Here is a 1,153,433-nt window from a genome sequence, read left to right on the forward strand (position 1 = left end):
CTCACATTTCAATTTTCAAGATTTTATATAAGCAAATACTAGATAATTTCAACCCACATAGAAATATCTATTACAGGGAATTACAATATAGAGAAATTCTAGGAAGAAAAGTAACCTATGAGCTAAGTTAATATGTACCTTAGAAATTGATGATTTAAGTACAAAAGAAGGTCACATGTGGTGACTGCATTAGCATTCTGGGTACCTTAGAATCAGCCAGAGTAAGAATAAGCAAAAGTCTTTATTCTTGGTCTTTAGCAGTAGAAGTGAAGAGAGTGGACGCATAGGATCTCTGCGACCTCACCTTGTTGTCTCTCTCATGGAAGTGACCCTGGCTAGTCTCCCTGCACCTTCTAGTACCTCCCACAATTCTCTGTAAACACCAAAAGATTGGGCCAGCACAGGATAGTGGGAAGGGCTATTTTCCAAGCATAATCTTATATTGTCCAATCTTTAATTAGCCTCAAGTGCTCGATTGTCCAACCTCAGTGCATTGACTCAAGAGCTCCAGCCCTTTACAGTCACATAGGAAGGAAACATATTGGAAAATATAATTAAGAAATAAAAGAGCTGAAAGGTTGTAGAAATGACTAAAGAGCCTCAAAACCATTTTTCATGAAAATAGTGCTTAAGGAAAATGATAGTAAAAAGCAAATAAATAACTAAACAGTATATTTTTTAAAAAATAAAATTAACTACAATACCAATTAGGAAGTGCCTATTTACTAGGGTAGGAACAAGGTTTTGACTCAGCCATGTGCACTTCATATCAATAATGAGACAAAATAAAAATATATAAATAACAAAAATATAGCATTCATTTGCAATAGCTCCAATCTTATCTATTCAACCTATTGATATTCAAAATTGGGGAATTTTTAAAAAGACATCAACTAAGTTCATTACTAAAAAAAAAAATTAATTTGCATAAAGCAAAATATGATAAAGTAGTCCAAAGAACCTAGAAACCACCTCAAACAGAAAAATAAAATTATCATTTATCAATTAGAAAAACGTGCCAAGACAGCAATTTAGAATATCAATGCATTTGTAAAACTTTTCTTTCTTATTTTTAAAAGTTTTTTATTATTTTAGTATGAGATGTGAGATGTAGGCCTATACTGAGTTTCTTTTTTTTCCAGTATTATCCAGAAATGTTTGTCAAATAGCAAGTTCTTATCCCAGGTGCTGGAGCTTGGGGATTTATGAAATACTATATTACTATAAACATTGATTATTGCATCATATGTATCTAATTTGTTTCATTGATACATCCATCACTCTTTTTTTAGGCAGCACCAAATGGTTTTGATGACTACTGTTTTAAAATATAATTTTAGTTTAAGTACTTCTAAACTACCATAATTTGTATTTTTCCATTAATTCCCTTGATATTCTTGATCTTTTTTTTTCTTCCAGATGAATTTTATTACCATTTTTTTTAGTTCTATAAAATTGCTTTTTGGCAGTTTGATTGGTATGGCAATGATCAAGTAGACCAATTTAGGCCATAGTCCATCTCTTGATGGGCTATATCTATACCTTTTCAACTTTGTAGAAATGTTACTTCATGGAAAGTTTATTAACTTTCAAGAATATCTGCATACTCCCATGTTAAAACATTAGTTGCATTTTTTTGATTCACAAAATTTCCTTGAGTATCCTGCCTCTGCTTACTGATTTGACTAGAAATGAATGATATGAAAGATAATAGTAATTTAATTTATATGTCTTGTGTCTTCAAATTGTTTATTATAACTATTTGAAATACTCTTCATTCATAGGATTATAAATTATAAAAAAGAGGAAAAAAAATCAGTGAACATAGACCAAGCCTTTCACTGCACAAATGAGAAGTTTCAGTCTTGTAGATAAAAAGTAACTTGTCTGTGGTTACATAGCTAATAAATAGCAGAAGTGGTATTTGAGTCCAGATCTTAAGAATTAAATTCAATAATATTTTCAATGGAAGATGCAGCCTCAATGAAATCTTGTTTAAAATTTTTCATACAAATACCAATGGGAAAACCCCCCAAAACACAGTGAAATACAATTAAGAATAATCATTACTCTCTATACTTTGATAATTGGATGGATAAACTGAATTATTTAAATGCTTCCTTCAGTATAATATTTGCTTCTAACTCATAGTATTTAATAGACTATTTTAGTTTATTCTAAAGGAAAAAGCATGGAAATGACAATTTTCTTGAGAATGCATGACTTACATATGTGTTTATCTAATTGTTCCACGAGTCATATCTTCTCAAGAAAAGTATTGCTTCCATTCTCTTTACTTTATTTAGTGATATCTTTTTTTGCAGTATGTAGTAGAGCACTTAGCACATATCAGTTATTAACATATATGCTAGGTTTTGAAGGTACCTGAAAGATAATGAAGGTTTAGAGAGCTTAAGTTACTTGTTTAAAATCATATGTATAACTAGTGGCAAAATCAAGATTGTAACTCAGATTTTCTGAATCTAAAATCAAATGTTCCTTTCACTATACTTTATGGATTTAAATAGTGGAATTGATTTTCAAAACAATGCAGAAAAACCTTCATTTCCCACTAAAATAAAATTTTTAATGATAGCAAAAATTGTATATTCCTTTTAAATTATATTTTAACCTAAAGAAAAAAAAACATGCAAACACACATATATACATATACATATATAATGCATATCTATATATACATACATATATGTATATATAGTAGTCTTTAAAGTCTCTGTTTTAGATATATGTGAATAGGTGTGTATCTATAGCTATATACATACATGCCCAGATTTTAAAAAGTATAAAAATTTCTCCAGACCTGCTCACTAGAGTATTTCAGTACTAATTCAAATCCTGATCATGGGTACAGAGTGAAGGGGCAGAACTTACAAAGATGGTCATACAGGAGTTTGTTTATTCAAAATTCCCTCAGCCTTATATACTCTAATACTCTTACATAACTATTGCACTTTGTATATTCACTAAGTATATATTGTGCATGTGGGACCACATAAACAACTTGCTATTGTGAATAGATGTTTCCTTGCCACTTCTTTAACTCTGCTTCAATTACAACACAGGTTGTCACACCCCCTGACTTCTCAGGAAGGGGAGCCAAACCAGACACACCTGTAGGTTGCCTTGCTGGGCTGAAAGATCTTATAACCAACAAGAGTTCCTCTACTAGCTTTGATCCTCTACAAAATTAAACTTATTTTTTAAAATTTTAATCAAAGAACATCTAAATATGATGGATATCATTTATTTATTTATAGCAAAATTTCTTTCCAGACATTTCCAACCTTTTAAATGTTGGAGAAATTGTTATGGTATGAGGGGAAACTGCAATAGTTTATATAGAATTATATAGAAGTAATCACTTTTATGTATTTCACAACAGGAAAAAAGCAACATGTCCTTTGAATGTTATTCTTTGGAAAGTGTAGCGTTGCTTTACTTGCAGTCATACAATGTCCCTAAAATAATACTGTGGTTTAAAATGACCTTTGTTATTATTCAAGGACTTATTTAATTTCTCCATCTTTCTTATATCCTAATTCTCTTCATTTACTCTGTGATCTTGTGATAGTGACCTTATTATTCCTCAAACAAGTAATTCATTTCCCAAATCTGAACTTTATCAATGGCTTCCCCAGGTTTGAAATTCTCTCTCTCATTATCTCTGTTGTTTTTACTCTCTGGCTTCTTTTTAAGCTTAATTAAAGTACATCCTTCTATAGGAAGCCTTTTTCAGTTCCCCTTAATAGTAATACTTTGCCTGTGTCACTTATCCCTCCTTTATCCTGTGGGTTTTTATTTGTGTTTAGTTGTTTGCATGCTGCCCTCCCCATTAGATTGAACTTCATGCAAAGTTTCTTTCCCCAGTTTTTAGCACAGTGCTAGCAGATAGTAAATACTTAATAACTAGTTTTTGACTCGCTTGATCTATCTCTCTTTTGTTTCATTCTGGGTTCCTATTTAGCTTCTGTCCTGGATATATTACAAAAGGATCAGTGGATCAAGTGTTTGGTTTGCTCATGCAACTTTCTGATTAGTTGGCCTTTTATTTTTTTTTTTTTAACCATCATCTGAAAATAAGCAATCAAAGTACTTTGGTGCTCTTTAGCATGACTCAATTCCATTATTTTCAGTTCTGACAACTGGTTAGTAGAACTGATAACTCACTCCTAAATGCATTTGTTTAAATTAATTCATAATATCCTTTCCCTAAAAATTTCAGCAACACAAATTAGTAAATTTATTTTTTGTAACTGATATTGCAAACTGATATGTCTTTTGACATAAATATACACAAAAATGGAAATGATTGGATGGTGTCTAAATGCCTTGAAAAAGAGATAACTAAGCTTATGTTGTAAATGTTATTTCGTAGTTCAGTCCATTACCGTACTGTGTAATTAAAAAAAAAAAAAAAACAAAAAAAAAACAACAACTCAGAAATTAAATTGACCCCTTTTTGTAAAATATAACTACTGTAGGATTCATTCACTATGAAGCTGCCTTGATTTGATCTTACTTTTCCTGAAATATAAAATGATATCCCACTAATGCATTTGAAGTAGGTTTTAAAACCATCTAAGGCACTCTTGTGAAATTAATGACTTTTGCTTTTGGCCTCAATTTCATCTTATGATTCCCCAGCATGAGACTCAGGTTTCCTCTGTTTCTCCTCTAACTTTATAATGAATCCTATTGGTCAATGTCTGTGAAAAACCTGTATGTCAAGAGTCCGTGAATATTTACAGCTGCCTTGGAATTAAAGATAAAATATCCTTGACATCATCAGTTTTGCAAACATGAACCATATGATTAATCTTCCACACTATAGTGGTAGTTAAAGGACATTTTAGCTTTTAAAATATTAAAGCAGCTAACAGCTTGATCAAGAAAATCAGCTTACAGCAGAACAGCATAATGACTACAAAATGTTAATTAAATTTTTCCTTGTAAAAATTTCATTTTCAATCTGACTGAGCCTAGACAACAAAGTGTTATTAGCTGAAAGCTAGATAGCTGCTCAGCAGTTTTGACTGCTCATTATTGGTCCTTGACATTTAGTTTACATGCATATTTATTCTGTTGTAAACCAGTATATCACTTGAAGAATGTTTATAAACAAATTTTTTTATATTTTAAATGCAAAAATCCCACATGGTTATCTATTATGACATGACATGAGTCATAAACTCTTAAAAGATTCAGTATAATTTTTAAAAAGAGGTTTCTAAATGGAGAAAACTTTGCTAACTATTTCTGTACAGTACTTGAAAAAATAATATTTGCATACAAAGACCTTCTGGGTTAGACTATTGTCCTTTAAGACATGATTGTTGGAATAGAAGGATTCAGACAAGAAATTATATAAGCTGAAAATTGTATTCCACATATATTGTATTATAGCATGCTCCTGGAAGAATTTAATGTACTATGGAAAGGTCCCATGAATCTATTTATTCTTAATGTAATAAGCATGGTATTAAGCATGTACTACATGCATGAATTAGGGGAATAAAAGCAAAACAAAACAAATATATTTTTAAAAAACAGTGGATATTATTCCTTACTCTTGAAAAAATCTACTAGCCAAATCACTTATATGAAATAACCAAAGGACAAGTCTAAGCCAACATATAAAAATATATGTATTATACTGTAGACTTTGGACTTGAGTGCATATGGAGTGTAGAGCTGAAGAGTGAAGAGATACAGATATAAATAGTAAGACATTTGGAGGATATAATGATTTCAGGGAGACAAAGCAGCATTTATTAAGTACCTTGAATCAAATGGGCAGAAGGCATATGGAAGTATATTGCAGCCACATAAAGAAAAAAATTCTTTATAATTAGAGATATCCAAAACTACAGTGGACTGCTTTGGGAAGGAGTGTATTCCCTCAAATGAGATATTTTAGTATGAAATTTGTTGGCTACTTTTGTAGAAATTAACAGCAAATTATTATTTTTGTCTTTGCCTATGTGTCCCATTTAAATCCTTAAGCCTATGCAATTCATGTCTTTTTCATTGTATTAATTAATAATGATTCCCAAACTGTTTAATACATGTTTTCATGTAACCAGTGACTTTCATCAGGTTACTTATACCTACAGGCATAAATGCTCAGAGAATTCTGAGGGTAAAAAAGTCCATTTGTGGTTGTGTGTGTGTTTCACCCCGAATTTAAGCATACACACATACACAAAGAGGAGTATGTCTATAAAATAATAAAACACAAAGTATGCATGAAGATGTGCATCCCTACTTTATACTTTTTAAAAAAACTATATAAAATAATTCCACATATTAAAAAAAAAACTATCCTGCTTGTTTATGTTTCAGAACTTCACTCTTTTGCCTCCTATGTATGCACTCAAGAATGACAATATTTTTTGCTTCCATTGCTATTACTATTGTAAATGAAGAAACAAGGGCAAAAAACCTTCTTGAAAGAAATAAGTATTATTATGAAAAACTTCCATGCAGTGGGTAGAAAAAAAAAGTCTTTTTCTGCTCTACACATCCATAACCTCTCTGTTCTGGGGTGAGTAATAGGCTTCATCTACAGACTTCATTATTTTTTGCATTGAACAGAAATATTGTGTTAATTTTTTTTCTTTTTCTTTACAACATTGTTTTTTTTTATAAATTTCCCTGTACCTTTGCTAAATTTTATCTGCATCATTTCACATCTCCAGAATTCTCCAAAATCATCTCTTTTGTTATTTCATTGTGCAACAGCATTTCATTACATGCACATACTACACTTTGTTGACCCTAGTTATTGTGTAACCTCTTAGTTTCCCCCTTTAATCAATTCTTCTTAGAAGCAGTATATGCAGGGGCAGCAAGGTGGCACAGTGGATAGAGCACCAGGCCTGAATTCAGGAGGACCTGAGTTCAAATTTGATCTCAGACACTTAACACTTCCTAGCTGTGTGACCCTGGGCAAGTTACTTAACCCCAGCCTCAGAAAAAAAAAAAACAAACAAAAAAACCAAAACAAACAAACAAACAAAAAAACCTCACCTAAGCCCTGCTTCTACATATCTAAGCTTGGAGTTTTTTTTCAATTAAATAAGGTTCACATGTACCTTCTTTTCATAAATGTTTTGAGAAATAGAAAATTGCACTTTCTTTTTACTTTTTACACTGTTTTCATTAGTTCTGTTTTTCCTCATATGCAAACATGCTCAAAAAAAAACATCCCCATTATCAATATTTTTCTTGACTACTTAAGTATTCCTTGAAGACATTAAATATCTGAAGCATTTGTGTCTTTCCTCTAATAAGAAAACATGAGCATTGCATCATCATATAACCCTTTCCTGTTAGGATTACTAAGTGAGAACTCAGGTTGTCTGGACAGTGACAAGGTGAGAACTCAGCTTACAAAAGAAGCACAAAAGGCTTTGAGAGAAGTTGAACTGGCTTTATCCAATGTGGTTGAAAGAGTCACTCAAAAACCCTTGGAAATATCAGTTTTTGCTACAAAAGAGGCACCCACAGCAGTCCTTCATCAAGGAGACAGAGTGATTGAGTGGGTGAACCTCCCAGCACAACCAGAACAAAGCCTTACACCTTACCCAGTGCTTGTGGCTAGGATTTTATTAAAGGCTATTAAGAGTAACACAATTATCTGGGATAAGTCCTGAAAAAATATACACATTCTATACTAACGCACAGATTAATGTATGCTGTGAGACCATCCCAGAATGGCAAATTTTATTGGCCACCGCTCCAAATTTTGCACATGGATCTCCATTAAAGATTACCCGGCTACTACATAATTGGCGATGGATTTTTGAAGAAAAGGTTTCTAAGGTTCCTCTTAAAGGACCAACAATCTTTACAGATGCCTCCAAAGAAAATATTTGTGCCATATACTCTCATGATTTAACCATAAAGAGAGTAATCAGGACTCCTTTTCAATCCACTCAACAGAATGAATTATTTGCTATCATGCTAGCTCTTACTTATTATCCAGGAGACGTAAATATAATTACTGATTCAGCCTATTCAGTAGGTGTAGTACAAAGAATTGCCACAGCCCAAATAAAATTTGCAGCCTCTAATATTTATCAGCTCTTTAAGGAACTTCAAGAGCAAGTGAGAAAACATCCAGGCAAGATTTATATCTTGCATGTCCACTCACATAGTGGACTTCCAGGTCCCATTTTTTATGGAAATTCAAAGGCAGATAGCCTTCTAACCATGTTAGCCAGTAGTCCTTTATTTCAGGAAGCACAAGAATCTCATTCTAAATATCATCAGGCTGCTCGAGCTTTACGTTTACAATTTGTAATCACAAGAGAGGAAGCTAGGAGCATAGTAAAAAGCTGTACAGCTTGTCTTCCTTTCCATGCTCCTACACTCCCTCCAGGGAAGAATCCTCGTGGTTTGAGACCCAATGAAATCTGGCAAATGGATGTGACCCATTATAAATCTTTTGGTCGTCTATCTTTTATCCATGTAGTGGTAGACACCTTTTCAGGATTCACATTTGCAATGCCAGCAGCAAAAGAGACAGCCCGAGTGGTCACTGAATTCCTTATACAAGCTTTTGCAATTATGGGTGTGCCACAAGCAATAAAAACAGACAATGGACCTGCATATACGTCCAAACATTTTACACACTTTTGTGCCCAGTATAAGATTTTACATACCACGGGCATACCCTTTAATCCTCAAGGGCAGGCAATAGTAGAGAGAAGAAACAGAGATATTAAGACACTCCTCCAAAAACAAAAGAAAGGGGGAGCCACAGGTAGCCCTAGGGAACTTCTAAATTTAGTTCTCTATACCATTAATTTTCTAATTTTTGACAAAGATGCACTGGCTCCGGCAGACAGGTTTTATAACCCACCAGAAGGGCAGTGTCCAGTGCGAGCATCTCCACTGTCCTTAGATAATCGCCAGGTGATGTGGAGAGATCCAGAAAGTGGTGAATGGAAGGGACCAGATAGGTTAACTGCCTGGGGGAGAGGGTTTGCTTGTATTTCTTCAGCAGGAGAAGGAATCAGATGGGTGCCAACGAGTCATATTCGCCTTATCCATCAGAGAGAGACAGAAAAAGAGAAAGACCTCAAAATAAAGGAGAAGATCTAAGAAACATCTGACACTGAAAGAGCATGGATAATAAGAAGACTGTTAAAGAACTTTAAAACCAGCAGGAATCATTGGACTTCCTCACACAAGATGAGACTAATGGACAATGGACTTATGGACATTTATAAATTTTCAATTTATGATTATGTTATATACTTCTAGCATGTGTTATGTTACTATGTTACTATGTGCTTATGTAATTTATGTAATTATCTGTAATACTTCCCATATTGATGGATTTATGTTTCAAGGTCATTTATGTAATTATCTGTAATACTTCCCATATTGATGGATTTATGTTTCAAGGTCATGACTGTCCTATGTTCTAAATCAAAAGAAAGGGGGAGATGTTAGGATTACTAAGTGAGAACTCAGGTTGTCTGGACAGTGACAAGGTGAGAATTAAGGTTTTCTGGACAATTACAAGGTGAGAACTCAGGTTGACTTGATAGAGGGGGCAAGCTCATTGGCTGGGGTGGTTCTTCCCAGAAGCCCTTGCATTATCCCACGCCCATTCTCTGGGAGGATAAAAAGAGACAGCACTGGGCGCAGAGAGCAGATCGGCCTGGAGAAGGATAAGAGCTGGAGGAGATTCAGAGCCAGGATTCAAGAAGAAAGACTCTGCATTGCATCAGGCTTGACGGGGCTCTCTGCAGGAAGGGAAGTCACTTCTAAGGACAAGAGTTAACAGCAACTGCCTGGAGACAACGGTTCACTACAGGAAGAAGAATCTGTCTGAAAGATTTGAGTAGACACAGCAGATCTCTTCCCAGAGAGCGATCCGGCAGCTTCTGGAGACGACAGCACGCTACATTTGGTGCCCAACGTGGGGCAAGGACTTTTGCTTATCCTGACAAGAGGAGCTAGACCAGACCTTCGCACTTTCCAGTTATTCAAATAAATTTACCTTTTGAGTTCTCTTAGGATTTTTATGTTTGCATTTCACAATTCCTATTCAGCTCTGCTCTTTTCACCAGAAATACTTGAAATTTTCACTTTTCTATCGAAGTTTTACATTTTCCCATCTAATGTGTTGCCCTGTCCTTTCCATTTGAACCTTCTAGGTTTTGTATATTGATGACTGTGGTTTCTTGAAGCTTAAACTACTTTTACATATAAGTATTTGTATATATAAATGTATATACGCACATATATGGGTATTTATGAACACACACACACATTCACACACACACACACACACACACACACACACACACACATACACACACACACACACACACACACACACACACACACACACACACACACACATATATTCCCCTGACAGAAGCCAGCAATTTAACCATGTCATTCCTGGAACTTTTCCTTTAGGGTAATTTTTTCATTCACTGATCAGTTCTTAATAGCCTGGACATTTTTCATTTGTGATTATTTAAACCATAACATGTAATCTTTTTAAAAAAATCATAGGTTTTTGTGATTTGAATAATTGTCACATTATCTCTTTTCTAGGTGAGTTGTTATTTGATATCAGATATCTTACAGTTTATTTTTTATTTCATTAAATTTTGTTAAGGTATTTCTTGCTATCTCAGACAGTCAGTGATTTTTGCTTGCTTTTTTTTTTTATAGTTTTCACAAAGCCTGTGCCTTGTATAAGATTTGCTACATTGTATTCTATATAAAACAATATTTTATATAGACTTAGTCTCCTTCCTATTATTTTCTTTATAATTTTATTGCATTTTATCTATTATAGTATTACTTCTAAGTGTTATTTCTAATTTAGCATTACTTCTAGTTGTATTGTTTAGAGGAAGTTGCTTTTTATTTTAATTTATGTTTTCTTTGAGTCACATCTTGTGATTTTTCTGCTTTAACTATGTGGATCACAGGTACTTTTCAACCTAAATCCCCAATCGCATCAGTCGAGCTGCTATGTATCTTATTTCTAGGGCCCCACATCTAGGGCCCCACATTTAGGCACCAAATATTGTGTCTGGGTTAGCTTTTTGGAGGATCTCAGTACCAGACCAAGTCCTTATTCTTAATGAAGGAGTGATGAAATAGGACTCACGTGGATAGTCAAACATGGAGTCCATTTATTCCAAATTCTTTTAGCCATATATACCCTAAAATCCTTATATAAACAAAGCAACACTGGTCATGTGCTATCTGTATACTTGCACATGTGGGACCTCAGAAACAACTTGCTATTGTATGTAGATGTCCCTTTGCCACTCGGTGTCACTCTGCTTCAATTACAACACAGGTTGTCACTGCCCCTGACTTCTCAGGAAACCTGAGAGCCCTTAGGGAAGATGGGGAGTTGAGCTAGACATTGTCAGTAGATTCCTTCTGGGCTGAAGGGTCTTATACCTTACCCAGAATTCCCCCACTATCTGTGACCCTCTACACTGAAGTGATGGAATATGAGGAGACAGTAGAAATAGAAAAAAATTAATCAATCATCACCTCAGAGAGATCCTTTGTGGAAAACACAGAGGAATATTATTGCCAATTTTCAAACTTCCCAGGTAAAAAAGAAAATTTTGCCAGAAACAAGGAACGAAAAAAACAATATAAATATGACAGAGCTACAATTAGAATTGGATAGGATTTATCAGCAGCCACAATATAAGATTGCAGGTAGTGTGATTATATATCCTGGCAATCAAAAGAATTAGGCCCACAACTAAAAGTATCATATCCAGCAAAATTATCCATAATATTTAATTAAAAATGTACATTTAATGAACTTGTAGATTTTTAGGACTTTCAATCAAACCTAACTCAATAGAAAAAATTTAACATATAAGATGAATTTCAAGGAACTTAATGTATACCATAGGTTAAAGATTTATATATATATATATATACATATATATATATATATATATTATGAAGGGTATATAGCACCTTTCAAAATCTATAAACAAAAATGGAAGGAGGGAAAAGAAAAGGGTGAGAGAAGATGAGGTAAAGGAGGGATCTTTGGATGGGGAGAGGTTAAGTAATATCAAGGCATTTTAAAGAGTATATGTATGTATGTATCTATGACTATAGATACACACACACACACATATATATATATATATATATATATATATATATATATTTATATATAATTCAATTTACATAAATATATACTTACTTAACTATAACCTGCTTGGAAAAGGTGGTAAAATATAAAATAAAAAATAAAAATAAGTAATTTACTTATGGCATCATCCTTTATGTATAAATTATGCACCCATTTTGACCTTATCTTCGTATTCAATATGGGATGCTGATCTATACCTGTATCCTATATTTTTTTAGTTTTCTCATCAGTTTTTGTTAAATACTGAGTTCCTATCTGAAATGCTGGAGTCTTTGGGTTTATGAAACACTAGGGTTATTTTAGTCATTGACTATTGTGTCTTGTATACCTACTCTATTTCATTGATTGCTCCTCCGTTACTTAGCCAGTAACAAATAATTTTGATGATTACTGCTTCATAATATAATTTGAGAACTGGTATTGCTAAGCTAAATTCCTTTGTACTCCCCTTCTCTATTGTTATTTTTTTTATAATCATGCCAAATCATTTTTAGTAGGTTGATTAGTACAGCACTGTTTAAATAAGTTAGGTCAGACAGAATTGTCATTTTCATTATATTGGCTTGGCCTACCAATGAACAATTCAAATTTTCTATTATTTAGATCTGGCTTTAAGAGAAAAATACTGGCCTCTTAGTATGTATAGTCCCCAATATTTTATATTGTCTACCATCATTTTAAAAAAACATTTATCTTTTATCTCCTGATGATGTTTATTGTTCATGTACAGAAAGGCTAATAATTTATGTGATTTATATCTTAAATTTTTTAAGTTGTTAATAATTTCAAGGATGTTTTTAGATGATTCCCCAAGAATATCTAGCTATACCATCAAATCTGTGAAGAGTGATACCTGTTATGCCCAAAGGACTATGAAACTTTGCATATCTTTTGACCCAGCAGTATCTCTAATGGATCTGTACCCCAAAGAGATCATAAAAAAGAGAAAAGGCCTACATGTGCAAAACCATTATTAACAGCCCTTTTGCTAGTGGCAAGGAACTGGAAACTGAGTAGATGCCCATCAGTTGGAGAACGGCTGAATAAGTTATGCTGCATTATAGAATATTATTTTTTATAGAAAATGATAAACAAGATTAATTTTAGAAAGGCTTGAAGAGATTTACATGAACTGATGCTACATGAAGTGAGTAGAACCAAGAGAACATTGTACACAGCAACAAGTAGCTTATATGATGATCAATTTTGGTGGATGTAGCTCTTTTCAACAGCAAGGTGATTCAGACAAGTTCCAATGATCTTGTGATGAATAGAGCCTTCTGAACCCAGAGAGAAGACTGTGGAGATGCAGTGTGGATCACAACATAGCATTTTCACTTTTTTTATTGTTTTTTGCTTGCATTTTATTTTCTTTCTCATTTTTTTCTTTTTAATCTGAATTTTATTATACAGCATGACAATTGTGGAAATATGAATAGAAGAATTGCACTGTTTAACATATATCATATTACAACATCAAAGGGTGAATAGGGAAAGAAAAATGAATTGGAACACAAGGTTTTATAAGGATGAATTTTGAAATATATGCATGTATTTTGAAAGTTAAAAAAAAGTTTTATAAAAAAGTGATAGTTTTGTTTCTCCACCACCTATTCTAATTCCATCATTTTTTTTTCTTCTCTTAAAGCTACAGCTAATGATTTTAGTACTATGTTGGTGGAAATGGCTATATAATAGGTATTCTTGTTTCACCCATGCTTTTATTGGGAAGGTTTCTAATATAACCCCATTATAAATATAGCTTGCTGATGGATTTAGGGAGATGTTTTTTAGATAGATGAATGGTACTTATTATTTTAAAGATTATTTCTTTTCTTTCTGTGCTGCCTAGTTTTTTAAATAGGAATGGGTGTGGTATTTTGTTTATTAAAAAAAAAAAAAAAAAAAAAAAAACTTTTTCAACTTCTATTGAGACAGCCATATATTTCTTTTGCTTTTATTGATTTGTTCACTTATTTTTGATGATTTTCCTAATAATGATCCAACTCTGCGTTGATAGTATAAATCCCATTTGGTCATAGTATGTAATATTTGTGTTAGATTGTTGGAATCACATTAATAATGTTTTGTACAATTTTTTACTCAATATTCATTAATGATATATTGATCTATGATTTTCTTTCTCTGTTTTACCTCTTTCTGGTTTAGGTATCAGACCAAATTTATGTCATAAAAGGAGTTTGGTAGGATTCCTTCTTTATGTATTTTCCCCAGTAGTTTATATAGTATTAGGTTCACTCATGAACTCATATGGCTCTGGACATTTTTTCTTAAGGAGTTCATTAATGCTTTGTTCACTTTTTCCCCTTAACATGGCGATATGTAGGCTTTCTATTTCTTGATCTGATAATCATTGTGTTTTATATGTATATATGCATGTGTGTGTGTGTGTGTGTGTGTGTGTGTGTGTGTGTAATTTGTTAATAGCCATGGATTTTGTTTAGATTGTCAAATTTATTGGCACATAATTGTACAAAAAGTTTCTTGTTTTTTTTTTTTTTTTTTTTTTTTTTTTTTTTTTTTTTACAAAAAGTTGATTAATGACTGCTTTAATATCTTCTTTATTTTGGATGATTTTACCTTTCCATTTTTGATATTAGATATTTGGCTTCCTTCTTTCTTTTCTTAAATCAAATTAACCAGTAGCTTAGCTGTCTTTTTTCCTCCATAAAAATCAGTTCCTTGATTTATGTATTAGCACATTTATTTTCATTCAGTTATCTACTCTCAATTGTGACATTTGGGACTTCCAATTTTAGTAATTAATTGGGAATTTTTAATTTGTTTTTTTTCTAGCTTTTTTTAGTTGAATGTCCATTCCATTGATCTGTTCTCTTTCTTTTTGTTGATGTAAGAATTTAGAGAAATGAAATAAATTTTCCATAAAGTGGTGCATATTATATTCCATAAATATTATGTGTCTCATTGTTCTCAATCTGTTTGATGAAATTATTGATTGTTTCTATGATTTGTTCTTTTACTCAACTTGCATGTTAGGATTAGATTATTTAGTTTCCAGTTAATTTTAAATCTATTTTTCTACTTTTTTTAATGGAATGCAATTTTATAGCATTGTGATCTGAAAGGGATGCAGTTAGCATTTGTGTCTTTCTATATTTGATTTTTAGATTTTTATGCTCAATTATCAGATTTCTTGTACGTAGGTGATGTGCTGCTGAGAAAAAAAAAAGTATATTCTTTTCTGTTTCCATTCAGTTTTCTCCAAATATATGTCATATCTATTTTTTTCTAATATTTTCTTTACTTCCTTAGTTTCTTCTTTGTTGTTTTCGGTTGGATTTGTTGAGTTCTGAAAGGGGATGTTGAGGTGCTTTAATAGCATTATTTTGTTTTCTATTTTTTCCTGTAACTAACTTAATTTCTCCTTTAAGAATTTGTATGCTATTCAACTTAGCATATAGATAGGTAGTATTGATATTGCTCCATTATCTATTGTGCCTTTTAGCAAGATGTAAGTTCCTTGTCTCTTGTAATTAGATTTATTTTTGCTTGATCAGGATTACTATCCTTCCTTTTTTTTTACTTCAATAATCTTCTGAGTTTTGGGGGGTAAAAATTGTTTCCCTCATTTTTTTGTTCCAGAACATATTTTGGGGATGCAAATTGTTTCTTGGTGGTAAATAAATATGGAAGAATTACTGCAATCTACTGCTTACTCTACCATCTTGGCTACCAAAATTCTTCCCATTATCTTCTATATCTTCTAATACCCCAAAACTAAAGTTTTCTGAACCTCTTGCAGTTCTCAGACTTTCCTGAGTATTTTTCTAAGAATTTTCCACTCTTGTTATCCTCATTCATAGATTCTTTCAAGTTACATTTGACTTTGGTTTAGTTTTTAGTTACATGAGAATGCAGTCAACTTGTCTTCTCTGGTTCTGTCTTTGATGATGATATTCATCTTTTCATAGGTTTCTGGTTCATGAATTGTAATGTTCTGGATCTTGAAAAAGTCACTAACTACAGCTTTTACTGAATGTTTTTTTTATCATTTCTTATCCTTATCTGGATTTCATGTTTTCGCTGGAGTATAGATATGGAAGTAGGACAGTCTTCCTCTATTTCATATAATTAGCTTGACAGAACCAATGGTCTAAAGTTATGTTCAAGATTTTAGGCAGGGGGGTAGAGCCAAGATGGCAGAGAGGACACACACATCTTCCTAAACTCTCTTTTTCCTTCAATCTATTTTAATGAAATTCAGCCTTGGAATTAGTACTTGACTGTCAAAACCCATGAATATTGGGAGTACAACTCATTACCAACCAAAGATAATCTCGAAATTAGCCACAAAAGGTATGTTTTGCTCATGTGCAGGGACAGAACAGGATAAGGCCAGGCACAGAACTCAGACAGGCAGTGAGAGCATGGGAAATAGCTCATGATGAGCAGACAGAAGAGAGGTGAGGTATGGTCTTTGCTGGGGGAACATATGCTGGGAGAACTTTACCACAGGGTGAGCTACTTTGCCCTGGCAGCAAGCCAGTAGATTAGCAGAGAAGCTATAAACACAGGGGATAAAGACTATAACACCAAAACACTAGAGTCTCTCAGGACCTGGCCACACTTACCCAATACTTGGAGTTATTCAACATGATGCAAGCAATGCAAGCACAGCCACAGTTGATGGCCCCAGAGGAGCCTTAGCAGCTGCCTTTCTGCTGCTGCTGACTTCTGCACAACTGCTAATCCCAGCACATCCAGTGGGTGCTGTCCCACTGGCTTTCACTGCCACTTCCTGTTGTCTGTAGAAGCAGCTTGGAAATACCCCATGCCCCCCATAAATAGACCATAGTTTTGTTTGTTTGTTTGAAAAATAGAATTTGCAAATTGGAAAAGATAAATAACTCCCAGGAAAACAAAAGTTGTGAATTGGAAAAGGTAAACAATTCCAAGGAAAGCAGAATTTGTGAATTGGAAAAATAAAATAATTCCTTAAAAAAAATTGGCAAAATGGAAAAAAAAATTCCATAAACAAAACAACTCATTTAAAAACTCAGTTGGACAAATATAAAAAGAAATTTAAAAAGTAAATGAAAATAATTCATTAAAAATCAGACTTGAACAAACAGAAATGAATGATTTTAGGAGACAGCAAGAATCAGTCAAGTAAAACCAAAAAAATGAAAAAAAAATAGAAAAAATGTTAAATATGTACTTGGGAAAACAACAGACCTGAAAAATAGATCTAGGAAAGATAATCTAAGGATTATTGGACTCCCTGAAAATCATGATGAGAAAAAGAGCCTAGACACTTTTTTTCAGGAAATCATCAAAGAAAACTACTCAGATGTTGTGGAAACAGAAGGCAAAATAGACATTGAAAGAATTCATCGATCATCTATTGAAAGAGATCCCAAAATCAAAACTCAAAGAAATATTGTGGCTAAATTCCATAACTCTAAGACCAAGGTAAAAATACTACAAGCAATCAGAAAAAAAAAATCAAAAACCGAGGAGCCACAATAAGCATCACTCTGGATGCAGCAAGATCCACAATAAAGTATCAAAGAGCCTGGAATCTGATATTCCAAAAGGCAAAAGAACTTGATATGCAACCAATAACTTACCCAGCCACATTGAGCATTTTCTTCCAGGAAAGAAGATAGACATGCAATGAAACAGGTGAAATCCATTAATTTCTGAAGAAAAAACAAGAGCCAAAAAGTTCGACTTTCAAATATAGGACTCAAAAGAAGCATAAAAAGGTGAAAAGAACTATTGAGAATTTTATTTTTGTTATAGGTATACTTAAAGAGTACATGTATAATTTGGTTTTCCTCTTATAATATAAAATGGAACTAGAGCTAGAAAAGGGAAAATAGAGGTAAAAAGAGGGAAACTACATCTCACGAAGAAGCAAAGGAAACCTATTATATCTGAGGGAATGAGGGATAAGTATAATGTGAATCTTACTCTCATCAAATTTGGCTCAAAGAGAAAATATTAGACATATTTGGTTTACATAGAAATTTCTCCCACCTCATTGAAAAGTGGGAGGGGAAAAGCGAACAGGGAAAGGGTAGGCTAACTAGAAGGGAATATAAAAATAGTAAGGAAGAGTTTTAAGAAAAGGAGAGAAGCTTCAAGGGGGAGGAAGGGATTCTAAAGAGGGAGGTTCTATGTGAGGCAAGTGGTGCTCGAAAGTCTAATACTGGGGAGGGGGGTAAGGGAGAAAGGAAAGAGAAAAGCTTAATTTGAGGGATAATAAAATGGCACGAAATACAGAATTAATACTTTTAACCGTAAATGTGAAAAGGGTAAACTCCCCCATAAAGTGGAGTTGGATAATAGACTGGATTAAAAGCCAGAATCTTACAATATGTTGTTTACAGGAAACACACGTGAAGCAGGGTGATAAATAGAGAATAAAGGTAAAAGGCTGGAGCAAAATCTACTATGCTTCAGGTAAAGTTAAAAAAGCAGGGGTAGCCATCCTGATCTCAGATGAACCAAAAGTAGAAATTGATCTAATTAAAAGACATAAGGAAGGGCATTATATCTTGCTAAAGGGTAGCATAGATAATGAAGCAATCTCAATACTAAACATATATGCACCAAGTGGTAGAGCATCTAAATTCCTAAAGGGGAAGTTAAGAGAGCTTCAAGAAGAAATAGACAGTAAAATGATAATAGTGGGAGATCTCAACCTTGCACTCTCAGAACTAGATAAATCAAACCACATAATGAATAAGAAAAAGTTAAAGAGGTAAATAGAACACTAGAAAAGTTTGATATAACCTTAAATTCATATGCAGAAAAACAGAAATAGTAAATGCATCTTTCTCAGATCATAATGTAATAAAAATCACATTCAATAAAAAGCCAGGGAAAATAGACCAAAAAGCAATTGGAAACTAAATAATCTCATCCTAAAGAATGATTGGGTGAAACAGAAAATAATAGACACAATTAATAATTTCACCCAAGAGAATGACAATATTGAGATGTCATACTAAAATGCGTGGGATGCAGCCAAGGTGGTTAATGAGGGTATATTTTATATCTCTAGATGCTTACTTGAATAAAATAGAGAAAAAGAAAATCAATGTATTAGGCTTACAACTAAAAAAACTAAAAAAAGAGGAAATTAAAAACCCCCAAACACTAAACTTGAAACTCTAAAAATAAAAGGAGAGATCAATAAAATTGAAAGCAAAAAAAAAAAAAAAAAAAAACAACTATTGAATTAATAAGTAAAACTAAGAATTAATTTTATGAAAAAAAAACAACAAAATAGATAAGCCCTTAATAAGTCTGATTTAAAAAAGGAAAGAGGAAAATCAAACTGTTAGTCTTAATAATGAAAAGGGAGAACTTGCCACTAATGAAGAGGAAATTAGAGCAACAATTAGGAGTTACTTTGCCTAACTTTATGCCAATAAATTCAATAATTTAAATGGATGAATAACTTCAAAATATAGGTTGCCCAAATTAACAGAGGAAGAAGTAAATTGGTAAAATAGTCCCATTTTAGAAAAAGAAATAGAACAAGTTATTAATCAACTTGCTAAAAAAAAATCCCCAGGACCAGATAGATTTACATGCAAATTCTACCAAACATTTAAAGAATCATTAACTCCAATGCTATGCAAACTATTTGAAAAATTATGGAATGAAGGAGTCCTACCATATTCCCCTTTATAACACAGACTTGGCACTGATCCCTAAACCAGGTAGGAAGAAAAAAGAGAAAGAAAATTATAGAGCAATCTCCTTAATGAACATCGATTCAAAAGTCTTAAATAAAATTTTAGAAAAAAGATTACAGAAAATCATCTCCAGGATAATACAGCATGACCAAGTAGGATTTATACCAGGAATTCAGAGCTAGTTCAATTAGGAAAACTATTAGCATACTTGATTATATCAATAACCAAATTAACAAAAAAACCTATAATCATTTCAATAGATGCAGAAAAGCATTTGATAAAATCCAACAACCATTCTTTTTTTTTTACATAAATACTTGAGTCTTTTATTTTGTTAAAAGATTTTTTATTATAGCTTTTGTTTTTTACAAGATATATGCATGGGTAATTTTTCAGCATTGACAGTTGCAAAACCTTTTGTTCCAATTTTCCCTTCCTTCCCCCCCACCTCATCCTCCAGATGGCAGGTTGTTCAATACACCAACATCCATTCCTATTAAAAACACTTGAGAGAATAGGAATAAATTGACTTTTCCTTAAAATAGTCAGGAGCACCTATTTGAAACCATCAGAAAGCATCATATGTAACAGGGATAACCTAGAACCATTCCCAATAAGATCAGAAGTGAAATGTTGCCCACTATTACCATTATTATTCAATATTGTATTAGAAATGTTAGCTTTGGCAATAAGAGATGAAAAGCAATTAAAGGAATTAGAGTAGGTAATGAGGAAACCAAAATTGTCACTCTATGCAGATGATATGATGGTATACTTAGAAAACCCCAGAGATTCTACCAAAAAGCTATTAGAAATAATCCACAACTCAGCTTTTTTTGTAGTGGCTAAAAACTGGAAAATGAATGGATGTCCATCAATTGGAGAATGGTTGGATAAATTATGGTATATGAATTATGGAATATTATTGCTCTGTAAGAAATGAACAGCAGGATGAATACAGAGAGGTTTAGAGAGACTTGCACGAACTGATGCTGAATGAAATGAGCAGAACCAGAAGATCACTATACACTTCAACAACAATACTTAAGAAGACATATTCTGAATGAAGTGGATATCTTCAACATAAAATAAGATCCAATTCACTTCCACTTGATCAATGATGGACAGAAACAACTACACCCAGAGAAGGAACACTGGGAATTGAATATAAACTGTTTGCATTACTGTCTTTCTACGCAGGTTACTTATACCTTCAGAATCCAATACTTAACATGCAACAAGAAAATTGGATTTACACACATATATTGTATCTAGGTTATACTGTAATACATGTAATATGTATGGGATTGCCTGTCATCTAGGGGAGGGAGTAGAGGGAGGGAGGGAAAATTTTGGAAAATGAATACAAGGGATAATATTGTAAAAAAATACTCATGCATATGTACTGTCAAAAAATTATAATTATAAAATTAATAAAAAAAGAAATAATCCACAACTTTAGCAAAGTTGCAGGATACAAAATAAATCCACATAAATCATCAGCATTTTTATATATCATTAACAAAATCCAACAAAAATAGATATAATGAGAAACTCCACTTAAAATAGCTGTCAATAGTATAAAATATTTGGGAATCTATATGCCAAGGGAAAGTCAGGAACTGCATGAGCAAACTTACAAAACACTTTCCACACAAATAATGTCAATATAAATAATTGGAAAAAATATTAAGTGCTCTTAGATAGGTCGAGTGAATATAATAAAGATGGCAACAGTACCTAAACGATTTATTTAGAGCTATAACAATCAGACTCCCAAGCAAATATTTTACTGATCTAGAAAACATAACAACAAAGTACATATAGGTCCTTTCCCCCTTTTAATCTATTATACAGACTTAATGGTTGTATTGCTGAGCAAAAGGGTCAGGACAGTTTTAAAGCTCTTTGGACATTGTTATAAAGAATTTTGGGGAGAGACTTCAGGGAGTGGAGCCAAGATGGCAGAGTAAATAAAGGAAGCTGCTCTAGGTCCCCCAGTGTCCTTCAAAAACCACATGAAACAAACAAATGGACAGAGGCTGACAGAATCAAACCATCCTCCAACTCAAAACAGACTAGAAAAACTTCAAGAAAGGTCATCTCACCTTTCTTGATGTGATGGTGTGAAAAGATTGTTTGGCCCTGCTCAAATTGACTATGGGAAAGATGGTGAGAGATTCTTAACCACAGCCAACCAGCAACTACAAGCCTGAGTCCTGGTTCAGTAAAGCAAATATGAAAGTCAGTGGGATGAACTGTCCATAAAATGGAAAGCAAATCACAGAGTGGATTAACAACAACAACAACAACAACAACAACAACAACAACAACAACAACAACTAAAAACAGAATCCTATAATATGTTGTTTACAAAAAACACATTTGTTGCAGAAAGACATATAGAGAGTAAAGGAAAAAGGCTAAAACAGAATGTATTATTCTTTAGCTGAATTAAAAAGCAGGGGTAGCAAGTCTGATTTCAGATAAGGCAAAATTAAAAATAGATATTAAAAGAGATAAGGAAGGAAATTAATTTTGATAAAGGTTACCATTAGTAATGATACTAAATGTTTATGCAACAAGTGGTAGAGCAGGCAAATTTCTAGAAAAGGTTTTAGGCCAGTTACAGGAAGAAATAGATAGCAAAACTATTCTAGTGCAGGACTTCAACATTCCCCTCTCAGAATCAGACAAAGCTAACAAAGAATAAACAAGAAAGACACTAGGGAAATTAACAGTAGCCAGAACCAAGATATGATAAAACCTCTGGAGAAAATTGAATAGGGACAGAAAGGAATACCCCTTTTTCTTTTTTGTTTCTTTTTCTTTCTTTCTTTCTTTTTTTTTGCAGCTGAAATGTGATCTTATCTATTTTTATCTCTTTTTATTTTTTTAATTAATTTTATAATTATAAATTTTTTGACAGTACATATGCATGAGTAATTTTTTTATAACATTATCCCTTGTATTCATTTTTCCAAATTTTCCCTCCGTGTACCCTCTCCCTAGATGACAGGCAATCCCATACATATTAAATCTGTTACAGTATAAACCTAGATACAATATATGTGTGTAAATCCAATTTTCTTGTTGCACATTAAATATTGGATTCCGAAGGTATAAGTAACCTGGGTAGAAAGATAGTAGTGCTAACAGTTTACATTCAATTCCCAGTGTTCCTTCTCTGGATGTAGTTGTTTATGTCCATCATTGATAAACTGGAAGTGAGTTGGATCTTCTTTATGTTGAAGATATCCACTTCCATCAGAATATATATTCATACTGTATTGTTGTTGAAGTGTACAGTGATCTTCTGGTTCTGCTCATTTCACACAGCATCAGATCATGTACGTCTCTTTCTGAATTCATCCTGCTGGTCATTTCTTATAGAGCAATAATATTCCATAACCTTCATATACCATAATTTACCCAACCATTCTCCAATTGATGAACATCCATTCATCTTCCAGTTTCTAGCCACCACGAAAAGAGCTGCCACAAACATTTTGGCACATACAGGTCCCTTTCCCCTCTTTAGTATTTCTTTGGAATATAAGCCCAGTAGTAGCACTGCTGGATCAAAGTGTATGCACAGTTTGATTACTTTTGGGGCATAGTTCCAAATTGCTCTTTAGAATGGCTGGATTCTTTCACAACTCCACCAACAATGCATTAGTGTCCCAGTTTTCCCACATCCCCTCCAACATTCATCATTATTTGTTCCTGTCATCTTAGCCAATCTGACAGGTGTGTAGTGGTATCTCAGAGTTGTCTTAATTTGCATTTCTGTGATCAGTAGTGATTTGGAACACTCTTTCATATGAGTGGATATAGTTTCAATTTCATCATCTGAAAATTGTCTGTTCATATCTTTGACCATTTATCAATTGGAGAATGGTTTGGTTTCTTATAAATTAGGGTCACTTCTCTATATATTTTGGAAATGAGACCTTTATCAGAACCTTTAATTGTAAAAATATTTTCCCAATTTACTTCCCTTCTAATCTTGTTTGCATTAGTTTTGTTTGTACAAAAGTTTTTTAATTTGATATAATCAAAATCTTCTATTTTGTGATCAATAATGATCTCTAGTTCTCCTTTGGTCATAAATTCCTTCCTCCTTCACAGGTCTGAGAGGTAGACTATCCTCTGTTCCTCTAATCTATTTATGATCTCATTCTTTATGCCTAAATCATGAACCCATTTTGATCTTATCTTGGGTTTATGGTGTTAAGTGTGGGTCCATATCTAATTACTGCCATACTAATTTCCAGTTTTTCCCAACCGTTTTTTTTTTTTTTTCAAATAATGAATTCTTATCCCAAATGTTGGTATCTTTGGGTTTGTCAAACACTAGATTGCTATAGTTGTACCCTATTTTGTCCTGTGTACCTAATCTGTTCCACTGATCGACTAGTCTATTTCTTAGCCAGTACCAAATGGTTTTGGTGACTGCTGCTTTATAATATAGCTTTAGATCAGGTACAGCTAGACCACCTTCATCTGACTTTTTTTTAATTAGTTCCCTTGCAATTCTCGACCTGTTATTCTTCCATATGAATTTTGTTGTTATTTTTTCTAGGTCATTAAAAGTTCCCCTTTCCCCTTACGGGAAATGCCTCAGAGGTGTTTAGTATGGCTGCGCTGGGAGGAGTGCCCAATGAAGGACCCCCACTGTGTGGCCTAGAGACTTCCCTGAGGTTTAAGGCTGAACAGTGAAAGCATCACAAACCTCAGCCAAAGCCTACCATGGGACCATGGATATTAGTAGCTGTTGCAAAAAGCCCCTGTGCTCAAACCAGAAGTGTCTGCCTGGAAACCATGGTCACTGCTTTGGAGGTTCTGTTTCTCTGGGAGTTCTGCTGCTGCTAGAATTCCACTGCCTCAGGCTGAGCCCCACACTATATGGATTAGAGGCTGCCCCGGGATGTGTCCCCTGCTATTCAGGTTCTTAAGTGCCCCAAGGAAAAGTCCAGGATAGCAGAAGGTGGCTGCACTGCTGTGCCAACATAGGTGTTAGGTGACTTCCGGATTGGGGTAGTTCTAGGATCTGACTTTATATTTTAAAGTAGCTTGATTTCTCTTCTGATTGACTGTTTTATAAGCAGAGTAGAGCTATCAGCCTGTGCCAGATTCCTCTATCTCAGTGGCTTCTCTGATCCCAGAGTACTCCCCAGCCTGTTTGGCACAGTGTGCTAGCTCTTAGTCCAACCCTGTCCGTTCTGATCTTTTTTTTTTTTTTTTTTTTTTTTTCCTCCCCTTGGAGCCGACCTTTTCTGTTGAAATTCCAGATTCTCTTCGGCTTGTAAGTTGTGCTTCTAATCCTTGTGGTTTTTATCAGTTCAGCGTTATTTTTGAGGCTGATTTAACTAGTTGTTATTGAGGGCAGAAGGGAGCTTAGAAATGTGAGTGTATCGTCTCTGCCATCTTCTCAGCTCATTTGACAATTCTCTTTCAATAAACCATGTATTACTGGCTGGAGTCCCCTCCTCCCTTCTAGAGATATAGGGTATTGTCTCACTCTTACCACCACAATGGATCTTTCAGATTAAACTTTATTGTTCTCACATTAACTCTATTCCTATTTGGGGGACTAGCCCATACACTAGGGTGATTTCTTCTATTTTCTTCCCCCTTTAACAGCAACATTTAGGTGGGAATTATATGAATTCCTCTAAGTACCAAATTAATTGCCAATTTAGTAATTAAGTCCCTTCCTAATAAATGTATGCCTGCCTCTGGGATCACAGATAGTGGAAGTAGTATGTTTATATTTGAATTTCAAAACTTCTATAAGGGAGGCAGTAAAATTCTCACCTCTGACCACGGAAATAATAAGAGTTTCTCTCTCTCTCTGTTTCTCTGACCCTGTCACCCTTTCTGTCTCTTTGTTTCTGTCTCTCTGTTTCTCTCTGTGTCTCTCCAGTCTCTCCTCTGTCTCCTCTACCTAAGTTATCAGCCTAAAGACAAACTTAGATAGTATGCAACTTAAAACAAAAAAACACCCCCAAACTTTTTTCTCTTGTCCTGTACTTTCCTTCCTAATATTCAAACTCCTAAAAAGAGGTCAGCCATACTTGCTGCATTAACTGACTCACATCCTGCTTTTCTTTTTAAATAGTATTTTATTTTTCCCAATTGCTTGTCAAGACAATTTTTAGCATTCATTTTTGCAAGATTTTGAGTTCCAAAACTTCTCCCTCATTCTCTTTCCCATTTCCAGAAATGATAGACAATTTGACATAAGTTATACATGTGCTATCATGTAAAACATGTTTCCAAAATAGTCACAGTTGTGAAAGAATAAACAGATCAAAAATACAAAAAAAAAAAAAAAAAAAAACACAAAAAATAAAATAAAGAAAAAAAGCTCCAATCTGTTTTCAGAATCCATATGTTCTTTATCTGGATTTATATAGAATTTTTCTTCACAAGTCCTTTGTACTTGTCTGAAGAGTTGAGTCATTTATCGTTGTTCATTATACAATATTGCTGAGACCATGAATAATGTTTTCCTTGTTCTTTTCATTTCACTTTTCATCTGTTTGTACAAGAATTTCCAGGTTTTCCTGAAACCTGCCTATTCATCATTTCTTATCTCATAATAATATTCCATTACACTCATATATTACAAGATTTATTGCTGTTTTGCTTAGGTAGGGCTTGCTGGGATGCTTTCTTTCCTGGACTGAGTATCTCTTTTATCTGAATGAGAGAGAACTTTATCTTCCAAATTTCTTGGGCTCAAAGATTGTTTTGCTCTGTCTTGGTTGGTTCTACTGTTCCCAAATTTGTTCTGGAGCTCTATTTTATGGTTGTTTGGAGGTAAATATGGGGAGATTTACTGCCTTTTCTGTCATGTTGGCTGTGATTCCTACTCTTCTTAATTCTTTCAAGTTTAGTTTCTGATTCTAATACAATACTGAAATTGTACAATCATCAGGGCTATCAATAATCTTTTGATTCACTTAGCTCATGGTCTGACGTATTTCATATTTTTTTACCTCAGTTTTTGACACTTCTGAGTTCCTCCTTTTTACTAAATCCTCTATCTTCTTTTGGTTTCATGATACTTTTTCCTGGTACTTTTTCCTATTTGTTTGGCTCCCCATTATCATTCTTTGCTATTATATAACCATCTATCTTTTATTCCATCTAGGTATTGACATTCCCTACAACTCATTTGCTCTATACTCTTTTACACCATTGTGGCTTCCATTAAAATCTTTCTCCAAATGATACCATAAATTTTATATCCAGAGAAAATTTCCTTCTTGAATTTTAGTCATATATTACCTGTTTGCTTGGTGATATATCTATAAGTTCCTTCAGTAACTTATACTCAAAATGACCATTTGAGAACTTATTGTCTGGTTTCCCTTTAGGTTTGCTTAATTCTGTTGAAAATATTTTCCCAATATCTTTCCAGTCATGACAGATTGCAACACATAAGACTGACTTTCCTCTCCATCATCTTCTCATATCTAATCAAATTTTATGAATTCTGATTCTACCTTATTTCTCACACCTATGTCCTAGTTCAGTGCTTTATCACCTATCAAAAGGATATTTTAACATTCTCCTAATTGTTTTCTGTTCTTCTAATCTCTCTCTTCTCTAATACATATAAAAAATAGCTGGCAAAAAATCATCCTCAAACACTAGTATGCTATATCATTCCCCTCTTCAAAGATTTTCAGTAGCATTAATAAATGAAACTAAAATAATTAATGTAAAATATGAAACAGATATTTTGTTTCTCTAGAAACCTAGTCTCAGCATTGATGGCAGTAGAATCACATTTGCACGCTAAGATCTCAGGACTCAATGTGCTGTAGGTTGAAATGAAAATAGCATTTGAGAAGATGAAAATTTGAAAAGTAGCTGAACAAAACCAAGTATACACAAAGGAATCACTGCTGGAGGCAACACATTTCCATTATTTATTTGTTTATTTTATTTTTAATACACATTGCTTTATAAATTATTTAGGAAGAGAAAAATCAGAACAAAAGGAAATAATCACAAGAGAGAGAGAAAAAAAAACACAGAAAAAAGAAGTGAACATAGCATGTGTTAATTGACATTCAATCTCCATAATTCCTTTTTATGGATACAGATGGCATTTTCTATACAAAGTTAATTGGGATTGCCTTGGATTGTAAAACTGCTGAAAAGAACCAAGTATTTCACAGTTAATAATCACACATTTAATTAATTAATTAATTGATTGATTTTATTTGAAAAAATAGAGCAAGAAAAAAAAAAAAGAAATACAGAAAAGAAATACAAAACAAAATAAAGGAAAACAAAAGAGAATAATGTCATGTGTCCAGCAGAACAATAGAGAAGATTCAAAATATATAACAAAAATTGCCAGATCCAGCAAGTGTGTATATAAAGACATATATAAAGATTTCTAAAATAAATAATATATTCCTGAATGTCTACTTTTTCTTTGTTCCTTGTAAATTATAATTTGGTTCTCTGCTGTACACTTTATTTACTTTATTATATTTCCCCTTTCATCTTCCCCCCAAGCAAGCTATAGTTAAGAAAAGATATATACATACACACACACACATATTTCCTATCCCTGCTGAATCTTAAATTAAATTCTGCTCCCTAATTTGCCTTTATATTTACTTAGTTTCTCCCCATTCAAGGATCCTCCTCCCTTGTCTTCTCTCACTGTTTACTTCCCTATCTGCCCATCCCTCCCCCCATTATTTCTTTATAGATTTTTTGGAGGGTGCTATTCCCTTCATTTTGTATATGTAGTATTTCCTATTGAACCTATTCCCTATGCGAGTAGGTTTTCAGAACTACAAGCCCTCCTCTCTCCTCTAATGCTTCTGTGTTATTTGTATAACAGAATTATTATTTTTACCTTAACTCTGCCAATCTTTTTTTTGAGCTATCTTATTGTTGATGGGAATCTTAAATATATAATATACATATATAAAAATAGAAATAATTTGTACCTGGTTAAATAGTTTTTTCCATGTTAAATTCTTTAAAACTAATATTCATATTGGCTCTTATGTGTTAAATTTTCTGTAAAGTTCAGGTTTGGTTGATAGAAAGTCCTGAAAATCTGAAAGTTCATCGAACGTCCATCTTTTTCTCATTTAAAAATTGTAGTCAATTTTGCTGGATGTGACACTTTTGGCTGCAGGTCAAACTCTTGATTGGTGGTAGATAGGATTCCAGGAACTGCGGTCTTTTAATGTAATTGCTGATAAGTCTTATATAATTCTAATTGTAGCTCTTGCATATTTGAATTTTTTTCTGGTTTCTTGCAAAAATTTCCTTTTGATCTTGGGGTTTAGAAATTTGGCAATGAATTTCCATAAAGTTTTCCATCACTCTTTGAGATGGTGATGGATAGATTTTTTTTTTCTATTTCTATTTTCTCTTCATCACTGCAGGACAATTTTTTGGATCATTTCTTGCATTATTATGTTAAGGTTCTCTGTTCCTTCAGAACTCTTTGGCAGTCCAATTATTCTTATATTTTCTCTTCTTTATCTGTACTAAAGATCAGTCATTTTTCTTATACGATGTTTCATATTCTGTTCTATTTTCTCATTCTTTATAATCTGTTTTGTTACTTCTTGATCTCTCATAGCTTCATTGGTTTCCCCTTACTTGATTCTAATTATCAAAGAGTTATTTTCATTTTTGAGACTCTATGCCTCCTTTGCTAGTTGCTTAGCGTTTTTCATAATCTTCTTGTTTTTCTTGGATGATTTTTATTTTTATTTTTAGTTTTTTCTCATTTGATTTTTAAATCCTTTTTTGAATTCTTTTATAAATTCTTTCTGAAAAGGAAGACATTTCATGTTGCTGTTTAAGTTACAATTTTTTTTTTCCACTAAAGTGTCCTCCTCTGATGATGAACCCTGGTCTTCCTTGTTTCCATAATATGTTTCAATGGTGGGGTTCTTTCTTCTTTGCCCGTTCATTTTTTTTAATAAGATATATTATTATATAATTATAATATAATTATATAATTATAATATAATATAAGATATATTATTAATAAGATATATATATATATATATATATATATATATATATATATATATATATATAAGATAAAGATATATTAGTGTAAGCATCTGTGATTTTGGGGTGGGTTGATGGTGTCTCAAGTTTCCCCTCAGTTCTCTCCTCTAATGTGGAACCGCAAACCAAGAGGTCTACCCTTCTTCCCCCTGTTGAAGCCAACAGTGCCTCTGCCCAGTTGCTTTTGTAGTCACTAAGAGTTCGTTACTTCTCATCCAGGACTGTGTCTCAGCAACTGGTGTTCCCAATAAGCTGAATGTTCCCTCAGCCTTGCCAGACTCAAATTTGACTTCACAAATAGTCCAGGAGATGAAAGTCTTTAGTTCCTACTGAGGCTCCAGACACACCCAGCTAGTGCAAGGGTTCCCTATTTGGTGTTGCTGCAGACTTAGCCAGGAAGTGTTTGCACTTCAGACAGGTTAATTTCCAACCCAAGGTCTTTCTTCAGATTTGTTGTATTGAATTCTGCCCCAAGTCTCCTTGATTTTTTCATGAGTCCGTATTTGCCCTGAAGAACAAATGTGTTCTATTTGTGGCAGAAATCAGGAGAGCTTGAAATTTACCAACTTACTGCCAGATTCCTCCCCATCATTTCACATTTGTACTGTTATTGTATACATTGTATTCCTGGTTCTGCTTGTTTCACTCTGCATCAGTTTGTGAAAGTCTTTCCAGGCCCTTTCTAAAATCATCATGTTTCATAAGTAATATGCCATTACCTACATAGCCATAATTTATTCAGCTATTCCCCCAATGGATTGACATCAACTCATTCTTTATTATCACAAAAAGAATTACTACAAACATTTTTGCACATGTAGTTCTTTTCCTTCCTTTATGATTTTCCTTAGGAAACAGACCCCAGTATTGGCACTACTAGGTCAAAGAACATGCACAGTTTTTTTTTTACACCCTTGGCCATAGTGCTAAGTTGCTCTCCAGAATGGTTGTATCATTTCACAACTCCATCAAAAAAAAAAAATGCATTGATGTCCCAGTATTCCCACATTACCTCCAACATTTATCATTATCTTTTCTTGTCATCTTAGCCAATCTGAGAAGTTTTTGGTAGTATCTCAGAGTTGTTTTAATTTGCATTTCTCTCATCAATAGTAATTTAGAGTATTTTTCATATGACTATAGATGGCTTTAATTTCATCAACTGAAAATTGTCTATTCATATCTTTGAGCATTTATCAATAGGGAATGATTTGTGTTCTTATAAATTTGACATAGTTCTTTATATATTTTGGAAATGAGACCTTTATCACAAACATTGAATATAGAATATTTCCCCAGCTTTTTACTTTTTCTTTAAATCTTTTTTCTGTTGGTTTTGTTTGTGCAAAATATTTTTAATTTAATGTAATCAAAGTTGTCCATTTTGCATTTCATAGTGTTCTCTAATTCTTCTATGGTCATAAATTCCTCCCTTCTCCAAAGATGCAATTGGTAGCTTTATCATTTGGTACACATATATTTAATAGCTTTACTACTTCATTATTTATTTAAGGTACCCTTTATCATGATATAGTTCCTTTCCTTATCTCTTTTAATTAGATCTATTTTTACCTTTAGTTTATCTGAAGTCAGAATTCCTACCTCTGTTTTTTTTTTTTTTTTTTTTAACTTCAGGGGAAGCATAATAAAGTCTTTTCTAGGCTGCTCTGTATGTGTCCATTTGTGTCAAATGTGTTTCTGGTAATCAACATATTGTAGGGTGCTGATCTTTCATCCAATCTGTTTTTCATTTCCATTTTATGGAAGAATTCATCCCATTCACATTCACAATTATGATGTTTGGGTTAAGCAAGGAAATAGGGAGTCTAATAGAAGGGAGAACAGAAACTGAAGAAGAAAGATATAAGAAGGGAGAAACTGTAAAAGGAGAGGACTGTTTTAGTACTCTAGAGGTGTTGGTCAAAAGTAAAAATACTGGAGAGGAGGGAAAGTGGGAAAGGAAAGATAAACTTATAACTTGGGGAAAGCAAGATGGAAAGAAACACAGAGTTAGTAATTTTGACTGTGAATGTAAATAAGATGAAGTATCCCATAGAATGGAAGCAGATAGCAGACCAGATTAAAAGTCAGAATCCTACAATATATTAGTTCAATAGTATTTTTATTTTCAATTTGATTAATCTCCCTTTTTACTTTCAGCATTTCAAATTTTGTATTTAATTTGAGATTTTTAATTTGATTGTTTTCTAGCTTTTTTTTCTCTGTTTTATGCAAGTAAGCATCTAGTGATATAAAACTTCCTCTAAGAAGTCTTTTGGCTGCATCCCATAAATTTTGATATATTGTCTCATTATTGCCATTCTCTTGAATGAAATTATCTATTGTATCTATGGTTTGTTGCTTTATCCACTCATTCTTTAGAATTTCATTATTTAATTTCCAATTGGATTTTAGTCTATCTTTCCCTAACCCTTTATTGAATATAATTTTTATTTCATTGTGGTCTAAAAAAGATGTATTTACTAATTCTGCCTTTCTGCATTTGATTTTGTGGCTTTTATGATCTAATACATGGCAAATTTTTGTATAGGTTCCATGTATTGCCAAGAAAAAATTATTTTTGTCTCCATTCTGTCTTCTTTCTGTACCCATTTAGACTTCTCCTAAGGTTTATCATATCTAACTTTTCTAAAATTCTATTTACCTTCTTAATTTCTTTCTTACTCATAAATATTTATATGAAGTGCACTATAGAAGCCCATAATTTTCTAAGGATTATGATAATTATCATGGGAAAGAAATTGTTGTTTTCCCAAATTCAATATCAAATTAATATTATTTAGTTACTTTTCATGCAATTGCTTTAGGTATAAGACTGACAAAAGTTTATTTCCCTAGAAGATTGTCTTTTTTTTCAGGCTGCATAATATTGTTCTTCTCTTACATTTTGAAGAATGGGTAAAGGCAAAATTTTGACAATTTTTCTCCCTCAGAGTCTATTACCATTTAAAGTCTAATAGGTGCTTAATAAGTTTTATGGATTGCTTACATATTGATAATAATGTTATCATAACTTACTATTTGATTATAGATCCTCCATATGACTTGATTGACCCCATATACCTTGGCATTACTTATTGATAATGATCATGCTATCCAAATCAGAAACCAAGCCTTATATGAATGCTTTTCACTCTATAATTCAATTGAACACATATATATTAAGTGTCTACAATATGCCAGGCTCTATGCCAAGCACTAGAGATACAAAAAGAAGCAAAAGATAGCCTCTGCCTACAAGCAGATAATAATCTAATGGAGGAGGAATACATAACAAACAAGCTATTTGCAGGATAAATAGAAAATAAGTAACAAGAAAGATATTAGAATAAAAAGAAGTTGGTGAAGCCTTCTTGTAGGAGTTGGAATTTTAGTTGCTGCTTAAAGGAAAATAAAGGGGGTTAATAATTGAACTGGAAGAGGAAGAGCATTCCAGGCTTGGAGAAAGCCAGAGGGAATACCTGGAGTCTTGTTTGTGGAATAATTTAGAAGCCAATATCACTGGATTGAAGAAAGGATAGTTTATGAAGATCTGGGAAGGATAATCAGAGCATTTTGTATTTTCTTCTGGAGATGATAGAAAACCACTGGAATTTATTGAGTAGGAAAGAGACATGATTTTACCTATGTTTTAGAAAAATTACTTTTGAGGATCAATGGAGAATCCCTTAAGCTGTCTGCCTGTCTGTCTCTTTCTCTCTGTCCCTGTTCGTCTTTGCCTTTATCTTCTGTTTGTTTCTCCTTTTTTTCTTCTCTCTCTCTCACAGTCCAGATTGATCCAATTGGTGGTATTAGCTGCCCTGAACATCAAGACCTGACTTACTTTACTTAACTTTCCAGTGAACTTCTTAAGTGACCCTCTGCTAATAATGTTTAATATATATTTTTATTTTTTTATTAATTTTATAATTATTACATTTTTGACAGTACATATGCATAGGTAATTTTTTACAACATTATCTCTTGTATTCCCTTCTGTTCCAAATTTTTCCCCTCCTTTCCTCCACCCACTCCCCTAGATGGTAGGCATTCCCATACATGTTGAATATGTTACAGTACATCCTAGGTACAATATATATGTGCAGAACTGAATTTTGTTGATGTTGTTGTTGCAAAGGAAAAATTGGATTGTGAAGGTAAAAATAAACTGGGGAGAAAAACAAAAAATGCTAACAGTTTACACTCATTTCCCAGTGTTCCTTTTATGGATGTAGCTGATTCTGTCCATCATTGATCAATTGGAATTGGATTAGCTCTTCTCTATGTTGAAGATATCCACTTCCATCAGAATAAATTCTCATAGAATATCATTGTTGTAGTGTATAATGATCTCCTAGTTCTGGTTGTTTCATGCAGCATCAGTTGATGTAAGTCTCTCCAAGCCTCTATGTATTCATCCTGCTGGTCATTTCTTACAGAACAATAATATTCCATAATATTCGTATATCATAATTTACCCAACCATTCTCCAGTTGAGGGCATCTGTTCATTTTCCAGTTTCTAGCCATTACAAAAAGGGCTTCCACAAACATTTTGGCACATATAGGTCTCTTTCCCTTCTTTAGTATTTCCTTGGGATATAAGCCCAGTAGTAGCTGCTGGATCAAAGGGTATGCACAGTTTGATAACTTTTTGGGCATAATTCCAGATTGCTCTCCAGAATGGTTGGATTCTTTCACAATTCTACCAACAATGCATTAGTGTCCCAGTTTTCCCACATCCCCTCCAACATTCATCATTATTTGTTCCTGTCATCTTAGCCAATCTGACAGGTGTGTAGTGGTATCTCAGAGTTGTCTTAATTTGCATTTCTCTGATCAATAGTGATTTGGAACACTCTTTCATATGAGTGGAAATAGTTTCAATTTCATCATCTGAAAATTGTTCATATCTTTTGACAATTTATCAATTGGAAAATGGCTTGATTTCTTATAAATTAGACTCAATTCTCTGTATATTTGGAGGTGAGGCCTTTATCAGAACCTTTAACTGTAAAAATGTTTTCCCAATTTGTTACTTCCCTTCTAATCTTGTTTGCATTCGTTTTGTTTGAACAAAAGCTTTTTAATTTGGCGTAATCAAAATTTTCTATTTTGTGATCAATAATGATCTCTAGTTCTCTTTTGGTCACAAATTCCTTCCTCCTCCACAAGTCTGAGAGGTAAACTATCCTATTGTCCTCTAATTTATTTATGATCTCATTCTTTATGGCTAAATCATGGACCCATTTAGATCTTATCTTAGTATGTGGTGTTAAATGTGGGTCCATGCCTAGTTTCTGCCATACTAATTTCCAGTTTTCCCAGCAGTTTTTGTCAAATAATGAATTCTTATCCCAAACGTTGGGATCTTTAGGTTTGTCAAACACTAGATTCCTATTTTATTCACCATCTTGCCCTGTAAACCTAACCTATTCCACTGATCAACTAGTCTATTTCCTAGCTAATACCAAATGTTTTTGGTGACTGCTGCTTTATAATATAGTTCTAGATCAGGTATAGCTAGGCCACATTCATTAGATTTTTTTTTCATTAGTTCCCTTGAAATTCTCGACCTTTTGTTGTTCCATATGAATTTTGTTGTTATTTTTTCTAGGTCATTAAAATAGGTTCTTGGGAGTCTTGCTGTTGGATTGTGTTGGTAAAATATAAAAATGCTGATGATTTATGTGGATTTATTTTGTATCCTGCAACATTGCTAAAATTCTGAATTATTTCTAATATATTCTGAATTATTTCTAATAGCTTTTTAGCAGAGTCTTTGGGGTACTCTAAGTATACCATCATGTCATCTGCAAAGAGTGATAGCTTGATTTCCTCATTACCTACTCCAATTCCTTGAATCTCTTTCTTGGCTCTTATTGCCAAGGCTAGCATTTCTAATACAATATTGAATAGTAATGGTGATAGTGGGCAACCTTGTTTCCCTCCTGATCGCCATTACATATGATGTTTACTGACAGTTTTAAATATATATGCTCCTTATTATTTTAAGGAATAGTCCATTTATTCCTATACTCTCAAGTGTTTTTAGTAGGAATGGTTATTGAATTTTATCAAATATTTTTCTGCATCTATTGAGATGATCATATGATTTTTGTTAATTTGGTTTTTGATATAGTCAATTATGCAATTATGTTTTTCTAATATTAAACCAGCCTTGCATTCCTGGTATAAATCCCACTTGGTCATAGTGTATTATCTTGGTGATGATTTTCTGTAGTCTTTGGTTAATATTTTATTTAAGATTTTAGCACCAATATTCATTAGGGAGATTGGTCTATAATTTTCTTTCTCTATTTTCAGCCTACCTGGTTTATGTATCAGTACCATGTCTGTGTCATAAAAGGAGTTTGGTAGGACACCTTCATCCCCTATTTTTTCAAATATGTTATATAGCAATGGAGTTAGTTGTTCTTTAAATATTTGGTAGAATTCACATGTAAATCCATCTGGTCCTGGGGATTTTTTGTTAGGGAGTTGGTTAATAGATTGTTCTATTTCTTTTTTCTGATATGGGATATTTAGACTATTTACTTCTTCCTCTGTTAATCTGTCAAGGTATATTTTTGAAAGTATTCTTCCATTTCATTTATTGGCATAAAGTTGAACAAAGTAGCTCCTAACTATTGTTCTAATTTCCTCTTCATTAGTGGTGAGTTCTCCCTTTTCATTTTTAAGACTAACAAATTGCTTTTCCTCTTTCTTTTTTTTTTCATCAGATTTACTAAGGGTTTGTCTATTTTGTTGTTTTTTTCATAGAACCAACTCTTAGTTTTATTAATTAATTCAATAATTTTTTACTTTCAATTTTATTAATCTCACCTTTTATTTTTAGAATTTCAAGTTTCCTGTTTGTCTGGGGGTTTTTAATTTGTTCCTTTTCTAGCATTTTTAGTTGTAAACCCAATTCATTGGCCCTCTCTTTCTCTATTTTATGCAAGTAGGCCTGTAGAGATATAAAACATCCCCTTATTACTACTTTGGCTGTATCCCACACATTTTGGTATGCTGTCACATTATTGTCATTTTGTTGGGTGAAGTTATTAATTATGTCTATGATTTGCTGTTTTACCCAATCATTCTTTAGTATAAGATTATTTAGTTTCCAATTATTTTTTTGCTCTATTTTCCCCTGGCTTTTTATTGAATGTAATTTTAATTGCATTGTGGTCTGAAAAGGATGCATTTACTATTTCTGTCTTATTGCATTTGATTTTGAAATTTTTATGTCCTAGTATATGATCAATTTTTGTAAAGGTTCCATGAACTGCTAAGAAGAAAATGTACTCCTTTCTGTCTCCATTTAGCTTTCACCAAAGATCTATCATATCAAACCTTTCTAGTATTCTATTTACCTCCTTGACATCTTTCTTATTTATTTTGTGGTTTGATTTATCTAATTCTGAGAGTGCAAGGTTGAGATCTCACACTATTATAGTTTTGCTGTCTATTTCTTTTTGCACCTCTCTTAATTTCTCTTTTAAGAATTTAGATGCTGCACCACTTGTTGTGTATATGTTTAATATTGATACTGCTTCATTATCTATACTACCTTTTAGCAGGATATAATGCCCTTCCTTATTTCTTTTAATTAGATCAATTTTTGGTTTTGCTTGATCTGAGATGAGGGTGGCTACCCCTGCTTCTTTGGCTTCACCTGAAGCATAGTAGATTGTGCTCCACCCTTTTACTTTTACTTTTAATGTATCACCCTGTTTCAGGTGTGTTTCCTGTAAGCAACATATAGTAGGATTCTGGCTTTTAATCCAGTCTGCTAACTGCTTCCTCTTTATGAGGGAGTTTACCCCATCCACATTTATGGTTAGAATGACTAATTCTATATTGCTTGCCGTCCTGTTAAACCCTGCTTATGCTTTTCTCCTTTCCTTTCCTCTTATCCCCATACCCAGTATTAAATTTGTGAACACTACTTGCCCTCCCTTTTTAGTATCCTTCCCCTACCTTAAAGTTCCTCTTCCTATTTTACCCATTTTTCTCACAATTTCTATATTCCCTTCCCCTTAGCTTACTGCTTCCCTCTCACTTTTTAATGAAGTGGAAGAAGTTTCACCATAAATCAAATAAGTCTATTGATACACGCTATGTTCATCCCCCTCCTTTCTTTCTCTGAGATATAATAGGTTACCTTTGTCTCTTCATGAGATGTAGTACCACCACTTTACCCTTTTTTATGGTATAATTTCCTTTCCACTTCTAGTTTCTAGGACAAATTATGCATGTGTTCTTTACATATCTTTATGGCAGAAATATAATTCTCAAGATTTATTTTTACCTTTTTTAGAAATCTCTTGAGTTCTGTATTTGAAAATCAAACATTTTGTATAGATCTGGTTTTTTCACCAAGAATAGATGGAATTCCCCCCAACCAAAAATTAAACTTGAAATACAAAAATTAAAAGGAGAAATCAATAATATTGAAAGTAAAAAAAACTATTGAATTAATAAATAAAACCAAGAGTTGGTTTTATGAAAAAGCCAATAAAATAGATAAACCTTTGATAAATCTGATCAGAAAAAAGAAAGAGGAAAATCAAATTGTTAGTCTTACAAATGAAAAGGGGGATCTTTCCACCAATGAAGAGGAAAGTAGAGAAATAATGAGTTACTTTGCCCAACTTTATGCCAATAAATTTGATAACTTAAGTGAAATGGATGACTTCCTCCAAAAATATAGGCTCCCTAGATTAACAGAGGAGGAGATAAATTGCTTAAATAGTCCCATTTCAGAAAAAGAAATAGAACAAGCTATTAATCAACTCCCCAGGAAAAAATCCCCAGGTCCAGATTGATTTACATGTGAATTATACCAAACATTTGAAGAACAATTAGCCCCAATGCTATATAAACTATTTGAAAAAATAGGGGAAGAAGGAGACCCACCAAACTCCTTTTATGACACAGAAATGGTACTGATACCTAAACCAGGTCGATCAAAAACTGAGAAAGAAAATTATAGACGAATTGCCTTAATGAATATTGATGCTAAAATCTTAAATAAGATATTAGCAAAAGGATTTCAGAAAATCATCTCCAGGATGAGACACTATGATCACGTAGGATTTATACCAGGCATGCAGGGCTGGTTTAATATTAGGAAAACTATTAGTATAATTGACCATATTAATAATCAAATTAATAAGAACCATATGAACATCTCAATAGATGCAGAAAAAGTATTTGACAAAATCCAACACCCATTCCTACTAAAAACTCTTGAGAGTATAGGAATAAATGGACTATTCCTTAGAATAATCAAGAGCATATATTTAAGACCGTCGGTAAGCATAATATGCAATAGAAATAAATTGGAACCTTTCCAAGTAAGATCAGGAGTGAAACAAGGTTGCCCACTATCACCATTACTATTCAATATAGTACTAGAAACGCTAGCCTCAGCAATAAGAGCCGAGAAAGGAATTAGAGTAGGAAATGAGGAACTCAAACTATCACTCTTTGCAGATAACATGATGGTACACTTAGAGAACCCCAAAGACTCTGCTAAAAAGCTATTAGAAATAATTCAGAATTTTAGCAAAGTGGCAGGATACAAAATAAATCCACATAAATCCTCAGCATTTTTATATATCACTAACAAAATGCAACAGCAAGAGATACAAAGAGAAATTCCATTCCAAACAAATGTTGAGAGTATAAAGTATTTGGGAATATATCTACCAAAGGAGAGTCAGGAATTATATGAGCAAAATTACAAAATACTTGCCACAAAACTAAAGTCAGATTTAAATAATTGGAAAAACATTCAGTGCTCTTAGATAGGCCGAACAAATATAATTAAGATGACAATACTCCCTAAACTAATCTATTTATTTAGTGCTATTGCAATCAGACTCCCAAGAAACTATTTTAATGACCTAGAAAAAATAACAACAGAATTCATATGGAATAACAAAAGGTAGAGAATTTCAAGGGAAGTAATGAAAAAAAAAATTAAATGAAGGTGGTCTAGCTGTACCTGATCTAAAACTGTATTATAAAGCAAAAGTCACCGAAACCATTTGGTATTGGCTAAGAAATAGACTAGTTGATCAGTGGCATAGGTTAGGTTCACAGGGCAAGACAGTGAATAAAAATAGCAATCTAGTGTTTGATATACCCAAAGATCCCAAATCTTGGGATAAGAATTCATTATTTGACAAAAACTGCTGGGAAAACTAGAAATTAGTATGGCAGAAACTAGGCATGGACCCACATTTAATACCACATACTAAGATAAGATCAAAATGGGTCCAAGATTTAGGCATAAAGAACAAAATCATAAATAAATTGGAGGAACATGGGATGGTTAACTCTCGGACTTGTGGAGGACGAAGCAGTTTGTGTCCAAAGGAGAACTAGAGACCATTATTAATCACAAAATAGAAAATTTTGATTACGCCAAATTAAAAAGTTTCTGCACAAACAAAACTAATGCAAACAAGATTAGAAGGGAAGTAACAAATTGGGAAAACATTTTTACAGTTAAAGGTTCTGATAAAGGCCTCATCTCCAAAATATACAGAGAATTGACTTTAATTTATAAGAAATCAAGCCAGTCTCCAATTGATAAATTGTCAAAAGATATGAACAGACAATTCTCAGATGAAGAAATTGAAACTATTTCTACTCATATGAAAGAGTGTTCCAAATCACTATTGATCAGAGAAATGCAAATTAAGACAACTCTGAGATATCATTACACACCTGTCAGATTGACTAAGATGACAGGAACTAATAACGATGAATGTTGGAGGGGCTGTGGCAAAACTGGGACACTGATGCATTGTTGGTGGAGTTGTGAAAGAATCCAACCATTCTGGAGAGCAATCTGGAATTATGCCCAAAAAGTTATCAAACTGTGCATACCCTTTGATCCAGCATTGCTGCTATTGGGCTTATATCCCAAGGAAATACTAAAGAACGGAAAGGGACCTGTATGTGCCAAAATGTTTGTGGCAGCCCTTTTTGTAGTGGCTAGAAACTGGAAAATGAATGGATGTCCATCAATTGGAGAATGGTTGGGTAAATTATGGTATATGAATGTTATGGAATATTATTGTTCTGTAAGAAATGACCAATAGGAGGAATACAGAGAGGCTTGGAGAGACTTACATCAACTGATGCTGAGTGAAACAAGTAGAACCAGTGGATCATTATACACTTCAACAATGATACTATATGAGGATGTATTCTGATTGAAGTGGATATCTTCAACACAGAGAACAGCTAATCCAATTCCAATTGATCAATGATGGACAGAATCAGCTACACTCAGAAAAGGAACACTAGGAAATGAGTATAAATTGAGAGCATTTTTTTTATTTGTTTTTTGTTTTATTTCTCTTCCCAGATTATTTTTACCTTGCTAATACAATCCTTCCTTTGCAACAACAATAACAACAAAATTCGGTTCTGCACATATATATTGTATCTAGGATATACTATAAGATATTTAATATGTATGGGAATGCCTGCCATCTAGGGGAGGGGGTGGAGGGAAGGAGGGGAAAAACTCGGAACAGAAGGGAGTACAAGGGATAATGTTGTCAAAAAAAAAAATTACCTATACATATGTACTGTCAAAGAAAATGTTATAATTATAAAAATTAATTAAAAATAGTTAAAAATTAAAAAAAAAACAAAATAAAAAACAAAATAAATTTTTTGTTAATTTTGTCAAAGTGGGATTTGAAGAAAATACATTAACAAGAGAAACAATTGGTCTGTTTATAGGTGGGGGGATGGGACTGGATGGTGGGACCGAATTTCTTCTACAGACTGTGGGAGACAACAGCAAGGCACTAACAAAGCAGCTATGGCTGTGCTGTGTCTTCGCTCTCAGGTTCTAAGAATGCGCTGAGTCACTCCAAGTGGGGGTGGGGGTGGCCAGATCCTGAGAGATGCTAGCTTTCCGGGGTTTTATTCTTTACTGCCAGTGTTTACACCCTCTCTGCTGCTCCTGGCTTGCTGCCAAGACGAAACATCCACTCAGGGGTAAAAGTCATTTCTCAGAAACGGAAGAGCTCACAACCCCTCCCCATTCCTATCTGAGCTGTGTGAGCTGCCTGCCTCGCTTGCACTGCCTCCTTTCAGTCTGTGCCCAGTCTGTTCATCCCCTCCCCCGAGCAAACACAGATCTTCTCTGGCGAATTTCAAGGATGTCTTCTGTTGGTGATTATTTGTGGGTTTCTTTTCCAGTCAAGCATTAACTCTGAGGCTTGTCATGAAGTAAGTCCTAAGAGAAAATGTGGAGCTCAAGCAGCTGTCTCCCTCCACGCCGCCATCTTGTCTGGAAATCCCCTCTGCTAGTATTTTGAAAGACTATATGAAACTACTCATATATCTATATACATCTCTCTCTCTCTCTCTCTCTCTCTCTCTCTCTCTCTCTCTCTATATATATATATATATATATATATATATATGTGTGTGTGTGTGTGTGTGTGTGTGTGTATGTCTCTATCCAATAGAATGTGATTTTCTTAAGAATAGAGACTACCTTTGCTTTTGTATTTTTATTGCAAGGATATAGAATAAACAGTTATTGGCATAAGGAACATTATAAAACCTTCTTTGTTCATTCTTTGATTCATTTAGATATTCTTTTAAAAAATCATTCTGTACAATAGACTTGCCTGTTAACTTGATTTGTCAGTTTCTCTCGAAGTTTTGCCTGCACACACACACACACACACACACACAATCAAATGTAGAGTGCCAACCACACAGTTAATTTGATTGAGAAAGATAAAAATTACCATAATTTTGCTTAGGATTTACTTTCTGCTTTTTTAAAACTGGCTAATAGCTATCTAGTTTTAAACCCTTTGCCATTTGACCTATTTCTAACATGCATTTGAGCATTTTTTTTTTTTTTTTTTTTTCAGTTAAGCAACAGGCATTTATTAGTAATGTACTACATTCCAGAAACAGTGTTAAATACAAGTAAGGGTGAAAGTCACCCTGACACTCAAAGGATTTACACTTTATGGCAGGACAAAACACAAATAAATAGGTACATTTTCAATCCATACAGAGTAGATTGAATGCAACTTTATAGAGTTAACCACTAGCTATTGGGGTTAGCAAGAAAGAGCTCTAGCAGAAGGGGATATTTATTTATTTATTATTTTTTTATTTTTTATAATATTATCCCTTGTATTCTTTTTGCCAAATTATCCCCCTCCTCCCTCCACTCCCTCCCCCCGATGACAGGCAATCCCATACATTTTACTTGTGTTACAATATAACCTAGATACAATACATGTGTGTAAATACCATTTTCTTGTTGCACAATAAGCATTAGATTCTGAAGGTACATGTAACCTGGGCAGACAGATATTAGTGCTAACAATTTACATTCATTTCCCAGTGTTTCTTCTCTGGGTGTAGCTACCTCTGTCCATCATTGATCAACTGGAAGTGAGTTGGCTCTTCTTTATGTTGAAGATTTCCACTTCCATCAGAATACATCCTCATACAGTATTGTTGTTGAAGTGTACAGTGATCTTCTGGTTCTGCTCATTTCACTCAGCAACAGTTGATGTAAGTCTCTCCAAGCCTCTCTGTATTCCTCCTGCTGGTCATTTCTTACAGAGCAATAATATTCCATAACCTTCATATACCATAATTTACCCAACCATTCTCCAACTGATGGACATCCATTCATCTTCCAGTTTCTAGCTACAACAAAAAGAGCTGCCACAAACATTTTGGCACATACAGGTCCCTTTCCCCTCTTTAGTATTTCTTTGGGATATAAGCCCAGTAGTAGCACTGCTGGGTCAAAGGGTATGCACAGTTTGATAACTTTTTGGGCATAGTTCCAAATTGCTCTCCAGAATGGCTGGATTCTTTCACAACTCCACCAGCAATGTATTAGTGTTCCAGTTTTCCCACATCCTCTCCAACATTCATCATTATTTGTTCCTGTCATCTTAGCCAATCTGACAGGTGTGTAGTGGTATCTCAGAGTGGTCTTAATTTGCATTTCTCTAATCAGTAGTGATTTGGAACACTCATGTGAGTGGATATAGTTTCAATTTCTTCATCTGAGAATTGTCTGTTCATATCCTTTGACCATTTATCAATTGGAGAATGGTTTGGTTTCTTATAAATTATGGTCAGTTCTCTATATATTTTGGAAATGAGACCTTTGTCAGAACCTTTGCTTTTAAACATATTTTCCCAATTTGTTACTTCCCTTCTAATCTTGTTTGCATTAGTATTATTTGTACAGAAACTTTTTAGTTTGATGTAATCAAAATCTTCTATTTTGTGATCAATAATGATCTCTAGTTCTCCTCTGGTCATAAATTCCTTCCTCCTCCACAGGTCTGAGAGGTAGACTATCCTCTGTTCCTCTAATCTATTTATTATCTCCCTCTTTATGCCTAAATCGTGGACCCATTTTGATCTTATCTTGGTATATGGTGTTAAGTGTGGATCCGTATCTAATTTCTGCCATACTAATTTCCAGTTTTCCCAACAGTTTTTTCCGAATAATGAATTTTTATCCCTAATGTTGGTATCTTTGGGTTTGTCAAAGATTAGATTGCTAAAGATGTACCCTTTTTTGTCCTTTGTATCTAATCTGTTCGACTGATCTACTGGTCTATTTCTTAGCCAATACCAAATGGTTTTGGTGACTGCTGCTATATAATATAGCTTTAGATCAGGTACACTTAGACCACCTTTTTTTTCATTAGATCCCTTGCAATTCTCGACCTTTTATTCTTCCATATGAATTTTGTTGTTATTTTTTCTAGGTCATTGAAATAGTTTCTTGGGAGTCTGATTGGTATAGCACTAAATAAATAGATTAGTTTGGTGAGTATTGTCATCTTTATTATCTTCACTCAGCCTATGCAAGAGCACTGAATGTCTTTCCAATTATTTAAATCTGACTTTATTTTTATGGCAAGTGTTTTGTAATTTTTCTCATACAATTCCTGACTTTTCTTTGGTAGATGGATTCCCAAATACTTTATACTCTCAACATTTGTTTGGAATGGAATTTCTCTTTGTATCTCTTGCTGTTGCATTTTGTTAGTGATATATAAAAATGCTGAGGATTTATGTGGATTTATTTTGTATCCTGCCACTTTGCTGAAATTTTGAATTATTTCTAGTAGCTTTTTAGCGGAGTCTTTGGGGTTCTCTAAGTGTACCATCATGTCATCTGCAAAAAGTGATAGTTTGATTTCCTCGTTTCCTACTCTAATTCCTTGAATCTCTTTCTCGGCTCTTATTGCTGAGGCTAGCGTTTCTAGTACTATATTGAATAGTAATGGTGATAGTGGGCAAACTTGTTTCACTCCTGATCTTACTGGGAAAGGTTCCAGTTTATTTCTATTGCATATTATGCTTACCAACGGTCTTAAATATATGCTCTTGATTATTCTAAGGAATAGCCCATTTATTCCTATACTCTCAAGAGTTTTTAGGAGAAATGGGTGTTGGATTTTGTCAAATGCTTTTTCTGCATCTATTGAGATGATCATATGGTTCTTATTAATTTGATTATTAATATGGTCAATTATATTAATAGTTTTCCTAATATTAAACCAGCCCTGCATTCCTGGAATAAATCCTATTTGATCATAGTGTATTATCCTGGAAATGATTTTCTGAAATCTTTTTGGTAATATCTTATTTAAGATTTTAGCATCAATATTCATTAAGGAAATTGGTCTATAATTTTCTTTCTCAGTTTTCGATCGACTTGGCTTAGGTATCAGTACCTGTCTGTGTCATAAAAGGAGTTTGGTAGGACTCCTTCATCCCCTATTTTTTCAAATAATTTATATAACATTGGGGCTAATTGTTCTTTAAATGTTTGGTAGAATTCACATGTGAATCCATCTGGTCCTGGGGATTTTTTCCTGGGGAGTTGATTAATAGCTTGTTCTATTTCTTTTTCTGAAATGGAACTATTTAAGCAATTTATTTCCTCTTCTGTTAATCTAGGGAGCCTATATTTTTGGAGGAAGTCATCCATTTCACTTAAGTTATCAGATTTATTGGCATAAAGTTGGGCAAAGTAACTCCTTATTATTTCTCTACTTTCCTCTTCATTGGTGGAAAGATCCCCCTTTTTATTTGTAAGACTAACAATTTGATTTTCCTCTTTCTTTTTTCTGATCAGATTTACCAAAGGTTTATCTATTTTATTGGCTTTTTCATAAAACCAACTCTTGGTTTTATTTATTAATTCAATAGTTTTTTTACTTTCAATATTATTGATTTCTCCTTTTGATTTTTGTATTTGAAGTTTAATATTTGGTTGGGGGTTTTTTATTTGGTCTTTTTCTAGCCTTTTAAGTTGCAAGCCCAATTCGTTAATCTTCTCTTTCTCTATTTTCTTCAAATAAGCCTCTAAAGATATAAAATTTCCCATTATTACTGCTTTAGCTGCATCCCACAGATTTTGGTATGATGTCTCATCATTGTCATTATCTTGGGTGAAATTATTAATTGTTTCTATAATTTGCTCTTTCACCTAGTCATTCTTTAAGATGAGATTATTCAGTTTCCACTTACTTTTTGGTCTATTTATCCCTAACTTTTTAATGAATGTAGCTTTTATTGCATTGTGGTCTGAGAAGAAGGCATTTATTATTTCTGCCTTCCTACATTTAATTTTGAGATCTTTATGTCCTAATATATGGTCAATTTTTGTATAGGATCCATGAACTGCTGAGAAGAAAGTATATTCCTTTCTATTGCCATTCAGATTTCTCCAAAGGTCTATCATACCTAGATTTTCTAATGTTCTATTTACTTTTTTAATTTCTTTCTTGTTTGTTTTGTGGTTTGATTTGTCTAAATCTGAGAGTGCAAGGTTGAGATCTCCCACTATTATAGTTTTACTGTCTATTTCTTCTTGCAGTTCTCTTAACTTTTCCTTTAGAAAGTTATATGCTATACCACTTGGTGCATATATGTTTAGTATCGATATGGCTTCATTATTTATGCTACCTTTCAGCAGTATATAGTTTCCTTCCTTATCTCTTTTAATTAGATCAACTTCTGCTTTTGCTTGATCTGAGATAAGGATAGCTACCCCTGCTTTTTTGGCTTTACCTGAAGCATAATAGATTCTGCTCCAACCTTTTACCTTTACTCTGTCTGTATCTCCCTGCTTTAAGTGTGTTTCCTGCAGACAACATATTGTAGGGTTCTGATTTTTGATCCAATCTGCTATCGTCTCCGTTTGATGGGATCGTTCATCCCATTCACATTTACAGTTAAAATGACTAATTCTGTATATCCTGCCATCATATTATCCCCAGATTATGCTTTTTCCCTTGACCCCCCTGATCTCCCTCCTTGATATTTAATTTACAGACCCCCCTTGTGAAGCGCAACCCTCCCTTTTTTTAGTATCCCTCCCCCCTCCCTCCAAGTCCCTTCACTTATTCTCCTTTTCCTTTTCCCTTTTTCTCTCCCCCCTTTTAATGAGGTGAGAGAGAATTCTCTGAAAAACAAATATGTTAATTATTTACTCTTTGAGCCTCTCCTGATGAGAGTAAGATTCACACAATGATTCTCCCCCTTACTAATTTCCCTCAGATATGGTGTATTTTCTATGCCTCTTCCTGGGATGTAGTTTCCCTCTTTTTATCATTCCTTCCCCTTTTTCTGAAACGACCTCCTTCCCTTTACTACACCCCCCTTTTTTTCCTTTATATCAGTAAAATCAAATTATCCTTTAGTACTTTTTATATACCCACAACAGAGTTACAGTTCTCAAAGGTTCTGTGTACCTTTTTCTGTTTCTCTTCAGTCTTGTGGATGTAGATCAAATTTTTTGTTTAAGTCTGGTTTTTTTCTTAGAAACATATAGAATTCCTCTATTTCATTGAATGACCATCTTCTTCCATGGAAAAAGATGCTAAACTTAGCTGGATAGTTCATTCTTGGTTGCAGTCCTTGATCTTTTGCCTTACAGAATATCAGGTTCCAGGCCCTTCTATCTTTTAATGTGGAGGCAGCCAGATCTTGAGTGACCCTTATTGTGGCACCTTGGTATTTAAATTGTTTTTTTCTATCTGCTTGCAGGATTTTCTCCTTTGTGTGGTAATTCTGCAGCTTATCCACTATATTCCATGGTGTTCTTTTTTTAGGGTCTATTTCAGTAGGAGTTCGATGAATTCTTTCCACATCTACTTTCCCTTCTGTTTCTATTATCTCTGGACAATTCTCTTTGATAATTTCCTGTAAAATAGAATCTAGGCTCTTTTTTTGGTCATAGTTTTCTGGAAGTCCAATGATCCGCAGATTATCTCTCCTAGATCTATTTCCAGGTCTATAGATTTTCCCAGTAAGTATTTGACGTTGTTCTCCAGCTTCTCATTTTTTTTTTTTTTTTTTTTTGTTTTGTTTGACTGATTCTTGGGTTCTCTGTGAATCATTCATTTCTATTTGTTCCATCCTGACTTTTAAGGAGTTATTTTCTTCTTTCACAGTTTTTAGTTCTTTTTGTAAATGCCCAATTTCGTTTTTAAATGAATTATTTTGCTCTATTGAATTTTTTTTCCATTTTCCTAATTTTTTTTGAGAATTATTTTCTTTTTCCAATTCAGAAATCCCATTTTCTTGAGACTTTTTTTATCTTTTCCACTTCAGAAATCCTACTTTCCTTTGATTTTTTAACCTTTTCTAATTCACTAATTTTGTTTCCCTGCATCTCCTGTGAATTCTTTATTTTTTCCAATTCTAATTTCAGGACGTTGTTATTCTCTATCATTGCTTCCCTTTCCTTTCCCCATTTTTTTTCAAACTCTCTTAACTTTTTAATAGTCTCTTCTAGGAGAGAGTTATGTGATGGGGGGCAGGAATCGTTCCCCTTTAGGTTGTTATGTGATGAATCTTTGCTGTTAACTTCCTCAGGGTTGGATACCCGCTCTTTCTCTGTGTAGAAGGAATCTAGAGTTTTTCTGGCTTTTTTGTTCATATTTAAAAAATCTTTTGGGGTCTGTCCCTGGGGTAGGAAATTATTTATTTACTTCTTTACCAGATTCCTCCCAGACCGGATGGATGCAGCGGTTCTTGGGCCTGAGCTAAGATAGAGCTCTGGGAGAGAGTTCCCCACCCCCTCCCTGGAAGTGCCTCAGAGGTGACTAGCACTGCTGTGCCTTGAGGGCATTGTGTTCTAGCGGCTTCCCTAATGTTTGAGATTGAAGTAAAAAAGGCATAAAGCCCAGCCTATGCTTCATGGTGAGGCGTGGATGTCTGCAGCAGGTGACGTGAGAAGCCCCTGTGCTCAAACTGGAAGTGTCTGCCAGAAACCGTGGCCCCTATTTCAAAGGTTCCACTTCTCTGGAACTTCTGCAGCTGAGTTCCACACCCTTCAGCTGAGCTAGGCAGTGTGTGTTGCCTTGGGCCGTATCTGCCCTTGTCAATCTCTTAACTAGTCTCAGGTGAGAGCTGAGGCCACACCCCCTGGTGCTGAGATCTGCTGAGTCACCTCCAGGATCCGGGGAAAATCTAATCTATCTGAATTTTTAAACTGTTTAGATTTCACTTCTGAACTGTTATATTATAAGCAGAGAAGAGCTAACAGCCTGTGCCAGATTCCTTTATCTCAGTGGCTTCTCTGATCCCAGAGCCCTTCCCAGTGCAATCGCGCAGTATGCTAGCACCCAGCCGTCTGTGCTGGCCTCTCTTCTTCCTCCCCTGGGAACTGACCTTTTCTGTTGAAACTCCAGATTCTCTTCAGCTGGTAAGTCGTGCTTCCAGTCCTTGTGGTATCTATCAGTCCAGCGCTATTTCTGAGGCTGATTTATCTAATTGGTTGTGAGGGAGTAAGGACGTTCACAGAGTCGTGTGTTTCTTCTCCGCCATCTTGGCTCTGCCCCCGAGCATTTTCAAAACATCAATTTTAATAAACAAAGTTGACATCTTCCTTTTGGCAACTTCATATGCCACCACCCTACAATCTTATGACATTTGCTGTTTTCAGCATAGTTTAAGACTGATCTGTAGCATTTTCTTTTGGTACAAAGTTAAAAGGGTAACCATATCTCCAGATTTTATCTCCCCTGACACTTGTAGAGAGTGTAATAAAGTTTCCAAAGATAATATCTATGGGCACAAATAAAGGAAGTGAATTTGGTAGATAAAAATAGACAAATAAAGGAAAGTAAAATAGTGAAATTCTTTGTAAGATGAAAGAGAAAAAAGTTCTGTATCCATCTATTCCTTGCAAAAATATTTTGTTGTGAGGGAAAGATGGGTGGAAGAGAGAAAAAAATAGATTTCTATTAATTTGGGGGAAAATGAAAATTTAACTAAAGATAATAAGTGTGTTAATTTTTTTTTTTTTGGTCAAAAAATGGTGCTATCTAGAAAATCACCTCAATTACCTATTTCATTTCAAGCCTATAAAAGTATTATAGAATCAGCATTTCCCTAACATACTTTTCCTCCTGATGACTTGATTGGCCCCAGATATCTTCACACAACTTCCTAGTCATCTTTTAGTATTAGACCCAGTTACATGTAATGGATTTCTCAAGATCACATTAGTTGCCAGGTCCTTTATTATATTCTTCTCTAATGATCAAATACTCTTCCATAGGGAGCCATGTCTAGAAAAACTAAATGCCACTGAATCTTTGTCATATATCATTACTGTATTAGACCAAGTAAGCCTCCTTGTTAACTCAATGACTCACAAGTACCTTGTTCATCCATGAACTGCTATCATGAAAAACATTTCTGATAATAATCTTTAAAAAAATATGATCTTTGAATTTGAAAAGAAAAGTTCATCTAGAACCACATTTCATGATTTGGTGGCTGTCAAATATGATGACTGCTCTGGTTTCATTAGCCTAGCTAGTGTTATCGAGAAAGAACAATTCTGAACTATCATATTCTAGAATTTTGTCACCTTTTAAGTCTAGCAGTAAGTGTCACATATTTAATCAATTTATAGATACATGGTCTGTGAAACATGATAAGGAGGCCTGCCAGAAAGGGCTCTCAAGCTCTCACTAATTTTTGAAGCAGCTACATAACTTTAACCCATCAGATTTTTTTTTTAAGAGGCAAGAATTTCAAGCTCATGCCTGTATCATCTATTGAATATTTGTTGCTATCAAAGTACCTTTGGGTGGTTTCTTTTTTTTTTTTTTTTTTTTTGGTCCTATGTGAAATGTGACAAGGAATGCATTGAACACATAATAATGTATTTTCTTAGAGCACTGCTTATTTTTTGCTTATGAATATGTTCTACTTTTAAGAAATTTAGTAATTAATGCATTAGATTAGTGATCCTTTGAGCACATTAGTAAGAATGATAATGATGATAACAATAAAATCTGCAATTTATCACTTCCAGGTTCATAAAACACTTTGCATTTGTTACTTTATTTCATCTTCACAATAACCCTGAGTCAAGTGCTATTTTTTAATATTTTCTCCCAATTATCTGTCAAGACAATTTTTAATATTCATTTTATAAGATTTTGAGTTCCTTATTTTTTTACCTGTTTCCTTCCCTCTTTTCCTGTCTTATTAAATTTGATGGCAATTTGATATATGTTATTCAATATAAATATATAAATATATTTCCATATTAATCACAATTGTGAAAGAAGAAATAGATCAAAAGTTAAAAAAAAACAAAAACAAAAAAGAATAATGTAAGTGAAAAATATACTCCTATATATATTCTGAGTTCACCAATTCTTCATCTGCATGTGGATACTATTTTCCTTTGTGAGATTTTTGTACTTAATTGGATTAATGTGCTGTGGGAATGGCCCCAGAGCTATGAGCTGTTGATTTTAAGTTCAACTCTGTGGAGAAAGTAACTCAACTTACATGGAAAGTTCTCATATTTATATTTGTACTTCTGGACCATTCTCTCTTCTTCAACCTATTACAAAAATTACTGAGATAGAGCTCTGAGCTAGTATTACTTTATTAAAAGGTTCATGGTCTCCTCTAATGATAAAGACTTCAGATCTTCCTCATAATCTTGGTGAATGATGGGGCATCTTCACTGACTAAGTGGTCATAAAATGGGTACTTGCTCATGTTGAACACTGGGCTTGGTCACCATAACAAAGAAAAATAAGTGGAGGGCCTCTAGGTAGCTTCCTTTAGCAAGTGAGCTTAGAATCTGCAATTTATAACTCTTGAGCTTAATATACAAAACTTAAAATCACCATCCCCTATGGAATCATATCAACTGGATTAGGATTCTTGTCTTTCCTTAGCAATAGGATTTTCTACATAAAGAGAAATTCAGGGATATAATAGCATCAGTTCTGTCTGATTTCATATATGAGTTATAGGCAGCCAATTCTATGACAGAATCATATGGCCAGTCTTAGAACTAATGAGTTAGGAAAATGTCTTATTTACCAATGTGGAGATAGGTCAAGAAAATCCTATCTTCACCTTCTCAAAATCATTCTCTTGACTTCTCAGGAATAGACATCCTCCTGTGGCAGTCCTCAGACTGCAGACACACATGACATTTCCCTGGAATGATGAATCAGCAGCTATATAGGATCAAGACGCATACCTGAATTCAAGACTTAGAATAGCAGCAGCTTGAAGTCCCAAGAGATTCTTTCTCAAATATTAAAATTTCACCAATTATAGCTTAGGACTAGATACTGTTATTTTTCCTCATATATTAGGACACAATTTCCTTGGTGAAAGCTAAAATAATGTTAGAACTAGGGAATAGTTAACCTTGTTCAAGGAATAATTTGTGCATAAAGATTTTTTTTTCTGTAAGTGCTAAAAGAGACATGTAAGGTAGCAGATGGTTAATGTAAATTGAAAAGTAAGCTGAGTAAAAGCAGCAGAAATTGGACAAATGACTGTCATGCAAGTTGCCACTGGTTATCTAAAGTAACATACTCTTGCTTAATTAAATCTGTTATCCCCTGTGTGCTACAATGATCCCATTGATGAACTTAAAAAACATATTGGTGGAGGATTGACTTATATTCCTAAGATTTCAAGAGACTTATTTAGCATTGTATTGCTGTTTTTATTTCTTCACAAGTTCATATACAGTTGATGGTTGGTTCAAAATAATAGCATTAAAAGATACAATGACACAAATTTCCAAATGATTCCCAATTACATCCACTTTACTTTCAAAAGTTTCATATCTCAATTTTGGGTGAGAGAGCACTAACTCAACTGGTAGTACTATAGAGTTTCACAGTGGGGCATATCCCAAGGATTTTCACAGACAAAGCTCCCCTAAGAAGACTTTATCATGCTTTTCTTCCATTAGTAACCTATGTATTGTTTTTGTTATTTTCTAGGTTTTTTTACACAAAATATATTCTAATAAACAGATATTTTTATGGCAGTATTCAGATTGAAATGAGGAAGAAATTTGCTTAAAAACTTCTCCTAGATTTCTTTTACTTAAAAGCATCACCAATCAGGTAATAATAAAAAAAAAAAAATTAAATACTTTTCAAACTTTACTCCTGACACTTTCATGCTAATTACAGTAGTTTTTATGTAGCTCCTTACCATGTGCCAGGCTTTTTTCTTGAAAGTTGCATAAACCTGTTTTTCACAGTACTTTAAAGTTATTAGTACACATTTTTCAATTTTGTTAATATTGCATGCCAACTCAAAAAAAGTAAATAGGATAACATTTTGTTTAATTGTATTCCTGTAAGGTCTGAAGACTATGCTGTTAATCCTTTGCATAAGCCCCCCACTGTGTTAAGTACTTTACAGCTATGTATTTCTCTCAACAAGGTGTTGGGAAAGATAGATGTAATTGTTTATTGTTCTCTCTAAGCTTACAAGTTTTGATTAGACCAGTATATGAAGAAAATAGCAACTGCCCAAATTCCCAGTATTGCTTAGTTGTTGTTTTTTCCCTTTGAGTTACACAAAGAACCAAACCAATTTCCTTAAATTTTCTAAATTACTAATCTTTTAACATGACTATTTAAATGAGAGCAAAGAAATATTCCTTTCTCTATCAATCAATTAATTAGCATGAATTTTATGAAACTAATTTTGTATTTTGTATTGATTGTGGAAGGAAGACATGTAGCAACTATCAAAGTGCATTACTTTAAAAATGCTCTATGAAATCTACTTTTAAAAACTCTCCAAACTCAAACCTTGAATTTATGGTGTGTCTGTACAAACAGACTCCAACTTTCTGTATTTTTCTATTTATCTTTATCTTTTTAAAAAATTTCTTTATGCAGCATTACTCTTTCTTTCTTCTACCTAATTCTACTAGTTAAACCCTCTTTTGTTCTTCAGTGGTTACAAATGCACAGTTCATATCTTCCTTAAAGGACTTTTGCATAATTAAGAATAAGTTACAATCATAGAGGGTGTTTTTTATAAGTGATAGGCAAATTGACTCCAAAAAACAACTCAATCAGAATAAGTTCCTCATTTTTCAGTGCCACAAAGTTTAGTAAGCAGAAACACTTTGGAGAAGAAATCATCTGTCTCAAAGTTAGACTCTTTTGTTCTGGAAAGGTATTTATCCAGCTATTTTGGAAGTGCCTGAGAAGATTAACTAAAGATCAATGAGGGCACAGAAATGTAACAGAATTGCACTATTGGAAAACTATTTCATGAGGATTATAGCTTTCTAAAGGCCAGCGTATAACTTTTTTCCTTTCATATCACTCATAATCAAAATCATTTATTTTGCTTTTTAAGTAATTTGCAAATTTTGCTTTTACTTCTCAAAATCTTGGTATTTCATGCCTCTATAAACCATATGTTAATTTTATACTTGATCTTTTCTAATTTGAGCACACCTTTTTTAGGTGTGCATGAAGTTAATTTGTTTCCATATCTATCTCTTTAATACAATTTATGTTTAATTTTATCCTTATTAATTCTTTCCCTAATTTATTATAGCACTATTTATACAATTTGATCTTATTTTCATGAACAAATTGATTTCAACACATTTTATTATGTTTCTAATTTGCCTATATGATTCACTTAAATTGCAGTAGTATCATTAAATTTCACTTACTTTTGGTTGCTTTCTGATTTCAAAATGAGTTTTTCTGGAAGCATTGTGAAAATCGTCTGTATTCTGGGAGCCTGAATCAGGACTTGTTTGGTGCTTCAGATTGATTGTTTAAAAGCAATAAGCAACAAAATGTAAACGAACTCCAATTCTACCTATTTTTATTCTTTTCTGAAGATGGTATAAAATTTCTTGTCCTGCCTTCAAATAATAATCACTTTTCCAGTAATATATTTATCCCAACTTTAAGTACATTTAAAGTATATTTTTATTCTTCATTAAAATTAAAACCAAGTGACTGATTGATTGATACCCCAAAAACTTCAAATTTTCTATCTAAAATTTCTTTAGGTTTAACCAATGTGTCTCCTTTTTAAATTCTGAATTGTGAAATTATTTAAGCTAATAAAAGTTTTAATTTAATTTCTCCTATGCTATTTCCTAAATTTCTCTTATTTTAATACTTCCTTGAATTCCTAACCCCCCTAACCTTTTGTATTCTCAAATCAGACTTCACACAACTTAATAGTTCTTTCTTCAGTAATCCTTAAATAAGAAGTTTATCCTTGTCCCAGATGGGGTTTTATAGTTTACATTTTTCCTGTTATGTTTGACCCCAACGTTCCTGTGGACATTCCCAACCAAAAGTGTCACTCTTCAGAGGAACTTCCTCTGAAATAATTGAACTAAATTCTTGAGAGGCCTGCTTTTTGGTTTATTTTGATTAAAAAATTCTCCAAATGAAGGCCCGAGAGACGACCTTCCTTGGATAATAAATCTAGGAAGGTAATTTTCTATTGGCCTGAGTTCTATCTATATAAGCATCTTTCCTGCAGTTAATACTGTAATAATTAGGGATTTGTTTTTTGCAAGCTCTCCTATATTTCTAATTTCTGAACTTATCCTCTAGAGTCCTTAGAACTTTCAACTAGGGCCTTTGTCCTTTATAAGAGAATATTCAATAAAATTTATAACTACTTGACTCTAAATTTTCCTTATAATTTAACTCTTAATATTAGTAAGTTAATCCTAAGTAAATGTAAGTGATAAACATATTTTTCCTTTCCTCATATCTATAAAGCCAAAATTCTTAGGTCAGAAGAACATGGAATTGTTTCTAGGGTACTCACATACCTAGATAGTTTATTATCAAGATAAAAATCTTGCCTCTAAGGTTGTTGCTTCTAGCCTAAATTATTGCTTTCTCAAGATGTTATTACAGCACTTAAATGGGGAATAACTCTCCTAAACCCTACTCTACCCAACCAGGGACTAGTCATAGGGCCCTCTCGACGATGGGTTCCTCATCCTGGTGAGTCACTGAAATTTCCCTTTCAATTTTTTAAAAAAATTCTCTACTAATAATAAAATGTTTTAATCATTCCTTATTACAAATGTAAAGGCAAAGCAAAAATACAAAAACAAAACAACTTCCCTCCACTATTCTAGCCTTGTTAACAGGAAGTTTAAAATTATCTATGTGATTTTGTAATGCCAAAGAAACTCAGGCAAGATAAAGATTAGAGAACATTTAATAATTTTTTAAATGGGAGAGATATACTGGGATCAAATGGATCCATGGTTTGGTTCTAGGGCTGAATGAGGCTATCATCTCCAAGAATACAGCCTTCAGCCAACAGTCAGCAGCCAATTCAAGTTCTCCATGACATATTTATACACAGTAGTTAAACAAAGCAGGGGGGTGGAGTCTGAACTCTAGTGAGTGGGAATGTCCAGTCAGGAACCATCCATTGGGCTCTGACAGGTTGGGGGATAGGACCATAAATTCTAACAAACTGGGAGTTTAAGATAGTGTCTGACTACAGACACAAAGTCTAGAGTCCCCCTTTCTGAGTTTATACATTGACAATTTATAACCTTAGATCAAATAGCCCTGAGTTATATTGATCTTCATGTACCTGGGGGGTGGGGATGGGGGTTTGTCACTAAAGGAAGTGAGTCAGAACAGTTAAGGAAATCAAGGCAGAACCAATTAGGGAAACCAAGGCAGAACTATTTAGGGAAACTGAGGACAATTAGAAGAGAACTGTGGCAAACAACTTGTCTAAAAATGAGAAACTAGCAATTCTATTGCTGAATCTCCTTAATCTTAAAAATATTAAAGTGAGAAAAATTGAGGAAAAAAGTAGCTTATGTATAAAAAGTTAAAATATGGCAATAAAATTTTTATAAAAAGAAAATTTAAGTATTCCACATTTTATAAAATTAGATAGATTAGTCACAAATTTAAATAATCTTCTTAACCCAATTAGCCCTTCTTAAAGAAAATTTATTTAGGATAAATCAAGATAAATTCACCAATCTTGAAGAGACAACTCAGGTTCAGATAATTTGGATGCAGACAACAAACATAATCCAACATCCCAGGGCTAATTTTAGGGGTGCAATGAGGGTAGGGGGAGACAAATTGGTGAAAATTCAACTTTCTGAGATCATTCGAGGGGCTAGCCTAAAAAGGTTGAAGTATATGAATTACTATCCCATCTGAAGTGCCATTAATTTGGAGATTAAAAATATCAAATTTATAAGAAGAAACTGAGGCAGAACTCTGAGTCCATGATACTCTATTAAAGAGTCCATAGTCCTTTTTTATATGTGTAATTTAAAAATATTTATTTAACTAAATACAAAATAATAAAAAATAGAAAAAGAAAGAAAAAAATGTTGTGTGTAGTAGGATATCATGAAGGATTCAAAATATATAACAATACTTTTCCATTTCAAGAAAGCATATTTAATGATAGAAGAGATTGTAATCATGACAATCCATCTTTGCTTCCTTATAGATTATTCTTTTCTCTACTGTATGCAGTTTTTGCATTATTCCTTTTTTCTATTTTTATTCCCCCACTTCCCCCAAGCAGGTTGCAGATGTGTGTTTTATGTATATATTCCCACATATACACTATAATATATATACACACAGAGAGACATAAATACATACATATACTTACATACACACATGACATACATGCATTTATACCTATATAGACATGGCTGAAATATAATTTACATTTCTCTCTTGATTGAATCTTTAAATTTTGACTTCATCTGAGATCAATTATTACTAGCCCTATTTTTTTGTAATAAATTCTACTACTTAACCTTGTTATTGTGTTTGTGTATATCTTTTATTTCTCATCACTATCAACTCTTCTATATTAGTTCTACTCATTAACTTGCTTTGCTATTATTCACCCCATCCATGGATCCTTCCCTTATCTTTGTCCTCCATCTTTTCCATCCCTCTTTATCTCAGTACCCTAAATCTAAACACTCTTCTGAATCTCACCTTAAACTATGCCACCCTTCTCTTCATTTTTTATCCCCTTCTCTCCCTCTTTATCTCTTTCCTAATAATCTCTACACCCCATTGTATTTTACTCTTTCCTTCCCTCCTAGGAGGGTATTAAACTTCAGTTTTGCTATTTTAGTATCAGATCATATTCATCTCATTAGAATCAGATCATATCAATCTTTATTTGGATTACTTAATTACTGATATCATTCTTAGACATATGATATATATTTTACATATAAAGCACAAAACATTTGGCCAACTTGAATCTCTTGTATAATGTTTGGGCTAGCTTTCTGGAGAATCTCAGGATCAGCCTTGATCTTAGTGGAAAAGTGCAGGAGGCAGAAGAGCCACCAGGAAGAGCCACCAGGAAGATGGTCAAAAATGAAATGTCCCATTTCCAGTCCTTCTCAACTCTTAAATACTCTATTATAATTACATCATTACAGCATACTATGTATGTGTAAATGAGAGAATCATTACATTACCATGCTAAGTACTAAGTATATGTATACTAAAGACCATCATCTTATCAATTCCACTGAGTTAATATCTTGTTGTAAGTATCCTTGTTTCAAGTATACTTCTCCAAATTTCCAGCCTTCTAATCTCTCTCTTTCTTTTGTTTTAGAACATAGGTGGTCACACACAAAGTCCTCCCTGACTTCTCAGGAAGGGAAGTGAAAACACCAAAAAAGAGGTGATCACACCCTCCCTGACTTCTTAGGAAGGTAAGAACACCAAACTAGATATTGTTAACAGGTTTCCTCTGGGTTGAAGGGTCTTACCAAACAGGTAAACAAATCCACTAGCATGGGAGGTATTACACAAGTACTTAGTAATATAACACAGGCTAGTGGTGATGTAACAAACAAAATGAATCAACTTGAGGAATTATACATGTCCATAAGTCCTGGAAGGAGAGTATATAAATAACAATCACACATATACTGTTAGGTTCTTACTAAGTGCTAATGAGATAATGAGATATCAGGTTCTTACTAAGTGCTAAGCTAGTACTTAACAATTCTATAGTTCCGGGCTTTAAGGGGAGTTTTACCCCTTTGAACTTCTGGGGAGGAGCTCACTTGTTTAAGAGGAGCAAGTTCATTGGTTGAAGTATTTCTCCCACAAGCCCCTGAGTTATTCCATGCCCATTCTCTGGGAGGATAAAAGAAGTTAGAGTCTGGAAAGTCAGTTCTGGATTGGATAAAGTTGACGACTGCAGTGGATTCACAAGTGAAGAGGACAGAGAAAAAGATTCACAGAGAAAAGAAACCTCCTCCCAGAGAAGGATTACAACTGAGAGACAATCAGAACTTTTTTTTTTTTTTTTTTTTTTATTATATATATATATATATATTTTATAATATTATCCCTTGTATTCATTTTTCCAATTTACACCCCCTCCCTCTATTCCCTCCCCCCGACGACAGGCAATACCATACATTTTACATGTGTTACAATATAGTCTAGGTACAATACATGTGTGCGAATATCACTTTCTTGTTGCACAATAAACATTAGAATCCGAAGGTACATGCAACCTGGGCAGACAGATATTAGTGCTAACAATTTTCATTCCCCTCCCAGTGTTTCTTCTCTGGGTGCAGCTACCTCTGTCCATCATTGATCAACTGGAAGTGAGTTGGATCTTCTTTATGTTGAAGATTTCCACTTCCATCAGAATACATCCTCATACAGCATTGTTGTTGAAGTGTACAGTGATCTTCTGGTTCTGCTCATTTCACTCAGCATCAGTTGATTTAAGTCTCTCCAGGCCTCTCTATATTCCTCCTGCTGGTCATTTCTTACCGAGCAATAATATTCCATAACCTTCATATACCACAATTTACCCAACCATTCTCCAACTGATGGACATCCATTCATCCTCCAGTTTCTAGCTACAACAAAAAGAGCTGCCACAAACATTTTGGCACATATATGTCTCTTTCCGCTCTTTAGTATTTCTTTGGGATATAATCCCAGTAGTAGCGCTGCTGGGTCAAAGGGTATGCACAGTTTGATAACTTTTTGGGCATAATTCCAGATTGCTCTCCAGAATGGCTGGATTCTTTCACAACTCCACCAGCAATGTATTAGTGTCCCAGTTTCCCCACATCCCCTCCAACATTTGTCATTATTTGTTCCTGTCATCTTAGCCAATCTGACAGGTGTGTAGTGGTATCTCAGAGTGGTCTTAATTTGCATTTCTCTGATCAGTAGTGATTTGGAACACTCTTTCATGTGAGTGGATATAGTTTCAATTTCTTCCTCTGAGAATTGTCTGTTCATATCCTTTGACCATTTATCAATTGGAGAATGGTTCGGTTTCTTATAAATTTGGGTCAGTTCTCTATATATTTTGGAAATGAGACCTTTGTCAGAACCTTTGTTTTTAAAAATATTTTCCCAATTTGTTACTTCCCTTCTAATCTTGTTTGCATTAGTATTATTTGTACAGAAACTTTTTAGTTTGATGTAATCAAAATCTTCTATTTTGTGATCAATAATGATCTCTAGTTCTCCTCTGGTCATAAATTCCTTCCTCCTCCACAAGTCTGAGAGGTAGATTATCCTCTGTTCCTCTAATCTATTTATTATCTCCCTCTTTATGCCTAAATCATGGACCCATTTTGATCTTATCTTGGTATATGGTGTTAAGTGTGGATCCATATCTAATTTCTGCCATACTAATTTCCAGTTTTCCCAACAGTTTTTTCCGAATAATGAATTTTTATCCCTAATGTTGGAATCTTTGGGTTTGTCAAAGATTAGATTGCTATAGATGTACCCTTTTTTGTGCTTTGTATCTAATCTGTTCCACTGATCTACCGGTCTATTTCGTAGCCAATACCAAATGGTTTTGGTGACTGCTGCTATATAATATAGCTTTAGATCAGGTACACTTAGACCACCTTCCTCTGAGTTTTTTTTCATTAGTTCCCTTGCAATTCTTGACCTTTTATTCTTCCATATGAATTTTGTTGTTATTTTTTCTAGGTCATTAAAATAGTTTCTTGGGAGTCTGATTGGTATAGCACTAAATAAATAGATTAGTTTGGGGAGTATTGTCATCTTTATTATATTCGCTCGGCCTATCCAAGAGCACTGAATGTCTTTCCAATTATTTAAATCTGATTTTATTTTTGTGGCAAGTGTTTTGTAATTTTTCTCATATAATTCCTGACTTTTCTTTGGTAGATGGATTCCCAAATATTTTATACTCTCAATATTTGTTTGGAATGGAATTTCTCTTTGTATCTCTTGCTGTTGCATTTTGTTAGTGATATATAAAAATGCCGAGGATTTATGTGGATTTATTTTGTATCCTGCCACTTTGCTGAAATTTTGAATTATTTCTAGTAGTTTTTTAGCAGAGTCTTTGGGGTTCTCTAAGTATACCATCATGTCATCTGCAAAAAGTGATAGTTTGATTTCCTCATTTCCTACTCTAATTCCTTGAATCTCTTTCTCGGCTCTTATTGCCGAGGCTAGCGTTTCTAGTACTATATTGAATAGTAATGGTGATAGTGGGCAACCTTGTTTCACTCCTGATCTTACTGGGAAAGGTTGCAGTTTATTTCTATTGCATATTATGCTTACTGACGGTCTTAAATATATACTCCTGATTATTCTAAGGAATAATCCATTTATTCCTATACTCTCAAGAGTTTTTAGTAGGAATGGATGTTGGATTTTGTCAAATGCTTTTTCTGCATCTATTGAGATGATCATATGGTTCTTATTAATTTGATTATTAATATGGTCAATTATATTAATAGTTTTCCTAATATTAAACCAGCCCTGCATTCCTGGAATAAATCCTACTTGATCATAGTGTATTATCTTGGAGATGATTTTCTGAAGTCTTTTTGCTAATATCTTATTTAAGATTTTAGCATCAATATTCATTAAGGAGATTGGTCTATAATTTTCTTTCTCAGTTTTCGATCTACCAGGTTTAGGTATCAGTACCATGTCTGTGTCATAAAAGGAGTTTGGTAGGACTCCTTCATCCCCTATTTTTTCAAATAATTTATATAACATTGGGGCTAATTGTTCTTTAAATGTTTGGTAGAATTCACATGTGAATCCATCTGGCCCTGGGGATTTTTTCCTGGGGAGTTGATTAATAGCTTGTTCTATTTCTTTTTCTGAAATGGGACTATTTAAGCAATTTATCTCCTCCTCTGTTAATCTAGGGAGCCTATATTTTTGGAGAAAGTCATCCATTTCACTTAAGTTATCAAATTTATTGGCATAAAGTTGGGCAAAGTAACTCCTTATTATTTCTCTAATTTCCTCTTCATTGGTGGAAAGATCCCCCTTTTCATTTGTAAGACTATCAATTTGATTTTCCTCTTTCTTTTTTTTGATCAAATTTACCAAAGGTTTATCTATTTTATTGGCTTTTTCATAAAACCAACTTTTGGTTTTATTTATTAATTCAATAGTTTTTTTACTTTCAATTTTATTGATTTCTCCTTTTAATTTTTGTATTTCGAGTTTAATTTTTGGTTGGGGGTTTATAATTTGGTCTTTTTCTAGACTTTTAAGTTGTAAGCCCAATTCGTTAATCTTCTCTTTCTCAATTTTCTTCAAATAAGCCTCTAAAGATATAAAATTTCCCCTTATTACTGCTTTAGCTGCATCCCAAAGATTTTGATATGATGTCTCATCATTATCATTATCTTGGGTGAAATTGTTAATTGTTTCTATAATTTGCTCTTTCACCCAGTCATTCTTTAAGATGAGATTATTCAGTTTCCAATTACTTTTTGGTCTATTTACCCCTAACTTTTTACTGAATGTAGCTTTTATTGCATTGTGATCTGAGAAGAAGGCATTTATTATTTCTGCCTTCCTACATTTAATTTTGAGATCTTTATGTCCTAATATATGGTCAATTTTTGTATAGGATCCATGAACTGCTGAGAAGAAAGTATATTCCTTCCTATTGCCATTCAGTTTTCTCCAAAGGTCTATCATACCTAGTTTTTCTAATGTTCTATTTACTTTTTTAATTTCTTTCTTGTTTGTTTTGTGGTTTGATTTGTCTAAATCTGAGAGTGCTAGGTTGAGATCTCCCACTATTATAGTTTTACTGTCTATTTCTTCTTGCAGTTCTCTTAACTTTTCCTTTAGAAAGTTAGATGCTATACCACTTGGTGCATATATGTTTAGTATTGATATGGCTTCATTATTTATGCTACCTTTCAGCAGGATATAGTTTCCTTCCTTATCTTTTTTAACGAGATCTACTTCTGCTTTTGCTTGATCTGAGATAAGGATAGCTACCCCTGCTTTTTTGGCTTTACCTGAAGCATAATAAGCTCTGTTCCAACCTTTTACCTTTACTCTGTATGTATCTCCCTGCTTTAAGTGTGTTTCCTGTAGACAACATATTGTAGGGTTCTACTTTTTGATCCAATCTGCTATCCGTCTCCGTTTGATGGGATCGTTCATCCCATTTACATTTACAGTTAAAATTACTAATTCTGTATTTCCTGCCATCGTATTATCCCCAGATTATACTTTTTTCCCTTGACCCCCCTGATCCCCCTCCCCGATATTTAATTTACAAACCCCCCTTGTGACGCGCAACCCTCCCTCTTTTTTTTTTTTTTTTTTTTTTAGGATCCCTCCCCCCTCCCTCCAAGTCCCTTCACTTATTCTCCTTTTCCTTTCCCCTTTTCCTCTCCCCCCTTTTAATGAGGTGAGAGAAAATTCTCTGAAAAACAAATATGTTAATTATTTACTCTTTGAGCCTCTTCTGATGAGAGTAAGATTCACACAATGATTCTCCCCCTCACTAAGTTCCCTCAGATATGGTGTATTTTCTATGTCTCTTCCTGGGATGTAGTTTCCCTCTTTTTATCACTCCTTCCCCTTTTTCTAAACCGACCTCCTTCCCTTTACCACACCCCCCTTTTTTTCTTTTATATCAGTAAAATCAAATTATCCTTGAGTATTTTTTATATACCCACAACAAAGTTACAGTTCTCAAGGGTTCTGTGTACCTTTTTCTGTTTCTCTTCAGTCTTGTGGATGTAGATCAAATTTTTTGTTTAAGTCTGGTTTTTTTCTTAGAAACATATAGAATTCCTCTGTTTCATTGAATGACCATCTTCTTCCATGGAAAAAGATGCTAAACTTAGCTGGGTAGTTCATTCTTGGTTGCAGTCCTTGATCTTTTGCCTTTCGGAATATCAGGTTCCAGGCCCTTCTATCTTTTAATGTGGAGGCAGCCAGATCTTGGGTGACCCTTATTGTGGCACCTTGGTATTTAAATTGTTTTTTTCTAGCTGCTTGCAGGATTTTCTCCTTTGTGTGGTAATTCTGCAGCTTAGCCACAATATTCCGTGGTGTTCTTTTTTTAGGGTCTATTTCAGAAGGAGTTCGATGAATTCTTTCCACATCTACTTTCCCTTCTGTTTCTATTATCTCTGGACAGTTCTCTTTGATAATTTCCTGTAAAATAGAATCTAGGCTCTTTTTTTGGTCATAGTTTTCGGGAAGTCCAATAATCCGCAGATTATCTCTCCTAGATCTATTTTCCAGGTCTATAGATTTTCCCAGTAAGTATTTGACGTTGTTCTCCAGCTTCTCATTTTTTTTGTTTTGTTTGACTGATTCTTGGGTTCTCTGTGAATCATTCATTTCTATTTGTTCCATCCTGACTTTTAAGGAGTTATTTTCTTCTTTCACAGTTTTTAGTTCTTTTTGTAAATGCCCAATTTCATTTTTAAATGAATTATTTTGCTCTATTGAATTTTTTTCCATTTCCCTAATTTTTTTTTTTTTGAGAATTATTTTCTTTTTCCAATTCAGAAATTCTATTTTCTTGAGACTTTTTTATCTTTTCCAATTCAGAAATCCTACTTTCCTGTGTTTTTTTAACCTTTTCTAATTCACTAATTTTGTTTCCCTGCATCTCCTGTGAATTCTTTATTTTTTCCAACTCCAATTTCGAGACAATCAGAACTTGATAATACACCTCCTACAGCAGCCAAGAGATAGTCCAAAACCAATCTATTCTCCATTACTTCACGTGTCAGGGAATCTAATGATTCCTGCGATTTTGAAGTCCTACAACAGTCTCGTCAGGGAATCCAATGATTCCTGCAAGTTTTGAAGTCCTGAAGTAGCCTCATCAACAATTTTTGATGTTCATGAGTCATGCTTTTGTGGTGGCACACATAGTCAAAGATGGAACCATATGATGTTTCTTGGGTCTTTTCTTTTGTTTCAAGAGTCTTCTCTTTTTCCAAATCTCTCTCTCTCTCTCTCTGATGGACAAGGTGAATACAGCTTGTTGGCATCCATCTGATTTCTTCTCCATCTGTAGAGATACAAGAAAACCTTGTCCCCCAAGCAGTTAACATATCTGTTCCCTTCCACTCACCACTTCCTGGATCTCTCCACATCACCTGGTGATTATCTAAAGATATGGAGCTGCTTGAACTAGACAATGCCCTTCAAGTGAATTATAAAAACTGTCACTGGAGCCAGTGCATCTTTGTTAAAAATAAAAAAAAAAATAATAGTGTAAAGAGCTAAATTTAAGTTCTCTAGAGTTACCTGTGGCTCCACATTTCTACATTTCTTTTGTTTTTAGAGGAGCATCTTGATGTCTCTGTTTCTTCTTTGTATTATTGCCTTTCCTTGAGGATTAAAAGATATACCAATCGTGTGTAAAATCTTATACTGTACATAAAAAGCATGCAAAATATTTATAAGTATATGCAGGTTCATTAGGTTTTTTATTGCTTGAGGCATACCCACATGTGACATAGGGAGTGAACAAAGCTGCTGCATAGGTACTGCTGACTGAGAAGCATTACACTCCTTAATTTCATCAGCACTGTACTTAACTCCTTTCTTGTCCAATTCTTTATGCTTTTTATCTGCTTTGTCAGTACCATCTCCCTTCTGCTCTTTCTTGTTTTTCCTTATTTTAGAATTTATATAATTCCTTATAGCCTATTGTATTATGTTGTATATATAGAATGTTTCTTCAAGAATTGAATCAGGACCATTATATTCATAATATTAAAATAGTTGCTTTCCCACTAGTTTCCACTTATCTGGCTCTAATTTTTCTTCCTTAGAGAAACAAGGAGATGTGTATTGTAATGTGTCTAAGAGTCCAATGATCTGCTCTCAAGTTATCAACAAACATTGCTCCTTTATTAATCTAACTATGCTTGCTACACACTTTCCTTGGGGTTGGGAAGGCTCTTTTCTTAGTATTTGCCCCATTTTAGCTGAAAAATGAAACTGACTAGTTTATTCACCCTATTTCTTGGTCATAGAGACTTCTCCAGTGAACTTATGATCTTGTAAGTTTTGCTGCTGTGTGTAAGTCTAAGGCTTACATCCCATGTTGGGCGCCAAAGTGTAATGCCCAGGCTAGCTTTCTCTGGAGTCTATAGTCTGAGCTCCAGCTCAAGCACACACACACTAGAATCTGTCTGGAGTCTGATACAACCTTCTCCAGTAATGTTTCTGTCAAAGTCTGACTCAGTCTCTCAGACCTTAAATATCCTATTACAATTACATCATTACAGCATACTATGTATGTGTGAACTAGAGAACCATTGCATCACCATGCTAAGTACAAAGTATATGTATACTAAAGAACCATTATTTCACCAATTTCATTGAGTTAACACTTTGTTATAAGTATCCTTGTTTCAAGTCTATTTTTCCAAAGTTCTGGCCCTCTATAATCTTGAAATTGGTCTTTGATGTTGGCTTTCATATATTAAATGTTCTATTGACTTCAAGTTTGAGAAAAATCCTGAAAATCTGCAAGGTCATTGAATGCCCATTTTTTTCTGCCCGTTATTATGTTTAGTTTTGCAAGATATAATATTTGACTACAGGCCTAGTTCTTTTGATTGCTGATATATAATATTCTAGTACCTGTGGTCTTTTATTGTCACTTTTGACAAATCCTATGCAATTCTCGTTGTAGCTCCAACATATTTGAAAATGTTTTTTGTTTGTCTTTTGTAAATTTTTCTTTTTGATCTGCAGGGTTTCAAAATTTAGCAATAATGTTCTTATGATAATTTTTTGGGGGTAGGTTCTCCTTGATATGGCTATTAGTGAATTTTTTTTCTATTTCTGCTTTTCTCTTTATCACTGCAGGGCAATTTTCTTTATTATATTAAGGTTCTTTTTTTGGTCACAGCTTTCAGGTAGTCCAATTATTCTAATGTTTTCTCTTCTTGATCTATTCTCTAGATTTGTTGTTTTTTATATTTCAGATTCTCTTCTATTTTTTCATTCTTTATACATTGTTTTATTTCTTGGTCTCTTATGGTTTCACTGGTTTCCACTTGCCCAATTCTAATTTTCAATGAATTATTATTTTTTCCCCACAACTCTGGATATCCTGTTCTAGTTGATTGACTTTCTTTTCATTATCTTTTTAAAATTTTTCTTGGCTTAAACAAAAAGTTTTTCCTCAGTCTTTCTCATTTGATTGTTAAAGTCTTTTTTTTTTAAGTTCTCCTTTGATTCTTTCTGGGCAGGTAGCATTTTAACATTACTCTTTGGGGATGGGAGAGGCTTTTTTTAGTTCAGTTTCCTCTTCTAAAAATGAACCTAGATTTTTCCCTCTCCTATAGTGAGTTCCTATAGTGGAGTTACTTCTCCTTTGTTTGCTCATTTTTTAAAATGAGAATCTATTATTATAACCACATCTAGATTAAGGTTAGGGAAAATGGGTACCTTTGGCTTCACTTATTACTCTTACTCTTTGGAAATGCAAACCCAAAACCCTACTATCCAGCAAGTGCCAGCAGCCAATAACATCCTTTACTCATCATTTCTATATTCACAAGGGTGTGCAGGTTCATTCTCATCCTGGACTAAGTCTCAGTAGCATGCTAGCCCTAGCATTCCTGATCAGAAAAGGTTTTTCTGGACTCCTCAAGCTGTTCATGAGGTGAAAGTTCCTGTGATTCTTGCTGAGTCTATCTCTGAGCCCCACTAGCCCCAAGGCTTCCTCCTTGTTGTTTCTGCATAGCTAGGTTGGGAATTTCTTGGCTTATCCTAGGAGGACTCCTGTTTCTTCCTCAAGTCTTATTTGTTTTTCACTGGTCTATGTTCACCCTGAGGTAAAAGTTTGTTTTGTTATGGGGAAAATCTGGAGAGCCTGAAAATTTTGACCTACTCTACCAACTTCCTGGAAATCTCCCTCCCTATGATCTCTATTAATGAAATGGACTTCAAATCTTTCTCACAATCCAAGATGTTCCCTTCTTCCAAGGTCTCATATTTATAATATTTGCAACAGGCACAAAGTGAAATATAGAATCTCACTGGTTGGTATACTTTGTTCTTGAGAGCCAAAAGTGACAAATCAGTGAAGGTAGGGCCACAGATTGAGGAAAAAATGGATCATTTCCACGGACTAATAAGGTCATAAATGGTCATAGTATTGGACAAGAGAAAAAAGTCTGGAGGTACAAAAATAAATTTGAGGACTTTCATTTAATTGAATCACCTTCATCATGTTGGGCTTGGTCACTAATGTAAAGACAAACGGGACTGGAGAGCCTCTAGTTACCTTCCTATAGTTAATCAAATTATAATTTGCAGCTCATAGCTCTGGGGCTTAATATGCAGAACATAGAATCACTGTCTCTTAGGAATCATATCAAATTGATGAATATACTGATTAGATTTTAATAGGGGCCCAAATAAATTATTTCTCACTGTATTACTGAGGAGAGCAGAATAATTTATAGTTGATTATTATGCAATATTACTGATATAGTGTACAATGTTCTCTTTCTGCTCATTTCACTTTGTATCATTTTGTTTTTGGTTAAAAACAACAAAAAAACAAGTTTATGCAAAGAAAGTCAACCAACAAGAAAAGGAGATCTAGAACTTTTTTTTCAGAGGTGAGAATACTATGTTGTAATATATTTTCAGTCATCATTGTTCTCTCTCTTCAATCAGATGGCTCTGTCCATCACAAGTATATTGAAATTAGACTAAATTACTTCATTGCTGAAAAGAGCCAAGTCCATCACACAACAAAATCTTGTTGCTGTGTACAATGTTCTCTTGATTTTACTCACTTCACTTAGCCTCAGTTCATGTAGCTCTCTAGGCCTTTCTGAAATCAACCTACGGATTGTTTCCTATATAACCATAATATTCCATTTCACTGATACACCATAACATATTCATTTGTATCACAATGGCTTGTTCATCCATTCCCCATTTTATGAGCATTTCCTCAACTTCCAGGATTTTACCCCTAAGAAGAGGGCTGATATACATATTTTTTCCCACATATAGGTCTCTCTCCCCTTTTTATCATGTCTTTGATATATAGACCTAGTAGTGATATTGCTTAAGTGAAAAGATATGCACAGTTTCATTGGTCTTTGGGTATGATTACAAATTACTCTTCAGAATGGGTGGATCAACTGACAATTTCACCAACTGTATATTTATTACCAATTTTCCCACATATTTTTCTTTCTTTTTTTTTTTAAATTCATTTTTCCAAATTATCGCTTCCCACCCTCCACTCCTTCCCCCAATGACAGGTAATCCCATACATTTTACATGTGTTACAATATAACCTAGATACAATATATGTGTGTAAATACCATTTTCTTGTTGCACATTAATTATTAGCTTCCGAAGGTATAAGTGACCTGGTTAGATAGACAGTAGTGCTAGCAATTTACATTCACTTCACAGTGTTCCTTCTCTGGGTGTAGTTATTTCTGTCCATCACTGATCAACAGGAAGTGAGTTGGATCTTCTTTATGTTGAAGATTTCCACTTCCATCAGAATACATCCTCATACAGTATTGTTGTTGAAGTGTACAGTGATCTTCTGGTTCTGCCCATTTCACTCAGCAACAGTTGATGTAAGTCTCTCCAAGCCTCTCTGTATTCCTCCTGCTGGTCATTTCTTACAGAGCAATAATATTCCATAACCTTCATATACCATAATTTACCCACCATTCTCCAATTGATGGACATCCGTACAACTTCTAGTTTCTAGCTACAACAAAAAGAGCTGCCACAAACATTTTGGCACATATAGGTCCCTTTATCCTCTTTAGTATTTCTTTGGGATAAAAGCCCAGTAGCAGCAATGCTGGGTCAAAGGGTATGAACAGTTTTATAACTTTTTGGGCATAGTTCCAAATTGCTCTCCATAATGGCTGGATTCTTTCACAACTCCACCAACAATGTCTCAGTGTCCCAGTTTTCCCACATCCCCTCCAACATTCATCATTATTTATTCCTGTCATCTTAGCCAATCTGACAGGTGTGTAGTGGTATCTCAGAGTTGTCTTAATTTGCATTTCTCTGATCAGTAGTGATTTGGAACACTCTTTCATATGAGTGGAAATAGTTTCAATTTCATCATCTGAGAATTGTCTGTTCATATCCCTTGACCATTTATCAATTGGAGAATGGTTTGGTTTCCTATAAATTAGGGTCAGTTCTCTATATATTTTGGAAATAAGACCTTTGTCAGAACCTGTAACTTTAAAAATATTTTTCCCAATTTGTTACTTCCTTTCTAATCTTGTTTGCATTAGTATTGTTTGTACAGAAACTTTTTAGTTTGATGTAATCAAAATCTTCTATTTTGTGATCAATAATGATCTCTAGTTCTCCTCTGGTCATAAATTCCTTCCTCCTCCACAGGTCTGAGAGGTAGACTATTCTCTGTTCCTCTAATCTATTTATTATCTCATTCTTTATGCCTAAATCATGGACCCATTTTGATTTTATCTTGGTATATGGTGTTAAGTGTGGATTCATATCTAATTTCTGCCATACTAATTTCCAGTTTTCCCAAAAGTTTTTTTCCGAATAATGAATTTTTCTCTCTAATGTTGGTATCTTTGGGTTTGTCAAAGATTAGATTGCTAAAGATGTACCCTTTTTTTTCCTTTGTACCTAATCTGGTCCACTTATCAACTGGTCTATTTCTTAGCCAATACCAAATGGTTTTGGTGACTGCTGCTATATAATATAGCTTTAGATCAGGTACACTTAGACCACCTTCCTCTGACTTTTTTTTCATTAGTTCCCTTGCAATTCTCGACCTTTTATTCTTCCATATGAATTTTGTTGTTATTTTTTCTAGGTCATTAAAATAGTTTCTTGGGAGTCTGATTGGTATAGCACTAAATAAATAGATTAGTTTGGGGAGTATTGTCATCTTTATTATATTTGCCCGGCCTATCCAAGAGCACTGAATGTCTTTCCAATTATTTAAATCTGACTATATTTTTGTGGCAAGGGTTTTGTAATTTTTCTCATATAATTCCTGACTGTTCTTTGGTAGATGGATTCCAAAATACTTTATACTCTCAATATTTGTATGGAATGGAATTTCTCTTTGTATCTCTTGCTGTTGCATTTTGTTGGTGATATATAAGAATGCTGAAGATTTATGTGGATTTATTTTGTATCCTGCCACTTTGCTAAAATTCTGAATTATTTCTAATAGCTTTTTAGCAGAGTCTTTGGGGTTCTCTAAGTATACCATCATGTCATCTGCAAAGAGTGATAGTTTGATTTCCTCATTTCCTACTCTAATTCCTTGAATCTCTTTCTCGGCTCTTATTGCCGAGGCTAGCGTTTCTAGTACTACATTGAATAATAATGGTGATAGTGGGCAACCTTGTTTCACTCCTGATCTTACTGGGAAAGGTTGCAGTTTATTTCTATTGCATATTATGCTTACTGACGGTCTTAAATATATGCTCCTGATTATTCTAAGGAATAGTCCATTTATTCCTTTACTCTCAAGAGTTTTTAGTAGGAATGGATGTTGGATTTTGTCAAATGCTTTTTCTGCATCTATTGAGATGATCATATGGTTTTTATTAATTTTATTATTAATATGGTCAATTATATTAATAGTTTTCCTAATATTAAACCAGCCCTGCATTCCTGGTATGAATCCTACTTGATCATAGTGTATTATCCTGGGGATGATTTTCTGAAGTCTTTTTGCTAATATCTTATTTAAGATTTTAGCATCAATATTCATTAAGGCAATTGGTCTATAATTTTCTTCCTCAGTTTTCGATCGACCTGGTTTAGGTATCAGTACCATGTCTGTGTCATAAAAGGAGTTTGGTAGGACTCCTTCTTCCCCTATTTTTTCAAATAGTTTATATAGCATTGGGGCTAATTGTTCTTTAAATGTTTGGTAGAATTCACATGTAAATCCATCTGGTTCTGGGGATTTTTTCCTGGGGAGTGGCTTAATAGCTTGTTCTATTTCTTTTTCTGAAATGGGACTATTTAAGCAATTTATTTCCTCCTCTGTTAATCTAGGAAGCCTATATTTTTGGAGGAAGTCATCCATTTCACTTAAGTTATCAAATTTATTGGCATAAAGTTGGGCAAAGAAACTCCTTATTATTTCTCTAACTTCCTCTTCATTTGGTGGAAAGATCCCCCTTTTCATTTGTAAGACTAACAATTTGATTTTCCTCTTTCTTTTTTCTGATCAGATTTACCAAAGGTTTATCTATTTTATTGGCTTTTTCATAAAACCAACTCTTGGTTTTATTTATTAATTCAATAGTTTTTTTTACTTTCAATATTATTGATTTCTCCTTTTAATTTTTGTATTTCAAGTTTAATTTTTGGTTGGGGGTTTTTAATTTGGTCTTTTCCTAGCCTTTTAAGTTGCAAGCCCAATTCGTTAATCTTCTCTTTCTCTATTTTCTTCAAATAAGCTTCTAAAGATATAAATTTTCCCCTTATTACTGCTTTAGCTGCATCCCACAGATTTTGGTGTGATGTCTCATCATTGTCATTATCTTGGATGAAATGATTAATTGTTTCTATAATTTGCTGTTTCACCCAGTCATTCTTTAAGATGAGATTATTTAGTTTGCAATTACTTTTTGGTCTATTTATCCCTAACTTTTTACTGAATGTAGCTTTTATTGCATTGTGGTCTGAGAAGAAGGCATTTATTATTTCTGCCTTCCTACATTTAATTTTGAGATCTTTATGTTCTAATATATGGTCAATTTTTGTATAGGATCCATGAACTGCTGAGAAGAAAGTATATTCCTTTCTATTGCCATTCAGTTTTCTCCAAAGGTCTATCATACCTAGTTTTTCTAATGTTCTATTTACTTTTTAAATTTCTTTCTTGTTTGTTTTGTGGTTTGATTTGTCTAAATCTGAGAGTGCAAGGTTGAGATCTCCCACTATTATAGTTTTACTGTCTATTTCTTCTTGCAATTCTCTTAACTTTTCCTTTAGAAAGTTAGATGCTATACCAATTGGTGCATATATGTTTAGTATCACTATGGCTTCATTATTTATGCTACCTTTCAGCAGGATATAGTTTCGTTCCTTATCTCTTTTAACTAGATCAACTTCTGCTTTTGCTTGATCTGAGATAAGGATAGCTACCCCTGCTTTCTTGACTTTACCTGAAGCATAATAGATTCTGCTCCAACCTTTTACCTTTACTCTATATGTATCTCCCTGCTTTAAGTGTGTTTCCTGTAAACAACATATTGTAGGGTTCTGATTTTTGATCCAGTCTGCTATCTATTTCCCTTTGATGGGAGCATTCATCCCATTCACATTTACAGTTAAAATGACTAATTCTATATTTCCTGACATCATATTATCTTCAGATTATGCTTTTTCTCTTGACCCCCCTGAACCCCTTCCCCAATATTTAATTTATAGACCCCCCCTTGTGATGCACAGCCCTCCCTTTTTTTTTAGTATCTCTCCCCCCTCCCTACACGTCCCTTCCCTTATTCTCCTTTTCCTTTTCCCTTTTCCTCTCCCCCCTTTTAATGAGGTGATAGAGAATTATCTGAAAAACAAATATGACAGTTATTTACTCTTTGAGCCTCTTCTGATGAGAGTAAGATTTACACAATGATTCTCCCCCTCTCTAAATTCCCTCAGATATGGTGTATTTTCTATGCCTCTTCCTGGGATGTAGTTTCCCTTTTTTTATCACTTCCTCCCCTTTTTCTGATACTACCCCCTTCCCTTTACTATACCCCCTCCTTTTTTTTCTTTTATATCAGTAAAATCAAATTATCCATGCGTACTTTCTATATACCCACAACAGAGATATAGTTCTCAAGGGTTCTGTGTACCTTTTTCTGTTTCTCTTCAGTCTTGTGGATGTAGATCAAATTTTTTGTTTAAGTCTGGTTTTTTTTCTTAGAAACATATTGAATTCCTCTATTTTGTTGAATGACCATCTTCTTCCATGGAAAAAGATGCTAAACTTAGCTGGGTAGTTCATTCTTGGTTACAATCCTTGATCTTTTGCCTTTCAGAATATCAGGTTCCAGGCCCTTCTATCTTTTAATGTGGAGGCAGCTATATCTTGAGTGACCCTTATTGTGGCACCTTGGTATTTAAATTGTTTTTTTCTAGCTGCTTGCAGGATTTTCTCCTTTGTGTGGTAATTGGGCAGCTTAGCCACAATATTCCATGGTGTTCTTTTTTTTAGGGTTTATTTCAGAAGAAATTCGATGAATTCTTTCCACATCTACTTTCCCTTCTGTTTCTATTATCTCTGGACAGTTCTCTTTGATAATTTCCTGTAAAATAGAATCTAAGCTCTTTTTTATGTCATAGTTTTCAGGAAGTCCAATGATCCACAGATTATCTCTCCTAGATCTATTTTCCAGGTCTATAGATTTTCCCAGTAAGTATTTGACGTTATTCTCCAGCTTTTCTTTTTTTTTCTTTTTTTCTTTTTTTTTGTTTGACTGATTCTTGGGTTCTCAATGAATCATTCATTTCTATTTGTTCCATCCTGAATTTTAAGGAGTTATTTTCTTCATTCACAGTTTTTAGTTCTTTTTGTAAATGCCCAATTTCGTTTTTAAATGAGTTATTTTGGTCTATTGAATTTTTTTCCATTTCCCTAATTTTTTTTGAGAATTATTTTCTTTTTCCAATTCAGAAATCCTATTTTATTGAGACGTTTTTATCTTCTCCAATTCAGAAATCCTATTTTCTTGAGACTTTTTTATCTTCTCCAATTCAGAAATCCTTCTTTCCTGTGATATTTTAACCTTTTCTAATTCACTAATTTTGTTTCCCTGCATCTCCTATGAATTCTTTATTTTTTCCAACTCCAATTTCAGAACGTTGTTATTCTCTATCATAGCTTCTTTTTCCTTTCCTCATTTTTCTTCAAACTCTCTTAACTTTTTAATAGTCTCTTCAAGGAGAGAGTTATGTGATGGGGGGCAGGAATCGTTCCCCTTTAGGTTGTTTTCTGCTGACTCTCTGCTGTTAACTTCCTCGGGGTTAGATACCCTCTCTTTCTCTGTGTAGAAGGAATCTATAGTTTTTCTTGGCTTTTTACTCATACTTAACAAATTGTTTGGGGTCTGTCCCTGGGGTAGGAAATTATTTATTTATTTCTTTGCTAGCTTCCTCCCAGACCAGATGAATGCAGCGGCCCCTGCGCCTGAGCTAAGAGAGAGCTCTGGGAGAGAGTTCCCCTCTCCCTCCCTGGTAGTGCCTCACAGGTGATCAGCACTTCTGTGCTTTGAGGGTGCTGTGTTCTAGCGGCTTCCCTGAGGTTTGAGACTGAACAGTAAGGGCAACACAAAGCCTAGCCTAAGCGTCCCGATGGGGCGTGGATGTCTGCAGCAGGTGACGTGAAAAGCCCCTGTGCTCAAACTGGAAGTGTGCCAGAAACCCCAGTCCCTAGTTCAAAGGTTCCGCTTCTCTGGGACTTCTGGGGCCTGAGTTCCACAGCCTCCAGAGCCGGCACTATGAGTTACCGCCCCTCCCACTTTTCAATCTCTTAAGTACTCCCAGGTGAAAGCCTGGATTGCCTATGTCGGCCATACCCACAGTGACGAGATCTGCTGAGTCACCCCCAGGCTCAGGGAGGTTTTAGTATCTAGCTTATATTCCAAAGTGGCTTTGATTTCTCTTCTGAACTGCTGTATTATAAGCAGAGAAGAGTTAACAGCCTGTGCCAGATTCCTCTATCTCAGTGGCTTCTCTGAGCCCAGAGCCCTCCGCAGTGCGATAGGCGCAGTGTGCCACTACCCCACCGTCTGTGCTGGCCTTGCTTCTTCCTCCCCTGGGAGCTGACCTTTCCTGTTGAAACTCCATATTCTTTTCAGCTGGTAAGTCGTGCTTCCAGTCCTTGTGGATTCTATCAGTCCAGCGCTATTTCTGAGGCTGATTATATCTAATTGGTTGTGAGGGAGTAAGGACGTTCACAGTCGTGTGTTTCTTCTCCGCCATCTTGGCTCCGCCCTCCCACATATTTTTCAATGTTTATCATTTTCCTTTTCTGTCATATTAGCCAATATGATAGGAGTGAGGTAGTACCTCAAGAGTTGTTTTAATTTGCATTTCTCTAAACAAAAGTAATTTAGAACATTTCTTCATATGTTTATCTTTGATTTTTTCATCTGACAATTGATCATTTATATCCTTTAAATATCCATCAATCAAGAAATGGTTTATATTCTTATGAACTTGTCTCAGTTTTCCATACATTTTAGAAATAAGTTTTAAGAGAATACATGCTGTAAGCTTGTTTCCCAGCGTCTGCTCTCCTTGTAATATTGATTGTATTGTTTTTGTTTGTACAAGAATTTTTAAATTCAATATAATAAAAATTATCTATTTTTATTTTGTAAAGCTGCTTCACTTTTTAAGGAGTTGTTTTCTTCAGTAGATTTTTGTATCACCTTTTTATTTGTCCAATTCTGAATTTAGTAAAGTTGTTTTCTTTTTCCAAGTTGTTGCTTCTTTTATTTTCATAATTCTCTTGCATCACTCTAATTTCTTATCGCAGTTTTCCTTCTATTTCTCTTAGATGACATTCTTGTCCTCTTTTGAATTTCTTTCTTGATATTCCCTGTCATTATAAAAACTTTGTATTGCCAGATTATTTTTTGTTCATCCTTTTTGTCCTTTTTCCTTCCTTTTACATTTGGGGTGAAATGGCACTTTCTAGGCTTTCTTTGCCAGGGCGACTGTAGGAGCTATCTGTTTATCTGGTGCTACACTGATGCAGCGAGATGGGGGAGATCACTGGTGCTAATAGAAGTTTGGTAGCTTACCTGGTGTTGAGTCAGGATCCCATTGCTGGTGTTGGCATCTACAGAAGTATAAGATGGTCTGGTTGCTGATGACTACCTATTTGTCCCAGACTACACTAAAGTAAATGGTGAAGGTGGAGTGGGGTGGTGCTGGTAGCTACCTGTTTCCCAGAGCTATAACCTGCTCATTCCCCTAACTCTGCTGAGGCGTGTGGGGTAAAGGGGTTCTGGTGTTGAGGTTTGCCTGATCTACAACAATGGGATTTGAACTGGCTTGCTGGGATGTTTTCTGACCTGAACTGCATTCCCTTTTATTCATTTAGACAGGACTTTCCTGTAGATCTTTCAAGTTTCTTGGCTTCAAAGATCAATTCCTCATCTTTTTCTTTGGTTCTGCCGGCACAGGATTTGTTTTGGGGGCATTATTTTATGTTGTTTGGAGGTTAATGTGTGAAACATTACAGTGATTTATTACTTCCTTAGATAGCTTGGCTATTAGAAGTCATTTTTAGTCAAATGAAAGAAATTCAGGCTAATAGATTATCTGATTTATTTGCCTTCTTCACTGCTTTGACAATAAAAAAAAATATATATATATATATATATATTCTCTTCTAAAATATTAAATGCTTTCATGTCCTTATATGTTCCTACAAATATATCCTTTTAATATTTGGGTAGAGAGCAACAGTTTTTTAAATATTGAGGTATAATTACTACTTTTTATTCCAAAGACAAAATCAGGTATTGCTTTTAACTTGGAAAAGGATGTAGTATGGCATAGTGAAAAGATTAGCTGTATGACATTCTGTTGACTTTGATTCTAGTTCTTGTTCAATTCTACACCAACTATTTTAAATTTGGGAAAATAACTTGATCCCATTTTTTCTTTTGTTGCTGTTTTGTTTTTTAATCTTTAGAATGTAGGTGATAATTATTTTTTTCTCTATTTAGTTTGCCAAGAAAATTCTGAGAATTAAATAAAATTTTTGAATAGTATGGAATGAAATACAAATTTATTTTCTTTGCCTCTCAGGGAAAAGCATGCTGAAACTATCTGTTCATATTTCCTTCCTTAGTCATTTCCCAACTTGAACAAAAATGTAGATATCCAACTTTGAGCTTTGTTAATCAATTAATAGTGGTAGATATTATACTTTTGAAAATCTATTGAGTACGAGCCCTTTAGAAATGACTTATTAATTTCTATTTACTACTAATATTTAGCAACATTCTTGTATATATTTGTAATTAGTTATTTTCATGTTATCTCCTGTATTAGACTGTGAACTTCTTGGGAGCAAAGACTGTCTTTCTCTTTTCTTTGTATACTTGATGGAGTGCCTGGCACAATACAAACAATAAATGCTTGTTTTCTTTTCTTTCTGTTCTTTTGTTAATTGAGAAGGGTCTTATCTTATTGATTAAGCATACCACTCTCTTAAATCTTACTTCTATATCTTATACGTTTGTATCTTTTGTATCTAAGATATAATTTACCTGAGTTTTAGTTACACACCAAATTTTAAAGCACTCATGTCTTGAATAGTAAAGAATTATAGTGATATATAGTGACTATTTGTATTTATTGTGTATTGTGTATATTGTTGTGTCTTCAGTCCATTGTGCCTACCTCAAGTTTTCTTTGAAGAAAATATGTATGCAGCCTCTGAAATGGCTTGTGCAAAAAAAGGCAAACAACAACAAAAACCCCATATAAAAAACACAGTACCGTATTTTGACAATAATACTGACAAGACTTTTTCTTTGCAAAGCCTGTCCATGTTTGTTTTCATACATATATCTTTTTTCCCTTTTCATTTCATAGGCTTTTCTATAGCAACATAATGTGATATGAGGAGAAAATGAAAATCAGGGAGAAGGAAGAGAAATCTTGTGGATGTGAAAGAAAAATAAATATGTTAGTGGTAACAGTACATTTTATAAAATCAACTTCCCTGAAATAAAGAAAATAATACTAGAATTCAGCAGAGGATTTTTTTTCTTCCTTTTAAAAAAGTTTCCCCTGAGAACTTATTTTGAAAATCCACTTTAGGAGTGGAGAACTTTTTTTTTTTTTATGCTTTCAAAGGCCTTGTGTATGTTTATTATATCATTTGCAGGCCATCCTACCACTGATCTCCTTAATCAATAATCTCTCAGAAGATTGTACCATCATCATTACATATAAATTACACAATTTCCAACATATAAAAATTTTCTCATAAGTTTTGCTGTTTTTGTTTAGTAGGAAGATGGTTATTAAGTATGTTATGGCAGGCTTAGGAAATTCTTAATGCTTGTTACAAAATTTAATTTGTATAATTTGCAGAAAAAAAGCAAACAGTGACAGGTTAAAAGGCAGTTGTCAGAGGGTTTATTTGAACTCACATTACTGACATAAATGTTTATTAAGAATAATGAATAGATATTAATGAATCAAAAAGTGACTAGAAAGCTACCAAATCATGACCAATGCACAACTCAGTATAAAAATCTTGCCTACTAAATTTTGGCAAATGTTACATAAGCCACATTTGCAATGATGATTTTGAGGATTAATGTAAAAAGAAATTAATTTGTATTTAATTTAATTAATTTAATTTAATTAGTTAAATTAATAATTAAAAAGAAATGGCAAACATGGAAATTAGTCTGAGTTTATCAAGATTTCTATAACAAATAAGCCCCCATCATTGGTAGTGGAGGAAACATATTTTACTCTCAAATTGCAAACTCCAATGTATGAGAACAAAGATAAGAATGAAAATAAGAAAGATGGGACCAACTCAAATTAAGTCAAATCAACAAGTACTTAGTATTTTCCAGCCTTGTGCTAGGCATCTAGAATACAAAGAAAAAAAAAAAAAAAGAGAGAGTTACTGCCTTTTGTTAATTCCTGCTCTCAAAGAACTCACAGTCTAATGGGATAAATATATGATCAATAAGACAAAATTCTGCTCAAATAAATCTGTATACAGTCTAGACTGGAAATAATAGAGGAAAAACATTATAATTAAATATCAGGAGAGGTTTCCTTTAGAAGTAGGATTTTACCTGTGACTTGAAGAAAGGCAGAAATGCTAAGAGGTAGAGATGAAGAGGAAGAGTATTCCAGGAATGATGTATAATCAAGAACATGGTCTGAATCAAAAAATGGAGCCCACTATATGAAGAACAGTAGAAAAGTAATGTAATTGAATTACTATGTAGTAATATGATTATGTGGGGGCATAGGATAGGAGATGTAAAAAGAGTGGAAAGGTAGTAGGTGGAAGATGACATGGTCATATCTGTAGTTTAGAAAGATAAATTTATTATCTGAATAGAGGATGGAATGGAGTGGGAATAGACTTTTGGAGAGCCACCAAAAGGTTTCTGCAATAACCAGGTGTGATGTGATGAAGGTCTGCACTACACTACAGTTGGTCCTTCATTCTTGAAGAGGACGATGGCATAGGGTGATGATGGTATGACATGAAAGTGAATTGATTCAAGTGGGAAAGTGTGCAAAGTCACCAATATCACTTTGTCCTCTGAAGGGTTCAGTGGCAAGACAGATTCAGATTCACCCTGAATGCAGTGGTAAGGCTTTGACATTTTAAAACTAAATTCTCTAATAGGTGTCATTTTGATTGAGGCAATACTCAATTAGTGACTAAGCCTTTTCTTCTTCCAGATGAATTTTATTATTTTTTAACTCTATAAAATGAGTTGGGATAATTTTCTTGGTATGGAACTGAATAAGTAAATTAATTTAGACAGAATTTTCATTTTTATTATTTGACTCAGTCTAAGCATGAGCAGCAAATATTTTTCCAATTGTTTAGTTATGATTTTATTTTTGTGAAATGTGTTTTGTTATTATGTTCATATAATTCCTGGGTTTGTCTTGGCAGGAAGACTCCAAAGTATTTTATATTATGTGCAGTTATTTTAATCCCTTTTCTAAATGTTAAGTATTTTAATTTTGTAAATTCATCTCCATCCAACATAATTCTTGCCAGAACAGAAAACAAGTTTAACATGTCTATGTACTTCTAGATTCCAAAAACATATTGGAACTTTAAGTTTTTACAAATAAAAGAAACACATAAGCTCTCAGATCATTGTCAAGAAGCCTATGGATATTTTAAGTAGAATTCATTTTGTATCTTTTCATGCTGGATTTTGTTGGTAATATATAAAATTTTTGAGGTTTTATGTGAATTTGTTTTATATCCTACAACTTTGCTGAAAATGATAATTGTTCCAACTAGCTTTTTAGTTGATTCTCTTGAATCCTCTCAAAATAGCATCATATCATCTGCACAAAAAATGATGGTTTTGTTTCCTTATTGCCTTTTCTGATTCCTTTAATTTCTTTTCCTGTCTGATGGCAATAGGTAGCATTCTACTACAATGTTAAATATAGGCATGCTTGCTTCATCCCAATCTTATTGGGAAGGCTTCCAGCTCATCAATATTACATATAAACTTTGCTGATGTTTTTAGATAGATTCTATATATCATTTTAAGAGAAATTTCATAATTGTTATTTTTCTAATGTATTTAATAAGAATGGCTATTATATTTTCTTAAAAGTTCTTTTTGCATCTATTGAGGTAATAATATGGTTTTTGTTGGCTTTGTTATTGATATGGTCAATTATGTTGATAGTTTTCACATAGTTGAACTAGCCTTGCATCACTGATATGAATCCCATGTAGTCATAATGCATGATCTTAGTGACATTTTTCTGTAATTTTCTACTTGTATTTTATTTTAAAATTTCCATCAATGTTCATTAGAGAAATGAATTTGTAGTATTCTTTCTTTGTTTTTATTCTTTTTGATTTAAGCCTCAATACAATATATATGTTGTCAAAGGAATTTTAATAGAATTTCTTCTTGTCCTATATTCCCAAAAAGTTTACATAGCATTGAAATTAATTGTTCCTTGGATGTTTAATAGAATTCATTTATGAATGCATGTGGTCTTAAGAATTATTTTTTTTTCTCTTAGAGAGCTCACTGATGACTTCATCAATTTTTTTTTTTTGTAGGATGGAGTTAAGTATTCTTTTTCCTCTGTTAAGGTGAGGAATGTATATTTTGAAAATATTTAGCTAAATCATTTAGATTCTCAGATTTCTTTATATATAATTGAGCAAAATAAGTTTTCATATGTGCCTTAATTTTATCTTAATTGATGATACATTCAACCTTTCATTTTATATACTGGCAATTTGGTTTTCTTTTCATTTTTATCCTCCTTTTCTTCAGCCTCCTTCTTGTCCTTCATGTTTACCGCCTCCTTTTTGAAAAACAAATTAACTGTTGATTTATATATATTTTTTACAATAAGACTAGATCCCTATTTTATTAATTCAGTGTTTTGGGGGCAGCTAGGTGGCACAGTGGATAGAATACCAGCCTTGAATTCAGGAGGACCCGAGTTCAAATCTGGTCTCAGACACTTAACACTTCCTAGCTGTGTGACCCTGGGCAAGTCACTTAACCCCAGCCTCAGGGGGGAAAAAAAAATTCAGTGTTTTGACTGCATCCCATAAGTTTTGGCATGTTATTTCATTTGTGTTATTCTCTTTAAAGACATTATTTATTGTTTCTATGATTTTTTTTTCTTTGATTCACTCATTCTTTGGAATTGGATTACTTAGTTTCTAATCAATTTTTAAATGTTTCTCTTCTTGAATGTAATCTGTGTTGTTTTACAGTCTAAAATGTTACAATTAATATTTCTGCTCCTATGCATTTGTTTGTGAGGTTTCAATGTCTTTCTTTTCTGTCATATTAGCTAATCTGATATCATATGATCTCACAATTTTTTTATTTAACATTTCTCTAAACAGTTGTTATTTAGAACCTTTTTTGAAAGTATGATTCTAGATAGTTTTGATTTCTTTATCTGAAAACTGTACCTGTTCATATCTTTTAATCAATTTAGAAATTTTCATCAATTTGGGGAACAGCTTGTATTCTTATAAATTTGACTTAATTCCTTCTATATTTGAAAAATGAGGCCTTTATCAGAAACACTGGCTTTGCTTTTTTTTCATTAATTCTCTTGATATTCTTCACTTTTTGCTCTTCCAGATGAAATGTTATTTTTTTCTAATTATATAATAATTTTTGGCAGTTTGATTGATATGGCACTGAATAAGTAGAAGAACTGTCATTTTTATTTATTCTATTAGCTCAGCCTACCCATGAGCAATTGATATTTTCAAATTATTTATATAATGGCTATTTGAGAACAGTGTTTTGTAACTAATTTCCTGGAGATTTTTTCTTAGGGAGCTCATTGCTAGTTTGTCCAAATATTTTTTAAAAATAGTTTTGCTTAAGTATTTTATTTCCTTTTTTTGTTAATAACGATATATTTTTATAAATATACATTAATTTTACTTAGATTGTCAGATTTATTGTCAGAATTTGGGCAGAGTAGTTTCTAATTATTGCTTTAATTTCCTCTTCATTAGTAGTGAATTGATCCTTTTCATTTTTGATATGTAACTTGGTTTTCTTAAAAAAAACAAATTAATCAAAAGTTTTTATTTTATTGTTTTGCTAAATAAAACCAACTTTAATTGTTAATTTTTAGTTCCTTTCAATTTTATTAATCTTCCCTTTGTTTTTCAGACTTTTTAATTTGGTACTTAGAGATTTTAAATTTATTCTTTTTTTAGTTTTTTAGGATTGGATTATTTAGTTTCCATTTAATTTTCATCCATTTTCCATGATTTTTTGTTAGTTGTAATTTTTATTGGATGCAGCTAATATTTCTGCTTTTCTGCCTTTAATTGTGATGTTTTGTTTTTTTGCAAAATACATAGTTAATTTTTGTGTTGATACTATGTACTATGTACTAAGAAAAAAGTTTTTTAATCTCCATTCAGTTTTCTCTAGAAGTCTATTGTATCTAACATTTAAAAAAAATTCTATTCATCCTTTTAACTACTTTCTTGTTTATTTAGTGGTTAAATCGGTCTTGTTAGTACAGTTTTCTTGTTTATTTCTTCCTTTAATTCACTTCATATCTCCTCTAAGAATTTTGAATGCTAAGAATTTGGGTGCAATAAGAGTTTTGATGCATGCATGTTTAGTATTGATATCTATTAATTTATTGTCTATGATACCTTTTAGCAAAATCTTTTATTTTTTTCTTCATAATAGATTTTTATTTTCAAAATACATATAAATATAATTTTCAACATTCACTCCTGTAAAACCTTGTGTTTCAATTTTTTCCCTTCCCTTCTCCCTATCCCTCTCCACTAGAAAGCAAGTAATACAATATGCTAAACACTAGCAAAATCTTTTAAATAGATCTATTTTTGCTTTTGCTTTGTCTGAAATCAGGATCGCTACCCTTGCTTTTCTCTTCAGCTGAATCATAATCTATTCTGCTGTAGTCTTTTATCTTTACATTTTGTGTCTCTCTTTAACTATCTTTCTTTTTTTAATCCACTCCGCTATCTACTTCCATTTAATAGGATTGCTCATCCCATTCAGTTATGATTACTGTGCACTAACTTCCCTCCATCTTATTTCCCTTTCCCTATTTATACTTTTCTCTCTTTTTTCACCCCATTCCTCCAAACCAGTGTTTTGCTTCTGACCTGCCCTTCACTTAAATATATTCTTTCTTCTATTAGTCCCTTTCATTTTTCTTTGCCTAATCCCCTTTCCCTTCATACTTCAGCCCTCTCTTCTGTCCTCCCTTTAATCAACCATCTTTTCTTTTCCTTTTCCCCTCTTTCTTCCATATAGGGCAAAATAAATTTCTATACTATACTCAACTGAGTGTGTGTATTATTTCTCCTTGAAACAAATACAGTGAGAATAATAGTCAAGCAGTGCTCATTATCCTCCCTTCTTTTCCTCTAATATAAAAGTTCTTTTGCACCTATTTATGTGATGTCATTTATTTTATTCTGCCTCCCTCCCCTTTTCATCTTCTCCTAATACAATATTTTTTATCATTCCTTTTTGTTGTTGTTGTTGTTGAAGCAATTGGGATTAAGTGACTTGCCTGTGTATTAAGAAAAGTTGTATGTGTTCGGATTCACTCCTATAAATGACGCTCTCAGACTCAATTGAAAATGAAAGTAAGGTTTTAATCAAATAGGACAAGGTATAGACAGTTTAGATTTGCATAAAAAAACCAAATAGAAATAAGAACAATTAACAATATGACAATTATAGCAGATAGAGGAAGAGAATACATCACCAATTCAAGGGAACCTCAAAAACTCAAATGGCTGGGAGCCCCGTTTCAGCCTCAATCAACTTGAATTGTGTAAAGATTTTCCCAGGTGAAGCATCCTTCCCATGGGTGAAGCTCAACTATGGTATAGGACGCTGGTTTTTTATATGTTTTCAGACAAAGAAGGCTCCCGGCCAAAACTTATCTATATATTCATGTTGACTCATTCCAAACCCTTGAAACTTGACTTGTTTCCTTATCAATTGCATATGCACAGGGAGGAAGCCATCCATTCCTAAGCATAAACATCTCCAAGAATGGCTAGTTCCTGGTATCTATTGCCAAGGACATGCAGAGTTCATGGAATGGTCAAGTTCCTATAATTTAGAAGCTCAGGCCTGTTAGATTTGAGTGGGCTTATAAACTAATATGAAATCTTAATTTCTTATTCAGCCTGGTATCACATTGCTAGGAAGTGTTGTGTTAAATGTCTGAGGTCAAATTTGAACTCAGGTCCTCCTGACTTCAGGGCTGGTGCTCTATCCAACTAGCTGCCCCATTCATTCCTTTTTTTTTTTTTTTTTTTTTTTTTTTAAATATTATCACATCAAAGTCAACTTATACCCACATGATCTATCTATATAGCCTTTCTAATTGTTCCAATGAATATATATTCTTAAGAATCACAAATATCTACCTGTTTAGGCATACAAAAAATTTAACCTTAATAGAATGACATGTTTTTGTTTTTTTTCCTATTCTGTTTTTTTTTTTTTTTTTATGCTTCTTTAAGTCTTATAATTGATGATGGAATTTTTTGTTCAGCTCTGATTTTTTTTTATCAGATATGATTGGGAGTCCTCTATTGTATTGACTATCCATCTTTTCCCCTGAAATAATATGACAGATAATGATCAATTTAGATGAGTAGTTTATTCTTGATTGTAGTCCAAGATTTATTGCCTTTGAGAATACCCTATTCTAAACCCTCTGACCATTTATGTAGATGATATTAATCTTATATAATCCCTATTCCTACCCTTGAATTGATTCTTTGGCCGCTTGCAAAATTTGTTCCTTAATCTGATAATTCTGAAATTTGACTATAGTATTCTTTGAAGTTTTTATTTTGGATTCTCTTTGAGGATTCTTTTAATGGTGATTTTCCCTCCTGTTTTCTAGGTTATTGGAGCAGTTTTCCTTAATAATTTCTTAAAATTCCAATAATTCTTATATTACCTCTCCTAGATATATTTTCTTAGTCAATTGTTTTTTCCATTGAGACATTTTACTTTCCTCCTCTTCCCTCCCCCTTTTTCCTTATTTGTTTTGTTTGATTGATTCTTCATATCTTCACTTATCCAATTCTAAGTTTTAAGGAATTATTTTCTTCAGTTTGCTTCTGTACCACTTTTTCTATTAGACCAATTATATTTTAAAGGGTTCTTTTCTTCAGTGGATATTTCCTCATTTGACCAGTTGTATTTTTTTGATGAATTTTTTTCTTCTGTCAAATTTTGTTCTTCCTTTTCCAAGTTATTGACTCTCTTATAATTTTCATTTCTTTGCTCATTTTTCTCTCCCTCTGTCTGTCTGTTTCTCTCAAATATGATCTTTCAGACTATTTCATATTTCACTTTGAGGTTTCATATGTAGGTATTTTAATATTGATATCCTCTTCTGTCTCCATAGTAGCCTTCTATTGTCAGGGGTCTTTTTAGTTCTTACTCAATTTTTAGCCTATTTCATGCTTTTAAATATGAACTCTGCCCCTAGAACATAGGAGGTATTGTTCCATCCTTCTTGTGCTTAGGATCACTGATTTTACATGCTGGAACCTTAGATCCTTTCACCTTTTTCACTGAATTGGGGTGGCACTGCCTCGCTGGGCTCATTGCTGACTGGATTCTGGGCACAGCTAAAATGTTTACCTTCTGTGCTGAGGCTGGAGGCCTCCCAGGTTACCTGCTGTGCCACTGGCCTGCTGAGCCAGGACTGAGGACCTCAACTGTTGATCTGTGCTATGCTCAGAGCTTCAACCTATATATGCAGACACTGTTGTGTTGGACTTCACAGGGCTGCACTCCTCCTTTACCCAAGTGAGATAGACTTTTCCTAATTCCCTCTAAGTTATTTTAAGCTGGAAAATTATTTTACTTCATCTTTTAATGGGTATTATTCCTCCAGAATCTTTCTAGAGGCTTAGGGAGAAAGTGGGGAAAATTGGGCAACTTCCTAGCTTTTTTTCACCATCTTGGCTCTGTCTTAATTGCTTGCTCTTGATGTATCTTCCAGTTTTAAACATAGATCCAGAGCTAGATATAGATCAAGGATATCACCTTGATGATATGTTAGTAATTCCAAATCAATGTTTGTAACATATACAACCCTGAAAACTGTCTGTTCTTCCAATCACACATTGAAAACATTAAAATATTTGTTTAATCTTCATGCTCTTTTTCCACATTTAATCTAATGTCAAATAGAAAAGTTCTTGGTTCTTAGAATTCCTTTTTTTTCCTTATTAAAAGAAAGATGAGCTGCTACATGAAGATTTTTCTGATTAATTGAGATGCTAATACCTCCCCATCAAAAAAATTAGAATTATTTTTATAATAGCTTTTTATTTTTTAAATACATGCAAAGATGAATAGTTTTCAACATTCATCCTTGCATAGTTTTATGTTCTACATTTTTATCCCTCCTTCCCCCCTTCCTCTTCTACTAGACAGCAAATAATCCAATATAGGTTAGATATATACATGAATTGATTATTTTAAAATACTTTATTTTAAAACATTATTTTTCATTACTGAATCATTCATTTCATTTAAATTCCACTTATTCTCTCCCCCTTACACTTATCTCTGAACCACTGAGAAGACAAGATAAATGATATCAATTAATTATTCATGTGAAATAATGCAAAACATTTTCATAGCCATATAACCTAACAAGGAAAAAATAAGCAAGAAAAGTATATTTTTATTTGCATTCAGATTTGATCAATTTTTTATCTGGGGGTGGAAAACATTTTTTCATATGGCCACATTTTCATCATAAGCCCTTTTAGAATTGTCTTATATTATTGTATCAGAGTGACCAAGTGTTTTGCAATTGATCATCATTATAATATGATGTTTTTGTGGACAATGATCTCACAGTTCTCACTTTACTTTACATCAGTTTATATGTATCTTGCTCTTTCTTTTTTTTTTCCACCTTAAACCTCCCCTTCGTCATTTCTTGTGTAGTTGTACTATATTACAGTCAGATGACACAACTTATTTAGCCATTTTCAATTGAGAAGCATCCCTTCAATTTCTAATTTTTTTTTGCCACCATAGGTAGAGGTATTACAAATATTTTTGTATATATAAGTCCTTGTCCTTTTATCTTTGAGCAATTTGATATAGATCTAGTAATGATGTTACTGGATATAGTTTTATAGTCCTTTGGGGATTATTCCAAATTGTTTTCCAAAATTTTCCATACAGTTCACAACTCACTAATCATTTATTAGTGTACCTATTTTTCCCTCATCTGTTTTAGCATTTGTCATATCTAATAGCTGTGAGGTGATTCCTCACAGCTGTTTTAATTTCTATATTTTTAAATCAATAGTGATTTAGAACATTCTTTCACATGAGTATCAGGTGGAGAATGGGTATAATTTCATCAATTTAAAATAGTTTTCTACATATTTGAGAAATGAAATTTTTATCAGATAAACTTTATCAGGTACAATTTTTGATATTACTTTATTCTATTGTACTTTTTAAAGCAAAATGTAGTTTCCCTAATTATTTTTTAATTAGGTCTGTTTTTGCTATGATTCAAAAATCGTGATTTCTAACATTTCATTTCCTTTTTTTACTTAAATTTACTTTTACTTTAAATTTACTTAAAAATCATAATAGAATCTCCTCCAGCTTTTCACTTTAATTCTGTATGTCTTTCTGTGTCATGGATCTCTTATAAATAATACATTATTGTATTCTGGTTTCTAATTTATTTTGCTATCTGATACTATTTGTTAAATAAGTTCATCTTATTCACATTTACATTATTACATTACTTTGGCTTCTTTAGTAGTCCACTAAAAAGACAATGAAGAAACTATCTTTCAAGTTTTTTTTAATCAAAATAAGTATATCATTATGTAATGTTCTCTTCTCTAAAATATAATGTTTCTCTAGAAGCAGGTTTCATGGGGAGCTTCTGAAGGCAGCCTTAGTTTCAGTTCAGTTCAGTAATCTCAAATGCAGCCAGGAGGTAACGTCCAGATCATTTATTTTCTCCTTCAAAATCTTGTCTCTTTGTTTGGGCCCAGTTAGCTTTCTTAGAGGCCTATTTCTCTCCTTGGTTCCAAGAGCTCTATCCAAATGTCTCCAACCAGCACAAAGGTGAAGTTGGAATGAATGTTCTCTGCCTCTGAGAGTGGAATTGTGAGCTTCTGTGGGCTTGTGGGTCTGTCACTGAGAATAGTTCTGCCTGACTTGTGAATCTCCTTGAATTGTGAATCCCATCCTTATATATGTTCTCTAAAGGTGTGAAGTCTAATGTGTGAACTAATGTGTCCTTTAAAGGTGTGAACTAAGTACATAATCATTGTCTCTATCAGTGACTTAGCACTTTGTTTCAAGTTTTGGCCCATCACATTATTACCGAAGACAAATTTGGTAATTTTTACTATATCAAATTAAAGCTTTTTAAATAAAACCTACAATTTTCAAAGTTCTGTATAGTTAGCCTCACAGAAGAAAATTGTTATATTTGTTTTAAAGTATACTATGCTTATTCAGTTGAATTGAATTTCTGACCAAAGAAACTATGTGTTTTCTGATATCATATTCGACTTTTTAATTTTGCATCATTCATACCATCCTCATGCTTGTAATGCCCTCTCTTCTTTGATCATTCTTTTACTACCTTCAAAACCCAGTGTAGATATCAAAATTCTTTTTCCTGAAATCTTGAATTTCCTACCATTCTTGTTTCTATTTGAAAAATTTGTCTGATGTCAAAATTACTATTCATATTGTCTCATGACGCTGCATTTTGTAGAATGAGAAAGAAAAGTATCATATCTCAAGTATGAAAATGTGGATTCAAATACCAGGTTCACTATGAACTACTGGTTTTATCTTGACCAAATTATTTAGCCACCTGGGATTTCAGTTCTCCCAAGTATAAGATGCATGTGTTGAATGAAATGGCTTCTCAGTTCTCTTCTAGCTTTACATATTTCATAATTTACCATTATAATATCCTGTTCTGAATAGAAAGGGAAGTGAATTTCATGCAGCTATATTGATTTCCATCTTAATATCTACAATGAAGATTCAAAGATGTAGAATCTAGGGTTACACACTCATAGTATGGAGTTTTAAACTCAACTAATGTGAATATATATATATATATATATATATAATATATTCAAAAATAGAGATATCTTATAGACACAATTATATGGGAATATTTCTATGTACTACATAAGTGATGATTATGAGTTGGGAGTTGAAAATGACACCAATGAACCTCCAAGTTAGGAGGACATATTGACACTGGGACCCTGGGCAAATAATTTAAACTTTCATTGTCCCAGACAGCCCTCTAAGTCAAAAATAAATAACTTTCCGAGCCAGTGACAATTACATTGATGAAGATATTTTCCTCACCAGAAGTTTTCTTTACTAATAAAACCACAAGTCCATCCCTCCCCTTTTTGTTGAGGCTGGCATTCATTTATATATCTGACCATGATATCTCTTTTTTGTTGTTCTTTCTACACAATACAAGTTATATACACATACATGTGTGTACATATTTACATATAATTGTGAGAGAGATAGAGACAGAGTCAATCTTTACAGGTAAATAGTAACCTTGACTGGCTGCAGCAATACATCAATTTAAAAAAAAAAATGAAAATATTGCTTTGTTTAATTAAAAAAAAGTTTGGGGAGGGCAGAGCCAAGATAGCAGAGAGCAGACACAACTTTCTATGACCTCCTCTGACCTCTTAAACCAACAATAGATTAAGCCCCTAAACTAGTGTTGGGGTCAAAGAACCCACAAATATTTGGAGTACAACATATTCCCAGAAGTAGATACCTTAGAAGAACTTCAGAACAGGCCTAATTCAAACAGGCAGGGTGACAGTCAGCTGAGCCCAGACCTCAGCACAGGGAGACCAAGGTAAGAAGCAGGGGTAGGGAGTCAGAGAGGTGCAGCTTCCACACATCTGGAAATCTTCTGTGAGCCTCTTAGCCAGCTCTATTCTGGTTGCAAGCATGTGGTATGACTGAGCCCAGGAAGAACATGGGACTTACCTGTGATGAGCCTATGAACCCATTCATGATTGTCCAGCACTGGAAGTCAATCAGCATAACTGCCTCAGGGCAAACTAAAATAGCTATCACTCCTTTCTATTAAGAGGTGAACTCAATACTTTAAAACAAACAAACAAACAAAAAACCAAAAAAGAACTCTCACTGTACACAGCAACCTCGTTTATGGAGAGGGAGAATAACAGACCTCAAATCCTGAGGTTTCTAAAGGGGCAAAGCAACTCCAAATGAAGTCCCAAAGGGAAATATGAGCTGGTCCCCATTTCACAAGGCTTTCTTGAAAAATTACATAAAGGATCTTAAAAGAGTGTTAGAAGAAAAATGGGGAATAGAAATTAGATCATTGCAAGAAGGAATGGCAAAAACGTATGCAAAATAGATATGAAAAAAAAAAAAGATTGCAATTCATTGAAAAATAAAATTTGTGAAATGGAAAAAAATACCAAGAACAAAAGAATTCAACTAGCCAAATACAAAAGGAGCTAAATAAGGTAACTGAAGAAAATAATATACTAAAAATTAGAAATGAACAAATGAAAGTTAATAACTCAATAAGACTTCAAAAATCAGTCAAACAAAAAAAAAATAGAAGAAAATATGAAATACTTTTTAGGAAAAACAAAGGACTTGAAAAATAGATTTAGGAGAGACAATCTAAAGATTATTGGACTTCCTGAAAGCCATGATGAAAAAAAGAGCCTATGCATTACCTTGCAGGGAATCATAAGGGAAAATTGCTATGATGTCTTAGAATCAGAAGGTAAAATAGCCATTGAAAGAATTCACTGATCACTTCCTGAAAGAAACCTTGAAATTAAATCCCAAGGAATATCATGGCTAAATTTCAGAACTATCTCATCAAGGAAAAGATATTGCAAGCAGCCAGAAAGAAACAATTTAAATACCAAAGAGCCACAATGAGGATTATCCAGGACCTAGCAGCTTCCACCTTAAAGGATCAAAGGACCTGGAATCTGATATTCTGAAAGGTAAAGGAACTTGGACTATAGCGGAGAATATGCTATCCAGCTAAAATGAGCAATATCTTTTAGAGAAAAAGATGAACATTAAATAATATAGTTGAATTCTACTTATTTCTAATTAAAAACCAGAACTGAACAAAAATTTGATCTCAAAACACAGAAGTCAAGAGAAATATAAAAAGGAAAAAAGGAAGAAGTTTTGACAATTTTATTTCTGTTATGAGTTTATTTAGAAAATTTGGGTATAATTTGATTTTATTATGATGATATGAAAAAAGGTGGAAATGGTAATGTACTGGAAAAAGAGGAAAAAGGAGGTAAAATAAGGGAAATTACATCACATGAAGAGGCAAAAAAAGATCTATTATAATTGAGGGAAAGAAGGGAGGGGGCATGAGCACTGTGTGAATCTTACTCTCATCAGATTTAACTCAAAGAGAGAATATAAGACATTTGGTTTCACAGAGAAACCATAGAAGGAAGTGGGAGGGAAAAGGGGAAAAGAAAGGGAAAGACTAATCAAGGGAAAACTATTAGGGGAAAGGTGTAAAAAAGGGGGAAGGGGAGAGCTGGTTAAATGAGGTGGTCATAAAAGCAAAATTCTGAGGAGGATGGAAGGGGGAAAAGAAAGAGAAAAGCATAACTTAGTCTAAATAAGGTGGCAGGAAATACAGAGTTAGTGTTTTTAGCTATAAATGTGAATGGGACGAATTCTCCCACAATATGGAAGTGAATAGCAGACTGGATTAAAAGCCAGAACACTACAATATGTTGTTTAGAAAAAAACAAAAACAAAAAACACGTTTAAAGCATAGATGCATGCAGAATCAAGGTAAAGGGCTGGAGCAGAATCTATTATGCTTTAGGGAAAGAAAAAGATCAGAGGTAGCAATCCTGATCTCAGATCAAGTAAAAGCAAAGATAGATCTAATTAAAAGAGATAAGAAAGGAAACTATATTTTACTAAAGGGTACCATGAATAGTGAAGCAATATCAATACTAAACATATATGCACAAAGGCAGAAATAGTAAATGCATTTTTTTCAGCTCATGAAGTAAATAAAATCACATGCACTATAAGGCCAGGAGAAAATAGACCAAAATTTAATTGGAAACTAAATAATCTAATCTTAAAGAATGAATGAGTGAAACAACAGATCATAGACACAATCAATAACTTGATTCAAGAGAATGACAATAATGAGACAATATGCCAAAATTTGTGGGATGCAGCCAAAGCAGTTATAAGGGGAAATATCTCCAGATGCTTACTTGCAAAAAATAGAGAAAGAAAAGATCAATGAATTGTGTTTGCAACTAAAAAAGCTAGAAAAAGAACAAATTAAACATCCTCAATTAAATACCAAATTTGAAATTCTGAAAATAAAAGGGGAGATCAATAAAATTGAAAATAAGAAAACTATTGAATTAATAAATAAAACTGAGTTGATTTATGAAAAAAACAAACAAAATAGATAAACATTTAATTAATTTGATTAGAAAAAAGAAAGAAGAAAATTAAATTGTTAGTCTCAGAAATGAAAAGGGAGAACTTTCCATCAATGAAGAGGAAATTAGAGCAATAATTAGGAATTATTTTGCCCAACTATATGCCAATAAATTTTATAATCTAAAGGAAATGGAGGAATAAATATCTATAAAAATATAGATTGCCCAGTTTAGCAGAAGACTAAATAAATTATTTAAATATTCCCATTTTAGAAAAAGAAATATGACAAGCTATTAATCAACTCCCTAAGAAAAAATCTCCAGGACCAAATAGATTTACATGTAAAATCTAACCAAACATTCAAAGAATAATTAATTTCCATACTATAAAACTATTTGAAAAAATAGGGAAATAGGATTCCTACCAAATTTTATGATACAGATGTGCTATTTATAGCTAAACCAGGTAGGGTGAAAATAGAGAAAGAAAATTATAGACCAATTTCCCTAATGGATATTGTTGCACAATCTTAAGTAAAATATTAGCAATGAGTTTACAGAATGTCATCCCCAACATAATACACTATGACCAAGGAGGATTTACACCAGGATTGCAGATTGGTTCAATTTTAGGAAAACTATTACCATAAACTACTACATCAATAAACAAACTAACAAAAATAATATGATCATCTTAATCAATGCAGAAGAAGCATTTGATAAAAGCAAACACCCATTCCTATTAAAAACACTAGAGTATATAGGAATAAATGGACTCTTCCTTAAAATGATCAAAAGTATCTATTTAAAACTATCAGCAATCATCATATGTAATGGGGACAAAATAGAACCATTCACAATAAGATCAGGGATGAAATAAAGCTGCCCACTATCACCAATACTATTCAATATTGTATTAGAAATGTTAGTTTTCTAGAAAAAGGGATTAAAGGAATTAGAGTAGGTCATGAGAAAACTGAATTATCAATGTTTTCAGATTATATAATAGTATACTTAGAGAACCCTAGAGAATCAACTAAAAAGCTACTAGAAACAATTCTTAACTTTAGCAAAGTTTCAGGATACAAAATAAATTCACGTAAATCATCAGCATATTTATATATTACCAACAAAATCCAGCAGCAGGAGATACAAAAAAAATTCCATTTGAAATAACTTTCAATGGTATAAAATATTTGGGAATCTATCTGCCAAGGGAAAATTAGGAACTATATGAACACAACTACAAAACACTTTCCACACAAAAAGTCAGATCTAAGCAGTTGAAAAAAATCAAGTGTTCATGAGTAGGACAAATGAATATAATAAAAATGACAATACTACCTAAATTAATCTACTTATTTAGTGTTATATCAATCAAATTCTCAAGAAATTATTTTAGAGATCTAGAAAAAATAATAACAAAGTTTATCTGGAAGAACAAAAGGTCAAGAATTTTAAGGGAATTAATGAAAAAAAATGCTAATGACCAGCTGTACCAGACCTAAAACTATATTATAAAGCAGTAGTCATCAAAACCATTTAGTACTGGCTAAGAAATAGAATAGTTGATCAGTTAAATAGGTTAGGATCACAAGACAAAATAGGTAATAAATATAGCAACCTAGTGTTTGATAAACCCAAAGACCCTAGCTTTTGGGATAAGAACTCACTATTTGACAAAAACTGCTGAGAAAATTAGAAATAATATGAAAGAAATTAGCACTTGATTCACATCTAACATCATATACTAAGATAAGATCTATATAAGTTCATAATTTAGACATAAAGCCTGACATTATAAGCAAAGTAGAAAAACATAAGATAGTTTTCCTCTCAGATCTATGGAGAAGGAAGAAATTTGTGTCCAAAGAAAAACTGACCACCAGATAGGTAATTGAACACCAGATAGATAATTTTGATTGTATTAAATTAAAAAATTTTTGTACAAACAAAACTAATGCATACAAGATCAAAAAGGAAATAATAAATTGGGAAATTGTTTTTACATTTAAGGGTTCTGATAAAGTCCTCATTTCTAAAATATATAGAGAAATAACTCAAATTTAGAAGCATTCAAGCCATTCTCCAACTGATAAATAACAAATGGATATGAACAGACAATTTTCAGATGAAGACATTAAAACCATTTCTATTTATATGAGAATGTGCTCTAAATCACTATTGACTAGAAAAATGAAAATTAAGACAACTCTGAGATATCACTACACACACCTGTCAGATTGGCTAAGATGACAGAAAAAGATATTGATGAATATTGGAGGGCATGTGGGAAAACTGGGACAGCAATCTATTGGTGGAACTGTGAATGATCCAGCAATTCTGGAGAACAGTTTGTAACTATGTTCAAACAGTTATCAAACTGTGCATACCCTTTGATCCAGCAGTGTTTCTATTGGGCCTATATCCCAAAGAGATCTTGAAGGAAGGATAGGGACCCACATGTGCAAACATGTTTGTGGCAGCCCTATTCATAGTGGCAAGAAACTGGAAACTGAGTGGATGCCCATCAGTTGGAGAATAAGTTAAGGTATATGAATGCTATGGAATATTATTGTTCTATAAGAAATACTCAGGAAGATGATTTTATAGAGGCCTAGAGAGATTTATATTAACTGATGCTAAGTGAAATTTGTAAAACCAGAAGATCATTGTACATGGCAACATCAATATCATATGACACTCAATTCTAATGAATGTGACTTTTTCCAACAATGAAATGATTGATGCCAGTTCCACTGGTCTTACCATCTACACCCAGAGAGAGGACTGTGGGAATTGAGTGTGCATCACTATATAACATTCTCACTCTTTTTGTTGTTGTTCACTTGCATCTTGTTTTTTTACTCATTTATTTTCTTTTTTTGATCTGATTTCTCTTGTGCAGCAAGAGAATTGCATAAATATGTTTATACATACTGGATTTAACATGTTTAACGTATATTAAATTGCTTGCCATCTAGGGAAGGGGGTGGGGAGAAGGAGGAGAAAATCTGAAACACAAATTTATGCAAGGGTCAATGTTGTCAAATTATCAGTGTACTTAATGCACTTAATCCATTTCCCCCTGTACTACTGATTCAGTGTTTTCAAGTATACTCTGTGTTAGAATTTGGTACCTATTTATATGTAAATGGCCATGTCTTCTGTAATTGGCACAGGAATAACCTGCTAGCAGCCCAGTAATCTAATCTAAGTTGCATATTCTTTTCTCTGTTATCCATTTATAATGGCATTTGAGGGCAAATAGTTTGATCCTTCTGTCAACATTATTTCACTGTGCAATAAAGTGAAAAAAAAAAAAGGAAACTTTGCTTTTAGGATTAAATCTTGCATTTCCCCCTCTCCCTTCCCCCCTCCCCTTGTACCACACAACCTCCAAGTTCTAGAAGGATCAAGGAGATACAATTAGCTCCTTATAAATTGGAGTAGGAAATTAATTTTTTTGCTATATATGTAATAAGAAGAAGATAAAGGGAGAAGACTGAACTAAGAGCATAGTCAACAAATGGAGATTTGATATCTGTGAATCTGCTTTTGAATCCCAGCTCTGCCACTTTCTTTAATAATCTTGAACAAGTCACTTATTTGCTCTTTTTGATTCCTCACTTGTAAAAGGAGAGAGTTATAATACATAACCTCTAAAATTTTATCTCTCTTGTCCTATCATGTCCTCTCCTCTCTGCAACAGAGCCATGTTTTTCCTTGCAATTTCAACTCTTAAAGGTTATTATTTAAAGGGAAGAATTATACCAATAATTTTACAGATTTTTGTATATTTTATATTTCTGATAACAGCAAGAGAGGAACTAATAATTATGGTGTTCATATACATTTTACCTAAGTTTTATCCATAGAAACCATTATACAGAACTGTTTTAACATCATTAACATTAGTAAAGGCAGAGGTACCCTCTTAATAAGTTTGTCATTGTGGCCTATGGTCTGAAGAGGTCTTAATCAGGGCCACTTTCCTGTCTTGAAAGCAACTACCTTATCTGTAATTGCAGTAGTTAGTTCTACTTCTAACCTCTACTATCAATAATGAAGATCTTTTTTATACATCTCAGAACTGTGTAATTAAATGGGGCTTTATAGGAATCTAATCACCTAACTATATAGGGAATTCCTATATAATAACATTTCCATGAGGTGCTCATTTGATACTCTTTTAAAGATCTCTAATGAGGGAAAATCCACTACTGCCCATCCTGCTTTTTTTTTTATTAAATTATAAAAAATAAAAACAAAAACAAAACAAAACAAACAAACAAAAAAGCATTTTTCAAAAGACTCATCCTCCTCTCACCCAAGATAGAAATACAGGGACTTCTCCCTGGTCCTGGTCTCAGCCCATTCTGAATGGTTTGTGAACCATTTTGTATCTGGGTCATTTCTCACATCCTAAGGCAATTTGCTAGCACTTACATTGCATATTAATCTTGACTTTAATGCAGACACCCAAAATATTAGTCCACTGCAACTTAGCACAAGAGAATTTAAGAAATCAGATATTATAGGCTTGCACCAATAAATTAAGCTAGTTGTTGGGATGTTATTCCTTTCTCTAAAAAAAAAAAAATCTATTAATATAATTTGTTTTTTAGATCACCTGAAAATCTAAATATGTGTAGTCATTCTCCACTTTCTTTATTTAACTGGGAAAGATCCCCAGTATTGATTAAGGAGTATCTAAGTGAAATTATGGTTAATTGAGGTCTAGTGGCAGGTTTGGGTACAGGGAATCAAATAGAGCTCCCCTACACCCCCTTTGGATTCAGCACAAGGATAAGAATTAAATGAGGTCTAGTAGGGGCACAAGAGTTCTCTGTAAAGGAATTTATAGATCCCAAAACATAGACTGATAAAAAAGGTTCATTGTGGGGTTTGGAAGTAAGGTTAGAAGGTAGACACCAGGGCCAGGGCTGGCATTGGTGGGCAGAAACCCTTGAGATGGCCAATGTAAGGATGCCATGTTTGGGACTCCTGCAAAGAGTGGACTCCAGGGTTCCTCTTTTAATCTAAAGGGGCTTGTGGGTATAGTCCCAGGTTGGATCCTGCTGGGTTTCAGCCAGGGTTAGAATTTGAATAGAATTCAATGGGTTTTTAGATAAGGAGGAAGCTGTTTGTGCTTGGGGTGGGGATTGGGAAACCTGAGCAGATCATTAGGACGGGGTCTGGGATAGCCCAAGTTTGCTCAGATCCTATGGGGGCTGGGAGAGTCTGGATATCTCCCATTGGAATTCAAGGGGGTTAGGAATTAGAAAGGAATCAACCCACATCAGTATGAAATAATTTTTACCCTCATGTAAACATCTGATATACTGAGAACTGATCTATTCAAAACATAGTTTTGAAATCCATGACCATTTTGGTAATCTTCCTGTGGACATTGTCCAGTTTATCAATATTAATCTGAAAAGCAAATATATACCTTGAATTAAATCCTCCTACCATAATAAATATCACTAAAGATAAAAATGTTAAAAGGAATTTTATTTAATATTTAATATAATCTTTTCATAAATTACACATAAAGAAAGGCTAAATGATTTGTTCAGGGTCACACAGCTAGTAAATGTTTGAGGCATGATTTTAATTCATGTCTTCTAGACTCCAAGCCCACTGCTCTATCTACTGTGCCACTTAGTTGCAATGAACAATGTCCAATTGTATCCATGTAAATTCATAGTTTTGTGGGGCCAGGAGCTACATAAGGAAAGGAATATTTATATGGTTACTGGGAAATCTGACTAAATACAACTTCTAACATTATGGAATAGTGGAAAGAGTATTGGTTTCAGAATAGAAAGAGGTGTAGCCAGGGACAGAAGTTCTGACATATATTACTTTTGTGATCTTGGACACTAATATTCTTTCATTCTATTTCCTTATACCTTATATCAAAGAGTTAGGCTACCTTTATTTACTTAATAACTGTAACTATAGGGAAAGTGATTTAATCTCTGCAATCCTCAATTGATTCCTATGTTTAAAAAATAATAATAATTTGTACTCTCTACTTTAAAGGAAGCTATATGCTCTACCAAGGTAAGTAGGTAGTAAAATTAATAGAGAACTGGACTAGAGTCAGGAAAATTTCCAAATAATCCAGACTAGTCACTAGCTATTTAAGTCCTGTACATTGCTTAGTCTCTATTTGCCTCAGTTTCCTTATTTGTAAAAATGGAGATATGATGGCAACTATATCCCAGAATTATTTTGAGAATAAATGAGATAATGTTTGTAAAAACATTTTTATGAAACTTAAAGAATTATATAATGTTATTTATCATCATCATTATCACTATTGCTTTTATTAGTTATAGGGCTTTTGTAAAAGAAATGCTTTGTAAATACTAATTTTCATTATGTAGCAATCATTCCTAACATGATTTTCTCTGTGTATATCTTTGATATTATAAACATCATTTAAAAACAAGTAAGAATTGTAAAATCACCCCATCCATAATATACCTATATACATCCTTTCACCAATAAATTGGATGACATGATTCCAAAAGTGTGGTTAAAATTTACCTTTTATTTGTCTAGTTGTTTTAATACACTCTTCTTTGAAATCAAAGTTTAGTAATGCTACTTTCAATAATTTTCATTATATAATATTAAATGTATTGGAAGTGAAGATGGCATTTTTCTTGTCTACTCACTTCATGTATATATTTTTCCAGTCTTTTTTGCCTGAAATGCATGTGCTGGAATCCAGAGCTTAATATCAATCACACAGTACAAAGGCCCTGATTCTCTTAAGAATATATCAAGGAAATTGTGTTCCATTTTTATAATGAAATATAGATTTCTCATTAAAAGCCAAATCCTTTCTTTCAAAAGTTGAAGAGGATTATACTTTAAAAAGTAATTCCATCTGGTTAAACTGAGAATGGTGAACAAAGTTCCACCCATGAATATTTTCAGGACTCATAGTATTTTCATTTGATTAGGGTTTGATAAATTTTCTTTCATTTGAAGTTCTTGCTTTTCATAATTTTCTTTTGTGGCAGTCTAATATCAATAGGAATATTGGGTTCCATAATACGCTCCTTTACATAAGTCATATATTTTACCTGTTTTACTGCTAGTTTAAAATGGCTTTTGAATATTTTTAGGACTCTCCGGGAATCAACCTGGCCTTTTATGTTCCCTTTCAACTCTGCCCTTTTTCTTCTTTAAAGTTATTTTCCAGAGAAAGCTTTTGGTTGTGAAGTTCTAGTACAAGGAGTTTCACAGATTATCTAGGCCAATCCACTTTTTTTAATAGATGAAAAAAATGATAGGCCAGAGAAATTAATGTTTTGCCAAGGTCACATGATAGTACATCTGGAATTAGAACTCGAGTCCCTGACTTTTAGCCCAATGTTCTTTTCCTTACATTATCATCTTAAATGAGATGGCATTGACCTCCTTTTTTTTTTTATCATTATTCTTTAACATGTAGATCCAGACCACTTTGCTTTCTACTTACCATTTTACCTTGCCATTTGTTACTACACTAGCAAATAATTTTAAAAATCCATCTATTATCATGTATGAGTGGTTTTGCTTATGTTTCAGCAGGTTCTGCTGCCTCCTTCTGAATAAATGATCTACCAGTTCTCTTGCTTCTTCTGTTAATGGACTAGAATTTGCCAGAGTGAAAATGAATTCATTAAACACTATGCCAGTAATTGTGTTAAGTATAAAGGAAGGAATTTAAAAGAGAGAGAATTCCTATTTGGTTACTGTGTTCATGGAAAGAAGTGAAAAATAAAGGCATAAGTTTAAATGGGAGAAAAGGGAAGATCAAAATCAAGATAGGGAAAGGTGACTTGATGATATGGAAATAGTACTAGGTGGTTGAGCTGGATGCCTTCAAACCTTAAGGCTGTGTGACCCTTGTTTTAGCACTCTAATATTGGGAAAGACACAGCTAGCTAGAATCAGAAAGAGTCATAATTACTAATTATTATTATTATTATTATTGCCTTTTAATAACTATTCTATTAGGCTTTTCAAAAATAGCATTTCATATTTTACCCAATTGTGTATGAAAACAATTTTAACATTCTTTTTCCCCTGAGTTTTGAGTTTCAAATTCCATCTCTCACTCCTTCCCCTCTTCTGTCCCTGGGAAAGTAAGTGACTAAATGTAAGCTTATGCCTTATCAATAATTTAAAATATTGGGCAGAGCCAAGATGGCGGAGAAGATACATGTGGATTTGTAAGCTCCCTTCTTCCCTTATTAACAATTAGTTAAATCAGCCTCAAAAATAATGCTGGACTGATAAAAAACACAAGGATTAAAAACACAACTTACAAGCTGAAGAGAATCTGGAATTTTGACAGAAAATGTCGGTTCCAAGGGGAGGAAAAAAAAAAGATCAGCACGGACAGCGTTGGACTAAGAGCTAGCACACTGTGCCAAATGGGCTGGGGAGATCAGAGAAGCCACTGAGATAGAGGAATCTGGCACAGGCTGATAGCTCTACTCTGCTTATAAAACAGCAGATCAGAAGAGAAATCAAGCTACTTAACAATATAAAGCTAGATCCTAGAACTACCCCCAATGCGGAAGTGACCTAACACCTATCTTGGAACAGCAGTACAGCCACTTTCTGCTGTCTGGGACTTTTCCTTGGGGCAGTTAAGAACTAGAATAGCGGGGGACACAGTCCGGGGCAGCCTCTAATCCACAGAGTGTGGGGCTCAGCCTGAGACAGTGGAATTCTAGCAGCAGAGGAACTCCCAGAGAAGTGGAACTCCCAGAGGAACGGAACATTTGACACCTTTTATAAAAAGAAAGAGCAAGTATCCAACCCCAGGGAAACTAACACCAGACAGTCTCCAGATAACACCCTAAAGGGGAATGATACCTGACCCCCATCACATAACTCTCTCCTAGAAGAGACTATTAAAAAGTTAAGAGAATTTGAAGAAAAATAGGAAAAGGAAAGAGAATCTATGACAGAGAATAACAACATCCTGAAATTTGAGCTGGAAAAAATAAAGAATTCACAGGAGGTGCAGGGAAACAAAATTTGTGAATTAGAAAATGTTAAAAAATCACAGGAAAGTAGGATTTCCGAATTGGAAAAGATAAAAAAAAATCTCAAGAAAGTAGGATTTCTGAATTGGAAAAAGAAAATAATTCACTAAAAAATTAGTGAAATGAAAAAATTCAACAGAGCAAAATAATTCATTTAAAAACTCAATTGGACATATACAAAAAGAACTAAAAAATGTGAATGAAGAAAATAACTCATTAAACAGCAGGACGAAAAAATAGAAAGGAATGATTTTTTGAGAAACCAGAATCAGTCAAACAAACAAACAAACAAACAAACAAAAAAAAAAAAGCTGGAGAATGTCAAATACTTACTGGGAAAATCTATAGACCTGGAAAATAGATCTAGGAGAGATAATCTGAGGATCATTGGACTTCCCAAAAATTATGATCCAAAAAAGCCTAGATTCTATTTTACAGGAAATCACCAGAGATAATAGAAACAGAAGGGAAAATAGGTGAGGAAAGAATTCATTGAACACCTTCTGAAAAAGACCCTAAAAAAAGAACTCCATGGAACATTGTGGCCAAGCTGCAGAACTACCAAACTAAGGAAAAAATATTGCAAGCAGCTAGGAAAAAAATAATTCAAGTATTAAGGTGCCACAATAAGGGTCACTCAAGATCTGGCTGCCTCCAAATTAAAGGATCGAAGGGCCTGGAACCTGATATTCTGAAAGGCAAAAGAACAAGGATTGCAACCAAGAATAAACTACCTAGGTACTAGGTAGTTAAGTTTAGAATTTTCTTCCATGGAAGAAAATGGTCATTTAATGAACCGCAGGAATTCCATTTGTTTCTAAGAAAAAAACCAGACTTAAACAAAAAATTTGATCTACATGCACAAGACTGAAGAGAAGCAGAAAAAGGGAAAAAGAACTCTTGAAAACTGTATCTTTGTTGTGGATATACAGAAAGTCCGCATTGATAATTTGATTTTACTGATATTAAAAAAAAAAAAAAAGGTAATTAGTAAAGGGAAGTGGATAGTATCAGAAAAAGGGGAAGGAGAGCTAAAAAGAGGGAAACTACATCCCAGGAAGAGGCATAGAATATCTACCATATCTAAGGGAATTTAGAGAGGGGGAGAAACATTGTATGAATCTTACTCTCATCAGAATAGGCTCAAAGAGTAAATAATTGACATATTTGTTTTTCAGAGAATCCTCTCTCACGTCATTAAAAGGAGGGAGAGGAAAAGGGAAAAGGAAAAGTGGAATAAGGGAAGGGTACAAGAAAGGGGAAGGAACTTAAAAGGAGGGGGGAGGGATACTAAAAAGGGAGGGCTGTGCATCAAAAGTGAGGTCTATAAATTAAATATTGGGGAAGGGGTTCATGAAAGGGGTCAAGGGATTAAAAAAAGCATAATCTGAGGATCATATGATGGCAGGAAATACAGAATTAGTAATTTTAGCTGTAAATGTGAATGAGATGAATTCTCCCATTAAAAGGAGGCAGATAGAAAACTGGATCAAAAGTCAGAACCCTACACTATGTTATTTATGGGAAACACACTTAATACATACAGAGTAAAGATAAAAGGTTGGAGCAGAATCTATTATGCTTCAGGTAAAGCCAAAAAAGCAGGGGTTGCCATCCTTATCTCAGATCAAGCAAAAGCAGAAATTGATTTAATTAAAAGAGATAAGGACGGAAACTATATCCTGCTAAAAGGTAGCATAGACAATGAAGCCATATCAATACTAAACATATATGCACCAAGTGGTATAGCATCTAACTTCCTAAAGGAAAAGTTAAGAGAGTTGCAAGAAGAAATAGACAGTAAAACGATAATAGTGGGAGATGTCAACCTTGTACTCTCAGAATTAGACAAATCAAACCACAAAACAAATAAGAAAGAAATTAAAAGGTAAATAGACCATTAAAAAAACTAGGTATGATAGAACTTTGGAGAAAACTTAACAGTGATAGAAAGGAGTATACTTTCTTCTCAGCAGTTCATGGAACCTATACAAAAAGTGACCATACATTAGGACATAAAGATCTCAAAATTAAATGCAGGAAGGCAGAAATAGTAAATGCCTTCTTCTCAGATCACAATGCAATAAAAACTACATTCAATAAGAAGTTAGGGATAAATAGACCAAAAAGTAATTGGAAATTGAATAATCTCATCTTAAAGAATGACTGGGTGAAACAGCAAATTATAGAAACAATTAATAATTTCACCCAAGATAATGACAATGATGAGACATCATACCAAAATTTGTGGGATGCAGCTAAAGCGGTAATAAGAGGAAATTTTTTATCTTTAGAGGCTTATTTGAACAAAATATAGAAAGAGAAGATGAATGAATTGGGCCTGCAACTTAAAAAGCTAGAAAAAGACCAAATTAAAAACCCCCAACCAAAAACAAAACTTGAAATACTAAAATTAAAAAAAAATCAATAATATTGAATGTAAAAAAAACTATTGAATTAATAAATAAAACCAAGAGTTGGTTTTATGAAAAATCCAATAAAATAGATAAACCTTTGATAAATCTGATCAGAAAAAGGAAAGAGGAAAATCAAATTGTTAGTCTTACAAATGAAAAGGGGGATTTTTCCACCAATGAAGAGGAAATTAGAGAAATAATGAGTTTCTTTGCCCAATTTTGTGCTAATAAATTTGATAACTTATGTGAAATGAATGACTACCTCCAAAAATATAGGCTTCCTAGATTAATAGAGGAGATAAATTGCTTATATAGTCCCATTTCAGAAAAAAGAAATAGAACAAGCTATTAATCAACTCTCCAGGAAAAAATCCCCAGGACCAGATGGATTTACATGTGAATTCTACCAAACATTTAAAGAACAATTAGCCTCAATGCTATATAAACGTATTTGAAAAAATAGGGGATGAAGGTGTCCTACCAAATTCCTTTTATGACACAGACATGGTACTGATACATAAACCAGGTAGATTGAAAACTGAGAAAGAAAACTATAGACCAATCTCCTTAATGAATATTGATGCTAAAATCTTAAATAAGATATTAGCAAAAAGACTTTAGAAAATCATCCCCAAGATAATACACTATGATCAAATAGGATTTATACCAGGAATGCAGGGCTGGTTTAATATTAGGAAAACTATTAGTATAATTGACCATATTAATAATCATATTAATAAAAACCATATGATCATCTCAATAGATGCAGAAAAAGCATTTGATAAAATACAACATCCATTCCTACTAAAAATGCTTGAGAGTATAGGAATAAATGGACTATTCCTTAGAAGAGTCAGGAACATCTATTTAAGACTTTCAATAAGCATAATATGTAATGGAGATAAACTGAAACATTCCCAGTAAGATCAGGAGTGAAACAAGGTTGTCCACTATCACCATTACTATTCAATATTGTATTAGAAATGCTAGCCTCGGCAATAAGAGTCGAGAAAGGGATTAAAGGAATAAGAGTAGGTAATGAGGAAATCAAACTGTTACTCTTTGCAGATGATATCATGGTATACTTAGAAAACCTCAGAGATTCTAATAAAAAGTTATTAGAAATAATTCACAACTTTAGCAAAGTTGCTGGGTACAAAATAAATCCACATACATCCTCAGCATTTTTATATATCAACAACAAAATGCAACAGCAAGAGATACAAAGAGTAATTCCATTCCAAACAAATTTCGAGAGCATAAAATATTTGGGAATCCATCTACCAAAGAAAAGTCAGGAATTATATGAGCAAAATTAAAAAAAAACACTTGCCACAAAAATAAAGTCAGATTTAAATAATTGGAAAGACACCCAGTGCTCGTGGATGGGCCAAGTGAATATAATAAAGATGACAGTACTCCCCAAACTAATCTATTTATTTTGTGCTATACCAATTAGACTCCCAAGAAACTATTTCAATGACCTAGAAAAAATAACAACAAAATTTATATGAAAGAATAAATGGTTGAGAATTTCAAGGGAATTAATGAAAAAAGAGTCAGATGAATGTAGTCTAGGTGTACCTGATCTAAAACTATATTACATAGCAGCAGTCACCAAAAACCATCTGGTATTGGCTAAGAAATAGACCAGTCGATCAGTGGACCAGATTAGGTACAAAGTTCAAAAAAGGGTACAAGTATAGCAATCTAGTGGTTGACAAACCCAAAGATACAAACATTTGGGATAAAAATTCATTATTTGAAAAAAAACTGTTGGGAAAACTGGAAATTAGTATGGCAGAAATTAAATATGGATCCACATTTAACACCATGTACCAAGATAAGATCAAAATGGGTCCATGATTTAGGCATAAAGAATGCGATCATAAGTAGATTAGCAGAACAGAGGATAGTCTACCTCTCAGACCTGTGGAGGAGGAAGGAATTTATGACTGGAGGAGAACTAGAGATCATTATTGATCACAAAATAGAATATTTTAATTACTTCAAACTAAAAAGTTTCTGCATAAACAATCCTAATGCAAACAAGATTAGAAGGGAAGTAACAAATTAGGAAAATATTTTTATAGTTAAAGGTTTTGATAATGGTCTCAATTCCAAAATATATAGAGAACTGTCCCTAATTTACAAGAAACCAAACCATTCTCCAATTGATAAATGGTCAAAGGATATGAACAGACAATTTTTAGATGATGAAATTGAAACTATATCCACTCATATGAAAGAGTGTTCCAAATCACTACTGATCAGAGAGATGCAAATTAAGACAACTCTGAGATACCACTACACACCTGTCAGATTGGCTAAGATGACAGGAACAAATAATGATGAATGTTGGAGGGAATGTGGGAAAACTGGGACACTAATGCATTGTTGGTGGAGTTGTGAAAGAATCCAGCCATTCTGGAGAGCAATCTGGAATTATGTCCAAAAAGTTATCAAACTGTGCATACCCTTTGATCCAGCAGTGCTACTACTGGGCTTATACCCCAAAGAAATACTAAAGAGGGGAAAGGGATCTGTATGTGCCAAAATGTTTGTGGCAGTTCTTTTCGTAGTGGCTAGAAACTGGAAGATGAATGGATGTCCATCAATTGGAGAATGGTTGGGTAAATTATGGTATATGAAGGTTATGGAATACTATTGTTCTGTAAGAAATGACCATCAGGATGAATTCAGAAAGGTTTGGAGAGACTTACATGAACTGATGCTGAGTGAAATGAGCAGAACCATAAGATCACTATACACTTCAACAACAATACTGTATGAGGACAAATTCTGATGGGAGTGGATATCTTCAACATAAAGAAGATCCAACTCACTTCCGGTTGATCAATGATGGACAGAAACAACTACACCCAGAGAAGGAACCCTGGGAATTGAATGTAAACTGTTAGCATTACTGTCTATCTACCCAAGTTACTTATACCTTCGGAATCCAATACTTAATGTGCAACAAGAAAATTGGATTTACAGACATATATTGTATCTAGGTTATACTGTAACACATGTAAAATGTATGGGATTGCCTGTCATCAAGGGAAGGGAGTAGAGAGAGGGAGGGGAAAATCTGGAAAAATGAATACAAGGGATAATGTTATTTAAAAAAGTACTCATGCATATATACTGTCAAAAATTTATAAATATAAAAATTAATTAGAAAAAAGAAAAAAAGAAAAAAATAATATTTTAAAATATTTCTATATTGGTCATTTTGGGCAAGAACTATTGGATAGAAAGAGAGAGACACCAGAGAAGGCACATATAGAGAGACACAGAGTGAGAACAGATTCACACAGAAGAAAGAAAAAGAAGAAGAAGAAGAAGAAAATGAAGAAGAAGAGATGGAAGAGGAAGAAAGAAGAAAAGAAGGAAAGAAGGGAAGGAGAGAAGGAGGAAGGGAGTAAGGACACATTCCATTTGTCATTTTTATAAGGTGTGAGGGAATACCTCAGTTTTTTGAATTTGTATTTCTTTAATTAGTAGTGATTTAAAGCACTGTTCATGGGACTATTGCTAGCTCTGATTTCTGAAAACCTTCAGTTCTTATTATCCCATGGGGGACCCTACCCTGCTGTCACAGATTTCTCCTACTGATCTCTTAAATTATATTATATTATGCTGGGAAAAAAATGTGTTATCCCTACTTTTTGTTGGCTCTGCTATTCCAGAATTTGATTTTAGGCATTATTTTTAAAAATTGTTTGGAGGGGAATTTTGAGAGAATTCTGATAGCTTGCTGCCTCTATTCACCATGTTGACTTTTTTTCAAAGCAAAAATTTTCAAAAAGTTATAAGAGAAAGTTTGGTGACACTTGCTACGTTAAATAAATATATCTAATTTTATTGGTTACAAGTCTTTTAGGCAAACGTAATTAATTCAGTCAAATAGTCAATCCTATTTTGACTATGTGTACCATTTACACAGGAATTTACACATTTATTCTTTCAGAATAATTGAACCATATGAGTATAAATAATTTTTTTAGATGTCAGTCAATACCCATCTTTTTGCAACTTCTATATGCCAGTTACTATACTAATGGCCAGAAATATAAAGAAAGGCAATAGATATTCATACCTTACTCTCAAGCAGCTCACTGTCAAATGAAAGAGAACATGAAAATAACTATTTATAAACAAGGCACAGATAGGACAAATAAAAAATATTCCACCATATAGAAAGCATTAGTCTTAAAGGAAATCTTAAAGAAAAGCACAACATAAAAGGCAGATTTTAATAGGGAACTGAAGAAAGCAAGGAGGCAGAGGTGAGGTGGAATAGGATCTTAAAATCCATGTCTTGTGCACTAGCTGTTATTAATCATTCTCTGTGTAGCCTAGTGGGGGAGGGTAGGAGGGAACCTGGAGTAAATGTCTAGTTTTAACTAGTGTTTCTTTTCTTCAAATTTCTATTGCATGGTTTGACTCTATCTTTTGAAGGATTTTTTTTCCTCACAGAATAGTCATATAGTGAAAGTCATTGTGATTCCTGTGTAGATTGCATGCATTTTAAAGTCACTATCTGCTTTACTCTACAGAACAGATATCATTGTGTCCATTTAGTACGGGCTCTCACAATGTTGCATGATGCTTTTAATGAACACCCAGGGTGACCATACAGCAAAATACAAATTGCCCTTTTTTCAGTATAATACATATTTAGGGAATTATTGGATTTTCTTGCTTCAGAGAAATAACATCAGTACAAATAATAAAAGATTGTTACAGTTGCCTTGAAATTGAAAATTAAAAAAAAAAAAAAAAGAAAACCAATGTTCCTAAGGAATAACTGTAACCTGTACATGATTAATACTGTGTTGTTATAGACTAAGTGTATGCTCAATGAATATAAACTTTGTTTTCTAAGATAACTGACAGTTTCTATCCTAAAAAAAGAGTTGGGTTATTTCTTTGAACTGAACAGAAAAATGATTAAGGAGAAAACAAAGGTCTTTCTACATTTTTAGATGTCCTTTTCATAGAATTATTGAGGGGGAAGGCATTTTGGGGGGGGCAAGAGGATTACTAGCTCATGTATGAGATATTTATATTTCTTTTTTTAACCTATTGTGAACTTGTACAGTAGTGCATAGATTCTTAAAATAAGATGTTCCCTCAAGAGTAAATTCATGATTTCTACAGCATTATCTAATGTTCATGGATTCATTCTTGAGAGTCAAATAGAGGAGTGCCAGAGATAAGGGACAAGAGTAAGAAGCAAGTTATAGAAAGAACTGATAATTCCATTAACCTTGCTAAACTGAATTACTTCATCTAGGAACAAGGTCTGAAACTCTTGCCAGATTAACTTAGGGTCAGGTTGACCTTAGTGAAGAGAAAAAAATGTCAGTGAAAAAGCAAGAAACTCTATCCCAAGAAGGCCTATTGCAATTAACATTTTCAACGGACATCAGAGTTCTTGTTTTGTCATAAATTTAGACTTGCAACTTTGTGATTTTTCTTCTTTGCTATTTCAAATCCCTTCTTCATTTCCCTATAATTCTTGATAGTAAGGATCCTTAGAAAATTGAGAAGTTGTTTGCTTTTTTCAGAGATTCAAGGGGATGGCAAAGTAGAAAAAATGAAAGCATGAATTTCTTCTCATAATAAGAGTTGAGTCAATGAAACAGAGGAAAGAGGGTGAGGGCAATGTGCCTGAAAGGAACGTTAGAAACACTGGGAGACAGAGATGTTATGCAAACAACTGGATCAAGAAATGTTTGCAAATGTTATCACTCAGCAGTTATCACTTGCTTCCAGCATTGCATGTGCATTACTGATTGTGTTTGATTTGAACTCAGGTCCTCCTGACTTCAGGTTTGGTGTTCTAACCACTGTGCCACCTAGTTGCCCCCCCAAAGAATATATTCATATATTATATATTTCATATATTATTTCATTTAGTTTTCACAACTCATCTTTGATGTAGATACTTTATTATTATTATTATTATTTACATTTTACAAATAAGAGAATAGAACCTCAAAATTAAGTGACTTGCTGAAGGTTACACAGCTCATGTCAGAAATATAACTTGAGATTGTTTTCCTGGTTTCTATATAAATCTTTTCTCTCCTTCTCTGATCTTTAGGAAATATGACTAGTGGTGATATAGCTGAAGCAAAGGTTATGGACAATTTGAGGAACTTTGAACATAAAAGCAAATTTCTTTTCCAGATAACTGATAATAATCATAGGTCTATCAATAATATTTTAGCATTGCCCATCTAATACTTTAATTGTCCTTTTTAAATTATTGTAATCAATGTAATGATTATGAGCTAGAATCTCAGAATTTATTGAATATTCTTTAGTAATTTAGAACATTTTAATCTGGTTGTTGGTGTTGTCTTCCCTTTATTCTTTAATAATCATCTATAATCATCTATCTCCTTTGATTATTTATCTTTGGGAGTAGAGATCTTTTATATATATATGTATGTGTGTATGTATATATATATATATGTATATATATAAATATATATGCATATATATATATGCATATATATTTGAAATAGACCCCTCAGTATAGTGGATGTTAGATTTTTGTTTTCATATACACACACAATACATGTACATGCAACACATCTACATTTTAAGCAAATAACCATTATTTTGAGATTAAAATTAATTGGTTATACTTGTGAAAACATTTTAAATTTTCATACAATAGTAATTGTCTATTTTATCTCCTGTGATCATGTATTATTTAATTACCACCTTTCCTAATTGTACAGTTGCCAAATTATATTCCACAAACCTATAAATTGTTTATATCATATGACTTTCTATGTCAAGGCCATCTACCCATTTGGAGCCTATTATGATTTATTGTGTAAATAATATAAATCTAGATATGTGAATGTATGAATTAATTACTTATCAGATTTTTTTCTAGTTTTCTACTAGTTATTGAAAAATAGGGTCCCTTATCCCACTTGATGGGGATTTTAATGTTATAATAAAATATTTTGCTGCTATTTTCTTTGTTTCTGAGTAACACATTCTTCATGTTTCATCAACAAACTTTTCTTTTTTTTTCAAGCAGTATCAAATAATTTTTTAATGATTTCTACTTTATAGTTTTATAGCTGATATTACTAGATCTCTTTCCTCTCCCCTTTAGTTTTTTTGATTTTATGAATTGCTTTTTAATTAATATGATTCTATTAATTATTTTTCTAGCTTCCAAAGTAAATCTGCGATAAGGTTCTCTATTTTTCAATAACTGCTAGAAAATAGGAAAACAATCTATAATACTGGTCTATGACTTTCTTTTGTTAATTTGGTTCTTCTTTATATAAGTTTTTTGCAAAAAGCTTTTGGGTAGGGTTTTTTCTTTCTTTCTTTCTTTTGTTGCTTTTGCAAACAGTTTATGTAATATTGGAATTTATTGTTCTTTGAATGTGTGATAGAAATTAATTGTCATTCCATTTGGTCCTGATATGTTTCCTTTGGAAGTTCCTTTATGAAAGGCTCAGTTTCCTTTTCTAAATTTGTCATTTAAATTCTTTACTAATTATTCTGTTCAATTGTATACTTTATTTATTTTTGTAAATATTCATCTAGTTCATTTATATTTATTAGTATTGAAGCATATGCTTATACTTTTTTTAATAATTTAATTATATCTGATTTTGGTATGAATTTTTTATTTTGATTTGGGACATTGTCAACATACTTTTGAAGAACTCTGTCCTTCCTAGAGTCCGTAATAACATGTTTTAGTAGAGACTTTATTTTCCATGGTGTCCTCTACTACAGGCTTCCAGTTTCTTTTGATGATTCTTTATAAGGAATCTTTTGTTATCTTTTAGCTCACCTGCAGGATTTCAATGCTAGGATGCTTGGGTTTTTTCTGGTTGTCCTAGTGGATTCCTTCTTAGTGCTTGTATCTTCTAACTTTTTGAGATATCCCTGGGTTGGATGAATGAGCATACTGATGTTTCTATTTGGTAACTTTGTAACTTGATAAATATTTGATCTGGTAACCATTTTTAGCCCATTATTGGAGTATTTTTGGAAAAGCTGAGTTTCTCAATCATTTCTATATTGTTTTTTAAACTAACCCTAAATTAGAGTAGTTTAAAAGGAAAAAAAATCCAATCTGTAGCTTGTAAGTCCTTACAATTCTGCCTGCTCCAATTGCTTTTCACTATTTCTTAATAAAATAAGGGTCTGGAGAAATCTGAGAATTCAATTTCTCCATGTCTGTGTTCTTTTAAAGACATACATGCACATCTCCATTGCACAATGATGTCATAATTATTTTTATAACTTCCTTGGCACCTAGCAAAGTGCTTTACCCAGAAAAATGGCTAATTATATACACATTTTTTCAATTTAAATGAACTTACTTCAATTTCTCTCTAAGAAGAAAAAACAAATGCTTCTCTAAATGGCATGGTAAATAAAATACTGGAGTTGGTGTCTGGAAGACCTGAGTTCAAATCATAGTATAGCCACTCCTAAATATGGTATTTAATTTCTCTGACACCTACTTGCTTCTTCTATAAAATCAGATTACTAATAGCTCCTATCTTGCAGGATTGTGGTGATATTATGGTGATTAAATCAGATAATAGGATTATCACAAAATTTACTATAATCTTATCATAAACCTTAAAGGGCTATATAAATATCAGGTAATAGTCTTAACATTTCCTGAATAATAAGAAGAAAGGGGTTAAAAGAAAAAAAAAAAAAAAAAAACATTGATTGGTTGGTTAGTTGGCTTTTTTTTTTTAAGGTATCTGCAAAAATATAATTTGAAGTCCATTGATTATGATACTCAAAAAAATACCCTTTGGAATAAAGTAATTGAACTATTTCCAATAAAATTTCAGGATTTTTTTCAGGGTTGGAACTCTGAAAAGGTGTACTTGAATCTAAAGACAGCTTTAGAGTGCTTAAGGCTAAGTACCTACTCAATGTAAGATAATGGTTCTATATCAAATGATATGGTTATGTGATGGCTTTTCTCACATTGACTCTTACTGAATGTGTTGTGGCGAGGTAATCTTAGGCAAGGATTGGAGGGCTAAGGGAGAGGGTCAGAGTCCCTCTACCAGCAACATGCTCAAAAGAGAATCTCTAGACTCCAGAGTCCAGGTTCCATCTTTGAGGAGCCACATGGCAGCTTGCCTCTCCTTTCCTTCTCCTAAAGACCAGGGACTTTGACTGATCATGACTCTGATTGATCCTGCGGCCCTCCATAGAGCTAGATTGGACATTATACTTCATTAAGTTAGTAAGCACAATAGATCTTCAGAAAACTATCATATGATTATAAAGATAGTTAAAATGAAATTTTCAAATTTGTGAGAAGGTAGACAAAGGCCAATATTAAAATTCCTGGATTGTGGAATAATATTTGAGTGAAATTTTATGCCTTGGTTTGAAGCTTTGGAAAGGATTTCCTTTAAGAGAAAATTGGAGACAGACTCTTAATTTTAGGGGCACTAGTATATGCCGGTTTAACTTCTTATCTGGGCTGAATGATCTATGTAGTTATTTATGCAATGCAAACTAAATCTGAGGCAAGGGAGTTTTATATTTTTATCCTTGAAATTCTCTGGCCTACTGCCAGTCTACTTAGCATAATGTTATTAATGCTGCATTTTAGTAGGTTGCTGTAAGATTCCTTGGGAATTGAATACAGTAGTTCAAAGAAAATAATTATTAAGGTATTTAAAAGAATTACTACATCATATTTCTCTAAGTGCCTTTTTTCAGTATTCTTTTATTGTTTTTGAGGTGAATTTGTAATAATGCTGATAGTTTAAAATCTTGATTTACATGCAGAAGAATACATATAAACAAATAAATGCATAGAGATTTACAAATTTACATAGATACAATTGTCCCCTGCCTCCAAATACACTTATATTTTATATTCTGCTATTGGTTATTGTTAGCTCGCTACAAGTTATCAGAGATAATGGCAAATAATCCAAAACAGGTGGATATATATCCTTTTATAACTTACTTTGAAATATTCTTACCTTTGAATGGGAGAATGTTAATGTTTTGATAATTCATTTTCAGAAAAATAATAAAGAAAAGGTTTTAGCAAAATAGTAAAGAACAAATAAGGAGAAGCTAGTATTCTGCCTAGTTTTCCTACCTTTATGCCTATTTCATGTCTTCCTCTAACCCTATTCATGTTTGAAATTTAAAATTCATCTTTAGGCAGATACAAAGTGCCATACCAACATTTTTTTAAAATTTTGTTCATATTGGAATCATCATTTTACCTATATGTAGAAATTCAGTCTAGAAACTCCCCCCCACACACACACACTTATGTAATAGACAACTGTTATGCAACATAGATTTAGAATGTCACCTGTAGAATTGAGAGATAAGTGCTTTCTCCTGAGTCAAAAATATTTTCCAGGCAAGATCCTAGTAATGCTATCCCTCTATTCACTACATTCTAGTTTCCCTCTCTCAAACTTTTTCTGCATCAGGAGAAGTTTACATAATTTACATATTTTCATTTCAAAGGGCTTTCTCTCCTTCATAAAAAAGAAGTAGAATAAAGTAGATTCAGCAAATAAGACACAGTAATGGTGGTAATTAGTTTTCAGATTTTTCCATAGATCAACTCAGAAATGATTTCTCTCCATTACCTATGTCAGAGGTAAAAAAAATATAATGACCTTTGAGTGTAGCATTTTCCTCTTTTAGTAAGTATAAGAAAAAAGCATCTATCTCCTAGAGTTGTGAGAATAAATTGAGCTGAAAATTTTGAAAGCTTCTATTTTCTAGTTACAAAGTTATGCTTTTACAATTGTATTGGAAAGTTTCTGGAAAATGTTCTAGAAGGTGATATATATACATACATACATACATACATATATATACATATATATATAATATATACACATATATATATATAATATAATATATATACATATATATAACATATAATATATACATATATATTATATGTCTTTATCCAGCCATCTTGGGTTTGTCTTCCATTTATGCTAATAATATATGTAGACATTATTACATTTGAGTTTCTTTTGTGAAAGCTGAGTAGGTCATAATAGTGGGAAGAAAATAATGCAGTCATATTTTTGTATAACTTCCACCAGGTTTGTTTTATTTCACGTGATTCCATGATTATAAAGCATCATACCTGCTATTGTATGGTGTTGTAAGGATAATAGTCAGATTTTGTAAAATGTCTCAAGCTCCTTAGAGGAAAATTACTGTACAAATGCCAAGTAATTATAATATTCATATTGTTTACTATAAAAACCACATTTCTACACTTTTAAAATAAATGTTATACATGAAAATTAGTCAGAATAATTTTCCATTGATGTGTAAAGTAATTTTCCCCACTTCTCTATTGTCTATATAAGAAGTTTGATGTTCTAAATATAGAATCTCTTCTCCTTCTACCCCTACCCTCCATTTCAAGGGATAAAAGACCATTATACAAAATTCCTTTTTAGAAAGTCAGTATAAGCAGCTAGATGAGAAAAAATAGCTGACACATCTCCTTCAGTGTTGCTAACACATGGCAAACAAGTATTCTCTGTTCTTATTGGCCTTTCTTTCTTTCTTTCTTTTTTGTTTTGTTTTGTTTTGTTGATGCCTCGGTCCCAGAAGAGAACTTACTAGGTCTTTTCCCTCCATTGACTCTTGGTTTCTTTAAAAAGTTCATGTTTCTACATCCTGAAAATTTTTACAATAGAAAATTGACAGAAATGGATAAACTAAAATTGACTATGGCAGAGATTTTCAACTTACATCTTCCAATCTTTCTGAAGTCTTTAAATCCATCTAACACCTCACAACAAGATTAATCTTCCTAATTCATAAATATGGTGATGTCCCTTTGTAATTTTTTTAAAGGTTCTCTGGATCTATTTGAAAAATCTGAAAGATTTTATCCTGGTATAAAAGATATTCTAATCTGTGTATCGAAATTTACTTACCACAATACTATTCTTTCTCACAAACTGGAGTAATAACCATCTACTGTTTTCTTGCCTCTAGTTTTTAATCTTTGCCTGTGGTAATATTACCCATCTTCCAAGACTACCTCTTCTATGAAGTTTTATATGCACTTATAAACTTTTAAGATACCTTCTTCATATCTTTATGTCTTAATTATATTTCAATTTGAATGTGAGATCAGGCACCATTTTGTTTTTATTTTTAGTTTCTTTTTTACTTATTAAAGTATATTGTACATAATAGATACTTGGAAAATAATTGATAATCATTTACTAAATATTCAAAAAAGTTTTTAAATATAAAAATGTTTATCAAAGGAACAAGAGTAATAGTTTCTCTGACCACCAACTTGGATAAATTTAGTTAATCAGAATTTTCTGACCTGAGTATTAATGAGCTTTGTTCTTAACAAATGATAGCTCATTTGAAATTTTTCATTAATACCAGACACATTGTTTGAATGATTGTACTTTTCTTTGTTGTTCTGTTTAATGTTGTCATTTGCACCTTCGCTTTGGGTTTAATGTAGAACAAAATATAAGACATAACATCTTATCTCAAACAGGCCATGAAATACTTGTGCCTATTAGTAAGGGATTGAGTTAAAAATATATCTTGAAATTCATTTTTAAACATATAAGATCAGAATGCTATGTATGCTCTATGAGAGGAAAGATTATATCATTGACATGTTCTGTCCAGCATCTGGCAAATTGCTTAATTAATACTGACAACTATTAATAAAAATCTCATTTGTGGTAGTAAGTTAAGTTGGAAAAATAACATCATCAACAGAAGAGTCACTGAATATGAACATCAACAATAGGTATTAGCTAAAATGTGTAAACAAGATCTAACTGGGAAAAGATGAAAGTCATCATTGATTGTTCTTTAATGAAAATGCCAAAACAAAGAACAACATGACTCTACTTTTGTCAGTCCCCTTTTGGATCCTATGAACTTGAAAATCTATCCATCTTGATATTGAGTCAGCAAAAAGTCAGGTCACTTATTTATGGTTTAATATATTTTTTCTGGAATCAAGATTAATAGTTTAACAACTCTAGAGGTTCAGATATTTTTTAGGATGAGTACATCTTTCTAATTTGAACTTACCCCAAATAGCCCAAGTAATTAAAAAGAAAAAGCTTTTTTTTTTCAGAACAGAGATAATGAATTTAAGGAACACATTCATCCAAGAGATAATACAGATTGGAAATATAAATGATACAAGATTATACACATTTTTGATGATTAATTAATTATAAGTTATTAAAGAAACATAAGGAAATTGGTGATAACCCATTTTCTAATCCTTGGTTTATTTCCACTTCATGCTTTATAGGCCTAATTTATTGAATTATAAAAAGAAGGAGGAATGCTAATTATTCTACAAAATTATGAAATGATTAAGGCAAAACCAGTTCTTTGGGCACTCATTAAAAGTGACTGATTGCAAAGGGAAGTGAAGCTGTGATCATATTTTTTAAAGCATATATTATTACATCTTTACTCTTTATAAGGCACAGGGATATTAACAAAAAATTAAACCATTTATGCACTTTTAGAGTTTATATTTTATGAAGAATCATGAATCACAATGATTTATGAATCACAAATACAAATGACACAAATGTCACTGGAAAAACATGGAAGCAGGGTGGTACAGATGATGAAGTGCCAAATCTGGAGTTTAGAAGATTCACATTCAAATCTTACTTTAGACATTTAATAGCTGTGTGGTCCTGAGCAAATCACTTTACCCTATTTGTCTCAATATCTCATATGCAGAATGAGGACACAATGGAGAAAGAAACAGGAGATCACTCCAATATCTTTGCCAAGAAATAGAATTCACATTGAATCAGAATGACAAGTAGACTGCATTTTATTATAAACAATGTGATTATATTTTAATAAAGCACACAAAATATAGGGACAAATGGCAGTAGGATTACAGAAACAGATTAAGATTGGGAATAGGATGGTAGAGGAAGGCAGGCAACATGGAGAAGAGAATGGGGAAGGTAGAGTCACAGATAGTAAATCAAATAGCCATGAGTTAGTGTTGTGAAAATTTAGAATATCATGGATCCTTCCTTAGGAGATGGAAGAGTGTTGGGGTGTCAGGATTTTGAGGTCTTATTTTTTTAGGTGTGTTTTTTTTTTTTAGGGATAGAGTAGAATAGCTTTTATCTTACTACTTTGGAATTATCATGATAACATATATAAATATCCTCAAAACTTTAATAAAATTTTAAAGTTAACAGATCCATGCCATTTCAAAGTTATCACCATTTAGAAATTATTCCAAATTGTTCTCCAGAATGGTTGGTTTAATTCATTGCTTCACAAGCAGTGTATAAGTTTTCCAATGTCTCCATATCTCCTTGAAGATTTGTCATTTTCTTTTTCTATCAAAGCAATCCCAGAGGTGGGGCTGATATCTTGGAGTTATTTTAATTTGCATATCTCTAAACAATAGTGATTTAGCACTTTCTTTAATGTGATTATTGATCGCTTTAATTTCTTTTTCTAAAAATTGACTGTTCATATAGTTTGATCACTTATGAACTGGAAATGGTTCTTATTTTATACATTTGGCTTAGGTCCCTATAGATTTGAGAAATTAGGCCTTTATCTGAGAAATATAAATTCCCCCTTTCCCAGTTCCCTGTTTTCCTTCTAATTTTTTTTTTTTTTTGCATTAGATTTGTTCATGAAAAAGCTTCTAAAAAGCATGTAATTGAACTTATTTTTTTAAACTTCCTATACTCCCTTCTATCTCTTGTTTGTTCATAAAGTCTTCCCTTATCCCTACATCTAAAGATACATTTTCCATACTCCCCTAATTTATTCAGGATATCACTCTTGTGTCTAAATCATTAATTCATTTTGACTTTATCTTTGTATACAGTGTGAGATGGTATGTCTCATTTCTGCCAAACTGCTTTTTACTTATCCCTAAAACTTTTGACAAATGTTGAATTTTTACCCCTAAAGTTGGATCTTTGGCTTTTCCAAAAACTAAATAGTAGTATGCTGTTTACCTAATCTATTCCACTTATCCATTATATTTCTATTTTATTATTGTATGCTATTTTTACTCTATGCTGTTTACTAATCTATTCTACTGATCCATTATATTTCTTAGCAGGTACTAGATTGTTTTGATGGTTAACACTTTGTAATATAATTTGAAATATTGAACTGCTAGACTGCTTTTCTTAGCATTTTAAAAACCGATTCCTTTGATATTCTTTATCTTTTTTTTCCTCCAGATGAATTATGTTACATATTTTAGTAGTTCTATTAAATAATTCTTTACTAGTTTGGATAAAATGACAGATAGAATTATATTATATTATATCATATCTTATGTTATGTTGTTATGTTATGCTATGTTATATACTATTTCACCATAATGTCATGTCATGTCATATCACATCATATATCATATCATATCATATTATATCATATTATATTATATTATATTATATTATATTATATTATATTATAGTATAGTATAGTATAGTATAGTATAGTATAGTATATTATAGTATATTATAGTATATTATAGTATATTATGGTATGTTATATTATATATTATCATATTGGCTCGTATTACCCATGAGCACTTTCAAAATTGTTTAATTCTGTCTTTTTTATATGAAAAATGTTTTATAATTGTATTCATATGCTTACTGGGTTTGCCTTTATGTCCCAAATGGAATTTCTTTTTCTACTTCTTGATGTTGGGTTTAACTTATTAGTAGTATATAGAAAAATGTTGATTTATGTCAATTTATTTTATGTACTGCACTGTTGCTCAAATTGTTAATTGTTTCAGTTAGTTTTCAGTTGATTCTCTAGGGTTGTCTGAGTATAGCATCATCTACAAAGATGATAGTTACGTTTTTTCATTACCTTTTTTTTCCCTCTTCAATTTATTTTCTTGTATTATTGATGTAGTGTGCCTAATAATTGTGATTATAGACATCTTTGCTTCACTTTTGATCTTAGTGGGAAAGCTTCAAGTTTACCTCCATAATAGATAATGTTTGTCTTGATTTTAGATAGTTACAACTTATAATTTTTAGAAAGCCACCATATTATGAACTCTGATTTCCAGTGTTCATAATAGAATGGAGTGGAACATTTTCTAAAAGGTTTTTTCTGCATCTCCTGATAAAATCATTTGACTTTCTTTTGTTATTGAGATATGTTACAAGAGGAACCTGCTAATGACTGCTTGGTGTTGGAGTGGTTGCAAGGGATCTAATTCTGACCAGCACAAGATCCCTTCATGTGAGAAGATGATAAGGATACAAGGAAACAAAGACAATTGCATTCTCTGACCTCTCTCCTCTTCCCTCTTGCCTCCAATTTATTTCATTCACAATTCACAAGTAACTTCTGCATCAGTAGAGGCTAATTTGCAATTCTTTCAGGTGTGTTATGATTCACAGCTGTGGGGGCTTCAGATAAGCACCCTGTCCCTTAATGGTACAGCTCCTTTTATCTCTTTAAAGGCTTTCTGGGTTTTGCACATAGGCATGATCCTTAACAGGGATAGTCAGTGATGTAGATAGTTTTTATAATATTGAACCAGTCTTGCATTCCTGTAAATTTCACCTGGTCATATTGTATGATCTTTGAGATATATTGCTGAAATAAAATAAATTTTATTTAAAGTTTTTCATTGAAATTCATTAGGGAAGTTTTCTATAATTTTCTTTTTAAAAATATCTATCTATCTATCTATCTATCTATCTATATACATACATACATACATACATATATATGTGTGTGTGTGTGTATTTGTAATTTTTCCACTTATATGTAATGTAACTTTTTACATTTGTTTTTAAAACTCTGAATTTCAGATTCTCTCACTATGTCCTTCACCATCCCCCAATTCACTGAAAAGGCACATATAAAGTTCTCTAAAACATTTACATGAAAATCATATTGTGAAAGAAAACTGACACTCCTGCTAAAAATAAACATTAAAAAAAACTTAAGAAAAATAAAGTTTAAAAATATGCTTCAAGTATTCAGATATAATCATTTTTTTTTCTGGGTGGGAATAGCATTTTTCATAAGACCCTCAAAGTAGTCTTGGATTATTGTGTTACTGATAATAGCAAAGCTATTCACAGCTGATCCTGTCATAATATTGCTATTACTTTTGTACATATTACAGTTTATTTTTAATGACCTTACAGAGTACTTTCCTGGTTTTTCAGAGCACATCCTTTATATCATTTCTTATAGAATAATATTCCTTCATAATCATTTAGCATAATTTATTCAGCCATTATGAAGGTCATTCTCTCACTTTCCAAGCCTTTCCCTGAAAAAAAAAAAAGAGAGATGTTATAATCTGTTTGTACATATAGGTTTTTTTTTCTTTTTATTAATATCTTTTCAGATTTTTTCCTATGATGGTATTGTTAGGTCAAAGGATATGCATGATTTCATAGCCCTTTTGGCATAGTTCATATCTTTTGATCGTTTATCAATTGGGAATTGACAACTTATAAATTTGACAATTTGACTTAGTTCCTTGTACATTTAAAAAAAGAGACTTTCATCAGACGAACTTGTTTCAAGTGTTTTTTTTTTTTACAATTATTATTGATAACTGCCTCTTCTCCCCCAGTTCTCTCCTTTTACCCTATTCCTCTTCAAAAGTGTTTTGCTTGTCATCACCTCTCCCCAATATGGCCTTCCTTCTACTTTTGAATCCCCTTCCCCTCCTACTTTTGCACAGCATAATAAAAATCTCTTGAACCCATATTGAGTGTGTATGTTATTTCCTCTTTGATCCAATTCTGATAATAAAGTTCAGTCACTTATAATCTCCTCCTCTTCTTTCCCACCATAAAAGCTTTTTCTTTCTTCTTTTATGGCAGACAATTTCTGTTATTCCACTTTTCCCTTTCACTTTTTCATTCCTTTCTCACCCTTTAATTTTAGTTATATTATGGTATCCTTTTTTGATTTACATAATTTTTTAGATAGTATCCTGTCATAATAACACTGGTACCTTCTATCTATATATACTCCTTCTAACTGCCATAATAATGAGAAAGTTCTTATGAATTACAAGTATCATCCTTCCATATAGAAATGTAAATTGATAAGCTTTATTTATTAAGTCCTGTGTGATTTCCTGATTACCACCTTATGCTTTTCCTGAGTCCTATATTTGAAAATAATTTTTTTTTCTATTTAGTTCTGGTCTTTTTTTTAAAAATCATGACTGCTTGAAATACCTCTATTTTGCTGAATATTCACTTTTCCCCCTGAAGGATTATACTTGATTTTGCTGGGCATGTGATTTTTGATAATAATTCTATCTCCATTGCTTCTGGAATATCATATTCCAAACCCTGTATCCTTTAAGAAAGAAATCACCATATCCATCTTATCCTGACTGTGGTTCCACTATTCTTGAATTTATTCTTTTTGAATGCTTGCAATATTTTTTCCTTAAACTGGAAGGAATTCTGTAATTTGGCTATAATATTACTGGGAGTTTTATCTTGGGGTCCTTTTCAGGAGGTGATACTGGATTATTTCAATGTCTATTTTGCCTCTGGCTCTAGAATATGAGGGCTAAAGTTTTCTTATCTATTTTTGTTCTCCTCAATTTAGGTATAAAAACTATATTTCTATCATAAAAGGAATTTGGTTAGACACACACAGAGACACAGAATTACAAGTGACTTCAATAAAATAATTAATGAACAATCAATCCCAATACTACACAAATTACTTGTTTCAAATAATTTATGTAGTACTGGGATTAATTTCTCCTTAAATGTTTTATAGAAGTTACATGGTCCTGGGGATATCTTTTTTTTTTTTTTTTTTTTTTTTGTAATCAGGAAGTTAGTCAATGACTTGTTTTATTTCTTTTCTTTTTAAAAGGTTATCTAGATATTCTATTTCCTCTTATGTTTGTATGCATAGTTTATATTTTTGTAAATATCCATCCATCTCATTTATATGGTCAGTTTTTACTGGTATAGAACTGGGGGAAAATAATTTCTAATAATTGATATAATTTCATATTCATTAATAAAATATTCACTATTTATTTATTTTGTTTACTTAAATTAATTTTGTTTTCTTATTTCTTTTAAAATCAAATTAACCAATGTTTTTATCTATTTTATTGTTTTTCTCTCATAAAACAAGGTTTAGTTATTTTTTAAAATTTCAATGATGTTTTTAAACTTTCAATTTTATTAATCTCTCCTATGTATTTCAGGATTGCTAGTTTGATATATAATTGAGAATTTCAATTTTTTTATAATTTGTTTAGTTATATTCTCAATTCATCACTGATGTCTACTTTCTATTTTTTATTGATATATATGTAATTAGAGATTTAAATTTTCCCTTAAGGATTGCTTTGGCTGCAGGTCACAAATTTTGACATTTTGCCTCATTATTTTTATTCTCTTTAAAGATATTTATCGTTTTTCTATGGTTTGTCCTTTGCTTCATTTTTTCTTTTAATTGAACTTTTTTAGGATTAGTTCATTTAGTTTTCAATTAATATTGATTCTTTACTTTCACAGCCATTTCTTAAATACAGTTTTTATTGTTTTATGGTCTGAATAATATTTGTTTTCTGTATGTGATTATAAGATTTTTATGCCCCAATACATGACTAGTTTTTGTGAAGGTGGAATGTACAGCTGAATACTCCTTTTATTCTTTTTCAATTTTCTCCTGGGGTCCATCGTATCCATTTTTTAAAGATCTTGTTTATCATCTTGACTTTGTATTACTTTTAGATTAGATTTAACTAGCTCTAAGAAGGAAATGTTAGGGTTCTCCATTAGTATAGTTGTACTCTTGTAACTTATTTAACTTTTCCTCTAATACATTGGATGCTATGCCATTTGGCTCATATGTTTAGTATTAATATTACCTTGTGGTTCCTTTTGGCAAGTTATAATTTCCTAATTTGTCTGTTAATTAGGTGTTTTGTTTTGTTTTGTTTTTTTGCATTTCTTTGTGATTATGATTGCTAGCCTTTAAAAACTTCAACTAAAGCATAATTGATTCTACTTTAGCACCTTATTTTAACTCTCTATGTGTCCCAGTTTTCAATGTGTTTCTTGTAATCAGCATATTGTTGGGTTATAATTTTGAATTCATTTTTTGTTATTTGCTTCTGTTTTTTAGGGGCAAGTTCATCCCAGTCACATTCAAATGTATAATCCATAAATATTTATTTCCCTCTATCCTCTTTTGTTCTGTTTATTCTTTTCTCTCTCATTATTCTGTTCATCCTCTCAAGTCAGTTTTGCTTCTGACTATTGGCCTTCTTTGATTTGACCCTCCTTTTCTCTTTTATTTTCCCTTCCTACTCCATTGGTTAAATAGATTTTATTATTATTATTCCAATACATGCATAATTGTGCATGTAAATTTTTGAAACAATTTAGATGTGTGTGGTTCAAGAATTGCCTTCTACCAATTTTCCCTCCATATTAAAACTTATTCCTTGAAGGCTTCTTTTTTTGTGGGATACATTTTCTCCATTATTCCTCTTCTCCCCTTTAAGTACATGTCTTTTTCTTAATTGCCCATATTAAAAACAAAAACAAAACCCCCCAAAACAATCTAACATAATTCTCATTCCTGAACACTTTTTTAATAAATCCTCCTAATTGACCTAATAATTATGAATTTCTTAGAAGATACATGTCATTTTCCCATATACAAAGGTAAACAATTTGTCCTTTATGAGTCTTTTATAATTTATTTTTCATTTGTATTATATATTTCTCTTAAATCTTATATTTGAAATTTAAATTTTCTATTCATTTCTAGTCTTTTCATCAGTAATGTTTGAATGACTTCTATGCCATGATATATATATTCTTTCCTTTAATGAATTTTCCTCAGTTTTTTGTGTGCATTACTCTTGATCATAATGGCCAGTTCTTTTGCCTTCCTGAATATCATATTATAAATTCTCTTCCTTAAATTGGTAGCTGCTCAATATTTTGCAATATTGACTGCAGCTCCCTAGTATTTGAGTATTTTCTTTCTTACTGTTTGAATTATTATCTCTTTGACCTGGAACCTCTGAGATTTGGCTATTCCAAAACATTTTAATTTTGAGATCTTCTTCAGGGTGTCCTTGGAAGATTCTTTTAATTTCTCTTTTACCTCTGGTTTTAAAATATTGAAATTATCTTTAATAATTTCCTGAAATATGATATCTAGGCTCTTTATGTGATCATGGTTCTCACATAATTCAATTATTTTAAAATTAATTTTGACCCATTTTCCAGTAAAATATTTAATAGTTTCTTTAATTTGTAATATTCCTTTGACTTTGTTTCTTTCTTGATATCTCATGGAGTCATTAGCTTCTACTTGCCCAATTCCAATGTTTTAGATTCAGTTTTCTTAAGTGAACATTAGTAATTCTCCCCATTTAACCAATTCTTCATAAAAAAATTAATTTCATCACTGAATTTTTACACCTCTTTCCATTTGATGTATCCTATTTTTAGATATTATTTTCTGTAACATTTTTGTGCCTCTTTTACTGAGCTGTTTTTGTAATTTTTAAACTTTCTTCTTTTGTTTTCATTCATTTATGTAATTTTTCTTCTGCAACACTTATTTGATTTATAGAATTGTTCTTCTATTTCTTTGAGGTTGTATTGATAAACTTAGTTGAAAATTCATATTTCCTGAGGGTTTGTAACTGTTTTGACTTATTTTCTTCTAAACTAATGTCTTGATCTCCCCTCTCATTCTAGTAAATTTTTATGGTCAGTTTTTTTTTTTTCTCATTTGCTCATTTCCTCCACCCTTTTTCTTATTTTGGAACTTCATGTTAATGTTGGGCTCCATTCTTGATTCGTACTCAAGAGGGATTTTATTTTAAGCTTCAGACTTTTTTTCCACTGCTTTTTTCAGAGCCAGTTTGGAGGGCGTGGAAGTTTTTGGTGCTTCCAAAGTGATGTGATCTAATTTGATAGATCCTAAAGGGGGTTCTGTCACTGGTACCTAGTCCCACTGATGAGGAGTAAACTGAGGTTCTAAACTGAGATGGGTCAGTTCCTTTTCTCTCTCTCCTTCCTTCCCCAAAGTAACCAAGTGCGGGATCGGCAGCAAAGGAATTTGCTACTTAATGCTGTATGGAAACATAGTCTTTATTGATTAGAATGGAAACACCGAAAAGCCGATGGGCAAAATGGCTGCATGGTACAAGGCCAATTTTGCAAAGAATAGATTTTTGAGGACTCTGTTTTATACAATAGCATAATCATTCAGATGCAGTGATGTAAGGAGGTTCTGGAGAGTGATGTAAATAAGATAAGGATTCTCTTGTTATCTTTTGGGGACAGAAGAAGTCTCTTCCCAAAAAGGAATTTCCTAATGGCATTTGGTCTATCTGAGCAGATTAGAATGGGGGCTGTAAAACCCCAGCCAGCTCAGATAGCCCAAACTAGTTTGACCATATCTTGTATCAAAGGTCCAAGTCCCAAAGGAAGTTGGAGATCAAACGAGGAATACCAAGGGGCTACCGCCCTCAACATCACCATTGGTGTTTCATTTATGTGGGCTATGAGTTTTCTCTCTAACTCCCTGACAAAGGTCTTTCTTTAGACATTTGAAAATTTTTTTCACTGGAAGAATAGCTTGCTCTAACTTTTTTTTTTTTGGCTCTGTTAATTCCAGAATTCAATTTGAGGTATTATTTAATCAATTAATTTTTATGTATTTTAAACTTAAGTACAAAATAGAAAATACAAACAAGCAAAAAAAACACATTGCTATTTCCACAGCAGCACATGAGAGGATTCCAAATATAAAGCAATAAATTTCCATTTCAAGAAAGTCTGTCTAATAAATACTATACATTATGTTCAGAGCTGTCCATGTTTTCTTTGTTTACTTGTAATTTTTCTTTTTTTTTCTGCTGTGAACTTTTTACTTTATTCTTTCCCTCCCCTTTCTCCTTAAAGGTTATAATTAATCATAGTTATACAAATATACATACAAATGCATATATATATATATATACATACACATACACATACATATATACAGAGATACACTCTAACATGTATATATGTATATATGCACACATATACATTCATATACAGACATCTATATTCATATAGATCTATGTAGGATCATACTATGCTTGTTTATCTTTTGTTTTTTGTGAAGGTAGAAAACATCTTCCTTCACAAATGCAGTTCTTTCCATATTTTTCTAAATTTACCAGATCCTCATTTCCTATACTGCAAAAATATTCCAACCTTATACTGTCTAGTTATTTTATATAATCTTAAACAATATTGAGTAATATGCTGAACTATAATATAATTCCCTACTTTTCTCTTTTGATTGAATCTATTTCAGCTTTAACTTTGTCTGAGATCATGATTATTAATCTTGCTTTTTTTTACTTAATAATTTCTACTCCTAATCTTTGTTTTCTTTTTGTGTGTGTTTCTTATTTCCTATCCATACTGATTCAATTGCTTTACTTCTACTTGTTAACTTGTATTCCTATCACTTCACTTTACTCCTCTCCAGGAGCCCCTAACTTTAACTCTTTCACCAATCTTTATCCCCTGCTCTCTTGTTTCTATCCAAATTTAGAAGACTTTTATAGCTATTATCTTATTATATTATAATTATATTATTCTAGCTTTATCCCATTTACATTAATTTACATATCCATCTATAACCCCACTTCACCCTATTCCCTTATTCTTTTGTTTCTTTAGAAATTTAGAAGACTTTTATTTCTTTCTAAATGTATATATTGTTCTCTCTTTAACACTGAGCTGATATGAATATAGTTCCTTCTAAAAATCTCTCCTTTATCCTTTCCCTCCTTCTCTATCCCCTTGTCCTTTTACTTATTTCTTTATTTTATACATATCTAGCCAGTGCTAGGTTTCGTGTGATTTTAATTGGTTATCCACTCTATTTAAATTGATTTTTGTTGTTGTTGCTCTTAATATTTTCTCCTTGGCCTGGGAGTTTTTGAATTTGGCTGTGATATTCTTAGAAGTTTTCCTCATATAGTCTCTTTCAGGTGGTGATCAGTGGATTTTAAAAAATTTCTCCCTTGCCTTCTTGTTTTAATATTCATGACAAATATGTATCTAATTATTTCTTACATTATTGTATCAAGATTTTTTTACCCTTGCTTTCAGGTAGTACAATTATTCTTATGTTTTATCTTGATCTGTTGTCCAAATCACTTGTTTTTCTTATGAGCTATCTCATATTTTCTTCTTTTTCCTTCTTTCTATTTTGTTTTAGTATTTCTTGGTCTCATAACTTCATTGGGTTTTCCTTGCCCAAATCTAGTTTTCAAGAAGTCATTTTCTTTCTTAAGATTTTGTATATCCTTTTCTGTTTGGTTGACTCTTCTCATAATCTTGTTTTTTCTTGGACATTTTTTAGTGTTTTTCAGTCTCTCATTTGATTTTTAAAGTCTTTTTTGAGTTCTTCAATGAATTATTTTTGGTTAGGTGACTATTTGATGTTACTCTTTGAAGTAGTGGAGGATTTTTTTTTTTTGTTATTGTTGTTGTTTCAGTATCTTCTGAAGACAAACTCTAGTCTTCTGTATTCCTTTAGTGACTTTCTTTGCCTGCTCATTTTTAAAAAAAATTATAACAGCTTGTTACTGAAATTGCCTCCAGTTTGGGGGCATGGGGTGATGTAGCCTCTAGCATCAGATCCTAATCTCATTCTCCCCTTTAGCCTGGAACCCCAATCAAGAACTCCACTATCTTGTAAGTATTCATAATCAGCCTCATTCCCTCCTCCTACTGCTTCTGATAAAATTCTGATTATTGACTGCCCCCCAAACCTGCCCTCTCCCCAATCCAAACCTCACAGAAATCCATCATCATTAGCTGATAGTCACAGGTACAGGTCTACAGAGTCTATGATTACATCATCATTCAAGTTTAAACATATCCTTAGAAAGACACTGATGCATTGTGGGTGGAGTTGTGAAAGAATCCAACCATTCTGGAGAGCAATCTGGAATTATGTCCAAAAAGTTACAATTCTTCCTTTGCAACAATAACAACAACAAAATTCAGTTCTGCATATATATATTGTACCTAGGATATACTATAAGATGTTTAGTATGTATGGGAATGCCTGCCATCTAGGGGATGGGGTGGAGGGAAGGAGGGGAAAAATTTGGAACAGAAGAGAGTACAAGGAATAATGTTGTAAAAAAAATTACCTATGCATATGTACTGTCAAAAAATGTTATAATTATAAAAATTAATAAAAAAATATCATCACATAAAAAAAAAAAAAGAATCAAAGCCCTAACATGGCATCTGCACACTATCTTTCTTTGCCATACTTTGAGTGAATTTATGAGGAAGTCAGACTAATTATAATATCATTACCATACATCTTTATTCTCCACCTACATGGGCTTTTCTATGTGCATTCTGGATAATCACACAAACAGATCCATGAAGGCTTTAGTATTTTCCCATGTTAGCAAACTTTCCTGTAACCTCAAAATCTACATAACATGTGATGTAATTAGACTCCATAAATATCTTTGTCTTACTTTATTAGTCTGTTAACTCCTGAAAAATTCCTAAAAGGAACATAGCTCACTCTGAGTGCATGATTCTCAATTATTTATTTATTTTTTGAGGCTGGGGTTAAGTGACTTGCCCAGGGTCACACAGCTAGGAAGTGTTAAGTGTTTGAGACCAGATTTGAACTCAGGTCCTCCTGAATTCAAGGCTGGTACTCTATCCACTGCACCATCTAGTTGCCCCCTCTCAATTAATTTTAATAAATGTTTTTATTTGATTTGGAGGTGACCCAAATCTTGAATTCTTTCAAAAATGATATCACAGAATATTTGCTTGAACCTAAGCCTTCTGAATTTATGAGAAGTATACTGGTTTCTTCTCATCCAGGGTCAAGTCTTAGCACCATAGCTATATTTGACATCAATTGAGTTCCAGGCTAAAATGATATTCTAGAATGAGCCATTCCTGGGACATGATATAATATTTCAGATGAGTGCAACCTGGTGGGAAATATATCTTTCTTATACCGATTTATTGAAATTCATTTTAATTTTTTGTAGACCAGAGTTCTATGAATGTCATCCATGCAACACTAACAACAACCACAAAAAATTATCAATAATAAAAAAGTAGAGCTTTTTGTCTGAGAACATTTCACTCCTAAAAGAGAATGAAAATCTTTTAAAATTTTGATAAAATCATTCACATAGAAAACATGAAGTAGATGAAATATGTAATTTTTAGATAGCCAGTTATTTGTATAACCTATTAAACTTCTCCATCTTGTGTTTATGTGTATATATGTGTGTATACATATATAAGTTTCTGCAGATGCATGCATAACACATATACCCATTCTACGGTTTGCTAAGTATATCTCTCACAAGATTTCATTTCTAATGGGTGAACAGAAATTCAGAAAGGCTAAACAACCAGTAGATGGCAGATCAGGAAACTATACAGGTTAATGTAAGTAGTAATAGTCTATATAAATTAGATTACAGGATAGAAAATTGAAATTCTTGCAAGTCTGAATTTGGACAAATTAATTCTATAGGACATTTTTCAAGAAGAGTAAAAAAATCAAAGCATTCTTTGTAGATTATTTGTTAACTAATGAATGATTTGATCAGTACTAAAACACATAGGATTAAAAATTAGCCAGCATCTGAAACTCCATAGAAGGTTAGATTTAATTTCTTGAGATAGTAATGTCTTAACTATACTTTCATCCTCAAGTAATTCAGTTTTAGTAGAAACTCAGAAGAAACCAGGCAGATCAGAATTAGGAATGGAGAAGTAAGAGAATCCTAGGAATAAGCAACTGAGAGAATGGTTGTAGTCAAAACATGGAGGGTTTTACTTGTGCTAGGAAACTAGTATCACTGAGTCAAAGAATTTGTCAGAGGGAACAAGATGTAATATGAATGAAAACTGGAAATTAATGTTAGAAAGTAGTTTTAAGCCAAATACTTATGTTATAGCCCATAAATTCAAAATTAATGCGTGACTTGAATATTAGTGAATATACTGTATACCTTTAAAGGACATGGGTAACAAACAAGGAAGGGGTACAATTACAAAAATACATTATATTGACTGCATGAAATTAAAAAAATAACTTTTGTTCAAGAAATATTAATATATCTATTGTTAAATGGGAAATAATTGATTAGGAAAATTTTTTATCAAATTTATCAAACTTTTTTGAGTCAAATTTCTCATATCTAACCTACACATACATCTAATCAAAATAAATGAGCCTAAACTCCACTTTTCAAAAAATAAGTGTTCAAATAACTCTTTTTTTTTTTTTTTTTTTTTTTTTTGAGGCTGGGGTTAAGTGACTTGCCTAGGGTCACATAGCTAGAAAGTGTTAAGTGTCTGAGACCAGATTTGAACTCAGGTCCTCCTGAATTCAAGGCTGGTGCTCTATCCACTGTGCCACCTAGCTGCCCCATAGCATAAACTCTTAACAATCATATGAAAAAATGCACTAAAACACTAATAATAATAATACAAATACAAATAAAAACAACTCTGAGGTTTCACTCTACACCAAGATAATTGACAAGGATGACAAACTGGTAGTAGAAATTACTCTGGTACAAAAATAAATAAATATAACAGAATACAAATGTTGATTTATTAAAAAGTGGTTAATCAACATGTACATTAATAGATATTATTATGCTGTAAGAAATGATGAATAAAATAATTACAGAGAAACACATAAAGAGCTATTTACATGAACTGAAGCAAAGTGAAGTAATCAGAGCTAGCAAAATAACACAAGAATTGATCATATCAATTTAAGTGTAATGAACAATTTAAAATAAATGTTGAAACATCAACATCAAACAGCATCAAAGAAGAGATAAGAAGCCCATTATCTACGATTATATAGAAATTGAGGGTCCATAACTTCTTCATACTGGATATTTTGTTAGATTTTGGTTTTTGATTCTTTGATCAGTTGAATTCATTTTTGCATCCTTTTTTTTTTTTTCTTATATTAATCCCTTGTTATAGGGATTGGTTCTTTGGGAGAGGAGAAGGAATGGTAGAGAAAGAGAAGCAATGTAAAAATAAAAATAATAATAATAATTGTAATTTTAAAAAGAGCTTTAATTTCTTAGTTCTGCTCATTTTCTCTAATCTATATAAATAAAAATTTCATTTTCTCTACAATCTCCATTATAATGTGGTTTCAATTTTATTAACAGTAGAACATACGTGATTTACTTTGAGTATCTTATCTTTACTAGTTAAATCATACACATATTGATGGATCACAAAGATATTCAAAGTCTATCCTTGTATATATCTCATCTTCTCCTAACCATTTCTATTGCTTATCAAAAAGTTTATAGACAATCAAAATCTCCCATGATTTATAGTATAAAGAATATTTTTCTGTTGTGATGTTGAACTCCTGAGAAGATAAGTCCCTATCTGATGACAACCCTTACTCCCCTACCTTTCCCCTTTTTTACTTCAGTGACTATTCATTTTCACTATAAAAAAAAAAGTTGTTTTTTTAAAATCACTTTCAAAAAAAGTCAAAGATTTTGAGAGATATGAAATATTTACCTAACATCATCCAAGTTATTCTCATTTCCTTCTTAAATTGATAAATGCCTATCAATTTTCCTTTCAACCCTAATCTCTAAAGTTCTGTATTCATACTTATTGACTTTAACAAAGATAGATAGAACCAGAAAAAGAGATAAAGATATCATCATGAGCACTGTAGCATTCTAATATTCTAATTCATGAATTTCCTATGCTCTCTGTTTCTGGTTGCATACAACATTTTCTCCTTGACCTGGGAGCTCTAAAATTTGTCAGTAATATTCCTGGGGTTTTCATTTTAGGATCTCTTTCAGGAAATGATTCACAGATTCTTATAATTTTTATTTTATTCTCTGGACCTAATGATATTGTGGCAGTTTTTCTTGATATTTTCTTGAAGTATGATGATTTAGCTCTTTTTAAATCATATATTACAAATAGTTCAATAATTCTTAAATTATCTGTCTTTAATCTGTTTTCCAGGTCATTGTTTCTATTAATATAATTTATTTTTTTCTATTTTTTTCACTCTTTTGAATTTGTTTCATTGTTTCTTTGAATCTCATGGAGTCCTTAGCTTCCAATTTCCCATTTCTAATTTTCAAAAAAAATTACTTTTTTCAGTAACTTTTTTTTGTATTTCTTTTCCCATTAGGGCAATCCTGTTTTTGTTTGTTTGGTTGGTTGGTTTTTTGTTTTTTTTTTCTGTTTTTTTTCTGTATTGTTGTGCCTCTCTTACCAAGATGTTAATTCAATTTTTCTAATTTTCTCATTTCAGTATTATTTTTCTTCTACCACACTTATGCATTTTTTGACTCTTCTGAGTATTTTTTTAATGGCCTTTAGGTTCAATTAGAAGTTTTCTTGAGGTTTTGCCTATAGTTGCTTTCATATTGTTTTCTTTAAGTTTCTTTCTTGTTCTTCCCTGATACATCATAACTTTTTATGATCAAGTTCCTTTGATAACTACTCATTTTAAAAGACTTCATTCTTTTAATCATTGGTTTATTTGCTTTGAACTTTATCTCAAAATTAGATTCTGCTCCCAGAAAGGAGCCCTGCTCCCCTGAAGCTGTAAATGCCATAAGTGCTCTTGGCATTGGAATTTTCACCAGGTCCTTGCTCTCTTGACTGATCACAATGGCTCCTCTCCATCCAAGAACTATAAGCCAGAAATATTCTTGGCAAAAGTTGCCAATCAGTATTAGCTGCACCCAATGCCAGCAAAAGGTCTTCTGTAATCTCTTTCTGACTAATTTTATGATCTCTGAGTCTCTCTGGGTTTAGAGCTCTTAAAGCTGCTGCTGCTTTTGCAGATACCTTCAATGCCCAATGCTGTCACTTCTGCTGTGCTCCAGAGATGTGCCCACCCTGGTGTTACAGATCTCTCATCTTGTGTTGTTTTAGCCTTAAAAAATGTCTTCATCCAAGTTTTTGTTGACTCAGCTGCTCTAAAATTGTATGTGAGACATTATTTTGAAATTGTTTGGAGGAGAATCTGTGGGGAATTCAGCAGGGTCCCAGCCTATATGCCACCATCTTGGTTCCACTATTCACCACTGCCCCCCCAAAAAACAACAAAACAACAACAAAAAAAAAACATACTTTCTTTCTTTGGTTATTTACTCACCTAAATCTTTGTCCTGTATGTTTTTCTCCCTTTCACAATGATAATTCAAGAAAGGGTTGTTACATTCATTTGCTTCTTTTTCTTCTCAATTACTTCTCAATGTCTTGCAAACTGACTTCTGACCATTTTAATCTACCCTTTGGCCGAAACAGCATTTTCTAAGATTACCAGTGATCTTTTAATTGCTAAATCTAATTGCCCTATCTCAGTCTTCAGACACATTCACTTCCTTTTGCCTTATGACCTTGCTTTGGATTCTTTTGCCTGTTGAATGATTCTTTGCTGGATCACAATCTTTCTTTTAAACTGAATATGTAGCTCATTTTGGGCTTTTCTCCCTTTACTCCACAATTCAATTGTAATGTTTGCAGATAACTTGAGCTCTTGAGCTCCAATTCATATTAATAACTACCTACTTAGCTAGCACCTTTCCCTGGATATCCTGAAAAAAATAATAACTCAGAAGTGAAATTCATTTTATTTTCTTCTCAAATCATCTGACTTCCAAATTTTCCTTTATTGATAGTGTCACTGTCCTTATGGATAAATTTTGATTCTTCATTATTCCAGGACTTCCATATTCAATCAATTGTCATGTTTTAGCTATCAAACTCCAAAACATTTCATATATCTATATCCTTTTATTACATATACAACCTTGAATTTGGCTTCATTTCCCCCTCTCTAACACAACATCCAAAGATTCCAATTTTATATTCTTAAAACTATGACTGTCACTCACCTACTTAAAAGTCTTTTATGATTCTTTATTGCTTTTAGGATAAAATCCAAAACCTTCAACGTGACATGAAAAATCTTCAATAATCTGGCTCTAATTTTTATTCCCCTAGTTCTACTATCATTGTAATCCATTAATTGTATATAATTCCTATTTACTAACTTGTGTACATGTATATTCATCTATAGAAGGTAAGTTCTTTGAGTACAGAGACAATTAATTTTTTTTGGTATCTCACAATGTTTGACACAATGCTTCCCTATTTTAAGCACTTGATATTTCCTGAATTTAATATATTATTTTCTAACTTCATTCCATTAGCATCTGTTAATAAATTTGGAGATACATTTAAATGATTTATATTGATTTATTACCTTTTCTATAAAAAGAAGTTAAGCACTAGAATCAGGGTACAACCTTAAAGTTATCATTCACCATGATTTATGAATGAAACTTGTCAGATAACTCAAGAATAGATCATAGATTTTCTAATCTTTATTTTTCCAAATGAATTATTCTAAAGTAATTTAGTATTGGAAAGCACATTTGGAAAAAAGTAGAGGAAAAAGGACTTAAGATATATATTTTCTCATTTGAATTGTCACTAACCAATTTGGTTAATTTGAGCATATTGATTAATCTCTTTAGAATATTTTCACTGTAAAATAGGGATTACACTACTCACGTTAATTTAATCATAATATTATGATCCCAAATGCCAAATTAATATGGCAACATCATGATAATTGTTATCATCATCAGCAATATTGTCATTTTCATCACACCTGTAAAATTGATTTCACTAGAGAATTGCTGTTTTTATCATTATGATATTATTTTGATATCTTTTTATGGTATTAATTTAAAAAAAACAGTAAAAACTAAAGTATTGCAAGATTGGTGAAATTTTATCTCATAAAATCTAAACATTTCATGAAAAAAAAAGAAATATGTATAGATTTTTCTTTAATGTGAAGCATGAATCATCTTAATCTTCAAACTTTCTTGTTCCTTCCTAGAGCTGTTAGCATCATCATCTTTTTAATCCCCCAAAATTAAAAAATTTAGTGCCTTTGACCCTTTTTTCCCTAAAGCTTAACATCTAAATATTTCATATGGATCACAGATATAGAGCAAGAAGGAAACTAAAAAGATAATTTATTCTATTTCCCTCATATTACATATGAACCGATTAACACTTGAGTTAAGTGACTGGACCAAAGTCACAAAAGCAGTAAGTGCCTTATCTAGGTTTTGAACTCAGGATCTTTAACTTCAAATCTAATGCTATTTTCTTTGCATAGTCTTAGTTTCCCATATTTTACAATGTGATACATGAGATAAAGTGAATTCTACTCCAAAAATACCTCTGTTCTTCATGTTGACTTTTCTGTTTTCTATTGAATAAGGCCAAATTCCTTATTATTATATTCCAGGCTCTCCATGACCTTATACATTTTATATTTCCTTACCTTATTTGCCATTATTTATTTATATGTGTTTTAAGTTACAGCCTAATACCTTGCCCTAGATTTAAGGGCTAATCTGTTCTCTGGAAAAGAGTCAGTCTGCCTTAGCTTCTATTCTTTACATTCATTTATCATATATTTATTGAATGACTGTTATATGCATTATACTGGTTACTGGTAGAAATACAAAGATGGGGAAAAAAAAAAAATCCTTTTCTTCAATTTATTCATTATCTGGGAAAGACAGATGACAAAAATACATATCCAAAGATCTGTAATTCAAATTAGAATATGATATTTACATATAGTTTAGTTGATATTTGATATTTTTTACTATGAAATATACTTCATGATACCTTAATTATCCTTTTCCTGTACTGCCATAGGTATTTATATCTATTGTCCAATGCCTTAACTTTGATAGCCAAAATTTCCATAGCTCTTTAAAATAGGATGTGATGAGATAGTATTTGTAAAAGCTTTTAAAATTTTTAAAAGCTTTTACAAATACTATCTCATCACATCCTATTTTCCAAATGAAGACATTAAGATAGACAAAAATTAATTTATTTGCCTAAGATCACATAGTTACTAATTACTGTAGACTATATTCAAACTCAGGTCTCTCTGTTTCTGGACTCAGTGTTATTTATATTCTTCTTCTACATGAAATTTGACTTTAGGTATATTACTTTGGGCAATTTTGTTTTAATTTAGGCACTGACCTACTACTTTATGTAGGGGAGATAAAGACTATTTAGATTTGTATTGTAATTTATACATGTTTACTTGTGCTGCTAGTATATAAATATTTTTATCATCAGTATACTTTGCTTTCTCTCTTTTTGTAAAAATTTATGCAATTTTATAATATACTTAACTCTTCTCCTCTTTTATCCTAAATCAAATGATGCTATTGTAATGATTTTCTGACCAAACAAGATAATTTCCATTATTCCTTATTAATAATTTTAATTATTGAAATAATCTTGAAACTGTTTCAATGGATGAAATAAAATTGTCCCCTCTCCATTCCATTCCATTAATTGTAATATTTTGGTGTTAGGTTCTTATTAAGTGCTAATGAGATAATGAGATATTAGGTTCTTACTAAGTGCTAAGTTGGTACTTAACAATTCTCTAGTTCCGGCCTTTCCTGGTAGTTTTACTTGTGAATTCCTAAGGAAGAACTTGTGTGCTTGGGAGGAGCAAGCGCATTGGTTGAAGTGGTTCTTCCCAGAAGCTCTTGCATTATCCCATGCCCATTCTCTGGGAGGATAAAAGAGGACAGCACTCCAAAGATAGGAGAAGTCTCTGCACTACATCAGGCTTGACGGGGCTCTCTGCAGGAAGGGAAGTCACTTCTCTGGACAAGAGTTAACAGCAACTGCCTGGAGACAACGGTTCTCTACAGGAAGAAGAATCTATCCAAGAGATTTGAGTTGACACAGAAGATCTCCTTCCAGAGAGCGATCTGCAGCTTCTGGAGACGACAGCACATTACAATTGGCGTCCACACGTGGGACCAGGACTTTTCCTTATCCTGACAAGGACTTATTCTGAGCCCTTCAGAGGAGCTAGACTGGACCTTTGCAATTTGGCGCCCGAACAGGGACCAGATATGTTAACTGCCTGGGGGAGAGGGTTTGCTTGTATTTCTTCAGATGGAGAAGGAATCAGATGGGTGCCAATGAGTCGTATTTGCCTTGTCCATCAGAGAGAGACAGAAAAAGAGAAAGACCTCAAAACAAAGGAGAAAATCTAAGAAACATCTGACACTGAAAGAGCATGGCTAATAAGAAGACTGTTAATGAACTTTAAAAACCATCAGGAATCATTGGACTTCCTAACACAAGATGAGACTAATGGACAATGGACTTATGGACATTTATAAATTTTCAATTTATGATTATTTGATCATGTTATTTGTTATATACTTCTAGCATGTATTATGTTACTATGTTACTGTGTGCTTATGTAATCTATGTAATTATGTGTAATGCCTCCCATATTGATGGATTTATGTTTCAAGGTCATGACCACCCTATGTTCTAAATCAAAAGAAACGGGGAGATGTTAGGTTCTTACTAAGTGCTAATGAGATAATGAGATATTAGGTTCTTACTAAGTGCTAAGTCGGTACTTAACAATTCTCTAGTTCTGGCCTTTCCTGGTAGTTTGACTTGTGAATTCCTAAGGAAGAGCTTGTGTGCTTGGGAGTAGCAAGCTCATTGGTTGAAGTGGTTCTTCCCAGAAGCCCTTGTATTATCCCATGCCCATTCTCTGGGAGGATAAAAGAGGACAGCACTCCAGAGATAGGAGAAGTCTCTGCTCTACATCAGGCTTGACGCAGCTCTCTGCAGGAAGGGAAATCACTTCTCTGGACAAGAGTTAACAGCAACTGTCTGGAGACAACAGTTTTCTACAGGAAGAAGAATCTGTCCGAGATATTTGAGTTGACACAGCAGATCTCCTCCCAGAGAGTGATCAGCAGCTTTTGGAGACGACAGCACGCTACATTTTCGCATTTTGTAGCTCATTATGAATTTCAGTTTATCTCTTTCCCCTCTTACAAAACTTCTAATTTGCTCATTGATTTGATTTTAGATCATTAACTTTGTTCTGTTGGCATTCTAATCTACCTTTTTTTTTTTAAATCTCTGAGTAAACCCAGATCTTAATTGTTTATCATTGTGTTCTTAGCAGTGGGAGTTTTGTTGCATAATTTCCTCTCCTCTTCCTTTTGATATAGTTTCCATCTTCAAAAAAAATAGTTTTTTAGAGTAGGTTATATACTCTGATTAAAGCTTAATTTCTCTTATTATAGAGGCATTCTCTTAAGGCCTCCCATCCTCCAATATCAGAAATGCATGTCTAAAGACATTCTTAACTTCAAATTAAAACTATTCTCTGGCCTTTCTTCTTAGCATTTTATAAAGTCCTATATTTGTCACTGTAATTTACAAACTGGACAGGTAGATGGAGGTTGGTGCGAAGAAATATATTTTCTTTTAAGAGTGCCCTGAAAGACTTTTGCATGCTTTTTTTTTTTTTTCAATATCTTTGCTGAGATTATGACAAATAATTGGGGAGAGATTGTTAATGTACTCAATGACAGTCAATATTCAAAAAGATCTCAACAAGCTATCATATTGAGGTGAATCTAATAATATGGATTTTAATAGAGACAAATGTAATGTCTTATAGTTATTTTCAAAAAATCAACTTCAGAACTTCAAGATGATAGAGGTATTTTTATACAGCGATTTTTCCCCAGTAATTTTTGGAAGTTTTAGTGAACATCATTGTGACAATAATAAAAAAAAAAAAAAATAAAGTTAAAGCAATCTTAGATTGCATTGAGAGAATCATAAATTCCAGGAGTAAGGGATAGCAATCACACTGTTCTCTGCCTCAGTCAGACTCTATAAAGATAATTTTGTTCAAGCAAATGCCATAATTTAGTAAATAAAAGAATAAGAGCATATTATTAAGAAGGCAACCAGAATAATGAAATCCAGAAGTCTTATGAAGGAGCAGTGTAGAAGCATTATTATCTTCACATTTTTGAAAGAAAGAACGTCATTTAGAAGAGAGATAAAACTTTTTTTGTTTCTTTTTGTGGTACAGTTAGTAGAATTAGGAAAAATGGTTAGAAGTTGCAAAGAGTCAAATTTAGGTTTGATGTAAGGAAACATTAAACCTAAAAACAAAACAAAACAAAACAAAAAAACCTCAATAAATTAGGTGTCCAAAAATTGAATGTGCTGCCTTGAAAAGTGGAAACTTTTTCTTTCTTGGAAGTCTTTAATCAAACTCTGCATGATTGCTTGTTATACATTTTGCAGAAGAGAGGATTTTTTTTTTTTGTTTTTTTCCCCCCTCATATAAAGATATAACAAAGATTCTTTCCAACTTATCCTCTAAATCTGTGTTTTTGTTCTTTCTTTTTAAAAACAGAACAAAACAAAATTTTCTTTACTAATACCATGATTATATTTCCACACAAGTGATATTTTTATTTCCTCTGTTATTCATAAAGTGTACCTCTTTGATTATTTTTCTAAATCAATGATCACTAGCATAATGATCTTTAATTTGTATACTTTATCTCTGGAATGGTTTTGCTGCTCCAATTAGTTTATATTATATATAGCTCATTCTATTTTCTACTTCCTAATAGTGTTTACAACTTTAGGGTTATATATAAATACATTTAGGTAACATAAAGAATAGAGTATCAGGATTGGAGTCAGGAAGACTGATCTTTGTGAATTAAAATCTTGCCTCAGATACTTCCTAGCTGTGTGACCCTGGACAAGTCACCTGACCCTGTTTGACTTAGTTTCCTTACCTGTGGAATGTTATGGAGAAGGAAATTAAATAATTGAGCAACAACAGAATCAGAAGACCTAGCCTAAGGAAGTGTCTGAGGCCATATTTGAGTTTAGAAAAAGTCTTCCTCATGTAAGGGTTACAAAGCCTCTAGAAGCAAGGAATGCAGTTCAAGGCATGTGGGAGGACATGAAGGATGAGAGGTTCTGAGGCGCAGGTGAGTCCTACCTGGAGGTGGGACATAGCCCCAAGAGGCGGTGTCTGACTCCAGGTACCACGCCTCCCTCCTTAGTGCTCTCAAAGCCTAGCACACTTCCCTCCTTCTTCACGGGCCAATTCCATTATGCCAGGTTCCTAGAGGACCTCCTCCTTCCCCCCCATATCATCAGTGGGGTATAAATATATGCTATCTCAAAATAAAACTCTCTTTCACTTCACCCCTACCTTCTGGTGGTCTGTCTCTATGGGATCCGGGTTGGTGCCCGAAGACGGGTAAGTGTGGCTTAGCCCTGCCATCGATGTACGGGCATTAAGAGTAGCTCTAAGGGGAGATACCAGGTTAGAGTAATCCATAGGGGTGTAACACCTTACTCTTTGGCTCTAGTTATCTCTAGAAGATCAAAGAGTGTGTTCAATTACAAAGTCCAACAAATGACTGTCCACAAGAGACTTAGAAGACTAGAGCTGTTTGCTGAGGGACTCACAAAATTAGATGGAAATCCTCCATCTCGGATTTTACCTCTGCATGTTCAGAAGTAGTCGTGATATGTATCAATTTAACTAGCCCAGACTATATCCTTTATGCTCTCTGGCATGTGATACTCATAGTTACAATGTCAGATGAAAGTATTTTATTGTTACTTTTTTATTTTATTAAGCTCAATAGCTCAATCAGACTTCACGACCTTAGCTGTATATTGACAGTTGTCTAACAAGGTTATATAGCTTCCCCAACTTTAACCTTTGATGCTGTCTTTAAGAAAGAATGACAAGAGAGAAACCAGGGAGTGAAAAAGAGCTTATATTGCATTGGAAAAAATAACATGGAGAGGAACTTTGGGATAGTGAATTGAAATGTATTCAAGAAGATTGATTCCAAAGTTGACTTTATTATAATTCATGATTCTAGCCTAGAGAGAAAGGGTGCTTTTTGATGTGGGAAAGAATTTTAGGAGCTAGAGAAGTTTCCTGGGAACTAGAAATCAAAGCAAAACAAAATTAGGTAAAGTGATACATGCCAAACACAAAGAAGATAAATGGAGTCATTTCAAGGTTCATAAAGTATAGCTTCTCAATAACATTTTACAAAACTTGAAGAACTACTGGTGAAGCATTATTATTTATTGACATACCACTGGGAATGAAGATTTACATGTAAATATCTAATTGGGATTACTAGTAATCATTCATTAAAAAAAATACTTTCCTTAACAATAACACATTTAAAATTTTTTTCTAGGCATATACCAGGTTCATTTTCCAGCAGAAGTTATTTTAAGTAGCATTTTATAACATAAAGGCAATTCTATTTTTTTAATTTAGGGGGGAGTGGGGTTACTTTATAGGATTTTGTTAATTATAATGACATGTCATTCTCTTGCTTGAGGATTTATGAAATCAGGGCCACATTAATTTTTTTTTTTCTTAACATCACTAGCCCTCTACAACTTATTGGCAATACTTCACTGTTTTAAAAATTGCTTAATATTTCTCATATCTTCCTCTTGGAATTAATATATTCTGTTTAAGTTTAACTCAAATGCCTTCTATATAAAACCATTCCTGATCATTCTGGATACTAGTGCTTTCTTACTACTCCCACCCCCTTTTAACTTTGCATTTATTTTGTATATATCTTAAAATATTTATATTTTTACATATTGTATCCCAGAATATAAAGCAAAATGATGGGAAAAGAGATGTTTTTCTTCTTTCTTCTCCTCTTTTTTTGTGGTATATGAAGGCTTAGCAAAATCTCAGTCACATTGTAGGTACTTAACTGTTTCTTGATAGATTTGACTATTAATTATATAATTTTATCAAATATATCACTGTTCTTTTATCTGATATGGTTACTTCTCCTTAGCAACTTGAAATCAGAACATTTAGATATGGGGTATGCTACTACTACCTTAACTGAGAACTATAGCAACATGTCATGCTAATGAACCAGAGATCTGAGAAATTGGTTTTGTTTTGATTCAACAACAGAAACAACAATGAGTCTTAAAACAATACTCACTTAAGTTTGTGTTAGATATGGTGTAGATGTGACCATTAAGAGCCTTCAATCTAATGGCACAAAATTATTAACAATTTAGTTTTATTTTAATAATACAGGAAATATTCTTTTTTTTAGCTCCATTCTAACTACAAACATTCTGGGGACGTGAGTTGGTCCATTGGGACAGGCATGTTAGCCAATGGTAATTTAAAATTTCGCTAGCTTTCAGAGGATACCACCTTGGTGCTCTTGTGCACTTTGAGGCTTTACTGTGATTACTTTTTGCTTTTCCTTTTTGACACTAATGGAATATGGAAGAATACACTGCTATGTTATCTCTGTGTGTATGGCTGTATGTGTATGTGTGTGTGTGTGTTTATTTGTGTACCCATGTGTGCACAAACTAACTAAAATGGTTGAATGTAATTTCTTATAAAACAAAATATCAGGTAACATAAAGACTTAGGGAAAAGCCTTCTAAATAAGTAATTTAATATCTGAATATTTTCTTGAGAACATAATAGTATATTATTACTTTAATTATTTTGGTACAGATATCTTTAGATTAATAGAAACCTGCATATTATAAATAGTCCATAGGTCCTTTTGAATATAAAGTAAAATAAGTGAAGACTAGCTGAGAAAAACAATCACTCTGATCTGCTGAAAATTCTGCAGCATTTAGCCTACTTGAAGAATATCATTACTGTTTTACTTGCCAGTGATAGCTATGGGAAATGTTTTGAATATTTATCTAAGGAAATTGCAGACATGCTGATATAGTTAAAACTATAAATGTTCAATTAGGGCACAATAGTAAATCAGCCAATGGTAAGGTTGCTTTAGTACCAAGGATACTGATAAAGGAATTTCATTTCTTAATTCCCTTTGTAAATGAGGGCATACATTTTAAAATAAAAATGTTGCCTTGAGGCAGTGCTAGTGAATACAAACAAGGTTCATAGCTTTTGTTAATATCTCTCCAGTGCCACTTCCATAGCTCTTAAAACTACAGATTTTCTTTCTTTCTTTCTTTTTTCTTCTTCTTCTTCTTCTTCTTCTTCTTCTTCTTCTTCTTCTTCTTCTTCTTCTTCTTCTTCTTCTTCTTCTTCTTCTTCTTCTTCTTCTTCTTCTTCTTCTTCTTCTTCTTCTTCTTCTTCTTCTTCTTCTTCTTCTTCTTCTTCTTCTTCTTCTTCTTCTTCTTTTTTTAATACACAGCTACTCAAGGTGTTTCATTTATTCCTATTCCATTTCCCACTGTACAAGTGTGTCTTAATTCAAATGGCTTGTGAGCTTTTGTCCTGTGTAGAAAATGTTACCAAATATTGACTTTCTCTTTTTTTTGCCATTTCACAGATTTGTAAAAGACAGATTGAGAATAAACACAAACTTTAGAATAAAATATGTGAGGGGATTAAAAAGGCTAATTTATTTATCAGGAACTAAATGTGAAAACATTATGTTCTAGAGTCAGGTCAGATTTGTTTCTTTTGCAAAATGCAAAATACATACATTCCATTCATATATTATATACTAATGATTTTTCTTCAAAAAGGAGACATTGACTTTCTTTTCTCATTAAATCTATAAATAATTATACTTGCTAATATACTAATCAGAATCATGGAATATTCAGGCTGGGAAGGGACTCTAGGGATTTTTCTAGCCTACTCTGTTCATTTTACAGGTGAGTAAACATAGACTTAGAGAAGTTAAGTGATTTGATAAAGTCATATAGCTGGTTAGTAATGGCATTTGGCATTAGGTTATCTTATTTCTCTTCTAGTTTTTCTTCTCCTAAATTCTGGAGTGGTTTTTTTTTTTTAAGTAAGGTAATCTAACAGCTTTTTTGTTATATTGTGTATGCATACTTTTGCTACCCAAAGAGATCCACAATTTTTTTTTAAATTAACTAAAGTGAAAACTTTTTATCTTCAGAATGACCCATTTCTAGACAATGCTATATTACCTGAGCTTTATTTCCTTTCTCCATCTATATTCCATTTCATTACTAGTGCGATGCTAGGCACACAGAAAGTAACTCCTACTATGCTATTAATTGACTTTTAAAATCAATAGTGTAATACAAAACAGTATTTAATCAAAACTTAGCATATGCCATGCAAACTCTTAAGTGTCACAGGGACTATTTTATTTTTTAAATAATCTGTACCATCTATCAAACATAATCCTCTAATTGATATTATTTTCAAAACTGAATGAATCAAATTGAATTCAGGTATATCTGAATCATTGTGAAATGATAGGAGGCAAAGGCATGATTGATATCTTTAGATATCTGAAGGACATTCATTCAGTAAATCTAACCTTTTTCTTTTTGATCTTAGAGGCCTGAATTAGTGCTTGTAAATGAATAGATGTAAGAGAGTCATTTTTTAGTGAAGAATAAAGAAAAACTTCTTAAGTAGAGCTCTTTTAAAATGTAATTGGTTGAGGAAGGTAGATAGAAGTGGAAATAGGAAAGTGAGGTTACTTTTATTGTCTTAATTATGTTAAATAGATTGTAAGGGGACTTTATGCTGCAGATAAGGATTGGCCATAACCTCTAACTTTCCTTTGGACTGTTAAGTTTGTATAATATTATTTTTCCTTTTGGTTATGTTTATGCTGAATGTAATTAGTTGCCACAAAACCGTATAGTTTTCCTCATGTGTATAGGTCCTTGTGTAAGTATAAAGCTATCCTTAACTCAATAAAATCAATTATACACAGTAAAATAAATTGTTTGTGGTTCTATTGACTGTCTTTTTTAATTACGGGAAATACAACATGGAAAAATGAAAAATTTGTACTCCTTCTTTCTTCCCTCTTGCTTATAAGAGAGATAGCAAATGCATTAAGAAATTAATGAGCATCCTTGTCACCAATTGCAGAAGTGGTACATTTGGGTTAGAATTAGGATAGTGAAATCCAAATATGCAACCACCTTAAAATAGCTTGAGTGGTTCACCTTTCATTGTTTTAAGAAAATTTAATTTTAGTAAAAAAGGAGAATTTATCCATAAATTTAAAAATAGAACCATCAAGGACTGTGGAAACTGAGTATGGTTCACAATATAGCATTTTCACTCTTTATGTTGTTGTTTGCTTGTATTTTAATTTGTCTTACATTTTTTCTGGTTTGATTTGATTTTTTCTTGTGCAACAAGATAATTGTATAAATATGTATGCATATATTGGTTTTAACATATTTTTTTTTTACCATGTTTAACATATATTGGACTACTTGTCATCTAGGGGAGGGAATGGGAATAAGGAAGGAAAGTGGAACACAAGGTTTTGCAAGGGTTAATGTTGAAGAATTATCCACGCATAAGTTTTGAAAAATAAAAGGCTTTAATAAAGAAAACAAGTTTTAAAAATAGCACAAATTTTTAAAAAAGAAGAATTATAAAGTCCAACCCCTCATATTGTAAAGGAAAAAAGAAAGCACAACTCTCATCTTGTACCACACAACTGCAATGGATCTAATTTTCAACATGTACTTCTATCTGACCTCTATGATATAGTGTATGATGAATGAGAATGCTTTTGTTTTACTTTGAATTTAATGTTTTTATTTCTGTCTTTCTGGTTATCTGTTTTTTCTTGTCAAATGTAGGTGGAAAACAAAATAGCATCAAAATATTGATGAATAATACTATATTATTTCTTTTTTATTTTTAGTAATACTATGTTTTCAGTATGCCATGAGAGAATTATCCATCTGCCTTTTAATATAAAAAATGATAAATGTGTTGTAAACAATTGCATTGTGAAAGATATTTTGCAAAAATGAATCCCCTAGTGCTGTTTTCTACTTAATCAGCAGCAGATCTAAATACTGCTATTAATATTCACTAATGAGACTTCTGTTATACTGTATGAGAAGACTGAGTACCTAATGAAGCAAACTTCTACAAACTTCATGCAAACATCTGATAAATTTTAAAGATTAGCTTTACTGTCATAATTTTAAGTTTTTGAGAAATACATCATTTATATAAGATCTCATAGGATTTAAAGTTCATTTGATGATGTACATAAAAAATCTGTAATAAAAAAGGTAATATGTGAAAATAAAAGGGATAATATGTAATTAATTATTGTATTTGCTATATTCTACAATTCAATAGAATATTTTTATTTAATAACATCTACTTATAAGTGAAACATGCCAAGCATGTATATGTATGTTGATATATATACACATATATGTACAAATACATATGTGTATATGTGAGTACATTGTGCAAATAGTTTAAATAGATTTTTTTATTTTTTTGTTTGTAAATGGATTAAAATGTGAAATTGATAATTTTCCAACCAAATATTTCTTTTTTATTTCAAAGAAAGGATTATAAAATAAGATATAAAAAAGACTCCCACATTATCCTTGTGGTCAAATAATCTTCTTGAATAAATATGCTCACTATATATTAAATTATGTGATTAAGTCAATATAACATATGGGTTTTTCCATGTATACTTTTTGAGTCATCTAATTCTTTGCAAAATTATGAGACGGTCATTAAATTACTACTTACTTGCAACCTGAGATAATCAAATATGGCCATTTATTATGAAAAGAGCATGACTTAATCTTAGCTTTTTTCATTGTTTTCATTGATTGATCACTTTTTCAATAATTGGTGAATTTAAGATATAAATATTTTCTGATATTAAATTTAAAAGGCATTTTGCATGTTAAAAAAATTCATATGTACACCTTGGAATACAAAATTATTCTCAAGTCTTTATTTTTTATTGTTTTGTATAGTAGAATTTACTATATTGGTATAAATGTGAAAGAATAAATTCTATATCCCATATTTATTTTTAGTCTCAAATAAAGAAAAAATATAACATAGTTGAATTTCATGTTAAATACCTCTCTGTTTCTAACCAGAGATACTATAAAATAAAGTTAATACTCTTCATTACTTACATTATCAAAAGTAGTAAATTTGAGGAGTGAAAACCTAATGAATGGGTCAGATTTTTTTTTAAGACAGATTATAATATTTAAGAAAATTACTTGTCTTTGCTAATACAGACATATCAGTTACTAAATTGTGGCCTTAAATTTAGCCAGTTTTTCTAGAAGATGATGTTTCAAACTAAAGAGAACAAGTGAAAAATAATATCACATAATCAATATTAATATTGCATTCTTTTTGTTTGATTTTTGTAAAATGTCTTTGAGAAGAAACATTTCTTTTTCTCCAAAAATACAGCACAGGAGAAAATCTTGAATTTGGAGTAGGATGACTCAGTTTTCTGACTTATTTACTACTTTTACAACCTTGAAAAAGCCACTAAATCTCAGGGAACCTCTCTCTTTATTTGTGAAAGGAAAATTCTGGATAAATTGGTCATCAACATTCCTTCTAGTGCTGAATCTTATATACTTTTAGCATTATTATAGACACATTCTTTTTCACTTAATCAATAAATAATCATTTATTAACTATCTACCACATTGTAAATCAGTCTGGGAAAGGAAGATCTCAGTTTTTTTTTTTCCCCTCAAAATAGAAACATTTGCTACTTATATTTACTCTGAATCAATCAGGGCCCAAACAATGCCCAAGTGGATTTGGCTTGGGACCTATTTATTGTTGACTAATCAAGAGAGCCAGTATGATTTCTGTTTAAAATATAGTCCTTAAACTCTAACCCTTAAAGCTCAAAATATCTTGGGAAGTTTTAAGTATCAAAATGTGCATTTCTTTAGTATACCATGTGGACAAAGGGAAAAGAAGGGGAAAAAAAAGAAAAGAAAGAAAAAAGAAAAATCTCCCCCAGTCAAGAGTTTTGTGTGGAATAAGATATGGTGAAGAACTTAAAGATTAAGCACATATTGATCAGAGACTGCTAGCTAATGTAAACCAGACCTATAGGCCCCAGTCACGTGAAGGCCTAGGCTGCATTCCTTTGCCCAAAGAAGAAGAGGTTATAAATCACTTTGTTGGCTGCATTCCACTGACCAAATATGACCCATCACTACCTATGGAGGGTGGGATTTTGGAGGTTCTTTGTCTGAAATGTATAAAAGTTGTGAACATCTTCAAGAGAGTGGCTCTCTACTGCTATGAATTTGGCTCACAGACCAGGACCGAGTCAGCTTCTCAAGATTCTAATAAATAATTCTGCTTTTCTATGAGTGATCTCTGAGTTGTCATTTTTGGATAGGATTTTCTATCCCTCACAGTTTTTAATGACATTTTGACAAAAAGTCAAAAACTCAGTTTTAAGAAAAGGAAACCTTCTGTTATCCACAAAACAAAAATAAAAACAAAAACAAAACAAAACAAAACAAAACAAACAAACAAACAAACAAAAAAAACAGGTCTAAGGGACCCAGCAAGTGTAACTCACCAAGAGAATATGAAGCTCACATAGTTTGATACAAAGAAGAGGCAGCTAAACTCTAAAGAAAAAAGTTCCAGGCAAATCTAAAATTTGTATGTGGAAATTTATAAGATGTTCAGAAGTTAATGCTTAAAGAAAAAATACCTAAGGTGTGGGCTGTTGTATGGACAGAATGAATAGACATGTTAAGGTATTTAAAGAAAAAAACTTTTAAGAAAGAAGTGAATTTCTGAGTGACAAAGAAGAGAATATCTATAGTCTCATGGAGCTAGATGAGAAGAAGAATTAAATCTTTGGGTAGTGTGCTGTCTAGAAAGAAATTCATTATCGGAAAAGAGAATGAGAGATCTCTGTTCCAAAATTGGAATGACTTAAGGGAAATGTCCACAGCATTGGAAGAAAAGTCTCAGATGCTAGATATGAGCATTCTGCAGGATATAGACACACTGAGCAAGAGTGAGTCACTGTTGCTTCCAAAAGCTTTCACACCAAAATTAAACAATTCTTATCACATGAATTTAAGAGAATTTCTGAGGAAGTTTCCAGTGCTTCATTTTCACTATCCATATGAATTTCCTGATGATGACAGTAAGAATGAAGCAAGTTGTGCTCCCTTTAAGAAACTATTTTCTATTGATCTGTGATTCCTTTCTCCTGGTGGCTACAGCCTGATCATTAAAGACCCCAATGTATCTAACAGTAGAGAAGGACCCAAGCATGGCTTCTCTTAAGTTTCTCTGGTTATCTCCCCAAGACAGATCAAAGAGAGTGCTGGCCTTAGACCCCTGAGAGGGGTCTCCAAAATGTCCATGTGTCTCCTTGGTCTGGGGGGGGGGAGGTTGTTAAAGACTTCCTCTCATGTCTCAGAATTCCTGCCTAGTTTTCCCAAATTCTTGCAGCATCTCTTGTCTGTCTAGACATCTCTAGAGACAGAGAGTGAAGCAAAAGGAGGCCTTTTGTCAATCCACAGCAATTCTTATAGGGCATCTCCTGAGAAAGAATTATGCATGAGTGTAAAGCACTAACAATGACCCAAGCCTGACCTGGGTGGCTTGAGTGTCCACTACAGAATAGGGAGAGGAAAAAAAAGGTCTTTTACCTTGTCCGGAGTTCTGTATTTCCTGGTCCCACTATCTCTAAAAATAGAGTGTGATGAAAGAAGGCCTTTAGCCAGAAAATGCAGATACTCTCCCCAGGAGAATATTGCCCAGACCCGGTCTGGGTGCCCACTACCTTTAGAGATAGAGTGAGATAAAAGAAGGCTTCAGAAAATGCAGATATTCTCCTCACGAGAATACTGCTCCAACAGCTCAAAACCCAAATTGGTTCTGAATGTCCAGAGTTTTGAGGTTCCATTCAGTCACCAAATTATGTCTAGTTTTTTGGGGTTCTTGGTTAGACAACCAAAATATGATAAGGTCTAGAGTTAGGGAACCAAAATGAGATTAGGGTTTCTGGTGGTCTAGATAAGGTCTAGAGGCAGGTTCAGCATTCAGGGAACCAAATGGAGAAGTTTGGCTCCCCTGCAATCCCTTGGGATTCAGCACAAGGATAGGGAGTTTGGGGGACTCTTTTCTGGCTGTGCAGAGATTCTCTGTAAAGGAATTTACAGACCTGAAAACCTTGATTGATAAAAGGTTTATTATGGAGATTGGAAGTAAGGTTAGAAATCCCGACAGAGAGGCATAAAGTCTGGTTAGGGAAATAGATGAGGGTAAAGAGAGGATAACACTGGAAAAGAATATTATTCCAGCAGGCAGATCTATGGCTATGGAAAATGGAGTTTTGCACTGAAAATGCAGTTCTCAGCAGAAAAGGGAGCTGCCAAGGTCCATCTGCAAAGACTTTAGTTGATGGAGGCTTATTATATTGGGTGTCTTGGTGGGGGCTGGGACAACTGGAGCAGATCAGAACCGGTGCGGGGCTGAGACAAGCCTGGATCTCCTATTGGAATTCAAAAGAATGCTTTTTGACCAGCATTTGTAATTGAATCAAAGGCTCTGGCCTCCTGTAAAGACAACTTGTCTGGGGAGGATATGCCTCAGCCAGGAGGGGCTGGGAATCTAAAAGGAATCACAGATCAATAGGAAATACAGTTTCTTAAAAGGACCACAACCTGCTTCAAGAGGACTTTCATATTCACAGATATTTTCTCAGGTCAGATGTTTGTTCTTTATACTTTCAGAAGTCTCTACTACATGAATAGTAGAGACTTATCTATTATATAACTGAACATAGATGGCATTTCTGAAGATGGACAAGATTATTTCATCTTTATCTAATATTGTTTGCAAATTAGAAGGAAGAACTCACCTAATGGCTTCCCTCTTCATCCTTTAAAGACAAAAGAATTGAACATGGGAGAGAGAGAAAATAGAATTCAATGTGAGAAGTATGTATCAGAATTGTCTTTCCCCCTTCTCAAGAATCAAGTTAGTTTTTTTTACTGAAAAACAGCAAAACTATTTTCAGGACTTCATTGAATTGGGGGGAGGGAGGAAGACTAAAGCAAAGCCTTTCTTGAAGATTTATAGTGCTCTCTCACTATATTGATGTAGCTTCTTTGCTACCTAAAAAGGGACACACATAAAATCAAGGCCCTTCAGACCTGATGGTATTCCTAAATAATGTCATCATACCCACTCTGCCCTTGTAAAAAGATGCATTTCCATGAGGGGTTTTGTCTCCCCAAATTAATTTGTGATATATACTTATTGAATATAGTAGAAAGCCATACTAATTTTGGAGAGAGAAAATATAGGAATTTAGAAAAAAAGGTCCTTTTTTTTTTTTTGTTTTTTTTTGTTTACTTCTACCAGTTTAACTCTGAATGAGAGGAGAGAGAGCTATAGGAAAATCCCTTGAGTAGATAGTGAGGTCAAGAGAGATTTGGAGTCTTTTTTTTGCATATTGGAAATATACTTATTATTATGGTTTCCAGTGAATGAATCAATAGGGTAAGATAGAAGATTGTAAAATAGGAAATTATAATAGGGCCAGTCTGCTGGAGGAAATAGGAGGGGAAAGGATTATAAAGACAAGCAAAAGGGTTGACCCTGGTGAAAAGAATATGTATTTCTTCACAAGAGTCTAAAATATGGGAGAAAAGAATGAGTCATGACATATAGTATTGAGTTTCTTAGGTTATTGAGAAATTAAATGACTTATTCATGGTCATACAGATTGTATGCTTCAGAAGAAAGCCTAGAATATATATCTTCCTGACTCCAAAACAACTTATCTATCTAACATCCTATGCTACCTCTCATCATTTTATTAGTTTATTTCCCAAAACTATCCACCCCATTTAATTCTCTAACTCTTAATCATAAACAATGATACAAATATGAGTTCTTTTCCTGATGTCTTCTGTTTCTTTCCTTAAATTAGAACATTTATTAACATATTTTCTAACTTCTTTGGTGGGAAACTTCATTACTATGTGAATCACTTGAAAACCTTCCTGTTATGTGTCAGATTCACGTACTAGGAAAACAACAGAACTCTTGTTTACATTAAGACAAAAAACAGTTGTCTTTGTATTATTAAGTAGGAGAAACCATTTACCACCACTATTCTGATCTTTTGACCTTTATTTGAAAATAGACATTTATGAGATCTATGATTTCATAATGCCATTGCTTCTTGTTGTCCTTTTTCTTGAAGTAGTTCTTCCAAATATTTTTTTTTCACTTTGAGATTTCCTAACCTTTTCCCCTGAAAAGATAACTTGGCTTTGTACTTTATTTACATATTTGAATAATTTTCATTTTGCCTCATTTATTCTCTTCCTCCATAACTTAAAACTTTTTTATTTAAAAAATGGACCTCCTTTCTTTTCCCTTAAAGCTAACCTTTAAATCTTCTCCCTTGTCAGTGTTCTTTCCTATAGTCTCATCTCTCCATCAATGACTCCCTCTCTCCATTTCAAATTTAAGTTCTCTAGTGATTGAATACTTTTTTTTTAAAAGAATGAATTAATGGATGAAAGTGAGGATGAATGAATCCATGTATTATATTTGACTTTAGTGTTATTCTGTGACAATTTTCCTTTAGAATAATTTCTGATTAATCAATCATTTAATCTTTATTAAGTGCCAAGTATATTCCAGCCACAGTGCTAATTTCTGGGAATACAGAAAGAGGCAAAAGACAGTTCCTACCCTCTATAAATAGCTAAAATTTAAGTTAAGTGATTAAATCTCTTTCAGTTAGTTGAGAATATTCTGTCCACATTTCTTTTAATCTTACTTTTATCAAAATAGGGTATTATGAGTCAAGTCAACATGGGGTTGATGATGTAGAATTTTGGAAAAACCTATCTTTTTTCATAATGTATCTTTATAAAGATAAAATAAAGGATAGATACACACACATTTAAATCTTGTGATTACATTGTTAAGTTAAAATTAGTTGTAAGTAGGTTGTCATAATCTTTTATATTACTTTTCTCTTTTAATATAGTGATTAATCACAAAAGAAAGCAATTCTTTAAAAAGCGATTTTTATTAGATTCTTTCAATGTATTTTCATCTCTTAAGGATCAAATATTAGTGACATTCAAGGGCAATATTAATTTTTTCACAGGAAAGTAGGCAACTAGAAAAAATATTAAACATGGTGCTTTATTACATATAGTTTTAATCATAACTATATTGATATTGGTTTAGGATGTTGATATATTTGAATGAACTTTCCATATGAAAAATGCTTGAGTAATTTTATTAAGCTGCGTAATTAATCTGATATATTCTTAAATACTTGCCAAGACATTTAGGAACTCACTTAACTTAAAAGAAAAGTAATATATCTTTATTGGAATTTCTGATATAGTATACCTTCTCATCATATAAAAGAAATCAATAATTAAATCATCTGACTTTTCAGTGCTGAAAGCTTCATTGGTCTATGATCAACATATTTCTGTCCTTAGTTTATTTTTTTTCCTACTACACATGTTTTTTCGTGAATGTATAAAACTGATTCCACAGGAATATTTATTAATCTTGTTGCTTGATGCATCTAGTTGTTTTGTATGCTTCAGATATTACCAGAAGATGTTTGTATTTCACTAGTTATGTTTTAAAATAAGCTGTAATTATTTATTAGAAAATTATGTATTAAATTTATCTTTATATTATTGATAAAGGCTAGTAGTATTATGAATTTCAATAGTTAGATGAATCAAAAGTTGGTTAAATGCCAGTGCTAGTACCATAAAATTTTCATATATACAGAGAATTAAAATTTATTAATATTTTGTAGACATTTCATTGATCATTTTAAATGGTGTAGTTTGAAATGCCAGTAGTAAGTAAATAGTTCATAGGATTTATGCTTAATCTAGTGTAACTCATGAAATTTACTTTTAGTTATGAAACACATTTTCATCTTATTGAATAGAAATCAGAATTTGCTCTGAGTGAAAGAAATAGAACCATTGAAAAGCTTTATTTATTTAATAAAAGGTACCATATATTCAAATGAGAGTGCAAAACTTGGTCAATGACTATTCAGGAAATCTTCACTTGTTGATAGTAAGTAGCTTAAGCAAATCAACTTACATTAAGAAATACTTATTAAGTGGCCATTGAATAGTAAGCTTATATGAAGTGTTCTGCACCATAGAAAATGAGTCTATTTGGACTCTGCCAAAAAGTACATATAAGAAAACAGTACATAAAACAACTAGAGAGCATAATATTCAAGTACCATAAGAATCAAATAAATAACCAACAATTGTGTCGGGAGTTGTTAGTTGTCATCTATACATTATTGCAATATTACTTCTTCATCATGTGTGCACAAACAGGTCAACACACACACAAACATGCATGCAAACACATTGCCCACATCTATGCAGATACTAGTATCCCACTTCTCAACACTGAAGTTAACCTCAGCTCTTCTCTCTTTCACCCCTCATCACTTGTTACATCTTCTTTGTTCTACCCTTCAATAAGCAAACCTTTTATCTGCCTCCTCATTACTTCCATGATCTAACCATTTACTTCCACTGCAATAATTCTCCTAATTCTCTTTTCCTTAAGCTTTCAACTTAATTCATCATGACAATGGAAAAATTGGTATTCCTAAAGTATAGGACTAAATTATAGTACCATGCCATTTACCTCTCCAGAAGCTTTAAAGACTTTCTCTTACTTTGGAAACTCCTTTGCCAAGTATTTACATCCTTTTATATTTTAGGACCCATCTTTCTTTCTAGTTTGTCCTTCAGCTACAATGTTTGATCTTTTATCATTTCTATGCCACTCACCCCACCTCTTACCTACAATTCACTTATTCTTAGCTTCTAGACTCAACTCGTTTTATATCTTTGTGTCAGCCTTGCCTAAGTCCCAGATTGTTAAGGTCCTCTTGCTCCCAAATTTCTTTTTATGTTCTTAGTATATAGTTGTGTATTTTGTATGGAATAGATAGTACCTAGTATGAGTATATGAGTATCAATTTGTATTGATTTATTTTATTAAAAAATAAATTTATTAGTAAAGCTGGCAGCATTTTTTTCCTTGAGTAGAATGTAAGTTCCATGAGCACAAATATTCTTTTGTTTTTCTGATTGTATCTTTAGCATCCAAAACAATAAATATTTTTGGAATAACTGCCAGTGAAAGTGGGCAAGGGCCAGCCCGATGGGAGATATGCCATTTTTGGTACAAAGTCAAAACAAACTGAGGCAGAAAGAGCATAGATGTACAGCCACACTTGGAAGTGTGTCATTGGAAGCTATGTCATTGGCCCTCTTTGAAAATAAAGAACAAACAACACTGACAAAGGAAATATTACCTCCTATGCCTCTCTTAAAGTACATCAATAGGTCCTTAGTTTTTTGTTTTTTGTTTTTTTAACTACTACTGATTCATTTGGAGTTTATTACTCACTAAAATCCCAACTCTTTTTTAGTCTGACTGCTGTGATTCTGTCTTCATAATAACATATTTGTGAAGTTTATTTTTATCACAAGTTATTACTATATTTATTTTTATTGCAATCCTTTTAATAGATTTGGCATAATAATCTAGTTCAGTGGTCCTCAAATTTTTTAAATAGGGGGCCAGTTCACTGTCCCTCAGACTGTTGGAGGGCCAGACTATAGTAAAAACAAAAGCTCACACTCTGTCTCTGCCCCTCAGCCCATTTGCCATAACCTGGCTGGCCACATAAATGTCCTAGCAGGCCACATCTGGCCCACGAGCTGTAGTTTGAGAACCCTGATCTAGTTTATCAAAATGCCTTTAGACCCTGAATGTCATTTAGTGTATTGACTATCTTTCCCTGTTCTATGTCAATTACAAATGTGATAACCATGACATCTATTCCCTTAGCTGAATCATGAATAAAACTTAAACACCACAGAGCAAAGTACTGATCCCAATAGGACTCCATGGGACATTTTCAGCCAAGCTAACTTTAAAATACAAGAAAAAAGCTACACTTTGGGGGTCAACAATTCAACTAATACTGAAGTCATGACATCATTATGGCCTAGCCCATATCTCTATATTTTCTACATCTAGATAATATGAAATATTTAATTAAAAGCTTTGGCAAAAACCTAAGTGAATTATATTGATAGCATTGCAATAATCTATCAGTTTAATAATATTTTTTAAAGAAGTAAGTCAGATTGGAACTTAGTAATCACTGCTTCCTTCTCTAGTTGTTCATTCATCTTTTTAATCACCAATTATATAATTTTCTTAGGCATGAAAGCCATATTCATAGATCTATAGTGTGCAAAATCTATCCATTTATCCGTTCTTTTTTTTCTTTTCTTTTCTTTTTTCTTTTTACAAATGGGGGGGAAATAGTTGAATAGTAATAAATTCTTTTATTCTTCATAATCTTTCAGAAAATCCAGATAGAGCCACAAAATCATGTTTCTCAGTTCTTTCAGGATTCTAGGATTCATTCAAAAAAAGTCAAAGGATATATTTACATCAAGGACAGTCAAATAGTCTCTTCTAATCTCCTTAGTTACCTAGGTAAAAATATCCTTATTGAAATAAAAATGTTCTGTCATTTCCAATTTGAAAGTCAGTTTCATTGGTAAGAGTTTCTCTTGTCATTTCTCATTACCCCATCCACACTAAACAAGATTTCTCTATTTTCTCTGATCTTATTCTTTTTCCTCAATAACTTAAATACTCCTTTATATCATCTTCACCTTTCATTGCAGGTTTCACTTCATTTTGAACTTAGGGTTCATTGAATTCTACCCTTTCATTATACAGAATGAGGAAACAGGCTCAGAAATATTAAATGATTTGGGAAGAGACATGCACTTAATATGTATGTGGCAAAATCTGAAGCAAGGTCTTCCTGATATGACACTGTCTCTCAGAGAGGAAGGTTTATTTGTCTTCTTTAGCAGGTTTTGATTTTGTTTTCTCAGGATGTAATTCATGAATGTTTTAAACCTTCCTGGTCTGATTTTCTGTAATATTTTAATACACAAAATCTTAACTATCCTTCCAGGGAAATTTTTGAAATTTGTTTTCAATAGATATGACTTTATCTGAGGTCTTTCTGGCATCCCTCAGATCAACACCAGAACAAGCCTCTGAATTGGTTTTGGAGTGACAGAACCCACAAATATTTGGAATGTAACAAATTTACAGCAAAAGATATTTTGGAAGAATTTCAGAAAAGGTCTTTTTCAATTAGGACGAGGGGGAGGGAGGAAATGGCTGAGTGCAGGGACGCAGGCATGCTGGGGAATTTACCAGGAGGGTGTTGGGCAAAATATAGCAGCATTGCCTACTCTTTCCTGGTTACATGCCAGTGCATCATGAGATTAGCTGTGAGATATCCAACACAAATACAAAAGGCAAAGAAAAAGTGAGCCTTTGAATCCTGGAATAATGAAGGATTTGTCCATGCTCACTTAGCACTAGAAGAAAGTCAGCAGCACTGGCCTAGGACAGTGTAAAGCAATTGTCACCTGTAGACAAAGCTTGGAAAATCTCCCCTTTTTCCTAAGAAAACCTTTAAATAAATGCACAAAAAAGCAAAAAGCACTCTAACCATATACTTGGAGGCAGAGAAAGTGTTCAAACCCCAAGGATCCCAAAGAAAAATTATCTCCAGATGAAGTCCCAAAGGGTGAAATGAGTTGGTCCTCATCTCACCAGGCTTTCTTGGAAGAAGTCAAAAAAGATCTTAAAATAAAGTTAGAAGAAAAATGGGGAAAGAAAATGAGGATTTTGCAAGAGAGTTTGGAAAAGGAAATAGAAATTATCTGAAGAAAATTCCTTAAAAAAAAGAAATGGAAATGGAAAATAGAAATGGAAATGGAAAAATCATATAACTAATTAAAAAATATATTTGAAAAAGGGATCAACTCACTGAAAGGCAGAATTTGTGAAATGGGAAGAAAAAGAATCCAATGAACAAAAAACCTCATTTAAAACTTTAATTGGTCAAATGCAAAAGGAAATTAAAAAACTAACTGGAAAAATTACTAAAAATTAGAACTGAACAAATGGAAGTGAATAATTCAATGATACTTCAAGAATCAATAGAACAAAACCAAAAAAAAGAAGAAAGAAAAAAATAGAAGAAAATGTTAAAAAAAAAAAAAAAGAAAAGAAAAGAAAAAAAAGAACTAGATCTAAGAGAGAATAATGAAAAAAAAAAAAAGAGCCTAGATATAATCTTTCAGTAAATCATAAAGGAAAACTGCAATGTCTTAGAACCAGAGGCTAAAATGGTCATTAAAATAATTCACTGAACACTTCCTAAAAGAGAAAACAAAATGAAAAATCCAAGGACCATTGTAGCTAAATTTCAGAATTATTGGATAATGATTATTGCAAGAAGCCAGAAGGAAACAATTAAATGTCAAGGGATCACAATCATGGTTTACCAGGACCTAGCAGCTTTCATTTTAAAGGATCAAAGGACATGGAAGATGATATTCCAAAAGGCAAAGGGATGTGTATTGCAGACAAGAATCAACTATGCAGCAAAACTGAGCAATATTTTTCAGAGAAAAAGATGGATATTCAATGAAAAAGAGGAATTTCATTAATTTCTAATGAAAAGACTAAGCTGATTTGATATGCAAATACAGAATTCAAGAGAAGCATAAAAAGGTAAAAAGGAAAGAGGACAAATAGAAACCTCTTTTATTAAAGTTAAAAAACATATTCCTATATAAGAAATTGATATGTTTAATTCAAGATCTGTATTTCTGTTATGGCTTTATTTATAGGATTATAATTTGATGATTATGATGATATAAAAAAATAAACTAGGGGGAATGCACTGGAAGAAGAGGAAAACAGAGTTAAAGTAAGGTAAATTGCATCTAATGAAGAGCCAAAAAAAGACCTATTACAATTAAGGGAAGGGGGGAGGGGTGAACATTGTGTGAATCTTATTCTCATCAGATTTGGCTCAAAAAGAGAATATCAGACATATTTAGTTTCTCAGAGAAACTTGTCTCACTCTATAGGGAAGCAGGAGGGGAAAAGGGAAAGGAAAAGAGAAGCAAATAGAAGGGACAACACAAATAGAAGGGGAAATGTAAAAGAAAGGGGAAGGGACTATAAAAAGGGAAAGCTATTGGGAGGAGATGGTGGTCAGAAACAAAATACTAGTTAACAGGGAAAAAAGTGAAAGGAAAGATCAAAGTATAACTTGGGGAAAATAAGATGGCAGGAAATGCAGAGTTAGTAACTTTTAACTGTGAATGTAAATGACATGAACTTTCCCATAAAATGGAAGCAAATACTAGCATGTATTAAAAGTCAGAATCCTACAATATGTTATTTACAAGAAACACATTTAAAGCAGAGTGATACATTCAGAGTAGAGGTAAAAGGCTGGAGCAGAATGTATTATTCTTCAGCTGAAGTTAAAAAAAAAAAAAAAAAAAAAGTAGAAATCCTGATCACAGATCAAGCAAAAGCAAACATAGGCCTAATTAAAAGAGATAAGTTAATTAGATAAGGAAGAAAACTACATTTTTCTAAAGGGTATCATAGATAATGAAGTAATATTAATATTAAACATATATGCATCAAATGGCATTACATCCAAATTCCTAGAGGAGAAGTTAAAAGAGAGCTGAAAGAAGAATTAGACAGCAAAACTATTCTAGTGGGAGGTCTCAATATTGCTCTCTCAGAACTAGAAAAATTGAACCACAAAATAAATAAGAAAGAAGGTATGGAGGTAAATAGAATTCTAGAAAAGTTAAGTATGATAGAACTTTGGAGAAAACTAAATGGAGATAGAAAGGAATATATGGTTTTTTTTTTCCCTTGGCACTATTATGGAACCTATACAAAAACTGACAATTTATTAATGCAAATAAAATGCAAAATAAAATGCAAAAATAGTAAATGTGTTGTTTTTTTCAGATCATGATTTAATAAAAATTACATGGAATAAAAGTTTAGGGGAAAAGAGACAAAAAATTAATTGGAAACTAAATAATCTAATCCTAATGAATGAGTGGTTGAAAAAACAAATAATACACATAAGCGGTAATTTCATCCAAGCAAATGATAATAATGTGACAACATATTAGAATTTATGGGATACAGCCAAAGTAGTTCTTAGAGGAAGATTTATATCTCTAGATATTTACTTGCATAAAATAAAGAGAAGATCAATGAATTAGGCACGCAATTAAAAAAGCTAGAAAAAGAACAAATAAAAAAAAACTCAATATGAAATTCTAAAAATAAAAAAGGGAGATTAGTGAAGTTGAAAGTAATAAAACTATTGAATTAATAAATAAAACTAAGAGCTGGTTTTATGAAAAAAACCAACAAAATAGATAATCTTTTAGTTACTGTGATTAGAAAAATGAAAGAAATGAAATTGTATCAAAAATGAAAAGGGAGAGCTTTGTATTAATGAAGAAAAAAATAGAGCAAAAATTAGAAGTTAAAATAACTGTATATCAATAAATCTGACAATATAAATGAAATGGAGGGATACTCACAAAAAATAAATTGTCAAGATTAACAGAAGAGGAAATAATTATTTAAATAGCCCCTTTTTGGAAAAAGAAATTGAACAAGCTATTAATTAACTCTCTAAGAAAAAAATCTCCAGAGTCAGATGGATCTACATATGAATTCTACCAAACATTTAAATAACAATTCTAATACCATGGAAACTATGTACCAAAAAATAGGGAAAGATGGAATCCTACCAAATTCCTTATGTGACACAAATATGGTGATAGTACCTAAACCAGGTTGGAAGAACACAGAGAAAGAAATTATGGATGAATTTCCCTAATGAATATTGATGCAAAAATCTTAAATAAAATATTAGCAATATTTGCAGAACATCATCTTCAAGATAATACACTATGACCAAGTAGGATTTATACCAGGAATATAGGATTGGTTCATTATTAGGAAAACTATTAGCATAATTGTCTATATCAGTAACCAAGCTAATAATAATCATATGATTATCTCAATAGATGTAGAAAAAGCATTTGATAACATTCTTATTAAAAACACTGGAGAGTATTGGAATAAATTGATTTTTCCTTAAAATGATCAGTAGCATCTATTTAAAATCATAAGCAAGCATCATATGTAATGGGGATAAACCAGAACCATTATAAATATGATCGGGGGTAAAGCAAGGTTGCCCACTATCACCATTACAATTCAATATTGTATTAAAAATGTTAGCTTTTGCAATAAAATAAGAAAAAAATAAAAGAATTAGAGTAGGTAATGAGGAAATCAAATGGTGTACTTAGAATCTTAGAATCTTCAATAATGAGAGAATCCAAATCAGTTCTAATTGTTCAGTAATGAACAGAACTAGCTACACCCAGTGAAAGAATATTGGGAAATGAGTGTGGACCACAACATAGTATTTGTATTCTTTCTGTTTTTGTTTGCTTGCATTTTTGTTTTTCTTCCCAGGTTATTTTTACCTTCTTTCTAAATCTGATTTTTCTTGTGTAGCAAGACAAGTGTATAAATATGTATACATATATTGTATTTAACATATACTTTAACTTATTTAACATGTATGGGACTACCTACTAGGGGAGAGGATGGAGGGAAGGAGGGGAAAAGTTGGAACAGAAATTTTTTGCAAGGGTCAATGTTGAAAAATTACCCATGTATATGTTTATATAAATATAAATATAAATATAAATATAAATATATATATATATATATATATATATATATATATATATATATATATATATATATATATATATATATATATATATATATATATATATATATATATATATATATATATATATATATATATATATACTGAATCATCCTGAATTGTTGTTGCTTTTACTTTCATGTCTTTCTGCCTGGCTGGAAAGTAAAATTTTTTCTAACTGAAATGGGTTTCTGAACATGAGTGAAACATTTGTAGGAAATAATAATAGTCTTCTTTATTTTCTGTTCCTTTATCCACTTCCCAGTTTTGGAGAAGGAGGGCATCGAGACTTTACTTTGGTAAATTCAGTTGAAGATAATTTAAATGTGTGAGACATATTATTTTCATTTTTATCTCATCTGCTAATTTGGTATTGATTTAACCTTTGCTCTAATGAGTCAATGGGATGATTACACAGACAACTGATTCAGAAATGACTCTTACATCTGAAAAGAATAGTTTCCCATCTTTTTATTACATAATCAATTTTATGAGCATTTTTGTGCCTGCATTTTATTTTAACAATGCTCCCCCTAGTACTTTACAAATCTCTTCTTAAGGAAAGAGTTTATAATATATAAGAACAGAACCTTTTGTGTATACTTTTTGGTCTTCTTTCATTATTTAATTTTAACAATACTTTCTAAAACATGGAAAAACAATGCACATAATTTATGTGTGTACCTTAGTACCTAGGATGTTATCTGTCACAGAGTAAGCACTTAAGCAATTCTTGTTGAATCTTCATTCTTTCCTAGATCTACTTTTACATTATGTTCCCAAGGAATTAAGATGCTGATTAATTTGATTTGGAGAATCTCACTGAATTTGTTCTTAAAGTTTGTTGTTGTTGTTGAACTTTCTCATTCTCTACAACAGATGTTTGTGAATAAACTATGATTTTTATAGTGATCATTTTGCTTATTGTTTTTGTAAGCCCTCCAAGTTAAGATGGTCAACTCTCCCCTGAAATGATGGTTTGGGGTTTCATGATAAAGCCGACATTTTCATCTCTTTTATTTGTTTCTCTGAGGAGAACTGATATTGATGCAAATAGCAGTATCTTATTTAATATTTTTGATTTCATTTACAGTGAAGAATTTCAGTATAAATATGATTCTGTTCTTATAATAGCATATCACACTAAGAAATGGTATTAAGAAATACCAATAATTCAGCTATTTGTACAAAATGTCCTAATTGTGTGGATTTTAACAATGATTGCATCAAAGATGCCTATTTTATGATCATTAGTGAGAAAGTAGAGGGAGGGGTTTTCTGGACTAGAGACCATCTTGTAGCTTATCTCATTTACGAGTAATCATGAACAAATCATTATTCTTCTAGTATCTTGCTCTCCTTATTTCATTAGGCTGGTTCTTACACATAAGGTTCATTCAGTCCTTGGCTCTGAACTAATGGTAAATATTAGAGTAGGAATTTGGTAGAAATAACTTGTTTGTTCAAAAACAATTCCTAGGAATGGAACAAAATGAATAATCATTTATATAGTGACTAGGCACTATATTTTACAATGTATTCGGAATTTACAAATATTATTTCATTTGAACCTCACAACAATTTGGCAATATAGGTGTCATTATTATCCTCTTTTTACAGTTGAGGGAAATGAAGAAAATAGAGGTTTACTAAGTAATTTACTCTGAGTCACATAGTCTGAGGATAGAATTGAAATTGTTTTCCTGATTCTAGGCTGCGTGCTGTATACAATGTGCCACCTTGCTGCTGACTGTAGTCAAAACCAAAGGCCTCACATTTCTTTAATAGATGAATATTTCAGAATGCTTAATTGTGAATATGTGTGTGTGTATTATACACACACACACACACACACACACACACACACACACACACACACTTTCTCCTTAATTACTTTATAATTTCTTTCCAGACCAAAGATCATGGTCTTTTTGGGTGTCCCTTGGTACTATCTGTCACCTTTCTAACATGTATTACCTCCTAACATGTGTCTCTAGGAGATGCTTAATATAGGACATGGTTATGGCTTATTGACTGATTGACTAAAGCCACTGTGCAAGTATATATCTCTTTCCTATACAATTAAGTTACATGGAAGTTAATTAGAACATGACTATAATAATGTTTCAAGAATGAATTTTATGTTATTGAGGAAAGAAAGTTTCTACTTTAATTTGTAGAAGTGCTATTATACATATAAATTAGAATGTGGTTTATGATCTAATGACTTAGAACATTTTCCACTTAAATAGATTTAGCAATAGATATCTATCCTCTTTAACAAAGAAAATCTTGAGAATAAAATCAAGGCAATATTCTTCAGTTAAACAAATAGTTGAAGGGCTTAAATGTAGGTATAAATGCTTGTGTGAATATGAATTTGGGAGAGTTGAAGTGGGGGGATAAGGGATTGAAAAGAAAAGAAAAAGATCTCAATTTCATCTAAGAATTATTAGAAAGATTTGGAACGAGTAATATTCAGCTTTACAAGCATTATAGATGAGAAGCATTGTATTCAATGTCATCTTTTTTTTTTTTTTCAATAGAATTTGAATAACAAGAACACCCAATTTTTTCTCAGAATGTGTGTGTTTGAAATCATCCTGTTTCAACTGGTAGGAAAATCTCAACTTTTGAAAAGGCAGAAACAACTTTGTTCATGAGGAATGTTGGCCTACATCTATTCAGATGAATGCTAGTCTTCCCAAAGAGTCCTGGTACAGACATACTGGAGTCTTTATCGGTAGTACATTGGCACCCGTTGTGTAAGCTCCTTCATGGTGCCTGCTCAATTTGCTTCATTTCTGACCTAGTGGGACCTCCTCTGGGGATCAGAGAGTCACATGGTCTTCATGCCTATTCAGGCCCAGAATTCTCTATTGAAGGTACCAACAGAGGTGCAAATTTTGATGTACTTTTTTTTCCCCTAATGTGAACACTTATGCAGTAAGAACTCAACTTAAACTACTTGACTGAGTAACTACAGATCTATCCAAGGTTCAAAATGTTGCTCTAAATAGGTAGTTCTATTTCAATAGCTTCCTTCATTGAAGAGAATACTTTAGTTATTTGACCTGATTCCATTCTGTTCCTTTGCCTGAAGTTAGAGAGGTATAGCAACAGGGCATACACTATGGAAGACAACAGCTGAAAAAAATATACCTGTATTACTTTAAAAAAAAGGGGGGGGGAGGAGGAATGGGAAAGCATATGAATTACACAGAAAAAAATACTTACCCTGTTTTTTTCAGCTTTCCTAATAGAAACTTAATTCAAATTCAGATGTTTCTAAATTTAAACTGTTAATGCCTAACCGAAACCTCATTGGAATTTTTTAAAAAAGGCTTTGAAAATGATCTTGTGATATATTTTTCACCTTAATTGAAAACTATTTTTGAGAGGTTATAATAAGGTTTTATAAATATCCCCTTTCTATTTAATTCCCCATCCCCTTTTCCATGAAAGAATAGTGCAGAGGTTAAAAGGAGAAATTTGTTATTCTAGATGTGAATATATTTGTTTCAACTCACCAAACTGAGAAAGAGGCAGGTGGCGTCTTTTTGTAGTGTCTGTCTCCAAGGAAAATAGAGAAGGAGAGTGGAGGGAACAGTGGAACAGGACCAGATGTGAAAAAAGAAATTCCACTCCCACAGCAATAATATGAATGACTTAGAACATTTTCTACTTAAGTAGATTTAGCAATAGATATCTGTCTTCTTTAACAAAGAAAAGTCTTGAGAATAAAATCAAGGCTATATTCTTTATTAAAACAAATAGTTGAAGGGCTTAAATGTAAATATAAATGCATATGTAAATATGATTATGGTAGAGGTTGAAGGGGAGGGATAGGGATTGAAAAGAAAAAATCTCAAAAAGATCCCCTTCATATTACCTCATCTTTCAGATTTTCATAGTATTGATCAGGATACTCAAGAAATAATGAAACAAACATTAGTTTTTAATGCCCATAAAGTTGACATTAAAGTCTGGTAGAGATTAAGTAGACTAAAAAATTGAAAATTTCTCATTTTCCATACTGGCATGTATAATCTGTGATTATATCAGTATGAATAAGTTGTTCAGAAACAAAGAAATTAACCAAAAAATGTGCTCTCTCTAGGTTGCCAAAGATGAACTTAATGCCATGTGATCAGAAATTAGTGATTTACAGGCATTTTTATGGGTTACCACCAGCTTTAGACTTTACTGTAGGTGAATTTTGACAACTCTGCACTTAATTTATACGAGATAATTCAACCTTCACAAATTCCCATTTTGAGACTTTGTATTATTCAATGTAATCATTAATGCTGACCAAACTAAACAGATAATCATAAAATCTTCACTTTCATTTTCTTTCTCCTAAGTCCCCTATCATTTTTGCAGCTCAGAATTAAGAATGAAGCAAAAATTATGGTCTTTTATGTAGCCTAATTTAATACAGTAGCCATAAACTATGGTGATGCTATATGTGAGAATGAAATGATAGAATAAAATTTACATAATGGTCAAATTTCAGGGAAAAAAAAGGGATCATGAAGATCTAAGATGTACTATATTGAGTCATATATAATTAATTAAGGAGAGAATCCTGCTGTAGAATGTCTCACAAAAGAGGGGTGTGTGTGTGTGTGTGTGTGTGTGTGTGTGTGTGTGTGAGATTTGGTTTTTATATGTAAAAGGGATATATATTCACTCTAATATGAAATTTTACAGTTAAAGATGTGTCCTAGAAAAAGTTAAGAATATTTAAATAGTTAATTTTGAATCTCTTATCCATGAATTTATCAAAAACAATTTCTTTTCATCTTGCACATTTTTTGAGGTGATATTGTACAATGCAAACAGTTTGAATTTATATTCTATTATTTTTTACTTTGTGATCTTGGACAAGTCATTTAATGTTGCTAGAATTAGTTTCTCCAATCTATAAAATGAAAGAGTTGGGATAGATAGTGTCAAAACTTGTTTTAAGTTTTGAATTTCATGACAAGTTATGTAACATATTGCCAAATTTCTTGACCTGGATTTGATAATCTTCTTTCCTTAATATCATAGCATATTGTACCTTTCTTATAGCCCTTATTATGTGCTTCTTTATATAATAATTGAATTTTTGCCTTTTTACAAATCAATTTGTGAGCTCCTTGAGGGCAGAGCTGTATAAACTACAACATAGTATTTTGTACAAAGGAAGCATTTAATAAATGTTAGTTGAATTTATTTTCCCATTTTCGGGGATATCTTGTTATGTGTAGATGTAGAGTTGTATGTTTATAATGTATAAACATTTATATATTGTGTATATATATGCATATATAAACATGCCCATATTTACATACATATATGCATACATATAATTTATTCAGGAATCTAAGAATTTTCACAGCATGGCTATAATTGACCTTTCCATTGTTGTATCATATGCACTCTCCTTTCCAATCAAACTAGTATGATCATCTTTTTATATATAGTCCGTTTCATCTTGTACATTCTGCCTATAGGTTGTTCTTGCATGGCAGAAACAAATGCCCTTCCTATCTTGGTACTCCTAGTTCTTCTTAATTTAATTTAGCTATTTTATAAAGAGTGACATCCTTAACTGTGTACATACTATATTCTGCTAGTATAATTTGAGTGTCTGTAGCAAGAACTTATTAAGTTTTAGACCCAAATGATTTAAAGAATTTGTTTCTGTCCATGTGAAAATTCTACTTAAACATGTAGCAACCTGTATACTCTATATGTCTTTTGATATACATCATTGCAAAGATATATTGCATTATTGTTTTAAGTATGGTCTAGGGATAACTGGATATACTAAGATCCTTTCAGGGATGACATGAGGTAAAAATAAATATATTTTATAGTATTAAAATGCTCTAATTATAATACAGCATATATCAATCACCAAAATTCACAGAAACATAAACTCTTTGAGGGAGTCCGCAATAATTTTAAAAGTGGAAAGTTGTCTGGAGACCAAAAAGTTTGAGAGCCTTTTTAACAGTACAATAGAAAGATAGTCATAGGCCCTGTATGGATATGCAATTTAATACCTGTGTGACTTTATAAAATTCACTTAACCTCCCTAAATTTCAGTTAATTCTAACATCCTTTTCAGGTTTAATTCCAGTTCTATGATCCTATTAATACCAAAGGGAGTAATGATGAAGAATATTAATTGTATATTCTTTTGCAAAACCTAATTTTGGCAAAACACAGTCTATGAGTTTAGCAAATTTGAATTTTTTAAAAAATCATGTTATATTTAACATGTATGGGTCTACCTGCCATCTAGGGGAGGGGGTGGAGGGAAGGAGGAGAAAAGTTGGAACAGAAGTTTTTGCAAGTGTCAATGTTGAAAAATTACCCATGCATATGTTTTGTCAATAAAAAGCTATTTTAAAATCATGTTAATAACTTAAGGCATGCTTGTATCTTAAAAAGAAAAAAAATAATAATAATGAAAACGTTTTAATAGTGTCCTAGGAATTTTAACCAAATGTTTTGTGGACAATTTTGTTTTTCCTAAAAATGGCTGCATGTAATGCTTTTGTCCCTGCATGTAAACCCATGGAGACAGTGTGGTATAATAGGTTTCTGAGTCAGAAAAACATTTATTCAGATTCCACCTCTGCATTCACAAGCTGAATGATTGATCCTGGACAAATCATTTGACTGCTCTTGATTTAGGTGATGCCATTGGATTCATACACTAAGTAATAGACAGTCTGTGATCTTCATCATTAAAGGGAATTCCTGTACCACGAGACCATAACACTAGCAAAATTCATAGATCTTTTACATATTTGTTGATAAACTCTTCCTCGGGAGTGAGATGAACTTAAAAGAGTTGGGTATGGTATACTTAAATTAATATTGTAGATAATGTTAATTTTTTAAACTAGCATTTAAAATTAGTTTCATGTAGTTAATGATCTATGGAATATTAATTTTGTGATGATTCCTGCATGTACCTTACCTGATTAAGCAACTAACATTTTATCTGTTATGTGCCTTATATCTTCTGTCCCCAAATTTATTATGCACATATGTACTTTCTAAAAAGCATGAAATAATTCATTTATCTTTTCTTCATCAATAATGCCTTTAATAACTATTTGGAGTTACTTAGAGTTTCCTTTATATTGATATTTAAGGGGAGGAACTACAAATTCCATAGTTTAACATAATATCAACATGAAGGACTATAATTTAGTGATCTAAGTATAAGATAGAGATAAGTATCTAGCTGAGAGCTAAGCTCTAATGCAACAAGTTTCTTTGTGTTCTTTGAAAATCAGTTCAGCTATAGTAGGTTTTATCTTCCTATAAAATATGGGTGGTCTCTGTATGGTCTATTCACTAACTATTAAGCATAACAGAGTTGAATTAAAGTAGGGAATCGTATTTAAGATACTCAAAATGCAAATTCAGAAGAAAATTATTTCAAGTACTCTTGCAAATGTTTTCAAAAAGCTGTTCCTTCATCAAAATTCTATTTGATTAATAGAAGTTTCACTGTATCCGTCATGTTTATATGCCACTCTCTTCCCCTACTTCTTTACTGCCTGTTTAAAAGAGGAAAAAAGGATGAGTATAGAGACCCCAGCTGCCATGAAAGAAAAAGAAGGGCCTTAAGATCTGTTGTATGATTTCCTTTCAGGTCTATTCAGATCTCCTTTATTTCCTTGGTTTGATTGTCCAAGGCTTATTTGCATGGTACATTAGGAATTATGATTCTCCAGAAGGTTAAATTTTATGATATTGTCAATCAGAATTTATTGATTGCCTACTCCATAATAGGTGTTGCCAGATGTCAGGGGTACAAATATAAGAGTGAAGCAACTGTCCTCGCCCAGAGCTTACATTTTAATAGGAAATAACAAATACACATATATGGATGAACAGAATAAAAAGAATACAAATATATATATATATATATATATATATATATATATATATATATATATATATATATATATATATATATATGCTTTGAAAATACAGGATAAATTAGGGAAGAAGTGCCCTATCCTTTGGGGGTAAAAGAGGGAACCAGGATAGATTTCATGTAAAAAACACTGTTTAATCTTTGTTTTGATGAAGAGAGGAATATTATCTAAAGTGTAGCTGTGGAGTGAATACACTTCAGGCATAAAGAATACACTTTGATTGGGACTATGTATCCTATCCTTTCAAATAATGATGCAATGTCTTTAAACTTATTAAAATGAAATGGAAATGTTAAATTGTCCAAAAGGATAAGATTTTAATTGCAACTTTGACAAAATAATAAACAAAAATAAAAACAAGATGATTACTCAATTTGTGAAGAACTTGTCCCATATCTCTGGATTCCATAATGGTGTTAGGGGAGCAAGTTGCTCAGGAATCAAGAAGACCTGAATTCACATCCTTTAATTAATTAGCTATGTAGCCCTTGGCAAATGATTAGTTACTTAATTCATTTATCAAATGAAGGTGTTGGATTTAATGATTCCAACTTTTCTTTTGGCTCAAATTTTATGATCCTATAATCTAAAAACAATGAATAAAGCCTTCCTACTAACCTCCTTCTCTTGTTCCACTTAAGAGAGCCATGTTTTCAAAGGCCAATTCATCATAGCACAATTCTGCTAAGTTGGAAAGGCTTCAAGCAGTAGATTGTTTTCTGAGAACTAGTTAAGTCCTTATCATTATATCAATAGAGACTTGACTGCCAAATTAGTTCTTGTTTTTGTTTTTATTTGTATTTTTATTTAGAACTTTGCAAAGATCTGCTAATGTATGAAGGCCAGTATCAATTACCCTCATGAAGAGAGTCTTATATTAATAAAATCTCAGGTGCTTGAAGCTACAATAATGAAGTCCCATTTGACACTCATTTGGGGATAAAGTCAACCTTTTTTACTAGAAAGTTTCAGTTTGTTTTTGCCAACTTTTTTTGTTGTTGTATGAGTGGATATATTTTCTTTTGGATTTAATGTACCAGGTAAAAATCTGTAGAAGTACTGGTGTATAGTGATCTTCACAGGGGAAAATTGAATTTGAAATCTCTTGTACTCATGAGACTTATAACTCTTTTCACTTATTTTTGCCATAACACAACTAATTTGTAGATTGAGGAACTGTCTTTATTTTATCACTATCTACTTTAAGGTTTGATTGAGCTAATTCTATTTTGTTTACAAACTTTATTCTAGTGTCTAGTACTTTGATTTTAAAAATATTTCCTAGAAAGTAATTATATGTGTATATACATGTGGATATATCATTACACATATGTACGTATATACAAATATATTTGTATAGATACACATCAATTTAATCAACCAATTTTTATCACCTATATATATATATATATATATATATATAATAATATAAATATATATTATCACCTATAGGGTAATTATATTTAAATATATTTATACAAACATAACTTATGTATGTATATGTGCATATAGATTTAATTATTCAAAAATATTTTCATTACCTAAATAATCAACTTAACATACTAATGTGTATATATGCAAAAACATGCAAATGAGTCCATGCCTATAATAATGCTCCATTCAGAACAATATCTGAAACTTAGTAATACTCAATATATGCTTATTGATTAATTGATTGCTATGTTTTATGTATGAATTGGCAATATATATGTACATGGAAGAACAGACATACATATATACAACACAGTGCATGTAGACATGCATGAATGTATACATACATGTATACAAATATGTGTGTACATGCATGTACACGCATATACCTACATAAAGGATTTGGAGATGTCTTTTCTTAGGGTAGTTAACTCCATCATGGAAATTGCCTCTACCAAATTATATCAGTAATTTTTCTGTAACTTATAATCTTAGAGAGTTTCTTGGGGAAACAGAGTCTTTAGTCGTTTGCCTAACATCACATGGTTAATAAAAATCAAAGCCCAGTTTGGCACCACATCTCCCTGAACCCAAGATTAATATTTTATCTACAACTCTGCCATCCCTCTATGCATGTATGTGTATGTGTTCATTAACTGGTTTATTTTCTATAGGAACAATTGTTTTCTTTTGTGTAACTATTCTTACATTTTTGTACAGTATAGAGTTTTCCAAGCTTGTATGCACTTGTGAATTTCCTTTTATTTTTGTGCAATGTTTCTCTATTATTTTCTCAAAATAAATATGGATACACATGGATCAAAGTTTGAAAAATGTGTCTCAGAAGGGGGAAAAGTATAAAGTTTTTTGTAGTTTCACATGCCCTTTAAATATCTCAGAAGTGTCTACCTAATTACTCTGAAACATGCTAAGATGTAAAAATGCATATTAAATCTAGATTAGAAAGAGTAATGTGATGTCTTGCTCTTCTTACTTGAGTGATGTTTCGCCAGCTGCAGTTTCTATTCTAGGCCCCAAATTTGGGCAAGATGATTGAAGCCAGATATAGGATCATGAAAATATGATTTTTTCCTTCTGGAAGAAAAGTCACAGTTTCCTAGATAATTAGAGACAGTAAAAAACACATTTCCTGTCCTAGACACAATGGCATTTTTATTTCAAATAATGAATCAAAAAACCATCTCAATTTCATAGATGGTCTAAGAAGAAAGCTTTTTAACTTCTATTACAGTTGCATAGGTATCATTTCTAGCATTTTAGCAAGTAAAGTATTCTTTCCTTTGTGGATTTTTTTACAACTAATTATATGAAATGATAACAACAAAATATTTCACTAAAGGCTCCAGAATATGGGAAAATAGTTTTTTGTCCAATGAAATCTATTGCACAGTGATATATGTAGCTGCAATCTTTATGCTATACTCACATTAGTGGTAAAAAGGGTGATGCGCTGTACAGTGAGTCACAAGAATTTGTTGTTAAAAACAGAAATGTACATTTTATCTATCATTTATCACCAATAATAGCATGAAATATTTTATGTCACATTTCTTGTCTCATAATTTGTAAACATTTCTTGAATGTTGGCTATATTTTAAGCACTGTATTTAGTGCTGGTGTTACAGATAATTTCCTATTTGGGGCTATGTTACTTCTTGACCACATGAATTTAGAGACTAGGTGTAGAGTTAGACTATGAAGATATGAAGAAAAATAATTATATATAAGGTAGTCTATGGATTGTCTTAAAATCATCATGCCTAAATTTGGATCATCAACAGAGAGTTGGTCACAAGATGAACTTTCCCCCTCTTTGGGTGTCCTTGTGCAAGTATCAATTGAATAACTGCTTATTGGGCATGTTGAAGTTCAGAGGTGTTACATATATAACCCCACAACATTCTTGAGGATAACGTAAAACAGATTAAAAAGTAATTGGGAATATTTAACAAAGTAAGTAAAAATGCAATACAACATAGATGAATTTTGTTGTTATTCATTCTTTCCATTCTATCCAACTCTTTGTGTCCCTATGGATCATAACATGCCAAGCCTTCTATCTGCCAATATGAAAGTCTTTCCAAGTTTATGTTCATTGTTTCCATGATACCATTTATCCATAGATGAGAGTATTTTTTAAAACTGTCAAAGTGCAACTTGCAGAGATCTTTATGTATAGATTAACAGTCTTCATTTCCATTTGAATTTGTCACTAATGTTTTAATAGGTATCAATTTTTGGGTATGGGTTTAATTACTTGATCACTAAGGAAATTACAAATCTTAAATTCTGAGATTCTATGTTAAAGAATTAGTGGTATGGATAACAAATATATTGGAAGGGAGTTTAAGGGAAAGAAGATCAATTCTAGACAATTTCAGGATTCTCTTAATTTCATAGGTCATAGAATTTTAGAACTGTAAGCAAAATCCTTTAGTTGTTCTCATTTAAGCTTTCACTGATATCACTTTACTAGATTTGTCACTTTTCTCTTAGAGCAAGAGAAATATGGGGCAACTAGGTGGCACAGTAGATAGAGCACCAGCCCTGAATTCAGGAGGACCCAAGTTCAAATCTGATCTCAGACATTTAACACTCCCTAGCTGTGTGACCCTGGGCAAGTCACTTAACCCCAGCCTCAGAAAAATAAATAAATAAATAATAAAAATAGAGCAAGAGAAATATTAATCATTTTTTTTATTTTTGAAGATCTTAAATTTAAGACATTTACTTGATTTTAAGTGATTAATTTTGCCTAGAATAATAATTTTAGAATTTTTATATTATTAATTAACATATATCTCTTGTTGCATAATGAACAGTATTTTTGCTTTATTGATAACTTTTTCTAACATACCCTATTTTACTCAGTGTGCACAAGAGGGCAGAACCCAGTTTAGTGTCACCCAATTTGGTGTCTTGGATTAAGGGATCAATTAAGAAACAAAGCTGCAGTCCACACTGTAGCTCCTCAACTGAAAGATGAAGTGACAGACAGTCAATATGTTACTTTAGCTGACTCCAGCATAAGAACTTCAGCAACCTTGGGTCCTGAAAGTTAAGTCATGATAGTTTATTAGTTGACAGATAAGAAATTCAAAGTGCAGTCTGTAAAGCAGAGGTTAAAGTGATAAAGCAATCAAGCCTTTTAACCCTTTAGGAAAAAATAGAAGTAGAGAGAAATGGCCATTCATAATGGCAAGTAATTAATTGAGTTTCTCTGTTAACAGCCGGAAGGTCAAGTACACATAACCACAGCAATTATATAGTTTGCATTCTAAACAGCTGAGTCTTTGATTTGAAAGTGATTAGAAAAGATAGTTGGGGACTAATTAAAGGGAGATTTTAATTCAGAAGGGTAGTGAAGCGGTTTGAAAGATACTGTCGTATTCACTTTTCAGTCTTAACCTTCAGCTCTATTGCCTTAGAACACTATCATTCCATTCCATTGCATTTTCTTTGTTAATTTATTTGATATATTTAGTTTAAAACTGTAAATGATAACTCTCTGATAGGATATTGATTTTCTATTTAATGATATCATATAGTTAATTGAATCTAAGTATTGGTAGACTTTTGTACATTAAAAGTTAATGAAAGTAAAAAATTATGGTTCTCCCTGACACTTTTTAAGCAGTTATCTCCATTTTACAATGTAGACACTGATGTAACATTTATGCTTTTATTAGCTGAAATAAATAAGATTTGGGGGATGGTAACTTAATGAGAATAGAGGTTAAAGATTGTTTTCTACAGGTATATAGTACAAAATCTAGCTATAAAAGTCACACATATGCAAAACTGAGATCCAAAAACAAATTTTGATACTTCCAAGTGACCAAAGCATCTTGGAAGAATTAAAATAGATAAAATATATAGAATGATGGCTCTTGCAAGAAAACTTATAAATGACATGGAACATGGCTGAAACAGTGTCAAAAGGAACTAGGGAGAAATGTTTGCATGCCAGGGAATAATCTGAAGGGCAGGGCATTGTTCTGTAAAAAGCATTGGAAATAGATGGAGAAGTAGAGGAAGAAATGATAAAGTTTGAGAGAAACAGAAGATGCAGTCACAAGGACAGGTATACCCTAAGTTAAAATAATAATACAGCATAAAAGCATGGGTTGAAAAATATATTCATATACATAACATCTACTGGACTTTGTTGGTTCTCAAAAATATCCTTTGTTGGAGAATGAGGAGTTAGATTGACAGTGAAAACTGGTGGATGAGAAGTGTAGATAAGTTGCCATTTTAAAATAAAATTTCTCAGTGTTTTATAGATCAGAACAGCTATCCATAATATTAATATAAAAAGAATTATGAAATTATTTATAAATTCAATTTAATGTTAATTATATCCTTGCAAACATATTTTACACTGGAGTTATTGCTCTAATCACTGATGCTTATGCTCAACTCTTTTGGCAAAGTTCCAGTTCTCTAGTGTGATTAAACTGATAAGTTTCCATCATCAGATGAAGAATGGTGGGTGGTGAACATATGTTTCCATGAATCAGTTTTCATTAGAATTGAAATCTCCCTCTTTACCAGCGAAACCTGCAGACACTCTAAGACCAATTGAAGAATAACTTTTTTTTTGCATGTGTTCTACCTCACATTTGTTCTACTTTATTTATTTTTTGGGTATTGAGACTTGTCATTTGACCTGCAGTTGTGAGAGAAGCAGCACCCTAAGTAGGCCTCAGCAAATCAGTAGACTTCATAGGTTACTTTCTTTCTCATTGATTTTCAATTAATTAATTTAATTACATTCAATTAAAAAAAAAAACTTCTGAAAAGTTTTAATATGTACAAAGCACTAGGACAGGTGCAGGAAAGACAGATACAATATGACACAACCCACATGACAATTACAGAATGATAGGAAGAGAAATCAGATAAATAAAGAAAATAATAAATGATAAGTACATGAGGTCCAAGGTACAGAAGGGGGGTAAATATTGTAATTAAATAAAGGAATTGGGATATACTTCATGCAAGACTTAGTATTTGGGTTTTGCTTGAAAAGAGGAATTTAAGGGGCAATTAGATGGAGCAGTGTATAGTGCACCAGCCCTGAAGTCAGGAGGACCTGAGTTCAAATGTGATCTCAGACATCTAACACTTCCTAGCTGTGTGACTCTGGGCAAGTCACTTAACCCCAATTGCCTCAGCAAAAAAAAAAAAAAATTAAGATGTGAATAGAGTAATAGAAAACAATGTAGATATAGTGAAAAAGTAAAAGCATAAAAGCAAAGCCATGGAAGTTAAGAAGCAAAGGATATACCTGAATGGCAGAGATTATCAAATTTGGAGATGGAAGAGAAGAGTAATACTTATATATCTCAATTTATAAGGAATTATCAAATATAGGAAGGCATTACTTATCAGGAAATGGAGGTTCAACTTATTTAATAGACAATATGGAGTTCCTAAAAATTTTCATCTAGAGAAATATTATAACCAGAGGTTAAAGAATATGATCTTTCTGGCTTAAGCATTTTTCACATGAAAGTTGCGTTTATTTTGAGGAAAGTGTAACTTTTTTTTATTCATATCACATATGAGATGTTTTATGTCTGATTATACAAATTACCCATGATTGCTATAGATATGGAAGTGTTCTAATTTAGAAGATCCATGGAATTCAGTGAAAAATATGGATTTTGAAGTCAAATACCTTGGAATTGAAATTCTTGCTTTACCATTAGTTGCATTATGACTTTGGTTTAGTCATATTATTTCACTTGACTTGTTTTCAAATCTCTACAATGAGAGCAGAAAACTGAATGATCTGAAGGATCACTTCTGACTCTTTATGATCTATGAACAATGCTCATTATATCAGAAGTCTTTCTTTAATAATTTACTGTATTACTCAGATTTGGACTCACCAATTAAGGACGACATGATAATTGCTTTAAAAAATTTAAAATTTGCCAAATTACACTTGCTCTAGCTGGCCCAAAGGGCAGAAGTAGGACTAATTGGTCAGAGTTGGAAAGAGGTGCACTTTGTCCTGATATTAGGAAATGCTTCCTAGAGCTGTATATAAGTAAAAAAAGGACTGCTTTGAATGAATGAATTGAACTGAAGGGCTCTGCCTGCACCTAAAATGACCATAGTCTAAGGACCTTTTATAAAAGATTCTGCCTGAGTCAGAGTGATTCTAGTAAGCTTTGGTGTTCTTTACATTCACATAATACCAGTATCCTCAACTTTGAAGGTAATATCTATGCTTTAGAAATAGTGAGTGTGTATATATATATATATATATATATATATATATATATATATATATATATATATATGTATGTATACATATATACATATATATGCATACAATATATATGTATGTATATATAATCTACACACACACACACACACACACACACACACACACACACACACACTAGGATAGTGGCAATATAAGTATATAGCTAGTATAAATGATGTCCCAAATGTGCAGTGTAGTTTTAAATATTCATCATATTTAAGCCCTTTTTGACTTGTTCTTGAAGTACCCTTTTATTTAATTTTTCTGCATCTCTTCTTTCCCTTTTCCCATCAATCTTGGTATAGCATCTGAAAAACTCCAAAGGTCAGCTCAGATCTCTGCTATTTGAAAACTTATAGATCTCTATTTCTATAGGATGAAATACACATCTCTTAATGTGGCATGGCAAGGTCTCCACATTGAGGTCTAACCAATTTCAAATTTCATACTACTTTGCTCCTCACTTTCTTATGTTCTACACAAACTGAACATACATGGAGATTATTACCTTAGTATGTATTTCCCTTAGAAGCTCAATTAGAGTTTTGAATGGTGTTACAAGCCCAGCTGCATAATGTACATGATAAACATTCAGTATCACAAAACAATTTAGTTTGTTGATGCAATACATCATATTATTAAGAACTTTTCTTTCTCCCAATGACAAAAGAGATACAATGTGGTTTTGGCTAAATCTAGAATTTTGATTTTTTTTTTAGATGAGGAACACCATCATTCAAATATATTTCATTATCTTCACTTATTTCTAAGCACAATATTTTTTTAATGAAGATTTCACTTTTCCCCAGAAATTGCATATGCTTTAAAAAGAAAAAAAAATTATAAGCATTTATAAGCCTGGCACATGTAGACAATGTAGAAGTTAGTTCCATATTATGTAGAGGTAAATAGCACTAGGCATAATTTTATAGATCTCCAAAGCCTATGTACCAATTCTATATAACCCCCAAAGCTAATGAACATAAAACACTTGCACTATAATTATTATTTCCTAATCTTGACAAATTTTCTTTTTTTAAGGAAAATTTACAGTCAGTGAAATATATATAAAACAGCAATTTACTTCCTGACTTTAAAATACAGACCACAAACAATACAAAAGAGATGATGAATAACCAAGGGAAGATTGTGTAGAATTGTGACTGAAGGAATGAACAGTCTTGGCTACAAAATATATATGAGCCATGTATAGAAGGGAAATGCTGAAGCAAGAATGTCTTATTTCCTTATCTTTTATGTGACACTTCTAGGAATTTGAGAGTGCCATGTCTTTCTGGTTCTGCCTGCTGGTTCAATCAAGAGCATGATTCAGCATAAAGAGGGAATACAAATTGAGGTCATCATTACAGGTCTCATCCCACCAGAGCAACTCAGTTTCATGCATAAAGTATAAGATTAAGTTTTATTTTATTCAATTCATGAAAAGAAAGAAAAATGAAATTGGGATCTGGCCAGATTGAGTTCTTGAAACAACCCAAAAATTATATCAAAGTGGGTCTTTTATCAGCTAGCAATCTGCCCTCTACAATATGCTTATCTTAAATTCTAATTTCAACTCAAAGATTATTTTTTTCTCCTCCATGCCAGAGAATTTTCACTTTTATTTACTGGGATTTACAAAGTGCAATCATGGGGACCAAAAACACCAGTAACTTTTTAAATTTAACACCAGTATCTTACTGTTTATGAGGAACTGTAATCCTCAAATGACTTCAGGGAGAAAATATCCTCAAAGGGTCAAGACTCTTACAAGGCAGCCTTCAGTCGGCTTTCAGTAAATATGTGTTTAACTGAAGTCCTTTTTATGATTTTAATTGATTTAAAAATGAAAGAAAGAAAGCAATCTAGCTTTAGAACTCATTAATTACCACATAGTAGAATAGATAGATTGGTGGAATTGGAGCCAGGAATCCTTAATAGTATAACATAATATAATAATTAATCACAGTGATTGATGAAATCATAGCAATGAGACTAAATTATATGTGATTAACTCTAAAAATATTGAAACAGATCAAGTAACACTTAAAGAGTTAGTTCTTAGTAATTCAAAATATGTTTTGGACCACTGAGATATTATTAAAATTTTGGCAGTTGATTTTCTTTTACTCTTTCACAAGATTTACCTGTACAGAATACCAGAACATTTTGAGATTGGGCATTTTCATGATGGGGAAGTAAGTAGTTCAGGGAATAGAGTTTTGGTCCTGAGGTCATACAATTTTTGATACTAGCTGTGTGACCCTGGGCAAGTCACTCAATCTTATTTACCTCAGTTTCCTAATCTGTAAAATGAGTGAGAAGAGAAAATGACAAATAACTCCAGTATCTTTGTCAAGAATGGCCCCAAGAATGGCTCACAAAGAGTTGAATATGACTACACATTGAAGAAGCAACAACACAATTTTCATAATAGTGGTATTGGGATTTGCTTTGGCCTCTCTTGCTGAGCCACTATGATTCAACTAATCAAATTTAAGATATATTCAGAGTTCAATTAATTGAGCCAATAGAGCACTAATGAAGGTACATCAAATAGTCAGATTTGACTGGCACACAATTTAAACCAGGTCTATTTACTAAGACAAGGTATTAGAAAAGAAAAGCAGGTTGGAAAAGAGATTTATTGAAGGTGGTCTATCTATGAGCAATGACAAGTACTCAGTTCTATCCTTGGATACTATCTTTTTCTGGTTCATGTTACCTATTGGTAGTGCTAGTGTTACATAATGAAGAAAAAGGAGATTTGGACCTGTTAGATTGTCAACAGTAATGTTCTTGCTGTTATTTCTTTTCTATTTACTTCTAACACTGAAGTTTTTTGAAATCTCTTCCTTGCCTCTCACACTATTTTTCCCCCGGACAATCTTATTGCCATCTATACCCTCCATCAAGATAGTTTCCCTCTAGTAGCTCCAGAGTGTGAAATATTGCCTTGTTCCTGTTCTCATCCAGCTTCTGTATTCTTGCTTGAATTCTACCTACTCACTACTTATAAGACTTAACATCAAAATCTTCCCAAAATCTTCATTTGCTTGTTGTATATTAGTAAATGTGTTATAAATGTTTATTGCTGATCAATTGATTTGGCTACCTACCCTGCCCAGAAAGAAAAAAAGTTTTCTCTAAATCTTTTCAATGCCAACCTTACCCTCTCAGAACCTTTTGACTTTTTTCTTTTTTTTTTTTTTTTTGAAATCTGTATAACTTCAAAATAGAAAAAAAATGACCATTATAATAGGGAAAGCATAAGTTAATACAGATAGTAAGAGTGAGGGAGATCCTCTCTTCCAACCCCAGCCTACAAAATTCCCCTTTCCAGTCATAATAACAACAATCTGATTATTATAAATTTAATTTTGATACTAAGTAGTTTTTTTAAACTTAGAGTAGCATTAAAACAGTTACATATTGCCAACTCTTAAAGTGTAAATCACACACAAATTCCAATAAATATGTTTCATCATAGTTTATCAATTGATATTAAATAAATGACCCTCAAGATTAACAAGTAAAAGCCAATGTTGCCTTGGAAAGTGACAAGCTGCAACTGGTTTTATAAGATCCCAAATGTCATATTTTTCTTTCTTGAAGGTAAATTGTTAATGTAATCCAGACTGCCATTAGAAGTAGGAAGTTAATGTTTTCAAATAAACAAATTATGTGTACTTATTGTTACCCCGTCTCAAAAATCGCACATTATTCAAAAAATTAATAAGTTCAATAATGTTGGCAGGTAAGAACTAGAATGGTTCACATTCTGCATGTTTTCCCATGGTTACTTTTGTAAAGTCTTTATCAGCTCCACAAAAATTTAAGACGGGAGAAAATGAATTTAGGACAACATATTATCACTAAGACATTTCCCATGTACTGAAGAATACTCATAAATGTGTTACTTGGATAATATAGTGGTTAGGGTAATTTTTGACTTAAATAACTTAACTCTACCCATAGCTTCTGGTCATAAACATTAAGATAGAATTCATTAAATAGATAGATGAATAGAGAAATAAATAAGTAAAATAAATTCTTCATATTCACAAGGTTTTAAATTTTCTTGTTTTTCAAAAGATTTGCTATTGGTTTTTAATAGATGATAGAATGGGCAGTGGAAAAGACTGCAAAATTGTAATCTGGTTTTTTTTTTATCACCCCACTGAAATATCTTTCCTGACAACCCACTAATGACTTCTAGCAGCTCTTAGCTTTTCATTTCCATGCTTTTCTAATCTTCTCATCCTAATTCCCTTTTGCTAAAAGAAACTATTCTGTATACCAACAGCAATAATATATCATATTTATATAATCCTTTAAGAGTACTTCTTTTAATTCCAAGGTCCTTATATACATCTTAGAAGATGTATATAAGCTAATCTAATTATCTTATTTGAGTGTGGAGTGTGTTCATGAGTGATGTGAAGTACCACTTTTCACTTTTGTGTCCATCTGACTCACCCAACTCTTACCAATTTATACCAAGAAGCTATAACAGTGGACATACCCCTGAAAATCATTTTAACAAATGAACTAAATCAGGTTAAGGGCAACTGAGGTGTCTCAAACCTGTTGGTAAGCTGGGGGGGGGTGGTAATCTATCTCCAAGCATGTGAAAACTTCTGCTGAATCAGGTCTGGTCAGTCAGACATATCCTAAGACATCAACAATAATTTTGACTTTGCTTTCCCATTGGTCTTTGATGATTCCAGAAGAGAGAGTGAAGTCAATGATTTCCTGCAACTATACTACATGTAAATCTGATTTATACATCACCCATGGCATTTTACCATTTTTACCTATCTCAAATTCCTGCAGTGACAGGTAAGTGATAAAACAACAGGTACAGATACACTGGGTGTTATAGCCATAACCCCATACACAGGCAGACCAGGAAATAGTGCTTTTCTCATTAGAAACAGCAGTGAAATTTGGTAGCCCTTAGGTGTCTGAGAATATTTTTTAAGGATCATAATATTCACCTCCTGGCATGAGAAAGAAGGTAGAAAAATGACCTAAAAAATGTTTACTTAATTAAATCCTGGCCTGCTTACTGTGATAAGCAGCAATCCTACTGTGTCTGAAACACACACATACAAATTGCAAAAATACATATATATATATATATATATATAAAGATTCCATTCACTATCAATACACAGAATGTGTGAATTTTAGTAGAAAATGCAAAATCCAATAAACTTGAAAGATGAAAAGCTCTTATTGCAAAAGAATTTCATCAGTTACTACATTCAAATAGCAGCTCTGATTGAAACAAGGCTGACAACTGAAGGTCAACTTACAAAAGTCTGAACTCATTACATGTTTCTCTAGGGTGGCCACAGTGAAACTGGTATAGGTTTTGCAATCAAAACTAATATAGTCAACAAAGTTGTATGTCTACCACAAAGAGTGAATGTTGCTACTTGCAAGTGCCATGTCACCATCATCAGTGTATATGCTCCTCCTATGACTAACTGGTGAATCCAAAGACAAACTTCATAAAAACCTGCAGATCATCATCATCAATGAACCATAAGAGGACAAGTTTAAAATTCTGGGTGATTTTAATGAAAGAGGGTGCACAGACTGCCAGATATGGTAGAGTCCTTAGGAGAAATGGAATCAGGAACAGCAATGGTCACTTACTACTGAAGACTTATGCATCTTGTGACCTTCTTGTCACCAGCACTATCTTTCATTTGCTCAAAACAACAAAATTTAACTGATGCATCCTTATAGCAAATATTGGCATTTAATAGATTATATCATTGGAAGAAGATGCAGACAGGATGTAAGAATGATGAAGATGATGTGTGGCCCAGACTGCAGCACTGATCACAGACTTATCCTCTCTAAGGTAAATATTTGCATTCAACAAAGCAGAGGGCATAAGGATAGAGGACTACCAGAAGCCTTAATGTCTACATATTAGAGTACTTCTCAGAGAGGAAAGAGTTTTTTGCTAACTTGGAAGAAAAATCAAGTCAATACATAGTTGGTCAAAGTGAAACAGAAAAGGAGTGGGTAGTTTTCAGAGCTTTGTATAGCACTGCATTTACTCATCTGGGCCAGAACATTTGTAAACATCATGATTGGTTTAACAAAATGATGAAGAAATTCAAGAATTGATAAATGAAAAGTGAGAACTCACTAGGGTTTATTAGCCCAATAGTTCAATTTTTCTCTAAGAAGCTAGAGATTAACTCCATTAAAAAAAAAAGTAAAGTACAAGTAAAGCTTAGCCAGATTCAAGATTCTTGGATAAGTAAGCATGTGGCTGAAATTCAGCTATAACACTGATAGTAACAACCTAAAGAACTGTTATGATACCTCTGATGGCTAAGTATATACCAAAGACATGTGATGCATTTCAACTTCTCACCATTGATGGAATCACATTGATTAGTAATTAGGATATGATCCTGGAGAGAAAGGTTGAGCACTTTCATAGTGCTCTCAACAGAACATCATTGATCAGTGCTGATGCCATATATCTCAGGTTGAAGTTAATCTCCAACCAAACTTCCAACTAAAGAATAGATTTTAATGTGATTAGACTTTTTCCATGTGGCAAAACATATAAGCAAAGCTGATTCTATTTAGAGCTGAGATTTACAAGGCAGGAGGTCTACTACCCATATGAAAGTTGATAGAAATTTTGTAGATTATATGGCAAGAGGAGGGCAGCCCCTAGCCATTCAATTACTCCTTTATTGCCCATTTCTACTAAGATAAAGGAAATTATCCTGTGACAATCACAGCAGAGTCTTTTTAAATTCATTGCTATTGAGATTCTTGCCAGAGTCCTCCTTAATGGGCTGATACTTCACCTAGTAGAGAACCAGTGTGACTTCAGAGAGAGCTGGAGAATTGTTAATATAGTGTTTGCTGCTCACCAACAGAAGGAGAAATGCCAGCAGTAGAAGAAACATTTGTACACAATGAGGACTTTGATACTCTTAGTTGTGAGGGCATGTTGAAAATTATGTCAAAATTTGGTTGGATAGAAAAGTTACTCAAAATTGTACATGCTTGGGTAGAACCACGGTGGCTGAGAGTAGAGAGGGTTTTTGCCTGAGCCTTTTCTATCTTCCTTAAGACTCAACACTGGAACAAGTCTCTGAAAAGATTTTGGAGTGACAGAACACACAAATATTTGAAGTGTAACAAATATCCAGCAGAAGATATCTTACAAGACTTCAGGAAAGGTCTGTCTTGACTGGGCAGAGGGAGACTTGGTCCAGCACAGGACAAGAACAGCAAGGCTCAGGGCAGAGAAAATGGCTTTTCTGGGAATCTAGTGAGAGGTTTTTAACCAAAATATGGCAGCATTGGCTACTCTGTCCTTGTTAGGAAGCTAGTAGATCAGCAGACTAGCTGTGAGGAATTTATAACAATTATAGAAAGCAAATAGTGAATTCCTGAACCCCAGGATAACTAATGGGACTTAGACACATCCACAAAGCACCTGGGAGCACCAGCCCCAAAGCAGCATAAAAACCTTCTTACCCTGTATAGGAAGCTTGGGATAAAGCCCTTTGCTGTAGGAGCAGATTTCTGCCTTTAAAAAAGAGGGAAAAAAGCAAAAAAGAGCCCTGACAATAGACATAGAGATGGGAAGAGCAGATCTCAAGCCCTAAAGGCACTAAAAGCAAAGATGACGGCTCAAAAGAGGGATATGAGATGGTCTCCAAATCAAAAGGATCTCTTAGAAGAATTCAAAAAAGGATCTTAAAAGAGAGTTAGAAGAAAAATGGGGAAAGAAAAAGAGAGCTTTAGAAAAGGAAACCCAGAAATTGTCTGAAGAAAACAACTCCTCAAAAATTAATAGATAAAATAGGAAAAAAATATTGTGAAGAAAACCACGTCTTAAAAATAGGTTTGAAGAAATGGAAAAAATAAAATAACTCGTTGAAAAACAAAATTACATATGCTTGCCTAGCTTCTGGACAATGGATGATGCTCTTGTACTTTCCCAGTTACCAATGGAATGAAGCAAAGCTGTATGCTTGCCAAACAAATCATTAGCATCTCTTTCTATTAAGAACAATGTCCAGCAGCAAGAGATAGAAAGAGAAAATGCATTTAAAATAATTGTAAACAAAATAAAATATTTGGATGTCTACCTGAGAAGACAAAGGAACTATATGAACATATATAGTTCATATATAGAACATATAGGAACATATGAACAGATGTTACAAAATATCTCTCAGGAAAATAAAGTCAGATCTAAACAACTGGAAAAATATTGATTGCTCATGGGTAGGTGGAGTTAATAAAATAAAAAAAAAAAAAACAATGCTGCTTAAATTGGTCTACTTGTTCAGTGCCATACCAAACCACCAAAAATTATTTTATAGAATTAGAAAAAATAATAACAAAATTCATCTGGAAGAACAAAAGGCCAAGAACATCAAATGAATTAATGAAAAAAATGAAAAAATGTTGACTTAGCAGTACCAGACCTAAAATTATATTATAAAACAGCAGTCACCAAAAACCATTTGGTGCTGCGAAAGAAATAAAGTGATAGATCAGTGGAATATATTAGAGACACACAACACAATAATCTCTTCCTATAGTAATCTAGCACTTGATAAATCCCCAAACTCAAGTTTCTGGAATAAGAAATTACAATTTCACAAAAATTTGTGGGAAAATTGGAAAATAATATGTCAGAAACTCAGTGCAGACCTACATCTCATACCCCATATTAAAATAAGATCAAAGCACCTACATGATTTGGGCTTAAAGAGTGATACCAAATTAGGAGAGAAAGGAATAATTTACCTATCAGATATTTGGAAAAGGGAGGAATGTATAACCAAAGAAGAGCTAAAGAACATTATGGAAGGCAAAATAGACAATTGAGATTATACTAAAAAGGTTTTGCACAAAGCAAGCCAATAAAAGATTAAAAGGGAAATACAAAGCTGGAGAAAAAAAAGTTTTTACAGCCAATGTTTTTGATAAAGGACTCATTTCTAGAATACATAAAGAACTGTGTCAAATTTATAAAAATAAAAGATATCCCCCAATTGATAACTAGTTAAAGAATATGAACAGACAATTTTCAAATGATAAAATTAAAGCCATATATTAGTCATGTGAAAAAATGTTCTGAAACACTATTGATTGGAGAAAGATAAAATAAATTTGAGTTACCACCTCACATTTCTCAGATTGGCTAAGATGATAGGGAAATATAATGACAAATGGTGGAACAGATGTGGGAAAACTGAGACACCAATGCATTATTAGTAGAGTTGTGAATTGATCCAACCATTCTGGAGAACAATCTGGAACTATGACCAAAGGGCTCTAAAACTGTGCATACCGTTTAACCATGCAGTACCACTACTGGATCTATATCACAAGGAAATCATAAAAGAGAGAAAACTACCAACATGTACAAAAAAGTTTATAGTAGTTCTTTTTATAGTAGCAAAGAATCTGAACAGTATACCAGTGCCATGCCAGGAAACTTAATTGCTTCCATCTGAATTGTCTTGGGAAGATTCTGAAGATCACAAGATAAGGTACTGGACAATAAAATCCATTCACCAGCTGAACTGCCAAGCATTCATACTCTCTTACAAAGCGCAACTCTAAAGAACTGGCCAAATTGTTTGAATGCCAAAAACATGACTGCCTAAAACATCATTTTATGGAGAAGTCACACAAATCAGGGGCTCACATGATACTCAGAAGAAGCAGTACAAGGACTTAATATCTCTCTGATTACCTTTGGAATTGATTATGAGCAATAGGAGACACTGGCAAAGGATTGCCCAGCATGGATGCCTGTATCAAAGAAGGCACTGTCTTCCATGGGGGAAGCAGATTTTCAGTAGCTCAAATAACAAAACTAAAAAAATAAGATAGATCAATTTAAAGACATTTCCACCCCAAATGAAATTTTTATGTCCAAACCGTGGTAGAATTTTCTGAGCTCATAATGGCCTGATTAGCCAAAGTCAAACACACTCCCATTTGGCTCCAACCTAGTAATGCCATTTATTCCCCTTAGAAAAAGACAACTAGCCTATTTGCTAATGAATAGGAATATAGTGATACATTTAATTATCTATTTTAGTTGACATGCTTATTTTAACAATTACGTTTTGAATGCTTTTAAATGGTAAATATGACATGCAAAGCTTATATTGTTAGTCCAATACACACACACATACATGCACACACACATACACACATGTAATTATATGAATATACATATGGACATATTTTTAAAAATTTTAATAATAGAATTTATTTTCAAAATACATGCAAAGTCATACTTAATATTCACCCTTGCAAAATATTATATTTAAATTTTCTCCCTCCCTTTCATCTGCCCTCACCCTCAGACAGTGAGTAATTTAATATAAGTTAAACATATATAATTCCTCTAAACATATTTCTACTTTAATCATGCTGCATAAGAAAAATCAGAGCAAAAAAGGAAAAACAAATAAGAAAAACAGCAACCGAACAACAATGAAAAAAGTGAAAATACAATTTCATAATCCATATTCAGTCCCATAATCCTCTTTCTGGGTACAGACTATGTTTTCTATCACATCTACTGGAATTGATCTGAATCACCTCATAGTTGAAAAGAGCTAAGTTCATCAGAGTTAATCATCACATAAACTTGTAATTGTGTACAATGTTCTCTTGGTTCTACTCACTTAACTTAGTTTCAGTTCCTATAAGTCTATACAGACCTTTCTGAAATAATTCTACTGATTGTTTCTTATAGAACAATAATATTACATTACATTCATATGCCATAAATTATTTAGCAAAACCCCAAATTTTGGGCATTCAGTTTCCAGTTCCTTGCTACTACACAAAGGGATGCTATATTTATACATATTGGTTCTTTTCCCTTTTTTATGATCTCTTTGGGATACAAACCCAGTAGAGATAGTGCTGGATCAAAGAGTAAGTATGCACAGTTTGATAGCCCTTTGAGAATAGTTCCAAAGTGCTCTCCAGAATGGTTGGATCAATTCACAACTCCATTAGCAATGCATAAGTCCAAGTACCACTACACTTCGAAGTTGTCTTGCATTTCTTTAAACAATAGTTGTTTAGAGCATTTTTTCATAAGACAGGACATAGGTTAAATGTTTTCATCTGAAATTTGTCTCTTTGTATCCTTTGACCTTTTATCAGTTGGAGAATAGCTTGTATTCTTATGAATTTGATATAATTCTCTGTATATAATTTTAGAAATGAAGCCTTTATCAGAGACCTTAGATGTAAAAAAAATTTCTAAGTTTTTTGCTTCCCTTGTAACCTTGTCTTCATTGGTTTTGTTTGTTAACAATTTTTTTAATTTAATATAATAAAAATTATATATTTTGCATTTCATAATGTTCTCTAGTTATTCCTTGGCCATAAATTTATTTCTTCTCCACAGATCTGATAGATAGACTATCTCTTGTTCTCCTAATTTATTTATAGTATCATCCTTTATGTATGAATCATGAACCTATTTCAACATTATCTTGGTAAAGAATGTTAGGTATTGGTTTCTGTCATATCTAGTTTCTGTCATGCTATTTTCCAATTTTTCCTGAATTTTTTTTCAAACAGTGAATTATCCCAAAATCTGGAATTTTTGGGTTTATCAAACAGTAGATTACTATACTCATTGACTATTGTGTCTTTTCAGCATAAGCTATTCCACTGATCCACTACACTATTTCTTAGCCAGTACCAAACAGTTTTGATGATCACTTTAAAATATAGTTGTAGGTCTTGTACAACTAGGCCTCCTTTGCTTGCATTTTTCCATTAATTCCCTTGAAATTATTGACCTTTTGTTCTTCCAGATTAATTTTGACATAATTTATTCTAGTTCTATAAAGTAAATTTCTGGCAGTTTGATTGGTATGGCACTGAGTAAGAAGATTAATTTAGGTAAGAGTGTTATTTTTATTATTAGCTCAGCCTACCCATAAGCACTTGATATTCTTCTAATTGTTTAGATATAACTTTATTTGTGTCAAAAATGTTTTGTAATTATGTTCATATAGTTTCTGGCTCCCAAATATTTTATATTATCTACAGTTATTTTAAATGTAATTTCTCTTTGTAGCTCTTGCTGCTGGGCTTCATTGGTAACATATAGAAATGCTAATGATTTATGTGAATTTACTTTGTATCCTACCACTTTGCTAAAATTATTGTTTCTAGTAGTTTTTTGTTTAATTCTCTAGGATTTTCTAAGTATACCATTATATCATCTGCAAAGAGTTTTAATTTTCTTTCCTCATTACTTATTTTAATTCCTTTGATTTATTTTTCTTCTCTTATTGCTAAAACTAACATTTCTAATACAATGTTGAATAGTAATAGTAATAGTGGGCAACTTTGCTTTATCCCTGATCTTCTTTGCAATACTGCTAGTTTATCCTCATTAGATATGAATTTTTTTTTAAATTTTAGGTAAATGCTACTTATCATTTAAGGAACAGTCCATTTATTCCTATGTTCCCTAGTATTTTATATAGGAATTGGTTGAATTTTGCCAAATACTGTTTTCTGCACTTAATGAAATAATCATATAATTTCTGTTACTTTGATTACTGATGTAGTAAATTATGCTAATAGTTTTCCTAATAATAAACTGGCCCTGCATTCTTGTTATAAATCCTTCTTGGTCATAATGTATTATCCAGGTGATAATTTGTTATAATCTCTTTGCTAATATTTTAAGATTTTGTATCAATATTCATTAGGGAAATTTTCTTTTTTATATTTTGACCTTACCTGACTCAGGTAGCAACACCACATCTGTGTCATAAAAATAATTTGTTAGGAGTTCTTCTTTTCCTATTTTTCTAAATAGTTTGTATAGCATTGCAATAAATTGTTCTTTAAATGTTTGGTAGAATTCACTTGCAAATCCATCTAGCCATGGAAATATTTTTCTTAGAGAGTGGATTAATAGCTTGTTCAATTTCTTTTTCTAAAATTAGACTGTTTAGGTAATTTATTTCCACTTCTGTTAATCTGGGCAATATATATTTTTGTAGGTATTCATCCATTTCACTTAGATTATCAGATTTCTTGGCACACTGCTGGACCAAATAGCTTCTAATTATCATTTTAATTTCCTCTTCACCCATTTCATTTTTAATACTGGTAATTTGTTTTTCTTCTTTCCTTTTTCCAATTAAATTAATCTAAAAGTTTACCTATTTTGTTGATTTTTTTCATCAAACCAATTCTTAGTTTTCTTTATTAGTTTAATAAATTTCTTTATATTTTATTAATCTTTCCTTTTATTTTCAAAATTTCAAATTTGATAACTAATTGGGATGCTTATTTGTATTTTTTCTAGCTTTTTTTAGTTATATGCCCAGTTCATTGATCCTCTCTTTCTCTATTTTTATTCAAGTAAGCATCTAGAGATATAAAATTTCTTCCAGCATATGCTTTGACTGCTTTCCATAAATTTTGGTAAGTTGCCTCATTATTGTTATTCTCTTGGATGAAATCATCAGTTATTTCTATGGCTTGTTGTTTCATTCACTCATTCTTTAGCATTAGGTTAGTTTCTAATTAATTTTGGGTCTGTTTTCCCCTACCCTTTATCACATGTAATTTTTATTGCATCATGATCTGAAAATGATGCATTTATTATTTCTGCCTTTCTGCATTTGATTTTGAGATTTTTATGCCCTAATACATGGTCAATTTTTGTGTAGTTTCCATGTACCATCAGGAGAAAAGTGTTTTCCTTTCTGAACTCACTCAATTTTCTCCAAAAGTCTATCATACTTTTTTTCTAAAATTCTACTTAGCTAATTAACTTCTTTCTTGTTTATTTTGTGGTTTGATTTATCTAGTTCTGATAGAGTAAGGTTAAGATCCTCCACTGATATACTGTTTTGCATATTTCTTCTTGTAACTCTCTTACTTTAAAAAAAAAAAAAAAAAAAAAAAACATAGTTTTTTTCCCCTTTTCTTTTTATCTTCTTATGATTCTCTAGAGTCCTTTACTTATCATATTTTCTTTTCGGTGCTACTCTTTTGTCAAAAATAATTGAAAATTCCCTATTTCATTGAATATCCCCCTTTTTCCATGAAAGATAGTGGTGCTGGCTGCAGTCTAACTTTCTTTGTACTACAGAATATCATATTCCAGCCTCTTCAGTCCTTTTTAGTGGAAACTGCTCGGTCCTGGGTTAATCTTTATTGTGGCTCCTCAATATTTGAATTGTTTCTTTCTGGCTGCTTACAGTATTTTCTCCTTGATGTGATAATTCTGAAATTTAGCTATGGTATTCCTTGGAGTTTTCATTTTGGGGTCTCTTTCAGGAGATAATCAGTGAATTATTTTAATAGCTATTTTACCCTCTGGTTTTAGTATATCTTTGATGATTTCTTGAAAGATGTTATCCAGGCTCTTTTTTTCATCATGATTTTCAGGTAGAATAATAATTCCTAGCTTGTCTCTTCTGAATCTATTTTCCAGATCAATTGTTTTCCAGTCATTTATTTTACATTTTCTTCTGTTTTTTTTTCTTTTTCCTTTTCTTTTTCTATTTTTTTGGGGGGAGGAGGCTTGCTTGACTGATTCTTGATATGTCATTGAGTCATTCCCTTCCATTTGTCCAATTTTAATTTTCAGCAAATTATTTTCTTCAGTTAGCTTTTTTACCTCCTTTTGCATTTGGTCAATTAAACTTTTATAAGAGTTGTTTCATTCATTAATTTTTTTTCCCCATTTCACCAATTCTGTTTTTCAAGCAGTTATTTCCTTTTTCCATTTCATCAAATCAATTTTTTAAGAAGTGGTTTTCTTCAGCATATACTTTTTTTTTTTCTATTTCACAAAGTGTATTTTGTAGGTAATTCTTTTCTTTAATCAGTTTCTGTATTTTTTCCATACTCTCCTGCAAAGCTTTCAATTCCTTTGCCCATTTTTTCTCTCTTTTAAGATTTTTTAAAAAATTCTTTCAAGAGAACCTTTTGAACTGAATACCAATTCATAAGCCCCTTTTGAGGCTTCATCTGGAGACATTTTTTCTTTAGCATCTTAAGAGTTTGAGGTCTGTTCTTCTCTGTCTCCATAATAGCTATCTGTGGTCAAAGATCTTTTTGCTTTATTGTTCATTTTTTAAAAGGTTGAAGTCTGTTCCTAAGGCTCAGAGGAAATTGATTCCAGCTTCCTCTTACACTTATTTTATTAATTAAGGTTAGTGGTGCTGCAGGCTTCCTCTCCACGCTGGGTGACCCTGGCCAAGTCCTGCCTATTGTGCTGGAGTTCAGTTGATGTTTATTTTCCTTCTGTAGTTGCCCTGCCGGTCTTACAACTAGCCTGCTGATTCACAGACTTCTGAACCAGGAAAGAATAGCCAACTTTTGGCAAAGAGCCTCCCACTAGATTCCCTACAGAGGGCTTCTCCATCCTGAGTCTCTCTGCTCTGGACTTTTAGTGAGCAATGTTCTCCCTTGCCCAATTGAGACAGACCTTTCCAGAAGTTCTTCCAGTGTATCTTCTGCTATAAAGTTGTTACACTCCAAATATTTGTGGGTTCTGTCATCCTAAAAGCAGTTCACAGGCTTTATCTGGCATTGATTTTGAGGGAAAGAGAAAGAAATTAGGCAAAGTCCTGTCTATTCTCTGCCTTCTTGACTCTGCTCCCCATATGTGTCATTTTCTACCCTAAAATTACCACCTTTCTGGAAAGGATAGCATGTTTCATCATCAGTCCTTTGGAACTCTAAATGATTACTGTGTTCATCAAAGTTCTCAGAGCTTTCAATTTGTTTTTGCTTGTTTGTTTTTTACAGTATCTTGTTATTGTATAAATTGTTAATTTCTTTTTTTTCATCAATTTATAATTTATAAAACCTTTAAAATTATCCTTTATTATTATTATGGTACACTATGTATTTCACTGGATTATTGTAAAGATCAAATGATATAATATTCACATTTACAAAAAACATTTTAACCATGAGGCACTAATGTATAGTAATGAAATTTCATATGTACATATATATATAGAATTAGTAAGGAAGAAAAAAGAAAAGAAAAAGGAATGGAGGGAGGATGGCAAAAAGGAAGGGAGAAAAAGAGAGAGACATACATATACAAAGAGGCACAGAGAGATAGAGCAGACAGAGACAGATAACAGAAAGAAAGAGAGACAGGAACAGAAGGAGACAGAGACACAGAAAGGCAAACACACATAGAGAGACAGAGTAACAGAGAGACAGAGAGAGGGAGACATACAAAGAGAAACAGACAGAGAATAAGAGAGACAGAGACAAGAGAGACAATGGAGGAGTATAAATTATAAAGATTGGGGAACCTTTCTTCCCTCTACTTGTGGCCCTATGTCATTTACAGTATGCCCAAGGCTTGTAATTCCAGTGTAGTCACTTGGGAAATTGATTATATGCACATTTGATGACCTAGGGAAGCAGTCACAATGATGATGTTTTTTTCCTTATTAATAGAGAAATCATGGGAGCAAATTACACATGGGGCAAGAAGGCTAAGTGGAGTGGAGGCAAGTAATATTGTAAGACATTTGAGTGCTAGTTAAGCTGGCTGGTTTCTAGTTCCAAGTACGATATAAGTTGACAGTGTTGCCTTAAGCAAATAATTTCAGTGAGATAGGCTTTGTAAAATGAAGGGTTAGATTAAATTACTTTTAAAGACTAATGCTGTAATAAACTTTAAGTCAATTAGGACATAGCATATATTCATATCTTCGTTATGATAATAGATTTGAATACACTGACTTCTAGTGCTTAAGTCTTTTGAGATTTAGAGTAAGACCCAGGGAAGCACTGTTTTAGGGGGAAAAAAATTGAATTCTATATAAGTCCAAGAAATTGACCTGGGAGACAGGATTTGCAAAGATTGCAAATTCCAGAAGAAGATTAAAGGTATATTTCAAAAACACAACTTAATATTATAGTTCAGGAAAAGATATAATTAATTTGTCCAGCTTTTTTTATAATAGAGACCCAAAAAAAAAGCATTGATTGATGGATTCCACTAATTGCTATTAGTGAACAGGAATAGAAGGTTCTGCACTACAAGTAAAATGGTTAATGATTTAAATTTTAGCAAATTTGGTAAGCAGAAAGAATATAATCCCTTATAAATAATGGAAAGTAATTTATCATAGTTCAAGATTATTCTATAGTAATGGTAAATCAGAAAAGATAATATAATGTGTTCCTAAAGGCAAAAACTGCATACCCAAGGAATATAAGAGTGAGTTTAATCATCTATGAATATAGGTTTTCAAGAAAAGAGAGACATAGGAAACATTACTAAAAAATAAGAGAGATAGACTGAAACTTAATTGGGAGAAATTTTAAATTCCAAACAAAAGAGTTTGTATTTGTGCCTAAAGATAATAGTCACAGGAATTTATTGATCAGGAGAGGTATATACTCAGGTATGTACTTTAGTATGTACTTTAGAATAATCTTATTCACATATGAATGGATAATAGACTGGAGAGTATAGAGAGTTTATTAAGAGAAACAAATATCCTCTGTTGGTGAATACAGATATAGTGAATAGATATGCTATAATAATATAATTCACAAAGCATGGCAACTGATTGGATAGTCACAAACATAGTAAAGGATGTTTTATTTAGTTGAAAACAGATTCAAATTAGAATTATAAAAATCTAAATAGTCTACCAGCCCTAACAGTATATAGGCAAATGCAACTTAAGTGGAATAGAAATGAATTATTTAAAAAATGGAGACTCACAGCCTATACTTTCACTGACACAAGAAAAATTTCTAAAATACAGTTGATTTTGAAATTCCTTTGTGCATTCCAGAAACATTAATAAATAAAAACAGTTTAAACAAGTATTCTGGAAAAAGATCAAAATAAAGGTTTTCCATATTATACAATATTTGTATCATATTAAAGTGTTGCCAATAGTTATAACTATATTTACTATTCACATATTTCAGGAAGAAGTTGAGGAAATGAGAAAATTGATGTAAAAACAAATTCAATCATTTTCTCAAAGAAGTTTCATATGTCATTCCTAATCCTGCTGTAGGATATTTGAGAGCTCAATGATTAAAATGGAGTTATACATTTTGAGAAAAATTTTCTTGCACGTTTCTTGTACTTGTATTTGTTTTCCTACTTTTCTCTCTACCAATAATTCTTTCTTTTTCTTTTTCTAGGAAGTCTTTTTGAACATATGTCACGCATAATTTTTTTTTCTTTTAAGCATTGTTCCTAGTTTTCAAGTCGTTTTCTTCTTAGTAGGTCTTGGTCTTTCCTGTAACGATTGTAACCTTTTGTAATGTTCTTTTTTGTTGTTTTCTTATTTAAACTTTATATTAAACTTGGACTCTTCTCACCTGATGATAGGGGGCACTGTTTTAAGTTGCAGGCTTTTTTGACCTACTGTTTTCAGAACTAGTTCTTGAGGTCTACAAGTTTTCAGGACATCCAAGTGGATGTGAAATGGGGAGAGGTGTATTACATTACTGTCCTAGTCTGTGCTCTGGTTTTTAACCAGGAAGTGTTCCCTTTACAAATACTAGAATTCTTTGGGGCTGTTAGCCTAAAGCAGTATTTATTAGAGAAGTGCAAATTAAAACAACTCTGAGATACCACCTCATATTTATCAGCAATGACAAATGCTAAAGGGGTTATGAGAAAAAGGGTATATCAATGCATCATTCCTGGAGTTAGGGGTTGTTCTAGCAATTTAGGAGAAGAATTTGGAGTTATATCCAAGGGGTTATATTCTTTGACCCAATAATACTAGCATTGGAACTGCATCTCAAGGACATCAAGGAAAAAAGAAAATGATCTATATGTATAAAAAATATTTATAGCCTCTCTTTTTGTGGCGGCAAAGAATTAGAAATTTAAGGAGATATTCATCAGTTGGAGAACTACTAAACAAGTAGTGGTATATAATGATGGAATATTTTTATGGTATAAGAAATAAAAATGATAGTTTCAGAAAATCCTTCATTCATGGAGACTAAAGGGAGTAGAACCTACAGTCATTATACATAATAACAGAATATTCTTACAATGATTAAATAAGAAAGACTTAGCTACTCTGATCAATAGTGATCTAAGATAATTCCAAAGAAGACAAAAATATATATAGTTATCCACTTCCAAAGAGAGATCTGATATGCCCGGAATAAAAATTGAAGTATGATTTTCCTATCTTTAAACTTTTTTTGTAATATCTAATAGTGAATGCTTTGCATTATTTTACATGCATAATTGACACCATATTACTTGACTTGAATGGGTAAAGAAGGAGCTGGAATTAGGGAGAGAATTTAGAACTCCAAATTTTTTTTTGAAGGAATGTTAGAATAAGTATATAAAAATTTGGAAAAATAATCTGTTTTGCATGATGTTGATTGTATAATTAGTATCATATTGCTTGCCTTCTCAATGAGTCGAGGATGAGTTGGTGGAAGGAAGAGAATTTAGACTTCAGGAAAAAAATAATATTAAAAATCAAATTACAATAAAAAATCTCCTAGAATTCAGATTTGAAACATAATCATTGTTGAAGAGCTAAAATATTAGAGTGGTTAGAAACATGGTATGATCTTTCTTCCACAAAAACTTTTCTCAACAGATATCAAAAATGAATCAGACTAAGTCTTTAAATCCCAGTGACACATTTGTCTATCCCCACTTAGTTTAGGTAAAGAGAACAGGAGGTTGTGAATGTTAGGTATGAGTTGAGGCCAAAGCAAAGCCTTGGGAGAACACTATAGCATTCACAAAAAAGTTGTGAATCATGGCAAGAGGAGATCCCAAGGAACTGTGAGAGAGACAGATTCACTGAGAAGTTGTGAATCATAGCAAGAGAAGATCAAGGAACTGTGAGAGAGACAGATTCTACTGGCAGCTCTGTTACCAACTACCCAGTTTCAGATTACAGATCCAAGAGAAAGTAATAGAAGGTCTCACATATAGGAATAATATTCTTTTCATTATTATAGATTTTTATTTATAATATATATGCATGGGTAATTTTTCAATACTGACCCTTGCAAACACTTCTGTTCCAACTTTTCCCTTCTCTCCTTCCATCCCCTCTCCTAGATGGCAGGCAGTCTCATACATATTAAACATGTTAAAGTATATCTTAAATACAATACATGTGTACATATTTATAAAGGAAGAAAAACAAAAATTCAAGTGGTCCACACTCATTTTCCAGTGTTCTTTCACTTAGTGTAGCTGGTTCTGTTCATCGCTGATCAATTGAATTTGATCTTCTCATTGCTGAAGATAGCCATTTCCATCAGAATTGATGCTCATATAGTATTGTTGTTGAAGTGTATAATGATCTCTTGGTTGTGCTCATTTCACTGAGCATCAGTTCATGTATGTCTCTCCAAGCCTCTCTGTTCATCCTACTGGTCATTTCTTACAGAACAATAATAAGGAATAACATTCTTAAGGCTTTGGGCTGAAATGAAAAATGAGGAATTATAGAAGGCAAAAGAAGTATGTGTCTCAGATGAGAATCTCAAAGGTGGCTCTCACTTCCAGCAGTTAGCCTAATCTGAAGAGGATAAACCAGCAGAATCTCAAATCCAAAGGAAGCCTTTATGGCTGTCAATAAAAGAAAAGAGATTTCTATCTGGTTGATAGAAGCTGAATTCAGCATCAATATATTCTTTTAAGCAAAATCATTAATATTTTAAAATTATATGCAAGAAAAAAATTGACATTCATTTAAATTTTTTGAATTCTAAATTTTCTTTATCCCTCCTGCTTTTTCCTCCTCCTCTATGAGAAAGTAAGAATATGATTATCTATTAAGCATGTAAAATCATGTAAAACATATTTCCACATTAACCATGTTGCAAAAGAAAATACAAACACAAAACAAGAAAAATAAAGAAGTTTTTTAAAAGTATTCTTTATCTACATTTAGAGTTCATAAATTCTTTCTCTGAAAAGGCTTAGCATTTTCCATCGTGGTTCTTTGGAATTGTCTTGGAACATTATGGACCAGAGTAGAGAAGGCTTTCAAATTTGAGGATTATTGCAATAGTACTGTTACTATCTACACCGTTTTCCCAATTCTGTGCCCTCTTCACTTTGCAGTTCATATAAGTTTTCCTATTTTTTTGTGATACTACTCTCTTCATTATTTCTTAATGCTAATAGTATTCCATCACAATCATATGTCACATTTTGTTCAGCCATTCACCAATTGATGAGCATCCTCTCTATTTCTAGTTTTTTGACATTGGAAAAAAAAAGAGCTGCTATAAATATTTTTTGTATAAATAGGTTCTTTTTTTTTTCTTGGTTCTCTTTGGGATACAGACCTAGGAGTGATATTGGCCAGCAATATATTCTTGCTCAGACTCTTAACTCAGATCAGGAACTTACTTAACTCAGACAAGACATTAAGGGATCTGATGTTGCCCTGGATCTTATCACTTCAGGCACACTCAATGCTTTCAGACCCCCAACCTGTCCCTGAGATTGCATAATAACACAACTCTCCATATCCTATGAAGGTAGCAATAGGGCCAGTCCAAAGTGAGAAATGAAAGGTGGGGGGGGGAATAAGCAAAAAAACCTTCTTTGTAGTTGTCTATTATGGTAGCAGGGACATAAAAGCAGGAGAGAAGAATGACTTCAAAACAACTATTAGCAGTTCCTCAGAGAAAAATACAGCTTATTCTCAAATTTAGCTAGACTTTCTTGAGCTTTTCCTTACAATCATGATTTCAAGTCTTCTCATCCTGGCAGTTCCTTTCTTAATGTCCTTCATATTGTCAATGAACTAATGAAACTGAACCAAATGTAAAGTTACACGTTCCATTGGACCAGATAATGGTAGATAATGAAGTGAGGTTATCATCTCTTTTGTAAACACTTTTGTAAACTTCTAGTAAGGGTTCCTAAGATCATTTTGGACAACAGCATTACATTGTTGGCTTACACTGTATTTCAAGACAACATTCCTATCAATTTTTTTTTGCATGAATTGTTATGAATCTAATTTTTCAACTCTATAATTGTGCTGTTAATAATGCTAGCCCTTAAGTGATAAACACTTATAAATTTTGCCACACTAGATTCTCTGTATCTTTCCAGGTTCTTGAAAGCTTTTGGAGTCCTAATCTCATCATAATATATACTATAATAACTATGCTTGATAGTTTCTTATCACCTACAATTTAGATATGTATTCCTTTATGGCTCCATTCAAAATTTTTGAACAGGACAGAGGCAAGATGCTAGAAGTCTGTGGTAAGAAAATAGAAACATCTCTTTTGTCTTTCTTTCATGTATTTCTTAATCAGCTTCAGATATTCAAAGATTATTCAATAGTAACCTATTTGATCAAAATATATGACAATGTAGATGAGTTGATATAGATGAGTTGATACAGTTTTGGGTTTAGAGTAAAAAAGGCCTAGGTTCAAATCCTGGAAGTGTCACTTAATTTCAATATGCGATCAGGTAGCTCTATACAATTTATCCCTATTATCAATAGTTATAACCATAAATATCAATTTAACATATAGGTCTTATAGTATAGAGTAGAAAGGTGATTTATGTAGGATTTGTTGCTAGGAAAGAATAGCTATCCCAGAAATATCAAAAGTTTTCTAATCTGCTAATGGAGGAGCTAGGTTATCAGAGATAAGCCTTTTTTTATTAGAGCAGGGAAGGAGGAAAACAATAATGCTCTGGGATGATGTCATCATTCTCCAAATTATCTACTGTGGTGAAAAGCCCCTATAACTTTGCACTAGTAATAAATTTTCCTGAAGTTCTCCATGATAAAGAAAACAGACCTTTCCTACATAAATGTAATTTTAAAATAATGATTTTTAGACTACTTTAATTTACATTTTGGGGTAAAAAACAAGTTATTTATATAAGATTTAATGATCAATACTAATTTTACATGAGTACTGGTAATTTTCTTATTCTGAATGAAGGCAAACTAGCAAAGCTGCCACAAAGGGAGGAAAAACTGTGTATATTAAAATAAATAAAATATTTACATTTTTTCATTTTTCAATTCTTCAATTGTTAATTGTGCAGAGTCCCATCACTGAGTGATTGAATGAATGAATGCATAAGCATGTATTAAATGATTGCTAACAACTTCAAATTAAACTATTAAATTTAGAACATATATAAAATCAAAACAACTTTAACATATTTTACATTTTCATCCAAATCTTTCCTCTTTAAAGTTTCCTTAAGAATGTTGCCTAACATGTTGAACCTGTATTGGATTACTAAGTCTTGGGGTGGGGAGGGGGGCAGGGAGGGAGAAAAATCTGGAATACAAGGTTTTGCAAAGGTTAATTAAAATTATCTGTATGTATTTTGAAAAGTAAAAAGTTATTATTGTAAGAAAATTAATGTTGCCTATTTTTTTCATTTTCAATGAAAGTATGAAAGCTGTAAATGTACCACTTTAAAGGACTTTCTTTTTTAGTATTAACATGTGTGAATATTTCTTCCTTCCACACACACAAAAAACTAAACTCTTTATCCTCAATAATATTACATTTTAAGTATGAATAACAACCAATTTTTAAAAATATTTTTTCTATGTAGTATATTTTTGTAATCTTTCTCAGTTTAGCTACATTTACTTGCACCTTCCACATGAAATGTTTGAAATGAGAATGACACCAATAATGGCTTTGTATCACTTGGAACATCACAGACCTAACTAGGATTGATGCCATGTCATGGGGAGCATAGGCTTCTCTAATAACTTCAATATACTCTATTCCTTTGTTGAATTTCTTTTCATTTTCTTAAAGTAACAGAGACAGTACTGATCATATAACCTTGTCCCTCTATTCCAGGTCTCCTAAAAACCCACAGCAGAAGATCATTAAACGAGTGATTGCTCTTGAAGGAGATGTTATCAAGTAAGTGTTTTAAACTATGGTTTTTAAGTTTGAGTCCTAAAGCTGATTTTTTTTTTCATTTGGTTTTATATCCTGTTATTTGTTAAAGTACATCTCTGTCCAGAAATCACAGAAAACACTTCTCCAAAATTGTCCCTTGGGAGTTGATGAGGGCTTTTGGGAAGCTATATTAACCATGTTAGTGATGGGTATTCAAAGTATGCAACTAAGAAAAGATTTCAGACAGTGAGATGGATGACAGAGCAGCTACATCATTGGGATTATGCACCAAAAAAAAAAAAAAAAAAACATTTGAGTGTTTTTCCTCAGCTTTTTTGGTTTCTTTACTGATGAAAGTCATTTATGTAGATTATATTTAGAGAATGCTAGTGATTTTATTAGAGTTTTGTTCTGTCTTTTTCTGCTTTACCTATCATCTTAGAAATAATATAGACTTTCTTATTTTACTAAAAGAGGAAACATGACCTCTATTTAGTAATGAGATTAGGAACTGGGAAAGTCTAGGTTCAAATCTCACTGGGGATATGTTAGTTTTGTTAACCTGGAAAATTTTCTTAAACTCTTAGTAATTCAGATAACTTTCTAAAAATATAAAATGAAAAGAAATTAATGATTTGTTTTAGAAGGCAAAATAGACCTTTTTTTTGGTCTCTATTCTCACCTAGCTTTAATTACTCAAAGGGTGTCCCTCCAACAAACTATGTAAAAATATGAATATCCAGTGATTGTTAAAGTTCTGTTAGTTTTAATATCCCTTCTGTATAAAGAGAAAATCACTTACATATCAGGATAATTAGAAAAAAAAATTTGATAGGAAAATTTTATTGACCGCATTTATTTCCCCTTAATTATGAGTTACAGTAGAAATATATATTAATTAAGAGTAAATGAGCCATATCTTCTGAAATGATTTCAGAGTAAATAGTTTTCTAAGAGAAAAATGTGCACTATTGTTTTAAATGAGGATGATTTTCACTGGCTCTAGAAAAATTCCAGAGCTAGTTAGCATTTCAGAAAAGAATAAAGAAAAAGAAGTGGTCCAATTTGTAATCTCATACTCAGGATGATCTATAAAGGTCAGGTAGAGCTTAGGGAAAGGTAGATCTAAAAAACAATGCTATAAGTTAGTTGGTACTTAGATCAGTCATATAGTTCTTTAAAAGTTAATAAATTGAAAACAAATAAATTTTAAGGGACTATGCAATGTAGACATCAATATGGTTTATTATAATCCCTTCATGATTAATCAATAGTACATTATGGCTAGAGACATACATGTGGTAGTCTAAACTCTTGTTTATCTAAAATTTAATCATCCTTTGTTTTGTTTTGTTAACTGATCTGTGAATCAACAGTGATTAAATAAATCAGCAATCAAAAGTAATTAAAGCAAAAATAATCCTTGGATCATTTTTTAAATTTCACATACCCCCCCTCAGCTTTTACAAAAAATATATGGGGTTAATATATATAAGTAGTATATATTGGTTGTGAAATAATAAGCAGATCATTTAACCTCTTAGTGCTCTAGGTAACTATTTTTTAAGTTGTTCATGAATTCAATGAAAATGAGTATGTATATGATGTCATATTATATTATACATGTATATTATATGATGTCATAGATTAAACTAAAATTTCATATGAACAAAGGACTGGTTACTTAAACTCAGTGCACTAAGCAACTCTCTATGAGTATAAATAACAAAGAAGGTGCCAATTTTCATTGTTAGAGAGAATTTCCTCAACTAATAAATAATACATTATAAGTGAAAACATAGGTTCAATCTATACGTCTTTCCCTAAGCTATTAATTAATAGAAGAAATTAAACTTAAAAATTCATATGAGCTGAGACATGGAAGGAGAGGGTTAGTGTGACATGGCACCCAAAAACTCTAATGTTGTCCTAGACTTTATTCTAAAATGTATTATGTCCAGAATCAAAGTTGTAATAAATTTGTGATACTCTGCCCTCAGTAAACAACATCTGGAGTTTTGTGTTAATTTTAAGAAAAATGCTAGAGTTTATTGAGGTATAGAACCAAGAGAGTCCATGGACTGAAGACAATACTAGAGAATAGTTAATTTAAGGAAATAGGGATATTTAGTCTGAAGGCTTATGAGTCATTTGATAGCTGTTTCAATAACTTAAAAGTTTCTTATGTGAAAAGGAGATTAGACTTAAATGATAAGAGTTGAACTAATCTTTGTACCCCTTTCCAGCTACATAGATTTGTGATTCTGTGACTGATTTTGCTTAACCCAGATGGGAATAATAGAGAGACAGATTTCAGTTAGATATAAGTAAATGACTGTAAAAAGGAGAGCTGAAATGGATTGTCCCAAGTAACATTGAATTTTCACCCTATTCTTTCTATTGACATGTTCCCTGATCATGTAACTGCAAAACTACTTGTGCCCTGACTTTCCCAAATTGACTAATTTTGTTTTTTGTATCAGAGAAGCAACACAGTTTAGTGGGTAGAAAAAAGACCTGGATTCAAATATTACCATTGAAATATAAGGCAAGATATGTGATCTTGCCAAATAAATTAACCAACCAATGATCTAAGAATGGAATTCTTCTCCAAAATCTCCCTACTTTAATGTAATTACACGTCCAATTCACATACACATGTTGCAATTCTCCAATACAGCAAGATTCTCTTTCCTATTTGCTTCTGTGTCCAGTTAATTTTTTCCACACTGTACCAGTGATCTAATTAATTAATAGACTGGCAATTCAATTGCATGTAATAATCTGTTAAATAGGTAATTTTTTTCAACCATTTCTCTTTTTTCCCCATATTGTTGTTATACTGTCATCTTATAGAAAACAATGGATTTATCCATGTTTTATATATATATATAGCCCATAAACAGAAAATTTGCTTAATTTGTTTATATATCTATATGTTGTTTCCATGACATGCCAGAATTTATATTTCCTGAGAACAGGGAGACTGTTTTGTTATAAATTTTGTATACAGAAATTAATACAGATATTTAAACATGTTTTATTCTCATTTCTAGTTTAATGGTGCCTATAATAATAATAAAAAAATTTAAATGGTAAAATAACATTAACTTTGCCATTGACTACTGTGCTACCTCCTTTCTTGATCTATGGCCTGCTTTGCAAAATGCTAGGATTTATGAAAAAAGAGGGAGAGATTCATTCTTTCCTCTATCCAATAGAACACATACTGGAAGATAGCAAAGTTTGTATTTTGTACTCTTAGACATTTAACTCAGAAAAGAGGAAATATGCACACGGAGAGGGCTTTTCTACTTTATTTGTTTTCCTGTTTAGTTTCTCACCAGTGATTACTTTTACACTATTAGAATATGAGCTCCCTAAGGGAAAAGATTGTGTTTTTTGCCTTTTTTTTTAATATCCTCACAGTTTAACATAGAATCTGGAATATAGTTTCCATTTAATACATACTTGTTGATTAATTTGGGGAGGGAAGGGCAGAATCTAATAATCACACATGGAATGTAAGTACTATAGTAGATTACAGTAGATCACTAATTCTAAATTCTAAATTATTCAAATAATTCTAAATAAATTGTAACATTATATTATGATAAATCAAAATATCATATATAAAATATAGTTGTCCTCAAGAAAGTTACCAGTGCTAGTTCTAGGGAGAAATGGAAGGGAAAAAGACAGGTATCACTTTGTTTCATAAAAAGAATTTTAGTAAAAAAAAAAAAAAAAAAAAAAAATTCCTGTTTTTATTTATCAGATATATTTTGGCACTTTCAAGGTGTTTTGTTAAGAATAGGTGATAAATTAAGACAATCTAGAGAGGCAAAGAGAAATCAGGCCTCAGAATGGTTCTCCAATTAACTAAAACAATGTTTATTACTACAGGAAAATAGGTAGCATTTCAACCTAAACTGAGCATCTTAATTTCAACCTTGGCTAAATTCACTAGGCAATTGCAGTATCCTCATTTTTTGGGGGAAAGTGAGGATGGGGAGGGTTGGATGCTAATGAAACAAGGTAATTTTTATAGTATTAATAAATATATATATTTTTTAGTATTTTACTAACTGGCAAATGCCATAAGTAACTAAAGTGGCATTTACCCAGATCTATTAGTTCTACTAAAAATATTTCATATGAAAAAATTTCATGTGGTATTTTTTTTTAATTTGTTATGACTTGCACTTCATGAAAAAGCTATGTGAAACTTATTTATGGAGACATATAAAAGGAAAGTAAAACATGATATCATGCAGTTTTAAATTTTTCAACCACATTTGCAGTTTACAGTGATCACAATGGATCAATAATTTGCTTTTCGACTATTATATTACTGTTTCACAGATTTTTTCTCTAACAAGTTAGAAATGAAGCACATCATTTCTCCTCTCTCTCTTAAAGCTGGCTGTTATAGACTGAAATATATTATACTTTTGGTAGAGAGATTCCCGGCATTTTTCTTCTGGGACATTGGTTCCAGTCTAGTTGGCAGCCCCAGGGAAGTGAGTGGAATCTTTTCAATTCCTAGTTGAATGTATGGTACATCACAAACCCATCACAGGTAATTTGGCTCTATGTAATTAGCAGACATTCGTGTTCAGGTGAATTCCAAGAAGGAAAGCAATGAAACCCAATGAAACCCAATGAAACCCAATGAAAGCCTGGCACTGAAGAAGCCTTAGAAGTAATGTTTATTTACAATTGTGGCAATTATGTATTGCTCTTATTGAGGTCATAGTCACAATAATAAATTTAGTTCAAGACCGTGTTCACTATTTATCAATATGACATAGCAATCTAAAAAATACTAAAATTAAATGATAAATTCTTCTAAAAGAAGAGAGGCTTCATTTTAAAATATCACTATCCCTTATTTTGTTTAAAACACACACACACATACACACACACACACACACACACACACACACACAACTTTGAAGCATGAGAGGAAAAGAGTGAATCACTAGAAATTAAACATTTTAGATACTCTCTATTTTAAATGTATTATTGAAGATACAAAAGTCAATAGTGGATTATAACATAAAGTTGAGTCATATTATGTACCACTAAATGATGAAGCTTTATAGGAAAAAAAAAAAAAACAGAAGTAAAATTAATTTTTTCCCAGAAAACACTGAATAATGCTTGCTTAATAACTTCCTACCCCACTCTGCTTTTATTACTGGCTCAGTAACTCTGCATAACAGAAGCCTAATACAAATTTTCTTTGTTGATGTTGATGTTTTGATTTACAGTACTATTGGTATTTTAGGAATTTTTTTTGTTTGCTTGTTTGTGTGTGTGCCAACTCAAAATTTTATATTAAAGCAATTGTCCTAAACAGGACCATTCTAAGAGGATGGTACATAGAATCCTATGTATTTTAACATGTAGCCTTTAGTACTTTCATTTCTTCCTCATGGCTCCTGGCAAATAATAGCCTTGGGGAGTTACTTAGGAGAATGAAAAGTAAAAATGCCTTTAAGCATGATAGCTTCGGGGACATATTTCCCACAGGTCAGAAATTTCTCAGGAGTCACTGTTGCCCCTTTTGTTTCAGCCTTGAGTTTTGTTTTAAATCCACTTGGCAGTGCATTTGGTTGTTAATAGCAGTAAAATTGTTAGCTCTACATTCTGGTTTTCTCCAAGGGTGTTTGAACATGTAGGGAAACTAGGTAAAATAGTAGATAGAGTGCTAGATCTGGAATCAGAAAAACTACCTCAAATCCTACTTCAAGATCTTATAACCTTTGTGACAGTAAACAAATCATTTAACCTTTCAGTTTCTTCGTCTTTCAAATGCAGATAAAATAGCACCTACCTCTCTGGGTTGTTGTGAGGACCAGTTGAAAAATTAATTGTAAAATAATTGGTATATAATACACAACACAGAGTAACTGTTATATAAATGTTACTTATTCTTATTAATTATCTTTTAATTGAATCACAAATCATTAAAAAAAGAGAAATGCAATATCAATTGCATTCAGTAGGCTGCCTAATCCAGTACTCTGCTCTGATAATGGCAAGGGGCATCTTATTAAAAATTATCTCAGTGAATCCATCTCAATATACCCTGAGAATTCATTACTTTGCCTTCCTACTCTATAATAGTCCTATCAGATGTCAATGTTACTAAATCATATTTATTCTATTTATAAAGCTTAAAGTCAGGTCATAAAAACCCAGAAAAACAATATGTTAAATTGTAGAAAGTTGCAATATATATTATAAGAGAGCAGAGGAGAGGGAATTAATACTTATTATGAGCCTATATATGATTATAGTATTGAAACCCTCTACAAATATTATTTCGGTGAAGCCTATAAAACCTTCCTCATGATATTGTCTGGAAGTATATAAAATAAAAATTTAGACACTAAGGAAATAAGTTGAAATGTAATTGTCAGTACATATTTTACATGTGTTTATATCTATACACATATATTACATATATACATACATATATATATACATACATACATACATATACACACAGATACATAGTCCATATTATTTGCCTAGCCACCAATAAATTCTTAGTTGATGTTTGTTCCCATGCTTTTTCCTTTCCCAAAGTTAAGAATCACTGATCTACATTTTCTTAGTCTAATTCAGCTCTTTTGTCCTTAGTTGTGCCATTTCTGTTTCCTCATATAGCATACACATTAAAGAATGCATATAAATTAATATTTAGGTAGTTAGCAGAAGGAAACAAAACAAACAAACAAAAAAATTATCAGATCTTTGAAATCTACTCTTATGAAAAATGAGTTTAATAAAACTTGCAGTATAATACTGGATAAGTTTTTAAAGTTTTCAGTGTCACATGCAACTACATTTTGCCAGAAAGTGCTGATTTTTATTAATGTTAGAAGTTTTTGAGCTGGAAGTTGCTTACTGATGAAATTACAGGTCAAGTAAAAACAAAAAGTTGTTAAACAACTAATAGGACTTCTTGTTCATGGACTTGACAACTTGTTGAAGTTTGAATGTCACACTATTCTGTCAAATGGGTCAAAATACTTGTACTTGTAGCTATGCTGGCCTACTTGCTATTCCTTGAATATGACATTCTATCCTTCTCTTTATGATTCTACACCATTTGTTGTTCAATGCCTATCTTTCAATAGGAAGCTCAAAATAATGTGTTTATAAAAGTCTGTTAAAACTAGGCTAAACAGTATGTCACTAAGGTACAGAGAATTTTCAAATGTGAATAATCACTTAATAATGAAGAAACATATTGATCTTCATTTTCTGTGAATTTTCATCAACAATTTCCATAAGCTTGATACTGACAATTCTTTTAAAACTTTAATTTAGAAGAGTCTTATGCAAAAATAAATCTTTCTCAAAATAGTTTCTTTAGGGATTTTTTTAAATCTTTTTTTTTTTTTTTTACCCCACACATATTAAAAAAATATTTTATGTGTGTGAAGTTGAATGTTTCTTATCTTCTCTGATTAGTTTCAGTGTGCTGCAAAATAGGTCTACATATTCTGTTGCTGAATTTGGAGAAAACAGATCCAATAGAAGCATTTTTTCAGAAACATTCATTGGTATTACATTATTATTCAGATGTCCTGAGCTTATTCAGGGTTCTAAATTTTACTTGTTAGTGTTCAATTTCACTTAGAAGTTGCTTCTCTTGTTTGTTCCTTATTATCTTCTATTTTACTTTCTTAATTTAGAAGTCAACAGGAAATATTTGCTTATTGACAATATGATAAAGAGTGTATGCATATTGATAATTGTTAGAATGAATTGAGGGGTTTGGGTATCTTGATGGAATATTAAGTTGAAGAGGAATAGTGAGCATATTGGGCAGCTCCTTTAAAATTGGATTTTTATTGCCTTTAATTATAATCACATGACTGACTTGAATACTTTTCTTGAGCTGAATGGCTGGTGCCACACTCAAAGTAAATGGTTAAAATGACTTTTATAGTTAAAGAACTTTAAAAGATTCAGAATATCCTGTAAATGACTGAACTGAACAGTAAATGGTCATGAAGCATTGCCATTCTTCTTTTATTCAGTTTTCCCTTAAACAACAGATAAAAGACAACAACAACAACAAAAACATGCACATAGAAGGAAAGAGAGAAATTATGACTCTGATTCAAGGGGAAAGATTTTGTTTTTTGGTTTGGCTAACTCCTATTTTGTTATAATCTAATCCCCAAATAAACTACAACTATAGTGCTTCAGTGACTTTAGGTGTAGCTATTTCTAGGTGCTACCAAAGTATTAGTAGGAAAGACTAGGTAATCTAGTAAGTGATGGAATGTGAAAATTGTGTGAGAGGGAACCTTTTACATAGTTAGAGTAATGCCTTCCTTACTAATTAAGGGAAAATTCCATATGTCAACATTTTTCTTATAATGAGGTACACCTCTAATGAAGAAGCATTTTAGGCAGAAGCAGTAATTATTTCCATATTTTAATTGCTGAAACTTTAAAGACTGTGTTTGCTGTTTTACAAAATTGGAAAATGTATGTTGGCAGAAATATTAATTGTAAATTGTTCATTAAGAAGATTGTCTCTCTAGTTTTGCACTGCAAAGTGATCTTCAAATGAGTCTGAATAGTTCACACTAGCAGAACTAATAAGGTTTTGAAATTGATCACCCTTGTGGTTATGAGATTCAAATGAGGATAGGAGTAAAAATGACTAATATCTGTTTTCATTATTATGGAGCTGACTATTGTTGATATTCATTTTCTATGGAGTAAATTGTATGATGAAACTGTGGTATATTTTGGGTTTGATGGGTAGCAAGTCATTAACTTAGGATTTCTGCATCCCTGCACTGGGGAACCAATGAGATTTTGTGCTTTGGTATACACGATTGATGCTTATTATACAAATAAGTTCTACTCACTGGATATTATGCAAGAAGCAATTTGAATACCCAATCCGAATCAGGCAATGATAAATTTTGTATTCAACATTGCTAAATCTCTAGGTATATTCATGATTCCTAGGAAACATTTCTAGTAAATGTATTTCAATTTTAAATATACCAAAAAAAAAAAAAAGTGACTATTCTGAAATGGATTTTAGTAGGCTAGAAGCCAAAGCAGGAAGGTCTTCTATTTGAGATGAAAGCATAATAAGTATTGCATTCAAAAAGAGTATAAGATACAATAACAGAGCAGAAATTACTGAGCAGATTAGAAGTCTGTACATATATATGTCTGTTTATATATGTATAGATACATATGCATGAAAAGATAAAGAAACTTTTAATGGATCTTGGGAGCCATAGATGAGGGATTTCTAAATTATTCCAGAATTTTAAATCTAATAAAACTGTCTTTAACATCAGGATGATACCATATTATAAATATGGAAATGACTCATAACTATGGTATTTCTGAGCTCTAGTTGTCTTTATTCATATAAAACTTTCAAAAATATCTTTTTTCTCCTAAAACTTTTACTTTACTATTTTTGCCTCCAGATGGAAAGGAATTTCTGGAAGGAAAAATTTAGCTCATTTTATTTATATACAGAAAGAAACTATAATTTCCTTATAAAGATTATGTTAAAAATTCACTTAAATATTTTCAAATACTTAAAACTGTCAAGTAGATTTATAAAATTTGAAAGCTATATTCTTCAGAATGTTCTGGGAAAGAGTGTGTTAAAGTGAAGAAGTGTGTAAAAACAAGAGTCAGGGGAACTATATTCTGCCTTACTTGTGGAAAGAAATGGTCTACCTGACATTCTAGGAAAAAATCATGTCTTGAAAAAAAATCAAAGGTGTTAAGATTCTTACAAGGTGCTAAGTCATTGAAATTGATAGAGACAATAATTATCTAATTTAGCATGGTTCAATATGATTGATCTGTAGAAGGGAAATAACAAATTGGGAACACATTTTTACAGTTAAAGGTTCTGATAAAGGCCTCATCTCCAAAATATACAGAGAATTGACTTTAATTTATAAGAAATCAAGCCATTCTCCAATTGATAAATGGTCAAAAGATATGAACAGACAATTTTCAGATGATGAAATTTAAACTATTTCCACTCATATGAAAGAGTGTTCCAAATCACTATTGATCAGAGAAATTCAAATTAGAGATATCATTACACACCTGTCAGATTGGCTTAGATGACAGGAACAAATAACGATGAATGTTGGAGGGGCTGTGGGAAAACTGGGACACTGATGCATTGTTGGTGGAGTTGTGAAAGAATCCAACCATTCTGGAGAGCAATCTGGAATTATGCCCAAAAAGTTATCAAAATGTGCATACCTTTTGACCCAGCAGTGCTACAACTGGGCTTATATCCTAAGGAAATACTAAAGAAGGGAAAGGGACCTGTATGTGCCAAAATGTTTGTGGCAGCCCTTTTTGTAGTGGCTAGAAACTGGAAAATGAATGGATGTCCATCAATTGGAGAATGGTTGGGTAAATTATGGTATATGAATGTTATGGAATATTATTGTTCTGTAAGAAATGACCAACAGGATGAATACAGAGAGGCTTGGAGAGACTTACATCAAGTGATGCTGAGTGAAACGAGCAGAACTAGGAGATCATTACACACTTCAACAATGATACTGTATGAGGATGTATTCTGATGGAAGTGGATTATCTTCAACATAGAGAAGAGCTAATCCAATTCCAAATGATCAATGATGGACAGAATCAGCTATACCCAGAAAAGGAACACTGGGAAATAAGTGTAAACTGTGAGCATTTTTTTTTTCTTCCCAGATTATTTTTACCTTCCGAATACAATTCTTCCTTTGCAACAACAACAAAAACAAATTTAGTTCTGCACATATATATATATATATATATTGTACCTAGGAATACTATAAGATATTTAATATGAATGGGAATGCCTGCCATCTAGGGGAGGGAGTGGAGGGACGAAGGGGAAAAATTTGGAACAGAAGGGAGTACAAGGGATAATGTTAAAAAAAAATTACCATGCATATGTACTGTCAAAAAAAGTTATAATTATAAAATTAATTTTAAAAAATATGATTGATCTGATCTTACAAGGAGATGTTATGGGCCAGAACTTGAAACAAGGTACTCAGTGGAATTGATGAGATAGTGATTTTCTAATTTACATGTACTTAGGACTTACTATAATTCCACAAGAGTCACACCTTTAAGAGAGCATATATTAGGAGGAGCTGACAAGCTTACTAAAGAAAAAGCCTGCTGTTGGACTTCCAAGAGATTCACAAGTCAGAAGCCCACAAGCTCACTCTCTGAGACAGAGTTCATTCCAGCTTCCACCTTTGTGCTGGTGGGAGGCTGAAGGACAAACATTTGGATTCGGAAACATTTGGAAGAAGCTCTTGAAACCAAGGAGAGAAATAGGCCTCTACTAAAGCTAAGCGGGCCCCAGGAAAAGAGACAAGACTGTGAAGGACACAATAAAGGATCTGGACTTTAATTCCTGGCTGCATTTGGGGTTATTGAATTAACTGAAACTAAGGCTGCCTCCAGAAGCCCCCCAAGAAATCTGCTCCCAGAGAAAGGTTATATTTTAGAGAAGAGAACATTACACAAAGTGATTCTAAACACAAGGAGAGAGAGAAAAAAATGGAACGAAAAAGAGATGAAAGGGAGGGGGGAGAGAGAGAGAGAGAGAGAGAGAGAGAGAGAGAGAGAGAGAGAGAGAGAGAGAAAGAGAGAGAGAGAGAGAGAGAGAGAGAGAGAAAGAGGGAGAGAGAGAAAGAGAGAGAGAAAGAGGGAGAGAGAGAGAAGGAGAGATACAGGAAAGGAGAGAAAGAGAAAGGAGGAAATATTTTCTTGGTGAAGATGGTAGAAAGAATAGTTTGCCATTTACTTCTCTATTTTTTTTTTTTTTCTCAATCAGGTATTTCCAATTAGAGCAGATCATAAAACGTATAGCCACAATCCTTCCTCTATTACAATCCATAACTCAATCAACTATCATTTATTAATGATAGTTTTATATATATATATATATATATATATATATATATATATATATATATATATGCATTTGGCATTTGAACAATATAGCTAGCCCAATGAAGTTGTACTTTTTTCAGTTCAGTTGGAAAATTTGACATTTCAACTCCAGAAGGGGCCTCAGTGCCTGGTTCCTTATCTTGCAGGTGAATTTCAGAATCTTCAATTCAATTCAGACAATTCAAATCAAGTAGTTCTGTTTCCTAAAATTCAAGGATGTGGCAGTCATTCATCTCTATAAAAGAAAAGGAAATAGGTTGTCCTGTGACAATCTCTTAGTTATTGAAAGAAAAATTCCTGGCAAAGTCCTTTTCTTTTTAAAATTTATTTATTTTTAATACACATTGTTTTATGAATCATGTTGGGAGAGAAAAATCAGAACAAAACAACAAAAAGGAAAAATCATGAGGGAGAAAAAAATAAGTCAACATAGCATGTTTTAATTTACAATCAATATCCATAGTTCTTTTTTGTGGTTGCAGATGAAATTTTCTATCCAATGTCTATTGGGATTGCCTTGGACCACTGAACCAAGACGAAGCATTTTTTTCACTGTTGATCATCAAACATTCTTACTGTTATGGTGTATAATGTATTCCTGTTCCTGTTTATTTCACTCAGTATCAGTTCATGTAAATCTTTCCAGGCCTTTCTAAAATCAACTTGTTCATCATTTTTTATAGAACAATAATATTCCATTGCCTTCATATACCACTACTTATTTAGTCATGTCTCAATTGATGGGCATCTACTCATTTCCCAATTCTTTGCTATCACAAAAAGAGCTGCTACACATATTTTTTGCACATGTGCGTCCTTTTCCCTCCTTTATGTTTTCCTTGGGATACAGATCCAGTAGTGGCACTGCTGGGTCAAAGGGTATGCACAGTTTTATATCCTTTTAAGCATAGTTTCAAACTGCTTTCCAGAATTGTTGGATCATATCACAACTCCACCAGAATGCATTAGAGTCCTATCTTAGCCAATCTGAAAGGTTTGAAGTGATAATTCAGAGTTGTTTTAGTTTGCATTTCTCTAATTAATAGTGATTTGGACCATTTTTTCATATGATTATGGATGGCTTTAATTTCATCATCTGAAAATTGTCTGTTCATATCCTTGGGCCACTTGTTAATTGGGGAACAAAATCCTTCTTAATAGACTCATCTTACACTTGGAAAATGGTCATCAATCCAAGAACCAGTGTAACTTCAGAAAGGGCTGTAGAATAGCTGATATAGTGGTTGCTGCCTGACAACTTAGGAGAAATGTTAGGAGCAAAACAGAGTTGTACAAAAGGTTTTTTGATCTGACCAAGGCCTTTGACACTGTCAGTTGTGAGGGCTTGTAAATGATCATGATGAAAATTGGTTACCAAGAGGAGTTCATCATTAGTGTACTCCAATTCCATGTTTTCATGATTCCATGGATAATGTATTGTGCTCTCACACTTTCTCAAACTCCAGTGGAGTGAAGGACTCTGTACTTGCTCCCATGATTTTTAGCATGATGTTTTCATGCCGTTGTCAGATGCCTTCCAGAAAGATGAAAATGATATTAAGATCAACCACTATACTGATGATAAATTATTTAACCTGAAAAGAATACATGCCAGGAGTAAAGTGGAAGGAGAACATTTTTTTCTTTTTATTCACAGATGATTATGCACTCAAAGCAATTAATATAATTACTTATGGCTAGTCAGGAAAGTACTAGAACCCAAGTCCATTTTTTTATGTTTGTATTCCAGTAAACCATACTATGAATTACCAGTAACTACTAATCTCAGTTGCCTGGATTCAAATGAAATTTTTATTTCATATAGAGGTATTAATATAGATTATGCCTTTTTTGATCATTATTTCACTTGATGTTTTTGCTCTCAAATTTTTTTAGAAAGAACATTGTCATTTAAAATGGAAGAGAGCTACAGTACAGGGGCTTGTAATTGGAAATAATTGATTCAAATCCTACTTCTTAGATGTACTAGCAAAGTGATCATTGGCATTATTAATCCTATTTAAGTCTCAGTTTCCTCTTTGGTAAAATGGGATTATCATAATACCTGGATTGTTGTAAGGATCAAATGAAATAGTGTTAGTATTTTGCAGACATAAAAATCTATAAATGTATGAATTATTAGGTGAGGCTCTGAGATATTATTTGTAATAATTACCTGTACATAGTAAGTGCTAGATAATTGTTATCTATTTTTATTATTATTAACTAGAAATGAGTATAAAATAATTTGATTAATTATCAGCCATCCATAAATATTGTTCTTATTCTTTTAAATCACATATCACATATCATCTATAACCATGATGCCTTGAATTTATATATTTCTTTCCATAGATTTATATCAGAGAAACATAAACTATATATGCCACAAAATAGCCTCTCTTAAGCTGCATTTTAAAATACTGAGACCTTAGATATACTGCATACATCATGAGTCTATTATTGACTTAAAGGTAAAGTACCTATAACTAGAGATCCAGAGAATTAACCATTGGATAAGTATCAAAAGTATTTATAAGTATTTTTCCCCCAAATTCTATGGATTATGCCTTGTTGCACCCTTCTGATATATATTTAGAAGAATCATATTTTAAAGAAGGATTTAGGAATTTGATAAAGAAAAAATCATTCTGGTGTTTCTAAAGCATACACAGCTGTTAAACTTTAATTAAACAGGTTTGTACAAAAGGGGAATGAGACCAACTTCAAAAAACTAGACAGATATACTTTGTAAATGAAGAAGAAAGCTAATTAAGCCAAGCATTGCAGCTTGGCATTAATTTTTAAAGCACTTCTAGCATATTTGTAGTAAAATTTGAAACTGCTATTGCATATTTCCTAATGAGTTATTCAACAATTTAAGCTCAGCATTTGGTTGCCAGGGATTCTTAGGCAGTTAAACAAAAACTACAAGATCTTCATGCAGTTAATATTTATTTTGAGAAATATGACTTCCTAATTAAATGTAATTAATTAATGAAAATAATGTAATGAAATCACTCTTTGGACCCCAAATGAGTACAGTATTTTACAAAAAATAATTCAAAATCAAATTTAATCTATAGCATAAGAAGCTAAGCATTTTAAAAATTATTGGATACTAGAAAGTTCCATAATCTGAAGCAAAGTTTTCTTTATTATTTGTCATGAATGTAATATCACTATAATCATTTAATTGGTCAATCTAAAGGAAAAGAAATCTCTGCCTTCAAAGAGCTTTCAATATAGTGAGAGACAACAATAAACAATTATGTACAAATCTTATTATGAATATATATATATATATAGTTATATAGTTGTGTAGATGGGTATTGTGTATATATGGAAATAATTAACAGAGGAAAGATATTAGAATTGAGATGCATTGGAAAGCTTTTGTTTTTTGCTTTTTTTTTAATACAAAAGATAGATTTTAATTGGAATGTGTAAGAATTAGAGATGTAAAAGGCAGAGACAAAGAACATTCCAGGCATAGAGAGTCTGTAATTCCCAGAATCAAGAGAGGAATCATCTTATTCAGATAACTTCAAGGAGACCAGTTTCATAATAGAGGAATGAGTGTGTGTGTGTGTGTGTGTGTGTGTGTGTGTGTGTGTGTATGTGTAGGTGTTTTGAAGACAGTGGTTAAAAAGTGAGGAGTGGGTAGGATAAAGTGCAAGAAGATTTAAGTTATTTTTCCTCTATTTCAGTGAAGAAAATACTAGGAGTGATTTTTGTTCACTCTATTAACATGAAAATTATTTCTTTGTATCATCTTTTGTTTTTTAAAATTTATTTTATCTTATTATTTCATTTAATAAGCATTTATTTTCTTTACTTCCTACCCACCACCATGGTAGGGACAGGAGAAGAGAAAAACAACACCAATTTAGTTATAATGAATGTATAGAGTCAAACAAGATCAGTTTCCACAGTACTGAATGGCCATGGTTATAAAGACACACACACACACACACACACACACACACACACACACACACACACACACACACACACTCACACAGCCGTGTGTGTACACTATGCATTTATAAGCACTAGGCATAAATATATGCAAGCAAGCAAATGGGTATGTTTCATTCTACACCCTTAATCTATAATTTCTTTGAGTATGTTCATCAAAACTCAATTGGTTGGTCATTGAATTCATCAAAGTTTTTAAATCTAAATTGTTTGTCTTTAACATGATGTTGCTATTACTTGTTGTCTTCCCAGTTCTTTTCACTTCACTCTGAATAAAAACATTCCAAAAGTTCTCTAAAATTTTTTAAATTGGTGAGTTCTGTGTCATTGTATAGAACAGTAGACTACTCTATTCATTTACTTTTTTGTTATAGCCAAACTGTTTCACTGATTTACTTCTCTATTCTTAGCCAATACTAAATCTTAAAGTATTTGCTGATGCTTAATTTAGTTTGAGATCCATCTCTAGACCTGCTTCCTTTCCATTAAAAAAAAAAAATAATAATGTCCCTGAAATTTTTAACTTTTATTTTGTGATTGTTGTAGTAGTAGTTATGGGTGAGTTAAGGTGCACTCCTTTTTCCAAATTCATTCTCTCCTATCTTGTTTTTATAGTTATGACAATTTTAATATTTCAAAGAAAAGATATTTGAAGAGCAACTGGACTTCCCTTTTATTAGAGATGGAGTATTAGGAATGTACAATATAATACAGACTTTCAGAAGATTACTGTGTTTGTTTTTGCTTTTAACTATTTTTCTCTCTCTATTAGAAGGGTAGAGTGGAAGCAAAATCAGAGAGGAGAAGGATTTATATTCAAAATTTGTAGAGTGGGATAGTTAATATTTTTTCATTGGAGTACATACCACCTAGTAAGGAATCCAGGTTAGCCCCTGCTCTGTAACTTAAAGTTTTAAAGTTGTTAAGCACAATGATTTTTACTGAATCACAAAACCAGTCAATATGTGAGTCCATTTTTATTGTTCAGTCATTTCTGATTCTTTATGTCCTAATACAGCAAAGTCTTGACAAAATTGCTGAAGTAATTTGCCATTTCCTTCTCCAGTGAATTAAGGCAAGAAAAGGTTAAATGACTTACACAGGATCACACAATTAATATGAGTCTAAGGCTGCATTTGAAGTTCAGGTCTTCTTGACTCTAGGCTGACAACTCTATCCCATGAGCCATCTAGCTATTCCTATCAGAGCTCTTTCCTAACAAAGAATACTTGTTTCCAGATCTTTTTGGCTCTGAAGATAACTTCTCTATCCACTACTTCATACTGCTCTTTATAAAATCTCTTTATAAATATCTTTATAAATATTGAAGACTCTAATAAAACTTACTAAACATTTTTCCTAAAAGAAAAAAAAACAAAAACAAACAAACAAAAAAAACCAACACACACACTTGACATTCTCACTATTGAATTTTACCTGCTGCCTAAAAAATGTTAATATCAAAGTCAATTCAAATTCATGGACATAAATTTTTTTTCTAGGGTAGACAATATTTAGATGAGTATTTAGAGACCTGGGTTTTCTGCAAGATGAGTAAAAGGAATTTTAATAAGAAATTCACTTTTTTAGTGGTGCCATTTTTGTCATATTCTCTGTGCAAAAATTGGACTGAATAAATACACACAACTCCATGAATGAAGAAACTTTTGAAAAATTCAGTATGATGGATTACAGCAATTCCCCTCTGGATTAATGACTTAGAGTGCCTTGTACCAGTGTCAGAATCAAAGACTTACTATAACATTTGGTTAATGAATTGAGACCATCATTTTCCTTGAATCCATTTATTGCCCCACATATACACAGAGAAAAATCTACTTTATCTGTGAAAAGCATAAAACCATAGATTATATCTTCCCCAAATAATAAAGATTTAGTTATATCAAGGGTAAATAAAATAAAACAAAATAAAATCTTTGAATAAAAGTGCATAAATTAAGAAAGTTAGCTCCCCGTTAATATGATAAATAAAATCAAATTGTGATTCATTGTGGTTATTTATAAGTACAAACTCCTCTCTTCTTCACCAAAGAACTGACTACTTTATTCTTTAAGTAAAATAAATCACAAATTATGCATAAAATATATGGTAGAGCAACTAATTCACTAAGCTTTTTAAACCCTCATTTTCTTCATCAATATACTGGAAATAATATTTGCTTTAATTTTGTGAAGAAAAGGATTTTCAAACCATAGTTCAATACAATTCAGAAAAGACATTTAGATGAACATATTGTAAAAGGTAATGATATAGATGCTATGCCTTAGAGTGCTATAGAAATCTGAACTATTATAATAAATTCATGACTAAATTTTGAAAATTTCAGTGGTAATTTTTTCATTGCTAAGAAAAAGAGATGAAAATAATGCCAAGATATCTCTCTCTCCTCTCTCTCTCTCTCTCTCTCTCTCTCTCTCTCTCTCTCTCTCTCTCTCTCTCTCTCTCTCTCTCTCTCTCTTCTCTCTTTCTCTTTTAAAGCTTTTAATTTATAAAACATATATACATATATATATAGATATAGATAATTTTTCAACCTTGACCCTTGCAAAACCTTCTGTTCCAAACTTTCCCCTCCTTCCTCCCATCTCCTTCCCCCCAACCCTGTCCCCTAGATAGCAAGTATTCCAATATATGTTAAATCCAATATATGCATACATAGTTATAGAAAAATAGTAGAAGAAAAATCAGATCAAGGGAAAAAAAACTGAGAAATAAAACAAAATGCAAGCAAACAACTACAGAAACTTGGGAATGCTATGTTGTGGTCTATATTAAGTTCCCACAGTCTTCTCTCTGGGTGTAGATGGCTCTCTTCATCACTGAACAATTGGAACTGGTTTGAATCATCTCCTTGTTGAGGAGAACCACATTCATCAGAACTGATCATCATATAGTCTTGTTGGTTCTGCTAACTTTACCTAGCATCAATTCATCTATGTCTCTCCAAGCCTCTCGAAAATCATCTTCCTGATCATTTCTTATAGAACAATAATATTCTATAATATTCATATACCATAATTTATTCAGCCATTCTCCAATTGATGGGCATCCACTCAGTTTCCAGTTTTTTAACACTACAAAGAGGGCTGCCACAAACATTTTTGCACATGTGGGTCCCTTTCCCTCTTTTAAGATCTCTTTGGGATATAAGCCCAGTAGTAACACTGCTGGATCAAAGGGTATGAACAGTTTGATAACTTTTTGAGCATAGTTCCAAATTGTACTCTAGAATGGTTGGATTTGTTCACATTTCCACCAACCATGTATCAGTGTCCCAGTTTTCTCACATTCCCTCCAACATTCATCATTATCTTTTCCTTTCATCTTAGCCAATCTGAGAGGTGTGTAGTGGTATCTCAGAGTTGTCTTAATTTGTATTTCTCTTATCAATAGTGATTTGGAGCACCTTTTCATATGACTACAAATAGTTTCAATTTCTTCATTTGAAAATTATCTGTTCATATCCTTTGACCATTTATCATTGGAGAATGGCTTGAATTCTTATAAATTTGAGTCAATTCTCTATTTTAGAAATGAGGATTTTATCAGAACCTTTGAACATGACAATGTTTTCCCAGTTTATTGCTTCCCTTCTAATCTTGTCTACATTAATTTTGTTTGTATAAAACCTTTTTAACTTAATATAATCAAAATTATGATTTATTATTATATTATTTTTATATTATATTATTATTACATTTTATATATATATATATATACATATATATATATATATATATATATATAATCAATAATGATCTATAGCTCTTCTTTGGTCACAAATCAGGATCTTTTTCAAATTATAAGACACCCACAATCATACACACATACACACACACACACACACACACACACACACACACATACACACACACACATGCACGCTTGAGAGAGAGAGACAAGAAGAAATACAGAGTTGGCAAAAATTCTTTTATCTTTGTTGATCTCTCCTATCTTTGTTTTTGTATTGAAGAAAACTTCAATATTACTGAGAAAATATAGTAGAACAAATGTAAAAGGAATCATTTAATTGGAGAGAGAGAGAGAGAGAGAGAGAGAGAGAGAGAGAGAGAGAGAGAGAGAGAGAGAGAGAGAGAGAGAGAGAGAGAAGCCAGAGAGAGAGGAGAGACACAGAGAGAGAGGCAGAGAGAGAGAGACAGATATATAGACAGAGACAGACTGAGGGACAGAGAGAGAAATAGAAAGATTTAGAACAAGTAATAGTTCTTCAAAATTGTCACAGTAGCTAGTGATTAAATGCAGATTTAAAAACAAATTAAGTTGAGCAGTGTAAATTGTATTGTTAGTTGTCTTGTTGAGTTTCAATTTATATATTATTGAACCATAATACTACCATCAATAGGATATCTCTCAAAAGGGAATTTATATCCCGGGAGCTTTCTGGATAAAATCAAATGTTTTACTTATGCTGGTCATAACATATAAATTCATCATAGAATAATGCCTTTATTTCAGTTCTGTCTTCAATTTCAAAGACAGTGTCATCACTGATTATATTGATTCTAACACTGAGCCATTTCTTCTGTTATCCTGAATATGTGTCAATATTTAGCCCCTAAAGTAACTAATCGACATAGTTCCCTTTACAAAGTAAAGTATTTGGATGGGACATAATCATTAAAAGAAACAAGCGACTATTTTGGAATTCTTAGAAAGTATACTTTATGTCACTTTAGCATTAAAAAAAAAACATTCTAAGTCCATACATTTTTTAAAATGAATCCAATTTTACAAAAATACAATATTTTACTTCAATGTATATTTTTTCCTAAGAAACTGTATTATTTATTGGCTAGAGAGCTGACATATGAAATCTCTATGACTTGGCTTCATTTCTTCTGAAACACTGAATAAGTGATGCTGGTAAAATTAATTAACCTCTCGGTGCTAGGAGAATTAAGTTGCAAATCAAATGTGGAGAGTTTTCTATATTAATAAATTGACAGGGAAAATTATTTCTGAAAATGGACATAATATTTGTATTAGCTATTTCAAATGGTTTTAAGAAAAGCATTTTGCAAACCTAAAGATAGTTATAAATCAGGATAAATTTTTTTTTTTTTTTTTTTCTGTTAATTTGTTAAGTGCTTAGGCAACAACTAATTGCTCTCCTACTGGTTTGAAATTTTGTCTCCCCTATAACTAACAGTCCAAATAAGCTCTTAGTAGTTTTCAGAAGAGTATTTACTAAAATGGTGAGTACAGGTTTTTTACAAACCTTCTGTAAGGTGTTTTCCTAATCAGCCTTGTTGATAGTCTCTTAAATGTATACATGAAGTCCTTAGGAAATTGCCTCAACACATATGACAAAGAGGCAACTCACGGCTCAAGGTTTCTGGGAGCCCTTTCCTCCTATTCCTATGCTGCTCAAAGATTTTCTTTTAGTCATAGCTTCTTTGCTAGGTTCCTTAAGTAATCAATAATCAATGTTCTAGCTGATCCAGGCTTGTGAATAAGATACTGTCACTATCTGGACTAATGGAAACACTAATGGACAGACAGAAGCCCCAAACTATCCGGATACTTCAAAGTTTGCAAGGTATTCCACTGGTCAGACTGAGCCACTCAGGTGAAGTTGGTAGAGGGGAGAAAAGGAGATAAGCCAAGCAAAAGTTGAGCTCTTTGTATTTCCCTAGGCAGTTCCTTCTCAGGGGATTCACCAGAATTCTGAATTTCCAATTATGGATAAGATTAACCTGATATAAAGCTGAAGGTTTTCTTTATATGAAGTTAATATTTGCTTCCCTCCAACTTCTGATCATTAGTTCCACTCTTTCTTGTATAGGACAAGCACAAGAAATCCAGTTCAGATCTATTTAGTAATATTTTAAGCGATTGAAGACAACTATCTTTTGGTCTTCTCAGGAAGCTGGGTAGCATAAGGGACAAAACACTTGGTCTGGAGTCAAAAAGATTTGAATATAAATCTGGTCCCAGACAGTTATTAGTTTTGTGACCTAGATAAGTCATTTAATTTCTGTTTATCTCAGTTTCCTTATCTGTAGAATGAGGATGATAATAACACCTGACTTGCAGGATTGGTGGGGAAATCTATAGTGTTAACAATTGTTCATAATTTAACATACTTTCTGACACTTATTGTTTATTGTTGTTCTAAGTTCATTCCACTAATCCTTGTGTGGAATGTTTTTTGTTTGTTTTAATGTGAGAATATCTGGTTTACATTCTGGAGAGGAATTTGGAACTATGCTCAAAAAATTATCAAACTGTGCATACCCTTTGATCCAGCAGTGTTTTTACTGGGATTATTAAAGGAGGGAAAAGGACCCACGTGTGCGAAAATGTTTGGGCAGCCCTTTTTATAGTGGCAAGAAACTAGAAACTGAGTGGATGCCCATCAGTTAGAGAATGGCTGAATAAGTTATGGTATGTGAATATATATTTTATTATTGTTCTGTAAGAAATGGCTAGCAGGATGATTTCAGAAAGGCTTGAAGAGACCTACATGAACTGATGCTGAGCAGAACCCAGGAGATCATTGTACACAGCAATAACAAGAGTATAACATGGTCAGTTCTGATAGATGTGGCCCTCTTCAACAATGAGATGATTCAAATGGAAATGCCAATGAAACTGAGGCAAGATAGAGATTAAAGAATTTTTAATATTTTATTTGGATTTCTGAGAGGGAGCAATTGTGCTGTGGGCATGTTGCCCCTAGGGCTGATGTCCAAAGCATCCAGCAGCAAATATGAGGTTCCCATGAAATATATATACACATAGCTCCAAGCTTCGGTAGCTAAACAAAGGCATGGGGAGGAGTCCAAACTCTGGTAAGTAGGAATCTCTAGGCAGGGACCATCAATCCAGTTCTGACAGTTTGGGGATAGGACCATAAATTCTATCAGATTGGGAATTAAGGAGGTGTCCAACTACAGCCAGGAAGTCTGGACTTAGAGGATACAGACAATGCTAATTAGATATCTGAGATAGAACATCTGGAGTTTTATCTTTTGAAATGCCAGATCTCCACAGCCCTAATTATCTCAGTTCTAATGAGCCGAAAAAAGGGGAGTTGCAACCAGGGAAACTGAGGCAAAACAATTCAGGGAAACTGAGGCAGTACAATTAGGGAAACTGTTGCAGGACAATCAGAGAAACTGTGGCGCAACAAAACCAGTTCCAATTACTCAGTGATGAAGAGAGCCATCTACACCCAGAGAGAGGACTACGGGAATTGAGTATGGACCACAACATAGCATTTTCACTCTTTCTATTGATATTTGCTTATATTTTATTTTTCTCAATTTTTTTTTCTTTCTTGATCCAATTATTTTTATGCAGCAAGATAACTATAAATAGGTATACATATATTTGATTTAACATGTATTGGAATACCTGCCATCTAGGGGAGGGGATGGGGGGAAGGAGGGGATAATTTTGAACAGAATGTTTTGCAAGGGTTGAAGTTGAAAAATTACCCATGCATATATTTATATATGTATATATATATATATATATAATTAAAAACAAACAAACAAACAAACAAAAAAGAGAATATTTGATTTGACTTCTAATTCTACCACTTACTAGATATTTGAGACTTAAGATATGATATGATATAATTATGAGAATATGATAGGACAAAGATGTTTTTACCATTTCAGAGGATTATTGTGAGAAAAGTCACTTTCAAACTGTGAAGTACTATATAAATACAAGCATTTATGATTCTAAAGATCTTTTTTCATCCTAGTAGGGCAGTTAAGTGACACAAGGGATAGAATGACTGTAATCAGGAAAATCTGAGTTCAAATCCAGCCTCAGAAATATATTAGCTTTATGACCATGGTCACATTTAATGCTGTTTGTTTCAGTTTCCTCATCTGTAAAGTGAGTTGGAGAAGGAAATAGCAAACCACTCCAGTATCTCTGTCATGAAAACCCTCAGAAAGGGGTCATGAAGGGTCAGACAAGACTAAATTACAATAACACTATCCTATTAGACCTGCTGTGGATATACTCAGTTGATATACTCAATTTTGATCATCTTAAAGGTAAAATATGGTTCTTATGAGGCAGATGATGATTAAATACAAAAGGACTATTCATTTCTATAACAAATGAATGCTTATCATCAGAAAGGGACTCACAAATAATCTACTCAAATGTGCTAATTTGATAAAGAAACTAAGAGCCAGGGACTGGCCCATAATTATCTAGCTAATTAGGGCAAGTAGGTGGTACAGAGAAGAGAGCACCAGACCTGGAATCAGAGTCACCAAATCTGGTCTAAGATACTTACTAGCTATATGTCTCCAGACAAATCATTAAGCCTGTTTGCCTCAGTTTCCTCATCTGTAAAATGAACTGAAGAAGGAAATGGCAAACCACTGCAGTATTTTTGTCAAGAATGCCCCAAATAGGGTCACAAAGTGTTTGACATGACTGACAAATGACTTAACAATAAGTAACACCTAGCTCAGTTAGTTGCAGATAAGATCTTGAATCTAATTTTTCCCCTAATTTTTAATCTATTAATTTTGCTAAGACTAAATGTGATACCATAAGTGGTATTTCAGATTTCCAATAAGAAAAACAAACAAAATAAATACCTGAGTCATCGTTTTATACAAAATAGTAATAATAATAATAATAAATAAATAACTTATTTATATACTGCCTGTTTCAGGTATTATGCTAAGTCCTTTACAAATATTATCTCATTATGTTGAAGTTATGGGGTGCAGACTCTTCCTATATCAGGTCAGCAAAATGATGGGAAATGGGCTGAGACCCAAAAAGTTTACTGAGGTTACAGGCCAGTGATGTAAGTTGTTCAAAAGAATGTGTAGGTATAGGAGGAGGATTGCCTCCAAATCAAGGGGCAAAAATTACACTGCTAAAAGTAGGGTAAATTCTAAGAGGAGTTAGCAAGGAAAAGGGTTTTCAAATTTAACAGGGAAAAAGACAAATTTCCTAGTGAAATTCACAATTAAGTAAGAAGACATCATTAAAAAGAAGATGCCATGAGATGGGAACATTTCATTGACTGGTGAACTGAACTCATAGAAGAGTTATCAGATTAACCTTAAAAAGAGGGTTAAGAGGGAATGAGAATTATACCTGGAAGACTAATTCTAAAAAAAGATTTACCAACCTAAAGAATTAGCAAAGATATATAGTGTTGATGGGTCCCAGAGACTCCCACCCAACAGGCCCTTAATTTTGAGCCCCCTGGAAGCTAACTAGGGGTCTTGTGACATACTCTTGGAATACCTTAAAGTGCAAGGAAAAGTCATTGTAAGCAAACTATTTTTGTATACTCTAGTCGCATATTTTTTTTTTTTTTGTTCTTCAGTTCTTGTGCTGCCCAACTTTTTTTTTTATTAATTTTATAATTATACATTTTTTTGACAGTACATATGCATAAGTAATTTTTTTATAACATTATCCCTTGTATTCATTTTTCCAGATTTTCCCCTCCCTCCCTCTACTCCCTCCCCCCCCGATGACAGGCAATCTCATACATTTTACATGTGTTACAGTATAACCTAGATACAATATATGTGTGTAAATACCATTTTCTTGTTGCACATTAATTATTAGCTTCCGAAGGTATAAGTAACCTGGTTAGATAGACAGTAGTGCTAACAATTTACATTCACTTCCCAGTGTTCCTTCTCTGGGTGTAGTTGTTTCTGTCCATCATTGATCAGTTGGAAGTGAGTTGGATCTTCTTTATGTTGAAGATATCCACTTCCATCAGAATACATCTTCATACAGTATTGTTGTTAAAGTGTATAGTGATCTTCTGGTTCTGCTCATTTCACTCAGCATCAGTTGATGTAAGTCTCTCTAAGCCTTTCTGAATTCATCCTGCTGGTCATTTCTTACAGAGCAATTATATTCCATAACCTTCATATACCATAATTTACCCAACCATTCTCCAATTGATGGACATCCATTCATCTTCCAATTTCTAGCCACTATGAAAAGAGCTGCTACAAACATTTTGGCACATATAGGTCTCTTTCCGCTCTTTAGTATTTCTTTGGGATATAAGCCCAGTAGTAGCACTGCTGGATCAAAGGGTATGCACAGTTTGATAACTTTTTGGGCATAGTTCCAAATTGCTCTCCAGAATGGTTGGATTCTTTCACAACTCCACCAACAATGCCTCAGTGTCCCAGTTTTCCCACATCCCCTCCAACATTCATCATTATTTGTTCCTGTCATCTTAGCCAATCTGACAGGTGTGTAGTGGTATCTCAGAGTTGTCTTAATTTGCATTTCTCTGATCAGTAGTGATTTGGAACACTCTTTCATATGAGTGGATATAGTTTCAATTTCATTATCTGAGAATTGTCTGTTCATATCTTTTGATCATTTATCAATTGGAGAATGGTTTGATTTCTTATAAATTAGGATCAATTCTCTATATATTTTGGAAATGAGACCTTTATCAGAACCTTTAATTGTAAAAATATTTTCCCAATTTGTTACTTCCCTTCTAATCTTGTTTGCATTAGTATTGTTTGTACAGAAATTTTTTAGTTTGATGTAATCAAAATCTTCTATTTCGTGGTCAATAATGATCTCTAGTTCTCTGTGACTATTCCTTTAAAAGTAAACATGGACCTATATTCTCATTCAGTATCCTGACCTTCTGTCATCCAGTTTCGCTGCCCTCCTAAAATCCCCCTTAAAAACTATTCCACTTCTCAGCTATTTTGTTAGTCCACAGTTGGACTTTCTCCCCTGAATCTAGCTCACTTTATTTTGAAATTAAGATAGATTTGTGATTATAAGAGAATTCCCTTGAATTCTTTCAAGCTACCTCTGAACCCTTTGGAAGACACATCAGTGCAACTGAATTTTTTTTAGGGGAAGTTCCACCTTAAGGATTTGACATCTTAACTTGGCTTTCTGATTGTATTCAATGAGATGGAGTTTCAAGAGACCTCCACCCAAGGTGGGACTGTAATTAAAACTCCACCTGAACTAAAGTCCTACTTAAGAACAAAAGGCCCACTTAAGGCACTTTGAATTGATCCTGTCAGTGTTCTTCCCTGCTTGCCTCAGGAGTATTATAATACTGTCTGTGCTTCCAGCTTTCTATGCTAAAGCCTTAGTAGCTACCTTTGTTGTAGTTTGTTCTTTTCTCAATGAGTACCATGATATTAGGGAGGTGATGCCAGGAGATGCAAGTGAATTGGATTTAGGTGAGGAAGCCTGTTCAAGGTTGTCTGCCTTCCAGTGAATTCTATGTCCAGTGCAAGATATAGATCAAGACGACTGGAGATGGCCCTGAATTAAATGGGAGATCTTGGCTTTTTTAAGGAACGATCCTCAACAGGTCTCAGTTTGATTGAGACCTCAACCATTCAATAATTAAGACCCTTAGGGTTTCTGGCTATTCAGGAACTCATCAATTTTGATCTTCATAACAATGCTGTGTATATAGTAGGTACTATTTTGCAGTTGAGGTAATTGAGATAAAAGCGATTATGACTTGTCCACAGTCACACAGTTGGTACAAGAATAATAATCAGATTTCCATATGCAGTATGCTAAGAAACCTTTATAGAATGATCCTGTCATTCATGACACTATTATAGAAAATCAGTTTTTAAAGTTTCTTGTTGCTTTATTTTTAAGTTATGATCATATTTTCTGAGTAGTACATGACATTGTTTTCTGGAAGCAAGTTTTGACAAAGTATGACCTATAAGTCAGGTAAATCCATGAGACATTCAAAAAAGATCAGAGATTTAGAGCTGGAAGGTAACTTATAGAGTATCTCATTATACAAATAAAAATACTGAGGCTTAGAGAGTAGAGTATCTTGCCCAAGGTCAAGGAGGTAGTAAATGGCAGAGTCAGACTCTAAATCTTCCTTTTTCCACAGCTGGAGAATTCTGGAGCACTTACAAAGTGATATGTATATTTGTCTTGCTGAAAATCTGCTTTCAGTAAGCACCTTTCTAAATGAGATGGCCTCTTTTTGTGAATCTTAGGCAAATTTTCTGAGAACTACAAGAATTCCAAACATTCCCTTTAAAATCCATTTATATGCATATATATCATTTGCACTTATAAATTTGGACTGAGAAAGCCTTGTGGGAACTTTGATTAGAAAGAAAATGGAATATTTCTAATAGTCATCTAAGAGGAGGAATATCCTTAAAATGTAAATCTAGATCCTAGCAGAAGATAGGATAACAGGAAGATAAATGGACCCAGTATATGTTTGATCATTTCACATGCAAATTAATTTTCTCTACCTAAACCAGCAATCTGAAAGTCCCATTGAATTTCAGCTTTCAACAGTACAAATTAGACTCAGCAATTGACCCAGAGGTTACCAAACCTCTTCCCAGATGAATATATAAGTGCTAGGTAGGAATCCTTTCATAGTCTACCTAAAAGTAATTCTCGGAGAACTAAGTCCCATAAAAGATACAAAGTAGATAAAGCTCCAACTTTAGCTGTTGCCTCCAGAATCTAGGGGCAAGAGGGATGGCCGACATTCAACTGTATTTAATAGGAAGACAGATATCCTGAAAATATATTTTTAAGTATCTCAGAAGTCAGGGGTGAGACTGGGGTTAAAAACTCTATCAGTAACTTTAGAAGAAACAACTTTCTTTGTATGTTCAGGGGGAAAAAAAGATAATCAGCAGTTTCTGAGCTATATTCCTAAATTGTGGCTATTTCTGTACCTTATTTTTGGAAGAATGGCTGAGTAGGAGAAAATACCTCATTCAAAAAACAAACCTCTAAATTAGAGCTAGAGTAAATAAAAGATGCCATTGTATTGGGATTAGAAATATACTAGAAAGAATGCTTAACTGAAAATACCTTCCACAGGCTGTCATATCTGAAATTTCATCTTTCTATTGAATGTGTTGATATAGTTGTGTTGATATAGGTGTGTTGATCTCATCTTCTGTTATCTCACTATTTTTTTTTCCCATAAGCAAATCAAGGCCATAGTTTCATGACACATACTTTAGATTCCTAGGCTCATAGGGCCTTTTAAAGGGAAGTTGCTTTTTCTAACTTTTTCCTGTTCTCCAATAACATGACAATTCCTTAGGTTTTTTTTAAAGGAGACTTACTATGAATTCTTCTCAGTAAATGGCATACATTATATTAGGATATCTGTGTGTGGTAACAATTATAGTAAGAGATGTAAAGGATAATTGTTTAATAAATTACAATGATGTCTCTGAGCCTCAGTTTTCTTATTTGTAAAATTCTTTAAAAATTGATCTCTAAGATTCAATTCAATTCTAAATTCTATAATTATATGTCTTACCCCTAAAAATCTCCCTCCTCCCATAATGATGATAGCAGAATAGCAATTTCTACTTTGGAAAATAAGATGCAAGGCACATGTGACAAATTCACAAGGGTATTTTCTTTGCCAAAATATACCTTTATTTAAGAGAAGAGGTTAAAATAAGCACCAGGAGTGATAAATAGAAATAGATTTGGGGGAACAATAGAGTTATCAAGGAAGAGGGTTTGGAAGATGCCATTAAAGAAATATGTCAGAGCTGTTAGTAAGTCACTGATTGACAGGCTACATCCATAGAGAAATTTAGTACATTAATCAGAATTAGCTAGAAAAACACCATTAAAGAGAAGATACTGTAAGTAAGGATAGAATATCTCCTAGTGAGCTTAGTCCAAAGACTTAACGAAAAATCTTCCACCAAAAGTACATCTTTTATAGGGGAAAGATAACCTTGTAAGTTTCTCAGGAGAAAAGGGGAAGTACTAGAGAAGAGTGAGTTGGGGAAAAAAATAATGTATATTGATATTGACACTGCAATAAAGATATTCTGGGAAAATTTTGTTCCCATCAGGACTTAACAAAATGGTCTGGATTTTCCCCTCATAAGAATCATAAAAATTTCTTAAAGATGCTAATCTAGGTATAATAGTTGCCTTAACTATGGTAAATAGAGCAGTCTGGGAAATTAAGTACCCAGGATAAGAGGTTTAGAATTTTCTGATAAGAGAAGAGTTTCATAATTCACATCAATATCCAATTTGTTGTGTAGGCCTGTTGATTTTGCTTTTGTACAGTTTCTCAAATACATCCTCTTCTCTTCTCCAATATTGCCACCAACATTTTGTGGGTCCTCATCACTTCAATCGTGGATTGCTGCAATAAATTGCTATTGGATCTGCTTACCTCAATTGTCATCCTGTTCCACCCTTCATTCCAAGTGCAAATCTCATCTTTTACTAAAAGCTTTCACCAATTATCTCATGACTCTAGTGCATTACCTGTCAACTATTTCCTATTTATCCGTAATATAACTTATTATATAAAGGATAAATACTTTCTAATCAGGGAGACAATATGCAAACAAATATATATGATCTCCCTGATTAGAAAGTATGCTTCTTTTACATATATTTGTTTGCATATTATCTTTTTGATTAGAAAGTATGCTTCTTGAGGTAGAACTGTCTTCTATTTTGTTTACTTAGCTTTTAGAACAGAATCTATCAGAGAATAGAAGCTTAATACATGTTTAATCCAATTTCCAGGTAAAGTTTTTTTCCAACATTTTACAACTGTCTCTCCATATTCTAACTCTGGGTCTTATTTAACAAACATTCCCTCAGCATTTTTAGGTCTGAAAATAAAACATGGCAATATATAAGTAGAATACTTTTAGTTTTTTTACACATAATACCTAAAGAGATATAGCATGATTTAATGATTTCTGGATATTCTTGCTACTAATTATGGATATGGCTTTGAGAAAATCCTTTTCCCTCCCAGTTCTTTAGTTTTTTCAAATGTAAAATGAGAAAATTTAACTATGTGATTTATAAGAACACTTCCAAATCTAGTAGTCTATGATTCTGTAGTACAGTGGTTTCATTAACAACTACCCAAGGTAATGATTTACTGAAATTGGTAAAGAGAAGAATATGGGGGGAAGAAGGTAAGAAGAAAGTCAGTCATATCATTCAATGTCAAAAACTCAGAAAGTAAAGTTGACATAAAAGGAGGGACTCATTTAGATTATTGCACTAGCCTGCTAGTTGATCTCCCTGCCATAATCTCCCCATTTCAGTATTTCCTTCTCTTAGCTTCCAATGTGATCTTTCTAAAGTGCTGATCTGACCATGTCCGCTTGTCTTCAAATCAAATATAAAATAATCTGTTTGCCATTCAAAGGCCTTTTAATCTGTCCTTAGCCATTTTTTTTCAATATTATTACACCCTACCCACCCACTATATGAAATGAGATACTCCTTTTCACAAGATGACAGCATTACTTGGTCTCACTTAAAATTCAATTCATGTGTAAGTCAAGGCGTCACCCAACACATTGTGATGTCCTTAGTCCTATTCAAAAATGAGGGATGAACAATAGCAATTCTCTTTCAACTATAGGAATTTACACTGGCTGTCCCTTTTGCTAATGCTCTTCCTCCTCATTTCTCATTACTAACTTCCCTGGCTTCTTTCAATTCTTAGCTAACATCCTACCTTCTGTTTGGATCTCTATTAATGCTAATGCTTTCTCTGTTTAATTATCTCCAATGTATCGCACATATAGCTTTTTTTTGTGTTATACCCTTTGGTGTGTGAATTCCTTGTTAGCAAGACGCTTACTTTTCTTTGTATCCCCAGAGTTGAGCATAGTGACTAAAATTTAGTAGGCACTTAATAAATGTTTACTGACTGACTGATAACATGATCTCTAAGGTTCCTTACCCAGTCTATCTCTATAATGATAATTCTCATTCAACAAACATTTGTTAAATGTAACACATTCTAGGTGCTGTGCTAAGCACTGGGGATTCAAAGAAAAAGCAAAGTAAGGAATTACAACTTCTGACGGTGCTGTGCTCAAAATATGTAAGGAAAGAGCTTCCAGTCTCAGGATAAGGGGAATCAGAACTCCATATTTGAGTTGCCATCAAGAAGATTGGAAGAATAAGAGACAAGATTCCATGGCATATGGAGGAAAATGAACACAGAAGGGATGGGGTAATAATAAAATAGGAACATAGGAATAATCAGAGACACAGGGATAGAAACATAGAACAATTTCTACTATGGGAAAATACTGCTATCCTTTATTATATCTTGCAAAAATAGATATTTCTAAGATTAAAACACAAAGAAAAAATGAAGAAAGAGGTCACCAAGACAATAATAAAGACATTGTGGGAAACAGGAAACAAAAGTTACCTTATAAACTTTAATTCCAAGAGTAAAACTAATAAAGGGAATAAATGAATGTGAGAGCCATGAATCAAAGAATAAAAATCTAGGAAGAGAAAAAGGGAAAAGAATTAATGAGAATGAGGTGATGAAATGCTTTTGTTTTTTGTTTTTTAAGAAAATGCTGCAATAAAAATCAATTATAAAAACAAAAAGTCAAAGGAGAAGAGATAAAAGGGGGAGAGTTATATAATACTTAGTTAAGAGGGAAGAAAACAATGAAAAAGAAGAAAGAAAAAGGAACTCATAAGTAAAAATCCTAAACTAGGGAATTGAGGGAAGAGAAAGGAAGAGAGCCTGTGGGAAGAGGGTTGTGTTAAAGTAGATCAAGAAAATATGAATAAAAAATAAAGTGCTTTCTTTATAGAGGAAGAACAAAATACAATCCTAATTCAGAAAAAAAAAATATTTAAGAAAACTAGAAGAAATTACATACCCAGTGAATGGCTTAAACATTATAATTTTTTTTTAAAGAGAGTGAGAAATTGGATGAGAATTTACTGTGTACAATAAATAAATCTAAAAATCAAAGGCATACATAGACAAAAACAAAATTTACCATGCATCAGGTGAATTAAAAAAAAAAAATTAGGGATTGTGATCATGATATAAAATAATGCAAAAGCCAAAGTTTATAGCAAAAGGGCAAATAACAAAACTTCATTGTATAGAAATAAAATATAAAAACAAACAAACAATATTAATATCAATCAGTATCCAAATGGCTTAGCATCTCAATTCATAAAAGAAATGTTACTTCAATTCCAAGAAACTAAAGATAAATCCAACATAAAGATAAAAAGAAGAGAAAATATAGAATTGAACAACTTGTTGGAGAAAATAGAGCTAAACAACTTATGGCATTTTCTATGAGACTATTAAAGAAAATATATGTATATTTCTCAACAGAACATAGAACTTTAACAAACATTGACTGTGTATTATGAGAGAATAGAGATTAGACATAAATATAACAAAGCAGAAATAGTGAGCACATATTTTACAGACCATAATACAATGAAAATAATAATCAGATCAGGGAGCACAAACAAAAGACAGATCCACACAGATTCAGCAATGGAGTCAAATAAAGACTTGGTCAAAGAAGCAATCAAAAATACAATGATAATAATAAAACAACATAAATAAAACAAAAATGACCATAATGAAACAACATTTCAGGGATGCAGCTAAAGCAATCTTTATAAAAAAATTATTTATATATATATATATATATATATAAAATTGGTTAGCAAAATAGAAAAAGAGAAGACTAATGAACTAAATATCTATCTTAAAAATTAAAAAGCCAGCACATAAGCAAAAATTATCATAAAAGAAGACATTGGAAATTAGATGAAAAATGAATAAATTAGAAACTAAAATTATAGAAATGATTCTTCAAAAAGTCTAACAAAATTCAAAATCTCAAAAAGACACTTTCTAATGCAGGAATAGAAATAGGGAGGGAAAGTAAGGCTTTATATATAGATCTGGAAATTATTGACATAAAGATGATAAGTGGAACCAAGTGAGCTGATAAAATCACCAGATGAAATAGTATAGAGAGAAAACAGAAGAGGGTATAGGGCAGAATTGGGGGGGGGGGATAATAGATAATATGAATGGAAATATAGGAAAGAGGAGTGGAAAAATAAAAGCCTATCAAAGAGAGGGAAAATCCCAAAGACAGTATGATCATGAAAAGCTAAAGAATAAAGAAGAGATAATAACAATAAATGACAAATGCTACAGAAAGGTCAACAAGGATAAAGATTAAGAAAAGCCAATGACAAATTTTACTTACTTTATCATGTGGCTCTATGGCTGTTGGAAAGAGTAAAAAGACAGAAGGAAGATAGCTTTCTGATCAGTCTTTGGTTCTTTTAAAGAGTCAGAACCAGAGGCTCTCAATCAGGTGTTCAGCCTCATCTGACATGCACATTACCTCAAAATAGAGTGTATTCTAAGGTAACTGACAAACCCTATGTGACTTTATCTGACAATTTGACATTCAGTCCTGTGTAGGTTGTGTCACTATATTCATCTATTTCTAGCACTGAGGTAGATTATCAACCAATTGCTTTTAGCTCCCCTCCTAGTTAGAGAAACTCCTCTTCTTCATCTCATGTTCTTTTATGGAGTTCATGCATATGGCTTTTCAAAACAGAATGGTAAAGTTTAATCAGTTCAAAGTAACATTAAAGCACCTAGAATTTAAGGGGTTTTCAATCCAAATCATCCTTCTTTAGTACTTGATTCAACCCCTGAGAGGTGGATAAGGTAAAAAATCCCAGGGATTTCATTCCCTGGAATTGCTCTTAATGGGGAGCCTGCAAGAATGTTTGGACATGATTGTTTTTACTCACAGAATAGTAGATCAATGTTCAAGCTCTTGTATATGAAGTATTCTAGTTTCTCTTAAAGAATAACCAGGTGATAGGGCCGCTAGCTGGCACAGTGAATAAAAACACTAGTCTTGGATTCTAGAGGATTTGAGTTCAACTCCAGCCTCAGATACTTAATACTCACTTTGTACAATTCACTTACCCCAAGTTGTCTCACCAAAAATAAATAAATAAAAATTGCATATTTGTATAAAAGAATAGCCAGGTGACTATACTAACAGGTTAAAATGCAATTTCAATTTCACTCCTAAACAACCACAACTTCATTTCAGAACCTCTGATAATCTCAGATTCATGCATTTAATTTTTGTCTCTGCCTCTGTAGTGATAGGCAGAATTTGAAATAATTTCCTTCCTGGTTCCTAAAGTTTAGATACAACATGTATTCATGCTAGAATGGTGGTAATAAATAAGGTTCATTTATGAATTCTTTTTTTTTTTTCTTATTTTTGGAGAGAAGTTTTGGAACATTAAGCCCTTTTAGATACTAGAAATCTGATCTAATGATATTTTGAGCTAATGTTTTGTAGAATTTAACTGTATAGTCAAGGAGTATAAAATAGAGAATTATTTTACAGTGGAATATAAACTCTTTAAAACACTTTAGGCCCACCAAGACTATTTAAAGTTGGTTGTCATTTGTTTTTTTCTACCTTCTTCAAAAGTCATCACATTATCTTTATATCTCATAGTTTTTGTCTGTTTCCACCTCTGGACACATACCAGGCAAGTAAAATGGACAACCATACGTTCCTAGAAAGACAGTGAATAATTAGTTTGCAGAATTTAATGTACTAAAAGAAGTGAGAAAAGTAATGGCTAGAGAAGCCTGAGAAGACTTTTATGATCTGATGGAATGATGGGAGAAGAACCAAGTAAGAACAATTTATATATTAAAAACAAACTGTGATCAATGAATTAAAATCAACCATGATTCTTGAAGACTTATGAAGAATGTTATCCATTCCTGGCAGAGAAATGATTTGTACAAGTTGCAAAATAAAATAAAACTTTAAGGGTATTTTTTGTTTGTTTGACTACTTATATATTCTATAAAGCCCTTATTCTTTTTCTATTTCCTTATGGTGTAGTGGTAATACTTATAAATTGACAAGTACACCAAAATAATCTAATTAAAAAAAAAAAAAAACTGTTTTGCTGAAGATTTGCCTTAAATGTGACATTCCTAAATCTCTTAGTACCTGACTCTGTCAGTTCCTAAATTACTGAAAGTATATCTGAAATATCTAGAGTATTTATTTTGACATCCATAGACCCCTTGCTAATGATCCCCTAATTGAATTGATTTTCTTGTTTATTTCTGATTCTTTTCTTATATATAACACATTATGAAAATGAAAGAAGGTTGTTATGTGCACTGAATATATAAGTGCAAAATAAAATTAATTTAATTATAGTTTTCTCACACTTTTAAAATTTGTGATTATAAATAAGTACAGCAACAGTAATCTCAAAAACCCTATGGCAAAAATGCAGACATTAGCAACTCTACTTTTATGTAATATTCTAAAATAACATTTTCATAGATTTGCCTTTTTACAGAAAAAAACATAAAATAATATATCATGCTAGAAAATTCTGTTAGCTGTACAGATTTCTTATGACTATTCTTTCAATTATATCTTTTTTTCTTATTTGTGACAATGGTTCTCAGTTCAGAATCCCATGAGAAAGGAGAGGATGTTTTAAATCACATGTACTTGAAGAAGATCATAGGATTAAAAGCCAGAAAGAAGCTTGGAGATATAATCAAATCTAATCCTTGCTTTTGACAGATAAGAAAACCTGGGCAGTGGGAAATCAAATAACTGACAGAAAGTTATAACAAAGAAATAAAGGAATTAGAATTCTAACTCTGACTCCAAATCTATAAGTGACATTCACATATTCCTTTGCAGTCTTTAACACATCCTAGTACATATCAATCTGTCAATAAACATTCATTTAGCATCTTTTATATTCCAGGTATTGTACAAAGTGTCAAGTTTAAAAAGGAAGACATAAAAAACAGTTCCTGCCTTCAAGGGACTCACAGTTGAATGGAGAAGGCAACATGGAAACAATAATGTATAAATAAGCTGAATTGAAAATAACTCAGAAATTATAGAATAAGTCAGAAATAATCAACAGAGAGAAAACACTAAAATTAAGGGACATCCAGAGAGGCTTCTTATAAAAGGCTGGCTTTTATAGGACTTGAAGGAAACTAGGAAAGCTAGGAGCCAGAGATGAGGAAGGGTAGCCTTCCAAGCATTTCAGAGAGGCAGTGAAAATGCTCAATAGGAAGATGAAGTGTATTGTGTGAATAACAGCAAGAGGGACAGTGTTACTGGATAAAGGAGTATGTGGAAGAATATGAGATGTTAGTGTGAGGGATAGAAAATTCTATCCAAAAATGACTACTCAGAGCTCACTCAAAGAAAAGCAGAATTATGTATTAGAATCTCGAGAAGCGGACCCCATCCTGATCTGTGAGCCAGATTCACAGCAGGAGAGAGCCACTCCCTTGAAGATGTTTACAACTTTTATACATTTCAGACAAAGAACCTCCAAAATCCCACTCTCCATAGGTTGTGATTGGTCATATTTGGTCAGTGGAATGCAGCCAACAATGGGATTTATAGCCACATATAGGTTAATCCCTATTTGGGCAAAGGAATGCAGCCTAGGTTTTCATGTGACTGGGGCCTATAGGTCTGGTTTACGTTAGCTAGCAGTCTCTGATCAATATGTGCTTAATCTGTAAGTTCTTCACTATATCTTACTCCACACATTAGGAAGACTGGAAAATGTGTATTTATTGGGAGGAAAAGCTTTAAAAACCAAATATAATTTTATATTTAATCTTAGAAATGATAGGGAGCCACTGGAATTTATTGAGGGGGGAATAGGGACATTGTTAGAGTGAGGGGTTGATGTCGTTTGGCCTGACATTTAGGAAGATCACTTTGAGGGTTCAGTGAAGGATAATCTGAAGTGAAGAGAGACTCATGAAGTGAAGGGAGACCAACCAACCTATTGCAATGGTGGGGAATGGGAGTGGGGATAAGAGAATGGGGACTTGCATCAGGGTGGTAGTGATTAGAAAAGATAAGGATATATAAGAGAGATGTCACAAATGTAAATCCACAGAATTTGCCACAGATTGGTTATGGGTGGGGTGATGTGGGGTGAAAGAGATTGAGAAGTGGAGGATCATATCTACTCTACTTGATCATAAACTGATTAAGAATGAATCTGATTAGGAGGAAATAAGCATTAAGTGCCAATTTCACAAAACATTGGAAAATAAACTTAATTCTCTAATATCATAGCTCTTCAGCTGTTACTCCTGGCAAGAAAGTCCCTGATATAGCACCTTGGATGTGAAGGGGGTTGAGAAAGGGCCTCTTCTCATTCTAGGGTTAAGTTTTCTGACCTACCAGGCTTTAAACAAAAACCAATCTGATTTGAATTGACCACTCATAGGTCCTAGGCCATTCCTAGGTCATTCTAATTGACTTTAGGTCTTAGACCAAACCATATTTCGCCATTGTTTGGGTCTTGACCATGTAAATAGCAGTCATATTTGCTCTATCTAGAAACCCTGAGGGTTTTTCCCTCCCAGATTCATTTATCTATTTAGGTTTTTTTTTGTTTTTGTTTTTTTCTTTTTTAAGACTAGGTGAAATAGATTTTTTTTTGCCTCAGTCACTGAGTGGGTGCAACCTCAATCAAACTGAGACCAGCTGAAGACTTTAGCTTTAAAAGGTCAAGGTGTCCCATTGCTTCAGGGCCAGTGGCAGTTTTCTTGATTTATATTTTTCCAGTAGACCCAGACAGCTCTGGAGGGGAACTTGAGGCAAGTGACCTTGCCTAGACCTCCCTCACTTAAATCCAATTCATTTGAATGTCCTGGCATCACCTCCCTGTTGTCATGGTTGTTTTCAAGAAAGAAGGACAAACAACAACATTAGCTTAACACCTACTTACTAGAATCAGTGACTTGTAAAGTTCTGAGAAGTAGAAGGGGGATAGCATTTATTTAGGCTTTTGTATTTAAAAAATAAATTACATATATTTTCTCATTTAATGTTTACTCTCAACCTAAGACATAGGTTGTACAGGTATTATCATTTATTTACATTTTACAGAGGAAGACATTGGGACTCAGAGTTTGATTGACTTGTTCATGGTCACGCATTTTGTGTCCAATATTCAAGGCATCATTTTTTTGTCTCTTCCTCCCTGTTTCTTCCTTGGAAAGTTTGAGAGATGGACTTTTAAGAGTCATTTCTTAATCTCTCTCCATTTAGAGCACTAATGTAGGTGCTGAGGAACAAGGTATAAAACATCAATTTTATCACAGGTTTAGTAAGGTTCACAATCCCCAAATCAGTATAATAAAGAAAGGTGATTCTCTCCCTTATCTACCACTATGTTGTCAGGAGAAAAGCAAGAGGTAAATAGATCTAATAAAAGGTGTTATGTCCAGGGAGAAGGGGAGAATGAAGTATGCCATTTCATTCCTTATATTGTATATTCCTTAAACTTTGACTTAGAAGTTATGTGAGATTTAGCTGATATTTAAAGTGGAGGAGGCAGAGAGAGGAAAGGAGCCTTTTATTGTGGAGAGATAACATGAAGGAGTAAAGAGAATGGATATGGGACTGCCCTATAGGTTACCCCAAATAGGTGAAACAGGGTAAATTTTTATGGAATTCTTATCAAGTTCAAACAGGATCAAGACTAGTGGCAGTGAATGAAAAATTAAGATATGATATAAGTGAAGTTTGAGTACTGACATTGATTCATACAGGAGGAAATCTCTGAGGCACTGCTCAGTTGATATCTTAAATTTCCAGGAGAAGGGAAGGGATTTATTTTGACATAGTTATCTATTCTAATTTTTTTCATTTAGAGGGGTAGGGAAACTATTGAATTCATTCTTTTTTATTGCTTCTAATGTAGTTGAAAAAACAGATCTTTATGAAATAATTAAATTAAAATATGAATTAATTAATAATTAAGTGAGTAGTGAATGGTATAAACAAAATAGCTTCTAATGCTTAAGAGTTACTCCTGAGAACAAGAGTTACTCATATTGGGCACCATGGTATTGGTAGGAGTTACAGTTTTAACTGGATATAATAAAGTATGTTAGAGGCTGAGTTGAGAGATGAGACACCCTAACAAAGTTTTGGGGTCCCCAGGTAAGATATCACAGATATTGAGAAAGAATTCACAGACAGTCTCCAAAGATAAATGGCAAAGGTTTATTGATGCTGAAAATACAGCAGGCAAGATTCCAGATTGGAAAAGCAAAGATTTGAGGGACAGAAAATATCTTTATCCAGCTTTCTATACCCAAGGCTAAGAAGTCTATCATTGGCATGTTAATTCTATGACCTGAGGGTAGGGTTAGAGAGTAATCTCTAGATGAATTAAGGGTGGTGTCTAAAATTTGATTATCACTGACTAGATAGATCATCAGTCAGCAAGGAACTGAGTAGCAGTCTATTCAAAATCAGACAAATTGGGCTAGGAGTTTCCTGTAGCAGAGTCCAAAATCAAAAGATTTAGGATTTCTTGACTCCTGTCCAGAACCGAAGCCCCCCCTACCACAAAATCACATTACATCAGCAGTGTGCCATAGTAGACAGATAGCAAAAGATTGAATCCTCCCTTTGACACACTAGTAGGGTGATTATGATCAAATACATTAATTTCTCAGTGCCTTAGGCAATTCTCTAAGACTATGTGGTACCAAAAATTTCTCCTGAAATCAGAGAGGGATTTTTTTCAACTTGGAGATCCCTTGAAATAACAAGTCCAATCCACATCCCCTATAATGAAATTATTGTTGTATCATATTAAAGAGTACTGGTGTAGTGTATTGATTCAACAGTTTCCAATTTATAGTTCTGGGTCTATGGTATAATGGAATGATTAGGAATAGTATTTTCATTAGTTCTTGAAGAGATTACTTCTCTTGAACCAAGACAAAATCTGCCACTAATTAATTCTTTGGTGATTCTATATCTTAACAGACTATTATTTAGCAATAATTATTCTTTTTTTCATTTTCTTTGTGAGTCATTTTCTTATTATTTGGAACTAGTATAATATTATAATTAATTTCAAGATGTTTCTTTTTGTAAAGGGAACCCTCTCACTACTTCTTTAATATGTGAAGAATCGGACCATAAAATGACTCATTTCTACTTTGTTACTTTCAAAACCTTTTTATTATTTACTCTATTTTTTTTTAAAAGAAAGTCAAGGGTAGTTACTTGACTCCCTGGAATCTAATCTATTAAATCATGAGCCACTTTATACAGAAGAAGCTGAGAAGTTTGTTGAATTATGCACAGTCAGGTTTATAAAGTCATTCTTGTTGCATGAACATTTCAGCACGATCCCAATAAAGTATACTATCTCTGAAAAATCTGTTCTTATCTAAAAGTATTTTTAGAGAAAGAAAATTCTTTCAGATATTAAATTAAGATAAAGGTATTTGGATATATCAATATTATTTTTCCAGATAAAATCCAAATGCAGATTAACTGGTGTCTACATACAAGACTTTGTTGGAATGGAACAAGGGATAAGAAGCCTAGGAGAATAGAGATGAGAGGTAGAAAAAACCACTACATTATGAAAAGAAAGATATTGCTTTTTAGGAAGTGTTACAAATGACTTGAACATTTCTATATACTGACTTTTTTTTAAGCCAAATGAAAAGTCTATAAAGATGATAAATTTATAATAATTTAGGGAAAACTATTAAAATCTAATTTCACTAAAACTTTGGAGGCACCCTGTAAAGAATTAATATACATTTTAACAAAGCTTTTAAATAGGTTCTCATAAGATCTTTTGGGGGAAGTTTTTAAGAATGAAAATAATGATTACTTACATAAAGTTTTACAAAAGTTCTTTATATATATATCTTGTTTGATTCTTACAATACTTGGAAGAAACTGAGGCACAAAGCATTTAATGGCTTGCCTAAGAACAACTAATGTCAATAACTGAATTTGACCTGGAAAGACTTTGACTATCATATGATATGCCCATGATTGTCTTTCTTTGTGTCTCCATTGTAAGGTACCATGCCTGAAACAAAGTGCATATTTTAATAAATGCTCATTAACTCACTATCTTTTGGAAATGGAAATAACACAGATAAATATGTGCAGATATCAAGGTTTCCTGATGTTCTACCATAGTTATCTAAAAAGGTCTTATGAGTCAGTGTGATAGCATTTTTCTTTTGGTTTGATCAGCTCAGGACACTGATTCCTCAAGTCACACAATAAATGAAAAAAGAAATATTGAACACTTATTACTTAAAAAATGTTAACTTAGGGGGCAGGTAGGTGGCGCAGTAGATAGAGCACCAGCCTTGAATTCAGGAGGAACGGAGTTCAAATCTGGTCTCAGACACTTAACACTTCCTAGCTGTGTGACCCTGGGCAAGTCACTTAACCCCAGCCTCAGGGGGGGAAAAAAAAAAAAGAGAGAGAAACTGAAAAAATATTAACTTAATCAGAGCTGACAGAAGTTAGTATCTGCTTTGATTGGCCTAAGTCATAAAAAAAAAAAAAAAAAAAAAAAATCATTGGTTTTATAGTTGTCCAGGGACTATTCCATAGTTTAAGGGCCTTAGGTGGTGCAATTTTTCTAATGGTACTCTAACTTTGCAAAACACTGAAATAATTCCCCAGTATTTTATTCACATTTGTCCTGGTAGATTTAATTCAAACTTATTCCATTCTGAATTATTCTCCTTTGAAGGTTGTTTTTGATAGTCTGTATGGGTGGTTAAGATCTCCCTTGGATGACAATGAAGGTATGTCTCAGTGCAGATACCACTGTATAAACTATTAGAGAATATAATTTCTTTTCTGGAAAGTTATCCCACAAAAAAAAAACAAAAACAAAAAACAAAACAAAACAAAAAAAAAAAACCTCAGCAATTTCCCTGAAAAATCTAGCTTTTTCCAAAAATTCATTAACAATAATAATCCTATGCCTTGCCATAGCTCATAGGTTTTTCTGTTCCAGTATAAGCTGATTTCTTTGGTGTTGTTTTATAATTCAATCAGTTGTGTTTTCACTCAGCTCATTGACAGAACCTAAATATATGTATGTATATATGTATGTATATACATATATAGGTATAAGCATATCTACACATACATCTGGAGTGATAGAGATCACTATTTATCTATATATCTAGATAGATCTCTATATCTATCTTTCTATTTGCCCTAAATTGATAGAAAATTCTAAGGCTATACGTAGAGATATAGTAACATCCAATGCAGAAGACAATCAAGCTCATAAGAATCTCCAATAGATTATGGAATGAGAGGGGATGGGGAATGGACAGCATTATATGGGTGAAGGAAGCTACTTCTACCTTAGCATTGTTTGAACCAATGAATCAATTAGCGCTTTTCTTCCAGAAATTAACAATCTGTAAGAAAACATGTAAAAGAAAGCTAAGAGCTATCAAGGCTGATGGTTTGGCTTGAAATAGAAACTCATCATCCTTTGCCAAGCTGTCAACAACAACAGCAGCAACAACAATACTAACAACAAAGGTGGAGTGGGGTAGATGGAAGAATCTGAAACAAATAAAACGTCATGACCCACAGTGGAGCTTTATCAGATTTAATTCTCAGATTGATGACCAAATGATTTCTATTTTAAACTAATAAACAGGAAAAATGGCTAAATGGCAGACAATATCCCAAAACAAAATTCAAGTCTGTTCCAAAAATCATGAAAGATTTATACAGTTTTCATGGCAATTAGAATTCTAAAGTCAATCCGGAAGTTATATTCTACAATATAAGGATTAGGAATTTTGGAAACTAAGGATTTAAAGTATGGCAAGCTATATTTATAAGGTTTACTTATTCATTTTGTTATGGGAGTAATCTGTTAGTAGCTACTGGGGAATATAATTCTGACCAGCAGAATAGATCCCTTCATGTGAGAGGATGATAAATGATACAAGGAGACTGAGAGGCAGTTGCATTCTCTGACCTCCCTCTTTTCTCTTGCCTCAGATTTATTTCATTTCCAATTCACAAGCAACATTTGTGTCAGTAAAGGCTGATTTACAATTCCTTCAAATGTGTTATGATTCACAGCTCTTCAGGCTTTCAGAGAACCAACCCACACCTTAATGGTACAGCTGCCTTTAATCCTTTAAAGGCTTTCTGGGTTTCACACATAGGCATGGTCCTCAACACATTTGGCTCCAGTCTTACCGCATATTTATTGCTTTATTCATACTTCTGATACCACACTTTTTTTTTAATTGAAGTTTTTATCAATATCTTCTGCTTTATTGCTTGTATTTCCCTTGTTATCTCTCTCCATCTTTCCTGTTAGACATCCAGCTATCAAAACTAATTTTTTTTTTAATTTTTAAATTTGTTATTTATACTTTATAAGGAAAAAAAAAAGAATAGAAAGGTAAAAAAGGAAGATCTACCCAATTAGTGATGTCAGTCTTAAACATATGGAAGACATTTCCATGTAAAAAACAGATGATTTTTCCATGTTGAGTTCCTTATAACTGATCTTTTATATTGGCTCTTATTTATTAATTTTTCTGTTAAATTCAGGTTTGGTTGATAGGAAGTGCTGAAAATCTGCAAGTTTGTTGAAAGTCCATTTTTTTTTTCTAATTCAAAATTATAGATAATTTTATTAGATATATTTTGGCCTCAGGCTTAGTTCTTTTGATTGTTAGTAGATATGATTCCAGAACCTGCAGTCTTCTATTGTAGCTACTGCTAAGTTTTGTACATTTTTAAATGTAGCTCCAATGTATTTTACTTGTTTTTATCTTGTCTCTTGCAAAATTTTCTTTGACCTGAGAGTTTCAAAATTTGACAATAATATTCTTATGTATTTTCCACAAAATATTTCTTTGAGATTGTAATCAGTAAATTTTTTCTATGTTTACTCTCCCCTCAAGTTCTGTTACTCCAGGACAATTTTCTTGGATTACTTCTTGTATAATAGTGTCAAAATGTTTTGTTTTGTTTTGGCTTTTTTTTTGGTCAGCTTTCAGACCCCCAATTCTTCATGCTTTTTAGAAAATGAAAGTTTCTATGGCTCCAGCTGAAATTCCAGTCAAACCCAGCTAACTCCAGGGCTTCCCAGAGAAGCCGGCCTGAAGGTGTTTGTATTTCACTCTGGCTAGTCCCAGCCTGGCTCTTCTCAGGTTGCCCCAGGAGGATTCCCATTCTGCTGTACATCTTCTTTGTTTTTCAGTAGTCTATGTTCACTCCTAGGCACAAGTTTGTCACTGGAGGAAATCTGGAGAGCTTGAAATTTTCTGATCCAGTCTGCCGATTTCCCAGAATCCTATAACTAAAAATTTTAAGGAACAAAAAAAAAAAATTAACTAAACTTATTAACATATCATAAAATAAAGCTGAAATATGCAGCACTATATGTTTATGGACTCTAACATCTGAAACTGAATCTGGGTAGGTCCTCTATCTCTCCTTGGATCCAAGCTTGTGCCTATAATTTGGCAATGTTCCATTTCTACATTTCTGTAGTAGTTCTTTTGATGATCATTTCTGTAGTCATGCATAGTTTTCCTTCTACTCACTTTGCATCAATTAATACAAATATTTGCACACTTCTCTGTATTTGTCATATTTTCTATATCTTACAACATATTATTCTGTTATCTTCATGTATGATAATTTGTTTAGTGATTTCCAAATTGTTGGGCTGAAGTTAAGCAATAGCTCCTATGCCTTTATATTGGAAGGATGTTAACAGTATAATCAGACTACACAGGGGTGTGTGTGTGTGTGTGTGTGTGTGTGTGTATGTGTGTGTGTGTATGTCTATGTGCATATACCTTCCACATATAAATGCATTTATCTGTATAAATATATTAATGTTTAAATTTATAATGTATAAATATGTTATAAATGTATAAATAAATAAATTTTAAAATGTGTATGTTTTAAACACATTTTAAGAGAGATGTTGATAATTGTTTGCATGGCAACAAAGGTGTGACTATGATGGAGAGAGGACTTCAAAATATGACATATCAAGCAAAGTTGAAAAACAATAGAAACTTTATCCTGGAAAAGAGATAATATATAAAGTACTATCATGAATAAGAGATAGTAAGTTTACTCCCTGTGGCACCAGAAAACAGACCAATTTTTGGAAGTTATATGGAGATAGATTTTATATCAGTGTAATGGAAATGTTTTACTTTTAGCTTTTCAAAAATGGAATAGACTGCCTTATCAAGTAATATATTTTCCATCAATGTAAGTTTTTGTTCAGAGACTAGATGAGCACTTAATTTTTCATCCTTCTTTTTCGACATTTATTTACCATTTACTGTCTTTCATCACAAGATTTTATAGTGGATAGTAAACAGTGTTTTAGTGAATAGAAAGTTAGCTATAGAGGTAGGAAGATCTTGATGTAGGTTATAGCCCCTTTAAGATTCCTTTCTGATTCCCAATCCCATGGCTGACCTTTGATTCACAAATCCTGGTCAAAAGCACCTTCTGAATTCCAATGGGAGATATCCTTGCTCTCCCAGCCCCCATTGGATCTGAGCTAACTTGGGCTGTCCCAGCACCCATTCTAATGATCTGCTCAGATTTCCCAACCCCCACCTAGCAAATTCTAGCCCTCCCTGAAACCCAGCAAGAAACCAACATGGGACTCCACCTATAGGCCCTTTTAGTCAAATCTCTCCTTATAAAAGAGCCAAGCTGGACTCATCTCTTTGCAGAGGTGGAAACATGCCAGCACCATGTTTGCTACCACAGATTCTCTGTCCACCAGAGCTTCTGGTGTACTTCTTCTCTCTTTACCTAACACCTTTTACTAACCAGACTTTAACCTTACTTCTAAACCCCATAATAAACCTCTTTTATAAATCTAGTTTTTTGGGCCTGTAAATTCCTTTACAGGGGACTCTGCACCTCCACTAGAACTCATTTAACTCTGTATCCTTGCACCAAATCCAAAGGGATTGCAGAGGAGCTCCCTTTGACTTCCTGTACCCCGAATCTGCCATTAGACCTCAATTAACCCTAATTTCATTTAGGTACCCCTTATCTAGATCTCATCAACCTGAGTTAAAGTTTTTCCTCTAATGCATAATTTTTGTGTAAAGCAAATCATCTAATCTCTAACTGTACCAAGTTATCCTATTAAACTGAGATTAAAAGTTTCAGAAAAGATGCTGGCCTCCTTTGCTCAATGGAGTTTATTTATTGGGAGTTTCCTATACTCACAAAATCTCAAATTCAGTCTTTCCCATTCCAAAAAACAAATAAACAATATACCACTCATTTATCAGCTATGCACCTGATTTTAAAAAATCCATTGTTTGATTGTGGACACATTTTTGTACTTCCTGTTCTTAATTTAATAAATGGTAGAATGAGACTTTTATCTGAGAAACTATAAAATTCCCCCTCCCTCAATAGATTAAAAGTAAAATAAATAAAACAAAAATTTTTTAAAGTGATAAGATGAGTTGACTGTTTTCAATGGTAATGGCAACTCTTTTACTGGTTTCCCTAATTCTACATCCAGTGAGTAAGAGTTTTTCCTTTTGATCATACCCTTTTGCTCCCTACTTTTCAAAAGACTACTTACTCACTGACTCCTTCCCTATTACATGCAAACATATCTAAATCTTCCCCAAATGTACAAAATGTTCACTTGACCTTGTAGTTTCAAGTTAAATTTACATATCTAACTTCCCTTTCACAGCCAAACTACTAATTAAAAAAAAAAAAAAGCTGTCTACAACTGTTGCCATAATTTTTTTTTTGCTTCCCACTCACTTCTCAAACCTTTGCAATCTGGCTTCTGTCTGTCACTCAACTAATACTAATCATTTCAAGGGCACTAGTGACAGTATTTCTTTACTGCCAAATTCAATGTCTTTTTTTTTTTTTTTTCTCCTCCTCTTTAGCATTTCACAGATTTGACCACCATCTGCTTCTGGATATAATCTCCTTCCTAGGTCTTTGTGACATTTTCATATTGAGGTTTTCTTCCTACTTGTATGGCCAGTCCTCAGTCTAGTTTTGTGCAAAATTATGTTCCCCCCTTCAGCAGGGGTGCATCCTCAGGATTTCTCTTACCCTCTTCTCTTCTTTCATTATAATCCCTTTTTGTCATCTCATCAGTTCCTACAAACTCAACTATTACAAAAGATTTTCAAAACTTCCTAACTAGGCCTCATATTACTATTTATCTCTTCTGGTCAAAAATCACTAATTGTTGTATTTCCCCTTCCTTCTTCATAATCATGTAAACATCAGAAATTTATCATGTCCCAAACTTATCTCTCCATTTTTCCTATTTGTTATTCATTTCTCTCTTTCTCAGTCATTGTCAGCTCTTTTACTTATATTCATTATAATATGCAATTAGTTGCCATATTGTGTTGAGTTTATATTTTTTAACATCTCTCACAACTGTTCCCATCTTTCCAGTTATATCATAAACTCTTAAACTTTCACATCACCTGTAAACTGAACTATTGCAAGAGCATTCTGAATGATATCCTTGTATTCAGTCTTTACTCTTTGATTTTTGACATAGCTTCCAAAAGCTATCCAAAGCATTCCAAAATGATATTCCTGAAGTACAAGTTAGTCTTTGAGTATCTCCACATTGCCTAAGGATAAGATAAAGATATCGACTTTGTTGTTTCACATTTAAAATTCTTCATAATCTGACACTAGTCTATCTTTCCTTCTTATGTATCCAATTTTAAACTCCAGTCAAGCTGATGGATTTTCTATATGCTAAACTTACTATTTGATGTCACAATATAACTACATAAAATGATCTCCCTTCATGGCCTCTTGGAAATCCAACTCCTTCAGGATACTACTCAGGTGCTACTTCATTTAAAAGGTCTTACTTGTTAATCATTACTCCCTTACTTGTTAATCATTTCTTCTTCACTCCCTCATTATGTATTTCAAATAAAGAGAAACTATTACTCACATAAGTTTAATGACTTATTTACACATCAATACATAATTTCTCCAGACCAATATTCTCTTGGTCACAAATCCTCCATATGTGTTATTTCCCCTATTTGTCTTTTTTTTTTTTTTTTTTTTCAAATGATATCCCCGGCTTTACGTAGTTCTTGGAACATAAGATGCAATAAATATATTATTATTCATTCATTCATATTGAATCTCTCTAATAGAATATAAAATCTTTGAGGAAGAATGGTGCTGTAGCATTATGGACTGAGGACTGAAGAGGACCTAATGTGTGTATTTACAGATGAAAAAACTGAGGAGGGACAGAGTTTAAGTAACTTGTTCCTGTTCACACACATAGGGGCAAGGCTAGAATTTGAACCCAAGTCCACTCATTTGAAATTCTGCATTCTTTTACCTGACAGATTAGGATCCATTTTATATTCCTCTCTTAAACACACACACACACACACACACACACACACACACACACACACACACACACACACAAACACAAATGAATTCATTTTTTCTTTAGTAACTGGGACTAATGTATTGCAAATAATGTGAAGTAATTTTATACATGTGATCTGGTTAATAAAGGGATTACAATTAAATACATAAAATTATTTTGCATGCTTAACAGAAAATTATATCTTTAATAAAAGTAAAGGATAGTTAGTTGCATAATTTTTCCTTGTTTAAAAAAAATTGGAAAACTTGTGAGCTTAAGTAAGTCATGAAATCTCCTTTTATTAGTAAACTAATATTAATAGATTTAAATTTGAAATTGGAAAAAAATGTACATGTTCCAGACAGTTTTCCTGCATAGTACTATACAAATTTAGATTGTCAGGGTTTGTTAGTTTTTTAATTTTTTTAAAGTTCTGCAGGCTTATTAAAACTAAAAAGAACAGTAAAACTACCATGAATATCTGTAACATTAAAATTAGAATTAGTCTAAGAGAACCTGTGTTGTTATTTCTTTCTTTTTATTCTTTCAGTTCCACAACCAATTATATTTCTCCCCTGATTCTTCATTTATATAATTTGAAAATCTGATGATTAATTTAAAAATAAAAACACCAACCTAGACTTTTTGGCCCTTCCATTTATTTCAATCTCAGTGTGTTTCATCATATCTTTTTTTGGACTACGAAGAATTATGATTTGATATAAAAATGTTGTAATTAAATAGACAACTCCTATATTCTTACAATTCTGCTTATCCTTCTTTGATTATCACATGTATCAATGAAGCCATTTGAAAATTGTCTGTTCATATCATTTGACCATGTATCAATTGATGAATGGCTTGTATTATTATAAATTTGAGTGAATTCTCTACATATTTTAGAAATTAGACCTTTATCAGAAACTTGGATATAAATTTCCACCCCACACCCCAGTTTTCTGTTTCTCTTCTATCTTGGCTACATTTATACAAAATCTTTTTAATTTAATATAATCAAAATTATCCATTTTGCATTTCATAATATTCTCTAGTTCTTCATTGGCCATAAATTCTTTCCTTACCCATAGATTTGAGATGTAGACTATCCCTTGTTCTCTTAATTTACTTATAGTATACTCTTTATCTCTAAATCACAAACCCATTTTGATTTTATCTTGGTATAGAGTGTGAGAAGTTGGTCAATTCCTTTTTACTGCCATACTCCAATTGACCTTTTATTGGAGGACATTTGCATTCAGGACCTCAATGATAGTTATGATGTATAGAATTCATTAAACAAAATAAGGACAGAACATTTATTTTTCTATATTTTCTCTTCACTTGAGATTGGTTACTAATGAAACCAAGATAATTACATTAATAGCTTAAATTGTCATAATGTTTTACTTTTATGAATCTGAGCTCTTAAAGGTTAGGATCTAAGTTTTCCTTTTTTTTTTTTTTTTTTTCTTTGTACATTCAGTGCATGGTGACTGGCACAATTTTCATTGACTAATTCTATTCAGGCAACCAAAACCAGTTTATTTAGGTTATACCATGGACTAAGATGGACATGAGGAAGAGTAGGGACTTAACAGTGACAGGCCTTTTGGAGCTTGGGTGACCTGCCCTGTGGAAAGAAAATAGGCACTCAGGATTTCTTGAAGCTCATTTCTAGGTTTTTTTGGTGAGTCCAGAAAAAAAAAAAAAAAAAAAAAAAAAAGTAGTCCTTTCCCTAGTTACCAAGATTTAGCTCAAAACTTTTGTGAAAAGATATAAAAGAATTAGGAATCAATGGGTAGGCTATGCTATTGTGTAGTGAGTGACAATAAACCAGATTTGAATTCTTATTCTTTCACTAATAAGCTATGTGATCTTGGGCAAATCAGTTTATTTTTTGGTTCTTTGGTTTCTTCATCTCCCAAATAAGGTGACTGGATGAAATAATTTCCACAATCCCTTCCAGATCTATTGCACCATAACATCTCTCTATTTTTCTCCACTTTGGTGATGGTTTATTTCTGTCATGGACCTGCTATTTATACGACTTTATAATGTAAAGAAAAATTTGAAATCTAATATACAACATTGTCATTGAGAAATCACCTCATTCAGCAAAATATCTTTTCCCTTGTAGTCATGACCACATAAGTTACATCCCAAAATGTAGAAAGTTTGAGACAACCATCCAGAAATGAAAATGATAATTTTTTTTTCTGTCACACATTAAGCCCATTTAGACAATCCCTGTAAATTGACAAGATGAACTAAATATGACCCTGAAGAATAACCAATAATATAAGCCTCTAAATCTCATGTGATTCTAAGGGGAATAACTGCCCACAATTATGTGCTGCACTTCTAATGCCAATCTAACCAAATGAAACTAAATTTGAGACAATCCTGAAGTAAATTGGGGAATAACATGTTCATTAACCTAAGTCGCAGTAAATTAGTTTCAGTCTGTCTCAAAAGGATACTCAAATAGAGAACATAGCTGTAGAGTAATAAGAAATAATGTTCAAATTATGGAAGAAGCTCTTTTGATTGATATCTTAAGTCATACTAACATTACTAATTTTTTTTTTTTTTATAAACAGAAAAAGTCATTACTTTGATAGTCTACTATTTGTCATATACTGAATAATGAAAGGATGGTATTGATACAATTAAGTAAAAGTTAATTTGACATCATTTGTGGTCTAAATGATGCTTTGTACAACAAATTAACATATAAAGATAATGTGTTTAATTTTTTAAAATGTAAAAAGAACAAAGTCTTCTTTCTTTGAATGTTAAACCTAGCCAATTTTTAAAAAATGTTCTTTTTGCAAAAGCACATTCTTCAGACAATTTGTTTTCCTCATGTTATTTTTTATTCTCTTTCCTTTATAGAGGCAGAATTTAAATTTGTAATATAATATTTAAAGACATCAATGTATATACAATTTGTTGTGTGTTGTACTTAACTAATTTTTAAGTATTTAGGGAAAGAAGTAATACTATAAAAATGAATGAAAAAACACATAAAGATTTTATTATTTTTCATATGTTGTGTGAAGGGTTGAGAACAGATACAAAGGAAATAGACTCACTACTACAAAGTAAATAGACTCACTGAAGGAGCTTAAGATTTTTATTTTTTGCATTTTTTGGGAGGGGTGGGGAAGGCAGTTAAAGTTAAATGACTTGATCTCACAACTTTTAAATGTTGGAATCTGGGTTTGAACTGACATCCTCTTGATTCCTGAGCCAGTATTATCCATAGGGCCATACACCTATCCTAGGAGATTAAATTCTAAGGAGGGAGAATACAAAAAAAAAAAGAGCAATCTTGTCCAGACAGGAGAACTTTGATCTGAAAAATTAATTTTGAACAGAGCCTTAGTATATTGATACATTCTATCCAGGAACAGTGATTAACTGTTTCTGTTTCTTTTTCCCAAAATGGGATGGTTCACCCTTTCTTAAGCAGCATAGTGATGCTTAATATGAATATCCAATCAACTTTAGCTATACTATTACAGCTCAGAACTTCAGAATTCGAGTTATCTACCAGCATCAGCCTTTTCTGCTAGCAGGAATTATAGATATTCACTACCATATTTAAACCAGTTGTTAAAAGAGTATTTTGAGAAATTGATGTCATCATTAGAATTTTATTCTATTGAATTTCCATAAGAAATTCAAACTTTCTTAAAATATCTACGCCTAGTAATCTGTGAAAATTTTAAGGGTTTTATGTTTTCTTTATATTTTTTTTATTACAATCAAGGAATTAGAATTTAGAAATGATGAATGTTCCTGGATGTAGTCTCTGTATACAAAAGGCAAGACAAAGCAAGGCAAGGCAATGGCAATGGCCACTTCAAAGGACAAGGTTTTGTAATGACATGTCAGTTTGGTAGTATACAATTTCTTGTTGAATGAACCACGCAGAGTGACATCTAAAAATCAATAAAAGATACATGATTGATTTACAAATTCTATTAACACCTGAAAAATGAAAATTTTCCACAATCTGATAAAACTATATTATGTTGAGAATGCAGTGAGAAGACAAAGTTCCAAGTACTTGATTATTTGTGGAATGTGGTACAAGATGGGGAACTCAAGAATTTTAAATTGTATGTTTTAATATTTAATATTTTTGAGGAATCCAACTTGGTTGTTACCATGATCCTGCTGGACTACTCTTAATTAATCAGGCTATAAGGGTGACTGGGACTGAAAACAAATCTATGTCCATAAAAAACCCAAAACAATTCTTTTTCTATTTCAATATCCCATTATTTATTAGCTACTAAACTTCTGCAGTTTGGACCTTGAACTGTTTGAACAACCTCCTTTCTAACTTTCACAAAATGTCAAATTTGAAAATACCTCCAATTTTTACCACATGCTTTAATTAGAAGCCCATTTTAACATACCCAAGAAATGATTGTCTAGCAAATCCTTGAAGAGCTCCAGAGGTGTAATGGTTTCTGAGATCATTTCATATCAAAATTGTTTTAATAAATTAAAAATATTTATTCTAAAAAATAAACCCATCTTGGATCACTGCCTTATTGTGGTGGAAAATCTTTTTTAATCAATTAAACTATGAGCTATTTCATGCAGGATTACCAAAGATATAGGGATAATATATCCTTTTGTGTAAGAGTTCTTACACAAAGCAATCCATTGAAGAAGGAAATGGCAAACCACTCCAGGATGTTTGCCAAGAAAATTCCCTGGACATTACTAAAATGATAAAAGAAATTATATCAGAAGATGAGTCCTTCAGGTTGGGGAAAGGATAGAGGACAATTACAAGTAACTCTAGCACTAAGGAAGCAGCAGTATCAAAGAAGAATGGAAACTCAACTGTATATGATAAGCAAAGGAAATTTCAATGCTGTAAAGTTCTATGCTGAATAGGATTCTAGAATGTAAGATTTATGAACCAATGTGGTCAAACAAGAGATGTAAATATTAAATAGTAATATCTTGGGTGTCAGTGAATTTAAATGGATGGGGATAGGTAAATTTAATTCAGATTATCATTACATAAAATATAGTGGGCAAAAATCACTTAGAAAAATATGAAGTAGCCCTCATACAGAATAAAAGGGGAGAAAAATAGTACTGGAGTATAATCTCAAAAGTTCTGGAATGATATCTTTTTGAGCTCATTAAAATACAGAGTAATCCAAGTCATTTGTCCAACCACTGATGTTGAAGAGTCAAAAGTTGATCAGTTCTATGAAGATCTAAAATATCTTCTAAAAATAACACTTTGAAAGATTGGGATGTTAAAGTAGGAAATCAAAAGATAATTAATGGCAAGTTTGATTTTAGTATTATTCAAAATAAAGTAGGACAGAAATTAATAGTTTTAATGAGCTTACTTTGTGGTTAGAATAAATACTCTCTTTAAACATAGACATCACTAGATGGGCACTACAGAAATCATATTGATTATATATTTTTCAGCCAAAGGTGGAAAAGCTTGATATAGTCAATTAAATTAAGACCTAAAGCTTATTGTTGGTTAGATCATGAATTTCTTCTTGTGAAATTCACACTTAAATTGATGAAAATAGGGAAAACCATCAGACTAAGTATGACCTAAATATAAATAACATCCTTAAATAATATGAAGGTGATGAATAGATTTATGCCTGAAGAACTATGGACAGAAGTTCTTAATGTTGTGCAGGAACCAATACCAAAAACAATTCCAAAAAAAGGAACAAGAAAGCAAAATCAGTATCTGATGAAGCTGAGGAAAGAAGGAAAATGAAATGGAAAGGAGAAATGGAAAAAAATTACCCAAATGAATGCAGAATTCCAGAAAAAATTCCAAGGAAAGCTAAGTTTTCTTAAGAGAACAATGCCAAGAAATAGAAAACAGGAGAATGGGAAAAACAAGAGAGATCTTCAAGAAAATTAAAAAAAAAAAAAACTATATCAGGGGAAATTTTCATGCTAAAGTAAGCATGAGAGGGGCAGCTAGGTGGTACAGTGGATAGAATCAGCCTTGGAATCCGGAAGATCTGAGTTTTAATTTGTTCTCAAAAACTTGATACTTACTTAATAGTTGTGTGATTGATCCTGAACAAGTCACTTAATCCCATTACTTCACTTTCTCCTCTCTCCCCTCAAAATAAACATGATAAAAGAAACAAATGGTATTCAACAAAAGCAGCAGAGATTAAGAAGAGGTGGCAAGAATATACAAAATAACTATTTAAGAAAGATTTTAACATCACCAATAATCAGGGTGATGTGATCATTTATAGTCAAACATCTAGTGGGCCTTAAGAAGCATTGCTAACAATGAGGCGGTGACAGAATTTCAGATGAACTTTAGTGTAGTCAATGAAACAGAAATAGATGTGTTTTTTATTTTGTTTTTGTTTTTTTTCCTGAAAGTTTCTTGCTTTCTCCATAATCCAGCAAATGTCAATTTATTCTCTAATTCCTCTGTCCCTTCAAAAACCAGTCTGCTCATCTGACAACTCTCAGGTCACATATTACTACAGCCTCACTTATAAAATCTTAAGCAAAATCTTGTTGACCTGTCAAATGAGCCCAGTGGTTGGTAATTTGAAATTTCCTTGGCATTGCCTTTCTTTAGTATTAATTATCTCAGATATACAGTTGATACACTATTTTGACAGAAGGCAAAGAAGAATTTAGAAGCCTTTTAATGATGATGAAAGAAGAGAATATAAAAACTGTGTAAAAACTTAATAATAATAATAAAAAAGATCCTGGCAAGTAGAGGGAGAAGAAATGGAAGCAATGTCAGATTTTATATTCAGGCTCAAACATTATTGCAGATGATGATTACTACCATAAAATTAAAAATCACTTGCTTCTTGTAAGGAAAGCTATGACAAATCTAGATAGGATACTAAAAAGCAGAGAAATCACCTTGTCACCAAAGACCTATTTAGTCAAAGCTATAGTTTTTCATTAAAGCAATGCATTTGTTAAGTCTCAGACTATAAAGAAAGTTGAATGCCTCAGAAGAAAAAAAATTGAATTGTAGTGCTGGGGAAGACTTTTGAGAATCCTTTGGACACTAAGGAGATCAGATAAGTAAATACTTAAAGAAATTAATCTAAACTATTCACTGGAAGGTCACATACTGAAAGTGATGCTTAAATACTTTAGCCACATAAAAACTTGGGGCTCACTGGAAAAGACTGTGATGTTGAGAAAGATTGAAGACAAAAGGGAAAAGCTAATGAGAGAAGATGAGATGGATAGATGGTGTCATGGAAACAATGAGCATGAATTCTGACAGACTTTGAGAGATAGTGGAGGATAAAAGGACCCTGAGTATAATCCATCAGGTCATAAAAAAATCACACATGACTGAATGGCTGGACAACAACAAAGAAATTCTGGAGAAGAAAAGAGCCTTTAGAGACTTTGAGAAGTGTCTAAGTATTTTGGGATCTGTAATGTGGAATAGATTTAAGTTATTAAAGTTGAAAACTGCAGTAAGATTTTTGGAGCTCTTTACGTTTATCTTTTGTGCTTAGCATATTTCCTAGCATCTGGTAAATTCTTTATAAATTATCTTCCTTCTTTCTGTCCTTCCTTCTTTTCTTTGAAGAAGAAGAATCTAGCTATTTTCAATCAAGACAGACATGAAAGAAATTGGGAGAAAATAAATAAAATAATGCCATTCTTCTAACTATATTTTTGGAAAATAATTTTTCATAAAAATATGTTAATATGTAATGGATTTATTAATGTTACTTTTAAATTAATAAGTATTTTAATTTTTATATCTAACAAAAATATTAACAGTATACTTCTCCTAAAGTAATTTAAAAATGAAACATCCTAAATTGTAATTATTAGTATTTTTTAGTTGTCATATATATTAAGCCTTAATATTTTAAAACTGCACTCCATTAGCAGAGGGAACAGTGATATGAATTATATTGAAATTTCATCAAAGTATTGTGTTTGAAAAAAAAAAAAACACTTTGTACATGGCAGAGCACTAGATAAACGTAATATTTTTATTTATTATTTTTTAATTAGTTATAGAGAAGTTGTTATACTCTAAAATATATATATTTTTTTTCTTCACTAGATTGTAAATTTTGCCTCTTTTTGTATCCCCACTACTTAGCACAGAGCCTGGATATAGTGTACCCTTAATGATATTTATTGAATTGAGTTGAATTACAGTTTTATAATACCATTTGCTACATCTTGGCAGTGTTACTCTGGGTTAGTAATTTAACCTCCCATTTATTGTCCTAGGCAAGTTTAAAGTCCCCAAAATTTGCCTTGCTAGAGATAGTTGCCTCAGGGCAATTTCATACACTAATGAAATTACTTCTTCAATCCCTTTCCCTCCCAGATATAGACATAATAAATGTATTAAAAAGAAAAAAAGGATTAACAATCTATATTTCTATGTAACAAGACAATATATAAGATTGTCAATTTTTAGAACACAAAATAACATTGGAAGGTATCTAGTTAAAATCCTTTTTTTTTTTTTTCAAATTTGGAAACTGAGGCATGAGAGTAATTGATTGCTATGTATTGATGAGGTAACATGATAAGGTAGATACCTAATAATGAGGTATATACCTCAATAGGATTAAGTGAGGTCTAATGGCAGGATTTGGGGTACAGGGAGTCACATGGAGCTCCTCTGCAACTCCTTAGGATTCAGCGCAAGGATACAAAGTTAAATCAGGTCGAGTGGCAGCGAGAGTCCCCTGTAAATGAATACCTAGATGGGTAAAAAGATGTTTATTGCCAGGTTTGGAAGCAAGGTTAAGGTCTGGTTAGTAAAAGCATTAGATAGAGGAAGATACACACCGACAGCAGCAGCGGGCACAGAGGGTCTCTGATGCAAAGCAACTTGGCTGGTATCTTTCAACTCTCTTACCAAAGATAATTCTAGCTTTGCTGTTTTTATCTGCTTGAAGAAGTAATGGGAGGAGCTCAAATTGATTCCTGGAAGGCCAGATGTTTAGGGCGGGCTTTTCAGATAAGGAAGAAATTGTTTTTGGGAAACCTGAGCAGATAGTTGGGGGTTGGGTTATCCAAGCCAGCTCAGATCTGGTGGGGGGGGGGGCTGGGTACAAGCCCAAACGGATATTTTCCCCTAAGAATACAAAAGGGTGGTTTTGACCAGATCTTGTCCCAAAGGTAGATGAGACAAGGAATCTTAAAGGAGGCTACGCCAGCAACAGGTATCATACAATAACTAATTAATGTAAGAATCTCAGTTGGACCAAATATCTCCTGATTTCCAAAACCCTTTCTTAATGTTTAGGAATATGCTGCAAATATTGTTATTCCTGTTTTACAGATAGGGCAAGAAAATTTAGAAAGCCTTAATTATTGCTCTATTGTCACAGGGATTGTAAATGTCAGAACCAGGACTTATACCCTAGTCTCTTCTGACTCCACTCCACTCCATCATACAGTCCCATTTGAAAAAAAAAAAAAAATCAAATTATAGTTTAAAGCATATGTGTAACTTAAAGGAATTATCAGAAGTGGGGTTGGAGGAAACTACCTTATTTGTTTTTTTTTTTTGTTGTTGTTGTTGTTGTTGTTGTTTTGTTTTGTTTTGTTTTGTTTTGTTTTTTATTAATTTTTATAATTATAACATTTTCTTTGACAGTACATATGCATAGGTAAATTTTTTTTTTTTTTTTTTTTTTTACAATATTATCCCTTGTACTCCCTTCTGTTCCGAGTTTTTCCCCTCCTTCCCTCCACCCCCTTCCCTAGATGGCAGGCATTCCCATACATATTAAATATCTTATAGTATATCCTAGGTACAATATATATGTGCAGAACCGAATTTTGTTGTTGTTGTTGCAAAGGAAGGATTGTATTCACAAGGTAAAAATAATCTGGGAAGAGAAACAAAACAAAACAAAACAAAACAAAACAAAACAATGCTCACAGTTTATACTCATTTCCCAGTGTTCCTTTTCTGGATGTAGCTGATTCTGTCCATCATTGATCAATTGGAATTGGATTAGCTCTTCTCTATATTGAAGATATCCACTTCTATCAGAATACATCCTCATACAGTATCATTGTTGAAGTGTATAATGATCCCTTAGTTCTGCTCGTTTCACTCAGCATCAGTTGATGTAAGTCTCTCCAAGCCTCTCTGTATTCCTCCTGTTGGTCATTTCTTACAGAACAATAATAAATATTCCATAACATTCATATACCATAATTTACCCAACCATTCTCCAATTGATGGACATCCATTCATTTTCCAGGGAAACTACCTTATTTGTGTGATTATAGTCATCCACTGTAAGTGTCTGCCTTGTGCCAAAGTAATTCTCAGTTTTGAGAAGGATTTCAAAGAGCTTTCCTTGCAGAATGCATATATTGTTAAATGCATTTGTTACTCCAAAATAAAGGCTTTTGCATTGTTGAATAAATGAAAATATAACATGATATCTATAAATATTGACAGCCAAAAGAGATGATAAAAGGAAGAAACACATAGAGGAATTACATTCTTCTGCCTAGCCTGGTTTCTTGGGGATTCAGCACAGTTAAGGACAGTGATTTTAAGTTGAAGGAATACAAATTTTAATCTTTTTTCTTTACAAACAAATTAATAACAGATAAAAAGACACGTTATCATGAGCCAATAGGACAGCTTCTATCACAGTCATCTGAAGCTAAGTCATATTTCTAGATAAGGTACCCTTCCTGCTCTTAAGCCCTTTCTCTAGAAAGAAGTATGAGGCTGTTTTCTTCTCTATTTTTAGCAGAACTTGGAGCTGGGGCTTGATCTGGAAGGAGAGTAGGATGAGGAGGGAGAGAAAGGTTGAGATTTCCTCCATGTACTGCACTAATCAGAATAGATCATGCTAACCCTGAGAAAACCACAGCTTTTAGATACAGGGACAGACTGAAATTGAGAAGATATTAAATTGTCATCTAATATTTATTAATTGAATACTATGCAGCATGATTTATGTTGGGTATTAGGGAAGTTTATTCCCAAGCATGCAAACATATGCAAATACTTGGAAGTGGGAGATGGAACATTAAGTTCTTGATGATTTCTGATTTAAATCCTATGTCTAAAATTTGTTGGCTTTATGCTTTTGTGATCTAGGTTTTTAATGCTATGTATAATGTTAAATTCCAAAGTTATCCTCTAAAAAATAATCTATTTAAGCCAATTACATTTTCTCATAATAATATTTTGTCTTTTCATTGAAAGGTAGTAGGAGATGGAATATCCTATGATCATTCCCCATGGAAAGACATTCAAGGCTTAATATTTCACAATTCCTGTAAATGTGAGAGTCCTTTGATTTGGACTACCACACTCAAATCTTATTCTGTATAAACACTTAGTTTTCAAACTTAAAAAAAAAAAATCAACACATAAATTATCTCTCTTCTAGAGATCAACTAATTAAGGTAAAACTTATACAACTCACCTGAGTTCTAATTACCTCAGTGAACTCACAGGGCCTTCACCTGGAGAGTTTCTACATTTCTAGTGAAAACAAAACAAAACAAAAAGTTTCATCCCTACACATCAATTATCTTTCTAACTTGATCCTGAAAAAAAAAATGGAGAGATAATTTTTTTATTGGAAAATTCAAAAAATTTTTATCAGAACCAGTCCTTGTGTCCCCTATATTTTATGACTCCAGGTTCATCACTTGGACCTGGATAGCTTCTAAATGAGATCATTTAAAAATCTTTTTTCCATTAGAAACAAAAGAGATAAATGATGCATCAGTAAGTCAATCAAAAAAATTTAGCCTCCATTCGTATCCTTATCTGCACCCCAATTCTAGAAAATTGTATCTCAGATAAATTTAGACAAACGATATAGATCAGGGGAACAAATGTAACCTTTCAGCCAGATATAGATTTAATTTTTAAAACTAATTCTCCATTCCCTGTATCTCAGATAATATACTGGCTGGTTAATTGAAGGTTCTGGTTAATTGGCTGTCAGCAGAGTTTTGAGCCTTCTCCCATTTCTGTACCATATTATTTCAGTAAGTCAAAATAAAAAGTCAATGAAAATGTCAAAAAATGAATTACTTATAATCAGTTTACTATTTGAAACATTCTACTGAAAGTATTGAAGCTAACTTCTACTAAGAAATAAGATACTAAAAGGAAAGTCAAGCAAAAGTCAGCATATGGTAATGGAATATCCTTAAAAGGCCTTAAATCAGCTTTGCTTCATCAAGGTACCTTGCTCATAGTTGATACATTTAGTATTCATTGTGATTATAGTGTTTGAAGGTTATTAAGTTTGTCTTAGATTTTATTGGTGTTCAATCTAATCTGCTCAATTATCTTTTAGAGTTTGTATGGATGTCTGGGAAAGATGACCCTTCATTTTCTATTGGCACAGTGAGCGATTTTGAAGTTTGATTAAAAAATGTAATTGATAAAGATAGCTGAATGAATGATGATAAAATTGATTTATATTCTTTTGTATTATTATTAGAGAAATTTTCTACCAGTAATGTAAGAATATTAACATAACAAAGGAAGATTAGTGAGAAGAGATGAGCCAGTGATTAATCCAGCTTTAGTATTTCTATAGCATGCCTTCTTTTTTAATCTTTTGATATATAGAAGGATTATGGATAAAATCCACCAGATCACTGTTTTGGAAGATATCATTACCTTTTAGTACATGATGAAACCAAATCTACCATCTACTCTCCCTACCATGCTTCTGCCCACTAGGAATATCAACCCTCTGAACTCAAATCTCAGGAGAACCAATATGCTATATCTCTCCTTCTCTCCTCCCCCTCCCCCCAATCCTTGAAGAAAAAATCCATTCAGGTCAGAGACAGAATTGGGGCAGAGCTGTTTGAATTAGGGGATGCCTGAGTCGATTTTGCCCCAGAGGGTTTTATCTGCCAATCCCTTAATCCACAGAGGAAGTTTTATCATATGCAGGTATTCACTGAATTAGACTCTATCCAAAATGGTTTTCTTGCTATTCTGCTTCCACACTTATGTCTCTCCTCTACCTTCTTATTTTTTATTTTTATTTTTTACTTTTGGCTCAAGAAACAGTCCTTAAATCAGTATTTCCATTAATTCTGAAAAGGACATTGCAATCTAATACATGATTATTAACACTAACAATTTTTATCACTATCTAGAGCAAAGCTCCCTTCCCTTGACATGAGCCCCTGAATTTTTTGTGTCCCATAGTAGAATATAATCTTTTGGGGGGCAGAAACTCTCTCATTTTTATATCTCTCTACTGAACACAATGCCTAGTATATAGTAACATTAATAAATGCTTGTTAATTGATTGATTTACCTCTCCAGTTCTCCCTTTCTATTTAACTGTAGTTTATGACTTCTGGTTTAATTTATAGAAAGGAGGTCAATGATGATTTTTAGTTCTTTCAGCTATATATTGATTCAATTTCCTTACTTCTCATGGAATAAAGACTGAACATTTTGAATACAATCTGTTTAAGTATTATTATTTGTGCTACTCTTAGAAAAATCTACCTTCTTTGCTGACACTTGACCACCATCAATGTAAAAGCCTAGGGCTATTTTTTGCTACTATTTAATATCTAGTGGCTAGCACAATGGTGTAAAGACTCTGTATTTAGCTAAATTGATCTTCATATAGTAAATTCAGTCTGTTACTCACACAACAATAAAAGTCTTTCCTAGTTTGTTAGATAATACAGAGTTTGCACTTTTCTGGTGGCTTTTAAGAATCAGAGTACCTTGTATGATACCTCAAGGAAGTTAATATAAAAGTGAATAGATATAGATATCTGTACAAACAGATTTTTTAGGAACATATGGTTAATAGGTGAGGGATGAAGATAGAACTTCATGGGAAGAGAATGTATTGATATTTTTGGCATTCAGTAGAGGTACATAACAGTAGAGGTAACAAGACATTTTTTGATTTATTATCTGATTAATTTCCTTATATGAAAACTGCTAATTTGAATTGAACTAAATCCAAATCACTATTTATGACAACATGTAAAAAAGACATTCTGTGGATAAGAAATTGAAAAGAAAAGGCCAAAGTTCTGCCATTTTTTTTTTTTTTTTTGCTGCTATAAGCTAAATATTCACATAAGAAAATGAAAATAAGAATAAAAGTTTTCCATCTATCCATCATACATCTATGTATGTTTCCTTACTTTAAGACTTAGGTTAAATTTCACTTTCTTCAGGACATTTCCTGGTCCAAACTCCCAGTAACTCACTACTTCCTTTCCTTCTTATTGTTATTCACTTTCTCCCTTCCCCCACTTCCTCCTATTGTTAGGACTATCTCCTGACTCAACCTCCTATTTAGATTGTATATATTTTGTTTCTACCATTAGAATGTCAATTCCTTGATGTCAGAAAATTTTTGTTTTCCTTTTCTTAGCATATTATTAATAACATATTATATATTAACACATATATTAAGTGTTTTGTAAATGTTATTTATCATTATTATGTTATTATGTTTGTTTAATATAAAAGTGAATTATTTCCCATATTAAAATTGAAATAGTAAAGATTATTTTTAGTATTAAAAGCATAACAATAAATATATAAATAATGTTATACCTAGTAGAATGATAGTATAGAATCAATGACTGTTGAATTATATAGGAAGCCTTTTAATGAACATGAATTTCTTGGCTGATTTAATGTTAATGATACATTACACTCTGAGGTAGAATGAGCTCAGAGACAGTTCAGAGTTTTATTTTATTGTTGTTTGTTTTCTAGCTCCTTTTCACCCTCTGTCATTTCTAGAAAGCATTAACATTTCTTGTCTTATCTTTTGTCTCATATATTGTTTCCTAGCAAAACTGTGGGAATCCCGTGTCATGAAAATGGATCTCACATTGTTATATATTTTGATTTGGTTTTATTAATTCCTTTTGTTTTTTATTCCAATTATATTCTAATATCTCTTTTCCTTCAACTATAATACCATTCATGGTTCCAAAGAAAATCAGATTAACAAAACTGACTTTTTAATTGACTATGTGATATCCACATATGTAGTCCCCACTATCACGTTACCAAGAATAGGAAAATGTGTTTCATCTTCTCTCTTTCTGAATGAAAATGGGACATTACATTTAATCTGAGGTTTAATGTTATTTTATTCATATTTGTATAATCATTACATATCTTATTTGAAGCTTTAGCCTTCTGTCTATATTAGTTCTCTTAGACATATATTTTAGAGTTATACAAATACTCCAAAAAATACAAAGGTAAAATGAAAATTATCATATGTGTGTGTGTGTGTGTGTGTGTGTGTGTGTGTGTGTGTGTGGCACTGATATCTCACATTAGATTCTCTAAGAATTTTAACCTTGGGTTATATGAAAGAACATATTCAAAGGGACTGATATAAAGTGGATAATCTGTATCAGATGGCTAGTTGAAATGTTGACATTTGTATTCTTTCTTAAGCAATTTGAAGGAAAAAGGATATTTCATCTACTTTGTGAGAAATACATTCTCAATAATCATTGAAAGAATGAATACTTACATTGCTTCAAACATGGATTTTAAGGAAATATTTTGTAATTGCTAAGCAAAAGGATCAGTGGGACATCTCTAAAATTAAATTTAATATATTGACAACCTGTAAAAAACATAACTATATTTTTATCATAAATAGGTAAGTAATCTAGAATTTGATTGTTCATTTTTTTTTTGTCAGTTTTTAAGTACGTTAATAGCCTTTCTTTGCTAAAGATTCTTTTGTTAACAGGATAATGCTAAGGACAGCTCACTTTACTAGTGCTTCTAAAAATGTTGGTTAGCACTTCCAGTCTCAATTAAGATAGAGATCCACATGAAGGGATGATCTTGTGTGCCCTCTTTATATATCCTGGATTGGCTTGCTGCACACCCAATGTGGCCATTTTGGCCAGCTTACTGATTACTTCTGATGACTGCAGCCAAATTGATTATACAGTGATCATGATTGATCATAAAGACAGCCACAATGACAGAACAAATTGGAATCAAATATTTTACCAGTTTATCATTACCCTATCTCTCCTTGCCAGCTGGAAGCTTTCATATAGTTGATAGTAAAAGGAAGTTATTTCTGATCACTCAAGCTTTTCTTTTCTGCCTTTTAAATCCAGTTTTACTGATGAATTAAATATGCCACTTAATAATATTATAGCATTTTCTGTTCATATTTTCCTACATCATACAGCTGATGCCTGGTTATATATTCAAAATTCCTTTTGTTATCAGGTTAAATTACTATGTGCTTCATCTGTATTCTTTTTTTCTCTTTAATACTTTTTCTTCTATCTTTTATTCTCTAATGTATTAAAAGAAAAAAACAAAATCTATTTGCATTTGAACAAAGAAGGTCACAGGTTCATAAATAAAGAGACAGAAAGGACCTATGCCCTTTTAACCAACTATTTTAAAAATGAGAAAACTGTGGCAAATGGAAATTGCTATATGCCTAAGATCATCTAGGTAATATGTTAAAAGCAGGAAGGTAGAAGATGGATAACTAATAACTAGGTTATTACAAAGGGGATTTCATGCTTCCATTAGAGTCTGGACTATATGACCTCTAGTATCCCTTCTTCTAGTATTCTGAAATCCAGATCACAATTTATTGATATTGCTTTCTACTATCAAAGGTAACTTGCTATGGCAGTATTCAAAATACATCAGAAGATAATTTGAAGATATTTCAACATGTATTTTAAAATTATTTCACTCACATAAGGGAAATTTTTCTTATTAGAGTTGTCTACAACTGAAATAGTTACATATTTTCTGATAGAGAATAGAAGGTAACTTATTGGGAGTATTATAGACTGACTTTATGTTTTGGGCAGGAATTAGACCAGCTCATAATGCTTCAAATTCTTGTTAACTTCAAGATTCTATGATACTTTTAGAAAACTATTAATAACATAAGAGTTTATTGGCCAATGCTGCAGTAATCTGTTTTTCCCTCTGTAGTTTTATAACCTAACCTGGCCACCAAAACATTGAGACTGTAAAAATATTAGTTATTTTTATCAATATTAAAAAATAATTCAAAGCTTGCTGCTTATCAGAAAAGATATCAAATCATGGAATCCTATGCAATGGATAATGAATGAATATTACACAACAATACAATATGTTTGCTACAGTAACAAATGCTGTTCCTTTTAATTTTTTTTTTATTTTTGTATAGGAGAGGTAAAGAGAAGAAAATATGGAATGTCTTAAGACATTTTAATCCCTAACCTCATGATACATACATGGTTCATCATATCTTTAAGGTTTTGCTTTTTCTCTGTGTACACTCTTTCGCCAATTATTTTTTACCACTAAATATCCCCCATCAAAAGTCTCAATTGATAGTAAAAAAAACAAAACAAAATAGTCCTACCTTTTAACTTACTCAAAAATCTAAAGGGCATCACAACATTTAAACAATGTTGTACAAATAAAATATAGACATGATAAATCAAGGTAATGAGAACATTAAAGCCATTAGAATTAAAAGATGACAAATTTAGCTGAGTTCTTTAAATATACCTTTCCAAACAATTTTAAAATAAAACCTCAAAAAGAACTGTAAATGTCAGAACCAAGAAAAGATTGATATTAGAAACTTTTTGAACCCAGGACTACTTGGGACTTTACAAGAAAGGTTTATGACAAGTGGGTGGGAATGCTAGTGTGGAGAGCAGTATACATGGTGGTGACATCAGCATCAAGCCTTGGAAGCAGCTGTGACAGATGCAGTAGCAGTTTCAGAAATTCATAGCCTAAATGCTGTTAGGAAGGGTTGAAAACTGGTCAGATAGAAATTACAGTGGACTCTACAGGCACCGAGTTCAGTATCCTATTGTGTTGCTCCTACTCGATTTCAGGTCACAGTTCAAGAGTGAAGAAGAGCACTAATGCTTTTTGCTTCATAAGGCTATAAGCCCTGGTCACAGTCCCAAAGTGGAAAGGAATACTTGTATTTCCTCACAAAAGAATTCCTGGAAATCCTCAAGAAGTAAATGATAGAGATAAATTATAAAAAGAAATTATAATAATGCAAGAAATTTTTGAAAAGGGAGTCAACAGTTTGGTAAAAGAAGCACAAAAACGATAAGAAAATAGTAACCTAAAAAGAAAGTTGGCCAAATGGAAAAATAAATTCATAATAATTAAATAAAAAATAATTCCCTAAAAAATTAGAATTGAATGAATGGAAGCTAATGATACCATGAGACACCAAGAAACAGCAAAAGAAAAAAATTTTTTTTTTTAAATTGAGGAATGTGAAATATTGTATTGGAACAACAATTTACTTGAAAGCTTGATCAAGGATGAATAATTTAAGAATTATTGGACCTCAGTGCTACCTTCCTAGTATTATATAAGTTAAGCCATAAAAATAGAATAACTTTAAGAAGATGAATAGAATAGTTTTTTTTGTTTGTTTGTTTTGTTTTGTTTTGTTTTTTTTTTTTTTTTTTTTCAATTTATTGCTACCTTCTAATGTATGCATTGGTTTTGTTTGTACAAAAACTTTGTAACTTAATATAATCAAAATTATCCATTTTATATTCCATAATGTACTCTAATCCTTCTGTGACCACAAATTCTTTCCTTCTCCACAGATCTCTTATTCGGTGTTCTAATTTCTTTATAGTATCCCTCTTTATATCTAAATAATGAACTGATTTTGACCTTATCTTGGTATAGAGTAGGAGGTGTGGGCCAATGCTTAGTTTCTGCCATTCTAATTTCCATTTTTTTCCACCTTTTTTTTTTTTTTTTTTTTTTTGTCAAATAGAGAGTTCTTATCGCAGAAGCTGGGGTCTTTGAGTTTATCAAACACTAGATTACTATAGTCCCAGTAGGTTAGGTTCACAAAAAAACAATAGTCAATATTGTATCTTGTGAACCTAACCTATCCAACTGATCTACTATTCTATTTCCTTGCCAGTACCAAATAGTTTTGATAACTGCTGCTTTATAATATAATTTTAGGTCTGATATAATTAGACCACCTTTGTTTGCATTTTTTTTCATTAAATCCCTTGAATAGTATTTGAATTAATTGTTCTTTAAATATTTGGTAGAATTCACAGGTAAATCCATTTTGTCCAGGAATTTTTTTCCCTAGGGAGTTAGTTGATTAATACCTTGTTCAATTTTTTTTTTTCTAAATAGGTTTTTTTTTAATTTAAAATTAAAATTTTTCTAAAATGGGACTATTTAAGTAATTTATTTCCTCTGTTAATCCAGGCAATCTATATTTTTTGTAAATATTCATCCATTTCACTTAAATTATTAGATTTATTTGGTATATAGTTGGGGAAAATAGCTCTTAATTATTGCTCTAATTTCCTCTTCATTGCTGGAAAGTTCCCCCTTTTCATTTTTGGTACTTACAATTTAATATTCTTTAAAAAAAATTTTTCCAATCAAATTAACTAAAGGTTTATCTATTTTATTGTTGTTTTTTGTTTTTTTGTTTTTATACAACCAACTCTTAGTTTTGTTTATTGATTTGACTTTTCTTACTTTCAATTTTAGTAATGTACTCTTGTTTTTCAGAATTTAAAATTTGGTATTTTAATTTATATTTGTTCTTTTTCTAGCTTTTTAAACTACATACCAGTTCATTTACCTTCTCTTTTTCTATTTTAATCAAGTATGGATGGAGGGATATAAAATTTTTTCTAAGAGCTGCTTTGGCTGCATCCCATAAATTTTGGTATGTTTTCCCATTACTGTCATTCTCTTCGATGAAATTAGCAATTTTGTGTATGATTTATTGTTTCACCCTCTAATTCTTTAATATTAGTTTATTTCATTTCTAATTAATTTTTGCTCTATTTTTTCCAGGACCTTTATTACATGTAATTTTTATTGCAATTTGATCTGAAAAAAAGATGAATTTACTATTTCTGCCTTGTATTCTGAGGTTTTTATGATCTAATACATAGTTTTTGTGTAAGTTCCATGTACTCCCAATAAAATAATATATAGCTTTCTGTCTCCATTTAATTTTCTCCAAAGGTCTATCATACCTAACTTTATAGAATTCCATTTATTTGCTTAACTTTGCTCTTATTTATTTTGTGGTTTGATTTATGTAGTTTGGATAGAGCAAAGATGAGATCCCCCACCAATGTAATTTTGCTGTCTAATTCTTCTTGCAGCTCATTTAACTTCTGAAGAGAAGCGCAAAAAGATAAAAAGAAAATAAATAACTTTCTTTTAAAAGTTAAAAAGTTCACATCCCCATAGGGGAAAATAATATGTTTACTCTTGAGAACTGTATCTCTCATATGAGTATACTTAGAAGGTATAATTTGATGTTATTGTAAGGATATAAAAAAGAAACTATAGATGGAAAGGGGGGTGTACTGGAGAAGAGAAAGGGGAGATAAAATGAAGTAAATTACATTTCATAAAGAGGCAAATAAAGAACTCTTAAAATTGATGAGGGAAAGGTAGGGGGAATCAGCATTGTGTGAACCTTACTCTCATCAGATTTGGCTCAAAGAAAGAAAATTGTACATATGTACTATAATAGAGAAACTTGTCTTATTTTTTATGGAAGTAGGAGATGAAAGTGAAAAGGAAAGAGAAGACTAGTAGAAGAGAGAATAGAAATAGAAGGGGAAAGGGACAAGAAAAGAAAAAAAAGGAGTAGAAATACTATGTTGTGGTCCACACTCCTTTCCCATAGTGCTTTTGCTGGGTGAAGCTGGTTCTCTTCATTATTGAACAATTGAAACTGATTTGGTTCATCTCATTGTTGAAGAGGGCCACGTCCATCAGAATTGATCATCATATAGTATTGTTGTTGAAGTCTTCTGCACCTTTCACTCAACATCAATTCATGTAAACCTCTCTAGGCTTTCCTGAAATCATGCTGCTGATTATTTCTTACAGAACAATAATATTCCATAGCATTCATATACCACAATTTATTCAGACATTCTCCAATTGATGGGCATCCATTCAATTTCCAATTTCTAGGAACTACAAGGGCTACCACAAACATTTTTGGACATAGAGGTCCCTTTCCCTTCTTTAAGATCTCTTTGGGATATAAACCCAGAAGTAACACTGCTGGATCAAAGAGTGTGCACAGTTTTATAACTTTTGAGCATAGTTCCAAATTACTCTCCCAAACTGTTCGATCCATTCATAATGCCACCAACAATGTATCAGTGTCCAAGTTTTCCCACATCTCCTCCAACATTCATCATTATCTTTTTCTATCATCCTAGCCAATCTGATAAGTATGTAGTGGTATCTCAAAGTTGTCTCAATTTGCATTTCTCTGATCAGTATTGATTTGGAGCATCTTTTCATATGGCTAGAAATAGTTTCCTTTTCTTCATCTGAAAATTGTTAATATCCTTCAACCATTTATAAATTGGAAAACAGCTTGATTTGTCATAAATTGGAGTCAATTCTCTATATATTTTGGAAATGAGGACTTTATCAGAAGCTTTGCCTATAAAAATGTTTTCCTAGTTTATTGCTTCTCTTCTAATCTTGTCTGCATTAGTTTTGTTTGTACAAAAATTTTTAACTTGACATAATCAAAATGTCTATTTTCTGACCAATAATGATCTTTAATTCTTCTTTGGTCACAAATTCCTTCCTCTTCCACAGGTCTGAGAGATAAACTATCCTATGTTCTTCTAATTTATTTATAAACTCATTTGTTATGCCTAGATCCCGAACTCGTTTTGACCTTATCTTGGTGTACAATATTAAATGTGGGTCAAAGCCTAATTTATGCCATAATAATTTCTAATTTTCCAAGCTGTTTTTGCAAAAAGTGAATTCTTATCCCAAAAGTTGGGATCTTAGGGTTTGTAAAACTCTAGATTATTATAGTTAATGATTATTTTGTCCTGTGAACATAATCTATTCCACTGATCAACTAATCTATTTCTTAGCCAATGGTAAATGATTTTGGTGACTACTGCTTTATAATATAGTTTTACATGTGGTACAGCAAGGCCACCTTCATTTGATTTTTTTTTTTTTTTCATTAGTACCCTTGAAAGTCTTGATCTTATGTTTTTCCAGATGAGTTTTGTGGTTATTTTTTTCTAGGTCATTAAAATAATTTTTTTGGGAGTCTGATTGGTATAGCATTAAATAAATAGATTTATTTAGGTAATGTTGTCATCTTTATTATATTCACTTCACCTATCCAAGAGCACTTAATATTTTTCCAATTGCTTAGATCTGACTTTATTTGTGTGGAAAGTCTTTTGTAGTTTTGCTCATATAGTTCCTGACTTTCACTTGGTAGATAGATTCCCAAATCTGTTATGCTATCGGCAGTTATTTTAAATGGAATTTCTCTTTGTATCTCTAGCTATTGGATTTTGTTAGTGATATATAAAAATGCTGGTGATTTATGTGGATTTATTTTGTATCCTGCAACTTTGCTAAAGGTGTGGGTTATTTCTAATAGCTTTTTAGTAGAATCTCGGGGGTTCTCAAAGTATACTATCATGTCATCTACAAAGAGTGATAATTTGGTTTCCTCTTTACCTACTCTAATTCCTTTGATCTCTTTCTCATCTCTTATTGCCAAAGCTAGCATTTCTAATAGAATATTGAATAGTAATGGTGATAGTGGGCAGTGTTGTTTCACTCCTGATCTTATTGGGAAAGGTTCCAGTTTATCCCTATTACACATGATGCTTACTAACAATTTTAAATAGATGCTACTGACTATTTTAAGGAAAAGTCCATTTATTCCTCTACTCTTAAGTATTTTTAATATGAATGGGTGTTGGACTTCATCAAATGCTTTTTCTGCATATATTGAGATGATTTGATTATTGATATAGTTAATTACGCTAATAGTTTTCCAAATGTTAAACCGCCCTGCATTCCTGTTATAAATCCCACTTGGTCATGGTGTATTATCCTGGGGATGATTTTCTGTAATCTTTTTGCTAATATTTTATTTAAATTTTTTTGTGTCAATATTCATTAGGGAGATTAGTCTATAATTTTATTTCTCTGTTTTCATCAGAACTCATTTAGGTATCAGTACCATGTTTGTGTCATAAAATAAATTTGGTATTTTTTTTCAAATAGTTTATGTAATATTGGAGTTAATTGTTCTTTAAATGTTTGGTAGAATTCACATCTAAATCCATCTGGCCCTGGGGATTTTTTCTTAGGGAGTTGGTTAATAGCTTGTTCTATTTGTTTTTTCTAAAATGGGACTGTTTGGCCTATTTATTTCTTGACTATATATTAGGACATAAAGACTTCAAAATCAAATGCAGAAAGGCAGAAATAGTAAATGCATTTTTTTCAGATCACAATGCAATGAAAATGACATTCGATAAAGGGTCAGGGAAAAAATAGACCAAAAAGAAAATGGAAACTAAATAATCTCATCCTAAAGCATGAATGGGAGAACCAGCAAATCATAGCCACAATTAATAATTTCATCCAAGAGAATGACAATAATGAGACAACATACCATAATGTGTGGAATGTAGCCAAACCAGTAATAAGGGGAAATATTATATTTCTAGAGGCTTACTTGCATAAAGTAGAGAAAGAAAAGATGCATAAATTGGGTTTACCACAAAAAATCTAAAAAAAGAACAAATTAAAAATCCCCAATCCAATACCAAACTTGAAATTCTAAAAATAAAAGGAGAGAGCAATAAAAAAAAAAAAAAAAAAAAAAAAAAAAAAAAAAAAAAAAAAAAAAAAAAAAAAAAACTATTGAATTAATAAATAAAACTAAGAGTTGGTTTTTGAAAAAAAAAAAAAAAAAACAACCAAATAGATAAATCTTTAGTTAATTTGATTAGAAAAAAGGAAACAGAAAATAATATTTTTAGTCTCAAAAATGAAAAGAGAGAACTATCCACCAATGAAGAGGAAACTAGAACAATTATCAGGAGTAAATTGCCTAACTTTATGGCAATAAATTTGACAAACTAAGTGAAATGGAGGCATTCCCAGAAATATATAGATTCTCCAGATTAACAGAAGAGCAAATAATTTACTTAAAAAGTCCCATTTTAGAAAATGAAATAGAACAAGCTATTAATCAACTCCCTAAGAAAAAATTCCCAGCACCACATGGATTTACATATGAATTCTACAAAATATTTAAAGAACAGTTAACTCCAATATTATGTAAACTATTTGAAAAAATCGGTATGAAGGACTCCTACCAAAGTTCCTTTTATGACATAGACATGATAGTGATACCTAAACCAGGTAGGATGAAAACAGAGAAAGAAAATTATACACCAATCTTTCTAATGAATATTGATGCAAAAATCTTAAACAAAATATTCGCAAAGAGATTATAGATAATCATCCCTAGGATAACATGTCACAACCACGTATAATTTATAGCAGGAATGCAGGGCTAGTTCAACATTAGGAAAACTATTAGCATAATTGTCTATATAAATAGCTGCATTAACAAAAACATATGATTATCTCAATAGATGCAGAAAAAGCATTTGATAATATCTAATACCCATTCCTATTAAAAACACTAGAGAGTATAGGAATAAATGGATCTTTCCTTAATATATTCAGTAGCATCTATTTAAAATTATCAGCAAGCATCATATGTAATGGGAATAAACTGGAACCATTCCCATAAAGATCAGGAGTGAAACAAGTTTGCCCAATATCACCAGTGCTATTCAATATTGTATTAGAAATGCTAGCCTTGGAAATAAGAGAAGAAAAAGAGATTGAAGCAATTAAAATAGGTAATGAAGAAACTAAATTATCACTTTTTGCAGATGATATGATGGTACACTTAGAGAAACCCAGAGAATCAAGTAAAAAGCTATTAGAAATAATCTACAACTTTACAAAATAAATCCATATGAATCATAAGCATATTTATATATCACTCACAAAATCCAACAGCAATAGATACAAAGAGAAATTACATTTAAAACAACAACTGTTGATAGTATAAAATTTTGGGGAATCTATATGCCAAGGGAAAGTCAGGAACTATATGAACAAAATTACAAAGCACTTTCCACACAAATAACATCAGATCTGAGCAACTGGAAAAATATCAAGTGTTCTTGGATAGGTTAAGCAAATATAATAAAGATGACAATACTGACTAAACTAATATATTTATTTAGTGCTATACCAATTAAACTACCAAGAGACTATTTAACTGAACTAGGAAAAAAAAATTAACAAAAGTCATCTGGAAGAACAAAATCTCATGATTTTCAAGGGAATTAATGAAAAAAAAAAAAATCAAATGAATGTGGCCTAGCTGTACCAGATCTAAAACTATAATATAAAGCAGTGATCATCAAAACCATTTGGTACTGGATAAGAAATAGAGCAGTTGATCAGTAGAATAGGTTAGGTTCATAGAGCAAAATAGCCAATGACTATACCAATCTCGTATTTGAGAAACTGAAAGGCCCTACCTTTGGGATAAGAATTCACTATTTGACAGAAACTACTGGGAAAATTGGAAATTAGTATGGCAGAAACTAGGCATTAACCCACACCTAATACCATATACCAAGATAAGTTCAAAATGGTTCATTATTTAGATATAAAGAATGATAGTATAAACAAATTAGAAGAATGTAGGATAGTTTACCTCTCAGATTTGTGAAGGAGGGAGGAATTTGTTACCAAAGAAGAACTAGAGATCATTATTGATCATAAATTAGATAATTTTGATTATATTAAGTTAAAAAGTTTTTGTACAAACAAAACTAATTACAGACAGGATTAGAAGGAAAGCAATAAACTGGAAAACATTTAATATCCAAAGGATCTGATAAAGGGCTCATTTCTGAAACAGATAGAGAATGTACTCAAATTTATAATAATTCAAGATATTCTCCAATTGATTAATGGCCAAAGGATATGAGAAGACAATTTTCAGATGAAGAAACTGAAATTATTTGGAGCCACATGAAAAGGTGTTCCAAATCAATATTGATCAGAGAAATTCAAGTTAAGACAATTGTGCGATACCACTATACACCTCTCAGATTGGCTAAGATGACAGGAAAAGATAATGAAGAATGTTGGAGGGGAAACTGGAACCTGATACATTGTTAGTGGAACTGTGATTGGATCCAACATTCTGGAAAGCAGTTTGGAACCATGCTCAAAAAGCTATCAAACTGTGCATACCCTTTTATCCACCAGTGTTTTTACTAGGCTTATATCCCAAAGAGATATTAAAGGAGGGAAAGGGACCCATATGTGTAAAAAATGTTTGTGGCAGCCCTCTTTGTAGTGGCCAGAAATTGGAAAATGAGTCGATGCCCACCAATTGAAGAATGGCTAAATAAATTATGGTATATCAATGCTATGGAATATTATTGCTCTGTAAGAAACGACCAGCAGGGTGATTTCAGAGAAACTTACATGAACTGATGCAAAATGAAATGAGCAAAATCAGGAGATCATTATACCCAGCAACACAAGACTATATGATGATCACTTCTGATGGATGTGGCTGTCTTCAACACTGAGATGATTCAAACCAGTTCTACTTGTGGAATGATGAAGAGAATCATCTATACCCAGAGAGAGTACCATGGGAACAGAATATGTGGAACATAACCTAGCATTCTTACTCTCTCTGTTGTTATTTGCTTACATTTTGTTTCTTTTTTTCTCAGTTTTTCTTTTTCTTCCTTCTTGATCTGATTTTTCTTGTGCAACATGGTAACTATATAAATTTGTATTTAACATGTATTTCAACATATTTAACATATATTGGACTATCTTCCAGATAGGGGAGGGAATTTCCAGAAAACGTTATGCAAGGGTTAGTGTTGGAAAAATTACCCATGCATATGTTTTATAAAAAAAAAAAGCTTGAATTAAAAACAAACAAACAAACAAACAAAACAAAAACAAAAAACAAAAACAAACCTTCTGGTAGATTCCACTGGTACCTGGACATCACACTGTCTTGAATCCCTATGCTATGTCTGTGCTTGGCTTCCTCCCCCCATACCTGATTGAAACAGATCTTTTCTGAAGTTTTTCCCAAATATTTCTAATGGAATTTTGTTACAATTCAAATATTTGTGGGTTCTTTTACTCCAAAACTAGTTCAGAGCCAGATCAGTTATTGATCTGAGGGAAGCTAGGAAGAGCTCAGAGAAAGACCTGCCTACTCTCCACCATCTTGGCTTTGCCCATGTATTCTTTTAAATTTGAATCAAATCTCAAATGAGGCCTTTATCAGTACACTTGAAGCCACTGAGATAAAGGAATCTGGCACAGGCTGTTAGCTCTTCTCTGCTTATAATACAGCAGTTCAGAAGAGAAATCTAAACTACTTTAAAAATTCAAAGATAGATTAGATCTTCCCGGATGCTGGGGGTGACTCAGCAGATCTCAGCACTGGGGGGTGTGGCCCTTAGCTCCCACCTGAGACTAGTTAAGAGATTGAGAAGTGGGCGGATACGGCCCAAGGCTAAGTTTAGCATCTTTTTCCATGGAAGAAGATGGTCATTCAATGAAATTGAGGAATTCTATATGTTTCTAAGGAAAAAAACAGACTTAAACAAAAAATGTGATCTACATCCATAAGACTGAAGAGAAACAGAAAAAGGTACACAGAACCCTTGAGAACTGTAACTCTGTTGTGAGTATATAAAAAGTACTCATGGATAATTTGATTTTACTGATATAAAAGAAAAAAAAAAGGGGGTGTAGTAAAGGGAAGGAGGTCGTTTCAGAAAAAGGGGAAGGAATGATAAAAAGAGGGAAACTACATCCCAGGAAGAGTCATAGAAAATACACCATATCTGAGGGAATTTAGTGAGGGGGAGAATCATTGTGTGAATCTTACTCTCATCAGAAGAGGCTCAAAGAGTAAATAATTGACATATTTGTTTTTCAGAGAATTTTCTCTCACCTCATTAAAAGGGGGGAGAGGTAAAGGGGAAAGGAAAAAGGAAAATAAGTGAAGGGACTTGGAGGGAGGGGGGAGGGATACTAAAAAAAAGGGAGAGCTGCGCGTCACAAGGGGGGTCTGTAAATTAAATATCGGGGAGGGGGATCAGGGGGGTCAAGGGAAAAAGCATAATCTGGGGATAATATCATGGCAGGAAATACAGAATTAGTAATTTTAACTATAAATGTGAATGGGATGAACGCTCCCATCAAATGGAGACGGATAGCAGATTGGATCAAAAATCAGAACCCTACAATATGTTGTCTGCAGGAAACACACTTAAAGCAGGGAGATACATACAGGGTAAAGGTAAAAGGTTGGAACAGAGCCTATTATGATTCAGATAAAGCCAAAAAAGCGAGGGTAGCTATCCTTATCTCAGGTCAAGCAAAAGCAGAAGTTGATCTAGTTAAGGAAGGAAAGGAAGGAAACTATATCCTGCTGAAAGGTAGCATAAATAATGAAGCCATATCAATACTAAACATATATGCACCAAGTGGTATAGCATCTAACTTTCTAAAGGAAAAGTTAAGAGAACTGCAAGAAGAAATAGACAGTAAAACTATAATAGTGGGAGATCTCAACCTTGCACTCTCAGATTTAGACAAATCAAACCAAAAAACAAATAAGAAAGAAATTAAAAAAGTAAACAGAACATTAGAAAAACTAGGTATGATAGACCTTTGGAGAAAACTGAATGGCAATAGAAAGGAATATACTTTCTTCTCAGCAGTTCATGGATCCTATACAAAAATAGACCATATATTAGGACATAAAGATCTCAAAATTAAATGTAGGAAGGCAGAAATAATAAATGCCTTCTTCTCTGATCACAATGCAATAAAAGCTACATTCAGTAAAAAGTTAAGGGTAAATAGACCAAAAAGTAAGTGGAAAATGAACAATCTCATCTTAAAGAACGACTGGGTGAAACAGCAAATTATAGAAACAATTAATAATTTCACCCAAGATAATGACAATGATGAGACATCATACCAAAATCTGTGAGATGCAGCTAAAGCAGTAATAAGGGGAAATTTTATACTTTAGAGGCTTATTTGAAGAAAATAGAGAAAGAGAAGATTAACGAATTGGGCCTGCAACTTAAATAGCTAGAAAAAGACCAAATTAAAAACCCCCAACCAAAAATTAAATTTGAAATATAAAAATTAAAAGGAGAAATCAATAATATTGATAGTAAAAAAAACTATTGAATTAATAAATAAAACCAAGAGTTGGTTTTATGAAAAAGCCAATAAAATAGATAAACCTTTGGTAAATTTGATCAGAAAAAAGAAAGAGGAAAATCAAATTGTTAGTCTTACAAATGAAAAGGGGGATCTTTCCACCAAATGAAGAGGAAATTAGAGAAATAATAAGGAGTTACTTTGCCCAACTTTATGCCAATAAATTTGATAACTTAAGTGAAATGGATGACTTCCTCCAAAAATATAGGCTCCCTAGATTAACAGAGGAGGAGATAAATTGCTTAAATAGTCCCATTTCAGAAAAAGAAATAGAACAAGCTATTAATCAACTCCCCAGGAAAAAAATCCCCAAGACCAGATGGATTCACATGTGAATTCTACCAAACATTTAAAGAACAATTAGCCCCAATGTTATATAAATTATTTGAAAAAATAGGGATGAAGGAGTCCTAACAAACTCTTTTTATGACACAGACATGGTACTGATACCTAAACCAGGTCGATCGAAAACTGAGGAAGAAAATTATAGACCAATTTCCTTAATGAATATTGATGCTAAAATCTTAAATAAGATAATAGCAAAAAGACTTCAGAAAATCATCTCCAGGATAATACACTATGATCAAGTAGGATTTATTCCAGGAATGCAGGGCTGGTTTAATATTAGGAAAACTATTAATATAATTGACCATATTAATAATCAAATTAATAAGAACCATATGATCATTTCAATAGATGCAGAAAAAGCATTTGACAAAATCCAACATCCATTCCTACTAAAAACTCTTGAGAGTATAGGAATAAATGGACTATTCCTTAGAATAATCAGGAGCATATATTTAAGACCGTCAGTAAGCATAATATGCAATAGAAATAAACTGCAACCTTTCCCAGTAAGATCAGGAGTGAAACAAGGTTGCCCACTATCACCATTACTATTCAATATAGTACTAGAAACGCTAGCCTCGGCAATAAGAGCCGAGAAAGAGATTCAAGGAATTAGAGTAGGAAATGAGGAAATCAAACTATCACTTTTTGCAGAGGACATGATGGTATACTTAGAGAACCCCAAAGACTCTGCTAAAAAGCTATTAGAAATAATTCAAAATTTCAGCAAAGTGGCAGGATACAAAATAAATCCGCATAAATCCTCAGCATTTTTATATATCACTAACAAAATGCAACAGCAAGAGATACAAAGAGAAATTCCATTCCAAACAAATGTTGAGAGTATAAAGTATTTGGGAATCCATCTACCAAAGAAAAGTCAGGAATTATATGAGCAAAATTACAAAATACTTGCCACAAAACTAAAGTCAGATTTAAATAATTGGAAAGACATTCAGTGCTCTTGGATAGGCCGAGCGAATATAATAAAGATGACAATACTCCCCAAACTAATCTATTTATTTAGTGCTATACCAATCTGACTCCCAAGAAACTATTTCAATGACCTAGAAAAAATAACAACAAAATTCATATGGAAGAATAAAAGGTCGAGAATTGCAAGGGAACTAATGAAAAAAAACTCAGAGGAAGGTGGTCTAAGTGTACCTGATCTAAAGCTATATTATATAGCAGCAGTCACCAAAACCATTTGGTATTGGCTAAGAAATAGACTGGTACATCAGTGGAACAGATTAGATACAAAGGACAAAAAAGGGTACATCTATAGCAATCTAATCTTTGACAAACCCAAAGATACCAACATTAGGGATAAAAATTCATTATTTGGAAAAAAACTGTTGGGAAAACTGGAAATTAATATGGCAGAAATTAGATATGGATCCACACTTAACACCATATACCAAGATAAGATCAAAATGGGTCCATGATTTAGGCATAAAGAGGGAGATAATAAATAGATTAGAGGAACAGAGGATAGTCTACCTCTCAGACTTGTGGAGGAGGAAGGAATTTATGACCAGAGGAGAACTAGAGATCATTATTGATCACAAAATAGAAGATCTTGATTACATCAAACTAAAAAGTTTCTGTACAAATAATACTAATGCAAACAAGATTAGAAGGGAAGTAACAAATTGGGAAAATATTTTTAAAAGCAAAGGTTATGACAAAGGTCTCATTTCCAAAATATATAGAGAACTGACCCTGATTTATAAGAAACGAAACCATTCTCCAATTGATAAATGGTCAAAGGATATGAACAGACAATTCTCAGATGAAGAAATTGAAACTATATCCACTCATATGAAAGAGTGTTCCAAATCACTATTGATCAGAGAAATGCAAATTAAGATAACTCTGAGATACCACTACACACCTGTCAGATTGGCTAAGATGACAGGACCAAATAGTGAGGAATGTTGGAGGGGATGTGGGAAAACTGGGACACTGATACATTGCTGGTGGAGTTGTGAAAGAATCCAGCCATTCTGGAGAGCAATTTGGAACTATGTCCAAAAAGTTATCAAACTGTGCATACCCTTTGACCCAGCAGTGCTACTACTGGGCTTATATGCCAAAGAAATACTAAAGAGCGGAAAGAGACCTATATGTGCCAAAATGTTTGTGGCAGCTCTTTTTGTTGTAGCTAGAAACTGGAAGATGAAGAGATGTCCATCAGTTGGAGAATGGTTGGGTAAATTATGGTATATGAAGGCTATGGAATATTATTGCTCTTTAGGAAATGACCAGCAGGAGGAATACAGAGAGGCTTGGAGAGACTTACATCAACTGATGCTGAGTGAAATGAGCAGAACCAGAAGATCACTGTACACTTCAACAACTATACTGTATGAGGATATATTCTGATGGTAGTGGAAATCTTCAACATAAAGAAGAACCAACTCACTTCCAGTTGATCAATGATGGACAGAGGTAGTAGCTACACCCAGAGAAGAAACACTGAGAAGTGAATGTAAATTGTTAGCACTAATATCTGTCTGTCCAGGTTACATGTAACTTTGAAATCTAATGCTTATTGTGCAACAAGAAAATTGTATTTACACACATGTATTGTATCTAGGTTATATTGTAACCCATGTAAAATATATGGGACTGCCTGTCATCGGGGGGAGGGAGTAGAGGGAGGGGGTGATAATTTGGAAAAATGAATACAATGGATAATATTATAAAAATTTATAATAATAATAATAATTCATATAATTTATTACAGTTAAAAAAAAAAAAAAGAAAATACTATGCTTCAATCCCCATTTATCTCCATAATCCTCTCTCGTATGTTGATGACATTTTCTATCCCATGTATATTGGAGTTGTCCTGAATTGCTACATTGGTGAGAAGAGCAATTCTATCATGGTTGATCCTCACATAATCTTTCTTACTGTATACAATTTTTTCTTGGTTTACTTTACTTTACTCATCATCTTTGTTCATTCATCTTTGATGTCTAATTCGTGATACCATTTCTACCTTATCTTTATTTTGGCATAGTATTTTATATTGATTAATGCCCAATTCTTGCAACATTATTTTCTAATTTTCCCCAAAATTTTTTGTTCTTGTCTCAGAAGTAAGAGTTTTGGGGTTTATGAAACACTAAATTACTATAGTCATTGACTATTGTGTCTTGTGTAGCAATCCTATTCATTGATCCACCACTTTATTTCTTAGCCAGTATGAAATGATTTTGATATTCATTAGTTTATACTATATTTTTAAGTCTGATGCAGCTAAGGCATCTTCCTTTGCATTTTTTTTTCATTAGTTCCTTTGATATTTTTGACCTTTTATTCTTCCAGATGAATTCTGTTATTATTTTTTCTAACTCTATAAAGTAAATTTTTTTTGGCAATTTGATTGGTATTGCAATACCAATAGATTAATTTAGATTAATTTATAAATAGAGTAATTTAGGAAAAAATGTCACTTTTATTTTATTATCTCAGCCTATCCAGAAATACTTAGTATTTCTCCAATTGTTTAGAACTATCTTTATTTGTGCAAAAAATGTTTTGTAATTTTGTTCATTTATCTTGGCAGGTAGACTCACAAATATTTTATGTTGTCTACAAGTTTTTTTTGTTTTGTTTTGTTTTTCCATGAGGCAATTGGGATTAAGTGACTTGCCAAGGATCACACAGCTAGGAAGTGTTAAGTGTTTGAGTTCAGATTTGAACTGAGTTCCTTCTGACTTCAGGACTGGGGCTGTATGTACTATGTCTCCTAGCTGCCCCTGTCTACAGTTATTTTAAATGGGATTTCTCTTTTTCTCTTTTGTTGCTTGGCTTTGTTGATAACATATAGAAATGCTGATGATTTTATCTGGGTTTGTTTTATGTTCTGCAACTTTGCCTAAGTTGTTGAGTGATTTTTAGAAGTTTTTAGTTGATTCTCTAGGATTCATTAAATATACCATCATATCATCTGTGAAAAGTAATAGTTTTGTTTCCTGGATTACCTATTCTTATTTCTTCAATGTCTTTTTCTTCTCTTATTGCTAAAGTTAACATTTGGGCAATCTTGTTTCATCCTTGATCTTATTGATAATGCTTTTAAGTTATCCTCATTACATATAATGGCATGTATGTTGAGATAGCCTTGTGAAATAGCAGTTGCTAATTTTTTTCCTTGGTGAATCTTCCAGAGAGTAACATTGTTTTGATTTGTTGAGAAATCTTGCAGATTATAATGCCAGTTTTACGTGAAAAAGAATATTGATTTATTTATTTGCAGAAAAAAATCACCTCTATGCATCCATATCCTATTTTCATGTAAATTAGGGTAGTAAATATAGAGAAGACTAGGTTCAAGAGGAAGGAGGGATGCAGTATCAAAATAAACTCTTAAGGGTATTAGACAAAGTAGGGAAATGATGGAGTGGGCAAATGGAGAAAGATTCAGATTGTGCAATCTCAAAGTGAAGTAAGAAGGAGAGAATGACTTTGAAAAATTGGTATAAGTATTATGTGAGAGGATGAGGGAAGAAATGAAGATGTGTTGATTTTGTATTTTTTTCTAATCATAACATGGTATATGCAATTTATATAGCAAAAGTAAATTATAATCTTAGTTCAGTGTTCTTTCTTTGTGTACCAAACAATGCATTTTTCTTTGAGTAAAATTTCCAAAGTATAGGCCTATAGATACCCCATTTAGGAATTCCAAGGATTCAAACTCATCCCCTTCCCAGGAACTCACATTTTTTTGCTTGCCCTATAATTATTAACAAGATCTCATTAGTGCAAAATCCCTACATGCAAATCATACTAAAGTATGATATTATATATTGTAATATCACCATGATAGAGAACCCATACTGTGAAAGGCTTATTAAAAACAAAACAAAAAACAAATAGGCAATCTAAAATTAAATGTTAGAGCTAGAGGGAACCTGAGGTATCTTCTTCTCTGCTCTGAACTCTGGCTTTTACAAATAAGAAAAGTTAGGTCCAAACAACTGAAGTATTTTAACAAATGTCAGTCACTAAGTTAGTGACTGAGCCCAAACTAAAATCTAAATCTCTTATGTTTTACTTGAGTGATCTTTTTATAAACCACTGATTGAAGTAAATCATCTTCTATACAAAATGGGCTTAACAATTTATGTTGTGATATATAATATATACATATACATATATTCTCTATATATGTATATGTACATATACATGTATGTTTGTTTTATTATAATTCTAGTGTTCTCCATTCTCATAGCCACTGCCCAGATCAGACTCTCATTGCTTCTCACCTAGACAGCTATAAATTCTTTCCTATTTGTCTCATTACCTCAACTCTTCCCCCATCCCTTCCCTCATTCCACTATATCCTTCAATAAACTGCCAAAATTATATTCCTGAATAAAAGCCTGACTCTGTTACTTTGCCACTCAGAAAAGTCTGTGACTTCCCTCCCAATTATCCTAGTTCACTTATGATCATATTCAATAATTTAGTCCATGCAGACATAAATGAAAATGTAAATATTAGGCAATTGCTTATTTATGTAGTTAAAAGTTTCCTTAGAAGAAATATGAAAAATGGAATTATAATATTTTTGGAGGTGGCATTGTTTTGTCTCTGTGCTCTGCCTAAATGCTTTTCCTTAACTTTGAATGAGTTTTAAGAATCAATATATATGATTCCCTCAGAATTATTATGCAAAGGAAAATATAAAACATCCTCAAAGAACTTTTAGCTTTAAAAGAAGGAATAAAAGGATTGTACTGATTTTTTTCTATAGAGTTTTCTTAGTCGAGTAAGGACTAAATCATATATTCAGCAAGTTCATATTAAGGGGAAGATTTTCAAAGAATCATTCTGTAAATTTTTTTATGACTGAATATTTAAAGAATATTTTCTTGGCTTAGTAACATCAAATACAAAATCAAAGTGAGGAGACAGAGACAGAGAGACACATACAGAGAGAGAGAGAGAGACAGACAGAAAGAGAGAGAAAAATAGAGAAAATGGGAATTTGGATGGCTTAATAAAAAATAATGGGTTCCATTCATTCTAGCCAGTGAAGACAGTAGGTTTGTGCAGAGATCATGTTTACAAGGGTAAAAGGTGTTGCCCTCAGAAACTGTCTTGAACATCTATAGACTGAAATTTTGGCTCCTATTCAAGGATTACCTGTGATTCCAAAGTGATACAGAATTTCATTGCAGAGTTCCAGGGGTGGGGAAAGACATTCTTATTATTGTCTTTCTCTGAAATTCCTAAGTATAAGCAGAGTTCTTTATTCTTGTTCAAAGGTAAACTACCTGTTGGCTCCTGGAGTAGGTGGAAATAAAATATGAGGCTGGATGTACCAGGTTTAAATTAAAAATGCTTTGTTATGTTAAAAACTTCTCATTATAAAGCAACTCTTATTTGAACAGAAGTAAAAAAAAATATTTTTAAACCAAGCTCCTTCAATAAGTATATTGTTTTAACAGAATACATGTCAGATGAAAGAATAGTAACACTCACAAGTGTCTTTAGGATTACTTATATTGTAGAGCAAATCATAACCCTGCAGGCATAATAAATAGTTCACTTTATCAGCATATTTAACCTTAAAATTGGTGAATGCACAGTCTCATAACAGGTATTTTTTTTTTTCTGTCCTTTCCAGACACTCCATTCAAATTTAGGTCTTCAGAATCCAAATATATGTTTCTTTTCTTTGAATCATATAGCAGATATTGAATACTTTGAATGGAAAGAATGTTAAGACCCAGATGAAACAAAATGAGTCTGAACTTAATATGGAGGCAAAGCAAATTATTTTGTAGAAGTAAAGTTATGGGGCAGCTAGGTGGCGCAGTGGATAGAGCACCAGCCTTGAATTCAGGAGGACCAGAGTTCAAATCTGGTCTCAGACACTTAACAGTTCCTAGCTGTGTGACCCTGGGCAAGTCACTTAACCCCAGCCTCAGAAGAAAAAAAAATAGTAAAGTTATATGAATATTAAAATATTAGGATAAACAGATTAACGATGGTTATACTAGATTAAGATTTTATCATAGTGAGAATATTATCTAGTCATGAATGTAATTATAAAGATAATGTAATTTTTAGCAATAAGTATGCAGGTGGAAAGATTTTAACCTATTACATTGTCATCAAGAGATATCCAGTCATCAGATATGGAAACTCTATTAACAGTGTAGTATGAGGACCCAAGTGGCTAAGTCTTCATGGGAAAAGAATGATGACATATAAATTAAGCTGAACTATTTGTAATTTGGGGAAGAATGTTAGCTATTACACATACACATTTTAGCTATATACACATGCATATTACACATGAAATTCAAGCTCATATGTGTATATATATTCAATTATATTCATATGTTTGTATATTGATATTTACAATTGATTCTTAATACCCACCAATTTACTCATAAATCTTTATTAGATACTGATCATGTAAAGAAAACTTTACTAATAATATATAGTGTCATATGATCTATACATTAGAGAATTGATTAAATGATGTTATTTAAGTTCTGACGATGTCATACAGTAAAGAAGAAGAAAAAGATAGATCAGGGAAAATTTCATGAGATATGCTATGCCAAATATCACCACAGTACATATTCCTTGCATATATTTTATGAACATTATCTCAGCTATATATTCTTAATACAGATTTTTTTTTAGATTATACCTAAAGAAAAAAATAACTATAACTACTATGAATTCCCCTCTTTGATTTTGGTCAAGTCAACTAGTCTAACCTATTTTCTGAGAATAGATCATATCTTGATCCTTTTCCTCTCATGATCACAAAAATATCTTACTTTTTACTGCACATTGTTCCTTGGGAGTACAAAGACTTTTACAATTTCCAATTAACTTTCAAACGCTCTTTTATTTAATATCAATAGGGCTTCTCCATTTAGTGAAGACCAAAAAGCCTTTGATCATTCAGTGATCCATTACTATGTGAAAAATTACTGATTTCATCAATAAAGGGAAATTCAATCCAATAACCATTTAATCATGTACTATATGTCAGGCTTCTCTCTAAGTGACTCTTCCATGCCTAGCTCTTCTGTGTAACTCTTGCCTATGTCTTTCCCATAAGCTTGCTAAATGTTTTACACTATTTGCTGAGTGCTTTTCTTATTTCTCTTCACCTCACAAGGATACAAATGAAGGAGGCAAGCTATCCATAAATTATCTTTTGCTATGACCACTTGACCAACCCATTTTCTTTTTCACACATACATTTACTGGATAAAATGCCTTACTGAGGTCCTCCTTCATATTTCTTTGTCATATGCTGCAGGTAATTCCTGCCACCTTCTTCCTTCCCTACATTGACCTTTGGGTGTACTCATTTTCATTTCCTGAAAGAATCTCACTCAATTCTGTCATTGTATTTTTTCTGCTATAGGATATTAGGAACAGAAGTCTGACTTTCTTTATTATCTCTTTTTCAATGATGCCCTTGATGCTTGTACAGTTTATTCACATGCAATTTTGTAGAGATGTGAAAGTAGACATTTACTAATGTTTTTTAAAAAATATATATTTTCTTGATGACCTACTATTTGGTGACAAAAAGACCTAAAATTCCCCCAAACTTTTGGTGTTATCCCCTATTTTGAGTATTTTGAGATCATTCATCAGTGGCCTAAAAGTGGGTAGTCCCAAATAAAATTAATATAATTAAAAGCATAATGGAAAAAAACAGAGAGAAAAGTCTTTGCGGTAAATTTACCTTATAAAAATTGAAACTCTGAGATATCTAACAAACTAATATACCTACAAAAGAACAGATTTCTCTCTGTCTGTCTCTGTCTCTGTCTCTGTCTCCGTCTCCATCTCTGTCTCTGTCTCTCTCTCTCTCTCTTTCTCTCTCTCTCTTTCTCTCTCTCTCTCTGTATATGTGTGTGTAGAATAAATAAATGGTCAAAGACTATGAACAAACATTTCTCAAAAGGAGAAATAAAGTATATTAGCAAGCATATAAAAAGTATTTGAAAATTACCAGTTATTAAGCAATTATAATTAATAAATTGCTAAAGAAATATATTAATTCAGCCATTCTGGAAAGCAAGTTGGAAACATATTTTAGAAATCACTAAAATGTAAAAATCCTTTAAAGATCAAAGAAAGAGGAAAATGATCATATTTATGAGCCAAAAAAAATTATAGTGGTTTTCTTTTGTAATGGCAAAGAATTGTAAAATAAGGCACCTATTTGTTGCGGAATGGAGAAACAAAATATGATTTATGAATGAATTAGAATATTATTGTGTTGTTAAAAAAATGGTAATAAAGAACATTGCAGACAAACCTGGAAAGATTTTATGAACTAATTGAGTATAAACTGAGGTGAAGCAGGAGAACAATTTGTACAATATCAACCAGCATATTAAAAAATACATGTCTTTGTTTGTGGCAGCCCTCTTTGTGGTGGCCAGAAACTGGAAACTATGTGGATGCCCCACCAAATGGAGATTGGCTAAATAAACTATGGTATATGAATATTATGGAATATTATTGTTCTGTAAGAAATGACCAACAGGATGATTTCAGAAAGGTCTGGAGAGACTTACATGAACTGATACTGAGTGAGATGAGCAGGATCAGGAGATTGTTGTATACTTCACCAACAATACTATATGATGATCAATTCTGATGGATGAGGCCATTTTTTCAACAACAAGATGAACCAAATCAGTTCCAATAGAGCAGTAATGAACTGAACCAGCTACACCCAGCAAAAGAACTTTAGGAGATGATTATGAACCACTAAATAGAATTTCCAGTCCCTCTAATTTTGTCTGCCTGTATTTTGTATTTCCTTCACAGGCTAATTGTACACTATTTCAAAGTCCAATTCTTTTTGTACAGCAAAACAAATGTTTGCCCATGTATACATATATTGTATTTAATTTATACTCTAGATTATTTGACATCTGGTGGGAGGGAGAGAGGGGAAAAATTGGAACAAATTGTCTCCTCTAAATTTTTTTTTTTTGCTGACACAAAACAGATTGCTATGCATATTATTTTATTTTATTTTTTTTACATGTTTGTACTTCTCCCTATTCCTCCTGTCCTTTTGGACAGCTTTGGGATACACACCTAGAACTGATATTGCTGGGTCAAAAGATATTCACATTTTTATAGCCTTTAAGCATAGTTCCAGAGAGTTCTCCAGAATGGTTAGACCAGTTTATTATTCTATTAGCAATTGAATAGTGTATTTATTTTCTCCTCTCCCATATAGCCATTTGTCATTTCTGCTAAGTTTGAGATATTACATCCCTGTCGCTTTAATTTGCCTTCTATAATCAATAATGATTTAGAATATTTTTACATGACTTTAAAGAGTTTTGAATTCTTCTTTTGAAAATTGCCTTTTCATATTCTTTGACCACTTATCAGTTAGCCTTTGACTGTTTTGTTTTGGGTTTTTTTTCGTTACAAATTTGACTTAGTTCCCTACATATTTAAAAATTGAGACTTTTATCAGAAAAAAAAAAAAACTTACTGTAATTTTAAAAACAATTTTCATTATTTATGACACTTTTTAGCAAAAAGTAGTTTCCCTAATTATCTCTTTTAATCAAATCTATTTTTTCACTTTGTTTGATATCATGTTTGCTATTCCTTTTTTTGTTTATTAACTTCAGTTGAATTATAATAAATTTCAATTCTATGTCAATGTTTCTATTTCAAGTGTATCTCTTATAAACAATGCATTGTTTGGGTTCTGGTTTCTAATCTATTCTGCTCTCTGCTTCTGTTTTATGGGTGAGTTCATCCACATCATATTCACAATTGTGATTATTAATGTTGTGTTTCCCCCTACTTATTCTTTTTTCCCTCATCTCTTCCTTTTCATCTTGATCCTCATCAGAAGTCTGTTCTGCTTCTGGTCTCTGCCTCCCTTAATATTATCATCCTCCAAATGTCTCTTATCTCTTTACTTCCAATATTTTCTTATCTGGGTAGCAGTGTGTGTGTGTGTGTGTGTGTGTGTGTGTGTGTGTGTGTGTGTGTGTGTGTTGTATTTGAAATCATTATTATCTGACTATAAGTTGCAGAATTGCCAGCCTGCATAGTATGGGGAATTTCTTCCTCCTATACTTCATTATACCAATGGAATCAGAGGTCCACTTCATTACCCTATCTTTTGAAAGTACTAGTAGAACAAAAGTAAGTTATTTTCATATTTTTGTTTATTTTTTTTTTTTGCAAGCATTCTTCATAAGCACTATAATGTTAGATGACTAAGTGTCCCAGGATGGGATATTTCTATTGCCTTTGGATGAATCATAAAAACAAAACAAAAACAAAACAAACAAACAAACAAAAAAAACCCCATAACTGTAATTCTCTACCCGGAGCTTGTGTGTTCTACTTTTTGTCTGCAGCTAACTTTTGTCCCTTGCTTTCATTCTGCAATCTATTAATGTGTATGTATACAGGTGTGTATATATGAGTATTTACATACAAATATACATGTCTGTATATTTATACACTGATTGAGACTATCAACGGCTAAGTTAGCAGATTCCAGGACTTGTTTCTATCATTTTCTAATTCAGTGTCAAGAAGAACATTGAGCATCTTAAAATAGCTCTAGTTCAGGACTGACATAGAATTTGATTCTCTTTGTCATTTTAAAATGGGCTGACAGCATAGGATTAAAACTTTTGACTCAAATTGTAAACCTCATGTAGACAGCTTAGAGATAATAGTTACATGAAGAAATGAAGAAAAAATTCATTTGTCAATTTGTAAAAATTGATTTCGAATCTGCATGTCAAACCATAGGATAAGTATCTTTCCATAAGAAGCAATCTCTTTTAGATTAAAAAAATTTAGTGGTATCCATCTTGTATCTTTAGGCTTAGTTCTTTCTCATTTTCTTTTAACATATTGAGTTTAGTCTTGTTCTATTTTGGTTTTAAAAATGAATAATGACTTTTTTTTTTTAATTAGTAGAATGGAAAGAGGACTATTGATTAGATGGGAAAGCAGGGTTCTTGAGTTCTATTTCTAGTTCTACCATGAGCCAAGCAAGTCAGTAAACTACTTTTTGCTACTGTAAAAGGAAGGAACTAACCTAAATTCATTTTTAACTCAAAAATTTTACAATCTTTAAGTCCTCCAATTTTAATAATTAAGTATTGCTCTAGGAATTTAACCCATTATGATTATTTCATGAGCAACATATAATTAACTTTTTTTTTTTCCTTTTGAAATATACTATGTCCTTCTAGGAGTACACTTTTTAAAAGCAATTACAAAAAATAGTTTTCCTGTAAACTTGTTTAATTTTTACTCTTTTGGCCACTTCTAGAGATATTTTGATTTTTTTTTGGAGAGGAATATATATGTATATATACATATTTATACACACATACACATACATAGTGTGTGTATGTATGCATGTATGTGTATACATGTACATTTTACTTCAGGATCTTGATTCCATATAAGTTATAGGAACTGGAGATGTTTCTTAGCTAGACAAATTAGCTTTTAAAAGTCTGACATATTGTAAGGGGATTAAATTTTCTGTTTGACCCCACAAGGGGGGAACCAGAAATAATAATAAGTGGCATAAGTTGCAATGAAGCACATTTGGGGCTGATGTCAGAAAACAAAAACAGACTTTCTGAGACTTTCAGCCAAGGATATACTGGAGCTACCTGGCTTTGAAAGAACTAATTATAAAATTTTAATTGTGAGCATTTACTCTTCAGAAATCAGCAAAACCTATAAATCTGGGCTTGATTTACTCTTTTGTAAATTGTTTAGGCTTCATGCATTATTGTCAATGAAGATTATGCTTAATGATATTTTACCTTTTTCTCAGAAAGTCAGTTGTTGAAATGTTTACCAGCATTCTAATGATTATAAATATTCCAAAGTAGAAAGAACTGTCTCCTTACAATGTAGTTTTTCTCTCACTGAAAGCTTTCAAGAAGAAACAGGATAACCAATTGTTAAGGATATTATAGAGAGTATTCTTTTTAGTTCAACTACTTTTGGATTAGACAGTAGTCAAGTTCCTTTTTAACTCTAATATTCTGTTATATTGTGATGTTTTGACCATATACACATACACACAAAATATACATATATGCATATATATGTTTATGTATGGGCATACCTAAAGTCATAACAGTTCTCTTGTGCTTTTAATTAACTGAAAAATGTTTGAAACTTCAAGATTCCTCAGGCTATTTTAACATTAAGTACTTTGTACAAATACCTCTCATTTCCATACCTATTAATTCCTTTTGCAAACAATTATATGCTGGTGTGTTTGATGTATCTAAAAGGTTCATATACCAGTCAACTGTTTAGCAAGCCTATGAATACTAGTATCAAATGAAAAAACTATCAAAGTAATTTAGTTCTCTTACAAGATTTCAATCTCCTGTTTTGTTTTGTTTTCTTTGTTTTATTTCTTCTTGATGGAGATCTCTATTCCTTAATCACTTTCCATTAGGACTTCAGTTTTCCATTTTGTATCAGCAAAATTGCTAATGTTACATATCACCACCAGGTTAAAAAACAAAACAAAACAAAACATCAGTAGTAAAGGAAGCACCAAATACTTCCTAAATATTCTCTCTCCACAAGAGAAAAATAAAACTGACCTTAAAGAGTTGATGAATTGGAAGAACAATGAAAAGCTCTTTATGACTATTATCTTAAAAGGCTGCTCTCAAGTAGAAATAACCAGCCTAACTAAGTTGCATTTGGGTGATTGTAAAGTTCTGTTGCTTCAGAAACTGCCGATCACTCTCTGGGAGGAGACCTGCTGTTTTAGCTCAATCTCTCGGCCAGATTCTTCTTCCTCTAGAGAGCCACCAACTCTGGTCCAGAGTAGACTTTTTTCCATCTCCCAAGTGCCACCCTCTTTTATCCTCCCAGAGAATGGGCGTGAGATAACGCAAGGGCTTGTGGGAAGATTACTTTTACTAATGAACTTGCTCCTTTTAAACATTAAGCTCCTCCCCAGAAGTTCAAAGAGGTAAAACTCCCTTTAAAGGCTGAACTAGAGAATTGTTAAGTACCAACTTAGCACTTAGTAAGAACCTAATATCTCATTATCTCATTAGCACTTAGTAAGAATCTAACATCTCCCCCTTTCTTTTGATTTAGAACATAGGGTGGTCATGACCTTGAAACATAAATCCATCTATATGGGAGGCATTACACATAATTACATAGTTTACATAAACACATAGCAACATAGTAACATAGTAACATACTAGAAGTATGTAACAAATAGCATGATTAAAAAATTGGGAATTTATAAATGTCCATTAAGTCCATTGTCCATTAGTCTCATCTTGTGTTAGGAAATCCAATGATTCCTGCTGGTTTTAAAGTTCTTTAATAGTCTTCTTATTAGCCATGCTCTTTCAGTGTCAGATGTTTCTTAGATTTTCTCCTTTGTCTTGAGGTCTTTCTCTTTTTCTGTCTCCATCTGAAAAAAATACATGCAAACCCTCTCTCCCAGGCAGTTAACCTATCTAATTTCCTTCTATTTACCACTTCCTAAATCTCTTCTCATCATCTGGCAATTACATTGGAGTTGTTTGCACTGGACACAGCCCTGTTGGTTTAAAAGGCCTGTATTCTCCCCAAGTGTAATCCATTTTTGCAATCTGATTGCCTTTTAGCTGACTGATCAGGTAATCCCTTTCTTCCATGTGATTGCTTTTTGGCTGATAGATCACATCAGAGTCCTGGCCTTCTAAAGGCTCTTTGGGTGTAACCTCAGTTGCAATTATGCCCCACCTATCCTTTGATTGATATCTTGGAGCTGGGCCCCACTTCTCATTTTCCTGGGTCAATCTGCAATCTGAGGCCCAGTGAAAGCCTTTGTGACATTTTGGACATGGAGTTTTAGGTCTTCTTTTACCCTGTCTTCTCACTCTGTCTCCATATTTTCATTGAGCTCTTAAATGTCCATTTTTTCCACATTGGAAACATCACCGAATTTCTCTAGAAGTCCCTTGCCAAGAGGGACCCTGTCTTTCCATGTTCATCATAGTCCGGGTGTAAAAGGCATTTGTTCCCACTGTAGCACATCATCTTATGATCTCCTCTAAAGGAGCATCTTTGTCTAATCCCCATATAATTCTTTTGCAAATCTCATTGGCATTTTCCTTAGCCAGATGTCTGGTCATTATTTCTGTAGCTGCGTTTTCTCCAATAGTTCTTTTTGCCAGCAGTTTGCAAACGTCCCACAAAATCCGCAAAAGGTTCATTGGGACCTTGCTCTACTTTAGTGAAAGCCTCCCCCTGATCTTTCTGTCCGGGGAGGACACCCCAAGCTTTTATTGCAGCCTTAGCAATTTGCTCATACACTGTCATGGGATATTTAATCTGTTCTGAATTCTCTCCATAGTGACCTTTACCAGCTAATTGCTCAAAAGTGAATTGTGTGTTAACTCCTATTTCCAAATTGCATCTGATTTGGATTTTACATAACTCATGAAACTTCGCAAGCCACAATAAGTTTTGTCCAGGTTCTAGACATGTCCTTGCTATGGATTTCCAATCATTCGGGGTTAGGACTTCATAAGACAAACCATCTAGTAACATTTTACCATAAGCTGATGTAGCCCCATAAAGGGTACAACCTTTTTTCAAATCTTTAATTTTATTCAAATCTTCTCCTTTTTTGACCTACAGAGTCAATCTCTTCAATCACAGGATATGCATGTATAAAATCACTTATATTCTGTCCTTTTCTCTTAGCTTTTTCTAATCTTGTCATAGGCTGCTTCACAGGCGATTCTGTTTGTGTTTCTGCCTCTTCCCCTCCTCCTTCTTCCTCCACCCCTGAAGGTAGAGTTGATGTGGCCTGTCAATAATCTGCTCTCTAGGTGGGGTTGAAGCTTCTTCAAGAGAATCAGAGTCATCACACCCTAATTCCTCATTTAAATCCCCTTGCTCTTGGGCAAGATCTTGATCTTTTCTTTTTTCCTCACACTTCCTCCTCTGTTCATTTTTAAAACTTTTCCTTCTCCTACAACTTGCTCGATAGTTTAAGGCTAATTGAACTACATTGTAGATATAAAATACCTCTGCAGAAATTGAACGAGGCCCATTTTTTGTGTGAAATTCTTTCATTTCAAGTCCCACTAACTTCCAGTTATCTACATTTATTTTTTCTTCCTCTAAGAACCAAGGGGATGCGCGTCTTAATGCAGCCAAGAGTTTAGCAATCTGTACCCAGGTTACAAGCAAACTCTGCTCCTCAGTTATCATAATTATACTCTCTATAGTACCACTCCTGATTGGGGCTGGAGCTGAGGCTGCCATTGGGGCTGGGGCTGAGTCAGCTGAGGTTGAGGGAATGTCTTTAGCTAACATCTGCCCCATTTCAGCTATAAGAGATGGCTGGTTTAGCCCTTAACAAGATAAGCTCCTTATTTGCCTATTAGAACACTCACTTTATCTTTAACAAAGTCTCCTTGTTACTCATGGTTATTTCTGAATCAGAAAGTCTTTTCCACTGGAATCTGAATCAGAGGTTTTTCTACTGGAATCAGGATTGTGTCTGTCCCTGTTCAGGCGCCAAATTGCAAAGGTCTGGGCTAGCTCCTCTGAAAGGGCCAGAATAAGTCCTTGTCAGGATAAACAAAAGTCCTTGCCCCACGTTGGGCGCCAATATGCAATGTTCTATTGTTTCCAGAAACTGCCGATCACTCTCTGGGAGGAGATCTGCTGTCTCAACTCAATCTCTCTGCAGATTCTTCTTCCTCCAGAGAGCCACCAGCTCTGGTCCAGAGTAGACTTTTTTCAATCTCTCAAGTGCCGCCTTCTTTTATCCTCCCAGAGAATGGGCGTGAGATAACGCAAGGGCTTGTGGGAAGATTACTTTTACTAATGAACTTGCTCCTTTTAAACATTAAGCTCCTCCCCAGAAGCTCAAAGGGGTAAAACTCCCTTTAAAGGCTGAACTAGAGAATTATTAAGTACCGACTTAGCACTTAGTAAGAACCTAATATCTCATTATCTCATTAGCACTTAGTAAGAACAGGTGATATAGAAATTCCACCTTCACTCACTCCCATCATTGCTAATAAATGCATAATACTGCAAACAATCTGTGCTACCTGAATTCTTCTTTGCTTCCTACATACACTAGGTCTTAATTATCACTCAGAATTTCATGTCTAGGGCAATTGTTTCCAAAATGAAGCATGCTTTTCTTATCAGTTATGTTAAAAGTTCTTAAACTTGTTCCACTTGAGACCCTTTTCAACTAAGAAATTTTTGTTTGACACCAGATATATAGGTATACCAATCAAACATTTACTGATAATAAATCATAATTTCATCACTCCCACATTTAGTTACAAAACTGGTGTTGAAAACCACAGTTTAAAAAGATGGTTGTTAGGTGATCTTTCTAGTTGCCCAGAAATCAGTCTTTCAACTATGTTCCCATCCAGGGAGGTAGTCATTATTTAATCCATTCTTCCCCTGTTCACCACTACCACTCCCTGTCCCATCAGTAGCAGCATACACTACTAATTTACTTTTGACTGGGTTCTGCAAGTAACTAGTACATGAAGTCTTAGATGCCACGTAGGCTGTTTTCTTCTTTTTTCTCTAGGAGAACAATAGAATCTTATGACAAGCCTAGAAAAAAACTACAATGGGGAGAGTGTGAATAGAAACGATGGTATATGACAAAATAAAGCATTAGTGGGTTAGAAATGAGATACTATAGCAAGAATTGCTAGTGGTTTTGGCATTGAAAATTTCAAGCACAGAACTGTCAGATCTGTGATTTTACTTCCAGATCTACATTTCCCTCACTATACTTGAAACATCTTGGAAGCAAATTAAAAAAAGGTCATCTATCAGTGGAAAAGCAGGGTCTACCTAAAGTATTTTGCCAGTTGTCTGCTCCTTCCCACCTAAAGCTGCAGTCCTTCAGATGCAGGACTTATGTTCCCTATAACATCAAAGAAGGTAGAAATTTACTCTTTAAATTTCAGTTGTAGATTTTGTATAGTGAATGAGAATGAAAAATGACTATAGCAATTAATTATTAGATGACTATTTTGTGTGGATCTGTACATTTATACTTATGTGCCTTTTTTTTAGCTAGGAAGGCAATTTATACCAATAAGTAAAATAAACAGATCATTAAACCAGACCTTTTTTTTTTATTATATCAGAGATTGATGAATAAAAATTTCCAAAAAACTCATTCAAATAAAGTCTATTTAATCACCTAATTTTTAATTTAATCTTTCATACATTTAATGTTATATATTTATAAATATATGTATATGTAAATATACATATATGTACCAAAAAAAAAAAAAAAAAAAAAAAACATATGTGTCTATGAGAGAAAGAGGAGAGATAACAGAAGAGATTTTTTTAACCAGATGATGAAATAGCATTTATAAAATGCCAACTATAAGCCAGGTACTCTGGTAAGCACTGAATAATTGCACTCATATAGTACTTCAAAGTTTACAAAGTAGTTTATGTATGGTAACACATTTAATCCTCACAAGAACTTTGTTATATAGATATTCTTATTATCCTCATTTTATAGATGAGTAAACTGGAAGTCAGAGAGGTTAAATAAATTGTTCTGTATACATAGATTTATATGTAGAAATATATATTTATAAGGATATATGAGGTATATATATGTTATATATATATATATATATATATATATATATATATATACACATATATATATATATATATATATATATATATATATATATATTATGTGTGCATGTGTGTGTATGTGTATATACCAGCACCATAATATACCAGTGTAATGTCAATCAATATATGTAAGAGAGGAATATGTCCCTATCCAGCCTTTTCCCATCCCTGTAAACTTTATAGCTTTATTCAGACTTCTGTGTTCCATATGTAGGAAGAAGCTGATGGGAACATATTTGAAAAATTGATTTCTTAATCTATCAAGATAAATTATTCAAAATTAAGTGAAACCACCTTAGATTTCCTAAATTATATATTGAGCATAAAAAACCTCCCACTTTTAAAACCTGTGATGCTCGGAACCAATTAAAACTTAATATTACTGAAGCTATATGATACCAAAGTAATCCATCAATTTAATGTACTCATTCAATAAGCAGATCATTTTAAACTAAAAAAACCTCCCTAAAACAAAACAAACCAAACAAAAAACATGGTAGTAGAGCTGGGGAAATGGCTATAATCTTTGCTTCAACTGTCTGGCCACTTCAGCTGAAAGGTTTTACTATCTCATATTGACAGAACATTTGTTTACTATTCTAAAAAAGCATATCCATTCACGTCTGAAGAATGATTAACAGTAAAATAATTCCTTTCAATTTAAGTGGTATGATGTTTTAAGCAAAATGGCCATTTGAGTCCCATATCAGGGATCACAGTTCAAATTTAATCATTATGTATGAAATGTTATTTAAATCAATCTAATTCAATTAAGTATAACCAGCATTTACGGAGGATATACTTTGTTCAAAGCAGTGTACAAGATAGTGAAAAAAGTCCTTGATATCAAAGAGGTTATATTCTACTGGAAGAAAGCTATTTGTATATATATATAAACACACATACTAATAAGTATATACAAAATACCTGTATATACACAGTAAATAAAAAGTAATAGGGAGTGGGGGTTCTAACAGTTGGATATATCAAGAAAGACCTTATGTGGAAGGGATATTCAAGTTGTGGTTCAAAAAAAAAGAAAAGTAGGTATTCTATGAGGGTAAAAAAAAAAAACTCAGAAAAGTTAAAGGAGAGGGAGATGAAATTTATGTAAGGTGAGTAGCCACTAGAAGTGACAAGATTTAGAAAAAATATTAGACATAAGAAGTAAAGAGGGGTAAAGAGGATTATTCCTAGATTACAAAACCAATTTGCTGGGAAAATGTTGGTTCTTTTAACAAAAATAAATGAGGGAAAAAATCTTGGTTTTATTGAAAGGTTAATTTATTCTCTTTTTGACATGTACCTTACATATCCTTAGGACATCTAATGGAGATGTCTATCAGATAATTAATAATAAAGAATCTCAACCAAAAAGATAGATGAGGGCTAAATTTTTAAATTGAAAGTCTTTTTCAAAGAATAGGGGTTCTTAATAATTTTTGTACCATGGACCTCTTTGACAGTCTAGTGAAACCTGTGGATATCTTTTCAGGACATTTAAAAAAAATTGTTATGTAAGAGAATGTTTAATTTCAGATTGAAGTTATATGTATAATGGGGAGACAAAATACGGACAAATATATACAAAGCAATACTATATCGAGAGAGAGAGAGAGAGAGAGAGAGAGAGAGAGAGAGAGAGAGAGAGAGAGAATAAATCATACATCATTAATAGAGGAAAGGATTTAGGAAGGCTTCCAAGAAAATATAGGATTTAAGTCAAAACTTAAAGGACTTTGAAGATGAAAGGATAAATCAAATTCATTAATTTTCTAACTGTTAAATAGATGTAGAGTATTTTAAACAAAGACTTCATAAAGGGAGAAGAAAGAAGCAGAAGACAACAAAGAAGATGAAGAAGAAGACAAGCAGGAAGAAGATGAAGAAGAAGAAGGAGAAAGAGGAGGAGGAGCAGAAGGAAGAGGAGGAGAAATAAAAGAAGGAGATGAAGACTAAGATGAAGAAGAACAACAGCAACAAGAATAAGAAGAACAAGAAGAACCAGAGCAAGAACAAGAACAAGCACAAGAACATAGTCTTAGCAGGCTTTTGAAGGGACAGAAAGGTTATAAATACTTGTAGAAATAAGTAAATAAAATAAAACAAAAACACTTTTCCATAGTAAGTCAATTAGTCAAATAAATAAAAATAACAATCTTAGGCATATATACCTGCAATGAGAGCAGAATGTGAAATAAGAGTTAATCAAAAAGACTGAGAAATGTTCAGAAAGGCAGAAAAAAAGAAGAAAATTTAGTTGCACAGAAACCCAAGGAGTAGAGAGTATCTAGGAAAAGAGACTAATTTTTGTTATTGTAATTTCTTTTTTTTTAATTATAACTTTTTATTGACAGAACATATGCCTGGGTAAATTTTTTACAACATTATCCCTTGCACTCACTTCTGTTGCAATTTTTCCCTTCCCTACCTCTGCCCTCTCCTCTAAATGGTAAGCAATCTTATACATGTTAAATATGCTATAGTATATCCTAGATATAATATATGTGTGCAGAATCGAACAGTTCTTTTGTTGCACATGAAGAATTGGATTCAGAAAGTAAAAATAACCTGGGAAGAAAAACAAAGATGCAAACAGTTTATACTCATTTGCAAGTGTTGCTTCTCTGGGTGTAGCTGCTTCTGTCCATCATTGATTAGTTGGAAGTGAATTAGATCTTCTCTTTGTTGAATATATCTATTTCCATCAGAATACATTCTCATACAATATTGTTGTTAAAATGTATATTGATCTCCTGGTTCTGCTCATTTCACTCAGCATCAATTCATGTAAGTCTATCCAAGCCTCTCTGTACACATCCTGCTGGTCATTTCTTACAGAAAAATAATATTCCATAATATTCATATACCACAATTTACCCAACCATTCTCCAATTGATAGGCATTGATTCAATTTCCAGTTTCTAGACAGTACAAAAAGGGCTGCCACAAACATTTTGGCACATGCAGCTCCCTTTCCTTTCTTTAATATTTCTTTGGGATATAAGCCTAATAGTAACACTGCTGGATCAAAGGGTATGCACAGTTTGATAATTTTGGGAGCAAAATTCCAGATTGCTCTCCAGAATGGTTGGATTTGTTTATAATTCCACCAACAATGCATCAGTGTCCCAGTTTTCCCACATCCCCTCCAACATTCATAATGATTTTTTCCTGTCATCTTAGCCAATCTGCCAGGTATGTAGTGGTATCTCAGAGTTGTCTTAATTTGTATTTCTCTGATCAATAGTGATTTGGAACACTCTTTCATATGAGTGGAAATAGTTTCAATTTCATCATCTGAAAATTGTCTGTTCATATCCTTTGACCATTTATCCAATTTAATTGGAGAATGGCTTGATTTCTTATAAATGAGAGTCAATTCTCTACATATTTTGGAAATGAGGCATTTATCAGAACCTTTAACTGTAAAAATGTTTTCTCAGTTTGTTGCATCCCTTCTAATTTTGTTTGCATTAGTTTTGTTTGTACAAAACCTTTTTAATTTGATGTAATCAAAATTTTCTAATTTGTGATCAATAATGATCTCTAGTTCTGCTTTGGTCAAAAATTTCCTCCTCCTCCACAAATCTGAGAGGCAAACTATCCTATGTTACTCTAATTTATTTATGATCTCATTGTTTATGTCTAAATCATAGACTCATTTTGATTTTATCTTGGTATATGGTGTGGGTCCATGCCTAATTTCTGCCATACTAATTTGCAGTTTTCCCAGCAGTTTTTGTCAAATGAATTCTTGTCCCAAAAGTTGGGATCTTTGGGTTTGTCAAACACTAGGTTGTTATAGTTATTGACTATTTTGTGTTGTGAACCTAACTTATTCCACTGATCAACTAATCTATTTCTTGGCCAATATCAAATGGTTTGGGTGACAGCTGCTTTATAATATAGTTTTGGATCAAATACAGCTAAGCCACCTTCATTTGATTTTTTTTTTTTCATTAATTCCCTTGAAATTCTCCATTTTTTGTTCTTCTATATGAATTTTGTTGTTATTTTTTCTAGGTCATTAAAATATTTTCTTGGGAGTTTGATTGATATAGCACTAAATAAACAGATTTGTTTAGGGATTATTGTCATCTTTATTTTATTTGCTGGGACTATCTAAGAGCACTTAATATTTTTCAAATTATTTAAATCTGACTTTATTCATGTGGAAAGTGTTTTGTAATTTTGCTCATTTAATTCCTGACTTTCTTTTGGTAGATAGATTCCCAAATATTTTATGCTATCAACAGTTATTCTGAATGGAATTTCTCTTTGTATCTCTTGCTGTTGGATTTTGTTGATGATCTATAAAAATGCTGAAGATTGATGTGGATTTATTTTGTATTCTGCAATTTTGCTAAAGTTGTGAATTATTTCTAATAACTTTTTAGTAGAATATCTGGGATTCTCTAAGTATACCATCATATTATCTGCAAAGAGTGATAATTTGGTTTCCTCATTTCCTGCTCTAATTCCTTTAATATCTTTCTCGACTTTTATTGCTGAAGCTAGTGTTTCTAATACAATATTGAAAAATAATGGTGATAGTGGGCAACCTTGTTTCACTCTTGATCTTACTGGGAAAGGTTCCAGTTTATCCCCATTACATTTGATGCTTATTGATGATTTTAAATATATTCTCATGACTATTTTAAGGAAAGGTCCATTTATTCCTATACTCTCAAATATATTTATTAGGAATGGATGTTGGATTTTTTTCAAATGCTTTTTTTGCATCTATTGAGATGATCATATAGTTTTTGTTAATTTGGTTATTGATATATTAATTATCTTAATAGTTTTCCTAATATTGAACCAGCCCTGCATTCCTGGTGTAAATCTTACTTGGTCATAGTGTATTATCCTGGGGATGCTTTTCTGTAATCTTTTTGCTAATATTTTATTTAAGATTTTAGCATCAACATTCATTAGGGAGATTGCTCTATAATTTTTTTTCTCTGTTTTCAACCTACTTGCTTTAGGTATCAATACCATGTCTGTGTCACAAAAGAAGTTTGGTAGAAGTTAGATTTGATAAATCTTTGGAGAAAACTAAATGGAATCAGAAAGGAGTACACATTCTTCTCAGCATTTCATGGAACCTAAATAAAAATTGACCATATATTAGAACATAAAAACCTCAAACTCAAATGCAGTAAGGCAGAAATAGTAAATGCATCCTTTTGAGACCACGATGCAATGAAAATTACATTCAATAAAAAGCCAAGGGAAAATAAACAAAAAAATAATTGGAAACTAAATAATCTCATACTAAAGAATGATTGGGTGAAACAGCAAATGATAGAAATAATTAATAACTTCACCCAAGAAAATGACAATAATGAGACATCATACCAAAATGTGTGGGATGCAGCCAAAGCTATAATAAGGGGAAATCTCATATCTCTAGAGGCCTACTTGCATAAAATAAAGAAAGAGAAGATTAATGAATTGGGCTTGCAACTAAAAATGCTAGAAAATTAAAAATTAAAAATGCCCAGTCAAACACTAAACTTGAAATTCTAAAAAATAAAAGGAGAGATCAATAAAATTGAAAGTAAAAAATAATAATCCATCTTCTTCCCTAGAAAAAAGATGCTCATTTTGGCTGGGTAAGCTATTTTTGGCTGCATACAAATTTCCTTAGCCTTTCTGAATATCATATTCCAGGCCCTTCAATCCTTTAATGTGTATGCTGCTAGCTCCTGAGTAATCCTTATTATGACTCCTCTATATTTGAATTGATTTTTTTCTAGCAGCTTGCAGTATTTTTTCCTTTGTTTGACGGTTCTGGATTTGGCCACTATATTTATTGGTATTTTGATTTTAGGGTCTCTTTCAGTAGGTGATTGATGAATTCTTTCAATGTCTATTTTACCCTCTGTTTCTATAACTTCTGGGCAGTTCTCTTTGATAATTTCCTGGAAAATAGTGTCCAGGCTCTTTTATTACATCATGTTTTTCAGTGAGTCCGATAATTCTCAAATTGTCTCTCCTAAATTTATTTTTCAGGTCTGTTGTTTTCCCAAGAAGGTACTTGACATTTTTTTCCCCATTATTTCATTTTTTTGGTTTTGCTTGACTGATTCTTGGTGTCTCATTGAATCATTAAATTCCATTTGTTTGATTCTGATTTTCAATGAATTATTTTCTTCATTCACTTTTAAAATATGTATTTCTAATTGTCCAATTGAGTTTTTAAATAAATTGTTTTGTCCTTTGTAATTTTTTTCCATTTTGCCAATTTTATTTTCTAGAGAGCTATTTTATATTTTTCCAATTCACAAATTCTGTTTTTCAAGGATTTAATTTCTTTATCCACTCTATCTTTAAATGAGTGGGATGACTTATCCAGACTCTCTTGCCAAGCTTCCCTTTCCTTTTCCAATTTTTCTTCTAGCTCTCTTGTGAGAGCCTTTTTAATTTCTTCCATGAGCATCTTGTGTGTTGAGGATTAGTTCATATCCATTTTTGGGGATTCATCTGGATACAGTCTGTTTTTAATTTCCTCAAGGTTTAGAGTCTGCCCTCTATCCATATAGAAACTATCAATAATTAGAGTCCCTTTAAATGTTTTGCTCATTTTGTCAGAGAAGAATTTAAAAAGACAAACTAGCAACAAAACCAAATGAAGTCTGTTTTTTTTTTTCTTTTTTTTTTTTTGGGGGGGGGCTGGATGGTATTACCAAGCTTTCTCTACAGACTGTAGGGGGCAGCAGTGAGGCACTAGAAAGACAGTAATGACTGCCCTGCGTCTGCACTCTGAGACTCTGAGAGTTGAGATGCTTTGGGTGTGTGTGGCCAGATCCCAAGAGACCCTAGCTTTTCAGGGTTATGGTCTTTACTTTCTCCCTCTCCAACACTCCTCCCCCCCCCCCTGGTGTTTTTAGCTTCTCTGCTTTTCTACTGACTTGCTGCCACAGCAAAGTAGCCAATACTGTAGTAAAGCTCTATCCATAGAAAAGACTGAGATCACAACCCACCTTCACATACTTCCCTTCTTTGCATTAGTTTTGTTTGTACAAAAGCTTTTTAATTTGATGTAATCATTTTTTTCCATTTTGTGATCCATAATGATCTCTAGTTATCCTATCACAAATTCCTTCTTCCTCCACAAGTCTGAGAGGTAAATTATCCTATGTTCCTCTAATTTATTTATGATCTCGTTCTTTATGCCTAAATCATGGACCCATTTTTATCTTATCTTGGTATATGCTGTTAAGTGTGGGTCCATACCTAATTTCTGCCATACTAATTTCCAGTTTTCCCTTGCTGGTCATTGCTTATAGAACAATAATATATACATATATATATGTATATATATATACATATATATATATGTATATATATATATATATTTTAATTGATTTTTAAAAAATACTTTTTAAACTAATTTTATAATTATAATCTTTTGACATTACATATGCATGGGTAATTTGATAATGATAGCATTCCCAAATATTCCCACATAAGTCATATGCTATCATTCTTATATATCACTAACAAAATCTGACAGTTGAGTTACAAAGAAAGAAAAATTCCATTCAGAATGACTGTTGATAACATAAAATATTTGGGAATCTATCTACCAAAAGAAAGTCAGGAATTATATGAGCAAAACTACAAAACACTTTCCACACAAATAAAGTCAGATCTAACCAATTGGAAAAATATTAAATGCTTGGATAGGGCAAGCAAATATAATAAAGATGACAATAGTATCTAAACTATTTTGTTAGTGCTATATCAGTCAGACTCCCAAAAAGCTATTTTAATGACCTAGAAAAAATAACAACCAAGTTCATATCAAAAAAACAAAAGGTTAAGAATTTCAAGGGAACTAATGAAAAAAAATCAAATGAAGGTGTCCTAGCTGTACCACATCTAAAATTATAGTATAAAGCAGCGGTTACCAAAACCATTTGGTATTGACAAAGAAATAGCCTACTTGATTGGTGGAATAGGTTAGGTTCAAAGGACAAAATAGTCAATAATTTTAATAATCAATCTACTGTTTTTACAGACAGAAAGGCCCCAGCTTTTGGGATAAGAACTCACTGTTTGAAAAAAAATTGCTGGGAAAATTGGAAATTAGTATGGCAGAAACTAGGCATTAACCCACATTTAACACCATACACCAAGATCAGGTCAAAATGGGTTCATGATCTAGGCATAAAGAATGAGATTATAAACAAATTAGAAGAACTTAGGATAGTTTACCTCTCAGAGCTGTGGAAGAGGAAGTAATTTATGACCAAAATAGAACTAGAGACCATTATTGATCACAAAATAGAAAATTTTGATTATATCAAATTGAAAAGTTTTTGTACAAACAAAACTACTGCAGACAAGATTAGAAAGGAAGAAATAAACTGGGAAAACAGTTTTATAGCGAAAGGTTCTGATAAAGGCCTCACTTCCAAAATATATAGAGAATTAACTCTAATTTATAATAAATCAAGCCATTCTCCAATTGATAAATGGTCAAAGGATATGAACAGACAATTCTCAGAAATTTAAACTAAAGATGCTCCAAGTCATTATTAATCAGAGAAATGCAAATTAAGACAACTCTGAGATATCACTACACACCTGTCACATTGGCAAGAATGACAGGAAAATATAATGCGCAATGTTGGAGGGGAAAACTGAGGCACTGATAAATTGTTGGTGCAATTGTGACTACATCCAGCCACTATGGAGAACGATTTGGAACTATACTCAAAAAGTTATCAAACTGTGCATACCCTTTGACCCAGCAGTGTTACTACTGGGCTTATATACCAAAGATATCTTAAAGAAGGGAAAGGGACTTGTATGTACAAGAATGTTTGTGGTAGACCTCTTTGTAGTGGCTAGAAACTGGAAACTGAGTGGATGCCTCTCAATTGGAGAATGGCTGAATAAATTGTGGTATATAAATGTTACAAAGTATTATTGTTCTGTAAGAAATGACTAATAGGATGATTTCAGAAAGTTTGGAGAGACTTCAACTGATAATGATACTGAATAAAATGAGCAGGACCAGGAGATCATTATATACTTCAACAACAATAATATATGATGATCAATTCTGATAAACGTGGCCCTCTTCAACAATAATGAATCAAATCAGTTCCAATAGAGAAGTAATGAATTGAACCAGCTACCCCCAGCAAAAGAACTCTGAGGAAATGAGTATGAATCACCACATAGAATTCCCAATCCCTCTATTTTTGTCCAAATGCAATTTTGATTTCCTTCACAGGTTAATTGTACACAATTTCCTAGTTTGATTCTTTTTGTACAGCAAAAATAATTTTATGGACAAATATACATATATAACATATACTTTAACATATTTAACATGTATTAGTCAACCTGCCATCTAGGGGAGACGATGGGGGAAAGGAGGAGAAAAATTGGAACAAACGATTTTGCAGTTGTCAATGATGAAAAATTACCCATGCATATATCTTGTAAATAAAAAAGGTATAATAAAAAGAAAAAAAAGGGCATATTGTATTTTGTTATGTCTAGGCTAGGTCCTCTGAAGGGCTCACAATAAGTCCTTGCCCCACGTTGGGTGCCACAATGTAAATGTTCTGTTTTCTCTCAAGTATAATTCTTCTCTGGGAGGCGATTTCTTTTCTGTAAATCCTTTTCTCTGGGAGCAGGTTTCTTTGGAGGCTTCTGGATCCTCCAGCCAGAGTGAAGGTAGACGTGGGAAATGAAATCTTGACTCTGACTCCAAGAGTGTGGGATTGTGGGTTTCTCAGAATTCAATCCTAGATGTAAATCTCCCAGAAGTCCATGAACAGGCTTTTCCTTTAGATCTTGTGAATCTGCTCTTGTCCTAGTGACCCCAGTCAGCACCACAGTAGGATCTTGAATCCCCTTTTTCCTGAATTCTGGCTCCTTCAATCCTCCTAGAGAATGGGATTGTAGGTATTCCCAGGGCTTGTGGGAACTCTTTACAGAATTAATGAGCTAGCTTCTTTAAAGGTATTAATTCCTTCAATGGTGTAAACTTCTTTCAGAAATCTAAAAGTGTAAACTCCTTTTAAAGGTGTGAACTCTAAACTAGAGAATTGTTAAGTACCGACTTAGCACCTAGTAAGGGTTCTAACAGTATTTAACAAGAATAACAGCATATTACATGTTGGACCTGTGATGTCACTGACATGAGGAATTTATAGATAAAACAAGTCTCTACTATTAAAATTATCATTTTGTGTGTGTATGCATGTCTGTGTGTGTGTGTGTGTGTGTGTGTGTGTGTGTGTGTGTGTGTGCTTAATGGGGGTAGATAGGTGGGTGGGTAATTTAGAAATTTAGAACCTTACAAGTTGCCTGGAATTCTGAGGACTTAAGTAGATTGGTAACAGAGATTTCTTGAACCCAATCCTTTCTTTGTTTTGGCAATTCTCTATTCTTTTTAGTATATCATTTTAAAAAAAAAATGCATTCTATATTGTTTGTGTGTGCTTTTAAGTATTTTTGTATTTTTTATTGATTTTTTCCATCTCCATCATTATGTCCTACGTGATCTCCTTTATAAGTAGAAGCAATTACTTATATACCAGAACAAAATAAATCAACCAACTGATTGTGTCTAAAATATGTCTGGTCCCTCCCCTATCTCCAATAAGATAGGAGTCATCATCTGGTTTTTTTTAAAGTCATATTTAATCACTGTTTTATACTACTTCAAAATTGTTCTCTAGTTTTGCTTATTTTACTATGTCAGCTATTATGAATTTTCCTAAGTTTCTGTGAATGTATCATAAGCAAAATTTCTCACAGAAAGATATACTCCATTACATTAATATTTCATATTTTGTTCAATCTTTTCCAAATTGATGGAACCCACTTTTGCATTTCTGTGCTAGTGGATATTTTTTGCATATAATTATCCTTTTATTTTGTGCCTAATCTCCTTGTGGTATATATTTAATCACATAATAAACATTTACTAACTCCTTTCTATGTTCTAGACTCTGCTAAGTGGTAGGAAATACAAAGACAGGCAAAAATAGTCCATATACTAGGAACTTACATTATAAAGGAGGAGACAAATATAAAAATAGCTAATTATGTATGATATATACAGAGCAGATGGAAAGAAATTTTGGAAGGAAGTCATTAGTAATTAGAAAGAATGGGAAAGTTTTCCTTCAGAAAGTGGGAAGTGATTAAAAAATAAATCTAGTGAGTCAAAGGCTAGGAATAGTTTGACTTTGAGCATATTTCTAAACTTCCTTCTGTGGAGGCTATTTTTCTTTTTTATCATATTTTATCATTTTATGATGAGTAGAAGACAAAGCTTCAGAGTTGTTTTGCAGATTCCCTTTTTGTAAATGCTAAAGAAATCTTTGTTTCTCATGTGGACTATTCTCATAAAAACTGCATAAAGATGAGAAAGTAGGTTCTAAGTATGTTCTTGTTCTTCCAATTTCTTTTTTGAATTTTATTATCAGCTATAGTTTTTCCATCCTTTTCACATACAAAATGCATATGTATTTTCTCTAGCATGAGATATCTTTTAAAAATGATTCCTTGGTGCTTTCAAGATTGTGGTATTTCCTGCAGAATTATTTAGTTTATCTTGACTTGATTTGGTCTGGTCCAGCTACTCCTGCCAATGTTTTATTCTTAATTATATTTTTTACATATTTCTATAGTTTAGAGGAGCCTGGGGTCCCCAATATAATATGGTTATAATTTAGCAGATTGTTGTAGAAACATATGCATATTTGTTTCATTGTCTTTCTATTTATTGTTTTATCTATGAAAGCTCTTCGGATGATGTGGTTAGTTGGATCTCATGCTAAACTTTATATAGATTGGGTTTTATTTTCTTAGCTTTTTTTTTTTAATCAAGAGATTATACTTATAATCTTAAACAACCTTTCTATGTGGTATTTGCAAATAAATCACTTTTATTCTAAAATTCTGTGGCCCTTTGCTGCTATTCATTTTTTCTTGGCAATAAAATGAGGTATTTCATGGCTAGGGGGTGATGGTGGTTCTGGGATCTTCAATCTAGGCTAAACCTTATAAATGAAATCATATATGTTTAGGTATACATTGAATATTCATTTTTAGGATACTTATTTAAGAATTCTAGGGACCACTATAAGACTATGTTTGACACTATAAGCAGAGAAGATGCCTACATATTGGAAGCATTTCTACACCAAAAAGCTCACTATGTATTATACTATATACTATCTCAGATCAATTTCCAGCCCTATCCATTTTCTTTTTTTTTTTTTTTAATTTTTATTTTATTTTATAATTATAACATTTTTGACAGTACATATGCATGGGTAATTTTTTTACAAAATTATCCCTTGCACTTACTTCTATTCAGATTTTTTCCCTTCCTCCCCCAACCCCCTCCCCCAGATGGCAAGCAGTCTTATATATGTTAAATATATTACAGTGTATTCTAGATACAATATATGTGTGTAGAACCAAATTTTTTGTTGCACAGGAAGAATTGGATTCAGAAGGTAAAAATAACAGTTTACATTCATTTCCCAGTGTTCCTTTTCTGGATATAGCTGGTTCTGTCCATCATTAATCAATTGGAATTGGATTAGCTCTTCTCTATGTTGAAGAAATCCACTTCCATCAGCATACATCCTCATACAGTATCATTGTTGAAGTGTATAATGATCTTCTGGTTCTGCTCGTTTCACTCAGCATCAGTTCATGTAAGTCTCTCCAAGCCTCTCTGTATTTCTCCTGTTGGTCATTTCTTATAGAACAATAATATTCCATAACATTCATATACCATAGTTTACCCAACCATTCTCCAATTGATGGACATCCATTCATCTTCCAGCTTCTAGCCACTATGAAAAGGGCTGCCACAAACATTTTGGCACATACAGGTCCCTTTCCCTTCTTTAGTAGTTCCTTGGGGTATAAGCCCAGTAGTAGTATGGCTGGGTCAAAGGGTATGCACATTTTGATAACTTTTTGGGCATAATTCCAGATTGCTCTCCAGAATGGTTGGATTCTTTCACAACTCCACCAACAATGCATCAGTGTCCCAGTTTTCCCACAGCCCCTCCAACATTCATCGTTATTTGTTCCTGTCATCTTAGCCAATCTGACAGGTGTGTAATGATACCTCAGAGTTGTCTTAATTTGCATTTCTCTGATCAATAGTGATTTGGAACACTCTTTCATATGAGTGTAAATAGTTTTAATTTCATCATCTGAAAATTGTCTGTTCATATCTTTGACCATTTATCAATTGGAGAATGGCTTGATTTCTTATAAATTAAAGTCAATTCTCTGTATATTTTGGAGATGAGGCCTTTATTAGAACCTTTAACTGTAAAAATGTTTTCCCAATTTGTTACTTCCCTTCTATTCTTGTTTGCATTAGTTTTTGTTTGTGCAGAAACTTTTTAATTTAGTGTAATCAAAATGTTCTATTTTGTGATCAATAATGGTCTCTAGTTCTCCCTTGGACACAAACTCCTTCCTCCTCCACAAGTCTTAGAGGTAAACCATCCCCTGTTCCTCCAATTTATTTATGATTCGTTCTTTATGCCTAAATCTTGGACCCATTTTGATCTAATCTTAGTATGTGGTGTTAAATGTGGGTCCATGCCTAGTTTCTGCCATACTAATTTCCAGTTTTCCCAGCAGTTTTTGTCAAATAATGAATTCTTATCCCAAATTTGGGATTTTTGGGTTTGTCAAAGATTACATTGCTATTTTTATTCACTATCTTGCCCTGTGAACCTAACCTATGCCACTGATCAACTAGTCTATTTCTTAGCCAATACCAAATGGTTTTGGTGACTGTTGCTTTATAATATAGCTTTAAATCAGGTACACTTAGACCACCTTCCTCTGAGTTTTTTTTCATTAGTTCCCTTGCAATTCTCGACCTTTTATTCTTCCATATGAATTTTGTTGTTATTTTTTCTAGGTCATTAAAATAGTTTCTTGGGAGTCTGATTGGTATAGCACTAAATAAATAGATTAGTTTGGGGAGTATTGTCATCTTTATTATATTTGCTCGGCCTATCCAAGAACACTGAATGTCTTTCCAATTATTTAAATCTGACTTTAGTTTTGTGGCAAGTGTTTTGTAATTTTGCTCATATAATTCCTGACTCTCCTTTGGTAGATATATTCCCAAATATTTTATACTATCGACTGTTATTTTGAATGGAATTTCTCTTTGTATCTCTTGCTGTTGGATTGAGTTGGTAATGTATAAAAATCCTGAGGATTTATGTGGATTTATTTTGTATCCTGCGACTTTGCTAAAATTCTGAATTATTTCTAATAGCTTTTTAGCAGAGTCTTTGGGGTTCTCTAAGTATACCATCATGTCATCTGCGAAAAGTGACAATTTGATTTCTTCATTTCCTACTCTAATTCCTTGAATCTCTTTCTCGGCTCTTATTGCCGAGGCTAGAGTTTCTAGTACTATATTGAATAATAATGGTGATAGTGGGCACCCTTGTTTCACTCTTGATCTTACAGGGAAAGGTTCTAGTTTATCACCATTACATATGATGTTTACTGAAGGTTTTAAATATATGCTCCTTATTATTTTAAGGAATAGTCCATTTATTCCTATACTCTCAAGCGTTTTTAGTAGGAATGGATGTTGGATTTTATCAAATGCCTTTTCTGCATCTATTGAGATGATCATATGGTTTTTATTAATTTGATTATTAATATGGTCAATTATACTAATAGTTTTCCTAATATTAAACCAGCCCTGCATTCCTGGTATAAATCCCACTTGGTCATAGTGTATTATCCTGGGGATGATTTTCTGAAGTCTATTTGCTAATATCTTATTTAAGATTTTAGCATCAATATTCATTAAGGAAATTGGTCTATAGTTTTCTTTCTCAGTTTTCGATCTACCTGGTTTAGGTATCAGTACCATGTCTGTGTCTTAGAAGGAATTTGGTAGGACTCCTTCAATTCCTATTTTTTCAAATAGTTTACATAGCATTGGAGTTAGTTGTTCTTTAAATGTTTGGTAGAATTCACCTGTAAATCCATCTGGTCCTGGGGACTTTTTCTTAGGAAGTTGGTTAATAGCTTGGTCTATTTCTTTTTCTGAGATAGGACTATTTAGACTACTTACTTCTTCCTCTGTTAATCTGGGCAAGCTATATTTTTGAAGGTATTCTTCCATTTCATCTAAGTTATCGAATTTATCGGCATAAAGTTGAGCAAAGTAGCTCCTACCTATTGTTCTAATTTCCTCTTCATTAGTGGTGAGTTCACCCTTTTCATTTTCAAGACTATCAATTTGCTTTTTCTCTTTCCTTTTTTTAATCAGGTTTACTAAGGGTTTGTCTATTTTGTTGGTTTTTTCATAAAACCAACTCTTAATTTTATTAATTAATTCAATAGTTTTTTTACTTTCAATTTTATTAATCTCACCTTTTATTTTTTGAATTTCAAGTTTTGTGTTGGTCTGGGGTTTTTTAATTTGTTCCTTTTCTAGCAATTTTAGTTGTAAGCCCAATTCGTTGGCCCTCTCTTTCTCTATTTTATGCAGGTAGGCCTGTAGAGATATAAAACTTCCCCTTATTACTGCTTTGGCTGTATCCCACACATTTTGGTATGATGTCTCATTATTGTCATTTTCTTGGGTGAAGTTATTAATTATGTCTATGATTTGCTGTTTTACCCAATCATTCTTTAGTATAAGATTATTTAGTTTCCAATTATTTTTTGGTCTATTTTCCCCTGGCTTTTTATTAAATGTTATTTTGATTGCATTATGATCTGAAAAGGATGCATTTACTATTTCTGCCTTACTGTATTTGATTTTGAGGTTTTTATGCCCTAGTATATGATCAATTTTTGTATAGGTTCCATGAACTGCTGAGAAGAAAGTATATTCCTTTCTGTCTCCATTTAGCTTTCACCAAAGATCTATCATATCAAACTTTTCTAGTATTCTATTTACCTTTTTGACTTCTTTCTTATTTATTTTGTGGTTTGATTTATCTAATTCTGAGAGTGCAAGGTTGAGATCTACCACTATTATAGTTTTGCTATCTAGTTCCTCTTGCAGCTCTCTTAATTTCTCTTTTAAGAATTTAGATGCTGCACCACTTGGTGCATATATGTTTAATATTGATACTGCTTCATTATTGATGCTGCCCTTTAGCAGGATATAGTGCCCTTCCTTATCTCTTTTAATTAGATCAATTTTTGTTTTTGCTTGATCTGAGATGAGGATGGCTACTCCTGCTTTTTTGGTTTTGGCTGAAGCATAATAGATTCTGCTCCACCCTTTTACTTTTAGTTTGAATGTCTCACCCTGTTTCAGGTGTGTTTCCTGTAAACAACCTATAGTAGGATTCTGACTTTTAATCCAGTCTGCTAACTGCTTCCTTTTTATGAGGCAGTTTGCCCCATTCACATTTATGGTTAGAAGGACTAATTCTATATTGCTTGCCATCCTATTAACCCCTGCTTATGCTTTTCCCCTTTCCTTCCCCTTTACCCTCCTATCCAGTATTAAACTGGTGAACACCACTTGCTTTTCACAGCCCTCCCTTTTTAGGATCCCTCCCCCCCCTTAAAGATCCTCCCCTTATTTTACCCCTTTTCCTCGAAATTCCCTTCCCCTTAGCTTACTCCTTCCCTTTCACTTTTCAATGAAGTGGAAGAAGTTTTACCATAAATCGAATGTCTATTGATACACGCTATGTTCATCTCCCTCCTTTCTTTCTCTCAGATATAATAGGTTACCTTTGCCTCTTCATGAGATGTAGTACCACCACTTTACACTTATTTATGATATAATCTCCTTTCCACCTCTAGTTTCTAAGACAAATTGTACATATGTTCTTTACATATTTTTTTGACAGAAGTATAGTTCTCAAGATTTCTTTTTACCTTTTTAGAAATCTCTTGAGTTCTGTATTTGAAGATCAAACCTTTTATGTAGGTCTGGTTTTTTCATCAAAAATAGATGGAATTCATTTATTTCGTTAAATGTCCATCTTCTTCCCTGGAAAACGATGCTCATTCTTGCTGGGTAAGTTATTCTTGGCTGCATACCAAGTTCCTTAGCCTTTCGGAATATCATGTTCCAGGCCCTGCGTTCTTTTAATGTGGACGCTGCTAAATCCTGGGTTATCCTTATTGTGGATCCTCCATATCTGAATTGCTTTTTTCTAGCAGCTTCCAATATCTTTTCCTTTGTCTGATGGTTCTTGAACTTGGCCACTATATTTCTTGGCGTTTTGATTTTAGGGTCCCTTTCAGTAGGTGATCGATGAATTTTTTCAATGTCTATTTTACCCTCTGTTTCCAGAATGTCTGGGCAGTTCTCTTTGATAATTTCCTCGAAAATGGTGTCCAAGCTCTTTTTTTCCTCCCATTTTTCAGGGAGTCTGATTATTCTCAAATTGTCTCTCCTGGATCTGTTTTCCAGGTCTGTTGTCTTTCTGGTAAGGTACTTGACATTCTTTTCAATTGTTCCATTTCTCTGGTTTTGCTTGACTACCTCTTGGTTTCTCCTTGAGTCATTCATTTCTACTTGTTCCAGTCTAATTTTCAATGACGTATTTTCTTCACTCACTTTTTTTATATCTCTTTGTAATTGTCCAATTGAGTTTTTATCTTCTATGGAATTTTTTTTCCATTTTATCCATTTTATTTTTTAGAGAGCTGATTTCTTTTTCCAGCTCACTAATCCTGTTTTCCTTGGAGTTGTTTACCTTTTCCAGCTCACTAATCCTGTTTTCCTTGGAGTTGTTTACCTTTTCCAGATCACTAATCTTGTTTCTCAATGATTTGATTTCTTTATCTACTCTGTCTTTGAATGCATGGGATGACTTCTCCAGGCTCTCTTGCCAAGCTTCCCTTTCCTTTTCCCATTTCTCTTCCAGCTCTCTTGTGAGAGCCTTTTTGATTTCCTCTATGAGGTTCTTTTGTATTGAGGAGCAGCTTATATCCCTCCCAGGGGATACATCTGGGGACAGTCTGTTCCTAGTTTCCTCAGCATTTGAAGTCTGCTCCCTCTCCACACAGAAGCTGTCAATGGTTAGAGCCCTTTTGAATTTTTTGTTCATTTTGTCAGAGTAGGAATCAAAGAAAACAAAATGACAAGAGAAACAATAGGTCTGTTTTGTGGGGGATCTGGCTGGATGGTATCAATGGGCTTCCTCTACAGACTGGGGGTAGGGCAGCAGAGAGCCACTAACAGAACAGCAATGACTGTACTGAGTCTGTGCTCTGAGGCTCCGAGAACACACCGAGTCAGTCCAGGTGGGGGTTGGAGGTGGCCGGGCTCCGAGAGATGCTGGCTTTCTGGGGTTTTAATCTTCACCTCCGGTGTTTACACCCTCTCCGCTGGTCCTGGCTTGCTGCCAAGACGGAGTATCCACACTGGGGCAAAAGCCCTTTCGCAGAAAGGGCAGAGATCACACCCCTCCCCCTCCTGGTCTGAGCTGTGTGAGCTGCCTGTCTTGCTCTGGCTGCCTGCCCTCAGTCTGCGCCCAGTCTGATTGACCCTCCCCCGAGCAAACACAGACCTTTTCTGGCGACTCTCAAGGATGTCTTCTCTTGGTGATTATTTGTGGATTTCTTTCTGGGTCAAGCATTAAGTCAGAGGCTTGTCATGAAGTAAGTTCTGAGAGAAAATGAGGAGCTCAAGCAGCTGTCTGCCTCCACGCTGCCATCTTGGCCGGAAGTCCCCTATCCATTTTCTATAATCAATTATTATTAAGAAACAAGTTATCAACTTCTTTAAAACCTTAAAATTTAAATAACCCTACTATGTAATAAATACATTTTTAAAACCTTACATTTTATTAAGAGGAAGCCAAAGGCTGGCTAATATTTTGTATAAACTAGGGCTTCTTGAGTTTTTTTTTTTCTTTTTGACCAGTAAGTTTTTACATGATCCTGGATATATAGTAACATAAAATAACTATAAATAAAATATTTACTGATAATAAATAATAAGTTAATGACCTTTACCTTCAGTTATGTGATTCCATATGTAGTTGTAACCCACATTTTATGAAGTTATGTTATAGGTAATAAAATAATAACAGTAATATACACTATTCCCCAGTGATTTTTACCTGTTGAATTACTACTGTTTTTTTTTTTTTTTTTCCTTTTTAAAATGGAATTTGGTTGGTTTACTTCAATGTTAAGGGAAGAAAAAGAGTAATTGATTTAAAAAAAATGTGATTACAATATAAAGCACCAAATCAATTTTCATTGCTTCTGAGGGCTAGATAGCTATCTGAAGGGTTTTAGATAGCGCATTGGATAGAACATTGGGCCTAGAATTAGGAAACCCAGACTTCAAATTTGATGCTGGGAGCTTATTGACTGTGTGACCTTATGTAAATAACTTAATCATTATCTGCAGCAGTTTTTTCAATGGTAAAGTAGCACCTATCTTTCTGTGTTGTTATAAAGATCAAATGAGTTATTATTTGGAAGATACTTAGGCAAGTATTTGAAACATTGCTTCTTAATATATTTTTCCCCTTCCTTCCTTGATGAAAGACCCATAAAAACTGTTAAATAAAGGAGGCTGAAGCCCCTTGAAATGTTTTAAAGAAAGATAAGTTTGCAAACAAAATCAATAGCACAATTTATAATAATATTGATTTTGGGGAAATAAAATAAATCATTGCTAGTATAATACATTATGTGAAAGGTTATTAAAACAATTTTGCTAAAGTCATCCATGAAATATTAATCTAAACCATGCATGATAATAATCCCATTTTGACAATAGGTAAACTGAGCACATAGTATTATCTGTTATGGGCCAGAACTCTGAACTTGAAACAAGGATTCTTACACGGTGCTAAATCAGTGGAATTGATAAAGACACAATGGCTATCTAGTTTGGCATACTGATTAATAGTTCTTTAAATTCAGTATGATTGATTTAATCTTACAACAAATAATGGTTTCCTAGTGATATATGATTGGTTTATATTCAGTGTAGAGCATATAAGCTGAGACAAACTCAGCCAAGGGAGGCAGACAGATTCATTCCATTGTCCACCTTTGTGGTGGCTGGAGGCTGAAGCACAAACCCTTGGACTCAGACTCATTTCATCTCATACCACCTTGGTGGCCTATCGTCCTTCATTTTCTCCACTGCAACCAGGTCCCCTCTGAAGGCCAGGAGAAAGTTAGCTGAGCACCAGGCTAAGGAGACAATGAAGACCTGGCTATTTTAGTGGTGATTACACTACTGAAACGAAGGCTAATCCCAAAACCTCCAGAAAACAACCAAGACCATTACAATTATCAGATTTATACTTTGAAATCCCATCATTATTCATGAACAGATATAGGCACAAGTCATATAAAGGATCTTGTATTTATTATCTCAAGAAGTTTTTTCTACCTCAATAAATTTGTCCATACTAAAATTACTACAGTATATTTTCCTATGCCCTAGGATATTTGATTTAGTAAGATTTAAGGAAAAATAATGCTGGAAGTAGTATCATTTCTTCATAGCAATATTCTCAAAAATGCCTTTTAAACTAAAGAACTGAAGTTTATTCAATGTAAATTCATTAAATTATATAAAAATTCTAGAATATTTTGGTAGAGTGGTGAAGATACAGAAATAATATCCCTATAGGGAATAGCTCACAGAAGTTTTATACCAAGGAAATTATATTACTTTTTTGTATTCAAGTGAATGTTGAGGGGGCTGAATTTATTGCAAGATTTTAAGAAGAAATATAATTTAATATAGGCCTCTAATAAAACACTACATTTCTAATATGGTACTTCTTTGTGTTTATTTAAAAAATACTAACAAGTCTCAGAACCGGCTACATTTATTAGATCATATATTTTTTAAATTTTGTGTGACTATTTTTAGTAGTGAAAATAGTTACTGGGTCCCAATTTCATTCATTTTCCTTAAGAAAATTTATCTGAGCCTTATTGTTACCCATGTAATTCACTGAAAAAAATTATATATATATATATATACACATGCATATTTATCTTTAATTATTGCTGTGAACTATAGTTGAAATTGAAATGTGAATCATGGATTTTAAAACTGGGAATAGTTTTAGAGATTATTTATAATAGTTTACTTTAAGATTCAAGAGGTTCTGAAGGAGGAGGTGACTTACTCAAATTTTCACAGATCCTACTGAACAAAACCAAGATTCACATACAAATACTGTAATTCCAAATATAGGACTTTTCTCTTGGACAAATCAGTCTCTTTTTTAACTTCTTTCAATTTCTGTTTCTTATTGCCTCATCTAACTTAAATGAATTATTTTAGGACAGGAATGATTTATCTTAATACTCCACCAAAAGTGTAATCTTGTCAATTTGAGTTTTCCATATAAATGATACAGATTCCAACTCATGCATACCTTTTCATGTTTTCTCAAAAGGGTTTATCAGGATACTAGTGCATTGTGACATCTGTTCATTTATTTATATATAAATATTTCTCTGATTACATGATTACCACGATTTTTCCTGCACAATTCTTTCTTTACAATGCACTAAAACATGCACATGTCCCTTTGTGTAATTCTAAACTTTACTTGTAAAGAGCTAGAACTGAGCAGATGCACTTAATGTAAGATAATCTAGCACTTAAGGCTAATTACCAATTGGACAATTCTCTATTAGCATATTCTTGGAAGATGACCCTATTCAACTCTGTGCTAGCTGGATCTGTGCCTATGGTCAAAGATGGGGAAGAGAGATCAGAGGATGAAGTAGGACAAGCAGGATCATTCTTTGGTGGTGGAGAAAGAGAAAGGGGGTGTGGAGATTCCTATATTTAATCCCCTGACAGCAACTCCAGAAGACCAAGAAGAAAGACTTTTGCTTATCTTGACTCCGGCTTATTCTAAGATATCCAGGGTACTAAGGTGGTCACAACATTTACTTCCTCAGAAATTGTAATGTCTATGGTTCACATTCATAACCGCAATATCAGTATTGTTATTTAAAAAGAATTCTGGTGGAGATATAGAAGGATGTGTAATATAACAGGAATGGCACAAAGATGCAACATACATATTTGGAAGGGTATAAAAGTCTTCTAAATTCAGAAACATAGGAATGGGGAGAGTATAAAGGTGGGATTCTAGAAGAGGAGTAGTTTAAATAACAGGAGGGCAAGGCAGTGGATAGTAGCAAAGTAAAGAAGTCATGTGGGGTAGGATAGGATGAGAAGGATAGTGAAGAAAATAGGAAGGAGAAAAATAAACAATAAATAATTATAGCTTAGAAAGTGAATTGAATTAATTCACTCATAATATGGAAACAGATAATAGGTTAAAAACTGAACAATATGCTGCTTTCAGGAAATTTTTAAAATATGGTATAAAAATGAGATACACACAAACATAAAATAAAGATCAGGAGTAGCATGTATTATGTAAAAAAAGCAGAAAGATCAGTCATGATCTTAGAAAAAGTAGACAGAATAAATTTAATCTGAGGAGAAAAATAAGGAAAATATGATATATGTTAGCCATATTAATTAATATTTTTAGATTGTTTGAAATACTTAGTAAAAGTTCAAAACATTTCTGTAGTGTAGGAAATTATGAGCTGATGGATTTAGAAAAATATAGAAAAATTTGGACATATGAAGGAAGATACTAGTTAAGTAGTAGAAGATAAGTTAAAATAAGCATAGTATGGCTTGACATATATATGTATGATTATAAATATGTATATGTATAGATATATGTGTGAATGTATATCTGTGTGTGTGTGTGTGTGTGTTTGTGTATGTGTGTGTGTATTCATCTCACCTTGAAGAGAGGAAAGGAAGGAGAAAAATAAAGAAAAAAAGTGTAGCACAGAGAATAAAAAAGAAAACCTAAAAGAAAGCAAGGAAAAGATGGACTGCTCTGAACAAAATGTTTAGTATTTATTATATAGCTTTCTTGAAATGGAAATTTATTGCTTTGTATTTTGAATCATCTTTTATGTTCTGCTGTGCACATGGCAATGTTTGTTTTTTCTTTTCTTACTTTGTATTGTAATTTAAATTTTATATATATATATATATATATATATATATGTATATATCTTTGCTTCAGGGAAAACAAAAAACAAACAAAAAAAAAAACTTGGTTTCATTAAAGAAGCTTTTGTCTTCACTTTCACTTTAATTTTCAGCCCCACTCATTATTTCTTATGTTTATGATAAATATGGACACTGATTAGATGAGCTCTATAATTTGAAATACAACTGCATATCATATGTTGAATTGGAGGTATTCTTTATTCATTTGATTTTTCTGATATAGAAAAGTTTAGGCAGTCTTTTTTGAATGATTATGAATTTCAGAAAACACTGCAGTATTCCATGATTTAGTGAAATCTGTACAATATTATTCAATTAGTAAATGTTTGAAGACTTACTGTGTAACATACATAGTGCAGTGCCTTTTTAGAGATACAAGGAAGTCTGCCATTTGGCTCTAAATAGATAATGCACATTCATAAAACATGTGAAAGATGTCAAACATATAGGTAAAATACAGGGAACAGACTCAATGTGCTAAACATTTTGATAGCAGGTAGAAGTGACATTAGAAAAAATATTAGAAACGTCTATTCCCCTCTCTACTTTCATCTGCTTTTTATGTATTCTTTTTCAAATTTGAATGTAAGTTACTTGGGGGCAAAAAGTCTTTTCGCTTCTCCTTGTATATTCTATGCTTAACTTAGTGTCTGAAAGGTAGTAAATGCTCTGTGAGGACTTATTGACTCACTAAAGTATGGTTTGATCTACTTGGGTTAAAATTCAAAATGATTCTTTATTTTACCACCTCACTACAATCAGTCTCTTCCTTATCTAATGTAAATTGACAAGCCTTGAAATATATTTGTATGTGTATGAGTGTTTCTATGTGTATAAAATGGAATATGTATTTATGTGTATATATATGCATGTAGATTTTATTTTATAAATTAGAAGGAAACAATTTCCCTCAGTGTACTCATCACTAAATGTGTTTTGGTTTAATGATAGGTAATGTATATGTTAATTATTAAAATTAAACTCAGAGCTTTATTCTTAAGACAAGTAAATCCAACTTTTAGCTTAATGCACTAAATAGGTTTTCTCTGATCACCTAGCAACCATTTGTAGTTATTTAGAAAATGACAGTTCTTTTTGTTTTTTAGCATGATAGATTTGAAAATTGCTCTTCTAATTATTGAATAGTTTAAGAAATTTAGTCAATTCTCAGTTAACCACAGGTGGGCCATACCAACATCTTTACTGCTGGCATTATTGTTTAGTCTAACCAAATAACCCTTCTTTTAAAGAACTCACCTTAGTTTCTTATCTGGCATGAGCTGTAAAGAATGAAAGTATGAGATTCTTTTTTTTTTTTTAAACTAAAACTCTTAATTATCTCTCCCAATGCCAGGAATATGTGAAATATCCCAGTCTCAAATAAACAGGATTTAGGCTGATGCCCTGGCAACATGGAAGTAGATAAGCAAGAGGATCTGAGATCATAAACAGAATGGGGAAATTGAAGTGAGTTAGCAGAGTTAGTCAGGGTTTTGAGTTTTTTTTGCTCTGACCACACTTTTTAAAGTTTACACTTGATACATTTGACATGGAATAGCCATGTTATTTGTAGGTAGGAAAAGACAGAATTCAAAAAAGGGATATGTAGTAAGAATAAATTGAAATTTGGACAAGTATAAGTAGTTTCTTTGAAGAAAGGAACTTCTCACACAGCATCCAATTCCAAGTAGATGTTCAATAAATATTTACTTATTGATTTTGAAATAAAAATATTCAAGGATTCAACAAATAATATAATCAGGATAGACCAAAAATAATAGATAATATTTTATATAACACTTGCTATATGCCAAGCACTGTGTTTTATACTTATTATCACAGTTGATCCTCATGACAACCCCAGCAGAAAAATGCCATTATTATTCCCATTTTCTTTTTTTCTTTTGTTTTTTTTTGGCTTTTTGTTTTGCTTTTTGCTGAAGCAGTTGGGGGGTTAAGTGTGTGGCCCAACACACAGCCAGGAAGTATCAAGTGTCTAAGGCCAGATTTGAACTCAGGTCTTCCTGACTTCAGGGCTGGTGCTCTACCCACTGCGCCACTTAGCTGCTTCTATTCCCATTTTCTCAATAAAGAAATCAAAGCAAACATAGGTTAAGTGACTTTCTTAGGGTCATCCAGCTATGATGTGTCTGAAAACACATTTGAATTCATATTTTCCCAAGCCCAGATCCAGTGCTCCATCCTTTGTGCCATATAGCTGCCTTGTAGGGTATTATAGAGAAGTAACAATGTAAACAATTATATAGAATATTAACTGTTCTCTGTAATTGTCTAGAACGAGCAGCAATTTTACCAGTTAATTGAGTTTTTCTGCCCCAAAATTCACCTTGGTAAATTTTACCTTGTGCATGCTGAAGTGGTTCAGGGCTGGAAGAATAGATCTTTCCAATCTATTTCTGTCCCTTTTATATGTTCCACCATTTTATTTTAAAACATACAAGTATTTATTGATAAAAACTGGTAGCAATCAAACTTATCAACAGACAAAGCCTTATCAATAAATGGGTTATCATATGCTAAGAACACATTTCTAAATTACACAGAAATTAATGTACCTAAGTAGCATTTTCAAAAATCCTATGTAGGACAAGGCAGGATGGATACAAGTAGAATTTTTATAGAAGGCAAAAGGAAATAACTGATCAAATAACTGATAGCAGAAAAAGAAGATCTATATCAAATAAAATAATAATTTGATCAGCAAATACTAGGAAATTTAATTGGAATTGCAGACAGACAATGCAAGAACTAATTAGATAGCTCCAGGTCTAACAATAGATGTCTCACTTAAATTAAATAGATTTAATAAAGCTGAGCTAGACATTATTCTATCACTAACCTGAACTAAAAGTTGATAACTCAACTAAATTCTTCACATTTCAGCCTGTGATGTGACTGTTTTACTACAATGGTGGCAAAATTATATTTCTCTTAAAACAATTTGATCAGGTTATTTGCATAGAGGTGCAGAGTTATTTTATTTCTCCCTTAATAGAGTTGCTAGGAAGGATTTAGTTCACTAGATCCTACTGGGAATAAACTGAAGGAATGATCTGGAAAGTAAACAAGGCATAATACCTTGAAACAATTATTCATCATACTGATCAATTAATACTATTGAAGTTGAGAAAGAAAACATTTCTATTTTCTATGGCCAGAGAGAACTTGATGACCTAGTAGGTTTTTAAAAAAGAAATATTCAAAAATACTTTTCTGTTCAATTGATGTTATGAAAAGATGTTAAAACTTCTGAAACATTTTGATTTTCAAGGTCAAATTAAATTGGAGGCAATCATTCCTCATTCAATTTGTAAGAACCAACTATATCATCTTAGCATAACTGGTCCTAAAATGCCTGTTTTGCTAATGTTTTAGATGAGTAGTTAAAGTACAATTGTAAAATCTTTTTGGAAAACCATCAAAAAATATTTGCCAATGATGGATAAATATCTTGTAGTCTGATATCTCTTAACTGTTAAATCCCCTGAAAGATTATCTTGTCATTGTTTTAGATGAACTTTTGTATCACATAATTATTTAAAATTTTCATTTTAAAGACCCTCTTGGGATGACACCATCACATTTTTTATTTTTACAGTTCAGAAAATATTTTGTTAAATTTTCTTTTAATGCCATATTTCTTAAAAGCTACAATTTTATTCATCTTTAAAATATTATCTTACAATCTGAGAATCAGAATACACACTAGGCTGGCAGTATGAATAATTATTTCACCAATTTTTTAGAAGTAAAAAAATTAAAAAAAAGAATTCTGTCGCATCTATCCTGGAGTTCTAGGGAAATCACTCTAAGGTCAAGTGAGTAGCATTTAAATGATGTCTATGATGGTGATTGATGATGATGATGATGATGATGATGATGATGATGTTGACAATAAGCATCTATGTAGTGCTTTAATATTTACAAAGTATTTTATGTACATTATCTCATTTGATCCTCACAATAACTCTGTGAGGTAGGTGTTAGTATTAATAGATTAATTGACTTCCTAAACTTCCTATCAATTAGGACATTTAAGGGCTAATTTTTAATGCCTTCATATTTTCACATGGCAAGTTATAAAGAATCCTAAAATACCATTAGAATAAAGATGCCAAACTATCATCAACCATGATCTTTACTGTAGATATAGTTCAATGTCACATGGTAACGAGGAATATCATAACAAAATTTGGTGGAGCATAGCTTATTACATAAAAAAGGTAGAATTTTAAGATCACATATTCAGAGCTGAAAGAGACCTTGACAGTCATCTGTCTAACATTCTAATTTTACAGAAGAGAGAATTAAGACTCAGAGAGTCTGTGTGATTTATGCAAGGTCACATGTGCAGCATTTGGGAAGTTTGGAATTTAAGCCAAGATAATTCAATGAGAAATCTAGCCCTTTTCCAAGTATCATGATTCTTGCTAAAACATTGTACTACTAGGTAACAAAGACATGGATTTTTAATTGCAAAATAGAATTAAATATTGCTTCAAATAAAGAAAAGGCATAAGTAGCCAGATTTGTCACAAAGCAGGGGATGTTCAGTCCAACATCCAATAATCAATCAGTTCAATTTTCAAGCACATTTCTGTCAGTTTTATCCATAATGAACCACTCTGTTACACAACTTAGAATCCCAATATGGATTATACCTTTTTGCAGACAACTGCTGAAGAAAATTGGCTTGACTTTGAAGCTTTCATTTCAGTATAGGAATGATATTGCCCAGTTTTAGTGGATGATTTTGTCTCGCATGATTGTTTGAAAAGATAAATGGGTAATTGTTTTCCTTCACTGAATCTGCCAGAAATGCCTAGTTTAGTGAAATGTACAAATGGCGTTTTGATGTATTTGGAGAACATCTTGTCAACAATTAAATACAAGTGGTCTTCTTGCTGTCACTTAACACCAGATACAGAGTATTTACTCTCAGGGAGATGATAGAAGAAAGGAGTAACAATGTCAAGAGCCAATTGACCAATTTTAATTGCAGAACATATTATTCTGTAGTGTGTACTAAGATAAAATATGTGCAACTTGCTTTTTTCTTTTTTTGAAAAAGCAGAAATCTTCCCAGTAGTAATTAAAAGCAAAAAGCTTTCATTAACTTACTGTATATTTCTGATGACCATTGAGTTTGGCATCTCTGCATGAATGATTTATTGATCTGGAACAAAGCAATTCAATACTGAAACCTAAAAATTAAAAAAAAAACTGATATTAAATAGATGTTCAAATTTTCTTTAAACACAACTTGTAGTTTCAGGTTTTTATGAACCCCTTCACTGACTTCAATTTGGCCACTAAAAGAAGCCTGAGAGGCATATTATTCCAAAATAATAGATTTGGTCATTTTACTCCCTTTCTCAATATGTTCCTGTGGCTCACTGTTAGCCTCAACATCAAATAAAAATTTTGTTTTTCAGTATTCTTCACAAACTGACATCAACTTCCATGTCTAGCCTATTATAGCTGACTCCCCTGTATACATTCTTTGACATAGTCAAACTCTTCTTGCTCTGTTATCTTCCTCTCATATGACATTTCATCTCCCATCTCCATGTTTTTTGTGAGCTATCTATTTCTGGAATATACTTCCTCCTCATATTCACTTATGAAAATGCCTAGTTTTTTTTTTCAAAGCCCTACTGAAGAACTCTCTATTTGAATTATGGTATGAATTATGTATGAATGAAAAAACACTTTTATTTAAAGGAATGACACTAGACTGAATGTTAGGATAGAAATAGAAAGTTGCTCACCTCAAGGAACTTATATTCTAATAGAGGAAGGAAGCACATATAGGGGGCTGGTGGTCAGGGAAACATTTATAGATGGCGAAGTCACAGAGATGCTGAGATGAAATAAAATGTAATCAATTGATGAATGCTTTTCCAGAAGTAATAGTACCACTTTATTTGAATACTTCACTCAAATTAAAAAGTAGAAAGTTTACATGCATATAAGGATACAACATTAAGATGAAGTTTGTGTAGCTGAACTATGAGGATTAAGCTTGGTCAGATGTTGAAGGCCAGCAGTATCTGGTGGGCTAAGATAGTTTAGACTTAGTCAATCATTGATGAGTTGGACAGGTGCCTAAGACAGAAGCTCAAAAGATAAGTAGATCAACATCCTCATGGCCATGTGTTTTGGAAAGGGCTAATCCAATGTACAAATAAGATAATAATCAGCTGATAATATAGCCTAGGAACATAGACAGAGGTAAGAAGAAATTAAAACAATAATTATCATGGTAGATATTTTGTCTATTCTGATAAAATATAAGCAGCTTCCCTTCTATAGGTCATTTAGGTTATTTTAATTTTTCCACTCAGTGTTTATTCTGTGAGTTATAGTATTAACTTTTTTGTTGTTTGCTTTTTTTTTCTTTCTCATCTTTTCCCTTTTAGATCTTATTTTTTTGTGCAGCATCATATATGTGGAAATATGTTTAGAAGAATCGCATATGTCTAACCTATATTGGATTACTTGCTGTCTAAGGAAGAGGGGTAGGGGAAAGGGAATAAGAAAAATTTGAAACACAAGGTTTTGCAGGAATGAATGATTAAAACTATTTTTTTATGTATTTTGAAAATAAAAAGCTATTATTAAAAAAGAAAAATACACACAGAAATATACATAGGTGTATGAATGTATATATGTCTATAGGAAGAAAGGAAATAGGCAATTATTGAGTGCCTACTATGTTCTATGCAGTATAATAAATGCTTAAAATATAATCTCATTTGATCTTCACAAAAACCTTGTGAGGTAGGTTTTATTAATATGCCTACTTTACATTTGAAGAAACTGAGGTAGATAGAGATTAAGTACCTTGCCTAGGAACACACAGCTTGGAAGAGTCTCATTTAAGAATTCCTATTATAAGTACAATAGATAAATTTTATCTATCGATAAATTTGAATGCAGATCTAGCTAGGCTCTATCCACAACACAATCTATCTGTCTAAGATAGCTGCCTATCTTTCTGTATTACCATTCTTTTAGTAAGATACAAAATTCATAAGATAAACTTCATTCCATTACATTTTGCTAAAGCTTAAAATATTGACCATCAAAACAGAAATCTATTTACCCTTACAACTAAAATTAGATAGTAATTTAGCATCATGAAAAGCTTTAATACTCACATTTTATTTTTATATCATTAAATATTTCTAGAGTATTTTCACTTTTATGCAGAGTTGAATTTGGTTGCCATTATCTCCCAGTCACTTTTATAATGTTTGCTTTTAGAACAATGAATTATAAAAATCAGTATGTGAAAGTCCCACCTGGCCACATCTGGGTAGAAGGGGATCACCATGGACACAGCTTTGACAGTAATGCTTTTGGGCCGGTAAGTTATCTTCTTCAGATTCACTTGGAATTCAAAATTAAAAACAAGAACATATCAGATTGATTACTCAGGAAATTTAACCAACAAACATTCATAGATTTCAAAATGGAACAGTTCACTTCTTAAAAGCTCCTTTTAATCCACATGTATAAGTTGTTCAGTCCACATGTATAAGTTGTTCAGTCAGTTTTTGGAAGTAAAGAACTAAAATGATGAATCATATGCTACTTTCATATGGAAGCTTGATCCCACCTAGCAGCTGGTTGTAATATTTGTGAGAATGCCTACTTTGTTATTAATTCCATAATTGGAAAAATAGTATTTAACAGAGCCTATGTGTCAGATATTTCTAGGCAATCTTTTGTTTTCAGTTTAAATATATAATCCCAATTGAGATAATAAAATTGGATGTTAATATATATACATATATATGTGTATATATATATATATGCATACATACACATAAAAATATGTCTTTGTATATTCATGTGTATATGTGTATGCATGTACATATATGTATTGTATGACACAGTGTATACATGGGAAGGTGTGAATACCCATATATACACATATATGCACACATGTCTATGCATGTGTGTATGTATATGTATATACACACGTTTGTGCATCTATCTATCTATCTATCTATCTATCTATATATATATTTGTTCATTCTGAAAGAGGATTGATGACATCAGGAGGGCATTGTCTTAAATCCCAAGTAAATTTGATTTAAGTAATGTAGAGCTATGTATGATCATCAGCTTCATTCTCTTGTGGAAGATTTTATCACTTTACCCAGGGTAGTATTATAAGTTTAGAGAACTGCATAGTTTACTATAACATGGATTTATACAAGATCAATGCTTAACTTTTTAGATACTTTTTCTATGTTGCCTTTGGTCAGGTTGGGGAGTGCTTAGGGGTAGGGACAATACTCTTAATTAATGAAGACTGTGAAAGTTCATAGGAAGTGGATCTCACCAAAGAGATAAAAATTAATATATTAAATCATTATGGGTCCAACAATGACTCATTTGTGTGTGTTTTGTCCTTATAAGTAAATAAAATCTCATAATTTAAATGGTTTAGTTTAGCTTGAGTGCTTGTACTGAGGAAAAAGTCCTTTTCCAAATGATCCCAAGGGAAGAGATCTTTTTTAGATACGCCCTCCATCCCCAAATGGAATTAGTATGTATAGAACAAGAGATTTGTTTTTAGATAACAATAATATAGAATAATATAGAATCATGCATATTACCAGTGTTAAATGTTAAGATTATCTTGGAAAACATCACAGAGAAAGGTGATTGAAGTTTATACACAATCTCAAATTGCAAAGTAACAGAAATTTTAAAAGGGGGAGGAAGCCTGAAGAAAGTTAGAAGATATAAGCTTACATGATCTTGGGAGCATTTCTAGATGAAATTCAGAGGGAGGGCAGAAAATAGATGAAGCATGGAAACATAATTATGAGTACATCTATAGGGCCTCCCGTTTTTATATTAAGTTTTTATAGGAATCTTTGAAACATGGAAGCAAAATGAATTACATATATTAATAATGACATGTAGAATAATTTTTACTTCATAATGCTACAAAATTTTTCGAAGGTGCTGCTGTTAAAGGAATAGTTACATGCTTAATGGACTCAATAAAGTCCATTCCCCTTTTTTATAAAATGGAAGGTCTTTCCACTTTCTCCTTGGTAATTTGATTTAATGTGTTAGCTATTTTTCTTTGTTACAGAAAAATAAGGAAAAAAAATTGAAGAAAAATGAGTTAGCAAAGTTTAAAATTCTAAATTTCTCCAGGGATCTTTTTAAGGCTAATTTCTTATTTCTACTGGTTTTTAAAGACTAATTTTAAAGACTAATTTCTGATGTAGTTGTTCAAGAGAACATATAATATGTGGGATTTCTTTTCTTTAGAATATGCTTTTTCTGTGATATAATTAATAGTTATTAGATAAGGATAATTCTTGGTAATATTTTCTTATTTGAAGCAAAATGTTTGAATCTAACATTGCTTCACAGATGGAACTGTTTAGGTCAGAAATAGAAAATAATGTATTATTTTCATACTAACAGAAAAATTAATTATGGAATAGATTAAACCAGTTTGAATGTGTTGGTCATTGTTTTATGACCCCTGCTCAGGTAAAATTGAGATTATATTAAAATTAATGTTACTGTGGGAAGAAGTAATGAATTTGAAGTCAGTAGAGATGTGGGTTCCAATCCCATGTCAGACATTTACTAGATATAAATCCATGGACAAGATAATCTCTTTTTGTGATGCTCAAATGACATAATCTGTAAAACTATCTTCAGACATTAATATTTTATATTAATATCTATTGTTTGTTTTTATTGTTTATGAAAATCCACTTCCACTAAACCAAAGAAGAGAGGCACATTTTCACATATCTTCTTCATGTGACAAGATTAGACAATAACATTTTCATGATCAATTTATTTTTTTTTCTACTGTATTTGTTGTATATATATATTGTATTCATGGTTCTACTTACTTTAGTCTGAATCAGTTCAAATAGGTTTGCTCATGTTTCTCTGAATTTCAAAGAGAAATTCAGAAGCCTGGTGGCAAAGTGCATTATATTTCTGGGCATGTAGTCATGAAGACTTGAATTCAAATCTGATCACAAGCAATTATTAGCTATGTGATCTTGGGCAAGTCACTTAACTTATGTTTGCCTTAGTTTCCTCCACTGTAAAATGGCAAACATAACAGCATCTACTCCTCAGAGTTGTTGTATCAACTAAGATAATATTTGCAAATTCTTAGTATAGTGTCTGGTACATAGTAGGCACTATATAAATACTATCATTACTATTATTATCAATATCAAGATCATCATCATCATCTCAAGGACAAGATTCTTTTAATAATTTAAAAAATTAATAAATCATTCTTTTTAATTTTGTGTGACTAATATTGTCCATGTTTTATTCAGTGATTCTCTTTATCTCATTTGTGTCATTATTTATTTATTTTCCCATAGATCTGCAAGGTAATTTCTTTCTTGCTTCTTCAATTTGTTGATGATGTTAAACTTTATGTCTAGGTTTATTTTTTCCCAGATGACTCTCAAATTTTGGGTGAGATCTTGGTTTGTAGTTATTTTATTCAAGATGGTTTTCTTGTATTCCCAATTGTTTTTATCAAATATGTTCCTATTCTATTAGCAAGGCTCTGGCTTTCTCACTAGGCTACTAGATATCTTTGCCTCTATGTTGTTTGCCAATTTTGTTTTATTGAAGAAGCTCCATTTATTACTCAGTGCTAAATAATTTGTTTTTGAAGAATTTCACCTTTGTATAATTGATTTGATCTATCTGGTACTGCTATAATGCTTTACTTCCCATATTTTCCATAATTTCCTTTGAGGTGCTTAACCATTTATTTACTACTTCAGGTAAATTTTGTTGTTGTTTTTATTAGCCCTATAAAATAACACTGTTACTTTTATTGGTATGACACTGAATAAGTAAATTAATTTAAATAACATAGTTATTTGGTTGATTTACTCAGAATTATTTGGTAGAATGTTCAAAACAACAAAATTCCAAGAAGCAAAAGCAGAAGCAAAAGCAGTTCTTTCAATTTCCCTTGGGACTATATAGTAAAATCACAAAAATACAGGGAATTGTTGAGAAGAGTTTAGGGAACTGCCAAATGGGAATAGATAAATGTGAAACAATTCCAACTTCTTTGGGAAGAGAGATAAACTATGCTTCCATCACTATCAACTCAAATTCTGTCTTCAATTTTAATGACTGTGCTACTATAAAAATCATTTTCCACATGATTTCTTTTTCAGATGGGAGAAATGTCAGCACAGTTGTCATTATTCTTCATTGCTATAGCAGATACTGTTCCTTTGGGGCATTTAGTCACAGAATTAAGCATGCTTATTGTATTAGGAAACACATATTTACAGACAGTGGGTCAGAAGCTAAAATATAGTGAAATATACACTGGATTATTAATTTAGCAGTGTTACCAGATCTCTTAAAGTCCAAAAAAATTATCAAAGATCTATCACCTTTCAAGCACAGAAAATACATATTTGAGTTCAGAGAAGACAAAAATGACATGGAAAAATAAATCATTTACCTGGACAATTCAAGGAGAAAATTTACTATTGAGGCTAAATATTGATGCTAAATTTTCTAGATTGTATGACCTCAGAGGTGAAAAATCACTTAACTCCCTTCCCATAACTATATAGTATCATAAATATTATATTGAAAGATCCATAGGGCTAGAAAGATTTTTGAAGTGATGTAGTCCAATGGTCACATTTAATAGATAAAGAAAAGAAGTCCAGTGAGATTAAATGAGCCACCTATTTAGGTATTAACAGAGCTGGTAAGTTATTCCTATTTCCACAGTGAAGAAACAATATTTTTGGCCTATTTTGTGTACAATTTAGTTATCTACCTTGTAAAAATGACTAGATAATTTTCCATATATACTTCATATTGTGAAGACAGAATTTATGTACTAAATTCTCTATTGGAGAAGGGGGATTAGGATAACTGAAATTGTCTTTTTACTGTATGCGAATGAGATTGGGATTTATGAAATCAATTTTATACTGCTCCAAATATCACTATTTGAGTCATTTCAACTGACCAGATATGCTAAACAATTCATGCCAAAAGGTAAGTTATACCTATAGATATTTTTGTTAGGTCAATGAAATTAAGGTTGATTCAGTTGCGTGGATATTTATAAAGTGTAAATAAAGAGCAGTCAGTTGAAGCATCACCATTTAGGAGCCATAATTTTGTTATTACAATAGCCCCAATTCATTTCCAAAGGGCTGTCAAACTATGCATAACCTTTGATCCAGTAGTGTCTCTACTGGGCCTGTATCTGAAAGAGATCATAAAAAAGGAAAAATGACCCACATGTGCAAAAATGTTTGTTGCAGTGACAACTTTTTGTAGTGACAAGAAACTGGAAACTGAATGAATGTTCATCTGTTGAAGAATGGCTGGATATATTATGATATATGAATGTCATGGAATAGTACTATTCCATAGGAAATGATTAGAAGGATGATTTCAGAAAGACTTGAAAAGACTTATATGAACTGATGCTAAGTGAAGTGAATAGAACCAAGAGAATATTGTATATGACAATAAGATCATACAATGATCAATCCTGATGGATGTGGCTCTTTTCAACGATGAGGTATATTCAGGTCAATTCCAATGGTCTTCTGATGGAGAGAGCCATCTGCACCCAAAATGAGGACTGTGATGACTGAGTGTGGATCATAACATAGTATTTCACTTTTTTGTTGTTGTTTGCTTGCATATTATTTTCTATCTCATTTTTTTTCCCTTTTTGATCTGATTTTTCTTGTGCAGCATGATAACCTTGGAAATATATATAGAAGAATTATGCATATTTAAGATATGTTGGATTATTTGCCATCTAAGGGAGAGGGTTGAGGAAAGGAAGGAAGAAATAAATTTGGAACACAAGATTTTCCAAGGAAGAATGTTGAAAGCTAGCTATGAATATATTTGGAAAATAAGAAGCTTTAAATAAATAACTCCAGTTCACCTCTTTTGAGCTTCACTTATGCTCTTCATATTCTTTTATTGTTTAAAATATATGTTTTTCTGCAAACCTCCTCCCCTGCTCCCAGTGTAGATAACAATGTCTCTACATTTCATGAATTGCTGTGGCAGAAAAATTAATTGCCTAGTAGCAAACCTTGAAGTGATGAGCCTCCATGCATTTAGCCAAGCTTTTCCTCAGGATTCTGACAGTCTGTCACTGGGCTTTTATAGAAATCTTTACAACTTGATCATATCCATCAAATCTTAGCTTGTTGATATTGTAACTTTCAAGAACCAAGACTTACCTTAAAACAAATTTCCAATTCTGTGCCACCACAAAAACAAACAAACAAACAAAAAAACAAAACAAAACAAAACAAAACAAAACAAAACGTCTATCAATTTTTTTTTTTTTTGGACATATGGGTGCATTTCTCTTTTTTTAATGATCTCTTTAGGAGACAGACCTAGTAGTGTTACAACTGCTTAAAATGGTATAACAATATTTTAATCATTTGGGCATAGGTCCAAATTGTTCTCCACAAGGATCGCATCAATTCACAACTCTACCAATAATCCATTAATGTTCCAATTTCTCCCACATCTTCTCCAACATTTATCATTTACTTTTACTACCATATAAGTAGATTTGATAGATGTGAGGTGGTACCTCAGAGTTATTTTATTTTGCATTTCTATAATCAGTACTAATTTAGAGTATCTTTTCTTATAATTATAGATAAAGCTGCTTATTAATTTTCCTTTGACCATTTACCAATTGGGGAATGACTTATATTCTTATAAATTTGATTTATTTCTCTATATTTTAGAAATGAGTCCTTTTATCAGAAACATTTGTTGTGAAAATTTTATGTTTTCTGCCTAATTTTTAATCTTGGTTGCATTGGTTTTGTTTGTGCAAAATTTTTATAATTTAGTAAATCAAAACTATCCATTTTGCATTTAGTAATGTTTTTTCTCTTGTTTGGTTCCAAATTATTTCCTTCTTCATAAATATGGCAAGTAAACTATTCCTTGCTCACCTAATTTGTTTATGGTATCATTCTTTATGTCTGAATAATGTACCTGTTTTGAACTAATCTTGGTATAGGGTGTGAAATGTTGGTCTTTACCATACTATTCTGCCATACTATTTTCTAATTTCCCAGTAGTTTTTGTTAACAGTTAATTCTTATCCCAGAATCTGGAGTCTATGAATTTATCAAATAGTAGATTACTATAGTCATAGATTATTGTTATTGTGTATCTATTCCACTGACCCACTACTTTATTCTTAGCCAGTACCAACTGTTTTTTTATTATTCCCACTTAATAGTGCCATTTTATACCTGATAGAACTAAGCCCCCTTGCTTTGTATTTTTTTCATTCTTTCATTAATACCATTGACATTTTATTTTTTCCAGATGAATTTTGTTATTATTTTTTCTAGCTCTATAATATTTTTGGCAATTTGATCGGTGGCACTGAATGAGTAAATTAATTAAGGAAGAACTGCCATTTTAATTATATTTAGCCCACTATAAGATGGCAGAGTGAAACCAGGAAACTGCTTGAGCTTTCCCATTTTTCCTCAAAAAATACATAAAATGAGGGAAGAGTAAGGGGGTAGAATTAAAATGGCAAAGTATAGGCTGAACCTTGCCCAACCTCTCCCCCATTCTGTTTTAAATAATGACTCTAAATATAAATTTTAAAACCATCAGAACACCCAAAAGACAGAGCAAAACATTATCTAGTTGAAGGCAATTTAGAAAAATTACTAGAACTTAGTAAAAAAGGTCTGTTATATTAGGGTGGAAGTCCTAGGGCAGTGCATGCCAATGCAGCCTCAGCCCAGCCTTGTCCAACCTCCAGCCATGCTGGAGGCTTCTGGTCCTCTCAGCCTGGGGACATCAGGGAGGATTCTGGAAGGTCAGTGGAGGGGGTCTGTGGTAATGAGGTAGAAGCATAGCCCCAATCAGTTGAGTCTTGGTCAATACCTAGATCTTACAGCTGCAGTGGGGTGGGGACATACCCAATAGCTCCAGGGTAAAAAAAGAGTGCTTGTGGTTAGATTCTTAGAAGGATTTTTGAAAACAGATGCACAGAAGCTTCAGACAGAACTCTTTTCACACTGGAAACAGAGCCTTTAACAAAGAGTTTAAAGCTGAATAATAGACTAGGAAAATAAGCAGAAAGCAAAAAAAAAAAAAAAAAATTAGTTTCTAATCATTGAAAATTATTATAGGGACAAGGATCATACACTTACTCAGAAGATAAAAACAAAGTCAAAGCTCCTACATCCCAAGCCTCCTTTAAAAAATAAGAATTGGGCTTAGGCCATGGAAGAGCTCAAAAGGGACTTTAAAAATCAAGTAAGAGATATACAGGGGAAATTAGGGAAAGAATTGAGAGAGGGGGAAACATACTACTAATAAATGCCTTTAAAAGCAAAATTGGCCCACTGGGAAAGGAGGTACAAAAGCTCACTTATTAAAACTAATTCCTTAAAATAATAGAATTGAGCAAATGGAAGCTAATGACTATGAGAAATTAAGAAAAAATAAAGCAAAACAAAAAAAAATGAAACAAAAATGTGAAACATTTCACTGGGAGGAAAAGGACCTGGAAAATAGATGGAGGAGAGATAAATTTAAAAAAAATATTGGTCTACCTGAAAGACATGATCAAAAAAGAGCTTGGGCATCATCTTTCAAGAAATTATCAAGGAAAACTGCTCTGATATGAGAGAAACAGAAGGTAAACTATGAATTGAAAGAATCCATCGATCTCTTCCTGAAAGAGATCCCAAAAAAAAAAAAAAAAAAACTCCCAGGAATATTATAGCTAAACTCCAGATTTCCCAGGTCAAGAAGAAAATATTGTAAATATCCAGAAAGAAACAATTCAAGTATAGTGGAGCATGAATGATAACAACATAAGTTTTAGCAGATTTTACATTAAAGGATCAGAGAGCTTGGATATGATTTTATGGAGAGCAATGGAATTTTTTTATTATAGCTTTTTATTTACAAAATATATGCATGGATAATTTTTCAGCATTGACAGTTGCAAAACCTTTTGTTCCATTTTTTCCCCTCCTTCCCCTCACCTGCTCCCCCAGATGGCACGTAGACTAATACATGTTAAATATGTTAAAATATATGTTAAATACAATATATGTATACATGTCCATACAATTATTTTGCTGCACAAAAAGAATTGGACTTTGAAATAGTGTACAATTAACCTGGTAAGGAAAACAAAAATGAATTTGGACAAAAATAGAGGGATTGGGAATTCTATGTAGTGGTTCGCAGTCATTTTCCTGAGTTCGTTGGCTGGGTGTAGCTGGTTCAATTCATTACTGTTCTAATAGAGCTAATTTGTTTCATCTCATTGTTGAAGAGGTCACGTCCATCAGAATTGATCATCATATAGGGCTGTTGTTGAAGTATGTAATGATCTCCTGATCCTGCTCATTTCACTCAACATCAGTTTATGTTAGTCTCTCCAGGACTTTGTGAAATCATCCTGCTGATCATTTCTTACAGAATAGTAATATTCCATAACATTTATATACCACAATTTATTCAGCCATTCTCCAATTGAGAGGCATCCACTCAGTTTCCAGTTTCTGGCCACTACAAAGAGGGCTGCCACAAACATTTTTGCACATACAGATCCCTTTCACTTCTTTAAGATCTTTTTGGGATATAAGCCCAGTAGTAACATTGATTGATCAAAAGGTATGCACAGTTTGATAACTTTTTTCAGCATACTTCCATAACACTCTCCAGAATGACTAGATGGTTTCATAATTCCACCAACAATGTATCAGTGTCCCAGTTTTCCCACATTCCCTCCAACATTGTGCATTATTTTTCCCTCTAATTCTAGCCAATCTGAAGGTGTATAGTGGTATCTCAGAGTTATCTTTATTTGCATTTCTCTGATCAATAATGATTTAGGGCACCTTTTCATATGACTGGAGATAGTTTCAACTTCTTCATCTGAAAATTGTCTGTTCATATTCTTTGACCATTTATCAATTGGAAAATGGCTTGAATTCTTATAAATTTTGGTCAATTCTCTATTTATTTTAGAAATGAGGCCTTTAACAGATCCTTTGGATGTAAAAAATGTTTTTTTTTCTAGTTTATCATTTCCCTTCTAATCTTGTCTGTATTAGTTTTGTTTATATAAAATCTTTTTAATTTAATATAATCAAAATTATCTATTTTTGTGATCCATAATGGTCTCCAGTTCTTTTTTGTTCGCAAATTTCTTTCTCCTCCACAGTTCTGAACCAATGAGATATTTTTCATTTTCTTCTATGTCTTTTCATTTTTTTAAACAATTTTGTTTGATTTATCCTTCATGTCTCATAGAGACATTAGTTTCCATTTATCCAATTCTAAATTTTAAGGGATTATTTTCTTCAGTTAGACTTTTTAGCTGCTTTTCCATTTTTCCAGTTTCTCTTTCAAAGGAGTTGTTCTCTTTGATAGATGCCATATCCCATACCCTCACCCTGAATTTGACTAATTCTGTTTATTAAGGAGTTGTTTTTTTCACTCATATTTTTTGTTTTTCCTTTTCCAGGCTTGACTCCAAGAGAATTTTGGGCTTAAGATCAATTCATATTTCCTTTTGAGGCTTCACATGCACATATTTTGACATTTCTGTACTCTTCTAAATTTGTGTTTTGATATTCCCTGTCATCATAGTAGCTTTCTATGATCAAGGCTCTTTTCCCTCTTCAATTTTTAAACGAGTTCTGGTACTGGGTTACATGAAGCAGTGTTTCCAGATTCCTGTGCTGGGGGTCAAGGCCTTTGTCACTTTCTATCCTGGGTATTCTGATGATAGTAGTTTGTTTACTGAGCTAGGGTTGCCTGGCCTAGTGTACCTATTCTGCAACATGGAGTTTGTGGGTAAACAGTTTGTTTGCTATACTGGGACTGGAAGCTTCATAGTTGGCTTGCTGTGCTACTGATCTGTTGAGCTAGAAGAGCAGTCTTATTTGCTAGTCTGTGTTGTGGCTCTTTGTCTTTCATTGGCTTGCCTGAGTTTCCTTTTTCCTCCTAGTGAGACTTATATTTCTTAGAGACCTTCTAATTTATGTTGGGCTAAAAAAAAATTATCTTTTTGTAGATTCTGTAGATTCTATTCCTCCAGAATTCCTTTAAACACTTTATTTAATATTAGTTGCAAAAGAAACTGAGGTGAACCCTCAATAACTTCCTGGTTTTTCTCTGCCATTTTGGATCAAATACTACCAATAATCTAATTGAGATTTTTTTTTCTCAGTCCTCATCCTTCTTGACTTCTTAGAAATATTTGACATTGCTGAACTGTCTTCCTGGCTACTATACCTTCTATAGGTTTTTGAGACACTGTTTTCTCCAGAATCTCCTTAGCTTCTTGATGGTTCAAGCCCTAAAAATATTCTCTCTCTCTCTGGATGTGATTCAGTGTTCTGTTCACTCAGTCCTCTTCTTCTCCTTGTTCTCCCTCTTGGTGATCTCACCAATATTCACGAATTAATTATCACCTCTATAATTATGTCCATCCCTGATATTTTCTTGAGCTCCAAGCTGACATCACTAGCTCCCTACTAGGCAATTTGGATTAGATGCTTTGGAAATATTTTAAATTTAGCATAAACCACAACTCTTCTGAACTTATTCTTATTGAGAGCACCATCATCCTACCTATTACCTAATTTAATGATCTCTATATAATCCTTGACTCCTTTCTCCCATTCCCCATATATCCAGGCATTTTCCAAATTTTTTTTTTCCATTTCTAGTTGTACAACATGTCTTACACTGGTCTCCTTGTTACTTATATAGGAACCCTCTCTAGTTCTGGTCTTTTCCCATTTTCATCTGACCTCTTTTATTGGTCTTATAATTAGTCTCTTACACTTAAATACTTCTCCTCTCAAGACCATCCTTCCCATAAATGCTAAGATTATTTCCCCAAAATATAAATTTTCACTGTTTTATTCAGTAAACTCTACTAACATTGATTTTATGTCCTTCAGAATCTTCTTCCATTCTATTTTTACAGCCTTTTAATATATTATTCTACTTTATGCACTCTGTGATACAATGAAACTGATCTTCTTTTTGTTTTTCACACATGACTTTCCAAGTCTGGTTCTGTGTCTTTGTAATGGTTGTTATAACATGAGACAGAAATAAAGAATTTCAAAAATGAAGAGAAGAATTATCTATTTCATCAACACATACACACAAACATAAAATATATATATTACACTCACACACACACACACACACAAATATATATATGCACACACACACACACACACACACACACACACATATATATATATATATATATATATATATATATATATATATATATATGTATATATGTATATATATGTATGGTTAATGTAGAAAGATAATTAGAGATAAACTTGGAGAAGTAGACTGCAGTGAGATCACAGACTATCTTTTATGCCAGACAAATAAGTTTGCATTTTATTCTATAGTCAGAGAGAAATCACAAATAATTTCCTGACAGCAGGGCAGTTTGTGTAAATCAAATGTTTAGCACGAAAATTGTTCACATAGATCAGGCAAGCCAGAAAAGAGAGAGATAGACACACAGGGAGAAACTGAGAGATATAGAGATGGAGACAGAGGCACACAGAGGCAGAGAAAGAGAGACAGACAGACAAAGACAGATACATGAGAGACAGACAAAGATAGAGATCAACAATACAGGAATAATAGCAGAAGAAAGGATTAATAATTCTCCTTAGATGATACCTAACAAGAGAACTTATAATAAATTACATGACTTTAGATGTCTGTTTATACAGGAAGAAGTATGGGTTATGAATATGTAATGCTGGAGAAACTGAGCAGGATAGAGATTAGAGAATATTTAATACAGAATTTATTAAATGGAAAAATTTACTGGGACCGAATGGATGCATGGTTGGTCCCAGGGCTGAACGAGACTATTGTCTCAAAGAATCCAGCACCAATGTCAGATAGACAAGATTCTTTATAGGGTAACAAGAACAATGGAATAATGTGGGAGGTACCTGGATGGGGCTGACCTAATGGGGGGGTGTACCTAGGATGACATAATGGGAAGTACTGGAGAGGCTCCTGATGTTCTAATGTTGTCTAAAATGGATAAAGACCTTTATCCCATCAAACATTAAGAGGGAATAAGTATAGCCTAAGGTCTACTTATTCTAAGGAATAAGTAAAGCCTAAGGACCTTTATCATAACATTAAAAGGGAATGGTTATAACCTGAGGCAGAGTAACTGAATTGCACAATTAGGGAAACTGGGTCAGGACATTAAAAGAGAGCTGTGGCACAACAAATATAATTAACTAGAGTTTTTAAAGGAAGGAAAGAATATCAATTTCATAGTAATTGCCAAGATCTCATGGACTGGGATTTATGACTATGCAATTGATCTGGAAGTGTGTAGTTCATTGACAAAAGCAGAATACATACATGTGATGATAGTGGAATACACATATTAAGAAGATATACACATGTGAGGGACAGCTAGGTGGATCAGTGGATAGAGTCCTGGGAATAGAGTCAGGAAGATTCATCTTTTAAAATTCAAATTTGGTCTCAGGTATTTCCTAGCTGTGTGTCCCTGGGTAAATTAGTTAACCCTGTTTGCTTCAGTTTCCTTATCAGTAAAATGAGCTGGCAAAGGAAATGTAGTTTTGCCAAGAAAACCAACCCCAAAAGGAGTCACAAAAAATTAAATATGACTTAAAAATGATTAAATACCAATGATATATGTAAAGAATGTAATGGGAAATGGGGGAGCACATTTGGAAAATCAACTACTCAGACCTCCTGTAGATAATAAGCCAGTATATTTGACTTCAATTCAAGATAAAGTACTAGAATAAAAAGAAATGCTTTGTGAGCATTTAGGGCAGGAAGTAGAGATCTTTAAAACAGAGTATAAGTGTCATCAAAATCAGGTCATGCTAGACCAACTTCATTTTCTATCTTGACAAGTTAATTATATTGATAAATTATGGAAATTCTGAATAAAAAATACTTGCATTGTATCTTATGTCATCCTTGTAAAAAAGATGGAAATATAATTAAAAACTGGGCACAAGTAATTAGTCAGTATAAATTATGGGGAAGGTCTCTAGTAAAGTCTCTTGAACTAATCATTGATTCTGCTGTTTAGAGTTTTTATTATTGATTTGGATGAAGACAAAGATAATATATTTGTCCAGTTTGCAGATGACATGAAACTGAATGAAACACGAAACTATAACAAATAGTTACAGTTTCAAGATATAAGTTGTTTTATAATATTAAATTTAATGCTGAGGCAAATATAAATTTCTACATTTTAGGTTTTTTTTTTTTTTTTTTTTTTTTTTTTTTTTTTTAATAGTCAACATGATAAACATAGAACCCAGGATAGCTACATAGTCATTTGTGTAGTCAGATTTTGTATTGTGTATGTACATGTGTAATGGGTTTAGGTGTGTGTGAGAGAATGGGGTGCAGTAACCAGAGTTCAAATTGTCAAATGGGCCTGGGATCTCATCAATATATGCATTTTTTAAAGTAATAAAGATTATAATCTATAACACTACAACACCTACCAGGTGTTGACAATGTCTTCCTAAAATTCCACTATCAGGAGTACATTTGACAGAATTAGTGTAAAAGGGATTCTAAATGAAACAATGATGACATGTGGTGGCCCTATTAGTACACCTGTCTGTATTGAGATAATTATAATGTCCAGAATGTTAGGCAGATTGCAAGATGTTCATCATGCTTGTCTGTCAATCCAATCATTGATGTTCCCACTGAAATCTGTCTAAATCAGACCACGTTGAGAGTATTAGGTTGAACAACTGAATTTTACCAAACCACATATCCAAAGAACAAATAGCATAGTGAATATGATTGATACATGATGACTGTTTTGATGAACTAGAGATGGTTAACCTGGATAAGAGAGAAGACTCATGGTAAATCATGAAATCTGTTTTTGACAATTTTAAGGACTCTTGGTAGAAGAATGAAATTTATTTGCTTGGATTAAAAGCTCAGAACTAAGGACAATGGATGGGAGATTCTGAAAAATAGAATTAGGATTAGGTTAAGGACACAGACAAAAAAATCCACATCTTGGGAAATAATAGAGTCCCCTTCCTTGAAGGTACTCAAGTAGAGACTGGTTGACTATATGTTGGCAATGTTAAAAGAGATTCTTGGTGAGGTGTATCTGAGACAAGTTAGTATCTGCAATTTTCTGATATTGTAAAATAGCATAAGTGCATAAAGGAAGGAAGAAATTTGAATGTCAGCCACTAATTCTCAGACTGCTGCTACTATCTTGTCAGATAAAAAGTGCCTCAGGTTTGGTTACAATAAAAAAGAAAAGTCAGATACTTATTGTGACTTACTTATCATAGTCATTTAGTATCATATTATTTTAGTTGAAATATTTCAATGATGTCCTCAAAGTGTTTGCATTAAATTTATATCTTTGAGTATTGATTGAGCTTTTATTAGTCACTGACTTGTTTTGAATTTTGAGGAACAGGCTAAATGCATCAGTTAAAATGTTTAGGTAACTAACTGACTTAAAATATGTCTCTTCAAGCAATTAAGAACCTTCACAGTAGAAGTTAAAATTTGCCATGATATGTCTTTAAAAATGCAATTCAAGAACAATACTAGAGAAAGAGTTCTCAGCTGTTTTGCATATGTCATAGAACTCTTAGGCTGAGTGTTGAAACTGATGAATAAAACCTGCAAGATACAATTTTTGTTGCTTATATTCATACTTAAAGGCAATACTAAAGTAGAGATGAGGGAAAACAAATATATATATTTTTCATATTCTAATTCATTAACACTTTAGAGATCCATAAGCCCCAGGATAAAAGCTTCCATTTTAGAGACTCTAGATAATAGAAGATCGGGTAAACAAATTAGAAAAATCTAAAATAAGACAATAGAGGAAATTTGTGCATAGTAGGTAAAATTATAGCAAATTTGATCATTTTATGAATACTCTGTTTTTGTTGTTAATAATGATTAATATAATCTTATTCATTTAACCCATAGTACTTTAGAAAAGATTTATATTTTGTCTATATGTTTGAAAAGTAGTAAGGCTAAGAGTCAATATTTCTAAGTAAATATTACCCAAATATGCATAATATTTTGGGGATAATGACAAGTAAATATAATAGTTGGCTCGCAGAATAATACTAAAATAAGATTAAATAATTTTATGTCTATTAAATCATTATATACTTGTGTAAGAAATATCAAACTAAAGCAATTAAACACTTCAACATTCCTAAAATTTTTTTCCAGAGTATTGTAAACCAGCTTCTTTTGTATTTTGGGTCAGACATGTTTCTTCCATTTTATAGATGAAATAGGAAATTCAGTGAAAAGCATTATTTAGAATCTTAATACCACAATATGACTTCAGACTTTTCACCTAGATAGGTTATAAAACTCCAGAAAAAGATTGCTTTAGTTTGGTTTCTAAATATGTCATTTTATCGAGGTATTCAAATTAGTAATGTGTACAGAACAGAATCAAAATGGTAAAGGAGATCAAGTGAGGACACAAAATTTTCTATTTAAATGGGCATTTTATACATATTAAGCTTCTATATCTTTTTAAATATTATATTGTCAAGTCACCAAAGTAAACTTTGTGAAGAATTCTATATAAATTTCGCATGAATGATTGCATGTTTGATTTAATTATTGTCATATGTTATTTATCTTTCTATTTCTTTTTTATTTTTTGGATTTTTAAAAATTAATTTTATAATTATAACATTTTTTGACAGTACATATGCATAGGTAATTTTTTACAGCATTATCCCTTGTACTTCCTTCTGTTCCAAATTTTTCTCTTCCTTCCCTCCACCCCCTCCCCTAGATGACAGGCATTCCCATACATATTAAATATCTTATAGTATATCCTAGGTACAATATATATGTGCAGAACCGAATTTTATTGTTGTTGTTGTTGCAAAGGAAGAATTGGATTCGGGAGGTAAAAATAATCTGGAGAGAAAAACAAAATATGCTAACAGTTTACACTTATTTCCCAGTGTTCCTTTTCTGGGTGTATCTGATTCTGTCCATAATTGATCAATTGGAATTGGATTAGCTCTTCTTCATGTTGAAGATATCCACTTCCATCAGAATACATCTGCATACAGCATCATTGTTGAAGTGAAATGATCTCCTAATTCTGCTCCTTTCACTCAGCATCACTTGATGTAAGTCTCTCCAAGCCTCTCTGTATTCATCTTGTTGGTCATTTCTTACAGAACAATAATATTCCATAACATTCATATACCCTAAATTTACCCAACCATTCTCCAATTGATGGGCATCTGTTCATTTTCCAGTTTCTAGCCACTACAAAAAGGGCTGCCACAAACATTTTGGCACATACAGGTCCCTTTCCCTTCTTTAGTATTTCCTTGGCATATAAGCCCAGTAGTAGCACTGCTGGGTCAAAGGGTATGCACAGTTCGATAACTTTTTGGGCACAATTCCAGATTGCTCTCCAGAATGGTTGGATTCTTTCAGAACTCCACTAACAATGAATCAGTGTCCTAGTTTTTCACATCCCCTATAACATTCATCATTATTTGTTCCTCTGATCTTAGCCAATCTGACAGGGGTGTAGTGGTATCTCAGAGTTGTCTTAATTTGCATTTCCCTGATCAATAGTTATTTGGAACACTCTTTCATATGAGTGGAAATAGTTTCAATTTCATCATCTGAGAATTGTCTGTTCATATCCTTTGACCATTTATCAATTGGAGAATGGCGTGATTTCTTATAAATTAGAGTCAATTCTTTCTTTTGGTAGATATATTCCCAAATATTTTATACTATCAACTGTTATTTTGAATGGAATTTCTCTTTGTATCTCTTGCTGTTGGATTGTGTTGGTAATGTATAAAAATGCTAAGGATTTATGTGGATTTATTTTGTATCCTGCAACTTTGCTGACATGCTGAATTATTTCTAATAGATTTTTATCAGAGTCTTTGGGGTTCTCTAAGTATACCATTATATCATCTGCAAAGAGTGATAGTTTGATTTCCTCATTTCCTATCTAATTCCTTGAATCTCTTTCTGGGCTCTTATTGCTGAGGATAGCTTCTCTAGTACTATATTGAATAGTAATGGTGATAGTGGGCAACCTTGTTTCACTGCTGATCCTACTGGGTGGGAAAGGTTCCAGTTTATTGCCATTACATATGATGTTTACTGACAGTTTTAAATATATACTTGTTATTATTTTTAGGAATAGTCCATTTATTCCTATACTCACAAGTGTTTTTAGTAGGAATGAATGTTGGATTTTTTCAAATGCTTTTTCTATGTCTATTGAGATGATTATAAATTTTTTGTTAATTTGGTTATTGATATAATCAATTATGCTAATAGTTTTCCTAATATTGAACCAGCCCTGCATTCCTGGTATAAATCCCACTTGGTCATAATATATTATCCTGGGGATGATTTTCTGTAGTCTTTTAGCTAATATTTTATTTGAGATTTTAGCATCAATATTCATTAGGGAGATTGGTCTGTAATTTTCTTTCTCTGTATTCAGCCCACCTGGCTTAGGTATCAGTACCATGTCTATGTTGTAAAAGGAATTTGATAGGACTCCTTCAATTCCTATTTTTTCAAATAGTTTATAGAGCATTGGAGTTAATTGTTCTTTAAATGTTTGATAGAATTCACATGTAAATCCATCTGGACCAGGGGATTTTTTTCTTAGGGAGTTGGTTAATAGCTTGTTCTATTTCTTTTTCTAAAATGGGAATATTTAGACTATTTACTTCTTCCTCTGCTAATCTGGGCAAGCTAAATTTTTGAAGGTATTCTTCCATTTCATTTAAGTTATCGAATTTATTGGCATAAAGTTGAGCAAAATAGCTCCTAACTATTGTTCTAATTTCTTCCTCATTAGTGGTGAGTTCTCCCTTTTCATTTTTATGACTAACAATTTGCTTTTTTTCTTTCCTTTTTTTAATCAGATTTACTAAGGGTTTGTCTATTTTGTTGGTTTTTTCATAGAACCAACTCTTAGTTTTATTAATTAAATAGTTTTTTTGTTTTGGTTTTTTTTTTTTGTTTTTTTTAACTTTCAATTTTATTAATCTCACCTTTTATTTTTAGAATTTCAAGTTTCATGTTTGTCTGGGGGGTTTTAATTTGTTCCTTTTCTAGCATTTTTATTTGTAAGCCCAATTTGTTGAACTTTTCTTTCTCTATTTTATGCAAGTAGGCCTCTAGAGATATAAAACTTCCCCTTATTACTGCTTTGGCTGTATCCCACACATTTTGGTATGATGTCTTATTATTGTCATTTTCTTGGGTGAAGTTATTAATTATGTCTATGATTTGCTGTTTTACCCAATCATTCTTTAGTATAAGATGATTTAGTTTCCAATTATTTTTTGGTCTATTTTCCCCTGGGTTTTTATTGAATGTAATTTTCATTGCATTGTGGTCTGAAAAGGATGCATTTACTATTTCTGCCTTACTGCATTTGATTTTGAGGTTTTTATGTCATAGTATATGATCAATTTTTGTATAGGTTCCTTGAACTGCTGAGAAGAAACTGTATTCTTTTGTGGCTCCATTTAGCTTTTGCCAAAGATCTATCATATCAAAATTTTCTTGTATTCTATTTACCTCTTTCACTTCTTTCTTATTTATTTTGTGAAAACAATTGGTCTGTTTTGGGTTGGGGAATGGGCCTGGATGGTGTTATTGGGCTTTCTCTACAGACTGCGGAAGACAGAAGCAAGGCACTAACAGGACAGCAATGGCTACACTGTGTCTGTGCTCTGAGGCTCTAAGAATGTGCACTTTGGGTGGGAGTGGGAGTGGCAGGGTCCCAAGAGATGCTAGCTTTCCAGGGTTTTATTCTTCACCTCCGGTGTTTATACTCACTCTGCTGCTCATGGCTTGCTGCCAAGGTGGAACATCCACACTGGGGTAAAAGTCTTTTTGCAGAAATGGAAGAGATAGCACCCCTCCCTGCTCTGCTCTAAGCTGTGTGAGCTACCTGTCTCTCTTGCTACCTGCCCTCAGTCTGCACCCAGTCTGTTCATCCCCTCCCCCAAGCAAATACAGACCTTCTCTGGTGAATTTCAAGGATGTGTTCTGTTGGTGATTATTTGTGGATTTCTTTTCCAGTCAAGCATTAATTCCAAGGCTTGTCATGAAGTAAGTCCTGAGAGCTCAAGCAGCTGTCTGCCTCCATGCCGCCATCTTGACCGGAAGTCCCCTACAAATATCTTTCCTAATTTCTGGGTCATAGATGAAGATTCTTGGTCCCACATTCAGGTATCAAAATGTAATATTTTCTTTTTGGTTTCCTTGGGGTCTCTAGAGGCAGCCTTCCTTTCAGTTCAGTAATTACCACATGAGGAGCCAGGGGTTAAAGTCTAAATCATTTATTATCTCTTTCAAAGTCCTATCTCCTTCACTTGGACTCAGCTAGTTTTCTGGAGGTCTTCCAGAGTCTTGGTTTTAGTGGAGAAGTAAAGGAGGAAAGGCTACCACTAAGGCAATGTGAGATGAGACTATCTTTCTATTTCAGGCCAAGCAACTACTTTGAATTATTCTGAAACATCTTTTCCTTTGTAGAAAAAAGGAAAAATATTAAATTTATTTTATATTACATAAAAAATATATTGACAGGCACGAGCAATTTCATTTATAGTTTTCATTTAACACTAAAATCCATGATACTACATTGATACATACATATATATGCATATATACACAAATGTGTATGTATACACACACATACATATATATATATATATATATATACATACACACAAATTTATACTACCCACAAAAATCAGAACTCCAAATTAAAAACAAATAAAAAAAGTGAAAGCAGTACTTTTTCATCTGCATGTGCTTCATAATTTTCCCTCTGAAAGCAAATAGCATCTTCTTGTCTAATTGTATTGCTGAGAAAATTAAGCCTATCAGAGCTGATCATCACACAGTCTTACTGTTAGTGTGTATGATGTTATCCTGAACTTGCTTACTTAACTAAGCATTAATTCATGTAAGTTTTTACAGATATTTTTGAAATCAGCTTGTTCGTCATTTCACAGTAGAATTCCATTACATTATTTAGCTAATCTCCTAGTTGATGAACATCCATTCAATTTCCACTTGTTTCCCACTACAGAAAGAGCTGCTGTTACAATATTTTTGTACATGTGAATGCTTTCCTCTTTTTATGATAGCTTTAGGATACAAACTACATTGTATTATTAAATCAAAAGGCATGCACAGTTTTATAGATCTTTGGGCATAGCTCCAAATTGCTCTCTAACATAATTGTTTCAGTTTACAATGCTACCAACAATGCAATAATGTTTATATTTTATTCACATCTCCAAAATTTATCATTTTCCTTTACTCTCACATTAGTGGATTTGATAGGTTTGAGATAGTAGTATTAGAGTTGTTTCTATATTTCTAATTGGTAGTGATTTACAGAATTGTTTCCTTTGAGTATAGCCAATTTTAATTTAATTTAATAAGTGCTTTATATAATTTGGAAATGAGGCCTTCAAGAGAAACACTGGCTATTCTCTCTCTTTCTATTGTCCTAAAATACCCAGATTGAAATGTTATGTTTTTTGATACCTTTGGGAAGGTTTTATTTTTTAATTGTGTATACATTTATTTTGTTCCCCTATTCTGTTTGATTAAATTTATCACTAACTTTTTATGTTATGAATGATACTTGTCTTTGAAGTTTCTTATAAAGAATAAATTGCTATTGTATTGGAACAAATATTATATGTTAACATTTATGATATGTATAAAGAATATGACAAACTTTAGTAAATGACAGAAATTTCAGTTATTCACCTTGCTGGAAGGAATAAATATTGTTGAGAACTAGAGTTCCAGGGGGGAAAAAAAAGTGCATTTTTTTCAAGATTTCATAAGAAATGAAAGGAAGCAAAGAAAGAAAAGGAAGTCACTTTACCACTTTGTGTTTCAGTGTACTCATTAATACAATGAAGTTGTTGTACTATAAGATAACCTGCTCTACAGCTTATAATTATCTAGCTTTTTTACCTATTATAATTATAATTGCAATTAATATGTATGTGTCTGTGTGTCTGTGTGTTTGTATTTATCCTTGGGAAAATCATCAAAGAACTTTCATAGTAATATCAAAACCTGATTAGCTTTGATCCATCTGTTCACCTGGTAGCAAGAGTTCATTTTGTATTCTGATTTTGCCCCTTGTAGGTATATGCTTATTTGCCATGGGCTCACTATATATGTAAATGATTATTTATAATGTGGTTAGCCATTAATTCTTTTTTTTACTTTTTTAAGTATTTTTTAATTAATTTTTATAATTATAACATTTTCTTTGACAGTACATATGCATAGGTAATTTTTTTTTAAACAACATTATCCCTTATACTCCCTTCTATTCCGAATTTTTCCCCTCCTTCCCTCCACCCCCTCCCCTAGATGGCAGGCATTCCCATACATATTAAATATCTTATAGTGTATCCTAGGTACAATATATGTGTGCAGAACTGAATTGTTGTTGTTGCAAAGGAAGGATTGTATTTGGAAGGTAAAAATAATCTGGAAGAAAAACAAAACAAAACAAAACAAAAACAATGTTCACAGTTTATACTCATTTCCCAGTGTTCCTCTTCTGGATGTAGCTGATTCTGTCCATCATTGATCAATTGGAATTGGATCAGCTCTTCTCTATGTTGAAGATATCCCTTTCCAAAAGAATACATCCTCATACAGTATCATTGTTGAAGTGTATAATGATCCCCTAGTTCTGCTCCTTTCACTCAGCATCACTTGATGTAAGTCTCTCCAAGCCTCTCTGTATTCTTCCTGTTGGTCATTTCTTACATAACAATAATATTCCATAACATTCATATACCATAATTTACCCAACTATTCTCCAATTGATGGACATCCATTCATTTTACAGTTTCTAGATAGTACAAAAAGGGCAGCCACAAACATGTTGGCACATACAGGTCCCTTTCCCTTCTTTAGTATTTCCTTGGCATATGAGCCCATAGTAACACTGCTGGATCGAAGGGTATGCACAGTTTGATAACTTTTGGGGCATAAATCCAGATTGCGCTCCAGAATGGTTGGATTCTTTCAGAACTCCACCAACAATGAATCGGTGTCCCAGTTTTCCCACAGCCCCTCCAACATTCATCGTTATTGGTTCCTGTCATTTTAGCCAATCTGACAGGTGTGTAGTGGTATCTCAGAGTTGTCTTAATTTGCATTTCTCTGATCAATAGTGATTTGGAACACTCTTTCATTGGAGTGGAAATAGTTTTAATTTCATTATCTGAAAATTGTCTGTTCATATCCTTTGACCATTGATCAATTGGAGAATGGCTTGATTTCTTATAAAGTAAAGTCAATTCTCTGTATATTTTGGAGATGAGGCCTTTATCAGAACCTTTACCTGTAAAAATGTTTTCCCAATTAGTTACTTCCCTTCTAATCTTGTTTGCATTAGTTTTGTTTGGGCAGAAACTTTTTAATTTGATGTAATCAAAATTTTCTATTTTGTGATCAATAATGATCTCTAGTTCTCTTTTGGTCACAAATTCCTTCCTCCTCCACAAGTCTGAGAGGTAAACTGTCCTATGTTCCTCTAATTTATTTATGATCTCTTTCTTTATGCCTAAATCTTGGACGCATTTTGATCATATCTTAGTATGTGGTGTTAAATGTGGGTCCATACCTAGTTTCTGCCATACTAATTTCCAGTTTTCCCAGCAGGTTTTTTCAAATAATGAATTCTTATGCAAAAGTTGGGATCTTTGGGTTTGTCAAACACTAGATTGCTATTTTTATTCACTATCTTACCCTGTGAACCTAACCTATTTCACTGATCAACTAGTCTATTTCTTAGCCAATACCAAATGGTTTTGGTGACTGTTGCTTTATAATATAGTTCTAGATCAGATACAGTGAGGCCACCTTCATTTGATTTTTTTTTTTTTTTCATTACTTCCCTTGAAATTCTCGACCTTTTGTTGTTCCATATGAATTCTGTTGTTATTTTTTCTAGGTCATTAAAATAGTTTCTTGGGAGTCTGATTGGTATAGCACTAAATAAATATATTAGTTTAGGGAGTATTGTAATCTTAATTATATTTGCTTGGCCTATCCAAGAGCACTTAATGTCTTTCCAATGATTTAAATCTAACTTTACTTTTGTGGCAAGTGTTTCATGATTTTGCTCATATAATTCCTGACTTTCCTTTGGTAGATATATTCCCAAATATTTTATACTATCAACTGTTATTTTGAATGGAATTTCTCTTTGTATCTTTTGCTGTTGGATTGTGTTGGTAATGTATAAAAATGCTGAGGATTTATGTGGATTTATTTTGTATCCTGCAAATTTTCTAACGTGCTAAATTATTTCTAATAGCTTTTTATCAAGGTCTTTGGGGTTCTCTAAGTATACCATCATGTCATCTGCAAAGAGTGATAGTTTGATTTCCTCATTTCCCACTCTAATTCCTTGAATCTCTTTCTCGGCTCTTGTTGCCGAGGCTAGCGTTTCTAGTACTATATTGAATAGTAATGGTGATAGTGGGCAATCTTGTTTCACTCCTGATCTTACAGGGAAAGTTTCAAGTTTATCGCCATTATATATGATGTTTACTGACAGTTTTAAATATATACTTGTTATTATTTTAAGGAACAGTCCATTTATTCCTATACTCTCAAGTGTTTTTAGTAGGAATGGATGTTGGATTTTATCAAATGCTTTTTCTGCATCTATTGAGATGATCATATGGTTTTTATTAATTTGATTATTAATATGGTCAATTATGCTAATAGTTTTCCTAATATTAAACCAGCCCTGTATTCCTGATATAAATCCTACTTGATCATAGTGTATTATCCTGGGGTGATTTTCTGAAGTCTTTTTGCTAATATCTTATTTAAGATTTTAGCATCAATATTCATTAAGGAAATTGGTCTATAGTTTTCTTTCTCAGTTTTTGATCTACCTGGTTTAGGTATCAGTACCGTGTCTGTGTCATAAAAGAAATTTGGTAGGACTCCTTCAATCCCTATTTTTTCAAATAGTTTATATAGCATTGGAGTTAGTTGTTCTTTAAATGTTTGATAGAATTCACATGTAAATCCATCTGATCCTGGGGATTTTTTCTTAGGCAGTTGGTTACTAGCTGGTTCTATTTCTTTTTCTAAAATGGGAATATTTAGACTATTTACTTCTTCCTCTGCTAATCTGGGCAAGCTATATTTTTGAAGTTATTCTTCCATTTCATTTAAGTTATCAAATTTATTGGCATAAAGTTGAGCAAAGTAGCTCCTAACTGTTGTTCTAATTTCCTCTTCATTAGTGGTGAGTTCTCTCTTTTCATTTTTATGACTAACAATTTGCTTTTCCTCTTTCCTTTTTTTAATCAAGTTTTAAGGGTTTGTCTATTTTGTTGGTTTTTTCATAGAACCAACTCTTAGTTTTATTAATTCAAAAGTTTTTTTTTTTTACTTTCAATTTTATTAATCTCACAACTCCACCAACAATGCATCAGTGTCCCAGTTTTCTCACAGCCCCTCCAACATTCATCATTATTTGTTCCTGTCATCTTAGCCAATTTGACAGATGTGTGGTGGTATCTCAGAGTTGTCTTAATTTGTATTTCTCTGATCACTAGTGATTTGGAACACTCTTTCATTGGAGTGGAAATAGTTTTAATTTCATCATCTGAAAATTGTCTGTTCATATCCTTTGAGCATTTGTCAATTGGAGAATGGCTTGATCTCTTTCTCGGCTCAATTCTCTGTATATTTTGGAGATGAGGCCTTTATCAGAACCTTTACCTGTAAAAATGTTTTCCCAATTTGTTACTTCCTTTCTAATCTTGTTTGCATTAGTTTTTTTTTTTTTTTTTTTTTTTGTGCAGAAACTTTTTAATTTGGTGTAATCAAAATTTTCTATTTTGTGATCAATAATGGTCTCTAGTTCTCCTTTGGACACAAACTGCTTCCTCCTCCACAAGTCAGAGTGCTAAACCATCCCATGTTCCTCCAATTTATTTATGATTTCGTTCTTTATGCCTAAATCTTGGACCCATTTTCATCTTATCTTAATATGTGGTGTTAAAGGCAGGTCCATGCCTAATTTCTGCCATACTAATTTCCAGTTTTCCCAGCAATTTATGTCAAATAATGAATTCTTATCCCAAAAGTTGGGATGTTTGGGTTTGTCAAACACTAGATTGCTATTTTTATTCACTATCTTGCCCTGTGAACCTAACCTATTCCACTGATCAACTAGTCTATTTCTTAGCCAATACCAAATGGTTTTGGTGACTCTTGCTTTATAATATAGTTCTAGATCAGGTACAGCTAGACCACCTTCATTTAATTTTTTTTTCATTACTTTCCTTGAAATTCTCGACCTTTTGTTGTTCCATATGAATTCTGTTGTTATTTTTTATAGGTCATTAAAATAGTTTCTTGGGAGTCTGATTGGTATAGCACTAAATAAATAGATTAGTTTAGGGAGTATTGTAATCTTAATTATATTTGCTCGGCCCATCCAAAAGCACTGAATGTCTTTCCAATTGTTTAAATATGACTTTATTTTTGTGGCAAGTGTTTTGTAATTTTGCTCATATAATTCCTGACTTTCCTTTGGTAGATATATTCCCAAATATTTTATACTATCGTCCATTATTTTGAATGGAATTTCTCTTTGTTTCTCTTGCTGTTGGATTGTGTTGGTAATTTATAAAAATGCTGAGGATTTATGTGGATTTGTTTTGTATCCTGCAGCTTTGCTAAAATTCTGAATTATTTCTAATAGCTTTTTAGCAGAGTCTTTGGGGTTCTCTAATATACCATCATGTCATCTGCAAAGAGTGATAGTTTGATTTCCTCATTTCCTACTCTAATTAATTCCTTGAATCTCTTTCTCAGCTCTTATTGCCGAGATTAGCGTTTCTAGTACTATATTGAATAGTAATGGTGATAGTGGGCAACCTTGTTTCACTCCTGATCTTACAGGGAAAGGTTCTAGTTTATCGCCATTACATATGATGCTTACTGATGGTTTAAAATATATACTTGTTATTATTTTAAGGAATAGTCCATTTATTCCTATACTCTCAAGCGTTTTTAGTAGTAATGGATGTTGGATTTTATCAAATGCTTTTTCTGCGTCTATTGAGATGATCATATGGCTTTTATTAATTTGATTATTAATATGGTCAATTATACTAATAGTTTTCCTAATATTAAACCAGCCCTGCATTCCTGGTATAAATCCCAAGTGGTCATAGTGCATTATCCTGGGGATGATTTTCTGAAGTCTTTTTGCTAATATCTTATTTAAGATTTTAGCTTCAATATTCATTAAGGAAATTGGTCTATAGTTTTCTTTCTCAGTTTTTGATCTACGTGGTTTAGGTATCAGTACCATGTCTGTGTCATAAAAGAAATTTGGTAGGACTCCTTAAATCCCTATTTTTTTCAAATAGTTTACATAGCATTGGAGTTAGTTGTTCTCTAAATGTTTGGTAGAATTCACATGTAAATCCATCTTGTCCTGGGGATTTTTTCTTAGGGAGTTGGTTACTAGCTGGTTCTATTTCTTTTTCTGAGATGGGACTATTTAGACTACTTACTTCTTCCTCTGTTAATCTGGGCAAGCTATATTTTTGAAAGTATTCTTCCATTTCATTTAAGATATCAAATTTATTGGCATAAAGTTGAGCAAAGTAGCTCCTAACTGTTGTTCTAATTTCCTCTTCATTAGTGGTGAGTTCTCACTTTTCATTTTCAAGGCTAAAAATTTACTTTTCTCTTTCCTTTTTTTAATCAGGTTTACTAAGGGTTTGTCTATTTTGTTGATTTTTTCATAGAACCAACTCTTAGTTTTATTAATTAATTCAATATTTTTTTTACTTCAATTTTATTAATCTCACCTTTTATTTTTTGAATTTCAAGTTTTGTGTTTGTCTTGGGGTTTTTAATTTGTTCTTCTTCTAGCATTTTTAGTTGTAAGCCCAATTCATTGGCCCTTGGGCTTTCTCTATTTTATGCAATTAGCCCTGTAGAGATAGAAAACTTCCCCTTATTACTGCTTTGGCTGTATCCTACACATTTTGGTATGATGTCTGATTATTGTCATTTTCTTTGGTGAAATTATTAATTATGTCTATGATTTGCTGTTTTACCCAATCATTCTTTAGTATAAGATTATTTAGTTTCCAATTATTTTTTGGTCTATTTTCCCCTGGCTTTTTATTAAATGTAATTTTGATTGTACTGTTGCCTAAAAAGGATGCATTTACTATTTCTGCCTTACTGCATTTGATTTTGAGGTTCTTATGCCCTAGTATATCATCAATTTTTGTATAGGTTCCATGGGCTGCTGAGAAGAAAATATACCCCTTTCTGTCTCCATTTAGCTTTCACCAAAGATCTATTATATCAAACTTTTCTATTATTCTATTTACCTCTTTGACTTCTTTCTTATTTATTTTGTGGTTTGATTTATCTAATTCTGAGAGTGCAAGGTTGAGATCTCCCACTATTATAGTTTTGCTTTCTATTTCTTCTTCCAGCTCTCTTAATTTCTCTTTTAAGAATTTAGATGCTGCACCACTTGGTGCATATATGTTTAATATTGATACTGCTTCATTATTGATGCTACCCTTTAGCAGGATATAATGCTCTTCCTTATTTCTTTTAATTAGATCAATTTTTGTTTTTGGTTGATGTGAGATCAGGGCAGCTATCCCTGCTTTTTTGGCTTTGCCTGAAGCATAGTAGATTGTGCTCCACCCTTTTACTTTTACTTTTAATGTATCAACCTGTTTCTGGTGTGTTTCCTTTAAACAACATATAGTAGAATTGTGACTTTTAATCCAGTCTCCTAATTGCTTCCTCTTTATGAGGGAATTTACTCCATTCACATTTATGTTTAGAATGACTAATTCTATATTGCTTGCCATCCTGTTAACCCCTGCTTATGCTTTTCTCCTTTCCTTCCCTCTTACCCCCTACCCAGTATTAAACTTGTGAACACCACTTGCTTTTCACAGCTCTCCCTTTTTAGTATCCCTCCCCCACCTTAAAGTTCCTCCCCTTAATTTACCTTTTTTCCTCACAATTTCTGTATTACCTTCCCCTTAGCATACTCCTTCCCTCTCACTTTTCAATGAAGTGGAAGACGCCTCACCATAAATCGAATATGTCTATTGATACACACTATGTTCATCTCCCTCCTTTCTTTCTCTCAGATATAATAGGTTACCTTTGCCTCTTCATGAGATGTAGTACCACCACTTTACACTTTTTTATGATATTCCACCTCTAGTTTCTAGGACAAATTATACATATGTTCTTTACATATTTTTATGGCAGAAGTATAGTTATCAAGATTTCTTTTTACCTTTTTAGAAATCTCTTTAGTTCTGTATTTGAAGATCAAACATTTTATGTAGGTTTTGTTTTTTTTCATCAAGAATAGATGGAATTCATTTATTTCATTAAATGTCCATCTTCTTCCCTGGAAAACGATGCTCATTTTTGCTGGGTAAGTTATTCTTGGCTGCATATCAAGTTCCTTAGCCTTTTGGAATATCATGTTCCAGGCCCTTTGTTCTTTTAATGTGCACGCTGCTAGATCCTGGGTTATCCTTATTGTGTCTTCTCCATATCTGAATTGCTTTTTTCTAGCAGCTTCCAGTATTTTTTTTCCTTTTTCTGATGGTTCTTGAACTTGGCCACTATATTTCTTGGCATTTTGATTTTAGGGTCCCTTTCAGTAGGTGATCGATGAATTTTTTCAATGTCTATTTTATCCTCTGTTTCCAAAATGTCTGGGCAGTTCTCTTTGATAATTTCCTCGAAAATAGTGTCCAGGCTCTTTTTTTCTTCATATTTTTCAGGGAGTCCGATTATTCTCAAATTGTCTCTCCTGGATCTGTTTTCCAGGTCTGTTGTCTTTCTAATAAGTTACTTGACATTCTTTTCAATTGTTTCATTTCTCTGGTTTTGCTTGACTACTTCTTTATTTCTCCTTGATTCATTCATTTCTACTTGTTTGATTATAATTTTCAATGATGTATTTTCTTCACTCACTTTTTTAATATCTTTTTGTAATTGTCCAATTGTGTTTTTAAGTGAGTTTCTTTCTTCTATGGAATTTTTTTCCATTTTATTTTTTAGAGAGCTGTTCTCTTTTTCCAGCTCATTAATCCTGTTTTCCTTGCTGTTGTTTACCTTTTCCAATTCACTAATTCTGTTTTCCTTGGAGTTGCTTACCTTTTCCAATTCACTAATTTTGTTTCTCAATGATTTGTTTTCTTCATCCACTCTGCCTTTAAATGTGTGGGATGACTTCTTCAAACTCTCTTGCCAAGCTTCCCTTTCCTTTTCCCATTTCTCTTCTAGCTCTCTTGTGAGAGCCTTTTTGATTTCCTCTATGAGATTCTTTTGTATTGATGAGCAGATCATATCCCCCTTAGAAGTCTGCTCTCTCTCCATACAGAAGCTGTCAATGGTTAGGGCCCTTTTGAATTTTTTGTTCATTTTGTCAGAGTGGGAATCGAAGAAAACAAATTGACAAGAGAAACAATAGGTCTGTTTTGGGGGCGATGGGGCTGGATGGTGTTAATGGGCTTCCTCTACAGACTGGGGAGGAGGCTAGCAGTGAGCCACTAACAGGACAGCGATGGCTGTGCTGAGTCTGTGCTCTGAGGCTCTAAGAACGTGCTGAGTCACTCCAGGTGGGGGTTGGGGGTGGCGTGGTCCTGAGAGATGCTAGCTTTCTGAGGTTTCATTCTTCACCTCTGGTGTTTACACTCGCTCCACTGCTCCTGGCTTGCTGCCAAGACAGAATATCCACACTGGGGTAAAAGTCTTTTCGAAGAAATTGCAGAGATTGTACCCCTTCCCCCTCTGGTCTGAGCTGTGTGAGCTGCCTGTCTCGCTCTGGCTTGCCTGCCCTCAATCTGTGCCCAGTCTGTTTGACCCTCCCCCAAGCAAATACAGACCTTCTCTGGTAAATTTCAAGGATGTCTTCTGTTGGTGAATATTTGTGGTTTTCTTTTCCGGTCAAGCATTAACTCCGAGGCTTGTCATGAAGTATGTCCTGAGAGAAAACACAGAGCTCAAGCAGCTGTCTGCCTCCATGCAGACACCCTCTAATTCTTTTTTTAAAAGCTTTTTATTTTCAAAATGTATGCATGAATAATTTGACAACATTGACCATTGCATAGCCTTGTGATTCAGATTTTCTCCTCCTTTCCTCCACCTCCTCCCCTAGATGGCAGGCAATCCAGTATATGTTAAATATGTTAAAATATATGTTAAATCCAATATATAAAAATGTATTTATACAATTCTCTTCCTTTACAAAAGAAATTAGATAAAAAAACAAAGTAAATGAGTAATAAAACAAAATGTAAGCAAACAAGAAGAGTTAAAATGCTATGTTGTGGTGTACATTCAGTTACCACAATCCTCTCTCTGGTTGTAAGCCATTAATTCTTAATCTTGATTCCATCACTACAATATTATAGAGGCTTCTTGTTAGTTCAATGGTTAAAGCACTGGATTTGGTATCAGGAAGACCAAAGTTAAAATCTAGCCTAAAACTTGTTTGACTCAATGAGTGACTTTCGTTTCCTTATATGTGAAAAGTGAATGATAATAGTACCTACCTTGTAGAGGGCCACAGGTATTGGGAAACTCTGAGTAAGATATAAGATCCTTCAGCCCAGAGTTCCCCCACTATCTGTGGCCCTCTACTTTGCCTCATCAACTCAGATCCTCCTGATTCCAGGGCCAGTGTTCTATTCACTGTGCCCTCTAGCTACCCCTCTTGGAGAATTGACATACCCCTTCACTTAGGCATGGTCTTTAACACTACCTCCAGAGTTGTGAGGATAAAATAAAATGATATTAGTGAAGTTTTTAGTATTTAGTATAGTACATTGTACATGCTTATGTTTTTTTTTTTAAATCATCTAATTTAAGATTATTTGATTCTACAATAGAATGATTGAAATTTTATTTTAATTTAGTTACAAGACATTTTTCTCTCATTTGTTTTGCCTAAAAAGCTGGAGGGAGCTGGGGGAGAAGAAAAGGAATAGATTTGCTTTTAGTACCATGTAGTAACTTTATCTTAATGACTAGGAAAATACTTTTGGCTTTCATTATCAAGATTATGGCATGCAAAAAAGTATCTTTGTTCAACATTGTCCTTATAGAGCTCAAAATTTGCTGTCCCTATAACTAAATTAAAGCCAAGCCAAAATATTAAGTTTGTATTTATTAGTTTTTCACTGTTTTATGTGGGCTTTGTTCCATGTGGTACCATCCCACTGTTAAAGAATCATTTGCAAGTTTTATAGCATGAATCAAACTCAATACTAGTGAAAGGTCTATAATTTCAGTGGGGAGTAAGCTGGAAAAGATTAATATATTCTGTTCTAAAATGAAATGTGATGCTTTCATGTGGTTTCAAAATTCTTTCGCTCTCTGTAGCCTATGCAAATGCATGTTCTGTATAATTTAAATTACAAAGAGGTGACTGACTACTTAACAAATGAAATATCAATACTAAGACTCAGGTTTTGGCAGTTATACTGTAAAGGAGAAATGCTAAGGACTATATTTTTGTACAATATAATTTTTTAAATAATAGTTTTTATTTTCAAAATATATGCAAAATTTTCAATATTCATCCTTGCAAAATGTTGTGTTCCAAATTTTTCCCTCCCTCCCTTTCACTTTCTCTCCTAAAGAGCAAATAATCCAATATATATTACATGTGTAATTCTTTTACATAAATTTCCATTTTTACATAAATTTGCTGCACAAGAATCAAAAAGGGAAAACAATGAGAAAGAAAAAAAAACAAGCAAACAGCAATAAAAAAGGTGAAAATACTATGTTGTGATCTACATTTATTCCCCCAGACTTCCTTCTGAATGCAAATGGCTCTTTCCATCAGAAATCTATTTGAATTGGCCTGAAACGTTTCATTGTTGAAAAAAACCAAGTCGATCATCACATAATCTTCTTGTTTCTGTGCATAATGTTCTCTTAGCTCTACTCATTTCACTTAGAATCAATTCATGTTAAGTCTTTCCTTTCTTAAATCATCCTATTGATCATTTCTTATAGAACAATAATATTCCATAGCATACCATAATGTATTAAACTATTCTCCAACTGATGGGCATCCACTTAGTTTCCAATTATTTGCCACTATAAAAAGGCCTACTACAAACATTTTTTCCCACATGTGGGTCTTTTTTTCCCCCTTTTTTGTGATCCTGTTGGGATATAGACCCAGAAAAGACACTACAGAATCAAAGGATATAGAATATCTGATAAACCTTTGGGCATAGTTCCAAATTACTTTCTAGAATGATTGGATAAGTTCATAACTCTAAAAAGAATGTATTAATGTCCCAATTTCCCCACATCTCCTCCAGCATTTATCATTTTCCTTTCCTGTCATCTGAGAGGTGTAGGGTTGTAGAGGTATCTCAGAGTTATCTTGATTTGTATTTTTCCAATCTTTAGGGACATAAAGTATTTTTTCACATGAGTAGAAATGGCGTTAATTTCTTCCTCTGAAAATTGTCTATTCATATTTTTGACCATTTATCAATTAGAGAATGGCTTATATTAATATAAATTTGAATCAATTATCCAACATTTTAGAAATGAGGCATTTTTCAGAACCCTTGAATGTAAAAAAAATTCCTCCAAATTTATACTTCCCTTTTAATCTTGTCTGCACTGTACAAACAAAACAAAAGTATTTTTTTTTAATTTAATGTAATCAACATCTTTCATTTTGGATTTAATAATATACTCAAGTTCTTCTTTGGCCATAAATTCCTTCCTTCTCCACAAACCTGAGAGGTAGGATATCCTTTCTTCTTCTAATTTTCTTATACTATCATTGTATCTAAACTATGAATTTGTCTTGACATTATTTTGGTATAGGGTGTTGGTCAATGCCTAGTTTATGCCATACCATTTTCCAATTTTCCAAGCAATTTTTGTTAAATAGTGAGTTCTTGTCACAGAAGCTAAGGACTTTAGGTTCACCAAACATTAGATTACTATAGTCATTGACTATTGTGTCTTGTGGATCTAACCTCTTCGACTGAACCACTATTTTATTTCTTAGCCAGTAAATAATAGTTTTGATGACTGCTATTTTATAACATAGTTTTAGATCTGCTATAGCTTGGGCATCTTCATTTGCATTTTTTAAATTAATTTTTTGAAATTATTGAACTTTTGTTCTTCCAGACGAACTTTGTTATTATTTTTCCACCTCTATAAAGTATTTTTGGCAGTTAGATTGGCATGAATAACTACATTAATTTAGTTGGAATTGTCATTTTTAAGATAGTAGCTAAGCCTTCCCATGAGCACTTGATATTCTTCCAATTATTTAGATCTGATTTTCTTTGTGTGGGAAGTGTTTTGTAATTCTGTTTATATAGTTCCTGACATTTTCTTGGCAAGTAGACTCAAATATTTTGTATTATGTGCAGGTATGTTAAATGGAATTTATTTTTGTATATCTTGATGCTGGACTTTTTTTCTTTTTTTTTTTTTTTTCTTTTTTTTTTTGGTAACATGTAGAAATGATTATGATTTCTGTGGATTTATTTTGTATCCTGCCACTTTGCCAGAGTTGTTAAAGTTAATTTCTGGTTGTTTTTAGTTGATTGTGTAGGATTCTTTAAGTATATTATACTATCATCTTCAAAGAGTGATAATTTGGTTTCCTCATTAGCTAGTCTAATTCCTTTAATGTCTTTTTCTTCTCTTATTACCTAAGCTAAGATTTCTAATACATTATTGAATAGTAATGGTAATAGTGAGCAAGCGTGTTTCACCCCTGATCTTATTGGGAATGGTTCTAGTTTAACCCCATTATAGATGATCTTTGCTGATGGCTTTAAAAGGATACTACTATTCATTTTGAGGAAGATTCTTTTGCTCTCTAGCATTTTTAAAAGGAATGGATGTTGGATTTTGTCAAATGCTTTTTTTGCATCTATTGAGATAATCATATTTTCTGTTAATTTGGTTATTGATATATTCATTATGTTACTAATATTTCCAATATTAAATCAGTCTTTTATTCCTGGTATAAATTCTATTTGGTCATAGTGTATTATCCTGGTATTAAGTTACTGTAATTTCTATGTTAACATTTTTTGTAAGATTTTTGCATAAATTTTCATTAGATAATTTGGTCTATAATTTTCTTTCCCTGTTTTGACCCTACCTTGTTAGATATCAGCACCATATCTGTGTCATGAAAGGAATTTGGTAGGACTCCTTTATTTTTCTATTTTTTTCAAATAGTTTTCATAGTATTAGAATTCATTATTCTTTAAAGATATCACTTGCAAATCTATCAGGTTCTAGAGATTTTTTTTCTTAAGGAGTTGATTAATGGGTTGTTCAATTTCTTTTCTTAAAAATGGGACTATTTAAGTAATTTATTTCCTTTTTTGTTAACCTGGCTCATCTATATTTTTGTAATTTCCATTTCATTTAAATTATAAGATTTATTGCCATACAGTTGGGCAAAACAGATCCTAGTTATTGATTTAATTTACTCTTCATTGTTGGAAAGTTCAGCCTTTTAGTTTTTGAGAGTAACCATTTGAATTCTTCTTTCCTTTTCTAATCAAATTTACTAAAAGTTTATCTATTTTGTTGGATTTTTCATAAAACCAACTCAGTTTTGTTTTTTAGTTCAATAGTTTTTTTACTTGCATTTTATTAATCTCCCCTTTTATTTTCAGAATTTCAAATTGGTATTTAATTGGGTGGTTTTTCTTTTCCTAGCTTTTTTTAATTCCATGTTAAATTCATTGAGCTGTTTTTTTTATTTTATGCAAACAAGCATCTAGAGATATAACATTTCTTCTGAGAACTGCTTTGGCTGAATCCCATAAATTTTTGTAAATTGTCTCATCATTGTCATTCTCTTGGATGAAATTATTGATTGTAACATTATTTGTTGTTTTGCCCACTCATTCTTTAGGATTAGATTATTTAGTTTTCAATTAATTTTTGGTCTATTTTTCCCTGCCCCTTTATTACATGTAATTTTTATTGTATCTTGATTTGAAAAAAATATATATTTACTATTTTTACCTGTCTGCATTTGATTTTAAGGTTTTTATGCCCTAATTTATAGTCATTTAACTATGTAGCTTATGCCTACTGCTGAGAAAAAAAGTGTATTCTTTTCTGTCTCCATTCAGTTTTCTCCAAAAGCATATTGTACCTGTCTCTTCTAAAATTCCATTTACCTCCTTAACTTCTTTTTTGTTCATTTTGTGGTTCAATTTACCTAGTTCTGATAAAGCAAGATTGAGTTCAGTTTGACATGAACTCATTTTTTTTCTGATTACTTTGGCCTAGTTATTTAAACAGTTTCGCATCTATGCATTTTTCCTTCACCCTGGATTCTTATAGGATTTTGAGTCTTACTGATCATTTGGGCAGATCTTCACCCTTAGGGTTCTATCCAAAAATTCTTGATTACCAAATGTTTTTTTAAAAAAAGAAAGATGTTTTCAGGCTTTCAGAATTAACTGAAACCACTTGCTCAGGAGCCTTTGATCTGCATTTAATAGATTTCTGCAATCCTGATAATCAATCAATCAATTAATTTATTATTATTGATTTTTTTATTAAAGGTTTCTAATTTTCAAAACATATGCATGGACAATTCTTCTATATAAGCCTTTGCAAAATCCATGTTCCAATTCCCCTTCTCTTCCCCCATTCTCTCCCATAGATGGCAAAAATCTAATATATGTTAAACATGGTAGAAATATATGTTAAATCCAATATATGCATATATATTTATATAATTATCATGCCACACAAGAAAAAAAAAAACTAAAATGCAAGCAAACAACAACGAAAAGAATGAAAATGCTACATTGTGAACCACACTCAATTCCTATAGTCCTCTCTCTAGTGTAGATTCCTCTCTTCATTACTGAACAGTTGGAACTGGTTTAAATCATCTCATTGATTTTGCTTGTTTGTTTATTTGTTTGATTTTGCTGAGGCAATTGGGATTAAGTGACTTGTTCCAGGTCACACAGTTAGGAAGTATAAAGTGTCTGAGGCCAGATTTGAATTCAACTCTATCTGATTTCAGTGCTGGTGCTTTATCCACTGGGCCACCTAGTTGTCCTGAATCATCTCATTGTTTAAGAGAGCCATATCCATCAGAATTGATCATTATATAATCTTGTTGTTATCATGTGTATTGATCTGCTTTTGCTCATTTCACTTAAGTCTCTCCAGGCCTTTCTGAAATCATCCTGTTGGTCATTTCTTACAGAACAATAATATTCTATAATATACATATATCATAATTTATTCAAACATTTTTCAATTGATGGGTATCTATTCAGTTTCCAGATTCTTGTCACTACAAAAAGGACTGCCACAAACAGCCTTTTCCCTCCTTTAAGATCTCTTTGGGATATGAGCCTAGTAGAAACACTGCTGGGTCAAAGGGTATGGACGGTTTGATAACTCTTTAGGCAGTTCCAAATTGTTCTCCAGAATGATTGGATCCCTTCACAGTTCCATCAACAATGTATTAGTGTCCCAGATTTCCTACATCCCCTCCAACATTCATTATTATCTTTTCCTGTTATCTAGCTAAGACATATGTAGTGTTATCTCAGAGTTGTCTTAATTTGCATTTTTCTTGTCCATAGTGATTTAGAGTATCTTTTCATATGACTAGAAATAGTTTCCATTTCTTCATCTGAAAATTGTCTGTTCATATCCTTTGACCATTTAGCAGCTGGGGAATGGCTTGAATTCTTATAAATTTGGGTCAATTCTCTATATATCTTAGAAATGAGGTCTTTATCAGATCCTTTAGATGTCAAAATATTTTTTCAGTTTATTGCTTCCCTTCTAATCTAGTCTACATTAATTTTGTTTATACAAAAACTTTTTAACTTAAGATAATCAAAATTGCCTATTTTGTGATCAATAATGATCTCCAGTTCTTTTTTGGTCACAAATTTCTCTCTCCTTTAGAGATCTGAGAGGTAAACTATCCTATGTTCTCTTAATATGTTTATAATATCATTTTTATGACTAGATCATGAACCCATTCCGACCTTTTCTTGGTATACAATGTAAGGTATGGGTCAATGCCCAGTTTCTGCCATATTAGTTGCCAATTTTCCCCAGGAGTTTTTGTCAAATAGTGAGTTCTTATCCCAAAAGCTGGGGTCTTTGGGTTTGTCAAACTTCAGATTGCTATTTTTATTGACTATTTTGTCCTGTGAAACTAACCTATTCCACTGATCAACTTGCATATTTCTTAGCCATTACCAAATGTTTTTGATGACAGTGGTTTTATAATATAGTTTTAGATCTGGTACAGCTAAACTATCTTCATTTGCATTTCTTTCATTAACTCCCTTGAAATTCTTGACCTTTTGTTCTTCCAGATGAATGTTGTTGTTATTTTTTCTAGGTCTATAAAATAGTTTCTGGGGAGTTTGATTGGTATAGCACTACATAAATAGATTAGTTTAGGTAGCATTTAGTCACCTTTATTATATTTGCCCAACCTATCCAAGAGCATGTGATATTTTTCCAATTCTTTAGATCTGACATAATGTGTTTGGAAAGTGTTTTGCATTTTTGCTTATATAGTTCCTGACTTTGCCTTTGCAAATAGATTCCCAAATATTTTATACTATATCAACAGTTATTTTAAATGTTTTTTTTTTTAATCTTGCTGTTGGATTTTTTAGTGATATATAAAACTGCTGATGATTTATGTGGATTTATTTTGTATCCTGCAATTTTGTCAAAATTGTGGATTATTTCTAATAGTTTTCTAGTGGATTCTCTAAGTATACTATCATATCATCTGCAAAGAGTGATAGTTTGATTTCCTTATTACTTAGTCTAATTCCTTTAATGTCTTTTTCTTCTCTTACTGCCAAAGCTAGCATTTCTAATACACTATTGAATGGTAATGGTAATAGTGGGCAACCTTATTGCACCCCTGATCTTATTGGGAATTGTTCCAGTTTATCCCAATAACATATGATGCTTACTGATGGTTTTAAATAGATGCTACTGACTATTTTAAGGAAAAGTCCATTTATTTCTATATTCTCTAGTTGTTTTCAATAGGAATGAATATTGGATTTTATCAAATGCTTTTTCTGTATCTGTTGATATAATGATATGATATTTGTCAGTTTGGTTAATGATATAGTCAATTATGCTAATAATTTTCTTATATCGAACCAGCACTGGATTCCTGGTATAAATCCTACTTGGTCATGGTATATTATCCTAAGGTTGATTTCTGTAACCTCTTTGATAACTTTTTATTAAAGATTTTTGTATCAATATCCATTAGGGAGATTGGGCTATAATTTTCTCTATTTTTATCTTACCTGGTTTATGTATCAATACCATGTCAGTGTCATAAAAGAATTTTGGTAGGAGTTCTTTCCCTACTTTTTCAAATAGTTTATATAATATTGAAGTTAATTTTTATTTAAATGTTTGGTAGAATTTACATGTAAATTCATCTGGTCCTGGAGATATTTTTCTTAAGGACTTGATTAATAGCTTGTTATAGTTCTTTTTCTAAAATGGGACTATTTAAGTGTTTTATTTCCTATTTTGTTAATAGGGGGAATCTATATTATTATTGATATTCTTACATTACACTTAGGTTATCAAATTTATTGGCATAAAATTGGACAAAATAACTCCTAATTATTGCTCTAATTTCCTCTTCATTGGTGGAAAGTTCTCTCTTTTTATTTTTGAGACTAACAATTTGATTTTCTTCTTTCCTTTTTCTAATCAAATTAACTAAAGATTTATCTATTTTTTAATGATGAATGTTGGAGGGGATGTGGGAAAACTGGGACACTAATACATTGCTGGTGGAGTTGTGAAAGAATCCAGCCATTCTGGAGAGCAATTTGTAACTATGAACAAAAAGTTATCAAACTGTGCATACCCTTTGACCCAGCATTGCTGCTATTGGGCTTATATACCAAAGAAATACTAAATAGTGGAAAGGGACCTGTATGTGCCAAAATGTTTGTGGCAGCTCTTTTTGTTGTAGCTAGAAACTGAAAGATGAATGGATGTCCATCAGTTGGAGAATGGTTGGGTAAATTATGGTATATGAAGGTTATGGAATATTATTGTTCTGTAAGAAATGACCAGCAGGAGGAATACAGAGAGGCTTGGAGAGACTTACATCAACTGATGCTGAGTGAAATGAGCAGAACCAGAAGATCACTATACACCTCAACAACAATACTGTATGAGGATATATTCTGATAGAAGTGGAAATCTTCAACATAAAGAAGATCCAACTCACTTCCAGTTGATCAATGATGGACAGAGGTAGCTACACCCAGAGAAGGAACACTGGGAAGTGAATGTAAATTGTTAGCACTACTGTCTGTCTGCCCAGGTTACTTGTACCTTCGGAATCTAATGCTTATTGTGCAACAAGAAAATGGTATTTACACACATGTATTGTATCTAGGTTATATTGTAACACATGTAAAATGTATGGGATTGCCTGTCATTGGGGGGAGGGAGTAGAGGGATGGGGGGGATAATTTGGAAAAATGAATACAAGGGATAATATTATAAAAAAAAGATTTATCTATTTTTTTCATAAAATTAACTCAGTTGTAATTATTATTTCAGTAGATTTTTTTTTTAATTTTTAGTTTTATTAATCTCTTCTTTTATTTTTAGAATTTCAAGTTTGGTATTTGATTGGTGGTTTGTAATTTGTTCTTTTTCTAGCTTTTTTTTTAGTGGCAAGCCCAATTCATTGATCATCTCTTTCCCTAATTTATGCAAGTAAGCATCTAAACGTATAAAATTAATTTCTCCTTATTACCACTTTGGCTGCATCCTACAAATTTTGGTATGTTGTCTCCATCTTGTCATTCTCTTGGATAAAATTATTAATTGTATCTTTGATTTGCTGTTTTAACTATTCATTTTTAGGATGAGATTATTTAGTTTCGAATTTTTTTTTAGATATATTTTATCCTGGCCTTTTAGTGAATGTAATTTTTATTATTTCATGATTTGAAAAAAATGCATTTATTATATCTTCCTTTCTGCATTTGATTTTGACATCTCTATGTCCTAATATATGGTCATTTTTATATAGGTTCCATGAACTTCCAAGAAGTAAGGGTATTCCTGTCTCCATTCACTTTTCTCCAAAGATCTATCCTATATAATTCTTCTAGTATTCTATTTACCTCTTTAACTTCTTTCTCACTTATTGTGTGGTTTGATTTACCTAGTTCTAGGACAGCAAGGTTGAGATCTCCCACTATTATAGTTTTGCTGTTTATTTCTTCTTGCACATCTCTTAACTTTTTCTTTAGAAATTTTGCTGCTGGGAGCGGAGCCAAGATGGCGGAGAAGATACACACGATGTTGTGAGCTCCCTTCTTCCCTCATTACCAATTATTTAAATCAGCCTCAAAAAATAACGCTGGACTGATAGAAACCACAAAGTCTGGAAGCACGATTACCAGCTGAAGAGACTCTGGAGTTTCAACAGAAAAGGTCGGTTCCCAGGGGAGGGGAAAAAAAAGGCCAGCACAGACAGGGTGAGGTGCTAGCACGCTGCACTGATTGGGCTAGGGAGAGCTCTGGGATCAGAGAAGCCACTGAGATAGAAGAATCTGGCACAGACTGTTAGCTCTTCTCTGCTTATAAAACAGTAGTCCAGAAGAGAAATCAAGCCACTTTAAGATATAAAACCAGATCCTAGAACCACCCCAATCTGGAAGTGACTCAACAGATCTTGGCAGGGCTGTGCTCCCTACTTCTGCTGCCTGGGGCTTCACCTGGGGGTAGTTAAGAGCTTGAAAAGTGGGGACACGGCCCAAGGCAACATCTAATTCACACAGTGCCTGGCTTGGCAGGAGGCTGTGGAACTCAGTCGCAAATTGCATACTTTAGTCTTCCTTATTCACTTTACCATTATCTTCTGTCTCTTGCCTTATCAAAACTTCTATTTCCTGATAGCACTTTTTTTATTGCTATTAATCTTGAAATTTGGAGATTTATCTGAGATGCAATTTAATCTGAATAAACTGGATATTTATAGCATGGAAATATATAAAATATAACACTGGAAAACATTACAAAATTTATGGGATGAGAACAAAGCTGTACTTATGGGAAATTTTATGTATCTAAATGAACATATCAATAAAAGACAGAGAGTATGTCTGTGACTTGCTCATGAAATTAAAAAAAAAAAAAACAAAAATAAGTATAACTTAAAAATCCCTATATATATGACAAAATGGTAATCCTAAAAATTAAAGGAAATATTAATAAAATTGAAAATAAGAAAACCATTAAATGAATAAAACTAGGAACTTGTGTTTTTTTCTGGGGGGGGGAGCAATAATATGCATAAACCATTAGCTAATTTGATTTAAAAATTTTTATTTTTTATCCAAAATGAGAATTGTAAATTTACCACAAATAAAGATGAAATTAAAGACATTATTATGAGTAATTTTGCCCTATTTCATATCAGAAAAATGGAAATCTATGTAAAATGGATAAACATTTCCAAAAATATAAAATGCTCAGCATCACAAAAGAGTAAATAGAAGACTCAAAATACCTCTATCTTAGAAAAACAAAGCAACTAAGTCATTAATGTACTCCCTGACCCCCCCCCCCCATAAAAGTCCTAGGAACAGAATGGTTTTGCAAGAAAATTCTTAAATTAAAAATTTTAAATGTTAAATTGTTAAATCTATTAAATATTTTTAATTTAAAAAAAAGAAAATTCTCCCATTATTTAAGGAACATGCTCCCAATACTATTTAAAATTTTGAAAAAAAATATTTTGTCACAAATATGATTTTGATACTTAAAGGAAGGACAACAAAAACAGAGAAAGAAAGCTAAAGACCAATTTCCTTTATCAGTGCAAGCATTTTAAGTTGAATAAAATGAGAGAGAATATAGCAATATATTACAAAGATCATACACTATAACTGGGTATAATTTATATCAGGAAAGCAGTACTGTTTCAATATTAGGGAAACTATCACTAACAAAAACAACAAAAATCAAATTACCTCAACAGATGAATGAAAAGCTTTTGACAAAATACAACAACCATTCCTATTAAAATACTAAACAGCAAAGGAATCAATGAAGGATTTCTTAAAATAATAAATGACATCTATCAAAAAACATAAGTGAGCATTATCTGTAATATCGATAATTCTGAAACCTTCCCAGTAAGATCAGAGCTGAAGCAAAAGTATCCTTTATCACCATTATCATTCACTATTTTCATAGAAATGCTTGTTATAGCAGTGAGACAAGAAAAAGAAATAACTAATGGAAAAATAGGTAATGAAGATATAAAACTACAGAGATAATTTGATCATAAAATTAGAAAATAATAGAGAATATACTTAAAAAAACTAGAAACAATCAACAATTTATATAAAACAAATGCATATAAATAATCAATGTTTCCATATAGTACTAACAAAAGCTAACAGCAAGCATAGAGAAATTCTGCTTAAAATAATTACAGATAATCCAAACTACTTGGGATTCTGCCTGCCAAGGCAAATCCAAGGACTGTATAAATACAATTAAAAACATCATAAAAATAAAGACAAATCTAAGCAATTAGAGGAATTTCTTTATAAAGTGGTCAAGTCAATGTAATAAAAATCATTTAATAGTGTTTACTTATTCAACATCACAATAATCAAAATACTAAAGAACTATTTTATAGAGGTAAAAATTAGTAACATAATTCAATTGGATAAAAAAATGGTCAAGAATATCAAGAAAATCGATGGAAAAAATGTTAAGGATGGAAGTCTAGAAGTTACAGATTTCAAGTCACACCAGGAATCAATAATGACTCATACAATGTAGTGCTGCTTAAGAAATAGAGTAATATCAGTGAAATTGATTAGTTACACAATACACAATAATGAATGACCAGAATGATTTAATATTTGATAAATGCAGATACTTAGGTTGCAGTAAGAGTTCACAAAATTTCTGGGAAATCTGGAAAGCACTTTGGCAGAAATTTGTCACAGACCATATGTCAAATTATATACCACAATAAACTTAAAAAGAATAACTGATTTATTCATAAATTACATTATCATAAGTAAATTAGAAGTGCATGGAAAAATGTATATATTAGATTTATGGTTAAGGGAAGACTTCATAACAAACAAGATCTAGAGGGTCTAGGTTTTATGTAAGTTAAACTAATCCAGCCAAAAGAGAAAAGGAAACTAGGGGGGAATTACAACAAATTTTATCTGATAAAGTCCTTATTTCTCAAATATTGAGGGAATAAACCAAATTTATACACAAACAGGTGTTTTTCAGAAGAAGAAGACAAAGCTATCAATAGTCATATGGAAAAATTACTCTAAATTACTACTTATTAGAAAATGCAAATTGGGGATAGGTAGGTAGGTAGGTAGTACAATAGTCAGAGCACCAGCCTTGAAGTCAGGAGAACCTGCATTCAAATCTGATCTGAGACACTTAATACTTCCTAGCTGTGTGACCCTGGGCAAGTCACATAACCCCAATTGCTTCAGTAAAACAAACAAGTAAAGAAAGAAAATGCAAATTAAAAGAATTAACTGATATGACAGAAAGGAAAAATGGCAACAAATGGGATGCTAATGAATTGTGGTGGAGTTGTGAACTAATCCAGCTATTCTGGAAAACAATTTGGAACTTTGCCAAAAAGCTATAAAATTGTGCATGCCATTTAATCTAGCAATATCACTACTACCAAGGGAAGGAGTTCTTAAAAAAAAAAAAAAGAATCTATTTGTACTAAAATATTTATAGAGGCTGGTTGTGTTTTGGTAAATAATTGATAATCAAAGTAAGTCCATCAATTGGGAAATGGCTGGACAAGCTCTGGTATATGATTCTGATAGAATACTATTGTTATATAGAAACAGAATGAACAGGATGGTTTAAGGAAAAAAAAATACTTAGAAGTCATATATGAAATGAAGCAAAGTGAAATGTGCCAAAGCAGAAGAACATTAATTCTAGTAACAGTAATATTGTATGTATGATCAACCTTCCCTACTTTAATCAAGGCTATGATCCAAGATAGTTCCAAAAGGCCCATGATGAAAAAATACTGTTCACCTCTAGAAAGGAAACTGATGCACTGTAAATTAAGATTGAAGCATATCTACTTTTTAAAACTTCATCATCTTTATTTTGTTTGTGATTTCTTTTGTTATATAGAAATATGTTTTGCATCATTTCACTTGTGTAGTTGATATTTAATTACTTCTTTGTAAAAAGGAAGGATTGAGAGGGAGAATTTAGAACTCAATTTTTTTTTAATTAAAAAATGGTTGCTTAATTTTTTTACACATAATTGGGGATGTTTAATGAATTAAACATTTTTTAAATTAAGGAAATATAATTTCTTTTTAAAAGTTTGGCCCAGTAAATTTTTGGGCTTTCCAAGAACAGGTTTTGAAGGAACAGCAGAAGTATAATATCAGCAGGATATTGATAAGCTAGGGGGAAATGGGATAAATAAATATTATGAAATCCATATAATGGATTTGAATTCAGGATAACATGGTTTCAATACTCAATAGTTTATTTTTTTTTGTAATTTCAGGTAAGTTGATTTCCAGGTCTCAGTGTCTTTATGTAGCAATTTAGAGCATTGAATTTTGATTCCTCAAATTCTTTCCACATCTTAGTCTTTGATCTTGTGATTTTTAGTTAGAGTATGGCTATCTGAGCAAATGGACCCATGCCAGCAGTAGCAGTAGTGTCAATTTAGAATCATGAGTGGTTATATATATATATATATATATATATATATATATATATATATATATATATATATATATATGTTAAAGAACCTATGGTGATTTAGTGTGAATTTACCATTTGGAAGATCAAAAATGTGCAATATTTCTCAGTTTTAGAAAGTAAACTCATAATTTAATTGCCTTGACAATAATCATATTGCTTGGAAAATGTAAAAAGAACTATTTGAAAAATATCATTTTAAACCTGTGATTCAATAATCAAGTCTCCAGTTGCTTTTTTTTGGATTTGTGAATTATACATTGGAGATATATTATGATTTGAGCATCAACTGCAGTTATAATTTTGAAGATCACAATCCTTTTCCATTATCATTTCTATTTGACTTGCTTTCACTGTTGTCTCTCTTTGTGTACATAGAAATAAATTGCTTAATGGTGTGTATGTTTTTTTACTCTTGTCATTTGATTCTCTATTTGCTTTACTTACACATGCATATTGTATGAGGTATTTGAAAAGTAAATAATTTATTCAAATATTGTTTTCTGTGCATTTGCATTTCTACTTGATTATTTTTCTTTTGTTTCTTTGGTGAGACTAGCTAACACCAACAGACACACTTTTATTTTTTCCTCTTCTGCCATTTCAATCATAAATTCTTCTGTCACACTTTTTTCTTTCTTTTTCATATTCTTCTATATTTTCACATGTTTATTCAATTTCTTTTGATGTGCAATATCTATTCCTTGATGTTTGAGCTCTTTTATTGTAAGTGGAGGCCATATTCCTTTGCATTAATAATCTATTCCCTATTGGTTCATCTACTTGTGCTCAAAACCTTTTGTTTTTCTTCCTCCTGTTATCTTTGGTACTTGGGCTTTTTTCCCTTTATTTTTTCTTTCTTACTTATTGATTCCTTCCTCTTTGAGAGTGTTTTCTCTGGGGGTTGAATTTCAAACCCTTATTCCAGCCTGGGCAGTAATGTCCAGACTAGCTTTCTGGAGGTTCTCTGGATAGGTCTTGGTCTTTAGGTGGAGAAGTGATGAAGGTAGGAAAGCCACCACAAGGCTGGTCAAAGATGGCATCTGGAGTCTGGAGTTTGGAGTTTTCTCTGTGTCTGTGACTGAGACTCTGAGTTTCCAGTCCTCTCAGCCCTTATATACTTCAATACAATTATATCAAAATAGCACACACTGAGCATGTGCCAAATATAGAACCATTACATCACCATATCCCACTAAATACATGCCAGTTAGAGTGATTATTACATCTAAGTATATGTTTAACTAGAGAACCATTATCCCATTACTCACACTGAGTAAACACCCTACTGGAGGTGTCTTTATTTCAAGTATACTTTTCCAGAGTGCCTGCCCTCTACATGTCCAGCTTTCTTTTGCTTTAGAACACAGGTGATAATGCCCTCCCTGACTTCTCAGGAAGGGAGGTGAGAACACCAAAGGGAAATGGGGAGTCAAACCAGATATTATTAGCAGGTTTCCTCTAGGCTAAATGGTCTTAATTGAAAAAGGTATACATAAATCCATCGGCATGGGAGGTACAAAACATAGTAATATAACATATAACTCAGGCTAGTAGTGATGTAACAAAAACAAGTCAACATAGTGAGATATATATATATATATATATATATATATATATATATATATATATGTCCATAAGTCCTAGAAAGAGGATATATAAATAACAATCACACATACACCTCCTTCAGTAGCCAAGAGATAGACCAAAATCAATTTATTGTCCATACTTCATGTGTCAGGGAATACAATGATTCCTGCAGATTTTGAAGTCTTGCAACAGTCTCATTAACAATTTTTGATGTTCATGAGTCAATTGCCATACACTTTGAGTAAACACCCTGCTGTAAGTAGCTTTGTTTCAATATGCTTTTCCAGAGTTCCAATCCTCTACAGGGCAGTTCATCATTCATCATCCTCAGTCATTGTCCCAAGTTACTTTTGAGAGGACAGAACTGATTCTTATTGATGCTGGGCTTTTTCCTTCAGGAAAATTAAGTGACACATATCCTGGTAGAGTCAAGCTGCTCTAATTCCCTTTTCATCAGTTGTCAGAATGTGATGCTCTGTTGCTGTTCCTGCCTGATCAAGCTTCTGCCTTCTAATTTTCCAAAGCATCAAGAGGAGAGGAATATAGAATTCAGTTTTGTTTCATAATAGTGCAGTGTCTATAAAGCGCTACTGCTGGAATGGTAGAAATAGAGGTGCTGAGTGCTTTAGAGGCTTGAGGGTAACTTTTTGTTTTGTTCATTGAATTATTTGGGTTCTTGGTGTCTTATTCAACTCAGCAGATTATGAAGTACTTAAGGGGAGGGACTGTCTTTTGATTTTCTTTCTTTTTTTTTTTCTTTTTTCTTTTTGTCTCCAGTATTTATCACAGTGCCAAAAACATAGTAGGCACTTATTAAAGGTTTATTGATGGAACTAACTAGATAATGGAGATAATAGAAATTACTTTATCTCTTGTGCCCAGTTCATATTGATGAGGTCCTGGATGACTGTGGGCAGTTGGCAAAGACAGACTGAAGTGTCAACCTAAGGCAAACAGGGAAAGGCAATGATGACAAACAGTTTTGCCTTATAGCCCCACTTTACAGTGTCCAGCCAAGAAAGCCAAGTTATTTCAAACTCCTGCGATCTACCTTCTGTGAACGTTGTGGGCAGCCCATCTATAACCTGTCAGAAATCCATGTCCCTGAGGTTAAATTTCCCTTATAAATCTGCCACACACCATCTTTGTGGAATTCCCTTGGGTCAGTCCAACATGACACTCTCCCTCATGGTATCTTTCCCTTGATTTCTTCCCTCTCATATGTGATGTCTCTCCTCTCAAACTCCAATATGCTTTATAGTTTCGGTTTCCTCCTTACAGCTAATTCTTTTAGGGTGTTAAATTGTTTTTAGGATTTAGCCCTTCATTTCCTTTTTACCATTTCTGTCATCTATTATATCCCTTCATTTTGTCTGTAATCTCCTCTTCTAAATGAACATATCTTTTCCCACAGAGAATGGCCATTGTGAATTCTTCACATAACTGAACCCCAACATTTGATGCTTTTCCTAAATCATATCATTTGGTGCCACATCATTTGCTACATCAGTCACATAATATCTTTAAAAGTTTAAGTAGTTGTGAGGATTCTAGAAAACATATGATTTCCCAACTTGTTAGTTACATGAACCCCAAATTTGTTTTCAATAAAAATAGTTGTTTATTGGACTGAGCATTTTTAAAATAACTAATCTGTGTGTGTGTGAGATTAAAAAAACTAACTCAATGATAGTAATAATTAATCATTTATATATGCTCCTTTATTGCCGATCATCTTCTTCATGATCACTTATTTAATTTGGATGTTCAGTTATTATTTTAAATAATTCTAAAGCTGAGGAAAAGAAGACTGAAAATTAAATGACTTGTGGTCACAAGGCTAGTAAGTATATTGATCCAACACAGATTTTATTATGAAAACATTGAATTATTTACGTTTTGCTCTCCTTTGGTTCTAAAATGAGTAGAGGAGGGTAAGAAAGCAATTGAGAATGCAAATTTATGCTCTCCAGTGGAAGCACATTTTGTTACTTTTGTTTATGCTGTATCTCATTCTTTTCTATAGATATTACTGAATCTAAAACATAGTTACATAACATTTAAAAGAATATACTTTGTAGGAAGAAAAAAAAAGCAAAAAAGTAAAGTTCAAGTCTACATGGGGCTTAGAAAGTCCTATGACTTAAAAGTTAATCACTATTTCTTGTTACTCTTGATCTACATCATTTTTTCCTTGTCATGAAAAGACTAAGGGTGTCCAGGGACTAACATGCTTGGGATGACTAGTACCATCAGCTGCAGCAGCAGGTTTCCAGGGTTGAGAGATGTCATCAACAGAAACCTCAACATGAGGAGAATGGGTTCAGGCAATTCAAAAACCAGGAGATTTCAGAGAATGAAATCTCACTTTATTCAACCTTGCATTTGAAGTTCAGGAGCTTGAGGCATAGTGGTTAAAGTGAAGAGGTTTCAAAGAAGAGTTTGAAGGAGTCTGGATTAGAAAATTGCTTTAACAATCAGAAGAAAATAACTATTGCATCTTGATCCTAAATGAAATGCAGAGACTAAGGGAAAGGAAAAAATCCTAGAAGAAGTGAAGTTTCCTGTAAATTTAGCTTATAGAAACGAGATAATTGGGAGAAGTTAAATTCACTTTGTATTTTGATTTTTAAAAATAATAATTCTTAAAGGATTATTACCTTCAAAACCACACCACCTTTTCTTTTCCTTCCTTCCCTCCTCTCCTTCTTTCCTTCCTTCCTTCCTTCCTTCCTTCCTTCCTTCCTTCCTTCCTTCCTTCCTTCCTTCCTTCCTTCCTTCCTTCCTTCCTTCCTTCCTTCCTTCCTTCCTTCCTTCCTTCCTTCCTTCCTTCCTTCCTCCATTTCCTCCTTCTCTCCTTCTTTCCCTCCCTCTCTTCTTTCTTCCCTCCCTCCTTTCTTCTTCTCTCCCCCTTCCTTCCCTCCCTCCTTTCCTCTTTCCTTCCCTCCTTCCTTCCCTTCGTTCCTCCCTCATTCCTTCTTTCCTTCCTTCCTTTGTTTCTTCCTTTTTTTTTTTTTAACTAATACAATTAAACAGACTTAGTGATAACTTATTTTGGTATAGCAAGAGATAACTAGGGGTAATAAAAATGTATTCTGAAAGTATTTATTGTCAATGATGCTGTGAATGAGAAGATAAAGGAGTAAGAAATGGGAGATCTTTTTGTTAAATTATTTTTAAAAATTTTTTGACAGTATATATGCATGAGTAATTTTTTTATAACATTATCCCTTGTATTCATTTTTCCAAATTATCCCCTCCCTCCCTCTACTCCATCCCCTAGATGACAGGCAATCTCATATATTTTACATGTGTTACAATATAACCTAGATACAATATATGTGTGTAAATCCCATTTTCTTGTTGCATATTAAGTATTAGATTCTGAAGGTGTAAGTAACCTGGGTAGATAGACAGTAGTGCTAACAATTTACATTCACTTCCCAGTGTTCCTTCTCTGGGTGTAGTTCTTTCTGTCCATCATTGATCAGCTGGAAGTGAGTTGGATCTTCTTTATGTTGAAGATATCAACTTCCATAAGAATACATCTTCATACAACATTGAAGTGTACAGCGATCTTCCGGTTTTATTCATTTCACTCAGCATCAGTTCATGTAAGTCTCTCCAAGCCTCTCTGTATTCGTCCTGCTGGTCATTTCTTACAGAGCAATAATATTCCACAACCTTCATATATCATAATTTAACCAACCATTCTCCAGTTGATGGACATCCACTCATCTTCCAGTTTCTAGCCACTAGGAAAAGAGCTGCCACAAACATTTTGGCACATACAGGTCCCTTTCCCCGCCTCAGTATTTCTTTGGGATATAAGCCCAATAGCAGCAATGCTGGATCAAAGGGTATGCACAGTTTGATAACTTTTTGGGCATAGTTCCAAATTGCTCTCCAGAATGGTTGGATTCTTTCACAACTCCACCAACAATGTATTAGTGTCCCAGTCTTCCCACATCCCCTCCAACATTCATCATTATTTGTTCCTATCATCATAGCCAATCTGACAGGTGTGTAGTGGTATCTCAGAGTTGTCTTAATTTGCATCTCTCTGATCAGTAGTGATTTGGAACACTCTTTCATATGAATGGATATATTTCAATTTCATCATCTGAGAATTGTCTGTTCATATCCTTTGACCATTTATCAATTGGAGAATGGTTTGATTTCCTATAAATTAGGGTCAGTTCTCTATATATTTTGGAAATGAGACCTTTATCTGAAACTTTAACTGTAAAAATATTTTCCCAATTTGTTAATTCCATTCTAATCTTGTTTGCATTAGTATTGTTTGTACAGAAACTTTTTAGTTTGATGTAATCAAAATCTTCTATTTTGTGATCAAAAATGATCTCTAGTTCTCCTCTGGTCATAAATTCTTTCCTCCTATACAGGTCTGAGAGGAAGACTATTCTATGTTCCTCTAATCTTATTTATGATCTCATTCTTTATGCCTAAATCATGGACCCATTTTGATCTTATCTTGGTATATGGTGTTAAATGCGGATCCATATCTAATTTCTGCCATACTAATTTCCAGTTTTCCCAACATTTTTTTTTCAAATAATGAATTTGTATCCCTAATGTTGGTATCTTTGGGTTTGTCAAAGACTAGATTGCTATAGATGTACCCTTTTTTGTCCTTTGTACCTAATCTGTTCCACTGATCAACTGGTCTATTTCTTAGCCAATACCAAATGGTTTTGGTGACTGCTGCTATATAATATAGCTTTAGATCAGGTATACCTAGACCACCTTCATCTGACTTTTTTTTTTTTTTTTCATTAGTTCCCTTGCAATTCTTGACCTTTTATTCTTCCATATGAATTTTGTTGTTTTTTTTCTAGGTCACTAAAATAGTTTCTTAGGAGTCTGATTGGTATAGCACTAAATAGATAGATTAGTTTAGGGAGTATTGTCATCTTTATTATATGTGCTCGGCCTATCCAAGAGCACTGAATGTCTTTCCAATTATTTAAATCTGACTTTATTTTTGTGCAAGTGTTTTGTAATTTTGCTCATATAATTCTTGACTATTCTTTGGTAGATGGATTCCCAAATATTTTATACTCTTAACATTTGTTTGGAATGGAATTTCTCTTTGTATCTCTTGCTGTTGCATTTTGTTGGTGATGTATAAAAATACTGAGGATTTATGTGGATTTATTTTGTATCCTGCAACTTTGCTAACGTGCTGAATTATTTCTAATAGCTTTTTAGCAGAGTCTTTGGGGTTCTCTTAAGTATACCATCATGTCATCTGCAAAGAGTGATAGTTTGATTTCCTCATTTCCTACTCTAATTCCTTGAATCTCTTTCTTGGCTCTTATTGCTGAGGCTAGTGGTTCTAGTACTATATTGAATAGTAATGGTGATAGTGGGCAACCTTGTTTCACCCCTGATCTTACTGGGAAAGGTTCCAGTTTATCTCTATTGCATATTATGCTTAATGACGGTCGTAAATATATGTTCCTGATTATTCTATACTCTCAAGCGTTTTTAGTAGGAATGGATGTTGGATTTTATCAAATGCTTTTTCTGCATCTATTGAGATGATCATATGGTTTTTATTAATTTGATTATTAATATGGTCAATTATGCTAATAGTTTTCCTAATATTAAACCGGCCCTGCATTCCTGATATAAATCCTACTTGATCATAGTGTATTATCCTGGGAATAATTTTCTGAATTCTTTTTTGCTAATATCTTATTTAAAATTTTAGCATCAATATTCATTAAGGAAATTGGTCTATAATTTTCTTAGTTTTCGATCTAACTGGTTTGGGTATCAGTACCATATCTATGTCATAAAAGGAGTTTGGTAGGACTCCTTCATCCCCTATTTTTTCAAATAGTTTATATAACATTGGGGCTAATTGTTCTTTAAATGTTTGATAGAATTCACATGTAAATCCATCTGGTCCTGAGGATTGTTTTCCTGGGGGGTTGATTAATAGTTTGTTCTATTTCTTTTTCTGAAATGGGACTATTTAAGCAATTTATCTCCTCCTCTGTTTATTTAGGAAGTCTATATTTTTGGAGGAAGTCCTCCATTTCACTTAAGTTATCAAATTTATTGGCATAAAGTTGGGCAAAGTAACTCATTATTTTCCTAATTTCCTCTTAAGAAATGTCAGATCTTAAGTAAAATTCCACTTTAAATTTTTTTTAAAAAGCAGAATATATTGTCTTGTTTCTTGTAAATAGTTTATATTTTGCACATTTTTGTGTTGCACACTTTTTTCACAGTATAATCTGATTTTACTTTAACGAAGATTGATTCTTTTAGAATAAGAATATTGTATGGGATATCTGAGTCAAGGGGAACAATTTGAAAACTTGTCTATTCAAAGCACTTAAAAAATAAAAGCTGCTTTCAGGATGGTTTAATTCCTAAAGGCAATACTGTTTACAAAGTATCATTTGAGCTACAGTCTCTGGGTAGGCATTATAATTTAAAAGAATTCAACTTAAAATGTATGTTTTAGGTTTCTGCTATAATGACTCTGTATTAGGCACTGGGAATTTGAAGATAACTATCCCTGCCCTCAAGGATCATATATTCTATTATGAGCAATTGGAAAGGAGAGTACTGTAAGAATAAAGGAAAAACACAAAGTTCTCATGGAAAATGAGAATAGGTAGAATCAGGTAAAATTTTATGTACAAGATAGATCTAACCTCATCCTTAAAGGAAAAGTAGTAATTTTTATAGGTGTTGATGAAGCAAGTGCTGGGCTCTGGCTCCCCCTTCCTTGGCATTAGGACTGGAAATAGAGTTTTCCATACCATTGTGACACAGTGAAGGATAGAAAAGAAAAACAATATCTAGGTGCTCGCAACGTTGTCTCCATCCTTGTCCAAAACTACCCTAGGAATAGAATCATGCTATCTTGCCTCCTGCCTAAAAACCTAAGTTAGAGCCCCTATTTGTCCTCCTCCCTTGTGTGACAGCTCCTGAGTCACAATCCATAGCTGTAAATAACAAGTTAAATCCTGTCTCCCTGCTTTCTCTGTCTCTGAGGTAAAGATAACAACAGCTGTAAAATGTTAGACTAATTTCTTTCTCACCTTCTGTATCCTGCTTGCAAACCCTAATTAGCTAAAACCCTATATAAGTTTCCTGCCTCAGTTCCTCAGTGCTGGAATGATTTGGACATGAATATCATCTGTCTTGCCTCAGTTTTTCTTGTATTACACAAGGATGCATTGTCAGCGTGGCTGACTGCATTTGTGAATGCACAGGTATAAAGGACATTAGATGAACATTGGGGATTGCTACTAGTCTGGTTTGACTGGAATGCATAAAGAGCATGAATGTGCAATTAAATTGGACAGGAAGGTTGAAGACAGACAGATGATATTGGATATTTAAATGCTAGCCTAAGGGTCTGTACTTTATCTGTATTTTGCCTTATGCATTAGAAATATTTAAAAAAATTAAAATAATTTAAAAATTTTTTGACAGTATATATGCATGGGTAATTTTTTTTTTACATCATTATCCCTTGCACTCCCTTCTGTTCTGAATTTTACCCTCCTTCCCTCCAATCCCCTCCCCTAGATGGCAGGCATTCCCATACATATTAAATATATTATAGTATATCCAATGTAACGTGCTCTCCTATTTGTAACGTGCTCTCCTGGCAGTTACAATTACTAGTCTGTCCTAGACCCACCAGAGTACCTTTGACCACTGTCCTTTGCAGTGTGAGCTCTACCCGGCTCGCCTCCTCTGAGGCCTTCTAAGGTCTCTGGCCACAATCTCTTGAATCTATAGCTTAATAACCGGTAGCGCGCTCAAGAACAGCCACGTGTAATCTTAAAAGCCTTTATTATACCTACTCACATAATGCCCTAACTGATGCCCTGACTTGTTGGTTCCCAAGTGAACACCTGGTCAGAAGACCCACGTGTTCACTACCAAAATCCTTACCTCTTTTGGCTACCCATCTTGGCTTGGTCACCCAGGCTGGGGAGCCAGGGTGAACAGCACGAGGTTAAAGAGGGCGGTTGCTGCCTGCAGTGGGCTTACATAGGGCCTGTGAGGTCACACACACAGCCAATCAGCGAGAGAGTCACCCATTACGAAACTATCTCAATATGGCCAGGATCCCGCCCAAGGGCAGTCCTAATATCCACAGAAATTACTTCTGGGCCTCAATCTCCCGATGCACTGTGTCCGCCCATTTAAAGGGCCCTTACAATTCCCTTTCTCTTGTTTTGCGGGAACCGCACATCTCATCAAGCTAAACTTTTAGCACCAGCTATAGTTCACTTGATCCATGAGATGACAGAGTGCTATGCCCAAGGAGGTACAAAGCAGCAAATCAGTAAACAGAAGTATGACAATGAGAACCAGGCTCAACAGTGGCCCAAATGTTCAACCCATTCATCAAAGTCATACTCGAGATAATAGGCCAAAGAGATTGGATGCCAATGAGGTAGGATGTCAACACTGAGGTGGGAAGTCAACAAGGTAAAACATCACAATTCTAGTTAACAAATATCAGTAGGTAGGTTGTCACAATTCTAGTTACATTTATCACAGTTCTAGACCAATTCTAGTTTCTTACAATTTTCTGTTGCACTTGTCACAATCCTAGAGCAATTCTAGTTTATCACAATTCTCAATTGCATTTTTCACAATTCTAGAACAATTCTAGCTTATCACAATTCTCTATTGCACTTTTCACAATCCTAGAGCAATTCTAGTTTATCACAATTCTCAATTGCACTTTTCACAATTCTAGAACAATTCTAGCTTATCACAATTCTCTATTGCACTTTTCACAATCCTAGAGCAATTCTAGCTTATCACAATTCTCTATTGCACTTTTCACAATCCTAGAGCAATTCTAGTTTATCACAATTCTCTATTGCACTTTTCACAATTCTAGAACAATTCTAGTTTCACAGGTGCACATAAGCAGTCATGTCCAGTAACATTGTCTTAATAACAATGGCAGGTGGGTGTGTTGGTTTTTCACCCACTAATTTAAAAGCATAGTCCTTCAATAGAAAGCATAGGGCAAAGCCTCTCCCCAGGCCACCATATGTCAAGTGGCCACGGGAGAAGCAAACAGGCCCATTGTCCATTTACAGTCTTTATATTGCGTATCACCCAAAACAGTCCATTTCAGCTGCAACATTGGAACTGTGTCTGGTGTCTCTGGTGTTCCGGTCAGGAGGGACATTGCTGCCATCAGCGTCTGAAGGGCTGCGGACATCTGGCTGGTCCCTCTGGCCGGTTGTCTGGTCCTTCTCTTGGATCCCCAGGTTACAAATGTCTCTGGTGGGGATGAACTCTGCTGCTGGATCTGCACCTAGGAAGGAATGTCCCCGGGGCCCAACTTGGGCCTTTCCAAATGCCATCCAGGCCTTTCCACATCACAGTGGAAACAAAGTTGTTGTCAAAAAGATTAACAAGTCAGACAAAAGTCAGTCTGTCACTTAGCTGCACTTTCTGTGTATGCCCGAAGTGCATTGCTAAGGTAAAAGGCAAAGAATTTAAAAATGTAAAACCAAAATAATTTAAAAGTGTAAAACCGAAATAGATTAAAAATATAAAACCAAAATAACTTTAAAATGTTAAATCAAAATACTTTGAAAATGTAAAATCAAAAATGTTTAAAAATGTAAAATCAAAATTTAAAAATTGTAAGCAATCACATATCCCAAAATTTCCTTCTCTTGTTTAGAAGAGAAGATCTTGGGGATAGTCTGTGCAGTAATGACTTTACTAATAGGATTATAAGAAATGCCAATGGAATGTGCAAAATCAAATTCAATGCAAAAACACCTAAAGGCAAAGTATTTGTAAGCCAATCCATAAACTGTCTTAAATGCATGTGAAATTTCTACAATAGAAAAATGGTTGATCACATGTCTAGCTGCTTCTCCAGATTGGAATGAGGCCATAATGTCCATTGGTCTTAAAACATCCACTCATACAGTTAATGAAAAAAGAACACTCGGCTATATCCCTGAATTCTTTTGCCTAAAAATCAAAGTTTGAGTTTCTGATACCGAATTGTACTCCAGGAGTGTGAATCAATAAATCTGATATTACTTTTCCTCCTGGGTCAAAGATCACACACTGTCTATTTATTCTAGTGATTAAAACAGCAATTTTCCAACCCATTCTAAACATAAACACTGTTTTATAAGTACCCGTAGGGGGTTGGGAAATCAAACTCACCTGTGGAAGTGGAAAATCCACGAGGTAAGAAAGGAGGAGTTTCAACTCTCCAAAGACGATCCTAGCAGTTTTACAAGTATAAAACTCCACTCTCTCTAACTGCAAGGTCTTGTCCCTGTAAGGTTTCTTAGAAATTAACTCAACTGTATTTTTAAAACTTTTCTGATTATACTCAATACCCCACAATTCCTTTTTGCCTTGGGGCATAAAGCCTACTCCTGTCCTTTGAAATGAAGACACAGGAGTTTTGAATGGATTAATGGGCAGTGCTGATGATATTATCACCCTTCCTTTTCCTCCTCCCCCTTCTCCCTTGGCCCAAGAAGGTGAGGCAGAGGGAAGAAGAATTGGAAAATCCCCCAAAGGCTGATTCAAAATCAAACCTGAGCTTTGCACATAAAAAGAACTAAACTTCTTCTCAATGGAAGAGTAATGGATAAATTCCTTAAAACAACAATGCAGGAGGTAAACCAACAAAATGCTAAGAAGAATTTCTACAACTGAAGTCCATGTGGTTCGTTTATTTCCTTCCTTAGTTTCAGCCACTGGTTTGAACTCTTCCTGTTCTATCTGTAGTAACCTAGCTTTTTCTTCTTTCTCTAGCTCAATCTGTAGTTTAACCTGCAATTCCAGCAACTCTTGCTGTGGCATTTTATACTCTATACTGTCATACATACGCATTAGCTCTAGGTTGCTCCCTCTCCGAGCTATATCTAATAGGTGTGGGGATAGCCTTTGTGGAGCTTGATTACAAGCTTCCTGCTGTTCTTCAGTGGTGATCTTTGTTAAAAGATCTTCCATCTGGCTCTTTAACCTCTTGATATAAGCATTATGTTCAGCTGTGTCCTTGAGTCTGATCCCAGATTTACCTGGGTCCATATTGCTTCTCTGTCTTCCCTCCTAAGTGGCGTTTCTACCGGATCTTTCAGAATCTTAATTCTGAATATTAATTATTTTCAAAACCTGATAATTTCTGATGCGTCCACGTTGGGCGCCATTTGTAACGTGCTCTCCTGGCAGTTACAATTACTAGTCTGTCCTAGACCCACCAGAGTACCTTTGACCACTGTCCTTTGCAGTGTGAGCTCTACCCGGCTCGCCTCCTCTGAGGCCTTCTAAGGTCTCTGGCCACAATCTCTTGAATCTATAGCTTAATAACCGGTAGCGCGCTCAAGAACAGCCACGTGTAATCTTAAAAGCCTTTATTATACCTACTCACATAATGCCCTAACTGATGCCCTGACTTGTTGGTTCCCAAGTGAACACCTGGTCAGAAGACCCACGTGTTCACTACCAAAATCCTTACCTCTTTTGGCTACCCATCTTGGCTTGGTCACCCAGGCTGGGGAGCCAGGGTGAACAGCACGAGGTTAAAGAGGGCGGTTGCTGCCTGCAGTGGGCTTACATAGGGCCTGTGAGGTCACACACACAGCCAATCAGCGAGAGAGTCACCCATTACGAAACTATCTCAATATGGCCAGGATCCCGCCCAAGGGCAGTCCTAATATCCACAGAAATTACTTCTGGGCCTCAATCTCCCGATGCACTGTGTCCGCCCATTTAAAGGGCCCTTACAATCCAAGATACAATATATGTGTGTGTGCAGAACCAAATTTTGTTGTTGTTGTTGTTGCAAAGGAAGAATTGGATTCAGAAGGTAAAAATAACCTGGGAAGAAAAACAAAAATGCAAACACTTTACATTCATTACCCAGTGTAGCTGGGTGTAGCTGATTCTGTCCATCATTGATCAATTGGTTCTGAGTTAAATCTCTTTGTTGAAGATAGCCACTTCCATCAGAATACATCCTCATACAGTATTGTTGTTGTGTAATGATCTCCTGGTTCTGCTTATTTCACTCAGCATCAGTTGATGTAAGTCTCTTCAAGCCTCTCTGTATTCATCCTGCTGGTCATTTCTTACAGAACAATAATATTCCACAACATTCATATACCATAATTTACCCAACCATTCTCCAATTGATGGGCATCCATTCATTTTCCAATTTCTAGCCACTACAAAAAGGACTGCCACAAACATTTTGGCACATATAGGTCCCCTTCCCTTCTTTAGTATTTCTTTGGGTAGAAAGATCATTTTGACTGCTGCATGAAAGATGCATTAGAAAGGGAAGAAATTAGAGACATTGATATCAGTTAAGAGGCTATTGAATTAATATATGTAAATGAGATGATGGTAGTCTTTACTGGCCAAGTGGGTGAAGAAATGGGAGATATCTTGGAAAGAGAAAACCAACTCATAAAAGATTCATTCTTTTAAATTAAATTATCTGAAGTAAATGCTTCTGGATGGGTTACATATTAATTTATTATCATTATTTACCCCCTTAACACAGCTTTGTTTACTATATGTTAACAGAAAACTATTTTCCTGATTGAACAGGGGTGTAGAACAGGTATGATTTGATAAGGGACGTGGGAATAGCCCTATAATGGATTAGATGGTTTGGTGCAAAAGACAGCTTTTATGAGGTGCTGGGCAGACATGGAGCATGATAAGGACACTTTGCTCCTGGGATAGAATAAATACTAAATCAAAAAAGGAAAAAATGGTTAAAGGAAAAGATGACTCTTGCACCATGGAACTTTATTAAGTTTCTATCTTAGTTCCTTTACCTGAATGCATTTGTATTGTATTGTTTCTGAGCTTAGAGAATCTCCATTTCCTAAACTTTAAGAGAATTTCTGTCAGATGCCTCCTTTTTAATTTTCCCACTACCTCTGTAAATATTGATTCTCCACTCATGTACACATCTTCACTTTTAATTTTTTATATGAAATTTAACAGTTACCGAGTGCTTATGCATAAAATCATCTGATCCTAAAAAAATTCTGTGAAGTATATAAATCAGGCAGCATTTTTCCATATTAATAATGAAGGATTTTAGGCTGAAAAAGGTCACATATTTCAAGAACTAAAGTCAAGATTTACAACTAGGATGTTAAATCATCATGTGAAAGTCTTTCACTGCATTGTGTTTATCACAGTGCTTTATGACTTATACCTATTTCTTCTGCTCTCTGGATCTCACTCTGACTTTAGTAAAGAAGTATAGTGACAGTGGGTGTCATGAATATTGAATCTTACCAATGTTATTTTCATTACACAAGTTAACTCTGACCTTAATAGAAACTTGTGAATAGGAGTTTTCATTGAGAAATTCATTAAAGTCCCAACAGTAAAATACACTCAAGACCATGCACCAAAACACAATAATATCTCTTCTAGATATAATCCTTCAATGTGAATCATTCATCCATAATGACAGATCACTGTGTATTCATTTATAATGAAAGTTTGTTTCTACTACAAATATGTTCAGGTCTACTCTTTCCTTTAAAACCAAACAAGCCCCTGAAAAACACCAGACAAATTTTACTTGACCCCTATGATTCATTTAAACTACCAGACCATATTTCTTCTCATTTTCATAGCTACTCTTTTAGAAAAAGATATCTACTCTCTTTGCTTTCACGTTTACTGCAATTTTCCAGGTAATACCTAATGGTTCTAAAGTAAGAAATGATGAAAATGGGATAAATAAGACTTCCTGAGAAAGCAAATCGACAAGTGATTGAACACTGAAATCTGAGTGAGAATAAATAAAGTGCTTTGAGGTTTGGGAGCCTATATGACTACAAAGATGATATTACTACTGAACAGAAAGAAATGGGGAAGTTAGAGAAGGTGTATATACACTTTTAAGAATAGCTATTTTCTTCAAAGCTTGGCTCACATGACATTTTATATCAGATCTTGCTGATTTCCTAGTCCACCTCTTTCCCTAGTCTACTTCTACAAGATAGTGTTTCCTTCATAAAATTCCCTTGTGCCTGTTTAGCATATACTTAGATATTGCCTTTAAAAATAAAATGTAAGATTCTTAAGGGCAAGGGCTATTACATTATTTTTTGTACTTGAATCCCTAGGACCTGACTCAGTGCCTAGTACATAATTGATGTTCCACAAGTACTTACTTTTTTGCTTCATTGATTCCTTTTATGCTTGCAGCCTTCATGCTTTTGACTATTTTTAATTCTTGAGTACCCTTTCCTCGATTTCCATGACATTGGTTTCTTAATTCTCCTGCTCAGTCTCTTTTTATGGATCATCATCAATGTTCTGTGTTTTAATTGTGAAAAATTTCCAAGACTCTAAACTGGTAACTTTACTGTCTCTAAATTTCTGTACTAATGATATCTTTTCTCTTATTAATGTAAATTTAGGAGAATAATACCTGATTTCTAATGATGTGTTTAGGATTTAACACCAAATGATGAGATGGTTCACACCAAATACTGGGGTTCAGTCCATATGAAAAATTCAGACAATGGCCATTCTCTGTGGCAAAAGGTAGCTTTATTTAGGAGAAGAGGTTACAGTCAAATGAAGAGGTGCTGTAGGCATCAGTGTGGTAAATATGAAATAGAGTTGGGAGAGCATATAGTTAGCAAAGAAAATGATTTTAACAATTAATGATGTAAAATACAAGTTCCGTAGTGGAGCTCACAATTAACCAGCAGAAAGGAAACACCTCATGAGGTTAGATTATACCTTAACTAATATGCTAGAGGAGTTTACCATTCTAAAAGAGCTAGCTATAAGGAGAAAGGTCCCATAAGACATGGTGGGATGGAGTGGGGTGGGAAAAGAGATATGAGGTATGGTGGAGGGATGAAATGAGAGAAACCTCATTGGCATTGGGAAGAGGGGATAAGAAAGATACCATGAAGCAGATTGTTGTGGTGGGTTATATTCCAAAGGGGCTCAGCAAAGATTATGTGACATGGACTGATTTATAGGGGAAATTCAACCTCAAGGGTCTTCTATAACTCAGATTTCTTACTGGATATAATAAAGCAGGGCTGCCTTTGATCTCCACAGAGGGTTGGACCATGAAGCGATACTTTCCCTATGTGTTCCAGGGGGTAATTTCATCCCTATTCCATAAGTACCAACTGCACTTAGTTACTCAAGACCTTATCACTATGGGTTTAATTAATACCTTTATGCAAAAAAAAATCCAAGTAAATCTATCCCAGTCCTAATCTTCCTCTTGAGTTCCAGTTCTATATTGCCAACAGTTAGTTGGACATTTTCATTTTAACATACTGCAGGCCTCTTATAATCAATATGTCTAAACTATAATCTATCTTCCCTTCCACTCTCTAATGAGCCCCTCCTCTAAACTTCCTAATTTTTGTAAAGGACAGACATCACTGTTCTTTTAGTCACACAAAATCAGAAGCTCAAAGTACATCAGCCTTCTATCTCTAAACAATTATTCATAACTACTTTCTCAGACTCTCTCATATCCATGCCAGTTTCTGCATTTTTTACAAGGAAAATATGAGCTCTTGCCTGGACTACTATGCATACCTCTAATCTCTTCTGTCTATAATTGTCTACTTAGCTATCAAAATCTTCCAAACATCTGAACAACTCATTTTTTGCTTAAGTGTCATTGATGATTCTCTTTTGCCTCTAGATAAAACAAATGATTTGTCTTGGCATTTCAAAGAGTCTGCTATCAGAATAACTTTCTAAATATCTCACATTCATGTTTTAAATACACTCAGGTTGTAGCCCAGGTAGTATAATTGTTATTTCCAAAACTCTTGTGTTTTATTGGCTACTTCATTTATTTATACATGTGACATCCCTGAATAGCAGTGTTTCCCCTTCTCATGTATGGCTCCTGGAATTCTTATTTAAACTTTCATTGCCATAATTATAGTGTTCTCTCCATTGTTAAAATGTTATATTCCCTAGAATATTACTAGCTTCTCCAGAGGAGGGACTTCTTTTACTTCTTTCATTTTGTCACTGTATCCCCAGAGTTTAGCATGAGCAATATAGATGGTATACACACAGAGAAACACACACACAAATATCCACACATATTATATGTTAAATATAGACACATATTTATATACGTAAACACACACATATGTCCTTAGTATTTAATAAATGCTTTTTATAAATTGAAGACAAATGAGTGAAGTTGTTTATTTTTTTCTCCTAAATCTTTAATCTCCAGACCAATTCAATTATAGTTAAATATTTGTTTGGGTTACTTCTTACTATTATATTTTGGATATTAGTGACAGAATATACTAGCTTTTGAAATCCATACCTGGATTTGCTGTTGCCAGACACCCCTCTAAGAAATATTGTACTCTGGAATGAGTTCAGGGTTCTCTTAGCTAATTTCCTATTGCAAAAAGAAAACTGAATATAAGGTTAAATAACTGGAAAACTACCCCCTAAGTGTTAGTCCTTTTAATTAATAAGTGAAGAAAAGATACAAAGAAATACATAAATAAAATGACTTTTTCTCTCAGTTCATTGATGTCTGCCTAGATGATTGTTTTATGATGGACGATATGTCTTTTGTGATTGTCAGTTGTCAGATTTGCATTGATATGCAAAGTCTCATTTTGTATCTTGAGAAGATCAACCATCTGGTGTGAAAATTTATTCTGACAAAAAGTTCAAGAGAATAGCATGTGTAAGGTAAAATTATGTATATCTATGTGGCTGATAATCAAGAAGGGAAATCAAGAACACATGCCTATTAAGTCAATAAAATAGAAAGGGAAAAAATAAAAAGGCAAGGATTTAATGATCTACATTATTTTTCTTGTAAAGGATATAAACTCTCATGGGTTTATATATGCACATAAGTTAATGAGGCATTTATGAAATATTTACCATGTGAAAATTTACTTTGTGAAAAGTACACATATTCACTATAGACAGCTAGGTACCATAGACAATACAGGAAGTGTAATGACAGCATTAGTACACTGGATACCTTAAAGTCAGCTGAAGTCAGGATAAGCAAAAGTATTTGTCTTTATTCTTGGTGTTTTTGGGGTTGCTATCAGGGGAATAGATATAGGAATCTCCACATCTCCTTTCTCTCCACCTCCAAAGAATGATCCCCTTGTCCTACTCCACCCTCTGATCTCTCTCACACTTCTCTGTCTCTACCCACAGATCAAGCCAACATAGAATAGTTGGGCAGTATCATTCTCCAAGCATATGTTATTAGCTGGTAATTAGCTTTAGGTATTCAGTTATCTGAGTGCATCTGCTCAGTTCTAGCCTTTTATATCTCCAGATTTCTTTTCTTTTAGAACACAGGTGGTCACACCATCCCTGACTTTTCAGGCAGGTAAGAACCCTAAAAAGGAGGTGTTTACACCCTCCCTGACTTCTCAGGAAAGGAGGTGAAAACACCAAAAAGGAGATGATCACCCCCCCCCTCCCAACTTATCAGGAAGGGAGATGAAAAGCACCAAAGGGAAGTGGGGATTGCTAGCGGGTTTCTGGGCTGAAGGGTCTTATTAGAAACAGGTATGCACAAACCTATCAGCATGGGAGGTATTACACGAGCACATAGCAATAAAGCACAGGCTATTGTGGTGTAACAAACATGAATTGTACATTCAAGTAATGATATAACAAACAATATAAATCAACATGGTCTTGTAAAAGATTTCCAGAAGTCCTAGAAGAAGGGTATGTAAATATCAGTCACAAATACGCCTTCTTCAGCAACCAAGAGATAGTCCAAAACCAATCTATTGTCCATTGCTTCAGGTGTCAAGGAAACCAATGATCCTTACTAGTTTTTGAAGTCCTGCAACAGTCTTTTTATATGGTAGGGAATCCAATGATTTCTGCAGGTTTTGAATTCCTGAAACAATGTTATCATTTCTCAGAAAATCCAATCATTCCTGAGGGCTTTCAAGTCCTATAACAGTCTTATGATGTCTCAGAGAATCTAATGATTCCTGAGGGTTTTGAAGTCTTAACAGTTTTTGATGTCCAGGAGTCAAATGTCATAATAAAATGCTCTTTCAATGGTGGGCACTGTCAGCAATGGAACCACCCGATATTTCTTGGGTTTTCTTCGTTTCAAGGGTCTGCTCCATCTCTCTTTGATGGACAAGGTGAATATGGCTCATTGGAACCCATCTGACTCCTCCATCTATAGAGAAGTAGTAGTTAACCTATCTGGTCCCTTCCATTCATCACTTTCTGGGTCTCTCCACATCACCTGGAGATTATCTAAAGATGGTGGAGCTGCTTGCACTGGACACTGACCTTCCAGAGGGTTATAAAATCTGTCTGCCATAGCCAGTGCATCTTTGTCAAAGATCAAGAAGTTAATAGTATAAAGGGCTAGATTTAGAAGTTTTCTAGGTTTACCTGTGGCTCCCCCTTTCTTTTGTTTTTTGGAGGAGTGTCTTAATGTCTCTGTTTCTCCTCTCTACTGTTGCCTCTCCTTGAGGATTAAAGGGTATGCCAGTAGTGTGTAAAATCTTATACTGTGCATAAAAGTGTGCAAAATATTTAGAAGTATATGCAGGTCTATTGTCTGTTTTTATTGCTTGTGGCATACTCATAATTGCAAATGCTTGTATAAGGAATTCAGTGACTACTCGGGCTATCTATTTTGCTGCTGGTATTGCAAAAGTTAATCCTGAAAAGGTGTCTACCACAACATGGATAAAAGACAGATGACCAAAAGATTTATAATGGGTCACATCCATTTGCCAAATTTCATTAGGTCTCAAACCATGAGGGTTCTTTGCTGGAGGGAGTGTAAGAACTTGGAAAGGAAGGCAAGTTGGGCAGGCTTTTATTATGCTCCTAGATTCTTCTCTTGTTATTCCAAATTGTAAATGTAAAGCTCCAGCAACCTGATGATATTTAAAATGAGATTCTTGGGCTTCTTGAAATAAAGGAGTATTGGTCAACATAGTTAGAAGGCTCTCTGCCTTTGAATTACCATCAATAATAGGACCTCAAAGTCCACTATGAGAGTGGATATGTAAGATATAAATCTTAACCTGGATGCTATTTCACTCACTCTTGAAGTTCCTTAAAGAGCTGATATATATTTGAGGCTAAAAATTTTATTTGGGCTGTGGCAATTATTTGTACCACACCTACTGAATAGGCTGAATTAGATATTATGTATATTTCCTACATAATAAGTAAGAGCTAGAATGATGACATACAATTCATTCTGCTGAATGGAGAGTTCTGACTATTCTCTTTATAGTTAAATCACAAGAGTATACAGCATGAATATTATGTATGGATGAAAGATAGTTGGTTCTTTAAGAGGAACTTGAGAAAACTTTTCTTCATGAATCCATCACCAATTATGTAATAGTCTAGTTATCTATAATGGAGACTTTAATGTGGAGCTATGACTAATAAAATTTGCCACTCTAGGATGGTTTCACAGCACACATTAACTTGTGCATAAGTATAAAAGATGTATATCTTGTCAGGTCTTATCCCAGATAATTGTATTGCTCAATTAATGGCCTTTAATAAAATTCTAGCCACAAGCACTGGGCAAGGAGTAAGGCTTTGTTCTAGTTGTGCTGGGAGGTTCACCCACTCTATCACACTGTCTCCTTGATGAAGGACTGCTGTGGGTACATCTTGTGTAGCAAAAACTGATATGTCCAAGGCTTTTTGAGTGACTCTTTCAACCACATTGGATAAAGCCAGTTCAACTTCTTTCAAAGCCTCTTGAGCTTCTTTTGTAAGCTGGAGTAATGAGTTTAAAGCACTGTCTCCTCTTAAAATGTCATATAATGGTTGCAAATGATAGGCAGTCAAGCCTAATACTGGAGGCATTCAAGCCTAATACTGGAGGCATTCATTGGATATCTCCTATCAATTTCTGGAAGTCATTTAAGGTGTTTAGCTTCTTTGTTCTTAAGAAGAGTTTTTGTATGTAAGTACCTTAGGGTATATTTCATATCCTAAATATTGAAAAGGAGCATGTCTTTGAATTTTTTCTGGAGCTATGTTCAATTTGTAGTTCCTTAGTGTTTCTATGGTCTTTGGTAGACATGCTTCTAACATTTATTCCTCTGGTGCATGTCCCAATATATCATCTATGTAATGTAATAACATTACTTTTGGAAATGCTTTTCTTACTAGAATAAGAGCAGCAGCAACATACATATGACACATAGTAGGGCTGTTTTTCATTCCCTGTGGCAAAATTGTCCATTCATATCTTTTATAAGGCTCAGCTAAGTTAATGCTGGGCATTGAAAAGGCAAATCTTTTCATATCCTCCTTATCTAAAGGGATAGAATAGAAACAATCCTTAATGTCTACAACCCAAATAGGCCATTCTCTAGGCAATTGAGTAGGAGATGGAAGTCCAGGTTGAAAAGTTCCCATAGTTTCCATCTGTTCATTTACCTTTCTTAAATCCGTCAACATCCTCCATTTTCCAGATTTCTTTCTTATAATAAATACTGGGGAATTCCAAGGATTTAGAGAAGGTTGTAAGTTTCCTTGATCAAGTTGCTCCTGTACTATGTCTAATAAGGCCTAAATTTTATCGCATCCTAAGGGCCACTGTTCTATCCACACTGGTGTATCAGTTTTCCATTGGATAGGAACAATTGAAAGTGTTGGCAGGCCTTCAACAGCAGCCCTGCCTAAAAAAACTGAAGTACTCATTTATAACCCTAATTGTTGTAAAATGTCTCTTCCCCACAGATTGATTTTTCAACTATAAAAGGAGTAAAAACTCCTGTTTCACTTTCAAAAGTCCATCTCAAAGGGGCAGCATTAACTTCAGCTGCTATTGATCCTCCTTCACCAGACATGTAGGTGTTTGCCTTTATCTTTGGCCAGTGACTGGGCCACTTGGCACATCTAATGTCTATGTGATCTGCACCAGTGCCTACCAATCCTTCTAATGATATGCCATTTTGATAGTGAACATAGGTCAGTCAGCTGTCACAGCTGCTGTCAAGTATATTCCTGGATTTTGCTGTTTGGAGTCAGAATCTGGGCGATTATATTCCCTTTTTCCCATCAGATGGTTTCCTGGCTAATTGGTCATGTCTGAGTACTGGATTCCTAGGCATTCTCTGGGTATAGCATCAATTGCCATCATGCCCCAAGTGTTTTTTGCCTGGGGCCCTGGGGCTGGGCCTCTCATCCTGTTTCCCTGAATTAGTCTACATTCTGATGCCCAATGGAACCCTCTGTTGCATTTTGGGCATGGGGTATTGGGTCTTGTTCTCCCACCCTGTTTTCTCACTCTGTCTCTATGCCAACATTGAGCTTTCAGATGCCCTACTTAACCATATTGAAAGCATTGACAAGTCTCTCTGAAACCCTGTGCCAAAAAAGACCCTGTCTTCCCATATTCAGATCTTGGGAAGTTTATATCATAATCTGGCTATAAAAGGCATTTTTGCCAACTGTGGCACAGCATCTTAGGATCTCCTCTAAATGAGCATCCTTGTATAATCCTAGTGTAATCCTTCTGCAAACCTCATTAGCATTCTCTTTAGCAAGTTGCCTTATCAAAATGTCTGTTACTGTATTTTCACCATTAGTCCATATGATAGCTGTCTGCAAATGTCCCGTAAAATCAGCAAAGGGTTCATTTGGCCCTTGTACAATTTTTGTGCAGGTCTCACCCTGTTGTTTTTATTAGGCCCAAAGCCCATGCTTTGATAGCAGCAGCAGCAACTTGCTCATATGCTGCTATGGAGTAATTAATCTGTGCTGAAATTTCTGCATAAGATCCTATACCTGTTAGTTGGGCACAGGTGATTGAAGAATTAACTCCATTTTGACTATTTTGTTGGATATGTATCCTTTAGAGCTCACTATATTCAGAAAGCCGCAACATGTTTTGTCCTGGTTCTAAGCATGTCCTTGCTATAAATTTCTAGTCCTTTGGGTTTAAGACTTTATAAGCCAAGTTCTGTAATAACATCTTAACATAAGTTGATGTAGCCTCATAAAGAGTGTGGGCCTTTTTCAGATCTTTGAGGATATCTATATCAAAAGGAGTATATTTTCTACTTTCTTGACGTGAATAGTTAGACTTCTGAATCACTGGAAATATTTGCAGCTTCCCAACCCGTATATCTTTCCCTTCTTCTGTGCCTTTAAGGAATACCTTTTGCAATCTAGTCATAGGAGAGGGATGATTACTTGAGGGGAGGTGCTGGTGGTGTCACTGTCTCTCCTACTACTCCTCTGTCCATCCCTGAAGGTGGAGTTGATGGGGGCATGTCAATAATCTGCTCCTTAGGCAGAGTTGAAGCTGCCTCATGAGAGCCAGAATCACCATGCCCTTGAACTTCATTTAAGTACCCCATGCCCTCTGACAATATGGTCATTAAACTTTTCTTTGTCTTCCTCTTTTTCCTCACACTTCCTCATCTGGCCATTCCTAAAACTTTTCATTTTTCTATAACTTGCAAGATTTTTTAAGGCCAATTGTATTATGTTGTATATATAGAATGCTTCTATGGAAATTGAATGAGGACCTCTGTCTTTGTAGTTCATGCAGTTGATCTCCTACCAGCTTCCAAATATCTAGTCCTATTTCTTCTTCCTCTAAGAACTAAGGGGGATGTGCGTTTTAATGTACCCAAGAGTCTAGCAATCTGTTCCCAGGTTATAATTAAACCTTGCCCCTCAATCAAGTTAAGCATGCTTTCTATAGCGCCCCTTCAGGGTGAGAGTGGGGGTGGAGGTGGGTCTAGGGACAGGGGAGAATCTTTTCCTAACATCTGCCCCATTTCAACTAGAAAATGTTACTAGTTTAGCCCTTAACAAAGTAAGTTCTCTATTTGTCTATTAAAATAGTGTCCTAATGTCCTGGTCAGGGGGGGAGGGGGGGTTCTTCAGTGAAAGTAGGGTGCTTGGCCCACACCTTGGGTGCCAAATGTAATGACCACATTAGTCATACCTTAAAGTCAGCTGGAATCAGGATAAGCAAAAGTCTTTTTTCTTGGTCTTTTTGGGATTGCCATCAGGGAAATAGATATAAGAATCTCCACAAGGAAGAATTATCTTTCTAAGTTCAGATCTGGCTTCAAACACTTACTATATATTAATAGTGTAGGACAAGTCACATAAACCTGTAGGCCTCAGTTCCTTACTTATAAAATGATTTGAAGACAGGAATAGCAAACCACTCCAATATCTTTTCCAAGAAAACCTATTGTATCAATTTGGGGTTTTCTTGGAAAAGAAACTGGACCCAAAGCAACCCCTACAAACTTTGGTCAGAAAATTCCATCTGCACCCAGAAAAGTGATTGAATGCTAATCAACACGTGCTATGTTCACTTCTTTTTTCCCATTGTTTTTCTTCCTTTCCCATTGTTTTTCCCCTTTGCTCTGGTTTTTCTCTCCCAGAATGATTTTTAAAGCAAGGTACAACAAAAGTAAATAAATAAACTAAATATTTTTAAAAAGGAAAAAAGATACTGGAGTAGATCAAACAGGACTGAACAGTAGCAATAATGTGTTCTAAATCCTAGAGGTTCAAATAGAAAAGAAAGATAGTCATTGCTCTAAAGCAAATCCTATTCTAAGGGGGAAAGCAATAGAAAGTTTCAGTTGCAAATGAGATGGAAAGGTTCTATGGTCTTTGGGCACAGTTTTAAAGTTGATGATAATGCCTTTTCTTTACTGATAAAATCAGGTAAATTTTTGATATTTGCCTATTTGGCAGTTATGAATTTGTAGGAAAAAAAACAACATTAATTTTATAGTCTTAAAAGATGTATCTGTAGCAACTCAGGTGCATCTTCAGAGCATTTGCTTTCTAATACATAATTATAGACACCAATCAGGAAAAATTATTTTTCCAAAGGATTTTGGGATCAGTGTCCTGGACTGTTTCCATCAGGATCTGAGATAAGATAATTGTGATGATTTCTCTTTCTTGGGGTATATACCAACATTGCATTAGCATTCCAGTTTTCCCACATCTGCCTCTACATTTATCATCTTTTCTTGCCATCTTAGCCAGTTTGTGACATGTGAGATGGTAGTCTGAGCTGTTTTAATTTACAATTCTCTAATCATAATTTAGATAATTTTTTTCACATTAAAATAGATTAATTTAATTTATTTATCTGAAAATTGCTTATGTCCTCTAAACATTTATCATTATGATTTGAATTTTTATGAAATTAATTCAGTTGTCCATATATTTTAGAAATAAGGTCTTAATCAGAAATACTGGCTGTAAAAACTTGTTTCCCAGATTTCTGTTTCCATTCATTTGTGAAAAAAATTAATTTAATGTAATCAAAATTATCCATTTGCATTTCATAATATTATCTTGTTTCTTGTTTGGTCATAAATTCCTGTCTTCTCCAAAGATCTAACAGGTAAACTACTCTTTGTTCTCCTAATTTATTTGTAGTATCACACTTTATATTTAAATTGTGAACCCATTTTGAACTTATCTTGGTATAGGGTGTGAGATGTTACTCTATATCTAATTTATGCCAGACTATTTTCCAGTTTTCCCAGAAATTTTTGTGAAATATTGAGGTTTTATTACAGAACACGGAGATTTAGGATATATCAAACATAGATTACTATAGTCATCTTTTTGTCTTGTGGACCTAACTTATTCCAATGATCTACCACTTTATTTATTGCCAGTAACAAAAATGTTTTCATGGCTATCACTTCGTAAGATAGTATTTTCCCAATAATTGCCTTGGTATTCTTGATCTTTGTTCTTCCAGATGAATTTTACTTTTATTTATTCCAGCTCTATTAATTTTTTGGCAGTTTGGCCTGGCACTGAATAAGTAGATTAATTTAAATAGCATTTGATATTTTTTTTTCCAATTCTTTAAACTGACTTTATTTATGTGAAAAGTGTTTTGTCATTGTGTTCATAAAGTTTCTGGGTTTATCTTGGTAGGTAGATTCCCAAATAGTTGATATTGTCTACAGTTATTTTAAGTGGGATTTGTCTTTCTATCTCTTACTACTAGTCTTTATTGGTAATATATAGAAATGCCAATTATTTGTATGGGTTTATTTTGTATACTACAATTTTGTAAAAGTTAATTATTTACTGAATCTATATCCCAAAGATTTAATAAAAAAGGGAAAAAGTCCTATCTGTGTAAAAATGTTTGTAAGCAGCGCTTTTTGTAGGTAAGGAACTGGAAATTTAGTGGATGCTACTTATTTGAGAATGGCTGAATAAGTTATGATATATGAAGTTAACGAAATATTATTGTTCTATAACAAATAGTGAATAGGCTGATTTAAGAAAATCCTGGAAAGACCTAAATGTACTGATGCTGAGTGAAGGAAGCAGAACCAAGAACACATTGTACATAGTAACAAGATTATACATTAATTCAAGTCAATTCTAATAGATTTGGTATAGAAAATACAATTTTCAAAACTTTTATGTGGATCAAAGCATAATGTTTTGACCTTTTATTTGCTTCTTTCTTTTTCAAGGTCCCCCATGCCCTGCTTTTGGTTTGATTTTTCTTTCACACCATTACAAATATGAAATTATGTTTAAAATGATTATACATGTTTAAGCTGTATCATAGTGTTTGCTGTCTTGGGAAAGGGTGGGAATAAGGTAGAGAGACAAAAAAAATCTGGAACTAGAAGTTTTACAAAAATGAATGTTGAAAAAAATGTATATTAGGAAAATAAAATATTATTGGGAAAATGAAGTTTTTAATTTTTTCAACTAGTTTTTTATATGATTCTCTAGGTTTCTCTAAATATACTATCATGCCATTAACAAAGAGTGATAGTTTTGTTTTCTCATTGCCTACTTTGATTCTTTCAATTTCTTTTTCTTCTTTTATTGCTAAAGCCAACATATGAATTGGATTTTTGAACTATAAATTTAGAAAATTTTGTCTTAAATGCTCCTCCCAATGATCTGCAAAATTTCTTTGTTTAATTTCTCCTGTTTATATTTCTGCCAAAATGTTTTTGAAAAATTATAAATAGCAATTAAACATTACTAATTTCAGTTAGGTGGTATAGTGAATAGAGTATTTGGCCTTGATTCAAGAAAACTTATCTTCTTGAGTTCAAGTCTGGCCTCAAACACTTACTAGTTGTGTGACCCTGGGCAAGTTAATCCTGCTTGCCTATTTTCATCATCTGGAAAATCAGCTAGATAAGGGAAAGGCAAACCATTACAGTATCCTTGCCAAGAAAACTACATGAGAACATGAAGAGTCAGACACAACTGAAAAAGTGACTCAATAAAATCTTTTTTTTTTTTTTTTTTTTTTTTAGGTCTGCTGATTATATAATATCGGAGCTAAGAAACACAATAAGAAAGTGGTTAATATATATATATATATATATATATATATATATATATATATATATATATATATATAATCTTTGTCTTAGTGAATTGTTAATGCAGCATTAGTGCCAATAACAAAAATTTTTTTTCCTTACAATTCTACAGAAAGTCATAGCTGCACTAATCCAGTTACATGAATCTCAAAGTGAAGTATCTGATAATACCTTTTATTAAACTAACTGTGTTGTATTGATAGACACATTCAGGGTAAAGAATTTCTTTTACTTTTTCCAGAGAATACATTTTTTTTTTCAGTTACAAAAGTGTTCTTGTCAATATTAAGTAGATCTGTAAAAGATATTACTTGAAACTTGATACTGCCTTTCAGTTAATCCAGCTAAATCCAAGGAAAAAGATATAGCAATTAACTGACAGAGATTTTTTTTTTAATATTGAAAACAAAGAAATATGCATTTCATAATTTGACTGATGTCATCATCTTTTGGGACTAAGTTTCCTCATCTATAAAATGAAGGAGTTTTAATCTTTAGCTATGGTTTTATGATCATGTGGTTTGAAAATATTTTCTCACCTGAAAATGATATTTATTTTTAATATTAATAGTACACAGCAAATATGATCTAATAAGATTTTAAACTAATAACAAATTGAATTCTGGTATGACAGAGCCAACAGGAAGTCCAACTGAGAAATTCTTCTAGGCCAATTGAAGTTAGAAGTCTGGAAAGAGGGAACTATGACGCAGAGCTAAAACCTAATTCACAATCCAAGTGGATGAAACTCCAATGGTAAGGCTATATGGTGGGAACAAGAGCAGAATTAACTTCAGGAGTTCTCATACTAGAGATAATAAGATGAATTGGGAACTAGTCAGAAAGAGATTATAGGATACTTGTGGGCTGGTATTGGACTCAGGAATAGATGCTATTTGACCAATCTAGTTACTCTCACTACTTCTGGATTATACTTAAAGGGTGAAAAATGTTTTCAATTTAGAGGAGATGAAGAAATAAAGAAGAAAAAGATCTATGAATTGCACACAACTAAAAAATGAGAAAAAGTAAATCAATTTTTAAAAAATGAAATAGAAAACACCCAATTGAACAATAAAATATAAATCCCAAAAATAAAAAGAGAGATTAATAAAACTGAAAATTTAAAATATTGAATTATTAAATAAAACTAGGAGCTAGTTAAATAAAATCCAATAAAATAGAAAAGTTATTTGTTGATTTGACAAAGAATGAAGAAAAATGATTTACTGGCATATAAAATGAAAAAATAAATGTATTGCCTCTGAAGATTGAATCAAAATACTTATTAGGAGATGTTATGCAAATAAAAGTGATGATATAAGTTAATATAATGAATAATTGCAAAAATATAAATTGCCGGGGGGCAGAGCCAAGATGGCGGAGAAGAAACACACGACTCAGTGAACGTCCTCACTCCCTCACAACCAATTAGATAAATTAAGTCTCAAAATTAGCTCAGGACTGATAGATACCACAAGGACTGGAAGCACGACTTACCAGCTGAAGAGAATCTGGGGTTTCAACAGGAAAGGTCAGTTCTCAGGGGAGGAATAAGAAAGACCAGCACAGACGGTGGGGTAGGGGCACACTGCGCCCATTGCGCTGGGAAGGGCTCTGGGATCAGAGAAGCCACTGAGGTAAAGGAATCTGGCACAGGCTGTTAGCTCTTCTCTGCTAATTATTTAGCAGTTCAGAAGAGAAAGCCAAAATATTTTAAAACTCAGATTAGATTTTCCCCGATCCGGGGGGTGACTCAGCAGAACTCTTGGCACCAGGGGGTGTGGCCTCAGCTACCTCCTGAGAATAGTTAAGAGACTGACAAGTGGGTGGATACGGCCCAAGGCAACACACACTGCCTAGCTTAGCTGGAGGGAGTGGAACTCAGTCCAGGAAGTCCCAGAGAAGCGGAACCTTTGAACTAGGGACCGCGGTTTCTGGCAGACACTTCCAGTTTGAGCGCAGGGGCTTCTCACGTCACCTGCTGCAGACATCCACTCCCCACCCGGACACATAGGCTGGGCTTCGTGCTGTCTTCACTATTCTACGCCCTCGAAGCACAGTAGTGCTAATCACCTCTGAGGCACTTCCAGGGAGGGGGTGGGGAACTCTCTCCCAGAGCTCTCTCTTAGCTCAGGCTCAGGAGCCACTGCATCCATCCAGTCTGGGAGGAAGCTGGTAAAGAAGTAAATAATTTCCTACCCCAGGGACAGACCCGAAAAGATTTTTTTAAGTATGAGCAAAAAAGCTAGAAAAACCATAGATTCCTTCTATACAGAGAAAGAGCGGGTATCCAACCCCGAGGAAGTTGACAGCAGAGAATCAGCAGGCAACAACCTAAAGGGGAACGATTCCTGCCCCCCATCACATAACTCTCTCCTAGAAGAAGCTCTTAAAAAATTGAGGGAGATCGAAGAAAAATGGGGAAAGGAAAGGGAAGTTATGATAGAGAATAACAACGTCCTGAAATTGGAGTTGGAAAAAATAAAGAATTCACAGGAGATGCAGGGAAACAAAATTAGTGAATTAGAAAAGGTTAAAAAAACACAGAAAAGTAGGATTTCTCAATTGGAAAAGATAAAAAAGTCTCAAGAAAATAGAATTTCTGAATTGGAAAAAGAAAATAATTCTCAAAAAAAAAAATTAGAGAAATGGAAAAAAATTCAATAGAGCAAAATAATTCATTTAAAAACGAAATTGGGCATTTACAAAAAGAACTAAAAATTGTGAAAGAAGAAAATAACTCCTTAAAAGTCAGGATGGAACAAATAGAAATGAATGATTCACAGAGAACCCAAGAATCAGTCAAACAAAACAAAAAAAATGAGAAGCTGGAGAACAACGTCAAATACTTACTGGGAAAATCTATAGACCTGGAAAATAGATCTAGGAGAGATAATCTGCGGATTATTGGACTTCCAGAAAACTATGACCAAAAAAAGAGCCTAGATTCTATTTTACAGGAAATTATCAAAGAGAACTGTCCAGAGATAATAGAAACAGAAGGGAAAGTAGATGTGGAAAGAATTCATCGAACTCCTTCTGAAATAGACCCTAAAAAAAGAACACCACGGAATATTGTGGCTAAGCTGCAGAATTACCACACAAAGGAGAAAATCCTGCAAGCAGCTAGAAAAAAACAATTTAAATACCAAGGTGCCACAATAAGGGTCACCCAAGATCTGGCTGCCTCCACATTAAAAGATAGAAGGGCCTGGAACCTGATATTCCGAAAGGCAAAAGATCAAGGACTGCAACCAAGAATGAACTACCCAGCTAAGTTTAGCATCTTTTTCCACGGAAGAAGATGGTCATTCAATGAAACAGAGGAATTCTATATGTTTCTAAGAAAAAAACCAGACTTAAACAAAAAATTTGATCTACATCCACAAGACTGAAGAGAAACAGAAAAAGGTACACAGAACCCTTGAGAACTGTAACTCTGTTGTGGGTATATAAAAAATACTCAAGGATAATCTGATTTTACTGATATAAAAGAAAAAAAGGGGGGTGTAGTAAAGGGAAGGAGGTCGGTTCAGAAAAAGGGGAAGGAGTGATAAAAAGAGGGAAACTACATCCCAGGAAGAGACATAGAAAATACACCATATCTGAGGGAACTTAGTGAGGGGGAGAATCATTGTGTGAATCTTACTCTCATCAGAAGAGGCTCAAAGAGTAAATAATTAACATATTTGTTTTTCAGAGAATTTTCTCTCACCTCATTAAAAGGGGGGAGAGGTAAAGGGGAAAGGAAAAGGAGAATAAGTGAAGGGACTTGGAGGGAGGGGGGAGGAATCCTAAAAAAAAAAAAAAAAAAAAAAAGAGGGAGGGTTGCGCGTCACAAGGGGGGGTCTGTAAATTAAATATCGGAGAGGGGGATCAGGGGGGTCAAGGGAAAAAAGTATAATCTGGGGATAATACGATGGCAGGAAATACAGAATTAGTAATTTTAACTGTAAATGTAAATGGGATGAACGATCCCATCAAACGGAGACGGATAGCAGATTGGATCAAAAAGCAGAACCCTACAATATGTTGCCTACAGGAAACACACTTAAAGCAGGGAGATACATACAGAGTAAAGGTAAAAGGTTGGAACAGAGCCTATTATGCTTCAGGTAAAGCCAAAAAAGCAGGGGTAGCTATCCTTATCTCAGATCAAGCAAAAGCAGAAGTAGATCTCGTTAAAAAAGATAAGGAAGGAAACTATATCCTGCTGAAAGGTAGCATAAATAATGAAGCCATATCAATACTAAACATATATGCACCAAGTGGTATAGCATCTAACTTTCTAAAGGAAAAGTTAAGAGAACTGCAAGAAGAAATAGACAGTAAAACTATAATAGTGGGAGATCTCAACCTTGCACTCTCAGATTTAGACAAATCAAACCACAAAACAAACAAGAAAGAAATTAAAAAAGTAAATAGAACATTAGAAAAACTAGGTATGATAGACCTTTGGAGAAAACTGAATGGCAATAGAAAGGAATATACTTTCTTCTCAGCAGTTCATGGATCCTATACAAAAATAGACCATATATTAGGACATAAAGATCTCAAAATTAAATGTAGGAAGGCAGAAATAATAAATGCCTTCTTCTCAGATCACAATGCAATAAAAGCTACATTCAGTAAAAAGTTAGGGGTAAATAGACCAAAAAGTAATTGGAAACTGAATAATCTCATCTTAAAGAATGACTGGGTGAAAGAGCAAATTATAGAAACAATTAACAATTTCACCCAAGATAATGATAATGATGAGACATCATATCAAAATCTTTGAGATTCAGCTAAAGCAGTAATAAGGGGAAATTTTATATCTTTAGAGGCTTATTTGAAGAAAATTGAGAAAGAGAAGATTAACGAATTGGGCTTACAACTTAAAAGGCTAGAAAAAGACCAAATTATAAACCCCCAACCAAAAATTAAATTTGAAATAAAAAAATTAAAAGGAGAAATCAATAAAATTGAAAGTAAAAAAACTATTGAATTAATAAATAAAACCAAGAGTTGGTTTTATGAAAAAGCAAATAAAATAGATAAACCTTTGGTAAATTTGATCAAAAAAAAGAAAGAGGAAAATCAAATTGATAGTCTTACAAATGAAAAGGGGGATCTTTCCACCAATGAAGAGGAAATTAGAGAAATAATAAGGAGTTACTTTGCCCAACTTTATGCCAATAAATTTGATAACTTAAGTGAAATGGATGACTTCCTCCAAAAATATAGGCTCCCTAGATTAACAGAGGAGGAGATAAATTGCTTAAATAGTCCCATTTCAGAAAAAAAAATAGAACAAGCTATTAATCAACTCCCCAGGAAAAAATCCCCAGGGCCAGATGGATTCACATGTGAATTCTACCAAACATTTAAAGAACAATTAGCCCCAATGTTATATAAATTATTTGAAAAAATAGGGGATGAAGGAGTCCTACCCAACTCCTTTTATGACACAGACATAGTTCTGATACCTAAACCTGGTAGATCGAAAACTGAGAAAGAAAATTATAGACCAATCTCCTTAATGAATATTGATGCTAAAATCTTAAATAAGATATTAGCAAAAAGACTTCAGAAAATCATCTCCAAGATAATACACTATGATCAAGTAGGATTTATTCCAGGAATGCAGGGCTGGTTTAATATTAGGAAAACTATTAATATAATTGACCATATTAATAATCAAATTAATAAGAACCATATGATCATCTCAATAGATGCAGAAAAAGCATTTGACAAAATCCAACATCCATTCCTACTTAAAACTCTTGAGAGTATAGGAATAAATGGATTATTCCTTAGAATAATCAGGAGTATATATTTAAGACCGTCAGTAAGCATAATATGCAATAGAAATAAACTGCAACCTTTCCCAGTAAGATCAGGAGTGAAACAAGGTTGCCCACTATCACCATTACTATTCAATATAGTACTAGAAACGCTAGCCTCGGCAATAAGAGCCGAGAAAGAGATTCAAGGAATTAGAGTAGGAAATGAGGAAATTAAACTATCACTTTTTGCAGATGACATGATGGTATACTTAGAGAACCCCAAAGACTCTGCTAAAAAGCTACTAGAAATAATTCAAAATTTCAGCAAAGTGGCAGGATACAAAATAAATCCACATAAATCCTCGGCATTTTTATATATCACTAACAAAATGCAACAGCAAGAGATACAAAGAGAAATTCCATTCCAAACAAATGTTGAGAGTATAAAATATTTGGGAATCCATCTACCAAAGAAAAGTCAGGAATTATATGAGAAAAATTACAAAACACTTGCCACAAAAATAAAATCAGATTTAAATAATTGGAAAGACATTCAGTGCTCTTGGATAGGCCGAGCGAATATAAGAAAGATGACAATACTCCCCAAACTAATCTATTTATTTAGTGCTATACCAATCAGACTCCCAAGAAACTATTTTAATGACCTAGAAAAAATAACAACAAAATTCATATGGAAGAATAAAAGGTCAAGAATTGCAAGGGAACTAATGAAAAAAAACTCAGAGTAAGGTGGTCTAAGTGTACCTGATCTAAAGCTATATTATATAGCAGCAGTCACCAAAACCATTTGGTATTGGCTAAGAAATAGACCGGTAGATCAGTGGAACAGATTAGATACAAAGGACAAAAAAGGGTACATCTATAGCAATCTAATCTTTGACAAACCCAAAGATTCCAACATTAGGGATAAAAATTCATTATTCGGAAAAAACTGTTGGGAAAACTGGAAATTAGTATGGCAGAAATTAGATATGGATCCACACCTAACACCATATACCAAGATAAGATCAAAATGGGTCCATGATTTAGGCATAAAGAGGGAGATAATAAATAGATTAGAGGAACAGAGGATAATCTACCTCTCAGACTTGTGGAGGAGAAAGGAATTTATGACCAGAGGAGAACTAGAGATCATTATTGATCACAAAATAGAAGATTTTGATTACATCAAACTAAAAAGTTTCTGTACAAACAATACTAATGCAAACAAGATTAGAAGGGAAGTAACAAATTGGGAAAATATTTTTAAAAACAAAGGTTCTGACAAAGGTCTCATAGAGAACTGACCATAGTTTATAAGAAACCGAACCATTCTCCCATTGATAAATGGTCAAAGGATATGAACAGACAATTCTCAGAGGAAGAAATTGAAACTATATCCACTCACATGAATGAGTGTTCCAAATCACTACTGATCAGAGAAATGCAAATTAAGACCACTCTGAGATACCACTACACACCTGTCAGATTGGCTAAGATGACAGGAACAAATAATGACAAATGTTGGAGGGGATGTGGGGAAATTGGGACACTAATACACTGCTGGTGGAGTTGTGAAAGAATCCAGCCATTCTGGAGAGCAATCTGGAATTATGCCCAAAAAGTTATCAAACTGTGCATACCCTTTGACCCAGCAGCGCTACTACTGGGATTATATCCCAAAGAAATACTAAAGAGCGGAAAGAGACATATATGTGCCAAAATGTTTGTGGCAGCTCTTTTTGTTGTAGCTAGAAACTTGAAGATGAATGGATGTCCATCAGTTGGAGAATGGTTGGGTAAATTGTGGTATATGAAGGTTATGGAATATTATTTCTCGGTAAGAAATGACCAGCAGGAGGAATATAGAGAGGCCTGGAGAGACTTAAATCAACTGATGCTGAGTGAAATGAGCAGAACCAGAAGATCACTGTACACTTCAACAACAATACTGTATGAGGATGCATTCTGATGGAAGTGGAAATCTTCAACATAAAGAAGATCCAACTCACTTCCAGTTGATCAATGATGGACAGAGGTAGCTATACCCAGAGAAGAAACACTGGGAGGGGAATGAAAATTGTTAGCACTAATATCTGTCTACCCAGGTTGCATGTACCTTCGGATTCTAATGTTTATTGTGCAACAAGAAAATGATATTCGCACACATGTATTGTACCTAGACTATATTGTAACACATGTAAAATGTATGGTATTGCCTATCGTCGGGGGGAGGGAATAGAGGGAGGGGGGGTAATTTGGAAAAATGAATACAAGGGATAATATTATAAAATATATATATATATATAATAAAATATATATATATATATATATATATATATATATATATATATATAAATTGCCAAAATTAAGAGAAAAATAAGCTAAAAAGGAAGTAAAAATGCTATCTTAGAAAAAGAAATAGGACAGCATAAGTGAAATTTATAAGAAAAAATCCTCACAACCATTCATATTTACAAGGGAATTCTCCCAAATATTTGTAGAATAATTATTCTGAATTCTATTTATTTGAGAAAAAAAAAGGTAAAGAAGGCAACCCACCAAATTCCTTTTATGATACAAATATAAATTTTGATCCTGGAGATTTTACCAGGGAGAGCAAAACCACAAAAGTAAAACAATAGAAAAATTGCTTTAATGAATATATATGCAAAAAATTAAATAAAATACCATGTAAGAGATTACAGAAATAAATTACAAAGATCATAAATTATGACAGGCAGAATATTTATAACAGGAAAATAGGGTTGGTTTGACATTAGGAACACTATCATGATAATTGATCATATCAATAACAAAAACAACAAAATACATATGATCATATTAATAGATGAGGAAAAATTCTTTGAAAAAATACAATAACCATTTCTACTTAAAACAAAGAAAGAAACATGAGGATGCATAGGAATAATGGAGACATTCTTACAATAATAAATATTATCTACCACAAAACCAAAGCAAACATGATCTGTAACCAGAATAAATTTGAACCCTTCCCAGTGAGATCAGGGGAAATATAAAGATATCCATTATCATTACTATTATTTATTTATTTGTTTGTTTTACTAGAAATTGTACCTATAACAATCAGCCAAGGAAAACAAATTAAAAGAAAAAATGGGCAAAGGGAGAAAAAACACTACACTTTGCAAATCATGTGATATTATCCTTAGAGAACCCTAAAGAAGCAACTAAAAATTAGTTGAAAAAATGAACAACTTCAACAAAGTTGCAGTATATAAAATAAACCCTTATAAATCTATTTTCTACCACAAAGTCTAGCAGCAACAGATAGATAAATTTTATTTGAAATATCTGTAGACAGTGAAAATATGAGAGCAAAGCTACTTATAATCATATAAAATACTCTAAGTACACTGATTAGAAAAAAATACAAATTAAAATAACTCTGAGGTACCACTTCACATCTATCAGTAGGTTAGTTACAGAAAAGGAAGATGTAAAAATTGTAGAGGCTAAAAATTGGGAAAAAATTGGGTAGTAATCCATTGTTGGTTGAGTTTGGTATTGCAAAATTGATTCAAATATTTTGGGCAGCAATTTAGAATTATGCCCTAAAGATAATAAAAAGTGTTTACCCTTTGATCCACTAATATAGCTGTGAGGTCATTATCTCAAAGAGATAAAAAATAAAGAAAAGTCAATTTATATTTGCAAAAATATTTATAGTTGCTTTTTTTCTGGTGGCAAAGAATTGAAAATTGTGTTGATGCCATCCTTTGAGGAAGGGCTGAATAAGTTTTATTATACGATATATTGGAACACTATTGTGATATAAGAAATGGTAAGCAGCATGGTTTCAGAAAAAGAAAAAAAAACCTGGAAAACCTTTCATTTTCTGATACAAAGTAAGTAGATCCCCAAAAATGTGCACAATAAAAATAATATTTTAAGGATTATCAACTGTAAATGACAGCTATTCTGATCAATATACTCATTTAAGACAATGCTAAAGGGATTATGACTTAAAATGATATTTGATTTCAGAGAAAGGACTGTGAGAATCTCCATGTAGATCAAAGCATACTTTTTCAAAAAAAATTCTTTATTTTTTAATCTGTGTTTTCTTTCACAATATGGCTAATATGGAAACATGTTTTTCATGACTACACATGTAAAATCAATATAAAATTCCTTGCCCTCTCAATGAGGGGGGAGTAAAGGAGACAATTTCAAGCTATTATTTAATGGTATGTTAAATTTGTTTTACATGTAACTTGAAAAAAAATTAAGATAATGAATAGGAAATGGAACCAAGACTGTAGAGAGTAGATAAGTCTTTGTCTGAAAAATATCTTCCTAGCTTTCCTCAGAACAACACCAGATCAAGCTTCTGAATGGGGTTTGTTGGAGTGACAGAAACCACAAATATTTGAAGTGTAACAAATTTCCAGTAGAAAATATTCTAAGAACTTCAGAAAATGTCTATATTAATTGGGCAAGGGGGGAAGGTTTGGAAGGGGAAGGCAGCAGAGCACAGGTGCAAGTACTGGCACCCAGAGCAGAGTGGCAATTCTGAAGTTGAGGAATCTAATGGGAGAATCTTAAAAATAAAACATCAATGCCAAATTCTGTCCAAAAGCCATTGGATCAGCAGACTAGCTGTGAGACATCCATCTCAACTTCAAAAGGGAAATAGGGAGCCCCTGAATCACATCATAACCCTGGACTAGGTCACATCTACCAAGCATGGGAAGGAAGCTAACAGCACCAGACCCAGGGCAGCGTAAAGCCACCACTACCTAAAGACAAAGCTTAGGACAATGTCCCCTTTGCCCTAAGAACAGAACTCAACATTTAAAAATGAGCAAAAAAAAAAAAAAAAAAGAGCTTTGACCATAGATAGCTTTTATTGAGACAGGACCTCAAATCCTGAGCACACTAAAGGCAAAACATATTAATATGAAGCCTCAAAGAGTGATATAAATTGGTTTACGTCTCACAAGATTGTCTCGAAAAAAAAAAAAAAAAAAAACTAAAAAAGGATCTTAAAAGATTTAGAAGAAAAATTGGGAAAGGAAATGAGAGCTCTGGAAAAGGTAACACAGACATTATCTGAAGAAAATCATTCCTTAAAGTATAGTTTTGGCAAAATGAAAAATAATCAACTACATGAAAAACATAATTTGTGAAATGAACAAAAAGACTCCAGTGAACAAAACAACTCATTCAAAAGTTCCATTGGCCAAAAATAATTCACTAAAATTTAGATTGAACAAATGGAAGCAAATGACTCAATAAGAGATAAGGAGTCAAACAAAACAAAAAAAAATGAAAAAAATAGAAGAAAATGTTAAATACCTCATTGGAATAATAACTAACCCAGAAAATAGATACAGGAGAGATGATCTAAGAATTATTGGACTATCTGAAAACCATAATGAAAAAAAATAGAGCCCAGACATCTTTCAAGAAATCATCAAGCAAAACCACCTTGATGTCCTAGAGGCAAAGAGCAAAATAGCCTTTGAAAGATTCCACTGATCTTTCCTGAATGAAACAAAAAATTAAATGTGATGACCTTGTTAGCACCCTGGATACCTTAGAATCTGTCAGAGTCAGGATAAGCAAAAGTTCTTGGTCTTTATTCTTGGTCTTTAGTGGTAGAAATCAAGGGGATGGATGCAGAATCTCCACGACCTCACCTCTTCATCTTCTGCCCAGAAGTGACTCTACTCCACCGCCTCATTCCTCCCACAATTCTCTGCATATAGCAAAGGATTGGGCCAGCACAGCATAGTGGGAAGGGCCATTTTCCAATCATATTCTTATAGAGTATTGTCCAATTGGTAAGTAGACTGAAGTGCTCGATTGTCCAATCTCAGTGCATTAACTCAAGAGTTTCAGCCCTTTACAATGAGAGCTCCAAGCAATATTGTAGCTAATTATTAGATCAAGGAGAAAATACTGCCAGCAGCCAGAAAGAAACAATTCAAATATTGAGGTACTACAATCAGTATTATCTAGTATGATATTCCAGAGAGCAATAGAATTTGAACTGCAGTCAAAAATCAACTATCCAGCAAAATTAAGCATTACTTTTTAGAGGAAAAGATGGACAAATAGGAAATTTTCATTTATATTTTAAGAAAAGACCAGAGCTGAATAAAAAAATGTGATCTTCAAATACAGCACTCAAGAGAAGCATAAAATGGTAAAAAGGGAAAAGGAAAAAAATGTTTTTCAGAGGTTAATATTTTTCCATGCCTAAATAGAAAGATGACATATTTAACTCTTCTGAACTGTATATTTGTTATGGGAATACTTAGAGGATATATGTATAATTTGACTTTACTATGATGCTATGAAAATGAAGCTATGGTGGAAAAGGGGTTGTACTGGAAGAAGAGGGAAGGGGAAATAAAATGAGATAAATGACATCACATGAAGAGGTAAAAAAAAGTTCTATTATATTTGAGGGACCAAAGGGAAGGGAGTATTGTGTGAAGTTTAATCTCATTGGATTTGCTCAAAGAGAGAATATCAGACATAGCTAGTTTAATATAGAAACTTGTCTCATCCTATAGGGAAATAGCAGGAGAAATGTGAAAGGAAAGGGGAAAGTAATAGAAGGGAGAACAGAAGTAGAAAGGGAAAGGGATAAGAAAAGGATAATAAAAAGGGGAGAGCAGACTGAGGAAGGTGGTGGGGAAAAGCAAAACATTGGTGAGAGGGAAAGAAGGAAAGAGAAAAAATAACTTGGGGGAAAACAAGATGGTGGGGAATACAGAGTTAGTAATTTCATCTGTGAATGTGAATGTGATGAACAGTCACATAAAATGGAAGCAAATAACAGCCTAGATTAAAAGCCAGAATCCTACAATATGTTATTTTCAAGAAAAAACATTTAAAGCAGAGTGATACAGAGTTAAAATAAAAATCTGGAGCAGAATCAATTATGCTTGAGGTGACGTTAAAAAAAAAAAAACAGCAGTAGAGAATCTGATCTTAGGTAAAGCAAAACCAAAAATACATCTAATTAAAAGAGATATGAAAGGAAACTACACCTTGCTAAACGGTACCACAGATAATGAAGTAATATCAATGCTAAATCTATATGCACCAAGTAGTATAGCATCCAAATTCCTAGAGGAGAAGTTAAAGAGAATTGCAAGAAGAAATAGACAGCAAAATTATACTAAAGTGGAATCTCATCTTTGCTCTACCAGAATTAGATAAAGCAAACCGCAAAATAAATAAGAGAGAAGATATGAAGGTAAATAGAATTTGAGAAAAGTTAGGTATAACAGACTTTTGGAGAAAATTGAATTGAGACAGAAAGACATATACTATTTCCTTGGTGGTACATGGAACCTACACAAATGTTGACCACGTATGTGTCCCAGTTTTCCCATATCTCCTTCATCATTATCTTTACTGTCATCTTAGCAAGTCTGAGAGCTATATAGTGGTACCTCAGAGTTGCTATTTAATATTGCTTTAGAAATGTTAGCTTTAGCAATAAGAGAAGAAAAAGAGATTAAAGTAATTAGAATATGTAATGAGTAAAATTAGGATTATTAGTTTTACCAATAAGAGAAGAAAAAAGAGATTAAAGGAATTAGAAAAAGTAATGTGAAAATATTTCTTAGTAGATAATTTAATAGTCTACTTATAGAATCTTAGAGAATCAACTAAAAACCTCCTATAAACAATTCATGACTTTAGCAAAGTTGCAGGATACAAAATAAATCCACAGAAATCATCAGCATTTCTATGTTATGAACAAAGTCCAGCAGTAAGAAATATAAAAGGAAATTCAATTTAAAATTGCTGTAGATAATATAAAATATTTGGCAGTCCACATGCCAAGGCAAAGTAAAGAACTCTATGAACAGAATTACAAAACACTGTTCACACAGATAGTCAGATCTAATCAATTGGAAGCATATTAAGTGTTCATGGCTTAGCTAATATGATTAGAAAAAAAAAAGACAATTCTACGTAAATTCCTCTATTTATTATACCAATCCAATTCCCAAGAACATATTTTATAGAGATAAAAAAATAAGAAAACTTATCTGAAAAAAACAAAATGTCAAGAATTTTAAGGGAATTAATGAAAAAAATGCAAATGAAGGTGGCCTAATTATACCAGATCTAAAACTATGTTAGAAAGCTGTGGTCATCAACACAATTTGGTACCAGCTAAGACATAGAGCAGTCACTCAGTGGAATAGGTTAGGTTCACAAGCCACAATAATCAATGCTTATACTAACCTAGTGTTTGATAAACCCAAAGACCTCAGTTTCAGATATAAAAACTCATTATCTGATGAAAATTGCTTTGAAAATTATAAAGCAGTGTGGCAGAAACTAGGTATTGACCCACACCTAGAACCTTATTCCAAGATAAGGTTTAAAGGTTTTCATGCTTTAGATATAAAGAATGATATTGTAAGCAAATTAGAAAAACAAAGAATCAATCTCTCAGATCTGTGGAGAAGGAAGGAATTTGTGGCCAAAGAAGAACTAGAATACATTATAGAATGCAAAAAGGACAATTTTGATTATATTAATTTTAAAAGTTTCTGTACAAACTAAAAATGCTGATAAGACTAGAAGGAAAGTAGTAAACTGGGAACATTTTTTTTTTTTACATTCAAAGGTTCTAAGGAAGACTTTATTTCTAAAATATATAGAGAATTGACTCAAACTTATAAAAATACAGTACATTGGACAATTTTCAAGTGAAGAAATTAAAATCATTTGAATTATATGAAAAATGCACTAAATCATTATTGATCAGGAAAATACAAATTAAAACAACTCTGAGGTACCACTACATAGCTCTCAGACTTGCTAAGATGACAGGAAAGATAATGATGAATGTTGGAGGGGATATGGGAAAACTGGAACACATACATTGTTGGTGAAATTGTGAACTGATCCAAACACTGTAAAAGCAATGTGGAACTATGTCCAAAGGGCTATCAAACTGTGCATACCCTTTTATCCAGCAGTATCTGTACTGGACATTTTTCCTCAAGAGATCATAAAAATGGGAAAAGGACCTATATGTTCAAAAATGTTTGTAGTAGCCAGCCCTTTTTGTAGTGACAAGAAACTGACAACTAAGTGGATGCCCATCAGTTGAAAAGTGAATGAATAAGTTATGATGTATGAATGTTATGGAATATTATTATTCTAGAAGAAAAAATTAGCAGGCCTGAAGATACATGAACTGATATTCAGTGAAGTCAGTAGGATCAGAAGAACACATTGTATACAGCAACTGAACAGCATCATATAATCTGATGAGGACAGTTAGGTGGTGCAGTGGATAGAGTACCAGTTATGAAGTCAGGAGGACCTGAGTTAAAATCTGTCCTCAGACACAATACTTCCTGGCTGTGCGACCCTGGGCAAGTCACTTAACCCCAACTGTCTCAGCAAAAAAAAAAAAGGAAAATAAAAATATCATATGATGATCAGTTCTGATGAAAGAATGGCTCTTTTCACCAGTGAGGTGATTCAGGTCAGTTCCAAAGTTCTTGTGATAAAGATGGGATTATGGGGACTGAATGTGGATCACAACATAGTATTTTCACTTTTTTGTTGTAGTTTGTCTGCATTTTGTTTTCTTTCTCATTTTTTCCCTTTTTGATGTTTTTTTCTTGTGCAGCATAATTGTGGAAAACTGCAATCATTCATAAATCTGCACATGGTTAATGTATAATGAATTATTTGCTGTTTAGGAGAAGAAGGAAAAGAGAAAAATATTTGGATAACAAGCTTTTGCAAGGGTGAATGTTGAAAATTATCCATGCATATGGTTTGAAAATAAAAAAAACTACAAAGATGAATGAAACGTGTATTTTTTGCTTTATAAAATGTTTTAGTATGAATTTTCATTAATTATTGATGTAGCTTTCTGTTTTTCTGCTTTTCCCCTTCCTGGTTTGAGAGTTAAGGCCATAATTCTTTCATTGAAAAAGAAAGTTTGAAAAAAAAAAGAAAGAAAATGAAAGTTTGGATATAAACTTTTGAAAACAATATAGAAGATAGAGGGAATATTTGTTTTTTGAATAATTTGGTAGAAACTGCTTATATTTTTTTCTGATTGAGGATGTCCCCTCTTCATTTTTTACAACTTCTTTAAATTTTAAAAATTATATTTGGTTGTTTTATTCATTCTTAATACTTTTATATATTTTGAATATTTTTGCATAAGCATCCATTTTATTGACCTTATGTTAGAAATATCAATTTATGATAAATTTCTTTATTATTTTAAATTAAAATGTGAAATTCTTTCCTCAATTTACTTTCTCTTAAAAGAATGTTTCACTAATCCATTTTAAAAACATTTGTAATCATTTCTAAATATTCTTTTGTAGGAGATATGTCCTTCCTTGTAACAAATTAAAAATGTTAGATATAATAAAGCAGCATGCTGACTTCTTGACAGATTATACATCATTCCAAACCCCTATTCCTCTATAGGAAGATATACTTCCTTTTCTCTTCTTAGGGGCATTATCCAGGGGTCAAAATTGTTTCTTTTTTTACTTGATCTTAGTTACTGTGATATTGTTCTTTTGTTTTTCTTTCCATAAATTTGTTCATTCTGTTCTTTAATTTTAAGAAATAATAAATTCTTCTTCTTACTCCTCTTTACCTTTTCCAGTAGTATGGTAGAGAAGAAAGAGAAATGACTTTCCAATCAGAGAACACATCTGACCTCTCTGCTTACTATTATATTTCTGAACCTCAACAAGAGGTTTTTAGTTTCCTCACATGTAAAAAAAAAAGAGGATATTGGTCTAAATACCATCTATGGAATTTCCCAGGTATATCTCTGTGGTCCTGGGATGGTCTCTTTTCTTTTGGTGAGATCTTTCCCTTAAATTCCTAAGAGCTGTTTTGTTTTCAATGATTTGTACAAGTTAAAACTTCTAACTGAAAAGAGTAGTATTATCTTCTAAAATTGAAATGTTGTGAAAATTTATTTATTACTTGCTTTAAGTAATTTATTTTATGAAGTTTTTGTTGATTGATTCAGTTGCATCTCAAAGGCTTTATCTAGCTCTAATTTCTTTAACAAGAATGAAAGTTTCTTAAATTATTTATAAATTATCTTTCTTCAAGGCAGAATATATTCAGCATTGCAGAACCAGTAATTTTGGGTTTCGAGTGGATTTATATATATTACATTCTAGTTTTTGAGTAAGGGTAGTAGTTTAAATCAATGTTTTTGTATCTGAATTGCTTTATTTAGAACAGTTATAAAGTTACCTCTTTGACCTTGAAAGTCTCTAATTTGGTCACATTTCAAGACAAACTAATTTTAAGCTTCTTCTCCATTGGCATACAGTGTAATCTATTAATTTGTAATATATTCTGTTTCCAATATTTCAGAGAGATTTCCTTTTCTGGTAAACTTTCGACAGAAGTATTGTTGAACATTAGTAAGGACCTAGTTTACTTCATGTATCATGGTATTTTAGGGAGTGAATAAAAATATGATTTTCAAAGTTTTGGATAATATTATTTACTAATTTTTCAGAGATTTTAACTACTTTATTTTGTCTTTTCTGTTATTGATACACCTTTTTTAAGAATGTGAGCACTATTAAGAATTTTCTTCATTTATTTAAGATTGTTTCTCCACTTCTAATGAATTATAACTTTTGATAAAGTTCAACCTAATTTCTTCCTTCATTTATTTCCAATTATCCATGCAAGTTTCTCCAATACATGTAAACATTGACTGTACTATTGAGTCAGAAATTTGAGCATACTACAATTTAAAACAGTAGTACCCTATGCCAAATATGCCATCTGTCTTGTTTATTGCAGGAAGCTAATCACACATTCTCCTTCCTATTGAATGATCAAGGATTACTGATTATTTGCAAAGGCAAAGATTAACACTTAATATAAACAATTTCACCAGATAAAGATAGGCTATTGTATTTATGTACAAGATCATCTTTCTGAGAATGAATGAACAATTACTTTTTGAAATACCTGCAATTGCTCCTCCAATCTTTTCATCATTGTCCCTACTCTATGATATGCTAATAATTGTGCTCTTTCAAGAAGAATTAGATATTTACCTTCTAAGCAGAATATATGAATCTGCCATCATGGTTCAGATATTCTCTTTGAAGTCCTGATCCCAGAGAAACACTGAGCACAGGCACAAATTTTTCAGGGAGGTCTCTCTTCTAGGAAGTCAACATGGGATCAAATGCCACATACACTATAATAATAAATTAGATTTATACAACATGCTTTTCAAGTTTGTAAAATGCTTTACATATAGGATCTCATTAGATGATCCCAATAATTGCTATTAATAGGCTTATCTTAAAAAATGGGAAGATTGAGGCTAAGGGAGGTTAAATGATTTGCCTATGGGCACAGAACTGGTAAGCATCCAAGGAAAGTTATAAACACAATTCTTCCTAAGTCAAAGTCCAGCAATCTACCTAATATTTTAAACTTTGTTCAATATAAGAAAAAAAAAGAGTATTTGTGCTTCTACAACACCTCTTCACTCATACTCCCACCTATCTGATCATTGTTACTAAGACAGATCCATTTTGCTATTTATACATTAATACTAATACATTAACAGTAACTACAAGCTTCAGAACTCAGCTCCAGTCTATGACTCTATTGAAGTGCCTTTGCCTAGCCTCTATCACTAACACACATTGTCCAAGAACCTTCTGAAATTATCTAAAGATTTTGCTTGTTTTGGTTTCCTGCTTGTCAATTTGGAAAAATAAGGCTCCTTTCAATGTCTTCATCCACTTTTCTTCCCCTAACTTCTTTCTGTTTCATTTAAATTCTCGTGTGGGAAAACATTAGGTGGGATGTTGATTGTGACAAAAATTGTATGTTGTCAAAATCATCATATTATATTTGTATAAGACTTTATGCTTCTCAAAGAATTTTTACATTATTTTGAGTTTTGTAACCTTGGGGAATCAGTTGAGTAGATGTTACTATGCCACTTTTATAGTGCATAAAACTGAGGTTCAGAAAGATTAAATGATTTACTAAAGGTTTTCTGACTCTAATGAGGGAACTTCGCTTAAAAGGGTAGAAGTAATATTTATCTTCCTTTCAGTGCAAAACCATAGTTAGGCACTAGGGACTAACATTGTGGTAAGGCAAAGAGATAGTGGCTGAGAATTTGTTGCATATTCTCCTTGACTCCCTAATGGCCCCTGGATGGCATAGTACTAGAGTCCTATAGTCTATGACTATGACATAGTACTAGAGTCCTATAGTCCTATGACCTATAGTCATAAATAAATCTAGTTGCAAGCACTTAACTATATTTGTGACTTTTTTTGTATGTCCAGCATTTATTACACTCTATGGCAAATAGTCGGTACTTGGATGATATCTGTTTTGATTGATGATTGATGCTGAGCAAATCACCTAATCTCTGTTTTCCTCAGTTTCTTTTTTTAAATTATAGCTTTTTATATACAAAACATATGTATGGGTAATTTTTCAACATGACCCTTACAAAAACTTATGCTTCAACTTTTTTCCTCCTTCTCTCGACCCCATCTTTTAGCTGGCAGGTAGTCCCATATGTGCTAAATATGTTAAAATATAGTTTAAAGTTTAAATACTACATATATATATATATGCAGTTATCTTGCTGTACAAGAAAGATCAAATTTAGAAAAAAGGTAAAAATAACCTGAGAAGAAAAAACAAAAATGCAAGCAAACAATAACAGAAAGAGTGGAAATGTTATGTCGTGGTCCATACTCATTTCCCAGTGTACTTTCTTTGTGTGTAGCTGGCTCAGTTCATTACTGAACAATTGGAACTGATTTGGTTCATCTCATTGTTGAAGAGAGCCATGTCCATCAGAATTGATCATCATATAGTATTGTTGTTGAAGTGTATAATGATCTCCTGGTTCTGCTCATTTGACTTAGCATCAGTTCATCTATGTCTCTCCAAGACTCTCTGTATTCAGCCTGCTATTTATTTCTTACATAACAATAATATTCCATAACATTCATATACCACAACTTATTCAGCCATTCTCCATCTGTTGGGCATCTATTCAATTTCCAGTTTCTAGCCACTATGAAAAGGGCTGCCTCAAACATTTTTGCACATATGTGTCCCTTTCCCTTCTTTAATATCTCTTTGGAATATAAATTCAGTAGTAACACTGCTGGATCAAAGGATATGCACAATTTGATAACTTTTTGAGTATAGTTTGAAATTGCTCTCCAGAATGGTTGGATCTGTTCACAACTCCACCAACAATACCTCAGTGTCCCAGTTTCCATACATCCCCTCCAACATTCATCATTATCTTTTCCTGTCATCTTATCCAATTTGACAGGTATGTTGTGGTATCTCAGAGTTGTCTTGCATTTCTCTGATAAATAAAGATTTGGAACACATTTTCAAATGAATAGAAATAGTTTCAATTTCTTCATCTGAAAATTGGCTCTTTATTTGTATAAAAGCTTTTTAACTTAATATAATTGCTCAGTTTCTTTACAGAAAACAACTACTTCTCAGGGTAATAATGAGGATAAAATAAGAATATTTATAAAGCAATTTGAAAATATTATTAGATAATTTTTGGTAGAGAAGATAGTTGAAGGAGAAAGAAGGAAATTTCAAGCTATAATAACAGAGAAGGAACAGGGAACTGTCAGTCATTAGTCATTCTGAGTACCTTTTGTAAAACATAAGGTTGGAAAAATCCTTACTGGTAGGATCTATTGCACTTTTATATTTTGTATTTTTGCTGCCTAACATTGCACTTTTCACATAATACATGGTAAATAAGTATTTGCCAGTTAAGTTAAAGGTAAGTAAAAGTTAAGGTAAACCTTATGAAGGTAGGTACTACATTATTATTTTGATCACTGTTATCTTGTTCTTTTCCTCAATTTGATGGAAAGTCAAATTAAGATTAGTGGGGACAATTTACTGCCCTGCCACTCTTCTTTTGGTTTAATTTATATATCTATATCTATATCTATATCTATATCTATATCTATATCTATATCTATATCTATATCTATATCTATATCTATATCTATATATCTCTCTATATATATGTATATATATATATAATTTTATATTCAGGTAGGTAAACTACTACATGCTTTTTGTATTTGGATAAAAGTATTAGCCTGTAACTCATGTACTGTAAACTCGCTGAAAACACTCTTGGTAGAATTTCAGTTGCAGACAAGATTACTGGAATGATTTGTAGCTCATTCTGTTACCATGTAATTTTGATTTTTTCCTGCTAGATTCTACATTTTTGTATTTTTTTTTCCCGACTGAGCATCATGACACATATGTATTTGTTATATTATCAGTTATACAAAATGTTACTAAGTCAAGTTATTATTGCCCATGACAGTGACAAAGGCTCATTTATATATAATTTTAAGGTTTTGACAGTGTTTTACACATATAGTCTTATTTGATATTGGATATTATATAGCATTAGCCTCCTAGAGTTTTTATTTCCCCTTTTACAGTTGAAAATAATAACATGGTATTTAGTATGTGCTAGGTATTTTGCCAAGTTCTTAGAAATGATTACTTCAATTATTTTCCACAATAATCTTGAGAATTATTAGGTACTAGCATCTTAATTTTATAGATAAGGAAACTGACCACAAGAGAAGTTAAGTGAATTCTTGATCGTCAATTAGAAAAATAGTGTCTAAAGTAAGATCTGAGACTAGGTATTACTGATTCTAGGCATGACATTCTAGCTGTTATAAATTTTACATGGGCAAATAGAAGCTCAGTTTTTGTTTGTTTGTTTGTTTGTTTTTTTGTTGTTGTTTTTTTGTTTGTTTGTTTTGTTTTTTTTTGACCTGTTAGTTAAGGGTCTTTTCCATGTAAGACTACCTAGTAAGTGGAATTTAACTTAGGTTTTCCTCATTCACAAGTCTGGTACTTGTAATTCAACACAATAGCACTTAGTTTAGCTATATTTGGGAATATGAAATATGTCTTACTTTTAAAAATGGTATTTTTCCCAATTACATGTTAAGGCAATTTTTAGCATTCATTCTTATACAATTTTGAGTTCCAGAATTTTATCCATCCCTCCTTTTCCCTTCCAAAAATGGTAGGCAATTTCATCTAGATTATACATGTGCTATCATGCATAACAATTGTTTTTAATATTACTCATAGTTGTGGAAGAAGGAATAGTTCAAAAGGAAAATATAATAAAAAAGAAGAGAATTTTTAAAAATGCTTTGATATCTATGTAGAGGCCATCAGTTCTTTATCTAGATGTCGATAGCATTTTTCTTGTTGTTGTTTTTTTTTTTTTTTAAATTCAGATAGAGATCTATATTAGCTTAATTTTTAAATTGTTTTCTTTAAAGACAGATCTGGCTTTACTATAGATTGGTATTGCTAAGAACTTTATCTTTTATCTTTTCTTTTTCTTTCTTTGTTTATTTTAATACACATTGCATTATGAATCATGTTAGAAGAGAAAAATCACAGCAAAAGGGAAAAAAAATAGAAAAGATTTAAAAAAAAAACAGAAAAAAGAAGTAAACATAGCATGTATTGATTTACATTCACTGTACTTAATTTTTTTGGAAGCAGATGGCATTTTTTGTCCAAAGTCTATTGAGATTGCTTTGAATCACTTTGAATCACTGAGAAGAACCAAAACTTTCATAGTTGATCATTGCACATTTTTGCTGTTATTGTGTACAATATATTCCTCATTCTGCTAGTTTTCTTTAACATCAGTTCATGCAAATCTTCTTTATAAAGTCAGAGTGATTATCATTTTTCATAGAAAAATAATATTCCATTACATTCATATACCACAATTTATTCAGGCATTCCTCAAGTGATGGGCATCTGCTCATTTTCCAATTCTTTGATACCAAAAAAAAAAGAACTGCAACAAACATTTTTGTACATTTTCCTGTCAGCAAATCTGCGAGGTGTGAGGCGGTATGTAAGAGGTGTTTTAATTTGCATTACTCTACTCAATAGTGATATAGAATTTTTTTTTTCATATGAATATAGATGGCTTTATTTTCATCAGCTGAAAATTGTTCTTATCCTTTGACTATCAATCGGGGAAAGACTTGTATTCTTACAAATTTGACAAACATTTTATATATTCTAGAAATGAGATCTTTATCAGAAATACTGGGTATAAAGATTTCCCCCCATTTTCCTTCCTTTTTAATTGTTTTTTTTTAATGTTGGTTTTGTTTGTCCAATTTTTTTTTTAGTTTAATGTAATTAAAATTGTTTATTTTACCTTTCATAATGTTCTCTAGTTCTTCTTTGGCCATAAATTCCTCCCTTCTCCAAAGATCAGCTAGGTAAATTATCCCTTGTTCTCCTAATTTGTTTATGGTATCCTCCTTTATTTCCAAATCACATGTCCACTTTGACCTTATTTTGGTATGGGTTGTGAGATGTAGGTCTGTGTCAATTTTCTGACAAATTATTTTTCAGTTCGCCCCCAAAATTTTGTCAAATAATGAGTCCTTATTACAGAAGCTGAAGTTTGGAGGTTTATCAAATACTAGATTGCTATAGGTCTTGATTAATCTCTTCTAGTGATCCACCATTCTATTCCTTGGCCAGTACCAAATGCCTTTGATGATTGCTGCTTTATAATATAGTTTTAGGTTTGTTACTGCTAACCACCCTCCCTTGTATTTTTTCATTAATTTCCTTGATATTCTTGACCTTTTGTTCTTTCAAATGAGTTTTATTATTTTTCCTAGTTTTACAAAATATTTTTTGACAGTTTGACAGGTATGGCACTGAACAAGTAGACCAAATTAGTCAGAATTGTCATTTTTATTTCATCACTTTGGCCTAGCCATGAACAATTGATATTTTTCCAATTGTTTAGATCTGACTATATTTATGTCATAAGTATTTTGTAATTGTGTTTATACAGTTCTTGGATTTGTTTTGGCAGGTAGACCCCCAAAGATTTTATATTCTCTACAGTAATTTAAGATGACATTTCCCTTTCTAACTCTTGCTTATGGACTTTGTCAGTAATATATAGAAATGCTGATGATTTTTCTGGGTCTACTTCACACCCTGCAATTTTGCTAAAACAGTAAATTATTTCCAATAGGTTTTTGGATGATTTTCTAGGATTCTAGAGAATGATAGTTTTATATCTTCACTGCCAATTCCAATTCCTTGAACTTTTTTTTCTGTTACTAAAGCCAGCATTTATAGTACAATGTTGAATAATAGTGGTGATTATCAACATCTTTTTTTCATCCCTATTCTTATTGGGTATGCTTCTCTCTATTACAAATAATGTTTGCTGTAGGTTTAGATACTACTTATTATTTTAAGGAAAATTCCCTTTATCCTTATGCTTTCTAATGTTTTTAATAGCAATGGGTGCTGTATTTTGTCAAAAGCTTTTTCAGCATCTATTTATATTATCACATGATTTCTATGGGTTTTGCTATTTATTTGGTCAATAATGGTAATTTTTTTTTTTTCTGATATTGAACCATCCCTGCATTCCAGGTATAAAATTTCTATATTCTATTTGGTAATATTTTATTTAAACTTTTTGCATCAATATTCCTTAGGGAGATTGGTCTGTAATTTTCTTCTCTGTCTTATCTGTTCTTGGTTTAGGTATCACTATCATATTTGTGTTATAGAGGAATTTGGCAATACTCATTTTTTACCTATTTTTCTAAATAGTTTACATAGCATTGGAATTAATTGTTCTTTAAATGTTTCATAGAATTCACTTGTGAATCGATCTGGCCCTGAAGATGTTTTCTTAGGGAGTTCGTTAATGACATTCAATTTCTTTATCTAAAATGAGATTATTTCAGTAATTTACTTCCCCATCTGATAACCTGGGCAATTTGCAGTTTTGTATATATTCAACCATTTCAGTTAGACTTTCAGACTTGTTACCATTCTATTGGGCCAAATAGCTTCTGATTATTAATTAATTTCTTTATTATTAGTGGTGAGTTCAACCTTTTCATTTTTGATACTGATGATTTTTTTTCTTTCCTTTTTCTGATCAAATTAAGCAAAGTTTTACCTATTTTATTGCTTTTTTTAAAAAACAACTCAATTTTATTTGATTCAATAATTTTCTGAGTTTCAACTTTATTAATCTCTCCTTTGAGTTTCAGAATTCCTATTTTGATTTTTAATTGGGGTTTTTATATTTATTTTTTGCCTTTGTTAGTTATAGGCCTAATTTGTTGTTCTCTTTATTTAATCATGTAGCTACTTGAGGTATAATATTTCCTCTAAAAACTACTTTGGCTGCATCCCATAGATTTTGGTATGTTGTCTCATTTTTTATTATTTCTCTTGGATGAAATTATGGATATTTTCTGTGATTTGTGGCTTGATCAACTTATTTTTTTAGAATTAGATTATTTAATTTCCAATTTATTTTTAATCTTTCTTTCTCTGGCTCTTTATTGAATAAAGTTTTTATTGCCTTGTGTTCTGTAAAGGAATCATTTACTATTTCTGCCTTTTTCCATTTGCTTATGAGGTTTTTATACCCTAATACATGGTCAATTTTTGTGCAGGTGCCATGTACTGCTGATAATAAGGTGTATTCCTTTCTATCCCTATTCTATTTTCTCCAAAGGTGTATTGTATTGTTTGAGCTAGCTTTCTGGAGGCCTTTTATATAATTAATAATTTATAAATATTTTATAATTTTATAAATATAATAAAAATAACAATATTATCTAAACTAATCTACTTATTCAATGCCATAGGAATCAAACTCCCAATATATTGTTGTAAAGATCAAGAAAAAATAATAACAGAGTTCATTTGGAAGAACAAAATTTCAAGGGAATTAATTTTTAAAAATGCTAATGAAGGTGGCCTACCTGTTCCTAAAACTATATTACAAAGCAGAATGATTAAAACCATTTGGTGCTGGCTAAGAAATAGAGCAGTTGATCCATGGGATAGGTTAGATTCACAGGACAAAATAGTCAATGATTATAGTAATTTAATGTTTGAGAAACCCAAAGACCCCAGCTTTTGTGATAAAAACTCACCATTTGACAAAAACTGCTGGGAAAATTAGAACTAGTCTAGCAGAAACTAGGCATTGACCCAAGCTTAACAATCTTTTACAAGATAAAGTTGAAATAGGTCATGATTTAGATATAAAGAGTGATATTATAAGGATATTGGAAGAACAAAGGATAGTTTATCTTTCAGATCTGTGGAGGAAGAAGGAATTTGTGACCAAAGAAGAACTAGAGGACTTCCAGCCAAGATAGTGGAGAGGAGGCATATAGCTGTTTGAGCTCCTTGTTTTCTCTCAGAATTTACTTCATGACAAACCTCAGAATTAATGCTTCACTGGAAAAGAAACCCACAAATAATCACCAACAGAACACGTCCTTGAAATTTACCAGAAAAGGTCTGCAATTGCTTGGGAGAGGGGACAAACAGACTGGGTGCAGACTGAGGGCAAGCAGCATGAGCTAGGAAGGCAGCTCCCACTGCTCAGACCAGAGTGGGAAGGGGTGTAGTCTTTTCCATTTCTGTGAAATCCATCTTGGCAGCAAGCCTGGAGCAGCAGAGAAGGTGTAAACACTGGTGGTAAAGAATAAAACCCCGGAAAGCTAACGTCTCTCAGGACCTGGACACCCTCATCCCCACCCATAGTGACTCAGCGCATTCTTAGAGCCTCAGAGCACAGACACAGTGCAGCCTTCACTGTCCTGTTAGTGCCTCGCTGCTGTCTCCCAGAGTCTATAGAGGTAGCCCGGTAACCCCATCCAGCCCCATTCCCCTCCTCCCCCCAGAAACAGAAATTGTTTCTCTTGTCAATTTATTTTCTTCGATTCCTGCTCTGACAAAATGAACAAAAAAATTAAAATGGCTCTAGCCACTGACAGCTTCTGTATGTATAGAGAGCAGACTTCAAACCCTGAGGAGACTAAAAGCAGACTGTCTCCAGAGGAATCCCCTAAGGGGGAATATGATCTGTTCCTCAATACACAAAACTCTCATAGAGGAAATCAAAAAGCTGTCACAAGAGAGCTAGAAGAGAAATGGGAAAAGGAAAAGGAAGCTTGACAAGAGAGTGTGGAGAAGTCATCAAGAGTGGATAAAGAGATCAAATCATTGAGAAATAAAATTAGTGAGTTGGAAAAAGAAAACAGCTCTCTAAAAAATAAAATGGATAAAATGGAAAATAAATTCCATAGAAGATAAAAGCTCAATTGGACAATTACAAAAAGATATAAAAAAAGTGAGTGAAGAAAATACATCTTTGAAAATTAGAATCGAACAAGTAGAAATGAATGACTCAAGGAGAAACCAAGAAGTAGTCAAGCAAAACCAGAAAAACAAAACAATTTAAAAGAATGTAAAGTACCTTATTGGAAAGACAACAGACCTGGAAAAGAGATCCAGGTGAGACAATTTGAGAAAAATTGGACTCCCTGAAAAATGTGAGGAAAAAAAGAGCCTGGACACTATTTTCTAGGAAATTATCAAAGAGAACTGCCCAGATGTTTTAGAAACAGAGGGTAAAATAGACATTGAAAAAATTCATCGATCACCTACTGAAAGGGATCCTAAAATCAAAACACCAAGAAATATAATAGCCAAGTTCAAGAACCATCAGATGAAGGAAAAAAAACATTGGAAAGCTGCTAGAAAAAAGCAATTCAGATATGGAGGAGCCACAATAAGGATAATCTAGAATCAAGCAGCGTATACATTAAAGGAAAGAAGGTCCTGGGCTATGATATTCTGAAAGGCTAAGGAACTTGGTATGCAGCCAAGAATAACTTACCCAGCAAAAATGAACATCTTTTTCCAGGAAGAAGATGGATATTTAATGAAATAAATGAATTCCATCTATTCTTGATGAAAAAAACCGGGTCTACACAAAATGTTTGATCTTCAAATACAGAACTCAAGAGATTTCCAAAAAGGTAAAAAGAAATCTTGAGAACTATATTTCTGCCATAAAGATATGTAAAAAACACTTGTATAATTTGTCCTAGAAACTGGAGGTGGAAAAGAAATGATATCATAAAAAAGGGTAAAGTGGCAGTACTACATCTCATGAAGAGGCAAAGGTAACCTATTTTATCTGAGAGAAAGAAAGGAGGGGGATGAACATTGTGTGTATCAATAGACATATTTGATTTATTGTGAAACTTCTTTCACTTCATTGAAAAGTGGGAGGGAAGGAGTAAGCTAAGGGGAAGGGGATACAGAAATTGTGAGGGAAAAGGGTAAAATAGGGGGAGGAACTTCAAGGAGGGGGAGAGATACTAAAAAGGGAGGGCTGTGAAAAGAAAGTGGTGCTCACAAGTGTAATACTGGGTAGGGGGGCAAGAGGGAAGGAAAGGAGAAAAGCATAGGCAGGGGTTAACAGGATGGCAAGCAATAAAGCATTAGTCATTCTAACCATAAATGTGAATGGGGTAAACTCCCCCATAAAGAGGAAGCAGTTAGCAGACTGGATTCAAAGGCAGAATCTTACTATATATTGTTTACCAGAAACACACCTGAAACAGGGTGATACATTCAGAATAAAAGTAACAGGGTGGAGTAGAATCTAGTATGCTTCAGGTAAAGCCAAAAAAGTAGGGGTAGCCATCGTTATCTCAGATCAAGCAAAAACAAAAATTGATCTAATTAAAAGAGATAAGGAAAGGCACTTTACTTGCTAAAGGGCAGCACAGATAATGAAGCAGTATCAATATTAAACATAGATGCACTAAGTGGTGCAGCATCTAAATTCTTAAAAGAGAAACTAAGAGAGCAGCAAGAAGAAATAGACAGCAAAACTATAATAGTGGGAGATCTCAACTTTGCACTCTCAGAATTAGATAAATCAAACCACAAAATAAATAAGAAAGAAGTCAAAGAGGTAAATAGAATACTAGAAAAGTTTGATATGATGGATCTTTGGTGAAAGCTAAATAGAGACAGAAAAGAGTACACATTCTTCTCAGCAGTTCCTGGAACCTATACAAAAACTGATCATATACTAGGACATAAATCCTCAAAATCAAATGCAGTAAGGCAGAAATAGTAAATGCATCCTTTTCAGATCACAATGCAATGAAAATTACATTCAATAAAAAGCCAAGGGAAAACAGACCAAAAAATAATTGGAAAATAAATAATCTCATACTAAAGAATGATTGGGTGAAACCTTAAATCATAGACATAATTAATAACTTCACCCAAGAAAATGATAATAATGAGACATCATACCAAAATGTTTGGGATACAGCCAAAGCAGTAATAAGGGGAAGTTTTATATCTCTACAGGCCTACTTGCATAAAATAGAGAAAGAGAAGGTCAACAGATTGGGCTTACAAGTAAAAAATGCTAGAAAAGAAACAAATTAAAAAACCCCAGACAAACACAAAACTTGAAATTCTAAAAAGAAAATGTGAGATTAATAAAATTGAAAGTAAAAAAAAATTGAATTAATTAATAAAACTAAGAGTTGGTTCTATGAAAAAACCAACAAAATAGACAAACCCTTAGTAAATCTGATTTAAAAAAAGGAAAGAGGAAAAGCAAATTGTTAGTCTTAAAATGAAAAAAGAGAACTCACCACTAATGAAGAGGAAATTACAACAAGAGTTAGGAGCTACTTTGCTCAACTTTATGCCAATAAATTTGATACCTTAAATGAAATGGAAGAATACCTTCAAAAATATAGCTTGCCCAGCTTAACAGAGGAAGAAATAAATAGTCTAAATATTCCCATTTGAGAAAAAGAAATAGAACAAGCTATTAACCAACTCCCTAAGAAAAAAATCCCCTGGTCCAGATGGATTTATATGTGAATTCTATCAAACATTTAAAGAACAATTAACTCCAATGCTCTATAAACTATTTGAAAAAATAGGGTTTGAAGGAGTCCTACCAAATTCTTTTCATGATACAGACATGATACTGATACCTAAACCAGATAGGCTGAAATCAGAGAAAGAAAATTATAGACCAATCCCCTAATGAATATTAAGGCTAAAATCTTAAATAAAATATTAGCAAAAAGACTACAGAAAATCATCCCCAGGATAATACACTATGACCAAATGGGATTTATACCAGGAATGCAGGACTGGTTTAATATTAGGAAAACTATTAGCATAATTGACTATATCAATAATCAAATTAAGAACAACCATATGATCATCTCAATAGATGCAGAAAAATCATTTGACAAAATCCAACATCCATTCCTACTAAAAACACTTGAGAGTATATGAATAAATGGACTATTGCTTAAAATAATAAGGAGCATATATTTAAAACTGTCAGTAAACATCATATGTAATGGCAATGAACTGGAACCTTTCCCAGTAAGATCAGGAGTGAAATAACGTTGCTCACTATCACCATTACTATTCAATATTGTACTAGAAACGCTAGCCTCGGCAATAAGAGCCAAGAAAGAGATTCAATAAATTAGAGTAGGTAATGAGGAAATCAAGCTATCATTCTTCAGATGATATGATGGTATACTTAGAGAATCCCAAAGACTGCTAAAAAGTTATTAGAAATAAATCAGAACTTTAGCAAAGTTGCAGGATACAAAATAAATCCACATAAATCCTCAACACAATTCAACAGCAAGGGATACAAAGAGAAATTCCATTCAAAATAACTGTCAATAGTATAAAATATTTGGGAATACAAGGAAGAACTAGAGTTCATTATGGAACATAAAATAGATAATTTTGATTATATTAAGTTAAAAAGGTTTTGTTCAAATGAAATCAAAGCAGGCAAGATTAGAAAGAAAGCAATAAACTGGGAAAACATTTTTTTTTTTTTTTTTTTTTTTTTTTTTTTTTACATTTAAAGGTTCTGATAAAGGCCTCATTTCTAAAATATATGGAGAATTGACATTTGTATGACTTCAGGCCATTCTCCAATTGATAAATTGTCAAAGGATATAAACAGACAATTTCAAATGAGGAAATCAAAATTTCTAGTCATATGAAAACATGTACTAAATCAGTATTGATCAGAGAAATGCAAATGCAAATTAAAATAATTCTGATGTACCACAGCCCACCTCTCAGATTGACTAAGATGACAGGAAAAGACAATAATGAATGTTTGAGGGGATGTGGGAAAATTGGGACACTAAAACATTGTTGGTCGAGTTGTGAATTGATATAACTATTCTGGAGGCCAATTTGCAATAATGTTGAAAGGCCTATTAAAATGTATATACCGTTTGATTCAGCAGTGTTTCTACTGGACTTATATAAAAAAATCTTAAAGAAGGTAAAGGGATATATAGGTACAAACATGTGGCAGTATTTTTATAGTGGTAAGAAACTGGAAACTGAGTGGATGCTCATCAGTTGGAGAATTATTGAATAAATTATGGTATATGAATGATGTGGAATTTTATTGTCTTATAGGAAACAATCAGGAGGATGATTTCAGAAAGACCTGGAGAGACACATAAGCTGATGCTAAGTGAAATGAACAAAACCAGGAGATCATTGTACTTGGAATCAACAAGATTATACAATGATCAATTTTGATGGATGTGGCTCTTTTCAACAATGAGATGATTAAGGTCAGTTCCAATGATCTTGTGATGAAGAGAGCCATCTCTATCAGTAGTGAGGAATGTGGGAACAGAATGTGGATCACAACATAGCATTTTCACTCTTTATGATATTGTTTGCTTGCATTTTATTTTTTTCTCCTTTTAGTTTCCTTTTTGATTTGTTTTTTCTTGTGTAGCAAAATAATTGTATAGATATGTATGCATGCATTGGATTTAACACATATTTTTACCATGTTTAACATATATTGGATTAATTGCCATCTAGGGGAAGGGTAAGGAGAAAGGGGCAAATTTGGAGCAAAAGTCTTTGCAAGGGTTGATGTTGAAAAATTATCTATGCATATGCTTTGAAAATTAAAAGCTTCAATAAAAAATGAAATAAAATGGAAATGGTGTCATTGTAACTGACATAGATGATAGATCCAAGAAAAATAGTTTAAAAACCATGGTTAGAAATAGGATTTAGATATTATCTTTCAAAATATTATCAAGTGATTTTTTTTTGCTATTCTAGAGGGTAAAAAAGAAATGGAAAGAATCCACTAAACACCTCCTGAAAGAAATACCTAGATGAAAATCCTGAGGAATATTATATAGCTAAATTCCAGATATCCTACATCAAGGAGAAATATTGCAGTTATTCAGAAAGAAACAATTCAAGTATAGTAGATTCACAGTCAAGATAACATAAGATTTAGCATCTTCTATATTAAAGTATGAGAAAGTCTTAAATATGGCATTCTGGAAAGCAATTGAGCTAGTATTGAAATCTTGAATCACCTACCCAATAAAACAAAATATAATCCTTCTGGGGAAAGTTGTAGATATTTGGTGAAATAGAGAACTTTCAAGCATTCTTAATGAAAAATCAGAATTGAATGAATTATTTGATTTTCAAATGTAGGACTCAGATTTAAGTTAAGGAAGTAATCAGGAAAGAGATATTATAAAGGACTAATAAATTTTATTTGTTTACATTCCTACGAGGAGGGTGAAATTTGTAATACTTTAGGACATTCCCATTATTACCACTATTAGAAAGAGCATATATAGATAGAGGGAGCAGGTGTGAATTGAATATAAAGGGATAATATCTAACAACATAAAATTAAGGGCAAGAGAGAAGATGAATGTAATGGGAAAAAGAGAGAGGCAGAAGTGGAATAACATTAATTTTCTGCTGCAAAAGAGGGAAGAAAAATAATTTTCAGTTGAGAATGGGGAAGGGAGGAGGGAAATTAAAAAAAAAAACATTATTCTCATGAGAACTGGCTCAAAGAGAAGATATCATACACACTCAGTATGATTATGGAAATGTATCTTACCTTGCAGGAAAATTTAAGGAGGAGATATGGGGTGATAGAAGGGGAGAAGGGGATAGAAAAGAGGGTATTTTGAATGAAGGGTAGTCAGTAACAATAACGTTTTGAGGAAGATGACTGATAAAGGAAAGAGAAAGTAGAATAAATGAATGGAAATAGTTAATAATAGTAATGGGGATAAGAATTTTGAAACAAGTTTCTCTGATGAAAATCTTAATCCTCAAATATAGAGGGAATTTAAACAAATTTATTTTTTAAAAAGTCATTCTCCAATTGATAAATGATCAAAAGATAAGAACAATTCCCAAAATATAAAATCATGCATATATTTAAAATATAATAATAATACCATTATTAGTAATTAACAATAATACTATCATTAGGCATGAATCCCCAAAGAGAGCTTTTTAAAAAGAAAAAAAAAAAACCTGTATGTATAAAAATATTACAAGTAGCTCTTTCCTCAGGAAAAAGAATAGGAAATTTAGGGGTTGTACATTCATTGGGGAATAGCTGAATAATCTGTGGCATGTAATATGATAGAATATTATTGTTCTATGGGGAATTATGAGCATAATGCTATCAGAAAAATGTGGACAGTCTTCCATGAAGTTAATGAAAGTGAAATGTACTATGTATAATGTTCTTTGTTTGGTTTTATGGAGGTCTTCTGAGCAGCCTTAGTTTCAGTAATCACTACAAGAATAGCCAGGTGTTAAAGTCCAAATTCTTTATTTCCTCTTTGCCTGGGGCTCAGCTAGCTTTTTTAGAGGCCTTTTGTAATCTTGGTTTCATAGGAAAAGTGCAGGAGGACAAGCCAGCCACCAAGAGGCAGATAAAGATGGAATGAATATGTCTCTCCTTGGCTCTGAGAGTTTGAGCTCCTGCATCCAGTTCACTTGTCTTCTGTGGTTCTGAGTCTGAGTCCCTTGGCTGAGTTTGTCTTAGCTTACATGCTTTACACTGAGTATAAACCAATCATTATATCATTAGCAAACCATTATTTGTTGTAAGATTAAATCAATCATACTGAACTTAGAGAACTATTAATCATCATGCTAAACTAGATAACCATTGCCTCATCAATTCCACTGACTTAACATCTTGTAAGAATCCTTGTTTCAGAGTTCTGGCCCTTAACAACTATGTACAAAATAATAGCAATGTTGTGGGATGATTGTTGTGAATGATTACTATTCTCGGCAATACTTTGATCTGAAACTAATTTCTAGGACTTAATGCTAAAAAGTGCTATCCATATTCAGAGAAAGAACTGAATGTTTCTGATTATAAATTGAAGCATACTCTTTTTTAAACTTTATTTTTCTTGAAGGTTTTAATGGTGGAAACTATGTTTTCTTTCACAACATGATTTTATGGAAATATTTTGCATAACTTCACATATATCTTATTAAAGGGGATTAAGGTAGAGAGGAAGAAAGAAAATCTGGAATTCAAAGTTTTTTTAAATGCAAAACAATGTTTTACCTGTAACTAAAGAAAAAAAAATATTAATTACATAAATAAAAAGCTTTTGTAGGAAAAATGCAATCAAAATTAGAAGGAAACTAGAAAGCTGGGAAACAATATAGCAAGCACCTCTGATAAAGGCTTTGTTTCTCAAATATAGAAAAACTGATTCAAATTTATAAAAAATCAATCTAATTCTCAATTTATAAGTGGTCAAAGTTATGAATGGACAATGTTCGGAAGAAAAAAATCAAGGTATTTATAGGCATATATAAATCCTTTTTTTTTTTTTTAAAGAAAAATGAAAAATAAAAACATCTCCAGGAATCACCTTATACTTATCAGATCAGCAAATATGACAACCAAAAGGAAAATGATAAATGTTGGAGAGGATCTGGGAAAAGTGGGATACTGATGCCCTATGTAACAGGGCATCACTAACAGCTGTGAACTGGTCCTATTATTCTGTAGAATAATTTAAACTATGCCCCAAATCCTAGAGACCATAAAAAAGGAAAAACAACTTAAATGTTAAAAAATATTTGTCAGTCCTTTTCATTTATACTAGGAAAAATATTGGAAACTTAGTTGATGACCATCAATTAGGGAATGACTGAACAAATTGTAGTATATGAATATAATGAAGCAATATTATGAAATAAGAATGAACAGATAAGTTTCAGAATAACTTGAAAAGACTTGTATGAAGTGATGCAAAGTGAAATGAGCAGAACCAGGAAAATATTGTACATACTAACAGCAATATTATGTGATGATCAACCTGATAGACTCAGTCCTTTTTTAGTGATAGATGATTCCAAAAGACTCATGATGGAAAATGCTATCCAGATTCAAAGAATTAGGTCTAAATACAGACTGAAGCATTTTAGTTTCACTGTTTGTATTTTTTCTTTCTTCTGCACTGAGTGTACTCCTCTTTTTCATCCTTTAACTTTTTTATTTTGAACCAAATCAAGATATTTATTTATAATTTTTGACAGTATATATGCAAGAGTAATTTCTTTAAACATTATCCCTTGTATTCATTTTTCCAAATTATCCCCTCCCTCTCTCTACTCCCCTTGATGACAGGCAATCCCATACATTTTACATGTGTTACAATATAACCTAGATAAAATGTATGTGTATAAATACCATTTTCTTGTTGCACATTAAGTATTAGATTCCGAAGGTATAAGTAATCTGGGTAGATAGACAGTAGTGTTAACAATTTACATTCACTTCCCAGTGTTCCTTCTCTGGGTGTAGCTGTTTCTGTCCATCATTGATCAACTGGAAGTGAGTTGGATCTTCTTTATGTTGAAGAAATCCACCTCCATCAGAATACATCTTCATACAACATTGAAGTGCACAGCAGCAGTTGAAGTAAGTCTCTCCCAGCCTCTCTGTATTCATCCTGCTGGTAATTTCTTACAGAGCAATAATATTCCATAACCTTCATATACCATAATTTACCCAGTTGTTCTCCAATTGATGTACATCCATTCATCTTCCAGTTTCTAGCCACTACTAAAAGAGCTGACTCAAAAATTTTGGCACATACAGGACCCTTTCACTTCCTCAGTATTTCTTTGAGATATAAGCCCAATAGCAGCAATGCTGGATCAAAGGGTATGCACAGTTTGATCACTTTTGGGGCATAGTTCCAAATTTCTCTCCAGAAGAGAGAATTCTTTCACAGCTCCACCAACAATGTATTAGTGTCCCAGTTTTCCCGCATCCCCTCCAACATTCATCATTATTTGTTCCTGTCATCTTAGCCAATCTGACAGGTGTGTAGTGGTATCTCAGAGTTGTCTTAATTTGCATCTCTCTGATCAGTAGTGATTTGGAACACTCTTTCATATAAGTGGATATATTTCAATTTCATCATCTGAGAATTGTCTGTTCATATCCTTTGACCATTTATCAATTGGAGAATTGTTTGATTTCCTATAAATTAGGTTCAGTTCTCTATATATTTTGGAAATGAGACCTTTATCTGAAACTTTAACTGTAAAAATATTTTCCCAATTTGTTAATTCCATTCTAATCTTGTTTGCATTAGTATTGTTTGTACAGAAACTTTTTAGTTTGATGTAATCAAAATCTTCTATTTTGTGATCAATAATGGTCTCTAGTTCTCCTTTGGACACAAACTGCTTCCTCCTCCACAAGTCAGAGTGCTAAACCATCCCATGTTCCTCCAATTTATTTATGATTTCGTTCTTTATGCCTAAGTCTTGGACCCATTTTCATCTTATCTTAGTATGTGGTGTTAAATCCAGGTCCATGCCTAGTTTCTGCCATACTAATTTCCCAGTTTATGTAATTCCTCAAATTCACTATGTCTTTAATCTCTCTGCTTAAGAGAGCTATTAATATTAATATTAACTAGCTATTAATATAAACTAATAATAACTATTAATGGAATAATTTTTAAAAATTATAGTTATCGTCTTCCCATGTAGGGAAGTAAACAGTTTAATGGTATTGAATTCTTTATGTTTTTTTTTTTTTTAATCCATTTTATCTGTTTGTGTGTCTCTTGTGTCTTATATTGGAGATCAAATTATTGATTTAATTCTAGTCTTCTTATGAAAACTTTAAATCCTATTTCATTGAAGATTTATTTATTTTATTAATTCCACTGGGTAAGTGATAATTGGTTATAGTCCTACTCCTTTGCCTTCTAGAATATCATATACCAAATTCTCCAATCATTTAACATGGCACCTGGTAAATTCTATGTAATCCTGATCGCCACTTCCTGATATTTGAATTTTCTCTGAATGTATATTTTGCTTTCTATTTTCAAGATATTATGGCACTTTTCCTTGATAATTTTTTGAAAGATGATGTCCAGAGATACTCTTTTTGATTATTGTTTTTAGGCAGTCCAATGTTTCTGAAATTGTCTCTCCTGGATCTATTCCAAGTCAATTGTTTTTCCACTGAGACATTTTACACTGTCTTCTATATATTTTTTCATTCTTTTGAATTTGTTTGATTGATTCTTGTTTCATAAAGACTAATTTCCTCTTACCCAATTCTAACTTTTCGGGATATTTTTTTCCTTGATTTTTACCTTTTGTACTTTTTCTATTTGGTCAATTGTCCTTTGTAAGGAATTGTTTTGTTCAGTAGATTTTTGGATCTCTTTTTTCTATTTGCCTGATTCTACTTTTTAAGCAATTGTTTTCTAACCTGCTGACTCTTTTTAAAACAGTTTTCTTGCATCACTTTTGTTTAATTTCCCATTTTTTCCCTTTCATCTCTCTTATATGATTTTCTAGCTCATTTTCAGCACTTCATGAGTTCTTTCTGAGCTTTAGACTTCTTCCAGTTTTTCTTTGCAGTTTTGCCTATAAGTGTTTTGCCATTGTTTTCTTCTGAGTTTGTCTTCATCTCTCTTGTCATAATAATATATATATTTTTTATGATTGGATTCTTTTGTTTGTTTGTTTGTGGTTATTTTGCTTTTGGCTTTTCCCCATTTTTTAAAAATTTGAGCTTTGCTTCCAGGTGGAAGGAGCATTTTCAGGTTCCTTGTATCAGGTGCTACACTCCCTGGCTATTTCCTTCTTATAATATTGATTTTGTCTTAAGATTCATGGAGGACCCTCACGTGTTTTGTTGTGCTGAGTGTGTGTGTTGAAGGTGGCTGGCAGTGCTGGAGGCCTTAGTGATTTGGCTGCTTCACCTAGCAGTAAAGTAAGATACTAGTAATAATGTTGGATGTGTGCTGTGGTCATTGGGGTGCTTCTGTCTTTTCCTGGCAGTACAATGAAGCATTGAAAAGTCTCAGCCCTCAGCCCTCAGTTGCCTTTTTACATGGATCTATACTGAGACACTTGGCAATTCTCAGAGATGAAAGTTCCCTCTTCCAGTGGCAATCCTGTCATGTTAGGGGTTCTGGTATTAGCATTTGCATGCTCCACCACACTCAGGATCTATATTCGTTTTGCTGAAGTATGACTTATTGCTGGATTGCTTGGATGCATCCTCTTCTGGATACCATTTGTCTTTTAATAAAGTGAGATAGGCCTTTCATGCCAGTCTTCCATATTTCTTTGACTTAAAGATCACTTCACCTCATCTTTTTGCTGATTCTGCTGTTCAAGTATTTGTTTGGGGTACATTTTATGATTGTTTGAAGGTGAATATGGAAACATTATGGTGTTTACTGGTTACTCTGCTATCATTGGCCTGAAGGCCCCTCTGTAATATCTTCTTTTAAAGCAAAATTGGTACTTTTATAAAACTCACTGCCTTCTCTCAGCAGCACATCTTTCAGACTACATTATGACTTCCCCATTATCTCCTGTTAGCTTGTATAATTTGTAATCTAAGCATATGATAAAATGTTCTTCACAGTGAATATCTAAACTGTCTTCAGGTACTGAAATTCAGTTGAATGTAAATTTTCAGAGGTAATGACAATCTTGAAATCTTATGTAGATAACATATGAAACATCTTTCATTCTTATTGCATTTGGCTAGATTAACTTTATTTGTCATAGACTGCAAAGTCCAGTAATATGGTGTCTATTCAGTAATAATTTAAGTGTATGATACAAGTGAAGCCATTATTAAATTGGAAAAGCAAGAACACGCTTACATTATTTTGACAAAATGCATCTACGTGCAGTAGTTTAATAAACTCCAGTGTTTTCCAATAATAATAAAAAGACCACCTATCTCTTTTCTGTGAATTTAACACAATTGCTTAGAATAAGTGTGTGCCCACTGTTGCTATTTTTTCAGAACTCAGAAGGATTTAACAAAGCATAATGAATGTTGTATTTAAATGCAATCTTTATGCTAAACAGTTTCCCACTGATTTCTACTCTTGGCATAAGTGGAAAGGGAAGCACACCAAATGGAAAAAACCTAAGTTACACTATTTCTTTTTTATAAAACAGTTACACTGCAACTGTATATTTGCTGCAATATTGAATAATAACATACCTATGTTAAAGTATTCAAAAATTAGAATTAAAGATTTGGAATTGCCTACCAAAAGATTAAGCAGTAATATGGTTTTCATTTTACAATAATTGATTGATTTACTAAATATTCAATGTACATTTTAAAAATATAAAATAATGCTTTTTAATGAACTAAATCACTTGTAATGCATTTTACATTCCATGTTCTTGACTACTGTTTTTTTTTTTTTTTGGAGAGTCATACAATGGAAATGTAACATTATGATAGACTATCCAACCTACCAAATTCTGTCTCCAAATGAGATACATAAATGGGGATTGTAGAAGATAATACCTTGAAAAATCTAAGATTTTGGTGACTTTTTAAACTTAGAGTTATTACATAGAGCTCATAAACCCCACATTTCTTTAAGTTTTTTTTTTTAAATTTAGTCTTAATTTGATTAACTAATCTTTTCTACTTAATGTTTTATTTTGATCAATAGAGGCATATATATATATATATATATATATATATATAAGACTTTATGAATTGCCTTTGTATCACATTTTAACATCTAGCTTCTTATAATAATTTCCTTGATTATCTTACATCCCTATTAGACTATAGACTCCATGGATGAAGGGGTTATGCATTCTTCTTCTTTGTATACATCAAAGTAATTCATCTGTAATAGGAACTCAGCACATTTTTCATTAGTAAATTAATGACTCACTGAAAATAAAGCATGATTCTTTAAAGCTATATCTTATATCTACACACCACTTCTCTTATGGACATGCTGGATCCTTCAGAGGCTCAATGTACTTCTATATCTTTAAAACTTATATTCACTGAGCTCCTCAATTTGGACATTTTAATAGTCAGCAAGAAGACCAAATTAGCTCTTAGCGAAGGCATTTACTGGTATCACATAGTAAAAGAGTAGCAGTAAGTATAATCTTATATGAATATATTTAGCATCAATGGGGAGAGCAGACTCATAACACTCACAAATGGAGAAAGACACTTGTAGATTATATATTTGACTAAGGAAATTGAAATCTCTGAGGACACAGAATAGTTTACATCTTACAGTGATGCATGCCCTTTTACTCTTCCTTGAGGGAAAGAATAAGCAAGGCACTCTACTGAAACCACTGGACCTCTTCCTGGACGGAGATATGGCTGTGATATTTGGCTATGATCTTCACTCTTTAATTTTTTTTTTCCCGATTACAAGTAAAAATGTTTAACCTATTTCAGATTGATTGCATCTTTGGGGCATGATGAGGAGAAGGGAGTAAAATTTAGAACACAAAGTTTTGTAAATATGAATATTGAAAACTGCTCTGCATGAATTTTGAAAAATAAAATGCTTTGAAGAATTCCAATTACATGTAAAGATAGTTTTCAACATTTATTTTTATAAGATTTGGGGTTCCAAATTTTTCCCTTTTTCTCCTTCTCTTCCATTTCTTAAGATACCATACAATTTGATATGTGTGATACAAGTACAGTTATGTTAAATATATTTCCACATTAGTCATGTTACAAAAGAAAAATCAGAACAAAAGGGAAAAAAAAAACATGAGGGAAAATAAAGAAAGAAAATGAAAATGATGTTCTTTGGTTTGTATTCAAACATCATCATTTTTTTCCTCTGGATGTGGACAGCATTTTCCATTATAAGTCTTTTGAAATTGTCTTAGATTGTTGTACCATTGAGAAGAGCTGAATCTATCATAGTTGATCATCATCATCATCATCCAGTATTCCTGTTACTATGTACACTATTCTGCTTCTTTACTTTGCATCAGTTCATGTAAGACTTCCCAGGTTTTTCTGAAATTTAGCTCCTCAGCATTTCTTATAGCATGATAGTACCCCATTACATTCATATACCACAACTTGCTCAGCCATTCTCCAATTGGTGGAAATTCACTCAATTTCCAATTCTGTGCCACCATAAAAAGAGCTGTTAAAATATTTTTGTTCGTGCAGATCATTTTCCTTTCCTATTATCTCTTTGGGATCTACTCCTGAAAAAGGGCACATTTCCTCCAACATTCATATTTTTTCTATCATATTAGTTAATCTGCTACCTCAGAGTTGTTTTAATTTGCATCAATATTACTTTAAAGTATTTTTTCATAGTACTATACATAGCTTTACATTCTTTAGCTAAAAATTGCCTGCTCATGTCCTTTGGCCATTTATCAGTTGGGGATTTTCACCTTCTTTAGCGTCAGACTCAATTTAAATCCTGGATTGGGATACTGTCATGCACTCTGAAGAAAACTAGAATTTTAATTTAAGAACAATTGACCATAGACTTCACCATCTCTACTTTGTGGATCAGCTGACATTCTGAACTATACTGCTACATTATTTGAAGGAGAACTAGAACCTATTTACTAGAACCAGTAAAAACAATCTCCTTTCTGGAGTCTGCTGTTTTCAAAGCATAATCCAAGGTATGGGATCAAATAAATGACTCCCTGTAGGGATACAAATCCTTTATTATCTCCTTCACAATCTAATTCCCTTGTCTGGGGCCCTGGTAAGCTTTCTTGGAGGCCTTTCTGAGTTTTGGTTTCAATGGAGAAACAAAGGAGGAGAGGGCTATCACCATAGAGGTGTGAAATGGGGTGAATCGGTCTAGCAGAGTTTGTCCCAATTTATATGCTCTATTACAGTTAAATCCATTCATTATACTGAGTATAAGCCAATCATTTATATCACTAGGGAACCATTATTTGTGGTAAGATTAAATCAATCATACTGAATTAGAGAATTATTAATCACCATGCTAAACAAGATAACCATTTGTCTTATCACTTCCACTTAGCACCTTTTAAGAATCTTTGTTTCAAGTACAGAGTCATGGCCCATAACAACTCTCCTCAATGATTCAAATTTATTAGACTCTTCCTGGAGCCCTAATCTCAGTCTCTCCCTTTTGTCAATATTTAATTATTAGGTAGAGAAAAGGGGTGGATTTTTATTAAACTTTAATTTACAATCCTGACATTCAATTATACAACTGTACCAATCATATGTTAGATTTATTGTAATTAGTGGTGCTTACTATTTGTCTGGCATTGAGAGAAGTGTTTGAGATACAAAAGAAGGCAAAAAGATTCTGCTCTCAAAGAGCTCATATTCAATAGGTAAAAATAACATTTTTATGTTGCATATAAATTGTAGATAATCTGATAATCTGAGGAGAAAGGCATTGAGAGGAGCTAGGAAAAGAATCTTACAGAAGGAAAGATTTTAGCTAAAACTTGAAGGTAGTCATGAAAGACAGGAAATAGAGTTGAGGATGGAGAGCTTTCCTTGCAGAGACACTAAGTGAAATGGGAGTGTTGGCTTTAAGTGGAGTATTATAAATTTCAATAAATTCCTTTGAAATTAACATATAGTTTATAATAAGAATACATAAGATTATGAGGAGAATAAGGAGCTAATTGCATATTTTTAAAAGGATCTGATTCAAGTTTAATATAATCTTCCTTTAATTGTTTTCATTTCTTTTCTACATTGTATATTCACAATTTTAGACAGTCTAATCTGTTTTCAGTATTTTCTATACTGATGAATTTCATTTCTATCTCTGTGCCTTTTTTCCACATCTGAAATGTTCATACTCTTGACTTACCAAATCCTGAGTAGTTATCAGCTCAGATAACTTCTTTCTTAGGAAAGTTACCTTTCTTCTTTCTTAAAGCCTTTTCTAACCACATAACTCACAATGATCATCTCTTACTCTGAGTTTCAACTGACATTTCTTTTTTTTTTTTTTTTTTTTTTAAGTATTCATTTATTTCACTTTGATTATCAGATATATTGGCATACAACTGGGCAAAATAAATCATAGTTATTCCTCTAATTTACTATTAATTGGTGGAAAGTCTGACATTTCATTTTTTTATTATTTATTATTTATTTTATTTTATTTTATTTTATTTTTTATTCATTTTTCCAAATTATCCCCTCCCTCCCTCCACTCCCTCCCCTCCCCCCCATGGCAGGTAATCCCATACATTTTACATGTGTTACAATATAACCTAGATACAATATATGTGTGTAAATACCATTTTCTTGTTGCACATTAATTATTAGCTTCCGAAGGTATAAGTAACCTGGGTAGATAGACAGTAGTGCTATCAATTTACATTCACTTCCCTCAACTGACATTTCTTATGATAAATATTATAAGATAGAGTAGTTGAAATCTCTGGTTGGTAACCATTAAAACATTCTGATAAAGCATTGTTGGGTGGAGATGGACTTGAGCAAAAATATATTGAGGAAACTTTTAAAGTCTAATCTAATCACAAGTTGACTAAGATTCAGCAATTCAGTGTCACTGGGAAAAACAAAATAAAACAAAACAAAACAGCTTAATTCCCAGATATATTTAGTAGAGAAAGATATATGAGACCTCTACATAAGTTCTACTATGAATAGTACTGAATTTTATGTCAAAGGTTCTTGGCACAAATCCTAGTTCTGGACTTGTCCCCTTGATGAAAACACTTAAGATTTTGGGGCCTCTAAGTGCAATAATTTGAAAAATGAGCTGATAGGAGTGAATTTTCTCAAAGGTTCTTTCTCATTCTTAAATTATGATATAAGAATTTCACTATTATATTCACTTATTTTAACTATAGGGACATTTTCCTAAGGTGACCAACTCCCATGGTCAAGATATTTCCTGTTTTATTTTGAATTTATTGTTGGTAGCTATGAAGAAGAAAGATATATAGTGACTACAAAAGAATTTAGCTAATTAAGAAGTCATTTGTGAACTTAGATCTGAAACAGAGACTCAAATGCAAAAAGTCTACTGAACAGCCAAAATAAATATCTCAGAATTATTGATCAGTTGTTTGGAAAATATTTAATCTTCAGATACAATTATAACACAGTTAATCATATTTAATTCAACAAATAGTTTAGTTCCTATGCTTCCCAACCTAAAACTTAATAGAGAAAGGCACTGTTTAAATTACTTATGCTCATGGTAGTGAGAAATAGCATTTTAGAAGTGGAAGAAACTTCATTGAAAGACAAGGTACGCTATTAATTTGGTGTCATCACATATCCTTTTACAGATCTCCATAACTTAACAAGATCACTATATTGCTTTTCAATGAAATAATAGATGCAGGGAATGACCATCTGGAGACAACAATATAAGGTTTAAACTTATTTGGTGCATTACCTTTTGTTGAGAGTGAAGTTTACAATATATTTTAGAAAGCTATCCATTAATTGTTAGAAGATCGGCCAAATAGAAGATTGTGTGTGTGTGTGTGTGTGTGTGTGTGTGTGTGTGTGTGTGTGTGTTGCATATATAATTTAATTCACCATTTCCTATTGCAGAAGAAAATGGAAATCTGTATCTTTGAAAATAATAAACATTACCCTTATTCTTTTCTGGTATAACAAATTCAATTCCTTTTTTACTTTCCTCAGCCCCTAGATTATTTTTGTCACATTTTCTGCTTTTTTTGTCTAGTACTTCATGAATGATTAAAAACAAAAAACAAAAACCTCAACAATGTTTCACATTGCAAAAGCATTGTGTCTATATTATGGATTTTTTTTTTTCAATTCTTCAAAAGATCTGCTATTTGAATGGTGTAAATCTTCCTTCCTCTGATGCAGTTCATCACCCATCTATACCTTGATTGGAGGAACTTCATGACTTGTCAAAGACCAAAGCAATTTATCATATGGTGAATGAGCTTTTCTTCCCTGAGTTAAATTTCTCCTTAGAAATAAAACAAAGTCTATCACCAGATATGGACACTTCCTGTTATATCCTTTGAAATGCTAGAGTCATATCTGTGGCATGATGAAGCGTCAGAGTAGAACATATGTGGAGGTCTCATTTATGTTTCTTTATTGCATATATCTGGGGATTATGCTGTTTTATTTTGTCTTGCTTTGTTCTCAAATGACACTGAATTGCTGTGTCTTAGTCAACTTATGATTACTTTTGACTTCAAAAGTTTCCCACATATATTTTTGCCTACTTAGTATTTTCCTATCTTTATTATTCATAGTAAATTCTTGACACAGGCTTTTTGAAGAAGATCAGAGGGAAACAGTTTTGATATGGTTAGACTAACCAGGATTATTTACAATCTTCCACAAAGAACAATTGCCATGATAAGAAAAACAATGACACCAAACTGGTTCATTTTATGAAATAATATGATGAAAATTCTATTCATAAGAGAGAGAATACATAATAGAAACATAAGTAGAATAAGCCAAATCCCTACTTTTGTTATGTCTGCAAATAAGTTTTCATCAAGAATTATAAAATAAATACAAAAATGCCTATTGAGCATCTAATACCAACACAGTTTTAGGCACTTAAAAAGCATATGTTAAAGTTGATTGATGAAATGGCATATTTTATGGAGTACAAGTTGATATTTCTATGAAAAATGTAGTAGGTGGGTAAAATTTGAGGCTGCAAACCATTCCAGGAAGTGTACGCCAACTGCAAAACCTTTTGTTCCAATTTTTCCCCTGCTTCCCCCACCCCTTCTCCTAGATGGCAGTTTGACCAATACATGTTAAATATGTTAAAATATAAGTTAAATATAATATATGTATAGAAGTCTACACAGTTATTTTGCTATACAGAAAGAATCGGACTTTCAAATAATGGACAATTAGCCTGGGAAGGAAATCAAAAATGTAGGTTGACAAAAATTGAGGGATTGGGAATTCTATGTAGTGGTTCATAGTCATCTCCCAGAGTTCTTTCACTGGGTGTAGCTGGTTCAATTTATTACTGGTCCATTGGAAATGATTTGGTTCATCTCAGTATTGAAGAGGGCCACGTCCATCAGAATTGAACATCATATAATAGTGTTGTTGAAGTATATAATGATTTCCTGGTCCTCCTCATTTCACTCAGTATCAGTTCATGTAAGTCTCTCTAGGCCTTTCTGAAATCATCCTGTTAGTCATTTCTTACAGAACAATAATATTCCATCATATTCCTATACCACAATTTATTCAGCCATTCTCCAATTGATGAACATCCTTTCTGTTTCCAGTTTCTGGTCACTACAAAGAGGGCTGCCACAAACATTCTTGCACATACAGGTCCCTTTCCCTTCTTTAAAATCTCTTTGGGATATAAGCCCAGTAGTAACACTGCTGGATTAAAGGATATGCACAGTTTGCTGGCTTTTTGAGCATAGTTCCAAATCACTTTCCAGAATGGCTGAATGTGTTCACAATGCCACCAACAATGTATCAGTGTCCCAGTTTTCCCACATCTCCTCCAACATTCTGCATTATCTTTCTCTGTCATTCTAGACAAGATGACAGGTGTGTAGTGGTATCTCAGAGTTGTCTTAATTTGCATTTCTCTGATTAATAATGACTTGGAGCATCTTTTCATATATCTAGAAATAGTTTCAATTTCTTAGTCTGAGAATTGTTTGTTCATGTCCTTTGACCATTTATCAATTGGAGAATGGCTTGATTTCTTATAAATTAGAGTCAATTCTCTATATATTTTGGAAATGAGGCCTTTATCAGAACTGTTAACTGTAAAAATGTTTTCCCAGAGTATTGCTTCCCTTCTAATCTTGTCTGAATTAGTTTTGTTTCTACAAAAGCTTTTCAAGTTGATATAATCAAAATTTTCTATTTTGTGATCAATAATGATCTCTAGTTCTATTTTGGTCATAAATTATTTCCTCTTCCACAGATCTGAGAGGTAAACTATCCTATGTTCTTCTAACTTATTTATAATATCATTCTTTATGCTTAGGTCATGAACCCATTTTGACCTTATCTTGGTGTATGGTGTTATGTGTGAGTTAAGGCCTAGTTTCTGCCATACTAATTTCCTGTTTTCCCAGCAGTTTTTTGTCAAACAGTAAGTTCTTATCCCAAAAGCTGGGGTCTTTGGGTTTGTCAAACACTAGATTATTAAAGTTATTGACTGTTCCTATTTCACTGATCGACTATTTCTTACCCAATACCAAATTGTTTTGGTAATTGCTGCTTTATAATATAATTTTAGATCTGGTGCAGCTAGGCTACCTTTATTTGATTTTTTTTTTCATTAAATCCCTTGAAATTCTTGACACTTTGTTTTTTCCATATGAACTTTGTTGTTATTTTTTTCTAGGTCATTAAAATAGATTTTTTGGGAGTCTGATTGGTATAGCACTAAATAAATAGATTCGTTTAAGTAGAATTGTCATTTTTATTATATTTGCTTGCCCTATCCAAGAGCATTTAATATTTTTCCAATTGATTAAATCTGACTTTTTGTGTATAAAGTGTTTTGTAGTTTTTCTCATATAGTTCCTGATATTCCCTTGACAGATATGATTCCTAAATATTTCATATTATCTATAGTTATTTTAAATGGAATTTCTCTTTGTAACTCTGTTGGATTTTGTTAGTGATATATAAAAATGCTTATGACTCATGTGGGTTTATTTTGTATCCTGCAACTTTGCTAAAGGTGTGCATTATTTCTAATAGCTTTTTAGTAGAATCTCTGGGCTCTCTAAGTATACTATCATATAATCATCAAAGAGTGATAATTTGGTTTCCTCATTACCTGCTTTGTTTCCTTTAATCTCTTTCTCAAGTCTTATTGCCAAAGCTAGCATTTCTAATAATTGAATAATAATAGTGATAGTGGGCAACCTTATTTCATCCTTGATCTTACTGGGAATAGTTCCAGTTTATCCCTATTACATATGATGCTTACTGATGGTTTTAAATAGATGCTACTGATTATTTTAAAGAAAAGTCAATTTATTCCTATACTCTCAAGTGTTTTTAATAGGAATGGATGTTGGATTTTATCAGATGTTTTTTCTGCATCTATTGATATGATCATATAGTTTTTTTTTAATTTGGTTATTAATATGGTCAATTATACTAATTGTTTTCCTAATATTGAACCAGCCCTGCATTCCTGGTATACATCTTACTTAATCATGGTGTCATGTGCCAGTCATCCTGGGGATGACTTTCTGTAGTCTTTTTGCTAATATCTTATTTAAGATGTTAGCATAAATATTCATTAGGGAGATTGGTCTATAATTTTCTTTCTCTGTTTTCAACATACCTGGTTTAGGTATCAGCACCATGTCTGTGTCATAAAAGGAATTTTGTAGGACTCCTTCAATCCCTATTTGTTCAAATAGTCTATATAGCATTGGGGCTAATTGTTCTTTAAATGTTTGGTAGAATTCACATGTAAATCCATCTGGTCCTGGGAATTTTTTTTAGGGACCTGATTAATTAATAGCTTGTTCTATTTATTTTTGTGCAGTGGGGCTATTTAAGCAATTTACTTTCTCCTCTGTTAATCTGGGAAGCCTATATTTTTGGAAGTAGCCATACATTTCACTTAGGTTATCCAATTTATTGACATAAATTTAGGCAAAGTCACTCATTATTACTCTAATTTCCTCTTCATTGGTGGTGGAAACTTCTCCCTTTTCATTTTTAAGATTAACAATTTGATTTTCCTCTTTCCTTTTTCTAATCAGATTTACTAAAGGTTTATTTATTTTATTATTTTTTTCATAAAACCAACTCTTAATTTTATTTATTAATTCAATAGTTTTTTTTTTACTTTCAATATTATTAATTTCTCTTTTTAATTTTAGAATTTCAAATTTAGTATTTGATTGGGGGTTTTTAATTAGGTCTTTTTCTAGCTTTTTAAGTTGAAAGCCCAATTCATTGATCTTCTCTTTCTCTATTTTATTCAAGTAAGCCTCTAAAGATATAAAATAAACCCTTATTACTGCTTTGGCTACATCCCATAAATTTTGGTAAGATGTCTCATCATTGTCATTATCTTGAGTGAAATTTTAATTGTGTCTATAATTTGCTGTTTCATCCAATCATTCTTTAAGATAAGATTATTTAGTTTCCAATTACTTTTTGGTCTATTTACCCCTAACTTTTTATTGACTGTAGTTTTTATGGAATCATGATCTGAAAAGAAAGCATTTATTTTTCTGTCTTCTTGCATTTAATTTTGAGGTCTTTATGTCCTAATATATGGTCAATTTTTATATAGGTTCCATGAACTGCTGAGAAGAAAGTATACTTCTTTCTGTCACTATTCAGTTTTTTATAAAGATCTATCATACCTAAATTTTCTAATCTTCTATTTACCTCTTTTATTTCTTTCTTATTTGTTTTGTGGTTTGATTTATCTAATTCTGAGAGTGCAAGATTGAGATCTCTCACTATTATAGTTTTGTTGTCTATTTCTTCTTGCACTCTCTTAACTTCTCCTTTAAGAAGTTAGATGCTAAACCACTTGGTGCATATGTGTTTAGTATTGATATGACTTCACTGTCTATGCTACCCTTTAGCAAGATAAAGTTTTCTTCCTTATCTCTTTTACTTGGATCGATTTTTGCTTTTTCTTGATCTGAGATAAGGATGGCAACCCCTGCTTTTTTGACTTCACCTGAAGCATAATAGATTGTGCTCTAGCCTTTTCCCTTTACTCTGTATGTGTCTCCCTGCTTTAAATGTGTTTCATGTAAACAACATATTGTAGGGTTTTGAGTTTTGATCCAGTTTGTTATCTGCCTCCACTTGAAAAGAATTATCATGAGAGATATTGTGCAAGAAATATAAACAGAACTTAATGATAAATTAGATACTGTTAAAAGGAGAATAAATTGATGAATTATAGACTTAGAAGTAGAAGCGATCTTAGACAATCTAGCCCAATCTGCTGATTTTACAGATGAGGAAACTGAGGCAAAGTGAGGTTAAGTGATGTTCTCAAGGTCACAAACTTACTAAAAATTTTAAAAATGAATCTTGGTTTAAAAACTGGCATACTGTGAGAATAGTGATAGAACAAAATGTATAGAAGAGGGAAATGGCTTTTAATTAAGTGGATAAATTGAGGGATATTCTGGATTTGTTGATTTTTTTGAAGTATTCTGAATACAACTTTAAGATGTTGATGGATTCATTGAGAAATCAAATAGAGATAGTGTATGTGACATAATTATAAAGACCCAGAGTAGTATTCATATTTCTGTGTCTCCATCATGGTTCTATGTAATGGTAGGCACATTGCCTGATTTGTTTGACTTCTCAGTGCCTTGATTTCCTCTTAGAAATCATTTTGCTTGGTCCTTATGTTGTAAATTCATCAATCAAAAATTTTTTAAATGAGAGATTCTAACTCATCCATATCTATCTATCCTTTGTGACTCTTGGGAATGTTCTGCCTAAAAGATTACTCCAGTATATCCAACCATTGTACCTATCTTCCTTGGGAAAATGAGTGCAAAGAGCCTATGCATGAGAAAATCCCAAGAAGAGGCAATGTCAGGAAACAAAGATGTAGAAGTATGGGGGAAAGCAATATAAAAGAAAGGATTAGGTATTCATTTTGACTTGTGGGAACAGCACATATTTGTTTTTTTCAGTGAGTGATGGGGGAAACAAGATAGAAGTTATTTATGGAGGACCTTGATTCCAAAATTCTCAGATTTTCCTTAAATGAACACATCAAGAATACAGATTTATGAAAAATTTCACTTATTTGCCATTTTCTTTCTATAACTTATTTTACAGATTCTTCAACCATTTTTTTATATGATTCAATTTAAGAACTATGTAAATGTCTATTATGTTCAAGGCATTGTGCTAATGCCATACAGGGAGTGTTGAATACTTGTTCCTTCCTTTGCCCACATTTTATAACCCACATTAAGGGGTCCCATAACCACATTAGAAACATGATAGAATATAATAGACAAAGTAGGTCTATAGACAATGTTCTTTAGCAAACTTTGAAGAGAGAGAAATATTTTTATGTTGGTAGGATTATCAGAGACATAATGGAGAAGATGACATTGCTACTGACTCTTGAAGAAAGATGTACCCAGGCCTAAGGAATGCTAGGAAGCAAGCAGAAGTCTATCCCATGCATCTGTATATGCATGAAACCAAGGAGGCAGGACATACTCAGAGAATTGTGCATGGTTCCATCTGGCTAAATCACACAGCGTAGGAAGGTTAATTCTTTGAGAATGTATTTGAAAAGGAAATGGGAATCAAACTGTGGAGGATCTTTGGTGCTAACGCAAAACATTTGTATTTTGTTCTATAGAAAATAAAGAGCTTCTGAAAGGTTTGCAAGCACGAGAGGGCCATGGTCAGTACTTATTTTGGTAAATATTTTATAGCTATCTTAATATTATAGTAGAAAGGTATAGTGGATACAGAGATGATTTTTAAGTCACAAAAAGCAGGACCCAGAATTGCTACTGACACCTACTGATTTTATGACCTTTGCCAACTTACTTAACCTCTTAATATTGGAAGGAATGCATAGTCTGTAGTTTACAAAGATTTTGCTGAACTTCTTTTGATATATGGAATTTCTTCACCTAAGAGTTCTATATATAAGTATCATAAGCCCAGCCCACATCTTACCTATATTATCAACTTTCTTTAAAAACATTTTTTTTCTTATTTGTAATTCTCTTCATGTATAAATTCAAATATCAATTATCAATGAAACAATGATATTTATATTCCTTGGTCACAGGTAGTTAGAGACACAGAGGAATGAAAAAACATGAAGAACAGCTCCAAACTATTCTTTTACCAAGAATTTTTCAGTCAGTCCTTTAACAAGCATTTATTAAGTATTATTTGCCAGGACATATGTTACATGCTTATCTCAGCCATTTTTTTTTTCTTTTAAAATCATTATATATCTCTCTTCCCCATGTTTCCCTCTTACCCTTCCTATATGATAAAGATATCATAATCTATAATTCTTACATTCCAACAGTTGTTGACTGTCTCCAAATGTTGTTGACTGATTCCTCACTACATTCACTACCAAACACATCAATTCCTAGTGTGGAAAGTTAAATTTAAAAAATGAGCCTGGTCATGTCAGGTGTAAACCATGTGGAAACCATAATAAAACAATAAAATAAATAGGAACTTTATGAACTTTTGAATCTAAACTGAATGAATAGGAACATTTAGTTTGCTATACAGTTTTTCATCCCCTACAACAAATCTTAATTAAACTTTTTATTGGCTATCTTTTTTAAAGTCCCCCAAGATTACTTGTTATTTTGGTGGCATTAAAATTAATTCTGCTAAAGAGATTTCATACATATTTTATGTGTACTTGAAAATAGACACAATGCTTTTAAAGTTTTCTTTATTTTTGTTACTCTTTGCAAAACCTTAGGTTTATAACTACCAGCACTGGGATGAATGTAGAGAATATTTTGAGTAATCTAATAATTACCATATATTTTATCTCATAATTTTTTATCCTGTTCAATCTAGCTAATTTAGTTTTTCTAAGCTCTGGTTTTAAATCTAATTAAGACATTTCAAATTGCTCAATATCCACTTGGGGAGTCTGCTTTGACTATAATTTTCAGGTTTCAAGACTGATTTAATGAATTTCTTCCTTTACTTTTTTTACAATTAAGCTTATCTTCTATTAAACAGTGTCAGCCTGAGTCATATGCCTTCCTACTAAATTCCTACTAATCAGTGTCAATAATTAAAAGCAAAAGAGAGTTGTAAAATAAACCCTTTAGTTACAAGATAAGTAAAAAAAAGACATATCCTTTTTTTGGGAGATGTTTCTTAAATGCTCTTTGGAAACTATACTATTCTTAGTTTGTTCTTTAAAAGTTGACATTGTTCCACTCTACTTCCTATCCTTATTCCTTTTTTGTCCATTCACATTACTGTGGATCCAGACTGAGGGATATCTGCATTTGGTTTGCTCTTTGGCAATTGCCAATTCCAACTCCTCTGAGTTTAATATATCACTTGCATAGAACAATCTCCTTCTGTTGTCCTGTGGCCTATGAACCTGAATTCAAGCCTCCATTTGCTGAGGCATTATGTTGTTGTTTACCATCTGGTCCATTAGTTCCTGTATCCAAAGAGGTTTGGATTAGTACTGTAGAAGAGCTAATTATGTTCAGTGAGTATTTCATGAAAAGCTATACTGGCCAAATAAACAAAAATAAATTGTTATAATATTTTCTCTCTGTTTTCCCAGTTCATATGATTTGAGGATGTAAGGAGTACCACTCATCCAAATGTTTTAGACAGTATTGGAATAGCTATTTGCCCACTTTGCTTAATGAATCCTGCATATGTTCTATATGGTAATCCTTTTAGACCTTTTAGTTGACAAGAATGCTGAAAATGTTTATATTCTACAAAGGAGAGTTTTCAGACCAAACTTTAATCAGGCTTAAGTGAGGTGGTAAATTCAAATAGCAGTGAGCAGCTTTATGAATTTGTAATTTATTGATCCTGTAGTTGTTTATTTTAAGACATTTTATATTCCAATCCTCAAAAATATTAGAAACTAAGAGAAAATATATTTATATTTCTAAAGTATCATTTATTCTTACAATATTAGGTAATAGATTAATTCTTTTCTACCATTGCATCCCCTAGTGATTCACATTTTGAGTAGTCCAGGCATGTTAAGTTTATAGCAAGATAAATGTTTCTATAATTTGATATTTTCTGTACCTTACTCTCCCTTTAAAAAGGTATTATGTTTTCATAATTTCTTTTTCTTATTACATTTCAAATGATGTCAATTAAAACTTTAGTTGATATATAGCAGAGTCTGTGTTGTCCTACACTCATGATAAAGAAAAGGAAAATAAGCTATGAAATACACACCAACACACACACACACACACACACACACACACACACACACACACACACACACAACTTGTGGAATTTTTTGTCCAAACCATGATAAAGCTTAATAGTTTTAACTCAGCTTTGTCAGTCATGTAAAAATCCATAAGTAGATAAGAAAGAAATTATCTTTTTTTCTTGTTATTTCTCTGTCCCTCCTTTTTTTTCCATATACACACATATAAATACATATATAGGGTGGTATGTCCCTAGTTCATTAGACTGATTTCTATTGAAAGATTTTGAACCTTTGACTTATAGATCGCCAGGTCAGTTGCTGTCACCATTAACTTCTTTTTGACATTTGCCATAATACCCTTCTACAAAAGTGCACTGGAACCTTACTTTCAGCCTCATTTCCTTATTTCAGTCACCTTGATGAGACTTCATTCTTTTTCTGTAGCTTCACTTGCTCTTACCTCCATACATACCATGGTCTCAAGTCTTGGTGTACTAAAGAACATATTACACACATACACAAAATGGTGGTTCTTTTGATCCTTTTATTTTGTGATATCAAATTTCTCCAAAGTTCTAAGCCATTAAAACATACTTTTGTTTCTTTCTTTTTACCTTCCTTTCGCTCTCTCCTTTACACAACCAGAGCTTAAAGGGCCTTAAACAAACAGTCTGAAATGATAGAAGCAATTAATGAAATTATTTAGGTTTCAATAGACATAGTTTCTGCCAAAGGTAAATGTTCAGATAAGATGAGTCCAGATGGAGATAAAGATGTAGATATACATATAGATGATAGAGAAGCTGTCTAGCTTTCTAAATTCTTTCTAATTCACATTTTAATTCTGAGAGAAAACTTGAGAAACAGCCATCTAGAATATAGATTGCTTAACTGAGTTAAGTTAGAAGAGTATTGTCAACATAGGCATCTATAGTAACACAATCTTGTGATTTCTAAACTTTCAAATGAAATTACATTTATTGAAGGGCGTGAGAAGTTTTTTTTGTTGTTGTTGTTGTTGTTGTTTTTGTTTTTGGCTTTTTTTTTTTTTTTTTGATTGTGTTCTAATGATTCTAATTTGATTTCATTATTAACTCACCACATGGTTTAACAGTAAATAATATATGTCATTCACAGATACCTCCAGCTGCAAATGAATCAGTATAGAACCAGGTATTTCCCTAAGCCTAAATGCATTATATATAATAAAATGACATATACCAAACTCTTGTACCAGGGTGACTGGAGGAGATGGAACATGTTCCTAGCTTGAAAAAAAAAGAAGAGACAATTACAAATAGAGATGGAGAAAATTGGGTAGTTAATTTTAGATCTGGAAAATGGCTAGAAGAAAAGCACAGAGGTTGAAAAGGGAATAATGAGGATAAATAGACTATTAGAGGGAATTTACACATATATACATATGCACATACACAAATATTATCAGTGTCAAGAATGGGAGATTTATTGAATGAAGCAAAAAAAAAGAATAATTGGAATACTTCTAGTCCACTATTTATCAAATGCCTTTATTAAAGTTTGATATTGTTGTACTTGTTAGGAAAACAGATCTCTTCATCTAGTGAGTTCACAATGTAATTAATGAAGGAAGAAAATAAGGACAGAAGAATGGATTGTGTATTCAGGGCAAATATTAATGTTAAGCATAGAGGGAGTCTTGAGTGATTCAAAGGCAAGAAGAAAGAAAATGCAATTTTGAGAAATGATTTCAAATTGACAGCCCACTAATTTGGTTTTCTTTGGATTTGCTTACCTAGCTCAGTTTTTATAATTCACAGATCTGCTTATTCCAGGTCACTCTGAATGTTTTCTGATACCAACTATATTCAGTCAACATAATAGACCAATAGCTACTTGAGAATCTATCTCTAAAAAAATAAAGGTAAAAAATATAAATTATTTTCCAAATTTGAGGGTGTATTCTAATTTTTTTTATTAGCTATATCAGATACTGAACAATGGTCACTTTACTATAATTCAAAAATATTGTTACAGGTCATCTACAATAATTTCTATTATTCTTATCATTCATGTCTAAAATCAGTATGGAACAGATATAGGGTTTGTTTTTCTACTAATAAGGATAATTTGTGTTGGGCACACAGACTAACCTTCCCTAACTTTTGGATATTTGATTCACAATTTTCACATAGATCTAGTGCTGAACTAAGGGTAAGGAATATATAACTTGTGAGTTATAAAGAATGGGTCCAATTCCTTTTTATCATAATAAAGTAGACAGAACCTGATAAGTAAAAGAAATGACAAAAAAATATGATTAGAAAATATTAACTTAGAAAACATAAAAATGACTATTTTCAAGTACAAGAAAGTAGGAAAAAATATATATAAACAAATGAATATTACAAATTTCAGAAAGAATATATTATGTTTAATACTGTAATATCAAATATATCCCTTTTTAATCTTCCTTTATCTTTATTGTTTCATTAACTTTTTTTTCTTTCTTTTTGTATTACTATCATCCCTCATTCTAATCTTGCTATTCAGAACTCTTCCTCAGATAATTAAATGAAGCACATGTAATATTAAAATATAATGAACTGAAACAGATTTACACATTGGTCATGTCTGAAAATATATATCTAATTCTGGAACTTTAATGTATGATATTTTGTTCATTATAATCTATATTAAATATATAATTCTTCCCAGTTTACTTTCTAAATATTATATGTGTTATTTATTATTGCTATATTATCAAAACAATAAATGGTGCTACAGTTTCATATAGAAAGTTTTTTCTTTTAACCTTTACATTTGATCTCTGGACTTTATGAATATGGCATTTGTACTTGTCATGAGATTAGTCAAATTTGGATTTACTTCTTGGGCTTTTCTTTTTTCATTATCTATTGAATTTTCTTCTATTCATTCAGACATCAATTTTAAATTCCTGAATTGGAAATTTTTGCAGAAGACACATTCCACTTTTACCCACATTCATAGGTTGAGATTGTCCTATTTCTCTCCCCACCCACCCCCACTCTCCACAAGTGACAAGTGGCTGGATGCTTTTAGGGTTCTGGTTCTGGATGGAGTGATTGGTGTAGATTTTTCATCTCTGTGATAGTCCTTGGAATTCACAAAGTGAATCTTTCAAAATCTTTCAAAAGTACATATTGGCTTTGACTTGTATCTAGTCTATTGCCTGCACGTTTGCCAATTAGAAGTTGTATCCACTTTCTGTAGTCCTGACAAAGCTTTATCACACATTGGGGATCATGTTGGTCTTTTTTTCCTAACTTAGTACTCCCCTTTTAATCTCATTTCCATTTGATTTATTTGTGTAAAAGCTTTTTAGTTTAATGTAATCTAAGTTACCCATTTTGCCTTTTATAATGTTCTCTAGTTCTTCTATAGTCATACATTTTTCACTTCTCCAAAAATATGATAAGTAACAATTTGCTTCTTCTATTGGGTTCTATAGACTTCACAGTGTCTTCTTGTGTGATTTATACATGTGTTTTTCACTTTTTTTCTCTCAAGTATGCTTTTGGATCTTTTTTTTTTTTTTAAATTCATTTTTCCAAATTATCCCCTCCCTCCTTCCACTCCCTCCCCCCGATGACAGGTAATCCCATACATTTTACATATGTTACAATATAACCTAGATACAATATATGTGTGTAAATATCATTTTCTTGTTGCACATTAATTATTAGCTTCTGAAGGTATAAGTAACCTGGGTAGATAGACAGTAGTGCTAACAATTTACATTCACTTCCCAGTGTTCCTTCTCTGGGTGTAGTTATTTCTGTCCATCATTGATCAACTGGAAGTGAGTTGGATCTTCTTTATGTTGAAAATTTCCACTTCCATCAGAATACATCCTCATACAGTATTGTTGTTGAAGTGTATAGTGATCTTCTGGTTCTGGTCATTTCACTCAGCAACAGTTGATTTAAGGCTCTCAAAGCCTCTCTGTATTCCTCCTGTTGGTTATTTCTTACAGAGCAATAATATTCCATAATCTTCATATACCAAAATTTACCCAACCATTCGACAATTGATGGACATCCATTCAACTTCCAGTTTCTAGCAACAACAAAAAGAGCTGCCACAAACATTTTGGCACATACAGGTCCCTTTCCACTCTTTAGTATTTCTTTGGGATATAATCCCAATAACAGCAATGCTGGGTCAAAGGGTATGCACAGTTTGATAAGTTTTTGGGTATAGTTCCAAATTGCTCTCCAGAATGGCTGGATTCTTTCACAACTCCACCAACAATGTATCAGTTTCCCAGTTTTCCCACATCCCCTCCAACATTCATCATTATTTGTTCCTGTCATCTTAGCCAATCTGACAGGTGTGTAGTGGTATTTCAGAGTTGTCCTAATTTGCATTTCTCTGATCAGTAGTGATTTGGAACACTCCTTCATATGAGTGGAAATAGTTTCAATTTCATCATCTGAGAATTGTCTGTTCATATCCCTTGACCATTTATCAATTGGAGAATGGTTTGGTTTCTTATAAATCAGGGTCAGTTCTCTATATATTTTGGAAATGAGACCTTTGTCAGAAACTTTGCTTTTAAAAATATTTTCCCAATTTGTTACTTCCCTTCTAATCTTGTTTGCATTAGTATTGTTTGTACAGAAACTTTTTAGTTTGATGTAATCAAAATCTTCTATTTTGTGATCAATAATGATCTCTAGTTCTCCTCTGGTCATAAATTCCTTCCTCCTCCACATGTCTGAGAGGGAGACTACTCTCTGTTCCTCTAATCTATTTATGATCTCATTCTTTATGCCTAAATCATGGACCCATTTTGATCTTATCTTGGTATATGGTGTTAAGTGTGGATCCATATCTAATTTCTGCCATACTAATTTCCAGTTTTCCCAACAGTTTCTTCCGAATAATGAATTTTTGTCCCTAATGTTGGTATCTTTGGGTTTGTCAAAGATTAGATTGCTACAGATGTACCCTTTTTTGTCCTTTGTATCTAATCTGTTAAACTGATCTACCGTTGTATTCCTTAGCCAGTACCAAATGGTTTTGGTGACTGCTGCTATATAATATAGCTTTAGATCAGGTACACTTAGACCCCCTTCCTCTGAGTTTTTTTTTCATTAGTTCCCTTGCAATTCTCGACCTTTTATTCTTCCATATGAATTTTGTTGTTATTTTTTCTAGGTCATTAAAATAGTTTCTTGGGAGTCTGATTGGTATAGCACTAAATAAATAGATTAGTTTGGGGAGTATTGTCATCTTTATTATATTTGCTCGGCCTATCCAAGAGCACTGAATGTCTTTCCAATTATTTAAATCTGACTTTATTTTTGTGGCAAGTGTTTTGTAATTTTTCTCATATAATTCGTTACTATTCTTTGGTAGATTGATTCCCAAATACTTTATACTGTCAACATATCTTTGGAATGGAATTTCTCTTTGTATCTCTTGCTGTTGCATTTTGTTGGTGATATATAAAAATGCTGAGGATTTATGTGGATTTATTTTGTATCCTGCCACTTTGCTAAAATTCTGAATTATTTCTAATAGCTTTTTAGCAGAGTCTTTTGGTCTATTTACCCCTAACTTTTTACTGAATGTAGCTTTTATTGCATTGTGATCTGAGAAGAAGGCATTTATTATTTCTGCCTTCCTACATTTAATTTTGAGATCTTTATGTCCTAATATATGGTCTATTTTTGTATAGGATCCATGAACTGCTGAGAAGAAAGTATATTCATTTCTATTGCCATTCAGTTTTCTCCAAAGGTCTATCATACCTAGTTTTCTAATGTTCTATTTATTTTTTAAATTTCTTTCTTGTTTGTTTTGTCGTTTGATTTGTCTGAATCTGAGAGAGCAAGGTTGAGATCTCCCACTATTATAGTTTTACTGTCTATTTCTTCTTGCAACTCTCTTAACTTTTCCTTTAGAAAGTTAGATGCTATACCACTTGGTGCATATATGTTTAGTATCTATATGGCTTCATTATTTATGCTACCTTTCAGCAGGATATAGTTTCCTTCCTTATCTCTTTTAATTAGATCAACTTCTGCTTTTGCTTGATCTGAGATAAGGAGAGCTACCCCTGCTTTTTTGGCTTTACCTGAAGCATAATAGATTCTGCTCCAACCTTTTACCTTTACTCTATATGTATCTCCCTGTGTGTTTCCTGTAAACAACATATTGTAGGGTTCTGATTTTTGATCCAGTCTGCTATCCGTCTCCGTTTGATGGGAGCGTTCATCCCATTCTTATTTACAGTTAAAATTACTAATTCTGTATTTCCTGCCATTATATTATCCCCAGATTATGCTTTTTCCCTTGACCCCCCTGAACCCCTTCCCCAATATTTAAATTATAGACCCCCCTTGTGACGCGCAGCCCTCCCTTTTTTTTATCCCTCCCCCCTCCCTCCACGTCCCTTCCCTTATTCTCCTTTTCCTTTTTCCTTTTCCTCTCCCCCCTTTTAATGAGGTGAGAGAGAATTCTCTGAAAAACAAATTTGACAATTATTTTCTCTTTGAGTCTCTTCTGATGAGAGTAAGATTTACACAATGATTCTCCCCCTCTCTAAATTCCCTCAGATATCGTGTATTTTCTATTCCTCTTCCTGGGATGTAGTTTCCTTCTTTTTATCACTCCCTCCCCTTTTTCTGATACTACCCCCTTCCCTTTACTACACCCCCTCTTTTTTTTCTTTTATATCAGTAAAATCAAATTATCCATGCATACTTTCTATATACCCACAACAGAGATATAGTTCTCAAGGGTTCTGTGTACCTTTTCCTGTTTCTCTTCAGTCTTGTGGATGTAAATCAAATTTTTTGTTTAAGTCTGGTTTTTTTCTTAGAAACATATGGAATTCCTCTATTTCATTGAATGATCATCTTTTTCCATGAAAAAAGATGCTAAACTTAGCTGGGTAGTTTATTCTTGGTTGCAGTCCTTGATCTTTTGCCTTACGGAATATCAGGGGCTAGGCCCTTCTATCTTTTAATGTGGCTTCAGCCAGATCTTGTGTGACCCTTATTGTGGCACCTTGGTATTTAAATTGTTTTTTTCTAGCTGCTTGCAGGATTTTCTCCTTTGTGTGGTAATTCTGCAGTTTAGCCACAATATTCCGTGGTGTTCTTTTTTTAGGGTCTATTTCAGAAGGAGTTCGATGAATTCTTTCAACATTGACTTTCCCCTCTGTTTCTATTATCTCTGGACAGTTCTCTTTGATAATTTCCTGTAAAATAGAATCTAGGCTCTTTTTTTGGTCATAGTTTTTGGGAAGTCCAATGATCCGCAGATTATCTCTCCTATATCTATTTTCCAGGTCTGTAGATTTTCCCAGTATTCTCCAGCTTTTCTTTTCTTTTTTTTTTGTTTTGTTTTGTTTTGTTTGACTGATTCTAGGGTTCTCAATGAATCATTCATTTCTATTTGTTCCATCCTGAATTTTAAGGAGTTATTTTCTTCATTCACAGTTTTTAGTTCTTTTTGTAAATGCCCAATTTCATTTTTAAATGAGTTATTTTGCTCTATTGAATTTTTTTCCATTTCCCTAATTTTTTTTTTTTTTTTGAGAGTTATTTTCTTTTTCCAATTTAGAAATCCTATTTTCTTGGGACTTTTTTATCTTCTCCAATTCAGAAATCCTATTTTCTTGAGACTTTTTTATCTTCTCCAATTCAGAAATCCTACTTTCCTGGGATTTTTTTTACCTTTTCTAATTCACTAATTTTGTTTCCCTGCATCTCCTCTGAATTCTTTATTTTTTCCAACTCCAATTTCAGAACATTGTTATTCTCTATCATAGCTTCTCTTTCCTTTCCCCATTTTTCTTCAAACTCTCTTAACTTTTTAATAGTCTCTTCAAGGAGAGAGTTATATGATGGGGAGCAGGAATCATTCCCCTTTAGGTTGTTATCTGCTGACTCTCTGCTGTTAACTTCCTCTGGGTTGGATACCCGCTCTTTCTCTGTGTAGAAGGAATCTATAGTTTTTTTGGGCTTTTTGCTCGTACTTAAAAAATCTTTTGGGGTCTGTCCTGGGGCAGGAAATTATTTATTTCTTTACCAGCTTCCTCCCAGACAGGATGGATGCAGTGGCCCCTGCACCTGAGCTAAAAGAGAGTTCTGGGAGAGAGTTCCCCACCCCCTCCCTGGAAGTGCCTCAGAGGTGACTAGCACTGCTGTGCTTTGAGGGCGCTGTGTTTTAGCGGCTTCCCTGAGGTTTGAGACTGAACAGTAAAGGCGACTCAAAGTCTAGCCTATGTGTCCCGGTGGGATGTGGATGTCTGCAGCAGGTGACATGAAAAGCCCCTGCGCTCAAACTGGAAGTGTCTGCCAGAAACCGAGGTCCCTAGTTCAAAAGTTCCGCTTCTCTGGGACTTCCATTCCACCACCTCCAGCTGATCCAGGCACTATGAGTTACTGCCCCGCCCACTCTTCAATCTCTTAACTACCCCAAGGTAAAAGCCTGGATTGCCTATGTCGGCCACACCCACAATGCTGAAATCTGCTGAGTCACCCCCGGGATCCGGGAAAATCCAATCTGGTTTTAAATTTTAAAGTGGCTTATATTTCTCTTCTGAACTGCTGTTTTATAAGCAGAGAAGAGCTAACAGCCTGTGCCAGATTCTTTTATCTCAGTGGCTTCTCTCATCCCAGAGCCCTCCCCAGCGCGACCGGCGCAGTGTGCCACTACCCCACTGTCTGCACTGGCCTCTCTTCTTCCTCCCCTGGGAGCTGACCTTTCCTATTGAAACTCCAGATTCTCTTCAGCTGGTAAGTCATGCTTCCAGTCCTTGTGGATTCTATCAGTCCAGTGCTATTTCTGAGGCTGATTAAATCTAGTTGGTTGTGAGGGAAGAAAGGAGCTTACACAGTAGCGTGTATCTTCTCCGCCATCTTGGCTCCGCCCCAAGACTTGGGATTTTCTAAGACCTTTCACATTATTATATTGTCAAAAGTACTCCTGTAGCAGCTAATTCTAAGATGAAAGATCATTTAAAACTAGGCTCTTCAATTCAGTTATTTAAAAAAAAAAACCTTAATAATTGTCTGCTACTGTATTATATTATACTATACTGAGGGGAAACAAAGTACAATAAATATTACAAAGAACTTATAATTTTGTAAGCAGAAAGATACATGGAAGAATCAAAAAGATACATGGAAGAATCAATCTGATACAAGGGAAAATGAGATAATTTTAAAAGTAGTTGAAAGGCGTGATAGTTTATTTGGAAGGGGGGAAAGGAAATATGAGAGAAGACTTCCTCAAGGAGATGTGAGGTGATTATACCTTAAAAGAAGAGAGAGATAACAACATATAGAGATGGGAGAAATAAAATAGTTCATTCTAGATCTCAAAAATGGTTAAAGGAAAGGCACAAATATAGAAAAGGGTATGAGGATAAATTGACTGTTTGAGAGAATTTAGGGCAAGAGTAAAGTTTAGACCCAGTGATTCCTGGTATTCTTTGAATTGGAATATAGTCTCAGTATATATAGGGGAACCTTCCCATCTAGTTTATTTCTTTAGAAATCTATATCTAGGATAAACTTGTGACTACCATGTTTCCAATAATTATATCTATCATAAGCATTTTTGTCTAAGAGTAATTTCCTTTCAGCTAGGGGGGTAACTTCTGGTTGTTTTTGTTTGTTTTGTTTTGCTTTGCTTTGCTTTCTTTTCTTTTCTTTTTTCTTTTTTTTTCTTTTTTTTTTTTTTACTTGTTTGTGGTCTGATTGGACTTCCAGCTCACTCAGCTGGAATTCTACTTAAACATATTTTTCAAACCATTCTTTGTTAAATCTACATTTTTTTTTAATCATTTTGAAAGTTGCTGCTCTTCCCCCCACCCATTCACTTTTTATTTTTTGACAACAGTGTTGGTGATTTTTACCATGCCAATTAGTAAAATGAGAGATAATATGTCACTGTGGAAAATGAACTGAGTTAGAAGAATGGAGACTTGAATCTAGTTTTTGCTTTCAGTAAAAGAGCACAAACTGATTCTCCATTTCCTCATCTTTTACAGAAAGAATTTTGACTCTCATATTTCTTCCAAATCTAAAATTGTATTATTCCATAATCTATTAATTTTAGAAGTAGAACATGGAGGAAATCTAACAGAAATCATTTGAAAGCTCAAATTCTTATTTTAAAGAGCATTTTATAGCTTGAATAACAATATCCAATATACACATTGCAGCGATAAAAAATAAAGGAAATCATAATAGTTATTTGAATATTTGAATGCCTTTCATCTGAAAGAGGGATTGGGTTTATTCTATATACCCTTGAATGGTTGAATTAAGATCACTGAACAGACTTAGGGAACATTTTGACTGTGCATAAAAGATTTTTGTTGTCATTGTTTAGTACTTTTAGTCATGTCTGACTTTTTGTGTGACTCCATTTGAGGTTTTCTTGCCAGAGACAGTGGAATGGTTTGCAATTTCCTTCTCCAATTCATTTTATAGATGAGAAAACTGGGCAGATGGGGTTAAGTGACTTGCCCAGGATCACATAGCTATCAAGTATCCGAGGCTGGATTTGAGTTTAGATTTTCCTAACTCTAAACTACACACTCCATCAACTGCCCTTCACTACTATTTATAGTTTTCAAAAATTGAAATAATATTAGAAAGGTTTATGCTTTGAATCAGAGAGCTCCCTGTTATTGGAAACATTCAAGTGGAAACTCAGTGAAAATGCTAGGAATATCATAGTGGAGACTCCCATATGAAATATTGCTAACACTATAGTTCCTACTCTAGAAGATAGTTCCACAAAAAGTTCAGGAAAAACAAACTAAAAAGTCTCATATGGCTACAAGAAGATTCCTAAAGAAAGATATTTCCCTGAATAAAGCTTGAAGGACACTTTTTATTCTTGGAGAAAAACAGTCTGGTAACAGAAATTTATCTTTATTTAGATGGCATCAACACTATTTGTTTATCAGATTGAAAGAAAAGTTATTAGTGGATGATTTTGAGTAAAGGACAAAGGAATTTAAGTGACTTTGCATGGAATGGAAACCAGTTTTTAAGAGGGAATGACATGTCAACTGGGACAGAAGAGATACATGGGTCCTCTAATCTTTGCTTCTAAAGTAATTCCTACTTCTAATTTTAAAATTCCATGATGATTTGACACAATTTCTTTCTCACTATAGTCTATCCATAAATGTGTCTTAGTGGTGTATATATTACTTCTACTGATGCATATCAGACTTTCTCCTTGCTGTCTCACTCTATACAATTTTCCAAATCTGTCTCTAAATCCTACATTGAGCAAAATGCTCAAGTCATTCCTCAGATTCTTTTAAAATTTAAGGAATACATTATATATCTGAATTAATAAAACCATTCTTTATAATTTTTATTTGTTAGACTCTCTAAGTATTGGGAAGAGGGAAGGATGCTTCTTTTTTGAGATTCCATTAGCTTCCATTTTCAATGACTCCTGCTACAGTGTCAAGGAGTAAGCAATTGTTTATTCTCTTAAATAGTTAAATATGTCAAGACAAGGGCAAGAGGAAGTTAGGGGGGAAAGGAAAGGAAAAGAACCTACATTAGACAATGATGGTATGTATTATCTTTATTATCTATGGCTAACTTAGGTAATTAGGAAAATACTAATTGACTTTATGACCGACCCCAGGTTAATCAATATGAAAAGCTATACTATAGAATAGTAGACAATTTTCCTGAGGAATATATATTTATAATCCTCCACAATACAACTACCCCCATACTTTTATTTCTTGGGATATACATTAAGAATTCCAAATCTTTTAGTGATAATTTAACCATAAGTGTATACATATAGGCATATATGTTAATTTTTGTATATTAAGAATTTAAAATTTTAGCAGGACTTTTTACTATCACTTTTACATATACATACACAGATATAGGAATCTACACAATTTTTTGTCAGGAAAAATATATTGTCTTATACCAGGATTGATATCAGGATCCCCATCTTCGTAGTAATTATGCTCCCTGGTAAAAATGAAGTAATAGACCACCACCATCTATGCAAAGTTCAGAATAAGTAGTCACAAATGGCTTTCATGATTTCCTGGGTCACAGTGTTGTATATACATCATCATTTAACAGAACATAAAAATATTTTGAGTTGATAACATGCTTCCACAAACTTATGTCTTTCTCTTTTGCTACCCAAAGGCTAATATTAGAATGTTTTCAAAGGAATCAGTTCATCAACAAATTCCTTAAAATCTTACTAAGATGTTATAGATTAAATTAGGGCTTTTTATATAGTAAAATGAGCCTGATTTTATAGTTAATGGTTCTGATTTTATAGTTAAATCAATGGACTTGAGTTCACATCTGGAATTGGATACCTACATCACTGACCTTGGATAAAATATGTCACCTCTAGAGGACTCAATTTCCTCATCTGTAAAATCAGAGACTTTGATTAATGACCTCTTAGCTTCCTTCTAACTTCAAATTTATTATCCTGTGACTACAACTTTGATAAGGCTCTGAGTGTTTATTTTTCTGAATGGTCTAAACATTGATGTCATATACTAAGAAGAAATAGCATCTCAGAATACTTGGCTATAATAGATTCTCTTCTCAAGAATAAAATAGTCTCTATAATCTCTGCCTTGAGTCCTCTGTTTTTTACTATGCTTATTATTACTATTGCTAATAAATTTCTATGTTTATTTTCTGTCATAATACTTTGAGGTAGGTATTCCATTTTGATCTCATTTTTGCATTTTACTTCTTTCTTATCCTTTTAGTTTTTCATATTCCTGGAATTGATTTAATTATATTTTGGTCACTATGTCTGATGGGAAACAAAGGAACTTGAAAATTTTTATTGATACTCTTTCCACATTTTGAGAACACATATTTCTAGATTATGGTTCTAGGAGGATTTTCCATCCTTGGTGCAAGAGACTTGTCAAAACCTGAAAATCCAGAAATAAATAATTACTTATAAAAAACAGATTCAATGACTTAAGGTAAAAGCAGTCTTTACAAATGTCAAAAACTCCATGTTTAACCATGGCAATTCTTACTATGTTCCTCATCTCCATGTGGTGTTTGGGTCAGGCTACTAGATGAGTGCCTCAGGAGCAAAGACTATCTTTTGCTCCTCCTCGCCCCCTTTAAATCCCTATTACTTACACACAGACTAGGAACTGAATAAATGCTTATTAAACTAACTGAGCAGGGATAATTTTAAAATGTTCCAGGCAGGTTCCACAGCATCTGAGTCAGCCAGATCCTAGATTGGTAGTAGAGAAGTAGAGAAAGTTATTAATTTAAGTTGCCTTGGTTGACTAGCATCCTGGCTCATTATAAGTATATTTGATTGAGGTAAGATGAAACTCCATATTTTAAAAAGCTGCTAAAATTGGACCTTGACTCAGAGAAGCCAGTGGGGGGGGGGGGAAACATGACTCTTCCATCCAGTGCTGAAAATGACTCAAGGTTCACATGTATACATCACAGCAAAGTCTTCCCTACCTGTCATTGAAGGTCAGTGGAAGAAGCTTTCCATTTCAATAAAAATTTGGCAGAACCCTTATAGCAATACTATAGCTAATACTATTTTAATGCTCATTATCAAACTACATAAGATTCATTATAGCAAACAACAAAAATCAAAATTCTTGGAGAATTTCAGGGTTCTTTCCAGCCCCATTTGAGAAATGGGTTTAAGAAAAACAGCATAATTATTTTATTCCTTTTTGTCAATCCCCCCTTTATTCCCAGGCTTCCTGTATTTCCTTTCTTTTTCAAGATTGGTCTTGATTTTGATATTATTTTCTACACATAAAATATTTGTAGTGTGAGATGCAAGTGATAAGAACTCAATGATTTTTCATAATCTTTTATTTTTCAGAAATGGCTTAGATGACAAGGAAGAATAATAAGGAAAACTGATTTTCACCCTTTGATTACAAAATTTTCTCTTTTATTCCACTAACCTTCTCCCTCTCCCTGTTGCATTCCCTAATAACTTTCTAAGTTTCCTATGTTAGAAACTGTGGAGACCTCCCACAGATTGACTCAATTTAGTAGAAATACTTTTTTCAATCTTTCTGAGCCTTCAAAAATGAATTGGATTATACAGCTTAAAAGAGGATAACAAATTCAGGATTTTAAGGACTTCAATTCTGTAAGCTAAATTTATTATGTTCAAAGTTGTCTAGATAAAAGACAAGTATAACATTCAGATATTAATCCATCCATGCCATTTAGTGATTTAAATTATTCCCAGCTGCTTGTATTTTTCTTAGATGAATAAAGCTTTCATCTAGACTAAGGCCAATCAAAATGAAAGGAGTTCCCTTCTCTGATTTTATAACAATCCCAGTTGGGAGTTGTTTTAATGTAGAATTCCCCTCTTAAGTTTTATGAGATCTATTCATAAAGTATTTACTATTTGATTGAAGAACTTTGCAGAAAACCAGTAAATTGAAGCAAAATATTAGGCTCCATTTCTTAATTCAAGTCCTTCAATACTATTAAATATTACCCTCACTTCCAGCACAGCTTCTATATTATAGGAAGAAAGATATTTTAAAAACAAAAAATATGATATCATCTCATTTATGTTTTCACAATTGATTTTGATTTTGACTTTTAAATGAATTCTCTTGGTTTATTAGGTAAATTAATGTTTATGGAGTGCTGTAGATGAAGTTTTTGGTTGAGACTAATAACTAGATTTAGAAGACAGCCCTCATCTTTAGCAGGTAATAATCTAGCTAGGTAGATGGATAACCCTTCCATCCTCCTAGAGATTAGTCATAAAACTGCAAGTTCATCTTGTTCCTACTATATCCAAAGGTAAAAAAATCTTATTTCACTGTTTCATTTATATTCATTTTTTTTAAAAGAAGAGAAAAAATGTAGAGGCTTCTAGACACAGGTATCCATAAGCTAACTTAATCTTACAGAAAGATTGAAAAAACTTGGATGGCTAGTTTAGGAACTCAAAATCAGGAGATACTGTAAGGTACAATGGAAAGAATGTTAGCTTTGAAGCCTAAGGATCTGAGTTCAGATATTGCCTCGGACATTTATATTCCTTTATTGACTTGGATGAACTATATTAGTTACACAAGTGCCCACTGCTACATCTATAACGAGAGTTGAGATAGATATAATTTAAAGTTACTTTGAGATAAAATATCTATCATTCTCAATCCACAGAAATCAATTCAAAAAGAGAAATTGGGGAAAGAAAAATTATAAAAAGTGGTTAGTATGCTAAACCAAGTAAACAAACAGAGTGAATAAAATCTAGTAGTCATAAATTTATTGGCAGTGAGGTTAGAATCAGCCAAGCCACAGTGCTGAATGAACTTTAACCAGTCAAGTTGAAGCACTTAATTTTGCTCTGTGGATTTGTGTTAGGATTCTTACAAGTTATTAAGACAGTGAGATTGATAGAGACAATATGATCAGATTCTACAAGGAGATGTTATGGACCAGAATTTGAAACAAGGTACTAAGTGGAATTGATGAGATTCTCTAATTGACATGGATTTAGAATTCCCTCAAGACTCACACCTTTAAGAGAGCATATATAAGGAGGAGTTCTCAGGACCAAAGAGGACAAGCCCACTAAAGGACAATCCCATTAGAGGAGAAGCCTACTAGAAGCTCTCAGAGGAGAAGACATTCCTTCCATCTTCCACCTTTGTGCTGGCTGGAGGCTGAAAGCCTTAAAGACTTAAAGCCTTAGGGCAGGAGCTCTCTGAACCAAAGAGAGAGATAGGCCTCTAAGAAAGCCGACCGTGCCCAAGGAAGGAGACAAGATTTTGAAGGAGACAATAAAGGATTTTTACTCTAATCCCTGGTTGCATTTGGGGTGATTACACTGAATTGAAATGAAGGTTACTCTCAGAAGCCCCCCAAGAAACCTGATCTTAGAGAAGATTATATTTTTTTAAATTAATTTTATAATTATAACATTTTTTGACAGTACATATGCATAGGTATTTTTTTACAACATTATCCCTTTTACTCCCTTCTGTTCCAAATTTCCCCCCTCCTTCCCTTTACCCTCTCCCCTAGATGGCAGGCATTCCCATACATATTAAATATCTTATAGCATATGCTTGGTACAATATATATGTGCAGAACCCAATTTTGTTGTTGTTGTTGTTGCAAAGGAAGAATTGTATTCGGAAGGTAAAAATAATCTGGGAAGAAAAACAAAAAAAAAATGTTCACAGTTTACACTCATTTCTCAGTGTTCCTTTTCTGGATGTAGCTGATGCTGTCCATCATTGCTCAATTGGAATTGGATTAGCTCTTCTCTATGTTGAAGATATCCACTTCCATCAGAATACATCCTCATACAGTATCATTGTTGAAATGTATAATGATCTCCTAGTTCTGCTCGTTTCACTCAGCATCAGTTGATGTAAGTCTCTCCAAGCCTCTCTGTATTCCTCCTGTTGGTTATTTCTTACAGAAAAATTAAATTCCAAAACATTCATATACCATAATTTACCCAACCATTCTCCAACTGATGGACATCAATTCATTTTCTAGATTCTAGCCACTAAAAATGGGCTGCCACAAACATTTTGGCACATACAGGTCCCTTTCCCTTCTTTGTATTTCCTTGGGATGTAAGCCCAATAGTAGCACTGCTGGGTCAAAGGGTATGCACTTTTTGATAACTTTTTGGGCATAATTCCAGATTGCTCTCCAGAATGGTTGGATTTTTTCACAACTCCACCAACAATGCATCAGTGTCCCAGTTTTCCCACATCCCCTCCAACATTCATCGTTATTTGTTCCTGTCATCTTAACCAATCTGACAGGTGTGTAATGATATCTCAGAGTTGTCTTAATTTGCATTTCTCTGATCAATAATGATTTGGAACACTCTTTCATATGAGTGGAAATAGTTTTAATTTCATCATCTGAAAATTGTCTGTTCATATCCTTTGACCATTTATCAATTGGAGAATGGATCGATTTCTTATAAATTAAAGTCAATTCTCTGTATATTTTGGAGATGAGGCCTTTATCAGAACCTTTAATGGTAAAAATGTTTTCCCAATTTGTTACTTCCCTTCTAATCTTATTTGCATCTGTTTTGTTTGTGCAAAATCTTTTTAATTTGATGTGATCACAATTTTCTATTTTGTGATCAATAATGATCTCTAGTTCTCCTTTGGACACAAATTCCTCCCTCTTCCACAAGTCTGAGAGTTAAACTATCCTATGTTCCTCTAATTTATTTATGATCTCTTTCTTTATGCCTAAATCTTGGACCCATTTTGATCGTATCTTAGTATGTGGTGTTAAATGTGGGTCCATGCCTAGTTTCTGCCATTTTAATTCCCAGTTTTCCCAGCAGTTTTTGTCAAATAATGAATTCTTATCCCAAAAGTTGGGATCTTTCGCTTTGTCAAACACTAGATTGCTATTTTTATTCACTATCTTGCCCTGTGAACCTAACCTATTTCACTGATCAACTAGTCTATTTCTTAGCCAATACCAAATGGTTTTGGTGACTGTTGCTTTATAATATAGTTCTAGATCAGGTACAGCTAGACCACAAGAAGACTATATTTTAGAGAAGAATATTACAGATTTGTTAATCTTGTCCAGAAAAAAAAAATCCTACTCGGGAAGGAAAAAAACAGAACTCTGCCACGACCCTTAGCAAAGAGGAGCAATGATGAGGATCTAATTCTGTTCTAATGATAAACTGGAAAAGATAAAGACAATAGCTGTATAAAGGGTAAAGGGAAATTCAGAGGAGGAAGGTAGAGAACAAAGACAAACTTTTAAATGGAAATTATTTATTGAATTATATCAACTCAGAGAATCATAACACTTGAGAATCAGAAAGAGCTTCCAAGAAGGTAGAACATCCTTACTCTACACTGCTGTAGTCTGTGCTTTATTTAAAACAAACAAAAAATAAGGGTAAAGGAATAATTAATGTAGTGCTACTGAAAGTGATAATAGTAGCTAACATTTACATAGTACTTTAAAGTTTACATATTATGTACATTATTTCTTTTGCACTTAAATTTAATAGCTATTTATATAGTTGTTAATGCTTATAAAAACACTTTTTCTATTATCTCATTTATCCTTCCATATATGTTAGTAAGCTGTGTATTATTATGATCTTTTTATATGTGTGAAAACCAACTCAGTGATATTAATTGCTTTGCCCATTGGTCAAGATCCAGCAAATAATATAAGTGGGATTTTGAACAAATTTTTTTTTAGATTCCAAGTCCAATGCAGTTTTTGTTGTTGTTGTTTATTTATTTTTTGTTTTCTAGCAATGCCAAAGTAAAGGTTCTAGTCTCTCACAGATTAAATTAATAATAAAAGCTCTAATAAGTGAACTTTTATTTAGGTATTAACTTGATTTTGGTTTTTGTTGATTCACTTTGCACCTTTATGGAATTCAGCTAATTTGGAACCTCACCTATCCAAGAACTGTAATGAAGGAAGCAACAAATGCAGATGAAACAGTGAAATAGAGCCAGGGATATCTAAATTCAGATAAAGCCTCTAATACTAGCCTGTGATTCTGGGCGAGTGTTCCTGAATTCAAATCCAGCCTCAGATGCTTATTAGCTAAGTAACCCTGGGCAAATTCCCCCCCCCCTTTTTTTTTTTTGTGTGTTTGTTTGTTTGTTTCAGTTTCTTAATGGATAAAATGAGCTAGCAAAGGAAAAGGCAAATCATTCCAGTATCTTTGCTAAGAAAAACCCACATATAATCAGAAGCAGTTAGACATGACTGAAATGACACCAATAACAACAGCAGTAAAACAATAGAGAACTTGTTTTCCATCCAGTAGTAGGAATTCCTTCTCAGAATTTGCAATTACCATTTACAGGCCCTATCCCTGTTCCTATTTCATTCCTAAGCAAGAACTAACAAGATCTCAGCCTCTCTCATCATCCTTAATAGATAAAATCAATGTCTGAAAGCCCATGAGTAAAAGCTCAGATTATTCCTTATATAATGATATCATAATCAGGCTTTCATTCAAAGCCAGACTGGGTCCAGAAAAAGTAAGGATCTTGGAGGTTCTGCTTCCTTCCTAGCCAGACCAGTTTGCTCAAATTTCATCCAGAAGGTCTAATAGGATCAGACTTTCCTCCCATATCTCCCAAATCTTCATGCCAAGACTTACTTCATTTTTTCTCCTCTTGACTAGATACTGATGCTTAATCCCTATCACTGTGGGCAAAACCCCAAAATCTCTACCTTATTCCTTTCCTTATGCCTATTCTTTCTTTTCTCAAAATGATAGGTTGGATACATCATGCCCAGCTTCTCTTGCCAACATATGTCTCCTAACACAAGGAGTAACCCAGTATAATCCTTCTGACAAGAGCAAGGATTATTGGTGCTTAATCTCTACTCTGCCATGACATTCTCCAGACCATTTATATTGATATCTGTTTTTTACCATTACACACTAAGGACTTATATAGACTTTGACAACTATATTGAAACTGAGCCTTTAGGACCACTATACCATTTCGTGTACCTTCAGGCTTTAGTTTCCTATTAATGTAGTCTCCCCTAATTAAAATGTGATCCTCTTAAAAAGAATTATTTCACGTTACTATTTGTATCCAAGTATTTAGCATAGTAATTGAATATAATAGATGTGTAATAATTGTATTTCTATTCATACATGGACGTATGCATTCATTCTGCTTTGCATCCTTGTTTTCTAGCTTCATAACAGTTGAGGAGCATGTTAGAAAGAGGTTTATGGATAGGAGAGTGCTAAAGGAGTATGCTTCTGTAACCTAATAAAGAGAAAATAAAATTTTAAAAAATTGCAAAAAAATATATTTTAACAGTACAATATTCTGACAACAATTCATGTAGATACAAATATCACTATATACTTCAAGGATCATTATATTAAATAGAACAATTGTGGTCATTGTTATTGATGATCCTGCATAATTCAGAAAAAAAGCTTAATTTTTATTTTCATTATCCTCTTTAGAGAAATCAGGAAAATTTGGGATGTGCTTTAGATATTTAAAATTAAATAGTTACATTATTTTTAAAGGTGCCTAGAGAGGTAAATCATAATTTGTCTAGGTAACTTGTCTATCCAGATATGCTTAGTGAGTATTTAAAACAGATGAATTGTTGTCAAAAATGATATCTTCTACAATGTCCACATTTTCTTTAGATGATGAGATGCTTCAGATGCTGTTGTTTACAGATAGTGCTTTCTTTAACTAAATCAAACACCAGAACATAGTATAGCCTCCTCCATAAGATCCATAATTATTCAAAATGGACAGGCATAAATATCCATATGAAAAAAAATAAATAAAAGTCTGTGGTCTAGAATGTGACTTTTAGAACAATAACCAGATCTTTGTGTTTTTATTTTAGTACACTTTTTTCCCTGAGGTGATTGGTATTAAGTGACTTGCCCAGGGTCACACAGTTAGTAAATGTTAAGTGTATAAGACCAGATTTGAATGTAGGTCCTCCTGACTTCAGGGCTGGTGCTTTATCCACTGCACTACCTAGCTGCCCTGGTACACTTGTTTAGAGGAAGGAATGAAGAAAGATAGTTGTAGTTGAGACTGAAATAGATTTCACTAGGGAAATTTGTTAGTGCTTTTAGATAAAACTACTTCTAGATACAGGGATATTAGTCTCTAGCCCTCGTTACCCCAAAACATCAGTTCTATTCAAGTAGCATTTTTCCCAATTAATATTTATTGACCTCCTACTTCAAGAAAGGCACTGTCCTGATAGGTACTGGTTCTTTCAATAATGTGCTGCTTGAAGGGGGGTAAAATTCAATGGAAATCTTTATATTCACTTTGGGAAACAATACCAGAACTTCCAACAGTTATCTTCAGGCTATTGGTAAAGCCTGATTATTAAAAGTAGACATACAAGTCCTCAATCTAATTTATATATGGGTAATTTGAAAAATTGGGAAATTTGGAGAGAGATCCCCAATTTCCAGAGACCCCCCAAAAAGTCTATGAATAAGTTTCTGAGAGTTTTATAGACATGGATGGGGAAAAAATCTTCATTTTTATTTAACCTCTGACCATAATTTAGCATTTCCTTCAATTGTTTAAAAAGATTATTCTTTTCAGATTGCCAGAGGGATCCATAACACAAAGTAAGTTAAAAACTGCCCTGGAAAAGTTACTTATACCAAATTCCATATGTAGTAATCAACAGAGCCAAAGTATGAACTTCTCTCCTGATTTCAAATTTTTCATTTCACCCGATTAATTTTTGATATCAATTAATTATCAGCATAATTTGTTGTCTAATTAATCAGTATATTTCAATCTCCAGTGCTTTAGATTTTTAACTAATCCATGGTGAATGATGATAGAATTTATAGTATTTAAAGTTTACAAAACTATTTATATATATATTTTGTTATTCAATACTATGGGTTATTCAAAAATATGGAGTTCTACTGAAACTTAAGAATTAATGTGACAAAGGAGATACTTTTCAGATGAAGAAATTAAAGCCATTTCTAGTCATTTGAAAAAAAATACTCTAATACACTATTGAATAGAGAAAGGCGAATTAAGACAACTCTGAAGTACAACTTGACACCTCTGAGATTGACTAAAACAACAGGAATAGATAATGATGAATGTTGGAAGGGACATGGGAAAACTGGGAAACTAAGACTTTTTGGTGGAGTTGTGAACTGATCCAGCCATTCTGGAGAACAATTTGGAACTATGCCCCAAAGCTCTATGAAACTGTGCATTCCCCTTAATCCAGCAGTGGTGTCTCATTAAAAAAAAAAAAAAAAAAAAAAAAAAAAAAAGGTAAAAGAACCTTTGTGTGCAGTTTGTAGCGGCAAGGAACTGGAAACTGTGTGGTTGTCCATCAGTTGGAAAATGGCTGAATGTATATTATGGATGTAATGGAATATTATTGTTGTACAAGAAATGATGAGCAGGATGATTTCAGAAAAGCTGAGAAAGATTTACACGAACTGGTGCTAAGTGAAGTGAGTAGAACCAAGAGAACATTACATACCACAACAAGATTAAATAAAGATCAATTGTAATGGACTTGACTCTTTTTTAACAATGAGATGATTCAAGGAAATTGCAGTAGGCATATGATGGAAAGAGCCATCAGTAAACAGAGAAAGAATTATAGAGACTGAATGTGGATCAAAGCAGAGTATTTTTTTGTGGATCAAGTTAGCAACCTGGATACCTTAAAATCAGTCAGAGTCAGGATAAGCAAAAATCCTTGGACTTTATTCTTGGTCTTTAGAAGTGAAGGCAATGGAAACAGGATCTTTGTGACCTCTCCTCTCCTCTTCTATCCCCAAAGTGAGTCTGGCTTGTCTTACTCCACCTCCCTAATCCTTTCCACAATTCTCTGTATACAGCAAATGATTGGACCAGCACAGAATAGTAGAAAGGGCCATTTTCCAAGCATATTCTAATAGAGTATTGTCCAATGGGTAATTTGCTTTAAGTGCTCAGTTGTCCAACTTCAGTGCATCAACTCAGAGTTTCAGCCCTCTACATCTTTCATCTTTGTTGTTTTATTATTATTTTTTTCATTCTCTTGTTTTTTTTTTCCCCTTTGATTTGATTTTTCTTGTGCAGCATGACAAATGTGGATTAGAAAAGTTGCACATGTTTAATTTCTTGCTTAGATTGTTTACTGTCTAGGATGTGGGAAGGAAAGAAAGAGAGAGAAAAAATTGGAACACAAGGACCTATCTGGTCCCTTCCATTCACCACTTTCTGGGTCTCTCCACATCACCTTGCAATTATCTAAAGACAGTGGAGCTGTTCGCACTGGACACTGTCCTTCCGGTAGGTTATAAAACCTGTCTGCTGGAGCCAGTGCTTCTTTGTCAAAAATTAAAATATTAATGGTATAGACAACTAAATTTAGAAGTTCTCTAGGGTTACCCATGGCTCCCCGTTTCTTTTGTTTTTGGAGGAATGTCTTAATATCTCTGTTTCTTCTCTCTACTATTGTCTGCCCTTGAGGATTAAATGGTATGCCAGTGGTATGTAAAATCTTATACTGTGCACAAAAGTGTGCAAAATGTTTAGACATATATGGAGGTCCATTGTCTGTTTTTATTGCTTGTAGCACACCCATAATTGCAAATGCTTGTATAAGGAATTCGGTGACCACTTGGGCTGTCTCTTTTGCTGCTGGCATTGCAAATGTGAAGCCTGAAAAGGTGTCTACCACGATGTGGATAAAAGATAGATGACCAAAAGATTTATAATAGGTCACATCCATTTGCCAAATTTCATTAGGTCTCAAACCATGTGGGTTCTTCGCTGGAGGGAGTGTAGGAACGTGGAAAGGAAGGCAAGCTGGGCAGGCTTTTATTATGCTACTAGATTCTTTTCTTGTTATTCCAAATTGTAAATGTAAAGCTCCAGCAGCCTGATGATATTTAAAATGAGATTCTTGGGCTTCTTGAAATAAAGGAGTATTGGCCAACATAGTTAGAAGGATATCTGCCTTTGAAATACCATCAAAAATAGGATCTCAAAGTCCACTATGAGAGTGGATATGCAAGATATAAATCTTAACCTGGATGCTCTCTCACTCACTCTTGAAGTTCCTTAAAGAGCTGATGTATATTGGAGGCTAAAAATTTTATTTGGGCTGTGGCAATTATTTGTACCACACCTACTGAATATATCGAAGCAGATTATTATGTTTATATCTCCTGGATAATAAGAGCAAGCTAAAATGATTGCATACAATTAATTCTGTTGAATGGACTGAAAAGGAGTTCTGACTACTCTCTTTATAGTTAAGTCACAAGAGTAAACAGCGCAAATATTATGTTTGGACACATCTGTAAAAATAGTTGGTCCTTTAAGAGGAACTTTAGAAACCTTTTCTTCAACAATCCTTCACCAATTATGTAATGGTCTGGTTATCTTTAATGGAGACCCATGTGTAAAATTTGGAGCCATGGCTAATAAAATTTGCCACTCTGAGATGGTTTCACAGCATACATTAATTTGTGCATTAGTATAAAAAGTGTATATCTTGTCAGGTCTTATCCCAGATAATTGTATTGCTCACTTAATGGTCTTTAATAAAATTCTAGCCACAAGCACTGGGTAATGAGTAAGGCTTTGTTCTGGTAGTGCTGGGAGGTTCACCCACTCTATCATACTGTCTTCTTGATGAAGGATTTCTATGGGTGCCTCTTGTGTAGCAAAAACTGATTTTTCCAAGGGTTTTGAGTGACTCTTCAACCACATTGGATAAAGCCAGTTCAAGTTCTCTCAAAGCCTCTTTAGCTTCTTTTGTAAGTTGGCATGGTTAGTTTAAAGCACTGTCTCCCCTTAAAATGTCATATAATGTTGCATTTGATAGGTAGTCAAACCTAATACTGGACACATTCATTGGATATCCCCTGTCAATTTCTGAAAGTCATTTCAATTTGCTTCTCTCTTCTTAAGGAAAGTTTTTGTACTGTAAGCACCTTAGGATTTACTTCATATCCTAAATATTGAAAAGGTACATGTCTTTTAATTTTTTCTGGGGCTATGTGCAATTTGTAGTTCCTTAGTATTTCCATGGTCTTTTGTAAACATATTTCTAACATTTATTCTTCAATGTGCATCCATTTAATATAATAACATGTCTTTTGAAAATGCTTTTCTTACTAGAGTAAGAGCAGCAGCAACATATATTTGACACCTAGTAGGACTGTTTTCCATTCCCTGTGACAAAACTGTCCATTCATATCTTTTATAAGGCTCAGCTAAGTTAACGCTGGGCACTGAAAAGGCAAATCTTTTCATAGCATCCTTATCTAAAGGGATAGAATACAAACAATCTTTAATGTCTATGACCCAAAGAGGCCATTCTTTAGGCAATTGAGTAGGATATGGAAGTCTAGGTTGAAGAGTTCCTATAGTTTCCATGTGTTCATTTGCCTTTCTTAAATCCATCAGCATCCTCCATTTTCCAGATTTCTTTCTTATAACAAATACTGGGGAATTCCAAGGACTTAGAGAAGGTTGTAAATGTCCTTGGACAAGTTGTTCCTGTACTATATCTAATAAGGCCTGAATTTTATCGCTAGCTAAGGGCCACTGTTCTATCCACACTGGTGTATTAGTTTTCCACTGAATAGGAACATGTGTAAGTTTTGGTAGGCCTTCAACAGCAGCCCTGCCTAAAAAACCAAAGTACTCATGTGTAATCCTAATTGTTGTAAAATGTCTCTTCCCCAAAGATTGATGCGGATTTTTTCAAGTATGAAAGGAATAAAAACTCCTGTTTCTCTTTCAAAAGTCCATCTCAAAGCAGTGGCACTAGCTTCAGCTGCTATTGATTCTCTACATCAGGCATGTAGTTGTCTGTAATCTGTGGCCAGTGACTGGGCCAGTTGGCACCTCTAATGACTGTGCAATCTGCACAAGTGTCTACTAATTCTTCTAGTGTTATGCTATTTATATAGATAATGAGCAAAAGTCAACTGACCTATATAGCTGTCACAACTGCTATACAGTATATTCCTGGATTTTGTTGCTTGAAGTAAGAATCTCGGTGACTATTACCAGATTGCTTATTAGGAGTCTGTTTCAGTAAACCTGATGCTACTATTTCCCCTGGTTGATAAGTTGCACATTGTCTGCCTGTATTAATGACTGGGATATTATCTACACATTCTCCAATTTCCCACATCAGTATGTGGATGAACACTGTTTTGTAAGTACTCTCAGGAGATGAAATTGTCAAGCCTACTATGCCTAAAGGAAGGGATCCATAGGCTGGAGAGGAACAGATTTCATCTCTCTATGGAGTATTTCAGTTGTTTCAGCTGCAAACAACTCTATTCTCCCCAATTGTAATCACTTTCTCCCATCAGGTTGCTTCTTGGCTGATTGGTCATGGCTGCATACTGAACTTCTAGGCACTCTCTGGGTGTAGCATCAGCTGCCATCATGCCCCAAGTATTTTTTGCCTAGGACCCTGGGGCTTGGCCCCTCATCGCATTTACCTGAATCAGTCAACATTCTGATGCCCAATGGAAGCCTCTGTTGCAATTTGGACATGGGGTTTTGGGTCTTGTTCTACCATGCTGTTTTCTCACTCTATATGACAACATTGATCTTTCAGATGCCCTACTTTACCACATTGAAAGCATTAATGAGTCTCTCTGGAAGTCCCTTGCCAAAAGGGACCCTGTCTTCCCATGTCTGGATCTTGGGAAGTCTGCATCATAGCCTGGCTATAAAAGGTATTTGTGCCCACTGTGGCACAGCATCTTAGGATCTCTTCTAAAGGAGCATCCTTGCATAGTCCTAGTATAATCCTTCTACAAACCTAATTAACATTTTCCTTAGCAAGTTGCCTTTTCATAATTTCTGTTACTTCATTTTCACCATTAGTTCAGATGATAGCTATCTGCAAAAGTCCCACAAAATCAGCAAAAGGTTCATTTGGCTCTTGTGCAATTTTTGTGAAGGCCTCACCCTTGTCATTTTTAATGGGGAGAAAAGCCTATGCTTTGATAGCAGCAGCAGCAATTTGCTCATATGCTGCTATGGGGTAATTAATCTGTACTAAAATGTCTGCATAAGAACCTACACCTGTTAGTTGGTCATATGAGATTGAAGGATTAACTCCCCATGACTATTTTGTTGGGCTTATATACTACAGAGCTCACTATATTCATTAAGCCACAATTTTTGTCTAGGTTTTAACCATGTCCTTGCTATAGCTTTCCAGTCCCTAGGGGTTAAAACTTCATAAGCCAAATTCTGTAATAACATCTTAACATAAACTGATGTAGGTGCTTAAAGAGTGTAAGCCTTTTTCAGGTCTTTGAGGATTTCTGTATCAAAAGGAGTGTATCTTCTACTTTCTTAATCTGAAGAGCTAAACTGTTGAATCATAGAATACATACCTATTTTTCAAATTATCTAAATCCTGCCCTTCTTCTGTGGCTTTAAGTACTGCCTTTTGTAATCTAGATATAAGAGGGGGTAATTGCTGGGGGGGGGGGTGCTGGTTATATCACTGCCCCTCCCACTACTTCTCCTCCCTCCATACTGGAAGTTGAAGTTGATAGGGGTGGGTCAAAAACCATTTCTGGTCTAGGCTGGGTTGAAGCTGCCTGGTGAGAGTGAGAATCACCATGCCCTTCACCATGTCCTTCTTCCTCACTTAATTCCACATGCCCTCTGGTGATATTGCTATTGATCTATTCTTTGTTTTCCTCTTTTTCCTCAAACTTCCTCATCTGGCTGTTCTGAACATTTTTCTTTTTTCTATAACTTGCAGGATTCTTTAAGGTCAATTGTATTATGTTGTATATATAGAATGTTTCCTTGGAAATTGAACCAGAATCTTTATCATTGTAGTAGTCACATAGTTGATCTACAAGTTTCCAATTATCTGGCCTTTAAAAACCAAGGGGATGTGCATTCTAATGTACCCAAGAGTCTAGCAATCTGCATCCAAGATATCATTAAGCCTTGTCCCTTGATCAACTTAAGTAGGCTTTTTATAGTGCCCCCTTGGGGCAAGGGCGGGGATGGGGGAGTATCTTTTTGTAATATCTGCCCCATTTCAGCTAGAAAATATTACTAGTTTAGCCCTTAACAAAGTAAGTTCCCTGTTTTCTATTAAAATACTCACCCTATTTCCTGGTCACTGGGGGACTTATTCAGTGAAATTAGGGTCCTGGTCCACATGTTGGGCACTAAATGTGTGGACCAAGTTAGCTCCCTGGATACCTTAGAATCAGCCGGAGTCAGGAGAAGCAAAAGTCCTTGGTCTTTATTCTTGGTCTTTAGGAGTAGAAGTGAAGGGAATGGAAACAGGATCTTTGTGACCTCTCTTCTCTTCTTCTATCCCCAAAGTGAGTCTGGCTGGTCTTACTCCACCCCCTAATCCTTTCCAAAATTCTCTGTATACACCAAATGATTGGGCCAGCACAGAATAGTGGGAAGGGCCATTTTCCAAGCATATTCTAATAGAGTATTGTCCAATGGGTAATTTGCTTTAAGTGCTCAGTTGTCCAACCTCAGTGCATCAAATCAGAGTTTCAGCCCTTTACATCTTTCATCTTTGTTGTTTTATTATTATTTTTTTTTCTTTCTCTTGTTTTTTTCCCCTTTGATTTGATTTTTCTTGTGCATCATGACAAATGTGGATTGGAAAAGTTGCACATGTTTAATTTCTTCCTTAGATTGTTTACTGTCTAGGATGTGGGAAGGAAAGAAGGAGAGAGAAAAAATTGGAACACAAGCTTTTGTAAGGGTGTTTTTGCATGTCTTTTGAAAAATAAGAAAGCTTTTATTTAAAATAAGAGTGATTGTGGTAAAAAAAAAAATTCATTCCAATGTAGCCAATCTTCCAGGAATAATCTTCTCCATTTAGCTGAATTAGGAATCTGCCTGTGTGCCATGCATCACATGGCCCTTAATCAAAATCTTTCTCCTTTTTAGAGCCTATCAGAGCAGGTACTTCAAATAACCCTTGACCAACCAGGATCATGTATGTGCCAGAATGAAACCCGAGTATAGGATTATGATTCAGGATTATACAAAATACACACACACACACACACACACACATACACACACACACACACACACACACACACACACACACATGATCCCCAAAGTTTTAAAAAGTCGATTGAAACATGGAGTACATGGGTAATTTGTTGTATCCACATGGACTCATTTCATCCATATAGATGCTAACCCTTTCATGTCTACTTATCCTGTTAGTTTTGTACACATTTTCCCATAAGTCTTGTATCAATTTAAAATTAATTAGATAAACATCTTTTTTAAATAATAGCTTTTTATTTTTAATATATATGCAAGATCATTTTTAACATTCACTTGCTAAACTGTGTAGCAAGTTCCTCCTGACTTTTTCCTTCTCACCTAGATAGCACCAATCCAATGTGTTAAACATTTACAATTCTTCTATGTATAATTCCACATTTATTATGCTGCACAAGAAAAATCAGATATAAAAGGGAAAAATGAGAAAGAAAAAAAAATCAAGCAAGCAACAACAAAAAGGTGCAATTGTGATACAGTCTTCTTTCTGGATGGAGATGGCTCTCTCCATCACATTGGAATTGGCCAGAATCACCTCGTTGTTGAAGAGTTATGCCTATCAGAAAACAATAATCTTTAATGCATTTCCTATATATGAAAAACTTCATAATATAGCAGAGGGAACATGTTGGAGTCAGAAAACCTGGACTCAAATTTCACCGTAGACACTAGTAGTTGTATGATCCAAAGTAAACATATCCTCTCTTCCCAAATATTGCCAATAAACAAAGTAAGGAAAATGTACTTGATGACTTCAGAAGTCTCTTGGACTTCTAAATTGATGATTCTAGATGTCATGTGCTAAGCAAACAAAAATAAAGTATGAAACAGTCTTTTCCGACAAAGCTTAAATTTTTGTATATTTATCCAATTAATCCAGAAGTTCTTTTTGTTTCAGTACTTCTGGGATAAGAATGAACTACACAAGCTCTTTATCTGTGTTTTCTCATTTTGGCTAAATTGACTTAACCTTTTTTTAAACTTACCTGTGTCCTCAATAATATCCTATATACCAATAAGTATTATGAACATCTTGTAACCTACTTATATTTATCACATGTCTTTTCATTGCCCTTTGGGTTATTTCTAATTCCACTTCTTCTGAGATAACAATGATACTCTATGATTTCCAGTCACATAGCATCCAAAGATCTAGGCTTTTTTAAAAATTATTTTTTCTGGGAGAAAAGTAAATTGACAACTTGCTTTAAGAAGTTTATTGAAATAAAAAGAAAATGTATTCTATTTGAACAATTATGGAAGATAAAAATATATTGATGTTCTATAGCCTTTATTAATGAATAAAATTAAACAAAACAATAAATTATTTTAAAGCATTTTAAACACTATTCAGATCTTCTTTTTTATTATCCTCTTTCATAAAATAGTTATTTTCACTAAAATATTAAAGCATAAAAATAAGACTTTATTCTTTGGAAAATATTATATACATTGTGACAGCTGAGTACACAGTATGTGAATACATGAATTTATTTCTGGCTTCCTAAATAATTAGATTTGTCTTTTTGGAGAAGTCACTTAACCTTTGAAAATACTATAGAAAGTGTTAATCCAAATGATTCAAGACTAAGCTTGATTTATAAATGAAGAGGAAAATATTAATACTTTAGTTAATAGGCTCATAAAATATATACTTTAGAGGGAAATTCAAATCATTTCCAAAAGTCTCTGATGCCTCAATAATGCCATTTGGGTGACCCTAGGTTCTAAAGGATTGTACTCAGAGTTGATAAGCCCTGTCACACTCTGCAGAGTTAGAAAATATTTGACGAGGGCTCTAACAAACTGTATGTCTCCTGTCTGAGAACTAGCCAAGTTAAATTTGGAAAGATTCATCATTCATTTGTCCACACTGAATTTATCAACCACATTAATTCTGAAAAACCCATCTACTAAACCATAGTGGAGCTACCATCTATCTTAGTGCAAAAACACACTGACAAGATCACAAATGGCTAAAGAAGCAAGATGAACAGTCTTTTTCTCATACTATTGGGAAATTATCTTATGTCAATATCATTCGACACATATACTTACAGGAATTCATAATGCATACATATAGATGTACATCTGTCTGTCTATCTGTATGTATGTATGTATGTATATATGTAAGTATATCTCCTTTTACAGTCACAGTAATCCCGAGTTCTTTGACTGTACCCAAAAATTTTTCACCATAGACTTAGAATATTCTTGGAAATGAGTATATTGGGAGAGTGATTTAATTTTATTAAAATTTTTCATGAGTTCAGGTGCTTATAATGAAAAAGGTTATTACAAAGTAAAACATTTGCTAATGCTGACATAAAATAACAATGACCTTAAAGAAAAGATTCTATAATTTAAAAAAATAACTAAAAACAAAATTTAATGGAGCCATCCAAAGACATTATAATTTTTTTTAAAAGCCATGGAGATTGAGAAATTAGTGATACAATAAGATAATGTTTAACCATAGTGCACATAAAGATTCCTGAGTTGTTTCCAATGTGCTACATAAATATTTCTGAGTTGTTTCCAATGTGCTTATGTATATATATATATATATATATATATATATATATATATATATATATATATATATACATACACAAAGTTTCTGTTTTCTTCTGGGAAAAAATATGCCTTATAATGGTTTAGTATTTGTTTTAGCAAACATTTTCACAGAGGAAATAAACCATACCTATATATACTATAATGTGAGAAAACTTATATGCTTTCCTATAAGTCTTATACATAGCAAGTGGAAGAGATGAGAGCCTGATGTTTTGATTAAAGGTTTAATATTCTTCTGCCTAACTCACAATGCATCTTTTACTTAAAAGGGAAAAAAAAAAGTACTGATTCAATAATTACTCAGTTTGGGTGAACTTTTCCTTTTATTCATTTTCTGCTTAAGTTTCATTATTTTTTCCATCCTGTCACATGGCTTGATGTAGCTCTAAAAATCTTCAAAAAGTCACAAGTTGGATTTTGAATGCCAAAATAGTGGAGTAAGGAAGGAACACTATGAAGTTCTCCCAAATTCTCCTCCAAAAACTAGAAAAAATAACTCATAATTGACCTAAGAGCAGAGAAATAGCTTACAGTCCAACAGGAAAGATCTGTCCCCCTAGGATAAGAGGTGGGCTAGATTCAAGTACAGCAGCAATAGCCAATTTCACAGCAGTGGATCTGAAGCAAGTCTTAAAAGCTTAAAGAAAACCATCAGGGAAGCCTAACCTTCTTCAAGCTAGCATTGACCAGGTCAATTATCAATCTGTGCAGCACTGCCAAGGTCCCACACTAGTGAGCCATTCCCAGCACAAATCACCAAGTAGGTCTTGACCCCATTGCTGACTAGTAGGGAAGACATATCCAAGGCTGACCAAAAGGGAGACATGCCCCTGGGACCTACCAGCAGAAAGATCCTGTTTTCATAGCAACCCATCTTCAGGACTCCTTCTCTGGAGAAGAAAAGCAAGAAGATCTTTCTCCCAACATCAGCTACCAGAAAGAGTTTGTTACTATACCAACCTAGCAGAAAGAGCCAGTGAGGAGGCCACTCTACAGTATAAGCCACAAGGAAAGTCTATGTTGAAGAGAAAAATCAAACAGCTAAGCCCTGAAGCCTGGTGAAAGCCAGCAGTAAGATTTAGAGCCTCAGCACAAACATCTTGGGACAGTTCAGGACAGAAACCAACTCTCACAAAAAACAAAAACAAAAAAAAACAAACAAAAACATGAAGTCATCAAAAATGCAGAAAAATGAATGTGCATACATGCATACACATACACACACACACAAAGGATCTTGAGAAGAAAATTGCTATGGTGATAGGGAGAATCAATGTGTAAACTTAAAAACAGATAATATTGGCAAAATGATTCCATGTGAAACCTCAAAGAAAAAAGGTAATCTGGTCTTGGGCCCAAAAATAATTCCTGAAAAAGTTTAAAAAGGTTTTTTTTTAAAATAAATTAGAAAAATAAAAGAAAAATTAGGAAAAGGAAATGAGAATAATGCAAGAGAATCATGAAGAGTAAATAACATTGGAAAATGTAGACAAAAATTTGCCAAGAAAAATAACTCCCTAAAAATTAGAATTGACCACATGAAAAGAGAAGCACATTTTTTTTTACTGAAAAAATTAAATTTTATTTATTTTTAATTTTTAAAAAAATTTCTTTATTTTTAACAAACATTTTTTTGTGAATCATGTTGGGAGAGAAATATCAGAGCAAAAGGGTAAAACAATATTAGAGAAAATAAAAACAACCAAAAAACCTAAACATAATGTGTTGATTTACATTCACACTTCATAATTCTTTTTCTGAAGGCAGATGGAATTTTCTGTCCACAGTTTACTGGGATTGCTTTGGATCACTGAAACTACTGAGAAGAACCAAGTCTTTCATAGTTTTGCTATTATTGTGTACAATCTACTCCTGATTCTACTTGTTTCACTCATCATGTGTTCATATAAATCTTTTCAGGTTTTCTAAAATCAGCTTGTTCATCATTTTTTATAGCAAATAATATTCCATTATCTTCATATACTATAACTTATTCAGCCATTCCCCATTTGATGGGCATCTATTCATTTTCCAATTCTTTGCTACCACAAAAAAATAATTCCTACAAACATTTTTGCACATGTGGGGCCTTTTCTCTTCTTTAAGATTTCCTTAGGATAGAGACTCAGTAGTGGCACTGCTGTTTTTGACATTTTGATAGCCCTTTGACTATAGGTTAGCACCAAATTCTTCTCCAGAATGGTCAGATCATTTCATAACAATGCACTAGTGTCCCAGAAGTCCAATGTCCCCTCTGACATTTATCATTATTTTTTCTGTCATTTTAGCAATCTGAGAGGTTTGAGGTAGTATCTTAGAGCTGTTTTAATTTGCATTTCTCTAATTAATAATCATTTAGAGTATTTTTCACATGACTATAGATGGCTTTAATTTCATCATCTAAAAATTGTCTGTTCATTTCCTGTGATCTGTGACCATTTGTCAATTTGGGAATGATTTGTATACTTATGAATCTGATAGAGTTTTTTTTTTAATATTTTAAAAATGAGACCTTTATCAGAAACACTATGTATAAACATTTTTTCCCAGGTTTGTACTTCTCTTTTAATCTTGTTTCTGTTGTTTTTGTTTGTGCAAACTTTTTTTTTAATTTAATATAATCAACGTTGACCATTTTACTTTTCATAATGGGCCGTAGTTCTCCTTTTGCCATACATTCCTGCAAAGATGTGATAGATAAATTATCCCTTTTTGTCCCAATTTGTTTATTATATCCTTTATGCCCAAATCATGTATCCATTTTGATCTTATTTAGGTATGGGATGTGAGATGACAAGTTTCTGACATTATTTTCCAATTTTCCCAGCATATTTGTCAAATAGTGAGTTTATATCCCAGAAGCTGGAGTTTGGGGGTTTATCAAATACTAGATTATCATAAACATTGGTTATTCTGTTGTATGTATCTAACTTATTCCACTGATCAACCACTCTATTTCTTAGTTGGTACCAAATGGATTTAATGACTGCTGCTCTAAAATATAGTTTAAGGTTTGTCTTTTTCTCAATTTTTATACTTGAGTGTGTATCACATAATTTAACAATACTATTTTCTTCTTCTTCTCCTCCTCTTTCTTCTCCTTTCTTCCTCTTCCTCCTCTTTCTTCTTCTCTCTTCTTCCTACTGTTGTTTTCTTTATAATACCTTGAAAACTCCCAAACATAACGAGCCAGAAACTCATACGTAGTATTTTATATGTTATTGAATGCATCATTAGTATAAAGTGCCTCCTTATTTGTTTATATGATTGATTTATGTTTAATGTAATGGAAAGGAACTTAGGTTCTGAAGCTCTAGGTTTCTATATTAGACTTATCATTTACTAATTATGGACTTTCATGAATTCATTTAAACTGTACGAGCCCCAGTTTCATTATCTCTAAGACAAATGTACAAACTGTATTTTCCCTAAGGTTATTTTAAGTCTTAAAACTATCCATTATAATTAAAAGTCACATGTATTTTCATGTGTTTCTAAAGATAATATATATGTACATGCATGTGTATATGTATGTATCTATATATGGAGGTTCAATTTTTCTGGATGCAAATCCTTATCTTTATTTCAGTAGGAATTTGTTATAAAAATAAATATTTTCTAAGAATATAATTTTCATATTTCTTTATTGATTTTTTATTATATCTTCTTATTTACAAGATATATGCAAGGGTAATTTTCAGCATTGAAAATTGCAAAACCTTTTGTGCCAAATTTTCCCCTCCTTTCCCTCCCTCTCTCCCTCCCTTCCCCAGATGGCAGATTGACCAATACATGTTAAACATGTTAAAGAATAAGTTAAATACAATATATGTATACATGTCCATACAGTTATTTTACTGTAGAAAAAGAATCAGACTTTGAAATAGTGTACAAATAGCCTGTGAAAGAAATGAAAAATGCATGTGGAAAAAATTGAGGGATTGGAAATTCTATGTAGTGGCTCATAGTCATCTCCCAGAGTTCTTTCACTGGGCATAGATAGTTGAATTCATTACTGTTCTATTGGAACTTATGAAGGCCATGTCTATCAGAATTGATCATCATATAGTATTGTTGTTGAAGTATATAAAGATTTCCTGGTCTTGCTCATTTTACTCAGCATCAGTTCATGTAAGTCTCTCTAGGCCTTTCTGAAATCATCCTGCTGGTCATTTCTTACAGAACAATAATATTCCCTAAAATTCATATACCACAATTTATTCAACCATTCTCCAATTGATGGACATCCACTCAGTTTCCACTTTCTGGCCACAACAAAGAGTGCTGCCACAAATATTCTTGCACATACAGGTCCCTTTCCCTTCTTTAAAATCTATTTTGGATATAAGCCCAGTAGTGACACTGCTGGATCAAAGGGTAAGCCGGTTTTAATAACTTTTTGAGCATAACTCCAAATCATTCTCCACAATGGCTAGATGTATTCACAACTCCATCAACAATGTATCAGTGTCCCAGTTTTCCCACATCCTCTCCAACATTCTGCATTATCTTTCTCTGTCATTCTAGCCAATCTGACAGGTGTGTAATGGTATCTCAGAGTTGTCTTAATTTGCATTTCTCTGATTAATAATGACTTGGAGCATCTTTTTAATATGGCTAGAAATAGTTTCAATTTCTTCATCTGAGGATTGTATGTTCATATCTTTTGACCATTTATTAATTGGAGAATGGATTAATTTGTTATAAATTAAATTCAATTCTCTATATATTTGCAAATAAGGCCTTTACCATGGACTGTAAAAATGTTTTCCCAGAGTATTGCTTCCCTTCTAATCTTGTCTGAATTAGTTTTGTTTCTACAAAAGCTTTTCAAGTTGATATAATCAAAATTTTCTATTTTGTGATCAATAATGATCTCTAGTTCTTTTTTGGTCATAAATTATTTCCTCTTCCACAGATCTGAGAGGTAAACTATCCTATGTTCTTGTAATTTATTAATAATCTCATTCTTTATGCCTAGTTCATGAACCCATTTTTACCTTATCTTGGTGTATGGTGTTGAGTGTGAGTTAAGGCCTAGTTTCTGCCATTCTAATTTCCAATTTTCCTAGCAATTTTTGTCAAACAGTGAGTTCTTATCTCAAAAGCTGGGCTCTTTGGGTTTATCCAACACTACATTATTAAAGTTATTGACTGTTTTGTCCTTTGGACCTAACCTATTGCACTGATCAACTAGTCTATTTCTTAGCCAATAATAAATGGTCTTGGTAACTGCTGCTTTATAATATAATTTTAGATCTGGTACAGCAAGGGCACCTTCATTTGATTTTTTTTTCATTAATTCCTTTGAAATACTTGAACTTTTGTTTTTCCATATGAAGTTTGTTGTTTTTTTTCCTAGGTCATTAAAATAGTATTTTGGGAGTCTGATTGGTATGGCACTAAATAAATAGATTAGTTTAGGTAGTATTGCCATCTTTATTATATTTGCTTGTCCTATCAAAGAGCATTAATACTTTTTCATTTGGTTACATCTGACTTTATTTTTGTGGAAAGTGTTTTGTAGTTTTGTGATTTTCCCTTGGCAGAGAGATTCCTAAATATTTTATACTATTGATAGTTACTTTAAATGGAATTTTTCTTTGTAACTCTAGCTGTTGGATTTTGTTAGTGACATATAAGAATGCTGATGATTTATGTGGGTTTATGTTTTATCCTGAAACTTTGCTGAAGGTGTGGATTATTTCTAATTGCTTTTTAATAGAATCTCTGGGTTTTCTAAGTATACCATCATATCATCAGCAAAGAGTGGTAATTTGATTCCTCATTATCTACTCTAATTCTTTGAATCTCTTTCTCAACTCTTATTGCCAAAGCTGGCATTTCTAATACAATATTGAAGAGTAATGGTGATAGTGGGCAACCTTGTTTCACCCTTGATCTTATTGAGAATGGTTCCTGTTTATGCCCATTACATATGATGTTTTCTAATGATTTTAAAAAGATGCTACTGTTTATTTGAAGGAAAAGTCCATTTATTCCTATACTCTCAAATGTTTTTTAACAGAAATGGAAGTTGGATTTTATCAAATGCTTTTTCTGGATGATCATATGATTTTTCTTAATTTCATTATTAATATGGTCAATTACACTAATAATTTTCCTAATATTGAACCAGCCCTGCATTCCTGCTAAAAATCCTACTTGATTATGTAGTATTATCCTGGGGATGAGTTTCTGTAATCTTTTAGCTAATATCTTATTTAAGATTTTAGCATCAATACTCATTAGGGAGATTGGTCTATAATTTTCTTTCTCAGTTTTCAATCTACCTTGTTTAGGTATCAGTATCATTTCTGTGTCATAGAAGGAATTAGGTAGGACTCCTTTATTCCATATTTTTTTCAAATAGTTTATATAGCATTAGGGCTAATTATATATATATATATGTATATATATTTATTTTATATTTATAAATTTTTTTTGACAGTACATATGCATGAGTAATTTTTTTCTAACATTATCCCTTGTATTCATCTTTCCAAATTTTCCCCTCCCTCCCTCTAGTCTCTCCCCTAGATGACAGGCAATCCCATACATATTACATGTGTTACAGTATAACCTAGATACAATATATGTGTGTAAATCCAATTTTCTTGTTGCACGTTAAGAATTGGATTCCAAAGGTATAAGTAACCTGGGTAGAATGACAGTAGTGCTAAGATTTTACATTCAATTCTTAGTGTTCCTTCTCTGGGTGTAGTTGTTTCTGTCCATCATTGATCAACTGGGAATGAGTTGGATCTTCTTTATGTTGAAAATATCCACTTCCATCAGAATATACCTTTATACAGTATTGTTGTTGAAGTATATAGTGATCTCCTGGTTCTGCTCATTTCACTCAGCATCAGTTCATGTGAGTCTCTCCAAACCTCTCTGTATTCATCCTGCTGGTCATTTCTTACAGAGCAATAATATTCTATAATATTCATATACAAATAATTTACCCAACCATTCTCCAAGTGGTGGACATCCATTCATTTTCCAGTTTCTAGCCACCATGAAAAGAGCTTCCTCAAACATTTTGGAACATATGGGTCCCTTTCCCTTCTTTAGTATTTCTTTGAGATATAAGCCTAATAGCAGCACTGCTGGATCAAAGGGTATGTACAGTTTGATAAACTTTTGGGCATAGTTCCAAATTGCTCTCCAGAATGGCCGGATTATTTCACAACTCCACCAACAATGCATTAGTGTCCCAGTTTTCCCACATACCCTCCAACATTCATCATTATTTGTTCCTGTCATCTTAGCCAATCTGACAGGTGTGTAGTGGTATCTCAGAGTTGTCTTAATTTGCATTCTCTGATAAGTAGTGATTTGGAACACTCACATGAGTGGATATAATTTCAATTTCATCATCTTTCATATCCTTTGACCATTTATCATTGGTTTGATTTCTTATAAATTAGGGTCAGTTCTCTATATATTTTAAAAATGAGGCCTTTATCAGAACCTTTAACTGTAAAAATGTTTTCCCAATTTGTTACTTCCCTTCTAATCTTGTTTGCATTAGTTTTGTTTGTACAGAAACTTTTTAGTCTGATGTAATGAAAATCTGTTTTGTAATCAATAATGCTCTCTACTCTGCTCTGATCATAAATTCCTTCCTCTTCCACAGGTCTGAGAGGTAAACTATCCTCTATTCCTCTAATCTATTTATGGTCTCATTCTTTATGCCTAAACCATGGACCAATTTTGATCTTATCTTGGTATATGGTGTTAAGTGTGGATCCATATCTAATTTCTGCCATACTAATTTCCAGTGTTCCCAACAGTTTTTTTTCAAATAATGATTTTTTATTCCAAATGTTGGTATCTTTGGGTTTGTCAAACACTAGATTGCTATAGTTGTACCTTATTTTGTCCTGTGTACCTAATCTGTTCCATTGATTGACTTGTCTATTTCTTAGCCAATACCAAATGGTTTTGGTGACTTCTGCTTTATAATATAGCTTTAGATCAGGTACACCTAGACCACCTTCATCTGACTTTTTTTTTTTTTTCATTAATTCACTTGCAATTCTCGACCTTTATTCTTCCATATGAATTTTGTTGTTATTTTTTCTAGGTCATTAAAATAATTTCTTGGAAATCTGATTGGTATAGCATTAAATAAATAGATTAGTTTGGGGAGTATTGTCATCTTTATTATATTCACTTGGCCTATCCAAAAGCACTGGATATGTTCCCCACTGTTCAGGTTCTCAACTACTCCAAGGAGAGGCCATGGGCAGCAGAAGGTGTCTGCACAGCAGTACCAAGATTGGTGTTAGCTCACTTCTGGATTGGGGTGGATTTAGGATCTGGCTTTATATTTTAAAGTAGCTTGATTTCTCTTCTGATCTGCTGTTTTATAAGCAGAGAAGAGCTACCAGCCTGTGCCAGATTCCTCTATCTCAGTGGCTTCTCTGATCCCAGAGTTCTCCCCAGCCCGATTGGCACAGTGTGCTAGCACCTAATCCTGTCTGTAAGGATCTTTTTTCCTCCCCTCTTAACCAACCTTTTCTGTTGAAATTCCCAATTCTCTTCACCTGGTAAGTTGTGCTTCTAATGCTTGTGGTTTTTATCATTCCAGCGTTACTTTTGAGGCTGATTTAACTAGTTCATATTGAGGGAAGAAAGGAGCTTACAAATTCGCATGTATCTTCTCCTCCATCTTGGCTCCGCCCCCCAGGGCTAATTAAAAAAAAATTATAATTATAATTTTTTGACAGTACATATGCATGAGTATTTTTTTACAACATTATCCCTTGTATTCATTTTTCTAAATTTTCCCCTCCCTCCCTCTACTCCCTCCCCTAGATGACAGGCAATGCCATACATATTAAATGTGTTACAGTTTAACCTAGATACAATATATGTGTGTAAATCCAATTTTCTTGTTGCATGGTTCGAATTGGATTCCGAAGGTATAAGTAACCTGGGTAGAAAGACAGTAGTGCAAACAGCTTACATTCAATTCCCAGTGTTCTTTCTCTGGGTGTAGCTGTTTCTGTCCATTATTGATCAACTGGAAGTTAATTGGATCTTCTTTATTTTGAAGATATCCACTTCAATCAGAATATATCTTGATACAGTATTGTTGTTGAAGTGTATAGTGATCTACTGGTTTTGCTCATTTCACTCAGCATCAGTTCATGTAAGTCTCTCCAAACCTCTCTGTATTCATCCTGCTCGTCATTTCTTACAGATCAATAACATTCCATAACATTCATATACCATAATTTACCCAACCATTCTCCAATTGATGGACATCCATTAATTTTCCAGTTTCTAGCCACTACAAAAAGAACTGCCACAAACATTTTAGCACATACAGGTCCATTTCCCATATTAAGTATTTCTTTGGCTTATACGCCCAGTAGTAGCACTGCTGGATCAAAGGGTATGAACAGTTTGATAAGTTTTCGGGCATAGTTCCAATTTTTAAAAAATGTTTTTTAGAATTCACATGTAAACCCATCTTGGAAATTTTTTCTTAGGGACCTGATTAATAAGTTGTTCTAATTCTTTTTCTGCAATGGGACTATTTAAGTAATTTGCTTTCTTCTGGCTTCCTACTATGTTTTTGGAGGTACTCATCCATTTCACTTACCTCATCAAATTTATTGGCATAAAATTGGGCAAAGTCAATTCTTATTATTGCTCTAATTTCCTCTTCATTGGTGGAAAGGTCTCACTTTTCATTTTTAAAACTAACAATTTGATTTTCCTCTTTCCTTTTTCTAATCATATTTACCAAAGGTTTATCTATTTTATTGGTTTTTACATAAAACCAAATCTTGGTTTTATTTATTCATTCAATAGTTTTTTTTCAATACTATCAATTCCTCCTTTTAATTTTAGAATTTCAAGTTTAGTATTTGATTGGGGGTTTTTAATTTGTCCTTTTTCTACCTTTTTAAGTTGCAAGCCCAATTCATTGGTCTTCTTTTTCTTTATTATATTCAAGTAAGCCTCTAAAGATATAAAATTTTCCCTTATTAAAACTTTGGCCTACAAACTTTGGTATGATGTCTCATAATTGTCATTATCTTGAGTGAAATTATGAATTGTGCCTATAGTTTGCTATTGCACCCAATCATTCTTTTAAGATGAGAGTATTCAGTTTCCAATTACATTTTTGGTCTATTTACCTCTAATTTTTTTGTTGAATATAGTTTTTATTGCATCATGATCTGAATACTAAAGATTTACCATGTTTGCATTCCTGCAGACATAGTAATTTTTTTTTAATTTTGAGGTCTTTATGTCATAATATATGGTCAATTTTTGTATAGGTTCCATGAACTGTTGAGAAGAAAGTATACTCCTTTCTATCACCATTCAGTTTTCTCCAAAGATCTATCATATCTAATATTCTATTTAACTCTTTAATTTCTTTCTTATTTGTCTTGTAGTTTGATTTATCTAATTCTGAGAGTGCAAGGTTGAGATCTCCCACTATTATAATATTGCTGGCTATTTCTTCTTGCAACTCTCTTAACTTCTCCTTTAGGACATTAAATTCTATACCACTGGGTGCATATATGTTTAGTATTGATATTGCTTCATTGTCTATGCTATCCTTTAGCAAGATATAGTTTCCTTCCTTATCTCTTTTAATTAGATCAGTTTTTTCTTGATCTGAGATAAGGATGGCTACCCCTGCTTTTTTTTTTTTTTTTTTTTTTTTTTTACTTTACCTGAAGCATAATAGATTCTGTTCTAGCCTTTTACCTTTACTCTGTAAAGTAAGTATGAATCTCCCTGCTTTAAATGTGTTTCTTGTAAGCAACATATCGGAAGGTTCTGACTTTTGATCCAGTCTGCTATCTGCCTCCACTTTATGGCAGAGTTCATCCCATTCACATTTATGGTTAAATTACAAATTCTGTATTGCCATCTCATTATCCCCTTTCCCAGTATTAAACTTATGGGCACTACTTGCATTTCACAATTCTCTTTCTTTAGGATCCCTCCTACCCCCTTTGAATTCCTTCCCCTTCTTGTATTTTTCCCTTATTACTCTTTTCCTTTTCCCTTTTGTCTGCCACTTTTTAATGTGATGAGAGAAGTTTCTCTGTAAAAAAATGTCAATTATTTTCTCTTTGAACTAAATCATATGAGAGTAAAATTCACACAATATTTCTCCCTCTCTCTAAATTCCCTCAGATATAATAGGTTTCCTTTGCCTCTTTGGGGGATGTACTTTCCCTCTTTTTATCTCCCCTTTTGCCTTTTTCTGACACTATCCCCTTTCCATTTCTACTTCCCTTTTTATGTTATATCATTAAAATAAAATTATACATATACTCTTTATGTATATCCACAACAGAAATACAGTTCTCAAGAGTTCTTTTTGCCTTTTTCTGCTTCTCTTGAGTCCTATGCTTGGAGATCAAATTTTTTGTTTAGATCAGGTTTTTTTCCTTAGAAACAAATTTAATTCATCTGTCTCATTAAATGGAAGAAAATGCTCAGCTTAGTTTGGTATTTATTGTTGGCTGCATTCCTAGTTTTTGCCTTTTGGAATATCAGATTCCAGGCCCTTCGATCCTTTTATGTGGAAGCAGCCAGATCTTGGGTGATCCTTATTGTGGCACCTTGGGTTTGAATTGTTTTTATCTGGCTGCTTGTAACATTTTTTCCTTAGTCTAATAGTTCTGAAATTTAGTCACAATATTCTTTGGAGTTTTTATTTTAGGGTCTTTTTCAGAAGGTGTTTGATGAATTCTTTCAATGCCTATTTTACCTTCTGATTGATTCTATTACATCTGGGCAGCTCTCTTTGGTGCTTTCCTGTAAAATAGTATCTAGACTCTTTTGTTTTCATCATAATTTTTGCAAAATCCAATAATCCTCAAATTATCTCTCCTAGATCTATTTCTCAACTCTGTTTTTGTCCAAGTAGATATTTAATATGTTTTCCTAATTTTTCTTTTTTCTTTTTTTTTGGTTTTGCTTGATTGATTCTTGATGTCTTAATGAATCATTCATTTGTATTTTTTCAGTGCTGATTTTTAATAAGTTATTTTCTTCATTAGCCTTTTTAAACTTCTTTTTTATATGTCCAATTGGGTTTTTTATTTTTCATTTTTTATGGTAGATATTTTTTTTTCTTTTTTAATTTTCTATTTTTTATTAATTTTTATAATTATAACTTTTTTGACATTACATATACATGGATAATTTTTTTTACAACATTATCCCTTGCACTCACTTCTATTCCGAATTTTCCCCTCCTTCCCTCCACCCCTCCCCTTGATAGCAAGCAGTCCCATACATGTTAAAGATGTTATAGTATATCCTATATACAATATATGTGCGCATAAGAGAATTTCTTATTGCACAGGAAGAATTGGATTCAGAAGGTAAAGATAACCTGGGAAGAAAAACAAGAATCCAAACTGTTTACACTCATTTCCCAGTGTTCTTTCTCTGGGTATAGCTGATTCTGTCCATCATTAATCAATTGGAACTGAACTAGATCTTCTCTTTGTTTAAGATATCCACTTCCATCAGAATACATACTCATACAATGTTGTTGTTGAAGTGTATAGTGATCTCCTGGTTCTTCTCATTTCATTCAGCATCAGTTCATATAAGTCTCTCCAAGCCTCTCTGTATTCATCCTGCTGGTCATTTCTTACCAAACAATAATATTCCATAACATTCATATACTGTAATTTACCCAACCATTCTCCAATTGATGGACATCCATTCATTTTCCAGTTTCTAGCCATTACAACAAGGGCTGCCACAAACATTTTGGCACATACAAATCCCTTTCCCTTCTTTAGTATTTCTTTGGGATATAAGCCCACTAGTAGCACTGCTGGATCAAAAGGTATGCACAGTTTGATAACTTTTTGGGCATAATTCCAGATTGCTCTCCAGAATGGTTGAATTCTTTCACAACTCCACCAATAATGCATCAGTGTCTCAGTTTTCCCACATCCCCTCCAACATTGATCATAATTTTTTCCTGTCATCTTAGCCAATCTGACAGGTATGTAGTGGTATCCAGAGTTATCTTAATTTGCACTTCTCTGATCAATGGCTACTTGGAACACTTTCCTATGAGTGGAAATAGTTTAAATTTCATCACCTGAAATTGTCTTTGACCATTTATCAATTGGAGTATGGCCCAATTGAGTTTTTAAATGAGTTGTTTTGTTCTATGAAATTTTTTTTTCCATTTCACTAAATTTTTTTGAGATATTTTCTTTTTCCAATTCACAAATCCTACTTTATCTTTTCAAATTCACAAATGCTACTTTCTTGGTTCTTTAACTTTTTCAATTCACAAATTCTGTTTCCCTGTACTTCCTGGTAGTTATTTACCTTTTCCAATTCACATTTCAGGAAATTGTTACTCTCTTGAATAGCTTCTCTTTCCTGACCCATTTTTCTTTTAGCTCTCTTTTAAGATTTTTTTATATTTTTTTTCAAGGAGAACCTTGTGTGATGGGGACCAGGTTACATTCCCCTTTCAAGTTTTGTCTGGAGATGTCTGCTGTTAGTCTCCTCAATGTTGAAAGCCTGCTCTCTTTCTGTATAGAAGTTATTGATCATCCTTTTGATCTTTTTATTCATTTTTTAAACCTTTAGGGTCTGACTTTAGGTCAAGAAAGTTACCAGCTTCCTCTGTAGAACAGGGAGGGGTAGGTATATGGACTATAGGCACACAGGCTGAAAAGGGTGGCCAAGTTGCAGGAGTGCTCTGGGAAAAGTTTTGCATTGGAAGTGACCTAGGTCTTGGTATTGCCCCTCAAGGCACCAGAAGTCTTTCTGCTCAGGGGAGTACAGTCAAGCTTCAGAAGTTGTATTGCCTCAGGCCAAGCCCCCCACTGTGCAGATTAGAGGCTGCCCTGTGCTACAGTCCCCTGTTGTGCAGATTTATGACTGCCCTGTTGCTACAGAATGCAGCTGCACAGCTGTGCTGTGCATTGTGCTGGTTCACTCACTTCAGGTTTTTTGTGGGTATAGCCAGATCCTGTTGGGTTCTGGGATTTTTTTAGCATCCCCTCTACCATTGGCTTTAATTTCTATGCTGGTCTACTGCTTTGCAACCAAAGCAGAGCAGTCAGCCTATAATAGAGTCCTCTCTGTAAATTTTCTAACCAAGGAGGCCACCCCAGCCAGTCTGTTCAATATGCTAGCCTCAGTTTCTATCCCTGCTTGCACTAATCTGTTCCCCCTGCTCAGGACAAACCTTTTGTGGGGATCTTCCATATTATCTTCGGCTGGTAAATTTTTGCACTTCCAATCTTCATGAATTTTACCAGTCAAATGCTATTTTTGAAGCTGATTTTAGTAATTAGTAGTGAGGGTCTGAAAGAGGATCAGAAAGTTGCATATGCCTTCTCTGCCATCTTGGCTCTGCTCTTTATTAATTTTTTAAAAGTATTTTTTAATGCTGCTATTTCCCCATAAATTATGCTATAATTGCCTCACTCCCTGTAGTAAATAAATGAACTTTACCTTATGGAAAAGAAAAATAGTAAAAGAAAGCCAACCAACACAGAGATTGTGTCTGACATTAAATCACACATCCCATACTTTAATCTCTCTATTGAGAGGAAAGAGATATATTTTATCATATATTCCATGGGACCAAGATTGTTCATTATAGTGACTAAGTGTTTGACTTTAAGTTGTATTTTATAGAATTTCATTAAAGGAAGGAACTTTTCACTCTTTTTTTTTTCTATTCCTAGCACTAAGAACAATTCTTGGAACATAGTTAACATGTAATAGATATTATTGGATTGGTATATTTAATGAATATATTTATTTAACTTTTCACCAGTTTAAAAATGCCCTCCTATCTTTATCAAATTTATTATTGCTCAAAATTAATCAATTGCTTTCATATATATATATATATATATATATATATATAAAATCATAAAAATATCTTACTGTTCCTGTCTTCTTGCAGCCTCCGCATTTTAACTTTTCAAAATTTTATATCTTCAAATCTTAGAGAGACATAAAATTAAATTTCAGAGTTGTTTTTATTTGTATTTGTCTGACAATTAGTGATTTGGAGTAAACTTCCAAGTCCTTGATGGCAGTGTGTAATTTGTCTTATGAAAACTGTTCATCTCTGTTAACCACTTATCTGTTGGGAAATCTGCTTTGAGTTTTTCCAAATTGATTTACAGTTTAATCTTGCACATCACTACAGTGAATATAAATAGTATCCTTTTTTGGGGGGGATAGGTTATACTCAAACATTTTTCACTGACAAAATATGCTCTAAACTTCACCTAGATTATAGAATTCAACATGGGTCTCCCCAGTGAATTTACTTTCTAGAATAGGGGGAAAAAGTGGTTCATCATATCACTGCACTTTATGATATATCAGTAGCAAAGAAAAATTACTCCATGGAAGGAAAGTGGCAGTGGAATTTGGAATGTTCTCTGATTGAAGCTGTAAGTTACAAAATTCTATATCAAATCCTGTCTGCAACAACAACAAAAAATTAAGAAGGTTCATGATTTTGTTTCTTTCCTTAATAAATATTTTTAAATTGATCTTCAACTATAAACAAAGTTAATATCTTTTTTTTTCACCCAAATATTTTCTAAATTTCTCATTTCACATGCTTTGGGCATTAAATCTAATGATTCAATTTATTTAAATAAGTAGAATGCAAAATTATTTTTTTTCTTTCTTGTATGTTTAAAGTTATTTCTACTTTAAACAAAACTGAACATCAAAAAATATTTGTTGGTGACAAATTGGCTTATTTTAATAATTTGATAAATATAAGAGACTTAGTCTCGGGCAATAGAAAAGACTTGTTCATGTATCAAAATGGGATCTTAAGTTGAAGAGAAGGAGATGGGAGATTATTCAGCATGATTTTAAACATATTTTTATTTGTTTCATAGACCCAGCTGGCAGTATGGTGAGACTATAAACTCCTTTTCACAATAAATTTTTAAATAATCCACACATACATACACAAAATAGGATTACATGGGAAACTCTGATTCAAGTATATATTGAGTCATTCTCTATTAAAATGGCAACTTTTGCTACCTATTATTAGATCAGCTCATTAATCAATGAATAAGGTAGTATGCTTTAATTAAAAAACCTGAATATTTAAAATTTTCAATGAGTGTCATTTAGTGATCTCTATCCAATTTTAAAAGACTTAGATTCACTATCTGTGAATCTTCATAAAACTGGTTTTACCTAAATAGAAGCCAGTTTAAAAAAAAAAAAAAAAAGAGCACAATTTTGACATCGGTATTTTTTTGACTCAGAATAGGAATTCTTGAACGATAGTTAGTTATTTGGTGAAATACAAATTGAAAGAACAGGTTAAAACAAACTGTCCCCTTGCTATTCAATATGCTTTTTTATCATTGTTCTCACAAAGTAGTTAATGGCAAAAGGACATAGATTACCTTTATTGTAAAATCAAAAGAAAAACAATTATTTTCTCAAAACTATTTTATTTAGCTGATTCTTTGGTCAAGGCTGTTAGTAGATTTATTAAACTAAATAGAAAGAAAAGAAAATGCAATAGTGTTTAATATTGCCATTTTGTGGGGGTGAGGCAGTGGGATGGGATGGGGATGTTTATGTGCCTGTGCATGCACAGGCCAGTTTTCACTTAGAATTTCCTTGACTTGATATAGGGACAGGGATGGGAAATAGTTGCATAATGAAGTAAATATATTCAATCTATTGATTCTAACAAAAGACATTTTAAAACTGGGTCCTTTTAGGTTGTATCTCATTTGGAGGATATTAGAAAAGCCAAGATTCTTAGAATTTTTGCTGGATTTAACATTTGTTATGCTTTCCAGGTAATGACTTTCATTTTTATTTTCTCCCTCTCTTTCTTGCTTTCTCACTTTATTCCCTTCCTTTCTTCTCTCTTTCCCTCCCTCCCTTCCTCTATCTTTCCTTCATTTTCTCCCTTTCTTCCTTGAAGTTCAAGTCAAGAGTACTTAACTTTTTTTGAACAGGGACCTAATAAGACATGTGGACATCTCAGAATGTTTTGAAATGTATAAAATAAAATATTTATAATTACAAAGGAAATAGATTATAGTTTTAAAGTTTTTTAAAAATATATATAAGAGAACAAGTTAATGGACCCAGGATTAAGACACTATAACCTAGACTCTAGATGGTTTAGGCTAGGAAGCTTGAATTTAGCAATGGAGGGATATAGATTTTTTTTTAAGTGCCTAATTTGTGAAAGTCATTGTTTGAAAAAGAATAATCTCACAGTGATATATGGGGTATATGAGAGTAGATAGAGGCTGTAAACAATCAGACTATTTATGTAGATAGGGTAATGAGGTCATGAATAGTGTACTGGAAAGGGAAAAAAAAGAAACAATGGACCAAGGCAAGATAGATTGGAAGAAATGATTGGCAACAGGGCTTGATTGAATTTATGGAGATAGACAGGCAAGCCAAAGAACAATTCATGATTACAAGCATGTTTGACATGGAGGGAGTGGCACAAATGACAGAAACAGAGTAGTCCAGATTAAAAAAATTCATAAATCCTCTTGGCACTTTAATAATTTGTTCCAAGTATTTGTGTGCATGTGTGTTTTTATTTTACAAATAGAATATAAAAGTATTGATAAGAAGTTTTACATGTTATTTCATCCTTGTAGTTTTTATGATATTGCATTGCATGTAAAGGATACTTAATAAGAATGTATTTAATGAACTGAATGATGAATTTTAGACACATTGGATTTGAGGTAACAGTGGTATATTTGAGTGGCACTATGAAATTAGAGGCAAAAAGAGATGAATATGATTTTTAAAATAATTTATCATAACCTTTTATCTTCTTTAAATAATGTACATCATTCCAAACTTCTTCCAAAAAAGTTGGGAAACAATGTCTTAATTATATCAATAAAGATATAATAAAACTATTGGTAGTAGTTAGCATCACAACAAAATAAATAATTCTCAGATAAGAAGTTACTTGTACAAACCCTTCACCTATGCCAAAATAACAGTGCACTCCTGGATAAGCTGTTTATAAAAAAAGCTTTCCTTTACTTTAGTTTATGAATATATTACCCTTTATCATATCTCTCCCTAGAATGGTGTTTAGCATTAAGACCTACTAGATTAATTTTTGGGGATTCTCTGTGGCTTCTTCTTTATTAAAGTCATTCCAGTGCTGACAAAATGAAAGGATAGTGTTAAAGCTTACAGTTAGCACATCTGCCATGCATCAAGAGACAATGAGGGCAGAGATGTAACTAGAACCTCTCCTCTGAGAGCTATTTCCAACAGAGGATGCCGACCTTACAACATGCCATTTGCTATTGTAAAGCTACCCATGGCAGGGATTCATATTTGTTTTTTCCCCCTGAATTGGACCTTCTCTGGTGACCTTCTATTTCATATTTTCTTTGTGCTACAGTTAAACCCTAGCCTACATGGGATCCACATCTGATTTCCTGTGGACAGAACAAAAAAAATATGAAAAGTTATTATAGATGATATCCAAAAGTGGGATTATTTCCTGAAGTATGGTTTAACAAATTGAATTGATAGAGATTTTGTTGTTGTGAGAGATATTCTTGATGTCCTAAGAAATGACTGGAAAGAGTATGACTGGATCTGATCTAAAGTACAACATTATTCTGAAAATTGAAGACAACAAAATATGCTCAAACAAAATAGCAAATCATTGAAAACTTATTTTTACAGTATTCTTTTAACAAATATCTGTCATGAGCTTTATAATACAGTATGCCCAAATGTCTTGTGAAAGGATGCTTTTTGATCTCTTTGGACATATAGTATCACCAACTCTTCCAATTTTTCTTTTTCTCTGAGATTATGTGAACCATTCATCCACTGAGTTACAAATTTATTTGGCTCTTCTCATTTCTTTATAACAAGAATGTTGAGATTCATAAGAATCTGTTCTAGCAGAACATAACTTGGTGGATTGTGGATGAGGATTTTGATTTAAAGTATGATGTTAATGATTATATATAGTCTAAAAACTGTGATTCTAAGCAGTTTCTGCAGTCTTTTCCTCCATACTGGTCTTGTCACTTCAAAAATTAAAGGAGAAATTACTGGGGGCTCTTTTGCATTTTTCCTTATTTTCTCTGTTGCATGGCCAAAGCATTAATCACCAAGTGAGGAACTCATTAGTGGTAAGCCTTTTCCTATTTATCCTTGTCTTTGAGAAACACACTAAATCCTGTAGCCAGGACAATACTCAAAGGCATTTAGACCTGGTAGAATGTGCCAGATCTTAAGTTCCACTGACATATCCTTCCAGAACCTAAGGTCACCTCCATGCCAAAATAAGATGTCAGAGTAAGACTTTTGTCATGACACCATAGAAGTCCAGACACATCTTAACTAATTGGAATTTAGAATTTAATTCCAATGAGAAACTAATTAGGAATTGACATGGATCATTGAACAACGAATAACTTAAAAAATGTTATAATATATGCAATATATTTGCCTAAATTATCAGTATTTATGTAAAACTGAGGAAGAGATAAAATAAATTGCATTTGACATACCTACAGAATGTATAAAATTCTTGAGACAAGTTAAATAGATGAATGATTTAAATATAAATATATAAATTTAAATTTAAATTTAACTCCAAAACATTATTTATTGAAATAAAAACCTAATCACATAATTAGAGAAATATTTGTCCTTGGTTATGCTTAGCTAATATGAAGAAAATAACAGTATTATCTAAATTAGTGTACTTATTCATTATTGTACCAATAAAGTATCAAATGATAACTTTAGAAAACTAAAAAATAAAGAAATTTAGCTGGAAAACCAAAATTCAAGGTAAATAATAAAAGTGGATAAAAATGGAGGTAGTAACACTAACTCTTAAACTATAATGCAAAGTAGTAATCATGAAAATAATATGATTCTGTTAAAATGGATAGATTGGACAATAGAACAAATTAGTTATATACCACTCTACAACATTAATAGCCTACTATTCAATAAGCACAAAACCTCATTTTGATAAAAAGTTCTGGGAAAACTGGACTTAGTCTGATGGAAATTAAATTTACAAAAATATAAAATAAACAAAAAAGAACCCTTTTCACAGAATATTTCACTAATAGATGTCTCATATCATCTTAAAAATATAGAAGGAAGGAGCTAATATTTATAAAAATAGGTCATATGCTATGTGACAAATAATCAAATATTATGAACAAGTAGATTTTTAAAGGAGAAAATTAATCTATCTATAGCCTTATGAAATAATACTCCAAATCACTAATAATTAGAGAAATGCAAGTTAGGTCAACTCTGAGGTTGGATTTTACACTAATTAGAAAGGTAAATTTGACTCCTCCAAAAAAGAAAAAAAAATGAATAGGGACTTCAGTGGAAAGAAGTATATTCATGGTCTGTTTATGGTATTGTTAATTGTACTAATCATTCTTTATATATATATATATATATATATATATATATATATATATATATATACACATATATATATATACATATATATGTATATATATGTATATATATACACACATATATATATATATATACATATATATATAGTTTTTATTTACCAGATATATGCATGGGTAATTTTACAATATTGACAATTGCCAAACCTTTTGTTCTAATTTTTCCCCTCCTTCCCCTCCACCCAGAAGGCAGGTTGACCAATACATGTTAAATATGCTAAAGTATAAATTAAATACAATATATGTATACATGTCCAAATAGTTGTTTTGCTGTACAAAAAGAATCGGACTTTGAAATAGTGTATAATTAGCCTGTGAAGGAAATCCAAAAAACAGGAAAACAAAATTAGAGGGATTGGGAATTCTATGGATTGGTTCATAGTCATCTCCTAAAGTTCTATTGCTGGATATAGCTGGTTCAGTTCATTACTGATTTATTGGAAGTGATTTGTAACTTTCATTATTGAAAATGGCCACATCCATCAGAATTGATCATCATACAGTATTGTTGTTGAGGTATATAACAATCTCCTGGTCCTACTAACTTCACTCAGCATGAATTCATGTAAGTCTCTCCAGGCCATTCTGAAATCATCCTGTTGGTCATTTCTTACGTTACATAACAATAATATTCCATAATAGCCACATGCCACAATTTATTCAGACAGTCTCCAATTGATGGGCATCCATCCACAGTTTCTGGCAACAACTAAGAGGGCTGACACAAACATTCTTGAACATACAGGTCCCTTTCCCTTCTTTAAGATCTCTTTGGGATATAAACCCAGTAGTAACACTGCTGGGTCAAAGGTTATGCATAGTTTGATAAATTTTTGAGCATAGTTCCAAATTGCTCTCCATAGTGGCTGGATGTATTCACAATTCCACCAGCAATGTATTAGTGTCCCCTGTTTTCCCACGTCCCCTCCAACAGTCTGCATTACCTTTCTTTGTCATTCTAGCCAATCTGACAGGTGAGTAATGGTTTCTCAGAGTTGTCTTAATTTGCCTTTCTCCGATTAACAATGACTCCGAGCATCTTTTCATATGATTAGAAATAGTTTTAATTTCTTCATCTGAGAATTGTCTGTTCATATCCTTTGACCATTTATCAATTGTAGATTGGCTTGATTTCTTATAGAGTCAACTCTCTATATATTTTGGAAATGAGGCCTTTATTGGAAACTTTGACTGTAAAAATGTTTTTTTCCCCCAGTTTATTGTTTCCCTTCTAATATTATCTGCATTAGTTTTGTTTGTACAAAAACTTTTCAATTTGATATAATCAGTTTTCTACTTTGTGATCAACAATGATCTCTAGTTCTTCTTTGGACATATATTCATTCCTCTTCCACAGGTCTGAGAGGTAAACTATCCTATGTTCTTCTAATTTATTTATAATCTCATTCGTTATTCCTAGGTCATGAACCCATTTTGACCTGACCTTGGTGTACAGTGTTAAGTGTGGTTCAATGTCTAGTTTCTACCATATTAATTTCCAATTTTCCCAGTCAAACAATGAGTTCTTATCCCAAAGGCTGGGGTCCTTGGGTTTGTGAAACACTACATTATTAGAGTTATTGATTATTTTGTCCTTTGGACCTAACCTATTGCACTGATCAACTAGTCTATATCTTAGCCAATACCAAATGGTTTTGGTAACTGCTGCTCTATAATATAATTTTAGATCTGGTACAGCTATGCTACCTTCATTTGATTTTTTTGTTCATTAATTTCTTTGAATTTCTTGACCTTTTGTTTTTTCCATATGAACTTTGTTGTTATTTTTACTTAAAATAGTTTTTTGGGAGTCTGATTAGTATAGCACTAAATAAATAGATTGGTTTAGGTAGTATTGTCATGTTTATTATATTTGCTCTCTCTATCCATGAGTATTTAATATTTTTCCAATTGATTATATCAGACTTAATTTGTGTGGAAAGTGTTTTGTAGTTTTGCTCATATAGTTTCTGATTATCCCTTGGCAAATAGATTCCTAAATATTTTATACTATAGGAATGGATTTGCTCTTTGTAACTTTAACTGTTGGATTTTGTTAGTGACATATAAGAATGCTGATGATTTCTGTGGGTTTATTTTGTACCCTGCAAATTTGCTAAAGTTGTGGATTATTTCTAATAGCTTTTTAGTAGAATCTTTGGGATTCTCTAAGTATACCATCATATCATCAGCAAAGAGTGATAATTTGGTTTCCTCATTACCTACTCTAATTCCTTTAATCTCTTTCTCCACTCTTATTGCTAAATCTAGCATTTCTAATACAATATTGAATAGTAATGGTGATAGTGGACCACCTTGTTTCACTCCTGATATTAATGGGAATGGTTGCAGTCTTTTCCCAATACATATGATGCTTATTGATGGTTTTAAATAGATGCAACTGATTATTTTAAGGAAAAGTGCATTTATTCCTATACTCTCAAGTGCTTTTAATAGAAATGAATGTTGGATTTTATCAAATACTTTTTCTGGATCTATTGAGATGAACATATGATTTTTGTTTATTTGGTTATTAATATTGTCAATTATACTGATAGTTTTCCTAATATTGAACCAGCCCTGCATTCCTGGTATAAATCCTACTTGATCATAGTGTAATATCCTGGGGATGATTTTCTTAAGTCTTTTTGCTAATATCTTATATAAGATTTTAGCATCAATATTCATTAGGGAGATAGGGAGTTTTGTTTCTCCGTTTTCAACCTACCTGGTTTGGATATCAGTACCATGTCTGGGTTGTAAAATGAATTTGGTAGGACTACCCCATTCCCTATTTTTTCAAATAGTTGATGTAACATTGGAGCTAATTGTTCTTTGAATGTTTGGAAGAATTCACCTGTAAATCCATCTTAGGGAGTTAATTAATAGCTTGTTCTATTTCTTTTTCTGAAATGGCACTATTTATGCAATTCAATTCCTCCTCTGTTAATCTAGAAAGCCTATATTTTTGGAGGAAGCCCTCCATTTCACTTAGGTTATCAAATTTATTGACATAAAGTTGGGCAAAGTAACAATTTATGTTTTCTATAATTTCCACCTCCTTGAGGGAAAGTTCCCCCTTTTCATTTTTAAGATTAACAATTTCATTTTTCTCTCTCCATTTTCTAATCAGATTTAACAAAGGTTTATCTATTTTATTGCTTTTTTTTATAAAACCAACTCTTAGTTTTATTTATTAGTTCAATAGTATTTTTACTTTCAATATTATTAATTTCTCCTTTTCATTTTAGAATTTCAAGTTTAGTATTTGATTGGAGGTTTTTAATTTGGTCTCTTTCTAGTTTTTTAAGTTGTAAGCCCAATTCATTGATCTTCTCTTTCTCTATTTTATTCAAGTAAGCCTCTAAAGATATAAAATTTCCCCTTATTATCACTTTAGCTGCATCCTACACATTTTGGTATGATGTCTCATTATTGTCATTATCTTGAATGAAATTAATTGTGTCTATTTGTTTGTTGTTTCACCCAACCATTCTTTAAGATGAGATTATTTAGTTTCCAATTACTTTTTGATCTATTTACTCCTAACTTTTTCTTGAATGTGGTTTTTATTGCAATCGTGATCTGAAAAGAAAGCCTTTACTATTTTTGCCTTCCCGCATTTAATTTTGAGATCTTTATGTCCTGATATATGGTCAATTTTTGTAATGGTTCCATGAAATGCTGAGAAGAAAGTATACTCCTTTCTGTCACAATTCAGTTTCTCCAAAGATCTATCAAACCTAATTTTCTTTCTTATTTGTTTTGTGGTTTGATTTATCTAATTCTGAGAGTACAAGATTGAGATCTCCCCCTATTATAGTTTTGCTGTCTATTTCTTCTTTCAACTCTCTCAACTTCTACTTTAGAAAGTTAGGTGCTATACCACTTGGTGCATATATATTTAATATTGAAATTGCTTCATTGTCTATGCTACCTTTTAGCAGGATATAGTTTCCTTCCTTATCTCTTTTAATTAGATCAATTTCTGCTTTTGCTTGATCTGAGATAAGGATGGCTATCCCTGCTTTTTTTTACTTCACCTGAAGCATAATAGAATCTGCTCTAGCCTTTTACCTTTACTCTCTATGTATCTCCCTACTTTAAATGTGTTTTCTGTAAACAACATATTGTAGCATTCTGACTTTTGATCCAGTCTGATATTAGTCTTCGCTTAATGGGAGAGTTCATCCCATTCACATTTACAGTTATTTCCTGCCAACATATTATCCCAAGATTATGGTTTTTTTCCCTTGCTCCCTCTGAACCCCTTCCCAAGTATCAAATTTATGAGCCCCACTTGTGTCGTGACTCTTTCTTTAGTATTTCTCCCTCCTCCCTTAAAATCCCTTTCCCTTTCTTATTCCCTCTCCTTATTACTCTTTCTCTCTTCTCTTTTCCTCTCCCCATTTTTAATGAGGTGAGAGAGAATTTTCTCCAATATATCAATTATTTTCTCTTTGAGCCAATTCTGATGAGAGTAAGAGTCACACAACGTTCCTCCCCATCTCTACCTTCCCTCCGATATGAGAGGTTTTCTTTGCCTCTTTCTGGGATGTATTTTCCCTCTTTTTATATCCCCTTTTCCCTTTTTTCTGACACTATCCCCTTTCCATTTATACTTCCCTTTTTTGTTATGTCATTAAAATCAAATTATACATGTAGTCTTAATGTATATCCACAACAGAAATACAGTTCTCAAGAGCTCCTTTTACCTTTTTCTGCTTCTCTTGAGTTCTATGGTTAGAGATCAAATTTTTTGTTTACATCTGTTTTTTTTTTTTTCCTTAGAAACATATGGAAATCATCTGTTTCATTAAATATCCATCTTCTTCCATGGAAGAAAATGCAAAACTTAGCGGGTAGTTTATTCTTGGCTGCATTCCAAGTTCTTTTGCCTTTTGGAATATCAGATTCCAGGCCCTTCAATCCTTTAATGTAGAGGCAGCCATATCTTGAGTGAACCTTATTGTGGCACCTTGATATTTGAATTTTTTTTTTTTTAAGGGACTTTCTCAGAATATATTCAATTAATTCTTTCAATGCCTATTTTACCTTCTGGTTCTATGAACTCTGGGCAGTTTTCTTTGATGATTTCATGTAAAATAGGATCTAGGCTCTTTTTTCATCATAATTTTCAGGAAGTCAAATAATCCTCAGATTATCTCTCCTAGATCTATTTTCCAGGTCTGTCATTTATTTTTTTTTGGTTTTGCTTGACTGATTCTTGGTATCTCAATGTATCATTCATTTCTATTTGTCCAGTTCTGATTTTTTTTTTTTGATTTATTAATTTTATAATTATAATTTTTTGACAGTACATATGCATGGGTATGTTTTTTTTTTACAACATTATCCCTTGTATTCACTTTTCCAAATTTTCTCCTCCCTCCCTCTACTCCCTCCCCTAGATGACAGGCAATCCCGTATATAATTAATATGTTATAGTGTATGCAAGGTACAATATATGTGTGTAAAACCAAATTTCTTTTTTGCATGGTAAGAATTGGATTCCGAAGGTATAAGTAACCTGAGTAGAAAGACAATAGTGCAAACATTTTACACTCCTTTCCCATTATTCCTTCTCTGAGTGCAGCTGTTTCTGTCCATCGTTGATCAAGTGGAACTGAATTGGGTCTTCTCTATGTTGAAGATATGCACTTCAATTAGAATATATCTTCATACAATATCATTGTTGAAGTTTTTAGTGATCTCCTGGTTCTGCTCATTTCACTCAGCATCAGATCATGTAAGTCTCTCCAAGTCTCTCTGGATTTATCCTGCTGTTCATTTCTTACAGAGCAATAATATTCCATAACATTCATATAGCATAATTTACCCAACTATTCTCCAATTGATGGACATACATTCATTTTCTAGTTTCTAGCCACTATGCAAAGAGCTACCACAAACATTTTGGTATATACAGGTCCCTTTCCTTCTTTAGCATTTCTTTGGGATATAAGCCCAGTAGTAGTATGGCTGGATCAAAGTGTATGCACATTTTGATACCTTTTTGGGCATAGTTCCAAATTGCTTTCCAGAATGATTGGATTGTTTCACAACTCTACCAACAATGCATCAGTATCCCAGTTTTCCCACATCCCCTCCAACATTCATCATTACCTTTTTCTGTCATCTTGGCCAATCTGACAGGTGTGTAGTGGTATCTCAGAGTTGTCTTAATTTGCATCTCTCTGATCAGTAGTGATTTGGAACACTCATATGAGTGGATATAATTTCAATTTAATCATCTGAAAATTGTCTGTTCATATCCTTTGACCATTTATCAATTGGAGATTGACTTGATTTCTTATAAATTAGGGTCAGTTCTCTATATGTTTTAAAAATGAGGCCTTTATCAGAACCTTTAACTGTAAAAATATTTTCCAAATTTGTTGCTTCCCTTCTAATCTTGTTTGCATTAGTTTTGCTTGTACAAAAGCTTTTTAATTTAATGTAATCAAAAACTTCTATTTTGTGATCAATAATAATCGCTACTTCTCCTTTGGACATAAATTCCTTCCTCCTCCACAACTCTGAGAGGTAGACTATCATCTGTTCCTCTAATCTATTTATGATCTCATTTTTATGACTAAATCATGGACCCAATTTGATCTTCTCTTGGTATATGGCTTTAAGTGTGCATCCATATCTAACATGTGCCAAACTAATTTCCAGTTTTCCCAACAGTTTTTTCTCAAATAATGTATTCTTATCCCAAAAGTTGGTATCTTTTGGTTTCTCAAACACTAGATTGCTATAGTTGTACCCTATTTTGTCCTTGTACCTAATCTGTTCCACTTATGAAATAATCTATTTCTTAGCAAATACCAAATGGTTTTGGTGACTGCTGCTTTATAATATAGTTTAGATCAAGTACAGCTAGACCACCTTCATTTGACTTTTTTTTTCATTAATTCCTTTGAAATTCTCATCCTTTTGTTCTTCTATATGAATTTTGTTGTTATTTTTTCTAGGTCATTAAAATAGTTTCTTGAGAGTCTGATTGGTATTGAACTAAATAAATAGATTAGTTTGGGGAATATTGTCATTTTTATTATATTTGCTCGGCCTATCCAAGAGCACTTAATGTCTTTCCAATTATTTCAATCTGACATTATTTTTGTGGCAAGTGTTTTCTAATTTTGCTCATCTAATTCCTGATTTTTCTTTGGTAGATGGATTCCCAAATATTTGATACTCTCAACAGTTGTTTTGAATGAAATTTCTCTTTGTAACAAATGCTGTTGCATTTTGTTGGTGATACATAAAAAAGCTGAGAATTTATGTGGATTTATTTTGCCTCCAGCAACTTTGCTAAAGTTGTAAATTATTTCTAATAGCTTTTTAGCAGAGTCTTTGGGGTTCTCTAAGTATACCATCATATCATCTGCAAAGAGTAATAGTTTGATTTCCTCATTTCCTACTCTTATTCCTTTAATCTCTTTCTTGACTCTTATTGCCGAGTCTAGCATTTCTCATGCAATATTGAATAATAATAGTGATAATAGGCAACCTTGTTTCACTCCTGATCTTACTGGGAAAGATTCCAGTTTATTTCCATTAAATATTATGATTACTGATGTTCTTAAATATATTCTCCTGATTATTCTAAGGAATAGTTGATTTATTCCTATACTCTCAAGAGTTTTTAGTAGGAATGGATGTTGTATTTTATCAAATGCTTTTTCTGCATCTATTGAGATGATCATATGGCTTTTATTAGTTTGATTATTAATATGGTCAATTATACTAATAGCTTTCCTAATATTAAACCAGCTCTGCATTTCTGGTATAAATCCTACTTGATCATAGTGTATTTTCCTGGAGATGATTTTTTGAAGTCTTTTTGCTATTATGTTATTTAAGATTTTAGCATCAATGTTCATTAAGGAGATTGGTCTATAGTTTTCTTTTCTCAGTTTTCAACTACCTGGTTTAGGTATCAGTGCTATGTCTGTGTCATTCCCTAGTTTTTCAAATAGTTTATATAACATTGAAGCTAATTGTTCTTTAAATGTTTTGTAGAATTCACATGTAAATCCATCTGGTCCTTGGCATTTTTTCTTGGGGAGTTGCTTAATAGCTTGTTCTATTTATTTTTCTGAAATGGGACTATCTAATCAGTTTACTTCCTCCTCTGTTACTCTAGATATTTTTTAAGGTAGTCATCCATTTCACTTAAGTTATCAAATTTATTGGCATAAAATTTGGCCAAGTAATTCCTTATCATTACTCTAATTTCCTCTTCATTGATGGAAAGACTCCCCTTTTCATTTTTAAGACTAACAAGTTTATTTTCCTCTTTCCTTTTTCTGATCAGATTTACCAAAGGTTTATCTATTTTATTAGCTTTTCCATAAAGCCAATTCTTAATTTTATTTATTAATTCAATATTTTTTTTTTGCTTTCAATATTACTGATTTCTCCATTTAATTTTAGAATTTCAAGTTTAGTTTTTGCTTGGGGGTTTTTAATTTGTCTTTTTCTAGCTTTTTGGGTTGCAGGCACAATTCATTGATCTTCTATTTCTCTATTTTATTCAAGTAAGCCTCTAAAGATATAAAATTTCCCCTTATTACCGCTTTAGCTGCATTCCACAAATTTTGGCATGATGTCTCATCGTTGTCATTATCTTGGGTGAAATTATCAATTGTTTCTATAATTTGCTGTTTCACCCAATCATTCTTTAAGATGAGATTATTTAGTTTCCATTTACTTTTGGATCTTTTTACCCATAATTTTTGTTGAATGTGTTTTTTATTGCGTTGTTATCTGAGAGGAAAGCATTTACTATTTCTGGCTTCCTGCATTTAATTTTGAGATCTTTATGTCCTAATATCTGGTCAGTTTTTGTATAGGTTCCATGAACTGCTGAGAAGAAAGTATATTATTTTCTATCACCATTCAGTTTTTTCCAAATTTCTGTTATACCAAAATTTTTTAATGTTCCATTGACTTCTTTATTTTCTTTCTTGTTTGTTTTGTGGTTTGATTTATCTAATTCTGAGAGTGCAAGTTTGAAATCTCCCACTATTATAGTTTTGCTGTCTATTTCTTCTTGCAACTCTCTTTACTTCTCCTTTAGGAAGTTAGATGCTATACCACTTGGTGTGTGTATATATATATATATATATATATATATATATATATATATATATATATATATTTAGTATTGATATGGCTTCATTGTCTGTGCTATCTTTTAGCAGGATACATAGTTTCTTTCCTTATCTCTTTTAATTAGATCAATTTCTGCTTTTGCTTGATCTGAGATAAGGATGGCTACCCCTCCTTTTTTTTACTTCACCTGAAGCATATTAGATTCTGCTCCAGCCTTTTACCTTTACTCTGTATGTATCTCCCTGCTTTAAATGTGTTTCCTATATACAACATATTGTAGCGTTCTGACTTTTGATCCAGTCTGCTATCCACTTCCACTTAATGGGAGTGTTCATTCCATTCACATTTACAGTTAAATTGACTAATTCTGTATTTCCTGCCATCGTATTATCCCTTAATTATGCTTTTTTTTCCTTTGTCCCCCATAAACTCTTCCCCAGTATTGAATTTATGGACCCCACTTTTGTCATGTACCCTCCCTTTTTAGTGTCCCTCCCTCCTCCTTTTAAGTCCCTTCCCTTTTCTTGTATCCTTCCCTTATTCCTCTTTTCTTTTTTCCTTTTCCTCTACCCCCTTTTAATGAGGTGTGAGAGAATTCTCTGAAAAACAAATATGTCAATTATTTACTCTTTGAGCCTACTCACACAATGTTCCTCCCCCTTTCTAAATTCCCTCAGATGTGTTAAATTTTCTTTGCCTCTTCCTGGGATATAGTTTCCTTCTTTTTATCTCTCCTTTCCTGTTTTCTGATACTATCCCCTTTACCTTACTAATTCCCTTTTTTATGTTATATGAGTATAATCAGATTATACATGGGGAGTTTCTGTATATCCACAACAGTAATACAGTTCTCTAGAGTTCTTTTCACCTTTTTCTGTTTCTCTTGAGTCTTGTGGATAGAAATCAAGTTTTTTGTTGTTTAAGTCTAGTTTTCTTTTTCCTTAGAAAAAAAATAGAATTCCTCTGTTTCATTAAATATCCATCTTCTTCCATCGAGGAAAATGCTAAACTTAGCTGGGTACTTTATTCTTGGTGGCATTCCAAGTTCTTTTGCCTTTTGGAATATCACATTCCAGGCCTTTCGATCCTTTAATGTGGAGGCAGCCAGATCTTGAGTGACCCTTATTGTGCCACCTTGATATTTGAATTGTTTTTCCCATCTGCTTGCAATATTTTTTCCTTAGTCTGGTAGTTCTGCAGCTTAGCCACAATGTTCTGTGGAGTTTTTTTTTTTTTTTTTTAGGGTCTTTTTCTTTGATGAATTCTGTCAACAACTATTTTCCCTTTTGTTTCTATTATTCCTGGACAGTTCTCTTTGATTATGTCATGTAAAATAGAATGTAGGCTCTTTTTTTCATCATAGTTTTCGGCAAGTCCAATGATCCTCAGATTATCTCTCCTAGATCTATTTTCCAGGTCTGTTGATTTTCCCAGCAAATATTTGACGTTATTCTCCAGCTTTTCTTTTCTTTCTTTCTTCTTCTTTTTTTTTTTTTTTTTTGTTTGTTTGATTTGTTTTGTTTGACTGATTCTTGGTGTCTCAAAGAATCATTCATTTCAATTTATTCATTCCTGATTTTTAATGTGTTATTTTCTTCATTCATATTTTTAGTTCTTTTTGTATATGTCCAATTGAGTTTTTAAATGAATTATTTTGCTCCGTGGAATTTTTTCCATTTCACTAATTTTTTTTGGTGAGTTATTTTCTTTTTCCAATTCACAAATCTTACTTTCTTGAGAATTTTTTATCTTTTCCAATATAGAAATCCTACTTTCCTGTAATTTTTAAACCTTTTCTAATTTACCAATTTTGTTTCCCTGCACCTCCTGTGAATTCTTTATTTTTTCCAACTCAAATTTCAGGACATTGTTACTCTCTAGCATAGATTCTCTTTCCTTTCCTCATTTTTCTTATAACTCTTAATTTTTTAATACTCTCTTCTAGGAGAGAGTTATGTGATGGGGAGAAGGTATCATTCCCCTTTAGGGTATTATCTGGAGACTGTCTGCTGTTAACCTCATAGGGGTTGGATACCCATTCTTCCTCTGTATAGAAGGTGTCAACCGTTCTCTTCAATTTCTCACTCATTGTTAAAACTCTGTGGGGTCTGCCCTTTGGGTAGGAAATTTACCATCTTTCTTTCAGATAGAATGAAATGCAGCACTTTTTAAAAAGTGCTAAGAAAGAGCTCTGGGAGAGAGTTCCCCTCCTCCACCCCCAAATGCCTCAGAGGAGGTTAGCACAACTGCATTGCAAGGAGTGCCCAGTGGGGAACCCCCGCTGTGTTGCCTAGATATTTTGCCTAGATAGTGCCAGTGGATATTAGCAGCTGACCCACAAAAAGCCCCTGCGCTCAATTTTGAAGTCTTTGCCGGGGAAGTGCAGTCACTGCAGGAGTTTCGCTGCTGCAAGATTTCCACTGCTTCAGACTGAGGTCTGCACTATGCACATTGGAGGCTGCCTGGGGCTGTGTCCCCCACTGTTCAGGTTCTTAACCGACTCAAGGAAAAGCCCCGGATAGCAGACAGCAGCTGCACAGCCATGCCAACATTGCTATTGTGTCACTACTGGTTTGGGGTAGTCATAGGATCTGGCTTTTTTTTTTTTTTTTTTTTTTTTTTTTTTTTGTTTTGTTTTGTTTTGTTTTGTTTTGTTTTTAAGTGGCTTTGATTTCTCTTCTGATCTGCTGTTTTACAAGCAAAGTAGAGCTATCAGCCTATGCCAGATTCCTTTATCTCAGTAGCTTCTCTGATCCCAGAGTTCTCCCCAACCCATTTGGCACAATGTGCTAGCCCCTAGTTCAACCCTGTCTGTGCTAGTCTTTTTTTTTCTCCCCTTGGAAAAGACCTTTTCTGACAAAATTCCAGATTCTCTTCAGCTGGTAAGTTGTGCTTCTAATTCTTGTGATTTTTACCAGTCTAGCGTTATTTTTGAGGCTGATTTAACTAGTTGATATTGGGGGTAAAAGGGAGCTTAGAAATTTGTGTGTATCTTTTCTGCCATCTTGGCTCCACCCCTTCAGTTCTGATTTTTAATGAGTTATTTTCTTCATTAGCTTTTTTTACTTCTTTTTGTATATATCCAACTGAGTTTTTAAATGAGTTATTTTGCTCTGTTGAATTTTTTTTTCATTTCACTAAATTTGTTTTTTAGTTAGTTATTGTCTTTTTCCAATTCACAAGTCCTACTTTCTTGGAAATTCTTTATCTTTTCCAATTCACAGATCCTACTTTCCTGTGAATTCTTTACCATTTCTAATTCAAAATTCAGGAAGTTATTTACCTTTTCGAATTCTCTTTCTTTCCCCAATTTTCTTCTTACTCTCTTTTGAGATTTTCAATTATCTTTTCTAGGAGAGCATCATTTGGGGTATTGCCTTGAGGCTTTCTGCTGTTAGTCCCCTTGGGATTGGAAACCTGCTCTTTTTCTGTATAGAAGCTATCAATCATTTTCTTCATTTTTAAAAAAATTATTTATTTATAATTTTTTGACAGCATATATGCATGATTAATTTTTTTAAGTGTTTATTTATATTTTTAATTCATTCATTTTCTTCTTCCTTTCCCCCTTTTGGCATCTTTGGGTATTTTACTACTCAAAAGCACTACCTTCTTGCACAGGAGTCATTTCCTATAATCCCAGCTGCTAGTTCCTTTCCTTTTAACATTATTTTTTAATTACTCTTGTTGATTAATAGTTGCCTCTGAGATTCGGGATATACTACTTAGGCACTGCTTCCTCCAAAAAACCTTTTCTGTTTCCCTAAGATGTTAGTGCTGTCATCATCTTCAAATTACCTAATACATTCTTTATATATATATATATATATATATATATATTTAAAATTTTTATTATATATTTTTTTATAATATTATCCCTTGTATTAATTTTTCCAAATTATCCCCCCCTCCTTCTATTCCCTCCCCCCAATGAAAGGCAATCCCATATATTTTACATGTGTTACAATATAACCTAGATACAATACATGTATATAAATACCATTTTCTTGTTGCACAATAAGCATTAGATTCTGAAGGTACATGTAACCTGGGCAGACAGATATTAGTGCTAACAATTTACATTCACTTCCCAGTGTTTCTTCTCTGGGTGTAGGTACCTCTGTCCATCATTGATCAACTGGAAGTGAGTTGGTTCTTCTTTATGTTGAAGATTTCCACTTCCATCAGAATATCTGCTCATACAGTATTGTTGTTGAGGTGTATAGTGATCTTCTGGTTCTGCTCATTTAGCTCAGCATCAGTTGATGTAGGTCTCTCCAAGCCTCTCTGTATTCCTCCTGCTGGTCATTTCTTACAGAGCAATAATATTCCATAACCTTCATATACCATAATTTACCCAACCATTCTCCAACTGATGGACATCCATTCATCCTCCAGTTTCTAGCTACTACAAAAAGAGCTGCCACAAACATTTTGGCACATATATGTCTCTTTCCGCTCTTTAGTATTTCTTTTGGATATAAGCCCAGTAGTAGTACTGCTGGGTCAAAGGGTATGCAGAGTTTGGTAACTTTTTGGGCATAATTCCAGATTGCTCTCCAGAATGGCTGGATTCTTTCACAACTCCACCAGCAAGGTATTAGTGTCCCAGTTTTCCCACATCCCCTCCAACATTCATCATTGTTTGTTCCTGTCATCTTAGCTAATCTGACAGGTGTGTAGTGGTATCTCAGAGTTGTCTTAATTTGCATTTCTTTGATCAATAGTGATTTGGAACACTCTTTCATATGAGTGGATATAGTTTCAATTTCTTCATCTGAGAATTGTCTGTTCATATCCTTTGACCATTTATCAATTGGAGAATGGTTCCGTTTCTTATAAATTAGGGTCAGTTCTCTATATATTTTGGAAATGAGACCTTTGTCAGAACCTTTGCTTTTAAAAATATTTTCCCAATTTGTTACTTCCCTTCTAATCTTGTTTGCATTAGTATTGTTTGTACAAAAACTTTTTAGTTTGATTTAATCAAAATCTTCTATTTTGTGATCAATAATGATCTCTAGTTCTCCTCTGGTCATAAATTCCTTCCTCCTATACAGGTCTGAGAGGTAGACTATCCTCTGTTCCTCCAATCTGTTTATGATTTCATTCTTTATGCCTAAATCATGGACCCATTTTGATCTTATCTTGGTATATGGTGTTAAGTGTGGATCCATATCTAATTTCTGCCATATTAATTTCCAGTTTTCCCAACAGTTTTTTCCAAATAATGAATTTTTATCCCTAATGTTGGTATCTTTGGGTTTGTCAAAGATTAGATTCGTATATATTTACCCTTTTTTGTCCTTTGTATCTAATCTGTTAAACTGATCTACCGTTGTATTCCTTAGCCAGTACCAAATGGTTTTGGTGACTGCTGCTATATAATATAGCTTAGATCAGGTACACTTAGACCACCTTCCTCTGAGTTTTTTTTCATTAGTTCCCTTGCAATTCTCGACCTTTTATTCTTCCATATGAATTTTGTTGTTATTTTTTCTAGGTCATTGTAATAGATTCTTGGGAGTCTGATTGGTAAAGCAATAAATAAATAAATTAGTTTGGGGAATATTGTCATCTTTATTGTATTCACTCGGCCTATCCAAGAGCACTGAATGTCTTTCCAATTATTTAAATCTGACTTTATTTTTGTGGCAAGTGTTTTGTAGTTTTTCTCATATAATTCCTGACTTTTCTTTGGTAGATGGATTCCCAAATACTTTATACTCTCAACATTTGTTTGGAATGGAATTTCTCTTTGTATCTCTTGCTGTTGCATTTTGTTAGTGATATATAAAAATGCCGAGGATTTATGTGGATTTATTTTGTATCCTGCCACTTTGCTGAAATTTTGAATTATTTCTAGTAGCTTTTTAGCAGAGTCTTTGGGGTTCTCTAAGTATACCATCATGTCATCTGCAAAAAGTGATAGTTTAATTTCCTCATTTCCTACTCTAATTCCTTGAATCTCTTTCTTGGCTCTTATTGCCGAGGCTAGCGTTTCTAGTACTATATTGAATAGTAATGGTGATAGTGGGCAACCTTGTTTCCCTCCTGATCTTACTGGGAAAGGTTGCAGTTTATTTCTATTGCATATTATGCTTACTGAAGGTCTTAAATATATGCTCCTGATTATTCTAAGGAATAGTCCATTTATTCCTATACTCTCAAGAGTTTTTAGTAGGAATGGATGTTGGATTTTGTCAAATGCTTTTTCTGCATCTATTGAGATGATCATATGGTTCTTATCAATTTGATTATTAATATGGTCAATTATATTAATAGTTTTCCTAATATTAAACCAGCCCTGCATTCCTGGAATAAATCCTACTTGATCATAGTGTATTTTCCTGGAGATGATTTTCTGAAGTCTTTTTGCTAATATCTTATTTAAGATTTTAGCATCAATATTCATTAAGGAGATTGGTCTATAATTTTCTTTCTCAGTTTTCGCTCTCCCTGGTTTAGGTATCAGTACCATGTCTGTGTCATAAAAGGAGTTTGGTAGGACTCCTTCATCCCCTATTTTTTCAAATAGTTTATATAGCATTGGGGCTAATTGTTCTTTAAATGTTTGGTAGAATTCAGATGTAAATCCATCTGGTCCAGGGGATTTTTTCCTGGGGAGGTGATTAATAGCTTGTTCTATTTCTTTTTCTGAAATGGGACTATTTAAACAATTTATTTTCTCCTCTGTTAATCTAGGAAGCCTATATTTTTGGAGGAAGTCATCCATTTCACTTAAGTTATCAAATTTATTGGCATAAAGTTGGGCAAAGTAATTCCTTATTATTTCTCTAATTTCCTCTTCACTGGTGGAAAGATTCCCCTTTTCATTTGTAAGACTAAGATTTTCCTCTTTCTTTTTTTTGATCAAATTTACCAAAGGTTTATCTATTTTATTGGCTTTTTCATAAAACCAACTCTTGGTTTTATTTATTAATTCAATAGTTTTTTTTACTTTCAATTTTATTGATTTCTCCTTTTAATTTTTGTATTTCAAGTTTAATTTTTGGTTGGGGGTTTATAATTTGGTCTTTTTCTAGCCTTTTAAATTGCAAGCCCAATTCGTTAATCTTCTCTTTCTCTATTTTCTTCAAATAAGCCTCTAAAGATATAAAATGTCCCCTTATTACTGCTTTAGCTGCATCCCAAAGATTTTGGTATGATGTCTCATCATTGTCATTATCTTGGGTGAAATTGTTAATTGTTTCTATAATTTGCTGTTTCACTCAGTCATTCTTTAAGATGAGATTATTCAGTTTCCAATTACTTTTTGGTCTATTTATCCCTAACTTTTTACTGAATGTAGCTTTTATTGCATTGTGGTCTGAGAAGAAGGCATTTATTATTTCTGCCTTCCTACAATTAATTTTGAGATCTATATGTCCTAATATATGGTCAATTTTTGTATAGGATCCATGAACTGCTGAGAAGAAAGTATATTCCTTTCTATTGCCATTCAGTTTTCTCCAAAGGTCTATCATACCTAGTTTTTCTAATGTTCTATTTACTTTTTTAATTCCTTTCTTGTTTGTTTTGTGGTTTGATTTGTCTAAATTTGAGAGTGCAAGGTTGAGATCTCCCACTATTATAGTTTTACTGTCTATTTCTTCTTGCAACTCTCTTTACTTCTCCTTTAGGAAGTTAGATGCTATACCACTTGATGCATATATGTTTAGTATCGATATGGCTTCATTATTTATGCTACCTTTCAGCAGGATATAGTTTCCTTCCTTATCTCTTTTAATTAGATGAACTTCTGCTTTTGCTTGATCTGAGATAAGGAGAGCTACCCCTGCTTTTTTGGCTTTACCTGAAGCATAATAGATTCTGCTGAAACCTTTCCCTTTACTCTATATGTATCTCCCTGCTTTAAGTGTGTTTCCTGCAGACAACATATTGTAGGGTTCTGATTTTTGATCCAGTCTGCTATCCCTCTCCGTTTGATGGGAGCGTTCATCCCATTCACATTTACAGTTAAAATTACTAATTCTGTATTTCCTGCCATCATATTATCCCCAGATTATGCTTTTTCCCTTGACCCCCCTGAACTCCTTCCCCAATATTCAATTTATAGACCCCCCTTGTGATGCGCAGCCCTCCCTTTTTTTTTTTTTAGTATCCCTCCCCCCTCCCTCCACGTCCCTTCCCTTATTCTCCTTTTCCTTTTCCCTTTTCCTCTCCCCCCTTTTAATGAGGTGAGAGAGAATTCTCTGAAAAACACATATGACAATTATTTACTCTTTGAGCCTCTTCTGATGAGAGTAAGATTTACACATTGATTCTCCCCCTCTCTAAATTCCCTCAGGTATGGTGTATTTTCTATGCCTCTTCCTGGGATGTAGTTTCCCTCTTTTTATCACTCCCTCCCCTTTTTCTGATACTCCCCCTTCCCTTTACTACACCGCCTCCTTTTTTTTCTTTTATATCAGTAAAATTAAATTATCCATGTGTACTTTCTATATACCCACAACAGAGATATAGTTCTCAAGGGTTCTGTGTACCTTTTTCTGTTTCTCTTCAGTCTTGTGGATGTAGATCAAATTTTATGTTTAAGTCTGGTTTTTTTCTTAGAAACATATGGAATTCCTCTATTTCATTGAATGACCATCTTCTTCTATGGAAAAAGATGCTAAACTTAGCTGGGTAGTTTATTCTTGGTTGCAATCCTTGATATTTTGCCTTACAGAATATCAGGTTCCAGGCCCTTCTATCTTTTAATTTGCAGGCATCCAGATCTTGGGTGACCCTTATTTTGGCACCTTGGTATTTAAATTGTTTTTTTCTAGCTGCTTGCAGGATTTTCTCCTTTGTGTGGTAATTCTGCAGCTTAGCCACAATATTCCGTGGTGTTCTTTTTTTAGGGTCTATTTCAGAAGGAGTTCGATGAATTCTTTCTACATCTACTTTCCCCTCTGTTTCTATTATCTCTGGACAGTTCTCTTTGATAATTTCCTGTAAAATAGAATCTAGGCTCTTTTTTTGGTCATAGTTTTCGGGAAGTCCAATGATCTGCAGATTATCTCTCCTAGATCTATTTTCCAGGTCTATAGATTTTCCCAGTAAGTATTTGACGTTGTTCTCCAGCTTCTCATTTTCTTTGTTTTGTTTGACTGATTCTTGGGTTCTCAATGAATCATTCATTTCTATTTGTTCCATCCTGAATTTTAAGGAGTTATTTTCTTCATTCACAGTTTTTAGTTCTTTTTGTAAATGCCCAGTTTCATTTTTAAATGAATTATTTTGCTCTATTGAATTTTTTTCCATTTCCCTATTTTTTTTTTTTTTTTTTTGAGAATTATTTTCTTTTTCCAATTCAGAAATTCTATTTTCTTGGGACTTTTTTATCTTTTCCAATTCAGAAATCCTGTTTTCTTGAGACTTTTTTATCTTTTCCAATTCAGAAATCCTACTTTTCTGTGATTTTTTTACCTTTTCTAATTCACTAATTTTGTTTCCCTGCATCTCCTGTGAATTCTTTATTTTTCCAACTCCAATATCAGAACGTTGTTATTCTCTGTCATAGCTTCTCTTTCCTTTCTCCATTTTTCTTCAAACTCTCTTAACTTTTTAATAGTCTCTTCAAGGAGAGAGTTATGTGATGGGGAGCAGGAATTGTTCCCCTTTACGTTGTTATCTGCTGACTCTCTGCTGTTAACTTCCTCAGGGTTGGATACCTGCTCTTTCTCTGTGTAGAAGGAATATATGGTTTTTTTGGGCTTCTTGCTCATACTTAAAAAATCTTTTGGGGTCTGTCCCTGGGGTAGGAAATTATTTATGTATTTCTTTACCAGATTCCTCCCAGACAGGATGGATGTTGCCGCCCCTGCGACTGAGCTAAGAGAGAGCTTTGGGAGAGAGTTCCCCACACCCTCCCTGGAAGTACCTCAGAAGTGACTAGCACTGCTGTGCCCTGAGGGCGCTGTGTTTTAGCAGCTTCCCTGAGGTTTGAGACTGAACAGTAAAGGCGACTCAAAGTCTAGCCTATGTGTCCCGGTGGGACGTGGATGTCTGCAGCAGGTGACTTGCAAAGCCCCTGCGCTCAAACTGGAAGTGTCTGCCAGAAACTGAGGTCCCTAGTTCAAAGGTTCCGCTTCTCTGGGACTTCCATTCCACCACCTCCAGCTGATCCAGGCACTATGCGTTACCGCCCCGCCCACTCTTCAATCTCTTAACTACCCCAAGGTAAAAGGCTGGATTGCCTATGATGGCCACACCCCCAGTGCCCAGATCTGCTGAGTCACCCCTGGGATCTGGGAAGATCCAATCTGGTTTTAAATTGTAAAGTGGCTTATATTTCTCTTCTGAACTGCTGTTTTATAAGCAGAGAAGAGCTAAAAGCCTGTGCCAGATTCTTTTATCTCAGTGGATTCTCTGATCCCAGAGCCCTCCCCAGCGCGACCGGCGCAGTGTGCCACTACCCCATCGTTTGTGCTGGCCTCTCTTCTTCCCTGAGAGGTGACCTTTCCTGCTGAAACTCCAGATTCTCTTCAGCTGGTAAGTCGTGCTTCCAGTCCTTGTGGATTCTATCAGTGCAACACTATTTCTGAGGCTGATTGAATCTAGTTGGTTGTGAGGGAAGAAAGGAGCTTACACAGTTGTGTGTATCTTCTCTGCCATCTTGGCTCCACCCCCCCTCCTTTTCATTTTTAAGACTAACAATTTGATTTTCCTCTTTCGGTTTTCTAATCAGATTTACCAAAGTTTTATCTATTTTATTGGCTTTTTCATAAAACCAACTCTTTGTTTTATTTATTAATTCAATAGTTTTTTTACTTTCAATATTCTTGATTTCTCCTTTTAATTTTTATATTTCAAGTTTGATTTTTGGTTGGGGGTTTTTAATTTGGTCTTTTTCTAGCTTTTTAAGTTGCATTCCTAAGTCATTAAACTTCTTTTTCTCTGTTTTGTTCAAATAAGCCTCTAAAGATATAAAATTTCCCCTTATTACCGCTTTAGCTGCATCCCACAGATTTTGGTATGATTTCTAATCAATGTCATTATCTTGGGTGAAATTATTAATTGTTTCTATAATTTGCTGTTTCACCCAGTCATTCTTTAAGATGAGATTATTCAGTTTCCAATGACTTTTTGGTCTATTTACCCCTAACTTCTTACTGAATGTAGCTTTTATTGCATTGTGATTTGAGAAGAAGGCATTTATTATTTCTGCCTTCCTACATTTAATTTTGAGACCTTTATTTCCTAATATATGGTCAATTTTTGTATAGGATCCTTGAACTGCTGAGTAGAAAGTATATTCCTTTCTATCGCCATTCAGTTTTCTCCAAAGGTCTATCATACCTAGTTTTTCTAATGTTCTATTTACTTTTTTAATTTCTTTCTCATTTGTTTTGTGGTTTGATTTGTCTAAATCTATGAATGCAAGGTTTAGATCTCCCACTATTATAGTTTTACTGTCTATTTATTCTTGCATTTCTCTTAACTTTTCCTTTAGAAAGTTAGATGCTATACCACTTGTATTTAGTATTGATATGGCTTCATTGTTTATGCTACCTTTTAGCAGCATATAGTTTCCTTCCTTATCTCTTTTAATTAGATCAACTTCTGCTTTTGCTTCATCTGAAATAAGGATGGCAACCCCTGCTTTTTTTGGCTTTACCTGAAGCAAAATAGATTCTGCTCAAACCTTTTACCTTTACTCTCTATGTATCTCCCTGCTTTAAGTGTGTTTCCTGCAAACAACATATTATAGGTTTCTGACTCTTGATCCAGTTTGCTATCCGTCTCAGTTTGATGGGAGTGTTCATCCCATTCACATTTACAGTTAAAATTACTAATTCTGTATTTCCTGCCATCATATTATCCCAAGATTATATTTTTCCCTTGACCCTCCTGACCCCCTTCGCCTATATTTAATTTATATACCCCACTTGTGACGTGCAACCCTCCCTTTTTTTAGTATCCCTCCCCCCCTCCTTCCAAGTCCCTTCCCTTATTCCCTTTTCCTCTCTCCCCTTTTAATGAGCTGAGAGAGAATTCTCTGAAAAACAATTAGGTCAATTATTTACTCTTTGAGGCTCTTCTGATGAGAGTAAGATTCACACAATGTTTCTCACCCTCTCTAAATTCCCTCAGATATGGTATAGTTTTTATGCCTCTTCCTGGGATGTAGTTTCCCTCTTTTTATCACTCCTTCCCCTTTTTCTGATACTACCCCCTTCCCTTTACTACTGCTCCCTTTTTTATATCAGTAAAATCAAATTATTAATGCGGACTTTCTATATATCCACAACAGAGTTACAGTTCTCAAGGGTTCCGTGTACCTTTTTCTGTTTCTCTTCAGTCTTGTGGATGTAGATCAAAATTTTTGTTTAAGTCTGTTTTTTTTTTTTTCTTCTTCTTAGAAACATATGGAATTCCTCTTTTTCATTGAATGACCATCTTCTCCCATGGAAAAAAATGCTAAACTTAGCTGGGTAATTTATTCTTGGATGTAATCCTTGATCTTTTGCCTTTTGGAATATCAGGTTCCAGGCCTTTTGATGTTTTAATGTGGAGGCAGCCAGATCTTGAGTGACCCTTATTTTTGCCCCTTGATATTTGAATTGATTTTTTCTAGCTGCTTGCAATATTCTTTCCTTTGTGTGGTAATTCTGCAGCTCAGCCACAATATTCCGTGGATTTTTTTTTTTTTTTTAGGGCCTTTTTCAGAAGTTGTTCGATGAATTCTTTCCTCGGCTATTTTCCCTTCTGTTTCTATTATGTCTGTACAGATCTCTTTGATGATTTCCTGTAAAATAGAATCTAGGCTCTTTTTTTGGTCATAGTTTTCAGGAAGTCCAATGATCCTCAGATTATCTCTCCTAGATCTATTTTCCAAGTCTAAAGATTTTCCCAGTAAGTATTTGACGCTATTCTCCAGCTTTTTTTTTTTGTTTGTTTGTTTGTTTTGTTTTGTTTTGTTTTGTTTTGTTTTGTTTTGTTTGACTGATTCTTGGGTTCTCAATGAATCATTCATTTCTATTTGTTCCATCCTGATTTTTAAGGAGTTATTTTCTTCATTCACAGTTTTTAGTTCTTTTTGTATATGCCCAATTGAGTTTTTAAATGAATTATTTTGCTCTATTGAATTTTTTTCCATTTCCCGAATTTTTTTTTAGAGAATTATTTTCTTTTTCTAATTCAGAAATCCTATTCTCTTGAGACTTTTTTTTATCGTTTCCAATTCAGAAATCCTACTTTCTTGAGAATTTTTTATCTTTTACAATTCAGAAATCCTACTTTCCTGTGATTTTTTAACCTTTTCTAATTCACAAATTTTGTTTCCCTGAATCTCCTGTGAATTCTTTATTTTTTCCAACCCACATTTCAGCATGTTGTTATTCTCTATCATAGCTTCTCTTTCCTTTCCCTATTTTTCTTCAAATTCTCTTAACTTTTTAATAGTCTCTTCTAGGAGAGAGTTATGTGATGGGGCGCAGTTATCGTTCCCCTTTAGGCTGTTATCTGCTGACTATTAACTTCCTCGGGGTTGGATAACGGTTCTTTCTGTGGGTAGAAGGAATCAGTGTTTCTTTTTTTTTCTTTTTACTCATATTTAAAAAATCTTTTGCAGTCTGTCCTTGGGGCAAGAAATTATTTATTTATTTATTTACTTGCTGCCTCCCAGACTGGATGGATCCTGGGGCTCCTCTGCCTGAACTAAGAGAGATCTCTGAGAGAGAGTTCCCCTCCTCCTCCCTGGAAGTGCCTCAGGGGTGATTAGTACAGCTTTAGCTGCACTATGAGTGTTGCCCAGTGAAGGATCCCCACTATGTGCCCTAGAGACTTCCCTGAGGTTTAAGACTGAACAGTAAAGGCGACACAAAGCCCAGCCAATGTGTTCCGTTGGGCGTGGATGTCAGCAGCTGAAGTGAAAAGCCCCTGTGCTCAAACTGGAAGTGTCTGCCCAGAAACTGCGGTCCCCATTTCAAAGGTTCTGCTTCTCTGGGTGTTTTGTGGCTGAGTTCCTCCCTAGCAGGCACTATGCAAATTAGATGGTGCCTTGGGCCGTGTCCCTGCTTTTCAAGCTCTTAACTACCCCCAGGTGAAGCCCAGGACAGCCGAAATCTGGCTTCATATTTTAAAGTGGCTTGATTTCTCTTCTGATTTGCTGTTTTATAAGCAGAGAAGAGCTATCTGCCTGTGCCAGATTCTTCTATCTCAGTGGCTTCTCTGATCCCACAGTTCTCCCCAGTGTGATCAGCACAGTATGCTAGCCCCCAACCATCTGTGCTGGCCTCTTTTTTTTTTTTTTTCCTCACCTGGGAACCGATCTTTTCTGTTGAAACTCCAGATTCTCTTCAGCTGGTAAGTCTTGCTTCCAGTCCTTGTGGTTTCTATCAGTCCAGCATTATTTTTGAGGCTGATTTAACCAATTGGTATTGAGGGAAGAAGGGAGCTCACGAAATCACGTGTATCTTCTCCGCCATCTTGGCTCCAACCCCCCATTTTCTTCATTTTTTAAATCATTTTTTTTAAAGCTTTCAGGGTCTGCCTTTAGGGCAAGGAGGTTACCAGCTTCCTATGCAGAGCAAGGATGGGTATATGAACAGTAACTGTCCTCTCAGTGGGATGGAAGGAACGGCCAAGCTGTGGGAAGGCTCTAGGAAGAGCTCCACCTGGAAGTGTCTAGGCCTCAGTATCAAGGGCTGGGCTTGTATAACTGCCCTGCCAGGAGCACTGCTGTGAGGATTAGTGACTGCCTTGGGGCTAGAGGTTAAGCAGCAAAAGTATCACTGTCCCCCCACAAATGCCTGTTTTGAGTATTAGCAGCTGCTCTATTTGTGCCTGGGGAGTGCAGTTGAACCTGAGGAAATTCCACTACCCCAGGCTGAGCCCCTCACTGTGTAGATGATAGGATTCCCCGGGCTGTGCTTTTGCTGTGTGTGACTGCCCCCTAACAAGAGCCCCTAGCTGCAGAATGCTGCGAAGAGCTATATTATGGTCTGTGATGAGTCACTTCCGGTCTGTGGTGGACACAGCTAGATCCTCTCAGGCTCTGGCATCCCTCAGTGTGCCCACTACCCTAGGCTCTGATTTCTTTGCTGGTCCAGTACTTTTCAACCAAAGCAAAGCAGTCAGACTTTGGCAGAGAGCTCTATGTAAACCCTCCAACAGCAGAGGCCACCCCATTCCCATTTCTATCCCTGGCCAGCGCCAGTCTACTCCCAGCACCTCAGGCCAAACCTTTTCTGGTGACATTCCAGATTCTCTTCAGCTTGTAAGTTGTTGTATTTCCAATATTCGTGGGTTTTACCAGTCAAGCACTGTTTTTGAGGCTGAATTAAATAGTTGGTAGTGAGGGAATGAGAGAGCTTAAAAAATCCTGTGGCTTCTCCACCATCTTGGCTCTGCCCTCCATCCCAATCATTCTAAAAAGCAATTTGGAACTATGCACCTAAGATTTTACTAAACTAGATATAACCTTTGACCTATGGATATTACTACTAAAACTACACTTTACAGAAATCAAAGAAAGCAGAAAAGATCAAAATGAAAACTGTTTAGAATATCTTTTTTTATAGTGTTGAAGAATTAGAAGCTAAGTAGGTGCTCAACAATGGGGTAAGGACTGAAGTACTTACTGTATATGAAAATAATGGAATACTACTAAACTATAGAAAATGAGAGTTAAAGTTTCTGAAAGAGTTTGAGAAAACTTGTTTTATAAACTGTGTAGAGCATAGTAAAAGGAATTATAAAGATTTGTTCTAACAAAATAATTTTATAAAAATTAATAATTTTGAAAATCATAAAAACTATGTTCAACTTGATTATAATTCCCAAGAACTGATGATGAAAATTGTTGTCTGTTCCATGGCTGATCAAAAAGTGGTAGCCTGATACAAATAGTGAAATAAACATTTTTGGACATGACCAATATGTAAATTTGTTTTATTTGATTATGTAATTTTTTTTACTTAATAATTTATATATATATATATATATATATATATATATATATATATATATATTTTATAATACTATCCCTTGTATTCATTTTTCCAAATTATCCCCCCCTCCCTCTATTCCCTCCCCCCGATGACAGGCAATCCCATACATTTTACATGTGTTACAATATAACCTAGATACAATACATGTGTGTAAATACAATTTTCTTGTTGCACAATAAGCATTAGATTCCGAAGGTACAAGTAACCTGGGCAGACAGACAGTAGTGCTAACAATTTACATTCACTTCCCAGTGTTCCTTCTCTGGGTGTAGCTACCTCTGTCCATCATTGATCAACTGGAAGTGAGTTGGATCTTCTTTATGTTGAAGATTTCCACTTCCATCAGAATATATCCTCATACAGTATTGTTGTTGAGGTGTATAGTGATCTTCTGGTTCTGCTCATTTCACTCAGCATCAGTTGATGTAAGTCTCTCCAAGCCTCTCTGCATTCCTCCTGCTGGTCATTTCTTACCGAGCAATAATATTCCATAACTTTCATATACCACAATTTACCCAACCACTCTCCAACTGATGGACATCCATTCATCTTTCAGTTTCTAGCTACAACAAAAAGAGCTGCCACAAACATTTTGGCACATATATGTCTCTTTCCGCTCTTTAGTATTTCTTTGGGATATAATCCCAGTAGTAGCGCTGCTGGGTCAAAGGATATGCACAGTTTGGTAACTTTTTGGGCATAATTCCAGATTGCTCTCCAGAATGGCTGGATTCTTTTGCAACTCCACCAGCAATGTATTAGTGTCCCAGTTTCCCCACATCCCCTCCAACATTCATCATTATTTGTTCCTGTCATCTTAGCCAATCTGATAGGTGTGTAGTGGTATCTCAGAGTTGTCTTAATTTGCATTTCTCTGATCAGTAGTGATTTGGAACACTCTTTCATGTGAGTGGATATAGTTTCAATTTCTTCCTCTGAGAATTGTGTGTTCATATCCTTTGATCATTTATCAATTGGAGAATGGTTCGGTTTCTTATAAATTAGGGTCAGTTCTCTATAAATTTTGGAAATGAGACCTTTGTCAGAACCTTTGTTTTTAAAAATATTTTCCCAATTTGTTACTTCCCTTCTAATCTTGTTTGCATTAGTGTTATTTATACAGAAACTTTTTAGTTTGATGTAATCAAAATCTTCTATTTTGTGATCAATAATGATCTCTAGTTCTCCTCTGGTCATAAATTCCTTCCTCCTCCACAAGTCTGAGAGGTAGATTTTCCTCTGTTCCTCTAATCTATTTATTATCTCCCTCTTTATGCCTAAATCATGGACCCATTTTGATCTTATCTTGGTATATGGTGTTAAGTGTGGATCCATATCTAATTTCTGCCATACTAATTTCCAGTTTTCCCAACAGTTTTTTCCGAATAATGAATTTTTATCCCTAATCTTTGGTATCTTTGGGTTTGTCAAAGATTAGGTTGCTATATATGTACCCTTTTTTGTCCTTTGTATCTAATCTGTTCCACTGATCTACCGGTCTATTTCTTAGCCAATACCAAATGGTTTTGGTGACTGCTGCTATATAATATAGCTTTAGATCAGGTACACTTAGACCACCTTCCTCTGAGTTTTTTTTCATTAGTTCCCTTGCAATTCTCGACCTTTTATTCTTCCATATGAATTTTGTTGTTATTTTTTCTAGGTCATTGAAATAGTTTCTTGGGAGTCTGATTGGTATAGCACTAAATAAATAGATTAGTTTGGGGAGTATTGTCATCTTTATTATATTCGCTCGGCCTATCCAAGAGCACTGAATGTCTTTCCAATTATTTAAATCTGATTTTATTTTTGTGGCAAGTGTTTTGTAGTTTTTCTCATATAATTCCTGACTTTTCTTTGGTAGATGGATTCCCAAATACGTTATACTCTCAACATTTGTTTGGAATGGAATTTCTCTTTGTATCTCTTGCTGTTGCATTTTGTTAGTGATATATAAAAATGCCGAGGATTTATGTGGATTTATTTTGTATCCTGCCACTTTGCTGAAATTTTGAATTATTTCTAGTAGCTTTTCAGCAGAGTCTTTGGGGTTCTCTAAGTATACCATCATGTCATCTGCAAAAAGTGATAGTTTAATTTCCTCATTTCCTACTCTAATTCCTTGAATCTCTTTCTTGGCTCTTATTGCCGAGGCTAGCGTTTCTAGTACTATATTGAATAGTAATGGTGATAGTGGGCAACCTTGTTTCCCTCCTGATCTTACTGGGAAAGGTTGCAGTTTATTTCTATTGCATATTATGCTTACTGAAGGTCTTAAATATATGCTCCTGATTATTCTAAGGAATAGTCCATTTATTCCTATACTCTCAAGAATTTTTAGTAGGAATGGATGTTGGATTTTGTCAAATGCTTTTTCTGCATCTATTGAGATGATCATATGGTTCTTATTAATTTGATTATTAATATGGTCAATTATATTAATAGTTTTCCTAATATTAAACCAGCCCTGCATTCCTGGAATAAATCCTTCTTGATCATAGTGTATTATCCTGGAGATGATTTTCTGAAGTCTTTTTGCTAATATCTTATTTAAGATTTTAGCATCAATATTCATTAAGGAGATTGGTCTATAATTTTCTTTCTCAGTTTTTGATCTACCTGGTTTAGGTATCAGTACCATGTCTGTGTCATAAAAGGAGTTTGGTAGGACTCCTTCATCCCCTATTTTTTCAAATAATTTATATAACATTGGGGCTAATTGTTCTTTAAATGTTTGCTAGAATTCACATGTGAATCCATCTGGCCCTGGGGATTTTTTCCTGGGTAGTTGATTAATAGCTTGTTCTATTTCTTTTTCTGAAATGGGACTATTTAAGCAATTTATCTCCTCCTCTGTTAATCTAGGGAGCCTATATTTTTGGAGGAAGTCATCCATTTCACTTTAGTTATCAAATTTATTGGCATAAAGTTGGGCAAAGTAACTCCTTATTATTTCTCTAATTTCCTCTTCATTGGTGGAAAGATCCCCCTTTTCATTTGTAAGACTAACAATTTGATTTTCCTCTTTCTTTTTTCTGATCAAATTTACCAAAGGTTTATCTATTTTATTGGCTTTTTCATAAAACCAACTCTTGGTTTTATTTATTAATTCAATAGTTTTTTTTTTGCTTTCAATATTATTGATTTCTCCTTTTAATTTTTGTATTTCAAGTTTAATTTTTGGTTGGGGGTTTATAATTTGGTCTTTTTCTAGCCTTTTAAGTTGTAAGCCCAATTCGTTAATCTTCTCTTTCTCTATTTTCTTCAAATAAGCCTCTAAAGATATAAAATTTCCCCTTATTACTGCTTTATCTGCATCCCAAAGATTTTGGTATGATGTCTCATCATTGTCATTATCTTGGGTGAAATTGTTAATTGTTTCTATAATTTGCTGTTTCACTCAGTCATTCTTTAAGATGAGATTATTCAGTTTCCAATTACTTTTTGGTCTATTTACCCCTAACTTTTTACTGAATGTAGCTTTTATTGCATTTTGATCTGAGAAGAAGGCATTTATTATTTCTGCCTTCCTACATTTAATTTTGAGATCTTTATGTCCTAATATATGGTCTATTTTTGTATAGGATCCATGAACTGCTGAGAAGAAAGTATATTCCTTTCTATCGCCATTCAGTTTCCTCCAAAGGTCTATCATACCTAGTTTTTCTAATGTTGTATTTACTTTTTTAATTTCTTTCTTGTTTGTTTTGTGGTTTGATTTGTCTAAATCTGAGAGTGCAAGGTTGAGATCTCCCACTATTATAGTTTTACTGTCTATTTCTTCTTGCAATTCTCTTAACTTTTCCTTTAGAAAGTTAGATGCTATACCACTTGGTGCATATATGTTTAGTATTGATATGGCTTCATTACTTATGCTACCTTTCAGCAGGATATAGTTTCCTTCCTTATCTTTTTTAACGAGATCTACTTCTGCTTTTGCTTGTACTGAGATAAGGAAAGCTACCCCTGCTTTTTTGGCTTTACCTGAAGCATAATAGGCTCTGTTCCAACCTTTTACCTTTACTCTGTATGTATCTCCCTGCTTTAAGTGTGTTTCCTGTAGACAACATATTGTAGGGTTCTGCTTTTTGATCCAATCTGCTATCCGTCTCCGTTTGATGGGATCGCTCATCTCATTCACATTTACAGTTAAAATTACTAATTCTGTATTTCCTGCCATTGTATTATCCCCAGATTATGCTTTTTCCCTTGACCCCCCCTGATCCCCCTCCCCGATATTTAATTTACAGACCCCCCTTGTGACTTGCAACCCCCCTTTTTTTAGGATCCCTCCCCCCTCCCTCCAAGTCCCTTCACTTATTCTCCTTTTCCTTTTCCCTTTTCCTCTCCCCCCTTTTAATGAGGTGAGAGAAAATTCTCTGAAAAACAAATATGCTAATTATTTACTCTTTGAGCCTCTCATGATGAGAGTAAGATTCACACAGTGATTCTCCCCCTCACTAAGTTCCCTCAGATATGGTGTATTTTCTATGCCTCTTCCTTGGATGTAGTTTCCCTCTTTTTATCATTCCTTCCCCTTTTTCTGAACTGACCTCCTTCCCTTTACTACACCCCCCTTTTTTTCTTTTATATCAGTAAAATCAAATTATCCTTGAGTACTTTTTATATACCCACAACAGAGTTGCAGTTCTCAAGGGTTCTGTGTACCTTTTTCTGTTTCTCTTTAGTCTTGTGGATGTAGATCAAATTTTTTGTTTAAATCTGGTTTTTTTCTTAGAAACATATAGAATTCCTCTGTTTCATTGAATGACTATCTTCTTCCATGGAAAAAGATGCTAAACTTAGCTGGGTAGTTCATTCTTGGTTGCAGTCCTTGATCTTTTGCCTTACGGAATATCAGGTTCCAGGCCCTTCTATCTTTTAATGTGGAGGCAGCCAGATCTTGAGTGACCCTTATTGTGGCACCTTGGTATTTAAATTGTTTTTTTTCTAGCTGCTTGCAGGATTTTCTCCTTTGTGTGGTAATTCTGTAGCTTAGCCACTATATTCCATGGTGTTCTTTTTTTAGGGTCTATTTCAGAAGGAGTTCAATGAATTCTTTCCACATCTACTTTCCCTTCTGTTTCTATTATCTCTGGACAGTTCTCTTTGATAATTTCCTGTAAAATAGAATCTAGGCTCTTTTTTTGGTCATAGTTTTCTGGAAGTCCAATGATCCGCAGATTATCTCTCCTAGATCTATTTTCCAGGTCTATAGATTTTCCCAGTAAGTATTTGACGTTGTTCTCCAGCTTCTCATTTTTTTTTTTTGTTTTGTTTGACTGATTCTTGGGTTCTCTGTGAATCATTCATTTCTATTTGTTCCATCCTGACTTTTAAGGAGTTATTTTCTTCTTTCACAGTTTTTAGTTCTTTTTGTAAATGCCCAATTTCGTTTTTAAATGAATTATTTTGCTCTATTGAATTTTTTTCCATTTCCCTAATTTTTTTTTTGAGTATTATTTTCTTTTTCCAATTCAGAAATTCTATTTTCTTGAGTCTTTTTTATCTTTTCCAATTCAGAAATCCTACTTTCCTGTGTTTTTTTAACCTTTTCTAATTCATAAATGTTGTTTCCCTGCATCTCCTGTGAATTCTTTATTTTTTCCAACTCCAATTTCAGGACGTTGTTATTCTCTATCATAGCTTCCCTTTCCTTTCCCCATTTTTCTTCAAACTCCCTTAATTTTTTAAGAGTTTCTTCTAGGAGAGAGTTATGTGATCGGGGGCAGGAATCGTTCCCCTTTAGGTTGTTATCTGCTGTCTCTCTGCTGTTATCTTCCTCAGGGTTGGATACCCGCTCTTTCTCTGTGTAGAAGGAATCTATAGTTTTTCTGGCTTTTTTGCTCATATTTAAAAAATCTTTTGGGGTCTGTCCCTGGGGTAGGAAATTATTTATTTACTTCTTTACCAGCTTCCTCCCAGACCGGATGGATGCAGCGGCTCCTGCGCCTGACCTAAGATAGAGCTCTGGGAGAGAGTTCCCCACCCCCTCTCTGGAAGTGCCTTAGAGGTGATTAGCACTGCTGTGCCCGAGGGCGCTGAACAGTAAAGACAGCACAAAGCCCAGCCTATGTGTCCGGGTGGGGCGTGGATGTCTGCAGCAGGTGATGTGAAAAGCCCCTGTGCTAAAACTGGAAGTGTCTGCCAGAAACAGCAGTCCCTAATTCAAAGGTTCTGCTTCTCTGCGACTTCCCGGAGCTGAGTTCCACTCCCTCCAGCTAAACTAGGCAGTGTGTGTTGCCTTGGGCCGTATCCACCCACTTGTCAATCTCTTAACTATTCTCAGATGGTAGCTGAGGCCACACCCCCTGGTGCCGAGATCTGCTGAGTCACCTCCAGGATCCGGGGAAAATCTAATCTGAGTTTTTAAAGTATTTGGGCTTTCTCTTCTGAACTGCTGAATAATTATCCGAGAAGAGGTAACTGCCTGTGCCAGATTCCTTTATCTCAGTGGCTTCTCTGATCCCAGAGCCCTTCCCAGTGCGATGGGCAGAGTATGCTAGCACCCAGCCGTCTGTGCTGGCCTCTCTTCTTCCTCCCCTGGGGACTGACCTTTTCTATTGAAACTCCAGATTCTCTTCAGCTGGTAAGTTGTGCTTCCAGTCCTTGTGGTATCAATCAGTCCTGGGCTTATTTTGAGACTTAATTTATCTAATGGTTGTGAGGGAGTGAGGACGTTCACAGAGTCGTGTGTTTCTTCTCCGCCATCTTTGATTATGTAATTTTTATAAAGGTTCATGGTTTTGTAATTTTATTTTCCATGGGACTAGAGAAGAATAGGAGAAAAATGTTAAGGACCATGCCTAGGTGAAGGGGCAGGTAAATTTTCTGAGAGCCTCCACAGATGTGAATCACAGCTTCAGAGATGTTCCTTGTATATTGGGAATGAAATAAATTGGTGGCCAGAGGAAAGAGGAGAGAGGTCAGACACCACAACTGCAAAGTGGAGAGGTCAGAGAATGCAACTGCCTCTCAGTCTCCTTGTATCATCATCATCCTCTCATATGAAGACATCTGTTCTACAGATCTGAATTAGACCTCCACACTAACAGTCTAATAACTGACAAAAAAAAAATAAATTTAGCTTTTAAAGGGGCATATCTTTACATTAAAAAATCAACTGAACACCTCTCAAGCTTTATTTTTTTTTTATTTTAAGAAAAAACATAGACGTCAAACTTACAAATTCACTTCTATATCAAGAACCCAATACTTTTTCAGACTTTTTAAAAAAGGGTCATGTAAGAGTTTCAAGACTGTACATGTGACCAAATCTGATCCTAATAAAGTGAGTCAGAAATAATCTTTGAACTTTAACAACAACAACAAAAAACACATTCTAGCAGTTAACAATTATTATTTGTGTGTGTGTGTGTGTGTGTGTGTGTGTGTGTGTGTGTGTGATAAAAGGGATTTTTTGTTTGTTTTCCCTTATCATTATGATACTGTAAATTAAAAACCTGTACTCATTGGTCCAGCACAATATAATTGCTACATTTGAATTTGATATAATCTATTTTATTTGAAAAGCATACTATAATTATGTGAAACATTTCCTTTTGGTTCAGTGTGAATTCAACTTCCATTGTGGTTTAACTACTGAAAGCAAGTGAGTTTACAGAAATTATTTGAACTAGATGGAGGACAATAAAAAATATTTTTAGCTGAGTCTTGAAAATGGCATGGAAAACTTTATGAGGCAAAACATTATAAAAGCCCATTCCAAATGACAAATATTTAGGAAGAAAAGACTCATATCAGTAACTAGTAATTTTATATAAACATTAATATAATTTCCCCTTAGTTCATATTTGTTGCTGCTGCTGTTCTCCTCTTCCTCCTTCTCTTTTTCCTTCTCCTACTATATGTATGATGACAAAGTATTTTACATATATAATTCCATTTAAATCACAAATCTGGTATGAGAATAATATTTTCTAAAAAGTAAGTTATGGAATCATTAGGGACATAATGTATCCTTTATGATAAGGAATATTACTGTCTTCTGGCAAATAATAACCTCTTGATTAATTCTGATGGGAAGCTTCTGAATAATGCTGTTGATGATGCATGGAGCTTCTGGATTTTGGACTTCCAAAGTCTGTTTATGTGATTGCTCAAAGAGCCACATTCAGAATTTAGAGATTAAATCTGTCAGATCTTGCTTTATATAAATTATTATCCTTCCAAGATGATGCCTGTGTTCTGATAGGCAAGTTACTTAATTACTCTAGGTAGCAAGTATCTATCTAAGACTTGTCTATTGATTGTCTATTAATTGCAATAGAGATAGCCATCTTTGTTATTACTAGACATCTATAGAGTGGACATTCCACAAACTTGGAGTTAATTCAAAGAAGCAACAATCCTTTAAGTACTTCATTAAGATGAGCTATGTCTGTAATTATTACACTACATGGAGATATACTTTATATTGTATATGTGCAGGATTTATATCATTGTCTATAGAATGAAACTATAGCTGCCTTTGATCCAGTGCTATACTCTCTGCCAAAGAGCTGTTTTCATTTTCACAGCTCTGTTCCTTATACAGTCTTTCCAAAACACTTTCATTTATAAAACTGTAAAATAAAACCAACCATATATTTGAATAGTTTTTGGACACTGCTATACATTAAAGATTATTGTTAATTATGCATAATGGTTTGGTATAAAATATTTAAATTTTTCTTTTTAAAATTAAATTGAGATGTTATACTTTTTTATTTTTTATGAGTTTTTTTTTGGAGGGGATAGTATTTTATTAAATCCTATATTTTTCATGGTTGAATTTTGATTTGTGAGATCCATAATTAATTTTTATAGTGATTGAATTATATTATTTTCTTTAAAAATTGGGTATAATTTTAAAATCATATGTATATTTTCATATTTCTGTTTTTTTTCCTTTTAACTATTCTCAGATCTGAATGCTTTTATTTGATAAATGCAGTGAGTTTTTAAGCTAACACTCAGCTGTTTGTTTACTATGTTTCTGAATTTTTCCCAGTTTATGTTTAGTATTGAGTGAAATGGTGTAAAGAAAACCATCTGTACTGCAGCTGCAAAGGGATTATCTTCACTTTTGCTTTCCAGAAAAGAAGCAAATGTATTCTATACTGAGGTTTGGACAATTATCTAGCTTTGTATCCATATAATGAAATTAATGAAATATATAGTTTTTCCCCCCTAGGACCCTTATTTCAATGATAATTTAGTACAATCTCCATAAATAGAGATCACAAATGTAATGGGCCTTCTTTATGTTCATGAGTTGCTGTGACTGGAAAAAATCCTAAAATTGTAGCCAATCTTCAGGTGATTAGTTTTTCCAAATTTAGGTAGGCCAATTAGTAATTTTAGATGGCATATAGAGTCTACTCTCAAGATTATACACAAATTCTGTAAAGCTTATTTAGAGATGCCAGTCATTGAATTCTACTTCAATTGCCTTTGAGATCCCAGGATCATCTTTATGCAAGAATGAATCTTTGGAGTGGAACATTAGTGGAAAATTTATGGAGTTAAGTAAGTCAGTTAAGAGAAAAGAAACAAGTAATTTTATGTTGAAAATTCACCATCAAAACTAATGCTTCCTAGTCCAAAAATGAATTTTTATAAATATGCATTATTTTTCCCATTTTGCCTCTGTATATTTTTCATTGTACTCATGGGATTATAATTAGCACCTGAGAGAGAAAAAAAAATGATTGTTATCTCTTTTCAAGTTTGCCATCATTGTACTGGAAAACAAAAGATTTCTAACACTAGATGGAATAACATAGCTCCAATATAACTTCCTGAAAACATTGTTTTCTGTTACCTCCAATTGTCACAATGAATTTATAGGGAATTAAACAGTTATATTAAGACAAAGGAATGAAGGAGTTAATGCTAAATTTATTTTTAGGAATTTTCTTTAGAATATAATGCTTTATTTTTTCAGATCAAAATCAGGGGACCAAAAATCACAGAGATTAATTCAGTGCCAGGTATTCAATATGCCCACTGTACTAGAAAAGTATGAGAAGAAAAAAATATGGTGGTTTTTTTAGAGAGACTAGGTCATTTAAAAAAACTGCACTAAGAAAATATTTTTAGTTATTTTTGTTGAATATAAACAAGATTGTGTTTATGATACTTATGCAAAAGAAAAAAATAATATTTTGTTCTTACATATAATTTGTTTTAATAGAAAATTTAATAGCCTTGTGTCTAGCATCATCATTTGTTTTTTATTCCTATGTTCTCTTCTATCAAGAATTCATTGATTTTGTGGCATGTAGTAAAATATAATTATGAGAATGAAAATTCATTATTTTGCAATTCTCTCTTATTGTCTATGTCCACCTGTGCTTAATACTCAAAAGGAGCAATTCAGTTTCTCACATCTTTATGTGTAACTTTGTCTGAAGCAAAATGAAGTAGGGTTATTTGTAGTTGGATTTGCTACTATATTTTTGTTCAGTAAAGCCCAAATCTTCATAAACCCTATTTGGGGTTCTCTTGGAAAATTTTCTTGAGCAGTTTGCCAATTTTTTTTTTCTGCAGCTCATTTACAAGGGAGGAAATGGAGGCACACAGGATTAAGTGATTTTCCCAGGGTCATATATTCAGTGTCTGAGATTAGATTTGAATTCAGGAAAATGAGTACTTTTAATTTAGGCCTAGCACTTTCTCTACTGTGCAACCTAGATATTTGGCTAATATGATAATCTGGGATATCTCCAACTTGTTAATGTCAATTCCAAAATATGATGCTTAAAACTACTAAATTGATTAAGATCTGTCTAGGCAGAATATAGCAGTGTGTGTGTATATATATATATATATATATATATATATATATATATATATATATATATATATATATATATATATATATATATGTTTTTTGTTGTTGTTGTTGTTGTTGTTCTGGACATAATGTTTATGAACCGATGAATGATAATTCCTTTGAGGAGAAATTTTGTGTACTGTCCCATTACTAAATTAGCATTCAAAGGGAAAATGTTAAACTCTATAGCAGGAATTTTGAATAAATGGTTTCCTCTTCTCTTTTTCAAATTTAAGTTTATAAATAGAGATTTCATGGTTTTATCTTAAGAAGGATATATTTATATGACATAGAGATTAGAGCATCACAACCTGCCACCAGATGTGTAGTATCTATGTGACTATGGATGAAACATATAACCTCTTAATGGTTCCAAGCAATTATCCAAATTTCCAATTTACTATATAATTGTTGCCTGAATTAGAAGAACAAAATAGATGGGAAGGTAAGGAGATTGAAATTAATAAATTAGCAGTTTAATTCAGTTTTTAGGTCACTATGACCAAACACATCAAATATTTATTTGGGGGAATCCATAACAATGATATAACTTATTAAAAATAGAAACTCATAATTCCTGAATTGAAAATTTCATGAGGTATAGAACCATCTTCAAATGATACCTTGTAGAGAAAAGAAAGACAACATCAAGATAGTGAAGAGATAATAGCCAAGGTGGATATATGGCTGAAACCAACAATTCTAAATTATGATGTTTAGGGTGAATTGGGTTATCATGGAGGACTATCATTTTTGTTGTGAGTTGTTTTTAGGGCTAATCATCCATCTTTTGTGTCTACCTGTCACTCAACTTTTACCTTTGGCTCCAAGAAGCTGTAGCATTAACAGAGGTCACACTAATAGAGAAAGTGAAAGACAGAGACAGATAGATACATACATACACACACATACACACACACAGAGAAAGACAAAGACAGAGAGAGAGAGACAGACAGACAGCAAGAGGCTGATAACTTTGAGGCACTCAACCCAATTCATGTGCATACTTTCAAAACATCATCTGTGATGCCACTGGTCCTCTTCAAAAATGAAGGACAAGCAACAGTTTTGATATGCCATAAGAACATGAATATTCTCTCTCTCTCTCTTTCTCTCTCTCTCTCTCTCTCTCTCTCTGTATATATATATATATATATATATATATATATATATATATATATATATATATATACACACACATATATATATATATATATATATATATATATATATATACACACATGTAATAAAGCTTGAAAAAATTAACTGAATCTTATTTGTCATGCACAGTACAACAAACCTAACTAGCATGTTTTTGGATTTAACTAAAACACACACACATACACACATTGAAAATTTACTGTTTACAATTATTTTTTCCTCCTAAGATTTTCTTCTACCTCTTGGCATGCTGAAGATTTTCTCATCTGTGACATCAGAGTTATTAGATAAGGCCAGAGAATTTTGGATGGGAGAGGGGTAAAAAGGAAAAAAAAATGAAGGATTTGAATCTCAACATATTTCTATGTTGGAACATTCATCAGAAATTTGGCAGGCAAGGTGCTGAACCCAGAAATATTTCATTACAATAATTGCTGTGTTAGCTGTGCAATTTCCCTTTAGTAACTAAATACTTTCATTGGAGTCCAAAAGTCTCTTCATCTTCTTTTTTGAAGATTTGTTTTAGAATTTTCATACTTAAAATGAAATGAAGTGGATTATAAAAAAAAAAAAACTCACAATGATAACAGGGAATGAAGAAATATTCAGAACTTGGCTAAATCTCAAGAAATAAAATGGATATGGTGCTATCTCAGGTCCAAATATAGCTTTTCTCACCTGAAGCTCACCCTATTTTACTCATTTTATCATGTTAATCTTTTCTTTCCTTTCTTTATCCTTTCCTTTACTTAAATGACTAAAAAAGAGGCTGAGAAATTATTGCAGAGAGAAGTAGGAAGATATTTTTACAGAATGATAAAATAACCTTGTTTGGGACCAGAATTTGAACTAAATATCTTATTATATATTAATAATCCTTTCTTTTTTGTCCATGGATGAAAATGACATTGCTGAGTCAAAATTACTATGACAAAAGTTTTCTATTCTTTGTAATAGTGGTGATGAATTTGTACTCATCTTTCCATTCTATCACCTACCCTTGAACAATGGGAAGCATTTGTGAAAGTCAATTGTGTTATATAGTCTGGGTTTAGAAACAAAAGTAATAATAATAATAATAAATATAAAAATAATAAAAGAAAAAAAGTAATAATAAAGTAATAACAATAAAAGTAAAAGAAACAAAAAGTAATATTTACAGAGTTTGAGATTGTGCTATAGGTTATTTTAGCTGGGTAATATAATGATGCTAATAAACAATTATTGATATGATGGATAATGTACAATAGTCATCTCTTCATATAATTTAACTTATTCTTTATTTGGGCATAACAGTTAATTCTATTATAGATACAGGGGTAACTGAGTTCAAATACAATTCAGTACACAAACACAATTACCTACATAATGGCTTGATTTAGCACAATTAGACGATAAAGACAAAAAAGATTGTGCCATCTAGAATAGTGCTTTGCACATATTGAACATATAATAAATAGTTATTGAGTGGATAAACCTCAGCATTAAAATAATTTTCACTGTACTTGCATTTGATCTGTTAGATAATTATATTTCTGTACAATCCCAGCAACTCTTTTAGTCTTTTGGAAACTATTGTTCATTTCCTTCTGTAAAACTGCTGTGAGGAGAGAAGGACTCTAGACACCATCGTGGGAATGTTCTTTAGATATGTTGAGATTTTTCAGGGAACAACACATATGCTCTATCTCATCTCTCTGTCCCTAATCTCTTTCCTCTCCCTGTCCTTTCCTTGCTCACTCTTTTTTTTCTCCCTTCATCCTCTCTTCCTGTTTCCTTCTCTCTTTTCCTTCCTCCTTCCCTTCTCTCTATTCCTCCTTTCCTTCTTGTTCATATGTGCATCTCCTTTTTCTCTCATATAAAACAATCTATTATGATATCCACCCAAAATATTCATATGGACTATTTGTGCCTAACCTGTGGTAGAGATTTCAGAGCTCATATTGATCCTATAAGCCACATTCAGTCACACTATAACTTGATGCTAACATTGTGATATCACTCTGGTTATCCTTAGGAATGAAGAACAACAACCAACCAACCAATTGCTATACAATTCATGCTTTATGATTTGTTGTAACTAATATGTACATAATGATCATGGACTTTTATATTTACCTTTGCATAAATTAAAATTTTAATTTTTGAAGACATAGCTACTCATGGCTTCCTATCACATATTATACATAATATCCAAACTTAATGAATAATAGTGAATTTCCTATGGCTTTATGATAAAATAGAAACCCTTCTATTCAGTATTTGAAGTTCTTGAAGAAAAAATCTAGCCTTTTCCTACAATTTTCACTTCTTTTGTTTTTTATTCTGTGTCTTAAACACTATAATTTTGGTATGGTGGCTTACTTGGTGTTCTTTAACATAACTTTCCATTTTCTGATTCCATAATGTCATATTGGCTATCTCTCCTGATCTGGGATGCTCTGCCCCCTCCATAATACATTTCTTGCTTTCTCCTGATTTCCATAAAGAAATCAAGGAAATGAATAAAGGAGGTCAGAAGAACAAAGGAGATTCGAGAGATAGGAAATCACTTTTATTTGGAAATCAAAAATTTTAAAATGTATTTTTCTTTTTTTTATTATACCTTTCTAATTTACAAGATATATGTTTGGGTAATTTTTCAGCATTGATAGTTGCAAAACCTTTTTGTTCCAATTTTTTCCCTCTTTCCCCTTACCCACTCCCCGAGATGGCAGGTAGGCCAATACATGTTAAATATGATAAAGTATATGTTAAATACAATATATGTATGCATATCCATACAGTTATTTTCTTGCACTTGAAGAATTAGACCTTGAAATAGTGTACAATTTACCTGTGAAGGAAATAAAAAATGCAGGCAGACAAAAATAGAGGGATTAGAAAGTCTAAGTAGTGGTTCACACTATTTCCCAGAGTTCTTTTGCTGAGTGTAGCTAGTTCGATTCATTACTACACTATTGGAACTGATTTGGCTCATCTCATTGTTGAAAAGAGCCACGTCTATCAGTATTGATCATAATATACTACTGTTGTTGAAGTATATAATGATCTCCTAGTCCTGCTCATTTCACTCAGCATAAGTTTATGTAAATCTCTCCAGTCCTTTCCAAAATCATCCTGCTGGTCTTTTCTTATGGAAATCAATATATTCCATAAGATTCATTTACCACAATTTATTCAGCTATTCTCAAATTTATGGGCATCCACCCAGTTTCCAGTTTCTGGTAACTATGAAAAGGGCTGCCACAAATATTTTTGCACATACAAGTCCCTTTCCCTTCTTTGGTATCTCTTTGGGATATAAGCCCAGGAGTAACATTTCTGGATCAAAGAGTATGCACAGTTTGATAACTTTTTGAGCATAGTTCAAACTTGCTGTCCAGAATAGCTGAATATATTCACAATTCCACCAACAATGTATCAGTGTCCTAGTTTTCCCACATCCCCTCCAACATTCATCATTATTTATTCCTGTCATCTTAGCCAATCTGACAGGTGTGTAGTGGTATCTCAGAGTTGTCTTAATTTGCATTTCTCTAATCAAACCATTCTCCACTTGATAAATGGTCAAAGGATATGAACACACAATTCTCAGATGATGAAATTCAAATTATATCCACTCATATGAAAGAGTGTTCCAAATCACTATTGATCAGATAAATGCAAATTAAGACAACTCTGAGATATCATTACACACCTGTCAGATTGGCTAAGATGACAGGAACAAATAACGATGAATGTTGGAAGGGCTGTGGGAAAACTGGGACACTGATGCATTGTTGGTGGAGTTGTGAAAGAATCCAACCATTCTGGAGATCGTTCTGGAATTATGCCCCAAAAGTTATCAAAATGTGCATACCCTTTGACCCAGCCATACTACTACTGGGCTTATATCCCAAGGAAATACTAAAGAAGGGAAAGGGACCTGTATGTGCCAAAATGTTTGTGACAGCCCTTTTCATAATGTCTAGAAGCTGGAAAATGAATGGATGTCCATCAATTGGGGAATGGTTGGGTAAATTATGGTATATGAATGTTATGGAATATTATTGTTCTGTAAGAAATGACCAACTGGAGGAATACAGAGAGGCTTGGAGAGACTTACATCAACTGATGCTGAGTGAAATGAGCAGAACTAGGGAATCATTATACACTTCAACAATGATACTGTATGAGGATGTATTCTGATGGAAGTGGATATCTTCAACATAGAGAAGAGCTAATCGAATTCAAATTGATCAATGATGGACAGAATCAGCTACATCCAGAAAAGGAACACTGGGAAATGAGTGTAAACTGTGAGCATTGTTTGTTTGTTTGTTTTTGTTTTTGTTTTGTTTCTCTTCCCAGATTATTTTTGCCTTGTGAATACAATTCTTCCTTTGCAACAACAACAACAACAACAGAACAACAACAAAATTCCGTTCTGCACATATATATTGTACCTAGGATATACTATAAGATATTTAATATGTATGGGAATGCCTGCCATCTAGGGGAGGGGCTGGAAGGAAGGAGGGGAAAAACTTGGAAGAGAAGGGAGTACAAGGGATAATGTTGTAAAAAAAATTACCTATGCATATGTACTGTCAAAGAAAATGTTATAATTATAAAAATTAAAAAAAAAGAATAGCTCATGTCACACTAATCTAATTTTTCCCCTATTTTTTGTCAGAACTACTAACCAGAGTAGAATTTCAGAAGAATGTAATATTCAGCTAAGCTAGATTTTACAACATTTTTTTATTTTTTAAAATAATAGTTCTTTATTTTCTTTTTTTATTTATTTATTTATTTATTTTTTTATTTTATATATATATATATATATATATATTTTATAATATTATCCCTTGTATTCATTTTTCCAAATTACCCCCCCTCCCTCTATTCCCTCCCCCCGACGACAGGAAATACCATACATTTTACATGTGTTACAATATAGTCTAAGTACAATACATGTGTGTGAATATCATTTTCTTGTTGCACAATAAACATTAGAATCCGAAGGTACATGCAACCTGGGCAGACAGATATTAGTGCTAACAATTTTCATTCCCCTCCCAGTGTTTCTTCTCTGGGTGTAGCTACCTCTGTCCATCATTGATCAACTGGAAGTGAGTTGGATCTTCTTTATGTTGGAGATTTCCACTTCCATCAGAATACATCCTCATACAGTACTGCCGTTGAAGTATACAGTGATCTTCTGGTTCTGCTCATTTCACTCAGCATCAGTTGATTTAAGTCTCTCCAACCCTCTCTGCATTCCTCCTGCTGGTCATTTCTTACCGAGCAATAATATTCCATAACTTTCATATACCACAATTTACCCAACCACTCTCCAACTGATGGACATCCATTCATCTTCCAGTTTCTAGCTACAACAAAAAGAGCTGCCACAAACATTTTGGCACATATATGTCTCTTTCCGCTCTTTAGTATTTCTTTGGGATATAATCCCAGTAGTAGCGCTGCTGGGTCAAAGGGTATGCACAGTTTGATAACTTTTTGGGCATAATTTCAGATTGCTCTCCAGAATGGCTGGATTCTTTCACAACTCCACCAGCAATGTATTAGTGTCCCGATTTCCCCACATCCCCTCCAACATTTGTCATTATTTGTTCCTGTCTTCTTAGCCAATCTGACAGGTGTGTAGTGGTATCTCAGAGTGGTCTTAATTTGCATTTCTCTGATCAGTAGTGATTTGGAACACTCTTTCATGTGAGTGGATATAGTTTCAATTTCTTCCTCTGAGAATTGTCTGTTCATATCCTTTGACCATTTATCAATTGGAGAATGGTTCGGTTTCTTATAAATTATGGTCAGTTCTCTATATATTTTGGAAATGAGACCTTTGTCAGAACCTTTGTTTTTAAAAATATTTTCCCAATTTGTTACTTCCCTTCTAATCTTGTTTGCATTAGTATTATTTGTACAGAAACTTTTTAGTTTGATGTAATCAAAATCTTCTATTTTGTGATCAATAATGATCTCTAGTTCTCCTCTGGTCATAAATTCCTTCCTCCTCCACAAGTCTGAGAGGTAGATTATCCTCTGTTCCTCTAATCTATTTATTATCTCCCTCTTTATGCCTAAATCATGGACCCATTTTGATCTTATCTTGGTATATGGTGTTAAGTGTGGATCCATATCTAATTTCTGCCATACTAATTTCCAGTTTTCCCAACAGTTTTTTCCGAATAATGAATTTTTATCCCTAATGTTGGAATTTTTGGGTTTGTCAAAGATTAGATTGCTATAGATGTACCCTTTTTTGTCCTTTGTATCTAATCTGTTCCACTGATCTACCGGTCTATTTCGTAGCCAATACCAAATGGTTTTGGTGACTGCTGCTATATAATATAGCTTTAGATCAGGTACACTTAGACCACCTTCCTCTGAGTTTTTTTTCATTATTTCCCTTGCAATTCTTGACCTTTTATTCTTCCATATGAATTTTGTTGTTATTTTTTCTAGGTCATTAAAATAGTTTCTTGGGAGTCTGATTGGTATAGCACTAAATAAATAGATTAGTTTGGGGAGTATTGTCATCTTTATTATATTCGCTCGGCCTATCCAAGAGCACTGAATGTCTTTCCAATTATTTAAATCTGATTTTATTTTTGTGGCAAGTGTTTTGTAATTTTTCTCATATAATTCCTGACTTTTCTTTGGTAGATGGATTCCCAAATATTTTATACTCTCAACATTTGTTTGGAATGGAATTTCTCTTTGTATCTCTTGCTGTTGCATTTTGTCAGTGATATATAAAAATGCCGAGGATTTATGTGGATTTATTTTGTATCCTGCCACTTTGCTGAAATTTTGAATTATTTCTAGTAGCTTTTTAGCAGAGTCTTTGGGGTTCTCTAAGTATACCATCATGTCATCTGCAAAAAGTGATAGTTTAATTTCCTCATTTCCTACTCTAATTCCTTGAATCTCTTTCTCGGCTCTTATTGCCGAGGCTAGCGTTTCTAGTACTATATTGAATAGTAATGGTGATAGTGGGCAACCTTGTTTCCCTCCTGATCTTACTGGGAAAGGTTGCAGTTTATTTCTATTGCATATTATGCTTACTGACGGTCTTAAATATATACTCCTGATTATTCTAAGGAATAATCCATTTATTCCTATACTCTCAAGAGTTTTTAGTAGGAATGGATGTTGGATTTTGTCAAATGCTTTTTCTGCATCTATTGAGATGATCATATGGTTCTTATTAATTTGATTATTAATATGGTCAATTATATTAATAGTTTTCCTAATATTAAACCAGCCCTGCATTCCTGGAATAAATCCTACTTGATCATAGTGTATTATCTTGGAGATGATTTTCTGAAGTCTTTTTGCTAATATCTTATTTAAGATTTTAGCATCAATATTCATTAAGGAGATTGGTCTATAATTTTCTTTCTCAGTTTTCGATCTACCAGGTTTAGGTATCAGTACCATGTCTGTGTCATAAAAGGAATTTGGTAGGACTCCTTCATCCCCTATTTTTTCAAATAATTTATATAACATTGGGACTAATTGTTCTTTAAATGTTTGGTAGAATTCACATGTGAATCCATCTGGCCCTGGGGATTTTTTCCTGGGGAGTTGATTAATAGCTTGTTCTATTTCTTTTTCTGAAATGGGACTATTTAAGCAATTTATCTCCTCCTCTGTTAATCTAGGGAGCCTATATTTTTGGAGGAAGTCATCCATTTCACTTAAGTTATCAAATTTATTGGCATAAAGTTGGGCAAAGTAACTCCTTATTATTTCTCTAATTTCCTCTTCATTGGTGGAAAGATCCCCCTTTTCATTTGTAAGACTATCAATTTGATTTTCCTCTTTCTTTTTTTTGATCAAATTTACCAAAGGTTTATCTATTTTATTGGCTTTTTCATAAAACCAACTCTTGGTTTTATTTATTAATTCAATAGTTTTTTTACTTTCAATTTTATTGATTTCTCCTTTTAATTTTTGTATTTCGAGTTTAATTTTTGTTTGGGGGTTTATAATTTGGTCTTTTTCTAGCCTTTTAAGCTGTAAGCCCAATTCGTTAATCTTCTCTTTCTCAATTTTCTTCAAATAAGCCTCTAAAGATATAAAATTTCCCCTTATTACCGCTTTAGCTGCATCCCAAAGATTTTGATATGATGTCTCATCATTATCATTATCTTGGGTGAAATTGTTAATTGTTTCTATAATTTGCTCTTTCACCCAGTCATTCTTTAAGATGAGATTATTCAGTTTCCAATTACTTTTTGGTCTATTTACCCCTAACTTTTTACTGAATGTAGCTTTTATTGCATTGTGATCTGAGAAGAAGGCATTTATTATTTCTGCCTTCCTACATTTAATTTTGAGATCTTTATGTCCTAGTATATGGTCAATTTTTGTATAGGATCCATGAACTGCTGAGAAGAAAGTATATTCCTTCCTATTGCCATTCAGTTTTCTCCAAAGGTCTATCATACCTAGTTTTTCTAATGTTCTATTTACTTTTTTAATTTCTTTCTTGTTTGTTTTGTGGTTTGATTTGTCTAAATCTGAGAGTGCAAGGTTGAGATCTCCCACTATTATAGTTTTACTGTCTATTTCTTCTTGCAGTTCTCTTAACTTTTCCTTTAGAAAGTTAGATGCTATACCACTTGGTGCATATATGTTTAGTATTGATATGGCTTCATTATTTATGCTACCTTTCAGCAGGATATAGTTTCCTTCCTTATCTTTTTCAACGAAATCTACTTCTGCTTTTGCTTGATCTGAGATAAGGATAGCTACCCCTGCTTTTTTGGCTTTACCTGAAGCATAATAGGCTCTGTTCCAACCTTTTACCTTTACTCTGTATGTATCTCCCTGCTTTGAGTGTGTTTCCTGTAGGCAACATATTGTAGGGTTCTGCTTTTTGATCCAATCTACTATCCGTCTCCGTTTGATGGGATCGTTCATCCCATTTACATTTACAGTTAAAATTACTAATTCTGTATTTCCTGCCATCGTATTATCCCCAGATTATGCTTTTTTCCCTTTACCCCCCTGATCCCCCTCCCCGATATTTAATTTACAGACCCCCCCTTGTGACGCGCAACCCTCCCTCTTTTTTTTTTTTTTTTTTTTTTGGATCCCTCCCCCCTCCCTCCAAATCCCTTCACTTATTCTCCTTTTCCTTTTCCCTTTTCCTCTCCCCCCTTTTAATGAGGTGAGAGAAAATTCTCTGAAAAAAAAATATGTTAATTATTTACTCTTTGAGCCTCTTCTGATGAGAGTAAGATTCACACAATGATTCTCCCCCTCACTAAGTTCCCTCAGATATGGTGTATTTTCTATGTCTCTTCCTGGGATGTAGTTTCCCTCTTTTTATCACTCCTTCCCCTTTTTCTGAACCGACCTCCTTCCCTTTACTAACCCCCCTTTTTTTCTTTTATATCAGTAAAATCAAATTATCCTTGAGTATTTTTTATATACCCACAACAGAGTTACAGTTCTCAAGGGTTCTGTGTACCTTTTTCTGTTTCTCTTCAGTCTTGTGGATGTAGATCAAATTTTTTGTTTAAGTCTGGTTTTTTTCTTAGAAACATATAGAATTCCTCTGTTTCATTGAATGATCATCTTCTTCCATGGAAAAAGATGCTAAACTTAGCTGGGTAGTTCATTCTTGGTTGCAGTCCTTGATCTTTTGCCTTACGGAATATCAGGTTCCAGGCCCTTCTATCTTTTAATGTGGAGGCAGCCAGATCTTGGGTGACCCTTATTGTGGCACCTTGGTATTTAAATTGTTTTTTTCTAGCTGCTTGCAGGATTTTCTCCTTTGTGTGGTAATTCTGCAGCTTAGCCACAATATTCCGTGGTGTTCTTTTTTTAGGGTCTATTTCAGAAGGACTTCGATGAATTCTTTCCACATCTACTTTCCCTTCTGTTTCTATTATCTCTGGACAGTTCTCTTTGATAATTTCCTGTAAAATAGAATCTAGGCTCTTTTTTTGGTCATAGTTTTCTGGAAGTCCAATAATCCGCAGATTATCTCTCCTAGATCTATTTTCCAGGTCTATAGATTTTCCCAGTAAGTATTTGACGTTGTTCTCCAGCTTCTCATTTTTTTTGTTTTGTTTGACTGATTCTTGGGTTCTCTGTGAATCATTCATTTCTATTTGTTCCATCCTGACTTTTAAGGAGTTATTTTCTTCTTTCACAGTTTTTAGTTCTTTTTGTAAATGCCCAATTTCGTTTTTAAATGAATTATTTTGCTCTATTGAGTTTTTTTCCATTTCCCTAATTTTTTTCTTTTGAGAATTATTTTCTTTTTCCAATTCAGAAATTCTATTTTCTTGAGACTTTTTTATCTTTTCCAATTCAGAAATCCTACTTTCCTGTGTTTTTTTAACCTTTTCTAATTCACTAATTTTGTTTCCCTGCATCTCCTGTGAATTCTTTATTTTTTCCAACTCCAATTTCAGGACGTTGTTATTCTCTATCATAGCTTCCCTTTCTTTTCCCCATTTTTCTTCGATCTCCCTTAATTTTTTAAGAGCTTCTTCTAGGAGAGAGTTATGTGATGGGGGGCAGGAATCGTTCCCCTTTAGGTTGTTATCTTCTGCATCTTTGCTGTTAACTTCCTTGGGGTTGGATACCCGCTCTTTCTCTGTATAGAAGGAATCTATAGTTTTTCTAGCTTTTTTGCTCATACTTAAAAAATGTTTTGGGGTCTGTCCCTGGGGTAGGAAATTATTTACTTCTTTACCAGCTTCCTCCCAGACCGGATGGATGCAGCGGCCCCTGTGCCGGAGCTAAGATAGAGCTCTGGGAGAGAGTTCCCCACCCCCTCCCTGGAAGTGCCTCAGAGGTGATTAGCACTACTGTGCTTCGAGGGCGTAGAATAGTGAAGACTGCAGGAAGCCCAGCCTATGTGTCTGGGTGGTGAGTGGATGTCTGCAGCAGGTGACGTGAGAAGCCCCTGTGCTCAAACTGGAAGTGTCTGCCAGAAACCGCGGTCCCTAGTTCAAAGGTTCCGCTTCTCTGGGACTTCCTGGAGCTGAGTTCCACTCCCTCCAGCTAAGCTAGGCAGTGTGTGTTGCCTTGGGCCGTATCCACCCACTTGTCAGTCTCTTAACTATTCTCAGGAGGTAGCTGAGGCCACACCCCCTGGTGCCGAGTCTGCTGAATCACCCCCCAGGATCAGGGAAAATCTAATCTGAGTTTTAAAATATTTTGGCTTTCTCTTCTGAACTGCTAAATAATTAGCAGAGAAGAGCTAACAGCCTGTGCCAGATTCCTTTACCTCAGTGGCTTCTCTGATCCCAGAGCCCTTCCCAGCGCAATGGGCGCAGTGTGCCCCTACCCCACCGTCTGTGCTGGTCTTTCTTATTCCTCCCCTGAGAACTGACCTTTCCTGTTGAAACTCCAGATTCTCTTCAGCTGGTAAGTCATGCTTCCAGTCCTTGTGGTATCTATCAGTCCTGAGCTAATTTTGAGACTTAATTTATCTAATTGGTTGTGAGGGAGTGAGGACGTTCACTGAGTCGTGTGTTTCTTCTCCGCCATCTTGGCTCCGCCCCCAATAGTTCTTTATTTTCAAAATATATAGAAAGATAGCTTCCAACCTTTACCATTACAAAACCTTGCATTCCAAATTTTTCTCCCTTCCTTTCCCCTAGATAGTAGGTTATCTAATATATGTTAAACATGTGCTATTCTTTTGTACATATGTCTATATTTATCATGTTGCACAAGAAAAAATCATATCTATAAAAATAAATGAGAAAGAAAAAGAAACAACAAAAAAGCTGAAGATATTATGTCACGATCCACATTCAGTCTCAACAGTTCTCTATCTAGATGCAGATAGCTACCTCCATCAAAAACCTATTGGAACTGGCCTGAAACACCAAATTGTTGAGAAGAACCACGTAAATCAGAGTTGATCATCATATAACCTGATAGTTGCTTTGGACAATGTTCTCTTGGTTCTGTGCATTTCACTTAGTGTTAGTTCATGTAAGTCTCCAAGCCTTTCAGAAATCATTTTGCTGATCATTTCTTATAAAGCAATAATATTCCATAAAATTTATGTAAATAACATTTTTAGCCATTCCCTAATTCATGAATATCCACTCAGTTTCTGCCTCCTTGCCACCCCAAAAAGGCCTTTATAAACATTTTACACATATGGGTCCTTTTCCCTTTTTTATTATCTCTTTAGGATACAGACCTAGTAGAGACACCGTTAGATCAAAAGTTATACATAATTTGATATCTCTTTGTGCATAATTCCAAATTGTTCTCCAGAATGTTTGGATCAATTCACAACTCCACCAACAGAGTATTAATGTACCAGTTTTCCCAACTCCCCTCCAACATTTATCATTATCTTTTCCTCTCACCTTAGCCAATCTGATAGTATATAATGGTGTAAATTGTCTTAATTTGTGTTTCTGGGTCCAATAGTGATTTAGAGCAATTTTCAAAAATATGATTAGAAATTGTTCTGATTTGCTGTTCTGAAAATTGTTTGTTCATATACTTTGACTGTTTATCAGTAGAATGCCTTGTATTCTCATAAAATTGATAAAATAAATTTTTATAAATTTATAAACATATATCTATTCACTATATATTTTAGAAATGAGACCTTTATCAGAAGAATGCTTGAAAGTAAATATTTTGTTCCATTTTTTATGCTTCTCTTCTAATCTTGACTGCATTGGTTTTGTTTATACAAAACCTTTTTAATTTAATATAATCAAAATTATCTATTTTGCATTTAATACTGAATTCTAAATTTATTTGGCCATAAATTCCTTCCTTTTCCACATATCTGAGAGTTAGACTATCTTTTGTCCTTTCAACTTATTTATAGTATCATTCTTTATGTCAAAGTCATGAACCTATTTCAACTTTATTTTGGTATTGGGTGTTAAGTGTTGGTCTATGCCTAATCTCTGACACACTATTTTCCAAAAAAATTATTATTCCTAGAAGCTGGGATTGTTAGGTTTACCAAACAATAGATTACCATAGTCATGGACAAGTGTGTCTTGTGAACCTAAACTATTCTACTAATGAACTACTCTATTTCTTAGCCAATACCAAATGGTTTTGAAAACCATTGCTTTGTAATGTTGTTTTAGGTCTGGTATAGCCAAGAAGCCTTCATTTGTTTTGGTTTTCATCAATTTTCTTGAAATTCCAGATCTTTTGTTTTTCCAGGTGAATTTTGTTGTTATTTTTGTAGCTCTGTGCAGTAATTTTTTGGAGGTTTATTGGTATGACAATGAATAAGTAAGTAAATTTAGATAGAATTTTCATTTTATTGAAAATAGGTAGATTCAGTCTACCTATGAGCACTTGATATTCATCCAATTATTTAGAACCAACTTTGTTTGTGTAGAAGGTGTGTTGTGATTGTATTTATATTGTGCTTGACTTTTCCTTGGCAGATTGATAGCCAAATATTTTATTTTATTTACAATTATTTTTGAGTATTCTTCTTTTTTACTGTAGTAAGTTTTTTTTTTTATTAGTATACATTGCTTTATGAATCATGTTGGGAGAGAAAATCAGAGCAAAAGGGAAAAAATCATGGGAGAGACTTAAATAACAGAAAAAAAGAAGTGAACATAACATGTGTTGATTTATATTCACTTTCCTTTTTCTGGAGTCAGATAGCATTTTCTTTCCAACATCTAGTGGAATTGCCTTGAATCACTGAACCACTAAAAAGAACCAAATCTTTCATAACTGATCATCACACATATTCTTGGTTTTATTGTGTACAATGTATTCCTGATTCTGCTTGTTTTGCTCAGCATCATTTCATATAAATATTTCCAGACATTTCTATAATCAATTAGTTCATCATTTTTTAGAGCATAATATTCCATTATCTTCATGTACTACAACTTGTTTAGCCATTCCCTAAATTGATGGGCATCCATTTTTTTTTCCAATTTTTTATTACTACAAAAATAACTACTACAAAGATTTTTGCATATGTGGGTCATTTTCCTCCTTTATGATTTCCTTGGAATACAAACCAAGTAGTGCCACTGCTAAGTCAAATGGTATGCACAATTTGATAGCCCTTTAGGCATAGTTTCAGATTGCTGTCCAGAATGGTTGGATCATTTCACAATTCCATCAACAATGCATTAGTGTCCCAGTTTAACCAGATTGCAACCAACATTTCTCATTATTTTTTCATGTCATATTAGCTAATCTGAGAGGTGTAAGGTGGTATCTTAGATTTGTTTTAATTTGCACTTCTCTAGTTATTAATAATTTAGAGAATTTTTCATATGACTATAGATGACTTTTCTTTCATCACCTGAAAATTGTCTGTACATATTCTTTGACCATTTATGAATGAATCGTTATTTTTAAAGGATTTTCTCCTTGTATCTCTTATTGCTGGACTATGTTGGTAAAATAGAATTTCTGATGATTTATGTAGATTTATTGTGTGTCCTGCAGCTTTGCTAAAATTGATTGTTTCTAGTAGTTTTTTAAGTGATATTCTAGGATTTTCTAAACAGATCATCACTTTATTTGCAAAGTAATAATTTTATTTCCTCATTACCTAATCTAATTCTTTCCATTTATTTATCTTATTTACTGTTGGAAAAGCTAACATTCCCATATAATATTGAATACTAATAGTAATATTGGGCACCTTGCTTCATCCCTGTTTTTATTGGGAAAGATTCTAATTTGCCTCCATTACTTATGATGCTTTCTGATGGTTTTAAATAGATATTACAGACTATTTTTTGGAAAATTGCATTTACTCCTGTTCTCTATAATGTTTTTAATAGGAATCAATGTTGAATTTTGTTAATTTTTTTCTGCATCTATTGAAATAATCATATGATTTCTGTTCATTTGATTATTGATATAATAAATTATTTTAATTTTTTTTTCTAATATTGAACCAGTCCTATATTCCTGGTATAAATCCTATGTGGTTATTTTGTATTATATTGGTGATATTGTTGTAATTTTTTTGTTTGTATTTTATTTACAATTTTTGTATCAATATTGATTAAATAAACTGGTCTATAATTTTCTTTCTCTGATGTGATCCTATCTGGTTTAGGTATCAGCACCATATCTGTGTCATAAAAGGAATTTGGTAGCACTCCTTGATAGCAAATAGTTTTCCTTTTTTTCCAAATAATTTATATAGTATTGGAATTAATTGTTCCTTAAATGATTGATAGAATTCACTTTTAAATCCATCTGGCCCTGGAAATTTCTTCTTAGAGAGTTGATTAATAGCCTTTTCAATTTGTTTTGCTAAAATGGTACTATTTAAGTAACTTATTTTTGTAAGTATTAATCCATCCAACATAGATTGTCAGATTTTTTTTAAACATAGAATTGGGCAAAATATTTCTTAATTATTCATTTAATTTCCTCTTTATTGGTGGAAAGTTCACTGTTTTGAATTTTGATACTAGCAATTTGATTTTGTTCTTTCTTTTCTCTAATCAAAATAACAATTTATGCCTTTTTTAAAGTTTTTTCATAAAATCAATTTTTGCTTTTATTTATTCAATAATTTTCTTACTTGCATTTCATAAATCTCCCTTTTTATTTTCAGCATTTCAAATTTGGGATTTAAATGGTGTTTTTACATTTGTTTTTTTCTTTTTCTAGCTTTTTAAATTTCATGCTAAATTCATTGACGTCTTTCTCTGTTTTATTCAAGCAAACATTTAAAGTTATGAAATTTCCTCTAAGAAATGTTTTGGATCTATCCCATAAATTTTGGTATCTTGTTTTATTCTCTTGTATGAAATTATCAATTGTGTCTATGAATATGTTGTTTCACCACTCATTCTTTAAGATTACTTTCTTATTGATTTTTAGTCTTTTTTATTGCACACAAGTTTTATTGTATCATGATCTGAAAAAGATGCTTTTACTATTTCTGCCTTTCAACATTTGATTTTGATATGTTTATGTTGTAATATATGGTCAATTTTTGTGTAGGTTCCATATACTGCTGAGAAAAAAAAAGTATATACCTTTTTGTTCCCATTCAGTTTTTTCCAAAGGCCTATCATGTCTAACTTAAAAAATATATATATTTATATGCTTTCTTTCTTGTTTATTTTGTGGTTCAATTTATCTAATTCTGATAGAGCAAAGTTGAGATTGCCCATTTTAATAATTTTGCAGTTTATATCCTCTTGGAACACTTAACTTTTCTAGGAATATGGATGCTATATAACTTGTGGCATATTTGTTTAGTACTGATATTACTTCTTTATCTATAGTACCTGTTAGCAAAAAGTAACTTCATGTCTTACCTTTTTAAATTAGACCTCTTTTTGCTTTTGCTCTATTTGAGATCAGGATACTAGTGCTGCCTTTTTTTTTTTTTTTAACTTCAATTGAAGCATGATAGATTCTGCTCCAGTGTTTTATTTTTACTCTGTATGTATCACTCTGCTTTGAATGTATTTCTTATAAATAATACTTTGTAGGATTTTAGCTTTTAACCCAGTCTTCTATCTGTTTTCATTTTATGGGAAAAGTCATCCCATTCATATTCACAGTTAAAATTACGAATTGCATTTCCCATTATCTTATTTTCCTCAAATTAAACTGTTCTCTTTCCTTTCCCTCTTTCCCTCCTTTCTAGTGTTTTGCTTCTAATCACCACCTCCTTCAGTCTGCCCTCCCCTCCCTCAATCTGCCCTCCCCTTTTATAGCCATTCCCCCATCCTTATCCTTTTCTCTTTCTACTACAGTTATCCCTTCTATTAGCCTCTCTCTTTCCTTTCTAATTATTCCTTCTTATCCCGTAAAGAGTGAAACAAGTTTCTACATTAAATTAAATATATTTGATATTCTCTCTTTGAGCCAAATCCAATGAGATTAACATTAACAAAATACTCATCCCTCTCACTACTGACCCTCCACTGTCATAAGTCTATTTTGTCTCTTCAGGTGATATAATTTGCCTTATTTACCTCTACTTTGCTCTTCTTCTAGTACAATCTCTTTTTTTAACCCTAGTTTCTTTTTTTATATCATCCCAATAAAGTCTAGTTATATCTACACACTCTAAGTATATCCCAAATAAAGAAATAGTTTTCATTTAAATATATCACTTTCCCATATATGTATGTAAGGATTTTAACTTTTAAAAAAACATAGTTTTTTGTTCCATTTTTAGATTTTTACACTTCTTTTGAGTTCTGTATTTGAAAATCAAATTTTCTGTCAGATGCTGATTTTTTCATCAAAAGTAATTGAAAGCCCCCGATTTTATTGAATAGCCATCTTTTCCTCTGAAAAATAATGCTCAAGTTTGCTGCATAGTTGATGCTGGGCTGAAGGCTAAGTTCTTTTGCCCTACAGAATATTATATTCCCACCCCTTTGATCCTCTAAAGTAAAAGGTGCTAGGTACTTGGTAATCCTTGATGTTTGAGCTGTTTCTTTCTGGCTGCTTGCAGTATATTCTACTTGATCTAATAATTCGGGAATTTAGATACTATATACCTTGAAGTTTTCACTTTGGGGTCTCTTTCAGGAGGTGATGGGTGGATTCTTTCAGTACCTATTTTATCCTGTGGTTCTAGGACATCAGGGTGGTTTTCCTTAATGATTTCTTGAAACCTGTTGTCTAGGATTGTGTTTTCAAGTAGTCCAATAATTCTTAGATTGTCTCTGCTGTATCTAAGTTCCAGGTCAGTTTTTTTTTTTCAATAATTGTTTTATAATTTTTTTCTATTTTTTTCAGTTTTTGATTTTGTTTGAATGATTGTTGATATCTCATTGAGTCTCATTGCTTCCTTTTGTTCAATACTAATTTTAATGAATTATTTTATTCATTTAGATTTTTTAATCTCCTTTTGCATTTGACCAATTGAACTTAAATGAGTGGTTTTGTTCACTGATTTTTTTTTCCATTTCCATTTCCAATTTCTGTTTTTCAAGGAGTTGTTTTCTTTTTCCATTTTGTCAAATGAATTTTTAAAGGATTTATGTGCTTTTCCCATTTTGCTAAATCCCTTTTTAGGAGCTTTCTTTAGATAATCTCTGAGTTTCCTTTTCCAAACTCTCCTACAAGGTTCTCATTTCCTTTCCCCATTTATCTTTTGACTCTCTTTTAAAATCCTTTTTGAATTCTTTCAATAGAACTTTGTGAGGTGTATATCAACTCATGTTGCCTTTAAGGTTTCATCTGGAAATGTTTTGCCTTTACTGTCCTCAGGTTTGAGGTCTGTTCTTCTCTGTCTTCATAAAAGCTATCTATGGTTAGATTCTTTTTTTTTTTTTATTTTTTGCTTATTTTTCAAGCTTGTGGTGTGCTCTTATGGCAAAAGAGAGATTGTCTTCTACTGATGATAGCAGTTTCATGTGCCCCTAGGGCCAGTGCTGACTTCCTTCCAGTGGTGTGTTTGGGGACATGGACAAGTCTGGAGTTTTGCTGTGATTCAGCACAGTTGTAGTTGTGTTTGAGATCTCACAGCCAGTCTGTTGATCCACTGACTTAGAACAGAATAGGCAACACTGTTGTATTTTGGTTAAGATCTTTCCAGAAAATTCCCCAGTTATCCTGATGCCACTCCATCCTGCATCCTGGGGCTGTTTCCTTTATGCCCTATTGAAACAGACATTTATTCAAGATTTTTTTCCAAAATATATTCTGCTGTAAATTTGTTACACTCCAAATATTTGTGGTTTCAGTCATCCTAAATTCATTTCAGAGTCATTTTTGTAATTCTAGTAACAATGACTTAGTGTCCCAGTTTTCCCACATCCTCCCCAACATTTGTCATTATCTTTTCCTGTCATATTAGCCAATCTGAGAGTTGTGAGATACTACCTCAAAGTTGTTTTATTTTCCATTTCTCTAATAAATATCAATTTAGAGAATTTGTTCATATGACTATAGATCTGAAAATCTGAAAATTGTTCATATTTTTATCATTTATCAATTGGGGAATGGCTTGTAATCTTATAAATTGGAAATCATTCTTTATATATTTTAGAAATGAGACCTTTATTAGAAACACTGGTTGTAATGATTTTTCCCAGCTTTGTACTTCCCTTTTAATTTTTTTTTCTGTTGGTTTTGTTTGTACAATTTTTTCAATGTAATGTAATCAAAGTTGTCTATTTTGGTTTTTGTAATGTTCCTTATCTCTTCTTATATCATAAATTCCTCCATTCTCCAAAGATCAGATAGGTAAATTATCCCTTGCTCTCCTGCTAGGGGCCAGACCTCTGTACTTGAAATAAGGATTCTTATAAGTGCTAACTAAGTGGAATTGATAAAGATAGTGATTATCTAGTTTATCTAATTTATCATGGTGATTAATAGTTCTCTAGTTCAGTATGATTGGTTTAATCTTACAAAAAATAACGGTTCCCTAGTGATATAATAATTGACTTATACTCAGTATGATGAATGGATTTATCTGTAATAGATCATATAATGCAAGCAGGGACAAACTCAGCCCGATTTATTCATTCTATCTCACACCACCGTGATGGCAGGCCTGTCCTCCTTCATTTCTCCACTAAAACCAAAGCCCATCTGAGCCAGAGAAAAACTCAGAAGGCCTCATAGAGACACTCAGAAAGGTTAGACACAGAATTGGAAAAGGCTTGGAAATAGACTTGAAGAAGACAGAAGACTGGAGGCTGGAGCACAAGCTCTCAGACTGAGACAGACTTCAAGAAAGAGACTGTGGTGGTAATCCTCCTACCTCCCCCACAGAAATCAAGACACATTCTGAAAAACCTCAGGAAAGTAGCCAGGGCCCCAAACAAGAAAACTAGATTGCAAAGGAGATAATAAAGGATTTTGACTTTAACACCTGGATATTCTTGTGGTGATTACTCAACTGAAAAGAAGGCTGATCCAGAGACCTCTAGAAAACCAACCAGAACATTACACTCTCCTAATTTGTTTATGTTATAATCCTTTATGCCCAAACCATGTGTCCATTTTAACCTTATTTTGGTGATGGGATGTGAGATATAGGTATATGCCAAGTTTCTGATATATTTTTTTTCTCAGAATTATTTTCAAATAGTAAATTCTTATCCCAGAAGTTGGAATTTGGCGATTTATCACATATTAGATTAGTATAGGTCTTGATTATTATGTTGTGTATATCTAATCTATTCCACTGATCCCCCATTCTACTTCTTAGCCAGTACCAAAGGGATTTGATTACTGCTACTTTATAATAAACTTTTTAGGTTCGGTATTGCTAAGCCACTATCCTTTGTATTTTGTTTTCATTAATACCCTTAGTATTCTTGACCTTTTGTTCTTCCATATGAATTTTGCTATTATTTTTTCTAGTTCTATAAAATGATTTTTTGCATTTTGGTAGGTCACTGAACAAGGAGACACATTTCAGAAGAATTGTCATTTCTATTATATTAGCTTGGCCTAGCCAAGAATAATTGATATTTTTTCAGTTGTTTAGATTTGACTTTATTTGTATGAGAAGTATTTTGTAATTGTGTTCATCAATGGCTTGTTCAATTTCTTTTTCTAAAATGGGCTTCTAAAAATAATTTCTTTCCTCTTCTGATAATCTGGGCTATTTATATTTTTGTAAATATTCAACCCTTTTGGTTAGAGTGTCAAATTTGCTGCTGCGCAGTTGGGCAAAATAGCTCCTAATTATTGTTTTAATTTATTTTTCATTCGTGATAATTTCACCCTTTTCATTTTTGATGCTGGTGATTTGGTATTTTTCTTTCCTTTTTCTAATCAAATTAACTAAAGGTTTATCTATTTTGTCAATTTTTAAAAAATAGAACTAACTTCACTTTTTGATTACTTTGATAGTTTTCTTAATTTCAATTTTATTAATCTTTCCTTTGAGTTTGGTTTAAGTCAAATTAGAAATAAGTCTTTACTCTGTAGAATCTGCCTTGGAATCTGTGATATGCCATTTATAGCAACACTTTTAATAGCGATTTGAATACAAAATAAAAGAATGAGAAATAGGTATTGTTTCACAGAAGAATAAAATGTATAAAAAAAGTTGAGTGATTAGAATTTTGTTATGAATGTAAAATGACATTTTATTTCTTAAAAGTTTTTTTTATTTTAAAAATATATGCATTGATAGTTTTTATCATTCAACTTTACCCAATCTTATGTTCCTTATTTTTTCTCCTTCCATTCCCCTCATCCCTTGTGCTACTCAGTAAATAATAAGTTACATGCAAATTCAAGATCAAAAAGGGAAAAAAAGAAAAAAGAAAACAAAATGGAAGCAAAAACCAACAAAAAAGTGAAAATGATGGTACACTATATGATGATACATACTCCTTTCTCACAGTCTTCCCTCTGGCAGCAGATAGCTGTTTCCACCATGAGACCATTAGAATTGCCCTGAAATATCTCAGCCACATCTGTTAGAATTTATCATGATTAAATTTTATATGAGTAAATATAAAGATTAGATGTAGGTTCAAAATATTAACATTAGAAATAAAAGATAATTAATTTTTATGTACTACAAACTCAATATGAATTAATTTTGTGACATAGCAGTAAAATAAATAAACAAAAGAAACAGACAATAACAACAACAACCCAACTCCAATTCAGTCTTATGCTGCATTAAAGAAAGAAGTCTCTTGGGCTGTGGAAGTGATATAGAACTCTGACTATGGTGTATTATTATATTCATGACTGAGTGCTTCATTTTTTGAAATAATAATAATAATAAACTAAAATTGATATAACACTTTAAGATTTTCTGAGTACTTTGCAAATATATTTTGAAATCTAAACGATAACTCCAGGATGTAAGTGTTATTTTTGTCTTCATTTTACAGAAAAAGAAACAGAGCAAAATGAAATTAAATGACATATTTAAGGTACACAAGAAATAACACAACTAGTAAGTCATGTGAGACCAGATTTGAGCTCGCAAGTTACCAACACCAGGTCCAAAGCACTATGTCACTTAGGTGCTTTTTAAGTCACTGAAAACACAAAAAAGACTCCAAGAGAACATTTAAAATGATGAAAACCTTGAACCCTTACCATAAAAATATTGGTTAACGAACCATTCTCCAATTGATAAATGGTCAAAGGATATGAACAGACAATTCTCAGAGGAAGAAATTGAAACTATATCCACTCACATGAAAGAGTGTTCCAAATCACTACTGATCAGAGAAATGCAAATTAAGACCACTCTGAGATACCACTACACACCTGTCAGATTGGCTAAGATGACAGGAACAAATAATGATGAATGTTGGAGGGGATGTGGGGAAACTGGGACACTAATACATTGCTGGTGGAGTTGCGAAAAAATCCAGCCATTCTGGAGAGCAATCTGGAATTATGCCCAAAAAGTTATCAAACTGTGCATACCCTTTGACCCAGCAGCGCTACTACTGGGATTATATCCCAAAGAAATACTAAAGAGCGGAAAGAGACATATATGTGCCAAAATGTTTGTGGCAGCTCTTTTTGTTGTAGCTAGAAACTGGAAGATGAATGGATGTCCATCAGTTGGAGAGTGGTTGGGTAAATTGTGGTATATGAAGGTTATGGAATATTATTGCTCTGTAAGAAATGACCAGCAGGAGGAATACAGAGAGGCCTGGAGAGACTTAAATCAACTGATGCTGAGTGAAATGAGCAGAACCAGAAGATCACTGTACACTTCAACAACAATACTGTATGAGGATGTATTCTGATGGAGGTGGAAATCTTCAACATAAAGAAGATACAACTCACTTCCAGTTGATCAATGATGGACAGAGGTAGCTACACCCAGAGAAGAAACACTGGGAAGTGAATGTAAATTGTTAGCACTAATATCTGTCTGCCCAGGTTGCATGTACCTTCGGATTCTAATGTTTATTGTGCAACAAGAAAATGATATTCACACACATGTATTGTACCTAGACTATATTGTAACACATGTAAAATGTATGGGATTGCCTATCATCGGGGGGAGGGAATAAAGGGAGGGGGGGATAATTTGGAAAAATGAATACAAGGGATAATATTATAAAAATATATATATAATAAAAAATTAAAAAAAATTTGGATGTTCTAGCATTTGGTGAATATAGGTTTGGCATTTATATACTTCATCATCTATGGTACATTTCATCATTATGTAACTTCCTTTAAATCTATTTTAGCTTTAACTGTGTTTGAGATCATGATTGCCACTTCTGCTTTTTTTTTTTTTTTGCATCAGCTGAAGAATAAATTGTATTCCAACCCTTTAAAAAAATATTGGTTAAAAGAACTAGGTATATTAAGTGAGAAGACTTAGGGCTTGTTCCAACAGTAAAAGTGCAGAATTTGAATTCAGAGAACCTGGCCTTCATTCTCTGCTCTTCAGTTACTTTCTGTGTGACTTCATCCTAGAAGTTAGGAGATGATAGTTATCTATAGTTATTTTAAGTTCTTTCATATTAAAGAGGGATTTGCTTTGTTCTTCTTGCTTCTAAAAGTTAGAACAAAGAGCAGTGGGCAGAAGTTGCAAGAATAATTGCCCCATAATGTAAATGGCTGGCTTCAGCAGAGAGTAATTTCTCTAATATTGCCCATCCTCCCAGAAGAGTGAAGTGTAACTTATCTATCATATGTAGAGATAATTCTTATTCTATTCTGCTTTAGACCCTAATGGCTGCCTAATATCCACTAGTTGTGGGATTTTTCTTTCTTTCCTTCTTTCTTTCTTTCTTTCTTTCTTTCTTTCTTTCTTTCTTTCTTTCTTTCTTTCTTTCTTTCTTTCTTTCTTTCTTTCTTTCTTTCTTTCTTTCTTTCTTTCTTTCTTTCTTTCTTTCTTTCTTTCTTTCTTTCTTTCTTTCTTTCTTTCTTTCTTTCTTTCTTTCTTATTCTGGGAATATATTTACTCTCCCTGTGATTCATTTTACCTGTTAGAAAATTATATACAAAAGAAGTAACAATGTGTTACTTGTTAAATATAATAGCTGGAAAGTACTTTCAAACACTTGGATCACAAAAATACCACTTTAAGCATGAAGTATTATTACTATAATTATAACTGGGACAAATGAAAACTTTCCCTCCACTTTTTGCTGATATATACCAGTTAGTATTGATTTGCCACATTGGATAATGTTGCTTTCTCTTATACATCTTTCTCTTTTTCTGATTTTGAGAGAGAAAGCAATTTCAAGTATAGAAGAATACTACTGATATGTGGAACATCATACTCTCTTGTCTAAATTTCTTTTATTTAACCAGCACTTCAAATTCACTTATTGATTTATAAAGCTATGGTATTTTTCATTTTATTATATTTTTGGCTTTTAGTATTGTGCAGGAACATCTGATTAAAAGAAATCCTACAAATTAATTCCCAACATGCCCCTTGGCAGCTTTTTTCATTTCACTTAGAGGTGGGAACAGGTGGTATCATTTAGAATTAAATACATCATGTCTCTGTTGGCAGGAAAACAACATTCAGTGATGAAATGTCCCTGCAATGAATCTCATTAATTGTTCACCAATTTGTGGTAACTTTATTTATATTTGCATACTGTAATGGAAGTACAATAAGAAAATTTGTATGTGAATTGTATTAAATGTTCATTTATTTGAGCCAAAAGCAGACCCATTTGACACAAGAGCATTGTTCATCTCTAATTTTGACCTCATAAAGGAAAGTGTTATTTTCCATTTCTTTGATTTTTCTGCATATATGATATGATACACATTAGTCTGACATAGCTATACTTTTAGAATTTAAGAAACATATAAAGGTATAAGAAATGTTCCCTGCACTGCCATTAAGTTTCACAATCATTATATTGTCACAAGTTTCATAGTTGCAGATTATATTATATTACTTATATTATAAAACTGTTCAATATCAAAGGGTAGTTTAAGAAAAAGATGAATTTATAGTGAGGCTACAGTTGTAATTAAGTAACCAATCAATGCATTTGACACAGTTCATTGGCAAAATAGTTCTTGGGAGTTAGCCTCAAAATTCTGGCTTTCTTCACTAGTTTCCCTCCACCCACCAGCTTCATATGTTCCTTTTTCCACTCTCAAGAGTCTATAAGCTTTTTTCACACTTGATATAAAGAAGCTTGTCAAAAATTAGCAATTGCATTAAAATAGCATTTTTAGTTGCTATAGCAGAAAAATGAAAAATATTGATTTTGAAGTTATAATAACCCAATTTTGTAGCTATAGCAATAAGAAAAAATATATAGTAATTAGAATAAGCAATGAAGGAAAAATTCACTCTTTGTGTATCATGTGATATTATACTTAGAAAATCCTAGAAAATCAACTAAAACCTAATTGAAATTATTAAATTATTAAACTACCCTTTTAAATTGAATAGCAGTATAATACCAATAATATAATGCAATCTGCTATAATAAAAATTTTAACAATATAATGATTGTGAAACTAAATGGCAGTACAGAGTTTCTCTTATACTTTTATGTTTCTTAACTTATGCTAAATTATTAACAAAATAAATCCATATAAATCATTGTCTATATGTTATCAACAAAATCTAGCAGCAACACATTAAAAAAATAAAAAAATATATACAATATCAAATATCTTGGCGTTTACCTGCTAAAATAAATTCAGAAATTATATGAACACAACATTAAAACACTTCACACAAATAAAGTTAGAGCTACATAATTAGAAAAAAATATTGATTTCTTATGTATGATTATGCCAAGTTATGATAAAATTAACAATATTATCTAAATTAATCTATTTATTTAGTTTCATACAGTTAAATTACCAAATAAGCTTTTTAGAGCTAGAAAAAAAATAATAACACGTATATGGAAGGAAAAAAGTCAAGAATATCAAATGAATCAAAGAAAAACATTCAAAAGAAGATGACCTAGTCATATCAGATCTTAAACTGTATTACCAAGTAGTATCTAGAGAGTTTAGTACTATCTAAGAAATAGAGTGATATCAGTAGAATAAATTAGATGAAAATATATTATAGTAAATCATCATAGTAATCCAGTCTATGAAAAAAACAGAAGATCATAACTTTTGGAACTGAAACTCATATTTTGATAAAATCTTCGAGGAAAATTAGATAATGTTATAGGAGAAATTAGGTACAAACCATCATCTCACATCATGAACCAAGCTAAAGTAAACATCGGTACAAGATTTATATATAAAAAGTGATATTATCAATAAATTAAGAGAGCATGTATTAGTTTACCTGTCAGATTTGTGGATAAAGGAAGCATTTAGAATCAAATAAAATATAAAGAATAATATTATAAAATGTAAAATAATTTTGATTACACAAAATTAAATAAAGAATTTCAGAAACAAAGCCAATGCAACCAAAATTATAAGGAAATCAGAAACCTGGGGGAAACAATTTTATACAAGAATTTCGGAAAAAATGGTCTTTTATGTTTTTTGCTTGGTTTTGTTTTCTTTCTCTTTTTTTCCCTTTCATATCTGATTTTTCTTGTACAACATGATAATTGTAGAAATATGTATAGAAGAATTGCACATGTTTAACACATATTGGGTTACTTGTTGTCTAGGGGAGGGAGTGGGGGAATGGAGGTAAAAAAATGAATACAAAGTTTTTTTTTTAATTTTTTTATTAATTTTATAATTATAACATTTTTTGACAGTACATATACATAGGTAATTTTTTTTACAACATTATTCCTTGTACTCCCTTCTGTTCGGAATTTTTCCCTTCCTTCCCTCCACCCCCTCCCCTAGATGGCAAGCATTCCCATATGTATATGCTTGATACAATATATATGTGCAGAACAAAATTTTGTTGTTGTTGTTGTTGCAAAGGAAGAATTGTATTCAGAAGGTAAAAATTATCTGGGAAGAAAAACAAAACAAAAAAAAATGCTCACAGTTTACACTCATTTCTCAGTGTTCCTTTTCTGGATGTAGCTGATTCTGTCCATCATTGATCAATTGGAATTCGATTAGCTCTTCTCTATGTTGAAGATATCCACTTCCATCAGAATACATCCTCATACAGTATCATTGTTGAAGTGTATAATGATCTCCTGGTTCTGCTAATTTCACTCAGCATCATTTGATGTAAGTCTCTCCAAGCCTCTCTGGATTCCTCCTGTTTGTCATTTCTTACAGAACAATAATATTCCATAATATTCATATACCATAATTTACCTAGCCATTCTCCAATTGATGGACATCCATTCATTTTCCAGTTTCTAGCCACTACAAAAAGGGATGCCACAAACATTTTGGGACATACAGGTCCCTTTCCCTTCTTTAGAATTTCCTTGGGATATAAGCCCAATAGTAGCACTGCTGGGTCAAAGGGTATGCACATTTTGATAACTTTTTGGGCATAATTCCAGATTGCTCTCCAGAATGGTTGGATTCTTTCACAACTCCACCAACAATGCATCAGTGTCCCAGTTTTCCCACAGCCCCTCCAACATTCATCATTATTTGTTCCTGTCATCTTAGCCAATCTGACAGGTGTGTAGTGGTATCTCAGAGTTGTCTTAATTTGAATTTCTCTAATTAATAGTGATTTGGAACACTTTCATATGAGTGGAAATAGTTTTAATTTCATCATCTGATAATTGTCTGCTCATTCATATCCTTTGACCCTTTTTAAATTGGAGAATGGCTTGATTTCTTATAAATTAAATTCAATTCTCTGTATATTTTGGAGATGAGGCCTTTATCAGAACCTTTAACTGTAGAAATGTTTTCCCAATTTGTTACTTCCCTTCTAATCTTGTTTGCATTATTTTTGTTTGTGCAAAAACTTTTTAATTTGATGTAATCAAAATTTTCTATTTTGTTATCAATAATGATCTCTAGTTCTCCTTTGGACACAAATTCCTTCCTCCTCCACAAGTCTGAGAGTTAAACTATCCTATGTTCCTCTAAGTTATTTATGATCACGTTCTTTATGCCTAAATCTTAGTATGTGATGTTAAATGTGGGTCCATGCCTAGTTTCTGCCATCCTAATTTCCAGTTTTCCCAGCAGTTTTTGTCGAATAACGAATTCTTATCCCAAAAGTTGAAATTTTTGGGTTTGCCAAACACTAGATTGCTATTTTTACTCACCATCTTGCCCTGTGAACCTAACCTATTTCGCTGATCAACTAGTCTATTTCTTAGCCAGTACCAAATGGTTTTGGTGACTGTTGCTTTATAATATATTTCTAGATCAGGTACAGCTAGACCACCTTCATTTGTTTATTTATTTTTTCATTATTTCCCTTGAAATTCTCGACCTTTTGTTGTTCCATATGAATTCTGTTGTTATTTTTTTCTCAGTCATTAAAATAGTTTCTTGGGAGTCTGATTGGTATACCACTAAATAAATAGATTAGCTTAGGGAGTATTGTCATCTTAATTATATTCGCTTAGCCTATCCAAGAGCACTCAATGTCTTTCCAATTATTTAAATCTGACTTTTTTTTTTTTTGGCAAGTGTTTTGTAATTTTGCTCATATAATTCCTGACTTTGCTTTGCTAGATATATTCCCAAATATTTTATACTATCAACAATTATTTTGAATGGAATTTCTCTTTGTATCTCTTGCTGTTGCATTTTGTTAGTGATATATAAAAATACTGAGGATTTTTGTGGATTTATTTTGTATCCTGCAGCTTTGCTAAAGTTCTGAATTATTTCTAATAGCTTTTTAGCCGAGTCTTTGGGGTTCTCTAAGTATACCATCATGTCATCTGCAAAGAGTGATAGTTTGATTTCCTCATTTCCTACTCTAATTCCTTGAATCTCTTTCTCGGCTCTTATTGCCGAGGCTAGCGTTTCTAATACTATATTGAATAGTAATGGTGATAGTGGGCAACCTTGTTTCACTCCTGATCTTACTGGGAAAGGCTGCAGTTTATCGCCACGACATGTGATGTTTACTGATGGTTTTAAAGATATGCTCCTTATTATGTTAAGGAATAGTCCATTCATTCCTATACTCTCGAATTTTTAGTAGGAATGGATGGTGGATTTTATCAAATGCTTATTCTGCATGTATTGAGATGATCATATGGTTTTTATTAATTTGATTATTAATATGGTCAATTATACTAATAGTTTTCCTAATATTAAACCAGCCATGCATTCCTGGTATAAATCCTACTTGGTCATAATGTATTATCCTGGGGATGATTTTCTGTAGTCTTTTTGCTAATATCTTATTTAAGATTTTAGCATCAATATTCATTAAGGGGATTGGTCTATAGTTTTCTTTCTCAGTTTTCAATCTACCTGATTTAGGTATCAGTACCATGTCTGTGTCATAAAAGGAATTTGGTAGGACTCCTTCAATCACTGTTTTTTCAAATAGTTTATATAGCATTGGAGTTAGTTGTTCTTTAAATGTTTGGTAGAATTCACATGTAAATCAATCTGGTCCTGGGGATTTTTTCTTAGGGAATTGGTTAATAGCTTGTTCTATTTCTTTTTCTGAAATGGGATTATTTAGACTATTTACTTCTTTCTCTGTTAATCTGGGCAAGCTATATTTTTGAAGTTATTCTTCCATTTCATTTAAGTTATTGAATTTTTTGGCATAAAGTTGAGCAAAGTAGCTCCTAACTATTGTTCTAATTTCCTCTTCATTAGTGGTGAGTTCTCCCTTTTCATTTTCAAGACTAACAATTTGCTTTTTCTATTTCCTTTTTTTAATCAGATTTTCTAAGGGTTTGTGAATTTTGTTGGTTGGTTTTTTCATGGAACAAATTCTTAGTTTTATTAATTAATTCAATAGTTTTTGTTTGTTTGTTTGTTTGTTTGTTTTACTTTCAATTTTGTTAATTTCACCTTTTATTTTTAGAATTTCAAGTTTCACGTTTGTCTGGGGATTTTTAGTTTGTTCCTTTTCTAGCAACTTTAGTTGTATGCCCAATACATTGACCCTCTCTTTCTCTATTTTATGCAAGTAGGCATCTAGAGTTATAAAAATTCCCCTTATCATTGCTTTGGATGTATCCCACACATTTTGGTATGACGTCTCATTATTGTAATTTTGTTGGGTTTATTAATTATGTCTATGATTTGCTGTTTTATCCAATCATTCTTTAGTATAAGATTATTTAGTTTCCAATTTTTTTGGTTTATTTTCCCCTGGCTTGTTATTACATGTAATTTTAATTGCATTGTGGTCTGAAAAGTGTGCATTTACTATTTTTGCCTTACTGCATATGATTTTGAGGTTTTTATGTCCTAGCATATGATCAATTTTTGTATAGGTTCCATGAACTGCTGAGAAGAAAGTGTACTCCTTTCTGTCTCCATTTAGCTTTGGCCAAAAATCTATCATATCAAACTTTTCTAGTATTCTATTTACCTCTTTGACTTCTTTCTTATTTATTTTGTGGTTTGATGTATCTAATTCTGAGAGTGCAAGTTGAGATCTCCCACTATTATAGCTTTGCTATCTATTTCTTTTTGCAGCTCTCTTAATTTCTCTTTTAAGAATTTAGATGCTGCACCACTTGGTGTGTATATGTTTAATATTGATACTGCTTCATTATCTATCCTACCTTTTACCAGGATATAATGCCCTTCCTTATCTCTTTTAATTAGGTCAATTTTTGTTTTTGTTTGATCTGAGATGAGGATGGCTACCCCTTCTTTTTTGGCTTCACCTCAAGCATAGTAGATTCTGCTCTACCCTTTTACTTTTAGTTTGAATGTATCACCCTGTTTCAGGTGTGTTTCCTGTAAACAACATATAGTAGGATTCTAGCTTTTAATCCAGTCTGCTAACTGCTTCCTCTTTATGAGGGAGTTTACCCCATTCACATTTATGGTTAGAATGACTAATTTTATATTGCTTCCCATCTTTTTAACTTCTGCTTATGATTTTCTCCTTTCCTTCCCTCTTACACCCCTACCCAGTATTAAACTTGTGAACACCACTTGCTTTTCACAGCCCTCCCTTTTAGAAGCTGTCAATGGTTAGAGCCCTTTTAAATTTTTTGTTCATTTTGTTAGAGTGGGAGTCAAAAACAAATTAACAAGAGAAACAATTGATATGTTTTTTTTTTTTTTTTTGGGGGGGGGGGCGCTGGATGGTGTTAATGAGCTTCCTCTATAGACTGAGGGAAACAATAGCCAGGCGCTAACAGGACAGCTATGGCTATGGTGCATCTGTGCTCTGAGGCTCTGAGATTAGCTGAGTCTCTCTGGGTGGGGGTGGGGGTGGCTGGGTCCGAGAGAAGCTAGCTTTCTGGGGTTTTATTCTTTACCTCCAGTGTTTACACCCTCTCTACTGCTCCTGGCTTGCTGCTAAGATGGAGTATCCGCACTGGGGTAAAAGTGTTTTTCTCAAAAAATGGCAGAGATTGTACCCCTCCCTGCTCTGGTCTGAGCTGTGTGAACTGCCTGTCTAGCTCTGGCTGCCTGCCCTCAGTCTGCACCCAGTCTGTTTGTCCCCTCCCCTGAGCAAACACAGACCTTCTGTGTCGAATTTTCAAGGATGGCTTCTGTTGGTGATTATTTGTGGGTTTCTTTTCCTGTAAAGCATTATTTCCAAGGCTTGTCATAAAATAAGTCCTGAGAGAAAATGCGGAGCTCAAGCAGCTGTCTGCCTCCACGCAGCCATCTTGGCTGAAAGTCTCTGAACACAAAGTTTTGCAAGGGTGTATGTTGAAAACTATTTTTGCACATATTTTGAAAATAAAAACATTGTTTAAAAAACAAAAAAAGGAAAAAAAAAGATAGTTCCTGCCCTGGAGGAGTATATATTCCTAAGAGAAATGACAAAGGATAATAGAAGTTGAAATGGGTTTTCAGAGTGTGGGGTGTTTCCAGAGGGACATGGTGGAAAGACAAGTCTAGGTAATTACAAACAAGATATAGAGAGTGAAGGAGTGAACATGGATTATCTGGTGCACCTTCTATATAATAAACATTTTAAGAGGAAAAAAAAAACTAAGCAGGGGAAAGGACTGCTGGGACAGAGGAATCTTCTAGAATGGCAAGACTGATGGAGTATGATGGAAATAGCATATTCCAGAGTGAGAAACCTGCTTGGCCATAGAGAAGAAAGGTCAGAGAATATCTTTATTACAAAGTTGGGCATTATGGGTCATAGTACAAAAGTCATCACAATGACAATAATCTTCCCTTTCCTCCACCTCCTCTTCCTTCTCATCATCATCATTTAGGAATGGACTTTTTGAAGTTTTTTTTTTTTTTTTTTTTTTTTTTTTTTCCCCAGCAGGGCACATGTGCTGGAAAGTGTTATCTAGCTAAAAATGTTTCTAGTGTGGATATGGTTGTGAACTATATATAAAATGTTCAAATTAAGACATGTTACAGAACTACCAAGAATGTAATACAGAGCACAATAGCAAAGAAGTTCTCCTAATGGTTATTAGGAGAGCAACCTTCTGGTTAGACATGAGATTTATTAAGATATATGTAAACTTCAAGATTCTATGTCTGAAATCAAAGAAATCAGGAAGAACCCGGGTAGTCAAAATACTATTTTAATTCCTAAAGAGGAAAACATTTTAGCAGAAAAGTATAAATGTTCCATGTATGAGACTAAGGAACAATTTTTATAATTTCTTTCAGAGATGTTTTCTATGATTGAAGTGGATTTTCATTTTTAGTCAAAACCCATGAATTTAGATTGTCCAAAAGGACTTCAGGCATAACAGAAAACTGCTGACATTAATAACTGCCTGTGATTTCACTAGTAAAATGTGATTATTTTAAGTATGAACCATGTTATTAGCATTACTATAATTTTATCATCCAATGATTGAATCCTTTTCATTTGAAATAATATATACCATTAATTAATGAAAAGGTTCAACTAACTTCATTGATTTCTGTTCTTCCTTGCTAGAAGAGCAGATTATTTTTCAAAGACATTGAAAAAAAGAATCACATATGTGTTTCTAAATACATGTTTACAAAAAACATTATCATGTCTATTAATGTGAGTGACCATACAATTATTATACATAATAACTAGAGAAAATTATTACCTTGTAAAAAATGATAAGATTATAGAAGAATCTACACCAAGTTTCCTCTTTTTTCCTTGGTGATTTGTTTTCAGTTGGGGAAATTTCAAGAGAATGACAATTACCATTCTAATGCATATATGACTAAGCTATCATATTTGGAAAACTTATGATTAATAATGTGATACCAGTTTTTTATCCTCATCTAAATCATTATGACTGGGTAGAGTTAGTTTTTATGGATTTTGGTCTTTGTTAGAACTTATTAAATTTTGCGTAACCAATTTAATGAATTTTAAAATGATAATGTTTTTCTTAGATTAAAAAAAATCAACTCTGAGTTAAAGGGAAGAGCAAGTAACAAACCCATTGTAAATAGCATGAACTATATTTCAATACTTTTAGCATATTTGATATTAAGAACTTGCTGCCAAACATCCTTTTTACCATTTCTGTATAGAACTAGAAGGCAAAAACTATATTACAATAACCTTAAAACAGACCCCTGCCAGAGGAAGAAAAGATTCAAAGTAACTGTCCTTTCTTTTTCAATGGTACTCTGATTTCTTCAGAGACCTATACAATATTTGAGACTTAGAATGCTACCATAGAATGGTAGTCTCCCTGTAAAAGGAAATATCTTGGAAATGCTAGAGAGCAAAAGATTCCATTCATCAAGTAAACAATCATCAACACTTATATTATTCCTCTATTTTTAGGTTGTTCTGTAGAGAAAAAACAATAAAAACAAACAAACACAAAAATCCTCTCCCTTTTTCCCTACTCTTTGCAGCCTCATTACACATAATACTAATGAATGGTAAAGTCTGAATTTGTTCCTTCTTATTGTGCCTTGCTCTGTCCCTTGCTGTTTCCTTGGCTCTAGTTCTTGCTTCACTCTGCATCTCTTTCACTTGGTCCATAAATTGGGTATTGTCCAGGAACTCCTTTTATTCTCTATAGAGGTCCAAGAATTCACTTATCAACTTGTTTCTTTTGCAAAAATTGCTCAGTCACCATTGGTTCACTGCTCTTATCACTGGTTCTGTTATGTGTTCAGTCATTGAAACATATTTTGGTAGAGAGCCATGTAAGTTTCTCACGGGGAAATGGTTATTTGGATATATGCATTCAGTTCCTCTGTGGCCATTCCAGCTCTGATTCTCTATGCTCCAAGTTATTTGGCCCAGCTATCTTTTAAAAACCTATGGTTACATATACTTTAACATACTTAACATGTATTGGTCTACTTGCCATCTGGGAGAGAGGGTGAGGGGAAAGAGGGGAAAAGTTGGAACAGAAGGTTTTGCAAGGGTCAATGCTGAAAAATTACCCATGCATATATCTTGTAAATAAAAAGCTATAAAGTAAAACAAACACAAAAACAAAAACCTATGGTTACTCAAACCAACACCAAAATGCCCAGGACTCACATACCTAATATAGGAAAACCTGGAAGTTTATACCTAATCAAATAATAATCAAGAAATCAAATGAGAAATTACAGGTAAACTGAGAGAATTATAAATCAAAGAAAATGGCAATTAGTATATAAATTTTTGTAGATTTAGAGATCCTAACTAAGAAGCAACTAGTAACTCCATAAAACTACAAGAGAGACTAAAAGACCAAAGACAAAGACACAGTGCTGTGAATATGGTTTATAAACCAATCATTCTTACACTAATGTCACTGGGCAAATGAGTATTCAGATAATTTGATCTTGTTAAAGGGAAAAAAAAAAGTGCTGAACTTGGATTGGCAAGGCCTGATTTTACATTCTGGTTCAACTAGTTTTAACTGTGAGTTTTCAAACAGGTAAAAATGTAGACCACATCTATAAAATGGTTGAAATTACATAGTCCCTAAAGTCCCTGGATTTATTATCACCTCATATATGAAACAAATAGCATTAGTGTCAGAAAAATGATCAAATATGATACTGATAAGATTTGTGGTTATATTTTTAAACTCAAAACAAAGGAAGAAATCCTCCTGGAATTTTTTGAGCAAGAAGTTAACTTGACATAGGGTCCTTTGGTCATGTCTTTAGTTGTGTAATACTGTACATTTTACCTTATATGTATATGGTGTTTCATAATTTACAATGTATTTTCCTTTATAACAATCCTAAGCATTCTGTTCTTATTGTCTATATGAAGAAATTAAAGCTTAAAGAATGTGTGTGTGTGTGTGTGTGTGTGTGTGTGTGTGTGTGTGTGTGTGTGTGTGACTTTCCCCAAGAAGAATGTTGAGGTGTGAGAAATGAGGAGTGAGAAATAACCAGGCCAGTGTTAAAGTGTTTTTGCAATAGAATCGCAGTCCTGAACTGCAGGCAATGGCTTTTTATAAAAATGGGTTTTTTACACTGAGAAACAACTTCCCAGTGGGCCAAGTCTTTTTTTTTTTTATATATATTTTTATAATATTATCCCTTGTATTCATTTTTCCAAATTATCCCCCCCTCCCTTTATTCCCTCCCCCCGATGACAGGCAATCCCATACATTTTACATGTGTTACAATATAGTCTAGGTACAATACATGTGTGTGAATATCATTTTCTTGTTGCACAATAAACATTAGAATCCGAAGGTACATGCAACCTGGGCAGACAGATATTAGTGCTAACAATTTACATTCACTTCCCAGTGTTTCTTCTCTGGGTGTAGCTACCTCTGTCCATCATTGATCAACTGGAAGTGAGTTGTATCTTCTTTATGTTGAAGATTTCCACTTCCATCAGAATACATCCTCATATAGTATTGTTGTTGAAGTGTACAGTGATCTTCTGGTTCTGCTCATTTCATTCAGTATCAGTTGATTTAAGTCTCTCCAGGCCTCTCTGTATTCCTCCTGCTGGTCATTTCTTACAGAGCAATAATATTCCATAACCTTCATATACCACAATTTACCCAACCATTCTCCAACTGATGGACATCCATTCATCTTCCAGTTTCTAGCTACAACAAAAAGAGCTGCCACAAACATTTTGGCACATATATGTCTCTTTCCACTCTTTAGTATTTCTTTGGGATATAATCCCAAAGTATTTTAGTATTTTAGTATTTCTTTGGGATATAATCCCAGTAGTAGCGCTGCTGGGTATGCACAGTTTGATAACTTTTTGGGCATAATTCCAGATTGCTCTCCAGAATGGCTGGATTCTTTCGCAACTCCACCAGCAATGTATTAGTGTCCCAATTTCCCCACATCCCCTCCAACATTTATCATTATTTGTTCCTGTCATCTTAGCCAATCTGACAGGTGTGTAGTGGTATCTCAGAGTGGTCTTAATTTGCATTTCTCTGATCAGTAGTGATTTGGAACACTCTTTCATGTGAGTGGATATAGTTTCAATTTCTTCCTCTGAGAATTGTCTGTTCATATCCTTTGACCATTTATCAATTGGAGAATGGTTCGGTTTCTTATAAATTAGGGTCAGTTCTCTATAAATTTTGGAAATGAGACCTTTGTCGGAACCTTTGTTTTTAAAAATATTTTCCCAATTTGTTACTTCCCTTCTAATCTTGTTTGCATTAGTATTATTTGTACAGAAACTTTTTAGTTTGATGTAATCAAAATCTTCTATTTTGTGATCAATAATGATCTCTAATTCTCCTCTGGTCATAAATTCCTTCCTCCTCCACAAGTCTGAGAGGTAGATTATCCTCTGTTCCTCTAATCTATTTATTATCTCCCTCTTTATGCCTAAATCATGGACCCATTTTGATCTTATCTTGGTATATGGTGTTAAGTGTGGATCCATATCTAATTTCTGCCATACTAATTTCCAGTTTTCCCAACAGTTTTTTCCAAATAATGAATTTTTATCCCTAATGTTGGTATCTTTGGGTTTGTCAAAGATTAGGTTGCTGTATTCTTTTTTGTCCTTTGTATCTAATCTGTTCCACTGATCTACCGGTCTATTTCTTAGCCAATACCAAATGGTTTTGGTGACTGCTGCTATATAATATAGCTTTAGATCAGGTACACTTAGACCACCTTCCTCTGAGTTTTTTTTTTCATTAGTTCCCTTGCAATTCTCGACCTTTTATTCTTCCATATGAATTTTGTTGTTATTTTTTCTAGGTCATTGAAATAGTTTCTTGGGAGTCTGATTGGTATAGCACTAAATAAATAGATTAGTTTGGGGAGTATTGTCATCTTTATTATATTCGCTAATTGTAGTGAGCTGTTGTCTCTAGAAGCTGCTGGATCGCTCTCTGGGAAGAGATCTGCTGTGTCTTCTACTCAAATCTCTCCGACAGATTCTTCTTCCTGTAACGAACCGTTGTCTCCAGGCAGTTGCTGTTAACTCTTGTCCTTAGAAGTGACTTCCCTTCCTGCAGAGAGCCCCGTCAAGCCTGATGCAATTCAGAGTCTTCTTCTTTCTCTGAGAGTCCTCTCTTTTATTCTCCCAGAGAATGGGCGTGGGATAATGCAAGGGCTTCTGGGAAGAACCACCCCAGCCAATGAGCTTGCCCCTTCTATCAAGTCAACCTGAGTTCTCACCTTGTAACTATCCAGACAACCTCAGTTCTCACTTAGTAATCCTAACAGCTCAGCCTATCCAAGAGCACTGAATGTCTTTCCAATTATTTAAATCTGACTTTATTTTTGTGGCAAGTGTTTTGTAATTTTTCTCATATACTTCCTGACTTTTCTTTGGTAAATGGATTCCCAAATACTTTATACTCTCAACATTTGTTTGGAATGGAATTTCTCTTTGTATCTCTTGCTGTTGCATTTTGTTAGTGATATATAAAAATGCCGAGGATTTATGTGGATTTATTTTGTATCCTGCCACTTTGCTGAAATTTTGAATTATTTCTAGTAGCTTTTTAGCAGAGTCTTTGGGGTTCTCTAAGTATACCATCATGTCATCTGCAAAAAGTGACAGTTTAATTTCCTCATTTCCTACTCTAATTCCTTGAATCTCTTTCTCGGCTCTTATTGCCGAGGCTAGCGTTTCTAGTACTATATTGAATAGTAATGGTGATAGTGGGCAACCTTGTTTCACCCCTGATCTTACTGGGAAAGGTTGTAGTTTATTTCTATTGCATATTATGCTTACTGAAGGTCTTAAATATATGCTCCTGATTATTCTAAGGAATAGTCCATTTATTCCTATACTCTCAAGAGTTTTTAGTAGGAATGGATGTTGGATTTTGTCAAATGCTTTTTCTGCATCTATTGAGATGATCATATGGTTCTTATTAATTTGACTATTAATATGGTCAATTATATTGATAGTTTTCCTAATATTAAACCAGCCCTGCATTCCTGGAATAAATCCTACTTGATCATAGTGTATTATCCTGGAGATGATTTTCTGAAGTCTTTTTGCTAATATCTCATTTAAGATTTTAGCATCAATATTCATTAAGGAAATTGGTCTATAATTTTCTTTCTCAGTTTTTGATCTACCTGGTTTAGGTATCAGTACCATGTCTGTGTCATAAAAGGAGTTTGGTAGGACTCCTTCATCCCCTATTTTTTCAAATAATTTATATAACATTGGGGCCAATTGTTCTTTAAATGTTTGCTAGAATTCACATGTGAATCCATCTGGTCCTGGGGATTTTTTCCTGGGGAGTTGATTAATAGCTTGTTCTATTTCTTTTTCTGAAATGGGACTATTTAAGCAATTTATCTCCTCCTCTGTTAATCTAGGGAGCCTATATTTTTGGAGGAAGTCATCCATTTCACTTAAATTATCAAATTTATTGGCATAAAGTTGGGCAAAGTAACTCCTTATTATTTCTCTAATTTCCTCTTCATTGGTGGAAAGATCCCCCTTTTCATTTGTAAGACTATCAATTTGATTTTCCTCTTTCTTTTTTTTGATCAAATTTACCAAAGGTTTATCTATTTTATTGGCTTTTTCATAAAACCAACTCTTGGTTTTATTTATTAATTCAATAGTTTTTTTTTGCTTTCAATATTATTGATTTCTCCTTTTAATTTTTGTATTTCAAGTTTAATTTTTGGTTGGGGGTTTATAATTTGGTCTTTTTCTAGCCTTTTAAGTTGTAAGCCCAATTCGTTAATCTTCTCTTTCTCTATTTTCTTCAGATAAGCCTCTAAAGATATAAAATTTCCCCTTATTACTGCTTTAGCTGCATCCCAAAGATTTTGATATGATGTCTCATCATTGTCATTATCTTGGGTGAAATTGTTAATTGTTTCTATAATTTGCTCTTTCACCCAGTCATTCTTTAAGATGAGATTATTCAGTTTCCAATTACTTTTTGGTCTATTTACCCCTAACTTTTTACTGAATGTAGCTTTTATTGCATTGTGATCTGAGAAGAAGGCATTTATTATTTCTGCCTTCCTACATTTAATTTTGAGATCTTTATGTCCTAATATATGGTCTATTTTTGTATAGGATCCATGAACTGCTGAGAAGAAAGTATATTCCTTTCTATTGCCATTCAGTTTTCTCCAAAGGTCTATCATACCTAGTTTTTCTAATGTTCTATTTACTTTTTTAATTTCTTTCTTGTTTGTTTTGTGGTTTGATTTGTCTAAATCTGAGAGTGCAAGGTTGAGATCTCCCACTATTATAGTTTTACTGTCTATTTCTTCTTGCAGTTCTCTTAACTTTTCCTTTAGAAAGTTAGATGCTATACCACTTGGTGCATATATGTTTAGTATTGATATGGCTTCATTATTTATGCTACCTTTCAGCAGGATATAGTTGCCTTCCTTATCTTTTTTAACGAGATCTCCTTCTGCTTTTGCTTGATCTGAGATAAGGATAGCTACCCCTGCTTTTTTGGCTTTACCTGAAGTGTAATAGGCTCTGTTCCATCCTTTTACCTTTACTCTGTATGTATCTCCCTGCTTTAAGTGTGTTTCCTGTAGACAACATATTGTAGGGTTCTGCTTTTTGATCCAATCTGCTATCCGTCTCCGTTTGATGGGATCGTTCATCCCATTTACATTTACAGTTAAAATTACTAATTCTGTATTTCCTGCCATCGTATTATTCCCCAGATTATGCTTTTTCCCTTGACCCCCCTGATCCCCCTCCCCTATATTTAATTTACAGACCCCCCCTTGTGACGCGCAACCCTCCCTCTTTTTTTTTTTTTTTTTAGGATCCCTCCCCCCTCCCTCCAAATCCCTTCACTTATTCTCCTTTTCCTTTTCCCTTTTCCTCTCCCCCCTTTTAATGAGGTGAGAGAAAATTCTCTAAAAAACAAATATGTTAATTATTTACTCTTTGAGCCTCTCCTGATGAGAGTAAGATTCACAAAATGATTCTTCCCCTCAATAAGTTCCCTCAGATATGGTCTATTTTCTATGCCTCTTCCTGGTATGTAGTTTCCCTCTTTTTATCATTCCTTCCCCTTTTTCTGAACCGACCTCCTTCCCTTTACTACACCCCCCTTTTTTTCTTTTATATCAGTAAAATCAAATTATCCCTGAGTACTTTTTATATACCCACAACAGAGTTACAGTTCTCAAGGTTTCTCTGTACCTTTTTCTGTTTCTCTTCAGTCTTGTGGATGTAGATCAAATTTTTTGTTTAAGTCTGGTTTTTTTCTTAGAAACATATAGAATTCCTCTGTTTCATTGAATGACCATCTTCTTCCATGGAAAAAGATGCTAAACTTAGCTGGGTAGTTCATTCTTGGTTGCAGTCCTTGATCTTTTGCCTTACAGAATATCAGGTTCCAGGCCCTTCTATCTTTTAATGTGGAGGCAGCCAGATCTTGGGTGATCCTTATTGTGTCACCTTGGTATTTAAATTGTTTTTTTCTAGCTGCTTGCAGGATTTTCTCCTTTGTGTGGTAATTGGGCAGCTTAGCCACAATATTCCGTGGTGTTCTTTTTTTAGGGTCTATTTCAGAAGGAATTCGATGAATTCTTTCCACATCTACTTTCCCTTCTGTTTCTATTATCTCTGGACAGTTCTCTTTGATAATTTCCTGTAAAATAGAATCTAGGCTCTTTTTTTGGTCATAGTTTTCTGGAAGTCCAATAATCCGCAGATTATCTCTCCTAGATCTATTTTCCAGGTCTATAGATTTTCCCAGTAAGTATTTGACGTTGTTCTCCAGCTTCTCATTTTTTTTTGTTTTGTTTGACTGATTCTTGGGTTCTCTGTGAATCATTCATTTCTATTTGTTCCATCCTGACTTTTAAGGAGTTATTTTCTTCTTTCACAGTTTTTAGTTCTTTTTGTAAATGCTCAATTTCGTTTTTAAATGAATTATTTTGCTCTATTGAATTTTTTTCCATTTCCCTAATTTTTTTTTTTGAGAATTATTTTCTTTTTCCAATTCAGAAATTCTATTTTCTTGAGACTTTTTTATCTTTTCCAATTCAGAAATCCTACTTTCCTGTGTTTTTTTAACCTTTTCTAATTCATAAATGTTGTTTCCCTGCATCTCCTGTGAATTCTTTATTTTTTCCAACTCCAATTTCAGGACGTTGTTATTCTCTATCATAGCTTCCCTTTCCTTTCCCCATTTTTCTTCAATCTCCCTTAATTTTTTAAGAGCTTCTTCTAGGAGAGAGTTATGTGATGGGGGGCAGGAATCGTTCCCCTTTAGGTTGTTGTCTGCTGACTCTCTGCTGTTAACTTCCTCGGGGTTGGATACCCGCTCTTTCTCTGTGTAGAAGGAATCTATAGTTTTTTTGGCTTTTTTGCTCATACTTAAAAAATCTTTTGGGGTCTGTCCCTGGGGTAGGAAATTATTTATTTACTTCTTTACCAGCTTCCTCCCAGACCGGATGGATGCAGCGGCTCCTGCACCTGAGCTAAGATAGAACTCTGGGAGAGAGTTCCCCACCCCCTCCCTGGAAGTGCCTCAGAGGTGATTAGCACTACTGTGCCCGAGGGCGCTGTGTTTTAGCAGCTTCCCTGAGATTTGAGACTGAACAGTAAAGGCAGCACAAAGCGTAGTCTATGTGTCCGGGTGGGGAGTGGATGTCTGCAGCAGGTGACGTGAAAAGCCCCTGTTCTCAAACTGGAAGTGTCTGCCAGAAACCGCGGTCCCTAGTTCAAAGGTTCCGCTTCTCTGGGACTTCCTGGAGCTGAGTTCCACTCCCTCCAGCTAAGCTAGGCAGTGTGTGTTGCCTTGGGCCGTATCCACCCACTTGTCAATCTCTTAACTATTCTCAGGTGGTAGCTGAGGCCACGCCCCCTGGTGCAGGATGGGGGCGGGGGGAATCTAATCTGAGTTTTAAAATATTTTGGCTTTCTCTTCTGAACTGCTAAATAATTAGCAGAGAAGAGCTAACAGCCTGTGCCAGATTCCTTTACTTCAGTGGCTTCTCTGATCCCAGAGCCCTTCCCAGTGCAATGGGCGCAGTGTGCCACTACCCCACCGTCTGTGCTGGTCTCTCTTCTTCCTCCCCTGAGAACTGACCTTCTCTGTTGAAACTCCAGATTCTCTTCAGCTGGTAAGTCGTGCTTCCAGTCCTTGTGGTATCTGTCAGTCCTGGGCTAATTCTGAGACTTAATTTATCTAATTGGTTGCGAGGGAGTGAGGACGTTCACTGAGTCGTGTGTTTCTTCTCCGCCATCTTGGCTCCGCCCCTCTGGGCCAAGTCTTGAAAGGATTTTTAGCAAAGTTAGGTTTTTAGCAAATATGGGTTTACACTGAAAAACAGTTTAGTGGGTTTTCCTGATTAGGAATTAGCAAAGGTTTGGGGTTCAGAGTCATATTTTATTAGCCTTCTAAGGTTTAAGTCTAGGAAGATTAAGGGCTAATTTTCAATTCAATAAAGGGTGGTGATTATTCCCAGGCCAAGATCTTCAACTGAATTGACAGAGATCTCCATGGGAGTTTCCCCTAGGAACAGAAGGATAAGGCTCCTCACAAAGGTCAGGAGGGGTTGAGATTTTAAGGTTTCTCTAACCCAAGTCCACCCCCCCCCCCCGGTTTATATCAAGAATTGCCATTAAATACTGAAATGATTTTATTAGATGGTCAAATTAGAAAGAAAAGAAATTACACTAATTCATTTTCCAATGATAATAATCCAAACACAATAATTAGATTAGTTACCAGTAAAATTTCTCTAGCTTTGATTTTAAAATAAGATTGAGGTAGAGGTTAAGTCCTCCTTATAATCTTTTCATGTTTTCATTGCCTTTATTAATTTATAAGCTCAAATAATTTACAAAAAAAAACAACCCACAATAGCTATTTTTATTTTAAAAATCTATATCTCTCCTCTTGGAGTGAAAAAGCTCAACTTAGTGTACCACATCAATTAAAATTTTAATATAATTTCCATATTTTTACAGCATAATTTCACATGGAAATCAGAATTATTTGGTTGATTTATTTTTCTTCATGTTTTCCTCAGAACTGTAGAAAACATTGACTTAAGTTATGAAAAATAGTCCAGTTGACTGTATATTTGCTAGGAAATTCTAAGAATAAATAATAGTTAATTAATACTGAAGATTATTCTTTGGTGATTCTGCTCCAGCAAAGGGAACTGAATTATCAGGGAAAATAATTTTTAAAAAATAGAGACATCAATAAAGGAAGTTATCTCTCAAAAGATCAGTTGAAATGTTTGCAGAATTGATAGAGAATAAAGCAGCATTTTTATAGATAATACTTTCTATTTATTGAAAACATGATGCTTTCTACCGTTATTTGTCTAAAGCATCTACTTCCTCTGGTTATCTAAAAAAGATTCCTTTTTATTTACAAGTCTTACTAATAAATATTTGAAGACAAAAGTAAAATTAGGAGGAGTTTATAAACTATATCAGCAGGAGACAAATAAGTTGCCATAATTTTATAATTTTTGAATCTTAAGCCACTTAAGTAAAATTCTGTTCTCTGATATAATAATCTCAACATATGAACAAATTGAGGCTCAAGAGGGTATAGTCCATAGATGGATTTCTTATATATTCAATAATTATGATACATCTAAAGTTTTTGTACACACTCAAATTAATAATTTACTTTTTGATCATGTATTCAATGTATATTAAATGCCTGTATATTAAAAGAATCATAGGATTCATTCAGGCAATGTTGCCAAAAATGAAATAATTAAAAAAAATCTAAGTGGTATATTCTTAAAGATAGAAATCAATTTAAACTATATTTACTTAGTATATCAAAAATAGCTGTTGTTACTGGATTTATTTGTTTGTTTGTTTTGATTTTTGAAGTAGAAGTGTTGTGGTCATTATTCATGCATGAAATGTTTTATACTAGGCAATAGGGACTGTTAGAAAAATTATACACACACACACACACACACACACACACACACACACACACACATATATATGATAGGAACTCTGGACCAGTTTGTTGACTAGACTGGTTTATAAAAAATATTTTTGCATAGATGTTTTAAATTAAAGCTTTTTATTTTCAAAGTATTTATATGGATACATTTTGTACCTTATCAATTCACCCTTACAAAATCTTATTTCCCTCATTCCCTCTCCTAAATAGCAAGTAAACTATGTTAAACATGTTAAACATGTTATACATATTTATACAAATATCATGCTGTATAAGAAAAATCAGATCAAAAAGGGGAAAAATGATAAAGAAAACAAAAAGCAAATAAGCAACAACAAAAAGAGTGAAAATACTATGTTGGGATCCACACTCAGTTCCCACAGTTCTTTCTCTAGGTTTTTGCATTGATATTTAAGGCATGGTTTTTATTCAAGTAATTATTCTATGGTGATTACAATATGTTAAATAAGCTTAAAAGTTGTGTCTTTAAAATTAAAATGTTATGAGAAGAAATAATAGGATTCATTCAGGCAATGTTGCCAAAAATGAAATAATTTTTAAAAAATCTAAGTGGTATATTCTTAAAGATAGAAATCAATTTAAACTATATTTACTTAGTATATCAAAATTAGCTCTTGTTACTGGATTTATTTGTTTTTTTTTTGTTTTGATTTTTGAAGTAGAAGTGTTGTGGTCATTATTCATGTGGGATGATATATTTCATCCCTCTTGATTTTTTTAGTTTTTAAATGTTATATATGTTGTCTGCTTAAGAATCAAGTCCCCTTAAGGGCACGGACCATACTTTGGCCACTGGGTTCCTCCAGTATGTGAGTAATAAATAAATGAATGCAAACCTTTCATCAGAATTAACATTTCTTTATGTAAATTTCATTAAATTAACTGATGATGACTAAAAAGTTACATTAAAACTGAATTGAAGGAAGCAGATAACTTCCCTTATACTTCAGTCCCTGAATAGCATCAATTTGTATGAGGAACTTGATGTATAGGAGAGTCAAGGTTTATAATTTGGAAGAATTGAAATTCTTTTATTGTCACAAAATAATTTATTTACAACATAGCTGATGGACTAAACTTTAAGAAAGTCTAGTAATTAAAAATAGTTTGGAAGAGCTTTTATATTGAAAATCTGGGCTTAGTTATTAAGCTAACAGCCTACAAGGTTATAGATTATAAAAGAGGGAAAAAATAGAGATAGGATGTCTTTTCATCCAGGTAAGGAAATAGGATGTCTTTTAGCAAAGTATTGTCAGTCAATCAGACAAGATGAGGTTTTTGCAAAAAGCAAATACGGAGCAAAAGATAAAAGGTTTTCTTGCTCCATATTTCTCAGGCATGCAGTTTTGAGTACCCCCTCAGGTCTGATGCATTATCTCCCCTCTTTCTACCTTTTTAAGGAGAGGAAATTCTTGGGACAAGGGGTGGAAATTTACCAACCTCATTGTGCTGACTTAGCTAATGGCTGAATTAATATCCAGAAATCAACTTTTATAGCCAGTATTGGTTGATCAGTACTTTTATACTTTTCCCTTTCTCAGATTTGAAGTCTTCCAGTAAATTGAATCCATAGATTCTTTTTTTTTTTTATTCAAATAGACAATTTTAGTTTTGCTGCATTTTTGTTTTTTTCTTTTTCTTTTTTTTTTTTTTTAAAGAAATTCAACAAGGCTGTAGAAGACAGACTGTGTACTATATATAGTTTTGGCAAAACTTTATATATGGTTTGTATTAATACAAACACATTTAAGTAAGCTGTCATCTTCTATAATTATGCCTTTAAAATCCTGTTTCAGACATGGACAATTAATACTGCTATTTGTAGACATCTATTTTGGATGAACATTTTTGACAGTACTTAGCATGTTGTCAGCTAGGATCAGTTTATATCTAGATTAAATTATCTTTGAATTCCTGTAAATAGATATTTTCATCCAATCAAAAAAGTATTTTCTATATGCTTTTCTTGCAATAAAATAGAAAATATTACTAAAATTTTAAAAGCAGATAGTAAGATAATGTATTATTCCTGACAACAAAACAGTAATCAGTAGTATACAAAACAGCCTATATTTATCTCAACTTATTTAAATAAAATCAAAGGCACAATTTAAGGGGAAATTTATTTCACTAATGTTATAATAAAAGCAAAAACCATGAATTTAATTGGTTATAATATAATTTGAGAAATCTAATAATGCATATTGTTTATATCTTCATTTTAATAGTATTTACATGTAGAAGAAAATTATTGCTGTACACTACAAAGTTTTGTTTAGTGTAATGCTTCAAATGAATATAGATTGTATGCCATTTTTCAACTGTCATCTTAATAAATGGATGAGTTTAGAACTAAAGATGAAGTATATTTATCTGAAAAATGTACATCTTTCTATGTTACTTATTAAAGTTAAATTTAGTATACACAACTAATTGTATTTTCTGGATTTTTTAGACTTTTTTTTTAATGTTCAAAAAATACCCTTTCTTAAAGCCCTGCTAAGATTTTATTGTATTTGTTGACAATTGATGCAGATAGATATCTTCTTGTATGTAGAGTCTTAAAGAAAGAGGCTTGCATCCTGCCTCAGATGCCATCAATGTGACCTTGGGCAAGTTTATTTATCCAGTCACTGCCTCTATTTTCTCATCTATATAAAGAGGGAGTTGGATTGAGTGGCCTTCTAAGATCCCTTACATATCTAAATCTTGTGACAGGTGAAAACTGAAGAAACAAAAGTCTGAGCTTCTGAGTATATCAGTTTATAAAGCAATACATGAGAATTAGATAACTAATCAGCTCCTCACTTTGGAACCAGACTCGGAATATAGAGAAGGAAGATTTTTAGGTATTAAAAGCAAACAACAGTTTATAAAACAGGAGATAGGATTAAGTGTTCTAATTTCTAATTGGAGTAAAGATGAGGAACTTTCCAAGTTGGGAGAGGACAGATTGAACAGGCCAGATGTGAGATATCACTCAATCCCTGTGATTAGCAAGCAAGTGGAATTTACAGGAAAATGAAATTTAAGTCTTAGAATGGAGACATGTTAAAATAGAGTTAATTTGGTTAATTCAATTCTCTCAATTTTAATTTTATATTAAATTATGCATATATAATGTGTAATATAGCTACACATATAGTTAACATCTTTTAATACATTTTTCTTTTAATATTTTTCATATTTCAAATTGTAGTAATAATGCTACTAGTATATAGAAATATATAGTATTAATAATTTAATGTATATTACATATTAATATATATACATTTAATCTATATACATACATATATATGCATACATATGTGATAATTAAAATCTGACTATATATACCTTTGTTTATATGTATATGTATATCCTAAAGATGTATGCATTTTTAATTATGCAATCTGCATGACCAGATTACAATGCACAACCAAAGAAGAAATCCAAAGAAAAATAGGAATAAAGATGTCTTCAAGGAATTGTTTGAAGAAGAAGAGTTAGCAGATTGAGAGAGAAAGTGATGTCAAGAAGATAGTCAGAATGTTCCAATGATATAATTATAATGGAAGAAAGAAAAGAAGGCCTCCAGCAAGTTGGGTGGATACCGTATAACAAACTATTCAGATGATACCCACAGGGTATATGTTCATTAGAACATCATAGTAGGATTTCTGTTATACCCACTTGGAAATCTCTGCTGCCCTGTACTTACTTCCTTGAAACCCTTCCTTTTGAAGAAGCAATGATGTTGTTAGAGAAAAAAAATGGCAGTGGCATGCAGGAGGGAGAATTTGGCAGAAATAATAAGCAGAGGCTTTGTAAGGTATCAGAAAGCAATCAAAGAAAGCCCCACTCCCCCAAATAAACAAAACAAAACAGAACAAAACAAACTAAAAACCTTGCCTCTTTCTTTGGTATTAGAAGAATGAGGATTTAATCATGGACTAGTGCAGGAGAGGGCATGTATTGTGTGTTGTTCAATCCATTGTCCTTTTCAATGGGTCTTTAAGCACATATAAACTTATTATCATAAAGACTTTGAAAGATATATAGGAAGCTTTATTTTGTAATAGAATAACTTATTCAGTTAATAGTAGAGAGGAATAGGCAAGGAAACATTTTTCATCAGTTTCTATATGACCTATTTAACCATATTTAGTAATTATTCATAATCCTATTTTACCTCAAAATTTAAAGAGATATATAACCCCTCTACCTCCTTCCTCTTTTTGAAGGAAAGTCATTTTTCTGTTGTCTGTAATAAACAATGAATTCCTACTAAAACATGTATTTTGAAAAGAAATAAAAAAAAAATGAGGGTAAAATGTATTTAATTTTTCAAGAACAAGGAAAACTACTCTTTATTCCACAACCTCTGGTTCTTTGTATTATCTTCCTCCATTCTTGATACTGATGACATTGTCATCTCCAATGCTAATATAATACTTGAAATAATTTAAAACAACTCAAATGGCAGCTCTTCTTTCTTCCTTAATCCCTTTCCCCATTCGAAATAGTCTCTCCTTCCTTGAATATCTTCAACCAACTGACCTCAACTAGAGTCTCAAACATTTTCTAACTTGTTTATTTATCTATTATTTATTTGTATTCATTTTATTCCCAAAATGTAGTTTAAAGACCAACTAATATTATGTCTGAAGACCTGGTATAGGATACAGACTTTGGCACTTATTATCTGTGTAATTGGGTTTTAGGCATTTTAACTCCAAGACCCCATTTCTTTGAGTATAAAATAAGTTGATACAAGAGAATAATAATAATAATGGCTAATAGTTATTGAGCATTTACTTATGTTCAGGTATTATGCTAAACACCTGACAATCATTATGTCATTTGACTTTCAAAACTATCTTAGAAAGTAGATGACATTATTATTCCAATTTTGTAAAATAGGAAATGAAGACAGAGATTAAAATGATTTGTTCTAGGTCATAGAACAGATATATCTCTGAGGTCAGATTTGAACTTCTTTTCTGGTGCTCTATCCACTGGGACACTTAGATGCCTCTGGGGTTCTATCAATCTTTTAAAAAATAATAAAAGCTTTTTATTTTTGAAAATACATGCAAAAAAGAATTTTAAAAAATGAGTGGATGTCCATCGATTGAGGAATGGCTGAACAAGTTGTGGTATATGAAGTTAATGGGATATTATTGTTCTATAAAAATGATGAACAAGTTGATTTTAGAAAGACATGGAAAGATTTCCATAAACTTATACTAACTGAAACAAGTAGAACCAGGAATACATTTTATACAATGACAGCAAGAATGTGCAATAATCAACTATTAAAAGCTTGCTTCTCAACTGGTTCAATGATCAGAAGCCATCCCAATAGACTTTGGACAGAAAATGCTGTCTGTATCCAGAAAAAGAATTACGGAAACTGAATTTCAATCAACACATGCTATGTTCAATTCTTTTTTTCTGCTTTTTTTTTTTTAAATCTATTCCATGTTTTTTTTCCCTTTTGTCCTGACTTTTGTTTTCAAATATAATTCAAAAAGCAATGTGTATTAAAATAGATGAATTTACTAGAAAAAAAATGAAAATACATTCAAAGATAAAATTCATCCTTGTAAAACCTTGTGTTCAAATTTTTCTTCCTGAAAAAATCCCCAGGGCCAGATGGATTCACATGTGAATTCTACCAAACATTTAAAGAACAATTAGCCCCAATGTTATATAAATTATTTGAAAAAATAGGGGATGAAGGAGTCCTACCAAATTCCTTTTATGACACAGACATGGTACTGATACCTAAACCTGGTAGATCGAAAACTGAGAAAGAAAATTATAGACCAATCTCCTTAATGAATATTGATGCTAAAATCTTAAATAAGATATTAGCAAAAAGACTTCAGAAAATCATCTCCAAGATAATACACTATGATCAAGTAGGATTTATTCCAGGAATGCAGGGCTGGTTTAATATTAGGAAAACTATTAATATAATTGACCATATTAATAATCAAATTAATAAGAACCATATGATCATCTCAATAGATGCAGAAAAAGCATTTGACAAAATCCAACATCCATTCCTACTAAAAACTCTTGAGAGTATAGGAATAAATGGATTATTCCTTAGAATAATCAGGAGTATATATTTAAGACCATCAGTAAGCATAATATGCAATAGAAATAAACTGCAACCTTTCCCAGTAAGATCAGGAGTGAAACAAGGTTGCCCACTATCACCATTACTATTCAATATAGTACTAGAAACGCTAGCCTCGGCAATAAGAGCCGAGAAAGAGATTCAAGGAATTAGAGTAGGAAATGAGGAAATTAAACTATCACTTTTTGCAGATGACATGATGGTATACTTAGAGAACCCCAAAGACTCTGCTAAAAAGCTACTAGAAATAATTCAAAATTTCAGCAAAGTGGCAGGATACAAAATAAATCCACATAAATCCTCGGCATTTTTATATATCACTAACAAAATGCAACAGCAAGAGATACAAAGAGAAATTCCATTCCAAACAAATGTTGAGAGTATAAAATATTTGGGAATCCATCTACCAAAGAAAAGTCAGGAATTATATGAGAAAATTACAAAACACTTGCCACAAAAATAAAATCAGATTTAAATAATTGGAAAGACATTCAGTGCTCTTGGATAGGCCGAGCGAATATAATAAAGATGACAATACTCCCCAAACTAATCTATTTATTTAGTGCTATACCAATCAGACTCCCAAGAAACTATTTTAATGACCTAGAAAAAATAACAACAAAATTCATATGGAAGAATAAAAGGTCAAGAATTGCAAGGGAATTAATGAAAAAAAAACTCAGAGGAAGGTGGTCTAAGTGTACCTGATCTAAAGCTATATTATATAGCAGCAGTCACCAAAACCATTTGGTATTGTGCTAAGAAATAGACCGGTAGATCAGTGGAACAGATTAGATACAAAGGACAAAAAAGGGTACATCTATAGCAATCTAATCTTTGACAAACCCAAAAATTCCAACATTAGGGATAAAAATTCATTATTCAGAAAAAACTGTTGGGAAAACTGGAAATTAGTATGGCAGAAATTAGATATGGATCCACACTTAACACCATATACCAAGATAAGATCAAAATGGGTCCATGATTTAGGCATAAAGAGGGAGATAATAAATAGATTAGAGGAACAGAGGATAATCTACCTCTCAGACTTGTGGAGGAGGAAGGAATTTATGACCAGAGGAGAACTAGAGATCATTATTGATCACAAAATAGAAGATTTTGATTACATCAAACTAAAAAGTTTCTGTACAAATAATACTAATGCAAACAAGATTAGAAGGGAAGTAACAAATTGGGAAAATATTTTTAAAAACAAAGGTTCTGACAAAGGCCTCATTTCCAAAATATATAGAGAACTGACCCTAATTTATAAGAAACCGAACCATTCTCCAATTGATAAATGGTCAAAGGATATGAACAGACAATTCTCAGAGGAAGAAATTGAAACTATATCCACTCACATGAAAGAGTGTTCCAAATCACTACTGATCAGAGAAATGCAAATTAAGACCACTCTGAGATACCACTACACACCTGTCAGATTGGCTAAGATGACAGGAACAAATAATGACAAATGTTGGAGGGCATGTGGGGAAATTGGGACACTAATACATTGCTGGTGGAGTTGCGAAAGAATCCAGCCATTCTGGAGAGCAATCTGGAATTATGCCCAAAAATTTATCAAACTGTGCATACCCTTTGACCCAGCAGCGCTACTACTGGGATTATATCCCAAAGAAATACTAAAGAGCGGAAAGAGACATATATGTGCCAGAATGTTTGTGGCAGCTCTTTTTGTTGTAGCTAGAGACTGGAAGATGAATGGATGTCCATCAGTTGGAGAATGGTTGGGTAAATTGTGGTATATGAAGGTTATGGAATATTATTGCTCGGTAAGAAATGACCAGCAGGAGGAATATAGAGAGGCCTGGAGAGACTTAAATCAACTGATACTGAGTGAAATGAGCAGAACCAGAAGATCACTGTACACTTCAACAACAATACTGTATGGGGATGTATTCTGATGGAAGTGGAAATCTTCAACATAAAGAAGATCTAACTCACTTCCAGTTGATCAATGATGGACAGGGGTAGCTGCACCCAGAGAAGAAACACTGGGAGGGGAATGAAAATTGTTAGCACTAATATCTGTCTGCCCAGGTTGCATGTACCTTCGGATTCTAATGTTTATTGTGCAACAAGAAAATGATATTCGCACACATGTATTGTACCTAGACTATATTGTAACACATGTAAAATGTATGGTATTGCCTGTCGTCGGGGGGAGGGAATAGAGGGAGGGGGGGTAATTTGGAAAAATGAATACAGGGATAATATTATAAAATATATATATATATATATATATATATATATATATATATATATATATATATATATATATATATATAAAAAACCAGAAGGCCCAAAAAAAAAAATTTTCTTCCTTCTCTCCACAGCCATCCTTCTCTAGATAGCAAGTAATCGAATTAAGGTTAGACATTTGCTATTTTTCTAAACATTTTCCCACATTTATCATGCTGCACAAGAAAATCAGATCAAAAGGGGCAGAAAGAATGACTAGTAAAAAGAAGCAAGCAACAATAAAAAAAAAAAAAAAAAAAAAAAAAAAAAACATCTATGCTGTGGTCTGCATTCAGTCCTGATAGACTTCTGTCTAGATGTAGCTGGCTCTCTCAGGAGTCTCTTGGAAATGGCCTGAATCACCTCATTGTTGAAAAGGTACTCTCATTTTTCCAATTCCTTGACCCTATTGTTACACATCATAATTACTTTAAAAAAATTAATGCTCATTATATGGTTTTTCTTTTTTGGTCTACCCTTTCTTCCTAGCAAATTTTTACTATATGCTTCTTTATATGACAAATATATCATGAACATATTTTCAAACTATATTTGAGTAAAATATAGCTTTCTTTTCTCATTATTCCACTTAACATTTCTGTCCCTATGATGAGGCTCCAAGAATCACTTCTGTATCTTTATTTCTAAAAACCTGACTCCTACTTCTTTACTCTGAAAGCCATTCCTTCTGGAAAAAAAATAATTAAAAAAACAAAAACAAAAACAAAATAAACAGTTCAAGAAAAATAGAAAAGCAAAAAATTTTTAAAAAGTATTTGACCAGATATGTAATATTTAAATCTCTATTGTTTGCTTTCTTTGAATAATGATGATAGGTGGACTTTCTTAATTATTCTCTAAGGCCAATTTGGTAATTACAATTATGCAACATTCAATTTTGTTTGTTAATCTTTTCATGTATTAAATTATTGTCATTGTATATGTTGTTTTTTTGTTCTGCTTAGTTCATTTTACCTCATTTTATCTCAATTTTTCTATCCTTCACTAATTTTTTTTAACATTTGTCATTTCCATTATATTCATTTACCAACATTTATTTAGCTATTCCCCATTATGAGAGTATCTATTTGATCTCCAATTGTTTGCTAACACAAAAATCATAGCAATGAATATTTTGCTCTATCTGGGAGTTTTGGTCTATCCCTGAAGTCCTTAGGGTAATTACCAGTCAATCATGTCTCAGGGTTCTGTGCATGGAAATTTTACTCCCTCTTATAATAATGATTCTTTTTTTTTCCAGAATGTTTGAGCCAATTTGTAGTTTGAATTAGAGTGCTTTAAAGATCCCTCCAACAGTATTTTCATCTACTTTCAACTTTATCAACTTTCTGGGTGGGATATAAAATTGTTTTGATTTACATTATTCATTTTTGTTATTTGGAGGTATTTTTTTATGTGATTATAATAATTTACAATTTCTTTTTCTTTTAAGAACTTTTTGTTCTTTTAACAATTTATTCTTTGAGGAATCTTTCTTTGAAAATTCCTGTGTTTGGTTATTAGAGCTTTTTGATAAAAGCATGTTGTTTTCTTCCCTTTTTCTCAATTGACACAATCTTCTAATTCTATCTGAATTGATTTTGTTTGAAAAATTTTTGTGCTCATTCGTGAATAACATACCCTTACAATCATTTAAGTTTGTTTTTATGTTTTTAAGCACAGTTGTTCAAAACATGAAATATTTTCATAGCTTTTTCAATATGGTTGTTTTCCTTTTATTTCATTTTTTTGTCCTCTTAAAACACTATTCTGTATGTTTAGAATAGTTATATATAAATGTATGCATATGAAAACACACATATATACACATAAATACATATATATTTGTATGTTTGTGTGTATATATATATATTTGTGTCAAATTGTAGCCATCTCTAGAGCAAGAAGGTTTAGAAGAAAAAAGAGAGTTGCATGATAATTTTATTATGTATTTAAAAGAAAGAGCAAGAAAATTCTTAATAGGTTATATTTATATTTAGACATGTAAAACATCTCCATAATAAGAATTCAGTGTAAGAAAACAGATCAATCCCTCAGAAATAAATATTCGAGTAAAATAAAATTTAAATATGTATTTCAATTTATATTCAGCTACCATTCGTTCATTCTCCTGGTATGGATAACATTTTTCATCATAAATCTTAAAGAGTTATCTTGGTTCTTTGTATTGCTAAGAAAAATTAAGTCATACATAAGTTATCATCTTAAATATAGCTGCTACTTTGTACTCTATACATTTCAATTTGCATCAGCTCATGGAATTCTTTCCAAGTTTTTATGAGAGCATTCTGCTCTGTCATTTTTTAATAGCACAATAGTATTCAATCATGATTACATACTACAATGTATTTGGTCATTCCCCAATTGATGGGCATCTTTTTGATTTGCATTTCTTTGTCCTTTGAAATGAGATGCCATAACTTTTTGGTATATATATATATATATATAATTATTTTTTTTCTTTTTTTTCTCTTTTGGGGCACAGATTTAGTAGTGATATTTCTATGTTTTGTGCATAGTTCGAAATTGCCCTACAATTTACAACTCTACCAACAATGCATTATCTCCTTTTTCCCACATCCCCTCCAACATTTGTTATTTTCTTTTTTTTGTCCTATTAATCAATATAATAAATAGACCAAACCTACTTATTTAATAGGAAGTACTTCACAATTGGTTTAATTTGCATTTCTTCAATCAGTAGTGCATTAAAACATTTTTTTCATGTGACTATGATTACTTCATCAGAAAACTGCCCATATCTTTTAATTTTTTGTCAATTGGAGAATATATCTTCTTTTCTAATAAATTTCACTCAATTTTCTGTTTGAGAAAAATGGTATATATCAGGGAAACTTGTTTCAGATGTTTTTCTCTACAATTACTCTTGTTGAATGTATTCTTTCCCCTCCCCATTTATGCTATTCTCTCTCTTTCACCTTATCTTTATTCAAAAATGTTTTATTTCTAACTACTCTCTCCCCCAGTCTTCTTTCTATTACCTCCCTTTTTTTCCCCCAATCTCCTTGTCCTTCTATTCTTCTGTAGAGTAAGAGTTCTATGTGCAATGCAGTATGTTATTCCCTCTTTGAGTCAATTCTGATGAAAGTGAGGTTCACTAATTCCCCCTTACATCTGTGCTAGATTGTGGTTATAATATTTCTGGGAGTTTTCATTTTGGGAACTCTTTCAGGAAGTGATTGGTAGATTCTTTCAATTTCTATTTTAGGGTTTTATAATATTACAGCAATTTTCCCTGACAATTTCTTGAAAGATTAGGTTTAGGCTCTCTTTAAAATCATGTCTGTCTTTCAGTACCCCCAATAATTTTAAACTGTCTAGCCTAGATTATTTTCCAAATGACTTATTTTTCCAATGAAATCATTCATTTTGGTAAGTCTTTGTGTAACAGACGTTTCTTCCTCCCCTCCACCAGACAGCAAGTAATCTGATATAGGTGAAATATGTACAATTCTTTTAAATATATTTCTGCATTGTCATGCTGTGCAAGAAAAAGAAATCCAATAGGGAAAAAAAACCAATGAGAATGAAAACAAATAAAGAAAAAAAGTGAAAATTCTATCTTTCAATCTGTATTCCATCTCCAAAGTTCTCTTTGGATGTGGATGGCATTTTCCATCCCAAATTGATGACCTGTTTTTCATGATTTTCTTATATCACTTGTTTCTCTTAATTTTTTCTCTACCTTTCTTAATTGGATTTCAAAATCTGTTTTGGATTGTTCCATGGTCTGAGATCAATTCATATTTTTCTCACATATTTTGGATATAGAAGATTTGACTCTGTTATGTTCTGGGTATAGTTTTTGATCTTTCTTGTCACCATAGTAACATTCTATAGTCAGAAATTTTTTTCTATAATTTATTCATTTTCTCCAGGCTATCACTTGACCTTTTATTCTTTGTTAAAGTAGAGTTCTACTCCCATGGGGAAGGGTGAATTTTCCTAAGCTTTAGGTGTTTTGTGCAACTCCTTTCAGAAATACTTCTAGGGACTTATAATTATTCAGTTCTTCCAAGGTGCTATGATCTAAGGAGAATTGTTTAATTCTTTCCAGGCCTGTGTTCTAGTCTATGAGTTGACCAAAAGCACTTTTTATAACCAACTTTAATGAAGCTATTGCCCCTATGCTTTCATTGGCTCTATGGTGTTGTATAGAAAATGCATCATGCCATCTGGTAACAGCTAATTTTGTCTCCTTGTTTCTAATTTGTCTCTTAGATTGCAATGATGAAAAAAAGTCTCATGAGTACCTCATAATCAATATATTCACAATCAAACTATTATCTTTCCTGCTCATTGTATCCTTCCTCCAATGATTAACTTATTTCTCTTTTGGACTCTACTTAGTCCCCTAGATTGAATATTTTCTTCCATCTTTAATTATTTTTCTCCTCTTTCCTCACAAATATCAATATCTTCTTTCTATTCTATCTCTAAACATCCATCCATTCCTGATATCAGGTTCTCATCAACTCATGTCCAAAATATTTATAATTTCTTACCAGTCCCTTACACCTTCAATTAATCCTTTCAGACTTTCCTGAATTATCTTCCTAGTAAGCAAGTGTTATTTAATTATTATAGTTTCCTATTGCATGTATGATAAATGTAATTTACTCCCTCAAATATTTAAGCTCTGACTCTTCCCAATACCTTTCATATACAAATGCTCCTTAGTCTTATATTATACCATTTGTTTCAGATGCCCTATACAAAACCAAACTTTACAAATTGCTCTTTCCTAATCATTTTTGTCACTTTCCACCTGAAAGAATTTATGCACAAGGCATTGTCTCTCCATGGTTAGGATATACTCTTATTTATCTATCTATAGAAATTCTCTTTCGTCAAAGCTCATTTCAGATGTCCTGATTTTTATACATCCTCCAAACTATTCTCCATTCCATTAGCAAAATGGGAATTTTTTATCCTTAAATTTTCTTAGATCTCTTCCCTGCTCCATCCATCACCTTCTACTTTGTCTCATACCTATCTTTGACTATAGAGTGTAGTTCCTTCAACTGAATATCACAATTTAAGATCAAAGGTAGCCACTTTTCATTTTATCTCATATCCAATGCATAGTGGATTATCCATGGGGCCCTTAATGAACTTTTTTTTGTATTCTATTTTTTATTGATGCTTTTTTATTTTTCAAAACAAATCCTTAGATAATTCTGCAACAGTAGTCCTTGCAAAACTTTATGTTCTAGTTTCCTCCCCCCTTCTCCCACTTCCCTCCCTTAGAGGTCAAGTAGTCAAATATATGTAAACATGGTAGAAATATATGTTAACTACAACACACACATATTTATACAATTATCTTTTTGTACAAGAAAAATCAAATCAAACCAGAAAAAAAAGATGAAGAAAAAAAATGCAAGCAAACAACAACAAAAAGAGTGACAATGTTATGTTGTGAATCACACTCAATTCTCACAGTCCTTTCTCTGAGAATAGATGGTTCTTTTGATCACAAGACCATTGGAAATGATCTGAATCATCTCTTTATTGAAAAGAGCCATATATATCAGAATTGATCATCATATAATATTGCTGATTCTGCTTATTTCATTTAGCATCAGTTCATGCAAGTCACTCCTGGCATCTCTGAAGTCATCCTGCTTATCATTTCTTGTAGAACAATAATATTTCATAGCATCCACATACCATAACTTATTCAACCATTCTCCAATTGATGGGCATCCATTCATTTTCCAGTTTCTTGCCACTACAAAAAGGGCTGCCACAAACATTTTTGCACATTTGGGTCCCTTTCACTTCTTTAAGGACACTGCTGGGTCAAAGAATATGCATAGTTTAATAACTCTTTGGGCATAGTTACAAATTGCTCTTCAGAATGGTGGGATCACTTCCCATTTCCACCAGTTTTCTCACATACCCTCCAACATTCATCATTGTCTTTTTCTGTTATTTCAGCCAATCTGAGAGGTATATTGTGGGATCTCAGAGTTGTTTGAATTTGCATTTCTCTAGGGGCAGCTAGGTGGTGCAGTGGATAGAGCACCAGCCTTGAATTCAGGAGGACCAGAGTTCAAATCTGGTCTCAGACACTTAACACTTCCTAGCTGTGTGACCCTGGGCAAGTTACTTAACCCCAGCCTCAAAAAAAGAAAAAAAAAAGAAATTTGCATTTCTCTAATCAATAATGATTTAGAGCACATTTTTATATAACTGAAGATGGTTTCAATCTCTTCATTTGAAAAACGTCTGTTTATATCCTTTTTGACCATTTATTAATTAGAGATGGCTTGAATTCCTAAAAATGTGGGTCAATTCTCTATATGTTAGAAATGAGAATTTTATCATAATCTTTCAATAAAAACCATGTTTTCCCAGTTTACTACTTCCCTTCTAATCTTGTCTGCATTAGTTTTGTTTGTACAAAAATGTCAAAATTATCTTTTTTTGTGAAAAATATTTATCTCCGGTTTTTCTTTGGTCACAATTTTCCCCTCCTCCACATATCTGAGAGGTAAACTATTCTATGTTTTTCTAATTTGTTTGCAATATAATTCTTTATGTCTAGGTCATAAACCCATTTCAATGTTACCTTAGTATATAGTGTTAGGTTTGGGTCAATGTCTAGTTTCTGCCATTCTACTTTCCAATTTTCCCAGCAGTTTTTGTCAAATAGTGAATTTTTATTTTAAAAGCTGGGGTTTTTCAGTTGGTCAAACACTAGTTTAGTACAGTCATTGATTATTTTGTCCTAGAACCTAACCTATTCCACTGGTCAACTATTCCCTTTCTTAGCCAGTACTAAATGGTTTTGATGACCACTACTTTATAATATAGTTTTAGATCTGATACAGCTAAGTCACCTTTATTTGCAATTTTTTCATTAATTCCCTTGAAATTCTTGACCTTTTGTTTTCCAGTTGAATATTGTTAATTTTTTCTAGGTCTGTAAAATAATTTCTTGGAAGTCTGATTTGTATAGCACTAAATAAATAGATTTATATTGACTGGATTGTCATTTTTGTTATATTTTAAAAAGACCCTAGAATAAATACTCCAAGAAATATTGTGGCTAAATTTCAGACCTGCCAGACTAAGGAAACATATTACAAACAGAGAGAAAAAAATTAAATACCAAGGAGCTGTGTACACTTAGATAAGGCCAAATGGGTTCATGATCTAGGCATAAAGAATGAGATTATAAATAAATTAAAAGAACATAGGATAGTTTAACTTTCAGATCTATGGAGGAGGAATGAATTTGTGACCAAAGAAGAACTAGAAATCATTATTTATCACAAAATAGAAAATGTTAATTTTATCAAATTGAAAAGCTTTTGTAACAAAAGTAATGCAGAAAAGATTAGAAGGGAAACAGTAAACTGGGAAAACATTTTTATAAGCAAAGGTTCTGATAAAAGTCTCATTTACAAAATATATAGATATTTGACTCTAATTTATAAGAAATCAAGCCATTCTCTAATTGCTAAATGGGCAAAGGATATGAACAGACAATTTTCAGATGAAGAAATTGAAACTATTTCTAGCCATATGAAAAGATGCTCCAAGTCATTATTAATCAGAGAGATGCAAATTAAGACAACTCTGAGATACCACTACACACCTGTCAGTTTGGCCAGAATGACAGGGAAACATAATGCACAATCTTGGAGGGGATGTGAGAAAACAGGGACACTGATACATTGTTGGTGGAATTTTGAATACATTCAGGCATTCTGGAGAGCAATTTGGAACTATGCTCAAAAAGTTATCAAACTGTGCATACCTTTTGATCCAACAATGTTACTACTGTGCTTATATCCCAAAGAGATCGTGAAGAAGAGAAAGGGATCTGTATGTGCAAGAATGTTTGTGGCAGCCCTCTTTGTAGTGGCCAGAAACTGGAAACTAAGTGGATGCCCATCAATTGGAGAATGGGTGAATAAATTGTGGTATATAAATGTTATGGAATATTATTGTTCTGTAAGAAATGACCAGCAGGATAATTTCAGAACAGTCTGGAGAGACTTACATGAACTGATGATGAGTGAAGTGAGCAGGACCAGGAGATTATCATATACTTCAACAATAATACTATATGATTGGATACTATATCCAATTCTGATGGATGTGACTCTGTTCAACAAGAAGATAAACCAAATCAATTGCATTTGTTAAATAATGAATAAAACCAGCTATACCTAGCGAAAATACTCTGGGAAATGAGTGTGAACCACTACATAGCATTTCCAATCCCTCTGTTTTTGTCCGCTTGCATTTTTGATTTCCTTTACAGGTTAATTGTATATTATTTCAAAGTCCAATTCTTCTTGTGCAGCAAACTAACTGTATGGATATGTACATATATATTGTATTTAGCATATACTTTAACATATTTAACATGTATTGGTCTATCTGCCATCTGGGGGAGGGAGTGGAGGGAAGGAGGGGAAAATTGGAACAAAAGTTTTGGTGATTCTTAATGCTGAAAAAAATTACCCATGTATATATCTTGTAAATAAAAAAGCTATATAAATAAAATTTAAAAAAAGAAAAACACAAATTAACATTTAAAACAAAGAACATGGGGCTATTTAAGTAATTTATTTTCTCTTCTGTTAATTTGGGCAATCTATATTTTGGTAAGTATTCTTCCATTTCACTTAGGTTATCTTTTTTTTTTTTTTTTTCAGCCATATTCATTAGGGAGATTGGTCTATAACTTTCTTTCTCTGTTTCTATCCTACCTGGTTTAATTATCAGTACCATGTCTGTATCATAAAAGGAATTAGCTAGGAATCCTCCATTCCCTATGTTTTCAAATAGTATTGGAGCTAATAATTCTTTAAATGTTTGGTAGAATTCACATGTAAATCCATATGGTCATGTGAAATTTTTTTCTTGGGGAGTTAATTAATAGCTTGTTCTATTTCTTTTTCTGACATGGGACTATATAAATAATTTATTTCTTCTTCTGTTAATCTGAGCAATATACATTTTTGAAGGTATTTATCCATTTCGCTTAGGTTATCAAATTTATTAGCATAAAGTTGGGCAAGGTAATTCCTACTTATTGCTCTAATTTTCTCTTCATTGCTGGAAAGTTCTTCCTTTTTATTTTTGATATTAACAATTTGACTTTCCTCTTTCCTTTTACTAATAAAATTAAGTAAAGTTTTCTGTATTTTTTAATAAAATCAACTCAGTTTTACTTGTTAATTCAATAGCTTTTTATTTTCAATTTTATTAAGCTCCCCTTTTATTTTTAGAATTACAAGTTTGGTATTTGATTGAGGGATTTTACTTTGTTATTTTTGTCACTTTTTTAGTTGCAAGCCCAATTCACTGATTTTCTCTTTCTATATTTTGTGGAAGTAAGTTGCTAGAGATATAAAATTGTCCTTTAACATTGTTTTGGCTGCATCCCAAAATTCTAGTATGTTGCCTCATTATTGTAATTCTCTTGGATTAAATTATTGATTGGGTCTATGATTTGCTGTTTCACCAATTCATTCTTTAGAATTAGATTATTTAGTTTCCAATTGATTTTTAGTCTACTTTCCCCTGCCCTTTTATTGAATGTAATTTTTCTTGCATTGTGATCTGAAAAAACAAAACAAAACAAAACAAAAACCTGCATTTACTATTTCTACCTTTCTGCATTTAATTTTGAGTCTTTTATGCCCTATTATATGGTCAGTTTTTGTATAGGTTCCATGAACTGCTTGAATTTTCTCTAAATCTGTATCATACCTAACTTTTCTAGTACTATATTTATCTCCTTAACTTCTTTCTTATTTAAATTTATGTAGTTCTGAGAAAGCATAGTTGAGATCCCCCAGTATTATAGCTTTGCTATTTATTTTGTCTTGCAGCTCTGTTAACTTCTCCTTTAGAAATTTAGATGCTATCTCAATTAGTGCATATATTTTTGGTATTGATATTGCTTTATTATTTATGGCACCCTTTAGTAAAATATAGTTTCCTTCCTTATCTTTTTTAATTAGATTAATTTTTGCTTTTGCTTGACCTGAGATCAGGATGGCTAGCCCTGCCTTTTTTTTTTTTTTTTTTTTTTTTTAATACTTCACCTCAAGTCTAATCGATTCTGCTCCAGTCTTTTACCTTTACTCTATATGTATTGCTCATCTTCACATGTATTTATTGTAAACAACATATTGTACGATTCTGGCTTTTTATCCAGTGTGCTATCCACTTCCATTTTATGGGAGAGTTCACCCCATTCACATTCACAGTTAAAACAAGTAATTCTGTATTTCCTGTCATCTTATTTACCTTAAGTTATGCTTTTCTCTTTCATTTGCCCCTCTCCAGTATTTTGCTTATGAGCTCCATTTGCCTTAAATACTTCTTCTTCTTTATATCCCCTCCCCTTTTTTATACTTTCCCCCTATTGTTTCTCTTTTCCCTTTTATCAACCTCCCCCTTTCCTTTTCCTTTTCCTATGCAATTTGCCTATAAAGTGAGAAAAGTTTCTCTGTGAAACCAAATGTGTCTAATATTCTCTCTTTTAGCCATATATCTGATGAGAGTAAGATTCACACAATGTTTACCTCCCTCCCTTATTTCCCTCAATTATATTAGTTTTTTTTGCCTCTTTTTGAAATGTACTTTTACCTCCATTTTACCTCCATTTACCTCATTTTACCTCCATTTTCCCCATTTTCCAGTATAATCTCCTTTCCACCTTGAGTTTGTTTTTGTTTTTTTTTGTTCCTATTATAACAGTAAAATCAAATCATACTTGCATGTCATGCTTACATGTTTACAGAGATTTCTCAAGATTTCTTTTACTTTTACCTTTTTATGTTTCTCTTGACTTCTGCATTTTAAGGTCAGATTTTTTATTCAGCTCTGGTGTTTCCATTAGAAATAAATTGAATTCAACTGTTTCATTGAATGCATATCTTCTTCCCTTGAAGAAAATGCTCAGTTTAGTGGGACAGTTTATTCTTGGCTGCATTCTAAGTTCCTTTGCCTTTTGGAATATTGTATTACAGGCACTTTAATCTTTTAAGGAGGAAGTTGCTAGGCCCTGGGTAATTCTTACTCTGGATCCTTGGTATTTGAATTGTTTCTTTTTGGCTGCTTGTACTATGTTTGCTTGGTTCAATAGTTCTGAAATTTAACCAAAATATTTCTTGGAGTATTAATTTTGGGGTCTCTTTCAGGGGGTGTTCAGTGAATTCTTTCAATGGCTTTTGTACTTTCTGATTTTAAAACATCAGGGCACTTTTCTTTGATTATTTTTTGTAAAATAACATCTAGGTTATTTTTTATCATAGTTTTCAAGAAGTCCAATGATCTTTAGATTATCTCTTCTAGATCTATTTTCCAGATCAGTTGTTTTCCTAAGTATGTCTTTTATATTTTCTTTGATTTTTTCTTTTTTCTTTTTCTTTTCCTTGATGATTTCCTGATGTTTCATTGAGTCATTGATTTCCATTTGTTGAGTTTTGGTGTTTAGTTAATTATTTTTTTATTTACCTTTTTTAGTTCTTTTTGCATTTGGCAATTGAATTTTTAGATGAGTTGTTTTGTTCTGTGATTTTATTTTTTCCATTTCACAAATTCTGTTTTTAAGGGAGTTTTTTCTTTTTTCCATTTCCCAAATTACATTTTTTATGGAGTTGTTTTCTTTTTCCATTTCCATTTTCCAATAGCGATATCTATTTTGTAAGCTGTTATATGCTTTTTCCATTTCACTAAATCTATTTTGTAAGGATTTTTTTTTCAGAAGATCTTTGTGTTTCCTTTTCAAAAACCTATTGCAAAGTTCTCAGTTCCCCCATTTTTCTTCTAGTTATCTTTTAAGGTCCTTTTAAATTTCTTCTAGTGGAGCCTGGTGTGATAGGGACCAGTTTATATTACTCTTTGGGGTATGTGTGTCTTCTCTACCACAATTGCTGTGTTTCCCAATGAACAATTTTTTTTTGAATTGTGATGCATGCTGAAGAACACCAGGACACATAACAGTAAAAATACCTCTTATTTCTTATTCTCAAAAAGAGAAAAAATGCCTCCAAAATGAATCCAGAGCTTTTTTTTTTTTTTTTGGCAGAAACACTTATTTTATTTATTACTTAAAATAAATCTAGAACTAGAGTCAGAAAAATGCAACTTCCAATTCTAGACCTACCATCAACTTGCTGGGTAAGTTTGTTTTCTAATTGCTCTCTCCTTTCTATCCTCAAATATTGAAAAATCAACATGAGCCACTGTGCCTAAGAATCTCTCTTGCAACTTCTAAAGATTAATAAGCTTATTCTTGTTGAGGCAAAAAGAAAAAAAAAAGAGTATAGAAAAAAATCAAATGAAGGTGGCCTAGCTGTACCATATCTAAAATTATATTATAAAGCAGCAGTTACCAAAACCATTTGGTATTAGCTAGGAAATAGACTAGTTGATTAGTGGAATAGATTAGATCCAAAGGACAAAATAATCAATAATTTTAATAATCTAGTGTTTAACAAACCCAAGGACCCTAGCTTTTGGGATAACAACTCAATGTTTGACAAAAATTGCTGAGAAAATTAGAAATTAATAGGGCAGAAACTAGGCCTTGACCCACACTTAACACTGTACACCAAAATCAGGTCAAAATGGGTTCATGACCTAGGCATAAAGAATGACATTATAAATAAATTAGAGTTGGGGCGGAGCCAAGATGGTGGAGAAGAAACACACGACTCTGTGATCGTCCTCACTCCCTCACAACCAATTAGATAAATCAGCCTCAGAAATAGCACTGGACTGATAGATACCACAAGGACTGGAAGCACGACTTACCAGCTGAAGAGAATCTGGAGTTTCAACAGAAAAGGTCAGTTCCCAGGGGAGGAAGAAGAGAGGCCAGCACAGATGGCTGGGTGCTAGCATACTGCACCGATCGAGCTGGGAAGGGCTGTGGGATCAGAGAAGCCACTGAGATAAAGGAATCTGGCACAGGCTGTTAGCTTTTCTCTGCTTATAATATAGCAGTTCAGAAGAGAAAGCTAAAATACTTTAAAAAATTCAGATAGATTAGATTTTCCAGGACCCTGGGGATGACTCAGCAGATCTTGGCACCAGGGGGTGTGGCCTCAGCTCCCACCTGAGAATAGTTAAGAGATTGACAAGTGGGTGGATACGGCCCAAGGCAACACACACTGCCTAGCTTAGCTGGAGGGAGTGGAACTCAGTTCTGGAAGTCCCAGAGAAGCGGAACCTTTGAACTAGGGACTGCAGTTTCTAGCTGACACTTCCAGTTTGAGCGCAGGTGCTTTTCATGTCACCTGCTGCAGACATCCATGCCCCACCGGGACACATAGGCTAGGCTTTTTGCCTTCTTTACTGGTCAGTCTCAACCTCAGGGAAGCCACTAAAACACAGCGCCCTCGCGGCACAGCAGTGCTAGTCACCTCTGAGGCACTTCCAGGGAGGGGGTGGGGAACTCTCTCCCAGAGCTCTATCTTAGCTCAGGCACTGGAGCCGCTGCATCCATCCAGTCTGGGAGGAAGCTGGTAAAGAAGTAAATAAATAATTTCCTACCCCAGGGACAGACCCCAAAAGATTTTTAAAATATGAACAAAAAAGCCAGAAAAACTATAGATTCCTTCTACACAGAGAAAGAGTGGGTATCCAACCCTGAGGAAGTTAACAGCCGAGAGACAGCAGATAATAACCTAAAGGGTAACGATTCCAGCCCCCCATCACATAACTCTCTCCTAGAAGAGACTATTAAAAAGTTAAGAGAGTTTGAAGAAAAATGGGGAAAGGAAAGGGAAGCTATGATAGAGAATAACAACGTCCTGAAATTGGAGTTGGAAAAAATAAAGAATTCACAAGAGATGCAGGGAAACAAAATTTGTGAATCAGAAAAGGTTAAAAAATCACAGGAAAGTAGGATTTCTGAATTGGAAAAGATAAAAAAGTCTCAAGAAAATAGAATTTCTGAATTGGAAAAAGAAAATAATTCTCAAAAAAAATAGGGGAATGGAAAAAAATTCAATAGAGCAAAATAATTCATTTAAAAATGAAATTGGGCATTTACAAAAAGAATTAAAAACTGTGAAAGAGGAAAATAACTCCTTAAAAGTCAGGATGGAACAAATAGAAATGAATGATTCACAGAGAACCCAAGAATCAGTCAAACAAAACAAAAAAAAAAATGAGAAGCTGGAGAACAACATCAAATACTTACTGGGAAAATCTATAGACCTGGAAAATAGATCTAGGAGAGATAATCTGCGGATCATTGGACTTCCAGAAAACTATGACAAAAAAGAGCCGAGATTCTATTTTACAGGAAATTATCAAAGAGAACTGTCCAGAGATAATAGAAACAGAAGGGAAAGTAGATGTGGAAAGAATTCATCGAACTCCTTCTGAAATAGACCCTAAAAAAAGAACACCACGGAATATAGTGGCTAAGCTGCAGAATTACCACACAAAGGAGAAAATCCTGCAAGCAGCTAGAAAAAAACAATTTAAATACCAAGGTGCCACAATAAGGGTCACCCAAGATCTGGCTGCCTCCACATTAAAAGATAGAAGGGCCTAGAACCTGATATTCCATATGGCAAAAGATCAAGGACTGCAACCAAGAAAGAACTACCCAGCTAAGTTTAGCATCTTTTTCCATGGAAGAAGATGGTCATTCAATGAAATAGAGGAATTCTATATGTTTCTAAGAAAAAAAACCAGACTTAAACAAAAAATTTGATCTACATCCACAAGACTGAAGAGAAACAGAAAAAGTTAATCAGAACCCTTGAGAACTGTAACTCTGTTGTGGGTATATAAAAAGTACTAAAGGATAATTTGATTTTACTGATATAAAAGAAAAAAAGGGGGGTGTAGTAAAGGGAAGGAGGTCGTTTCAGAAAAAGGGGAAGGAATGATAAAAAGAGGGAAACTACATCCCAGGAAGAGGCATAGAAAATACACCATATCTGAGGGAATTTAGTGAGGGGGAGAATCATTGTGTGAATCTTACTCTCATCAGGAGAGGCTCAAAGAGTAAATAATTAACATATTTGTTTTTCAGAGAATTTTCTCTCACCTCATTAAAAGGGGGGAGATGAAAAGGGAAAAGGAAAAGGAGAATAAGTGAAGGGACTTGGAGGGAGGGGGGAGGGATACTAAAAAAAAAAGGGAGGGTTGCGTGTCACAAAGGGGGTCTGTAAATTAAATATTGGGAAGGGGAATCGGGGGGGGTCAAGGAAAAAAGCATAATCTGGGGATAATATGATGGCAGGAAATACAGAATTAGTAATTTTAACTGTAAATGTGAATGGGATGAACGATCCCATCAAACGGAGACGGATAGCAGATTGGATCAAAAATCAGAATCCTACAATATGTTGTCTGCAGGAAACACACTTAAAGCAGGGAGATACATACAGAGTAAAGGTAAAAGGATGGAACAGAGCCTATTATGATTCAGGTAAAGCCAAAAAAGCAGGGGTAGCTATCCTTATCTCAGATCAAGCAAAAGCAGAAGTATATCTAGTTAAAAAAGATGAGGAAACTATATCCTGCTGAAAGGTAGCATAAATAATGAAGCCATATCAATACTAAACATATATGCACCAAGTGGTATAGCATCTAACTTTCTAAAGGAAAAGTTAAGAGAATTGCAAGAAGAAATAGACAGTAAAACTATAATAGTGGGAGATCTCAACCTTGCACTCTCAGATTTAGACAAATCAAACCACAAAACAAACAAGAAAGAAATTAAAAAAGTAAATAGAACATTAGAAATCTAGGTATGATAGACCTTTGGAGAAAACTGAATGGCGATAGAAAGGAATATACTTTCTTCTCAGCAGTTCATGGATCCTATACAAAAATTGACCATATATTAGGACATAAAGATCTCAAAATTAAATGTAGGAAGGCAGAAATAATAAATGCCTTCTTCTCAGATCACAATGCAATAAACGCTACATTCAGTAAAAAGTTAGGGGTAAATAGACCAAAAAGTAATTGGAAACTGAATAATCTCATCTTAAAGAATGAATGGGTGAAAGAGCAAATTATAGAAACAATTAATAATTTCACCCAAGATAATAACAATGATGAGACATCATACCAAAATCTTTGGGATGCAGCTAAAGCAGTAATAAGGGGACATTTTATATCTTTAGAGGCTTATTTGAAGAAAATTGAGAAAGAGAAGATTAACAAATTGGGCTTACAACTTAAAAGGCTAGAAAAAGACCAAATTATAAACTCCCAACCAAAAATTAAACTTGAAATACAAAAATTAAAAGGAGAAATCAATAACATTGAAAGTAAAAAAAACTATTGAATTAATAAATAAAACCAAGAGTTGGTTTTTTAAAAATTTTTTTTATTAAATATATATATTTTTATAATATTATCCCTTGTATTCATTTTTCCAAATTATCCCCTCCTCCCTTTATTCCCTCCCCCCGATGACAGGCAATCCCATACATTTTACATGTGTTACAATATAGTCTAGATACAATACATGTGTGTGAATATCATTTTCTTGTTGCACAATAAACATTAGATTCCGAAGGTACATGCAACCTGGGCAGACAGATATTAGTGCTAACAATTTACATTCACTTCCCAGTGTTTCTTCTCTGGGTGTAGCTACCTCTGTCCATCATTGATAAACTGGAAGTGAGTTGGTTTTTCTTTATGTTAAAGATTTCCACTTCCATCAGAATACATCCTCATACAGTATTGTTGTTGAAGTGTACAGTGATCTTCTGGTTCTGCTCATTTCACTCAGCATCAGTTGATTTAAGTCTCTCCAGGCCTCTCTGTATTCCTCCTGCTGGTCATTTCTTACAGAGTAATAATATTCCATAACCTTCATATACCATAATTTACCCAACCATTCTCCAACTGATGGACATCCATTCATCTTCCAGTTTCTAGCTACAACAAAAAGAGCTGCCACAAACATTTTGGCACATATATGTCTCTTTCCGCTCTTTAGTATTTCTTTGGGATATAATCCCAGTAGTAGCGCTGCTGGGTCAAAGGGTATGCACAGTTTGATAACTTTTTGGGCATAATTCCAGATTGCTCTCCAGAATGGCTGGATTCTTTCGCAACTCCACCACCAATGTATTAGTGTCCTAGTTTCCCCACATCCCCTCAAACATTCATCATTATTTGTTCCTGTCATCTTAGCCAATCTGACAGGTGTGTAGTGGTATTTCAGAGTTGTCTTAATTTGCATTTCTCTGATCAATAGTGATTTGGAACACTCTTTCATGTGAGTGGATATAGTTTCAATTTCTTCATCTGAGAATTGTCTGTTCATATCCTTTGACCATTTATCAATTGCAGAATGGTTCGGTTTCTTATAAATTAGGGTCAGTTCTCTATATATTTTGGAAATGAGACCTTTGTCAGAACCTTTGTTTTTAAAAATATTTTCCCAATTTGTTACTTCCCTTCTAATCTTGTTTGCATTAGTATTATTTGTACAGAAACTTTTTAGTTTGATGTAATCAAAATCTTCTATTTTGTGATCAATAATGATCTCTAGTTCTCCTCTGGTCATAAATTCCTTCCTTCTCCACAAGTCTGAGAGGTAGATTATCCTCTGTTCCTCTAATCTATTTATTATCTCCCTCTTTATGCCTAAATCATGGACCCATTTTGATCTTATCTTGGTATATGGTGTTAAGTGTGGATCCATATCTAATTTCTGCCATACTAATTTCCAGTTTTCCCAACAGTTTTTTCTGAATAATGAATTTTTATCCCTAATGTTGGTATCTTTGGGTTTGTCAAAGATTAGTTTGCTATATATGTACCCTTTTTTGTCCTTTGTATCTAATCTGTTCCCCTGATCTACCGGTCTATTTCTTAGCACAATACCAAATGGTTTTGGTGACTGCTGCTATATAATATAGCTTTAGATAAGGTACACTTAGACCACCTTCCTCTGAGTTTTTTTTTTTTTTTTCATTAGTTCCCTTGCAATTCTCGACCTTTTATTCTTCCATATGAATTTTGTTGTTATTTTTTCTAGGTCATTGAAATAGTTTCTTGGGAGTCTGATTGGTATAGCACTAAATAAATAGATTAGTTTGAGGAGTATTGTCATCTTTATTATATTCGCTCGGCCTATCCAAGAGCACTGAAAGTCTTTCCAATTATTTAAATCTGACTTTATTTTTGTGGCAAGTGTTTTGTAATTTTTTTCATATAATTCCTGACTTTTCTTTGGTAGATGGATTCCCAAATACTTTATACTCTCAACATTTGTTTGGAAAGGAATTTCTCTTTGTATCTCTTGCTGTTGCATTTTGTTAGTGATATATAAAAATGCCGAGGATTTATGTGGATTTATTTTGTATCCTGCCACTTTGTTGAAATTTTGAATTATTTCTAGTAGCTTTTTAGCAGAGTCTTTGGGGTTCTCTAAGTATACCATCATGTCATCTGCAAAAAGTGATAGTTTAATTTCCTCATTTCCTACTCTAATTCCTTGAATCTCTTCCTCGACTTTTATTGCCCAGGCTAGCGTTTCTAGTACTATATTGAATAGTAATGGTGATAGTGGGCAACCTTGTTTCACTCCTGATCTTACTGGGAAAGGTTGCAGTTTATTTCTATTGCATATTATGCTTACGGAAGGTCTTAAATATATGCTCCTGATTATTCTAAGGAATAGTCCATTTATTCCTATACTCTCAAGAGTTTTTAGTAGGAATGGATGTTGGATTTTGTCAAATGATTTTTCTGCATCTATTGAGATGATCATATGGTTCTTATTAATTTGATTATTAATATGGTCAATTATATTAATAGTTTTCCTAATATTAAACCAGCCCTGCATTCCTGGAATAAATCCTACTTGATCATAGTGTATTATCTTGGAGATGATTTTCTGAAGTCTTTTTGCTAATATCTTATTTAAGATTTTAGCATCAATATTCATTAAAGAGATTGGTAAGAGTTGGTTTTATGAAAAAGCCAATAAAATAGATAAACCTTTGGTAAATTTGATCAGAAAAAAGAAAGAGGAAAATCAAATTGTTAGTCTTACAAATGAAAAGGGGGATCTTTTCACCAATGAAGAGGAAATTAGAGAAATAATAAGGAGTTACTTTGCCCAACTTTATGCCAATAAATTTGATAACTAAAGTGAAATGGATGACTTCCTCCAAAAATATAGGCTCCCTAGATTAACAGAGGAGGAGATAAATTGCTTAAATAGTCCCATTTCAGAAAAAGAAATAGAACAAGCTATTAATCAACTCCCCAGGAAAAAATCCCCAGAACCAGATGGATTCACATGTGAATTCTAGCAAACATTTAAAGAACAATTAGCCCCAATGTTATATAAATTATTTGAAAAAGTAGGGGATGAAGGAGTCCTACCAAACTCCTTTTGTGACACAGACATGGTACTGATACCTAAACCAGGTCGATCGAAAACTGAGAAAGAAAATTATAGACCAATCTCCTTAATGAATATTGATGCTAAAATCTTAAATAAGATATTAGCAAAAAGACTTCAGAAAATCATCTCCAAGACAATACACTATGATCAAGTAGGATTTATTCCAGGAATGCAGGGCTGGTTTAATATTAGGAAAACTATTAATATAATTGACCATATTAATAATCAAATTGATAAGAACCATATGATCATCTCAATAGATGCAGAAAAAGCATTTGACAAAATCCAACATCCATCCCTACTAAAAACTCTTGAGAGTATAGGAATAAATGGACTATTCCTTAGAATAATCAGGAGCATATATTTAAGACCTTCAGTAAGCATAATATGCAATAGAAATAAACTGCAACCTTTCCCAGTAAGATCAGGAGTGAAACAAGGTTGCCCACTAACACCATTACTATTCAATATAGTACTAGAAATGCTAGCCTCGGCAATAAGAGCCGAGAAAGAGATTCAAGGAATTAGAGTAGGAAATGAGGAAATTAAACTATCACTTTTTGCAGATGACATGATGGTATACTTAGAGAACCCCAAAGACTCTGCTAAAAAGCTCCTAGAAATAAATCAAAATTTCAGCAATGTGGCAGGTTACAAAATAAATCTACATAAATCCTCAGCATTTTTATATATCACTAACAAAATTCAACAAAGAGAAATTCCATTCCAAAGAAATGTTGAGAGTATAAAGTATTTGGGAATCCATCTACCAAAGAAAAGTCAGGAATTATATGAGAAAAATTACAAAACACTTGCCACAAAAATAAAGTCAGATTGAAATATTTGGAAAGACATTCAGTGCTCTTGGATAGGCCGAGCGAATATAATAAAGATGACAATACTCCCCAAACTAATCTATTTATTTAGTGCTATACCAATCAGACTCCCAAGAAACTATTTCAATGTCCTAGAAAAAATAACAACAAAATTCATATGGAAGAATAAAAGGTCGAGAATTGCATGGGAACTAATGAAAAAAAAAACTCAGAGGAAGGTGGTCTAAGTGTACCTGATCTAAAGCTATGTTATATAGCAGCAGTCACCAAAACCATTTGGTATTGGCTAAGAAATAGACTAGTCGATCGGTGGAACAGATTAGATACAAAGGACAAAAAAAGTTCATCTATAGTAATCTAATCTTTGACAAACCCAAAGATACCAACATTAGGGATAAAAATTCATTATTTGGAAAAAAACTGTTGGGAAAACTGGAAATTAATATGGCATTAATTAGATATGGATCCACACTCAACACAATATACCAAGATAAGATCAAAATGGGTCCATGATTTAGGCATAAAGAGGGAGATAATAAATAGATTAGAGGAACAGAGGATAATCTACCTCTCAGACTTGTGGAGGAGGAAGGAATTTATGACCAGAGGAGAACTAGAGATCATTATTGATCACAAAATAGAAGATTTTGATTACATCAACCTAAAAAGTTTCTGTACAAATTATACTAATGCAAACAAGATTAGAAAGGAAGCAACAAATTGGGAAAATATTTTTAAAAGCAAAGGTTCTGACAAAGGCCTCATTTCCAAAATATATAGAGAACTGACCCTAATTTATAAGAAACCGAACCATTCTGCAATTGATAAATGGTCAAAGGATATGAACAGACAATTCTCAGATGAAGAAATTGAAACTATATCCACTCACATGAAAGAGTGTTCCAAATCACTACTGATCAGAGAAATGCAAATTAAGACAACTCTGAGATACCACTACACACCTGTCAGATTGGCTAAGATGACAGGAACAAATAATGATGAATGTTGGAGGGGATGTGGGGAAACTGGGACACTAATACATTGGTGGTGGAGTTGCGAAAGAATCCAACCATTCTGGAGAGCTATCTGGAATTATGCCCAAAAAGCTATCAAACTGTGCATACCCTTTGACCCAGCAGTGCTACTACTGGGCTTATATCCCATAGAAATACAAAAGAAGGGAAAGGGACCTGTATGTGCCAAAATGTTTGTGGCAGCTCTTTTTGTTGTAGCTAGAAACTGGAAGATGAATGGATTTCCATCGGTTGGAGAATGGTTGGGTAAATTATGGTATATGAGGGTTATGGAATATTATTGCTCTGTAAGAAATGACCAGCAGGAGGAATACAGAAAGACTTACATCAACTGATGCTGAGTGAAATGAGCAGAACCAGAAGATCACTATACACTTCAACAACAATACTGTATCAGGATGTATTCTGATGAAAGTGGAAATCTTCAACATAAAGAAGAGCCAACTCACTTCCAGTTGATCAATGATGGACAGAGGTAGCTACACCCAGAGAAGACACACAGGGAAGTGAATGTAAATTGTTAGCACTAATATCTGTCTGCCCAGGTTACATGTACCTTCGGAATCTAATGCTTATTGTGCAACAAGAAAATGTTATTTACACACATATATTGTATCTAGGTTATATTGTAACACATGTAAAATGTATGGGATTGCCTGTCATCGGGGGGAGGGAATAGAGGGAGGGGGGGATAATTTGGAAAAATGAATACAAGGGATAATATTATAAAATATATATATATATATATATATAATAAAACAAAATTAAAAATAAATAAATAAATAAATTAGAGGTACATAGGATAGTTTACCTCTCAGACCTGTGGAAGAGGAATGAATTTATGTCCAAAGAAGAAGTAGGGATAATTATTCATCACACAATAGAAAATTTTGATTGTATAAAATTGAAAAGTTTTGTACAAACAAAACTAATACGGATAAGATTAGAAAAGAAACAATAAACTGGGAACATATTTTTACAGTCAAAGGTTCTGATAAAGGCCTCATTTCCAAAATATGTAGCAAATGGACTCTAATTTATAAGAAATCAAGCCATTCTTTAATTAATAAATGGTCAAAGGATATGAACATATAATTCTCAGATGAAGAAATTGAAACTATTTCTATTAAAAAGATGTTCCAAGTCATTATTAATCAGAGAAAAGCAAATTAAGACAACTCTGAGATACCACTACACACTCATCAGATTGGCTAGAATGACAGGGAAAGATAATGTGCAATGTTGGAGGAGATGTGGGGAAACAGGGACACTGATATATTTTTGGTGGAATTGTGAATACATCTAGCCATTCTGGAGAGCAATTTGGAACTGTGATGAAATAGTTATCACACTGTGCCTACCTTTGACCCAGCAGTGTCATTACTGGGCTTATATATCAAAGAGATCTTGAAGAAGGGAAAGGGACCTGTATGTGCAAGAATGTTTGTGGCAGCCCTGTTTGGAGTGGCCAGAAACTGGAAACTAAGTGGATGCCCATCAATTGGAGAATGGGTGAATAAATTGTGGTATATGAATGTTATGGAATATTATTTTTCTGTAAGAAATGATCAGCAGGATGATTTCAGAAAGGCCTGGAGAGACTTACATGAACTGATGCTGAGTGAAATGAGCAGGACCAGGAGATCATTATATACTTCTACAACAATATTGTATGATGATCAGTTCTGATGGATGTGGCCATCTTCAACAATGAGATGAACTAAATCAATTCCAATAGAGCAGTAATGAACTGAACCAGTTACACCCAGTGAAAAAACTCTGGGAAATGACTATGAACCACTACATAGAATTCTCAATTGTCCACCTTCATTTTTGATTTCTTTCACAGGCTAATTGCACACCATTTCAAAGTCCAATTCTTTTTGTACAGTAAAACAACTGTTTGGGCATGTATACGTATATTGCATTTAATTTACACTTTAACATATTTAACATGTATTGGTCAACCTGCCATCTAGGGGAGAGGGCAAAAATTAGAATAAAAGTTTTGGCAATTGTCAATGCTGTAAAATTACCCATGCATATATCTGGTAAATAAAAACTGTTTAAAAAAAGAAGAAGAGTGTAATTCTTCTGGCATGTAATGTCACAATTAAATCATCCCTTCTGCCTTAAAGATGCTAATATATTTCTAAATTTTCTTTCTTTCTTTCTTTCTTTTTTTCTTTCTTTCTTTCTTTCTTTCTTTCTTTCTTTCTTTCTTTCTTTCTTTCTTTCTTTCTTTCTTTCTTTCTTTCTGGATAATTAGGCTGTCAGCTAGAAATCACCTGGCATTTCCTTGGTAATTTTTTTTACTGTTATTTTCTTTTTTAAAATTTAGAAGACATCATCATAAACCAAAGATATCACTGATTGTATGCATTAGTCAGTCTAAGACTCCTCCCAGTTTCTAGTTCCTTTAAGAATGGTAAGTCATCAATTTTTAAGGAGAAGAACAATTCATTTTTTTCCTGTTTGCTGACATTCATGATAATTAGTTATAATGAATAACATGGGGCATTAGTAGAATGGGGAAGTTAGTTGAAATGACTAAAACATTAGTAGCTAGAAGACCTGAATTCAAATCCTGGCTCTACTACTGTACTATGCATAGAATCTTTCACAAATCATTTTAACTATTCTGAGCCTTACTTTCCATATCTGCAAAATGTGGATCCTTGAGTGCATTTCTTTTAAGTTCCTTTCTTGCTAAAAAATCAAAGAATGTAAGAGTTCAAATTATCCAGTTTAATTAGAACAATGTAAGTAGTTCAGAGACAGATCACAAAGGATTATAAATACCAGGTTTAGTTTTTCTTTTATTTCTTATGCAATTAAAAAAAAAAACCTTCAAAGGTTTAGTAAACAACATAATGTCATGAATAGATCTTTGCACATTATTCTTCTGATATGTGGCAGAATTTGTAGAGGAAAGAAACCAACTGGAAGAAAACTTTTTTGGAAGGTTACTGCAGTAGTTCAGGTAAAAGAAATTGGAATTAGAATGGGGTGGTGATAGATATGCTTTCTAGTGTAGCCCTATATATTTCCTGTTGGAAGCTGACTTGTGAAAAGAAAACTTTAAATACAGACTAAGTTGGGAAATCTTACTGGTCAGAAAAAAAAATAAAGTTAACATTTTTTATTTATGTGACAAATAGGAAAAAATAGTTTTGAAGAAGAGTACAAAAGAAATACAACAAAAAAAATTTACTGAGTAATAGCCAAAAAATACACACACACACACACACACACACACACACACACACACACACACACACACATTTACCTTAAATTAGAAAAACAATTTCCTAATTTATTTGATTTTGTTCACTATCTAAATCCTTCTTTAAAAGTCTTTTTCTTAAAAAAAAAAAAAAAAAAGTCTTTTTCTTCTATCTATTTGTTATTTTCATGAGCATATGGGAATTCCCTATTTATTCCCAATTATATTTCTTATAGTTGTCCATGGAAAGCTAACTGCCTTTTTTTTTATCACCATGCCCTCTCTTCAGAAAAATCCTGTATGATAAACAGGCTTCTTTGCTCAGATGATCTTGCTTTCTCTTAATGGTTCTGGTAGCCAGATGTTCATCTTAAGAAAGATAACATGATTTTGCTATTCTCATTTCTTCCTTTCCTCCAACAAGACACTGCCTTGAAAACTGCCAAGAAGTTTTGAGTGTGGGTGTTTTTCAGTAAGAGGAATTCACTGCTGTCCATCAACTAGAAAAATGTTAGGTTTCCTTTTTTTAGACTTAAAGAACAATAAATGAAAAACAAGTCAAACTCTTAGAATAGGGACGACTTACTTTCAGTATTCTGGAATTAAAATAATTTATTAGTTAGTTTCAAAATGAAACTATGTGTAACCCTCAGAGCACTAGCTTCTTTGAATAGTATGTTTGGTATTAAATTTTTTTAAAAAATCTTATATTTTTAATATAGTGTATCTGTAGATCACCACTACATCATATTTGGAAAATAACGGTGTAGCAAAAATAATGCAGACTGACACTTTTGTCAGATGTATTTATAGAATGCAGCTTATATAAAATAAAGTACCTTATCCTAAGAAAAGTATTTATACTTTGGCACTGCAGCTTTCTATGCAGTTATGCTCAATATTATTTTCAGTGTAGAAGATTCATATAAAATTAATGAGCCAAGCAAGCTATTCATTTTATGAAATTTTTTTGAAGTAGTGGATTTTTTAAAAAGTATTTTAAAAAATAACTGTTGTGGTGAAAGATGTGTATGAATGGCATTTGGGGTTGTGCAATAATAACTCCAAATGATTGTATCTTGATGCCCATTAGCATTTCAACAAATATTTTCCAAGGGAAACAAGGGCTCAAGGAGATCTGTATCTCAGAAAAATGTTATTTATGTATTTATTTCATTATTATTTGCTTCCTTTTCTATATGTTCCTTTTTAGCATGATTGGCAGACACAGATAGTTTTATACATTTATTTGTCAATCATGCACAGGGTGCGTTTTAGCAAAGTCATTTGATCTTAAACACTATTCTAGTAAATAGGAGACTTAGAGGAATAACTATGAAATTTACATAAAATAGTTAACTTTTTGACCTTCCTTAGTTGTACTTGTTCTTTGTTCTTTTAAAAAAAAAGATGTATTTTATTTGAAAAAGCAGTTATAAAAAAATAAAGAAAAAACAGAAAGGAATAAAAAACAAAATAAAACAAAAAAACAAAATAAAAGAGACAATATCATATGACCAGAAGAATATCAGGGTGGATTTAAAATATGTAATAACCAATTAATAGATCAAGGAAGTACATATATATATATATATATATACATATACATATATGTATATGTATATATATATATACATATACATATATGTATATGTATATATATATATATTAATATATTAGTAAAATATCCATTTTTTTCTTTGCCTCCTACATAAATTATTCTTTGGTTCTCTTCTGCACATCTTATTTACTTCATCCCACCCCCACCTCCAAGCAAGCTACAGTTAAGGAAAAATATATATTTGTATACACACACACACACACACACACACACACACACACACACACACATAAACAAACATGTCTTTTCTATCCCTGCTGACTCTTTACTTAAATTCTGCTCCATTAGTTACCTGGCTATTACTTAACCTTCCTCTACTTAAGGATTCCTCCTCTGTTTTCTTCCCGATTCTTTATTTCCCCATCCACCCAGAACTTCTCCTTTATTTCTTATTTTGGAAGGTGTTATACACTTCACAGTATTTATGTATTGTTGCCTATTAAACTCATTCCCAATGTGAATACATTGTTAGAACTATGATCTCTTCTCCTCCTTTAATGCCTTTGTTTCTATTCTTACTCTGCACCTAATTTGTATCACAGGATTACTATTTTTACCCTAATTTTGCCATTTTGTTTTAAGCTACCCTATTCTTGATGTTAATCTTAAACATATAACATACGTTTCCTATGTAAAAAAAGTAAACAAGTTATCCATGTTTAAAGAATTTTTTCATGTTGAGTTCCTTAAAATTGATCGTTGATACTGGCTCCTATATGTCAAGTTTTCTGTTAAATTCAGGACATAAAATTGTGAAGTCTTGCATAGCTCCCTGGAGGCCTCAGAATCAAGAGTCAGGATAAACAAAAGTCCTTGATCTTTAGGGGTAGAAGTGAAGGGAATCAACAAAACTGCCACACAATCCCCACCAACCTCCCTTCTCCTCTTCCTCCTCCAAAGTGACTCTGGATTGTCTTAATCCACCCCCTAATTCCTCCTACGATTATCTGTATACATCAAGCCAGCACTGAATAGTGAGAAGAGCCATTTTTCCAAGCATATGCTAATAGAGTATTATCCAATAGGTAATTACCCTGAAGTGCTTGGTTGCCTGATTCCAGTGCACCTATTCAGAGTTTCAGCCCTTTACATCTCCCACTTTCTTTTGTTTTAGAATACAGGTGATCATGTCTTCCCTGACTTCTCAGGAAGGGAGATGAAAAGCAAAAAATGGAAGTGTTGAGTCAATTCAGATATTACCAGCAGGTTCTGGCTGAAGGGTCTTACTAGAAACAAATATGCACAAACCCATCAGCATAGGAAGTATTATACAAGCACATAGCAATAAAACACAGTCTATTAGTGATGACTCTCCCCACAGCCAGTGCAGGCTCAATGTCATGTAACAAACATGAATTGTACATGCAAGTAGTGATATAACAAACAATATAAATCAACATGGTATTGTAAAAGACTTCCAGAAGTCCTAGAAGAAGGGTAGGTAAATATTAGTCACACATATGCCTTCTTCAGTAGCCAAGAAATAATCCAAAACCAATCTATTGTCCATTGCTTCATGTATCAAGAAATCCAATGATCCCCACAAGTTTTTGAAGTCCTGCAACATTTTTTTATATGTTGGGGAATCCAATGATTTCTGCAGTTTTGAAGTCCTGCAAAAGTATTACCATTTCTCAGAAAATCCAATGATTCCTGAGGGCTTTCAAGTCCTACAACCAATTTATAATGTCTAAGAGAATCCAATGATTCCTGAGAGTTTTGAAGTCCAACAATTTTGATGTCCATGAATCAAATGCCATAACTGCCATGCTCTTTTATTGGTGGGAACAGTCAGAGATGGAACAACCCAAAGTTTATTGGGTCTTCTCCTTCATTTCAGAGGTCTGCTATGTCGTTCTCCGATGGACAAGGTGAATACAACTCATTGGCACCCATCTGATCCCTTCTCCATCTGTAGAGATACTAGGAAACCATCTCCCCCAAGAAGTTAACCTACCTGGTCCCTTCCATTGACCACTTTCTGGATCTCTCCACATCACCTGGCAATTATGTAAAGATAATGAAGCTGCTTACACTGGACACTGTCCTTCTAGTGGGTTATAAAGCCTGTCTGATGGAGTTAGTATATCTTTGTCAAAAATCAAGAAATTAATAGTATACAGAGCTAAATTTAGAAGTTCTCTAGGGTTGCCTGTGCCCCCACTTTCTTTTGTTTTTGGAGGAAAATTCAAAAAGATTGGAAGTGCAACAACTTACCAGCCAAAGATAATGTGGAAGGTTGCCAAAAGATGTTTGTCCTGAGCATCATGAGCAGACCAGCACAAACAGGGATAGAACCAGAGGCTAGCTTATTGAGTAAAATTGGTGGGGTGGTCTCTGTGGTTGGAAAATTTACAGAGAGGACTCTACCATAGGTTGACTGCTCTGCTTTGGTTGCAAAGCAGTAGACTAGCAGGCAATTAAAGCCAAAGTTAGAGGGTACTTTGTAAAATACCAGAACCTAACAGGATCTGGCTATAACTACTCCAAACTGGAAGTGAGTGAACCAGCACAGGCCACAGCATAGCTGTGCAATCACATTCTGCAGCATAGAGGTTGCTTGGGGCAGTCACAAATCTACACAGTGTGGGTCTTGGTCTGGGGCAATAAAACTTCTACAGTGCAACTATGCTGCCCATGACAGAGACACTTCTGGGAGCCTGCAGGGCTATTCATAGGGCAACTGCTAATACCTAGAGCCCCACAGTAGGCTTTTGCCTGAAGCAATGACACTTTTGCTACTCAGCTCTAGCCCCAGGGCAGTCAACAATCTGCAGAGTGGAGCTCTTAGCCTGGCACTTCGGCAGCTTAGTCAGTGCTAACCGAGACAGAATCACTTCCAGTGTGGAGCATTGCCCAGAGCACTCCCACAGCTGGGCCACTCTTTGCAGCCCATTGCAGGATAGCTACTGTCCATATATCTATCCCTGCTCTGCAGAGGAAGCTGGTAACCTCCTTGCACTGAAGGCAGACTATAAAAGTTTTTTAAAAAATGAGTAAAAAAAAATCAAAAGGACAGTCAATAGCTTTTATACATAAAGAGAGCAGGATTCAAACCCCGAGGAGACTAATAGCAGACAGTTTCCAGACAAAAGCAAAATGAAAAATTTGGGAAAAATGTTAAATATCTACTTGGAAAAACAACAGACCTGGAAAATAGCTCTAGGAGAGATAATTTGAGGATTATTAGACTTTTGGAAAACTATGATGAAAAAAGGAGCCTAGATATTATTGTACAGGAAACAATCAAAGAGCACTGCACAGAAGTAATAGAATCAGAAAAGAAAATAGGCATTGAAAGAATTCATCAAACACCTTATGAAAAAGACCCTAAAATAAAAACTCCAAGGAATATTGTGGCTAAATTTCAGAACTATCAGACTAAAGAAAAATATTACAAGCAGCTAGAAATAAAATAATACAAATTCCAAGGTGCCATAATAAGGATCACTCAAGATCTAGCTGCTTCCACATTAAAAGATCAAATAGTTTGGAATCTCATATTCCAAAAGGCAAAAGAACTTGGAATGCAACCAAGAATAAACTACACAGTTAATTTGAGCATTTTCTTCAAAGGAAGAAGAAAAGAAGCAGAAAAAGGTAAAAAGAACTCTTCAGAACTGTATTTCTGTTGTGAATATAAATAAAGAGTACATGTATAATTTGATTTTACTGATAGAGCATAAAAAAGGAAGTAGAAATGGAAAGAGGATAATGTCAGAAAGAGGAAAAAGGGGAGATAAAAAAAGGGAAACTACAACCCACAAAGAGGCAAAGGAAACCTATCATGTCTGAGGGTATTTAAAGAGAGGGAGTAACATTGTGTGAATCTTACTCTCATCAGAGTTGGCTCAAAGAGAAAATAATTGACATATTTGGTTTAGAGAGAAACTTCTCTCAACTCATTAAAAAGTGGGAGAGGAAAAGGGAAAAGGAGGAGTAAAAAGAAAAGGGTAAAGAAAGGGGAAGGGATTCAAAGGGGGTGGGAGTGATCCTAAAGAGGGAGAGCTTGTGACACAAGTGATGCCCATAAGGTTAATATTGGGAAAGGCCATAGGGGGGGGTAAGAAAAAGAAAAGCATTATCTGGGGATAATAAGTTGTCAGGAAATATGGAATTAGTCATTTTAACCATAAATGTGAATGGGATAAACTCTCTCATAAAGCAGAGGCAGATAGCAGACTGGATCAAAAGTCAGAAACGTACAATATGTTGTTTACATGAAACACATTTAAAGCAGGGAGATATATGCAGAGTAAAGGTAAAAGGCTGGAGCAGAATCTATTATGCTTCAGGCGAAGTAAAAAAACAGGGGTAGCCATTCTTATCTCAGATCAAGCAAAAGCAAAAAAAGTGTTCTAATTAAAAGAGATAAGGAAAGAAACTATATCTTGTTAAAAGTAGCATAGACAATGAAGCAATATCAATATTAAACATATATGCACCAAGAAGTATAAACGTCTAACTTACTAATAGAGAAATTAAGAGAGTTGAAAAAAGAAATAGACAGCAAAACTATAGCAGTGGGAGATCTCAACCTTGCACTCTCAGAATTAGATAAATCAAACAAAAAAAAAACAAATAAGAAATTAAAGAGGGAAAGAGAATATTAGAAAAATAGGTATGAGAGATCTTTGAAGAAAATTGAATGGTGACAGAAAGGAGTATACTGTCTTCTCAGCAGTTCATGGAACCTATACAAATACTGATCATGTATTAGTACATAAAGACCTCAAAATTAAATGCAGGAAGGCAGAAATAATAAATGCTTTCTTTTAAGATCACAATGCAATAAAAACAACATTCAACAAGAAGTTAGGGATAAATAGACCAAAAACTAAATGGAAACTAAATAAGCTCATCTTTTTTATAATTAATTTTATAATTATAATTTTTTTTGACAGTACATATGCATGAGTAATTTTTTTTTACAACATTATTCCTTGTATTCATTGTTCCAAATTTTCCCCTCCTTCCCTCTACTCCCTTCCCTAGATGACAGGCAATCCCATACATGTTAAATGTGTTATAGTATAACCTAGATACAATATATGTGTGTAAATCCAATTTTCTTGCTGCAAGTTAAGAATTGGATTCCAAAGGTATAAGTAACCTGGATGGAAAGACAGTAGTGCAAACAGTTTACATTCAAATCCCAGTGTTCCTTCTCTGGGTGAAATTGTTTCTTTCCATCATTGATCAACTGGAAGTTAGTTGGATCTTCATTATGTTGAAGATATCCACTTCAATCAGAATATATCTTCACACAGTATTGTTGTTGAAGTGTATAGTGATGTCCTGGTTCTGCGGATTTCACTCAGCATCAGTTCATGTAAGTCTCTCTGAACCTCTCTGTATTATCCTGCTGGTCATTTCTTACAGAGCAATAATATTCCATAAAATTCATATACCATAATTTACCCAACCATACTCCAATTGTTGGACATCCATTCATCTTCCAGTTTCTAGCCACTACAAAAAGAGCTGCCACAAACATTTTGGCACATACAGGTTCCTTTCCCATCTTTACTATTTCTTTCGGATATAAGCCCAGTAGTAGCACTGCTGGATCAAAGGGTATGCACAATTTGATAACTTTTTGGGTATAATTCCAAATAGCTCTCCAGAATGGCTGGAATCTTTCACAACTCCACCAACAATATATTAGTGTCCCAGTTTTCCCACATCCCCACCAACATTCATCATTATATTTTCCTGTCATCTTAGCCAATCTGACAGATGTGTAGTGATATCTCAGAGTTGTCTTAATTTGCATTTCTCTGATCAGTAGTGATTTGGAACACTTTCATAAGAGTGGATATAATTTCAATTTCATCATCTGAAAATTATCTGTTCATATCCTTTGACCATTTAACAATTGGAGAATGGTTTGATTTCTTATAAGTTAGGGTCAGTTCTCTATATATTTTGGAAATGAGGCTTTTATCAGAACCTTTAACAGTAAAAATATTTTCCCAATTTGTTACTTCCCTTCTAATCTAGTTTTCATTAGTTTTGTTTGTATAAAAGCTTTTTAATTTAATGTAATCAAAATCTTTTATTTTGTTATCAGTAATGATCTCTAGTTCTCCTTTGATCATAAAATCATTCCTCCTCCATGGGTCTAAGAGGTAGACTATCCTCTGTTCCTCTAATTTATTTATGATCTAATTCTTTATGCCTAAATCATGAAGCCATTTTGATCTTATCTTGGTATATGGTGCTAAGTGTGGGGCCATATCTAATTAATGCCATACTAATTTCCAGTTTTCCCAAAAGTTTTTTTTTTTTCAAATAATGAATTCTTATCCCAAATGTTGGTATCTTTGGGTCTGTCAAACACTAGATTGCTATAGTTGTACTTCATTTTGTCCTGTGTACCTAATCTGTTCCACTGATAGACTAGTCTATTTCTTAGCCAATACCAAATGGTTTTGGTGACTGCTGTTTTACAATGTAGCTTTGGATCAGGTACAGCTAGACCACCTTCATCTGAATTTTTTTTCATTCATCCCCTTGAATTTCTTGAGCTTTTATTCTTCCAAATGAATTTTGTTGTTATTTTTTCTAGGTCATTAAAATAGTTTTTTGGGAGGCTGACAGGTATAGCACTAAATAAATAGATTATTTTGGGCGTATTGTCATCTTAATTATATTTACTTGGCCTATCCACAAGCACTAAATGTTTTTCCAATTATTTAAATATGAATATTTTTGTGGCAAATGTTTTGTAATTTTGCTCATAAAATTCTTGGCTTTTCTTTGGTAGATGGATTCCCAAATATGTAAACTCTCAACAGTTGATTTGAATGGAATTTCTCCTTTTATCTCTTGCTGTTGCATTTTGTATGTGATGTATATGTGGATTTATTTTGTATAAAGCAACTTTGCTAAAGTTTTGAATTATTTCTAATAACATTTTATTAGAATCTCTGGTGTTCTCTAAGTATACCATCATGTCATCTACAAAGAGTGATAGTTTGATTTCCTCATTACCTACTCCAATTCCTTGAATCATTTAATCTCTTTCTCGACTCTTATTGCTGAGGCTAGCATTTCTAATACAATACTGAATAGTAATGTTTATAGTGGGCAACCTTGTTTCATGCCTGATCTTACTGGGAAAGGTTCTAGTTTATCTCCATTACATATTATGCTTACTGACAGTTTTAAATATATTCTCCTGACTATTTTAAGGAATAGTCCATTTATTACTATACTCTCAAGTGTTTTGAGTAGGAATGGATGTTGTATTTTATCAAATGCTTTTTCTGCATATATTGAGATGATCATATTGTTTTTACTAATTTGATTATTAATATGGTCAATTATAGTAATAATAGTTTTCCTAACATTAAACCAGCCCTGCATTCCTGGTATAAATCCTACTTGAACATAGTGTATTATCCTGGGGATGATTTTCAGAAGTCTTTTTGCTAATATCTTATTTAAGATTTTAGCATCAATATTAATTAAGGAAATTGTTCTATAGTTTTTTTGTTTGTTTGTTTGTTTGTTTTTTCTCAGTTTTCAACCTACCTGGTTTAGGTATCAGTACCATGTCTGTGTCACAAAAGGAGTTTGGTAGGATTCCCTCATACCCTATTTTTTCAAATAGTTTATATAACATTGGGGTTAATTGTTCTTTAAATGTTTGGTTGAATTCACATATAAATCCATCTGGTCCAGGGAATTTTTAACTGGGGAGTTGATTAATACCTTGTTCTTTTTTTCTGAAATTGGACTATTAAGCAGTTTACCTCCTCCTCTGTTAATCTGGGAAGCCTATATATTTTTTTAAATAGTCATCCATTTCACTTAAGTTATCAAATTTATTGGCATAAAGTTGGGCAAATTAACTCCTTATTATTTTTCTAATTTCCTCTTCATTGGTAGAAATATCCCCCTTTTCATCTTAAAAGACTAACAATTTGATTTTCCTCTTTCCTTTTTCTGATCTGATTTACCAAAGACTTATCTATTTTATTGGCTTTTTTCATAAAACTAACTCTTAGTTTTATTTATTAATTCAATAGTTTTTTTTTAAACTTTCAATATTATTGATTTCTCCTTTTAATTTTAGAATTTCAAGTTTAGTTTTTGGTTGGGGTTTTAAAATTTGGTCTTTTTCTAGCTTTTTAAGTCGCAGGCCCAATTCATTGACCTTCTCTTTCTCTATTTTATTCAAGTAAGCCTCTAAAGATATAAAATTTCCCCTTATTACCACTTTAACTGCATCCCACAAATTTTGGTATGATGTCTCATTGTTGTCATTATCTTGAGTGAAATTATTAATTTTTTCTATAATTTGCTTTTTCACCCTTTCATTCTTTAATATGAGATTATTTAATTTCCAATTAATTTTTGGCCTATTTACCCCTAACTTCTTGTTGAATGTAGTTTTTATTGCATTGTGATCTGAAGGCATTTACTATTTCTGCCTTGCTGCATTTAATTTTGAGAACTTTATGTCCCAATATATGGTCAATTTTTGTATAGATTTCATGAAATGCTGAGAAGAAAGTATACTCCTTTCTATCACCATTCAGTTTTCTCCAAAGATCTATCATACCTAGTTTTTCTAATATTCTATTTACTTTTTAAATTTCTTTCTTATTTGTCTTGTGGTTTTATTTATCTAATTCTGAGAGTGCAAATTTGAGATTTCCCACTATAATAGTTTTCCTGTCTATTTCTTCTTGCAACTCTCTAAACTTGTCCTTTAGGAAGTTAGATGCTATACCACTTGGTGCATATATGTTTAATATTGATATGACTTCATTGTCTATGCTACCATTTAGCAGGATACAGTTTCCTTCCTTATCTCTTTAATTGGATCAATTTCTGCTTTTGCTTAATCTGCGATAAGGATGGCTACCCCTGATTTTTTGGCTTTACCTGAAGCACGATAGATTCTGCTCCAACCTTTTACCTTTACTCTATATGTATGTCCCTGCATTAAATGTTTTTTCCTGTAAACAACATATTGTAGGGTTCTGACTCTTGATCCAATCTCCTATCTACCTCTGTGTAATGGGAGAGTTCATCCCATTCACATTTACAGTTAAAATTACTAACTGTATTTCCTGCCTTCATATTATCCCCTGATTATGCTATTTTCCTCTTGTTCCTTCTGAACCCCTTCCCCAGTATTGAACTTATGGACCCCACTTTTGACATGCAGCCCTCCCTTTTTAGTATACCTCCCCCCGCCTTTTAAGTCCCTTCCCCTTTCTTGTACCCTTCCCTTATTACGCTTTTCCTTTTCCCTTTTCCTCTCCCTCCTTTTAATGAGGTGAGAGAAAATTCTCTGAAAAACAAATATGTCAATTATTTACTCTTTGAGCCTACTCTGATGAGAGTAATATTCACATAATGTTTCTCCCCCTCTCTAAATTCCCTCAGATGTGGTAAGTTTTCTATGCCTCTTCCTGGGATGTAGTTTCCCTCTTTTTATCTCTCCTTTCCCACTTTCTGATACTATCCCCTTCTCTTTACTACTTCCTTTTTTATGTTATATCAGTAAAATCAAATTATCCATGTGGACTTTCTGTATATCCACAATAGAGATACAGTTCTCAAGAGTTCTTTTTAATTTTTCTGCTTCTCTTGAGTCTTGTGACTATAGATCAAATTTTTTGTTTAAGTCTGTTTTTTTCCTTTGGAACAAATGGAATTCCTCTTTTTCAATAAATGTCCATTTTCTTCCATGCAAGAAAAAGCTAAACTTAGCTAGGTAGTTTATTCTTGATTGTAAGCCTAGTTCTTTTGCCTTGCAGAATATCAGGTTCCAGGCCCTTCTATACTTTAATGTGGAGGCAGCCAGATCTTGAGGGACCCTTATTGTGGCACTTTGATATTTGAATTGTTTTTTTCCTAGTTGCTTGCAATATTTTTTCCCTTTGTTTGGTAGTTCTGTAGCTTAGCCACAATGTTTTGTGGAGTTCTTTTTTTAGGGTCTTTTTCAGAAAGTGTTTGATTAATTCTTTCAACGCCTATTTTCTCATATGTTTCTGTTATCTCTGGACAGTTCTCTTTGATGATTTCCTGTAAAATAGAATCTAGGCTCTTATTTTCATCATAATTTTCAGGAAGTCCAATGATCCTCAGATTATCTCTCCTAAATTTATTTTCCCAGTCTGTAGATTTTCCCAGTAAATATTTGAAGTTATTCTCCAGCTTTTCATTTTGTTTTGTTTTGTTTTGTTTTGTTTTGTTTGACTGATTCTTGGTTTCTCAATGAAACATTCATTTCTATTTTTTCAGTCCTGATTTTTAATGAATTATTTTCTTCATTCACATTTTTTAGTTCTTTCTGTATACCAATTGAGTTTTTAAATGAATTATATTGCTCTGTTGAATTTTTTTCCATTTCACTATTTTATTTATTTTTAAATTTTTATTATTTTATATATTTATTATTTTCTTTTCCTAAATCACAAATCCTACTTTCTTGGGAATTTTTCATCTTTTACAATTCAGAAATCCTACTTTCTTGTGATTTTTTTTAATTAATAATTTATTATATATATATATATATATATATATATATATATATATGATAATATTATCCCTTGTATTCATTTTTCCAAATTATCCCCCCCTCCCTTTATTCCCTCCCCCTGATGACAGGCAATCCCATACATTTTACATGTGTTACAATATAGTCTAGATACAATACATGTGTGTGAATATCATTTTATTGTTGCACAATAAACTTTAGACTCTGAAGGTACATGTAACCTGGGCAGACAGATATTAGTGCTAACAATTTACATTCACTTCCCAGTGTTTCTTCTCTGGGTGTAGCTACCTCTGTCCATCATTGATCAACTGGAAGTGAGTTGGTTTTTCTTTATGTTGAAGATTTCCACTTCCATCAGAATACATCCTCATACAGTATTGTTGTTGAAGTGTACAATGATCTTCTGGTTCTGTTCATTTCACTCAGCATCAGTTGATTTAAGTCTCTCCAGGCCTCTATGTATTCCTCCTGCTGGTCATTTCTTACAGAGCAATAATATTCCATAACCTTCATATACCATATTTTACCCAACCATTCTCCAACTGATGGACATCCATTCATCTTCCAGTTTCTAGCTACAACAAAAAGAGCTGCCACAAACATTTTGGCACATATATGTCTCTTTCCGCTCTTTAGTATTTCTTTGGGATATAAGCCCAGTAGTAGCGCTGCTGGGTCAAAGGGTATGCACAGTTTGATAACTTTTTGGGCATAATTCCAGATTGCTCTCCAGAATGGCTGGATTCTTTCGCAACTCCACCAGCAATGTATTAGTGTCCCCTTATGATTTTTTAATCTTTTCTAATTCATAAATTTTGTTTCCCTGAACCTCCTGTGAATTCTTTATTTGTTCCAACTCAAATTTCAAGACGTTGTTATTCTCTATCATAGCTTCTCCCAATTTTTCTTCAAACTCTCTTAACTTTTTAATAGTCTCTTCTAGGAGAGAGTTATGTGATGAGGGGCAGGTTGATTCCCCTTTAGAGTGTTATGTGGAGACTCTCTCCTGTTAGCCTCCTTGGGCTTGGATTCCTGTTTTTTCTCTGTTTAGAAGGTATCAATCATTCTCTTCAGTTTCTTACTCATTTTTAACACTCTGTGGAGGGTCTGACCTTTGGGTAGGAAATTTACCAGCTTCCTCCCATACTGGGGATAGGATGATTGGGCCAATAGTGGGCTCTGTGATAGAGTTTTCTTCCCTCCCCCCCCCCTCGGAAATGACTCAGAGGTGGTTAGCTTGGCTGTGTGGAGGGGACTGCCCAGTGAAGGACCCCCGCTGTGTGGCTTAGCAACTGCCCTGAGGTTTGAGGCTGAACAGTGAAAGTGTTTCAACCCTGCCACAGTCTCCAGTGGGGCTGTGGATATTAGCAGCTGATGTGAAAAGACCCTGCGCTCAAACTGGATGTCTCTTCCCTGAAAGCACAGTTTCTGTTGCAGGGGTTCAGCTTCTGTGGGAGTTCTGTTGCTGCTGGATTTGCGCTAATCCTAGAATTCCACTGCCTCAGGCTGAGCCCCGCACTATGTGGATTAGAGGCAGCCCTGGACTGTGTCCTCTGCTGTTCAGGTTCGTAACTGCCCCAAGGAAAAGCCCTGGACAGCAGAAGGCATCTGCACAGCCCTGCCAAGATAAGGGTTAGGTGACTTCTGGTTTGGGGTGATTATATTTTCTGGCTTTTTATTTTAAAGTGGCTTTGATTTCTCTCCTGATCTGCTGTTTTACAAGCAGAGCAGAGCTATCACCCTATGCCAGATTCCTCTATATCAGTGGCTTTTCTGATATCAGGGTTATTCCCAGACCATTTGACACTATGTGCTAGCCCCTAGTCCAACCTATCTCTGCCAGTCTTATTTTTCCTCCCCTCGGAAACGAACTTTTCTGTAGAAATTCTAGAGTCTCTTCAGCTGGCAAGTTATGCTTCTAATCCTTGTGGTTTTTATCAGTCCAGCATTATTTTTTGAGGCTAATTTAACTAATTGGTATTGAGGGTAGTATGGAGCTTAGAAATGAATGTGTATCTTCTCTGCCATGTTGGCTCCATCCCCCTAAATAAGCTCATCTTTAAGAATGAGTAAGTGAAACAGAAAATTATAATTGTTCTTTAAATGTTATGTAGAATTCACATGTAAATCCATCTGGTCCTGAGGATTTTTTCTTAGGGAGTTGATTAATAGCTTGTTCAAATTCTTTATCTGAAATGGGATAATTTCACTTAAGATAATGACAATGATGAGACATCATACCAAATTTGTGGGATGCAGACAATGTGGTAATAAGGGCAAATTTTATATCTTTAGATGCTTACTTTAATAAAATACACAAAGAGAAGATCAATGAATTGGGCTTGCAACTTAAAATGCTAAAAAAAAAAAAAAGACCAAATTAAAACCCCTATCAAATTCTAAACTTGAAATTCTAAAATTCAAAGGAGAAATTAAAAATATTGAAATTAAAAAAAAAAACTATTGAATTGCCAAATAAAACTAAGAGTTGGCTTTATTTAAAAAAAGCAATAAAATAGACAAATCTTTGGTACATCTAATTTGAAAAAAGAAAGAGGATAATCAAATTGTTAGTCTTAAGAATGAAAAGGGAGAACTTTTCACCAATGAAGAGGAAATTCAAGCAATAATAAGGTGTTACTTTTGCCTAACTTTATGTCAATAAATTTGATAACATAAGTGAAATTCATGACTACCTCCAAACATATAAGCTTCCCAGATTAACAGAGGAGGAAGTAAGTTGCTTAAATAGTCTCATTTCAGAAAAAGAACTGGAAAAAGCTATTATTATTCAACTCCCTAACAAAAAATCCCCAGGACCAGATGGATTTATATGTGAATTCTACCTAACATTTAAAGAACAATTAGTCCCAATGCTGTATAAACTATATGAAAACATAGGGAATGAAGGAGTCTTACCAAATTCCTTTTCTGACACAAACATGGTACTGATACCTAAATCAGGTTGTTTGAAAACAGAGAAAGAAAATTATAGACAAATCTCTGTAATGAATATTGATGTGAAAATCTTGCAGCAAAAAAAAATATAGTAAATCATCTCCAGGATAATATACCAATATGAAGTAGGATTTATACCAGGAATGCAGGGTTGGTTCACCATTGGGAAAACAATTAGTATAATCTACCATATTAAAAACCAAATTAACAAAAACATATGATCATCTCAATAAATGCAAAAAAAAAAGCATTTGATAAAAATCTAGCATCCATTCCTATTAAAAACACTTGAGAACTCACTTCCAGTTGATCAATGATGGACAGAGGTAGCTACATCCAGAGAAGAAACACTGGGAAGTGAATGTAAATTGTTAGCACTAATATCTGTCTGCCCAGGTTGCATGTACCTTCGGATTCTAATGTTTATTGTGCAACAAGAAAATGATATTCACACACATGTATTGTACCTAGACTATATTGTAACACATGTAAAATGTATGGGATTGCCTGTCATCGGGGGGAGGGAATAGAGGGAGGGGGGGTAATTTGGAAAAATGAATACAAAAAAAAAAAAAAAAAAAAAAACACTTGAGAGTATAGGACCCAATGGACTTTTCCTTAAAATAATCAGTAGCATCTATTTAAAACCATCACTAAGCATCATATGTAATGGGGATAAACTGGAACCATTCCCAATAAGATGAGGAGTTAAATAAGGCCGCCCACTATCACCATTACTATTCAGTATTATATTAGAACTGCTAACTTTGGCAATAAGAATTAAGAAAGAGATTAAAGGAATTAGAGTAGATAATGAGGAAACCAAATTATCACTCTTTGATGATATGATGATATACTTAGAGAACCCCAGAGATTCTACTAAAAAGTTATTAGAAATAATGTACATCTTTAGCAAAGTTGCAGGATACAAAATAAACCCACATAAATCAGAAGCATTCTTATATATCACTAACAAAATCTAATAGTTAGAATTAAAAAGAGAAATTCCATTTAAAGTAACTACCAATACAGTAAAATATTTAGGAATCTATCTGCCAAGGGAAAATAAAAAAGTATATGAGCAAAACTACAAAACACTTTCCACACAAATAAAGTCAGATCTAAGCAATTGGGAAAAATATTAAATGCTCTTGGAAAAGGTGAGCAAATATAATAAAGATGACAATACTACCTAAACTAATCTATTGATTTAGCAGTATACCAATCAGTCTACCAAAGAAAAATATTTTAAGGATTTAGAAAAAGTCACAACTAAGTTCATATGGACAAAGAAAAGGTCAAGAATTTCAAGGGAACTAATGAAAAAAAAAAACTCAAATGAAGGTGGCCTAGCTGTACCAGACCTAAAATTATATTTTAAAGTAGCGGTTACCAAAACCATTTGGTATTGGCTAAGAAATAGACTAGTTGATCAGTGGAATAGGTTAGGTTCAAAGGACAAAAAAGTCAATAACTTTAATAATCTAGTGTTTGACAAACATAAAGATCCCAGCTTTTGGGATAAGAACTCACTGTTTGACAAAAACTGCTAGGAAAACTGGAAATTAGTATAGAAGAAACTAGGCATTTAACCACACTTAACAATGCACACTAAGATAAGGTCAAAATGGGTTCATGAGCTAGGGATAAGACTGAGATTACATATAATTTAGAATAACATATGATAGTTTACCTCTCAAACCTCTAGAAGAGGAAGGAATTTAGGACTAAAAAGTACTAGAAATCAATATTAATCATAAAATAGAACATTGTGATTATATCAAGTTGAAAAGTTTTTGTACAAATTAAACTAATGCAGACAAGATTACAAGAGAAGCAATAAACTGGTAAAACATTTTCACAGTCAAAGGTTCTGATAAAAGTCTCATTTCCAAAATATATATAGAGAATTGACTAATTTATAAGAAATCAAGGCATTCTTCAATTGATAGTCAAATGATATGAATAGACAATTCTCAGATGAAGTAATTGAAATTATTTTTCCATATGAAAAGATGCTCCAAGTCATTATTAATCAGAGAAATGCAAATTAAGGCAACTCTGAGATATCACTACACACCTCTCAGATTGGCTAGAATGACAGGGAAAGTTAATGCGGTATGCTGGAGGGGATGTGGGAAAACTGGGACACTGATAAATTGTTGGTGGAATTGTGAATACATGCAACCATTCTGTAGAGTGATTTGGAACTGTGCTCAAAAAGTTATCAAACTGTGAATATCCTTTGATCCAGCAATGCTACTCCTGGGCTTATATCCCAAAGAGATCTTGAAGAAGAAAAAGGGATCTGTATGTGCAAGAATGTTTGTGGCAGCCCTCTTTGTAGTGGCTAGAAACTGGAAACTGAGTGGTTGCCCATCAATTGGAGAATAGCTGAATAAATTGTGATGTATGAATATTATGGAATATTATTGTTCTTTAGGAAATGACCAGCAGGTTGATTTCAGAAAGGCTTGGAGAGACTTACATGTACTGATGCTGAGTGAAATGAGCAAGACCAGGAGATTATTATATACTTCAACAATAATACTATGTGATGATCTATTCTGATGGTTGTGGCCCTCTTCAAGAATGACATGAACCAAATCAGTTCCAATAGATCTTATGAATTGAACCAACTATACTCAGTGAAAGAACTCTGGAAGATGACTATGAACCAGTACATAGAATTCCCAATCCCTCTATTTTAGTCAACCTACATTTTTAATTTCCTTCACAGCTTAATTGTACACTATTTCAAAGTTCAATTCTTTTTATATAGCAAAATAACTGTTTGGACATATTTAAAATATTTAATATGTATTAGTCAACCTGCCATCTGTGGGAGGGGGTGGGGGAAGAAGGGAAAAATTGGAATGAAAGTATATATCTTGTAAATAAAAATCTATAATAATAAAAACAAATAAAATTTTAAAAAAGAAATAAAGGTGTATTGGCGAGCATGGTTAGAAGGCTATCTGCCTTTGAATTGCCATCAAAAATAGGATCTAGAAGTCTCCTATGAGAGTGGACATGCAAGATATTAATTTTATCTGGCTGCTTTCTCATTTGTTCTTGAAGTTCCAAAGAGGCTTTTCTCTAGGCAATAGAGTAGGAAATGGAAGTACAGGCTGAAGAGTTCCTATACTTTCCATATTTTCATTTTCCTTTCGTAAATCAGTAAACATCCTCCATTTTCCAGATTTTTTTCTTATAACAAATACTGGGGAATTCCAAGGACTTAGAGAAGTTTGTAAGTGACCTTGGTCAAGTTGCTCCTGAACTATATCTAATAAGGCCTGAATTTTAATGCTAGCTAAGGCCCACTCTTCTGTCTACACTGGTGAATCAGTTTTCCATTGGATAGGAACAGGTGAAAGTGTTGGCAGACCTTCAATAGAAGCCCTGCCTAAAAAACTGAAGTAATAATTTGTAATCCTGATTGTTGTAAAATGTCTCTTCCCCACAGATTGATGGGGATTTTTTCAAGTATAAAAGAAGTAAAACCTCCTGTTTCTCCTTCAAAAGTCCATCTCAAAGCAGTAGTACTAACTTCAGCTGCTTTTGATCCTTCTATGCCAGACATGTAGGTGTGTGCCTTAATCTTTGGCCAGTGACTGGGCCACTTGGCACCTCTAATCAATGTACAATCTGCACCAGTGTCTACCAGTCCTTCTAATGGTATGCCATTTATATAGATAATGAGCATAGATCAGTCAGCTGTCACAGCTGCTGTCTAGCATATACCTGGATTTTGTTGCCTGGAGTCAGAATCTTGGCAACTATCACCAGATTGCTTATTAGAAGTCTGTATCGTAAATATGATGCTACTACTTCTCCTGTTAAGTCACACCTTGTCTATCTGTATTAGTGACTGGGATATTATTTACACATTCCCCAGTTTCCCACATCAGTATATGGATGAATACTGTTTTGTAAGTACTCTCAGAATGTGAAATGGTCAAGCCTACTGTGCCTGGAGGCAAGGGATCCATAAGTTGGAGAGGATCAGATTTCAACTCTCCAGGAATTATCTCAGTTGCCCAGCTGCATACAATTGTGTTCTCCCCAATTGTAATCCCTTTCTCCCATCAGATTCCTTCCTGGCTGATTGGTCATGTCTGGGTATTGAACTTCTAAAGGCTCTCTGGTATAGCATCAGCTGCCATCATGCCCCAAGTATTTTTTGCGTTGGGCCCCTGGGGCTGGGCCCCTGATCCCGTTTCCCTGAATCAGTCAACATTCTGATGCCCAATGAAAGCCTCTGTTGCATTTTGTACATGGGGTTTTGGATATTGTTCTATCACCCTGTTTTCTCTATATGCCAACATTGAGCTTTCAGATGCCCTAATTTACCACATTGAAAGCATTGATGAGTCTCTCTCGAAGTCCCTTGCCAAAAGGGACCCTGTTTTCCCATGTTCGGATCTTGGGAAGTCTGTATCATAGCATGGCTATAAAAGATATTTGTCCCCACTGTGGCACAGCATCTTATGATCAGTTCTAAAGGAACATCCTTGCATAGTCCTAGTATAATTCCTCTACAAACCTCATTAGCATTTTCTTTAGCAAGTTGCCTTATCATAATGTCTGTTACTGCAATTTCACCATTAGTCCATATGATAGCTGTCTGAAAAAGTCATTTGGCCCTTGTGCTATTTTTGTGAAGGCCTCTCCCTTGTCCTGTTCACCTGAAATAAAACATCATGCTTTGATAGCAGCAGAAGCAACTGGTTCATATGCTGCTATGGGGTAATTAATCTGTACTAAAATGTCTGCATAAGAACCTACACCTTTTAGTTGGTCATAGGTGATTGGAGTATTAATTCCACTTTGACTATTTCATTGGACTTGTATCCTACAGAGCTCACTATATTCAGAAAGCCACAACATGTTTTGTCCTGGTTCTAAGCATGTCCTTGCTATAGATTTCCAGTCACTAGGAGTTAAAACTTCTTAAGCCATATTCTGTAATAACATCTTAACATAACATGATGTAGCCTCATAAAGAGTGCAAGCCTTTTTTAGGTCTTTGAGGATTTCTAAATCAAAAGGAGGGTATCTTCTACTTTTTTGACTTGAAGAGTTAAACTGTTCAGTCACAGGATACATTTTTATTCTCAAATCAACTATATTCCGCTATTCTTTTGTGGCTTTAAGTATTGCTTTTTGCAATCTAGTCATAGGAGGAAGTATTTTCTGGGGCAGAAGTGCTGGTATTATCACTTCCTCTCCCACTACTCTTCCTACCTCCATCCTGGAAGGTGGAGTTGACAGGGGTGAGTCATAGACGGGAGTTGAATTTGGTCTGTGAGAGAGAGAATCACCATGCCCTTCAAATTCACTTAAGTTCTCAAGCCCTCTGATAATATTGCCATTAATCTGTCCTTTGTTTTCTTCTTGTTACTCATCCTTCCTCATCTGGCTATTCTTAAAACTTTCCTTTTTTTCTATAACTTGTGGGATTCTTTAAGGCCAATTGTATTATGTTGTCTATTTAGAATGTATCTTTAGAAATTTAATCATTATTGTATTCACATAGTTGATCTCCTATTAGTTTCCAATTATCTCCCTTTATATCTTCTTCCTTGAAGAATCAAGGGGACATGCAGTCTAATGAATCCAGGAGTCCACTTTCTATAGCACTCCCTCAGGGTGGGGGTGGAGGTGAAGTTGGGGATGGGGGAGAATCCTTTCCTAATATCTGTCCCATTTCAGTTAGAAAAGTTTACTATTTTAGCCCTTAACAAAGTAAGTTCCTTTTTGTCTATTAAAATACTCACCCTATTTCCTAGTCACTTCAGTGAAGTTAGGGTCCTTGATTCACATGCTGGATATCAAAATATGAAGTTCACATTAGCTTCCTGGAGGCCTCAGAATCAACCAGAGTCAGGATAAGCAAAAGTCCTTCTCTCTAGGGGGAAAGTAAAGGGGATCAACAAAACTGCCACAGGCTCTCCACTGACCTCCCTTCTCATCCTCCTCCAAAGGGACTCTGGTTTGTCTTAGTCCACTTCCTAACCCCTCCTACAATTATCTGTATACACCAAAAGATTGAGCCAACATGAAATAGTGAGAAGGGCCATTTTTCCAAGCATATACTAATAAAGTATTGTCCAATAGGTAATTAGACTTAAGTACTCAGTTGTCTGATTCCAGTGCACCTATTCAGAGTTTCAGCTCTTTACAGAAAATCCTGAAAATCTTCAAGTTTGTTGAATTTCCATTTTGTTAGATGTGATTTTTTCTTGTCTGTAGGCCTAGTTCTTTTGATTGTCAGTTGATGTGATTCCAGGACTTGAAGCCTTTATTGTGGCTGCTAATAAGCCTTGGACAATTCTAAATGTAGATCCAGCATATTTGATTTTTTTTTTTCTTCTTCCTTGCAAAATTTTCTATTTGATCTGAGAGTTTTGGAATTTGGCAATAATATTCCTTTGTGTTTTCCATAAAGGATCTTTTTCAGATGTTGATCAGTGATTTTTCTATTTCTAATTTCCCCTCATATTCCATCCCTCCAGGACAATTTTTTTGTATTATTTCCTACATTACTGTGTCAAGGTTCTCTTTTTGGTCACAACTTTCTGTCAGTCCAATCATTCTTATACTTTCTTTTATTGTTATGTTCTCTAGATCTGTCATTTTTTCCTATATGATGTTTCATATTTTGTTTTTTATTATTTATAATATTTTGTTATTGCTTAGATTCTCATAGTTTCACTGGCCTCCCCTAGCATAATTCTAATTTTTAAAGCATTATTTTTCTATTTTAAAAATTCTATACCTCCTTTTATAGTCGGTTAAATTTTTTCCCTACAATTTTCTTGTTTTTCTTGATGGTTTTTATTTTTATTTTTACTTTTTACTTTTTCCTCAATGTCTCTCATTTGATTTTTAAATTTCTTATTTTTTTTGAGTTCTTCTGAAATTTTTCTCTGGGCAGGGAGCCATTTCACATTACTTGTTGGGATAGAAGTTTTGTTTTGTTTTGTTTTTTACTAAAGTGTTCTTTTATTAAGATGAACTCTGCTTTCCCATAAATTGAATTGTTCCCATATATTTCAATGATTCTTCTTTTCTAGTTCAGTTTTTTTTTTTTTAAATAAGAGGTGTTAAGTACTCATGTCTTATTGTGGGGTAGGTGGATAGTGGCTCAAGCTTCCCTTCATTTCTTCCTTCTAACCAGGAACCCTAAACCAAGAGTTCTACCCTCCTGTAAGTGCTTGCAGCCAGAAGTGTCCCTGTCCCACTATCTGCACATATTGTGTGCTGGTTCAGCAGCACAGCTGACTTAATGCTCCTAATCAACCAAGGTTCACTCACTCCATCTCAGCTTAACAAAGGTGAAAGTCTCTGTATTTCCTGTTGAGGCTCTAGTCACACCTAGCTAACCTGAGATGTTGCCACTTGATGTTTCTATGGAGATAGCCCTGAGATGTTTGCATTTCAGTCAGGGTAATCTCCAGCATAGAGTCTTTCTTCAGATTCTGTTTTGCCCCAAGTCTTCTTGATTTTTCATCACTCTGTGTTCACCCTGAGATACAATTTTTTTTTCTATTTATGGGGGACATTGGGAGAGCTTTAAAGTTAACATGTTCCACCATATTCCCAGAATCCTTGCAGACTTGTTGTTTTTTAGAAGAAGGTAGAAGTTATCTTTGCATGTGAACATTTTATAAATTTTCCAGGCATGGATAGAAATAGATGCTCTTTCTTCATTAGTTTATAAATTTATATCTGTTTTTTTTTATTTTATTTATATTTTTTGACAGTATATATGCATGAGTAATTTTTTTTATAACATTGTCCCTTGTATTCATTTTTCCACATTATCCCCTCCCTCTCTCTACTCCCTCCCCTTGATGACAGGCAATTCCATACATTTTAAATATCTTACATTATAAACTAGATACAATATATGTGTATAAATACCATTTTCTTTGTTGCACATTAAGTATTAGATTCCGAAGGTATAAGTAACCTGGGTAGATAGACAGTAATGCTAACAATTTACATTCACTTCCCAGTGTTCCTTCTCTGGGTGTAGTTGTTTCTGTCCATCATTGATCAACTGGAAGTGAGTTGGATCTTCTTTATGTTGGAGATATCCACTTCCATCAGAATATATTCTTCATACAGTATTGTTGTTGAAGTGTACAGCGATCTTCTGGTTCTGCTCATTTAACTCAACATCAGTTCATGCAAGTCTCTCCAAGCATTTCTGTAGTCCTCCTGCTGGTCATTTCTTACAAAGCAATAATATTCCATAACCTTCATATGCCATAATTTACCAAACCATTCTCCAATTGATGGACATCCATTCATCTTCCAGTTTCTAGCCACTATGAAAAGAACTATACACAAACATTTTAGGACATACAGGTCCCTTTCCCCTCCTCAGTATTTTTGGGATATATGCCCAATAGCAGCAATGCTGGATCAAAGGGTATGCACAGTTTAATAACTTTTTGGACATAGTTCCAAATTGCTCTCCAGAATGGTTGGATTCTTTCACAATTCCACCAACAATGTATTAGTGTCCCACTTTTCCCACATTCCCTCCAACATTCATCATTATTTATTTCTGTCATCTTAGCCAATCTGACAGGGGTGTAGTGGTATTTGAGAGTTCTCTTAATTTGCATTTCTCTGATCAGTAGTGATTTGTAACACTCTTTCATATGAGTGGATATAATTTCAATTTCATCATCTGAGAATTGTCTGTCCATATCCTTTGACCATTTATCAAATGGAGAATGGTTTGATTTCTTATAAATTAGGGTCAGTTCTCTATATATTTTGGAAATGAGACCTTTATCAGAAGCTTTAACTGAAAAATATTTTCCCAATTTGTTACTTACCTTCTAATCTTGTTTGCATTAGTTTTGTTTGTACAGAAACTGTTTAGTTTGATGTAATCAAAATCTTCTATTTTGTGATCAATAATGATCTTTAGTTCTCCTCTGGTCATAAATTCCTTCCTCCTCCACAGGTCTGAGAGGGAGACTATTCTCTGTTCCTCTAATCTATTTATGACCTCATTCATTATGTCTAAATCATGGACCTATTTTGATCTTATCTTGGTGTATGGTGTTAAGTGTGGGTCCATATCTAATTAATGCCATACTAATTTCCAGTTTTCCCAACAGTTTTTTTTCCAAATAATGAATTTTTATCCCTAATGTTGGTATCTTTGGGTTTGTCAAAGACTAGATTGCTATAGATGTAACCTTTTTTGTCCTTTGTATCTAATCTGTTCCACTGATCGACTGGTCTATTTCTTAGCCAATACCAAATGGTTTCAGTGACTGCTGTGCATATAATATAGCTTTAGATCAGGTACACCTAGACGACCTTCATCTGATTTTTTTTTTCATTAGTTCCCTTGCAATTCTCGACCTTTTATTCTTCCATATGAATTTTGTTGTTATTTTTCTAGGTCATTAAAATAGTTTCTTGGGAGTCTGATTGGTATAGCACTAAATAAATAGATTAGTTTGGGGAGTATTGTCATCTTTATTATATTCGCTCAGCCTATCCAAGAGCACTGAATGTCTTTCCAATTATTTAAATCTGACTTTATTTTTGTGGCAAGTGTTTCGTAATTTTTCTCATATAATTCCTGACTATTCTTTGGTAGATGGATTCCCAAATACTCTCTACATTTGTTTGTAATGGAATTTCTCTTTGTATCTCTTGCTGTTGCATTTTGTTGGTGATATATAAACATGCTGAGAATTTATGTGGATTTATTTTGTATCCTGCAACTTTGCTAAAATTCTGAATTATTTCTAATAGCTTTTTAGCAGAGTCTTTGGGGTTCTCTAAGTATAACATCATGTCATCTGCAAAGAGTGATAATTTGATTTCCTCATTTCCTACTCTAATTCCTTGAATCACTTTCTCGGCTCTTATTGCCAAGGCTAGCGTTTCTAGTACTATATTGAATAGTAATGGTGATAGAGGACAACCTTGTTTCACTCCTGATCTTACTGGAAAAGGTTCCATTTTATTTCTGTTGCATATTATGCTTACTGATGGTCGTAAATATATGCTCCTGATTATTCTAAGGAATAGTCCATTTATTCCTATACTTTGAAGTGTTTTTAGTAGGAATGGATGTTAGATTTTATCAAATGCTTTTTCTCCATCTATTGAGATGATCATGTGGTTTTTCTTAATTTGATTATTAATATGGTCAATTATACTAATAGTTTTCCTAAGATTAAACCAACCCTTCATTCCTGATATAAATTCTACTTGATCATAGTGTATTATCCTGGGGATGATTTTCTGAAGTCTATTTGCTAATATCTTATTTAAGATTTTAGCATCAATATTCATTAAGTAAATTGGTGTATAATTTTCTTTCTCAGTTTTCGATCGACCTGGTTTAGGTATCAGTACCATGTCTGTGTCATAAAAGGAGTTTGGTAGGACTCCTTCATCCCCTATTTTTTCAAATAGTTTATATAGCATTGGGGCTAATTGTTCTTTAAATGTTTGGTAGAATTCAGATGTAAATCCATCTGGTCTTGGGGATTTTTTCCTGGAGAGTTGATTAATAGCTTGTTCTATTTCTTTTTCTGAAATGAGACTATTTAAGCAATTTATCTCCTCCTCTGTTAATCTAGGAAGCCTATATTTTTGGAGAAAGTCATCCATTTCACTTAAGTTATCAAATTTATTGGCATAAAGTTGGGCAAAGTAACTCCTTATTATTTCTCTAATTTCCTCTTCATTGGTGGAAAGATCCCCCTTTTCATTTGTAAGACTAACAATTTGATTTTCCTCTTTCCTTTTTCTGATCAGATTTACCAAAGGTTTATCTATTTTATTGGCTTTTTCATAAAACCAACTCTTGGTTTTATTTATTAATTCAATAGTTTTTTACTTTCAATATTATTGATTTCTCCTTTTAATTTTTGTTTTTCAAGTTTGATTTTTGGTTGAGGGTTTTTAATTTGGTCTTTTTATAGCTTTTTAAGTTGTAAGCCCAATTCGTTAATCTTCTCTTTCTCTCTTTTGTTCAAATAAGCCTCTAAAGATAAAAAATTTCCCATTATTACCACTTTACCTGCATCCCACAGATTTTGGTATGATGTCTCATCATTGTCATTATCTTGGGTGTAATTATTAATTGTTTCTATAATTTGCTGTTTCACCCAGTCATTCTTTAAGATGAGATTATTCAGTTTCCAATTACTTTTTGGTCTATTTACCCCTAACTTTTTACTGATTGTAGCTTTTATTGCATTGTGATCTGAGAAGAAGGCATTTATTATTTCTGCCTTCTTATATTTAATTTTGAGATCTTTATGTCTTAATATATGGTCAATTTTTATATAGGATCCATGAACTGCTGAGAAGAAAGTGTATTCCTTTCTATCATCATTCAGTTTTCTCCAAAGGTCTATCATACCTAGTTTTTCTAATGTTCTATTTACGTTTTTTAATTTCTTTGTTATTTGTTTTGTGGTTTGATTTGTCTAAATCTGAGAGTGCAAGGTTGAGATCTCCCACTATTATAGTTTTACTGTCTATTTCTTCTTGAAAGTCTCTTAACTTTTCCTTTAGAAAGTTATATGCTATACCGCTTGGTGCATGTGTGTTTAGTATTGATATGGCTTCATTGTTTTTGCTACTTTTTAGTAGGATGTAGTTTCCTTCCTTATCTCTTTTAACTAAATGAACTTCTGCTTTTGCTTGATCTCAGATAAGAATGGCTACCCTTGCTTTTTTGGCTTTACCTGAAGCATAATAGATTATGTTCCAACCTTTTACCTTTACTCTGTATGTATCTCTTTGCTTTATGTGTGTTTCCTGTAAACAACATCTTGTAGGGTTCTGACTTTTGATCCAGTCTGCTATCCATCTCCGTTTGATGGGAGAGTTCATCCCATTCACATTTACAGTTAAAATTACTAATTCTGTATTTCCTGCCATCATATTATCCCCAGATTATGCTTTTTCCCTTGACTGCCCTGAACACCTTCCCCAATATTTAATTTATAGACTCCACTTGTGATGCGCAGCCCTCCCTTTTTTAATATCCTTCCCCCCTCCTTCCAAGTCCCTTCCCTTAATCCCCCTTTCCTTTTCTCTTTTCCTCTTCCCCCTTTTAATGAGGTGAGAGAGAATTCTCTGAAAAACAAATATGTCAATTATTTACTCTTTGAGCCTCTTCTGATGAGAGTAAGATTCACACAATATTTCTCCCCCTCTCTAAATTCCCTCAGATTTGGTACATTTTTTTTGCCTCTTCCTGGGATGTAGTTTCCCTCTTTTTATCACTCCTTCCCCTTTTTCTGATACTATCCCCTTCCCTTTACTACTCCCCCCCTTTTTTATATCAGTAAAATCAAATTATCAATGCGGACTTTCTATATATCCACAACTGACATACAGTTCTCAAGAGTTCTGTTTACCTTTTTCTGTTTCTTTTCAGTCTTGTGGATGTAGATCAAATTTTTTGTTTAAGTCTGGTTTTTTTCTTAGAAACAAATGGAATTCCTCTGTTTCATTAAATGACCATCTTCTTCCATGGAAGAAAATGCTAAATTTAGCTGGGTAGTTTATTCTTGGTTGCAATCCTTGATTTTTTGCCTTTTGGAATATCAGGTTCCAGGCCCTTTGATCTTTTAATGTGGAGGCAGCCAGATCTTGAGTGATCCTTATTGTGGCCCCATGATATTTGGATTGCTTTTTTCTAGCTGCTTGCAATATTCTTTCCTTTGTATGGTAATTCTGCAGCTTAGCCACAATATTCCGTTGAGTTATTTTTTTAGGGTCTTTTTCAGAAAGTGTTCAATGAAATCTTTCAATGCCTATTTCCCTTCTGTTTCTATTATCTCTGGACAATTGTCTTTGATGATTTCCTGTAAAATAGAATCTAGGCTCTTTTTTTGGTCATAGTTTTCAGGAAGTCCAATGATCCTCAGATTATCTCTCCTAGATCTATTTTCCAGGTCTAAAGATTTTCCCAGTAAATATTTGACGTTATTCTCCAGCTTTTCATTTTTTATTTTATTTTTTTTTTGTTTTATTTGACTGATTTTGGGGTTCTCAATGAATCATTCATTTCTATTTGTTCCATCCTGATTTTTAATGAGTTATTTTCTTCATTCACATTTTTTAGTTCTTTTTGTATATGCCCAATTGAGTTTTTAAATGAATTATTTTGCTCTATTGATTTTTTTTCCATTTCCCTAATTTTTCTTTTTAGAGAATTATTTTCTTTTTCCAATTCAGAAATTCTACTTTCTTGAGAATTTATCTTTTCCAATTCAGAAATCCTACTTTCCTGTGATTTTCTTAACCTTTTCTAATTCACAAATTGTGTTTCCCTGAATCTCCTGTGAATTCTTAATTTTGTCCAACTCAAATTTCAGGATGTGTTATTCTGTATCATAGCTTCTCTTTCCTTTCCCCATTTTTTCTTCAAACTCTCTTAACTTTTTAATAATCTCTTCTAGGAGAGAGTTATGTGATGCGGGGCAGGTAGCGTTCCCCTTTAGGCTCTTATTTGCTGACTCTCTGCTATTAACTTCCTTCTGGTTGGATACCCACTCTTTCTCTGTGTAGAAGGAATCAATGTGTCTATTTAGCTTTTCATTCATATTTTAAAAATCTTTTGGGGTCAGTTCTTAGGTTAAGAAATTATTTATTTATTTCTTTTCCAGCTTCCTCCCAGACCAGATGGATGTAGTGGCTCTTGTGCCTGAGGTAAGAGACAGCTCTGGGAAAGAGTTCCCTTCCCTCTCCCTGGAAGTGCCTCAGGGGAGATTATTAGGGCTGCCTGTTGTGAGGGTTGCCCAGTGAAGGACCCCGCTGTATGTCCTAGAGACTTCCCTGAGGTTTCAGATTGAACAGTAAAGGCAAATCAAAGCCCAGCCAATGCATCCAGTGGGGCGTGGATATCCACAGCTTATGTGAAAACCCCTGTGCTCAAACTGGAAGTATCTGCCCAGAAACCAAGGTCCCTATTTCAAAGGTTCCGCTTCTCTGGGAGTTCTGCGGCTGAGTTCCACAGCCTCCAGCATAGGCAGGCACTATGTGAATTATATGTTGCCTTGGGCTGTGTCCCTGCTTTTCAAGGTCTTAACTACCACAAGGTGAAGCCCCAGACAGCAGAAAGTGGCTTCACAACCTTCCTGAGATCTGTTGGGTCACTTCCAGATTGGGGTGGTTCTAGTATCTGGCATTATATTTTAAAGTTGCTTGATTTCTCTTCTGAGCTGCTGTTTTATAAGCAGAGAAGAGATAACACTTTGCCAGATTCCTCTTTCTCAGTGGCATCTCAGATCCTAGAGCTCTCCCCAGCTCAATCGGCGCAGTGTGCTAGCACTTCACCCTGTCTGTGCTTCCCTTTTTTTTTTTTTTTTCTCCCCTGGGAACCCACCTTTTCTGTTGAAACTCCAGATTCTCTTCAGCTAGTAAGTCATGCTTCCAGTCGTTGTGGTTTCTATCAGTCCAGCATTATTTTTGAGGCTGATTTAACTAATTGGTATGAGCAAAGAAGGGGGCTCACAAAATCGCGTGTATCTTCTCTGCCATCTTGGCTCTGCCCCCAATTAATATCAGTTTAGAGCTAATAACTTCATTGGCACAGTATGTGATATAACTGTTACATAGTGAATCATAATTTTTTTGGTATTTTTGTAAAGAAATGGAGATAAATATATTTGATAATAAAAAACCCAAAATCAAATTGATTCATTATTAGTTGAATGACTTGATTTAAAGAATAAATAGTTCAAGTTCAATGTGACAACAATTAGCCCTGCCTTGTTTAAATAATAAATATTAAATTTATGAAAATTAAATATATAACTTGCATGCTTATCAATTTTTGACATGCTCATCAATTTGGAAAGGATATAAAATGGATTTGATAGCCAGCATGCTGGATGACAGAATAAGAAATCAAAAAGATCTTTAAAAGGCTAGAATACTGGGCTGAATCTAATAAAGAATAATTTAATCTTTAATAAATTAAAGAATCTTTAAAAGGCTAGAATACTGGGCTGAATCTAATAAAGTGAACTCAAATTTCAAATTCATGAATAATTCAATGAAATTCAAAATGTAGAGTTTTGCACATGACAAAACAAAAACAATAAAACAAAACAAAATGCCTTAACAATATTACATGGGAGTTAAGAGGAGAAAAATATTCTTCTCATCATCCAGTTGTTTTAGAAGAGACTATGAACATGGTGATCAATTAGGAGACAATTTTAATAATCCAGGGAAGATAAACTAATTATGTCTGTAAAAGTGGAAAAAATGCAAAAGTTATAACTAAGTATTCGTCCCCTATTCAATAAGTAACAAAGTAACGAATAGAATAATTAAAGATAAAGACTTTGAAGTTTAAAGGCAGAATGATTTGGTGTCATCAACAAAAGTAGAACAGTTAGGAGGACAAGTGTCTTAGTATATGCACACTTTTATGTATGTTTGGAATGTATATATAAAGTGGTTGAAAATGTAACTTATTGAATTATATATGTTTACTTAGCTTATGAATTTGTTTAGGGTGTTAGAGCTACCTCTGTTCTTGTATTTTTTTATGGACTCATTATTTTATTAGCCTTGTAGACAAGATGAAACTTCTAGTAAAAGTTATATGCTGACATTGTTTAGAAATGCTGATTCAGTTAGTAGTTACTGGGAAGGAAACATTCTCACCCTTCTGTGATGCAACTGAATTTTCTATAGATGCCTTTTATCCAATTATAAAGATTTTTTTAAAAAGTCTTGCAAAACGTAAGCCTGAAGCAGCTTAGGGAACATTCCACCAGTGTAGATACTTTTGTCAACTCAAGGTTGTGAGTTTGGTTTATTTATATATAAGAAAATACCCAATTTCTTCATATGGAATCATTAAACTGATAATATTCTTCTTGACAGTTTAAAAAAATCTGCTTTCAGAATAAATTCAGTGAAAATTTAGGGCTTTTCTAATTGTATACTTTTATTATGTTTTTAAAAGTATGATTAAAAGTTGTAGTTTGTACTTTTACAAAAAAAGTTGTTACACACTTATGAGAGGGACTTTGAGTCCCTGTCACATATTTGAAAGAATAAAGATAAATGGAAGCAAGAAGCTACAGAATCAATATAATGACAATATGGTGAAATATGATTTACAATAATCATGTATTATTATGTATACATAAGTCATTTTAAAATATGAAAGTTTTGCTTCTGAGTTTGTGATATATGAAGGGAGACATAAAATTATATATATCGAGAGAGTCACACAGAGGAAGAGAGAGAGAAGCAGAGAAACAGAGAGAAAGAGAGAGAAAGAGACAGAGAGACTTTAGCTAAAATATGCATAATAGATTTTTTTTAAGGGATTTTTTTTCCCTCATGGGGCAATCCACAGTAGAATAGATAACAAGCAAAAGACCAAAGAATATTATTTCTGCCCTTAGTTCCCAATGCTAATCAAATTAGGGGAAGATCATTAAACACTGTTGCCTCTCAAGGCAGAAGTCTTCAGTTGATTGCAAGGATGTATGTGTTCAGCCCATCTGAAAGTGGAGTCAGGTTACATCCTTCAGTGGGATAGACAATCATGGAATTTCTCAACAGTATATCTGCAATTACCTTATATTTTCAGAACTTTGATCGCTCCCTCTGTAGTATAAGCTTTTTATCTATTTTATTCTGCACCTGATGTCTTCCCTCGAAGAGGTTATAGTTAAGTTATGAACTAAGAAAAGCTTTTGTATAGATCTGATCTATAGTTGGCTTCCAGATCTCCTTGTTGATGATAAAGTTACCCATCAAAGTAGGTTGTAGATTTGAGGTTCCTATGTATGAATAAAATAATACATCTTTTTTTTTTAATTTGGTACTTCTGAGTGGATCATTTAGAATGAGTAGGCACGAATTGATTGATATTTAGATCACAGTTATCACTATCTTTCCTCTGAAAATATCCTGTTTAAATTTTCTTTAATATTGAGGCCAACAAATCATTCTGACCATCAAGATTCCAAATTTTGGCATTATTCTAGATTCATCTTTTTTTTTTTTTTACAACCCACATATCCAGTCAATAGTAAATATTGTTGTTGTTTTTAACTCCATAGCATAGAACTTCTAATATATATATACCTTTTTCTCTGTATCACATTACTACCACTCCAGTTCAAGCCTTCATCTTGCTGATTTAACTTTTCTACTAGCCTTTTAATTTGTCTCTCTGAATCAAGTCCCTCTTTTTCACTACATTTTACATAACTTGTTATAATGATTTTCCTAAACTAGATCTGGTTATATCACTTCTATACATACATACTTACATACATACATACAAATAGATCGGTGATAGATAGATAAACAGATTCCCCATTCATTCTAGGATCAAATATTCTTTCAATTTCATCTCATCCTTTAAAAATTTATACTTAATTATCTTACATAGTAAATGATTATCAGTATATCTCTCTGTCTCTGTCTGTTTCTTTCTCTTCATATATAATAATATGCAATTCTTCACCTTCAGGATCCATGAAATTTAATCAATCTGAATTCTATGACAGTTATATATAAAACAAACCAATGATATTTGAAATGTGTGCATTTATGTAATGGCAAGTATTTTAGAATTTTGACCTGGAATTAGTCATAGTAATTATATGACCAAATTTTAAAATGAAATTAGTAAGTTCCAGAGAGAGAAAATTTATTTTCTAAGGTTGCAGGTAGGAAAACGTATCTAAGTCAGTTTTTTTTTTTCTTCTTTCACTATCAATCAGTACATGCACACACATGCACACACACACACACACACACACACACACACACACACACACACACAACAGAAACAAAAAAAGAAATCCTAAAAAATAGAAACATAAGAATCTTAAACATAATATAGAAACCTTTAAGAAGAGGGATTTAGTGTTATTTTCTAGAAAGCATTAGATAAAATGGAAAAATAAATTCCAGGATTTCCCAGTACCTTTACCTAGGTTTAGAAATAATTTAAACTATTCAGAAAAAGTTATCACTTGGTATCTTAGGTTTAGATATTTTACTTATTTGTTAAAATATTCAGAGTCTATTGGGCTTCTAAAAATCACTATTCAAAATTCTGGATATTCCAGCAACATTTTCCAGAAAACACAACTTTTACTAAAATAATTCATGTGGCCATGCCTTTGTTACTGAACAAACACTGAGTCTCCTGATTCCAGAGTTTAATGACTATTCAAAACCAAAAATATTATACAATTTTCAAAATCAAATGATGTATATTCTGATGGATCTAGAAGGAAAGATTCTGTTGGGTTTATATAAAAATAGAAAAGCAACCACTCATTGCCACAACACAAATTTAAAACAAAAAATGATTTTGAGAGGCAAAAAACAAAAACAAAAACAAAAACATTAACTGCAAATATTTATTCTTTTTATATGGAAACCTGACAATTTCAAAAAATAAGTGATTTATTTTATAACATTGGGAAAACAAAATGTATTCACTTAAGTCTCTGAAATAAAATCATCTTCACTAGCATTTTCTAATTATAAAAAAGAATAATTATTCTTAAGCCCTCTAATGTATTCATAGGAATGTTTGTACATTCACTAATGAGTGCTATTACACTGAGGGCCACATTGAACATGGAGAAATATATTCAGGAAGGAATAACCCTGCATAAATGCAAATAGTTTTACATTAACTGTTGAGTAATTAAGAATAAAAACCTCCTCTCCACTATCCCTGTCCCTTGATTTCTTCAGATTAGATAATTACTTCACTATTTTTATAAATTGAGCCAATAAAAGTCTTAATAAATGTCTTTGTGGATTGCTTTGGGTTTATGTACTCTTCACTTGGGACGGCTAGGTAGCACAGGACAGCTGGTGTGGCCTTGGATAGAGAAGTAGACTTGGAGTCAGGAAGAGCTGAATTCAAATGTGACCTCTAACACTAATTAGTTATGTGACCCTAGAAAAGTCACTTAATCCTTTTTGCCTCAGTTTTCATACATAAAATGAACTGGAGAAGAAAATGACAGATACTCCAGTGTCTTTGTAAAACAAAAACAAAATGAACAACAAAAAAAAATGGGGTTATAGAGAGTCAGACATGACTAAATGGTCTGACCAACAGCAAACTATCACTTAGTCAAGGAAGAAAGAAGAGATTGAATCTCCAACCCTTAAGCAGACATTCTAGCCTTGATCCCACATTAATTCTGACTAAATAAAAATAGTAATGACAATTTTTTTTAATCCTCCAACTAAGTGAAATAAAGAAAATAGCAATGACAAATCACATCCATTTAGAAATTTAAGGCTTATACAATTCTTCCCTCACAAAAGACCTATAATAAACATTTCCCAGAATGTAATCTGTACATCCAGAAACCTAACAAAGTTAGGAAATTATAAATCCAATACTCAAACCTTTACTTTTCACACTTTAGATCATATAGCTCTATGACATCATATAGTCTCTACTTAACAGCATTACAAGGACAAAAGATAAAAAAATACAACCAAGTAACTTACATTTGTTTTGATAAAAATTATTCCTGAATAATCACTGTGTTTAAGATAATCTATTTGTTTTATAATAAGATATAGTCTTATTTCTTACATTAAAAATCACTATTCTGAAAATGAGTCTGTGGGCTACTTGTGAGAATTGCCTCAAGTTGAGAGAAATTATTCCATTATTAACCTCTGATTAAGGTGACTATATACCTGGAAGATTATATGATCCCAGCATTGATTGTCAGCTACATTTAGACAAAGAATCCAAGTCTCAACTTCTCATAATTAATTTAGCAATCTTCAATTAATATATGTATGCAAGGTTCAAAATGTTTCTAATCACGTGACCTGTTAATCCACTGTTCTTAAAGTTCTCTTGTTTGCTTTTGTTCTTACAAGGAACAACAATTAGATACAAAGTCATAGATACATAAGTCTGGGTTCTCACAAGATACATCTTGTAGTACTTGTCTGAGAAACCATTAAAAACTTGCTTATGAGACCTTTCAAATGGAGAACCATTCAGTAAAAAATGTCGACTCATGAAACTGAATTATTTACTGCTTGGGTTCCTTCTGGATTCCTCATCCATGGTCTCCTTACAGTTTTCCAGACAATCTTTGAGGTCCAAACAGTTAAATCTGATTTATTTTATTAAACAATTCTGTATTTTTTTGTCTTTTTAAATTAAACTTTTTTTTTTATTTTCAAAACATATGCATGTATAACTTTCAACATTAACCTTTGCAAAACCTGATGTTCCAATTTTTTCCCCTCCCTTCCTCCCACCTCTCCTCTGGATGTCAAGTAATCCAATATATGTTAAATGTGTGCAATTTTTCCATACAAATTTCTACAATTAACATGCTGCACAAGAAAAATCAAATCAAAAAGGAAAACAACGAGAAAGAAAACAAAATGAAAACAACAAAAAGCCTGAAAATACTATGTTGTTATCCACACTCAGTTCTCACATTCCTCTCATTGGGTGCAAATAGCTTTCTCAATCATAAGATGATTGGTAATGACCTGAATCATCTCATTGTTTAAAAGAGCCTCATCCATCACAATTGATCCTCATATAGTCTTGCTATACGGGATTTCCAGATTATGGAGATTTCACTTAGCATCAATTCATGTAAGTCCCTACAGGCTTCTCTGAAATCATCCTGCTGAATGTTTCTTATAAAAACAATAGTATTCCATAACATTATACATACATACATATATATATATATATATATATATATATATATATATATATATATATATATATATATATATATATATATATATATGTTATTCAGATATTCTACCACTGATGGGCATCCACTCAGTTGCCAGTTTCTTGCCACTACAAAAAGGACTACCACATATTTGCACATGTGGGTCTCTTTCTTTCCTTCCTTTATGATCTCATTGGGATACAAGCACAGTAGAAAATACTTCGGGATCAAAGATAATGCAGTTTGATAGTGCTTTGGACATAGTTCCAAATTGCTTCCCTTCTAATCTTGTCTGTATTGGTTTTGTTTGTACAAATTTTTTTTGAAATTAATATAATAAAGATTATCAATTGTGTACACAATAATGTACTCCAATTATTCTTTAGTCACAAATTTCTTCCTTTTCCTCAGATCTCAGAGGTAAATAAAACTTTGTTCTTCTAATTTGCTTATAATATCACTTTTTATGTCTAAATCACAAATGCTTTTTGACCTTATATTGTTATACAGTGCTAGGTGTGGGCCAATGCCTAGTTTCTGCCATACTAATTTCCAATTTTCCAATCAGTTTTTGTCAAATTGTGAGTTTTTATCCCAAAAGCTGGGGTCGTTGTGTTTGTCAAACACTAGATTACTATAATCATTCATGATTTTGTCCTTTTGTCCTGTGAACATAATGTATTCCTCTGATTGACTGTACTGTTTCTTAGCCAGTACTACATGATTTTGATGATCACTATAATATAGTTTTAGATCTCATACAGCTAGGACACCAGCATTTACTTTTTTTTTTTCATTAGTTCCCTTGAAATTTTTGACATTTTGTTCTTCTAGAGGAATTTTGTTATTATTTTTTCCATCTCTATAGAATAATTTCTTGGGAGTGTGATTTATATGGCAATGAATATGTAGACTCATTTAGGTAGTATCATCATTTTTATTATATTAGTTCGGCCTACCCAGGGACTCTTGGTATCCTCATTTTCCAGTTATTTGCCCCCAGAAAAGAGCTTCTATAAATATTTATGTATACATATGCTATTTTCTCTATTTTTAAAAGTCTTGAGATATTGACTTTTTAGTGGCATTGCAAAGCCAAAGAATATGGCTTTCAGAGTTTCAGAGCCAAATGCCCTACAGAACGGTTGAATCAATCATCAACTCCACCAATAATGCATTAGTTTTTCATTTTCCTGACATCTCCATCATTTGTCATTTTCTTTTAGTGTTCTCTCTCCTCTTCCCTATCAATGTAAATGCCTTTACTTGTCCTTTTGTGTATGATAATTCTCCCCATAATACTACTCCTTCTCCCTTTCCTGCAGTACTTAATTTTATTTTTTACATTTTCTCTCTTCACATTCAAGTGAAACATGTGCCCTCTATCTGTATATATTCCTTCTAACTGCTCTAATAATGAATGAGAAAGTTCATAACTTACAAGTATCATCTTCCAATGTGGGAATGTAAACAATTTAACCTTATCAAGTTACTTATAATTTTCCTGTTATGAAAATTATAACTGATGTGACAAATTTCATTTCATTCAATCTGTTTTCAGTTGTGCTACTCTAAAATTTGGTCAGAGTCATGGTTTAAAGATATTTGAAGGGGTTTGGGGGAGATCTTGGAAAAGTCTTTGCAATTACATGACCCTTACATGACATTACAATTCCTGCCAAATCCCATGATACTGTTGAACTTTTAAAGTAAAATAAAAAACAAAGAACAAACAACATCAAAATATATACATTAACAAAATTTTGTTGCTATATATTTTTGATGTTGTTTATTCTTTATTTTTTAACTTTAAGGCTTTGTATTTTCAAAACTTATGCATGGATAATTTTTCAACATTGACCCTTGCATAGCCTTGTGTTTCAGATTTTCCTCTCCTTACCCCACCTCCTCCCCTAGATGGCAAATTATCCTGTATATGTAATACATGTTAAAATATGTTAATATATATATATATATATATATATATATATATATATATAATGTTTTTCCAATATGCATAAACATATTTATACAATTTTCTTGCACAAGATAAATTAGATCAGAAAGGAAAGAAAATCAGTAAGAAGAGAAAATGCAATCAAAAAACAACAAAAAAGGGAGAATGCTGTGTTGTGATCTACAATCAGTTCCCACAGACCTCTATCTGGGTGTGGATTGTTCTCTTCACCACAAGATCATTGGAACTGGCATCAGTCATCACATTGTTGGAAAGAGTCATGTTCATCAGAATTGATCATACCATACTATTGATGTTGCTGTGTATAATCATTATTTTTTCTTATAATATTAGCCAATCTATGAGGTGTGTAGTGGTATCTCAAGAGTTATCCTAATGTGTATTTCTATGATCAATAGTGATTTAGAGCACCTTTTAATATAATTAGAAGTGGTTTTAATTTCATCTGAAAATTGTTCATATTATTTGCCCATTTATCAGGTGGAGAATGGCTTGAATACTTATGTTTGAGTAAATTCTCTGAGTATTTTAGAAATGAGGCCTTTATCAGAACCTTTAAATGTAAAAATGTTTCCCCAATTTATTGCTTCCCTTCTGATCTTTTCTGCATTAGTTTTGTTTGTACAAAAACTTTTTAACTTAATATAATCAAAATTATCTATTTGGTGTTCAATTATGAATTCTGGTTATTCTTTGGACATATTTCTTCCTTTACAGGTCTGAGAGGTAAACTATCCTACGTTCTTCTAATTTGTTATAATATCATTCTTTTTATTATGTTCCTTTATTTATTTACAAGTAATTTTTCAGTATTGACAATTACAAAATCTTTTGTTCCATTTTCTCCCCTCCTTCCCCCACCCCTCCTGCAGATGTCAGGTAGACCAGTATATGTAAATATGTTAAAATATATGTTAAATACAATATATGTATACATATCCATACAATTATTTTGCTGCATAAGAAGAATCTGACTGAAAAAAATGTACAATGAATCTGTGAAGAAAATCAAAAAAGCAAGCAGACAAAAACAGAGGGATTGGAAATTCTATGCATTGGTTCACACTCATTTCCCACAGTTCTCTCACTGGGTTTAGCTGGTTCTATTCTTTATTGAATAAATGGAACTGATTTGGTTCATCTCATTGTGGAAGAGAGCCACATTCATCAGAATTGATCATCATATAGTATTGTTGTTTAAGTATATAATGATATCCTGGTCCTGCTCTTTTCACTCAGCATCAGTTCATATAAGACTCTCCACACCTTTCTGAAATCATCCTGTTGGTAATTTCTAACAGAACAGTAATAATCCATAATATTCATATGCCACAATTTATTCAGCCATTCTCCAGTTGATGGACATCCACTGAGTATCCAATTTCTAGCCACTATAAAGAGGGCTGTCACAAATATTTTGCATATACAGGTCCCTTTCCCTTCTTTAAGATTTCCTAGGGATAAGCCCTGGGAAGCACAGCCACTCTGTGAAAGTTCTATTGCCCACAGCAGACTTCTGCCCCTGCAGATTTATGATTGCTCCAGGCAAAGCCCTCCTGCTGATCAGAAGTGTGACTGCCCCAGGCAAAAGCCCCACAGCAGAATGGCACTGTACAGCTGTGCTGTGATCTGTTCTGAGTCAGTTCCAGTGGGTATAGCCAGATCCTGTTAGATTCTTGCGGTTTTGGAAATATACTCTACTTTTCGCTTTAACTTCTCTGCTGATCTACTGCTTTGCAACTAAAGCAGAGTAGCCAACCTGTGGTACAGTCCTCCCTGCAAATTTCCACCAATGGAGACCGCTCTGCTCTGGTCTGCTCAGTGTGCTAGCCTTTAGTTCTGCCTCCCTGCCTGCACTGGCCTGGTCCTCCCAATTAGGACAAACCTTTTCTGGGGATCTTCCAGATTATCTTCAGCTGGTAATCTGTTGTACTCCCAATATTCTTGGATTTTATCAGTCAACCTCTATTTCTGAGGCTGAATTTGGTAATTATTAGTGAGGGTAAAAAGGGAGCTTAGAATGATGCTTGTGTCTTCTCAGCCATCTTGGCTCCCTTAAATCATAACATCATTCTTTGTGTCTAAATCATGAACTCATTTTGATCTTAGCTTGGCATGTGGTATTGACCAATAGGTATTGGTATTGTAGGTATGGACTCATATCCAATTTTTTTTCTATAGTAGATTCCAATTTTCCCAGCAGTTTTTGTCAGATAGTCAGTTCTTATCCCAAAACTGGGGTTTTGAGTTTGTCAAAAAATACATTTGCTATAGTTATTGACTATTTTTTCCTCTGATTCTAACCTATTGCACTTATTGATTACTTTATTTTTTAGCCAGGACCAAATGGTTTTGATGATGGTTGCTTTATAATATAGTTTTAGGTCTGGCAGAGCTAGACCACCTTCATTTTTTTAAATTAATTACTTTGAAATTATTGACCTTTTATTCTACCAGATGAACTTTGCTATTACTTTTTCTAGATCTATAAAATAACTTCTTGGAAGTTCCATTGGTATGGCATTTGTTATTTATAATTATATTATATTTATATTTTATTATTTATAATGGTTATTTATAAATAGATTAATTCAGGTAGTATTGTCATTTTTTTTTATATTTGTTTGGCCTAACCATGAGCACTTGATATTTTCCCAACTGATTAGATCTGACTTTATTTGTGTGGAAAATTTTTGTAGTTGTGGAAATATACTGCCTGATTTTCTCTTAGCAGATAAACTCCCTAAATATTTTATATTATTGACAATTATTGTGAATGGACTTTCTTTTTGAATCTCTTGCTGCTACACTTTGTTGCTAATATTTTAAAATGATGATTTCTGTGGATTTATTTTATATACTGCAACTTTGCTAAAATTGTTTATTTCTAATAGTTTATTTTAGTTGATTCTCTAGGGTTGTCTAAATATACCATGATATTATCTGAAAAGAATGATAATTTAGTTTCCTCATTACCTACTCCAATATTTACTATCTCTTTTTCATCTCTTATTGCCAAAGCTAATATTTCTAATGCAATATTGTATGGTAATAATGATAGTGGGCAAACTTGTTTCACTCCTGATCTTATTGGGAATGGTTATAGTTTGCCCCCATTACATTACATATGATGCTTGTTGAGTGTTTTAAAAAGATGTTACTTCTATTTAAAACCATCAGTAAGCATTATATGTAATGGGAATATATGCACAAAACTACAAAACACTTTCTACACAAATAAAGTCAGTTCTAACCAATTGGAAAAATATTAAATGCTCTTGGATAGGGCGAGCAAATCTAATAAAGATGACAATACTACCTAAACTAAACTATCTATTTAGTTCTATACCAATCAGACTCCCAAAAAACTATTTTAATGACCTAGAAAAATAACAACAAAGTTCCCAATTAGAAAAATATCATTTGGAGCAGCTAGGTGGTACAGTTAATAGAGCACTAGCCCAGTGTCACAGAGCTAAGTGTTAAATGTTAGGTGTCTGGTCCTCCTGACTTCAGGGCTAATGGTCTATTCACTGCACCATCTAGCTGCCCCAAATGATATTTTTCTAATTGTTTAGATGTAATTTTATTTGTGTGAAGTGTTTTGTAATTGTGTTGATGTAGTTTCTGAGATTATATTTGTACACAGATTCTCAAATATTTTATATTGTCCACAGTTATTTTAAATGGAATTTCTCTATCTCCGCTGGATTTTGTTGATCATATAAAGAAATGATGATTTATGTGGGTTTATCTTATGTCTTGTAACAGCTAAAGTTGTTTATTATTTCAAGTAATTTTAATTGATGTTTTAGGGTTCTTTATATCATATCATCTGAAAATTTTGATAATTTTCTTTAATTATTTCTAATTATTTTGATTTATTTTTCTTCTCTTATTGATAAAATTAACATTTGTAGTAATATGTTTAACAGTTATGGTGATAATGGGCATCCTTGCTTCACTCCTAATATTCCCAGAAAGACTTATGGCTTACTCCCAGTACAAATAACCATTGCTGTTGGTGTCAGATCATTTTAAGGAAGACTTTCTTTATTCTTATATTCTTAAGTGTTTTTCATAGGAATGGAGGCTATATTTTGTCAAAATCTTTTTCAGAATCTATTGAGATAATCTCATGATTTAGTTGATTTTATAAATGATATGGTCAGTCATATTGATAACTTCCTAATATATAAATAAGTCTTGATAATCCTGGTATAAATTACACCTGATCATGTTAGTTTTAGTGACATATTTCTATACTTCTTTCAAAATAAAATGAAAAATAGCATTTTTAATAGCAAGGGTTTTTTGGGAGCAAAGAATTACAAATTGAAATGTGTGATTTTCATTTTTTCTTTAGTAATCATGCATGTGCACAACTATGTATAGTAAAGAAAAAGTGAGAGGGAAGAAGCAGGCAAGCATGTGTAGCATATTGAATACTACTAGGTGCTTCACTGGTTTTGTTTACCTAGCCATTGTAACGTAATTAATTTCCAGTATATTTGTTGCATATTTTTATTGTTTGCTTTTAAAACTACGGTTTTATGTTTCTATTATGCCTCCAAACACAGTGCAAATCCTTGACACTTGAAGGCCAAATATATAAATTCATTGATGGGTTTATTGACAAAATAAAGGTGTTAGATAGATCTTGTGCTAAATGCCTGCAGCCACTATTGGCCAAGAATTTGATGTTAACAAATTAACAATTCCTTATGTGCTCAGCAAGGAGCAACTGAGCAAAAGGAATCAATGAGACCCATGGGCAACTGCACCAGCCCGGACTAGGCCAAGCTGCCCTGGACTGTAGTTCTGAGCTCAAGCCTGGAGGCCCAGGACTTACACAGAGCCATGTACTTTTCATCATGGAAGAGTTCAGTCATGGAGAAGGAAAAGTCATTAGAGATGACAGGTTGCCCCTTTCCCTTTTTTTTTCCTAAGGCTTGGCTTCTTCTGACATTGCTGCCTCTGCCCCTCTCCACCCAGGCCAGCAGTGCTTCTTCTCTTCTCTGAATTCCAGGGGTTGTTTTATGTTTATCAAGTTATAAAAAAGTGCATATTATCAGAATTATTGTTTTTCTATAAATAATTTTTGCATAAAATGTATTTTTATCAAGCTCTAATGAAAGATCTTAGTTGCTAGTGGTCATGGGGACTTAAATCCCTATTTCCCAAATCTTGTATTTATCACCATTTGTGGTTTTCTCTTTCTTGCTGTTTTTTAAGAACATTATTCCTGAAAAAGTTGGGAATTAACTAGATTGTCAATTGGAAAATATTCCTGACTGATTTTTAAAATATCTGTTCCCCAAAAAAATGCTCTCTAACCTAATCTTCCATTTCAAACAATATTTCAAGAATCAACTTTAAGTAGGTGTGAAGATGATCTTCTTCCTGAGTTCAAATTTGATTCAGACATTTACTATCTTTGTGTTCCTGGGCAAGACATTTAACTCTGTTTGCCCCACTTTCCTCATCTATAAATGATGTGGAGAAGGTAATGGCAAACCATTTCAGTATCTTTACCAAGAAAACCCCAAATGGAGTCATAAAGAGTCATATATGATTGAACAACAAAAATATATTAAATAAATTTGAGTCTCATTTTTTCTTTTACTCCATGCTCTTGAAATCAATATAATATCAATGTTTGGCTCAGTTTAAAAGTCTTTAATTCATATACTTTCATAGCTGTTGCTTTTTTCCAACTCTCTGTTCCTTGTCCTAACCCTATCCCTAACCATTTTTACTTCCCCTTCCTCCTTTCCCCCCAAATGGCAATCAAATCAAAATACCATTCACAAGGAAAATGGCCCGAAAGTCACCAGCCATTGCTCATTTACCATGTTGAGAGACTACAGAACATAATTCACTTCCCTGGCCATCTCTCCCTCCTATCATTATACATTCCTTGAGGGCAGAGGCTATATCACTTTTTTTCTTTGTATCCTGAATATTAAGCACAATGTCTGGTACTAATAAACAACTTAATAAGTACATTTTCATACCTACATTTATTCATGGGATACTCCTTTTTTATTCAAACTCATACATTAGTCTGAATTAATGGGAATAATTTACTTGTATTTACCCCAGTTTCAAGTTTCTAATGAAAGGATAGAAAAATAACTATTTACTTGACAACATCATAAAATAGTGATTGGAATTCTTGAAAGAAGATCCTCCATTTTTCTTACGAATACATGGAAATTTTAGTTGTGTATGTTAAGAAAAATCTTTTTTTTTACCTATTGCCTTGCCCTCCTTAATTTTTCTCATTCTACCAAGTCAAGACCCACAAAATATTTGTGTAATGAACCCATTTAATCCATTTTATTTGTAATCCTCCTGTTCCAGTCACACTTCATCAGACCCCATAATCCAGTATCTCATCTGAGTGCCTTAAACTCAGTAGATACTCTTAAATGTTTACTGTATCAATTCATCCCACCAAGTATGAGATGCAAAGGTGAATAGCAGAAGAGGCAGCTCATTTCCTTTTTATTGAATGGAAAATATATTTTATCTTTAGGAATCAAGGCTAAAAAGGGATTCGTTTCAAATTTTAAAATTCTATGACTTGCTTATTAACATTTTTAAGATTGGTCTGTCACTTGATTCAATATCTCCTTCCCCTCCCAATAAACTTGTATGATTGTTGATTTCTCTCTTTCACATCCTTTTACCCTAAGAAAGGAAAGAATCTCAATGTGGGATTTCACCAGTTTTATCCACCTTCCTTTCTGAACTGTGATCACACACTAAAAGCTCCATCCTGCACTAATGTTTGAAAAATCTGTTACCATGGAGCTATTCCCTAGCTTTAAGAGTGGTTTTATTGCATCCAGGGAAGCAGGGGAAGCCTGATGATTAAAATGAAAAGAAAAATCTCCTGATTAGTTATAATATGAGATGAAAAAGGTTTTTAAAATCAAACAGTGTGGATTGGGACAAACTTTAACAGTTGTCCTTGCCCTCTAAACATTTCCTTTCATTTTCTGCTTTCTGCTTTTGGAAATTTGATTGCTTTTAAAAGACTCCATTGCCCAGTGTCTTCTGGGCATGAGTCCAAGATACAAATGAACATTAACTCAATTCAGTAGATAAAATTCCATATATATCCAGAAGATATTCCTTGTTTTTTTCCTATTCCTTTGCCAGTTTCCAGTATTCTCCTGAGCAAATTTACCTAATTTTTCCTTTGTACATTCATCTTATTCTTTCTATAAACCTTTAGGCTAAGGGGTGAAAACTTTTTGAAAGAAAAGTGGCATATTTTGTAATATTCCTATAATAGACCATTTTGAAAAAATATATTTTTATAAGCACATATGTAAAATTAAAGGCAGTGTGAGATGTTCCTTAGAGAGCTGAACTTAAAGTCAAGAAAATTTGGATTTTAGTCTTACCTTTAATAAAGGCAAGGCATATCACTTATGTCACTCTAGGTAAATCCTTTATTCTCTCAGTATTCCGGGCAAATATCTAGGCCTAGAGCAGAATATGCTGACTGCAAAGACAGAGCTCTGAATTACATTTCCAATCCCTATGCCAATATAAAAGTTTTTTTTTTAGTTGAGTAGCCATTTTTAATTGATTTTTTTATTTTTAAAACATATGAAAAAATAATTTTCTTTTAACAGGGACCCTTGAAAAAACCTTGTGTTCACATATCCTCTTCTACCCCCCACTTCCTCTCCTAGAAGACATCTAAGGCAATATATGTTAAACATGGTAAAATTATATGTTAAATCAAATATAGACACATATTTATACAATTATCTTGCTGCACAAGAAAAGTCCAATCACAAAAATAAAAAAAAGAGAGAGAGAGAGAGAGAAAGAAAATTTAAAAAAAAGAGTGAAAATGCTATGTTGTTATCCACATTCCATTCCCACAAAGCTCTCTCTGGGTGTAGATGGCTCTCCTCATCTCAGGTCTATTGGAGCTCACCTCAATCAATTCAGTTTTGAAAAGAGTCATGTCCATCAGAATTGATCCTCATATAATCTTGCTGTTGCTTTGTATAATAATCTCTGGGTTCTGCTCATTTCATTTAGTATCAGTTCATGTAAGTATTTCCAGGCCTCTCTGAAATTATCCTGCTGGTCATTCTCACAGAAAAAATATTATTCCATAATATTCATATATCTTAATTTATTCAGCTATTCATCAACTGAGAGGCATCCACTCAGTTTCTAGTTTCTTGACACTACAAAAAGGGCTGCCATAAATGGACCCACATTTAACACCACATACTAAGATTAGAGCAAAATGGGTCCAAGATTTAGGCATAAAGAACGAAATCATAAATAAATTGGAGGAACATGGGATGGTTTACCTCTCAGACTTGTGGAGGAGGAAGGAGTTTGTGTCCAAGGGAGAACTAGAGACCATTATTGATCACAAAATAGAACATTTTGATTACACCAAATTAAAAAGTTTCCGCACAAACAAAACTAATGCAAACAAGATTAGAAGGGAAGTAACAAATTGGGAAAAAAATTTTTACAGTTAAAGGTTCTGATAAAGGCCTCATCTCCAAAATATACAGAGAATTGACTTTAATTTATAAGAAATCAAGCCATTCTCCAATTGATAAATGGTCAAAGGATATGAACAGACAATTTTCAGATGATGAAATTAAAACAATTTCCACTCATATGAAAGAAAGAGTGTTCCAAATCACTATTGATCAGAGAAATGCAAATTAAGACAACTCTGAGGTATCATTACACACCTGTCAGATTGGCTAAGATGACAGGAACAAATAACGATGAATGCTGGAGGGGCTGTGGGAAAACTGGGACACTGATGCATTGTTGGTGGAGTTGTGAAAGAATCCAACCATTCTGGAGAGCAATCTGGAATTATGCCCAAAAAGTTATCAAAATGTGCATACCCTTTGACCCAGCCATACTACTACTGGGCTTATACCCCAAGGAACTACTAGAGAAGGGAAAGGGTCCTGTATGTGCCAAAATGTTTGTGGCAGCCCTTTTCATAGTGGCTAGAAGCTGGAAGATGAATGGATGTACATCAATTGGAGAATAGTTGGGTAAACTATGGTATATGAATGTTATGGAATATTATTGTTCTATAAGAAATGACCAACAGGAGAAATACAGAGAGGCTTGGAGAGACTTACATCAACTGATGCTGAGTGAAACGAGCAGAACCAGAAGATCATTATACACTTCAACAATGATACTGTACGAGGATGTATGCTGATGGAAGTGGATTTCTTCAACATAGAGAAGAGCTAATCCAATTCCAATTGATTAATGATGGACAGAACCAGCTGCATCCAGAACAGGAACACTGGGGAATGAATGTAAACAGTTATTTTTACCTTCTGAATCCAATTCTTCCTGTGCAACAAAAAATTCGGTTCTACACACATATATTGTATCTAGAATATACTGTAACATATTTAACATATATAAGACTGCTTGCCATCTGGGGGAGGGGGTTGGGGGAGGAAGGGAAAAATCTGAATAGAAGTAAGTGCAAGGAATAATGTTGTAAAAATTTACCCATGCATATGTACTGTCAAAAATGTTATAATTATAAAATAAAATAAACATTAAAAAAAAGGGCTGCCATAAGACATTTTTGCACATGTGGGTCCCTTTCCCTCCTTTAAGATCTCTTTGGACTATAAAACCAGTAAAAACACTGCTGAATCAAAAATTATACATAGTTTGATAACCTTTTGGATCTAGTTCCAAAATGCTCTCCAGAATGGTTGGATTCACTTACAATCTCACCAACAATGTATTAGTTTCTCAGTTTTCCCAAATCTCCAACATTCATCATTATCTTTCTCTGCCATCTTAGCCAATCTGAAAGGTGTGTATTGGTTTCTCAGAGTTATCTTAATTTGCATTTCTAAGATCAATAATGATTTTGAGCATCTTTTAATATGACTAGAAATAATTTCAAGAAATAATTTCAACTTCTTCATATGAAAATTGTCTGTTCACATCCTTTGGCTATTTATTAGTTGGAAAATGGCTTGAATTTTTATAAATTTGAGCCAGTTCTCTATACATCTTAGACATGAGGCCTTTATTAGAATGTTTCAATGTAAAAATGTTTTCCCAGTTTATTTTTACCTTCCAATCTTGTCTGCATTTATTTATAATTTCATGGAAGGGATGGAGGGAGAAAATGAGAATCAGTGAGACCTAGATTTAAGTTACATCTCTGACACATTGTGAATGATGTAATTATGAGTAAGTCAATAAATTTTCCAGACAGCTCTTGAAACTATATCTTTAGAGACATTCAAATATTCAGATATTGTCAATGGAAGAAAGAGATCTCATTTATCTTCCCTATGTCTCAAGTAGCTCTCTAAATTTCTAAATTATAAATAACATGATATATTATTGATAGTTTGTCATTGGAAAGAGTTCCCACACTGGGAGTTTCTACATGGAATGTGTGTGTAAGTTCAATTACATTGAATCAATTCTTCATGGGATTGACATTCTGTGTAACATAAAGTTTATATATTGAAAAACTTCTATTTTTACTTACTTTTCAAGATAGATTAAAAACACTTCAAAATGCATTTTTTACAAGGATTCTGTAGATCTAGTTTCATTTATTTGTGTATGATTTCTGTCTTAGAAATTTCAAGGAATCAATAATCTAATGCAGAAAAATTTGAAATAGCCATTTTTAATTTTCACATCTTGAATATGAATGTATGTCATTTCAAAGATAACATTTAGAAAATTCTAGTCACTAGAGTTAACAGAAGCTATTATAATACTCTATCAGCCTCAATTTTTGTCTACCTCATAGCCTACATCTTTGTCTTTCTTAACTAGTAGGAGAAAATGCTTTTTTTTTCTCCTTCAGTAGATGTTATTTCTCATACCTTGATTTCTTTTAACCATCAACCACATAATTTGAATATGAAATACAGAATAATTTCAAAAGATCATTGAATATAGGAATTGTAATGAGATTCAAAAGGTATGTGGCATAACTCACACCTGTAAAGGATTCCTTATTGTGATACTCCTGATGTCTTTCTCTTGAAGACTTCCATTTTGGGGGAAATTAATACTTTCTAAAGCATCCATTCCATTTTTGGACAACGTTAATTGTCACGATGTTTTTCCTAACATGAAGCTGAAATCTCTGTCTTTGCCACTTCCACCCACTTCTTCTATTTTTGGCCTGTGGGGCCGAGCAAAAAATAATAATAATAATAAAAAGCCTTATTTTCTTTCAAAGACAGCTTTAAAACTCTTCCTAGGTCTTTTTTCCCCAAAAAATAAATATCCCCAATTTCTTCAACTAATAATACTAATAATTCCATAATGTGGGCTCCAGAATTTTCAATATTCTGATCATCTTTCTCTATGTGAATGCAAGTTTGTCAATATATTTCCAGAATATATCATCAATGAAGGACCAGTGGGAGAACTGTGATGTGCTTAGGAGGGCTGTAGCTGTAGTAACTTTCAGAGCTCTCTCACTAGAGATAGTAGAGAGGTAAGAAAAAATCATCAAACATAAATTACAAGGGATACTCAATGCTACAGGGTTCATGACCTGGAGTAGTTTGGCAATTCTTTTGTCCATGCACAGTTCTGGATCACAATCTGTGTGCAGATCCAGGATTGAGAGGAGCACATGTGATCAGTCAATAGGGTGCTGGTATTGTCATAGTTCTGAAACAAAGAAGAGCACTGCCACCACTTACAGCTACAGTAGAGTAGGAGACCTTGTTGCAATTCCATAGCTGAAAGTCCCAGAGCTCTTACACTTGATAGAGGGCAATAGTCCTTCCTGAATAAAGAACAGAGACCAGACAAGTATAGCAGTGATGATCACCAGTTTGCACCACTTTGAAAGCATTAAAAAAACTTAGATACTCCCAGAAGTAACTCAGAAAAGCAGCACAAAATAGCTTTAAACTTTGGGCAGTTTTTAAAATTATCTTCAGGGAAGCAAAGCTCAAAGCTCAACTTTAATATCAAATTTGTGTTCCAGACAGACTGAAAAACTGAGCAAATAGCAAAACAAAACAAAACAAACAAAAAACAAAACAAACAAAAAAAAAAAAAACCAAAAAACAACAAACAAACAAAACCAAAAAAACAAAACAAAACAATCAATCCCCTTTCAACCCTCACCTCCCCAAATAAAAATTGATTATAAAAAGCTGCTGTGATGGCAATGAAGACTAAGACACAATCTCAGAAGAAGATGAGAATGTAAAAAAAAATAAGATAAATATTGGTCCTGGAAAATTCAGAAAAGAAAAGAAATGGATGCAAGAAAATTATAAAGAAAATTAAAATTAACAACTTGGTTAAAAGATACCAAAAATACCAAGGAAAATAATAACCTAAAAATAAAATTGTCCTAAGTAAAATAGGCACAAATTGTATTTGAAGAAAAATAAACTCTTTCAAAAGCAGTTTTGGCTTAATTGGAAAAAGTACAAAAGCTTACAGAAAAATACTGTTCCTTAAAAATCAAATTGGGAATTATCCCTAAATTAATCAACTTATTCTGAGTCGTACCAATCATATTGCCAAATTACTTAAAAATTCAAATGAAGGTGTCCCAGCTGTACCAGATCTAAAACTATATTGTAAAGGAACAGTCATGAAATCCATTTGGTATTAGCAAAGAAATAAGAATATATGTATTCATATTTTTTTCTCATTTTTTTCTTGCTTTTTGTGAAATGAAATGAATTTAGTTTGCATTATTTTCCACATACAGTGGTTATAACTGCTTCTCTTCTCAGTGGGTGAGGGAGGTACTGCAATGAAAAACATTGAAACTAAATTTTTTAAAAGTTAAAAATTACTTAAAAATTAAATTAGTTACATATTTAACAATATTTCAGAGTGGAGTGATCAAGATAAAATACAAGAAAACTATCACCTCCTTTCTTGAAACTTAACATATTTTTATTGTCACTTTTCTCCTTCTGCCAAATATTATAGGTTTATAAATATTTGGTCTGTGTGGTATTTTTGGTTCACTCTTGGTACTTATATGTTTCATGTTGATTAGGCTTCTTAATAAATTTCCAGACTTCCCTGGAATTTGTCTAACTGCATACAACAGAAATTCCTCCAAATTCTAATAAGGATAAAAGCTGACATAAAACAACATCACATAAAAATACATAAAAATAAAGAAAAACAAACAAACAAAAAAGAGACTAATTTTATCTTTCTAATTATTAAACATTATATTTATTCTTCTTGATAGCACTTCAAACCTGCTTCATGATTTGTGCAATCTTATTTATATTTAGCTTATGAATTGTGTTGACAGTGAATATAGGAGAATTCCTTTCATTTCTTTTTCTTCTCTACTCCTTCAAATTTATTGAAAAATTAAACACATTATGGTCAAGTGCCATTGTTTTCTGACCTGACCATATAAGTGGTCCTAGTTTATCTAAACCAATATGATCACATAATTATAGTTTATAGGATTTGTTAGTTGTTGTCCATAAGACAACATAGGTTCAAGTGCCACTTCAGAAATTTAATTGTATCATGAATTGTGCAAATTGCATTACTTCTGTCTGTTTCCGTTTGCTTATCAAGAAGAAAGGAATAATGATTACAACCCAATTCCCACATCCCAATGTTTTTGTGAGGATAAAAAGTGTTATAAAAATAACAAATATAATAAATAAAATATTTAAAAATGTTAAAGTGCTATATAAATGATAGTTGTTACATTTATTAGTTGTACTAATGCCCATAGCAGAAAAATATTTTGTTTAATCAGAGGGGAAAGTTAAATACTGAAAATATCTTTATATTTAAGCATTACTGGATGATGACTGTGACTGTTATTTTATTGATATAGTGAAGTCCTTGATGAGGAAACCCTTTTCATTTGTAAAAATTAATTGGAGAAGGTAATGGCAAATCACTCTAGTATCTTTGCAACAAAACCCAAATGGAGTCATTTTGAAAGCTGGACATGATTGACCAATAAATTGTATAATAGGTACAAGTTGCATTCAAAGACGTTTTTATTCCAGTCAGAACTCAAACCGCTTTGCCATGTTACCTCGCATTGAAGAGATAGGAGGAACTTTGTTTGAACTTATCTAAAGAACAAAAATCAGGCTCACAGAAAAAAACAAATAAAAAAGATGTGGTGTTTTGGAGAAACACCAAAGAAATCCTGTTTTCCTTGAATCATTATGTTTTGATTTTCTTCCATGCTGGTTTGTTGATCTTTTCACAATCAGAGCTGCAAGTAGACAAATCTATATTAGAATTCGTAATCATCATAAAGGCAAATCTCTACAATTTTTATGCTTAGAGGAAAAAAAAGAGTGGGTGGATGGGTGGGGATTTCTCTACAACAAAAACAGAGATGAAAATAGTTGTGAGATACTGGCTTCTTATTGGGCATGAAGATATGCCAGTTAATTACTTTAAAGTCATTTACCCGAAAAAGCACAATAAGAAATCCTTCAGAACACTTCCAGAACTTTCAGAACTTCCACTGAAGGAAGGAATCATTTCTTCATTTTCTACGTAACTTCAGTCCTATGGAAGTCTTCATAATTTTTTTTTTTTTTTTTTTTTTTTTTTTGCACAGATACTAGAGTGATTTGCCATTACTTTCTCCAATGAATTTTACAAATGAAGAACCTCTTCACTCTGCAACATCAATTCAGACCTGGAAGTATATCACAAGTAATAATACTTTTAATGCCTAAGAACTCTCTTTCTCACTAATTGGAGGATAGAAAGCAGAGATTTCTTCCAAGAACATCTATTTAAAGATAATTTTCCACTGTATTGCTCTGTGGATTACTTCCTCATTTCCCTTACCTATCCCTTTCAAAACTTTCTCTAATACCTGGTTTTCAACTTTGTTTTGTTTGTTGTCTTGTCCCATGAGATTTCAAACTTCTTGGGTGCAGAAATAAAATTATTTATTTATTTATTTGTTTATTTGTTTATTTATTTATTTATTTATTTATTTATTTTTGTAATCTAAATGTTTTGCAAAGTGACTGGAACTTAGAAGAAAGGAATAATGATTACACCCCTTTCCCACATCCCAATGTCTTTGTGAGGACAAAAAGTGTTATAAAAATAACAAATATAATAAACAAAAATATTTTTAAAAGTGTAAATATTTATTGACTGACTAACCTCCCAGTTCTGGTACATTATACTGACTGTCAAGTTACTAAAAAGATAAATGAGTTAAATTATTTTATTTAATGAAAAATAGATCTCTAATTTGAGGTTTATGGGAAAAAAAACACTCAATATTTTATATACATAATTGTTTTTAGATCTAGAAAATCTCTAATGCAAGCAAAATGAATATATTACTAAGAAAGAAGTGGGTAACTTAGATTTTATCTTCTATGTGGTAAAAAAGCAAAAGAAAATTAATTTGTTTGATTAATAGATCATACTTGGAAGCATATTTCCTTTTGTTTTTAGATGACAAAACAGATATCCCCAATAGATTTTTAATGGAAGTTTTAACTGACACTGTTGGAAGAAAAGAAAGGATCTCTCTCTCTCTCTCTCTCTCTCTCTCTCTCTCTCTCTCTCTCTCCTTAGTTCTGGTAAAATGCTGAGGCAGGTTGTCTATTAAAGACTTAATAGAGAAATCAGAGGCAGAGGCATCACAGTGAGAGGAAGAAACTGACTAGCCTGGAAAAAGCGAATCTAATAATAATGAATAATTTTACTTGCACATTCAACACTGTGCTGAAAATCTGCATCATTTAAGTTTCCTTCTTGTCTTTTACCTCTCATTTGAGTATATTAAATTCCAGGTTCCAATAGTTCATTCCTGTCATGCTTTCCCCTGGAAATGAAAGTTGAACAATGAAATTTGTATACTTTCTCAAGGTAACAAGTAAATCCTTGAAATTTTGCATTGAACCCATCATAGAGAGGTGGCAATGCAGAATAGCTCCATTCCTTCTAAATGTATTTATAATATTAAGATAAATTGGAGAATTCAGTTAAAACATGTGGGTTTGGGGCCAGCTAGGTGGTACAATACATAGAGCAACCTTGATGTCAGGAGGACCTGAGTTCAAATGTGATCTCAGATACTTAACACTTCCTTGCTATATGACCCTGGGCAAGTCACTTATCCCCAATTGTCTAAGCAAAAACAAAACAAATCAAACAAACAAAACAAAATAAAACAAACAACAACAACAAACATATGGGTTTCCTGCCTCTGTTTACCAAGCCAGCACTTGAGAGGAGGAAGATTCTTCAGAAAATTTTATAATTAAAAGAATTTATATCAGGGGTTAGATGATTAGGTTTCTAGTAAGAAAGTAATTTTAATTTTACTTAAGATATTTAAGGTAAAGAGGGAATGAAATAAGCATTTATAAGTATTTATTATGTGCCAGGAACTATGCAAAGTGATTTTCACATATCATCTCATCCAATTCTCACAATAATGCTGGGTGGTAAGTGCTATTATTATATTCATTTTACAACTGAGGAGACTGAGGCATACTCACCCAGGATCACACAACTAATAAATTTCTATCTGAGGCTGCTTTATACTTAGATTTCCCTGGCTCTAAACCCAGTACTTTATCTATTATGTCATCTGTTTGAAATGGAAATCATTTTACTGATCTCAGCCTTAATTTTCTGATCTGTAAAATGCACATAATAGAAGTATCTATATTAATGTCGTTTGTATGTGGATAAAAGGAGACAATAAGTTTAAAGTACTTTATATACCTTAAAGCATTATAAATAATGTTATTATTCTTATTTATTTTCTCCATTGGATACCTTTCATTTCATTTGGAGAAAATTTGAGAAGCCTCAAAAATATGAAAAATGAAATATTCTAAATTTACAAGGGACCTTTCATTCATTTATTTCTCAATAGTTCTGTGGCACCTATCATCTCTATGATTTTGTACCCAGGATTTATTCTTCTGGAATTGCAAAAACTAAGCAAATGCCAAGTTTCATATTCATGGGAAAACTAAGCCATGGAAAGGCTAAATGGCTTGTCTGGTGTCACGTACTAGACAAACTGAATATTGAGTTCTGAGATGTTGGCTCACAGACTAATGCCTTGTCCACTACTAGACTATTAGAAGATTTTATTGTAGAAAGACTGAAAATCAATGTTGATTGATTATTATTTACTAAAGTAACCACAATTTCCTAGGCAGTAAGAAGTAAGCTGCCCCTTTTTTGAAAAGTTGGCCTCAAATTCACCTTGATTAGCCTACTGGATGATTTTTCAGTTCATGTTTTAAATGATAAACAGATCCGGAGGGAAGAAGAATTAGGAGAGAGATCAACTTTATCTAAAAGCACTGTTAGGACTGAACTAGGGCACTGCTCATCAAGTACCTGATATTGTTAAGCAACAAGGGGGAAGCGCTGTCAATTATAAACTTACTCCCAATGACCACTATAGTGATAGATACTCTGGAAGAGCAAAACCATGATCTCTATAACTCTCATCCTAATGACTCTCTGTTTCTTCTTGTCCTGTACCTGATGTGGTAGCAACACTAATATCCTTATTCTAGAGCTTAATGTATATGAATTGAGTTCAAAGATAATTGAGCTACATAGAACATAATTTTTTTCTTCTTTTCTCCCTTTGACTATTTCAATGGAGTTAACAACATAAGCACGGCATAGCTGTATGTAGTAATTAAATCATGACAACAAGAATAGGAATAGAACAAAATATAATAAACCACCACCATGTGATTTAGATGACAGTAGTTATTTCTTGAAAATCTTATATGAACTAATAAGTAAAATTAATAAACTCAAAGAAATGAAATCTAGAATTCTAAATTCATATTTCTTCTTGAACTTCAGGCAAACTAACTAAAAGCTCAAAGAGACATGATCCATGACTAGACATTTTTATATCATTTTTATTTTTGGTAAGATAAAGTTCAAAGAAGCACAGATGAAGTGTTGAATTTCAATCATTCTTCAGTTCAGGTCAAAACAATTCAGACTGGATTTTGATCCTTCCTCAAGGCATGTACCTCTTGCTTTTAAGCTTGCTCTTGCCCTAGGAACATAGTTGCTCTATGAAAGTCTTTATCAGGCAAGCAAAGCTATAGGACAAGAAACTCCTTCATATCAATGCTGATTTTTATTCTCCTTCTCCATTTGAAAATCCTTGTCAAACTCTATTTATATATAGATTCATTTTTTTTCAACTCTTGTTTACTTTTGGTGGATGAATAAAATTCAACAGGGCTCATCACCTGGGCTTAGTATGCTCTTTATCCCTCTGGTATTCTTCCCCTCTTCTTCCTTCTGATTTAGTGACCAGATTATGTAAAGCAAAGAAATATGTTACTCAAAATTACTCCCAAATTCCTAGGCACTGAGATATAAATTACATTGATCTTTAAAGCTGGTTCAAAATTCACCTTAATTTTCTTCATTTCCATTAATTGCTGTAAAAATAATTTGGTTTAAAAATAATTCACAAATGTAGAAGAGAAAAAGGAGTTAGCTAAAAATGTGGTTAGTTATAGACATTAGATGTCTGTCAATATGAACATAAATCTTCTTTAGCTCACCATCTTCTCAGCTAATGAAGATGTGATATCATTAAGTAGCTGGCTGCCTATTTATTAGTAGGAAATTAGGTAGCATAGGGGATAGAGTGTCAGGCATGGAGTTAGAAAAATTAATCTTCTTGAGTTCACATCTGATCTCAGACACTTTTAGCTGTCTGATCTTGGGCAAGTCATTTAGCCCTGTTTGCACTAGTTTCTCATCTGTTGGAGAAGAAAATGCCAAACCACTCAAGAAATTCAAGAATTTTTGCCTAAAAAAATCCCAAATGGGGCCATGAAGAGTTTGCCATGACTGAAACAACTGAACAACAAGAAGAGGCTACCTCCAGCCAAGATGGCAGAGAGGACATACATATCTATCTAAGCTCCTTCTTGCTCTCAGAATACTTTATTTCATCACAAGGCCTCAGAATTAGTGCTTGACTGAAAAAAAACACACAATAATTACCAAAAAGAGATATCATCTGAACTCACCAGAAAAGGTCTGTTTTTGCTCATGGGTGGGGATGATTAGATCAGGCACAGACTGAAGGCAGACAGTGAGAATACAGGAGATAGGGAGAGTATAGCACCCAGGTCACACTGAGCATACCTGAGGGAGATGGGATGTGATCTCAGCTGTTTCTGCAGGAGAACTTTACCACAGTGTAGCTACTTTGCCCTGGCAACAGAAAAGCTATAAACACAGGGGGTAAAGGCTATAACCCCCAAAAGCTAGGGTCTCTCTGGATCTGGCCACATGCACACAGAGTGACTCAGCACACTCTCACAGTCTCAAAGTGCAGACACAGCACAGACATTGCTGTCCTGCTAGTGCCCCACTGTCTCCAGATGTATCCCCAAAGAGGTATATGATCTGGTCTTCAACAAACAAGACTCTCCTAGAAGAAATTAAAAAGCCTCTCACAAGAGACCTAGGAGAAAAATGAAAAAAAGAAAGAGAACCTTGGCAAGAGAATCTGGATAAGTCATCCCACTCATTTAAAGATAGAGTAGATAAAGAAATAAAATCCTTGAAAAACAAAATTAGTGAATTGGAAAAAGAAAATAGCTCTCTAAAAAATAAAATTGGTGAAATGTAAGAAAATTTCCATAGAACAAAACAACTCACTTAAAAACTCAATTAGACAATCACAAAAAGAAATAGAAAAAGTAAATGAAGAAAATAATTCATTAAATCAGAATTGAAAAAATAGAAATGAATGACTCAAGGAGACCCCAAGAATCAGTCAAGCAAAATCAAAAAAATGAAACATTGGAAAAAAATGTGAAATACCTTTTTGGGGAAACAACAGATATGGAAAATAGATCTATGAGAGATAATCTAAGGATTATTGGACTTCCTGAAAAATATGATGGAAAAAAATACCCTAGACACTATTTTTCAGGAAATTATCAAAGAGAACTGCCAAGATATTATAGAAATAGAGGGTAAAATAGACATTGAAAAAATTCAGTGATCACGTACTGAAAGGGACCTAAAATCAAAACTCTAAGAAATATTGAGGCTAAATTGCAGAACCTATCAAACATACAAACTGCTAGAAAAAAAATAATTCAATTACAGAAGAGTCATAATAAAGATTCCTCAAGATCTAGCAGTGTCCACATTAAAGGATTGAAGGGCCTGGAATCTGATATTCCAATTGGCTAAGGAACTTGATATACAGCCAAGAATAACTTAGCCAGCCAAAAGCAGAATTATTTTCCAGGTGAGAAGATGTACATTCTATGAAATAGGTGAATTTCATCTATTTCTGATGAAAAAAATAGAATTAAACAAAAAGTTTTATCCTCAAATATAGGACTGAAGAGAAACATAAAAAGGTAAAAGGGACCATATTTCTGTTATTTTTTTTATTTATAAATTTTTATAATATATATACATGAGTAATTTTTTTATAACATTATCCCTTGTATTCATTTCCACATTATCTCCTCCCTCCCTATACACCCTGCCCTTGATGACAAGCAATGCCATATATTTTATGTGTGTTACAATATAACCTAGATACAATATATGTATGTAAATTCCATTTTCTTGTTGCGCATTAAGTATTAGATTCTGAAGGTGTAAGTAACCTGGCTAGATACACAGTAGTGCTAACAATTTACATTCACTTCCCAGTGATCCTTCTCTGCATGTAGTTGTTTCTGCCCATCATTGATCAACTGGAAGTGAGTTGGATCTTCTTTATGTTGAAGATATCCACTTCCATCAGAATACATCTTCATACAACATTGAAGTGTACAGCAATCTTCTGGTTCTATTCATTTCAATCAGCATCAGTTGATGTAAGTCTATCCAAGCCTCTCTGTATTCCTCCTGCTGGTCATTTCTTACAGAGCAATAATATTCCATAACTTACATATACCATAATTTACCCAACCATTCTCCAATTGATGGACATCCATTCAACTTCCAGTTTCTAGCCACTATGAAAAGAGCTGCTAAAAACATTTTGGCAAATACAGGTCTATTTCCCCTCCTCAGTATTTCTTTGGGATATAAGCTCAATAGCAGCAATGCGGGATCAAAGGGTATGCACAGTTTAATAACTTTTGGGGCATAGTTCCAAATTGCTCTCCAGAATAGTTGGATTCTTTCACAACTCCACCAACAATGTATTAGTGTCCCAGTTTTCCCACATCCCCACCAACATTCATCATTATTTGTTCCTGTCATCATAGCCAATCTGACAGATATGTAGTGGTATCTCAGAGTTGTCATAATTTGCATTTCTCTGATCAGTAGTGATTTGGAACACTCTTTCATATGAGTGGATATAATTTCAATTTCATCATCTGAGAATTGTCTCTTCATATCCTTGACCATTTATCAATTGTAGAATGGTTTGATGTTTATAAATTAGGGTCAGTTCGCTATATATTTTGGAAATGAGACCTTTATCAGAATCTTTAACTGTAAAAATAGTTTCCAATTTGTTACTTCCCTTCTAATCTTGTTTGCATTAGTATTGTTTGTACAGAAACATTTTAGTTTGATGTAATCAAAATCTTCTATTTTGTGAACAATAATGATCTCTAGTTCTCCTCTGGTCATAAAATCCTTCCTCCTCCAGAGGTCTGAGAGGTAGACTACTGTCTGTTACTCTAATCTATTTATTATCTCATTGTTTATGCCTAAATCATGGACCCATTTTGATCTTATCTAGGTATATGTTGTTAAGTGTGGATCCATATCTAATTTCTGCCATACTAATTTCCAGTTTTCCCAACAGTTTTTTTCAAATAATGAATTTGTATCCCTTATGTTGGTATCTTTGAGTTTGTCAAAGACTAAATTGCTATAGATGTACCCTTTTTTGTCCTTTGTATCTAATCTGTTCCACTGATCGACTGGTCTATTTCTTAGCCAATACCAAATGGTTTTGGTGACTACTGCTATATAATATAGCTTTAGATCAGGTACAACTAGACCACCTTCATCTGACTTTTTTTCATTAGTTCCCTTGCAATTCTCGACCTTTTATTCTTCCATATGAATTTTGTTGTTATTTTTTCTAGGTCATTAAAATAGTTTCTTGGGAGTCTGATTGGTATAGCACTAAATAAATAGATTATTGTCATGTCATCTGCAAAGAGTGATAGTTTGATTTCCTCATTTCCTACTCTAATTCCTTGAATCTCTTTCTCGGCTCTTATTGCTGAGGCTAGTGTTTCTAGTACTATATTGAATAGTAATGGTGATAGTGGACAACCTTGTTTCACTCCTGATCTTACTGGGATAGGTTCCAGTTTATCTCCATTACATTTATGCTTACTGATCTTTGTAAATATATGCTCCTGATTATTCTAAGGAATAGTCCATTTATTCCTATACTCTGAAGCGTTTTTAGTAGGAATGGATGTTGGATTTTACCAAATGCTTTTTCTCCATCTATTGAGATGATCATGTGTTTTTTTCTTAATTTGATTATTAATATGGTCAATTATACTAATAGTTTTCCTAATATTAAACCAGCCCTGCATTCCTGGTATAAATCCTACTTGATCATAGTGTATTATCCTGGAGATGATTTTCTGAAGTCTTTTTGCTAATATCTTATTTAAGATTTAAGCATCAATATTCATTAAGGAAATTGGTGTATAATTTTCTTTCTCAATTTTCGATCTTCCTGGTTTAGGTATCAGTACCATGTCTGTGTCATAAAAGCTGTTTGGTAGGACTCCTTCATCCCCTATTTTTTCAAATAGTTTATATAACATTGGGGTTAATTGTTCTTTAAATGTTTGGTAGAATTCAAATGTAAATCCATCTGGTACTGGGAATTTTTTCCTGGGGAGTTGATTAATAGCTTGTTCTATTTCTTTTTCTGAAATGGGATTATTTTAGCAATTTATCTCCTCCTCTGTTAATCTAGGAAGCCTATGTTTTGGAGGACGTCATCCATTTCACATAAGTTATCAAATTAATTGGCATAAAGTTGGGCAAAGTAACTCATTATTTCTCTAATTTCCTCTTCATAGGTGGAAAGATCCCCTTTTTCATTTTTAAGACTAACAATTTGATTTTCCTCTTTCCTTTCTCTGATCAGATTTATGAAAGGTTTATCTATTTCATTGGCTTTTTCATAAAACTAACTCTTGGTTTTATTTATTAATTCAATATTTTTTTACTTTCAATGTTATTGATTTCTCCTTTTATTTTTGTATTTCAAGTTTGATTTTTGGTTGGGGGGGTTTTAATTTTGTATTTTTCTAGCTTTTTAAGTTGCAGGCCCAATTCATTAATCTTCTCTTTCTCTATTTTGTTCAGATAAGCCTCTAAAGATATAAAATTTCCCCTTATTACTGCTTTAGCTGCATCCCACAGATTTTGGTATGATGTGTCATCATTCTCATTATCTTGGGTGAAATTATTAATTGTTTCTATAATTTTCTGTTTCACCCAGTCATTCTTTAAGATGAGATTATTCAGTTTCCACTGAATGGAGCTTTTATCGAATTGTGATCTGAGAAATTATTTCTGCCTTCCTGCATTTAATTTTGACATCTTTATGTCCTAATATATGGTCAATTTTTATATAGGATCCATGAACTGCTGAGAAGACAGTAGATTCCTTTCTATCGCCATTCAGTTTTCTCCAAAGGTCTATCATTCCTAGTTTTTCTAATGGTCTATTTACTTTTAAAATTTCTTTCGTATTTGTTTTGTGGTTTGATTTTTCTAATCTGAGATTGCAAGGTTGAGATCTCCCACTATTATAATTTTACTGTCTATTTCTTCTTGCAACATTCTTAACTTTTCCTTTAGAAAGTTATATGATATACCACTTGCTGTATATGTGTTTAGTATTGATATGGCTTCATTGTTTATGCTACCTTTTAGCAGGATATAGTTTCCTTCCTTATCTCTTTTAACTAGATCAACTTCTGCTTTTGCTTGATCTGAGAGAAGGATGGCTACCACTGCTTTTTTTTTTTTTTTTTTTTTTTGCTTTGCCTGAAGCATAATCGATTCTGCTCCAAAATTTTACCTTTACTCTGTATGAATCTCCCTGATTTAAGTGTGTTTCTTGTAAACAACATATTGTAGGGTTCTGACTTTTGATCCAGTCTGCTATCTGTCTCCTTTTGATGGGAGAGTTCATCCCATTCCCATTTACAGTTAAAATGACTAATTCTGATTTCCTGCCATCATATTATCCCCAGATTATGCTTTTTCCCTTGACCCCCCTGAACACCTTCCCCAATATTTAATTTATAGACCCCACTTGTGATGCTCAGGCCTCCCTTTTTTAGTATCCCTCCCCCCTTCGTCCAAGTCTCTTCCCTATTCCCCTTTTTCTTTTCCCTTTTCCTCTCCCCCCTTTTAATGAGGTGAGAGAGAATTCTCTGAAAAGCATATATGTCAATTATTTACTCTTTGAGCCTCTCTGATGAGAGTAAGATTCACACAATGTTCCTCCCCCTCTCTAAATTCCCTCAGATATGGTATATTTTCTATGCCTATTGCTGGGATGTAGTTTCCCTCTTTTTATCACTCCTTCCCATTTTTCTGATACTACCCCCTTCTCTTTACTACTCCCCCCTTTTTATATCAGTAAAATCAAATTATCCATGCGGACTTTCTATATATCCACATCAGAGATACAGTTCTCAAGAGTTCTTTTTACCTTTTTCAGTTTCTCTTCAGTCTTGTGAATGTAGATCAAATTTTTTGTTTAAGTGTGGTTTTTTCTTAGAAACAAATGGAATTCCTCTGCTTCATTGAATGACTATTTTCTTCCATGGAATAAATTTTGAAACTTAGCTGGGTAATTTATTCTTGGTTGCAATCCATGATCTTTTGCCTTTCAGAATATCGGGTTTCAGGCCTTCGATCTTTTTATGTGGAGGCAGCCAGATCTTGAGTGATCCTTATTGTTGCCCCTTGATAGACTTGCTTTTTTCTAGCTGCTTGCAATATTTTTTCCTTTGTGTGGTAATTCTGCAGCTTAGCTACAATATTCCGTTGAGTTATGTTTTTAGGGTCTTTTTCAGAAGTGTTTAATGAATTCTTTCAACACCTATTTTCCCTTCTGTTTCTATTATCTCTGGACAGTTGTCTTTGATGATTTCCTGTAAAAGAGGATCTAGGCTCTTTTTTTGGTCATAGTTTTCAGGAAGTCCAATGATCCTCAGATTATCTCTCCTAGATCTATTTTCCAGGTCTATAGATTTTCCCAGTAAGTATTTGACGTTATTCTCCAGCTTTTAATTTTTTTTTTTTGTTTGTTTTGTTTTGTTTGACTGAGTCTTGGGTTCTCAATGAATCATTCATTTCTATTTGTTCCATACTGATTTTTAATGAGTTATTTTCTTCATTCACATTTTTAGTTCTTTTTGTATATGCCCAATGGAGTTTTTAAGTGAATTATTTTGCACTATTGAATTTTTTTCCATTTCCCTAATTATTTTCTTTTTCCAATTCAGAAATCCAACTTTCTTGAGAATATTTTATCTTTTCCAATTCAGAACTCCTACTTTCCTGTGATTTTTTAACCTTTTCTAATTCACAAAATTTGTTTCCCTGAATCTCCTCTGAATTCTTTATTTTTCTAATTCAAATTTCAGAACGTTGTTATTCTCTATCATAGCTTCTCTTTCCTTTCCCCATTTTTCTTCAAACTCTCTTAACTTTTTAATAGCCTCTTCTAGGAGAGAGTTATGTGATGCGGGGCAGGTAGCGTTCCCCTTTAGGGTCTTATCTGCTGACTCTCTGCTATTAACTTCCTTTGGATTGGATACCTGCTTTTTCTCTGTGTAGAAGGAATCAATGGTTCTCTTTAGCTTTTTACTCATGGTTAAAAATATTTTGGCGTGTGACCTTGGGGTAAGAATTATCTTTATTTATTTATTTGTTTGTTTGTTTGTTTGTTTATTTATTTATTTACCAGCTTCCTCCCAGAATGGATGGATACTGAGACCCCTGTGCCTGATCTAAGAGGTGAGAGTTCCCCTCCTCCTACCTTGAAGTGCCTCAGAGGTGATTAGTAGGACTGCACTGTGATGGTTGCCCAGTGAAGAACCCTGCTGTGTGAACTAAAGACTTCCCTTAGGTTTAAGACTGAACAGTAAAGGCGACACAAAGCCCAGCAAATGCATCCCGTGGGGTGTGGATATCAGCAGCTGATGTGAACAGCCCCTGTGCTCAAACTGGAATGCTGCCCAGAAACTATGGTCCCTATTTCAAAGTTTCTGCTTCTTTGGGACTTCTGTGGATGAGTTCCATAGCTTCCAGCCAAGCCAGGCACTATGTGAATTAGCTGTTGCCTTGGGCTGTGTCCCTGCTCTTCAAGCTCTTAACTACCCCCAGGTAAAGTCGTGGGCAGCAGAAAGCAGCTGCACAGCCTTGCAGAGATCTGTTAAGTCACTTCTGGATTGGGCTGGTTCTAGTATCTGGCTTTATATTTTAAAGTGGCTTGATTTCTCTTCTGAAATGCTGTTTTATAAGCAGAGAAGAGCTAACAGCCTGTGCCAGATTCTTCTATCTCAGTGGCTTCTCTGATCCCAGAGTTCTCCCCAGCTCAATCTGTGCAGTGAACTGGCACCTAACCCTGTCTGTGCTGGCCTTTTTTCTTCCTCTCCTAGGAACGGACCTTTTCTGTTGAAACTCCAGATTCTGTTCAGCTGGTAAGTCGTGCTTCCAGTCCTTGTGGTTTCTATCAGTCCAGCATTATTTTTGAGGCTGATTTAGCTAATTGGTACTGAGGGAAAAAGGGAGCTTACAAAATCGCGTGTATCTTCTCCACCATCTTGGCTCCTCCCCCTATATTTCTGTTATAAAGATACATAATGAACACATTTATAATTTCTTCTAGAAACTAGATGTGGAAAGGAAATTATTCCAGAAAAATGGTAAAGTTGGGCTACCACATCTCACTAAAAGGAAAAGTAAACATATCTTAGAAAAAGAAGGGAAGGGGCTGAACATAGTGTGTATCTTACTCTCATTAAAATTGTGTTAAAGAGAAAAAATATTAGACATATTCGATTTACAGAGAAACTTCTCTCACATCATTGAAAAGTGGGTGGGGAAAAGTGAAAAGGGGAGGAGTAAACTAAGCAGAAGGGAATACAGAAATTGTGAGGAAAAGGTAAGAAATGGGGTGGAACTCTAAGGTGGGAAAAAGGATCCTAAAGAGGGAAGGCTGTGAGAGGCAAGTGGTGCTCACAAGTTTAATACTGGGGAGGCGGTTAAGGGGGAAGGAAGAAAGAAAAGCATAAACAGAGGTTAACAAGATGGTAATACAAAATTAGTAATTTTAATCATAAATATGAATGGGGTAAACTCCCCAATAAATAGGAAGTGGTCAGAAGACTGGATTAAAATCCAGAATCCTACAATATGTTCTTTACAGGAAACACACTTGAAACAGGGAGATAAATAGAGTAAAGGAAGAATACTGGAGCAGAATCTGCTATGCTTCAAGTGGAGGCAAAAAAAAAAAACAAAAAAAGAAAAAACAAAAAAACAAAAAAACAGGCATAGCCATCCTGATCTCAGATCAAGCAAAAGCAAAAATTTATCTAATTAAAAGAGATAAGGAAGGGCACTATATTTTGCTAAAGGTTAGCATAGACAATGAAGCAATACCAATATTGCAATATCATTAAATGGGGTAGCATTTAAATTCTTAAAAGAGAAAGTAAGAGAGCTGCAAGAAGAAATAGACAGCAAAACTATAACAGTGGGAGATCTCAACCTTGCACTCTCAGAACCACAAAATAAATAAGAAAGAAGTCAACAATGTAAATAGAATATTAGAAAAGTTAGGTATGATAAATCTTTGGAGAAAGCTAAATGGAGACAGAAAGGAGAACACTTTCTTTTCAGCAGTTCATCGAACCTATACAAAAATTGACCCTATATTAGGACATAAAGATCTCAAAATTAAATGTAGGAAGGCAGAAATAATAAATGCCTTCTTCTCAGATCACAATGCAATAAAAGCTACATTCAGTAAAAAATTAAGGGTAAATAGACCAAAAACTAATTGGAAACTGAATAATCTCATCTTAAAGAATGACTGGTTGAAACAGCAAATTATAGAAACAATTAATAATTTCACCTAAGATAATGACAATGATGAGACATCATACCAAAATCTGTGGGATGCAGCCAAAGCAGTAATAAAGGAAAATTTTATATCCCTAGAGGCCTACTTGCATAAAATAGAGAAAGAGAAGGTCAATGAATTAGGCTTGCAACTAGCAAAGCTAGACAAGGAATAAATAAAAAGCCACTAGTCAAACACTAAACTTGAAAATTTAAAAATAAAAGGAGAGATTAATAAAATTGAAAGTAAAAAAAAACCTATTGAATTATTAATAAAGCTAAGAGTTGGTTTTATGAAAAAAAATAACAACATAGATAAACTCTTAATAAATCCAATTTAAAAAACGGAAAGAGGAAAATCAAAATGTTAGTCATTAATGAACAGGAAATTAGAGCAATAATTAAGAGTTACTTTGCCCAACTTCATGCCAATAAATGTAATAACTTAAATAAAATGGAAGAATATCTTCAAAATATAGCTTGCCCAGGTTAACAGAGGAAAAAGTAAATTGGTTAAACAGTGTCATCTTAGAAAATTAAATAGAACAAGGTATTATTAATCAACTCCCTAAGAAAATATCCCCAGTACTAGATGAATTTACATGTGAATTCTACCAAATATTTAAAGAACAATTAATTCCAATGCTATACAAACTATTTGAAAACATAAGGATTGAAGGAGTCCTACCCAAGTCCTTTTATGACACAGACATGGTACCAAAACCAGGTAGGTTGAAAACAGAGAAATAAAATTATAGACCAATCTCCCTAATGAAAATTGATGGTAAAATCTTAAATAAAATATTAGCAGAAAGATTACAGAAAATAAACCCCAGGATAATACACTATGACCAAATAGGATTTATACCAGGAATGGAGGGCTGGTTTACTATTAGGAAAACTATTAGTATATTTGACTATATCAATAATCAAATTAATAAAAACCATATGATCCTCTCAATGGATGCAGAAAAAAAACATGTGATAAAATCCAACACCCATTTCTAATAAAAACACTTGAGTGTATAGGAATAAATAGACTTTTTCTTAAAATAGTCAGGAGCATGTATTTAAAACCATCTGTAAGCATCATATGTAATGGGGATAAACTGGAACCATTCCCAATATGATCGGGAATGAAACAAGTTTGTCCACTATCACCATTACTATTCAATATTTTATTAGAAATAATAAGAGTTGCAAAAGAGATTAAATGAATTAAAGTAGGTAATGAGGAAACCAAATTATCACTCTTTTCAGAATTAACAAAAAAGTTATTACAAGTAATTCACAATTTTAGAAATGTTGCAGGATACAAAATAAGTCCACATAAATCTTCAACATTTTTATACATCATTAACAAAATCCAATAGCAAGAGATACAAAGATAAATTCCATTCAAAATAACTGTCAATAGCATAAAATATTTGGTAATTTGTTTACCAAAGGCAAGTCAGGAATTATATGAGCAAAATTACAAAATACTTTCCACACAAAGTCAGATTTAAATAATTGGAAAAAAAATATTAAATGCTCTTGAATAGGCCTAGTGAATACCATAAAGATGACAATAATACCTACACTAATCTATTTATTTAAAGCTATACCAATCAGACTCCCAAGAAACTATTTTAATAACCTAGAAAAATCAACAAAATTCATATGGAAGAACAAAAAAAAAATCAAATGAAGGTGGCCTAGATGTACCTGATCTAAAACTATATTATAAAGCAGTGGTCACCAAAACCACTTGGTATTGGCTAAGAAATACATTAGTTGATCAGTGGAATAGGTTAGGTTCACAGGACAAAATCGTGCATAACTATAGCAATCTAGTGTTTGAGAAACCCAAAATTCCCATCTTTTGGGAATAGCATTTACTGTTTGCCAAAAACTGCTGGGAAAACTGGAAATTATTTTGGCAGAAACTAGGCATTGACCCATACTAAACACTGCACACCAAGATAAGATCAAAATAGGTCCATGATTACAATAAAAAAGTAAAAAATTTAAAAATTAAAAAAATTAAAAAAATAAAAATTTTAAAAATAAAAAAATTTAAAAATATGTCCATGATTTATGTATTTAAAATGAGATAATAAATAAATTAGAGGAACATAGGATAGTTTCCCTCTCAGACTTGTAGAGGAGGAAGGAATTTGTGACCAAAGAAGAACTAGAGATCATTATTGATCATAAAATAGAAAATTTTGTTTACTTCAAATTAAAAGTCTTTTGTTCAAACAAAACTGATGCATACAAGATTAGAAGGAAAATCATTTTTAACAGTTAAAACTTCTGATAATGACCTCATTTCCAAAATATATATAAAACTGTCTCTAATTTATAAGAAATCAAGCCACTCTCCAATTGATAAATGGTCAAAGGATATGAACATACAGTTTTCAGATGATGAAATTGAAACTATTTCTACTCATATGAAATGGTGTTCCAAATCATTATTGATTACAGAAGTACAAATTAAGACTACTTTGAGATACCACTACACACCTGTCAGATTGGCTAAAATGACAGGAAGAGATCATGACAAATGTTGGAGGGGATGCTGGAAAATAGGGACACTGATGCATTGATAGTGGAGTTGTGAATGAATCAACCATTCTGGAGAGCAATTTAGAATTATGCCCCAAAAGTTATCAAACTGTGCGTATCCTTTGATCCAGTAGTGTTACCATTGGTTTATATCCCTAGGAAATCTTACAGAAGGGAAAAATGATCTTTATGTGCAAAAATATTTGTGGCAGCCCTCTTTGCAGTGGCTAGAAACTGGATACTCAGTGGATGTCCATAAATTGGAGGATGGCTGAATAAATTGTGGAATGTGAATATTATGGAATATTATTGTTCTGTAAGAAATAACCAGCAGAATGAATACAGAGAGGCTTGGAAATACATGAAATGATGCTGAGTAAAATGAGCAGAACCAGGAGATCATTATACACTTCACATATGAAGATTGTATTCTGATGGAAGTGGATATCTTCGACAAAGAGATCTAATTCAGTTCCAATTGATCAATGATGGACAGAATCAGCTACACCCAGAGGAGAAACACTGGGAAATGAATATGGGCTATTTGCATTTTTTTCATCCCAGGTTATTTTTACCTTCTGAATCAAATTCTTCTCGGGTAACAAGAGAACTGTACGGTTCTGCACACATATATTGTATCTAGCATACACTATAACATATTTAATATTTATAAGACTGCTTGCCATGTAGGGGAGTGGATGTAGGGAGGGAGGGAAAAATCAGAAAAGAAGTGAGTGCAAAGGATAGTTGTAAAAAATTACCCATGCATATATTCTGTCAATAATATAAAACATTAAATATTTTAAATTCTTTTAAACCAATGTCTTGCCTGAAGTATGATCGTTCTTGATCTATGATCCTCAGAGCTCTACTTGAAGATGTACACAATTAAGAAATCCTTTAAGGCACTCAATTCCAACTTTTGATGTTCTAATCTAAAAGAAATCTAACCTTATATTGATCTGTTTGCCTTTTATATTATATATATGCATTGCATATTGTAGGTTATTGTGGGTCTCAACCAATGAATCTTTTCCTCTCTGCCAGTATTTCAGGGAAGATAGTGCCTATTTTTCCCATATATATATATGTATATATATATATATATATATATATATATATATATATATACATATATATATGCATGTATATATGTGTATCTGATGTGTACATATATGCATATATGTATATATTGTTATATATGTATATATACTGATGCATTATATATGCATATATTACATATATATGTAAGTATATATATATATAATATATATATATATACATATATATATATATATATATATATATATATATCCTCTACTTAATTTACTCTCAGATATTCTTGGGAAAATAAATTATATACACTTAGATTAGAAACATACAGGTATTAACAGATCATGGAGAAGTCTAAATAGAGTAAGATACCCAAACAATATAACTTACTACTGTCTCAGATTAGACCTGCCAGAAATTAGAATAAAGCTGCCTTGGTCAATGATGTGTTCCTCAATATTGGAAGTCCTAAAGGGTAATTTAGGAGATCATTGTTCAAGAATGCTCATACTTATGATAAGGGGATGGATTAGATGACTTCAACATTACTGTATGCTCTAAAATATAACACTTGGTATAGTTGCAAATATGTTTATAATTATGATTCTAAACATATTTGAAAATACACCAAGTGTTATATTTCTACAATTCTAAATGTATTTGCAAGTGTACCAAGTATGGTGCTTTCCAAAAAGGAGAAACATACCCAAATAAAGGGCCCAACAGTCAAGGGGCAGACATTTTGAAAGAGGGACAAGAGTTTTGAAAGATAGAATGATGGTTTGATACAGACCCGCCTATTTCTTTTACCCCTGCTTTTTTACTTTGAAGTGATATTAGTATAAGGAGAGTGCTAGCTCCTTTGGGAAAGTACTCACACTATGGATCTTAGATCCATAGTAAAGTATCCAGTAAAGTTATAACAGTTTCTAATGCTGCCTACAAGTAAGAAAGAAAACTAATGCAGAAAAGGGAAACTCAAGGACTGAAGAGCACTAAGAACACTGTGATACATCTTATTTTTCCATTGTCAATGTACTAGACAAGAAGAGGAACCATAAGTTTTTATTGAACTCTGAATGATCTAGGAATTAATTATGTCATGGCCTAGCCATGGGCTGGTAAAAACAAAAAACACACAAACAAACAAACAAAATTGATAAGAAGGGCTTCTCTGCCTCAGAGAACTATATTTGGAGATTAAATGAGAGTTTCATTTCATGATCTTTATGCCTATAGCCTTTTTTTTTTTTTTTTTTTTTTTTTTTTTTTGGAGCATAGTTCCAAATTGCTCTTCAGATTGGCTGGATCTATTCACAATTCCACCAACAATATATCAGTGTCCCAGTTTTCCCACATCCTTTCCAACATTTTGCATTCTCTTACCCTAGTCAATCTGACTTACCATAGTCAATCTGACTGAATGTAGTGGTATCTAAGAGTTGTCTTAATTTTCATTTCTCTGATTAATAATGACTTGGAGCATCTTTTCATATGTCTAGAAAGAGTTTCAATTTCTTTGTCTGAGAATTACATGTTCATATCCTTTAACCATTTATCAATTGAAGAATGGATTGATTTCGTATAAATTAGATTCAGTTCTCTATATGAGGCCTTTATTAGAGCCTTTGACTTTAAAAATGTTTTCCCAATTTATTGCTTCCCTTCTAATCTTGTCTGCATTAGTTTTGTTTGTATAAAAACTTTTCAATTTGATACAATCAAAATGTTTTATTTTGTGATCAATAATGATCTCTAGTTCTTCTTTGGTCATAAATTCCTTCCTCACCCATAGGTCTGAGAGGCAAACTATGCAGTGTTCTTCTAATTTATTTATAATTTCATTTTTTATGCCTAGGTCATAAACCCATTTTGACCTTATCTTGGTGTATGGTGTTAATTGTGGGTCAATGCCTACTTTCTGCCATACTGATTTCCAATTTTCCCAGTAATTTTTGTCAAATAGTGAGTTCTTATCCCAAAATCTGGGGACTCTGAATTTGTCAAACACTAGATTATTAACATTATTAATTGTTTTGTCCTTTGAACCTAAGTTATTCCACTGATCAACTAGTCTATTTCTTAGCCAATACCAAATAATTTTGGTAACCACTGCTTTATAATATAATTTTGGATCGAGTACAGCTAATGCCTAGAGCTTTTAACTTAATTTATTTATATTTATTAGCCACTATATAATCCTTAAGGGTGTGTATGTATACATGCATGAAATCTTAGATAGATAGATATAGATATATTAATATATGTGTGTGTACGTACATAAATGTATGTATAGATTCACACAAAATAGCTTATATTAATCAAATGAATAGTGAATTTAATGAAGCATTTTTCACAACATTTAAACATTAATTAATGATTGGCTATTATTAGAGTTAGCTTCTTAACAAGCTTAATTGCCTAAAAATTCCTGTTGAGGCCATATATAGGTTTGTGCCTATTCATTAAATTCGTACTAACCTCCATCACTGAGAAAAATAAGAAATTCTTTGATTATGTTTCTCTTCTTTATTTTATTCTGGATAATATTTTTAAAGCCTTCTATCTTATCTTAATACTCTCAAGTGAGAATGGCAATAATGAAGGAAAAAATACAATTTTTCATTTAAATTAACACTTATCAGGGACATTGGCAGTATCAACAAAAAACATGTCACCAATTTCCCAATTATAATTTCTTACAAATATTAGCCAATATTTTGTAGCTGTTTGGCACTACCTCAACCTCCCCCTTAAAAAATGTGTTAGATAAATATATGCAACAATTATTTTGCATATGATTTTGACATATAATTGATTCATTCAAAAACAGACACAATGTTTATTTGGACTTTAGTGCAGATTTCTAAATAATACTGTTGATACTGTAATATAGCTACCTGAGAAATAACATGTAACATGGCAAGATGAATTGGAATTTTTACAAAAACTATCCCAGATTATAGAGTCAAGTTTCCTGCTTTTGGGGAAATCACAGGGGTCAACCTATCTGGAATGCAAGGGATAAGCCTTTCCCTGGGGAAACCACTTTTATGATCATGAAATCACCCCTGCCAGGTAAAATTCTAAGTTTCCATTTGACACATTCTAGTTCTGTGTCACAGACAAATCTCTATCACTAGAAGTTATAGATAAGTAGCCATTTCACATTGTTGGAATGGATTTTCATTCTGAGACTTTTCTACATTGATAAAATCATAGATTCATACCACTCTCCATATTTTCCCTCCCAAATACATTTTCTGAGGGTGAAACAAAGGAAGCTAGTTGAACTTTTTTTCCCCCTCTTTATTCCTGGGAAAAAGAAACTTGATAAATCAGCTACAAAGATCATCTAGTAATTGTAGTGCCTTTTTCTTCAGACTTTTACATTGCATAAAACTATAGTAGTTCAAAAACATTTTACTTGATGTAGTTGAATAAAATATTTTAGATTCATTTTTAAATTATGACTTTTATTGTTAAGCAGACATGCACTATTTATCAATTGCTTTAGAACCCATTTCAAACATGAAATTATTCTCTTATTTATGGCCTATGTCTCTGCCAAATCTGTTCCTAGAGGTGAGAGGCATTATTTTGCATCAAATGCTAATTATTCTAATTTCAGATTTCATAGATTGTCCAGTCTACCATTGATCTGGGTCTTATGAAGCTAGGTCACTATTAGATAATGATATTTAGAGAGAGGAGAGAGTACTGCCAAGGTGTTATGTTCATTGGGTTTCCAAGGGGCACATTAAGAGGCTAATGTTCTTGTTAGAGGAATATACATGGTAATAAACAGTTTTGTGGGTGATTAAACTCTGAAGTATGCAGAAGCTTCCAATTACTGTCAAATGCCTTTATTGCCAAGATGTTTCAGTGCCATAATCATTTCTGTTTGTATATTAGTTTTTATGATATATCATTTTCTATTATTATGATTATGATTAGGATTATTGGCTTTATAATGACCAATAAGCAAATGAATATTAGGACTTTTAACAGACATCACCCCAAGTTGAATTTGAAATATGATATAAAAATGACAGTCAATATTATCTGACCCCCAAAATAACTTTTCTCTTTCTTCAAACCAGTTCTCTATCCCTGGAAAACTAGGTAAAAGGGAATAGTGGCATTTAATTCCTAACAAATATGCCTTTGAATAGAAACAAAATTCACTTCATACATAGAAAAGTTGTACTCTACATCTACAAATTATTCAATCCAAGCTTTCAATAGAAAGATTGTCCAGCCAACCCCAGTGACTTCTGAAATAAGGCATTTCACAATCTTTCAGTTATATCAAATTATTCTATCACATTATAAGAAATACCATTACAAAAGAAAAAGAGCTGAGAAAATGAAACATTTTTTCCTTTCTCTGGACATGTACTAGGAATGTTCTTTGTTTCCTCAAAATTTTACCCTATTGTTAAAAATCATCCTTCTCCAAAGAGAGGGGAAAACAACAACAACAAAAAAACAAACAAAAAACAAACAAACAAACAAAAAAAACTTCATTGATGGTTATATTCATAACTAGGTAAAATTAACATTAGACATTTTTGTAACAATAAAATTCTTACCCTAACCATAACCTTCATGTAGAAAATGTAGTGCTTTTTTTCTTAACTACTATGTTTAGTTTTTTTTAGTTAGAAACCTATAAGAAGTGAAAAGGTCATGGGGGAATGACCTAATATAATGGGAATAATTCCTCACCCTTGTCTCTTTTTACAACTTGGTCAATTCTTTTTAATTTATGTAAGAAGAAAAATGCAATTTATCAGGCTCTCTTTTTTTCTATTGTGGAGATAGCATTTACTAGTAAAGAATTAAAGAAGTTTCATGTTCCACGACTCCAACATTTCATGCTTAATCTGTCATAATAAAGTTGTGCCAAATATTTTCTTCTTTGCTTTATGCTTCCTCACAACATTCCAAAAAGTAGTGCTGAAAGAGTGATTTTTAGAGCGCGCCACCTGAAATCAATTTCTCACCACTAAGGGTATATTCAGGATACGTTTTTAGAAATCAAGAATCAATATTCCACTACACCAGCATACGTGTAAGTCCTCATTATTTTGTTTTATTCTATAAGTTGTAAAATGCCTTTAAGCATTATTAGTACTTCATTTGCACCTCAGTGTACCTTGGAGCACTAAAAATGAAATCAACGGACAATGTTCCTTCATCTGAAAATGAATGCACAGGATTTTTTTTTTTTTTTAAGAGGGAGAAGGAATACCTCATTATCTATCCCCTAGGGTCATGATGAACAACTAATGTTTGCATGTCTTTTGCATGTCATATCAGTATCCATGGTTTTTCATGATTTCTTCATATTTGTTATTTCTTATAGTGCAGTAGTATAAATTTTATTTATATAGCACATTTTTCAGCTATTATTAAATTGATGGGCATTCATATTTGCTTTGAGGTTTGACTCCTTTATTTTTGTTATCCCCAAAATCTGAGTTTACATTTATGCCACAATCTGTCATAAACCAGATTAATTACTGTTATTTTTCATTTTTATAAACTATCTTTAGCATTCCCCTCTAATCTGTGTTATCTCATTCTTCTTTTCTTTGCCCATTTCTTCAAACATATTATGAGATTACTTGAGTGATTATCATCATCAATTCATGGATGACAGAAATCAACAAATGTAAACAAATGAATTAGAAATAAAAATGAACATTTGAAACACTATAATGTTCTTATGAAACAAGGTAGAAAGCTTTGTCCTTCATAAATTATCTTTATCTTAGAATTCAATCTTTTTGAAACCAAAGGGGGGGTGTAGTAAAGGGAAGGGGGAAACTACATCCCAGGAAGAGGCATAGAAAATACACCATATCTGAGGGAATTTAGAGAGGGGGGGAAACATTGTGTGAATCTTACTCTCATCAGAGAGGCTCAAAGAGTAAATAATTGACATATTTGTTTTTCAGAGAATTCTCTCTCACCTCATTAAAAGGGGGGAGAGGAAAAGGGAAAAGGAAAAGGAGAATAAGGGAAGGGACTTGGAGAGAGGGGGGAGGGATACTAAAAAAAGGGAAGGCTGCACGTCACAAGTGGGGTCTATAAATTAAATATCGGGGAAGGTCAAGGGAGGTAAAGGGAAAAAGCATAATCTGGGGATAATATGATGGCAGGAAATCATAATTAGTAATTTTAACTGTAAATGTGAATGGGATGAACTCTCCCATCAAAAGGAGACAGATAGCAGACTGGATCAAAAATCAGAACCCTACAATATGTTGTTTACAGGAAACACACTTAAAGCAGGGAGATACATACAGAGTCAAGGTAAAAGGTTGGAGCAGAATCTATTATGCTTCAGATAAAGCCAAAAAAGCAGGGGTAGCTATTCTTATCTCAGATCAAGCAAAAGCAGAAGTTGATCTAGTTAAAAGAGATAAGGAAGGAAATTATATCCTGCTGAAAGGTACCATAAATAATAAATCCATATCAATACTAAACTCATATGCAGCAAGTGGTATATCATATAACTTTCTAAAGGAAAAGTTAAGAATGTTGCAAGAAGAAATAGACAGTAAAACTATAATAGTGGGAGATCTCAACCTTGCACTCTCAGATTTAGAAAAATCAAACCACAAAACAAATAAGAAAGAAATTTAAAAAGTAAATAGAACATTAGAAAAACTAGGTATGATAGACTTTTGGAGAAAACTGAATGGCAATAGAAAGGAACATATTTTCTTCTCAGCAGTTCATGGAACCTATACAAAAATTGACCATATATTAGGACATAAAGATCTCAAAATTAAATGTAGGAAGGCAGAAATAATAAATGCCTTCTTCTCAGATCACAAGGCAATAAAAGCTACATTCAGTAAAAAGTTAGGGGTAAATAGACCAAAAACAAATTGGAAACTGAATAATTTCATCTTAAAGAATGACTGGGTGAAACAGAAAATTATAGAAACAATTAATAATTTCACCCAAGATAATGACAATGATGAGACATCATACCAAAATCTTTGGGATGCAGCTAAAGCAGTAATAAGGGGAAATTTTATATCTTTAGAGGCTTATTTGAAGAAAATAGAGAAAGAGAAGATTAACGAATTGGGCTTGCAACTTAAAAATCTAGAAAAAGACCAAATTAAAAACCCCCAACAAAAAATTAAACTTGAAATATAAAAATTAAAAGGAGAAATCAATAATATTGAAAGTAAAAAAAAAAAAAAAACAACTATTGAATTAATAAATAAAACCAAGACTTGGTTTTGTGAAAAAGCCAATAAAATAGATAAACCTTTGGTAAATCTGATCAGAAAAAAGAAAGAGGAAAATCAAATTGTTAGTCTTACAAATTAAAAGGGGGATCTTTCCACCAATGAAGAGGAAATTAGAGAAATAATAAGGAGTTACTTTTCCCCAACTTTATGCCAATAAATTTGATAACTTAAGTGAAATGGATGACTTCCTCAAAAAATATAGGCTTCCTAGATTAACAGAGGAGGAGATAAATTGCTTAAATAGTCCCATGAAATGGAACAAGCTATTAATCAACTCCCCAGGAAAAAATCCCCAGGACCAGATGGATTTACATGTGAATTCTACCAAACATTTAAAGAACAATTAGACCCAATGCTATATGAAATATTTGAAAAAATAGGGGATGAAGGAGTCCTACCAAACTCCTTTTATGACACAGACATGGTACTGATACCTAAACCAGGTAGAACGAAAACTGAGAAAGAAAATTATAGACCAATTTCCTTAATGAATATTGATGCTTAAATCTTAAATAAGATATTAGCAAAAAGACTTCAGAAAATCATCCCCAGGATAATATACTATGATTAAGTAGGATTTATATCAGGAATGCAGGGCTGGTTTAATATTAGGAAAACTATTAATATAACTGACCATATTAATAATCAAATTAATAAAAAACATATGATCTTCTCAATAGATGTAGAAAAAGCATTTGACAAAATCCAACATCCATTCCTACTAAAAACTCTTGAGAGTATAGGAATAAATGGACTATTTTTTAGAATAATCAGGAGCATATATTTAAGACCTTCAGTAAGCATAATATGCAATAGAAATAAACTGGAACCTTTCCCAGTAAGATCAGGAGTGAAAAAAGGTTGCTCACTATCACCATTACTATTCAATATAGTACTAGAAATGCTAGCCTTGGCAATAAGAGCCCAGAAAGAGATTCAAGGAATTAGAGTAGGAAATGAGGAAATTAAATTATTACTTTTTGCAGATGACATGATGGTATACTTAGAGAACCCCAAAGACACCGCTAAAAAGCTATTAGAAATAATTCAGAATTTTAGCAAAGTTGCAGGATACAAAATAAATCCACATAAATCCTCAGCATTTTTATATATCACCAACAAAGTGCAACAGCAAGAGATACAAAGAGAAATTCCATTCCAAACAAATGTAGAGAGTATAAAGTATTTGGGAATCCATCTACCAAAGTATAGTCAGGAATTATATGAGAAAAATTACAAAACACTTGCCACAAAAATAAAGTCAGATTTAAATAATTGGAAAGACATTCAGTGCTCCTGGATAGGCCGAGCGAATATAATAAAGATGACAACACTCACCAAACTAATCTATTTATTTAGTGCTATACCAATCAGACTCCCAAGAAACTATTTTAATGACCTACAAAAAATAACAACAAAATTCATATGGAAGAATAAAAGTCCGAGAATTGCAAGGGAACTAATGGAAAAAAAAGTCAGATAAAGGTGGTCTAAGTGTACCTGATCTAAAGCTATATTATATAGCAGCAGTCATCAAAATCATTTGTTATTGGCTAAGAAATAGACCAGTTGATCAGTGGAACAGATTAGATACAAAGGACAAAAAAGGGTACATCTATAGCAATCTAATCTTTGACAAACCCAAAGATACCAACATTAGGGATAAAAATTCATTATTTTGAAAAACCTGTTGGGAAAACTGGAAATTTGTATGGCAGAAATTAGATATGGATCCACACTTAACACCATATACCAAGATAAGATCAAAATGGGTCCATGATTTAGGCATAAAGAATGAGACAATAAATAGATTAGAGGAACAGAGGATAGTCTACCTCTCAGACTTGTGGAGGAGGAAAGAATTTATGACCAGAGGAGAACTAGAGATCATTATTGATCACAAAATAGAAGATTTTGATTACATCAAACTAAAATGTTTCTGTACAAACAATACTAATGCAAACAAGATTAGAAGGGAAGTAACAAATTGGGAAAATATTTTTAAAAGTAAAGGTTCTGACAAAGGTCTCATTTCCAAAATATATAGAGAACTGACCCTAATTTATAAGAAATCAAACCATTGTACAATTGATAAATGGTCAAAGGATATGAACAGATAATTCTCAGATGATGAAATTGAAACTATTTCCCCTCATGTGAAAGAGTGTTCCAAATCACTACGGATCAGAGAAATACAAATTAAGACAACTCTGAGATACCACTACACACCTGTCAGATTGGCTAAGATGACAGGAACAAATAATGATGAAGGTTGGAGGGTATGTGGGAAAACTGGGACACTGATACATTGTTGGTGGAGTTGTGAAAGAATCCAACCATTCTGGAGAGCAATTTGGAACTATGCCCAAAAAGTTATCAAACTGTGCATACCCTTTGGCCCAGCATTGCTGCTATTGGGATTATATCCCAAAGAAATACTAAAGAGTTGAAAGGGACCTGTATGTACCAAAATGTTTATGGCAGCTCTTTTTGTTTTAGCTAGAAACTGGAAGTTGAATGGATGTCCATCAATTGGAGAATGCTTGGGTAAATTATGGTATATGAAGGTTATGGAATATTATTGCTCTGTAAGAAATGACCAGCAGGAGGAATACAGAGAGGCTTGGAGAGACTTACATCAACTGACGCTGAGTGAAATGAATAGAACCAGAAGATCGCTGTACACTTCAATGCTGAATGAAGATGTATTCTGATGGAAGTGAATATCTTCAACATAAAGAAGATCCAACTCACTTTCAGTTGAACAATGATGGACAGAAATAACTACACGCAGAGAAGGATCACTGGGAAGTGAATGTAAATTTTTAGCACTACTGTGTATCTAGCCAGGTTACTTATACCTTCGGAATCTAATACTTAATGTGCAACAAGAAAATGGTATTTACACACATATATTGTATCTAGGTTATATTGTAGCACATGTAAAATGTATGGGATTGCCTGTCATTGGGGGAAGGGAGTGGAGGGAGGGGGGATGATTTGGAAAAATGAATACAAGGGATAATATTATAAAAAAAATTACTCATGCATAGATACTGTGGGGAAAAAAATTCTAAAAAAAAAAAAAAAATTCTATCTTTTCACCATGAAAAAGAAATGTCATTAGACCACAACAAGTCAGTTTCATTTCCACCTCATCAAATGGCCTAGCATTTTGACTTTCCTAATAATTAAGATATGTTGAACTAGTCACTATCTGATATTTAACATAATTAAAATTAATTTTGTTTAAATTAATAGGAAGCAATTATAATTTTTATGTCAATGAGTCCTTATATTTACTACTGAAAAATACTGATAAATAGTATTTCAAGGCAAAAGAAACTGGTCCACTATGGGGAGTGGTGAAGAATTATATGATTATACATGTGTATATACACACACATACACACACATATGTATGTATATTGATATATGAAAAAACACTTTCCTTTCTCTTATTGATATTATTTCTAGAAAAAAATGAACCACTCACAAAGTAATAAAGAGAATTGATATAAAAGATTATCTTTTTGAATTATTAAATTTATTTTAACCAATGATTATACTTAATTAAATAAATCATGAGAAAGACTTTTTGGCTTTCTATTTAATTGGTCATTTTGTAAAGAAACATAATCCAAGTACATTCTAATGTCCTCATATTTAGAAAAGCTCATATTCCAGTTTAGCAAATTTATTCAAAAAAATTAAGTGCATAAAATGCAAAAGAAAACATTCATTTCCAAAATAACAATTAATTCCTTGAAGCAACAAAATTAAAAATACAATTTGTCAGAATGCTACTTTTTGTTATTTTATCACAAATAATAGTAACATATTAATCTGCTCTTTCAATTTATTGGATTCTTCATTTAGAAATATAACAAGTATTTCCTTTCCATATTACAATATTTATAAGTATATCCTTACAATGATACATTTAAAAATTAAAAAAATAATTTTAATAAATAATTAATTTTAAAAATTAGAATTTAAAAAAAAATTGAATAAATTTAAAATAAGCCCCAAAAAAGGAAGTATAGAAAATTAGTAAGCAAATTGATAAATTAGAAATAAAAAAGAAGAAATAATAAAACCAAAATCTAATACTTTCAAGAGGCTAATAAATTTGATAATCTTTTAATATGATTAAAAAGAAGAGCACATGCACACATGCACACATACACATACATACACAAAGAAAAGCACAGAAAATCAAATCTATAAAATGTTGAAATCAAGGAAAATCTAGAATATAAAAGACCATTGATGACACATTAGACACACTTACTCACTAATAAATTCAAGAACACAACCAAAAATAAATTAAAGAATATCTTCAAAAATATAAAATACAAATTGTCAAAAAATCAGATAGAGATCTGAACCCATTTCTTGAAAAGAAAATACAATTTTAGCTCTATAGGAACTTTAATAGTGGAAAAAAGTAAATATTTTTCTGATCCTAATCAATTCACAGGGGAAGTCTATCATCAAAATTTAAAGAATAATTAGTATTCATATTTTAAAGGTTATTCTCAAATTTTGAGAAAGAAAATACCTAACTAGAGTCCTTTCATAATACAAATATAATTCTAACATCTAAGGGAAAGCAACTAAAGGGAAATATTATTAGTGCACATTAAATCCTCTTTCTATCCCTGTATGTGTACTTATACACATATATTTATGCATGTACTATGTATGCATATGTGTGTATGTATGTGTTTATATATGTATAGGTATATTTTGTATGTATGTATGTGTGTATATATATATATATATCTTTTGTCAATTTTTCTATTTCTGTAGTCCAAATTGTATTCATATATTTCAGTATTATCACTTGTTTTGGTTTGCATTGATCCTTACCCAAATATTTTTCACCTATCACCATTTTTGTTTCCTTGATTTCTTCATGAGTAATTTTCCTCAATAGTATTTTATTTTTCCAAATATATGTAAAGATATTTTTCAACATTCACTTTTGTAAGATTCTGTATAAGATTGTATTCCAATTTTTTCTCTCTCCCTTCCTTATCTCCCCCTCCTTTAACAGCAAGTTATGACATAACTGACACAAGTTATATGTGTGCAACTTTTAAAAACCTACATATATGTCTCCTGTTGTGCAAGAAAAACCATAACAAAGGTGTGTGTGGAGATTATGAAAAGAAAAAACAAACAATCAGACAAAGAAAAAGGTGAAAATCATATGCTTCAATTTACATTTAGATGTCATAATTCTCTATCTGGATGCAGATGGCATTTTCCATTCCAAGTCCAATGGAATTGTCATGGATCATCATATTGCCTAGAAGTGCTAAGTGTATAATAGTTGATCATCACTTAATCTTGTTGCTACTATATGATGTTCTTCTGGTTCGGCTTCCTTCAATCAGTATTAATTCATTTAAAGCTCAGGCTTTTCTGAAATCAGCCTGCTCAGTATTTCCTATATAATCATAATACAATTCTTATACCATAACTTCTTTTGCCATTCCCAAATTGATGGGCACCCCAGAGAACATTTTCTTAACATACAGTGCTAGTTCACTCACTGAAGTCCGAATGATGTAGAGTAAAATTTTGCCTATTTGCAATTAGGAACCAAATTATTACCAAAGTTTTATTTTTCAGCATTTGCTCTAGAGTCTTCCTTCCAATAATATATAATCTTGAAATAAGCAGTGTGCCAAAGTATGTCTATGATAATGAATTTATATTTTTCATTGTCCCCTCCCCCCAAAAAGAGAAATATGTTACAATTATGTGCTCCAACTATTGATGTCCTTCTGAAGGCAGAGATCAGTAAGGAGGAGCTTTAATTTTTGTTCTCATTTTGAAGATTTGGGTGGATGGAAACTTCAGAGGACAGAGATTTTAAGCAATGTCATTTCAGATTAGATTAGAACTCAGAAACTTGAACCAGATAATCCTTTTGGTCATTTTCTATTGGAAAGTTTTTTGCTAGCAGCATATTTTCAAAGTTATAGTTTAGACCAGAAAGGTTTTCTATAAGCCATTCTTTTGAAGGAACTAAAAATTTGCAGTAAAACATTTGTTTTAAGCTGATAATTTTACCCAGCAAGTTTAAATAAAACTTGGATTTTCTATGAAATGATAGAACACAAAATCAATAGAATGAAGAAAAATGCTTAGATGAATAAAATGATAAATTGAAAGAAAAACAAGGGAATTCAGGTGGTGGCTGATACTGCCTCCTTTTCTAATGGCAAATTTGGGGGTAGCTGCCTTTCTAATAAGATAACTGTTACATATCTACTCATGTGATTTCCCTTAACAATCAGCCACTAAATCCAATTATCTTTTGGGGAAAAATTATACTCAAATGATTTAGTAAAATGAATAAGTATAAAACACTTCCCCCAATGTAAGGAATATATTCTTCTAAAAATACTCAAAGTGTTTGTTGGGGGAAATGTGGGAAGGAACTTAAAATATAATGTATGTAAGACATAAGCATAAGGAAAATTAAGACAACTCTGAGATATCACTACATATCAGATTGGCTAAGATGACAGGAAAAGATAAAGACAAATGTTGGAGGGGATATGGAAAAATTGGGACACTGATACATTTTTGTTGGAACTGGGAACAGATTCAATCATTCTGGAGAGCAGTTTGGAACTATCCTCAAAAAGTTATCAAACTTTGCATATCCTCTGATTCAGCAGTGTTTCTACTGGGATTATATTCCACAGAGATCTTAAAAGAGGAAAAGGGACCCACATGTGCAAAAATTGTTTTTGACAACTCTCTTTGTAGTGGCAGGAAAGTGGAAACTGAGTGGATGCCCATCAAGTGGAGAATGGGTGAATAAAGTATGATATATGAATGCTATGGAATACTATTGTTCTGTAAGAAATGACCAGCAGGATGATTTCAGAGAGGTTCGGAGAGACCTACATGAACTGATGGAAAGTGAAATGAGCAGTATACATGGCAACAGCTAGACTATATGATGATCAACTCTGATGGATGTGACTCTCTTCAACATTGAAATGATTCAAACCAGTTCCACTTGTGCAGTAATGAAGAGAACAATCTACTCTCAGAGAGAGACCATGAGAACCGAGGATGGAACGTAACATATCATTTTCACTCTCTCTGTTGTTATTTGCTTGCATTTTTTTCTCAATGTTTCTTTTTCTTCCTTCTTGAGCTGATTTTTCTTGCAAAACTAGATAACTGTGTAAACGCATATACACATATTGGATCTAACATGTTTTCAACATATTTAACATGTATTGGACTACCTGTCAGATGGGGGAGGGGTGGGGGAAAAGGGGAAATTTGCAACAAAAGGCTATGAAAGGGTCAATGTTGGAAAAATTACCAATGCATATGCTTTGTAAATAAAAAGCTTTAATAAAAAAAAATAAGCATAAGGAACATGAGGTCATGGAAACTCAAAATTCCAGAAGAGCTAATTACCAATGTCCTTTCTGTTTAAGCAGAGTGTTCACAAAGTTTTCTTTTTCCTTTTTTTTCCTTTTTTTAAAATTAATTTTATAATTATACATTTTGACAGTATATATGCATATATATATATATATATATATATATATATATATATATATATATGAATCTGAAAAGAGAGAAAACAGCAACTAGGAGAAGTAGAAAATGTCTCCTACAGTAAGTAGAATTTGAGCTGTCTTGAAAAAAGTCAAAAAAAGTAAGAAACTGAGGTAAAGATCTAGAGTGATACATACACAGACATGGAGTTGGGAGTTAACTAAATTAATTAACTAATAACTAAATTATTAACTAAATTAAGCAAATAAACTAATTAACTAAATAAATTACAAATGGGATATACATAAATTGTGAAATCCCAGATCATGACATTATTATTATATTGGTTAATTTAATTATGATACCATAATTATTATTATTATTAGTAACTTTTGTGACATTTGCCATCTTATATCACCATTTTATTTAAATTTATATCCTCAACCACATTCCCTCACATCCTTCTCAATACCCAGGCACCATATATCTTTTATCTTTCTCATTTCATTTACCACTGTCATTGTGACCCAGTTATTCAAATGCATGGTTTTCAAGGTCTTTACTATTCTTTACATGGGTTGTTTGTTTAATTGATTTATGTAAACTCACTATATATTATTGATATATCACTAAGGGTGACTTTGAGAGGAAATCCCATTTTTGGAGCAAGGTACAAAAAGATAAAATGTCTTTGTCCAGCCAGCACTTTTTATAATAACTCTTACACTTCAACCTTTACTCTTTAAACAGTGGTGATCCCTCTACATAAAATAACAATTGAGGATATATCTTTTAAAATTGGCAGCATTGTGTGTTCTTTCTGCTGATGTAACTACCTGAGTGCTGACTTTCCTATGGGGAAGAAAAACTGGGGAGCTTATTCTTGGAATGTTGATACTTAGACATAACTCATTAAGGCAACTGTATACAGTACTAGAAGCATATTATAGAGTGGACAGGGAATACACAAGTCAGAACACCTGAATTCAAACCCTGCCTTTCCAACATACTAACTCTGTGACCCTTAGAGAATAACTAAACCTCTCATTACCTTTAGGCCATTTTCTGTAACTGTTATTTGCAGAAGAGATTCTTCACCAGAATTATAGATCTATGTACCACATTCACTTCTTACTTCCAGTACACTCAAAATAACATGTGCTTGCTCAAACACACACACACACACACACACACACACACACACACACACACACACATATTCTTATGTATGTGGAAGGAAAATCTTTAGGGAATTGACACTCTTTTATTAATTCAAAACAAAGAGAACCAGTTGTATTATATATGTCAAATGATTTTCATTCAGTTCCTAGATTTATAGACAGGTTGTGTGATACCATTACAATATAGCCTTGAAAAAAAAATCACTAAATTCATCTAGGTCTTGGTTTTCTCATCTATAAAAACAGGGTGATGATTAGATCTTTTAGGTCCCTGTTAGGTCTAATAGTCTATAAATCTTCATGCAGATAGTTATGTATTTGTTTTTAGCACCAGATAGGAAAATGTGGAAGCTAACAAAAGCAATATTTTCCTTATTTCTCCTTACTTTTCAGGTAGTGCACTAAACTCTCAATGTAGAAGTAAAATTATAAGTACATATAAATATGTTTTGAGTCTTTAGATGGCAAAGCAGATAAAGTGTTAAACCAAGAGTAAGAAATATTCATCTCCCTGAGTTCAAATCTGGCTTCATATACTTGCTAGCTGTGTGAATCTGGACAATTCACTTAACCCTCTTTTCCTTAGTTTCCTTATCTGTAAAATAAGCTGGCAAAGGGAATAATAAACCACTATTTTAAATAGTATTTTAAATATGTAACCCCCAATTCGGTCATGAAGAGTCAGACATACTTAAAAATGTCTCAAACAACAACAAAAATATCTATGTTTATGAAATCTATAACATTTGTAGAGCTCTTTAAGATTTAGAAAGTATTTTATAAACCTCACATCATTGGAGTTTTACATTAACCCATTAAGATGGAACTATAGTTTTCCTTACTCTCATTCTAAATATAAATCTAAAGATCTAAAGATTCTAAAGATCTAAAGATGGGGGCAGAGATTGAGATAAAGAGATGTTAAATAATTTTTCTATGATCATATAGGTACCTAGTGTTATATGAGATGTTTAAACCAGTCTTCTCTCAAGTACATGTCTAATAATATTTATGCTGTGTCATACTCTTATTCATTGCTTTACTGTCCAGTACTATGAACTCCATTATAGATAATAAAAAATTAACTTAGCAAGATGAAACAATTTGCCTAATGTTATATAACACATAAGGTTTAGAGGTAAGATTCAAACTCAGGAATTTTGTGATTCCAGAGGTAGTGCATTTTCGCTATAATTAATGAGTTAGATTAAAAAAAAACATTTGGAAATTGTTTGGAAATATGTTTGGAAAATAATAATAAATTAAATTGTGCAAACATACTCTAGAGGGATTGCAGGAAGCCTGATAATTGTGATGTTACAAACAAATTTGGATAAGAATTTCAAAATTATATATTAACCTAACTTTTGAAGACTGAAATGCATATTATATTCTCTCACTTTTGTATTCTGATGAAAAAACAAAAGCTAAAAATTAGCTGTTATGGTATCATTTTTCATCCTTTCAGAGAAAAATGTTCCAAGATATACATCTGTATACATATTAGTGTAAATATTTAAACATTAATAAACTAAGATGACTGATCAGTCAATTCATATATTGAGATCATTATAGTCCTCTTATCAATTAGCAATTGTATCAAACAAATGATTTAGTTTGTCCTTTCTTATAATATGAATTATATAAAAGAAAATTAAGTTTGAATGACTTTACTTGATTGGCTGCTGTAATGAATCTTTTTAGTAGCTCTCTTCAGCCTCTATTTAATTGTTTCTTCATCCTAGATACCTATTAAAGAGTGAACCCATATGAAACTATACTGTGTTAACTTTAATTGTTAGATGGATTTTTCATAAACTTCAACATGGAAAACTTTTCCCTTGCAGTCAAAAAACAACACTTTGCTGTAACTGTATGATGTTCTATATATTTTAAAGCATACATAAAATATACCTTTGAGAATATAGTTGACTGAGTACTTGCTACTTCATACAAGGTACTTTAGTCCTCTTTGATTTGCCAATAAACTTGCTACTGGTTATTGTCTCTAGATGAATGCCTGTGCAATGTAGCATCCTGAATATTTGACTCCAATGTAATATTTAGGTTTCCAGATACAATTTGGTTCAGCTGTTCTGTATATTACATCTATATCTATATCTTTATCTATCCATATACATATCTACACACACACACACATATACATATATATATATATAGGTATAAAATAAAATATGTATATGTATATTTATAGCTAATCATTTCTATAAAAACATGCATTTATATATATGGAGATAGAAATATATTCATATTTGTATCTCTAACACTCAAAAAGTATGACCATAGAAGCTTAAAATCAGGTGAAAACAATGTTTAAATTATAAAATAGGAAATGCTTTAATGAGCTTTAAAATAATAATTCACCTCATTTTTTTGCATTGGAGGATGCTAATTCCCGCATTGCCCCTGACTTCACACACATCAAGGAGACTATAAATCTTTAAGAAACAAAAGCAAGAAATCTAAATTTTTGGTCTACCAGGAAAAAAAATTTTTAAATGCTAGTTGGAAAGCATTTTTCCTTCTTATTCGCTTTCTTGTCTTTCTCCTTATTTTACTAATTTGTGTGGATAAGCAAAGAATAATAAAAAAAAGTTCCTTTTTAGCTCTGTATAAACAGAGCCTAGCAACTCTGATCTTTGTATTCCAATGCCTTTATAGTAGCTCTCATAACGTATACTATGGCACTCATCAGTGTCATTTTCAAAGCAAACACTCAAAATACCACAACTAGATATTAAAAAATGTGTTGTTTAGACAAGTTCTGCCTCATTTTATCTAACTATCTGGATTCCGGATTCTGGGTCTTACTATTGTTCTACTCCCTCAGTCTCAGACCTGTCATTTGGTATAATGGGATAGTTCAATGAATTATACTTGGGAATGATTCTTACATTAGTCAAGGTCACCAAGACTTTAAAGTATCACAAGCTAATCTTGGTAAACTTTTTACCAGCATTATTAACTTTTAACTAGTTGTATCCCCAGGGTTTAATATTGTCCCTGGCACAAAATAAAATTTTGTAAGAGGTACTTAAAAATATGCTTGTTGTTTAGATTGATACTGCCATAGTGGGGAAGGAGCACATACATCAATGAAATAAAATATGTATGTAATATTTTATTTTATGCTATTGACAATAAAGGGAAACTTAAGAGGAAAATATTATTTCTTATTTATATTTATTTATCCAGCATCTAACACTTTGACAATCAAGCAATAGACCTTTAATAAATGGCTACTATATAATAATATAATTACTATAACTATATAAAATAAAAGGGCCAACCAACCACTGGGATATTAAAAAAGAAGCAAAAAGCTCATAGATTGATAGGGAAAGCAACATACAAACACATATATTCCAAACAAACTATATGTAGAACACAGGATATAATTTTAAAAGTCATTAAGGAAGACTTTCGTTTGAGAAAAGAATTTCATTAGAAACCTATAGGAAGCAAGGAAGGTAAACAAGTGCAGGAGAGGAGAGGGAGTATTCCCAGGTATGGGCAATCATCAAAGAAAATGTGGGAAACCAAAAGACACTTACTAGATGTTAAATAAATGTTTGGTGAATAATATTTATTAACTGATATCTCCATTTTCTTTTTTTTAATTTTTTAAAATTAATAATTTTTTATTACATATATATATATATATATATTTATAATATTATCCCTTGTATTCATTTTTCCAAATTATCCCCCCTCCCTCTATTTCCTCCCCCCAATGACAGGCAATCCCATACATTTTACATGTGTTACAATATAGTCTAGGTACAATACATGTGTGTGAATATCATTTTCTTGTTGCACAATAAACTTTAGATTACGAAGGTACATGTAACCTGGGCAGACAGATATTAGTGATAACAATTTACATTCACTTCCCAGTGTTTCTTCTCTGGGTGTAGCTACCTCTGTCTATCATTGATCAACTGGAAGTGAGTTGGTTTTTCTTTATGTTGAAGATTTCCACTTCCATCAGAATACATCCTCATACAGTATTGTTGTTGAAGTGTACAGTGATCTTCTGGTTCTGCTCATTTCACTCAGCATCAGTTGATTTAAGTCTCTCCAGGCCTCTCTGTATTCCTCCTGCTGGTCATTTCTTACAGAGCAATAATATTCCATAACTTTCATATACCATAATTTACCCAACCATTCTCCAATTGATGGACATCCATTCATCTTCCAGTTTCTAGCTACTACAAAAAGAGCTGCCACAAACATTTTGGCACATATATGTCTCTTTCCACTCTTTAGTATTTCTTTGGGATATAAGCCCAGCAGTAGCGCTGCTGGGTCAAAGGGTATGCACAGTTTGATAACTTTTTGGGCATAATTCCAGATTGCTCTCCAGAATGGCTGGATTCTTTCGCAACTCCACCAGCAATGTATTAGTGTCCCAGTTTCCCCACATCCCCTCAAACATTCATCATTATTTGTTCCTGTCATCTTAGCCAATCTGACAGGTGTGTAGTGGTATCTCAGAGTTGTCTTAATTTGCATTTCTCTGATCAGTAGCGATTTGGAACACTCCTTCATGTGAGTGGATATAGTTTCAATTTCTTCATCTGAGAATTGTCTGTTCATATACTTGGACCATTTATCAATTGGAGAATGGTTTGGTTTCTTATAAATTAGGGTCAGTTCTCTATATATTTTGGAAATGAGACCTTTGTCAGAACCTTTGTTCTTTGGAGTATTGTCATCTTTATTATATTCGCTCGGCCTATCCAAGAGCACTGAATGTCTTTCCAATTATTTAAATCTGATTTTATTTTTGTGGCAAGTGTTTTGTAATTTTTCTCATATAATTCCTGACTTTTCTTTGGTAGATGGATTCCCAAATACTTTATACTCTCAACATTTGTTTGGAATGGAATTTCTCTTTGTATCTCTTGCTGTTGCATTTTGTTAGTGATATATAAAAATGCCAAGGATTTATGTGGATTTATTTTATATCCTGCCACTTTGCTGAAATTTTGAATTATTTCTACTAGCTTTTTAGCAGAGTCTTTGGGGTTCTCTAAGTATACCATCATGTCATCTGCAAAAAGTAATAGTTTAATTTCCTCATTTCCTACTCTAATTCCTTGAATCTCTTTCTCGGCTCTTATTGCCGAGGCTAGCGTTTCTAGTACTATATTGAATAGTAATGGTGATAGTGGGCAACCTTGTTTCACTCCTGATCTTACTGGGAAAGGTTGCAGTTTATGTCTATTGCATATTATGCTTACTGAAGGTCTTAAATATATGCTCCTGATTATTCTAAGGAATAGTCCATTTATTCCTATACTCTCAAGAGTTTTTAGTAGGAATGGATGTTGGATTTTGTCAAATGCTTTTTCTGCATCTATTGAGATGATCATATGGTTCTTATTAATTTGATTATTAATATGGTCAATTATATTAATAGATTTCCTAATATTAAACCAGCCCTGCATTCCTGGAATAAATCCTACTTGATCATAGTGTATTATCCTGGAGATAATTTTCTGAAGTCTTTTTGCTAATATCTTATTTAAGATTTTAGCATCAATATTCATTAAGGAGATTGGTCTATAATTTTCTTTCTCAGTTTTCGATCTACCTGGTTTAGGTATCAGTACCATGTCTGTGTCATAAAAGGAGTTTGGTAGGACCCCTTCATCCCCTATTTTTTCAAATAATTTATATTACATTGGGGCTAATTGTTCTTTAAATGTTTGGTAGAATTCACATGTGAATCTATCTGGCCCTGGGGATTTTTTCCTGGGGAGTTGATTAATAGCTTGTTCTATTTCTTTTTCTGAAATGGGACTATTTAAGCAATTTATCTCCTCCTCTGTTAATCTAGGGAGCCTATATTTTTGGAGGAAGTCATCCATTTCAGTTAAGTTATCAAATTTATTGGCATAAAGTTGGGCAAAGTCACTCCTTATTATTTCTCTAATTTCCTCTTCATTGGTGGAAAGATCGCCCTTTTCATTTGTAAGACTATCAATTTGATTTTCTCTTTCTTTTTTTTTTGATCAAATTTACCGAAGGTTTATCTATTTTATTGGCTTTTTCATAAAACCAACTCTTGGTTTTATTTATTAATTCAATAGTTTTTTTTTTACTTTCAATATTATTGATTTCTCCTTTTAATTTTTGTATTTCAAGTTTAATTTTTGGTTGGGGGTTTATAATTTGGTCTTTTTCTAGCCTTTTACGTTGTAAGCCCAATTTGTTAATCTTCTCTTTCTCTATTTTCTTCAAATAAGCCTCTAAAGATATAAAATTTCCCCTTATTACTGCTTTAGCTGCATCCCAAAGATTTTGGTATGATGTCTCATCATTGTCATTATCTTGGGTGAAATTGTTAATTGTTTCTATAATTTGCTCTTTCATCCAGTCATTCTTTAAGATGAGATTATTCAGTTTCCAATTTGTTTTTGGCCTATTTACCCCTAACTTTTTACTGAATGTAGCTTTTATTGCCTTGTGATCTGAGAAGAAGACATTTATTATTTCTGCCTTCCTACATTTAATTTTGAGATCTTTATGTCCTAATATATGGTCAATTTTTGTATAGGATCCATGAACTGCTGAGAAGAAAGTATATTCCTTTCTATTGCCATTCAGTTTTCTCCAAAGGTCTATCATACCTAGTTTTTCTAATGTTCTATTTACTTTTTTCATTTCTTTCTTGTTTGTTTTGTGGTTTGATTTGTCTAAATCTGAGAGTGCAATGTTGAGATCTCCCACTATTATAGTTTTACTGTCTATTTCTTCTTGCAATTCTCTTACCTTTTCCTTTAGAAAGTTAGATGCTATACCACTTGGTGCATATATGTTTAGTATTGATACGGCTTCATTATTTATGCTACCTTTCAGCAGGATATAGTTTCCTTCCTTATCTTTTTTAACTAGATCTACTCCTGCTTTTGCTTGATCTGAGATAAGGATAGCTACCCCTGCTTTTTTGGCTTTACCTGAAGCATAATAGGCTGTGTTCCAACCTTTTACCTTTACTCTGTATGTATCTCCCTGCTTTAAGTGTTTTTCCTGTAGACAAGATATTGTAGGGTTGTGCTTTTTGATCCAATTTGCTATCCGTCTCTGTTTGATGGGATTGTTCATTCCATTTACATTTACAGTTAAAATTACTAATTCTGTATTTCCTGCCATCATATTATCCCCAGATTATGCTTTTTTCCCTTGACCCCCCTGATCCCCCTCCCCGATATTTAATTTACAGACCCCCCTTGTGACGCACAACCCTCCCTCTTTTTTTTTATTATCCCTCCCCCCTCCCTCCAAATCCCTTCACTTATTCTCCTTTTCCTTTTCCCTTTTCCTCTCCCCCCTTTTAATGAGGTGAGAGAAAATTCTCTGAAAAACAAATATGTTAATTATTTACACTTTGAGCCTCTCCTGATGAGAGTAAGATTCACACAATGATTCTCCCCCTCACTAAGTTCCCTCAGACATGATGTATTTTCTATGCCTCTTCCTGGGCTGTAGTTTCCCTCTTTTTATCATTCCTTCCCCTTTTTGTGAACCGACCTCCTTCCCTTTACTACACCCCCCTTTTTGTCTTTTATATCAGTAAAATCAAATTATCCTTGCATACTTTTTATATACCCACAACAGAGTTACAGTTCTCAAGGGTTCTGTGTACCTTTTTCTGTTTCTCTTCAGTCTTGTGGATGTAGATCAAATTTTTTGTTTAAGTCTGGTTTTTTTCTTAGAAACATATAGAATTCCTCTATTTCATTGAATGACCATCTTCTTCCATGGAAAAAGATGCTAAACTTAGCTGGGTAGTTCATTCTCGGTTGCAGTCCTTGATCTTTTGCCTTACGGAATATCAGGTTCCAGGCCCTTCTATCTTTTAATGTGGAGGCAGCCAGATCTTGAGTGACCCTTATTGTGGCACCTTGGTATTTAAATTGTTTTTTTTTCTAGCTGCTTGGAGGATTTTCTCCTTTGTGTGGTAATTCTGCAGCTTAGCCACTATATTCCGTGGTGTTCTTTTTTTAAAGTCTATTTCAGAAGGAGTTCGATGAATTCTTTCCACATCTACTTTCCCTTCTGTTTCTATTATCTCTGGACAGTTCTCTTTGATAATTTCCTGTAAAATAGAATCTAGGCTCTTTTTTGGGTCATAGTTTTCGGGAAGTCCAATGATCCGCAGATTATCTCTCCTAGATCTATTTTCCAGGTCTATAGATTTTCCCAGTAAGTATTTGACATTGTTCTCCAGCTTCTCCTTTTTTTTTTGTTTTGTTTGACTGATTCTTGGGTTCTCTGTGAATCATTCATTTCTATTTGTTCCATCCTGACTTTTAAGGAGTTATTTTCTTCTTTCACAGTTTTTAGTTCTTTTTGTAAATGCCCAATTTCATTTTTAAATGAATTATTTTGCTCTATTGAATTTTTTTTCCATTTCCCTAATTTTTTTTGAGAATTATTTTCTTTTTCCAATTCAGAAATTCTATTTTCTTGAGACTTTTTTATCTTCTCCAATTCAGAAATCCTACTTTCCTGTGATTTTTTTACCTTTTCTAATTCACAAATTTTTTTTCCCTGCATCTCCTGTGAATTCTTTATTTTTTCCAACTCCAATATCAGGACATTGTTATTCTCTATCATAGCTTCCCTTTCCTTTCCCCATTTTTCTTCAAGCTTTCTTAACTTTTTAATAGTCTCATCTAAGAGAGAGTTTTGTGATGGGAGGCAGGAATCATTCCCCTTTAGGTTGTTATCTGCTGTCTCTCTGCTGTTAACTTCCTTGGGGTTGGATACCTGCTCTTTCTCTGTGTAGAAGGAATCTATGGTTTTTCTGGCTTTTTTGTTCATATTTAAAAAATCTTTTGGGGTCTGTCCCTGGGGTAGGAAATTATTTATTTACTTCTTTACCAGCTTCCTCCCAGACCTGATGCATGCAGCGGCTCTTGTGCTTGAGCTAAGATAGAGCTCTGGGAGAGAATTCCCCACCCCCTCCCTGGAAGTGCCTCAGAGGTGACTAGCAATGCTGTGCCTTGAGGGCACTGTGTTTTAGTGGCTTTGCTGAGGTTGAGATTGAACAGTAAATACGGCACAAAGCCTAGCCTATGAGTCCCGGTGGGGCGTGGATGTCTGCAGCAGGTGACGTGAGAAGCCCCTGTGCTCAAACTGGAAGTGTCTGCCAGAAACTGCAGTCCCTAGTTCAAAGGTTCTGCTTCTCTGGTACTTCCGGATCTGAGTTCCACTCCCTCCAGCTAAGCTAGACAATGTGTGTTGCCTTGGGCCGTATCCACCCACTTGTCAATCTCTTAACTATTCTCAGGTGGTAGCTGAGGCCACACCCCCTGGTGCCGAGATCTGCTGAGTCACCTCCAGGATCCGGGGAAAATCTAATCTGAGTTTTTAAAGTATTTTAGCTTTCTCTTCTGAACTGCTAAATAATTAGCAGAGAAGAGCCAATAGCCTGTGCCAGATTCCTTTATCTCAGTGGCTTCTCTGATCCCAGAGCCCTTCCCAGCTCGATCGGCAGAGTATGCTAGCACCCAGCCGTCTGTGCTGGCCTCTCTTCTTCCTCCCCTGGGGACTGACCTTTTCTGTTGAAACTCCAGATTCTCTTCAGCTGGTAAGTCGTGCTTCCAGTCCTTGTGGTATCTATCAGTCCAGGGCTTATTTTGAAGCTTAATTTATCTAATTGGTTGTGAGGGAGTGAGGACGTTCACAGAGTCGTGTGTTTCTTCTCCGCCATCTTGGCTCCACCCCCTTGTAAGCAATTTACAAAAAAATTCTCATTTTGTGGAAAGTCTTATTATCCCTATTTCATAGATGAGGGTAAAAGGTAGAAAGAGGTTAAAATATTTGCTTGGGATTATGCAGCTATCAAGTAGCTGAGGCCCGATTTGAATTTAAATTTACCTGGCTTCAGATGCAGTATTGTGTTCACTGCACCACTATTTATCTCTCTCTTCAACACTCACTCTTTGAGCATTCTCTATCAGTACTGTGAATTTAAGTTCAAATCCTATGTAGTTGAGATTCCAGGAAGAAGAAGAAGAAGAAGAAGAAGAAGAAGAAGAAGAAGAAGAAGAAGAAGAAGAAGAAGAAGAAGAAGAAGGAGGAGGAGGAGGAGGAGGAGGAGGAGGAGGAGGAGGAGGAGGAGGAGGAGGAGGAGGAGGAGGAGGAGGAGGAGGAGGAGGAGGAGGAGGAGGAGGAGGAGGAGGAGGAGGAGGAGGAGGAGGAGGAGAAGGAGAAGAAGAAGAAGAAGAAGAAGAAGAAGAAGAAGAAGAAGAAGAAGAAGAAGAAGAAGAAGAAGAAGAAGAAGAAGAAGAAGAAGAAGAAGAAGAAGAAGAAGAAGAAGAAGAAGAAGAAAGAAGGAAGAGGAGGAGGAGGAGGAGGAGGAGGAGGAGGAGGAGGAGGAGGAGGAGGAGGAGGAAACAGCATATATGTATATATCTTCAACCCTTGAATTTCTTTTAAAATCTGTAATTATTCCTCAAACTGCTTTTAGTTCAACTATCCCTAGATATTCTGTGGCTTCTCAAATTTACAATACCCAAAACTGAATTCATTATTTCTCCTTTTGAACTGCCCCTTCTTGTGATTTTATAATATTTTGGGGGGGGTTATCATTCACTCTGTCTCTTATGGTTACAACTTTTGACTCTCCCTTGTTGCTATTTTCCCACCATATAATAAACCACAAATTTTCAATACTGATAGAGAATGCTAAATACTACAACTCATTCCTTTTCTTGTCACCACCATAATAAAGGTGTTTATTAATAATTTATTCTCATAATTTCTGCCTACCTGGATTGTTACAATGCTCCACTTAAAAAGTTTAACTTCTCTATAATAGAATCCATAAAGTTCTATTAGTATAATCTTTTTTATTCATGTATAAGGTATTGGATGAATTCTGCTCAATGTATGTCCTGGGCCTCCCTATTTCCTCTTGGATAAAACTTAAACTACTACTTAGATAAACGGGTGCATGCATTCTAGTATAACTGCTACTTTCTCTTCTTTACTCTCTTACTCATGGTGTGGTGAAATTAAACTCTGCTCTACTTTCTTCTTCTCTCCCCTCCCCCCAAATGGGTGCTCTCCTACAAAAAAATAATAATATATGTAAAGTTTTTTTATACCTAAAATTGTTAGGATAAATGAAGTTATCATCATTATGCTTGTTGTTCTCACTGTTGTGATAGTTTTTTTTTCCTATTGTTTATGCTCTTTTGTTTTCTATATTTAGAATAACCTCTTTCTACTTTTAATATTTTGACAGATTTATCATTAAAAACAATCTCAAAAGATACATTTTCAAAAATCCTCATTTAATCCCTTTTATAGGTAATAGCTTTGCCCCATAAAAATATATGACACTTTGTAACTCTATTGTGTTTAATAAACAACAATGATCATTATATTTCTATTAATGTATAAGCTATATATTCACTTATCAAGGACAAGTAGTTTATCTCATCTAAACTTTCCTGCAATAATATTTCTTTCTTTTTTCCCTGAGGCAATTGAGTTTAAGTGACTTGCCAGGACAACTAGAAATTATTGTTTGAGGACAGATTTGAAATCAGATCTATTCCTCAGGACTTCAGGGCCGGTGCTCTATCAACTATGCCATCTAGCTGCCCCACTGCAATAATATTTCAATAAACATTAATTATTTTTCATTAATTAGTATTACTATCTAATAACATTAATTACCATTATATATGAAGAGGCACAGGAAAAATAAAAGGAACATTTCCTGCTCTTGAGTTGTTTCTTTACTAAAAGAAAAGAAAAACAGCTAACTAGCTGGGTTGTTGCTTACAAAGATTTTGCCTAGTTAATGTTTGCTGAGCTGTGTTATCTTCATTGTACTATAATTTAGAAAATAAGAAGTTAAGATTAAGGAAATGAAATTTTATTTCTAGCATGTCACAAGATGCTTAAGTCACTAATAATTCCCCCCTGCCCAGTTTCTTAATAAACTCTGTAATAAGTCCATTTTGCTCATACAGTTAATTCTTTGCTTCTTCAATGTTGGATATCTTTAAGAACTCACAAGGGTGAATGTTGAAAATTATCTATGCATATGTTTTGCAAATTAAAAAAAAGACTTTAATAAAAGTAAAATAATTATAAAATGCCTGAAATATGAGGATACAAGACTTAAGTTCTTTTATCTTTTAGGACAAACCCCTTTTCTTTCACACTTTAATATGAATCAATGGACTGATCATGAAATACTTAATAATCATTTATTATTTGTTAGGTATTAAGTTAAATTCTGGGGGTATGAGTAAAATAAAATAAATTAAAATTATATGTACTCAAAGTAAGCTTAGAAATTTTATGCATATTGTCCCTATAAAAATAATTATCTTTAGACTTTCTTCCTGAAAACCCATTCTTTATAAGTAAGTATACTAACCGACTGTTTAGCAAAGTGTTCTCTTAAAAGTCATTAATAAGATTTTCTACTATAGAGCCCTCACATATGAAAAAGTAAAATTTAGAGGAGTAAAAATTTAGTATCATTGAGCAACAAACTGAAAAAGTCCAAAAGCATGTGCAATGTGAAATACTTTTGAGAGTGGGCGTTCTGGGGATGCCTTCTTATCTTTTTTCACTTAAATTCTTATTGATATTTATAATTTTATTAGATTTACTTTTGATTTTATTGTATGCAACTATCCCCAACCTGCTCATTTGCATTGTTGTAGTCACTGTGCATATTAGTTTATAGTTTTTATGGCTCTCTTTACTTCACTTACTATCAGTTCACATAGATGTTTTCATGTTTCTCTTACTAACACTATTATTGCTAATAATGAGAGGAATGCATAATAAAATAACCCTGAGGTTTTATTCCATATTATGCAAATTAGCAAAAATTACAAGAAATGATAACAGAAAATATATTCAGTTCAATAGACATTTAGCAAGTGTCTACTCTGTTCTAGGAACTATTCAAAACACTGGGGATACAAATGAGAAAAAGGAAGATAGTCCCTGACTTTGAGGAATTTATAATCTAAGTGAAGAAAGACACCATACCAAAAAAAAAAAATTAAAGGAGTGGGTTGAAGACAACAGAAAGTAGCCAATACAGGAGAATTTTTTTTAGCGAATTGAAACTAAGCAGAGGTTCAGAATGGCAAAAAAATAGAATGATCTACCAGATTTATTTTTCTATTTCTTTATTTCACTGATTCTTAGTGAATTTTTTTTTTTAATTTTTTTTTATTATATATATATATATATATATTATAATATTATCCCTTGTATTCATTTTTCCAATTTACCCCCCCTCCCTCTATTCTCTCCCCCCGACGACAGGCAATACCATACATTTTACATGTGTTACACTATAGTCTAGGTACAATACATGTGTGCGAATATCATTTTCTTGTTGCACAATAAACATTAGAATCCGAAGGTACATGCAACCTGGGCAGACAGATATTAGTGCTAACAATTTTCATTCCCCTCCCAGTGTTTCTTCTCTGGGTGTAGCTACCTCTGTCCATCATTGATCAACTGGAAGTGAGTTGGATCTTCTTTATGTTGAAGATTTCCACTTCCATCAGAATACATCCTCATAAAGTATTGTTGTTGAAGTGTACAGTGATCTTCTGGTTCTGCTCATTTCACTCAGCATCAGTTGATTTAAGTCTCTCCAGGCCTCTCTATATTCCTCCTGCTGGTCATTTCTTACCGAGCAATAATATTCCATAACCTTCATATACCACAATTTACCCAACCATTCTCCAACTGATGGACATCCATTCATCCTCCAGTTTCTAGCTACAACAAAAAGAGCTGCCACAAACATTTTGGCACATATATGTCTGTTTCCGCTCTTTAGTATTTCTTTGGGATATAATCCCAGTAGTAGCGCTGCTGGGTCAAAGGGTATGCACAGTTTGATAACTTTTTGGGCATAATTCCAGATTGCTCTCCAGAATGGCTGGATTCTTTCACAACTCCACCAGCAATGTATTAGTGTCCCAGTTTCCCCACATCCCCTCCAACATTTGTCATTATTTGTTCCTGTCATCTTAGCCAATCTGACAGGTGTGTAGTGGTATCTCAGAGTGGTCTTAATTTGCATTTCTCTGATCAGTAGTGATTTGGAACACTCTTTCATGTGAGTGGATATAGTTTCAATTTCTTCCTCTGAGAATTGTCTGTTCATATCCTTTGACCATTTATCAATTGGAGAATGGTTTGGTTTCTTATAAATTAGGGTCAGTTCTCTATATATTTTGGAAATGAGACCTTTGTCAGAACCTTTGTTTTTAAAAATATTTTCCCAATTTGTTACTTCCCTTCTAATCTTGTTTGCATTAGTATTATTTGTACAGAAACTTTTTAGTTTGATGTAATCAAAATCTTCTATTTTGTGATCAATAATGATCTCTAGTTCTCCTCTGGTCATAAATTCCTTCCTCCTCCACAAGTCTGAGATGTAGATTATCCTCTGTTCCTCTAATCTATTTATTATCTCCCTCTTTATGCCTAAATCATGGACCCATTTTGATCTTATCTTGGTATATGGTGTTAAGTGTGGATCCATATCTAATTTCTGCCATACTAATTTCCAGTTTTCCCAACAGTTTTTTCCGAATAATGAATTTTTATCCCTAATGTTGGAATCTTTGGGTTTGTCAAAGATTAGATTGCTATAGATGTACCCTTTTTTGTCCTTTGTATCTAATCTGTTCCACTGATCTACCGGTCTATTTCGTAGCCAATACCAAATGGTTTTGGTGACTGCTGCTATATAATATAGCTTTAGATCAGGTACACTTAGACCACCTTCCTCTGAGTTTTTTTTCATTAGTTCCCTTGCAATTCTTGACCTTTTATTCTTCCATATGAATTTTGTTGTTATTTTTTCTAGGTCATTAAAATAGTTTCTTGGGAGTCTGATTGGTATAGCACTAAATAAATAGATTAGTTTGGGGAGTATTGTCATCTTTATTATATTCGCTCGGCCTATCCAAGAGCACTGAATGTCTTTCCAATTATTTAAATCTGATTTTATTTTTGTGGCAAGTGTTTTGTAATTTTTCTCATATAATTCCTGACTTTTCTTTGGTAGATGGATTCCCAAATATTTTATACTCTCAACATTTGTTTGGAATGGAATTTCTCTTTGTATCTCTTGCTGTTGCATTTTGTTAGTGATATATAAAAATGCCGAGGATTTATGTGGATTTATTTTGTATCCTGCCACTTTGCTGAAATTTTGAATTATTTCTAGTAGCTTTTTGGCAGAGTCTTTGGGGTTCTCTAAGTATACCATCATGTCATCTGCAAAAAGTGATAGTTTGATTTCCTCATTTCCTACTCTAATTCCTTGAATCTCTTTCTCGGCTCTTATTGCCGAGGCTAGCGTTTCTAGTACTATATTGAATAGTAATGGTGATAGTGGGCAACCTTGTTTCACTCCTGATCTTACTGGGAAAGGTTGCAGTTTATTTCTATTGCATATTATGCTTACTGACGGTCTTAAATATATACTCCTGATTATTCTAAGGAATAATCCATTTATTCCTATACTCTCAAGAGTTTTTAGTAGGAATGGATGTTGGATTTTGTCAAATGCTTTTTCTGCATCTATTGAGATGATCATATGGTTCTTATTAATTTGATTATTAATATGGTCAATTATATTAATAGTTTTCCTAATATTAAACCAGCCCTGCATTCCTGGAATAAATCCTACTTGATCATAGTGTATTATCTTGGAGATGATTTTCTGAAGTCTTTTTGCTAATATCTTATTTAAGATTTTAGCATCAATATTCATTAAGGAGATTGGTCTATAATTTTCTTTCTCAGTTTTCGATCTACCAGGTTTAGGTATCAGTACCATGTCTGTGTCATAAAAGGAGTTTGGTTGGACTCCTTCATCCCCTATTTTTTCAAATAATTTATATAACATTGGGGCTAATTGTTCTTTAAATGTTTGGTAGAATTCACATGTGAATCCATCTGGCCCTGGGGATTTTTTCCTGGGGAGTTGATTAATAGCTTGTTCTATTTCTTTTTCTGAAATGGGACTATTTAAGCAATTTATCTCCTCCTCTGTTAATCTAGGGAGCCTATATTTTTGGAGAAAGTCATCCATTTCACTTAAGTTATCAAATTTATTGGCATAAAGTTGGGCAAAGTAACTCCTTATTATTTCTCTAATTTCCTCTTCATTGGTGGAAAGATCCCCCTTTTCATTTGTAAGACTATCAATTTGATTTTCCTCTTTCTTTTTTTTGATCAAATTTACCAAAGGTTTATCTATTTTATTGGCTTTTTCATAAAACCAACTCTTGGTTTTATTTATTAATTCAATAGTTTTTTTACTTTCAATTTTATTGATTTCTCCTTTTAATTTTTGTATTTCGAGTTTAATTTTTGGTTGGGGGTTTATAATTTGGTCTTTTTCTAGCCTTTTAAGTTGTAAGCCCAATTCGTTAATCTTCTCTTTCTCAATTTTCTTCAAATAAGCCTCTAAAGATATAAAATTTCCCCTTATTACTGCTTTAGCTGCATCCCAAAGATTTTGATATGATGTCTCATCATTATCATTATCTTGGGTGAAATTGTTAATTGTTTCTATAATTTGCTCTTTCACCCAGTCATTCTTTAAGATGAGATTATTCAGTTTCCAATTACTTTTTGGTCTATTTACCCCTAACTTTTTACTGAATGTAGCTTTTATTGCATTGTGATCTGAGAAGAAGGCATTTATTATTTCTGCCTTCCTACATTTAATTTTGAGATCTTTATGTCCTAATATATGGTCAATTTTTGTATAGGATCCATGAACTGCTGAGAAGAAAGTATATTCCTTCCTATTGCCATTCAGTTTTCTCCAAAGGTCTATCATACCTAGTTTTTCTAATGTTCTATTTACTTTTTTAATTTCTTTCTTGTTTGTTTTGTGGTTTGATTTGTCTAAATCTGAGAGTGCAAGGTTGAGATCTCCCACTATTATAGTTTTACTGTCTATTTCTTCTTGCAGTTCTCTTAACTTTTCCTTTAGAAAGTTAGATGCTATACCACTTGGTGCATATATGTTTAGTATTGATATGGCTTCATTATTTATGCTACCTTTCAGCAGGATATAGTTTCCTTCCTTATCTTTTTTAACGAGATCTACTTCTGCTTTTGCTTGATCTGAGATAAGGATAGCTACCCCTGCTTTTTTGGCTTTACCTGAAGCATAATAAGCTCTGTTCCAACCTTTTACCTTTACTCTGTATGTATCTCCCTGCTTTAAGTGTGTTTCCTGTAGACAACATATTGTAGGGTTCTGCTTTTTGATCCAATCTGCTATCCGTCTCCGTTTGATGGGATCGTTCATCCCATTTACATTTACAGTTAAAATTACTAATTCTGTATTTCCTGCCATCGTATTATCCCCAGATTATACTTTTTTCCCTTGACCCCCCTGATCCCCCTTCCCGATATTTAATTTACAGACCCCCCTTGTGACGCGCAACCCTCCCTCTTTTTTTTTTTTTTTTTTTTTTTTAGGATCCCTCCCCCCTCCCTCCAAGTCCCTTCACTTATTCTCCTTTTCCTTTCCCCTTTTCCTCTCCCCCCTTTTAATGAGGTGAGAGAAAATTCTCTGAAAAACAAATATGTTAATTATTTACTCTTTGAGCCTCTTCTGATGAGAGTAAGATTCACACAATGATTCTCCCCCTCACTAAGTTCCCTCAGATATGGTGTATTTTCTATGTCTCTTCCTGGGATGTAGTTTCCCTCTTTTTATCACTCCTTCCCCTTTTTCTGAACCGACCTCCTTCCCTTTACCACACCCCCCTTTTTTTCTTTTATATCAGTAAAATCAAATTATCCTTGAGTATTTTTTATATACCCACAACAGAGTTACAGTTCTCAAGGGTTCTGTGTACCTTTTTCTGTTTCTCTTCAGTCTTGTGGATGTAGATCAAATTTTTTGTTTAAGTCTGGTTTTTTTCTTAGAAACATATAGAATTCCTCTGTTTCATTGAATGACCATCTTCTTCCATGGAAAAAGATGCTAAACTTAGCTGGGTAGTTCATTCTTGGTTGCAGTCCTTGATCTTTTGCCTTTCGGAATATCAGGTTCCAGGCCCTTCTATCTTTTAATGTGGAGGCAGCCAGATCTTGGGTGACCCTTATTGTGGCACCTTGGTATTTAAATTGTTTTTTTCCAGCTGCTTGCAGGATTTTCTCCTTTGTGTGGTAATTCTGCAGCTTAGCCACAATATTCCGTGGTGTTCTTTTTTTAGGGTCTATTTCAGAAGGAGTTCGATGAATTCTTTCCACATCTACTTTCCCTTCTGTTTCTATTATCTCTGGACAGTTCTCTTTGATAATTTCCTGTAAAATAGAATCTAGGCTCTTTTTTGGGTCATAGTTTTCTGGAAGTCCAATAATCCGCAGATTATCTCTCCTAGATCTATTTTCCAGGTCTATAGATTTTCCCAGTAAGTATTTGACGTTGTTTTCCAGCTTCTCATTTTTTTTGTTTTGTTTGACTGATTCTTGGGTTCTCTGTGAATCATTCATTTCTATTTGTTCCATCCTGACTTTTAAGGAGTTATTTTCTTCTTTCACAGTTTTTAGTTCTTTTTGTAAATGCCCAATTTCGTTTTTAAATGAATTATTTTGCTCTATTGAGTTTTTTTCCATTTCCCTAATTTTTTTTTTTGAGAATTATTTTCTTTTTCCAATTCAGAAATTCTATTTTCTTGAGACTTTTTTATCTTTTCCAATTCAGAAATCCTACTTTCCTGTGTTTTTTTAACCTTTTCTAATTCACTAATTTTGTTTCCCTGCATCTCCTGTGAATTCTTTATTTTTTCCAACTCCAATTTCAGGACATTGTTATTCTCTATCATAACTTCCCTTTCTTTTCCCCATTTTTCTTCGATCTCCCTCAATTTTTTAAGAGCTTCTTCTAGGAGAGAGTTATGTGATGGGGGGCAGGAATCGTTCCCCTTTAGGTTGTTATCTGATTCTCTGCTGTCAACTTCCTCGGGGTTGGACACCCGCTCTTTCTCTGTATAGAAGGAATCTATGGTTTTTCTAGCTTTTTTGCTCATACTTAAAAAAAATCTTTTGGGGTCTGTCTCTGGGGTAGGAAATTATTTACTTCTTTACCAGCTTCCTCCCAGACCGGATGGATGCAGCGGCCCCTGCGCCGGAGCTAAGAGAGAGCTCTGGGAGAGAGTTCCCCACCCTCTCCCTGGGAGTGCCTCAGAGGTGATTAGCACTACTGTGCTTCGAGGGCGTAGAATAGTGAAGACAGCAAGAAGCCCAGCCTATGTGTCCGGGTGGGGAGTGGGTGTCTGCAGCAGGTGACGTAAGAAGCCCCTGTGTTAAAACTGGAAGTGTCTGCCAGAAACCCCGGTCCCTAGTTCAAAGGTTCCGCTTCTCTGGGACTTCCTGGAGCTGAGTTCCACTCCCTCCAGCTAAGCTAGGCAGTGTGTGTTGCCTTGGGCCGTATCCACCCACTTGTCAATCTCTTAACTATTCTCAGGTGGTAGCTGAGGCCACACCCCCTGGTGCCGAGATCTGTGCCTGAGTCACCCCCAGGGTCCGGGGAAAATCTAATCTGAGTTTTAAAATATTTTGGCTTTCTCTTCTGAACTGCTAAATAATTAGCAGAGAAGAGCTAACAGCCTGTGCCAGATTCCTTTACCTCAGTGGCTTCTCTGATCCCAGAGCCCCTCCCAGCGCAATGGGCGCAGTGTGCCCCTACCCCACCGTCTGTGCTGGTCTTTCTTATTCCTCCCCTGAGAACTGACCTTTCCTGTTGAAACTCCAGATTCTCTTCAGCTGGTAAGTCGTGCTTCCAGTCCTTGTGGTATCTATCAGTCCTGAGCTAATTTTGAGACTTAATTTATCTAATTGGTTGTGAGGGAGTGAGGACGTTCACTGAGTCGTGTGTTTCTTCTCCGCCATCTTGGCTCCGCCCCCCGATTCTTAGTGAATTTAAAAGTGTAGGAGATACAAGAAATATAATGGCAAATCTTCCCATAAAACATCAGGAGGAACTTAGACCATTCCAATATTTGTCAGTGAGGAAATCAAGCCATGAATGTGAAAGGTATCTCAAAATAAGACTATCTCCTTTATAGTTCTCATCTGAATACAAGTGTTTTTTCCTGCATTAACTTTAATGATTTCAAAGCAGTTTTCCTGTTTGAGATATAACTTTAATCAGAATGTATACTTAGGTCACTTTAAGGCCACTTCACAATATCCCCTAGATAACCATGGGATTATGTATAATCATACTATCTCTACTACCCCCTATACCCCAAGAAACCTTTACTGAGTAGTTCAATATTTTATGCAAAAAAATAAAGATGAAACAGTTCTCCAGGGGTATCTTCAGGTAATTTTCATGAATTAATTTCCCTGCATTAATGTTTATGTACCAGTCTCTTTACCACATAATCAAATCAGTGAAGTTGAAGTGGTCTCACTCCTTATTTTGTACCTTGATTAAGCAGGTGATGAAATACTTGAATATAATTTATATAGTTAGCAATCCACAACATCCACAGAGTAGATGGATGACATTACTGACTGATACTATACTGTTTACTTGTCTTCTCTTAGGCACCTGCTTTTTTAGATTGTTTTTCAAAGGAAATGAAGTATTAGAGAAAGCATATGGGCCAGGGAAGTTAAAATATATGGATAAGGACCTGGCCTTAATTCACAGGTTTTAAAATTTCATTTTCATAATAATAGGTATTTTTGGTTGTTTTGTTTTGTTTTAGCTTTGATGTATGTACCCATCTTATGTACAACTTACAAGAAGGTACAATGAAGGACATATTTTAAAGAAAATTCATGCTTGTAATTTTGCTCTCCAAGGCAATTGAGCATTCTCTTTTGCTTAGTAAAGTTGTATGTTTTAATATGAAGAATAGTAAAATTACCATTTTATCTGATTACAGCTATATTTTTAATCAGTTGCTTCAGCTGTTTAGAAAATGGTGCTCTGTAAGAAGAGTAAAGCAATAAAGTGTCTCTCTAACTCAGACTCACAATCATGAGATCTTAGATTTAGATCTGGAAAGGATCTTAGAGGTCATTGAGTCCAACCTTTCATTTTATATATTAGGAAACATGATATAGAAAGGTTAATTTGTTTATCCAGGGTCATCTAGTTATTGTGTTTGAGGCAGGGTTAACTCCCAAAACCGGACTTTATATGATTTGACATATAGCTATTACAGAATAATCTCTGGATCCATTCACAATGGGTGTGAATATATACTGTAGAGGGCCATAGATAGTGGGGGAACTCTGGGTAAGATATAAGAACCTTCAACCCAAAGGCAACCTGCTGCCAATGTCTGGTTCAGCTCCCCATCTCCCTTTGGCTCACCCAAACTGAGAAGTCAAAGGGGGCATGACCACTTGTATTCTACTTGATGCAATGATACTTCAGTAAGGAGGCATTTACATATCAATAGCAGGGTGCTTATAGTTAACACTTATGCAGCTTGCTGTGGTGATGTGGTGATATAATGTTTCTATACTTAGCACATGCTCAATGTGCTGTAGTGATGTAATTATACTAAGGTATTTAGGGACTAAGAGGACTGGAAATAAATGGGCTTCATCTTGGACTTTTGGGTTCCTTGCTTCCTTCACCAAGACCAAAGTCTCCAGCAGGTCCCAAGATCTTCTAGAGAGCTAGTCTGGACAGTATAGAGCCCCACTATAGGAGCTCCAGAAAGCACCCTAAAATATACCTTGTGGAGATTATACTATTATTATTTATTGGTTTCTAGTGCCCTTACCTCACAATGTGTCAAGTATCAGATTTAAACTTTGGTAGAGCTGGATCTAAGATTTGTCCTCTAACCCTTCATCCAAAGGACAACTCTATATAAGCAGTATTAGAAAGAGCAAGGGTTCAGTTCATAGTTCAGTGAAGGAAGATAAACAAATGGTTCCTAATATAGCATGTCTTCTCTCACAGGTACATAGACTAATTCCACAGCAATCTAAATTAAGGACATACATTGATCTCAAACTCATAAATAGAAACCATCATCAGTTGTTTCCCTAGAATCAAAGGAAATGCTTCTTTTCACTTAAACTTTTCATACTACCTCAGTGCATAATCTGAATTGCTGCTGCAGCTGACCTGAGTCACACTCAATAGAAAAAATCGGTAATGGTAGCAGTGGGAACAATTATTACTAAATTCAATTTTCCCTTTCTTCACAGTTTGCTCCTATAATTTGTTGTCATTGGAAATTGTAAAAAAGATTCTTTAACTAGCAATACAGTTCTCCCTATCCTTTTAGTGTAAATTAACTAATGCATTTAAATTATTTTGTAAATCATATAGTATTCTGTAATGATGAACACTTCTAATTCTACTACTCTCATCATCACTATTACTAAAGGCTAAAGGTATTGGTGTGATTCTTACTCTAAAAAAAGGCCACAAAAATATAACTTCATAGTAGGATGAATATAAGAATATGCTCTTCTAATTGTGCAAATATTCTAAAATAGCATTGATTCTTTTATATAAAGACAAATTAAAAGAACAGTTTTATTTCTGTTAAACTGCATCTCAGAGATCAAAAAGTTTATATATATATATTGGAACTGGGATTTATTCATAGATTTTAAAGTCTCATTTTCATAAGAATAGTTATTTGGTTGTTTTGTTTTTAGCTTTGATGAGGGTGTTACAAAGTATATAGCCATCTTATGTATAACTTACAAGGACACATTTTAAAAATGGAAACTGAGTATTCTATTTTGCTTAGTAAAGTTGTATGTTTTAATGTGAAGAATAGATTTTGAGCAAAGCTTCTTCAGTGTATTCTCCAATGTATAATGCACAATGTACAAATGTACACAATGTACAAAACAGTATACTTTTAAATAATGATATGATTTTTAAATCTAATCAAGGGGATCACAAAATATATTAGCCCTAGTTTCTTTATTTCCAAATTGAAATAGTTTTTAAAATGATTTCCAAGATTCTTTCCAACTTTTAATACCATGATCCTCTAATTTTATAGTATAGAGACTATTAAGAAGTGATGTGATTAGAATTTAGATGTTTTGTTTTATTAAAATGAACACATTCCCTTTTTTCAAAGCGATACTAGTGGAAGAGAAAATAGTCAAATTGGTCATTTGACATGATGTAGACAAAACATTTGATTTAGTGTTTTAGTTTTAATAGAACCTAATTAATCAGATTACAGGGGAATTCAAGGGCTACAAATAGAATCTTGAAAATGATCATTCCTATTTTCCCCTGTCTACAGACAAGTAGGGATTCATTTTGCACAGACATCATGATTAAGTTCATGCACATTAATCAAAGAGAAGCTGAGAATATGGGGAATGAATGATGATTACAACTTTGGGGGTTATTTATTTTTAGTTAAACTTTTTATTTTCAAAACATATAAAGTAGAAAGATAACTATTAATATGTATACATACATTGGACTTAACATATACTTTAACATATCTAACATATATTGAACTACATGCCATCTAGGGGAGGGAGTAGGGGGAAAAATTGGAACAGAAGGTTTATCAAGGATCAATTTGAAAAATTACCCATGCATATGTTTTGTAAATAAAAAGCTATAATAATAAAAAAAAACATACAGAGAAAATTTTCAACTTTCATCCTTGCAAAACCTTATGTTCCAAATTTCTTTTATTACTCCCTTCTTTATCTGTTCTCTTTTCATTCACAATTTGGTTATTGATATATTCAATTATGCTAATAGTTTTTCTAATATTAAACCAGCCCTGCATTCCTGGTATAAATCTTACTTGATCATGGTATATTATCCAGATGATAACTTCCTGTAATCTCTTTAGGAATATTTTGTTTAAGATTTTTGCTTCAATATTCATTACAGAAATTGGTCTATAATTTTATTTCTCTGTTTTGACCTTATCTGGTTTAGGTGTGAGCCCTCTGTCTGTGCCATAAAAGGAATTTATGAGGACTCCTTCTTTCCCTATTTTTCCAAATAGTTTGCATAGTATTAGAATGAAGTATTCATTAAATGTTTGGTAAAATTCACATGTAAATTGATTTGGCCAAGAGATTTTTTCCTAGGAAGTTGATTAATAGTATGTCCAATTTCTTTTTATATAAAGTAATTTATTTACTTTTTTTAATCTGAGCAATCTATATTTTCTTAAGTATTCATCCATTTCCTTTACATTATCAGATTTATTGGCACATAGTTGGGAAAATAATCTTTTAATTATTGCTCTAATTTCCTCTTCATTGGTGGAAAGTTCATCCTTTTCATTTTTGATACTAACAGTTGGATTTTCTTTTTTGTTTCTTTTTCTAATTAAATTAACTAAAGATCTATCTATTTTGTTATTTTTATATAAAACAACTTGTACTTTTGTTTGCTCAATAATTTTCTTACTTTCAATTTAATTAAGATTCCTTTTATTTTCAGAACTTCAAATTTGGTATTTAATTGGGGGGTTAATGTGTTCTTTTTTCTAGCTTTTTGAGTTATCTACCCAATTCATTGACTAATTTTATGCAAGTAAACATATAGCGCTATAAAACTTCCCCTAAGTTTTGACTACCTCCCATAGATTTTAGAATGTTGTCTTATTTTCATTATCTTGAATGAAATTAATAATTGTGTTTATAATTGAGAATCAGGTTATTCTGTTTCCAATTAATTTTAAGTCTATTTTCCCCTGGCCCTTTATAACATGTAATTTTAATGCATGAAAAAAGATGCATTTACTAGTGCAGTCTTTCTGCATTTGATTTTTAGGTTTTTATGCCATAATACACGACCAATTTTTGTATAGATTCCATGTACCATTATATATTACTCAGGCTCAATTTAATTTTTTTCAAAGGTCTATCATACTTAACTTTTTTTTCTAAAAAATATTATTTATCGGGGGCAGAGCCAAGATGGAAGAGAAGTTACATGTGAATTTCTAAGCTCCCTCTTACCCTCAATACCAACTATTTCACTCAGCCTCAAAAATAATACTGGACTAGTAAAAACCACAAAGATTAGAAGCACAACTTAGCAGCCAAAGACAACCTGGAATTTCATCAGAAAAGGTCAGTCCTAAGGGATGGAAAAAAAGACCAGTAGCAGACAGTGATTGACTAAAGGCTAGCATATTGTGTCAAATGGGTTGGGGAGGCCTCTAGAGTTAGAAAAGCTAGCAAGACAGAGGAATCTGGCATAGGCTGATAGCTCTACTCTGCTTGTAAAACAGCATATCCGAAGAGAAATCAAAGCCACTTGAAAAAACAAAACAAAACAAACAAATTAAAAACAAAAACAAACAAACAAAAAAAACTCCAGAACCTATAACTACCCCAAACTGGAAGTGACCCAACACAGATCATGGCAGGGCTGTGCAACCACCTTCTGCTGTCTGGGGCTTTTCCTTGGGGTAGTTAAGAACCTGGACAACGGGGGACACAGGCCAGGGCAGCCTCTAATCCACATAGTGGGGGGCTCAGCCTGAAGCAGTACAACTTCCACAGCAGCAAAACTCGGGCAGCAGTGAAACTACTGCAGCAGTGACGTGCTTACCTGGCAGAGACACTTCCAGTCTGTGCACTGGGGCTATTCCTTGTTCAGCTGCTAATATCCACAGCCTCAAGGGGGCTTTGGCCCAGGTGGTGGCACTGCCACTGTTCAGCCTCTAACATCAGGGTAATCACTAGGCCACACAATGAAGGGTTCTTCATGATGCATTCCCTGCAGCACAGTTGTGCTAACCACTTCTGAGTCATTTCTGGTGGTGGTGGGGGGGGGACGCTCTCCCTCTTAGCCCATTCACAAGACTGCTGCAATCCATCCTATCCCTATTCTGCAAGGAACTGGTGAATTTCCTACTTTAAAGGCAGACCCCATAGGGTTTTTAAAATGAGTAAAAAATTGAAGAGACCAATCAACAGCTTCTATATAGAAAAAGAACAGGTATCCAACCCTGAGAAGGCTAAAAGCAGAGAGGCTTCATATAATACCCTAAAGGGGAATGATACCTGGCCCCCATCACATAACTCTCTCATAGAGCAGACTATTAAAAAGTTAAGAGAATTAGAAGAAAAATGGGGAAAGGAAAGAGAAGCTATAATAGAAAGCAACAACATTCTGAAATTTTAATTGGAAATGTTAAAGTATTCATAGGAAGTGCAGGGAAACAAAATTTGTGAATTGGAAAAGGTTAAAAAAATCACAGGAAAGTAGGATTTCTGAATTGGAAAAGATAAAAAATTCCCAAGAAACTAGGATTTATGAATTGGAAAAAGAAAATAACTCACTAAAAAGATAGTGAAATGGAAAAAAAATTCCACAGAGCAAAAGAATTCGTTTAAAAACTCAATTAGACCTATACAAGAAGAACTAAAAAATGTGAATGAATAAAATAACTCATTAAAAATCAGGACTGAAAAATTGAAATGAATGATTCATTGAGACACCAATAATCAGTCAAACAAATTGAAAAAAAAATGAAGAGCTGGAGAATAATGTCAAATATTTACTGGGAAAATTGACAGACCTGGAAAATAGATCTAGGAAAGATAATCTGAAGATCATTGGACTTCCCAAAAATTAGAGCCTAGATTCTATTTTACAGGAAATCATCAAAGAGAACTGTCCAGAAATAATAGAAACATAAGGGAAAATAGACATTGAAATAATTCATCAAACATCTTCTGAAAAAGACCCCCCCAAAAAAAAATTCCATGGAATATTGTGGCCAACCTGCAGAACTACCAAACGAAGGCAAAAATATTATTGCTAGCAGCCAGGAAAAAAACAATTCAAATATTGAGGAGCCCCAATAAGGGTCACTCAAGATCTGGCTGCCTCCACATTAAAGGATCAAAGGGCCTGGAATCTGATATTCCAAAAGGCAAAGGAACTTGGAATGCAGCCAAAAATAAACTACCCAGCTAAGGTTGGCATTTTCTTCCATGGGACAAAGATAGGCATTTAAAAAAATAGAGGAATTCCATTTGTTTCTAAGGGAAAAAAAATACAGATTTAAACAAAACATTTGATATCCAGCCACAAGACTCAAGAGAAGGAGAAAAAGGTAAAAGGAACTCTTGAGAACTGTATTTCTGGTGTGGATATACAGAAAGTCCACAAGTATAATTTTATTTTACTGATATAACATAAAAAAGGAAATAAAAAATAAAGGGGATAGTATTGGAAAATGGGAAAAGGGGAGATAAAAAGAGGCAACCTGCATGCCAGGAAGAAGCAAAGAAAATTTACCATATCTGAGGGAATTTAGAGAAGAGGAGGAACATTGTGTGAATCTTATTCTATTTGAGCAGAGTAGGTTCAAAGAGTAAATAATTGACATATTTGTTTTCTCTCACCTCATTAAAAGGGGGAGAGGAAAAGGGAAAAGGAAAAGAGGGATAAGGGAAGGGTACAAGAAAGGGGAAGGGAATTAAAAGGAGGAGGAAGGGATACTAAAAAGGGAGTGCTGTGTGACACAAGTGGGGGCCATAAGTTTAATACTGGGGAAGGGGCTCAAGAGGGACAAGGAAAAAAAAGCATAAGCTAGGGATAATATGATGGCAGGAAATACAGAATTAGTAATTTTAACTGTAAATGTGAATGGGATGAACTCTCCTATTATGCAGAGGCGGATTGCAGACTGGATCAGGAGTCAGAACCCTACAATATGTTGTTAACAGGAAAAACACTTAAAGCAGGGAGATACATACAGAATAAAGGTATAAGGTTGGAGCAGAATCTATTATGCTTCAGGTGAAGTCAGAAAAGCAGGGGTAGCCATCCTTATCTCAGATCAAGCAAAAGAAGAAATTGATCTAATTAAAAGAGATAAGGAAGGAAAGTATAACCTGCTAAAGGGTAGCATACATAATGAAGCCATATCAATACTAAACATATATACACCAAATAGTATAGCATCTAACTTCCTAAAGGAGAAATTAAGACAGTTGCAAGAAGAAATAGACAGCAAAACTATAATAGTGGGAGATCTCAACCTTGCACTCTCAGAATTAAAGAAATCAAACCACAAAACAAGAAAGAAAGTAAAGAAGTAAGTAGAAGATTAAAAAAAAATTAAGTATGGTCGATCTTTGGAGAAAGCTGAATGGTGATAGAAAGGAGTATACTTTATTCTCAGCAGTTCATGGAACCTATACAAAAATGGACCACATATTAGGACATAAAGATCTCAAAATTAAATGCAGGAAGGCAGAAATAGTAAATGCTTTCTTCTCAGATAACAAGGCAATGAGAACTACATTGAACAAGAAGTTAGGGGTAAATAGACCAAAAGTAATTGGAAACTAAATAATCTCATTTTAAAGAATGATTGGGTGAAGGAGCAAATTATAGAAACAATTAATAATTTCACCCAAGAAAATGACAACGATGAGACATCATACCAACATTTGTGAGATGCAGCTAAAGCGGTGATAAGGGGAAATCTTATATCTTTAGAGGCTTACTTGAATAAAACAAAGGAAAAAGAAGATAAATGAATTGGGTCTGCAACTTAAAAAGCTAGAACAAAACAAATTAAAAACCTACTAAATACTAAACTTGAAATTCTAAAATTAAAAGGAGAAATCAATAATATTGAAATTAAAAAGCAATATTGAAGTAATAAATAAAACTAGGAGTTGGTTTTATGAAAAAAAAACCAATAAAATAGATAAAAATTTGGTAAATCTGATCAGAAAAAGGAAAGAGGAAAATCAAATTGTTAGTCTTAAAAATGAAAAGGGGCATCTTTCCAACAATGAAGATGAAATTATAGCAATAATAAGGACTTACTTTGCCCAACTTTATGCCAATAAATCTGATAACTTAAGTGAAATGGATGACTACCTCCAAAATATGTAGGCTTCCCAGATTAACAGAGGAGGAAATAAATTGCTTAATTAGTCCATTTCAAAAAAACAAGTAGAACAAGCTATTAATCAACTCCCTAAGAAAACATCCTCAGGACCAGATGGATTTACAGGTGAATTCTGCCAAACATTTAAAGTACAATTAGTCCCCCATGTTATATAAACTATTTGAAAAAATAAGGAATGAAGGAGTCCTACCAAACTCCTTTTATGACACAGACATGGTACTGATACCTAAACCATATAGGTTGAAAAGTGAGACAGAAAACTATATACCAATCTCCTTAATGAATATTGATGCTAAAATCTTAAATAAGATATTAGCAAAAAGATTATAGAAAATCATCCCAAGGATAATACACTGTGATCAAGTAGGATTTATACCAGGAATGCAGGGCTGGTTTAATATTAGGAAAACTATTAGTACAATTGACCATATTAATAATCAAACCAATAAAAACATAAGATCATCTCAATAGATGCAGAAAAAGCATTTGATAAAATACAACATCCATTCCTACTAAAAACACTTGAGATTATAGGAATAAATGGATTATTCCTTAAAATAGTCAGGAGCATATATTTAAAAACATCAGTAAGCATCATATGTAATGGGGATAAACTGGAACCTTTTCCAGTAATATCAGGAGTGAAACAAGATTGCCCATTATTACCATTATTATTCCATATTGTATTAGAAATGCTAGCCTCTGCAAAAAAGAGTCAAGAAAGAGATTAAAGGAATAAGAATAGGCATTGAGGAAATCAAACTATCACTCTTTGCTAATGATATGATGGTATACTTAGAGAACTGCAGAGATTCTAATAAGAAGTTATTAGAAATAATTCATAACTTTAGCAAAGTTCCTGGATACAAAATAAATCCACACAAATCCTCAGCATTTTTATACATCACCAACAAAATGCAACAGCAAGTGATACAAAAAGAAATTCCATTCAAAATAACTGTTAATAGTATAAAATATTTGGGAATATAGCTACCAAAGGAAAGTCAGGAATTATATGAGCAAAATTACAAAACACTTGCCACACAAATAAAGTCAGATTTAAATAATTGGAAAGACATTGTGTTATTGGATAGGCCAAGCGAATATAATAAAGATGACAATATTCCCAAAACTAATCTTTTTATTTAGTGCTATACCAATCGGACTCCCAAGAAAGTATTTTAATGACCTAGAAAAGAATAAAAACAAAATTCATATGGAAGAACAAAAGGTCAAGAATTTCAAGAGAATTAATGAAAAAAAACAAACAATGAAGGTGGCTTAGCTGTACCTGACCTAAAACTATATTATAAAGCAGCAGTCACCAAAACCATTTGGTATTGGCTAAGAAACAGACTAGTTGATCAGTGGAACAGGTTAGGATCACAGGACAAAATAGTGCACAAGTATAGGAATCTAGTGTTTGACAGACCCAAAGATAATAACTTTTGGGATCAGAATTTATCATTTGAAAAAAAAAACAAAAAAAAAACTAGCACCATATATCAAGATAAGATCAAAATGGGTCGATGATTTAGGCATAAAGAATGAGATCATAAATAGATTAGAGGAACATAGTATAGTTTACCTCTTCGACTTTTAGAGGAAGAAGGAATTTATGACCAAAGGAGAACTAGAGATCATTATTGATCACAAAATAGAAGATTTTGATTATATCAAATTAAAAAGCTTTTGTAGAAACAAAATTAATTCAAACAAGATTAGAAGGGAAGCAACACACTGGAAAAATATTTTTACAGTTAAAGGTTCTGATAAAGGCCTCATTTCCAAAATATATAGAGAACTGACTCTAATTTGTAAAAAATAAAACAATTCTCCAATTGATAAATGATCAAAGGATATGAACAGATAGTTTTCAGATGATGAAATTGAAACTATTTCCAGTCATATGAAAAAGTGTTCCACATCATTATTGATCAGAGAAATGCAAATTAAGACAAGTCTGAGATACCACTACACACCTTTCAGATTGGCTAAAATGACAGGAACAAATAATGATGAATGTTGGAGGGGATGTGGGAAAACTGGGACACTGATGCATTGTTGTTAAAGTTCTGAAAGAATTCAACCATTCTGGAGAGTAATTTGGAACTATGCCCCAAAATTATCAAACTGTGCATACCCTTTGATCCAGCAGAGCTACTATTGGGCTTATATCCCAAAGAAATACTAAAGGGAAAGGCACCTGTATGTGCCAAAATATTTGTGGCAGCTCTTTTTGTAGTGGATAGAAAATGGAAAATGTATGGGTGCCCATCAATTGGAGAATGGTTGGGTAAATTATTGTATATGAATATTATGGGATATTATTGCTATGTAAGAAATGACCAGCAGGATGAATAAAGAGAGGCTTGGAGAGACTTACATGAACTGATGCTGATTGAAATGATCAGAACCAGGAGATCATTATACACTTTAACAACGATACTGTATGAAGATGTATTCTGACTGAAGTGGATATCTTCAACATAGAGAAGATCTAATTCAGTTCCAGTTGATCAATGATGGACAGAATCAGCTACCCAGAGAAGGAATGAAGGGAATTTACTGAAAATTGTTTGCACTATTGTCATTCTACCCAGGCTACTTTTACCTTTGGAATTCTATTGTTAGCATTCAACAAGAAATTTGGTTTTATACACATATATTGTATCTAGGATATATGGTAACACACATAACATCTATTGGAATGCCTGTCATCTAAAGGAGGGAGTAGAAGGAGATAGGGGAAAATTTGGAAAAGAAGTGAATATAAGGGATAATGTTGTAAAAAAAAAAACAACAACAATTACCCATGCATATGTACTGTCAAAAAATTGTAATTATAAAATTAATAAAAAAATTTAAAAAATACTATTTATGTTTTTAACTTCTTTCTTAGTTATTTTGTGTTTTGCTTTGTATACTTCTGATAGAAATGAGATTCCCCTTAAAATATTTTTACTGTCTATTTCTTCTTACAACTCTTTGAACTTCTTCTCTAAGGATTTGGATGCTATACCACTTGATACTTGATACTAAATACTTGATAGAATTTCCTTATCTATTTACCCTTTAGGAAGATGTAGTTTCTTGCCTTTACTAGATCTGAGATGAGGATCATTGCTTTTTTTTTTTTTTTTTTTTTTTTTTTTTTAACTTCAGCTGAAGCCTAATCGATTCAGCTCCAGGCTTTTACCTTTACTTTGTATGTATAACTCTGTTTTAAATCTTTTTCTTGTAAGCAGCATATTGTAGAATTCTGCTTTTGAACCTAATCTTCTATCCACTTCCATTTTATGTGAGAGTTCATCCTATTAGCATTCACTGATAAAATTCCTAAATCTGTGTTTCTTTCCAACTTATTTTCCCAAAGTTAAACTTTTCTTTTTCCCTGTCACCAATGTTGGGCTTCTAACCCCCACCTACCTCAATCACCCCACTTCTTTTACAACCCCCTACCTTTCTTATCTCTTTTCCCTACTTCTGTTTTCACTTCTATTACTCCCCTTTTCCTTCTCCTTTCACATCCTACTTCCCTATGGAATATGACAAATTTCTATATTTAAATATGTCTTATCTTCTTTTTTTTTTTGACCCAAGTCAGCTGAGATTATGGTTCACACAATGCTTACACCTCTCCTTTCTTTCCCTCAAATTTAAAGAGGCCTTATATTCCTCTTAGTGTGGTATAATTTGCCCCATTTTATCTCCACTTCCCTCTTCTTCCAGTACAGTCTCTGTTACACTCATAGCTTCTTTTTTTGTCACAGTAAAGTAAATCTTTAACTAGAAAAGTTATATTTATACCCTGTAAGTATACTCCCAATAAAGATAGTTATCAAAAGTTAAACATGTCATCTTCCCATATAGGAATGAAAACAGTTTAATCTTTAAAATATAGATTTTTTTTCTTTCCTTTTTTTACCTTTTTACTTCTGTTGAGTTCTGTATTTGAAGTTCAAATTTTCTGTTCAGCTCTGGTCATTTCATCAAAAATAAATTAAAATCCTCTATTTCTTTGAATATCCATCTTTTCCTCTGATAGATAATCCTCAATTTTTCTGGCTAGTTGATTCCTGGCTGCAGTCCAAGTTCCTTTGTTCTTCAGAATAGCATATTCCAGGTCTTAAAAGTGGAAGATGGTAGGACTTGAATAATGCTGAGGGGGCCCCTGGATATTTTAATTGTTTCTTTCTTTCTGCTTACAATATTTTCTCCTTTATGTGATGATTCTGAAATTTAGCTATAATATTCTTTGGAATTTTCTTTGTTTATTATTTTTTTTTATTATTATATATTTTTTATTATAATATTATCCCTTGTATTCATTTTTCCAAATTATCCCCCCATCCCTCCACTCCCTCCCCCCGATGACAGGCAATCCCATACATTTTATATGTGTTACAATATAACCTAGATACAATAAATGTGTGTAAATACCATTTTCTTGTTGCACAATAAGCATTAGATTCCGAAGGTACATGTAACCTGGGCAGACAGATATTAGTGCTAACAATTTACATTCACTTCCCAGTGTTTCTTCTCTGGGTGTAGCTACCTCTGTCCATCATTGATCAACTGGAAGTGAGTTGGCTCTTCTTTATGTTGAAGATTTCCACTTCCATCAGAATACATCCTCATACAGTATTGTTGTTGAAGTGTACAGTGATCTTCTGGTTCTGCTCATTTCACTCAGCATCAGTTGATGTAAGTCTCTCCAAGCCTCTCTGTATTCTTCCTGCTGGTCATTTCTTACAGAGCAATAATATTCCATAACCTTCATATACCATAATTTACCCAACCATTCTCCAATTGATGGACATCCATTCATCTTCCAGTTAACAGCTACAACAAAAAGAGCTGCCACAAACATTTTGGCACATATAGGTCTCTTTCCGCTCTTTAGTATTTCTTTGGGATATAATCCCAGTAGTAGTACTGCTGGGTCAAAGGGTATGATAACTTTTTGGGCATAGTTCCAAATTGCTCTCCAGAATGGCTGGATTCTTTTACAACTCCACGAACAATTTATCAGTGTCACACTTTTCGCACATCCCCTCCAACATTCATCATTATTTGTTCCTGTCATCTTAGCCAATCTGACAGGTGTGTAGTGGTATCTCAGAGTTGTCTTAATTTGCATTTCTCTGATCAGTAGTGATTGGGAACACTCTTTCATATGAGTGGATATAGTTTCAATTTCTTCCTCGGAGAATTGTCTGTTCATATCCTTTGACCATTTATCAATTGCAGAATGGTTCAGTTTCTTATAAATTAGGGTCAATTCTCTAGATATTTTGGAAATGAGACCTTTGTCAGAACCTTTGCTTTTAAAAATATTTTCCCAATTTGTTACTTCCCTTCTAATCTTGTTTGCATTAGTATTGTTTGTACAGAAACTTTTTAGTTTGATGTAATCAAAATCTTCTATTTTGTGATCAATAATGATCTTTAGTTCTCCTCTGGTCATAAATTCCTTCCTCCTCCACAAGTCTGAGAGGTAGACTATCCTCTGTTCCTCTAATCTATTTATTATCTCCCTCTTTATGCCTAAATCATGGACCCATTTTGATCTTATCTTGGTATATGGTGTTAAGTGTGGATCCATATCTAATTTCTGCCATATTAATTTCCAGTTTTCCCAACAGTTTTTTCCAAATAATGAATTTTTATCCCTAATGTTGGTATCTTTGGGTTTGTCAAAGATTAGATTGCTATACATGTACCCTTTTTTGTCCTTTGTATCTAATCTGTTCCACTGATCTACCGGTCTATTTCTTAGCCAATACCAAATGGTTTTGGTGACTGCTGCTATATAATATATCTTTAGATCAGGTACACTTAGACCACCTTCCTCTGAGTTTTTTTTTCATTAGTTCCCTTGCAATTCTCGATCTTTTATTCTTCCATATGAATTTTGTTGCTATTTTTTCTAGGTCATTGAAATAGTTTCTTGGGAGTCTGATTGGTATATCATTAAATAAATACATTAGTTTGGGGAGTATTGTCATCTTTATTATATTCGCTCAGCCTATCCAAGAGCACTGAATGTCTTTCCAATTATTTAAATCTGACTTTATTTGTGTGGCAAGTGTTTTGTAATTTTTCTCATATAAATCCTGACTATTCTTTGGTAGATGGATTCCGAAATACTTTATACTCTCTACATTTTTTGGAATGGAATTTCTCTTTGTATCTCTTGCTGTTGCATTTTGTTAGTGATATTTAAAAATGCTGAGGATTTATGTGGATTTATTTTGTATCCTGCCACTTTGCTGAAATTTTGAATTATTTCTAATAGCTTTTTAGCAGAGTCTTTGGGGTTCTCTAAGTATACCATCATGTCATCTGCAAAAAGTGATAGTTTGATTTCCTCATTTCCTACTCTAATTCCTTGAATCTCTTCCTCGACTTTTATTGCCCAGGCTAGCATTTCTAGTACTATATTGAATAGTAATGGTGATAGTGGGCAAACTTGTTTCACTCCTGATCTTACTGGGAAAGGTTGCAGTTTATTTCTATTGCATATTATGCTTACTGAAATTCTTAAATATATGCTCCTGATTATTCTAAGGAATAGTCCATTTATTCCTATACTCTCAAGAGTTTTTAGTAGGAATGGATGTTGGATTTTGTCAAATGCTTTTTCTGCATCTATTGAGATGATCATATGGTTCTTATTAATTTGATTATTAATATGGTCAATTATATTAATAGATTACCTAATATTAAACCAGCCCTGCATTCCTGGAATAAATCCTACTTGATCATAGTGTATTATCCTGGAGATGATTTTCTGAAGTCTTTTTGCTAATATCTTATTTAAGATTTTAGCATCAATATTCATTAAGGAGATTGGTCTATAATTTTCTTTCTCAGTTTTCGATCTACCTGGTTTAGGTATCAGTACCATGTCTGTGTCATAAAAGGAGTTTGGTAGGACTCGTTCATCCCCTATTTTTTCAAATAATTTATATAACATTGGGGTTAATTGTTCTTTAAATGTTTGGTAGAATTCACATGTGAATCCATCTGGTCCTAGGGATTTTTTCCTGGGGAGTTGATTAATAGCTTGTTCTATTTCTTTTTCTGAAATGGGACTATTTAAGCAATTTATCTCCTCCTCTGTTAATCTAGGGAGCCTATATTTTTGGAGGAAGTCATCCATTTCACTTAAGTTGTCAAATTTATTGGCATAAAGTTGGGCAAAGCAACTCATTATTTCTCTAATTTCCTCTTCATTGGTGGAAAGATTCCCCTTTTCATTTGTAAGACTAACAATTTGATTTTCCTCTTTCCTTTTTCTGATCAGATTTACCAAAGATTTATCTATTTTATTGGCTTTTTCATAAAACCAACTCTTGGTTTTATTTATTAATTCAATAGTTTTTTTTCCTTTCAATATTATTGATTTCTCCTTTTAATTTTTGTATTTCAAGTTTTATTTTTGGTTGGGGGTTTTTAATTTGGTGTTTTTCTAGCTTTTTAAGTTGCAGGCCCAATTCGTTAATTTTCTCTTTCTCTATTTTCTTCAAATAAGCCTCTAAAGATATAAAATCTCCCCTTATTACTGCTTTAGCTGCATCCCACAGATTTTGGTATGATGTCTCATCATTGTCATTATCTTGGGTGAAATTATTAATTGTTTCTATAATTTGCTGTTTCACCCAGTCATTCTTTAAGATGAGATTGTTCATTTTCCAATTACTTTTTGGCCTATTTACCCCTAACTTTTTACTGAATGTAGCTTTTATTGCCTTGTGATCTGAGAAGAAGGCATTTATTATTTCTGCCTTCCTACATTTAATTTTGAGATCTTTATGTCCTAATATATGGTCAATTTTTGTATAGGATCCATGAACTGCTGAGAAGAAAGTATATTCCTTTCTATTGCCATTCAGTTTTCTCCAAAGGTCTATCATACCTAGTTTTTCTAATGTTCTATTTACTTTTTTCATTTCTTTCTTGTTTGTTTTGTAGTTTGATTTGTCTAAATCTGAGAGTGCAAGGTTGAGATCTCCCACTATTATAGTTTTACTGTCTATTTCTTCTTGCAATTCTCTTAACTTTTCCTTTAGAAAGTTAGATGCTATACCACTTGGTGCATATATGTTTAGTATTTATATGGCTTCATTATTTATGCTACATTTCAGCAGGATATAGTTTCCTTCCTTATCTTTTTTAACTAGATCAACTTCTGCTTTTGCTTGATCTGAGATAAGAATAGCTACCCCTGCTTTTTTTGGCTTTACCTGAAGCATAATAGGCTCTGTTCCAACCTTTTACCTTTACTCTGTATGTATCTCCCTGTTTTAAGTGTGTTTCCTGCAGACAACATATTGTAGGGTTCTGATTTTTGATCCAATCTGCTATCCGTCTCCGTTTGATGGGAGCGTTCATCCCATTCTTATTTACAGTTAAAATTACTAATTCTGTATTTCCTGCCATTATATTATCCCCAGATTATGCTTTTTCCCTTGACCCCCCTGAACCCCTTCCCCAATATTTAAATTATAGACCCCCCTTGTGACGCGCAGCCCTCCCTTTTTTTTATCCCTCCCCCCTCCCTCCACGTCCCTTCCCTTATTCTCCTTTTCCTTTTTCCTTTTCCTCTCCCCCCTTTTAATGAGGTGAGAGAAAGGTCTCTGAAAAACAAATATGTCAATTATTTACTCTTTGAGCCTCTTCTGATGAGAGTAAGATTCACACAATGATTCTCCCCCTCACTAAATTCCCTCAGATATGGTTTATTTTCTATGCCTCTTCCTGGGATGTAGTTTCCCTCTTTTTATCATTCCTTCCCCTTTTTCTGAAATGACCTCCTTCCCTTTACTACACCCTCCTTTTTTTCTTTTATATCAGTAAAATCAAATTATCCATGAGTACTTTTTATATACCCACAACATAGTTACAGTTCTCAAGGGTTCTGTATAACTTTTTCTGTTTCTCTTCAGTCTTGTGGATGTAGATCAAATTTTTTGTTTAAGTCTGGTTTTTTTCTTAGAAACATATAGAATTCCTCTATTTCATTGAATGACCATCTTCTTCCATGGAAAAAGATGCTAAACTTAGCTGGGTAGTTCATTCTTGGTTGCAGTCCTTGATCTTTTGCCTTTTGGAATATCAGGTTCCAGGCCCTTCTATCTTTTAATGTGGAGGCAGCCAGATCTTGAGTGACCCTTATTGTGGCACCATGTTATTTAAATTGCTTTTTTCTAGCTGCTTGCAAGATTTTCTCCTTTGTGTGGTAATTCTGCAGCTTAGCCACAATATTCCGTGGTGTTCTTTTTTTAGGGTCTATTTCAGAAGGAGTTCGATGAATTCTTTCCATATCTACTTTCCCTTCTGTTTCTATTATCTCTGGACAGTTCTCTTTGATAATTTCCTGTAAAATAGAATCTAGGCTCTTTTTTTGGTCATAGTTTTCTGGAAGTCCAATGATTCGCAGATTATCTCTCCTAGATCTATTTTCCAGGTCTATAGATTTTCCCAGTAAGTATTTGACATTGTTCTCCAGCTTCTCCTTTTTTTTTGTTTTGTTTGACTGATTCTTGGGTTCTCTGTGAATCATTCATTTCTATTTGTTCCATCCTGACTTTTAAGGAGTTATTTTCTTCTTTCACAGTTTTTAGTTCTTTTTGTAAATGCCCAATTTCATTTTTAAATGAATTATTTTGCTCTATTGAATTTTTTTCCATTTCCCTAATTTTCTTTTGAGAATTATTTTCTTTTTCCAATTCAGAAATTCTATTTTCTTGAAACTTTTTTTATCTTTTCCAATTCAGAAATACTACTTTCCTGTGATTTTTTAACCTTTTCTAATTCACTAATTTTGTTTCCCTGCATCTCCTGTGAATTCTTTATTTTTTCCAACTCCAATTTCAGGACGTTGTTATTCTCTATCATAGCTTCCCTTTCCTTTCCCCATTTTTCTTCAAACTCTCTTAGCTTTTTAATAGCCTCTTCTAGGAGAGATTTATGTGATGGGAGGCAGGAATCATTCCCCTTTAGGTTGTTATCTGCTGACTTTCTGCTGTTAACTTCCTCGGGGTTGGATACCCACTCTTTCTCTGTGTAGAAGGATTCTATGGTTTTTCTGGGCTTTTTGCTCATACTTGAAAAATCTTTTAGGGTCTGTCCCTGGGGTAGGAAATTATTTATTTATTTATTTACCAGCTTCCTCCCAGACTGGATGGATGTAGCAGTTCCTGTGCCTGAGCTAAGAGAGAGCTCTGGGAGAGAGTTCCCCACCCCCTCCCTGGAAGTTCCTCAGAGGTGACTAGCACTGCTGTGCCTTGAGGGCACTGTGTTCTAGCGGCTTCCCTGAGGTTTGAGATTGAACAGTAAAGAAGGCACAAAGCCCAGCCTATGTGTCCCAGTGGGGTGTGGATGTCTGCAGCAGGTGATGTGAGAAGCCCCTGTGCTCAAACTGGAAGTGTCTGCCAGAAACTGCAGTCCCTAGTTCAAAGGTTCTGCTTCTCTGGGACTTCTGGAGCTGAGTTCCACACCCGCCAGCTGAGCTAGGCAGTGTGTGTTGCGTTGGGCAGTATCAGTCCACTTCTCAATCTCTTAACTAGTCTCAGGTGGGAGCTAGGGGCCACACCCCCCAGTGCCAAGATCTGCTGAGTTACCCCCAGGATCTGGGAAGATCTAATCTATCTGAATTTTTAAAGTAGTTTAGATTTCTCTTCTGAACTGCTATATTATTAGCAGAGAAGAGCTAATAGCCTGTGCCAGATTCCTTTATCTCAGTGGCTTCTCTGATCCCAGAGCCCCTCCCAGCGTGATCGGCGCAGTATGCTAGCACCCAGCCGTCTGTGCTGGCCTCTCTTCTTCCTCCCTTGGGAACTGACCTTTTCTGTTGAAACTCCAGATTCTCTTCAGCTGGTAAGCCGTGCTTCCCGTCCTTGTGGTATCTTGATAGTCCAATGCTATTTCTGAGGCTGATTTATCTAATTGGTTGTGAGGGAGTAAGGACGTTCACAGAGTCATGTGTTTCTTCTCCGCCATCTTGGCTCTGCCCCCTTCTTTGGAATTTTCATTTTGGAGTCTCTTTTAGGAGGTAATTGGTGGATATATTCAATATCTATTTTACCCTCTGGTTCTATAATGTCAGGGTAGTTTTCTTTGATTAATTCTTGAAAGATGCTGTCTAAACTCCTTTTTATAATGGTTTTCCAGCAGTCCAATAATTCTCAGATTGTCTGTCTTGGATCTATTTTTATTTTCTTCAGTTAGTTTTTTTTTTTTTTTTCCAACTCCTTTTGCATTTGGCCAATTGAACTTTTAAATTAATTGTTTCTTCATTAGATTTTTTCCAGTTCAGAAATTCTATTTTGCAAGAAGCTTTTTTCCCCCCCATTTTGCCAAAACTATTATTTAAAGAATGTTTTTTTTTCACACAATATGTGTGTTTCTTTTTCCAGTCTTCTTATTTCTTTTTTCCATATTTTCTTCTAACTCTTCTTTATTACTTTTGGATTCTTTAAAGATAATCTTGTAAGATCGATACCCACTTATATCACTCTTTGAGGCTTTCTCTAGAGATGTTTGGACTTTAGTATCTTCAGAATTTGAGTGTGTTCTCTGTTTTCATAAAAGGTATCTATAGCTAGAGGTATTTTTGCTCAATTTTAATGATCAAGGCCTGCTCTTAGGACAAAGGGAGAGTGTTCCAAGCTTCCTCTACAGGCAACAAACTTGTTGACCTGGAGCTGGTGCTATTAGCTTCCTTTCTGTGTTGGGTTGGCATGGCCAAAGTCCCATGTTATGCTGCAGTTCAGGAACTCACTATTTACTTTTTGTAATTGAGTTAGAGGTCTCACAGCTAATCTGTTAATCCACTTCTGAATCAGGACAGAGCAGCAAACACTGCTGTATTTTGTTTATGAACCTCCCACTAGATTCCCCCAATTTACAGAAGCCTCTTTTCCCTGGGTCTTCCTCCACTGCTCTCTGCTGTGTTGTAGCTGCATTGGTATGCAAGTCTCTTCCTGCCCCTCCACACACACTGTTCATTTGAGACAGATCTTTCCTGAAGTTCTTCCAAAATAGCATCTGCTGGGAATTTGTTATACTCCAAATATTTGTGCATTCTGTCACTCCAAAATCCATTCAGTCTTGATATAGTGATGATTTGAGGGAAGCGAGGAAGAGCTCAAAGACCTTTCTACTCTTTATTATCTTGGCTCTGCCCCATTTCATAATTATTTTGGGACAGCATATCAATTTTTTTTTTTTTTTAGAAAGAGTGAGATCAGTGTTCCAAGGACCTGAAATTTTGTTAGTTACTCTTGCTACTGACATAAATCACAAGTTCTATGCAATTTAATGCACAATTTAATGTTCAAAAATTTGTGAAGTCCAAACCAATAATGACAATATTATTGTGCTTTGGCCAACATGGTGATTATCCTTTCAGAATTTATCTAACCTATTCCTCAGTAAATAAACACATGATTTTTTATTGAGACCATATTGTAAGTCTTTCTTGCTTGCTTTCAAAGTCTTGCCTTATATTGTCAAGAACTAGAAATCTTTAAAAAACACAGGAATTATTGTAATAATACCATAAAACATCATATTATGGTGTATAGTTGAATTGTAGACAGTTGTTTTCAACAAATTCATTGCACTTAATTACTAATACATCCACTGGCTTCTATAAGCGCTAGAGTTTAGCTTTTTTTTTTTTCCCCTAATAATGTTTATTTCAGAAATTTATTATAATTTTCACTGAATATATTTTTTTCAGAATGTGAGATTTCATTTATTCAACATTAATGTAGGTATTCTTTATTCACTATTTAAAAAATTCAATACATATTATAAAATGTATGAATACAGAAAGGATTTTCAACTTTATTATTATGGGAAGTATCTTTTGTAGGAATTCCCTCTATTAATATAAATTAATCTCAACTTCTTTTGTATGTAGAATGCATGAGCAGAGTAGTCTTGAGGTAGAAAAGAGGGTAAGTGATTTTCCCAGCAAGTAAAAGATCAGAGGTACTAAAATGAATATTTTCATAATACCAAACAGTGTTTTATACACAACTCCACATCACCCAATTTTAATATTAGTATAATAATTACTCACATTTTTATTATTCTTCACAGTTTTCAATTTTTTTCTTTATATCAACACTGTGAATAAAATCGTACAAATGTTATTTTTTAGGGTTAGAATTAATTAGTATTAGAATTAATAGTTTCTCAAAATTTTGGTAGAATTCACTTGTAAATTGTAGATTTTTTCTTAGGGAGTTCATTGATCACTTGTTCTAAGATGAAGTATTTAAGTATTTTACCTCTTCTATTAATCTGGATCATTTATAGTTGGGCAAAGTCCCTCCTAATTATGAATTTAATTTCTTTTTCATTGGTGGTAACTTTGCTCTTTTCATTTTTGGTGCTGGTAATTTATTTTTTTTCTTTTGTTTTTAATCAAATTAGCAAAATATTTATCTATTTTGTTTTTTCATATCAACTTTTATTTTTTATTAGTTCAATAGTTTTCTTAGTTTCAATTTTATTAATCTCTCCTTTGAGTATCAAAATTTCTAATTTGTTATTTAATTTGAGGGGTTTTATTTGTTATTTTTTCTATAGTTAGTTTAAATCTGAGAAATTGGAAAACTAGATAAAGAAGGAATATTGCAATATTCCTTTTTTTGATGTATACGTGGTACTGGTACCTAAATCAGGAAGAGCCAAAACCGAGAAAAAAATTACAGACCAATCTCCCTAATGAATACTGATGCAAAAGTTTTAAATAAAATATTAGCAAAAATATTACAATAATTTATCAGCAGGATAATACACTAAGATCCAAATGGAATTTTTATCACTTATGTAGGCTTGGTTCAATAACAGAAAAACTGTTGCCATTAATGACCATATCAATAACAAAACCAATAGAAATCAAATTATAATCTTGTATTTTCCTCTTATTCTCAGATAGCTGTTTTGTTTTTTGACCAAACCTTATTCTTGAGTTCTTTGTTCAGAAACTTTATCCCTGCCCTCACAGGTTCCACTCAAGGTATATATATATATATATATATGTCAGTCATTTTGAATATGAGCTTTTGGCAAGATACGTGGGTTTTTTTTTTTTGTGGGAGGGAAAGAAAGCTCATAAACAATTTTTTGAAAAACATTAGACTATGTTTTATATTATATAAACATATATCATAATATACAACTATGTTACATTTTACATCTTGGACCTCTTCCCCAAGGAAAAAAAATAACCTTTTCAAAGATGTTCCATATGACTATGTAATTCCCCTTTCCTCTTCTGCCCAAAATAGTTGTCATTGTGTCTTTTTTAAACTAGATGTCACTTCCAGGCTTGAAGTGCTTTCTCAATTCCTTAAAAGATATAAATTTTTTTTTGGGGGGGGAACAAATTTATTTGCTAATATCAATTCTGAGAATTCATAATAGAACCAAATTGAGTTTTAAATTTGCAGTAAAATGATATCTTAATTGTTATCTTCATATTTCTAAATGATGTAGATTTCCCTTGGACTTCTTCATGCTCATGCTACTCATATTCTCTGGCCTCCAGAACGATGGCAAAGGTTGGAATCTATTCTCCCACCAGATCGGGGACCAGTCCCAAGTAAGGAGAAATAACCTGTTTGGATCTACATGACCTGCTTGAATTGCAAGAACAACAATATTTTTAAATGGGAGGAGTGGAAAAGGAGAGGAAAAGAAAAATCAAGGGGAAATATGGGGAACCTGGAAAGCCATGAATTAGATTGGTCACAAAGCAATCAAATCTCAGTATATAATTTCATGCTAGGAAAAAAAAAAAAAAAGGACAAAATAGTGTCAATACTACCTTGTTCATACCAAAAATCAAAACAAAATGAACATTTATATAAGTACAGACCATTGTGTTTATTTTGAAGCATAGCATTATAATAGGTATGAATATATATATATATATATATATATATATATATATATATATATATATATATATATATATAATTTATGCTTCTTAATCTGATTATTTGGGGAGATTCTGAACTAATGCTCAGTTTGATGAAGGCATATTAGGTGCATGGTATTTCATTTACAATTTGGTTAATATAATATAAAGAAATATGGGATACTGGCATTCTCACATTAATACAAGATTGTGATTGCTCTGTAATTGTCAACATTCATTGGCTGGAAAGATCATGGTGAACTGTCATAAAAACAAAATAAAGCATGCTTCTTTCAGTCCTGATGTTTTCATCATTTCACTATTTTAATTGTTATCAAAGCTGTATATTCAGCTATTATATAGAAGCAGACATTTTGTTTCAGAGGAGAATAATTACAGTAATAGAGAATCAATTTTACCAGTACTACACTAAAATGTTATTTGTTATTAATTCTAAACTTTGGTGTGATTTCATTCTTGTAGTCCTTAATGAATTAATTAACTCATTAATTAGCATGAGGTCATGTTGTCAACTAATCTATTACAAGCAAGGAAATACAATTATGATAAGACAATTAACATCTTAGTACAATAGGCACAAAAAACATAATAGTCTTAAAAGACAGAATTGATCTGATATTAAAAACAGGTCTAAAACGTCACCGGGGAAAATAAATTCTCAAAAACATGAAATTATCAAAAGTAAAATAGTACAAAGACTCACTGAAGTAATAAATATATTATGTATTAGAATTGGGCAAGTGAAAGCTACTGACTGTAAGATAAATAATATAAAAAATGTCAAAATAATGAAAAATAGGAAACATGAAATATCCCATTGGAAAAAAAATGACTCATCTGGAAAATTGTTCAAGGAGAGAATATTTGAGAATTACTGGACTAATTGAAAACCCTAAATAAAGAAATAGCACAGATATCAAAATTGCCAGTAATTATCTTGGAAAATTACCCCAATATCGTAGAGCCATAAATTATAATAGAAAGCTGAAGAATTTTCTGATTATCTTTTAAAAGAGATGTCCAAATGAACATGTTCAGAAATATTAGAGTCAAATTCTAGTGCCTCAAGATCAAAGGAAAAAAAAATAACTGAAGCAATGAAAAAGAAATCACTCAAATTGAATAGAACTATATTTAAAATCAGTCATGATTAGGAGCTTCTAAATTAAATTAATGGAGGACTTGGGGTATGGTATTCCAAAAACTAAAGAAATGATATTAAAACCAAATTTAACCTATTCAAAAAGAATAAGAATAATCTTTCAAGAGAAAAATAAATATTTAAAGAAATAATGAACTTTTAAGAATTCCTGATTGAAAGGTGATAATAGAAACTTTGACTTTTAAATACAAGACTCAGGATAAGCATAAAAAAATAACATGAAAGCAGACCTTAAGGAAATAGTTAAGTTACACTGTTTGTATTTCTCTGTGGAAAGATGACACATATAATTCCTAAAACAATTATCATTATTGGAGCAATTAGAAGAATTCTATATAGGGATGAAATGAGAATGAGATAATTATGTTAGATTGATGTAAAATAAAATTAGTGTTTCAGAGGAATACACTGGGAGAAGAGGGAAGAGAGAAGAAGAATGAGGAAAATTATTACATATAAAAGACACATAAAAGGAAGTGTTTTTACAATGGATGGAGAAATGGTGATAGAGGGGTAAGATTGAACTTCATCTTCATCTAAATTGGCTCAAAGTGAGAAAAATATAAATATATATGTATTTGTCTTACTCAGAAACAGAAGGGAAAGGGAAATAAAAAAAAAGGTTGTCATAAAAAGGAAAAGAGATAAAATAAGACTGATGAAAAGTGAAACAGTCTTTAGAGAAAGTTTAGAATAAAATGAGTGAGAAAAACATAAGTATGACAAAATAGGATGGAGGTGAATATAGAATTAGTCATCATAATTATAAATATGAATGGGATAATTCACCAATGAATCCAAAGTGAAAATCAGAATGGATTAGACTCCAGGAAATAACAATATTGTTATAAGAAGCATAGTTGAAATAGAAATATACAGAGAGTTAAATTAAGGGGTTAAAACAGAATCAATTATGCTTTAGCTGAAGTTTAAAAGGGCAGAAGTGACAATCATGATCTCAGACAAAGCAAAAACAAAGACAATAAAATAAATAAACAGGAAATTTACTTTCCACCTTAAAAAGTACCATAGATACTGAAGTGATATTAATACTACACACACACACACACACACACACACACACACATACACACACACACACACACACACACATTTGAGATATCTATCTATCTATCTATCTATCTGACATTGTAACCAAATTTTTAAAGAAAATGTTATATAAATTCTAGGAGAAAATAAACTTTAAAACTACACTAGTAAGGAACTTTAGTTTTCCCTCTTGGAGCCAGATAACTCTTTCCATAAAATAAATAATTATAAGAAAGCTAAGAATATGAATAGAATCTTAGAAAAGTTAAGACAAGATAGAGCTCTAGAGAAAAATAAATGGGAATAGAAAGGGATATACACATTTTTTCAATTTTACATAACATATTCACAAAACCATATGTAAGAGCATTAAAGACCTCTCAAACAAATGTTGAAAACAGAAATTTTAAATCTATCATTTTCAGAAAATACTTCAATAAAATCATATTTAATAAAAGACAATGACAATATAAATTAAAATTAATTGGAAACTAAAAAAAATCCTAGAGTGTTGTGATATGGGAACCATCTACCAATGGCTGCTGGAGGTCTAACTTAAACCTGTAGAATGGATGTCTTCATATAAGAGGAGAAGGATGATGATTATACAAGAAGACTGAGAGGCATTTGCTGTTCTCTGACATTTTCATTGAGAAGCATTTGCATTGTCTGACCTCTCTTCTCTTCCCTCTTTCCTCCAATTTACTCCGTTCCCAATTCACAAGGAACATCCAATTTTGATAGATGTAGTTTTTTCTAGCAATACAATGTCCAAAGATTCATGATGGAAAATACGATCCACATCCAGAGAAAGAACTATGGAGTATGATTGCAGATCATACTATTTTTACTTTGTTTGTCTTTCTGGTGTTTTTTTTTCCTTTTGTTCTGATTTTTTTTACAATGTAGAAATATATTTAACATGATTATACATGTATAACCAATCTGATACTGGTTAAAAATGTATAGTAAAAACTGCTTTACATCTCCTTCAAGTATTACAATTCACAGCTGTGGAGGTTTTTTGGAGAATTGACCTATCCCTTGACCTAGGCATGGTCCTTAACACTAGATAATGAGTGGGTTAGAAAAAAAATAACATCAGAAATGATTTAATTAAAGAGAAAGATCACAATGAAACAACATACCAAAATTTATGGGATACAGCCAAAGCAGTATTCAGAGGAAAATATATCTCTAAACACAAAAATCATTAAAAGATAGAAAGAGCAGATAAATTAATTGGGTATTAGGCTTTTGAAAGATTAAAATTCTCCAATTAAATGCCCAAATTGAGATACTGAAAAAAATCAAAGAAGGGATTAATAAAATTGAAGGTAAAAACCATTTATAAAGTGGTTTTTGAAGAAACAATAAAATAGAAAAATCATTGATTAATACAATTTGAAACAGAACAAAGAAAACTAAATTACTAATCTCAAAAATGAAAAGGGTAAATGTAACACCAAAGATGATGAAATTAAATCAATTATTAGACATTATTTTACCCAAAGGTATGGCAATAAAACAAACCATGTAAGTAAATCTACCAAATATTTAAAGAACAATTTCAATACTACATAAACTATTTGAGAAAAAAATAAAATAAAGAGTCCTACCAAGTACAAAATTAGCAAAACAGAATTGGTACAATATTTTAAAAAGTATTAGCACAATTTATATTAATAATAACATCAATACAAACCAAGTGATTATATCAATAATTTCAGAAAAAAAGCTTTTAACAAAAATAACACCAATTTCTATGACAAACAGTACAAGTAATAAAGTAATCTTTATTAAATTAGCTCATATATGCCTGAAAACAAGAGTTAGTATTACATGTAATGGATATTAAATTGAACCTATTCCAATGAGATCAGAGCATCCTTGTTTATTATCACTACTGTTATTCAACATTGTATTAGATGGTGAAAGATAATAAGCAGGCAATTTTCACATGAAGAAATTAAAACTAACTGTAGTTATATATGAAAAAAATGCTCTATATCACCACTGATTTAGAGAAAAAACAAAAGAATTCTGAGGTACTATCACCTATAAGAATGGCTAATATGGACAAAAAGGAACATGATCAATATTAGAGGTATGGAAAAATAAGATACTGGTGTATTGCTGGGGGAGTTGTGAACTGATCCAACCATTCTAAAGATCAATTTGGAACTATGTCAAAAGGGCTATAAAGTTGTGTGTATTTTTTGATCTAGTAACACTTCTACAATGTAAATATCCAAAAGAAATTATAAGAAAGAGAAACGATACACATTTAGAAAACTATTTATAGCAGCTCTTTTTGTGTTGGCAAAGAATTGGAAATTGAGAAGATGCCTTTCAATTGGGAACAAGTTGTGGTATATTAATGTAATTAATACTATTATTCCATAAGAAATTATGAGCAAGTATGTATCAGAAAAAATAAGAATGATTTGTATAAATTGATGCCAAGTAAAGTGAATAAAATCAAAAGAACATTGATCAGTAACAGCAAAATTGTGCAATGATAAATTTTGATAGATGTAGTTTTTTCTAGCAATACAGTGATTTTAGACAATGTCCAAAGATTCATGATGGAAAATGAGATCCACATTCAGAGAAAGAACTATGGAGTATAATTGCAGATCATACTATTTTTACTTTGTTTGTCTTTCTGGTGTTTTTTTTTTTCCTTTTGTTCTGATTTTTTTTACAATGTAGAAATATATTTAACATGATTATACATGTATAACCAATCTGATACTGGTTAAAATGTATAGTCATGTTAAATCTATTTCTACATTGTAGATTGCTTGCCATCTTGAGGACATAGAAGGGGAGTAAGGAAGGGAGAAAATGGATCTTATAAAAATGAATATTGAAAACTATCTTTACATGTAATGGGGAAAATACTATTAAAGGGGAAGAAAACAGTATTAGAAATGCAATATAATAACTATAGCTATAGCAATAAGATAAGAAAAATCAATTGAGGGCACTAAAAGAAGGCCATGAAGAATCATAGCTATCACTTTTTGGTGACAATATGATGGTATCCTTAGAAAATTCTAGAGAATTATTTTAAAAGTATGTAAAACAACAACTTCAGCAATTACAGGCAACCTACATAAATCATCATCATATTTATACTCAACAGGAAGAGACAGAAAGAGAAATTCCATAATTATAGACAATAAAAATACTTGGGAGTCTAGCTTAAATCCAGGGGTTATGAGAATATAATTCACACACACACACACACACACACATTTATACACAGAATTCTACAAAACTGAAAAATATTAATTGCCATAGGTAAGGTAAACTAATACAATAAAGGTGGAAATTCTACCTAATTTAATTTTCTCATTCAGTTTCTATATTAAACTACAGAATTATTTTATAGAACTAGAAAATATAATAAAATATTTGTTTAATATTAAAAATCTGATCCTGTAGAAGACCAACCCAATATAATAAAATTTAGAATATTACCCAAATTAATTCACTTTCTTAATGAGTCATTAATAAATAATCAAAGGATATGAATAGGCCATTCTCAAGACAAGAAATTCAAGCTATCAAAACACACACATGATAAAATGCTTGAAAAATGAGTGGTAATTAGAGCTATACAAATTAAAATAATTCTGATTCTCCATTATACACTCATCAAAGTAGCAAAGTTGAAAGCAACAGAAAATGAAAAATAGTGTATGATCTGTGAAAAAAAAAAAAGTAAATTGAGAGATGATATCGGGAGCTTTTGAAAGAAATTTGGATGTATGCCTCCAAAGTTCCTAGATTCCTAAAACCCTTTGATCAAGTAAATCAGGATTATATCTCAAAGAGAACACAGAGAAAAAAAATCAATTTTTACACACATATGCAGTACTTTTCTTTACACTAGTGACAAACTAGAAAGTGAATATAAATTTGGAAATAGTTGAATAAATTATGATATATATTTATAATGTCACATAAATGTAATGTAGTGTTATTAGAAATGATTAAAATATTTTGAAAATGATGGGAGGGTTTCTATGAGATGAGTGGTGTTATCTTAACCAGAACAATTTATATAATTACAACATTGTAAAGACAAAAAAATGTAGAGATATTTAACTCATGGATGCAATAATGCACTACTACTATGAAGGCTGATGATGAAGAATGACACCCTCCTCTTGACAGAGGCATGATGACAAATTTTGAAATTTGTTTGAATATGGAATTTCGCTGTGAAAGTTTTCTTTCCATCTTTTCCAAGAGCAGTTTGAGAAGAGGAAAAAAAATAATTAAAAAAAGAACCTCACCTTTCACTTAAGAATCTTGGAATGGCAAAATTGGCTAGTAAGCCTTCATTATAGATGTTTCTAAAATTAGCATCATTTTCTTGATTAAGAGCTTTTGGTATTGACTTGTGAACTTAACTCAAATATCATGCACGTTAAACTTAATCTTGATTGTGTTCTTAATGAAAGATATCACTTCTATGTTATCCTGTTATTTCCCTTCTAAATTCATTGCTAGTTGAATGATTATTGCATATTTTTCATCTGATTGAAATTTGCATCCTTAGATTATAGGATATCCTTGACAATATATTTAACAGTAGTGAGTTAATGATAAACTAATCACAAAAATTTTCTCCTTCCTCTCCACAGCAACAATAACTGACACCTAAACACACACACACACACACACACACACACACACACACACACACACACACACATCAAAATGAAACAAAACAAAACAAAACAAAAAACTCATTTTATTACTAGTCAAAATATCCTCCGATAAAATATGTTGGAAATTATATTTTTTTTTTCTATTTCTTACTTTCTTGCGATTAAAAGATTTGAAATCTTCATGTTCTACAGTCATTTGATTAACATCGTTTAGATGAGTCTGGAATTTAAGAAATGTATTCCTTTTAATTCTGACTTTGTCTCAGTTTAAGTATCTAGTCTTTTTAGGACTAAGGATTAAGATTTTGTTTTAGGATTTTAGGATTTAAGATTTAGGATTAAGATGATTTTGCATCTTTTTCCTTTTGATGCCATATTCACTATAAATCAAATGCTAAAACTGCTAAAACTAATTTTTTTCTTTCCAATTTACCTATATGGTGAGAAATTTTTCTCTGTTAAACTAAATATGGCTCATATTCTCTCTTTGATCGAAATCTAATGAGAGTAAGATTCATATAATATTTATCGCCCTTCCTTCTTTCCCTCAATTATAATAGGCCATCTTGGTCTCTTCATGAGATGTATTTTCTTTTCATTTTGTCTCCATTTTCTTTTTTCTTTTTTAGTAGAATGCCCTTTCTAACTCTAATTCATTTTTCATATTTTTCATAATAAAATCAAATTATACCCATGATCTTCATATACCATAATTTACCCAACCATTCTCCAATTGATGGACATCCATTCATCTTCCAGCTTCTAGCCACTATGAAAAGGGCTGCCACAAACATTTTGGCACATACAGGTCCCTTTCCCTTCTTTAGTATTTCCTTGAGATATAAGCCCAGTAGTAGTATGTCTGGGTCAAAGGGTATGCACATTTTGATAACGTTTTGGGCATAATTCCAGATTACTCTCCAGAATAGTTGGATTCTTTCACAACTCCACCAACAATGCATCAGTGTCCCAGTTTTCCCACAGCCCCTCCAACATTCATTGTTATTTGTTCCTGTCATCTTAGCCAATATGACAGGTGTGTAATGATATCTCAGAGTTGTCTTAATTTGCATTTCTCTGATCAATAGTGATTTGGAACACTTTCATATGAGTGGAAATAGTTTTAATTTCATCATCTGAAAATTGTCTGTTCATATCCTTTGACCATTTATCAATTGGAGAATGGCTTGATTTCTTATAAATTAAAGTCAAATCTCTGTATATTTTGGAGATGAGGCCTTTATCAGAACCTTTAACTGTAAAAATGTTTTCCCAACTTGTTACTTCCCTTCTAATCTTGTTTGCATTAGTTTTGTTTGTGCAGAAACTTTTTACTTTGGTGTAATCAACATTTTCTATTTTGTGATCAGTAATGGTCTCTAGTTCTCCCTTGGACACAAACTCCTTCCTCCTCCACAAGTCTGAGAGGTAAACCATCCCATGTTCCTCCAATTTATTTATGATTTCGTTCTTTATGCCTAAATCTTGGACCCATTTTGATCTGATCTTAGTATGTGGTGTTAAATGTGGGTCCATGCCTAGCTTCTGCCATACTAATTTCCAGTTTTCCCAGCAGTTTTTGTAAAATAATGAATTCTTATCCCAACATTTGGGATCTTTGGGTTTGTGAAACACTAGATTGCTATTTTTATTCACTATCTTGCCCTGTGAACCTAACCTATGCCACTGATCAACTAGCCTATTTCTTAGCCAATACCAAATGGTTTTGGTGACTGTTGCTTTATAATACAGTTCTAGATCAGGTACAGCTAGACCACCTTCACTTAATTTTATTTTTTCATTACTTCCCTTGAAATTCTCGACCTTTTGTTGTTCCATATGAATTATGTTGTTATTTTTTCTAGGTTATTAAAATAGTTTCTTGGAAGTCTGATTGGTATAGCACTAAATAAATAGATTAGTTTAGGGAGTATTGTCATCTTAATTATATTCGCTTGGCCTATCCAAGAGCACTGAATGTCTTTCCAATTATTTAAATCTGACTTTATTTTTGTAGAAAGTGTTTTGTAATTTTGCTCATGTAATTCCTGACTCTCCTTTGGTAGATATATTCCCAAATATTTTATACTATCGACCATTATTTTGAATGGATTGTGTTGATAATGTATAAAAATGCTGAGGATTTATGTGGATTTATTTTATATCCTGCAACTTTGCTAAAATTCTGAATTATTTCTAATAGCTTTTTAACCAGAGTCTTTGGGGTTCTCTAAGTATACCATCATGTCATCTGTGAAAAGTGATCATTTGATTTCCTCATTTCCTACTCTAATTCTTGAATCTCTTTCTCGGCTCTTATAGCCTAGGCTAGAGTTTCTAGTACTATATTGAAAAGTAATGGTGATAGTGGGCAACCTTGTTTCACTCCTGATCTTATAGGGAAAAGTTCTAGTTTATCGCCATTACATATGATGTTTACTGAAGGTTTTAAATATATGCTCCTTATTATTTTAAGGAATAGTCCATTTATTCCTATACTCTCAAGCGTTTTTAGTAGGAATGGATGTTGGATTTTATCAAATGCTTTTTCTGCATCTATTGAGATGATCATATGTTTTTTGTTAATTTTATTATTAATATGGTCAATTATACTAATAGTTTTCCTAATATTAAACCAGCCCTGCATTCCTGGTATAAATCCCACTTGGTCATAGTGTATTATCCTGGGGATGATTTTCTGAAGTCTATTTGCTAATATCTTATTTAAGATTTTAGCATCAATATTTGTAAAGGGCTAGAACTGAGCAATGCACTTGGATGATGAAGCATGTGAGACTAATTGCCAATTGGACGGTTCCCTATTAACTTGTTTAAGGTTGACCCTCCCCAGCTGTTCTGTGCTGACTTGATTGGTGAGACAAAGAGAGGGAAGTGACTTGTGTGGGAGGAGTAAGAGAAACTTGGGTGGTGGAACTCACGCTCACTTGCACTCGTGACCTGACATTGGAGGCGACGGAAAAGATCTAGAATAAAGACGTTTAGTGATCCTGACTCCTGCTGATTTCTGGAAAGACAGAGTTCCAGCATTTGGCGCCCAACGTGGGGCTGGCACCCTACTTCCACGGAAGTCCTCCTGTGACCAGGAGATTAGGTGAGTATTCTAATAGAAATAAGGAACTTACCTTGTTAAGGACTAAATCAGCAATCTCTAGTAACTGAGATGGGGCAGATGTTAGGTAAATCCTGGGCCTCAGCTGACCCTGCTCCAACCCCAGCCCCTGCCTCATCTAGCAATGCTATAGAGGATATAATTAAGATAATTGATGAGAAAAGTTTACTTGTTCCCATCCCACAAATGAATAATCTCTTACACTCATTGATTTGCACGTCCCCTTGGTTCTTAAATGAAGAAAAACTACATATAGATAAATGGAAGCTAGTGGGACTTGAAATGAAAGAATTTTACTCAAAAAATGGGAATTGTCAAATTTTCCCAGAGGTATTTTATCTATACAACTTGATTCTATTAGACTTAAGCTATGGAGAAGAGTTTAGAAGAAGGAAGAGTTCTAAAAAGGAACAGAGAAGGAAGTGTGAGGAACAAAAGATAGAAGATAGGCAAACTCAGGACATTGCCAGAGGGCAAGGGGATTTGAATGAGGAATCTGAGTGTGTAGACTCTGATTGTCCAGAAATTTCAATCCCACCTAGAGAGCAGATTATTGATCAGCCCACATCCACTCCACCTTCAGGGACGGAGGGAGGAGGAGTAGTGGGAGGGGCGGTGACATCATCAGCGCCCCCCCCTCCTCCCACACAGAGCCCCCCCTCCCAACAACTGCCCACTCCTGTAACTAGATTAGAAAGAGGGCTTATTGAAGCGATTGAAAATGGAAAAGAAGTAGATAATGATTTCAAACTTCAAGTTTTTCCTGTGATTCAACAGCATAATTCTGCAGGTCAAGAGAGTAGAAAATATGCTCCTTTTAATATGGATGTCCTTAAAAACCTGAAAAAATCTTGCACTGTCTTTGGGGCTACATCAGATTATGTTAAGCTGTTATACACAATTTGGCTTATGAAACCTTAACCCCTAGTGACTGGAAAGTCATTGCAAAAGTGTGCTTAGAACCTGGACAAAATTTGTTGTGATTTTCTGAATTTACTGAGCTCTGTAGAATTCAAGCCCAACAAAATAGTCAAAGTACAGCTAATACTTCCATCACCTATGACCTACTAATAGGTATAGGTTCTTATGCAGATGCTTCGGTACAGATTAATTACTCCATAACAGCATTTGAGCAAATTTCTGCTGCTGCTATCAAAGCATGGGCTTCTCTCCCCAGTAAAAACTACAAGGGTGAGACCTACACAAAAATTGTACAGTGACCAAATGAACCTTTTGCTGATTTTGTGGCACGTTTGCAGACAGCTGTCATACAGGCTAATGGTGAAAATGAAGTAACAGACACTTTGGTGAGGCAACTTGCTAGAGACAATGCCAATGAGGTTTGTAGAAGGATTATACTAGGACTACGTAAGGATGCACCTTTAGAGGAGATCATAAGATGCTGTGCCACAATGGGCACAAATACCTTTTATAGCCAGGCTATGGTGCAGACTTCCCAAGATCCCAACATGGGGAGACAGGATCCCTTTTGGCAAGGGGTTTCCAGAGAGACTCGTCAATTCTTTCAATGCGGTAAAGTAGGCCATTTGAAAGCTCAATGTTGGCATAGAGACAGAGTGAGAAGACAGGCTGGGAGAACAAGACCCAAAACCCCATGTCCAAAATGCAACAGAGGACTCCATTGGGCCTCAGAGTGTAGACTGATTCAGGGAAACGGGATGAGGGGCCCAGCTCCAGGGCCCCAGGCAAAAAACACTTGGGGCATGATGGCAGCCGATGCCACACCCAGAGAGTGCCTCCAAGTCCAATACCCAGACATGACCAATCAACCAGGAAGCCATCTGAGGGGAGAAAGGGATTACACAATCAGTCAGCCAGGAAGCAACATGATGGGAGAAAGGGACTACAATTAGGGAGGATAGAGTTGTACGCAGCTGGGACAATTGAGATACCCCCTGGAGAGGTGAAATCTGTTCCTCTCCAACCTATGGATCCCTTGCCTCCAGGCACAGTAGGCTTGACCATTTCACCTCCTGAGAGTACTTACAAGACAGTGTTCATTCATACACTGATGTGGGAAACTGGGGAATGTGTAGATAATATCCCAGTCACTAACACAGGGAGACAATGTGTGACTTATCAACCAGGGGAAGTAGTAGCATCAGGTTTATTGATACAGACTCCTAATAAGCAACCTGGTGACAGTCACCCATGTTCTGACTCCAAGCAGAAAAACCCAGGAATATACTGGACAGCGGCTGTGACAGCTGACCGACCTATGCTCACCATCTATATAAATGGCATAGCATTAGAAGGACTGGTGGACACAGGTGCAGATCACACAGTCATTAGAGGTGCCAACTGGCCCAGTCACTGGCCAAAGACTAAGGCAGACACCTACATGTCTGGGGTAGGAGGATCAATAGCAGCTGAAGTTAGTGCTACCCCTTTAAGATGGGTATTTGAAGGTGAAACAGGAGTTTTTACTCCTTTTATAGTTGAAAAATCAATCTGTGGGGAAGAGACATTTTACAACAATTAGGGTTAAAAATGAGTACTTCGGTTTTTTAGGCAGGGCTGCTGTTGAAGGCCTGCCAACACTTTCACCTGTTCCTATCCAGTGGAAAACTGATACACCAGTGTGGATAGAACAGTGGCCCTTAGATAACAATTAAATTCAGGCCTTACTAGATATAGTACAGGAACAACTTTATCAAGGACACTTACAACCTTCTCTAAGTCCTTGGAATTCCCCAGTATTTGTTGTAAAAAAGAAATCTGGAAAATGGAGAATGTTGACTGATTTAAGAAAGGTAAATGAACAGATGGAAACTATGGGAACTCTTCAACCTGGACTTCCATCTCCTACTCAGTTGCCTAGAGAATGGCCTCTGTGGGTTATAGACATTAAGGATTGTTTCTATTCTATCCCTCTAGATAAGGAGGATATGAAAAGATTTGCTTTTTCAGTGCCCAGCGTTAACTTAGCTGAGCCTTATAAAAGATATGAATGGACAGTTTTGCCACAGGGAATGAAAAACAGCCCTACTATGTGTCAAATGTATGTTGCTGCTGCTCTTAGTCCAGTAAGAAAAGCATTTCCAAAAGTAATGTTATTACATTACATGGATGATATATTGGGATGTGCACCTGAGGAACAAATGTTAGAAGCATGTCTACAAAAAACCATAGAAACACTAAGGAATTATAAATTGCACATAGCTTCAGAAAAGATTCAAAGACATGCTCCTTTTCAATATTTAGGATATGAAGTATATCCTAAGGTGCTTACAGTACAAAAACTCTCCTTAAGAACAGAGAAGCTAAACACCTTAAATGACTTCCAGAAATTGATAGGAGATATCCAATGGATGCGTCCCGTGCTAGGCTTGACTACCTGTCAATTGCAACCATTATATGACATTTTAAGGGGAGACAGTGCTTTAAATTCACCACGCCAGCTTACAAAAGAAGCTCAAGAGGCTTTGAGACAAGTTGAACTGGCTTTATCCAATGTGGTTGAAAGAGTCACTCAAAAACCCTTGGAAATATCAGTTTTTGCTACACCAGAGGCCCCCACAGCAGTCCATCATCAAGGAGACAGTGTGATAGAGTGGGTGAACCTCCCAGCACAACCAGAACAAAGCCTTATTCCTTACCCAGTGCTTGTGGCTAGAATTTTATTAAAAGCCATTAAACGAGCAGTACAATTATCTGGGACAAGACCTGACAAGATATATACCTTTTATACTAATGCACAAGTTAATGTGTGCTGCGAAACCATCCCAGAGTGGCAAATTTTATTAACCATGGCTCCAAATTTTGCACACGGGTCTCCATTAAAGATAACCAGACTGCTACATAATTGGCAATGGATTCTTGAAGAAAAGGTTTCTAAAGTTCCTCTTAAAGGACCAACTATCTTTACAGATGCATCCAAACATAATATTTGCGCTGTGTATTCTCGTGACTTAACTATAAAGAAAGTAATCAGAACTCCTTTTCAGTCCACTCAGCAGAATGAATTGTATGCAATCATTCTAGCTCTTGCTTATTATCCGGGAGACATAAATATAATATCTGATTCAGCCTATTCAGTAGGTGTGGTACAAAGAATTGCCACAGCCCAAATAAAATTTGTAGCCTCCAATATATATCAGCTCTTTAAAGAGCTTCAAGAGCAAGTGAGAAAGCATGCAGGTAAGATTTATATTTTGCATGTCCATTCTCATAGTGGACTTCCAGGTCGTATTTTTGATGGTAATTCAAAGGCAGATAGCCTTCTAACCATGCTGGCCAGTAATCCTTTATTTCAAGAAGCACAAGAGTCTCATTCTAAATATCATCAGGCTGCCCGAGCTTTACGTTTGCAGTTTGGAATAACAAGAGAAGAAGCTAGGAGCATAGTAAAAGCCTGTACAGCTTGCCTTCCTTTCCATGCTCCTACACTCCCTCCAGGGAAGAACCCGCGTGGTTTGAGACCTAATTAAATTTGGCAAATGGATGTGACCTATTATAAATCTTTTGGTCGTCTATCTTTTATCCATGTTGTGGTAGACACCTTTTCAGGATTCACATTTGCAATGCCAGCAGCAAAAGAGACAGCCCGAGTGGTAACTGAATTCCTGATACAAGCATTTGCAATTATGGGTGTGCCACAAGCAATAAAAACAGACAATGGACCTGCATATACATCTAAACATTTTACACACTTTTGTGCACAGTATAAGATTTTACACACCACGGGCATACCCTTTAATCCTCAAGGGCAGGCAATAGTAGAGAGAAGAAACAGCGATATTAAGACACTCCTCCAAAAACAAAAGAAAGGGGGAGCCACGGGTAACCCTAGAGAACTTCTAAATTTAGTTCTCTATATCATTAATTTTTTAATTTTTGACAAAGATGCACTGGCTCCAGCAGACAGGTTTTATAACTCACCGGAAGGGCAGTGTCCAGTGTGAGCAGCTCCACTGTCTTTAGATAATCGTCAAGTGATGTGGAGAGACCCAGAAAGTGGTGAATGGAAGGGACCAGATAGGTTAACTGCTTGGGGGAGAGGGTTTGCTTATATCTCTACAGATGGAGAAGGAATCAGATGGGTGCCAACGAGCCGTATTTGCCTTGTCCATCGGAGAGAGACAGAGCAGACCCTTGAAACTAAGGAGAAGGCCCAAGAAACATTGGGTGGTTCCGTTGCTGACTATGCCCACCACTGAAAGAACCTGGCAGTTATGGCGTTTGACCCATGGACATCAAAAACTGTTGGACTTGAAAATCCTCAGGAATCATTGGATTCTCTGAGACATCATAAGACTATTGTAGGACTTGAAAGTCTCAGGAATCATTGGATTCTCTGAGACATCATAAGACTATTGTAGGACTGAAATCCTCAGGAATCATTGGATTCTCTGAGACATCATAAGACTATTGTAGGACTGAAAGTCCTCAGGAATCATTGGATTCTGTGAGGCATCATAAGACTGTTGCTGGACTTCAAAAACTTGTGGGGATCATTGGATTCCCTAACATATAAAAAGACTGATGTGGGATTTCAAAAACTTGTGGGGATCATTGGATTCCCTAACAGTGAAGTAATGGACAATAGATTGGTTTTGGACTATCTCTTGGTTGCTGAAGAAGGGGTATGTGTGTCTGGTGTTTACATACCCTCCTTCTAGGACTTCTGGAAATCTCTTACAATACCATGTTGATTTATATTGTTTGTTATATCACTACTTGAATGTACAATTCCTGTTTGTTACACCACATCGAGTCTGCACTGACTGTGGGGAGAGTCACCACTAATAGCCTCTGCGTTATTGCTATGTGCTTGTGTAATAACTCCCATGCTGATGGGTTTGTGCATACTTGTCTCTAATAAGGCCCTTCAATCCAGAAACCCACTAGCAAATCCCCACTTCTCTTTGGTGCTTCTCATCTCCCTTCCTGAGATGTCAGGGAGGGCGTGATTATTTCCTTTTTAGTGCTTTCATCTCCCCTCCTGAGAAGTCAGGGGGGGCGTGATCACCTCCTTTTTGGGGTTCTCATCTCCCTGAAAAGTCAGGGATGGCGCGACCTCCTGTGGTCTAAAACAAAAGAAAGCGGGAGATGTAAAGGGCTAGAACTGAGCAATGCACTTGGATGATGAAGCACGTGAGACTAATTGCCAATTGGACGGTTCCCTATTAACTTGTTTAAGGTTGACCCTCCCCAGCTGTTCTGTGCTGACTTGATTGGTGGGACAAAGAGAGGGAAGTGACTTGTGTGGGAGGAGTAAGAGAAACTTGGGTGGTGGAACTCACACTCACTTGCACTCGTGACCTGGCGTTGGAGGTGACGGAAAAGATCTAGAATAAAGACGTTTAGTGATCGGGACTCCTGCTGATTTCTGGAAAGATAGAGTTCCAGCAAATATTCACTAAGGAAATTGTTCTATAGTTTTCTTTCTCAGTTTTCGCTCTACCTGGTTTAGGTATCAGTAACATGTCTGTGTCATAGAAGGAATTTGGTAGGACTCCTTCAATCCCTATTTTTTCAAATAGTTTACATAGCATTGGAGTTAGTTGTTCTTTAAATGTTTAGTAGAATTCACATGTAAATCCATCTGGTCCTGGGGACATTTTCTTAGGAAGTTGGTTAATAGCTTGGTCTATTTCTTTTTTCTGAGATGGGACTATTTAGACTACTTACTTCTTCCTCTGTTAATCTGGGCAAGCTATATTTTTGAAGGTATTCTTCCATTTCATTTAAGTTGTCGAATTTATCGGCATAAAATTGAGCAAAGTAGCTCTTAACTATTGTTCTAATTTCCTCTTCATTAGTGGTGAGTTCACCCTTTTCATTTTCAAGACTAACAATTTGCTTTTTCTCTTTCCTTTTTTTAATCAGGTTTACTAAGGGTTTGTCTATTTTGTTGATTTTTTCATAGAACCAACTCTTAGTTTTATTAATTCAATAGTTTTTTTACTTTCAATTTTATTAATCTCACCTTTTATTTTTTGAATTTCAAGTTTTATGTTTGGGGGTTTTTAATTTGTTCCTTTTCTAGCAATTTTAGTTGTAAGCCCAATTCATTGGCCCTCTCTTTCTCTATTTTATGCAAGTAGGCCTCTAGAGTTATGAAAATTCCCCTTATCATTGCTTTGGCTGTATCCCACACATTTTGGTATGATTTCTTATTATTGTCATTTTCTTGGGTGAAGTTATTAATTATGTCTATGATTTGCTGTTTTACCCAATCATTCTTTAGTATAAGATTATTTAGTTTCCAATTATTTTTTGGTATATTTTCCCCTGGCTTTTTATGAAGTGTAATTTTGATTGCATTGTGGTCTGAAAAGGATGCATTTACTATTTCTGCCTTACTGCATTTGATTTTGAGGTTTTTATGCCCTAGTATATGATCAATTTTGTATAGGTTCCATGAACTGCTGAGAAGAAAGTATACTCCTTTCTCTCTCCATTTAGCTTTCGCCAAAGATCCATCATATCAAACTTTTCTAGAATTCTATTTACCTCTTTGATTTCTTTCTTATTTATTTTGTGGTTTGATTTATCTAATTCTGAGAGTGCAAGGTTGAGATCTCTCACTAGTATAGTTTTGCTATCTATTTCCTCTTGCAGCTCTCTTAATTTCTCTTTTAAGAATTTAGATGCTGCACCACTTGGTGCATATATGTTTAATATTGATACTGCTTCATTATTGATGCTGCCCTTTAGCAGGATATAATGCCCTTCCTTATCTTTTTTAATTAGATCAATTTCTGTTTTTGCTTGATCTGAGATGAGGATGGCTACTCCTGATTTTTTGGTTTTGCCTGAAGCATAATAGATTCTGATCCACCCTTTTACTTTTACTTTGAATGTCTCACCCTGTTTCAGGTGTGTTTCCTGTAAACAACATATAGTGGGATTCTGACTTTTAATCCAGTCTGCTAACTGCTTCCTCTTTATGAGGCAGTTTGCCCCATTCACATTTATGGTTAGAAGGACTAATTCTATATTGCTTGCCATCCTGTTAACCCCTGCTTATGCTTTTCCCCTTTCCTTCCCTCTTACCCCCCTCCCCAGTATTAAACTTGTGAACACCACTTGCTTTTCACAGCTCTCCCTTTTTAGGATCCCTCCCCCACCTTAAAGATCCTCCCCTTATTTTACCCCTTTTCCTCAAAATTTCTGTATTCTCTTCCCCTTACCTTACTCCTTCCCTTTCACTTTTCAATGAAGTAGAAGAAATTTCACCATAAATCAAATATGTCTATTGATACAAACTATGTTCAACTCCCTCCTTTCTTTCTCTCAGATATAATAGGTTACCTTTGCCTCTTCATGAGATGTAGTACCACCACTTTACACTTTTTTATGATATAATTTCCTTTCCACCTCTAGTTTCTAAGACAAATTGTACATATTTTCTTTACATATTTTTTTGGCAGAAGTATAGTTCTCAAGATTTCTTTTTACCTTTTTAGAAATCTCTTGAGATCTGTATTTGAAGATCAAACATTTTATGTAGGTCTGGTTTTTTCATCAAAAATAGATGGAATTCATTTATTTCATTAAATGTCCATCTTCTTCCCTGGAAAACGATGCTCATTCTTGCTGGGTAAGTTATTCTTGGCTGCATACCAAGTTCCTTAGCCTTTCGGACTATCATGTTCCAAGCCCTTCATTCTTTTAATGTGGACCCTGCTAGATCCTGGGTTATCCTTATTGTGGATCCTCCATATCCAAATTGCTTTGTTCTAGCAGCTTCCAATATCTTTTCTGATGATTCTTGTACTTGGCCACTATATTTCTTGGCATTTTGATTTTAGGGTCACTTTCAGTATGTGATTGGTGAATTTTTTCAATGTCTATTTTACCCTGTTTCCAAAACGTCTGGGCAGTTCTCTTTGATAATTTCCTTGAAAATGGTGTCCAATCTCTTTTTTTCCTCACATTTTTCAGGGAGTCCGATTATTCTCAAATTGTCTCTCCTAGATTTGTTTTCCAGGTCTGTTGTCTTTCTAATAAGGTACTTGACATTCTTTTCAATTGTTTCATTTCTCTGGTTTTGCTTGACTATCTCTTGGTTTCTCGTTGAGTCATTCATTTCTACTTGTTCCAGTCTAATTTTCAATGATGTATTTTCTTCACTCACTTTTTTTATATCTCTTTGTAATTATCCAATTACGTTTTTATCTTCTATGGAATTTTTTCCCATTTTATCCATTTTATTTTTTAGAGAGCTGTTTTCTTTTTCCAGCTCACTAATCCTGTTTTCCTTGGAGTTGTTTACCTTTTCCAGCTCACTAATCTTGTTTCTCAATGATTTGATTTCTTTATCCACTCTGTCTTTGAATGCATGGGATGACTTCTCCAGGCTCTCTTGCCAAGCTTCCCTTTCCTTTTCTTATTTCTCTTCCAGCTCTCTTGTGAGAGCCTTTTTGAATTCCTCTATGAGATTCTTTTGTATTTGAGAGCAGCTCATATCCCTCTTAGGGGATTCCTCTGGGGACAGTCTGTTTTTAGTCTCCTCAGTGTTTGACGTCTGTTCTTTCTCCATACAAAAGCTGTCAATGGTTAGATCCCTTTTGAATTTTTTGTTCATTTTGTCAGAGTAAGAATTGAAGAAAACCAATTGACAAGAGAAACAATTGGTCTGTTTTGCGGGGGATGGGGCTGGATGGTATTAATGGGCTTCCTCTACAGACTGGGGGTAGGGCAGCAGAGAGCCACTAACAGAAGAGCAATGACTGTACTGAGTCTGCACTCTGAGGCTCTGAGAACACGTTGAGTCAGTCCAGGTGGGCGTTGGGGGTGGCCAGGTTCTGAGAGATGCTGTCTTTCCAGCGTTTTAATCTTCACCTCTGGTGTTTACACCCTCACTGCTGCTCCTGGCTTGCTGCCTAGATGGAGTATCCACACTGGGGTAAAAGTCTTTTCACAGAAACGGCAGAGATTGTACCCCTCACCTTCAGGTCTGAGCTGTGTAAGCTGCCTGTCTTGCTCTGGCTTGCTTGCTCTCAGTCTATGCCCAGTCTGATTTGCTCCCCCGAGCAAATACAGACCTTTTCTGGCGACTCTCAAGGATGTCTTCTCTTGGTGATTATTTGTGGATTTCTTTCTGGGTCAAATATTAAGTCTGAAGCTTGTCATGAAGTAAGTTCTGAGAGAAAAAGAGGAGCTCAAGCAGCTATCTGCCTCCACGACGCCATCTTGGCCGGAAGTCTCTGCTTCTCTTGAGTTCTGTATTTGGAGATCAAATTTTCTTGTTCAGCTTTGGTATTTTCATCAGAAATAAATGAAAATCACCTGTGTCATTGAGTGCCCATCTTCTTCACCAAAAGATAATGCTCAATTTAGTTAGATAGTTTATTCTTGTCTGTAATACAAGTTATTTTACCTATTGGGATATCAGATTCCAGGTCCTTCAATCCTTTGAACTGCAAGTTGCTTGGTGTCCTGGGTAATACTGATGGTGGCTCCTCAGTATTTGAATTGTTCATTTCTGGCTCCTTGCAATGTTTTTTCTTCAGTCCAATAGTTCTGAAATTTAGCCACGATATTCCTTGTTTTTTTGTTTTTGTTTTTGTTTGTTTTTTTTGCTGTCTTTTTCAGGAGGAGTGTTTGGTGACTTAGTTCAATGGTTATTTTACTTTCCAATGCTAGTACATCAGAGCAGTTTTTTTTATGATTTCCTGAAAGATAATGTTTAGTATATTTTAATAAAGCTTTTTTTTTTAATTTTCAAAACATATGCTCAGATAATTTGACAACATTGATCTTTGTAGTCTTGTATTTCAGATTTTCTCCTTCCCCCCAACCCTTTCCCTAGATGTCAGACAATCCAGTATATGTTAAACATATAAAAATCTATGTTAAATTCAATATGTATAAACATATTTATACAATTCTTTTGCTGCACAAAAAAAATTAGCTAAAAAGAAAGTAAATGAGTAAGAAAACAAAATGCAAGCAAACAACAACAAAAAGAGTGAGAATGTTATGTTTTGATCCACATTAAGTTCCCATAATCCTCCCAATCATCAGCACAAAATCATTGGAACTGGCATCAATCATTTCATTGTTGGAAAGAATTATGTTCATCAGAATAGATCATTATATAATATTGATGTTGCTATGTATCAGTGATCTACTGGTTATGTTCATTTTACTTACCATCAGTGCATGTAAGTTTCTTCAGGCCTTTCTAAAATCATCCTCCTGATCATTTTTTATGGAATAATAATATTCTACAACCTTTATATATCATAGCTTATTTAGCCATCCTGCAACTTATTGGTATCCATTCAGTTTCCAGTTTCTTGCCACTACAAAAAAAGGCTGCCACAAACATTTTTTTTTCACATATGGATCCCTTTCCTTTCTTTAAAATCTCTTTGGGATATAAGCCCAAAAGAAACACTGCTGGATCAAAGGATATGCACAATTTGATAACTTTTTGAACATAGTTCCAAATTACTCTCCAGAATGGCTGGATCCTTTCACAGCCACCAATGTATTAGTGTCCAATTTTTCCCACCTCCACTCAAACATTCATCCTTGTCTTTTCCTGTCATTTTATCCAATCTGAAAGGAGTGTAGTGGTATGTCAGAGTTGTCTTATTTTGCATTTCTCTGATCAATAGTGAGTGATTTAGAAAACCTTCTCATATTATTAAAAATAGTTTTAATTTCTTCATCTGAAAATTGTCTGGTCATATCCTTTGACCATTTATCAAGTAGAGAGTGGTTTGAATACTTATAAGTTCAAGTCAATTCTCTATATATTTTAGAAATGAGGCTTAATGTAGTGGCCAGAAACTGGAAACTGAGCGGATGCCCATCCATTGGAGAATGGCTGAATAAATTGTGGTATATGAATGTTATAGAATATTATTGTTCTGTAAGAAATGACTAGCACGATGATTTCAGAAAGGCCTGGAGAGACTTACATGAACTGATGCTAAGTGAAATGAGCAGGACTAGGAGATCATTATATACTTCAACAATAATACTATATGAGTATCAAATTTTTTTACCCTGAGGCTGGGGTTAAATGACTTGCCCAGATCACATAGCTAGGAAGTGTTAAGTGTCTGCGACCAGATTTGACCAGGTCCTCCTGTATTCAAGTCTGGTGCTCTATCCACTTCGCCACCTAGCTGCCCCTATGAGAATCAATTCTGATCGATGTGGCCCTCTTCAACAATAAGATGTACCAAATCAGCTCCATTTGTTCAATAATGAATAGAACCAGCTATACTCAGTGAAAGAGCTGTGGTAAATGAGGGTGAAACATTACATATAATTCCCAATCCCTCTATTTTTATCCTCCTGCATTTTTTATTTCCTTCACAGGTTAATTATGCATTATTTCAAAGTCAGATTCTTCTTGTAAAACAAAATGACTGTATGGACATGTATATATATATATATATATATATATATATATATATATATATATATATATATATATATATGTTGTATGTAACATATACTTTAAGATATTTAATATGTATTGGTCTGCCTGACATCTGGGGGAGGGGAGGGAAGAAGGAGGGCAAAAATTAGAACAAAAGGTTTTTCAATTGTCAGTGCTCAAAAATTACTCATGCATATATCATGTAAATAAAAAGCTATAATAAAAAAAGAAAGAAATGAGGCCTTTATCAGAATACTTAAATGTAAAAATGATTTCCCAATTTATTGCTTCCCTTCTGATTTTGTCATCCTTAGTTTTCTTTGTACAAAAACTTTTTAAATATAATAAAAAATATCTAATATGTAAAAATGTTGATGAATTGTATTTTTCTTTTATATCCTGCAACCTTGCTAAAGTTATGAATTGCTTCTAATTGTTTATTAGTTGATTCTCTAGGGTTCTCTAAGTATATCATCATATTATCTGTAAAGAGTGATAATTTGGTTTCCTCATGACTTACTTTTATTCTATTAATCTCTTTTTCTTCTCTTATTACAAAAATGAACATTTCTATTACAATATTATATAATAATGGTGATAGTGGGCAGTCTTGTTGCATTCCCAATCTTTTTTGGAATGGTTCTAATTTATCTTCATTACATGTGATGCTTGCAGATGGTTTTAATCAATGCTACTCATCATTTTAAGAAAAAGTCCATTTATTCTTATACACTCTAGTGTTTTTAATAGTAATGGGTGTTGGATTTTATCAAATGCTTTTTCTGCATTTACTGAGAAAATCACATGATTTTTGTTAGTTTGATTATTGATATAATTTATTATGATCATAGTTTTCTTAATATTGAACCAGCCCTGCATTCCTGATGTAAATCCTAATTGGTCATAGTGGGTGATCATCCTGGAGATGGTTTTCTGTAACCTCGTTTGTAATATTGTATTTAAGATTTTTGAATCAATATTCATTAGGAAAATTGGCCTATGATTTTCTTTCTCTATTTTCATCCTACTCAGTTTAGCTATCAGCACCATAACTGTGTCATAAAAGGAATTTAGTGGGACTCATTTTTGCCTATTTTTTTTTTCAAATAGCTTATATAGTATTGGATTAATTGTTCTTTTAATGTTTGGTAGAATTTACATATAAATCCATCTGACCCTGGAGATTTTTTCTTAGGGAATTGATTAATAGTTTGTTCTATTTATTTTCCTAAAATTAAACTATTTCAATAATTTATTTTGTCAATTTGCAATCTATATTTTTTGTAGATATTCTTCCATTTCATTTAGATTATCAAATTTATTGGCATATTGTTGTGCAATATAACTCCTAATTATTGCTCTGATTTCCTCTTTATTGATGGACAGTTTTCCCTTTTCATTTTTGAGATTAACAATTTGATTTTCTTCTTTCCTTTTTCTAATCAAATTAACTAAAGGTTTATCTATTTTGTTGTTTTTTTCATAAAACAAACTCTTAGTTTTATTTATTCATTCAATAGTTATCTTATTTTCAATTTTACTAATCTCTCATTTTATTTTCAGAGTTTCAAATTTGTTATTTAATTGAAAGTTTTAAATTTGCTTTTTCTAGCTTTTTAATTTGTAATCCTAATTCATTGATATTCTCTTTCTATATTTTCTACAAGTAAACCTCTACAGATATAAAGTTTCCCCTTATTACCACTTTGGCTGCATCATACAGATTTTGATGTTTCGTCTCATTATTGTAATTCTCTTGGAGGAAATCATTGATCGTGTCTGTGATTTTATTTTTTTTTTTCCTTTTCACAACATTTGTTTTTCAGTGAATTGACATCTTTTTCATATCTATTTTGTAGGGTATTGTGTGTTTCTTCCATTTTTTCTTGCAATGATCTCTTTTCCTTTCCCCATTTATTTTGTAACTCTCTTTTAAGATCCTTTACATGATGTTCCAAAAAAGCTGTGAAATGGTGACCTCCTTTGAGGCTTTGTCTGGAGTTTCTTTGCCTTTAGGATCCTCAGGATTTGAGGTCTTTTCTTCCCTGTTTCCATAAAAGCTGTCTATGGTTAGAGTTCTTTTGTTTTGTTTGTTTGTTTGTTTTGTTTTGTTTTGTTTTTTATTCAATTTACTGCTTGAGGTCTACTCAATACAAAGGAGTGACAGCTGCTTTAATTTTCTCTGGGGTAGTTCTGCTGATCAATTCCCAGTGCTGGGTAATGGCATCTAGGGCTGGCATTCTTTTGGGGTTCAGTGTTGCCTTTTGTAGCAAATCTGCCAAACCATTTGCTTGCAACCACGACAGACTTTCTCAAGTATAATGAAGCTGCAGTGTTCTGACTTCCACCCCAATGCATTGCCCTATCCCCTTGTGGTGCAGTCTGGGCTTGGAAGACTTTCCCCCTGCCCATTTGAAACAGATATTTTCTGAAGTTCTTACAAGGGACCTTCTTCTGGGAATGTGTTGTACTCCAAATATTTGTGAGATCTGTGACTCTAAAACCAGTTTAAAAGCTTAATCTGCTTTTGTTTTGAGGGGAAGTAAGAGGAGGTCACAAAAAGTTTTATCTGGTTTCACCTATCTTAGCTCTACCTCCTCCTAGGCCATGCTTTTGGGAAGTCAGTAATCCTTTGATTGTTCCTCCTAGAGATATTTTACAGGTCAATTGTTTTTCCTAGAAGATATTTAATATTTTCTTCTATATTTTCAATTTTTGGGTTTTTTTTTTTTGTTTTTTTTTTTTTTTTTTTTTTTGGACTGATGGTTGAGCTCTTATTGAGTCATTCACTTCCATTTGTTCAATTCTAATTTTTAGTGTATTTTCTTCAGTTACCTTTTTTTAGCTCCTTTTGTATTTGGCTAATTGGAATTGTTTTGTGCATTGCATGGTTTCCATTTCACAAATTCTGTTTTTCAATGGATTGGTGTCTTCTCATATGTATTTTGTAGAGAATAATTATCCTTTTTGCTTATCATCAAATCTATTTTGTAGGAAATTACATATTTTTCCCATTTCATCAAATAAAATTTTTAAGGAGTTTTCTTCAGATAATTTCTGTTTTTCCTTTTTTCCATATACTCTCAAAAAGTTAATTTCCTTTCCCCATTTTTAACTCTCTTTTAAGATTCTTTTTGAAGCCTTCCAAGAAAACCTTGTGAAATGAGGGACCAGATCATATCTCCTTTCATCTGGAATTGATTTGTCTTTAGAAATTTCAGCATCTGAGGTCTGTTCTCTCTCTCCATAAAAGTTGATTCTGGTCAGTTCTTTTTGCTTGTGTTAATTTTTAGGGGTGAATTCTGCTCTTAAGACAAAGGGGTGACAGCCACTTTAGTTTGCCTTGGGTCCAGTGTTTTTGACTGACTTCCAACTCTGAGTAATTGCTGCCAGGTCCTGAATTCTTCCAGGGCTCTGTGGCTTACAATTTGCCTTTTGAAATTGTTTTTGGGTGGTTTTACAGCAAATCTGCTAAACTACCCACTTTCAACCAGGACAGAGTAGCCTAAGAGCCTCATAGAAGATTCCTCTGTTTGTGATTGCCACAACACTCTAGATCCCTGCTCCTTGCCCCAGGCTCCCTACACTGCAGACTTCCCCCCTTCCCCCTTTCCCACCAGTTTGAAACAGACATGTTCTGATGTTCTTCAAAAGTATCTTTTTCTGAAAATGTGTTGTACTCCAAACATTTGTGGATTCTGTCAATCAAAAACCAGTTCAGAGGCTTAATCTCCCATTTATTTGAGAGAACATCAGAAGAGATCACAGAGAGCTATATCAGCTCTACACCATCTTGGTTCTACCCCCTCACTTAGTTTTTATTTTTTGTTGTTGTTGTTTTTTGTTTTTGTTTTTGTTTTTACTTTTCTATAGGTTTTTTTTTTTTTTAATTTGTATGTAGTTTTAAAATATTGCTGATTTTAGGGTAGATAACTTCAAAATCATATAACATTTGCCAAAGGTGGAAATTTTGGGGGGATGAGGGAGAGCACTGAGAGATTAATTCTCAATATACCTCACAGTGATATATAAAACAACAAGACAAATTATATTTTCCCGCAGAGTGTATCCTTATATTCATTAAAATGACTGAAAAGTATGTGCTCTTCTTATCCCTAATGATATAGGATACAACCCATTCAAACTATGTCAGCCTGAGAAAACTTTGTCTGTTTTAGAATAATAATAATAATAATAATAATATCTAGAATTATCATAATACTTTAAGATTTGTAAAACACTTTACAAACATTACATTGAAAGGTATAATTTCCCCATTTTATAGATGAGAAAACTACATAGAAATTAAGTGACTTGTCTAGATTCATATAGCTAGAAAGTGTCAGAAGTGGGATTTGAACTCAGACTTTTCCTGACTCCAAGTTGGAAACTGTATGCATTGCATCATTTACATGTCTATTTGTCTTTCCATAAATTCTTGGAAGAGATTTCATCCAATGTAATGAGGAATTTCCTTTATCTCTTTTGATATTGAATGGAAGTATAATGGGAAGTTTTTCCTTTAATTCCTCTCCTTTGCCATATTATGGTTCTCAGGTGCTATAACCTCTATTTTTGTAACTTTCAAAAATTCTATAATTTTGACCTAATACTGGAGTACACCTTGTTGGAGGATAACTTTTATAATGGAGTTTTGACATGTAGAATCTCATCCTTTAATTTGAAAAAGCATATCATTAAATACTAATATAGCACCTAGTTGGGGCAACTAAGTGACAGAGTGGATTAAGTCCAGAGGCTGAAGTAAGGAAAATTTTATTTCAAATCTGACAACAGATACTTATTAGTTTTGTGACTCATGGTAAAGCATATAACCTCTGTTTGCCTTAGTTTACTAATCTATAAAATAATGACAATTATAGCACCTACCTCCAAGGCTTTTTGTAAGGATCAAATGAGATAATAAAAAATGTTGTGCCTGGCCTATATTAATTACTATATAACATAGTTGACATTCACTACAAAAAATTACTAAAGTTGGTTAGCAAACATATTCATTTTAATTAATTAATTTGAAAAAATAACATATTCTCCCAGTTTTTCAGTTACCCTCTTTTTCTACAATTCCACCAGGATGCTTTGCCTATTAGTTTTATTCAGTTTTCTTCATGTGATCACAATTAATACATTTATTCTATTCTTTTTTTTCATGATGTGATTCAGAACTTTTTATACTTCTTTCTACCATTCATTTGTTTTGCTTTTAATTGAATTACTCAATCTTGTTGCAAATGGTTCTATTATATATTTACCAGATAGTACAAACAATGTGATCTTATATTCTCTATACCTTAGTCAATATAATGAATATAAGGATACACTCTGCTGGAAAATATAATTTGTGAAAACCTCTCTATTCATTTCTCATATTCTCCTGAAAGTGCCCTCAGAGGTATATTGAGAATTAGTCTCTCAGTACTCTCCCTCATCCCCCCAAAATTGCCACCTTTGGCAAATGTGTTATATGATTTTGAATGGAATCAAAATGAAATTTGGTCAGTTGAAAGAGTTATCAAGCCTGTGCAAATGTGAAAGGAGGCACTGCTCCTGGACATTTGAGAATAGTGATAACAGCAAGTATTTTTACAGTACTTTTAGGATTACAAAGCACTACCCATGTATTACCTTATTACATTCTCAAAAAAATTCTATGAAGTAGATTGCATAAGTATCATTTCTACCTTGTAGATGAGGATACTGAGAAATTAGACAATTTAAGTGACTTTTCCATGTCATCTTGTAAATCTCAGTGGCATGATTCAACCCTGGCTTCCCCCAGTTGCAAAGTCCAGTGCCCTTTTAATGGACAACATGCAGCATTTTTCCACCCTCTCAAAAATTAAGGGAAGAACTGAGTTCTGAATATGGGTCTCCTTATGTTTTTATTTAAATCCTTCCAGTATCTTTACTAATGATAAAAAAAAAAATATTGGGACAGAGAAGGCCCAGTAATCAAGCTATTCACTCACTTTCTCGATGGGAGAAGCAATTTTGGCCTATCAGAGATTTCCAGTTCATTCTAGAAACTCAATTTAGCAGACATTGTGCACAATTCAATTACCATCCCTGGCACTGTTATTCTTCACTAAGCTGGACCCATTACTGTTATGCTCAGTATCAGTGACAGGGTTATTGTCCCATTGAATCACCTTCCAAAGCCATTACATACACAGAGGAAAACAAACAAACAAACCTCCAACAAAATATGCCTTATAAACAGCTTGTGCTTTCTTTTTTCCTACCTGAATCCATTTTAAAACTAGATCTTTGTTGAACCTGTATCCTTTTCATAGATCATGACAGTCATTCAGCAGTGATGTTATTGGGGAGAACAGTTGAATGCCATTTTCATGTTTCTCTAAAATTATTTCCCAAAATGTCTTATTCTAGTTGCCCTTGCCTCTAAGAGAAGTCATAATTGTGATAGCAAATAATAGCAAATATAAAGTGACATCACAAGAACAGCTTCACTTTTTGCTAGCAGCCTGCCTCTGCAAAGGGGAAAAATGAAACTAGGAGGGTTATTACTGACTGAGCTTATCAAAAATGACATACTCTGTACCAGATGTGGCTATTAACTAAAACGAATTTCCCCTCCTTCTTATAAATACATTGTTGAATCAATGCTTAAAAAACCAAACCTTGATAAAGTTCTAAGAATTAAGTCATCTTTACTAATGCAAACAAGATTAGAAGGGAAGTAACAAATTGGGAAAATATTTTTAAAAACAAAGGTTCTGACAAAGGTCTCATTTCCAAAATATATAGAGAACTGACCATAATTTATAAGAAACCGAACCATTCTCCAATTGATAAATGGTCAAAGGATATGAACAGACAATTCTCAGAGGAAGAAATTGAAACTATATCCACTCACATGAAAGAGTGTTCCAAATCACTACTGATTAGAGAAATGCAAATTAAGACCACTCTGAGATACCACTACACACCTGTCAGATTGGCTAAGATGACAGGAACAAATAATGACAAATGTTGGAGGGGATGTGGGGAAATTGGGACACTGATACATTGCTGGTGGAGTTGTGAAAGAATCCAGCCATTCTGGAGAGCAATCTGGAATTATGCCCAAAAAGTTATCAAACTGTGCATACCCTTTGACCCAGCAGCGCTACTACTGGGATTATATCCCAAAGAAATACTAAAGAGCGGAAAGAAACATATATGTGCCAAAATGTTTGTGGCAGCTCTTTTTGTTGTAGCTAGAAACTGGAAGATGAATGGATGTCCATCAGTTGGAGATTGGTTGGGTAAATTGTGGTATATGAAGGTTATGGAATATTATTGCTCGGTAAGAAATGACCAGCAGGAGGAATATAGAGAGGCCTGGAGAGACTTAAATCAACTGATGCTGAGTGAAATGAGCAGAACCAGAAGATCACTGTACACTTCAACAACAATACTGTATGAGGATGTATTCTGATGGAAGTGGAAATCTTCAACATAAAGAAGATCCAACTCACTTCCAGTTGATCAATGATGGACAGAGGTAGCTACACCCAGAGAAGAAACACTGGGAGGGGAATGTAAATTGTTAGCACTAATATCTGTCTGCCCAGGTTGCATGTACCTTCGGATTCTAATGTTTATTGTGCAACAAGAAAATGATATTCACACACATGTATTGTACCTAGACTATATTGTAACACATGTAAAATGTATGGTATTGCCTGTCGTCGGGGGGAGGGAATAGAGGGAGGGGGGGTAATTTGGAAAAATGAATACAAGGGATAATATTATAAAATATATATATATATATATATATATATATATATATATATATATATAATAAAAAAAAAAGAATTAAGTCATCTTTTTTTCAGAATGAAATATAAGGCACAAAACAAATCATAATGAAGAGCTAATAGAAGCAACAGATTATATAGAATGATCCCAAAAGCTTGATTCTAGATGTGGAAGGGATCCCAAAACACATCTCATTCAACCTCCTCATTTTACATTTGAGGGAACTGTAACTTAGAAGTGCCAAGCAACTTGGTCAAGGTCATATAGGCAATAAAAAGAGTAAACAGGATTTGAATTTGTGCTCCAAATCGAGCCAGCACTTTTTCTAATATATTGTGGACACTAACCCTTGACCCAACGTTCTATCCCATATTAAATAACTTTATTTCATATTAATTGACTCTACATTGTTTGAAATACTTTTTTTTGGTTATTTAATTGTGCTATCATAATTTGCTTAGAGAATTAAAAGACAGAAAACACAAACTTTCCCCCCACCAGAATTCAATTCACATTCAATCTTCCAATGCACATTCAGTCTTCATAGTGCTCTTTCTGCATGCAGATGGAATTTTCTATCCTATGTGTATGGGGTAGACATTAACTCATTGTTGAAATAGTTAAATCAATCACAGTTGATCTTCACATAATCTTGTTATTGTGTACAGTGTTCTCTTGATTATGCTCATTTCACTCAGCATCAATTTGTGTATAGTTTCTCAATATTTAGACTTTATAAATATGTATAACAAAATCACAGATCCATTAAAATATTTTATTATCCCATCTTGTCCATTACTGAGTATTCTACATGGTCAAATATATAACAGAACATTTCTTAATTTCATTTCACCTTTTCTATTTTTAATTCCATAATAATTAGAAATGTACATATCATGATTACAGGTTTGAAAACTACTTTACCTCTAGAATCTCATTTTAAACTCACATTAGTTCTATGACATAAATACTTTTGTAACCACTTCACAGAGGAGGAAGTCAAGACATAAAGGCATTCAGTGACATCCTGAAGATCACTTTACTAGTTACTGTCAGAGATATCCCTGGCCTCCAATAGCATGAACATACTTTCCATTATACCATTTAGTGGCTCTGATAGACCTTGAGTTAAATCCCCTGTAAATCATCTGGGGGCATAAGGAAATCTCTCTTATTTCCACTTAAGTATAGTCCCCCAAAGAAATCACTTGGAACCTCCAAAATTCCATTTAGAAAATCAAGTTCAAAGTGAATCATGGTAGTCAGTGCTGCAATAGCAGGAAAGCTTATAATGGTACCTCTACAAAATGTGACACTGTAACCTTGAAATGTGCCACTGGGGTATATTATGCATATGGCACCAATACCTACACAAAGATATGTAATTACCAAACACATGTTACAGGATATAATTTCTTGTTATGGGAGAAATGAAAAATCTTCTATCTCTTAGTTCAAGCAGAGCTCATTGCACTTTAATGTGTAACAGAGGTGCTGCATACTTGATTTTAAACCTTAACTGTGAATGTCAAATTTTGCCCTGGAAATGTCCAAGAGGATCTTGGTACACACTATGAGCAGAAGAAATGTGGTTTAGGACAAAAGATCCTGGATTTCAAAAGTGGGGGAAAGGCTATTACATTTCTTTAGGGAAATGAACAATTTTTTTTTGGAAAAAAGCAAAACCAAAAATAAAAATGCTCACAGAAACTGAATTGGGAGTAGGCAGCACTTAAAGATTTTGGTATATTTAAAGACAGGCACTGTTTCAAAAGGTAATGAGATTTCCTTATCCATGTTTGTCAGAGGGCAAATGGAAAAGATAACTAATGATCTTCATAATATGGGGTCTTTGAACACATTTCTGAGGGGAATAATGTCCTGTTCTGATACCAATTGAGTATGTGTCTATAATTCCATAGTGCATCCTGCATTAAGGATTTTCAAAGGAATGACCAAGTTAAGATTCTTAAATGTTTTCTTGTTGATTGGTCATAAGAGTTGGGGAATGTCCCTATTTTGGATGTAATAAATTCTATATTCACAAAGATCATTATGCACAAAACTTGATGCCTTCATCATTCTGTTTCCTAAATTATTGTAGATTAACAAAATTATAATGTGAAATAGAGAATATCCATCTCTTTATCTATAAATATGTCTAGACTTTATTTTTGGGATTACTAGAGTTAAGTACATAACTAAAAATATGGAGTATAGGACAATTTTCAGTAATGTTTTAAGGAAAATAACATCATCTTTCCTCTAGATTGGGACTCTTTGGGGGCACTGTCGATATAGAACTGGTATTAGCATCAAGAAGATTCATGTTTATGAGTTCAAATTCAAACTCAGACACTTATTAGCTATGTGATTTTAGGCAAGTCACTTAACCCTTTTTGCCTCTGTTACTCATCTCTAAAGTGAACTAAAGGCAATGGTGAATCACTCCAGTATCTTTGCCAAAAAAACCCCAAATGAGGTCATGAAAAGTCAGTCACAACTGAAACAACTGAACAAAGCACTTCTAGACTGAATGGTATGTAAGAAATAACCCTTACATCTATTCTATGGTAGGACATTGATATGATACTGAACACTACAATCGACTAGTTGACTATAGAAATAAACTAAGCAGCATTCTCTTTGGCCTTTAATTTGTACTAATTGTAAGGACTCTAGTTGTAATATTACAATAATTCTTAAAGTTCTGATTTCCAGAGCCCTATAATCTCTGACAATGCATACCTGAGAGAAAGCAAATGATTAAAAGCTTAAAAAATATTGTGAATGACTCACTTCTTGTTTTCATGAAACAGATTTCCCAGATTTAATGTGTTCTCTGAGCATAATATTAAAATGTCCTCTTATTAAGTTACTACATTTAAAAGATGTATATGCAAGTGCAAATATGTTTAGCTACAATATGTATAAAAATTCAACCCATATTTATTAGACTAGTTACTTAATCCTGTTTCAGTTTTCCTCATTTATAAAATAGAGATAAGATAAGAAAATGTGAAGAACTTTGCAAATCTTAAAATACTATATAAACACGATTTACTATTATAATATAATTTCACAACATACACAAAGATACATAAAGCACATTCTTATAATGGGCTAAAGTATATCAGTCCCTCTATTCTAGCACAAAATGAATCATTTTAAACACATAATTAAAGTGTTTTTTGTGCAATTTGGCTAGTAATGTCATATAGGTATACTCTACTACAGAGAGAATCTGCTTTGGTCTAGTTGAACTTGTCAATGAAAATTTTGGCCTGAGGTCATTACTGAGTTTTCTGTACAGATTTGATGTTCTGATGACATATTCTCTAACAAATGGAGTGTTTGAGTTGACAGCTTATATTTTCATTTTCAAGATGAAAGGTGCTAGAGAAACAGTGGGTGTTATTCTTTTATTCATGAAGTTTTCTACATGTGTAATGTTGGTTCATATCTGATTTGCTTCATTTCTTCCTGATGAATACCAAAAATAAAGAGTATAGCATCATAGCTTTAGCACTGGAGGAGAATGTAGAGAACACTTAATCTCAAACTCTTTATTTTACAGATAAGGAAAGGAAACTGAGCCTCCAAAGCCCAGTGACTTACTGCAAGTCATAGGCAATAATTGGCACTGCAAGAATTAAAGTTTTCTCAGTGCAGTTTCCTTTTTGTGGACCTCTTCTATTTTCCAGTGCTCCTATGTGTGTTGTATTTTCCCAATAGAATAAAAGCTCCTTGAGTACAGGGCTTTTGTTGTTTGCTTGTCTTTGTACCCATGTTTTTTTCATATAAGTAGTTCTCTCTCTACATTTCTCTGTCTCTCACTGTCTCTGTTTCTAATCATATTCATCATATCCAACATTCCTCTGACTTTTTTTTTTTTTTTTGAGTGTCTAGCTGGATAGAAAATATATGTCGCATTGCTCTCAGTGGTGCATTATAAAAGTACTAATCACTTTTTGGTGAAAGATTTATTAGCCACTGAAAACCCATAATTGATAGCAATGTGGAACTGTGGATCTCCAAAAGCTAGATAACCTAAATAACAGTAACCTAAAAGATGGTAAAAAGAGAATCTTGCTGTCATCAGTGGAGATGCAATGTCCATAAATCAACCATTCCCTTAATCAATAAATAGAATCCTATTGGCTAGTATATGTCAGACATTTTCTAGGTAATGAACAAAAAATAAACATGAAATATGATATAATTTTAAGGAGGTTACATTCAATAAAAGGAAAAATTAATGTATATAATACATGGGTGTGCATATACACATATCTATACATGTATGTGTGCATACATACATGTTTGTGTAAGTGTGTAGTAACAGGGCAATATTTCTTGATGAAGAGTAAATTAAGCACTAGAAAAAAGATCAAGGAAAAAATAGCAGTCTTTATGTGTGCCTTTTCAAACATTTATTAGAAAGAATGCTGCACATGTAACATGCATGGGATTGCCTGTCATCTAGGAGCGGGAGTACAGGGAGGGAGGGAAAAATTCAGAAAAGAAGTGAGTACAAGGGATAATGCTGTAAAAAAAAATTGCCCATACATATGTAATGTCAAAAAAATTATAATTATAAAATTAACTTAAAAAAAAGAAAGAATGCTACATTGAAGTTAGAGGATTTAATTTTTAATCCTAATCATTTATTTAAATGTGTGACCTCGGACACATCATTTAATCCTGGTGATTTTTCAGTGATGGATAGACTACTAATTCCTGAGTTTATTACATTTGTGGACATTTTATTTTGTATTCTCTTCCTGATTAAGTCAGATGCTTACCCAAAAAAAATATATTTTACAAATGTTTGTGGAAAGATTGAGTGAAATGAGAGATAAAAAGTTTCTGTATTTCAGGTCTCCTCCATATAGTATTTCTTTGGGTATACTTGAAAATTCTGGGAAAGATATTGAGCATATATAAACAAATATAATGAAAACATAGAAAATAGAGTTAAGGAGAAAAATAATGCCTTGCTGACCTTTGAAAGCCACTAAAATACTTTTTTTTTTTTTTTTTGAATATTTGTGTTATAGAGCTTCTTGGTTTCATAAACTAAGCCTCTTATGTATCTAACAAATGATGATTTGGTTGGTCATTAGTTGTCTTGGACTTCTTTGTCCATGTAAATTAGTCCAATTAGTTGGCAGGAAGGAAGACAAAGAATAGAATTATACAAACTAGAGGAATTCCTGTTCCCAAGTTGTTGTGTTTTTTGTTTTAAGCTAATGCTCCCTCAAGTACTGGGTACTTACCTTCCCCTCTTTTATTGACCAGGGACTAGGTTTTCTTTCTCACCTTTTTAACAGAGATCTCTGGTTTGCTTGTAAAGTCAATTCACAAGCCAGTGTTTTCTTTTTGCTTTATACTTCAGGGTGGAAATGTCTCAGCCTGAGGGGGGAAGATAAAGCTACAAAAAAAACAAAAAACAAACAAACAAAAAACAAACAAAAACAAAAACAAAAAAACAAAAAACAAACAACAAAAAAAAAAACCCTGAAGTCATATTCCAGAATTACTCTCCACTTCTGATTGTATGCTGTTCATCCAGAAAAAAAGAACTGAAAATCCTTTTATGAGGAAGAATTTCATTTCCATTAGAACTGCATTGCTAGATATTTGGATAATGAACTATTATTCTATTTCTATACTTGGCGGGCACCAACATTTATGTTTTAAAATTACTTTAACCTTTAGAAGAGAAATAAACTAATGCCCTTCAAAAGGAACCTTACAGCCAAAAATACACATTTCCAGGGTATGTTTTCCTCACTCACATTTTCTGTCACATTAAATGCTTCATCTAAAGAAAGATGCCATCAGTTGCTTCTTACAAATACACATACTTAGATATGAGTGTTAGGCAGACTCCACTGTAATCAGACTAGCAATCCTGCTAACAGGATAGGATAGGATAATAGGATGCTTAATAGGATAGTTTTCACATAGATATTTTACTTAATTCTCCCTTTTTTCTAAGGCAAGGGCTGAATCAGCATCAAGTGATCTACTGAAAACCTTATTTAGAAACACATACAACACTGGCTCATGAATGTACTTCATTTCTTTCCCTTGTCTCATATCTATTTCCTGTGACCATAGAATGAGTTTAATGGGGATTTGAAAGTGGGAGAAAATGGAAATTGTCTTCAAGCTTCAATTTTGTTATCACAAGAGAAGATCCCATTATTTGATCAATCATTAAGCCTCAATGCTTTATGTATTATCTGCTAGATATTGTGCCATTAAATACCAGAAAGAGAAAGAAAATAATGAAAACATTCCCTATCTTGAAACAGCCCGTGTATAAGGTGGTACAACATATACATATGTAAGTAAATTAAGAACACATGAAAAATCAATAGAAGACAGTTTGAGTAGGAAGGATACTAGCAAAAGCGGTTGATCAGAAAAAAAAAATATTGATATAGAACACATTTAGACTTCAACATGACCTTAGAGATAGACTGGCCCAATTTTCTCATTTTTAGAGTGAAGAAACTGAGTTTCAAAAAAGTGACAACAGGAGTACATTGGTGAAGTTTAAAAATTATATATGTGTGTGTGTGTGTGTGTGTGTGTGTGTGTGTGTGTGTGTGTATATGTAGTCCTAAAGAAAAAATATTTAGAGATGTCTTCTATTTTTCTATTTCATTATGGAGTTTAAAAAGTATGGAAATAGACTATTGACTATACAATTTGATTATTTTTGCTGTATTGGTTGTCTTTACTGTTTTTAAAATACTTCTCTTTAAAAAAGGAGTATGCTGGTGAATATTAAACAACCTCCTCTCTGTTAAAAAAAAAAAAAAAGTAACATATAAGTTGCATCAGCTTGCTTGATGTTTTGAGGAGGAGGAAAATAAGAGAGAAAAAAATAGAATTCAAAATATTACAAAAAGAAATGCTGAAAGCCATCTTCATATAAAATTTGAAAAAGAATATGCAATTAAAATTCAGTTTAAAAACACTAAATGAAAACATAATAATTATAATAATTAATAAAAACTTGATTGGTAGCATTTGTTAATTTCAATTAAATAAATATTCTAATAGATAATTTAATAATCACTTTTCATAAGCTATCTTTAGTATATACCAATGTGAAAGAATTGCCAATAAGTTATGATATCATAGATTTAGAGTTTGAAAATGTCTTCAGGGGCAGAGCCAAGATGACAAAGAGAAGACAGGTCTTTCTTTTCTGATATCCCTCAAATCAACACCAAATCAAGCCTCTGAATTCATTTTGGGGTGACAGAACCCACAAATATTTGTAATGTAACAAATTTCCAGCAGAAGATGTTTTAGAAAAACATTTGGAAAAATAACTTCTGATAATTTCTTTAGTTTCCCCTTCATTGGTGGATAATTCTCCCTTTTCATTTTTGAGACTAGCTATTTCATTTTTCTCTTTATTTTTCTAATCAAATTAACTAAAGATTTATCTATTATGTTGGGTTTTTTCATAAAACCAACTCTTAGTTTTATTTATTAATTCAATAGTATTTTTTTTACTTTCAATTTTATTAATTTCTCCTTTTTGTTTTAGAATTTCAAGTGTAATATTTGACTGAAAGCTTTTAATTTGTTCTTTTTCCAGCTTTTTTAGTTGCAAGCCCAATTCATTGATCTTCTCTTTATTTTATACAAGTAAGCATCTAGAGATATAAAAAATTTCTCCTTATTACTGTTTTGGCTGCTTGCCAAAAAATGTGGTATGTTGTCTAATTATTGTCATTCTCTTGGATGAAGTTACTGATTGTGTCTGATTTGCTGTTGCATCCATTCATTCATTAGTCTAATATTATTTAATTTCCAATTATTTTTTAGTCTATTTTCCCCTGATCTTTTATTGAATGTAATTTTTATTGCATCATAATCTGAAAAAAAATGCATTTACTATTTTTGCCTTTCTGCATTTGATTTTGAAGTCTTTATGTCCTAATATGTGGTCAATTTTTGTATAGGTTTCATGAATTGCCTAGATGAAAGTGTTTTCCTTTCTGCCTCCATTCAATTTTCTCCAAAGATTTATTATACCTAACTTTTCTTGTATTCTATTTACCTCTTTAACTTTTTTCTCATTTATTTTGTGGTTTGATTTATTTAGTTCTGAGAAAGAGCAAGGTTGAGATCTCCCACTATTATATTTTTTATTGTCTATTTCTTCTTGAAATCTCCCACTATTATATTTTTTGTTGTCTATTTCTTCTTGAAGCTCTCTTAACGTCTTCTTTAGGAATTTCCATGTTATAAAACTTGGTGTATATATGTTTGGTATTGATTTTGCTTCATTATCTATGGTACTCTTTAGCAAGATATAGTTTCCTTCCTTATCTCTTTTAATTAGATTAAATTTTTCTTTTGCTTGATCTGAGATCAGGATGGCTAACCCTGCTTTTTTTTTTTTTTTTTTTTTTCTTCCCACTTCACCTGAAGCCTAATAGATTCTGCTCCAGTCTTTTACATTTACTCTTTATGTATTGCTCATCTTTAAATGTGTTTCCTTTAAACAACATATTGTAGAATTGTATCTTTTAATCCAGTCTGCTATGTACTTCCACTTTATGGGAAAGTTCACTCCACTCACATTTAAAGTTAAAACCACTAATTCTATATTTCCTGCCATCTTATTAACCCCATATTATAATTTTCTCTTTCTTTTTTCCCTTTCCCTGCTCCTGAGTATTTCAATATGCCACAAGCAACCCTCCCCTTTTAGAGTCCCTTGCCCTTTCTTATACCTTTCCCCTACTATTTCTGTTTTCCCTTCTATTTAGCCCAACTTCTTCCCTTTTTCCCCTTTCCCCCTCCTACTTTTCTATAATGTGAGAGAAGTTTCTTTGTAAAACCAAATATGTCTAATATTCTCTCTTTGAGTCAAATCTGATGAGAGTAAAATTCACACAATGTTCATCTGTCTCCCTTCTTTCCCTCAATTGGAATAGGTTTTCTTTGCCTCTTCATGAGATGTAATTTCTCTCATTTTACCTCCACATTCCCCTTTTTTCTGGTATAATCCTCTTTATACCTCTAGTTCCTTTTTATGATATAACAATAAAATTAAATTATATATTCAATCTCTATAATACCAGAAATACAGTTCTAAAGATATCTTTTATTTTTGCCTTTTCATGCTTCTCTAGAGTTCTATATTTGGAGGTTATTTTTTTTTAATTATGTTTTTTTTGTTTGTTTGTTTAGCTATGGTCTTTTTATCAGAAATAAATGGACTTCACCTTTTCATTAAATGTTCATCTTCTTTCCTGGTAGAAAATGCTCAGTTTAGTGGGGTAGTTTATTCTTGGCTATATTCCAAGTTCCTTTGTCTTTTGGAATATCAGATTCCAGGCCCTTGTATTCTTTAAGGTGGAAGCTTCTAGGACCTGGACAATCCTTATTGTGGCTCCTTGAAATTTGAATTTTTTTCCTGGCTGCTTGTAATATTTTTCCATTGGTCTGATAATTCTGAAATGTAGCCAAAATCTTCCTTGGAGTTTTACTTTGGGGTTCTCTTTCAGGAGGTGTTTGGTTAATTCTTTCAATGGCTGTTTTAACTTGATTCTATGACATCTGGGCAGTTCTCTTTGAAGATTTCCTTAAAAATACTGTATAAGCTGTTTTTTCATCATGGTTTTCAAGAAGTTCAATAATCCTTAGATTATCTCTCCTAGATCTATTTTCCAGATCAATTGTTTTTTTCCAAGTAGATATTTTACATTTTTTCTATTTTTTTTTTTAGTTTTGCTTATCTGATTATTGATGTTTCATTAATTCATTCATTTCTTTTTGTTCTGTTCTGAATTTTGGTGAATTATTTTCTTCATCTTCTTTTTTAGTGCTTTTTTTATTTGTCCAATTGAATTTTTAAATGAATTGTTTTGTTCTATGGATTTTTTTCCATTTCACAAATTCTGTTTTCCATGGAGTTAATTTTTTTCTATTTTGTCAAATTAATCTTTTAAATTTTAAATTTATCTTCATTTCACTATTTTGTAGTGAACTTTCTACAGATAATTTCTGTGTTGCCTTTTCCAAACTCTCTCATAAAGCTTTCATTTCCTTTCCTCATTTTTCTTCTAATTCTTTTTAAAATTTCTTTTTAATTTCTTCTAGGAGAGCCTTGTGAGATGGGGCCACTTTATATCACTCTTTGGGGCTTCATCTGGAGAGGATTTGCTTTTAGTCTCCTCAGGGTTTGAAATCTGTTCTTCTCTTTCACCATAAAACCTGTCTATGTTCTGAGCTCTTTTCGCTTTTTTACTTCATTTAAAAAAAATAAATAAATAAAGTTTAGGTCTGCTTTTAGGACAAGGACAGGTTTTCTCACAAGTGTCAGTGGCTGCACTGAATCCATGATGACTCACTCCAGGTGCAGGGTGAATGTGGCCTAGTCCCATGAAATTATAGCACTTCAGAGTTCACTATTTACCATTTGTGTTGGATTTTTTATAACTTTTCTGCTGATCTACTGGTTTGCAACTAGGGCAGAGTAGCCAAAACTGGTGTAGATTCCTCCTCATAGATTTTCCCTTACTTGGATCCCCCACCACCCCTGGGTCTATGCTGCATACACTTGGCATCTGGGCTCAGCCTGCTTGTGTTTGGCCCACCTCCCTCTGTGCCTGATTGAAACAGATCTTTTTTGTTGATGTTTGAAATTATCTTTTCTGGTAATTTGTTACACTCCCAATATTTGTGGATTTTGCCAGTCCAGAACTAATGGGAGGTTGGATTTGGTAATTACTGTGAGGATTGTGGGAGAAGGTCAGAAACAAATGTTTGTCCTCTTTGCTCAGCCCCTCTGGAATATTATTATTTTATAAGAAATGATCAGCAGTATGATTTCAAAGACATGGAGAAACTTACATGCACTGATGCTATGTGAAATGAGCAGAACCAGGAGATCTATAAATCCTGAAACAGAAAGATAATACAGTGATCAATTCTGATGGACATGGCTCTTGTCAACAATGAGGTGGTTCAAACCACTTGCAATGATATTATGATTAAAAAAAAAAAAGCCATTTACATTCAGAGAGAGAACAAGGGGAACTGAATGTGGACCACAACATATTATGTTCACTCTTTTTATTGTTTGATTGCATTTTGTTTTCTTTCTCATTTTTTCCCATTTGGATTCAATTTTCCTTGTGCAGCATGATATTTGTGGAAATATGTATAGAGGATTTGCACATGTTTAATATATATTGGATGACTTGCTGCCTGGAGGAGGAGAGGAAGGAAGGGAAAAACAATGAGAATATAATGTTTTGTAGGGTTGAATATCAAAAATTACCCATTTATATATTTTGAAAATAAAAGTTATAATTAAAAAAGAAGGTAACTTCATATGCCATCAAGTCCAACTTTGTAATTTCATAAATGAAAAAGTTTCTGGAAAGCATGGATCATTTTTCTTTTGTCTTTTTTTGTATCCATAATATATAGCTTATTTTATCTTTAATATTTTTATATATTACATATATATGTATACATATATAGATAGATATAGTGTGTGTAGGTATTCATTCATATTATGATTTAAATATCTTTTCTCGTCTATGACTAATAGTAGAGAGAACATGCATTGAGGAGTTGAATAATCTGAATCTTAATCTGAATCGTATTTCTATTAACTAGACAGCAGACTATAGACAACTCAATAAAATAAAATAGAGTTGGTTTTAAAGTCAGAGGACCTTGACTTAAAGTCCACCTTTGATACTTATCATGTATGTGACCTCCTATCTGTATGTTTGTGAGCTCCATAAAATAAATCACTATTCATTTTTGGTGCTTAAGAACATCTTTTCCACTAATGGAACCTGGCTTTGAGTTCAGATGAATCAAACAATACTGTCCTCCAAAGTAATGGGTCAGGCTTTTTCTCATAATTTCTGTTGATTTATAATCTCACATCAGAGACTAGGAAAAAAAATCACCTAAAACTTATATATGGCTTGTGTGTGCTAGCATCTGTTCAGAATGGAAGATTGGACTTTAGAAAGGTACCCAAAGTACAGCATAGATCAGGTATAGGACAAGTATTTATTTCTTCACTAAAAAAGAAATCCTTTCAAAAACTTGGAAGTATAGATGGACAAAGACTTAAACCATGAAGAAGTAACTCGTAACTCTTATGATATTCTCCCAGGATACTGATTCTTAATATTTCAAAATAGAAAACCTTTTGCTTAGTGTAGAAACAGGCATGACCCTTTCATCTTAGCTCTGTACTATCCAAACAATCTTTCAAAATCTATCTCCACTGGAAAACTAATACAAGACTGGTTCATTCTCTTGAACCGTTATAGTTGCTAAAAAACAAAAACAAAAACAAACTTACCAGTACAATCTACAATAAGTAAACAAAAATCTCCTGTATAGTATTTAACAACTTTGATTGAGAAGTTGATTTCTTGGAGTTCTGTGCACCCACCTGTTTGAGGAAAGAAATACATTTAGAACAGCAAATCAAGGACCAAGTCAAGCTTCAAAATTGCTAAAAAGGAAGGAGAGGGAGAGGAGAGAGATGGAGAGAGATAGGAAGACATGAGGAGAGAAGGTGAAGGAGAGAGAAAAAAAAAAGAGTATGGGAGGGACAGTTAAAAAAAGGGGGAAAAGGTGAAGAGGAAGAGATAGAAAGCAGAAGGGGAAGAGAATCCTCCTGGGATTTTCTAGGGCAGAGCAAAGAAGACAAAGTAGAAGCATGAATTGAGCATGGCAAAATTGAACTCTTCCACCATTTTCTTAACAATAACTTTCATCTAATAATGCAAATCAAAATTCAGAATATCATGGATAGCAAAAGGTCAGGCTGAGACATTTTTCCAACTTGAGTCAATCTGGAAGATCAGAAAGAGAGATCTGTGATGGGATGGGGGTGAAGTAGAAGCTGGTATAGAAACAATGTGGATAAAACACCTATTTTGGGACTTAATGGTGGCAACAGAAGAAGCTGCAGTTCTAAAAACTCTTTAGGCAGAAATGATAAGTGGATTTAAGGTACTGGTCAGAAAGAGTAATTAGAAAAACATATAACAAAGATCACACACTATTCGATATTAGACTATGGATCAGAATATATATTTGACTATGCTTATTATTGATGTGTCTGCCTTTGGGACTTCTCTTTGCATCATTCCTCTCCATTGTCTTTGATTCAACCACATTTAGGGTCCTGTGATCTCACATCTGGACAAATGTGAGAAATTCCTAATTAGAGTATAGGTTCCTTGGTGCTAAAGACTTCTTCATTTTGTTTTTGCATCACCAATATGCAGCAGAGTGCTTAAAAGTTAGCAGACACTCAGATGGAGAATGCTTGAGACTGGTAGACTGTGAAACCACTGGAAAAGATTGATTCAGACTAGGTCAGACTATGACAGACACAGTCTCTATAAGAGACAATAAAAAAACTTTGGATTCTATTTTTATTCATTCTCTTGGTGTCTATCCTGCTGAGACCAAGGCCCTTCTAGAGGACCTCCAAAAAGTTAGCCCAGATATTACAAAAAATTTTCTTTTTTACTTCTATTTCTCTGAGTTAAATCCATTCTGCACATGAAGTCAATAAAATCTTCCTGTAGCATGATTTTCTCTTGTCACTAACCTTCCATAACATTGGGGGAGAAATGTGGCTGATGTTGGTTTTTCTAATCTCTCTCATCTGTTTCAAGTAATGTACTTTCCCATTCCTGTATTATCTGGGTAAACTGAAGAGAATACTTGACTTGCTCCATTTCCTTTCTAGGCTGCTTTGCCAGTTTTGCATTCCTATTCTTCCCTTCATCTTCAAGAGCTCATTGTATTGGTCCCAGAATTAGTGTACACACAAATAAATCAGTTTTAGCCTTATTATAATTAGAATTGTTGAGCTCAATATCCTTGTCCTCTCTAGTAGGGAGGATTACAAATATTGTACCACTGCTCCTGATTATGTGATAGATTCTTTTTTTTTTTTTTTTTTTTTTTTTTTTTTGTGATAGATTCTTGTAGAAAGGAACCTTACCTTGGAAACCCAACAGTCAGAATTTTTAGATTTACATTAGTTGGTAAAAGTCAAAATGAGGAAAATATCTGAAGGTAAAATTCAGTGCTCCTGAAATAATGGAACATTTCGTTAGGCTGCTCCTGAGCTTAAGAAAACTGGACAAGATATTTTATCAAAAAAGTGAAAAAAAAAACACTCTGAGAACAGTAATGATGCTCTAGCTCAGGAATGGGAGGCAAGGAGAAGAGTTGTCAGGTTTAGTGGATAAGTAATCACTATCAATCAAATGAGAACTTCTAATGACATCTCTTGCCAAAGCTCTGAATGTTGATTTTAATCAGAAGTTCCTTATGACTTTTTCTTAACCATCAAGGATGGCGCCATAGTATGGATGCTAAGTGATGATCTTTAGTTTTCTCTTCTTGGTTCTTCTTACGTATTGACACTCAGAAAAATGACTCTGATTTTCTAGTAACTGGCTGGACCAACTTGATCATAGTTAAGCCTAAGCCCCTTCATGCTAAATTATCCAACAGCTATCCACCAGGTATGAATTAAGATAATCCAGGTCATAAACTTCTTTTTTTCCCCTCCCTCATCTTAGTAAAATATTACATAGATATTCAATAAATCTTTAGTAATCATTAAGTCAAAAACATGTTTTAAGTCCTTATAAAAGGGAAAACAGCCCAAAACACTGGCCTTCTCTCAAGCAGCTCAAATTCAATGTTGGAGACATCATGCAAATAGGTATTACACAAGGTATATATATAATAAAAATGTAATATAATTACCTAATCATTGAATAGAAGAGAAATTAAATGAATTAAGATAAATTAGGAATTGGCACTTTGAGGGGACCAGGGCAAGACTAAAAGGCTGAAACTTGAATATTTTTGTCTAAAAATTCTATTTTATGCATTCATCAATATTGAAACAATAAATTGATTTCAGGACACTGGGTGATATAGTATTAAAAAAGAATGATAATGAGTTCAAGCTCCATATTTGTCATTTATTAGCTGCATGATATTGGGCATATTACTTTTTTTGAGCATTTGTTTCTTCATCTTTAGAATAGGTATTGATAACACTTAAATTATTTGTACTATAATATTGTCCTGAACTTTCAAGTCTTTATCTCTCTCTTTTTCTGTCTCCTCCTGGTCATTCTCTCTGTATCCTTGAATATATGTGTCTGTATGTGTGTGTGTAGTGTGTGCATATATATTTGAAGAAACAAAATTCTGTTGGTATAAAACAATATGCATTTTGCAAAATGTATTAGTAAACATTCATCAACACATTTCTGGGTTATTTCCTACATTTTAAAGATTGTTAAGACTTAAAAACTGAATTTATATGAATCAGATACTTACCATGCCTCTCTAGAGGACATCACAAATAAGTAACCAGATTAAAGCCTTGGTTCTTAGTGTACTTAAATGTACATTATTAATGATAATAGTTTGATTAGTTTAATGATCATTAGTTTTGAAACCCCTCTACCTTTTTTTTTGAACCAATAAGACATTTTGGAGTTCTTTTTCTCTGGATGCTTTCTTCTGATGTGCAGTTGAAATTAACTCCCTGATCGCTTTCATTTAATTTCTTATCTTCTTGATACAGAAACCATCTTTGCCTAAACTCTCATATAATCTCTTTTTTTTCTTTTATTATAGCTTTTTGTTTATAAGATATATATCTGTGGGTAATTTTCAGCATTGACAATTGCAAAACCTTTTGTTCCAACTTTTCCCCTCCTTCCCTCAACCTTTTCCCCAGATGACAGGTTGACCAACACATGTTAAATATCTTAAAGGCTAAGTTAAATACAATGTGTGTATACATGTCCAAACAGTTATTTTGCTGTACAAAAAGAATCGGACTTGGAAATAGTGTACAAGTAATCTATGAATGAAATAAAAATGCAGGTGGACAAAAATAGAGGGATTGGGAATTCTATGAAGTGGTTCATAGTCATCTCCGAGAGTTCTTTTGCTGTATGTCACTGTTTCAGGTCATTATTGCTCTACTGGAACTAATTTGGTTCATCGCATTTTTGAAGAGGGTCACATCCATCAGAATTGATCCTCATATAGTATTGTTGTTGAAGTATATAATGAACTCCTGGTCCTGCACATTTCACTCAGCATTAGTTCATGTAACTCTCTCCAGGCCTTTCTGAAATAATCCTACTGGTCATTTCTTTTCTTTTCTTTTTTTTTTTTTTAATAATATTATCCCTTTTATTCATTTTTCCGAATTATCCCCCCCCTCCTTCTATTCCCTCCCCCCGAAGACAGGCAATCCCATACATTTTACATGTGTTACAATATAGTCTAGATACAATACATGTGTGTGAATATCATTTTCTTGTTGCACAATAAACATTAGATTCCGAAGGTACATGCAACCTGGGCAGACAGATATTAGTGCTAACAATTTACATTCACTTCCCAGTGTTTCTTCTCTGGGTGTAGCTACCTCTGTCCATCATTGATCAACTGGAAGTGAGTTGGTTTTTCTTTATGTTGAAGATTTCCACTTCCATCAGAATACATCCTCATACAGTATTGTTGTTGAAGTGTACAGTGATCTTCTGGTACTGCTCATTTCACTCAGTATCAGTTGATTTAAGTCTCTCCAGGCCTCTCTGTATTCCTCCTGCTGGTCATTTCTTACAGAGCAATAATATTCCATAACCTTCATATACCATAATTTACCCAACCATTCTCCAACTGATGGACATCCATTCATCTTCCAGTTTCTAGCTACTACAAAAAGAGCTGCCACAAACATTTTGGCACATATATGTCTCTTTCCCCTCTTTAGTATTTCTTTGGGATAAAAGCCCAGTAGTAGCGCTGCTGGGTCAAAGGGTATGCGCAGTTTGATAACTTTTTGGGCATAATTCCAGATTGCTCTCCAGAATGGCTGGATGCTTTCGAAACTCCACCAGCAATGTATTAGTGTCACAGTTTCCCCACATCCCCTCCAACATTCATCATTATTTGTTCCTGTCATCTTAGCCAATCTGACAGGTGTGTACTGGTATCTCAGAGTTGTCTTAATTTGCATTTCTCTGATCAATAGTGATTTGGAACACTCTTTTTTTTTATTATATATATATATATTTTATAATATTATCCCTTGTATTCATTTTTCCAAATTACCCCCCCTCCTTCTATTCCCTCCCCCCGATGACAGGCAACACCATACATTTTACATGTGTTACAATATAGTCTAGATACAATACATGTGTGTGAATATCATTTTCTTGTTGCACAATAAAAATTAGAATCCGAAGGTACATGCAACCTGGGCAGACAGATATTGGTGCTAACAATTTTCATTCCCCTCCCAGTGTTTCTTCTCTGGGTGTAGCTACCTCTGTCCATCATTGATCAACTGGAAGTGAGTTGGATCTTCTTTATGTTGAAGATTTCCACTTCCATCAGAATACATCCTCATACAGTATTGTTGTTGAAGTGTACAGTGATCTTCTGGTTCTGCTCATTTCACTCAGCATCAGTTGATTTAAGTCTCTCCAGACCTCTCTATATTCCTCCTGCTGGTCATTTCTTACCGAGCAATAATATTCCATAACCTTCATATACCACAATTTACCCAACCATTCTCCAACTGATGGACATCCATTCATCTTCCAGTTTCTAGCTACAACAAAAAGAGCTGCCACAAACATTTTGGCACATATATGTCTCTTTCCGCTCTTTAGTATTTCTTTGGGATAAAAGCCCAGTAGTAGCGCTGCTGGGTCAAAGGGTATGCACAGTTTGATAACTTTTTGGGCATAATTCCAGATTGCTCTCCAGAATGGCTGGATTCTTTCACAACTCCACCAGCAATGTATTAGTGTCCCAATTTCCCCACATCCCCTCCAACATTTGTCATTATTTGTTCCTGTCATCTTAGCCAATCTGACAGGTGTGTAGTGGTATCTCAGAGTGGTCTTAATTTGCATTTCTCTGATCAGTAGTGATTTGGAACACTCTTTCATGTGAGTGGATATAGTTTCAATTTCTTCCTCTGAGAATTGTCTGTTCATATCCTTTGACCATTTATCAATTGGAGAATGGTTCGGTTTCTTATAAATTAGGGTCAGTTCTCTATATATTTTGGAAATGAGACCTTTGTCAGAACCTTTGTTTTTAAAAATATTTTCCCAATTTGTTACTTCCCTTCTAATCTTGTTTGCATTAGTATTATTTGTACAGAAACTTTTTAGTTTGATGTAATCAAAATCTTCTATTTTGTGATCAATAATGATCTCTAGTTCTACTCTGGTCATAAATTCCTTCCTCCTCCACAAGTCTGAGAGGTAGATTATCCTCTGTTCCTCTAATCTATTTATTATCTCCCTCTTTATGCCTAAATCATGGACCCATTTTGATCTTATCTTGGTATATGGTGTTAAGTGTGGATCCATATCTAATTTCTGCCATACTAATTTCCAGTTTTCCCAACAGTTTTTTCCGAATAATGAATTTTTATCCCTTATGTTGGTATCTTTGGGTTTGTCAAAGAGTAGATTGCTATAGATGTACCCTTTTTTGTCCTTTGTATCTAATCTGTTCCACTGATCTACTGGTCTATTTCTTAGCCAATACCAAATGGTTTTGGTGACTGCTGCTATATAATATAGCTTTAGATCAGGTACACTTAGACCACCTTCCTCTGAGTTTTTTTTTTTCATTAGTTCCCTTGCAATTCTCGACCTTTTATTCTTCCATATGAATTTTGTTGTTATTTTTTCTAGGACATTAAAATAGTTTCTTGGGAGTCTGATGGGTATAGCACTAAATAAATAGATTAGTTTGGGGAGTATTGTCATCTTTATTATATTCGCTCGGCCTATCCAAGAGCACTGAATGTCTTTCCAAATCTGATTTTATTTTTGTGGCAAGTGTTTTGTAATTTTTCTCATATAATTCCTGACTCTCCTTTGGTAGATGGATTCCCAAATACTTTATACTCTCAACATTTGTTTGGAATGGAATTTCTCTTTGTATCTCTTGCTGTTGCATTTTGTTAGTGATATATAAAAATGCCGAGGATTTATGTGGATTTATTTTGTATCCTGCCACTTTGCTGAAATTTTGAATTATTTCTAGTAGCTTTTTAGCAGAGTCTTTGGGGTTCTCTAAGTATACCATCATGTCATCTGCAAAAAGTGATAGTTTAATTTCCTCATTTCCTACTCTAATTCCTTGAATCTCTTTCTCAGCTCTTATTGCCGAGGCTAGCGTTTCTAGTACTATATTGAATAGTAATGGTGATAGTGGGCAACCTTGTTTCACTCCTGATCTTACTAGGAAAGGTTGCAGTTTATTTCTATTGCATATTATGCTTACTGAAGGTCTTAAATATATGCTCCTGATTATTCTAAGGAATAGTCCATTTATTCCTATACTCTCAAGAGTTTTTAGTAGGAATGGATGTTGGATTTTGGCAAATGCTTTTTCTGCATCTATTGAGATGATCATATGGTTCTTATTAATTTGATTATTAATATGGTCAATTATATTAATAGATTTCCTAATATTAAACCAGCCCTGCATTCCTGGAATAAATCCTACTTGATCATAGTGTATTATCCTGGAGATGATTTCCTGAAGTCTTTTTGCTAATATCTTATTTAAGATTTTAGCATCAATATTCATTAAGGAGATTGGTCTATAATTTTCTTTCTCAGTTTTCGATCTACCTGGTTTAGGTATCAGTACCATGTCTGTGTCATAAAAGGAGTTTGGTAGGACTCTTTCATCCCCTATTTTTTCAAATAATTTATATAACATTGGGGCTAATTGTTCTTTAAATGTTTGGTAGAATTCACATGTGAATCCATCTGGCCCTGGGGATTTTTTCTGGGGAATTGGTTAATAGCTTGTTCTATTTCTTTTTTCTGAAATGGGACTATTTAAGCAATTTATCTCCTCCTCTGTTAATCTAGGGAGCCTATATTTTTGGAGGAAGTCATCCCTTTCACTTAAGTTATCAAATTTATTGGCATAAAGTTGGGCAAAGTAACTCCTTATTATTTCTCTAATTTCCTCTTCATTGGTGGAAAGATCTCCCTTTTCATTTGTAAGACTATCAATTTGATTTTCCTCTTTTTTTTTTTTTGATCAAATTTACCAAAGGTTTATCTATTTTATTGGCTTTTTCATAAAACCAACTCTTGGTTTTATTTATTAATTCAATAGTTTTTTTACTTTCAATATTATTGATTTCTCCTTTTAATTTTTGTATTTCAAGTTTAATTTTTGGTTGGGGGTTTATAATTTGGTCTTTTTCTAGCCTTTTAAGTTGTAAGCCCAATTCGTTAATCTTTTCTTTCTCTATTTTCTTCAAATAAGCCTCTAAAGATATAAAATTTCCCCTTATTACTGCTTTAGCTGCATCCCAAAGATTTTGGTATGATGTCTCATCATTGTCATTATCTTGGGCGAAATTGTTAATTCTTTCTATAATTTGCTCTTTCACCCAGTCATTCTTTAAGATGAGATTATTCAGTTTCCAATTACTTTTTAGTCTATTTACCCCTAACTTTTTACTGAATGTAGCTTTTATTGCCTTGTGATCTGAGAAGAAGGCATTTATTATTTCTGCCTTCCTACATTTAATTTTGAGATCTTTATGTCCTAATATATGGTCTATTTTTGTATAGGATCCATGAACTGCTGAGAAGAAAGTATATTCCTTTCTATTGCCATTCAGTTTTCTCCAAAGGTTTATCATACCTAGTTTTTCTAATGTTCTATTTACTTTTTTAATTTCTTTCTTGTTTGTTTTCTGGTTTGATTTGTCTAAATCTGAGAGTGCAAGGTTGAGATCTCCCACTATTATAGTTTTACTGTCTATTTCTTCTTACAATTCTCTTAACTTTTCCTTTAGAAAGTTAGATGCTATACCACTTGGTGCATATATGTTTAGTATTGATATGGCTTCATTATTTATGCTACCTTTCAGCAGGATATAGTTTCCTTCCTTATCTTTTTTAACAAGATCTACTTCTGCTTTTGCATGATCTGAGATAAGGATAGCTACCCCTGCTTTTTTGGCTTTACCTGAAGCATAATAGGCTCTGTTCGAACCTTTTACCTTTACTCTGTATGTATCTCCCTGCTTTAAGTGTGTTTCCTGTAGACAACATATTGTAGGGTTCTGTTTTTTGATCCAATCTGCTATCTGTCTCCTTTTGATGGGATCGTTCATCCTATTTACATTTACAGTTAAAATTACTAATTCTGTATTTCCTGCCATCATATTATCCCCAGATTATGCTTTTTTCCCTTGACCCCACTGATCCCCCTCCCCGATATTTAATTTACAGACCCCCCTTGTGACGCGCAACCCTCCCTCTTTTTTTTTTAGTATCCCTCCCCCCTCCCTCCAAGTCCCTTCACTTATTCTCCTTTTCCTTTTCCCTTTTCCTCTCCCCCCTTTTAATGAGGTGAGAGAAAATTCTCTGAAAAACAAATATGTTAATTATTTACTCTTTGAGCCTCTCCTGATGAGAGTAAGATTCACACAATGATTCTCCCCCTCACTAAGTTCCCTCAGATATGGTGTATTTTCTATGCCTCTTCCTGGGATGTAGTTTCACTCTTTTTATCATTCCTTCCCCTTTTTCTGAACCGACCTCCTTCCCTTTACTACGCCCCCCCTTTTTTTCTTTTATATCAGTAAAATCAAATTATCCTTGAGTACTTTTTATATACCCACAACAGAGTTACAGTTCTCAAGGGTTCTGTGTACCTTTTTCTGTTTCTCTTCAGTCTTGTGGATGTAGATCAAATTTTTTGTTTAAGTCTGGTTTTTTTCTTAGAAACATATAGAATTCCTCTGTTTCATTGAATGACCATCTTCTTCCATGGAAAAAGATGCTAAACTTAGCTGGGTAGTTCATTCTTGGTTGCAGTCCTTGATCTTTTGCCTTACGGAATATCAGGTTCCAGGCCCTTCTATCTTTTAATGTGGAGGCAGCCATATCTTGGGTGACCCTTATTGTGGCACCTTGGTATTTAAATTGTTTTTTTCTAGCTGCTTGCAGGATTTTCTCCTTTGTGTGGTAATTCTGCAGCTTAGCCACTATATTCCGTGGTGTTCTTTTTTTAGGGTCTATTTCAGAAGGAGTTCGATGAATTCTTTCCACATCTACTTTCCCTTCTGTTTCTATTATCTCTGGACAGTTCTCTTTGATAATTTCCTTTAAAATAGAATCTAGGCTTTTTTTGGTCATAGTTTTCTAGAAGTCCAATGATCCTCAGATTATCTCTGCTAGATCTATTTTCCAGGTCTATAGATTTTCCCAGTAAGTATTTGACGTTGTTCTCCAGCTTCTCATTTTTTTTGTTTTGTTTGACTGATTCTTGGGTTCTCTGTGAGTCATTCATTTCTATTTGTTCCATCCTGACTTTTAAGGAGTTATTTTCTTCTTTCACAGTTTTTAGTTCTTTTTGTAAATGCCCAATTTTGTTTTTAAATGAATTATTTTGCTCTATTGAATTTTTTTCCATTTCCCTAATTTTTTTTTGAGAATTATTTTCTTTTTCCAATTCAGAAATTCTATTTTCTTGAGACTTTTTTATCTTTTCCAATTCAGAAATCCTACTTTCCTGTGTTTTTTTAACCTTTCTAATTCATAAATTTTGTTTCCCTGCATCTCCTGTGAATTCTTTATTTTTTCCAACTCCAATTTCAGGACGTTGTTATTCTCTATCATAGCTTCCCTTTCCTTTCCCCATTTTTCTTCAAACTCCCTTAAGTTTTTTAAGAGTCTCTTCTAGGAGAGAGTTATGTGATGGGGGGCAGGAATCGTTCCCCTTTAGGTTGTTATCTGCTGTCTCTCTGCTGTTAACTTCCTCGGGGTTGGATACCCACTCTTTCTCTGTGTAGTAGGAACCTATGGTTTTTTTGGCTTTTTTGCTCATATTTTAAAAATCTTTTGGGGTCTGTCCCTGGGATAGGAAATTATTTATTTACTTCTTTACCAGCTTCCTCCCAGACCGGATGGATGCAGCGGCTCCTGCGCCTGAGCTAAGATAGAGCTTTGGGAGTGAGTTCCCCACCCCCTCCCTGGAAGTGCCTCAGAGGTGATTAACGCTGCTGTGCCCCAAGGGCTCTGTGTTTTAGTGGCTTCCCTGAGGTTGAGACTGACCAGTAAAGGCAGCACAAAGCCCAGCCTATGTGTCCCAGTGGGGCGTGGATGTCTGCAGCAGATGACGTGAAAAGCCCCTGTGTTAAAACTGGAAGTGTCTGCCAGAAACCCCGGTCCCTAGTTCAAAGGTTCTGCTTCTCTGGGACTTCCTGGAGCTGAGTTCCACTCCGTCCAGCTAAACTCGGCAGTGTGTGTTGCCTTGGGCCGTATCCACCCACTTGTCAATCTCTTAACTATTCTCAGGTGGTAGCTGAGGCCACACCCCCTGGTGCCGAGATCTGCTGAGTTACCTCCAGGATCCGGGGAAAATCTAATCTGAGTTTTTAAAGTATTTTAGCTTTCTCTTCTGAACTGCTAAATAATTAGCAGAGAAGAGCTAATAGCCTGTGCCAGATTCCTTTATCTCAGTGGCTTCTCTGATCCCAGAGCCCTTCCCAGCTCGATCGGCAGAGTATGCTAGCACCCAGCCGTCTGTGCTGGCCTCTCTTCTTCCTCCCCTGGGGACTGACCTTTTCTGTTGAAACTCCAGATTCTCTTCAGCTGGTAAGTCGTGCTTCCAGTCCTTGTGGTATCTATCAGTCCTGGGCTTATTTTGAGGCTTAATTTATCTAATTGGTTGTGAGGGAGTGAGGACGTTCACAGAGTCGTGTGTTTCTTCTCCACCATCTTGGCTCCACCCCCGAAAGAAAACATAGACAACAAATATATCTTCAAGAAAAAATAAAATATGCTTCTATGTATCAGATACTATCAGTTCTTTCTGGGGAAATGTAGAGAATTTTTCATATCAAGAGCGTCAGAATTTTCTCAGATCAAGATATTGCTGTTGTTTTATGCACAATATATGTTTGCTCATGGACATCTTTCCAGTTTTTTTTTTTGTTTTGTTTTTGTTTTTTTTTTTTTTAATGAGAGTATGCTACTCATCATTTCTTATAGTGTAACAGTATTCCATCATAATCAGGTTTCACATTCTGTCAAACCATTTTAGAGTTAATGGGCTTTTTCTCAATTTCCAATTTTTTGCCCAAAGGAACAAGTCAAAATAAATATTTTTCCTTTTTCTTTTTCATGGTTACTTTTGATATCTACATTTCCTTACATCCTATCCCTAACTCCTGTTTATGTTATTATTTCTCTTTCATCTGCTCCATTCACAGAGTTTTGATTCTGACTATTCCCTCCCCCAATTCATCTTCCTTTTTATCATCTCTTCTTCATCTCCTATAGGGTAAGAAAGATTTCTATATACCCAACTGAGTGTGTATATTGTACTGTCTGATTCTGATCAGATATGACATTCTAATCAGAAGAGGTTTCTTCACTATCCTTTATCTCACTTCACTGTAAAAGCTTTTACTTGCCTATTTTAGTTAGATAATTTATCCCATTCTCCCTCTCCCTTTCTCTCAGTACATTACTCTCTCACCACTTAATTCTTTTATTTTAGGTATTATCCTTTCATATTCACCTCATACTTTTAACTTCTCCCTACATATACTGCTGATAACTGCCTTAAGAATAAGAAAAAAACATTTTTCATTTACACATATCATCTTTCCATGTAGAAATGCAAATGGTTTAAATTTATTAAGTTCTTTATCATTCCTCTTTCCTGTTTACTTTTTTGTATTGCTCTTGGATTTTATATTTATGAGTGAAATTTTCTATTCAACTTTCAGCATTTCATAAAGAATGCTTTGAAGTCCTCTATTTCATTAATTTTTTTTTCTCTAAAAGGATTATAACTCAGTTTTTCTGGGTAATTCATTTTTAATAGATTTTCTTTACCAGATATATGCATAAGTAATTTTACAACATTGACAAGTGCCAAACCTTTTGTTCCAATTTTTCTCCTCCTTCCCCCCCCAAAAAAATGGCAGGTCGACCAATACATGTTAAATATGTTAGAGTATAAATTAAATAAGATATATGTAAACATGACCTAACAGTTGTTTTGTGTACAAAAAGAATTGAACTTTGAAATAGTGTACATTTAGCCTGTGAAGGAAATCCAAAATGCAGGCGGACAAAATTAGAGGGATTGGAAATTCTATGTAGTGGTTCATAATCATCTCCTAGGGTTCTTTTGCTGGGTGTAGCTGTTTCAGTTCATTATTGCTCTGTTGGAACTGATTTGGTTCATTTCATTTTTTAAAATAGTCACCTCCATCAGAATTGATCATCATATAGTATTGTTGTTGAAGTATACAACGATTTCCTGGTCCTGCTCATTTCACTCAGCATCAGTTCATGTATGTCTCTCCATGTCTTTCTGAAGTCATTCTGCTGATCATTTCTGACAGAACAATAATATTCTATAATATTCATATACCACAATTTATTCAGTCATTCTCCAGTTGAGGAGCATCCACTCAGTTTCCAGTTTCTAGCCCCTACAAAGGGGGCTGCCACAAATATTCTTGCACATACAGGTCCCTTTCCCTTCTTTAAGATGTCTTTGGGATACAAAGCCAATAGCAACACTGCTGGCTCAAAGGGTATGCACAGTTTGATAAGTGTTTGAGTATAGTTCCAAATCATTCCACCAACAATATATCAGTGTCTCTGTTTTCCCACATCCCCTAAAACATTCTGCATTACCTTTACCTGTCAATCCAGTCAATCTGACAGGTGCATAGTGATATCTCAGAGTTGTTTTAATTTGCATTTTTCTGATTTGGAGAATCATTTCATATGACTAGAAATAGTTTCAATTTCTTTATCTGAGAATTGTCTGTTCATATCCTTTGACCATTTATCAATAGAAGGTTGACTAAATTTCTTATATATTAGAGTCAATTCTCTATATATTGTGGAAATGAGGTCTTTATCTGAAATTTGATTGTAAAAATGTTTTCCCAGTTTATTGTTTCCCTTCTAATTTTATCTGCATTGGTTTTGTTTGTAAAAAAAAGTTTTCAATTTGATATAATCAAAGTTTTCTACTTTGTGATCAATAATGATCTCTAGTTCTTCTTTGGATATAAATTCATTCCTCTTCCACAGGTCTGAGAGATAAACTATCCTATGTTCCTCTAATTTATTTATAATCGCATTCTTTATTCCTAGGTCATGAACCCATTTTGACCTGACCTTGGTGTATGGTGTTAAGTGTGGTAGTTTCTGCCATATTAATTTTCAATTTTCCCAGCAATTTTTGTCAAACATTGAGTTCTTGTCCCAAAGGTTGGGTTCCTTGGGTTTGTCAAGCATTAGGTTATTAGAGTTATTGATTATTTTGTCCTTTGGACCTAGCCTATTCCACTGATTAACTGATTTCTAATTCTTAGCCAATACCAAATGGTTTTGGTAATCACTGCTTTATAATATAATTTTAGATCTGGTACAGCTAGGCCTCCTTCATTTGATTTTTTTCATTAATTCCCTTGAAATTCTTGACCTTTTGTTTTTCCACATGATCTTTGTTGTTATTTTTTCTAGGTCATTAAAATAGTTTTTTGAGAGTCTGATTTGTATAGCACTAAAAATAGATTAGTTTAGGTAGTATTGTCATCTTTATTATATTTGCTCACTTTATCCAAGAGCATTTAATATTTTTTTCCAGTTGGATAGATCAGACTTAATTTGTCTGGAAAGTGGTTTGTAGTTTTGCACATATGCTTTCTGATTTTCCCTTGGCAGATAGATTTCTAAATATTTTAAACTATCAGTAGTTACTTTATATGGTATTTCTCTCCATAGCTCTAAATGTTGGATTTTGTTAGTGACATATAAGAATGCTGATGATTTATGCAGATTTATTTTGTATCCTGCTACTTTGATAAAGGTGTGGATTATTTCTAATAGCTTTTTAGTTGAATCTTTGGGGTTCTCTACATATACCATCATATCATCAGCAAAGAGTGATCATTTGATTTCCTCATTACCTACTCTAATTCCTTTAATCTCTCTCTCCACTCTTATTTTATAGTAATGGTGATAGTGGAGAACCTTGTTTCACCCCTGATCTTAATGGGAATGGTTGCAATCTCTCTGCATTACATATGATGCTTGTTGATGGTTTTAAATAGATGCTACTGATTTTCTTAAGGAAAAGCCCATTTATTCCTATACTCTCAAATGTTTTTAATAGGAATGGATGTTGGATTTTATCAAATGCTTTTTCTGCATCTATTGAGATGTTAATATGATTTTTTTGTTAATTTGATTATTAATATGGCCAATTATATTTTCCTAATATTGAGCCAGCTCTGCATTCCTGGTATAAATCCTACTTGATCATGATGTATTATCCTGGGGATGATTTTCTGGAGTCTTTTTGCTAATATCTTATTTAAGATTTTAGCATCAATATTCATTAGAAGATTGGTATATAGTTTTCTTTCTCTGTTTTCAACCTACCTGATTTGGGTATCAGTACAATGTCTGTGTCATAAAAGGAATTTGGTAGGACTCCTATATTCCCTATTTTTTCAAATAGTTTATATAACATTGGAGCTAATTGTTCTTTGAATGTTTGGTAGAATTCAACTGTGAATCCATCTGGTCCTGAAGATTTTTTTTTAGGGAGTTGATTAATAGCTTGTTCTATTTCTTTTTTCTGAAATGGGACTATTTAAGCAATATACTTCCTTCTTTGTTATTCTGGAAAGCCTATATTTTTGGAGTTAGTACTCAATTTCACTTAGGTTATCAAATTTATTGGCATAAATTTGGGCAAAATAACACATTATTTCTCTAATTTCCTTCTCATTGGTGGACAGTTCCCCGTTTTCATTTTTAAGACTAACAATTTGATTTTCCTTTGCCAAAGGTTTAACTATTTTATTTTTTTTTCATAAAACCAACTCTTAGTTTTATTTATTACTTCAATAGCATTTTTACTTTCAATATTATTAATTTTTCCTTTTAATTTTAGAATTTCAAGTTTTGTATTTGATTGTGGTTTTTTAAATTTGGTCTTTTTCTAGCATTTTAAGTTTCAAGCCCAATTCATTGATATTCCCTTTCTCTATTTTCTTCAAGTAAGCCTCCAAAGATACACAATTTCCCCTTATTACCACTTTAGCTGCATCCCACAAATTTTTGTATGATGTCTCATCATTGTCTTATCTCGAGTGAAATAATTAATTGTGTCTATAATTTTCTGTTTCACCCAATCATTCTTTAAGATGATATTATTTAGTTTCCAATTACTTTTTGATCTATTTACCCATAACTTTTTGTTGAATGTAGTTTTTATTGCATCGTGATCTGAAAAGAAAGCCTTTACTATTTCTGCCTTCCTGCATTTAATTTTGAGATCTTTATGTCCTAATATATGGTCAGTTTTTTTATAGGTTCCATGAACTGCTGAGAAGAAAGTATACTCCTTTCTGTCACCATTCAGTTTTTTCCAAAGATCTATCATACCTAATTTTCCTAATATTCGATTTACCTCTTTAATTTCTTTCTTATTTCTTTTGTGGTTTGATTTATCTAATTCTGAATGCAAGGTTGAGATCTCCCAGTATTATAATGTTGTTGTCTATTTCTTCTTGGAACTCTCTTAACTTAACTTCTCCTTTAGGAAGTTAGATGCTATACCACTGCGTGTATATATACATATATAAATAAATATATATATATATATATATATATATATATATATATATATATATATATATATATATATGTATATATATAGTATTGAAATTGCTTCATTTTCTAGGCTACCCTTTATCAAGATATAGTTTCCTTCCTTATCTCTTTAGATTAGATCAATTTTCACTTTTGCTTGATCTGAGATAAGTATGGCTACCCCTTGCTTTTTTGAGTTCACTTGAAGCATAATAGATTCTGCTCCAGCCTTTTACCTTTACTCTAGTCAAAGTATTTATGGTTTTACTATAGTATTTGACCTTGCAGTGAATAGCCTGAATTAACTTATCTAAATATTAACTGATTTCATATCCAAGACATACCAGAATCTCCCAAAAGTTTTCCTTATTACTACAATTCAAAGGCATTGATTCTATAGCATTTGACTTTCCTCAAGATACCTCAAGGTATTAATATTGCTTTTAATATATTAATCTTGCTGCTTATTTTAACTGTCTATTTGAAAAAAGAGCAAGCATAATTAACTGGATTGTGTATTATTGTCTATTGGTTTTTCTTCCTTTCTCTTCCTCTCCTCTTTTTCATCTTTACCTCCCTTGATCATGACATTTATTAATTTCCTTCCTCTACTTCCACTTCTATCTCTATTTCCCTTCCTCCATCTCTATTTCTGTATTTCTCTGTTTCTGCCTCTTCTACCCCAGTTCCTGCTAAAAATAAACTTCACTGATTAAATCATACTATTGTAGGTATTGTATATAAAAGGAAATTAGTTGCCTCTAAGAAGCAATCATTGCAAAAAACCCAATCAATAACATAACTTATCGAAATAAGTAAAGAGGATAAAGAGAAGTTTTGATTAACGTAAGAATAGACAAGTAATAAGAGTAATATAGACTCAATTTAACAGAAATGCAAATGTAATACTTCCTTAACATCATATATACAGAAGTATTTGTTCATTGTTGGATTGTGTTGTATATTTTTAAGATTTGATTTATAACTAAGAGCTCAACTATGAACATATAGGTAATAGAAAATGCAATCTCTCTGAAATTATATAGGAAAAAAAGAATTTCTGTTGAAACTTAGTTGAGATGATGGTGAAGTTGCACAGAAGACTAAGAAGTGGGCTAAAAGTAGCAAGATTCACAATAAAAGTAAAGTTGATCCCTTAAAGCAAGGAAGTCAGCATCCTAATGACAGTATAATACTTATGTAGGTTTGCTCGAGTATATTGTTTTGAAGAGCATGAAAAATCCCAGGAGGAATATAAAATTCAAAAGAAAAAACTATTTTTTTATGTATGTCAACACAAATTATGTCACAAAGCATTTATCAAACTCTCACGATGGAATAGAGAGCAAAGGTTGCTGAAACATGGTGGCAAACTATGGAGATAGAAGCATGGCTAGAATAAAAAAATATATAGAGCATGACCTAAAAAGAAATTTGATACAAAGTAGCTTTCAAGAATATGCAACTGAAAATAACCTTGGGCATCTACTTTATCCCTATAACATGACTACTTTGAACCAGATTATTAATTTCTAGTCTTTAATAAGAAGTCTATGATTCTTTAATTTTCACAAAATGTCTGATGATAAATTTTTTATCTTTTTTATACCTTTTATCTTTTATTATAAAAGTTTTATCTTTTATTATACCTTTTTATATACAAGATATATGCATGGGTAATTTTTCAGCATTGACAATTGCAAAACCTTTTGTTAAAATTTGTCCCCTCCTTTTCCTACTCCCTCCCCCAGATGTCAGTTTGGCAAATACATGTTAAATACATTAAAGTATAAGTTAAATACAATATATGTATACATGTCTATCAGTTATTTTGCTATACAAAAATAATCAGACTTTGAAATATTGTGCAATTAACCTGTGAAGGAAATTGAAAATACATGCAGACAAAAATAAGAGGCACTGGGAATTCTATGTAATGGTTCATAGTCGTCTCCCAGAGTTCTTTCGCTGGGTGTAGCTGGTTCAATTCATTACTGCTCAATTCAAACTGATTTGTTTCATCTCATTGTTGAAGAGGGCCAAGTCCATCAGAATTGATCCTCATATAGTATTGTTGTTGAAGTAATAATGATCTCCTGGCCCTGCTCATTTCACTCAGCATCAGTTCATGTAAGTCTTTTCTGGCCTTTCTGAAATCAACCTGCTAGTCATTTCTTACAGAACAATAATATTCCATAATATTCATATATCAGTATTTTCAGCCATTCTCCAGTTAATGGGCATCCACTCAGTTTCCAGTTTATGGCCACTATAAAGAGGGTTGCCACAAAGATTCTTGTACGTACGGATCCCTTTCCCAAGTTTAAAATCTCTTTGGGATATAAGTCCAGTAGTAACACTGTTGGATCAAAGGGTATGCACAGTTTGATAATTGTTTGAGCATACATCCAAATTGCTTTCTAGAATGGCTGGATGTATTCAAAATTCCACCAAAAATGTATCAGTGTCACAGTTGTCCCACATTCTTTCCAGCATTCCACATTATCATTCCCTGTCATTCTGGCCAATCTGACAGGTGTCTAGTGGTATCTCAGAGTTGTCTTAATTTGCATTTCTCTGATTAATAATGATTGGAGCATCTTTTCATATGGCTAGAAATAGTTTCAATTCCTTCTCTGAGAATTGTCTGTTCACATCCTTTCACAATTTATCAATTGGAGAATGGCTAGATTTCTTATAAGTGAAAGTCAATTCTATATATTTTGGAAAGAAGGCTTTTATCAGAACATTTCACTATAAAAATGTTTTCCCAGTTTATTGCTTTCCTTCTAATCTTGTCTGCATTAGTTTTGTTTGTACAAAAAGTTTTCAATTTCATATAATCAATTTTTTTTTTAATTTTGTGATCAATAATGATCTCTAGTTCTTCTTTGGACATAAAATCATTCCTCTTCCACAGGTCTGAGAGATAAACTATCCTATGTTCTTCTAATTTATTTATAATCTTATTCTTTATGCCTAGGTCATGAACCCATTTTGACCTTTTCTTGGTTTACTGTGTTAAGTGTGGGTCAATTCCTAGTTTCTGCCATACTAGTTTCCAATTTTCCCAGAAGTTTTTGTCAAATAGTGATTTCTTATCCCAAAAGCTGGTGTCTTTATGTTTGTCAAACACTAGATTATTAAAGTTATTCACTGTGTTATCTTTTGAACCCAACCTATTCTACTGACCAACTAGTCTATTTCTTAGTCAATACTAAATGGTTTTGGTAACCACTGCTTTATAATATAATTTTAGATCTGATGGAGCTAGGCCACCTTCATTTGATTATTTTTTTTTTATTAATTCCCTTGAAATTCTTGACCTTTTGTTTTTCCATATGAATTTTGTTGTTATTTTTTTTCTAGCTCATTAAAATAGTTTTATGGTAATCTGATTGATATAATGCTAAATAAATAAATTAGTTTAGGTAGTATCGTCATCTTTATTACATCTGTTCACTCTATGCAAGAGCATTTAATAGTTTTCCAATTGGTTAGATCTGACTTCATTTGTGTGGAAAATGTTTTTTAGTTTTGCTCATATAGTTTCTGATTTTCCCTTAGCAGATAGATTCTTAAACATTTTTATACAATCTGTAGTTACTTTAAATGGAATTTGTCTCTGAAACTCTCACTGTTGGATTTTGTTAGCAATATATAAGAATGCTGATGATTTATGTGGATTTATTTTGTATCCTGCAACTTTGCTAATGCAGTTGATTATTTCTAATGGCTTTTTAATAGAATCTCTAATTATATAATCATATCATCAGCAAAGAGTGATCATTTGGTTTCCTCATTACCTACTTTAATTCCTTTATTCTCCTTCTCAACTCTTATTGCCAAAGCTAGAATTTCTAATACAGTATTGAATAGTAATGGTGATAGTAGCCAACCTTGTTTCACCCCTTATTTTAGTGTGAATGGTTGCAGTCTTTCCCCATTACATATGATGCTTACTGAGGGTTTTAAATAGATGGTATTCATTATTTTAAGGAAAAGTCCATTTATCCTATACTCTCAAGTGTTTTTAATAGGAATTGATGTTAAATTTTATCAAATGCTTTTTCTGCATCTGTTGAAACGATCATATGGTTTTTATTAATTTGGTTATTAATATGGTCAATTATACTAATAATTTTCCTAATATTTAACCAGCCATTCATACCTGGTATAAATCCTACTTGATCATGATTTTAGCATCAATATTCATTAGGGAGATTGGTCTATAATTTTCTTTCTCTGTTTTCAAACTACCTGTTTTAAGTATCACTACCATGTCTGCGTCTTAAAAGGAATTTGGTAGAACTCCTTCATTCCCTATTTTTTTCAAATAGTTTATATAACACTGGGGCAAATTGTTCTTTAAATGCTCTGTATAATGTAAATCCATCTGTTCCTGGGGATTTTTTCTTAGGGAGTTGATTAATAGCTTGTTCTATTTCTTTTTCTGAAATGGGACTATTTAAACAATTTACTTCCTCCTCTGTTAATCTGGGAAGCCTATATTTTTGAGGTAGTAATCCACTTATTGGCATAAAATTGGTCAAAGTAACTCCTTTTTATTGTTCTAATTTCCTCTTCATTGGTGTAAAGTTCTCCCTTTTCATTTTTAAGACTAACAATTTGATTTTCCTTTTTTCTTTTTCTAATCAGATTTACCAAAGGTTTATCTATTTTATTGTTTTTTTTTCATAAAACTTTATTTTTTTTTATTTATTAGTTCAATAGTTATTTTTTATTTTCAATAAAATTAATTTCTCCTTTTAATTTTAGAATTTCAAATTCAGTACTTGATTGGAGGTATTTAATCTGGTCTTTTTCTAGCTTTTTAAGTTGCAAGCCCAATTCATTGAGCTTCTCTTTCTCTATTTTATTCAAGTAAGTCTCTAAAGATATAACATTTTCCCTTATTGCCACTTTGGCTGCATCCTACAAATTTTTGTATGCCTCATTGTTGTAATTGTCTTAAGTGAAATAGTTTTTTGTGTCTATAATTTTCTGTTTCACCCAATCATTCTTTAAGATGAGATTATTTAGTTTCCAATTACTTTTTGATCTATTTACCCCTAACTTTTTGTTGAATGTAGTTTTTATTGCATTGTGATTTTAAAAGAAAGCCTTTACTATTTCTGCCTTCCTGCATTTAATTTTGAGATCTTTATGACCTAACATATGGTCAATTTTTTTATAGGTTCCATGATCTTCTTAGAACATATACTCCTTTCTGTCACCATTGAGTTTTCTCCAAACATCTACCATACCTAATTTTTCTAATATTCTATTTACCTCTTTAATTTCTTTCTTATTTGTTTTGTGGTTTGATTTAGCTAATTCTTAAAGTGCAGGGTTGAGATCTACCACTATTACAATTTTGTTGTCTATTTCTTCTTGCAACTCTCAACTTCTCCTTTAGGAATTTAGATGCTATACCACTTGGTGAATATATGTTTAGTATTGATATTGTTTCATTGTCTATGCTACCCTTTAGCAAGATATATTTTCCTTCCTTATCTGTTTTGATTAGATCAATTTTTGCTTTTGCTTGATCTGAGAGAAGGATGGCTACCCCTGCTTTTTTATTTCACCTGAAGCATAATAGATCCTGCTCCAGCCTTCTACCTTTATTCTGTATGCATCTCCCTGATTTAAATGTGCTTTCTGTAAAATACATATTGTAGAATTCTGACTTTTGATCTCATCTGCTATCTGTCTCCGTTTTATGGGAGAGTTTATCCCAGTTGCATTTATGGTTAAAATTACAAATTCTGTATTTCCTGCCATCATATTATCTCCAGATGATGCTTTTCTTTTTCTTGCTGCCTCTTACCCCCTTTCCCAATATTAAATTTATGACTTGTGTCATGCAGCTCTTCCTCTTTAGGATCCCTTCCACCCCTTTGAATCCCTTCCCCTTTCTTGTGCTGTTACCTTATTACTTTTTTTCCCCTTGTCCTCCCACACTTTTTAATGAAGTGAGAGAAGTTTCTCAGTAAACCAAATATGTCAATTATTTTCACTTTGAGCCAACTCTGATGAGAGTAAGATTCACACAATGTTCCTCCCCCTCTCTAAATACCCTCAGATATGGTAAGTTTCCTTTGTCTCTTCATGGGTTGCCTCTTTTTATCTCTTCTTTTCCCTTTTTGTGACATTATCCATTTCTACTTCCCTTTTTTATATCATATCAGTTAAATCAAATTATACATGTAGTCTTTATGTATATCCACAACAGAAATACAGTTCTCAAGAGTTCTTTTTACCTTTTTCTGCTTCTCTTGAGTCCTATGCTTGGAGTTTAAATGTTTTGTTTAGTTCTGTTATTTTTTTCCTTAGTAATAAATGGAATTAATCTGTTTCATTAAATTTCCATCTTCTTCCTTTAAAGAAAATGCTAAGCCTACCTGGGTAGTTTATTCTTGGCTGAATTCCAAGTTCTTTTGACTTTTGGAATATCCAATTCCAGGCCCCTTGATCTTTTAATGTCGAAGCAGCTAGATCTGGAGTGATCCTTATTGAGGTACCTTGATATTTGAATTGTTTTTTTTTTTTATTTTTTATTTTTTTTCTGATTGCTTGCAATATTTTTTTCTTTAGTTTGATATTTCTGAAATTTAGCCACAATATTTCTTGGAGTTTTTATTTTAGGGTCTTTTTCAAAAAGTGTTTGATGAATTTTTTCAATGCCTATTTTACCTTCTGATTCTATTACATCTGGGCAGTTCTCTTTGATGATTTCCTATAAAATAGTATGTAGGCTCTTTTTTTCATCCTAGTTTTCAGGAAGTCCAACAATCCTCACATTATCTCTCTTAGATCTATTGTCCAATTATGTTGTTTTTTTTTTTTCCAAGTAGATATTTAACATTTTTTTCTATTTTTTTTTCATTTTTTTTGTTTTGCTTGACTGATTCTTTATATCTCAATGAAGCACTCATTTCTATTTGTTCAGTTTTGATTTTTTAATCAGTTATTTTCTTCATTATTATTATTTTTTGCTTTTTTGTATATGTCCAATTGAGTTTTTAAATGAGTTGTTTTGCTCTATGGAAATTTTTTTCCATTTTGCCAATTTTTTTTAAGTGAGTTATTTTCTTTTTCCAATTCACAAGTCCTATTTTCTTGGGAGTTCTTTATCTTTTCCAATTCACAAATCCTACTTTCCTGGGAGTTATTTTCCTTTTCAAATTCACAAATTCTGCTTCCCTGCACTTCCTGGGAGTTCTTTACCTTTTCCAATTCACATTTCAGGAAGTTGTTACTCTCTTGCATAATTTTTCTTTCCTTTCCCCATTTTTCTTCTATCTCTCTTTTAAGATTTTTCAAAGTTTCTTCTAGGAGAGCCTTGTGTGATGGGGACAATGTTGCATCCCCTTTTGCAGTTTTGTTTGGAGACTGTCTGGTATTAGTCTGCTCAGAGTTGCAAACCTGTTCTCTTTCTGTATAGAAGATATCGATAGCCCTTCTGATTTTTTTAACTCATCCTTTTAAAAGCCTTTAGGGTCTGCCTTCAAGGCAAGGTCATTACCATCTTCCTCTGCAGAGCAGGGATAGATATATGGACAGTAGCTGTCTTGCAAATGGGCTGCAAAGAGTGGCCGAGCTGCAGAACTTCTCTGGGAAAAGCTTCACCCTGGAAATGACTTAGGCCTGGGTCAAGTGGCTGAGCTGTGGAAGTGCCCTGCCAGGATCCCCACTGTGAGGACTAGCCTTGGGGGTAGACACTGAGCAGCGAAAGTGTCACTGCCTCCTGCAAAAGCCTGCTTTTGGGATTAGCAGTTGCCCTACCCCTTACAACACAGGAAGTGTCTCTTCCCTGGGGAGCACAATCATGCTGTGGAAGTTCTATTGCCCCAGGCCCAGCCCCCAACTTTGTAGATTAGAGGCTGCCCTGGGTTGTGCCCCCTTGCCTTGTGGATTTGTGACTGCCCCTACAAAAGCCCAGTGCTTCAGAAAGTTGCTGCACAGCTGTGTCACTCACTTCTGGTTTTGGGTGAGTATAGCCAAATTCTGTTAGGTTCTGGTGTTTTTTAGAATACCTTCTACCTTTGTCTTTAATTTCTCTGTTGGTGTATTGCTTTGCAGACAAGGCAGAGCAGTCAACCTAAGGTAGAGTCCTCTCTGTAAATTGTCCAACCATGGAGCCCATCCCCATCCAGTTTGCTCAATATGTTAGCCTCTGGATCTATCCCTGCTTATGCTGGTCTGCTCCAGCCACTCAGGACAAACCTTTTCTGGTGGTCTTCCAGATTATCTTTTAAGTTATTGCACTTCCAATCTTTGTGAATTTTACCAGTAAATTTTTGAGGCTGAATTAAATAAGTAGTAGTGAGAGTATGAGAGAAGTTCAAAAAGTCACATGTGCCTTCTCTGCTATCTTGGCTCCACCCCAAAATAAATGTTTTATGTGAATATTTTGTTATTCATTTATAAATTGAATACTATACATGATATTCATAAAAATATAAGTTTGCTAACTCAAGAGCAAATTGCTTTATTTCTAGTATTATTCTCAGCTTTCTTTTCTGTGTTTGTCAGACATTAATTGGGAACAGTATAATAAAGTTATCATTGTCTACCTAAAGGTATCCTGTGCACAGAAGAGTACCGGCTGCTCAAGTGTAAAGGTGAGCACTACAGAAAAATAGAAAAATCACTAGTTCCAGGATTAGATGTATCTCAAGGCCAGTAGCCCCCTTGTCTATGTGGAATTCTTGGTTATGTGTTTCCCTACTAAAATGAAGTGAATAAATTAGCAAGGATCTTTGCCTACCAATTAAGTCACACATTATACCTAATATCATGCAATGGTGTTGTGTTTACACCAATATTTTCTAAGTTATATAAATCAACTCATCATTCCATTGTTTTTCACAAAAAAAAAAAAAAAGTGATAAAACTGTACATAAAAATTGATTGGTCCTTAAACTTCCTGGTTACTTTGTCTCCTCATCAGGCCAGAAAAATGTATTTATATGGAATTAGAATCCCTCCAACTTGGTGACTGTCTGAAGACAACCCTAAAAATATTCTGGTTATTACCACCTTGACATACTGAATATAGGCATTTCCCTGAGGAAATGAGAAAGGTGTTCTTCATAGAAGATAAATGCCATTGCATAATTGTACCATATCTTTGCTATATTAGGGCTAAGTTTAATGACTTATGAGTATTGATAATATTGTTAAACCATTTAGCACAGTGCTTGACATTCAATAAGGAATATATAAATACTTATTCCGTTCCTTTTTCCCTGCCTCATTTCACCCCAAAACTGAACTTTAAGTAATATAAGTGCCAGCATCAGGCTTATGCCCAGTAATTTATACTGTTTTATCTTTATCTTTAATGAGGAAATAAGTACTGCTGTACCTTATTGAGAGATTTAGCATGGAGAAACCAAGTTATCTAGATCACAATAAGGCCTTTTGAGGAAATGTTTTTCTTTCCCATTTGCTTTGGAAACAAGGATGTTGTAGCAAAATCATATGGCATGTTCCCTTCTTGTTAAATCCCTCAGAATCCAAAATGTGCATTCTATATATCCCTCATACTTTACATAGTGGCATGCAAATGACCATGGATCATTAGAATAAGCTCTGGTAAATTCTGGCATAGTAGAGGAGTTTTAGTAGAGTAGTAGAGTTCCAGATTGAGTTAATCTACTCTGAGAACCAACAAGAACAAAAAATTGAAAGGTTGACTGCTCACAATCCATAGCACAAAAATAATTTTTAAAAATATACTCATTCTATTGAGGAAATTATAGTATAGAAGAGGTTTTGATGGGCATCTCAAAAGTTTATTAGCTACGTGACTCTGGATATGGCATTTAAAATCCATATTTAAATTATTAAATTTAGAGACTTGGACTAGTCCATTAAGATTCCTTCCTGTTCAAGAACAAAAACATAAAAAGACACCTCTCTCATCTCTACAAGGAAATGCCTGTATTCAGCAAATCAAAGTGGGGTGATTAGAACACTTTTCATGTGCTCTTTAAGCAGCCAGCAAGTTGACTGATTATTTTTTAATGCTGTGATGACCAATTAATTCAAGATAAGAAGACACTGCAACAGCTTTAACTTGATATGAAAATCATACATTGATGTTAAAAAAATAAGAAATTCAAAAGGACAAACATATTGACGTTAATTATTATCATCATTTCTGGCAAGCTTTGCTAATGCAAAGTGAGTTACTTATTTAAGAGACAGACAGAAAGAAAGAAAGAGAGAGAGAGAGAAAGACAAATAGAGAGTGGGGAGAGAGGACAGAAAGAGAGAAATAGAAAGAAGAGAGAGATAAGCTTGAAAATGGTGTTATCTCACAAATATTTGGCTTCCTTGTACAATAGTGAGCTATAACAATAAGATATTTTAGATGACAAATTTACTTATATAACATTATGAAGAAGCATTTGATATCTCCCAGTAAAACAGAAACTCTTTAAAAGCTTGATTTTTCTTTTCTTTTTTTTTTTGTCATTGAATTCATAGCACATAACAAAATACCTTGTCCATAGTGAGTGTTTAATAAATAAATGTCTTTTGATTTGTGCAGCCCATTGTTTCTATGGTGATACCTCAAAATCTATCAGCAATAATAGGGAATTTAGTGATTATGTGACTTTTTCAAGGAAGTTCTGAGGAAACAATACTAAAAAGCCTAAAGGGAGAAAGCAGGTGTGGCGATTTCAGTCTTCATTCTTCATGCAATATATTGAGATTCCAGTCGCTCAGATTTTCCATCCCCAGTAACTCTTCCTTTCAAACAAACTATGATGAATTGCCACATTGTTGTTGCTGTTGAAGGTATATCCTCTGATAATAAGAAGAGTGGTTGGTGATTTGAGAGAAGAACATGTTCTTCTCTCCTGCCTTGATGCTGGAGAAAGAAGCTACCCTGACAATTGTGGAATTCTTGATTTCTGACAATTTTGTAGCTCCTATAAGGAGAAAATAAATTATGCAAGAAAGCCATTTCTGATTTGGCAGTTACATTTACCTGGTGTTGGCTATTATCAACCCAATGGACTACATACCTTTACACTTTTCCTCTCCTCCTGCTTCCATTAGTGGGTTTTCTATTCCCCTTTACATTTTTTTTTACATTAAAGAAAACAAACAAGGCAACAAAGAATATATGTGCCATGACTCAAAGCTGCAGTAGTAGCTCAGATAAAGGTTGAGGGATCTGGTCAGTACAGGAAAAATGGGAGACAAATATACCTTCTAGGTACACAGGAAGGCAGAGGATTAATTACTTCTCCTGGGAAATCATAAAAAACCATTAGTAATTATGCAATTATAATAATTATTTATCTGAAATTGATGTATAGGCAAGTGTGAACATATAGGGAACAACCTTTATTGTCTAGAGAAGATAAGAATAGGAAAAATATTGAGATAGATTTTGTCTATAGTTGAAAAGCAGTAGACATAAAAATAAATTATTTTAAAAACAAAATTGTCGCTAAATTGTATAAAGTGTATTAAAGTTTCCAAATAATTTGCATATGCTATCTCATTAAATCTTTTAACAACCCTGTGATGAACTTACAAGTGTTATCAAATGTCCTACTTCAAGATATGGATAGTTCGAGGCCCAGAAACAGTGGAGGACACCTATAGTTGCATACTTCCAAGTAGGAAGCAGAATTTGAAGCTTTCCTGCATTCCTGACTTCAAAACTGTCTACTAAACCAAACTGATGCTACAAACAGCTTGGCAGGAGGCCCAATTAAGCCACATCATCCATGGCATTCACAGAGAAAATTGGCAGGAGAATAACAGATATAAAGGGGAACACATTTGTCTATGTTTCTATAGCAATCTATTTTCATTTTTGGTAACAGAGGAACCACTAAATTTTGAGTACAATGTGCTAAATGAAGGAGAAATGGTACTTCATAAGATGAAATAAGTATTAGTGGTTGATTCAGGCCAAATATAGACTTTAAAAAATCCATATTGGAAAATGTTGAAATTATTGCTGGACTTTATTGATAAAAATACCAAGATATTTAGAAGATAACAAAATATTAACAAGATTAACAGGGAAAGAGCTATCAAAATAATGATATATATATATATGTATATATATATATATATTTATATGTATACATTTATATGTATATTATATGTATATATATATATTTATATGTATATTTTATATGTATACATATATACATATTTGTATGTATACATACATATATATATGTATACATACATACCTATCTTTATATGTATGTGTATATGTATACACACTTTGAGGTAAAAACATAGAGAAAACATAAGGAGATACTGAGCTCTTATCTTTACATTTTAATTCTTTACAAAATCTTTATGAAAATGATTTACATCTGTATTGAAGTTTTCTTTTATGAATATGTAGTAAAGGAAAAGTCAGGCTTTTGTTAATTATTCAATAATCCGGAGAAAAGCTTCAAAATCATAAAAGGAACACAAAGATATGAAGAATGTGCAATGGGACATTGGCAAATGCCCAAATCACCTAAGATGTAGGATCCCATGTTGAAGCCAGCAGGGAACTGCTTCTAGTGTGTCCACTGGTGTATGTGTGTCCATTATGCATTGTTCTACTACATGACTAGGAACAACCTCTTTCCATTGGCTGCATAGTTGAAATTGTTTGCATCTTTAAATCTATATGACTGAATTGCAGTTGTTCTGGCTTTTTAATAGCATCCAGGGTTGATGGATTCATTTATTGAGAACATGGACACCACATAATAAGCTTGTAGAAAGCATTACCATACTCTTCCTCTTATGCCTCACAACCCATTGCAATCACTTAGGGTTTTGATCTTGTTTTGTTTTGTCTTTTTCATTTCTAAGTGTAAGGACTAGAGATTGTGACTCAGGATTTCAAGCCGCATATAGACTGAAACTTTGTATTCCAGGTTGAATGATATATTCAGTCCAGTAAGGAATGCCTGAGAATCCAGAATGCCTGGAGGTAAACTAGGAATGAGAAGAGGAATTTTGGACATGAGTAGATTAATGCAATGTAGAAATTAAATTGATATGTGAACTTAATATTGTCCCCTTTCCTGGAAACAGAGTATTGAAAGTCTATAATTCTAAAATGGAATGGAAAATGAATATTTGTTTTTGCTTATTATACATTTGATATCAATATTGCTTTATAAAAATTAATTTGAATATTAAGTGGTTAAATGTTATTAAATGGCATGGATCACATAGAACTGAGGGAATAAAATCAGTGAGGACTTAAATCCATGGCAAAAAAAAAAAAAAAAAAAAAAAAAAGCAAAAAAACCAACCAAACAAAAAAACTCCCAAGACTACCCCAATATTTTAAAGGCACAATCACTAATGGGAGAGGGTTAAAATGGACACATCTGATCCCCCAGATCTTTATTAAGGTCATACGTCCTTAATGAATTCAGTCAGAGAGTCATTGTTCAATGATGCTAAAAATGTCAAGTAAATCATGACAGAGATATATGTCTTCAAAAGATGGTTGCCATCACAGAGAAACTTCTGAAAAAAGATTAAAAAGGAAGTAGGAATTCCTAGAGATAGGGGAGTTTTTCATATCTTCCTGATGTCAGATGATATTGTCATGATTGCATCAGATCCTTGAGTATTATAGCAGTGCTTGAATGAAATCCATGACTATGAAAGAAGATTGTTATAATGCTCTACATTTGATTAACAAAGTGGAAAATGATTACGCATTTTCTAAGTATTGTATAGAATTCCAGACTAGTCCTTTAAATTAATCTATTAATATCTATACATATTTCAAACTGTTCCCTCTTTTTATTAGTATTAGAGAACAATAATCTATCGAGGTAATAATAAATTGATGAATAAATTAATAGATAATTTAATGAATAAATAAAACATTTTGTGAAATAGATTATTAAATAAATGGTTACATAAACAATAAATAACTAGATAAAGTAAGCAGATAGATTTAAGATGATCCAAAGGCAATGAAATAATGCATTGTTGACTTAAGTAGACAGTAGCATATTTGCCATAAATTATCTACATGCAAAAATAGTTTTAAGGGAAGTCATAGGAGAAGGATATAACTAGAAAGGGATGAAATGTCTTTTTTTTAAAACCTTTTTGTTTTCAAAACATATACATAATTTTCAACCTTCACCTCTGAAAAACCTTGTGTTCCAAATTTTTCCTTTCCTTCCCCCATCCCTTCCCTCGATGATAAGTAATCCAATATGTTAAATGTACAATTCTTCTATACACATTTCCACAATTATCATGCTGCATAAGGAAAATAAGATGAAAAAGGAAAAAAAATGAAAAAAAAACGTGAGCAAACAATAGAAAAGCTTGAAATATTATGTTGTTATCCACATTCAATCCCCATAGTCCTCTCTCTGCGTGAAGGTGGCTCTCTTCATCATAAGATCATTGGAACTGGCCTGAATCACCCCACTGTTAAAGAGTTATATCCATCATAATTGATCATTGTATAATCTTGCTGTTGCTGTGTACAATATTCTCTTAGTTCTACTCACTTCACTTAGCAACAATTCATGTAAATCTCTCCAGACTTCTCTGAAATCATGCTGTAAATTGTTTCTTATAGAACAATAATATTCCATAACATTAATATACTATAACTTATTCAGCCATTCTCCATCTGATGGGCACTCATTCAGTTTCTATTTTCTTGCCACTACAAAAAGAACTGCTATAAATATTTTTGCACACATAAGTCCTTTTCCATTTTTTTATGATCTTTTTAGGATACAGGCCCAAACAGTACGCACAGTTTGATAGCCATTTGGGAATAGTTCCAAATTGTTCTGTATAATGGTTGGATTAGTTCACAATTCCATCAACAATGTATTAGTGTCCCAGTTTTCCCACATCCCCTCCAAAATTCATCATTATCTTTTCCTGTCATATTAGCAAATCTGATAGGTGTATAGTGGTACCTCAGAGTTGTCTTAATCAAAAGATAATGTAGTGTGGTACCTGATATGACACTATTACCCACAAAATGTCATAAGATCTAAAAGGGAAATATTTTAGTGCACTGCAAAATATATGTTCATCATATATGTTATATAGAACCATGTAGGTTAAAAAGCTGTTGATCATTAATTACATTATATACCAATAGAGAGAAGACCCAATGAGATGATAAATTACATAAGTAATAGGAGAAATATCTTCCCTATTTAATTCTAAATTAATTTAGGAGAGTATCTATGTCCTTTAAAAGTTTTGATTCTAGCTCATTGAATGTGAAGAACAGTGTCTCAGCTATGCTGTTGTACATCGAATGTGAAGAACAGTGTCTCAGGTATGCTGTTATACATAAGTACCTCTAGCTATTGGGGGAAGCTGATGTTGATATATTGCTTACATTTGGAAATTTGTATAGTAGGGTTAGAATCAAATTAGCATCTACATTAAATCGGTAGTCACATTCTCACTGTTAGGATGAATGAGCTTCATTCTGGCTAAGGAGGGATGAAATGGAATAATTTAGTATGGTCAAAAAACTCATTCTGATTAATGATAAGACCAAGCCCCTTATCCACTGAGTAAGAAAGAGAGATTAAATTTCAGACAAAAAGCAAAAAGAAAAAAGTAAAAGAAAAAAAAAACAATTATTTTATAAGAAATATTCTAATAAATAAATAAAATTTTGTTTCAGGGAAAATAATAATTTTTAGTTGTTGTTTTAATATCCATTAATAATTCATGTTTACCTCAGTTTGGAAATATTTTTTTCCAGTTGTAAATTCCAACTAATCTATTCTCTAGTTGGTGAAGCTTAGAGAATCTCCTTATGTTCACTTGTTCATAGTTAGAAATTGATAATTATTTATTACTTATCAAGAATTACCTTTGGAGTAGGAGCTTTACTAAGTTATTAAGTGTAGCTGTGCCATGATGCTTTAGGAATTCTTTTTTTTTAAAAGAAAGATTCCCACTTAGTATGGCTTAGCTATTCAATCTTTAACCTTTAATATTTCATTTTGATTCCATAAATGTAAGATTTTTCTTTCTGGAAAAGGATATGACACAAAGCAATTAAACCACTATTTAAAAGTGTTCATGTCTAAATTTTCTTCTTCCCCCATAAATAAATAAAATACGTGTACATTTGAAGCAGTATACTCCAGTGAAATGTATGTTGGTTTTTTTTTTTTTGGGGGGGGAGTCCCCAGATAGAAATCTTATCTCTGTTTTTAAATCCCAGCTCAGCTACTCACCCACAACTTGTGTAATTTTGGGTAGATCATTTAATTTTTCTATGACTCTGTTTCCTGATCTGTAAGTAAAGGAAAATGGAATAGATGATTATAAGTCCTCTAACAACATTAGATGTGTAATTATATAATCCTAATACACAACAATACTCATTACCTTTAAATATTGCAAAATATCATTACTCCATGAGAAGGATGGAATAATTCATTTCTCTTTCTAATATTATTATTATTGGCCACTCTTTTCTGGGCCTCAGTTTCATCATATGTAAAAAGGGGAAGGCAAACTAGGTTATCTCTATGCTCTTTCACTTATAACTTTGTAATCTTATGAATTTTGATGGCTTAAATTGTTAACTTAATAAGACTGCAATACATAGAGAATTTCTACACAAACCACTTGCAGGTACCCATGGTCACTTCAGATAGTTTTAGTGATTTTTCCACTCTTCACCTTTGTATACTGAATCAACAGAAGCAGCAATAATATTTTCAAGGAAAAAAAATAAGAAAAGAAAATTGGGTGAGGTCACAGGAAAAATCAATGACTATCTATATTTTATGATAAACAAAAGGGACATCAAGCATTTGCTGATAACTCACTCCAGAATTTTCTTTCTTATTAGTTATTACTTTTTTATTACAGCAATGACATTTCAAAATAAATGAAAATGGAAATAGGCAAACAAGAATAGGGAAGAATTCAGCTGCTCTAGAGCATATTTGATCTCGAATACTGATTCAAGTGCTTTCATTTTAGAACAAAGTTTGTTATGCATGTAAACACATAGATGCCTTATCTTAAGATTAAATCAAAGTAGAAAACATGATTTCTGTGTGGGGTATATTTCTAACTGATACCCTATTAACTAAGTTGAAAAATTTATTTACAGAAAGTGGTGTTGGTTCCTATTCTTGAATTCAAAAATTTTTTTTTCTAATTTTCTTAGGTGAAAGGTGACCAGTTTTAGAGAGCTAATTAAGCATCAGGGGAAAGCTGCAGCTTCCATTACAATCAAAGTTGATGGGCCTCATCCAAAGGTTTAGCTTATTAAAGGACCTTTCAATGCTTCAACCAGGAATTGTGTAATTCCCATAATTAATGTAGATACTTTAGTTGAGTTTTTGTTTTGAGGTTACCTATTAAAAGTTTGACACAACAGCAATAGTATGGCGAAAAATTAGTATGGCAAAATGATAAAAACATTCAGAAAAGAAATAAATAAAATGTTGTATATGGCTTTTGTCTTGATGGAAATAAATTTCAAGAAAATATTGCTTAAACCCTGCAAACTAACAAATTACAATATATAAAAGCAATATATAATTTAGATAATGGAAAATAACAAAATACAACAGTTTTAATGCTCCTGGTTTTCTTAGTCCAAACATTGTTAAGAAAAGGAATGCCCATTATAATTGCTAGCATGCTTTTGATTTTTAATAAAATAATGACTCTATTCAGGAGGTTAAAAGTTAAAGATGCAGTGTTGAGTTTATGGGGAATTGTAGGTCCAGATGATCTGACAATGGATATGTAGTTGGGTTGTTCTTGAAAATGTATTTTCAGCTATAACAACATCTAACAACATATTGGCTAACTCCAAAAATCCTAGGATTTGTAGGTTTTTTTCTTCATTGAGGAAATAAAAAGCTAACTTGAAATCAGAACTTTTTTTTCATCATCAGTAAATGTTTTGGTGGTAAGTTTCTAGAGAGAAGAGAGAGAGGAAGTAGTCCTACTAGCTGCATCCTAACCATGGTAAGTATTATCTGGGCATCTGAAATTATTATTTTTTTGAAGAGTAGTGATCTAAAAATGGAACTGCAGATGTATGTGTATCTGTGTGTATCTATGACTAAATATATTTTATTTCAGTCACTTATTCCAGTTGCTGGAGAACTGAGGAAAAAAAAAAAAAGACAGGAGACAATGCATTCTTACCCTGACCTTGTTTCATTATTACCTATTTGCATCTTTAAAATTTTTTTAAAGTACATATTTGATGGATCGCCTATGATTGACTTTTTCCTTAAGTTGCCTAGTATTCCTTTGTTTAAGGTAAAATATAACAGGTCATCTCTAAAAGCCACACATGAGATAATAACGTTCCTAGTAGGGCTTGGAGCTTAAACCTCAATCCACTGTTAGAATTTTGCTCCTTAACTTGGAGTGAGGAGTGGAAAATCATAAACACCTATATTATTACTGTTCCAAGAACAATATCAGCATGAATATAGACTATTTTAAAATTTGTCCCATCAGACAGATAACTAATCTAGTTACCAAATATGTTAGACCATCAAGGCATAGCTTGATTTCTACTGCCATAATTTTCAGGAAATCAGAGTCAACTCCACACTAGAATAAGGCACCTATATAGAAATGTGTAAACTTTTAAAAAGAATGGAAAGAAGGAAAGTAAAGAAGGAATGAATGAAGGAGGAAGAAAGGAAGAAAAGAGGAAAGGAAAGAAAAAAAAACTTTTTCACATAATAAATGAATTCATAAGAATTCTGAATCATGATTGATTAGATCAATTAGAGAAATATAGTCTAAAAAAATCTGGCACTTAAGCAAACTGACTTGGAAGGAAAGAGTAATTTCATATATCAAAAACCAACACTCCATTTGTAGGAGGGAACAGAAACCCTGAAACATACTCCTGTGGTTTGTTGGTACTAGGAATATTGCCAAAGAAAAGTCAGAATTGTAATGGGCTGGAAAGTTCAGCTAGAAAAAAGTCAGTGTTGGTAGAAATGATAGTGATATTGAGAGATTTTAAAGACAAAAAATGGAGGCATAAATGTGGAATGCAACAATAAACTTTTAAATGAAAAAAAGAAGAAAACTTACATGAGGGTCAGAGGTAGTAGAGTTGTTTGTCCCAAAATGGGAAGAATACAATCCCACTTATGACACCTTTTTTTGTCCTTACTTATAGTCAGTGCCAACAAGATTTCATGCTTGTTCCTGCTCTTGTTCCAAGATTTGAATATTTATTTAAGTTTGTTTTAACTTTAAATAGTAAACTGTTGGTTCAGAAAGTTGAATTGAACCCTCAGCTTCTGAATCTATGTAGCAGTTGTTGTTTGTTATTCACAGGAAATCTTTAACCAATCATAAATCTTGGTTTAAACTTTAATGTGATACTTCATAAATAAAAAGGGTAAGCTTCATAATTATACAAATCATGCATGTTTAGCTGAGCAATGACTTAATGTGGAGAACTTTCCTGCAATCAACAGAAATATCCATAATTAGAGCTGGCATGCAGCTATTAGGATATATGAGGCTTAGAAAATTTTAAATAAACAGACTTCTGTTTGATCATCTTCATGAGTTCTACCCTTTCACTCCTAATCCATGATCAGGATTTGAGCTGCTACTGAAATCCTCCAGTGAGCTGGTCCAGATAAAAGGTATGGTGAGTGGAGCTAGGAGTCAGGGAAATCTGGGCTCAGAGTCTTTTCATTGACATGTAATAATTAATTTTGGATGAGTCTGTTAGTATATGTGTGTTTCAGGCAAAACTCCCATATATATCCTTTGTTGGACGAATTTGCCAAAACAGTAGTTCTCTATGCTGATAAAATCACAGATCTTATTGGCATTATCATTATTAGAATTAAAATAATTAAAAAAATAATAATTTAAAAAACATTGTTGGCAAACCATCCTCTTGCCATGACAAAAAAAAAAAAAACAACCTTAAAAATGGCAAACTTTTTTTTTTTTTTTTACTCTTCAGATCTAATTTTTGTTGATGTTTGTTTTGCCTAAATAAGTTACCAATAAATTAAGGCAAGATGATATCAAGGATAGAAGTAAAGCTGCTGTTATAGCTTAATTAGTATATTCAGATGTTTCCTTTTCATTTCCCCTTTCTAAATGATAACATATTTAAATTCCTTTCCTAAAACACCATTGGGAGATTCAATAGTACCTTAAAGTAGTTGTATGCTAGCTCTAATTATAGATATTCTCATTGTCTAATATAAGTATTTGATTTATCATATTTTTTAAAAAGAGAACATGTTTAGAAGCTATCAGGATTATCAAAAATGTATGTTGCAATGTTGATTTAAAGAAGAATCTAGATGTCAACTATTATTCTCTAAACTTCCAAAGAGATTTCAAAGGATGCTTATACAATATTTCCCCCTCAAGCAGCAGTTATGTGTCTTAACTTATAGCAGCATCATTTGAAAAATAATAATAATTGACAGTTGCTAGAAACTGAAGGGCAGTTCACATTACTAATTATTTGAATATGCTGGTGGATAGCAAAGTGAATAGAATCCATGGATTTGACATAACACTATTCCTGTACAAAGTGCATTCAAACAACACTATTACCAGAATCTGTCTTCCTTCTCTTTCAAATTTGTTATGAAAGAAATTTAAATGTTCTTGTTTTTAAATCATTAGAAATTTTATAATTAGTATTGTCTTATACAATAATTTATTTTCATTAACATTAAGATTTAAGGAACTTCAGAATCAGCAGGAATCACCAGATTCTCTGAGACATGAATAAGACTGATACAGAACTTTAAAATCTGCAGGAATCATTGGATTTTCTGAAACATGATGAGACTATTGAAGGACTTCCAAACTTGCAAGAATCACTGGATTTCTGGCATATGAAGTCATGAACAATAGATTGGTTTTGGACTATTTCTAGGACTTATGGACATTTAAAATTCCTTATGTTGATTCATGTTATTTGTTACATTACTACTAGCCTGTGTTATGTTATGTGCTTATGTAATTTATGTAATTATATGTAATACCTCCCATGTTGATATTATGTATACCTGTTTCAAGTGAAACCCTTCAGAAACCTGCTTATCTGGTTTGATTTCCCATTTCCTTTTGGTGTTTTCATCTCCCTTCCTGAGACATCAGGAAGAGCATGATCACATCCTTTTATGGTGTTTTCATCCCTTTTTTGAGGAGCTAGGGAAGGCGTGATCATTTCCTTTTTGGGATTCTCACCTTCTTGAGAAGTCAGGGAGAGTTACCATTATATATTCTAAAAGAAAAGAAAGCAGGAGATGTTATGGGCCAGGACTTTGAACTTGAAACAAGTCAGTGGAATTGATGAGACAATGGTTGTCTAGTTTAGCATAGTTCAGTATGGTTGATTTAATTGTACAACAAATAATGGTTTCCTAGTGATATAATGATTGGTTTATACTCAGTGTGGAGCATAAAAGCAGGGACTGAGAACCACAGAGGACAAGCACATTAGAAGTTCTCAGAGGCTGAGACACAAGCCCCTGGACATAGATTCATTCATCCCATCTCACACTCTGTGGTGGCAGCCCTTTCTTCCTGCACTTCCTTTACTGAAAGCAAGATTCCAAAAGGCCTCCAAGAAAGCTAGTCAAAGCCCCAGGAAAAGAGACAAGACTTTGAAAGAGATTATAAAGGATTTGGACTTTAACCCCTGGCTGTTCTTCTGGTGACTACTGGACTGAAAGGAAGGCTGCTCCCAGAGACCACAAGAAAACTGAACAAGAGAACAGTACATGCTTGCTGCTGAAGAAGGCAATTTTCAGGATGTGGGCTGTTATTCTTTGCCATTTACTGTTGAGGATCATATTTTTCTTAGAAGAATTTGTAAATGCTTTTCTTCTCGATTGTTTCCACAGTTCTCATTAAGGTAAAAAGAACAAGGGATTAAGGTACTTCTTAATAGAGACTGGCAAACATTTTAATCAAGATTTGTAACACTGGACTAGGAGTCAGGAAGATCCAAGGTCACCTCACATTTCTGGGAATTTTGGTGTGCCTGAACTTAAGCAAGTTACTATATCATGGGGGGCAATTTTATAATGGAATGGAAGTTTGATGTATTTTCATTTTTTATATATTTATTAAAAGAAACTTCTGGATGTCTCTAATAGCAAGGGTTATGACAAAGATGATGTATAATTCTTTCTTTTCCCCTATTTTGATCCCTCATCCTATATTGTGAGAGCTTTTCATTTCACACAGTTTGCGGGTCTGTTACGTATTTCTTATGGTGAGTTACTTTAAAATGTCATTCCTCAATTGCAACACAATAGTATATGAATATTTTGAAATTTTAGAAAATCAATTACCCAAAGAAAAGATATGAGGATATATCTTTCCATACTCCTTTTAGAAGTGAAATAGGGTAGTATATAGATATGGGACATTTTTATAAATATCAGAGATTTTAAATGTATTGAATATTTACTGATTTTTGTCACTCTTTACATATTTTTGTCTTCAAAAGTCATTGTCATTAGGCATGACTTTCTGGAAGGTACAAAGAAAGAAAGATGAAGGGAAAATGAAATGACATAAAAGCAATTATATATATATATATATATATATATTTTAAATTTATTTTGTGGGTCAATGCTATGTCCAGACAAATGTGTGTAATAGCTTAAATAGAAATAATGTTTATTATTTGATTTCTCAAAAATATAATGTGGTTTCAATTGGTTAGTATGAAAATTTGACATTTGGTAGTTTATGAAAAAAAACAATGTTTTAGTTGACAATTCTGGACACTAATTTTACTTTTTTAGTTACTTATTGGAGGCTAAATTATTTCAACTGTTACATTCTGCATCCAGCTGCATGTGTAATAGATTAGGCATGTCAAACCTGTTTTGATATGTTTGGCTTTGAATGGAATAAAATGAAACACTCATAGATGATTTGAGCAAGCTCTACTATTTATGTCAACCATTAATGATCCACCAATCAAACATCAAGGTCCAGTTAGAATATGTATTGCCTCTTTTAGATAATCAGATGATCAAGAAATAAATTGGGCATTGAGGATTTTATTAGACCATTCTGTTGCTTTGTGAAATGCTATCTAAGATTTAATTATATAATTTAAAATTTCTTTATCATATGATCTGAAATTATTAAATAGACATTTGTTATTATCTACCATGTATTAGGTACTTGTTGGAGACAAATGTTGTGACCCTGGATCTCTTAGAATCAGCAGGAGTCAAGATAAGCAAAAGTCTTTATTCTTGGTCTTTTGTGGTCCCAATCAGGGGATTAGATCTAGCAATCTCCACATCTCCTTCCTCTCTCTCTCCACCACCAGGAGAATGAATCATTCTCCTCCTCCTACTCCACCCACTGATCTCACTTCCCCTTCTTTGTCCATACCCACCTACCTATTGAGCTAGCACAGAATAGTTAAGTAGGGTTATCCTCCAAACATGTGGTAATAGAGAATTGCCCAATTGGTAATTAGCCTCAAGTGTTACCTTGCATCTGCTCAGTTCTAGCCCTCTACAGGTACTAGAGAAACAAAGACAAGAACAAAATATTCCTTGCCCTTAAGGTATTTACATTACAATTTTCATAGAATCTAAATTTTCAAAGTAATATTAAAATTCACCAAATTCCCTTCCCAAAGCATGAATCAGTTTATCGTTATTTTCATGCATTTCTTTATAACTGAGACCCTGGATCCTTTATCTGATCTTTACTACTATATCAATGCAGCCCAGCCAGTTTGCAGCCCAGCCAGTTTATCTGTTGCCGCCTCAATTTTCCTTATCTACCAAATGGTCATGATCATACTAACAAAACTGATTAAAAGGTTGTTTTTGAGTGAAGCATTTTTTTATCTTTAAAAAAACATATTTACTATTTCTCTCTAGTTACAATCAAAACACTTTTTTTTACATTTGTTTTTATAATATTTTGAAGTCTAAGTTCTCTCTTTCATTCCCACTCACAATTAAAAAACTACTGTGAAGCTATGCAAAACATTTCCATAAAAGTCAAATTGTGAAAGACAACATAGATCTCCCAACCTAATGAAAATAAAAACCCTCAAGATAAATTAAGTTAAAAATAATGAGGCAGAGAGAGAAAGAAATAATATTTTAATCTGTATTCAGATATAAGCAGTTCCTTCCCTAGGTATAGATAAGATTTTTCATCATAAATTCTTCAGAATGCTCGTGAATGGTTTTGCTAGTATTAAAAATAGCAATTATTGTTTACAGTTGGTTATTCCAGAATATTGCTATATCCAATACATTATACAATACATTTCACTTTCTTTGAGTTCATGGAGGACTTTCCATGTTTTGGGGGTTTTTTTGTTTTGTTTTGTTTTGTTTTGTTTTTTCCTGAGAGCATCCTGCTCATCATTTCCCATAGAACAATAATATTCCATCATAAATACATTCCATGGTTTATTGAGCCATTCCCTAATTGATGGGGATTTCCAATTTTTGTTTTTGCTGAGAAGAGAACTGCTATGAATATTTTTGTACATATAGGTCATTTTCCTTTTGTTTCTCAAATCTATTTTGGTGAGCAAAGCATTGATAAATCATAAAGTGTTAAATAAATATGACCTATTTTTATAGGGAAAGTTCAGAATTATTTGTTGTCACCTCATGGTTTCTGATGTGTTTAAGTTTAGCTGGATATATTACATATTTTAAAGGGTTTTGACGTGTTAACAATGTTAACAGAACCCTAATGATTCATTTCTATATATTCTAACAGGAAACCTCTTTTCATTACCACTCATTGGAGTGGTCCCACAAGGTGATGGCAGGCCATTTGGCGTTTCTGATAATGTGACAAAACTAAAATTGCTTTAGATAAAAACCGACAGCTTCATTTACTTTGAGAGATGCTATTTTTCTCAAGGAAGTGTTTCCTCTGTGTCTTTCATATGATAATAAAAACTCACTAATTTGGACAATTAAGAGACACAGAGATAGTGGTCAACTAAATTATGGAATATTTCTAAATAGAGATTTATAATAAATTTAAAATAAGTAAATTGGACATTTATATAAATAAGCAAATCAGATTTAGATATTTCTGTTCTACAAACTAAATTTGAATTTAATAATTAATTTAATTTACAATCAAGGTGTTAAAAAAATTCCCTTAAATTAACCTGAAAATATAACAGATAAACGCCTTTTTAAGCATTGCTAAAAGGTGCCTATTTTGTATTATTTATATTTATATATGTTCATTATATATATATATATATATATATGAAATGTATGTGTGAGTATTTGTATGTATAGATATGCCTGTATATATACATGACAGGAGATAACTCATTCTTATTACTTTGAATTCCATTCCCTTATTATATGTCTTTCTGCTACATATGTGCCTCTGCTGCTGACTAACTTTTCTTTCTGGAAATAGGACTTTCTAGACATTTCACCCTTAGATGGAGTTGAGTTGTCTTGAGTATTGAAGCTAAACTAGTCAAACACTAACTTTTCTACCCTTTTTTTCTCTTACCTTTTTCCTCATTTCCTTTGCTTTTTCTTGAAATAACAACAATCGTCATTCATCATAGCTTCCAGAAAGAGTATACCAAATGACTTTTCTACAGATCAACTCTATCATCTCTATTGCTCTTCAAACAAAAACTGTCTTCTCTGGACACTAGTACTTAATACGTGTTGTATTGGCATTAGAATAAAAACTCTCTAAAGTCAGGAACATTTTTTAATTTTTATTCCTAATACTTAACACAGTATCTGATGTGGCTTAATACTTAATAAACACCTTTTAAATATCTCTTAATTAATTCACATAACACTTGTTTGCAAGATCATTGTAATTTCAGACAAATAGCATATTTCTTATCCCCATTCAGATTCTTTTTTTTTTTTTTTTCTACTTCACAACATTTCCCCCAGAGTCAGAAAGCTTGAAGGTAGAAACTGATGAATGAAAGATCTTTACTTTTATCAGTTGTGAGATAAATGCTTTTCAAAATGTAAAGCAATAAATATGTGCATTTATCTATTATTTTCCTCTCTCTTTATATAATCTTTACAATGGAATTCAGGTTCATGTATTTTACTAAGGCCAGAAATTGAGATGCTCATCAATTCTAATAATTGATTCCCTTCATTAGCTGTATTTATTCTTAGCAACTTGAATATCCATATCATGAATTGCTGAAATATCAACAATAGGTAAACATTGTGTTTTATGTAAAAATGAGGTAGCACAGTCAGCAAAATAAACTTTATAAATAAGAAAACCTAGGTTCAAATTCTGCTTGTGACACATCAAGGAGAATTTTTATAATAATGAAATCACAGATCTAGTCCTTGTCCCAAGTCCTTTACCATGAACTTACAAAACACTGTTTGTCACACCAGATTACAAAAAAAGTATTCTAAAAATCCTTTAAACATCTACTTGCTTAGGATTACCAATTTTCTGGGAGATACATTTTTCCTTTTTAAATTATTTATACATTTAGTATTTTAAACTGCAATAACCAGCAACTCTTTTCATGGTCTTTTGTTATAGCATGTTCCTCTTATCTTATAAGCTCTCTATTGACATATTTCATTCTCTGCACTCATTATTTCTAATTTAGACATTTTGAGTACATAATTCACTAAATTCCTGTAGGAGAAGATAAGAGTTTAGGTCCCTTAAGAAGGCAATAAATACCATTTTTAGGTTTGTGGCAAAAGTTAAACATGCAAATTTCTTGATACACTCTTTTCTGCTAAAAATCTTATATTTTATACATTGTATTCAGGCTACCTGAATATATCTACATATCTCTATATATATAATTTTGAAAAGGCAGTTACTATACACACACACACGCGCGCACACACACACACACACACACACACACACACACACACATATATATTAATATATCTCATAAGTTAAAAAACTAAAAAGGGTTTTATATAAATATACATTTTTGTATCTAATGGAAGCAACTCTAGGGTTGTTGAAAAGGAAGAAAAAATATATACATTTATAACATATTTTAAATGGAATAACAAGTAGTAACAAAGAATTTATAGTTTCATGTACAATCATCTCCTTCCCCCCCACCCCGGCTATGTTGAAGGAATTGTATATTCCTTAAATCAGTACAAAATTAAAGAAAAAAGAAAAAAATGTTCAGAAGCTATGAAAATAGAATGTCATAAAAATCCCATGAAAGGCAGTTTTTCCATTTTCTTTTTTCTAATTTTGCTTACTGTTAAGAACAAATTGCCCCATTTTATTTTTACTAAACCATCAAACTTCATCCTTATTCTCTCCTCTAATTAAAAAACAAAACAAAACAAGCAAAGATAAAGGAAACAAAATACCTCCATTCATTCAAATTGATAAGGTCCTCAGTAACTAAGTGAGATTGACAGATAAAGACTTTTGAAATATTGAAAATATTACAATTATCCCTGAGGCAAGCAGGGAAGGGTACTCAATGGAGCATCAGCTCAGCCTTAAAATCTTGGGAAACTTCCTTACTGCATTCAATTAGAAAGCCAGGTTATGATTTCAAACCCCAATGTTAAATTTCTCCTTTAAATTTACCCATAGTGTATTCCATCTTTGTGGAATCCCTAATGAAATTAAGCCACTGTGGTATTTTACATCATGCTGTCTTTCTTTTCTTACCTTTATCCCATACCTCACCATGTCTTTCTCCTTGTTATAGTTAACTAACTCTTTTAGGGTACTAAACTTCCCTATGGAATTAGCCTCAGAGTTAATGGCATACTTCTACTTCATGGTATATTTCCTTTCTCCTGGCTAATTGTGAGTTCCACTGGAGAACTTTTCTTTTCCATAATTGTTAAAATCCTTTTTCCTTGATAATCAAATAAATGCTCTCCCAAGTGTACTTCATATTTACCACTCCTGGTGTCTGTTTTACCTCTTCATTTTGTTCATAGCCTCTACTCATAAATAATGGTACTTTTTGGCAAGGAGAAAGTGATTGTGAAATTTTCACATGTAAATCTCTATTAACCCCTATCATTTAATGCCAAACCTCATCATTTGGTGCCTCATCAAATTTATGACACCAAATGGATAACAAGGTGACACAGCAGAAAGAGGAATAGATTTGTTATCAGAGATTGAATATCAGCTCTGCTATTTATCACTTGTATGGCACATCACATAACCTCTGTGCACATCAAGTTTCCTTATCTTTGACATGAACTCTAAGATTACTTCTCATTTTAAATATATATATATATATATATATATATATATATATATATATATATATATATATATATATATATATATATATATATATATATATATATATATACATATATATATATATTTCAGATACAGAAATTACATAATTTAGATATTGCTTCAGAAATAAATACCCCATGTTACACATTTTTGTCCAATAACAATTACTCCTGGCTCATAAACTTAAAAGAAGACTGTACCATATGATGAGTATGATGAGGAGTGCTATGAATGATTCAGAATCAGAATCATGTAAAACGATCCTCATAAAATACTTTTACAGAAAATGGCTAAAATTTCAATAGATTCTTTGTAGTTGAAAATTACTTGGAGCAGAGAAGGGAAATGAGGGCAGAAGAGGGAATCTGTGATTTCATTGCTATAGAGTAGTCATGATGAGGAAACTCCTTTTGCCAATGAGATCAAAGTGGTTAGGCCAGTCCCAACTTGTAAAGTTTTTTTTGAGTTGTCTGGTGTCATTCCAGGGCTAGGAGATAGCTTTGGGCTGGATTTAAGAAACAGTTGCTGAGATTGATGAGGAGTAAATTGGGGCTCTAAGCCCAGATGGATCAGCTCTTCTCCTCCTGGGTCTGATTAACCTCTCTCTTTCCCTAAAGTAACCAAGGGCAGGTTCAGCAGAGAATGAATTCGCTACTCAATGATGTATCAAAACAAAGTCTTTATTGATAGTAAAGGGATAGACAGGCATTTGGCCTCCAGGAAGGCCAAACTGTCTGGCAAGGGGACACCAGTTGGGGGGCACATGGCTGTTATAAACTGAATGCAAGGAAAACAATTTTAGAGATTCCTTTTATACATAAGTAGGGTCATCAAAGAACATTTGCAAAGAGATGTTATTCAAGAGGTTCCAGAGATATTTGTAAATAAGACAGGAATTTCTCTTAATCATTTGTATCTCAAATTATCTTCTTTTACCCCTCCTCAGACAAGAATTTCCTGTTATTTTTATCTTGAACTATCTCTTTTTCTGACCTTATCAAGATCATGGTAAGGATTGGTTTAACAGTCTGGATTCTTTGTGATTCAAGATCAGGGCTGAGGAAGATCAAGGAATTTATAGAATATTTGAGGTAAATGGAAGCTGCCTTTAGGAAACAGCAGACCAAAACTTCCTTCCCTAGTCACTGATATGGGCTATCTTTCACCATAAGAAAGAACTCTTTGGGATCAGAGACAGTCTCATTTTCCAAGTGCTTATCACAATGATTAATAGCTAATAATCACTAGATAAATTCTTCTTCAGGCATGCATTTTCATTCATCTTTAACCCAGAAGCCAACTCTATCTGTTAAGCTGTACTCCCTCATTATTTGGATACTGCTAATAAGAAGAATGGATAGAGATCTGGCCTTGGAACCAGAAAAACCTCAGCTCAACTCATGTTTCTAATCCAAATTGGTTGTATGACTTTGGGCAAATCATTTGACTTCTCAGCTTCCCACTTTTATGACTATAAGGTACAGAGAAGGGCCTGCTCTGCATCTCCCAGAGAGAGTTTCCTATTCAAGGTATTCTCTATATAAGCAAATTAACAATTTCATTTCTATTCTTTACATAAGTAAAAGCAAAGCAAAAGCCCTAAGTAATACATAAAAATGACTAACACAAAGGAATTAGCATAAAATTGGATTCAGAGCCCACCTCTAATACTGAACTCTATGATTACAAGAAATCTATTTCATTTATATCAGAGCTTCTTCAACTTTTTCCACTTGGGACCGCTTTTTGCCCAAGACATTTATTAAATAGGTATGCAAATCAAATGTTTACCAATAATAAATCATAATTTCATCACCTTCACATTCAGTTATGTGTCTCCATATGGAGACAACCAAAAGTTTAATAAGTTTTGGTTTATATGGACATCATCAGTTTTCTCATCTTTAAAAGGCAGCTGGGTAGACTAGAGAATAGAGTCCTGGACTAAAAATTTGAGGGATTGAGTTAAACTCCAGCCTCAGATACTTAATAGATGTGCAGAAAGACACTTAAATTCTTTTTGACTCAATTTCCTCATTTGTAAAAATAAAGATAGTAATAGTTTCTGACTTTTGGTTTTTATCCTTTGTTCTTGAAGGAAAACATGACATCAGATGGTGATGCCCTGACCTGCAAGTGAGTTGAATTTAAGTGAGAATAGATTGGTGCAAAGTCACTCACCTAACTTTTATTTATTTATTTATTTATTTTGCAGTGGCATTTGGTTTTAGTGACAAGTTATAAATCAGGAGAATGAGAGATGGCCCTGGATGCAGTTGGAGACCTTGGTCTTTTTAAGCTCAGTTCTTTAACACGGCTCAGTTTGACTGAAGCAAAGCCCATTCAGTGATTTAGGCTAGTTAAAATTGTGGCAGCTAATGGCCTGTTTTAGCTAGTCAAAAAAAAAAAAAAAAAAAAAAAAAAAAAGCAAGAAAGAAAAAAAAGAAAACGAAAAAAATCTATCTGAAAAGGGAAGACTCTCAGGGTTACTGGCCAAACAAAAGCAATTTCTACTTACATTCACTCTAAGTCAATCAGGACCTAAACAAAGACTCTTTGCATATTGGTCAGGGGACTATTGTTTGCTAATCAATGAGAGTCAGACTGATTGGAGTTGAAAGACATGGTCTTTTAGAGAAAAATCTAACAAGCAAACCACAAGAAATCTTGGGAGGTTTCATAGGTTTCATACACACATACACATACACACACACACACACGTGTGCATGCTTGTGTATATACATATATATATATATATGTTTGTGTTTGTGTATATGTAACATATATACATATATAGATGTGCACACACATAAACACATATGTATGTATAAATGTATATTTAAAATCTCCAAATGAAAAAGATAGAGTACCTGGAAGACATTTCCATGACTCTTATTTCCCCAATCAAGTTTGGCATAACTCCCCACAGGCTTCATTGTGAAGGCATTTCAAAGTGACTTCAGACAAAAGATATTGCTGAGTTTTGATAAGGGAAGTCAGGCATATGTAACAACCTCTTCTCAACTTGGAAACATCAAGATGACAAAGTGATGAAACAGAGGAAACATCTCATCTTGTTCATGAAGCAGGCATTAAAATATAAAGATCCTGCTGAAAAATGTTACCTGTGAATATAGGTTAGGCTAAAATGAGCCATCAGTGCCATATGAGATTATAATAAATGACAGGAGAATGTGCTAAAAAAAATATCCTTCAAACCCAAAGCATATTTTCATTCAGTTTCCTCAATTTCATTTGATTTTCTTTAAATCAATGACATAATAAATTTTGAAAAGCTATTCTTTTTTTTGTTAAATTTGTTTTTTGTTTGTTTTGAGAAGCAAGAAAAGACATATTCCTTTCTATCAATATTAAACCAAATTGTGTTTGAATCATAACCTGCCCACTGTTATGTTAGTGATATTGATTCAGAGAGCAAATTATGCTAAATTACTCTGCTTGAGACCAAGCATTTTAACACATAAAAGAGAGCTTTAAAATCTGGAAAGTGTTTTTTTTTTTTTTTTAATATATTTTTTTATAATATTATCCCTTGTATTCATTTTTCCAAATTATCCTCCCCTCCCTCTACTCCCTCCCCCCGATGACAGGCAGTCCCATACATTTTACATGTGTTACAATATAACCTAGATACAATACATGTGTGTAAATACCATTTTCTTGTTGCACAATAAGCATTAGATTCCGAAGGTACATGTAACCTGGGCAGACAGATATTAGTGCTAACAATTTACATTCACTTCCCATTGTTTCTTCTGTGGGTGTAGCTACCTCTGTCCAACATTGATCAACTGGAAGTGAGTTGGCTCTTCTTTATGTTGAAGATTTTCTGGAAAGTGTTTTAAATAACTTATCTCCTTTGGAGCTCAGAGCAATCTCTTGAGGGCAATGTTTTAAATATTATTATTTTGATTTGATAAATAGGACTCAGGGAGATTAAATAACCTATCTAAAGTCAAAGCAAGTATTTGCATCTCCAAAAGTACATCCTTTGTACTATGAGCCTAATGTGCTCTCTACTATGCCAAGATACTTCTCAAATTTCTATAATGGTGATAGAGGTTTTATAGATCTTTTATAACCTGCTAATTATTTTATTATTATGAGACTTATTTAATTTAGGGAACAAAATTTTCTGAATATGTTGGGGGACAGTAGAGAGAATTTGGTGCATATACTTTAGAGAAAATGACTGAATATTTCATTGATTTGAGTGCATTTCTATAATGAAAATTGACAGAAAATGCCTAAGCCACCACAAAAGAAACCCTTCCAGCATTTATACTTTTCAGGTTTTCATTTATTAAATATTTTTCAAAACTATCTTTGGACAGAACTGACATGTCCCAATAAAGTACTCTTCAAAGTACTTTAAAACATTTAAATAAAACTAGTATAAAATTTTTGCATGATAAAACATGCTATCTTAATATCTATTTTGTCCATTGTTAACAGGAAAGGAAGGCCTCTCAGCATTTTAACTTCAGAATTATATATCAACTTGTTAGTTATATTTAATTTGTTGCCTTTTAGATTGCATTTATTTGTATTGTGGTAGTATCATACAAGTACTTGTATTGGCTTGATTTTATTTGACAACAATTCACACCGATATCAATATTTCTTTGAACTTTTCATATGTCATATTTCTTAAGGCACTTTTTTCTATCGGTAGCAGTGATTGTATATAATGTGTTCTGCTTCAGAAAAATAAAAAAAAAGGCAGTTATTACTTTGGTTTCTATGTTCTTTATTTCAAAAAGGAAATAGGCAATGATGGAACTATATAACTAGATCAAATGATTCAAATTCTTCATTTTTAAATAAGGCTCTTGGGGATTGGTAAGGTGAAGTATCTAATCAATGTTATATAGTTCTTTAGCTTAAGTAAGACCAGAGTCCAAATTCCCAGGTTTCTAATCCAATATTCCTTCTATTACATACCATATTGCTTTCTTAATTATGATATTGCAATTTTTACAACCTAATTATTCCTAATTTATAAATTTTGAAGTTTTTAATGTCCCATTAGGTGTTCAAAAATCTGTTAAGCTGAAAAATCATTCTTTCTAAAATTTCTAATTCTTTTATTTTAGTTATTTATTATAAAACATAATTATATATTACCTACTATATTAGCTCTTAAAAAGAGTTAGAGTTTCTTAAATCAGTGCTTCTGTGTATTTGTCTAATATATTATGAATATCAAATAATGGTTATTTGTATTATGGGAAGCCTTAAAACCAATATGTTTTTCAGCCATAACTACAAGAATTTTAATAGTGGAATTTTCATCAAACAATCTTTTTCTATCTTCAGGTATTATTTACAGGGTAAAATGAGTCATGGTGTCTTTCTGAACCACATTAAAGAAATAATTAAGGATCGGGTTATGAGATTTATAAGGCATTGATATTATACTAACAATCTCCAAATTAAGTGGTAAAATATTTAAAAATGAAGAGTTCCCAGGGGACTCATTCATTAGTTAAAGCCAACTTTCCTCTCTTTGCTGTAATGGTTCATTAATACAGAAAATATTTGGGACCTTTGGTCTAATATGGCATTGTATAAGCAATAGTAATAATGGCCAGGGACAAAGAATTAAGCCAGTTTCTCCTTCCATTCCTTTTCCTAAGACTTCCGAAATGAATTTTATAGGTTTTAGGACAGTGTTATCTTTTTTTTCTGATTTATATGAAGCATTCCAAATACTAGTAAGCCTTGTGGTATTAAGAAGTAAGGAAGGAATACTTCAGAGGCATCTAGAAAATCCTATTTAGAATGAGACTACAACAAAGTAATCTTATTCTGAACATTATTTTATGTTATTTCAAAATCTTTGGAAGAGTTCTCTAAAGTTTCACATTTGAATTTCAAAGATCATTGCTGTAAATGCTTGGTGAAATTACTGGTAGTGAAAGACAAAATGAAAATGAAAAAATTGCCTTGGTCTCAAGGAACTTCTTTCTGCTTGGAGTACCATTGTTCATTCACTAATTATTGGTGGGTAAAATTACAAATGATTACCAACATTAAATATTTTCTACTAAGCTTCCACTTCTAATTTCAGCTTGAGATTTGATTTTTTATAGAAAAAGTTTAAACTGTCATAGAATGATTATTAAATTGAGTGGTTTTAAATGTTTTAATGATGTTGTTTGTTTTACTCAGAACATTGTTCTCTACTAACCAGTCTGAAAAACTAAGCTAAACTAGCAAGCTAACAGATTATAAACTGGTAGATAGAATAATCCTAATAATTGAAGATTGGTAAAACATTATCTTTAGATTAAAGGAGTTATTATAGTGGTACATTTAAAGAAAAGGCAGAGAAAGCTTTAATGCCCTTTAAGCCATAAAACAAAGATAATTTCATTTGGGAAAAAAAATAATTAAGATAAGAAGCAAATATGTGCTTTGCTACTTCAATTTTGGTTTTCTGTTGCATGCATAAATTGGATACAGTTATGGAACTTTAAAAGAACTACAGGAACCCAAAACAATGTTTATTTAAGAAAAACAATCCCAGAATAGTAGCTGTTAAGGAAACCTTAGATCATCAGCTTTTTATTTTATAAAGAAAACAATGAAATCTTTACAAAGTAAAAGGATTAGCTCAATTTGATCCTGCTAATATATGGAATAGTTAGATTGTGAATTTAGGCTTTTTGACTCCTTGTACTTTCTATTGGTGATTGTTTCCTCAGAAACTCTCTGTATTCCTTCCCCTCTTTCAAAATTCCTTACTTCTGTCAGAGGCACTACCAATGCTTCTAAGTCTCTCAAATTTACAAGCTCAGTATTATTCTGTGCTCCTCAACTAGAGGCAGCAAAGTGGAATAGTAGACTGAACTTCAAGTCAGGAAGACCTGAGTTCAAATCCATCCTCAGATAGTTCCCTGGCAAAATAATGGGCAAAGTTACTCAATCTCTACCTGCCTCTGCTTCCTCATCTATGAAAAAGAGATAGTAGTGAAGAGGAAACCCCAAAATTCTGAAAAATCCTTAAAGGAAAAAACCTCCTTCTACTCTGCCTCAGGGAGGGGACTCCACCCCAAGCACAAAGTTTCATCTTTGTTATCTGGGTGGAGACCAGCTCAGTCCTGAAACCCACTGAATTAAATTCAAATTTTGACCCTGGTTGAAACCCAGCTAGGAGCTAATCTGGAATTCCACCCACAAGCTCCTTTAACTAAATCTCTTATTATAGAAGAGTCAAGCTGGAGTCCTCTCTTTGCAGAGGTCCCAAACATGGTAGCCTTATGCCTGACACCAAGGATCTCTGCCCACTGGTTCCTGTGCCCTCTTATCTCTACCTTCAATTTTACTAACTAGACTTTACTACCAATCCCCATAATAAACCTCTTTTATCAATCTAGATTTTTGAGATTGTAAAGTCCTTTACAGGGGACTCTTGGTCTGCTACTATATTTCATTTAACTCTATATCTTTGTGCCGAATCCAAAGGGGTTGCAGGGGAGCTTGGTGGACTCCCTGTACCCCGAATCTGCCATTAGACCTCAATTAAACCCTAATTTCATTAGGTACCCCAATTCTAAACTTCATAAGTAGTAGTATCTGTTTCCAAGGGTTGCTATAAAATGAAGCCATATTTTCAAAGTGATTAACAAAGACACATTCAAAAATGCTGGAAAAAACAATTATTATCATCTCCACATATTTAGTAACTGAAAATTGCTGTTTTTACCTTCATTTCATTTCTCTTCTGAGATCACTTATTGACACTCATAGATCTTGCCCTTATTACCCCTCATATAGATTAATCCAAAACTCTCCTCACTGGTTTTAGGGCTTTCATCATTGTACTATGTCCTGCACATTTTTCCAAAATAATTTTCTTTAAAAACACATCTGATTTGATGATTTGCCTGTTCACTGAAATCCAATGACTTTATTTCATCTAAAATAAAATAAAATCTTCTCGTTTAGCTTTTAAAAATCTCCACAAGCTGATCACAATGTATTTGTCTAACTTCACTGAATATTAATCCTACACTCAGATTCAATTAAACTGTCCTTCTCTGTTCCTAACATATAGCATTGATCTTCACACCTTTGTATTGACCATACATAATACATATAATGTACTCCTTCCTTATCTCTACTTCACAGTATCACTGACATGTTCACTTGCTACAGAAATGCATGCAAATAAAACATTTGATTGATTTACTTTGTCCTGGTATAGCTTTGGTAATCCCAAATCAATAGGAATCCTGAAATTCTTTCACAACATATATAGTGCTATCAGAAAGAAGAATTGTGAAAAATCTTATAACATTTTACTTGCCATGACTACATGGTCAGAGATCAACTTCATAATCTATATACAAAACTAAATAATACATTGACATCATGGTACCAATATCATTTTTTTTACTGGAATGATTCTATATTACTAATGGGAAATAGCTAGTAATCTCTGTGACCATGTGCCTTTCCATGTTAAGTTATGCTACTTTCTTTCATATTCTCTATAAGCCATATGGACAGGACTACTTATTATTCCCTCAGACTCTTCTCATCCTTTCCCATCTCTATTTTTTTCTTTACCTGGAGCATATTTTCTTTCCTTTATCTCCCAACCCCACATCAGCACTCTATTCTTTTCTAACCAGCCTAGTGAATTGACTCTGCTGGTTAACTAATTTTTTCTAACCTATAAGAAGTAGCTCAGATATTAATTTCATATATGAATAACTCCAGAATCCTTACCCAAAACCATCCAACTAAAAAGAAATTTCCACCTCCCTAGAATTATTTTCTTCTTTTGTTTCTATCTCCTATATTTATCATCTCCTAATTTATATCATAGCAAGTTGAATATCCATCCTTATGTCTCAATTACTATATCCTCCTTTATAACAGGATGATTTCATTTTTCCTCCACCATCCGAGCAGTATTTCTAGACAGTCATGTTTAATAAGTATTTGTTGGAGTGAATTAAATTGAGACATTTTAAACATGCATCTTCAAAAAGCATTAATAATAAAACATTTTCCTTTGAATTCAAATTTCATTTTTTTGGAATTTAAACTCAGTGAGATATAATACAGCTAATTATAAAAACTGAACTTTTAATAATTGTAAACACTAGGCTAGCACTACTAGATGCCACAACACTATCTTCTCAAACAGCAGAGATATTCAAGTATCTGACAAAATAATAATGCTCTGAAGTGTTCACTTTGATTGGGACCAACATTAAAGGGATAAAAACACAGAGAAAGCCTTTGTCTGGCTTTGGATTTTATCTAGATTTATTTAAGTGAAAGTATAATTAAATTTTCAACTATAATAGATATCATTTTGGGGTTAGGTAATAGAAGTTGTTGGGCTTTCATAGGCTAAACCCAAAATTAAAAAAAAAAAAATTCCTAGTTTGGAGAAGACCATGTATGTGTTGTAGGAGATAGAGTGACAGAATTGGAATCAGGATCTTCCTGATTTAAAATCTCAAACACTTGCTAGTTGTGTCATCCTTGGCAAGTCTTTTAACTCTTCTCCCATTTTATCTCCTGTTAAATGAACTGATAAATGAAATGGTAAACCAATTTAGGGTTGTTTACAAGAAAATCCCAAATGAAATCATGAAGAGTTAGACATGACTAAAAAATGAGTGAACAACAACAGCACCAAAGTTTAATGACAATAATCTGGTGTTTTGGAGGAGTCATAAGAGTTTTCACAATGGCTACAACAAATTTTCTGAGAAAAATAACATGGATAAAGTAAACAAATGAAGTACTCACATACAGTTACTATTGATATTGAACATTTGTATACATAAATTCAGGTACTTTAATGATTCATAAGATCGATGTTTATATTTATATGTTATGTTTCTCTCTCTTTTTATACTCTCATTTCTTATTTGAGTACTGAGAGAAAAATCATTTTTTTTTCTCAATCTGCATTTGTTTCTGTCATTTTAACACATCTTGACTACAAGTTAACTCTTCTAACTTGGGCTATATTCAGAAAAATTATGAACCATTAATTATTTTTCAGTTTGTGGTCAGAATGAATTTATCATATCCTATGGTACAATAATAATAATAATAATAATAATAATAATAATAACTGGAATGTGTTCAGTTACTTAAAAATTGTAAAGCTTTTTATATTTATTATTTTATTTGAGCTTTATATTTAAATTCTATAAGTCTAATACATGTTAGGGAAATTACAGATGTGTTTCATACCACATGAGTATGCTTACATTATAATATAGTTATTACATTTATTATTATATCCATTTTGCAAAAAAAAAAATAATAAAGCATAGAGTGATGATTGATATACTGGAATCTAATCAACACTTCTAGTAACTTGACCATGAAATCCAACATGAAAGCAATGTTGACATTACATTATTTGCCTAAGGAATTATGACTCCTAAAACTGTGGGCAAGAAGAAAGAATAGATTATTGTTGTTGTTGTTGTTGTTGTTAATAATATTACTTAGTGCCATATGCATATATTCATTCTTTCTGTTATGTGTTTTATGAGGTTTTCTATTTGAAATAGTATTCTAAATCCATTCAGACTTTCCATGTTACACTTTTTTTTATTATGTCTTGGAGGGAATTATCCTACTACTATATATGGGGATAACAATAGCACCTACATAATGGACTTGTTATGAAGATCAAATGAAATATTACATGTTGATTCATTTTGTAAATGCTCTTTCTTTTTTTCTCTCCATTCCTCCCTCTCTTTCTCCCTTTTTCTTTCCTCCTTCTTTCCCTCTCTCCCTCCCTTATTCCCTATTCTTCTATCCTTTTCTTCCCTTCTTTCCTTTCTCTCTCTCTTTCCCACTCCCTCTCTCTCTTCCTCATCTCCATTTCTCTACTTGGTCTTTATAATTGTATATGTTTCTAAATATTTTCTTATTATTTAATTCATATTTTCAACATTCTACTTTTTAATTGAGAGGCTTGCATGATAGAAAATATTAATTAAAATTTGCTAAACTCCAACAAAATCATTTGTAACTAATTGGTTTGTTTGACATCTTTTTTTGTGTCTCAAATTCTTCATGCAGAGAAAAGAATGAATTTCTCATTTGTGTAAGGATGTTTGTTTTGGATAGTCATTAGTTCAATTAAAGTAAGCAAGCTTGTTAAGATCTTTTGTGGCTTTGTGGAAAATTATATCTTGGACAACTTCAAATGATCTATCCTTTATTAAACAGACAGCTGTTGAAGGTCTATATACCAGGCTTAACATGGATCAAGACACATTAGCAGATTAACATTTTGTGGATGGCAAATTATGGACAATCAGGCCCAAAACATGCAATGTGGCTTGGGGGTTTCATGACACACTCAACATCTATAGTTTTAGTTTTTTTTTTGTTTTTTTTTTTGTTGCTGTTTAAGTTTATTTTCCTCTGACTGTGTGATCTTGGGCAAGTCATATCTCAGTCTTCCTATCATTGAAGTATATTGAAGGACTGAACAGGGCAAATGCAATGAAAACATAGATTATTGCTTGGTATTTTCATCCAATACAACTCTGCTCTACTCACAAATACACACCTCCAATTTATAGGTATTGCTTCCTTTATATAACAGTTGAGACATATTTTCATGATCGGTTTGAGTCAATTTATATATTTATTTTTTGGCAAATTGAAACTTTATTTTAAAATAATGAACAGAATTCTCAATTTAAAGGCCACTTGAGGTGCATATTTTTGTAAGCAAAATAAGACATCTTTTTGTTAGGAATAATCAAATTCCTATCTTTTTGAAAGTCCATGTTTTTTATATATTTCATCTCTTTGAAGGCAAGTACTCAAGAATTAGTACCAGTAGGTTAATGAGTGAATTTATCTATAGTTTCAAGATAAATTACAAATGTTTCCCTCTTGACCTAAGACCAAGCTTTGCTCACTAGGAATTTAACAAATAGCAATAAAGGGTTCAAGAAAGGCAGTATGGATGGAAGGGAACAAGCATTCCTTACGCTCTTATTATGTCTCAGGCACTGTGGAAAGCACTTTAGACTATTATCTCATTTGATCCTCATAATGAGTCTATGAAGAAGATGCTGTTATTATGCCCATTTTATACTTGAGGAAACAGGAAATACATAAATAAAATGACATGCCCAAAGTCACATAACTAGTAAGTGAATCAGTATTTGAACTCAAGTGTTATTGACACCAAGCTCAGTGCTCCATCTTCTGTGCTACCTAATTGCATAGGAAGGAAGGAAGGAAGGAAGGAAGGAAGGAAGGAAGGAAGGAAGGAAGGAAGGAAGGAAGGAAGGAAGAAAGGAAGGAAGGAAGGAAGGAAGGAAGGAAGGAAGGAAGGAAGGAAGGAAGGAAGGAAGGAAGGAAGGAAGGAAGGAAGGAAGGAAGGAGGGAGGGAGGGAGGGAGAGAGGGAAGAAGGAAGTGAGAGAGGGAAGGAGAAAGGAAAGGAGAGAGGAAGGGATGAAAGAAGGGAGGAAGGAAGGAAGGGAGGAATGAAAGAAGGGAGGAAAGGAGGAAGGGAGGGAGGAAGAAAGGAAGGAAGGGAGAAATGAAGAAAGAGTGGAAGGAAGGAAAGAAACAAGGAAGGGAGGAAGGAAGGAAAGAAACAAGGAAGGGAGGAAGGAAAGAAGTGAGGGAGGAAGGAAGTGAGGGATGGAGGAAAGGAGGAGGAATGGGAAAAGGGAAGGAAGGAAGGAGCAAAGGGAGAAGGGAAGGAGGGAAGGACAGATGAAGGGAAGGCAGAATGAAAGGCAAGAAGGAAGGATAGGGAGGGGGAGAGAGGAAGAGAAGGAAAGAGGAAGAGAGGGTGAGAGGAAAGAAGGAAGAAAGTAAAGAAGGAAGGAATTAAGGAAAAAATGAAGGAAGTAAGTGGAAAGACAAACAGGAAAACTTTTAGGAATTCATTAACTAAGTTTAATTAAGCATGCAGCACCAGTATATACTACTGTAGTAGACTTTTATGCTGTATGTACATACCCACATATACCTACCTACCTATTGAGTTATATATATACATACATACATACATGCATGACTACATAAATATATATGCATATATACAAACATGCATGTGTGTCTATTATGCATATTTGAGTATTACTCCCTGTGTATAAAATCATATTAGCAAATTAGTTGATACAATGGATATTCTGACTCCAGGGAGTCAGAAGACCTGAGTTCAAATACAACCTCAGACACTTACTAGCTGTGTTTGTTCTCTTGGGAAAGTCTCAACTCCTTGTGCCTCAGTTATTCATCAAACAACAAAATTATAGCAAGTATTTTAAGTAACATAACTGTCTTGTCATGGAGTTCTATTTTATTGTCATCATATGGATATATTATATAACACTTATTTCCTCCTACATATTGTTATTGGATCTAAGTATATCTGAAATACTACCTTCAATTCAAAATATTATTTTTATATCAAATTTTAGAATTTATGAATGATAATAAATGTCTGCTTGGAAGATAGGATTGAAATGGACATATAGAGTGAAATAAAGCTAGAAAATTAGGTTTTCATTTTATTGTAGGAGATATCAAACACTGGATTAAAGTGTGGTATCTTATATTGAATAGTTGATTTTTTTCTGTTGTTTTTGAATCAAGGAAGTGAACTAATCATATCTGTGTTAGGCAGACTAATTTAGCTGCACAATACTAGATGAGTTGGATGAAAAGGGAGTGGAAAACATATTAATGCAGTTGTCCCGGCCAGAGATCTTTAGCTGAAAATAGAAATGGCAATGAGAATGGAAGAATAAAGGCAGATAGGAGGTACATGCTGGGATAGATTTTGCTAAATTTGGGGGAAATATGGACAAAGGAGTCAGGCTTGGCTTTAAGGTTTCAAGCCTGGGATAATAGCAGAAAGAATAGGTGTTGATAGTGGTGAAAAAGCTGCACCTGGCATCAGGAAAACCTCAACCTTTACCACTGCTGTGAACAAGTCACTTAACTTAGTTTCTTCATATTTAAAATAAGGATAATTAACAATTACTTTACAAAATTGTTGTGAAGGCAAAATGAGATAAAAAATTGTAACGTACTTTCCTGATATTAAATGGAATATAAATGCTTGATATGTGAAGTTTAGATAATGTTAAATTTAAAGTGCTGACAGAGATTGGTTCTTTATAGAGATGTTTAGCATTAAGTTAGAAATTCAGGAGCTTGGGGGAAAGGTCATGATTTGATAATAATTTGCAAGATGTAAGCATTGAACCATAACAACTAAGAAAATAATCAAAGGAGGAGAGATAGATGTAAAAGATTAAGAGGGAAAAGTTCAGAATATTGAGATAATACTATATTTAAAGTCTTGGAAGAATGGAGCATACTTGCCAAAACATTTATATTGTGTTTATATTGGGAATGGGAGGAGCTATAGTATTTTTTAGCTATTAATTCCCATGTGTGGAGAGGAAGAAGCAAGGCAAATTAAAGAGAGGGAACAGAATTTTGAATAATCAAAAATAATATTTAAAATGTAATATAAAAGCAGCTTGATGGCGTAGTAGATATATTGCTGGCTCTGTAGTCAGGATTACTTGAATTGAAATTTGACCCCAGACAGTTGACACATACTAGCTGTGTGAACCTGGGCAAATTAGTTAAATTGAATTGCCTCACTCCCCCCAAAAAGAAGTAATCGACATGTTGACACAATAAAGATTTTTTTTTCTGCCAATAAAATATCACAAAAATTCAGAGACCAGTTAGTGCAATCAAAACCTGAAGAATTTCTGCAAAGACAACTTGACAAGTGATTATTCTATGCCTACTTATTGAATACCAGTAATCAGGAGTCAACTTATGCCTAATGAAATTCATTGCATTTTGAGCAATTCTTCTTAACAATCTTTTTTGCTTGAAATCAAATCTAAAGTTGGCTCTTTTAATATATACCCATTGCTCTCTGAAGCCATCAGAGCATTTTTAATATAAAATTTCCCCAGAGTCTTTTAATAATAGGAAAACATGGGAAATTGTGCACATTCCCAATAATTTATTTGTCCACTTTTATCCATTAATTTTTGGATGAATTACAATAGTCAAGATTCATGAAATTCATGAACCAGAACCAAAAGTTATTTACTGATTTATGAAATAACCTAATATATGTGGGACTCAGTTTAATATTGCTATTGTTCTTAGTCTAAGAAGACTAACCAGAGAGTAGATATAGTTTACTGTAGAAGATTTACTAAATATATTTAAAATAATTCAATTAGGCTAAAATGACAGGGAAAGATAATGTGGAATGTTAGAGAGGATGTGGGAAAAATGGGTCTCTGATACATTGTTGGTGGAATTGTGAATATATCCAGCCACTCTGGAGAACAATTTGGAACTATGCTCAAAAAGTTATCAAACTGTGATCTTTGATCTAGCAGAGTTACTACTGGACTTATATCCCAAAGAGATTTTTTTTTTTTACCTTGTCTATTTTAATAGTTTTTTTTATTAATAATTTTTATTATATATATATATTTTTTTATAATATTATCCCTTGTATTCATTTTTCCAAATTATCCCCCCCCTCCCTCTATTCCCTCCCCCCGATGACAGGCAATCCCATACATTTTACATGTGTTACAATATAGTCTAGATACAATACATGTGTGTGAATATCATTTTCTTGCTGCACAATAAACTTTAGATTCCGAAGGTACATGTAACCTGGGCAGACAGATATTAGTGCTAACAATTTACATTCAATTCCCAGTGTTTCTTCTCTGGGTGTAGCTACCTCTGTCCATCATTGATCAACAGGAAGTGAGTTGGTTTTTCTTTATGTTGAAGATTTCCACTTCCATCAGAATACATCCTCATACAGTATTGTTGTTGAAGTGTACAGTGATCTTCTGGTTCTGCTCATTTCACTCAGCATCAGTTGATTTAAGTCTCTCCAGGCCTCTCTGTATTCCTCCTGCTAGTCATTTCTTACAGAGCAATAATATTCCATAACCTTCATATATCATAATTTACCCAACCATTCTCCAACTGATGGACATCCATTCATCTTCCAATTTCTAGCTACTACAAAAAGAGCTGCCACAAACATTTTGGCACATATATGTCTCTTTCCACTCTTTAGTATTTCTTTGGGATATAAGCCCAGTAGTAGCGCTGCTGGGTCAAAGGGTATGCACAGTTTGATAACTTTTGGGGCATAGTTCCAAATTGCTCTACAGAATGGCTGGATTCTTTCGCAACTTCACCAGCAATGTATTAGTGTCCCAGTTTTCCCACATCCCCTCCAACATTCATCATTATTTGTTCCTGTCATCTTAGCCAATCTGACAGGTGTGTAGTGGTATCTCAGAGTTGTCTTAATTTGCATTTCTCTGATCAGTAGTGATTTGGAACACTCTTTCATGTGAGTGGATATAGTTTCAATTTCTTCCTCTGAGAATTGTCTGTTTATATCCTTTGACCATTTATCAATTGGAGAATGGTTTGGTTTCTTATAAATTAGGGTCAGTTCTCTATATATTTTGGAAATGAGACCTTTGTCAGAACCTTTGTTTTTAAAAATATTTTCCCAATTTGTTACTTCCCTTCTAATCTTGTTTGCATTAGTATTGTTTGTACAGAAACTTTTTAGTTTGATGTAATCAAAATCTTCAATTTTGTGATCAATAATGATCTCTAGTTCTCCTCTGGTCATAAATTCCTTCCTCCTCCACAAGTCTGAGAGGTAAATTATCCTCTGTTCCTCTAATCTATTTATTATCTCCCTCTTTATGCCTAAATCAGGGACCCATTTTGATCTTATCTTGGTATATGGTGTTAAGTGTGGATCCTTATCTAATTTCTGCCATACCAATTTCCAGTTTTCCCAACATTTTTTTCCGAATAATGAATTTTTGTCCCTAATGTTGGTATCTTTGGGTTTGTCAAAGATTGGGTTGCTATATATATACCCTTTTTTGTCCTTTGTATCTAATCTGTTCCACTGATCTACCGGTCTATTTCTTAGCCAATACCAAATGGTTTTGGTGACTGCTGCTATATAATATAGCTTTAGATCAGGTACACTTAGACCACCTTCCTCTGAGGTTTTTCATTAGTTCCCTTGCAATTCTCGACCTTTTATTCTTCCATATGAATTTTGTTGTTATTTTTTCTAGGTCATTGAAATAGTTTCTTGGGAGTCTGATTGGTATAGCACTAAATAAATAGATTAGTTTGGGGAGTATTGTCATCTTTATTATATTCGCTCGGCCTATCCAAGAGCACTGAATGTCTTTCCAATTATTTAAATCTGATTTTATTTTTGTGGCAAGTGTTTTGTAATTTTTCTCATATAATTCCTGACTTTTCTTTGGTAGACGGATTCCCAAATACTTTATACTCTCAACATTTGTTTGGAATGGAATTTCTCTTTGTATCTCTTGCTGTTGCATTTTGTTAGTGATATATAAAAATGCTGAGGATTTATGTGGATTTATTTTGTATCCTGCCACATTGCTGAAATTTTGAATTATTTCTAGTAGCTTTTTAGCAGAGTCTTTGGGGTTCTCTAAGTATACCATCATGTCATCTGCAAAAAGTGATAGTTTAATTTCCTCATTTCCTACTCTAATTCCTTGAATCTCTTTCTCGGCTCTTATTGCCGAGGCTAGCGTTTGTAATAATATATTGAATAGTAATGGTGATAGTGGGCAACCTTGTTTCACTCCTGATCTTACTGGGAAAGGTTGCAGTTTATTTCTATTGGATATTATGCTTACTGAAGTGTTAGGATTACTAAGTGAGAACTGAGGTTGTCTGGATGGTGACAAGGTGAGAATTCAGGTTTTCTGGACAATTACAAGGTGAGAACTCAGGTTGACTTGATAGAGGGGGCAAGCTCATTGGCTGGGGTGGTTCTTCCCAGAAGCCCTTGCATTATCCCACGCCCATTCTCTGGGAGGATAAAAAGAGACAGCACTGGGCGCAGAGAGCAGATCGGCCTGAAGAAGGATAAGAGTTGGAGGAGATTCAGAGCCAGGATTCAAGAGAAAGACTCTCTGCATTACATCAGGCCTGACGGGGCTCTCTGCAGGAAGGGAAGTCACTTCTAAGGACAAGAGTTAACAGCAACTGCCTGGAGACAACGGTTCACTACAGGAAGAAGAATCTGTCTTAAAGATTTGAGTAGACAAAGCAGATCTCTTCCCAGAGAGCGATCCGGCAGCTTCTAGAGACGACAGCTCGCTACAATTGGCGCCCAACGTGGGGCAAGGACTTTTGCTTATCCTGACAAGAGGAGCTAGACCAGACCTTCGCAATTTGGCGCCCGAACAGGGACAGACACGGTCCTGATTCCAGTGGAAAAGCCTCCCATCCAGATCTCAGTCTCTCTAACCCAGAACCGTGAGTAACGAGGAAACTTTGTTAAAGATTAAGTGAGCGTGCTAATAGATAAATAAGGAACTTGTTAAGGGCTAAACCAGCAATCTCTTATAGTGAAATGGGGCAAACACCTTCTGTTCAAGGAAAATGTTTAGAGAGCATGATCAAGGTTATGAAAAGCCAAGAATTGATTATAATTTTAGAGGAGATTAGTGAACTTTTAAGAACTGTGAAGGTTATATGTCCTTCTTTTTCTCTGGAAGAAGAATTGGATCCAGATGAATGGGAATTAGTAGGAAAGCAATTAGGTGAACACTACAATTCCAGGCCAAACTCAATTTCCAAAGATACAATTCATATGTACAATGTAATCCAATTGGCTTTAAAAAATGTTATTCTAAAGGAAGAGATGAAGGAGCAAAATGGGGAAGTGTCAACTAAACTAGGTGAAAAGGATGAATCAGATAACAATGAAGTTAAGTACAATTCTGAGCAACAGCAACAGGAGCACCTCCCATCTTCTCCCTCAATTAACCCTTCATGGGTGGAGCAAGAAGGAGGAGAGGAAGAGGCAGAAACACAAACAGAATTGTCTGTGAAGCAGTCTAAGCCTATGACAAGATTAGAAAAAGCATTGGTTAAAGCTAAAAAAGAAGGACAGGATATAAGTGATTTTATACATGCATATCCTGTGATTGAAGAGATTGACTCTGTAGGCCATAAAAGGAGAAGATATGCACCTTTAGATTTGAATAAAATTAAGGATTTGAAAAAAGGTTGTACCCTTTATGGGGCTACATCAGCTTATGTCAAAATGTTACTAGATGGTTTGTCTTATGAAGTCCTAACCCCGAATGATTGGAAATCCATAGCAAGGACATGTCTGGAACCTGGAGAAAATTTATTATGGCTTGCGGAATTTCATGAATTATGTAAAATTCAAGTCAGATGCAATTTGGAAATAGGAGTTAACACACAATTCACTTTTGAGCACTTAGCTGGTGAAGGTCAGTACGGAGAGAATTCGGAACAGATTAATTATACCATGACAATATATGAACAAATTGCTAAGGCTGCAATAAAAGCTTGGGGTGTGCTCCCTGGACAGAAAGATCGCGGAGAGGCTTTCACTAAAATACAGCAAGGTCCCAATGAACCTTTTGCAGATTTTGTGGGACGTTTGCAAACTGCTGTCAAAAGAACTATTGGAGAAAATGCAGCTACAGAAATAATGACCAGACATCTGGCTAAGGAAAATGCCAATGAGATTTGCAAAAGAATTATATGGGGATTAGACAAAGATGCTCCTTTAGAGGAGATCATAAGACGCTGTGCTACAGTGGAAACAAATGCTTTTTACACCCGGACAATGATGAATGTGGAAAGACAGGGTCCCTCCTGGCAAGGGACTTCTAGAGAAACTCGGCGATGTTTTCAATGTGGAAAAATTGGACATCTAAGAGCTCAGTGTAGGTATGGAGATACAGTAAGAAGACAGAGTGAGAGAAGACCTAAAACCCCATGTCCAAAGTGCAACAGAGGACTCCATTGGGCATCAGAGTGTAGAATAATTCAGGGAAATGGGATGAGGGGCCCAGGACCAGGGCCCCAGGCAAAAAAGACTTGGGGCATGATGGCAGCTGATGTTACACCCAAAGAACCTTTAGAAGGCCAGGACTCTGATTTAATCAATCAGCAGAGAAGCAATCACATGGCAGAAAGGGATTACCTGATAAGTCAGTCAAAAGGCAATCAGATTACAAAAATGGATTACACTTGGGGAGAATACAGGCCTTTTAAACCAACAGGGCTGTGCCCAGTGCAAACAACTCCAATGTAATTGTCAGATGATGAGAAAAGATTAAGAAAGTGGTAAATAGAAGGAAATTAGATAGGTTAACTGCCTGGGAGAGAGGGTTTGCTTGTATTTCTTCAGCAGGAGAAGGAATCAGATGGGTGCCAACGAGTCATATTCGCCTTGTCCATCAGAGAGAGACAGAAAAAGAGAAAAACCTCAAAATAAAGGAGAAGATCTAAGAAACATCTGACACTGAAAGAGCATGGATAATAAGAAGACTGTTAAAGATCTTTAAAAACCAGCAGGAATCATTGGACTTCCTCACACAAGATGAGACTAATGGACAATGGACTTATGGACATTTATAAATTTTCAATTTATGATTATGTTATATACTTCTAACATGCGTTATGTTACTATGTTACTATATGCTTATGTAATTTATGTAATTATCTGTAATACTTCCCATATTGATGGATTTATGTTTCAAGGTCATTTTTGTAATTATCTGTAATACTTCCCATATTGATGGATTTATGTTTCAAGGTCATGACTGTCCTATGTTCTAAATCAAAAGAAAGGGGGAGATGTTAGGATTACTAAGTGAGAACTGAGGTTGTCTGGATGGTGACAAGGTGAGAATTCAGGTTTTCTGGACAATTACAAGGTGAGAACTCAGGTTGACTTGATAGAGGGGGCAAGCTCATTGGCTGGGGTGGTTCTTCCCAGAAGCCCTTGCATTATCCCACGCCCATTCTCTGGGAGGATAAAAAGAGACAGCACTGGGCGCAGAGAGCAGATCGGCCTGAAGAAGGATAAGAGTTGGAGGAGATTCAGAGCCAGGATTCAAGAGAAAGACTCTCTGCATTACATCAGGCCTGACGGGGCTCTCTGCAGGAAGGGAAGTCACTTCTAAGGACAAGAGTTAACAGCAACTGCCTGGAGACAACGGTTCACTACAGGAAGAAGAATCTGTCTTAAAGATTTGAGTAGACAAAGCAGATCTCTTCCCAGAGAGCGATCCGGCAGCTTCTAGAGACGACAGCTCGCTACACTGAAGGTCTTAAATATATGCTCCTGATTATTCTAAGGAATAGTCCATTTATTCCTATACTTTCAAGAGTTTTTAGTAGGAATGGATGTTGGATTTTGTCAAATGCTTTTTCTGCATCTATTGAGATGATCATATGGTTCTTATTAATTTGATTATTAATATGGTCAATTATATTAATAGTTTTCCTAATATTAAACCAACCCTACCTTCCTGGAATAAATCCTACTTGATCATAGTGTATTATCCTGGAGATGATTTTCTGAAGTCTTCTTGCTAATATCTTATTTAAGATTTTAGCATCAATATTCATTAAGGAGATTGGTCTATAATTTTCTTTCTCAGTTTTCACTCTCCCTGGTTTAGGTATCAGTACCATGTCTGTGTCATAAAAGGAGTTTGGAAGGACTCCTTCATCCCTTATTTTGTCAAATAGTTTATATAGCATTGGGGATAATTGTTCTTTAAATGTTTGGTAGAATTCACATGTGAATCCATCTGGCCCTGGGGATTTTTTCCTGGGGAGTTGATTAATAGCTTGTTCTATTTCTTTTTCTAAAATGGGATTATTTAAGCAATTTATCTCCTCCTCTGTTAATCTAGGGAGCCTATATTTTTGGAGGACGTCATCCATTTCACTTAAGTTATCAAATTTATTGGCATAAAGTTGGGCAAAGTAACTCCTTATTATTTCTCTAATTTCCTCTTCATTGGTGGAAAGATCCCCCTTTTCATTTGTAAGACTATCAATTTGATTTTCCTCTTTCTTTTTTTTTGATCAAATTTACCAAAGGTTTATCTATTTTATTGGCTTTTTCATAAAACCAACTCTTGGTTTTATTTATTAATTCAATAGTTTTTTACTTTCAATATTATTGATTTCTCCTTTTAATATTTGTATTTCAAGTTTAATTTTTGGTTGGAGGTTTATAATTTGGTCTTTTTCTAGCCTTTTAAGTTGTAAGCCCAATTCGTTAATCTTCTCTTTCTCTATTTTCTTCAAATAAGCCTCTAAAGATATAAAATTTCCCCTTATTACTGCTTTAGCTGCATCCCAAAGATTTTGGTATGATGTCTCATCATTGTCATTATCTTGGGTGAAACTGTTAATTGTTTCTATAATTTGCTCTTTCACCCAGTCATTCTTTAAGATGAAATTATTCAGTTTCCAATTACTTTTTGGTCTATTTACCCCTAACTTTTTACTGAATGTAGCTTTTATTGCATTGTGATCTGAGAAAAAGGCATTTATTATTCCTGCCTTCCGACATTTAATTTTGAGATCTTTATGTCCTAATATATGGTCTATTTTTGTATAGGATCCATGAACTGCTGAGAAGAAAGTATATTCCTTTCTATTGCCATTCAGTTTTCTCCAAAGGTCTATCATACCTAGTTTTTCTAATGTTCTATTTACTTTTTTAATTTCTTGTTTGTTTTCTGGTTTGATTTGTCTAAATCTGAGAGTGCAAGGTTGAGATCTCCCACTATTATAGTTTTACTGTCTATTTCTTCTTGCAACTCTCTTAACTTTTCCTTTAGAAAGTTAGATGCTATACCACTTGGTGCATATATGTTTAGTATTGATATGGCTTCATTATTTATGCTACCTTTCAGCAGGATTTAGTTTCCTTCCTTATCTTTTTTAAGGAGATCTACTTCTGCTTTTGCTTGATCTGAGATAAGGATAGCTACCCGTGCTTTTTTGGCTTTACCTGAAGCATAATAGGCTCTGTTCGAACCTTTTACCTTTACTCTGTATGTATCTCCCTGCTTTAAGTGTGTTTCCTGTAGACAACATTTTGTAGGGTTCTGCTTTTTGATCCAATCTGCTATCCGTCTCCGTTTGATGGGATCGTTCATCCCATTTACATTTACAGTTAAAATTACTAATTCTGTATTTCCTGCCATCATATTATCCCCAGATTATGCTTTTTCGCTTGACCCCCCTAATCCCCCTCCCCGATATTTAATGTACAGACCCCCCTTGTGATGCACAACCCTCCCTTTTTTTTTTTAGTATCCCTCCCCCCTCACTCCAAGTCCCTTCACTTATTCTCCTTTTCCTTTTCCCTTTTCCTCTCCCCCCTTTTAATGAGGTGAGAGAAAATTCTCTGAAAAACAAATATGTTAATTATTTTCTCTTTGAGCCTCTCCTGATGAGAGTAAGATTCACACAATGATTATCCCCCTCACTAAGTTCCCTCAGATATGGTGTATTTTCTATGCCTCTTCCTGGGATGTAGTTTCCCTCTTTTTATCATTCCTTCCCCTTTTTCTGAACCGACCTCCTTCCCTTTACTACACCCTCCCTATTTTTTCTTTTATATCAGTAAAATCAAATTATCCTTGAGTACTTTTTATATATCCACAAGAGTTACAGTTCTCAAGGGTTCTGTGTACCTTTTTCTGTTTCTCTTCAGTCTTGTGGATGTAGATCAAATTTTTTGTTTAAGTCTGGTTTTTTTCTTAGAAACATATAGAATTCCTCTGTTTCATTGAATGACCATCTTCTTCCATGGAAAAAGATGCTAACCTTAGCTGGGTAGTTCATTCTCGGTTGCAGTCCTTGATCTTTTGCCTTACGGAATATCAGGTTCCAGGCCCTTCTATCTTTTAATGTGGAGGCAGCCAGATCTTGGGTGACCCTTATTGTGGCACCTTGGTATTTAAATTGTTTTTTTCTAGCTGCTTGCAGGATTTTCTCCTTTGTGTGGTAATTCTGCAGCTTAGCCACAATATTCCGTGGTGTTCTTTATTTAGGGTCTATTTCAGAAGGAGTTCGATGAATTCTTTCAACATCTACTTTCCCCTCTGTTTCTATTATCTCTGGACAGTTCTCTTTGATAATTTCCTGTAAAATAGAATCTAGGCTCTTTTTTTGGTCATAGTTTTCTGGAAGTCCAATGATCCGCAGATTATCTCTCCTAGATCTATTTTCCAGGTCTATAGATTTTCCCAGTAAGTATTTGACGTTGTTCTCCAGCTTATAATTTATTTTTTTGTTTTGTTTGACTGATTCTTGGGTTCTCTGTGAGTCATTCATTTCTATTTGTTCCATCCTGACTTTTAAGGAATTATTTTCTTCTTTCACAGTTTTTAGTTCTTTTTGTAAATGCCCAATTTCGTTTTTAAATGAATTATTTTTCTCTATTGAATTTTTTTCCATTTCCCTAATTTTTTTTTGAGAATTATTTTCTTTTTCCAATTCAGAAATTCTATTTTCTTGAGACTTTTTTATCTTTTCTAATTCAGAAATCCTACTTTCCTGTGTTTTTTTTAACCTTTTCTAATTCATAAATTTTGTTTCCCTGCATCTCCTGTGAATTCTTTATTTTTTCCAACTCCAATTTCAGGACGTTGTTATTCTTTATCATAGCTTCCCTTTCCTTTCCCCATTTTTCTTCCATCTCCCTTAATTTTTTAATAGTGTCTTCTAGGAGAGAGTTATGTGATGAGGGGCAGGGATCGTTCCCCTTTGGGTTGTTATCTGCTATCTCTCTGCTGTTAACTTCCTCGGGGTTGGATACCCGCTCTTTCTCTGTGTAGAAGGAATCTATAGTTTTTCTGGTTTTTTTGTTCATATTTTAAAAATCTTTTGGGGTCTGTCCCTGGGGTAGGAAATTATTTATTTACTTCTTTACCAGCTTCCTCCCAGACTGGATGGATGCAGAGGCTCCTGCGCCTGAGCTAAGATAGAGCTCTGGGAGAGAGTTCCCCACCCCCTCCCTGGAAGTGCCTCAGAGGTGATTAGCAGTGCTGTGCCTTGAGGGCGCTGAACAGTAAAGGCAGCACAAAGCCCAGCCTATGCTTCCCGGTGGCACGTGGATGTCTGCAGCAGGTGATGTGAAAAGCCCCTGCGCTCAAACTGGAAGTGTCTGCCAGAAACCGCGGTCTCTAGTTCAAAGGTTCCGCTTCTCTGGGACTTCCTGGAGCTGAGTTCCACTCCCTCCAGCTAAGCTAGGCAGTGTGTGTTGCCTTGGGCTGTATCCACCCACTTGTCAATCTCTTAACTATTCTCAGGTGGTAGCTGAGGCCACACCCCCTGGTGCCGAGATCTGCTGAGTCACCTCCAGGATCCGGGGAAAATCTGAGTTTTTAAAGTATTTTAGCTTTCTCCTCTGAACTGTTAAATAATTAGAAGAGAAGAGCTAATAGTCTGTGCCAGATTCCTTTATCTCAGTGTCTTCTCTGATCCCAGAGCCCTTCCCAGCGCAATCGGCAGAGTATGCTAGCACCCAGCTGTCTGTGCTGGCCTCTCTTCTTCCTCCCCTAGGAACTGACCTTTTCTGTTGAAACTCCAGATTCTCTTCAGCTGGTAAGTCGTGCTTCCAGCCCTCATGGTATCTATCAGTCCTGGGCTTATTCTGAGGCTGATTTATCTAATTGTTTGTGAGGGAGTGAGGACCTTTACAGAGTCGTGTGTTTCTTCTCCGCCATCTTGGCTCCGCCCCCCCCAAAGAGATTTTAAAGAAGGGAAAGGGACCTATATATACAAGAATGTTTGTGGCAGTCCTCTTTGTAATGGCCAGAAACTGGAAACTGAGTGGATGCCCATCAATTGGAGAATGGCTGAATAAATTGTGGTATAAGAATATTATGGAATATTATTGTTCTGTAAGAAATAACCAGCAGGATGATTTCAGAAAGGCCTGGAGAGATTTACATGAACTGATGCTAAGTGAAATGAGCAGGACCAGGAGATCATTATATACTTCAACAATACTATAGGATGATCAATTCTGATGATTGTGGCTCTCTTCAACAATGAGATGAACCAAATCATCTCCGGTACAACAGTAATGAACTGAACCAACTACATCCAGTGAAAAAACTCTGGGAGATGATTATGAACCACTGTGTAGAATTCTCAATCCTTCTATTTTTATCTGCCTGCATTTTTGATTTACTTCATAAGCTAATTGTACACTATATCAAAGTCTGATTCTTTTTGTACAGCAAAAATAACTGTATGGACATGTATGCATATATTGTATTTAACTTATGCTTTAACACATTTAACATGTATTGGTCAACAGGCTATCTGGGGGAGGGTATGGGAGGAAGGAGGAGAAAAGTTGGAACAAAAGGTTTTGCAATTGTCAATACTGTAAACTTACCCATGCATATGTCTTGTAAATAAAAAGCTTCATAATAGGGGAAAGAGGGGAGGAGCCAAGATGGCGGAGAAGATACAAGCAATTTTGTGAGCTCCCTTCTTCCCTCATTACCAATTGGTTAAATCAACCTCAAAAATAATGCTGGACTGATAGAAACCATAAGGTCTGGAAGCACAACTTACCAGCTGAAAAGAATCTGGAGTTTCAACAGAAAAGGTCGGTTCCCAGGGGAGGAAGAAAAAAGACCAGCACAGACAGGGTTAGGTGCTAGCACACTGTGCCTATTGGGCTGGGGAGAGATCTGGGATCAGAGAAGCCACTGAGATAGAGGAATCTGGCACAGGCTGTTAGCTCTTCTCTGCTTATAAAACAGCAGCTCAGAAGAGAAATCAAGCCACTTTAAAATATAAAGCCAGATCCTAGAACCACCCCAATCCAGAAGTGACCTAACAGATCTCGGCAGAGCTGTGCACTCGGCTTCTGTTGCCTGGGGCTTCACCTGGGGGTAGTTAAGAGCTTGAAAAGTGGGGAAATGGCGCAAGGCAACATCTAATTCACACAGTGCCTGGCTTGGTTGGAGGCTGTGGAACTCAGCCGAGGAAGACCCAGAGAAGCAGAACCTTTGAAATAGGGACCATGGTTTCTGGGCAGACACTTCCAGTTTGAGTGCAGGGGCTTTTCACATCAGCTGCTGATATCCATGCCCCACAGGACAAATAGGATGGGCTTTGTGTCTCCTTTACTGTTTAGTCTTAAAACTCAGGGAAGTCGCTAGGACACACAGTGCCCTCAAAGCACAGCCATACTAGTCACCTCTGAGGTACTTCCAGGGAGGGGGAGGGGGACTCTCTCCCAGAGCTCTCTTTTAGCTCAGGCATAGGAGCCTCGGCATCCATCTGGTCTGGGAGGAAGCTAGTAAATAAATAAATAAATGAATAAACTTCTTACCCCAGGGACAGACCCCAAAAGATTTTTAACGATGAGTAAAAAGCCAAAAAGTACTATTGATACTTTCTACACAGAAAAAGAGCAGGTATCGAACCCCGAGGAAGTTAATAGCCAAGAGTCAGCAGATAACAGCCTAAAGAGGTCCCCATCACATAACTCTCTCCTAGAAGAGACTATTAAAAAATTAAGAGAATTTGAAGAAAAATGGGAAAAGGAAAGAGAAGCTATGATAGAGAGTAACAACTTTCTGAAATCTGAGTTGGAAAAAATAATTCACAGGAGATTCAGGGAAACAAAATTTGTGAATTAGAAAAGGTTAAAAAATTACAGGAAAGTAGATTTTCTGAATTGGAAAAGATAAAAAAATATCTCAAGAAAATAGGATTTCTGAATTGGAAAAGAAAATAATTTCCCCCCAAAAAATTAGGGAAATGGAAAAAAATTCAATACAGCAAAATAATTCATTTAAAAACTCAATTGGGCATATATAAAAAGAACTAAAAACTGTGAATGAAGAAAATAACTCATTAAAAATCAGAACAGAACAAATAGAAATGAATGATTCATTAAGAACCCAAGAATCAGTCAAAAAAACAATACAAAAAACAAAAACAAAAACAAAAAAGATGGAGAATAACGTCAAATACTTACTGGGAAAATCTATAGACCTGGAAAATAGATCTAGGAGAGATAATCTGAGGATCATTGGACTTCCCGAAAACTATGACCAAAAAAAGAGCCTAGATTCTATTTTACAGGAAATTATCAAAGAGAACTGTCCAGACATAATAGAAACAGAGGGGAAAGTAGATGTTGAAAGAATTCATCAAACACCTTCTGAAAAAGACCCTAAAACAAGAACACCATGGAATATTGTGGCTAAGCTGCAGAATTACCACACAAAGGAGCAAATCTTGCAAGCAGCTAGAAAAAAAACAATTTAAATACCAAGGTGCCACAATAGGGGTCACCCAAGATCTGGCTGCCTCCACATTAAAAGATAGAAGGGCCTGGAATCTGATATTCCAAAAGGCAAAAGATCAAGGATTGCAACCAAGAATAAACTACCCAGCTAAGTTTAGCATTTTTTTTTTCCATGGAAGAAAATGGTCATTCAATGAAACAGAGGAATTCTATATGTTTCTAAGAAAAAAACCAGACTTAAACAAAAAATTTGATCTACATCCACAAGACTGAAGAGAAACAGAAAAAGGTAAACAGAACTCTTGAGGACTGTCTGTTGTGGATATATAGAAAGTCCATATGGATAATTTGATTTTACTGATATAAAAAAGGGGGGGAGTAGTAAAGGGAAGGGGGTAGTATTAGAAAAAGGGGAAGGAGTGTTAAAAAGAGGGAAACTACATCCCAGGAAGAGGCATAGAAATATACCATATCTGAGGGAATTTAGAGAGGGGAAGAAACATTGTGTGAATCTTACTCTCATCAGAAGAGGCTCAAAGAGTAAATAATTGGCATATTTGTTTTTCAGAGAATTCTCTCTCACCTCATTAAAAGGAGGGAGAGGAAAAGGGAAAAGGAAAAGGAGAATAAGGGAAGGGATTTGGAAGGAGGGGGGAGGGATACTAAAAAAGGGAGGGCTGCACGACACAAGTGGGGCCTATAAATTAAATATTGGGGAAGGGGTTCAGGGGAGTCAAGGGAAAAAGCATAATCTGGGGATAATATGATGGCAGGAAATACAGAATTAGTAATTTTGACTGTAAATGTGAATGGGATGAACGCTCCCTTCAAATGGAGACAGATAGCAGACTAGATCAAAAGTCAGAACCCTACAATATGTTGTTTACAGGAAACACACTTAAAGCAGGGAGACACATACAGAGTAAAGGTAAAAGGTTGGAACAGAGCCTATTATGCTTCATGTAAAGCCAAAAAAGCAGGGGTAGCCATCCTTATCTCAGATCAAGCAAAAGCAGAAGTTGATCTATTTAAAAGAGATAAGGAATGAAACTACAAACTGCTAAAAGGTAGCATAAACAATGAAGCCATATCAATACTAAACATATATGCACCAAGTGGTACAGCATATAACTTTCTAAAGGAAAAGTTAAGAGAATTGCAAGTAGACAGTAAAACTATAATAGTGGGAGATCTCAACCTTGCACTCTCAGATTTAGACAAATCAAACCACAAAACAAATAGGAAAGAAATTTAAAAAGTCAATAGAACATTAGAAAAACTAGGTATGATAGACCTTTGGAGAAAATTGAATGGTAATAGAAAGGAATATATTTTCTTCTCAGCAGTTGATGGATCCTATACAAAAATTGACCATATATTAGGACATAAAGATCTCAAAATTAAATGCAGGAAGGCAGAAATAATAAATGCCTTCTTCTCAGATCACAATGCAATAAAAAACTACATTCAATAAGAAGTTAGGGGTAAATAGACCAAAAAGTAATTGGAAACTGAATAATCTAATCTTAAAGAATGACTGGGAGAAACAGCACATTAAAGAAATAATTAATAATTTCACCCAAAATAATGACAATAATGAGACATCATACCAAAATCTGTGGGATGCAGTTAAAGTGGTAATAAGAGGAAATTTTATATCTTTAGAGGCTTATTTGAACAAAATAGAGAAAGAGAAGATTAAGGAATTGGGCCTGCAACTTAAAAAGCTAGAAAAAGATTAAATTAAAAACTCCCAACCAAAAATCAAACTTGAAATACAAAAATTAAAAGGAAAAATCAATAATATTGAAAGTAAAAAAAAAATTATTGAATTAATAAATAAAACCAAGAGTTGGTTTTGTGAAAAAGCCAATAAAATAGATAAACCTTAGGTAAATTTGATCAGAAAAAGGAAAGAGGAAAATCAAATTGTTAGACTTACAAATGAAAAGGGGGATCTTTCCACCAATAAAGAGGAAATTAGAGAAATAATAAGGAGTTACTTTGCCAAAGTTTATGCCAATAAATTTGATAACTTAAGTGAAATGGATGACTTCCTCCAAAAATATAGGTTTCCTAGATTAACAGAGGAGATAAATTGCTTAAATAATCCCATTTTAGAAAAAGAAATAGAACAAGCTATTAATCAACCCCCCAGGAAAAAATCCCCAGGACCAGATGGATTTACATGTGAATTCTACCAAACATTTAAAGAACAATTAGCCCCAATGCTATATAAACTATTTGAAAAAGTAGGGGATGAAGGAGTTCTACCAAACTCCTTTTGTGACACAGACATGGTACTGATTGATACTTAAACCAGGTCGATTGAAAACTGAGAAAGACAACTATAGGCCAATTTCCTTAATGAATATTGATGCTAAAATCTTAAATAATATATTAGCAAAAAGACTTCAGAAAATCATCTCCAGGATAATACATTATGATTAAGTAGGATTTATTCCAGGAATGCAGGGCTGGTTTAATATTAGGAAAAGTATTAGTATAATTGACCATATTAATAATCAAATTAATAAAAACCATATGATCATCTCAATAGATGCAGAAAAAGCACTTGATAAAATCCAACATCCATTCCTACTAAAAACACTTGAGAGTATAGGAATAAATGGACTATTCCTTAGAATAATCAGGAGCATATATTTACAACCCTCAGTAAGCATAATATGCAATAGAAATAAACTGCAACCTTTCCCAGTAAGATCAGGAGTGGAACAAGTTTGCCTACTATTACCATTACTATTTCAATATTGTATTAGAAATGTTAGCCTCAGCAATAAGGGTTGAGAAAGAGATTAAAGGAATAAGAGTAGGTAATGAGGAAATCAAGATGTCACACTTTGCAGATGATATGATGGTATACTTATTAAACCCCAGAGATTCTAATAAAAGTTATTAGAAATAATTCACTTTAGCAAAGTTGCTGGATACAAAATTAATCCACATAAATTTTTGGCATTTTTATACATCATCAACAAAATGCAACAGCAAAAGATACAAATTGTATTCCAAACAAATGTTGAGAGTATAAAATATTTGGGAATCCATCTACCAAAGAAAAGTCAGGAATTAAATGAGCAAAATTACAAAACATTTGCCACAAAAATAAAGTCAGATTTAAATAATTGGAAAGACATTCAGTGCTCTTGGATAGGCCGAGTGAATATAATAAAGATGACAATACTCCCCAAACTATTCTATTTATTTAGTGCTATAACAATCAGACTCCCAAAAAACTATTTAATAACCTAGAAAAAATAACAACAAAATTCATATAGAAGAATAAAAGGTCGAGAATTGCAAGGGAACTAATGAAACATGTCAATGAAGGTGGTCTAGGTTTACCTGATCTAAAACTATATTATATAGCAGCAGTCACCAAAACCATTTGTTATTGGTTAAGAAAAAGATCAGTGGAACAGATAGGTACAAAAGACAAAAAAAAAGGGTACATCTATAGCAATCTAGTGTTTGACAAACCCAAAGATACCAACATTTGGAATAAAGATTCATTATTTGAAAAAAAAATTGTTGGGAAAACTGGAAATTAGTATGGCAGAAATTAGATATGGATCCACACTTAACACCATATACCTAGATAAGATCAAAATGGGTCCATGCTTTAGGCATAAAGAATGAGATCATAAATAGATTAGAGGAACAGAGAATAGTCTACCTCTCAGACCTGTGGTTGAGGAAAGAATTTATGACCAGAGGAGAACTAGAGATCATTATTAATCACAAAATAGAAGATTTTGATTACATCAAACTAAAATGTTTCTGTACAAACAATATTAATGCAAACAAGATTAGAAGGGAAATAACAAATTGGGAAAGTATTTTTACAGTTAAAGGTTCTGATGTAGGTCTCATTTCCAAAATATATAGAGAACTGACCCTAATTTATAAGAAATCGAACCATTCTCCAATTGATAAATGTTCAAAGGATATGAACAAACAATTCTCAGATAATGAAATTGAAATTATACCCACTCATATGAAAGTGTTCCAAATCACTACCTATCAGAGAAATGCAAATTAAGACAACTCTGAGATACCACTACACACCTGTCAGATTGGCTAAGATGACAGGAACACATAATGATGAATGTTGGAGGGGATGTGGGGAAACTGGGACACTAATATATTGTTGGTGGAGCTGTGAAAGAATTCTCTCTTCTGGAGAGAAATCTGGAACTATGCCCAAAAAGTTATCAAACTCTGCATACCCTTTGATCCAGCATTGCTGTTATTGGGTTTATATCCCAAAGAAATACTAAAGAAGGGAAAGGGACCTATATGTGCCAAAATGTTTATGGCAGCCCTTTTCATAGAGGCTAGAAACTGGAAGATGAATGGATGTCCATCAATTGGAGAATGGTTGGATAAATTATGGTATATGAAGGTTATGTAATATTATTTCTCTGTAAGAAATGACCAGCAGGATGAATTCAGAAAGGTTTGGAGAGACTTATATTAACTGATGCCAAGTGAAATGAACAGAACCAGAACATCGCTGTACACTTCAACAACAATGCTGTATGAAGATGTGTTCTGATGGAAGTGGATATCTTCAACATAAAGAAGATCCAACCCACTTCCAGTTGATCAATGATGGACAGAAACAACTACACCCAGAGAAGGAATACTGGGAAATGAATGTAAATTGTTAGCACTACTGTCTATTTACCCAGGTTACATGTACCTTCGGAATCTAATACTTAAAGTACAATAAGAAAATTCGATTTACACACATATATTGTATCTAGGTTATACTGTAACACATGTAAATTGTATGGGATTGCCTGTCATCTAGGGGAGGGAGTAGAGGGAGGGAGGAGTAAATTTGGAAAAATGAATAGAAGGGATAATGTTATAAAAAATTACTCATACATATATACTGTCAAAATTTTTATAATTATAAAATAAATAAAAAAACAGTGCTGGTATAAATAAATATTTTTAAATATTTAGTCTTTTTTTCCCCTTTCATTTCTTTAGGGTATAGAACTAGTAGTGATATTTCTGGATCAAATGGTATATGCAATTTTACAGAGCTCTAAGCTTAATTCCACACTCTTTTCTAGAGTATTTGACTGTTTACAAACTCATCAATCATTTGTAGTGTACCTATTTTTCCTCATGCACTCCCGCTTTTTTCACATATTTGTGAAAAAAAAATGAGGTTGTACATCAGGGCTTTTTAAAATTTTATTTCTTTAATCAATAGTGCTTTTAAAACCGTTTCATGACTATAAATTGAAGAATTGGTTTAAATTTTATAAATTTGAATCACTTCCCTATGTTTTTGAGCAATGATCCTTTTATCAGAGAAATTTGCTGTCAATTTTTTTATATTATTTCATTTTCTATGGTACCTTTTTTAGCTGGGTATAATTTCTCTTATAATTTCCCTAATTATCTCTTTTAATTAGGTCTTTTTTCGCTTTTTTTTTTTTTTCTAAGATCATGATTGCTAACCTTTTTCTTTTATGCTTCAGCCAAACCATAAAAAATTACTTTCCAGGTTTTTTTTTTTTTGTTTTGTTTTGTTTTTTACTTTTAAATCTATTTGTGTTTTTCTGTTACAAGCATGTCTATTGTAAATAATTTCCTAAGTTTGAAGAAAATTGCAACTCCAGGCTGGTACAGTAGAAGTAGTGGAAGTAGTGCTAGTAGCAATAGTAATAGGATGACATAAATTTTAAAGTTTTTTCCATAACCTTGACATAATTATTTCTACATTTTCATTAGTTTCAATATTCTTTTTTCACTTCTCATGCTCCAAAATGGTATTTTAAAAAAAGTTTTCAATATTGCTAACTCCCCAACTCTTTCTGTTGGTTTGACTCAGAATCAATACAAGTATTCTTTAAATTCTCTTCAGAATCTCCTCTCACACTAATTTTTATTCTAATTACATCTAACTAGATATATGTATATATTCACATATGTATATGTATATGTGCATACCAATTTCTAGAAAAATATTTGGTAGTATATATGTATGAATATTTATATACATTAAAGTTTATATAAACAGCAAATGAAGAAGTTTTTAATATTGTGGATACATTAATTGGCAGCATACTTTCCATGGATGTATATATTGATAATGAGGTTAATACACACATTGCTAGCTCAGTATTTGGGAGCTCCAAAAGAAAGTGTGGAAGAGAAGAATTATTAGACTGTCTACCAGATTGAAGGTCTATAGAGGTCTTGTACTTATCTCATTGTTGTATGCTTGGTGAAAACTGTATTCCAGTATCATGCCAGAAAACTGAATCACTTCTTTTTGAATTGCCTTAAAAAGATTCTGAAGATCATCTGGCAGGATAAGGTAGTGGGCAGTGAGGTATATGAACTAAAACTAAACTGCCAATCACTGCAACTATACTGCAGAAAGTACGATTCTCAAAAGACAATTTTACAGAAAATTTACAGAAGGCAAATGCTCACATAGTGGTCAGAAGTGATAGGAGAATCCTCTCAAGATCTTAAAGAACTTTGGAATTGATTTCACAATGTTGGAAAAAGTGGCACAGGACCATACAGCATGGTATACCCTAATCAAAGAAGGTGCTATTCTCTGTCAGCAAAGTAGAACTGAAGTAGTTAAAAAAAAAAAAAAAAAAAAGTGAGATATGCAAATTTAGAGAAACCATCCCAAATGTTCACAAGGACTATTTTTGTTTGAGCTGTGGTAGAATATTCTGAGCTCATATTGTATCTGATCAACCATAGTCAGACACACTGTAACTTGACTTTAACACAATGTTATCATTTTGGTTCTTTTAAAGAATGAAGGACAACAACCATATAGTTGGGTTCATATATATGTGTACACACACATATGTGTATGTGTGTGTGTATGTGTGTGTGTACTATAAGTGATAGTTGGTTTGCTTGGAATAATTATATTTTCTCATTAGCATACTTCTGTATACATTCCCTTGAGTTTGTGCAATGTCAGACCAAGCAATACTTCAAGGCTCATTCTAGATCCTAAAAAATATGTCACTACAATGTCATGTTCATTGCTTTATAAATTATTTGATCCAACTGCTTCATTTTACTATTAACGCATCCAAGAACCAAAAATATTAAATATGTATTTCCTCCCAAGATCATAAAGGTGGCAACTAACTGTACAAAAATTCAAAAATAGGCCCTCTCATTTTTAGTCTTTTGCTGTTACCATCACAGCACTCTATCATTCCATGCAGTAATCTTTACAGATAGATATCAAAAAAAAAAAATCACAGCATTAGAAAGCTGAAAGAGACCACAGTGGCAATCTTTTACAGATTATCAAAAGCATTCTCCATTAGGATTTACCTGTCAAGCGGCCATCTAGCTTTGGCTAGATATAATCCAGATACAGGGAAATCTATCAATTCTAGAGTTAGAACATGCTTTTTTTTGTTTTCTTTATAGCTTTTTATTTATAAGATATATGCATGGGTAATTTTTCAGCATTGGCACTTGCAAAACCTTTTGTTCCAATTTTTCCCCTCCTTCCCCTTCCCCTCTCCCCCAGATGGTAACAATACATGTTAAATATGTCAAAGTATATAAGTGTATGTTAAACACAATATATGTATGTATGTCCATACAGTTATTTTGCTGCACAAAAAGGATAGGACTTTGAAATAATGCACAATTAACCTGTGAAGGAAATCAAAAGTATAGGCGGACAAAAATAGAGGGATTGGGAATTCTATGTAGTGGTTCACACTCATTTCCCAGAGTTTTTTTCTCTGGGTGTAACTGGTTCTATTCATTACTGCACTATTGGAACTGATTCGGTTCATCTCATTGTTGAACAGAGTCATGACCATCAGAATTGATCATCATATAGTATTGTTGAAGTATGTAATGATCTCCTGGTCCTGCTCATTTAATTCAGCATCAGTTCATGTTAGTCTCTCCAGGACTTTCTGAAATCATCTGCATCCCCATAATGGCAGTGTGAAAGAGGACTCACCAACATGCTATTGAAATAGTCCAAATTTGAAATCATGAGGCACTATGTGGCACTGCAGAAACAAGTGGGGAATCCTGGGATAAGCTGGGTGTGACTGTAGACATACCAGCGATTCAAGGCTGGTTCAATATTAGGAAAACAATTGCTATAACCCATCACATCAATAACAAAACAAACAGAAATCATATTATAATCTTAACAAATGCAGGAAAAGCTTTTGACAAAATACAGCACCCATTCCTATTAAAAGACTAGTGACCATAAGGATAAAGGCAGTTTGTCTTAAAACAATAAACAATATCTATCTAGAATCAACAGCAAGCATTATTTGTAATGGATAGAAGCTAGACCTTTTCCCAGTAAGATGAGGGGTGAAATAGGGATGCACATTATCATCATTATTATTCAATATTGTACTAGAAATTTTGATTTTTAGCAATAAGGAAAGAAAAAGAATTGAAGGAATTAGAATAGGCAAAGAGGAGAAAAAACTATTACTCTTTGCAGACTAAATGATTATATACTTAGAAAATCATCTAAAAATCTACTGGAAACAATTAATACATTTTGCAAAACTGCAAATATAAAACAAATCCACCCATATTATCAGCATTTCTATATGTTACTAAGAAAGCACATCAGCAAGAAATAGATATAGAAATTCCATTTAGAATGACTCTAGACAAAATAAAAAATATTAGAGTGTCTACCTGCAAAGACAAAGCCAGGAACTATATGAAATCAATTACAAAATGCTTCTCAAACAAATAAAATCAGATCTAAACAATTGGAAAATATATCAATTACTCATGGCTTGTGTGTATGTGTGTGTGTGTGTGTGTGTGTGTGTGTGTGGTATGTGTGTGTGTGTGGTGTGTGTATATGTGTGTATACCCTTATATAAAAAAGAAATTTTGCAAGAAACAAGAAAAGAAAGCAATTTACATATGATGGATCTACATTTAGAATTGTAAAAGACTTATCAGTTGCTATAACAAAAGACTACAGGTCCTGGAATCATATTTACCGGCAATCAAAAGGTCTAGGCCTATGGCCAAAAATATCATATCCAACAAAATTAGATATAATTTTAAATGAGAAAACAATGGACCTTCAATACACTTGCAGATTTTTTTCTATCCACCAAACCTGAATTTAGCAAAAAAATTAACATATAAGAGCCAAGATCAAAGATCAGTTTTAAGGAATTCAACATGAATAAATTGCTTAAACATGGAAACATTGTTTATGTTATTTTTACATGGGAAATGTTTACTATAAGATTCACATGAGCAATAGAATAGCTAAAAAGAAAGACTGGCAGAGTTAAGTTAAAAATAGTCAATGTTATGTAAATGAAGTGCAGAGAAAGAATAGACACAGAGGCATTAGAAAGGGGAAGAGGACTTGTAATTATGAAAAACAGTCACATCAGGAATAGGTTCAATAGGTAACACTACATATATATCATGAAGGTTGTAACACCCTCATAAAGAGTGAGCGAAGAAGACAAGAAAGGTATCTTTAGACAGGAGAAGGTAAATTAATAAGCCAAATTTAGGAGTAGAATTTAATTAAAGAATCAGTAGGAATAGGAAAGATGTGTGTGTATTTGTATGTGTGTGTGAATGTGTGTATATATATATGTTTTATATATATATATATATATGTTATATATATATATATATATATATGTGTGTGTGTGTGTGTGTGTGTGTGTGTGTGTATATCTCATATATGTATACATACATAAAAATATTTCTTCTTAACTGTAGCTTCCTTGGGGATGGTGAAGAGGGTGAAAGGGTGAAAAATCATAAAGTAAATAAGGTGCACAACAGAAAATAAAGAACAATTTGTAAGGAAGTAAAGAAAAAGTGGGCATTCACTCAGACTCTAAGACTCAGAACCTGACTCCATAAACTGTGTGGGAGGTGAAATTTTATGCAGTTCCTGCTGAGTCTGCAGTCATACCCAATGCGTCCTAGGATTTCCCAGTTGGTGTTTCTGCAATGCCACATAGTATCTCATGATTTCAAATCTGTACTATTTCAATAGCATGTTGGTGAGTCCTGTTGCCCACTGTAATTATGGGGAACATTTTATTAGAAAGGCCTTCAGTGCTGAACATATATGTTCCTGGAAATGAACAAAGAAGTTCAGCTTAATTACATTTATGACAAGTCTTCTAGTTGGACCAGTATTGGATCTAGAAAGAAATGTACCTTTATTGCCTTCCCATTATACTTATATTTTAGAGTTATAGATTGAAGGATACTTGAGATATAATTTGCTTAAATTTGAAAAGAAACTGATGAAATCTCTCATGCTAGTCTTGTAGAAAACAGAAAAGTGGGCTTGATAACAGTGATTAAGTAGATCTATACCCAAATAAATGATCTGATTCAAAGAATAAACATAAATGCTTTGTTGTTTTGTAAAGTTTCTAGTAGAGTGCCCAAAAAGTTTGGAATGTTTGACTTTCTTGTGGCTTTGGTCCACTCAACATTTTTATCAATGATTTGGATAAAGGCATAGTTAGAATTTTTGTCAAACATGAAAATAAGCTAAAACTGGGAAAGAAAATTGAATGATAGGTTCCAAAAAACTTGCTATTATTATTATTATTAATGATGTTTATACAGTAAAATGTAAAATCTTACATTTGTATTTAATTATATGGATAGATAAAAATGTGCCTGAAAAAGAACTGATGTTTTAATAGTGTAAGTTCAATATGAACCAATAGTGAGATATTGTGGCCAAAACCAACAAAAAAAAAATAATAACAACAAAAAACAAACATGCATGTCTAGGCTGCATTAAAAGCAATAATATCTTGTAATAAGAAGATAATAGCCTTAATAAATGCAGCCTTAATCACCACATATAGAATATTGTGTTATATTGGGGTGGAATTTTAAGAAGAACAATGATCATCTGAATAATTTTCATATTGTCATCCTAAACTATGTGAAAAAACAGAACTTTGGAGGATTCTTGCCCTAGAACTTTCTATCACACCTGAGGCCTTCTCCTTCTTTCTCTCTTCTCTGATTAGTGAATTCCTTATTGGATTTCCATTTTGTAGAAAGGCCCAAACTTGTTAAACTTTATTGCTTTCCTGTCCAAGGATAGACATCGTTTGACTTAAATTTTGATGGAGGAATTGGTGAAAGGTTCAAAGACAATCTATCTATATTCTAAATCAAGAAAAGTAAACACATACACACTCACACACACATACACACACACACACTCATAAACAATTTTAAAACAATTTGAGAAAAATAGTCCTAGTAAATAGTGCTTTCTACTTCACCAAAGATTTGTAAGAATAATCTAGATGAACGCACTTCAGATATGTTGTAGAAAATGCTATAGATTAGAAAATCATAGTTCACCATAGGTACACCTGGGACAAATTTAATTGGATAGAAGAAGTTATACAGAGGATAATCCAATAGGATTATATGACATCACAGAGTAAAATAAAGATAGGAATGGATGTTTTTTCTTTCTTATGTAGTTTACCTTATTAAGTGGATAAACCTTTCTCAAACATCTTTTCTTAAGCAAATTATGTACCAAGTTATGAAGATACAAAGGGGACAAAAGATTGATCCTGCTTGCCTTTTCTAATGGAGAAGACTGCATAAAAATAATTATTTATGAAGAAATTATATACATGATAAATTAGACATTAATCAACACAAGAGATACTTGAATTAATATTAAGGGAGTTCAGGAAAGGCTTTTCTGAGGTGAGCATTGAAAGGAAATGAAGGAATCTAAGAAGCAGAGAGAAGAAAGAGAATTGTAAGCCTAGGGGATAACCTAAAATACCTGTAGTCTATTAATGGAGTATTTTTTTGTGAGTAACAACAAGGAGATTGGTATTACTGGATCACAGAGTATGGGGAAGGGGAAAAGTATAAGAATGTTGGAAATGGAAGAAAGGGTCACTATATGAAAAGAATTGAATGCCATAGGATTTTACATTTGATTCTGGAGGTGATATGGATCCCTTGGTGGTTATTGAATTGGTTTGGGAGAGACTGATCTGGGCAGAACTGTACTCTAGGAAGATTAATTTGATTAATGAGTGCCAAATGGATTGGATTTCATTGAGTCAAGAGATCCATCAAAAGGCTATTGTGATACTGACAAAGTGAGAGGGCCTCCTCTAGGGTTGTGGTATTATCAAAGGATGTATAGGGCACATATCAAAATGTTATACAACTTAAATTGCTATTGCTTTGCAATTAGGGAATGAAAGGACACTCTATGTAAATATGAATCAGCATAGTAGAAATATATTTTTTTCAAATACACGAAGATATGCTGAAGACATATCTTCATGTTGAACATTGTCACAATACTTATAAAATGGAAATAGCAAGCATTTTTAACTACTGTTAAAATATCCTGAGCAGCTTAGATTAAACTTCATTAGAACAAGAAGGAACCTTCAGCATTTATAACTGATTAGGCATTTTACTTTTCACCTTGGCTTTGAACTTGAAATGGACCAAACCTGGGCCCATATGTGTTTTTGTTTGTTTGTTTGTTTGTTCTTTCTTGTTTTGTTTTTTTTTAGTTATTTTCTTCAGGAGTAGCTGCTAAGTTCTCCTCCCTGGTTTAATTGTTATTCCTAAACATATAATTTCATCTGTTAAAATTGCAAACTCACCTAAACTCACCTTTAGGTCTGGGGATATCCATGTGATATGGGAACTTAAAGGAAAAATACATCTATATTAAAAATAAATCCCCCACACACATTTAATCTTACTTTGGCAAGATATGTGATTAATTGACCATGTGGTTACAGTTTCATGATAATAATGATGTAGAGGTTGAATTGCCATTCTCTCAGCTCCTCAGTCCTGAAACATCTCTACATGATTCTTAACCATCAGACATGTATGCACTGAGGGTAGGATCACTAGCTTATAAACATCCCCTGAGTCATCAGTCCTTCTGGCTCAAGAACCAATCATTTTAAAATTCAAGCTCTTCCCCTCTGAATGGATGCCTAGTAGTAGCCACCAATATCCCAGTCTTATTGACAATAAATATGATTTACATATACTTCCAGAAAGGGTCTCATAGGTGCACTACATTTTAACATCCATCACTCATACATTCACATACACACACACACACACACACACACACACACACACACACACACACATAGACATATTCCACATCAATTCAACAAAGATACAAGTGAAGACAGGATAAATAATTTTCCATTAAACTGAGTGGATGCTCATCAATTGGAGAATGGCTAAATAAATTGTGGTAAATGAATATTATGGAATATTATTTTTCTGTAAGCAGGATGATCTCAGAAAGGCCTGGAATTACTTACATGAACTGATGCTGACTGAAATGAGCAGGACCAGGAGATCATTATATACTTCAACAATACTATAGGATGATCAATTCTGATGGATGTAGTTCTCTTCAACAATGAGATGAACCAAATCAGTTGTAATAGAGCAATAATGAATTGAACCAGCTATACCCAGGGAAAGAACTCTGGGAGATGACTATGATCCTCTACATAGAATTCCCAATCCCTCTATTTTTGTCTGCCTGCATTTTTTATTTCCTTCACAGGCTAATTGTACACTATTTCAAAGTCTGATTCTTTTTGTACAGCAAAATAACTGTATGGACATGTATATGCATGTATATATATATATATATATATATATATATATATATATATATATATATATATATATATATATATATATATATATATATATATATATATATATATATATATATATATATATTATTTAACTTACACTTTAACATATTTAACATGTATTGGTCAACCTGCCATCTGGGGGAGAAGATGGGGGGGGAAGGAGGGAAAAAGTCGGAACAAAAGATTTTGCAACTGTCAATATTACCCATGCATATATCTTGTAAATAAAATGCTATAATAAAAAAAAATATTTTCCATTGTTCTTTACCTAATATGGACATTAAAACAAGTTACTTGATATATTTTGCTGTAATACATGTAATACAAATTTGTTTTTGATGCACCCTGTAGCAGACTAAAGATTGCTTTGCTCAGTTTAAAAGTAATGATACATAATTATTTCAAAAGCTTTTCTTCATAAAAATGTTCTTTTTAAAAGACTTTTAGAGCTGATTTTCCCAAATATCCTGTCCATTTTTCTTCACTTTTTTTCTGCTGCCCCGTTTTTAGATCTCTAACAGATCACGCCCAATAATGTTTGCTCCTTTGACTCTCCTTATTTATCTCTTTCTTCCTAAGTAAGACATCTGGATTAATCTTCTCTATTTCTTCCTGGAAGTAAATGTTCAAGCTATCTCATGGCTGATTTTTTTTTCTCCATTTAAAACAATTTCAACTCATATGTTAATGCTGCATGTTTCTCTCAAGAGGTAGTATTCAGTCTATATGGTATTTGATAACCTTATGCCTTTTAGTCCATCTTCATTTTATCATAAATTATTTTATTATGAAGTTCAGCATACTATTAGACCTCAGCCAAATTGAAAACAAGCTTTCAGAAGCTCATCCAGCGATGGCTATTCGTAATGTATTTGTCTGCACTTAAGAGCACTGTAATGCCCCTTGGAGAAAGTACAGCTTAGAAACTGTGGAATTATTAATGACTCCTAACTTAGCAAATAAGAGTTCGAAGCCTAGAAAAGTATGTTTATTTAAATCTTGTCTTATTTGGGCTGGCAAATGTCTATGGAGAAGGAGTGTTTTCCTCATGCAAATGAGAAAGTGTAAAAAAAGCAACAACAAAGAAAGTGGGGTTCATGAAAGTCAGTGGGAGCATTATGTGCCTAGAGACTTGAAAGAATTTGAAAGATCCTTGCTTCAAGTAGGGAACTAAAAGGGTAATGTGCTGTATATTTCTTCTTCTGATTATATTTACATGGGTTCTTTGGGAGATCTTTTTGGTGAAATTAAGTCATTTGTAGATGAAGAAAGGGAATGAACTGATGACTGTACAGCATACAGGTATTTCTCAGTGTCCAAAAAGGTGCCAACCTTGTCTATGAAGGAATAAATTCATAAATAAAGTAATTGATGATTGAAAAGCATTTATTAAGTGCTTATTATCAATCAGGCATTGTACTGAGCTTGTAATACAGAATCAAACAGGCAAGATAATTGCTATCCTCAAGAAGCTTATATTCTAATGGGGGAATTTTGTACTTAAAGGAGATACAGCAAATTGGGTGAACTAATAGCCTTTGGAAATTGCTAGAAAGTGCTATTGAGATCTTACTGTGGGGAAATATAAGGCAAAATTCACCTATCATAGTCAAAAGTCCCAGGGTCAGAGTCCTATGACAGTTCTATTAAATTTTACATTGAACATTGTTGCTTAATACTGTGTATTGCAGTTTGTTATGTAGTACTGACCCCCTAGTCATTTCAATTCAATTAAATATTTGCTGATTGTCATTCACTGTTTCAAGAGCTGAGGAAAAATACAAAGGCATTATTTCCAGCTCTCAAGGAGTTCAAATTTTATTGTAGGAAAAGAACATGTACACATTTAAATACACAGAAAATATAGATGCAGTTATAAGAGAGGGGGATAACACAATTTCTTATGAATGGCAGTTTTCTAATAGTAGAATAGTTTCCAGAAGATATAATGAAAGTTTAAAAAAGAGTATAATGTAAATGACTCAGGGTTGAGGTTGATGCTGATTCACTCAAAGAGGTAATGAATGACGATTATGGGGGTTTTGACTTAGTTTATAATTCAAAAGTACAAGGTTACTGAGTAGAACTATGAAACCATAGATTGAAATGCCCTTTATATGAGTAAATGTTACTGGGATTGAAATACAAATTCCTGAGGAAGAGATATAAAGATGTCAACTCCCTGGTCCAGACTATTATCAGGGGATGGGGTCAGGTTGATTATATAGGACTGAGAAATATTTGAGCTATAGGCAAGATACTTATAGCAAAGTTGTATCTATATTAATAATACTCACACAAGAGTGAATAAGTTATCTCTCTCATGGTGAGAGATACTCAGTTAACTGTGTTGTAGGATGGGGAAGAAAATGACAGTGTGGAGGCAGAACTGCATATAACATTCTCTGGGAAACCTCTGAAATTTGCCTAGCTCATACGTGTACTAAATTTCCCTTATCTTGGAAAGGGAAACCTCATTAATACCTGATTTTATTTCTCCCTACCTTCTAATCAGTTGTACTTGCCCAGAAGTTCCTTTTGATAGCTTCGTCAGCTGGTCTTTAAGTTAGAGACAAGAACATTGATAATTTGGCTGGGCCAAAGTTTACTATTCCAAAATAATATTCACAACTAAAGATGCTGTTGGTCCTCTACAATTCAAGGAATATTTTCTCATGTATTTTTTTTTTTTTTACTTCAGTCTTTATCATTTCCATATCGTAGAAGTTTTAGCTTCTACAATTTTTTAAACTTATTTGTTACCTTCTCAAATAGTTTCTCTAGATTCCCCTACTTGTTAATGATCTTTCCAGTTTCAAAATCTTCTGGGAAATTTATGCATATATTGCTTCTTTCAAATAGAACATAAGCATCTAGATAGTGAGATTGCTCTTGTTTTGTCTTTCAAATTCCAGTGATGAGATCTAGATAAGGGTTAACTAAATGAAATTAGGGTTCAGGTCTAGTGGCAAGTTCGGGGTACAGGAAGTTAAATGGAGCTCCCCTGCAACCCCTTTTGATTCAGCTTAAGGATACAGAGTTAAATGAGGTCTAGTAGTGGCGAATTTATAGGCCCGAAAACCTAGATTGAAAAAAGAGGTTTATTATGGGGTTTTGAAGTAAGATTAAAAGGTGTTAGGTAAAGAAAGGATGGCACCAGAACCAGAGTGGTTCAAGTGGGCAGAAATCCTTTGACATGGCAGGCATATTTGGGACCTCTATGAAGAGAGGACTCTAGCTTAGCTCTTTTATAAAAGAGTGCTTTGGCAACAAGCTAAAGGGACTTGTAGGTGGAGTCCCAGGTTGACTCTGGGCTGGGTTTCAGCCAGGGTTAGAATTTGAATTGAATTCAATGGGTTCTGGACTGAGCCAAATAACAAAGATGAAAACTGTTTGTGCTTAGGGTGGAGTTCTCTCCCTGAGGCAAAGTCCAAGGAGGTTTTCTCTTTTAAGAATTTTGAGGTTTCCTTGTCACCAGGACAAATGTTTGTTGAATCCAATAATCACAGAAGAAATGCACTATCTACTCTCCTGATAGTTTTGTTGACATAAAAAAGATACTTTGAGTAGAATTGGATAAGAATGTCCTCTACAAGCTTCTTAAACTTTTCCACCAGAGTGATATATGATAAGATTCCTGTCTACCAGTGTTTCCCTATCCCATCTCAAATCTAACTAATTTCCAAATTTTGTTGACTCTATCATAACAACTTTCATATATTTCTTTTCATGAAGTTAAAGGAACAGTATAGTTCATGCTCTCAATACCTCTCAATTGGACTACTGAGAGTATTCTAATTAGTCTCATCTTTTCTAGTGTCTAGGCTTGTCAATATTCCATACTGCTAACAATATGTTATTTCTAAGGTAGATCTACCATACTACTACTCTATTCTAAAAGACATTGTGGCTCACTTATGGCATCTAAGATAAATTAACAATTTCCCTATTAGATATTTAGAATTAAATACCAAATTCCCTTTTTATGTCTGACCTTTTTAAAATCATTGCCAATAAATCCCTCCACTCTAAGAAAAAGAGCTTACTTGCTGTTCCTTATGAAATACTTCCCTTCTCCCAACTCTGTTCTGTCCCCCAAATCACACAGCATTCCTTTCTTATATCCACTTCTAAGAATCTCTGTAATTTTTCAAAATTCAGCTTAAGTTCCACCCCTTACAATCTGTCTTTCTTTAATTATTAGCACTCTGCAACACAACTTCCCAAATAGTTTGAATTTCCTGTACCTTCATATAGATTTTTTTCCATATACACCCAATAGAATGCTTCTTATGGGTAGGGACCTTTTTTTATATGTATCACATATATGAGGCACATGGCAAATGTTTGCTGTATAAAGTAATGAAAATTATTTTCTGATATGTATCCTACAATTACAATCCAAATTATTTACCATTTCATCTTTATTTACTCATTTACTTTCCCTATGCCTAGCCAACTCTCTTTGCAAGGCTTTCATAGAACTCTTTTCAACATTATATATTTCAATCATATCCAAACATTTATTATGATTATTTGTCTATATATCCTACACAATTAGATTGCAAGCTCCTCAAGAACCACAACTTTACTATTTTTATGCCCCTATTGCCTAAAATAATACCTTGTATATAAAAGATACTTAGCAAAATGGTTTACAAATATATTTTATTTAATGGGTCTTGTTGTATATATAAACAATATGGAGAAAATGAAAACAATTGAGGCCACAGTATTCACTATTAATAGGAAATATTTAGTTTATAAACAGAATAAGGGAAAAGAAAATCTTGCTTTGTCTTAAAAGGTCATGTAGAAAGTCTTTAGAAATTCAAAATGCATTGCTAGGTAAAAGACAAAAATGTGATACAACTTATAAAAATAGGTAGTATTAATGTAAATCTTAGAGAATAAATCAAGTTGCAAGGAACTGGAAACTGCATGGAAGCCCATCAGTTGGAAAATGGCTGAACACATTATGGTATATGAATGTTATGCAGTATTATTGTTATATATGAAATGGTCAGCAGGATGATTTCAGAGAAACGTGGAGAGGCTTACTTGAACTGATGCTAAGAGAAGTGAGTAGAACCAGAGATCATTGTACATAGCAGTAAGAATATTATACAATGATGAATTCTGATGGTCATAGCTCTTTTCAACAGTGAGGTGATTCAGGCCAATTCCAGTGGTTTTGTGATGTAAAGAGTCATCAGAACCCAGAAAGAGGACTGTGGGGACTGAGTAACTGAGCTTAAGGCAGTATTAAAGTGAATTATTCAGACAATGAGCTCTTGATGCAGCTGGGAAGACATTTGTTTCTATAGTAGCTCCAAAAAGTGTATTTCCTTTTCAGATAACCAAAAACTTCAGAGTTTCTTAGACTTAAAGAAGAATCCACTGAAATGTTCTATATATTATTATTGAACTTTTAGAATTATTTTATATTTTCCACATTTTTCTTGGGTGAAATCAAAGTTGTACTATATCAGTTCCTGTTGCTTCCTTGACTGTAGGGAGTTGGGAATCCTTTTACCAAAATCAAAATATAAGCTCAGTTATACACATACACACATACACACACACACACACACACACACATATATGTATATAAAATTTACTGCAAAGTATAGATATGGGTAATGACCCTCACTCCTCCCTTGCCCCTCACAAAAGGCAAAGTAAATGAAGTAGTATTGTTGGGGATTTCCATACTTAGTGTGCATGAGACAAGGCACGGGTGAAGTAAAATAATTTACTCAATTTTTAAAATAAAAAGTAAAACTTTATTTTAAATCACTGAGAGATCTCAGTGGACAAAAACTCCAAGGATTAGAGTGTTCTGCCCCTTTTGGCATAGTCAGAGTACTTAGTTATATGATCAGAGTTAGGTCTTGAGGGCTTTTGAGACAATAGAGAAGTTTCTGGTTTTAATAGGCTTCAGTAAAGTTATAGAAAGTTTGATTGGTGGTAGTTCAAATCTATAGAAAGCTTAACATAATTCAGTTCTTTTGAAAGTTAAGTAGTGGTACTTAGCTTTAGTTCAGCTCTATAGAAAACTTGGTTAGTGTCAACTGAACTCTATAGAAAGGTTAATTAGTGGTACTTACCAGAGGTGGGATTGACTTCTAGGCCTAAATAGGGTTACAGTCAAGCTAACTGACTTCTGGTCTCCTGCCTCTGTATGAAATATCTTAGATCAGTACCCAAGATTAGATCTATTCCAAGTGAAAGTGGAATCTTGGGAACTGTAGGAGATCTGGATAAAGAGTTACATCTATAAGGGAAAAAAATATTTTCTGATCTGCTAGAATAAGGCAAAATTGGTGCTGTCTTTTCCCTATTCTTCTCCGCTCTTCTAAAGTATTGTGAATTCTCCAAGCACAAGAACTGAGGAAGAGTGAATCTGCTATATGAAACTTTTGCTTATTATTGCCTGAAGCCAAGATTAATCTGCTTTCTTTTGGATAGAGGCCTTTTATGCTATAAATTTCAGATTTTGAAATAGTGTACAATTAGCCTGAGAAAGAAATTAAAAAATGCAGGCAGATAAAAAGAGAGGAAGTGAGACTTCTATGTAGTGGTTCATAGTCATCTCCCAGAGTTCTTTCACTGGATGTAGTTGGTTCAGTTCATTACTGTTGTACCATAGATGATTTGGTCCATTTCATTGTTGAAGAGAGCCAAAACCATCAGAATTGATCATCCTATAGTATTGTTGTTGAAGTATATAATAATCTCCTGGTCCTGCTCATTTCACTCAGCATCAGTTCATGTAACTCTCTCCAGGCCTTTCTGAAATCATCCTGCTGGTCATTTCTTGCAGAACAATAATATTCCATAATATTCATATACCACAATTTATTCAGCCATTCTCCAATTGAAAGACATCCACTCAGTTTCCAGTTTCTGTATATATATATATATATATATATCAATGAATCTATCCCCATGCTTAGAAAGTAATTCCTTATTTACAAAACTAACAAATCAAAGAAATTTATCAACACATGCAGTTTATTATAATTGAGGTAATTTCTTATATCTCTTCTTTGGAACAAATATTAGTCAATTGATATTTATTATGTTATTATTCATTCTATTATATTGTACTTATCATTTTTATTGTTTTTTATTTTTGTTTTCTGTTTTTTATTTCGTATTTTATCAACTAATATAAGAGAACATATTGATCATATCTGCAACTAGAAAGAACATAAGGAGATGAGTAGATAGCCAACCAATGCATTAGTTTACAATCCTAGAGCTGAAAAGATAGGGGACAAAAGGACAATAGAATGAATATCAAAATACAAGAGATTTGAACACCAGGCATGATTCCCAATTAAAGCAATACTTGATGGATATAATACTTTGTAATCAGCTTGAAATTGTTTTCAACTTCAAGCCTTTTCTCTCTCCAATCCATAATCCACAATGAACCCAAAGTAATCTTTGTAATGCACAGTTCAGATCAACTCAAAAAAGACTAGCCTTTAAGATCTTTCCCATCACAAATATCTTTACTTTCTACTATGACTTCATACTACTTTTCTTTATGAAAGTTCCATTCCTGGAAAATTACAATAGTCAGCAATTCCTCTAGATCTACATTCAATTTTTTTTTAAGTATTTAATTAAGCAATATTAAGCAGAGCCAAGATGGCGGAGAAGATACACACGACTCTGTGAACGTACTTACTCCCTCACAACAAATTAGATAAATCAGCCTCAGAAATAGCACTGGACTGATAGATACCACAAGGACTGGAAGCACGACTTACCAGCTGAAGAGAATCTGGAGTTTCAACAGAAAAGGTCAGTTCCCAGGGGAGAAAGAAGAGAGGCCAGCACAGACAGCTGGGTGCTAGCACACTGCGCTGATCGCGCTGGGGAGGGCTCTGGGATCAGAGAAGCCACTGAGATAAAGGAATCTGGCACAGGCTGTTAGCTCTTCTCTGCTTATAATGCAGCAGTTCAGAAGAAAAATCTAAACAACTTTAAAATTCAAAGATAAATTAGCTCTTCCCGGATCCTGGGGGTGACTCAGCAGATCTCAGCACCAGGGGGTGTGGCCCCTAGCTCTCACCTGTGACTAGTTAAGAGATTGAGAAGTGGACTGATACTGCCCAAGGCAACACACACTGCCTAGCTCAGCTGAAGGCTGTGGAACTCAGCCCCGGAAGCCCCAGAGAAGCAGAACCTTTGAACTAGGGACAGCGGTTTCTGGCAGACACTTCCAGTTTGAGCGCAGGGGCATTTCACGTCACCTGTTGTACACATCCACGCCCCACAGGAGGCATAGGCTGGGCTTTGTGTCGCCTTTACTGTTCAGTCTCAAACCTCTGCGAAGCCACTAGAGCACAGCGCCCTCAAAGCACAGCAGTGATGATCACCTCTGAGACACTTCCAGGGAGGGGGTGGGGAACTCTCTGCCAGAGCTCTCTCTTAGCTCAGGCACAGGAGCCACTGCATCCATCTGGTATGGGAGGAAAGTGGTAAAGAAATAAATAATTTCCTACCCCAGGGACAGAACCCAAAAGATTTTTTTAAATATGAGCAAAAAGCCAAGAAAAACTATATATTCCTTCTACACAGAGAAAGAGCAGGTATCCAACCCCGAGAAAGTTAACAGCAGAGAGTCAGCAGATAACAACCTAAAGGGGAATGATTCCTGCCCCCCCATCACATAACTCTCTCCTAGAAGAAACTATTAAAAAGCTAAGAGAGTTTGAAGAAAAATGGGGAAAGGAAAGGGAAGCTCTGATAGAGAATAACAACGTGCTGAAATTGGAGTTGGAAAAAATAAAGAATTCACAGGAGATGCAGGGAAACAAAATTTGTGAATTAGAAAAGGTTAAAAAATCACAGGAAAGTAGGATTTCTGAATTAGAAAAGATAAAAAAGTCTCAAGAAAATAGAATTTCTGAATTGGAAAAAGAAAATAATTCTCAAAAAAAATTAGGGAAATGGAAAAAAATTCAATAGAGCAAAATAATTCATTTAAAAATGAAATTGGACATTTACAAAAGAACTAAAAACTGTGAAAGAAGAAAATAACTCCTTAAAAGTCAGGGTGGAACAAACAGAAATGAATGACTCACAGAGAACCCAAGAATCAGTCAAACAAAACAAAAAAAAAAAAAGAAAAGCTGGAGAATAACGTCAAATACTTACTGGGAAAATCTATAGACCTGGAAAATAAATCTAGGATCATTGGACTTCCCAAAAACTATGACCAAAAAAAGAGCCCAGATTCTATTTTACAGGAAATTATCAAAGAGAACTGTCCAGAGATAATAGAAACAGAAGGGAAAGTAGATGTGGAAAGAATTCATCGAACTTCTTCTGAAATAGACCCTAAAAAAAGAACACCACGGAATATTGTGGCTAAGCTGCAGAATTACCACACAAAGGAGAAAATCTTGCAAGCAGCTAGAAAAAAACAAGTTAAATACCAAGGTGCCACAATAAGGGTCACTCAAGATCTGGCTGCCTCCACATTAAAATATAGAAGGGCCTGGAACCTGATATTCCGTAAGGCAAAAGATCAAGGACTGCAACCAAGAATGAACTACCCAGCTAAGTTTAGCATGTTTTTCCATGGAAGAAGATGGTCATTCAATGAAATAGAGGAATTCTATATGTTTCTAAGAAAAAAACCAGACTTAAACAAAAAATTTGATCTACATCCACAAGACTGAAGAGAAACAGAAAAAGGTACACAGAACCCTTGAGAACTGTAACTCTGTTGTGGGTATATAAAAAGTACTCAAGGATAATTTGATTTTACTGATATAAAAGAAAAAAAGGGGGGTGTAGTAAAGGGAAGGAGGTCAGTTCAGAAAAAGGGGAAGGAATGATAAAAAGAGGGAAACTACATCCCAGGAAGAGGCATAGAAAATAGACCATATCTGAGGGAATTTAGTGAGGGGGAGAATCATTGTGTGAGTCTTACTCTCATCAGAAGAGTCTCAAAGAGTAAATAATTGACATATTTGTTTTTCAGAGAATTTTCTCTCACCTCATTAAAAGGGGGGAGAGGAAAAGGGAAAAGGAAAAGGAGAATAAGTGAAGGAACTTGGAGGGAGTGGGGAGGGATACTAAAAAAAGGGGAGGGTTGCGCGTCACAAGGGGGGGTCTATAAATTAAATATCGGGGAAGGGGTTCAGGGGGGTCAAGGGAAAAAGCATAATCTGGGGATAATATGATGGCAGGAAATACAGAATTAGTAATTTTAACTGTAAATGTGAATGGGATGAACGATCCCATCAAACAGAGATGGATAGCAGATTGGATCAAAAAGCAGACCCCTACAATATGTTGTCTACAGGAAACACACTTAAAGCAGGGAGATACATACAGAGTAAAGGTAAAAGGTTGGAGCAGATCCTATTATGCTTCAGGTAAAGCCAAAAAAGCAGGGGTAGCTATCCTTATCTCAGATCAAGCAAAAGCAGAAGTTGATCTAATTAAAAGAGATAAGGAAAAAAACTATATCCTGCTGAAAGGTAGCATGAATAATGCTAAACATATATGCACCAAGTGGTACAGCATCTAACTTTCTTTTTTTTTTTTTTTAATTTTTTATTATATATATATTTTTTATAATATTTTCCCTTGTATTCATTTTTCCAAATTATCCCCCACTCCCTCCATTCCCTCCCCCCGATGACAGGCAATCCCATATATTTTACATGGGTTACAATATAGTCTAGGTACAATACATGTGTGTAAATACCATTTTCTTATTGCACAATAAATTTTAGATGCCGAAGGTACATGTAACCTGGGCAGACAGATAGTAGTGCTAACAATTTACATTCACTTCCCAGTGTTCCTTCTCTGGGTGTAGCTACCTCTGTCCATCATTGATCAACTGGAAGTGAGTTGGTTTTTCTTTATGTTGAAGATTTCCACTTCCATCAGAATAAATCCTCATACAGTATTGTTGTTGAAGTGTACAGTGATCTTCTGGTTCTGCTCATTTCACTCAGCATCAGTTGATTTAAGTCTCTCCAGGCCTCTCTGTATTCCTCCTGCTGGTCATTTCTTACAGAGCAATAATATTCCATAACCTTCATATACCACAATTTACCCAACCATTCTCCAACTGATGGACATCCATTCATCTTCCAATTTCTAGCTACAACAAAAAGAGCTGCCACAAACATTTTGGCACATATATGTCTCTTTCCACTCTTTAGTATTTCTTTGGGATATAATCCCAGTAGTATCGCTGCTGGGTCAAAGGGTATGCACAGTTTGATAACTTTTTGGGCATAATTCCAGATTGCTCTCCAGAATGGCTGGATTCTTTCAAAACTCCACCAGCAATGTATCAGTGTCCCAGTTTTCCCACAGCCCCTCCAACATTCATCATTATTTGTTCCTGTCATCTTAGCCAATCTGACAGGTGTGTAGTGGTATCTCAGAGTGGTCTTAATTTGCATTTCTCTGATCAGTAGTGATTTGGAACTCTCTTTCATGTGAGTGGATATAGTTTCAATTTCTTCCTCTGAGAATTGTCTGTTCATATCCTTTGACCATTTATCAATTGGAGAATGGTTCGGTTTCTTATAAATTAGGGTCAGGTCTCTATATATTTTGGAAATGAGACCTTTGTCAGAACCTTTGTTTTTAAAAATATTTTCCCAATTTGTTACTTCCCTTCTAATCTTGTTTGCATTAGTATTATTTGTACACAAACTTTTTAGTTTGATGTAATCAAAATCTTCTATTTTGTGATCAATAATGATCTCTAGTTCTCCTCTGGTCATAAATTCCTTCCTCCTCCATAAATCTGAGAGGTAGATTATCCTCTGTTCCTCTAATCTATTTATTATCTCTCTCTTTATGTCTAAATCATGGACCCATTTTGATCTTATCTTGGTATATGGTGTTAAGTGTGGATCCATATCTAATTTCTGCCATACTAATTTCCAGTTTTCCCAACAGTTCTTTCCGAATAATGAATTTTTATCCCTAATGTTGGAATCTTTGGGTTTGTCAAAGATTAGATTGCTATAGATGTACCCTTTTTTGTCCTTTGTATCTAATCTGTTCCACTGATCTACCGGTCTATTTCGTAGCCAATACCAAATGGTTTTGGTGACTGCTGCTATATAATATAGCTTTAGATCAGGTACACATAGACCACCTTCCTCTGAGTTTTTTTTCATTAGTTCCCTTGCAATTCTCGACCTTTTATTCTTCCATATGAATTTTGTTGTTATTTTTTCTAGGTCATTGAAATAGTTTCTTGGGAGTCTGATTGGTATAGCATTAAATAAATAGATTAGTTTGGGGAGTATTGTCATCTTTATTATATTCGCTCGGCCTATCCAAGAGCACTGAATGTCTTTCCAATTATTTCAATCTGATTTTATTTTTGTGGCAAGTGTTTTGTAATTTTTCTCATATAATTCCTGACTTTTCTTTGGTAGATGGATTCCCAAATACTTTATACTCTCAACATTTGTTTGGAATGGAATTTCTCTTTGTATCTCTTGCTGTTGCATTTTGTTAGTTATATATAAAAATGCCGAGGATTTAGGTGGATTTATTTTGTATCCTGCCACTTTGCTGAAATTTTGAATTATTTCTAGTAGCTTTTTAGCAGAGTCTTTGGGGTTCTCTAAGTATACCATCATGTCATCTGCAAAAAGTGATAGTTTAATTTCCTCATTTCCTACTCTAATTCCTTGAATCTCTTTCTCGGCTCTTATTGCCGAGGCTAGCGTTTCTAGTACTATATTGAATAGTAATGGTGATAGTGGGCAATCTTGTTTCACTCCTGATCTTACTGGGAAAGGTTGCAGTTTATTTCTATTGCATATTATGCTTACTGACGGTCTTAAATATATGCTCCTGATTATTCTAAGTAATAATCCATTTATTCCTATACTCTCAAAAGTTTTTAGTAGGAATGGATGTTGGATTTTGTCAAATGCTTTTTCTGCATCTATTGAGATGATCATATGTTTCTTATTAATTTGATTATTAATATGGAGATTATATTAATAGTTTTCCTAATATTAAACCAGCCCTGCATTCCTGGAATAAATCCTACTTGATCACAGTGTATTATCCTGGAGATGATTTTCTGAAGTCTTTTTGCTAATATCTTATTTAAGATTTTAGCATCAATATTCATTAAGGAGATTGGTCTATAATTTTCTTTCTCAGTTTTCAATCTCCCTGGTTTAGGTATCAGTACCATGTCTGTGTCATAAAAGGAGTTTGGTAGGACTCCTTCATCCCCTATTTTTTCAAATAATTTATATAACATTGGGGCTAATTGTTCTTTAAATGTTTGGTAGAATTCACATGTGAATCCATCTGGCCCTGGGGATTTTTTCCTGGGGAGTTGATTAATAGCTTGTTCTATTTCTTTTTCTGAAATGGGACTATTTAAGCAATTTATCTCCTCCTCTGTTAATCTAGGGAGCCTATATTTTTGGAGGAAGTCATCCATTTCACTTAAGTTATCAAATTTATTGGCATGAAGTTGGGCAAAGTAACTCCTTATTATTTCTCTAATTTCCTCTTCATTGGTGGAAAGATCCCCCTTTTCATTTGTAAGACTATCAATTTGATTTTCCTCTTTCTTTTTTTTTTGATCAAATTTACCAAAGATTTATCTATTTTATTGGCTTTTTCATAAAACCAACTCTTGGTTTTATTTATTAATTCAATAGTTTTTTTATTTTCAATATTATTGATTTCTCCTTTTAATTTTTGTATTTCAAGTTTAATTTTTGGTTGGGGGTTTATAATTTGGTCTTTATCTAGCCTTTTAAGTTGTAAGCCCAATTCATTAATCTTCTCTTTCTCTATTTTTCTTCAAATAACCCTCTAAAGATATAAAATTTCCCCTTATAACTGCTTTAGGTGCATCCCAAAGATTTTGATATGATGTCTCATCATTATCATTATCTTGGTTGAAATTGTTAATTGTTTCTATAATTTGCTCTTTCACCCAGTCATTCTTTAAGATGAGATTATTCAGTTTCCAATTACTTTTTGGTCTATTTACCCCTAACTTTTTACTGAATGTAGCTTTTATTGCATTGTGATCTGAGAAGAAGGCATTTATTATTTCTGCCTTCCGACATTTAATTTTGAGATCTTTATGTCCTAATATATGGTCTATTTTTGTATAGGATCCATGAACTGCTGAGAAGAAAGTATATTCCTTTCTATTGCCATTCAGTTTTCTCCAAAGGTCTATCATACCTAGTTTTTCTAATGTTCTATTTACTTTTTTAATTTCTTTCTTGTTTGTTTTGTGGTTTGATTTGTCTAAATCTGAGAGTGCAAGGTTGAGATCTCCCACTATTATAGTTTTACTGTCTATTTCTTCTTGCAACTCTCTTAACTTTTCCTTTAGAAAGTTAGATGCTATACCACTTGGTGCATATATGTTTAGTATCTATATGGCTTCATTACTTATGTTATATTTCAGCAGGATAAAGTTTCCTTCCTTATCTCTTTTAATTAGATCAACTTCTGCTTTTGCTTGATCTGAGATAAGGATAGCTACCCCTGCTTTTTTGGCTTTACCTGAAGCATCATAGGATCTGCTCCAACCTTTTACCTTTACTCTGTATGTATCTCCCTGCTTTAAGTGTGTTTCCTGTAGACAACATATTGTAGGGGTCTGCTTTTTGATCCAATCTGCTATCCATCTCCGTTTGATGGGATCGTTCATCCCATTTACATTTACAGTTAAAATTACTAATTCTGTATTTCCTGCCATCCTATTATCCCCAGATTATGCTTTTTTCCCTTGACCCCCCTGATTCCCCTCCCCGATATTTAATTTACAGACCCCCCTTGTGCCACGCAAGCCTCCCTCTTTTTTTTTTTTTTTTAGGATCCCTCCCCTCTCCCTCCAAGTCCCTTCACTTATTCTCCTTTTCCTTTTCCCTTTTCCTCTCCCCCCTTTTAATGAGGTGAGAGAAAATTCTCTGAAAAACAAATATGTTAATTATTTATTCTTTGAGCCTCTCCTGATGAGAGTAAGATTCACACAATGATTCTCCCCCTCACTAAGTTCCCTCAGATATGGTGTATTTTCTATGCCTCTTCCTGGGATGTAGTTTCCCTCTTTTTATCATTCCTTCCCCTTTTTCTGAACCGACCTCCTTCCCTTTACTACACCCTCCTTTTTTTCTTTTATATCAGTAAAATCAAATTATCCTTGAGTACTTTTTATATACCCACAACAGAGTTACAGTTCTCAAGGGTTCTGTGTACCTTTTTCTGTTTCTCTTCAGTCTTGTGGATGTAGATCAAATTTTTTGTTTAAGTCTTGTTTTTTTTCTCAGAAACATATAAAATTCCTCTGTTTCGAATGACCATCTTCTTCCATGGAAAAAGATGCTAAACTTAGCTGGGTAGTTCATTCTCGGTTGCAGTCCTTGATCTTTTGCCTTACGGAATATCAGGTTCCAGGCCCTTCTATCTTTTAATGTGGAGGCAGCCAGATCTTGGGTGACCCTTATTGTGGCACCTTGGTATTTAAATTGTTTTTTTCTAGCTGCTTGCAGGATTTTCTCCTTTGTGTGGTAATTCTGCAGCTTAGCCACAATATTCCGTGGTGTTCTTTTTTTAGGGTCTATTTCAGAAGGAGTTCGATGAATTCTTTCCACATCTACTTTCCCCTCTGTTTCTATTATCTCTGGACATTTCTCTTTGATAATTTCCTGTAAAATAGAATCAAGGCTCTTTTTTTGGTCATAGTTTTCTGGAAGTCCAATGTTCCGCAGATTATCTCTCCTAGATCTATTTTCCAGGTCTATAGATTTTCCCAGTAAGTATTTGACGTTGTTCTCCAGCTTCTCATTTTTTTTTTTGTTTTGTTTGACTGATTCTTGGGTTCTCTCTGAATCATTCATTTCTATTTGTTCCATCCTGACTTTTAAGGAGTTATTTTCTTCTTTCACAGTTTTTAGTTCTTTTTGTAAATGCCCAATTTCGTTTTTAAATGAATTATTTTGCTCTATTCAATTTTTTTCCATTTCCCTAATTTTTTTTGAGAATTATTTTCTTTTTCCAATTCAGAAATTCTATTTTCTTGAGACTTTTTTATCTTTTCCAATTCAGAAATCCTACTTTCCTGTGTTTTTTTAACCTTTTCTAATTCATAAATTTTGTTTCCCTGCATCTCCTGTGAATTCTTTATATTTTTCCAACTCCAATTCCAGGACGTTGTTATTCTCTATCATAGCTTCCCTTTCCTTTCCCCATTTTTCTCCAATCTCCCTTAATTTTTTAAGAGTTTCTTCTAGGAGAGAGTTATGTGATGGGGGGCAAGAATCGTTCCCCTTTAGGTTGTTATCTGCTATCTCTCTGCTGTTAACTTCCTTGGGGTTGGATACCTGCTCTTTCTCTGTATAGAAGGAATCTATAGTTTTTCTGGCTTTTTTGCTCATACTTAAAAAATCTTTTGGGGTCTGTCCATGGGTTAGGAAATTATTTATTTACTTCTTTACCAGCTTCCTCCCATACCAGATGGATGCAGTGGCTCCTGAGCCTGAGCTAAGATAGAGCTCTGGGAGTGAGTTCCCCACCCCCTCCCTGGAAATACCTCAGAGGTGATTAGCGATGCTGTGCCCAGAGGGCGCTGTGTTTTAGCGGCTTCCCTGAGATTTGAGACTGAACAGTAAAGACAGCACAAAGCCCAGCCTACGCGTCCCGGTGGGGCATGGATTTCTGCAGCAGGTGAAGTGAAAAGCCCCTGTGCTCAAACTGGAAGTGTCTGCCAGAAACCGTGGTCCCTAGTTCAAAGGTTCCGCTTCTCTGGGACTTCCTGGAGCTGAGTTCCACTGCCTCCAGCTAAGCTAGGCAGTGTGTGTTGCCTTGGGCCGTATCCACCCACTTGTCAATCTCTTAACTATTCTCAGGTGGTAGCTGAGGCCACACCCCCTGGTGCCCAGATCTGCTGAGTCACCTCCAGGATCGGGGAAAATCTAATCTGAGTTTTAAAATATTTTGGCTTTCTCTTCTGAACTGCTAAATGATTAGCAGAGAAGAGCTAACAGCCTGTGCCAGATTCCTTTACCTCAGTGGCTTCTCTGATCCCAGAGCCCTCCGCAGCGCAACCAGCGCAGTGTGCCACTACCCCACCGTCTGTACTGGCCTCTCTTCTTCCTCCCCTGGGGACTGACCTTCTCCGTTGAAACTCCAGAATCTCTTCAGCTGGTAAGTCGTGCTTCCAGTCCTTGTGGTTTCTATCAGTCCTGGGCTTATTTTGAAACTTAATTTATCTAATTGGTTGTGAGGGAGTGAGGACGTTAACAGAGTCGTGTGTTTCTTCTCCGCCGTCTTGGCTCCGCCTCGATCCAGCATCTAACTTTCTAAAGGAAAAGTTAAGAGAATTGCAAGAAGAAATAGACAGTAAAACTATAATAGTGGGAGATCTCATCCTTGCACTCTCAGAATTAGACAAATCAAACCACAAAGCAAATAAGAAAGAAATTACAAAAGTAAGTAGAACATTAGAAAAACTAGGTATGATAGACCTTTGGAGAAAACTGAATGGCAATAGAAAGGAATATACTTTCTTCTCAGCAGTTCATGGATCCTATACAAAAATAGACAATATATTAGGACATAAAGATCTCATAATTAATTGTAGGAAGGCAGAAATAATAAATGCCTTCTTCTCAGATCACAATGCAATAAAAGCTACATTCAGTAAAAAGTTAGGGGTAAATAGACCAAAAAGTAATTGGAAAATGAATAATCTCATCTTAAAGAATGACTGGGTGAAACAGCAAATTACAGAAAAAATTAAAAATTTCAACCAAGATAATGATAATGATGAGACATAATACCAACATCTGTGGGATGCAGCTAAAGCAGTAATAAGGGGAAATTTTATATCTTTAGAGGCTTATTTGAAGAAAAAAAGAAAGAGAAAATTAACGAATTGGGACTGCAACTTAAAAAGCTAGAAAAAGACCAAATTAAAAACCCCCAACCAAAAATTAAACTTGAAATACAAAAATTAAAAGAGAAATCAATAATATTGAAAGTAAAAAAAACTATTGAATTAATAAATAAAACCAAGAGTTGGTTTTATGAAAAAGCCAATAAAATAGATAAACATTTGGTAAATCTGATCAGAAAAAAGAAAGAGGAAAATCAAATTGTTAGTTCTACAAAAAGGGGATCTTTCCACCAATGAAGAGGAAATTAGAGAAATAATAAGGAGTTACTTTGCCCAACTTTATGCCAATAAATTTGACAACTTAAATGAAATGGATAACTTCCTCCAAAAATATAGGCCCTCTAGATTAACAGAGGAGGAAATAAATTGCTTAAATAGTCCCATTTCAGAAAAAGAAATAGAACAAGCTATTAATCAACTCCCCAGGAAAAAATCCCCAGGGCCAGATGGATTCACATATGAATTCTACCAAGCATTTAAAGAACAATTAGCCCCAATGTTATATAAATTATTTGAAAAAATAGGGGATGAAGGAGTCCTACCAAACTCCTTTTATGACACAGACATGGTATTGATACCTAAACCAGGTAGAGCGAAAACTGAGAAAGAAAATTATAGACCAATTTCCTTAATGAATATTGATGCTAAAATCTTAAATAAGATATTAGCAAAAAGACTTCAGAAAATCATCTCCAGGATAATACACTATGATCAAGTAGGATTTATTCCAGGAATGCAGGGCTGGTTTAATATTAGGAAACCTATTAATATAATTGACCATATTAATAATCAAATTAATAAGAACCATATGATCATCTCAATAGATGCAGAAAAAGCATTTGACAAAATCCAACATCCATTCCTACTAAAAACTCTTGAGAGTATAGGAATAAATGGACTATTCCTTAGAATAATCAGGAGTATATATTTAAGACCTTCCATAAGCATAATATGCAATACAAATAAACTGCAACCTTTCCCAGTAAGATCAGGAGTGAAACAAGTTTGCCCACTATCACCATTACTATTCAATATAGTACTAGAAACGCTAGCCTCGGCAATAAGAGCTGAGAAAGAGATTCAAGGAATTAGAGTAGGAAATGAGGAAATCAAACTATCACTCTTTGCAGATGACATGATGGTATAGAGAACCCCAAAGACTCTGCTAAAAAGCTACTAGAAATAATTCAAAATTTCAGCAAAGTGGCAGGATACAAAATAAATCCACATAAATCCTCGGCATTTTTATATATCACTAACAAAATGCAACAGCAAGAGATACAAAGAGAAATTCCATTCCAAACAAATGTTGAGAGTATAAAGTATTTGGGAATCCATCTACCAAAGAAAAGTCAGGAATTATATGAGAAAAATTGCAAAACACTTGCCACAAAAATAAAGTCAGATTTAAATAATTGGAAAGACATTCAGTGCTCTTGGATAGGCTGAGCGAATATAATAAAGATGACAATACTCCCCAAACTAATCTATTTATTTAATGCTATACCAATCAGACTCCCAAGAAACTATTTCAATGACCTAGAAAAAATAACAACAAAATTCATATGGAAGAATAAAAGGTTGAGAATTGCAAGGGAACTAATGAAAAATAAAACTCAGAGGAAGGTGGTCTAAGTGTACCTGATCTAAAGCTATATTATATAGCAGCAGTCACCAAAACCATTTGGTATTGGCTGAGAAATAGACCGGTAGATCAGTGGAACAGATTAGATACAAAGGACAAAAAAGGGTATATATATAGCAACCTAATCTTTGACAAACCCAAAGATACCAACATTAGGGACAAAAATTCATTATTCGGAAAAAAATGTTGGGAAAACTGGAAATTAGTATGGCAGAAATTAGATAAGGATCCACACTTAACACCATATACCAAGATAAGATCAAAATGGGTCCCTGATTTAGGCATAAAGAGGGAGATAATAAATAGATTAGAGGAACAGAGGATAGTCTACCTCTCAGACTTGTGGAGGAGGAAAGAATTTATGACCAGAGGAGAACTAGAGATCATTATTGATCACAAAATAGAAGATGTTGATTACATCAAACTAAAAAGTTTCTGTACAAACAATAGTAATGCAAACAAGATTAGAAGGGAAGTATCAAATTGGGAAGATATTTTTAAAAGGAAAGGTTCTGACAAAGGTCTCATTTCCAAAATATATAGAGAACTGACCCTGATTTATAGGAAACCAAACCATTCTCCAATTGATAAATGGTCAAGGGATATGAACAGACAATTCTCAGAGGAAGAAATTGAAACTATATCCACTCATATGAAAGAGTGTTCCTAATCACTACTGATGAGAGAAATGCAAATTAAGACAACTCTGAGATACCACTACACATCTGTCAGATTGGCTAAAATGACAGGAACAAATAATGATGAATGTTGGAGGGGATGTGGGAAAAGTGGGACACTAATACATTGTTGATGGAGTTGTGAAAAAATCCAGCCATTCTGGAGAGCAATTTGGAACTATGCCCAAAAATTATCAAACTGTGCATACCCTTTGACCCAGCAGCGCTACTACTGGGATTATTTCCCAAAGAAATACTAAAGAGCAGAAAGAGACCTGTATGTGCCAAAATGTTTGTGGCAGCTCTTTTTGTTGTCACTAGAAACTGGAAGATGAATGGATGTCCATCAGTTGGAGAATGGTTGGGTAAATTTTGGTATATGAAGTTTATGGAATATTATTGCTCTTTAAGAAATGACCAGCAGGAGGAATACAGAGAGGCCTGAAGAGACTTAAATCAACTGATGCTGAGTGAAATGAGCAGAACCAGAAGATCACTGTACACTTCAACAACAATACTGTATGAGGATGTATTCTGATGGAAGTGGAAATCTTCAACATAAAGAAGAGCCAACTCACTTCCAGTTGATCAATGATGGACAGAGGTAGCTACACCCAGAGAAGAAACACTGGGAAGTGAATGTAAATTGTTAGCACTAATATCTGTCTGCCCAGGTTACTTGTAACTACGGAATCTAATGCTTATTGTGCAACAAGAAAATGGTATTTACACACATATATTGTATCTAGGTTATATTGTAACACATGTAAAATGTATGGGATTGCCTGTCATCGGGGGAGGGAGTAGAGGGAGGGGGGAATACAAGGGATAATATTATAAAAATATATATATAATAAATTTAAAAAATGCCAACACAGCATTGCCACTGGAAAAAAAAAGCAATATTAAGCAATTTTTTTTTCTGAATCTCAGCTTCTCAGTTCAAGTACTATTATCTCCACAAAACTTTTCTTAATTTATTCACTTGTATTTTTCTAATTTTGATTTTCTGATCTTTACTTGTTTGTGCAATTATTATGATTCTTTAAGAGATTGCAAATACCTTAAACACAAGGAATATTTTCTTCTTATCTAAATAGTCCTAGCTAGCTCATAGATATGCTTAAATAGTCATAGCTAGCACAAACCAATGTGCCTTGCCAATTTTTTTAATTATTAAAGCTTTTTATTTTCAAAATATATGCATAGATAAATTTTCACCATCAAGCCTTGCAAACCTATTCTAATTACCTCCCCTTCCTAAACCTCTTCCCGTATATGACAGTCAATCCAATATATGTTAAGCATGGTAAAAATATGTATGCTAAATCCAATACACTCATTCATATTTAAGCACATATCTTGCTGCACAATAAAAAGAAAAAGAAAAATATGAGAAAGAAAATAAAATGCAAGCAAAAAACAAAAAGAATAAAGGGTTATGTTGTTATCCACACTTAGTTCCCATAGTCCTCTCTCTGGGTGTAGATGACTCTTTTCATCACAAGATCATTGTAACTGACATTAATCATTAATCACCTCATTGTTGAAAAGAGCCATGTCCATAAGAATTTATCATCTTATAATTTTGCTGTTGCCATGTACAATGATCTCCTCATTTCATTTAGAATCAGCTCATGTAAGTCTCTCCAGAACTTTCTGAAATCATCCTGCTGATCATTTTTATAGAACAATAATATACCATAATATTAATATACCTTACTTATTCATCCATTCTGCAACTGATGGGCATCCACTCAGTTTCCAGTTTCTTGCCACTACAAAAAGGATTGCTGTAATGTGCTGTTGTCTCCAGAAGCTGACGATTGCTCTTTGGGAGGAGATCTGCTGTGTCAACTCAAATCCCTGGGACAGATTCTTCTTCCTATAGAGAGCCGACTTCCCTTCCTGCAGAGAACAGCCTCAAGTCTCGTCCAGACAAAACTCTGTCTCTCCTCCAGAGCTGCCCTCTTTTATCCTCCCAGAGAATGGGAAAAATTACTTCAGCCAATGAACTTGCTCCTCCTAAGCATGCAAGCTCTTCCCCAGGAATTCACAAGTAAAACTCCCAGTAGAGGCCGGAACTAGAAAATTGTCAAGTACCAACTTAGCACTTAGTAAGAACCTAACAGACTGCCACAAACATTTTTGTTCTGGGTCCCTTTCCTTCCTTTTTAAGATCTCTTTGGGATATAAGCCCAGTAGAAACACTGCTGCATCAAAAGGTATGCACATTTTGATAACCCTTTGGGCATAGTTACAAATTGCTCTCCAGAATAGTTGAATAAGTTCACAACTCCAGCAACAACGTATTAGTGTCCAGTTATTCCACATTCCCTCCAACATTTATCATTATATTTTCCTCTCATTTAGCCATTGTGTACAAGATGTAGTGGTCCTTCAGAGTTGTTTTAATTTGTATTTCTCTGACCAATAGTGATTTAGAGCACTTTTTCATATGACTACAAATGTTTTAATTTCTTCATCTGAAAATTTTTCATATTCATGAACAATTTATCAATTGGAGAATGGCTTTAATTATAAATTTAAATCAGTTCTCTATGTATTTAAGGAAGGGGCCTTTATCAGGATCTTGAATATAGGAAAGTTTTTTCCAAATTTATTGCTTCTCTTCTCATCTTGTCTCCATTAGTTTTGTTTGTACAAAACCTTTCAAACTTACTATAATCAACATTATCTACTTTTTTTTTTTTATCAATAATGAACTTGAGTTCTTCTTTGGTTAAAGATTCCTTCCTTCAAGCAGTTAGCAGACTGGATTAAAAGTCAGAATCCTACTATATGTTGTTTACAGGAAACATACCTGAAACAGGATGAGACATTCAAACTAAAAGTAAAAGGGTGGAGCAGAATCTATTATGCTTCAGGCAAAACCAAAAAAGCAGGAGTAGCCATCCTCATCTCAGATCAAGCAAAAACAAAAATTGATCTAATTAAAAGAGATAAGGAAGGGCATTATATCCTGCTAAAGGGAAGCATCAATAGTGAAGCAGTATCAATATTAAACATGTATGCACCAAGTGGTGCAGCATCTAAATTCTTAAAAGAGAAATTAAGAGAGCTGCAAGAGGAAATAGATAGCAAAACTATAATAGCGGGAGATCTCAACCTTGCACTATCAGAATTAGATAAATCAAACCACAAAATAAATAAGAAAGAAGTCAAAGAGGTAAATAGAATACTAGAAAAGTTTGATATGATAGATCTTTGGCGAAAGCTAAATGGAGACAGAAAGGAATATACTTTCTTCTCAGCAGTTCATGGAACCTATACAAAAATTGATCATATACTAGGGCATAAAAACCTCAAAATCAAATGCAGTAAGGCAGAAATAGTAAATGCATCCTTTTCAGACCATAATGCAATCAAAATAACATTTAATAAAAAGCCAGGGGAAAATAGACCAAAAAATAATTGGAAACTAAATAATCTTATACTAAAGAATGATTGGGTAAAACAGCAAATCATAGACATAATTAATAACTTCACCCAAGAAAATGACAATAATGAGACATCATACCAAAATGTGTGGGATACAGCCAAAGCAGTAATTAGGGGAAGTTTTATATCTCTACAGGCCTACCTGCATAAAATAGAGAAAGAGAGGGCCAACGAATTGGGCTTAAAACTCAAATTGCTAGAAAAGGAACAAATTAAAAACCCCCAGACAAACACAAAAATTGAAATTCAAAAAATAAAAGGTGAGATTAATAAAATTGAAAGTAAAAAAACTATTGAATTAATTAATAAAACTAAGAGTTGGTTTTATGAAAAAACCAACAAAATAGACAAACCCTTAGTAAACCTGATTAAAAAAAGGAAAGAGAAAAAGCAAATTGATAGTCTTGAAAATGAAAAGGGTGAACTCACCACTAATGAAGAGGAAATTAGAACAATAGTTAGGAGCTACTTTGCTCAACTTTATGCTGATAAATTCGATAACTTAAATGAAATGGAAGAATACCTTCAAAAATATAGCTTGCCCAGATTAACAGAGGAAGAAGTAAGTAGTCTAAATAGTCCCATCTCAGAAAAAGAAATAGACCAAGCTATTAACCAACTTCCTAAGAAAAAGTCCCCAGAACCAGATGAATTTACAGGTGAATTCTACCAAACATTTAAAGAACAACTAACTCCAATGCTATGTAAACTATTTGAAAAAATAGGGATTGAAGGAGTCCTACCAAATTCCTTCTATGACACAGACATGGTACTGATACCTACACCAGGTAGATCGAAAACTGAGAAAGAAAACTATAGACCAATTTCCTTAATGAATATTGATGCTAAAATCTTAAATAAGATATTAGCAAATAGACTTCAGAAAATCATCCCCAGGATAATACACTATGACCAAGTGGGATTTATACCAGGAATGCAGGGCTGGTTTAATATTAGGAAAACTATTAGTATAATTGACCATATTAATAATCAAATTAATAAAAACCATATGATCATCTCAATAGATGCAGAAAAGGCATTTGATAAAATCCAACATCCATTCCTACTAAAAACGCTTGAGAGTATAGGAATAAATGGACTATTCCTTAAAATAATAAGGAGCATATATTTAAAATCTTCAGTAAACATCATATGTAATGGTGATAAACTAGAACCTTTCCCTGTAAGATCAGGAGTGAAACAAGGTTGCCCACTATCACCATTACTATTCAATATAGTACTAGAAACTCTAGCCTTGGCAATAAGAGCCGAGAAAGAGATCCAAGGAATTAGAGTAGGAAATGAAGAAATCAAATTGTCACTTTTCGCAGATGACATGATGGTATACTTAGAGAACCCCAAAGACTCTGCTAAAAAGCTATTAGAAATAATTCAGAATTTTAGCAAAGTCGCAGGATACAAAATAAATCCACATAAATCCTCAGGATTTTTATACATTACCAACACAATCCAACAGCAAGAGATACAAAGAGAAATTCCATTCAAAATAACAGTCGATAGTATCAAATATTTGGGAATATATCTACCAAAGGAGAGTCAGGAATTATATGAGCAAAATTACAAAACACTTGCCACAAAAATAAAGTCAGATTTAAATAATTGGAAAGACATTCAATGTTCTTGGATAGGCCGAGCGAATATAATAAAGATGACAATACTCCCCAAACTAATCTATTTATTTAGTGCTATACCAATCAGACTCCCAAGAAACTATTTTAATGACCTAGAAAAAATAACAACAAAATTCATATGGAAGAATAAAAGGTCAAGAATTGCAAGGGAACTAATGAAAAAAAAGTCAGAGGAAGGTGGTCTATGTGTACCTGATTTAAAGCTATATTATAAAGCAACAGTCACCAAAACCATTTGGTATTGGCTAAGAAATACACTAGTTGATCAGTGGCATAGGTTAGGTTCACAGGACAAGATAGTGAATAAAAATAGCAATCTAATCTTTGACAAACCCAAAGATCCCAAATTTTGGGATAAGAATTCATTATTTGACAAAAACTGCTGGGAAAACTGGAAATTAGTATGGCAGAAACTAGGCATGGACGCACATTTAACAACACATACTAAGATTAGATCAAAATGGGTCCAATATTTAGGCATAAAGAATGAAATCATAAATAAATTGGAGGAACATGGGATGGTTTACCTCTCAGACTTGTGGAGGAGGAAGGAGTTTGTGTCCAAGGGAGAACTAGAGACCATTATTGATCACAAAATAGAACATTTTGATTACACCAAATTAAAAAGTTTCTGCACAAACAAAACTAATGCAAACAAGATTAGAAGGGAAGTAACAAATTGGGAAAAAATTTTTACAGTTAAAGGTTCTGATAAAGGCCTCATCTCCAAAATATACAGAGAATTGACTTTAATTTATAAGAAATCAAGCCATTCTCCAATTGATAAATGGTCAAAGGATATGAACAGACAATTTTCAGATGATGAAATTAAAACTATTTCCACTCATATGAAAGAGTGTTCCAAATCACTATTGATCAGAGAAATGCAAATTAAGACAACTCTGAGGTATCATTACACACCTGTCAGATTGGCTAAGATGACAGGAACAAATAACGATGAATGTTGGAGGGGCTGTGGGAAAACTGGGACACTGATGCATTGTTGGTGGAGTTGTGAAAGAATCCAACCATTCTGGAGAACAATCTGGAATTATGCCCAAAAAGTTATCAAAATGTGCATACCCTTTGACCCAGCCATACTAATACTGGGCTTATACCCCAAGGAACTACTAGAGAAGGGAAAGGGTCCTGTATGTGCCAAAATGTTTGTGGCAGCCCTTTTCATAGTGGCTAGAAGCTGGAAGATGAATGGATGTCCATCAATTGGAGAATGGTTGGGTAAACTATGGTATATGAATGTTATGGAATATTATTGTTCTATAAGAAATGACCAACAGGAGAAATACAGAGAGGCTTGGAGAGATTTACATCAACTGATGCTGAGTGAAACGAGCAGAACCAGAAGATCATTATACACTTCAACAATGATACTGTACGAGGATGTATGCTGATGGAAGTGGATTTCTTCAACATAGAGAAGAACTAATCCAATTCCAATTGATTAATGATGGACAGAACCAGCTACATCCAGAAAAGGAACACTGGGAAATGAATGTAAACTGTTATTTTTACCTTCTGAATCCAATTCTTCCTGTGCAACAAAAAATTCGGTTCTACACACATATATTGTATCTAAATTATACTGTAATATATTTAACATATATAAGACTGCTTGCCATCTGGGGGAGGGGGTTGGGGGAGGAAGGGAAAAAATCTGAATAGAAGTAAGTGCAAGGGATAATGTTGTAAAAAATTACCCATGCATATGTACTGTCAAAAAATGTTATAATTATAAAATAAAATAAAAAATTAAAAATAACTAAATAAATAAATAATACTAATGTTAATGTGAAGAAAGTGAAAAAAAAAAAAAAAAAAAAGATTCCTTCCTTCTCCACAGATCCAACAGATATACTATCCTTTCTTCTTCTAATTTACTTATAAGATCACTTTTTTATGTCTAAATCATGAACCTATTTCAACCTTATCTTGGTATGTGGTGTTAGGTGTGGCTCAATGCCTAATTTCTTCCATAATAATTTATAACATTCCTGGTCAAAAGTTGAGTTTTTATTCCTTTGTAAATTGTTTTAATTTTTATGTTATTGTTATAGATTTTTATTTACAAAACATATGCATGGTTAATTTTTCAATATCGACTCTTGCAAAACCATTTCTTCCAAATTTTCCCCATTTTCCTCCCATTCCCTCCCCTAGATGGCAGGTAGTCCAATACATGTTAAATATGTTAAAGTATATGTTAAATGCACTATAGGTATACATATTTATACAGTTATCTTGCTGCATAAGAAAAAATTGATTTAAAAAGAAAAAAAATCCAAGAAGGAAAACAAACATCCAAGCTAATAATAATAGAAAGAGTGGAAATACTATGTTGTGGTACACACTCATTTCCATAGTTCTCTCTCTAGGTGTAGCTGATTCTCTTCTTTACTGAATAATTGTAACTGGTTTGAATCATCTCATTGTTAAAGAGAGCCACATCCATCAAAGTTTATCATCATATAATCTTGTTTTTGCTGTGTATAATGATATTTTATATATATATATATATACATATATATATATATATATATATGTAATTTTTACACATGTAGGTCTCTTTCCCTTCTTTCAGATCTCTTTGAGATATAAGCCCAGTAGTAACACTGCTGGATCAAAGGGTACTGAAAGTTTGATAAATTTTTGAACATAGTTCCAAATGGTTGGATTTGTTCACAATTCCACCAACAATGTATCAGTGTCCCAGTTTTCTCACATTCCCTTCAACATTCATCATTATCTTTTCATGTCATCTTAGCTAATCTGACAGGTGTGTAGTGGTATCTAACAGTTATCTTAATTGATATTTCTGGAATCTATAATGATTTGGAGGATCTTTTCATATGAATAGAAATAATTTCAATTTCCTCAAATGAAAATTGTCTTGTTCATAACCTTTGACCATTTATTGATTGGAGAATGGCTTGAACTATTATAAATTTGAATCAATACTATATTTTGGAAATGAGGTCTTTATTAGCACCTTTGAATGCAAAAATGTTTTCCCAGTTTATTGCTTCCCTTATAATCTTGCCTTGCATTTAGTTTTGTTTCTACAAAAATTTTCAATTTTATGTAATCAACATTTTCTATTTTGTGATCAATAATGATCTCTAGCTCTTCTTTGGTCACACATTCCTTCCTCCTCCACAGATCTGAGAGGTAAACTATCTTATGTTCTTCTAATTTATTTATAATCTCATTCTTTATGTCTAGATAATTAACCCATTTTGACCTTATCTTGGTATATAGTGTTAAGTGTGGGTCAGTGCCTAAACTCTGCCATCTTAGTTTCAAATGTATGCAGCAGTGTTAGAATACTTACAAGGTGCTAAGTCACTGGAATTGATAGGGAAAATAATTATCTAATTTAGCATGGTACTTAACAATTCTCTAGTTCACTAATGTACTTACTAGAATTCCACAAGATTCACACCTTTAAGAGAGAATAAATAAGGAGGAGCTCCCACAAGCCCACAGAAGCCCACAAGCCCACTCTTGGAAGTGGAGTCAGAGTCATTCCATTTTCACCTTTGTTCTGGATGGAGGCAGAAGCTGGCAGAGGCAAAGGACAACTGGCAAGAGCTATTGGGAACCAAGGAGAGAGATAGACCTCTAAGAAAGCTAAGTGGGCCCCAGGAAGGAGATACAACTTAAAAGGAAACAGTAAAGGATTTGGACTTTAACTCCTGGCTTCATTTGAGGTGATTATTACACTGAACTGAAATTAAGGCTGCCTCCAGAAGCCCCCCAAGAAACCTACTCTCAGAGAAGATTATTATTATTATTATTATTTTTTATAGAAGAACATTACATTTTGGCACCTGAATGTGGGACCAAGAACCTTCATCTGTGATCCAGAAATTAGGTGAGTACAACAAGAAAACTTTATTAAAGAGCTAAAGTAGAATTTTAGCTGAAATGGAACAGATGTTTAGAAAACAGTCTGCTTTTCCTCTTCAAGGAAAATGTGTATAGAGCATTGTCAGGCATGTGAAAAGCCAATGTTTGATTCTAATTTGGAAGCAGATCACTGATCTTTTAGAAACTGTACAGTACACATCTCTTTGGTTCTCTAAGGAAAAATAATTGGATCCAGAGGAGTGGAAATTAGTAGGAGAGCAACAAGGTGAATACTCCAATTCTAATCCTGACTCAATTTCTAAAAATACACTTTATACATACAATTTAATACATCTGGCTTTAGGAAATTGTAAAGGGCTAGAACTGAGCAAATGCACTTGGATGATGGAGCACATGAGACTAATTGCCAATTTGACGATTCTCTATTAACTTGTGTGAAGGTTAACCCTCCCCAGCAACTCTGTCCTGACTTGATTGGTGGGACAAAGAGGGGGAAGTGACATGTGTGGAGGGAGTAGGAGGAGGAAGAGGAAACTGAGGCACTCTCTCTCTCATGGAGTTTGAGGGAGGAAGGTGTGTGTGGAGATTGCTAGATCTAATCCCCTGACCTTGACCATAAAAGATCAAGAATAAAGACATTTAGTGATCCTGACACCAGCTGATTTCTGGGAAGACAGAGTTCCAGCATTTTGGCCTCCAACGTTGGGCCAGCACCCTACTTCCACTGATGTCCTCCAGTGACCAGGAGATTAGGTGAGTATTCTAATATATATAAGGAACCAGCAATCTCTAATAGCTGAGATGGGGCAGATGTTAGGTATAGACATTCCCTCAATCTCAGCCGACCCTGCTCCAACCCCAGCTCCTGCTCCAGCCTCACTCAGTAGTAGTGCTATAGAGAGTATAATTAAGATAATTGAGAAGCAGAGTTTACTTGTAACCTGGCTACAGATTGAGAAGCTCTTAGACACATTGAAACACATGTCCTCTTGGTTCTTAAAGGAAGAAAAACTTACTGTAAATAACTGGAAGTGAGTGGGACTTCAACTGAAAGAATTTTACAAAAAAAAAATTAGGCCTTGTTCAATTTCCACAGAGGTGTTTTATATATACTACATGGTTCAACTAGACTTAAACTATCGCTCAAGTTACAGAAGAAATACAGAAGAAAGAAAAGTTTTAAAAATGAACAGAGAGGAAGTGTGAGGAAAAACAAGATAGAAGGTAAACAATCTCAAAACCTTCCCAGAGGGCAAAGAAATTTGAATGAGGAATTAGGGTGTGTTGACTCTGATTATCCTGAAGAAAATTTAACCCTGCCTAGAGAGCAGATTATTGACCAGTCCACATCAACTCCACCTTCAGGGACAGAGGGAGAAGGAGTCGTGGGAGGGGCAGTGATATCATCAGCACCCCCCCCCCAGCAATCACCAACCCCTATAACTAGGTTACAGAAAGGGATTTTTGAAGCAATTAAAGATGGAAAAGAAATAGATAATGATTTCAAACTTCAAATTTTTCCTGTGATTCAATAGCATAATGCTGCAGGTCAAGAAAGTAGAAGATATGCTCTTTTTAATATGGATGTCCTTAAAGACCTGAAAAAAGCTTTCACTCTCTTTGGGGCTACATCAGATTATGTTAAGATGTTACTACACAATTTGGCTTATGAAGCCTTAACCCTTAGTGACTGGAAAGTCATTGCAAAGGTGTGCTTAGAAACAGTACAAAACTTGTTGTGGTTTTCTGAATATAGTGAGCTCTGTAGGATTCAAGCCCAACAAAATAATCAAAGTGGAGTTAATACTTCAATCACCTGTGACTTATTAACAGGTGTAAGTTCTTATATAGATGCTTCAATACAGATTAATTACTCTATAACAGCATTTCAGCAAATTGCTGCTGCTGCTATCAAAGCATGGGCTTCTATCCCCAGTAAAAACAACAAGGGTGAGACCTTCACAAAAATTGTACAAGGACCAAATGAACCATTTGCTGATTTTGTGGCATGTCTGCAGACATCTGTCATACAGACTAATGGTGAAAATACAGTAACAAATACTTTGGTAAGGCAACTTGCTAGAGAAAATGCCAATGAGGTTTGTAGAAGGATTATACTAGGACTACATAAGGATGCTCCTTTAGAGGATATCATAAGACACTGTGCCACAGTGGGCACAAATACCTTTGCTAGCCAGGCTATGGTGCAAACTTCCCAAGATCCCAACATAGGAAGAAAGGGTCCCTTTTGGTTTTCAATGTGGTAAAGTAGGCCATCTGAAAGCTCAATTTTGGCATAGAGACAGAGTGAGAAAACAGGCTGGGAGAACAAGACCCAAAACCCCATGTCCAAAATGCAACAGAGGGCTCCATTGGGCATCAGAATGTAGACTGATTCAGGGAAACTGGGATGAGGGGCCTCCTAGCTCCAGGGCCCCAGGCAAAAAACACTTGGAGCATGATGGCAGCCAATGCCACACCAAGAGAGTGCCCACAAGTCCAATACCCAGAAATGACCAATCAGCCAGCAAGCAACATGATGGGAGAAAGGGACTACAATTAGGGAGGACAGAGTTGTATGCAGCTGGGACAACTGAGATACCCCTTGGAGAGGTGAAATCTATTCCTCTCCAGCATATGGATCCCTTGCCTCCAGACACAGTATGCTTGACCATTTCACCTCCTGAGAGTACTTACAAAACAGTGTTCATTCACACACTCATGTGGGAAACTGAGGAATGTGTAGATAATATCCCAGTCATTAAAACAGGTAGACAATGTATGATTTATCAACCAGGGGAAGTAGTAGCATTGGGTTTATTGATACAGACCCCTAATAAGAAATCTGGTGACAGTCACCCACGTTGTGACTCTGAGCAGCAAAACCCAGAAATATACTGGACAGCAGCTGTGATAGCTGACAGAACTATGCTCATCATCTATATAAATGACATACAGAAGGACTGGTGGACAGAGGTGCAGGTAGTACAGTCATTAGAGGTGCCAACTGACCTAGTCACCAGCCAAAGACTAAGGCAGAAATCTACATGTCTGGGGTAGGAGGATCAATAGCAGCTGAATTTAGTGCTACCCCCTTTAAGATGGATATTTGAAGGTGAAACAGGATTTTTACTCCTTTTATAGTTGAAAAAATCCCCATCAATCTGTGGGGAAGAGACATTTTACAACGATTAGGGTTAAAAATGAGCACTTTGTTTTTTTAGGCAGGGTTGCTGTTGAAGGCCTGCCACCACTTTCACCTGTTCCTATCCAATGGAAAACTGATACATCAGCATGGATAGAACAGTGGCCCTTAGCTAGCAATAAAATTCAGGCCTTATTAGACATAGTACAGGAACAACTTTACCAAGGACACTTACAGCCTTCTCTAAGTCCTTGGAATTCCCCAGTATTTGTTGTAAAAAAGAAATCTGGAAAATGGAGGATGTTGACTGATTTAAGAAAGGTAAATGAACAGATGGATACTATGGGAACTCTTCAACCTGGACTTCCATCTCCTGCTCAATCGCCTAGAGAATGGCCTCTGTGGATTATAGACATTAAGGATTGTTTCTATTCTATCCCTCTAGATAAGGAAGATATGAAAAGACTTGCCTTTTCAGTGCCCAGCGTTAACTTAGCTAAGCCTTATAAAAGATATGAATGCACAGTTTTGCCACAGGGAATGAAAAACAGCCCTACTATGTGTCAAATGCATATTGCTCCTGCTCTTAGTCCAGTAAGAAAAGCATTTCCAAAAGTAATGGTATTACATTACATGGATGATATATTGGGAAGTGCACCTGAGGAACAAATGTTAGAAGCATGTCTACAAAAAAACCACAGAAACACTAAGGAATTATAAATTGCACATAGCTCCAGAAAAGATTCAAAGACATGCTCCTTTTCAATATTTAGGATATGAAGTATATCCTAAGGTGCTTACAGTACAAAAACTCTCCTTAAGAACAGAGAAACTAACCACCTTAAATGACTTCCAGAAATTGATAGGAGATATCCAATGGATGCGTCCCGTGCTAGGTGTGACTACCTGTCAATTGCAACCATTATATGACATTTTAAGGGGAGGCAGTGCTTTAAATTCACCACGCCAGCTTACAAAAGAAGCTCAAGAGGCTTTGAGACAAGTTGAACTGGCTTTAACCAATGTGGTTGAAAGAGTCACTCAAAAACCCTTAGAAATATCAGTTTTTGCTACACAAGAGGCACCCACAGCAGTCCTTCATCAAGGAGACAGTGTGATAGAGTGGGTAAACCTCCCAGTGCAACCAGAACAAAGCCTTACTACTTACCCAGTGCTTGTGGCTAGAATTTTATTAAAGGCCATTAAACGAGCAGTACAATTATCTGGGACAAGACCTGACAAGATATACACCTTTTATACTAATGCACAAGTTAATGTGTTCTGTGAAACCATCCCAGAGTGGCAAATTTTATTAACCATGGCTCCAAATTTTGCACATGGGTCTCCATTAAAGATAACGAGGCTGTTACATAATTGGCAATGGATTCTTGAAGAAAAGGTTTCTAAAGTTCCTCTTAAAGGACCAACTATAAAAAAAAAAAAATAAAAAAAATAAAGGACCAACTATCTTTACAGATGCATCCAAACATATTTGCGCTGTGTAGTCTTGTGACTTAATTATAAAGAGAGTAATCAGAACTCCTTTTCAGTCCACTCAGCAGAATGAATTGTATGCAATCATTCTAGCTCTTGCTTATTATCCAGGAGACATAAATATAATATCTGATTTGGCTTATTCAGTAGGTGTGGTACAAAGAATTGCAACAGCCCAAATAAAATTTGTAGCCTCCAATATATATCAGCTCTTTAAAGAACTTCAAGAGCAAGTGAGAAAGCATCCAGGTAAGATTTATATTTTGCATGTCCACTCCCATAGTGGACTTCCAGGTCCTATGTTTTATGGTAATTCAAAGGCAGATAGCCTTCTAACCATGCTGGCCAGTACTCCTTTATTTCTTTTTTTTTTATTTTAATAATTTTATTATATATTTTTTATAATATTATCCCTTGTATTCATTTTTCCAAATTATCCCCCCCTCCCTCTACTCCCTCCCCCCGATGACAGGCAATCCCATACATTTTACTTGTGTTACAATATAACCTAGATACAATACATGTGTGTAAATACCATTTTCTTGTTGCACAATAAGCATTAGATTCCGAAGGTACATGTAACCTGGGCAGACAGATATTAGTGCTAACAATTTATATTCATTTCCCAGTGTTTCTTCTCTGGGTGTAGCTACCTCTGTCCATCATTGATCAACTGGAAGTGAGTTGGCTCTTCTTTATGTTGAAGATTTTCACTACCATCAGAATATATCCTCATACAGTATTGTTGTTGAAGTGTACAGTGATCTTCTGGTTCTGCTCATTTCAGTCAGCATCAGCTGATGTAAGTCTCTCCAAGCCTCTCTGTATTCCTCCTGCTGGTCATTTCTTACAGAGCAATAATATTCCATAACCTTCATATACCATAATTTACCCAACCATTCTTCAACTGATGGACATCCATTCATCTTCCAGTTTCTAGTGACAACAAAAAGAGCTGCCACAAACATTTGGGCACATATATGTCTCTTTCCGCTCTTTAGTATTTCTTTGGGATATAAGCCCAGTAGTAGCACTGCTGGGTCAAAGGGTATGCACAGTTTGATAATTTTTGGGCATAGTTCCAAATTGCTCTCCAGAATGGCTGGATTCTTTCACAACTCCACCAGCAATGTATTAGTGTCCAAGTTTTCCCACATCCTCTCCAACATTCATCATTATTTGTTCCTGTCATCTTAGCCAATCTGACAGGTGTGTAGTGGTATCTCAGAGTTGTCTTAATTTGCATTTCTCTGATCAGTAGTGATTTGGAACACTCTTTCATGTGAGTGGATATAGTTTCAATTTCTTCATCTGAGAATTGTCTGTTCATATCCTTTGACCATTTATCAACTGGAGAATGGTTCGTTTTCTTATAAATTAGGGTCAGTTCTCTATATATTTTGGAAATGAGACCTTTGTCAGAACCTTTGCTTTTAAAAATATTTTCTCAATTTGTTACTTCCCTTCTAATCTTGTTTGTGTTAGTATTATTTGTCCAGAAACTTTTTAGTTTGATGTAATCAAAATCTTCTATTTTGTGATCAATAATGATCTCTAGTTCTCCTCTGGTCATGAATTCCTTCCTCCTCCACAAGTCTGAGAGGTATACTATCTGTTTATGATTTCATTCTTTATGCCTAAATCATGGACCCATTTTGATCTTATCTTGGTATATGGTGTTAAGTATGGATCCATATCTAATTTCTGCCATACTAATTTCCAGTTTTCCAAACAGTTTTTTCCAAATAATGAATTTTTATCCCTAATGTTGGTATCTTTGGGTTTGTCAAAGATTAGATTGCTTTTTTGTCCTTTGTATCTAATCTGTTCCACTGTTCTACCAGTCTATTTCTTAGGCAATACCAAATGGTTTTGGTGACTGCTGCTATATAATATAGCTTTAGATCAGGTACACTTAGACCCCCTTCCTCTGAGTTTTTTTTCATTAGTTCCCTTGCAATTCTCGACCTTTTATTCTTCCATATGAATTTTGTTGTTATTTTTTCTAAGTCATTGAAATAGTTTCTTGGGAGTCTGATTGGTATAGCACTAAATAAATAGATTAGTTTGGGAGTATTGTCATCTTTATTATATTCGTTCGGCCTATCCAAGAGCACTGAATGTCTTTCCAATTATTTAAATCTGACTTTATTTTTGTGGCAAGTGTTTTGTAATTTTTCTCATATAATTCCTGACTTTTCTTTGGTAGATGGATGACCAAATACTTTATACTCTCAACATTTGTTTGGAATGGAATTTCTCTTTGTATCTCTTGCTGTTGCATTTTGTTAGTGATATATAAAAATGCTGAGGATTTATGTGGATTTATTTTGTATCCTGCCACTTTGCTGAAATTTTGAATTATTTCTAGTAGCTTTTTAGCAGAGTCTCTGGGGTTCTCTAAGTATACCATCATGTCATCTGCAAAAAGTGATAGTTTAATTTCCTCATTTCCTACTCTAATTCCTTGAATCTCTTTCTTGGCTCTTATTGCCGAGGCTAGCGCTTCTAGTATTATATTGAATAGTAATGGTGATAGTGGGCAAACTTGTTTCACTCCTGATCTTACTGGGAAAGGTTGCAGTTTATTTTTATTGCATATTATGCTTACTGACGGTCTTAAATATATGCTCCTGATTATTCTAAGGAATAGTCCATTTATTCCTATACTCTCAAGAGTTTTTAGTAGGAATGGATGTTGGATTTTGTCAAATGCTTTTTCTGCATCTATTGAGATGATCATATGGTTCTTATTAATTTGATTATTAATATGGTCAATTATATTAATAGTTTTCCTAATATTAAACCAGCCCTGCCTTCCTGGAATAAATCCTACTTGATCATAGTGTATTATCCTGGAGATGATTTTCTGAAGTCTTTTTGCTAATATCTTATTTAAGATTTTAGCATCAACATTCATTAAGGAAATTGGTCTATAATTTTCTTTCTCAGTTTTCGCTCTGCCTGGTTTAGTATCAGTACCATGTCTGTGTCATAAAAGGAGTTTGGTAGGACTCCTTCATCCCATGTTTTTTCAAATAATTTATATAACATTGGGGCTAATTGTTCTTTAAATGTTTGGTAGAATTCACATGTGAATCCATCTGGCCCTGGGGATTTTTTCCTGGGGAGTTGATTAATAGCTTGTTCTATTTCTTTTTCTGAAATGGGACTATTTAAGCAATTTATTTCCTCCTCTGTTAATCTAGGGAGCCTATATTTTTGGAGGAAGTCATCCATTTCACTTAAGTTATCAAATTTATTGGCATAAAGTTGGGCAAAGTAACTCATTATTTCTCTAATTTCCTCTTCATTGGTGGAAAGATCCCCCTTTTCATTTGTAAGACTAACAATTTGATTTTCCTCTTTCTTTTTTCTGATCAGATTTACCAAAGGTTTATCTATTTTATTGGCTTTTTCATAAAACCAACTCTTGGTTTTATTTATTAATTCAATAGTTTTTTTACTTTCAATATTATTGATTTCTCTTTTTAATTTTTGTATTTCAAGTTTAATATTTGGTTGGGGGTTTTTTATTTGGTCTTTTTCTAGCCTTTTAAGTTGCAAGCCCAATTTGTTAATCTTCTCTTTCTCTATTTTCTTCAAATAAGCCTCTAAAGATATAAAATTTCCCATTATTACTGCTTTAGCTGCATCCCACAGATTTTGGTATGATGTATTATCATCGTCATTATCTTGGGTGAAATTATTAATTGTTTCTATAATTTGCTCTTTCACCCAGTCATTCTTTAACATGAGATTATTCAGTTTCCAATTACTTTTTGGTCTATTTATCCCTAGCTTTTTACTGAATGTAGCTTTTATTGCATTGTGGTCTGAGAAGAAGGCATTTATTATTTCTTCCTTCCTACATTTAATTTTGAGATCTTTATGTCCTAATATATGGTCAATTTTTGTATAGGATCCATGAACTGCTGAGAAGAAAGTATATTCCTTTCTATTGCCATTCAGTTTTCTCCAAAGGTCTACCATACCTAGTTTTTCTAATGTTCTATTTACTTTTTTAATTTCTTTCTTGTTTGTTTTCTGGTTTGATTTGTCTAAATCTGAGAGTGCAAGGTTGAGATCTCCCACTATTATAGTTTTACTGTCTATTTCTTCTTGCAACTCTCTTAACTTTTCCTTTAGAAAGTTAGATGCTATACCACTTGGTGCATATATGTTTAGTATCTATATGGCTTCATTACTTATGTTACCTTTCAGCAGGATAAAGTTTCCTTCCTTATCTCTTTTAATTAGATCTACTTCTGCTTTTGCTTAATCTGAGATAAGGATAGCTACCCCTGCTTTTTTGGTTTTACCTGAAGCACAATAGATTCTGCTCCAACCTTTTACCTTTACTCTGTATGTATCTCCCTGCTTTAAGTGTGTTTCCTGTAGACAACATATTGTAGGGTTCTGATTTTTGATCCAATCTGCTATCCGTCTCCGTTTGATGGGATCGTTCATCCCATTCACATTTACAGTTAAAATTACTAATTCTTTATTTCCTGCCATCATATTATCCCCAGATTATGCTTTTTCCCTTGACCCCCCTTATCCCCCTCCCCGATATTTAATTTACAGACTCCCCTTGTGATGCGCAACCCTCCCTTTTTTTAGTATCCCTCCCCCCTCCCTCCAAGTCCCTTCACTTATTCTCCTTTTTCTTTTCCCTTTTCCTCTCCCCCCTTTTAATTAGGTGAGAGAAAATTCTCTGAAAAACAAATATGTTAATTATTTACTCTTTGAGCCTCTCCTGATGAGAGTAAGATTCACACAATTGTTCTCCCCCTCACTAAATTCCCTCAGATATGGTGTATTTTCTATGCCTCTTCCTGGGATGTAGTTTCCCTCTTTTTATCATTCCTTCCCCTTTTTTTGAAACGACCTCCTTCCTTTTACTACACCCCCCTTTTTTTCTTTTATATCAGTAAAATCAAATTATCCTTGAGTACTTTTTATATACCCACAACAGAGTTACAGTTCTCAAGGGTTCTGTGTACCTTTTTCTGTTTTTCTTCAGTCTTGTGGATGTAGATCAAATTTTTTGTTTAAGTCTGGTTTTTGTCTTAGAAACATATAGAATTCCTCTATTTCATTGAATGACCATCTTCTTCCATGGAAAAAGATGCTAAACTTAGCTGGGTAGTTCATTTTTGGTTGCAATCCTTGATCTTTTGCCTTACGGAATATCAGGTTCCAGGCCCTTCTATCTTTTAATGTGGAGGCAGCCAGATCTTGAGTGACCCTTATTGTGGCACCTTGGTATTTAAATTGTTTTTTTCTAGCTGCTTGCAGGATTTTCTCCTTTGTGTGGTAATTCTGCAGCTTAGCCACAATATTCCGTGGTGTTCTTTTTTAAGGGTCTATTTCAGAAGGAGTTCGATGAATTCTTTCCACATCTACTTTCCCCTCTGTTTCTATTATCTCTGGACAGTTCTCTTTGATAATTTCCTGTAAAGTAGAATCTAGGCTCTTTTTTTGGTCATAGTTTTCTGGAAGTCCAATGATCCGCAGATTATCTCTCCTAGATCTATTTTCCAGGTCTATAGATTTTCCCAGTAAGTATTTGACGTTGTTCTCCAGCTTCTCATTTTTTTTTTTTGTTTTGTTTTGTTTTGTTTTGTTTGACTGATTCTTGGGTTCTCTGTGAATCATTCATTTCTATTTGTTCCATCCTGACTTTTAAGGAGTTATTTTCTTCTTTCACAGTTTTTAGTTCTTTTTGTAAATGCCCAATTTCATTTTTAAATGAATTATTTTGCTCTATTGAATTTTTTTCCATTTCCCTAATTTTTTTTTTGAGAATTATTTTCTTTTTCCAATTCAAAATTCTATTTTCTTGAGACTTTTTTATCTTTTCCAATTCAGAAATCCTACTTTCCTGTGATTTTTTAACCTTTTCTAATTCACAAATTTTGTTTCCCTGCATCTCCTGGGAATTCTTTATTTTTTCCAACTCCAATTTCAGGACGTTGTTATTCTCTATCATAGCTTCCCTTTCCTTTCCCCATTTTTCTTCAAACTCCCTTAATTTTTTAAGAGTCTCTTCCAGGAGAGAGTTATGTGATGGGGGGCAAGAATCGTTCCCCTTAAGTTGTTATCTGCTGACTCTTTGCTGTTAACTTCCTCGGGGTTGGATACCTGCTCTTTCTCTGTGTAATAGGAATCTATGGTTTTTCTGGCTTTTTTGTTCATATTTAAAAAATCTTTTGGGGTCTGTCCCTGGGATAGGAAATTATTTATTTACTTCTTTACCAGCTTCCTTCCAGGCCTGATGGAAGCAGCGGCTCTTGGGCCTGAACTAAGATAGAGCTCTGGGAGAGAGTTCCCCACCCCCTCCCTGGAAGTGCCTCAGAGGTGAATAGCACTGCTGTGCCTTGAGGGCGTTGTGTTCTAGTGGCTTCCCTGATGTTTGAGATTGAAGTAAAGAAGGCACAAAGCCCAGCCTATGCTTCCTAGTGGGGTGTGGATGTCTGCAGCAGGTGATGTGAAAAGCGCCTGCGCTCAAACTGGTAGTGTCTGCCAGAAACCATGGCCCCTAGTTCAAAGGTTTCTCTTCTCTGTGACTTCTGGAGCTGAGTTCCACACCTTCCAGCTAAGCTAGGCAGTGTTTGTTGCCTTGGGCCGTATCTGCCCACTTGTCAATCTCTTAACAAGTCTGAGGCCACACCCCCTGGTGCTGAGATCTGCTGAGTCACCCCCAGGATCCGGGGAAAATCTAATCTATCTGAATTTTTAAAGTGTTTAGATTTCCCTTCTGAACTGCTATATTATAAGCAGAGAAGAGCTAACAGCCTGTGCCAGATTCCTTTATCTCAGTGGCTTCTCTAATCCCAGAGCCCTTCCCAGCGCGATGGGCAGAGTATGCTAGCACCCAGCCGTCTGTGCTGGCCTCTCTTCTTCCTCCCCTGGGAACTGACCTTTTCTGTTGAAACTCCAGATTCTCTTCAGCTGGTAAGTTGTGCTTCCAGTCCTTGTGGTATCTATCAGTCCAGCGCTATTTCTGAGGCTGATTTATCTAATTGGTTGTGAGGGAGTAAGGACGTTCACAGAGTCGTGTGTTTCTTCTCCACCATCTTGGCTCCGCCCCCAGTACTCCTTTATTTCAAGAAGCACAAGAATCTCATTCTAAATATCATCAGGCTGCCCGAGCTTTACATTTGCAGTTTGGAATAACAAGAGAAGAAGCTAGGAGCATAGTAAAAGCCTGTACAGCTTGCCTTCCTTTCCATGCTCCTACACTCCCTCCAGGGAAGAACACTCATTGTTTGAGACCTAATGAAATTTGGCAAATGGATGTGACCCATTATAAATCTTTTGCTTGTCTATCTTTTATCCAAGTCATGGTAGACACCTCTTCAGGATTCATATTTGCAATGCCAGCAGCAAAAGAGACAGCCCAAGTGGTCACTGAATTCCTTATACAAGCATTTGCAATTATGGGTGTGCCACAAGCAATAAAAACAGACATTGGACCTGCATATACTTCTAAACATTTTACACACTTTTGTGCACAGTATAAGATTTTACATATCACAGGCATACCCTTTAATCCTCAAGGGCAGGCAATAGTAGAGAGAAGAAACAGAGAATTTAAGACACTCCTCCAAAAACAAAGAAAGGGGGAGCCACGGGTAACCCTAGAGAACTTCTAAATTTAGTTCTCTATACCATTAATTTTTAAATTTTTGACAAAGATGCACTGGCTCCAACAGACAGGTTTTATAACCCACCAGAAGGGCAGTGTCCAGTGCAAGCAGCTCCACTGTCTTTAAATAATCACCAAGTGATGTGGAGAGACCCAGAAAGTGGTGAATGGAAGGGACCAGATAGATTAACTGCTTGGGGGAGAGGATTTGCTTGTATCTCCACAGATGGAGAAGGAATCAGATGGGTGCCAACAAACCGTATTCACCTTGTCCATTGCAGAGAAACAGAGCAGACCCTTGAAAGAAAGGAGAAGACCCAAGAAACATCGGGTGGTTCCGTGGCTGACTGTGCCCACCACTGAAAGAACCTGGCAGTTATTGCGTTTGACCCATGGACATCAAAAACTGTTGGACTTGAAAATCCTCAGGAATCATTGGATTCTCTGAGACATCATAAGACTATTGTAGGACTTGCAAGCCCTCAGGAATCATTGGATTCTCTGAGGCATCATAAGACTGTTGCTGGACTTCAAAACCTATTGGGATCATTGGATTCCCTAACATATAAAAAGACTGATGTGGGATTTCAAAAATTTGTGAGGATCATTGGATTCCCTAACAGTGAAGCAATGGACAATAGATTGGTTTTGGACTATCTCTTGGTTGCTGAAGAAGGCGTGTATGTGTGACTGATGTTTACATACCCTCCTTATAGAACTTCTGGAAATCTCTTACAATACCATGTTGATTTATATTATTTGTTATATCACTACTTGCATGTATAATTCCTGTTTGTTACACCACAACGAGTCTGCACTGACTATGGGGAGAGTCATCACTAATACCCTCTGTGTTATTGCTATGTGCTTGTGTAATAACTCCCATGTTAATGGGTTTGTGCATACTTGTCTCTAATAAGGCCCTTCAATACAGAAACCCGCTAGAAAATCCCCATTTCTCTTTGGTGCTTTTCATCTCCCTTCCTGAGATGTCAGGGAAAGCGTGATTATCTCCTTTTTAGTGCTTTCATCTCCCCTCCTGAGAAGTCATGATCACTTCCTTTTTGGGGTTCTCATCTCCCTGAAAAGTCAGGGATGGCGCGACCACCTGTGATCTAAAACAAGAGAAAGCGGGAGATGTAAATGGCTAGAACTGAGCAATGCACTTGGATAATGAAGCTTGTGAGACTAATTGCCAATTGGACCGTTCCCTATTAACTTGTTTGAAGGTTGACCCTCCCCAGCTGTTCTGTGCTGACTTGATTGGTGGGACAAAGAGGGGGAAGTGACTCGTGTGGGAGGAGTAAGAGAAACTTGGGTGGTGGAACTCACGCTCACTTGCACTCGTGACCTGGCATTGGAGGGGACGGTAAAAATCAAGAATAAAGACGTTTAGTGATCCTGACTCCAGCTGATTTTTGGGAAGACAGAGTTCCAGCATACCACCTACCTGATTTGCCCTCCCTTCTGTCAGTTCCCATTTTTTTACCCCTTTTATCCATTCTTCTCTCTTAATACTTCCCAGTTGGGTTAGATAGATTTATATAATCAAATGACTATGCATATTGTCTATTTGAGCCAATACTGATGACAGTAAGTTTCAAGCTGTGTTCAATATCCATTCTCCTAGGTTCTCCTTTATTTTAATCAGTTTTTTTTTTTTTTTTGCTCCTCTTCTTGAGAAATAATCTACATCCTCATTCTTCCCCTCCCTTCCTTCTCCACTAACTATACTACTCTTTTATAAGCCTCAATTTTTTATATTTTTTTCTCTAAAGTTTACCTTATCATCTTACCCACTGTCTATGTTTTTTCTTTCTACATGTACAATTAGTGAAAGAATTTTAAAGAATTATAAGTATCATCTTCCTGTTTTGGACATAATAAATTTAGATTTATTGAATCTCTTATGTTGTCCTTTCACTATTTATCCATTTAGGTTTCTCTTGGGTCTTGATATTAGAGGCATTTTTTTAAAAATATATTTCTAGCCTTCTTATTAAAGCTTGAAATTCTTCTATTTCATTTAATGACCATTTTTCCCTTAATGAATCATGTTTGATTTTGCCAGATAGATGATTCAGGGTTGTAGTCTTTGCCTTCCAAAATATCATGTTGCATTGTAATGTTCTTTTTCTTTAAATTACAATCATACTCTTGGAGCAGATTTCTTTGGGAGCTTCTGGAAGCAGCCTTAGTTTCAGTTCAGTTCAATAATCCCAAAATGCAGCCAGGGATTAAAGTCCAGATCCTTTATTGTGTCCTTCAAAATCCTGAATCTTTTCCTGGGACCCGGTTAGCTGTAGTAGAAGCCTAGCTCTCTTCTTGGCTCCTGAGAGCTCTTGTCAGAATGTCTTCGAATCCAAAGGTTTGTCCTTCAGCCTCCAACCTCCCATCCTCCCAATCTCTTTTTTTTTTTAATTTTTTATTATATATATATATATTTATAATATTATCCCTTGTATTCATTTTTCCAAATTATCCCCCCCTCCCTCCATTCCCTCCCCCTGATGACAGGCAATCCCATACATTTTACATGTGTTACAATATAGTCTAGGTACAATACATGTGTGTGAATATCATTTTCTTGTTGCACAATAAACATTAGAATCCGAAGGTACATACAACCTGGGCAGACAGATATTAGTGCTAACAATTTACATTCACTTCCCAGTGTTTCTTCTCTGGGTGTAGCTACCTCTGTCCATCATTGATCAACTGGACGTGAGTTGGATCTTCTTTATGTTGAAGATTTCCACTTCCATCAGAATACATCCTCATACAGTATTGTTGTTGAAGTGTACAGTGATCTTCTGGTTCTGCTCATTTCACTCAGCATCAGTTGATTTAAGTCTCTCCAGGCCTCTCTGTATTCCTCCTGCTGGTCATTTCTTACAGAGCAATAATATTCCATAACCTTCATATACCACAATTTACCCAACCATTCTCCAACTGATGGACATCCATTCATCTTCCAGTTTCTAGCTACAAAAAAAAGAGCTGCCACAAATATTTTGGCACATATATGTCTCTTTCCGCTCTTTAGTATTTCTTTGGGATATAATCCCAGTAGTAGCGCTGCTGGGTCAAAGGGTAGGCACAGTTTGATAACTTTTTGGGCATAATTCCAGATTGCTCTCCAGAATGGCTGGATTCTTTCGCAACTCCACCAGCAATGTATTAGTGTCCCAGTTTCCCCACATCCCCTCCAACATTCATCATTATTTGTTCCTGTCATCTTAGCCAATCTGACAGGTGTGTAGTGGTATCTCAGAGTGGTCTTAATTTGCATTTCTCTGATCAATAGTAATTTGGAACACTCTTTCATGTGAGTAGATATAGTTTCAATTTCTTCCTCTGAGAATTGTCTGTTCATATCCTTTGACCATTTATCAATTGGAGAATGGTTCGGTTTCTTATAAATTAGGGTCAGTTCTCTATATATTTTGGAAATGAGACCTTTGTCAGAACCTTTGTTTTTAAAAATATTTTCCCAATTTGTTACTTCCCTTCTAATCTTGTTTGCATTAGTATTATTTGTACAGAAACTTTTCAGTTTGATGTAATCAAAATCTTCTATTTTGTGATCAATAATGATCTCTAGTTCTCCTCTGGTCATAAATTCCTTCCTCCTCCACAAGTCTGAGAGGTAGACTATCCTCTGTTCCTCTAATCTATTTATTATCTCCCTCTTTATGCCTAAATCATGGACCCATTTTCATCTTATCTTGGTATATGGTGTTAAGTGTGGATCCATATCTAATTTCTGCCATACTAATTTCCAGTTTTCCCAACAGTTTTTTCCAAATAATGAATTTTTATCCCTAATGTTGGTATCTTTGGGTTTGTCAAAGATTAGGTTGCTATATATGTATCCTTTTTTGTCCTTTGTATCTAATCTGTTCCACTGATCTACCGGTCTATTTCGTAGCCAATACCAAATGGTTTTGGTGACTGCTGCTATATAATATAGCTTTAGATCAGGTACACTTAGACCCCCTTCCTCTGAGTTTTTTTTTCATTAGTTCCCTTGCAATTCTCGACCTTTTATTCTTCCATATGAATTTTGTTATTATTTTTTCTAGGTCATTGAAATAGTTTCTTGGGAGTCTGATTGGTATAGCACTAAATAAATAGATTAGTTTGGGGAGTATTGTCATCTTTATTATATTCGCTCGGCCTATCCAAGAGCACTGAATGTCTTTCCAATTATTTAAATCTGATTTTATTTTTGTGGCAAGTGTTTTGTAATTTTTCTCATATAATTCCTGACTTTTCTTTGGTAGATGGATTCCCAAATACTTTATACTCTCAACATTTGTTTGGAATGGAATTTCTCTTTGTATCTCTTGCTGTTGCATTTTGTTAGTGATATATAAAAATGCCGAGGATTTATGTGGATTTATTTTGTATCCTGCCACTTTGCTGAAATTTTGAATTATTTCTAGTAGCTTTTTAGCAGAGTCTTTGGGGTTCTCTAAGTATACCATCATGTCATCTGCAAAAAGTGATAGTTTAATTTCCTCATTTCCTACTCTAATTCCTTGAATCTCTTTCTCGGCTCTTATTGCCGAGGCTAGCGTTTCTAGTACTATATTGAATAGTAATGGTGATAGTGGGCAACCTTGTTTCACTCCTGATCTTATTGGGAAAGGTTGCAGTTTATTTCTATTGCATATTATGCTTACTGAAGGTCTTAAATATATGCTCCTGATTATTCTAAGGAGTAGTCCATTTATTCCTATACTCTCAAGAGTTTTTAGTAGGAATTGATGTTGGATTTTGTCAAATGCTTTTTCTGCATCTATTGAGATGATCATATGGTTCTTATTAATTTGATTATTAATATGGTCAATTATATTAATAGTTTTCTTAATATTAAACCAGCCCTGCATTCCTGGAATAAATCCTACTTGATCATAGTGTATTATCCTGGAGATGATTTTCTGAAGTCTTTTTGCTAATATCTTATTTAAGATTTTAGCATCAATATTCATTAAGGAGATTGATCTATAATTTTCTTTCTCAGTTTTCGATCAACCTGGTTTAGGTATCAGTACTATGTCTGTGTCATATAAGGAGTTTGGTAGGACTCCTTCATCCCCTATTTTTTCAAATAATTTATATAACATTGGGGCTAATTGTTCTTTAAATGTTTGGTAGAATTCACATGTGAATCCATCTGGCCCTGGGGATTTTTTCCTGGGGAGTTGATTAATAGCTTGTTCTATTTCTTTTTCTGAAATGGGACTATTTAAGCAATTTATCTCCTCCTCTGTTAATCTAGGGAGCCTTGTGGTATCCAGTCCTTGTGGTATCTATCAGTCCTGGGCTTATTTTGAGACTTAATTTATCTAATTGGTTGTGAGGGAGTGAGGACGTTCACAGAGTCGTGTGTTTCTTCTCCGCCATCTTGGCTCCGCCCCCCCCTCCCAATCTCTTGAACCAGCATAAATGTGGAAGTTGGAATGAATCTTGACTCCTCCTCATAGAGAGTGGGCTTATGGGTACTCCCTGGGCTTGTGGGAGCTCCTTAAAGGTATGCTCTCTTAAATGTGTGAATCTCATAGAATTCTAGTAAATACATTACTGAATTAGAGGACTGTTAAGTAACATAATACATTAGATAATTGTTGTCTCTATTCATTCCAGTGACTTACCACCTTGTAAGAATCCTAACATTGAATGACTTCTAGGTCTTTTAATATTGCAGCCACCAAATGTTGTGTATTCCTAATTGTGACTCCCTGGTATTTGAACTGCCTCTTTCTGGGCACTTATAGAATTTTTTTTCCCTTTACCTGATAGTTTTGAGGTTTGGCTGTAAGTTCCTTGATTTAGGATTTCTTTTCTGAGTTGTTCATTAGCTTTTTTCAATGAATATTTTGCCCTCTAGTTCTAGGACATCAGGGTAGTTTTCTTTGGTTATTTCTTGAAATATGGTATCTAACTTTTGATTATGGGTTCTATGTGGTCCAATGACTTCTAATATTTTCTGTTCATGATCTTCTTTCCAAATCAGGTTTTTTGTTTTGTTTTGTTTTTTAGTAAAACATTTTACATTTTCTTCTATTATTTTAATTCTTTTGGATTTGTTGGATCCTTGATGACTATAGATCGCTCTAATTCATTGATATCTTTATATGAAATTTGTTTATTCACATCCTTTAACTATTTATCAAGTTAAGAATGACTTATATTCTTAAATTTGACACCATTTGTATATGTTTTAGAAATTAGATCTTTATTAGAAACTTGGTTGTAATTCCCCCACTCCCACCAGCTTTTGGCTTCCCTTCTAATATTAGCTGCATTGCTTTAGTTTGTGTAAAATCTTTTTAATTTAATGTAATCAAAATTGTGCATTTTGCATTTCATAATGTTTTCTAGTTCTTCTTTAGTCATTACTTCCTCCTTTATCCAAAGATCTGATAAGTAAATTATCTCTTTCTTTTCTAATTTGCTTATATTATCATTCTTTACACCTAAGTGATGCACCCATGTTAATCATATTTTTGAATGGGGTGTTAGATGAAGGTTTGCCAAGTTCCTGATATATCATTTTACAGTTTTCCCAATAATTTTTGTCAAATAGTGAGTTCTTATTCCAGAAACTGTAGTTTGGCAATTTATCAAACATTAGATTACTATAGTCATTGATTGTTGTGTCATGTGTATCTATTCTGTTCACTGATATACCACTTTATTTCTTAGCCAGTATCATTTGGTTATCATGAGTGATGCTTTGTAATATAATGTTAGGTTTGCTGCAAGGCCACCATCCTTTGTATTTTTTGATTAATTCCTCTCATATTCATGACCTTTTGTTCTTCCAGATAAATGTTATTATTATTTTTATAGCTCTATAAAATAAGGTTTTGGGGTTTGATTGCTATGGTACTGAACAAGTAGATCAATTTAGGCATAATTATTTTTATTACATTAGCTCAACCTGCTAATGAGTACTTGATATTTCTTTAGTTATTTGAATCTGACTTTAATTGTGTGAAAAATGCTATGTAATTATGTTCATATAGCTCCTGAGTTTGTCTTGGCATGTAAACACCTAAATATTTTATTTTGTCTACAATTATTTTAAATGGAATTTCGCTATCTTTCTCTTGCTATTCAGTTTTATTAGTACCATATAAAAATGCTGATGATTGATGTGGGTTTATTTTTCAAATCACAACTTTGATAAAGCTATTGTACACCATCTTATCATCAGCAAAGAGTTATTATTTTATCTCAGTTCTGACACTAATTCCTTTAATTCATTTTTCTTTTCTTATTAATAGTTAAGAATTCTAGTACAATGTTGAATAATAATGGTGTTAATGAACATCCTTTTTTCACTTCTGATCTTATGGAATTCTTCTAGCTTCTCCCCATTACAAATAATGCTTGCTGATGATTTTAGATAGATGCCACTTAACATTTTAAGGAAAAAATCATTTATTCCTATGCTCTCTGGTGTTATAATTGGAATGGGTGCTATAATTTGTTCAAAGCTCTTTCAACATATATTGATACGATGTCATGTGGTTTTTGCTACTTTTTTTTATAGGATTAATTAAATATTTTATTTTTTCTTTTAATCTGGGTAGTTTATATTTTTATAAATATTCATACATTTTGCTTAGATACTCAGATATTTTTGTATATTTGGATAAAATACCCCTTAATAAATCCTATATATTTTTCCTTCTTTTGTGTTAATATACCCTTTTATTTTTAAACTGGTAATTTGAACTTCTTCCTTTCTTTTTAAATTCATGTTAACAAATAGGTTATTTTATTTATTTTCCCATAAAACCTGCTACTGGTTTTGTTGGTTAGTTCAATAATTTTATTATTTTAAATATTATTAGTCTCTTCTTTGGTTTTCAAGTTTTAAAATTTGTTATTTATTTGGATATTTTATTTTATTTTTGTTTTGCTACTTTTGTTGTTGTATGTCTGATTCTTTGATTGATTCATTATTTTATTGTTGTAAGTGTTTAGAGATATAGATTTTCTTCTAAGCACTACATTCCCATACCTTTTGACATCGGATTATTTTCTAATTAGTTAATTTTAAATTCATGTTTTTATGGCACTGAATTAAAGTTAATTTGATTCCTTTATCATTTGAAAGGGATGCATTTGACGTTTCTTTTCTAGGTTTGTTGTGGGTTTTTTCTAATAATACATCATCATTTTTGTGTGTGTGTGTGAAATTAGCCCTTAGAACTAAAAAATGTATAAATTCTTTCTATATCTTTTTAGTTTTTTCTAGAATTCCACCATATCTGCCTTTTCTAAAATATGATTTACCTACTTATCTTCTTGCTTGCTTAATTTTATTGGTTATATTTATTAGATTCTAAGGTTCCCCCAATGGTATAGTTTAATTATTTTAGTTTACTGAGAATGGAATTACCTGCTTAGATAAGAACTTTAGGAAGATTATTTTTGAAACCTGAGTGGAGTGGAGAGAGACTTGTGTCAAGGAGAGCACCTAGAAGACTAGTGAAATAATTCAGATATGAAGTATTCAGAGTTTGCATCAGGATGATGGCAATTTCAATGAATAAAGGAGAATATAAATAAGAAATGATGTAAAAATATAAACAAGAAATCTGGCAATGGAATGGATAGTTATGATGCATACAATTGAGCAATAGAAAATAATACTAAAATAGCAAGCTTTCTTTGGGAGGAATATGGTTGTACCTACAATGGTTATGGGAAAGTTTGAAAGAGGAGAGAGGGTGAAAGAAAAAGGAAATAAGGAGTCCTATTTTACACATGTTGAGTTTGAGATGTGTAAATGGCATTCAGCTCAAAATCTGCAATAGGCAATTTGTATTGTGAAACTAATGGTCAAGAAAAAGGCTAGGGTTGAATAAAGAGATAAGAATCTGGAGGGAATTCTTTATCACATATGAATTGAACTTCGTGGTCCCTGAAGTCTTTTCTGTGTGACAATTATTCATTTAGTCACAGGGATATAGAGATATTATGAAAAAAAAACCAACAACAATATGGTCTTGGCTAAATTAATTTCAACTTTGACTTTAAGACTTTGTGAATATTGATAATGTATTTTATTATTTTGGCTGAATTGGGAACATAAAATGATAGAATTATTGAGTTAAAGTTGGAAGGGACCTCAGAGGACTTATTATTCAACCCCTTCCAAAATCATAAATCTTGTCTACAGTTTTCCCTATAAGTAATTACCACTGAAATAAAATTCACTGTCCCCTGCACCATCCCATAGCTCCTTCTATTCTGGACAAATATAATGGTTGAGAAGCTTGTTATTTTCTATTGCTCCTTTAAATTGTTCCAAAATCTTTCTCCCTATAATGTTCATTCTTTAATTTTATATATGACCTTTCAGGGACAATCACAACAAGTTTAATCAATTTAACTTGCTTCAATTCAGCACATATCAAGTTTTTTATTAGGTACCAGACACTCTTTACTTGTGAACCAAAACAGGCTCTTCTATTCAATAGCCTAAATTGTACCAGGGGAAATAATGCATTCAAAATGTAATACATTGTAGAATGTATACAAAGTATATTTAAAGCAATTGATTATGTAGAAGAAAAATAAATATAATGGGAAAGGGAAAAACAGTCAAAGAACTGAACGCTTCAGGAAAGTCCTCCTCTACATGAAATGTCTTGGTAATGCAATGTTTACTAATCCAAAATGTGTATTGTTTTTCATAATTTTTATCTATTCTTTATTATAGCTCATAAGTAAAATTAAATTTTAATATTACAGCAAATGATGCTATTGATAAACTGTCATACTCTTTGTGGGATGGGAAAAATTTTATTAATGTCTTCCTTAAACATCCTCCCTATAAAATATGGCATAACTAATCTAATTTGATTTTCAATAAGACTTTATGAAATGATAATAGAATAATAAATTATAGTTGCATAAGAAGAATTATCAGGGTTTCCCTCCTAATCTACTGAACTGGAGGACATAGAATCCAACATCATAGAAGTTTATTCCTGTCACAGTCAGTTCCACTTCTTGTCTAATTAAGAAAATCTTTATACATTCACCTTTTAGTGATCAAAGTCCCTAACTGGATCTATTCTGAACATTATTAAAGAAGTCCTTACATTCTAAGCAGTCATTTTAAAGCCACCTTAACTATTAGTTTCCCCCATGGACTTCAGGCAGCTGTAAAGCAGAATTCAAGGATATCATTCTTGTGATGTGAGAGAATTATTGAAGTTCACCAAAGTGCTTACCTTAGCTTAAAACTCATGAATAGCCCTAGCACTGTAATTATCTGGTCTGTGAGTAAGAACAACATAAAATCTATTTGTAAGTGCTCTTTCCCTACCCATAATTAAATTGATCAAGTGTTGTGGCTCCTTGCCATCTAGAAGGAAAGTAACCACATTTCAAGCCACAGATTGGCCTATTTATTATTATTATTTTCTTTCTGAGCACAAAATAAGTGTTCAATGCTTTCAAGAGACCAGTTAGACTCATTTACTGGAAACTTCATCTAGCTATTATTCTTGGACAGAGATGCCTTGTCACATACATGTGCTATCTCAAGACTTTTCATTTTATATATTAGGAATCAAACGTATAAAAGGATGAATGATATCTAGGTTATTTAGGGTGTTCATACAATTGGTAAGAAATTATAGTTGTTTTATGTCACACTCTTTCCTCTCTGAGATATGTTATTTCTTTGAATTTATATCTTTCTCCTTTATCTTTAAGACCTCTCCCCTTTTGTTCAGTCTGTTATAAATAAGGAGACATATAATTTTGGAATATTTTCAAAGGAAGTAAAAATATTCTCCATAATGTCTTTAATTAGCTGGAAATTTTCTCTTTGTTGATATTATATTTATCTTCTAACTCTTCTTATCTCTTTAATCTTCTAATATCTTCTTATCTCTTTACATAGTCTTCATGCCAATGAAGTTTCCATTGAGTTTTTCAGAAATGGTAAGTAGACAGAAGACTAAATACAAAATCTGAAGCCCAAATTAAGTCTAATTTTATTGTAGAACTGAAATTCTGCAGGAGATTCAAACACAAAAGTATCATATATAAAGAAAGGGAATATCCATTTAAGATTTTTCTACAGGAAGGTAGAGATTCAATTGCTAGGTGTGTTTCTAAGTATTCATGATAAAATTCATTCTGCCTTAAATGAATTCAGAATTTTCAACTTCACTATTCCAAATTTTGTTTATACTAGGAGAGAGGATATAAATCATTTTTTTCTCCTAGTTTGCAGAAGGAAAAAAAAAGTTTTATAATGGAAGGGATAGGCAAATTTTAGTTCTACACATGTGTAGGTTCATGTAAAGATAAAGTTATATTTCAGTTCTGAGGGATATAGTTTAAATGACATTTTAAAAAATACAGATATGTAGCTAAACATGAGCACCAAGTTTTAGAGATCATTTATTTTTATTCTAATGTCAAAGAAATTGAGGCAAATTGCTTTTATTTAAGGAAACTTTGGAGAGAGAATTTAATTTTTAACAGTAATAGTAGTTTAAACTTATATAATTAGGTTTGCAAAGCATTACACATACACACACATACAGTCACATATCTTACATTCTTATTGTAATAACAAATAAGTGTTGAAATGAGCACTCTAAAGCTGTAATTTCCATTTTGAAGAGAAAGGAACTGAGGCATAGAAAGGTTAAGTGGCTCGCCTATGATCACATAATATTAGTTAAAGGATTTAAACTTACATCTTCTTAAATCCAAGGCCATCATTCCATTTCTTTCTCCTACATTCTACTATCATTCAAATTTGTTGTTTTAATAATACTGTATCAAAAAATGAGCCTTGCCTGGATAATGTGTTTTCCTTAGATTGTTTAATTGGTATTTAATGATCTTTTATCTTAATTTAGTTTTTTTTTTTTAATTATAGACTTAATTTCATCCTGTTTTATGCTCTTCACTCAACAATTTTACTGAATTCTATAATATTTAAATTTACCTTGCAATGCAAAAGAAACAAAATTAATAAAAAGTTCTAGAAAGAATAATTTAAGCATCAAATGCATCTCACAGTAATTTGATATTAGAGTACTTTAAAATATATTGCACATCATTAAGCATGCAAATATACTAACTTCTTTCTTATTTTACAGACCTTCAAAATCTCAGAGATAGTAATTCTTTTTTTTTTTTTTCCTAAAGTCTTCTCTTTCTCAAAGAAACATTTCTAATTCCTTCAAATTATCCTTATTTACACTAAAGTCAAATTCTGGCTTAGATAGTAGCTGTATGATCTTGGACACATCACTTAACCTATTTCTGTTTTAGTTTCCTCTCTTCCCCTGGTCTCTCTCCTTCCTTCCTTCTTTCCTTCCTTCCTTCCTTCCTTCCTTCCTTCCTTCCTTCCTTCCTTCCTTCCTTCCTTCCTTCCTTCCTTCCTTCCTTCCTTCCTTCCTTCCTTCCTTCCTTCCTTCCTTCCTTCCTTTCTTTCTTTCTTTCTTTCTTTCTTTCTTTCTTTCTTTCTTTCTTTCTTTCTTTCTTATATAAATACTATTTTGTCAATATGTTAATAAAACATCACTCTTATTATGACTATGAAGTACCCTGTGCATTAAAAGAATGTTAGCCAAATGTTATGACAGAATGATTTATCTTAAAATAATATTATAATAACATGATATTTTTCTCTGAGCAATAAATAAATAAATGTCCAGGGGAAAACAGACCAAAAATTAATTGGAAACGAAATAATCTCATCCTAAAGAATAAATGGATGAAACAGGAAAACATAGACACAATAAATAATTTCATCACAGAAAATGACAATAAGACTACTTACCAAAATTTTTGTGATACAGCCAAAGTGGTAAATATGGGAAATTTTATATCTTCACAGGCTCACTTGCATAAAGTAGAGAAAGAGGCACTCAATGAAATGGGCTTACAACTAAAAAAGCTTTAAAAAAGAACAAATGAAAAAACTCAAATTAAATATCTAATATGAAATTCTAAAAAAGGAGAGATTAATAAAATTGAAAGTAAGTATGCTATTGAATTAGTAAACAAATCTAAGATTTGGTTCTATGAAAAAAAATTGAAAAAAAATGTTAATCTGATTAGAAAAAGGAAAGTGAAAAATTAAATTGTTAGTCTCAAAAATGAAAAAGGATAACTTTTCACCAATGAAAAGGAAATTGGAGCAATAATTAGGAATTATTTTGCCCAACTCTATATGACTAAATTTGATAATCTAAGTGAAATGGAGGTATACTGTACAATAATAAAGATTGTCCAGATTAATAGAAAAGGAAATAAATTACTTAAATAGTCCCATTTTAGAAAAATAAATAGAACAAGCTACTAATCAACTTCCTAAGAAAAAAAATTCTCCAGGGCCAGATGGATTTACATGTAAATTCTACCAAACAATTAAAGAAAAATTATCTCCAATATAATACAAACTAATTGGAAAAACATAGAGAAAGGAGGAGTCCTACTAAATTTTATGACACAGACATGGAAACTAAACCAGTTAGGATGAAAACAGAGAAAGTAAATTATAGACTAATCTCCCTAATGAATATATTTTTAAAAGGATTCTTTATTTATTTATTTATTTATTTAAATTTATTTTTATAATTATAACATTTTCTTTGACAGTACATATGCGTAGGTAATTTTTTTAAACAACATTATCCCTTGTACTCCCTTCTGTTACGAGTTTTTCCCCTCCTTCCCTCCACCCCCTCCCCTAGATGGCAGGCATTCCCATACATATTAAATATGTTATAATATATCCTAGGTACAATATATATGTGTGCAGAACTGAATTTTGTTGTTGTTGTTGTTGTTGTTGCAAAGGAAGGATTGTATTCAGAAGGTAAAAATAATCTGAGAAGAGAAACAAAAAAACAAACAAACAAAAAAAAAAACAATGCTCACAGTTTACACTCATTTCCCAGTGTTCCTTTTCTGGATGTAGCTGATTCTGTCCATCATTGATCAAATGGAATTGGATTAACTCTTCTCTATGTTGAAGATATCCACTTCCATCAGAATACATCCTCATACAGTATCATTGTTGAAGTGTATAATGATCTCCTAGGTCTGCTCGTTTCACTCAGCATCAGTTGATGTAAGTCTCTCCAAGCCTCTCTGTATTCCTCCTGTTGGTCATTTCTTACACAACAGGTCCCTTTCCCTTTTTTAGTATTTCCTTGGGATAGAAGCCCAGTAGTAGTACTGCTGGGTCAAAGGGTATGCACATTTTGATACCTTTTTGGGCATAATACCAGATTGCTCTCCAGAATGGTTGGATTCTTTCACAACACCACCAACAATGCATCAGTGTCCCAGTTTTCTCACAGCTCCTCCAACATTCAGCATTATTTGTTCCTGTCATCTTAGCCAATTTGACAGGTATGTAGTGGTATCTCAGAGTCGTCTTAATTTGCATTTCTATGATCAGTAGTGATTTGGAACACTCTTTCATATGAGTGGAAATAGTTTTAATTTCATCATATGAAAATTGTCTGTTCAATTGGAGAATGGCTTGATTTCTTATAAATTAAAGTCAATTCTCTGTATATTTTGGAGATGAGGCCTTTATCAGAACCTTTAACTGTAAAAATGTTTTCCCAATTTATTACTTCCTTTCTAATCTTGTTTGCATTAGTTTTTTTTTGTGCAGAAACTTTTTAATTTGGTGTTATCAACATTTTCTATTTTGTGATCAATAATGGTCTCTAGTTCTCCTTTGGACACAAACTCCTTCCTCCTCCACAAGTCAGAGAGCTAAACCATCCCATGTTCCTCCAATTTATTTATGATTTCGTTCTTTATCCCTAAATCTTGGACCCATTTTCATCTTATCTTAGTATGTGGTGTTAAATGCAGGTCCATGCCTAGTTTCTGCCATACAAATTTCCTGTTTTCCCAGCAGTTTATGTCAAATAATGAATTCTTATCCCAAAATTTGGGATCTTTGGATTTGTCAAACACTAGATTGCTATTTTTATGCCCTGTGAACCTCACCTATTCCACTGATCCACTAGTCTATTTTTTAGCCAATACCAAATGGTTTTCGTGACTCTTGCTTTATAATATAGTTCTAGATCAGGTACAGCTAGACCACCTTTATTTAATTTTTTTTTCATTACTTCCCTTGAAATTCTCGACCTTTTGTTGTTCCATATGAATTCTGTTGTTATTTTTTATAGGTCATTAAAATAGTTTCTTGGGAGTCTGATTGGTATAGCACTAAATAAATAGATTAGTTTAGGGAGTATTGTCATCTTAATTATATTCATTCGGCCCATCCAAGAGCACTGAATGACTTTCCAATTGTTTAAATCTGACTTTATTTGTGTGGCAAGTGTTTTGTAATTTTGCTCATATAATTCCTGACTTTCCTTTGGTAGATATATTCCCAAATATTTTATACTATCGTCCATTATTTTGAATGGAATTTCTCTTTGTTTCTCTTGCTGTTGGATTGTGTTGGTAATTTATAAAAATGCTGAGGATTTATGTGGATTTGTTTTGTATCCTGCAGCTTTGCTAAAATTCTGAATTATTTCTAATAGCTTTTTAGCAGAGTCTTTGGGGTTCTCTAATATACCATCATGTCATCTGCAAAGAGCGATAGTTTGATTTCCTCATTTCCTACTCTAATTCCTTGAATCTCTTTCTCAGCTCTTATTGCTGAGGCTAGCATTTTTAGTACTATATTGAATAGTAATGGTGATAGTGGGCAACTTTGTTTCACTCCTGATCTTACTGGGAAAGGTTCTAGTTTATCGCCATTACATATGTTGTTTACTGACGGTTTTAAATATATGCTCGTTATTATTTTAAGGAATAGTCCATTTATTCCTATACTCTCAAGCGTTTTTAGTAGGAATGGATGTTGGATTTTATCAAATGCTTTTTCTGCATCTATTGAGATGATCATATGGCTTTTATTAATTTGATTATTAATATGGTCAATTATACTAATAGTTTTCCTAATATTAAACCAGCCCTGCATTCCTGGTATAAATCCCAATTGGTCATAGTGTATTGTCCTGGGGATGATTTCTGAAGTCTTTTTGCTAATATCTTATTTAAGATTTTAGCTTCAATATTCATTAAGGAAATTGGTCTATAGTTTTCTTCCTCAGTTTTTGATCTACCTGGTTTAGGTATCAGTACCATGCCTGTGTAATAAAAGGAATTTGGTAGGACTCCTTCAATCCCTATTTTTTCAAATAGTTTACATAGCATTGGAGTTAGTTGTTCTCTAAATGTTTGGTAGAATTCACATGTAAATCCATCTGGTCCTGGGGATTTTTTCTTAGGGAGTTGGCTATTAGCTAGTTCTATTTCTTTTTCTGAGATGGGACAATTTAGACTACTTACTTCTTCCTCTATTAATCTGGGCAAGCTATATTTTTGAAGGTATACTTCCATTTCATTTAAGTTATCAAATTTATTGGCATAAAGTTGAGCAAAGTAACTCCTAACTATTGTTCTAATTTCCTCTTCATTAGTGGTGAGTTCACCCTTTTCATTTTCAAGACTAACAATTTGCTTTTTCTCTTTCCTTTTTTAAATAAGGTTTACTAAGTGTTTGTCTATTTTGTTGGTTTTTTCATAGAACCAACTCTTAATTTTATTAATTAATTCAATATTTTTTTTTACTTTCAATTTTATTAATCTCACCTTTTATTTTTTGAATTTCAAGTTTTGTGTTTGTCTGGGGGTTTTTAATTTGTTCTTCTTCTAGCATTTTTAGTTGTAAGCCCAATTCGTTGGCCCTTGGGCTTTCTCTATTTTATGCAAGCAGCACTGTAGAGATAGAAAACTTCCCCTTATTACTGCTTTGGCTGTATCCCACATATTTTGGTATGATGTCTGATTGTCATTTTCTTGGGTGAAATTATTAACTATGTCTATGATTTGCTGTTTTACCCAATCATTCTTTAGTATAAGATTATTTAGTTTCCAATTATTTTTGGTCTATTTTCCCCTGGCTTTTTATTAAATGTAATTTTGATTGCACTGTTGCCTAAAAAGGATGCATTTACTATTTCTGCCTTACTGCATTTGATTTTGAGGTTTTTATGCGCTAGTATATGATAAATTTTTGTATAGGTTCCATGAACTGCTGAGAAGAAAATATACTCCTTTCTGTCTCCATTTAGCTTTCGCCAAAGATCTATTATATCAAACTTTTCTAGTATTCTATTTACCTCTTTGACTTCTTTCTTATTTATTTTGTGGTTTGATTTATCTAATTCTGAGAGTGCAAGGCTGAGATCTCCCACTATTATAGTTTTGCTATCTATTTCCTCTTGCAGCTCTCTTAATTTCTCTTTTAAGAATTTAGATGCTGCACCACTTGGTGCATATATGTTTTATATTGATACTGATTCATTATTGATGCTGCCCTTTAGCAGGATATAATGCCCTTCCTTATCTCTTTTAATTAGATTAATTTTTGTTTTTGCTTGATCTGAGATAAGGATGGCTACTCCTGCTTTTTTGGTTTTGCCTGAAGCATAATAGATTCTGCTCCACCCTTTTGCTTTTAGTTTGAATGTATCACTCTGTTTCAGGTGTGTTTCCTGTAAACAACATATAGTAGGATTCTGGCTTTTAATCCAGTCTGCTAACTGCTTCCTCTTTATGAGGCAGTTTGCCCCATTCACATTTATGATTAGAAGGACTAATTCTATATTGCTTGCCATCCTGTTAACCCCTGCTTATGCTTTTCCCCTTTCCTTCCCTCTTACCCCCCTTCCCAGTATTAAGCTTGTGAACACCACTTGCTTTTCACAGCCCTCCCTTTTTAGGATCCCTCCCCCACCTTAAAGTTCCTCCCCTTATTTTACCCCTTTTCCTCGAAATTTCTGTATTCCCTTCCCCTTAGCTTACCATTTCCCTTTCACTTTTCAATGAAGTGGAAAAAGTTTCACCATAAATCGAATATGTCTATTGATACACACTATGTTCATCTCCCTCCTTTCTTTTTCTCAGATATAATAGGTTACCTTTGCCTCTTCATGAGGTGTAGTACCACCACTTTACACTTTTTTATGATATTCCACCTCTAGTTTCTAGGACAAACTATACATATGTTCTTTACATAGTTTTATGGCAGAAGTATAGTTATCAAGATTTATTTTTACCTTTTTAGAAATCTCTTTAGTTCTGTATTTGAAGATCAAACATTTTATGTAGGTTTGGTTTTTTTCATCAAGAATAGATGGAATTCATTTATTTCATTAAATGTCCATCTTCTTCCCTGGAAAACGATGCTCATTTTTGCTGGGTAAGTTATTCTTGGCTGCATACCAAGTTCTTTAGCCTTTCAGAATATCATGTTCTAGGCCCTTCATTCTTTTAATGTGGACTCTGCTAGATCCTGGGTTATCCTTATTGTGGTTTCTCCATATCTGAATTGCTTTTTTCTAGCAGCTTCCAGTATTTTTCCTTTTTCTGATGGTTCTTGAACTTGGCCACTATATTTCTTGGCGTTTTGATTTTAGGGTCCCTTTCAGTAGGTGATCGATGAATTTTTTTCAATGTCTATTTTACCGTCTGTTTCCAAAACGTCTGGGCAGTTCTCTTTGATAATTTCCTCGAAAATAGTTTCCAGGCTCTTTTTTCCCTCACATTTTTCAGGGAGTCCGATTATTCTCAAATTGTCTCTCCTGGATCTGTTTTCCAGGTCTGTTGTTTTTCTAATAAGGTACTTGACATTCTTTTCAATTGTTTCATTTCTCTGATTTTGCTTGACTACTTCTTGGTTTCTCCTTGAGTCATACATTTCTACTTCTTCGAATCTAATTTTCAATGATGTATTTTCTTCACTCACTTTTTAAAAAATATCTTTTTGTAATTGTCCAATTGTGTTTTTAAGTGAGTTTTTTTATTATATGGAATTTTTTTCCATTTTATCCATTTTATTTTTTAGAGAGCTGTTTTCTTTATCCAGCTCACAAATCCTGTTTTCCTTGGAGATGTTTACCTTTTCCAATTCACTAATCCAGTTTTCCTTGGAGTTGTTTAAATTTTCCTTTTCCTCCCCCCCCCCCTTTTAATGAGGCCACAGAGAATTCTCTGAAAAACAAATATGTCAATTATTTACTCTTTGAGCCTCTTCTGATGAGAGTAAGATTCACACAATGGTTCTCCCCCTCTCTAAATTCCCTCAGATATGATATATTTTCTATGCCTCTTCCTGGGATGTAGTTTCTCTCTTTTTATCACTCCTTCCCCTTTTTATGATACTACCCCCTTCCCTTTACTACACCCCCCCTTTTTATATCAGTAAAATTAAATTATCCATGTGTACTTGCTATATATCCACAACAGAGATTCAGTTCTCAAGGGTTCTGTGTACCTTTTTCTGTTTCTCTTCAGTCTTGTGGATGTAGATCAAATTTTTTGATTGTCTGGTTTTTTTCTTAGAAACATATGGAATTCCTCTATTTCATTTTATGACCATCTACTTCCATGGAAAAAGATGCTAAACTTAGCTGGGTAGTTTATTCTTGGTTGCAATCCTTAATCTTTTGCCTTTCAGAATATCAGGTTCCAGGCCTTTCTATCTTTTAATGTGGAGGCAGCCAGATCTTGAGTGACCCTTATTGTGGCACCTTGGTATTTAAATTGTTTTTTTTTTTTCTAGCTGCTTTCAAGATTTGCCCCTTTTTGTGGTAATTCTGCAGCTTAGCCACAATATTCTGTGGTGTTCTTTTTTTAGGCTATTTTTCAGGAGTTTGATGAATTCTTTCAATGCCTATTTTCTCTTCTGTTTCTATTATCTCTGGACAGTTCTCTTTGATGATTTCCTGTAAAATAGAATCTAGGCTCTTTTTTTTTAGTCATAGTTTTTGGGAAGTCCAATGATCCTCAGATTATCTTCTTCTAGATCTATTTTCCAGGTCTATAGATTTTCCCAATAAGTATTTGATGTTAATCTCCAGCTTTTCATTTATTTTTTTTTGTTTGTTTGTTTGATGGATTCTTGGCTTTTCAATGAATCATTCATTTCTATTTGTTCCATCCTGAATTTTGAGGAGTTATTTTCTTCATTCACAGTTTTTAGTTCTTTTTGTATATGCCCAATTGAGTTTTTAAATGAATTATTTTGCTCTATTGATTTTTTTCAATTTCCCTAATTTTTTTTAAAGAATTATTTTCTTTTTCCTATTCAGAAATCCTATTTTCCTGAGAATTTTAACCTTTTCTAATTCACAAATTTTGTTTCCCTGAATCTCCTGTGAATTCTTTATTTTTTTCAACTCAGATTTCAGAACGTTGTTATTCTCTATCATAGCTTCTCTTTCCTTTCCTCAAACTTTTTCTTCAAACTCTCTTAATTTTTTAATAGTCTCTTCCAGGAGAGAGTTATGTGATGGGGGGCAGGTATCATTCCCCTTTAGGCTGTTATCTGCTGACTCTCTGCTATTAACTTCCTCAGGGTTGGATACCCGCTCTTTTTCTGTGTAGAAAGAATCAATATTTCTTTTTGGCTTTTTACTCATGGTTAAAAATATTTTGGGGTCTGTCCCTGGGGTTAGAAGGTTATTTATTTATTTATTTACCAGCTTCCTCCCAGACTGGATGGATGCTGTGGCTCCTGTGCCTGAGCTAAGAGAGAGCTCTGGGAGAGAGTTCCCCTCCCCCTCCCTGGAAGTGCCTCAGAGGTGATTAGCAGGGCTGCCCTTTGAGGGCGCTGTGTGTCCTAGCGACTTCCCTGAAGTTTAAAACTGAACAGTAAAGGTGACACAAAGCCCAGCCAATGTGTCCTGTGGTGCGTGGATGTCAGCAGCTGACATGAAAAGCCCCTGCGCTCAAACTGGAAGTGTCTGCCCTGAAACCACGGTCCCTATTTCAAAGGTTCCACTTCCCTGGGACTTCTGGGGCTGAGTTCCACAGCCTCCAGCTGAGCAAGGCACTATGTGTTCACTTGGGCCATGTCCACGCTTTTCAATCTCTTAACTACCCCCATGTGAAAGCCCGGACTGCCTAAGTTGGCCACACCCACAATGCCGAGATCTCTTAGGTTACTTCCAGATTGGGGTGGTTCTAGTATCTGGCTTTATATTTTAAAGTGGCTTGATTTCTCTTCTGAACTGCTGTTTTATAAGCAGAGAAGAGCTAACAGACTGTGCCAGATTCTTCTATCTCAGTGGCTTCTCTGATCCCAGAGCCCTCCCCAGAGCGAACGGTGCAGTGTGCTAGCACTCAACCGTCTGTTCTGGCCTCTTTTTTTTTTTTCCTCCCCTGGGAACCGACCTTTTCTGTTGAAACTCCAGTTTCTCTTCAGCTGGTAAGTCATTCTATCAATCCAGCATTATTTTTGAGGCTGATTTAACTAATTGGTAATGAGGGAAGAAGGGAGATCACAAAATTGCCTGTATCTTCTCCGCCATCTTGGCTCCGCCCTTCTCCACCATCACTAATTTTGTTTCTCAATGATTTGATCTCTTTATCCACTCTGGATAACCTCTCCAGGCTCTCTTGCCAAGCTTCCCTTTCCTTTTCCCATTTCTCTTCTAGCTCTCTTGTGAGAGCCTTTTTGATTTCCTCTATGAGAGTCTTTTGTATTGAGGAGCAGATTATATCCCACTTAGGGGATTCCTCTGGGGCCAGTCTGTTTTTAGTCTCCTCAGTATTTGAAGTCTGCTCTCTTTCCATACAGAAGCTGTCAATGCTTAGAGCCCTTTTGAATTTTTTTTTTTTTTCATTTTGTCAAAGCAGAATCAAAGAAAACAAATTAAAAAGAAAAACAGTTGTTCTGTTTTGGGGGGCATGGGGCTGGATGGTGTTAATGGGCTTCCTCTACAGACTGGGAGGGAGAGCAGCAGTGAGCCACTAACAGTTCAGCAATGGTTGGGCTGCATCTGTGCTCTCAGGCTCTGAGAATGCACTGAGTCACTCCAGGTAGGGGTTTTGGGTGGCCAGTACCGAGAGACACTAGCTTTCCAGGGTTCTATTCTTTACCTCAGGTGTTTACACCCTCTCCACTGCTCCTGGCTTGCTGCCAAGATGGAATAGCCACACTAGGGTAAAAGTCTTTTTGTAGAAAGGGCAGAGATCATACCCCTCCCCCCTTTGGTCTGAGGTGTGTGAGCTGTCTGTCTCGCTCTGCCTTGCCTGCCCTCAATCTGTGCCCAGTCTGTTCGACTGTCCCCCAAGCAAACACAGACCTTCTCTGGCGAATTTCAAGGATGTCTTCTGTTGGTGATTATTTGTGGGTTTCTTTTCCAGTCAAGCATTAATTCCGAGGCTTGTCATGAAGTAAGTCCTGAGAGAAAACACATAGGTCAAACAGCTGTCTGCCTCCATGCCACCATCTTGGCCGGAAGTCCTCCCTAATGAATATTGATACAAAAATCTTAAATAAAATATTAGCAAAGATATTATAGAAAGTCATCCCTAGCATAATACAAGTATGACCAAGTAGGATTTATACCAGGAATACAGGCCTCGTTCAATAGTAGGAAAACTATTAGCATAGCTGGGTTATTTCAATAAACAAACAACTAAAATCATATGATTATCTCAATATATGCAAAAAAAAGCATTTGATAAAATCTGCCATCCATTCCTATTAAAAACAGTAGAGAGTATAGGGAAAATGAAGTTTCGCTTAAAATGATCAGCAGCATCGATTTAAAACCATCAGCAAGCACCATATGTAATGGGGACAACCTCGAACCATTCCCAATAAGATCAGGAGTGAAACAAGGTTGTCCACAATCACCATTACTATTCAATATTAACTTTGGCCATAAGAGAAGAAAAAGAGTACCTTTGTTCTCTTAGTTCTTAGATAACTCTAGAAAAATAAACTAAAAATTTAATAGAAATAATTTACAACTTTAGCAATGTTGCAGGGTACAAAATAAATTCACATAAAATAATCAGCATTTTTATATATTACCTACCAAGTCTAACATCAAGAGATACAAAGAGAATTTCCATTTGAAATAACTGTTGATAATATAAAATATTTGGGAGTCTACTTGCTAAGGGAAAGTCAGGAACTCTATAAACACAACTACAAAACTCCATACAAAAAAAAAAAAAATCAGATTAAACAACTGGAAAAATTTCAAGTGCTCTTGGTAGGCTGAATGAATATAATTAAAATGACAATACTACCTAAATTAACACTAGCCATACCTATCAAACTTCCAAAAAATTAATCATGAAATCCATTTGGCACTGTCTGAGAAACAGAATAATCAAAGAGTGGAATACGTTAGGCTCACTGGAAAAAAAAAAAATTGACAAACCCATACACCCCAAGATTTGGGGATAAGCACTCACTATTTGACAAAAACTGCTGGGAAAATTGGAAATTAGTATGGCACTAACTAGGGATTGACCTGCACCTAAACTGTAATAAAGATAAGGTCAAAATGGGTTAATGAACTAGACATAAAAAGTCATATAATAAGCAAGTTACAGTTTACCTCTCAGAGAAGTAGAGCAGGAAGGAATTTGTGACCAAAGCAGACCTAGAGATCATTATTGATCACAAAAATAGATAATTTTGATTACATTAAGTTAGAAAGATTTTGTACAAATAAAGTCAGTGCAGACAAGATTAGAAGGGAAAAAAACAAACAAACTGGAAAGGCGTTTCTACATTCAAGGGTTCTGATAAAGAACACTTTCTAAAATATGTAGAGAATTTACTCAAATTTATAGGAATTCAAGGCATTGTCCAGTTGAAAAATGTTCAAAGGAGATGAACAATTTTTGGATGAAAAAAATTGAAACCATTTCTAGTCATATGAAAAGGTACTTTAAATCACCATTGAACAGAGAAAGGCAAATGAAGACAACATTGAGATACTACTACATATCTATCATCCTAAGATGATAGGAAATGATAAGGACAATTGTTGGAGGGGATGTGGGTAACTGGGAAATTAATACATTATTGGTGAAATTGTAAGTAGATCCAACCATTTTGGAGAGCAAATTGGAATTATGTCCAAAAAGTTATCAAGCTGTGTCTACCCTTTGATCCATCATTGCTTCTACTGGACTTATATCTGAAAGAGTTCTTCAAGGAGGGAAAGGACCCCAGATGTGCAAAAATGTTTGTCACAGACCTTTTTGTATTGGCAAAAAATTGTAAACTGAGTGCATAGCCATCAGTTGGAGAATGGCTGAATAAGTTAAGTTATATGAATTTTATGGGATATTATTGTTCTGTAAGAAATGATCAGCAGGATGAATTCAGAGGAGCCTGGAGAGACTTAAATAAACTTATGATAAGTGAACGGAACTGAACTAAGAGATAATTGTACACAGCAACAAGAAGATTATTAAATGAGCAATTCTAATGGATGTGGTTCTCATCAACAAGGATATGATTCAGACCAGTTCCGAAGATCTTTTGATGAAGAGAGCCATCCACATCCAGAGAGAGCACTGTGGGAAATGTGTGTGTTTCACAATATAGCATTTTCACTCTTTTTGTTATTATTTGTTAGCATTTTATTTTCTTTCTCATTTTTTTCATGTTTGATTTGATTTTTCTTGTGCAGAAAGATAATTGCATAAATTTGTATGCAAATAATGGATTTAACATATATTTCTACCATGGTTACATGGCACTTGCCATCTAGTGAAAAGGGTGGGTGGAAGGGAAGGAAATTAGAATACAAGATTTTGCAAGGCTTAATGTTAAAAAATTATCCATGAATATGTTTTGAAAATAAAAACCTTTACTTAAAAAAAGAAATGGGAGAGAATTTTGACAGGAACATATAATAAATGCATGTATGATAAATTAACTATAAAATAAAATGAATGAATTGTATTAGAGAGGAGGGTCTTAATCTCATTTGTGTTGTTTCTCTTGGTAATTTGAAGATGTTTAATGCTAATATTGTGTTGCTTTGTGTTCATAATTAAAGGAAATGCTAATTTTTAGTTAGGAGTCATTCTGTTGTCTGATTTATTTAAACATTGTATATTGTTAAATTTTGAGTGTGTACATTTATAATTCAGAAATAGACAGACACTACAAATTAGCATTGTTTAATTTTTAAATTGCATAAATTTAAGAAAGTGTTATAAATAATTCAGATTAAATTGAGTGTCTCAAATTTATTTTTTTCTTTTCAGAAAACCAACAATTAAACATTTAGTAGAATCTCTCTTCTTAAATGGTTTTGAAAAATAAGATATGCATTGTTTTCCCTTGGAATTTCATGACCATTCTGATCTATCTATTGAGCCAAGTTAAGAACCGTTGTATTAAATAAACTCTAGGATCATTTCTAGCTCTAATTTCTATGACCATAAAAATAATCTTCTCGCATCAAGCACACTGACCTTTTAGAAACTTTTTTTTTGACATCATGAATAGAAATAAACATTCTGAAAGAGAAGTGCCTTCCTTCAAGCTGTGAATCAGTGGGAAAACAGGAGAAGATTCAGATTCCTATACCACAGTGCAAGGTACAAAACACTACTTCCTCTCATATAAATAATGAGAATGTGTAATGAGATTAGAGTTGAACATATTTCAGGATATTGCCACTTTAAAGAGGAGGAAAATAAGGAAAATTAGAGTTCATGCCAAACTTCACTGTTTCTAAAGAGGGAAAACTTAGGTGATTATTTATTTTAACATTGCAGAATGTTGCTTTCATGTATCATGTTTCAGAAGAATGTTAGTTTTTTTTTTTTTTTTTCAAAAGAAGAGGTAAACACATGATTGTGTTTTTGTCTGAGAATAAAATCCCCTGTAACTGTTCCTAAAGTTAATTAATAAATATCTCCTAGTGTAGTGTTAAATTATTAATCCCACTTTCAGTATTTTAAAACTCAGGCCACCTGGGATTAAGGCTAGGAAATATGCTTACCTCTAAGTTCTTCATTACTGTATAGTCAATACTCAGTGTTTAATGGATATCTCTCTACTATTAAGATTTATTCCAACTCTGGCTACTTGGTATGTTACCTTTCTAATATTTAGGAATTCTTCTTACAAGCAATATAAAAATATTTACACATTAAAACAGAAAAAAAAACAGGATTGACTTCATTTATATAATGTTCTAATCCTTTTTGGACACTCTGACTTTATAAAATATAATTCTTGGAGAAAAACATAGTATTATTTAAATGTTTTTAAAACTATTTTGACTGACATCTTTTGTATGGTAAGAGGAAAAGGATACGTGATTAACATAATTCAGTTTTTAGAGTGAAACCTACAATATCATGATAAACCTCTGGAAAGGTCCATATAAATAATCTGATTCACCTTTATTTTATACATGCAAAAGAAGAAAGTGAGAAAATTGAGATATGAATAAATAAAATTCTTACCTTTTTCTCCACCTCACCTCTCACTTCTACCATCCACAGTTTTTAAGCTTTATAATAGAGGACAGAAAAGAAACAGTTAAGGATACCTGGTTTCCACAATTCATCCTTTGCAATAACAACAACAAAATTCAGTTCTGCACATATATATTGTACCTAGGATATACTAGAAAATATTTAATATGTATGGGAATTCCTGCCATCTAGGGGAGGGGGTGGAGGGAAGGAGGGTAAAAATTTGGAACAGAAGGGAGTACAAAGGATACTGTTGTAAAAAAAAAAAATTACCTATGCATATGTACTGTCAAAAAAAGTTATAAATATAAAATTAATTTTAAAAAAAGGATACCTGGATTCAAATCCTGCCATTGACAAATATTAAATGAACAACCTCATGCAAGTAATTTGTTGTCACCATACCCTAAGTCAAAGTTTCATTTTTGTGTGTTGCAATCCGATATGAAGTCATATAACTGAAAGGGGAGGCCATGAAATTATTATTTATAATAAAAAATGTTTGATTTGCACCATTACTATTCATTATTGTATTAGAAATGATAGCCTCAGCAATAAGAGTTGAGAAAGAGATTAAAGGAATAAGAGTAGGTAATGAGGAATAACTTTGCAGATGATATGATGGTATACTTAGAAAACCCCAGAGATTCTAATAAAAAGTTATTAGAAATAATTCACAACTTTAGCAAAGTTGCTGGATAAAAAATAAATCCATATAAATCATCAGCATTTTAATATATCATCAACAAAATACAACAGCAAGAGATACAAAGAGCAATTTCATTCCAAACAAATGGTGAGACTATAAAGTATTTGGGAATTCATCTACCAAAGAAAAGTCAGAAATTATATGAGCAAAATTACAAAACACTTGCCACAAAAATAAAGTCAGATTTAAATAATTGGAAAGACATCCAGTGCTCTTGGATAAGCCGAGTGAATATAATAAAGATGACAATACTACCCAAACTAATCTATTTATTTAGTGCTATACCAATCAGACTCCCAAGAAACTATTTTAGTGACCTAGAAAAAATAACAACAACGTTCATGTGGAAGAATAAATGGTCGAGAATTTCAAGGGAATTAATGAAAAAAAAGTCAGATGAAGATGGTCTAGGTATACCTGATCTAAAACTATATTATATAGCAGCAATCACCAAAACCATTTGGTATTGGCTAAGAAATAGACCAGTCAATCAGTGGAACAGATTAGGTACAAAGGACAAAAAAGGGTACATCTATAGCAATCTAATCTTTGACAAACCCAAAGATACCAACATTAGGGATAAAAATTAATTATTTGAAAAAAACTGTTGGGAAAACTGGAAATTACTATGCCAGAAATTAGATATGGACCCACACTTAACACCATATACCAAGATAAGATCAAAATGGGTCCATGATTTAGGCATAAAGAATGAGATCATAAATAGTTTAGAGGAACAGAGGATAGTCTACTTCTCAGACCTGTGGAGAAGGAAGAAATTTATGACCAGAGGAGAACTAGAGATCATTATTGATCACAAAATAGAAGATTTTGATTACATCAAACTAAAAAGTTTCTGTACAAACAGTACTAATGCAAAGAAGATTAGAAGGGAAGTAACAAATTGGGAAAATATTTTTACAGTTAAAGGTTCTGATAAAGGTCTCATTTCTAAGGTATATAGAGAACTGACCCTAATTTATAAGAAATCAAACCATTCTCCAATTGATAAATGGTCAAAGGATATGAACAGACAATTCTCAGATGATGAAATTGAAACTATATCCACTCATATGAAAGAGTGTTCCAAATCACTATTGATCAGAGAAATGCAAATTAAGCCAACTCTGAGATAATACTATACACCTGTCAGATTGGCTAAGATGACAGGAACAAATAATGATAAATGTTGGAGGGGTTGTGGGAAAACTGGGACACTAATACATTGTTGGTGGAGTTGTGAAAGAATCCGGCCATTGTGAAGAGCAATCTGGAACTATGCCCAAAAATTATCAAACTTTGCATACCCTTTGATCCAACAGTGCTACTACTGGGCTTATATCCCAAAGAAATACTAAAGAGGGGAAAGGAACCTGTGTGTGCCAAAATGGTTGTAGCAGCTCTTTTCATAGTGGCTAGAAACTGGAAGATAAATGGATGTCCATCAATTGGAGAATGGTTGGGTAAATTTTGGTATATGAAGGCTATGGAATATTATTGCTTTGTAAGAAATGACCAACAGGATGAATTCAGAAAGGCTTAGAGACTTGCATGAACTGATGTTGAGTGAAATGAGCAGAACCAGGAGATCAATATAAACTTCAACAATGATACAATATGAGGATATATTCTGATGGAAGTAGATATCTTCAACATAAAGAAGATCCAACTCACTTCCAGTTGATCAATGATGGACAGAAACAACCAGAGAAGGAATACTGGGAATTGAATGTAAAATATTAGCACTACTGTCTGTCTACGCAGGTTACTTATACCTTCGGAATCCAATACTTAACGTGCAACAAGAAAATTGGATTTACACACATATATTATATCTAGGTTATACTGTAACACATGTAAAATGTATAAGATTGCCTGTCATCTAGGGGAGGGAGTAGAGGAAGGGAGGGGAAAATCTGGAAAAATAAATACAAGGGATAATGTTATAAAAAAATTACTCATGCATATATACTGTCAAAAATGTATAATTATAAAATTAATAAAAGAAAAAAAAAGAAAAAAAGTTTGATTTGTATACTTATTTTAAATACATATATATCAAGGGTCACATAATTTTCCATAGTTGAAATAGGAAAATAGTAAGTAGGAAAAGTTTAAGAAGCCCTACCCTAAGTGACAGCCTAAATCAGTGATTCTCAAACTTTTTAAATAGGGGACCAGTTCACTGTCCCTCAGACTGTTGGAGGGCCGGACTATAGTACAAACAAAAACTATGAACAAATTCCTATGCACATTGCATATATCTTATTTTGAAGTGAAGAAACAAAACGGGAACAAATACAATATTTAAAATGAAGTAAAGTTATATCAACAAACTTACCAGTATTTCAATGGGAACTATGGGCCTGCTTTTGGCTAACAAGATGGTCAGTGTTTGGTTCCATATTTGGAACTGTTAGTTGTAACAAGTGATACAAATGTGCATCCATTAGTCTTGATCTTGTTGGAGACTTCAAATATTTCATTCTAGAAAAAGTCTGTTCACATCCATAAGTGCTGCCAAAGATGTTTGACATTTTGAGTGCATGGTTCCTTGAGATGAGGATATATTTCAGAGGGGAGAGATGCATAGAAATTATGAATGCTGCTTGACTTCAATGCATCTTTCAGAGAGTCACAATTCTGTAGTTCAGCCAGTTCCATTTGGTAAATCGTATCCCCATTTTCAATGTCAATAGAGTTGGGATGCAGCTACAGCGGTAATAAGGGGAAATTTTATATCTTTTTATATTTTATATTTTATATCTTTAGAGGCTAATTTGAACAAAATAGAGAAAGAGAAGATTAACGAATTGGGCTTGCAACGTAAAAAGCTAGAAAAAGACCACATTAAAAACTCCCAAACAAAAATACAGAAATTGAAAGGAGAAATCAATACTATTGAAAGTAAAAACAAACAAACAAACAAACAAACAAAAAATCAACAACAACAAAAAAAAACTATTGTATTAATAAATAAAACCAAGAGTTGGTTTTATAAAAAAGCCAATAAAATAGATTAACAAACATTTAAAGAACAATTAGCCCCAATGCTATATAAACTATTTGAAAAAATAAGGGATGAAGGAGTCCTACCAAACTCCTTTTATGACACAGACATGGTACTGATACCTAAACCAGGTTGATCAAAAACTGAGAAAGAAAATTATAGACCAATTTCCTTAATGAATATTGATGCTAAAATCTTAAATAAGATATTAGCAAAAAGACTTCAGAAAATCATCCCCAGGATAATACACTATGATCAAATAGGATTCATACCAGTAATGCAGGGCTGGTTTAATATTAGGAAAACTATTAGTATAATTGACCATGTTAATAATCAAATTAATAGAAACCATATGATCATCTCAATAGATGCAGAAAACGCATTTGACAAAATCCAACATTCATTCCTACTAAAAACTCTTGAGAGTATAGGAATAAATGAATCATTTATTTCTGTCTATTCAGTTTTGATTTTTAATGAGTTATTTTCTTCATTTTTTTTTACTTCTTTTCGTATATGTCCAATTGAATTTTTAAATGAATTGTTTTGCTCTATGGATTTTTTTTTTTTTCCCATTTCACTAATTCATTTATTTATTTATTTATTTTCAAATCCTACTTTCCTGGAAGTTCTTTACTTTTTCCAATTCACAAATTCTATTTCCTTGCACTTTCTGGGAGTTCTTTACCTTTTCTAATTCACATTTCAGGAAGTTGTTGCTCTTTTGCATAGCTTCTCTTTCTTTTCCTCATTTGTCTTCAAGTTCTCTTTCAACAATTTTTATAGTTTCTTTTAGAAGAGCCTTTTGTGTTGGGGACCAAAAATTGTCTGGAGAGTGTTTGCTATTAGTCTCCTCATTGTTGAAACCCTGCTTCCTTTCTGTATAGAAGCTATCTCTTGTCCTTTTGATTTTTTTACTCATTTTTAAAAGCCTTTAGGGTCTGCCTTCAGGACAAGGAGGTTACCTCTGCCAAGCAAGGATAAGTATATGAACATAGCTGTTCTATCAATGGACTGCAAAGAGCAGCCCACACAGGAAGTGCTCCACACAGGAAGTGACTAGGTCTAGGTATCAAGGGCCAGACTGTGTAAGTGCCCTATAAGGATCCCCTGCTGTGAGGATTACCAACTGCCTGGGGGCTAGAGGCTGAGCAGCGAAAATATCACTGCCCCCCACAAAAGCACATTTTGATTATTAGCAGTTTCCCTATCTCTCATGGCACTGGAAGTGGCTCTGCCTGGGGAGTGTAGTTGAGCTGGGAACATTCCAGTGCCCCAAGCCAAGCCCTCCACTGTGCAGATTAGAGGCTGTGCCCCCTGTTGTGTGGATTTGAAAGCCCCTGCTGCAGAATGCCACTGCAGAGATCTGTTATGGTCTATGCTGAGTCACTTCCAGTCCTGGGTGGGCACAACCAGATCCTGTTAGGCTCTGGCATCCTTCAGAGTACCCTCTACTCTAGGCTCTAATTTCTTTGCTGGTCCACTACTCTGCAAACTAAGCAAAGCATTCAGGCTATGGCAGAGAACTCTCTATGTAAACCTTCCAATCATGGAGGCCGCCCTGATGGTCTTTTCCCAAAGCTTAGGACAAACCTTTTCTGTGATTTTCCAGATTATCTTTGGCTGGTAAGTTGATGTACTTCCAATCTTTGTGAATTTTACCAGTCAAGCACTATTTTTGAGGCTGATTTTAAAAATTGGTAATGAGGGTATGAGAGGAGCTTAGAAAGTTGAGCATGCCTTCTCTGCCATCTTGGTTCCACCCTCCTTTATAATATATTTGAATGAATTCTGGACAAACAACTAACAAAAAGATAGGATGAAACAATTTTTCAGTCCTAACCATCTTAGGTGGTCAACAAGGTTTGTTCCATAGAGGTGAAAGTGCAGATCAATCATCTTAGATAATATTCCAATAAATTTGGAAAAAGTTAACACTGACCAAGGAATTGGAAAGGTCAGATTGTGTTTCAATCCTAAAAAAGGGCAATGGTGATGGATAATCAAATTGCTAAACAATTGCATACATTTCACATGTGAACAAGATAATGCTTAAGATTCTTCAAGCTAGTCTTTAGCAATATGTGAACCAAGAGGTACCAGAAAACAAGGCTATATTTCAAAGAACCAAAAGAACTAGAAACCAAATTACAAATATTCACTAAATTATGGAGAAAGCTGGGGAAATCTAATTTTATTTCATTGATTACACTAAAACATTTGACTGTGTGCATCATAACAAAATGTGGCAAATCCTCAGAGATATGGAAATACCAGAGCTTATTATTTGTCTCCTGAAAAATTTCTATATAGACTAAGAACCAACAGTTAAAACTAAACATGGAATAGTTGATTGATTGACATATAATGTTTTTCTGTAATCAATGAAGTGTATCTTAGATTACAATGAAAGAAAAATATAGGTATGGTGATTTAGGTAAAAACAGAGATAAAAGCCTATGGAATTGTGATTAAAGAAGAAAATTTAAGAATTTATAATGGTGAAATTGGTGCAGTCTTACTTTTTACATACTCCCTAGTCCTGCCAGAAGACCAGTTAGTTAATGAAATCAGTTTCATCATCCCATAATTATAACAAAAATCTCTATAAATGCTTGTTGACTGAACAATTTTAAAAATTCTATATCTTATTTCCAAATCACACCAAGCACAGATTTGTTTTACTGTTATATCATATGCATATATATGCTTTCATATTCAATAAATCTTTAGCTTCAAATTTATCTTACTGATATTTAAGGGAATGATCAGATATCTTTCTGTAGGTGTTAATTTGCATTTTGGCAGTTGGCCTTCAATAAAAGTTCAGTGCTCTTTTTTTCAGATATGACTTTGACATTTATTCTTGGCAAGATAAATAGTGTTCTAATGTCTTTCATTTTTACAGTATTACTAGACAAAGAAAAAAAAAAGGCACACAACTCCAGTGACAACAGCAGTAACAAGCAAGAGCATACATAGAAATGACCTGAACTTTTCATAAAGGGTTTTAGAGTACTTTCATAGCATTCTTTTAAACCATTTGTGTTTGTGTGATTCAGAATGTAAATGACCAATCCAATTAAAAAGCTATCCATTAACAAACCCTTATTGAGCTCTTATTATGGGCCAGGCATTATTTTATGACATATTTGTACACAAAAAGAGACAAGGAATAGTCCCTGCCCTCAATCATATTACAATCTAGTTAGGGAGATACCATGAAAACAAAAATATACAAAGCAAGTTATAAAAAGGATAAATAGGAAATAATTAAAGCAGTAAGGCACTGGAATTATGAGGGTTTCAGGAAAGCTTCCTGTAGAAAATGGAATTTTAATTGAGTTTTAAAAGAAAACTTAGAGATCAATAATCAAAGCAGAATAATCCAAATATAAAGGACAGTCAGAGAAAATAACAGCATCAGAAATATGGGGTTTGAATTCTTCAGATAAAATAAATCAGAATCAAAATATGTTTTATGATGTGTTACAAGGAAGGTAGAATATATTGTGATGAGAAAAAATAGGGGTAAATGGACTTTTTTTAGGATGATCAATTTAATATAAATAAGTCATCTCCAAGGAATAAGAAAAAACATCAATATGAATATGGTTTCTTTTTCTCTCTTAATTCACTAATTCTTTGGATTGATCTTGCAAATGTTTCAGAGATAGTCTGAGTGAGTGATGATGGATATGGGTACACAAAAATGTTAGTTAATTTGATCAAATCCAAATAGAAGTAGAAATACCAAATGTCTAAGGGCCAGAAGACAAAAACCTAGAAATATTCCATAGCATTAAGAGAGCAAAACTCTGTAAGCTTATGTGATGATAGAGATCTAGAAAGACAAATCCAGCATATATCAGTATATCATGTGTGTCTGTGTGTGTGTCTGTGTGTGTATGTATATACATACACACATACATACACACACATATATATATATATATACTAGTTGAAGATTTGTATAGAAGTGCTCCTAACTATGTTGACCTCATCAATTTGGATATTACCTCTGCAGATGCAGATTTCATGCCATCCATATGTGACTCGTATATGTTTTCCCTTCAATGCATTAGAGTTGTAAGATTTGCATCCATTGTGGATTCTTTTTGTTTTGTGCAAACATTAAAGATTCATTGGTTACTACTCTTACTACATTAGTAATATAAGATTATTTTCCAATCATTTATTTCTTTGATGATCTCTGTCTCTGTGTTTCTTTCTCCGTCTCTGTCTCTCTCTCTGTCTCTGTCTCTGTCTCACTCTCTCTGTGTGTCTCCGTGTGTCTCTCTTTCTCTTCCTCTCTCTCACTTCTTCATGTGGAAAAATATGCTGGAGTTGGTTTATAAAGGATGGAGAGACCCAGTTCAGAAATTGTTAGTTGTAAAAGTTGTAAACATTTATACTGTAGAAATCAGCAAATGGTAGTGCTTGATTTACTGTTTTGTTAATTGTTTAATTTTAATGTAGAAATAGAAAAAATGTTAATAAGGCAAATTGAACTTGAAATTGTGTTCTATATGTATTTTTTAAGAACCAAAAAACATTTTACCAGCACACTCTTAGATTTTTTTACTGAATCACAGACACAGATAGAGAAGCTTCTAGATTATTGAAAGTAAATATGTTAAATATAAACAGTTTTATACATCTTATAAGTGAATTTTAAAAATTATCTTTCCTTCCCAAATCACATTTGCAATATTTTCTAAATAGATAAATTTGCATATACCAATTAATATATATGAACTTCATTGGATCTGGATTATGGACTGGAAATATGATTTAATTGGTATGTGATATTTTCAGGAGAGGGAACTTCTTCTGCCTATTTTGTTTGGCACTCTCTTTATGATTTGTAATCTTGGATCATTTTCTAGAGCATTCTTGGGTTAAAAGATTTGTCAAGGAATATAGTAAATGATGGGAGCTAAACACAGGGCTATTGGCTTCCAAATCAACTTTCTATCTACTAAACCACATTACTTTAATTGACAATATTCTTTTTCTAGATTGTGCAAATCTATGGTATGCTTCATGCATGATGCTTGTTATAGCTATAGGACAAATTGATACAATTGACAATCCAATGTTGTTCCACTCTTCTCCTCTATTCAGAACTGGGGAAAAGTAACTTCACTGTGTGGTTTAGATTTTTTTCTTCAGTTTTTTCTCCTCTGCAGAATTTTTTTTTTAAACACGAAGCAATATAACCAAACTTAAGGTTTGAAGTTCTCCCTGGAGACTTGTTATTGCTCTTTTTCCATTTATTTTATAGCTAAATGTGGTTTTACTCTGACTTTAATTGGGTAGGGCTCTTAATTTTAGTTAGGTGAAGTCAATTTGAGTGAAGTAACTTAGAAACTTTCTTTTTTTCTTCAAAAGTGAACAATTGGATGAATTCAGGTAGAGTTTCTTTACCCTTAAAAACCCCTTCATTCTGAACACCTCTTTTCACTTAAGTTGTATCTTTTGGGTTTTGTATTATTGAGTATAAGGCAAGACACACAGGAAAAAAGGCAAAAGGGTATTTGTTTTTCATTATTGTGTTAGATAATCAGTTACTTTATAGAAAAAAATAATTTGCCTAATTTAACAGTAAAATTTATTCAATCTCCTAAAGTGATTACTTTTATTTTTACCTATTATTTCCATGCTCCTTCCTCATAGATATTTATCTCCAAACCAATTTAATTTATTAACAGTTCTACAAATGAAGACACAATATAAATGAATATAAAGGAAGAGTAATATGAATAGACCTTATAGAATTATTTAAGATCTATCAAGTGGTCTTACATGTTTTTACCATTTAATCTATATGCCAAATAGCATTACACATCTTTAAAAAAAGCAAACCCTTATGTTTACAGATATCAGCAGAAAAATGTCAATTTAGGACTTCTTGAAAGAGGAAATGAATTTATGAAAGTTTGGGTAAAAAGTCAAGTGTAAAGGTCTTAAAGGTGTAGTGGGAAGATAGAATTGCTACTGGATTAATTTCTCCTTCCCTTCCCTTTCCTCCTCCTCCTCACACTGGGTGGCTTCTTTAAGTTGCAAATGATTATGCCATTTGATGAACAGTTCCAAAAACTATTGTTAATCCTTAAAAGGCCATTTGCCAAACAAAGGCCATGTCTAAATATTGTCATTAATTTGTGTATTTGTAATTCAATTACACAAATATCTATTGATCTCCTCAAACATGTAAATCAGTGCAATAACTGCTATGGGGGAATACAAAGGTAAATTAGAATGAGCCTTCAAGGTTATTTAATCCATTCAACTACTAATCATTTATTAAGCACCCAATAAAGCTACATCTTATATGAAAGAATCCCTTGCAAAGCATTTAAGGACAAAATGAAATGACATACTTGAAGAAGAATAAGTAAGCTTAGCCCAACTGGAACTGTGAAGTCTGATGTTTATATATAGTGATCCTGCATAGGCCTAGTAGATCTACATTATAAATACTTCAACTGTCAGTATTTTGTGCTTCATTGTAGAGGAAATGGAGAACTATTTTAAATTTTCAATCAGAAAAGCCACTGTACTCATAAAAAAGGCGTATCATATTAGAAGTTATATAAATGATGGATTGCAGAATCAACAGACCAGATGAATGGACACCAATTAGCAGACTAGTCCAGGTAAAATGTTGTCAAGATCTACACTGGTTTATGGTGATTTGAATAGGAAGATAGGATGGAAAATTAAGGCATTCATGAGATAGAATCAAGGAGATTGTAAGGGTCCAAAGAAAGGTGAGACAAGAGCAATTGAGATGTAAGTGGACCAATGGTCTTTATCCCCATATATGCTTAAGAGCTGAGTACTTAGGGACTTCCTTCTTGGGTGGGACCTCCACCCATGGTGGGAACCTAGATCTAGATCTGAAGTCTTGGAGAAGTTTGGGATGTAGCCTTCATTGCTGATTGGCTTGTGTCTGTGACCTCATTGACCCTATTTAAGCTCTGGACAGGAAGAGCTCGAGTCTTTTCTTTTTCTTTTTTCCCCTTCTTACCACCTGGAGACTGGACTGGGAGGTCGCTACTAAGTTATGTGCAGGAGGTTATAGAGTAGATGTGATTTACGGGAATAAAATTTAAGGTTGTTCATTTAAACTCTCTGTTATGCTTCAACTACTTTCTATGAGACAGTAGCCAGAGGATTCTGAGGACCTCAAAACAGAGGTGAGATTGATGATATTATATATGCCAGTTTTTCTCTAATAGGCCTAGGAATAAGGACAGATTAGCATTAGTTAAGGAGAGTAAAAAACCCTAACAGGAGACTTCACAATAGATTTTATGGGAGTGGGTGGGAAGTAGAATTGAGAATAATTCTTACTTCTAGTCACAAACCTGTTTGGCTAGAAGAAGAATAACATAACCAAACAGAATTTGACAAATCATGTGTTCTTGTTAGACATATTGAGGTTGGGAATGTTTAAGGAATATGAAGTAGAAATAACATTTAGTCAGGGGAAAATGCAGAACTGGAGTTCAGGAGAGATGAATTCTGGATTGTTGAGTTAATGGAGAAATCATGAACTCATTAAACAAGACCATATAGGAAAAAAAAATGGAGGGAGCTTCTATGTACAAAGGTAGGAAAACAAAATGATAGAACAATTTCATAAAGTTACTTGTTGGTTATCTTCCATGATATTGAAAAATGTAACTTGGGAGCAAATAGATTCTTTTACTATGCTTTGATATTTATCACCAGAACATCATTTAACAGTTATTGCTATTGCTGCACTTTTTCCAAAAACAAACATGTTTCATAGGAGGCATTTATTTTGAGGAGAACCTTTAGAAAAGAATATCCAACCAAATGCATTTTTATACTCAACAAATATGAGATCTTAATGTCTTCTGTGCCTTTCAGTCCCTTGTGTAGATGTAAAGATGTGACCTATTGTAGAATATTGTTTTGAATGCCTAATGTATTCATCAAGGATGCTTTACATTATTCTCATAAAATGTTCAAAAAGATTAAAATTTAGGTACAAAGATGACAAAAATAATTGCCCCAATGCATATTACAACTGAATTGCTCCCTGAAAAATAAATTATGTTAATTCCCTTTTGTCTATAGAATAATGTAATATACAAACTCTTTATTCTGGAACTTAAGGTTCTCCACTCTCTTGTTCTAAAATAATGTTCCAATTCTATCTCATTCTCTTTGGGTAAAGTTTCTAAAGATATAATTTTTTCCATTATAACACCAACTGCTTTGACTGCTCCAAGATTTGGCATACTTTTTTACCATTTTCTTTGAGAAGATAATGATTGTATCAATGATTTATTTGTTGACATATAAATTATTAAAGAGAGTATTGCCTTACAGTTTTTAAAAATGTAAACATATAATTGGAAGAAATAAAATATCATTTTTAAAATATATGCTTAATTGTTTTTTGCATTTTTTGTAATATTTTATACCCTGACATGTCATCACTTCTGAGAAGTTGCCATGCATAGCTGAGACAATTTATGCACTATTTTTTTTTTCTGAGACAATATCCATAGACTTCTCCTTATTGTCAAAAAGGATCTAAATTAGTGAAGAAGATAATAACTTTATCTTAGTCAGCTGTCTCAAAGAGAGGGAAAACTAATTGCCAGTATTGCATAAGCAATCAAAGTCAGAGATACATATCCAAATGCTCTTATCTTTGATGCTGTCTTTCTATTTACTACACTATGATGTGCCTCTCTTAGACATATATCAAATTTTCTCAAGTAATAATATTTTAACAAAAATATTCTAAATAATAACTTAAATAATATTGATATTTAATAAATTAACTAGGTGGCAAAGTGAATACCACAGCAGTCTTGGAATCAGGAAGGCTTATCTTCCTCAATTCAATTATGGACTCAGAACTTCTAAACTTTAAAGCTGTCTGATCCTGGGCAAATCATTAACACAGTTTGCCTTAGTTCCTCATCTATAAAATTACCTGAAGGAGGAAATGGCAAATCACTCTAATACTTTTGCCAAGAAAACCTCAAATGGTATCACAGTCAGATGCAACATAAATGACTGAAATACACACACACACACACACATACACACACACACACACACACACACACACACAAAGATCCAATCTGTCAATTCCAAAGAGAGCTCTTTTTATAATTTTTCTCATCTACTGATACACAAAAATGTTTTAGGAATTGGTGTTGTTATACTTTAAATGAATGGTCAGATTAAGAATTATTATGCTGAATATAGAGAACAAATTGAGGAAATCAGAACTGTTCAATTAATCACAGGATCAGATATGTATCTACCACCAAAATCTTGTTCATATGCATCATCACAGCATATAGGTATCCTTGGAATCTCAAATTCTATGCCATCAAAGAGCATAAGCCTCTATTGAGATGCAGTATTCCTAAAAAAACAAAACAAAACAAAACAAAAAACAAACAAAAACCCCCAAAACAAAACAAAAACAAAACAAAACAAAAAACAAACAAACAAACCAAAAAAAAAAAAAAAAAAAAACCAAACTCTGGACTGCTTGTCCTTGAACTGGTCTAGCTAAATTTAAATTGGGCCATCATCAGAACTTTAGCCACTAGGTGTTGGAATACAAGGGAGCTACCTGACAATGGCTGCTGAAGATCCAGCCCAGAATGGATCTCCTCTTGTGAAGGCTTGAAACAAAGAGATTGAGACAGTTGCTGTTCTCTGACATCTCTGACTGAGAAGCTTTTGCATTGTGTCACCTGCCTCCTCTTCCCTCTGCCTCCAATTTATCTCATTCCCAGTCCACAACACCTGTGTCAACAAAAGCTGCCCTGCAACTCCTTCAGATGCTATTTTCCACAGCTGTGGAGGCTCTCAGAGAATTGACCTGTCCCTTACTAATTCTCCACTTTTTATTTTTTGCTGTTATTTCCCGGCCACAGCATGGTCCCCACACTGAGGAATGCAAGCAGCACTATCACTTCTGGATGGTTGTAGCAGGTGTTGATTGAGTAACTTTCAAATAGAAAAGAGGATTGTAGTCAGAACAGGCATTTAAGTCCCTCATCAGTCTCCTGGCTCGGCCCTTTGTTGTGTTGCCACATTTAATTACCCCGACTAAAACAGTTTTCCTGGGGCTCTTCTTCCTTAAATCTGTAAGGATCCTTCTCATGAATAGCTCTGGTTCTTGTAATTCTTACTCTATGTTTGGGTGCCAAAATGTAGTGTTTTTATTATGTTTCTGGAGGTTGGACCAGCCTTCTTTTCAGCAGAGTTATCATCAGGAGAATAACCAGGTTATAAAGTCCAAATTTTTATTATCTCCTTCACTGTCTAGTTTCCTTTCCTGGGGCCCAGACTAGCTTTCTTGAAGTCCTCAAAAATGTGTCTTGATTTCTGTGGGGGAGACAGGAGGAATACCAAGATGGTCTCTGTCTTGAAGTTTGTCTCAGTTTCAGAGCTTATGCTCCAGCCTTCAGCCACTCTCTTCCCCTGATCTTCTTCCTTCCTTCCTTCCTTCCTTCCTTCCTTCCTTCCTTCCTTCCTTCCTTCCTTCCTTCCTTCCTTCCTTCCTTCCTTCCTTCCTTCCTTCCTTCCTTCCTTCCTTCCTTCCTTCCTTCCTTCCTTCCTTCCTTCCTTCCTCCCTCCCTCCCTCCCTTCCTTCCTTCCTTCCTTCCTTCCTTCCTTCCTTCCTTCCTTCCTTCTTTCCTTCCTTCCTTCTTTCCTTCCTTCCTTCCTTCCTTCCTTCCTTCCTTCCTTCCTTCCTTCCTTCCTTCCTTCCTTCCTTCCTTCCTTCCTTCCTTCCTTCCTTCCTTCCTTCCTTCTTTTCTTTCTTTCTTTCTTTTTTTTTTCCCTTAGGCAATTAAGGTTAAGTGACTTACCTAGAGTCACACAGATAGGAAGTATTAAGTGTTTTAGCTAGATTCGAACCTCCTTACTTCAGGGCCAGCATCAATCCACTGTGTCATCTAGCTGCCCCCTCGAAATAGAATTCTTAATGTGGTAATAGGACCTGTGTTAGTGGAATCACTGATTTTTTGAATGTTAAAATATTGAACATGTTGTTCAGCTTTGCTTTTGCACTACTTCAGAGTTTTGTAAAGTTAAGAGTGGTTTAGGATTAGCAAAAATGTTTAATTAACCAAGTAATAGTGATTGGAATCAGTGAATTCAATTAGTTTTTTTGTCTCGGTTTGCTTGTTTGCTTCCTTTCTTTTAATTCTCTAGTTGGTTTACTTGGGATTTAAAATTTAATGGGTTGTATACAAAATTACTCTGAAGAAAAAAACAATCTTTCAATTTCTTTAAATCAGAAAAAAACATTAGTTTTGATTAGTTTTTACTTTGGTCCTTATAGCATGACAGAATTAGTTAAAAGTTCATATAATAAGTTAATCACTACACATTGGAGGAGACAGCTTCTGGGGCTTCAGATCCTCTTATCTCCATATGAAAATAAAGCTGTCAATATAAAAGATACAATGACTGCTTTTGAAAATGAAAAAAAAATGGGAATACTTAACTGTACGTGGGTGGGAACTTTTAATAGTCTCGGGGGACCCAGAAGCTGATTTTGGGAAACATCGGTCAATAGGTCAGAGATCACTTTATCTCCTTTTAGAAAAAACAAAGCAAAACAAAACAAAACAAAACAAAACAAAACAAACAAACAAACAAAAAAACCAAACCCTTGTAGATGGAAGAAAGAGTGAATGGTAATCAATCCATTTTGTGGGCAATTTCTTTTGGATATTAGCTATTTCACACAATTTTGTACTGCATAAAGATGGGTTTTAGTCCTGACTTTGCAACTAGCTAGCTTCTTAACTGTTTGACTTTAGTGGAATTATCTGTTTTATGTTTTATTATATATTTTCCTTTTGGGAAAATGATGAGTCAGAATACCTAAAATAAATATTTAATAGATATAGAGATATGAACCCCATCCTATCAACAACCTTATGATAGGGGTAGTATAAGTGTTATTAAAAACAAACAAACAAACAAACAAACAAACAAAACAAAAAGAAAAAAAAAAGAAACAGGTTCAAATTGGCTAAGTAAATTGCTCAAGATCATATGACCAATAAAGGAGGAAGGCCTGAGACTGATATTCAGTTATTATATCTTTAAATAAATTATTCTTTTCTACTATACAAGATGAACTTCAGCTCTGAAAAATCTATGAGTTAAAGATTATTTCTTATGTCTAAATGACAGGCATTAGTGAATTGAGAGCTAGAATTTGATTCAATAAAAGTTAGGCTAAAGTCCTAGCTAATGCATATTCTCTATCTGACCAGATTAGGATAGGAATAAATGTATGGTGATGGAAAGACTTGTAATTTATATAGTTATGTTATTCTGGGGGTTATTAAGGACATTTATTCTATAACAGCTTTATTTAGGATACTATTTGCAGCCTTTTCCTATATTCTGAACAGTATAGAGAGGTAGTTAGTGGACATAAGATTTCATTTATATGAGTAACTCCTGGAGGACATGCTCTCTCAACCTATGCAGATGAGAATTTTTATTGGATAATTCCTAGTTTTAGATAGCTGTTACAGAAATGAGAAGTTGAGTTTTGTTCAGTCACTGAGGCTGTATAGGTTTGGAACCCATTTGAAACCAGATATGTATCTATTATATTAGACTGCAGACTGTTGCTTTATTTTGTTGCACTAAACTAAATTGTCATGTTAATGTCAATCAGAAAGGATGTTTTACATTTTAAAAAGATGCAACAAAAGAGAAAAAGGGGCCAACTAGAATTTTTTTTTTTTTCTGATGACTTTTGTCTGTCTAATTAATTGTATGCTTAGGAAACTTCCCTTTATTTTAAAACCCTTCATAATCTCAAGGTCATACATCATTGTGCTATCATGTTAAGTAGACCCAATTCTACCAAAAAAGTAGAAGCCAACAATTTTGGATTTATTCTTCTGAGTCCCTTCCCCCACTCCTTTTAAAAAGAATTCATATAGTTTCTACATCATAACATAATTTAGGGAGTAGTTTATTTTATTTAGCTGAAATGATCAGCTTCAAGGAAAAAACAAATCTATCTTAATACTCAAGCTAGCCTATCAACCTACAGGATCATGGTTATACTTATCTAAAATGAATAAAACCTTAAAGTACTGACTTTAAATCTAATAGAACTATGGACAATCCTTTTTAAGATATTGTAAATGTATAAAGTGCTGTGCTCTTTGTGGGTGTTATTCAAAACACAAAAGGTGTTATTCATAATGCCCCTTTTACTAAAGAAAATGCATGCTTGCTAACTTAGGCTTCAGCTATTGTTAAAATGAAATCTGCAGATAGAGGAAAAGGGCAGGAGGGTGACATCTGGCATAACAGACTTTCTAAGATGGTTTTGGCATAAAGCCTGCATTAAACAGCAGAAGCAAGAGGGGGAATCTATTGAAATAAAAAGAAAAAATGAGGACAATGCAACATTGACTTCTAATCTTTAGAGAACCTGTTAAAACTCTAAATATTTTGTTGTTGTTATGACCTGAACTAGACCCTCACCTCCAGTATTGCCTCAGAAAAATTTCTGAAGAATCTAAATGTGTGATGTTTGTCAGGTTGAAGAGGTTGAATCTTTTCATAAAATCCCAACTACTACACATTTGACTTGATCTTTTCACATGAATAAGTAACGTAGATCCATGCCCACATATTTACAGGATCTTCTTCACTTTCACTTATGAATGTGTACTAAGTTTAATGTTATTTGAGGCAATAAAGAAGATAGCTAGCTAGATAAATAGTTTTCTTTTCCTCAAGGCAAATAGAGGTTTAGAAACTCTGGGTTTTGAAACCTGAGAAGAAAATGATATATACTTTCTTGCTTTCTTTTTCTTTTATTTTATTTTTTACCAAAGAGGGAGAAAATAAGTATTAATCTATCTAAAATCATATAATTATTCCAGGACCTTAAAGGCCAACAGTCATTTGTGAGACTTATCTTACCATGAAGTAGGATTGAGCCTAGCAATTGCATAGGTCCCCATTTTTCTTCAGCTATATAATTTTCCTTATATCTTCTCAGTTTGAAATAGAGTGGAAAGGAGGAGGGATATGCTCTTTTGGTTGGTTGTGATAAATAACCTATTTCTTAATGGACACAAGCAGGTGATTCTGCTTTTTTCAGTCAAATTTTCTATTTGCTTGTTTTGGCCTAAGCATATCTTCAATCCATAGGGCCTATTGCTTTTAGGCATATGTTTGTCTGTGTGATGGCTAAATTATGATTATAATACTGTAGCCTCCTAGTGCTTGACTTTGGCAACTTTCCTTTAAACTCTATCTTGGATTTTCATGATATAAGAAACATTAAGCTTTCAGTGTAGTTCTTCAAAGGGAGATGAAAGTCAAAATAATATCTGTATTGTGACCTTGATCAGCATATAATCAGTTTGCAGTGTTCTCTCAGTGGGAATTTGGCATGTAGATTCAGGACACAATATGGCCACTGAGAGTCACCTATAAATACAATGTCTCTTACCTTACACTATCTAAAGATTTAAGGAAATTGTATTTGTATAAATACATTTGTATAAATAAGTGAATAATTAATGATATTCTCCTTTTCAAATTAGATTTGAAAAAAAAGTATCCTAGTCCAAGATTTCTTTACCTTTTTTGTACCATGGAATCTTTCATCAATCTAATGAAACCTAAGGCCCATGTTCAGAATACTGTTTCTAAATGTATAAAAGAAAATATGTGACATTACAAAGTAATCCAATGATAGTGAAATAAAATTATCTAAGTACATCTCTCCTCTCCTACTTGATATATATATGTATATATATATATATTTACATATATATATATACACATATATTTATATATACACAAATACATATAGATGTATATGCATGTATATACACACATTTATGTATCAATTTATCTATCAGGTCATGAACCATAGGCTAAGAACCCTTGCTGTAGATTGAGTTCCTTGAATGAAATCTTGAATAATGTTTTTATTCATATATGGATTTGTATATAATTAAACTTGCAAAATATTTCTTACTATTAAAAGGTTTCTGTTTTCTTGTCTTTATTCAAGAACCACTCCAGAAAAAGGATAAGGGCAAACCTGGAGTTTCACAATGAGAGAGTTAATTATCAATTGATTTCATGGGTATTCAATTAAATTTAAAGGATTGGTATCTCAGAAATCATTGAATTTGAAGTTATAATGGGTAATATCTAAAGGATTTTATTCCACTTAATTATTTAATAAATATCTGATAAATTCCAACTCTAAGGAGAGCAACATCCTTTGCAGTTTTGAAATATACATAGATGAGTAAAGTTATGGTACTCATGGAGTTCTAACTCTCAAGAGACCCCTTTCTCTCATTATCGTTCACTCTTATTACTATCTGAAGGTTAATTTTTTTTAGTTTGATATTTTATCACAAAGGAATTCCTTTCCACTTATCATAACAGATTCAAGCTTAAGTTTACCTAAACTGAGCAAGAATGAGAGACTCAGTTATGATTAAAGAAGCCTTTCTTGATTATTATATATTTTTCCTCCAATGGTGCAAAGATTCTACTTTCATTGTTGTAATTATTATGCTGATCAAATTATTCTGTCTTCTAACATAATACACTTTGACTGGTTCCTCTCCATAACTGAAACTTCCTTCCTCCATCCTTATAGAGTACCTTAGCTATTCCATGGCTTCCTTGAAGTTTCAGTTAAAAATACCTTCTGCACAAAGTCTTTGTCATATCTCTTTTTTATTTTATAATTATAAATTTTTTGACAGTATATATGCAGGAGTATTTTTTTAATAATATTATCCCTTGTAATCATTTTTTCCAAATTGTCCCCTCCCTCCCTCTACTCTCTCCCCAAGATGACAGGCAATCCCATACATTTTACATATATTACAGTATAACCTAGATACAATATATGTGTGTAAATCCAATTTTCTTGTTGCACATTAAGTATTAGATTCTGAAGGTGTAAGTAATCTGGGTAGATAGACAGTAGTGCTAACAATTTACATTCACTTCCCAGTGTTCCTTCTCTGGGTGTAGTTATATATGTCCATCATTGATCAACTGGAAGTGAGTTGGATCTTCTTTATATAGAAGATATCCACTTCCATCAGAATACATCTTCATACAGCATTGTTGTTGAAGTGTACAGCGATCTTCTGGTTCTGTTCATTTCACTCGGCATCAGTTCATATAAGTCTCTCCAAACCTTTCTGAATTCATCCTGCTGGTCACTTCTTACAGAGCAATAATATTCCATAACCTTCATATAACATAATTTACCCAACCATTCTCCAATTGATGGACATCCATTCATCTTCCAGTTTCTAGCCACTATGAAAAGAGCTGCCACAAACATTTTGGCACATACAGGTCCCTTTACCCTCTTTAGTATTTCTTTGGGATATAAGCCCCATAGCAGCAATGCTGGATCAAAGGGTATGCACAGTTTTATAACTTTTGGGGCATAGTTCCAAATTGCTCTCCAGAATGGTTGGATTCTTTCACAACTCCACCAACAATGTATTAGTGTCCCAGTTTTCCCACATCCCCTCCAACATTCATCATTATTTGTTCCTGTCATCTTAGCCAATCTGTGTGTAGTGGTATCTCAGAGTTGTCTTAATTTACATTTCTCTGATCAATAGTGATTTGGAGCACTCTTTCATATGAATGGATATAATTTCAATTTCATCATCTGAGAATTGTCTGTTCATATCCATTGACCATTTATCAATTGGAGAATGGTTTGATTTCTTATAAATTAGGGTCAGTTCTCTATATATCTTGGAAATGAGACCTTTATCAGAATCTTTAACTGTAAAAATATTTTCCCAATTTGTTACTTCCCTTCTAATCTTGTTTGCATTAGTATTGTTTGTACAGAAACTTTTTAATTTGATGTAATCGAAATCTTCTATTTTGTGATCAATAATGATCTCTAGTTCTCCTCTGGTTATAATTTCCTTCCTCCTCCACAGGTCTGAGAGGTAGATTATTCTCATTCTTTATGCCTAAATCATGGAACCATTTTGATCTTATCTTGGTATATGGTGTTAAGTGTGGATCCATATCTAATTTCTGCCATACTAATTCCCAGTTTTCCCAACAGTTTTTTTTTTCAAATAATGAATTTTTATCCCTAATGTTGTTATCTTTGGGTTTGTCAAAGACTAGATTGCTATAGATGTACCCTTTTTTGTCCTTTGTTCCTTTGTTCCACTGATTGACTGGTCAATTTCTTAGACAATGCCAAATGGTTTTGGTGACTGCTGCTGTATAATATAGCTTTAGATCAGGTACACCTAGACCACCTTCATCTGACTTTTTTTTCCCATTAGTTCCCTTGCAATTCTCGACCTTATATTCTTCCATATGAATTTTGTTGTTATTTTTCTAGGTCATTAAAATAGTTTCTTGGGAGTCTGATTGGTATAGCACTAAATAAATAGATTAGTTTGGGGAGTATTGTCATCTTTATTATATTAGCTCATCCTATCCAAGAGCACTAAATATCTTTCCAATTATTTAAATCTGACTTTATTTTTGTGGCAAATGTTTTGTATTTTTGCTCATATAATCCCTGACTTTTCTTTGGTAGATGGATTCCCAAATATTTTATACTTTCAACATTTGTTTGGAATGGAATTTCTTTTTGTATCTCTTGCTGTTGCATTTTGTTGGTGATATATAAAAATGCTGAGGATTTATGTGGATTTATTTTGTATCCTTCCACTTTGCTAAAATTCTGAATTATTTCTAATAGCTTTTTAGCAGAGTCTTTGGGGTTCTCTAAGTATACCATCATGTCATCTGCAAAGAGTGATAGTTTGATTTCCTCATTTCCTACTCTAATTCCTTGAATCTGTTTCTCAGCTCTTATTGCTGAGGTTAGCATTTCTAGTACTCTATTGAATAGTAATGGTGATAGTGAGCAACCTTGTTTCACTCCTGATCTTACTGGGAAAGGTTCCAGTTTATCTCCATTGCATATTATGCTTACTGACGGTCATAAATATATGCTCCTGTTTATTCTAAGGAATAGTCCATTTTTTTCTATATTCTCAAGCATTTTAGTAGGAATGGATGTTGGATTTTATCAAATGGTTTTTCTGCATCTATTGAGATGATCATATGGTTTTTATTAATTTGATTACTAATATGGTCAATTATACTAATAGTTTTCCTAATATTAAACCAGCCCTACATTCTTGTTATAAATCCTAATTGATCATAATGTATTATCTGAAGTCTTTTCGCTAATATCTTATTTAAGATTTTAGCATCAATATTCATTAAGGAAATTGGTCTATAGTTTTCTTTCTCAGTTTCGATCTACCTGGTTTAGGTATCAGTATAATGTCTGTGTCGTAAAAGGAGTTTGGCAGAACTCCTTCATCCCGTATTTTTTTCAAATAGTTTATATAGCATTGGGGCTAATTGTTCTTTAAATATTTGGTAGAATTCACATGTAAATCCATCTGGTCCTGGGGATTTTTTTTCCTGGGGAGTTGATTAATAGCTTGTTCTATTTCTTTTTCTGAAATGGGACTATTTAAGCAATTTATCTCCTCTTCTGTTAATCTAGGAAGCCTATATTTTTGGAGGAAGTCATCCATTTCACTTAAGTTATCAAATTTATTGGCATAAAGTTGGGCAAAGTAATTCCTTATTATTTCTATAATTTCTTCTTCATTGTTAGAAAGATACCCCTTTTCATTTGTAAGACTAACAATTTGATTTTCCTCTTTCTTTTTTCTGATCAGATTTACCAAAGGTTTATCTATTTTATTGGCTTTTTCATAAAACCAACTCTTGGTTTTATTTATTAATTCAATAGTTTTTTTTTTGTACTTTCAATATTATTGATTTCTCCTTTTAATTTTTGTATTTCAAGTTTTATTTTTGGTTGGGGGTTTTTACTTTGGTCTTTTTCTAGCTTTTTAAGTTGCAGGCCCAATTCGTTAATCTTCTCTTTCTCTATTTTGTTCAAATAAGCCTCTAAACATATAAAATTTTTCCTTATTAACGCTTTAGCTTTATTTCACAGATTTTGATATGATATTTCATTATTGATATTATCTTGGGTGAAATTATTAATTGTTTTGTATAATTTGCTGTTTCGCCCAGTCATTCTTTAAGATGAGATTATTCAGTTTCCAATTACTTTTTGGTCTATTTACCCCTAACTTCTTATTGAATGTTGTTTTTATTGCATTGTGATCTGAGAAGAAGGCATTTATTATTTATGCCTTCCTGCATTTAATTTTGAGATCTTTATGTCCTAATATATGGTCAATTTTTGTATAGGTTCCATGAACTGCTGAGAAGAAAGCATATTCCTTTCTATCACCATTCAGTTTTCTCCAAAGGTCTATCATACCTAGTTTTTCTAATTTTCTATTTACCTTTTAAATTTCTTTCTTATTTGTTTTGTGTTTTGATGTGTCTAAATCTGAGAGTGCAAGGTTGAGATCTCCCACTATTTTAGTTTTACTGTCTATTTATTCTTGCAACTCTCTTAACTTTTCCTTTAGAAAGTTAGATGCTATACCACTTGGTGCATATATGTTTAGTATTGATATGGCTTCATTGTCTATGCTACCTTTAAGCATGATATAGTTTCCTTCCTTATCTCTTTTAATTAGATCAACTTCTGCTTTTGCTTGATCTGAGATAAGGATGGCTACCCCTGCTTTTTTGGCTTTACCTGAAGCATAATATATTCTTCTCCAACCTTTTACCTTTACTCTGTATGTAACTCCCTGCTTTAAGTGTGTTTCCTGTAAACAACATATTGTGGGGTTCTGACAAATGGGTATTTGTCATATCTCAATGCTACAGCCTTCTCTCTTAAGATTTTCTCCAATTTTCTTCATATATAGTTTTTATTTTCTTAATTTTTGCATGTTGTCTCTTCCATTATGTTGTGAACTTGAAAGCAAGGGATATGTTTCTTTTGTTCATATTTATTATACAGTGCATAGTTCATGGAGAAAAATAGACCTTTATTTTTTGTGGGAGCTGGATAAGCATATTTCTGTATACTCCTGTGCTGATCTAGCATGCATTTCAGATTCACCTAATGAAACTAAAGCATATTAGATATGTCAAATATTATTTTAGGGGCACTAGATATTTTGAAAAATAGATTAATTTACTAAACTTTTTAAAAATTACCTACTTAACATAAAATAACATTCTAAGTAAATGGGACAACAATATGCAGATTAAAGTATGAGTGTTCCTTTTCTTCTCTTTTGAGGCCCTGTCTTAAGATACTTGACGATACTTGTCTTGAAGAGTTGGGTTTGGTAGGAAGACGTAATTTGAGAAAATTGAGATTTTTTTTGTTTTTCTTAAAGCAATCTGAATGCTCTTTTACTTCAGTTCTGAAATATATTCATTGTCCATACACAATGCCCATTCAGTATGTATGTATTACAAACTGAGTCAATGGGCTGCTGCTCTGACTGCTTTATGATCTGGCATCATTTAATCATTTGACTTTTCTTATTAAGACTGGTAAACTTAGAGCAATGCTTGGATAATATCTTTCCCCTCTTTCCACCAACACCTACCTTCACACTAGGATAATTCCACATACATATTAAATCTTTCCTTAAACTACTTACTTCTTATGATCTACTCATATACTCCATGTCAGATACTGACAAAGATGGTAAAAACCTTAATCTTACCATTATTCTGCCACATTCAAAAATTCCAAAATGCCATCATCTGGTCAAAATCTGTAACCTTTTCAAATCTTCCTCTGTAGTTCCTTACGAATCCCTACTCTTCATCTGTATTGTGTTTTCCAATCTCTCAGTCCTTCAATTCTATCCTGTCATTTCCTCTGTATTAGCCAATCTTCCTTTGGTCTCCTCATCTTGACCCTTTATTAACTGATTGAACTGATTCAATTTCTTCTCTTGAGACCCTAGTTCCTTCAACACTATGCTTATTAGGTTCTGCCAGTTTTAGCCTTGGATCACTCCTAACATCGATAGCCTTTAGTATTATATATCTACTGCTGAATGAAGCTGAAGAAAGTCCTTTTTGGATGTACTACAGGTATATTTTACACAGTCTCAACTGAACCCTCAATGTTGTAAAGCAAATCTACTATATATCCTTTAGGAACTCAATATTCCGATTTCCATGGTGTTTTTTTTTTAACCCTTTCATTCCTTCTCAAATTTCCTATTGCTTCTTGTTCCCCCTCCCTTTCAACTGAGATGCTTACCTCATATACTATAGAAAAATTGAGGCAATTGGTTATGAAATTCTTCTCCTACCTTCTTCTTCATCTCATATCATTCATTTGGTCATTATTTCTTGTTTCAAATGTCTCACAAAATGATCTGGTCTTCTTCCTTATCAAGGCTAATTAACCCTATAACTGCTCAAGAAATCTCATTTTATCCTCCAATAGATTGACCCTCCTTCATGATCAATCTAATTATTTTCATGTACGATTATAGCAAGCCCCCTCCTATCTTTTCAGTTTTTTTTTAATCTTATTCCATATTACATATTCTTCAATTTGGTGACATTGATCTCCTTACTGTTCCACAAAGGATCATCCTATCTCTCACCTCTAATAATTTTCTTTGTCTTCCACTCCTGTAATGATGCCCTTCCTCCTCTTCTACAAGCATCTCTGAGCTTATTTTACATCTCCACCAAAACCCCATTTTCTATTGGAAGCTTTCTTAATATGTAACAGTAGATATAATTATATGTAATTATTTTTTGACCTTATTGTTTCTTAGCTCTTTCCCTACTGCTTACAAACATGCCAAAATCCCATTTGATCCTCCTACTTCCACTATCATCCTACATGTTTGTATAAAGGAAAATTCATCCAATAGGAGGATCTGATGCTCACTTAAACTGATTCTTAAAAGTAACCAATGTTCCAAGACACACACAAATACAAACTATTGATCAATAGAGATTGTGTGTGCATGTGTATGTGTATATGTATACATACACACATACACACACAGACATATATATATGCAGACATATATAAATTTTATGTGTGTGTCTGTTTATTCCTGAAGACTTAAAGTATTTGATACCAGTCATTTCTTAATTATGCATCATAATTTCCAATAAATTTTGACCTTTTCTATGACCAATCTTACAATCAAATGACCTGTAATGAGCTTTTCTCTAAAATATAATATTTTCTGGGAGCAGGTTTCTTGATGAGCTTCTGGAGGCAGCCTTACTTTCAGTTCAGTTTCAATATCACCTCAAATGCAGTCAGGAGTTAAAGTCAAAATCCTTTATTGTTTCCTTTTAAGTCTTGTCTCTTTTCCTGGGGCCCAGTTAACTTTAATAGAGGCCTATTCTCTCCTTGGTTCCAAGAGCTCCTTCCAAATGTCTCTGAATCCAAAGATATGTCCTACAGCCTCTAGCCAGCACAAAGGTGGAAAATGGAATGAATCTGATTCCTCCTCCAAGAGTGGGCTTGTGGGTTTCTGTGAGCTTATGAGTCTGGCCCTGAGAGCTTCTTGCTTATATTTCTGCCTGACTTGTGAATCTCCTTGAGTGAATCCTGGGTCTGAATCTCCCTAAGTGCATCCTGGTTGAGGCTCCTAGCTTATATGCTTATATATGCTCTCTTAAAGGTGTGAACTCTAATAAGTACTAAGTACATGAGAATTGTATCTATCAATTCCAGTGACTTAGCACCTTGTTTCAAGTTCTGGCCCATAATAGTGACCAAACATTAAAACATCAAAATATACTTTAAATGATTTTGAATATATATATATATATATATATATGGAGATAGATTTAGACCTTGAAAGAAACTAGTCATTAAGTCACTTTTTCATTTTACAAATGTGATTGAGTCACAGGGGATTAAATGACTTTCTCAGGATTTCATATCTATTAAGTACCCAAGATGGCATTCAAACCTTGGTCTTCCCAATTCTGAATCTATTACCCAGTGATGTCAAACTGAAAAAGAAAAAAAAAACACCTGTGGGCTCCATGTTTACTTTGAAAAACCACAAACTAACATCATCTAAATATTAGTCTATTTTTATTTTGTTAAATTTATTTGCCACTTATACATTAATCTAGTTAGGTTGTTTATTACAGACTTTTGTGACACCTCAAAGAGTATGATGCCCCCTTTCTCATCCAATGCAACAGATGTTGGCAAATAAGATGCAATTATATCCGTGGTGCTCTGTTTGATTTGTTTATGCTCATCAAGAACACTGCAAGAAAAGATAACTAAGTGTTCCATGAAATGATCTTTCTTGTTGCCTTTGGGTGCACAATGAAAACAAGTCTGCCAAATCTTTTATTTGCCTTTCTGAAAAGAAACTACAATATTCCCTTCCATTTATGGATAACTTCTTTATGTCTTTGTTGTTTCATTTATAAAAGCAAGGATGTCAATATGGATGTAGTCCAATTTCTCAACAAAAATCTTTAGACATCTAGTCTGACAAAGAATATTCCTTTTGGGAAGTCTAACTTTATTATCTTGAAACAGAGACTGCCCTTGAAATCTCAATAAAAAGATCAATCTAACTTCACAGGAACGGCTCCTAGAAATTTAAGCATTACACAAGAGTTTAGGCTCCAAGAAAGATGGTATTTAAACTCAAAATACTTATTTGCACTCAGAGTGACTTGTAAATTTGTATGTTTCCACATATATGGATATGGATTATTGGGATAGTTTCTGGGCAAAATTTTGGTGAATTTTAGAATTAAATTTTGTAGTCAAATGGAGAAGAGTGAAGATAAATTTCCTTCTTTATCAGTTTTCCTGTGACATTGGAACAAAATTATTATTTAAACAAATAAAGATTGAATTTGCTAATATTGAATAAAGTTTATATCTGTACTTATTAGTTTTTTCAGTTTTAAATATAAACAGACAATATTTTAAAAATTCTTCCTCTTATTTTTCTCTTTTCACTTTTCAGAGGCTTCTTCTATACTCAAGTTTAAGCATATATTCAAAACAAAAATTGAATTAAAAATGGGAATGTCTTTGCTAAACAAAAAAAAGTAAACATCAATCCCCACGTACTACCCCATTCTTATTACTTAATCCTTAACTTTTCAGATAATATGAGAAAAGGTTATAATTTCTAGCAGAGTATAACTTAAACAACAAAAAGTTGTTTATTTGGACAAAGATTCAACCTTTATCCAAAAAAACTCTGTATTTATTTGTATGAATATATCAAATAATGTTCTCTTTATTGGTATTTTAGAAAGGAACGATACATTTTCTTTATGAAGGAATTTGTTGATTGATTTCATACAAGTTTGTAAATTAAAAATAAATCATATAATTAAACCTTCTCAATGCATCAAAAATGGCTAAATGGGGGGAGAAGATTCTGGGAAAGTGGCAGAATAAATTAATATGTTTCAATCTCTACAGATTTCTGCCAAAAGCAGAACAAATTTGTACCACAGAGCAAACATAGAAGTGAACCAGAAAAGTTGGGGCAGAACAAGGGTCCATCTGGAATAACCCAAAAAGTTCTGAAGAAAGATCTCAGGCTTGGAATTAACCAATATAAAATGCAAATAACTCTGGAATAGCTCTACAGAAACACCAACTGAGGAACCATGGGTCTAGCTAGCTCTGTTAGGCTTGAGCCACAACAGGAACAAAAGGAACTTTTATCTCCCAGACTTCATGTGAAGTCTAGAATTTGAGTCCAGGGAGACTAAATAAACCTTTGCTGATTAGGAATGCCATACCCAGATGTGCTGCAGATATTCATACTTAACTGTGGAAGAAGTGGGGCTGACTTTTTTTTAAAGCTTTTTTATTTACAAATCATGATGCATGGGTAATTTTTCAATACCCTTGCAAAACTTTCTGTTCCAAATTTTCCCTCCTTCCCACAATGCCCATCAGATGACAGATAATCCAATCTATGTTAAATATGTTAAAATATATGTATACCTATTTATACAGTTATCTTGCTGAACAAGAAAAATAGGATCTAGAAAGAAAAAAAAAAACTGAGAAAGAAAATCAAATGCAAGCTAACATCAACTGAAAGCATGAAAATGCTATGTTGTGATCCATACTCAATTTCCACAGGCCTCTCTCTGAGTGTTTTTGGCATTTTTCATCACTTAACAATTGGAACTGGTTTTAATCATTTCCTTGTTGAAGAGAGCCATGTCCATCAGAGTGATCATCGTATAATCTTGCAGTTGCCATGTATAATGATCTCCTGGATCTGCTCATGTCGCATAGCATCAATTCATGTAAGTCTCTACAGGATTCTCTGAAATCATTCTGTTGGTCATTTCTTACAGAACAATAAAATTCCATAACATTCATAAGCCATAATTTATTCAGCTATTCACCGATTGATAGGCATCCACTCAGTTTCTGGTTTCTTACCACTACAAGAAAAGCTGTCACAAATATTTTTGCACCTGTGGGTCCCTTTTGCTTCTTTAAGATCTCTTTCAGATATAAGCCCAGGAATAACACTACTGGTTCAAAGGAAATGTACAGTTTGACAGCTTTTTGTACATAATTAAAAACTGCTCTCTAGAATAGTTAGATCCATTCACAGTTTCACCAATAATGCATCAGTGTACCAGTTTTTTCACATCCCCTCCAACATTCATCATTATCTTTTAGTGTCATGTTAGCCAAGCTGAGAGGTGTGTAGTGATTATCTCAAAGTTGTCTTAATTTGCATTTCTCAGATCAATAGTGATTTGGAGCACCTTTTCGTGTCACTACAAATAATTTCAATTTCTTCATCTGGGAATTGTCTGTTTATAGCCTTTGGCCATTTATCAATTGGAGAATGGCTTGAAATTTTATAAATTTGAGTCAATTCTCTATATATTTTGGAAATGAGGCCTTTATCAGAACCTTTGAATGTAAAAATGTTTTTGCAGTTTATTGATTCCCTTGTAATCTTAGTTTTGTTTGTATAAAACCTTTTTAACAATATAATCAACATTATCTATTTTGTGATCAATAATGATCACTAGCTATTCTTTGGTCACAAATTCCTTCCTCCTCCATAGATCTGAGAGGTAAACTATCCAATGTTCATGTAGTTTGTTTATAATATCATTCTTTATGTCCACATAACAAACCCATTTCAACCTTATCTTGGTATATGGTGTTAGATATGGTTCAATGCCTAGTTTCTGCCATACTAATTTCCAATTTCCCCAGCAGTTCTTATCAAATATTGAGTTCTTATACCAAAAGCTGTGGTCTTTGGGTTTCTCAAACACAAGAGTATTGTAGTCATTGATTATCAACTACTATTTCTTAGCCATTACGAAATGGTTTTGATGACTGCTGTTTATAATATAGTTTTATATCTGGTACAGCTAAGACACCTTCATTTGCTTTTTTTTTTTATTAGTTCCTTTGAAATTCTTGATCTTTTGTTCTTCCAGATGTCTTTTGTTGTGTTTTTATCTAGATAAATAAAAGATTCTTGGGAGTTTGATTGGTATAACACTAAATAAATAGATCATTTTAAATAGTATTTTCATCTTTACTATATTTGTTCAACCCATCCAAGAGCACTTAATATTTTCCCAGTTGTTTAGATCTGAATTTATTTGTGTGGAAAATGTTTTGTAGATTTGTAGTTCCTGACTTTGGCTTGGCAGATGGATTCCCAAATATTTTATACTATCACCAGTTATTTTAAATGGAATTTCTCTTTGTAACTCTTCCTGTTGGGATTTTGTTAATGATGTATAAAAATGCTAATGATTTATGTGAATTTGTTTTGTATCCTACAACTTAGCTACAATTGTTTATTTCTAATACTTTTTAGTTGATTCTCTAGGGTTCTCTAAATATACCATCATATCATCTGCAAAGAGTGATACTTTGTTTTCCTCATTACCTTCTCTCATTCCTTTAATCTCTTTCTCAACTCTTATTGTCAAAGCTAGCATTTCTAATAAAGTATTGAATAGAAATGGTGATAGTGGACAACCTTGTTTCACTCCTGATCTTACTGGGAATAGTTCCAGTTTATCACCATTACATATGATGTTTGCTGATCTTTTTAAACAGATGCTACTGACTACTTTAAGGAAAAATCCATTTATTCCTATACTCTTTGTTTTTATTAGGAATGAATGTTGTATTTTATCAACTTTTTTTAATCTATTGAGATAATCATGTTTTTGTTAATTTGGTTATTGATATATATTCAATTATACTAATAGTTTTCCTAATATTTAACCAGCCCTGCATTCCTGGTATAAATCCTACTTGGTCACAGTGTATTATCCTGGGGATGATTTTCTGTAATATTTTTGCTAATATTTTATTTAAGCTTTTTGCATCAATATTCATTAGAGCAATTAGTCTATAATTTTCTTTTTCTGTTTTCAACTTACTTGGTTTAGGTATCAGTACCACGTCTGTGGCATAAATGGAATTTGGGAGGACTCCTTCATTCCCTATTTTTTTCAAATAGTTTATATAGCATTGGGAGTTAATTGTTCTTTAAATATTTGGTAGAATTCACTTGTAAATCCATCTGGTACTGGGGATTTTTTTCTTAAGGAGGTAATTAATAGTTTCTTCTATTTCTTTTTCTAAAATGGGACTGTTCAACCAATTTACTTCTTTCTCTGTTAATCTGGGCATTTTTGCAGGTGTTCCTCTATTTTACTTATGTTATCAAATTTATTGGCATAAAGTTGGGCCAAATAACTCCTAATTGTTGCTCTAATTTTTTTTTCATTGGTGGGAAATTCATTTTTCGGAGCAACAATTTGATTTTCCTCTTCCCTTTTTCTAATCAAATTTTCTAAAATTTTATCTATTTTGTTGGTTTTATCATAAACCCAACTCTTAGTTTTATTTATTAATTCAATAGTTCTTTTTTACTTTAAATTTTAATAATCTCTCCTTTTATTTTTAGCACTTCATATCTGGTATTTAATTGAGTGGGTTTTAATTTGTCACTTTTCTAGCTTTTTTAGTAGTAAGAACAATTAATTTACTATATTCTTTCTTTATTTTATGCAAGCATCAAGAGACATAAAATTTCTCCTTATTACCACTTTGGCTGCATCCCACAAATTTTGTTATGTTGTCTCATTATTGTCATTTTTTTGGATGAAATTATTAATTTTATCCATTCTTTGAGGTGAGATTATTTAGTTTCCAATTACTTTTTGGTCTATTTTTTGCTGGCTTTATATTGCATGTGACTTTTATTGCATTATAATCTGCAAAAAATGCATTTACTTGTAAGAGGGCTTGACAACCCCCCACCAGCCTTGGGCATTACACAGGGCACACCTCAGGCAATCTGAGGGTTGCCTTGTAAGGGTGAACAAGATGGTGTGGGGAGGACTGGGTCCCACCCAAAGAATCAATGACAATTCCCAGGAGAGATATGCTGGACCTGGGAGTGGAGTACCTTGAATATCCCTATTAGGAAAGGAATGCATAGAACATATCTATGTGTAGCTTTTTGTAAAGAATCATGTATCTTCTATAAGTTAGAAAGTGTTTATGTATGATATAGGAAGTAGAAGCAGGCCCCAAGATGATAAAAGGACTTGCAGTCTTTGTAATAAAGCAGATCTCACACCACTTTGGCTCCTGCCCCTCATTATTCACAGTCTGCACCATTCAAGTGAACAGGCAGTACTAATTACATAAGGCCTGTTCCGCTCGGGAATTGGGGCTGTGACCCCCAACATTTACTATTTCTGTGTTTCTGCATTTGATTTTGAGGTTTTTATGCTCTACCACATGGTCAGTTTTTGTATAAGTTCCATGAACTTCTGAGAAAAAGTCAACTTTTTTCTGTCTCCATTTAATTTTCTCCAAAGATCTTCATACCTAACTTTTCTAACATTTTGTTTACTTCCTTACCTTCTTTCTTATTTACTTTGTGGTTCAATTTATCTAGTTCTGAGAAAGCAAGTTTGAGAGCTCTCAGTAGTATACTTTTGCTATTTAGTTCTTCTTGCATCTCTCTTAACTTGTCCTCAAGGAATTTCCATGTTATTCCATTTGGTGCATATATGTTTATATGTTTAGTATTGATATTGCTTCATTATCTATAGTACCCTTTAGCAAGATATCTTTTCCTTCCTTACCTCTTCTAATTAGATCTATCTTCTCTTTTACTTTGCCTGAGATCAGGATTACTACCCCTGCTTTTTTTTTTTTTTCCTCACCTGAAGCATAACATATTCTGTTCCAGTCCTGTAACTTCACTCTGTATGTATCATTATTATTTAAAATGTGTTTATTGTAAACAACCTATTTTAGGATTCTGGCTTTTATTCCATTCTGCTATCTATTTCTGTTTTATGAGGAAGTTCATCCCATTCACATTCACTGTTAAAATAACTAATTCTTCATTTCCCACCATCTTATTTACTATGGGTTATCCAGGAGTTCTCAAACTACTGCCTGCAGGCCAGATGAGACCAACAGAGGACTTTATGCGGCCTGCTGGGTTATGGGAAATAGGTTGCAAGGCAGAGACAGAGTGTGAGGTTTTCTTTTTACTATAATCCAGCCCCCCAACAATCTGAGGGACAGTGTACTGGCCCCTTTTTAAAAAGTTTGAGGACCACTGGATGCTTTTCTCTTTCCTACCTCCTTTCCCTCCTTCCCAGTATTCTGCTTTTGATGACCACCTCCCTTAAACAGTCCTCACTCTTATATAAACTGATGCTGAATGAAATGAGCAGGACAAGAAGATCATTATATACTTCAACAACAATACTATTTGATGATCAATTCTGATGGACATGGCCCTCTTCAACAATGAGATGAATCAAACCACTTCCAATAGAGCAGTAATGAACTGAACCAGTTACACCCAGAGAAAGAACTCTGGGAAATGACTATGAACCACTACATAGAATTCCCAATCCCTCTGTTTTTGTTCACTTGCATTTTTTATTTCCTTCACAAACTAATTGTATACTACTTCAAAGTCTGATTCTTTTTGTGCAACAAAATAACTGTATGGACATGCATACATATATTGTATTTAACTTATACTCTAACATATTTAACATGTATTTGTTAACCTGTCATCTGGGGGAGCGGGTGGGGGAAGGAGAGGAAAAGTTGGAACAAAAGGTTTTGCAATGCTGAACAATTACTCGTGCATATATCTTGGATATAAAAAGCTATTAAAATATTTTTCAATGTAATTAGGGGAAAATGATAAATAAAATCAAACAAACAAACAAAAAACAATCCTCCCCCTTTAGAACCTTTTCCCTTTTTTTATAACTTTCACTTAATTTTTTCTGTCTTTCCCTTTCTTTTCCTCCTTTTCCTCCTACTTTCCTATAAGGTAAGACAAGCTTTTTTTATGATACCAAATATGCATGATATCCACTCTTAAAGCTAAATCTGATGAGTAAGATTCACACAAAACTCATCCCCCTCCTTTCTTTCTTTCCCTCAATTATAGTAAGTTTTCTTTGTCTCTTCATGAGATGTAATTTCCCCTATTTTACCTCCTTTTCCCTCTTCTTCCACCTCTAGTTTCTTCTTTCATATTATCATAATACAATCAAGTTATACCTGCATGTTCTAAGTATATCCATTACAGAAGTAAAATTCTCAAGAGTTCTTTCCTTTTTTACTTTTTTATGCTTCTCTTGAGTTCTGTGTATGGAGATCAAAGTTCCTCCCCTCCCCACTAATTCTGGTCTTTTCATTAGAAATCAGTGAAATTCAACTATATCATTGAATGTCTATCATCTTCCCTGAAAGATAATGCTCATTTTAGCTAGATAGCTTATTCTTGGCTGTAATCCCAATTCCTTTGCTTTTCGAAATATCAGATTTTAGGCCCTTTGATGCTTTAAGGTAGAAGCTACTCAGTCCTGGGTAAGGGTAATCCTAATTGTGGCTCCTTGTTTTTACATTGTTCTTTCATGTTGCATGCACTATCTTTTCTTTGGTATGATAGTTCTGAAATTTAGACACAATATTCCTTAGTGATTGGTAGATCCTTTTCATGGCTATTTTATCTACTGTTTCTAAAATATCAGAGCAGTTTTCTTTTTCTTTTATGATTTCCTGTAAGATAATGCCTATGTTCTTTTTTTTTTTTTTTTTTTTTTTTAATCATGGCTTTCAGGAAGCCCAATAACCTTAGATTGTCTCTCCTAGATCTATTTTCCAGGTCAGTTGTTTTTCTTAGGAAATAGTTCATATTTTGTTCTTTTTTCATTTTTTTTTTTTTTTTTGGTTTTTGTTTGACTAATTCTTGAAGTCTTATTGAATCATTCATTACCATCTGTTCAATTTTAATTTTAAGTGTATTGTTTTCTTCAGCAACTTTTTTACATTCCTTTTGAAATTAATTGGCCAATTAATATATTTGTTCATTGCATTCTTTTTTTTTTTTCATTTCTTCATTCCTTCTTGCAATGATCTCATTCCATTTCCCCATTTTTCTTCTAACTCTCTTTTAAGATTCTTTATGCTATCTTCAAAGAAAGCCTTGTGAAATGAGGACCACTTTATTTCTCTCTTTGGGCCTTCTTCTGGAGTCGCTTTGCCTTTAGGAAACTCAGTATTTGAGGTCTCTTCTTCTCTCTATCCCAAAAAGCTGTCTGTGCTGATAGTTTTTTTTTTGTTTGTTTGTTTGCTTGTTTTTTATTCATTTTTTAAAGGCTTGAGGTCTGTTCAATGCAACGGAGAGACAGATGCTTTAATTTTACCCTGGAGCAATTCTACTTATTCATTTCCAGTGCTGGGTAATGGTGATCAGTGGTTTACAACTTGTCTTTTACAAAAGGCAAATTTGCCAACACCTGGTTGCAACCAGGACAAGGTGTCCTAAGAGGCTCACAGAAGATTCCCAGCTGTATGGAAGCTACAATGCTCTGACTCTCCCCTCTAGCTTCTTGCTGTAGTCTCTCTATTCTGTGTTCTGGATTTGGTTGACAGTTCCTCTGCCCATTTGAAACAGACCTGTTCTGAAATTCTTCCAAGGTATCTTCTTCTAGAAATGTGTCATACTCCAAATATTTCTGATTCTTTGACTTCAAAACAAGCTTAGAGGTTTAGTCTACTATTGGTTTGAGGGAAGGTTAGAGGAGATTACAGAGAGTCTTGTTTGCTTTCTGCCATCTTGGCTCCATTCTTGCAAGACCCCTACTCTATTTCTTGGCCAGTACCAAATGGTATTGATTATTGCAGCTTTATAATATAATTTTAGGTTTGGTACTACTAAATAAGCCATATACTTTTTTTATTAATGCCTTTGATATTCTTGACCTATTGTTCTTCCAGATTAATTTTGTTATTTTTTTTCTAGTTCTATAAAATAATGTTTAAGAAAATTGATTGGTATGGCACTGAACAAGTAGATCAATTTAGGCAGAACTGTTATTTTGATAAAATTAACTTTACCTAGCCATGAGCAATTGGTATTTTTCCAGTTGTTTATATCTGATTTTATTTGTGATAGAAGTGTTTTGTGTTTGTGTTCATATAGTTTCTGGGTTTGTTTTGGTAAGTAAACGCCCAAATAATTTACTTTGTCAACAGTAACTTTTTATGGAAGTTCTCTTTCTATCAATTGCTGGTTGGCTTTGTCAGTAATATGCAGAAGTGCTAATGATTTGTTTGGGTTTATTTTATATTATGCAACTTTGCTAAAGCTCTTAATTTTTTCCATACAATTGGACATAATAGCTCCTAATTATTACTTTAATTTCTTTATCATTTATTTTAAGTATACCACTTTTATTTTTGATACATTTGATTTGTTTTTCTTCTTTTCTTTTTTAAGGAAAATATAAAGTGAAAAAGGAAGGATTAGGATAAATAGAAGGAAATAGTAGGTGAAAGGTTTAAGAAAGGAGGAGGGACTCTAAGGGGGAGGGATGGATTCTAAAAAGGGAGGCCTACGTGAGGCAAGTGATGCCCATAAGTTTAATACTGGAGAGGGAGGTAAGGAGGAAAGGAAAGAGAAAAGCATAATATGGGGATAATAAGATAGCAGAAAATACAGAATTAATAGTTTTAACTATAAATGTGAATAGGATGAACTCTCCCATAAAGCAAAAGGTGGATAGCACACTGGAATCCTACAATATGCTATTTACAGAAAGCACATTTAAAGCAGGGTGATAGATACAGAGTAAAGGTAAAAGGCTGGAGCAGAATCTACTACACTGCAGGTGAAGTCAAAAAAGCAGAGGTATCCATCCTGATCTCAGAACAAGCAAAAACAAAAAAAATTGATCTAATTAAAAGAGATAAGGAAGGAAACTATATCTTGCTTAAAAGTAGCATAGATAATTAAGTAATATCAAATACTACACATATATGTACCAAGTTGATAGCATCTAAACTCCTAAAGGAGAAGATAAGAGAGTTGCAAGAAGAAATAGACAGCAAAACTATAATAGTGGGGATCTCAAACTTGCATTCTCAGAACTAGATAAATCAAACCACAAAATAAAGAAGAAAAAGTTAAGAAGATAAATAGAACACTAGGAAAGTTAGATATAATAGATCTTTGGAGAAAACTGAATGGAGATGGAAAGGAGTAATTCCAAGTCTGGTAATGCTAAGCAACCATCCTTTGTATTGTTCTTTATTAGTTTGCTTGATATTCCTAAGCTTTTTATTATTTTTCCTAGCTTTGTAAAATACTTTTGGGCAGTTTGATGGTCATAACACGTAAGTATTCCAATTTAGGTAAAATTGTAATTTTATTGTACTATTTATTTAGTATAATACTTATTATATTAGCTCAGCCTACCTATGTGCAATTGACATTTTTTCCAATTGTTTAGATCCTACTTTATTTGTGCAAAAAGTGTTTTGTAATTGAGTTTATATAGTTCCTGGGTTTATCTTGATATTTTATTTTGCCTAGAGTTTTACTAAGTGGAATTTCTCTTGTTATCTCTTGCTGCTGGGCTTTGTTAATGACATTTATAAATGTTAATTATTTGTTTATATTTATTTTATATCCTGCAACTTTGTCATGTGGTTAATTTTTTTCAAGTATGTTATTCTCTAAGGTTATCTAAGTATACAGAATTATTTATATAATAAACATTTGCAGACAGCAATACTATTATTTTTATTGTCTGTTCTAACTCCTTTAATTTATTTTTCTTTTATTATTGCTTAAGGCAATATTTCTAATATAACATTGAATAACAGTGATGATAATGGGTATCATTGTTTCTTATTGAGATTAACAAAGAGACAACATCTGAATATTTATGGTATATAGCCAAAGCAGTACTTTGATTAAAATTTGTATCTCTAAATGCATTCATCAATAAAATTGAAAGAGCTGATCAATAAATCAAACATATATTTAAAAAACAGAAAAAGAATAAATTAAAAATCTTCAATTAAGCATCAAATTGGAAATTATGAAAATCAATGGAGAGGTTAGTAAAAAGATAAAAGTAAAGCTTAGTTAGCCTAATAAATAAAAAAGTTAGATTTATGAAAAAATTTATAAAATAGTAGTTAATTTGTTACTTTTAAGAAGAAAACTAAATTTACAGTATCAAAAATGAAAAAAGGTAAATTCATCACCAATGATGATGAAAACAAAGAAATGTTAGGATTTAATTTTCTTATTTATATGATAAGTCCAAGAAATCTTTGTGAAAGGAATGGATATTCAACAAAAGTTGAACAATTTAAGAGAAAAGAAATGGAATACTTAACCTTATATTTGAAAAATAAATTAAGCAATAGCTTCCCAAGGGAAATAAAAAACAGGATAGTATTCACAAGTAAAATTTCACAAGCAAAAGAAATTCCAATATTATATATGCTGTTTGGAAAAATAGTCAAAGGTATGCTACCAAAATTTTTTAAAACTCTAATAAGGCTGCTATATATGATATAAATAGCAAAAATTAGAAAAGGAAACTATAGATAAAATTTCCTCATTAATATCAATGGCAATCTTTTAAGTAAAATATTAGCAATGATATTATAGCAAATATTCTTATGATGATTATGTGATGGTATACTTAGAGAATCAAACAAAAAAGCAAATGAAATAATTATCAACTTCAATAAAGTTGCAAGATATTAAATCAAACCAAATAAATCAGTATCATGTTTATATGTTACCAATAGAATCCATCAAAAAGATATAGAAAGAGAAATTCAATTTGAAATGTTTGTAGAAAATGTAAAATTATTGGAAATATACTTGCTAGGACAAACTAAGAAAGGATATAAACAAATTTAAAAATACTTATAATAAAATGATAAATCTAGCTAATTTAATTTAAATTTATTCAATGCAATATCAAAGTTTTCATTAACTAGAAAACATGATAACAAATGTGTATATATATACATATATATATATATGTATATATATATATATATATGTATTAAGTAGAATAAAAAAAAAGTCAAGAATACATAGGGAATCATTGAAAATAAATTGTGCAAAAGAGTGGCTTAGCAGCTCAATGTCAAACTGTTTTACAAAGTGATAATCAAAGTAAATCTGATACTGCCTAAGAAATAGAGTGATTGATCAGTAAAATACATTAGATTATAATACACAGTATTAAATGACCATAGTAAAATATTATTTGATAAAAACAAAAGTACAAAATTTTGGAAAAAGAAATTAATCTTTCACTGATAAAAAAAAACAAAAAAAACTCGAAAATAAATTTGGCAGAAAGTAGGTATAAACCAACATATCATGCCCTATATGAAGATAAGTTGAAAATGAGTAAAGAAATTTAGCCCCAAAAGGTGACATTATGAATTTTAATATATTTTTTAATTTTATAATTATAACATTTTTGACAGCACATTGCATGGGTAATGTTTTACAACATTATCCCTTGCACTCACTTCTGTTCCAATTTTTATCTTGCTTCTCTCCACCCCTACTCCTAGATGACAGGCAGTGTTATACATGCTAGATATGTTATAATATATCCTAGATACAATATATGTGTGCAGAACCGAATTTCTTGTTGCACAAAAAGAATTGGATTCAAAAGGTAAAAATAACCTAAAATGCAAACAGTTTACACTCATTTCCCAGTGTTCCTTCTCTGGATGTAGCTGATTCTGTCCATCATAGATCAATTGGGAACGAATTAGATCTTCTCTTTTTTGAAGTTATCCACTTTCATCAGAATACATCCTCATAAAATATTGTTGTTGAAGTGTATAATGATCTCCTGGTTCTACTCATTTCACACAGCATCAGTTCATGTAAGGCTCTCCAAACCTCTCTGTATTCATCCTGCTGGTCATTTCTTACAGAAAAATAATATTTCATAACATTCATATACCACAATTTACCCAACCATTCTCCAATTTATGGGCATCCATTCATTTTCCAGTTTCTAGCCACTACGAAAAGGGCTGCCACAAATATTTTGGCACATACAGGTCCCTTTCCCTTCTTAGTATATCCTTCAGATAAAAGTCCAGTAGTAGCACTGCTGGATCAAACGGTATGCACAGTTTGGTAACTTTTTGGGCATAATTCCTGATTGGTCTTCAGAATGGTTGGACTCATTCATAGCTCTACCAACAATGCATCAGTGTCCCAGTTTTCCCACATCCCCTCCAACTTTCATCATTATTTGTTCCTGTCATCTTAGCCAATCTGACAGGTGTGTAGTGGTATCTCAGAGATCAGAGAATCTGCATTTCTCTGATCAATAGTGATTTGGAACACTTTCATATGTGTGGAAATAATTTCAGTTTCATCATCTGAAAATTGTCTGTTCATATCCTTTGACCATTTATCAGTTGGAGAATGACTTGATTTCTTATAGAGTTGGTTCTCTATATATTTTGGAAATGAGGCCTTTATCAGAGCCTTTAATTGTAAAAATATATATTTTTTTCCAATTTATTACTTACCTTCTAATCTTGTTTACTTTAATTTTGTTTGTACAAAAGCTTTTTAATTTGATGTAATTAAAATTTTCTATTTTGTGATTAATAATTATCTCTAGTTCTTCTTTGGTCACAAATTCTTTCCTCCTCCACAAGTCTGAGAGGTAAACTATCCTATGTTCCTCTAATTGATTTATGATCTTGTTCTTTATGCCTAAATCATGGACCCATTTTGATCTTATCTTTGTATGTAATTTTTAAGTGTGGGTCTATGCCTAATTTCTGCCATACTAATTTATAATTTTACAAGCAGTTTTTGTCAAATGATGAATTCTTATCCCAAAAGTTGGGATCTTTGTGTTTGTGAAACAGTAAATTGCTATAGTTATTAACTATCTTGTCTTAACCTAACCTATTCCACTGATCAGCTAATCTGTTTCTTAGCTGATACTAAATGTTTTTGGTGACTGCTACTTTATAATATAGTTTTAGATTAGGTACAGCTAGGCCACCTTCATTTTATTTTATTTTTTTCATTAATTCTCTTGAAATTCTTGACCTTTTGTTCTTCCACATAAATTTTGTTGTAATTTTTTTCTAAGTCATTAAAGTAGTTTTTTGGGGAGTCTGATTGAGATAGCACTAAATAAATAGATTACTTTAGAGAGTATTGTCATCTTTAATATAGTAGCTCAGCCTATCCAAGAGCACGTAATGTCTTTTCAATTATTTAAATATGACTTTATTTTTTTGGCAAGTGTTTTGTAATTTTTCTCATATAATTCCTTACTTTCCTTTGGTAGATAGATTCCCAAATATTTTATACTATCGACAGCTATTTTGAATGGAATTTCTCTTTGTATCTCTTGCTGTTGGATTTTGTTGATGTATAAAAATGCTGAGGATTTATGTGGATTTATTTTGTATCCTGCAATTTTGCTATAGTTGTGAACTATTTCTAATAGCTTTTTAGTAGAATCTCTGGGATTATCTAAGTATAACATCATATCATCTGCAAAGAGTGATAGTTTGGTTTCCTCATTACCTACTCTAATTCCTTTAATCTCTTTCTCAACTCTTATTGCCAAGGCTAGTGTACCTAATGCAATGTTGAATGGTAATGGTGATAGTGGACAACATTGTTTCACTCTTGATCTTACTGGGAAAGGTTCCAGTTTATCCCCATTACATCTGATGCTTACTGATGGATCTCTGTGGATATTAGGACTGCCTTGTAGGTGGGATCTTGGCTATACTGAGATAGCTTCATAATGGGTGACTCTCTCACTGATTGGCTGTGTGTGTGACCTCACAGGCCCTTCATAAGCCTACTGCAGGTAGCAGTCGCTCTCTTTAACCTGGCTCTCTTTACCCTGGCTCTCTAGCCTGGGTGGCCAAGCCAAGATGGTTAGCCAAAAGAGGTAAGGTTTTGGTAGTGAACAAGTGGGGTCTTCTGACCAGGTGTTCACTCAGGAACCAACAAGTCAGGGCATCAAGTCAGGGCATTACGTGAGTAGGTCTAATAAAGGCTTTTAAGATTACATGTGGCTGTTCTTGAGTGCACTACCGGTTATTAAGCTATAGATTCAAGAGATCGTGGCCAGAGATCTTTGAAGGCCTCAGAGGAGGCGAGAGAGCCGGGTAGAGTTGACACTGCAAAGGTCAGTGGTCAAAGGTACTCTGTTGGGCCTAGGGCAGACTTTTAACTGTAACTGCCAGGAGGGCAAGTTACAAATGGCAAGCAACGTGGGGCATCAGGAGTTATCAGGTTTTGAAAATATTTAATATTCAGAATTAAGATTCTGAAAGATCCAGTAGAAATGCCACTTAGGAGGGCATGTTACACTCAAATGTTTTTATTAGGAATGGATTTTGGAATTTGTTAAATGCTTTTTCTGCATCTATTGAGATGATCATATGGTTTGTGTTAATTTGGTTATTGATATAGTATATGATGCTAATAATTTTCCTAATATTGTAACAACCCTGCATTCCGGGTATAAATCCAACTTGGTCATAGTGTATTATCCTGGGGATGATTTTCTGTAATATTTTTGCTAATATTTTATTTAAGACTTTAGCATCAATATTCATTAGGAAAATTGGTCCATAATTTTCTTTGTCTGTTTTCAACCTCCCTGGTTTAGGTATCAGTAGCATGTCTGTGTCATAAAAGGAGAGATTTGAGTTGATACAGCAGATCTCCTCCCAGAGAGTGATTGGCAGCTTCTGGAGACAACAGCATGTTACAAATTGGCGCCCAACATGGGACAAGGACTTTTGCTTATCCTGACAAGGACTTAATCTGAGCCCTTCAGAGGAGCTAGCCTAGACCTTTGCATTTAAGGACTTATTCTGAGCTCTTCAAAGGGGCTAGACTGGACCATACCAATTTGGTGCCTGAACAGGGACAGACACAATCCTGATTCCAGTGGAAAAGCCTCCGATCCAGATCTCAGTCTCTCTGACCCAGAACTGTGAGTAACAAGGAAACTTTGTTAAAGATTAAGTGAGAGTTCTAATAGATAAATAAGGAACTTAATTTGTTAAGGGCTAAATCAGCAATCTCTTATAGTTGAAATGGGGCAGATGTTAGCTAAAGACAATCCCTCGACCTCAGCTGACTCAGCCCCAGCCCCAGTGGCAGCCTCAGCTCCACCCCCATTCAGGAGTGGTACTGTAGAGAATATAATTAAGATAACTGAGGAGCAGAGTTTACTTGTAACCTGGGTACAGATTTCTAAACTCTTGGCTTGCATTAAGATGCACGTCCCCTTGGTTCTTAGAGGAAGAAAAAATAGATGTAGATAACTGGAAGCTAGTGGGATTTGAAATGAAAGAATTTCATGCAAAAAATGGGCCTCATCCAATTTCTGCAGAGGTATTTTATATCTATAACATAGTTCAATTAGTCTTAAACTATTGAGCAAATTGTAGGAGAAAGAAAAATTTTAAAAATGAACAGAGGAGGTAGTGTGAGGAAAAAAGGAAAGATGAAGATATTGCCCAAGAGCAAAGGGATTTAAATGAGGAATTAGGGTGTGATGACTCTAATTCTCTTGAAGAAACTTCAACCCTGCCTAGAGAGCAGATTATTGATGGGCCCACATCAACTCCACCTTCAGAGGTGGAGGATGAAAGAGGAGGGGAAGAGGCAGAAACACAAACAGAATTGCCTGTGAAGCAGCCTAAGCCTATGACAAGATTAGAAAAAGCATTGGTTAAAGCTAAGAGAGAACAACAGGATATAAGTGATTTTATACATGCATATCCTGTGATTGAAGATATTGACTCTGGAGGTCAAAAAAGGAGAAGTTATACTCCTTTAGATTTGAATAAAATTAAAGATTTGAAAAAAAGGTTGTACTCTTTATGGGGCTACATCAGCTTATATTAAAATGTTACTAGATTGTCTTATGAAGTCCTAAACCCGAATAATTGGAAATCCATAGCAAGCACATGTCTAGAACCTGGAGAAAATTTGTTATGGCTTGCGGAGTTTCATGAATTATATAAAATCCAAGTCAGATGCAATTTGGAAATAGGAGTTAACACACAATTCACTTTTGAGCACTTAGCTGGTGAAGGGCAGTATGGAGAGAATTCAGAACAGATTAATTATAACATGACAATATATGAGCAAATTGCTAAGGCTGCAATAAAAACTTGGGGTGTCCTCCCTAGACAGAAAGATCGTGGAGAGGCTTTCACTAAAATAGAGCAAGGTCCCAATGAACCTTTTGCAGATTTTGTGGGACGTATGCAAAGTGCTGTCAAAAGAACTATTGGAGAAAATGCAACTACAGAAATAATGAACTTGCTAAGGAAAATGCCAAGGAGATTTGCAAAAGAAATATATGGGGATTAGACAAAGATGCTCGTTTAGAGGAGATCATAAAACGCTGTGCTACAGTGGGAACAAATGCTTTTTACACCCAGACAATGATGACCATGGAAAGATAGGGTCCCTCCTATGAAGGGACTTCTAGAGAAATTCGTTGATGTTTCCAATGTGGAAAAATTGGACATCTAAGAGCTCAGTGTACATATGGAGACACAGAGAGAAGACAGGGTGAGGGAAGACCTAAAACTCTATGTCCAAAATGTCACAAGGGGCTCCACTGGGCCTCCAAATGTAGATTGACCCAGGGAAATGAGAGGCGGGGCCCAGCTTCAGCCCCCCAAGTGGGCATGATGGCAGCTGAGGTTACATCCAGAGAATTTTAAGACATGATCAATCAGGGCAATCAGATAGAAGAAAGGGATTGAAATTAGGAAAAATAATAGTTGTGCGCAGTAGAGACTACTGAGATACTCCCTGCAGAAGTGAAATCTGTTCCTGTTGAGCCTATGGATCCTTTGCCTCCAGGCACAGTAGGCTTGACCATTTCACCTTCTGAGAGTGCCTACAAAAGAGTGTCCATCCATACACTGATGTGGGAAACTGGATAATATACCAGTCATTAACCCAGGTAGACAAGGTATGATTTATCAACCAGGAGAAGTAGTAGCATCAGGCCTATTGTTATATACCCCTAATAAGCATCCTGGTGATAGTCACCCAGTTTCTGACTCCAATGAACAAAATCCAGGAATATATTGGACAGCAGTTGTGACAGATGACAGACCTATGCTTACTATTCATATAAATGGAATACCATTTGAAGGATTGGTAGACATGGGTGCAGATCATATAGTTATTAGAGGTGCCAATTGGCCCAGTCACTAGCCAAAGTTTAATGCAGACACCTACATGTCTGGAGTAGGAGGATCAATAGCAGCAGAAGTTAGTGCTATGCCTTTGAGATGGATATTTTAAGGTGAAACAGAAGTTTTTACTGCTTTTGTGGTTGAAAAAAATCCACATCAATCTGTGGGAAGAGACATTTTACAGCAGATAGGATTACAAATAAGCACTTCGGCTTTTTAGGCAGGGATGCTGTTGAAGGCCTACCTGCACTTTCACCGGTTCCTATTCAGTGGAAGACTGATTCACCAGTGTAGGTAGAACAGTGGCCCTTAAGAAGTGATAAAATTCAGGCCTTATTAGACATAATGAATGAACAACTTGGCCAAGTACACTTGTGGCCTTCTCTAAGTCCTTGGAATTCCCAAGTATTTGTGGTGAAAAAGAAATAAGTAAAATGGAGGATGTTAACTGATCTAAGAAGAGTAAATGAACAGTTGGAAACTATGGGAACTCTTTGGCCTGGACTTCCATATTCTACTCAGTTGCCAAGAGAATGGCCTCTATGGGTTATAGACATTAAGGATGGTTTCTATTCTATCCCTTTAGATAAGGAGGATATGAAAAGATTTGCTTTTTCAGTGCCTTGTGTTAATTTGGCTGAGCCTTATAAAAGATATAAATGGATAGTTTGGACACAGGGAATGAAAAACAGCCCTACTATGTCCCAAATGTATGTTGCTGCTGCTCTTGCTCCAGTAAGAAAAGGCTTTCCAAAACTAATATTGTTACATTATATGGATACTATTTTGGGATGTGCATCTGAAGAACAAATGTTAGAAGCATGTCTACAAAAGACCATGGAAATACTAAAGTACTACAAACTGCATATAGCTACAGAAAAAATTCAAAGACACGCTCCTTTTCAATATTTAGGATATGAAGTATATCCTAAGACACTCACAGTACAAAAGCTTTCTTAAAGAACAGAGAAGTTGAATACATTAAATGATTTCCAAAAATTAATAGGAGATATGCAATGGATGTGTCCAGTGTTAGGCCTAACTACCAATCAACTTCAAACTCTATATGATATTTTAAGGGGAGACAGTGTTTTAAATTCACCATGCCAGCTTACAAAAGAAGCACAAGAGGCTTTGAGAGAAGTTTAACTGGCTTTATCCAATGTGGTTGAAAGAGTCACTCAAAAACCCTGGGAAATATCAGTTTTTTCTACAAAAGAGGCACCCACAGCCGTCCTTCATCAAGCAGAATTTGATTGAGTGGGTAAACTTCCCAGCACAACCAGAACAAAGCCTTACTCCTTACCCAGTGCTTGTGGCTAGAATTTTATTAAAGGCTATTAAGAGAGTAATACAATTATCTGGAATAAGTCCTGAAAAAATATACACATTCTATACTAATGCACAAATTAATGTATGTTGTGAGACCATTCCAGAGCAGCAAATTTTATTGGCCACAGCTCCAAATTTTGCCCATGGGTCTACATTAAAGATAACCCGGCTACTACATAATTGGCGATGGATTTTTGAAGAATAGGTTTCTAAGGTTCCTCTTAAAGGACCAACAATGTTTACAGATGCCCCCAAAGAAAATATTTGTGCTGTATACTCTCATGATTTAACCATAAAGAGAATAGTCAGGACTCCTTTTCAGTCCACTCAACAGAATGAATTATTTGCTATCATGCTAGCTCTTACTTATTACCCAGGAGACGTAAATATAATTACTGATTCAACCTATTCAGTAGGTGTAGTACAAAGAATTGCCACAGCCCAAATAAAATTTGCAGCCTCTAATATTTATCAGCTCTTTAAGGAACTTCAAGAGCAAGTGAGAAAATATCCAGGTAAGATTTATATCTTGCATGTCCACTCACATAGTGGACTTCCAGGTCCTATTTTTGATGGAAATTCAAAGGCAGATAGCCTTCTAACCATGTTGGCGAATACTCCTTTATTTCAGGAAGCACAAGAATCTCATTCTAAATATCATCAGGCTGCTCAAGCTTTACCTTTACAATTTGGAATCACAAGAGAGGAAGCTAGGAGCATAGTAAAAAGCTGTACAGCTTGTCTTCCTTTCCACACTCCTACACGCCCTCCAGGGAAGAATCCTCATGGTTTGAGACCCAATGAAATCTGGCAAATGAATGTGACCCATTATAAATCTTTTGGTCGTCTGTCTTTCATCCATGTGTTAGTAGATACATTTTCAGGATTCACTTTTGCAGTGCCAACAGCAAAAGATACAGCCCAAGTGGTCACTGATTCCTGATCTAAGCATGTGCAATTATGGGTGTGCCACAAGAAATAAAAACAGATAATGGACCTGCATATAGTTCTAAACATTTTGCACACTTCTGTGTGCAGTATAAGATTTTACACACTACTGGAATACATTTTAATCCACAAAATCAGGCAATAGTAGAGAGAAGAAACAGAAACATTAAGACACTCCTCCAAAAACAAAAGAAAGGGGAAGCTACAGGTAACCCTAGAGAACTTCTAAATTTAGTTCTCTATACCATTAATTTTCTAATTTTTGACAAAGATGCACTGGCTCCAGTAGACAGGTTTTATAATCCACCAGAAGGGCAGTGTCCAGTGCAAGCAGCTCCACTGTCTTAAGATAATCACTAGGTGATGTGGAGAGACCCAGAAAGTGGTTAATGGAAGGGATTGAATAGGTTAACTTCTTGGGTGAGAGGGTTTGCTTGTATTTCTTTAGATGGAGAAAGAATCAGATGTTTGCCAATGAGTGGTATTCACCTTGTCCATTGGAGAGAGACAGAAAAAGAGAAAGAACTCAAAACAAAGGAGAAAATCTAAAAAATATCTGACACTGAAAGAGCATGGCTAATAAGAAGACTGTTAAAGAACTTTAAAACCAGCAGCAATTATTGGATTTCCTAACGTAAGATGAGACTAATGGACAATGGACTTATGGACATTTATAAATTTTCAATTTATGATTATTTGATCATGTTATTTGTTATATACTTCTAGCATGTATTACGTTACTATGTTACTATATGTTTATGTAATCTATGTAATTATGTGTAATGCCTCCCATATTGATGGATTTATGTTTCAAGGTCATGACCACTTTATGTTCTAAATCAAAAGAAAGGGGGAGATGTTAGGTTCTTACTAAGTGCTAATGTGATAATGAGATATTAGGTTCTTACTAAGTGCTGTTGGTACTTAACAATTCTCTAGTACCAGCCTTTACTGGGAGTTTTACTTGTGAACTCCTGGGGAGGAGCTTACATGCTTAGGGGAAGCAAGTTCATTGGTTGAAGTAATTTTTCCCAGAAGCCCTTGCATTATCTCACACCCATTCTCTGGGAAGATAAAAGAGGGCGGCACTCAAGAGATAGAGAGTCTCTTGTCTGGACCAGATTTGAGGCGGCTCTCTGGAGGAAATATGGCTCCTTGGCATCCATCTGATTCCTTCTCCATCTGTAGAGACACAAGCAAACTCTCCTCCAAGCAATTAACCTATCAGGTCCCTTCCATTCACCACTTTCTGGGTCTCTCAGCATGACCTTGCAATTATCTAAATATAGTGGAGCTGCTCATACTGGACACTGTCCTTCCAGTGGGTTATAAATCTTGTCTGCCAGACCCAGTGCATCTTTGTCAAAAATTAAAAAAATAATGGTATAGAGAACTAAATTTAGAAGTTTTCTAGGGTTACCCATGGCTCCCCCTTTCTTTTATTTTTGGAGGAGTGTCTTAATATCCCTGTTTCTTCTCTCTACTATTGCCTGATTTTGAGGATTAAAAGATATGCCAGTGGTATGTAAAATCTTACACTGTGCACAAGTGTGTGCAAAATGTTTAGAAGTACATGAGGGTCCATTGTCTGTTTTTATTGCTTCTGGCACACCCATAATTGCAAATGCTTGAATAAGGAATTCAGTGACCACTTGGGCTGTCTCTTTTGCTAGTGGCATTGCAAATATGAATTCTGAAAATGTGTCTACCACCACATGGATAAAAGATAGATGAGCAAAAGATTTATAATGGGTCAAATCCATTTGCCAAATTTAATTTGGTCTCAAACCACAAGTGTTCTTCCTTGGAGGGAGTGTAGGAGCATGAGCATGGAAAGGAAGGCAAGCTGTACAGGCTTTTACTATGCTCCTAGCTTCTTCTCTTGTTATTCCAAATTGTAAAAATAAAGCTCGGGCAGCCTGATGATATTTAGAATGAGATTCTTGGGCTTCTTAAAATTAAGGAGTATTGGCTAACATGGTTAGAAGGCTATCTGCCTTTGAATTTCCATCAAAAATAGTACCTGGAAGTCCACTATGGGAGTGAACATGCAATATATAAACCTTACCTGGATGCTTTCTCACTTGCTCTTGAAGTTCCTTAAAGAGCTGATATATATTGGAGTCTATAATTTTTTGTATCACACCTACTGAATAGGCCGAATCAGATATTATATTTATGTCTCCTGGATAAAAAGCAAGAGCTAATGATTGCATACAAAATATTCTGCTGAGTGGACTGAAAAGGAATTCTGATTACTCTCTTTATACTTAAGTCAGGATAGTATACAGCACAAATATTATGTTTGGACGCATATGTAAAGATAATTGGTCCTTTAAGAGGAACTTTAGAAACCTTTTCTTCAAGAATCCATCACCAATTATGTAACAGTCTAGTTATCTTTAATGGAGACCCATGTTAAAATTTGGAACCATGGCTAATAAAATTTGCCACTCTGGGATGGTTTCACAGTGCACATTAACTTGTGCATTAGTATAAAAGGTGTATATCTTGTCAGGTCTCATCCCAGATAATTGCACTGCTCATACAATGGCCTTTAATAAAATTCTAGCCACAAGCACTGAGTAAGGAACAAAGGTTTGTTCTGGTTGTGCTGGGAGGTTTACTCACTCTATCACACTGTCTCCTTGATGAAGAACTGCTGTGCGTTCCTCTTGCATAGAAAAAACTGATATTTCTAAAGGTTTTTGAGTGACTATTTCAACCCCATTGGATAAAGCCATTTCAACTTATCTCAAAGCCTCTTGAGCTTCTTTTGTAAGCTGGTGTGGTGAATTTAAAGCACTGTCTCCCCATAAAATGTCATATAATGGTAGCAATTGGCAGGTAGTCAAGCCCAGCACAAGACACATTCATTGGATATCTTCTATTCATTTCTGGAAGTCATTTAAGTTATGTAGCTTCTCTGTTCTTAAGGAGAATTGGTACTGTAAGCGCCTTAGGATATACTTATTGAAAAGGAGCATGTCTTTGAATTTTTTCTGGAGCTATGTGCAATTTATAATTCCTTAGTGTTTCTATGTTTTTTTTTTGTAGACATGCTTCTAACATTTGTTCCTCAGGTGCACATCTCAATATATCATCCATGAAATGTAATAACATTACTTTTGGAAATGCTTTTCTTACTGGAGTAAGAGCAGCAGCAACATATATTTGACACATAGTAGGGCTGTTTGTCATTCCCTGTAGCAAAACTATCCATTCATATCTTTTATAAGGTTCAGCTAAGTTAATGCTGGTCACTGAAAAGACAAGTCTTTTCATATCCTACCTATCTAGATGGATAGAATAGAAACAATCCTTAATGTCTATAACCCAAAGAGGCCATTCTCTAAGCAATAGAGTAGGAAATGGAAGTCCAGGTTGAAGAGTTCCTATAGTTTCCATTGTTCATTTACCTTTCTTAAATCAGTCAACATCCTCCATTTTCCAGATTTCTTTTTTACAACAAATACTGGGGAATTCCAAGGACTTAGAGAAAGTTGTAAGTGTCCTTGGTCAAGTTGCTCCTGTAGTCTGTCTAATAAGGCCTTAATTTTATCACTACCTAAGTGCCACTGTTCTATCCACACTGGTGTATCAGTTTTCCATTGGATAGGAACAGGTGAAAGTTCAGGCAGAACTTCAACAGCAGCCCTGCCTAAAAAAACAAAGTACTCATTTCTAATCTTAATTGTTGTAAAATGTCTCTTCCCCACAGATTGATGGAGATTTTTTCAACCATAAAAGGAGTAAAAACTCCTGTTTCACCTTCAAGCATCCATTTTAAAGAGGTAGCATTAAATTCAGATGCTATTGTTCCTCCTACCCCAGACATGTAGGTTTTTGCCTCAGTGTTTGGCCAATGACTAAGCCAGTTGGCACCTCTAATGACTGTACTACCTGCACCTGTGTCCACCAGTCCTTCTAATTGTATGGAATTTATATAGATGGTGAGCATAGGTAGATCAGCTGTCACAGCTGCTGTCCAGTATATTCCTGGGTTTTGCTGCTCGGAGTCATAACATGGGTAACTATCACCAGGTTGCTTATTAGGGGTCTGTAACAATAAACCCGATGCTACTACTTCCCCTGGTTGATAAGTCACACATTGTCTACCTGTGTTAGTGACTGGGATATTATATACACATTCCCCAGTTTCCCAGATCCGTGTATGAATGAGCACTGCTTTGTAAGTACTCTCAGGAGGTGAAATGGTCAAGCCTACTGTGCCTGGAGGCATGGGATCCATAGCTTGGAGAAGAACAGATTTCACCTCTCCAGGAGGTATCTTGGTTGTCCCAGCTGCATACAACTCTATCCTCCCTAATTGTAATCCCTTTCTCCCATCAGATGGCTTCCTGGCTGATTGGTCATGTCTGGGTATTGCACTTCTAGGCACTCTCTAGGTGTGGCATCGGCTGCCATCATGCCCCAAGTGTTTTTTGCCTGGGGCCCTGGAGCTAGGCCCCTCATCCCGTTTCCTTCTTTGTCCACACCCACTGATCAAGCCCACACAGAATAGATAAATAGGTTCATCCTTCAAACATGTGACAATAGAGAATTGTCCAATTGGCAATTAGCTTCATGTGCTGGATTATCCAAATGCATCTGTTCAGTTCTAGCCCTCTACATTGGGACAACTCAAAAAGATCAAAAGAAAGTTCCCAAGTTATGGTTTAACAAGTGTAAAGTGGAAACACTGCCAGGCTAGTTCAGCAGAAGTGGGCAACAGCAGCCCTAGAGCTATATGTGCTCAGAGATGGCCTCACTTCAAATTAGAGGACCTTTTACCTCCCAGAGAGTGTGGGGAGTTGGGTGCCTGCCTCCTGGAAGACTAGGAAAACCTCTACTGATTAGGAACCCCAGATTCAGCTGTGCTATTGAGACCTAGGTGAGAAGGAATCCCACACACCTGGTGAATGTAGAAGCAGTTGGGCAGGGAAGATTTTGGCTGTGTGAACTTGTAGGAAGGGGGAGTTTTGGGCTTTTGGTCTGTGCTTCCATGTTACTTGATATTGGAAATCAGATATTGAGGAAAATTTATTAATTAAAATCTTAAGTAATCACCTTAATGTTTCTAGCCAGAAGTGGGGCCCACTTCTCTTCGGGAAGAGGGAACACTGAATATAGAAGTAGGGAAATATTTATACTTGCTAGTGTTATGCAGCCCCTCCCTTCAAAGAATAACTTGGTTTGTTTCCTCTGGGTTACAGTCTTTCTGACACACCCACTCCATGTTTCCCTTTAATATGTATAAAACCTGTTTCCCCCATTATACAGCCAATGTTAAAAAAAAATGGTGGAAAACTTCTCTGGGCCATGTTGTTTAATATTAAATTAGCCTATTAAGCAGCCACAGTAGTGATTTGGTCAGGTCATGTCATTGACCTTAAATAGTTTGGGTTGGATGGCTATAATCTTAAGTTTGCAGTTTTCTCAAAACCACAAGATTCTGATTGTTTGAATACACCTGTGCTTTCCTAGTCCCCAATTTCTTATTTGTTCAAGGCGTCTGTTGATCACTTAATTGTTCTGTGAATCTTAATCTTCCTTAACCTCTCACATTCTGAAAGCCTTGCTACACTGTGGAAACTCAACTTTTTAGCATTTCTCACATATATGTGTACATGTGTAGAGGGGAGAGCTGAAGTGAAGCTAGAGACATCATCGCTCCTATCCCATGAATGGTATAGCACCCTTCAAAATCTATAAATAAATAATGTAGCACAAGTCAGGATAAAGTGTGATATAGAAGGATGTGTTGATTTATGACACTAGGACAAGGTGTGTAGATTAATGGAAAAAAGGGATAAAGAGAGAGGGAAAAAGTGGCAGAAGTTACATAATAGCAAGACAAGTTAATTAGCAGAATTAAAGTAGAAGAGTTAGCAGGGATAAGAAATTAGAGATATAAACAAACACCATAATAAGGATCTGGAAGTCTCGGGACCAGCATTAGTCTCACCAGAATAATCACTACAAGAACAGTAAGGAATAAAGTCAAAAGTATTTATTATCTCCTTCACAGTCTGTCTCCTTCATGTGAGGCTGGACTAGCTTTCTGGGGGACCTACAGATGGGCCTTGGTCTTAGTGGAGGAATTCAGGAGGTGCAAGAGCCACCACAATGGTGGGAGATGGAATGTCTCCCAGGCCTTGTTGGCTCTTATATGTATTGTAATTACATCATTACAGTATACTAGCATATAGATTACTTGTGAAGTTAGAGAACCATTATATCACCATGCTAAGTATTAAGCACATATGTAAACTAGATAACCATTGTCTCATCAATTCCTCTGAGTTAACATGTTATTTCAAGTATACTTTTCTAGAGTTCTGGCTTTCTACATCTCCCGCTTTCTTTTATTTTAGAACATAAATGGTCACATCCTCCCTGACATCTCAGGGAGGTGAGAACTCTACATAAATCCATCTGTATGGGAGGTATTACATAAGCACATAGTAATATAACACAGGCAAGTATTAATATAACAAACCAAATGAGGAATTATACATGTCCATAAGTCATAGAGAAATAACAATCACACATACACCTCCTTCAGCAGCCAAGAGATAGGCCAAAACAAATCTATTATCCATCACTTCATGCTTCAGTGAATCCAATGATTCCTGCAGATTTTGAAGTCTTACAGTGTTAAGGCATGTGATGATTCCTACTGGTTTTAAAGTCCTGCAACAGTCACATAATCAGCCATGCTCTTTCAGTGTTGGATGTTTTTCTCCTTTGTTTCAAGTTTTTTTTCTTTTGTTTTTGTTTTCCTTTTTTTCTGTCTATCACACTGTACACTGCCCTTCTGCTGGGTTATAAAACCTTTATCCTCCCCAATTGTAAAACCCTTTTTCCCATCAGATTGCTTTTCAGTTGATTAGTCATGTCATCCCTTTCTTCCATCAGATTGCTTTTTGGCTGATTGATCATGTCTTAGTACTGAACTTCTAAAGACTCTCTGGGTGTAACCTCAGCTGCCATCATGTCCTATCTGTTCCCTGAGTCAAACTACAAACTACATATCTACTGAGGTCCTGGAGATGGGACTCACTTTCCTTTTCCCTGGGTCAATCTACAGTGTGATGCCCAATGGAAGCTTCTGTTGCATTTTGTACATAGGGTTTGGGGTCTTGTTCTCTCGCTCTGCCTTCTCACTCTATCTCTATGCTAACACTGAGCTTTCAGATGTGCTTCTTTACCACTTTGAAACCATTGATAAGTTTCTCTGGAAGTAACTTGCCAAAAGGACTGTCTTCCTATGTTCTGCATCATAGCCTGGATATAAAAGGCATTTGTGCCCATTGTGGCACAGTATCTTATGACCTCTTCTAAAGGAGCATCTTTGTGTAGCCATGTATAATTCTTCTAAAAACCTCAGCAGCATTTTCTCTACCAAGATGTTTTATCATTATGCCTGTTGCTGCACTTTCACCAATAGTTCCTATGACAGCTATCTGTAGAAGTCCCACAAAATCATAAATGGTTCATTTGGACCTTTTGTTATTTTTGTGAAGGCTTCCCCTCTATCTTGCCTTTCTGGGAGGGTGCCCCATGATTTGATAGCAGCAGCTATATGCTCATATGCTGCTATAAGGTAATTAAATTAATCACTTACAGGGCAGAACTTTTTCCCAGAGAACTCCAGTACATCATCCGTTTGCAGGACAGCCACTGTCCATACACTTATTCCTATACTGTATAGGAAGCTGGTAACCTACTTGACCTGAAGGCAGACCTTACAGGCTTTAAAAAATAAGTAAAATAATCAAAAGGACTATTGATAGCTTCTATTCAGAAAGAGAGCAGGTTTTCAAGTCTGAAGAGACTAATAGCAAAGAGTCTTCAGATAATACCTCAAAGGCGAATGTTACCTGCCTGCCATCACATAAATCTCTCCTAGAAGAGTACATTAACAATCTTAAAAGAGAGCTAGAAGAAAAATGGAGAAAGGAAAGAGAAGCTATGCAAGAGAGTAACAACTTACTGAAATGTGAATTGGAAAAGGTAAAGAATTCCCAGGAAGTGCAGGGAAAAAAATTTGTGAATTGGGAAAGGTAAAAAAATCCCAGGAAAGTAGAATTTGTGAATTGGAAAAAGAAAATAAGTCAGTAAAGAAAAATAGTGAAATGAAAAAAATCCATAGAGCAAAATAATTCATTTAAAAATTCAATTGGACATATACAAAAAGAAGTAAAAAAGTTATTGAAGAAAATAACTCATTAAAAATCAGAACTGAATAGAAATGAATGATCCCTTGAGACATCAAGAAGCCATCAAGCAAAACCAAAAAAAAATTAAAAAAACAAACAAAAAACCAAACCAAAACAAACAAACAAACAAACAAACAAAAAAACTTTAAGTATCTACTTGGAAAAACAACAGCCCTGGAATATAGAACTAGGAGAGATAATCTGAGGATTATTAGACTTCCCAAAAAGTATGATGAAAAAAAAGAGCCTAGATATTATTTAACAGGAAATCATCAAAGAGAACTGCCCAGATGTAATAGATTCAGAAGGTAAAATAGGCATTGAAAGAATTCATCAAATACCTTCTGAAAAAGACCGTAACATAAAAATCAAGGAATATTGTGGCCAAATTACAAAATTATAAGACTAAGGAAAAATATTACAAGCAGCCAGGAAAAAACAATTCAAATACCTAGGTGCACAATAAGGATCACTCAAGATCTGGTTGGCTTCACATTAAATGATTGAAGGGCCTGGAATATGATATTACAAAAGTCAAAAGATCTTGGAATGCAGCCAAGAATAAACTACGCAGCTAAGCTGAGCATTTTCTTCCAGGGAAGAAGATGGATATTCAATAAAACTGATGAATTCCATTTGTTTCTAAGAAAAAAAAAATCTAAACAAAAAAAAAAAATTGATCTCCAACCATAAGACTCAAGAGAAGCAGAAAAAGGTAAAATAAACTCTTGAGACCTGTTTTTCTGTTGTGAATATAGATAAAGACCACATGTATAATTTGATTTTGCTGATATACCATAACAAGGGGGAAGTAGAAATGGAAAGAGGATAGTTTCAGAAAAAAGGAAAAGTGGAGACAAAAAGAGGGAAACTACATCCTACAAAGAGGCAAAGGAAACCTATCACATCTGAATGAACTTAGAGAGGGAGAGAAACATTGTGTAAATCTTACTCTTATCAGAATTGGCTCAAAGAGAAAATAATTGACATATTTGTTTTACAAAATCTACTCTCACATCATTAAAAAGCAGGAGAGGAAAAGGGAAAAGGAAAGAATAATAAGGGAAGGGTACAAGAATGGGGAAGGGATTCAAAGGGAGAAGGGAAGAATCCTAAAGAGGGACAGCTGTGTGACATGACTGAGGCCCATAAGTTTAATACTGGGAAAGGGAGTAAGGGGAGCAAAATAAGAAAAGCATAATCTAGGGATAATAAGATGGCAAGATATGCAGAATTAGTCATTTTAACCTTAAATGTGAATGGGATGGATAGCATCAAAAGTTCAAAAGTCAGAAACACATTTAAAGAAGGGCTATACATACAGAGTGAAAATAAAAGGCTGGAGTAGAATAGTGGGAGATTCAATTTTGCACTCTCAGAATTAGATAAATCAAATGACAAAACAAATAAGAAAGAAATTTAAAAAGTAAATAGAATATGAGAAAAATTGGGTACGATGTATCTTTGGAGAAAAGTGAATTGGGACAGAAAGGCATATACTTTCTTCTCAGCAGTTCAAGGAACTTATACAAAAATTGACTATATATTAGGACATAAAAACCTCAAAATTAAATGCAGGAAATCAGAAAGAGTAAATACTTTATTTTTTAGATCATAATGCAATAAAAACCAGATTCAATAAGAAGTTGGGGGTAAATAGACCAAAAAGTAATTGGAAACTAAATAATCTCATCTTAAAGAATGATTGAGTGAAACAGCAAATTATAGGTACAATTAATAATTTCACTCAAATACCACTACACACCTGTCAGATTGGCTAGAAAAACAGGGCAAGATAATGCAGAATATTAGAGGGGATGTGGGAAAACAGGGACACTGATACATTGTTGATGGAATTGTGAATATATTCAAACATTCTGGAGAATGATTTGGAACTATGCTCAGAAAGTTATCAAATTGTGCATACCCTTTGATCCAGCAGTGTTGCTACTGAGCTTATATCTCAAAGAGTTCTTAAATAAGGGAAAGGGACCTGTATGTGCCAAAATGTTTGTGGCATCTCTTTTTGTATAGCTAGAAACTGGAAGATGAATGGATGTCCATCAATTGGAGAATAGTTGGGTAAATTATGGTATATGAATGTTATGGAATATTATTGTTCTGTAAGAAATAACCAACAGGATGATTTCAGAAAGGCCTGGAGAGACTTACATGAACTGATGCTGAGTGAAATAAGCAGGACAAGGAGATCATTATATACTTTAACAACAATATTATATGATGGTCAATTCTAATGGATATGGCCTTCTACAACAATGAGATGAACCAAATCAGTTCCAATAGAGCAGTAATGAACTGAACCAGTTATGCCCAGTGAAAGGACTCTGGAAGATGACTATGAACCACTACATAGAATTACCAATACCCCTATTTTTGTCTGCTTGCATTTTTTATTTTCTTCACAGGCTAATGGTACACTATTTTAAGGTCTGATTCTTTTTTAACAGCAAAATAATTGTTTGGACATGTATACATATATTGTATTTAATTTATACTTTAATATATGTAACATATATTGGTCAACCTGACATCTGGGCGAGGGGGCTGGGGGGAAAGAGGGGGAAAATTGGAAGAAAATGGTTGGCAATTGTCAGTGTTGTAAAATTACCCACGCAAATATCTTGTAAATAAAAAGCTATAATAAAAAAATATATAATTTCACTCAAGATAATGACAATGATGAGGCATCATACTAAAATTTGTGAGATGCAGACAAAATGGTAAGAAGAGGAAATTTTATATCTTTAGAGATTTTCTTGAATAAAATAGAGAAAGAGAAAATCAATGAATTGGGTTTGCAACTTAAAAAGCTAGAAAAAGACCAAATTAAAAACTCCCAATCAAATACTAAACTTGAAATTCTAAAATTAAAAGGAGAAATTAATAATATTGAAAATAAAAAATATTGAATTAATAAATAAAACTAAGTGTTTGTTTTATGAAAAAAGCAGTAAAATAGATAAACTTATATCTTATTAGAAAAAGGGAAGAGGAAAATCAAATTATTAGTCTTAAAAATTAAAAGGGAGAATTTTCCACCAATGAAGAGGAAATTATAGAAATAATGAGTTACTTTACCCAACTTTATGCCAATAAATTTGATAATCTAAGTGAAATGGATAACTACCTCCAAAATATAGACTTCCCAGATTAATAAAGGAGGAAGTAAATTGCTTAAATAGTCCCATTTCAGAAAAAGAAATAGAACAAGCTATTAAACAGCTCCTTAAGAAAAATCCCCAGGATCAGATGAATTTACATGTGAATTCTACCAAACATTAAAAAAAAACAATTTATGACACAGATGTGGAACTGAAACCTAAACCAGGTAGGTTGAAAACAGAGAAAGAAAATTATAAACCAATCTCCCTATTGAATATTGATGCTAAAATCTTAAATAAGATATTAGCAAAAAAGACTATAGAAAATCATCCCTGGAATAATATAGCATGATGAAGTAGGGTTTTTACCAGGAATGCAGGGCTGGTTCAATATTAGGAAAATTGTTGGCATAATTGATCATATTAATAACCAAATTAATAAAAACCATATGACCATCTCAATAGATGCAGAAAAAAGCTTTTGATAAAACCCAACATCCTTTCCTTTTAAAAACCCTTGGGAGTGTAGGAATAAATGGACTTTTCCTTAAAATAATCAGTAGCATGTAATTAAAACCATCATTAAACATCATATGTAATGGGGTTAACTTGAACCATTTACAATAAGATCAGGAGTAAAAAAAGTTTGCCCGCTATCACCATTATTATTCAATATTGTATTAGAAATGCTAGCTTTGGCAATAAAAGTTGAGAAAGAAATAAAGGAATTAGCGTAGGTAATGAGGAAACCAAATTATCACTCTTTGATAATGATATGATGCTATACTTAGAGAACCCCAGAGATTGTACTAAAAAGCTATTAGAAATAATCCACATTTTTAGGAAAGTTACAGGATACAAAATAAACCCACATAAGTCATAAGCATTCTTATATATCACTAACAAAATCCAACAGTTAGAGTTACAAAGAGAAATTCCATTTAAAGTAACTACTGGTAATATAAAATATTTAGGAATCTATCTGCCAAGGGAAAATCAGAAAATATATGAGCAAAACTACAAAGCACTTTCCACCCAAATAAAGTCAGATCTAACCAATTAGAAAATTATTACATGTTCTTGGATAGGATGAGCAAACATAATAAACATGACAATACTACCTCAACTAATCTATTTATTTAGTGCTATACCAATCAGATCCCCAAAAAACTATTTTAATGATCTAGAAAAAATAACAACAAAATTCATATGGAAGAACAAAAAAGGTCAAGAATCTCAAGGGAACTAATGAAAAAAAAGTGAAATGAAGGTGGCCTAGCTATATCAGATCTAAAATTATATTATAAAGCAGTGGTTACCAAAATCATTTGATATTGGCTAAGAAATAAATTAGTTGATTAGTGGAATAGGTTAGGTTCAAAGGACAAAATAGTCAATAACTTTAATAATCTAGTGTTTGACAAATCCAAAGATACCAGATTTTGGGACAAGAAGTCACTGTTGGACAAAAATTTCTGGGAAAATTGGAAAATAGTATGGCAGAAACTAGGCATTGACCCACACTTAACATCATACACCAAGATAAGGTCAAAATGGTTTCATAACCTAGGTATAAACAATGAGATTATAAATAAATTTGAAGAACATAGGATAGTTAGCTTCTCAGACCTGTAGAAGGAGAAGGAATTTATGATGAAAGAAGAAGTAGATTTGATTATTCATCACAAAATAGAAAAATATATAGAAAATTGACTCATTTATAAGAAATCAACCCATTCATCAATTGATATAGTCAATGGTTAAGATCAGACAATTCTCAGTTGAAGAAATGGATACTATTTCTAGCCATATGAAAAGATGCTTCAGGTCATTATTAATCAGAAATACAAATTAAGACAACTCTGAGATAACTCTGCACATCTGTCAGATTGGCTACAATGACAGGGAAAGATAATGTGCAATGTTGGAGGTGATGTGGGAAAACTGGGACACTGATACACTGTTGGTGGAATTGTGAATCCATCCAGTCATTCTGGAGAGTGATTTGGAATTGTGCTCAAAAAGTTATCAAATTGTGCCTATCCTTTGATCCAGCAGTGTTACTATTTGGCTTATATCCCAAAGAGATTTTAAAGAATGGAAAGTGACCTCTATGTGCAAGAATGTTTGTGACAGCCCTCTTTGTGGTTTCCAGAAACTGGAAAATGAATGGATGCCCATCCATTGAAGAATGGCTGAATAAATTGTGGTATATGATTATTGTGGAATATTATTGTTCTGGAAGAAATGACGAGCAGGATGATTTCAGAAAGGCCTGGAGAGACTTATATGACCTGATGCTGAGTGAAATGAGCAGGATTAGGAGATCGTTATGTACTTCAAGAACTATATGATGCTCAATTCTGATGGACGTGGCCCTCTTCAACAATGAGATGAGCCAAATCACTTCCAATAGAGCAGTAATGAATTTAATCAGCTACATCCAGCTGAAAAACTCTGGGACATGACTATGAACTACTATATAGAATTCCCAATCATTCTATTTTTGTCTGCCTGCATTTTTTATTTCCTTCACAGGTTAATTGTACACTATTTCAAAGTCCAATTCTTTTTATCCAGCAAAATAACTGTATGGATATCTACACATATGTTGTATTTAACATGTACTTTAACATACTTAAGATGTATTAGTCAACCTGCCATCTGGGGGAGGGGATGGGACAAAGGAAGGGAAAAATTGGAACAAAAGCTTTTGCACTTGGCAATGCTGAAAAATTACCCACACATATATCTTGTAAATAAAAATCTATAGTAAAAAAAATAAAGTTCCATATTTTTTTTAATTTCATAGAGTTTAATTTTGCACCTATCATCTTCTTATTTCACAGTGTATCTAATAATATATATTTTTATTAATAATTTTTTATTATATATATTTTTTTACAATATTATCCCTTGTATTCATTTTTCCAAATTATCCCCCAATCCCTTTATTCCCTCCCCCCGATGACAGGCAATCCCATACATTTTACATGTGTTACAATATAGTCTAGATACAATACATGTGTGTGAATATCATTTTCTTGTTGCACAATAAACTTTAGATTCCGAAGGTACATGTAACCTGGGCAGACAGATAGTAGTGCTAACAATTTACATTCACTTCCCAGTGTTTCTTCTCTCGGTGTAGCTACCTCTGACCATCATTGATCAACTGGAAGTGAGTTGGATCTTCTTTATGTTGAAGATTTCCACTTCCATCAGAATACATCCTCATACAGTATTGTTGTTGAAGTGTACAGTGATCTTCTGGTTCTGCTCATTTCACTCAGCATCAGTTGATTTAAGTCTCTCCAGGCCTCTCTGTATTCCTCCTGCTGGTCATTTCTTACAGAGCAATAATATTCCATAACCTTCATATACCATAATTTACCCAACCATTCTCCAACTGATGGACATCCATTCATCTTCCAGTTTCTAGCTACTACAAAAAGAGCCGCCACAAACATTTTGGCACATATATGTCTCTTTCCGCTCTTTAGTATTTCTTTGGAATATAAGCCCAGTAGTAGCACTGCTGGGTCAAAGGGTATGCACAGTTTGATAACTTTTTGGGCATAATTCCAGATTGCTCTCCAGAATGGCTGGATTCTTTCACAACTCCACCAGCAATGTATTAGTGTCCCAGTTTCCCCACAGCCCCTCCAACATTCATCATTATTTGTTCCTGTCATCTTAGCCAATCTGACAGGTGTGTAGTGGTATCTCAGAGGTGTCTTAATTTGCATTTCTCTAATCAGTAGTGATTTGGAACACTCTTTCATGTGAGTGGATATAGTTTCAATTTCTTCATCTGGGAATTGTCTGTTCATATCCTTTGACCATTTATCAATTGGAGAATGGTTCGGTTTCTTATAAATTAGGGTCAGTTCTCTATATATTTTGGAAATGAGACCTTTGTCAGAACCTTTGTTTTTAAAAATATTTTCCCAATTTGTTACTTCCCTTCTAATCTTGTTTGCATTAGTATTATTTGTACAGAAACTTTTCAGTTTGATGTAATCAAAATCATCTATTTTGTGATCAATAATAATCTCTAGTTCTCCTCTGGTCATAAATTCCTTCCTCCTCCACAAGTCTGAGAGGTAGATTATCCTCTGTTCCTCTAATCTATTTATTATCTCCCTCTTTATGCCTAAATCATGGACCCATTTTGATCTTATCTTGGTATATGGTGTTCAGTGTGGATCCATATCTAATTTCTGCCATACTAATTTCCAGTTTTCCCAACAGTTTTTTCCAAATAATGAATTTTTGTCCCTAATGTTGGTATCTTTGGGTTTGTCAAAGATTAGGTTGCTATATATGTACCCTTTTTTGTCCTTTGTATCTAATCTGTTCCACTGATCTACCGGTCTATTTCTTAGCCAATACCAAATGGTTTTGGTGACTGCTGCTATATAGTATAGCTTTAGATCAGGTACACTTAGACCACCTTCCTCTGAGTTTTTTTTCATTACTTCCCTTGCAATTCTGGACCTTTTATTCTTCCATATGAATTTTGTTGTTATTTTTTCTAGATCATTGAAATAGTTTCTTGGGAGTCTGATTGGTATACTACTAAATAAATAGATTAGTTTGGGGAGTATTGTCATCTTTATTATATTCGCTCGGCCTATCCAAGAGCATTGAATGTCTTTCCAATTATTTAAATCTGATTTTATTTTTGTGGCAAGTGTTTTGTAATTTTTCTCATATAATTCCTGACATTTCTTTGGTAGATGGGTTCCCAAATACTTTATACTCTCAACATTTGTTTGGAATGGAATTTCTCTTTGTATCTCTTGCTGTTGCATTTTGTTAGTGATATATAAAAATGCCGAGGATTTATGTGGATTTATTTTGTATCATGCCACTTTGCTGAAATTTTGAATTATTTCTAGTATCTTTTTAGCAGAGTCTTTGGGGTTCTCTAAGTATACCATCATGTCATCTGCAAAAAGTGATAGTTTAATTTCCTCATTTCCTACTCTAATTCCTTGAATCTCTTTCTTGGCTCTTATTGCCGAGGCTAGCGCTTCTAGTACTATATTGAATAGTAATGGTGATAGTGGGCAAACTTGTTTCACTCCTGATCTTACTGGGAAAGGTTGCAGTTTATTTCTATTGCATATTATGCTTACTGAAGGTCTTAAATATATGCTCCTGATTATTCTAAGGAATAGTCCATTTATTCCTATACTTTCAAGAGTTTTTAGTAGGAATGGATGTTGGATTTTGTCAAATGCTTTTTCTGCATCTATTGAGATGATCATATGGTTCTTATTAATTTGATTATTAATATGGTCAATTATATTAATAGTTTTCCTAATATTAAACCAGCCCTGCATTCCTGGAATAAATCCTACTTGATCATAGTGTATTATCCTGGAGATGATTTTCTGAAGTCTTTTTGCTAATATCTTATTTAAGATTTTAGCATCCATATTCATTAAGGAGATTGGTCTATAATTTTCTTTCTCAGTTTTCGATCTACCTGGTTTAGGTATCAGTACCATGTCTGTGTCATAAAAGGAGTTTGGTAGGACTCCTTCGTCCCCTATTTTTTCAAATAATTTATATAACATTGGGGCTAATTGTTCTTTAAATGTTTGGTAGAATTCACATGTGAATCCATCTGGTCCTGGGGATTTTTTCCTGGGGAGTTGATTAATAGCTTGTTCTATTTCTTTTTCTGAAATGGGATTATTTAAGCAATTTATCTCCTCCTCTGTTAATCTAGGAAGCCTATATTTTTGGAGGAAGTCATCCATTTCACTTAAGTTATCAAATTTATTGGCATAAAGTTGGGCAAAGTAACTCTTTATTATTTCTCTAATTTCCTCTTCATTGGTGGAAAGATCCCCCTTTTCATTTGTAAGACTATCAATTTGATTTTCCTCTTTCTTTTTTTTGATGAAATTTACCAAAGGTTTATCTATTTTATTGGCTTTTTCATAAAACCAACTCTTGGTTTTATTTATTAATTCAATAGTTTTTTTACTTTCAATATTATTGATTTCTCCTTTTAATTTTTGTATTTCAAGTTTAATTTTTGGTTGGGGGTTTATAATTTGGTCTTTTTCTAGCCTTTTAAGATGCAGTGGCTCCCGTGCCTGAGCTAAGATAGAGCTCTGGGAGAGAGTTCCCCACCCCCTCCCTGGAAGTGCCTCAGAGGTGATTAGCACTGCTGTGCCCCGAGGGCACTGAAAAGTAAAGGCAGCACAAAGCCCAGCCTATGAGTCCCGGTGGGGCGTGGATGTCTGCAGCAGGTGACGTAAAAAGCCCCTGCACTCAAACTGGAAGTGTCTGCCAGAAACTGCGGTCCCTAGTTCAAAGGTTCCGCTTCTCTGGGACTTCCTGGAGCTGAGTTCCACTCCCTCCAGCTAAGCTAGGCAGTGTGTGTTGCCTTGGGCCGTATCCGCCCACTTGTCAATCTCTTAACTATTCTCAGGTGGTAGCTGAGGCCACACCCCCTGGTGCCCAGATCTGCTGAGTCACCTCCAGGATCGGGGAAAATATGAGTTTTTAAGGTATTTTAGCTTTCTCTTCTGAACTGCTAAATAATTAGCAGAGAAGAGCTAATAGTCTGTGCCAGATTCCTTTATCTCAGTGGCTTCTCTGATCCCAGAGCCCTTCCCAGCATGATTGGCAGATTATGCTAGCACCCAGCCGTCTGTGCTGGCCTCTCTTCTTCCTCCCCTGGGGACTGACATTTTCTGTTGAAACTCCAGATTCTCTTCAGCTGGTAAGTCGTGCTTCCAGTCCTTGTGGTATCTATCAGTCCTGGTCTTATTCTGAGGCTGATTTATCTAATTGGTTGTGAGGGAGTGAGGACCTTTACAGAGTTGTGTGTTTCTTCTCCGCCATCTTGGCTCCGCCCCAATAAAGTTCCATATTATAGGCATGGGACAGTGTATGAAATTTAGGATAGGTAGAAATATTGGAAGTAGTACTCATATTCATTCTTTATATTTGATTTATATTAATAATTCAATTCTTGGGTGGCGTTCCAGTCCTGAAGTAAAATGCACTGTTAGCCATTCACAACAGGAAAAACAGAAAAAACAAACAAACAAAAAAAGTTGTAGTGTTGAAACAATAACCCTACAAAGGCATAAAAATTCATACTAATATATTTACCTAGTATCCTCTCACCTATTACTTATTGTTATGATTAGATCTTTAATATGTAATATGTAATATTACATCCAAGACAGGTTGAATAGGAGCATTTCAACAAACATCCCTTTGCTATTTTTTCCTTTATTTTTCTAACTCCCCAATATTCATGTATATTTTTCTGTCTCTATTGATGTTTTCAACACCTCCTACTATTATATTAACAACAAATTTCTTTAATATGTTGTTTATTCCTTCCAGATTATTAAGAAGCCTTTAAAATTATTGGACAAAACACCATTCCCTGCAGCACACCACTAGAACACCTCCTCCAAACCAGATGAGTTTTCATTTATCTTTGTGTTTTATTTACACTTTCATACAATTAAAAAATCCATGTGCCTGTATTCTTAGTTCATTTGCCTATAATGCTTTTCTGTGAATATTTCAAAGTAAAATTTTGTGAGATGAATATTTTTTATCCCAAACAACCAATATCAAAATTAATTATATGATTTGTTCAGAGTAAAGTCATTGTACTCTTTCCTTGTGATTCGGTTTTTGTTTTTGTTTTTGCTTTGTTCATTGATTTTTTTTTCCATTAATATCTTGTTATAATTTTCCAAATTGGGTCAGAATTGAACTGAAGGAGCAAAATTGATTGGACTGATTTTGGAAAATTGTTCAGGACATTTAATGATCTTTTCTAAACAAAACTTTTTGTTTTTCTGGCCAAAAATATCATCTTTTTGATAATAATAAATGCTATTTTGGTATTTAGTTTACCTATTGATAAAACTATTCTGTATTTTATAGTATGAGCAAGTCTCAAGAGTCATTGTAGTTCAGTAGTAGGACAAAATGACAATGGTCCAGGAAGTAATAAATGTCCTTGGCATCTTCATAACTAAGCAAGCTCTAAGTGCTCTACAGCACCTGCTTTAACTGCCTTCATCATTGACAGATCAAATTTTTTTGATCCACCAATTTCACTGAAGAATGTTATCATATGCTTGACATAAACAATCCCTTAATTCACTGATGGATTTGGGACCTATTGGTTACACTCAACTTGAGTTAGTTTACCTGTCAAGCTAGTTTTACCAGGGTATGGGCACTGCACTTGCAACAGCTTCTACACATAGGTGAGATTTGAGTGACAGGTGAACACCAAAGCTGTGTAAGCTGGTGTGAATAGAACCTTGCAAATATTCATACTGAAAATGATAGTCCTACATAAACACCCAATGAAATTCATGGGTACCCTGTATTCTTTGTTATTATTCATGTGGATTTAAGAGATATAAAGAATGAGTACTAGCATGTTATTTAGATAGACCCTGAGTGGAAGATTTATAGAACAATAGAAAAATAACACAGGATGAAGAGATGTGGTTAGGAAGTGATATGGATTGCTATTAGAAATACCCACGGGGGGCGGAGCCAAGATTGCAGAGAAGATACACGCGATTTTGTGAGCTCCCTTCTTCCCTCATTACCAATTAGTTAAATCAGCCTCAAAAATAACACTGGACTGATACAAACCACAAGGACCGTAAGCACGACTTACCAGCTGAAGAGAATCTGGAGTTTTAACAGAAAAGGTCGGTTCCCAGGGAAGGAAAAAAAAAGGCCAGCACAGACAGGGTGAGGTGCTAGAACTCTGGGATCAGAGAAGCCACTGAGATAGAGGAATCTGGCACAGGCTGTTAGCTCTTATCTGCTTATAAAACAGCAGTCCAGAAGAGAAATCAAGCCACTTTAAAATACAAAGCCAGATCCTAGAACCACCCCAATCCAGAAGTGACCTAACAGATCTATGCAAGGCTGTGCAGCCTCCATCTACTGCCTGGGGCTTCTCTTTAGGGAAGTTAAGAGCTTGAAAAGCATGGACACAGCGCAAGGCAACATATAATTCACACAGTGCCTGGCTTGGCTAGAGGCTGTGGAACTCAGCCTCAGAAGTCCCAGAGAAGCAGAACCTTTGAAATAGGGATCGTGGTTTCTGGGCAGCCATACTAATCACCTCCGAAGCACTTCCAGGGAGGGGGAGAGGAACTCTCTCTCAGAGCTCTCTCTTAGATCAGACACAGGAGCTGCTGTATCCATCCGGTCTGGGAGGAAGCTGGTAAAGAAATAAATAAACTTCTTACCCCAAGGACTGACCCCAAAAGATATTTTAACCATGAATAAAAAGCTAAAAAGAACCGTTGACTCTTTCTACATGGTGAAAGAGCAGGTATCCAACCCCAAGGAAGTTAATAGCAGAGAGTCAGCAGATAACAGCCTAAAGGGGAACGATACCTGCCACCCATCACATAACTCTCTCCTAGAAGAGGCTATTAGAAAGTTAAGAGATTTTGAAGAAAAATGGGGAAAGGAAAGAGAAGTTATGATAGAGAATAACAACGTTCTCTAATCTGAGTTGGAAAAAATAAAGAATTCACAGGAGATTCAGGGAAACAAATTTGTGAATTAGAAAAGATTAAAAAAATCACAGGAAAGTAGGATTTCTGAATTGGAAAAGAAAAAAAATTCTGAAGAAAGTAGGATTTCTGAATTGGAAAAAGAAAATAATTCTCTAAAAAAAATTTAGGGAAATGGAAAAAAATTCAATAGAGAAAAATAATTCATTTAAAAACTCAATTGGGCATATAAAAAAAGAACTAAAAACTGAGAATGAAGAAAATAACTCCTTAAAAATCAGGACAGAACAAATAGAAATGAATGATTCATTGAGAACCCAAGAATCAGTCAAACAAAACAAAAAAGAAAATGAAAAGCTGGAAAATAACGTCAAATACTTAGACTGGGAAAATCAATAGACCTGGAAAATAGATCTAGGAGAGATAATCTGAGGATCATTGGACTTCCTGAAAACTATGAACAAAAAACAAGAGTCTAGATTCTATTTTACAGGAAATCATCAAAGAGAACTGTCCAGAGATAATAGAAACAGGAGGGAAAGTATGTGTGGAAACACTGAAGCCATATCAATACTAAACATATATGCACCAAGTCGTATAGCATCTAACTTTCTAAAGGAAAAGTTAAGAGAGTTGCAAGAAGAAATAGACAGTAAAACTATAATAGTGGGAAATCTCAAACTTGCACTCTCAGATTTAGACAAATCAAACCTCAAAACAAATAAGAAAGAAAATAAAAAAGTAAATAGAACATTAGAAAAACTAGCTATGATAGACATTTGGAGAAAACTGAATGATCATAGAAAGGAATATACTTTCCTCTCAGCAGTATATGGATCCTATACAAAAATTGACCATATATTAGGATATGAAGATCTCAAAATTCAATGTAGGAAGGCAGAAATAATAAATGCCTTCTTCTCAGATCACAATGCAATAAAAGCTACATTCAGTAAGAAGTTAGGGGTAAATAGACCAAAAATTCATTGGAAACTCAATATTCTCATCTTAAAGAATGACTGGGTAAAACAGCAAATTATAGAAACAATAATTTCATCCTAGATAATTACAACGATGAGACATCATACCAAAATCTGTGGGATGCAGCTAAAGCAGTAATAAGGGGAAATTTTATATCTTTAGAGGCTTATTTGAAGAAAATAGAGAAAGAAAAGATTAACGAATTGGGCCTGCAACTTAAAAAGCTAGAAAAAGACCAAAGTAAAACCCCCCAATGAAAAATTAAACTTGCAATTCTAAAATTTAAAGGAGAAATCAATAATATTGAAAGTTAAAAAAAAAACAAACTATTGAATTAATAAATAAAACCAAGAGTTGGTTTTATGAAAAAGCCACTAAAATAGATAAACTTTTGTTAAATCTGATCAGAAAAAGGAAAGAGGAAAACCAAATTGTTAGTCTTACAAATGAAAAGGGGGATCTTTCCACCAATGAAGAGGAAATTAGAGAAATAATAAGGAATCACTTTGCCCAACTTCATGCCAATAAATTTGATAACTTAAGTGAAATGGATGACTTTCTCCAAAACTATAGACTTCCTAGCTTAACAAAGGAGGAGATAAATTGCTTTAATAGTCCCATTTCAGAAAAAGAAATAGAACAAGCTATTAATCAACTCCCCAGGAAAAAATCCTCAGGACCAGATGGATTTACATGTGAATTCTACCAAACATTTAAACAACAATTAGCCCCAATGTTATATAAACTATTTGAAAAAATAGGGGATGAAGGAGTCCTACAAAACTCCTTTTATGACACAGACATGGTACTGATACCTAAACCAGGTCGATTGAAAACTGAGAAAGAAAATTATAGACCAATTTCCTTAATGGATATTGATGCTAAAATCTTAAATAAGATATTAGCAAAAAGACTCCAGAAAATCATCCCCATCATAATACACTATGATCAAGTAGGATTTATACCAGGAATGCAGGGCTGGTTTAATATTAGGAAAACTATTAGTATAATTGACCATATTAATAATCAAATTACTAAAAACCATATGATCATCTCAATAGATGCAGAAAAAGCATTTGAAAAAATCCAACATTCTTCCCTACTAAAAACGCTTGAGAATACACGAATAAATGGACTATTCCTCAGAATAATCAGTAGCATATATTTACAACTGTCAGTAAGCATAATATGCAACAGAAATAAACTGCAACCTTTCCCAGTAAGATCAGGAGTGAAACAAGGTTGCCCGCTATAACCATTACTATTCAATATAGCACTAGGAATGCTAGCCTTGGCAATAAGAGCCGAGAAAGAGATTCAAGGAATTAGAGTAGGAAATGAGGAAATCAAACTATCACTCTTTGCAGATGACATGATGGTATACTTAGAGAACCCCAAAGACTCTGCTTAAAAGCTACTAGAAATAATTCAAAATTTCAGCAAAGTGGCAGGATACAAAATAAATCCACATAATTCCTCAGCATTTTTATATATCACTAACAAAATGCAACAGCAAGAGATACAAAGAGAAATTCCATTCCAAACAAATGTTGAGAGTATAAAGTATTTGGGAATCCATCTACCAAAGAAAAGTCAGGAATTATATGAGAAAAATTACAAAACACTCGCCACAAAAATAAAGTCAGAATTAAATAATTGGAAAGACATTCAGTGCTCTTGAATAGGCCGAGCAAATATAATAAAGATGACAATACTCCCCAAACTAATCTATTTATTTAATGCTATACCAATCAGACTCCCAAGAAACTATTTCAATGACCTAGAAAAAATAACAACAAAATTCATATGGAAGAATAAAAGGTCGAGAATTGCAAGGGAACTAAAAAAAAAAAAAAAAAAAAAAAAAAACTCAGAGGAAGGTGGTCTAAGTGTGCCTGATCTAAAGCTATATTATATAGCAGCAGTCATCAAAACCATTTGGTATTGGCTAAGAAATAGACCGATAGATCAGTGGAACAGATTAGATACAAAGGACAAAAAAGGGTACATCTATAGCAATCTAATCTTTGACAAACCCAAAGATACCAACATTAGGGATAAAAATTCATTATTTGGAAAAAACTGTTGGGAAAACTGGAAATTAGTATGGCAGAAATTAGATATGGATCCACACTTAACACCATATACCAAGATAAGATGAAAATGGGTCCATGATTTAGGCATAAAGAATGAGATCATAAATAGATTAGAGGAACAGAGAATAGTCTACCTCTCAGACCTGTGGAGGAGGAAGGAATTTATGACCAGAGGAAAACTAGAGATCATTATTGATCACAAAATAGAAGATTTTGATTACATCAAACTAAAATGTTTCTGTACAAGCAATACTAATGCAAACAAGATTAGAAGGGAAGTAACAAATTGGGAAAATATTTTTACAGTTAAAGGTTCTGATAAAGGTCTCATTTCCAAAATGTATGGAGAACTGACCCTAATTTATAAGAAATCAAACCATTCTCCAATTGATATGAACAGACAATTCTCAGATGATGAAATTGAAATTATATCCACTCATATGAAAATGTTCCAAGTCACTACTGATCAGAGAAATGCAAATTAAGACAACTCAGATACCACTACACACCTGTCAGATTGGCTAAGATGACAGAAACAAATAATGATGAATGTTGGAAGGGATTTGAGAAAACTGGGACACTAATACGTTGTTGTTGGAGTTGTGAAAGAATCCAGCCATTCTGGAGAGCAATTTGGAACTATGCCCAAAAAGGTATCAAACTGTGCTTACCTTTGATCCAGCATTGCTGCTATTGGGCTTATATCCCAAAGAAGTACTGAGGAGGGTATAGGAACCTGTGTGTGTCAAAATGTTTGTGGCAACTCTTTTCGTAGTAGCTAGAAACTGGAAGATGAATGGATGTCCATCAATTGGAGAATGGTTGGGTAAATTATGGTATATTAAGGTTATGGAATATCATTGCTCTGTAAGAAATGACCAGCAGGAGCAATACAGAGAAGCTTGGATAGACTTACATCAACTGATGCTGATTGAAATGAATAGAACCAGAAGATTGCTGTACACTTCAATGTTGTATGAAGATGTATTCTGATGGAAGTGGATATCTTCAACATAAAGAAGATCCAACTCACTTCCAGTTGATCAATGATGGACAGAAACAACTACACCCAGAGAAGGAACACTGGGAAGTGAATGTAAATTGTTAGCAATACTGTCTATCTACCCAGGTTACTTATTCCTTCGGAATCTAATACTTAATGTGCAACAAGAAAATGGTATTTACACACATATATTGTATCTAGGTTATATTGTAACACATGTAAAATATATGGGATTGCCTGTCATCAAGGGGAGGGAGTAGAGGGAGGGAGGGAGGGGATAATTTAGAAAAATGAATACAAGGGATAATGTTATTTTAAAAATTACTCATACATATATACTGTCAAAAAATTATGAATAAAATTAAAAAAAAAAGAAATACCCACAGATTCATAGCAGTATCAATGATTTCTTAATTGAGACATAAGATTCCATTTTATTTTTTTCCTAGCTAGCCACTGAATATTTATGATCTGGTAAAATAGTCTTAATTTTTATTTTTTTCTTAGCTGTCCCAAAAACATAGCAAATAGAAGAAATACTATCCCCGAAATATATATTTATATGTAAATATTCATAAATAAACACAATACATATATGTACAAAACTACATGTTTTTGTGTCTGTGTGTGTATTTGTTTTTCAATTATTTTTCAGTCATGTTAGACTCTCCATAATCTTATTTAGAGTTTACTTGGTAGATAGTAGAGTGCTATTTTCTTCTCCAGAACACTTTATATATGGGAAAATTGAAGACAATAGGGCGAAATGATTTATTTTGATCACCCAACTAGTAAGTATCTTAGGCCAAATTTGAACTCAAGACAATGAATCTTGACTCCAGGTCTCATACTCTATCAATTGCAGCAGCTAGCTGACAAAAGTACATGTATGTTTATGTGTATCTTTATGTGCATGTGCTATGAAGATATACATTTTTATATGTCACCCAAAATTGATAGATTCTGTTTTCTGGTGTCTCATAACAGTTTTATTTCACAGATTTAATTTAATCCTACAAACATTGATTAGGTCACATTCTAGTTATGCCATTTTAGCTGATTTGTTTAATCTCCAAAGGCTTCTATTTTCTCATCTTAAAATGAACCTAGAGTATTAGCCTCTGAATTCTCTTCCAGCTTAAAATCTGTGATCTAATGTCCTATAACATCATCTATAGTACCCTTGATATAGTAAAGGGCTTTGTGCTAGTCATGAATAAGGTGAAACCCTATTTACACAGGAACAATGGATTAATATGAGAGAATTTAACCTGGGCTTTGCATTCAAAAATTGTAATTATCTCATTAATAATTGCTTCCTTGATAATTATATATGAATCCTATGTTATGCATTTTAAAATGTTATTATTAGATAAATTTCATCACCTTTGCCAGACTGCAAAAGGAGTCCACAACACAGAAATAGTTTAGAACCCCTGTTGGCAGATAGGCATGTTGTCTTGGAGTCAGAAAGATGTATTATGTTTAAGCCTTTCTTTGGAATTATAATGCATATATAACTGAAAACTTGTTCCTCCGTCTTACAGTTTACCAGACAACTCTCTTAAGATTTATTGATGAAAGCAACTGAAAGGAGAAAATTTCTTCATTGGGAATTTTCCTATAGGAATGAAGACTTAGGTTTTGATGAAAATCTGACATGAGGTTCTTGCATGTTTATTCTTTTACTTCTGAATAAATCATTTTTATGTGTTTTTACTACTGCCTGTATTTCTAAGGATTAGCATCACTGAACCTAAATAGTTTGGTCTTCAGACAATAAGAAAAGTGGGTTATACAGGTTTACACAGAACGCTTTTCAATTTTTGGCTAAGATCTTTTTGAAAATATATCTTCTTTGGCAAAGATTTTAAGAGCTCTATATTATCTTTGTGTCACACTAAGAAATAATCAGAAGAGGATTATAAGAAACATTTACCAAAAGCCATACCAACACACCATATCTTCCAATTCCATTTTTAAACTGCCTAACCCTGGGATATTCCATCTCCTCATCTCTTCCTCCTGGCTTTATGTACATATTGATTTATATTTTGCCTATTATTGTTGAGTTGTTGAGTTGTGATTGACTCTTCTTTGATAGCACACCAGGCCATTCCATCCTCTAGCAATTCCTGTAATCTATCCAAATTCATGCTTATTTTTTTTCCGTGAAACTATATATCCATCCCTTTCTACTTTTGCCTTTAATATTACCAATGTTAGGTGTTTTCCAACTAATCTTGTCTTATGTGGCCATAGTATATAAGCCTTAGTTTCATGATCTTCCAACAAATAATCTGAATAATTTTTTAAAGGATTAATTGATTTGGTTCCCCTTGCTGTTGAAGGGAGTCTCAAAAGTTTTTTTTTTCTTTTTTTCCCCCCAGCATCACAATTCAATAGAAGTGATTCTGGGGTCCAACTTGCATTATATTCCAACTCTGATAGCTATATATTACTAATGAAGGGAAAAATGATTTTACGGACCTTTGCTGACAAGGTGATGCACCTGATTTCTAATATACTGCCCATATTTGTCACAACTTTTCTTCCAAGAGTTTTTTTTTTTTCCTTTTCATGGTTGCAGTTGTCATGCGCAGTGATCTTTGAACCCAAGAATATAAAATTAGAGAATGCTTTCATTTCTTCTCCCTCTTTTTGCCAGGAACTGATAGAACCAGTTACTATAATTTTAATTTCACCCCTTAAAAGATAAATAAGTTCCCTGAAATCCAGGATTAGTTTTTGTTTTGTTTTGTTTTGTTTTTTATATTATAACATATAAGTCAATTTTCTTCCCTCTTTTATTTTAAGGTAACAAAGCATTGTTGCTATAAATTCAATATCCATGGTTCACTTTTTAGGATGCAGATGGCATTTTCTTTCCAAATTTATTGGGCTGGCTATGGATCACTGAACTACTGAAAATAACTGAGTCTTTCATAACTGATTATCATGTAATCTTGTGTTACAATGTTTTCCTAATTCTGCTTATTTTCTTCAGCATCAGTTCATGTAAATTGTTCTAGATTTTTGTAAAGTCTGTTTGTTCATCATTTTTATAGAAAAATAATATTCTATTACTTTCATATACCATAACTTATTCACCCATTTTCAAATTGATGGGCATCTACTTATTTTCCAGTTCTTTGTCACCACAAAGAGAATTGCTACAAATATTTTTGCACGTGTGGGTAATTTTCCCTCCTTTATAATTTACTTAGAATATAGGCTCAGGACTGGCACTACTGGATCAAAGGATTTACAGTTTTAGAACTATTTGGGCATAGTTCCGAAATGCTCTCCCCAATGATCAGATCATTTCACAACTTCACCAATAATACATTAGTGTCCAGGCTTTCTCATATGCCCTACAATATTTATCATTATCTTTTCTTGTCATCTTAGTCAGTCTGAGAGATATAAGGTGGTATCACAGAATTGTTATTTGCATTTCTTTATCAGTAGTGACTTAGAGCATGGCTACATATGGCTTCATATGGCTACAGATTGCTTTAATTTTATTAAATAAAAAATTGTCTGTACATATCCTTTGACCATTTATCAATCAAGGAATGATGTGTATTCATTCAATTGATACAGTTTTATATGTGTGTGTGTGTGTGTGTGTGTGTGTGTGTGTGTGTGTGTTAAAAATGAGAACTTTATCAGAAACACTAGCTGTTAAATCTTTTCCCAGCTTTGTACTTCTCTTTTAATAATTTTTTATTTTTAATTTAATGTAATAAAAGTTGTCCATTTTTTTTCCTTTTATAAGGTTTTCTGGTTCTTCTTTGGTTATAAATTACTCTCTTCTTCAAAGATCTGATAGGTAAACTGACCCTTTCCTAATTTGGTTATGGTATTACTCTTTATGCCCAAATCATTTATGCATTGTGAACTTATTTAGCTATGGGGTATAAATGTAGGCCTATGCCAAATTTCTGATATTATTTTCCAGTTTTCCCAGCAATTTTTATGAAATAGTGTATTCTTATCCAAGACGCTGTAATTTTGAGATGTATCAAATACTGCATTACTATAGTCATTGATTATAGTGTAATGTTTATCAAACCTATCCCACTGATACACCACTTTATTGCTTAGCTAGTACAAAATGATTTTGATGACTGCTGATTTATACTATAGTTTTAAGTCTTATACTGCTAGATCAGCATCCTTTATATTATTTTTTCATTAATTTCCTTGATATTCTTGTTCTTTTTTGCTTATAGGTGACTTTGCTATTATTTTTTCTAGCTGTATAAAATATTTTTAGCAATTTCATTGATATAGTACTGACCAAGTAGACCATTTTAATAAGAATTGTCACTTTTATTATATTACCTAAGCCAATCCATAAGCAATTGATATTTTTTCAGTTATTTAGATCTGGCTTTATTTATGTGAGAAGTGTTTTGTAATTGTCTTCATATAGTTCATGAGTTAATCTTGGCAAGTAGATGCCCTGATATTTTATTTGGTCTATAGTTATTCTAAATGGAATTTTTCTTTCTATGTATTGCTAATGGGCTTTTTTAGTTACATATAGGAATGCTGAATTTGTTTTATATCTTGCAATTTTGCTCAAGTGGTTATTTGTTTCATGTAAGTTTTTAGATAATGCTCTAGGATTCTCTAAGTATACTATCATCATCTGCAAAGATTGACAGTTTTATCTCCTCTTTGCTTATTCTAATTCCTTTAATTTTTTTTTCCCTTTCTTATGGCTAAAGTCTACATTTCTAGTATAATATTGAATAATACTGTTGATAATAGGCAGCCTTTTTTACCCCTCGTTTTTTAGAAATGATTACTGCTTCTCTCCATTAAAGTAATGCTTGCTGTTGGTTTTGGATAGATATTGTTTATTATTTTAAGGAAAGCTTGCTTTATCCCTGTGCTCTCTAGTGTTTTAATGGTAATATATGCTGAATTTTGTCTATTTTCTATGTCTATTGAGATTATCATATGATTTCTGTTGGTTTACTTACTGATATGGTCAGTTATTGCAATAGTTTTGCTGATATTGAACCAGTCCTGCATTCTTGATATAAAAGCCATTTGATCATAGTGTATTGTCTTGCTAACAAATTGTAATCTCTTTGTTAATATTTTAATTAAAATTCTTGCATTGATATCTACCAGAGAAATTAGTCTGTAATTTTCATTCTCTGTTTTAACTCTTCCTGGTTTAGATATTAATAGCATATTTGTGAGATAGAATGAATGCAGCAGGAATCCTTATTGTTCCATTTTTCCAAATCATATTTTCTTCACTATAAATACTTTTGTTTTCTCTTTCCACCCTGTCTTTCCTTAGTAATGTTTTGTTTTTATTCACCTCACCCTCTACCTATCCTACCTTCTATCACCTCTCCCTATCCTCTTATCCCTTCCTCCCAGAGTTTTTGCCCTCCCTTCTATCCAGATCTTCTCTTTTCATTCCTTTTTGTCTCCCTCCTTTTTTCTATACCCAATTTTATATTCAATTGAATGACAAATATATTCCCTCTTACAATCAAAACTGATTAAACTAAACTTCAGACAATGCTGATCCCTCTTCCTTTTACCCTCTATTGTAATCTCTTTTGTGCTTCTTCACATAATCTAATTTGTCCCATAATGCATTATTTTCCTTTTCTCCCACTACAGTCTTTTTTTCACCCTTTAATGTCTATCTGTTTGATATCATCACATCAGATTCCATTTACAGCCATACTGTTCAGCCATATGATGCCTCCTTCTGTGTGTCCCAATAACAGATATAGCTCTCAAGAGTCACAGATATCATTTTTCCATCTAGGAATTTAAGCAGTTTAACCTTCAATTAATATATATTAGTCCTCTATTTACTTGCCTTTCCTTCGGAGTTGTGCATTTAAACATAACATTGTGTATTTAGTTCTTTTTTTTAAATAGAAATTAATGAAAGCCTTTTATTTCATTAAAAATCTATCTTTTCCCATGAAAGGTAATGTTCAGTCTTGATTGTAGCCCCAGTTCCTTTCTTTCTGTAGTATGATATTCCAACTCTTCCTATCCTTTCTTGTATGTACTGCTAACTCTTCTGTAATCCTGACTGTTGCTACTTTATACTTGAATTGTTTTTTGTTATCCAGCTTGCAATTTATTTTTCTTTGACATTATAGTTCTGGCTTTTTGTAAAAATGTTTCTTGGGATTTTCCTAGTAGGATCTCTTTTTGGAGGTTATTAATGGATTCTTTCGGTGACCATTTCCGATTTTGCTTTTAGTATATCAGGGCAGTATTCATTGATGATCTCTGAAGAATATTCTCAAGGCTTTCTTTTTTGTCAAGGCTTTCAGGTTGATCAATACTTTTTAAATGTCTCTCATGAATTTATTTTTAAGGTTGGCTATTTTGCCAATGATTTTACATTTTACATTTTCTTCCATTTTTCAGTCTTTTTCATTTGTTTGACTAATTCATGATGTCTGATAGAGTCATTTGCTTCCATTTGCTCCATTATAATTTTAATTCCTTTTTTCCAGTTAATTATTTGTTCTTCTTATTCAGAGGATTTTTTTTTTTGCATTTAGCCAATTATATATATATATATTTTAAAATTGTTGTTAATGTAATGTTCTGGTTTGGTTTTCTGGAGGTTTCTGGAGCAGCCTTTGTTTCAGTAGAGTAATCACCACAAGGATAGTCAGGTGCTAAAGTTCAAATCCTTTATTATCTCCTTCACAATCTAACTTCTTTGTTTAGGTCATGGGCTAGCTTTCTTAGAAATCTTCTGGAGTCTTAGTTTCAGTGGAGAAGTGCAGGAGGCCAGGCCAGCCACCATGAGGTTGAAGAAAATGAATGAATCTTTCTCTTGGCTCCGAGAGCTTGAGCTCCCACCTTCATTCCTCTGTCTTTCTGGCTCTGAATGAATCTGGTTCTGATTCTGAGTGCCAGCTTATATACTCTAGAATGAGTATAAACCAATCATTATATTACTAGGAAACAATATTTGTTGTTAGATTAAATCAACCATACTGAACTTAGAGAATTATTAATCACCATGCTAAACTAGATAACAATTCTCTCATTGTTTCCACTGACTTAGCACCTTATAAGAATCCTTGTTTCAAGTTCAAATTTCTAGCCAATAATAGTTGTCTTCACAATTCTTGTCCTTCCTTTTCCATCCTGTTGATTTCCTCTTGCATACCTATAATTTTTTCTCATTTTTTCTTTTACCTCTCTTATTTGCCTTTTAAAATATTTTATGAGGACTTTCAAGAAGCCTCTTTGGCCTGAGACAAATTCATAGAACTATTTGAGATTGTCTCTGTGGACATTTTATTTTTGGCTGAGCTGGTGTCATCATATTAATTTTCTATGGTTAAGTTTTTTTTTCCTTTTTGCTCATTTTCTTTTAGTTTCTTATTTTTTTCCTAGTATCAGACTCTGCTCCTGGGATAAAGGGTGCACTGTTCCAAGATTCCAGTGCAGCTCTGAGCTTTGGTTTCAAGCCCATTGGCCCTTATGTTTGGTGATTTAATCATAGTAAGTGACAGATTTACCTGTTCTTTCCAAACAAACAAACAAACAAACACCCAGCATGATTTCTCAGAATTTGCCTTTTGAGCTGAATCTGTAGGCTGCCTCACTGGTCTGTTTCTTTACTGAGTCAGGACAGAGAAACTTAGTTGCTGATCTGTTGTGATTAAGACCCACTAGTTTTTTCCAGAATCCATCTGAGCAGGGTTGAATATTCTTTTAAGTCCAATGAAACTTATGTTTTTGAAATCCTTCCCAACTATGTTGATCTGTAGAGTAGTGCCATTCTATCAGATTCTGTTCAGAGGTTTGGTTTCATATGGCTTTTGAGGGAAACTGGGAGAACTTGAGTAGCTTCCTAGCTTCACTCAACAATCTTGGCTCTACCCTCTAGAACTCTTGCAAATTTACTTCCTAAAACAGAATACATTGTAGATACTTTAAGGTCACTAAATTCTTTCTTGTTTCTTGCTTTAAAAAAGGAGTATACTTGGCAAACTTTTAAAGTAGGTAAGTTTTTCTTTAAGATACTCCAATTTTCCTTTCCAGGAAACCTCTTCAGAATCTTGAAATCTATGAAACTCATTCTGAATTCAAAAGATATTGCTTCATATGGATTGTGGAAACTTATCTAAACCTTCTAGGAATCAGGGTTTTATATATAAAATGAGAGGATTGTTTTAGTCACAGGTGTCAAACTCACAGGCATGCCACAAAGTCCGACTTACATTTATTTGGAAAATATTTAAAATTTTTTAAAAGATATAATGTCAATTATATGTCAATATGTTGTTTTCTAAGTCAACATAAAGACCATAGAGACATGAGCCTCTTCAAGCAGAATGATTCCCTCAGCTTTTAGATAGAAATAATCTGATAAATGAATTTCAATTAAAATATTAATAAATAGCTACTTCCAGAAAGGATATCTTTATGTATTAACAAGAAACACTTTACTAAATGTTGGGTAAATACATACTATGGAAGAAAGTTTGATATTGGATAATTTGTAATATGGGCTAAGATTTGATAGAGACTAATCAGTGTTTTGTTAAAGAATAATTACTATAACATGATATGTATAATTAACTAAATGGAGTGAAGGGAGATGCAAAGAAACTAAATGAGATGATCACAAGGTTTCAGTATGTAGAGAACATGGGATAAGGTGATGGCAGGTATATAGGTGAAAATAAAACTCTTCAAAAAGCATTAGAAGGAATTAAGCAAACCTTATATTTATGGAGAAGTTATGAGAAAAAGTTGAATCAAGAGATAACCCCAAAATTTCATGTCAAATGTATACTTTCTTTAAAGCCCATGATTTCTTGCACTTTTGCTTCCTGAACCCACACTATTTAGATTGTCATGTCTTTTCATCCTTTTCCTCTCTTAAAATAGAAATGAGTTGCTCTTTTAAGATATATTTAGTTTTCTAGATAATCAGATTATGTCTTTCCAAGAATTTCTGTGGAGGAGGCTCAGCAGATATTTTCTTCTTATAGTTTTCTCCTATGTGCATTTATCTGCTTCCACATCATCTCTTAAAGCATCTAATTTCTATTAGACCTAGATCCTTATTTTATATACATATATATATATATATATATATATATTTATATATGTGTATATATATATATATATATATACACACACACACACATATATATATATATATATATATATATACACACACACACACACACACACACACACATATATATATATATATATATATATATATATATATATATATATATATATGTAATCTCCTCATTGTTGATTTCTTCTTGGAAAAATGCTATATTCTAAACAAAAATTTTTAAGATACAATTTACTTTTTGAAAAAAAATCAAATGTCAGCAAGGTTTAGCAATTGTATTTTAAGTGACTATTTATATGCATAATGCATACTGAATATACTGTTGTGCAGCCAAGAAAAGACAAATAGCTCACAATCTATAAAATTCATCTATTATACTGCTGACTTCAAAAGTTACAGTATGCAATTAGCCATAAACTGCCTCATTTGTATTTTCATTAGAATATATTCAAAATCTGTAATTATGCTGTTTTTGTTGAGAGATATCTTACAATAAAGGTGTTTGTGATCACTGACTAGTGCTATGATACAAAGTGACTGACAAACTAAAGTGGATACATATTAGAAAAAAATCTGCATCTTTTAGAAATAGTATTTAATAATAATGACCTGTCATATAACATTTTAAGATTTTCAAAGTTCTGGGGCAGCTAGGTGGTGCAGTGGATAGAGCACCAGCCTTGAATTCAGGAGGACCGGAGTTCAAATCTGGTCTCAGACACTTAACACTTCCTAGTTGTGTGACTCTGGGCAAGTCACTTAACCCCAGCCTCAGGGAAAAAAAAAAAAGAAGATTTTCAAAGTTCTGTATGTATACACATAGACACATGAAATCATATCATATCTTGCCTATTTTAGTCTCTATATACATTTTAAAATATTATATATATATATATAATATATATATATATATATATAATATATATATATATATATATATATATATATATATATATATATATATATATATATATATATATCAACTTCCTCTTTCTCTTCAATAAGTTCCCTAGCAGATAATGAATACAACCTTTTCAGTAACTGGTCTCTCTGGTTTGGGCTTCAGAAAAGAATTTTCTAATTCCCAGATGGGAGTGATATCATTAGTTACAGATCTCATGCTACAACAGACTTTAGAAATGCAATAATATGGCCTCATTTTTTTTTCCATAGGTAGGATGTAACTTAACAACACATCAGCCACTGCTGCTGTATTTTTAGTGCCTGCCAAAAAGATTAACAAGGCCTCATTTCCTCCAATTCTATTTTTTTTAATATGGAACTACCTTGAAGAATGCTGCAAATATGATGGCAATTTGTTGCTTTAGGGAGTTGCAGCCAAAAACAAACAAACAAACAAACAAAAACAAAGTAAGGGCCTTTTCTTCTGCCTTACAATTGAAAAACTCAAGATTGTAGAATTATGAATACATACAATAGATTACTCTTTGACTCAGGTAACTGCTTAATGGGAAAGTAATTATTAAAGATTTCTAAGTATTTACACTAACTAGGCTAGTAAAATCCACCCTGAGATATACATATATAAATAATTTTTTTTAATATCTACAAGGCATTAGGATCATTAAAAATAAGAGATTTCACAGGACTTTGATTTTAACTTCTTGATTTAAAGAGAAAGAAACACAGATTCTTGGAAAATAAATGAGTACCCCAATCATATAGAAAGTGAATAAATAACTATTTTGTGACTTAATTTTCTGGACTCAAACAGTGCTCTTTAATATGATATATTTCTTATATTAAATGAAGAATGTCTTGATGTCTCTGCTGTTCTTTCACACTTTCTTTCACTCCTTTACTCCTGACCAAATGATAGTCTATAAATGTGTTATGTGCTTTTGATATGGAAAAAGAAACTACTTACCTACCATCTCTAGGATATACAATTTGATGTATAAAATCAATGTGGTCAAGTGAGAGGAAGCAGTTCTCACACAAGTAGCCTATGAAAGGTGCCAGACATAGTTCTGAAAAGGAAAGCCAAAAAAAGTCATGTGTCATTTTCCCATGAGTTGATACCATAAGGATAGAGAGAGAAAGAAAGAGAAAGAGAAAAACAGAGACAGAGTCAAATAAAGAGAGACAAAACAGAGACAGAAACAGAAACAAAGATAGGAGAGAGGGAGGAAGGAGAAAAGGATGGAGGGAAAGGGGGGAGAAATGTGGTCACAGAGACAGATATTGGTCAAAAATGTTTGCAATGGCTTCGGGGGATGGATAACATTAGAGTGCACAGAGAATATAGGGCAAAGTCAAAATACCAACATAGGCATTATTGTGACAAAAAGATTACAGAGTATCCTTGACCTTGTTATGGATGCAGAAATGAACCCACCTGGAAGTTGTGACAAATTACCCAATTCAAATCTATAAATTAAGGATAGAGAGGAGTGGTTTTGAGGGAACTCTAATACTTAGTAAAGAACAAGTTGCAAAATATAGTTCTGAACCCAGGAACCCAGGAAAAAGAGTAGTCTTTACCTCAGCACATAATCCCTTACTAGTATAATCAAGAAGGAACCATGTCAAATAGGGACTAACAGTTTTGTGACTGAGAATCTATAGATTCTCCTGGTGGGCTAACAATGACTGAGTCCATTAGCAATCTAAGGAAACTCAACAGGCTCAAATTTGAGTCAGTAAATTGCAGAGCTTTGTCCAGGAAGGCAGAGGACAGTCAATTTTCTGAACCTAGAATTTTGGAAGCACTGAAATTTGTCAGCTTCTAATTTCATCTGTGAAAACAGTAGAAGGACATGAAAAGATACAAAGGTCAGGGACATTGTCCCTAATAACTCAATAAAATCCAACCCTAACATGAAGTCCAAAGTCAAGAAGAAGGCTGGATAAATGAGCAGAGAAACAAAATTTTAAAAATAACCAGATCATAATATAACAAGAACATATGAAAGCTCAAGATACAAAGAAAATAATCTACTACTAACAAAATCTCATAGATACATGAAAACTGGAATCAAACACAAGAAGAATTCTTAGAAGAGTAAAAAAATTGTTAATAAAGGATTAAAATATAATTTTTGAAATAAAGTTAGTAAAGAAAAATGAAAAAAACAATGAACACTAGGTAAAAAGTTATGAAAAAATCAATAATTTTTTTCTTAAAATGGTATAAATGTTTATTGAAAGAACTTTAAAAATTGGAGCTGGCCAATAGAACCTAATGACTCCATAAAAATGTGAGAAATTATTTTTTTTTTTTTTTTTTTTTGTTTTTTTTTTTTTAATTTTTTTTATTATATATATATATATATATATATTTTATAATATTATCCCTTGTATTCATTTTTCCAAATTACCCCCCCTCCCTTATTCCCTCCCCCCGACGACAGGCAATACCATACATTTTACATGTGTTACAATATAGTCTAAGTAAAATACATGTGTGTGAATATCATTTTCTTGTTGCACAATAAACATTAGAATCCGAAGGTATATGCAACCTGGGCAGACAGATATTAGTGCTAACAATTTACATTCCCCTCCCAGTGTTTCTTCTCTGGGTGTATCTACCTCTGTCCATCATTGATCAACTGGAAGTGAGTTGGATCTTCTTTATGTTGAAGATTTCCACTTCCATCAGAATACATCCTCATACAGTATCGTTGTTGAAGTATACAGTGATCTTCTGGTTCTGCTCATTTCACTCAGCATCAGTTGATTTAAGTCTCTCCAACCCTCTCTGTATTCCTCCTGCTGGTCATTTCTTACTGAGCAATAATATTCCATAACTTTCATATACCACAATTTACCCAACCATTCTCCAACTGATGGACATCCATTCATCTTCCAGTTTCTAGCTACAACAAAAAGAGCTGCCACAAACATTTTGGCACATATATGTCTCTTTCCGCTCTTTAGTATTTCTTTGGGATATAATCCCAGTAGTAGCGCTGCTGGGTCAAAGGGTATGCACAGTTTGATAACTTTTTGGGCATAATTCCAGATTGCTCTCCAGAATGGCTGGATTCTTTCACAACTCCACCAGCAATGCATTAGTGTCCCAATTTCCCCACATCCCCTCCAACATTTGTCATTATTTGTTCCTGTCATCTTAGCCAATCTGACAGGAGTGTAGTGGTATCTCAGAGTGGTCTTAATTTGCATTTCTCTGATCAGTAGTGATTTGGAACACTCTTTCATGTGAGTGGATATAGTTTCAATTTCTTCCTCTGAGAATTGTCTGTTCATATCCTTTGACCATTTATCAATTGGAGAATGGTTTGGTTTCTTATAAATTATGGTCAGTTCTCTATATATTTTGGAAATGAGACCTTTGTCAGAACCTTTGTTTTTAAAAATATTTTCCCAATTTGTTACTTCCCTTCTAATCTTGTTTGCATTAGTATTATTTGTACAGAAACTTTTTAGTTTGATGTAATCAAAATCTTCTATTTTGTGATCAATAATGATCTCTAGTTCTCCTCTGGTCATAAATTCCTTCCTCCTCCACAAGTCTGAGAGGTAGATTATCCTCTGTTCCTCTAATCTATTTATTATCTCCCTCTTTATGCCTAAATCATGGACCCATTTTGATCTTATCTTGGTATATGGTGTTAAGTGTGGATCCATATCTAATTTCTGCCATACTAATTTCCAGTTTTCCCAACAGTTTTTTCCGAATAATGAATTTTTATCCCTAATGTTGGAATCTTTGGGTTTGTCAAAGATTAGATTGCTATAGATGTACCCTTTTTTGTCCTTTGTATCTAATCTGTTCCACTGATCTACCGGTCTATTTCGTAGCCAATACCAAATGGTTTTGGTGACTGCTGCTATATAATATTAGCTTTAGATCAGGTACACTTAGACCACCTTCCTCTGAGTTTTTTTTCATTAGTTCCCTTGCAATTCTTGACCTTTTATTCTTCCATATGAATTTTGTTGTTATTTTTTCTAGGTCATTAAAATAGTTTCTTGGGAGTCTGATTGGTATAGCACTAAATAAATAGATTAGTTTGGGGGAGTATTGTCATCTTTATTATATTCGCTCGGCCTATCCAAGAGCACTGAATGTCTTTCCAATTATTTAAATCTGATTTTATTTTTGTGGCAAGTGTTTTGTAATTTTTCTCATATAATTCCTGACTTTTCTTTGGTAGATGGATTCCCAAATATTTTATACTATCAACATTTGTTTGGAATGGAATTTCTCTTTGTATCTCTTGCTGTTGCATTTTGTTAGTGATATATAAAAATGCCGAGGATTTATGTGGATTTATTTTGTATCCTGCCACTTTGCTGAAATTTTGAATTATTTCTAGTAGCTTTTTAGCAGAGTCTTTGGGGTTCTCTAAGTATACCATCATGTCATCTGCAAAAAGTGATAGTTTAATTTCCTCATTTCCTACTCTAATTCCTTGAATCTCTTTCTCGGCTCTTATTGCCGAGGCTAGCGTTTCTAGTACTATATTGAATAGTAATGGTGATAGTGGGCAACCTTGTTTCACTCCTGATCTTACTGGGAAAGGTTGCAGTTTATTTCTATTGCATATTATGCTTACTGACGGTCTTAAATATATACTCCTGATTATTCTAAGGAATAATCCGTTTATTCCTATACTCTCAAGAGTTTTTAGTAGGAATGGATGTTGGATTTTGTCAAATGCTTTTTCTGCATCTATTGAGATGATCATATGGTTCTTATTAATTTGATTATTAATATGGTCAATTATATTAATAGTTTTCCTAATATTAAACCAGCCCTGCATTCCTGGAATAAATCCTACTTGATCATAGTGTATTATCTTGGAGATGATTTTCTGAAGTCTTTTTGCTAATATCTTATTTAAGATTTTAGCATCAATATTCATTAAGGAGATTGGTCTATAATTTTCTTTCTCAGTTTTCGATCTACCAGGTTTAGGTATCAGTACCATGTCTGTGTCATAAAAGGAATATGGTAGGACTCCTTCATCCCCTATTTTTTCAAATAATTTATATAACATTGGGGCTAATTGTTCTTTAAATGTTTGGTAGAATTCACATGTGAATCCATCTGGCCCTGGGGATTTTTTCCTGGGGAGTTGATTAATAGCTTGTTCTATTTCTTTTTCTGAAATGGGACTATTTAAGCAATTTATCTCCTCCTCTGTTAATCTAGGGAGCCTATATTTTTGGAGGAAGTCATCCATTTCACTTAAGTTATCAAATTTATTGGCATAAAGTTGGGCAAAGTAATTCCTTATTATTTCTCTAATTTCCTCTTCATTGGTGGAAAGATCCCCCTTTTCATTTGTAAGACTATCAATTTGATTTTCCTCTTTCTTTTTTTTGATCAAATTTACTAAAGGTTTATCTATTTTATTGGCTTTTTCATAAAACCAACTCTTGGTTTTATTTATTAATTCAATAGTTTTTTTACTTTCAATTTTATTGATTTCTCCTTTTAATTTTTGTATTTCGAGTTTAATTTTTGGTTGGGGGTTTATAATTTGGTCTTTTTCTAGCCTTTTAAGTTGTAAGCCCAATTCGTTAATCTTCTCTTTCTCAATTTTCTTCAAATAAGCCTCTAAAGATATAAAATTTCCCCTTATTACCGCTTTAGCTGCATCCCAAAGATTTTGATATGATGTCTCATCATTATCATTATCTTGGGTGAAATTGTTAATTGTTTCTATAATTTGCTCTTTCACCCAGTCATTCTTTAAGATGAGATTATTCAGTTTCCAATTACTTTTTGGTCTATTTACCCCTAACTTTTTACTGAATGTAGCTTTTATTGCATTGTGATCTGAGAAGAAGGCATTTATTATTTCTGCCTTCCTACATTTAATTTTGAGATCTTTATGTCCTAGTATATGGTCAATTTTTGTATAGGATCCATGAACTGCTGAGAAGAAAGTATATTCCTTCCTATTGCCATTCAGTTTTCTCCAAAGGTCTATCATACCTAGTTTTTCTAATGTTCTATTTACTTTTTTAATTTCTTTCTTGTTTGTTTTGTGGTTTGATTTGTCTAAATCTGAGAGTGCAAGGTTGAGATCTCCCACTATTATAGTTTTACTGTCTATTTCTTCTTGCAGTTCTCTTAACTTTTCCTTTAGAAAGTTAGATGCTATACCACTTGGTGCATATATGTTTAGTATTGATATGGCTTCATTATTTATGCTACCTTTCAGCAGGATATAGTTTCCTTCCTTATCTTTTTTAACGAGATCTACTTCTGCTTTTGCTTGATCTGAGATAAGGATAGCTACCCCTGCTTTTTTGGCTTTACCTGAAGCATAATAGGCTCTGTTCCAACCTTTTACCTTTACTCTGTATGTATCTCCCTGCTTTAAGTGTGTTTCCTGTAGGCAATATATTGTAGGGTTCTGCTTTTTGATCCAATCTACTATCCGTCTCCGTTTGATGGGATCGTTCATCCCATTTACATTTACAGTTAAAATTACTAATTCTGTATTTCCTGCCATCGTATTATCCCCAGATTATGCTTTTTTCCCTTGACCCCCCTGATCCCCCTCCCCGATATTTAATTTACAGACCCCCCTTGTGACGCGCAACCCTCCCTCTTTTTTTTTTTTTAGGATCCCTCCCCCCTCCCTCCAAGTCCCTTCACTTATTCCCCTTTTCCTTTTCCCTTTTCCTCTCCCCCCTTTTAATGAGGTGAGAGAAAATTCTCTGAAAAACAAATATGTTAATTATTTACTCTTTGAGCCTCTTCTGATGAGAGTAAGATTCACACAATGATTCTCCCCCTCACTAAGTTCCCTCAGATATGGTGTATTTTCTATGTCTCTTCCTGGGATGTAGTTTCCCTCTTTTTATCACTCCTTCCCCTTTTTCTGAACCGACCTCCTTCCCTTTACTACACCCCCCTTTTTTTCTTTTATATCAGTAAAATCAAATTATCCTTGAGTATTTTTTATATACCCACAACAGAGTTACAGTTCTCAAGGGTTCTGTGTACCTTTTTCTGTTTCTCTTCAGTCTTGTGGATGTAGATCAAATTTTTTGTTTAAGTCTGGTTTTTTTCTTAGAAACATATAGAATTCCTCTGTTTCATTGAATGACCATCTTCTTCCGTGGAAAAAGATGCTAAACTTAGCTGGGTAGTTCATTCTTGGTTGCAGTCCTTGATCTTTTGCCTTACGGAATATCAGGTTCCAGGCCCTTCTATCTTTTAATGTGGAGGCAGCCAGATCTTGGGTGACCCTTATTGTGGCACCTTGGTATTTAAATTGTTTTTTTCTAGCTGCTTGCAGGATTTTCTCCTTTGTGTGGTAATTCTGCAGCTTAGCCACAATATTCCGTGGTGTTCTTTTTTTAGGGTCTATTTCAGAAGGAGTTCGATGAATTCTTTCCACATCTACTTTCCCTTCTGTTTCTATTATCTCTGGACAGTTCTCTTTGATAATTTCCTGTAAAATAGAATCTAGGCTCTTTTTTTGGTCATAGTTTTCTGGAAGTCCAATAATCCGCAGATTATCTCTCCTAGATCTATTTTCCAGGTCTATAGATTTTCCCAGTAAGTATTTGACGTTGTTCTCCAGCTTCTCATTTTTTTTGTTTTGTTTGACTGATTCTTGGGTTCTCTGTGAATCATTCATTTCTATTTGTTCCATCCTGACTTTTAAGGAGTTATTTTCTTCTTTCACAGTTTTTAGTTCTTTTTGTAAATGCCCAATTTCATTTTTAAATGAATTATTTTGCTCTATTGAATTTTTTTCCATTTCCCTAATTTTTTTTTTTGAGAATTATTTTCTTTTTCCAATTCAGAAATTCTATTTTCTTGAGACTTTTTTATCTTTTCCAATTCAGAAATCCTACTTTCCTGTGTTTTTTTAACCTTTTCTAATTCACTAATTTTGTTTCCCTGCATCTCCTGTGAATTCTTTATTTTTTCCAACTCCAATTTCAGGACGTTGTTATTTTCTATCATAACTTCCCTTTCCTTGCCCCATTTTTCTTCAATCTCCCTCAATTTCTTAAGAGCTTCTTCTAGGAGAGAGTTATGTGATGGGGGGCAGGAATCGTTCCCCTTTAGGTTGTTATCTTCTGAATCTTTGCTGTTAACTTCCTCGGGGTTGGATACCCGCTCTTTCTCTGTATAGAAGGAATCTATAGTTTTTCTAGCTTTTTTGCTCATACTTAAAAAATGTTTTGGGGTCTGTCCCTGGGGTAGGAAATTATTTACTTCTTTACCAGCTTCCTCCCAGACCGGATGGATGCAGTGGCCCCCGCGCCCGCGCTAAGAGAGAGCTCTGGGAGAGAGTTCCCCACCCCCTCCCTGGAAGTGCCTCAGAGGTGATTAGCACTGCTGTGCTTTGAGGGCGTAGAATAGTGAAGACAGCAAGAAGCTCAGCCTATGTGTCCGGGTGGGGAGTGGATGTCTGCAGCAGGTGACGTGAGAAGCCCCTGCGCTCAAACTGGAAGTGTCTGCCAGAAACCGCGGTCCCTAGTTCAAAGGTTCCGCTTCTCTGGGACTTCCTGGAGCTGAGTTCCACTCCCTCCAGCTAAGCTAGGCCGTGTGTGTTGCCTTGGGCCGTATCCACCCACTTGTCAGTCTCTTAACTATTCTCAGGAGGTAGCTGAGGCCACACCCCCTGGTGCCGAGTCTGCCCCAGGGTGGGGGGGGGGGGGAAATCTAATCTGAGTTTTAAAATATTTTGGCTTTCTCTTCTGAACTGCTAAATAATTAGCAGAGAAGAGCTAACAGCCTGTGCCAGATTCCTTTACCTCAGTGGCTTCTCTGATCCCAGAGCCCTTCCCAGCGCAATGGGCGCAGTGTGCCCCTACCCCACCGTCTGTGCTGGTCTTTCTTATTCCTCCCCTGAGAACTGACCTTTCCTGTTGAAACTCCAGATTCTCTTCAGCTGGTAAGTCGTGCTTCCAGTCCTTGTGGTATCTATCAGTCCTGAGCTAATTTTGAGACTTAATTTATCTAATTGGTTGTGAGGGAGTGAGGACGTTCACTGAGTAGTGTGTTTCTTCTCCGCCATCTTGGCTCCGCCCCGAGAAATTATATTAAAAATTCAAAGAAAGAAAAAAATAGAACTATGAAACATAGGAAAACACAAAGTGAAAAAATAGATTTAAAAAGATACTTTAACATTAATTTAACTGAGAGTTATGAACAAAAAAAGAGCTGAGAGTTATGAACAAAAAAAGGGGTTAGATATCATGCATGATGATATGATAATATGAACACACAACTGCTATATAGATAACTTAGAAAAACAGGCCAAATTGAAAGAATCCATCAGTTACCTCCTGAAAAAAAAAACAAAATAAAAACTTCAAGGAACATTATAATTGATATCTAGAACTCCCAGAGCAAATAGATACTACTTCATATAGCAAACAAGAAAGCAAAATAATTCAAGGGTAATGGAATCATGGTTAAGATCACACAAAATTAAACAGTTCTGTATTATAAAGGAATTGAGGGTTTGCAATGTGATATTTTGGAAGGCAAAAGATCTAAAATACCATATGCAGCAAAACTAAGCATAATTCTAAAGAGGAAAAAGAAAATGGCATTTATTGATATAGAAGTCTTTCAGATGTGGGAAAACTGGGACACTGATACATTGTTGGTGGAGTTGTGAAAGAATCCAGCCATTCTGGAGAGCAATTTGGAACTATGCCCAAAAAGTTGTCAAACTGTGCATACTCTTTGACCCAGCATTGCTGTTATTGGGATTATATCCCAAAGAAATACTAAAGAGCGGAAAGGGACCTGTATGTGCCAAAATGTTTGTGGCAGCTCTTTTTGTTGTAGCTAGAAACTGGAAATTGAATGGATGTCCATCAATTGGAGAATGGTTGGGTAAATTGTGGTATATGAAGGTTATGGAATATTATTGCTCTGTAAGAAATGACCAGCAGGAGGAATACAGAGAGGCTTGGAGAGACTTAAATCAACTGTTGCTGAGTGAAATGAGCAGAACCAGAAGATCACTATACACTTCAACAACAATACTGTATGAGGATGTATTCTGATGGAAGTGGAAATCTTCAACATAAAGAAGATCCAACTCACTTCCAGTTGATCAATGATGGACAGAAATAACTATACCCAGAGAAGGAACACTGGGAAGCGAATGTAAATTGTTAGGACTACTGTCTATCTACCCAGGTTACTTATACCTTCGGAAGCTAATAATTAATGTGCAACAAGAAAATGGTATTTATACACATATATTGTATCTAGGTTATATTGTAACATATGTAAAATGTATGGGATTATCTGCCATCGGGGGGAGGGAGTGGAGGGAGGGAGGGGATAATTTGGAAAAATTAATTAAAAAAAAGTCTTTCAGGTTTTCATTATGTAAAGAATCAAATCAAATAGCAAATTTAAGATTCAAATAGAGGACTCAAGATGAATATAAAAAGGTAAGCCTAAAGGAGGAAAAAAAAAACAAGAGACTAAGGTAGCTTAAATTATTACATATACCACAATTTATTCGACTATTCTCCAATTGATGGGCATCCATTCATGTTAGGATTACAAGGTGATAACTCAGGTTGTCTAAACAATTCTTTAGCTCAGAATTCACACCTTTGTTCAAACCTTTAAAAGGAGTTTATACCTTTAGACTTCTGAAAAAAAGTTTACATATTTAAAGGAGTTTGCACCTTTAAAAGGAGCAAATTCTTTGGTTGAAGTATTTCCCACAAGCCCTTGAGTTCTCACAAGCACATTCTCTGCAAGAATAAAAGAAGGCAACATTGAGTCTGAAGTCAGTCTAGACTGGGATATTGAGTTGGGACAGCACTCTGGAAGGAGACAGTCTAGACTGGGAGAAGAACAAGACTTCCCGGGAGAACTTCAGGGAAACTTGAGGAGATTCAGAGCCAGGATTCAGGAAGAAGAGGAGTTGAGATTTTACCTTCCCTCTGGCTGGAGGCTCCAGAAGCCTCCCAAGAAACCTGCTCACAGAGGAAAAGATTATACAGAAAAGAAACCTCCTCCCAGAGAAGGATTACAACTGAGAGACGATCAGAACTCTACACACTCAGTTTCCAGTTTCTGGCCACTACTTAGAGGGCTGCCACAAACATTCTTGCAAGAACCTTTCTCTTCTTTAAGATCTCTTGGGAATATAAGCCCAATAGTAACGCTGCTGGATCAAAGATTATGCACAGTTTGATAACTTTTTTGAGCACAGTTCCAAATCACTTTCCAGAATGGCTGGATGTATTCACAATTCCGCCAACCATGTATCAGTGTCCCAGTTTTCCAACATCCCCTCCAGCATTCCACATTATCTTTCCCTGTCACTCTAGCCAATATGACAGGTGTGTGGTGTTATCTCAGAATTGTTTTAATTTGCATTTCTCTGATTAATAATGATTGGAGCATCTTTTCATATGGCTAGAAACAGTTTCCATTTCTTCATCTTAGAATTGTCTCATCTTAACCTTTGACATTTACCAATTTGAGAATGGCTTGATTTCTTACAAATTAGAGTCAATTCTCTGTATATTTTGGAAATGAGGACTTTATCAAAACCGTTGACTGTGAAAAGGTTTTCCCAGTTTATTGCTTTCCTTCTAATCATGTCTGCATTAGTTTTGTTCGTGTAAAAACTTTTCAATTTGATATAATCAAAGTTTTCTATTTTGTGATCAATAATAATCTCTCATTTTTCTTTGGACAAAAATACCTTCCTCCTCCACTGGTCGAGAGGTAACCTATCCTATGTTCTTCTAAGTTATTTATAATCTCATTCTTTATGCCTAGATCATGAATCCATTTTGACTTTATCTTGGTATATGGTGTTAAGTAATGGACAATACCTAGTTATTGCCATATTAATTTCCAATTTTCCTAGAAGTTTTTGTCAAACAGTGAATTCTTAACCCAAACCTGGGGTCTTTGGGCTTGCCAAACACTGGATTATTAAAGTAATTACCAATTTTGTCCTTTAAACCTAACCTATTCCATTGATCAAGTAGTGTTTTTCTTAGCCAATACAAAATGGTTTTGGTAACTGCTGCTTTATAATGTAATTTTTGATCTGGTACAGCTAGGCCACCTTCATTTTTTTTTTTCATTAGTTCCCTTAAAATTATTGACATTTTGTTTTCCATATAGACTTTGTTGATATTTTTTCTAGGTCATTAAAATATTTTTTGGTAGTTTGATTGACATGAAACTAAATAAAGAGATTAGTTTAGATAGTATTGTCATTTTTATGACATTTGCTTGCCCTATCCAAGGGCATTTACTATTTTTCAAATTGGTTAAATCAGACTTTATTTGTGTGGAAAGCATTATGAAGTTTTGCTCATATAGTTCCTGATTTCCCTTGGCAGATAGATTCCCAAATATTTTATACTATCAGTAGTTATTTTAAATGGAAATTCTCTTTGTAACTCTAACTGTTGGATTTTGTTAGTGATATATAAGAATGCTGATGATTTTATTTTGTATCCTGCAACTTTGCTAAATGTGTGGATTATTTTTAATGACTTTTTGTAGAATCTCTGGGGTTCTCTAAGTATACTATCATATCATCAGCAAAAAGTGATAATCTGGTTTCCTCATTACCTACCCTAATTCCTTTAATTTCTTTCTCAACTCTTATTGCCAAAGCTAGCATTTCTAATACAATATTGAATAGTAATGGTGATAGTGGGCAACCTTGTTTTACTCCTGATCTTATTGGGAGTGGTTCCAATTTATCCTCATTACATATGATGCTTACTGATGGTTTTAATTACATGCTACTGATTATTTTAAGGAAAAGTAAGTTTATTCCTATATGTTCAAATATTGTTAATATGTTCCTATTGTTAATAGGAATGGATGTTGGATTTTATCAAATACTTTTTCAGCATCTATTGAGAAGATCATATGTTTTTTGTTAAATTGATTATTGATATGGTCAATTATACTGAGAGTTTTCTTAATATTGAATCAACCCTGCATTACTGATATAAATCCTACTTGGTCATGTTGTATTAGCCTGGAGATGATTTTTGCAGTCTTTTTGCTAATATCTTATTTAAGGTTTCAGCATCAGGGCAGAGCCAAGATGGCAGAAAAGCCACACTGGACTTTGTAAGATACTCTCATTCCTTCACTATCAACTATTTAATTCACCCTCAAAAATAGTGCTTGACTGGTAAAACCCATGAAGATGGGAAGTACAACAATTTACCAACAGAAGAGAATCTGGAATATTGCCAGAAAAGGTTTGACCTGAGGTGGTAGGAGTAGAACAGCACAGGGCATGGATAGAAATGGGAGCAGGGCAGCCTCTGTGGTTAGAAGGTTTGCATAGAGTTCTCTGCCATAGCCTGACTGCTTTGCTTTGGTGGCAGAGTAGTGGACCAGCAGAGAAGTTGGAGCCTATGGTAGTGGGTACACTAAGGGACACCAGAGCCTGAGAGGATCTCCCAGGAGTGGAAGAGACTCAGTGCAGACCATAACACAACTCTTCGCAGCATTCTACAGCAAGGGGCTCTTGTTGGGGGGCAGTCACTCACAGCAGGGGCACAGCACAGGGCAGCCTCTCATCTGCATAGTGAGAGGCTTGGCCTGGGGTAATAGAATTTCCCCAGCTCAACCACTCCCCAGGAAGAGAAATTTCCAGTTTGGTGAGGAATAGAGCGATTGCTTATACTAAAAGCAGGCATTTATGGGGGGGGGCAGTGATACTTTTGCTGCTTAACCTCTAGCCCCAAGGCGGTCACTAGTCCTCACAGAGAGGTTCCTCACAGGGCAATTACACAGACCGGCCCATGATACCCAGGCCTGCTCATTTCCCTTTGGAGCTCTTCCAAGAACCCTTCCACAGGTTGGCCCTTCCTTGCAGACTATTGAGAGGACAGTTACTGTCCATATACCCATCCTTGCTCTGCAGAGGAAGCTAGTAACCTCCTTGCCCTGAAGGCAGACCATGAAGGTTTAAAAAAATGAGTTAAAAATGAAGAAAATGATTGATAGCTTCTATACAGAAAAAGAGTATGTTTCCAACCCCAAGGAGACAAAGAGCAGACAGCTTCCAGACAATACCCCAAATAACACTCTCCTAGAAGAGACTATTAAAAATCTCAAAAGAGAGTTAGAAGAAAAATGGGGAAAGCTATGCAAGAGAGCAACAACCTCCTGAAATGTGAATTGGAAAAGGTAAACAACTTCCTTAAATGTGAATTGGAAAAGGTAAAGGATTCACAGTAATGCAGGGAAATAGAATTAAGAAGTTGGAAAAGGTAAAGAAATCACAGGAAAGTAGGATCTGTGAATTGGAAAAGATAAAGAATTCCCAATAAAGTAGGATTTGTGAATTGGAAAAAAAATAACTCACTAAAAACAAATTTAGTGAAATGGAAAAAATTTCCATAGAGCAAAACAACTCATTTAAAAACTCAATTGGACATATGCAAAAAGAAGTTAAAAAAAAAGAAAATAACTCATTAAAAATCAGAACTGAACAAATAGAAATTAATGCTTCATTGAGACATCAAGAATCAGTCAAGCAAAACCAAAAAAAAAAAAAAAAATGAAAATCTGGAGAAAAATGTCAACTATTTACTTGCCAAAATGAAGGACCTGGAAAATAGATCTAGGAGAGATAATCTGAGGATTATTGGACTTTCTGAAAATTATGATGAAAAAAAGATCCTAGATACTATTTTACAGGAAGTCATCAAAGAGAAGTTCTCAGATGTAATAGAATCAGAAGGTAAAACAGGCATTGAAATAATTCATGGAACACCTTCTGAAAAAGACCCTAAAAAAAAAAAAAAAAAAAAAAAAAAAAACTCCACAGAACATTGTGGCCAAATTTCAGAACTATTAGACTAAGGAAAAATATTACAAGCAGCCAGGAAAAAAACAATTCAAATACCAAAATGCCACAATAAGGGTCACTGGCTGCATCTAAATTAAAGGATTGAACAGCCTGGAATCTGATATTCCAAAAGGCAAAATAACTTGGAATGCAGCCAAGAATAAACTACCCAGCTAAGTTTAGCATTTTCTTCCATGGAGAAGAAGATGGAAGAAGATGGAAATTTAAAGAAAGATAAGAATTCCATATGTTTCTAAGGAAAAAAACAGATCTAAACAAAAATTTTGATGTCCAATCATAAGACTCAAGAGATACAGAAAAAATGTAAAAAGAACTCTTGAGAACTGTATTTCTGTTGCGGATATATATTAAGACTACATGTATAATTTGATTTTAATGATATAACAAAAAAAAGGGGGAAGTAGAAATGAAAAGGGGATAATGTCAGAAAAAGGAAAAAGGGGGGATAAAAAGAGGGACATTAAATTCTATGAAGAAGAAAAGAAAAACTTTTATATCTGAGGGAAGTTAGAGAGGGGGAGGAACATTGTGTGAACCTTACTCTCATCAGAATTGGCTCAAAGAGAAAATAATTGAGATATTTGTTTTACAGAAAATTCTCTCTCAACTCATTAACAAGGGGGAGAGGAAAAGGGAAAAGGAAAAGAGTAATAAGAAAATGGATCAAGAAAGGGAAAGGGATTTAAAGGGAAGAGGGAAGGATACTAAAGAGGGAGAGCTGCATGACACAAGGGGGCTCATAAATTTAATACTGGAGAAGAGATTGAGGGGGGCAAGGGAAAAACATAATCTGGAGATAATATGATGATAGTAAATACAGAATTAATAATTTAAACTGTAAATGTGAGTGGGATAAACTCTCTCATTAAGCAGTGACAGATAGCAGACTGGATCAAAAGTCAGAACCCTACAATAAATATTTTGTTTACAGGAAACACATTTAAAGCAGAGAGTAACATACAGAGTAAAGGTAAAAGCCTGGAGCAGAATCTATTATGCTTCAAATGAAGTCAAAAAGCAGGGGTAGCCATCCTTATCTCAGATCAAGCAAAAGCGAAAATTAATTTAATCAAAAGAGATAAGGAAGGAAACTATATCCTGCTAAAAGGTAGCATAGACAATGAAGCCATATCAATATTAAACATATATGCACCAAGTGGTATAGCATCTAACTTTCTAAAGGAAATGTTAGGAGAGTTGGAAGAAGAAATAGACAACAAAACTATAATTGTGGGAATCTCAACCTTGCACTCTAAGAGTGCAATAAGATAAATCAAACCACAAAACAAATAAGAAAGAAATTAAAGAAGTAAATAGAATATTAGGAAAATTAGGAATGATAGATCATTGGAGAAAACTGAATGGTGACAAAAAGGAGTATACATTCTTCTCAACAGTTCATGGAACCTATACAAAAATTGACCATATATTAGGACATAAAGATCTCAAAATTAAAAGCAGGAAAGCAGAAATAGTAAAGGCTTTCTTTTCAGAAAATGATACAATAAAATCTACATTCAACAAAAAGTTAGGAGTAAATAGATCAATAATAATTGGAAAATAAATAATCTCATCTTAAAGAATGATTGGATGAAACAGCAAATTATAGACACAATTAATAATTTCACTCAAGATAATGACAATGATGAGACATCATACCAAAATTTATGGGATGCAGCTAATGCGATAATAAGGGGAAATTTTATATCTTTAGAGGCTTAGTTGAAGAAAATGGAGAAAGAGAAGACCAACGAATTGAGCTTGCAACTTAAAAAGCTAGAAAAAGACCAAATTAAAAATCCCCAATCAAATACAGAACTTGAAATTCTAAAATTAATTGGAGAAATTAATAATATTGAAAGTAAAAATACTATTGAACTAATAAATAAAATGAAGAGTTGGTTTTATGAGAAAACCAATAAAACAGATAAACCTTTGGTAAATCTGATTAGAAAAAGGAGAGAGGAAAATCTAATTGTTAGTCTTAAAAATGTAAAGGGGAATTTTCCGCCAATGAAGAGGAAATTAGAGAAATAATAAGGAGTTACTTTGCCCAACTTTATGCCAATAAATTTGATAACCTAAGTGAAGTGAATGACTACCTGCAAAAATATAGGTTTACAAGATTAACAGAGGAGAAAATAAATTGCTTCAATAGTCCCATTTTAGAAAAAGAAATAGAACAAGCTATTAATCATCTCCCTAAGAAAAAATCTCCAGGACCAGATGGATTCACAGGTGAATTCTACCAAACATTCAAAGAACAATTAGCTCCAATGTTATATATAAAGTATTTTAAAAATTGGGAATGAAGGAGCCCTACCAAATTCATTTTATGACACAGACATTGTACTGATACTCAAACCAGGTAGGTTAAAAACAGAGAAAGAAAATTATAGACCAATCTCCTTAATGAATATTGATGCTAAAATCATAAATAAGATATTAGCAAAAAGACTACAGAAAATCGTCCCCTGGACAATACATCATGATTAAGTAGGATTTATACAAGGAATGCAGGGCTGGTTCAATATTAGGTAAAATATCAGTATAATTGGACATATAAATAATCAAATTAACAATAATCATATGATCATCTCAATGGGGGCAGAAAAAGCATTTCATAAAATCCAATATCTATTTCTATTAAAAATCTTGAGAGTATAGGAATAAATGGATTTTCCTTAAAATAATCATTAGCATTTATTTAAAACCATCAATAATCATAATATGTAATGGGGAAAGACTGCAAACATTCCCATTAAGATCAGGGGGGAAACAAAGTTGTTTACTTTCAACATTACTATTCAATATAATATTAGAAACTAGCTTTGGCAATAAGAGTGGAGAAAGAGATTAAAGGAATTAGAGTAGGTAATGAGCAAACCAAATTATCACTCTATGCTGATGATATAATGGTATACTTAAAGAACCCCAAAAATTCTACTAAAAAGCTATTATAAATAATTCAAACCTTTAGCAAAGTTGTGGGATACAAAATACACCCACATATATCATCAGCATTCTTATATGTCACTAACAAAATCCAACAGAGTTACAAAAAGAAATCCCATTTAAAGTAACTATCAATAGTATAAAATATTTAGGAATCTATCTGCCAAGGGAAAATCAGAAATTATATGAGCAAAACTACAAAAAACTTTCCATACAAATTAAGTCTGATCTAACCAATTGGGAAAATATGAAATGTTCTTGGATAGGGCGAGCAAGTATAACAAAGATGACAATTATACCAAAACTAATCTATTTCTTTACCGCTATACCAATCAGACTCCCTAAAACACTGTTTTAATGAATTAGGAAAAAAAAAAAAAACAAGAAAGTTCATATGGAAAATCAAAAGGTCAAGAATTTCAAGGGAATTACTGAAAAAAAATCAAACGAAGGTGGCCTAGGTGTACCAGACCTAAAACCAAAATCATTTGGTATTAGCTAAGAAATAGATTAGTCAACTAGTGGAAGAGGTTAGGTCCAAAGGATAAAAAAAAAAAAATTATTAACTCTAATAACCTAATGTTTGACAAACCCAAGGAACCCAGTCTTTGGGATAAGAACTCAATGTTTGACAAAAATAGCTGGGAAAATTGGAAATTAATATGGCAGAATCTAGGCATTGACCCACACTTAACACTGTACACCAAGGTCAGCTCAAAATGGGTTCATGACCTGGGAATAAAGAATGAAATTATAAATAAATTGGAGGAACATAGGGTAGTTTACCTCTCAGACCTGTGGAAGAAGAATTAACTTATGTCCAAAGAAGAACTAGAGATCATTATTAATCACAAAGTAGAAAACTGATTTTATCAAATTAAAAAGTTTTTGTACAAACAAAATTTATGAAGATAAAATTTGAAGGGAAACTATAAACTGGGAAAACATTTTTTTACAGTCAAAGTTTTGATAAAGGACTAATTTCCAAAATATATAGAGAATTTATTCTAATTTATAAGAAATCAAGCCATTCTCCAATTGATAAATGGTCCAAGGAAATGAACACATTGGGGCTAATTGTTCTTTAAATGTTTGGTAGAATTCACATGTAAATGCATCTGGTCCTGGGGATTTTTTCATAGGGAGTTGATTAATAGCTTCTTCTATTTCTTTTTCTGAAATGGGACAATTTAGGCAATTTACTTCTTCCACTGTTAATCTGGGATTCCTATGTTTTTGGAGGTAGTCAACCATTTCACTTAGGTTATCAAATTTATTGGCATAAAGTTGGGCAAAGTAACTCCTTGTTATTGCTCTAATTTCCTCTTCATTGGTGGAAAGTTGCCCCTTCTCATTTTTAAGACTAAGAATTTGATTTTAATCTTTCCTTTTTCTGCTAAGATTTGCCAAAGGTTTATCTATTTTATTGTTTGTTTTGTTTTGTTTTTTATAAAACCAACTCTTAATTTTATTTATTAATTCAATAGTTTTTTATTACTTTTAATATTATTAATTTCTCCTTTTAATTTTAGAATTTCAAGTTTAGTATTTGATTGGGGGTTTTAAATTTGGACCTTTTCTAGCTTTTCACGATGTAAGGCCAATTCGTTGGTCTTCTCTTTTTCTACTTTCTTCAAGTAAGACTCTAAAGATATAAAATTTTCCTTTATTACCACATTAGCTGCATCCCACAAATTTGGTATGATGTCTCATCTTTGTTATTATCTTGAATGAAATTATTAATTGTTTCTGTAATTTGCTCTTTTACCTAGTCATTCTTTTTTAAAATTTATTTTATAATTATAAAATTTTTTGACAATACATATGCATGAATAATTTTTTATAACATTATCCCTTGAATACAAGGAATTGTATTCGTTTTTACAAATTTTCCCCTTCTTCCCTCTCTTCCCTCCCTTAGATGACAGGCAATCCCATACATATTAAATATGTTACAGTATAACCTAGGTACAATATATTTGTGTGAATCCAATTTTCTTGTTCTATGTTAAGAATTGGATTCCGAAGGTATACGTAACCTGGGTAGAAAGACAGTAGTGATAACAATTTACATTCAAGTCCCAGTGTTGCTTCTCTAGGTGTAGTTGTTTCTGTCCATCATTGATCAACTGGAAGTGAGTTGGATCTTTATGTTGAAGATATTCACTTCCCTCATAATATATCTTCATACAATGTTGATGTTCAAGTGTATAGTGATCTTCTGGTTCTGCTCATTTCACTCAGCATCAGCTCATGTAAGTCTCTCCAAACCTCTCTGTATTCATACTACTGGTAATTTCTTAGAGAACAATAACATTCCATAATATTCATATACCATAACTTACCCAACCATTCTCCAATTGATTGACATCCATTATTTTCCAGTTTCTAGCCACTACAAAAAAGAGCTGACACAAACATTTTGGCACATATAGGTCCCTTATTCAAATTTAGTATTTCTTTGGGATATAAGCCCAGTAAGTAGCACTGCTGGATCAAAGGGTATGCACAGCTTGATAACTTTTTGGACATAGATCCAAATTACTCTCCAGAATGGCTGGATTCTGTCACAACTCCACTAACATTACATTAGTATCCCAGTTTTTCCACATCCCCTCCAACATTCATCATTATTTGTTCCTGTCATCTTAGCCAATCTGACAGGTGTGTAGTGGTATCTCAGAGTTGTCTTAATTTGCATTCCTCTGATCAGTAATGACTTGGAACCCTCTTTCATATGAGTGGATATACTTCCAATTTCTTCATCTGAAAATGGTCTGTTCATATCCTTTGATAATTTATCATTTGGAGAATGGTTTGATTTCTTATAAATTAGGGTCAGTTCTCTATATATTTTGGAAATGAGACCTATGTCAGAACCTTTGCTTTTAAAAATATTTTCCCAATTTGTTACTTCCCTTATAATCTTGTTTGCATTAGTATTGTTTGTACATGAACTTTTTAGTTTGATGTAATCAAAATCTTCTATTTTGTGATCAATAATGATCTCTAGTTCTCCTCTGGTCATAAATTCCTTCCTCCTCCACAAGTCTGAGAGGTAGACTATCCTCTGTTCCTATAATCTATTTATTATCTCACTCTTTATGCCTAAATCATGGACCCATTTTCATCTTATCTTGGTATATGGTGTTAAGTGTGGATCCATATCTAATTTCTGTATGATCTAATTCTTTATGCCTAACAGTTTTCCCAAAAGTTTTTTCCAAATAATGAATTTTTATCCCTAATGTTGGTATCTTTGGGTTTGTCAAAGACTAGATTGCTATAGATGTACCCTTTTTTGTCCTTTGTATCTAATCTGTTCCACTGATCGACTGGTCTATTTCTTAGCCAATACCAAATGGTTTTGGTGACTGCTGCTATATAATATAGCTTTAGATTAGGTACACCTAGACCACCTTCATCTGACTTTTTTTTCATTCGTTCCCTTGCAATTCTCGACCTTTTATTCTTCCATATGAATTTTGTTGTTATTTTTTCTAGGTCATTAAAATACTTTCTTAGGAGTATGATTGGTATACTACTAAATAAATAGATTAGTTTGGGGAGTATTGCCATCTTTATTATATTTGCTCGGCCTATCCAAGAACACTGAATGTATTTCCAATTATTTAAATCTGACTTTATTTTTGTGGCAAGTGTTTTGCGATTTTTCTCATATAATTCATGACTATTCTTTGGTAGATGGATTCCCAAATACTTTATACTCTCCACATTTGTTTGGAATGGAATTTCTCTTTGTATCTCTTGCTGTTGCATTTTGTTGGTGATATATAAAATTGCTGAGGATTTATGTGGATTTATTTTGTATCCTGCAACTTTGCTAAAATTCTGAATTATTTATAATAGCTTTTTTGCAGAGTCTTTGGGGTTCTCTAAGTATACCATCATGTCATCTGCAAAGAGTGATAGTTTGATTTCCTCATTTCCTACTCTAATTCCTTGAATCTCTTTCTCGGCTCTTATTGCCGAGGCTAGCGTTTCTAGTACTATAATGAATAGTAATGGTGACAGTGGGCAGCCTTGTTTCCCTCCTGATCTTACTGGGAAAGGTTGCAGTTTATTTCTATTGCATATTATGCTTACTGAAGGTTGTAAATACATTGCTCCTGATTATACTAAGGAATAGTACATTTATTCCTATACTCTCAAGCGTTTTTAGTAGGAATGGATGTTGGATTTTGTCAAATGCTTTTTCTGCATCTATTGAGATGATCATATGGTTTTTATTAATTTGATTATTAATATGGTCAATTAAACTAATAGTTTTCCTAATATTAAAACAGCCCTGCATTCCTGGTATAAATCCTTCTTGATAATAGTGTATTATCTTGGGGATGATTTTCTGGAGTCTTTTTGCTTATATCTTATTTAAAATTTTAGCATCAATATTCATTAAGGAAATTGGTCTATAGTTTTCTTTCTCAGTTTTTCATCCACCTGGTTTAGGTATCAGTACCATGTCTGTGTCATAAAAGGAATATGGTAGGACTCCTTCATCTTCTATTTTTTCAAATAGTATATAAAACATTGGGGCTAATTGTTCTTTAATTTTTGGTAGAATTCACATGTAAATCCATCTGGTCCTGGGGATTTTTTCCTGGGGAGTTGATTAATAGCTTGTTCTATTTCTTTTTTCTGAAATGGGACTATTTAAGCAATTTATCTCCTCCTCTGTTAATTTAGGAAGCCTATATTTTTGGAGAAAGTTATCCATTTCACTTAAGTTATCAAATTTATTGGCATAAAGTTGGGCAAAGTAACTCATTATTTCTCTAATTTCCTCTTCATTAGTGAAAAGATCCCCCTTTTCATTTGTAAGACTAACAATTTGATTTTCCTCTTTGCTTTTTATGATCAGATTTACAAAAGTTTTATCTATTTTATTGGCTTTTTCATAAAGCCAACTCTTAGTTTTATTTATTAATTCAATAGTTTTTTTTTGTTTGTTTTGTTTTGTTTTGTTGTTTTACTTTCAATATTATTGTTTTCTCCTTTTAATTTTAGAATTTCAAGTTTAGTTTTTGCTTGGAATTTTTTACTTTGGTCTTTTTCTAACTTTTTAAGTTGCAGGCCCAGTTCATTCATCTTCTCTTTCTCTATTTTATTCAAATAATTCTCTTCTCTTAAGATATAAAATTTCCCGTTATTATCGCTTTAGCTGCATCACGCAACTTTTGGTATGATGTCCCATCATTGTCATTATCTTGGGTGAAATAGTTAATTGTTTCTATTATTTGCTGTTCCACCCAGTCATTCTTTAAGATGATATTATTTAGTTTCCAATTACTTTTTGGTCTATTTACCCCTCACATTTTATTGAATGTAGTTTTTTATTGCATTGGGATCTGAGAAGAAGCTTTTATTACTTCTGCCTTCCTGAACTTAATTTTGAGATCTTTATGTCCCAATATATGGTCAATTTTTGTCTGGGTTCCATGAACTGCTGACAAGAAAGTATACTCTTTAATATCACCATTCAGTTTTCTCCAAAGATCTATCATACCTAATTTTTATAATGTTTACTTTACCTCTTTAATTTCTTTCTTATTTATTTCGTTATTTGATTTATTTAATTCTGAGAGCGTAAGGTCAAGATATCCCACTATTATAGTTTTGCTGTCTATTTCTTCTTGCAACTCTCTTAAATTTTCCTTTAGGAAGTTAGATGCTATACGACTTGGTGCATATATGTTTAGTATTGATATGGCTTCTTTGTCTATGCTACCTTTTATTTTTTATTAATTTTATAATTATAATTTTTGACAGTATATATCATGAGTAATTTTTTATAACATTATCCCTTGTATTCATTTTTCCAATATTCCCCTCCCTCACTTTACTCCCTCCCCTACATGATAGACAATCCCATACATTTTACATGTGTTACAATATAACCTAGATACAATATATGTGTGTAAATCCAATTTTCTTGTTGCATGTTAAGTTTTGGATTCCAAAGGTATAAGTAACTTGGGTAGATAGACAGTAGTGCTAATATTTTACATTCAATTCCCAGTGTTCCTTCTCTGGGTGTACGTATTTCTGTCCATCATTGATCAGCTGGAAGTGATTTGGATCTTCTTTATGTTGAAGATATCCACTTCCATCAGAATACATCCTCATGCAGTATTGTTATTGAAGTCTATAGTGATCTTCTTGTTCTGCTCATTTCACTCAGCATCAGTTCATGTATATTCCTCCAAGCCTTTCTGAATTCATCCTGCTGGTCATTTCTTACAGAGCAATAATATTCCATAACCTTCATATACCAAAATTTACCTAACCATTTTTCAGTTGATGGACATCCATTCATCTTCCAGTTTCTAGCCACTACAAAAAGAGCTAGTCCAAACAATTTGGCACACACAGGTCCCTTTCCCCTCTTTAGTATTTCTTTGGGATATAAGCCCAATAGCAGCACTGCTGAATCAAAGATATTCACAGTTTAATAACTTTTTTTCTCTGCTACCTTTTAGCAGGATATAGTTTCCTTCCTTATCTCTTTTAATTAGATCAATTTCTGCTTTTGCTTGATCTGGAATAAGGATGGCTATCCCTACTTTTTTGCCTTCACCTGAAGCATAATAGATTCTGCTCCAACCTTTTCACTTTACTTTGTATGTACCTCCCTGTTTTAAGTGTGTTTCCTGTAGACAACATGTTGTAGGGTTCTGAATTTTGATCCAGTCTACTATCTGCCTCCTTTTCATGGAAGAGTTCATCCTATTCACATTTACAATTAAAATTACTAATTCTGTATTTCCTTCCATCATATTATACCTTGATTATGCTTTTTTTCACTTGTCCCCCCTGAATCCCTTCCTCTGTATTTAATATATGAACCACACTTGTGATGGGCAAGCCTCCCTTTTTAGTATCCCTCCCCCTCCTTTTAAGTCCCTTCCCCTTTCTTGTACCCTTCCCTTATTTCCCTTTTCCTTTTCCCTTTTTTTCTCCCAACTTTTAATGAGATGAGAGGGATTTCTTTGAAAAACAAATATTTCAATTATTTACTCTTTCAGCCTACTCTGATGAGAGTAAGATGTAAGATTCACACAATGTTTCTCCCCCTCTCTAAATTCCCTCAGATGTGGTAGATTTTCTTTGTCTCTTCCTGGGATGTAGTTACCCTCTTTTTATCTCTCCTTTCCCTTTTCCTGATACTATCTCCTTCCCTTTACTACTTCCCTTTTTTATGTTATATCAGTAAAATCAAATTATCCATGTGGACTTTCTATATATCCACAACAGAGATACAGTTCTCAAGAGTTCTTTTTACTTTTTTCTGCTTTTCTTAAGTCTTGTGGAAGTAGATCAATTTTTTTTTGTTTTTTTTGTTTTTTTTGTTTAAGTCTGGTTTTTTTCTTAGAAACAAATGGGATTCCTCTGTTTCATTAAATGACCATCTTCTTCCATGGAAGAAAATGCTAAACTTAGCTGGGTAGTTTATTGTTGGTTGCAATCCTTATTCTTTTGCCCTGTGGAATATCAGATTCCAGGTCCTTTGATCATTTAATGTGGAGGCAGCCAGATCTTGCATGACCATTATTGTGGCCCCTTGATATTTGAATTGTTTTATCTTCGCTGCTTGCAATATTTTTTCCTTAGTATGGTAGTTCTGCAGCTTAGCCACAATGTTCTGTGGAGTTTTTTTTTGTTTTTTTTTTTGAGTCTTTTTCAGAACGTGTTCGATGAGTTCTTTCAACGCCTCTTTTCCCTTCTGTTTCTATTATCTTTGGACAGTTCTCTTTGATGATTTCCTGTAAAATAGAATTGAAGCTCTTTTTTTCATCATAATTTTTGGGAAGTCCAATGATCCTCAGATTACCTCTCCTAGATCTATTTTCCAGGTCTATAGATTTTCCCAGTAAATAATTGATGGTATTCTCCAGCTTTTCTTTTTTTGTTGTTGTTTTGTTTTCATTTTTGTTTTGTTTGACTGATTCTTGGTTTCTCAATGAATCATTGATTTCTATTTCTTAAGTCCTGATTTTTAATGAGTCATTTTCTTCATTAACATTTTTTAGTTCTTTTTGTACATGTCCTATTGAGTTTTTAAATGAATTAGTTTGCTCTGTTGATTTTTTTTTCCATTTCACTAATTTTTTTAGTGAGTTATTTTCTTTTTCCAAATCACAAATCCTACTTTCTTGGGAATTTTTTATGTTTTACAATTCAGAAATCCTACTTTCCTGTGATTTTTTTTTTACTTTTTCTAATTCATAAATTTTGTTTCCCTGCACCTCCTTGTGAATTCTTTATTATTTCCAACTCAAATTTCAGGATATCAGCCTGTGCCAGATTGCTTTATCTCAGTGGCTTCTCTGATCCCAGAGTTCTCTCCAACCTGTTTGGCACAGTGTGCTAGCTCTTAGTACAAGCCAATCTGTGCTGATCATTTTTTTTTTGTCCTCCCCGTGGAATTGACCTTTTGTGTTGAAATTCTAGATTCTCTTCAGCTAGTAAGTTGTGCTTCTAATCCTTGTGGTTTTTGTCAGTCCAGCATTATTTTTGTTTTAATAAGAATTCAGTTATTTATTTATTTATTTATTTATTTTTAAAATAATTTTTTTATTATATATTTTTTATAACATTATCCCTCGTATTCATTTTTCCAAATTATCCCCCCCTCCCTCTACTCCCTCCCCCCGATGACAGGCAACCCCATACATTTTACTTGTGTTACAATATAACCTAGATACAATACATGTGTGTAAATACCATTTTCTTGTTACACAATAAGCATTAGATTCCGAAGGTACATGTAACCTGGGCAGACAGATATTAGTGTTAACAATTTACATTCATTTCCCAGTGTTTCTTCTCTGGGTGTAGCTACCTCTGTCCATCATTAATCAATTGGAAGTGAGTTGGCTCTTCTTTATGTTGAAGATTTCCACCTCCATCAGAATACATCCTCATACTGTATTGTTGTTGAAGTATACAGTAACCTTCTGGTTCTGCTCATTTCATTCAGCATCAGTTGATGTAAGTCTCTCCAAGCCTCTCTGTATTCCTCCTGTTGGTCATTTCTTACAGAGCAATAATATTCCATAACCTTCATATACCATAATTTACCCAACCATTCTCCAACTGATGGACATCCATTCATCTTCCAGTTTCTAGCTATAACAAAAAGAGCTGCCAAAAAACATTTTGGCACATATATGTCTCTTTCCGCTCTTTAGTATTTCTTTGGGATATAAGCCCAGTAGTAGCACTGCTGGGTCAAAGGGTATGCACAGTTTGATAACTTTTTGGGCATAGTTCCAAATTGCTCTCCAGAATGGCTGGATTCTTTCACAACTCCACCAGCAATGTATTAGTGTCCCAGTTTTCCCACATCCTCTCCAACATTCATCATTATTTGTTCCTGTCATCTTAGCCAATCTGACAGGTGTGTAGTGGTATCACAGAGTTGTCTTAATTTGCATTTCTCTAATCAGTAGTGATTTGGAACACTCTGTCATGTGAGTGGATATAGTTTCAATTTCTTCATCTGGGAATTGTCTGTTCATATCCTTTGATCATTTATCAATTGGAGAATGGTTCGGTTTCTTACAAATTAGGGTTATATATTTTGGAAATGAGACCTTTGTCAGAGCCTTTGCTTTTAAAAATATTTTCCCAGTTTGTTACTTCCCTTCTAATCTTGTTTGCATTAGTATTATTTGTACAGAAAATTTTTAGTTTGATGTAATCGAAATCCTCTATTTTGTGATCAATAATGATCTCTAGGTCTCCTCTGGTCATAAATTCCTTCCTCCTCCATAGGTCTGAGAGGTAGACTATCCTCTGTTCCTCTAATCTATTTATTATCTCCCTCTTTATGCCTAAATCATGTACCCATTTTGATCTTATCTTGGTATATGGTGTTAAGTGTGGATCCATATCTAATTTCTGCCATACTAATTTCCAGTTTTCCCAACAGTTTTTTCCAAATAATGAATTTTTATCCCTAATCATTGTATCTTTGGGTTTGTCAAAGATTAGATTGCTATAGATGTACCCTTTTTTGTCCTTTGTATCTAATCTGTTCCACTGATATATCGGTCTATTTCTTTTTTTTTTTTTTTTTTTTTTTTTTTAACATTCATTTTTTAATTAAAAATTTGAGTCGACTTATACATGAGGTCAATAGATACACCATAACAGATGGTAGCTATTTTTCTAAAAAATATGCCATCATATTTGCAGCCTGTAACCACTCATGCTTTCCAACTATACATAAAATCTTTTTTTTTGTTATATATATATTTTTTATAATATTATCCCTTGTATTCATTTTTCCAAATAATCCACCCCTCCCTTTATTCCCTCCCCCCAATGACAGGCAATCCCATACATTTTACATGTGTTACAATATAGTCTAGGTACAATACATGTGTGTGAATATCATTTTCTTGTTGCACAATAAACATTAGAATCCGAAGGTACATGCAACCTGGGCAGACAGATATTAGTGCTAACAATTAACATTCACTTCCCAGTGTTTCTTCTCTCGGTGTAGCTACCTCTGACCATCACTGATCAACTGGAAGTGAGTTGGATCTTCTTTATGTTGAAGATTTCCACTTCCATCAGAATACATCCTCATACAGTATTGTTGTTGAAGTGTACAGTGATCTTCTGGTTCTGCTCATTTCACTCAGCATCAGTTGATTTAAGTCTCTCCAGGCCTCTCTGTATTCCTCCTGCTGGTCATTTCTTACAGAGCAATAATATTCCATAACCTTCATATACCACAATTTACCCAACCATTCTCCAACTGATGGACATCCATTGATCTTCCAGGTTCTAGCTACAACAAAAAGAGCTGCCACAAACATTTTGGCACATATAGGTCTCTTTCTGCTCTTTAGTATTTCTTTGGGATATAATCCCAGTAGTAGCGCTGCTGGGTCAAAGGGTATGCACAGTTTGACAACTTTTTGGGCATAATTCCAGATTGCTCTCCAGAATGGCTGGATTCTTTCGAAACTCCACCAGCAATGTATTAGTGTCCCAGTTTCCCCACAACCCCTCCAACATTCATCATTATTTGTTCCTGTCATCTTAGCCAATCTGACAGGTGTGTAGTGGTATCTCAGAGTTGTCTTAATTTGCATTTCTCTGATCAGTAGTGATTTGGAACACTCTTTCATGTGAGTGGATATAGTTTCAATTTCTTCCTCTGAGAATTGTCTGTTCATATCTTTTGACCATTTATCAATTGGAGAATGGTTCAGTTTCTTATAAATTAGGGTCAGTTCTCTATATATTTTGGAAATGAGACCTTTGTCAGAACCTTTGTTTTTAAAAATACTTTCCCAATTTGTTACTTCCCTTCTAATCTTGTTTGCATTAGTATTATTTGTACAGAAACTTTTTAGTTTGATGTAATCAAAATCTTCTATTTTGTGATCAATAATGATCTCTAGTTCTCCTCTGGTCATAAATTCCTTCCTCCTCCACACGTCTGAGAGGTAGATTATCCGCTGTTCCTCTAATCTATTTATTATCTCCCTCTTTATGCCTAAATCATGGACCCATTTTGATCTTATCTTGGTATATGGTGTTAAGTGTGGATCCATATCTAATTTCTGCCATACTAATTTCCAGTTTTCCCAACAGTTTTTTCCGAATAATGAATTTTTATCCCTAATGTTGGTATCTTTGGGTTTGTCAAAGATTAGATTGCTATATGATGTACCCTTTTTTGTCCTTTGTATCTAATCTGTTCCACTGATCTACCGGTCTATTTCTTAGCCAATACCAAATGGTTTTGGTGACTGCTGCTATATAATATAGCTTTAGATCAGGTACACTTAGACCACCTTCCTCTGAGTTTTTTTTCATTAGTTCCCTTGCAATTCTGGACCTTTTATTCTTCCATATGAATTTTGTTGTTATTTTTTCTAGGTCATTGAAATAGTTTCTTGGGAATCTGATTGGTATAGCACTAAATAAATAGATTAGTTTGGGGAGTATTGTCATCTTTATTATATTCGCTCGGCCTATCCAAGAGCACTGAATGTCTTTCCAATTATTTAAATCTGACTTTATTTTTGTGGCAAGTGTTTTGTAATTTTTCTCATATCCGCCCACTTGTCAATCTCTTAACTATTCTCAGGTGGTAGCTGAGGCCACACCCCCTGTTGCCGAGATCTGCTGAGTCACCTCCAGGGTCCAGGGAAAATCTAATCTGAGTTTTAAAATATTTTGGCTTTCTCTTCTGAACTGCTAAATAATTAGCAGAGAAGAGCTAACAGCCTGTGCCAGATTCCTTTACCTCAGTGGCTTCTCTGATCCCAGAGCCCTTCCCAGCGCAATGGGCGCAGTATGCGAGCACCCAGCCGTCTGTGCTGGCCTCTCTTCTTCCTCCCCTGGGAACTGACCTTTCCTGTTGAAACTCCAGATTCTCTTCAGCTGGTAAGTCGTGCTTCCAGTCCTTGTGGTATCTATCAGTCCTGGGCTTATTTTGAGACTTAATTTATCCAATTGGTTGTGAGGGAGTGAGGACGTTCACAGAGTTGTGTGTTTCTTCTCCGCCATCTTGGCTCTGCCCCCTCTATCAGTCTATTTCTTAGCCAATACCAAATGGTTTTTATGACTGCTGCTATATAATATAGCTTTAGATCAGGCACACTTAGACCACCTTCCTCTGAGTTTTTTTTTCATTAGATCCCTTGCAATTCTCGACCTTTTATTCTTCCATATGAATTTTGTTGTTATTTTTTCTAGGTCATTGAAATAGTTTCTTGGGAGTCTGATTGGTATAGCACTAAATAAATAGATTAGTTTGGGGAGTATTGTCATCTTTATTATATTTGCTCGGCCTATTCAAGAGCACTGAATGTCTTTCCAATTATTTAATTCTGACTTTATTTTTGTGGTGAGTGTTTTGTAATTTTTCTCATATAATTCCTGACTTTGATTTGGTAGATGGATTACCAAATACTTTATACTCTCAACATTTGTTTGGAATGGAATTTCTCTTTGTATCTCTTGCTGTTGCATTTTGTTAGTGATATATAAAAATGCTGAGGATTTATGTGGATTTATTTTGTATCCTGCCACTTTGCTGAAATTTTGAATTATTTCTAGTAGCTTTTAAGCAGAGTCTTTGGGGTTCTCTAAGTATACCATCATGTCATCTCCAAAAAGTGATAGTTTGATTTCCTCATTTCCTACTCTAATTCCTTGAATCTCTTTCTCGGCTCTTATTGCCGAGGCTAGCGTTTCTAGTACTATTTTGAATAGTAATGGTGATAGTGGGCAACCTTGTTTCATTCCTGATCTTACTGGGAAAGGTTGCAGTTTATTTCTATTGCATATTATGCTTACTGAAGGTTGTAAATACATTGCTCCTGATTATACTAAGGAATAGTCCATTTATTCCTATACTCTCAAGCTTTTTTAGTAGGAATGGATGTTGGATTTTGTCAAATGATTTTTCTGCATCTATTGAGATGATCATATTGTTCTTATTAATTTGATTATCAATATGGTCAATTATATTAATAGTTTTCCTAATATTAAACCAACCCTGCATTCCTGGAATAAATCCTACTTGATCATAGTGTATTATGTTGGAGATGATTTTCTGAAGTCTTTTTGCTAATATCTTATTTAAGATTTTAGCATCAATATTCATTAAGGAAATTGGTCTATAATTTTCTTTCTCAGTTTTCGCTCTACCTGGTTTAGGTATCAGTACCATGTCTGTGTCATAAAAGGAGTTTGGTAGGACTCCTTCATCCCCTATTTATTCAAATAATTTATATAACATTGGGGCTAATTGTTCTTTAAATGTTTGGTAGCATTCACATGTGAATCCATCTTGTCCTGGGGATTTTTTCCTGGGGAGTTGATTAATAGTTTGTTCTATTTCTTTTTCTGAAATGGGACTATTTAAGCAATTTATTTCCTCCTCTGTTAATCTAGGGAGCCTATATTTTTGGAGGAAGTCATCCATTTCACTTAAGTTATCAAATTTATTGGCATAAAGTTGGGCAAAGTAACTCCTTATTATTTCTCTAATTTCCTCTTCTTTGGTGGAAAGATCCCCCTTTTCATTTGTAAGACTAACAATTTGATTTTCCTCTTTCTTTTTTCTGATCAGATTTACCAAAGATTTATCTATTTTATTGGCTTTTTCATAAAACCAACTCTTGGTTTTATTTATTAATTCAATAGTTTTTTTTTTTTTTACTTTCAATATTATTGATTTCTCCTTTTAATTTTTGTATTTCAAGTTTAATTTTTGGTTGGGGGTTTTTTATTTGGTCTTTTTCTAGCCTTTTAAGTTGCAAGCCCAATTCGGTAAACTTCTCTTTCTCTATTTTCTTCAAATAAGCCTCTAAAGATATAAAATTTCCCCTTATTACTGATTTAGCTGCATCCCACAGATTTTGGTATGATGTCTCATCATTGTCATTAATTTGGGTGAAATTATAAATTGTTTCTATAATTTGCTCTTTCACCCAGTCATTCTTTAAGACGAGATTATTCAGTTTCCAATTACTTTTTGGTCTATTTATCCCTAACTTTTTACTGAATGTAGCTTTTATTGCATTGTGGTCTGAGAAGAAGGCATTTATTATTTCTGCCTTCCTACATTTAATTTTGAGATCTTTATGTCCTAATATATGGTCAATTTTTGTATAGGATCCATGAACTGCTGAGAAGAAACTATATTCCCTTCTATTGCCATTCAGTTTTCTCCAAAGGTCTATCATACCTAGTTTTTCTAATGTTCTATTTACTTTTTTAATTTCTTTCTTGTTTGTTTTGTGGTTGGATTTGTCTAAATCTGAGAGTGCAAGGTTGAGATCTCCCACTATTATAGTTTTACTGTCTATTTCTTCTTGCAACTCTCTTAACTTTTCCTTTAGAAAGTTAGATGCTATACGACTTGGTGCATATATGTTTAGTATTGATATGGCTTCATTATTTATGCTACATTTCAGCAGGATATAGTTTCCTTCCTTATCTTTTTTAACGAGATCTACTTCTGCTTTTGCTTGATCTGAGATAAGGATAGCTATCCCTGCTTTTTTGGCTTTACCTGAAGCATAATAGATTCTGCTCCAACCTTTTACCTTTACTCTTTATGTATCTCCCAGCTTTAAGTGTGTTTCCTGCAGACAACATATTGTAGGGTTCTGAGTTTTGATCCAATCTGCTATCCGTCTCCGTTTGATGGGATCGTTCATCCCATTCACATTTACAGTTAAAATTACTAATTCTGTATTTCCTGCCATCATATTATCCCCAGATTATGCTTTTTCCCTTGACCCTCCTGAACCCCTTCCCCAATATTTAATTTATAGACCCCCCCTTGTGACACACAGCCCTTCCTTTTTTTTTAGTATCCCTCCCCCCTCCCTCCACGTCACTTCTCTTATTCTCCTTTTCCTTTTCCCTTTTCCTCTCCCCCCTTTTAATGAGGTGAGAGAGAATTCTCTGAAAAACAAATATGACAATTATTTACTCTTTGAGCCTCTTCTGATGAGAGTAAGATTTACGCAATGATTCTCCCCCTCACTAAGTTCCCTCAGATATGATGTATTTTCTATGCCTCTTCCTGTGATGTAGTTTCCCTCTTTTTATCACACCCTCCCCTTTTTCTGATACTACCCCCTTCCCTTTGCTACACCCCCTCCTTTTTTTTTTCTTTTATATCAGTAAAATCAAATGTCCATGCATATTTTCTATATACCCACAACATAGTTAAAGTTCACAAGGGTTCTGTGTACCTTTTTCTTTTTCTCTTCAGTCTTGTGGATGTAGATCAAATTTTTTGTTTAAGTCTGGTTTTTTTCTTAGAAACATATAGAATTCCTCTATTTCATTGAATGACCATCTTCTTCCATGGAAAAAGATGCTAAACTTAGCTGGGTAGTTTATTCTAGGTTGCAATCCTTGATCTTTTGCCTTTCGGAATATCAGGTTCCAGGCCCTTCTATCTTTTAATGTGGAGGCAGCCAGATCTTGGGTGACCCTTATTGTGGCACCTTGGTATTTAAATTGTTTTTTTCTAGCTGCTTGCAGGATTTTCTCCTTTGTGTGGTAATTCTGCAGCTTAGCCACAATATTCCGTGGTGTTCTTTTTTTAGGGTCTATTTCAGAAGGAGTTCGATGAATTCTTTCCACATCTACTTTCCCCTCTGTTTCTATTATCTCTGGACAGTTCTCTTTGATAATTTCCTGTAAAATAGAATCTAGGCTCTTTTTTTGGTCATAGTTTTCGGGAAGTCCAATGATCTGCAGATTATCTCTCCTAGATCTATTTTCCAGGTCTATAGATTTTCCCAGTAAGTATTTGACATTGTTCTCCAACTTCTCATTTTTTTTTTTTTTTTGTTTTGTTTGACTGATTCTTGGGTTCTCTGTGAATCATTCATTTCTATTTATTCCATCCTGACTTTTAAAGAGTTATTTTCTTCTTTCACAGTTTTTAGTTCTTTTTGTAAATGCCCAATTTCGTTTTTAAATGAATTATTTTGCTCTATTGAATTTTTTTTTTGAGAATTATTTTCTTTTTCCAATTCAGAAATCTTATTTTCTTGGGACTTTTTTATCTTCTACAATTCAGAAATCCTATTTTCCTGTGAATTTTTTACCTTTTCTAATTTACTAATTTTTTTCCCTGCATCTCCTGTGAATTCTTTATTTTTTCCAACTCCACTTTCAGGAAGTTGATATTCTCTATCATAACTTCCCTTTCCTTTCCCCATTTTTCTTTAAACTCTCTTAACTTTTTAATAGTCTCTTCATCGAGAGAGTTATGTGATGGGGGGCAGGAATCATTCGCCTTTAGGTTGTTATCTGCTGACTCTCTGCTGTTAACTTCCTCGGGGTTGGATACCCACTGTTTCTCTGTGTAGAAGGAATCTATGGTTTTTTGGGCTTCTTGCTCATACTTACAAAATCTTTTGGTGTCTGTCCCTGGGGTAGGAAATTATTTAACTATTTCTTTACTAGCTTCCTCCCAGACCGGATGGATGCAGCGGCCCCCATGCCTGAGCTAAGAGAGAGCTCTGGGAGAGAGTTCCCCACCCCCTCCCTGGAAATGCCTCAGAGGTGACCAGCACTTTTGTGCCCCAAGGCGCTGTGTTTTAGTGGCTTCCCTGAGGTTGAGACTGTACAGCAAAGGCAACTGAAAGCCTAGCCTATGCGTCCCAGTGGGGTGTGGATGTCTATAGCAGGTGATGTGAAAAGCCCCTGCACTCAAACTGGGAAGTGTCTGCCGGAAACCGTGGTCCCTAGTTCAAAGGTTCCACTTCTCTGGGACTTTCATTCCACATCCTCTAGCCGAGCCAGGCACTATGAGTTACTGCCCCACTCACTCTTCAATCTCTTAATTACACTGAGGCGAAAGCCTGGATTGCCTATGTCCTGGTGCCGAGGTCTGCTGAGTCACCCCTGGGATCTGGGAAGATCCAATCTAGTTTTAAATTTTAAAGTGGCCTATATTTCTCCTCTGATCTGCTGTTTTATAAGCAGAGAAGAGCTAACAGCCTGTGCCAGATTCTTTTATGTCAGTGGATTCTCTGATCCCAGAGCCCTCCCCAGCGCAACCCAGCCACTACCCCACTGTCAGTGCTGGCCTCTCTTCTTCCTCCCCTGGGAGCTGACCTTTCCTGCTGAAACTCCAGATTCTCTTCAGCTGGTAAGTTGTGCTTCCAGTCCTTGTGGATTCTATCAGTCCAAGGTTATTTCTGAGGCTGATTAAATCTAGTTGGTTGTGAGGGAAGAAAGGAGCTTTCACAGTGGCGTGTATCTTCTCCAACATCTTGGCTCCGCCTCACCTTTACTTTTCAATATAATACTAGAAACTCTAGCCTCAGCAATAAGAGCTGAGAAAGAGATTCAAGGAATTAGAGTAGGAAATGAGGAAATCAAATTATCACTTTTCACAGACGACATGATGGTATACTTAGAGAACCCCAAAGACTCTGCTAAAAAGCTAGTAGTAATAATTCAGAATTTTAGCAAAGTCGCAGGATACAAAATAAATCCACATAAATCCTCAGCATTTTTATACATTACCAACACAATCCAACAGCAAGAGATACAAAGAGAAATTGCATTCAAAATAACTGCCGATAGTATAAAATATTTGGGAATATATCTACCAAAGGAGAGTCAGGAATTATATGAGCAAAATTACAAAACACTTGCCACAAAAATAAAGTCAGATTTGGATAATTGGAAAGACATTCAGTGCTCTTGGATTGGCCGAGCTAATATAATTAAGATGACAATACTCCCGAAACTAATCTATTTATTTAGGGCTATACCAATCAGACATCCAAGAAACTATTTTAATAACCTAGAAAAAATAACAACAGAATTCATATGGAACAACAAAACGTCGAGAATTTCAAGGGAAGTAATGCAAAAAAAAATTAAGTGAAGGTGGTCTAGCTGTACCTGATCTAGAACTGTATTATAAAGCAACAGTCACCAAAACCATTTGGTATTGGCTAAGAAATAGACAAGTTGATCGGTGGCATAGGTTAGGTTCACAGGGCAAGATAGTGAATAAAAATAGCAATCTAGTGTTTGACAAACCCAAAGATCCCAAATTTTGGGATAAGATTTCATTATTTGACAAAAACTGCTGGGAAAACTGGAAATTAGTATGGCAGAAATTAGGCATGGACCCACATTTAACACCACATACTAAGATTAGATCAAAATGGGTTCAAGATTTAGGCATAAAGAACGAAATCATAAATAAATTGGAGGAACATGGGATGGTTTACCTCTCGGACTTGTGGAGGAGGAAGGAATTTGTGTCCAAAGGAGAACTAGAGATCATTACTGATCACAAAATAGAAATTTTTGATTATACCAAATTAAAAAGTTTCTTCACAAACAAAACTAATGCAAACAAGATTAGAAGGGAAGTAACAAATTGGGGAAACATTTTTACAGTTAAAGGTTCTGATAAAGGCCTCATCTCCAAACTATACAGAGAATTGACTTTAATTTATAAGAAATCAAGCCATTCTCCAATTGATAAATGGTCAAGGGATATGAACAGACAATTTTCAGATGATGAAATTAAAATTATTTCCACTCATATGAAAGAGTATTCCAAATCACTATTGATCAGAGAAATGCAAATTAAGACAACTCTGAGATATCATTACACACCTGTCAGATTGCCTAAGATGACAGGAACAAATAAGGATGAATGTTGGAGGGGATGTGGGAAAACTGGGACACTGATGCATTGTTGGTGGAGTTGTGAAAGAATCCAATCATTCTGGAGAGCAATCTGGAATTATGCCCCAAAAGTTATCAAAATGAGCATACCATTTGACCCAGCCATACTACTACTGGGCTTATATACTAAGGAAATATTAGAGAAGGGAAAGGGACCTGTTTGTGCCAAAATGTTTGCGGCAGCTCTTTTTGTAGTGGCCAGAAACTGGAAGATGAATGCATGTCCATCAATTGGAGAATGGTTGGGTAAATTATGGTATATGAATGTTATGGAATATTATTGTTCTGTAAGAAATGACCAACAGGAGAAATACAGAGAGGCTTGGAGAGACTTACATTAACTGATGCTACGTGAAACAAGCAGAACCAGAAGATCATTATACACTTCAACAATGATACTGTACGAGGATGTATTCTGATGGAAGTGGATATCTTCAACATAGAGAAGAGCTAATCCAATTCCAATTGATTAATGATGGACAAAATCAGCTACATCCAGAAAAGGAACACTGGGAAATGAGTGTAAACTGTTATTTTTACCTTCTGAATCCAATTCTTCCTGTGCAACAAGAAATTTGGTTCTACACACATATATTGTATCTAGAATATATTGTAATATATTTAACATGTATAAGACTGCCTGCCATCTGGGGGAGGGGGATTGGGGAGGAAGGGAAAAAATCTGATCAGAAGTAAGTCCAAGGGATAATGTCATAAAAAAATTACCCATGCATGTGTACTGTCAAAAAAAAAAGTTATAATTATAAAATAAAATTTAAATTAAAAAAAAGAGAAAGAAAACTATAGACCAATTTGCTTAATGAATATTGATGCTAAAATCTTAAATAAGATATTGGCTAAAAGATTTCAGAAAATCATCCCTAGGATAATACACTATGATCAAGTAGGATTTATACCAGGAATGCAAGGTTCATTTAATATTAGGAAAACTATTAGTATAATTGACCATATTAATAATCAAATTAATAAAAACCCTATGATCATCTCAATAGATGCATAAAAAGCTTTTGATAAAATCCAACACCCATTCCTACTAAAAATGCTTGAGAGTATAGGAATAAATGGACTATTCCTTAGAATAATCAGGAGCATATATTTACGACCATCAGTAGGCATAATACACAATGGAGATCAAGTGGAACCTTTCCTAGTAAGATCAGGAGTGAAATAAGTCTGCCCACTATCACTATTACTATTCAATATAGTAGTAGAAACACTAGCCTCGGCAATAAGAGCTGAGAAAGAGATTCAAGGTATTAGAATAGGAAATGAGGAAATCAACCTATCACTCTTTGCAGATGACATGATGTTATACTTAGAGAACCCCAAAGACTCTGCTAAAAAGTTATTAGAAATAATTCAGAATTTTAGCAAAGTTGCAGGTTACAAAATAAATCCACAAAAATTCGCAGCATTTTTATATATCACCAACAAAATGAAACAGCAAGAGATACAAAGATAATTCCATTCCAAACAAATGTTGAGAGTATAAAATATTTGGGAATCCATCTACCAAAGACAAGTCAGAAATTATATGAGAAAAATTACGAAACGCCCCCAAAATAAAGTCAGATTTAAATAATTGGAAAGACATTCAGTGCTCTTGGATAGGCTGAACGAATATAATAAAGATGACAATACTCCCCAAACTAATCTATTTATTTAGTGCTATACCAATCAGACCCCTAAGAAACTATTTTAATGACCTAGAAAAAATAACAACAAAATTTATATGGAAGAATAACAGGTCGAGAATTGCAAGGGAACTAATGAAAAAAAAGTCAGATGAAGGTGGTCTAGGTGTACCTGATCTAAAGCCATATTATATAGCAGCAGTCACCAAAACCATTTGGTATTGGCTAAGAAATTGATCAGTCCATCAGTTGAACAGATTAGGTACAAAGGACAAAAAAGGGTAGATCTATAGCAATCTAGTCTTTGACAAACCCAAAGATACCAACATTAGGGATAAAAATTAATTATTTGAATAAAACTGTTGGGAAAACTGGAAATTAGTATGGCAGAAATTAGATATGGATCCACACTTAACACCATATACCAAGATAAGATGAAATTGAAATTATATCCACTCATATGAAAGAGTGTTCCAAATCAGTACTGATCTGAGAAATGCAATTTAAGACAACTCTGAGATACCACTACACGCCTCTCAGATTGGCTAAGATGACAGGAACAAATAATGATGAATGTTGGAGGGGATATGGGAAAACTGGGACACTAATATATTTTTGGTGGAGCTGTGAAAGAATTCTCTCTTCTGGAGAGCAATTTGGAACTATGCCCAAAAAGTTATCAAACTGTGCACACTCTTTGATCCAGCATTGCTGTTGTTGGCCTTATATCCCAAAGCAGTATTAAAGAGGGGAAAGGGACCTCTTTGTGCCAAAATGCTTGTGGCAGCTCTTTTCATAATGGCTAGAAACTGGAAGATTAATGGATGTCCATCTATTGGAGAATTGTTGGGTAAATTATGGTATATGAAGGTTATGGAATATTAGTGCTCTGTAAGAAATGACCAGCAGGATGAATACAGAGAGGTTTGGAAAGACTTACATCAACTTATGCTGCGTGAAATGAATAGAACCAGAAGATCGCTGTACACTTCAATGCTGTATGAAGATGTATTCTGAATGCAGTGGATATCTTCAACATAAAGAAGAACCAAATCACTTCCAGTTGATCAATGATGGACAGAAATAACTACACCTAGAGAAGGAACACTGGGAAATGAATGTAAATTGTTAGCACTACTGTCTATCTACCCAGGTTACTTATACCTTCGGAATCTAATACTTAACATGCAACAAGAAAATTGGATTTACACACATATATTGTATCTAGGTTATACTGTAACACAAGTAAAATGTATGGTATTGCCTGTCATTTAGGGGAGGGAGTAGAGGTAGGATGGGGCTAATTTGGAAAAATGATTACAAAGGATAATGTTATAAAAAATTACTCATGCATATATACTGTCAAAAATTTTTATAATAAAATAACTTTGCTTTCAATAAAAAAAAAGAGAATTGGAAAAGAACTATGGTGTCAGCAAATATAGCCTCTTTAACAAAGAAGAATCATTCCTACTAAGGTTAAATCATGAGTTTAATGTTGATACCAGAAATAAATTCCAAAGCTGGTATTCAAACCCAGGTGTTTTGATTCCATTGACAATGCTCTTTTTAAGCTCTTTTGTACAAAGTTTAATAATGACAAATGCTTTTTGGTAGGCTCTAACCCCATTATTTTAAATTGAATGCGAACAAGTACTGAAATATTTGACTTCTACAGCCAAACATAGAACACTGGTAGCCGAGTGGAAGTAAGATCCCTGAAGCTAGAGTACTTTGTAATTTTTATTTACTTCTTTCCCCTCTTCCTTCTTTTCTTTCTTCCAAAACAATGCACTCAGTAATAGTGGCATAATGGGCCAGCTTTTCTAAATAGACACCATAAGTGTGATCTCTCTTTTTATGTTCTTGCTACATAGCCTCAGCAGAGGAGGCAGGCTAAATGCTCCTAGCAATGAGATTGGCTTACCATTTCAATGGTTCAGTTCTTACATTTTTTAATGGCTTAAATTCTTCCATTCTAAATTTTCAAAAAATCATATCATAGAGGAAACTGGAAAAAAGTTAATATAGTGTATACTTTTTCTACCATCCCAGCTCAAACAGCAGAAGACATCTAAATATATTTTAAAGGAAATGACATCATCCAACTACATAAATTTCCAGTTACCTAATGGAAAGAAAATTTTAGAAAAACTCTGTAACTACTAAAGAGAAAAATAGCTATAATGGCATCCAGACTATGACTCTCTAGAGATATATCTTACCATGGAGTGACTAGGAGAAGTCTACTTCTGGAAGAAATGGAATGATGTTGACTGGAAAGAATCGAGACAATATGAGATGGAAATGCCTTGGAGTTACTGTAAAGAATGAATAGATATTCTATAACTACTTTCTCATGTTCTAAAAAAAGTATTTAGTAAAGAGCTTTCTCAGTTAGCTGTGAAGCTGGAAATAAGCTGTTTTCAAAGATTCTAGGGTCAGTGTTAGTGAACAAATACCCCAACCCCTCAGGACAATCTAACACTCCAAGGGTTAGATACCAATTGAGTGGCTCTGACAGAATGTACTAGAACATATCTTCCTAGACAGGTATTTGCATAAACATCATTAAAAACATGCTAATAAATGATGTGGAAGAATGTGGTTTGTCCCTCTATATTAGATGATATCAAGATTTTGAAAGGATTTGTACCCAAAGTTTTTGTTTGATAAAATACTCAAAAAGTTGTGTAAACAATTTAATTATCCATAGAATGTTGGGTTAGAGCATTTAGGCCATGTTCCCAATGTGAATAATTCTCAGACAAAACCATAATGAGAGTCTTATATATCACCTCAAGCTTTAATTTAATGGAAACCAATTTCTTGGTTAGTTTTATATCATTTACAATCCTTTGGATCTTTGCAGCTAATTAACAATAAACATTACTTATAATAAGAAGGTAATACATAGTATCTTCCTTTGCCTTGATAACTACAGTCCCTCCTCCCAAAAAGCTCCTTGTTGACCCTACTATTTTCTCTTGATCTTTGCAGTTATTGCAGTGGTAAGTTTTATAATATTTCAGGGTCTCAATTTTCTTGACACAGCTAGTCTCTTGGGTTTTCAACCGAATTTGTCTAGAAAATTTGGTTAGCTTTCTGAGAAATACTTTATGAAGTTTAGGCAAAGTGATATTATTGCCACAGTTTCCACTACATCTAATGTTGACTGAGTCAGCAAATAATATTATAAGAACCAAGTGAGAACCACATCATAAAATTCCCCATCCCTCTATTTTTGTCCACCTGCATTTTTGATTTCCTTCACAGGCTAATTGCATACTTTTCAAAGTCCAATTATTTTTGTACAGCAAAATAACTGTTTAAACATGTATATAGATGTTATGTTCTTTCTAAGTGCTAAGTCGATACTTAATAATTCTCTAGTTCACACCTTTGGTTCTGGCCTTTAAGGGGAGTTTATCCCTTTGAACTTCTGAGGAGGAGTTTACATATGAAAAGGAGTTTACACAATCTTTAAAAGGGGCAAGTTCATTGGTTGAAGTAATTTTCCCACAAGCCCTTGAGTTATTCCACGCCCATTCTCTGGGAGGATAAAAGAAGAAAACATTGAGCCTGGAGAGTGAGTCTACTCTAGGTCAGAGTTGGGTCGGCTCTCTACAGGAAGAAGAGTCTGGAAATTTCTGGAGATATATCTTGTTAAAAAAAAAAAAAGTATATCAAAAAAGAACCAAGTGAGACTTCTTAGTTGTGTATTTTCTGCTAGGTGTCTTCTGGCATTTTACAATTAAACATAGTATTAGAAGATTATGTGTAGAGGGGGCAGAGGGAAGATGGTGGAGAAGATACACGCAATTTTGTGAGCTCCCTTCTTCCCTCAATACCAATTAGTTAAATCAGCCTGAAAAATAACGCTAGACTGATAGAAACCACAAGGACTGGAAACATGACTTACCAGCTGAAGAGAAACTGGTGTTTCAGCAGAAAAGGTCGGTTCCCAGGGGAGGAAGCGCTGGGAAGGGCTCTGGGATCAGAGAAGCCACTGAGATAGAAGAATCTGGCACAGGCTGTTAGCTCTTCTCTGCTTATAAAACAGCAGTTTAGAAGAGAAATCAAGCCACATTAAAATATAAAGCCAGATCCTAGAACCACCCCAAATCTGGAAGTGACTCAACAGATCTCAGCACTGTGGGTGTGGCCAACTTCAGCTGTCCTGGGCCTCACCTTGGGGTAATTAAGAGATTGAAAATTGGGCAGACACAGCCCAAGGCAACAAATAGTGCCTGGCTCAGCTGGAGGCTGTGGAACTCAGCCCAAGAAGTCCCAGAGAAGCGGAACTTTTGAAATAGGGACCGTGGTTTCAGGGCAGACACTTCCAGTTTGCACACAGGGGCTTCTCACTTCAGCTGCTGACATCCATGCCCCACCAGGACACATTGGCTGGGCTTTGTGTTGCCTTTACTGTTCAGTCTTAAACCTCAGGGAAGTCACTAGGACACACAGCGCCCTCAAAGCACTGCCGTGCTAATAACCTCTAAGGCACTTCCAGGGAGGGGGAGGGGGACTCTCTCCCAGAGCTCTTTCTTAGCTCAGGCACAGGAGCCACTGCATCCATCCGGTCTGGGAGGAAGCTGGTAAAGAAATAGTTAAATAATTTCCTACCCCAGGGACAGACCCCAAAAGATTTTTTAAATATGAATAAAAAGCTAAGAAAAATTATCGATTCTTTCTACACAAAGAGCAGGTATCCAACCCCAAGGAAATTAACAGCAGAGAGTCAGCAGATAACAGCCTAAAGGGGAACGATTCCTGCCCCCCATCATACAACTCTCTCCTAGAAGAGACTATTAAAAAATTAAGAGAGTTTGAAGAAAAATGGGGAAAGAAAAGAGAAGCTATAAATCTAGCATATATCTTAAGATTTCAAAAAATCATATTTTTTAAGAAAATTCATCTATCATATGTAAAATTTTAACATATGGAAGTGGTATATTTTAAAGTAATTGCATTTCTGAATTTATTTTTCATATTCTATAGATAAAATAATTTGAAAATGAAATATTTGACTATTTCATTTTCATTTTTACTTTTAAATTTCTTACCAGGATTTTCTTCATTTTCTCAAAATGAATGTTAAATTGTACAAATGTATTTTTATCAGCTTATAAAAGACATAAGCAATATTTCAATAAAATTCATACAAGCATACTTTTAACTGAAAACAGTTAGTCTGTGAAAACATATGATAACATTAAGTTTTCACAGGAAGAAATCTTTTCTATCAGCAAAAGTTGATATATTTACAAAGTAATTTAGACTGAATTCAAATCAAATTCATGTTCAGCATATATTAGACTGAATGGCTGCTAGATACAGAGTTTGCAAGTGGATCTAAAAGGTTTCAATTGGCCTTAGCTAAAAAGAACAAGATTTCCCACTTTATCCAAAGCTATCTCCAGGAGCCCTAATCTATATGATGTCCTTGGATCCAGATGGATCTGGAAGAGAAGATGAGGGTAATGACTTTGCACAGATCTTTCTCACTTAAATCCAAACATTTGCATATCATAGCCTCACCTCACTGATTTCAAGGTCCTCCCTAAGAATGAACACTGAATAACAATTGTTCTACCATGCTGGACTAGTCTCCTGTTTAAAGGAATGTATCTTCAATTTTAGGGGACAAAGAAAAACAAATGTTTACTTGTAAGTGTCATTCATTTTGGAAGAACTATTAGACTTAGATTTTACTACATTTCAACTTTTATCTCAGAAAGTTGACATTTAGGAAACTAATTAAGAAAAGCTTTAATAAAATATTATAATTGTGAAATTTCTAAAATTCAAAAGCCATAACTTATTATCTTGTCAAAGAACCATGTAACAAAATGTTTTATCACTAGCACAGATTATTAATTAGGTAATAGATTCTAAAATTAATTGGATTTTCAAGGGTGATGACAATAAATAACTTTCTTTTTTGAATGACCTAAATATTAATTTCTGGATTGCTTTAGACAATAATATTTAAAATAATGAGAACTGAAAATATTTCTCACTCCCAGGGAAAGCCTTACTCATGTAGCTTTAGGCCAGAAAATGTTTTAAAATGAATAAAGGTATCCAAGTTAAGTAGTACAGAAAAAAGCTTGTGTTTCTCTACAAAATGTCCTAGAGGGTTTTGTTCTTTTGTGTTAAAAATATAAAAAGAAAAAGCTTCAGAAAATTCTGCACCTAAAACAATTTTTTACCATTTCATTTCCCATAACTGATATTTTTATATTTAATCAAATACTGAGGATATGCTAAGCATATACCATTTTCTCTTGTGGGCCATGAATTACAAACATTATTTTTTGTATGTATCTAGATTTACATTATTTTTTTGAGATTTTTTTATGAGTGCTAAAAAAAATGTTCATTAATGTACATGTTAAATTTTCATAAAAATCATAATTTAATACATATATACTTAAAGCTCCTTTAACACTGATTTTCTGTTGCTAAGTTCTTAGTTTTGTGCAATTAACACCCTGGGCAGTAATAGTTAACATCTAGGTCAAATAACAACTTATAGAAGTTTTGGTTTGAAAAAAAAATTTTTTTCAGTTTTCTTTATTTATTTTTTCTTTTTTTAAATTAATTTTATAATTATATATTTTTGAATATATATATATATATATATATATATTATATATATATAATATATATATATATATATATATATGTATATATGAGTAATTTTTTTATAACATTATCCCTTGTATTCATTTTTCATAATTTTCTCCTCCCTCCTTCTACTCCCTCCCCTAGATGACAGGCAATCCCCTACAATTTACATATGTTACAATATAACCTAGATACAATACATGTATGTAAATCCAATTTTCTTGTTAGACGTTAAGTATAGGATTCCAAAGGTATAAGTAACCTGGGTAGATAGACAGTAGTGCTAATATTTTATATTCAATTCCCAGGGTTCCTTCTCTGCGTGTACTTGTTTCTGTCCATCATTAATCAACTGTAAGTGAGTTGGATGTTCTTTATGTTGAAGATATACACTTCCATCAGAATACATCCATCAGTTCATGTAAGTCTTTCCAAGCCTTTCTGAATTCATCCTGCTGGTCATTTCTTACAGAGCAATAATATTCCATAACCTATATATACCAAAATTTACCCAACCATTCTTCAATTGATGGACATCCATTCATCTTCCAGTTTCTACCACTACGAAAAGAGCTGCTACAAACATTTTGGCACACACAGGTCCCTTTCCCCTCTTTAGTATTTCTTTGGGATATAAGCCCCAGTAGCAGCAATGCTGGATCAAAGGGTATGCACAGTTTGATAACTTTTTGGGCATAGTTCCAAATTGCTCTCCAGAATGGCCGGATTCTCTCACAACTCCATCAACAATGTTATTAGTGTCCCAGTTTTCCCACATCCCCTCCAACATTCATCATTATTTGTTTCTGTCATCTTAGCCAATCTGACAGGTTTGTAGTGATATCTCAGAGTTGTCTTAATTTGCATTTCTCTGATTAGTAGTGATTTGGAACACTTTCATATGAGTGGATATAGTTTAAATTTCATTATCTGAGAATTGTCTGTTCATATCCTTTGACCATTTATCAGTTAAAGAATGGTTTGGTTTCTTATAAATTAGGATCAATCTCTATATATTTTGGAAATGAGACCTTTATCAGAACCTTTAACTGTAAAAATATTTTCCCAATTTTTTACCTCCCTTCTAATCTTATTTGCATTAGTATTGTTTGTACAGAAACTTTTTAGTTTGATATAATCAAAATCTTCTATTTTGTGATCAATAATGATCTCTAGTTCTCCTCTAGTCATTAATCCCTTCCTCCTCCCAGGACTGAGAGGTAGACTATCCTCTGTTCCTCTAATCTATTTATGATCTCATTCTTCATGCCTAAATCATGGACCCATTTTGATCTTATCTTGGTATATGGTGTTAAGTGTGGATCCATATCTAATTTCCGGCATACTATTTTCTGCATCTATTGATGTGTGTAAGGGCTTTTTAAATGGGTGGCACCACAGTGCATCGGGAGATTGAGGCCCAGAAGTAATTTCTGTGAATATTAGGACTGCCCTTGGGTGGGATCTTGGCCATACTGAGATAGCTTTGTAATGGGTGACTCTCTCGCTGATTGGCTGTGTGTGTGACCTCACAGGCCCTTTATAAGCCCACTGCAGGCAGTAGTCACACTCTTTAACCTGGTGCTCTTCACCCTGGCTCCCTAGCCTGGGTGGCCAAGCCAAGATGGGTAGCCAAAAGAGGTAAGGATTTTGGTAGTGAACATGTGGGCCTTCTGACCAGGTGTTCACTTGGGAACCAACAAGTCAGAGCATCAGTCAGGGCATTATGTGAGTAGGTATAATAAAGGCTTTTAAGATTACATGTGGCTGTTCTTGAGTGCACTACCGGTTATTAAACTATAGATTCAAGAGATAGTGGCCAGAGACCTTTGAAGGCCTCAGAGGAGGTGAGCTGGGTAGAGTTCACACTGCAAAGGTCAGTGGTCAAAGGTCCTCTGGGCCTACAGCAGACTAGTAATTGTAACTGCTAGGAGAGCACGTTACACATCTGACTTTTTTTTTTTTTTTCATTAATTTCCTTGAAATTCTCGACCTTTTATTCTTCCATATGAACTTTGTTATTACTTTTTCTAGGTCACTAAAATAGTTTCTTGGGAATCTGACTGGTATAGCACTAAATAAATAGATTAGTTAGGGAAATATTGTCATCTTTATTATATTCGCTCAGCCTATCCACAAGCACTGCATGTCTTTCCAATTATTTAAATCTGACAATTTTTTTGTGGCAAGTGCCTTATAATTTTGCTCATATAATTCCTGACTTTTCTTTGGTAGATGGATCCCCAAATATTTTATGCTCTCGGCATTTTTTTGGAATGAAATTTCTCTTTGTATCTCTTGCTGTTGCAATTTATTAGTGATGTGTAAAAATGCTGAGGATTTCTGTGGATTTATTTTGTACCCAGCAACATTGCTAAAGTTGTGAATTATTTCTAATAACTTTTTATTAGACTCTCTGGGCTTTTCTAAGTTTACCATCATATCATCTGCAAAGAGTGAGAGTTTGATTTCCTCATTACCTACTCTTATTCCTTCAATCGCTTTCTCAACTCTTATTTCCAAGGCTAGCATTTCTAATACAATATTGAATAGTGATGGTGATAGTGGACAAACTTGTTTCACTCCTGATCTTACTGGGAAAGGTTCCAGTTTATTTCCCTTACATATTATGCTTATTGACGGTCTTAAATATATGCTCCTGACTATTCTAAGGTATAGTCCATTTATTCCTATATTCTCAAGTGTTTTTAGTAGGAATGGGATGTTGTATTTTATGAAATGATTTTTTCTGCATCTATTGAGATGATCATATGGTTTTTATTAATTTGATTATTAATATGGTCAATTATACTAATAGTTTTCCTAATATTAAACCAGCCCTGCATACCTGGTATAAATCCTACTTGATCATAGCATATTGTCCTAGGGATGAGTTTCTGAATTATTTTTGCTAATATCTTATTTAAGATTTTAGCATCAATATTCATTAAGGAAATTGGTCTATAATTTTCTTTCTCAGTTTTTGATCGACCTGGTTTAGGTATCAGTACCATGTCAGTGTGATAAAAGGAGTATGGTAGGACTTCTTCATCCACTATTTTTTCAAGTAATTTATATAATATTGGGGATAATTGTTCTTTAAATGTTTGGTAGAATTCACATGTAAATCCATCTGGTCCTGGGGATTTTTTCCTGGGGAGTTGATTAATAGTTTGTTCTATTTCTTTTTCTAAAATGGGATTATTAAAGCAATTTATCTTCTCCTCTGTTAATCTAGGGAGCCTATATTTTTGGAGGAAGTCATCCATTTCACTTAAGTTATCAAATTTATTGGCATGAAGTTGGGCAACGTAACTCTTTATTATTTCCCTAATTTCCTCTTCATTGATAGAAAGGTCCCCCTTTTCATTTGTAAGACTATCAGTTTGATTTTCCTTTTTTCCTTTTTCTGATCAGATTTACCAAAGGTTTATCTATTTTATTAGCTTTTTCTTAAAACCAACTCTTGGTTTTATTTATTAATTCAACAGTTTTTTTTACTTTCAACATTATTGATTTCTCCTTTTAATTTTTGTATTTCAAGTTTGATTTTTGGTTGGGGGTTTTTAATTGGGTCTTTTTCTAGCTTTTTAAGTTGCAGGCCCAATCCATTAATCTTCTCTTTCTCTATTTAATTCAAATAAGCCTCTAAAGACATAAAATTTCCCCTTATTACCGCTTTAGCTGCATCCTTCAGGTTTTGGTATGATGTCTCATCGTTGTGATTATCTTGGGTGAAATTATTAATTGTTTCTAAAATTTGCTGTTTCACCCAGTCATTCTTTAAGATGAGATTATTCAGTTTCCAATTACTTTTTGGTCTATTTACCCCTAACTTCTTATTGAATGTAGTTTTTATTGCATTGTGATCTGAGAAGAAGGCATTTACTTTTTCTGCCTTTCTGCAATTAATTTTGAGATCTTTATGTCCCAAAATATGGTCAGCTCCATGAACTGCTGAGAAGAAAGCATACTCCTTTCTATCAACATTCAGTTTTCTCCAAAAGTCTATCATACATAGTTTTTCTAATGTTCTATTTACCTTTTTTATTTCTTTCTTATTTGTTTTGTGGTTTGATTTGTCTATTTCTGAGAGTACAAGGTTGAGATCTCCCACTATTATAGTTTTGCTGTCTATTTCTTTTTGCAACTCTCTTAACATTTCCTTTAGAAAGTTAGATGCTATACGACTTGGTGCATATATGTTTAGTATTGATATGGCTACATTGTCTATGCTACCTTTTAGCAGGATATAGTTTCCTTCCTTATCTCTTTTAATTAGATCAGTTTCTGCTTTTCCTTGATCTGAGATAAGGATGGCAACCCCTGCTTTTTTGGCTTTATCTGAAGCATAATATATTCTGCTCCAACCTATTACCTTTACTCTGTATGTATCTCCCTGCTTTAAGTGTGTTTCCTGTTAACAACATATTGTAGGGTTCTGACTTTTGATCCAGCCTTCCATCCACCTCTGTTTAATGGCAGAGTTCATCCTATTCACATTTAAAGTTAAAATTTCTAATTCTACATTTTCTGCCATCATATTATCCCCAGATTACGCTTTTTTTCCCTTGACCCCCCTGAACCTCTTCCTTGTGACACACAGTCCTCCCTTTTTAGTATCCCTCTCCCCTCCTTTTAAGTCCCTTCCCCTTTCTTGTACCCTTCCCTTATTCCCCTTTTCCTTTTCCTTTCCCCTTTTAATGAGGTGAGAGAGGATTCTCTGAAAAACAAATATGTCAATTATTTACTCTTTGAGCCTACTTTGATGAGAGTAAGATTCACACAATGTTTCTCTCCCTTCTCTAAATTCCCTCAGATGTGGTAGATTTTTCTGTGCCTCTTCCTGGGATGTAGTTTCCCTCTTTTTATCTCTCCTTCCCCTATTTCTGATACTATCCACTTCTCTTTACTACTTCCCTTTTTTTAATATTATATCAGTAAAATAAAATTATTCATGTGGACTTTTATATATATAAAAGTCCACATGAATAATATATATATATATATATATATATATGATATATATAATAATATATCCACAATAGGGATACATAGATACATATCTCAAGAGTTTTTTGACTTCTTTCTTAATTATTTTGTGGTTTGATTTATCTAATTCTGAGAGTGCAAGGTTGAGATCTCCCACTATTATAGTTTTGCCATCTATTTCTTCTTGCAGCTCTCTTAATTTCTCTTTTAAGAATTTAGATGCTGCACCACTTGGTGCATATATGTTTCATATTGATACTGCTTCATTATTGATGCTACCCTTTAGCAGGGTATAATGCCCTTCCTTATCTCTTTTAATTAGATCAATTTTTATTTTTGCTTGATCTGAGATGAGGATGGCTACTCCTGCTTTTTTGATTTTGCCTGAAGTATAATAGATTCTGCTCCACCCTTTTGCTTTTAGTTTGAATGTATCACCCTGTTTCAGGTATGTTTCCTGTAAACAACATGTAGTAGGATTATGGCTTTTAATCCAGTCTGCTAACTGCTTCCTCTTGATGAGGCAGTTTGCCCCAGTCACATTTATGGTTAGAAGGACTAATTCTATATTGCTTGCCATCCTATTAACCCCTGCTTATGCTTTTCCCCTTTCCTTCCCTCTTACCCCCCTACCCAGTATTATACTTGTGAACACCACTTGCTTTTCACAGCCCTCCCTTTTTAGGATCCCTCCCCCACCTTAAAGTTCCTCCCCTTATTTTACCCCTTTTCCTCCAAATTTCTGTATTCCCTTCCCCTTAGCTTACTCCTTCCCTTTCACTTTTCAATTAAGTGGAAGAAGTTTCGCCATAAATCAAATATGTCTATTGATACACACTATGTTCATTTCCCTTCTTTATTTCTCTCAGATATAATAGGTTACCTTTGCCTCTTCATGAGATGTTGTACAACCTCTTTACCCTTTTTTATGGTAAAATTTCCTTTCCACCTCTAGTTTCTAAGACAAATTGTACATATGTTCTTTACATATTTTTTTGGCAGAAGTATAGTTCTCAAGATTTCTTTTTACCTTTTTAGAAATCTCTTGAGTTCTGTATTTGAAGATCAAACATTTTATGTAGGTCTGGTTTTTTCATCAAGAATAGATGGAATTCATTTATTTTGTTAAATGTCCATCTTCTTTCCTGGAAAACGATGCTCATTCTTGCTGGGTAAGTTATTCTTGGCTGCATACCAAGTTCCTTATCCTTTTAGAATATCATATTCCAGGCCCTTCCTTCTTTTAATGTAGACACTGCTAGATCCTGGGTTATCCTTATTGTGGCTCCTCCATATCTGAATTGATTTTTTCTAGCAGCTTCCAATATTTTTTCCTTTGTCTGATGGTTCTTGAACTTGGCCACTATATTTCTTGGCATTTTGATTTTAGGGTCCCTTTCAGTAGGTGATCGATGAATTTTTTCAATGTCTATTTTACCCTCTGTTTCCAAATCGTCTGGGCAGTTCTCTTTGATAATTTCCTCGAAAATAGTTTCCAAGCTCTTTTTTTCCTCACATTTTTCAGGGAGTCTGATTATTCTCAAATTGTCTCTCCTCGATCTGTTTTCCAGGTCTGTTGTCTTTCTAATAAGGTACTTAACATTCTTTTCAATTGTTTCCTTTCTCTGGTTTTGCTTGACTACCTCTTGGTTTCTCCTTGAGTCATTCATTTCTACTTGTTCGAGTCTAATTTTCAATGATGTATTTTCTTCACTCACTTTTTTTATATCTTTTTTGTAATTGTCCAATTTTGTTTTTAAGTGAGTTTTTTCTTCTATGGAATTTTTTTCCATTTTATTTTTTAGAGAGCTCATTTCTTTATCCAGCTCATTAATCCTGTTTTCATTGGAGTTGTTTACCTTTTCCAGCTCACTAATCCTGTTTTCCTTGGAGTTGTTTATCTTTACCAATTCACTAATCCTGTTTTCATTGGAGTTGTTTGCCTTTTCTAATTCACTAATTTTATTTCTAAATGATTTGATCTCTTTATCCACTCTGAATAACTTCTACAGGCTCTCTTTCCAAGCTTCCCTTTCCTTTTTCAATTTCTCTTCTAGCTCTCTTGTGAGAGCCTTTTTGATTTCCTTTATGATATTCTTTTGCATTGAGGAGCAGCTAGTATTCCCCTTAGGCGATTCCTCTAGGGACAGTCTGTTTTTAGTCTCCTCAGTATTTGAAGTCTGCTCTCTCTCCATACAGAAGCTGTCAATGGTTAGTGCCCTTTTGAATTTTTTGTTCATTTTGTCAAGAGTAGAATCGAAGAAAACAAATTGACAAGAGAAACAATCGGTCTGTTTTTGGGGAGATGGGGCTGTATGGTGTTAATGGGCTTCCTCTACAGACTGGGGGTAGGGCAGCAGAGAGCCATTAACAGGAAAGCGATGGCTGCGCCGAGTCTGCACTCTGAGGCTCTGAGAACGAGCTGAGTCAGTCCAGGTGGGGATTGGGGGTGGCTGGTTCTGAGAGACTCTAGCTTTCTGGGGTTTTAATCTTCACTTCCGGTGTTTACACCCTCTCTGCTGCTTCTGGCTTGCTGCCAAGATGAAACATCTACACTGGGGTAAAAGCCTTTTCACAGAAATGGCAGAGAGCGTACCTCTCCCCCCTCCAGTCTGAGCTGTGTGAGCTGTCTGTCTTTCTCTGGCTGTCTGCCCTCAGTCTGTGCCCAGTCTGTTCGACCTTCCCCCAAGCAAACACAGACCTTTTCTGGCGACTTTCAAGGATGTCTTCTCTTGGTGATTATTTGTGGGTTTCTTTTCTGGTCAAGCATTAACTCTGAGGCTTGTCATGAAGTATGTCTTGAGAGAAAGCGGGGAGCTCAAGCAACTGTCTGCCACTATGCCGCCATCATGGCCAGAACTTCGTCTTGATTTTTAATGAGTTATTTTCTTCATTCACATTTTTTAGTTTTTTGTGTATATGCCCAACTGAGTTTTTAAATGAATTATTTTGCTCTGTTGAATTTTTTCCATGTCACTATTTTTTTTTTAATGAGTTATTTTCTTTTTCCACTTCAGAAATCCTTCTTTCTTGAGACTTTTTTTATCTTTTCCAATTCAGAAATCCTCCTTTCCTGTGATTTTTTAACCATTTCTAATTCACAAATTTTGTTTCCCTGCACCTTCTGTGAATTCTTTATTTTTTCTAACTAAAATTTTAGGGCATTGTTATTCTCTATCATAGCTTCTTTTTCCTTTCCCCATTTTTCTTCAAACTCTCTTACCTTTGTAATAGTCTCTTCTAGGAGAGAATTATGTGATGGTGGGCAGGTATCATTTCCCTTTAGAGTGTTTTCTGCAGACTCTCTGTTGTTAGCTTCTTTGGGGTTGGATACCCGGTCTTTCTTTGTGTAGAAAGTGTCAATTGTAGCTGAAGAGTCAGTTTCTTACTCATTTTTAGAAATATGTTGGGGTTTGCCATTGGGGTAAGAAGTTTACTTATTCATTTACCAGCTTCCTCTCAGACTGGGGGGGGGGATTAGAATGCAACAACCCTGTGCCTGAGGTAAGAGAGAACTCTAGGAGAGAGTTCCCCTCCCCCCTCCCCAGAAATGCCTCAGAAGTGTTTAGCACAACTGCTCTGTTAGGAGTGCCCAGTGAAGGACCCCATTGTGTGGCCTAGTTACTGCCCTGATGTTTAAGGCTGAACAGTGAAAGCGTCACAAACTCCAGCCAATGCCTCCCTTGGGGCTGTGGATGTCAGCATCTGATGTGAAAAGCCCCTGAGCTGAAATTGGAAGTGTCTGCCCGGAAACCTCAGTCCCTACTACAAAGGTTCCACTTCTCTGGGAATTCCACTGCTGCTAGAATTCCACTGCCTTAGGCTGAGGCTATATGGATTAGAGGCTGCCTAGGGCTGTGTCCCTGCTGTTCAGGCTCTCAACTATCCCAAGGAGTAGCCCTGGACAGCAGAAGGTGTCTGCACAGTCTGCACAGCTGTGAGGAGATCTATTAGGTCACTTCCAGATTGGGGTGGGTCTAGTATCTGGCTTTATATTCTAAAGTAGCTTGATTTCTCCTCTGAACTGCTGTTTTATAAGCAGAGAAGAGCTTACAGCCTGTGTCAGATTAACTCTATCCTAGAGATCTCCCCAGCTTGTTTGGCACAGTGTGTTAACACCCAGTCCAACCCTGTCTGTGCTGGCCTCTATTTTTTTTTTTTCTCCACCTCTCAGAACCGACCTTTTCTGTTGAAATTCCAGACTCTCTTCAGCTGGTAAATTGTGCTAATCCTTGTGGTTTTTATCAGTCCAGCGTTATTTTTGAGGCTGATTTAACTAATTGGTAATGAGGGAAGAAAGGAGCTTACAAATTCTCATGTATCTTCTCTGCATTCTTGGATCTGCCACTGTTTGAAAATTTTTCAAAGATTCATTGTAACTCTAACTTAAACATATTTTAGATACAATTTCCCTGATTTTCCAAATGATAAAACTGAAGTATACAAAGGTTGACTGACTTACCCAGGGTTATCCTCATAAATATGAGAAAAACAATTCAAACCTAAGTTTTCTTGAATTCAAATTGTGAATTAAATTCACAATATTCTATTGGGCCCTTACAGTTTCATGAAAATAACTTTTATTTCGGACCAATTCTTTATTTTTATTATTTCCAAAAACCTTTAATTTCCTCAAAGGCTTATGTCTACCCTCCATGTACCAATGGCCTGGTCTCTTATTTTGTTGAATGAATTGTATAATATGATTTATTCTATATCTAACATCCTATATATACTTTTATCTCTAATAGCTTAAATTTATTTTTGTTTCCTATTCTCTTATGTTTATGTATTCAAACATACTCTTTTACTACTCCGTCTCCCCCCAACTGTAAGGCATAAAACAGCCTTCAGATAAATTAATTTCCTTCAAGATTTACTTCATTTGTCACTCTTTCACATCATCTTTTTCTTGAAGACTTCCATGATCTTCTAAGCTGCAAGCAATTTTCCCTTTCTCAGATTTTTAATTAAGCTTTGTTTTAGAGCTCTTTTGATCTTACTGTATTTATGTATGTTTTATATCCTCAATATTTTCCTCAATTTGTATCCTCAAATGACTCCAGATTCTTATATTATGCACTTATCCATAGGGCCTAAACATTAGGTTCTCTCTTTGTCTCATTGTTATATGCAAATTTATCCAGAAAAATCTATAAAATGAAGTTAAGGTATGGATTATGATTAGATTTTTACCAATTTGGGCTAATGGACACTCAGTTCAACATAAGAGTTTTGGAGATAAGACAGCCTTTCTTTTACCTGCTGCAAAAAAGTGCATGCAATGGATGAACAAATATGAAACATAAAGTGTTCCAAAAGACTGGTAAAATTTTTCCCAGATGGTAAAGACATATAGGGTGTTATAGAAAAAATGTTTTTTATTCCTCTCAGATTTGCACTGTCTTAACATCTTACAGAAATTAGGTTCTAGTCTTCAAGTTATGGGAGAAATTCTGGCCCTCCTTTTCTTAAAGATCATGGTAATAAAAGAAATTTCCCTCTCTGACTGACTGAATCTAGACTAACTGAACTTAAAAATTATCAAACTTTTGTGAACTTTAGAACTAAATAAAAGTTAATTATCAAGAGGTTTATTAATTCTCTAACCTGTATTTCAAAGAGGGATTGGGGACCTTTTTTTCCTGTTAAGTACCATTTGTAGCTCATATAATATTAGTACTCAAGCCATGGGAGGTTGTTTTACCTAGCTTTAGCTCATCATTACCTGTGGTTGATCACAAAAATTATTTGACAGGCCTTATATGATTCAAATATTTTAGGTTTCCTATCTCTGTGTTAGAAGGAGAATTAAAAAGTCAGAAGCAAAAGTCTAATGACCTCTTTCCCCCCTTTGATACTTTTAGGCATATGGATCTAGTTAAAAGAAAATATAAGGAAATAGTTGAGCTATTTTACAAAGTGAAAAATAGATTTCACAATTTATAAACTAGAGATTAATGATGGCTAACATGAAAAGTGTTGCTTATTGTCCCACCAGTCAGCACCCACCTGCCACTTTCGAGGCAGCTAGAGCTACTGGAGAATAATAATTGGTTATATGTCCTTTTATTTCTACCTCTTTGTTGATGCCCTTATAATGCCATAATACTCTATAATTTCAGGTTGATTGGGGAAATTCATCTTTCATCCATAGTTTCCTTGCTGAATTTCCCTTTTCATACTTATGTATATGGTTGTCTTCTTCTAAATAAGCAACATTATCTCATGGCTAAAGAGTTGTGTGTGTAGCCATGAAAATCAAAATTCAAGCCTTTCCTCTAACACTTACTGTGCTTACAGTGCTGGAAAATCACCTAACCATCCAGTGCACAAGAAAACTAAGACTCTATCTAACTTTCAGAGAAGGTACTTATTCACAGAAAGAGTCTTTGTTTTTACTCAGAAATTTCTAGTACCTATACAATCAGTGGTATACACTGTATTTCTAGTCCCTGTCACTTACCTCATATAGGTAATAAATGTTTGCTCCCTATTTAGCTTGAGCCTTCACTTCTTTAAATCATTGTTTAATTTCTAAGGAAAATAAAGTACTAGAAATTCTCAGCACTTCCTTTGCCTTATATTAATCCAGCAAAAAACTGAGTCTAGGAAAAAGTCAATATTGGAAAGAACTATATTGTTGTTGAATTTTTCTCTGTGAGGAAGGAAAACAACCTGCCAAATTTAGTCTGCCAACCTACATTTTTTTTTAAAGAAATGAATTGCAGAGAGAAATTCAGGTATTTTTTTTTTTAATTTTGAAATGGACAGATCTGTTTCAAAAATATATCAAATACGTACTTTGTCCACAATCTAGCTTTTGATATACAAGAAAATCATAATCTTACAGTTTACATGAATAAATGGCATTCATTCCAATTTACTCACTCAACAAGACCTACCATAATAGTTAATAATATACTTCTGTAAAAATTATGCTTTAAATATCAGTAACTGCAAGCACTAGCAAAGTGCCACTGATATAAACCAAAGAGGTAGTGCAGACATTCAACCCAAAGAAAAAGAGCAAAATCATCACAGTAAAATAGACTCAAGAAAAAATTTGCAGTAGAGTGAACTAACTGAGCAAGTAGGATGAAGTCAGCTAAATCTTCTAAGATCATATCAAAATACTTTTGATACCAGGGGATAGCAACTAGAATAAGATAACAATGTTGAAGTGGGTGTCATGGAAGAAAATATACCTCCAATGAATGAGTAAGGTGTCTTAGCAAATTGTTTTAGTATTTTTTCTTGCTTCTGATATTTTATGAAGCTATTAGTTTCCACTGACTATGTAAAGTTAGGATTTAAAATTAATTCAGCAGATAAATTGTCGAGGGATGACTCCCCTGAAGTTTCTTTTAACTATTTCAGCTATAGTTGGGACAGACTATCTATCAAACTCTGATTATATATAAAACTTGGTCCTAATCTTTGTGCTATAATCATGGAATAATGAGAGAGCAATGAAAGATATAATTAAAAGGATCAATGATTGTAGTTCATGACTATAAATCTTTTGGGAAGATTGAGGCTGGTGGATTGAGTTCCCTCTGCTGCTAAAATATTGGTGACTTACAACAAAGTTACTATAATGCCTAAATAGGGCAAAAAAGGGGCAAATCAAAACTTTTCTGCTGTTCAGCAATTGGTTCAGGGCCATCAGGGGGTATCACAGTATCATAACATTTCAGAATTAAAAGGACAATTATCGGCCATCTAGACTGCTAGTGCCTTCCTTCTGAGTTGACCTTTCATTTACCGAATATCTGTATTTCTCTCTATCTCTTTCTCTCTCTGTATTCAAATATGTATATGTGTATATGAATATTATATCAACATATGTGTGTATGCCACATTTAAAATGTATATGAACATATGCATCTATATCTTTCACATTTTTATTTTTGCATATTATATATACTAAAATGTGGGCTTCTTGAAGGCAGAGAAGTTGGTTTTTTGGTCTTTTTCATTTGTTTTATAACCTTAATACAATAGCAGGCACTAAATGCTTGTTAATGAATAGACTAAGTAACTGACACTCACAATAATTCTCACTACACCATACCAGAAATCACTTGTTCTTGGCTTGAGGAACTCAGTTTCAGAATGACCAATGCTCCTAGAACCCCCTCTATCCTTGCATATCTCTAATTAGTTCTTTGCTACCTCAAACATGAATCCATACATTATATTAACTCTTTCACGGTTTTTCCTTTGTAATGCTATGATATAAATTAATTGGGAGACAAGATTATGAGCATGATCAATTTATTTATTACACTAACAGTAACAGATAAATTGGGGCAATGTCTCATAGTGAGAAGTGAGAAGATATTTTCCAGTAATTAGCAAGGAGTTAAATTTCCAATAATTAGCAAGAGGAAAATCTCCAGTTCTATAAGTGTAACTTGGCTGATTTAACATTCTATCATAACAATTCCAAATAGTAGACATTTTAATGAAGAAAAGACATGAGTCACCTCAGCTCTTCTTTATCACTTAATTCTTGTAAGATGGGAGTAATTCTCTCTTTTTTATTATAGTTTTTATTTACAAGATGTATGCATGGGTAATTTTTCAGCATTGAAAATTGTAAAACATTTTGTTCCAATTTTCCCTTCCTTGCCCCCACCTTCTCCCCCAGATGGCAGATTGACAAATAGACAAATACATGTTAAATATATTAAATACAATATATATGTATGTATGTATGTATGTATGTATGTATGTATGTATATATAGCCATACAGTTATTTTGCGGTACACAAAGAATTAGACTTTGAAATAGTGTACAATTAACCTGTGAAGGAAATCAGAAATGAAGGCAGACAAAAATAGAGGAATTGGAAATTCTATGTAGTGGTTAATACTCATTTCTCAGAGTTCTTTCTCTAGATGTAGCTAGTTCATTATGGCTCTATTGGAAATGATTTGTTTCATCTCATTGTTGAAGAAGGCCATGTCTATCAGAATTGATTATCATATAGTATTGTTGTTGAAACATATAATGATCTCCCGATCCTGCTCATTTCACTCAGCATCAGTTCATGTAAGTTTCTCTAGGCCTTTCTGAAATTATCCTATTGGTCATTTCTTAGAGAACAATAATATCCTATAATATGCATATACCACAATTTATTCAACCATTCTCCAATTGATTGGCATCCATTCACTTTTCAGTTTCTGAATAATACAAAGACGGCTGCCACAAACATTCTTGAACATACAGGTCCCTTTCCCTTCTCTAAAATCTCTTTGAAATATAATATAAATCCAGTAGTAACACCACTGGATCAAAGGGTATGCACAGTTTCATAACTTTTTGAACATAGTTCCAAATCACTCACCAGAATGGCTGGATATATTCACAACTCCACCAACAATGTATAAGTGTCCCAGTTTTCACACCTTCCCTCCAACATTCAAAAATAGGCCAACTACCTAGTGACAGAAAGATAAAGGATTATAGATACATAATGAGATATGGATTATGAGATTACACCAATATATTGAAAAGCATTACTTGAATGCATTTATTTGTTGCAAAATAGAGGTTTTATGTGGGGACAGAATTGAATTAATAACTGAGGAGAGATTTTTTTTTAAGAGACAGAAACAAATTCATAGAGACCTTTAAAAGTACACAGATGATGTAAAAAGAAGTTTAGAAGCATAGATTTTTTTTTTCTTCAGTCATTCCAGTCATGTCTGACTTTTCATGATCCTGTTTGGTATTTTCTTGACAAAGATACTGAATTGGTTTATCATTTTCTTCACCAGATCATTTTACAGATGGGAGGGAAATGAGGCAAACGGAATGAAGTGACTTGCCCATGATCACATAGCTAGTTAAATATTGGAGGGCAGATTTCAATTCAGGTCTTCCTAACTCCAGTCTTGGTGCTCTATTCCATTAGCTGCTCCAAAGTAGAAATAAACAGCATAACTTTTATACTGAATTAAATTTAATATATCTTTTAAAAACTACAATGAATGTAGACTTGACAATACATTTATGAAGGGATTCCTGGTTACATATTTGCATTAAATACTTTGGTTTGAAAGGTCCATTGAGAAATAAATATGTAATACCAATGTATCAATATGGTATTTTGGGATACTGTGATCTTTAGAAGGATCTTTCCTCTAATCTAAATTTGGGAGAGTCATTCACATATAAGCTTTCTTACTAAAGATACCTATTAAACAATTTAGAATTTATTGAAATATTAAGTCATTTTTTTTCTTTTAAGTTTTCTAAATCTCTGTGATAGTTACAATTGTGATGGTTTTTTGAAAGCTATTATAAGTATTGTTCATTTGAAAATATTGTTCTCTAGGCTATGTTCTATTTTCACACTTTCATACCTGATATTTTATATCAGGTATACATATACATAGTAGTTTTGAGCCAGATTCTTCATAGATTCTTAAAAAATATTAAATAAATTATTTATTACCCATTTTGTGGGCTATTCTTTCTTCCTTCATTGCTTATTTCTTCATATTGCTTCCTGTCTCCTTTCTGTCCTTCAAATAAAACAGTCTATCTCATTTTAAATAGCTCACTACTCATTAACAATTTCAGGAAAGAAAAGAAGTTAGTGGTTTTTAAAAAGTTCTGTCAGTTGGGGGCTTGTTAGCTAGTTATTGCTGCCTCTCCTTCCTTCCCCTCATTACAATAAAAGTCTAAATTTGGGATGAGTCCTCTAAAGTAATTTTTCCAGTAACTCTTTGAATGCAGAAACTTCTGGTTTAATACCTCAAATAATATAGGGATGATAGGGGGAAAAACCTGAAGTTATCATACACTAGTCTTTATTTCAAAAAGATGTTTGTGCTCTAGAAACACCTGCTCCTTAAATGTTCTTTTTTTTTTTTTTCTCTGTAACACCAACCATACAAAAATTACATTCTGACTTCTTAGCTGATTGCTAAGTGGTGCCTACTCACCTTGGATCAGAGGTGGGAAACTAATCTATTTTCATCACCCCATAAAATACTTGGCTGTCTTTGGTATCTTGGAGCTACCCTGGAGTGTATAGATAATGAAATAATGATCAGAACATTATCTCACCTGAATATGAGGCTAGAAAAATAAATTTTATAGGGCAATGTTCTCCTTATTCTTCTTACTGAGACTTCTGGCATAAGTAAATTCTGGAGATTTGTGTGAATACTTTTCTCTCCATATTCATTTTTAGCCTGCTATGATTTTTTGGGTTTATCTTTAATATTTCTAAAATGATTTCAATTTAATTGGGTTCCTTTGTAATTCTGCAAGTTTCATATTATCAATTTTATTTTTAATTACAAACCTTAATTTATGTTATTTAAGACATATTTTTCTCTTTAAAATTTGAGTTCCAAGTTCTCTGATTTCCTCCAACTCCTTTCCACATGCTCTATGGAAAGGCTAGCAATAAGATAATGATGATATGTGAAATCATGCAAAATATATTTCCAGATTAGCCATTTTTAAAGCAGGTAAATAAAGAAAGTGAGAAAATAATACTTCAATTTATACTCAGAATTTAACCATTTTCTTTTTGGAGTTGTATCATTTTTTCATCATGAGTCCTTTGGTATCATTGTATTGATCAAATATTTCACAGGTGATCATCATTTCATCATTTCTGTTACTGCGTACAATGTTTACTCATTTCTGCTCATGCCAGTTTCCATCAGTTGATTTGGGTCTTGCCATGTATTTTTGTTCTGAAATAATCTTCTAATTTTCCTTTGCACTATGATACTCTGTCAGGTCATGACTTTTTCAAATATTCCACAATGACTTTCCCCTTGATATACAGTGATTTGCCATCACACACACACACACACACACACACACACACACACACACACACACACAGAAAAAAAAACAAAAACAAAAACAAAAAACAAAAAACAAAGAACAACAACAAAAAATATTCTTTAGAATATTTTTGAACATATGTGGTCTTTTAAATTTTCATTGATCTCCTTGGGATATAGACCTAATAGTGGTAATACAGAGTAAAAGAGTATGCCCATTACTGTAGCTTTGGGGGCATAATTCCAAGTTATTTTCCAGAATGTTTGAACTAGCTCACAACTTTACCAACAATTTCTTATTGAGCCTATTTTTTTTTTCACTTATCTTCTCTAGTGTTTGTCATTGTTGATAAATGTGAGGTAGAACCTCAAAGTTGTTTTAATTTCTCTAATCAATAGTTATTTGGATATTTTTTTTAATATAACTATAGATATCTTTGATATCTTCTGAGTACAGGCTGTTTATATCCTTTAATCATTTATCAATTGGGGAAGGGATATTTTTTCTACAAATTGGACTAAATTCTATTTTCACTTTACATTATAGAAATGAGACCTTTAGTAGAGAAGCTTGCATATACATGTATATACAAGTGTATGTATGTGAATGAGTGTGTGTATTTATGTATGTATATATGTGTGTGTGGAGAGAAACATAATTTCCCTATGTATTTTAATTGGGGCTATTTTTACTTTTGCTTTGTCTGAGATCATGATTGATATCCCTGTTTAGTTTTTTTTTTTTTTGTTTTTTTGTTTTTTGTCTTTTTTTAAATTTCATTTGAAACATATTAGATTCTACCCCAGTGTGTCTTTCTGTTTTAAGTATATCTTTTGTAAATAACATATTGGATTTTAGTTTCTAATATATTCTATCATCTTTAGTTTTTTGGGTTAGATTATTCCATTCACATTTGTAATTTTAATTGTCAATTGTCTATTGAATCTTCTTTTGTATATGTCTCTGTCTTTCTATCTTTTCCTCTCACTCCTTTTTTATTCTTACTCAAAATTGTATTTTCTTTCTAACTACTGCCTAATTTAATCTGCTTCTCCTTTTTTTACCTCCCTTTCCTTTTATCATCTTACTTGCCTATGTCTTAATTGTTTAAATTATTTTTTCAGGACAGAACTTAATGTATACACATATATACTTCCCATTTTGAAGCAATAATGACAGCATTATGTACCTCTTTTATTTCAGAAAATTCTCCTCTATCTTCCTCCTTCTCCCAGTGTATTCCTCTTTGTTACTGCTCCAATTGTTTTAGCGATCATTCCTTTTTTTTGTTGTGGTTTTTTTATTTTTTATTTTTTATTTTTATTTTTGATGCCAAGTTGGAATTTCACTAACTCTGTGTACATGGGCCAATATTCATTTTCTTTTTTTTTAATTTTTATTTTATTTTATAATTATAACATTTTTTTGACAGTACATATGCATGGGTAATTTTTTACAGCATTATCCCTTGCACTTACTTCTATTCAGATTTTTTCCCTTCCTCCCCCAACCCCCTCCCCCAGATGGCAAGCAGTCTTATATATGTTAAATATATTACAGTATATTCTAGATACAATATATGTGTGTGGAACCGAATTTTTTGTTGCACAGGAAGAATTGGATTCAGAAGGTAAAAATAACAGTTTACACTCATTTCCCAGTGTTCCTTTTCTGGATGTACTGGTTCTGTCCATCATTAATCAATTGGAATTGGATTAGCTCTTCTCTATGTTGAAGAAATCCACTTCCATCAGCATACATCCTCATACAGTATCATTGTTGAAGTGTATAATGATCTGGTTATGCTCGTTTCACTCAGCATCAGTTGATGTAAGTCTCTCCAAGCCTCTCTGTATTTCTCCTGTTGGTCATTTCTTATAGAACAATAATATTCCATAACATTCATATACCATAGTTTACCCAACCATTCTCCAATTGATGGACATCCATTCATCTTCCAGCTTCTAGCCACTATGAAAAGGGCAGCCACAAACATTTTGGCAATACAGGTCCCTTTCCCTTCTTTAGTATTTCCTTGGGATATAAGCCCAATAGTAGCACTGCTGGATCAAAGGGTATGCACAGTTTGATAACTTTTTGGGCATAATTCCAGATTGCTCTCCAGAATGGTTGGATTCTTTCACAACTCCACCAACAATGCATCAGTGTCCCAGTTTTCCCACAGCCCTTCCAACATTCATCCTTATTTGTTCCTGTCATCTTAGCCAATCTGACAGGTGTGTAATGATACCTCACAGTTGTCTTAATTTGCATTTCTCTGATCAATAGTGATTTGGAACACTCTTTCATATGAGTGGAAATAGTTTTAATTTCATCATCTGAAAATTGTCTGTTCATATCCTTTGACCATTTATCAATTGGAGAATGGCTTGATTTCTTATAAATTAAAGTCAATTCTCTGTATAGTTTGGAGATGAGGCCTTTATCAGAACCTTTAACTGTAAAAATGTTTCCCCAATTTGTTACTTCCCTTCTAATCTTGTTTGCATTAATTTTGTTTGTGAAGAAACTTTTTAATTTGGTGTAATCAAAATGTTCTATTTTGTGATCAATAATGGTCTCTACTTCTCCCTTGGACACAAACTCCTTCCTCCTCCACAAGTCTGAGAGGTAAACCATCCCATGTTCCTCCAATTTATTTATGATTTCGTTCTTTATGCCTAAATCTTGGACCCATTTTGATCTAATCTTAGTATGTGGTGTTAAATGTGGGTCCATGCCTAGTTTCTGCCATACTAATTTCCAGTTTTCCCAGGAGTTTTTGTCAAATAATGAAATCTTATCCCAAAATTTGGGATCTTTGGGCTTGTCAAAGATTAGATTGCTATTTTTATTCACTATCTTGCCCTGTGAATCTAACCTATGCCACTGATCAACTAGTCTATTTCTTAGCCAATACCAAATGGTTTTGGTGACTGCTGCTTTATAATATAGCTTTAAATCAGGTACACTTAGACCACCTTCCTCTGACTCTTTTTTCATTAGTTCCCTTGCAATTCTCGACCTTTTTATTCTTCCATATGAATTTTGTTGTTATTTTTTCTAGGTCATTAAAATAGTTTCTTGGGAGTCTGATTGGTATAGCACTAAATAAATAGATTAGTTTGGGGAGTATTGTCATCTTTATTATATTTGCTCGGCCTATCCAAGAGCACTGAATGTCTTTCCCATTATTTAAATCTGACTTTATTTTTGTGGCAAGTGTTTTGTAATTTTTCTCATATAATTCCTGACTCTCCTTTGGTAGATATATTCCCAAATATTTTATACTATCGACTGTTATTTTGAATGGAATTTCTCTTTGTATCTATTGCTGTTGGATTGTGTTGGTAATGTATAAAAATCCTGAGGATTTATGTGGATTTATTTTGTATCCTGCGACTTTGCTAAAATTCTGAATTATTTCTAATAGCTTTTTAGCAGAGTCTTTGGGGTTCTCTAAGTATACCATCATGTCATCTGCGAAAAGTAATAATTTGATTTCTTCATTTCCTACTCTAATTCCTTGAATCTCTTTCTCGGCTCTTATTGCTGAGGCTACAGTTTCTAGTACTATATTGAATAGTAATGGTGATATTGGGCAAACTTGTTTCACTCCTGATCTTACAGGAAAAGGTTCTAGTTTATCACCATTACATATGATGTTTACTGAAGGTTTTAAATATATGCTCCTTATTATTTTAAGGAATAGTCCATTTATTCCTATACTCTCAAGCGTTTTTAGTAGGAATGGATGTTGGATTTTATCAAATGCTTTTTCTGCATCTATTGAGATGATCATATGGTTTTTATTAATTTGATTATTAATATGGTCAATTATACTAATAGTTTTCCTAATATTAAACCAGCCCTGCATTCCTGGTATAAATCCCACTTGGTCATAGTGTATTATCCTGGGGATGATTTTCTGAATTATTTTTGCTAATATCTTATTTAAGATTTTAGCCTCAATATTCATTAAGGAAATTGGTCTATATTTTTTTTCTCAGTTTTTGATCTACCTGGTTTAGGTATCAGTACCATGTCTGTGTCACAGAAGGAATTTGGTCGGACTCCTTCAATCCCTAATTTTTCAAATAGTTTACATAGCTTTGGAGTTAGTTGTTCTTTAAATGTTTGGTAGAGGGGGCGGAGCCAAGATGGCAGAGAGGAAACACACTACTCAGTGAACTTCCTCACTCCCTCACAACCAATTAGATAAATTAAGTCTCAAAATTAGCTCAGGACTGACAGATACCACAAGGACTGGAAGCACGACTTACCAGCTGAAGAGAATCTGGAGTTTCAACAGGAAAGGTCAGTTCTCAGGGGAGGAATAAGAAAGACCAGCACAGACGGTGGGGTAGGGGCACACTGCGCCCATTGCGCTGGGAGGGGCTCTGGGATCAGAGAAGCCACTGAGGTAAAGGAATCTGGCACAGGCTGTTAGCTCTTCTCTGCTAATTATTTAGCAGTTCAGAAGAGAAAGCCAAAATATTTTAAAACTCAGATTAGATTTTCCCCGATCCTGGGGGTGACTCAGGCACCAGGGGGTGTGGCCTCAGCTACCTCCTGAGAATAGTTAAGAGACTGACAAGTGGGTGGATACGGCCCAAGGCAACACACACTGCCTAGCTTAGCTGGAGGGAGTGGAACTCAGCTCCAGGAAGTCCCAGAGAAGCGGAACCTTTGAACTAGGGACCGCGGTTTCTGGCAGACACTTCCAGTTTGAGCGCAGGGGCTTCTCACGTCACCTGCTGCAGACGTCCACTCCCCACCCGGACACATAGGCTGAGCTTCTTGCTGTCTTCACTATTCTACGCCCTCGAAGCACAGCAGTGCTAATCACCTCTGAGGCACTTCCAGGGAGGGGGTGGGGAACTCTCTCCCAGAGCTCTCTCTTAGCGCGGGCGCAGGGGCCGCTGCATCCATCCCGTCTGGGAGGAAGCTGGTAAAGAAGTAAATAATTTCCTACCCCAGGGACAGACCCCAAAACATTTTTTAAGTATGAGCAAAAAAGCTAGAAAAACTATAGATTCCTTCTATACAGAGAAAGAGCGGGTATCCAACCCCGAGGAAGTTAACAGCAAAGATTCAGAAGATAACAACCTAAAGGGGAACGATTCCTGCCCCCCATCACATAACTCTCTCCTAGAAGAAGCTCTTAAGAAATTGAGGGAGATCGAAGAAAAATGGGGCAAGGAAAGGGAAGTTATGATAGAGAATAACAACGTCCTGAAATTGGAGTTGGAAAAAATAAAGAATTCACAGGAGATGCAGGGAAACAAAATTAGTGAATTAGAAAAGGTTAAAAAAACACAGGAAAGTAGGATTTCTGAATTGGAAAAGATAAAAAAGTCTCAAGAAAATAGAATTTCTGAATTGGAAAAGGAAAATAATTCTCAAAAAAAAAAAATTAGGGAAATGGAAAAAAATTCAATAGAGCAAAATAATTCATTTAAAAACGAAATTGGGCATTTACAAAAAGAACTAAAAACTGTGAAAGAAGAAAATAACTCCTTAAAAGTCAGGATGGAACAAATAGAAATGAATGATTCACAGAGAACCCAAGAATCAGTCAAACAAAACAAAAAAAATGAGAAGCTGGAGAACAACGTCAAATACTTACTGGGAAAATCTATAGACCTGGAAAATAGATCTAGGAGAGATAATCTGCGGATTATTGGACTTCCAGAAAACTATGACCAAAAAAAGAGCCTAGATTCTATTTTACAGGAAATTATCAAAGAGAACTGTCCAGAGATAATAGAAACAGAAGGGAAAGTAGATGTGGAAAGAATTCATCGAACTCCTTCTGAAATAGACCCTAAAAAAAGAACACCACGGAATATTGTGGCTAAGCTGCAGAATTACCACACAAAGGAGAAAATCCTGCAAGCAGCTAGAAAAAAACAATTTAAATACCAAGGTGCCACAATAAGGGTCACCCAAGATCTGGCTGCCTCCACATTAAAAGATAGAAGGGCCTGGAACCTGATATTCCGAAAGGCAAAAGATCAAGGACTGCAACCAAGAATGAACTACCCAGCTAAGTTTAGCATCTTTTTCCATGGAAGAAGATGGTCATTCAATGAAACAGAGGAATTCTATATGTTTCTAAGAAAAAAACCAGACTTAAACAAAAAATTTGATCTACATCCACAAGACTGAAGAGAAACAGAAAAAGGTACACAGAACCCTTGAGAACTGTAACTTTGTTGTGGGTATATAAAAAATACTAAAGGATAATTTGATTTTACTGATATAAAAGAAAAAAAGGGGGGTGTGGTAAAGGGAAGGAGGTCGGTTCAGAAAAAGGGGAAGGAGTGATAAAAAGAGGGAAACTACATCCCAGGAAGAGACATAGAAAATACACCATATCTGAGGGAACTTAGTGAGGGGGAGAATCATTGTGTGAATCTTACTCTCATCAGAAGAGGCTCAAAGAGTAAATAATTAACATATTTGTTTTTCAGAGAATTTTCTCTCACCTCATTAAAAGGGGGGAGAGGAAAAGGGGAAAGGAAAAGGAGAATAAGTGAAGGGACTTGGAGGGAGGGGGGAGGGATCCTAAAAAAAAAAAAGGGGAAAGGAAAAGGAGAATAAGTGAAGGGACTTGGAGGGAGGGGGAAGGGATCCTAAAAAAAAAAAAAAAAAAAAAAGAGGGAGGGTTGCGCGTCACAAGGGGGGTTTGTAAATTAAATATCGGGGAGGGGGATCAGGGGGGTCAAGGGAAAAAAGTATAATCTGGGGATAATACGATGGCAGGAAATACAGAATTAGTAATTTTAACTGTAAATGTAAATGGGATGAACGATCCCATCAAACGGAGACGGATAGCAGATTGGATCAAAAAGCAGAACCCTACAATATGTTGTCTACAGGAAACACACTTAAAGCAGGGAGATACATACAGAGTAAAGGTAAAAGGTTGGAACAGAGCTTATTATGCTTCAGGTAAAGCCAAAAAAGCAGGGGTACCTATCCTTATCTCAGATCAAGCAAAAGCAGAAGTAGATCTCGTTAAAAAAGATAAGGAAGGAAACTATATCCTGCTGAAAGGTAGCATAAATAATGAAGCCATATCAATACTAAACATATATGCACCAAGTGGTATAGCATCTAACTTTCTAAAGGAAAAGTTAAGAGAACTGCAAGAAGAAATAGACAGTAAAACTATAATAGTGGGAGATCTCAACCTAGCACTCTCAGATTTAGACAAATCAAACCACAAAACAAACAAGAAAGAAATTAAAAAAGTAAATAGAACATTAGAAAAACTAGGTATGATAGACCTTTGGAGAAAACTGAATGGCAATAGGAAGGAATATACTTTCTTCTCAGCAGTTCATGGATCCTATACAAAAATTGACCATATATTAGGACATAAAGATCTCAAAATTAAATGTAGGAAGGCAGAAATAATAAATGCCTTCTTCTCAGATCACAATGCAATAAAAGCTACATTCAGTAAAAAGTTAGGGGTAAATAGACCAAAAAGTAATTGGAAACTGAATAATCTCATCTTAAAGAATGACTGGGTGAAAGAGCAAATTATAGAAACAATTAACAATTTCACCCAAGATAATGATAATGATGAGACATCATATCAAAATCTTTGGGATGCAGCTAAAGCAGTAATAAGGGGAAATTTTATATCTTTAGAGGCTTATTTGAAGAAAATTGAGAAAGAGAAGATTAACGAATTGGGCTTACAACTTAAAAGGCTAGAAAAAGACCAAATTATAAACCCCCAACCAAAAATTAAACTCGAAATACAAAAATTAAAAGGAGAAATCAATAAAATTGAAAGTAAAAAAACTATTGAATTAATAAATAAAACCAAGAGTTGGTTTTATGAAAAAGCCAATAAAATAGATAAACCTTTGGTAAATTTGATCAAAAAAAAGAAAGAGGAAAATCAAATTGATAGTCTTACAAATGAAAAGGGGGATCTTTCCACCAATGAAGAGGAAATTAGAGAAATAATAAGGAGTTACTTTGCCCAACTTTATGCCAACAAATTTGATAACTTAAGTGAAATGGATGACTTTCTCCAAAAATATAGGCTCCCTAGATTAACAGAGGAGGAGATAAATTGCTTAAATAGTCCCATTTCAGAAAAAGAAATAGAACAAGCTATTAATCAACTCCCCAGGAAAAAATCCCCAGGGCCAGATGGATTCACATGTGAATTCTACCAAACATTTAAAGAACAATTAGCCCCAATGTTATATAAATTATTTGAAAAAATAGGGGATGAAGGAGTCCTACCAAACTCCTTTTATGACACAGACATGGTACTGATACCTAAACCTGGTAGATCGAAAACTGAGAAAGAAAATTATAGACCAATCTCCTTAATGAATATTGATGCTAAAATCTTAAATAAGATATTAGCAAAAAGACTTCAGAAAATCATCTCCAAGGATAATACACTATGATCAAGTAGGATTTATTCCAGGAATGCAGGGCTGGTTTAATATTAGGAAAACTATTAATATAATTGACCATATTAATAATCAAATTAATAAGAACCATATGATCATCTCAATAGATGCAGAAAAAGCATTTGACAAAATCCAACATCCATTCCTACTAAAAACTCTTGAGAGTATAGGAATAAATGGATTATTCCTTAGAATAATCAGGAGTATATATTTAAGACCGTCAGTAAGCATAATATGCAATAGAAATAAACTGCAACCTTTCCCAGTAAGATCAGGAGTGAAACAAGGTTGCCCACTATCACCATTACTATTCAATATAGTACTAGAAACTGCTAGCCTCGGCAATAAGAGCCGAGAAAGAGATTCAAGGAATTAGAGTAGGAAATGGGGAAATCAAACTATCACTTTTTCGCAGATGACATGATGGTATACTTAGAGAACCCCAAAGACTCTGCTAAAAAACTACTAGAAATAATTCAAAATTTCAGCAAAGTGGCAGGATACAAAATAAATCCACATAAATCCTCGGCATTTTTATATATCACTAACAAAATGCAACAGCAAGAGATACAAAGAGAAATTCCATTCCAAACAAAAGTTGAGAGTATAAAATATTTGGGAATCCATCTACCAAAGAAAAGTCAGGAATTATATGAGAAAAATTACAAAACACTTGCCACAAAAATAAAATCAGATTTAAATAATTGGAAAGACATTCAGTGCTCTTGGATAGGCCGAGCGAATATAATAAAGATGACAATACTCCCCAAACTAATCTATTTATTTAGTGCTATACCAATCAGACTCCCAAGAAACTATTTTAATGACCTAGAAAAAATAACAACAAAATTCATATGGAAGAATAAAAGGTCAAGAATTGCAAGGGAACTAATGAAAAAAGACGTCAGAGGAAGGTGGTCTAAGTGTACCTGATCTAAAGCTATATTATATAGCAGCAGTCACCAAAACCATTTGGTATTGGCTACGAAATAGACCGGTAGATCAGTGGAACAGATTAGATACAAAGGACAAAAAAGGGTACATCTATAGCAATCTAATCTTTGACAAACCCAAAGATTCCAACATTAGGGATAAAAATTCATTATTCGGAAAAAACTGTTGGGAAAACTGGAAATTAGTATGGCAGAAATTAGATATGGATCCACACTTAACACCATATACCAAGATAAGATCAAAATGGGTCCATGATTTAGGCATAAAGAGGGAGATAATAAATAGATTAGAGGAACAGAGGATAATCTACCTCTCAGACTTGTGGAGGAGGAAGGAATTTATGACCAGAGGAGAACTAGAGATCATTATTGATCACAAAATAGAAGATTTTGATTACATCAAACTAAAAAGTTTCTGTACAAATAATACTAATGCAAACAAGATTAGAAGGGAAGTAACAAATTGGGAAAATATTTTTAAAAACAAAGGTTCTGACAAAGGTCTCATTTCCAAAATATATAGAGAACTGACCATAATTTATAAGAAACCGAACCATTCTCCAATTGATAAATGGTCAAAGGATATGAACAGACAATTCTCAGAGGAAGAAATTGAAACTATATCCACTCACATGAAAGAGTGTTCCAAATCACTACTGATCAGAGAAATGCAAATTAAGACCACTCTGAGATACCACTACACACCTGTCAGATTGGCTAAGATGACAGGAACAAATAATGACAAATGTTGGAGGGGATGTGGGGAAACTGGGACACTAATACATTGCTGGTGGAGTTGTGAAAGAATCCAGCCATTCTGGAGAGCAATCTGGAATTATGCCCAAAAAGTTATCAAACTGTGCATACCCTTTGACCCAGCAGCGCTACTACTGGGATTATATCCCAAAGAAATACTAAAGAGCGGAAAGAGACATATATGTGCCAAAATGTTTGTGGCAGCTCTTTTTGTTGTAGCTAGAAACTGGAGGATGAATGGATGTCCATCAGTTGGAGAATGGTTGGGTAAATTGTGGTATATGAAGGTTATGGAATATTATTGCTCGGTAAGAAATGACCAGCAGGAGGAATATAGAGAGACCTGGAGAGACTTAAATCAACTGATGCTGAGTGAAATGAGCAGAACTAGAAGATCACTGTACACTTCAACAACAATGCTGTATGAGGATGTATTCTGATGGAAGTGGAAATCTTCAACATAAAGAAGATCCAACTCACTTCCAGTTGATCAATGATGGACAGAGGTAGCTGCACCCAGAGAAGAAACACTGGGAGGGGAATGAAAATTGTTAGCACTAATATCTGTCTGCCCAGGTTGCATGTACCTTCGGATTCTAATGTTTATTGTGCAACAAGAAAGTGATATTCGCACACATGTATTGTACCTAGACTATATTGTAACACATGTAAAATGTATGGTATTGCCTGTCGTCGGGGGGAGGGAATAGAGGGAGGGGGGGTAAATTGGAAAAATGAATACAAGGGATAATATTATAAAATATATATATATATATATATATATATATATATATATATAATTAAAAAAAAAAAAATGTTTGGTAGAATTCACCTGTAAATCCATCTGGTCCTGGGGACTTTTTCTTAGGAAGTTGGCTAATAGATTGGTCTATTTCTTTTTCTGAGATGGGACTATTTAGACTACTTACTTCTTCCTCTGTTAATCTGGGCAAGCTATATTTTTGAAGGTATTCTTCCATTTCCTTTAAGTTATCGAATTTATCGGCATAAAGTTGAGCAAAGTAGCTCCTAACTATTGTTCTAATTTCCTCTTCATTAGTGGTGAGTTCACCCTTTTCATTTTCAAGACTATCAATTTGCTTTTTCTCTTTCCTTTTTTTAATCAGGTTTACTACAGGTTTGTCTATTTTGTTGGTTTTTTCATAGAACCAACTCTTAGTTTTATTAATTAATTCAATAGTTTTTTTACTTTCAATTTTATTAATCTCACCTTTTATTTTTGAATTTCAAGTTTTGTGTTTGTCTGGGGGTTTTAAATTTGTTCCTTTTCTAGCAATTTTAGTTGAAAGCCCAATTCGTTGGCCCTCTCTTTCTCTATTTTATGCAAGTAGGCCTGTAGAGATATAAAACTTCCCCTTATTACTGCTTTGGCTGTATCCCACACATTTTGGTATGATGTCTCATTATTGTCATTTTCTTGGGTGAAGTTATTAATTATGTCTATGATTTGCTGTTTTACCCAATCATTCTTTAGTATAAGATTATTTAGTTTCCAATTATTTTTGGTCTATTTTCCCCTGGCTTTTTATTAAATGTTATTTTTATTGCATTATGGTCTGAAAAGGATGCATTTACCATTTCTGCCTTACTGCATTTGATTTTGAGGTTTTTATGCCCTAGTATATGATCAATTTTTGTATAGGTTCCATGAACTGCTGAGAAGAAAGTATATTCCTTTCTGTCTCCATTTAGCTTTCACCAAAGATCTATCATATCAAACTTTTCTAGTATTCTTTTTATCTCTTTGACTTCTTTCTTATTTATTTTGTGGTTTGATTTATCTAATTCTGAGAGTGCAAGGTTGAGATCTCCCACTATTATAGTTTTGCCATCTATTTCTTCTTGCAGCTCTCTTAATTTCTCTTTTAAGAATTTAGATGCTGCACCACTTGGTGCATATATGTTTAATATTGATACTGCTTCATTATTGATGCTACCCTTTAGCAGGGTATAATGCCCTTCCTTATCTCTTTTAATTAGATCAATTTTTGTTTTTGCTTGATCTGAGATGAGGATGGCTACTCCTGCTTTTTTGATTTTGCCTGAAGTATAATAGATTCTGCTCCACCCTTTTGCTTTTAGTTTGAATGTATCACCCTGTTTCAGGTGTGTTTCCTGTAAACAACATGTAGTAGGATTATGGCTTTTAATCCAGTCTGCTAACTGCTTCCTCTTGATGAGGCAGTTTGCCCCAGTCACATTTATGGTTAGAAGGACTAATTCTATATTGCTTGCCATCCTATTAACCCCTGCTTATGCTTTTCCCCTTTCCTTCCCTTTTACCCTCCTACCCAGTATTAAACTGGTGAACACCACTTGCTTTTCACAGCCCTTCCTTTTTAGGATCCCTCCCCCACCTTAAAGTTCCTCCCCTTATTTTACCCCTTTTCCTCCAAATTTCTGTATTCCCTTCCCCTTAGCTTACTCCTTCCCTTTCACTTTTCAATGAAGTGGAAGAAGTTTCACCATAAATTGAATATGTCTATTGATACACGCTATGTTCATCTCCCTCCTTTCTTTTTCTCAGATATAATAGGTTACCTTTGCCTCTTCATGAGGTGTAGTACCACCACTTTACACTTTTTTATGATATAATCTCCTTTCCACCTCTAGTTTCTAAGACAAATTGTACATATGTTCTTTACATATTTTTTTGGCAGAAGTATAGTTCTCAAGATTTCTTTTTACCTTTTTAGAAATCTCTTGAGTTCTGTATTTGAAGATCAAACCTTTTATGTAGGTCTGGTTTTTTCATCAAAAATAGATGGAATTCATTTATTTCATTAAATGTCCATCTTCTTCCTTGGAAAACGATGGTCATTCTTGCTGGGTAAGTTATTCTTGGCTGCATACCAAGTTCCTTAGCCTTTCGGAATATCATGTTCCAGGCCCTGCGTTCTTTTAATGTGGATGCTGCTAGATCCTGGGTTATCCTTATTGTGGATCCTCCATATCTGAATTGCTTTTTTCTAGCAGCTTCTAATATCTTTTCCTTTGTCTGATGGTTCTTGAACTTGGCCACTATATTTCTTGGCATTTTGATTTTAGGGTCCCTTTCAGTAGGTGATTGATGAATTTTTTCAATGTCTATTTTACCCTCTGTTTCCAGAATGTCTGGGTAGTTCTCTTTGATAATTTCCTCGAAAATGGTGTCCAAGCTCTTTTTTTCATTTTTCAGGGAGTCCGATTATTCTCAAATTGTCTCTCCTGGATCTGTTTTCCAGGTCTGTTGTCTTTCTGGTAAGGTACTTGACATTCTTTTCAATTGTTTCATTTCTCTGGTTTTGCTTAACTACCTCTTGGTTTCTCCTTGAGTCATTCATTTCTACTTGTTCCAGTCTAATTTTCAATGATGTATTTTCTTTACTCACTTTTTTATATCTCTTTGTAACTGTCTAATTTTGTTTTTATCTTCTATGGAATTTTTTTTTTCCATTTCATCCATTTTATTTTTAGAGAGCTGTTTTCTTTTTCCAGCTCACTAATCCTATTTTCCTTGGAGTTGTTTACCTTTTCAAGCTCACTAATCTTGTTTCTCAATGATTTGATTTCTTTATCCACTCTGTCTTTTAATGCATGGGATGACTTCTCCAGCCTCTCTTGCCAAGCTTCCCTTTCCTTTTCCCATTTCTCTTCCAGCTCTCTTGTGAGAGCCTTTTTGATTTCCTCTATGAGGTTCTTTTCTATTGAGGAGCAGCTTATATCCCTCCCAGGGGATACATCTGGGGACATTCTGTTCCTAGTCTCCTCAGCATTTGAAGTCTGCTCCCTCTCCACACAGAAACTGTCAATGGTTAGAGCCCTTTTGAATTTTTTGTTCATTTTGTCAGAGTAGGAATCAAATAAAACAAACTGACAAGAGAAACAATTGGTCTGTTTTGCGGGGGATGGGGCTGGATGGTATTAATGGGCTTCCTCTACAGACTGGGCTAGGGCAGCAGAGAGCCACTAACAGAACAGCAATGACTGTACTGAGTCTGCGCTCTGAGGCTCCAAGAACGCACTGAGTCAGTCCAGGTGGGGGTTGGGGGTGACCGGGCTCTGAGAGATGCTGTCTTTCTGGGTTTTAATCTTCACCTCTGGTGTTTACACCCTCTCCGCCGCTCCTGGCTTGCTGCCAAGACGGAGCATCCACACTGGGGCAAAAGCCCTTTCACAGAAAAGGCAGAGATCACACCCCTCCCCCTCCGGTCTGAGCTGTGTGAGCTGCCTGTCTTGCTCTGGCTGCCTGCCCTCAGTCTGCGCCCAGTCTGATTGACCCTCCCCCGAGCAAACACAGACCTTTTCTGGCGACTTTCAAGGATGTCTCCTCTTGGTGATTATTTGTGGATTTCTTTCTGGGTCAAGCATTAAATCAGAGGCTTGTCATGAAGTAAGTTCTGAGAGAAAAAAGAGGAGCTCAAGCAGCTGTCTGCCTCCACGCCGCCATCTTTGCCAGATCATTCCAATATAATTGGCTCATATGCATGCCCTTTCTTTATGCAAACTCCTTATGACTATCTTAATAATGATAAAGTTCTTAGGAGTTACATGTATCATCTTCCCAATTATGAATTTAAACAGTTTAACTTTGAGTCCCTTATCATTGCACTTTTATGTTTATTTTTTATGCTTCTCTTGGGTTTTCTTTGAATTTCATTTTAAAATATATATGCGGTTCTCAGATTTTCATCAGGAATGCCCAAACACCTCTATTTTATTAACTGTCCACTTTTCCCCAATGAAATTTCTAAAAAATTGATGTTCTAAAACTTCTGATTCTTTAATGAAGTCCTTAAATTTCAAGTGATCTTGATTTATGATTTCATAATATTTGAATTATTTCTTTCTGACTCTTTGAAATAGTTCTTTGAATTAGATGCTCCAGTAATAGGCTATAGTATTCCTAAGAGTTTTCATTTTTATTCTCTTTTTGGAGGTATTATTCTCTATTTGTAGATTATTTCAATTTCTCTTTTCCCTCTGGATCTAAGATATCACAGAACTTTTTCCTTGGAAATTTCTTGAAATGTGTTATCTACCCTCTTTCTTTGATCACATTTTCTGGTAGTCCAATAATTCTTAAATTATCTCTCCCTGAATATTTTTCCATGTCAGATTTTTAAAATGAAATGTCATATTTTCTTACATTTTTATTAACATAATTTTGTTTTATTATTTCTTGATGTCATGTGGAGTCATTAGTCTCAAATTGTCAAATTCTCATTTTTAAGAACTTATTTTCTTCAGTTAGAACTTTTACCTCTCTTTTGCCCCATTTCAGTGTTTATAATTTTTTTTAATTTTCCAAAATACATGCAAAGATAGTTTCAAATGTTCACCCTTACAAAACCTTATGCTGCAAATTTTTCTCCCTTCTTCTCATGCCCCCCCTTCCCATAGACAGCAAGCAATCAATACAGGTTAAATATGTGCAATTCCTATACATCTATTTCCATATGTGTCATGTTACACGAAGAAAATCAGATCAAAGGGGGAAAAACAATCAAACAAGCAACAACAGCAAAAAGTGGGAAAAAGTGGGAAATCCACATTCAGTCTCCATATTTCTCTTTCTGGATGCAAATGACTTTCCATCATAATTCTATGGAATTGCCTTGAATCACATCATTATTGAAAAGAGCCAAGACCATCACAGTTAATCATCAGATAACCTTATTGTTGCTGTGTACAATATTCTCCTGATTATACTCATTTCACTTAGCATCAGTTCATTTAAGTTTTTCTAGGATTTCCAAACTCAGTCTGTCCATCATTTCTTATAGAACCTCTAATATCCCATTACATTCATTTATTATAATTTATTTAGCCATTAAACAAGTGGTGGCAATCCACTTAGTTTCAGTTCCTTGTCACTACAAAAAAGGGGTATTATAATCATTTTTAGACATGTCAGTTCTTTTCCCTATTTGAGAAATCTTTAAGATACAGCCCCAATAGAGATATTTCCTCTTTTCCTTTTCAAGGTGTTTTTATCAAGTGAATTTTTGTACCACTTTTATCATTTGACCAACTTTGTTTACTACACAATAATATTCTTTATTTCTTTTCATGCCTTTTTTTTTTGCCAAACTGTTGATTTATTTCCATAAATTTCTTCCATAAATTGTATTTGTTCTCCCAGTTTTTATTCTACCGTTCTTTTTATTATAGCTTTGTGTTTACAAGGTATATGCATGAGTAATTTTTCAGCATTGACCCTTGCAAAACCTTCTATTCCAACTTTTCCCCTCTTTCTCCCACCACTTCCCCCAGATGGCAGGTAGACCAATACATGTTAAATAAGTTAAAGTATATGTGAAATGCAATATATGTATACATATCCATAAAGGTATTTGGCTGCACCAAAAAAAAACCGGACTTAGAAATAAGGTATAATTAGCCTGAGAAGGAAATCAAAAATGCAAAAACAGAGGGAGTAGAAAATGCTATGTTGAGATTTATACTCATTTTCCAGAGTTCTTTCACTGGGTACAGCTGCTTCTCTTCATTATTGAACAAATGGAACTGATTTGGCTCATCTCATTGTTGAAGAGAGCCATGTGCAACACAATTCACCATCATATAGTATTGTTGTTGTTATTGCTATTATTGTTGTTGAAATATATAATGAACTACTGATCCTGCATCAGTTCATGTAAGTTTCTTCAGGCCTTTCTGAAATCATTCTGCTGGTCACTTCTTACAGAAAAATAATATTTGGACTTCCGGACAAGACGGTGGCATGGAGGCAGACAGCTGCTTGAGCTCCAAGTTTTCTCTCAGGACTTACTTCATGACAAGCCTCGGAATTAATGATTGACTGGAAGAGAAACCTGTAAGAGCCCTTTAAATGGGCGGCACCACAGTGCATTGGGAGATTGAGGCCCAGAAGTAATTTCTGTCGATATTAGGACTGCCTTGTAGGTGGGATCTTGGCCATACTGAGATAGCTTCGTAATGGGTGACTCTCTCGCTGATTGGCTGTATGTGTGACCTCACAGGCCCTTTATAAGCCCACTGCAGGCAGCAGTCGCTCTCTTTAACCTGGAGCTCTTCACCCTGGCTCCCTAGCCTGGGTGACCAAGCCAAGATGGGTAGCCAAAAGAGGTAAGGATTTTGGTAGTGAACATGTGGGCCTTCTGACCAGGTGTTCACTAGGGAACCAACAAGACAGGGCATCAGGCAGGGCATTATGTAAGTAGGTCTAATAAAGGCTTTTAAGATTACACGTGGCTGTTCTTGAGCGCGCTACCAGTTATTAAGCTATAGATTCAAGAGATAGTGACCAGAGACCTTTGAAGGCCTCAGAGGAGGTGAGCCGGTTAGAGTTGACACTGCAAAGGACAGTGGTCAAAGGTACTCTGTTGGGCCTAGGACACACTAGTAATTGTAACTTCTAGGAGAGCATGCTACAGAAACCCACAAATAATCACCGAAAGAAGACATCCTTGAAATTTGCCAGAGAAGGTCTGTGTTTGCTTGGGGGAGGGGGCAAACAGACTGGGTGCAGACTGAGGGCCGGCAGCAAGAGTGAGGCAGGCAGCTCTCACAGCTCAGACCTGAGGGGGAAGGAGTGCAATCTCTTCCATTTCTGTGAAAAAGACTTTTACCCCAGTGTGGATGTACCATCTTGGGAGCAAGCCAGGAGCAGTGGAGAGGGTGTAAACAGCAGAAGTGAAGAAAAAAAACGCCAGAAAGCTAGCATCTCTCAGGACCCGGCCACCCCCACCCCCACACAGAGTGACTCAGCACATTCTTAGAGCCTCAGATCCCAGACTCAGCACAGCCATTGCTGTCCTGTTAGTGTCTCTCTGCTGTGTCCCACAGTTTGTAGAGAAAGCCCGGTAAAACTATCTAGCCCTATCCCCTGGGGGGGGGGGGAACAGACTAATTGTTTCTCTTGTCAATTTGTTTTCTTCCATTCCACTATGACAAAATGAACAAAAAATTTTAAAGGGTTCTAACCATTCACATGTTCTGTATGGAGAGAGAACAGACTTCAAACACGGAGGAGACTAAAAGCAGATTATCTCCAGAGGAATACCCTAAGGGGGATATGATCTGCTCCTCAATACATAAGACTTTCATAGAGGAAATAAAAAAGGCTCTCACAAGAGAGCTAGAAGAGAAATGAGAAAAGGAAATGGAAGCTTGGCAAGAGAGTCTGGAGAAGTTATCCCATGAATTTAAAGACAGAGTGGATAAAGAGTTCAAATCATTGAGAAATAAAATTAGTGAGCTGAGGAAAAAAAAAAAAAAAGCTCGCTAAAAAAATAAAATTGATGAAATGGAAAAAAAATTCCATAGAAAATAAAAAATTCAATTGGATAATTACAAAAAGTTATTTTAAAAAGTGAGTGAAGAAAACACATCATTGAAAATTAGAATGGAACAAGTACAAATGAATGACTCAAGGAGAAACCAAGAAGTAGTAGTCAAGCAAAACCAGAAAAACAAAACAATTGAAAAGAAAGTCAAGTACCTTATTGGAAAGACAACAGACCTGGAAAACAGATCCAGGAGAGACAATTAGAGAATAATCGGACTCCCTGAAAAATGTGAGGTAAAAAAGAGCCTGGACACTATTTTGAAGGAAATTATCAAAGAGAACTGCCCAGATGTTTTAGAAACAGAGGCTAAAATAGACATTGAAAAAATTCATCGATCACCTACTGAAAGGGACCCTAAAATCAAAATGCCAAGAAATATACTGGCCAAGTTCAAGAACCCTCAGATGAAGGAAAATGTATTGGAAGCTGCTAGGAAAAAACAACAACAACAACAACAACAACAACAACAACAATTCAGATATAGAGGAGCCACAGTAAGGATAACCCAGGATCTAGCAGCTTACACATTAAAAGAACAAAGTGTCTAGAATATGATATTCCAAAAGGGTAAGGAACTTGGTATGCAACCAAGAATAACTTACCCAGCAAAATTGAGCATTGTTTTCCAGGGAAGAAGATGGACATTTAACGAAATAAATGAATTCCATCTATTCTTGATGAAAAAAAAAAATCTACACAAAATGTTTGATCTTCAAATATAGAACTCAAGAGTTTTCTAAAAAGGTAAAAATAAATCTCGAGAACTATATTTCTACCATAAAAATATGTAAAGAACACATGTATAATTTGTCCTAGAAACTAGAGGTGGAAAGGAAATTTTACCATAAAAAAGGGTAAAGAGGTGGTACTACATCTCATGAAGAGGCAAAGGTAATCTATTATATCTGAGAGAAAGAAAGGAGGTGGATGAACATAGTATGTATCAATAGACATATTCGATTTATGGTGAAACTTCCACTTCATTGAAAAGTGAGAGGGAAGGATAAGCTAAGGGGAAGGGAATACAGAAATTGTGAGAAAAAGGGGTAAAATAGGAAGAGGACCTTTAAGTTGGGGGAAGGATACTAAAAAGGGAGGGCTGTGAAAAGCAAGTGGTGTTCACAAGTTTATTACTGGGTAGGGGGGGTACGAGGGAAGGAACGGAGAAAACCATAAGGAGGGGTTAACAGGATGGCAAGCAATAGAGAATTACAGGGCACTTATACAATCTACCCAGGCCTAATCACTTCCTGTGTGGAGCTCTGCATAGAGCACTCCAGCAGTTTGGCCACACTTTGTAGCCCATTGAGAGAATAGTTACTGTGTATATACCTATTTTTGCTCTGCAGAGGAAGCTAGTAACCTTCTTGCCCTGAAGGGAAACCCTAAAGGCTTTAAAAATAATGAGTTAAAAAAAATCAAAAGGATTATAGATAGCAGAAAGAGAGCAGGTTTTCAACCCTGAGGAAACTAATAGTAAACAGTATCCAGACAATACCCCAAATAATGCTCTCCTAGAAGAGACTATTAAAAATCTCAAAAGAGAGTTACAAGAAAACTGGGGAAAAGAAAGAGAAGCTATGCAAGAGAATTACAACTTCCTGAAATGTGAATTGGAAAAGATAAATAATTCACAGGAAGTGCAAGGAAAAAGAATTTGAATTGGAAATGTTAAAGAAATCCCAGGAAAGTAAGATTTGTGAATTGGGAAAAGAAAATGATTCACTAAAAAAGAAAAATAAATAGTGAAATGAAAAAAAAATTCCATAGAGTAAAACAAGTCATTTAAAAACTCGGACATATACAAAAAGAAGTAAAAAAAAAAAAAAAAAACTAATGAAGAAAATAACTCATTAAAAATCAGAACTGAACAAATAGAAATGAACGATTCATTGAGACATCAAGAATCAGTCAAGCAAAACCAAAACAATGAAAAATTAGAGAAAAATCTTAAATATCTTCTTGGAAAAATGACAGAAAATAGATCTAGGAGAGATATTTTGAGGCTTATTGGACTTCCTGAAAATTATGATGAAAACAAAGAGCCTAGATAGTATTTTACAGGAAATCCTCAAAGAAAACTGCCCAGAAGTAATAGAATCAGAAGGTAAAATAGGCATTGAAATAATTCATCGAAAACCTTCTGAAAAAGATCCTAAAATAAAAACTCCAAGAAATATTGTGGCCAAATATCAGAATTATCAGACTAAGGAAAAATATTACAAGCAGTCAGAAAAAAAAAAATCAAATAATGAGGTGCCACAATAAGGGTCACTCAAGATCTAGCTGCCTCCACATCAAAGGAATGAAGGGCCTGGAATCTGATATTTCTGAAAGTCAAAATAACTTGGAATGCAGCCAAGAATGAACTACCCAGCTAGCTGAGCATTTTATTCCATGGAAGAAGATGGGCATTTAATGAAACAGATGAAATGCAATTGTTTCTATGGAAAAAAAAAAAAAAAAAAAACATAAAACAAATCTAAACATAAAATTTGATCTCCAAACATAAGACTCAAGAAAAGCAGAAAAAGGTAAGAAAAGAACTCTTGAGAACTATTGTTCTGTTGTGTATAAACATAAAGACCACATGTATAATTTGATTTTACTGATATAAGATTAAAAAAGGGAAGTAGAAATGGAAAGAGGATAGTGTTAGAAAAAGGGAAAATTGGAGATAAAAAGAGAAATACTACATGCCACAAAGAGGCAAAGGAAACCTATCATATCTGAGGGAATTTAGAGAGGGGGAGGAACATTGGTTGACTCTTACTCTCAATAGAGATAGCTCAAAGAGAAAACAATAAACATTTGTTTTAGAGAGAATTTTCTCTCACCTCATTAAAAAGGGGTAGAGGAAAATGGAAAAGGAAAATAGTAATAAGGGAAGGTTACAAAAAAGAGGAAGAGATTCAAAGGGGGGAGGGTGGGATCCTAAAGAGGGTGAGTGGCATGACACAAGAGGGGCCAATATGTTAAATACTGGAAAAGAGGGTTAAGGAGCACAAGAAAAAGAAAAGCATAACCTGGGGATAAGATGGCACGAAATACAGAATTAATAATTTTAATCGTAAATGTGAATGGGATGAACTCTCCCATCAAGCGGAGGCTGATAGCAGACTGAATCAAAAGTCAAAACCCTACAATATGTTGTCTACAGGAAATACATTTAAAGTGGGCTGAAGCAAAATCAATTATCGTTCAGGTGAACTCAAAAAAGCAGGGATAGTCATCCTTATGTCAGATCAAGCAAAAGCAAAAATTGATCTAATTAAAAGAGATAAGTAAGGAAACTATATCGTGCTAAAGGATAGCATAGACAATGAAGCAATATCAATACTAAACATCTAAATTCCTAAAGGAGAAGTTAAGAGAGTTGCAAGAAGATATAGCCAACAAAACTATAATAGTGGGAGATCTCAACCTTGCACTCTCAGAATTAGATAAATCAAACCACAAAACAAATAAGAAAGATATTAAAGAGGTAAATAGAATATGAGAAAAATTAGTTATGATGGATCCTTTGGAGAAAACCGAATTGGGACAGAAAGGAGTATACTTTCTTCTCAGTGGTTTAAGAAACTTATATAAAAATTGACTTTATATTAGGACATAAAGACCTCAAAAGTAAATGCAGGAAGGCAGAAATAGTAAATGCTTTCTTTTTAGATTACGATGCAATAAAAACTACATTCAATAAGAAGTTAGGGGTAAATGCACCAAAAAGTAATTGAAAACTAAATATTTTCATCTGAAAGAATGATTGGGTGAAACAGCAAATTATAGACACAATTAATAATTTCACTCAAGATAATGACAATGATGAGACATCATACCAAAATTTGTGAGATTCAGCTAAAGTGATAATAAGGGGAAATTTTATATCTTTAGAGGCTTATTTGAATAAAATGGAGAAAGTGAAGATCAATAAATTGGGCTTGCATCTTAAAAGCTAGAAAAACACCAAATTAAAAACCCCCAATCAAATACTAAACTTGAAATTATACAATTAAAAGAAGTTAATAATATTGAAAGTAATATATATATATATATATATATATATATATATATATATATATATATATATATATATATATATATATATATATATATATATATATATATATATATTGAATTAATGGATAAAACTAAGAGTTGGTTTATGAAAAAAAACAATAAAATAGGTAAACTTTTAGTAAATCTGATCAGCAAAAGGAATGAGGAAAATCAAATGAAATTTGACCAGAAAAAGAAATGAGGAAAATAAAAAATGGTTTAATATTAGGAAAATTATTAATATAAATTGACCATATTAATAACCAAATTAACAAAAAAACATATGATCATCTCAATAGATGCAGAAAAAGCATTTGATAAAATCCAACATCTATTCCTATTAAAAACACTTGAGAGTATGGGAATAAATTTACTTTTCCTTAAAATAATCAGTAGCATCTATTTTTTTTATTAATTTTATAATTATAAAATTTTTTGACAGTATATATGCATGAGTAATTTTTTTATAACATTATCCCTTGTATTCATTTTTCCAGATTTTCCCCTTCCTCCCTCCCTCTACTCCCTCCCCTAGATGACAGGCAATCCCATACATTTTACATGTGTTACAGTATAACCTAGATATAATATATGTGTATAAATCCAATTTTCTTGTTGCAAGTTAAGTATTGGATTCCGAAGGTATAAGTAACCTGGGTAGATAGACAGTAGTGCTAATATTTTACATTCAATTCCCAGTGTTCCTTCTCTGGGTATACTTGTTTCTGTCTATCCTTGATCAGCTGGAAGTGAGTTAGATCTACTTTATGTTGAAGATATCCACTTCCATCAGAATACATTTTCATATAGTATTGTTGTTGAAGTATATAGTGATCTTCTGGTTCTTCTCATTTCACTCAGCATCAGTTCATGCAAGTCTCTCCAAGCCTTTCTGAATTCATCCTGCTGGTCATTTCTTACAGAGCAATAATATTCAATAGCCTTCATATACCATAATTTACCCAACCATTCTCCAATTGATGGACATCCATTCATCTTCCAGTTTCTAGCCACTATGAAAAGAGCAGTAGCATCTATTTAAAACCATCAGTAATCATCATATGTAATGTGAATGAACTGGAATCATTCCCAATAAAATCGGGAGTGAAACAAGGTGGTCCACTATCACCATTACCATTCAATATTGTATTAGAAATGCTAGCTTTGGCAATAAGAGTCAAGAAAGAAATTAAAGGAATTAGAATAGATATTGAGGAAATGAAACTATCACTCTTTGCAGATGATATGATGGTATACTTAGAGAACCCCAGAGATTCTACTAAAAAGCTATTAGAAATAATCCACAGCTTTAGCAAAGTTATAGGATACCAAATAAACCAATATAAATCATCAGCATTCATATATATATACATCACTAGTAAAATCTAAGAGTTAGAGCTACAAAGAGAAATTCCATGTAATTACTGATAGTATAAAATATTTAGGAATCTATCTGCCAAGGGAAAATCAGAAATTATATGAGCAAAACTACAAAACACCAGGGATTTTTAGAAAAAATACCTTTAAGAAAAACATATTTAGTTTGGTTAACTTTAAAGCAGGCTAAAATTCTGACTGGGGTAATAGCAGTGGTTGTTTAGAACTCTAACTGACTTAGGAGAGTCATCTAGTAATTAAACTTTCAGTGTGAAAATTTATATCATATAAGTCAGCTAAACAAAGCTTGATTTATTAGTTTGTTAATATTTTTGTCCCAGTTTAGTGATGGAGACAATGTTAATAATTCAAATTTAAACTAAAGAATATATTCCACATACATTTTTGTCAGTTGTCAGGTAATTTTGCTGATATTCAAATTAGTTTATAGATCTTTTATCTTCACATTCAGAGAACATCAGAATTTGAAAGAGCCTTGTAATTCATCAATTACACCCCATACACCTAAGACATTTTTATTGTAACAGAGGATATTTTCAGTCACTCAATATGTAGCATACAGAATTGGTCATAGTACTCTAGAAATGATCTATCTGGTCCAGAATACAGTGTGACTACTAATATCCAGATACTTTATCCTTTAACAAAAAACAAAAACAGGTCTCCAACGAATTCTTAAGGTTAGGAAATGTGGTGCTATTTCCCTGGCTCAGTTCCACATCCATTGTGAAGTTTATAGACTACAGAAGATAGCTAATTGAAAAGTCTTGTCCAAAGATAGCATATAAGTTCAAAGCAGTACTATGACCCACATTTTCCTGATTATGAATTCATCTCTCTATCTATGACATACTGCTTCTCTACTGTTTCTATTAATGTAAACTGCTATTACCATCAACTCCCTCCCAACATGTCCATGAAATTTGTTTAAGTAGTTTTGTCATGCTGTTGCTTATGTTTGAGTTTGTGTCCAATTAAAACCTGACTGTTCTTGTTCAAGTGAATTATAGCGTGCTGTTGTCTCCAGAAGCTACTGATTGCTCTCTGGGAGGAGATCTTCTGTGTCAACTCAAATCTCTCGGACAAATTCTTCTTCCTGTAGAGAACCATTGTCTCCAGACAGTTGCTGTTAACTCTCGTCCAGAGAAGTGACTTCACCTCCTGCAGAGAGGTGCGTCAAGCCTGGTCTAGAGCAGAGACTCTCTATCTCTGGAGTGCTGCCCTCTTTATCCTCCCAGAGAATGGGCGTGGGATAATGCAAGGGCTTCTGGGAAGAATTACTTCAACCAATGAGCTTGCTCCTCCTAAGCATGCAAGCTCTTCCCCAAGAAAGGCTGGAACTAGAGAATTGTCAAGTACCAACTTAGCACTTAGTAAAAACCTAATATCTCATTATCTCATTAGCACTTAGTAAGAACCTAACATCTCCCCCTTTCTTTTGATTTAGAACATGGGGTGGTCATGACCTTGAATAAATGAATAAATCCATCAATAGGAGAGGCATTAATACATAATTACATAGATTACATAAACACATAGTAACATAGTAACATAATAACATAACACATGCTAGAAGTATGTAACAAATAACATGATCAAATAATCATAAATTGAGAATTTATAAATGTCCATAAGTCCATTGTCCATTAGTCTCATCTTGTGTTAGGAAATCCATTGATTCCTGCTGGTTTTTAAAGTTCTTTAACAGTCTTCTTATTAGCCATGCTCTTTTAGTGTCAGATGTTTTGAGGTCTTTCTCTTTTTCTGTCTCTCTGATGGACAAGGCAAATACGACTTGTTGGCACCCATCCAATTCCTTCTCCATCTGAAGAAATACAAGCAAACCCTCTCCCTCAGGCAGTTAACCTATCTGGTCCCTTCCATTCACCATTTTCTGGGTCTTTCCATATCATCTGGCGATTATCTAAGGACAGTGGAGCTGCTTGCACTGCACACTGCCCTTCTGGTGGGTTACAAAACCTGTCTGCCGGAGCCAGTGCATCTTTGTCAAAAATTAGAAAATCAATCGTATAGAGAACTAAATTTAGAAGTTCCCTAGGGCTACCTGTGATTCCCCCTTTCTTTCAGATGACTGACTTTGTAATAGGTGGCAAAGCCTGCTATTTGTGTGTTATCAGGCTATAAAGAACCATGGGAGCTGTCCTATGCAAAATTGTAAGGTGAGAAGAGTGAACCCTAGTATCTATCCCCTATTGTACCCTATTTGACTTTCTTTTCCTGCTCCTTGCTGATCCTGTTTTTTGTTCCCATCTTATAAAGATGTATATTCATGCTGCACTGGGTGCTTTTTGTGAAATTCAATTAATTATTATGGTTAGGGTATTTGCTAATAATTAAGGTTCTTACTAAAAAAATAGTTTAAACTGTGAATTTTTAAAAATAATTGTTATTGAAAAAATGGTTTTGGAACATGAATATGTATCCTACCTCTACCACCTGAAGAGAAAGGCCTGCATATAAACAGGGATATTTAAGGGATATTTAATGACTTGAAGGTAAGGTGAATAGACATCTAGCTTCTTCTCCCCCAACCTTCTAGAAGTGATATTTTCATTCCTAGAAGGAAGGAAAGTAGAATACTAGGGCAGAAGCAGAAGTCTCTGTTTTCCTTAAAGAGAGCATAAATTGGGATAAAATTATATCTATTTGCTCCTATGTGTGTGTATGTGTATAGATATAGCTATACCTACAAATATGATTTCTATGTCATGAGTGTTAGGTGCCCTCATGGTCTTATAATTCCAAGTAAATTTTTTTGGTGGCCCTCCCTTTGTACCAGGAAAGTTTGATTATTATTTTTTTTCTTATGGGGGATTTAGAAAACCTTATTGTAAATTTTGTATAATTTAAGTTTAAAAAATTGTAATAATTTAAAATAATAGACATACAAAGTAAAAATCTACTATATTAGTCTATGACTTAGTATTTTATTTACATTTAAATTAAAGTAGTTTGGTCTTAGACTCTGTTATCTGCTGGCTTTCATTTATCATTTGCTGGTTCTACAAAATTTACACGAAATTTCCATTTAATGTTTTATTTTAACCCATGATATGTTGAAATTACAGAGCAGAAAATTGTGATGTAGAAGGAATAACAAAATCCCTCTTTCTCTCTCCTTCCCTTCCTTCTTCCCTTCCCCCAACTCTGTCTCTATTTCTGTCTCTCTTTTTTTTTTCCTGTCTCTGTCTGTCTCTATCTCTCTGTCTGTCTGTTTGTCTCTTTCTTTCTCTGTCATATATAAACAGATTCAATCATTACTATGGAAAAAGTACGACCACAATGTCTGTGTCCAAAGCTTTTCCAGTTTTAGTTCTATACCAATTTCATAATGTATGCACATAATACTAAGCTAAGGAAATCCATTTATTTAAATAATAACAAAACAGAAATCAGAGAAAGCACACATAGGAAATTATATATTTGACTCTATAAAATAAAACACCTCTCCCAATGGGAGTGAGACAATTCAACTCAGCCAAGAGAGGGCCCTGGATTTTGCCTAAGAGGAATCTACTCACCATCACCAGACTATCTAACTAGGAATAGATATATGTCGGAGATCTACAATCCTTTCCACATCTTCCCAGAATCTTTTTTTCTTCAGCAGCCTGAAGTGAGCTTGGTGTTTTCCCCTTCCTTATTAAATCTGAAAGCCAGAAGCACTCAAAAAGTTTTGAACCTTGAATATCTGAAATTTGAAGAGTAAGAAGTCTGGACGGGGAGCGGAGCCAAGATGGGGGAGAAGATATACGCGATTTTGTGAGGTCCCTTCTTCCCTCATTACCAATTAGTTAAATCAGCCTCAAAAATAACTCTGGACTGATAGAAACCACAAGGACTGGAAGCACAACTTACCAGCTGAAGAGAATCTGGAGTTTCAACAGAAAAGGTCGGTTCCCAGGGGAGGAAAGAAAAAGGCCAACACAGACAGGGTGAGGTGCTAGCATACTGTCCTGATCAGGCCAGGAAGAGCTCTGGGATCAGAGAAGCCACTGAGTTAGAAGAATCTGGCACAGGCTGTTAGCTCTTCTCTGCTTATAAAACAGCAGATTAGAAGAGAAATCAAGTCACTTTAAAATATGAAGCCAGATACTAGAACCACCCCAATCCAGAAGTGACCTAACAGATCTAGGCCGCAGTGTGCCCAGCTTCTGCTGCCTGGGGATTCACCTAGGGGTAGTTAAGAGCTTGAGAAGCGGGGATATGGCCCAAGGCAACATCTAATTCACACAGTGCCAGGCTTGGCAGGAGGCTGTGGCACTCAGCCGCAGAAGTCCCAGAGAAGTTGAACCTTTGAAATAGGGATCGCTGTTTCTGGGCAGACACTTCCACTTTGAGCACAGGGGCTTTTCACTTCAGCTGCTGACATACATGCCCCACAGGACACATTGGCTGGGTTTTGTGTCGCCTTTACTGGTCAGTCTTAAACTTCAGGGAAGTTGCCAGGACACACAGCGCCCTCAAAGCACAGCCATAGTAAATACCTCTGAAGCACTTCCAGGGAGGGGGTGGGGAACTTTCTCCCAGAGCTCTCTATTAGCTCAGGCTCAGGAGCTGCTGCATCCATCCAGTCTGTAAGGAAGCTGGTAAATAAATAAATAAATAAACTTCTTACCCCAGGGACAAACCCCAAAAGATTTTTTAACCATAACTAAAAAGCCAAGAAGAACCATTGATACTTTCTACATAGAGAAAGAGCGGGTATCCAACCCCGAGGAAGTTAATAGCAGAGAGTCAGCAGATAACAGCCTAAAGGAGAACCATACCTGCCCCCCATCACATAATGCTCTCCTAGAAGAGACTATTAAAAAATTAAGAGAGTTTGAAGAAAAATGGGGAAAGGAAAGAGAAGCTATGATAGAGAATAACAACGTTCTGAAATCTGAGTTGGAAAAAAATAAAGAATTCACAGGAGATTCGGGGAAACAAAATTTGTGAATTAGAAAAGGTTAAAAAAATCTAAGGAAAATAGGATTTCTGAATTGGAAAAAGACTTAAACAAAAAATTTGATCTACATCCACAAGACTGAAGAGAAACAGAAAAAGTTACACAGAACCCTTGAGAACTGCAACTCTGTTGTGCATATATAGAAAGTCCACATGGATAATTTGATTTTACTGATATAAAAAAGGGGGGAGTAGTAAAGGGAAGGGGGTCATATCAGCAAAAGGGTAAGGAGTGATAAAAAGAGGGAAACTGCATCCCAGGAAGAGGCATAAAAAATATACCATATCTGAGGGAATTTAGAGAGGGGGAGAAACATTGTGTGAATCTTACTCTCATCAGAAGAGGTTCAAAGAGTAAATAATTGACATATTTGTTTTTCAGAGAATTCTGTCTCACCTCATTAAAAGGGGGGAGAAGAAAAGCTAAAAGGAAAAGGGGAATAAGGGAAGGGACTTGGAAAGAGGGGGGAGGGATACTAAAAGAGGGAAGGCTGCACATCACAAGTGGGGTCCATAAATTAAATATTGGGGAAAGGGTTCATGGGGGTCAAGGGAAAAAGCATAATCTGGGGATAATATGACGGCAGTAAATACAGAATTAGTAATTTTAACTGTAAATATGAATGAGATGAACTCTCCCATCAAACGGAGACGGATAGCAGACTGGATCAAAAGTCAGAATCCTACAATATGTTGTTTACAGGAAACACACTTAAAGAAGGGAGATACATACAGAGTAAAGGTAAAAAGTTGGAGCAGAATCTACTATGCTTCAGGTAAAGCCAAAAAAGCAGGGGTAGCCATTCTTATCTCAGATCAAGCAAAAGCAGAAATTGATCTCATTTAAAGAGATAAGGAAGGAAAATATATTCTGCTAAAAGGTAGCATAAACAATGAAGCCATATCAATACTAAACATATATGCACCAAGTGGTATAGTATCTAACTTTCTAAAGGAAAAGTTAAGAGAGTTGCAAGAAGAAATAGACAGTAAAACTATAATAGTAGGAGATCTCAACCTTGCACTCTGAGATTTAGACAAATCAAACCACAAAACAAATAAGAAAGAAATTTAAAAAGTAAATAGAACATTAGAAAAACTAGGTATGATAGACCTTTGGAGAAAACTGAATGGCGATAGAAAGCAATATATTTTCTTCTCAGCAGTTCATGGATCCTATACAAAAATTGACCATATATTAGGACATAAAGATCTCAAAATTAAATGTAGGGAGGCAGAAATATTAAATGCCTTCTTCTCAGATCACAATGCAGTAAAAACTACATTCAATAAGAAGTTAGGGGTAAATAGACTAAAAAGTAATTGGAAACTGAATAATCTCATCTTAAGCAATGACTGGGTGAAACAGCAATTATAGAAACAATTAATAATTTCACCCAAGATAATGACAATGATGAAACATCATACCAAATTCTGTGGAATGCAGCTAAATCGGTAATAGGGGGAAATTTTATATATTTAGAGGATTATTTGAAAAAAAAAATAGAGACAGAGAAGATTAACGAATTGGGCCTGCAACTTAAAAAGCTAGAAAAAGAACAAATTTAAAAAACCCCAACCAAAAATCAAACTTGAAATACAAAAATTAAAAGGAGAAATCAATAATATTGAAAGTAAAAAAAAAAAAAACTATTGAATTAATAAATAAAACCAAGAGTTGGTTTTATGAAAAAGCCAATAAAATAGATAAACCTTTGGTAAATTTGATCAAAAAAACAAAAGAGGAAAATCAAATTGTTAGTCTTACAAATGAAAAGGGGGATCTTTCCACCAATGAAGAGGAAATTAGAGAAATAATAAGGAATTACTTTGCCCAAATTTATGCCAATAAATTTGATAACTTAAGTGAAATGGATGACTTCCTCCAAAAATATAGGCTTCCTAGATTAACAGAGGAGTTGATAAATTGCTTAAATAGTCCCATTTCAGAAAAAGAAATAGAACAAACTACTAATCAACTCCCCAGGAAAAATCCCCAGGACCAGATGGATTTACAGGTGAATTCTACCAAACATTTAAAAAACAATTAGCCCCAATGTTATAAAAACTATTTGAAAAAATAGGGGATGAAGGAGTCCTACCAAACTCCTTTTATCACACAGACATGGTACTGATACCTAAACCAGGTAGAGCGAAAACTGACAAAGAAAATTATAGACCAATTTCCTCAATGAATTTTGATGCTAAAATCTTAAATAAGATATTAGCAAAAAGACTCCAGAAAATCATCCCCAGGATAATACACTATGATCAAATAGGATTTATACCAGGAATGTAGAGCTGGTTTAATATTAGGAAAACTATTAGTATAATTGACCATATTAATGATCAAATTAATAAATACCATATAATCATCTCAATAGATGCAGAAAAAGCTTTTGATAAAATCCAACATCCATTCCTACTAAAAACGCTTGAGAGTATAGGAATAAATGAACTATTCCTTAGAATAATCAGGAGTATGTATTTATGCCTCTCAGTAAGCATAATATGTAATGGAGATATACTGGAACCTTTCCCAGTAAGATCAGGTGTGAAACAAGGTTGCCCATCACTATCACCATTACTATTCAATATAGTACTAGAAACGCTAGCCTTGGCAATAAGAGCCGAGAAAGAGATTCAAGGAATTAGAGTAGGAAATGAGGAAATCAAACTATCACTCTTTGCAGATGACAAGATGGTATACTTAGAGAACCCCAAAGACTCTGCTAAAAAGCTACTAGAAATAATTCAGAATTTTAGCAAAGTGGCAGGATCCACATAATCCACATAAATCCTCACCATTTTTATATATCACCAACAAAATGAAACAGCAAGAGAGAGAAAGAGAAATTCCATTCAAAACAAATGTTGAGAGTATAAAGTTTTTGGGAATCCATCTACCAAAGAATAGTCAGGAATTATATGAGAAAAATTACGAAACACTTCCCACAAATATAAAGTCAGATTTAAATAATTGAAAGACATTCAGTGCTCTTGGATAGGCCAAGTGAATATAATAAATATGACAATACTCCTCAAACTAATCTATTTATTTAGTGGTATAACAATCAGACTCCCAAGAAACTATTTTAATGACCTAGAAAAAATAACAACAAAATTCATATGGAAGAATAAATGGTTGAGAATTGCAAGGGAACGAATGAAAAAAAAAGTCAGATGAAGGTGGTCTAGGTGTACCTGATCTAAAGCTATATTATATAGCAGCATTCACAAACCATTTGGTATTGGCTAAGAAATAGAGCAGTCGATCAGTGGAACAGATTAGATACAAAGGGCAAAAAAGGATACATCTATAGCAATCTAGTCTTTGACAAACCCAAAGATACCAACATTAGGGACAAAAATTCATTATTTGGAAAAAACTATTGGGAAAACTGGAAATTAATATGGCACAAATTAGATATGGATCCACACTTAACACCATATACCAAGATAAGATCAAAATGGGTCAGTGATTTAGGCATAAATAATGAGATCATAAATAGATTAGAGAAACAGAGAATAGTCTCCCTCTCACACCTGTGGAGGAGGAAGGAATTTATGACCAAAGGAAAACTAGAGATCATTATTGATCACAAAATAGAACATTTTGATTACATCAAACTAAAAAGTTTCTGTACAAACAATACTAATGCAAATAAGATTAGAAGGGAAGTAACAAATTGGGAAAATATTTTTACAGTTAAAGGTTTTGATAAAGATCTCATTTCCAAAATATATAGAGAACTGACCCTAATTTATAAGAAATCTAACCATTCTCCAATTGTTAAATCGTCAAAGGATATGAACAGACAATTCTCAGATGATGAAATTGAAACTATATCCACTCATATGAAAGAGTGTTCCAAATCACTACTGATCAGAGAAATGCAAATTAAAGCAACTCTGAGATACCACTACATAGCTGTCATATTGGCTAAAATGACAGGAACAAATAATGATGAACGTTGGAGGGGATGTGGGAAAACTGGGACACTAATACATTGTTGGTGGAGTTGTGAAATAATCCAACCATTCTGGAGAGCAATTTGGAACTATGCCCAAAAAGTTATCAAACTGTGCATACCCTTTGATCCAGCATTGCTGCTGTTGGCCTTATATACCAAAGAAATATTGAGGAGGGGAAAGGGACCTGTATGTGCCAAAATGTTTGCGGCAGCTCTTTTTGTAGTGGCCAGAAACTGGAAGATGAATCCATGTCCATCAATTGGAGAATGGTTGGGTAAATTATGGTATATGAAGGTTATGCAATATTATTGCTCTGTAAGAAATGACCAGCATGAGGAATACAGAGAGGCTTGGAGAGATTTACATCAACTGATGCTATGTGAAATGAATAGAACTAGAATATCCTGTACACTATAGTGTTGTATGAAGATATATTCTGATGGAAGTGGAAATCTTCAACATAAAGAAGATCTAACTCACTTCCAGTTGATCAATGATGGACATATATAACTACACCCAGAGAGGGAACACTGGGAAGTGAATGTAAGCTGTCAGAACTACTGTCTATCTACCCAGGTTCCTTATACCTTCGGAATCTAATATTTAATGTGCAACAAGAAAACGCTATTTACACACATGTATTGTATTTAGGTTATATTGTAACACATGTAAATTTTATGGGATTGCCTGTCATCAGGGGGAGGGGCTGGAGGGAGGGAGGGTATAATTTGGAAAAATGAATACAAGTGATAATGTTATAAAAAAATACTCATGCATATATAATGTCAAAAAATTTTATAAATAAATAAAATTTAAACAACAAAAAAGACATACATCTGCAAAAAAAAAAGATAATATGTCAAATCACATTAATAAAAGCATAGCATCCGGTAATAAAGAGAAAAAAAAATAAAAAAGAAGTCTGGAGCTCTTCTGCTTTTACTGACTTAAGCCAATCCCTTGCAGGTAGTAAAGCCTTTATCTTCACCAATAAGGACAGAGTCACTCCATATCAAAAGGCTTTCAATAATGGTCACATATGTTACAATAGATTTTCTTTAGGGATAATTTGATCTCTATAAGTTTCCGTTCCTTTATTTATAATGTGAGGTGGCTTCTGTTGAAAGTCCTCTAACGATGCTTCTATTTCTATATATATTTTTGATTCCTTTCAAGACTTTGACATTTTTTTGAATGTGCTTTTTTCATAAGGGAAAGCATACAAAACCAAATGAATGAGAATAACATAGAACTGAAGAGAATGGTGGTAGTGTTCTTTTGGGAATGAGAAGTCTTATCTGAGACACCCTCAAATGATTCTCATATAAGTGAACTGAGAACAAGGTTCCTTTATCACCATATCTTCCCCAGAGATTTGGAGTCTGCCTTCTCAGTCCTGCAGTTCTAATAGGACATTTTTCACCTAACCTTGTTAGAATTTAAGCCTTTTAGTCATTTGTCTGACTCATATCTTCCCATCCTTGATCTTTAAGCTTCTTTTTATGTGTCTTCCTCTTCCCTGTTTTAAGCAAATCCTCTATAAGCAGGGACAATCATGTTTACTTGTGTTTGTATCTCAAATACTTAGTACAGTGCCTGTCACATAGCACTTAAGATTTTGTCTTTCTTTTTATCTATCTACCTACAAATCATTCTAAATTGTCATATAAGGAAAAAGTCAAAGCTGAGACTTGAACAAATGTCCTTTTCATACTGAAGTTGCCTATCCTACCTTCTCTTACTGTTAGTTTTGAAAAGTATAATACTATTTTGTATAAAAATCAGTTAGGATCCTTTTTTTCAGCATGTTAATCATGTTTAATCTTTGTCAGAGAGATCCAGGTTTATTTGCCCATTGCTTCAGAGGGAAACTTCCATTATTCCACTTATGTATCAAAGACCTATATTTTGAGCAATAATCTATTGTTAGGGAAAAACAACAACAGTAACAACAACAACAAAAATAGTAGCAGCTACTACAACAGCAATAGCCAAATTAAGTAAAAAATAAAGGGGGGTGCAGAAAAAAAAAAACCTTTTGACAAAATACAGCACCTATTCCTATTCAAAAACAAGAGAAAGCAGTATCTATGTAAAACCAACAGAAAGCATTATTTGTAATGGAGAGAAGCAGGACACATTCCCAATAATAAAAAGTGAAACAAGGATACCCAATATCAACACTATTATTGAATATTGTACTAGAAATATTTGCTTTGGCCATAAGAAAAGAAAAATAAATTAAAGTAATTAGAAGAGGCAATGAGGAAATGAAACTATCATTCTTTGCAAATGATTTGATGATAGAGAATCAAAGAAAACCATCCACAAACCTACTAATTAACAGCTTAAGCAAAGTTACAGGATATAAAATAAACCCACACAAACATCATTTCTATATATTACTGACAAAGTCCATCAGCAAGAGATAGAAAAAGTCCATTTAAAATAACTGTAGAAAAAATAAAATACTTGAGCATCTGCCTGCCAAGACAAATCCAAATATAATTACAAAACACTTATCACACAAAGACCTCAGATCTAAACAATTGAAAAAATATTAATGGCATATGGGGTAGGCCGATATAATATAATAAAAACTGACAGTTCTACCTAAATTGTTCTACTTATTCAATATCATACAAAATCAAACAGCTAAAATTATTTTATAGAACTAGGAAAAGTAATAACAAAATTGATCTCAAACAAGAAAAGTTCAAGAATATCAAGGAAATTAATGGGAAAATAATACAAATGATGGCAACTTAATACTAAACTTTAAACTATATTATAAAGTAGCAGTCATCAAAACAATTTGATACTAAGAAATAGAATGGTGGATCAGTGGAAGAGATTAGACACACAAGACAAATTAATCAAGGCCTATAGTAATATAGTATTTGACAACCAACCCAACTCCACCTTCTGGAATAAAAAACTCGTTATTTGACAAAAATTACAGGGAAAACTGGAAAACAATATGTCAGAAATTCAGCATAGACATATCTCATCTAAAAAGTATTTCTGTGCAAGCATTTACATTGGCTATGTATAAGATAAGATAGGTAGGTGCAAATTAATATTTACTAAAATTAACCGTATATAAAACTGAATCATATATTGTTTCTAAGTTTCAAAATTTGAAAGTAACTCAAATTGTCTCTTTCACAAGCTGCTTCATAAAAATCTAAAAATAACAATAAGTAATAATAATAGTTTGCTTGTAAAGAGAAGTTTGAGGTTTGCAAATCTTCTTAAAATTATTATCTAATTGGAATCCAAAATAAACCTCTGACTTAGTTCTTATTAGTCAAATGAAGAATCTGAGACAAACAGTAGTAAAATAACTTGACCACGTTATGAAGCAGTATTTGAATTCAGGTTTTCTGACATATCTCAGGAACCTATGCTCTGTGCTGGAATTTTAAGACTCTGGCAATCAATTTGAATTTAGTGGAAAGTTGATTAAGTTTGTGTCAATGTTGTAAAATATGTAATAGTTATTAAAAATGAAAATCTGTCCCTGCTTTCAAATAGCTTATTTTTTAAAAATGAACAATGAACAATTGAAAAATCATGAAACATATTGTATAAATTATCTGAGTTGACTTTTGTCACAATCCTGTGAGGTACAGTATTATATACTTTGTTTTACAGATAAGAAATCTGAGGTTCACAAAGTAACATAGATGGAAAGGCAGAAGGCAATGCAAGAGGCTACAAGAACTTAGTCTTTATAGATTAGACAGGTGAAAAAAACTTGATGTTAAATTACTTGCCCCAAGCTCTATAGACAGAAAGGGAATTTGAATCTAGGTTCAACTCTCCTTGAGGAAACTACAGACCCAGAGATAATTTGACCTAAGGACAATGCAGTTAATAAGTAAAGATTCCAAAATTTAACCCAGCTGTTTTCATTTCTGATACATGTTTTTTAAAATTATACCATCAACATGTACTTATTAATTTTTAAAAATAAATCTATCCCATCAATTATTGTAGTTTAAAGCTTGTCTTTAACGATGGAATTTATTGATAAACAGATAATTAAATATAAATCAGGACAGACATTGTTATTTATTGATGAAGGAATACCAATACCATCATCCTTCTTTTGTACATTTCAGATAAGCTGTCCTCTCAAAAACATCAAGATAAGAGGTATTGATGTATGTTGTCATTTTGACAGGGCATACTCTCCTGTTACTTTACACATCTGCTCAAGGAACAGAAAACTATCAGATACCTTGCTGATAATGATGAACAAGGGAGTGAAACTTGGATTTGAGCAGAGGACAGGCTGTCAAGAATTGCCTTAGTATACAAGACAAACACAATCATCTCTTCCTAATGAGTGGCTATGCTCTACAGGTAGATCTATAATGAGGACTGATTTCCTTCCCTGCTGTTCAAAGTCCTTGCTAATGACCTGACTATAATTCTCAGGCTTCTCAACAGTGATCTGACATATTGTGAGTTGCAGGCATTTTTTTTTTTTCAGTTTTCACAATTGTGAAGTCCTAATTTTTTTTTTTTAATTTTGCATGGTGATTTTCTAGAGAATTAGCAGTTCTGTAAATCTTTGTTCACTTAGGTGATCAAGGGTTGACTCTATTTGCAAGAAGTTGTGAGAATTTTAAGAACTGAATCAAGTACAAAGAACCCAGATGAACAGTATTCAGCATAGAATTTAGGTTTAATTTCTACCTTTGATACTCCTGGTGAAATACTGAGCAATCTTCAGTCCCCTGGGCCTGTTTCCTCATCTGTAATATAAAGGCATGAATTCTAAAGTTTCCACTCTAAATATTTGATCCTATGATGTAATGTGTTTATTGAAATATGCTGGAAACCCTGTTTTCTATATGTTTATGTATCTATTGTTGTAATATTTTAATTCTCTCATTTGTATTAAATGAAGATTTTAATTCATTTATGATCTCTCCAAAGGCGCTATTAATTTCTTCTCATAAATTCTTCATGGTACTTCTAACCATTATTTAAAAGTCTATCTTTAAATTCCTTGAGATTTCTTATATGTCAATAAATGGTAGAGAATGTCCATTAGTTATCCCTTGCTTTTACTGTAGAGCTTGCCTATTTTCAATTCTAGTCTTATCACTCTGATATAATTACAATCTTATCTTGCCTCTCTAGCAATACTCCATGCATTCAGCTCTTTAATGCCCTTTGGATTATCCTCAATTTTAAACTTCTTGGAATAGTGCTATATTTCGTGACTTGTCATTTTACTTGATGCTAAGACAAAGCAGAGAGAGAGAGAGAGAGAGAGAGAGAGAGAGAGAGAGAGAGAGAGAGAGAGAGAGAGAGAGAGAGAGAGAGAGAGAGAGAGAGGAGAGAGAGAGAGGAAAGAGAGAGAGAGAGAGAGAGAGAGAGAGAGAGAGAGAGAGAGAGAGAGGAGAGAGAGAGAGAGAGAGAGAGAGAGAGAGAGAGAGAGAGAGAGAGAGAGAGAGAAAGACAAACAGAGAAATGATACTTGATCTCAAGAAGTTTGCCTTATATTAAGGGGGAGATAAAAGAAACATATATATATATATATATATATATATATATATAATGTTAGTGTGTGTTATATGTCATGTATATATATATATATATATATATATATATATATATATGTATATGCATGTATATGTATAGGGTACATACTCATATATACAAATTAATTCCAAGGTAATTTTGATAAAGGAGATTCTAACAGCAAGGGAAATCAGGAAAGATTTCATATAGATCCTTTTATGAACTTTAATGTAAGCACTTATTCCTGAGAGCTAGAAGTGAAGGAACAGTCACATATAGATATGAGTGGATATTCAACCTATTGATAAACCACAGATATGGAATATGGAATATCCTGTGGAAAAAAATCCAAAGAATTAGTCTTGAAAATGAGATTAGAGCCAAGTGGTGAAGAAGTTTATATGCTAAACAGAGGAATCTACATTTTACCCTCCATCCTGATGGCTGTGATTGCACTTCACTTAATCAACCCCAGACCTGCCATGCTCTTCTGTGGCTGCAGATCTGCTATGCAGTTAGTTAACCTTTATTACTTTCCAGCTCTTGGTAAGGATGTCATGGGATCAGAATATCATAGGTCAAAGATACTCATATGCTGAGCTTCAAGTGGCTTTGGAGGCCATTTAATCAAATCTCTCTTATTTTGAGAGGAGAGTTTGAAAGTCTAGAAAGGATACATGTGTTGTCCAAAGCTGAACAGCTGGGATTCAGTAGCCACTGACTCCAAATTAAATACTTCCCCCACTATTCTAGGATATTTCCACCATAATTAAATCAACATTGCTATTCCTGAAATGGACATATAAATTAATTGCTAAATTACTCCATGTGCTTGCTATTCCTGAGAATTCTCAGATCAAAAATATTTTTCTGGCAACCACTTTACTATTTGTTTTCTCTGTTCATAATAGAATTGGGAAAAAAAAAACAACTTTTTTAATGGTTGCTAAAAATCAGAAATCAGAGGAATGCTCATCAACTTAGAAATGGCTAAAGAAGCTATGGTTTATTATAGTAATGTAATATTATTGTAATGTAATAAATGACAAACAAGATGTTGTAAGAAAAATTCTGGACTTACATGACCTGATGCATAGTGAAGTGAAAAGAAGTGAAGAACATTATACGAAGCAACAAGTTTGATAAAGAACTATGAATGACTTGACTATTTTCATTAGTGGGATTGTTGAAAATGCACAAATTAAATCTGAATAGAGAAAATTACAGGAAAATTAAATAAGGTAATGACTGCATTCCTGGTGGAAAGTCAAATGCTATGTGAAGTCCAAGTGAGTAAGAATTGTTGCTCTTATAATTTTAAGGCCAATCCACTGGAAAGAGCATTAAATTTTGAATCACAAGCTTTGGGTTCACATCCTAACTCTTCAACTTCTTACATGAAAAAATCTTGGGCAAATGACTCCATTTCTCAGTTTCAGTTTTTTCAATACTAAATTAGGGCATTGAACTAGAATACTTCTTATTGTTGCTGTTGATATTGTTCAGTTGTTTTAATCTTGTCTAACTCTTGAGCCCACTTGGGATTTTCTTAGCAAAGACACTGGAATGGCTGGACATTTCCTTCTCATTTTAAGACAAAGAACTGAAGTCAACCAGATTAAATTACTTGACCAGAGTCATTCAGCTACTAAGTGAGTGAGGCCAGATTTGAACTGAGGAAGATGAGTGTTTTTTTTAATTTATGTCTGACACTCTCATCACTGCATCACTTAACCTTTTGAAGAGTACTTGAAATCTCTTCTGTCATTCTGCTGATTATGCAACAAATTGTGGTGAATGTACCAATTTGCAAATTACTTCACAAACATCACTATGAGATTAATGTCTCTTTCAAAGAAATGAGTTTAATGATCTATATTAAAAAATATTTGCATGCTTATGTGTGTCTTTATAAATTTAGGTCTTGATTTCAGTGAAAATTGGGTCAATTCAATATGTACATGAGTGTATACCATAGCATGTGTATGTATATGTGTGTCTGTGTCTGTCTATATATGCAAGTATGTGTGTGCACATTAGGAAATAGTTTTTATGTTTAACATATTATAAATAAAAGTAATAGAGAAGGACAGGAAGAATTAAGGTGAAAAGTCTGTGTGTTTTGAAAAAAAGTAAATAAATATTTTGGGAAGTCATATTATGGAGATGCTCTGCAAGAAATTTGTCATAATGTAGAAATCTCACAAAGTGTGGATCAGTTGTAATATGTATCATTTAAGAAAATATCAATGGGGGGGGTGGAGCCAAGATGGTGGAGAAGGCACACATGACTCTGTAACTTCTCTCATGCCCTCATTACCAATCTTTGAATTCAGCCTTAACAATAGCACTTGACTGGTGAAATTCACAAAGATTAAAGGTATAATGACTTATAAGCCAAAGATAATCTGGACCACCAGAGCAGGTTTGTCCTGAGGGGTGGGAACGGACCAGCAGCAGGCAAGGCGATACAAAAAACTGGCATTCTGAGTGGATCAGAGACAGGGGTAGCCTCTGTGGCTAGAAGAGTAGTGGAAACAACTCTGCCATAGGCTCAGTGCTTTGCCTTGATTATAAAGGAGTGGACCAGCAGAGAGATTAGAGCCAGAGGTACAGGGTACTCACTCTAAAAACTCCAGAACCTAACAGGATCTGATTGTACCACCCCCAAACCAAAAGTGACTCAGCATAGAACATCCCAAATATGCAGCTGTACACTGAAGCATGGCCAAGGCAGCTGCAAATCTACACATCAGAGGGGTGCAGCCCGGGACAGCCTCTAATCTGCACAGTGTGGGGCTCAGCCTGGAGCAACAGAACTTTTGTAGCACAACTGTGTTTCTGGGGCAGAGACACTTCCAGTCCATACAGGGCTATTCACTGGTCAGCTGCTAATACTCACAATACAACAGCAGGCTTTGGATTGGGGTGGTGACACTTTCACTGCTCAGGCTCTTGCCTTAGGGCAGTCGTTAATCCACATGGAGGGGTTCTTCACAAGGCACCCGCACAGCTCAGCCTTGCAGGCCAGAGTCACTTCAGTTGGGGAACTATTTCTCAGAGCACTCATGCACCTGGCCACTCTTTGTAGCCAATTGGCAGCTTTCCAAACACCTATCCCAGTTCTACACAGGAAGCTGGTAACCTACTGACCCTGAAAGCAGACCCTACAGGCTTTAAAAAAAATGAGTAGAAAAATTAAAAGGACAATTGATAGCTTCTATACAGAAAGAGAGCAGGTTTTTAAACCCAAGGAGAATAATAGCAGTCTCCAGACAATTGTTAGTCCTCAACACAAAAGGCTCTCCTAGAAGACACTATTAAAAATCTTAAAAGAGAACTAGAAGAAAAATGGGGAAAGGAAAGAGAAGCTATGCAAGAGAGTAACAACTACCTGACACATGAACTGGAAAAAGATAAATAACTTCCTGAAATGCGAATTGAAAAAGGTAAAAAACTCCCAGAAAGTGCAGGAAAACAGAATTTGTGAATTGGAAAAGATTTTTTTTTTTTTTTTTTTTTTCAGGGTTATTTATTTATTTATTTATTTATTTATTTTTTAATTTTTTATTTTATTTTATAATTATAACATTTTTTGATAGTACATATGCATGGGTAATTTTTTACAACATTATCCCTTACACTTACTTCTATTCAGATTTTTTCCCTTCCTCCCCAACCCCCTCCCCCAGATGGCAAGCAGTCTTATATATGTTAAATATATTACAGTATAATTTAGATACAATATATGTGTGTAGAACCGAATTTTTTGTTGCACAGGAAGAATTGGATTCAGAAGGTAAAAATAACAGTTTACATTCATTTCCCAGTGTTCCTTTTCTGGATGTAGCTGGTTCTGTCCATCATTAATCAATTGGAATTGGATTAGCTCTTCTCTATGTTGAAGAAATCCACTTCCATCAGCATACATCCTCGTACAGTATCATTGTTGAAGTGTATAATGATCTTCTGGTTCTGCTCGTTTCACTCAGCATCAGTTGATGTAAGTCTCTCCAAGCCTCTCTGTATTTCTCCTGTTGGTCATTTCTTATAGAACAATAATATTCCATAACATTCATATACCATAGTTTACCCAACCATTCTCCAATTGATGGACATCCATTCATCTTCCAGCTTCTAGCCACTATGAAAAGGGCTGCCACAAACATTTTGGCACATACAGGACCCTTTCCCTTCTCTAGTAGTTCCTTGGGGTATAAGCCCAGTAGTAGTATGGCTGGGTCAAAGGGTATGCACATTTTGATAACTTTTTGGGCATAATTCCAGATTGCTCTCCAGAATGGTTGGATTCTTTCACAACTCCACCAACAATGCATCAGTGTCCCAGTTTTCCCACAGCCCCTCCAACATTCATCGTTATTTGTTCCTGTCATCTTAGCCAATCTGACAGGTGTGTAATGATACCTCAGAGTTGTCTTAATTTGCATTTCTCTGATCAATAGTGATTTGGAACACTCTTTCATATGAGTGGAAATAGTTTTAATTTCATCATCTGAAAATTGTCTGTTCATATCCTTTGACCATTTATCAATTGGAGAATGGCTTGATTTCTTATAAATTAAAGTCAATTCTCTGTATATTTTGGAGATGAGGCCTTTATCAGAACCTTTAACTGTAAAAATTTTTTCCCAATTTGTTACTTCCCTTCTAATCTTGTTTGCATTAGTTTTGTTTGTGCAGAAACTTTTTAATTTGGTGTAATCAAAATGTTCTATTTTGTGATCAATAATGGTCTCTAGTTCTCCCTTGGACACAAACTCCTTCCTCCTCCACAAGTCTGAGAGGTAAACCATCCCCTGTTCCTCCAATTTATTTATGATTTCGTTCTTTATGCCTAAATCTTGGACCCATTTTGATCTAATCTTAGTATGTGGTGTTAAATGTGGGTCCATGCCTAGTTTCTGCCATACTAATTTCCAGTTTTCCCAGCAGTTTTTGTCAAATAATGAATTCTTATCCCAAAATTTGGGATCTTTGGGTTTGTCAAAGATTAGATTGCTATTTTTATTCACTATCTTGTCCTGTGAACCTAACCTATGCCACTGATCAACTAGTCTATTTCTTAGCCAATACCAAATGGTTTTGGTGACTGTTGCTTTATAATATAGCTTTAAATCAGGTACACTTAGACCACCTTCCTCTGACTTTTTTTTCATTAGTTCCCTTGCAATTCTCGACCTTTTATTCTTCCATATGAATTTTGTTGTTATTTTTTCTAGGTCATTAAAATAGTTTCTTGGGAGTCTGATTGGTATAGCACTAAATAAATAGATTAGTTTGGGGAGTATTGTCATCTTTATTATATTCGCTTGGCCTATCCAAGAACATTGAATGTCTTTCCAATTATTTAAATCTGACTTTATTTTTGTGGCAAGTGTTTTATAATTTTGCTCATATAATTCCTGACTCTCCTTTGGTAGATATATTCCCAAATATTTGATACTATCGACTGTTATTTTGAATGGAATTTCTCTTTGTATCTCTTGCTGTTGGATTGTGTTATTAATGTATAAAAATGCTGAGGATTTATGTGGATTTATTTTGTATCCTGCGACTTTGCTAAAATTCTGAATTATTTCTAATAGCTTTTTAGCAGAGTCTTTGGGGTTCTCTAAGTATACCATCATGTCATCTGCGAAAAGTGACAATTTGATTTCTTCATTTCCTACTCTAATTCCTTGGATCTCTTTCTCGGCTCTTATTGCCAAGGCTAGAGTTTCTAGTACTATATTGAATAGTAATGGTGATAGTGGGCAACCTTGTTTCACTCCTGATCTTACAGGGAAAGGTTCTATTTTATCACCATTACATATGATGTTTACTGAAGGTTTTAAATATATGCTCCTTATTATTTTAAGGAATAGTCCATTTATTCCTATACTCTCAAGCGTTTTTAGTAGGAATGGATGTTGGATTTTATCAAATGCCTTTTCTGCATCTATTGAGATGATCATATGGTTTTTATTAATTTGATTATTAATATGGTCAATTATACTAATAGTTTTCCTAATATTAAACCAGCCCTGCATTCCTGGTGTAAAGCCCACTTGGTCATAGTGTATTATCCTGGGGATGATTTTCTGAAGTCTATTTGCTAATATCTTATTTAAGATTTTAGCATCAATATTCATTAAGGAAATTGGTCTATAGTTTTCTTTCTCAGTTTTCGATCTACCTGGTTTAGGTATCAGTACCATGTCTGTGTCATAGAAGGAATTTGGTAGGACTCCTTCAATCCCTATTTTTGTGAATTGGAAAAGATAAAGAACTCCCAGGAAAGTAGGATTTGTGAATTAGAAAAAAGAAAATAACTCACTAAAAAAATTGAAATGGAAAAAAATCCATAGAGCAAAACAACTCATTTAAAAACTCAATTGAACATATACAAAAAGAAGTAAAACAACCTAATGAAGAAAATAACTCATTAAAAATCATAACTGAACAAAAAGAAATCAATGATACATTGAGACATTAGAATCAATCAAGCAAAACCAAAAAAAAAAAAAAAAAAGAATGAAAAAAACAAAAGAAATACTACATATCTACTTGGAAAAACAACAGACCTGGAAAATAGATCTAGGAGAGATAATCTGAGCATTATTGGACTTCCAGAAAATTATGATGAAAAAAAGAGCCTAGATACTATTTTACAGGAAATCATCAAAGAGAAATGCCCAGAGGTAACAGAGCCAGGAGGTGAAATAGGCATTGAAAGTATTCATTAAACACCTTCTGAAAAAGACTCTAAAAATGAAACAAATAAACAAAAAACTCAATGGAATATTCTGGTCAAATTTCAGAACTATCAGACTAAGGAAAAAATATTACAAGTAGACAGGGAAAAAACAATTCAAATTACGAGGTGACACAGTAAGGGTCAAGATGTGGTGTATCCACATTAAAGGATTGAAGGGCCTGGAATCTGCCATTCCAAAAGGCAAAAGAACTTGGAATACAGCCAAGAATAAGCTACCCAGCTAAGCTGAGCATTTTCTTCCATTGAAGAAGAGAGACATTTAATGTCTTTCATTATGAATTTCATTTGTTTCTAAGGGGAAAAAAAAAGATCTAAACAAAAAAATTGATCTCCAACAGGACTCAAGAGAAGCAGAAAAAGGTAAAAGGAATTCTTGAGAACTGTATTTTTGTTGTGGATATACAAAAAGTAAACATGTATAATTTGATTTTACTGATATAACATAAAAAAGGAAGTAGACATGGAAAGTGGATAGTTGTAGAAAAAGGGCAAAGGGGAGATAAAAAGAGGGAAACTACATCCTATGAAGAGGCAAAGAAAACCTATCATATCTGAAGGAATTTAGAAAGGGGGAGGAACATTGTGTGAATCTTGCTCTCATCAGAGTTGACTCAAAGAGAAAATAATTGACATGTTTGCTTTACAAAGAATTCTCTCTCACCTCATTAAAAAGTGGGAGAGGAAAAGGGAAAAGGAAAAGAGCAATAAGGGAAGGGTACAAAAAAAGGGGGAAGGGATTTAAAGGGCGGAGGGAAGGATAGTAAAGAGGGAGGGCTGCATGACACAAGTGAGGCCCACAAGTTTAATACAGGAGAAGGGGTTCAGGGGCACAAGGAATTTAATTTAAAAAGGATAATCTGGTGATAATATGATGGCAAGAAATAAAGAATTAGTCATTTTAACTGTAAATGTGAATGGGATGAACTCTCCCATTAAGCAGAGGCAGATAACAGACTGGATCAAAAGTCAGTATGTTGTTTACAGCAAACACATTTAAAGCAGGGAGATGCATACAGAGTAAAGGTAAAAGACTGGAGCAGAATCTATTATGCTTGCCTGAAGTCAAAAGGGCAGGGGTACCCATCCTTATCTCAGATCAAGCAAAAGCAAAAATTGATCTAAAGAAAAGACATAAGGAAGGAAACTATATCCTGCTAAAGGGTGGCATAGACAATGAAGCAATATCGATACTAAACATATATACACTAAGTGGTATAGCATCTAACTTCCTAAAGGAGAAGTTAAGAGAGTTGCACCAAGAAATAGACAGCAAAACTATAATAGTGGTAAATCTCAATTTGTTAGGTTCTTAATAAGGTTACACAACCTTGCACTCTCAGAATTAGATAAATCAAACCAGAAAACAAATGAGAAAGAAATTAAAAAGGTAAACATAATATTATAAAAATTAGGTATGATAGATCTTTGGAGAAACTGAATGGTGCTAGAAAGGAGTATACTTTCTACTCAGCAGTTCATGGGACTTATACAAAAATTGACCATATATTAGGATATAAAGATCTCAAAATTAAATGCCAGAAGGCAGAAATAGTAAATGTTTTCTTTTCAGATCATTATGCAATAAAAACTACATTCAACAAAAGGTTAGGGGTAACTAGACCAAAAAGAAATTGAAAACTAAATAATCTCATCTTAAAGAATGATTGGGTGAAGGAGCAAATTATAAACACAATTAATAATTTCACTCAAGATAATGTCAATAATGAGACATCGTACCAATTTGTGGGATGCTTCTAAAGCATTAATAAGGTGAAATTGTATATCTTTATAGGCTTACTTAAATATAATAGAAAAAGAGAAGATCAATGAATTGGGCTTGCAACTCAAAAAGCTAGGAAAAGACCAAATACAAAACCCTCAATCAAATACTAAAATTGAAATTCTAAAATTAAGAGGAGAAATCAATAATTATGAACTTAAAAAAAACTATTGAATGAATAAATAAAACTAAGATTTGGTTTTATGAAAAATCCAATAAAATAGATAAACCTTTGGCAGATCTGATCAGAAAATGAAAGAGGAAAATCAACTTTTTAGTCTAAAAAATGAAAAGGGGGATCTTTCCACCAATGAAGAGGATATTAGAGCAATAATAAGGAATTACTTTGCCCAACTTTATGCCAACAATTTTAATAACTTAACTGAAATGGATGACTACCTCCAAAAATATAGGCTTCCTAGATTAATAGTGGAGGAAGTAAACTGCTTAAATAATCTCATTTCAGAAAAAGAAATAGAACAAGCTATTAATCAACTCCCCAGGAAAAAAATCCCCAGGACCAGATGGATTTACATGTGAATTCTACCAAACATTTAAAGAACAATTAGCCCCAATTCTATATAAACTATTTGAAAAAAATAGGGGATGAAGGAGTCTTACCAAAATCCTTTTATGACATAGACATGGTACTGATACCTAAACCATGTTGGCTGAAAACTGAGAAAAAAATACTATAAACCAATCTCCTTAATGAATAATGATGCTAAAATCTTAAAAAAGATATTAGCAAAAATAATTCAGAAAATCATCCCCAGGATAATACACTATGATCAAGTAGGATTTATGCCAGGAATGCAGGGCTGGTTTAATATTAGGAAAACTATCAGTATAATTGACCATATTAATAATCAAATTAACAAAAACCATATGATCATCTCAATAGATGCAGAAAAAGCATTTGATAAAATCCAACATCCATTCCTACTAAAAATTCGTGATAGTATAGGAATTAATGGACTATTCCTTAAAATAGTCAGGAGCATATATTTAAGACCGTCAGTAAGCATAATATGTAATGGAGATAAACTGGAACCTTTTCCAGTAAGATAAGGAGTGAAACACGTTTGCCCACTATCACCATTACTAGTCAATATTGTATTAGAAATGCTAGCCTCGGCAATAAGAGTTGAGAAAGAGATTAAAGGAATAAGAGTAGGTAATGAGTAAATCAAACTGTCACTCTTTGCAGATGATATTATGGTATACTTAGAGAACCCCAGATAGTCTAATAAAAGTTATTAGAATTAATTTACAAATTTAGCAAAGTTGCTGGATACAAAATAAATCCACATAAATCCTCAGCATTTTTATACATCACCAACCCAGATGCAACAGCAAGAGATACCAAGAGAAATTCCATTCAACACAACTGTCGAGGGTATAAAATATTTGGGAATCCATCTACCAAAGAAAAGTCAGGAATTATATGAGCAAAATTACAAAACACATGCCATAAAAATAAAGTCAGATTTAAATAATTGGAATGACATTAATTGCTCTTGGATAGGCTGAGTGAATATAATAAAGATGGCAATACTCCCTAAACTAATGTATTTATTTATTGCTATACCAATCAGACTCCCAAGAAATTATTTTAATGACCTAGAAAAAATAACAACAAAATTCATATGGAAGAACAAAAGCCCCAGAATTTCAAGGGAATTAATGAAAAAAAAGTCAGATGAAGGTGGTCTACCTGTACTGATCTAAAGCTATATTATCAAGCAGCAGTCACCAAAACCATTTGGTATTGGCTAAGAAATAGACTAGCTGATCAGTGGAACTGGTTAGGTACACAGGAAAAAATAGAGTACAACTATAGCAATCTAGTGTTTGACAAACCCAAAGATCCCAACTTTTGCCATAAGAATTAATTATTTGACAAAAACTGCTGGGAAACTTGGAAATTAGTATGGCAGAAACTAGCCATGGACCCACACTTAACACTACATAATAAAATAAGATCAAAATGGGTACATGATTTAGGCATAAAGAACGAGATCATAGGGGCAGAGCCAAGATGGCGGAGAAGAAACACACGACTCTGTGAACGTCCTCACTCCCTCACAACCAATTAGATAAATTAAGTCTCAAAATAAGCCCAGGACTGATAGATACCACAAGGACTGGAAGCATGACTTACCAGTTGAAGAGAATCTGGAGTTTCAACAGAAAAGGTCAGTCCCCAGGGGAGGAAGAAGAGAGGCCAGCACAGACGGCTGGGTGCTAGCATACTCTGCCGATCGCGCTGGGGAGGGCTCTGGGATCAGAGAAGCCACTGAGTTAAAGGAATCTGGCACAGGCTGTTAGCTCTTCTCTGCTAATTATTTAGCAGTTCAGAAGAGAAAGCTAAAATACTTTAAAAACTCAGACTAGATTTTCCCCGGATCCTGGAGGTGACTCAGCAGATCTGGGCACCAGGGGGTGTGGCCTCAGCTACCACCTGAGAATAGTTAAGAGATTGACAAGTGGGCGGACACGGCCCAGGGCAAAACACCCTGCCTAGCTTAGCTGGAGGGAGTGGAACTCAGCTCCAGGAAGTCCCAGAAAAGCGGAACCTTTGAACTAGGGACCGCGGTTTCTGGCAGACACTTCCAGTTTGAGCACAGGGGCTTTTCACGTCACCTGCTGCATCCATCCAGTCTGGGAGGAAGCTGGTAAAGAAGTAAATAAATAATTTCCTACCCCAGGGACAGACGCCAAAAGATTTTTTAAATATGAGCAAAAAAGCCAGAAAAACCATAGATTCCTTCTGTACAGAGAAAGAGCAGGTATCCAACCCCGAGGAAGTTAACAGCAGAGAGACAGCAGATAACAACATAAAGGGGAATGATTCCTGCCCCCCATCACATAACTCTCTCCTAGAAGAGACTCTCAAAAAATTAAGGGAGTTTGAAGAAATATGGCGAAAGGAAAGGAAGCTATGATAGAGAATAACAACGTCCTGAAATTGGAGTTGGAAAAAATAAAGAATTCACAGGAGATGCAGGGAAACAAAATTTATGAATTAGAAAAGCTTAAAAAAACACAGGAAAGTAGGATTTCTGAATTGGAAAAGATAAAAAAGTCTCAAGAAAATAGAATTTCTGAATTGGAAAAAGAAAATAATTCTCAAAAAAAAATTAGGGAAATGGAAAAAAAATCAATAGAGCAAAATAATTCATTTAAAAGCGAAATTGGGCATTTACAAAAAGAACTAAAAAATGTGAAAGAAGAAAATAACTCCTTAAAAGTCAGGATGGAACAAATAGAAATGAATGATTCACAGAGAACCCAAGAATCAGTCAAACAAACCAAAAAAAATGAGAAGCTGGAGAACAATGTCAAATACTTACTGGGAAAATCTATAGACCTGGAAAATAGATCTAGGAGAGATAATCTGCGGATTATTGGACTTCCAGAAAACTATGACCAAAAAAAGAGCCTAGATTCTATTTTACAGGAAATTATCAAAGAGAACTGTCCAGAGATAATAGAAACAGAAGGGAAAGTAGATGTGGAAAGAATTCATCGAACTCCTTCTGAAATAGACCCTAAAAAAAGAACACCACGGAATATAGTGGCTAAGCTGCAGAATTTCCACACAAAGGAGAAAATCCTGCAAGCAGCTAAAAAAAAAAAAACAATTTAAATACCAAGGTGCCACAATAAGGGTCACCCAAGATCTGGCTGCCTCCACATTAAAAGATAGAAGGGCCTGGAACCTGATATTCTGTAAGGCAAAAGATCAAGGATTGCAACCAAGAATGAACTACCCAGCTAAGTTTAGCATCTTCTTCCATGGAAGAAGATGGTCATTCAATGAAACAGAGGAATTCTATATGTTTCTAAGAAAAAACCAGACTTAAACAAAAAATTTGATCTACATCCACAAGACTGAAGAGAAACAGAAAAAGGTACACAGAACCCTTGAGAACTGTAACTCTGTTGTGGGTATATAAAAAGTACTCAAGAATAATTTGATTTTACTGATATAAAAGAAAAAAAAGGGGGGTGTAGTAAAGGGAAGGAGGTCGGTTCAGAAAAAGGGAAAGGAATGATAAAAAGAGGGAAACTACATCCCAGGAAGAGGCATAGAAAATGCACCATATTTGAGGGAACTTAGTGAGGGGGAGAATCATTGTGTGAATCTTACTCTCATCAGGAGAGGCTCAAAGAGTAAATAATTGACATATTTGTTTTTCAGAGAATTTTCTCTCACCTCATTAAAAGGGGGGAGAGGAAAAGGGAAAAGGAAAAGGAGAATAAGTGAAGGGACTTGGAGGGAGGAGGGAGGGATACTAAAAAAAAAGAGGGAGGGTTGCGCGTCACAAGGGGGGTCTGTAAATTAAATATCGGGGAGGGGGATCAGAGGGGTCAAGGGAAAAAAGCATAATCTGGGGAAAATACGATGGCAGGAAATACAGAATTAGTAATTTTAACTGTAAATGTAAATGGGATGAATGATCCCATCAAATGGAGACGGATAGCAGATTGGATCAAAAAGCAGAACCCTACAATATATTCTCTACAGGAAACACACTTAAATCAGGGAGATACATACAGAGCCTATTATGCTTCAGGTAAAGCCAAAAAAGCAGGGGTAGCTATCCTTATCTCAGATCAAGCAAAAGCAGAAGTAGATCTCTTTAAAAAAGATAAGGAAGGAAACTATATCCTGCTTAAAGGTAGCATAAATAATGAAGCCATATCAATACTAAACATATATGCACCAAATGGTATAGCATCTAACGTTCTAAAGGAAAAGTTAAGAGAATTGCAAGAAGAAATAGACAGTAAAACTATAATAGTGGGAGATCTCAACCTTGCACTCTCAGATTTAGACAAATCAAACCACAAAACAAACAAGAAAGAAATTTAAAAAGTAAATAGAACATTAGAAAAACTAGGTATGATAGACCTTTGGAGAAAACTGAATGGCAATAGAAAGGAATATACTTTCTTCTCAGCAGTTCATGGATCCTATACAAAAATAGACCATATATTAGGACATAAAGATCTCAAAATTAAATGTAGGAAGGCAGAAATAATAAATGCCTTCTTCTCAGATCACAATACAATAAAAGCTACATTCAGTAAAAAGTTAGGGGTAAATAGACCAAAAAGTAATTGGAAACTGAATAATCTCATCTTAAAAGAATGACTGGGTGAAACAGCAAATTATAGAAACAATTAATAATTTCACCCAAGATAATGACAATTATGAGACATCATACCAAAATCTGTGGGATGCAGCTAAAGCAGTAATAAGGGGAAATTTTATATCTTTAGAGGCTTATTTGAAGAAAATAGAGAAAGAGAAGATTAACGAATTGGGCTTACAACTTAAAAGGCTAGAAAAAGACCAAATTATAAACCCCCAACCAAAAATTAAACTTGAAATACAAAAATTAAAAGGAGAAATCAATAATATTGAAAGTACAAAAAAAAACAACTATTGAATTAATAAATAAAACCAAGAGTTGGTTTTATGAAAAAGCCAATAAAATAGATAAACCTTTGGTAAATTTGATCAAAAAAAAAAAAGAAAGAGGAAAATCACATTGATAGTCTTACAAATGAAAAGGGGGATCTTTCCACCAATGAAGTGGAAATTAGAGAAATAATAAGGAGTTACTTTGCCCAACTTTATGCCAATAAATTTGATAACTTAAGTGAAATGGATGACTTCCTCCAAAAATATAGGCTCCCTAGATTAACAGAGGAGGAGATAAATTGCTTAAATAGTCCCATTTCAGAAAAAGAAATAGAACAAGCTATTAATCAACTCCCCAGGAAAAAATCCCCAGGGCCAGATGGATTCACATGTGAATTCTACCAAACATTTAAAGAACAATTAGCCGCAATGTTATATAAATTATTTGAAAAAATAGGGGATGAAGGAGTCCTACCAAACTCCTTTTATGACACAGACATGGTACTGCTACCTAAACCAGGTAGATCGAAAACTGAGAAAGAAAATTATAGACCAATCTCCTTAATGAATATTGATGCTAAAATCTTAAATAAGATATTAGCAAAAAGACTTCAGAAAATCATCTCCAGGATAATACACTTTGATCAAGTAGGATTTATATCAGGAATGCAGGGCTGGTTTAATATTAGGAAAACTATTAATATAATTGACCATATTAATAATCAAATTAATAAGAACCATATGATCATCTCAATAGATGCAGAAAAAGCATTTGACTACTAAAAACTCTTGAGAGTATAGGAATAAACAAGGTTGCCCACTATCACCATTACTATTCAATATAGTACTAGAAACGCTAGCCTCGGCAATAAGAGCCGAGAAAGAGATTCAAGGAATTAGAGTAGGAAATGAGGAAATTAAACTATCACTTTTTGCAGATGACATGATGGTATACTTAGAGAACCCCAAAGACTCTGCTAAAAAGCTACTAGAAATAATTAAAAATTTCGGCAAAGTGGCAGGATACAAAATAAATCCACATAAATCCTCAGCATTTTTATATATCACTAACAAAATGCAACAGCAAAAGATATAAAGAGAAATTCCATTCCAAACAAATGTTGAGACTATAAAGTATTTGGGAATCCATCTACCAAAGAAAAGTCAGGAATTATATGAGAAAGATTATAAAACACTCGCCACAAAAATAAAGTCAGAATTAAATAATTGGAAAGACATTCAGTGCTCTTGTATAGGCCGAGCAAATATAATAAAGATGACAATACTCCCCAAACTAATCTATTTATTTAGTGCTATACCAATCAGACTCCCAAGAAACTATTTCAATGACCTAGAAAAAATAACAAAATTCATATGGAAGAACAAAAGCCCCAGAATTTCAAGGGAATTAATGAAAAAAAAAAACTCAGAGGAAGGTGGTCTAAGTGTACCTGATCTAAATCTATATTATATAGCAGCAGTCACCAAAACCATTTGGTATTGGCTAAGAATAGACCGGTTGATCAGTGGAACAGATTAGATACAAAGGACAAAAAAGTGTACATCTATAGCAATCTAGTCTTTGACAAACCCAAAGATACCAACATTAGGGATAAAAATTCATTATTCGGAAAAAAACTGTTGGGAAAACTGGAAATTAGTATGGCAGAAATTAGATATGGATCCACACTTAACACCATATACCAAGATAAGATCAAAATGGGTCCATGATTTAGGCATAAAGAGGGAGATAATAAATAGATTACAGGAACAGAGTGTAATCTTCCTCTCAGACTTGTGGAGGTGGAAGGAATGTATGACCAGAGGAGAACTAGAGATCATTATTGATCACAAAATAGAAGATTTTGATTACATCAAACTAAAAAGTTTCTGTACAAACAATACTAATGCAAACAAGATTAGAAGTAACAAATTGGGAAAATATTTTAAAAACAAAGGTTCTGACAAAGGTCTCATTTCCAAAATATATAGAGAACTGACCCTAATTTATAAGAAACTGAACCATTCTCCAATTGATAAATGGTCAAAGGATATGAAAAGACAATTCTCAGAGGAAGAAATTGAAACTATATCCACTCACATGAAAGAGTGTTCTAAATCACTATTGATCAGAGAAATGCAAATTAAGACAACTCTGAGATACCACTACACACCTGTCAGATTGGCTAAGATGACAGGAAGAAATAATGATGAATGTTGGAGGGGATGTGGGGAAACTGGGACACTTATACATTGCTGGTGGAGTTGCATAAGAATCCAGCCATTCTGGAGAGCAATCTGGAATTATGCCCAAAAAGTTATCAAACTGTGCATACCCTTTGACCCAGCAGTGCTACTACTGGGATTATATCCCAAAGAAATACTAAAGAGCGGAAAGAGACCTATATGTGCCAAAATGTTTGTGGCAGCTCTTTTTGTTGTAGCTAGAAACTGGAAGATGAATGGATGTTCATCAGTTGGAGAATGGTTGGGTAAATTATGTTATATGAAGGTTATGGAATATTATTGCTCTGTAAGAAATGACCAGCAGGAAGAATACAGAGAGGCTTGGAGAGATTTAAATCAACTGATGCTGAGTGAAATGAGCAGAACCAGAAGATCACTGTACACTTCAACAACAATACTATATGAGGATGTATTCTGATGGAAGTGGAAATCTTCAACATAAAGAAAAACCAACTCACTTCCAGTTGATCAATGATGGACAGACGTAGCTACACCCAGAGAAGAAACACTGGGAAGTGAATGTAAATTGTTAGCACTATTATCTGTCTGCCCAGGTTGCATGTACCTTCGGAATCAAATGTTTATTGTGCAACAAGAAAATGATATTCACACACATGTATTGTATCTAGCCTATATTGTAACACATGTAAAATGTATGGGATTGCCTGTCATCGGGGGGAGGGAATAGAGGGAGGGGGGAATAATTTGGAAAAATGAATACAAGGGATAATATTATAAAATATATATATATATATATATATATATAATAAAAAAAAGAAAAAAAAAGAATGAGATCATAAATAAATTAGAGGAACATAGGTTAGTTTACCTCTCAGACTTATGGGGGAGTTAGTTATTTGTGTCCAAAGGAGAACTAGAGATCATTATTGATCACAAAATAGAAATATTTTATTACATCAAATTTAAAAGCTTTTGTTCAACCAAAACTAATGCAAATAATATTAGAATGGAAGTAACAAATTGGAAAAACATTTTTACAATTAAAAATTTTGATAAAGGCCTCATCTGGAAAATATACAGAGGATTGACTCTAATTTATAAGAATTCAAGCCATTCTCTAATTGATAAATGGTCAAAGGTTATATACAATTTTCAGATGATGAAATTGAAACTATTTCCATTCATGTGAAAGAGTGTTCCAAATCACTATTGATCAGAGAAATGCAAATTAAGACAACTCTGAGATACCACTACACACCTGTCAGATTGGCTAAGATGACAGGAACAAATAATGATAAATGTTGGAAGGGAAGTGGAAAAAACTGGGACACTGATGCATTGTTGGTGGAGTTGTGAAATAATCCAGCCATTCTGGAGAGCAATCTGGAATTATGCCCAAAAATTTATCAAACTGTGCATACCCTTTGATCCAGCAGTGCTACTACTAGGCTTATATCCTAAAGAAATACCAAAGAAGAGAAAGGGACCTGTATGTGCCAAAATGTTTGTGGCAACCATTTTTGTAATGGCTAGAATCTGGAAAATGATTGACTGCCCATCAACTGGAGAATGGTTGGGTAAAATATGGTATATGAATGT

General features: G+C 33.5%; 1 long non-coding RNA gene and 1 other non-coding gene across 2 annotated transcripts; one reads left to right on the forward strand and one right to left on the reverse strand.

The window, feature by feature from the left end:
* Nucleotides 1-204,130: 204,130 nt before the first annotated feature.
* LOC141542482 (uncharacterized) lies at nucleotides 204,131-755,102 on the forward strand. The gene is made up of 3 exons (XR_012482172.1): nucleotides 204,131-204,196; nucleotides 332,000-332,102; nucleotides 754,708-755,102. It is a non-coding gene; the product is annotated as an uncharacterized LOC141542482 (long non-coding RNA).
* On the reverse strand, nucleotides 698,148-698,312 carry LOC141545270 (U1 spliceosomal RNA). Its single transcript, XR_012482952.1, has one exon. It is a non-coding gene; the product is annotated as a U1 spliceosomal RNA (small nuclear RNA).
* Nucleotides 755,103-1,153,433: the final 398,331 nt, after the last annotated feature.

This window comes from Sminthopsis crassicaudata, chromosome 5 (genome assembly GCF_048593235.1).
Source record: "Sminthopsis crassicaudata isolate SCR6 chromosome 5, ASM4859323v1, whole genome shotgun sequence".
Lineage (NCBI taxonomy): Eukaryota > Metazoa > Chordata > Mammalia > Dasyuromorphia > Dasyuridae > Sminthopsis > Sminthopsis crassicaudata.